General features: G+C 42.0%; 3 protein-coding genes and 1 long non-coding RNA gene across 12 annotated transcripts; 1 reads left to right on the top strand and 3 right to left on the bottom strand.

Moving 5' to 3' along the window:
• Nucleotides 1-54,461: 54,461 nt before the first annotated feature.
• On the bottom strand, nucleotides 54,462-154,664 carry RPGRIP1L (RPGRIP1 like). Of its 9 annotated transcripts, XM_063612684.1 has the most exons (28): nucleotides 154,529-154,621; nucleotides 154,271-154,341; nucleotides 153,944-153,977; nucleotides 151,342-151,433; nucleotides 149,426-149,570; nucleotides 145,341-145,639; nucleotides 140,869-140,971; nucleotides 139,427-139,570; nucleotides 127,176-127,281; nucleotides 125,061-125,207; nucleotides 123,689-123,762; nucleotides 116,892-117,031; nucleotides 110,774-110,880; nucleotides 110,416-110,466; nucleotides 109,444-109,623; nucleotides 108,443-108,560; nucleotides 104,067-104,519; nucleotides 100,509-100,660; nucleotides 97,223-97,601; nucleotides 92,882-93,072; nucleotides 92,628-92,711; nucleotides 89,911-90,012; nucleotides 89,292-89,451; nucleotides 88,054-88,127; nucleotides 72,052-72,235; nucleotides 64,015-64,099; nucleotides 58,493-58,626; nucleotides 54,462-55,198 (listed from the first exon to the last, which is right to left on the bottom strand). In XM_063612684.1, the coding sequence occupies exons 4-28, from the start codon at nucleotides 151,424-151,426 to the stop codon at nucleotides 55,086-55,088; spliced, it is 3,810 nt and encodes a 1,269-aa protein (XP_063468754.1). In that variant the 5' UTR covers nucleotides 151,427-151,433; nucleotides 153,944-153,977; nucleotides 154,271-154,341; nucleotides 154,529-154,621; the 3' UTR covers nucleotides 54,462-55,085. The 9 variants fall into 9 exon arrangements, with proteins under 9 accessions (XP_063468754.1, XP_063468753.1, XP_055088658.1 ...); XM_063612683.1 differs by lacking the exon at nucleotides 153,944-153,977; XM_055232683.2 differs by lacking the exon at nucleotides 153,944-153,977 and having other exon boundaries at nucleotides 154,271-154,304.
• A 23-nt stretch (nucleotides 154,665-154,687) lies between these two features.
• On the top strand, nucleotides 154,688-570,070 carry FTO (FTO alpha-ketoglutarate dependent dioxygenase). Its single transcript, XM_055232690.2, is given in 11 exon segments — nucleotides 154,688-154,955; nucleotides 263,760-263,837; nucleotides 279,151-279,778; nucleotides 297,121-297,264; nucleotides 331,682-331,761; nucleotides 337,704-337,847; nucleotides 346,846-346,965; nucleotides 358,951-358,989; nucleotides 358,991-359,014; nucleotides 392,898-393,022; nucleotides 567,387-570,070. Coding segments are annotated over 11 exon segments (1,581 nt in total). The 5' UTR covers nucleotides 154,688-154,910; the 3' UTR covers nucleotides 567,541-570,070.
• LOC129457489 (uncharacterized) lies at nucleotides 487,647-510,124 on the bottom strand. The gene is made up of 6 exons (XR_008649270.2): nucleotides 509,961-510,124; nucleotides 507,978-508,084; nucleotides 496,608-496,771; nucleotides 495,600-495,714; nucleotides 488,225-488,351; nucleotides 487,647-487,950 (listed from the first exon to the last, which is right to left on the bottom strand). It is a non-coding gene; the product is annotated as an uncharacterized lncRNA (long non-coding RNA).
• Nucleotides 570,071-729,956: 159,886 nt separating the features above from the next.
• On the bottom strand, nucleotides 729,957-733,438 carry IRX3 (iroquois homeobox 3). Its single transcript, XM_055298722.1, has 4 exons — nucleotides 732,449-733,438; nucleotides 731,165-732,278; nucleotides 730,916-730,982; nucleotides 729,957-730,411 (listed from the first exon to the last, which is right to left on the bottom strand). Exons 1-4 carry the CDS (start codon nucleotides 732,713-732,715, stop codon nucleotides 730,357-730,359), a joined length of 1,503 nt encoding a protein of 500 aa, XP_055154697.1. The 5' UTR covers nucleotides 732,716-733,438; the 3' UTR covers nucleotides 729,957-730,356.
• Nucleotides 733,439-987,500: the final 254,062 nt, after the last annotated feature.

The following is a 987,500-nucleotide window of genomic DNA, read 5'->3' as shown; positions in this document are numbered from 1 at the left end:
TGAAGAAAACCAGTTCATTTTACATGTAAGCTTCCAAATTGGCAATAAACTTTAATTACAGGGTCAGATAATCAAATTATAATCAAATAGCCTCACATAAAAATCTATGTTTGAAATTAATGAGACACAAGCCTGCCTCTTGGTATCATTACACCTCTGCAACTTACTAACAGACATTTCATTTTCATTTAAAAGTCACCTTAAGGACTTTCTCCTCAATTTCCACCGTGTAGCTTAATTTGATTTAGAAAACATTTCATTCTTAGTCCATGCAGTCCTTCAGATTTCATATTCAGCTCTACGTTCCCCCGCCTCCTCTCACCTTGGGGAGGTCTGTTTTACAATTGATGATGGGATTTCCAAATTGGGACGATTGTAACCCTTTCCAACTGAGAGGTGTCTATACTGGGAAGAACCCTTGATCTGGTGTCAGGTTATCATCGGACAGAGGCAGCATCCCACACATGGGACTGAGTGGCCTGGAAAATTTCGCCAGAGGAAAAAAATGTGTATAGCAAGCTTGTCCAACTGGTGGCCCAGGATGGCTTTGAATGCAGCCCAAAAGAAATTTGTAAACTTTCTTAAAACATTATGAGACTTTTTTTGCGATTTTTTCTTTCCTTTTTTTTTTTTTTTTTTTTAAGCTTATCAACTGTTGTTAGTGTATTTTATGTGTGGCCCAAGACAATTCTTCTTCCAATGTGGCCCAGGAAAGCCCAAAGATTGGACACCCCTGGTGTATAGCTTAGAAATACTTAAGTTATTTTGAAATCAGCAAATGCATTGGCAAATGAATGGCATACCTGCTTCACTGTCTCATGAGATCTGAACAAGCAGAATGCGAAGTAATTCTTCAAAACCTCTCTTTTTATCTTTAAAAGTGGTTTCTTTGTCTTCTTCAGTAACAGCAGCGTTTTTTGTCGGCATGATGAAGAGCCAGCTGCCGAACTTCCTCTTCCTGGCAAGCAGGTGAGTGGTGGCCACATGAAAAGAATGAGGAGCCGAGCAGCCCACGGAGGGGAATCTAAGATGTGCACACTTCTACCATGGCACACTTTCTTCCTCTAAGGATTATACTTTTCTCCTATTTCTCCCATAGAATAAAATAAATGGAGTGCAAAGCATCCGACAGGGTCACCAGATAAAAATATATTTTTTGTATATCCAAATATTGCATGGGATATACTAAAAATAAAAATCATTCCTTGTTTATCTGAAATACAAATTTAAGTGGACATCCTATATTTTTATTAGCTAAACTGGCAACCCTGGCCTGCAATAAGAATGGCAATAAATGCTCCTTTAAGTGTTCAGAGCTTGACATCTTCTGAAACATTAAAGGATTTCATGGTGATTAACTTAACATTTCCCAAACTTGCCAATGATCACCCAATCATAAGAATCAGCTGGGAGCCTTATAAAACTACAGATGCCCAGTCGGCACGCTGGTTTACACCTGTAATCCCAGTACTGTGGGAGGCCGAGGCGGGTGAATCACCTAAGGTCAGGAGTTCGAGACCGGCCTGGCCAAAGTGAGGAAACCCCATCTCTACTAACAAATACAAAAAATTAGCTGGGCGTGGTGGCAGGTGCCTGTAATCCCAGCTACTCAGGAGTCTGAGGCAGGAGAATCACTTGAACCTGTGAGGCAGAGGTTGCAGCGAGCCGAGATCGTGCCACTGCACTCCAGCCTGGGCAACAAGAGCAAAACTCCATCTCAAAATAAATAAATAAAACTACAGATGCCCAGGCCCATCCTACAATTACTTATTCAGTAAGACCAGGGTTTAGGCGGGAAGTCTGTATTTGGACAAGTTTCCCAGGTGCTTCTTGGCATCAGAAAGTTTGGAAAACACTGAAAATACTGCAAATATCTCTTCTCTTGTCACTACATCCCTGAGAAGCAAGTGGTGATGGGGTTTGAGAGGTGAGGCAAAATTATTAACCTTCACTTCCAGCTGGGGAAATCATGGCTTAGAAAAGTGCTCAGCTGTATTTTTAACTTGGACCGAGTGAAATGCCAGCCTCAAAATATTTTTCATTGCCACATAAAGTAAAAGATCATATGGTTAAGAGATGGACAGACAGGAGGCATCTGACCCTATAAGTTACTTCTATCAGCATAATCATGATCTTTGCTGTTTTGTCTGGCATGCTCAAGGGTCCCACCGTGAGCTATTAAAGAATGAGGTATTGATTGGGTTTTTTAATCTGCAGTAAGGAGATCCTCCCTCCCTCATGCTTTCTCCATGTTTTTAACCCTGGAACAACAAAAAAATAGAGTGTGGTGGACCAAAAACCCATGAGAAGTTCCATCCATCAGAGCATGGAGGGTGGAGGGAAGGTGCTATGCAGGTGAGCAACTCTGTCCCCTGGCGGCCACTTTAGCCCCTGTCCCATTGAACATCCACAGGCCCCAGACACACATGGAAGGCGGGGACGAGTAGGAAAAACAAAACTCCCAAGATAGTCATTTGCACTCTCAGCATGACACATGTGCATTAAAGGGAAACTGCAAGGATGCCAGAGTGATGAGAACATTCAATACAAACAGAGAGGCCCCAGGGTTATGCCCACCCTCCCCCGCTCTGCGCAGTTACTGCCAGGGCAGGAAAACTGGGTTTCAAGTCAACAGTTTGTCTCCTTCTCCTGAGAGGTGTTTGCCTGCAGAAAGATGAATCAGAGAAAAGACTGAGGTCTGATTTCACCCTCCATGTTCTGCCTCACCCTGGCCAAGCACGCAAGGGAACACATGGTGGGAAATTGTTTCTTCCCGTGAGACTCCAGCCTCTAGGGGGAGCCCTGCTGCTGGTTCCCCTTATGCAGTTGAGTGTCTTCTTGCTCTCTAACAACTAAGGCAGTCACATTTTACTTCTGTAGTTAAGTCACCCTCTTTTAAAATGATCACTGAGCCAGTAGTCAGAAAGGCAGCTTACACCCATCTCTTACCATGACCATAACCTTGGGCAGCCCTTGTCTCTGCCTCGACTTCCACTCATGCTAGTTACATTAGGTGCTAACTTTATGGGATTCTCTGCTGACATTCTTCCTTTGTGTGTGACTGACGGGACACTGTCTACTAGGCACACAGTAAAATCAAAGCTTCTCTTTCCAAAATTAACCCAAAACTGACTTTTGCTGTGCAATCATACTCTTGTAAAATCTGCTTTTCATATCCCTTGAGTTGTTGCCACAACTCTATACGAACCCAGTGACTAAAGGGATAATATGGAAAATGTTTCAATTCCAAAGAAAAAAGCTCAAGTCTTCCCTAAGTCAGTGTATTGAGTCCTTAGATCACATCTCACATCTGAGAGGGGCCGAGGTTTTTTCTAACACCCACTGGATGTAGTTACCATTGCTCTGTGACCTCAGAGGAACCCAACTTCACCTTACAAGACATGGAGGAGAGGAAAGGGCAAAGTATCTGTGGGCACAAACTGTGGACAGAATGTGGGAACAGGAACAGGAAAAATAAGCCAGAGGTGATATTAATCATGACAAGTGGTGGGGCTTGGGTGATGAAGATACATTAAAATAATCCTATCTTTCTTAATCTCCTGAGGCCTTGGTAATGCTCTATTGACTAAATACTTACCAGGTTAAAAACATGTCTTGCTTCCTGCTTTCCTGGAGGCACTCCAGTCTAAATCATCTACAAGGTAAAGAATTTATCAAAAACCATTCTGATAGTTTTGACTACCTCCAGCTGGGATGCCCTGTAAAGCTCCCCGAACACCAAGGATCACCACTTACCATCACACTCTTTCTGGAACAGTGAATGCTCTGGGCTCCTGAAGTTAGATTCTGGTTTCAGATGTGACGTTAAATTCTAGGAGGTTCACTCTGGATGGCAACTTGATATATGTCTCAGAGGCCTTGAAGGTACATGCCCTCTTTGATCCAGAAGTTCCAGAGCTAAGAGTGTATCTTAAGAAATGTCATCAGCTACAAACCTTGTCGTTGTTAAAAGTCAGTAATCACGTGTGGCATAAATAATTTATGGTATGCTCATATGAAAGAATACTCTGTAGCCATTCAAAATCATATAGATGAATATGCAGTGACATGAAAGAAAGTTCCTCTCCTATGGTTAATGAAAATTATAGTACCATGTAAACAGTGGTCATCTTTGGTTGATAGGATTATAACTGAGATTTTAAAATTCCTTTTTGTCTTGTTTTCCAAGTTTTCTGCACAAAGCAAATATTATTTATTTATTTTCAGCGACAGGGTCTTGCTCTGTTGCTCAGGCTGGAGTGCAGTGGTGCGATCATAGCTCACTACAACCTTGAACTCCTAGGCTCAAGCAATCCTTCCGCCTCAGCCTCCCAAATAGCTGGGACTACAGGCATGTGCCACTGCACCCAGCTATTTAAAAATTTTTTTTTGGTAGAGACAGGGTCTCACTATGTTGCCTGGGCTGATCTCAAACTCCTGGGCTAAAGAGATCCTCCCACCCAAACCTCCCAAACTGTTGGGATTACAGGCATGAGCCACTGCACCCAGGCTGTTGTGCAGTGGTGTGATCTTGGCTCACTGCATCCTCAACCTCCCAGGCTCAAGCAATCCGCCCACTTCAGCCTCCCAAGTAGTTGGGACTACAGGTGTGTGCCACCACACACAGCTAATTTTTGTATTTTTGTAGAGATGGGGCTCTCCCGATGTTGCGCAGGATGGTCTTGAACTACTGGGTGCAAGCAATCTGCCCACCTCGATCTCCGAAAATGCTGGGATTACCGCACCTGACCCCAGCTGGTAACTTTTTAAGTAGGAAAAAACTAATTCCACTTCTGAGCAGGAAAAAAATAATAGAACAGGATAAAAATCTTACTGGCCTTTATGGGACTGACTTCCAGCTTCCAGTCTGTCATGAAAAGATTCTATGTTCCTTGTGTCTCTAACTTGTCCCAAACACTATATTCACAGGTTGTCTCGGTTCTTCTTCTCTCACTGTTCCTGTGGAAATGTTCCAGACATAAAGGACAAGTAGCAAAAATACCCTCTGATGAGTAAATAATAGGATGCATTGAGATCTGACTTAATTATTTCACTTAACACAGAGCCAGACACATAGTAGGTGCTAATTAGCTGTTGAATGAATGAAAGAAAATGCAATCTTAGTATTTTAAGGGCTTTTATTTTTTCCATTGTTAAAATAGGGAAAATGTGTTAAAAAAAAAAACAACATTTAACTCAATTCATAACAAACAGTGGTTTAAAATAGAAACTCCAAACCAATTTTGGCTAAAAGGATGCTAGTATATTCTGAACAGCTGCTGTTGTAGACACAGTCTGAAATAAATAACTTCCAGTGTGGTTCCCAGTCTGTGTTGAATAAACAGCACAGATACAGGAACGAGCTTTATTAGCGTTAATTGCAATGAGTCTGCGCAGCTCAAAGGCCGGATTCTTGCTCATGGCGAAATCTAGCAGTGATGATCCTTCCTCCGGCTGTAGATGGAGCCATAACATTACTAAATACGATCCCAGCACGTGCATTGGGATGTTTGTAAAAGCCAGATGTTTGGAACTTTTCTGGCTTTAGTTTCTGAGTGTGAACAACCAGAAAACTCAGACCTCTATTTTCTCTGACGCTGACTGGGCTTGGAGAAGCCAAGAGACTCGCTGGGGTGACTTCAGCTTTCATTCTCCCAGCAATTATCACCTCTTCTCACCTTCTTCTCTGACAATTTCTCTGCTTGAGGGCATCCCGGGGCTGTCAGTCCTGCCTCAGCTGGTGAATTTGTTTAGAAAAATCAGACCTGAATCCAACTTTTCCTCCCATTCTCTCGCCTTCTTTTCACAAGAGCCACTCACAAGCAAGGCACCTGGGGCTCTCCAGACTTCCTGGGCCAGAGAAGTTCAGGATGGGTTTTCACACCCGCAAATGGTGGCCTCTGCGAGCTGGGCGGGCGCAAACTCCACTGTCTCCCCACATCTGTTCTTTCTCCCCCTTCCTGCTCTATCTCTCCTCTTTCTGCACCACCCCAACCTCTCTCACTTCTTTCTTCCCCGTCTCCTCCCTCTTGTCTTCCCCCCTCCTCCACACACACAGCCCTGTAGCCGGAGTCTTGAGACAAAGGCCATTTCCACGTGTCTCTGCGTGACTTCCCACTGGCCTAAGGCATCTCATCATGTCACTCCTTCCTCGAAAATATTCCACAGCTTCCTCCCTGTCCTCATTCTGGGGAAGTCCAACCTCCTTGGAGATCTAGGGTATAGATCTCCCTTCTCCCTTCCCCAATCCTGGGCTGGGGAGATGAGGCCGACCCAGGCTACCTGGATGCTTCATGCCTCAGGTCCCATTCCTCCTCCACCAGCTGAGATTTAACTCATCCCCTGAGGCCAGGTTACATGCCCCCGTCTCCTTCAAGCAGCCCTCTTTGCTTGCCTCCAGTGGGAATTTCTTTCTGTCTCCTGTGGAAGGACTTTGTGACGGCACTTGATGGCTTTCTAGATTCGCCTTGGACTTGGGTGCACATCTGGGTGATGAGATGACCGTTTGAAGGTTTCCCCATATGTCCTTCTGCACTGCAGTCTTTCCCGTTCACTTGGTGCATTCTTGTGAGGCTCATTGTTGCAAGAGAAGGGAGCAAGGCATTTATACCACGGACAAAGGCTTCTCTTCCCTGGCCTTGGAGCTGCCAAAGTGCCTCCAAGGTGACTGTGTGACTCCAAGGTGACTGCCAAGGTGACTGTGTGCCTTGAAAGAGGATGTCAGGCCTGGTGCAGTGGCTCATGCCTGTAATCCCAGCACTTTGGGAGGCCGAGGCAGGCGGATCACTTGAGGTCAGGAGTTCAAGACCAGCCTGGCCAACATAGTGAAACCCTGTCTGTACTAAAAATACAAAAATTAACCGGGCATGGTGGCGTACACCTGTAATCCCAGTTACTGGGGAGGCTGAGGCTGGAGAATTGCTTGAACCTGGGAGGTGGAGGTTGTGGTGAGCTGAGATTGTGCCAGTGTACTCCAGCCAGGGCAACAGAGTGAGACCCTAGCTCCAAAAAAAAAAAAAAAGAAAAGAAAAGAAAGAGAATGTCTTCACATCCTTGGGCTGGCTAGGAGGAGGGCAGAGGGTGAGTTGAAGAGGATAGGAGTGCAGATGCTGCTGGGTGCTTGAGAAGGTGCCCTGTACATGCCCCATAGACCTAAACCTGGGGGCAGTGGGTTGGGAAACCACTGATTCCCAGACAACTTTGTTGGATCTGAGCAGAGTCTTGCTTCCTGGGCAGGGCTTGGAGAGGTGAACAGAGTCTCGAGGCAACCCAGCTACTGGATGGGTCTGGGTAGAAAAGGCCTTAGCTTCACAGAGTTTCCATCTCTCATGGTGGCACAGAGGGACTCAGGGACACAGAGTCAGGCCTTGTAGTAGAGGCAGGAGGTCCCACCAGCCCCCATGGCCCTGGGGCTGTGATTTCTCCTTGCTGGCTGTCCTGACATCAGCTGCCAGCACCCAGGTCTGTCTGCCAGAGAGGTTTCTCTAGTTGCCAGGGCCGGCCCTGCCCAAGCATGTGGCAGGCCAAAGTGTTGGGAAATTGATGGAACAACGGCCCTAATCTAATGACCAGTGGGAGTTGGTGTATAAATACCCCAGCTCTCTCACTCCTCATGTGGGATAACTCTGAGATGCACGCATGCTCTGCACTGTTTTCCAGAGCTCCCCCAAGAGATTATGCTCAGCTGGCCACAGGTAACTTGCTGAATAACACTCTCTCTGCTGGCTCTTCCTTCCCTTCTCTGTCTCACACCCCTGCTCGTTTGGGGGATCACTTCCTTGTAAACTATCTCATGCTATGGTTCAAACCGATACAAACTCAAAAGAGGTTCCTGGAGAGGAACCAAGAGTGCTGCCATTGGAACCCATGGGGACTGACGACAGGGTGGGAGCAGAACCCTCTCAGCTGATTTTGTCACAGACAGATAATGATTGGGACCAGCTATGCCCCAGTTCCCAGAGCTCGCATCTGGTAAGCCCTCAAAAAATCTTCAGAACAACCAGAGAGAAAGGGAATGGGGGCGTGTGCTTTAAATTAAGCTGACTTGTGGAAAGAGGAAACTTGTGCTTTAAAAAATTGGAGTTTGTGGGTGCCTCCTCCATCCATGGCTCTCTTCATCTTGCCCTCTCTTTTAGCTGCTTGAGGGCGGGGAATGGGCCTGGCTCAGTCTGTGGCCTCCCATACACCTGTGTCTCCCACGGGAGTTGAGCCAAATTCAGCCCACCTGGCAATGTGACAAGGCAGGCAGATGGCCTTAAGGAGCTGAGAGTCCCCCAACCACCCCCCGCCAGCTGACCACCAGCAAGGAGAGGAGACCCCAGCCCTACACTGGCAAGGAGCTGAAATCTGCCAGCAACCTGAGTGAGCACGGAGGCGGCTTCTTCCCAGAGTCTCCAGTTAAGAACCGAGGCTGGCCAACATCTCGCTTTTGGCATTGGGGGACCCTAAGCAGAGAGGCCAGGCAAGCCCAAACAGCATTCCGACCTACAGGACTGCGAGATCACAAATGTGGGCTCCTTTAAGCCACCAAGTTTAGAGTAACTTGTTATGGCAGCAATAAGAAACTAATAAACAGGTGGTTAGGGCCAGTGAGGGCCACTATTTGTGGCAACTTTGATGAAAACATTGAAATGCAAGCTCTAGAAATGCGCTATTTCTGTCCATCCTAAAAAGCACGTAGGTCAGTTATGGAGAACTTTCTATTAGGACAGCTTACTAAGAGTAACAAATGAGGCCGGGCACAGTGGCGTGAGCCTGTAATCCCAGAGCTTTGGGAGACTAAGGCAGGAGCATCCCTTGAGGCCAGGAGTTTGAGGTCAGCTGGGGCAACATGCTAAAACCATCTCTACAAAAAGTAATAATTAATTTAGCAGGGCACAGTGGTGCCTGCCTGTTGTCTTAACTATTCAGGAGGTTGAGGCAAGAGGATCACTTGCGTGCTCCAAGATTGGAGGGCTCAACGGTTAGAGTTTGAGGCTGCAGTGAGCTCTGATGGTGCCACTGCACTCTAGCCTGGGCGACAGAGTGAGACTGTCTCTAAGAAACAAACGTAAAGAAGAATGAAGAAAGTTGACTCCTTTTGGATCTTACAGAGAGAGAGATGGCTACACATCTAAGATGGCTTTAGGTAGGTTTGGTGTGATCTGGAGGTGAGGTGGGGATGAGGTGATCACTGGGATGACTTTTGCATTGCAGAGTTTGATGAATGCCACCATGACTGACTACCCAGTGGCTTTTGGCAGATGCAGGCCCTGGGATTTGCCAAGAAGTCTGGTCATGTGCACACAAGCAGCCTCCCATGAGCATGTTTGACAGTGCCCTGTCCCGTTTGTTTCTCAGTCTGGGTGGTGTGATGGGGCCAAGGTGCAGCTTCAGGCTCACTAATGCTCTTTTGCTCCTCTTCATCCAAGCAAAGGGTACTTGGAACTCACGGTTGGAATTCGCTTTTCCTCCTCAATAAAACTTTTCTGTTTCAACAGATTTCAAGCTAATGGTGGCTACAGCTGCCAACTGGAGCTGTTCATATGCGTCCTGGGGGTTGTGATAGGGACAGGAGTTCACACTTTGATCTTTGCAATGAGGTTAAATAGCATTTTCTAGTCCCCAAAATGGAGGAAGTGGAAGCTGGTTTCCTGCCCTAATCACAGAGCTCTGTGGAATCTACTTGCCTGGGATGGAAAACCCTTGTATAGAGGCTTGACTTTCATGTCTCTCACTGGTCAATATAGAAAGATGGTGAACTGGGAAAGTAACCAAATATTCTGCTTTCTGTTGTGGAAAATGTCAACCCTATACAAAGACACAGCATGGAAATAATAACTGCCATGTGCCGGTTACTCAGCCCCATCGATGATCAGCTCATAGCTAGTCTCATTTCATCTGTATCCCCACCTACTCACCTATCTTCTACATTCTTTTAAAGTGAATCCAAGACATCACATTATTTCATCCACAAATATTCAATAAAGCATATATCAATTTTATAGTTAGAAATAAAAAGAATTACCTGACTCATCCTGAAACTGTGTACCCCGCACTCTCCTGTAGAAGCACCAGAACAGCCTGGAAATAAAATGTAGCTCTTCATCTTTGGGGGATTTGGAAGAAATGTGTTCTCTGCCCATGTTTGTTAACAATGTTGGCACTATTCACAATAGCAAAGAGTTGGAACCAACCCAAATGTCCAACAACGATAGACTGGATTAAGAAAATGTGGCACATATACACCATGGAATACTATGCAGCCATAAAAAATGATGAGTTCGTGTCCTTTGTAGGGACATGGATGAAACTGGAAAACATCATTCTCAGTAAACTATCGCAAGGACAAAAAACCAAACACCGCATGTTCTCACTCATAGGTGGGAATTGAACAATGAGAACTCATGGACACAGGAAGGGGAACATCACATTCCGGGGACTGTTGTGGGGTGGGGGGAGGGGGGAGGGATAGCATTTCCCTTTTTGAAACAATAAAAATGTTTTGGAGAGATTCTGGAGTGCATTAGAGATTTTCAATTTTCATGGGAGACATGTGGAAAGACTCACCTTCACTTATAGCTCATCCCCGGAGATGGTCTGGCTGACGTCTGATCACTACCAAATGGAAAAGACCTTCCTGGCAGTCGGTGTTTAAGTACATCTCCCGCCTTCAACCTGCATTGACCTCAGCACAGTCGGGATTCACAGGAACGTGGGACTTTAGCTGAGGATCCAGGCCATGGAACCTTTCAGGCCTGGGCCCCCCCGCCCTCACTGAGGCTGATGCTCACAAAAACTCTACAAAACGAGATGGGGCCTGAATTTGGGGGATGGGGGAGGGCATGGCGATGGTGCAGGTGTTTCTTTTGGTGGACAGAGGAAGACCACCAGGATTTGTTGGATTTGGCTGTGGTACTTCGTTTTTGTCCACTTGAGTTAATGGAAAAAAGACATTAAATGCTGTCTACCAGGCACACTATATTTTCCTTGCAAATACAAATGTAAATTACTCTAGCACAGAGAGTTTTAATGGCTGAGTAAATGTTTGACCTTCAGTAAGATTCCAGAATTGAGGTGTTTGCATCACTAGAAAACACGTGCTTGCACATTGACAAATGACAGAGGTAAAGACAGACGAAATCATTCACACAGGCGCGGAGTCACAGGGTGGGGGGCTGGAAAATTGGGTGTGTGCTCTTAAGGGGTTCATGGGCCTTTTGTATGGGGATTAGGATTAGCTGCAGAAGGGCCTGCAGTAGAGAGATTTTAAAGGAATTTTTCAGGTGAAGGAAAGAATGGAAGCAGACCCTGCTCTCTGACCAGGGGGTCGGGGTGGTTTGAGAGTGTGCATACAGCAGGGATGTCCAATCTTTGGTCTTCCCTGGACCACATTGGAAGAAGAATTGTCCTGGGCCACACATAAAATACACGAGCACTAACAATAGCTGATGAGCTTAAAAATAATCACAAATAAATCTCATACATTTTTTTTTTTTTTTTTTTTTTTTTTTTTTTGAGACGGAGTCTCAGCCTGTTTCCTAGACTGGAGTGCAGAGGCATGATCTCAGCTCGCTGCAACCTCCTCCTCCTGGGTTCAAGCAATTCTCCTGCCCCAGCCTCCCGAGTAGTTGGGGTTACAGACGCACACCACCACGCCCAGCTAATTTTTGTATTTTTAGTAGAGATGGGGTTTTGCCATGTTGGCCAGGCTGGTCTCAAACTCCTGACCTCAAGTGATCCACCCACCTCGGCCTCCCAAACTACTGAGATTACAGGGGCGAGCCACTGCGCCTGGCCTGGCAAAATCACATCATGTTTTAAGAAAGTTTGTGAATTTGTGTTGGGCTGCATTCAAAGCCATCCTGGGCTGCATGTGGTCCACGGGCCACAGGTTGGACAAACTTGGTGTAGAGAGAAGATAAAAAAGAGACTTAAGGCTGTCTTGGAGTGTGGGGACTCAGGGGAAGATCGTGGCAGGATGAGAGAGACAGAGGAATGACTGTTAACACATTTTGCTGTAGAAAAGCCTGGAATCTTTGGGTGTCTCCTCAGGGACTCCTGTTGAGAGGGGTCTTCTCCATTGCTCGCAGTTGCCATAGTGACACTGACTGACCGCGATGCTGATGGAAGCCTGAGGTGGTCCAGATATATTTGGGTTACAGAAGATGTGCTGGCACACCCTTCTTGAAGAAGGGAGGAGAAAAGCAAAATGCAGCCTTGGTAGACTGGAATGGTTTTCACTAAGAGATGAACTGTGGGGCCAGGCATGGTGGCTCATGCCTGTAAACCCAGCATTCTGGGAGACCGAGGTGGGCAGATCACTTGAGCCCAGGAGTTCGAGACCAGCCTAGGCAACATGGTGAAACTCTAGCTCTACAAAAAAAAAAAAAAAAAAAAAAAAGTGGCCGGGCATGGTGACTTGCGCCTGTAATCCCAGCACTTTGGGAGGCCAAGGTGGGTGGATCACGAGGTCAAGAGATCGAGACCATCCTGGCCAACATGGTGAAACCCCATTTCTACTAAAAATACAAAAAATTAGCCGGGCGTGGTGGCGGGCGCCTGTAGTCCCAGCTACTCGGGAGGCTGAGGCAGGAGAATCACTTGAACCCAGGAGGCAGGGGTTGCAGTGAGCCGAGATTGCACCACTGCACTCCAGCCTGGCGATGGAGTGAGACTCTGTCTCAAAAAAAAAAAAAAAAAAAGCAAAAATTAGCCAGGCATGGTGGTGCACAGCTGTGGTCCCAGCTACTCGGGAGGCTGATGTGGGAAGATCACTTGAACCTGGGAGGTGGAGGCTGCAGTGAACCGACATTGTGCCACTGCACTCCAGCCTGGGTGACAGAGCCAGATACTGTCTCCAAAAGAGAAAAGAAGAAAGAAATGAACTGTGGCCTTTGGTTGGAAGAGTAGAGCCCTCTTTCCTTTCTGATGAGGAGTGGGTCACAGGCCCTCTCATCCAGCTCCTGGCACTTGGATCCAGGACCAAACACAGCACATTCTGAGCAGCCTTTGGAGACCTGGCCCTGTAGGAAAGCACTGGTCCTTTGGAGCTGGTTTGTCCAGCCTAGTGCTGAGCATTGTGTGGATCCAGCCAGCTATGCCGAGACAAAGTGTAGCACGCAGGCAAGGAAAGGGAGGTGGAGAGCAGAGCAATGAAGGACGAAGGCACATGTCAGCAAGTCCTCCATCCCTTCAGTCCTGGGGACTTGGCGGGCCAGCCAGAGTTTCCTGGCATTTGGTTCTGAAGTAGGTCAGGCCAGCTGGCTCTGGAGTTTTGTAGAGCTTATGTCAGACTGCGTCTTGGGATCTTGTTTGCTGCCTGGGAGGTGATGATGCTGGCTGGCTGAGTCCCAGCGGTTCCCTGGGGGGCCCATGTGGAGGCTCTGGACCCTGATAGGTTCTTTCAAGCCAGTAAAGGAAGGGGTACAGGAAGGTAGGTCTGGGGATGGAAAGTAGAGAGGTTCTAACAGCCAGAGCTGGGCTTCAGGGCTTAAGCTCGTCATTGGCTGTTGCAAGAAGGAATTCTTACTGACCTGGAGGCTAGACAGGGAACGTTGCTTCTTCCCTTCCTACTGTAAAGGGTTCTGCATGCATCTTAGGCCCTCCCTTGCGGAGACGGGGCTCTTCCCCATGGGTGTGATGCCTGCTTTGAAAAGGCCTTCATGACCCCAGTACCCCCACAAAGCCTTCTTCCTGGAAATAAAAAAAAATGCACCGAAGCCCACGTTTAATGCAAACTCTGAAGCAGGCAGTCTTTCTGCCTTTTTATATTACTATCACTTCAACACACTCCACTCCAGACCCGGCCTTGGGGGAGAGAGCTTGGGGTTTGCCTCTGAAGCCATGGATCTGTTTTCAGCGATGTTTGTGTACACTTGACTCCCATTGCTCAGGCCTTAAAGGTAACTTGAATGTAAAGTTTCTCCTTTGGAGCAAAGAGATCTTTTTCCAGGGGCCTTCAATTCCTCTAATTCTACCGGGAACGAAAACACCCAAGGCAACCAAGAGTGAATCACAGAGCATCCTCAGCCCAGTGTCTCAGACACACTAAGACAATCACCACTCTGTCTGCCTTCTCTACCCTGAAAGAAAAACGCCCCACAGGCCACGAGGAAATGAGAGTGGCTATGTCCACTGAATGCTTATCATGTGCCAGGCAGTCTTCTAAGTGCCTTTCATGTCATATCTAATTTAACCCTCATAACAGTAACCACTGGAGATAGTATTATTTATGATCCTACTCCAGGGAGGAAGAAACTGAGGCCTGGAGAGACTAACACACAGGGTTGTGCTGCAAGGGAGCAGGGATTTTTCTTTTCTTTTCTTTTTCTTTTTAAAACAAAACAAAACAAAAAACAGGGCCTCAGTCTGTTGCCCCGCCTGGAGTGCAGTGACACCATTACAACTCACCGCAGCCTCAAGCTCCTGGGCTTTGTAAGATTCTCCCCGGGGCCTGAAAGCTTAAGGAGATGAGTAACTCCTCCCTTCTCAGGCCCAGGCCCAAGGCCACTTGCATCAATAGTGTGTGTCAGCAAGATAGCAGAAACAGGAAGAGAGCTGGACGGAAGACACCTACCCTGGCTGGAAGACACGGACCCCTGAAGATCGAGAAAGAGGCCATCCGGGTACAACGTAGCAGTTACGTCAGACTAGGGCACTTCCCGTTTACAGAAGACTATAAAACCTTTGCCCCGTCCTCATTTGGGGCTGACGCCATTTTAGGCCTCAGCCCGCCAGCACCCAGTGCGTCTGCTCATTAAAACAGCATGTTGTTTCCTGACTTTTTGGATTAAGAAAATGTGGCACATATACACCACGGAATACTATGCAGCCATAAAAAATGATGAGTTCATGTCCTTTGTAGGGACATGGATGAAACTGGAAATCATCATTCTCAGTAAACTATTGCAAGGACAAAAAACCAAACACTGTGTGTTCTCACTCATAGGTGGGAATTGAACAATGAGAACACATGGACACGGGAAGGGGAACATCACACTCTGGGGACTGTTGTGGGGTGGGGGGAGAGGGGAGGGATAGCATTAGGAGATATACCTAATGCTAAATGACGAGTTAATGGGTGCAGCACACCAACATGGCATATGTATACATATGTAACAAACCTGCACATTGTGCACATGTACCCTAAAACTTAAAGTATAATAATAATAAAATTAAAAAATAAATAAATAAAAACAGCATGTTGCTCCACACTGCCTCGTGTTGTCTGTTGGTGCACTCTCTGGGTTCAAACCGATACAAGAACCATACAGGCTCAAGCAATCTTCCTTCCTCAGCCTCCTGAGTACCTGGGATTACAGGTGCACACCACCATGCCTGGCTAATTTTTACTTTTTTTTTTTTTTTTTAAGTAGAGACAAGGGTCTCACTATGTTGCCCAGGCTGGAAAATCCTGACCTCAAGTGATCCTCCCACCTCAGTCTCCTAGAGTGCTGGGATTATAAGCGTAAGTCACCAAGCCTGGCCAGGGAGCAAGGATTTGTCAATAGAAAAATCAAATTCTGTAAAATATTTAAAGAGGTTTATTCTGAGCCACCATGAGTGACCATGGCCTGGAGAACAGTCTCAAGAGGCCCTGAGAAAGTGTGCCCCAGGTGGCTGGGTTAGTTTGGTTTTATAAATTTTAGGGAGACAGAAGTTACAGGTAAAGACATAAATCAGTACATATAAGGTATACATTGGTTCAGCTGGAAAGGTGGGACATCTTGAAAGTGAGGGGGAGTTAGTGGGGTAGAGGGTGAGGGGGTGGTGTTTACAGGTCATAGGTGGATTCAAAGATTTTCTTTTCTTTTTTCTTTTTTTTTTTTGAGACAGAGTCTCGCGCTGTTGCCCAGGCTGGAGTGCAGTGGTGCAATCTTGGCTCACTGCAATCTCTGCCTCCTGGGTTCAAGTCATTCTCAGCCTCCTGAGTAGCTGGGATTACAGGCATGTGCCACCATGCCCATGATTTAAAGATTTTCTGATTGGCAATTGGTTGAATGAGTTAAACTTTGTCTGAAGACATGAAATCAATGGGAAAAAATGCCTGAGTTAAGATAAGGGGGCATGTGGAGGTTCTTGTGATGTAGATGAAGCTTCCAGGTAGCAGCCTTCAGAGAGAATAGATGGTAAATGTCTCTTTTCAGATCTTAAAAGGTGTCAGACTCTTAGGTCATCTCTCTTAGATCCAGGAAAGACCTAGAAAGAAAAGCCGTGGCTGCGTTAATGGAGATTTTCTACAGATGCACGTTTCCTCAACAGAAGATGGCTTTGAGGGCCATTTCAAAAGATGTCAAAGGAACAAATTTTGCAGCAAAATATTTTGATTTCCTTCAGGGTCTGCTATCTGTCATGTGATGCTAAACCAGAGTCAGGTTGGAATTTGGTATCTTATTGCCACAGAGTCTGTTTTGTCAGTCTTAGGATGGATCTCTAGTTTAATGTTAATGCTGGTCAGCTGTGCTTAACCTCCAAAACGGAGAGAATGTATAACAAGGTGTGTCCCATCACAGCCAGGAATTCAGTTTTTCGGGTTTCTCAAGGGTCCTCTTGGCCCACAGGCGGTCCGTTTAGTTGGTTGTGGTGCTTAGGATTTTATTTTTGGTTTATAGATTCCAACCCAGGCTCTTCTTGCTTCTCTCCTCACCTCAGCACACTCAGGGGCTTTGGTTTTGTGCTGTGGAATCGGGAGCACCTTCTGGGGAGAAGTCTCAGTGTGGTGGTTAATGGGGGGTCTGGGGCACCAGCATACTCAGGCAGGATGGAGTAGAATGAGATTCTTCCTGGAAGGACTTTGGGGATCTGGAACCAAACAACTCAGAATGAGCCACATCATAGCTCTGTGCCTGTCCATAATCTCCCACTCCATTACTGTCCCCTAGGCCACCCCACTGACCCATCCCTAGCAATGATGGATGTGGCGGCTTTGAGCATCTTTACCCAGCAATTTCTCTGTGCCAGGCCCAGCTCTCAGGGCTGAGGATGAAGATGAAAAAGACACAGCTCTTACAACTGGTGACCTTAGGACCTGAGCACAGGTGACTAAATCCTGTACGTGATAGGGAGGGAGAAGAGGGCTTGTGTTAAAGTGCAGCAGTTGCCGACAGTTGGCTCTGTGGCAAAATTCCACAGAAAGAGGGTCTCCTGTATTTGGAGAGAGACCTTTTTTTTTTTTTTTGAAACAGGATCTTATCTATCACCCAGGCTGGAATGTAGTGGTGGAATCATGGCTCACTGTAGCCTTGACCTCCTGGGCTCAGGTGATCCTCCCACCTCAGCCTACCAAGTAGTTGGGACTACAGGTATGTGCCACCATGCCCAGGTAATTTTTATAATTTTTTTTGTAGGGGGGGGGGTTCGCTATGATGCCCAAGCTGGTCTTGAACTCCTGGGCTCAAGTGATCTGCCCACCTTGGTCTCCCAAAGTGCGGGAATTATAGACGTGAGCCACCACACACAGCCTGGAGAGACCTTTTTAATGGGCCTGCTTGACTAAGAGAGGCATATGGCCCATGGGCATGACCCAGAGGAAGAAATTTAGATAAAGAGGTGTTCAATTACGCATTATGGAAAAGAGAAAGAACCTTTGGAATTATCTGCATAGACCTTGAGATGGGGTTTGAGGTTCCAGAAAAAAAAGATAGGAGTGAAGGGTTCCCCAATACTGTCTTATGTTATTAGGATGTCGATGAAAAGAGCCACACTCTGTAAAACATTTAAAAGGATTTATCCTGAGACAAGTATGAGGGACCAATGGCCTGTAACACGGCCCCAGGAGGTCCTGAGAACATGTGCCTAGGGTGGTCAGGCTACGGCTTGGTTTTACACATTTTAGGGAGACATAAGTGGGGGTTGCTTCCAGGTCATAGGTACATTAAAAGATTTTCTACTTATTTATTTATTTTTGAGAGGGAGTCTTGCTCTGTCCATGCAGGCTGGAGTGCAGTGGTGCAACCTTGGCTCACTGCAACCTCTGCCTCCTGGGCTAAAGCAATTCTCCTGCCTCAGCCTCCCAAGTAACTGGGATTACAGACACCCACCACCACAACTGGCTAATTTTTATATTTTTAGTAGAGACAGGGTTTCACCATGTTGGCCAGGCAGGTCTCGAACTGACCTCAAGTGATCCACCAGTCTTGGCCTCCCAAAGTAATGGGATTACAGGTGTGAGCCATCATGTCTGGCCCATTGAAATATTTTCTGATTGGCAATTGGTTGAAAGTTCATCGGAAGACCTGGCATCAATAGAAAGGAGTGGTGTCTGGGTTAAGACAAGGGATTGTGGAGACCAAGGTTCTTATTATGCAGATGAAGCCTCCAGACGGCAAGCTTCAGAAAGAATAGACTGCAAATGTTTCTTATCAGACTGAAAGAGTCTGTTCTATCAGCCGTAATGTCTCTGTTTTAATGTCAGTGCTGGTCAACTGTGCCTGAATTCCAAAGGGAGGAGGGTATCATGAGGCGTGTCCAACCCCCACTTCCCATCATGGCTTGAACTCGTGTTTCAGGTTAACTTTAGAATGGCCTTGGCTGAGGAGGGTCCATCTGTCAGTTGAAGGGCTTGGAATTTTATTTTTGGTTTATAAGGGGGGAGCCGTTGGCTAATAAGATCTAGGAGAGAACTGGAAGCTTGCAACTAAAGCTGTTCCCTGCTAGCACAGCAATTATTTACTATAGTCACCCACTGCCTTCCTGATCTCCACCCCAAGGATCTGAAGTACAAGTCAGTCATGTGCAGTCATGTGCCCTGGAGTTGATGGTGAAGTCCAGGCAGTGATAGGCATAGGATGCCTGAGACAGGGCCAGGCAATTTGGTTAGGAGATGAATAACAGTAGAGGAAAAGGAACAGTGCCCACAAAGTGAGGAACAGATCTGTAGCAAGCCCTATCTTCTTCCACTGCCCTGGAAAGGTGAATCTTGAGAATGTAGGGTGGGGTGTGGTGGCTCACGCCTCTACTCCCAGCACGTTGGGAGGCCAAGGCAGGCGGATCATCTGAGGTTAGGAGTTTGAGACCAGCCTGGCCAACATGGTGAAACCCTGTCTCTATGAAACATACAAAAATTAGCCAGGCATGGTGGTGGGTGCCTGAAATCCCAGCTACTCGGGAGGCTGAGGTGGGAGAATCACTTGAACTCGGGAGGTGGAGGTTGCAGTGAGCCGAGATCCATTGCACTTCAGCCTGGGCAACAGAGTGAGACTCTGTCTCAGGAAAAAAAAAAAAAACAGAAGAAAGAAAGTGTGGGATGGAGGAGGGGAGGCTAGATCCTGTTAGTGCCTAGTGTGTGTTGCGGTGCTGGGACTAGGGTGAGGAAATGAGGCACTTGCCTTGGGCACAATGTTTTGGGGTATAGCAAGATGATCCTATTTTAATGCAATATATTTTTTTAAAATGCCAAAACAATCTGTGATAAACTATCAAAATGTTAAATAAAGAGAGGACTGGCATTAATGATTTTTCCTTTTACCTCAGGTTCCAATATGGCTGAGCCATGCTCTAAATCCTGTCTTTATTTAATATTCGATAGTTTATGCATTATGGTGTTTTGTGTTAATTTTGGTCTTTAAAATGTTGCAGTACAGCATGATTTAGCTTGATTGCTGAGTTTTGGGCCACACCCCTAAATATCGCGTCTCACTTGTCTCACCCTAGTTCTGGTCCTGCACTGGGACTCAACACATTGTATTTGACTATAAAGAAAAGAGTGATCTGGGTCGGGAGCAGTGGTTCACACCTGTAATCCCAGCACTTTGGGAGGCCAAGGTGGGCAGATCACCTGAGATCAGGAGTTTGAGATCAGCCTGACCAACATGGTAAAACCCCGTCTCTACTAAAAATACAAAAATCAGCTGGGCATGGTGGCACGTGCCTGTAATCCCAGCCACCCGGGAGGCTGAGGCAGGAGAATCACTGGAACCTGGGAGGCAGAGGTTGCAGTGAGCCAAGATCGCGCCGCTGCAGTGAGCAGAGATTGCGCCACTGCACTCCAGCCTGGGCAACAGACAGAGACTCTGTCTCAAAAAAAAAAAAAAAAAAAAAAAAGAAAGAAAGAAAGGAAAAGAAAATCCTTGAGCTGGTAGGTTTGTGGGGAGGGGCAGATACCTGAGTGAAGACACTTTCACAGAATACCTTCAGAGGCCCTGTATCACCTTTGACAAAATATGTCTCTCTTCCTGTCGGTGAGTGCCCCTGACTGGGAACAAACCCTGTGTTCACACATCACTGCAGGCAGCAATGCTGTGGCCTTATTGGGATTCTGGACCCAGATGGTGGGCACAGCGCCAAGGTACCCACTGGTCCAGGAGGGAAGTGTTTGGGGGTTGGCGGGTTGATTTGATTTTGTCTCATTGGGAACTTTCTTTGGATCTCTCTCCCTGACTTCACTGTACATTTCAAAACAACATTCTTTTATGAACAAGCACCAGGACATCAAATACTTCCACACCCTGTGCTGGAAGCGCTTCAGGCCATGTTATTCTTTTTCTTTTAAAGGCGTCCATGTAAAATCAGATGTTAACTCTCTCTGAATAAACCCGAGTGGAAAGGCTTTTTTTTCTTTATTAACACCAATGACAATCAGAACAGGTGGGAAAAATATGTGCCTCCTACCAAACAACATACAATAGTTTAGAAGGAAAACACTACGTAGTCACATGTGTAACAAACAGTTCTTATTTATTGATGGTGAGAAAAATGAATAACAAAGCTTCAAGGGAAACTAGCAGGAAATATATTAGCAGGGAGAATTATTTATTTCTTTGAATGAGGCCTATTTCTTTTATAAATGAGTTTTGTTTTGCATCTTGGTCAATGTCAGCATCCCCTCTCTTTTTATTTATTGAAGTTTATGTTGGGTCCATCATGTATTGCAGTCAGAAAACCACAAAACAGACAAAAGAACTAGCATGTGGGACTTAAATGATGTGCATGGACTCCCTGGAATTCCAAAATTATAGAACGCTGGGGCTGCATGGTGTCTTGGAAGTCGACTGGTCCAACGTTACAATTCCCACCTTGACCACATCTATATCCGTCCCCATTTTGTTGTGAGGAAAATGAGACTCAAGGGAAAAGGATTAAAGCCAGAATCACACAGTTGGCTGGTGGTGAAAATGGATCATTTTTCAAAGAGATGCTTTGTAGGGGGAGACTCAAAACCTAGAGTTCTGGTCTTTGTTCTTTCCTTTAATTTTTTCCTCAAGTACTGCATAAAAGATCAATTTCATTCATTGTTATTGATTATAGTATATGTGGCTTACCCAGAAGCAATCAAATCTTTGTCTCCCTCCAAGGATTACCTTATTCAAGTTAGTGTTCTATTATATTTTTCTTTTCTTCTCTTTTTGTTGAGAGAAGGTCTCTGCTCTGTCACCCAGGCTGGAGTGCAGTGGTGTGATCTTTCATTTTCAAACACTTGAAGTGCACACAGAGGGCTGAAAGGAGCCTTAAGAAGAACTCTAATTGTTGCTAATGGTGATCCAAGTGGATGATAAAATGCTGCATACTGGCTGGGCGCAGTGGCTCCCAGCACTTTGGGAGGTAGAGGGGGTGTGCTCATGAGTTATAGACCAGCCTAAGCATGTGCCTGTCCCAGCTACTCCGGAGACTGAGGTGGGAGGATCACTTGTGCCCAGGAGTTGGAGGCTGCAGTGAGCTATAATTGCTCCACTGCACTGCAGCCCAGGCAACAGAGCAAGACCCTGTCTCAATGTTTTGAAAATGCTGCATACTGCTAAAAGGCAAGAAGAAGTAGAAAGACTATCTTTCTGTCTGCAGCCCTGGGCCTGACAGAGCTCCAAAAAATGTTTGTCTTGAATATTGTTGAGTCTTGAAAATTTCATGCTAAGCAACTGCTTCCTGTTGCAATAACACATATTTTTCTCTGAGTAAATACACAGGACCAGAGGAAAAAAAGTTCCTACTTGTATTCTTAGAATTCTCCCATACTCTGAGGGGTGGCCTTCAGTTCCCACCAGGCGATTCAGCACATCATGGTGTTCTGCCTTTTTCCTAGATAGTGTTCATTTGATTCCTGTGTTTCCAGACTTCTTCCCCTTCCTATCTTTTGTCGTTGGGCTTGTTTTGTTTTAAAAACTTTTATTTCACAAATAAGATGTGTTCATTTTAGAACCAGAAAACACAGAAAAAGGAAGAAAAGAAATAGAAATCAGCCATAATCCTAGAGTAGTCAGTCAACTTTGACATTTTGGAATATTATTTCTAGCCTTTTGGTATTAATTTGTACACACTCAAGGTCTATGTTCTCTTTTTTGCTTTCTCTCTTTCTTTCTTTCTTTTTTCTTTTTTTTTTTCTTTGAGACAAAGTCTCACTCTTGTCCCCCAGGCTGGAGTGCAATGGTGCAATCTTGGCTCACTGCAACCTCTGCCTCCTGAGTTCAAGTGATTCTCCTGCTTCAGCCTCCTGAGTAGCTGGGATTACAGGCGCCTGCCACCATGCTCAACTAATTTTTGTATTTTTAGTAGAGTTGGGGTTTCACCATCTTGGCCAGGCTGGTCTTGAACTCCTGACCTCAGGTGATCCGCCTGCCTTGGCCTCCTGGGATTACAAGCGTGAGCCACCATGCCTGGGCTCCTTCTCTCTTTCTTTCCTTTTTTTTTTTTTTTTTTGAGACTAAGTTTTGCTCTTGCCGCCCAGGCTGGAGTGCAACGGTGCGATCTTGGCTCACTGCAACCTCTGCCTCCCGGGTTCAAGCAATTCTTCTGCCTCAGCGCATCACCATGTCCAGCTAACTTTTTTGTATTTTTAGTAGAGACGGGGTTTTGCCACGTTGGCCAGGCTGGTCTGGAACTCCTGACCTCAAGTGGTCTCCTCTCCTCTCTTTTCTTTTTCTTTTATATCTTCCTTCTTTCTTCTTTTCTTTCTTCAATAGCCCTTGTCCTAATGCGGGGGTGTATCTTTTCAACAACAAAGATGGGATTATCCAGTGCCCATTGTTGCACCGCTGTTCTTTTCACAGACTGTACCCTTATTTCAGAATCTGCCAGTATTGGCAATGGCTCTTCTCTCTGGGCTAGGCTTTAATTTGTTTCAATACAAAGAGAGTGAAGTTTCAACATACAAGAGTCAGGGACCCATCAAGTAGACTTTCTTCTACCCTTTGCCCTTGGTAGGGGCCAAAATAAAATTTTCCCTTTGCCCTTTAAAGTTTCACTGAAAAAATCAGCTCACAAAAAGCAGGCTCATTGGAGAAAAGGCATGTAAACCTATTTAATGTGTACACATCGGAGCCTTCAGAATTAAGACCCAAAGATACAGTGTCCATTTTTTTTGCGTAGGTTCAACGAAGTCTGGACGGCCATATAGAAATACACTTGGACCAAAGAGCACTAGTCTGTTAGTCTAATGCTAACAGACCGCGTGGGGAAGCCCAGCAAGGCCTGTCTAAATTCTTCTTGGCCTCTCTGAGCATGCATTTCTTCATTCCGGGTGTAGGGTAGGACCTTCTCTGGAATGGGGTCTTATGACCTGCAGTCAAATAAGGAAGGTCAGATAACATCTTTATGGCCAATTTTTACATAGAGAGGCAGAGAGAAAGTTAAAGTACTAATTTTAGGTTTCATGGCTGGCTTTGGAGAAAAGCGATTCTGGTTTCTATGACCCGCCTTGGAGAAGAGGAATTCCAGTTTCTATGGCTAGCCTCAGGGGAGAATGAGACTGGGAGAGAGCAGGGCAGAAGATGATCAGAGAAAAACTTTAGCTTCTGAGGACTTCATTTGGGGTATTGTTTTTTGAGCCCTTAATGCCCTATTTATGACAATGCAAAACATTGCTTTCAACCTTGTGCTGGAAGTGGGATTATATCCAACCTTGAGCAGCCATAGATATTCATATAGTCCTGGATCTCCCACTGCCTCCACTCTATCAGTACTAAGGGAAAACACAGTATAGTTTGCCCACCACTCACAGCCACACTCTATGAATGTGACTGGATAAATTGTCAGAGGCATTTGAACCAGAGCAACTTCATCTTGAGTAGGGACTGGGTAAAATAAGGCTAAGACCTGAGGGGCTGTATTCCCAGGAGGTTAAGGCATTCTTAGTCACAGGATGAGATAGAAAGTCGGCACAACATACAGATCATAAAGATGTTGCAGATAAAACAGTTTGCAGTAAAAAAGCTGGCCAAAACCCACCAAAACCAAGATGGCAACGAGAGTGACCTCTGGTCACCCTCACTGCTACACTCCCACCAGCGCCATGACAGTTTACAAACGCCATGGCAACGTCAGGAAGTTACCCTATATGGTCTAAAAAGGGGAGACATGAATAATCCAGCCCTTGTTTAGCATATAATCAATAAATAACCATAAAAATGGGAAGCTAGTAGCCCACAGGACTGCATTGTCCATGGAGTAGCCATTCTGTATTCCTTTACTTTCTTTATTTTTGAGAGATGGAGTTTCACTCTTGTCACCCAGGCTGAAGTGCAACGGCTCGATCTTGGCTCACTGCAATCTCTGCCTCCCGAGTTCAAGCGATTCTTTTGCCTCAACATCCCGAGTAGCTGGTTATAGGAGCCCGCCACCACGCCCAGCTAATTTTTGTATTTTTAGTAGAGATGGGGTTCCACCATGTTGGCCAGGCTGGTCTTGAACTCCTGACCTCAGGTGATCTGCCCACCTCAGCCTCCCAAAGTGCTGGGATTACAGGTATGAGCCACTGTGCCTGGCTCCTTTACTTTCTTAATAAACTTGCTTTCACTTTACTCTATGGACTCGTCTTGAATTCTTTCTTGTGCCGAGATCCAAGAACCCTCTCTTGGAGTCTGGATCGGGACCCGTTTCCGGTAACAAAATGACCCAAGGAGGGAGTATTTAGCGCCTCTTTTTGTGGCCAGAATGGTTTGGCTTCTGCTGCAGTAACAAACCTCCAAATCTCAGTGTCTTAAGAAAGGCTTATCCCTCATGTCCATCATGCTGTACATGCTCTGACTTTGGAACACATGCTGGTAGAACATTCACTATCTTGAACATTGCCTGCTGGATTCCATGTCAGGAAGAAAAAGAGTTTTCATTGGGTGAATTTTCTGTCTTCCAAGTTATCCAGGAGTTATCATCTTCCAGGTTTTACCAAGTTTTGCCACTGCAAACCTGGATCGTCGACCTTCCAGGCACCAATAGAAGTCTCCATGAAGTTGGATGCCTGCATTTAAGCCTGTGCCATCTATTTTCTTTTCTTGTTGTCACCATTTTCTAGGTACTAATCTTGGTATCAGTCAGGATAGCCTAAATTATGCTGTGGGAAAAAACAAGCCCCCAAACTCACTCAGACTATGTTCGTTGAAGGTTGGCTGGGTCTATGCTGTCTCTGTGCTTTCATAATTGCAATGGTTGATTATATGTGTCAAATTCACTAGGCCATAGGGTGCCCAGGTTAAATGTTATTTCTGAACGTGCCTGTGAGGGTCATTCTGGATGAGATTAGCATTTGAATCAGTGCGCTCAGTGAAGTAGATGGCCCTACACAAGGTGGGTGGGTATCATCCAATCTTTTGAGGACCTGAATAGAACAAAAGGTGGAAGAAGGAGAAATTTCCCCCACTTTTCCCTGCTTCACTGCTTGAGCTGGGATATCTCATCTCATCCCCTTCTGACCTTGGATACAAATTTATGCCATTTCCTCTAGGCCTTTAGATTCAGAATGAATTATATCACTGGATTTCTGTGTCTCCAGCTTGCCGATGACAGATCATGGGCCTTCTCAGCCTTCGTCATTGCATTAGCCAGTTCCTTATAATCTCTCTCTCTCTCTCTCTTCTCTCCTCTCTCTCTTTCAGCTTTTTGCCTGAAGTCAGGCTTCAATCAGCCACCACACAGGTTTCTAAAGCAGAGAAATCCTTAGCCTAAGAGGCACGAATAAGCAGAGGAGTTTAGGGTGACCACAGCAGCTGGAAAACAAAGGGGGGAAATATGACAAAAGAGAGGCATAGATGGGGAGCCCTAAATTCGGTGTATATACTGGCTGTCCCCTGACCTACGCATTCATAGGGCAGATTTCAAGAAGTCCAACATAAGGAGAAAAGAACCGAACTGAGATTTCAGTTGCTGCCCACCACAGAGAAGATAGAGTTTGGAGTTTGACTACACCCAAGTTAACTGCTCATTAAACAAACAAAAAAAGTCAATAATCTTCAAAAAATATAATGAATCCAGAGTCTTACACCATATCATTCCTAGTATCTCAGATATTATCCAAAATTACTAGACATAGAAACACACCGGAAAACAAGATCCATACGTAAGACAGGAGGTCACCAATGGAGACTAATCCCAGGATGACCTGGGTGCTGGAACTGGTAGACAGGATTTTTAATACAGCTACTACAACTATGCTCAATGATGTGAAGAAAATATGCTTGCAATGAATGACCAAACAGGAAATCTCAGCAGAGAAACAGAAACAATTAAAAAGAACCAAGTGAAAATTTTAGAACCAAAAAATGGCATGTCTGGAAGATGCATCAAGAGAAACTATCTAACCCAAAGAGTATAGAGAAAAAAAGAATTTAAAAATGAACAGATCCTGAGTGATCTGGGGAAAATACAATAAGGTCTGATATACATGTAATTGGAATTCTAAAAAGAGGAGAGATATGATGGAGCTGGGAAAAATATTTCAAGAAAGCAAAAAGGGATAAGAACAAAGTAAACCATAGTTAGCCACGCCCCAGTCAACCTGCTGAAAACCAAAGACAAAGAGCAGCCAAAGGGAAATGACATACCACATATAGGGAGTACTGCCACAAATGACTTCATCATTAGAAACCACAGAGGCAGGGAGACACTGGAAACATGTATTTTAAATTCTGAAAGGAAAAAAAAAACCTGTCAGTGCATAATTCTATACCCAGCAAAAATACCCTTCAAGAGTGAGACAAAATGAAAACACTTTCTATAAATAAAAGGTAAGAGAATTTGTTGCTGCAAACCTGCATTATAAAAAGTGCTAAAGAAAGTTCTTCAGGCTGGAGGGAAACAACACTGGATAGAAACTCCATTAAACCTGCCACTAATAAGGTAAAAGAGTTACGAATGAACATCACTGTGGGCCCATTTCTTCGCCTATTCAGGTAGTAAAGTGTGAGGTAATCACTAGTGCTGTTTACCAAAGATGTCTGGTTTTCCTTCTTTCAGGCATATGGTAGAATTGCCACTCCACTTACTGGGGTGGGGCATGGCCATATGATTGCTTTAGTAAATGAGATGTGGCAGAAACTTTATCAGAGGGTGCAATTTGCCTCATTACCTTTTTTTTTTTTCTGGCTTTAAAAATCATTGTATTCGGGTTCTCCAGAGAAACAGAACCAATAAGAGAGTTGGAGCTCAGAAACCAATACCCCCAAAATATGGCATTTTGACCTGTTGACTTGAGGAAGAATCCCCCAGATCTCTCTGACCTCTGCCTACTCCTGTCTCAATTCTGTGTCTCTCCCAAAGTACAGGATGAAATGGTTCTCTGAAGTTCTCTTATCTGCCTAATGTCTGGACCTGCCAAAGAAGAAAACAGTTACCTCTGGTCACTTTCCTGATCATTAACTAAAGTCATACCTCAGGAAGAAAGACTGAAGTCTGTCAACACACCTGGACAGACTTGTCCCAAATTATTGTCTGTTCTTTTGGCCCAGCAGACTTTGTTTCAGGCCACTGTATGTTCTTCAAGCCCACTGAAATCCCCTAAAAATCATTTACTATCCCTCTAAAATCATCCATACTTCCCTATCTTCCTCTCCCCTAAGAAGAAGGATATATACCATCTGTACCCCATTGTGTGGTGGGGCAATGACTCTGTGATTCTCCCCTGTGCATGTTAACGCATTTCTATGCCTTTTTTTCTATCAACCTGCCTTTTGTCAGTTGATTTTCAGTGAACCTTCAGAGGGCAAATGTGAAGTTTTCTTCTATTTTGTAAAAATCTTCTTCACGTATCTTTGGTTCTAGCTATGTCCCTTCAGAATATCCACACTGAATCATTCATTTGAGTCTTCCATACTGGGGAGAAATCTGGCCTTGAGAACTTCTCTATGTGAATCACATGGACCTTCCATCAGCTCTGGACCCTTCTTCTGTGAAGGACAGAATACCACCAAGTTTGCTGCCTGAAGTCTCCTGATTCTGAATACATTTTTTTTGCATAAGTCTCTGGGCCTGTAATATCTTTCTTCCTGTTTATTCAGTTCAAGTCACTACCTGACTTCCAAAGTTATGCTCCCTCTAGCATCATTGGGTCCACTGTGACAATATTCTTGAAAATTTACCACTTTATCACTATGGAAATAAAAAATGAAAATAAATGAATCATATTTTCAAGGTGGAGGTGGTCCAATATTCTCATATTCACATTGAGGTGCAAGATCCAAGGAAGCTGGCCTAATTATGGACATGCACTTAGTTAGCAGAGAACCTCAATCAGTGGACTCAGCTGTTTCAAACTCTTTTTATATGGTTTGAATTCACATGTTTCTACTGTCACCCAAGAATCTCACATGAAAGAGCTTTTTAACATCCAAACAGCTTCAGTGCTTCAAAGAGGAGGCATATGAGGACATATGTAAAGCTCTTCTGTAGTTCTTTTTTGTTTTTGTTTTTGCTTTTAATAGACTTTGTTTTTTACAGCAGTTTTAAGTTTGTAGCCAGGAGTGGTAGCTCACACCCGTAATCCCAGCACACTGGGAGGCTGAGGCAGGTGGATCACCTGAGGTCAGGAGATCTAGACCAGTCTGGGCAACATGGTGAAACCCTATCTTCACAAAAAATACAAAAGTTGGCTAGATGTGGTGGCACGTGCCTGTAGTCCCAGCTATTCAGGAGGCTGAGGTGGGAGGATGGCTTGAGCCTGGGAGGTTGAGGCTGCGGTGAACCATGATTGCACCACTGCACTCCAGCCTAGGTGACAGAGCAAGACTTCGCTTCATAAAAAAAGAAAGTACAAAAGTACATAGAATTCCCATAAACTTCCTGCCCCCACCCATGAACAACCTCCCCCACTGTCAACATGCAACACCAGAGTGGTACGTTGTTTACAACTGGTGAATCTATACCGACACATCATTATCACTCAAAGTCCGTAATTTACATTAGGGTTCACTCTTGGTGTATGTGTACCCACTATGATAGTATCATATGGAATAGTTTCACTGCCTTAAAATGCCCCTTTTCCCCCAACTCCTGGCAACCCCTGATCTTTTAACTGTCTCCATAGTTTTGCCTTTTCCAGAATGTCAAGTAGTTGGAATCATACAATATGTAGCCTTTTCAGATTGACTTCTTTCACCTGGTAATATGCATTTAAGGTTTCTCATGTCTTTTCATTGCTGGATAGCTCTTCTCTTTTTATTTTTATTTATTTATTTTGAGACGCAGTCTCACTCTGTCACCCAGGCTGGTGTGCAGTGGCATGATCTCGGCTTGCTGCAACCTCTGCTTCCCAGGTTCAAGTGATTCTCATGCCTCAGCCTCCCAAATGGCTGGGATTACAGGTGCCCGCCACCACGCCCACTAATTTTAGTATTTTTAGTAGAGACAGGGTTTCACCATGTTGGCCAGGTGGGTCTCGAACTCCTGGCCTCAAGTGATCCACCCGCCTTAGCCTCCCAAAGTGCTGGAATTACAGGTGTTATCCACCGCGTCCAACCGCTCTTCTCTTTTTAGTGCTGAATAATATGCCATTGTCTGGGTATGCCACAGTTACCCACTGAAGGACATCGTGGTTGCTTCTAAGTAGTGACAATCATAGATAAAGCTGCTATAAACATCCATGTGCAGATTTTTTGTGGACATAATTTTTCACCTTCTTTGGGTAAATATTTAATACCAAGGAGTATGATTGCTAGATCAGATGATAAGAGTATATTAATTTTGCAAACTGTCTTCTATAGTGGCTGTACAATTCTGTATTCCCACCAGCAATGAATGAGAGTTCCTGTTTTTCCACATTCTCCCCAGCATTTGGGGTTTTAGATTTTCTCCATTTTAAAAGGAGTGTAGTAGTATCTCATTTTTTTAATTATTTATTTATTTATTTGAGATAGAGTCTTGCTCTGTCACCCAGGCTGGACTGCAGTGGCATGATCTTGGCTCGCTGCAACTTCCACCTCCCGGGTTCAACCGATTCTCCTGCCTCAGCCTCCTGAGCAGCTGGGATTACAGGCATGCACCATCATGCCCAGCTAAATTTTTTTATTTTTAGTAGAGATGGGGTTTCACCATGTTGGTCAGGCTGGTCTTGAACTCCTGACCTCGTGATCTGCCCACCTCAGCCTCCCAAAGTGCTGAGATTACAGGCATGAGCCACTGCGCCCAGCCTTATTTTTACTTTTTGTAGAGACAGGGCTTCACCATGTTGCCTAGGCTTGTCTCGAACTCCTGGGCTCAAGAGAGCCACCCGCCTTGGCCTCCCAAAATGCTGGGATTACAAGCATGAGCCACCATGTTTGGCCTCGTTGTTTTTTTTTAATTTGCGTTTCCCTGATGACATATGTTTGTTGAGCATCTTTTCATATGCGAATTTGCCATCTGATATCTTTTTTGGAAGATGTCTGTTCAGGTCTTTTGCCTATTTTCGGTCAGGTTGTTCATTTTCTTATTATTGAGTTTTAAGAGTGTTTTGTCTATTTTGGATAATAGTCCTTTATCAGATACCTTTTGTAAATGTTTTTTCTGTCTATGGCTCATCTTCTCATTGTCTTGACAGTGTCTTTTACAGAGCAGGAGGTTTTAATTTTAACGAAGTTCAGCTCATCAATTATTTCTTTCATGAATCCTGGCTTTGCTGTTGTATAGTTGGTTCTAATAACAAAAACAATGACAATAACAAGACTGACCCAAAGTGGGATGTTAATTGCCACAAAAGTAGTCATTTGGTATCAACCTGAGTTTTGTGGTAATGTTTTATTTGGCATATAAAGATCCTTTTATGCAAATCATAAAAGGGTGGCTGCTTTGGGCATGGCAGTATAAGGTAGAACCAATCACATGTTCTCTTTCATAACAGGGATCCAGCGATCTGAGGCAATGTTACATGGGATCTCATTGGGTAAATCAAGCCTTTGTTATCCCTCTAATGGTGGTATTGGTAGAGGCATTGTGGACCAGGAAGACAAACGTATCCAGAGGAGGTATCAATTCCAGTAAGAACAAATTACTGCTTTCTACAGAGTAGAAGGAGTCCAGTGTAATTAACTTGGCATCAGATGGCTGGCTGATCTCCTTGAGAAGTGGTACCATAACAAGCAAGGGCTCAGTGTTAGTTGAGTTAGGCTGGGCATTCAGCAGTGCAGTAGTTGGGACTAGCCTTGGGAGAGGGAGTCCATCATATTGGGCCATGCATGTCTTCCAGCCGTGCTACCGTGGGCCCTCCATTCACGGGCTTGTTGAGTTAGTGCTAGAGTGGCCAAAGAAAGAGACAAGTTAGATCAGTCATCCCATCTACTGGGTTGTTGAGGGCCTACTTTGTGGTAGATACTTTCTGGTAGGCATGGACACCAGACACAAAAATAGGTGTTCTTTTGCCCCTTCCCATGCTTCTTCTCCAGACCTCTTTGTTTCCAGTCTGCCTATTTGTTTCCCATTCTGCCTCTTCCAGGTCCTTGACCAATCAACCAGCCATCTGTCACTCTCTAGGAGTCTGTGTATCTCAGGCCACTTCTTCCTCCATCAGAGTGAATGACCAATGGTGCTACTCACAGATCTGCCCACTGGTCTCCACTCCCTCCCACCACTGTCCTTTGGAGCCATCCTTGAGTGAGGCTGCTGTGTGGTGCAATCCATTTTCAACTTACACCAACCAATCAAGACTATGGATCCATAAACAAAGTCTGAGTTTTTCTTCCTCTGATATTTGGTTGTGGGTAATACCTTTCCTGTCCCATGAGACCACAGGTGTGAGCTGAGAAAATGGCATTGGTATAACACAGTCAGGTGGCATGGCAGCATGAGCCATCTGCTTGTGGATCTTAGCAGCACTCTTTGGATTTCTCTCTGGATTGGGCTGTTGGACCTGATCCTGACTGTTCCATTTCCATCACATAATAGCTGGCTGTGGCATGTGTACAGGCTGAGTAAACTCCTACTGTTGTGCATAGCTTCAGAGAAGTCCTAGTGTAGAAAGCAAAGTACACAGTATGCACCTGAGGCAAGATGTTGTTAGAGTGAAGTAAATGGACACTTTTGCAGAACTGGCCACCAAAGCCACAGCAGGAATCTGAGATGTGGCAGAGGGGATGAAGTAAGCCCCTAGCAGTACCTAATATATCCCTCATCTCCTTCGGTTCTATTGTTACGGGATCTTTGGGTGTTGCTTTTCTGGCTGGAAACCTCTGTGGCTGGTGACGCCTTTGCCCAAGTTCTTGTTTTGTGTCCAGGAAGAATGAAGTATGCAGACAAGTGGAGGGTGAGCAAGATGAAGAGGAGCTTTATTGAGGTTAGAACAGCCCAGAGGAGACCTGCAGTGGTAGCTCCTCTCTGTAGGCAGGTCGTCCTGTCAAGTGTTCAGCTCTCAGCAAAGAGGAGGTCTGGAGTGAGTGGCTCCTCTCTGCAGACAGGTCATCCCAACAAGTGTTCAGCTCTCAGCAGAGAGGGTAGCTCCTCTCTGTAGCTGGTTATCCTGATGTCTGCTGTTCTCAGCAGAGAGGAGGTTCTGGACAGGGTAGCTCCTCTCGTAGCTGGTTATCCTGATGTCTGCTGCTCTCAGCAGAGAGGAGGCCCTGGAGAGGGTAGCTCCTCTCTGCAGCTGGTCATCCCAATGTATGCTCTGCCCTGGCTGAGTCTGGAATTTTTATGGTCTTCAGAGGAGGGAGGTGCATGCTGCCATGGGTGGGCCCAGGAAAAAGCAACAGAGTTCCCTCTTCAGTCTGCAGGAATGGCAGCCCGGCCCCCAGGCTTCAGGCCTTCCCCCTGAAGGTGGGGCTTCAGTGGGCACCTGCTCCCTTCTGCCCAAGAGCCTGTCTGCCTTCTGCTGCAGTCCATGGTACCTAGGCTGCTTGGGCCAAGAGGCACCTGCAGGCCACCGCTGACCTGCCTTCAGCACTCCCAACCCCCAGCTTCCCTCCCATGCTTGTTGGTACCCAGAGTCCAGATGGGGCTGAGGCAGCAGGTGGCTAGCATGTCAGCATTGCCCTGAGCATGTGTCCACCTGGCCAGGTTGTGACAATACCTGCACTCAGCCCCACCCTTGCTCCACAATCAGAGTGAGCTCCATTAGCAGGGAGAGGCCAGGCAGTGGCAGCAGGCACTTCTGAGCCCGTAGGGGGGAGGGGGACCTTCTGGCGCCCCCAAGAGCACCAACATGCCCTAGGCCACAGCCGAACTTAGGCAGCTGCAGCAGCACCCAGGGAGGGCGGGGCTCCTGCAGCAGCACCCAGGGAGGGCGGGGCTCCTGCCTGCTCTGCTTCGCTCTGTGGTGTAGGAGGCCCGGGCTGCGCTGCCCCGCTGCAGCCGGCATCTTGGCAGCAGCCACTCTAGATGGGTTGCTGCTTCCATCACCATTATCCAAAACTGATTTAGATTCTCTGCCCTCATTCTCTTTCAGGTTTTGGAGGAAACACACTGATCAGAGTGGGAAGCAGAGGGAGAGAACTTGACAGATCTTTAGGACCACATGACAGTATCTAGACCGCACCCTCTGTTAAAACACTTGATATTAAGTTTTACTTTGCTGTTTGTGGCTCCCTGCTTTTAAGGCTATTCGTTCTATACATATGCCCAGTTTACCCCTTTCTGTATCCCTATAAAATGATTTTAGAGCTTCAAACTGTACTTTTTAAAGTTCCTATGAATTTTTTAAATTGAGCAATCTGTTCCATTTATTGTATATCATTATATTTATCAGTATGTTATTATATATTATCCAATATAAGCCAATGAATATTCAGAGGGTTCCTGACATCAATGTGCAACTCTCCGATTCCTCATTCTTAAACTGATATCACTGCTGTTTGTTTGGTTGGCTAAAAAAAGAAAAAGCAGGCTGAGTGCAGTGGCTCACATCTGTAATCCCAGCACTCTGGGAGGCTGAGGAGGATGGATCACCTGAGGTCAGGAGTTCAAGACCAGCGTGGCCAACATGGTGAAACCCTGTATCTACTAAAAATACAAAAATTAGCCGGGCATGGTGGCAGGTGCCTGTCATCTCAGCTGCTCGGCAGGCTGAGGCTGGAGAATTGCTTGAATCCGGGAGGCGGAGGTTGCAGTGAGCAGAGATTGTGCCACTGCACTCCAGCCTGGATGACAGAGTGAGACTCTGTCTCAAAAAAAAAAGGAAGAAAAACAAAGAAACTGATAAAACTCTAAACCTGTGTTACCAGGAGATTGGTTATACATCTTCCTTTAGTGTGTCTCACACTGGCCTCAGCCTATTCAGTGTATGCTAGAATGTGTCCTGCTTTCAGGGCTTAACTGCTGAGTCCTCAGTTGATATTTTAATTAATGCATCACTGTTTTACTTCCTCCCCCTTACCTGCCCTGTGTGTTCCCTCCACCCTTCCAAACCATTGTTAGCACTCTTATATGCATCCTTCCATACATTTCTCCATGCTCATACAACCATCTTTCATTTATATGTACATGGTGTCTGGCAGTCTTCCCATTCCTCCTTGCTAGCAGAATCCTGATTCGGAACGCAATGTTCTTAGCCTTGACAATGGGTCATGACTGGTTCAAGTCAATAATGATAATTTGTACCCCATATTTCCTGGCCTATTCTGCAGCTATTGGTAGCCATGTGACCCAGTTTTGGCCAATGAAATATCAGTGGAAGTTAGCTGAGTGGACATTTTTGCTGACTCATTTAGCAGGGTCTCTTGACCTTCGCTCTTCTTCCTGCCTAGAATGCACAGATGGTGCTTAGTTGGTGCTGCAGGCAGCGTGTGACTGTGAAATGACAAACCAATACATTAAGGATGGTGGAGTCAAAATACAAAAAGAATCTGAGTCTTTCAGGTTCCTACTGAGCTGCTGAACCAGTAACAGAAACAGAAATCTTTAGGGTACAAATCAGAGGAAAAAAACCCTATTTGTTTATATCACTGTTAGTGTGGTTTACTATTATTTTGTATCCAAAAGCACTTATAACTGATACAAAATGCAAATGAATGCACACACACAAGTTTTCTGGTGTTCAATTTACAAAAATGCAGCCATATTACTCTTATTATATTTTTATATAGTTGTCTGTATAGTACCTTGCTTCAGATTATAATTTGTAATGGAAGTCTCTCCAAGTCAGTGAGTATAGCTCTAATTTATTATTTAAACAATGTTTTATTGATTGTCTTGGATAGGTAATACCAGAACATGGTTTAAAGTTCAAAATGTATAAATGGAAAGTGGTGCAGCCACTTTGGAAAACTGTTTGGCAGCTCCTTAAAAACTTAAACATAGAGTTACCATATAATCCAGAAATTTTATGTGTAGGTATATACCCAAGAGTAATGAAAACACATTACTTATACACAAAAATTTGTACAAAATGTTTATCAGTTTCATTAATAATGCCCAAAAAGTAGAAAAACTTAAAATGTCTATCCACTGATGAACGGATAAACAGGTTGTGGTATATTCATATAATGGAATTTTTTTTTTTTTTTTGAGACAGATTCTCGCTCTGTCACCCAGGCTGGAGTGCAGTGGCGCAATCTCGGCTCACTGCAAGCTCCGCCTCCCGGGTTCATGTCATTCTCCGGTCTCAGCCTCTCCGAGTAGCTGGGACTACAGGCGCCCGCCACCACGCCCGGCTAATTTTTTTGTATTTTTAGTAGAGACGGGGTTTCACTGTGGTCTCGATCTCCTGACCTTGTGATCCGCCCACCTCAGCCTCCCAAAGTGCTGGGATTACAAGCGTGAGCCACCGCACCTGGCTGATGGAATATTATTAAACAATAAAAAAGAATGAAATACTGATGAATGCTACAGTATAAATGAACAATGAAAACATTATGCTAAGTGTGATGGTTAATATTGAGTGTCAACTGGATTGGATTGATGGATGCCAAATATTGTTCCTGGGTGTGTCTGTGAGGGTGTTGCCAAAGGAGATTAACATTTGAGTTGGTGGACTGGGAGAAGCAGACCCACCCCTAGTCTGAGTGGGCACCATCTAATCAGCTGCCAGCACAGCTAGAATAAAGCAGGCAGACGAACGTGGAAGGACTAGACTGGCTGAGTCTTCTGGCCTCCATCTTTCTCCCTTGCTGGATGCTTCCTGCCCTGGAACATTGGGCTCCAAGTTCTTAAGCTTTTGGACTCTTGGAGCTATACCGGTGATTTTCCAGGGGCCTTCGGGCCTTCGGCCACAGACTGAAGGCTGCACTGTCAGCTTCCCTACTTTTGGGGTTTTGGGACTCGGACTCGCTTCCTTGCTCCTCAGCCTGCAGACGGCCTATTGTGGGACTTCACCTTGTGATCGTGTGAGTCAATACTCCTTAATAAACTCCCTTTCATGTACTGATACATCTGTCATGTTAGTTCTGTCCCTCTAGAGAGTCCTAACACACTAAGTACAAGAATTTAGTCACAAAAACCACATACTGTATAATTCTATTCATGTGAAATGTCCAGAATAGGCGAATCAATACAGACAGAAAGATTAGTGGCTACCTGGGGCTGGGGGTTGGGAGTTGGGAATGGAGAATGACTGCTAATGTGTTTGTGGTTTCTTTTTGGATTGCTGAAAATGTTCTAAAATTAGATTTTGGTGATGGTTGCAAAAGTCTGTGAATACATTAAAAACCACTGAACTGTACATTTTAAATGGGTGGATTTTATGGTTATGTGAAATATATCTCAATAAAGCTGTAAAAAAGGTTTAAATGGAAATACAGTAAAAAGGAAGTTTCTCTTCTACCTCTTCCCCTACCTACCCAGTTCCCTTTTCCAGAGGCGATCACTTACCAACTTCTTGGTATGCTTTCATAAGTATTTTATTTATATTCACGCACATGCTCATAGGTGGTTTTACATACTTCCTTACATATACCATACACTATTTTTACCCTTACTTTTTTCACTTAAAAATATATCTTGGAGACACACACAGACAGAGAGGAGAAAGCCCTGTTAAGATGGAGGTGGACTGGAGTGATGGCTCTAAATCAAGGAGTGCAAAGGACTTACCAGGAAGCATCAGAGCTGGAAGACAGGCCTGGAACAGATCCTCCCCTCGGCCTTCAGAGGGAAGGGCCCCGTGACACCTTGATGTTGTACGTCTAGCCTCCAGAATTGTGAGAGAATAAATTTCTGTCGTTTAAAGCCAAACAAGAAGCAGACAAAAATATATCTTAAATATTATTCCATATCAGCACATTTAAGGTGGATACCTTCTTTTAATAGTTTGCATAGTTTCATGATTGTTACATAATTTCTTTGATGAGTTCCTTATTGGATATTTGGGGTGTTCCCAATGTTTGCTTTTTCAAACAATGCTGAAATAATAACCTTGTCCATGCATAATTTCTTACCTTGGCAAGTATACTTTCAGGACAAACTCTTGGAGGTAGAATTGTTGGATTAAAAGATAATTATATTTCCAGGCCATGCGTGGTGGCTCATGCCTATAATCCCAGCACTTTAGGAGGCTGAGGCGGACAGATCACTTGAGATCAGGAGTTTGAGACCAGCCTGGCCAACATGGTGAAACCCCTTCTCTATTAAAAGTACAAAATTTAGCCAGGCGTGGTGGTGCATGCCTGTAATCCCACCCTACTCAGGAGGCTGAGGCAGGAGAATCACTTGAATCCAGGAGGCAGGGGTTGCAGTGAGCTGAGGTTGTGCTACTGCACTCCAGCCTGGGTGAAGAGTGAGACCCTGTCTCAAAAAAAAGAAAAAAGATAATCGTATTTATTATTTTTATTGTCAAATTGATCTCCGTAGTGTTTGTAGGAAATTACCCTCCCACCAGCAATGTATGAGTATTCCTGTTTGCCCACTGCTGTGCTAATACCATGTCATATAGTTTTTGATCCCGTCAGTCAGGTAGTTGAAAATTCTATATCATTGTGGATTTAATTTGTATTTTTCTTATTAGGAGCATGTTAAGCATCTTTTATATATTTTCATATCATCGGTCAGTATCACACTCAATAGTATTAATGTCATATTCACTGCATTAAGTCATTTGAATGTTCTTTTCTGAACATTTTTTCGTATCCTTTACCCATTTTTCTGTGGGTTGTTGCTGTTTTTCTTATTGTTTTCTTTAGGAGCTCATTACTTATTAAGAAAATTAGCTTTTGTTCCAATTTTAGCAAATATTTTATCAACTTTTTTGTTTTTTGACTTTATAGTTTCTTTTTTTTTTTGCCGTGAAGATTTCATTTTTGCACAGTCAAATTTAATACTATTTTCCTTTATTGCTTCTGGATTTTGTCTTATTAAGTCATCCTCACTTGAGACTGTAAAGAATTATGTTTATTTCTAGGGCTTTTATGGTTTCATTTTTTACATACAAATCTTTATAAAATTTATTTTGCATTAAGTTACGGGGTAGAGATCCAATCTGTTTTTTTCTAGGTGTCTTTTTAATGGTTCCAACACCATTATTGAGTAGCCTACTTCTCCCCACTAATTTGATATGCCACTTTTCCTATTTCCTGTATGCATTTGCGTCTGTTTCTAGACTTTCTGGGCCACGCTGTTTGCATTCCTAAAATAAACACCTCTTAATCATGATGTATTCTATTTTTAATGAGGTGTTCAATTCTATTTGTTAATATTTTACTTAGGATTTCTGCTTCAATATTCACAAATGAGTTTAGTCTATAGATTTATTTTGTGTATGTATGTGTAGTGTTTATTGGATTTTCAAATCAATGATATAGTCATTTTATTAAAAGATTATAGAATCTAGCCTGGACAACATAGTAAGACACTTGTCTCTTAAAAAAATCTATCTGTTGTTTAAAAGCCTGTTAGAATTCCCCTAAAAAACCATCTGGGCCTGGTGCTTTTTTGGGATTATCTCATTAATATCTTTCTATCTTCCGTGGAAACTGATCTTTTAGATTTTCTATCTCTTTTAGGGTCAGTTTTGGTAAGCTGTATAGAACTGTATAACTGAGACATATGATATGTTAGACTATCCTCTGATTCAATGGTTACTCTCCCATTATCGTGTTATATGTGTGTGTGTGTGTGTGACAGAGTCCTACTCTGTCACCTAGACTGGAATGCAGTGGCATGACCTCAGCTCACTGCAAACTCTACCTCCTGGGCTCAAGTGATTCTCATTTCTCAGCCTCCCAAGTAGCTGGGATTACAGGCACATACCACCACACCCAGCTAATTTTTGTATTTTTTAGTAGAGATGGGTTTCACCGTGTTGGCCAGGCTGGTCTTGAACTACTAGCCTCAAGTGATCCACCCACCTCAGCCTCCCAAAGTGCTGGGATTACAGGCATGAGCCACCACGCCTGGCTGCATTATCATGTTTTAATTTGTGTGTGTCCTCTCTTTTATAATGATTAGATCTATTATTTTGATTATTTAAAAGAATTTTTTTTTAGTTGTAAGTTCTATTATGTGGTTTTTAACTCAATTAACTTCTGCTTTTTTCTTTATTACTTTCTTCTCTCTACTTTCATTGAATTTACTTTTTGTTCTTTTTCTCACTTTTGAGATAGATGCTTAATTCATCTATTGTCACACTTTCATGTTTATTTTTATAAGTATTCTATGTATTTTCTTTTAACCTTTGCTTTTTAAAGTTTTAATGTTTAATTTTTTGAGATAGGGTCTCACTGTGTTGCCCAGGCTGGTCTCAAACTCCTGGGCTCAAGTGATCCTCCTGCCTCAGTCTCCTGAGTAGCTGGAATTATAGGCACACACCACCACACTCAGCTTAAACCTATGCTTTAACCATATGTCAAGATTCTGATATGTATAATCATTATCTTTGAAAGAAATTACACAATTTCATGTCTTTGACTAAAAGTTGCTTAATAATTAAAAAAATTTCCAGATGGAAAAGACTTCTCATCTTTTAATTTTATTGCATTGTGATAAAACAATGTTTGCTTTATTTCTACTTAATTGAAATTAAAGTTTTCTTGATTACCTCATATATGACTAATTTTCATGTATTTGAAAAGCAAATATATTCTCTTTGATAAGGCTGAAGAGTTCAATATATAGCCATAAAATCTACTTTGGGGTTATGTTGCTTATGTTTTTTATTCTTTTTTATTTCCCCATTTGCCCTGTCTTGAACTGAGGGTGGATCTTAGTCTTCTCTAATTAACGTACTTCCGTGTGTTTCTCTTCTTATCACCTGTATTTATACTTTATGAAGGTTGCTGCTGTGTTATTTGATGCATAATTATTAATAACTTTTATATTTTCACTATGAATTATGGACTTTAGTAGTATAAAGTATCCTTCTTTGTCTCATTAAGGACTTTTTTTCATCCATGAATATTTCAACTTGTCAGATATCAAGTTCACAATACCTGCTTTCTTTAAGAGTTTTTGCCTGGTATAGTTTTATGCTTTCTTTTAATTGTATTTATCTTTGTTTTGGGAATGTCTCTTAGAGTACAGAGTTGGATTTTCCCTTGTAAGCCAATCTGAAAATCTTTTTTCTTCTCATAAGTTAGTTAAGACCATTTACATTTATTGCTACAAATTAAATGCCTGGTCTTAGATATGTTCTATTATTCTATGTTATATTTACTATGCATGTTAAATTTACCATGTGTTTTTCACTCTGTAGTCTGGGGTTATTTTTTTCTTCGCTTCTTTTAATTGAAAAAATTTTTGGTGACTAGAATGATTTGTGTTTTTGTCTTAGTAATTATCATTCCACTAATATATTTACATAATGCTGACATTTTCTTTACTTAGGCTCCTATGATATGGTTTGTCTGCTTTAAATGAGACATTTGACTCTTACCTATGGTTTATGTGAAATCAGTGAATATATTCAATTTCCCATTTCTTTTTTCTTTTCCTCTCATTTAAAAATTTATGTTGTTTCTGCTTTGTCACAGTACACAACTACAATCTTTTCTTTCACCCTTACCTCCATCTTTGATTTGTTTAAGATCTATAGTTAAAATAGTCAATGCTCGCTACCAGACCAGTCCTTTTAACAGTTTCCTCATTCATCTCTTAGTTGGATGAAGTTCAACCTCTAGTGAATGTTTCAGGAAGGACTTATTAGAACAATATACACTGAATTTTTTCATGTTTCAATTTTTTTAAAAAAATTATTTTTCTATGGCTAAGCACATGACAAGATGCTCAACATCATTGGTCATTAGGGAACTACAAATCAAAATCACATGAGATACCACTTCACACACATAAGAATGACTATTTTTTAAAAAACAGAAAATAACTGTTGCAAGCATGTGTTGAAATTGGAACTCTCATACATTGCTAGTGGGAATGTAAGATGGTTTAATTCCTATGGAAAACAGTTTGGTGGTTCCTCAAAAAGTTAAATATAGAATTGTCACATGACCCAGAAATTCCATTTCTAGATATATACCCCTAAGAGTTGAAAACAGGTACTTAACCAAATCATTGTACTCAAATTTTCATAGCAGCACTATTCATAATAGCCTAAAGGCAGAAACAACCCAAATGTTCATTAGTGTGTGAATAAACAGATTGTGGTATATCCATACCATGGAATATTGTTCAGCCATAAAAAGGAATGAAGTGCTGTTACATGCTACAACGTGGATGAACTTTGAAAACGCTATGCTAAGTGAAAGAAACCAGAAGTCGTATATTGTATGATTCCATGTGTATGAAATTTCTAGAATAGATAAATACAGAAAAACAGGTAACAGGCTGGTAATTACCAAGGCTGAAGGGAGAAGAGATAGGCAGTACATGCTTAATGTTTATGGGGTTTCATTTTGAAGTGATGAAAATGTTTTGGAACTAGATAGATGATACACATGAAGGTTGCACAACATCGTGAATGAAGTCGATACCACCAAATTGATTTTAAAAACTGTTTTAAAATAGTTAATTTTATGTTACCTGAACTTCATAACAAAAATTGTTTTTCTGTACTCTTGATATTTGGAGGATAGTTGAGTTAGATAAAAAACTCTTCACGTTTTTTGACAAGATTGTTTCACTACTGTCTTGCTTTGTAAGTTACTCTTGAGGAATCTAATGCTCACCCAATTTTATTTTCTTTATAAATGTCTTGATCTTTTGTCTGAAGTAGCAGATAATTATTTTTCCTTAAACGGTAATGTCTAGTAGTAGTTTTAATAGGTTGTTTCAGAGTTGATTGCTTTGAAGCAATTTTCCTACATGGTGGGCCTTTTAAATATATAGGTTCAGGTTTTCTTTTATTTCAGGAAAATTTTCTTGAATTATAGTTTTATATATTAGTTCTATTTCAGTGTTTTTTCTCTTAAGCATCTCCAATTATATTATGTTTTGTCTAACTACTATATCTATCATTTTCTTACTGATTCTTTCCACCTCTTTCTTTAATTTCATTTTCTTGGCTTTTTTTTTCTTTTTCATTTCTATCCACTATCTTCCTTCTTCCTTAGTCTACTTTCGATCGTATTTACTTTCTCTTAAGCACCTTATACTTTAATAATTTCAAGGTTATTTATTTATTTATTTTTGAGGCAGAGTCTCACTCTGTTGCCCAGGTTGGAGTACAATGGTGTGATCTTGGCTCACTGCAACCTCTGCCTCCTGGGTTCAAGTGATTCTCCTGCCTCAGCCTCTTGAGTAGCTGGGATTACAGGCACCCACCACCAAATCTGGCTAAATTTTTGTATTTTTAGTAAAGACGGAGTTTCACCATGTTGGTCAGGCTGGTCTCGAACTCCTGACCTCAGGTGATCCACCTGCATCAGTCTCCCAAAATGCCGGGATTACAAGCGTGAGCCACCACGCCCGGCCAAGGTTATTTATTTCTTTTTCTTCAACTTTTTCCTAAAATCAGTTTCCCATTTTATAAGTTCTAGTTTGTCCATTTCTATTTTGAATTTTAAAATCCCTGATATGTTTTTCCCCAATGCAACTGCTTAATTTTATTTAGTTCATTTTGGATACTGTGTTACATTTTCTTTTCCATAAGGGCTGGTTTTATTTCTTCTGGAGTTTCTTATCTACTAAAAAGTTTATTTTTATTTTTTAGAGACAGGGTCTTGTTCTGTCACCCAGGCTCCATGGAGTGCAATGGCATGATTATAGCTCACTGCAGCCTCGAACTCCTGGGCTCAAGTGACCCACGTCAGCCTCCTGAGTAGCTTGGACTACAAGCATGTGCTGTCATGCCTGGATAAATATTTTATTCTTACTTTTGTGGAAATGGGGTCTCATTATGATGCCTAGGCTGGTCTTGAACTCCTGGCCTCAAACAATCCTCCTGTCTTGGTCTCCCAAAGTGCTGAGATTATAAGTATGAACCACCACAACCTGCCAAGTTTTTTTAAACTTAAAAAAAATTAAAGTATAATAGATTCAGAAAAGCAAATAGCTGATGACGCAAAGCTTCACTTTCCCCCTGCATTTACTATGCCTTACCATTTATTAATCTTCCACCATTAAGAATCTATCATATGAAAGGATTTAATCTCAACACCACTTACCACAAATAATGTCATTCTTGTTTTTTTTTTTTTGCCATCTGATTAGTAAGTGACCCAGTTTCGAGTCCCATTTTGATGTCTACTTTCTAGGGCTATTCCTGATTACCTACTCTCTTAGCCCGGGCTTCCTGAAAGCAGAGCCTGAAACAAGAGCTTGCATGCAAGTGGCTTATTTCAGAAATGATTCTAGAAAGAGTGAGGGACTGGGAAGAAGAAAACAGAATAGATGGAAAAGCCAACAGGAACCTGTATTACCAAGCTGATCATCTCTGTGAGTGAGTGTGGCTTCATCCTGCTAGACCCTCTGAATAGCTATATAGAATGCACCTCAGTTGTCCATTAGAGGATGGAAAGGAAGAGTATTTATCCACTGGCTCCTGGTTTCGTGGGTGCAGAGGATCCCTGGGGTGTTTTCTCTGTTGTGTTTGGATAAAGATGGGGAAGGGGGATGTGAGGTAGGGTCCAAGAGGTGTTTCATACTATTTTCTAATGGCTTCCATTGTTGCAGTTAAGAAGTCAGCTCTTAGGCTTGGCACGGTGGCTCATGCCTGTAGTCCCAGCATTTTGGGAGGCCGAGGTGGGTGGATCACCTGAGGTCAGGAGTTCAAGACCAGCCTGGCCAACATAGTAGAAACCCTGTCTCTAATAAAAAATACAAAAATTAGCTGGGCATGGTAGCAGGCACCTGTAATCCCAGTTACTCAGGAGCTGAGGCACAAGAATTGCTCGAACCTGGGAAGCAGAGGTTGCAGTGAGCCAAGATTGCACCACTGCGCTCCAGCCTGGGCGACAGAGCAAGATTCCATCTCAAAAAACAAAACAAAACAAGGAAAAACCTAGAAATTTCCACCTGGATCTTTAAAAAAATAATGTCCAATTTGATGTAAAATTTCTCATTTGTCTTTGAATTCCATAAACATATCAAACATATCAAACAAAACATTGTTATTTTGAAGTTCATAGACAATGACTATTATCTGAATTACTTATGGATGTTTCACTTGTCTGTTATCTTAGTCTTCATTCATGTGATCTTGTCTCCTTATGTGCCTAGTTATAGTTAAAATGTGTAGCAAACATCATACATTAGTGTAGTGAAAATTTGAAGGCCTGGATATCTTCTTCTAGAGGAGATTTGTCTTTGCTTCTGACAGTTGGCTAGGCTAGTTGTTCTAGCAATCTCAGATCACCTTAATCCATTCAGAGATTGAGAAGGTTCAGAACAGGGCTTCAGTGTCAATGAGTGCTACTCTATTTCCTATTCACCGTTATTCTCATGGTTTCGCCTTTCAAAGTCACAAATTAAAGCCTGTGCGATTTACTGGGGTCTCCATCTTTGGTGTGCCTTAAATTCCAATCTTGTCCCTCAAAGTCCCATGAGTCTGTGGAAAGCTCTATTCAGCTTCTTTCACCCTTGCTTTCAGATTGGCAGAGCCTCAAGTGGAAAATCAGCCTAAGTATCTGGCTCACCCTCTGGGCTTTCTATGTTCCCAGATCTTGTTCCTGCAATTTATTACTGACTTAAATAGCTTGAGGGCATTCACATCCTTCTATATATAATGTGTATTCTGGTTTTTCTAGTCGTTTTCAACAGGAAAGCTGGTTCAAACCACCACAGTTACCATTACTGAGGGAGAGCTCCAAACTGCTGAAAAGGTTTTTCTTTCTTTTTAAAAAGAAACATGGACTAATTTATTGTAGAAATTGTGAGACATTGGAAACAACGGTACATTTCAAAAACATTGTTTAAAATATTGAGTAAAAAAAGGCCGGGTGTGGTGGCTCATGCCTGTAATCCTAGCACTTTGGGAGGCCAAGGCAGGCAGATCACCTGAAGTCAGAAGTTCGAGACCAGCCTGGGAAAGATGGTGAAACCCTGTCTCTACTAAAAATACAAAAATTAGCTGGGCGTGGTGGTGCATGCTTGTAGTCCCAGTTACTTGGGAGGCCGAGGCACGAGAATCCCTTGAACCCAGGTGGCGGAGGTTGCAGTGAGCTGAGACTGCGCCGTTGCACTCTGCACTCCAGCCTGGGCAACATAGTGAGACTCTGTCTCAAAAACGAGAATGCAAAAACGCAAGTTGTATAAATAATGCCTGCAGGCTGACATTTATATAAATAAAAAACAAAACAATTCTATGCATATTCTGTGGGTACATGTATATACACAGAATGGTAAACTCCTGGTGGGGAGCAGATCTGGATTAAGGGTGGTATTATTCAAGGGGATTTTAACCATCTGCATTATTCTGATTTTTAGTGAAAATAAGGTCATGTATTACTTGCTATTTTCTTTTACTAAAAACATCATTATTATTAGAGACAGAGTCTCACTATGTTGCCCAGAGTGCAATACAATGGCTAGTAACAGGTGTAATCATAGTGCACTACAGCTTTGAACTTCTGGGCTCCAGTGATCTTCCTGCCTTAAACTTCTGGGCTTCAGTGATCTTCCTGCCTCAGTCCCCCAGTAGCTGGGAATACAGGTGCATGTGCCTAGCCACTTGTGTTATTTTAAAAAATGTGACTCATACATAAGAAAAAGACAGGAAGCAAGAATGCCAGATGTTAATGGCTAATTCTGGATGGTGGGGTTATGGGGGTCACTTTTTTCTTTTGTTTTCTTTTTTTTTTTTTTTAAGATGGAGTCTCAGTCTGTCTCCCAGGCTGGAGTGCAGTGGTGTGATCTCAGCTCACTGCAACCTCCGCCTCCCAAGTTCAAGTGATTCTCCTGCTTCAGCCTCGCGAGTAGCTAGGACTACAGGCATGTGCCACCATGCCTGGCTAATTTTTGTATTTTTAGTAGAGATGAGGTTTTACCATGTTGACCAGGTTGGTCTCAAACTCCTGACCTCAGGTGATCCGCCTGCCTCAGCCTTCCAAAGTGTTGAGATTACAGGCATGAGCCACTGCACCCAGCCAATTTTCTTACGTAGCTTTATTGAAATATAACTGACAACTGCTGAAAAGTTTTGACCTTCGTTCTGTTTTCTTATAGAATATGGATGTAGGATTCTCTTTTTTATTAAAACTTATTTGTTTTGGATTTTTCTGGACCAGGTCAGATATCACAAGGGTGATGGAGGGATTTGGGTGGCTTACAAGTTTCTTTCTTTCTTTTTTTGACAGAGTCTTGCTGCGTTGCCCAGGCTGGAGTGCAACGGCACGATCTCTGCTCACTGCAACCTCCACCTCCTGGGTTCAAGTAATTCTCCTGCCTCAGCCTCCCAAGTAGCTGGGATTACGGGTACCCACCACCATGCCCAACTAATTTTTTGTGTTTTTAGTGGAGATGGGATTTTGCCATGTTGGCCAGACTGGTCTTGAACTCCTGACCTCAGGTTGGTCCACCTGCCTCAGCCTCCCAAAATGCTGGGATTACAGGCGTGAGCCACCGCGCCTGGCCAAGAGGCTTACAAGTTTCTTAGCTCAACAGTGTCCTCTGCTGTTGTTAGTAAAGGGCCGTTTCCTTTAATAAAAAATTGTATTTATTTTATTATTTATTTACTTTTTTTCAATAGGTTTATGGGAGAACAAGTGGTGTTTGGTTACTTGAATAAGTTATTTAGTGGTGATTTCTGAGATTTTGGTACACCCATCACCCAAGCATTTTACACTGTGCCCAGTGTGTAATCTTGTATCAATCACCCACCTCCCACCCTGATATGGTCTGTCTCTGTGTCCTCACCCAAATCTCATCTATAATTGTAATCCAAATTGTAATCCCCATATGTTGAGGCAGGGACCTCGTGAGAGGTGATCAGATTATGCAGACTGTTCCTCCATGCTGTTCTCGTGATAATGTTTGAGTCTCATGGAATCTGATGGTTTTATAAGGGGCTTTCCCCTCTTCGTTCTGCACTTCTATTTCCTGCTGCCATGTGAAGAAGAATGCTTGCTTTCCCTTCCGACACGATTATAAGTTTCCTGAGGCCTCCCCAGCCATGAGGAACTGTGATTCTATTAAACCTCTTTCCTTTATAAATTACCCAGTCTCAGGTATTTCTTCATAGCAGTGTGATAACTAACATACACCCTTTCTCCTGAGTCCCCAAAGTCCATTATATCATTCTTATGCCTTTGCATCCTCATAGCTTAGCTCCTACTTATGAGTGAGAACACACAATGTTGGGTTTTCCATTCCTGAGTTACTTCAGTTAAAATAATAGTCTCTAATTCCATCCAGGTTGCTGTGAATGCCATTATTTCATTCCTCTTTATGGCTAAATAGTATTCCATGATGTACACACACACACACACACACACCCCACAATTTCTTTATCCACTCACTAATTGATCGGCATTTGGGCTGGTTCCATATTTTCGCAATTGTGAATTGTGTTGCTATCTTGTGAATTGTGCGTGTACAAGTATCTTTTCCTATAATGGGTTCTTTTTCTCTGGGTGGATATCCAGTAGTGCAACTGCTGGATCAAATGGTAGTTCCATTTTTAGTTCTTTAAGGATTCTCCACACTGTTTTCCATAGTGGTTGTATTAATTTACATTCCCACTTGCAGTTTAAAAGTGGTCCTTTTTCCACCACATCCACAGCAACAGCTATTATTTTTTGATCATGGCTATTCTTGTAGGAGTAAGGTGGTACTGCATTGTGGTTTTGATTTGCATTTCCCTGATTATTAGTGATGTTGAGATTTTTTCATAGGTTTGTGGGCCATTTGTATATTTTCTTTTGAGAATTGTCTATTTATGTTGTTAGCCCACTTTTTGATGGGATTGTTTTTTTCTTGCTGATTTGAGTTCCTTGTAGATTCTGGATATTAGTCCTTTGTTAGATGTATAGATTGCGAAGATTTTCTCCCACTCTAGGGGTTGTCTGTTTACTCTGCTGACTGTTCCTTTTGCCATGCAAAAGCTCTTAAGTCTCACCTATTTATCTTTGTTTTTGTTGCGTTTGCTTTTGGGTTCTTGGTCATGAAGCCTTTGCCTAAGCCAACATCTAGAAGGGTTTTTCCCAATGTTATCTTCTAGAATCTTTATGGTTTCAGGTCTTAAAGTCTTTGATCAATCTTGAGTTGATATTTGTATAAGGTGAGAGATGACGATCCAGTTTAATTCTTCTACATGTGTTTTGCCAATTATCCCAGCACCATTTGTTGAATAGAGTGTCCTTTCCCCACTTTGTTTTTGTTTGTGTTGTCGAAGATCAGTTGGCTGTAAGTATTTGGCTTCATTTCTGGGTTCTCTATTCTGTTCCACTGGTCTATGTGCCTATTTTTATACAAGTACCATGCTGTTTTGGTGACTATGGCCTTATAGTATAGTTTGAAGTCACATAATATGATGCTTCCAGATTTGTTCTTTTTGCTTAGTCTTGCTTTGGCTATGTGGGCTCTTTTTTGGTTCCATATGAATTTTAGGATTGTTTTTTCTACTTCTGTGAAGAATGATGGTGATGTTTTGATGGGAATTGCATTCAATTTGTAGACTGCTTTTAGCAGTATGGTCATTTTCACAACATTGATTCTGCCCATCCTTGAGCATGGGATGTGTTTCCATTACTTTGTGTTGTCTATGATTTCTTTCACCAGAGTTTTGTAGTTTTCCTTGTAGAGGTCTTTCACTTCCTTGGTTAGGTGTACTCCTAAGTATTTTATATTTTTTTGTAGCTCTTGTAAAAGGGGTTGAGCTCTTGATTTGATTCTCAGCTTGGTCGCTGTTGGTGTATCGCAGACCTACTGATTTGTGTACATTAATTTTGTATCCTAAAACTTGCTGAACTCATTTATCAATTCTAGGAACTTTTCGGAGAAATCTTTAGGGTTTTCTGGCCTATGATCATATCATCAACAAATAGTAACAGTTTGACTTCCTCTTGACCAATTTGGAGCCCTTTATTTCTTTCTCTTGTCTGATTGCTCTGCCTAAGGCCATTTCCTTAATAAATGGCCTTTTATTGATATTGATACCACTTGATATTATCTTGTTGCACTGGGGCCCATAGTTTTGGTTGGTTCCTTCTTTCATTTCATCACCATGTCTCCAAGAGATAGATTCACCTTCTAAAATGCCCCCTTTCTCTTCCAGAAGTGCCTTTCCAAAGCTGCCACCTCTGGTCCTAATCTATCTTTCAATCTCCTTCCTTTTACTTCCCCTGTAGCTAGTGCTCTGTTCCACCAGCCCTCAGATCAGTTCTCAGTATTTGCCCACTCAGAGTGGCCCTTCTCCTTCTGTGGGCACCTTAGTTGGTATTATTTGTGTTCTGCCATAACTAGAATGTTGCCACACTTCCTCTTATGCTCAATCCTTACCTTGCCTCCCCATCTGGTGTGGGCTTCTGAGCTGATGTGTATTTCCCCCACTTACACATAACACTTACAGAATTTTGTCTCCTAGTTATGTTGTAGGAGAGGGTTATTTCTTGTCCTATTAGGACCCAGAATAGTAATAATACATCCATAAATATATATAATTTTTGTCAACTAAAAATATAAAACACAAATATTTTTAACTTTTAGGTAGGATTGTTTTAGCTATCCTTTTGCTATTGATTTCTAATTTTATTGCATTTTGCTTAGAGAAATATATATTGTAAGATTTCAATTCTTTGGAAATTAAGACTTCCTCTGTGGCTGAATACATAGTTGATTTTTTCTTTCCATGTTCCACATGCATCCCATATTCGTTTTAGTAATCATGTTAAGCAAATCTAGACTTTTTCTTACATTTTTGATCTGCCAGTGACAGTGAAAAGCTATTACTAAAATGGATGTAGCCGTAGTATTTTTCCATAATTCTGTCAGTTGTTGCTTCATGTATTTTGAGGCTATACTGTTTGGTGTATATAAGTTTACATCCATATATCTTTAACTTGTTTTTCCCTCTAACAGCATAAAATATCCTTCTTTGTCACTTTTTTTGACCTTGAGTTCTATTTTGTCTGATATTAAAAATGGTTACCCTGTCTTAATCTTTACATAGTCAATATGCCTTTGCTTTAAAGCTGTCTTTCCTCTCTTTGTTATTAAAGTCTTCCCAACCTCTAGGTTGTATATACAGTCTCTTACATTTTCTTCTAAAATTTCTCTTTTTTTTCCACCAACCTGATGAACAAAATAAAAAAATAAGTAAAAAATTTCTCTTATTTTCATTGTCGTTAATGATGATATGTGTAACTATGACAAAACATTTGCACCAAATCAAGCTGGATTTTAATGACATATATCCTTGAATTTTTAAAAAACTTCCTTATGCTTCAGTTCCTTACCAGTGATTCCTGAGAGCTTTCTGAGTTCCAGCCTCTGTTACTTCACTATAAAAAGGTACAAGAAGCAAAGATACAAAAATTAGCTTGCTGTTTCCTCAGTTTCATAATGGCTAAGGGTGCCCCTGTCATGTTAAATTAAGACAAATCTTAACACAAAGGAACTTTTTGGGAAGGCCACTATTCACAGATGCCGGTATCTCAAGAAGTGGCTGTCTCACCAAGAAAAGAAACAGTAAAGAGAAAGGAAAAAAACAGCAAAGAGGAAGGAAAAAAATGTGCTTTGACTAGCTAAAAATAAGTAGGAGAACAGACAGATGGGAGGAGATGTTCAGTTGAATATAGATGTGAACAAATTAGATAGTAGGAATATAAAAATCAAGATGTTAAATTTTATTTAAAAAGAAAACAAATGGTGCACAGTGAAGACAGAGGTAATGCTATTCTAGGGATGAAAAGGTGAGTCTCAATAGAGTGAGAAGAGGCAAAAAGCAGAAAAGTCAAACAGCATCTACCTCAGAAAAGAGGTCATGATCAAAGTCTAAGAGTACCAGATTGCACTTCCAAAAGCCTGAAGGAAAAACATAGCTTGATATATTAGTGAATGTCATATGGAAAATGAAAGGGCAAGAACAAAAGCTATAAGAATACCAGTAATATGGGCCCAATTTTCCAGGCGGTCAGGCTGGAAGGTGCAGTCCACTGGTGGTACTTTGAAATGGAAGTGAAAATTCTACCTTGTAAGACAAAAGAGATTAGGAGGAGGAGATGTTTTCTAATTCTATATTTTTAGTTTTTAAAACACTTGTTTCTCTTGCTTTGATATTTTCTAGCTTTCTGGTTGACCTAGAGGTTGTTTTTGTTCTGAACAAAGGGGATGTAAATCTGTGTTTGCTCCCATTCATGGATTTAATTAGGCATGTTGCCCAATCTCTAATAAATCACGGGTTTAGTTTTTCTTCGTTAAGGTAGTCAGAGGCCTTCAGGCATGAGTGACTTATTAAAATGTACTCCGATCGTTGGGGATGAATTATCATCCTGATATTGTCAATCACTCGATAATTTTTATCCCAAAATCTCTCTCCTGGTTGTTTTGTCCTACACAAAGATGACATTTTATTCTCATATTTGTTCACAGACATGATTCATATTTTTCTATCTAGTGCATAAGGAAATCATTCTACATTCAGCAATAGTGCCAGTTTGACTAAAAAAAAAATTTTCCATATCCACAAAAATGTTAATCAGATTCTTGTTAGAACATGTGTAAGAACTGGTTTTCATTTTCACAGCTCTTGATGTCAGATTACTAAAATAATTTATGTTTTGTTGTGGGAACATGAGTGCACGCAAAACCTCTCCAATCACATGACCACTTCTCAGCCCACACGTCTTCATAACACATAGAAATTATTTGTGTTTTGTGGTAACGAATGAATGGCAGGAACAGCAGAATTTCAATGTGGCCTTTCTTTATTTGATTAAACATATTCTTTATTTATTCTTAAAAAAACTAATTTAAGTTAAATGGCAGTAAACCATGATAATTTAGAAAACATGGTGAAACTGAGAGTGAAGAGAAATGTTCTTTACGTAAACCACACTGTAAACCATAAAACTTATTTTTGTCAACTGCTTTTCATGACAGTGGCTGGGAATTTGACATTTCTACTACAGTAGGCAAAAATACATGTAAAATACACTCTCCCACATACCACATCACATCTCTATTTATATTTCCAAACTAAAAGCATTACAGCCCAAAAAAGTGCTGAGTGCACTGGTCCAGTTACACCAAGAAGTGTATGTTCACACCAGCAACACCTTAAGCTGGTATCTGTGTGGCAAGGCCACTGCTGGTGGTCCCTGACGCCAAGCCCTCTTCAATGGATCCAGTTTGGCTCACCAAGAGAAAACCACTGCTCTTTAACCCAAAAGGTGGTGAGCTTTTCAATGGCCTCTAGTTACCACAAGATAAAACAAACAAAATTCTCAAACAGGTTATGAAACCCAACTGAAGTATCTACATGACAGCATTCAATACTACCTCTCCACTTCAAAATGTGTCAGCAGCGATTAGCTATGAAAATGAGTGTTGTGAAAATTCTCAATAGTTTGAAACTGAATATTTTAAAACTAGAAATCTTTAATATGACAGTAAACAGTGTGACAGAAACATGGCTGTTTCTCTCATCTTGTCTGAGATATACATTCTGTACAGGTGACTGGGTCCCAGAAGTTTTCTAAGAAAAACTTTTCCTTTCCACTTAATGATCCTAAGAAGTCAGTGCAATCTGGTTCTTCTCCCTGCAGAAGGGTTATTTAGTTTGGGATGTAACATTTTACAACAATAATACAAACCTCCTGGGAGAATACCACAATAAATGTCTCAAAAACCACTCAGTTAATCCCAGGGTATAATCTGGCTGTTTTAAATTACTGCAGGGAATATTATGGGCCTTAATGACACTGTAACTGCATAAAGCCAAAGAAAGCTAGAAAGAGGGGCCAAAAAAGTGAGCTCAGAGCCAGCCAAAGTGACAACAAACATGTGGTTGTTTACTAGGATTGGAGAGGTTTAGTCTGCAGATGTTTGTGGTCTCTAGAAGGTTCCAGAGGAATGAGTTGTTATGAAGATTTGCAGAGTTGGATGAGAGCAAGATTCTTCTCGGACATGGCAGGCCCCAGGACAGGGAGACCCACTGGTATAGACAGAATTTACAGATTTCTGTGGTCAGATCATACTCTACTGGTCCCACAATGTACATCAACAAATTAATATTGTATGGATGTCATTTCAAAGCCTTCTAAAGACGAGAGTCATTATTGAAGCCATTAGAGCACAGATGGTTCAAACTATATGCAGATATTCATACTTGCATTTTTGCATTATAGCTGCTTTTTTTTCTATTGAACTGTAATGAATTGTCTCATAATCTATTCCATCTTCTTGCCATTAGCAGGCTTTGAATGTTCACAAATAGGAGCAAAGAACTCATTTTCCAGAGCTTTAATCACACAAAGAGGGAATGCCTAATTCTCTAAATGAAATGGTCTGTGATCACTGAAGCAGAGATTTAATATATCACGGCAAATTAGGTAGATTTTAATAAATTACTTATCTCCCTGAATACTTTACATATGCTTAAGAAGGAACATAGCCTGTTTGCAAACAGTGAAAACCTACAGCCTATAAAAATCCTTTGAAGAAAATGACAAATAAAAAAGTAAATTAAAAAATGAAATGCATTATATCCTAGACCTCTAGAGACAATTCCTTTGCAGCATTGATTCACAGCTCCATTAAAAATATCAATTAAATCCTTCAGTGAGATTGGGTAAAAGCTAGAAAATTAACTTTTAGAGCTGCTTTTCGAGGATCTGGTTACCCAGATACACCTCGGCACTGTACTGGCTTGATATAAATTTAAAAAATGATAAAAAGATACTCCTTTCAAGTCTAAGCATATCAGAATGTGAGTTATACTTTTCATAATTTCTTTCTATGTCATATGCTAAGTTTTCAACGTGTAAATTTCACATCTATCTATATACCTATCTCCTTTTTATATATACATCCCTGGATCCCATATCACCATTACAAATATATGAAAATAATACAAATAGAACAAACTTTTAAGAAAGAAAGACAAAAAACTTGCAGTCATTGAATAAGTTGGTGCTAAGTTTCATTCTTTATATTTAATTGATAGAAACTGCATGCATCAAAGAAAATGCATACTGAGCTTTAATGTGCATAAAATGGATATTAGCATTTTAAAGAGGAAGATTAACACATTAATCCAAGTAATTTTCATATATTGCTTCTAATAAAATCTTCACAGTATAAAACTCTTAATGAGGCTAATCATAGGCATTCCATTTAGTGGGACGATTAGGGATAACATAAAAGTATTTCTTTTTCATAGGTTTTCTAAGATTTATGCTTTTGTTTATTAAAAATAAAAATGGGAATTGCATTTCGGTTCTTCCTAAGAAAATGTTGAAAATGCAAATAGACTTTCTCATGCTATCATGTAGGTATAAATTATTGAGAAGGTACTGCCCATTATGGAGAACTTAAGTCCTGAGGGGTGGCAGTTATGAGAAGGAGGGAATAGAGAAATAAACAAATGAAAAAGTATATAAAACTTCAACTTCAAACCCAGGTCTCCCCGCTCCCAGCTTCCCATGAATTATAGATTATATACACCAGAATAATTACAAAAATCTCACGTAGGAGCTTTCATGTGAGCATTTACTCAGGAGTAGGAGATGCCTCTGGAGCATTTGCTTTCAAGCCTCCAAGTCATCTCTGTATTGCTTGTAGACAGACCGGAGGGCATGGAGAGCTTCGACTGTTACCCTGAGCTTGCCAATACCTTCACCATCTGCTCGTGCATCAAAAACTAGGGAGAAAAGAGCAGGAAAGTGTTAATATCATTCAACAGATTTTTCTTTGGAAAGGCTCACAGACAGAAACAGTAGTTGAAAAGAGGAAAATAGTTCTACAGAAGTCCAAAGTTCACTGGCATCTTGGGTATCTAAAGAATAAACCTTGTCACGTGTGCATGGAGATGTGCATTTGAGACGTACTGCATGGACCTGTACATATTGCTTGTGGAGCTAAAACTAATGAGCTAATCCTGAAGTTTACCTAGTGAAAGCCTCTAGGATAATGACCCTCATACACAATCAGAATTTTTAAGCTAGTGGACGGGCATGGTGGCTCATACCTGTAATCTCAGCACTTTGGGAGGCTGAGGTGAGGGGATCACCTGAGGTTGAGAGTTTGAGACTAGCCTGACCAACATGGAGAAACCCTGTCTCTACTAAAAATGCAAAATTAGCCTAGCATGGTGGCGCATGCCTGTAGTCTCAGCTACTCAAGAGGCTGAGGCAGGAGAATCGCTTGAACTCGGGAGGTGGAGGTTGCAGTGAGCCGAGATCATGCCACTGCATGCCAGCCTGAGAGACAAGAGCGAGACTCCTTCTCAAGAAAAAAAAAAAAAAAAAGAATTTTTAAGCTAGTAAGGAGTAAGTCTAAAGGGAATTTATGATAATCTATACAGTGTTTCAGAACAGCAAACCACTGTACAGATGTTCCATGATTATAGCTTGAATTAGTTATTTATCTTTCTGAGGAAAACATTCCATTTAAAATAGATTTTATGTGAAATTAGAAAAGATTAAAATGGCAGACCCAAGAATCTTAAGGTCTGTGGGTTTGAGTATATGTGGGATTTTCTTGGAAGAGGGGCCACTACTTTCAGTGGTGTCCCAAAGGTAGACTCTTGGGCTCAAGTGATTCCCCCACTGTGGCCTCCCCAAGTGTTAGGATTAGAGGCCTGAGCCATTGCACCCAGCCCCGAAGGTAGACTATTTGATTGGAGCCATGGGCATTCTCTGAGCTCAGTGGTGGAAGCCAAATGGGATGCCGATTCAATACCTGAGACTCCATCCCTCTGTGGACAATGATAATGGCTAGTGACTCAAGGCCAGAAACCTGGATTTTGTAAGTCTGACAGCACTTATCACTTATGAGGCTTCATATAGTTTCTGGTTTTTTCTTTTAGATAGTGTCTGGCTCTGTCACCCAGGCTGGAGTGCAGTGGTGCAATCTTGGCTCACTGAAACCTCTGCCTCCAAGGGTCAAGCCAACCACCCATCTTAGCCTCCTGAGTAGCTGGGATTACAGTTGGGCACCATCATGCCCAGCTAACTTTTATATTTTTTTGTAGAGATGGGGTTTTGCCATGTTGCCCAGGCTGGTCTTAAAACTCCTGAGCTCAAGCAATCCACCTGCCTTGGTCTCCCAAAGTGCTGGGATTACAGGTGTGAGCCACCACACCTGGCTTAGTTTCCATTTTATAATTTCTTATGAGTTCCCTTGAACTTTAATGTGTGTGTGTGTGTGTGTGTGTGTGTGTTTAATTCCAAGAAAATTTGTTAGAACTAAGCCTTAAAACTTGATACACAAAGAGGTAGGTGCAGAAACTGAGCATTGGGGAAGTCAAAATGGCATGGGTAGTCTCCAGCTCATTCCCTGGAGCTGTCATCTGTGCTTTGGGACTTCTCACTTCTATGCTTGCTGCAGAACAAAGCATTAAAATCCCAACCTCACTTATGCCTAATCTTTTGGCTCTTTCCCAAAACATGGCCACAGTAGCTGACCATGTCAGATCAGTGGGTCATATGTGGTCTCTCAGAAGAAGATGGGTTGCTAAACAACCATCTGGAAAAAATACGAAGAATATAAAGCAGAGATAATTTTGGTATTTTTGTCAGACTTTCTTGGTCCTGGTAGTCTTTAAAAGGGTTCAGGTTAATATTTCAATCCTCTCATCTTTTTCTCTGTGCCAAAGTTGTGACCAACTGCCACGTGGTAAGAAATGTATAGTTTATAAAGATTTCCCAGAAGAAGTTTCTAATTTGGTTATTTGGTCTAATTTGGTTAATTATTTGGCTTGAGCCTGACTTTTCAGCACTTGACACATACCTAGGACAAGCAGCTTGACAATGAACCAGGGCTGAACTACGGCGTAAGCAGAATGCCTGGCTCATAAGAGATGCTCACTTCAGTGTTTGTTGAATGCACAAGTGAATATGTAAACAAGTCATGCACGTTTTTCCAAAGATGGCTCTGCTAACTTAACAAATGGGACTAGGAATCAGCCTTATTTCTCTATTTACTACATAAAGCCTAGGCCATCCCTGATTATGATTTTTAAAAGTCTGATTAATAAAACAATTTAGCATGTTCTAAATACAGAAGAATAGAGAGTAGAAATTAAGCATTGTTGGGAATCACAACTAGTGAGTTAAAAATCCAGGACAGCACATTTGTCAGGAACAGATCAAATGTTCATTACTCCTCACAAAATCCTGGTGGGAAATAAAGGATCAAAACTACTTCCTTGCTTTGACTGTACCACTACATTGCAACACTGAATTAAAGAGAAGCCTTGAGAAAGACATTATCAGGATCACTCAGAATAACATGCTTAAGGTTAAGTACCTTAATAGAAATAAGGCTTCCATAAACATTAACAGAATAACATCCTTAAGGTTAAGTCTTAGCTGAAATGTGGCTTCCATAAACAACCTTAGAAAAACAAGTGGCCAGGTGTGGTGGCTCACGCCTGTAGTCCTGGCATTTTGGGAGGCCTAGGTGGGCAGATCACTTGAGCCCAGGAGTTCGAGACCAGCCTGGGCAACATGATGAAACCCTGTCTCTATAAAAAATACCAAAAAAATTAGCCAGGCATGGTGATGCACGCCTGTAGTCCCAGGTACCTGGGAGGCTGAGGTGGGAGAATTGCTTGAGCCTAGGAAGTCGAGGCTGCAGTGAGCCAAGATTGCACTCCAGCTTGGGTGACAGAGCAAAACTCTGTCTCAGAAAAAAAAAAATCCAATGGCCAACTTTTTTTCACACTTTCACCAATACTAAAAAAAGAATAATTCCTTGTGAAGCTAAATTAATTATTTTACAATTTCTGTTGATTCAAAGGAAAGCAGGGGGGAGGGCAGGAAAAGGATATAGGAAGACACTTCAGCTTCACCAAGGCGTTAACTTGAGTTGTAAAGGATTCAAATAACATGTGACTAAGCACCCTTGGAGCCAGCAAAAAGAAGGGTTTAATAAAGAGTTTGGAGTTCAGCAATTGTTGGTTGCACAAACTGAGCAACACTTTCACCCATACCGTCGATATTTTGCTCAATGAGGTCCCTCCCTTCCTGAAACATGTCGGCGAGGTCGACGTGAGCCACGCCAATGTCCTCACACTCCAGGTCCTGCTTGTCCTCTGGAGGGTCACTGACCACGGTGAAGCAAATGCTGGTAAGGCAGAGATCAGGGAAAGTCACCACCAAGTGAGACGAAATCACCACGAGACAAAACTCCCAAATGGGGTGTTATTACTAGGTATAAAATGTTGAAGTTTCCAATTATCCCAATAAAAAGAAAGGTACACTAGGTTAGATAAGTTATTATATGAACTACTAGAATTGTTATAAAACACCCAACCTTCAAATGAACACTAATCCACTTTCTACGCACTGATTAACATTTATCTGTATAATCTGAGAAAATTACTAGGCAAAGAGAAGGACCAGATGTTCACTCTATTACATACTGTCTGATTATATTTTGACACCTCTACTTTTAAGTGAATAAAGACCATGGAGGTTAAATGGTCAGCATTTTCCATAGAAACGTAACATTTCCTATAGAAACACACAACTCTGGACTTGCTACTAAGGAATTTAACAAAACTGTGTGTGTTCTACAAAATGCAGAGATCATGCTCCCAGGGTAACATTTTAAATCATGTTAGATAAATGTTGTAACTCTGCCCAACAGCTATATCAAATGTTTGTATTACTTGAGCAATCTTTAACTTACAATCATAGCATCCAAGTTTTATTTTACTTTAAGACATATAATTGTAGGGTTCTGATGGAACTGATTTGAATTAGTGGCTTGTGCGGGGGCCAAATGCACTTGGATTGACCAAATGACAGGAATTTACAGTTAAGTACTCTTTTGATATGTCTTGGCAGCATAGCTTAAACCATAGATGCTTGTAAACTTTACCATTTTAAACTTTTCAAAATGCATCCATCCCAAATCAGAAACAAAACAAGAAACATAAAAATCTACATCTCTGAGAAATCATGCCTTGAAAAACACAAATAAAATCCTTTCCAAATGCTTATAGGTAAACATGACAATACATTTGACCAACTTGCTGAAAGTAAGTATTCTACATTGAATTCCTTTACTAAGTCTCTGTTTTTAGCTAGCAGTAAGAATTTTTTTGTTTGTTGTGTTTTCTTTGAGACAGAGTCTCGCTCTGTCACCCAGGCTGGAGTGAAGTGGTGCAATCTTGGCTCTCTGCAACCTCTGCCTCCTGGGTTCAAGCAGTTCTCTTGCCTCAGCCTCCCGAGTAGCTGGGATTACAGGTGCCCACCACCACATCTTGCTAATTTTTGTATTTTTAGTAGAGATGAGGTTTCACTACGTTGGCCAGGCTGGTCTCCAACTCCTGATTTCAGGTGATCTGCCCACCTCGGCCTCCCAAAGTAATGGAATTACAGGCGTGAAGTCACCACGCCCGGCCTGCAATAAGTTTTTATTAGAAAATAGAAATCCTTCAGGTCAAAATCAAAGTTAATGCCTACTCATAAAATAATTATAAAGAGTACAGATCTTGGCCTTCAAGGTGGTACGAAGGAATTTTTATAACATGTATAAGATGGAGGGATTAAGATGGAGTGGTTAAGGGCATCCATTCTGGGCTCATATTCCTGCTTTCCTACTGCTTAGCTGTGTGACCTTAGACAAATTACTTAACCTCTCTCATCTCAGTTTCCTTACCAGTGGAATGGGGATAATTATACTTATCTTACAGGGCTCTTGTGAGGATCAAATGAGATGATACAAGTGAACAGTTGCCTGGAACACAGTAAGCACTGAGTAAATGTTTCCTCTTTTTTTAGTAGTATTTTTAATATAGGTAGAGCTGCTTATGCTTCCACATTTCTAAGGGGAGAGAAAAACTTGGCATCGGAAAAGCTTGTTCCAATTGAAAATTTAGTTAGATTCCTAAATTATACATTGACTATATCATTCAATTAAGGAAGATGAATGATTATGAAAGAAGTTTTCCTAAAATGAATTAGGAAAAGAGGAAGAATTAAAACTGCTTGGAAGAGGAGGAATTAAAAGTAATATATAATGCACATATTATAACACAAGACTTACAGAAGAGACTGAGGCGATGCAGACTGTAATAATAATGTTAAGTGTTATCTTCATACAGTGTCTCATATCTAAGGATCATGTCTGTATCACTTTACAAATGCAGACAATTACCTCCACTGAATATATGAGAATTCTGTGGCAAAAGAAAGCCTTCTAAATGCCAGAGAAAGAACTAGAAATTTAAAAATGCAATATTTCTGGTTTTAAATTCTATATAGAGAAAAATGAAATGTCAAAAACAAAATTAAGAAACCAGAAAGTTAAGCTGAAAAGGGAGGAAAAGTACACTAAAATCATTTTAGAATTAAAAGTAATTTTTAAAAAATAATGAAAAGACACACACACAAATCTTTTATCTTACTTTCAACACTGCCAAAACAAAAAGGCCAACTTTGTCCCATGTCTGGAAGAATGCTTACAGTCTAGTATGAGGACCTGGATCGACACAGGGGGCAGATGTCAAGCACTCAGGTGGAAGGAAGAACAAGAAGTGCCACCTGAGCTGCTCCTGCCTCCTCTTCCCACCTCTTTCTCCTGCCACTCTCTACTTCTCAGTGAGACCAGCCTTGCTAACCACCTCTGCCTGGTCCTGGAACACATCTCTCTATACTCCTTCATGCCTGCAGTTCCCTTTGCCTGAAATGATATTCTGTGAGCTTTTTGTGACTTGACTGAGTCCTCTCATCCTTCATGAACCAGCTTACGTGTCACCTCCTCAGATTCACTGCTGAGGACTCACTGAATTTGATTCAGCTTTCACTGTTACTTTCTATTTTGGCATTTAACTTGTTTGGTTTTCTCTTAGTCTTATTGTAGATGTAATTCGTTTATCTGTCTATTATCATAGTCTGTCTTCCTCAGGGGTGGATATGTTCAACAGAACACTGTTAACAAGAAAAAACTGAATCCAAAAAACGACCTTAAGTCAGTGTACTTCAAAGAAATACTGTTTGAAGGCACATTTCAATATGTTACCTCTCTTTTAAAGTGACACGTGTATATTTGCAAATACAGCATGGGGTGGCATGCAAAGGTACTATATATAATTTATTATACAATGTCTGTAACTTTAGACACGTCGGGGAAGATACATCAAACTTCTCTAACTGTCGCTTTGTAGGTTATCACCAATATTCAACAGGGTTGCTGTCTGAGCAAATGGATTCTCATAAACTAGGAGCTACTTTAAATAATGTGACCTCTGAGTATTTAAAAAAGGTGAGAACGTTTGCTGGAATAACAATTGGCTTTTGGCTGTGGAAAAACATACATGTAAACGCCTCTTTCCCTTAGGAGAATGATACTGTTGAGGGAGAACAGTCAATGGGGCCATCCTCTCCCACGGTGGTTCGAGGAGTGCACAGCCAGCACTCAAACACTCATCCACGGTTGGAAGCCCTGAGTCAGTCACTTGGCACCTGCAATACCTCTCTATCTTTCTCAGAAATGACATGAACATTTCGTTCTTTGTTGCAGAAACAACGATGGGAGAGTGGGAGTCATTATAGTTACTGTGGACTTTTCTCTTTTTTTGAGACAGGGTCTTGCTCTGTCACCCAGGTTGGAGTACAGTGGCGCAACCATTGCTCACTGCAAGCTCGAACTCCTGGGCTCAGGTGGTCCTTCCTCCTCAACCTTCACAGTAGCTGGGACTGCTGGTGCATGCCACCACGCCTGGCTAATTTTTTCTTTTTTAATTTTTAGTAGAGATGGGGAGTCTCACTATGTTGCTCAGGCCAGTCTCTAACTTCTGGGCACCAGGGATCCTTTTGCCTTGGCCTCCCAAAGTGCTGGGATTACAGGTATGAGCCACCACACCTGGCCTTTTTAAATTTCTTAATCTATTCTGGTACAAATAAGTGGGTCCTCTGAGGAAAGGCAGGTCTAACACGAAAGCAGAACTTGCTTTTAAATTTTTTAAATAAACACTTTTGGGGTAAAAAAAGTTGTCTCCCAATATGTTATAATATCTCACATTTCCGAAACAAAGCGAACACAGAGGCAGACAAGTAAGACTGAATAGGCTACTGAATTGCAGCCCAGGACTTGTCCATGGGAACTGAGCTCCATCCTAGACAGCCATGGTGCAGCTTGCTGACTGTACGGAAGCAGATGCCATGGCCAGTGCTGTTTATTCCCTCGTCACTCATGACCTGGGATAACCCTGGGGGACTGGTGGTTTTGAAGGGGGCCCTGAAAGAAGCTGAAGCAAGTCAAACCTGAGTGATTACCATCCTGGGAAAAGTAGAGCCTCAGACTTAACAGGATTTTACCATTCCTTCAGAAATAAAAACTGAGATCCAAAGAAATGATGTATTTCAGGAGCTAGTGAAAGAATAGTGATAAAGCTATATTATCAGATCCCGAGAGCTAAGCATTCCAGTCTCTCTTCTTCAAACAGAAGATAAAATGCTAGTTTGGAAGCTCTTTTGAAAAATACGTCTTTAACATTCACTTTATGGCCCTCTGGAAGGGAAAGAACTTGAGTTACCTAAGGCGGCAGAGTCAGCACTGTTTTTGAGGCAGTGAGAGGCTGTGTCATCAGTAGGTCATAAGGCAAGGAGAAGTGGGCAACGGAGACAGAAAAGGTGTACTCAGGCCGAGGGAGGAGGGCCAGCAAGGGGCACTGGAGAAACCAGTTCGCGGTTAACAAGCAGCACAGAGGTAACTCCTCAAACTCTGCGGCAGAAGCACACACAGAAGCACTAACTTTTTAAGATCAGTTTTTTTTCTTTCTTCTGAAAATTATATACATGTATTTTCTCTACTGAACCAGAATTGCAAGGTATCCTATTCAAATTAGAAAAAAAAATGCCTTCAAAAAATAATAATGAAATGATGGCTTATTAAACAGTGATAGTAAGATATAAATTAGTCTGAAAGGCTGATGAGCCATTACAAACAATAATATTAATGTCACTACTTACAATGATTGCAATTAACACTCACTGTGCACTATGTGTCAGGTACTATACTATCTGTGTTACATATATTATCTCATTTAATCCTCACACCAACCCTCTAAGGTGTTATCATCTCCATTTTAAAGTTGAAGGAAGAGAGGTGTAAGAAGGTTAGGTAACTTGTCTGAGGTCAGTCAGCTAGTAAGCAATAAGAATTTATACCCAAGGCATGTGACTCCAGAGTGTACCCACCTTTCAACCTGTTACAGTCTTTACAACTACAGGAGTGGCAACAGGATATTTTATATATGTTGTCCAGTCTTTGGTGTTCAAAGTCCTATAGGATCGTTACAATTACTTTGTATAGTAGGCAGGGCCATTAACTTTCTAGGAGGAAGGCGATCTACAGAGATCCCGTACTCATTCGAGGATACAGAGTGAGTCAGAGAACCCCAATGTTCGGCTTCCTCATCTTGTGCCTTTTATTTTAACCACGTCCTGCTACAGAGATCTACTTTATGTAAACCATTAGATTATTTGGACTGCCAAAACGTACCTCCTATTAGGCATCTCTTGTTTTTGTAGTATAGCTTTTAAGATGTCTCTCTTTGCTTGGTTGTTTTCTTTATCCACGTAGATCACTATACCAAAAGAAAAAAAAATTCCAAAAAGGAAATCACTCAGGAATAGGCTACATTAGTACCATTCTGTATTTTTTAAAATACCTGTTTTTAAAGACACAAGTCATGCCACCTCACTTGTATGCCTGGGAAAAGAAAACAGCTCCAGAAACCAGAATCAAATCTGAGTAGTCATGTGATCTAATGTCATGTCACTGGCAGGTTTATGTGCACACTGTCAGAAAAGATACAAGCAACATCTAAGAGTGCCACATCACTGTCACTGCCTGTTAATGGCACTGGCAGTCATGACAGTAAAAGCCAACGGTCTTTATTGCTTTGTATTTGAGGGATTTACTGTATTTTCTTTCACCCAAGAAGCAAGTGATAATGATAATGTATGGCAGACTGCTTGTCCTTCCTGACAGCCTCAGTAATTTAATCCTTCTCTCCTGCCACAACATGCAATAAAAGAGGCGTCTAGTGTATTGGGTTGAGGAAATCCACAGGCTGACGCCTGCTGGGTAGGGGTATGGGAGAGAAACGTGCAGAGAGAGAGGCTATTTAGGGTGTGAGGTTTTTGGTTTTAAAGGCACATGCTGGCATCGAGGAATGTGGCCAGACTTCACTTGGCTGAAGCATGAGATTAGATAACTGACCTCAAGTCTCAACAGAAAGAAGATGGTGAACACTTGACATTGTAAGTAAGCACTGCACTTTGGGAAAATGGCATTTCAATGTGCGAACACTACAATTTTCATCCTGATTATTTGTTCTCAGTTCGGCAGACTTTCAGCCATGCATCAGCTTCTGAGGACATTTCTTTTTCATATGCCATTCTGGATGTAAAGGCCCCCCTGTGACCAGATCTCAACTTAGAGATTATCCCTGGTCAAAAGTACACAATGGGTGAAAGATATCATGATAATTCTAAAGCCAGTTCTCCTTAGGCTCTGCCAGGAACAAACATCTTTTATGTTGAAAATGTTTCCCTGAACAATTTTAGTTCAATTCCAAATTATGATGCTATCAACTCATTTGTTTGGCTCAGTTGAGCAAATATTAACTGAGGGCCAAAGGCACTGAGTAGGCACAAGGCGGGAGAGACATAAAGGTACGGGTATAGGGGTGGGTTAGTGGTTTCAGAGAAGAATCATCCAAGACATAATAACCAAGTTAATAATCAACTCTGGATAGCCAAAGTCAAACACCAGCTCCTAGCTTACTGCTCTTTGCACGATATCATATTAGTAAATGTGGCTAGTTATATAGGTTACTGAAGTTTATAGAAATCAGTACAGATTCAAAGGTTCAGAGTATTTTTTTTTTATTTATCAATGCCAAAAAGTCATGCTAACAGATCACTGGAAGATAGTACTTCGTTTTTTAGAGGCTGCTAAAGGGGAACTTTTTTTCCAAATGGGATTTTTTTTTTTTTTTTTTTGCTGTTAATTACCAATTCAAGATATGGTACACCATATTGTTTTAGACTTCAGAGTTGTAAAGCTTTTATGTCATACTGGCTTCCATAGTTTGCAGACAAGGGTAATCTCAGTGGTTAAAAAAAAAAAGACTGAATTTCAAATGCCAGCATCCAAATAAAGGGTCTTCCAATTAAACCTAGAACAGATTTGATAAATTTCAATGGCTTAAACATTTTTTTATTGTGGTAAAATATACATAACATAAAATTTACCATCTTAAATTAACAATTAACATTTAAGTATTCAGTTTAGTGGCATTAAATACCTACATATTGTGGTACAACCATCACCACTATTCATTTCCAGAACTTCTTCATCTTCCCAAACTGAAACTCTACACTCATTAATCAGTAACTTTCTATTCTTCCCTCCTCCCAGCCCCTGGTAACCACCATTCTACTTTTTGTCTGTATGAAACTGACTCCCCAAGGTATGTTATGTAAGTGGAATCACACAGTGTTTGTCCTTTTGCATCCAGTTTATTTCATTTAGCATTGGTGTTCTCAAGGTTCATACATCTTGTAGCATATGTCAAATTTCATTCCTTCTTAAGGCTGTATAATATTTCATCATATGTATATACCACATTTTGTTTATCCACTTATCCTGTGATAGACATTTGGATTGTTTCCACCTTTGACTATTACAGATAATGCTGCTCTAAACATGGGCATACAAATATCTGAGTTCTTGATTTCAATTCTTTTGGTATATACCCAGAAGTGAAATTGCTAGACCATATGGGTCATTCTAAATTTACCATTTTTTTTTTCTTAGAGATGGGGCTCTTGCTCTGTTACCCAGGCTGGAGTGCAGTGGTGTGATCATAGCTCACTGCAGCCTCGAACTCCTGGGCTCAACTGATCCTCCCACCTTAGCCCTTAGCCTCCCCCCAATAGCTGGGACTACAAGTGAGCACCACTATGTCCACCTAATTTTTATTTTTTGTAGAGATGGAGTCTCACTATGTTGCCCAGGCTGATCTTGAACTCCTGGCCTCAAGTGATCCTACTGTCTTGGCTTCCCAAAGTGCCAGAATTACAGGAGTAAGCCACCATGACTGGCCTAATCTTTTCTTTTTATTTTTCTTTTTTAAACATCCTTACCATTGAAATTTGTTTTAAAAAGTGGTGTCATTGGGGATTCCCTATGCTTCTGCTTTATCCAGTTGGCCAGCATGCTATATTTCCTATTCTCTTAATAAAGACAAAAATGATTGCCACTATTTACTGGGTAATATTTATGTACTAGGTACTACACTCAATACTTTTACTGTCATCATGCAGGTTAAGAACCTGACCCACATTTTACAGATGATTAAATAGATCCAGAGAAGGTTAGGAGTTTGCCCAAGACCACCTAGTTAGAATGTGGCAAAGCCAGAATTTGAATCCAGCAATGTTAGCCTCAAGAGTCTGCTCTCTTAACCTCCATGTTACATAACCTCTCCTTCTTCCATATGAAGCCAAAGTTTTCCTGTTTAAGCTGTAGTCATTTTGTTAACACAAGGCTAGAGGGTAAGAGAATGTTCCATAACAATATCAAGGGAAGTCACCTCATTTTCTTTTGTTTCATAAAGGAATAATTGCTTAGATATACCTAGTCTAGGTGTGTCAAATCATATTTCTTGTTAGAAAACTTTCAAAATATTCTTTCTGAAAATACTCCAGCTACTTACCAATAAGCTTAGTTCTCCAAAAGTGTACCAAGTTGGAACTATGGCTCTCCTGCTTCCACAAACAAGGCCTAGATTGGGCATCTTTATCTAGCCCAATGGTTCTCAGTCTTTATTGTGTATCACAACCCCTTAAAGGGCTTGTTAAAGTGCAGATCATTGAGTTGTATTCCTGGAGTTTCTGGTTCAGTAGGTCTGGGTTAGGGCCTGAGAATTTGCAATTCTAACACGTTTCCAGCTGCTGTTGCTGCTGGTGGTGAGGGTTCTACACATTAGAACCATTGTTTGGCCCAACATTCATTTGCCAAATTTTTAAATGGGATCAGGAGCTAGTGAACACTTTTGGGTTGAATACCGTGGGAAATAGGAACACTTTGGCTGCCTCTGATTATGTCATGATATCCTATGACTAACCATGGTTCATTTGGTATTCTAAAACCCTAGATGGTTAAAAAAGCTTACAATTTCAAAACTTGAAATACATCCTATAAAAAGTGACTCTGGTGATTATTAAAAGTATCAGAACTCTCCAAACGTTAAAGTATTTACCTTTCATTCTCCCCAGAAATCACATTTGTTTAGGATTTGTATGATTTTGACATAAACTTACTGAAAGCATATGTCTCAAAAAGGATACAAACTGGTAGTCCAAATACTTTAGTTGATCTTCAGTCATCTACCATTAAAAACATATCCTTTACTTCTGCAAGCTGGATAAATCCTTATATTCTGTTATCAATGTCATATGGCAGAAGAAATGCAGATAGCTTAATTATAAGGAGTCGATAACGCTGAATCTCAGATAATGTTTGTATTAAAGAGTTATCATCCCTATCATCCTTATCTTTGCCAAATTTCTCCTCCTATTAGTCACAAAATCTGATGTTTCGCATCATCTTCATCTTTTGAATTAAACTTCAATTGTTCCAAAAGACAGACTGTTCCATCCCCAGAGGCTAAGGGTCCAGACCTGTATAAGTCTCATAAAAACTTTGGATGATTTCATTAATCTTTTTCTTCCCACTGTCAATTCCATTGTAGGCTTTATTTGGCCCAGACAACATTCTTCAGACCTACCATTAATCTTATTTTTTCCCAAACTATTTTCTTGCTTTCTCAGCATTCTCTGAGCAAAATTTTCAGGCCCAATAAAATACAAATGTTTTGTTGTTGCTACCACTATCTGGCAAGTAAATTCAATTTTAGTTTTTCAGTGTTGGTATTCCTAAGAAGATATATATATACATATATATATATATATTTTTTTTGAGACGGAGTCTCACTTTGTCACCCAGGCTGGAGTGCAGTGGTGCGATCTTGGCTCACTGCAACCTCCACCTCCTGGGTTCAAGCGATTCTCCTGCCTCAGCCTCCTGAGTAGCTGGGATTACAGGCGTCTGCCACCATGCCCATCTAGTTTTTGTATTTTTAGTAGAGATGGGGTTTCATCATTTTGGTCAGGCCGGTCTCAAACTCGTGATCTGCCCACCTCGGCCTCCCAAAGTGTTGGGATTACAGGTGTGAGCCACTGTGCCAGGACGATTTTTGTATTTTTAGTAGAGGCAGGGTTTCACCATGTTGGCCAGGCTGGTCTCGAACTCCCAACCTCATGATCTGCCCACCTCAGCCTCCCAAAGTGCTTGGATTACAGGTGTGAGCCATCACGCCCACCCAGGAGATATATATTTTTTTGTGTGTAGGTTACACTGGTTTTAACACCTCTTAATAAAGACTGAATTCAATTATGAATAATCTAGGGGATCACTAGTCTGCATCTCTCATTTTACGTACCTAATTTGGGCCTGAACATTCAAGTCTCTTTTGTACAGATTCAAGTCACAATGTAGGGTAAAATCATTGCTAGGTTCAGCTAACCTCTCTACCGCATGGTGTTCAAACAAGAGACAGCATGTACTAATTGTCCTCTAAATTATCCATTTGAATTAAAAAGTCAGTTTGGAAATAAAATTACTTTCATTAATATTTAATGAGATTTGGAAGATGTAAGTCTACATTATATTGACCTTCTGTATCAGGTAACAAGTGAATGGTAAATCATTACAATAATTACGCGAGATAGTTACTTATTAACCAAAGACTCAAGGAGATCGCCCTGCAATGGAGATGCAAATATAATAATTTTAAAATAAACATTTTCATTGTGTCATACTTAAATGAAAAATAAAGCATTCAACAAGGTTAATATTAATTATTTCTCAAATTTGCTGATGACCTAGGAGCTCATTTTTTCAGATATAACAGATAAATAACAGCATTAGTTTGCTTCTAAGCATGGAGTACGTTCTTTTCCCCTCCTCCCAGAAAAATATCCTTAAAATTATTTTCAATTAATCTTGAAAATTCTACACAGTCAAATTTCATTAGATAGGAAAAGAAGCTAAAAAATGGTATAGTAAACACTTTTACTGAATTCATTTCTAACAGATTACTGGTTTTCTTGCTGCTATCAAATGATTAATTCATTAGAAACATAAGTAACTGTTAACATACCAATTAGACAATAAAATATCCTGCAGTAAAGGGAAAAAACAAACCAAAATGCACAACCAGGCTGGGCATGGTGGCTCGCACCTGTAATACCAGCACATTGGGAGGCTGAGGCAGGCGGATCACTTGAGGTCAGGAGTTCGAGACCAGCTTCGGCAACATGGCAAAATCTCGTCTCTACCAAAAATACAAAAATTAGCTGGGTGTGGCTGCATGTCCCTGTAATCCCAGCTACTTGGGGGGCTGAAGTGAAAGGATCACTTAAACCCAGGAAGTGGAGGTTGCAGTAAGCCAAGATCATGCCACTGCACTCCAGCCTGGGCAATAGCGCCAGACCCTGCCTCACAAAACAAACAAACAAACAAACAAAAAAAGCACAACTAACAAAACACCCCAAACAGACCTAGAAGTAACCATGTGAGAATGCACAAAATTTGGGCCATTTGAGCATATATCACAGTTTGAGCTGAAGAAAGATTTGCATTGCTCTTCAAGCAAATGGAAACATCTACTCCTTGACATGGCCAAGTTTCTCAATACACAATTACTCTCTAAAAAATAATGTTGCTACCAGTCCAACCAAATATTCTACTGCTGACCTTTACAAAGAATAATACAAAAGCCAAAGAGTTTGTCATTTTTCTTGGGGTATCTTTCTTAAAATTAGTTGAATGAACAGTTCTTTCATTATTAATATTTTGACATGGTTTTCTTTTCTGGTACTCTGCAACTGAGGATTTCCAAGAAGCCTGAGAAAATACTTTTGGAAATGTTTTCTTTATATCAAGTGCATGAAATGAAGGAGGAATCAGATTATTGTCCTGTCCACACTACTTATTTCACATGTGATTTCTTAACACACCTGTTATTGTAGAATTTAAGCTGGAGTGGATCTTAGAAAGCACCTTACTTTTCAAATAAGAAAACAAGGAATCACGAAATTTAAACATCTTGCCTTAGTTCACATAATAGTAAAAATTGGGGATAAAGGGAGGACTAGACCACTAGGCCAGATCTCTGGATACTTAAGATTACTGTCTTGAGGAATGAACATATTTCTAAAAATGCCAGATGGGGAAAAAAAAGGTAACTATGAGCATTTGTAATCCTGCTGATACAACAGCATGGTTATACATGTTGATTAAAATGCAATTTCTAAGATTAGTGAGGAAAAAAACAGTAGTGATGAACTAGCATTAGATGGCCTATTTTGCTAAAAATAACACAACACTCCATTTTTATGGTTTGTTTTAATGTAGAGCTCTAGGAGAACATACTAAGCTGTTTTAGCTTAGGGTCATGGTAGCCTGATATTATTTTTTATTCCTCTCCAATTATATACTAACAATCACACAATAAAGTTGATTGATCTCAGAATTTATAGGGTGTCTATTGGGTCTGTGCTGGTCCGGTAAACTTACACGTCAACTGGCTGCTAGATCAAGCCCTGAGACAAAAAACCTGCCTGCTGCTATGAATGGATGTGTGTGCTATATGATGAAAGGTGTAGTAAGAACTTACGCTTTACTCAATTAAAATCTTGAACATCTAGACACTGAAAGAGATATATACACGTATTGTAAAAACATCCATGTGATGACATTGATCAGAAAGGTAGACAATAAATAGGACATTGAAAGCTTTGAATCATATGATTAAAAAACAACTTCTTTGAAAGATATTTCTTTGAAATATCATATATTTAAATTAAATTCCTAATTATAGACCTAGCTGACATTTTTCTATTGAACTATTACATAGCAGGACCATCTTAGGAATATTTTTTCACATTGTTTTGTTTTCTGTTAACTTTGGTATTACTTCAACTTTCTTTTCTTTTTTGAGACAGGGTCTCACTTTGTCACTCAAGCAAGAGTGCAGTGGCAAGATCATAGCTCACTGCAGGCTCACCCTCCCAGGCTCAAGTAATCCTCCTGCCTCAGCCTCCCAAGTAGCTGGGACTACAGGAGTGCAACAGCATGCCCGGCTAATTTTTGTATTTTTTTTGTAGAGACGAGGTTTCTCTACATGTAGCCCAGGCTGGTCTGGAACTCCAGAGCTCAAGCGATCCACCCGTCTTGGTCTCCCAAAGTGCTAGGATTACACGTGCGAGCCACTGTGCCTGGCCTAACTTTATTTTCTTAATCTTTATGCTACTGGTTTGACTTTTATTAATCAATTCTGACAAGACTTCCATGAATTTATGTGAACACTAGAGAAATAAACTTTTTCTCTGTTCTTTCCGCTTCTTTCATAAATAAAAAAGACAAATATAAAAGTCTAAATTACAAATGAATTATACATACCATTGCTATAGTTATAGTAGACCCACTGCCCACTCTTGGGTTTTGGAAGCGACACGGGTGTCTCTTCAGCAGGAAGACTGTAGAATCGGCACTCAATGAACAGCCGTTGGATAGTGTCATCCATGGTTACTTGAGAATCATTAAGGCTTAGAGCTATGATCTCAATCCGAATTTTTTCCAATGGCTGTTTAAAGAGCATAAACAAAAAACAACAAAGAAATAAAATAATTGAACAAAAAGATCCACTATTACTTTCCACTATCAAGTTTAAATAAAACACGAAGGCCAATGGGCTTCTTTTCTTGAATGCAATGTACACTACTGTATGTTACACATGATAGATTATTCACGACAGAGAGAGAGAATGAGATTCTAATGCCCCAGGGTTTGAAGTTAACAGTGTCATGGCAATAGTCTCCTGATTTACATTTGAGTCTATAAATACCCCACTAGTAGTCTATCAGGAGTGAAGATTATGAGATCTTCATCTCCAATTGCTTTCAGAATGACAAGTTGGCCTTGTTTCAAACTATGTAATGAAGTACATGTTTATCACTGCTTTTACTTAATCTACAGTACCTGAGAAAGTTTCAGTTATTCAGAGATCAAAGCCTGTTGAACACTTTATAGGTATTATGCTAATATATGCAGCTATATGAATCAATATTAACTAGAGCAGAAACTACAGTTCATTCTCTCATATTATGTCATAATATATTTTGTTCAATAAATAATACATTTTCAAGCAAAAGAAACAATTTTATGTCTAATTTGAACAACATTTTCTCATAATTTATTTTTAATTTTATTTTTACAAAATTAACAACCAAAATGGTGTTTGTTTAATTTTCACTTCAATCCTTGCTTAATAGATTTTGGTGTCATAGACATTATCACGGGAATTACAAATGTTTCTTTGAGTAATGATTTCAAATAATTAATAGACTAGGATTAGAAATTGTATCACAACAAGATAACTCCTCGGTTAAATCTGTTTTTTACAAGTTAAAGTTTGTCCTTTAGTATCAAAATCCTATTTTACTAACTTCAGAGACATGCTATAAATTATATAACTTCAAATAATAATTAGAAAAACCTGAAAATAAGACCTGTTTATATGACCAGCTTTTAGGAATTCATTATTAAATTTAAATCAGTGTGTAAATTCACCATAGTGGTTACTTAGATATTTCAAAGCATACAATACAATTAATCAAATTGAAAAGCATAAGTATCCTATTGTAAAAATATTCCCATAAAGAAGAATTTCCATTGCTGTCAAACCCCCTCAATATTTGATGAAGTAATTTTACCCCCTTCTTTCAAAAGACATTTTCTTTTATTATGTATTCTAAGACACTTTAACTAAAAACCCAAATCTGAATATTTCAATAAGGTTATTTTATTATTCAGTAGATTCATGGAAATTTTACTAGGATGACAGAGAAAATTCCACACCATTCTGTCTCCACTAATACAGGTACAAGGCTGCAGCTGGCAATATTACTAGGATTAGCATAGTATGATGAAATATTTAAAGGAAAATTTTTTCTAAAACCTAATAAATCAAATGACTGCCAAATGTCATTAAAGTGATGGTCTTTGACTTGAATATGCTTTTCATATTCAAATTTGAAAAGAAAGAGATGAAAGCCTGGAAAGGTTACTCGGTTTCAACTAATAACCTCAAGCCCTTTCCGTTCACGTGCATAAAAAATGAAGTTGGCTCTATTGTCTAATCTCACTTCAGAAAACCCCTTCTCTGCTCGCTGAAGACTACATGGTAAAGAAAATATTTTAAATGATATTTTTTTTTCTTAAAATGTATCGTGGTGGTGAAAATACTGTAATACATATATTTTATAATTCTGGTCCAAGTATAGCATAATGTGTAGTTAAGTCTTCTACATAAGTTGGAATTTGACAAACTTAGAATTATTATAGCAATAGCATCTTATAAAACATTTATGTTTCTGCACAAAAGAATTAAAGGAAAATAGCTATAAAAAGAAAAAAGTGCTATACATACTTATTTCTACCCTGTGAAAATAGGAATTTAAAATTGTTTATCACAGAACCTAATGAAGAAGTAAATGAACTTGTAAATAGCAGGGGAATCAAATTTATCTAAGTGGTTATTTTATTAATAATATATTAGCTATATAATTCCCATATGAAAACTGGCATTATTGTAAGAACCAATTTACACTGTCAAATAAGACTACATGCAACTCTTTAAAGTTTAAAATACAATCCCAGATAAAACTATTCACTTGGATCCCAGCCAAAACACAAAAACAAAATAACAAAACCCCAAACACCAAAACAACAAAAAAGAAAACTCACTGTATTATCAAAAAATAAAAGAATTTTAAATTCTTTTTATGATGTCTATTATTTCTGGTCATTTTGTGTGTGTGTGTGTGTGTGTGTATCTCTACACTACTGCCATTACTTCGATCAAATGTCCTTTTTAATTCTCTGACCAATACACCTGGCAGAAATGATCAGTTATTGTTTCTTCATTAATTTAATGCTACATGAATCAACTTAAAATAAATCCTAAAAGGGGTACATTTTAAGCAGCTTTTATCTAAGAAAGTAAGCTCTAAATAAAGAATTTTCCAAACATAATTTTTGACAAATGATGCTAGACCATTTATTTTTCAACGCTGGAACAATTCTGGTTGTGTTCAAGCCCCTCTGATTAAAAAGTTCAACTAGGCCGGGTGCAGTGGCTCATGCCTGTAATCCCAGCACTTTGAGAGGCCGAGGTGGGCGGATCACGAGGTCAGGAGATCCAGACCATCCTGGCTAACACGGTGAAACCCCGTCTCTATTAAAAATACAAAAAATCAGTCGGGTGTGGTGGTAGGTGCCTGTAGTCCTTGCTACTTGGGAGGCTGAGGCAGGGGAATGGTGTGAACCCGGGGCGGGGAGCTTGCAGTGAGCCGAGATTGTGACACTGCACTCCAGCCTGGGAGACAGTGCAAGACTCCATCTCAAAAAAAAAAAAAAAAAAAAGTTCAACTAGATTTTGTATACAGATCTGAAGATTGGCCGGGCACAGTGGCTCATGCCTGTAATCCCAGCACTTTGGGAGGCCGAGGCAGGTGGATCACAAGGTCAGGAGTTTGAGACCAGCATGGCCAACATAGTGAAACCTGTCTCTGCTAAAATTACAAAAAATTAGTTGGGTGTGGTGGCGGGTGCCTGTAATCCCAGTTACTTGGGAGGCTGAGGCAGGAAAATCGCTGGAACCTGGGAGGCGGAAGTTGCAGTGAGCTGAGATCGCGCCACTGCGACAGTGCTAGACTCTGTCTCAAAAAAAAAAAAAATCTGAAGATTAAGAAGCACATTAAATGCATAATAGACAACTTCATCTCAACATGTCAGAAATGAACTCATTCCCTCTCCTCTCCCCCAATCCTATTCATACTGTGTTATTTCCTACCTCAGCTGATGACATCACCATCCACCTACTCCCCTACAACCAGGAGACATAGCAGCATCCTTGCCTTTCCATTTTTTTTCACACCCACTATATCCTAAAGGTCAACCATTCCTGCTCATTTTACTTCCTAAATATCTCCACAGTTGGCCAGGTGCAGTGGCTCATGCTTGTAAATCCCAGCACTTTGGGAGGCCGAGGAGGGCAGATCGCTTGAGCCCAGGAGCCCAGGAGTTGGAGACCAGCCTGAGCAACACGGTGAAAACATGTCTCTCCAAAAAATAAAACAAAACAAAAACCACACACACACACACACACACACACACAAATTAGCCAGGCCTTGGAGTGGCATGTGCCTGTGGTCCCAGCTACCTGGGAGGCTGAGGTTGGAGGATCGCTTGAGCCTGAGAGGTTGAGGCTGTAGTGAGCCATGATCGAGCCACTGCACTCTATGCACTCTAGCCTGGGTGACAGAGTGAGACCCTGTCTCAAAAAAAAAAAAAAATCTCAATGATTCACTGAATTGTTGAAAGCATATATTTCAGACATTGTTTTAACTGTTGGGGATATAAAGAAAAATAAGATGTTGTTTCTTTTCCATTTTTTATCTCTATAGAAAATACTAAGTTCTCATGGGGGTAACTAATACAATAGCTTCCTAGTTATCAGAAGGTAGAAATTTGACAGAACAAGGAGGGAGAAAATAGAAGGAATTGATGTAAGAGATTTGAGAGCGAACTGGTAGCCAATTGATGAATGTTATGAGGCTGTAAGCTCAGTGACGGTAGGGACTATTAGATTGCTCATTGCATTATGTAGTACACAATAAATGAGTGGATCTACTCTCATGACACAGAGAGGTGAGGCACTCGTCTCTAATCTCTTGTCTGTAGTCCCAACCATTCTCCTTATTGTAGCAGAATTCTCTTCCTAAAACCCAATCAAATACCATCTTTCTGCCTGAAAATATTCCTATTGCCTTACACTCTAGCCACTCCTTTAAACTCGTGGTGTGCTGTTTTATATTGCTCAGTTTTTGCATCTGTTATTTATTGTGTGAAATCTTTTCCATCAGAATTCCACTCCTGTGAGGCCCTGAACCACATATCCTCTCCTTTACGACAGCAATACTGATCTCCAAGAGTAAGTTGGTTGTTTCCTCCTCTGGGCCCTTACTGCACTTCTCCATCACATTGTACTACATGGAACTGTTCACATATTTGCCTCTGTCTATAGACTCTGGGCTTCAGGAGGGCAGGACCAATATCTTACTCATTTTTTGCTACTTCACATCCTCCCCAACATAGGCTGTCAATAAATATTTAATGAAATAGTGGAGACTGTATATCTTTTATATATTCAGAATATCTTTTTTAATTTTTCTTCCGGGTCTTGCTTTGTTGTCCAGGCTGAAGTGCAGTGGCAAGATGACGACTCACTGCAGCCTCAATCTCCCAGGCTCGAGTGATCCTCCCATCTCAGCCCTGAGTAGCTGGGACTAGAGGAGCATGCCAACATACCCAGATATTTTTTAAATTTTTTGTAGAGATAGGGTCTTACCATGTTGCCCTGACTGGTCTCAAACTCCTGGCCTCAAGCAATCCTCCCACCTTGACCTCTCTCAAAGTGCCAGGATCACAGGTGTGAACCACAGTGCCCAGCCTAGAATATCTTTTATTTATTGCCAGAACTATGTGAAACTGCAGGTATTATTGCCTTCTCATTTAAAAAATATTTATTATGGCTGGGCGCACTGGCTCATGCCTGTAATCCTAGCACTTTGGGAGGCCGAGGCAGGCAGATCATGAGGTCAGGAGATCGAGACCATCCTGGCTAACACGGTGAAACCCTGTTTCTATTAAAAATACAAAAAATTAGCCGGGTGTGGTGGCACGCGCCTGGTACTCGGGAGGCTGAGGCAGAAGAATCACTTGAACCCGGCAGGTAGAGGTTGCAGTGAGCTGAGATCACACCACTGCACTTCAGCCTGGGTGACAGAGCGAGACCCCACCTAAAAAAAAAAAAAGGAAATTATGTGCTATTATGTTTTGGGGAGTGGTTATTATTAACTGCCAACAAATATACAGAACTCTTGATGTTATAGATTTTAATGAAATAAGACTATCTCAAGACAGGTGAATATTGTTGAATCTAGGTGGTAGGGTACTATTATTTCTACTTTTCTGCATGTTTGAAATTTTTCATCATAAGAAAATGGGAAAAAGTTTCAATCAGGTGAATTGGAAGAGGTCCTAAATAATACACTGATTCAAATGGCAGTAATTGAAGCAAAGGCTTTTAAAGAGATGAATAATAATGGTTGTTCAGAATTACTAGAGCAACATGACAGGTCATTCCTCTGCAGGCTACCAGCATCCTTTGATACAGGAAATTGGCCAGACGGCATAGGCTTTAGACTTTTCCTGTTTTGTTTCCCCTCTACGTGTATAAATTTTTGTTACCAGGTTAAGATGCTTCTTCTCAGTTCTTTTTTTCTTGTTCACCAATTACCCTATTAGCATCCTCAGTTAGCAAGATGTCAGTATCAGCATGTAAAAAGAACATTTATAAATTTTGATTGTGGGCTGGCTGCGGGGGCTCACGCCTGTAATCCCAGCACTTTGGGAGGCCGAGGCAAGTGGATCACTTGAGACCATGACTTCAAGACCAGCCTGGCCAACATGGTGAAACCCCGTCTCTACTAAAGATACAAAAATTAGCCAGGTGTGGTGGTGCATGCCTGTAATCCCAGCTACTCGGGAGGCTGAGGCAGGAGAATCACTTGAACATGGGAGGCAGAGGTTTCAGTGAGCCGAGACTGCACTACTGTACTCCACCCTGGGTGACAGAGTGAGACCCTGTCTCTCCAAAAAAAAAAAAAAAATTTTTTTTTATTGTGATGAACAGAAGTCATTCAAATCAGAACTCCATGCAACTTATTTTTAGTTGTCTGTATAGACGGACACTATATGTTATGTGATTAAATGATCTAGAAATGTGATGACAGCTTGTATTACTCTAAAAAAATATTATAGCTCTCATGATTTTGGCTCAATTCCACTATTGCTTCCTGATTGATGATAATTCATATTTTGGATCATATTTTTCTATGTGATCTAAAGTGTTTACTTAGGCTTATTATTGGCATGCTTAAAATTTTCACGTCTTACTTCACAGGATTGTGCTGAATTCTTCCTCTGGTTTCAGCCACCACAGGCAGCCATATTGGAGTTGAATTGTTGGGCTTCTGAAAACTAATTCAACCTGACAACCCTTAAAAATAGTACTGCATAATCGAGAATGACCTACGATAAAGGTCTTGCAACTTGTTTCAGTCAGTTACATTTAAATCTAATTATGGTGAGATTACAGGTGAGCTTAATTTCATTCCAAGTTTCTAAAATGAATAGGCATTTCTTTAATTTTTTACTATAAAACATTTCAAACATGAGAAAGTACAGAAAATAATTTGGCATATTCAAGTAGTCAGCCATCTCAAACAGATGTTACCATTTTTCTATAACCAACTTAAGTCTTTTTATTGTTGTTTTTGAAGAAATAAAATATTTCAGATACAGGTAAAGCTACAAGCTGCCAAATCCTTTCCCCTCCCTTCCTCATTCCCCCATGGTTACCATTATCTTGAAGTTGGTTGTATCATTCCCAAACATGCCTTTATATTTTCTACTACATGTGTGTATATCTATAAACAACATATAGTACTGTTTTCTGTTTTTTGGTTTTATATTAGTGGTATCACACTCTTATTAATCATTCTGCAATTTGTTTTTTTATACTCAATACTATATTTTTGAGATTTATCACTTTTATTTTTCAAATCCAATTTATTCATATTAACTGTCGTACAGAATCCTATTTATATTGCATATATAATCTACCTGCTGATGAACAATTATGCTGTTTACCATTTTTTGCTATTATAATGTTGCATTAAATATCCTTTTATGTTACGTTGTTTACAATTTTTTGCTATTACAAACAATGTTGCATTAAATATCCTTTTATGTTTTCTTGTATACATGCATGATTTCCTTAGGAGCAGAACTGCTGGGTAATAGGTAAGAGAATTTCAACCATAAAGTATTATCAAATTAATCTCCAGATAATTATAAATTGGTATTATTTATAAAAATACTGTGTGTGTGTATGCATGTGTGTGTGTGTGTGTATGTGTGTGTGTGTGTGTGTGTACATAGATACAAATAAAGCCTGCCTGTAGGAGCCACAGTATGTAGAACTTGTTACTTTGTAACAAAACAACAGAGACAAAATGGAAATAGAAGGCCAAGATCTATGTCAATGCTCTTGAAGAGTACAAATTTTAATTGGGGTGAGCTCTAAGACAAGCTCAGAACAGTTGGTTAAAACAATCAGACTCAACCACTGGTATTGACAGAGCCATATGTAAGTAGGGTAGGAATGCATATTAATTAATGGTGATTCTTACAAGTTCCCTTCTTCAGGCTGGGCATGGGCAGAGACATCCTCTCAAAGACTCAGAAAAGTTCCCTTCAGTCCTTCACATCAAGCTCCAAAGCTTCCTCATACATTGCGCATCAAATCCACTCTTCATACAAGTTCTGATTAAAGCATTTTGATTGTTTAAAATAATAACTGTTTAACTGTTTAACAACTGTTGATTGTTTAAAATAATAATAATAAGTACATAGAAAGGTGATGTCTCCAAAATGTCAAGCTGTCAAGGTAATAAGGTTTTTAACAAACAAAAGAAAACCACCCAGTTTTCATCTGTGGCAGTAATCTATCTTTTCTAACATGTTCTGTTAAAATGTACTATATTAAACACATAAGGTAAATGTTGCAAACTTCAGTGATAGGGATCAAAACAGTGCTAGCTTTAAGAGTACTTATTTTTAGAACATTGTCATGGTGTCCTTATATGCCCTATAAATTACTATGTCCACGCAGTGATTTGGATTATTTTTTTTCCTGCCCTAATATCAAATTAATCTCCAAAGAATTATGTCAAATAATTATACATTGGTATTATTTCATCACCATAAAAACGGTGTGTGTGTGTATAAATGTGCATAAATAAATACAAACCTGAGGGATATGACACATTGCAGCAACGTGAAGCAAGGAGAATTAAAAAAAAAAATCACCCTCAATTTCAGGTGATTTTGATATGCTACTCTCCTTTCACTATCACTGAGAACAGATGTTGTAGTACAGTGGTTCTTGATTTTGGCTGCACATTAGAATCACCAGGAGAGCTATAAACAAAATTCTGACTTAGTTTATCTGGGTGGAGCCTGGGCCCTGGCATTTAACAATGCTCCCCAGACGATTCTCACGTGCAGCCAAGGGTGAAAAGTACCACTTTTTTCTAAAGCTATGGTTCTTGCACTTTAGCACACCCCAGAATCATTTGATAAAACACGGATTGGTGGACTCCATAGAACTTCTAATTCATTAGGTCTCTGGTGGGGCCAAGGATTTGCATCTCTTACAAACTTTCAGGTGATGCAGGTGCTGATGCCGAACTCTGGGGATCACACTTTGAGAAATATTGCTCTAAACCAAAAAAGATTCATGTTCCATCCATGGAGACTTCTAACATCTTTATAGAAAAGCTTTCACAATATTCATGTTAAACTGTTCTTTCGCTATTATTCAACATTTTAGTACAGAATTAGCTAACTACTTCCTTTTTTGAGTCAATTCATGCTCACCATTAAAAATAATCCAACAATATAAATTACCAAATGTCAAATATAAAAGTTCCTTGTTTCATTCTACCACCTAACTCAGGAGGTGGCAATTTTTTTTTCTGTAAAAGGATAAATACAAATGTTTTTGGCATTGCAGCTATATGGTATTCAACTTTGCCCTTGTAGAGTGAAAGCAGCAATAGATAATATGTAGAAGAATGGGTGGCTGGGTTCCAATAACTGTAGAGGGCTGGATTTGGCACATGGGCCATTGTTTGCTGACTCCTGCCCTAGAGATATTCACTGCTAACGCTGTCAGATGTACATTTTCCCAAACATTTTCTTTGCTTACATAAACCTAAATGTCATGTCTGTATGTGCAAATAAAAATATATGTATAGACCTTTTTGTATTTCTTTTGTGTGTGTGTTGCAGAGACAGGTTCTCCTCTGTCACACAGGCTGGAGTGCAGTGGTATGATCACTGCTCTGCAGCCCTGAACTCCTGGGCTCAAGCGATCCTCCAACCTCAGCCTTCAGAGTAGCTAGGACTACAGGCATGTGTCACCAGGCTTGGCCAATGTAAAAAAATTGTTTTTGTAGAGATGGGGGTCTTGCTACATTGCCCAGGCTGGTCCTGAATTGCTGTCCTGAAACAATCCTCTAGCCTTGGACTTCCTAAAGTGTTAAGATTACAGGTGTCAGCCACCACATCTGGCCCCATTTGTTTCTTTTTAATTTATTCATTAGTTTGGCAAAGAGTGTAATAGGAGAAAACACGAATTTTCAAACATTGTTATATATAATAATGTTCATTTTAAGCAGATATATTTGTATTAGCAAAAAATGATAGAAACTTAAGGGTCCATCAAAAGGGGCTTATTTAAATATAGTATAGCCATATAATGGAATATTATGGGTATGTTGAAAGAAATAGAGTATACTGTTATCGAGAGATGTTGATGGTGTATTAGTAAGAGCTGGTTAAATTGCAAAGCATAAAAAATAGTTTTAAAAGCAATTTCTACCAGGAGTGTATGTCAACATTTCCGGTTTTACATAAAATATATTTTATTTTTATGTATTTATTTTTGAGACAGTCTTGCTCTGTTGCCCAGGCTGGAGTGCAGTGGTGCAATCTCGGCTCACTGCAACCTCCGCCTCCCAGGCTCAAGGACTGTCCTGCCTCCCCTCCCGAGTAGCTGGAATTACAGGTGCCCTCGGCTAATTTTTGTATTTTTAGTAGAGACAGGGTTTCACCATGTTAGTCGGGCTGGTCTGGAACTCCTGACCTCAGGTAATCTGCCCACCTCAGCCTCCCAAAGTGCTGGGATTACAGGCGTGAGCCACTGCACCCGGCCAAGTAAAATATATTTTAAAACCTACTCTCTATCTAGCTTAAGCTTCCACATGTAAAACATTGAGAGTGGCTTATTTTATCCACTGATAAGATATCATATTTGATTCCTAAGTGATTTAATAATTTTTCATATGCGAATTCTAAAGCGAGTGAATTGCTTTCTGCATTGTGCCTTTCAAAGTTTTAAACATATTTTGCTGAACATCGTTATTGTAATCACCTGGAAATGCCAGCTGATTGTTCAGAGAGCCTAGCTTCCAGGTGGAACTGCAATTTAGTCCAATTGAATATGGCAGTTTTCACAAAACTGCTAGGAGTAGGAACAGAGAAAGAGAATGATGTAAATATGCACTGCACAGAAGAGTCCATTGCTCTTTCACCCTGTAATTTCCCATTCTCACCTGTGGGCACATTTTAAGACAGCTGCAAGTTCATGGCAATACATTTTTTTGTGAAAAATGAAAGCTGCACTGTTGAATGATAAAATTAGAAACAATGCAAAAGACGGATGGTTAATTTTTTTTAATGCCATGGCAGATGCAAATGTTCAGTTTTGATGTCTATTTTGAGGACCTGAAACAAGGCTTTTAATCAATGTATTATACATCAAATTTATACTGTTAACTTCTGATTATTCAAATTAATAAAATATTCATAGAGAAATGTCCAAAGTTTTACATCTCTCAGACTTCTGTCCCCCCACCCTCGCCATTAATTATCATGCCTAGAAGCTTTTTAGTAAAAGCAGCAGTTGTCAGGCTGACGGAATCTGACAGGCCAGCAAGGCCCAATTACACTTGCGCTATGTGGCACTTTGATGTCCGGGAAACGAAGAGAGATAGGGGCAAATTGGGTGGCACATTATGTTAATGACTTGATTTAATCCAGCCACTAAACTTTATGTAGCCTGTTAAAAAAGATGCTAACACTAATTATGCCACTTTGGAAAGGAAAGGAGGGGACAAGCATTTCATACTGACAAAGTGAAGCTCATAAATGTTGTAAATGAAATGAAACAAAATGAAGTAATCTATGATTAATTATACATCACAGACATGAAGAAAAGAGAAAGAACCAAGTAATATGTAGAAGTACCGGGAAATCTGTTAGATTTCTTTTAAGGATCAACATTTCTAAGAAATAACTATGAACTGTCAGATTCTGTAACATGAAAACAAACTGAATGATCTTAAATTGCTTACACAGTATATCAGATAATTCAAATTCACAGTGTAACTGGCATAAATGATACTTATCTAGGACACTACTTCTAGTCCTAATTTTGTGACATTACAAAATAGAGGCGATTTTTTAAAAAGTGGGGATAACTATATAGAGTAGGGTTATCTAATTCCTTTCTAACTAGTTTGTGCCTCTAATCTGTTTTTTACATTATTGACAGCATGATCTTTCAAAATGTGATCCAAGCATGCAAACTCCTTAAGATCAGGAGCTTAATTTTTTGTATTCGTGGATCTATTCCCAGTCCCTAGAACAAGGCTAGGAACATAGCAAATGCTCACTACGTATATATCTGTTTAATGAATGAGTGATCCTCTATCCCCAGTCCCTAGAACAAGGCTAGGAACATAGCAAATGCTCACTACGTATGTATCTGTTTAATGAATGAGTGATCCTCTATCCCCATTCCTTAAAAATCTCAGAGGCCTCAATGCTCTGGATTATACCTCCCTTTTCAGCCTATTCTCCTGGGCTCCCTAAGCACACCATAATAGGCTTGGCCCATTCTGAAACCATTCTGAATTCCAGAACAAGCCATGCACTACGTTCTCTCAGATTCTCATGCTTTTCATTCCTTTGGCCTATGATTTTCTCACCCTTTTCATGAACTCCTAATCATCTTCAACACTGGCTCCAGCTTTACTGACTCTAGGAAGTCATCCTTGATGAAGGGAAGGCCCCTCACGCTGACTTAGGGACCCCTTCTGAATGCTCCCATAGCACCCCATGTATTCCATTCTCCTGGCGCAGACCACTATGCATTTTAATTGTGTTTCCCCTACAGAATATGAATTCTTTGAGGGAAGGAACTGCTTCTTTTACGCCTGCCTGACACACAATGGATGCTAATAAATGAAGAATTGTTGTGAGGAAATATTAACATAGGATGTACTTAGCACATAACAGGCATTCAGTAATACATTCCTTCCTATGAAAGCTATGTTTCGCTGTTCTGAGATTTTTACCAGAAGCAGTTCTTAAAGAGAAGACAAAAGAAAAAAACTAATGAACCACAAGTATTTTTAAGCTTACAAAAGGATTTATGAAACAACACTTCAACCAAAGTTAACACCATCAATAATTAGGCAAAATGACATTTTCTGCCTCCTGATATGATGCAATGAAGAGGACACAGTATTGCTTCTGTATTCCTACCAAAATGCATAACTGGAATCTGATCTTGAGGAAACACCACACAAATCCAATGAAGAATATGTTACAATGTAAATGGCCTGTATTAAAGAGTATCACTGTTATAAAAGACTACAAGAAAGCCTGAAGAACCATTACAGATTAATGGAGGCTAAAGAGGCATGAAAACGAAATGCAATGTGTGATCTGGATTGGATCTCGGACCATATGAATAAGATGCTATAAATGGTATTACTAGGACAACTGGCAAAATTCTAATGAAAACCGTAGATTAGATAACAATATTATATAATTGTTCTGAAGTGTTTAGAATTAAAGGGGCATGATTTCTGCAACACTCAAATGGTTCATAACAATTATGTATGAAATAATGTATGTTTATAAGTAAATACCTAAGTATGTGCACTATATGCATATACAGGAGAGAGACTAGAAATGATAAAACAAATAGAGTAAAGACTTAAAAATTTGTGAATCCAGGTAAGGAATATATAGAAGTTCTTTGTACCACTTTTGCAATCTTTAAAGAGAAAGGTTCTATTATTCATATTAAATGATTTGCTAAAGTAGTACACACAAAAACTGGTAAAATCAATATAAAATCCTGTATTTCACTGTCTTAGTCCATTTGTGCTGCTACAACAAAGTATCACTGACTGGGTAATTTATGAATAATAGAAACTTATTTCTCAGAGTTCTGGAGACTGGGAAGTCCAAGATCAAGGTGTCAGCAGGTTTGGTGTTTAGCGAGGGCCGCTCTCTGTTTTCAAGATTGTGCCTTGTTGCTGCATCCTCTTCAGAGGAGGAATGCTGTGTTCTTACATGGCAGAAGAGCAAGATAACTTCTCTTCAATATCAAGCCCTTTCAAAAGGGTGCTAATCCCATCCACGAGAGCTCTGTCCTCATGACTTAATCAACTCCTAAAGGCCACATTTCTTAATAATGTTGCATTGGGGATTAAGTTTCAACATGAATTTTGGAGGGGACATCATCATTCAAATGATATCATTAGCCATTATGATTTCTTGAGTTTTGTTCCCAGGCTTTCAGATGATACCATTTTACTATATTTGGTATATAATTTACCAAAATTAAATTTCACCTGTTAACAATATGCTACGGTATGAATATGGTTTGTTCGTCTCCACCGAAGTCATGTTAAAATTTAATCCGCAGTGTGGCAGTGTGGGGAGGTGGAGTCTAGTGGGAGGTGTTTGGGCCATGGGAGCAAATCCCACACGAATAGATTAATGCCCTCACTCTGTTAGTTCCCTTGAGAGCTGACTGTTATAAAGAACCTGGCAACTCTTACCTCTCTCTCTCCTGCTTCCTCTCTTGCCATGTGATCTACACATGCTCTGGCTCCCCTTATCCTTATGCCATAAGTGGAAGCAGCTTGAGGCCCTCACCAAATGCAGATGCCAGTGCCATGCTTCTTGTACAGCCTGCAGAACTGTGAGCCAAATAAACCACTTTTCTTTGTAAATTACCCAGCCTCAGGTATACCTTTATAGCAACACAAAACAAACTAAGGAAACATAGGATGCTGGTCAGCGACTGCTGCTGAAAACAGAATTTTTTAAAGCCCATGGGAACTGAAGCATGAAGAATTGCTTGCTTTAAATGATGTTCACATTTGAGATAGCATCTGAAACCATTATAGGAAATCAAATTTTGGAATGGTAGTGAAGACCGTATCAGGCTGTAGCAAAGTAAGACAAATTATTTTCCCTTAGGTAATGAGAAAAAAAATCCAGTTTATTAGAAAGAAAAAATATATATGTACATTAGAATTATTTGAATATTTAGAGAAATAGTTATTTATTTTGCTAAACTTCTTTGTTAAATTAAAGTTTATTCTGCCTTAGTTAAGAGCAATGTACAACTTCACTGAGATGCTAGTCACGTTGCCAACATACACGTGGTTCTATTGCAGGTCTAAGTAGGAGTTTTCATAGATTGGATGCTGTTATTATAATTAATAAATATATAATAATGATAATGAAACTTTGGACAGATAAAATGTTCTATTTGTATTTATCAAGCACAGAAACGATGGATATCTCTATTTCATGGAGGAATCTGTGACAACAACTGAAATGTTCTGTTCTATTGTTTTGTTTTATTTCTGTATTTTTTTAGAGACAGAATCTCACTCTGTCACCCAGACTGCAGTGCAGTGGTGCAGTCATAGCTCACTGCAGCCTTGAACTCCTGGGCTCATGTGATCCTCCTGCCTTGGCTTCCCAGAGTGTCGGGATTTCAGGTGTGAAGCACTGTGCCTGGTTTGTGGTTTTGTTTTAAAGAGAGATTAAGCTAAGAATGTGTGAAGGAAGAGTTAAAAGAAATATTCCAATTCTTATCAATAAAGTAAAAATTCTACAAAAGAAGTACAATCACTTAAGAAAAATTAACGTAGATGAACAGAAAAAGCTAGAGCTTTTTACTCTACTTACATTTACTTTATAAAAACTTTTTCCCTCTTACAATAAAAAGTGCTCTGGTAAACAGTATGCTTCCCATATACATTTTAAAAAATATAATTCTCTTCTCAAAATTTCAATTTACATACTACTTTTCAGCCATGTGCTCTAAGAAAAGCAAAGTATACCGGCACAAGATTAATTGCTTTCTAAGAAGGCTTCATTTGTTTTGGCAGAAATGAAATAACTGTAACATATTATCAGTGGATATGTCTAGGTAAAAGAAGTCTATGAATTCACACAGGCAAACTATTATAGTTTCGAAGAGCATCTCACAGTTTGAATTCTTCAAAGTTCAAATCTTCGTCAACACATCTTGGTATGCTAGTCTTGAAAAGGAGTCAAGAAGTCAGCTAGTTTTAGCAAGTAACTATTGGAGGTACAGATTTAAGGTGCTCTTTGTGAAAATAATACTTACATGTTATAGCCCATTACATAATGAAACCATAAATAAAAATTTCTTGTACTAGATGACTACTCGGTTAAGATTATGATAAACATTAAAGTTTTTCCAGAAATAGTTTTCCTTAAGATTTTTATATATGAAGACTACATATGTACTGTGAATGAAAGGCAGCCTTATTTCAGAACATTTCTAGTTGGCATCAAGTTACTGACCTGTTTGATATTCTTGGAGATAGGACCTGGAATAATACAGTCATCACTGTCAGAAGCTGAAATGTCCTCTTCAACTGTTAAAAAATAAAAGGGTAACATTTACACAAGTTAAACCAATTCTACTTATACCTTGTAAAACAGAAACAAGTGCACACCATAAGATAACCTTAAGAAACATGGTAATTATATCTAGATCTTTTTTAGTAGCAAATTTGTTTACAGACACATTACATTTTAGGAAAAAAAAGACTAAAAATTTCAAGGTTAATTTTGGTAGAAGCAAAGGAAATGCCAATAAAAATACAGCTTATTGTGAAATTTAAGAAAAAAATTTTAAAAAGAGAAGCATAGGGTAATAGATGTTTTTTAACAGTCCGACCAGTAATGTTATGTAAGTCAATGCTATTCTTATTATTTCAAAGTTTTAAAATTTTTATTGCTTTGTTGAAATAAAACTGACAGACAATAAACTACACACAATTAAACTGCAAAATTTGACACACACATACACACACACACACACACACACACTCTTTAATTATTTTTAGAGACAGGCTCTTGCTATGTTACCCAGGCTGGGGTACAGTGGCTATTCACAGGCACCATCACAGCACACTGCAGCCTCGAAGTCCTAGGCTCAAGTAATCTTCCCTTCTCAGCCTCCCAAGTAGCTGGGACCACAGACATGCAACACTATGCCTGGCTAAAATTAGATGCTTTGCCGTAAGTGTAACTGTGAAACCAACACCACAGTTAAGATACTGAACATGTCCATCACCTCAAAAAGTCTCCTCAGGTCCCTCTGTAATCTCTTCCCTTCTGCCCCTCCCCGTTCCTATTCTTACAGATTGTTTGCTTTTACCAGATTTTAAAAAATACAGTAAGTGGTCATTTTTGGCTGGATTTCAATTTTTAAAAAGTCAAGACCTCTACACTAATGCAGATAATAATACTGAACTCAAAGAGAACATAAAACTGTTTAAAACATAAATTGGGAACATGGTCAGCAATAACACTTGTATTCTATTGTGGAGCTCCAAGCTGAAATAAGAAGAGATACAACAATTCCACCTAACTACAACTAAGCAGATGGAACTATATTCTATCATTTCTGTCAAGAAACAGGTATCGTGAAGTAGATGCTACCATTAAATGAAGATGTTCTATGATGCATACTCTAACAGACAAAACAAAGCACAGAGTTAACTAAACAATGTTAGTTTAAATAAGAAAGTCACCTTCTGGTTCCAAGTCCTCTGTTATTTCTGTTTCATCTTCAGAAGATGCCAAGCTTTGTTCTACAAGCTGACCTTCAGATAGTAAAGACACATCATCTTTTCCTTGCTGCATTTTCTCAGTATTCTCTTTTACCTCATCTACACTGCTTTCTTGTGAAACCTGAAGAAATCAAAGCACACTGGTATATTTATTATCGCTTAGATCACATTTTATAGCATTACTGCTGGAACAGTTGAATAATAAAGCATGTAAATTTGAGACTTAAATATACAGATATGTAATATGTATGAGACTCAGAAAACAACCACTTCAATTTGTACAGACAAATGATAATATATAGATAACTGGAAATCTGAATATGTACTAAGAATAAAAAATGTATTAATCTCAAAATGAATTTTACATTAAGACTTTAATTCACATATTCATATATTACCTGCCAATAGCAGTATAATTATAGCTGTTACCCTTGTCATATTTTTGACTTTCTATTCTAAGGAAGTCATATATAAAAATAAGGGAAATGCTATGACTTCCTGAGTCATGTCAAAACTTATAAGACAAAGTATTTAAGAAACAAATTAAACCTTCCAAAATAATTTTAACACAAATGCATACCTTGGGAACATGTGGAACAGTTGGTGTATTAATTTCTATTTCTGGTATATGCTCTACCTCTGGTGAAATTTCTTTCCTATCTTCAGGAGGAGGAGAAGTCTCCTTATATTAATGTGAAAACATGCATGTATGTTATTTTTTATTTATTACTAAATCCCAAATCATTCTATCACATACATATTGAACTACTAAAAATTGGCAGCAAATATAACAGTTACTCATATGACACTGAATTTACTTAGTATATTTCAATAAAATGGTATTTATATTCTTTAAAATATAAATATATACGTAATTTAAGAACTGCTAGTTCATTGAAGCACTGTTTACAATAGCAAAAAACAACCTGAGAGCAATGCAAATGCCCAGTAGGGCATCAGTTAAATAAAATATGCTATATCCAAATACCTGAGTTCTATGTAACTATGAAAAAAAATGATGTAGATCTGTGTTTATTAACATTACAGAGAATACATAACATAGTGTTGAGTAAAAAAGCTACTTACAGAACAATATATATAGTTGTATTATGTTTGATTAAAATACAAACAAGCAAGCAAACATACATATGTGTGTATTTCCATGGGAAGAAGTATGAAAGGAAATTCATCCAAACAGTATCTCTGAGTTTTAGATTTGGGAACATTAACTTTTATTTTCACTGTTTTTTTTTCTTCTTTGTATTTTCTAATATTTCTATGATGATTATAAATTACTCATGTGATTTTTAAAATGTCATATGCTAGTATAGGTATGTATTCCTTACAAGCAATGTCATCTTTTTATTTCATCTAATATGAATTTACAGTTAACTATTATTCCTGGGTTAATAAACTAATGTTTAGTTTTAAAATACAGCTTATGACTTTTACTATTTTTAAAAGTAAACATGGCCAATATAGGAAATGTAAAAGATAAATATAAAATAAATCAATATAAATCTAGTACTCAATGGTAATACCTATTAAACTTCTTAGATTTCTATTTCTTTAAAACTAATTTTTGATGGAAATAAAAATTTTGGTTACACAGTAATAACTGCATTATAAATACAATATATCCCGTTACATTTAAAAAATTTAATATCATAACATAAATATTTTCTCCTGATATGAAACTTAGAAAAACATAATTTTAAATGACAATAGGATATTATATTAATGGGTGTGCCATGGCTTAATGAACGATTTTACTACTGTTGTACATTTAAATAGTTCACAGTTTTTAGGCATTATGACTAATATTGCAACAAACACCTCTATGTTTATGTCTTTTTAATGTTAGTGGTCATTTATTTAGGAATCAGGCTACTGTGTTCAAATCCCAGTTCTAATATTTGGGCCATGAACAAGTTACTTAACCTCTCTAAACATCACTTTCTCCATCTTTAAATGGGAATAATTCTAGTATCAACTACATAGGGTTGTTGTGAGGATTAAATGAGTCCAATGTATATAAAGCACATAATAAGCACTCCATAAGTACTAGTGATAAAACATCTACTGAATTATAATTATTGAATTCATTATTTATCACATACATATTAAATGCTCTGTATGTGCCAGGTATTATTTTAAGCTCTGGAGAGACAGAATATTTTGATGTGGGTGGTAGTTACATAGGTGTATACATATTTAAAAATCCATTGAGCTCTGTGCTTAAGATTTATGTCCTTTACTATGTAAGTCATATGTGAATTACAAAGAAGATATATTTTCTAAAAAGTCCACCAGAGAGAATGGTAAAAATCTGAATACAGTATATATTTTTAAAGTACAGCTGACACCTTTTGTGGATGACCTGGGTGTGGGGGTGAGACAAAAAGAGGAGTCAAGAGGATGCCTCCAAAATTTCATGCCTGTGCAATCAAGTGAATGATTATGTCATTTACAGAGAATAGGAAACAGCAAAAAAGGCAAAAATCTTGGAAGAGGGTTGGTATAATCAGGAGTTTGGTTTCTGACATGTTAAGTTTAAATTCCTACTAAACATTCATTGCACATTAAATAGGTAGTAAGAAAATGAATATGAAATTCAGCAGTGAGGTCTAGACTAAAGATTATAAATATGAAAGTGTCAGCATATAGATGCTTTTTTAAAGCCATGGGACTGTATAAGATCTCTTAATGTAGATATGGATTGAGAAGAGGTCTGAGGATTGACTGCAGAGGCACGTTGACATTTAAACATATGATCAAGGAGCGTGAGAAGTATAACAGTAAAATTGGAGGAAAGCTAGGAAGGCATGGTGTCCCAGAGGCCAAGAGAGGCCCATATTCCACTGTGTCAAATGCTCCTGGGAGATGAAGACAGGCACTGAGAATTGACTACTGCATATGGCAGAGAGAAAGTCGCTGTGACCTTAGCAGGAGTAGTTTTATGAGGATAAAAGCTTGAATGAACTGAGTCCAAGAAACAATGTGAAGTGAAGGAGACAGAATTTAGACAATTTTTTGAAGACTTAAAAAAAAAAAATAAGAGCAGAGGATTGGGGCAGAAGCTAGAGAGAGGTAAGGGCCCAAAAAAGGGTTTAGATAAAAAATTTGAACAGTTAACACTTACATATAGTGCCAAAACACAAAGTGATCATTTTAATGGGAAAAGACATACTTTATTCACCTGTTTCCATTTAAATCAGGTAGGGAATAGTATGCCTATATAATTTATTTCAAATATTTGTTATGAAAAAATCAGTATTTTCAGTGTCTACTACTTACATCACTCTGACGTGGCATGATATCCACGAAAGATACCTTCTTATCTACAGGTGTTAAACGTTGTCTTGGTTTAGGTCTTGGTGCCTAAGACAAACCAACCAATATTTCAGACTGAGTATGATGACCATTAGATTTCAGATAAGACTTTAGCTATTATTATTATTATTTTTTTTGGTGGGGGTGGCAGCTTAGTTCTTAAGCTTTATATTCAAAATTTTATACTTGTAAAAAAATTAAAAGTCACTGATACTCACTGCAACTAGTGTGCTAACAGAGGATGCTGGAGGAAGTCCTTGAACAACTTGTGGCTCTTCTCTGTGAATGAAATTTCCTAAGTCTTCAGTTGTTATTGATCCACTTGGTGGAAGGTAAGCAAATTTCCATTTCAATATAACATGGATGGTGCCAGCAGGATGCTTTTGATGGTCTGTTAACTCAAATATTCCTGTCAAATTACAACAATTTTAATTAATGCTAGAATGAAGTTTTATTACTGTAAGAATTAAAAGAACAAACAACTACTCCCTACTTTGAGACTCATGCTCTACCGACTGAACTAGCCAGGTGGTTGTACCCCCTACTTTAAAAATAATTTTGGCTTTCACTCAGAATTCAGATGGCTTAGAGAGTAAAATAAAGACAAAATGGTCTATGACAGGTTCATCTCTCAAGTAGACTTCCTTCAGAAGTTAAGGCCTCAAAGATAATACCAATTCAAAGATGAGAAAATTAATTTATAAATAACTTAATTCACTGAAATTAAATTCAGACATTCAGAATTCTCAGCCTTCCTTCGTGAAGGCTCAAGTATCCTCCATTTTGACTTGAAAGTTTTTGTAACGCTGGTGGCTTGTCTCTAAAGAAAAATATATTAATACTTTAAAATTTCAAATAATTTACACATCTAAAGGAATCTTTATGTTACCATCTAATTCTATTATAATTTTAAATATATTTTGTTGGGATTTGTTAAATCACTCCAAATTAATAGTAGCACAGAAAAAGCCCATAAAATAAACAGACCATCTACAACAAATAGCAGTAACAAAAGAAACTTGAATCTGTTATATTGAGTCTCAAATTTTAATAGTTGCACTGGATTTTGGGGTATGAAAAAAATCTCTGACTTAAAAAAAATCTCTACATATTTTTTATATTTTTTTTAATAGACAGGGTCTCACTATGTTGCCCAGGCTGGAGTGCAGTGATTATACACAGATGCGATCATAGCACATTGGCCACCTTGAACTCCTGGCCTCAAGCCATCCGCCTACTCAGCCTCCAGAGTCAGCTGGGACTACAGGCACCGGCTTAAACCTAAATTTCAAGCGTTAGCTTTTGCTTAAGAGTATCCTTTACTTTGCTCTCAAGTGTTGATACTCCTTTTAATGGCTGGCTGGAAAAAAAAAAAACCTCCCAGATTCTAGACTTTGGGTAGGATAAAAGGATATAAGTAGAACATGAGGTGATAAACTTTTATAGGCATAGCAAGACTTCCAGAATGGCTAAGGAAAAAGCTCAGCAAATCTTCTCAAAAAAATGATAAAACTGGACAAAATGGTCAGAAACAACCATTTAAGGAGTCTGGAAACTGATCAAAGATACTGGATAAATCGAGAAGCATTTACTCAAGAAAATCAACTGCACCTCAGTAAGAACAGTATGAATCTGTGGGACTGCTCTCATCCTACCCTTTCTCCCCTACTCCCATTTTGGAGAAGTTCTGCCAGGCTAGGATAGGCTAAGAGGACTGGCAGCCTCTGTTGTAGGGTGCTGACTATATGTGGAAGAAAATATAGATAATTTCATGCCCAGAAGCATTGTTAAAAACAACAGCAACCTCAATGGCAAACGATCAGAGAAGGTCAACATCACAGACAGCCTGAGGTCTCAGTACTGGTTGGGGCAAGCCAAAACACCAGAAGGCCAGCCAACAATTTAAAAGGGAGATCCAAGGAATAAGATATCAAAAGAGGGCATTGGCTGGGTGCTGTGGCTTACTCTTGTAATCCCAGCACTTTGGGAGCTGCGGCAGGTGGATCACTTGAGGTCATGAGTTTGAGACCAGCCTGGCCAACATGGTAGTGAAACCTTGTCTCTACTAAAAATACAAAAATTAGCCAGGTGTGGTGGTGGGTGCCTGTAATCCCAGCTACTTGGGAGGCTGAGGCAGCAGAATTGCTAGAACGTGGGAAGAGGAGGTTGCCGTGAGCCCAGGTGGCACCACTGCACTCCAGCCTGCGCGACAGAGCAAGACTCCATCTAAAAAAAAAAGAAAAAAAAAAAAAAGACGTGGGCCTTGACAAGATCCTATTTATAGCTCATGATGTGGTGTGGAAGGCTATGGGCATACACAAAGCTGTGTAAATGCTCAGGAGAAATCAAAGAGGACCCTGGTAAGCTATCTGTCCCTGGTTGAATGAGAGGTCTAGTCAATTCGGAAAGTAAAAGCTGAGGCAGGCTTGTAGACTGAACTTTGATTTGAATGCATCCTCCATGCCACACACTGACCCATAGGCGAAAGGTGGAAACCTACTGGCTCAAGGTGTTTAAGCACACCTTTGAACAATCACTGACTGACCACTAAGCTATGCTGACCTATGGTTAAAACTGAAACAAAAAGGAAAAAAGAAACAAAACTTAGCTGAAACATCAGTGGCTATACACAGCAGAGGAAACAGATTCTACAGAAATAGTCCAGGCAAGTCGCCAAACAAAAATAGCAACAATAACCACCTAGGAAATGACGTTACAATATATTATCCAAAAATGTCCAGTTTTCAACAAAATACTTATGAGACATGCAAAGTAACAGGAAAATGTACTGCATACACAGCAAAAAAACCATCAATAGACATTTTTTTAGGATGACCACATGTTAGACTTGGCAAAGATCTCAAAGCAGCTATTATCCATATGTCAAAGAACTGAAAGAAAGTGTGTTTAAAGAATTAAAAGGAAAGTATAATGATAATGTTTTATCAAATAGGGAATATAGTAAGAGATTATAATGTTTGGGTGTGGTAGCATGTGCCTGTAGTTTTAGCAGCTCAGGAGGCTGAGGCAGGAGGATCGCTTGAGCCTAGGAGTTGAAGTCCAGCCTGGGCAACATAGCGAGACTCCTAATTCTGGAGTTGAAAAGTATAATTACTGCAATGAAAAAATTCAATAGAGGGTTCAGCAGGAAATCTGAACTGGTAGAAGAAAGAATTAATGGACTTGCAGGTTGATTAGAACAGATTATTCAATCTGAAGAATGGGAGGAAAAATGAACAAAAATGAATAGAGCCTCAGAGACCTGTGGGGAAACCATCAAACATACCAACATATGGTACATGTACTGGAAGTTCAAGAAGGAGAAGAAAAAAAGAGGAGAAAAAGTAACTGAAAAAATAATGGCAGTAAACTCCCCAAATGTGGTGCATAACATTACACTACAGACAGGAAGCTCAATAAATTCTAAGTAGGATAAATGCAAAAGGATCCACATTTAGACACATCAGTAGAACTGTTGAAAGCCAAAACAAATAGAAAAACCTGGAAAACAACATCAAGTATGAGAGAACCACAGTAAAATTAACAACTGATTTGTTATCTGAAACAATGGATGCCAGAAGTGGTCTGATGTACTCAAAGTGCAGAAAGTTAAGAACTAAACTAAACTGTTGACCAAAAATATTATATACAGCAAGGCTATCCTTCAAAAAACAAAATCAAAATAAAAACATTCCCAGATAACAGAATCCTCCCAGATTGAGAGAATTCACTGCCAGTAGACCTAACTTACAAGACATATCACAGGAAGTTCTTCAGGCTGAAGGAAAGAGACACCAAATGGTAACTCAAATCCACACAAAGGAATAGAGAACAATAAAGGTAATTACATAGGTAATTACAAAACACAGTATAAATATACATTTTATCTTTTCTCCTCTTAACTGATTTAAAAGATAACTGCATACAACAATAATTGTATTGTTGGGCTCATAACATAGGAAGACAAAATATATATGGTGATAGCACAAAGGAGGAGAATGAAATGGAGCTATATTGGAATAAGAAACTGATAGCAGACAGTAACTCAAATCTACAGGAAGAAATAAAGAATACCAAAAATGCAAATATGTAGGTAAATATCAAAGTCTTCTATAATTATATCTTTTCTCCCTTCTCTTACTTCTCTTAACTTCTTTAAAGAATATAAGATTTTATAAAGCAATGATTGCAACACTGTATTGTTGGTATATAATACATAGAGAGGCATACTATATACATATATATGATAATAATTATAAAAAGGAGATGAGAGAATGAAATTATATTAGATTTTCTATATTTTAATTGAATTAAATATTTAATTAAATACTTTCAGTATTTAATTCCATTAAGTTAGTATTAATTTTAAGTAGACTGGGATAAGATGCACATAGAGCAACTAGTAAGGAAATAATTTTTAAAATATAGTAATATAGGCCTAAAGTTTAAAGACTGAGAAGAGGTTAGGATGATTAGTTATAAACAAATCATATCCATAACACTAAGGTATAATTTTGTTTTGTTTTTACAATTTTATAGATTCAAGAACATAGGCTTACCTGAGATACACCTGTCATGTGCCAACGAAATCAGAGGCACACTGACTTTTCCTATGTAAATATTCTCCTGGGTATCATTATCATCAAAAACATAAAAACTCAGAGACTCTGACTTAAGGTATCGATCCAAATCCATATTCATTGGCACTGGGAAATACATATGATCATCAAACTGTGGATCATTGCTACTGGGAATGATAGCTGTATCATGGTCTGCAAAATCAAAAAACTTGTACACAACATATGGGTGTGGCTGCAGGTGGCTTGCTCGGGACTGCAGGTGGTTGCAACATCTTATGGTAATGCGAAGTTCATTTAAGTTGCCATCTGTGGAATCTGTAGAACTGAGCTGAGCAGTTTTGGGTGCTTGCTGACTTAACTGGAAAAACATACATATTTATATTATGGAAATAATACGGTTAAAAGATGAACAGCAGCTGCCAAGCCCCAAATAAGATAATTTTGTCAATGACAAAAGCTGTGTATTTTCACTTCATAATTTCTCGGTAAAATAAACTTTTATTCTAATGGAAAATCAATACTCCCTAGAACATGTGTGAATAGATGATCCTGTTATTAGCAATAAACCTTGGAGACTGAGCATACATGTAGAGATTGGTGCTAAAATCAAATAAAACCAAGACAAATGTTAATCTGATGTTCCTCGATTCTGTTAGATAACTAAAGACTACAGTGAGCAATGGGTCCACAGACGAATGTCCTAACTAAAAGACATTCACCCGCCCACCCAGAGTAATGATTCTATTATATTTGGGTTGGCCCTCATCCTAAACCGTTGGGATTTGAGGAAGCAGATACCTGAGGCCAAATTAGCCAGTATAACAAAGTCTAACTGTTATGAGAAAATGAGAACAGAGTCAGAGATAAACCTTGAAGAGAAAAAGAGCTAGGACTGGGAGGATACTTCAGGAGAGAGATGAACAAAAGGAGTTATTAGGTAGAGTCAGAAACTACTCTATGGTTCCTTTGGAACTCTTACTGAGATGGACGGCACACAGATATTTTAGAAAAGTATTGTGCTGACTGTTAAATCTTCCATGGCTGATGTGATCTGGAACAAAGAAAATGCTAGTGTTTCTGTGCTTTGGCTTAGTGCTGGAGTCTCTACCTTCCACAAAGGCATCCCTCTGCATTTCTGAATCTGGATTGAACATCTGGGACCCTGACTCCATGAGAAGTTTATTGGAGGAGGAAAAAATAAAGCTGTCGTCATAATCTCCTTAGTGGACAAATCTGGTGTGTGGACAGGAGAAACCTAAGAAATGAATCACAATAATGCTTTCCCAGGGCTAGTTTGCCCTCAGCAATAGAAGGCTGAGAGGAATGACTGAAAAAGTACCTCCACTTCTCCCCTTCAATCTACGCACCAGAGCTGAAATTCCACCAGGAAACAACTTATTCAAGTCAGAATCTGGGAGTCTAAAAAGCTTTAAACTACAAAACCAAACAATGTGGTCTCCTTATTTCTAACTCCCATCTCCGTAACAGCATTTCTCAAAGTGTGTTGTAAGGAATACTGGCCAGAAAGATGGTCTCTGGAAGCAGGTGCACTCTTTCTTAAGTTTGGAAATCAGTGTGATATTAGTCACGCTTCTTTACCTGAAAGTCATAGCAACTAATTCTATCTAGCAAAAACAACAAAAAAGGGACTTTAAGGTTACAGGCATATTTCATGGAATACATAGTAGAAACGTGGTTGGGCCTTCAGAAGGCAGTGGCCTAGAAACCAGCAGAATGTCCTCTCCATCTGATCTCCATTTTTTTCTGTATGTTTGTTCATTACTCTCTTTCTTCAGACCCATTGTGCTACCTTCGCTGTTTAACATGGTAGATGATGGCTGCCTACAGTCCCCAATTTTACGTGTTCCAGATATGTCTTGCTTTCTCCTGATCTCAGAGGGCAGAATCTGATTGGCTCAACTGGGGTCGAGTGGGTATTCCCAAATCATTAGTTATAATAGGGTGGGGAGTGAAAGAAAATGGGATCTACTAACACAAACCTGGCCACTGGGAGCCCAGCTCCATGGATTGGAGGTGAAGGAGTTCCACATAAAAAAAGAGGTAAGATAATTATGACTTGAACAGACATACCAAATGTTTCTACTATATCTTATCCCTCTGTTACTCAATGTGAGTGCATACTTTACATTGCCTATTAAAATTCATGTTACAGGCTGCGGTGGCTCATGCCTGTAATCCCAGCACTTCGGAAGGCCGAGGCGGGTGGATCACGAGGTCAGGAGATCGAGACCATCCTGGTTAATACAGTGAAACCCTGTCTCTACTAAAAATACAAAAAATTAGCCTGCCGTAGTGGCAGGTGCCTGTAGCCTCAGCTACTCGGGAGGCTGAGGCAGGAGAATGCATGAACCCGGGAGGCGGAGCTTGCAGTGAGCAGAGATCACGCCACTGCACTCCAGCCTGGGCGACAGAGCAAGACTCCGTCTCAAAAAAAAAAAGATTCATATTATATATGAGAACTCCTAAAGTAAAGAATCCTATTTAACCTTGCTCAATTCAAGGTCTTCTGCATTTATTGGATCATGGAACTAATATGAAAATATGGTCATTAAGACTCCATGAAACATTGTTTGGGAAATGCCGCCCTGAGGAATTGCATTTAAATTCCAAGTTCCCAGAAGAGAATATTAATTTTTTATTCTACTTTGCACTTCAGAAACCTAACATGAGGAAATAATTTGGAAGCACACTAACTGATACTCCAATAATGGCTGTTTATTTCCTTAACAGTAGAAATTTTTAACAAAATCTTTTGATGTGTGACAGCAGTATTATGATGATTAATTTTTCAAAAGTGTCCTGAGTAGCACAGGGGAGTTTCTTTGTGTTGATGGAACAGCTCTGTATTTTGGTTGTGGTGGTAGTTATATGAATCTATACATGTGATAAAGCTGCAAAGAATAACTGCACACATACGTGCACACACACACACACACGAGTGCATGTAAAAACTGATGAAATCTGAGTAAGGTATGTAGCCTAATTAATAGTATTGTCCCGATTTTGAAATTATACTATGGTTATGCAAGATGTTACAATTAGGAGAAATTGGGTGAAGGTTACAGGGCATCTCTTTGTACTATTTTTACCACTTCCTGTGAGTATATGATTACTTCAAAATAAAAGTTAAAAAAAGCCACTTGATGGCTGTGAAAGAAAATGATTTTAGTTTAAAGCACGACACATAAATAAATATTATAAAATTTCTATGTTGTAAAAGGGTCTTAAAGCGAAATGAGCTTACCGACTGCATATGCTCTGGCCCCTTAAAATTTGATGTTATATATCCCAAAGCCTTTGCCCTTTCTCGATAAAGTCGAATTGCTTGATCCATGGGAACTCTTAATCGGAACCAGTATTCCACTGTGCCAAAATTTGGGATGTCTCCTTTTGTTCCTACAAATCAATGCATAACCCAAGGTTAAAATAGTTTCATACATTAAAATATATAGCAGTAAAAATACATCAATGGTGTTATGCATTAAAACTATACATTTTATGCTGAGTAAAATAATATGACTTGCACAAATGATGTGAGATGGGCAAATAAAAGATGAAGAAAATAGTTACTTCTGAAGTATGAGTTTCATTGTATATTAAATATTATTAAAGAACTACATCAAAGTATGTTTGAGATATTCCAATTTGTACTATTTCATTCCTTCTGAAATATATTTTAAAAATCTAAACATTGAATCAAATACTCCACGGATTCTTTTTGATGCTATAGTATAATACTTTTTTTAAACAACTTGCACTCAATGTTGTCTGACATTTACAATACGAAACCTCAAAATTATAAATATGACATTCCACATTCTAATTCAAGTTTCAAGACATCTTTGGCACCTTCCCATTTCTAGACTATCTCACAAGCATAAGGGAAAATGTCATAGCTATGCCAAATACATGTCCCATGCAGTACACCCTTGCACGATGTTTGCCCTACACACCCTCAGTACTCCTCTCAACTCAGGCAGCTCTTCATCTCTCTTCCATGGGGAAGACTTTCTGTGTGGCTCCCAGGAGAGTAGAGCCCTGTGCCTCCTTCATGGACGTTGTATGTCCTTGTTAGGGCACTGACTGCTTTGGCCCGTCTGTTCACCAGCCTATTTCTCTAATACACCGTAAGTTTCTTGAGAGCAAGGGCCATAATTTCCACCAATATACTCCTACTAGAGGGACTAGTATATAAAGGCTACTTAATATTTGTCAAATAGAGAATATTCTATACACAAACTTTTCTGAACACACCAGATTATTACAAATATTACCCCTACTCTCTCCTACTTTATCAATTTTTTCCCTGCTAATGAATCATTCTCATCAGCATACAAATGTGACTTACTATCTGCCTGCTATAGTTTGAATGTTTGTACCCTCGAAGACTCATGCTGAAATTTAATTATCATTGTTAAGAGTATTACGAGTAGGACCTTTAAGAGGTGATGAGGCCATGAGGGATCCACCCTCATGGGTAGGATTGGTGCCATTATAAAAGGCTGAGATTGACCCCTTCTTGCTCGCTCCCACCCTCTAACCTTCTGCCATGTTGCAGCAAGAAGGCCCTTACCAGATGTGAACACCTTGATACTGGACTTAGGTATTCTGTTACAGCAGCACAAGACACACTATGACAGAAGTCATCATTTAAAAATAAGTCCTAAAAGAATAATATTAATGTAATATATATGTGCTTGTATATGCATAAAAGATCTTTCTTTACAGGCTCATGCCTGTAATCCCAGCACTTTCGGAGACTGAAGTGGGGGCACTGCTTGAGTCCACGAGCTCGAGACCAGCCTGGGCAACAGAGTGAGACCCTGGCTTAATGAAAAAACACCCCAAACAAAAATCTTTGAAAGAATCTGCAGCCTTTGGTGAGGGGACCCAGGGTGGCTAAGGAAAAGGGGAGGGGGGTAGACATTGATGTCTTTTTGATTTTTGAGTCATGTGAATATACTACCTATGCAATCAATCACTCAATTAATAAAATAAAATCCATCCTAAGACCCTAAGTCACCCTCCTTGCTTCTTCAAATACTTTCTTCACTTGGTCCCTGGGGTACCACAGACTCGTTTTCCTCCTACATCACTGGCCAATCCTCAGTTTCTTTTGCTGGCTTTTCCTCCTCTTCCTGAAGCCTTAATTTTGGAGTTTCCCAAGGCTTGGTCCTTGGCCACCTTCTTTCCTTTATTTACATTCACTCTCTATGTGATTTTATCTATGCTCATGGCTTAAAATATATTCTATATGCTAACAACTCCCACTTTTATATCTCTGTCTCTTACTTTCAGATTGATGTGTCCAGCCACCAGCCTGACATCACCACTTGGATGTCTAATAGGTGGGTCAATCTTAACTTGTCCAAACAGAATTCTTGATTTTCTTTATCAGATGTGCTCCTTTCCCAGTTTTCCCTATCTCAGTAAATGGCATCACCATCCTTCTAGCTGCTGATGCCAGAAATTCTTACTTCATCCATTTCCCTCATTATCACACATTCAACTGATAAGCAAATCTTGAAGGAGAAGTTAATAAAATATGTACTGAATATGACTACTTTTTATCGCCACTTTCATTACCATCTTAATCCAAGCCACCATCGTCTTTCCTTGATCAGTGCAATAGCCTGAGAATGGTCCTATTTTCCCTCTTGCTTGCTTCAGACTATTCTTTCCAGAGCACTCAGGGTGATTTTTCTAAAAGCCCAGAAAATCCAAACTCCTCACTCTGACCTACAAGGCTCTGCAATATGATCTGGCCCTGCCTATCCTTGAATCCCCCCTTTGCTGCAGCCACTGGGCTTCCTGCTGTTCCTCCCACCGTCAGGCTTGCTCCTCCCTCAGGTTTTTGCACTTGCTATTGCCTCTGCCTGAAACATCCTTTCCCTGGATCCTGGCATGGATCTTCATTCTTTACCAATGCTACTCCCTCAGAGAAGCCCTTACCTGAATTTGCAACCTGACATTTCTCCCTTTAGCCTCTTGCTCTGCTTAACTGTTCTGTATTGCCTGTATTCCTCTCTAGAAGGTAAGCTACAGGGGGTAGTTTTCTCTGTCTTATTTACCACTGACCACCGTATTCCCAGTGCCTACTAACAGTGATAACTTAAGGTCTTAAAAAATTAATAATTTTATAAATAGCTTATATTATTATTTATAATAGTTATAACTATTAAACTATAAATAATTTAAACTATTATTATGAACTTAAACCACAGTTCAATACATAAATTATTTATAAATAAATTACATAATTTAGCCAAACAGAGTATCAATACGAGAAACATCTGAAGTTAAAAGTTTTAAAAAATTAATAGTCATTGTACTGACATCAACAATGACATTTTTTTTTTTGAGATGGAGTTTCGCTCTTGTTATCCAGGCTGGAGTGCAGTGGCGCCATCTCAGCTCACTGCAACCAATGCCTCTCAGGTTCAAGCAATTCTGCCTCAGCCTCCCAAGTTGCTGGGATTACAGGCATGCACCACCATATCTGGCTAATTTTTGTATTTTTACTAGAGACGGGGTTTTGCTGTATTTGTCAGGCTGGTCTTGAACTCCTGGCCTCAAGTGATTCACCTGTCTCGCCCTCCCAAAGTGCTGGGATTAAAGGAGTGAGCCACTGTGCTCGGCATCAGTGACGTTTAAGATAGTCCAATTAACTGTGGGTAAAGAACGTTGTCCTTGCTCTAAAGGCACCTTTAATATACAAGAAAAGATAGTAATGTAGAGTACCATAACGATATATAAACCAAATTAGTAATTCAAACACCCAAAGCTTATACATTGTACTTACCAACCAAACTTGCTGTACAAAATATTCGGCCGCTTTTTTCAAGAATTTCATGAAATTTTAATTGACATGCTGCAATTGTTTCATATTCTGTGCTATAAGCTTGGTGGACCTCAAGGGTGATAGTATTCTTCTGAATATATTGCAAAAATAAGTCATTAACATGAACAAGATATTGAGAAGTGAAGTTATATTCGGGATGAAGGCCTCGCACTACGGGAGTTGTCTGTAGTTCAAAATCATAGAAAGCATAGGTACAGAAAGTGACAGGCTCTTTATCTCCAGATGCCTGTAAAACTTCAGAAGAAAAGGTTACTTTGTTGATATGGATTTCAAATAGATTTTCGCCTCGTTCTAAGTGGATGGTTTCATCAAATTCATCAACAGAGTCATCTGGCATGATTTCTGGTTTAAATTTGTACTGCTTGGTGCCATAGGCAATATCCTTTAATTGGGCTGCAAGAGAAGACACACAGTTTAAAGATTTCAAAATATTGACATAAGAAAATGAAAACTGGCTTTTGAAGTGGTAAGAATGAGTACTTCTGGTGAACAGTCTCTATTTTAAATTCTATGACTACACTGTTTTTCTGTAAATAATACTTTATCGTACAAAAATTTATCATTTCTGTTTTGACATCACTTATTAGGCGGCAAGAAAATTGCAACTTCAGTTTTAATATAGCCTAAGCCAGGAAAAAGGGGAGAAAAATATCAAAAGAAAAAAAGCCCTCTTAATGAACAGCTGAGGTAACTACCTGGATTTCACCTGCTTCCCTGTCTCTGCTCCACCCATTGTCTTCTTTACTATAAAGTCAGTCTCTCTTTCTGCCACCTCCTTTCCTTTAACTTATTAAGATTTATACTTTTCTTCTTTGTGGGGTGATGGATAAGTTTATTATCCCGATCATGATGATGGTTTCACCGTTATATACATAGGCCAACCAAATATCACCAACGTGAATATCTGCCTTGCTTTTCTGTGAAACTGCTCCAGAAAAAGCCACCAATAATCAATTAATTGCTAGATGCAATGAATGCTGATCCTTGTATTACTTGATTTCTTTACTACATTTGACACTGATGACAATCTCCCATTAGTGAACTCTGTCTAACCTGGGCTTCCATGTCGTCATCTCCTCTGCTTCTCCTCCTATCCTCCTTCTCATTCTTTTGGGATTTCTCTTCCTCTGCTAGTTTTCTGGGCTTCTGTTTTTAATTATTTTCTTAGTCTACATATTCTCATGAGTGATCTCATCAACTTTTATGACTTTTGTCATTATTAATATGCTAAAGGCTTCCATATTACTATTTTAAATTCATATTTATCTTCTCAACTCCATTCCTATATTTCTAATGTTTTGTTTAACCCTCTACCTATCTAGATATCCCACACAACATATTCAAAACAGAATATATCATACTGTCTTGTTTTTTTGTTTGTTTTGAGACAGATTCTCACTCTGTCACCCAGGCTGGAGTGCAGTGGCGGAATCTCGGCTCACTGCAACCTCTGCCTCCCAGGTTCAAACGATTCTCCTGCCTCAGCCTCCCGAGCAGCTGGGATTATAGGCACCTGCCACCACACTCGGCTAATTTTTTAAATACTTTTAGTAGAGATGGGGTTTCGCCATGTTGGCCATGCTGGTCTTCAACTCCTAGCCTCAAGTAATCCATCTGCCTCAGCCTCCCAAAGTGCTGGGATTAGAGGCTTGAGCCACAGTGCCTAGCCCATATTGTCTTCTAGCTATTTCTGTACTTTAAATCTCAAGTGATGATTCATTCATTCATCCAGTTGCCCAAGCTAGATCTCAGAGAGTCAGCCTCGATTCCCCGTTTTCTTTTTTTGAGACTATCATAAAACAGCAACTCTTTTTCTTTTATTTGCCTCACATCTATAGGGTCACTACTATTCAATACTGTTTCCTAACTCTTCAACACATTTGTTCTTGTTCTATTTCCACTGTACCTAATTTTATATTTTCAGCTTACTACCTAGATTATTATGGAACTCAAAATGCTTCCTTCCTTCAAATCTTCCTCTTTCTCCTCAATACCTGTAGCATAATCTCCAAAATGCAATTCCGAGTGTATCACTCCCTACTTTAAAATCCCTCTGTGGTTCTTCAGGTTAATAAGGTTCTACCTCATCAATCAGGGTGAAAACAGGGCCTTCACAATTTTGTTCCTTATAGCTTTATCTCCAGGTTCTCCTCCTTTTTTGACTTTCCTGAATTCCAATTGGATAGATCTACGGTGCAGTTTCTCAAATGTACCGCAATACTTCATATTTAGGGCATCTTTCCCTGCTTTGCTTACTGCCTGGAATGCCTTATATTATTTTTACTTAGTAGTGAATTCTGTCATCTTTAAAGACTCCATACCTACTGTGTGAAGTCTTCCCTGAATCTTGAGGTAGAAACAGGCATTCTCTCCTCAATGTTTCCTTGATACTTTTAGATTTTCTTAGCTTTACACTCTTCATAGTAAAACATAAGCATTTATTTACTCTTCAACATCTTAGGAGTTCCATGAGGGTGGTGCCTCGGTTTTTCCTATTTGTATTCTCCCTGCCCAGCACTTTGCTTAGGATGCATTAGGGGCTTGATCATGTTTATGGAGTGAATCAATGAATTGAGAGGACAGATAAAATATGATGGTTAAAATTTAGTAAGACTTGAAAGGAATGAAAATCCCAAACACTGTGACCTCCCTTTTAACCAAGAAAATTCCATTAAACAAATTTTTATTGAGTACTACTTGGAATAAAAGGTACACATTGCTCCTTGAGTTTTGGAAAACCCTGCTTCGTCAGATAAAGATATTTATTGAGCTCTTCTACCCAGATCAGAGTTTCTCAAAGTGTGGTTTGGAAACCACTGATGGTCTCTGAAACCATTTTGGGGATCTGTGAGGTCACAACTATTTTTATAATAATGGTAAAATGTAATCTGCCCTTTTCATTTTTATCCTCTCACAAGTGTATAATGGAGTTTCTTGGAGGTTACATGATGTGTGATATCATAACAGATTAAAGGCAGAAGCAGATATAAAAATCCAGCTGTTTTCTATTAAGCCAGTCTCTAAAAAGATTTGCGAAATGTTAAAAATTTAAAAAATTTTAAACAATGTCCCTCTTCTTGAAGTACTTTTTTGTTTTGGAAACTATAACTTAAAAAAATAAGTACTGTAACTTATGTTAATATGCAATAAGTTCATTATTATTTTAACAAATTAAAAATATTTAAACTTTCTTTCACTTTTAATTTGTTATGATAAATATCAATTAAGTATAACTCACGAATAAAGGCCTTCTCGAACCTCAGTAAGTTTTAAGAGTGTAAAATTACTGCTGGCATACACCACTGAAGTAAGTATGGTACGCAGTGCACATGGACATGAAAGAGAGACAAAGTACTTATCACTGTAGAACTTACATTGTGGTTATGGAGAATATGCAAAATTCCAACAGCTGAAGAACACTTATATGCTCCCCAAACATACAGCTTTTGAGTACATGAGAAGAAAACTGGGTTGGTAAGTGCTGAGCTAGTTTTTTTCAACATGTAGTCTTCTTGCACCTGCATCTGAATAGCTTGCAGTTACTTCTAAATACAGTATAAAAAAGGATGCGCCCCAGGACCTCTAGGGGTAGGGCCCAGGAAACTACATTTTAAACGAGTTCCTCAAGTGATTTTCCTACTTGCTAAAGTCTAAAAATCACTGTAAGGACTTCAAGTAGAGAGATAGCTAGGAATAATTAGAACCAGCTTCCTAGCACAGGTGAATATTGTGTTAGGTTTCAAAGCAGGGAAGTGTGTATCTTGGAATCATGGTAGAAAGGAGGTTTAGGCAGAGCAAACAGCAAGAAAAAAGGCATGGCAGTGGGCCTGAGCATGACATATCTGCAAACAGCAGGCGGAGGACCTGTTTGGCTGAGGTGCACAGGTTGCTTAGAAGAGAAATTAAAAGGTGGTGGCAAATTTGAGACTGTAGTAATTTATGAAGTACTTTGAAATCTTGCTTGCAACACTGAATTTAAAAAGCAGTAGGGAATTACTAAAAATTCCTGAGTAGAAAAGAATCAAGGCCGGGTGCAGTGGCTCACGCCTGTAATCCCAATACTCTGAGAGGCTGAGGCGGGAGGACCATTAGAGCCCAGGAGTTTGAGATGAGCCTGGGCAACATAAGCTCTACAAAAAAATTAAAAATTAGGAGTAGTGCTTGAACCCAGGAGGTCAAAGCTGCAGTGAGCTAGCTATGAATTAGGGGTAAACACAGCAAAAATACACTGTAAGTGCAGATTTGGATGACATTATCAACTGTTATAAAATCCATTCCTCTAGTTACTGTGGACCAAAAAATCGTGTATGTTGTACCTTCTAGTTTATGGATACGTGCAGCCCTGTTATCAAGAAGATGAACATACTGTTCCACTTTGAGTTCATAATCTTGCTGCAAATTTTCCATCTTATGGGTCACTGCCTCAACCTCCATCTACAAAATAAGAGATAATAAGTTCCAATATTTATGATTAGTTCTATTTTCATTATTCAAAGCAACTATGATTCAAGCATTTTCTAGATCCTGGAAATAGTAGGAGCTATGAACCATGGTTTCCTGACCTCAAATAGCTTACACTTTAGAAAATTATGCTTGGCAATATTCACAAATCAGAAGAAAGATAAAACTCCAGATTCCCTTTTATGGAGATGTGTTTTCATTTTGTTAAAAGCTAAGACAATACAGTTATGGCATGACTTCAGGATAACTATAACTCACTTGCAGAATGTGCTAAAGCTAACAAAGGTGATTTCATTGCCACTACTCATTCCCTAAAATCAGGGACTTTAAAAACATTATTTGTGGCAGGGCATGGTGGCTCAGGCCTGTAATCTCAGCACTTTGGGAGGCCGAGGTGGGTGGATCACTTGAGGTCAGAGTTAAGAGACCAGTCTGGCTAACATGGTGAAACCACGTCTCTACTAAAAATATAAAAATTAGCTGGGCGTGGTGGTGGCACCTGTAATCTCAGCTACTCGGGAGGCTGAGGTAAGAGAATCACTTGAACCTGGGAGGTGGAGGTTGCAGTGAGCCATGATCGCGCCACTGCATTCCAGCCTGGGTGAGAAGAGCAAAACTCTGCCTCAAAAAAAAAAAAAAAAAAAAACAAACCAAAAAAAACCCCACATTATTTGTTTTAAAACTATTTATTCTAACTAAGTACCTAGTTATAAGGCTACATTCCAGAGATGTGATATGTTAATAGATTACAATAGATGTTAATAGATAACAGGTGATAACATACGGTATTTAGAAAATAAATCATCAGCAGAATATTATAGAAAAATTACTCTCCCCATTTAGTGTATTACATTACCTGATAATCTTTATTAATTTTGTGTTGCATAATTAGCATGTTTCTTGTCTTTTCCAGCTCTTGCACCGTTTCTGCATGAGTTGCTTGCAGCTCTCTCATAGAGCGTTCTATATCTTTATTAATTTCACTATCTACTTTCACTAAAAAGGAAAGGTCTCCATTTTTTTGTTCTTTTTGAGCCTAAAATAAAAACATGTTTTATGACTGAAACAAAAATTTCTAAGATGTGATTTTATGAATATAGATGTATCAATAAACAATTCATTGATTCATCAATTTTCAATTTCATTAATTGAAAACAGATAAAGGAAGTCCTGATATATATATCAGGACTGCTTCATTCCTGATGGATAAAATGAAATTTACCTATTAATCAAATTCAAATATTTGGATAGACAATTGGAACAGTTATAGAGAAATCAAAAAATAGTTTGTTACTTTATGACATATAAAAGAATCATGTACATTTATTTTTATTTCTTCATTTGATTAAAATCTACACAGTTACTTAAAAGGAAAGAAGTGTTTGTGTGTCTTGTAAATAACAGAATATTCTAGAATTAAAAATTATCTTCCTGAGGTACTTATAATTCAATATTTTCCTTAACAGGGTGTGCATCAAGGTCTCTTAGGGCAGAAAATTGTTGATGAGTTAAATAGTGAAGTAGATAAAAGTAAAATGTTTGTTATAATTAAAGAAAGTGCTTTAAATGAGAGTTTTTGAGGTCTGGTTTAATGAAACTTTGATGTCATTATGAAATATGTATATGCTATAACTAAATGTCACCTGACCACTTTCCTGAGTCTTAGTAGTGTTGACATGTTACATATATATTTGTAAAAGACGTACTAAGTTTCAGAAGATGCAAGAATAATTCATTCTCCAAATGTAAGGGTTACAGATAAGGGTCATCATTATGCTGAAACAGTTGTATGCAGACATGAAAATCATGATGAAGTTCAGAACCTTACCTTTATAAGTAGGAGAGCTTCACTCAGTTCATCAGCATTAATATCATTCTCCTGCAATAGGTTAAGTAAAAGCTCACAATGAGTTATGAATGGAAAATACAAGAGACATTCCAAGTATTCAAATTATCCTCATGAAACGTAAACTGACTGATGCCATGAACTAACAAACTAAGTCTACAAGACATTCCAGCGCTTCAAAATGTCCCTATGGAACATAAACTACCTGATAGCATGAGTTAATAAACTGAGTAATTAATGTATCTGTATTCTTTTGCTTTGTAGTATAGTGCTTTCTCTATGCATAAAATACTGAGATAAAAATTCTGAGTTTTATTTCTTAAATAAGGAAATAATTCACCTGGTTGTACAATTTCATGCGTTCTTTAAGTTCATCAAGTTGTTGCTTTTGTTCCAGATACTGTAACTGTAGTTCTCTATTCTCTTGAACGAGTTTTTCATTTTGATCTTAAAAATAAAGTCCACACAATTGGAAAGGTAAGTAAAAATCAGGTTTAAGAACACATTTCAAATTACTTTAATTCCTGTTACACACCAATCTTGATCTAGTATTGTTCTGGTCAGAAAGGAAACTGAGCTAGCACCTCGACAAAGACAGCAGGGGAATGAGGAATAAATGAACACTATCATGTGTCTACCATATGATTCACTTGCTCATCAAAAACCCAAGACATAAGTTCATAGTATTAATATAAGGAAATTGGGGCCTCTGGGACTTCAAAGGAATTCTTTATTTAAAATACCTGAGAAAATGTGTTTCTAAACCTATGATTTTTTACTTACTTATTAAGGGTCCTGAAAAGCATGTGAAAAAAAAATTGTCTTTTAGTTTTTTAACTGACATCTTTGAATTTTATTTTCCCAACTTAGCATACAGTATTTTTATTAAAACAAGGTAATTTCCAGAACATGGCAGGGGGGTGAGGGATGAGAAATTACCTATTGCGTATAATGTACATTATTCGAGTGATGGTTACACTAAAAGTCCACACTTCACCACTATCTAATATACCCATGTGCATTTGTACCCTCTAAATCCATAATAAAAAAATTAAAAAGTAAGGAAATTCTGAATCTGTATTTAGTCAACCATACTTCCAACAGGTCTATTACATTAGAACGACTGGATTCTTAAGCCATGCATGGTGGTATCAATAATAATTCATACGGGTTGGGCACAGTGGCTTATGCCTATAATCTCAGCACTTTGGGAGGCTGAGGCAGGAGGATCTCTTAAGTCCAGGAGTTTGAGATAAGCCTGGGCAACACAGGGAGATCTCATCTCTTAAAAAAAAAAATCAAAACAAAATTAGCTGGGCATGCTTGTAGTCCCATCTACATGGGAGGCTGAGGTGGGAGGATCAGTTGAGCCTGGGGAGTTGAGGCTGCAGTGAGTCCTGATTGTGCCACTGTACTCCAGCCTGGGCGACAAAGCAAGACCCTGTCCCCCCAAAATAAATAAATTCATATGTGTTCTTTATTCACTGACTTCATGCTACTAATCAGTCGGAATGGACTTGGAGCTAGTGCTAAGAAATGGAATAATGGTTATGCTTGTCTAGGTACTCAGTTGCTATGACCCACAAGCAGGAGGGTAGAGTAGAATTTAGAAGACAGCAAATTCATAAAGAGACTAATTTTTCACTCCCTGCATTAAACATGTTTAGCTTTTTTTAAAAAAAGCATAATAGCTAGCGAACAAATCCGCAGTATTTGATAATCTCACATTCTTAAGTGTACTCTTTGCTAGGGCTCACTGTCGCACTCAGGTATCCACCTTTGTTGACTCTCTGTGGACTAACTCTAAGCCATGTCATCTAAAGTATCTCTACCAATTTCATTCTGCTCTCAACCATTTATGTTTATCCTAAGTCTTCAATTTATGTTGTACATTTTTGTTTCCTTTTCTTAAAAAAATGAACACATTTGCCAAGAATTCTTTGCACAAATGCATTTGCATACTGACTGCATTTTAAACAAAAATATGTTTCTGACTTTTATAAGGCATTGTGTTCTCAAGCTATAAATACTACATATAAATAAAAATGTTAAATTACACAGGAATAAATTTGGATGTTTTAAATGTCATATAATTCTTGGCAGTCTAAAAAGTAAAAAAATAAAAAAATAAAAAAATAAAACCTGTGATCCTAGGCAATACAGAGACATTTTAATATCAAGGCTGGCGCAGTGGCTCATGCCTGTAATCCCAGCACTTTGGGAGGCTGAGGCAGGTGGATCCCGAGGTCAGGAGTTCGAGACCAGCCTGACCAACATGGTGAACCCCATCTCTACTAAAATACAAAAATTAGCTGGGCATGGTGGCACGTGCCCATAATCCCAGCTACTCAGGAGGCTGAGGCAGGAGAATTGTTTGAACCCGGGAGGCAGAGGTTGCTGTGAGCCGATATCATGCCACTGCACTCCAGCCCGAGCGATAGAGTGAGACTCCATCTCAAAAAAAAAAAAAATTAAATATACTGCATAAACACTTTTGTCTTATTGATAGAAGATTAAAAGGTTATCCTAGAGTATAAATTGCTTATATCTAGTTTACTAAAGAAAAGAATATCCAGGCTGGGCGCGATGGCTCACACCTGTAATCCCAGCACTTTGGGAGGCAGAGGTGGGTGGATCACGAGGTCAGGAGTTCAAGACCAGCCTAGTCAACATAGTGAAACCCCATCTCTACTAAAAATACAAGAATTAGCTGGGCATGGTGGCGCACGCCTGTAGTGCCAGCTACTCAGGAGGGTGAGACAGGAGACGAATTGCTTGAACCCGGGAGGCAGAGGTTGTGGTGAGCCGAGATCGCACCACTACACTCTAGCCTGGGCAACAAAACAAGACTCCATCTCAAAAAAAAAAAAAAAAAAAAAGAAAAGAAAAGAATATCCAAATGTGAACAATACTTAAAAATTTTGAAGGTATAGGTTAAATACTTGTCTTTAAACTAAAAATTCAGATGAATAATAAATATGGATTTATATGAGATAAACTTTTTTGTTAGAGAATAGAGTAAGTAATTGGGACTCTGTATGTTGATTAAATTAAAACAACATCTAGATAGAATGGTTAGGTAACAAAAAGAAGGCAAATATAGTCCGAAGTATGTAAAAACAAAGGTACTGAGGATAATATAATTTTATTCTCTGGCCAGCAAAACATTTTAGGGTTTCTAAGGGTGAGCTAAAGTGTAAAGGACATGACTGTTCCATCTTTATCCAGACACACTGTATTTTGATTATTACTTCTATGTTCTAGTTTTCCTTTTCTTTCACTTTTTCAGAGCAGGGTTCCTATATGTTATTAGGTAGAAATAAACTTATTTATTTAAATGTTTCCAGCCTTTCCTAATTTCTGTTTCAACAACAATATCTCCATTCACTGATATTTTTTAAACAAGGGCATTATTAGTGGAAAAGTAACTTGGTGGGAGAAGACATTACTGAGTACCTGTAACTTACCTTCTACTGAATTTTATTTAGAATTATCCACCACATTTTTCCTTTCTCAAACTGTTTATTTGGGACATAACTCCTGGGTCTTTAAAAAGTACTGAAATGCTATAGTTCAAAGAGGAAATATACTTGCTGAATTATAATAGGCAAAATCAAAGCACTCTGTACAAGATGAAAAATAACCTCCTTACCTTATGATTTGACAAAAAGCAGGTTAAGCTAAACAGCATTTTATTCAAATGAGATAACATTTCACTCTTTTAAAATTATGTTCTTCCAGCACACCATTAATAAGCAGAGTGCAGAGAACAATTCAACTAAACAATTTTCAGAGTGCCTTTGTGCTAATATCTTCAGCTGTGATCAATATAACCATACGCATTATGCTGAATTATGCATTTCAGCTAAAGATAGAAAGGAACTTTCAAAAGCAAGCCCTTAAACACATGCAGTTAATTTAAGCATTAACCAAATGCAAACTGCATTTACATATCCTTCCCCCACATATTCACACAATCTGAAACTAATTTGTACCTTGAATAAAGAGGTGAGTATTCTCTAAAAATAATTTGCCAGTTAGATGAATGACTACAAGAAGCCAGGGAAACATCTTCTAGCAAAGAACACTTGATACATGAGAAGGTAAATGTATGAAGACACTTCAAAGTAAAATTAAACAATTTCAAAATCTGTAATACAAAATGGAACTTTCTAAATATTAAAAGATTTTCTAAAATAGACAGTTTTGGTTTTTTTGTGTATTATTTCCTTGGAAGAAATGGTTAAAGGCTGTAATATTTTTCTTATAACCCACTGTTACATTCCCACAAAGAAACAAAAACTTAAATCCTTAGACTTGTAAATCTGAGGTATTCAAACAAAAATGACTGGAAAGTAATAGTTGCATTAAAAGTAAAGATTCAGTTCTAGCATTGTTCTTTAGAAAATAATTGGATAAATGTGTAAAAATTTGTGTGGAAAGATACTGTTTATGATACTTAAAAAAACTGAAGCTATTTAAATATTCAATACAAGATTGTTAAATAATCCATGGTACATACACACACTGGAAAACTGTAACGGCCATTATAAATGATTCTGATGTAGATTTATATTAAGGAATGATTTTACAATATAGCAAAAAAAGCACATTATAAAACTATATCTATCATTTAGAAATAACTCTGAAAGGACATAAATCAAATATTAGTAGTGATTATTTTGCTAATATTTTGTGGGTTGTGGGATTGATTTTTCTAATTTACATACTGGACTTTTTCATAATGTACATGAGTTATGTTTATTATTTAAAAAATTCCCAAATAATAAAAAAGCCAGTAAAAAAGATGAGGAATAAATTAGATAAACTAAAATAACTTTAGAACTGTAATACTTAGTAAGAACCCTCAGAATTAATTCAACGACAATAAACAGGTCTAACAAAAATACTAAGATTCTACCCCCCTTAAGAAAAGCTTCTTTGCAAAGATCAGTTCAGATATCCAAAAGATAACAGCTTTAGAATTCTTGATATCTAAGTAAACACAGAAAGCACAGAAATAAAAACGGTTTATTTCATTTCCTTTCCCTTTAAGAATGGGCAATTTATCTGCTCTTGGAAAAGAGAGAGGGAACATAGAGCACTTCCTCATTTTTACCTAAACAATAATTTATCGAGCAATTACTAAGGCAAAGCACTCTGTTAGGTATTTGATACTGCACGTTAAAATCAGGAACTGTATGTATTTTTGACATGAAAACTTAAAAAAAATCCACCAGGTCAGAAAACCTGTCATTACCATTTTATTCCACTCACGGTCTTCTAGAGAAAAAGTCATAAAAAAAAATCTATCATCAAATGTAGTCACTTCGTGAATAAACATTGCCCTAGAGTGTTTCATTGAAATTAAGACTCCATTGATTATAAGATGTGTTCCAATTTCAGACTTGCTAAAATGTGAAAAAAAAGTCACACTGAAATTTAAAAATGCCATCACTTATAAGATGCAACTCAATATTAGAGATGTTAAAATATGAAAAGATAATGTTCCTTATAGTCAGTGAAATATGGCATTGTGGTCTAAATAAAAACATAAGAATACTAACTAGAAACGTAACTGTTTTTTAGTGAGTGTATTAAACTTTTAAACATTCTCATGCAACTGAATTGCAAGTGTTCAAAAGCAGCAACCTTCTTAGCACATGACTCGGTTTATCTAGGGCATGAGCAAACAGATAACAACACTTAAAGCAAATAATTCATTTCCTCTGTTGTGCATTTGTGTGTATATCTATGTGTGTGTAACACAGTAAAATTCAGACTTCTTTAATTATAATTCTTTTAATTCTATGAGATCTGTTACTTATACTGAAACTTATTAGTGATTATTATTTTAGCATGGGGCACAAAGCTTCCTGGTATTTAAGGTCACTGTCACAGAGTAGAATTAGACATCTCATCAGAGATTTTCCCTATTCGAACTCTCAGAAATGGCAAGCTACTATTTCTGCCACTCTCTGTCATCTTACACTAGTTTTTGTGCCATTACACTTGCCACCACCTCACATATTACACATTTATTTAATTGTTGTTAGTTTCTCCCTATTAAATTTATATTTCATGAGGGAAAGACTTTTGTTTCTATTCATTGCTGTATCCCCAGAAATTATAACAGTACCTAGCACTAACTGGTGCTCAATAAATACTTGTCAACTGTTGAGTAAAGAAAGGCTCAGAATTTAGGAAAATTGAACAATTAAAAACAACCTAAATAAGAATAGCTTACTGAGAAAAAGCAATTCTTTTGGCATATACACTAGGCTGAGTAAGAGAAATTTTGAGCAACCACAGAATTCATGAGAGTGGATGACTGTGTCTGTCCCTCATACATCGCAGGGATACTGGCAAACAGTAGGCACCAGAGTAAGCACTGACTGATTCAATGAAGAAACATTAGATGTCTGAAATGAGTAAGGCAGTGGTTATTTCAAATGTACCTCTTTCAGTTTTTAATCTGTCAAGGATTTCAGTTTTGTCTGTTAAGTCAGACTTCAAGGCAGTCTCGAGCTGAGCAATCTGTACTTTCAGCTGTTGCTCCTTTAACTTCCATTGCTCTTCATGGGCAGCACTGAAGGCACTGCAAAACACACGTGACATGCAAGGAAAGCTTGGAAATCAGCTTCAACCGAAAATAATAAAGAGAAAAGCTTTTAGTGGCACAGAGACCACTGTCATCATGTCTTAGGAATTAAGTAAACATATGCTGGTCTGCTGCTGTTGAAACCAAGGCGCCTTTCTCAGGCTGCGGTTAGGGAACATGAAAGAGTTTGTGGGATGAGCAAAGGAACTGGCCTTAATTTAGAGCTCTAAAGTCAGAAAAGTTGGCAGTGTGCAGCTTTTGTGGGACTAGTAAAGGAATTCAGATACTGTACATACTCCAGAGGAATCCACAATTCCAAACCTCAGCAATTGACATCGGACAAAACCATTCTCTCCCACATACAAACCTCTTAATACAGAGAAAATGGACTTTCCACCTGATCTTTAATTCTGTGAAACTTTTAAAGAGTCTGTGATAATAACATGTCCACAAAATACTGGCCACAAAACGATAGCATATTGAACCACCAGACAATACTTCTGATATTGATTAAGAAGTAGTGATAATATAGTCTTTGTTAAAAAACAAAAAACAATAGGCTAAAAACAGTTTTAGTTGTAACACATGATTGGAATGAAAACCAGTGCTGTGCCTGATAAGAGTGACGAAAATAGAATTACTACTCCTCAATAAAAGTAAAGCAGTTTAAACCATGGTTAAAATTTGCTAATAATCAAGACCCAGCATATCAGAAGAAAGAACCGGTTGAAAAATAACTAGACAACGCACAGAAAGTGTACAATAAACATTTGTTTATGCCAGTGGTTCCTAAATGCTGACCTAAATACTGGTAGTAGGCCAGCTGCAGTAAGGACACTTAGGGAGATTTTAAAATGAAGATCCCAGGGCCCAGGTATTCATATTTTTAGAAAGCTCCCCAGATGATGGCCAGGTTTTGGAAAAACTGATCTTTGATCTGAATTTCAGCAGAAAACCATTATCTATGAAGCTTGATATGACTGAATAATCATCAGCAGCTTTGACCATTCTACTTATTTTAAGCCCAGTAAATACAACAAAAACTTATAAAATCTGGTTTTTTACTGATGATGAAGTAAATGGAAAAGAAACATATTACTGGAAATTGCCCTTAATGTTGCTCCCAACTAGTCTTCAGTTTTTCTCCCAAAAAAGATACTTTTGTGGGAGGCATAGCTTTTCAAAAGAGAAAAATTGTGTATTCATTTCATATTTTGAATATTTTACTGCCTTTAAGATAACATGACCTTGAAAATAAATGGAATTATGGAAGCTTCTCTAAATATGACATGTTTCTTCTATCAGTGTTCTCATTTCACTTATGGAACCTTAACAAAATATAGGATCTATATACCAATTATTTAAGTTGATTTTATCAAAGGTACAATGACCTAGACTTAAATGAAATCCAAATAAAATATGTACTTTAAATACTAAATAATATTCCTTTTTATGTTTGCTTTTAAAATAAAGAACAAATATAATTTCTACGTATGGCCAAATTGTATATATCAAACACATCCATATATATAAATGAATGTGAGTACATCTATGTGTGTGTGTGTGTGTGTGTGTGTATATATATATATATATATGCATGTGTCTTATTTTATTAAAAACATGTACCACCCGGAAAAAAAATTAGCATGATGAAATAGGCACAACATACATTATATCAGACGCCAAAAATTAGAAACAGTAGTGTTCCAATAGCATTAGTACCAGCAAAAAGATAACCAACAGCTAATCTGGCAGAAACATCAGAAGCTGTATGTGTTTAAATTAAGAACAATTTAGCGGCCTGGGTTTTCCAAACCCACAAAATACTAGTGTAAATCAGCATAAGTCAATCTGAATTTAGTCCACTGCTATCTTCCCTCTAAATTTAGGATTACATTCCACTGGAGTTTCATGAGGAATTCCTTTTGAATTTACTGTATTCCTCTATGCTTAGAGCCATCTGTGTAACTATAAATGGTGAACCACATCTGGCTCCATTTTCTTTGTAAGGGCTGTGTACATGATTAAATCTGCATATGAGAACAGTCTTTGAGAACTTTTTATTCATGAAAATGTTTTTGTATATTGCCTATAGTGACAACTGAAGAGGGATCATAGTTAGTTTTTGTACACATTTCACTGTTACATGATGTTGCAGGACTGATCAAATGTCAGCCTGCAGTGGAATGCCCATTGCTGCTTGTGGTCACCAGCATGTCCACTGGCAGACATGGGTCAGCATACCGTAAACACACACCCTTGATCAAAACCTTATGAAGATCTAAATAAAGCCAAAGAGTTCATCTGCTTCCTACGATCTTTCCTCTTATAGAAGAAATTCCATTTGTTCAATGTTCAAGGGCATCCTAATGTGAGAGATAGGAAAGAATAAACTGTAAATCATCCATAAAGAAATAGACAGTGGCTGGGTACAGTGGCTCATGCCTGTAATTCCAATGTTTCGGGAGGCTGAGGCAGGAGGATGGCTTGAGCCCAGGAGTTCAACACCAGCCTAGGGAACATAGAGAGATCCCATCTCTATAAAAAATAAAATTAAAGGCTGAGTGTGGTGTGTGGTGGCTCATGCCTGTAATCCGAGCACTTTGGGAGGCCGAGGTGGGCGGATCACTTGAGGTCAGGAGTTTGAGACCAGCCTGGCTAACATGGTAAAACCCCGTCTCTACTAAAAATACAAAAAGTAGGCAGGTATGGTGGCACACACGTGTAATCCCAGCTACTCAGGAGGCTGACACAGGAGAATCGCTTGAACCTGGGAGGCAGGGGTTGCAGTGAGCCAAGACTCTGCCACTATACTCCAGCCTGGGTGACAGGGCGAGATTCTGTCTCAAAAAAACAATAAAAAAGAATAATAAAATTGAAAATTAGACAGGTATGGTGGCACATGCCTGTAGTCCTAGCTACTTGGGAGGCTGAGGTGGGAGGATTGCTTGAGTCCAGGAGGTCGAGATTGCAGTGAACTATGATTGCGCCACTGCCCTCCAGCCTGGACAACAGAGCAAGATCCTGTCTCTCTCTCTCCTTTTTTGTTTTTTTTTTTTTTAAATCATAGGTACTTTATTTAGGGCCTAATGAAAATTAAATTCATATTTACATCAGGATATTTCACTTACTGAAAGAAGATGATGCCCCAAATGTACTTGGAGTTTGATTTCTGTGAAGCATAAGCTGCTCATATTTGATCACATGAGATTTTATGGTTTCTAGAAGGTTACAGGGCACAGATGCTCACTTTACAGAAACAGAACACAGAGCATCTATGGGTGTCAGCAGTGCTCTTTTACATTTTGAGAAGTAGATGACTATCACATAATAAAAACTTGATCCACCCGATTCTTAAAAAGGTTAATATCATCTTAAAAACTAGATGAATACCTTTTAAAAACAGACATTGTATTAGTGTCTCTCAAGGATTTAATACCTCAAAATCACATTCAACAGATTTTTTTGGACCCAGTCTCAAATTAACTGAATCAGAGTTGGATGGTATGGGGGCAGAGGGAGGGGTGCAGATGGATAGGCAAAGAAGCTCTGAAGAGGTGGTGAAATCTACATTTTAATAAGTTTTCCAGGTTATTTGCATACATTATAGTTTAGGAACCATTGCATTTATCAGTTACATGGCCCCAACACTAACTAACTTCAAAAGTGAAGCACAGCATTACCAAATTATAGCATAACATAATACTGTATTACATACCACAGTATAGAGTTTCTCTCTGACCCAATAGAAAGATATAGTTGCAAAAAATGTATTCTGAACTTTTAAACTAAACATTTCTTAAAGTTATACTTACTTCTTGGCAGTGTATCAAAAGTATTTTAGCATATTAAAAAAGGTTCACACTAAAATGTAACATGAGCGTTTTATCTTCCCAGATGATTCTCTAATATGTCATATGTCAAGTAATAAACACATTCAAAATTTCATTTGAAAAAGAAAGATGAGAATGCAATCTGCAAATCATATTTTTCTCCTGAAAACTAGTCAATTTTGAATAACAAACAAATGCTGTCCTTTTAAAAACATGTTATCATTATGACTAAGCAAACAGGGAGTATGTGTAGTTTTTGATGAACATTAGTTGTTGGCAATAATGAATAGAGTGTCATGAAACAAAAGAGCTGTAAAGAATCTCAGAGACAATGCGGACTTTTGTTGAATTTCTCCAACTACACTTCTAAAATGTATCATATATTTCAAAAACACTATATTAGAGAATTCTGTAGTTCTGTTGACTATTATGTGTGTTTGCTGGGTTTTGTGCTTATGTTACATTAATTTTTCTTTTGACATTAAATGTTTTGACACTCACTACACACATTTACTTCCATATATCTCACATAAACTTCACGTGTGAGCAGCATAATGAAGTCTGCTTTCAGTGTGACAGGAAAAAAATGTTAGCGTAAGCATAAAACACTGAAAAAAAAAACCCTTCAAATTTATACTCTGAGATCATCTTCTAATATGGAAAGATAAATTTTGTGGTGGGAAAGTAAATATGAGAAAAACATGACTTTCTCAAAATTTCATTTATACATTATTCCCAGCTAAGTTTGATTTTTTTTTTATTCCAAGTAAGTATGTTCAGCAAATTTTCAAACTGGGGAGAAGTAGAAAATTTGGAAGTAATGGCCATATGGCACTATTTTCTTCTATTTAGACTACGTAAATTATTTGAAATCGTAAGATACTGAAGATATATGTAAATCAGCAAGAATTTCTGGATGTATAACAGTTCTGTTATTCCATGAATGTTTCCCTTCCACATATACAATTTTCCAATGCAATTAAAATCAGATAGTGAAGCATAACAAAAAACGAATTCAAGCTTTAGAGTTAGAAAATATCTGGGTTTTAGTTCTAAACTAGAGTCTCAGCAATGCTGTGTGACTCTGCACAAGTCTTAATTTTTCTGGAATCCCAATTTCCTCATTTATAAAAGAGGGATGATATCTTCTCTAATAGGGTACTGTGCAATTTGTATACTGACATTTAAACTTTTCAAACACACATATGATTTTAACTGGTGTCTGAATCTACTGTTGGTAACCCTTAATATAATCAGTCACTGTACAAAGATAGTCCCCACAAGTAGGTAAATAACATAGATGATACAAACTACTGAAATAATGCCTACGTTAATTTAGGTAACTTTTCAGAAGTAAATCAAAATAAAAGCCTATCCCAACACTCCTTGGGTATAATTTGTTCAATTTACAAAATGTAAATTTAATTGATAAAAAATAAGAGAAAAAGCTAAAAAGTTAAAGAAGCACTTGTAGCTCAAATGGTTATTTTCTGAGGTTTCAGCACATGACCAGTAGAAGTAGCTGTTGAATATCAGCTATAACATATGTATTTAAGTATATATTACATTTGCTTTCACGTAAACCTATATTTATCATTATCAGTATCATATACTAAAAAGACTTAAAATTACACACACACACACACACACACACAGAGATATCTGTAACACTTAACCAAACTTAGATGTGGAGTATAATTTTGTTTCTAATATTACCAGAAAGGATTAATTTCTAAAATACCATAATTATGAAGTAGATTAAGAAACAAAATTGAAGCAGCCCTTTAAAATGTATCTTGAGATAAAGATGCTTGTGTTTCTCTTTTTTATTTATTTATTTTATTATTATTATACTTTAAGTTTTAGGGTACATGTGCACAATGTGCAGGTTTGTTACATATGTATACATGTGCCATGTTGGTGTGCTGCACCCATTAACTCGTCATTAAGCATTAGGTATATCTCCTAATAAAGATGCTTGTGTTTCTCTTTATAAGGAACAGAAACAATTGTAAGTGAGCACCTCTGTTTTTCCCTAACAGAATAACTCTCAGTTAATAAGCTGGGGAGTCCAGGAAAGAGACCAAAAGAGGTTCAAATACAAGCTCTATTACTTTATACATTTAAAAGGTATGGGCTGGGTGCAGCGGCTCACCCCTGTAATCTCAGCATTTTCGGAGGCTGAGGCAGGAGGGTCACTTGAGCCCAGGAGTTCAAGATCAGCCTGAGCAATACAGAAAGAACTCATCACTACCAAAAAATTAAAAAAATTAGTCTGACATGGTGGCGTGTGCCTGTGGTCCCAGTTGCTCAGGCTGCTGAGGTGGGAGGATTGAGCCCAGGAAGTTGAGGCTGCAGTGAGCCATGATTGCGCCACTGTACTCCAGCTTGGGCGACTGAGACACTGTCTCAAAAAAAAGAGGTAGGAAGTGCCACTTAATGTTACTTAATTTTGCTTCATCTTCCTTGTCTGCAAAATGGGAATTTATAATACATACATTTCAGGGTGCTGTGAACAATTTATAACAATAAATGTAGAGTATCTAGCACGGTGTCAGTTTATAGTTAGTGTTCAATAAAAGCAGTTTACTAGCAACAAAGTGATATGGTTTTCTTAGTGGTGATAGGCTACTGCTTAGGTTAAACAACTTATTACCAATGCCTTTAAAAACCTTGTATTTCCTTTATACAGTTTGCATATTCCTTGCTATCATTTGTTGCTAATTCTTTGATCAACATGATCTATTCTGACAACAGCAAATGCTTACATATAAAACAGCTCAAACAAGACAATGAAAGAACACATGGAATCACGATTTACCTGTCATAAAGTTTATCATAGTTTTCCTTTAAAAGTTCCCGTTCCTTTTCTAAATCATTAATTCTATCCTGCAGCTAAAATGAAAATAAAATTACATATTAAGTAAATGTTATATAAAACCACTTGGGGGTAAAAAAAAAAACATAAAAAAACTCTATATGAGAGGAGGTTAACATGTTTTAACCTCGATTGCTAAATGGTAGCTGCTAACCAGACCACTTATATTGTCTGCATTTAATTCAGCATTGATTCTTTCCAAGTTGTTAGATAAACGTGAAATTAATATTCCTGTTTTAATTTAGTAGAAACGTATGCACTGCTTTATGCAATATGTGCCAGAAGTCATTAAAGAATATGTTAAGAGCTTGCTATGTCCCGGGAAACATAGTATTTTTTACTTTTCACCATGATAACTTCTGTAATTATATTCATTTTGTATTAATTTACAATTAGCCCATAAAAAATTAAAAGGATTAACTTTTTTTTGGTTCATGGTTCAAATTGTGTTGTTAATCACAATTTACTCTGAAGATACAATTTCTCACATTATCTAAAATTTATAAATAGCTACTAGCACATTTTGTGAATAAATGAATAAACAAATAAAGTTACATACTGTTTTAGCCCATGAATAGTATTTTCAGAAATAAATGGAGTAATAATTACATCCCTCTGACTAAAATGTGGATTTCTGTACTCTAGTATATATTTTTAAGTTTTATTCATAAGTATATTTTGCAGTCACAACTTTTCCCTGTGGATCAGAGTACTCTTAAACTTTATTTCCATTTTCAAAATTCTCTTTTGATGCTAGTATGAGACAGTAAAAGATTCTCCCAAGATCAGAACAGAATGCAGGCATCTTATTTCACTTCCATTCTCCTTGGGAACAAACTTAACAGGCTACAGAAAATACTACGATAATAGGAAGATGAGTTGTCAAACAACTTCCTAAAAAAAATTAGGTAATTTCACAAAATTACTGATATTGCAGAATACAACAGCCATCTCCTCAGAAACAGATAAAGTCCTGTTATTTTGTTTTAGTATCTCAAATGATTAATGAGCTGTTATGGTTGAGAAAGTTAAGTTCCACAGGTAATCTGGCATCAGTTTCAAAATGTTGGTTTCATTTTACTCAAGGATCTTTAATCCTTTGGGTAAACAGTGGATCTTGCCATATTTGCAAGTACAGTTAAACACTGATTTGCCATTCATATATTAACTACTATATTTTGCTGTGCTCAAAACACCATGTATATAACTTATAATTTTAAATAAGCAAAATTTTGAAATGTCTCTATTTTACTTTTTCAAAACAGTTACCAAGAAGTTGTAATGCAACAGATGGCTAAACTCTTTGGGAGCTTACCTCTTCTATTCTTCTTTCAGAAAACTTCATAGAATGTAATTGTTTCTCAAGACTGCAGCATTTTAAACGCTGCTCTTTAAGTTGCATGTTTAAGTCATCCCCATTTGCCATCAAAGCATCGTGGCTGATTCTGAGAGTTCTTTGCTTCTAAAAGATAAAAAGAACATCTTTTAAACATTATTTTTGGTTATGACTAATCATTAGACTAAATGATTACAATTCTGTAAATGAATTTACTCCTGAAGTTCACCTTATACAGATTATTTTTTACCTAACAAATGATGTATATGTGCTACTTATCCGTAGGAGACACTGAACATGTGTGTGACATGGGGAAGAAAATACAGGGTTAACTTAGCATAGAGTCACATATTTTATTTCCTCCTAGTTTTTGACTTATTGATGGTGATCAGCAAGTAAATTCGTTTTAACAATAACTTTTTTTCTTTTTGCTGTGGTTACATTGGTTGGACACGCTGTCTAAAAATGCTGTAGCATGGGTCAAAAATGCTGACCACAGATATTTGAACTGAAGGGATTCGCTGCCACATCGTATAAATAGCCCTGAATGGTTAGCTTTTAATTTGCATACAATTAAGTTAAAATTTCCAATTTAGTAAAATAGTTATGAATTTTTCTTAATTTTTAAAAAATGGTCTATTTATGACCATGCTGTAAATTCAATTTTATATACTTTAATGTCACATAGATTTTTTTAAATAAAAAAGGTAATCACATTAAAGTCTTTTCATAGAGACCATATAACCATAACATGCAATGCCTCACCTGCTAACTAAAATCTCTCAAGTCTTACTGAAGTTTTTCTTCACTCATTTAAATGAAACAGGGCTATTGAGCCATTCAGGTCAATTTTCGTTAATCTTCAGCCATCTTCTTCTAGGCTCCACACTTCACTGAGGCTGTTGGGCTTAACCTCTCAATTTTTTACCCTATGTCAACTTCCAAAAGAGCTGACTGTACTACAGCAGACACCTGTTACTGTTGGTATTTAAACTAATACCTGGGTTCACTGTTAAATAGAAATCAAAATTGTCAAAGTGATGAGAATGTAAAATCGTTTTTCAATTCCTTTCTTAATTCTTAATCTTAGAAATGGCTTTCAACCATAGGGATTTTTAAATTTTCCTTCTTCTAACATCTGTAGATAGCACTATCATTCTCACTCTCTAATCAGTCTCCTCTTTTACAAATTCTCATATTTATGCAGAAGTAATTACCACTTGGCATTTAAAGAGGTTCCTGCAGGATGGAAAACAAAATCCCCAGAGCATGGCTAAAAAATATTTAACTATTGAATTCAACAGTGAATTTAGGCTTCAGATGACCCTTTGCTTTGCATCAGTCTACTGCTCTCCTTGTCTCGGGACTTCAAAGAAAGTATTACTTCACATAAATTCTGTTCAACTGGAATGCCTTGGAGTTCATTAATTCCAGAACCTATGTTAATTATGCAGTGCCAACAAATAGAAGCCCTCAGATGGCATATTCCTGTGGGGTTATAGTCCTTGTTAAAACAACCATAGGCATAAAGAATCCCAAGTATTGTCAACCTGAAAGGTTAAGGTTTAAAGTAAATACACTGATAGTTGACATTAAGAGTAATCAAGTATTTTCAGGTAATGGTAGTGATCAAGAAAGAAAAAAAATTCAAATCAAAGAAACTTTTAACGGAACATGATTACTGACCTATTCATTACTTTGGTCTATTGCCAATAATTTTATAAATGCTTCAAATTGAAGATATATGCAAATATAGCAAAACTTCAGTGCTATGTGTCCATAATAAATTCAGATAAAAGGAGTCAAAAATAAATTTCCTTGGTAGAAGATGATTTATAATAAATATGGTTATTATTTTAAGATGACACAGATATTTATAAAAAGTCCAAGCAGTTAATTATTTCTTTAGTGCTTGAGTTATAAATAATAAACAAGATATTAAGGGAAATGATATACATTTGTGAATACAAAAAACAATCTTTAAAAATTACGTTTAGTGTTATGATCATTCTACGTTTAAAAAAACAACTTGAATACTACTTTTGAATCCTTTGCAGCTCTGTAACATCGTAATAAAATAAATTATCACTATACCTCTTGAAGCTGAATAAATTTTCCTTCCATTGCTGAAAGAGCATTGCTTTTCTCCACTAGCTGTTTATGAAGCTTAATCATTTCTACATTGTCCCGAATATTTGACCTTCAGAGTTGTGTTTAAGAAAAAGAAAGAAGTAAAAAATGCAAGTTAGAAGAAAGAAAATCTATGGTGGAATCACAATTTTTCAATTAATGTTACATACAAAATATTTATATACTTGTACATCAGTCAATGAGGTTTTTGGATTATTATAAATGCAGAACAGATTAATTATTTAAAACAAACCAATAATCATTCCTGAACTTTCATAACCTCAAACTCACAAAGTTTGAAGGGAGCCCCCCAAACTTCATGACTATGTTACCTCTACAGTTGATAACATGGATTTACAATCATTTTATAGCATCCTGAAAGATGGCACAAAAACACAATAGTTTTTAGTATAGCAATGGTACCATTACCAAACTTCACACTTATTTTAAGGAGGACTATCATGCTACTTTTCCCTAAATGAAAAATATGCAATACAGCCATTCATCTTTCTACAACTCTCTCGATGCAAATGGCATCATAAGATCACCATTTATTGGAGTTTCCTCTTGGAGTTTTAAACTTTTCAAAATATTTGCAAAAAAAGTAACTTGGCATTTTATACTAATAATGCCCAAAGCTGGCATTTAAATATGTTGCAGATGTGCCTTTAGCTGTAAGAGATCATTTGATGTCCACAGGGTATATAGAAACCTTATATGTTACAATACTATTTTGTATTTTTCCCACTGAGATTAAAGCAAATGCAAAATTTAACAGGAAGATCTTGTTAAAGGTTAATCATAGATCTAAATGAGTACCTGTTTTCAAAAGGCATTTATTTTCTTGACGGAGAAAAGTTCCTTAATTTAATACATTTTATATTAAAAAATATTTTGTTAATTTTGAAGCTACATTTCAGAGTTCACTTTTAGGAAAAATATATGTAAAAAATTTAAAATCAGAGAGTTCAATATTTAAAGTAAGAGATTTTACTTTTAAAACTTATCTAGTGTACACATATTGGAAAAATTGTCATAATGCCCTACTGGAACCAGAAAATGGACTACAAAGCTCACACATCTGTAAACCAGCTGAGGACTTGAAATACTTAATTTTCCTCTTTGATATTTGAAAGTTCATTTTATTTTGGCATTGGACAGTTAGTTGTCCTCACACAGAAGATAAACAAGCCCATGAATCCGAATTTTGCCCAGGGTACAGTCTTAACACAATGTTAAAATAATTATATGTCTAAAACATGTTATCTAGTAGTTCTGAGCACATATTCAACAATATACTCACTATTATTCACTCAGTATTACCTTTAGTCACTAAAAATACATATATATATAATAAAAAGAGAAAAATACATCTTAAAGTCTAAAGAAAATATTGTTTTCTTTCACATTTAGAAGCCAAAATATAATTTACTTATTTGCCCCAGAATTACTTGGTTTGACCACTCAGCAGTGAATGACATTTATTGATATGTAAGGACAGAATGTGATTCAAATAATTAAAATCTTTTCATATATTTCCAGTTGTCTCTGATATTTTATTTTTGTTTTAAAGTATGATAATTTTTTTTTTTGAGATGGAGTCTCACTCTGTCACCCAGGCTGGAGTGGTAGTGGTGCAATCTCGGCTCACTGCAACCTCCGCCTCCTGGTTTCAAGTGATTCTCCTGCCTCAGCCTCCTGAGTAGCAGGGACTACAGGTGCCTGCCACCACGCCCATCTGATTTTTTGTATTTTTAGTAGAGACGGGGTTTCACTATGTTAGACAGGATGGTTTCCATCTCCTGACCTCATAATCCACCCGCCTCGGCCTCCCAAAGTGCTGGGATTACAGGCGTGAGCTACTGTGCTTGGCCACAGTATGTTGATACTTTTAAGAAGATTCAGATATATTTGAATAATAACCATTAATTACAGTCACAGAATTAAATCTCTATAATCCATTTGGGCACATAGGGTGATAGAAATAACAGCTTTTAATTTTAAATTTTTTTGTAAGGCAAAAACCAGTAAGCATATGTCAAAAACTTTCAGTGGTTTAATTGGTGGGTGCTTTCCCAAATATTTTCCTAAACTCCTTGGAGTTTAAACTTTTCAAAATACTGCCAAAAACAGTGACAGGGCATTTTAAACTGGTAATGCCCAACAGGTGGGCATAAATACAACTTACCACATAGTATTTAGACAACAGCAGTAATGTACTTTAAACAATACCTTAAGTAACAATGTGGTATAATAATGTACTTCAAATAAAAAGTCAGTTTGCTACAGAGTACACCTTTCCTGGGACAATGCTAAACTTGTAAGTCTTTAATAATTACTTTTATGTATCAGTTTTAGGGGCTTTATTATTATGACTTTATTTTTTTTCATGTAACAATGAGAAGAAGAGGATAATCTGTTAAACTAAAAGTGCTAGGTCAGTGATAACATAAAAGTTCAAATCAGCAATGTGATAAATGTGGTCTAGCCTTTAAGAAGATGTGCAATAAAAATTACCTCAAACCCAACAATCAACTTAACATTTTTACATAGATGAAATATGGTACAAGAATAATGGGAGGAGGTAAGAGAGAAAGAGGGAGGGAGATGTCACAAAAAGATGACAAGAAATGTGAGAAGGATGTTGTAGGCAAGATGGAGCGAGGGTGCATAGCTAGGTGACCAATCCTAGACCTCTGTGCTTGCGGAGCAAGGCCTCAGGTTGGTCTTTGAAGAATAGACTTAGGGCTAATTTTATGAGTAATATTTTAAGTGACCTCCACACAGGATTTTTTTGCCCTCTTCTACACACTATGACAGGAATACCAAATCTTCAGGATGATGACATTCTAACAGAAAGAATAATGCATGGTAAAAACATTCAGACATTCAGATGAACTCTGACAGTCATGTACCAAATCATACATGCTGCATTACACATGGTGAAATGATCTGCAAACAGACATCAAGTATACTAATTAAGTGCTTTGTAAAAATAAATTTCTCAAAATTTTCATCAAGGATTTTGAAAAAGTCAGGAATGATTAAGTTGGAAAATGCAGTTTCTTTTCTCTTTCCTTTTTTTTTTTAAAAAAAAACATGATTTAAAATTATGATCAAATCTTATAAAACTATGAGAAGAGTTGCTGGCCCATCTCTAGATTAAAAACAAACTGAAATAAATTAGATTTCATGTCCAAAAAAAAGTAATCCAGCTCAACAACCTGTGTGCCAAGTTTCTCTCATATAATTTGAAACAGTCAAGCAATAAACTCTGAAAAAGGAATTTCTAATGGAAGCCTTGGAAAACACTTGACTCCAGCTTTGCTACTGGGTGCCATAATAAATCCAGAAACCTAAAACCTCAGATACACTGGAGAAGTAAAAACTTTCAGCAGAGCTATGTAATGTATAGTCTAATATGAAAGCTTAAGAAGCAAAAATCTTTGCTCCAGCGAAAGTTTCATATACTTTATTCCCCAGGCATTCAACTCCCCTCCCCCACCCTTTGCCAACATTTCATTCCTTGCTACCATATTATGAAAGCTAAAAAAACTTCTTGAATTTTTGAGATAAAAATGTTATAGTATTTAATGTCATTTAGAAGAGAAGGCTTTAAAACACAGAAGCTAGGCTATGAGATTCTGGGAAGTAGTTAGGTCAAATATTCATGAGATAGAGTGGAGAGACTGTTTTGAGTAATAGTTACAGGCTGACCAAATTTTGGGCATAAGGTTGAAAACAACCTTAGGGTTAAAAAAAGCGCTCTAGAGATTTTCTTTTCAAACAGTGGCAGACATTCTGTAGCTGTATTGTTGAAGGAAATGTAGGTCATTCATAGTTTTTATTACGGATACACAGATAACAATCACCAGCAAGGCTACCCCCTATGACTAGGGCTACAGAAGGCTGCTAGTAAACTGAATAGAATAAGCCTCACTAAAATAGCTGAGGAAAGTCTATTTGAAAGATAACGATTTCGCTCAAAATTGCTACTTAACTTCATAGGTGAAAACAGTGCTCTCTGATTTAAGATTGCTCAAAGGAAAAAAACTGTCTGTGTATGTTTATCTGCCTCTGAATCATTACTTTCCTGTGGTGTTGGGTCAAACTATAAATCAGAACTCAGTATTTTCTTACTCTTACCACCCACAGGAATGGACGGGACAGTTTTATCAGCTCTCTACATGCATAAAATCATACTCAGTGGAAGGGCACTCCCAAAGGCTGGTTGGGGACAGGAAGAACTCAAATCCTGGCTCATCTTCTTATAGGGACCATTTTTACGGTCAAGTTTAATGGATTCCAACTTGAGATTTACAGTAAAAGAAATGGGAATCTGATTTTTTTTTCCTTTTTTTTTTTTTTTTTTAGACGGAGTCTCACTCTGTCATCAAGGCTGGAGTGCAGTGTCGCGATCTCGGCTCACTGCACCCTCTGCCTCCTGGTTCAAGTAATTCTCCTGCCTCAGCCTCCAGAGTAGCTGGGACTACAGGCATGTGCCACCACACTTGGCAGGAACCTTACAGTCAATATTTCAGAAAGCCCAATAAGAAACATAGATTTATTGGCAATGAAGTTGCAAAACTGAACGAATGGTTTTGTGTTGTTTTCATTTTTTGATAGAATTGTGTCAATCCAGTGTCATAACGCAGGTTATTTAACAATTAGCAGAAGGAGTGATTGGCATGATACAGGTCTCTTTGATGAATACACACAGCTAATTTAGTAGGCCAAATCTTTCTGAACACAAGGTCCCTAGAGAGAAAAATAGCTGTTGTTTAAAGGCAGGAAACCATTTACCCATTTCAAACTAATCATTTTACAGTTCAGGTGGCTAACTGAGGCTCACAGAAGTAAAGAATTTGGCCAGAGACCTTAAGTAATGGAGATAACACTCAAATCTCGCTCTAAGAGTTAAATTCTTCCCACTCTTCAAAGTTAAATTCTTCCCACTCTTCTAAGTTTTTTCCTCTAAGATCTTCCTAAGTTTTAACTTTCCCTCCACTATCATGCATACACTCATATATTAGTAACTATTATCCGTGACAATTTCTGTGGTTTATATAAGGTGGCAGGAGGATATGTTAAGTCACTGTCAAGGAAATATCTTAATGTTAATAATAAAAACATGAGGATAAAAGAAATGGTATTACAGTGTGAAAATTTTCATTGGGTGAATTCTAAGCTGTTCAAAATAACAGTCAGAGCATGGTGAATATATTTTAAAAAATGACAGATCACTCCCCTGTGTAGTAAGGTCTGCATGGCTATCCCTGGTCCCAGTTACTCTTCCATCAGAGAACCAGACGTGCCCTTTAAATTAGGGGGTTGGGCAAAAAGGCAAATCCAAACTGAGCAACATTCTGCATACAACTGTCAATGGACTATAAAAGAGTGGGGGACCATTCGAGAATAAAGGATATTTAGATGACATAATAACTAAATGCAACAACACGTGACCCTGGACTGGATCCTAGATCAAAACAAAATAAAACAAAAACAGCTATTACAAAAAGACCAAGCTGCAAAAGACATTATCGGGACAACTGGGGAAATTTGGGTATGGACTGTGTATTAGATGCTGTGGCTATATCATTCATTGTTAAGTGTTCTGAATGTGATAGCTGTATTGTGGTTATGTAGGAGGATGTCCTTCTTCCTAGAAGATACTTACTTGTAACTGTACAGAGGGTGAAGTGATGTATGCACCTAATGGGAGTAAGGAAGGGAGAGATGTGAAGAGAAGGGAAGTGAGGAATGAGTGAGGAGAAGAGAGAGAGGGAGAGGGAGAAGGAGAAATAGGAAGAGGAGATGAGAGATGTTGAGAGAAGAAAAGGGGCTGAGTGAAAGAAGGCTTAAGGAAGAGCAGGCTGAGTGCAAAAACAGGCTTGTTGTACCATTCAAAAAATATGCTAAGGGGTGAAAGGTTATGTGAGTGCTCATTCAACTATTCTTTCCACTTTTCTGAAGGTTTGCAATTTCTCAAAATGAAAAGTTGGGAACAACTTAGAGTGCTAGAAAGTAATCTTGTATCTGGGCAGAGGGGAAAGAGTGAGCCCTTAAAGCCAAGCTGTTTCTTATAATGCATGGCGCAAAAGGCCTCTCTGTTGCGAGATTTGACAGTCGGCTGTCCGTCAAAGGGAAGAAGGCAAGTCAGAGTGTCTGAAATACTTATGGGTTAAATTTCCTCCACTGGGACATTATGGCAGTTACATGATTTCTAATTAAGAAGGTAAACACCCTAACATTTATTTAAAAAAAAACACTTAGTACAAACTAGTTACACATTTGTAAGAGTATAAATATTTTTGGAGTTGAAAAAGGTCAATAAATGGTAAAATCATTCTGATTTTAATGTTCATGTACATGTGTTCACTGGTTACTGCTTTGAATTTAATTTAAGATGGCCTTTTTAATAAGCAGAAAATGTGCATTTTTATATTGTTTAAATTTAATATGGATTTTTCTTCAAAACAACACAGACATTCAGGCTACTTGTAAATGATACAAGATTTTTTGCTAATGAGGCATTATGTAGAACATATGCAAAAATCACAACTCAAGTCTTCCAAAATAGACCACAACAACAGGAAAAAACATGATTTTAATAAAAAAGAGCAGCACTGGGCTTTGACTTCAAAGCAATTAAGGGCTTTGGATAACCAAAAGTTTATGTCAAGCTGATGCCAAACCAAACTGGTCTATTAAACACATACTATGAAGAGTTTCTGTAATATTCTATGAAAAGGCTCTTTGCCATAAATATCAAGCACTGCCACTCTGAAGATTACAACTACGTTAGGTTCATGTTTGAGAACAAGGAGTCCAACATCCAGATCAGACTTCTAGAATTTCAAATCTGAAATAATGTATCCGTGAAAGAAAAGTTTAAATATGTTTCCCATTTTGTGATTTCTCTCTACAGTAAATTATACCAAGTTTTACATTCTCCCTAACATTTTTTTCAGCAGTTTTCCATTAGTCTCAAAAAAATTGCTGTTACATATAAAATTATGAGCTATGTGTAAACATTTAAAAAAGGCATTGAAGATCCTTATTTTAAGCTATTTCCTCAGTTTCAACAACTGTATTTCAAGCAACAATATGCTATTCACTATAGGTATCTTTCCTTCTAAGCAAATAACATGTAGATTTTCAATTTTATAAAATCAGTGAGGTAGGGTACACACTGATTTATTTCTCTGGTCTCTGCAATAAAAGTTTCTTTGCCTGTAATACTCATTTTGTCTCTGCTTTTAATTCTTGATGTGACAAAAATAGACTGCTACAGAGTAAATAATATAGCCCCCTAAGGAGGGACTTACCTCTTCTATGTGTGTGTGTGTTGGTGTCTCTTGTTGGTAATATTTATAGTAGGAAAGTATGTATCCTTGTCTATCACTCTATTTCTTCTGTCGTTCTAGTTTTAGGATTGAAGGACTTTTGGATTTCCCTTTCAGTTAACACTAACTCCTAAATGATCACATCCCTTTGGAAAAGGGAATGGCCAACAGTGTCCACCTTACACTATAGGAACTTGAGAAATGTAACAGGGAAAGCAATCCTTGATAACCCTGTAGTCAGTGGTTCAGTAAAGGTGGGGACTGCCCCAAGCTTGAGCTTGGCCCCTGTGTGAATTTTTATATTCAGGCAATGTCTTAAACATGGCTGCTGGCATTTACTAAGATCACCATATTCAGTGTTGAGGTCTGGTCCTTTAGCACTGCTTCTCACAAGGAACCATTCTTGGTTTTTAAAGTAGGCCAAATCTAAATCTTCTTCCTACAGAAATATGAATAAATCGTAGGTATTCAAGCTTATCCTTTAGCCAGAGGTCAAGTAATATCTCCTAACTTAAATATGATTCTCAAAAATATTCAGGTTTCTTTTGTCTTGCACTTAGAAGGGTATATAATGTCACTAAACATAAAGGATTTCTCATATAATTTAATTTTACACATGTTTTTTAGGAATAGAATTTTTAGAGGTAACACTAATCTAATAAATCTATGAAATATAAAGCTTTTTATATATTTTTAGTCCACTTTTTTTAACAAGTCTCATATTAAGCATCCTTTCTTAGCTTCTTCATATATTACCACATAAGTTTAATTTGTTGAAAGATGAATAAACTCTGAATCTGAAATGAAAAGCTAGAAAATCTTACTTGGTTTTTCTAATAAGAACCTAGGCAAGTGGGCTTCATCCCTGGGATGCAAGGCTGGTTCAACATATGCAAATCAATAAACGTAATCCAGCATATAAACAGAAACAACAACAAAAACCAAATGATTATCTCAATAGATGCAGAAAAGGCCTTTGACAAAATTCAACAACACTTCATGCTAAAAACTCTCAATAAATTAGGTATTGATGGGACGTATCTCAAAATAATAAGAGCTATCTATGACAAACCCACAGTCAATATCATACTGAATGGGCAAAAGCTGGAAGCATTCCCTTTGAAAACTGGCACAAGACAGGGATGCCCTCTCTCACCACGCCCATTCAACATAGTGTTGGAAGTTCTGGCCAGGACAATCAGGCAGGAGAAGGAAATAAAGGGTATTCAATTAGGAAAAGAGGAAGTCAAATTGTCCCTGTTTGCAGATGACATGATTGTATATCTAGAAAACCCCATCGTCTCAGCCCAAAATCTCCTTAAGCTGATAGGCAACTCCAGCAAAGTCTCAGGATACAAAATCGATGTGCAAAAATCACAAGCATTCTTATACACCAATAACAGACTAACAGAGAGCCAAATCATGAGTGAACTCCCATTCACAATTGCTTCAAAGAGAATAAAATACCTAGGAATCCAACTTACAAGGGATGTGAAGGACCTCTTCAAGGAGAACTACAAACCACTGCTCAATGAAATAAAAGAGGATACAAACAAATGGAAGAACATTCCATGCTCATGGGTAGGAAGAATCAATACTGTGAAAATGGCCATACTGCCCAAAGTCATTTATAGATTCAATGCCATCCCCATCAAGCTACCAATGACTTTCTTCACAGAATTGGAAAAAACTACTTTAAAGTTCATATGGAACCACAAAAGAGCCCGCATTGCCAAGTCAATCCTAAGCCAAAAGAACAAAGCTGGAGGCATCATGCTACCTGACTTCAAACTATACTACAAGGCTACAGTAACCAAAACAGCATGGTACTGGTACCAAAACAGAGATATAGATCAATGGAACAGAACAGAGCCCTCAGAAATAATGCCGCATATCTACAACTATCTGATCTTTGACAAACCTGACAAAAACAAGCAATGGGGAAAGGATTCCCTATTTAATAAATGGTGCTGGGAAAACTGGCTAGCCATATGTAGAAGGCTGAAACTGGATCCCTTCCTTACACCTTATACAAAAATTAATTCAAGATGGATTAGAGACTTAAATGTTAGACCTAAAACCATAAAAACCCTAGAAGAAAACCTAGGCAATACCATTTACGACATAGGCATGGGCAAGGACTTCATGTCTAAAACACCAAAAGCAATGGCAACAAAAGCCAAAATTGACAAATGGGATCTAATTAAACTAAAGAGCCTCTGCACAGCAAAAGAAACTACCATCAGAGTGAACAGGCAACCTACAGAATGGGAGAAAATTTTTGCAATCTACTCATCTGACAAACTGCTAATATCCAGAATCTACAATGAACTCAAACAAATTTACAAGAAAAAAACCAACAACTCCATCAAAAAGTGGGCGAAGGATATGAAGAGACACTTCTCAAAAGAAGACATTTATGCAGCCAAAAGACACATGAAAAAATGCTCATCATCACTGGCCATCAGAGAAATGCAAATCAAAACCACAATGAGATAGCATCTCACACCAGTTAGAATGGCGATCATTAAAAAGTCAGGAAACAACAGGTGCTGGAGAGGATGTGGAGAAATAGGAACACTTTTACACTGTTGGTGGGACTGGAAACTAGTTCAACCATTGTGGAAGTCAGTGTGGCGATTCTTCAGGGATCTAGAACTAGAAACACCATTTGACCCAGCCAACCCATTACTGGGTATATACCCAAAGGATTATAAAACATGCTGCTATAAAGACACATGCACATGTATGTTTATTGCGGCACTATTCACAATAGCAAAGACTTGGAACCAACCCAAATGTCCAACAATGATAGACTGGATTAACAAAATGTGTCACATATACACCATGGAATACTATGCAGCCATAAAAATGATGAGTTCATGTCCTTTGTAGGGACATGGATGAAGCTGGAAACCATCATTCTCAGCAAACTATCGCAAGGACAAAAAACCAAACACTACATGTTCTCACTCGTAGGTGGGAATTGAACAATGAGAACACATGGACACAGGAAGGGGAACATCACACACTGGGGCGTGTTGTGGGGTGGGGGGAGGGGGGAGGGATAGCATTAGGAGATATACCTAATGCTAAAAGATGAGTTAATGGGTACAGCACACCAACATGGCACATGTATACATATGTAACTAACCTGCACGTTGTGCACATGTACCCTAAAACTTAAATTATAATAATAATAAAATTAAAAAAAAGAAAAGCTAGATGATATCATTCAGGATATAGGCATGGGCAAAGATTTCACAACGAAGATGCCAAAAGCAATTGCAGCAAAAGCAAAATTGACAAATGGGATCTAATTAAACTAAAGAGTTTCTGCACAGCAAAAGAAACTATGAACAGAGTAAACAGACAACCTACAGAATAGAAGAAAATTTCTGCAATCTATCCATCTGACAAAGATCTAATATCCAGCATCTAGAAGGAACTTAAACAAATTTACAAGAAAAAAAAAGCCAAACAACCCCATTACGAAGTGGGCAAAGGACATGAACAGACACTTCTCAAAAGACATAATGTGGCCAAAAAAAAAAAACATAAAAAAAAAAGCTCAACATCACTGATCATTAGAGAAATGCAAGCCAAAACCACAATGAGGTACCATCTCACACCAGTCAGACTGGTGAGTCAAAAAACAACAGATGCTGGTAAGGTTATGGAGAAAAAGGAACACTTTTACACTGTTGGTGGGAGTGTAATTTGGTTCAACTATTGTGTAAGACTGTGTGGCGATTCCGCAAAGACCTATAGGCAGAAATACCATTCGACGAGGAAATCCCATTACTGGGTATATACCCAAAGGAATATAAATCGTTCTATTATAAAGACACATGCACACGTATGTTCATTGCAGTACCAGTCACAATAGCAAAGATATGAAATTGACCTAAATGCCCATCAATGATAGGCTAGATAAAGAGAATGGAATACTATGCAGCCATAAAAAAGAATAAGATCTTGGCCTTTGCAGGGACATGGATGGAGTCAGAGGCCATTATCCCTCACAAGCTAATGCAGAAACAGGAAACCAAACACTGCATGTTCTCACTTTAAGCGAGAGCTAAATGATGAGAACACATGGACACATAGGGTAGGGGGAACAACACACACTGGGGCCTGTCAGAGGGTGAAGGGTGGGAGGAGGGAAATCATCAGGAAGAATAGCTAGTGGACGCTGGGCTTAATATCTGGGTGACGGGATTATCTGTGCAGCAAACCACCATGGCACACATTTACCTATGTAACAAACCTGCACATCCTGTACATGTACCCCTGAACTTAAAAGTTGGAAATTATAAAAAAAAAAGTTTTTTAATGTCATAGATGAAAAGGCAGCAAGGAGACTATCTACAGGTCCAACTGTAATCTTATCACAGCCAACAGATTGCAGTCCAAACTTGGAATATTAGGGATCTTTTTGGGATTACAAACGTGTACCATATTATGGAATTTACTATCTTTTAAGGTTGAAAAAAGTAATGCTGGACTTACGTATAAGATATGCCAACAGCTGAGTTCTTGTCACCCATACTTCTCTCAGTAGTTATAATCAAATGGTATCAGAACTTCCTGCAATCTTGGCAAATGGGGTAAATGAACAGAGAAAACAAGATGAGGGTGATTTCCACCCACCGGAAGCTGCTTAAAAGCACAGCAGGTTAGGGAAAGCTGTCTTTAGACTAGAGTTCTTGACAGCAGTTAGTAGATCGAGCATAGGCTTATATGAAGAATGTTAAGTAAAAACATGATTTTTAAATACACTAGGTAAATTTATTCTTTTATGGCACATGATAAAGTATTTTAAACTAATTTTGACCTTATCAAAGTGATATTTCTGTTTTAACATACCTTTGATCTGTAGCTTGCTGTTCTCGAAGCTGAAGAAGAGAGAACTCAATTTCATTTTCTTTTCTCCTCAACTGAGTTTTCAGGATCTCAGCCAAGTGCTCTAACTCCTCTATCTGGCCTCTTTGTGACTGAATAACGTTTTCTCTGAAATAAAGAGCCTTTGTAAGAACTTGTAGTTTGAGGAAAAGTTTTCAGTAGTTAAGATCAGTGCAAAGAAACTTCTTCATGAAAAAGAGCAAGCAGAAGTTAAAAAATTTAGTTTAAGTGCCTCTGCACACAGTGAAATAGTAGCAGATTAAATGTGATGATTTGGAAATACATATGGAACAATGCAAGATACTGCTTTTTAAAGATAATGTCCTAGGCAATGGATTGGACTTTGGTTTGATTCAATTGAGTAAGTATTTATTGTGGAGTACACCTACTATGTATGCCACAATCTGGTCTTCAGAATATTTATATGCCTTTGTTCTTTCGTATGTGCACATGTGCTTATAACACCCAAATTAACACTTCAGAGAGAGGTGGCAGGAAATTTGCCAAATATAACTCAGTGGTCTCTGGCATGCATTTTTCTCTATCATGTCTGGCAGCATCATACTGCAATGAGTCTCAGGAACTGGTATAAACGTTGGCTTTTCAGGTGATCATCAGGTAACAAGATTATGTCTAGTCTTTTATTTTCCTGCAGGCTAATCATTACCGTAACTGCTATTAAAAATGTTAAAAAAATTTGAAGACCATATTATTCTTAAGCAACTATCTTAAGTATGATACTGTGTGCCATGTTTTCTCCTCTCATGAAGTATTGTTACTTTTTGATGATCCAGGTGAATGCTTAAAGTGGAACCTTAGCTTCATTTGTGTAACTCACAGACACTGAAACCATGAGGCTTGGATTAACTAGAAAAGTAAGCTAAATGTGGCAGAAGTAACTTTTTTGAAACCATGATATGATGAAGAATGCAGTGCCACAGAATCATACGAAAACAAAATCTGAAATCCATATGTATCTGATAACTCCAAACTTTGATGCCACTCCCCAATTCTTTATTTTTTTTTTAACCAAGAAAAGGGCTAATTGATTCAGGATCTAAAAAAATTACCTGTGATTTTCTGGGAATAAAAATGTTGCCTCTAAATCTTACACTATTCTAACTGACTAGACTTTATGCCATTCCTATGAGGGTAAAATTATAATAAAGAAGACTATTCTATAAATCCTTCCATTGAGGCAGCTGGATAAGTTCTTCATTTTCCTTTTTCTGAGAACATGTTATATAACATCTGTTGTTACCCTACAGAACATAGCTGTATTTCAGTGGAGCAAACTGTTTACATATAGCCCAGTTTGGTTTAAAATAAAGGAAAGGGAAGGATAAAAAAAAAAAGACATTATCAATAACCAAAGTTCTCAAATGACCACAAAAAAGAACACATACAAATTTCTTATTTCTCCTCTGGCTTCTTCAAGTAAACTGTTGCCATATTTTGTAAACATGGGATGTAGAGTTTCTGCTACATCTACATCTTGGAATTTTATACCTAAAAACAAAGTAATAAAATATGATTATAGAATTGAAGTTAGAAAAGAAGGATCTTTGATTTGCTATAATAAGGATATTTATAATAAAATCTCTTATTAAGTATTAAGAGGTATGTGTTTTATAGTACATAGAATTAGAAATACTGCCAAAGGAAATATGTGATCTCAGCCACCAGTAGGCATTAAATAAAACACAGCAGCAAGTATTGCTCATTTTACAAATCTACCTAGAAATCAAATTACCTAGAAATAATTTTATTCAACTTAAGATTTAGACTCCTGCAGTAATTTCTGAAATAAATCAGTCTTCTATTCAAGTTTTAACAAGGTAAATAGGTTATAAAAACTTGATTTTTCCCCAGTGTTTGTGATAAGGGTTTTTTTAATTTTTAAATTACTCATTCATATTCCTTGCCCTTAAATGTTTAAGTAAAAATGTTTTCTGTATTTTGATTTATTCCACCCCAATAAGAAAATCCCTATTTACGAAAAGGTACTTTGAGAATGGATCATCGCAAGAATTCCTTTAAATAAAACATTTCCCTGCTGCACTTAAAATATAATTTTTCTTATAGAAATCTGTAGAATTTTTCAAAGACAGTCCCATTGTTTAAAAAAAGGCATATTCTTAATTATGTGAGTTATTTTACATTTATAGAATAACTAAATATTAGAGTTTAAGGTAGATAAAGCATCGCGGATGACTAAGGTTTTTAAATGGAGAACAAAACAACAAATTTATTCCTTTAGAAAAGTTAACTTTAGGCCGGGCGCGGTGGCTCACGCTTGTAATCCCAGCACTTTGGGAGGCCGAGGCGGGCGGATCATGAGGTCAGGAGATCGAGACCACAGTGAAACCCCGTCTCTACTAAAAATACAAAAAATTAGCCGGGCGTGGTGGCGGGCGCCTGTAGTCCCAGCTACTCGGAGAGGCTGAGGCAGGAGAATGGCGTGAACCCGGGAGGCGGAGCTTGCAGTGAGCCGAGATTGCGCCACTGCACTCCAGCCTGGGCGACAGAGCGAGACTCCGTCTCAAAAAAAAAAAAAAAAGAAAAGTTAACTTTTTAAAAGTGAGATTTAATTGCTCTGCATATTCTCAGTAAAGAGAAAATTAAAAAAAAAAAAGAGAATTTTAACTAGAATAATGGAACTATTACTTGCTCTTTAAAAAGTAGTCAATATCTGTTGCTGTAATCCTGAAGAATAGAAAAGGCTCTGCCTAAAACATTAAAATAGTTTACTGTGTTAGAATTTGCCAATTATATTATTTTGGCAGTAATGCTAATTCTTATGCTTTTCCTACAATATCATGAAAAAATTCAACATTACTAGTGGAAATAAAAAATAATCAAAACACATCTTAAAACTTACAGTCTCATGGTGATCTGCCAATGGCTATATATATATATATATATATATAACCTTTTAAAGATTGATACATAATATTTGTACATATCATTGGGGTATATGTGGTATTTTGATGCATGCATACAATGTGTAATGATCCAATCAGGGTATTTAGGATATCCATCACCTTGACCATTTATCATCTGTGTTGGGAATATTTCAAATCTCTTCTGGATATTTTTAAATATTCAGTATGCTGTTGTTGCCTATAGACACTCTACTGTGCCATAAAACGCTAGAACTTTTTCTTATTCTTTCTATCTAACTGTATCTATGTGCCCATTAACCAACCTCCTTTCATCCTCCCCAGTGCCCCATACTCTTCCAAGTCTCTAGTAACTATCATTCTACTCTCTACCAATGGTTACATTTCAAAACCTTTGCTTTACAAAAATCTTTGTTCCATTGGTTCCTCACAGTAAGTATTATTTCCATATTACATTGATCACACATTTAGCCAGTGCTTTCCATCCTTTATCCTGACAAGGCACAAACAGAAAACAGTAGTATTTGTACAGCAGCTTGATGGTAAAGGTTGCTTGTGGCCAGAGAGGGGTTTTAGGGTTCTTAGCCAGCCATCCCAGGCTGAGATATTTTCCTGACAAGTCTGGCCTGTCTCAGCCTCAAAGGTAGTCCTGGAAACCCGGTTAAGGTGTCAGTTTTGGTAATGATGCTTCAGGTTTACTCATAAAGACGGATTAAGAAAGTATTCATCACTACTTAATGCTTTGTGTCACTTTCATGTCCTGAACTCTATCCTGAACAGTGAGAAAGGTCTGAATCACCAAGAGAGTACAAATGTAAGGAGAAATTAAAGTATGTAGTTATGTTTTTAAAAGTCTGCTGATCTGTGGCTCTTAATTTCGCTATAGGGAGAAACTTCCAGCAAACTCTCCTGTCTGAACAGCAATTTATAGCACTAGGTTAGCTTGCCATTTTAATTAACATTGACAATATTATGATTTTATCAAAGAGAAAGTCAAAACTGATTTTTCTCTTCCTAAAGACACTTAAAAGCATGAATAATACAGAAACAAAACTTTGTTTTTTTTGTGTCAAATGATCTAATAAGACTTCAGTTTAGATTTAATGTAAAATCTGGGCATTACAGACTTATTTATTTTTGAGACCAAGTCTCCTCTGTCGCTCAGGTTGGAGTGCAATGGTGCAATCTCGGCTCACTGCAGCCTCCGCCTCCCGGGTTCAAGCGATTCTCCTGCCTCAGCTTCCCGAGTAGCTGGGATTACAGGTGCGTGCCACCAAGCCCAGCTAATTTTTTGTATTTTTAGTAGAGATGGGGTTTCACTGTGTTGGCCAGGATGGTCTCGATCTCCAGACCTTGTGATCCGCCCACCTTGACCTCCCAAAGTGCTGGGATTGTAGACGTGAATCACTGTGCCCAGCCTAGACTCACTTATTTTTAGAGACAGTGTCTCACTATGTCACCCAGGCTGGACTCAAACTCCTGGGCTCAAGTAATCCTCCCACCTCAGCTTCTCGAGGACTTTAGGTGTACACCATTGTGCCTAGCTTGAACATTATTTTTATTTAGTATAAAAGATCTTGCAGACTTTAGAGATCATCTTGCCCAGTTCCAGTTCCAGATGGCAAAACTAAGGTTCAGAGAGGGATAGGTCACTTTAAAGGTAAAATATATTATTGTGGGAGCTACCATCTCCTGATCTCTTACCTAAGCTGGATTATTATCACTCCATTTTACAGATGGGGAAAATGAGGCTGAGGTCAGTATTATCTTCCATGTAAAAAAATTAATCAGTGGCAGAATGTACTTTCTGATTTATAATTCATTATGCTTACTTTAGTTGTATTCAGAGTCTACTGCCAATCTCACATAGCTAGGAGTAGCCAAGCCCTTTCATCCTGCAGCTGCCTCCTGCCTGTGTGGAGGCCTTATTGACTTCAAAGGAACTCTATCTAGGGAAAAGATAGTGTTAACATTTTGGGTTGGAGAGCAAACTACAACAAATTTTTCTCCCTTTCTGTTCATAGTGGTTTTTTTTTTTTTATTCTTCAAAGAATTGAAACTAAAGTTTTACATGCTACTTTATATCCCTAAAAATGTTTGGTCTTTATGTAAAGTATATTCTAAACAAAAACCAATTAGAGCTAAAACCTAATTTCCTTTCCTAGTAGTTGAAACTTTAAAAATGTTACTTAAGATATTTATTGAATTGTGGTTCCATTATAATAAAATTTCTCTGTGGGTGAAGAGAATTGAAAATTTTTATTAGAAATATTTAGGTTCTATATTGAGTCTTGTCTACACAATTGAATTACTTTGCAACTTGGGTACATTTTAGGTTATTAATTTTTAAAGTGAATAACGTGATTGGCCTATGATCATTTTTAGAGATGGAAGAGACCTTTATCATCACTTGTTTCAATCCTTTTACTTTACATGTAAAGAAAACTCAGGGTCAGATTGATTAGGAGACTTGTGTAAGGTCACCAGCTAGTAAGCGGAGAAATAAGGATCCAACTTTTTAAACCCCTGGTTACATGCACATGTCATGTCATGCTACTGCCATCCAATGAGAAAGATTTCAACACTTTTGCAAATTTTCGAAAAGGTCTTTGGATGAAGAACTTAAATGTGATCATTCAATACAGTAAATGTGGTCATATGTAAGCAAACTAGCTAGTTTCCCCACCTGCCTGAGTACAGTGGGTTTAACCAACCCAAACTCAATTCAACTCATTTTACTTAGTTTCACACATCTCTTATATTAAGGTTATGTGGAATGTTTTTACTAAACAAATTTGAGACTGATCTAGTGATTCTTAAATAATCTTCATTGACAATATTATTTTATCAAAGAGAAAGTCAAAAACTATTTTTCTCTTCCTAAAGACACTTAAAAGCATGAATAACACAGAAGTAAAACTTTGTGTTTTTTTTGTGTTAAACAATCTAATAAGATAACGTAAGCTTTGTTTTACCTTTCCTGGGGCATTCCTGTAAACCTGCATTTTCATTTGCTTTTCTACGCCCAGTGTTAATACGAGATTGTACATTATTGTATGGAGTCTGCCTGTAACCCTGGGTTTGAAGTTGCTGTTTGGCTGAAATCAGTCTGTTTTTGAGGGCTTCGTTTTGCTTTTCAAGCTCATGAACTTTCTCTTGCAGCTGCTCAATCATTTCTTCCATTTCCACATCTCGTCCCAGCCGCTTGGGGCCGCCACCAACCCGCTCATATCTTTTCTTGTCATTAACTAGCCGTATTAACTTGGTGGCCATTCTGGGGAAATAATAAAAAGATGAAAAGGAATGTGAGAAGTCAGCATAAAATGCATTCTGTTGAAAGGAACATAATCACTGTGAAGACTTGAGTGCAGAACCTGAATAATAAATTTCAGGTTTTGATGTAACTATTACTGCCTGTGAAGAATCCTTTGATGATAATTGAAACCACTGGGCAACAATCTGCTTTATAGCACTGACAAATAACAGTTTCCTAAGGCTTATCATTTAAGGTCAGTAAAGAGAGGACACATATTTACTCCATATGTTTCTGAAATGCAATTTTTAACGCATGACCTTATATAGGAATGCTGTATGCACTTAAGTGTAGTTACAGATTGTGGATGTGGTGGGTTATATCTGCAATCCACAGTAAGTTAAAACTTTTGAAAAGTGTGTTAAGACTGTGCAGCATTTAGGTAATATATTGTTTTCAGTTTCTCCAGGATTAAGACACACTATAAATATAAAAATGTTAGAATGCATAAATGCACACATATAAAGCCCAATGAAAAATTCAAAAGAAACCAAAATGCACCAATAAATGTTGCTTAGTGCTCAAGAAACACTTGTGTTTAATGGCAAAAAATAATTAGATGCAAAAGTATCATTTTAATGCTATCTTTAAATTTGGACATAAATTGTACTTTTGACATTCAGGAGTTTATACCTTTGATTCTTTTAAGTTTTGATAGAAACTGGTTAGAAAGAACAAAAGACAGAAAGGGCACATGGGGGTGATGTAATATACACGTACGGAAAACATGCCTGACAGTGAATGGAAAAATCTTGGCAGGACAAGAAAGAAAAGGTGGCTTTGATGAGAGACACAAGTTCAAGACTTTACAAAATTGGTCGCACATCTTCAATAGCTGATTCTAGTTTATAGTGAATCTATTTTTATAAAGACCCAGACAGGAGACTGAAAATAAAAACACACTTCATTTTTCTTTAAATGGGTTTTGCTTTATTTTAGCGTGGTTATGGACAGAAGCTTTTACTTAAGGGAACAAAAGTGAAATAAAAAAATTCTTAATAGCTTTGGGATGTCATAGAACAACCTTTTTTCTGCCCTAAGCAGAGTCCGCTGTAAATGCGGTAGTAATACATGTCTATCCACACTCTGGCTACTCGGCCTACAGCATGTGGCATCAGGGAGAGCTATGCATAACATAATCAGTTAAGATTGTTTTCTCTTTCCCTTGAGGCACATCCATTAAGCATGCTTTATAAAGGATATAGGATAATAAAAACCAAGATCCAAGAGTACCACAAACACTCTAGTAAAATAATCAATGGATTAGTTCCTTTTCCACCTAATTCCGAGAATGATATATCACTGGGAAATTTGGCCAGGTATCACAGTCCAAGACGGCCACACACTCTACCTAGCCCTTTAATGAGTTTAGGGTCCTAAGCCCCACCCAATGGCCTGTGCTTTTTTATAAAAGTAAGGTTGTCATACGAATGACATGTCAACCTAAATATCTGAATTTTCTGTTACAGAGAGACTTTCACACAGATATATAGATTATATTCAAAAGAAAGACACAGATTTAATATAAAAAGGCAGTTAACACCCAGATAAAAATAAATGACCCTAATTTTTAAGGCAGGGTATCTTTAAATTCTTCAAATGATGTTCAAATAAACTTTGTCAAGAAACATGATTGCATCTGTTTGTCTCGTAATAGCCATACATTCCATTTGTTGGATTTGATTATTTTATCATATTAATGAATCATACATGATCTGGCAGAGTCTGAGTGCTTATTTAAAAAGGTAGTTTTGACTAGATGAGGTGGCTCACGGCTGTAATCCCAACACTTTGGGAGGCCAAGGCAGGCGGATCAACTGAGGTCAGGAGTTCATTTGAGACCCCAGCCAACGTGGTGAAACCCCATCTCTACTAAAACATAAAAATTAGCCAGGTGTGGTGGCAGGCAACTGTGATCCCAGCTACTCGGGAGGCTGAGGCAGGAGAATCGCTTGAACCCGGGAGGTGGTTTGCAGTGAGCCGAGATCATACCACTGCACTCCAGCCTGGGCAACAGAGACTTCCTCTCAAAAAAAAAAATAAATAATTAAAAAATTAAAACATAAAAAGGTAGTTTATAAAATCTACACTTATAGAAAATAAACTATTTCCTTTTTTTTTTTTTTAGACAGAGTTTCGCTCTTACTGCCCAAGCTCATTCCAATGGCACGATCTTGGCTCTCTGCAACTTCTGCCTCCAGGGTTCAAGCAATTTTCCTGCCTCAGCTTCCGAGTAGCTAGGATTACAGGCTTGCGCCACCACGCCCAGCTAATTTTTTGTATTTTTAGTAGAAACGGGGTTTCATCATGTTAGCCAGGCTGGTCTTGAACTCCTGACCTCAGGTGATCCGCCTGCCTCAGCCTCCCAAAGTGCTGGGATTACAGGCGTGAGCCACTGTGCCTGGTCTATTTACTTCTTAAGGATAAATTTAAAGACAGTTCTACCCACGTATCTAGGTCACAGTGGTGTGAGATTGAGAGGCATTTAGAGCTTTTGGGTTATAGTGTTCATTGGATCATTATTCTCGTAGCTAAGTAAAATAAACTTCCAGGAGGTTAAATGGCTTGAACATACATACCATAGGCTAGTGGCAGAGAGATAACAGAATGCATACATACAACTTGATTCCTAGCTCAGTCCTTTTCCTGTTAAACTACATGGCTCATTATTCAGTTGTTTTTTATTTTCTGGATATGACAAATTACTAATGAGGTCAAGGATGTGAATTCAATTCTTTTACTGACCAATTAGGCTTAGAAAGAAAAAAATTGTTAGGTGGTCATAGCAGACTACATGCCTCATTCTGACTGGCTGATGTGTGTGGGATAATGGTCAGAAAAGGAATCAGGCAAGTGAGTCACAAATCTTGAAAACAGCTATCATCATGACTAAAACCCAACTCAAAGTAAAAGGCCTGTACATAGCAGGTCAGTGGGTTGTTAAAGTCCACAGAGTAGAAACTGAACTGGAACCACCTCCTTAGAATGGATTCTAAGCAGAAAAACCCTATTTTCATTCTTCAATGGTTGTCTCATCTTTTCTTTGAACCTAGAACATAAATATGAATACAGACCTGCTCATGATTACACATCTGAACACACTTTGTTTTTAATGCCGTCCCTTCAGAAGATAGGCACAGCATTTCTGAATAAAAAAGAATGAAAGAGTATCTACTCTTAAGAAATCATTTTTGCCAAGATTTTTTGCACATAAATCGAAAGTGACAATACTGTTTCTTCAGAAACAGTAGAGACTCTTTGAAATCAATATAGAATCTAGTAATAACCCAAGCAAAGTTAAATATGTTCCAGAGACTGAAGTGATGTTTTCATTAGTAAACCCCAAATCTTAAGGGATCGTGCATTCTAACAAGTTAGAATAGTTAGTTACTTTTTAAAACTCTCATTTTAAAATCAAGACATTTAAAAAACAGATGCTTTGGCCATTTGCTTATTAAACTATAAATATTAAGCCAAAAATTATTTATAGATATGATATACTAATGGCACTCTTAGCTATTAGCTTTTTTCTTTTAAAGAGCAAATTCAGACATCATAAACACTCATAATCTTTTTGGTTTATTATTCTAGTTTGCGGGATTTTCCATTTTTAAAAATTGTACTTATTTACATCCTGCCTTGTTCCAAACAAGATTCAAGGTGGGGTTTTCAATTAAGTTTATAAAATACCACACCCTCCAAATTTTACTGAGTCAAGAAAAAAACCTAAAAGCTTTTTATCATAACCTTTTAATTTTATCCTCTTGCTTGCGGGCATGCTGTTTAAGTAAAATGTTCTCATCATGCAAACGCAAAAATCTGTCTTCCAGTTCCTCACGACTGACACGTGACACTGCCTGGCGGGACTTCATTGTCCGTGTTGTTGAAGTTTCTGCAAAAATGCCAAGATAATTAATTGTGAGGTTACTTAAAACAGTCTCTAAAAACTCTTGATATTAATATAATCTCTGATGCACTCATTTGAGATTTTTTCCTTTGTGATCTACAATTAAGATTGCTTTAGAAAATGTAGCATTGTTTACATCAATTATTTAAGGTGAGAATAAAAATCTTTGCTATTAATGCTTTACATACAGTATTAGGAATTTGAACAACAATAGTATCCACTCAAAAATGTATTCAAGTAGCCATTCTTTAAGAATATAAGATGGAATTCTGATTCAATAAAGACTTTTGAATTTACATGCTGAATGTTGTGACAACTAAAAGAGTATCCGAAGGTTATTTTTTTTACAAAGGCAAGAGTAAGAGTAATTTGGTAAACATAATATGACTAAGATATTTTTCTGAGCTATGGGTGTCTTAGAAAACAAACTATAAAAGTTGTAAGACCAAATAAAAAAACCCCTACATTTAAAAATTATCATTTAAAAGCTTCATAAATAATTTCTCTATATACTACCTTATATAAATTTTAAGAACGTTTATACTCTTTAGCATGTGTGTATGACATCTTTTTACAGATGCTTAAATTTGGTATTTTCCATATCATTGTGAAGTAGCTTGATTTTCAACAATTCTCCAATAGAAACAAAGAACAAACTGACGGAGACTAAGGTCCTGTGATAGGTTACTGAGCACAAGAATCGAACTTATAAGTATCAAAACCCAATACATCACTTTGCACACTTAAAAGTTATTTGTATAATACTTGATATTCCCTGAATGATCTGCAGAGCAAAGCTTACACATACTTTTTACTTTTAACAATAAAATCTGTGTAGCCAAAAATTAGCCGGGTGTGGCGGTGCACACCTGTAAACCCAGCTACATGGCGGGCTGAGGCAGGAGAATTGCTTAAACCCGGGAGGCGGAGGTTGTAGTGAGTGGAGATTGCGCCACTGCACTCCAGCCCTGTGTAGCCAAATTTTATCTTTTTCAATAAACAATACATTGACCACTTTCCTGGTTGTCACAGTGGCCATTTACATTGTTCTGATTAAAAAGTGTATGTAGATTCCTAAATGGAATGTATCTTAAATCCCTAGCCTTCTCAGTTTAGAGGGGGATTTTACATTTTCTATGAGCTGTTGATAATTGATACATGCATGACAGCATGGCTGACACAATGGACACACAAAGATAAACACAGCTCTCTGTTCTAAATTGTTCCTTAAAGTAGTGCTTTTCTTTCTCAACTTGAAAGTGCTTTTTAGCTCTACAGCAACTACTAAGTGATAAAAGGATAAAGAAAACCTTTAATCCACATTAATTTGATAAAAAAGTCACTATCATGTGAGATATTCCACTTAAAAGGCAAAACACTTAAAATATGGCCTTTCCTCCCATATAAAATTTAAACACAAAGAATGTTTTAATACTGAATGTAATTTAAACCAGGCAATTCAGTTTGGAGGCTTGATACTCTCTATGTAGTTTCTACTGATGTGAGGAATTTTAAAAAGATGATTTATGTTAATTCTTTATCAGAACTGTACATTTTCTATGAGCTGTTGATAATTGATGCATGTAGTAAAATACCATATGTGTTCTAAACTCTCCATCTTTTTGTTTAGTCCAATCAAGGACTATATAGTTACTTAAATGGTTTGGTTTGTATGAGTATCAGAAATACTTTAAATTAAAAGTAAAGAAGTCAGTGATCAAAGTTCATAACTGTAATAAATAACAGCTGGCCATACCTTGTAACCCTCCCATTCCAAAGAGGTTTAGACCTGTATCTTTCACAGGCAAGTCTCCTGCAGTCTCATCAGTTGGACCAGACATGGCCTAGCTGTGGAAAAAAGAAAATTCAAATAAACTCTTTCCAAGTTATTACATTAACTATGCAATGGAATGAACCAAATAAAATGAAAAAGGGACTAGAACTTTAATGGGCATCTTATTGTCCACATGTGTTGCTTGAAGAAGATGAAAGCTTCTATTCTAAAAGTACTACTACATTCAATCATGGAGACAGTGTTCCTTTCAACAGTGTATTTCCTATAGTTTGCTTAGGAAATGAAGTAAGATTATCATTTAAGAAATACCTCCTCTCCATCCCTTTCCTCTCCCCAGCCTCCAAAAGAAAGCAGGTATCTTGGAAAAAACTCAGGTCAGGAACTTGATTCAAATGGTTGCTCTATCATTAACAAATTAGTCAAGCCACCTAAACTCTCCTTGTTTCAGTCTCTCAGTTTTAAAAATGGAGAAAATAATACCTATCTCAGAGAGTTATTCTAAGGGTAAATGGGATGAGTAAATTAAAAGCACTGATCACATGTGCCTGAGATGTCAACATTACTCAAATATTAATTGTCTGCTTGATGCACAAATGAGTGGGCAGTTCTGTGCATTTTATTAAAGTTTTGTGAAAGAAGTTTCATTGCATAAAGTTACCAACTGGGTTTGTGTTTTTTTTGTGTGTGTGTCTTGCCTTTGTTGCCATGAGGCCTAGGTCCCGCCCAGGGTTCAACTACTTCAACATATAGGCTGTCTAGCTAATTCTGGTATTTTTATAGTTTCTATTCTTTACAGAAATGCACCACAGTAACTTTATTTTGAATGTGGATGTGAGTGGTCCACACAATATCTAGTATGCAAAAATAAGGGATTTTATATTTTCATTTCAATCTACCTAGTAAGCTAAATGCAAACTGTGAATGAAGATACTCTAAAGGGCAGAGTTTTTAAGCTCTAGGATATTGGTTCTAGAATGTAAAGACCAAGACAGTAGCAAGCTTCATTGTCTTGTTCAGCTCTGTATTCTTGGAGGCTAGCATAGAGCTTGGTGCATTCTGAGAGCAGGCATTCATTAAATAGTTGTTGAGTGAATGGAGTCCGTGGGGTTTCAGGGTCTGTGAACCCAGAGATGGTTTAACAAATTGTGTATGTATGTGTATATATTCAAAATTTTTTAAAGAGGGTTCATAACTTTTATTATAACTCACAAATGGTGGAGAACCATTGCATTTTGCTTTTATAGAAACAGCTAACAGACAAATCCTTGGGAGATCATCTTCTTTTGGAAGTACTCCTATAGAAAAGGTCAATTTTTAGGATCCTGTTGACACATAGGCCCATGTATGAAAATGATTAGTTTTCCATGACAGAGTTAAGGTCACTTTAAAAATAATGAGGATGATGATGATGATGATGATGATGATGATGGTGTTAACATTCACTGAACGCTTGTTATGTGCCAGGTACTGTTCTAAGTGCTCTGTTATTGGAATTACTGAAGTGTCTCACCATATCCTTGTGAGGTTGTTACTCAAATGATTCCTGCTTTACAAATGAGAAAGCTGAGACACAGATTAGTTAACTCACGTAAGGTGGTAGTTGAAAGTATTAATAGTTGTGTCTGGTGATATTTTTGGTTGTCACAACAAGGAAGTGGGATGCTACTGGCATTTAGTGAGTAGAGGCCAGGGATGATGTTAAATATCTTACAGTGCTTAGGAGACATAATAATGAATTATCCAGCCCAAAATGTTAATAATAGTGTGGAAGTTGAAAAACCCTGCACTATGCTGCAATGCCTCTCCAACACCCTCATGTTATCCTTCTTTGCTCACTATGCTTCACCTACATTATTCTTTACTTTCCTCGAACCCCCCATACCCTTGTCTTGCTCAAGGCCTTTGTATTAGCTGGCTCCTTAATCTTTGGAGCTCAGCTCACTTCCTCAGACAGGCTTTCCCTGACCATCCTATGTTAGAGTAGTCTTCCTTACATTTCTTCACTGTTTATTTCTTTTCTTTTTTTTTTTTTTTTTGAGACAGGGTCTTGCTCTGTTGCCCGGGCTGGCCTCGAATTCATGGGTTCAAGTGATCCTCCCACTTCAGCCTCCCGAGTAGCTGGAACTACATGTGCGTGCCAGCATGCATGGCTTGTATCTCTTACAGCAACTGCCTCTATCTGAAATTATCAGATAAAATTATTGTTTGTCTCCACTAAAAAAGGATAAACATCTTGAGATGGGTATTAGTCTTGTTCACAGCTGTTCAGGAACAGTGCCTGGTACAGGGTGGGAACCAACATTAATATTTATTGAATGACTGGCTGTGCACGGTGGCTCACACCTGTAATCCCAGCACTTTGCGAGGCCGAGACGGGCAGATGACTTCAGGCCAGGAGTTCGAGACCAGCCTGGCCAACATGATGAAACCCCGTCTCTACTAAAAATAAAAAAAATTAGCTGGGTGTGGTGGCGCACGCCTGTAATCCCAGCTACTTGGGAGGCTAAGGCAGGAGAATCGCTTGAACCTGGGAGGAGGAGGTTGCAGTAAGCTGAGATCTTACCACTGCACTCCAGCCTGGGTGATGGAGCAAGAACCTGTCACACACACAAAAAAAAGAATAAAGAAAAAATATTTATTGAATTAATAAATGAATACCAGGCACTGAGATTAAAATAGCAAGCAAAACCCCCGCCTTTATGAAGCTAGCAAGTTATGGAGGTAATCACATGATAAACAAATAATATATAATTAAGCAAACAATAGACCACTCAGGAGGTTTAGGGTCTACCAACCAACTCCCAATCCAGGGCAAATGAGCAAACTATGTTAGGGACCTACAACTTGCAGGATCTGGATAGAGAAGGCAATTAGCAGCATCAACTCTCACCTTCATGGCTGGGATACAACATTTCAAGTTGGTCCTGGACGTGGGGATAAAGGGCGGGCTGTGATTCAGGCCTGAGGATGTGGAGGTGTCTTGGGCTGGGCTGCCTTCACGCGAGCAGAACTACAGGGCCAACTCCAGGGCCTTCTCCAGGCCGCAGAGCGGACCCTAGGACCCTGGCCCGCGCTGCAGTGGGGAGGGTCCGCATCCTCCACCCACTCCCATCCTCCCCCATCCTCCCCCATCCTCCCGAGTACTCACCGCGCCACTGGCCCTGCAGCTAGCTACCGTTGCTATAGCGCCGACAGCGTGGCCGGCGGCTGGCCGAGAGGAGCACGGGAGAAACATGGCAGGCCCCCGTAGCCTCCTGGGAAATGTAGTTCTCCTTGGACTCCAGCCTGTTTGCTCGCTGGGTAGCGGACTACGCTCTTCCAGCTGTCCGACCTGGGAAATTCTCCTGCGCTAAACCCCGAGGCGCTCGAGGGCGTAGCCGCGGTGCATCCTGGGAGTTGTAGTTTTCTCCACTCTGAGGGAGAATGGCTCCACACGGGAGCAGGACGCTGAGAGAACTACATGCAGGAGGCGGGGTCCAGCGCGAGGGATCTACGCAGCTTGCGGTGGCGAAGGCGGCTTTAGTGGCAGCATGAAGCGCACCCCGACTGCCGAGGAACGAGAGCGCGAAGCTAAGGTATGTCGGGCTCCCGGGGCCTGGGGATCTTCGTGCGCTGTGAGCTAGGATCAGGGAACCGGAAGGGCTTGGTTTGATGGCGAGCGGATGCACGGTGTTAAACTAAGGGATGACTGGGCCTTGTCAGCAAGAGACCTGGAGTCATTAGAGGGGGTGTTACAAATTCGTCCTCTTCAGGATGCAGGCCGAGTCTTGTTGGATCGGCTCAAAAATGAGAAGCAAGATACCCATTTCCTTGTCCTTCTTCTGCACCTATTCCTTGGTTAAATTTGTAGCCATCCCTGTGCCTCAGTTTACCGGATTCTCAGATGACTGTGATCATACCAGCTGTGCTGTCTCATAATGGCCTCTGAGGACTGAGATCGGCTTAGATGAAGTATCTGTGCAGTCAGCCGTGTTTCTTTGGAACAATTGTCTCAGTGACCGGCTGATAACAGTTTGTGTCTTTCAGCGCTGTGGATATGAATCTTTAACTACATTGCTCCTCTCTACCTTTGGTGTTAAGCTTCTGGTAGTTGCCATTCCATGGGATGACCATAATAATGGCAACAGCGATTTTAAAAAGCATTTATTGTGGGTCAGGCACTGTATTAGGTGAATAATATTTAAATTATTTCATATCATTGTCACAGCAGATTAGAAGATAGATATTATACAGATGGAGTATAAATAATAGCCCTGCTTCACAGATGAAGAACTGAGGCTCAGAAGCATTGAGTGTTTTCCTTTCTCTCATTCCCAAAGTCAGATCCTGTTGATTTGTCTACATATATTGGGAATCTGCCCACTTTTTTTTTTCATCTCCACTACCTTGGACCAAGCTACCATTATCTTTTTAATAGACTGTTGGAATAGCCTATTGATTGGCCTACACTCACTCTACACCCTAACTTAATTCTTCTTCCACCTTCTCTCCCTTCCCTCAACTACCATTCTCTTCTGCACACCATAGAGTAAGATCTTCATGAAATGCAAATCTAATTATGTCCCTTTCCTTTGTCCTTACTCTGCCAACCACCTGTTTAAAAATATTCCATGGCTTTCTGTTGCTCTTAGGACAAAGACAAAACTTCACGTTGCCTACAAGATCCTGCATGGTCTGGACCCTACCTGCTTTCACAACTCCCTTGGATATGACACTTTGCTCTCTGCCTACCAGTCACTTTGGCCTTCTTAAAAGTCACTCTTCCCTATACTTCATCGGGCTTCAGGGCCTTTGCACATGTTATTTGCTGCCTACTCTATGTTAGGCAAGTATTGGCAGTGAATATCAGTGTTAAATAACGTAGACACAGTTCTTGCTTTCATAGAATTTCATCTTACAAGTGAGTCTGTTTTAGGGCAATACACCTAAGGATTTAAAATATAAAATCTGCTCTATATTGACCTGAGTTATCGCAGTATTTCATAAGGGACCGGAAGTTTTCATGCTTGAGTCTGCATATGATGTGGATAATATATTAAAGATAAGCACATAGAGGGTGACCCTTCTGCTTTAGTCTACATAGTGCAGAGAAACAAATGTCATCTCATGGTGTTGTGCATGATGTCTTTCTCATCTTTCAGGTTTATTTTTAAAGTAATTCATTTATTCTGTGAAGATTTATTGAGCACCTATTATTTGCCATACATTGGGATTATAATTTTGGCTGAAATAGAATCACTGCACCAAAGGAGCTCTTACTCTATTGAAACCATAACCATTGCCTATGAGGTAGTTATTAGTGTCATCCATATTTTAGAGATGTAGAAACTGAGACTTGTAGGTAAATCGTGACTTGCCCAAGGCCACGTGGTTGCTAGGTGGAACTAGTGCTCTGAGCCAGGTCTTCTGACTCCAAATTCAAGGCTTTTTCCATTTTCTGCTTGTGAAACATGTTGAATTAGTAGAGCAAGTTGTCTTCCTTTTTTCTTTAAAAAATTTGCTCTTCATTTAAAATTTGTTTGCTTAATATTATTTGTTAGAACAAAGTATAAGTAGTTGTTTTAAATCTTAAATGTAAAGTGTCCAATGGCTCATGAATTATTTTCTCTTTTCTAATCAATTTTATTGAGGTATAATTTACATACAGTCATTTGCAACCATTTTTGTGTACAATCTGATGCCTTTTGACAAATGTATATACCTGCAAAACCACCACAATTGGCATAGCGAACATTTCTCTCCTAAGTTCCCTCTCGTTAATTTGTGATTAGTCTGTCCCTCCACCTTGGCCCCCAAGCAACCACTGATATGTTTTTTTGTCTCTGTAGATGCTTTTGTATTTTCTAGATTTCATATAAATGGAAGCATACAGTGTATACTTTTGGGTCTTTTTTTCATTCAGCGTAATGATTTTTTTTCAAAATAGAGATGGTGTCTTGCTGTGTTGCCCAAGTTGGTCTGGAACTCCTGGGCTGAAGCCGTCCGCCTGCCTCTGCTACCCAAAGTACTGGGATTATAGGCGTGAGCCACTGTTCCTGGCCAGCATAATGATTTTTGAGATTAATCCATGTTGTTGTATGTATCAATAATTTGTTCCTTTTTATTGCAAATCAGTGGCCTACTGTATAGAGACACCACATGTTGTTTATTCATTCACTTGTTGCTGGACATTAGGATTATTTCTGGTTTTGGACTCCTATGAAAAAAGCTGCTTTTACCATTCATGTATGACATGTCTTTCCATTTTCATTTCTGTCAGAAAAAGCTGCTATGACCATTCACGTAGGAGTCTTTACATTTTTATTTCTGTCGGGTAATGCCCAGGAGTAGAATTGCTTAGTTATAGGGGAGTTCTTTGTTTAACCTTATGAAGAAATTGCCAGTTTTCCAAAGTGATTTGACCATTTGTTTTAGTTTCTTATGGCTGCTGCAACAAGTTACTACAAACTTGGTGGCTTAAAACAATAGAAATTTATTTTTATTATCTTACAGTTCTGGAGATGAGGCATTGAAATCAAGGTGTCAATAGGGCCATACTCCCTTTGAAGGACTCTAGGGGAAACTCCTTCCTTGCCTCTTCCAGCTTCTAGTGTCCCTGGTGTTCCTTGGCTTGTGGTAGCATCACTTCATAACTTCTCTGCTTCCATCTTCACATGGACTTCTTCTCTCTGTTTCTGTGTCTCAAATCTCTCTCTCCTTTCTGTTAAAAGGATGCCAGTCATTGGATTAGGACCCGTCCTGAATCCAGGATGATCCTGAGATCCTTAAGAGCCTCAACTTAATTACATTTGCAAGGACACTTTTTCCAAATAAGGTTACATTCATAAGTGCCAGGTTTTTGGATTCGGACATCTTTTTGGGGAACAATATTCAAATGCACTGCACCCTTTTACATTCCTACCAACTGTTAGTAGGAATGTAAAATGAGAGTTCTACTTGTTTCGTATCTTTTCATCGCTTGTCAGTCTTTTACATTTTAACCATTCTAGTAGGTGTGCAGTGATATTTGATTTTAATTTGCATTTCAGTGATGACTAATGAGGTTCCATATCTCTCTTTTTGTAAATCTTTATTGAGGTATAATTTACATACCATAAAATTCACCTGTTTTCAGTGTAGGACTCAATGGTTGGTAGTATATTTGCAGAGTTGTGTGACTATCACCACAGTCTTAGAACAGTTCCATTCCAGAAGAAACTTTGTCTTCATTTGCAGTTATTTCCCAATTCTACTTCATCCCTAGGGAACCACGAATCTACTCTGTTCTTTAGATTTGCCTTTTCTGGACATTTTTGTATTGATAGACTCATACAACATGTAGTCTTCTTTCACTCAGGATGTTTTTGAGGTTCATCCATGTTGTAGCATGTATCGGTACTTTGTTCCTTTTTATTACACGGTAGATAGAATTCCAGTGTCAGGCCGAGCGTGGTGGCTCATGCCTGTAATCCCAGCACTTTGGGAGGCCAAGGCAGGTGGATCACCTGAGATCAGGATAACTTAGATCAAGAGCAGCCTGGCCAACATGGTGAAACCCTGTTTCTACTAAAAATACAAAAATTAGCTGGGAGTGATGGCACATGCCTGTAGTTCTAGCTACTCGGGAGGCTGAGGCATGAGAATCACCTAACCCGGGAGGCAGAGGTTGCAGAGAGCCCAGATTGTGCCACTGCATTCCAGCCTGGGTGACAGAGTGAGACTCTGTCTCAAAAAAAAAAAAAAAAAAAAAAAAGAATTCCAGTGTCAGGATATACCATGTTTTGTTTATCTGTTCACCAGTTGATGGACATTTGATTTGTTTCTACATTTTGACTATTATGGAAAATGCTACTGTGAACATTTGCACCCTAGTTTTTGTGTGGACATGTTTTCATTCCTCTTGGGTAGATACCTAGGAGTGGAATTACTGGTCATATGGTAAATCTGTGTTTAACATTTTAAGAAACTGACAAACTGTTTACTTGTGTGGCTACATCATTTTACATTTCCCACCAGCCATTTTGAGGGTTACAATTTTGTCACATCCTTGTCAACACTTGTTGTTGTCTGTCTTTTCTATTGTAGTCATTATAGTGGGTGTGAAGTGGTATCTCATTGTGGTTTGATTTGCATTTCTCTGATGGGTAATAATGTTATGCATCTTCTCATGTGCTTATTGGACATGCATATATCTTCTTTTTTGAAGTGTCTGTTCAAAATCTTTGCCCATTTTTTTGTTGCATTGTTTGTGTTCCTATTATTGAGTTTTATGAGTTCTTTATATTTTCTAGATATAAATCCTTTGTTTACTATGTGTGTTGCAAACATTATCTTCCATTCATCTAGGTTACTTAATAGTTTTTAAGAAAGGTCCAATTTTTCAATGTTTATTTTTATGATTCATGCTTTTTGTGTCATATCTATGTAATCTTTATCCCAAAGTCACAAAGATTTCTTGTTTGCTTTTTAACTTAAACTTTGTCATCCCCATAATGGGTACTTAAGTTTTTATTTTTCTTTTCTCTTTGAAATAACTTAGATCATATTTTCTCCCTTGTGATTGCTTATGCTGTAGACTTTTAGGCTGTTTCCAAGTCTGGAGGGTGAATAAGAAGGTTGGACCAAATAGCTTTCTACGATTAACATTTATTTAATTTGTGTTAAGCATATGAGAGTACTATACTATATGGTATTCATGCATTTTTAAAATGAACTTTTCTTCTAAGGCATATAATAGAACAGTCCAGATTAGTATTTGATGGTTTGAGTTAGAACCATGGCATCTACTATTTCCTTACTATTGGGATGGGGATTCATACCCTGTGTCTCAGTTTCTCCAGTCATTAATGAGGTTAAGAATAGCTGCTTCTGTGGGTTGGTGTGAGGACCCAGTGTGATTAGGTCTAGCTACTATCCCGGGAGTAGAGTACCATGCCCTTGATTGAGTTTGGTGGCCTGAGGGGTCCTCTGCTGGGGTGGGGCTGGCCCTATGCGTTTTTTCCCAGATGTTATAATTTATTATTTTGAAATGATTTAAAACTTATTGAAGAGCAAGAGTAGAACCTAGAGCTCTCATAGACCTGTTTGTCCATATTCAGTTTAACATCTTGCTGTGTTCACTTTATTGCTCTCTCTCTCGCCGTATGTATCCACATGAACAATTTTTTTTTAATGAACCATTGCAGAGTAAGTTGGAGACATGTCCTCTTTACCCCTAAATAGTTCAGCATATATTTCCTAAGAACATGGACATTCTCTTACATACAAATATAAACACAATCAATTGTTAATTTCAGAAAAAGTTAATGTTGATATAATGCCATTATTTCATCCAAAGTCCATATTCATATTTTGCTCATTGTTCTAATAATGAATTTTATAGCATTTTTTTCCTGGTCCAGGTTCTATCTGGATTGCATATTACCTTTCACTGTCAGGTCCCTTTGGTCTCTTCTCCTTTAATCTGGTGTCCTTTCATGTCCTTTAAATTGGTTCCTCATCCTTTTTCTTTCAAGACATTGACATTTGTGATGTGTGCAAGCTATCTTTTATTTATTTATTTATTTAATTTTTTTGTAGAATGGCCCTGTATTCTTATTGTCTTGTGTTTCCTTGTGATTAGATTCAGATTTTCCTTTTTTTTTTTTTTTTTTTGAGACGGAGTCTCGCTCTGTCGCCCAGGCTGGAGTGCAGTGGTGTGATCTCGGCTCACTGCAACCTCCACCTCCCGGGTTCAAGCGATTCTTCTGCCTCAGCTTCCCGAGTAGCTCGGACTACAGACACGTGCCACCACACCCAGCTAATTTTTGTATTTTTAGTAGAGATGGGGTTTCACCATGTTGGCCAGGCTGGTCTCGAACTCCTGACATCGTGATCCCCACCTGCCTCAGCCTCCCAAAGCGTTGGGATTACAGGCGTGAGCCACCATGCCCGGCCCAGATTTTGCATTTTTGCATGTATATTTTTGAGGAAAGATGGGACCTCTAGAGGTCACGTATTTATAATCCACATATGCATCCTGGCTGTAGGTAAGTTTTATTTGGCCCAAACAAACTGAAAGTTGTTTCAGAATTATTTTCTAATATTTAAAAGTTGAGAGATTTCACATAAAGATCTGGGTGTCTGACTCTCTTGAAAAACTCGAGTATCTGGTAACACTGGGCATGCATTTTCCTAACTAGAATTGAATAGTGGCTTCCCTTTTAGGTGGGAAATGTGCTTTCCATTTTGCTGTCATCCAGTTTTGCCCCTTCAGTTACAATATAGTGGTGTAGTGTGGAGCTTTAGACGCAGACTCCTGAAATTGAATTCTGCTCCCTCATTTACTTGAGCAAGCAATTTAACTTCTCTGAGCCTCCATTTCCTCATCTATCAAATAGGAGTGATACGGTTCTGGTAGGGATTGAGATATTATATAGCACATAAAACATTGCTGGCATACAGTAAAAATAAACATTGTTACCATCATCATCGTTATCACCATCATCACCACCACCTTCACTACTGCCTATCTGACCCCAGTAGATACATATTCTGTGTATATATATATATACACACACACATATATATATACACACACACACATACACACACACACACACACATATATATATAAATATGTATGTATTCTGATCCCAGGACATTTATTCTGTAAACTTATGTTGAGTGTCTAGTCAAGTGGATTTTCTCAAATGGGGTTCCATTAACTTATTTCCCATGCAGCCAGAATGGTACTAGTTTTGTTCCACTTTTCAGAAAATGGAAAATATAGGCACTGAAACCATTTTCTGTGTTCTGTGGTTCAGATAAGGAACCTGATTAAGTGTTGAGTAGTGTACCAGTACCAGGGTAAAGATGGCAGGCACATTCCCATGGAACTGGCTGGCTGTCCATGGAAGGTAAATAAGTACCAACAGTAGAGTGCTGAGTTTTATCACGGGAGGACATGGTAGCAAAGAGGATCTAACATGGCCTAGTAGTCATGGAATTCCTTCCTTAGAAGATCTGTTTAAAGGTGTATCCTTATGAGAGGCCTGGGATTCCTTACGGGGTTTTTCAGAAACATTAAAACTGTTTCATTAGTCATGGAATAAAAAGCTATGGATGTTGAAATCCAAGTTAGCTTCAAAGACTCTTATGCTGGCTTAGGTTAGATCATCTTTTAAACTATTAAAAATAGAACTAGTTTAAGTTTATTATGGAAATGGTTATATACCTAAGAACATTTAATAATTTTGTTTGAGTAATGTACATTTTTATCAGTGAAGAAAAATATCCAGAATATGTAACCTACCATTTTAAGTAACATGATTTAAAAACTCTTCTGCTTTTGGTGATAGTTGTCTTATCAACTTTAAATGATAAGGTTTATTGAGTTATAAAAATAATAACTTGGCCAAATGCAGTGGCTCAGACCCATAATCCCAATGCTTTGTGAGGCCAAGGTGGAGGAAGCTCACTTGAGACCAGGAGTTGGAGGTTACAGTGAGCTGTGATTGTGCCACTGCACTCCAGCCTGGGTAACAGAGTGAGACCCTGTCTCTAAATAATAATAACAACTCAGCAAAAGAAAGTTTGTTATTTATGTTTTTACTGACTGGGTATTTTTACCTTATTTTATATTTCAAATTTGGCATTTTATTGCGGTCCTGAGAAGGTTCTTTTGGAGTCTACTTTTATTATGGGCCATTCTAGATTATGTCACCAGTTTATCTAAACTGGACACTAAATATAGGACAGTTTTGGTGTTAGGCCAAAGACCAGGGGACTTGAAAAATGAAAACCTCACCTGACAGATTCTACTCTGTTTTTCTTCCTTCTTCCCGAAATCCATTATTATTTTTTGCTTAATGTCTCCTTCAATATATGGGTAAGCCTTTAATCACTGTTTCGGAGGTTTAGTTGACTTCTGTAAATAGAAGAAGACTTAGTGTATTTGACCATAGTTTCCAAACCACTTTAAATACTGTACCTTACTTGAAAATTAACCAGCTAAACTATCGAGTGAGTTCTTGCTACTTTCTGTTATTTCCAGGCCTGTTTCCTAACCCTCCTAGTATTGGTTTTGAAAACTAAATTAGCCATTCAAAAAAAAATCTTAGACACTTTGAGCAAACAGTAGCTTCCTTGAAGATAGCATTTGTGTCTAATTCATCTTTTCATCTCTCCATTGTACCTGGCAGGATGTCTTCCACAAAGGAGACATTAATAAGTGTCTGGTGAAGAAAGATTAAATGGTTGAGAGCGTCCAGCATCTGTTATGTGATACATGTGACCCTTCATAATTATGATTCTGGATCCTTGGCTGCTAATGAGATTTACTGTGGCTGAGTTTAGTGATACAGATTTTGGCATGCAGATGATAGTCTCCAAAAAAGTAGAGATCATGTTTTCTTTTTTTCAGTTTTGTCATTCACCATTTTATCCCTAGCCCTTAAGATTTTGCCAGACACATGGTAGATATACCATACTTGTCAAACAATGAATGAATGAATTCCCAAGAGCATCACTTGTTATTGGTCAGCAGACTTTCTAATAGTGAGAGATGGAACCGGAATTTGAAAGAAATAATGGAAAATGCTTAAGTACCTTATGAATTTTAAATTAATATATCACTGGTGTGGGCATTAATTTTGAGAAACAAGACTCTTCTGTTCAACACATACTTTAGCAACTGTCAACACTTGTTTTCAAGTGTTCTCTTCCAATTTTAAAATGCCAGTTTACCTTTCAGATTTAGAGTATTTTGTTGTTGTTGGTTTATTATGGCAGTTTTCTTGCTAAAGTTATATTTAAAGTGTGACTTTCTAACTTCTAGAGGAGAGGAACTTTTGTTAAGGTGGTACTTTTGGAACCTTAATGAAAAACACACCTTAGAGAAGGTGAATTTAGAGTTCTGCTAAGCACATTCATTTACTCTTCTATTATAAACTGATTTTGTAATATTTTATCAAATTGTCTCACTGGTTGATTTCACAATGTAAACTGGGAAGATTCTTAGGATTCCTTGGGTTGGGTTAGAACAGGTTCAAGAGATGAAGATTTGTGTTGGTAGGGGCATGTTTCCAAACATTTGTCCTTGGCATGTTGTTTGTTAAGCCATCACATGTTTGAAAGTTAAACCTTGAATTGGTGCTATGGTTTACATTTAAAAAAATGTATTTTATTATGGTAAGAACACAACATAAGATCTACTCTATTACCACATTTTTAAGTGTACAATAAAGTATTGTAAACTGTAGGTACAATGTTGTATAGCAGATCTCTGGCACTGATTCATCTTGTATAATTGAAACTTTATGCTGCTTGATTAGCTCTTTCCCATCCTCCCAGCCCTGGTAATCACTTTTCTACTCTCTGATTCTATGAGTTTGACTATTAGGTGTGCATTTTTGTTTTTGCTATAAGCGTGTGTCCTGTTGCTATGCCGATCATTTATTTACTCTGTAGTTTTGGAAATGACCTGCTTACAAAGTGACCATGCCTCCCCTTATGTTAAAAAACTGCCATATGGATAAAGGGCAGTTAAGACCTTTACAACTGGTAGAAACCAAGTAGAAAATTCAGTTTGAAGGACCAAATTATGTTGCAGCTGCTCTGAGGAGGAGATTTGTTGCCAGAGCATGAGTGTTTTCATAATTGTTTGTGATCAGAAAATTCAGAGCTCTGATTTCTGCATTAGCCCTGAGTCTGCCCTTTGGCACCTTCATTTAGTGATTGGATCATTCAAGGCTGAGCCTCAAGGGCCAGCATTTCTCCAGTAATAATATAAAATGGGCTGATGTTGCAACCTTAACTCATTCTGCTGAATTGGGCATGATTAAAGTCTCAAGGCTGCATTAATATGGATTTTCTATTTCTATGTACAGCCGTCCATTATCTCACTATTTTCCAGTGTGCCATTTTTTGAAAACAAAGATGGAAAATTCTGCTGATGAAATTTTTTTTTTGTCTGTCAGCACAACAGCATTTGTTTGGCTTAAGAATATGAGAATAGCACCGGGCAAATGAATGCAAACATTACAGTTTATGTGGACTCTAGCCTGTTGTCATGTCGATCTTGTTATTTAGGTAAATAGTGTGCAATTTTTCGCCGAATCAGCAGCCAATATGCTGCGAGCCATTTTTGTTTTAGTTATATTATTGGCTGGTAACACTATTAATGAGACAATAATTGGGAAATAGTAGTCATTGTTCTCATAAAACACGATCCTTGTGTTGGAACCACAGCCAGGCAGAGGAGTTGCATATGCAGACTGCAAGGGAGGAAAGGATGAGTAGCCAGTGTTCCCAGCTTTTAAAATCATCAGACCCCTGCTGCTTAAATTGCCCCAGCTGTTAATGCTGGAACCATTACAGTAATGGACTCAACAAATGAAGGAGAACGAAGACACGCACACTTTATTACCAGAGGGGCAATTTTCTCTTCATATGTAATAGCAGCAGTGCCTCATATTGATCAGACCATCAAGATACTAATCCTCTGTAAAATTACTTGTTATAACTGAAAATGTGTTAATCCAAATCAGTCTGTGTCCTGACTGTCTACTTACTATTGAATACGGACTATTAGATGCTTTATTTTTCATGATTTAAAGGCTTTGCCCTGAAAATGGTTGGCTTTTCCCTTGCAACTCTGAGTGCTTAATCTTAGCTATAGCCCAGGGTTGTCTTTTTGTTTTAAACAGAACATCACCCACTTAATTAAGGAGTGAGTGTCTGTCTTGCTGTCTGAGTTATGCTGGTGTTTTATGTTCCTCTGGATTTATTAAGCAGCTTGTTTTACATTCAGTCTGTGGTTTGTACTGTAAATAAAAATAGGCCCATCTTGCACATATTAGAAATTTGCAGGTAGCAAATGTCAATAAGTACCAGGGATGTAAGGTTCTTTGATTTATACTTCAGGCACCAGGTTGTGGTTTGTCGATTGAACCCATAGGCAGGATGCATCTTGGTGTCTTCTGTGGAGCAGATGTGTTTTTGCATCGTTGTCTGAGGAAGTTTATGTTTATTTCTGCATCCTTGGTCCAGTAGATTGCTTTTTAGATAATGAGGCATATCTGCTCCCCCTCTTATGTCTTGTGAGAAATGACTACAACTAAACATTATTATGAGAAGACCCATTAAAAACTGATTTCTATCTTCCTGAATATTTGGAATTTTGAGAACTTTGTAAAATTCCCATTTTTTTCATTATAATCTCTTTCCACATACCTTGTATGTTTATTTGTATATAGACTCAGATACCCTCTTGGCAGTATATTTATTCTAATATGTTGTTATAGCTCAAAGCATTTGTGTGACATTCTCTGTAGAGTTCATTCAGAAATACTTAATTAGTACCCTTTGTGTACCAGGACTTGGATTACAGGCTGGAGACTTGAGGACGAGTAAGATATAATCTTTGCCGTTGAGGACCTCATAGGAGGAAGACAGGCATGTAAACAAATAATTATAATAATGCAGTATAGTAAATACTAGTCTACTGTGAATGTGTACTTCTTGGGAGCATGGCCGCAATAGTAAAATCAGCCTCATTGGTTTTTTTTGCTGTGTTATCAAAAGCAGAATTCTGACATCCACTTTGAGACTTGTTTCTGAATGACTCGTAGCTGTTTGAAAGAAATCTCTTCCTTCCTCGCTGGAGACATGTTTACTACCCTAGGGGGATAGTCAAAGGAAAGTTTTCCAAAAATGTTTTGATCAATGACCACATCTTTGGATATGTATAGAGTTTCCCAAGGAGGCTACTTGAAAGGAGATAGTGCTTATGTTGTTTATGTTCTGGCATTTATGTATAAATCAGTCTTATTGCTTTACAGTATAGTTTATGAGGAGAAACTGTAGCCTGTGGTGGTTAAGAACGTGGAATCCTTTAGCTCTGTGTACTGGCTGAGTGATCTTGGGCAAGTCACCTAATCTCCTTGAGCCTCAATCTTCATCCGTAAAATGGGTATCATAATAGTTGTGAAGATTAAATGATTTAACATATGTAAAGCATTTAGAATATTGTTGGGGCAAGTGCTGTATAAGGTTAGTTATTATTATGCATGTGACTATTAAAATAATGAAATTATTTTTCATATGTAGCTTATGAAAGTCAGCTTCGTAAATATAGAACCATACTGTATATATAAGTATATGGTATATTAGATAGAGAAGCATTTCTTAAATTTCTTAATGAATTTTTTTTCTGATTACATAATTTTTTATTTTAGAAAAACTAACAAATATGGAAAAATATGAGGCAGAAAAAAGTCTCATAATTCTTCAGAGATATTGTTACTTTATATTGGTATATTGCTTAGAATATTATTATGCTTATTATATATAATATATACAGTATGACTAATTTTACTTAAATATATTTATGATATATATTATATAAGATATATTTTAAACAAAAATTAGAATGATAATTTGTATATTTTTTACTCTGCCTTTTTTTTACCATCCAGTATATTATATTTTTTCATATAATTCCAATTGTATAGTATTGTATGGATATTTTTCCATTCTGTCATAGGTTATCCTTTAGTGAACATTCTTGTACATAAATCTCTGCAAATCTTTGGAATGTTTCATAGGGTAAATTAAAAGGAGAATTGTATGGGCTAACTTTTGTAAAGATTTTTGGTTATCATTGTCAAGTTGCCACCCAGGGAGGTAATGCCAGTTTCCAGTTTAAGAAGCAATATGTGAGAATGCTTATTGGTACATCCACTCTAACACTGGGAATTATCAGAAAACAAAAATGTTTGCTAATTTGGAGGAGAAGTAGGAACTTGTAGAACTAATTTGTATTTTCCTAATTATTATATTTGGTTGAATTTCCTCCCACCATTTATATTGGCCAAATATAGTTCTTCTGTGATTTGTTTATTCATATAGGCTTTGTTCATTTTGCTAACGTGTTTGTCTTTTCTTACTGATTTGGAAAAATATTTTGTAGATTAGGGATGTTATTTACTAATCATGTGATAGAAATATTTTTCCAGTTTATTGCCTGACTTTTGTATTTTTGTTATTCAAAAGTTTTCCTTTGTTTTTAATTAGAAAAACATTTTCCGCCTGAGTATTAGATTAACAGTCACTTACGTGTTCTTCTGGTTATTAATATTTTATGTTTTTTTCATATAATTGTTAAAATGTGTCTAGAATTTAGTTGGTGTTACAGTATGGAGTAGATGTGGAAATTTTTCTTCCCCAAGGCCAATCAGATATTGCTGCCTGCATTTATTGACTTATCTTTTACGTACTGATTTGAATGCTTAAATAATCAGATCTGCTTTTTATCCTGTTTGTTTTTATTTTGACACATCATTTTAATTGCCATCGATTTATAATATCTTTCTATATTTGGCAGCATAAGGCCCCTATAATTAGTCTTTACTTTCAAAAATTCCGTGGCTCATCTCTTGCTTTGAGAAGACAACCTAAATTTTTTCCCAGGTAAATTTAAAAATCACTTTTTCAAGGTCCCCCATGTGCCCCACCAGTCTTTTGGTATTTTAATTGTTATTGCATTAAATTTATATAGTCATTTGGAAATAACTGAAATATTTATGGTAAATCATTTTTCTCATTCAGTAATTATCTGTCTCTACATTTATTTAAGTTTTATGATCTTCAGAAAGCTTTGTAATTTTGTTCAGTTGGGCACTATTTATTACTTTATGTAAAATACGTGGGTATTTTATATTTTTGATTACTATTTTTTGGTTACTATTGAAAATGGGATATTTAAAAATTGGGTTTTTTAAATGATACTTAAGAAAGTTTTTTATGTGTGTGCTATTTTTATATTTGGCCACAATACAGAATGCCTTCTTATCATTCTAATAGTTTTGGATGATGTTCTTGGGTTTTCTGGATATTTATGAGGTAGATAATCTAATTATCTGCAAATATAATTTGTTTTTTCCTCTTTCAGTAATTATACTCTCTTCTCTTTTTTTTTCTTCTATATTACCTTGTCTAGAACCTCCAGTTGGTAGTGGTTATAGCAGATAGTCATGTCTTTAACGGTTATACTTTGGGATTCTAGTATTAAGTAAAGTGGTAGTTGTTGGCAGTTATTTTTGGTTCTTACTTTTTTTTTTCAGGGACTGAGGTTGAATTTTATTGAATTTTAGGAACATTTTTTGGACGTCTGTTTAGATGGTAGGTAGTATCTTTACTTCTACTGATAAAACGTAATTTATTAGACTTTCTAATAATGGTTCCTTGGGATAAAGCCTACTTGTTTATATTATATAGGTCTTTTAATATATTGCTGAATTCAACATTTTAGAATTTCAATTAGGAAAGTAAGATGGATCAGTATCAGAAATTCTTATGGAAACTGCAGAGTGGTACTCCAGGGGTTGAGGGTATATGCGAATCTTTGAATGGGGCATATATAACATACATGTTGAACGTAATTCAAGCTACAGTTTGTAAAGCCTAATAAAGCACTTTTGGCGGATGGGGATAGGATCACAGTAGAAGAAGGTAAAGTGAGTAAAAATATTGAGAAACTCCTTTTTGTGCTTTCTTTTGTCAAATTTGGTATCGTATTATGCTAGTATCATAAAATGACTTGCAGAGTTTTCCTCCTCCCTCTCTGCTTGGGAACCATTTACAAAGCATTAGGATTATTTGCCTGTTGGAAGTTTGAACTCCTTCTTCTTCTTCTTCTTCTTCTTCTTCTTCTTCTTCTTCTTCTTCTTTTTTCCTCTTCTTCTCCCTCTTCTTCTCCCTCTTCTTCTCCCTCTTCTCCTCTTCTCCCTCTTCTCCCTCTTCTCCCTTTCTCCCTCTTCTCCCTTTCTCCCTCTTCTTCCTTCTTCTTCTTCCTTCTTCTTTCTTCTTCTTTTCTTCTTCTTCTTCTTTCTTCTTTCTTCTTCTTCTTTCTTCTTTTCTTCTTCTTCTTCTTTTCTTCTTCTTCTTCTTCTTCTTCTTCTTCTTCTTCTTCTTTTTCTTCTCTTCTTCCTCTTCTTCTTCTTCTTCTTTTCTTCCTTCCTTCTTCTTCTCTTCTTCTTCTTCTTCTTCTTCTTCTTCTTCTTCTTCTTCTTCTTCTTCTTCTTCTTCTTCTTCTTCTTCTTCTTCTTCTTCTTCTTCTTCTTCTTCTTTTTTCTTCTTCTTTTCTTCTTTCTTTCTTCTTCTTCTTCTTTCTTCTTCTTCTCTTCTTTTCTTCTTTCTTCTTTCTTCTTCTTTTTTTTTTTTTTTTTGAGTAGAGTCTTGCTGTGTCACCCAGGCTGTAGTCTTGGCTCACTGCAACCTCTGCCTCCTGGGCTCAAGCAGTTCTCCTGCTTCAGCCCCTCAAGTAGCTGGGATTACAGGCGTGCACCACCACGCCTGGCTATTGTCTATTTAGTTTTCTTCTTGAGTAAATTTTGGTCATTATATCTTAGAATGGGAGAGTTTTACATTTATTGACATGGCATTGAGCCTAACATTCTCTGGTTTACTAGGGTAGAATTGTGTATAGTTTTATAATTAAAAAAATTCCATATTCACTTTTTCCATCTTTTAAATTATAACTTTGTATATTCATGTCTTCTCTTTAAAAATTGACTGTATTTTCTGGTAGTCTGTTTTTTTTTTTTTTTTAAACAAGCTCTTGGATTTGTTTATGCTCTAATTCATTAATTTCTACCTTTGTTTTTATTGTTTTCTTTGTCCTGCATTGCCTAAGCTTCTTTTGGCAACATCTTGAGATGAATGGTTACTTAGTTCATTTTTATTCTTTTTTGTTTAATATGGAAAGTATTTCAAAATCTTAAAATAGTTTTCTCTTTTCTGTTTCTGTAGCAGTTTGTGCATGTTTTTGTAGCACTTATTCGGTTTTCTAATGATTTCTTTCATTTTCTTTCTCATACCTTAGTTAAATAGACATATTTTCTTTTTCTTTGTACCCCAATGTCTGCAGAGTCTTGAACACAATAGGCACTGAACTAATGTTTCCTGAATGAATACCCTGAATTCCCCCATTCCCCTTTCACTCCACGCAAATAGTAAGTAGCCTGCTATAGTTAGTGGAAGTTTAGCCCTCCAACTACCAGTGCACATCACTGGTAATTGGAGGGCTAAACTTGGAGTTTCACATTCCAGCTACCAGTGCACATCACTAGTAGCTGGAGGGCTAAACTTGGAGTCTCACATATGCCACTTACTACGCATTACCTTGTATGAGTCCTCCAATCTCTGTGATGTTTCATCTGTAAAATGGGGATAATAACTCCCTTCCCTGCTTCATCTGAGATGTCATCAATAAGATAATAAATGTAAAAGAACTTTGAATACTAACAATGTTATGTAGATATAAATATGATTTAAAATAGGTTTTTAGCATTCTTATCTCATCCACCACTTCTCCCCCTCCCCACTATGTAGAAATTATCAAGTTCTTAGGAACAGAAACTTGTTTTGAAATAGACAATATTGTACATATTCATGGAGTACATAGTGATGTTTTGATACATATCATGTATAGTGATCAGATCAGATCAGGATATTTAGCATATTAATCATCTCAAACATTTATTATTTCTTTGTATTAGGAACACAGAAACTTAAAAAGATATATATATATATATATATATATATATATATGTATCTGTGTCTTCTGAAGTATCTAGCACAGAACTTTGTTGACAGATATACAGTAAATATTTGTTGATTGGATGTTTTCTGAGATGTACTTTTCTTTTTCTTTTTCTTTTTTTCTTTGGGACAGAGTCCTGGGTCCTACTCTGTCACCCAGGCTGGAGTGCAGTGGCACAGTCATAACTTAGTGCAGCCCCGACCTCCTGGGGTCAAGTAGTCCTCCCACCCCAGGCTCCTCAGTAGCTGAGACTACAGGCGTGCGCCACCAAGCCTGGCTAATTTTTGTAGATTTTGTAGAGACCGGATCTCACTATGTTGCTCAGGCTGGTTTCAACCCCTTGGGCTCAAGCTATCTGCCTACCTTGGTCTCCCAAAGTCCTAGGATTACAGGTATGAGCCACTGCACCTGGCCTGAGACTTACTTTTCAAACACGAATTACTAAGTGATCCAAATTGGACCAAGACTTAGGAGCCGTGCCCCAATCACGTTGCTTCTCCCAGTTTACTCGGGGTGACCTAGACAGCTACATTAACACACAGTCTAGTGAAATGCACATGCGTTAACTTGAGGATGTCAACCTTTTGGTGCAATCTTGTTTCCTCTGCAGAAGAGCGGCTAGAGACATTATACTCTGTTCCTGAAGTATATAGACTAATAAAATAGTGGAGCTGATTTAGATTGATAACAAATTATAAAATTGATAAAAAATATTTTCTATTTTTATACAATTTAGGACAGCTGTTAATATTTTTTAAATTTTTTTCTCAATTGGACAAAAAATAAATGTATGATTATTCCTTCCCTTTCAATTGCAGTTACATTACATTTTCATTGTTTCCCTTGCACTGAGATTTATTTTTTATTTTTAATTTATCTTGTTCGTTGCTATGGAAGGGTGACAATTGTATCAAGTAAGTCTCTTTTACTTACCTGAGAGTTCCCATGTTCTTTGGGGAAATAAATGTCATCATTTAAGTCAGTCTTAGGTTAACAGGTTGTTTTAAAATTGCTAACCACTATCCAAATGCAGAGTGATAGTATTTTCTGGGTAGGTATTTCATACTCTCTTTTTGAATATTGGTCACTGAAGGATTTCACAAACCACTGACATTTCAGCATTATGACAGCGCAATGTGCTCCTGTCACCCTCTGCCCCCATATTTTTTTAAACCATTCATTTCAATCGGAAAAAGTATAATTTTTTGAAAAAACAGAGATACTTACCCTTTACGCTGCTTTTAAAGATTCCTGGGAGACTTCATATCTCAGATAATTGATGGTAAATTCTGCTTGGTTGTTTATAAGCTTAAACTTTGGAGATCTACAAAAAGAGTTTAATCTGAGAAATAAAAACTATTTTAATGATTGTATGATCCACCAGACCCTGAGGTCTTTTCTTAAGTCCCTCTTCTTTCATGAAGCGTTTGAGGATTATTCCCTTCATCTCTTTCCTTACTGACTTTATTTCCTGTGTCAAAAAGTATGATACTAACGGTAAGTTTGTGTATGGTACACTTACTGGTGTATGGTACACTTACTGGTGTATGGTACCATATGTGGTTGAAATTAGGTCATATTTAATTTTACATTTTGTGATTGCTTATACATAGTAGTGTTTTATACACAGTAATTCTCTTTTCCCTATGGGGATTAGAAGATCCCTCTGGCTGACAACACTGCAATAAATTTGTTTTTTGTGTCTAGTAAGGTGCTACAAATGTGGTTGACTCTCAGCATTTCTTGTCAAATGGAAACATATATAGACTGGAAGTTAAGCTTTTTGTTTTTTGTTTTTTGTTTTTTTTTAATTTACTGAACAGTTATTTAACCTTAACTCTCAATCTGCTCTCCATCACCAATAGAAAATATTTTGTTTAGAAAATGTTTTGTGTAGGCTAGGCATGGTGGCTTACGCCTGTAGTCCCAGCACTTTGGGAGGACGAGGCAGGTGGATCACAAGATCATGAGTTTGAGACCAGCCTGGCTAACATGGTGAAATCCCGTCTCTACTAAAGATACAAAAAATTAGCCGGGCGTGGTGGTGTGTGCCTATAATCCCAGCTACTCGGGAAGCTGAGGCGGGAGAATCGCTTGAACCCAGGAGGCGGAGGTTGTAGTGAGCTGAGGTTGCACCATTGCACTCCAGCCTGGGTGACAGGGTGAGACTCTGTCTCAAAAAAAAAAAAAAGTTTTGTGTAAAACCATATGACAGAATAGATCTAAGGAAACTGCATTTGTAGCCATAGGAGAAATCGTAGATTTTGGTGGCCCTTTACCTATCACTTTTTTAAAAGAGTTATGTCTGAACCACCTATGTGTCCCGATTCATTTTGCCATTTCATCTACTGCTCTTCCTCCTGTTTTTATTTAAGACTATAAAGTTACTTTAGTGTAACTGCTGCTGTCACCTTTGCCCTTAGCTAATCAAATAGTTTACCTTGAGGGAAGCATTTATCTCCCACTTTCATTATTATTATTTTTGTAGCTGTAAAGATATATATTTTATGTCTGCAGAAGGCTGTAACAGTGAAACGAGGTATTGATCTGCTGTATTTAGCAATTTCTTTCCAGCTTGCCATCAATAGCATGTCAGCATCTGTCTGTACCGTGGTTGACCTCACAAATAGCTCTTTATGCTCCCATTGGATTCAAATGATATAGTATGCTGAAAACTAAATCAATGAATGATTATAAAGTTTTTAGTATTATTTCATGACCTGGAGGCAACTGGTACTCCTTGCACTGACAGTTCAGTGTACAATGAATATGGTAAAATGAGTGTGTCTGGCCTTTGTTCTACTGAAAGGAGGAAAACGGGTCACCTGGTTGGGTCAGCTCATACTTCTAATGACCTCAAAGCACTTAGGCACTTCAGTTAAGCATCTCACTTTACAGAATCAGGCAGAGAGAAGAGCAAGACTCCTATTTAACTTTATTCCCCATGCCTCATCACAAGTATGTAGCAAACGTTTCTAAAATTATTTGAGCTATAATCATATAGGCTTTTGCCTTCATTTATAAAAGAAAGACAAAAACCCAAAACTAGATGCTTTGTCACTCTGTCACCAAGGACCTAATGAAAAGGCACATGGTGGAAGGAGGGGGAGTGGTAACCTTGGTTTAGGTCTAAGGGGACTCTTGATTGCTGTCAGCACCTGGTACAAATACCAGGATAGGGTTGTTGGGGCCACATTTTCCACTTTTTTGGAGTTCCTACTCACCTCCACTGATCTGTGAACACTGAAATAGCAGGAGTCACTAATTTGCCTGCTTTTGGATGTTGCTGAATTCATCATCGTCTTGAAAAGTTCTTGCCGAATCATACATTCAGATGAAAGATGTTTTAGATATTAAACTTGACATTTGGGACATATGGAAAGATAGAACCGGGTGATGGTAGGTGAACAGGGAAAGTAGAACCCAGCAGTTGCCATCCTGATCTTTGGAGGATATGAATCAAATCTATTTCTTTCTAAGAAATGCCATCCCGATGTACTCCTTTGTCCACCAGTCCAGTAGAAAGTTTGACAAGGAGTATTGGGGAGTTCACATACTAATTAATTTCCCAGACATTTGTTGGATGAATAATGTCTGAAAAATAGGGTATCTTGGCTTTATTCCTTATAGATGATGGGTTATCTCCTTTCCCCAGGGTCACTTAAGGAAGGGTGGATGATAGTGGTCAGAGCTTAAAGGTGTTGGTCTTCATCAGTGCTGCCACAAAGTCAGGAGTTTGAGACCAGTCTACAGTGCTGCCACTGGTGTAGACCAACACCTTTAGATAATGTTTATTTTCAAGTTTATTTGTACCCCCAAAGACTGTCTCTGATGAGGGCCACTAGGGCTCTATTTGTGATTAGAAATCCTATTGTTGAGAATTATTACTGTGTCCTGGGTTAGAGAGAATAGATACGAAGGCTAGGTCCTCCTCTTGAATGTTCATGGAAAACTGTCATGCTCAGCTTTAGCAAATCCAGAATGTGTCTACCTGCCTTATTTTGGCCAATTGCCATTATTCCCCCCAGTAAGATATTTGAATAGGGGAAATAATGGGTGGATTTTATGACCATTTCATGTCTGGTCAGTTTCTCCTCCTACATGAAAGGATGAAGTGGGGACTCTTCATGTAAAGCCACAGAGGCGGAAGCCCCGAGGAAGAAATTCAGCTTGGTCCTCTGAATCTGGGATTGAGTACAACAAACTGAGGCACCATACCCTCTATTTCCTGTAGTATAAGAAATTGCTGATAATTTAATAATTTGAGCATTGAACTTATTCAAGTCCAGTAAAATTTTCTTAGTATCTGCTCAGGGATCTGCCTCTCCTAAATTCTTGGGTTACTTTTGTTATTCATTATGGATCGGTGACTGATTAATCAGCTAAGCTGTTTTTGAAGTCATTTTAACTTTTGTTCTGTATTATCCTTTAGGAATATGAGTACCATTAGTACTCTGTGATGTCTACAGGAGTACTTCCTTTTCATTTGTCCTGTGGTGTCTGAAGGAGAACTTTCTTTTATTTTTCCTGTATTAGTTCACGTTATACTGTGAGGTTTGCAACTCAGGTCTAAATACAGGATTTGGGAAAGATGTTCCTGTCTCTCAATTCAGTCTTTGTGATTTTATGTACATATATGCCTGAATATTAGATAAGGAATTTTCCCACTCAGATTGTGCTGCTGGAAAGAGAAGTCACTTCATATTAAAATCTTTCTCAAGTCTTTTATATTGTAGAATGCTCTTCATTGTGAACAGCATTATTTTGTCAGCTATCCAAATAGTACGTGAGTGTGTACTTATGGCTTGGAATATTTTTCTGGATCAAAACTATATATAGTAATCTGGATTTATGCACCATAATTTCTATTTTTTGCCTAAGAGTGGAAGGTTGATACATGCTCATATATTACTTAAAATAATTTATGTTTTGCTGTCTGCAGATGTATATTAGAAACTAGCTATATTCTTGTTGGTAGAGAATAGGGCAATTAGTTGACCTTTGTTCATACAAGCTTTGATAGTGGGATGTCTTGGCTTTGTTCCTTGTAGATGATGGGTTATTTCCTCTCCCCAGGCTCACTTAAGGACGGGTGGGTGGTAGTGATCAGGAATTAAAGAGTGACTAGTGTTGCCTCTGGTGTAGACCCACACTTTCATATAAAATCATTTTCAAGTTCAAACCTCTAAAGGCTGTGTCTGATGAGGGCCACTTAAGGCTCTGTTTCTTAGAAATCCTATTGTTGATGAAAAGGCTATAAGAAGACCTGTCCAACTTAATTCTTGATGCTAGCTAGTCACTTAGTGACAATCATGTGGCCTGTAAATGAGATAAGACATTTCTTTTTACTCAATTAAGATAAAGAAGAAACCTCTTTACAGGTTATATGTTAATGCACACACATCTTAATGCAATCATGTATTTCTACTACATAGAAAAGCAATAAGAGCCCAAACTTAGAATTGTTTAAGGAGGTATTTGTGTCATATGCTGGACTCTGAATCATTTGTGGACTACGATTTTATAAACAGACTCTAAAAAAATATAAAATGTGTCGATGAACTACTGTGTACCTAAAATTACATTATTTTCATTAAATAAAATTCTATATACACACACTAATATTCTTAGTTGTCATAATAGTGTGGTAATATTATCATGAAACTAGTCCTTCTTAAAGATTATTTTGTTTTGTAGACATTTAGGAACTTTCCTAGAAAATCTGTATCCAGTTTTTTTCTGTGCCATTTTGAATTAGCAACTCCCTAAAGAAGAATAAATTAACTTTGCATTTTCTTTCATTTTTTTAGGATCTGAGAATGTGTATGTGTCTGAGGCTATTTCTGTGTCTAAAAGCAGAGCATGCTTAAAACCATGGCTGAGGAGTTATGCTTAACGGTATACTTTGCATGCATTTGTGATTTGAAATAGGAAAAAAAGTCAAATTTGAGACAGCTTGAATGGCATGCTGTCAGTTTGGAGCTTCATGAATTGGCAGTGGTCTCATTTAGGACCTTCAGATGTGTCTCTGCCTGGACAGAATGAGAACATTTTGCATGTTCAGAAGGAGACAGCCACTCCTTGCTGCTTCACAACAGGCAGTGGTGCATGACAGTTGCCCTTCATTGCTGGCTTCTTGGAGCTTAACCTCTGACCCTCCACTTAGTCACTGTGCAGCAGTTGGAGCAGGTTGGAGATGTTGGTGAATGACGGGCATTGGCCTGCAACGTGCTTGTCATTATTTGACTGTCAAAAGGAGCCTGCCATTGGTTTCCATCAAGGTTTGAAACCTCTGTGCAGCAGTCCATATTACTTAACTTCCAAGGCTGTCAACAGGATGATCAAATGTGCATAAAAAAATCAGAGTGCTGAATATATCTTCAATGAGGAGATAGAAGTTTCCCCTCTTCTTTTCTTTTCCTTTTCTTTTCTTTTCTTTTCTTTTCTTTCTTTTCTTTTCTTTTCTTTTCTTTTCTTTTTTTCTTTCTTTCTTTCTTTCTTTCTTTCTTTCTTTCTTTCTTTCTTTCTCTTTCTTTCTTCTTTCTTTTCTTTCTTTCTTTCTTTCTTTCTTTCTTTCTTTCTTTCTTTCTTTCTTTTCTCTCTCTCTCTCTCTCTCTTTCTTTCTTTCTCTTTCTCTTTTTATTTTTCTTTTGGCTAAATATATTCAGATGACTTTCATAGGGCCATGAGGTTGAATCTGTTGCCGTGGTAAGAAAAGTGAACTGTTGTCTCAAGTGGTCTAAGTTTCAAATAGCACAATTTAAATCTGAGCAGCTCTGCTGGCTAAATTCTCTGACTTGTCTGGCATATTCTATAAGCTTTCAGCTATTAGTTTAAGGGACTAGATGCTAGTCCAGTGGTGCCTGGGGTTAGCTCACAGGATAAAACGTTTACTTTCGTCTTTATGTAGTGTTGCAAAGGGATGCAGAGGTCTGTGTATGTGATTGTGAATGAAAGGGATGATTTTGGATGTATGATTACTATCTCATTTAAGACTCTTTTTTCCACATGGTAGAGTTCAAACTGGAATTTTAAGTGATCTGATCAAGTCTTAGAAACTTAACAGGCCAGTCTTATGCAATTTATTTTTTAAACATAGAAAAATATGACAGCAAAAGCCATTTTTTTTCTTGTAAATTTGAAACTTTGGTTTGAAAAGCATCTTGAAGTGGAAGAGGATGAACCTAACAGTATTCTGGAAGTGCATGGAAAGTGTTGGTTTGCTTCTAACATTGTGCAGTGAATGGTGTGGGAGTCACGAGACCTGAGTTTTAGTTTTGCTTCTGCCATTTTCCAGTAGTTTCACTGTGTATAAGTCACTGAACCCCTTAGTCTCAGTTCTTCATATGGAAAAATAGAGGTACCAGTATGGTGAGGATGGAAGGAGGTACTGTTTGTAAAGTACTTGCTTTTGTTAAGTACTGTAGTCACTCAGTAGGCATTCTCTCAACTCCTTTTTATTCTTTTCTTTTACATCCAATGTTAGCAGGAAAGATATCAAACAGTAGTAAGGGGCCAGGTGCAGTGGTTCATGGCTGTAATTCCAGTGCTTTGGGGGGCTGAGATGGGAGGATTATTTGAGGCTGGAAGTTCTACACCAGCCTGGGCAACATAGTGAGACCCTGTCTCTACATGAAATTAAAAAATTAGCCAGGTGTGGTGGTGTGCACCTCTACTCCTAGCTACCTGGGAGGCTGAGGCGGGAGGATTCCTTGAGCCTAGGAGTTTGAGGTTACAGTGAGCTATGATCATGCCATTGCACTCCAGCCTGGGCAACAGAGCTAGACCCTGTCTCTTAAAAAAAAAAAGTCACAAGATAATACTTGAGCTCACTAAACATTCCAGAGCCTGACACAGTCAATCTTTGTGTTCCAACTCTTTTTTTCTCCCATATTTCTGATTTTCACTTATGACATCACTTTTTAGTAAAGCACTCAAACCACCAATCTCAGTAGACTGGCTGCCTTCCTTTTTTCTCTTTCCCTCCCTTCCATTCATTCATTCATTCATTCACTCAACAGATATTTATTGAGCTCCTACTATGTGCCAGGGCAGGCCCTGATCTAAGTTCTAAGATATAGCCATGAACTAGATAGGTATCTTTTGGCTTCATGGAGTTTACCTTCTGGAGAGAGAGACAAAAAATAAACAAACAAATAATGATTTTTTGATAGTTCTAAATACTATAAAAAATTAGTGTAAGAGGATAAAGAGTTATTTTGGTTGGTCACAGAAGAGCTCTCACTGTAGAGTTCTTTCCAGCAGAGAACTGTTTGAAGGAGGGAGAGGGCCCTGGGAAGACAGGAACAGAGTCTTCCAGACAAAAGGAGGCCATACTTCTTTTTTTTTTTTTTTTTTTTTTTTGTGAGGGAGTCTCGCTCTGTCACCCAGACTGGAGTGCATGGTGTGATCTTGGCTTATAGCAACATCTGCCTCCCGGGTTCAAGCAATTCTCCTGCCTCAGCCTCCAAGTAGCTGGGACTACAGATGCCCACCATCATGCCTAGTTATTTTCTTTTGTATTTTTAGTAGAGATAGGGTTTCACCATGTTGGCCAGGCTGGTCTTGAACTCCTGACCTCAAGTGATCCGCCCGCCTTGGCCTCCCAAAGTGCTGGGATTACAGGTGTGAGCCACTGCGCCTGGCCAGGAGGCTGCACTTCTGTCTCCTGCTCCTCATCCAGTTAGTCACCTTTGTCTTAATGTCTTTCCTTCTTTCATCTCTTCATCTTCAGGCCACTGCTGTGTTCAGCCCCTTTAGATTTCCGTAGGCTCTTGGCCTGTTTCCTTTCCACCCACTTCTTCCTTGCCATCTTAAAAAATGTAAAATGGGCCAGGCGCCATAGCTCATGCCTGTAATCCCAGCACTTTGGGAGGCCGAGGTGGGCAGATCACGAGGTCAGGAGATGGAGACCATCCTGGCCAACATGGTGAAACCTTGTCTGTATTAAAATACAAAAAATTAGCCGGGCTTGGTGGTGCGTGCCTGTATTCCAGCTACTCGGGAGGCAGAGGCAGGCTTGAACCTGGGAGGTGGAGATTGCAGTGAACTGAGATCTCGCCACTGCACTCCAGCCTGGGTGACAGACTGAGACTCCATCTTGGGGGGGAAAAAAGGTAAAATGACCATGTCACTCCACTGTTCACAATTTCGTGGAGATTTGCCACTGGCTGCATGTTAAAATTCAGACTCCTGGGCTTGCTGTATAGGTTCCTGTTTTTTCAGCCTTATTTATTGTCAGCTGCTAACCACTCCCCCAACCCCAGCTTTCACCCCCATAATTTATACCTTATACGCCTACTGTTGGAAAGTGGTGTCCCCTGAACATATCCCTCTGTGCTTTTCTCTCTCCAGACTCTTCTCCTCCCTTCTCATTGGCACCTAGAGAATGATGTATCTTTCAACAGCGTCCACAAATGCCACCTCTTCTGAGACTTCTGTGATTCCGCCATCCTCAATGTTGTGTACACTTCCTTAGCTTTCACCTCACTATAGCTATTTGTCCATTACTTTCTCAGTCCCTGAGCTCTTTGAAGGCAAGAACTGCGCTTTTATTCCTCTCTTGTAATTGCAGTATCTGGCTGAGTGTCTGGCACACAACAAGCACTTTATAAACTCTCACCTCTGATGGCCTAATCTTTAGAAATATTTAGGGATAGATTTATCATGGACTTCAAATGTAAATATAATCAGATTGGACAGTATACATTTTGAAGAGCTCTTCAGTCAAAATATTCCATGATTGATAGAGAGACTTCTTTCCTTAGGCCTAATTTAAATAAATATCATATTGAAAGGAGAGTGATGCATGAAAACATTAGAAAGTAATAGAAATATTATATATACTAACTTCCCAAGAACACCAGGATATAGTGTCACTGAACAAGTTAGCTCCAGATAAACTTTTATGTTGCTTTTTTTTCTATAATCTAACATGTGGTGTATCTTTTTTCAAAGAAGATAGTATTAAATTTGATATTTCAATTCAGTAAGTAAATTTCATATTTTTTCTATCCGTCCATTTATCTCTACATTTTTCCAATCATACTGTATAGCAATGTCATGGTGTTTTTTGTAGTTTTCATTATTTTAGAAGGTTTTGTTGTTGTTGTTGTTGTTGTTGTTGTTTTAGACAGGGTCTCACTCTCCTTGCCTAGGCTGAAGTCCAGTGGCAGGATCATGGCTCACTGTAGCCTCGACTTCCCAGGCCCAGGTGATCCTCCCAACGCAGCCTCGTGAGTAGCTGGGGACTACAGGTGTGCACCACCATGCCCGGCTAATTTTTTTTATTTTTAGTAGAGACTTGGTTTCACTATTATTGTCCAGGTTGGTCTTGAATTCCTGGGCTCAAGCAATCTGCCTGCCTTGGCCTCCCAAACTGCTTGGATTACAGGCATGAGCCACCGAGCCCAGCCTATTAGAAGCAATTTAATGCCAAACCACAGTAGATTTGTCATATGAATAGAATGATTTATTTAAATAGTTTCCTCTATTGTTGACCAATTAGCTTGTTTCATTTATTTTATCAGCATAAATAATGCTGTGTTGAGTCAGTGGGTTTAAACATTTGTATGTGCATTTTTAAATGAATAAATTCCTAGGAACAGAACAACGGAGTTAAAGATAGGGATTTTTTAAGGCTCTTGATGCATATTGCCAAGTTGCCTTATGGAAAAGGTGTCCAAATGTTTGTAGAGATAGGTTGTAAAAAGGATCCTGCATTAGAATGTGTTTCTTAGATTACTTGTATGTGAATTTGGGATCTAACTGGGAATTTTATATTTGAGAGGACATAGGAGAGTTCAGTAATGGCCATAAAGAGAAGAAAGATTTAGAAGGAAAGGAAGAACAAAACCTAGTTTTGAACTTCTCAAATGGTGTGTAGGCTGTGGTTTAGTGATTTTCAGACTGTGTCCTGGCTACCTATAGGGATCTGCTTCTCCAGGTGGGGGCCTGAGAACAGCTTAGCTTCTGTTGATATATTTGTTTATACTTTTGGATAAAAGTTCCTTCATATTAATACTTCCAAATTTGAAAAGTTTGAAAGCCACTTGGTAGGTCTCTATGTTTACTACTACCATTTTCAGACACATGATTCAAAAGAGAATTATCTTGTTCATGCCTCTGTTGTTTGAGATGTCAGCCTCCTAGTTTATTGTTACCTTCTTTTTTTAAAATTTGATTTAATTTAATTTAAATTTTTTGACATGGAGTCTCACTCTGTAGCCCAGGCTGGAGTGTGGTGGCATGATATCAGCTCACTGCAACCTCCGCCTGCTGGGTTCAAGTGATTCTCATGCCGTAGCCTCTCGAGTAGTTGGGACTACAGGACCACAGACCTGCGCCACCACGCCCAACTAATGTTTGTACTTTTTTTTTTTTTTTTTGAGACGGAGTCTTGCTCTTTCACCCAGGCCAGACTGCAGTGGCACTATCTCAGCTCACTGCAAGCTTTGCCTCCTGGGTTCACGCCATTCTCCTGCCTCAGCCTCCCGAGTAGCTGGGACTACAGGCGCCCGCCACCACTCCCGGCTAATTTCTTTTAGTATTTTTAGTAGAGACAGGGTTTCACTCATCTCCTGACCTCGTGATCCACCTGCCTCGGCCTCCCGAAGTGCTGGAATTACAGGCGTGAATCACCGTGCCTGGCCTGGCCCATTGTGGCCTTCTTAAAGGAACCATGTTGCTAACCCAAATGAGAGAGGAGTAACCTCCTGAATTAGGTGTTGTTACTGCACTTTACAAATATCCTGTTACCTCCCTCACCTCTGTATGGTTAAGGAAACGTGGTATCAAGTCACTTTCCAGTTCCTACTCCAGTGTGGGAACTGTGAAGTATCTTTTAGGCAAAGTAGAGGTTAAGGCACCTTAAGGGCAGGAACTTCTTATCTTGCTTTTATTAGCAGTCGTGTCAACATGCACTAAAATGTGATGACCCACTTTCCCTTCTGATAAAAGGAGAATGACCTGCTTGGCATGGATGGAGAGAGGTGCCTGAGGCAGACTACATTGTTACCGCTCATAATAACAGTAGGCATGCGGGGGTGGTGGTGGAAAGGCCAGCAGATTTCTGTTTACCCATGGAAATGTTTGACATTTTTGGCTCCTGATGAAATGTGCTAAGAAGAGGGGGAAAAGGAGCATTGTAGCCGGGGAAGGAATGAATGAGTAAGGAAAAAAAGGAATCTGGCATCAGGGAAGGAATGAATGAGTAAGGAAAAAAGGGAATCTGGCGTCATATGAGACATTTGAAGCCACGAAGGACCTTAATTCCCAGCCCTGTAGCCGTCTATTGGCAGAGCCTTAAGACCTCAAACCATAGACCATAGAGGGAGCCCCCTTTTCTGTCTTTTTAAATATAACCTATATTTGTTTAGAGCCAAGATCTCTGACATGGCTTGGCTGACTTTTCTAAAGATGAACTGAGGCTGGGCACAGTGGCTTACGCCTGTTATCCCAGCACTTTGGGAGGCCGAGGCGGGAGGATCACCTGAGGTCAGGAGTTCGAGACTAGCCTGCCAAAAATGGCGAAACCCCGTCTCTACCAAAGATACAAAAAATTAGCCGGGCGTGGTGGTGTGCGCCTGTAATCTCAGCTACTCAGGAGGCTGAGGCATGAGAATCACTTGAACCTGGGAGGCGGAGGTTGCAGTGAGCTGAGATCGCACAACTGCATTCCAGCTTGGGCGACAAGAGCAGAACTCCTTCTCCAAAAAAAGAAAAAAAAAAGAAGAAGATGAACTGAATATAGGGCTACCTGTATAGTTGATAGGCTCTGAGGAGATATCAGCATGGAAAATTAGGGACATAATTACCCACTCCTCAATGAAGGAGGATTCTTTTCAGTTAAATGTATTTACTTGCTTGGCTTTGAGACCAGAGTCTGATAACTCTGGGAAAAAGTTGTAGTTATTTGGAGATGGTCGATATAATTTAAGGCTTTTTTTAGACTGTAATTGTGTGGTTTAACCTGTCATCTTGAAATATGAATTATACAGAGATAACATTAATAAAGGTTATATGTGACATTTCTAGGTGTCTCAGAAAAAGATTTGAGTTTGTCTCATGTCTACCATGGCAACACTCTTGAGTTATTATAAAGAACATTATATAAGGATTTCCTCTAGAATTTTTAAATCTTAAAATGTAACTTACTTTAGCCAGAATAAAAAGAGGTTTAAATTAATGGAAAACTGACTGGAAGGAAGATAGAAAACAAGCAACAATAACACAACAAAACTTCACTAAAGTACACAATTCTACAAATTATGCACACAAGCACACAAATTTTACAAATTGAGGGTATCTGTAGAAATTCAACTCTCTCATTTGAATCAACTCATGACAAAACATATTTACAAAGTAAGTAGAATGGAAAAATACCAAAAAAGCATTTCTTGGGTTAATGGTATTACCCAGGTCAAATCCATTAAGGAAGTTCTCTGCCAGACCTCTTCTTTTTTCTTAAGACATGAAGTTTTGCACTTGTTAATATAATTTGGGAGTGATCAAGAAGCTAGGTGATACAACAACTTCAGATTCTGGGTTTTTGGTCTATTATTTGGTTTTCTTATGAATAAGAGATTCACTCTTTTCTTTAAAGGAAGTAATTTAGATTCCTAGCACTGTCATTTCTGTTCTGAATGTTATAAACTCTCTGTACAAAATTTGAAAGGAACAGACATGCTCTGATGATGTACAGAATCTTTAATGTTTCAAAAACGACAGTTCTCTTCACCTAGAATAGAAGAGTATAGCGTTCAGCTGATTGCAGATCCCAAATGTCTACACCTGCAGTTGAGTGGCCAATATCACATGAAAGGTTTTGTGCCTTTTTGCTCAGTATATGAGTTTGAAAAATGTTGGCTGCAAGTAACAGAATTTCCATTTAACAGTGGATTAAACAGTAATGACATGACTTTTCCCACATCATAAGCTGTCTGGAAGGAGAAAGTTCTCATGAAACAGTGGCTTAATGATATAATCAAATGCAGGTACTTTCTAGTTTTCTGCTCTGCCATTCTTTAGCATGTTGGCTTTTTGGTCTTTTGACTTGTAACCTAGTGATCGCTGGGTTATAACAGTGCCAGGTATAATGTCCTCGTGTAACTGTGTTCAGGGTAGGAAGAAGAGGATGGGAAGATAAAAGAGAGTTTTTATATTAGGAGGAAAATCCTTCCTGTAAGTCCCCTAGCACACTCCTTATTATGTCCTATTGGCCAGATCTGGATTTGTTGGTCATTCCTAGTTGCAAGGGAGACAGGGAAAAGAAGTATCTGGAAAAAGGGAATGAGATTCCTATGCTTGGCTTAGAGAGCTCATCATCCATTCCTTGGAACTGGGCTCACGGCTGCCCCTGTTAGCAGGGAAACAGAATGAATAGCTGTTGAGTAGGCAGCCAATGGCTTCTGCCATACTCAATTAATGTATGACTGGAAATGAGATTTTTATCTTTTGTTCCACACTGGCCAAGGGATATGGCCTCTGTTACCATGTAATATAACCCTTTGAGACAAATACATTTCAGACCAGAATTGGAACTTTGAATTATCCATCCAATACATTTAATTAGCACTGACAGTGTTCTAGGTTGTTGCTAGACACAGGAGATATTGCAGTGAATAAGATGGACAGTCTCTGAACTCATAGGGTTGATAGTCTAGTAGGACCGAGAGATTAGGAAATAGTTTCAGGAGATATGGGGAAGGCGCAGTTTGCTGTGTGGTGAATGCAAATCAGCTAACATGGACTCGGAGAGTCAGGGAGGGCCTCTTGGAGGAGGCTACATCCTCGCTAACTCCAGAGACACAGGATTCAGCTCATCTCAGAAAATGATGAGTTGATCACCCTCCTTTTGTTAGGTATTCTTGGAAATCCAAGCAAAAAACAAATCTGCTCTTAATGTGGAAACTGTGGCAACTTGAGAATTTTATGTGCTTCACAGAGTGGGTAATTCCAGCAGCAGCTCAGGAAGCAGCGTAGCAGAGTGTAAATAGCATTGTCTTTGAAGCCTAGTTAGATAAGGTTTCTGCCTCAATCTATCTGTGTAAGGAACAGGGTTTCTCTGAAAGTATCTTTGAAATACTCTACCATCAATTCATATTTCTGCTTTCACCGAAGTCAATATCGAATCCTCTTCGGAAATCTTGGGGTCATCCTTCCTTTCTGTCACCTTCTATCTTCAGTCAGCAAGTCTTTCTGTCTGTTAGCACCTCTAAAATCTGACCCTTCCTTCTCCTTCTTACTGCCTCTGCTTTAGTTTCTTACTCTATAAAATGGAGATAATACATCACCGTGTAGATGCCATAATAGAAATAGCAAGCTGTTACGGCACTAATCATTTTTTAATACATGTTAACGGTATGAATAGGTCTTATTATTATGTCCATTTTATGGATGGAGAGTTTAAGTAATGTGTTCAAACGGCTCCAGCTAGCAGCTGATAGAGTTGAGGGTTTGAACATAGGTGAACATCTGGCTTCTGAATCTGTGCTCTGTATTGTACTGAGAACCCTGTATTGTACTGAAGTACGTCATCTATGTTCTTCTGTACTCTCCTATTTTGGGCTAAACCAGTTCAAACTCCTATCTTAGTGTCTTTGAAATGCTCAAACCTGCACGTTGTGCACATGTACCCTAGAACTTAAAGTATAATTAAAAAACAAACAAAAAAAAGAAATGCTCCACCATCAATCTGTAGTTTCTGCCCTCACCCAAGTCAATATCGAGTTCTTTCTGGAAATCTCGGGGTCATCCTTCCTTTCTGTCACCTATCTTCTGTCACTCACCAAGTCTTTCAGTCTGTCAGCAGATCTGAAATCTGACCCCTCCTTCTCATTTCCACTGCCTCTGCTTAAGTTTAGGGTGTCTCAAAATACCTCCTTCCAGCACAGTTGCAATAGTCTCAGAACTAATGTTCTTGCCTCTATTTTTCCCTTATCCCCAAAATCCTCTCTTTTTGCCAATTTCTGTTTCACATTGCTGACAAGTGGTTTTTCTTATTATTTAACTCTGGTTTGACTTTGATTCAATGTAGGTCTTAAATGTATCCCTTTTGGCTGTAGGATAAAAGGCCAAGTGCCACAGGTTTCCAGAGCACTATCTGACGTAACCAGCCCCTCCTCCCAGTTCTGACACTTTCCATCTCCCCGCTACCAGCTCCATCTATTTGCTGTGTAGTTTGTCAGAGATGCTGGCTTCCATACTTGTTCCCCTCCCCTAGATTTATGTGGGGGAACTCCTTTTTAAGATTTAGCTCTAAAGTTTCTGCCTCTGCAAATCTTCCCTTCCATTGTGCCCATTTATCACTTCAGTTTCTGGTCACTTTGTACTTGGCCATTGCGTTGGTATACTTGGTGTCTCTTTAATGGTGAGTCCTTGGAAGGCAGAAACCCTGTGTGCGCCTGTTTCTGCAGAGCACAGTGCAGTTTCTGCCAACAGAGGGCCTATCGTAATACTTACGGAAGGGTTGATTGATGTCCCGAGAGTATGTTTTTAATTTTGCATAGTGGACACATTTTATCTATTTATCTGTGGGAAGGAGATTCATGAATAAGTACGTGTATCTCTCTATATACATACACACATATACAGTCATGCATTGCTTAATGACGAGGATACATTCTGAGAAATGCATTGTTAGGCAGTTTCATCATGTGAACATCATAGAATGCGCTTACACAAACCTAGATATGGTATAGCCTATTCTCTACTGTATCAGTACAGTTGCTGTTTCGTACAGTAACTTGCTATACAAGTAACTTGCTATACATTACTGTACTGAATACTGTAGGCAATTGTAGCACAATGGTAAGTATTTGTGTATCTAAACATATAAAAGATGCAGTCAAAATACATTATTGTAATCTTTTTTTTTTTTTTTTGAGACGGAGTCTCACTCAGTCGCCCAGGCTGGAGTGCAGTGGCACGATCTCGGCTCACAGCAACCTCTGCTTCCTGGGTTCGAGCGATTCTCCTGCCTCAGCCTCCCGAGTGGCTGGGACTACAGGTGCCCGCCACAATGCCCGGCTAATTTTTTGTATTTTTCGTAGAGATGGGGTTTCACTGTGTTAGCCAGGATGGTCTTGATCTCCTGACCTCGTGATCCGCCTGCCTCGGCCTCCCAAAGTGCTGGGATTACAGGCGTGAGCCACCGCGCCCAGCCTCATTATTGTTATCTTATGGAACTACTGTTGTATATGCGGTCCGTTGTTGTCCGAAATGCCATTCTGCAGTGCAAGACTGTGCATATGTGGATGTAAGAAGGATGCTCCTTGTCACCCAGCAGTAATATGAGCCATCACTTATTTTGCCTATATAGTGCCCTCTTGGGAAACATTTTTATTGACTCCCTTAGATTAACTTTATGACGAGAGAGTATGTACCTTTCACTCTACTCCTCCCCCAGCCTACACAATTAAAGATGACTAGTCTTTTTAAAATAGCGTTATTGAGATATAACTTACATCATATAAATGGAATCATACCATTTGTGGTCTTTGTGACTGGCTTCTTCCACTTAGCATGATGTTTTCAAGGTTCATCTATGTTGTAGAATGCGTAAGTTCCTTCTTTCCTTTTTTTTCTTTTTTTGAGACAAGGTTTCACTCTGTCACCCAGGTTAGAATGCAGTTGCACGATCATAGCTTTTTTTTTTTTTTTTTTTGAGACGGAGTTTTGCTCTTGTTGCCCAGGCTGGAGTGCAATGGCATGATCTCGGCTCACAGCAACCTCCGCCTCCTGGGTTCAAGTGATTCTCCTGCCTCAGCCTCCCGAGTAGCTGGGATTACAGGCATGCGCCACCACGCCCAGCTAATTTTGTATTTTTAGTAGAGACAGGGTTTTTCCATGTTGGTCAGGCTGGTCTTGAACTCCCCACCTCAGGTGATCTGCCCACCTCAGCTTCCCAAAGTGTTGGAATTACAGGCATGAATTTCTTTTAACTTTTTATAGAGGTGAGGTCTGGCTCTGTTGCCTAGGCTGTTCTTGAACTCCTGGAGTCAGGCAATCCTCCCTCCTCGGCCTCCCAAAGTGCAGGGATTACAGGCAATACTTTATTTATTTTTATGGCTGAATAATATTCCATTATATGGATATACCCCACGTTATCTCATTCATTAGTTGATGGACACTGGGTTGTTTCCACTTTTTGGCTATTATGAAAAACGCTTCTATAAACATTTGTAAGGAGGTTTTTGTGTGGCCATATGTTTTCATTTCTCTTGAGCATATACCTGGGAGTGGAATTGCTGGGTCTGTGTAAGTCTATGTTTGGCAGTTTTTGAGGAACTGCCAAACTGTTTTCCAGAGTGACATTCCCACTAGAAATGTATTAGAGTTCCATTTTCTCTACAGCCTTGCTAACACTTGTTATTGTCTATGTAACACCATGTCACATTCCCACTAGCACTGTATTAGAGTTCCAGTTTCTCTACATCTTTGCCAACACTTGTTATTGCCTATTTAAAAAAATTTTTTTTTTTGAGATAGGGTCTCACTCTGTCACCCAGGCTGGAGTGCAGTGGCAAGATCATGGTTCACTGGAGCCTCGACCTCCTGGGCTCAAGCATTCTTTCCACCTCAGCCTCCTGAGTAGCTGTAACCACAGGTGTGCTTTTTAAAAATTTTTTTGTAGAGATGAGGTCTCCCCATATGTTGCCCAAACTGGTCTCAAACTCCTGAGCTCAAGTGATCCTCCAGCCTCGGCCTCCCAAACTGCTGGGATTACAAGTGTGAGCCACCGCATCTGGCCCTTGTCTATCTTTTTAATCTCTCTCATTTGATTCTTATAATTCTATTAGCCAAAGAAAAATATTCCTACTATTACTATTTATTTATTTATTTGAGACGGAGTCTCGCTCTGTCGCCCAGGCTGGAGGGCAATGGCACGATGTCGGCTCACTGCAAGCTCCACCTCCTGGGTTCACGCCATTCTCCTGCCTCAGCCTCCCCAGTAGCTGGGACTATAGGTGCCCGCCACCAAGCCCAGCTGTTTTTTTTTTTTTCTATTTTTAGTAGAGACGGGGTTTCACCGTGTTAGCCAGGATGGTCTCGATCTCCTGACCTCATGATCTGCCCGCCTTGGCCTCCCAAAGTGCTGGGATTACAGGCGTGAGCCACCGCACCTGGCCTACTATTACTTTTCAGATGAAAACCCCAAGGCAACAGACAGATTAAATGAGATGCCTCATATATGTGTGAATGGAAAGAAAGAAGTGGTATGGATAATTCAAAACCACAGATTATCCAAAAGTAATTTAAAAGTTTTTGAATCAAACACTAGAGTATGTTTGACGCTGGAGATCATACTTCCCACTCCCACATTAAAAGACAATTAGTATGATTGTATCTTTTTTCTCTGTGTTTTTTTTTAATCATTGAGGTATAATTCTCCTAATATAAAATGAACCATTTTAAAGTGTTTGAAATGATTACTCTGAGGATGCCTATTTTTTAGTGATTGTAATAGTTATATTGTCTTCAAAAATATTTGCATGTACTTAAAAACACTTAAAAAAAGGAAGCAGTATAAAGTTTGATCTTCCAAGGAGCCATCATAGATCTATAGAGGGAACAAGAATAGAAGTACCACGAGGCAAACCGAAAGTCACTTGTTTTAAAGTAATTAAGATACCCATGTTGACTTTTCTCCATAGTTTATGTATAGCCTTTTCAAAATTAGAAGGCTATGTCTTCCTTGTTATTCTGACATGAATATTTAGCAGTGCCATCTGTAACCCTAGGATCATACGGTAAATGTTAACAAGAAGCACCAGAACTTGTGTTTTCCCTGTCCTATTGTTTTTCTACAAGAATGCTGACAGCTAGAGTGGCTTTGTGACATTGTGCCTACAAAGCTGAATATTACATGTGTAGTTACCTGGGTAGGTGTAGTGTGTATTTTTTTTAAAGAGCAGGACATAGTGACTGGATGTCATCAGTTACATCTGTTTTATTGTACTAAAAATTTTACATATATTTTGAAAACAGTTGCAAATTAGAATTTTCTAACTTGTATGTTTGTGTTATGTTCCTGCTAAGTGAAGAAAATATTTTCTGAAAATATGAAACTTGTAATGTGCATACAGGATTGACGATGTGCTTATAGAATATTCTCTGGTTTTTCTTGCCTTTCTGCTCAGTGTGTCATAATCTTATTTTCTGAGGGAAAACATGCACATTTTACAGTAGGTTCTCCCCATCTGTTTCAATTCTTCATCTTGTAATGCCTGCTTTCAAATAGCTACATGATTACCTTCCACTTTAGGGGCACTGAAAATGTTATCTCTGGCTCAGTTGACAGTTTTTATTGATGATCTGGTGGGAACCAGGTCTGTGGCTTTTTCAGCGCATTTCAATGTCCCAGTACCACACAAGAAGCTTTTCTCTCTCCCCTGCACACCCCAGATGAACACAACTTTACTGTATATTCTAACAATAAAATACATAACCATAAATTAAGACAAGGCTGAAAGGTTTCAAGAAGAAAGTAAAAATCAAGCTTAATTTTACTTTCCAAACAACATAATCACTATGGACATTTTGGCCTATAACAGGGATCAGCAAACTATTGCCTGTGGGCCACATCTGGCCTGCCACCTGTTTTTTTTACGGACCTTGAGCTGAGAATGGTATTTACATTTTTGAATAGTTGAAAAACATTAAAGTAACAGTAACATTTTGTGACATGAGAAAATTGATATGAAATTCAAAATTGTTTCCACAAATAAAGTTTTATTGAAACATAGCCATGCTCATTCATTTACATATTATGTAGACTGCTTTCATGCTAAAACGGCAGGTTTAGTAGTTAGTTGTAGGCCTTCAAAGCCTGAAGTGTTTATTATTACTATCTGGACCTTTACAGAAAAAAAATTTGCTGACCCTTGGTGTATACCCTACAAGACTTTTTCTATGCATTTGTGTGTATGTATACATTTTGAAACAATGAGGTTATTCTGTGTACTTTTGTAATTTACCCTTTTTGCTGAATAGTGTTTACAAGTAACTTCTATTGCATTGTTTGCTTGTTTATTCCATTGGATTATAATCTATGAACCACTCTGTTGCTCTTTTATTTGTATTGTACAAACCCATTAGATGTTACCTGGAACAGTAGTAATAGTAGTAGTAGTAGTAGTAGTAGTAGTAGTAGTAGTAGTAGTAGTAGCAGTAGTAGTACTTACTATATGAATTAAAATGGATTTTAATTGTTTAATGAAATAAAACTTTATTTTTTCACATAATCTGAATCATGAGCTAGGGAGTGGTCAAGCTGCCCAAGAAGGTCATTGAGGAACCAGGATCTTTCCAGTGTCCTCTTCTGCCATTCTCAGCATGCAATTTCATAGAAAGATGGTGACTAAACACTGTTATTGTTGTGTATCAAGTTACCGTAAGTCTTGGCAATCTGAAACGACAAATATTAATTACCTTACAATTTCTATGGGTCATGAGTCCAGATACAGCTTAGCTAGTTGTCTCTGGCTCAGGGTCTCACAAAGCTGTTGGCTGGGAATTCACTTATTTCAAGACTTGACTGGGGTGAAGGGGATCTGATTCCAAGCTCACTCATGTACTTTTGGGAAGTGACAGACCCATACTGGCTGTTGGCTGGAGACATCAATTCCTTGCCACGTTGCTCTCTCCATAGGGCAGCTCACAACATGTTTGTAAGTTTCTCCCAGAGTATCTGGGGAGAGCGGGGGTAGGTTACAGACTTTTTGTAACCTACTCTGGGAGGTAATATTCCATCACTTCTGCGGTATTCTGTTTGTTAGAAGTGAATTTCTAGGTCCAGCCTCTACTCAAGGGGAGGAATTCCAGGAGGGTGGGAATATCAGGAGGCAGGGATTATTGAGGGTCTTCTTGGAGGCTGCTTACTATGTGGTTTCATTTAAATGTGATGGGTAGACCTTCAGGCATTGGCCTGGCAGGAAGGGTCAATACCAGCCCTTCCAGTTTTTCAATTAGAACTATGCCATATGGCCACCCCTAGCTGCAAGAAAGTCTGGGAAAGCAAGTTTTTTTTGGTGGCACATTGTTGCCCAGGTCAAAATCAGGATTTTGTTGATAAGAAAAATTTTGATAATAGACACTGGGTGGACAACAGAAGGTATCTACTATCCCTGCCTTCTAAGGTGGTTATAAAGGTTCAGTGAGGCAATCCAGCACTGGTCTGGCTTATAATATTCACTCAATTAAACAGGAGCTATGATTATTGCTATTACTTCAAATCACATAATATAGCTTTGTAAATTAGCTTGTTGACAAAACAGGATCCCTATGTGTTGATACTAAAAGAAGTAGCATAAAAGGAAGAAAAAAATACATTGATTGGGTACGTAGTATGTACCAGGCATTTTATTTACATGCAGTATCTGAGTTAATCTTCATCATAAACCTAACTAGGTATTGTTTGCCACACTTTATAGATAAAGAAAAGAAGGCCCAATAATATTAACTAGGTTGATGAAGGAGCGCTTTCCACTAGTGTGCCTTGAGTGGGTTATAGTTTGTAGAGATATTGGTTCCCTTACTTCTTGGAATGGGCAGATGGGGACAGGGGTAACTGGAGCCCCTGGTCTCTTCATCTCTAACTCGGGGCAGCCTCTTCTGATTACTCCAGTGTAGCCTTAAAAATATAATTTTCTGCATGCTCCATGATGTGGAAAAGGTTAGAGTGTATAACTCTATCCACGAGTAAGTGACAGAACTTGAATTTGAATCCAGGTGTGTATAATTCCAGCTGCCTGTCTCCTTTCCACTGCCAGGCTCTCACCAATCTATAGAAGCCTTGAATTTTCATTAGCCTAAAATTTGAAATGCCCCTTCATTTGCTACAAAAACATTATATTTCTACATTTTCTTGGATTATAAAGTGATTTAAGTTAACATGATTTGAAGCTTCACTGTGGTCTGAATGGAAACTTACTTGGCCACTAGGTGGCTCCTTTTGGTTCTTTCTCCCAGTCGATGGTTGTGGCTTTGTCCTTTGCCACCGTCTTAGAAGGAACCTAAATTGGACATAAGGAAGCCTAGACAACAAGGAGATCTGAAATGAATGGGACATGCACTCTGATGATTGCAGTTGCCTTTTCATCCTTTACCTTCCTCTCCTGTTCCTCCTGTGCTCATAGGCTGATGTTTAGGTAACAGATCTAGTCCCTGGAGCCTCAGATGAGTCTTTGATATCTCTCTCTCACTTATAAAAGTGGGAAAGTGGGGGGAAAGAACTTTTGTCCTCATCTAGTATGTTAGGTAATAAAATAATTGTAACATGTTTGCAGATAATTTTAGGCACAATTTTTAATACAGCTTATTATCGTGGGAATACTTGTGTTACTACGCAGATAATGATTGCACTATTAATATTAATTTCCTATTCTTTAATTTAATAATACAAGCTTTAACTTACATGTATTATCTCCTGTAATCCTCATAGGAACCCTGCCTAGTTACCATTTTTTCCCCCTGATTTTAGAGATGAGGCAATTGAAGCTTAGAGAGATAGGTTAATTTGCTCCAAGTTTAATAGAGTTTGGTTGCTTTCAGATTTTTTCCTCTCCGTTTGGAAGTTGTTAATTCATTATAGTTCTAGGGAGAGTTTTGACGTAAGTCAATATATTTAAAATTCCTATGAAATAATTCAGTAGAAAGTACTTCTGGAACCATAGTTTGGTTGCAAGTACAGACATCATTTTCTCCAGTTGTCTTGTAGAAGTGAGCAGTAGCTGAAAGTGGGCTCCCTTCAGGAAGGCTACAGGATCTTTGCAGAATTACAAATTGTATACACTCAGGGATCACTTCCTTTCTCTTGCCTACAAATGCAGCACCCATTATCATAGAAATGGCAGGGCATTTGACAGCCTAGGTTCAGACTCGGAGCTCATAGAATGGAACATTCTTCAATTAGAGACACCTAAAAAGATGGGAAGGTACCTAGGCCTAGGGTTTGCTTTGAGACTACTGACTGATGTGTTCTCTTTTACCCAAATTTAGATTCTGCATTAATTTCCAGATTTCTCTGGTTGCCTTGAAAAAATAAATCAGCTCATGCTAGGTTTTCTTTAGTCACGAATAATTTAACTGTGCTTAGTATCTCTAGTTGACTCCCCAGTTGTGGTGGTGATTTCTGCAGACCATAGGAAAATGTATAACAAATGTGAGATGAGAGAGCCTTGTCAGGCAGGGGGCACTTACTCTGGGAAGTCGGAGCTGGCAGTGGGAGCAGTCCCCAGCACTAACAGGCACACCCACAAGATCTGCCTCCTACACTGTCACTTCTACCTCTTTGTTCCCTTTCCTGACTCACTTCCTGCCAGTGATTTGTGACATATTTCGTAGCTGATCAAATGAGCCCCTGACACCTGATTGCCGAGTGCTTCTTGTTTACAGTTGCTTTCCAAGGACACCTAGACAAGATGGAAAGCTTAACGTGAAGTAATTAAATTTGCATCTGCTCTGTGACAGGACTCAAAGGAGTTTTCTTCCCCCCTCACATATGAATCTCATTGTAGAGCTCCTACTGTCTTTGACCATACAACATCTAAAAAAGGGAGGATGTGGACAGGTAAACAAACATTGGTTCAGTCTACTGCCTGTCATTATCTTGATGAATATTAAATAAGATCACTGATATCCCTTTCTCATTTGGCTTTCTACTCTTCACCTGCTTGTTTTGCCAGATTGGTAAGTGATTTTCAATATAAGAACTGTAGCTTGGAGGTGATTTAAAAAATATTTTTAAAGGAAAACAAATATTGCCAAACAATCTGGATTGGTTTAACACCCTTTGGATTGTACATTTCTCACAAATGCTTATGAATAATTCAGCAAAGCCAAATACAATCTGCTGGTGGTATCTGGTGTTATTCACACTTGCTAATGAATAATTCCCTTTGGCTTTTATAGGGCAGCTCTAAGGAATGACTTCTGAGACTCAGATGAGTTATTATTGGGCTATTTGTCAGTGTCCTTGGGGCATTGTGAGCCAAAGCCCAACTTGGCTACCCACTCCACATACCTTCTCCAGTTCTTCTGGGAAACATGCAGCTCTCTCTGTCCCAGCTTTTTAGCCCCAGAACGTTGCTATGAAAGAGACTCTAACAGAAGAGGAAATAAAAATAACAGAATTCATCTCCACTGTGATTGCATTGGTTCAGTTCCTTCATCGTTTCATTCATATAAAGAAATGTTTATTGAGCACCTTAAAAGCATTGTATGTCCACAAAGATAAGATAGATTTTTATGTGCAATGTCCTCAAATAAAGTAGAAAGTGTAGGGTGTATAGGAGAGGCATAGGATCCTGGAGGAGGATGCTCAGGGTCTTTTGTCAAAATGATCAGTTATCATTTTCTCACCATGTTCTCAGGTATGCACGTAAATGCATATTTGCCATTTGTGGTGTTGGGTGAGGGTTCTGTTGCTTTGGATAAACCTAAGATTTGACTAATCTTGAAACTGCTTAAAGGATAAGCCCTATAATGTGATCCCAGATATGACTAAGTGGCTCTTGTTCATTTCTGTTGCTTTGAAGTCAGGAATGTGGTATGACCTGGCTTTACCAGCCTGGACAATCTAAGGATGGTGAACGTGGATTTATTTATGCCTGAGTGGTCTATATACTTATACCTTAGCAATCATACTGCATAATGTATAACCCTGAGGTCAGTGAGTGCATTCAGCCTTGGTTAGGTTGTTTCTGGCAGCCTGTATCCGTTTCAGTTTTCTCTATGCAACTCCTAAGTTTTCCTCTAGAGGAGTGTAATCTTCCTCTGAGCACACTGGAAGATTGCAGTTCCCAGCTTCCTTGCAGTTAGGTGGGATCATGTGATTAGTTCTAGCCAATGAAGTGAAAGTGATGGGTATCATTTCCTGGTCAAGACATTAGGAGCTAGTGTTCCACTTGCATTCTTTCCCTTTCCCTGCCACAGTGACTTTGGGGGCCTTGTGTTTCAGATGGTGGGGTCTCCATTGGGCTGGTCCAGGAATGACTGTGTGGAGTAGAGTTCATTCCCTTCCCCCATCAACATATTAGACAGGTAACTTGAGCAAGACAAAGACCTTTGTTGCATTAAGTCCCTGAGATTTGGGGGTTTATTTATTACCACAGTGTAGCCTGGACCATTGTCACTAATATAGAGGGATTAGTACAGGAAGAGCTGTGTGCTTGTTATTCAACATGATTTAGCCAGCTTTAGAGAATGTAGCTTCTTTTTTTTTAAATCATTTTTTATTGTAAATTGCCAAATCATAGTTGTAAATGTTATGGGATGCAAAGTGATGTTATAATTTATGAAAACAATGTGGAATAATTAACATATATATCAGGTCAAATACGTACCATTCCTTTGTGGCTAGAACATTTTAAATGAACTCTTGGTGATTTTGAAATGTATAATATGTTATTATTTACTATATTCGTCACACTGCAGTATATCTTAAAGTAGAAAAAACCTCCCAAACTTACTCCTCCTGTCTAATTGAGGCTTTGTACCTTTTGGCCATCATCTCCCCAATCTTCTAACACTCCTAGCCTTGGGTACCCACCATGCTATTCTTTGCTTCTTTGAGTTCAGTTGTTTTCGATTCCACATGTAAGTGAGAATATGCAGTATTTGTCTTTCTGTGCCTGGCTTATTTCACTTAGCATAATGTTCTCTCATTCCATCCAGTGTTGCTGCAAATGACAAAATTTCTTTCTTTTTAAGGGCTGAGTAGTATTTAAGGGTTGTGTATATATGTCACATTTTCTTTGTCCATTCATCTGTTGATGGACACTTTGGTTGATTCCATAACTTGGATAGTGAATAGTGCTGCAGTGAACATGGGAGTGCAGACATCTCTTTGACATACCAATTTCAAGTATCTTGGGTAAATACCCAGAAGTGAAATTGCTGGATCATATGGTAATTCTATTTTTAGTTTTTTTGAGAACTCCATAATTGCTGTACTGATTTACATTCTCACCAACAGATTGAAGGGGTTCCCTCTTCTCAACATCCTCACTAAAACTTATTTTTGTCTTTTTGACAGTAGCCCTTATGACTGGTGTGAGGGGATATCTCATTGTGGTTTTAATTTGCATTTCTTTAATGATTAGTAATGTTGAGCATTTTTTTCATGTATCTGGTGGCCATTTGTCTTCTTTTGAGAAATGTCTATTCAGGTACCTTCCCCATTTTTTAACTGGGTTATTAAATTTTTAATGTAGAGGTGTTTGAGTTTAGATATTAATTAGATGTATAGCTTGTAAATATTTTCTCCCAATCTGTAGGTTGTCTCTTCACTTTGTTAATTGTTTCCTTTCTTGTGCAGAAGCTTTATATTTTGATGTAATCCCATTTGTCTATTTTTGCTTTTGTTGCCTTTGTTTTTAGGAGTCAAATATAAAAATAATTGCTCAGACAAATGTCCTGTAGTTTATCCCCTATGTTGTCTTGTAGTAGTTTTATAGTTTCAGGTCTTATGTTTAAGTCTGTAGTCCATTTGAGTTGGTTTTAGTATATGGTGTGAGATAAGGGTTCAATTTTATTCTTTTGCATATGGAGATCCAGTTTTCTCAACACTGTTTATTGAAGAGACTGTCCTTTCCCCAAAGTATATACTTGGCACCTTTGTCAAACCCACATACATGCATGGGTTCATTTCTGGGCTTTATTCTGTTCATTGGTTGATAAGCCCATTTTTCACTAGTACCATGCTGTTTTAATTACTATTGCTTTGTAGTATGGTTGGAAGTAAGGTAGTGTGATGCCTCCAACTTTGTTCTTTTTGCGCATGATTGTTTTGGATATTCAGGGTTTTTTCTTGTGTGTGTGGTTCCATATGAATTTTAAGATTATTTATTCTATTTATATGAAAAATGACATTGGAACATTGATAGGTATTGAATTGAATGTGTAGATTGCTTTGGGTAGTATGGACATTTTAACAATATTAATTCTTCTAGTCTATGACATGGGATATCATTTACTTAGTTGTATCATCTTCAGTATCTTTCATTAATGTTTTATTGTTTTCAGTGTATAGGTCTTTTACCTCCTTGGTATTAAATTTATTCCTAAGTATTTTTTTTCACAACTCACTCTTCATAGAACTATTTTTATAGCTATTTTATTTATTTATTTATTTAAAGACAGAGTCTTTCTCTGTCAACCAGGCAGGAGTGCAGTGATATGATCTTGGCTCACTGCAGCTTCCGCCTCCTAGGTTCAAGCAATTCTCGTGCCTCAGCCTCCTGAGTAGCTGGGCCTACAGGTGTGCACCACCATGCCTGGCTAATTTTTTGTATATTTAGTACAGACAGGGTATTGCCATGTTGGCCAGGCTGGTCTTGAACTCCTGACCTCAGGTGATCTACCCACCTTGGCTGGGATTACTGGTGTGAGCCACTGTGCCTGGCCTGTAGCTATTTTATTTTATTTTATTTTATTTATTTTATTTTATTTTATTGAGACGGATTCTTGCTCTGTTGCCCAGGCTGGAGTGCCAGTGGTGCGATTTCAGCTTGCTGCAACCTCCGTCTCCCGAGTTACAGTGATTCTCCAGCCTCAGCCTCCCTGGTAGCTGGGACTACAGGCACATGCCACCATGCCTGGCCAATTTTTTTGTATTTTTAGTAGAGATGAGGTTTCACCATGTGGGCCAGGCTGGTCTGAAACTCCCGACCTCAGGTGATCCACCCGCCTCGGCTTCTCAAAGTGTTGGGATTACAGGTGTGAGCCACCGTGCCCAGCCCTGTAGCCATTTTAAATGGGATTGTTTTCTTGATTTTTTTATGTAATTCACTGTTAGCATATAGAAAGACTACTGATTTTTGTGGGTTGATTTTGTATCCTGCAACTTAATTGTATTCATTTATTAGTTGTAACAGTGTTTTGGTGGAATTTGTAGGGTTTTTTATATGTAGTGTAAGAGCATATCATCAGCAAACAGCAATAGTTTTACTTCTTCCTTTCCTATTTGGATGCTTTTTTTCTCTTTTTCTTGCCTGATTGCTCTGGCAATACTCTAATACTATATTCCACTTCTGTACTGAATAGAAGTGGCAAGAGTGGGTATCTTTGTCTTATTCTGAATCTTGGAGGAAAAGGTTTTAATTCTTTACCATTGAGTATAATGGTAGCTGTGGGCTTATGTATGGCCTTTATTGTGTTGAGGCACATTCCTTTTATACCTAAGGTATTGAGTGTTTTTATCATGAGAGGATATTGAATTCTGTCAAATGCTTTTTCTTCATCTAATGAGATGACCATCTGGTTTTTGTCCTTCATGTAGAATGTAATTTCAATGGGGAATCAAATGGCAGATCTAATTTAGAGGCAGAAAGAGAGTTTGTTTCATCAGTTATCAAAGAATCTGTGCGAGAAATAACACTGGTGAAAACAGAGTCACGGAAGTAAAAGAATAAGTAGTAAGAAGAGACAGTTGAATTGAGGCTATCATAACTAACATTAATGAATTTTAAATTGCATTTGGCATGTTTAATTGGTAAGATTATGAACCTGTAATTTTTCTCTTTGCTTATAACTTATATCAAAGTCTGGCCCTTGAGCTAAGAATGGCTTTTTTCTTTTTCTTTTCTTTTCTTTTTTTTTTTTTGAGACAGAGTCTCACTATGTTTCCCAGGCTGGAGTGCAGCGGTGCGATCTTGGCTCACTGCAACCTCTGCCTCCCAGGTTCAAGCGATTCTCCTGCCTCAGCCTCCCGAGTAACTGGGATTACAGGTGCATGCCACCACACCTGGCTAATTTTTTGTATTTTTAGTAGAGATGGGGTTTCACCATGTTGGCCAGGCTGTTCTTGAACTCCTGACCTCAGGTCATCTGCCCACCTTGGCCTCCCAAAGTGCTGGGATTACAGGTATGAGCCACTGTGCCCGGCCAATAATGGCTTTTAAATTTTTAAAAGATTATAAAGAAAAACAAAGAAGAATAATAATATTTAATAGGGGCCATATGTGGCCTGAAAGCCTAAAATGTCAGTATTTAGTCCTTTACAGAAGAAGTTTGCTGACCTTAGATTTATACCCTTACCATCTCTACAAACTATTATCAGAAAGGATCACACTTATCAAAATGTGAGTTCCTGGATAATTGGGAACTCACTGGTTTTATTAATCTCTGTGTCTTTCAGTCTAGCGTGGTGCATGGCAACACAGTAGAAGATCAGAGCAATTTTACTTGATTGAATTGCACACAGAACATGGGCAATATTGAAGACAATTCAGAGGATGAAAACAAAAACAAATTACGAAGGTCGTAGGTCTAAAGAAATAGAACTGTTCTTCCTCTGTGCTTGTGGGTGGTGACATTCCTGGTTTGTTTAAACCTAAGTACAGATATTTATTTAATTTTCATATTCATTTTCAAATAAAAGGAAGGTTTTAAAGCAGAGGTATCCAATCTTTTGGCTTCCCTGGGCCACAGTGGAAGAATTGTCTTGGGCCACACTTAAAATACACTAACACTGGCCGAGAGTGGTGGCTCACACCTGTAATCCCAGCACTTTGGGAGGCCGAGGTGGGTGGATCACGAGGTCAGGAGATCAAGACCATCCTGGCCAACGTGGTAAAACCCTGTCTCTACTAAAAATACAAAAATTAGCCGGGTGTGGTGGTGCGTGCCTATAATCCGAGCTACTCGGGAGGCTGAGGCAGGAGAATTGTTTGAACTTGGGAGGTGGAGGCTGCAGTGAGCTGAGATTGCAACACTGCAATCAGCCTAGGTGACAGAACGAGACTCTGTCTCAAAAAAAAAAAAAAAAAAAAAAAAAAACAAAAAACCACTAACACAATAGCTGTTGAGTTAAAAAAAAAAATCTCAAAAAAGTCTCATAATATTTTAAGAAAGTTTATGAATTTGTGTTGGGCCACATTCAAAGCTTTCCTGAACCCACGTGTGCACGCAAGCCACGGGTTGGACGAACTTGTTTTAAAGCTATGAACTTGTAAGTATTGTTAGAGTTTTCTTGTTAGTCTATTAGGTGTTGATATTTTGTTTTCTTTCTCTTTCTTCTCTGACAACATTCACTTTTTTTTTTAATACCTTATGCAAGTTTCTGTTTGTTTACTTACTCATTCACTGACTTGCAGGTATATACACACAGAAGTGAAAATATATGTTTATACAAAAACTTGTAGACAAATAGTAGCATTGTTAGCACCCCCACCCCCAAATCTAGAAACAATCCCAAATGTCCGTTAACTGATGTGTGAATAAACAAAGTGTGGTATATCCATATAATGGAATATTATTTTGCAATAAGAAAGAATGAAGAGCTGGGTGCGGTGGCTCACACCTGTAATCCCAGCACTTTGCGAGGCCAAGGCGAGAGGATCACTTGAGCCCAGGAGTTCGAGACCAGCCCAGGCAACATAGTGAGACCCTCTCTCTACTAAAAAAAATTTGCCATCCTGGCTAACACAGTGAAACCGCATCTCCACTAAAAATACAAAAAATTAGCCGGGCGTGGTGGTGGGCGCCTGTAGTCCCAGCTACTTGGGAGGCTGAGGCAGGAGAATGGCGTGAACCCGGGAGGCGGAGCTTGCAGTGAGCTGAGATTGCACCACTGCCCTCCAGCCTGGGCGACAGAGCGAGACTCCACCTCAAAAAAAAAAAAAAAATTTAAAAAGAATGAAGTACTGGCACATGCTACACCATGGACTAATGTTGAAAACATTATTCTAAGTGAAAGCCACATACAGAAGACTATATATTATATGATTCCGTTTACATAGAATGTCTATAACAGGCAAATCTATGAAGACGGGAAGTAGGTGAGTGATTGCCCAGGGGTGGGGTGGTAATCAGGAGTGAGGGCTGATGGGTGCAGGGGTTTCTTTTTGGAGTGATAACAAAGTTCTAAACTTAGAATATGGTGATTGTTGAACAACTCTGTGGGTATACTAAAAACCATTGCATCATATACTATAAGTTGGTGAATTTTATGTTATGTGAATTACATCTCAAAGATACTAACAAAAATAATTATGCAGTGGATTGCCTATTTCCTAGTGATGTTGCTGGTTATTTTTCTTTCTGATTCAAGCTACAGTCAGGATTTGAATCGCTTACATTTTACCTTCTTGAAGTAAGATCTTCTAAAAACAAAATTGACTTATAGTCAAATCCTCTTTGACCCAGCTATATTCTACTTACATGAATTTACTCCATTTTTTATACTGGCACATGGGCACAAAGACATATGTATAAGAATATTCATTGTGGCATTATTTGTAGTGGCAGAACACGAACAATCTAAGTATCCATCAGTAGGGAACAGTTTAAATACATTAAGGGAGATGAAGCTAGTGAAGATGAAACTGTCTTCAAGACAATTAAAAGAACAAGGTGTAGAATAGTGTTACTATTTGTGTAAAATGCTTGCATATGGACAGAATATGTTGTAAAGATTCAACAGTGGCTACCTCTTTGGGACGCAAAGATTGGACCGATCTAGTAATAGGAGAGGGACAGCCTATTGCAGGGTTGCACTTTAAAAAAAATTATACTTTCTTTTCATGGAAGCATTATTCATAATTAAAAAGTGGAACCAATGCAAATGTCCACCAGCTGATGAATGGATAAACCAAATATGGTATAGCCATCCAGTCATGTATGTAGGGTCAAAGGGGATTTGAATATAAATCAATTTCATTTTGAGGAAATCTTAATTCAAAAGGGTAGTTAGTGTTCAAATATTATCTTTAAAATTAAAAAAGTTGACTCCTAGACTATATCTCAGCAACCAATCTTGCATATCTTTTTGCATACTTCTTTTCAATCCATGTGGAATAATTTGTCTTAAGACTCATCCCTTCAATTCACCCTCCAACCACTAATGTTGCAGCAATTATGTGGTTCCACTGTAATTTTAACACTGTCTTCTAACCCAGCTGTGTGGTAGCAGTGTATCTGCAGGGCAAGAATGTGGCTTGCAAGGGTCAATATCACACTGCCCACAATTATTTTAATGTCTCCTCTGAAATGATAAATGAACTTTATAGTTATAATAAAAAGTAAACCCATTCCCCCTAAGGTGTAAAGGGTGTAAAATTTACATAGTCAGATATGACTGCCTTTTTTTTTTTTTTTTTTAAAGAATCCTTCGTTGAGGGCTTTAAAAAAAAACAGGGTTAGGGATAGGAATAGGTGACTCATGCCTGTAGTCCCAGCACTTTGGGAGGCTGAGGCAAGTGGATCACTTGAGCCTAGGAGTTCAAGACCAGCCTGGGCAACATGGTGAGATCTGGTCTCTACAAAATATTTGCTGTACATGATGGTGTGCACATGTAGTCCCAGCTACTCAGGAGGCTGAGGTGGGAGGATCACCTGAGCCTAGGGAGTTGAGGTTGCAATGAACTGTGATCGCATCACTGCACTCCAACGTGGGCAACAGAGTGAGACCCTGTCTCAAAAAAAAAAAAAAAAAAAAAAAAAGGAAAACCAGAAAAACCAGGGATAGGTTTTCAATGAGGGCATTTATTTGATCCAGCCCAATAAACATGATTAAAATATGAAAATGTTATAGGATTTATAGCTGCTCCTCTAGGAACATACAGTTTTTTTTTTTTTTTTTTTTTTTGCTGTTGTTGGTATAATTGGAAGAAATTCTTCCAAGTTCTGCATCTACGTTGCTTGTCTTATAACACTAACTTCATGTAACTTACAAAATATTTGCTGGCATTTTTCCTGGCCCTAGGAGGACCCATAATTTATAACTCCTGCTTTTTATTATTTGGTGCCACTTGTGGCTTGTGTCCGTCCTAATTATTGCAAATCCTCTAGCCTGCCTCCACATTCACTCAGTAAGACTGCCACCTTGAGACATGAGCTGTTGGTGTTTGCAGTATTTAACATAGCACCTACTACCATCATTTAGCTGTCTCTGACAAAGAGCTCATTGGGCCCTCTTGCACCATTTCCTCAGCTGGGAAGTGTGGGATTGTAGAAGCTGCTTCCCTTCTCCCCACCTCTGAAGCTTTGTCCTATCACATGAAGCTAGGATTTCCATGCTGTCTTTCTAGCTGCAGGAGAACTAGCTGCTCGGGGGGGCTGCGTTTTCATTTAAAACGTGCTCCACTTTCTTCATGTTCCTGCTGCTTTCTACCTACTGACCCACAGCCAGAGGCAGCTCCCACTGCACTTTTTTCATTTGCATTACATGGCACTTTGCTTTATACAATTGACATCTCCGTTTAATTTTTATATCTTGCCTGTATCGTTAGAGAGCAGGGTTTGGAGGTGTTCATGACTTATAGAAACCCCACAGTTACCCCTTTTATGATCCCTCTTTTAGCTAGGCCCTATTTACATATTTTGTAAATTTAGATGGCTTCTTATTAAATGATGTAAACCCATCCATTTGTGCTGTTAAAGCTGTCATGAATGGTATGGCATTTTTGAGTCAGACCGTCCTATGGCACAGCTGAAGCACGCTGAGGCCCAGAGAGTTTATTGGCTTCTTCAAGATTACAAAGCTACTTAATTACAGAGCTGAATTTGGAATTTAGAATTACAGATCCAGAGCTTTTTCCATAAACTGAACTGACCTAAAAGCTCCAGGCTGGGCACAGTGGCTCACGCCTGTAATCCCAGCACTTTGGGAGGCTAAGGTGGGTGGATCACTTGAGCTTAGGAGTTCAAGATCAGTCTGGCCAACCTGGCGAAACCCCATCTCTACTAAAAATACAAAAATTGGCTGGGCGCGGTGGCAGATGCCTATAACCCAGCTACTCGGGAGGCTGAGTCAGGATAATCACTTGAACCCGGAAGGTGGCAGTTGCAGTGAGCTGAGATTGCGCCACTGCACTCCAGCCTGGATGACAGAGTGAGACTGTCTCAAAAAAAAAAAAAAAAAAAAGCTCCATGATACCTTGAATTTAAGGGAAAATTAATGGTGAGTTAGGAAAGGCATGATACACAATGCACCAAACAACACTCCATGAAAATACCTCAACAACGAAGTACTTTGGAAAGAGATGACGCTGAGGTATTTAAAATTTTATTTACTTTCATTATCATCGAAGAAGTAACAAATCTTTTTTTTAGATTATTTCTGATAGTCTTTAAATATTCTTCCAGGTACTTCTGTAGCAACTTAACAGATCGTATGACAATATGCTGACAGTGATTCTTCCTTTTGATAATAGTATTAGAGAAGACAGACAGTGCTAGGACAACTGTACAAACACCATTTCTCATGGCTATAGGCAAGCCAGAAGCCACATCTTTCCTAGGGAAAAGGGCTGACCTGTTACTATTGCTAGTTGTGTGTAAAACATGTGTTAGAAGAAGTAATTATGTTTAGCTGACTGACTATGACCAAGATTAATAGCTCTTGAAAGGGCTGTAATGAAAGGCTGCCCCAACTGGCTTCCACATTATTCTTTATTTATCCCGCTCTCATCCCTGTCACCTTTGGGCACCAGCCAAATGTCATTTATGTGAGATTTGCCCCTTGGATGTGAAAGGCCCCTCTTTCTTAATGATGGGAGGCGACTGGGCTGCAGGGCTGGAGAGCTTGGACGGTTGACATGACCCAGAGGAGATGCTCCAGGTCTGTGGGAGTCAGAGGCCTAGGACTCTCCCTCCTGAGGGAGAAAGAACATGAGGATATTCAGCTGTCTGATCCAGGCCATTGAGGTGTACTTGAGGGATTACAGGGAGTACTTCAAACACTCTGTTGTTAAGTCCATATATTTCAGTGGCTCTTCAGTTTGGAGCACTTGGAAGTTTCTTATTCTGAAGACCGTTTGTTTGAATGAAATCATCAACCATTTCTAGTTTCGTAAAACTTGGAAGTCTCCTTGTGGTAGAGACTGCACAGATCCCTTCTTGCTTCCTTGAGTCATGGACTTTTCAGGCTGGACTGCTGCCCAAAATGCAGATCGCATTTCCCCAGCCTCCCCTGCAACTGGGTGTGGCCATGGGACTGAGAGAAGGTGTACTATGGGAGTCTCTGTGGTGTTTCTTTAAGAGAAAGCTGGTGTATGCCTTTTGCCCTTTTCTTCTTAGGCCCTTCCTTCTGTCCCACTGCCTGGAATGTACATGCTGGGCTTGGATCTTGAGGGTGAAGCCCAAGCCTTATGGGCTAAAAGGGGCCTGGTCTCTGAGAACTTCAGGAGAACCAATGTCCCAGCCTGGTTAAGCCACTGTTATTTTGGATTTTCTGTCACTTGTAGGCAAATCTAAACTTAGATAATACACTGTTTCTACACTTGCAGAAGATGAAAACACCAAACCCTTGGATTGCCTTTTCCCGTCCTAAGTATTAATATCAAAACTTAAACAGGTTCCTTTCCCCTTCTTTCAACTTCTCCAAATTAAAACAACCTACAAAAAGATCATGTAGTAATGTATTTAAAAACTAAAGACATGAGAGAGATCTCAGTATGAGAGATATATGAGAGGGAGATTAACAAGAAGGCTAGAACGGAAAATAACACATTTAGGAAAATGATAACGAGGACTGGTCTTCATGGCCTTCTGTAATAGGTCAGGGAGCTCTCACTCCCTTCCAGTGTTGTTGGCAGCAACAGCTTCTTTTCTTAGATTATTAGAGGCCCTAGGGATTCAATTTCACCTGCTTTGTTAAGGCCATAGGAAGCTTTTTAAAATTTCAGATTTCAAATGTCAAGTCTCTATTCAGTGCTTTTGGGCCCCTTGCATCAGAGTGTTTATATTTTGCCTGACTCTTTGGTTTCTGGCCATAAAGTTTGCATGTCGTCATCTTTTCTCTAACATTATGTGTATTAGACAACATCTACTGCAATAGCTATAGTGGGTTACAGAAGATTCTTAACACAACCCTTTTAAAAGAGTTGCAGAGATGTGTAATTATTTTTCATGATTTTCAAAACTTGAAAGAGAAAAGCAGCTGTTTGGTTCACTGTTCTCATTAGCATTTATATAGTGAACTAAGAGAGGTTTTCTGTGCAGTGTTTTTCCTTGCTGTTTCTTGCCTTTTAATTTGAAGAATAGCAGGATCTTGTCTTTTGTTCACATGAGTAAAAGTCCATTCAGCTGGAAAAAGAACAGTGCACTCTTTGTGTACTCAGAGCATTTGAATGCTTTTGGTCACACACTGGTTGCTGTTTAACTACAATAAAATTGTGACCAAAGGAGATAAACATTTAAAGGATAAATGACAGGTCTGTTAATCTGAAAGCAAGTTTTGTAGCATTGTTGTTTTTAGCTAATAGGTATATAGCCAGGAGTCACGGTGATGACTTTTAAATCTGAAACTGAGTGAAGTCTGTGTTTTCAACCAGTTTAAACAATGTTGCCACTGGACCTTTTTAAAAAAATGTTTTTAAAAAATTGACAAAAATTTTATGTATTTATGGTATATACTATGATGTTTTGACATGTATACATTGTAGAATGGCTAGATCAACCTAATTAACATATGCATTATCTCACATACTTTTTTGTGGTGAGAACACTTAAAATCTACTTTCTTAGCAATTTTCAAGTATATAATACATTGTTATTAACTATAGTCACCATATTGTACAAGAGATCTCTTGAACATCACTGGACATATTTATGGCTGATCATTTTGTGTTTTAACAATCATTTGAACATGTCTAAACTGTCTTTAGAAACTGGTAGGGATTTCCTTGCTGTGTTTGCTAAGCTTGGCCATGTCATCCACATATATATCTGAATATATTCATATATGAATACATACTATATATAATATGTGTGTATATATGAATACATAATACCTATGTTTATATGTATAATATGTGCATATATAAAATGCCCAAGTATATTATCTAAGAAAAGAGCCACTGGGGCTTTTATAAGTCTATGATTTCAGAACTAGGTCCATCTTTACGCCTCTAAAGCGTTATGATTTACCTTTGGTGGAGGAAAGGCATTTTTGGTAATTTTCTGTCCCTATGGGAAGTCAAAGGATAAATTTCAATCTCTCTTTCTTTCTGTCTCTGTCCATCTTATGCAGCTGAAAACTGGCATATGACTCTTTGAGAAGCTCAAACAGTTGTGGTAAGCATGCTTAGATGTTGAGTGCTATCTATTTTCTGGGGTGTGAAACATACAGGGTTTTACTAGTCTGTTGTTGCAGAGTGCTGGGTGTATTTTGCTTTAGCTGACTGTTCCGTTGGAGTATTCAGCCTTTCTTTAGGATAACAAAAAATAAAATTAATCGAAGGCATAATCAAGGACCTTTTCCTTTTGTACAGTCACATCTCATTATACAACATTAGTCTTAAGCTTTGCCCACCTGCCAGATAGGTGTAAGATGATTAACGAAAGCTGAAACTCTCAGTCTAGGGGAGACAGCAGGGACTGGTGGTGCTAGTGGTGAAGTAAGAAGTACATATTCTGCCTAAAGGGACTCTGGTTCAGTGTGCGAATGTCAGCCCAATGTTGCAAATATTCTGATTTTTCAAAAGAAGCAGGACATATAGATTTTTATTTGAAAGCTCTTTATTTTAATAAGCCATCGACTAATTGACATTTAAAACCTGTGTAGTCCAAATAGACCACATCTACAGGCTGGAAGGAATAGAGGGCCTGCCTTTTGTGACCTCTGTTGTTTGGGGAGGTTGTGTAATCATTGTAACCAGGGAAGGATACATGAGGATTCCTCTTCAGGGAAGCTGACCAGCCCAATAAAAATATATATAGGTTGACATTTGGAGAGATCTAAAAAGAAGGCCAGGTTTCCATCATATCACTCTATAGTGAGGCCCACCAGTTGACAAACTAAGCTTCTGCACATTCAGCTTCTGATCTGTTTCATATTCCCTCACTTGAAATTATGAACTGATAGGCAAAGATCATTGAACATCCAGGAATGCCTCAGATAGGAATGACAAAATACAGAGCACAGAAACAGAAGAAAAGGAACCCAGAGGAATAGGAAAATGTGGAGAGCAGAAGACAATTTCAAAACAAATTATAATTAATATTTCCAGAGAGATGAGAGAAAATACACGAAACAGGAACAAGATGCTAATAAAAAGGAACCTTCACACTGTTAATTTTGTTAGTTGTGATAATGTATTGTTATATATTTTTAAAAATCTTATACATTTAAAAAAAAGTTGTCCTTAGGTATTAGAGATTTGTGCTAAATAATTAAATTTGAATATTGTGATGTCTGGGATGTGATTTGAAATAATTCAGAAAAAAGGATAGAGTTGTGTGGGAGATAGATAAAATGAGACTGGCAAAATGTTGGTAATTGTTGAAGCATGCTATGTAATGGGCGCATAGGGGTTTATTATATTATTATTTGTACTTTTGTGTGTTTGAAATTTTCCATTATACAACCTTAAAAAAAGGATCATTTAGAAAACAAGAAAGAGCTCTCAAATTGAAAATATGATAGCAGAAATTAAAATTTCAACAGAAGTATTAGAAAATACAGTGGAAGACATTTGTCCAGAAATTAGCCCAAAACAAAGCAATGGAAAATAAGAAAGGAAAAACATGAAATTAGAGGATCAGTCCAGGTTGTCCACTATTTAACTCTGGGAGTTATAGAAGGAGAACCAAAATATCAGAAGGAAAGAGATTATCAAAGAAATAATACAGGCTGGGCGCAGTGGCTCATGCCTGTAATCCCAGCACTTTGGGAGGCCCAGGCAGGAGGATCACCTGAGGTCAAGAGTTCGAGACCAGCCTGGCCGACATGGCAAAACCCCATCTCTATTAAAAGTACAAAAATTAGCTGGGCATGGTGATGGGCACCTGTAATCCCAGCTACTTGGGAGGCTGAGGCTGGAGAATCACTTGAACCCAGGAGGCGGAGGCTGCAGTGAGCTGAGATCGTGCCATTGCACTCCAGCCTGGGTGACCGAAAAAGACTCCTTCTCAAAAAAAAGAAAAAAGAAATTTCCTTGACCTAAAAGACATGAGTTTCTAGATCAAAAGAGCCCAGTGACCACCCAGCACAACAGATGAAAAATGATCCCACTATGGCATTTTATCATGAAATTTCCTAACCCCAGAGGAAAAGAAAAGATTCTAAGAGCTCTCACTTGCGTCCTGAGCTGGTCTAGGTGCTCTAGGATCCAGGGATTCCTTGGGCCAATGCTTCAGATAGTAAAATTCATCTTTTGCTTGGTCAGGGATGTGGTGGTTGCCTGGCTGTTGGGATTGAGAGAAAGAATCTAGGGTCTAACCTCTGCTCTTGACTTCCAACTAGTCTTCCTGTTTTCAGCTTCACTGTTGAAATGCATCTTCCTTCAGAAGTTCCTGGTTATTGTATTCCTGAGCCTTTCTGGAGATGGTGGCATGGGAGCTCACTTCTTATTGGTCTTCCCTTTTCTGCCTCATTCCTGTCTACCATTTAGTCTTCAGCTTTGGGGTGTGTGTGTGTGTGTGTGTTTTTGTTTTTTGTTTTGTTTTGTTTTTTTTTGGAGACACGGTCTCACTTTGTCACCCAGGCTGGTGCAGTGGTGCGATCTTGGGTCACTGCAGCCTCGACCTCTGAGGTTCAAGATCCTCCTGCCTCAGCCTCCCAAATAGCTGGGACTACAGGTGTGTACCACCACGCCCAGCTGATTTTTGTATTTTTTGTAGGGATGGGGTTTTGCCATGTTGCCCAGGCTGGTCTCAAACTCCTGGACTCAAACCATCTGCATGCATTGGCCTCCCAAAGTACTGGGATTACAGGCGTGAGCCACCACACCTGGCTTTAGGATTCAGCTTTTGCTGTTATATTACTTTCCATTCCTTTTTCATCTTCTAACATCTCTCGTCTGCTTTCTTTCTTTTTTTTTTTTTTTTTTTTTTTTTTTTCTGAGACTGAGTCTGGCTCTGTTGCCCAGACTGGAGTGTAGTGGCGTGATCTCAGCTCACTGCAACCTCCACCTCCCAGGTTCAAGTGATTCTCCTGCCTCAGCCTCCCAAGTAGCTGGGATTACAGGTATGCACCACTATGCCCAGCTAGTTTTTGTATTTTTAGTAGAGACAGTGTTTCACCATGTTGGCCAGGCTGGTCTCGAACTCCTGACCTCAAATGATCCGCCTGCCTTGGCCTCCCAAAGTGCTGGGATTACAGGCATGAGCCATTGCGCCTCATCTGCTCTTATCTTTCACATTGACTTTGACGATTTATTTTTATTGTTGTTATTGTTGTCTCTTTTTCTTTTTTCTTTTCTTTTCTGTCCTTTCTTTCCCTTTCCCTTTCCTTCTCCCTCCCTCCCTCCCTCCCTTCCTTTCTTCCTCCCTTGGTTCCTTTTCTTCCTTTTCTTTTTTTTCTGGAGACAGCATCTTGCTCTGTTGCCCAGTCTGGTGTGTGGTGGCACAATCATAGCTCACTGCAGCATAAAACTCCTGGGCTGAAGGGATCCTCCTGCCTCAGCTTCCCAAGTAGCTAGGACATCAGGCGCACACCACTACACCCAGCTAATTTTTTTTTTGTTTCAGTTTTGTAGAGATGACACCTTATTATGTTTCCCAGGCTTGTTTCCAACTCCTGGGCTCAAGAGATTCTCCCACCTTGGCCTCCCAAAGTGCTGGGATTGCAGGTGTGAACCACTGCACCCAGTATATTGTTTTAATTTCTTGACAGGCATTCCAGTGAGGTTTTGGGAAGGAGCCAAGTGCATGTTTTGAATCCACCATGTTAGAATGGAAGTTAATTTGTTGTGTTAATCATTAATTTGTATGTCAGAGTTTCTTTTCCTGAGGTTTATTTGAAAATCAATGTAAGAAAACAAAATTTAATATGGAGAAAATAATTTCCTCCTTCTTAAAGTCTCTTTTGACTATCCTCATGCAAATTGGTTTGTTTCTACCTTCTCTGAAATACTGTGGCCCCGGGAGACTCCTACTCAGTTTAGCAAAGAATTCTCTACTGTTTTGGGTCTTACTATAAGCACTGGATACGTGCTTTTCACCCAACTAGATTATGGAGTCTCTGTGAACCTAGGGAGATATCTTAGTCTGCTCATTGATTACCTTATGGCTCCTTATGGATATGAATTGAATAAATACTTTGCTGATCAAAGTATACTACTCAAATTTGTATTACTTTGTTTTTATATGTGTTATATGTGATTCTTTTAATGCCTTCTCAGCCTATTGCTCAGAGATTAGGGGGAAGGAATAAATGTAACAAGTAGATTTTGGGGGTAATACTGATAAGTTAAAAATGTCATTGGTTTATAGCTTCAAGGGTATTTTACTGAAATTGCAAATGTTCTTTTATATTTAGAAAGAGAAGAAATGGAAACCTGACGTCATTATACTGAGGTTGGGAAATCTGGAACTTGAGTTCTGAATCAGTTTTCTGTAGATAGCCTGTTTCACAGTGGCTTTGCTTAATGTTTTACTGGTAAACAGGCACTCCTGTTTATTTTCAGCTCTTGCCTTTCAGCACAGGATAGCTACAATTGTTCAGAGTATGCCTCTCTTGTATAAATAACAATACTGTCATTTTCTCTAAAGTCATCCTTTTTATTAAAGAAACCCTTTAATAGTCCCACATATTCTGTAGTTATGCATTTCTGTGAGTGCTTACTGACCCCAGCACAGTGTTTAATAAATTATTGAACTTTGAAGAACCTTTGAGAAGCAAGGGCTTTATGTGACTGAGCAGCAGACATGAAAAAACGTTATCCTCCAGAGTATCTAACAGACAGAAATAGAGGCTTGATCAGACAATATAAGCACCGAGTGAATGATGGTAATACCATGAAATATTTACACCCATAGAGCATGCTAGGGTGGGGAGGAGAGTGTGGGTTTTTATCATTTTGGGTTGAACCTGATGCCATACAACTCACCATTCTATGATCTTAAAAGCAAAACAGAAAGAGAATGAGAGAAAGAAAGGAAGAAAGGAAAAGGAAAATAAAGAAATGATGAATATTGATTTGGTGATATTTTGTTGTTTGCATTATCTTATCACAAAAGCAAGGCTCCTTTTGTAGACAGGAACCTTACTAAGAGTCAAGTTTTAATCAGTCCTTAACAGAAACTGAAGGTATCTGAAGTGATTTCTTGCCACTACAAGTTTAAAGTTTTAATTTAATCAATATCTCATGATTTACCATGCCTCAAAAGCTGTCATTTTATTATCTGTAATAAATAGAGATTTGAAGAGTAAAGAACTGAATAGCCTGATACGATCTTACTTTTAAACAGAATATGCAATTTATTTTTTCATGGAATGCTATTTTAAAGTGACTTGTGATTTCTTTAATAATGATCCACAGAGAAAATTAACATAAAGGAAGAAGTGTCTAATTATTTAGGAAAGGTTTGGAAGATATTTATCCCAGCTAATATAGATAGAGAATGTCTAATATCTTACAGCATAGAAAGGGGCTAAAACAAATGTGCCAACCGATTTGTTTTGCCCGTGTGCCCAGTATTTTGTATATCAATTTTTTTAAATAAGGATGAACCTTTTAAGATTTCATGGTGTTATCTAACATTATTAAAAGTAATTATTGTTGATGACAAACAAAGGTTGACAGTAATGTGCTTTATTGAATTTAATTTTACTCATGATTTATTTAAAAAACCCACAGATTGTGTTTGGGAGATATTTTAATGTAGTGTGTCTGTTTTTTGCTTTTTAGTTGTGGAAGAAAGAATCAAATTATGTATTAATAAGGAGGCTCAGATTGACCATAGACATTGGCCTTTCAAGGGGATCATCTGGTTTTAGAGGCTTTAGTCTCCTTTGAGTACCCTGGATGTTTGGTATGCATCATGCTAAACTAATGCATGATTACATTGACCCCATGATTATAGTGACCTAAATTGGCAAGTTTCTGTCACTCGTAAAGTCAAGGTAGTAATGTTGGAAGGGAAACTGTAGTGAGACTCTCCTTTGCAACTGTAATGTTTTGTCTGTAGATTGCAAATGAGGGAATTTTATAAAGGCTTTATTATTTGTAATGTAGGAACCCATTGCATACAAAGAAATTTTTAGTTTAAGGACCCAGTATTAGTGAAATGTGACATAGATCTATTTGTGAAAGGGTGTACCCAGTTGAAACAGCAGGAGCAAGATTTTATTTGTATGTTTATTATTTTTGTTACCAAAACGATGCCCTGGAAAGAATCGGGATTTTTGAGTGTGAATGATGTAATGTGGATTTAAATCCTGTCTTTGCCACTTAGTTGTTTCACTTTCAGCAAGTCCTGAACCTAAGACTCAATTTTTTCTCTCAAAATGGGGCTCATGATGATTTACTTCGCAGATTTGTTAAAGCTTGTAAGCATTCAGCGCAGCACCCAGAGTGTGGGAGGCACTCAATGAATATTAGCTCCTTTCTTGTTCCTTTTCAGCTAAACCAAAAGGCTTTATCTAAGAGGTGAGACTTGTAGAAACTCTTGATTGATGGAAGGAATGAGTCAGCGAACTAGAAGAAGGGTACTCAAGGCCTGTGGATAACCATGTGAGAAGGTGAGAAGTGAGTGTGTAGTGATGGGAGAGTGTGGCTGGACAGATGGACAGATAAAGAAAAGAGGGTGTGGCTGGGCGCGGTGGCTCATGCCTGTAATCCCAGCACTTTGGGAGGCCGAGGCGGGTGGATCACGAGGTCAGGAGATCAAAACCATCCTGGCTAACATGGTGAAAACCTGTCTCTACTAAAAAAAAAAAAAAAATTAGCCGGGCATAGTAGCGGGTGCCTGTAGTCCCAGCTACTTGTGAGGCTGAGGCAGGAGAATGGCGTGAACCTCGGAGACAGAGCTTGCAGTGAGCCGAGATCCTGCCACTGCACTCTGCACTCCAGCCTGGGCGACAGAGCGAGACTCCTTCTCAAAAAAAAAAAAAAAAAAAAGAAAAAAAGAAAAGAGAAGAAAAGAGGGGCTGAATTAACTGACTTGTAGAGGCAAATGTGATATTGGTGTTGGGACACATCATCTGAACTTCTGCTGTCATTACCTGCTTCTCAAAATTGGAGTTGAGAGCATGTGCAAACTTGAGAATTTATTCTTCTTGTCTACTTGAACATCTCTCTTTTAAAAAATGCAAAATGTTAGAAATGTTTGATCCAATATAGGGCAAATAAAAATTTGTCTGTTCTTTTTTCTTTAATTTTTTTTTGAGACATAGTTTCACTGTTGCCCAGGCTGGAGTACAGTGGTGTGATCTTGGTTCACTGCAACCTCTGCATCCAGGGTTCAAGCAATTCTTGTGCCTCAGCCTCCAGAGTAGCTGGGATTACAGGCGCATGTCACCATGCCTGGCTAATTTTTGTATTTTTAGTAGAGACAGGGTTTCACCATGTTGGCCAGGCTGATCTCGAACTCCCGACCTCAAGTGATCTGCCCACTTCGGCCTCCCAAAGTGCTGGGATTACAGGCGTGAGCCACCATGCCCAACCTGTCTGTTCTTAAATTCTACCTCTGATCGTAATACTTCAATGGAGAATACATTGCTATTACTTTTAGCATGATGGGTACCAATATGAGATTTCCAGTTGCTTCCCGCATGTTCATTTTGTAGATTTTAACTGAGGCTTATATGTGCTCAGAGCTGTACTGTACTCTGGGGATTCAGTAGTAACACACCAGAGTCCCTCTTCTCATGGAGATTAATATTCTATTAGAGGAAGAATGCCAGTAAATAAGTAAACAGTGGCTGGGCATGGTGGCTCATGCCTGTAATCCAAGCACTTTGGAAGGCCAAGGCAGGTGGATCACCTGAGGTCAGGAGTTCAAACCAGCCTGGGCAATATGGTGAAACCTGGTCTACTAAAAATACAAAACTTAGCTGGGGGTGGTGGCAGGTGCCTGTAATCCCAGCTACTCGGGAGGCTGAAGCAGGAGAATTGCTTGATCCTGGGAGGCGGAGGTTGCAGTGAGCCGAGAGATCACGCCATTGCACTCCAGCTTGGGCAACAAGAGCGATACTCCGTTTCAAAAAAAAAAAAAGAAAGTAAACATATTTAAGGTAGTAAATAAGACCATGTCTAATAGTGATAAACAGTATGTTGTGTTAATGACTGAGGGGAGGGGACTGCTTTAGATACAGTGGTCTGAGGTCACCTTTGATGTGAACTCCAAAGGATGACAAGGGCATACATTTCAGCCTCAGGGACAAAGCTCTGAGGTGCTAAGGAGCCTAGCATGTTGAAGGAACAGAGGTGGTCAGTGGCCAGAACTTAAAGAGAAGGAAACAAAAGGGCAAAGGAATGAGGCCAGATTATGAGGGTAGGGACTTTAGACTGTGGTAGATTTCGATTTTATTCCAAGTCCCATTGGAAATCATTGGAGTGTTTTAAGGTAGGGAGCGTGTGTGTGCAGTGACTTACTCTGATTTGATTTCTATAAAGATCACTGTGGCTCTGCGTGGGGAATATTGGAAGGCCAGAGTAGAATTAGGGAGAAATACTGGGAAAGGAATGTTCTGATGGGTTGGCCCAGGTGGTGACTGTGCAGGTAGACTGAAGGGGAAGGATTTAAGATACATTTTGTAGGCAAAGCTGCCAGGATTTACTTTTAGACAGGATAAGAAGTTTGAAAGAAAAGAAGAATCAAGGAAAATTTCCGGGCTTTTAGCTTGAGTAACTAGATTGATTTTGTTTGCTTGTTGTTTCTTTTTGGAGATGGGGTCTCACTCTGTTGCCCAGGCCGGAGTGCAGTGGTGTGATTGTGGCTCACTGCAGCCTTGACCTCCCAGGCTTCAGTGATCCTCTCACCTTAGTCTCCTGAGTAGCTGTGACTACAGGTGTGCATCACTACTCCTGGCTAATTTTTTTGTTATCTGTGAAGATGCCTCACTGCATTGCCCAGGCTGGTCTCCAACTCCTGGGCTCAAGTGATCTACCCATTTCGGTGCCCCGAAGTGCTGGGATTACAGGTGTGAGCCACTGCCCTGGCCTGAGCAACTAGATTGTGACCATTTACTGAGATAAGAAAACTGAGGATGAAGCAGGTCTGGGGTGAATCAGGTGCTTTCCCTTTGGACAGTCACATGACTGGTGTCTGTTCAGCACCCAAGGGAGCATCAAAGAGGCTGTTTTGGAGAGGGAATCTGAAGGTCAGGGCCAGAGATAGAAATCTGGGGAGTCATCCAGTATATAGCTGATAGGTTAAAGCCTTAGAACTCTTCTTTTCATGAATCGTTGTTGTTCTTTAGGTTGTAATGAAGTTTTAGGCCTCAGCTTCCCTGAACCGGAGTGTTTTTCCTTCACCTTTTCCGGTCTCTGGGTTGCATTGCCAGACTGTCTCTAAGCCCAACAAACGCGTTCCTTCCAGGCAAAAGCAGGAGATGACACACACCACGAGCCAGATTTTCCATGGCAGACTTGTAAGAAACAAGATAATCTCATTGTTCCTCCTGCTACTTAAAATAAAGGTAATATTGATTTTATAGTAGCAGTTCAGGTCCTAAGGCATGATATTGATTAAGTGTCTGATGAGAATTTGTAGGGTAGCCTCCCAGACCTGCAGCTACAGGGCATCTCCTCACTGGGCCAGGCCTCTGTGCTGACCTCCACTGTTATATGTGGTGTTTTTCTTAGGAATCCTTAGCCCCGTTTAGTCTACACACTGTCCAGAAGCATTTATTTAACCTGATGGATGGCTCAATCCAACCTATCACCTTAATCTGACCTTAAAGATGAGAACCTAATGTTTTTGTTCTTAGTAAATGTGAAGACTAATTTTGACACTGTTTAGAATTATTTTCTTATTAGTAGCAGTAGATTTCATGTATTTTCTGCCGTGAAATTTGCTATTAAAATACTATAATCTAATGTTAAATGACAAGTTAATGGGTACAGCACACCAACATGGCACATGTATACATATGTAACTAACCTGCACATTGTACACATGTACCCTAAAACTGAAAGTATAATAAAAAAATAAATAAAATACTATAATCTGACTTTTTTATTTTTACTTTTTTACTTTGGAGCCTGGCTTTATGAATTTTTTTTTTTTAAACAGGGGAAGGTACCTCTCTTCAAGGTGTCATTATTAAGCCCATGGGACTCTTCAATTTTAATGTTACATTAAAGAGAGTAAATTTCTTGTGATTATTGTGATATGATGCATTCAACTTGCAGGTCAGGTTTTTTATAATTTATAGATCAGATTCTGAAGATATCTTCAATCAAATTTAATAACAATCAAGGAGTATATTATTCACTGACCTGAAGTATAGAAAGAGTTCCCAGAAATCATCTAAAAATAACTGTTTCATATAAAACATTTTGACTTTCTATTGTAATAAGATTAATATGTTTTTCTCCCATGTCTAATTCTGGCTGGATTGTTCATGGGGTTGATGTGAAGATTCAGTGAGTCAATATAGGCTAAGGTGCATAATATAATGCCTGACACATAGTAAATGCTCAATTTATGTTAACTACTGTTAGCTGCTTTAGCCTGATGTTAATTGCAAACTCCTTTTATATTATCCAGCACAGGCCTGGGCACAAGTATGATATTTAAGTAGATGCTTAGTGACTGATCGATGTCTCCAAACATTTGGGATTTCCTTCCACATTTGCCTTGTTTTATGTCTTTTCTAAAATGGTCTAGGTACCTGACATCCTTTGATCCTTCATATGGTTACACTCAAAAGGAGCCATATGAATTTTGACCATTTGCACATCTGCCTGTGTTTTTGGTTAGCTGCCAGATAGAGCTCAGGTTTTAAATCCTTCGCAGTTAAAAGAGATAATAAATGTTAACATTCCTAGTACAGTGCCTGGCACAGCATGTGTAAATATCATTTGATTCGGAAACATGACTGCTGGTCAATTCGGCCTCCAGGGAGACAAAACTAAGGAGTGGGGTTGTGGCTTTTTTTGAGGTAGGGGATGGAATAGATATTTCTTATCCAAGTAGAAGATGATGCCGGGGGATCTAATGCTTCTTTTAAATTTCCCTTTTGATGCACAAAGGGGCAACTCCGTGTAGCAGGACCTTGGTGGGATGGATAGGCAGCTTTGTAAGTGGAGAAATGGCCTCTGTTTAGCTTATGAGCACAGAGTCATTTTGGGGGTGGTTTATGAGTCATCTGAAATATGCATTTAATCTAGATTTGTGGCCTGCTGGTGAGGCTGCTGCTTTTTTATGATCTCAAGTGTCTTGTCCATGTCAAAACTTGCCTTGTTTTTTTGTTTACTTTGAATCAGAAAAATGTTCACAACCACCCTTGGAATTCCTCCTCGAGTGTGCGTTTGGTCACATCACCCCTGGCTACCACCAGTACATGACTGTTTATTTTGGATGTCCTTTTCTGATGTTCAGCTAATTTAACCCACAATGAAGTTAATCCTTGCTTCTTTGGAAAAGTACAGATTTACTTATTAGCTGCTTTAAGAGACATTTGCATTTTCATGAAAGCAAGTATATAATTACATTGACTTTTGGACTCATCTACCCACATATGTGGTGGGCGCCTTTTGAAAGTCAGGATTCGGAGTAAATCAGAACTGTCTTGAGTTAGCTGAAGTTCTCTTTAAGGTTAACAATAAACATATCTATGACAAACATGGGGAAGTGGTATTGCATATTCGATTATGTCCATTTATCTTTCCTTCTTCTGGGTGAGAGGGGAGATGCAAATGAAGCTACCTTGGAATTCAAGTTTTCACCTTGTTTCTCCGCATTTATAGCATATTGATTGAAAGCATGGCTGCCAGAGCCATATTACTTGGGCTTGAGTACTAGCTCTGTCACTTACTCGTTGTTTAACTTTGGGCAGGGTACTTAATTTCTCTGTACCTCAGTTTCATAATCTGTCAAGTGGGGATAATTATGGTAACCACCAGTGAGCATTGTTATGAAGATCAAATAAGTTAATTCATGTAAAATATTTAGAGCAGAACTTAGTACATAGCAACTGTGATACAAATGTTAGATATCATTTTTATTAGGGTTTAGTAATTGCATAAATAAAAGAGATGAAAGTCTAAATTATTAATCAGGGCCATTTATCTATGAGACACTACAGGCATTGTGTCTAGCCCTGTGGGTTTACATTAGTTAGGGTAGGTTACTGCTGCAACGTACCCTAACTTGATAGGATTTTTGCTGCAAAAATCCTATCGAAATAGTCTATAATGGCTTAAACATAATAAAATGCATTTCTTGTTTATGTAACAGTAATGAGTAGGTAAACAGGGTGGTAGGACATTTTCCTCTCTGTATTCATTTAGAGATCTAAGCTGAAGGAGGCTCTGCCATCTTCCACACAAGGATTCTAAGGTCACCTTAGGTTATCTCTATTCCAGCCAGCAAGAAAGGGAAAAGAGCTGCAGAAATGTGTTTAGGGGTTTTTTATGGGCCAGACCTGGAAGTGGCACTCATCACTTCTGTTCACATTCCATTGGCCAGAACTCAGCAGGAAGAGGAGGAAAACAGCTGCCACTCATCTCAGCCGCAGAGTTTTTCAGGGGTCTCTAAAAATGTATGAGACTTGAAAAAATGTATTGACTCCAAACTCCAAACATAAAATTGCAGAATTAAAATGAATAAATGTTTAACTAAATGCTTATAAAATGGAGCCTTATATCAGCTTCCAAAGTTGTTACATTTTGTATGGAAAAAAATGTAATTTCTTCCTAACTAGCCTACTTGCTTCTTTCCTTGCCTTCTCTACTATATTTGAAAAGATTTTGTGAGTTGGAATTTGGAATTTCCAAGAATTCCCAAGTACTATCCAGTGATTGCTGAGAAATTATAATTAGTCATAACTGAGTTTCTCAAGGCCAAATAAATTCAAATGAAAAATCTTCTCAAATTATTTTGTATTGCAGAGAAACCTTTTAATGTGAAATATAGATACAATTTAATTTGTTTATTTTGATGTTGAGTGAGGCCTTCAAAAGTAGCAGGATCATGGCCTACAGAGGTCTTAACATTCCTATTGTTTGCAGACACATTTTGATTGCTTTGAAAAGGTGTATGTTGAAGGTAACTAAACACATTTTGCATTTCAAGCTCAGAAAATTTCCCCTTTGGATTCCCTTTTCTTTTCTCCTTTTATTTTCTAATAAAATATTTACTGCTGTGATATCCAAGAACATGAATGATACTGCATTGAATAACCCAGGTGCTTGGTCTGGCGGATGCCAGTGCCAGAGAAGAAAAGTGCCCTATTTTTTCAGTTATCATGTTTGAAGGCTAGGCTTTGGTCTTCCTTCTGAGTCATTCTTGGCTTCTTGGATGATAGATTTCTTAAATTCTTCTATTCTCCTAACTCAAGGCACTTCTGAATGGGTGTTTGCGAGACGTTGTTTGAAAAACCACTTATTGTGATGGATTTTTGTTCTTCTATTTTTTGCTCTCTTATACACTTTGCTGTTGTCCTGCCAATTGGAATTTGATTTGTTAATTACAAAAGCAAACTATCCAGGATAGCTCTAAAGGGACTCCGCTATAGGTTGGGGCTATGATAGAGACTTTCGCGAAAGGGATTGGCAATTAAGAAAGATAGCAACTGCTTCTGATGATTAAACATTTCAAGCATCTCTGAAGGTAGAATGTGGGGAATCTCTAGAGAAGGAAGGGAATAGAGAGGGAACTAATATTTATTGTTACTCCTACAGTCATCTCCATCTCAGTACAGGACATCTTCATCCTTCCAGTTGTTCAGACCAAAAATCCTGGAAACATCCTTGACTCCATCTTTCCCATTCCATATTTCACCCACCAGCAAATTCTGTTGCATCTGTCTTCAGAATATATTCAGAATCCAATCACTTCTTACAACCTCTCCTTCTGCCATCCTTCTCCAAGCCACTAGCATCACTCTCCTGGATCAGTGCAATTTCTTCCTATCTAGTCTCCTTGCTTCTTTCCTTGCCTTTCTCTACATAGCAATCAAAGTTTAGTCTTCAAAACACAACAAAAAAAAAATCTCTCTTTTCTGTTCAAACTCTTTTATGTTTCCTCAAAATGTTATACATAGAGTTACCATTTAACCCGGCAATTCCACTCCTAGTTACCCAAGAGAAATGAAAATGTGTGTCCACACAAAACCTGTACATGAATGTTTACAGCAGCATTATTCATGATAGCCAAAAGTGGAAAAAACCCAAACGCCCATCAGTGGTGAATGTACAATTAAAATGTGGCATAACCATACAATGGAATTTTATTTGTCAATAAAAAGAATGAAGTACTGGTACCATGCTATAAAATGGTTGAACTTTGAAACCATATGCTCCGTAAAAGAAGCCAGTGACAAAAGGCCACATATTACATGATTCCATGTACAGAATAGACAAATCCGTAGAGACTGGAAATAGATTAGTGATTGCCAGGAGCTGGGGAGAGAGGAATGGGGAGTGACTGTTAATTGCTACAGGGTTTCTTTTTCTTTTGCGGTAGTGAAAATGTTCTGAAATTAAGTAGTGGTGACAATTGCATACCTCTATGAATATACTTTCTGGCTTGTATACTTTTTTGAAGGGGAAAATTGTGTGGTATGTTAACGATATCTCAATAAAGCTGCTGTTATAACAAAAACAACTTCTTTGGCTTTCTTTCTGATCTTTTTCCCTGAATCATTTCTGACCTCTTCTCCTACTCTTCTCCTCTTTCTTTTTAACCCACCCAGACTGGCCCCTATTTTGTTCCTCTAATAGGGCAAGTGCTTCCTGCCATGGGCCTTTGTATTTTCTCTTCTCTGTTTTTGTAGAACTTTCTTCCCCCGGGTATCTGCGTGGCTGGTTCACTTGCTTCCTTTAGGTCTCTATTTAAACATCCTATTCTCAGGAGACTTTCTCTGATTACCCGAAAATAGCACTCCCTACTTCATGACCTGCTGGCGTTCTCTGTTTCTTTCATCCTGTTTTATTTTTCTCTGTATCATCAACGTGTGATTTACTGTTTTCTTGTTTTTTGTTTGTCTTCAAACATTAAAATGTAAACTCCATGAGGCAGTAAGTTGGCTTTGTTCGTGACTGTATCTGGGGTAATACATACCACACCTCTTTTCACTAGACCATTAACATGAGGAAGACATGGATTTCCTTGGCACTGGTGTTGAATTGGGACTAACTGTATTTGTAGGAGGAATATTCAGTGTGTCTATTAGATCTACATTAGAAATCATCAGCTTGGAAGCAGTCTCCATGGGAAAAGTAATTTTGGTTCAAAGGGTAGAATGGAACTACTCAGGTTACATGGTCTTTTATTGTCATATAAATCTTGGTACAGAGTTCCTACTTTTTAAACCATTAGTGTTATGCTAATATATAAAGTTTGCTACTTTTCATATTTGTCTTACAGATTCAAAGCCTTTAGTTCTTTTCAGTCTTAATTTACCACCTGTCTGCTCTCTCCTTTTCTCCCTTGGAATGTTCTTAAGATTTAATTTTGAAGGAGCTTTCTGTCAGACGATTATTGGTAAAGTAAAATGTATTTCTGGGAAGCAGCTGATTACTTGGGCCTTTGATTTTTTTTTTTTTTTTTTTTGAGGAGTTCATACTGAGATATACCTATTTTGTGGTTATTTAGAAAGGCCAAGGTAGGGAGAAAAAGAAAAGAATAATATATATATATGCTTTTAAAAAAGCAAGCATTTAGTGTGGGGAGCCCTCAAAATGTGATTTCTTCTACTCCTGTTTTCCTGCTTCCAAGCATAGGTGGAAGATATTGTCAGTTTGTCTTAACTCCCAAGTTGAAATGTGCAAGTCGCTAGGTGGCACTGAAGTATCATTCTCCACACAGCCACGCCATAGAACACTTTTGTTATCTTGCTCCAGCTGACTGGATTTCTAGGTGTCAGGGAAATTGTTTTATTGGTACAGGGCATAGTGTAATATATTCCTCTCCACCCTAGGCAGCTATTTAACGCCCTGAAACATGCACCTCTTGTGGCCATGGCCTGTTAACTATGCTTATTTGGTGTAATAATTAGCAGAATTTCTCACTAACAGGGGTACTTACCAACACCTCACATCTTCACTGTGTTTTTGTACGTGATGGATTGTACATTCTGTGGAGAAAGTTGGGAAGGTCAAAGCTTAACCTCTGCCTAAAAGGACTAGTTTTTGCACATTTGTTCAGAATAGGTTTATATTAACTGGCTTTTGAGCTTCTTCAGACCAGAATTGTGTGTAACGTAAACATATTTGAGCTTTTATGTAAGGACCTAGTGAAGGTTTGTAAACACAACACTGTTAATTTTCCAACTCATAGAATGACAGAAAAATAAATGAATAGCTGCTGGAATAATTGGACGACACTTGTTACTCAGAACTGTGAGTGCTGGAAGCGTGTCATAGGAACAGTGGGCCTGCCACAAGCACCACATTTTAGGTTAAAATCAGAGAAGAAAATTACACATGGAATTTTAATTTTTTCCATGGTCATAAGTTCGGCCCCATTTAATTCTTTGCGGTTTTTACAAGCCCTCTTAGGCTCCTAATATTTCTGTAGCAACAATTTTAACATTTATTTTAGAACGTGGTCAGAATTAACCAAACAGGAGAAAATAGGTTTAAAGCAGGAAATACTTTAGCTGGGCCACTAACTTACCCTCTATGACCTTAGGCAAACTGTTTGCCTTCTCTGTGTTTTGATTCTCTCATTTCTTAAAATGGAGATTATAATACGCACCCTTTTGTGTCTCCTCCACCAGGTAAAAGTGAAACAATAACTTCTCAATATATCTTTGCTTATATTCAAAGCTCCAGGTAAATGTAAGATGTTGCTATAATTACCTAAGAAAGCTAAGAAGATTTTTCTTTGTTGATTCCAAGGTGAGTTGTAGAAATTCCAGAGGATGGATTAATGTAGTCTGAGGGCTCAGACTTCTGCATCTGTGTAGATAGTACCTATTTTCATACACTGTGGCCTGGCTCTGTTTCTGGCCTGGCTCTGTTTCCAAGGGTTAATTAAGTTCCATTCTTTTAACTGTGTATCAACTATTTTCACTTGGTTTTTCTGCTTTTACTTAAACCCTTTATATATGGCTGGATTTAGTTGTAGGAAACAGAAACTATGTGAGATAGGGAAATAGGTTGATATAAAGTCATCAGGAGGACCAGAGAAATGGGCTGAAGGTGGAGCCTCCAGAGATGGGCTTCTGAAACAATATTACAGACTGGCTTGCCAGGGTAGCCACTCATCTGTCACACTCGGGAAGGGCTAAGAATCAGGAGTCATTCCTAGAACTGTTGATTTGTAAGGACACAGAACCATAGTTGTAGTTGAGATCAGGAAGGTACCACCATTACAACTGGCATTTGAGAACTACAAAGTGAATGGCCAGATTCTGGAATGTTATTACCTCATGACTATGTTGCCTGCAAAGAAAGTTGAAACAGCAAGGTGATGGCCTCCATTTTATTTTTGACTTCTGATTCTCACATGCCGCCATTAAATTGGTGAAGCTTATTTCTCATCCAGAGCTCCTAGCTGCAAAAGGGTCTGAGAAATAATAGTGTTTACTTTTTCATCCTCTGCACCATAGGAAGGCACAATAAGAGGAGATTGGAAGGGTGCTGAGTGCCACCATATCTACCTCTTCCCCCAGCATATTTAAAATAAAATATCTTTACCTCCAACTCGTATTGCATTTTCTGTCCAGCACAGCAACTAGCTTAGTGGGCCCTCAGTAGATGTGTTAATGACACTGACTTCCTTACTTCTTTGTATGGCCCCACCTTTCCTAGTCATGTGTCTTGGTACAATATGAGATTTCAGGTCCACCTACCTAGATATAACTCTTGATTCCTTTTCATTTCCATTGTTGTCTCCTTGTTCAGGTCCAGATCCTGTCTGCCTGGGCTTTTGCAGTAGTCTCCTTATCTGGCTTTTGGTTTCTTTCATCGTAACCATATTATAAGTAGATTGGTGTTTAAAAATCAGAACAACAAATAACAAACATACTTCCATTGTGCCCCTGTCCTTCTCAAAAGCTTTTTGAGGCTCCTCATTACATGCAGGATAGAATCCAGACTCCTTAGCTTGACTTTCAGGACCTTCCATAATCAGGGTGCAATCTATCATTCCAGCCTTATCTTCCATTTTCCCCCTGCTGGAACTGAATTTTAGCCAAAAGGTCTAATCACTGATGTCTGAGTGTCTTGTCCTTTACTAACTTTTCAGCTCTGCTATCCTTTTGCCTGCCTTTAATAGTCTGTTTTCTTTTCTCATTTATTTATTCCTTTGATTGCTTAGGCACAGAGATTTTTTCTCCTTTCTTCATACTTATAGCATGGTTTACTAAGGCATTTTAATTTTATTACCTATATCGTTAGTTTTCTTTTTATGACTATATACCCTCCACTCCTTTTTATGTAGACAATGTAAATATTTGTTGTGGATTGATTTGTTGATTTTTCATGGTTTAGACATCTACTTGCTTGGGAAAAAGGGGATGGTGGAGGGTCAATCTGGGGGCTGAAGCGGTACTCTAGCTGTGTGATTTTGTCCTTTTGATTACTACTGAAAGGACAAATTAACTATTTGCTTTGAGCAAACTAATGCTGAGTTCTGTGGATTTAGTGTTTGTAAAGGGCCCTGGGAGGGAAAACCCTGGAGTTGAGCTCCTTATCCCCGTTTGCCAGGCTGGATGAGCTCCACGTCCATACCACTGCATTGCAGTTTGCTGAAGTGCGTGTTGTGAAATAGCAATGGAATTTGTCTGTGGTTTCTTGCCAGCGAGGAGGAGGAAGAAGGATTCTGAGTAAATCAGACATGCAAATTAGTAAGGCCCATGGGCCTTAAGCGAATTACACAATAAAGCCCAAAGAAATTCACTTTGGCTTCTTTCTGCTTTTTGTGTGTGTGAGAAGGCAGCTATTATGTATTTGCTTTAGGCCAGAGGTTCACAAATTTTTTGGCTTCAGAACGCTTTTATACTCCTAAAAATTATTGAGGAATCAAAAAGCTTTTGTTTATATGTGTTATACCTATCAATATTTACTGTACTAGGAACTAAAACAGGAACTTATAAAAGCCTTTATTGATTTAAAAATAGCAAAACCCCTTCATTACAAGTTAACTCTTTTCCAATGTAAAAATTAGCAAGAAGTGTGCCATTGTTTTACTTTTCTGCAGATCTCTTTACTGTCTAGCTTGATGCTTGATTCTTATACTTTTTTGTTTAGTCGTTGAAATATGTTGTTTTGGTTGAAGTATATGAACAAAATCTGGCCCCACACAGACATTAATGGAAAAAGGGAGTATTTTAATTGCTTCTTCAGCTATTAAATGTAGATATTCTTCTTTGATATTATTCCAAAACTTGTCAAGTGATAGCTTCTATTTTAAAACATTTTTGTTTTTAATTGACAATAATTATCTATATTTATGGGGCATGCTGTGATGTTCCATGTACACAATGTGGCATGATTAAATCAAGCTAATTAACGTATGTATCACCACATATTATTTCTTTGTGGGGAGAATACTTAAAATCTACTATTTTAGCAAATGTGAAATATACATTACTGTTAACTAGTCAGCATGCTGTGCAACAGATCACTAGAACTTAGGTCTCCTGTCAAACCGAATTTTTTACCCTTTGACTAACATCTCCCCTTTCTCTGCTCTATCCCACCAACCTCTGGCAATTAGTGTTCTACTCTCTACTTCTATGAGTTTGACTTTTTTAGATTCCATATTTTAGGGAGATCTGTACCTGGCTTATTTCACTTAGCATAATGCCCTCTAGATTCAAGATTCATCCATGTTGTCACAGGTGACAGAATTTCCTTTTGTAAGGCTGAATATTATTCCATTTTCTTTAGATAAGTGATAATTTCTTAAAGCTTACTTGCAGTGTGGAATCTGAAGCTATCTCAATTAACTTTTCTTACTTTGTTATATTAAAATCTGTTGATCTCTTTTGCACTTTGAATGCATCTTTTACATTCAAATGATTTTGTAACATTACGTTTTGATCATTTGGAAAATTATCATGTCACTGAGTTATACAGATCTTCCAAATGTTGATGCATTTCATTATACAATGTAAAAAAAGGTCACACTCATCAATATCACCGCTGATCTTATGGTACAAGTTTTTAAGTATTTAGAAGCTCCAAGCTCAAGGTAGCAAATACGAATTTTCTAAATTTCTGATTTTTCTTGACAATCTGAAGTTTATCATTGGCAGCAAATATAGTCAGTTGTTTTTCTTGAAGTGGCAAGCTCACTTTATTAATTGTTGAGAAAAAGTCTGCCAAATACTCAAGTCTGATTAACCAGAAAAATGTCAGTCAGCTATTTTTTCAAGTAAAAATGGTGTTCCATGGGGCAAATTCAGCTCAGAACTCAAATCACACATGTACGTTTCTTTGAGACAACCATTTTACTTTAGTATTTATCAGAAGTACTTATGTATGTTTCCTATTTTGTCACACAGTATAGTAAAAAGATAGCTACTTAAAGCTCAAGATTTAATAGAATTAATAATTTTTCCTGCTTTACCAAGGACATGCTTAAGTGAAACTAACTTCCTTTTTCTTTCTCTTTTAAATGGAATGCATGGTAAAGAACACAGTGACTAGTAAGTTTTTGAGGTCTATTACAACAGCCTGCTGACTATAGTTAATAATAATGTATATTTCAAGATTGCTAAAATGGTAGATTTTAAATGCTTTCACCACAAAGTATGTGAGGTGATGGATACGTTAATTAGCTTGATTTAATCATTCCGCAATGTATACAAATGTCAAAACATCACATTGTACTCCATAAATATGTATTACTTGTCAATTGAAAATAGATATTAAAAAAAACTGAATACTAGTTTAGTTTGGTACCACTGGCTTGATTAGTGGCAGGGCACCTGCAGTTTTACCCAACATTCTTTAAACCATCAGTGGAAATGTCCACACAGTGAAAAAAGCAAATAATAGTATTATTATGAAAATAGTATTGATCTTGTGGAACCTTTGCCAATCTACTGCACTATACCAATTAGGAAGATTTGAGTAGCTAAAAATTCAAAGAGTGGAATAATAGTTTTATTAGTTATATCTTTAAGGCCAATTTCCTTTTTTACCCTGGAACTTAGGCTAAGTGAGGCAACCTAGAGGAGAAAATTTCTCTCTCCTGTCCTGAGATTGCTGTTAGCCCAGGGTCGGAATTCCTGGGGCCTGATTTTTTGAGTTTAAGAAGCACAGGGAGGATTTTTTTTTACCTGCCTTTGGTGATAATAAATGTTTAACCTAAATCAATGTGATTGTGGATTTTTTTTTTTTGAATTGTTGTTTCTGTTAGAAAAATAATGAATGACAAGTGCCACAGATATCAGTTGTTTGTGAGATGACTGAGAAGGTAATAGGACCTCCTATTTGGGACATTAAGGAAAGCCTTCTCTAAAAAAAGAACCCATTTTGAGCAACATGCGAGAATTCTTTGAGTCAGTTGGCCTCATTTGTAAGCCTTTGATTGCTTTATTTGTTTGTTTGCTTGCTTGTTTATTTATTTATATTTGGAAGGCAATCTTTCTGCTTCCTAAATGGCTGTCAGATCTCCCAAATAACATCATCCCATTGCTGGTGTGAATATAGCCTAGACTTGAGGCAGCAATTAACTGATCATGTAACAGAAGAATCCCAATCTTCCAGTTTCTTTTTTTAACTTCTTGGGTGGTTGGGGCACATCACTGAAACAATTATTACATTTACTCAAGAGTTTGTCTTTTCTATTAAAAAAAAAAATTCCATCTAAGTGCCTTACGGTGAAGAGGAGGAGATTGTGTAACTAGAGTCTCCCCTTAACTGGTCTTTATTGTTAAAGAAGAGTGATCCCTTTGTGTTTCAGCTTGGCACACAGAAATGGTTTTAATTTAACAGTCCAGCTCCTTTAATAGATCAATTCTCTATTGTGGTTTGAATTTGGTGCACTCCCAATTTACTCTAAGCTTCTACGGGCTTCCTTGGAGAAATTGGGGCAGAGATGCCGAAGACTCATTTCGGGTACAATTCAGAGTTTGTTTATTTATATAAATGTAAGGGGTACCAGTGCAGTTTTGTTACATGGATATATTGTGTAGTGGTAAAGTCTGGGTCGGCTGTTAGTGTAGCCATCATCTGAATAATGCACATTATATCCATTAATTTATAGTTTTATCTCCAACCTCTTATTAATTAATGCTAGCTGTGGAAGCTAACTAGCACTTGTAAATGCCTGCTGTGTGTTAGATGCTCTAGTAGGTGTTTTAGACACCCTTATCTAATCTTCATGGTGACTTTCTGATATATCCTGAACCTGTACAGTTTTCTCCACTTCTGTCACTACTACTGGCCAAGCCACCATCATTTCTTGCACAGACTTCTGCACCCCCAATTTGGCCTCCCTACTTCAAGTTTTAATAGTCTTCTCTCTCTCATAATCCACTTTCCAGACAGAAGTTGGATTTATTTTAAAAATGTATATCAAATGATGTCACCTCACTGCCTGTAAGACTCTTCAGTGACTTAATAACAAACAGAATGAGATCCTTCTCCTGCTCTGGCTGACAAGACAGAACAACCTGGGTTCTACAGCTCTGAGAGCTCACCAGCCACTCTGTCCTTGCTCGTGCACTGTGCTCCAGACTTGCTGGCTTGCTTTCTGTCCCTGGAAGCCACGAGACTGGTTCTTCGTTAGGGCCTTTGTACCAGCTGTTCTTCCTGCTTGGAACACTCTCTCCCCGGATCTTTAGTCTGGGCCTGGCTTCTTGTGATTTGTGTCTTGCCTAAAATGACACCCACTCAATGTGCCTTCCCTGACCAGCTGAGCTACAGCAGTTTCCCTCCACCGCATCACTAGATTTTACTTTCTTTCTTTTTTTTTTGAGATGGAGTTTTGCTCTTGCTGCCCAGGCTGGAGTGCAGTGGCATGATCTGGGCTCACTGTAACCACCTCCTGGGTTCAAGTGATTCTCCCACCTGTAGAGACGGGGTTTTGCCATATTGGTCAGGCTGGTCTTGAACTCCTGACCTCAGGTGATTCACCCACCTCGGCCTCCCAAAGTGCTGGGATTACAGGCATGAGCCACTGAGCCATCGCACTCAGCCTAGATTTTATTTTCATTAAATCACTTGATGCAGTGCAGAGTGAGTTTCTGCTGTTAGACTGTCTGGATTTCAATCACGGCCTTGTCATTTACTGGCTTGTGATTTAACTTTTCAGGACTTTCATCTTCTTCTTTATAAAATGGAAATATTATAATATCCCTCCATTGTAAGTATTGAATAAGGTAGTACTTAGCATCTTTTATGGTTTCTGACACATTGTACATAATCAAGAACTGTTAAATATTACTATTTTAATGTAATGTTATTAAAATCATTGCATATTTTATAGCTTATTTATTTGGCTATTTTTCTGTCTCTTCTACCAGGAATATAAGCTTTATGAGGGAAAGAATCTTATCTGTCACATTCCCAACTGTGCCCCTAGAGCTTAGAACAGTGCTTAGCACATAGTAGGCATTCACTAAATCTTTGCTGATTATTAAAATCTGAGATATAATTATCCCTATTTTTCCAATTGAGTAATCAGGGTTCAGAGAGGTAAAGTAACTTACCCAAGGCTACGCAGCTACTAAATGCTAGTAGTCCCTGGTATTTGGACTGAATGCTGATTACAAAGACCATGTTCTTTCTGTTATGGCACAATACATAAGTGGATCTTTATTTCAGATTCCGTCATTTATAGCAGATAATTTTCAGGTTGCCTTTTTATGTAAATGTGACATGACTCATGAAACGTAAACAGCCATTTGTGTGAATATGAAAGGTCAGAGCCAAGAGTTAGGCCCACAGGCAAGTTAGGAAAGTGAGATATGGCACACCCACCACATTCAATGGTGGAAGAAAAGTTACCTGATTCCTGCCTTGGAGATGTGTAGGATAGTGACCTTGGGGTTGGGCTGCCTGAGGAGGTTTCCATGCTTTGACTTCTGAATGGACAGGATCCCTAAAGTCATCGACCCTAGTTTGGGCTTTTGTACTTCTTCTATTATCTTATTCTAGTTGGTGGAGGCAGAGGTTAAAAAATCAAAATGTTGGCTCCTGCAGCCTCTAAAAGATAATAGGCTTGAATTTGCTTTTGTCACCAACATGATTATGGTGCTTGGTCTGTGGGGGCTTCACTGATGCATTCCTTTTAACAGCCATGTTTGTTTGTTTGTTTTTTCATAAGTGAGCATAGCACAGAGGAAAAAATATAGGTTTTGGAGACTGCCACATCAGAGTTCAGATTTCTGCTGTGCTACTTCTTGGCTGTGTTTCGGCAGGTGAACTTCTCTACACCTCAGTTTCTTTGTTTATGTAAAGGGAATTCATATGACAAAGAGAGAGCTTGTCTAAAGTGTCTTATGTAGTAGTATCCCCAGTTTGACTCTTTTGAGAATCTGATGAAAGTTATGGAACCCTCTCCCCAGACAAGTGCCCATATACCCAGAACTTCGTATTTAATTTCATGGGGTTCATGAAGCCTCTGAAACCCAGCTTAAGAGTCCACACCAACCAAGGTCTTTATAGGAAGAGCTTGTGTTTTTGTTCTGTTTTGGCTTTCTGCAGTCTCTTAATAATGTTTATTGAATGAGAGAATTTAACTAATTTCTGGTTTCCATAATCACTTTACATTCGATATTTGATTTCCTTTTCCCTGGGACCTGTGACAGTGCCAGCTTCATAGCCTAGTCTAGGCATGCCAGTTGCCCACTGTGGCAATAAATATCTGAGCCTGTGGTTTTTGCCGAGGTAAACTGTAGAGGTGGACTGATGGAATGTTTGGAAAATTTTTCAGTTTATGATAATATGTAAATGCCGAGAGCCAGTTATTGAGGAATGGCACCTCAAAGTATTTGGGTACTCCAGATCGGACATGACCATCTTGGTGTATGAAATTTTGCTAATGCATCTTTCCTAATAGAATATACAATCTCAGAGCTAGAAAGTCTTAGAGATCATTTAATTTAATTCCTCCAGATTGATTAAGTGGTTTGTCCAAGGTCATTCAACTGGTATAGTGGCAGAGCTCAGGCTGTACAAATCGTGAGTATTCTTCAGCTCCTCAGAAGCCACTGACTTCTGTGTGTCTGAAATTCATTAAACCTTCGACACAAAGTGCAGCCATTTTAATGCTGAATGATATTCATCACTGTCTGAAATGGGCTTATTTATGTATGAATGTTTATTCCTGTCTCTTCCTCCATTCTCCCAAAATGTAAACCCCATAAGAACAGGAATCTTGTCTGTCTTAGTCACGCTCAGTATCCTTAGAACCTTGTGTGTAGTAGGTGTGTAATAAATTTTGGTTGAATGAGTGGCAGTTCTAATAATGTCAGAAGAATTGGAATTTCTTTACAGAAATCTTTATCAGTAATTTAACAAACATCAATTTAACCTACTATATATCAGGCACTATACCAGGCACAGGTACGAATGAGATATGGTGCTCAGCTTCAAGGAGTTACAGTCTAAATACCAAAATAACAGAATCAAGAGCAGCAGACTAAATTGGGCCCACTGTATTTTTTAAAAATTTAATTTGACTGCTGGGTGCGGTGGCTCACTCCTGTAATCCCAGCACTTTGGGAGGCTGAGGTGGGCGAATCATGAGGTCAGGAGTCCGAGACCAACCTGGCCAACTTGGTGAAACCCTGTCTCTACTAAAAAAAAAGTACAGGCCGGGCGTGGTGGCTCACGCCTGTAATCCCAGCACTTTGGGAGGCTGAGGCGGGCGGATCACGAGGAGATTGAGGCCATCCTGGCTAACACGGTGAAATCCTGTCTCTACTAAAAATACAAAAAATTAGCCAGTGCGTGGTGGCGGGCGTCTATAGTCCCAGCTACTCTGGAGGCTGTGGCAGGAGAATGGCGTGAACCTGGGAGGCGGAGCTTGCAGTGAGCAGAGATTGCGCCACTGCACTCCAGCCTGGGTGACAGAGCAAGACTCCGTATCAAAAAAAAAAAAAAAAAAAAAAGAGAGAATTAGCCGGGCGTGGTGGCACGTGCCTATAATCCCAGCTACTTGGGAGGCTGAGGCAGGAGAATCACTTGAACCCGAAAGGTGGAGACTGCAGTGAGCTGAGATCGCACCACTGCACTCCGGCCTGGGTGACAGAGAGATTTTGTCTCGGAAAAAAAAAAAAATTAATTTGAATGCGTGCTCCATTATTTCCTATGTCTTTTACATTCCTGCTTTGCTCATTTAACTGCCTGATTTCTGATGACATTTAAGTTCAGGTCTTAGGTTCTGCAGATCAGTGGTTTCTAAACCTGGTTGATCATCACCTCACCTCAGTGGCTTTGGAAACCATACAGGCCCTGCTTCTGGAGATTCTAATCCAGGGCTGAGGTGGGCCTTTGGAAACTGTATTGAAAAACAGTAACTCTATAGTCAGTTGCAATGAGCAGCCAAATCTAGCTAGATGCCCCTGCTTTATGGGTGAGTGTTGAGCACGAGGGTTTCATCTTAAAACCTGGACTTGATATTCTATATTCATAGCATCTTTCATATCCTTAAAGATTTTATGTACTTTTCAGCACATTGTTCTGTTCCAAGGGGCTCTGCAAAATATACTTGCTGTCTGTACATTTCCACTGTGAAAACTCCTTGAAATCATGTAGACAAATGAAAGCTAAACAACAAATAAATAACCTAAACTGGTAATACTCCCATTTGGCTCTCCTTGTGTCTTTTCATATGGGTTAGCTCTTCAACCAGATTCAGCATATAAATTGAGTATGTATGGTTATATGGTGACTTTCAAGAGGAAATACTTTTTCTGTGGAACAAAAGAGATGGATTTGTGGTTTTCCAGGATTCCTTTTCCCTAACTTGGTAGAAAGATAGTCAGGCATAGCTCAGCAGACCTGAAAATAGGTGAGCTGTCAAGATGTTGGCAGGGAGAGGCTCCTCTGGGTGGGACTTGGGGCATCCTACCAGCGAAAAAGAGACTAAGTTTAAGTGATTTCACATTTGGGCTTTACTTATTATAATTGCTGAAGTGCTAAATTGAGTGTGACAAATCTAACAGGTAATTGCCAAGTAGGTTTCATTACCAGTCATTGCATAGATAAATGATGTTCCTTATGTTAAAAAATAAAACCAAATTAAAGAAAAAAAATTGGACTATATTTGGAGTTAGAATTCAGATATTGCAGATATGTTCATATACATCAAAGCTGTTTCAATGTGTCAACGAACTCAGTTCATTCACCTTTGCCAAGATGGTATAGTGTATGTGGGGGTGCAGAGTGGGGGAAAGTGGGGAGGAGTTGTGATTTATGAGAAACTGTAAAAGAAGTTAGAATTGGGAAACAAGTTTTTTTCTTAGAGGAGTGGCAAATAGTAGCATTTGGACCTCACTCAGCTCTAATAGTTAGAGCTAAGCTTTTTGACATTATCATTATATATTAATAATATATGTGTGTGACCAGCCTCAATAGATTTTATTCATTAGTAACTTGGTTGACTTAATGAAAATAGTTTTAAAAGGCATACTGAAGCACAGTAAAACCTAAGGCTCACATCACTGTCTGGGGAGTCAGTGAGGAACAGGGCAGAGTTCCAGTACGTATGAAGAGGGATTTTTTTGCCTCCTTGGTTCACTGCTTATTCCCAGTAACTCGAACAATGCCTTACATGAAGTAGACATAAAATAATTACTGAATGAAAGAGGAAAGGAAAGTATACTTAGTCTCTGCTTTCATGGAGCTTACATGCTAGTGGGAGAGAGACAAAAATTAAGTACAAATAAATAAACAGAATATATGATAGCAACTAGGGTGAGAGTGCTGTTTTTGATAGGATGGCGGGGATTGGGCCATTTGGGGAATGAATTGATGAGAAAGAGAAAGTTGTGCAAAGCTGGGAGAAGAAACATCATTTGAAGAACAGAAAGAAGGCCTACATGATTTGAGAATGGTGGAGAGAGAGATTTGAGGGAGAGACTTGCTGTGATTAAGAAAGATAGTCAGCTGGGCGCGGTGGCTCACGCCTGTAATCCCAGCACTTTGGGAGGACGAGGCGGGTGGATCATGAGGTCAAGAGATCAAGACCATCCTGACCAACATGGTGAAACCCCGTCTCTACTAAAAATACAAAAATTAGCTGGGCGTGGTGACATGTGCCTGTAGTCCCAGCTACTTGGGAGGCTGAGGCAGGAGAATTGCTTGAACCCGGGAGGCGGAGGTTGCAGTTAGCCAAGATCGCGCCACTGCACTCCAGCCTGGTGACAGAGCGAGACTCCATCTCAAAAAGAAAAAAAAAAAAAGAAAGATAGTCATGCTAAAGAGTGTGGATTTTATTTTATGCAAAGTGGGAGCTCATTAAGAAGGTAAAAGTTTTTAAGCAAGAGAATGACATGATTTGACCTACTTTTTAAAGGAGGTTGCTCTGACTGCTGTAGAGGATAGATCATGGGCAGGGGACAATAGGGAGACCAGGAGGAGGCTGTTGGAGTGTGGTAGGCGAGAGATGGTGGTGGCTTGCCCCAAGAGGGTAGCAGTGGAGATGGGAAAAGTGGATGGATTTGGAATGTATTTTGGCATAGAGAAAACTGTTGAGTGGCTTCAGAGGGTTGTGTGAGAAAGTTGATACACTGCCCCTACCCCATGCAAACACACACATTCTTTTTTTATGATGACCTTTCTTTAAAAGCATTTGTTGGAATATGAGATTATAGCCATAAGTGAGAAAACAACTCTTTTTGAGCTGTGAGGAATACTAGGAGAGGAGAAAGTGAGCTGTGTGTGCTGCCCGTGGTGGTGCGCTGCTATGGTTCTACAGTTCCAGGCATTTTTGACAGCATGGATTCAATGCAAAATGGCAACACACACTCTGTATCTTTTGGCAGATCAGAACATAATGAAAATAAAATAAAAAAATTCAAAACTGGCTCTTGAATGAAATAGGATTCAGAAGAGATGATCTCAAATCTACTTTATGAGATAATGTCCTTTTTAAAAATAAACACTAATATCAGTTATGCATTTAGAATGTCTGAATTATTTTTCTAGATTCCTTGCGACTGCTGTGAATTTAGTGATGCACTTGGATAGTCTCTGTTACTCTGAAGTTTTAATAGGTAACAGTCAGAAATGGAGTGGGAGAACATAAAAGCAAACTGAAATGCTAATAGCTGGTACCCTGAAGCCATTAACTTTAAGCTGGTTATTCCTGTCCTACTGTTTGGACATAAGATGGTAGAGAGGCTGAGCGTGACTTGAACATAAGTTCCTTAGAAACACCACCCTTGGGCTGGGCCCAGTGGCTCACGCCTGTATTTCCAGCACTTTGGGAGGCCGAGGCAGGCAGATTATGAGGTCAGTAGATCAAGACCATCCTGGCTAACACGGTGAAATCCCATCTCTATTAAAAATACAAAAAATTAGCTGGGTGTGATGGCGGGCGCCTGTAGTCCCAGTTATTCAGGAGGCTGAGGCAGGAGAATCGCTTGAACCCAGGAGGCGGAGGTTGCAGTGAGCCAAGATCGCACCACTGCACTCTAGCCTGGGCAACAGAGTGAGACTCCCTCTCAAAAAAAAAAAAAAAAAAAAAGAAAAAGAAACACCATCCTTGTCAAGAGAGCATACACCTTCAATTCCTAGGGCAGCAGCGTTTGCCCTACAACTTGTATGTCTTGGTGGGAGTAGCACTATCTATCACCTTATGGGCCAAAGGGAAAAAGTCTGGTGAAAATGGCTCTGATGTTGTTGGAAGTGGGAAAGCAGGATAACAGGTTCTTCTTAATGGAAAATGCAGCTAATATTGGCCAACTTACTTTGATTTCGATAGTCATAACACCACCCTGGAAGGCACTCTAGATAGAGGTCACTTGCTACCACTCATTTTACAGATCAGGATACTAAGGATTTTCCTGATTTTAAGCATTAAGTATAGATATCCCTGTTGGTCGAAGTTAAATTGGCCAACTAGAATTTAAAAACAAAAATTAAAAAAAAATTACTTTGTATTAGGTTTCAAAGGAATTGTTGTCAGTAGGAGAAGCCTGATTGTTCCTTTTACGCCGACTCATACAGTTTCAGCAGATTACATTTGAGGCCTAATGTTGAAATCTCATCTGTAAGTCTGGTATATCTAACTAATCATATAAACATCTTTCATCTTAGACTGTGTAGCATGTCCCTAGTAGACCAGGTGGGCCAAATGATATTACAGTTAAATCAAGCCAATAAATATATGAGAAAGAAGGCAAATGAGCGCAGACTCCATAGTGAATGATGGAGGTTCCGACAAGTCAAAGACACTGAATTATTCATTGCTATTGGTTTATGGAAGAGCAAACCCAGATATGTGTTATGCTGATTCTGTGTGATTGGCTACTTCCAGGATTGACCCTATTTTCCTGTCCTGCTCAAGTCTCCTTCCTTCACTTAACCATATATTGTGGGTACTCAGAAATGCCGTGCTTTTGTTTAGAGTAGCAGGATTGGTGTTGAAGATCAACAAGAAAAAACAAAATGGGCTTGTCTGTCGCATCAAGTGATGTGCTGTCAACGTTTGTAGAATATGTGCCCTGAATTAGGAGGAAAAAAGTAGAGATTCCTGAGTTTAGGAAATTATAATCTGATGCATCTTCTTCAGACTCAAGCCTTAACTAACATTTGTAAATTCTTTCTCTTTCATCTTCATTCTTTCTCTACTCTTAACATTTTTTCCACCCACCTCTTTGGCTATATGCTGTTCTGCTTTTGATACAGAATTGACCTTATTTGGCCAGGTGGGGTGGCTCACGCCTGTAATCCCAGCACTTTGGGACGCCGAGGTGGGCGGATTACTTGAGGTCAGGAGTATGAGACCAGCCTGGCCAACATCGTGAAACTCCGTCTCTACTAAAAATACAAAAATTAGCCGGACATGCTGGTGGGCGCCTGTAGTCCCATCTACTAAGGAGGCCGAGGCAGGAGAATCGCTTGAACCTGAGAGGTGGAAATTGCAGTGAGCTGAGGTCAGACCACTGCACTCCAGCCTGGGCGACAGAGCAAGACTCTGTCTCAAAAAAAAAAAAAAAAAAAAAATTGACCTTTTTCATGCCCGACCTCTATCTCCATTATCTCCTAGCTTTTTGGAAAATATTTAATACTGGCATTTCTTCTTCATTTATTTATCATTCTACCTGTTTCTTTAGTATCATGGGGGTAGTTACCTCAGCAGGGGTAGGGAGACCTTGGGTGTCTCTTACTTGTACATACTCTGTCCTCTATAAGTAAGTCTGTAAATACACTGTATTTTCCCATTCAGACATATTGTGTAAGTAATAGGAACCAGGTGTTTGAATAAATTAACCAAGTGCCAAATTTCATTTTGGAAGTGAAATATTTTAGTTTAAGACTCTAGGACATTTGTAAAGCTGAAATACATTGCAAAGTGATGAAAGCTTTCTTAAATTCTGTTATAGTCATGCACCTTAAAATTATTCATTATTACTTATAGTTATTATCTATCTGTATATGCTCATCTACATATGTAAAACATGAAGATATTCTCTCAAGTGAGGACTTCAAGTGCCAGATTTTTCAGCCTGGATTGTATTTTATGGATGAGAGAGATACCCTGGAAATGGAACCATTGGCATAACCTTGTGTCTAATATAATAACAGAGCTCTAATGAACTGCAACATGAGCTCAGATCTGCAAAATATTCAGAGGATATAGGCAAAGAGCAGTTTTTTCCTCCTTATGAGTTAGGTTGTTCTCCAAAAGCAACAAGTACTACTTGTCTTTTCAGAGAGCTGTCATGGAGCTGTAAGTCTCTTTGTGGTTTAGACTTAATGTGAGTAAGATTCCTCTGCATTTTCAGCCTAGAAAAACTTGACCGTTCTCTTGGAATTTGATGAAAGTTTCCTAACTTTGAAGCTAGAGAATACTGTCATTTCAGATTAGGCAATTATTAACATTTTTTTCTGTTCTAATTTCGTGATGCCAAAAAATCATGTATGGTTGATCTATTTGGAGAACAATATGTAGCCTCAGACACTTAAGATCATATGTAGTTTAGAAATAATGTCAATTACATATGAATGTTTTGATTTTTTTCCCCCAGCCTTTCTGAATTTTTTGATTTCTTCAAATTATACCTGGTTTTTTATTTTTGTTTTTGTTTTTGACTTTGATATAAACTGTTTATAGTGTCTGGAACATACATACATATATATATATATACACACACGTATATGTATGTATACATGTATACATGTACATAAACATGTATATGTATGTATATTCCAGATAAATTATATAAATGTGTGTGTATATATATATATATACACACAAATTAGATATATACATATATATACACAAAAATTATAACATAAATTATATATACATATATTTTGTACATATACAAATATATAATATGTTTGTGTGTGTATAGTTATATATACACATAAATATTTTGTATTTTGTATATATGTATACATATACATTTTATAATATATACGTATATATTACTATATATTTTTTTAATTGTGGTAAAATACACATAGGATAAAATTTATAATTTTAGTCCTTAGCCATTTTTTTAACCATTTAACAAGTGGTATTAAGTTCATCCTCATTATTGTGGAACCACCACCACTATCCATCTTCAAAACTTTTCCAGCAGCCCATACTGAAACTGTACCAATTAAACAATAACTCCTTGTTTCTACCTTCCCCCAAAATAGAATGGCAACCACCATTCTATTTTCTGTCTCTACAAATTCAACTATTTCAGGTAACACATCTAAGTAGAATCATACAGTATTTGTCCTTTTGTGACTGGCTAGTGACGACATTAATTTAAGATTAAAATCAGGAGAAACAGGGTGGGCATGTTGGCTCACACCTGTAATCCCAGCACTTTGGGGGCCTGAGGCAGGAGGATTGCTTGAGCCTAGGAGTTTGAGACCAGCCTGGGCAACAGAGTAAGACCCCCATCTCTAAAAGAAAACAAAACCAAAATAAAGCAGAAAAAAAAAATAGGAGAAACAGATTTAAGACAGTCAGGAAAGAAAAATATTGACTTTGATTTTGGTCTTATTGAATCTTAGGTGCTGGCAGGTGAGGACTTTCATGTTGTAATATCCTGAAGACAGTTTCAAATATAGGTTTGGAATAGAGATGAGGACTTAAGAGTTATCGGTAATGAACTCATTTTAAGAAGATGAGATTGCCTAAAGGAAGAATGTTTTGTAGAGTTAGAAGAGTGGGATTTATCTGATGATCTTAGGAATTCTGGACATTTATCTTAAATTGCTCTTTAGGAAGTTTAGTAGAAAAAGAAAGGATGCAGATAGTGTCTGCTATTAAGGGCAGAGGAAGAAAGACCTGAAACAGAGACAGAGAAGAAGGGAGCTTAGGTTATAGGAATAAAAGGGAGAGGATGTCACAGAAACCAAGGGAAATGAGGATTTTGAGAAAGAGATGCAAGTGACTGTGCCCAGTGTTTCCCTAATGACCAAGAGGATAGTTCTGGGTTTTAGCAAGTATGAGTTGGCCATTGGCCTTGGGAAGAACAGTTTCAGCAGAATGGTGGTGGTTGAAGCCAGATTCTCATAGGGGTTAGGGCCAAAAGAAACAGTAGGAATTCTTGGCATTTATCTTAAATTGCTCTTTAGGAAGTTTGGTGGGGAAAGAAAGGATGCAGATAGGGAATCTCAGGCACATAGAGGTTAAGTAACTTGCTCAAGGTCACACAGTAACCTTAAGTAGACAGGATAAGCTCTGGTTCTGGAGCTGGTGCTCTTCATCATTATTTTAGGCTGTACTCTCCCACCTTTTTTCTTTGTGGTTGTAGGTGGTTGTTGGCTACTTAAAGAGATACCTATACACCTGCAGTTAAAATCCAAATAACTCAGTGGAGAGCCTGGTCCTTCGTTATTATGTCTCAGATTGAAGTTTTATATCTTACAGCATGATGAAATTACATATATGATGGTTAGGTTAGGTTGCAAGTCTTGGAATATATGCAGAAGAATAACTATTACAATGACCATTTACTTTTTATAAAACAATCCAGCAATGGTAATTTTTCATTAGTGATATAATTGCAAGAGGAAACTTGAGAACAGAAAATGCACATATTGAAATAAGATTAAATACATGCTGATGAAGTTAGAGTTTTATGCAACATTTCAATCAAGAAAGCATGATAATAAAGCGTGTATACTGACTTTCCAGAATCTTGAGAATGGATAAATGGAAACAAAGAGAAATACCTATTTTGTATTATAAACCTCTAAAATAGTTACTAAATAAGTTATTCTTTTAGGTATTTTTCTTTCACTTTTCATCACTATTAGGCAAAACTGATAGTCGATGTAGCTGTGTCAGTAGCTAAGGGATTTTTGTTGTTGTTGTTAAAGTAACATGTCATATCTTGTATAATTCAGCTGTGCCTATACAGGGGGAAGTATTTAATGTCTGATTTATACAGCCTGTGCTTTGGAAACAGCCAAAAGCCAGACAGCGACAGTAGAGGGCAAAGGATTATTAAATGGACAGTCACTGAGGTCACTTATAGTGACTTTACTGCAACACCGTGTGCATCTCCTTTCCCATGGCAGGTTGTCTGATCATGGCTTAATGGCTAAAGCTTTGTAAAATTACAAAAAGAAGCCAGAAATCCTGCTGACCTCGTGCTATTATTTACAGTTGGATGCTTGGCAGGAAAGTGCTAAGTCTGATCATACTAACGCTAAGTCAGGCAGAACACGTGGTGAAATCTCATGGAGCTCTATCCTCTGAACCTTGAGAAGACTACCAAAGTATAAGATTTCAAGGTGGAAAATATGCTGCAATATGATTGAGAGAATTTATTTGGCTTTTTCATCTGAACAGGTGTGGCCAAGTGGAGGAGTTTCTCCTCCTGGAAATGTCAAGGGGTGTATCATTAGGTCCTTGGAGCTAGAATGTAGGTAGAATGGCAAGGAAGGAATTTTAATTAGTTCTGTTATCTTTCTTTTATGGTTTGGAATGGTATTTTCTTTGGTCATGTATTCACTTACAAAATTATGGACAGTATTTGATTGTGAGGAAGAATCTTGGGTAAGTTGTTATCTTTGTTTTCAGTAGAATTACTTGGAGCTGGGAAATTTTATTAATAGTTTGCAAGTGAGTTACAGCTAATGGAGTCAAAAGAAGTTTGAATAGGGTCAAAAGAAGTTAGAATTGTTCCATCTGAGTCTTTGGCCCTTAGTAAAGGATCCAGCATTTTATTTTGTTTTTACTTATGTCTTTGATTTTAATATATTTTTCAGAATATTATAAACCACCCTTCCCTAAAGTTTTATTTCCACGATCACTCCCTAACCTTTATTTCTTTTTTGCTTCTCATCATATACATTTTTCTCTTCAGGAGACTTTCTTTTCCCTTTTGAAACTTGGACTATGTTCTTAAAATTGACGATTATAGCTAAGAAGTTAAGACCAAGTTTGTGAGACAAATATAATTTGATATTCAAATTATCTGAAGAACTGAAGTACATTATTTTGTACTTGTTGTTTTTATTTATTAAAAAAAATTTCCCTTGGAAGAGAAATTGGTGAGATTAAGGAATGCTATAGCTAACTTTGTAGAATATATGGAAAACTATGAGTTATAGTGAAAGGTGCTGTCTTAGGGACTACATTTTAAAAATGCTAGAATATAATATTACAGCTTGAATCAAGAGAAGTGAACTCTGCTAGGGACTAAGTACTTTGTTAGAAAGGTGCTCATAATAGAATGGCGTGAATGCAGGAGACGGAGCTTTCAGTGAGCCGAGATCGTGCCACTGCACTCCAGCCTGGGTGACTGAGCGAGACTCCGTTTCAAAACAAACAAACAAACAAACAAACAAACAGAAAGGTGCTCATAATAAAATGAGAAATAAAAAAAATTCTAACTGATCAAATGGGACAAAACCCAGATTCATTGTCTTTATATGCAAATAAAGTATAGATTCTTAGATTCAGAACAGTAAAAGAAAAATACCTAGAAAACAATAAACAAAAGGCATGAACAGGCATTTCACAAAAGAGCTACTGCAAAGTCACAAACATATTAAACGTTACTCATCCTAACAATCAAATAAATGTAAATTAAAGCAAGCAAACTTGTTTTTCCATTTATGAACTTGCCAAAGATTTAAAAGTTTGATAATAAGGAATGTTTGAATATATGAAGAGCTGGGTATTATTTGTTGATGGACATGTACCATAGCATTTTTCTGGAGGGTAATTTCGCAATGTGAATCAGAAGTCTTAATAGTGCATACGTTTTGACCTAGTGAATCTCCTGCTAAGACTTTTTACCCTAAAGAAGTCATCTGTGCCTTCTTGTCAAGATGGTACAGTAAGCTCACAGTTTGTACATACCTTCTGCTCTAAATTCATAGGAATGGCAGATATAATGCATTAAAAGGATTAAAGAAAAAAGTTCTAGCTGGGCTTACAGACAAGATAGTGTTGTAGACCCGAAAGCTAACTAAACATAAAGGGCTAGTAAGCTGGATTGAAGCGATGGTGCTGCAGAGGCTCTGGGTGGAGAAAGAGAAAGCTAGATTTAGCTCCCATAGAGTACTAGGACTGAAAGTTTACCACTTGAAATGGGACCATAACTAAGCTCATTGCTTAAAGCCAGGGGCAGGGATGAAGTTATCCATCCTATAAAAGGAAACTAAATAACGGCTCCACATGGAGGCTCCAGTTTATATGGAGCTGTGGGTCTTGAGGGGCAGGAGGAGATAGATTCAATTTCAAGAATAGAAACTGAATCAGGCTGACTGATTGTGAGGAGACAATGATGAGGAGAAAATGTGGTGTTCCATGTTACAATTTTGAGGTTTGGTCCTGGACAGTAGCACAGGGATCCTGGTGGAGGCAGCTGCAGAAACACTATGGAGGGAAAGGTGAGCACAGGTGGAGAGAAAGGAGAGTGAGAGAAGCAAAGAAGAAAAGCCTTTCACTTAGAATTAGCCTTCAAAATGCAATACCAAAATACTGGAAGAAAATAAATACCAAGAAAGATAGCTAACAAAATCAACAATGAGAACAAAAATTTATCCCAGACGAGATGAATTTTTACAGAAAAGTCAGTCAAAAATTAAAAGAAGCATACTCAGAATACTCAAGGGGATAAATAAAGGCATTACATTGATAAAAAATGATGTTTAAAAATACTCCCAAGATATGCAGAAATGGAATACGAACAATGACATGAAAAAGAACCAGTTACAAATTTTGGAAATGAAAAATATGGTCATAGAAATAATAAACTTAATAGAGGGGATGGACTTTAGACCTCACACAATTAAAAAGAGAATTGATGAATTAGAAGAGGATATTAAGGAATTCGCTCAGAATGTATCATAAAGAGACAAAAGATTTTGTAAAAGGCATTTGGGAGATTTGAAGGATAGATGGAGTTCCAACATATGTCTAATAAGAGAACACAGCCTTGAACTTTTGGCCTCAAGTGATCTTCCTGCCTCAGCCTCCCGAGTAGCTGGGACTACAGGCACATGACACCAGACCCTGCTAATACATTTGTGTGTGTATGTGTGTGTGTTTGTGTGTGTGTGTGTGTGTGTGTGTGTGTGTGTGTGTGTGTGTGTATAGAGACCATATTCTTGCGATGTTGCCCAGGCTGGTCTCAAACTCCTAGGCACAAGCCATCCACCTGAGGTCTCAGCCTCCCATAAGTGTTAGGATTACAGGCATGAGCCTCTGTACCTGGCCAAGAAGCAAAATGCAAAGAGCCAAGAATTGAGAATCTTCCTATTTAAAGAATGATGGGTTTAGATATATTGAGTAGTACCATCATGTTGACATTGTAGAATTTAAGGGATATAGAGGAACAAAACATTTTTGAGATACAAAACAAAAAAATGCCAATTACCTACGAAAGAAAGATTAGCAACAATAGATGCTAGAAAACAGGAGAATAATATACTAATATATTCAAAACGCTAAGGGGAAGTTATAGTTAATTTTGATTTTTAAACCCAGTTAGTATTTGATTCAAAAGTGAACGAAAAATGCAGATACTTTCAGATATAAAGAAAGACCAAGAGAGTTACCATCCATGGAATCTCACCAGGGAAACTGTTAAATGCTGCTCTTTAGCAAGAAGAAAAGTGAAACCAGAAGTAAGGTTTTGTTTTTTTTCTTTCTTTCTTTCTTTTTTTTTTTTTTTCTGGAGACGGAGTCTCACTCTTGCGTAGGCTGGAGTGCAATGGTGCGATGCTGACCGCAACCTCCGCCTCCCAGGTTCAAGTGATTCTCCTGCCTCAGCCTCCTGAGTAGCTGGGATTACAGACATGTGCCACCACGCCTGGCTAATTTTATATTTTTAGTAGAGATGGGGTTTCGCAATGTTGGCCAGGCTAATCTGGAACTCCTGACCTCAGGTGATCTGCCTGCACTGGCCTCCCAAAGTGCCGGGATTGTAGGAGCGAGCCACTGCTCCTGGCCTAGTTTTTAATTAAAACAAGCAAACAAACAAGGATGGGCACAGAATTGATAAAGTGTATTGGAAAATTCGCTAAGTTATTGGTTTAAATACTACTTTTTGTTCTAAAATGAATATAAAGCTAAAACTCTGGAGAATGATGAGAATGTAAGAAGGGAGAAGTAAATTATGTGTGATCCAGTATTAGGGACACAAAAGGGGACATACTACATGAATTACTAATATCTAAGAAAATACGATACATTTGAGAACTAACTTAGATGAAGTTGATACATATCTAGAGAGATAGGCATTACTTAAATTGCTTCAAGAAGCAGAAAATCTGAATAAAACAATGAAAGAAAATGAATGATAGTGAAAAGTCCATCTGTCAAATGACAGCAGGCCCAGTTTTATAGGCAAGTTCAACCAAATTTAAGTAATCCTTACTTACTCTTCTTCCCTTTTTAAAGAGCTTTATGGGGTGTAATTGATATAGAATAAACTGCACATATTTAAAGTTTCGACATATGTATATACTGGTTAAACCACCAAAATCAAGATTAGGAGACATGTTCATTATCACTCCTAATTTGTGTCCCTCAGAAATCCTTTTCTCCTTCTCTCCCCCAGTGGTTCTGGGCAGCTACTAATCTGCTTTCTGTCACCATTGACTAGTTTGCATTTTCTAGAATTTTGCATAAATGGAATCAATCAAACAGTATGTGCTTTTGCACTCACTCTCTCTTTCTCCCTTTTTAAAAATAGATTCTGTTTTTTTAGAGTAGGTTTAGGTTCTGGCAAAATTGTGAGACAGGCACAGAGATTTCCCATATACTCCCTACCTCCACACATGCTCTGTTACACACACTCCACTATTATCAATATCTGCCATTAGAGTGGTACATCTGTTACACATCATTATCACCTAATGTCCGTAAGTTTAATAAACCATTAGGGTTTACTTTTGGTGGTATATATTCTGTTGCTTGGGACAAATGTCTAGTGACATGTATTTACCATTGTGTTATATTATTACACAAAGTAGTTTCACTGGCCTAAAAATTCTGTGCACTGTGTGCTCTTTTTTGGAGGTTTAGTGGGAGGCCTGTCTTCCTTCACTCAGCATTGTGATTTTGAGATCCATCATGTTGTTGTATGCTTCACTAATTCATTCCTTTTTATTGCTGATTGGTGAATTATTGTATGGATATACCATAATTTCTTTTTCTTTTTTTAATATACTGCGATTTCTTTATCTGTGCACTTGCTGATGGACATTTGGGTTGTTTCCAGTTTTGGGCAATTACAAATAAAGCTGCTGTGAACGTTCATCTGCAGATTTTTATGTAGACATGTGCTATCATGTTGTAGGTGTTTAATATATATATTTTAAAGAAAGTTCCAGATTATCTTCCAAAGTAGTTGACCATTTTGTTTTCATGAGAGCAGTGTATAAGAGTTCTAGTTTTGAGAGCAGATTTTCTTAAATTTCATGAAGTTTGTCCTTTTTTTTCTTTTATGGATTTTACTTCTGGTTTCATATCTCTGAAATCTCTGCCTTGTGTAACTTAAATACTAAAAGAGTTTTGTATGTTTTCTAATACTAGTTTTATAGTTTTGAGGTTTTATATTTATAGTTAGGTTTTATATTGATGTATTTATTCATTTTGAGATATTTTTGTGTATGCACAAGGTGTGGATTAGGGTTCTTTAAAAGATACAGTATCTAATTCTTCAAGTACTGTTTGTTAGGACTGTTCTTTCTCCATTTGAATCTTTGTCAAAAATCAATTGAACATAAATATCTGGGTCTATTGTGGACCTCTATTTTGTTCCATTTATCTGTTTGTTTAGTCTTATATCAATACAGCATTGTCTTGATTTCTGTAGTTTTATACTAAGTCTTGAAGATAGGTAGTGAAGTCCTTCAACTTTATTTTACTTTTTCAAAGATGTTTCGTCACTTTAAGTCTTTGCATTTCTAAATGAATTTTAGAAATAGATTGTCAATTTTTACAAAAAAACCTGCAGGGATCTTAGTTTGAGATTGCATCAATTTGGGGACAATGAAATATTTTATGGAGTCTTTCAGTCCACTAACATGGCATATCTCTTTGTTTAATTTCGGTAGTTTTTAAATTTTCTTTGTATAAGTCTGGAAAACCTTTTGTCCAGTTTATCTCTGAGTACTTTATAATTTTTGTTAAGGTACATGGTATTTAAAAAAACTTCAATTTCAGATTGTTGGTTGCTAGCATATAAAAATAAACTAATTTTTGTATATTGATCTCGCAGTGTAGCTAAACTTATTTATTAGCTCTAATAGCTGTTTTGCAAATTCTGTAGAATTTTCTACATAGATGCTTATGTCACATTTAAATAATGACATTTTTACCTTTTGAAAATTTATTCTCAATCCGGATACTTTTCACTTCTTTTTCTTGCCTTGTTGCACTGGCTAGAACCTTCCGTACAATCTGGCATAGAGGGGGTGATGGAAAACATCCTTGGCTTTTTTCCTCATCTTAGGGTAAAATCATTCACTCTTTTACCACTAGGTAGGGTTTCATTGATTCCTTTATTAAGATGAAGAAATTCCACAATTTACTGAGTGTGTTTATCAGAGTCATTGTTGAGTACTGTCTAATGCTCTTACCACATCTATTCAGGTGACCCTCTAATTTTTCTTTCTTAGCCTGGTAATATGATGGATTTATGTAGATTTTTGAATGTTAAACCAACCTGGTGTTCTGGGGGAAACACTTGGTTTTTATATATTGTCCTTTTTATGTGTTGTTGGATTCAGTTTGCTAACATTTTGTTAATACTTTTTACATTTATATGCGTGAGGGATATTAGTCTGTAATTTTCTTGTAACATTTCTGCTTGCCTTTGGAATTGAAAGCCATTAATTTTCTGGATTAATTTATGTAGAATTATTATTATTTCTTTCTTAAATGCTTTATAGACTTTATCAGTGAAGGCTTTGGGTTTGGAGTTTTCTCTGTGGGAAGTTTTTAAAATACAAATTCAATTTCATTAATAGATATAGAACTACCTAGGACTATCTATGTCTACTAAAAAGGGGCTATCCTTTTCTTTTTCTTCTTTTTCTTTGAGAGCAAGGCCGATGTCTTGATCACCATTTTGTCCCTAGCATATCCCTGGCACATAGTGGGTCAGGAGTAAATGGTGAATGGATGAATGAATGAGGCAAACTCAGAGGAGAAAGTGGGGACTGTGTCTGTGCTTGGCCCAGCGTGGGGTTGTTTGTGGATGACATCTCATTCACATCCTGTAGTAGACGGATAACACAAAAGTGTGGAGTCTCAGGGCTCCAGAGTCCTCATCCTCTGAGCTACATCTCCTACTTAGCCAAGGTCTTTTCACTCTCCGGGCAAGTGTCCTCACTTTACTGAAATGACAGCGTTCCTGGTGCATGCCTGGTTTAGCCTAGGCTAACCTCTTCTTGAGTGAACCTAGGTAATTTGTGCCTTTCAAGGAATTTGTCTATTTTATCTAAGTTCTAGAATTTATTAGCATAAAGTTTATAACATCCCTTTATTATCCTTTTAATTGGTATGTTGAAACTTCTTTGTGTTTTTTTAAATCATTCTGGCTAGAGATTTTAAATTTTCTTTTCTCGAAGAACTAGCTTTCGGCTTCATTTTTTTTTTTAACTTTTCTGTTTTCTATTTCATTGATTTCTGTTGTGGTCTTTTATTATTTTCTCCTGTTTATTTGTTCTTTTTCGAGTTTCTCCAGGTGGAAGCTAAGGTAACTGATTTGTGACCATTTTTCCTTTTTATTACAGGCATTCAGTGCCATAAATTTCCCTCAGTTTACTAGTTTAGGTGCATCCTACAAATTTTGAAATGTTGTATTTTCATTTTTGTTCAACTTAAAATACTTTCTCATTTTTCTATTGTTTTCTTCTTTGACTCATGTATTATTTAGGAATCAATTATTTAGTTTTCAAATATTTGGGGATTTTCTAGATGTATATCTGTTCTTATTTTAAGTTTAACTCCATTTTGTCAGAGAATATATTTTTTGTGATTTCAATCCTTATAAATGTATTGAGACCCAGAGATGATCTATCTTAGCAAATGTTCTATGTGTATTTGAAACAAATGTCTATTTTGCTGTTGTTTGGTGGAGTGCTATCTACATGTCAGTTAGTTCAAGCTGGTTGATGGTGTTGTTCAAGTCTCTTATGGTGTTTTTGTCTACTTGTTCTACCAGTTATTAAGACAAGGATATTGAAATCTTAGACTATTAACTATGGAATTACCTGTTTCTTTTTGTTCTTTCAGTTTTTGCTGCATGTTTGAAGACTTGTTATGGGTGTATATATGTTTAAGATTTTTATGTTCTTGGTGATTTGACTCCTTTATCATTATGAAATGACTTTGTCTCTTGTAGTATTTTTTGTTCTGAATTCCATTTTGTCTGATATCAGTATAGTCACTTCAATTAGTATTACTGGGTAAGTTTTTTTTCCAACTTTTTACTTCTTTACAAATCTTTTTTTATTGCAGTAGAATATACATAACGTATAATTTATCATTTTAACCATTTTTAAGTATACACTTATGTGGCATTAAATACAATTTCACAATGTCCTGTCCATTCTTTTACTTTAAACCAATTTGTTTCTTTATATTTGAAGAATATTTTTTATAGGCAACCTACGGTTGCATACTGCTTTTAAAAAAATCCAATTTGACAGTTTCTCCCCTTTAATTGGGTTATTTAGATTATTTACAGTTATTGTGATTGTTTCTATGGTTGGATTTAATTCTACCATTTTTGTCTATTCTTTGATCCCTTTTTTCTTGATTTCTGCCTTTTTTTGGATTGAGTTTTTTATTATTCCATTTTATCTCTTTTGTTGGCTTATTACTTGTAATTCTTTTTTTTTTTTTATGTTTGTTTTAGGGTTTCTGGTATCCATCTTTACCGTATTGGAATCTTTCTTGAAGTATTACTGAGCTTCACATGTAGCATAAAAATTTTTACCACAATATACTTTTCATATCTCTTTGACCATTGTGATGTTGCTGTCATACATTTTATTTCTACATATGTTATGAATCCCACAATGTACTACTCTTGTTTTTGCTTTAGTCAATTATTTTTTATAAAGACTTAGTAAGAAGTCTTTTATATTTCCCATATAGTTACCATTTCTGATACTCTTCATTCTCTTAAGTAGATTCAGATTTTTATCTATTGTTCTTTTCTTTCCATCTGAAGATCTTCCATTATCAGTTCTTACCTTGAAGGTCTGCTGGTGTTGAATTCTTTCTGCTTTTGTATATCTGAAAAAATATTTATTTCTCCTTTATTGTTGAAATATATTATAGCATTTCCCCACTATCTTCTGTCTTCCAGCAACCATTTTTTTTTTTTTTTTTACAACGATCTATTTGGTGTTATTCTTTTTTTTCCTTTTTTGAAACAGAGTCTGACTTAGTCACCCAGGCTGGAGTACAGTGGTGTGAACTTGGCTCACTGCAACCTGCACCTCCTGGGTTGTGCCTCAGCCTCCCGAGTAACTGGGATTACAGGTGTGTGCCACCACACCCGGCTAATTTTTGTATTTTTAGTATAGACAAAGTTTTGCCATGTTGGCCAGGCTGGTCTTGAACTCCTGGCTTCAAGTGATCCACCCGCCCACCTCAGCCTCCCAAAGTGCTGGGATTGCAGGTGTGAGCCACCACACCAAGCCTTATTTGGTGTTATTTTTATAGTTTTTTTTTGTGTACATAGTACCTTCATCTCTTGCTATGTGTGGGGGATTGGTTCCAGGGCCCCTGAAAATATAAAAATTCACGGATTCTCAAGTCCCTTATATAAAATGGCATGTAGCATTTGCATATAACCTATGCACATCTTCCTATGTACTTTAAATCATCTTTAGATTACTTATAGTACCTAATACAATATAAATGCCATATAATAGTTGTTATATTTCATTGTTTAGGGAATAATGATAAGAAAAAAGTCTGTACATGTTTAGTATAGCTGCAACCATCCATTTTTTTTTTTTCAGGAATGTTTTTTATCTGTCATTGTTTGAATCCATAAATGGGGAACCCATGTATATGGCGGGCCACCTATATTTTCTTTTGTCTGACTGCTTTTAAGACTTTATCTTTTTCACTGGATTTAAGTAATTGGATTATGTTGCATTTTAGTGTTATTTCCTCGATTTTTGTGATTGAAGTCCTTTGAACATCTTAAATCTGTGGATTGATGGTTTTCATCAAATTTGGAAAATATTTGGCTACTTCTTTTTCTGTCTTCCAATCTCTCTCCTTTCCTTTGGTAACTCCAATTACATGTATTAATCTGCTTAAAATCATCCCATAGCTCACTCATGCTCTGTTAACCTTTTTCTCCTGTCTTTTTCCTCTCTGTGTTTCATTCTGGATAATTTGCCTTGCTGTGTCTTCAGGTTCATTATTCTTTTCTTCTATTATAACTAATTTGTGTTGAATTATTATTATCCAGTGTATCTTGCCTCTCAGATATTGTGGATTTACTCTAGAAGCTTGATTTAACGTTATTTCTGTTTCTCTACTTACCATGCTCAATCTTTTCCCAACTTTTTGAACTTGTGAACTACAGCTATACTTACTGTTTCAGTGTTCTTGTCTACTCATTTCGTCATCTGTTCTGTTTTTGCACCAGTTTCAATTAGTTGATTTTTCTCTTCATTATCAGTCATGTTGTCTTGCCTTGTAGTATTCTCTTAGAAACTTCCATGCCTTGTTGCTTTTGATTGGATGACAAACGCTGTAAATTTTTAACATTTAAGTGCTGGATTTTGTGCTTGCTGTTCCTTTAAGTAACTCATTTAAGTTACTTGGAAACAGTTGGATCTTTTCAGATATTGCATTAAATTAGAAAGGAGCAGTGTGACATTGAGTCTAGGGCTATCGCACCACTGCTGAGGTGAAATCCTTCTGAGTATTCTTCCTGATGTTTTCTAAATTATGACATTTTCTATCCAGGCTAGATTTTTTTGTATGCTGTAGTGTTGGCTCCTATTATTGGAAACAGTACAAGACTTGCTAAATATTAATTAAAAAGATCTCTCTTGAAAGCCTTGTAGAGCTACCAAAGCAGCCAGGACTTGAGGGTCCAAGAGCAGTGGCTGTAAGTATTGGTTTTAAAAATTTGTAAGTAGGATTGATTTTAATTAAAAACTTTAAAAAAATGTTGTGTTGTGTATGTTGTTTTTCATTTAAAAATTAAACAATTCTTAAGAGAGATGATTTCTCTTGCCTCAGGGAGGGTGTGGTGTAGTGGGTGTGGCCTTGTACCTGGGAACTAAGAATGAGTTGTGATTCTCTCATAAGCAGCAGTATAGTCTCTTGCCAGTCACTTAATAGCTCTGGATGGGCCTTAGTTTCTTTATATGTTCTAAAATTATGCAATTTTGTCATATTAAAAAGTAGGTGATCACCACAACATAGTTAATTGACACACTTTATGTATGTAAACTTTTATGGGAAGTTTTTATACATTTCTCCTGTAGATCACTGAGGCTAATTAATATCTGGATTTGTATTAATCCGGTAGCATTAATCTGTGGCCTAAAATATAATTTGATGTGGTACACATAGATTTCTGTATAAGTAATTTATAACTAGGAAATAAAACTGTCCTTTCCGGACATGAGTAAATAACAATAACAACAAATGGTTGCCAAAGTGTATTGAGGGGCTGTTTATGTGCCAGACACTGTTCTTAGAGCTTTATGTGTTAATATCATGTACATCTCACAGGGAGATAAGAAACTAGTTCCAAATCATGCACCTAGACTGGTAGAAGTGGCATTGGAATTCAAGAGTTTTGCTCCTTAGGCTATACACACATAACAAACAAGTTTGCTTTGTTATACAGACCCCTACCCCACTGTTTGAATGCTATTTGCCTAATATCTGCATAGTTTATAGTTTGCAAAATGCACTAATATATATGAATAATTTTATTTTATCATCACAACTCTATGAAACAGTGTCCTTACAGATGAGGAAATTGAGAAGGGGCGAGTTTGCTTCCGATGTGGTACCGCATCGAGGAAGTGAGAGTCTCCATTCAAAATTCTACTTTTGCCTCCAAATCCAGTTTACTTTTACTGTGCCATATTTTCATGGAGATGGAAGTTTTTCATAGGACAAGGAATGCTGAATTTGTTGAAATGGTTGAAATACTTTTCTTCTTCTTTTCTAAAGCAAATATGGTATATGTATATGCGAAATATTTACACTTTTTTGGTTTAGCTACATCTTATTGATCTTTTCTTTTTTTTTTTTTTTTTTTTTGAGAAAGAATCTTGCTGTGTCACCGTGCAGTGGTGACTCACTGCAACCTCCACCTGCCAGGTTCAAGTGATTCTCTTGCCTCAGCCACCCTAGTAGCTGGGATTATAGGTGTGTGCCACCATGCCTGGCTAATTTTTGTATTTTTGGTAGAGACGGGGTTCCCTTTGATGGCCAGGCTGGTCTTGAACTCCTGGCCTCAAGTGATCTGTCTTCCTTGGCCTGCCATAGTGCTGGGATTACAGGCGTGAGCCACCGCGCCTGGCTCTTAATGATCTTTCTAGTGTTAGTTTAGATATGTCTTCCTTGCCCACCAAGCACCCTGCTTAAGGACTAGGTCATTTTCCCACTTAAAACCCTCATAAGATCATGCAGTTATTTTCACAATGAACATTCACTAGCCATTATTCATCATTGTATTTTGAAAAGACTCAGGTAACAAAATTAAATTTTTACTGAACTTGACACAATAGGATGCATAGTTGAAGAAGTATTATGTGGAAAATGATAAATGGATAAAGAATAAGTGTCCTTAGCAGCATAATCTTGACACGGCTGAAGAGTCAGGAATGGGACGAAAAATACGCTTCATTTGTAGGTGAGATACACCCTTACATGATGAGTCATAATCCACTTAATCTTTTTATGTAATTACTGTAAGACTCTCAAGACATATCTCTATGTGACAAGATATACAAGCTCAGATACAGCTTAACTTTTTCACAGTAAAGCAGAGGCTTAGGGCTGGTGTAGTTTCTGATATCTAACTTTAAACCCTTATGAGTTTGAGTTGTGGTGTGTTTTTTTTTAGACAGAAAGTCTTACTCTGTCACACAGGCTGGAGTGCAGTGGCGCCAGCTCGGCTCACTGCAACCTCTGCCTCCCAGGCTCAAGTGGATCCTCCTATCTCAGCCTCCCGAGTTGCTGGGACTGCAAGTGCACACCATAATGCCCGGCTAGTTTTTGTATTTTTTCGTAGAGACGGGTTTTTGCCATTTTCCCCAAGCTGGTCTCGAACTCCTGAGCTCAGGTGATCCTCCTGCCTCCGCCTCCCAAAGTGCTGGGATTACAGGTGTGAGCCACTGCTACTGGCTGTGGTGTGTTTCACATAGGTCTTTTGTCCTCTTTTACTTTGCTAGAGCTGTGGAAATGGGTGGTAGCCTGCGTGGAAGGGTCTTCATCTGCCCCTCCTGCCAGGTAGGAGAGCTGAGGCTTTATGCTCTCTCTGGCTCTCCGTGTGGCATTTGTGAGCAGCTTGATGTATTTGACACAAGTGTGACAGCAGAGAAGTGTGTGAGCAGAGCAGTGTGCTGCAGGGCCCAGCTGTGTGGATTTATCTGTACATCAGGCTGAGGAGCAGCAGTTAGCCAGATCTGACAGTCAAACGTGAGCTCCTTCTACCTGTGCTCCAGAGCGCATTTTAATGTTGTGTGTTTTTACTGTGGTTGGCATTTGACACAAAGAAAATGGTCAGAGCTGTTTTTTTCCTCTCCTCTTTAGTGTGCTAGTCTGCAATAGTTTTCCAAATAAATACATCATTGTACATGGACCAAAGTAGGCACTTTCTAAAACGATGCCAAAAATCATGTTGTCTTCATCTTTATACTGAATTTCATGTGCGGAATTAGTAGGTTAGATGTTTGAATTGGTAATAGGTAAGACGGTTACATAGTGCAAAAATCAAAACAATATAAAATGGAATATTTTGAGTAGTCTTGGCTCCGCATTGTCCCTTTCTAGTCATTTCCCACCTCTATTGACAGATAATCACTTTAATAGTCTGTCAGGCCGGGCGCGGTGGCTCACGCTTGTAATCCCAGCACTTTGGGAGGCCGAGGCGGGCGGATCACGAGGTCAGGAGATCGAGACCACGGTGAAACCCCGTCTCTACTAAAAATACAAAAAATTAGCCGGGCGTGGTGGCGGGCGCCTGTAGTCCCAGCTACTCGGAGAGGCTGAGGCAGGAGAATGGCGTGAACCCGGGAGGCAGAGCTTGCGTGAGCCGAGATCGCGCCACTGCACTCCAGCCTGGGCGACAGAGCGAGACTCTGTCTCAAAAAAAAAAAAAAAAAAAAAGTCTGTCATTTATCCTTTGTATTTTTGTATGCAAATACAAGCAGAATTTTGTACCTTGCTTTTTACTTCCCAATATCTTCTGGAGAGCTTTTTAGTTCATAAACAGAGAGCGTCCTTGTTTTTGTTTACTGTTGCTTTATACTTCATCACGTGGATGTCCTGTAGTTTATTCAGCTGTCCCCTGTGGCTGGAGATTTGCATTGTTTCTAATCTTTTTGTTTTATTGAGATAATTTCCATATCATAAAATTCACCATTTTAAAGTGTACAGTTCAGTGGTTTTTAGTGTGATTCCAAACTTTTGTTCTACAAATAATGGTGTAATGAGTATCCTCGTGCATATATTCTTCTGAATGTGGTACAAGTATATTAGATGGATAAATCAGAAGTAGGATAGCTGGCTCACATGGTAAATGCATTTGAATTTTGAAAGGAGTTGACTGGTTACCCTCTCTAAGGATGGTTTTGTTTTGCTCTCCTGACAGCAGAGAATGAAAGGGCCTGTTTCTCTTAGTCTTGCCTATAGTGACCTCGCTTTTCATAAAGCAATCTTAATATTTGATTTTTATAAAGCAGTTCAGAATTTTTAATTTTGATGTTTATGAGCTACCAACTTACTATTGATATCTGATTGATTTCACCGATGTAAACATGACCAAAACTTCTCTTTATGTTTGTAAATATTGTTATTTAATAATTGATCTTGCCAGTTACTTGGTAAAATTGCAAGTAGTGAGTGTTGATGTTCAGAGCAGATTTTTATCTGTAGGGTCTTAAGTTGGATGATTTTCTGGTCCCCATTCTCTGCTGTCATGTAGATACAACAGTGCTCACAGGATTAAAATGAAAATTCCTAGTGGGAGATCAATTATATGCTGCTTGCCCTAGAGTAGGAAAAATCTTGTCAAATTTTATCCTTTTGATACAGCCATATAAGTTACAATGTTTTATACCTGTCTGATGCTCAGTTCCGAAATGAACTGAGAAGTGGTGGTTGTTACAAGAATTTAGCTGAAGCATTAATTATAAGCAGAGGTTCAGCCTACACTGGCACTTGTCGACCTATGGGACAGGTCTGTTGCTGTTTCATCTGATTTAGGTGGAGTATGTAATTACTTTTGGGAATCCATACTTTTGTGCTCCTCTTTATATGTAGATTAGCTTTATTGATGGACTCTCATGAAGAGATCTTAAGGTGGTGTTTGCAAGGTGGAGCTATTTCAAGGTTTGAGAAATGTGCGTTTGAATTATTCAAGGCTTACCTTTTTTGGCATTTATAAATATTCTGGCACTTTGTGTCTATAAAAAAGACTAAGAATTGATAAAATCTTCATAGGGAAATGGAGCCTTTTCTGAGCTTGAAGTAAAAACTGAGGTATAGATTTTGATTAAATATATGATGGAGTGGAGAAATATACAAGAAGTATGTGCATGGAAATATCGTTGGTTTTTTCGATGGCCCAAATAATGGTTAATACTGAAAAACAGATAAATCAATTAATCAATAGTGAATTATCCAAACTGGTTTGTTGATTATCTGTAATGGTGTGTGTTACATTAGTATTATAGCTATAAAAGTATCATAATTTAGGTCAGGTATGGTAGCTCACTTCTGTAATCCCAGCACTTTGAGAGACCAAGGCGGGCAGATCATTTGAGCCCAGGGGTTTGAGACCAGCGTGGGGAACATACTGAGGCCTCATCTCTACAAAAAAAGTAAAACAAAACTAGCCAGGCATGGTGGCATTGCACCTTTAGTCCCAGCTACTTGGGAGGCTGAGTTGGGAGAATCATCTGAGCCCAGGAAGTCAAGGCTGCAGTGAGCTGTGATTGGGCCACTACACTTCAGCCTGTGGGACAGAGTGAAACCCTGTCTCAAAAAAAATTTGTTTAACTGGTAAGTCAACCTTTTCGTTATAAATGAGGAAACACCTATAGTCAAAACAAAGGCTTTGACTAAAAATATAATAGAATTATGCCTAAGAGTAGAATTTGGTTTTGTGTCTCTTAGGTCAATTGGTTGCTATACTTCTATTCCCTTTCTCTTTCCTCACTTTTAGTTAATGATACAAAAAAGGTCCAGAAAGAATTTGTGTTTTACCCAAAAGGAAGTTTCCTCTGACTACTCTGTGATGGGTTTGTGAGGGAAGGCTGCTATTTGGGGTGGGAGAGGGTAGTACTCAGGGCCGCCACGTCTGGTTGAGTAGGTTGTGCACTTTATAAAGACATTGGCCATTGGAGCAGGTGGAGCCTGAAATCCAGTTTGTGTTTACCAAGCCACATTCTTATTGAGTGGGAATATATTGGTCCAGAGCAAGATGTACCGTTATCTAATTTTTATAAATGTGACTTACTGGCTGACAGTAGCTTTGATGATGCATTTAATTGCATTTTTATTTGAAACCCAGTTGTTTCTGCTGTTTTTGCTTTCTTTCTTACAGATAATGTCTGTCGTATGTACATGTCTATGTGTGTATGTGTCTGTGAGTGTATATGCACATTTATGCCATTTATATGCCATGTACACACAAAAACTCCATATATTCTTATTTTATTTTATTTTATTTTATTTATTATTATTATTATTTTTTTTTATTATACTTTAGGTTTTAGGGTACATGTGCACAATGTGCAGGTTTGTTACATATGTATCCATGTGCCATGTTGATTTCCTGCACCCATTAACTCGTCATTTAGCATTAGGTATATCTCCTAATGCTTTCCCTCCCCCCTCCCCCAACCCCACAACAGTCCCCGGAGTGTGATGTTCCCCTTCCTGTGTCCATGAGTTCTCATTGTTCAATTCCCACCTATGAGTGAGAACGTGCGGTGTTTGGTTTTTTGTCCTTGCGATAGTTTACTGAGAATGATGTTTCCCAGTTTCATCCATGTCCCTACAAAGGACACGAACTCATCATTTTTTATGGCTGCATAGTATTCCATGGTGTATATGTGCCACATTTTCTTAATCCAGTCTATCGTTGTTGGACATTTGGGTTGGTTCCAAGTCTTTGCTATTGTGAATAGTGCCGCAATAAACATACGTGTGCATGTGTCTTTATAGCAGCATGATTTATAGTCCTTTGGGTATATACCCAGTAATGGGATGGCTGGGTCAAATGGTATTTCTAGTTCTAGATCCCTGAGGAATTGCCACACTGACTTCCACAATGGTTGAACTAGTTTACAGTCCCACCAACAGTGTAAAAGTGTTCCTATTTCTCCACATCCTCTCCAGCACCTGTTGTTCCCTGATTTTTTAATGATGGCCATTCTAACTGGTGTGAGATGGTATCTCACTGTGGTTTTGATTTGCATTTCTCTGATGGCCAGTGATGATGAGCATTTCTTCATGTGTTTTTTGGCTGCATAAATGTCTTCTTTTGAGAAGTGTCTGTTCATGTCCTTTGCCCACTTTTTGATGGGGTTGTTTGTTTTTTTCTTGTAAATTTGTTTGAGTTCATTGTAGATTCTGGATATTAGCCCTTTGTCAGATGATTAGGTTGCAAAAATTTTCTCCCATTCTATAGGTTGACTGTTCACTCTGATGGTAGTTTCTTTTGCTGTGCAGAAGCTCTTTAGTTTAATTAGATCCCATTTGTCAATTTTGGCTTTTGTTGCCATTGCTTTTGGTGTTTTAGACATGAAGTCCTTGCCCACGCCTGTGTCCTGAATGGTATTGCCTAGGTTTTCTTGTAGGATTTTAATGGTTTTAGGTCTAACATTTAAGTCTTTAATCCATCTTGAATTAATTTTTGTATAGGGTGTAAGGAAGGGATCCAGTTGCAGCTTTCTACATATGGCTAGCCAGTTTTCCCAGCACCATTTATTAAATAGGGAATCCTTTCCCCATTTCTTGTTTTTGTCAGGTTTGTCAAAGATCAGATAGTTGTAGATATGCGGCATCATTTCTGAGAGCTCTGTTCTGTTCCATTGATCTATGTCTCTGTTGTGGTACCTATATTCTTGAATATAAGGTCAGATATTCTTTGAAAAATATCCCTCAGAAGGACGGAGGTGCCCTATATGTATCTGATTTCTTATAAGATACTTTATAATATGAGATCCTCTTTCAGTTACTTTGTTTGAATAGCACAGTACTGTTTGGGGAAAACATAGTCTCTTGAAACAGCCTCAGACAATGCTGGCTTTGAGTGCTTAAAAAGGCTGCTTCATGGAATTGAAAAAGAAAAGAAACAAAGATGTTTAACACAGATTTATTAATTATTGTAAAGATGATAGATCACTCTAAAAAAGCAATGCTGTAAGTGGATATGATCTCAAATAAATGTTTACAAGATGAATAACTATTCCACGTATCCTGACATTATGCAAATGGATACTTGTGGCTTGGTTTGGTATTTCCAGTGATAGTACCATAAAAGGATTTACAAGCTACTATGTCTCAAGCAGATTGTACAGACAGGCGTTTGCTCTGGAAAACTGTATTAGATGACTTGTAAGCTGACTCTAGTGATGAAAAAGACCCGGATGTCAACAATACATGTGAAGAGTGAATCAAATTGTCTCATGAAATGTGAGAGTGAATAAAATTATTTCTAAATTTATGCTTCATACCATGTGTAATTTAGTATATATGTAATTGACTGGGTGCCATGACTCATGCCTGTAATCCCAGCACTATAGGAGGCCAAGATGGGAGGATTGCTTGAGGCCAGAAGTTTGAGACCAGCCTGGGCAACATAATGAGACCTTGTCCCTACTAAAAATAAAAAAATTATCCAAGCATGGTGGCACCCCTGTAGTCCCAGCTACTTGGGAGGATGAAATGGGAGGCTCACTTGAGCCCAGGAGTTTGACGTTATAGTGAGTTATGATCACACCACTGTATTCCAGCCAAGGTGACAGAGTGAGACTCTGTCTCTAAAAGAAAAGAAAAAAAAAGATGTATGTAATTTAATTAATACATTTGATAATTGAGTTTTGACTAATTTCTATCTCTAAAAGATTATAAATTCAAAGTTGGCTAAAATTTGTTTGTATTCTCTTATTGGAAAAATAAGAGAGTGTCTTATTTTGGGTCATTGTATATTCACTTATATGTAATTATTATTATTTTCAAACAGAAACTGAGGCTTCTTGAAGAGCTTGAAGACACTTGGCTTCCTTATCTGACTCCCAAAGATGATGAATTCTATCAGCAGGTAAGGTATTTTAATATTTTTATCAGTTTCAGTGATGTGTTCTGATCAACCTTATTTTATCTATGAGGAAGCTGGGCTAGAGAGGTTAAATGACAGGTGAAAAGGTCAAATTAGATCACCCATGACTCCTCATGGCCCACAGAGCATGTACATTTCTTCAGAATCGGCTTTTTGCAGTGAATTTAATGCTTTAGCATAGTGACTGTTTTTATTTCCTCGGACATTCCACACTTCCTTGCCTCTGCTCATGCTGTTTCTTCTGCCTAGCTCCTCCTCCTTCCTTTTGCTCCTTATCCTGTTGCAGATGGCTAATTCTTCAAGAGTTCAGTTAAACATCACCTCCTTTGTGAACATTTTCCCAGCTTACCCTACCTACAAGTCAAGCTGATTGCACTCCTGGTAAATAACTCTATACCACCTAGCACATGGTATTGCAATTACAGAATTCTGTGTCTCTGTCTCTGAATTAGACACCACTGTTTCAATTACAAATGACAAAAACCCAAATCAAACTCACTGTGGCAAAAAATAAGGGGAATTTATTGACTTGCCTTAGAAGTCTAGGAGTACATGGCTAAATCCAACTTTACAAAAGATGTCACCCGATCACTGTTTTTTCCTGTTTTTCTTGGCTTAGCTTTCCTCTGTGTGATCTCATGCTCAATAGGCTCTCATCTGAGAGCATAGAAGGACTCTGACAGCCCGAGGGGTATGTGGTCTTTGGCATCTGGGATCTTAGAAAAAGGTAGTGAGTTCTTTTTCCCTGGTTCCATCAAATTCTCCAGGAAGTAATCCTGTTGGCCTGGTTGGAGTCATGTGCTTATCACTGAACTAGTCATCATGTTCAGGAGAGTCAAATGCTCCTGGTTGCCTGGCCTAGGTCATGCACCTACTCTTGGAGTGGGTTGGAGTGAGAGTACTCCCACCAAACTGTATGCACTATGTGAGTTAGACATGGGTGCTTTCCCAAAGGAAAATCGGAGTCCTCTTTCCAAAGAAGGAAGAGTAGGCCCTCTGGGCATGTAAAAATAATAAATTTTCACCTCTTCTTTCCTATTGGAGTGTGAAGTCTTGAAGCAGAGGATTGCCATGAAAATCGGAATAGGAATTAGGTCACAGCATCTTTGTATCTCTAGCACCTGCATGTACATAGCTGACCATCAGTAAGGAAGTAAGGAAGGAAGAGAGGAAAGAAGGACTTTACCCATCTAGAATCCAGGTCAATATGATTTCTGTGACTTCTAGCTCAATATTATTTCTAGGCCACTGTCTCTTATCTCCATTCCCATTTGATTTGCACCATCTGCCCTCTTCACTATCAGTCTTCTTATAGGTCTGTCTAGTTTTCCTCTTTGCCCCCCTTCATCCTTGAAGCTGTAGTATTTTCTAACCAAGATGTAAATCTGAGCATGGCAACCCTCTGCTTCAAATCCCACATCATCGACTGGCTCCTACATTTTCAGCCTCATCTCCCCTGCTCTTACACCTTTTTATCCACACTGGATTTTTGCAGTACTTTAAATTCACTATGAGTTTCATCTTTGGGGCCTTCTTGCTACGTCATCTGCTGACATACCTCTTTCTCTTTATCTGTCTCTTCTTTTTTTTTATTTTTTTGACACAGGATCTCACTCTGTCGCCCAGACTGGAATGCAGTGGTGTGATCTGGGCTCACTGCAACCTCTGCCCCCTGGGCCCTTGCGCTTCTCCCACCTCAGCCTCCCAAGTAGCTGAGACCACTGGCACGTGCCACCACGCCTGGCTAATTTTTTGTATTTTTGTAGAGACAGGGTTTCACCATGCTGCCCAGACTGGTCTTGAACTGAGGTCAAGCGATCCGCACACCTTGGGCTCACAAAGTGCTGGGGTTACAGGCATGAGCCACCATGCCCAGCCTGTCTCATTCTTTCCTTGGTGAACTTCTGTGTTACCTGTTACTAACAGTTCATATGTCATCTCCTGTAGGAAGCTTCCCTGACACCTCTACAACCAGAGAGTTGTCTCTGCTTCCTCTCTTATACTTTATCAGCACTTAATCTCACTTAATTTTTTTTTTTTTTTTTGAGACAGAGTCTCCCTGTGTTGTGTCCAGGCTGGAGTGCAGTGGCGTGATCTGAGCTCACTGCAACCTCTGCCTCCTGGGTTCAAGCAAGTGTGTCTGGCTAATTTTTGTATTTTTAGTAGAGACATGATTTCACCATGTTGGCCAGGCTGGTCTCGAACTCCTGACCTCAAGTGATTTGGCGTCCCAAATTGCTAGGATTGCAGGCATGAGCCATCACATCTGGCATTAATCTCACTTAATTGTAATGAATTTTTTTGTGTGCTGGCTTCCCTTATCCTCTGTACTTCGTTCAGTGCCGGGTACCTATCAGGTGCTGAATGAGTTTGCTTGAATACATGCACCCAATAGTTAATTTGGAAAACCAGTTATATATAATAATAATGAGTTTAGTATGATTTGAATTTTGCTTCTACACACATACACACTTGCCCAGGGATTTGGCATCTGGAAAGATTTGACAGATGTGTACAGAAATGTCATACCGCATACTGATAGGGTGGGTGTTCTCTTTTGAACTTTCCCAGTTTTCTAAATTATCTGCAGTGAATGTATATTCTTTTGCAATCAGGGAAAAAATAATTTTTAAAAGTACCCTTAAGACAGGTAAACACACAAAAATGCAATTAGTTCTGAAATGCTTACTAAATTTTCATAGCTATAAGCCTTCTGGTGCATGATTACATGCATTGTCACAAAGCAACTGCCGAGCCATTTCAGCTTTGGTCGTGTGAAAATGGTACAGGAAGAATGAGATACAAAAGGTTATCAGCCCACTGTGCTCTGAACCAGCCATCCACTGAGGGATAAAAGGAAACCCAAATGCAAACAGAACAACTATCAAGACTTCTCTGTTATCTTTCCAAGGCCCACAACAAACCCTGATACTAATATCTAATCACTCTAAGTGCACCTTCTTGTTTTTCTTTTCTTTTCTTTTTTTTTTTTGAGACAGATTCTCACTCTGTTGCCCAGGCTGGAGTGCAGTGGTGCGATATCAGCTCACTACAACCTCTGCCTCCTGGGTTCAAGCGACTCTCCTGCCTCAGCCTCCTGAGTAGCTGGGATTACAGGCACCTGCCACCATGCCTGGCTAATTTTTGTAATTTTAGTAGAGATGCGGTTTCACCATGTTGGCCAGGCTGGTCTCAAACTCCTGACCTCACGTCATCCACCCGCCTCGGCCTCCCAAAGTGCTGGGATTACAGGTGTGAGCCACTGCGCCCGGCCAAAGTATGCCTTCTAAGAAGGCTTAGTACTTCAATAAAACCTTAGTAAAAGTAAACCTCTTCTCTTAAAAGATGAAGTGAAAACACTTTTTAATGACATGAATAAATAGAAAGTTCAGACCTGACACTGGGTCCCTTAAACAGGCCCTCACCACAGGAATGCCAATCCAGCTGCTGGTCATAAACACAGGAGTCTGTGCAGCTTCCATTTGATTGACCCTTACAGTGTGCTAGGCTTTGTGCTACATGTTTTATGCATGCTCTCACATGCAATCCCCACAACAGCCTCATTCATTCGTTCCACAAGTAGGTATTCAGCAACTACTCTTCTTCAGACTTGAGGTAGTTGAGGTAGGTATTATTTCTGTTTTAGAAATCAAGAGAGGAACCAGGCACAACTGTAAGTTCCACCTACTTGGGAGGCTGAGACAGGAGGATCATTTGAGCCCAGGAATTGGAGTTCAGCCTGCATGTCATAACAAGGTTAAAAAAGGAGGAAATCAGGAGAGACTAAGTTAGTTATCTGAGTGGGAGAGCTGGAGTTCAGCCCATATTTGTCTGACTCTGAAGGCCCGTGCTCTTTCTGCTATATTGTCCACCTCTTGGTCTACCATGCTCCAATTCAAAACACCTTCAGAGAAGTTTTTCTGTTTCTTTTAATAAGACCATAGAGAAAAGAAGCAAAACCAAACCACCAAAGGTCAAAGCAGAAAAGCAGAGAGAACTTCTGTTAGCTCATCATGGAACAAAAGGAAACAAGGAATTATATAGTCAGAAAACAAACTCTGGCTTCCAGAAATATGAATGCAGCCCCTCTTATCTAAAGAAAATGAGACTGTCCTCAATAACCCCCTTGCCGTCACTGATTGTGTGCTAGCTATGTGCCAGGTTGTTCTGCTGCTACTTTAAGTGCATTACACATGTGAGCTCATTGAAATCTTGCTATACGCTTCTGAGACAGGTATTACTAAAACCCTATTTTAGAGACGAGGAAACCGAGGGACAGAGAGGTTCAAAAATTTGTTCAAGACTTCTGTGCAGGATATGTTGGGACTAGGATTTAAGCCTGGGCTGTTGGCTTTTGGGTCTCTACTCTTAAGTCCTATACTGCTTCTCTCTTCCCTTGTGTCTCTTCATCCTTCTGAGATGACTCTGCTCTTGTCTCAATGGTTCCAGACCTCTGTCCCCATCCCAGCTCTCCCTGTGACCTCCAGCTCTCCACTTCCAACTGCCTACGGAGCGGCTCTACCTGAAAGTCTTCCAGCTACATCTAACTCAACATGATTCATATTCATTAAGTTACTTACTCCATTAAACAAATGGATTTCACTCCCCGACTCTGTGCCAGGTAATGTTTTAGGCATTAGAAATGAAGTTGTGAAAACTGACAAGAGATTCGTGTCTTCTTTGAGCTTATTTCTTGTGGGGCAGGTGGTGTAGGGGCAAGCCATGTAGATACTTGTGGGAAGAATGTTCTGGGCCTATGGAACAGCAAAGCCTCTGAGGTATATTTGACAGGAAAAGCACCCGAGGCCAACATATCTGGAGCAGAGGGAGACAGCTGGTGAGAGCAGGGGAGACAGTGAGGGAGAGAGAGAGAGAGAGAGAGAGAGGGGCCTGGTTATACGAGAACGAGAACTTACAGTCTGTAAGTTCTGTAAGAAAAGCATTGGCGGTTACTCTGAGATGAGGAGGCATGAGAAGGCTTGGAGCACAAGCGTGACGGGATGTGACTTACATTTTAATAAGGATTCTTTCTACAAGGCTCCTCCCATTCAGCCTCTTCTCTAATGGTATCCCTTAGTCCCATTCTTGAAATTAGAAAGCTCACCACCCTCAACTTCTACCCATTGCTTTCTTCCCTCATTTAGTCACTGGGCCCCTGGTGGTTTTACCTCTTTAGGATCTCTCAAATTGTTTTTTCTTTTTCCATCCCACAGACACTGCCTCAACTATGTAGGCCACATTGATCACTTTCTGCCTCTGCAGTTTTAGCATCCCCCTGATTAGCATTCCTCATGCCCTCCCCAGTGCCATCAGAACTGACTTGTACCTCCTTGTTTTATAAATTTTGTTGAGTCGCCTTTGCTTCCAAGGTCAAGTTCAAATTCCTCAGCATATCCACCCTATAAGGCCATTGACTTTCTTGTTTGTTTTTTTTTCTTTGAGACAGAGTGTTGTTCTGTCACCCAGGCTGGAAGGTAGTGGTGCGACCTTGGCTCATTGTAACCTCTGCCTTCCAGGTTCAAGCGATTCTCCTGCCTTAGCCTCCCAAATAGCTGGGCACTATTTGGCACACGTCACCATGCCTGGCTAATTTTTGTATTTTTAGTAGAGACAGGGTTTCGCCTTGTTGACCAGGCTGGTCTCAAACTCCTGACCTCAAGTGATCTGCCTGCCTCAGCCTCCCAAAGTGCTGGGATTACAGGTGTAAGCCACTGCACCCAGCTGCCATTGACTTTCTGACCCTAAACTACCTCTCTGGTGTAATCTCATCCCATGGCCTAAAATGGCGCCCAACCATAAACTCTCGTCATAGGGAGTTCTTGGTTCCACCCTGACTCTGCTGTGCCCTCTTATCCTTCCTTGCCTTTGTGTCCACTAGTACTCTCTTCCCTTTTCTGTCTGGTGAGCATCTACTCTTAAAGACTTTACTTAAACACTGCATATTCTGTGAAGGCTTCAGAAAATCCCTTTTGTTCTAAAATGTATGAAAAATCTGACTGCTTCTCACCACCTCTGCTGCTTACACCGTGGCCAAAACTGCCATCATCTCTGTTGCAACAGCCTGCTGACTGGTTCTGCCTCCTTCCCCCGGTCTAGTTTAACACAGCATCCGGAATGATCTTTTGAAAACATAAATCAGCTCATTACACTTTCTTGCTCAAAGCCCTTGAATAGCTTCCCATCAGCCCAGGACCTGACATGCACCCACAAAGCTCTACATGCTTGGGTTCCTAACTGCTTCCCTCACCTCATTTCCTGCCCCTGCCCACTCCCCACCCCCCTCACACTTTTCTTCCTATTCTGGCACTTTACTCTTCCTGGAATAAACCAAGCTCACTCCTGCCCCAAGGCCTTTGCACTGAATGTTCCCTCAACCTGGAACTCTCTCATCCCCCCAGGCATCTGCAGAGATTGTATCCTTATTTCTTGCTTTCTTCTGCTCTGAGGTCATGTATCTAGAGGCCTTCCCTTACCACCCTGTGTAAAGTAGGCATACTTACCCCAGCACTCCCTATCCTACTTTCTCGGCTTTATTTTTCCCTATAGACTTATCATCATCTAAAATACCATATATTTTACTTATTTATATGCTTATTGTCTGGCTCACCTTACTAGGACTTGAGCTTCTAGAGAGAAAATAGACATTTTGCTCTCTTCCATATTCTCAGCACCTAAGTGCTTTGCAAATAGTATGTGCTCAATACATATGTATTCAGTACCTAAGGGATTTCCAGCTTTTCCTTCCTAATTATTCCCCGCTCCCATAGCAGTATATTCACACTTCTATTGTAGGACATTCTTCTCTTTTGGTTTACATTTTGGTCTATACTGTTAAATTATGAGATACTGTCAAATAGGACCTGTCTTCTTTTAATCCTTGTATGTCTGGCACTTTATACAGTGCCTGGTACATAGGAGGTATTTGAGAAATGTTAAATAAACAAAATGAAATGAAGTATTGAATGAATGAATGAATGAACAAGGATCTCTGTGTCATTTTGTAGCAAAGCTAATGTTACCTCAAGTCTTGTAATAGCTGTGGCAGAGTCTGAACAGTGACTCCAGAAGTGTATGCCTTCTGGAGCTCTAGTTTACATCATGCAGACAAGGTCTGGGTCAGGTGAGTGTTTAGCCCATTAGTCATCGAATGGCTGTCAAGTCGCAAGCATTTTACAACAAAAATTATATAGAAAATGAGTGATAGGGTGCAAATTGCTGAGTGCAAAATAGAAAGTGTTAGGAGCAAAATCTATTAACAGCTAGATTAGAAATACGCTCCTCTAAAATCAGAATATTCTAGTACTTTTAAGTGAAGGGCATTTCCCAAGTTACTTGAATATTTAAATTTTTTTTTCTCTCTACCCAAGGTTGAGTTCCACTGGGCTTCATTTAAGTGAGCCTCTGGTAAACTGGTATCTTACTTGTTTAAAAACCATGTCTGACTTCCCTGTGTGATGAAATCTTTCAGAAGCATCTCTTGATATGGGAGGAAAAGGTAGAATTTTTATATAATGGCTTAAAATAGACAGAAAATGAAGCCTGATCTCCAGAGAGCTTAGCTTTCCACATCTTTCAGCCATTGACAAAGGCCTGGCATGCTGGTATTTTATATCTAAAATACCTTTCCAAATACTTATTAAACTGTATAATCATCATTTATGCCACAGGATCATTTGTGAATCTCAAGAAATACAGTATGTGACCAGACAACTGCTAATATAAATTTCATGACTGCATATTCATTGGAAAAAACTCTAATGGGATTAAATGAAAAAAAGCCTAGCATATTTGAAAATCTGCCAACAGCTGTTCCAAATTATTGTGTGATATCTGATGTTCTACATGTACCTGTCCAAAATGGAAAGTGAACTTATTTGTTTGACAGAATGAATTAATATTAAGTTACTTAATGTTCACTTCTTCTCCAAAGTTACTTGTTCTTTTTTTTTTGTTTGTTTAAAGAAAAATTGAACAAATGTTACATAGTATGTTTATGTGTCGGGCACTGATTTAATTACTTTATAAACAATAAAAGAGGGCATTTAGGTTGGGATTTTTTTCTCTTACATTTTCTTTGAGATAGTGACAAAATTAGCCAGTTATTATTATTTGTTTTCACTGTGGTAGACTGAAAATTCCTCAGTCTTGAACAACAGATTTAAATAGTACCAGAAGTTCTCTTGAAGATTTTTGACCATTTAGAGCCATCAGAAAGAATCTCTTGGCAAATATAAGAAATGTCATGAAAATTAAGAATTTTTTTAGTGCAGCATCTTCACTCTGATTTTTCTGATTAAAAATATTTTACATTTATTTTGGGAAATTTGAAAATAATATAGATGTCTAAAGAAAATCAAAATGATGCTCAAGTACATTACTCAGGGATAACCACCATAAACTTGGCTATCTTTTTCTCCAATTTTTTTTTTTCTGTGAGCCTTTACATATGTACTGTTTTTCTTTTAATGAAACTGAGCTCTCTTGTCTGACTATCTTGTTACTAATTTCTTCTGTGACTATAGTTTCCTCCTGACTTTCAAACAGTTAAGTTTGTTACTTTAATATTCCATCACGTGGTTGTACCATTTTCCCTCCTAATCCCTTCTTGGGCATTTTGGTGGTTTTCAGTTTTTAATTATTATCAATAGCAGTATGATGAATATTCTTATAATCTTGGTGTGTTTAATAAATTCCTTATGATAAATTCCTAAAAGTAGAAAAACTGCATGAAAAGATATGGGCATATTTAGGTTCTGATAGATCTTGTGCAATTGTCCTTAAGCAATGTTGTAATAATTTGCATTCCTAATTGCACGCTATGAGAATATTGAATTTTGCCATTATCAACAATATGTATTACTATTATAAAATGTTTTAATGCAAATTTGATAGACAGTAACTAATTTAAGTATAATTTAATACAAATTATATATTTTCCAACTTTGATACAGTTAATATTTATTTATTTATCTATCTTTGAGATGGGGTCTCACTCTGTGGCCCAGGCTTAGGCTCACTTCAGCTTCCACTTCCTGGGCTAAAGCCATCCTTCCACCTCAGCCCCCCAAGTAGCTGGGACCACAGGTGCGTGCCACCACACCTGGCTAATTTTTTTGTATTGTTAGTAGATAGGGGGTTTCACCTTGTTGCCCAGGCTAGTCTCGAGCTCGTCAGCTCAAGCAATACACCCTCCTGAGCTTCCCAAAGTGCTGAGATTACAGGTGTGAGCCACCATGCCCAGGCAGTTAACTTTTTTATGTGCTAAGAGGCTTCTCTATTAATTTGCTTGTGAATGTGTGTGTGCATGTGTATTTAAATTTTTAATGGTTCTGCATTAATGGTTCTGCATTCTCGCCATATAGGTTGTACTTTTTTTTCCAGTTTGTTTGCCTTTTAATTTTATGATTTATTTTTTACAAAAATTTAAATTTTCAGATATTCACATCTATCAATCTTCTTTTTCAAAGTTTATTGATTAACTGTATATGTGTATAATTTACATACCATAAAATGCACCTTTTAAAATTGTACAATTCAGTGATTTTTGGTAAATTTCCAGAGGCGTACAACCATCATCACAGTAGTTTTAAAACGTTTTTAGCACCCCAGAAAGATCTCTCATGCCTCTTTACATTTAGTTTTCTTTCCTACCCCAGCCAAGATCTCCACTCATCTGCTTCAGTCTTTTAAAGCTTTTATTCTTAGAAGTGAGTCTTGAGCACTTATGTGGAACCAAGTGCTGTGGCTGTAACAGGTACTAATGCTATTTTCTTCTTTTTTTTTGAGACAGAGTCTCACTCTGTCGCCCAGGCTGGAGTGCAGTGGTATGATCTCGGCTCACTGTAACCTCTACCTCCTGGGCTCAGGTGATTCTCCTGCTTCAGCCTCCTGAGTAGCTGGGATTACAGATGCCCGCCACCACGCCCAGCTAATTTTTGTATTTTTAGTAGAAACAGGATTTTACCTTGTTGGCCAGGCTGGTCTCGAGCTCCTGACATCAGATGGTCCACCTGCCTCGGCCTCCCAAAGTGCTGGGATTACAGGTGTAAGCCACCACTCCAGGCCACTAGTGCGATCTTCTTTTAGGAGCTTGTGATCTTGCAGGACAGATTATTAAACCAATAATAGTTTAAATAAATATAGTTACAAATAGATAAGTGCTATGAAAGAGAAGTAAAGTGTGTGGAGTGATAACAGAGGGCACCTATTTGAGGGTGGAGATTCAGGAAAGGTTTCTATGAGAAAATAACCCAGGGATGGGAAGGACCATCCAGGTGTGGAGTTGGGGGAGGAGGCTGACGGAAGTATTTAAGAGCTGGACACTTGAGGACTGCAGGAATAGAAGCACATATGGTCAGAGAGAAAAGGGACATGATCTGAGTGGGAAAAAATTGGAATATTTTCCCATGCCATTATTTTCTTTTTATGCTCTTTTTTATGTCAAAGTATTTACAGATGATATTTGTGTGGTTATATGGTTTTCCTGGTCCATAGGGTTATAATTTCCCCATATTAAATATATCTTATACAATGTTGAGACCCAGTGTATGTTGAACAAGGGCAGCAAGATTTTAATGGGGGGCAGGCAGGCGTTTGTGCCTATGAGTGCATTATTTTCAATATTCCTTTCTTAGTCCCAGAGGGGAGTGTGTTCAGAAACAGAGTTCTTGGGAATTACCATACTTTTCTTTATTATTTTATACTAAGGACCATTCAGAGAGTACTGGAGGTGTTAAGACAGTGTGAAGAAATTACCTTTTTCATCACTTCTTCATCATTGCTTTGAGTATACTGGGGCCTCAGGGACTTGCTTAGAAAGTAGCTAGTATAGTGATAGAATTAGAGTTGCTGCTCATGGCTTCAGAATATTTGCTGTCTGCCTACAGGATTGCATTGCTTTCTTCATAAGCCATGTAAATAGAAAGTACGATATCACTGTTTCTGTTTTCCAATGGAGATAACTAAAATATGGAAACTCAATCCTTAATGGATCCCTGACAATCTCAATGACAGTCCATAGTGGTATGCCACATGACTCCCCTCTTTGTCACTTTCAATTCATGGTCAACACCTCAGATAGGCATTTTGAGAAGCAGGGCAGTCCTACCACACTTACCTAGTAAAGTCATTTTTTCACATTCAGGCTTGACTCATTCATTTTTCTGCTGCATACTTCCTCCCACTTTCTGCATGTCTTCTATAATATCTCCTGCATTCTGCCTCAGTCAGAACAGGCTAGATTATGCTATAGTAACTGATAACTCTCAAATCTCAGTGGCTCCACACAATAATATTTCTTGTCCATTTTATGTATCATTTGTGGGTTGGCACAGAGTCACTACCCATTAAAGTAGTTCAGAGATCCAAGCAGCCACCAGCTGGTTGCTGTGGCAGAGGGGTGCAGAGTATGCTGGAGGGTCTTGCAGTGACAATGACATGTTCCAGGCTGGAAGGGATGGCCATCATTTTTCACTGGACAGAAGTAATCCCATGTTTCATCCATCATGAGGGGACCGGGAAGTGTAATTTTACACTGGGCCCAAAAAGCTGGGTGGCAGAGGAGGAATCCAGAACTATTTGGCAAACAGCTGTAATGACCAGCATACATTCTTAGCTAGTGATTCACCTTAACTTCAATGAGAAAGTCAGAGCGTTCTCTAACTACCACCCCTCCAAAAGAAACCCTAGAACGTACTCATCTGCCTACTGTTATTACATTTATCATCCTATCTGAATTCATACCTTCTTTCTCCTTCTAGCCTATTCCAATATAAGAAGTATCTGCTCTCCTATCCAAATATTTTTGATCACATACTCTTATCAGTAGATAAGCACATACTGTGACGTCCTAGAAAATGTTTAACAAGTGGCCTGTAGGGAGAAAGAACCAGCCTTGATTTTTAGTGTTTTTTGATTTCCGCAGTGTAAATACTCTCACTGTGGACAGTTTCAAGCCACTGTCATGGTGTTACTGAATGCGCAGTTGGAAAGAGATGTACACAATGGGCTCTGATGAGCCAGTGTGGACTGACTCCAGCACACCACCGGTAGTGTGCTGGTGGTAGTACTCATGTACTTGTGTCTGTTTTATAATAATATTCATATTAAACCTATTTGTGTGTATATGTGTATATATATATATAACATACATATTTTAATAATGCTTGAGTTCTTTCATTTTATATTAAAAATAAAGCAGTTCTACCTCTCCCCTATGCCCCACCACTCTACCAGATCGCCTTACAAATCCCTGCATACCTGACTTGGGGGCTGCTGCTCTAGACACTCAAGGTCTCGAGTTCTTTGGTTATTCACTCTCTGTGCATCATCAGCCTCTTTCTCTTGTATCATTCTCATGAGTGTACTGAGAAACTCTGGTGTTCTCTAGCGTCTTCCATCATTAGAGATTGTCCCTTAGTCTAGCCGTCTTCTTTATCAAAAGCTCCATTTTTCTACTCCCCTTCATAGCAGAACCATTCAGAGACATCTCTACATGCCATCTCACTTCCTCCTCTTTCATTCCATCTTCGCCTACTCCAATCTGACTTCCACCCCCAGCACTCTACTGAGATTGCTCTTGTCATTGCCATCAGTGATTTCCATGCTGCCAAATCTACTGGATCATCTGTCCTCATCTCACTTGGCCTCTCAGTGTCGGGTGACATAGTTGACTACCCCATCCTTCTAGAAATGCTCTCCTCTTTTAGCTTCTGCGTTAACACACTCTGCTGGTTCTCCTTTGTTGAGGCTTCTGCTGCGACTCAGGAAATAGGTTTGGTCTCCTTTTGACATTTGTACTGTTTCCCTAGGTGATCTCATTCATTTCTAGGCCTTTAAAACCAAGCTGTGTGCTGATCACTCCCACATTGCGTTCCTCTGCCCTGCTTTCTCTTCTGAGCTCCAGATGTGTACATCTAATTCCCCTCCCCCTGCCCACCATATTTTCACCTGGAGGTTTCATAGGTATCTTCAAGGCTGCAGCTCCAGAGTGAACTCTTCATTTCCCCCTTTTCTTCTTTCTACTATTTCTCTTTTGCCTCAGTTTTCCTTATTTCACAAAATAGTAAATTGTTTATTTAGTTGTTAAATCCAGAAATCTGGAATGTATTCTTAACTTCTATCCTGAGCAACAGGGAGAAACCCTGTCTCTACTAAAAATACAAAATTAGCCAGGTGTGGTGGCACATGCCTGTAATCTCAGCTACTCGGGAGGCTGAGGCAGGAGAATCACTTGAACCCAGGAGGCGGAGGTTGCAGTGAGCCGAGATCGTGCCATTGCACTCTAGCCTGGGCAACAAGAGCGAAATGCCGTCTCAACAAAAGCCAAAAAACCCCAAAAGACTTCTATCTTTTTTTATCCCTTACATCTAATTCATAAGCACATCCTTTTGTTCTACCTACAACGTATGTATTTCATCTGTCCATTTATCTCTGTCTCTATTTTAGTCCAGACCATCATCACTTTTCTTCCAGATGATTGTAATAGCACATTCCACGCTCAACTGTGCCTCTTTCCAATCCGTGCCTGATATTATAACTAGGAGCATTTGTATAAGATGTAAATCAAGTTATTTTTCTCCCTTCTACATCCTCCAGTGCATCTAGAGTTAGCTCCAGATTCCTTACCATGACCTCTAAGGCTGTGTGTGATCTGGCCTCTGCTTTCCTCTGCCTCCTCGTCGCATGTCACTCTGTCTTTGGCTCTTGTGCTCTAGTAAAACAAGCCTTTTTTTGTCCCTAGAATAGGTTGGTCTTTTTCCTGAGTGCCTTTGGCTTCTTTGGTCTGTGTTTCGGGGAAGCACTTGCTCTGGCTTGTCATATTTCTGGTGCCTTCTTTTTCCTGAAGATCTCAGCTTAAATCCCGTCTCCTTAGAGAATTCTTCCTGCTCTAATAAGATTTCCTACTGGTTTGTTTCTGTCTTAGTGCTTAACACAATTTGGGGTTGCTTTTCTTTATTTATTTACTTGATTTGGTAGAAAGCTTTGTGAGAGCAGGGACCTTATTTCCATCTGGTGGTAGGTGCTCAATAAACAGATGTTGCATGAAAAAAAATGTATGGAAGAATACTGGTGTTGCCCTGTCTATCATATGAATGGTAATTACTGAATGAAGACAGAGAAGGAAGGTATCTTAACAATGGTGGGCAGCACAATACAGGGAGGACAGGTTAATGTGTTGATCATGTCTGACTCTTTCTTTAAGACAGCCTAAAACTAGGAAGGGACAAATCAGATCAAACGTTACAGAGGTAAATGTAAAATCCCGTGATTTGGTTACAAATAAATCAGTTGCATTATACAGAATCAGGAAACCCAGCCTGACACCGATTCACATGCCAGGTTCTAAGGAAAGTGGTAGCCGAAAAGCTAATGCAGCCCTAACCTACATTAATCATTCAATGTATTTCTGTATTAGGGGAGGGAATTGGCTAATATTACTCTCCTCCAGTGACACCAGTAGAATTATTAGAACTTTCTAGAATTGCAAGGTAGTAACACCTCATTCATCCATCCACGAATCCATTTATTCATTCTTTTACCATTTACTGAGTAAATTCTGGACACTCGTATTATAGCCATGAGCAAAATTGCCGTGGCTTTTGTGTTCATGGAACTTAATGTCTAACTCCTGAAGAGAAGTGGGTTCTCTTTTTGTGAAAGTGTTAAGCAGAAACCAGTTTGTCATTTATTGAGAGATAATGCATTCTCGTGGTTAAGAACTCATGCCCTGGAAGCCAGGAGTTGGTGTCCAGGGGCTTTAAATTCCAGCTCCAATATTTGCCAGCTGTGTGACTTTGGGCAAATTAATGTCTTTGGTCAAATTAATGTCTCTGTGTTTCAGTGGTCTCATTTATAAACTGGAGATAATAATGCTATGCATAGAGTTAAAATGAGCTAATGCACACAAATAACTTACAACAGTACCTGGTACATAGTACGCACTTAATAAATATTTTAGATAATAAGCAGTTAATAAAATGGTGTTGAGATTTAGGGTGAGAAAAAGTGGTCACAGAGTAATCCTGGTGTATCAGGACCCACATTATTATTTTTTGTTTTTTATTAAAGATTGTTAGTAATTTGAGCTTGAACTTAAAATCTTGAGTGCAGAGTTTGATGACATTTGTTTTATTTGGTTTTCTGTTTTGGGCTAGGAAGATGTGACTCATATTTAGAAATAACCACCAGGTAGTCCCCCCACAACTCCCCAAATGCATACAAAGAAACACACCTTTGGAAATAATGCAGTTATGACTATACATCAACGTCTGTTTTTGCTTTGGTTTTGTTTTAGTGGCAGCTGAAATATCCTAAACTAATTCTCCGAGAAGCCAGCAGTGTATCTGAGGAGCTCCATAAAGAGGTTCAAGAAGCCTTTCTCACACTGCACAAGCATGGCTGCTTATTTCGGGACCTGGTTAGGATCCAAGGCAAAGATCTGCTCACTCCGGTATCTCGCATCCTCATTGGTAATCCAGGCTGCACCTACAAGTACCTGAACACCAGGCTCTTTACGGTCCCCTGGCCAGTGAAAGGGTCTAATATAAAACACACCGAGGCTGAAATAGCCGCTGCTTGTGAGACCTTCCTCAAGCTCAATGACTACCTGCAGATAGAAACCATCCAGGCTTTGGAAGAACTTGCTGCCAAAGAGAAGGCTAATGAGGATGCTGTGCCATTGTGTATGTCTGCAGATTTCCCCAGGGTTGGGATGGGGTCATCCTACAATGGACAAGATGAAGTGGACATTAAGAGCAGAGCAGCATACAACGTAACTTTGCTGAATTTCATGGATCCTCAGAAAATGCCATACCTGAAAGAGGAACCTTATTTTGGCATGGGGAAAATGGCAGTGAGCTGGCATCATGATGAAAATCTGGTGGACAGGTCAGCGGTGGCAGTGTACAGTTATAGCTGTGAAGGTACAGTCTGCTCTTGGAAAAAGCAGCCCTGTATGTAATAATATGACCCGAGTTGTTTAGGCTCTGGAGATACACACGCATATACATGAACATGTTTGTATGTGTGCTTGCGTGTGTATATGCACATGCGTGTGTGTGTATCATGTGTCCTTTTTAGTCTTGTCACACCTGTATGTCTGCAGAACATGCCTCTTTCTCATCTAGCCATGCTAGCTGGCTCATTGTTATACTGTACTCAGAATATTTTCACACGTAAGCACTACTGTCATTTGTCTCTCGTGTGCCCAGGAGAGCAGCCTCTTGGTTTCAGACAGCCAACTGTCTTTCTCTACATCTCAGAGGAGATTGTACAGTTGCTATAATTAACTTGCTGATAAAGAGCTGGGAAAACAAAAATCTGTCAAATCTTTCCAGGTTCCCACAGGTGCACATTTCCAGACTTGCCAAAATATTTTATTATGGTTGACATCACTATCTTGATGGGTGTGATTTGTCAAATATGGGCTTGTTCTTGGCTTCATATAGTTTGTAACTACTGTCCTTCCTTGCCAGAAGCAATTGAGGTAGGTATTGTAAGCAGACAGTCCTCTATTTTCAGGAAACTCCCTAGCCCTCTACCCAATTCTGCAGTTTTCGACCTTGTTGGGTGGCTGTGGTAGACTTGTTCTTGCATTTTTTGATATATAATCCCCTTGAAACAGAGATCATAGGCCACCTCTTAGTAGCCCACCCAAATTTCTCTTCTTCTTTTATTGTTTCTCTGTGTTTATGGCCCTCATTTTTCCTTAGAATAGAATTACAAAAATGGTAGTTGAACAGATCGAGGAGAGCATGACTCTGTTGACTTTCTTTTGTGCCTGATTATTTGGCAAAGGGATACAAGACATAGTATCAGCTCTCCTGTCTGATTTACTGGAAGATGTTTGGAAAACCAGAATTCTGGATATCCCATCAGGGAATGACTGGAACTTTCCAGGGTCATTATTTTCTGACAACTCTAGTTATTTGATTGGATTTTTGTTTGTTGTTGTTATTTATTTACTAAAATGACTGTTTTGGAAAAGAGATTCAAGAAAAAAAAGATCTTTAAAGTACTCTTTAAATTTCTTACAATTTCCCAGTCTCAAAAATTTCCTCAGAACTACTAATATTTTTTCTAACTTTACCTTATGTCTTCAGTCTGAAACAAGGAACTAGTTTAGCATTTGGAAATTTCACCACTTTCCCTGGCATCTCAAATAATGATGCTGACCTAAGAAAATCGCTTGAAGGGATTTAATGCTGTCCTAATGGAAAGAACTGAGATCCTCTGATCTTTAATAAGGACTTGCCAGGGATTTAAGAACTATCACATCCAAGAACTCTGATGTGAACGAACAATGGAGTTAGTTTCTTTCTTAAGGAGACAACTCTCCAAACCTGAAGCAGTGGTATGTGATAGTACAAAGCTCTACAAAGATGTCTTTGTGCTCCCAGTTACTCTCAGCCCTCCAGTTTAATAGTCCTATTGTACTCCCTTCGGCGTGGGTGATCAAGTAGTTTTTGAAACCTAGAATATCTTTCAGAAAGGAATTTAAATGTCTAATGAATAGTTTCTATGCTCAGGAGTAATTAAGACTGATAAAGTATACAAATATAAATTACATATAAATACAGAAATGTTGGTACTTAACGAGGGAACTGTAGAGTTTGAATCTGTAAGAGCGGTGTGCAAACTCCTTTGTTCTCTTAACCCCAGAAATTCTCAGAACTCCATCTAATAATAATAGCAATACTGGGAATGCTCATTTATTGAGCACCTACTATGTGCTACATGCTGTTATAAGCATTTTACATGCATTAACTCATTTTATCTTCCCAACAATTCAAAGAACAAAATAGTAATGAAGTACTATTGCTATGCTCATTTTACAGATGAGGAAACTGAGTCACAGAAGGTTGATTAACTTGTTCATGGTGATGCAGCAAGTAATTAGCGGAGTTAGGATTTGAGCACAAATATCCAGGCTTCAGAATCTTAACACCTAAGGCTATGTGCATTATGAGCAGGTGTTTCTTATCCCAGCAGTGTAGTCATCTCAGGGATTTTATTATTTTACTTTTTTAATTTTTTGAGACAGAGTCTTGCTCTATCTCCCAGGCTGGAGTGCAGTGGCACGATCTCAACTCACTGCAACCTCCACCTCCTGGGTTCAAGTGATTCTCCTGCCTCAGCTTCCCAAATAGCTGGGATTACAGGCATGCACCATTACTCCCAGCTAATTTTTTGTAATTTTAGTAGAGACGGGGTTTCACCATGCTAGCCAGGCTGGTCTCGAACTCCTGACCTCGTGATCTGCATGCCTTGGTCTCCCAAAGTGCTGAGATTACAGGTATGAGCCACCGCGCCCAGCCAGGGACTTGGGTTTTTAAAATGTACACCTTCTGGAGAGGTTAAGGGGATGTTCCACTTGCTTTTTCTTGCAGGTCCTGGTGTCTTCCTTTCTCCAGCTTTACTTCTCACCCACGTCTGCTGTAGCTTTCTAGCACATACTGTCAGATGATTGGAATGCATCAGATTATCTTATTTGATGAAACAGAACCTTTCTGTAGGTGTCTGGCTGTGTGTCAGACGGTGTACAAAGCATGTGGCTCTGGGTCAGATGGTTTACAAAGCATGTGCCTTGAAACTCTGTGGTGGGCGCATGTCTTCTAAGTGACAAGTGATATCTGTTTAGTTTTCTGGTCTTATAATCCTTGGCAGAATGCCAGAACTATGGCAAAGGTGGACTTGAAGAGAATCATTTGGTTTAAAACCTTGGTTGAGGTTGAGAAGGGCTTAAGGAGGTCACAGAGAGTGGACACTTCAGAGAATTGTATTTTTTTCTGTGTCCTTGAACTTGTTTGTCAATGAGCTGTTCTAGACAGTATGGGAACTCCAAAGGTAAATCAATGGCTTTCTCACTTTGAGGTAATAGGTGAGGTTAGGTGGGCGCTCGTGATTATAATTATGAAATGATGAAACATTAGGTTTGAAAGAGACTTTTGAAATCACTTGATTCTGGCCTCTCATTTTACAAATGAAAACACCGAGAAGGGAAGTGGCTTGGCCAAGGTCACATTGCTACTTAGTGACAAGAGCAGGGATTTAAGTTGGAAAGTGTTCCTTGCCACTGGAGAGGTTCACGTAAAATGCATTGGGAATTCAGATACAGAAGTGATTGCTTCCTGCTGAAATTAAATTCAGTTGAAGCTTAAGATCTTTCAAGACTCTGCTCTCAATACCTTTTCCCAGAGAAATCTTCCTGTAGATTTATAATGAGCCAGTCATCCCTCTTTGGTTTATTTTCATGAGTAGAGGTCATTGAGAAGTAATTTGTATAGGATACGTGTAATTATATACTAAATTCATTGGCTTTCACATGCCGTTCTAGTTAATAGATATCTCCAGTAGGAAGATTGAAATGGTACAATTTTTAATCAGGAATGGCTTCGGGGAACCATATGTAAATAGGCAGAATATTTGATTTTCCTATTCCAGCTTTGCTGGCAATTGCTTGTTACTCCTAGCTATAAAAAATGAACTTTAGCGGGGAAGGCATTAAAAATCCAGTGTTTAATATGGTCCAGCACCTTGTTCTTTGACTGGAACACCTTCAGAAACATCACTTAGATCAACAGTAACTATTGGCTATCATTTTTGTTTCTTTGTTTGGAAGGAAACATTTTCTGTGGAATTGTCTTTCTAGAAAGAAAAGCAATTCTTAAGATTTTAAACTAGTGCCAAGTATTGCATATTCTTGACATTATTTTCCAGACTCCCACAAAGAGCCAGGAAGGCAGCTGGGTGCGGAGGCTCACGACTGTAATCCCAGCACTTTGGGAGGCCAAGGCAGGTGGATCACAAGGTCAGGAGTTCAAGACCAGCCTGGCCAACATGGTGAAACCCTGTCTCTACTAGAAATACAAAAATTAGCTGGGCGTGGTGGTGCACACCTGTAGTCCCAGCTACTCGGGAGGCTGAGGCAGTAGAATTGCTTGAACCTGGAAGGCAGAGGTTGCAGTGAGCTGAGATCGTGCCACTGTACTCCAGCCTGGGCGACAGAGCGAGATTCCGTCTCAAAACAAACAAACAAACAAACAAACAAACAAACAAACAAACAAGTATCCAAAACCCAGGAAGGCTCACAAAAGGAAGAAACCGATCCATGTTTCCTGTTGAGCATGTGATAGGCTGGAAAGTAGAGACTTCGCAATAATGTTCTTGGAATTCTAGGATTTCCATTCATGTCTTTGATTTGGGAAAAATTGCATCCCCTTAAGGATGGAAATTTGTTCCCATAATTCTTGAATCTCTATTTTAACATGACTTGCTCTATATTTCTCAGCTCTCACTGAGACCATGAAAAGCTAGTTTATAATTACAGCTTGGAGTTTTGGAGTATTCATAAAAACGCTGTGATGTTTAATGTTATCTTAGCTTCCCAGCATCCCTGTCTAAAATCTCAAAGCTTATTCGACCTAGCTTTGTTTTATTGTATCATGCTGTGCCTTGTCAATGATTTTTGAAATCACTTATACTGCTCAGTAAAACTTGTTTGGTCTTATAAGTCACATTTTTTGGGGTGACCAGCCAGTTATGTATTCATTTAACAATAAGGTCTCCCATGAAGAGCCAAGAAGGCTTACAAGAAGACCAAAGGGGGGAAAAAACTTACTTGATCTACAAAGTTACATTTTTTTCATGCCTATGCAATTATTTTTTCATTTAACAATAAGCGTCTACTATTTGCTAGTCAGTTGTCTAGATGCTGAGCATGTATCAGTGAACAAAACAGACAAAAATTCCTGCCCTCATCGAGCTCACATTCTAGCAAGGGAAAACAGAAAATAAAAGTAGATTGTGTAACAAGGGTGAGGGATCATCTTACAATTTTAGATAGGAGAGCCAGGCAAGGCCTTGTTGAGGGGGTAACATTTAAGCAGATTGGAAGGAGAGATTGAGCCACTGAGAAATTTGAAGGGGCAGCACATGGGTGGGAAGATAGAACATGATTGGGATGTTTCAGAAGCAACAAGTGTGGATGGAATAGAGTGAGAGAAGAGGAAACGAAATGAAGACAAAGGGACAAGTAAATGGGTGGCAGAAGATAGGGCTTTGTCATGTTAGAATACATGACAGGTATTGGATTTGGAGTGAGATGGGGAGCCACTGAGGAGTAGAAGAAGGGAAGCAACACCAGAAACAGGAGAGCCCACAGAGGTGACCAAAGTAATCCAGACTAGAGATATGATGGTCTAGATTAGAAGAGGCAGAGCAGGGGAGAAATGTGTAAATACAGTCCTATAACTTTTTACCAACAAAGAGAGTGGCAGTGTTTCAGCACCGGTGAGAAAGGATGACCAGCAGTGGCGTCTCCCATTTGTCAAGAGAAGGCTAAGCCTGTAAGAATGGCTACATTTTCTCCCCTCTGTGAATGGCTTTATTCGGGAATAACTGACGTACAATAAGCTATACATATTGAACATTTATAGTTTTATAAGTTTCAACACACCTGTGAAACTATCCCCACTATCAAGATAATGAACATACCCATTATTTCAGAAGTTTCCTTGTGCCCCTTTGCAATTCCTCTTCCTGACAGATGTTTTCTTTTTTTATTGTTTTTTATTTGTTTGTAGAGACTGGGTCTCAATATGTTTCCCAGGCTGGTCTTGAAATCCTGGCCTGAAGAGATCCTCCTTGCTGAGCCTCCCAAAGAGCTGGAATTACAGGTGTGAGCCACTGCGTCAGCCTGGATTTGTTTTCTGTCACTAGATGAGTTGGCATTTTCTAGAATTTTAACCAGATAGAATTATATATGTGCACGATTCTTTAACTTAGCATAGTTATTTTGAGATTCATCCATGTTGTTATGTGTATCAGTAGCTCATTCCCTTGTATCCTTTTTTATTTCAATAAAATATACATAAAATTAAGCATTATAACCATATTAACTGTACAGTTGAGTGGCATTAAGCATCATGCTACACTGAATCTCTGTACCCATTTAAACAATTACTCCCCATTTCTCCTTCCCCCACTTCCTGGTAACCACTGTTCTGCTTTCTGTCTGTATTATATTTCACTATTCTAGGTACCTCATATAAGTGGAATCATACAATATTTGACCTTTTGTGTCTAGATTATTGATATGGTTTGGCTGTGTCCCTGGCCAAATATCAACTTGAATTGTTTCTCCCAGAATTCCCACATGTTGTGGGAGGGACCAAGGAGGAAGTGGTTGAATCATGAGGCTGGTCTTTCCCGTGCTATTCTCATGATAGTGAGTAAGTCTCACGAGATCTGGTGGGTTCATCAGGGGTTTCCGCTTTTGCTTCATCCTCATTTTCTCTTGCCACTGCCATGTAAGAAGTGCCTTTTGCCTCCTGCCATGATTCAGAGGCCTCCCAGCCATGTGGTACTGTAAGTCCAGTTAATCCTCTTTTTGTTTCTAGTTTCGGATGTCTTTATGAGCAGCATGAAAACGAACTAATACAATCATTTTACTTAACATAGTGTCCTCAAGATTCATCTATGTTATGGCATGTATCAGAATTAAATTCCTTTTTAAAGATGAATAATATTCCATTGTATGAATATACCACATTTTGTTGATTGTTTCATCCATCGGCTATTCATAATAGCCATCTTTTGGCTATGGTGGATAAAGTTGCTGTGAACAAATATCTCTGTATACAAATATCTGTGTGAGTCTCTGCTTTCAGTACTTTTGTGTATATACTTTTTTTGTGTATGTACTTTTGTGTATGTACTTTTGTGTAGGATTGCTGGATCAAATGATAGGTCTATGTTGACATTTTTGAGGAACTGCTATACTGTTTTCTACAGCAACTGAACTGTTTTACATTCTCACTGGCAATGCACAAGGGTTCTAATTTCTCCACATCTATGCCAACACTTACTGTTCCCTGTTTTTTGATAACAGCCATCATAATGGGTATGAAGTGGTATCTCCTTGTGGTTTTGATATGCACTTTCCTAATGATTAATGATGTTGAACATCTTTTCATGTTCTTAGCCATTTATATATCTTCTTTGGAGACATGTCTATTCCAGTTGTTTGCCCATTTTTGAATTTGGCTGTTTTTTAGTTGTTGAGTTTTGTGAGTTCCTTATGTATTCTAGATATTAATTCCTTATCAGATAAATGACTTGCAATGTTTTCTTCAAGGATAGCTGAACTTTTTTTTTTTTTTTTTTGAGATGGAGTCTCGCTCTGTTGCCCAGGCTGGAGTGCAGTGGCGCAATCTTGGCTCACTGCAAGCTCCACCTCCCGGGTTCACGCCATTCTCCTGTCTCAGCCTCCCGAGTAGCTGGGACTACAGGTGCCCACCACCACGCCTGGCTTATTTTTTGTATTTTTAGTAGAGACGGGGTTTCACCATGTTAGCCAGGATGGTCTCGATCTCCTGACCTTGTGATCCACCCGCCTCGGCCTCCCAAAGTGCTGGGATTATAGGCACGAGCCACCGCGCCTGGCCTGAACTTTTAATGATATATTAATGTGATGAGCAAGGGATCAGAGAACAGTGGAATAGACTTTACTGTCCATGACATTGATTAGGCACTTAAATTCTATACTACTGAATGACATCATTCATATTGGTATTAATTAGCTATGGGACCTTAAGCAAGTTACTTAAATTACTTGTGACTCAGTTTTCTCATCTGTAAAATAGTGATCAGAGCTGTATCCACCTCAAGATTGTGAGAATTAAACACTTGTAAAGTGCCAAGAACATAACAGCAGTAATTAGCACATAGTAAGCATTCAATGCTGTGTTATTTTTAGTTTTTATCAAAATTATTCATTCATATCATTTTTACAAGTCAAATATATTTATAAGATTTGTTAAGGAAGAAAAAGCAGGAGTTTTTACACCTTTTCTTCCCAATTTCCTTTCCACAGGTAATCATTTCTACTCTTTTCTTTCAGGTAATGCTTTTGGTAGTTGATAACATACTTAGATTTTTTGAACATTATATATTGGCTTCCTGATATGGAAGGTGAAGATTTACTTAGCTCTCTTCTTTCTCCCTGCCTGCCTACACATGTACATGCTTCTGATTCCCATTATAGATTTACTGTAATTTTGATTATATCACTATTCAGCCTTTATAGTTATCATATATATATACATGAGAATGCCTTCCAGGACCTGTGATCTGTTATCCTTTTCTTTTCAACTTTTTTTCTTGCATTAATGGTAGTCTTGCTTTTTGTGTATTTGTATAGTTTTCTATGTAGTTATGACTAATTAAATCCCTTGCTATCTACCACATCTCCTCTTCTCAAGAGCTTCAGAACCATCAGATATTCTGTCCGTTTCATTTTCTTGGAGCACTGTCTTCCAGAGTCTTCTCGTCTGCTCTAATCTGGCGTTCTATGCCTGATGCATGGGGATCCCCTTCCGTGATCTCTTCATTGTAATGCAGTGGATTCCTTTACTTCTGTCTTTTGTGGACTCCTCACATTCCTGCATCCTGGCCTTGCACTTTCCTGACTGTTTTCTTATTTTGGTGGAGCATGTCCTACAATGTTTTCTTCAGAAAGGATGCTTAGGAGGTAAATTTTTAAGACCTTAAATGTCTTCAATCATCTTTATTCCACCTTGGCATATGTAGATTCTTCCAGTATGAAAACCTTGTTAGGAAATAATATTTTTTTCAGAATCGTAGTGACATTGCATTACTGTCTTTTATCTTACAGTGTTCATGTTAAGAGTTCTGAATTTTTCTTCAGCTTTTATGTCGCTTTTTTTGTTGGATCTTTTTTTGAATGCTTTACAATTTCACAGTGATATTTTTCACTCATTTTACTGTCATTGTGTAGGGCTTTCAATCATGCCCTTCAATTGTTGGACATTTTCTTGAATTGCTTTGTTAGTTATTTCTTCTTCTGCAGTTTTCTCATCTCTTTGGAATGCATATGATTTAGTTAACTTTCTGGACTCTTCCTCTAGTTTTCTTGTTTATTACCTTATTTTCAATCTTTATGTTTGTTTTTTAGTCTAATATCTGGGAGATTTTCTTAACTTCCAACCTATTTTTTTTGAGATGGAGTTTTGCTCTTGTTACCCAGGCTGGTGTGCAATGGCACAATCTCGGTTCACTGCAACCTCCACCTCCCAGGTTCGAGTTATTCTTCTGCTGCAGCCTCCTGAATAGCTGGGATTACAGGCGCGGGCCACCACGCCCAGCAAATTTTTGTATTTTTAGTAGAGACAAGGTTTCACCATATTGGCCAGGCTGGTCTCGAATTCCTGACTTCAGGTGATCCACCTGCCTCAGCCTCCCAAAGTGCTGAGATTACAGGCATGAGCCACTGCACCCGGCCTGTCTATTGAATTTTCAGTATTGAAATATAACATATATCATAAACATACAGCTTGAAGAATTGCCGTAAAGTAAACATATCTGTGTACCTAGCACCCTGGTCAAGAAATGAAACATATCAGCATTCTAGAAGTGCTGCCTTCCAGTGTCTGCTTCCCCACAACAGTAAACACTCTCCTGACTTCTAAGGCCATAAATAGTTTTATGTGTGTTTGAATTAGACTTGTAAACTTGTAAGCTCCTTAAAGATGTAATTTGTGTCTTCATCCTTCTTTGTATCCGCATATAGTGGCAAATGAGTATTTTTTGCCCCAAATCAGTTAAGTATTTGTTGTTCTTGAGGAGTTTGTACTATTCAGTTACATTGTGGCCACTGTTCAGTAACTCTTTGATTTCTGCAACTGCAGTCTCTGTTTAGTAATAGGATTTTTTAGATAGCAAATAATAATTCCAGACCTAAAGAGGCTTAATTTAAAAAGGCAAGGAATTGTCTCACTTCATCCTAAGAACAGGGTTCTCACTGGCTTCAAGTGGACTTTGTTCCAACAGTAATGATGTGATCAGTTTCAAATTTCTTTCCCTCCCTCTTTTGGGCATTCTAAAGCTCATGGCCCCCAAATGACTGCCCCTAGCTTTTGTGGCCACTCTCTCTTTTTCCTGAGCTTTGGGGAGGAGAGAAACTGGGTATTGGGTGTGTACTTTGAACTCTGGATCAAGCTTTACCTGAAGCTAGATGAACAAATAATGACCCTCTTTTGATTAACGCAGTTCGGTTCTGGTTTCTGTGTTATTTACAGTGTAAGGGTTTCCTGTGAGTCTCCACAACTCTCTTTATACCTTCACTCTCTTTATACCTTCCTGAGGTTGCCCAAGGAATTGAAACCTCTACTGTTAGAAGCTCTGGTTTGGAGAATATTGTTTGAGAAGTATCTCTGCTTCCTTACCTGAGTTTGTATTTTACTTCAGATAATATAGTGATTTTGAAGCTTTATCTAACGGCCCACATAGCAGTTTTTCTCTCCTTTTCATACTTTCAATTTTTCTCCCAAGTCCATGAAACATGATGTAATGAGGTTCTCCTTTGTACTGTGAATATTTTTATCTTAAATTTTTTCCCCAAATGCTTAATCTGAAAGCTGACGGATTGATGTTGAAGGGCTTTAGATTTTTCTGTAAAGAGTTTTCACAATTTCACCTGAAATCCTAGAAAACTTATAATTAATTTTACAATTTATCTGTGTCAAGGGACTACGTTTGTCTTGAATTGCTTGTTTCGAGGCATCTGAGAGCAGCTTCTTGTTATAGATTCTGAGCTGGGAATGATTAGGTTTTTTTTTTTTTTCCCCACCGCTTCAGACTTTTCTAAATTCTCCATTTTTTCAGACCATTCATTGCTCCGTTGCTGAGAAGGAGTATGTGCTGTGTCAGCAGCAAGCTTTTCTTGCAGCCTATCAAGGAAAGCATTTCTAAACTCTAGAACTCTGGCAGGGAGGCTTCTCCTTGGCTAACCTTTCTTTCCTAGTGATATAGTCCATCAGCTGTGTTTCCTAAATGCTCTCTGGCTTATCCAGTACCCATTTGTTACTACGTTGGGAACCTGTCTAGAAAAAGTGTAGTAATTATGCACGAAGAAGCCTGTACCTTCTAGAGAGATCATTCTGAAAACAGATCTGACTGGTGAAAAAGGCTTTAGTGTCTGTCAGTAGCCTCAGTGTAAGGTCTAGATTCTTTCCTGTGGTTCATAAACCCATATCCTGGTCTCCACCCACCTCTCCAGGCTCTTCTCTTGCAAGTCCATGTCATTCATGTGACACTCTTGCAGCTGGGAATTGATTGTGCTCTTATACACACACCATGCCATTTCCCTCCTAGAATGTGTCTTCCCTATGTCACACTTTCCCCTTTTGCCTTCTGTCTCCTTTCATTCTACAAAATGGATTTCCCGTCCCAGATGTGGGAATGTCAAAGATCAGCACTGGACAGATAAGGCATCATTAGACTCCATGGTACCAGCTGGCCATCTACAACTTGCGAGTTTCTCCTGCCTCAAGATCTGTGACATGGATAGCAAGGGACCAGCCTTTTAAAGCTCCTCTAGGTGTGGAGTTAAAGAAACAGAGGAAGTAATCACAAGAGTGGGAATCTTTTTTTTTTGAGATGGAGTCTTGCTCTGTCACCCAGGCTGGAGTGCAGTGGCACTATCTCGGCTCACTGCAACCTCCGCCTCCCAGGTTCAAGCGATTCTCCTGCCTCAGCCTCCTGAGTAGCTGGGATTACAGGCATGTGCCACCACACCCGGCTAATTTTTGTATTTTTAGTAGAGATGGGATTTCACCATGTTGGCCAGGCTGGTCTTGAACTCCTGACTTTAAGTGGTCTGCCTGCCTCAGCCTCCCAAAGTGCTGGGATTACAAGTGTGAACCACCACACCAAGCTGAGAATCTTTTGTATCTTAGCCCTTGGCTAAGGAAATAGAAAGTAGAGAATAAGAAATAGGGCTATTTTTAACAAAAAATTAGCCAAGTGTGGTGGCACATGCCTCTAATCCCTACCACTCAGGAGGCTGAGGCAGGAGAATCACTTGGACCTGGGAGGTGGAGGTTGCAGTGAGCCAAGATCACGACACTGCACTCCAGCCTGGGCAACAGAGCGAGACTCTCGTCTCAAAAAAACAGAAAGAAAGAAAGAGGGCTATTTAAATGTATGGTGATGATGAATATGTACTGAACCTATGAGGGAAGTTCTTGACATACACTATTATGTATGTTATTAAATATGGTACAGAATTTTTTGTGGTATATTTTATTCGAGTATCACTGTAGTCTCTACTGTCATACTCTGGCTTCTGTCTTTGTTTCCTATAGAGCTGTGGTTATAATTAGAAATGTAAACAAAATATTTTGTCCTTTATTAAATAGAATTTTTTCTCAAAAACTAGCTGGCATAAAACATTGAATGGGTTAATTTTGGGGGGAAGTTTTGGACAATTTAAACTTGACTTTTAAACTTAACAGTCTTTTGTATTTTGTCACATCTCCTACTTATTTAACAGTTTGGTTAGTGGGAGCTGGGAGTGCACCAAACACACTGAGGTACTTAAAATCTTTCTAATTTTATTGAGGCTTAAAGGCAAGTAAGAACCTGTTGCCTCTGCTTGTTGCCAAAATAACATGGGGCAAGAGTAATCAGTTACAGTTGCTATAGGTAATTACAAGTTGATTTCACTGAGAAGTAAGAACACTATATTTAACAATAAAAGTTTATCAGATGTAAAACTTTCCTCCTCCCTACACAGCCTAAGGAAGGGAAAAACTCTCACGAAACTATCATTTTACTGCGCAGATTTCAAAGGTGTTGGATTTTTAGGAGACATCAAGAAAGACTAATTGCAATTATTGTCTCTAATTGTCTTTATTGATGCCAGCTTGAGAAGAGTACCAGGATGAAAGTTAGAAGGGAAAGTAGTCAAGCAGACTGTTACCCTATAAAGATTCCCACTTAATAGACTGTCCACATGCAGTGGCATTAAAACTTCATAAAAACGGTTCCTTATAGTTTGAAAATTATTTTTTTGAAGTCATTAAATTGGTTTTCTTTTAATTAATTAATTAATTTATTTATTTATTTATTTGAGATGGAGTCTCACTATGTTACCAGGCTGGAGTGCAGTGGCGCAATCTCGGCTCACTGCAACCTCCGCCTCCTGGGTTCAAGCGATTCTCCTGCATCAGCCTCCTGAGTAGCTGGGATTACAGGCACATGCCATCACACCCAGCTAATTTTTGCATTTTTAGTAGAGATGGGGTTTCACCATGTTGGCCAGGATGGTCTCAATCTCCTGACCTCGTGATCCGCCTGCCTCGGCCTCCCAAAGTGCTGGGATTACAGGTGTGAGCCACCACACCTGGGCCTTTTTATTTCTTTTTCATTTTGTGTGGACTTCAATGGTAGAAGTTATAGTTGATTTGACCAGAAAGGGACATGTGAAAAATCTTCCTAAAATATTTCCTTTTTTTTTCTTGTGCTGTTTGCTATATCTGTAATCATTAGTGCCCCCTAAAATGAAGCAGCCAAGTCTTGGGTTATCACAAATATAAACATAATTTTTATATCATATTCTTTTGCTAAGGTGATCTGGATATCGATTAATTTAGCATTAATTATTATATTGTATGCTGTCATTAGTCATGTTACATTATTAGGTATTAGTCACATTACATCATAATTATTTTATGCAGCCTCAACTTCTTTACTAAAATGTGCAGTAGACATCAGATCACAAATATCAAGACTTTTGAACAGGAGTTGGCAAATTTTTTTTTGTAAAGGCCCAGAAGTAAGTACTTTTGGCTTTGTGGGTCTTATAGTCTGTGTCTTATCTACTCAACCTTGCCGTCTGTGTGAAAGCAGCCATTTATGTAAATGAATGGGCATGACTGTGTTCTAGTTAAACTTTATTTTGCAAAAGCAGGTCATGGGACTGATTTGCCTGTGATCTCTGCAACCCAGCTCTTGAGCAAGGGTCACAGACTTTGCTGTAGTTAGGCAGGTACCTCAAATGACTAAGGTGAAGTGGCTGTGGGGCTGGCGACTAGCAAAGGTCACATCCTTGTCTAAAATGGGCAGCTACTTCTTCCCTAGAGCCACTTGTGACTGGCTCAGTGATACCAGATCTTGTAATTCAAGGGTAGCTGGGAATTTGGATTTTTAGGCAAAGTCCTTTTATCAGTTGGCAACTCATTTAGATTTGTTAAGGAAATATGGTTCAGGTCAAGCTACACACCTTTGTGAGTTCTTGTCTGGTCCACAAACTCTAGTTTAGCAAATTCTGGTATTTTCAAGTGTAACAATGTATTATGTATCAATAAGAAATGCCTGTAGAATGTCATCAGACATGGATAGCAACTATCTAGTGCTGGTGCTGCCACTCACTAACCCTTGTGGTGCCCATGACAGACATCAGTAATTGATCATAACACTCTTTCCTGCTGAGCTAAGAGAAAGTTTCAGATTTCTTCTCCACTAGGGCTCTAAAAAGCCGCAACCAGCCAATCAGTCATGTCCCTGATATAAAGGTATTTATCATTCCCATTCTAGAAGGTTTATAAAAAAATGTTTTTTAAATTAACCTAGGAAATGGCTTTGGACTTTTATTGTTTTTCTTTTAAAAAAAACCTAATTAAAAGATGTTCTTAATTAAAAAGTACTTGAGAAAACATGTATTAGAATGGCAGGTGTGAAAAAAGGTAAGATACTGTTAATATGGCAGTGTTAGATTTTAGACCAAACTTAGGGGAAAGAGTATCCAAAGTAAGATGTGTCCTTAAAAGTCATTTAGCAGCATTCCTTCCTTGCAGAGACCATGAACTTGGCTTTCTGATTTGTTCATTTTCACCATGCCTAGTGCAAATTAATGTGAATGAATAGTTATAAAGGGGAGTTTCTTTTTTTTCCTTCCTTTCACTGCTTTTGACCCTTCTGCACAGTTGGCGGTAGAATACGACATTCAGAATTTAGGGATTCTATGTGTGCCATCTGGGACGTGTGTATTTTTTAAATTGTTTATGTGATATGTACATGATACAGCCCAGGGAAAGCATGCTTTATTGTCCATTTTGAAAGCTTTGCATCTTTTTGTCTTTTTGCATTACTTCTTATTCTACCCTCTGCCAGTCTAAACACTGTTGTCTTTCAGGTTTGACCTTCTCTAAGAGTTCTGCTCTAGTTCTGTCATTGAACCTCTCTCTTCTCTAAACTTCTTTAGTACTGAGGACTGTACTAGTTTAGCAGCAATGCCATGCTTTCTTATGTCCTTTGGTTTTAAATTTGAGGCATTTTTGTTTTTTTCTTCCAAATTAACATTTTCTTTCCCTGCCATCTAGCACAAGGACTGTGAATGGTGTGAACTAAAAGAACATTTTGTTTAAGCAAGCCACGGTGTTCATTGAATGCCTTCTCTGTGCCAGTCACTAGGGCTATAATTGTGGATGAAATAGAAAAACAGACTCTGCCCTGGAAGATGAGAGTCTAGTACAGCAGTTTAAAGTCTGATGGAATTTCAATTTAAAATGTCCCCTTCATGGTAATCAGTGATGCACATTTACAGCTCCACTAAAAGGAAAAGCTCCAGTGGGGCATAGCTCTTTGTTTCAGTCACTGACATAACCCACATGCCTGGCGCAATGCCCAGTAAATAGTAAGTGCTCAATAAATAATTATTAAATTAACTTTTAAAAGTTTTTATGTAGAGTTATTCCTGCAGGGCTGTGATTATAGGCAAATCATAGTGTGTATATCTTCTACCTTTTTTAGTGTGTCTCCCACTCTTGTACCCCAGAAAGATTAGTCTTGAGTATCCTTCCAGAAATGTTGTATTCCAGTCTTGTGTATCCTTCCAGAAGTATTATAAATATTATATTATTATCCTTCCAGAAAAATCAGACTTGAGTGTCCTTCCAGAAATATTATATGTGCTTGATATTTATTTATTTATTTGTATGTATTTTGAGGCAGGGCCTCACTCTGTTGCCCAGAATGGAGTGCAGTGGTGCTATCACAACTCACTGCAGCCTCGACCTCCCAGGCTCCAGCAATCCTCCTACCTCAGCCTCCTGAGTAGCTGGAGCCACAGGCACGTGCCACCATGCCCTACTAATTTTTTTTACTTTTTGTAGAGATAGGGTTTCACCATGTTGTCCAGGCTGGCCTCGAACTTCTGAGCTCCAGCAGTCCTCCTGCCCTGGCCTCCGAAAGTGCTGGGATCACAGGTGTGAGCCACTGCACCCAGCCTGTACTTTGTTTTCTAGATGAGTATAGCCTATTTATTTTTTTCTCTGAAAATACATTAGATAGTTCCATATCTGTATATAGTCATATTATTTTTGGTGACTACATAGTATTTTATTGTCTGGAGGGATCATTATTTAACTAGAAACCTACTGATGAATATTTGAGTAATTTCTGATCTTTTGCTCTTACAAGCAATACTACAACAAATATACTTGCTCAACAGTCATTTTACAGCCCCTGAATGTAGGACTTTTAGTATACATTTCTAAAAGTGTAATTTCTGTAAGAGTCAAAGAGCTTATGCAGTTGTAATTTTGATAGTATTGCCAAATTGTCCTCTACAGAGAGTGTAAGTGTGCCATTTTACTGTATTCTTACTAACACTGTATTGTTTTCAAACTGATGTTTTCTGATTTGGAAAAGTTTATCTCTTTTGGCTTTAACATGCATCTCTTTAATGTGAATAAATTGGAACATATTTTTATATGTTTATGAGCTAGTCTTATTTCCTTTTATGTATTGTGTCTTTATAACATGCTCAGTTTTTAATTTGTCTATTGGCCTTTATCTTATTGATGTGTAGTTGCTCTTTATATATTTAGAAAAACATTCCTTTGCTATTCTTGCTTGTTTGTATTTCCATGTGTATTATAGAAACAGCTTTTCTAGTTACTAACCCCATTCATCTAAAAAACGATCCCTTTGGTCTTTTTATTTATATTATGTCTAATTTCTAGATGAATTTAGAAAGTACTGACATTTCTGTGATGTTCAGTCTTATTTCCTAAGAACATAATTTCTCTTTACATCTGTTTTTTATTTTTAAAAAGTGAATTTTTTTTTTTTTTAATAGAGATGGGGGTCTTGATTTCTTGCCCAGGCTGGTCTTGAATGCCTGGCTTTAAGCGATCCTACCGCCTTGGTCTTCCAAAGTGCTGGGATTATAGGCGTGAGCCTCCACACCTGGCCTATTTAAGGTTTCCTGATGAAAAAATTAATGACATGTTAAAAATAACCTAGAATATCTTTTTAAAAATATGACATAAAGGGAAGATATATTTCATTTAATATTCATATTTTGTTAAAATATCAATTCTTTCTAAAATAACAATTATAAAATTCAGAAGCTTAGATTAAACATTTCCTTTCTGATTATTTTCTTCTCTTTTGGCAGGCCCTGAAGAGGAAAGTGAGGATGACTCTCATCTTGAAGGCAGAGATCCTGATATTTGGCATGTCGGTTTTAAGATCTCGTGGGACATAGAGACACCTGGTTTGGCGATACCCCTTCACCAAGGAGACTGCTATTTCATGCTTGGTAATCTTTGGAAAATCAAAATTATATTGAAACTATAGTATCTAAATTTAGATTATAGGGTATATATTTTGAATATGTCTTATGAAATAAACTTTTGGAGTATTTTATATTAATAGTGAAACTTCTTTATAAGAACATGTAACCAGGTTTTTCTTTTTTTGAGATCTCGCTAATTTTTTTTTTTTTTTTTTTGAGATGGAGCTTCACTCTTGTTGCCCAGGCTGGAGTGCAGTGGCGCAATCTCTGCCCATTGCCATTTCCACCTCCCAGGTTCAAGCAATTCTCCTCCCTCAGCCTCCCAAGTAGCTGGGATTACAGGCACACACCACCACACCCAGTTAATTTTTGTATTTTTAGTAGAGACGGGGTTTCACCACGTTGGCCAAGCTGGTCTCAAACTCCTGACCTCAGGTGATCCACCTGCCCCAGTCTCCCAAAGTGCTGGGATTACAGGCATGAGCCACCATGCCCGGCCCTAAATTTTTAAAAGTTGTTTTTCTTTTTCTTCTATGTAGATGCAGAGTTCCTCAAATATGCTAAACAATTTTCTGGATTCTTTATCAGAGGTATTAAATCATCCAAGTCAAATTATAACTAACAAATACTTTCCTGTCTGTATTAGTTCTTAGTAGTGAGAGTTTTTTTTTCTTTTTCTAGTTTTGAATGTTGTTTCTTCTCAGGAACAGCTGACCTGACAATGGGGCCTTTCTCTCAACTTGTCATTTAGTTCTTTGGGAAGCAATATCTCAGCTGTGGTTAGGCCAACTGGAGCTGTGGAGTTTGTGAGGCTTTGTTTTTTTCTTCTTTGCTGTTAAGTTTTTAATTTTATTTTTGGACTTTCTACTTGTTTTCCAATGCACAATGTGTAAACAGTATCCTTTTTTACTCACAAAGCTTCTCAGGGTTTATTCTCTACTTGGCTCTAGTTCCTGATTATTTGGGGTTTATCTCACTCCTATCTACCTGGATAAATCTACTCATATGTTGCTTTTGGAGCCAGGAAGAACCAGGGCTGAAGCCCAGTGTTTATGATAACAGTTGATTCCCAGTTAATTGAGTATTTTAGAGTCCACTATGTTCCAGATACTGTGTAAGGTTCCAGGGGAGATACTGGAGGTGGATGAATCTTGGTTCTTGTCTTTTGGGAATTCGGAGTATGGAATAGCTCTTTAGGCCATTCTGACACTAAGCATTTTCCAAATTTTAGCTCATCGCATATCAACTTCAAGGTTTTGGTCACATTCATGTACTTCTGCCTAAATAAAGTAACTTTTAATCTTTCACTGAATTGAATTTATTTTAAAAGGAGATTTTACATCACTGTCTTAAATGGAAATCCAGTATCACTAGGCATAATTAGAAGGGCTTTAGAAATACAAATACAGAGAAACCAAAACAGTACTAAGGGCCTGCTACTTTTGTTTGCTGGAGATCCTGAGTCTGTGTCCTATTGTGTGTTTGTTAAAAGAGGAGATTAGTAACAGAGAGGTGTTAACTGTATAGTGGTACCAGTCTGAGACTTTCTCCTTAATATCTGCAGGAGGATTGGGAGATCATTATGTAGGGACTCTTTCACAGAGTGTGATTTAATGGCACTTAATGCGATGTCCCTTTACCTCTTAAATTCTTCTCATGGGGAGATTCCTGCATTTCTTCAACACTGATCTAAGTATGCCCTTCATCTCTTGCCTTCCATGTGAACATTGCTTTGCAGTTTACACATCAGTTTCACACAAGCAGCCCCAATCTCCTGTCAGCTTTGTGAGGGAGATGGCAGAGATTGTTCTTTTTTTTAAGTGATCTTCCTAAAGTCACTTAGTTGTGAGGTAGAACAGGAAGCAGAATGGGTGGCAGGCATCTTATGCAGTGCTTTTCCTACTCTAAATGGGGCTATTTCAACCTGATCCCAATACACTGAAATCTCTATGTGGGAATGTTTTTAGTGTTAAGGTTCTCTCTTCCCCACTGTCTCTCCTGCCTGATCTCAGGAAGTAAGTTTATTTTTTAAAGTCCCTACCCCATCATTGAGTGTCATTTGTAGGTAAACATTATTTCATTTTTTTTTTGTACCACCCAAATACAGATATTTGGCCTGAGTCTTAATAGATGTTAGTATCAGCCAATAAATCACTTTCCTTTGGATACTTTGTTCAGAAGTTTCTATTAGCAATGTGTATCTTTCAAAGAAATAAGAGCCAGAATGTTATCTTTTAAAATAGCTTTTACTTTTTAAAAATATAAAAGTGGCTGGGTGCTATGGCTCACACCTGTAATCCCGGCACTTTGGGAGGCCGAGGCAGGTGGATCACCTGAGGTCAGGAGTTCAAGACCAGCCTGGCCAACTTGATGAAATCCCCCATCTCCACTAAAAGTAAAAAATTAGCTGGGTGTGGTGGCACGTGCCTGTAATCCCAGCTACTCGGGAGGCCGAGGCACGAGAATTGCTTGAACCCAGGAGGTGGAGGTTGCAGGGAGTTGAGATTGCACTGCTGCACTCCGGCTTGAGCAACAGAGCAAGACTTGGTCTCAAAAAAAAAAAAAAAAAAAAAAAGAAAAAGTAAATAAGTACTCTAAAAATTCAGCTATATTCCATATATTTAATAACATCTTGTGTGTTCTTTTCTGATTAAAAAAGCAATATGTGCTTATTTGAGAGAAAAGACGCTCTGGAAAAAAGGTCTGAAATGAAGAAAGAATATAAAAATCAGGTTAATGCCTGATTTAATATATTTCTTTTCAGTCTTTTTCTGTACATATATGTCTGGAATTATAGTAGTAATATGAATAAAAACCAGATTTACTGGGAATTAATGACAAACATTCTTTTAATCTTCTCAGCAATCCTGAGAAACAAATATTAGCTATACTGCAAAAGAAGAAATTGAGGTTAAATTTATGTAGTTACTTAACCATGGCTGCACAGTTAGTAAGAAGCATGGATTGTAACTTGTCATCTTATCCCACTCGGGGTCTGGCCATGTCAGGCCACCCCTCCTTCTCCCGTAGGGATGCCCTCCTCACCCTACTCAGCGCTGAACCCTGCTCAGGGTTCCTGTGCCTTCTTCTTCCCATCTGGCATGATGCCTCTGCCTCACCTAATGGCTTTAAGACTAAATTGTTCAGGAAGGGAATAAAAGAAGTTAATGATATTCTGTTTGTTTCTTTTCTATTCTTCTTAAGGTTATAGGTTTCTCAGGGTTTAAGAACTGGATTATCGGCCAGGCACAGTGGCTCACACCTGTAATCCCCGCACTTGGGGAGGCTGAGGTGGGCGGATCACCTGAGGTCAAGAGTTTGAGACCAGCCTGGCCAACATGGTGGGACCCTGTCACTACTAAAAATACAAAAATTAGCCGGGTGTGGTGGTGGATGCCTGTAATCCCAGCTACTCGGGAAGCTGAGGCAGGAGAACTGCTTGAACCCGGGAGGCAGAGGTTGCAATGAGCCGAGATCATGCCATTGCACTCCAGTCTGGGCAACAAGAGGGAAACTCTGTCTCAAAAAAAAAAAAAAAAGAGCTGGATTTTAATGAAAATATTAAATAATGACATTATTCATTGGATTTTGGTGTTATAATGAGTATACACTGTAAAATATACATTGGGTCCCTTGAGCTATTGTACATGATAAACAGAAGAAGTTAGTGTTATTTTATAGGAGCTGATATCCAAGACATAATATAAAATCTACTCTTGATTTCCCATGTCTTATTTTTAGATGTAGGTGATATAGTTGGTATCATACTGAACTGTGCCAAACACATCACAATATATCCCAAAGTCTGCACTTAGAATATATATTTTTATTAGGATGTCGTATTTGATTTCTGAAATGAATCTTCCTTCATCCATTTTTTTAAAAAGTCAAAAGTAAAAGCAACCATGGTCTAATGCTGCCTTTTCTCTTTACTTTTAAATTCAAATAGCACAAGGAGCCCCGTAGAGGGAGGGACTTCAGCCCCGTGCTGATAATCTGAAATCTGAACTTCATAGCACTTATGAAAAGGAAACAGTTTAGCTCAATTTATAATAATATATTGGTCTGCAGAGGAAGTGCAGGCTGAACCCTGCTGTCTCAAGTAAATACTCCAGGGGTGTCTGATGGGGAACGTGTCGGGTGCCTGTAATAAATCCACTGCCCATGGAAGTGAGTGAAGGCCTTGTTGGCAGTGCCTGAGGACACGCTTAACTGAGGTTGTCACGGTTTTACTTTTAAATTGGAATCTTTGCCCTAATCTCAGAGTCAGACATGACCAGATTTGCAAACAGATTTACAATTTTCACTAATTTTCCAACCAGGACTTCAAAACACACTCAGAAAAAAAAAATACACTCTGGTCTTTCTCAGAGTAGGATGATTTATTTTGCCACAGATGTTTTCCATAGACTGAATGTAACCAGGGAGTTAGGGACTTAAAAGTGGCTTGGAGACAAACCGTGGGTTTGTTTTTTGTGGAACAGATTATACAGTTCAAGGGACATCAACAAAATTATGTTTATTAACCAGGAGCTGGGTGTGGAGGTGGGATGTTTTGGGACAAAGGTGAGTACTAGGTAAACATTTGGGGCAAAAACTCTCTCTTCCCCCTTTAATTTATTATTGTTATTCTTTACATGTCACCATTCATGACTCTGTTCTCTCTGCTCTATTTACTTTTGTTTCTTAAGCCCAACTAAATCTCACTTTCAAGTATTTGTTGTTACTATAACAATCAGCAGTTTCAAAACTTAAGTTGCCAGGTAAAAATTCCACTACAAAAAAAAGAAAACTGCAATAGAAATGTAAATGCATAGCCCTTCTTTTTCGGTTTTTCTTTACCTTGTGAACAGTTTAGGTTAGAGTGATGAAAGGACCATAGGATTTCTATCAGATAACCGGGTCCCAGACTCACCGCATTGTCAATTCCCTGTGTATTGCTAGTGCCTCTCTGAGTCTCTGCCTTCACTGTAAAATGGGAGCTTAATGATACTTCCTTCTCAGAGTTTTTGGGAGTACAAATAAGAAAATGTATGGGAATAGGCTTTGCAAGCTATAATTTATTTGCAAGCTATAATTTGTCCAGTGGGAACTGGACCATGGCATATTGGAGAACCAATGAGACGACTGGGTGATAGAAGAATGCTGAATGCTGTGTTCGTATCCTGCTTCATGCCCAGAGTTTTGTCACCTTCACAAAATACCATTCCGTACGTATATTTACTACATATAGGAACTACAAGAAAGGGAAGTCTTACCAATGGATTCTCGAGGGTGAGAAGAGTTAACATCTGGTCCATTGGTTATCAGAGCCCTGTAGTAATCAGTCTTACTTTGGTGGAGGCCAGCTTTACTTTTAGAGCCTGGCCAGTAGTTTTTTATAGATTAAGTTCACCTTCGTTGAAATACCTATGGCTTAGAGGCAGCATGACCCAGAGCACAGAAATATCTGATGTGGTCAAAACTGTAAATTGCTATGCTTCTGTTTTTTGACTCAACATGGCCACTCTCACTGGAGTCTCTAGCTCTGTGAGTAGGAAGAACAGAGGCCTCCAGGAGTTTAGACTCTTAAGTGGGGGCTCCCTTGGGACTGAACATGGAAACTATGGTATCTTTGTAAATCCTCCAGGTGTCCCTCAGTTTTGCCCTGATTTAGACATTTTATTCAAGGGAAAAAGCTTTTGTTATTTCTTTCTCTGACCCCATTCCCTTCCTCGCCAACCTCTCAATGACCAACTAAAGTAAAAAGTACACATAATTTATGGCTTAATCATAAATTTAAAATAATTATACTTTATTACCTCTCATGGGTCTTGAAATGTAGGTGCTATGTTCTGCTTTCTGCCGAGACAAGGGAATAATACAGAAACCAGTAATAAATTATAACTTCAGGCTGCAGTTGGTAAGCTGGAGGAATTGCTATTTAAGTGGAAAGTGCTTGAACAGCCAAATGAACACCTGTCATGTTTATTTTTACTTTGAAAAGTAGAAACATGACAGTATAGTTTCCAATGCTTGTCCAATATGAACTTCTGGCATTCTTGTTATCTTCTCAGGAACTGCACTGTTTGCTTCTTGTGTTCAATTTTTTTTTTCTAGGGATGAGGATGTAGCTCTCCTCCTGAAACTTTCACTCTAAAATATGCCAAATACTGACATTTTCAAACTTGTGCTTTTTTACTTGATACCTGATTTTTTTTGTGTGTGTGTGTGTTTAATAGGGAGAAGGTCATGACTTGTGGAATTTACTCTAAGGATAGGGATCTGAGCAGGTTCCTGAGTACTTGAAAGGCTTTATCTACCTCTTACACTTTTTTGTTACATCCAGGTTTTTGCTCATTTCTCTATCATTTGTGTCTTGAACTTTACCTGAAATGCATGTCTTGAGTGCCTACTAAGGTCTAGGCATTGTGCTGGCAGATTTGATGTATTTTTGTTTATTCCGTATTGCAGAGCTATTAAATAGTAGTCTCTCATTCTGACACTCACTTTTTTTTTCCAGAAAAAAAAAATTAATGCAGATTGATTGGTAATGGGTACAGGGCTGCTTTTAAGGCTATGAAAATGCTCTAAAATTAGTTTGTGGTGATGGTTGCACAACTCTGAACGTACTAAAATACATTGAATTATATACTTTCTTTTTCCTTTCTTCTTTTTGCAGCTTTTGCTCAAAGGAGAATTAGATATTTAAAATGAGTGAATTGTATGGTACATGAATTAGATCTCAATAAAACTATTTTAAAAAAAGAAACTAAAGCTTAGAGAAGTATAATATCTTGTTCAATATGACACTACCTGGTAAAGCTTTTGTCCAAATTTTTCTGAGACCAAAGCTATTCTTTTTGTCCATATATAATATCTTGTTCAATATGACACTACCTGGTAAAGCTTTTGTCCAAATTTTTCTGAGACCAAAGCTATTCTTTTTCTGAGACCAAAGCTATTCTTTCTTCCACTGACCTTCTTCCACTGCTATCTCTACTAATTATATAGCCACGGTATCCTTTTTCTTTAAAAATGTAGGAAAAAATGGCTGGGTGTGGTGCTCATGCCTATAATCCCAGCACTTTGGGAGGCCAAGGCGGACGGATCTCTTGAGGTCAGGAGTTTGAGACCAGCCTGGCCAACATGGTGATACCCCGCCTCTACTAAAAAAAAAAAAAAAAAAAAAAAATTAGCCAGGTGTGGTGGTATGCACCTGTAATCCCAGCTACTTGGGAGGCTGAGCCATGATAATCGCTTGAACCTGGGAGGCAGAGGTTGCAGCGAGTCAAGATTGCACCACTGCACTCCAGCCTGGGCACTCCGTCTCCAAAAAAAAAGGAAAGAAAATAATTGAACAAATAATACATGAACACACATGTATTCTCATTCAAACTTTGTGGAACTATATGAAATAAAATGTAGACATTCTCTTTCCCCTTGCTTTCCCATCTGGTCCTTTGTAAGCGTTAACATAAATATAGTTATGTTGACATATTTAAATATATGTTACTGCTGCTGTATTTTTAAAAAACATAAATGATACTTTATTATAAATATTACTCTAGTGTTTGTTTTTTGTACATAATATGTGCTGGAAATTTTTTTATGTCAGTGTGTCATTCATATTATTATTGTTATTATAAAAATACTACATGCGCAAGGAAATAAAAATTGAAAGATTTAAAATGGAAAGTTGAGGAAGATCTAAAATGGAAAGTGAAAAACTCCACCTATCCCCAAGTTCCATTCCTTAAAGGTAACTGCTTTTCACTGTATTTGTGTTTTATTCTTTGATTACCTCCCTAACCCTTAAACATGTATATTCTTGTACTTTTATTTCTTTAATAACTTTAAGCATTCTTGGTTGTTGATCAGTTAAGAATGACAGAAGCAGGCAGATTGCTGGGGCCCAGAAGTCTGAGTCCAGCCTGGGCAACATGGCAAAACTCTGTCTCTACAAAAAATATATTAAAAAAAAAAGCCAGGTAAGCCAGGTGTGGTGGCAAATACCCGTGGTCGCAACTACTTGGGAGGTTGAAGTGGGAGGATCACCTGAGCTCGGGACGTTGAGACTGAAGGGAACTGTGATTGCACCACTGCACTCCAGGCTGGGTGACAGAGCAAGACCCTGTCTCAAAAAAAAAAAAAGAAAAGAAAAGAAAAAGAAAAAAGAATTATGAAATTAGTGCTCTGATGCTACCTCTCACTCTTGCCAAATTTGGCTAGTTAACCTTTACTTTTAGGGGTTTATTTCCTTAATTACTTTCCTTTAGAACCAGTTTGTAGATACTTTCTCTTGAATTTTAGTATGTAATGTGGGGAATTAAAGTTCTCTTTCAGCCATATCATTACTTTGACATGATTGAGGTTTACAACTTTACATACAGATCTGTAATTTTGATAAGACAAGCGTGCTTATAAGTTGATCTGAAATTAGAAAGCCAATACATAATGATGTTGATGTAAGTGTTGTTTATTGCAAAACCAGATAGAGTGATGGAATTAATAGGTAGAAAATGTAATCTATTGTAACCATCCAACCTGTGCCAATGAATGAGGAATACTGCACATGTCAGGTCAAGATTTTGTACTTAATCAAAAGCTCAAAATCACGTACATTTTAGCTTGCTTTGTATTTGAATCATGACTTTGTTGCGTAGTTTTCCTCTCCCCTTGGAATTTACATTTGTCTTTTTTTACTCTTACTGATAGAAGAAGCATGTTATAATGATTGCTCAATGTCACTAGATGTTTTGTCATGTGACTTGTTCAGTGTTTGATGAATACTGGCTTCTTCATACCCCACCTACCACAGTTATCACACTGGGATTTCTTCTCATTGGACACCTTTGCCAATTCCATTAAAAAATCATTTTAGGCTAGGTGCGGTGGCTCACGCCTGTAATCCCAACACTTTGGGAGGCTGAGGCGGGCGGATCACCTGAGGTCGGGAGTTTGAGACCAGCCTGGCCAACATGGCGAAACCCCATCTCTACTAAAAATACAAAAATTAGCCGGGTGTCGTGGCAGGCACCTGTAGTTCTAGTGCCTGTTTTAGTTACTGGGGAGGCTGAGGCAGGAGAATCCCTTGAACCTGTCAGGCGGTGGTTACAGTGAGCCAAGATCGCACCATTGCACTCTAGCCTGGGTGACAGAGCAGGACTTTGTCTCAAGAAAAAAAAATTATTTTAAATTTCAGTAGCTTTAGGGATATAAGCAGTTTTTGGTTCCATGGATGATTTGTATAGTGTTGAAGTCTGGTATTTTAATGTACCTGTCACCTGAGTAGTATACATCTGATAAGTGTTTTGTTTTTTTTTTCATCCATCACCCCCCTCCCATCCTCTTCTCTTCTGAATCTCCAATGTCCATTGTACCACTCTCTACACCTTCATGTGCCCATAGCTTAGTGCCCACTTATAAGTGAGAACATGCAACATTTGTTTGTCCATTCCTGAGTTACTTCACTTAGAATAATGGCCTTCAGTTTCATCCACGTTGCTGCAAAAGACATGGTTTCATTTTTTTTAATGACTGAGTAGTATTTCATGGTATATATACATATCACATTTTCTTTATCTACTCAACGGTTTTTGGGCACTTTGGTTGATTCCATGTCTTCGCAATTGTGAAATGTGCTGCAATAAACATATGCGTGCAGATATCTTTTTGATATAATGACTTCTTTTTCGGGTAGATACCCAGCAGTGGATTGTTGGGTCAAATGGTAGAGTTACTTTTAGTTCTTTGAGAAATCTCCATACTGTTTTCCATGGAGGTTGTAGCAATTTACATCTCCACCCCCAGTGTGTAAGCACTCCCTTTTCACTACATTTCTAGCAACATCTATTATTTTTTGACTTTTTAATAATGGTCATTCTGGCTAGGATAAGGTGATATCTCATTGTGGTTTTAATTTGCATTTCTTTGATGATATGTGATATTGAGCATTTTTTCATATGTTTATTGGCCATTTGTATATTTTCTTTTGAGAAATGTCTATTCATGTCATTTGCCCACTTTTTAATGGGATTATTTGTTTTTTTTTCTTGCTGATTTTTTTGGATTCCTTATAGGTTCTTTGTCAGATGCGTAGCTTGCAAATATTTTCTCCCATTCTGTAGGTTGTCTGTTTACTCTGATAATTATTTATTTTGTTGTGCAGAAGCTTTTTAGTTTAAGTAGGTCCCGTGTATTTATTTTTTGTTGAATTTGCTTTTGGGGTCCTATTCATAAATTCTTGCCTAGCCCAATGTCTAGAAGAGTTTTCTTCTAGAATTTTTATGGGCTCAGGTCTTAGATTTAAGTCTTTAATCCATGTTGAGTTAATTTTTGTATATGGTGAGACACAGGGATCCAGTTTCATTCTTCTACATGTGGCTATCCAGTGTTCCCACACTGTTTTAAATAGGGTGTCCCTTTTCCAGTATATGCTTTGTCGAAGATCAGTTAGTTGTAAGTATTTGGCTTTATTTATGGCTTCTCTATTTTGTTCCATCAGTCTGTGTATCTACTGTTATACCAGTACCATGCTGTTTTAGTTATTACAGCTTTGTGGTATAATTTTAAGACAGATAATGTGATGCCTCCAGATTTGTTCCATTTGTTTAGGATTCATTGGCTATTCAGGCTCTTTTTTGGTTCCGTATGAATTTTAGGAATTATTTTTTTCTAATTCTGTGACAAATTACATTGGTATTTTGATAGGAATTGCATCAAATCTGTAAATTTGTTTGGGCAGTGTGGTCATTTTCATGATATTGATTCTTCCAATCCATGAGTGTGGGATGTATTTCCATTCATTTGTGTCATCTATGATTTCTTCCATCAGTGTTTTATAGTTCTCTTTGTAGAGATCTTTTACTACCTTGGTCAAGTTTATTTCTAGGTACTTTATTATTATTATTTTTTTAGCTATTGTCAAAGGGATTGATTTCTTGATTTGATTCTCAGCTTGGTCATTGTTAGTGCATTGCAGTGCTACTGATTTGTGTACATTGATTTTGTAACCCAAAACTTTACTGAATTTGTTTTTCAAATCTAGGAGTCCTTGGAAGCGTTGTTAGGATTTTCTACCTATACAATCATATTACTGGCAAACAGAGATAGTTTGACTTCCTCTTTTCAATTTGGATGCCGTTTATTTCTTTCCTTTGCCTGATTGCTCTGGCTGGGACTTCCTGCCAATTCCACTTTTACTTGGATCATTCGTGTTTCTTAGAATTTTCTAAAAATTCTGTTATATTTAAATTTTCTAAAAATTATACCATATTTTAGATTCTTCCAGGCAAGGACTGTTTTAGCTTTGTATCCTGTACAGCACCTAACGCAGTACTTTGAATATGGCTGGTGCTTACTAAGTATTTGTTGAACTAATAAGTGAATGAATGAACCAAGGATTGGCTTTTTTTTCATTTCATGGTAGCGTGTCTTGGTTATACAAGCAAAAGGAAGTATTAATTCTATCCTTGAAAGCCCCTGCCTGGGAATGGTTTTGAAATTCCTTCTCAAACAGGTGGCCATTCACCTGATGATTGGAGATTACCAGAGACAGAATTTAGAATCTTCCATGGCAGCCTATTCTTTTTCACAGTAACTCATGCTTCATTTCCTTACATCTAGTCTAACTAACCACGTGACATCACAGAACTTTCTAAAGCGGCACAGTATCTGGATCCGTCTGTACATTCCCTTCTAAATTTTTTTATAAGAAAACCATCAAAGATAAAAATAATGTGTTGGTTTCTTTTAGGCTGAGGAGGAATGTTTTACTGTGCATTTTGAAATTTTTTTGTTCTCTCATATTTCATTCAATTAGAGTCACACTAATGTGTGACTTTTGGGGTAATTCTGCCTCTGAGTTTGGTGGTGGAATTTTTCCCATTGACTAACAGTCTTCATATGCCATCTTTGGCCACCTGTCTATTGAACATAATTCCCAAATGCATGAGCTATAGAAAGTGTTTTGTTTTAGACCTTTACTTAGGTTGTATATCCTATGTGTGTTATTTGCCACTCCTGTAAAGACAGTGGAAGAATGACCGTGAATGATGCCATTATTTTTTTCGGTCGATCTTTATTGAAGGTTCGAATTTAGGACTAGGCTGGGAATGAGTTTGACTTTCCTCATCCAGTCAGTCCCGGCAGCACATTTCAAGGTCAAACTATATACCTTATGCTGGAAGATTCCTTAGACTTTGTAATCTAAGCCCAATAAACATCTTAAGTTTTTTTTTTTTTTTTCAGGGATATTTGTTTACCAAATAAATAGGACAGCACATAGCCATCAGTGAAGGTGATAAGAGCTTTGGCTAGTTTTATAAATCTTCCCGTAAATATAATTTTCTATGGGAGTGAAAACTCTTTTATAAAAACAATTGGGAGACTGAGGGAGGTGGATCACTTGAGGTCAGGAGTTCGAGACCAGCCTGGGCAACGTGGTGAAAGGCTGTCTTTACTAAAAATACAAAAATTAGCTGAGCGTGGTGGTATGTGCCTGTAATCCTAGCTACTCGAGAGGCTGAGGCAGGAGAATCACTTGAACCCAGGAGGCAGAGGTTGCAGTGAGCCGAGATTGCGCCATTACACTCCAGCGTGGGCGACAGAGCCAGACTCCATCTCAAAGAAAAACGAGCATGGAGGTGAAGATGATCTCAAGGTACTTAAGATACATACCTAAAGGTACTAAAATATAAATCATAGTCCTTGGTCAATTCATTATAGTGGTTTTGTAGTCTGTCCTACAATTGGTTGGGGTAACAACATTTTTTCTTATTTTTGTTCACACTGCTCTCTCTACCCCCTTATCTAGGTATGTGTATAGCTCATTTATTTAGGGGTGATGTTAAAAAATTGAATGCCCTTAATGGCAAGGGAACCAACCAATCAATATGGATGCCACAACTTTTTCCCCTGTGGACTGTAGTTATTGGTATAGAAGTATTTTTTTCTCCCAGCTTTTATTTCAGGTTCAAGGGATACATATGCAGGTTTGTTACATGGGTAAATTGCATATTGTGGAGGTTTATTATACAGATTATTTCATCACCCAGGCAATAAGCATAGTACCTGATAGATAATTTTTCGATCCTTACCCTCCTCCCACCTTCCACCCTCAAGTGGGCCCTAGTGTCTGTTGTTCCATTCTTTGTGTCCATGTTTACTCAGTGTTTAGCTCCCACTTATAAGAGAGAACATGCAGTATTTGGTTTTCTTTTCCTGCATTAATTCACTTAGGATAAGGGCTTCCAGCTGCTTATGTCACCTACTTATGTCACCTACTACTACTAAGCTTTTTGAGAACCTGGTCTCTCTATCTATCTATCATCTATCTATCTATCTATCTATCTATCAAGATAGATAGATAGATAGATATTTTTTTTCGATACACAGTCTTGCTTTGTCACCCAGGCTGGAGTGCAGTGGCGTGATCTCAGCTCACTGCAGCCTCCGCGTCTGGGGTTCAAGCAGTTCTTTGCCTTAGCCTCCCGAGTAGCTGGGATTACAGGTGTGTGCCACCACACCTGGCTAATTTTTGTATTTTTAGTAGAGATGGGGTTTCACCATCTTGACCAGGCTGGTCTTGACCTCCTAACCTCATGATCTACCCACATCGGCCTCCCAAAGTACTGGGATTACAGGCGTGAGCCACTATGCCTGGCCTTATATATATTTTTTTATACTACACACAGCATCTAGAACCTTGCACATAATAGAAACTTACCACATATTTGGAGAGAACATCCTTTTTCTCTCCCCAGGTATTAGCCAGAAACCATAGCTATCTTTCTTAATTGCTAATGGAAAATTGGATATGAGATAGGATGCTAAAGAAGGAGGTCAGAAGACATAGAAACAGAAATTGGAGGTTGAAGTGGCTTCTTCTGTTTCATTCATTAACTTTGAGAGATTCTGGTCCTCACAGTTTAGTGGAACTGTGGGCAGAAGTGATGGCTCTGCACATACAAAGGGGAAAATGGAGAAAACCATTTAATCATCTTTTCTGTCAATCTAACCTCTCTCCCTTCTTGTCTTTTTTTTCTGTCAATCTAACCTCTCTCCCTTCTCATCTTTCCTTTTCCCCAACTCACTATACTCTGCAGTCTCCTGGGAAGAGTTACAACTTGGAAGAATAAAGGAGAAAGGTAGCCCTGGCTAAAGTGGATTAAAGATCTTTTTGCTTATTTAGAGAGCAAAAATCAGCCAGGCAAGGTGGCTCATGCCTGTAATCCTAGCACTTTGGGAGGCCGAGGTTGGCAGATCATGAGGTCAAGAGATCGAGACCATCCTGGCCAACATGGTGAAACCCTGTCTCTAGTAAAAATACAAAAATCAGTTGGGCGTGGTTGCACGAGCCTATAGTCCCAGCCGCTCAGGAGATTGAGACAGGAGAATCATTGGAACCCAGGAGGCGGAGGTTGCAGTGAGCTGAGATCCCACCACTGCACTCCAGCCTGGGCAACAGAGCAAGACTCCGTCTCAAAAAAAAAAGAAAGCAAAGCAAAAATCAATTATTAACCTCAAGAATCTATTCTCTTCAAAACCCATCAACAAACTTGGCATTCCACAGAAGTTAATTTTAAAAAAAGGGGAGAGGGAGAGGGGAAGTTATGTACCTTGAGATTATCTTTATCTCCATACTTGTTTTATTGAAAGACTTTTCACTTCCATGGAAAAATTTTATTTTGGGGAAGATTTACAAAACTAGCCAAAGCTCTTACCAATTTCACTGATCACTGTTTACTGTCCTATTTATTTGGTGAATGAATACCTCTTTCCTGAGAATCTCTTTATTGAACATTTCCATTTGAAGCTTTAAAACATAAAGATACTTATTTTTAAAGTTTGTATTGCTTAATTTAAAAGTAATAATATATCATCCAGTCAAAGAAGGCATCAGTTTAAGATGGATTCCAATTTCAGAGATGTTAAATATGAAGAAAAAATGTCTACCTTGGAACTGATGAATTAGGGTACATGCTCATTGTAGAGAATTTGCAAACTATAGAAAAGTGTAAAGAAGAGAAAATATTATTTATAATTATTTGGTCTAATTCCTTCTAGTTTTTTTTATACTTAGTAACGTGTTTATCCTTTGTTTATATAAAATTAATATCATGTTGTATAAACATTTTGCATCTTTTTTCCCTGATACTTTTATATTTTGAGCATTTTTTTATCACTAAACAGTTCTTGAAAATGATTGTTAAAAACTGGTTTAAAAATTAATCCCTTACTTTCAAGCAAGATGTCAGAATAGCACTTGTCTCCTTGTAGAAACATCAATTTGAATAACTATCCGTGCACAGAATACGTTTATAAGAGCAAAGGAATCCAGGTTAAAGATTACATTGCCTGGGTGGAGCACAGAAATAAGAAAAGACACATTGAAGAGTAGGAAGAACAGTTTCAAATTACCTACGTCACCTCTCCCTGAAGCTTAAGCAGCACAGTGTCAAGTGGGATACCCTTTGTGTGGGGGAAGGAGAATGAAGTGAGTACCCAACTTCTCTGTAAACCAAGCAGAGGCCCACCCCAGTGAACCCCAGTGATAGGGTGGCCTCCAAAGACGAAGGCTCCAAGCCTACTCTAGCACCAGGTATGCCCTTGTGGACTCAGGCTCCAGGTCAGCCCTCGAAGCCTCAGAATCCAAGACTTCCCATATAGATCCAGTCTCCAGTGGACTCAGGATCCAGGTCTGCCTCACATACTTATGCTTCAGGACTGTGGTAGCACCAGGCTCACCCCTGTGGATGCAATTGCCAGGCCCACCCCAGTGGACCCAGGATATAGGCTTACACGCACAGACCAACATTCTAGGCCTGCTGTTGGGGATGCAGGGACCACACCCACCCAGGTGGACTTAAGCTCCAGGTCTGCCCTAGTGGACCCAGGTTCCAGGCCCCTCCCAAGGGACCCAGGTATTAGGGCTGCCTGCCTGCTGATCCAAGCATCAGGCCAACTCGCCTAAGGAGTCTAGCAACAAGCCTGCTCATGGACTCCACTGGATGGCCCACACATAATCTCTGGGTGGGCTGACTGTTGAAAGGATTTCCCAGCTGAAGCTAGCCTGAAAGAGGTTCCTACTTCTTCAGATGTGCAGACATCAACACACGGCCACAAGGATCATGAATAATCAGGGAAACATGACCAAAGGAAAAAAATAAAACACTAGTTATTGACTCTAAAGAAATGGACATCTATGAACTACCTGATAAATAATTTAAAATATTGTGTGCTGAAGAACACAATGACTGGACTGAAAAATTCCGTAGAGAGCTTCAGTAGCAGAAGCAATCAAGCAGTAGAAAGAATAAGTGAGTTTTAATATGGGACATTTGAAATTGCTCAGTCTGAATAACCAAAAAGAAAGAAAACAAAGCCTGTGGGACTTATGGGACATCATCAAGTAAATTCATATATACATTATGGGAGTTACAAAAGGAGCAGAGAGATAAGTAAGGAGCAGAAACCTTATTTGAAGAAATAGTGACAGAACACTTCCCAAATCTGAAGAGGGAAATGAATATTCAAATCCATGAAGAACAAAGAACCCCAAATAAACTAATAATAAAGTCAAATTCACCAAGACATAATCAGATTTTCCAAGGTCAAAGACAAAGAGAAAATTTGGAAAGCGGGAAGAGAAAAGTGGATTATTATGTATAAGGGAACCCATGTAAGACAATCAGTGGATTTCTTTTTTTTTTTTTTTTTGAGACGGAGTCTCACTCTGTCACCCAGGCTGGAGTGCAGTGGTGCGATCTCGGCTCACTGCAAGCTCCGCCTCCCGGGTTCACGCCATTCTCCTGCCTCAGCCTCTCCGAGTAGCTGGGACTACAGGCACCTGCCACCACGCCCGGCTAATTTTTTGTATTTTTAGTAGAGATGGGGTTTCACCGTGGTCTTGATCTCCTGACCTCGTGATCCGCCCGCCTTGGCCTCCCAAAGTGCTGGGATTACAAGCGTGAGCCACCGCGCCCGGCCGACAATCAGTGGCAACCTTGCAGACCAGAAGTGAATGGGATAATGTATTCAAAATACTGAAAGAAATAAGACTGCCAACCAAGAATACCAACCTGGCAAAGCTATCCTAAAGAAATAAAATAGCAAGATTTTCCCAGACGAACTGAAGCTGTGGGAGTTCATCAAAACTAAACCTGTCTGTAAGAATTGCTAAAGGTAGTTCTGTAAGTTAAAATGAAAAAATCCTAACATGAAAACATATGAAACTGTAAAATTCACTGTAAGGGTAAAAATATACTCAAACTAAAAATACTCCAATATTGTGATGGTGTTGCATAAATCATTTTTAACTCTCATTATCAAAGTAAAAAGTGAAAAGTATTAAAAATACTTACTGCCACAATAATTTTTAATGGATGCACAACATATAAAAGATGTAAGTTATGACATCCATAACATAAAATGTGAGTGGAGAAGTTAAAGTGTAGAGTTTTTATATGCAGTCAGAGTTAAGTTGTTATGAGCATAAAGTAGACTGTTATTGTAAAGACAGCTGGCCCTTGAGAATCATCGGTGTGAACTTTGTGAGTTCACTTACATGCAGATTTTTTTCAACCAAACACTGATAGAAAATGTAATATTAATGGAATTAGAAACTCATGTGTATGGACAGCCAACTTTCCATATACACAGGTTTGGCAGTGCCAACAGTAGGACCTGAGTATACACCAATTTGTGGATACACACAGAGTCCTGGAACCGATCCCTCCTGTATGCCAAGGGATAACTGTATATATTCACTCAACATTGGGACCTAAATATTTAAAGGAAATATTAACAGAACTGAAGGGACAAATAGTAATATAGGAACAGTAGGGGTATTGAGTACCGCATTTTTGATAATCAATAGAAATCCATTCAGAAAATATATAGGGAACCAGCAGACTTGAACAGCACTATAGACCAAATGGACCTAACACATATACAAAACATTCCATCCTACAGCAAAAGAATACACATTCTGTTCAAATGTACATGAAACATTCTCAAATGTAGATCATATGTTAGGCCACAAAGTAAGTACTAACAAATTGAAGAAGACTGAAATCATATCAGGCATCTTTTTTGACCACAATGATATAAAACTAGAAATCAATAATAAGAGGAAAATAGGAAAATCGACAGTGATGTGGAAATTTTCCTGAACAACCAATTTGCCAGAAATGAAATAAAGAGGGAAATCAAATAATCTTTTGAGACAAGTGAAAATGGAAAGACAATATCCCAGAACTTATGAGATGCAAAAATATGGAAATACAAAACTTATGGAAAGGCAAAAGTACACATATGTGATTGCATCAAACTATCAAGCTTCTGCACAACAAAAGAAACATCAACAGAGTGAAGAGACAACCTATGCAATGGGAGAAAATATTTACAAACCATGCATTTGATAAGGAATTCATATCCAAAATATGTAAATAACTTGTAAAACTCAACAGCAGGTTAACAAGTAACCTGACCTAAAAACGAGCAAAGGACTTGAATAGACATTACTGAAAAGAAGACATATGAATGCTTAACATGTATATGAAAATGTGCTCAACATCTAATCATCAGTGAAATCTAAATCAAAACCACAATGAGATATTACTTCACACTTGTTAGAATAACTATTATACAATAGACAATGGATAACAAGTGTTGGTGAGGATGCGGAGAAAAGGGAATCTTTGTACACCATTGGTGGGAGTGTAAATTGGTACAGCCATTGTAGAAAACTGCATGGAGGTTTCTCAAACAGTTAAAAATAGAACTTTCATATTGAGAGGTGACAGTGTGCTGGCAGTCCTCACAGCCCTCACTTGCTCTCGGTGCCTCCTCTGCCTGGGCTCCCACTTTGGCGGCACTTGAGGAGCCCTTCAGCCCACCACTGCACTGTGGGAGCCCCTTTCTGGGCTGGCCAAGGCGGGAGCCAGCTCCCTCAGCTTGCAGGGAGTGTGGAGGGAGAGGCGCTTGCGGGCCGGCTGGAGTTCCGGGTGGGCGTGGGCTTGGCGGACCCCTCACTCAGAGCAGCCGGCCGGCCCTGCTGGCCCCGGGCAATGAGGGGCTTAGCACCCAGGCCGGCGGCTGCGGAGGGTGTGCTGGGTCCCCCAGCAGTGCCGACCCACCGGTGCTTTGCTCGATTTCTCACCGGACCTTGGCTGCCTTCCTGCGGGGCAAGGCTCAGGACCTGCAGCCCACCATGCCTGAGCCTCCCACCCCCTCCGTGGGCTCCTGTGCTGCTGGAGCCTCCCCGACGAGTGCTGACCCCTGCTCTACGGCGCCCAGTCCCATCGACCACCCAAGGGCTGAGGAGTGCGAGTGCACGGCGCGGGACTGGCAGGCAGCTCCACCTGCAGCCCTGGTGCAGCATCCACTGGGTGAAGCCAGCTGGGCTCCTGAGTCTGGTGGCGATGTGGAGAACCTTTATGTCTAGCCCAGGGATTGTAAATGCACCAGTCAGCACCCTGTGTCTAGCTCAGGGTCTGTGAGTGCACCAATCGACACTGTATCTAGCTGCTCTGGTGGGGCCTTGGAGAACCTTTATGTCTAGCTCAAGGATTTTAAATACACCAATCGGCACTCTGTATCTAGCTCAAGGTTTGCAGACACACCAATCAGCACCCTGTGTCTAGCTCAGGGTTTGTGAGTGCACCAATCGACACTCTATCTAGCTGCTCGGGTGGGGCCTTGGAGAACCTTTGTGTCCATACTCTGTATCTAACTGATCTGATGGGGACGTGGAGAACTTTTATGTCTAGCTCAGTGATGGTAAACGCACCAATCAGCACCCTGTCAGAACAGACCACTCGGCTCTACCAATCAGAAGGATGTGGGTGGGGCCAGTAAGAGAATAAAAGCGGGCTGCCCGAGCCAGCAGAGGCAACCCGCTCGGGTCTCCTTACACACTGTGGAAGCCTTGTTCTTTCGCTCTTTGCAATAAATCTTGCTACTGTTCACTCTTTGGGTCCACACTGCTTTTATGAGCTGTAACACTCATCGCGAAGGTCTGCAGCTTCACTCCTGAAGCCAGCGAGACAATGAGCCCACCGGGAGGAACGAACAACTCCAGACGCGCCGCCTTAAGAACTGTAACACTCACCGCAAAGGTCTGCAGCTTTACTCCTGACCTAGCGAGACCACGAACCCACCAGAAGGAAGAAACTCTGAACACATCCGAACATCAGAAGGAACAAACTCCAGACGCGCCACGTTAAGAGCTGTAACACTCACCGCGAGGGTCCGCGGCTTCATTCTTGAAGTCAATGAGACCAAGAACCCACCAATTCCAGGCACAATATGACCCAGTGATTCTACTTTGGTATACATATCCAAAGGAAATGAAATCAGTATCTCAAAGAGATATCTTTATTCCCATGTTCATTGCTGCATTATTCACAAATCCATGATTTAGAAACAACCTAAATATCTGTTAACAGATGAATGATGAATAAAGAAAATGTAGTAGGTATATCTATATCTATATATCTACACACACATACCAACACATATCCACACATAATGAAATATTACTCAGTCTTAAAAAAGAAGGAAATGGTGTCATGTGTGACAATGTGGAATATGTTATGCTAAGTGAAATAAGGCACAGAAAGGCAAAGACCACGTGATCTTACTTATATGTGGAATCTAAAAATGTTGTACTCATAAATGCACAGAGTTGAATGGTGGTTTCCAAGAGTTTGAGGGATGTTGGGTAGATGTTGGTCAAAAGGTACCAAGTTTTGTTTATGCAGAATGAATAAACCCTAGAGACCTAATGTTCAGCATAGTAACTGTATTAAGAAATACCTGAGACTGGGGAATTTATAAAGAAGTTTCATTGGTTCACAGTTCCCCAGCCTGTTCAGGAAGAAGGATGCTGGCATCTGCTTGGCTTCTAGGGAGGCCTCATAAAATTATGTTGGAAAGCAAAAAGGGGGAGCCAGCACTTCACATGCCCAGAGCAGGAGGAAGAGAGAGTGAGGGGGGATGTGCCACACACTTTTAAACCACCTGATCTTGTGAGAACTCACTGTCATGAGAACAGCACGGAGAGGATGGTGCTAAACCATTCATGAGAAACCGCCTCCATGATCCAATCACCTCCCACCAGGACTCACCTCCAACACTGGGGATTACAGTACGACATGAGATTTTGTGGGGACACAGATCCAAACAGTATCAGTAATTATGTTTATTAATACTGTATTACATATGTGAAATTAGCTAAGAGAGTAGATCTTAAATGTTTTTAACGCACACACACACACACACACACACACACACGGTTACTGTGAGGTCATGGGTATATTAGATTGGTTGTAGAAGTCATTTCACAATGTATATGTATATTAAAACATTACATTTTACATTGTAGATATATAAAATGTTTGTCAATTATACTTCAGTGAAGTTCAGAGAATGTTTTAAATCACAAAATAATCTACTTTGGTTATTCAAGTTTTTTGATATTATGTATATTGCTACAGTGAACATCTTTGTACATATATCTTTATTTCCATAGGAAAAATTGCTAGAAGTTGAATGCCTTGGTGAGGTATCATGTTGTGGACATTTACACAGTACATACTCGGTTGTCAGACTGTTACTTAGAGAGATTTTCATTTTCATTCCTACCTGCAATGTATGAAGTGTGATCATCAGTTAGTTCCACCAACCTCCTTTACCCTACTCTGTACAGTGCTAAGTGTTACAATTTACAAATATTTTTGCCGATTTGATGGGTGAAAATATGCTATTATTTTAAATTTCATTTATTTATTCATGAGGTTGAACACTTTTGTATTTTTGTTGGCCATTGTTTACTTCTTTCTGTTATTCATTGGCTGATCGTATTTTGCTCATTTTTCTGTTGAGATGTTAGTGTTTTTCTTAACATTTACTTTATCCCTTCTGCCTTTAACTTTATCCCTTTAACCCTTCTGCCCACTTCCCAGATATTTTCTTATACCCAATTTTCAATTTTGTATTTAGATTTTTAATATTTATTTTAGGTGAAACATCTTTCCATTTAAGTCTTAATTGTAATACTTGCATTAAATTAAATAACAATATTTGAAATTATTTAACTGCATTTATGTTTACTGCTAGCCTTTTTGTACTGTGATTTTAAAAAAAAAATTCTTGATTGTTCTCTTGGTCAGCCAAAATGTAGTTTCTAATAATATTTATGAAGACTAATGGCAGGGGAGTGGTCGTGGCATATTCTTCGAGTCTTTGCATTATGGAAGAGTGACTTCCTATCCTTTCACTTGTGAATATCTCCTTGATTGGCTATAGGATTCTTGAGTATCAAACTTCCCCCTTAAAACTCTATAGAGGCCGGGTGCAGTGGCTCATGCCTGTAATTCCAGCACTTTGGGAGGTCGAAGTGGGCGGATCACCTGAGGTCAGGAGTTCAAGACCAGCCTGGCCAGCATAGCAAAACACCATCTACTAAAAATACAACAATTAGCTAGGTGTGATGGCACATGCCTGTAATCCCAGCTACTCAGGAGGCTGAGGCAGGAGAATCACTTGAACCTGGCAGGCAGAGGTTGCAGTGAGCTGAGATTGTGCCACTGCACTCCAGCCTGGGCGATTAGTGAGACTTCATCTCAAAAAACAAACAAACAAACAAAAAACCATCACCAACAACTCTATAGATACTATTCTGTGACCTCTGATATTTGATGTTGGGAGATGTCTGGGGCCATCTACATTATGGTTTCATTTTGGTAAGCTGTATTTTCTGTTTGGACATTTGTAGTATTTTATATTTAATTTTTTTAACAGAAAATGTTTACGTCCTTGCTCAACCATTTTATAGTGCAGACTCTGGTCTTTTCACAACCTTGGAAAACATTCTTCTAGTGTTTCTTTGATTATTCTTATATCTTTCTGTATCTTATTTATTTATTTTTTTTTTGAGATGGAGTCTCACTCTGTCGCCCAGGCTGGAGTACATTGGTGTGATCTTGGCTCACTGCAACCTCTGCCTCCCAGGTTCAAGCAATTCTCCTGCCTCAGCCTCCCGAGTAGTTGGGATTATAGGCGCCTGCCACCACACCCAGCTAATTTTTTTTGTATTTTTAGTAGAGACAGCGTTTCACCATGTTGGCAGGGCTGATCTTGAACTCCTGACTGGCCTTAAGTAATCCATCTGCCTTGGACTCCCAAAGTGCTGGGATTACGGGTGTGAGCCACCATGCCCAGCCTGTACTTTACTTCCATTCTGTGATTCCTGTTAAGTATATTTTGATCTTCAGGATACGTTCCTCATGTCTTAGGTTTTCCATCACTCATTTCTTATATTTTCCCTGAGTTATAGGAGAATCTCTTGAGTTCACTCATACAGCTCAGTAATTTGGTTTTTCTGCAGCATGCTTTCTGCTGTTCACTCCATCTATTGCCATGTTAAATGAAGAAATGCTATTAAAAAATCAATTGCACAGGAAGGGGAACATCACACTCTGGGGACTGTTGTGGGGTGGGGGGGGGGAGGGACAGCATTAGGAGATATACCTAATGCTAAATGATGAGTTAATGGGTGCAGCAAAACAACATGGCACATGGATACATATGTAACAAACCTGCACATTGTGCACATGTACCCTAAAACCTAAAGTATAATAATAAAAAAAAAGAAAAAAAAATCAATTGCAAGTGGTTTTTTCTGATCTCATACTGTTCAAGCTTCATGTCTGCTTACCTTATTTTCACAGATGCAGCGCCTTCTTGAATCAAGTGTCTTCTTGAAAAACTGAGAATTTTCTAAAATTTTATCATGTCAGTTCGAGTAAACTTTTTTCAGAAAAGACAGTTTTGATCAAAGTGCCTCCATTCCTTTGAACTGTAGCAATTTTGCATAGTTCTGGCAATTACTCCTTACCTCTTTATCCTCATAGAAAGTAGACTAGTACTGGCTGATAGGCAAGTAGCTGAGATTAGTTCTGTGAGAGATTAGTATGGATTCCTGGCCGAATCCTTTACTTGAAGGTGGAAGAAGATGTGTCCTTATGCAGCCACGTAGAGATTTTATAAATTGGAGTGTGCTTAAGAACTTGTTTTTGTCTTTATGTGGATGCTTGCAGTATGAGCAAACCATGGTAGGTTTTGGCCCACTCCTATCATTGCTTGTTGCTCCAGTTCCTTGTTTCTGCGATGCCTGGTACTCAGAGTCATGGCTTATAACAGCAGCACATCCTGAGGTCTGTGAGTATCACAGGTTATGTGCACAGAATTCTTGCTACAGTGAGTATCACTGGTTGTGTGCGTAGAATGCTCGCTACAGAGGAAGAGCCTTGCTCTCTGAGTGCGCTCTAAGCTTCCCTTGCCCTCGTGCTCTTTGCTTTCTGAGTTAAGAGGTGAGCATTTTGCTCAGGATTTGATTGGTATATTTATCAGGCTCGCTGCTCTTTTGGAGAGACAATCACGTGTCAGCCTTCTTTGCCCTTCTTTAATCTAATTCCACCTATACTATATTCAGCACAATCATTTGCACTTCTGGCATATTGAGCACCTTTCTCTAATATATAGTGCCAAAAGAGGTTTTGATCCATTTTTATGTTCCATTGATTGTCTCACTGAGAATCTAGGAATGGGACAGGGCCTGTGTCTATACTGGCATCTTGCCAGGAACCTTCCCCTCCCCCTTTCATTGGCTATCAAATTCTGAAAATGTTTTCAGCCATTGATGGCCCACATCTAGGAAAAATAAGGTCATAAATATTAAGATTGAGAGATGGGAATGGATAGGTAAGTAAGAATGAAAAGTTTCAGTGATTGAAGCTGGGAAGATTGGATTTCAGTATTGGGCTTATTTGTCCCAAGAGTACCTTTAGCAAAAGCCGTGATTGTTTCTCTAAGAAATTTGGGTGAAATGGCCCTGGTAACATACATGACAGCAAACCCAAGGAAGTAAGGGCTGGGGTAAATTTAGGGTGACCAACTGTCCTTTTCGTCTGTGGGCAAGGGGATCTCAGGATGCAGGACTTTCAGTATTAAAACCAGGAAAGTCTTGATCATGAATTGGTTACCCTAGCATAAATTATAGCATTGCTTCTGTGGTCTTTTATATATGAAATGAGATTTCATGCTACAGTGAATGTCCAGAGCTCTCTTCTCCACTGCCAGGGCACACAGCATTCAGCCAGCAAAGAGTGAGAGCGTCTTTTCTTTTTGTGTGTGTGTTGTCACGTCATCTATAAACTCTTATTCCAGTTGGATACAGTGTCAGTCAAGTTTCAGCTGTATTCTGAGATAGCTATGGTAAATAGACATTCTTTAATTTATTTTTTCTAAAAATTGTTAGGAATAATCTTTTAAAGCTGGGAGGGTCTTAAGTATATCCTTTGAGATGCACAGTCCGTGAAGCCTGAGTCACTTTTATAGATGGAGTTTTCGATAAATTAGAAGCTCTTAAATGAAAATTACAAGTTTCTTTTTTTAAAGTCATAAAGGATTAGATACAGTTGGAAGCAATTTCAAAAGAATTGTTTGATTAGAGAGTTGCCAAGGATTTAAATGAAGGTGGAAGCCTCAAAGTATACCTTCTAGTGTTGTGTTTGCCATTTGGCCTGAGTCACTAGGTGACTCAGTGTTCCCCTCAGTGGAACAAAAGCACTTAACAAACCTACTCATTAAGGTGGTGATTTTTCCCCTAATTATGTCTGTGGGTCCCAGTATTAATAGCATAGGAGTAATAAGGCTTTTATTTGGGTAGATGAGACTGGCATTTATGTATTTCCTAGACATTGTCCCAGTGTTTTATGGGAGTCTATCCTGGGGAGCCCCCTTCAAACTCCACTTTTTATTATTTTGCTTGACTCTGAAACTTCCTTTAGGCAACATAGTCAGGATCAGCCAAAACTGCTCAGGAGTGTCCTCAGAGATGGCAAACAGGAAGAGAGAATGGCCACTTCGCCTTCTTCATCAGGCCTTAAAGCCACACTTCTGCTTTTTATCCTCTATATTATTGTGTTTATATTTGGATTTAAAACTCCAAATGTATCACTGATGTTTTCATCCTCACCTCTAATTGCATTTTGTAGTTATTATTTTGCAATGTCCTAAGGTTTTGTGACTTACTCACCTTCAATCAGTTGTTGCTGTGAAAACCCCAAGAGTTGCTCTTGAGTTTATTTTTTTCTAACTTGACTCATCCAATTCATTAGCATGTCCTATTGTCTTTTCCTAGAACATTCTGAATCTGTTGTCTGCTCATCATCTCCTCCCCTGTCTCTGTAGTTCAAGTCACTGTTAACTCCTGCATGACTTACTGCAACAGCTTCTTCACTGGCCTTCTGCTTCCATTCTGGTTTCCCCTTTAGTTCTTCCTCTTTCCTATAAAGCTGCCAGTCCGATTAGATTATTGATTCTTTTGAATTTGCTACACAGACAATAATATAATCTGTGAACAAACACACTCTTAATTTTTTCCTTCTCTATCTATATACCTTTTGTTTTCTTTTCTTGTCTTACTGTGTCAGCCAGGTCTTCCAATATGATACTGAAAAGAAATGTTGAGAGGAGACATCCTTGTCTTATTCTTACTCTGAGCAGAAAAGCTTCTAGTTTCACACCGCTAAGTATGATGTTCGCTGCAGGTTTCCTAACACATTTTTTATATGTTGAGGAAGTTCTTCTCTATTTCTAGTTTACAGATAATTTTTTATCATAAATGAGTATCACATTTTGTCAAATGTTTTTCTGTACCTATTGGTATGATCATATTTTTTTTCTTTGTAGCTTGTTGGTGTGATAGATTATATTAGTTGATTTTTGAATGTTGAATCAGTTTTTTATACCTGTGATAAATCTCACTTGGTCGTGGTGTATAATTCTTTTTATACATTGTTACATTCAATTTGCTAATATTTTGATGTGGATTTTTGCATCTATGCTTATGAGAGAATACTGGTCTTTAGTTTTCCTTTTTTGTAATGTCTGTCTGGGCAATGCTGGCCCCATAGAATGAGTTTGGAAGTATTCCCTGTGTTACCTTCTAGTAAAGATTGTTAAGAATTAGTATGATTTCTTCCTTAAATGTTTGGTAGAACTCAACAGTGAACATATTTGGGCCTGGCGCTTTGGAAACATGTTAATTATTGATTCAATTTCTTTAATAGAGATAGGCCTATTCATATTATTCATTTCTTCTTTTAAGAGTTTTGGCAGATTTTATTTCTCAAGGAATTGGTTCATTTTGTATAGGTTTTCAGATTTTTGGGTAAATAACTGTTCATATCATTTTAAAATTATCCTTTTAATGTCCATGGGATCTGTAGTGATGTCACCTCTTTCGTTTCTGACATTAGTAATATGTTTCTTGTCTCTTTTTTCTTAGTCTGGCTAGATGTTTATCAATTTTATTGATCTTTTAAAAGAACCAGCTTTTGCTTTCATTAAGTTTCTTTATTAGTTTTCTGTTTTTTGTCTCATTGAGGTACATTAACTTTTATTATTTCTTTTCTTCTGCTTACTTTGAATTAATTTGTTCTTTTTCTTTAATTTCACAAAGTAGAAGCTTAGCTTATTGATTTTAGATCTTTCTTCTTCTAATATAAGCAGAATGCTATATTAATGCTATACATTTGTGGCATTTAATGCTATAAACTTTCCTCTAAGCAGTTCTGATGTTGCTTCCAACAAATTTTGATAAGTTGTGTTTTCACTTTCATTTAGTTCATTTTTCTTAAGATTTTTTTGACCCACAGATTATTAGAAGTGTATTGTTCTATCTCCAAGTATTTGGGAATTTTCCAATTATCTTTCTGTTATTATTTTCTAGTTTAATTCCATTCTGGTCTGAGGTCAAATAGTTTTTTATAAAATGTTTCAGACAAATAAAAATTCAGGGAATTTGTTGCTAGTAGACTTGTATTGCAAGAAATTTGTCAGAATAAAAATGATATAGATCAGAAACTCAGATCTACATAAAGAATGGAAGAGATTTTGAGATGGAATAAGTGAAGGTAAAATAAAAACCATTATTTTTCTTACCCTTAATTGATAGAAGAGATAACAATTTATTCACAATAATAACAACAATGTATTCAATTATGTATGCCACATATATATATGTGTATATATATGTGTGTGTACCTGTGTATGCTTATTTGTAAGTGAAATTAATGATAGCATTCTCTTAAATTTGGTAATATGTGTTTTATGGCCCAGAATGTGGTCTATTTTGGGGAATGCTCCATGTGAGCTTGATGCTAGTGTGTATTCTGCTGTTGTTGAATGAAATAGTTTATGTATGCCAGTTATATTCAATTGACTGATGGTATTGTTGAGTTCAACTATGTCCTTAATGATTTTCTGCCTGCTGTGTCTGTCCTTTTCTGATAGAGGGATGTTGACATCTCCAGTTATAGTAGTGGATTTGTCTGTTTTTCCTTGCAGTTCTATCAGTTTTTGCCTCATACATTTTGATGCTCTATTATTAGGTGCATCCATGTTAATGACCATTATATCTTCTGGGAGAATTTACCACTTTATCATTATGTACTACCCCTTTTTCTCTGTAATAATTTATTTTTGCTCTGAAATCTGCTCTGTCTGAAATTAATGTAGGCACTCCAGCTTTCTTTAGATTAATGTTAGCATAGTATATCTGTCTTCTTCGTTTCTTTAAGTTTAATCTGTGTGTATCTTTATATTTGAATTGAGTTTCTTGTAGACAGCATATGCCTTGTTTTTAATCCATTCTGATAATCTCTTGTTTTTTAATGTGTGTATTTAGACCACGGGCATTTAAAGTGATTATTGATACACTTGGATTAATATCTACCATATTTGTTAATGTTTTCTATATTTTGTCTTGTTTTTTCCCCTGTTTTTGTCTTCCACTCTTTTTCTGCTTTTATAGTTTTGAGTATTCCATGATTTCATTTCATCTCCTTTCTTAGCATATCAATTACATATGTATTTTTTTACTTTTTAAGTAGTGACTTAGAGGTTGCAGTATACATTAACAACTGTTCCAAGTCCACTTTCAAATAACACTATACTGTTACACAGATAGTGCAAGTACAGTAAAATAAAATATTCCTAATTTTTTTTCTCTCATCTCTTATACTCATTGCTGTCATTAATTTCACTTGCAAATAAGCATACATAGGCACACACACACACACACATATATATATGTGGCATACATAATTGAATACATTGTTGTTATTATTGTTATCTCTTCTATCAATTAAGGGTAAGAAAAATAGTGGTTTTTATTTTACCTTCACTTATTCCATCTCAAAATCTCTTCCTTTATGTAGATCTGAGTTTCTGATCTATATCATTTTTCGTCTGACAAATTTCTTGCAATACAAGTCTACTAGCAACAAATTCCCTGAATTTTTATTTGTCTGAAACATTTTTTTAAAAAATCTTTTCTTTCTTTCTTTTTGTTTTTTTGAGACAGAGTCTCACTCCGTCTCCCAGGCTGGAGTGCAGTGGTGTGATCTTGGCTCACTGCAACCTCCACCTCCTGGGTTCAAGTGATTTTCCTGCTTCAGCTTCCCAAGTAGCTGGGATTACAGGTGTGCGCCACTGCGCCCACCTGATTTTTGTATTTTTAGTATAGACGGGGTTTTACCATGTTGGTCAGGCTGATCTTGAACTCCTGACCCTCAAGTGATTCACCTGCCTCGGCCTCCCAAAGTGCTTGGATTACAGACATGAGCCACCACACCTGGTCTGTTTCTCCTTTACTTTTAAAGGGTAGTATTGTAGGATCCACAATTCTAGGTTGCTGTTTTTTTTTCCTCTCAACACCTTAAGTGTTTCACTTCACTTTTGTATTGCTTGCCTGGTTTCTGAAGAAACATCAGATTGCTTTTTTTTTTTCTTTTTTTGCTCCTTTATAGATAAGATGTTTTTTCCTTCTGGCTTTTTTCAAAATTCTTTTTCTTTGACTTTCTGCAGTTTTAATATAATATGCCTAGGTGTAGGTTTCTTTCCTGAGCTTCCCGAGTCTCTAGTTTGATGTCTAACATTAATTTAAGAATATTCTTAGTTATTATTGCTTCAAATTTTCTTCTGTTCCTTTCCCTCTTTCTTCTCCTTCTGTTATTCCCATTATACATATATTACACCTTTTGGAGTTGTCCCATAGTTCTGGTTTTTTTTTTTTTTCAGTCTTTTTTCTCTTTGTTTTCCAGTTTTGGAAGTTTCTCTTAATATATTCTCATGCTCAGAGATCTTTCATTTGCCTTGCCTGGTTCTCTAATGAGCCCATTAAAGGCATTCTTCATTTCTGTTACAGTGTTATTGATTTCCAGCATTTTGTTTTTGATTCTTTCTTAGAATTTCCATCCCTCTGCTTACATTCCCCATCAGTTCTTGCATGTTGTCTACGTTGTCCTTTAGAGTCCTTAGAATAGTAATCATAGTTTAAAAAACATTTCTGATAATTAATTTCTGCCATTTCTGACTCTGGGTCTGATTTTTGCTCAGTTTTTTCAAACTATGTTTTTTTGCCATTTAGAAGGCCTTGTACTTTTTTCTTGATAGGCAGATGGGATGCACTGGGTAAAAGGAACTGCAGTAATAATGTGGTGGTAAGGTATGTTGGGAGGGGAAGCATTCTATAATCTTATGCTTAAGTCTCTGTCTTTTAGTGAGTTTATGTCTGTGAATTGTGAACTTCACAAGTGCTTCTCATTTTCTTTTTTCTCATTCTTGGTTCTGATAGGATGGCTAGCAGGGGTTAGGAGTTCTAGGTGGCATTGAAGTATGTTCATGCCACTACACTGCAGCCTGGATGACAAGTGAGACCCTGTCTCCTGAGAAAATAAATAAATTAAATAAATAAATAAATAAATAAGTCGCTATTTTTTTCCCTTCCTTCTGCCAGAAGCATGAGAAGATGTTTTTGGATCTTCACTGTGAGAACCTGTTAGAGCTTTTGGAGATAAAACTCACAAAAGTGTGGGAGTTCCCTAAGACTGAGCTCCCCTGGACTTTTTAACTCTCAGTCCTGTCTACATTGAATCTCCAGCAATTCAGCAGTTACAGTTACGGTTTTTCTACCCTGGAACTGGTTCTCATGGGTGTTTCTGCTTCTTGTTTTTTACTCTGATAAATTGTCATTCTCTGCTTCCAGTCTGTCTCTCTCTCCAGAGTGAGGAGTGACAAAATTACATCTCACTGAGAGCCACCGCTCTTGGTTTTATAATATCTTTACATCTTTGACTTACCACAATGTAACTTTGAATGTTGTACCACTTTTCCTTCCATCCTCTTTTGTGCTTTTTCATGTGTTTTACGTCTACATATGTTATAAACCTCACAATACATTGTTATTATTTTGGATTTAAACAGGCATTTATTCTTTCATGATATTTATTACTTATGTTACTTTTTATTCCTTTGAGCAGATGTAAATTCCTTCTGACATTATTTTTCTTTTGCCTGTAGAATTTCATAGCAATTCTTATAGTGTAAATTTACTTAATATAAATTGTTTCAGTTTCTTTCTGAAAAGTCTTTATTTCACTTTTATTTTTGAAAGGGTGTTCACTACGTATAGAATGTTAGATTGACAGTTTTTTCCTTTAGTATTTTGTCACCCAGTTGTCTTCTGAGTTTTATAGCTTCTGATGAGAAGTCTGCTGTCATTCTAATCTTTGCCCCTCTGTATTTAATGTCTCTTTTTTCTGACTGCCTTTAACATTTCCACTTTATTACTGATTTTAAGACATTTCATTATGACATGCTTTAGTTTAGTCTTATATCGTTTTTTTTTGCTTAGTTCATTGAGCTTATTGGATCTCTGGGTTTATAGTTTTCATGAAATTTGGTGAATTTTGGCCATTGTTTCTATAAAAATGTGTATATTTTTGTCACCCTTCCTTAGAATTCAAATTAAATTTTCATTAAATGGCTTAATATTGTCCTTGAGGTTACTCATGCCCTTTCATATTTTTGTAGTCTTTTTTGTTTAGCCACTTTATTTTGCATAGTTTTTATTTTTCGTGTGTTCTGGTTCACTGATCTTTTCTTCTGCAGTTTCTAAATTGCTGTTCATCTCACTTAGTGTGAGTTTTGTTTCAGATACTACATGTTTAACCTTTAGAAGCTTCACTTATATATATATGAAAGGGCAGATATATACATTTAGAAGAAAAGAGAGATGTGACTACCTCGCATATTGTGTGTGCTTCACTTATATATATATGAAAGGGCAGATATGTACATTTAGAAGAAAGGAGAGATGTGACTACCTCGCATATTGTGTGTGTGTATGTATCTTTCATTTCAATTACTTTTTGAATGGATGTTGGATATTGCACAAGGTATTTGTTGGGTGCCTGATTTTGTTATATACTTTTACATACTTTTGCTCTAATGAATAATTAAATTACTAAGAAGAAGTTAGATCCTTTTTTTTTTTTAAATTTTGAGATGGAGTTTCGCTCTTGTTTCCCAGGCTGCAGTGCAATGGCACGATCTTGGCTCACTGCAACCTCTGCCACTGTGTTCAAGCAATTCTCCTGCCTCAGCCCCCCAAGTAGCTGGGATTACAAGCACCCACCACCATGCCCAGCGAATTTTTGTATTTTTAGTAGAGACAGGGTTTCACCATGTTGGCCAGGCTGGTCTTGAACTCCTGACCTCAGGTAATCCACCCACCTTGGCCTCCCAAAGTACTGACATTACAGGCATGAGCCACTGTGCCCGGACAGAAGTTGGATACTTTTGAGGCTTAGTTTTAAGCCTTGCTAGGTGGGACTAGAGCAGCCTTTAACCTAGGACTCATTTAGACCTACTTCCTCAGTGATGCTTTCCTAAGGATTTTCTAGATCTCATGTAGTGGGAGCCATTTTGGCTGCTGGGATCATAAAATACTCCTGGCTGTGTATGAAATCTGAAATTGGTTCCACCTGCTGCATTCTGGTGCTTCTTTTTTTGGCCCTTGGGAAGTTTTTATTCATATATGCACAGGTCAGTGCTCTTCCAAATACTTGAGGGAACCCTTCTGCAATCTCTGTTTGCTCTCTCTCTATATAGCTGTTTCTATTCCAGCATTCTGCTTTTCGAGGCCCTGTGGCCTTGGCTTCTCTATACCCCAATCTTTGTCTTCTCAGCTTGGCAAGAAAGAAACAGAGACTGTGGGTTTTGACTTCCTCTTCTCTATTCTGTGGCATTGAAACTGTTTCCATGGAGTAAGTTAGGGCAATTGTAGGCGTCTCTCACCTATTTTGTTTCTCTTCTCCATGGAATTGTATCTTGCTGAAACCTTTGATTCATATTTTTGGCTTGTTTTGTAATTGTTTAAGGCAGAAGGGTAAATCTTGTCACTGTTACTTCACAATATTCATAAGCAGAAATCCTGTCTTAATATTTTGCATTTCTTTTCTATGTTTAGAGATGATATTGTAGGTTGTTTTTGCTGACACATAAGGGGCCTGGTGGCATTTGCCTCTTGGTTTAAGTCATTATCTTTTTTGGTATCTTGATAAAAATCTTGTGTTGCCTGTATAGGATGTCATTGCTGGAAACATTACAACTCTCTTTTTTTGTAATAGAGGAAGTCATGTCCTAAGCAGAGGTTGTATAGATTTTGCCTGACTTGTGGTATCATTTCTTAGGATATGCAACAACTTGGTCATTGGTTTTTCTCCCACTGCTTGTGGTTTTAGGAATATTCTTCAACTGATGAATTCACCACCTACTTCATTCTTGGGTTGTGAATCCCTAGACTTGAGTTCTGTTCTAACAGCCAAACGTGCAACATGCTGAGTTGGTTGGTTTATTGCCTGGAAAATTGTTAGGGCAAAATTGATACTTTGATTATGCAGGGAAAGAGGCAGATTTTTCAGATGAAAGGTGTTCAACTCCAAATTCTGGTTTATTCTAAAGATAAGGGTAGAAGTAGATATGTCATGAGAAAGTGAAAGAAGCTCAATCCATACATAGTGAATTTTATAGTGGGTGGGCATTATAGGACCACAAATAAGTAGAGTGACCCTATATCTCATTTGCTGAGGACAGTCCTGGTTTATACCTGTTGTTCTGGAATAATTGTTAATAGCACCCCCTTTCACTCTTCAAAGTGTCATCCTTTGTATGATAGAATATATACATATTTAATTATATACATATGATTATATATGTCTACTTATATATACTTGTGTAAGTATAAGTATATATATCATATTTATTGTATACTATATTTATATTATTATACGTGTTATATATCTACATATATATAATGTCTACTTATAAGTAGATACATATATAATGGAATATATATATATAGAGAGAGAGTCACCTACTTATAAGGGATTGATTAAAGAATACAAGGTAAGTATTGATTCCTTGGTTATTGTTATTTCTTGGAAGATGGATTTACCGTTTACTTTTTGTTTTAGTTAAATAATATATAGTATATACTGACTAATAAATATGGTTTTATACATTTCTGGTGTTTTTCCTGTAGATGATCTCAATGCCACCCACCAACACTGCGTTTTGGCTGGTTCACAACCTCGGTTTAGTTCCACCCACCGAGTGGCAGAGGTAAGTGTAAATAAAAACGTGATTCACACCTAATTGGATGTGACAGAAGTGGTTGAATGAGCAATTTATCATAGAGCTTTGGAAGAGTATTTGATGGGAAAATTGCTTCCATCTAACTTGACTTTCGTCTCTGTTTACTTGCTTTTTGAGCTTTGGATTGTGTTGGATACAGTTTTAGAAAGCATATTCATGCCATGGGATAAGTGTGTTTTGCTTCTTGGGGTTATGTTTCTTGGAGAAGGAAAATGCCATTGACAAGTGTTTATAGTTAGAGGTTTATTTAGAGGGTTGTATCTGTCAAGGTCAAGGGCAGGAGGTGACCAGAGGAATTGGGGCAGATTTTTGTGCTTGTGCATGTGTTAGCTGTGGCTGGGTTCCGATGTTGAGAATTTTCATTTCCCTTAACTTTTTGATCAGACTTCTGGGGCATGTGAATGTAAATTAAAGAGAAAGTTACAGTGTTGCCAAGGAGTTTCTGAGCTCCACAGTTGTGTTCATAACCCAGACTTTATTGCTAAATTCTGCCACCACTTGCAATGGCCAATGGTTAGCTGTTCAGACTAGTTCCGAATGGAAAACTAAGAAATGAGAAAAACTCATATTAGTCATGTTGGGGTCCCATGTACTCAGTTAAGAGGGGTTCCAGAGAGCAAGGCATGAAAGGGATTACAAGTGACCTTCTACCTAAGCTTGCTATCCATGCTTTGCTTTATAGCTTGACCTTTGATGGAACTACAGGGGACAAGTGTGAGAAAATTGGGCGGAAGTGGTACAACAAGGTGGGAGGTACAGGTGCAAGGTCTTCCAGTGGCAGTACTGCATGAGTCTGTACGGCAGTGTTGTGTCTTTTGGTCATTAAGTAGCTTTACCAGTGGAGAGATCATATTGCTGTGTGGCAGAGAGAGAATGAATGAGTATTTAAACCAAGATGCCAACAAGCCCATCCAGCACCTCTTTCTTCCTTTCTCCCCTTTCTTCTCTTTTCCATTCACTCATTCGTTTAAATATTTGAGTGCCTGTTATGTGTCCAAAACTGTAGGCCTGGGAGATAGAGCCATCAACATGACCATGATGCCCACCACTTTTGTGAACTTTAGTTGGGGGGGACAAATTTTAAACAAATAAACACAGAAATAATTGTCTTAGAGACCTAAAAGGAGTTCTGTTAGAAAAGAGGGAAGGGAGGGAGGAAGGTAGGTAAGGACGAACAGAGGAAGAAAAGAAGGGAGGGAGGGAGGAAGGAAGAGAGGGAGGGAGGAGCAAGTATTTATAGAGCATCTAATATGTGCCTTGTATTATACACAAGGATTTCATTTCCCCAGTTATAGGCATCTGTCTTTCTAGCTATAACCCTCTAAGAATCCCTTTTTTGTGGACCACTTGAGTATATGGCTACTTAAGTGCACTCTTCTACGTCTTTCCTAATCTAATCCAGAAGAGTGAGTGGACAGTCTCATTAGTGCTGGGTTCAAAGGGATGTACAAAATGATAAAATGTTTGGGAAATATGTTCATGGGGATAAGAATCATACCTAATCATAGTGTTCTTATGAGGATTAAATTAGTAAATACATGTAAGTCTTTAGAACAGTGACTGGTATACACTCAAAGAAGTTCGCCACTACTACTATTATTAAATTACTTCTACTGCTACTACTGTCTTTTCATTTTATTCTGTTGAAAAACTAATAGGAGATAGGAACAACTAAAGTCACTGTGTGGAAGGTTATTCTGTCTTCATTTGTATACTAGAGTGTACATAATAAAGCAAGAGAGATTAAATCATCAGCAAGTTTTGATTGTAGGAATTACTAATCAGAAGGGATTTCAGTTTGTTCTTTCTTCAAACTTGTATTGAACTTTATATGTTCAAGGTATTCTTGTAGGGATTTGTGAATGGGAATGGTTATATTCAGTGTCTTTAAGATGCTTATAGTCTAAGAGTATATACAGTGCAGAATGAATGTAGCAGATAGCCCAGCTAATTTTTGTATTTTTAGTGGAGATGGGGCTTTGCCATATTGGCCAGGCTGGTCTTGAACTCCTGACCTCAGTTGATCCACCCACCTCGGCCTCCCAAAGTGCTGGGATTACAGGCGTGAGCCAATGCTCCCGGCCTAGATTTTAGTTTTTGATAATTGTGTCAGAATATTCTTGGGATTCAGTACAGAATGTCTTTTTAAAGAAATTTACATTTTATGAATAATTATATTTTGAACAGGTAGTTAATGCAAATGGTTCAAAATTAAAAAAAAATACCTAAGGGTATACAGTTAAAGTCTCTTTCTCCTCAGGCCAACCAGCCCCTCATCCCCAGAGGCAACCAATGTTTAAAGGTTCTTGTTACTCTTTTGGTGATATTTAACATATAAGTAAAAATATATGTAATTTCAAAAATATTTTAAAATATAAATGGTAGCCTACTATATATATGGTTCTGTAGTTTTGTTTCAGTAAACTTTGGTAATAATTACTCATCAATATATAGCTCTTATCGTGGAGTAGGTAATGGCTTTTTAGATATGACATCAAAAGCATAAACAACTAAAGAAAAAAACAGATAAATTGGACTTCATCAAAGTTAAAAACTTTTGTACTTCAAAGGGTACCATAAAGAAAGTGTAGAGGACCCATGGAATGGGAGAAAATATCTGCAAATCATATATCTCATAAAGCACTTGTATCTCAAATATTCCAAGAATTCTTAGAACTCAATAATTCAAAAGAGAAATGATCCAATTTAAAATGGCAAAGGAACCGAATTAACATGTCACAGGCTGGGTGCAGCGGCTCATGCCTGTAATCCCAGCACTTTAGGAGGCCGAGGTGAGTGGATCACTTGAGGCCAGAAGTTCAAGACCAGCCTGGCCAACATGGTAAAACCCCGTCTTTACTAAAAATTCAAAAATTAGCCAGGTGTGGTGCCACATGCCTGTAATCCCAGCTATTCAGCAGGCTGAGGCAGGAGAATCGCTTAAACCTGGGAGGTGGAAGTTGCAGTGAGGTGAGATTGCACCACTGCACTCCAGCCTGGGCAATAGAGCAAGACTCCGTCTCACACACACACAAAAAGAAGGTATACAAATGGCCAATAGACAAATGAAAAATGCTGAATATCATTAGTCACTAGGGAAATACAAATCAAAACCACGATGGGATAACATTTTACACTCACTAGGATAGCTAGAATAAAAAAGACAGTGACAAGTGTTGGTGAGGACATGCAGGAAGTGGCACCCGCGTGCACTGCCGGAGGGAATGGACAGTGGTGCAGCCACTTTGGGAAACAGTCTGGCACGTCTTCAGAAGGTTAAATCCAAAGTTACCCTATGACACAGCAATTCCATGCCTAGGTAGTTTCCCAGGAGTGATGGAAACTTCTACAGGAATGTTCATAATCACCAAAAAGTGGAAACAACCCAAAGGTTCATCACTTAATGAATGGATAAATAAAACGTTGAATATTATTGGGCATTGAAATGGAATACAGTAATGATGCATGCTACAACGTGAATGACTCTTGAAAACATATGAAATGGAAGCAACCAGTCACAAAAGATACATATTATATAATTCATTTATATGAAGTCTCTAGAATAGGTCTCTCTATGGACATAGAAAGTAGATTAGTGGTTGCCTAGGGTTGGAAATGTTGGTGGAAATCAGGCGGGGTTGGGGGTGACTGCTAAGTGGCACAGGGTTTCTTTTTGGGGTGATGAAAGCTCTCAAATTAATTGTAGTGATATTTGTATAACTCTGTGACTATATGAAACAACATTGCATTATATGCTTTAAATGCTTGAATTTTATGATATGTGAATTATAGCTCAATAAAGCTGTTACCAAAAAAAAAAAAAAACCTATCTTAAACTAGGCCTGATTATAGATTATTTAAATAAAACACTATACATCCAGAAAAAAATTATTCCACACCCCGCCCCTCTCTCTTTTTGTTTTCTGCAACCATAGTTCATTAAACTAGTTTTCCTATTGTTGAGAAATTTAGGTTGTTTCCAATCTTGCATGAAAATGCATTTAATAACCTATGTACCTCTCTCCCTACTTGGGAAAGTAAAGGTGCAAGTAGGGAAACTTTCTAGATAGAAGTCATTTTAAAAAGATGTTGTAGACTGGGTGCAGTGGCTCATGCCTATAATCCCAGCAGTTTGGGAGGCTGAGGCGGATGGATCACTTGAGGTCAGGAGTTCGAGACCAGCCTGTCCAATATGGTAAAACCCGTCTCTACTAAAAATACAAAAATTAGCTGGGTGTGGTGGTGCACACCTTTAATCCCAGCTACTTGGGAGGCTGAGGCAGGAGAACTGCTTGAGCCTAGGAGGCAGAGGTTGCAGTGAGCCAAGATCACACCACACCACTGTTCTCCGGTCTGGGCCAGAGAGTGAGACCCCGACTCAAAAAAAAAAATGTTGTAGAGGTTGCTGTGGGACAAAAATGAGTGGTCATTCACCTTTATTCTTTGTGGGGTTTATTTTGGCAGGAAATTGGAGTTGCCTGCCCTTATGCACCCAGCACTCTGGGATCTTCATATTAAAATATATATTAGTCAAGCTTCTGTTTCTTGGCACAGAAATTTTGTTTTTCCTGGACTTGTTGATGTCGCATTGTATAAAATGGCAGTAAATGTGCAAGGAAATTTTATACCAGAGGATTAGCCTTCAAGGTTATTTACAAGGGCTCAGTTTAAATTATAAATAATAAAACCAAAATATTTTAGGGATACATTTTCCTAGTTGGGACTGAAGGGTATTTATAGCTGACTTTTTATTATTCTAGGAAATCATTTTAATATCAAAACAAGCAGATGCACTGCCTATGTGCATCAGCCTCTTTTCCAACATATGATCATTTATAAAAAGGAGTTTGTCCATTTGACCTCTGTTTTGCTCCCACGGACTCAGAGAGGGATGCACTAGTTATCTGTTTCCTTGCTGAGGCCCAGGTACTAAGTTATGCCTTTGAATAATGTGCCTTGAGGGCATAAGCCAAATATTCTCCATTATTTGAAGAATCTATTCTGCCAAGGACTGCCACTGCCTAGTGTATGCTTTTTGCAGAAAAGAGAAATGAGTTCTTTGCCTTGTGATTATAACTTCATTTTTCCCCTCTGTCATTATAGAACCATTTAGTGTGCTTTTGAACCAGCTCTGCAGCCTGGTTACCTTTCTTTCCTATCGTTAGTCTCAGGGCATTTGAGATAAAAAGTCAGTGTCCTTGACTTCTTGGTTAACCAGTTATTCATCCAATAATTATTTATTAAATTTCTTCCAGTTTTCAGACTCAGTTCTAGATATAGTATATATAGAAAATGTATTTAACATATATAAATAGGGTGTTAGCCTCAGGGACCCAAACGTTTAGTTAGAGATATGAGGCCCATGTAAAAGAAAACCAGCAAACTAAGTGGCCCAAGTGAGGCCAAACTGGCAGCACAGAGCCCAGTGGAACAGGCCACTCTAGTAATTCTTGAGTTCAGGAGTATAGGCCGGGCACGGTGACTCATGCCTGTAATCCCAGCACTTTTGGAGGCTGAAGTGGGAGGACTGCCTGAACCCAGGAGTTTGAGACCAGCTTGGATAATATAGCAAGATCCTGTCTCTCTCTACAAAATAAAAATTTAGAAAAATTAGCTGGGCAGAGTAGTGCCTGCCTGTGGTACCAGCTTTTTGGGAAGCTGATGTGGGAGGATTGCATGAGCCCTGGAGGTTGAGGCTGCAGTGAAACATTATTACACCACTATACTCCAGCCTGGGTGACACAGCAAGACCCTATCTCAAAATTAAAAAAAAAAAAAGGAGTATAGACTGAGTCATGGGGGCAACAGGTGAATTCACACCCAGGGACAAATATGAACAATCCTAGGAAGGGTGGCATAGTAAACTTAGATTTTGCCCATAATTGTGATTGCTGGTTCTGTTTCAACAGTGCTCAACAGGAACCTTGGATTATATTTTACAACGCTGTCAGTTGGCTCTGCAGAATATCCATGACAATGTGGACAATGATGATGTCTCTTTGAAATCCTTTGAGCCTGCAGTTTTGAAACAAGGAGAAGAAATTCATAATGAGGTAAGGACTTTCTTTTTTTTTTTTTGAGACAGAGTCTCGCTCTGTCACCCAGGCTGGAGTGCAGCGGCATGACCTTGGCTCACTGCAACCTCCACCTCCCAGGTTCAAGTGATCCTCCTGCCTCAACCTCCCGAATAGGTGGGACTACAGGTGCATGCGCCACCACTCCTGGCTGATTTTTATATTTTTAGTAGAGACGAGGTATCATCATGTTGGCCAGGCTGGTCTCGAACTCCTGACCTCAAGTAATCTGCCCGCCTCAGCCTCCCGAAGTGCTGGGATTACAGTCCTGAGCCACTGTGCCCAGCAAGACTTTCAAGAATTGTGAAAGATCTGAGATTCTACCCTACTTGCACGCTAACAAGTTAATCTGCCACGGTTTCATATTGGTATAAGCCATGAGACTCTTAGGTCAGAGATGGAGGACAGGTTATTATGTACATCAATAGCAGTCACCAGAGTCTCTGTATTTTTGTGTTAGTTCACAAACTTATTCTGTTCAGGCTGCAGTAACAAAATTGCATAAACCAGGTTGCTTCTAAACAACAGAAATTTATCCTCACTGTTCTGGAGGGTAGCAAGTTCAAGATCAGGTGGCATCAAGTTCAAGATTTGGTGTCTGGTGAGGACTTGTTTCGTGATTCATAGATGGCACCCTCTCACTTTCCTTAGATGGTGCAAGGGCCAGGCAAGCTCCCTGTGGTCTCTTTTATAAGGCTACTAAAGTCTTTTATGAAAGCAGAGCGTTCATGATCTCTCACCTCTGAAAAGCCCCACCTCTTAATGCCATCGCCTCGGATGTTAGGATTTCAACATAAGAATTTTGGAGGGACATGGCCGGGTGCGTGCGGTGGCTCCCGCCTATAATCCCAGCACTTTGGGAGGCTGAGGCAGGCGGATCACGGTCAAGAGATCGAGACCATCCTGGCTAACACAGTGAAACCCCGTCTCTACTAAAAAAAAAAAAAAAAAAATACAAAAAATTAGCTGGGTGTGGTGGCAGGCGCCTGTAGTCCCAGCTACTCGGGAGGCTGAGATAGGAGAATGGCATGAACCCGCGAGGCGGAGCTTGCAGTGAGCCAAGATCGCGTGACTGCACTCCAGCCTGGGCAACAGATTGAGACTTCGTCTCAAAATCAATCAATCAATCAATAAAATAAAATAAAAAAGAATTTTGGAGGGACATACACATACAGACCATAGCATTCACCCAGCTTCTGTTTCTATAGGGCAATGCAAAGTAGGCCAGATAACATGTACACATTGAGGAGTTACATTATAGGAGAGGAACCATGAGCTACGGGAACCTAGTCTTTTTCAAAGGATAATAAGCATGCCTATCTTTTGCTGTAGGTCAAGACACTGTCTTTATCTTCCAAGCCTATATGCACACCTGCCCTTTGTTCTGGAGGGAGAAACTCTCTCTGTCAAGGTTGTTGCTATATACACATCCTTGCAATGAGAGTCTGTAACACGGGACAGTCATTGCTTACTCACAAGACACGCAGAAGCACAAGAGACTCATGAAGAATAGTCTCCCGGCAAAGACTGCTGGGAATTGAGGGTAGGCCCTGGGAGCAAGTGTCACTGCCTTGCTTTTCACTGATGAAATCAGTTGCAATTCTGCAGTCTGTGAGACCGGCAGGTCTGAATCCCATGGGTTAAAGTTTCGCAAACTCTACTTTTCCCACTAATACCCTCTCAATATTTGCTTTATCTTTGGACCACATACATTGTTTAGTTACTTAATATTTTACTTTAAATCAACTCTTTTTTAACATGTATACATTTCTTTAAAAATGAAGCTTTATATTGCTACTTTAAGTGGAAATCTAGTATCATTAGCCAAAAGAAAAAGTATCCAGAAAAATAGATCCAATGAAAACAGAGTAATGTTATTACATTCCAGCAGATATTCTTGTCTGGAGGTGGCTCTGAGCCTCAAGTTTCCTCTCTTCGTGTTAAGAAGGGAGATTAGTGGTAATGGTTGCACAGCTTTATACATTTTCTAATAATCATTGGATTCTGCACTTACAATGTGTGAATTTTATGGCTGGTAAATTATACCTCAAAAAAAAAAACCATTAAAAGAAAAAAAGGAGACACTAAAATGTGGTAGAGAACTGAAGTTCATTCACCAATCTGAGACTTTCTTTTTGATATAATAAGAAGGATTGATGGGGAATTTGGAGTTAAAAAATGTTCTCATGCATCCTTTCTATAATTACTGAGCATGTGCCAGATACTCTTCTGGGTACTTTAGAATATACTGGTAAATAAAATAGACATTCTAGTATAGGGAGATGACGGTAAGTAATAAACATAATACATTGGTAAATTATACAGTATGTTAGAAGTTGATAAGTGCTACAGAAAAAAAAAAAAACAAACAGAGCAAGATGATGGAAATTGAGAGAACTAGAGAAGCTCCCTGTTGAAAAGATGTCCTTTGAGCAGAGAATTGAAGGACATGAGAGAGAGCCATGGGGATATCTGGGGAACTGCATTTTGGGCATAAGGAACAGCCACGGCAAAGGCTGTGTGGTGGGGGAATGCCTGGAGTCCATGGAACAGTCCAGGAACAGTACTGTTTGAGTGGAGGGAGTAAGGCTGCTACTTGTAGGAGAAGAGGTCACAGAGGTAGTTCCAGGAGACTGGGGAGCAGCAGATTGTATAGGTCCTTGGAGGCCCTTGTAAGGACAAGGCCTTTCCTTTTTACTCTGCAGGAAATGGGGACCCATTGAAGAGTTTTGAGCAAAGGAGAAATAATGTCGTCTCCCATAGTGACATACAATGTCTTTTTAATGTCTTTATAAGTTATTTAAGATCTTGTGAGCTGCTCCACACTTTGTGAAACATTGTCATAATCTCCAGAACCACAGGGGAAGCAATTCTGCCTTTCAGGGGACTAGTAACCACTTCTGATACAGAGCTCCAGTCTAACTTGCTTCCCTTCATTGTGCCTGATGGGTGTTCTACTTTCTCTCTTATTAGTCCCTGCTGGAGACATTGCTGATAGCCAGAACTTCAGGAAAGAATACATTTATGGGCCTGATGACCTCCCTGAATTAGACCAGGGAGCAAAGTTATGTCTTTCTCCATATTTATAGTATAGAAATTCTAATCTCGAAATTTAGTTATTTCCTTCTCAAAAAATCTCACGATTTTCAGTGTCAGACTAGCAGAATGGGTGCTTTCTTTAACATGCATACGGGCTATCGTATTTCCCTATCCTTTCTCATCTTTTGTGACTGACTGTGATGTTTTGTTACCATCAATGGATGGGAGAAATCTGTAAAATCACACTGTGTATATAATAGAATATTGTCATCTAAGTCTATCTGCTTCAGGCTGGGTGTTGTGGCTCACACCTGTAATCCCAGCACTTTGGGAGGACAAGGCGGTGGATCACCTGAGGTCAGGAGTTCGAGACCAGCCTGGCCAACATGGTGAAACCCCGTTTCTACTAAAAATACAAAAAGTTAGCCAGGTGTGGTGGCGGGTGCCTGGAATCCCAGCTACTTGGGAGGCTGAGGCAGGAGAATCGCTTGAACCCGGGAGGCGGAAGTTGCAGTGAGCCGAGATTGTGCCATTGCACTCTAGCCTGGGCAACAAGGGTGAAACTCTACCTCAAAAAATATAAAAATAAAAAAAACCAAATTTGTCTGCTTCAGAAAGTGACTGGCTGCTTTTGACATTATGTGTTAAGGAAGTGGGGCAGAGATGTACTGTATCAGAAACCTCGGCCTCCTGGGGTTGAATAGAGAGATTGATCTTGAATTTAAATAGCGTGTGTGCCAGTCTTCACCATCCCCCCCAATCTCTGATTCTTCAAGGTCATCTCCTTACTTTCACAATTAATTCCATATGTCAGGGCACATTGTCAGATATTGTTCTTTTGCCATACAAGTTGGCCTGGGATTTAGCAGTTGCATGCCCGCTCTCTACTTTGTCCTATTGTTCAATGAAAGCCCACGTGTCTGTAAGAGTTCTCCCAGTTTCTTGCTTGCTTGCTTCTTTCTGCAAGGCCATGTGTCTTTGCTGGACAAATCACAGGATGAAGCCCTTGGTTTTACATACTACAAGCTCTCAGTCTGTGTGGGTTGAGAAGTGGTTTGTTTTCCTTGTCTAGGATGGTTTCTAACTGAGCAGTTTTGGAAGTTTGGGCATATGTTTTGGAGTACCTTATTGGAGATAGTTTTTCCAATTTAAGATGCTTAGGAAGGCTGGGCGCGGTGGCTCACGCTTGTAATCCCAGTACTTTGAGAGGCCGAGGCGAGCGGATCACGAGGTCAGGAGATCGAGACCATCCTGGCTAACATGGTGAAACCCCGTCTACTAAAAATACAAAAAATTAGCCGGGCGCAGTGGCGGCACCTGTAGTCCCAGCTACTCGGGAGGCTGAGGCAGGAGAATGGCGTGAACCCAGGAGGCAGAGCTTGCAGTGAGCCGAGATAGTGCCACTGCAGTCTGGGCTGGGTGAAAGAGCGAGACTCCGTCTCAAAAAAAAAAAGATGCTTAGGAAAGGTTCTTCCTCGATGTTATTAAATGGCCCACTTTCCTTTTTAAAGATAGTAAAATGTGGAATTCAGCCTCTTCTCTTAGTAAATGTCCCCTAGAAGAATGGAATGTTTGATGGTTTTGTTTGACTCTCATTTTCTTCTGATCAGACCTGTGGCTTCCTTATAACTACTGCAAAAGGGCCTTCATAGGGTATCTCTTTGTAGGTAGAGCCTTACCATGTCTTCCTGGTCTAATTTCTTTCTCAGCGAAGTAACTTCTTTCCGTTATTACAGCGAGACATTAATCCCAAGGGGCGTAGTCACACATCTCATGAGGGAACTCTATGGCTGACTTGGGACCAAATCAAGAGCCTAAACAAACTTGGCAGAAGAAAAGTCAGTGACATTTGCTGACCCGTTGGAATGATGGATATGATTTACAACTATGTGGTGATAAAGTGGCTCAGAAATATTCTTTTGAAGTCTTATTAGCTTTGCTCTCCAATGCCTAAGTGCCCAATGACTGAAGTCCAGATATGTGGGTTGATTCCATTTCTTTTTCCTCTTCTAGACTTATTTCCATTAAGTGCATTTTCAAAATCAGGGAGTTTGGTTTGTAAGTATCATGAAAACTTTGAGAGAACCCTGAGAGCTCCTACAGGTTGTCTCCCTGCTATTGACGTCTTCAGGGATGTGTCACCCGTGGAATGTTCCTTGGCCCCAAGTCAGCATTTGTCCTCCTGACGGCTTGCCTCTTATTTCTGCTGTGTTAGCTATGAGCCTCCTTTGACGGCCTACAACTCTGGAGAAGGGAGGAAGACCCAACTCCTGTCATGGTTACCACTTCATCAGTCAGTCAATATGGTTAGACATTGATGTTTGGTTTTTTAGCCCCAAAGTAATAAGGACTCACTGTATTTTGAGTCCTGACTCTTTGGTTTTGTGCAGTGTCCATGCTGTAGCTTTCCTTCCTAATTTCCAGAATTTATTAACTCAGACTCTGAATCAAGCAGGTGGATATATTTTTTTGCCTTCTTAATTAATTTTAAGGATAGAGTCAGCTACTTCTTTCTTTTGGCAGTGGGGGAACTGGTAAAGGTGGCATTTGATTAAAATCCTGTAATAGTTTTTACCCACAACATTGAAATGAAAAAGGTCATGGAGTTGAATAGAAGGCATGCCAGTGGACTTGATGTCCACAGAGACTGTATCTCATGGGCAGTACTATAACTCATGAATAAAATTCTGTTGGGAGAAGGTCTTCAGTGTTGTTGAACGTTTCTGACTGGCATTAGTGGGAAGGGATGGGCATGAATTGACAAGGACATTAAAACTTTTCCTGGTCAGAAAATTTGTAAGATTGTGAGATGCTTGAGGACAGGAAGTCCAAAGCCTTGTGGTCTTGTTTAGTGTGCATTCTTGACATCTAGCAAGTGCCTAACAGTAGGCAGTAATTGTTTCTGTCTTATAGATGACATAGCTATTCTGTAGCGGTACCCACTTTTGAACTGACTCCAGAACCCATATTCTTTTTTTCTTTTAGAGACATAGCCTCACTGTGTTGCCCAGACTGGAGTGTAGTGGCGCGATCATGGCTCACTGCAGCCTGGACCTCCTGGGCTCAAGTGATCCTCCTGCCTCAGCCATCTAAGTAGCTGGGAGCACAGGCGTGTGCCACCACAGCCGTCTAACTTTGTTTATTTGTTTATTTTGTAGAGATGAGGTCTCACTATGTTGCCCAGGCTAGTTTCAAACTCCTGGGCTCAAGTGATCCTCCTGCCATGGCCTCTCAAAGTGCTGGGATTATAGGTCAGAGCCCTTATTTTTAACCATGATACTATCTGCCTCAAAAGATAGTTTGGCATCCAAGGGAAGATGAAGGCATTATTTATTAAAATAGCCAGGGCTCTCTCTTTACTCTCTTGTCCAATAGCAGAGCCCCTAGATATAGCCTTCTCCTTGCTTCCAAGTTTTAATTTACTGAAATCCAGTTTCTAGTGTACCCTGATAGACTGGATGAACTAATTACATACGAGAATCTATTTCCAGAGTCACCATGGTTGGCAAGCCTTATCCATTCTGTCCTCTTCAACAGGCATAACCAGCCCAAAGACTGGAAAATCTTTTAAAACCTTTTCAACTCTTTCTAACACAGGGCTTGATGTTTTGCTAATAGGCTCTTTCCATAGTGTGAACAAATTTTATGTGAAATCCATCAAAAAGAACTCATTTTTTTTCTTGAAGTAAGTATGTTGTTAAACCTGTATCTTCACGGAAGTTGAACCACACTTGTATTAATTCTTCTTTCAAAGTACTCAAGGTTACATATGTTAACCACTGTCTTTTAATAGCACAGATAAGTTCTAGCAACTGTTGTTTTAATATTGTCTACATTCCTTTTTTGTTTTGTTTTGTTTTGTTTAAACAGCTTTAACTGAAATCAGCCCTACATAGCAAACAAACATTTACTTAATGTAAACTAAAACCTTTTCATATGACTTGGTATTCTCAGGTTACTTATTTGAGCCATTTTCACCATTGTTAAATCTTCACAAGTTGCTTTTGTTTGCCTCATGAAAGTTCAATATGGATAAACACACAAAAAAATTCTCTGCAGTAACAGGTGAAGATTATAATAGCTCCATGTCTATATATGGAACATGATCACCTTAGCAAAGCCAGACAACCCAGCCTGAAGCTGTGGTGGCTCCACATTTCTTTAGCGGGCAGTGGTAAAAAGAGTATTTGAGATCGGTAGCATTGTACCTTGATTTTCAAGTTGATGAATGACAGAAGACTTAGAAAATGGATAGAAAACAATTTTTTATATTTCCATAGGTTAACTCAGCCTCTCATCTAAATATGTTGGGATTATTTTAGTTGCAAGAGGCAAAACATTCAACCTGAACTAACTTAAGTAAAAACAGCTTCAGGAATAGTTTGATCAAAGGTCAGTTGATGTCATCAGGATGTGGTTTTTGTCTTTTCGTCTTGCAGCTACCCCTACTATGTTGGCTCCATTCTTCCCATTGCTGCCAAAATAGCTGCAGAGTCTTCTTCCTGTAGTTTCTGATAGTCTTGAGACTTACTGTGATTGGACATATTCCTATTCCTCTCAATCCTAGTTCTGTAACTAAAGAATCTAGTGGGCTGATTGGCCTAGACCTGGGTTGCATATTCCACCCCTGGCATTGGAGCTGGAGCCTCCTCAGACCACCTGGGCTATTTGGGGAAGGGATGGGTGGGATTTGGCTGGAATAGGAGGACTGCCAAGATGGCAAACAGTTGAAGTTTACCATAGTAGATTCATCGGAAGGAAAGTAAGTTACTTGATTATTTCTGATCTGAAAATCTGAAATTTGAGGTGCTCCAATATTCAAAGCTTTTTGAGCATAAACATGATGCTCAAAGGAAATGTTTATTGGAGCATTTCAGATTTTGGATTTGAAATGCTCGGCCAGTAAGTATGTAACACAAATATTCTAAAATCAGAAATACTTTTGGTCTCAAGCATTTCAGACAAGAGATATTCAACTTGTACTAATATGTTTGCTACTCTTCTTTTTAACCTATTGTCACCTGCCCTGAGTTGACAAGTGACAATTTGAATGGCTTTGTCAGTTTAATGTATGCCTCCATAATTAGTTTTATATGTATAGGTTAAGATTATCACCAGCTCCTCCTGGCTCATGGGTAAATTATTTTAATTTATTGTAATTTAAGAAACTTATAATTAATATTTCCTAATATGTATCTGTGTTTCGCTTTAATACCAGCCTTAAATAAAGACATTTAATAAAAACATATTCAGTTTATGCCTTTCCCATCAAACATAGTACAGCCTGCTTTATAATTAGGATCTTAGTATTTGTTGTTGATTGACTTATAGTTTCCTCACATCTGACTCATAAATGTGATTGAAAACCCCTCTCTGGCGTGAGCTGGGTTGGGTAAGAGAATTTCAGCTTTTTAATTATTTTATTTTATTTTATTTTGACATAGAGACTCTTGCTCTGTTGCCCAGGCTGGAATGCAGTGGCACAATTATAGCTCACTGCAGCCTCAAACTCCTAGGCCCAAGGAATCCTCTTGCCTCAGCCTCCCAAGTCAGCCAGGATGACCAGCACACACCACTGCGCTTGGCCAATTTATTTTTAATTGTTTTGTAGAGACAGCATCTTACAATGTTGCCCAGGCTGGGCTCAAACTCCTGGCCTCAAGAGATCCTCACGTCTCAGCCTGCCAAACTATTGGGATTATAGGCATGAACCAACACGTCTGGCCAGACCTCAGTTTTAAGACTACTCTTTTCTTAGCTTTGCAGAAATGCTCTGGAGATGCCAGCTTACACTGGGAACTGGTTAGGCTGACCTTTCTCACCTTTTCTCATCCTATGGCCATCAAGTTACTGGAGGAGAATTAAGAGATGAAGTCATTGTCCTCGCTTGTCTATCACAAGGGTATTAAAACCACCATCTTCTCTTTATGGTCCACAGGTCGAGTTCGAGTGGCTGAGGCAGTTTTGGTTTCAAGGCAATCGATACAGAAAATGCACTGACTGGTGGTGTCAACCCATGGCTCAATTGGAAGCACTGTGGAAGAAGATGGAGGGTGTGGTAAGTCCATGAGACCTGGGACTGTGTTTTCTGGGCTGCTGTGTTATACAAATCCTCCACTGCCTCATTTGCATAGGCAAATTAAGATTTAATTATTCCTAATTATCAAGTTAGATTCTTCTTGGTAAGGTGATGGGTATAGCCAGGATTTTGTCAGTACAACCTCAGTTTAGTTCAATAAGCATTTATTGAGTATTTTCTCCTCATAAGGCATGTGTTGGACATATACTATGAAGTGGTGATAAGAGGATAACAATTCGAAAATAATATTTAACATTCATTTGCATTTTTATATGCATCAGGTGCTACTCTGTTTTCTCAGTATTAACTTTAAAAATTTTTACAAGCAATGCTAAGAGGTATAGAAACTTTTCCAGGCCTTAATTTATGGATGTGAAAACTGAGGGGCAGGGAAATGAAGGGCCTCCCCCAGGGTCACTGAGTAAGTGGCACAGCAAGGTGGAAACCCAGGCAGGCTGGCTCCACAGCTTATGCTCTCAACCACTGTGATCCAACAGTTGAACAAGGAGAGGGGCACGAATATCACCAGGTATGACATTAGCTAAATTGAAATCTGGTAATAGATGTGAAATGTTAAAAGAAAATCATAGTTCCAGAGGAGGGAGTATTACATTCAGACTACTTGAGCCGGCTGGGATGGTGGTGAAATGGCAGATGTGGTTTTTGGGGCCCTTGGATGCTGAGCAGTATGATGGGATGGGGGATCTGGGGAAGAACATTAGAAGCCAGAAACTAAAAACAAGGCCAGAAGAGCAAGTAGGGCAGATGATGTGGGAGGAAATGTAGCTGGAAGGCAGGTTGAAGCCATGTGGAGGTCTTGCATTGTCTTAATTTAAATAATAGTAATAATAATAATAGCAAACACTTACATAATACTTAAGTACCAGACATTATTCTATGTGTTTTCTATATAACTTCTTTAACTTTTATGACAACCCACAACATAGGTATAATGTATTCCCCATTTTTTCTAACGAGGAGACCAAAACACAAAGGGTTTGTGTAACTTCCTCAAGGTCACCCAGCTAATAGGTGAGTGAGCTGGAATTTGAACTCTAGAAGGCTGCCTCTGGGGTCCTTGCCCTTCACCACCTCATTGTTCTGCCTTCAAACAGTTGGATTTGGAATGTAGTAGAAAAGTGGTAAAAGCCTGCAAACTCTGGAGATAGTACCTCTGCACAGAATTTGAAATGTGCTGGAAACAATGAACTAATCTGCAAAAATGGATAGCTATTGCTAATCCCTATTTTATTTTTTTAAAGCCACTTTATTGGGGTATGATTACCCTACAAAAAGCTGTACGTATTTAATGTGTACAACCTGAGTTTAGAAATACGTGTACATTCATGAAACCATCACAGCAGTCTATGCCATAAACCTATCCATCACCTCCAAAAGTTTTCTTCTGTCTTATTTGTTATAATTATTATTATTGTGATAAGAACACTTAACATAGGATCTACCCTAATTCCTACTTTATAATAATGAAAATGTCAAGTCACAACTCTGAAGGCCCCAGTTTAAAAGTCTGGATCAGAATCCAGAAGTCCTCACTTTCCAGACATCTCAAATCTTTAAATCATACCTTTTCATGGATATACGTCTGGGGAAGGAATGTTATAATCCTTTTAATGTGTTAATAGTATCACAAAAATTGATTTCTCCAAAGACCTGAATCAATGCAAAACTGAGCATTGTGAAACTGAATTGGAGTTAATGAAAAGTCTGTGCCTAAATCTCCTTAGTCAGTTCTGTTCCTAAACTAAGCCTGTTTTGAGTGCTCTCCATTTTTATGGGCTGCTTATATAAAGGCAGCTTCAGTTTCAGGGCAACATTTTTTCTCCCTACTGTGTAATTCTGATTCTGTCCATTTACGTATGAGTTAGAACCTCTTAAGTTGATGAACCTTGGCTCTAAGACATCAGCTTGACTTTGAAGTTGTAATTTGACAACTCTGAATTAGGGTTGAAGAGCAAATAAGAAAGGAGCTCTTATTGATTTTTTTTTTTTTTTTTTTGAGACGGAGTCTTGCTCTGTTGCCCAGGCTGGAGTGCAATGGCGTGATCTCAGCTCACTGCAACCTCCACCTCCCGAGTTCAAGTGATTCTCCTGCCTCAGCCTCCCTAGTAGCTGGGATAACAGGGGCCCACCACCATGCCTGGCTAATTTTTGTATTTTTTAGTAGAGACGGGGTTTCACCATGTTGGCCAGGCTGGTCTCCAACTCCTGACCTCAGGTTATCCACCTGCCTCAGCCTCCCAAAGTGTTGGGATTACAGGTGTGAGCCACCATGCCCAGCCCTTGATTTTGTTTTTCAAAAACCAAATTTAAAAAAAAATTGTTTTTGTTCAAGAGCTTTATTTTATTTTATTTTATTTTTTTTTAAGTAAAATCTGGCCCAGCATGGTGGCTAATGCCTGTCTTCTCAGCACTTTGGGGGGCCAAGTTGGGAGGATTGCTTGAACCCGGGAGTTTGAGACTAGCCTGGGCAGCATAGTGAGACTTTGTCTCTACTAAATCAAAAAAAATTATCCATGTGTGGCGGTGCATGTCTATGGTCTGAGGTACTTGGGAAGCTGAGATGGGAGGATCATTGGAGTCCAGGAGATCAAGGCTACGGTGAGCTGTGATTGCGTTACTGCACTCTAGCCTGGGTGACAGAGTGAGACCTTGTCTCACGTACACACACACACACAAATAAAAAATAAAATATTTGGTATTGTGAGCTTACAAGTGATATTCATTATGAATTCATTTAAGGAATTTAGTTATATCTATGTAAATTTGTGTATAAATAATTTGAAGGTGGTGGCACATTCGTTAAGAGGAAATATCTTTTATTTGTTTTGTCGCTCTTGTATAAAAAATACTAAAAGGAAAAGCAATTCTGCGAACTCTCTGGCGCTGGTTTCCCAGCAGTTGGCGTGGCATTCCTAAGTGTTCTGAGGGAGATCAGTGGCCTCAGTGTCTCTCCTCAGCATGCCTTGGGATGATCTTCATCAGCAGAGTGAAGATTTAGGCCCAGATAAAAGGGATGTTTCTTCCAAATTAAATTTAAGCATTGCTTCAAGCCTTTTACAATGACTTTTTACAAATTCATAGTGATTTCTTTTTTCTATTGGAAAAGAGAACAGAATAATTGTTGGACGAGTCTATGGTTCTGTGGTTCTGTTCGTTTAGTATCATCTGGTGTTTGTATACTCGGGTGGAATTGGCAGTGGCTGGTTAGATTTCTACTTGGTACCAGCCCACCTCATATTTTCTCAGTTGCAAGCAGTAGGGGGCAATGTTGAGCTACCGGATCGAGGCCCCAAGATGTTAGCCTTTCAGGAAAATGCATACAAAAATACCATTAACTGTCAAGAATTATCCCTGTTGCTTCAAGTTAGCTGTAATCTCCAAGATTCCATAACACAGGATATCAGTTGTGGGTTAACAAATTCAACAGCAATTTAACATAAAAAGTACAGTGTTTGGTGCACATTTGGATTCTATAGCATTAGACTAATCCAAATGGAATTTCTGAGTGTCCTCGCTTTGCTTCCAGGGACTATCTTACTCAAAATTATTATCATTTTAGAGAAATGATTCTTTTTTATCTTTATGCTTTTTTTTTGAATTGTAAAATCGTGTGTGTTGTGAAAGTATTTCTTTAAATCAATGCATTTTGTCTGTTTTGCAAAATAACATCGATCTCTTTTGCTGAGAAAATAAAAAACCTCAGGGAATATGTGCATTACTTTTCCCCTTTTGCTTATGAGTAAAGCAACCTTTATCGGCCCTTGTACCAGGGAAGAGACTTGCGCTGTGACTTCTGTCTTTGTGTTCTTTTTTCACTTTGTGGTTGGAAGGTGTAGTCTCAGGAAGGATATAGGAGAATGGAAAATGAGCTTTGAAATCGCTTTTCTTCCATTAATAGTAATTGCTTCACATGTCATAACCAGTCACATATTTCAAAAAGTTTAGTCAGCTGTCTCTAAAACTCCCCCATCCTCCACTTCCCATTTCCTGTCCCAGAAAACACCATTTTTATCACACTGTTTATTCTTGCCATTTTTTCTCCCGGTGGATAGTTTTACTCCGCCCATGCTCTTGTGATGTAAATGTTAAACCTTGTGTTTGAATGACATTCTGATAAAATATCACATTTTCCCTGAATATTACCTCATGAATTTATGAGCCATTAAGCCCAAAGCAACATAACGCCTTCTTATAACCCAAGAATTTAGTCTGGCCTTTCCCCTCCTCTTTGCTCCCTATCGAGGATGGCATTATAGCACTATAATACTATTCAAATATTTGTTTTTTATTTTAATTTTTTTAAAACCCGACGCACTTCCTACCCCCACCGCCCCCGCCATCCAAGATGATTGTATTATGAGAAGACTCTTCAGGATAAGAGAGAGTTACCATTTGAAAGAAACTGTACAACTGCTTTGCTTTCTGGGTAAAGAGAAATATGAAAAGCTGAAGTCTCCTGTGAGGTGGAGAAGTCTTGCTGTAGCCAGAGATTCAACGGATAGGCCATTCGTCTCTCAGGGTCTGGTATCGCTCTTTGCAAAACTGACATTTATTTTACCTATAAAAATGTTTTAACACTATCAAATTCACAATGATACAGAAAAGAATGCTAGGTGTGAAATCCTCTAAATTGATGACATTTATTCATTTCCTATTGACCTTAAAAAAAAAAAAGGTCAATTTGGTATAATCCAGTGGAAATATTCGACAATCGTTTCCAGAGTAAACATTTTCAAAAGTAGTGATGATTTCGATACTGGAGAGAAATTCTTCTTGCTGTTTTCCTTGGTTTTTTCTTTTAGAAGAAAAAGTAGATCCTGATGGTTTTGAATGTTTTGAATTGCATTTCCTGTTCTGACAATTCCTTGTGCTGTTACAGCAATGCATTTATATGGCAGTTGGCCTTAATAACCTTTATTGACTTTAGTGGGTAGGAGCCAAGACTGGATTATTTTAATGTATCCGTTTTGAAACAGTGTAAAACACAACATATAATTATGTTAGGTAAGCTATAGGCTACATTTAATTCTATCCATTTATGTTAAAATTTGGCACAGGAGAGCAGAGACATGTGGAAAATGAGTAGGTGTTTTATTTAATAATGTAACCAGTTTCTTGTTGTTAAAGTTTTAAGAGAGAAATGTACTTAAGAAGGTAAAGGTTGTCCCTGACAAGTTAGTTATAATAGTTTAATTTCAAGATGAGTCATGCCTTTTCCCCTGCTATTTTGGCCTGTGTAAATCATCTGGGAAGGCCCTTGCCAGGAGCCTGCCCTTGGCTGTGTGGATGAGTCTTCCTCAGCATAGGTTACACTTCATGTAGGTTACACAATCATAGGGACTGATTGAGCCGAGCAGTAGTTTGTTTATTTTTGGAGAGATTAATGAAGTTCTCATCACAGTGCTTTAGATTAAATTCTTTAAAACTGAATACAGGAATAAGGCTGCTTTTTCATTTACTGAAATTTTTACTGAGTATACTGGTATTTGCTATTGTATTATAGTTCAATTAGCTAAGTTTATTTTAAACTTCCTTCTAGGATTGAAGATTTTGGGGGATGTGCAGAAGAAAGTGATGTAAATATAAATATTGAATTTTTTTGTTTGCATTAATGGGAAAGTCACCATTTTTTTTTTGTGTGTGTGTGTGTGTGTGTATAATTTTTTTCTCCCTTCTTTTCAGTGTTAATGTGCACATTAAGTTACATCAGCCAACATAATCCAATCTCCCATTTTTCAGGGTTAGGATTTCTGATTTAGGAGCAGAGTATATTATAGTAATTTAGGATCAGATGTGAGATGTCTAGTGGTTTTAAATTAAAATGTAAATTCTCTTTCTTGACTGGGGCAGTGCTGAGTGACTCAAGATAAGCACAGATTAGAGGTGGATAAAGAGTCATAAGCATCCAAAAATTCAGTTTCTGAAACCGGTGTGCAGACACTGAGTTTTGGGACCTTTACGTTTAGCTTTGAAAATTTGGAAAAACAAAAAAGTCACTTGCAGCTGGAGCAGCTTAAAATCTTTAGTTTAAATCTTTGGTTTTTGGTTATCTTAAAAGTGTTCAGGGAAGCTTGGTTCTTTCCATTCTCCTTTCTACCCACCCACTCCAATTCCCCACCCACTCCAATTCCCCACAGCTATATTGTTCTATTAAAACATCTGGGGAGAAATTTTACATGTAATTTAGCAATGAATTTCTTATAAGTTTTGATTCCTTTTTTTGATTATCTTATGAATTTCAGAGTTTTCCACTTTTTTTCCCTGAGTATCTGTACCTTTAGTAAGGAATTTTACAAGAAAGTGTTGTGTATCCTGTCTTTTTGGGAAAAAAGAATATACAATTCCAAGAGAATTCAGGCTTAAGCCTCAAAAACACAGTGTGCTTCGAAAGCACAAAGGACTGTGTTTATGATTCTCTTTGAAGTGTTTTTGCAACTGGATAAGGAAAATTTTAGAAACCCTCTGATAGTGTTCAGGGTAAATACTTAAACCCCTTTAGAGAATTTCACACACAGATACTGTGCAGCAGAAAAAAGGGATACTTATGTTTCTTAAAGCTGCTACAGCCTACAGCTTTGTACTTAAAGACAGAGGTGTTGAATAGAATTCTACTGAGGATACATCCAGTGACAATATCTCCAGGAACATCAGAGCAAACCAGTGGGTAGGACTTTCTGTTTTTAACCCTTACATGAGCTATGTGAGAGTTGAGTTTTATTGGTACCAAGTCCTAGGATGTGCCTGGTACATCTCAGGAATGTTAAGAGGATCGTTCCTAGTGCCTCTGCTCTGCACACAATGAGAACAACACTAAAAATGCTGAAGATGCTGAGACAAAGTGACAGGAGCTAGGCAATTCCAAGTGACAGCCTTGCCATCTCTCTTAACTCTTAGTGTGTGGAGAGAAAAACTGGAGTAAACAGCCAGGGTTTCTGTTTTAACCTCGTTTCCGTAGGATTTGGCTAAATTTTGACATCCTTCATTAAATACACACACATCTGTGCACACACACACATTTCACACATTCTATATGTAAAGAAAAAAAAAGATGAATTCAGCTGCTTTAAATAGTTTTAACCACCCTGAAATTCAAATTGATGTAAAGATGTGAAGATCCTGCTATTTTCCCTGGGGTGCTATTTTAGCTTTGGCTGCTAGAATTTATTTTGGATTGCTTTGACTAGTAGACTATCATAGCATTTCAGATATGAATTAAGAAACTCTGGTGCAAGATCGGAATGTCAGAAATTTCTATTTTTCCTGGAAAAGATATAACATAAAACAAATTATGTACCTTATTTCATCTAGGGTTTTTTTTTTGTGTGTGGGGAGCATGGTAGAGGGATTAAATTCAGCTCTAGTCTATTATTTACTTTATTATATTTACCTCTGAAATATCCTAGAAGAATCTTAGTCTAGAAGAATGAAGTAGTGTACAAAATAATAATAATAATCACTAGACCTACAGTTTTGAAAGGGAAGCAAGATTTCCAAAGGATGTCGTGCCATTTATTTGGAATATTATCAAGATGTTAGAATCTTTTTCCCCCAAGTTGGTTAATGAATAATCGCTAAAACTGTTGCCTTTTGAAGAATATTGTTATGATGATCCAATGAGAAAGTTTGTAAAATATAAAACACACATAAATGCAAGGTATCACCAGTATTGATTTTAAAAGGAAGCGTGGACAGTCTTCAGCTGAGGAATCCTTACTTCAAGGCTGGTTGACTGAGTCTTCCTTATTGACAGCATCCCTTTCCTTTCCTAATTTTCCTTCCTCTGGAGCTGGGGTTCAGTCCAGGAGCCGAAGGGACTCACAACAATTTGGAACTCAGTGCTCCTCTTGCAATGTGTCTATCCACTGTGGGTTAAATACTTTGGGAGGCTGGGCTTGGAATCTTTCCATATTGTACAAAAATGTCTCTATGGAGAAATGTGCTCCTAGTGCCAAAAAATGACTTACCAGAGAGCCCCGGGAACACATTCAGTTGGCCCTTCTGTGCCTTATGGGTAACATAACCACCATCCTGCTCCCTCCTCATTGACATCTGCAAAATAATGACCCTTTTTTAACCAAAGGGAACTGTGATCTATTTTTTTTCTGTATTACTGAAAGGATCTCTGTGATTGTTTGTAGATGATATTTTTAATAGCATCTTTTCCCTAACAAGTTAAATGTGATTGACATTTTTTTTTTTGCATTTTCTTTGCATGATCTCAGTCCATCTGGAACCACCTGTGACAGACTCAATTGTAAATTTTTCCTTCATACTTATAAAAATCTCAGGCAGATCATCTTCTACTTGTTTCTTTTAATACCACTCAATGAATCTCCTACTTGTTTTTGATTGACAAAATTAGCTTTCAACTAAAAATCTGGAGTCTTCGGGCACTATTCATAATTAAATTTTAATGTTTTAGACGTATCTGCATAGCCATATCTGCATTGGTTGTAAAGTCTTAGAGCTGCTGGTAGCTTGAACATATATAGCCCTCTTATTAAATATTATTAGTTGAAATGACAAATTATGAAATATCCAGAATTATGCATCAGATGTTCTTTAACAGATGTTGGGGGATTAAGAGGTTTCATATTTTACTTAATGATGTAAACTTTTCATGCAGTTAGCAGTGACATTTTTTAAAGGATGGCAGTGGTGGCATATACCAATGCCTGTAATACATTAATATGTTCCTGATACTGAAGTCTCGTGTCCTGGACACCTGAACATTGTTTGTGAAGGGTGGGCAGTCAGCCATCCAGTAATAAATATCTCAAAGGTAACATATCCAAAACCCAAGTTTTGATTTCTGTAGTCCCTAGTGTTTCGCAGTTCAGTAATTTGAACCATCCAGTTGCCCAGACTAAAACCTTGGGGTCTTCTTGATGTATCTCTTGATTTATCAGTGAATCCAGTTAGCTCTACTTTCAAAATATACTCATGACCTGACTACCCTTCACTACCTCCTGTGCTACCACCTTGGTAAAAACTACCGTCGTTTATAAAATAGCCTGCCTCTTAACCAGCTTTCCTGCTTCTACTACCCTATGTCCATTCCAATCAGAATGTTCCTTTGAGATACAAGTCAGGTCGTCATTTTTCTCCCCTGTTTCAAACCTATTATCATGTTTAGAAATCCACCTTCCGGCCGGGCGTGGTGGCTCACGCTTGTAATCCCAGCACTTTGGGAGGCCGAGGTGGGCGGATCATGAGGTCAGGAGATCGAGACCACGATGAAACCCCGTCTCTACTAAAAATACAAAAAAAAAAATTAGCCGGGTGTGGTGGCGGGCGCCTGTAGTCCCAGCTACTCGGAGAGGCTGAGGCAGGAGAATGGCATAAACCCGGGAGGCGGAGCTTGCAGTGAGCCGAGATTGCGCCACTGCACTCCAGCCTGGGCGACAGAGCGAGACTCCATCTCAAAAAAAAAAAAAAAGAAATCCACCTTCCTTGCAATGGCCTAATGCCCTGCAGGATCTGTCCATTCCTCGACCTCCATCAGTGATCCCCCTCTTTCCCTCCCCTAATGTCTGCCTTACTATATCTAGAACATGCCCAGCCCACTTTTGCCCAGGATTTTTGCATGTGCCGCTGCCTTTGTCTGGAATGTCTGTCCTTCTGTAATTTACATGACTCTCTCCCTCATTTCATTCAGATCTCTGCTCATGTCACTTTCTTGGAGAGAGTTGCTCTGACCAAGCACTCTCTCATTGTAGCAGGGCCTTACTCTTTTCTACTGTACTCTTAACACTTTCCACCAACTGCAATTACCCTATATATCCGTTTGTTGTCTGTCTCTACCTGAAATAATCTCCATGAGGGCAGCAGGGACTTGGTCTGTTTTAGTCACTCTTATTTCCCCAGCCTCTAGAACAGCATCTGCTTCATAGGAGGTACTCGACACATTTGTTAAAAGAAAGAGTTCACATGAGGTCTGTGTTCTAGTCCTGCCTTTTCCTCCCACCCGTGTTGATCACTGTGGCCTTAAATCTTTTTTTTTTTTTTTTTTTTTTTTTTGAGACAGTCTAACTCTGTCACCTAGGCTAGAGTACAGTGGTGTGATCATAGCTCACTGTAGCCTCAAACTCCTGGGCTCAAGTGATTTGCCCACCTCAGCCTCCTGAGTAGCTGGGACTACAAGCCACCATGCCTGACTAATTTATTTTTATTTTTGCAGAGGCAGGTTCTTGCTGTGTTAACCAGGCTGGTCTTGAACTCCTGGCCTTAAGTCATCCTCTCACCTTGTCCTCCCAAAGTGCTGGAATTACAGGTGTGAATAACAGCACCTGGCCAATAAATTCTTTTTAACTTTATACATTTTCCTAAAATATTACCTCTTATTACCTGCTTCACAGGAATATTTTTGGGTTAGTTTTATTCTTAAACAAACATAACTCTCACAATAATACCCCAAAACATCTTTAGCTTCTTTTTAAAAACAAAATAATATTGAGGGCACAGAGGAAAGTCTTGTTTTATGCCTCTGGCATTTATAGCTGAGAAGATTGAGCAATCACAGGCAAACAACTTATGCAAATATGGAAAATCTTTTTTTTTTTTTAATGAGAGGATTAAGTAGGTTATTAGTTTCCCAGAGTACCAGTGTTGCTAAAAGTTAGAATCATAGTGTTTTGTCTTATTTGTTATCATCCTTCATATTTTAGATTTCCCTCTTCTGGAAAAACTTAGTAAATTGTTACAAAATTAAATGACTTCTCCAACAAAGCTTGGACTTCCTTGTTACAAATTTTCAAAATTATATAGAGAAAGCAGCATGGGCTGGACAGGTTTTGGGCACAGAACTAGGGAAGTCCCTGAGGAGTAAACTGACTTCCTCTAGACAAGCTGAAAACTGATTAAAATATTTATCATCCTTTGGGTATGCAATAGCTTTTGATGATGGAAGGCATATTAATATTCATCTTTGCTGCTTGTCTACACTTCAGACAGATCCCAGGAAAGGATGTTCAAATGACCAGTTTTCTTTCCTCACCAGGAGTCCTTGAGAAACCAGTACAGCTTGGAACCAAGAAATGCCTTGTGATGTGGATTGAGCTTTTCCTTTGGGGGACGGGAATAGGGGAATACAAACCAGGGGAGACCTTTGGACTGGAAAGCTTTAAAGGATGACTGCTTTCTCACAGGAAGTCTTTTGCTAGAACAAAGGAAAAAGTTTGGTTGTAATTCTGTAAGCAGCAGAGCTATTATTGCTTATCTGAATACATGAAGCTGACTTCATTCCTTAGGTAAAGTCAGAAGATTGAAGCCTTATAAAAGATTTTGATGTGAATGCCACTGGGGGCTGAAGATTTTTCTTCCTCCCCACCACTTTGTTGTAGGAGAGAAATCAGTTGTGTTTGTAGCCAATGCTCAAGTCTTCCGACTGGTTCTAGAGTGCCCCATCTCCCTTTTGTCCTGAGACAGAATTTGAATACATATGGCATCCACATAGCCTGGCATAAGTAGCACAGGGTGGCCTTCTGGGATTCTCAGGATCTGTCTTTTAATTTTTTTTTCTTTAATGTGAGAAGAGTCTGGCTTTATTAGTTGAGTTAATTAAGCAGTGTTGTTTTTTGTCTAGATTGAAATAGCCTTGATTACATTTTTGGATGCAAATAAGACCTCTGAAAGAACTCGATCTTTACATGAGCAGTCTGAAAAATCTGAAAGTTAAATAGAATATTCTCAAAAAAAAGGGCAATGTGTTAAGACTCTTGGTTTCTGTCTTTTAAATCTGAAAATTCAGAATCCTCTTCTCTTGCATTTCAGTTTTTATTATTCCACACTACTGAGATATTTTGATGAAAGGTAGCCTTAAACATTGGATAATAATTATATTTGAAATCTATTTTAATATAGTGACATCAGAAGTGCTCTTTCTTCATCCCAGTCATTTAATCATTCATCTGCTCCTTTTTTTTTTTTTTTTTTTTTTTGCAGATAAGTGTGAAGTTATACAAAGAGCTAGGACTTATGTCTCCCCAGGTTGATAAGGCACAAGGCAGTAAGTAATTCAGAGGAAGAAAAAGGAGAAGAGCAGATTCTGACAGAGGCCTTTGGGAATACGAAGGATTTTGATAGATGGAGATGGGTGGAGAATATTCAAAGATGGCAGAAGCAGGGCCATCGCAGTGGGAAAACACAGACCTGCTCGCAAGCTTGATTAGACTGGATGGAGTTTGGTTTGTGTGAGTCCAGCAGCTAGAGATAAGATTAGGAAGATTAGCAAGGACCTTTTTTTCTCTAATGCATTTCTTTGCAAGGTATGGCACTTTCACCCCTTAATGACTGGCTTCCTATCAAAGTCATGGGAAGCAAAGTGCTAAACATGTGCAACTAAAAATAAAATGAAAACCATTTGATTATCTTGCATTTGCAAAGGTTTTACTTTGAAAGCAAGTCAAATTCAATTATTTGCACTACTTTCAAGACCTGTCTGCTTTGTGAGTACAGCAAACAAGCAACACCATACATTTTTAGAATGAGAATTACAAATGAGATTAGGTAATTTTTCTACCAAGATTCTTTGTTTTTCTCTGATAAATTGAATACCAGCTGAATAATTTTGGACTTTGGTCAGAAGCAGGTCTTCCCACGTATGAACCACTTACGATTCTCTTCCTTGTTAGGAACCGAAAGTGTATTTCATTTGATCTTTTGCTATTAGAGTTATGGTTTGGAAGAAATGACATCTTCACTGCCTCTTGTCCAGGTGACAGTCTTGTGAACTCAATACTTGCATAAAAATTATTTTGAAATACAGCCAAAGTGTCATTCATGAGCTATTTGATTTGGTTCAAGAGAGTGGATGTGGTCATCTCTCACTTCCACTGCTGAAATAGAGTGGTTTCTTTCCCACACATACTTCTCCACTCCTTGGCTAACAGTCCCACGTTGGTGATTGTGCACTCTCTGCTGTCTCTATTTGCCATTGCACTTCAGCTTGTCAGTCACACCAATTGAAAGACTGAGTAAATGTTCAGAACATAAATGGCTGTTGTTCACTCTGGTCTTTCCCACCTTTGCACATAGATTTCTGCTAGACCCTCATGTTTTCCCTCTCTATGTGATGCTGTTATTTTCCAATGACTGGTTTTATTACTTCTAAGGCACAAGATGTTAATTGTTGAGTGATTAATAACTCTCAGTTTGTTCTTCAAATGTGGGCTTCTGAAAGATTGCCTTTACTTTGATCCTGCTTAGGAATCTAAGGTCTTGGGGTAAATTTAGAGGCCACTATTCTCCTTAAATGATAGTGACATAGAGAAATGATACTATGGGACTACTGTTTCATTTTACCAAAGAAACTTATGAAAGTCACACCGGAGGGTCATTGCTCCCCTAGAGAACAAATGGGCTTCAGGCTTTTTAGAATGCCTTCTTCTTTGATATCTCATTGTTGCTCATAATGCCAGAGAAACAGGTCACTTCAGCATAGTGATATTGGGCGTTGTTTAATTTCTTTCAAGGCCTGAAACATTTATCCTCTGTTCTTTATATATTAGATATTCACCCAATGGTACTCAAACTGCTAGGCTCTGACAAGCTGAGGTCCAAATGCCATGACATTTAGGAATGTCAATGTTGGAAGGGACCCGAGAGGTGATCATCTTCTCTTCCTTTTTGGAAAGGAAGGACTCAGAAGGATGTAGGCTTTTCTGGGGGGCATAGAGCCAGATAATATAGAACCCCAGATTTCCCAGTTCCCAATTCAGTTCTTTCTACCACTCCCTAAATATCCCGTCGCTGTGCTTGGGATATTTCTCTGATGCATTCACCAACTTTCAATGGTATGCCAGTAGCAAAATAAGATAAACTGAGTGTTTCTCTGGAACTTTTTCTCTACCCTGTGTTTGGACCTGGCATATCAAAATGAGGCTATCTGGTGTTGAGATGGACACTATTTTTGCTCACCCAGCATTCATTTCTCCTTCTCTGGCAGCATCCTCATGTTGCCTTGTGGAGCCATTTTCTTCATTGGCTAGACGGTGAGGTGCATTGTCTTATTCTGGCTACTCCATGAGCATATGACCTGAGCCAGATCTTTCACATGAGCTTTCTCAGAGCTGTTTGCTTGTAAATATACATACAATATCACAGACACAAGATGCAGAATTCAAAAGTTATCAACGTGGCCAGGCATGGTGGCTCATTCCTGTAATTCTAGCTCTTAGAGAGACTGAGGGGCGAGGATCACTTCAGACTAAGAGTTCAAGACCAGCAACATAGCAAGACCTTGCCTCTACAAAAAATGCAAAAGACTTAGCCAGACGTAGTGGCAAACACCCGTAGTTCCAGCTACTCGGGAGGCTGGGGCAGAAGAATCACTTGAGTCTAGGAGTTGGAGGTTACAGTGAGCTGTGGTAGCCCCACTGTGCTCTAGCCTGGGTGACAGAGTGAGACCCTGTCTCTTACAAAATAAAAATAAAAACAAAGTTATAAAAGCCTATGCTGTGAAAAGTGTGTTTCTCTCCCCTCAATCCTCCAGCCACTCATTCCCAAGAGGCTAGCAGTAATCTTCCCAAGATTACAACCACCCCTTCCCAAGAGGCTAGCAGTAATCTTAGTTCTTTCCATACCTTTCTAGGGATATTCTAGTGTTTTTTTTTTTTTTTTTTTCCTTGAGATGGAGTCTTGCTCTTTTGCCCAGGCTGGAGTGCAGTGGTGCAATCTAGGCTCATTGCAACCTTCACCTCCTGGGTTCAAGCGATTCTCCTGCCTCAGCCTCCCGAGTCGCTGGGATTCCAGTTGCCCGCCACCACACCAAGCTAATTTTTGTATTTTTAATAGAGACGGGGTTTTGCCATGTTGGCTAGACTAGTCTCGAACTCCTGACCTCAAGTGATCTGGCCGCCTCGGCCTCCCAAAGTGCTGGGATTACAGGCGTGAGCCACCGCACCCAGCTGAGATATTCTATATAGTTACAAACATTTATGTATTTTTTTCCCTACATGAATAACACTATGTCTTAGAGATTGTTTCAAATTTGTATGTTCTTTTAAATTACTGTGTAGCTTTTTATTGTATGGTTCTATAACTTATGTAACCAGACTCCTACTGTCTTTAGTCTTCTGCTTTTACAAATAATATTGTAGTGAGTATACTAATACATAACATTTTTCACAAGTGAGATCTATGGTAATTAATACCGAGGAGTAAAATTGTTAGATCAAAGGATGTGTGTATTTTTAATTTTAAGAGAGATGGTCAAATGCCTTCCATAGAGTTTGTAGCAGAGTTTATGTGTGTGTGTGTGTAAATGTGTGTATTTATAGATATATATACTATCTATATGTATATATGTAGAGTTTATATACAGATATAAACATATGTATATTTACATATAGATTAGTTTATGTACATATATAAACATAGACAATATGCATATATGTTATCTATGTACATGTGTATATGTATCTATATTTACATATAGATATATGTATATACATATACATGTATGTACATGTGTACATATATGTCCATATAATGCCAGTTTCCCAACATCTTCACCAGTGCAGTGTATCTTCAGACTTTTTTGCAAGTATGATTGGTGAAAAATGGTGCCCCATTTCCATTTGCATTTCTCTCATTCCTGTTTTACCGAGAAAGAAACTAAGGCTCAGATGTATGAAAAGACTTGTCAGGTCATAGGAGTAGGGAGCAACAGAGCTGGGGTTTGCACTGAGGTGGGAGCAACTGTTCTCTTAATCGCTATAATAATCTTTACCCAGGCTCCATTCTGTTACTGCAACTGAAGAATCTCAATACATATAGCGGTTCCCATGAGGAACACTCATCTGTCCTTGACTGGTAAATGTGGGAAGGTTGTTCTCTTTCACCATGGACTTGTGCGTCAAATCAACTGATCAGTCTGGGTGATGAGTGCGGTTAGTGTGACATGCAGTGATGTTATTACGTGGTGGAATTGAGTTCCACACGAGGTGTAGGTGGCCCTTTATGTACCCTGCTGAGTTCTAGGGCTTTGTGCTATAACTATTTTTGGCAATGGAAGGTGAAGGGAGGGCTCCCCATCCCTGGAAACATGGCACTTTGCCTGATTTTCTGTTTAAAGTTATGTTCCTGTTGGAATCTATTCAGGTCTGAGTTTCAGTTGTCGCCTTCTGATACGATGAGCCTCCTTGGCCTCTCCTGCTTGCCTCATTCTTCCTCTACCTGTCAGTCTTTATTAGGATCATTTAAACACTGACTCATTCTCTGTTTTGGGCCTTTTCCTGCTTGGCTGTGGAACTGCAGGTTGAAGCCTTTACCTTGCACACACAGTTTGTTAGGTAAGAGTTTTATTTCAAGAAGACTTTGTGGGGAACTGAGATGACTGGGGAGTGGTTAGAACAATATTTTCTAATAAAGACAAGGATGAAAAGAGATCTCAGCAGGGGTGGAGAGCTTTCTTTGACCCCTTACTGTATTTGAGTGGGTAGACACTAACTCTCAGGAGTTGGGGGCCTTACTAGACCACATCTCTTGCTGTGTTATCTCATGCTATGTTGTAAAGTGAGCATGTGTTGCTGGCTGTATGACCCATGTGATCAGCCACTCTGTCACCTTTGAAGTGGTCAGGCTTAGATACTCTTGGGTTAAGAGCTTTAGCTTTCAAGTTAATCAAACTGGGGTTTGGGCCCTGACTTCATCATTTTGTTGTGTATGACACTGGCAGTGATACGGAGAGTCTCAAGTTTCTTCATTTGTAAAATGGGGATCATAATAGTACCTCCCTTAGGAGATTGTTGTGAGATTTCCCTGAGATAATACACGTAGTGTTTTGTGCATTGCCTGGCATCTTTCGCATTTTTGCTTTGAATCTGCTTCTTTTATTCCTCCCGCCATCCTGCTAATTCGGTGACCCCTTAACTTTCACCTGAGTTCCTGTTGCTCCCTTAGACTCTCATCTTATGTTTGTGCATATGTATAATCCATGCTTTCCATTCCATTCTCTGTTCAAAAGTCACCTCACAGTGGCCCTTTCTCTTTTTACCATGTTTTGTTTTTTTCCTGAGAATATTTATCACTTTCCGAAATTATGTTTTATGTGTTCACCTGTGCTATTCTATAAGCACCTTGAGAGCAGGGACTCTGTCTCGCATACTGCTGTGTTCTTGGTGCCTGAAACAAAGTCATAACACAACACATATTGGTTGAACAAGTGAAGAAGCAAATGCTTCATGGGTGTACGCTCTCTCTGAGGTGCACCCTTTTATGCTAGTGGTGCTTTGTTTGTGATATTTGTTGAATGCCTTGCTGTTCCTTCTTTTTGGTGTAATCCATTTGAAAAACTCACTTATTTTAAAAGATTCAATAATTATCCATTATTAACTGCAGAAATCTTATCTTTTTCACTTTCTCTGGAATGTAATTTCTCTGCATTAGACTCTGTCAACATTAGCATCTATATCAAAGACACTTCATGCAACTTCTTAAAGACATAAGCACCAGCTCCAGGCATTGGGGTTCAGTAGCCATAGCTCTCAATCTTGGCTGCATGTTTGAAACACCTAGGACAATTTTAAAAATTTTTCATCAGTTAGGTCCCACCTCCAGAGATACAGATTTAATTGGTCTAAACTGTGGGTCCCATTTGATTCTAATGTTTCGCCAAGTTGCAGCATGGTTCAGAACCTCCCAAGTAATCCTGACATGTGTTTAGGGTTGATAATTACTGTTCAACAGGCACCTGACCTCTCACCAAGTTAGATTTGATTGAACAGATGAGTATATGAACAGATTAGCGAATGAACAGGAAGGCTCTCTCACTTTAAACCAACAGAGAGGTATTGAGTGCCTGCTGTGTTTCCTTCATTCTGTGGGGGACTCGGGAGGGAAACAGCTGTGTTTATGATTCTTATGTAAGGTGGAAGATGATGTTGATAACGATGGTAGAAACAGACTAGGAAAGCTTGGAAGATGGTAGGATACATTTAGGTGGATCCAATTTCAAAACTTCACAGTGAAGCATTTTGAGTTGATTCTTATAGAATGGAGAGAATTTTAACGGGGGGATGGATGTGAGAAAAGAGCGGCTATTTCCTATGGAGAGAATAACGTGTAGAGTGGTAGAAGCAGGAAGATGCAGGTTATATAAGGCTTCTAAAGTGGACCAGTGGCTGTCCATCCCCCCAAACTAGCCCCCTTCTAGAGCTCCCTAACTGAAGAAGCAGCATCACTCCACATCCAGGTCTTCATGCCAGAAGGAGAGGAATCCTTCTTGAAACTTCCCTCTCTCCACCCCAGGTACCCAGTGGGATAACTCTTACCTTTGAAATACCTCTCAAAGTTGTCTGCTTGTCATCTCTCCTGCTACCAGCCTTCCTCTGGGCTATTGCAGTAGCTTACTCTATGGTTTCCTGTACTCTTCCCACAGCAGCCAGGGTAATATTATCATATGCAAATCGAATCATACCCCTCTCTGTGTAGACTCATTAATGGGTTCCACTTGCTCTTAGGATAAACACTAAAATATAGATGCTCTTCAACTTACGATGGGTCTGTGTCCTGATATACCCATTGAAAGTTGAAAATATTGTTAAGTTGAAATTGCATTCGATACACCTAACCTACCCAACATCATAGATTAGCCTAGAGTGACTTAAACATGCTCAGAACGCATTAGCCTACCCTTGGCAAGATCATCTAAGACACAGCCTATTTTATAATAAAGCGTTGGATATCTCATATAATTTACTGAATACAGTACACTGTAGAGTACAGTATTGGTGGTTTGCCTTCATGGTAGCTTGGCTGACAGGGAGCACAAACCCTCTGCCACAGCCCAGCATCATGAGAGAGTATGGGACTGTGTATCGCTAACCTGGCCAATGATAGAAATGCAAAATTCAAAGTATGGTTTCTACTGTGTGCATATAGCTTTTGCACCCTAGTAAAGTTGAAAAATTGTAAGTCAGACAAACCATCATAAGTCAAACCGTCATAAGTCAGGGACCGTCTGTCCTTTATCCTCAGCCCATCTTTTCCTCCTCACCTTTCCTCCAACCCCTTCACTCCCTGTATTCCTACCACAATGGCCCTTTCTCAGTCAGTCTAATCACATCATGCTCCCTTCTTCTTCAAGGCCTTTGCACATGTCATTTGTTCTTCCTGGAATGTCTTCTCTCACCAAGAGAGGAATAGAAATTATTTCTACTCATTTTTAAGATACCAGCTCAATTACTCCTTCCTCAGACAAGACTCCCTTGACCTAGGTCAGGTCCCTGCACTATACTTTACCATTACTCTCATGAAAGCCATGCTTTTTTTTTTTTTTTTTTTTGAGATGGAGTCTCGCTCTGTGGCCCAGGCTGGAGTGCAGTGGCGCAATCTCGGCTCACTGCAAGCTCCGTCTCCCGGGTTCAAGCAATTCTCCTGCCTCAGCCTCTCTGAGTAGCTGGGACTACAGGTGCCCGCCACCACGCCCGGCTAACTTTTTTGTATTTTTAGTAGAGACGGGGTTTCACCGTGGTCTCGATCTCCTGACCTCGTGATCCGCCCGCCTCGGCCTCCCAAAGTGCTGGGATTACAAGCGTGAGCCACCGCGCCTGGCCTGAAAGCCATGCTTGAGAGCTCAAGCTTTATTCTGGAGGCACTGAGGTTCTATGGCAGATAGAGTTTGAGAGTACTTACCTGTTTTGTGAAGGTCCAGTGCTGCTAGAGACATTAAAGTTGCTGAAGTGGTTTTTGGTCATTAATTTGTGAATCTTATTAACTATCCCTTGACAAAGAACTGAGAATTGTTGATCATATTGTAAAATAGAATGTAAATGGCAATGCAGTTTCTTTGTACAGATTCTCCCAATTATTGGAATATGAGCCAATTCCATAGTATTAATTTAGGTCCTATTATCTGCAATAAGACATCCTTCATCAGATTTTCGTTGTAAGGGAAAGTCTAAAATGTCCAACCATTCCATGCAAACTTGTGGTAAAGCCATTGTCTAGTTGTTAACGAATGATGAGCAGGTGAGTGAATTGACAGGAATTATTCTTTTGAGATGTTGCCTCTGGTAGAACCTCAGTTATAGCCTCTGTCATTCTCCCTTCCTAATTTCATTATCTTCCAAATATTATTGACCTCAGATGTTAAGAAAGGTCCAGATTCCTGGGCGTCACCACATCGTTCCTTCTTTTGCCAGATATAAGCAACTTTGGGGACCTTGGCCACCAGCCTTTTCCTGTCAGGAAGGTCTGGTGCCATCCTCTTTGATATTGCCCTGTGCCTGTCTAGGTTGGCAGTCTTGTGACAAATCAGGACCTGTCATGGCCCGTAGGTACTTTGGCACTTCAGAGCCATGCAGAATGTGGACAGTGAGTTTGGAATTGTCATTGAGATGCCACTTTCTTATTCTTCTTGTGTTGGTGCCTAGAGTCACAATCCAGCCTGAAGGGCCAGGAGGTTTTCTGGCCCAGGGTAGACGCCCTTGGCCTGTGTACAAGAATCTTCATGCTGACTGAGTTGGAATCTCCTGGTGAGAAGTGATTTGTTGTCCTGATGAGAATGTAAACACTTGCTAAAGTTGAGTTTCATCTCTCATGTGAGTTCTATTATAGCCTTCTGTGTTTATAAACATGTCTTCAGCATGAGGGAGAAATGTGGTAACCTTTGAGCCCCCAAGAAAATGTTCATTTGTTCTCTCTATGGGCTGAAATTAAGATAACTCAGCATCCTTCTCTGAGCATCCCATATCCCTCTTGCTTTTCCTAGCAGGCCTGGGATGATGCCCAGTTTGCCATTTCCTAATTGTTCCATCCTCTTCCAGTAGAGTCTGTTGTCTTTTGAAAAAGTACAGTTCATATTCAGCAGGCATCTACCAGCGGGGCTCAAAGTCCAGGGAAGTCCTCAGTCCAGTCTAACAAACTGTTATTAAATTTTTTTAAAGGTTTAAAGTGTTGAACATTTGAGAAAACAGAGTTGCTGCCCTTGTGCTGTTCACATGTGTGTTAGCACATGTAAGAGACATATACATGAATAAGGCATGATGTGCAGTGGCAAATGAGGGGGTAGAAAATACATGTTCTGAGGGTGCTGCAGAGAACCGAAGTCAGGTTCAGAAAACTGGGCAAGACTTTATAGAAGAGTGTCTTTCAACTGTGCCTTGAAAGGTGAATTAGATTTTAACAGGCAGAGATTTGGTGGGTGAAAAAGAGGGACAGAGAGCCCCGCCTTTTTTTTTTTTTTTTGAGACAGAGCCTTTTTTTTTGAGACAGAGTCTCACTCTGGCACCCAGGCTGGAGTGCAGTGCCGCGATCATGGCTCACTGCAGCCTCCGCCTCCAGGTTCAAGCGATTCTCCTGCCTCAGCTTCCCAAGTAGCTGGGATTACAGGCACCCACCACCACGCTCGGCTAATTTTTGTATTTTTGGTAAGAGACAGGGTTTCACCATGTTGGCCAGGCTGGTCTCGAACTCCTGACCTCAGGTGATCTGCCCACCTTGGCTTTCCAGAGTGCTGGAATTACAGGTGTGAGCCACCATGCCCGGCTGAGAGCCCCTTTTTTTAAACAATTTTTTTTTAAGAGACAGGATCTTGCTCTGTCATTTAGACTAGAGTACAGTGGTATAATCATAGCTCACTGCAGCCTCGAACTCCTGGGCTCAAGCACTCCTCCTGCCTCAGCCTCCCAAATAGCTGGAAGTATAGCTCTACCACCACACAGTCTAGCTACTATGCCCGGCTAATTTATTATTTGTGGAGATGGGATCTCACTTTGTTCCCCAGGTTGGGACGGAGCCCATTTTAGACAGTACAAACAATAGGCACAAGAGGGATGGCTCTGTAACATTAGTAGGGCGTATTTGCAGAAAAGTATGTGGTGCCTTGTAACCAGTACTTCCGGTACCTAGGTGGGGTAGAACTAGAGAACAAGTAGAGGGGGGAGAATGGGGCCAGCTGATGAAGAGCTTTGAATGATACACTTAGAAATTTGGCCTTTGTTCTGGAGACAGTGGTTGGAGCTAGATTCACAGATTTTTGAGTAGGAAAGTGATCCAATCGACCCATTCTTCTAAATTAGAACTGGTAGCAGCATTGTGGATAGACTAGAGAGGAGAGGCTGGAGGCATGGGGACCTGCTGCAAAAATTTTGGGGCAAAATTATGAGGTTCTGAACCAGGCCAATAATTGGAGGGAATTAAAAGGGGCGGTAAATTCAGAGTTTTTGTTGATTGTTTGTTTGAGACTCAGTCTTACTGTGTCACTCAGGCTGGAGTGCAGTGGCACAATCTCTGCTCACTGCAACCTCCGCCTCCCAGGTTCAAGTGATCCTCCTGTCTCAGCCTCCCGAGTAGTGGTATTACAGGTGTGCACCACCATGCTCGGCTAATTTTCGTATTTTTAGTAGAGATGAGGTTTCGCCGTGTTGGCCAGGCTAGTGTCAAACTCCTGACCTCAGGGGATCCCCCCGCCTCGATGTCCCAAAGTGCTGGGATTACAGGTGTGAGCCACTGCACGCAGCCTGTTTTGTTTTTAGATAGGTACATAGAATTCACCATCAGTTTGGATGACAGAGCTGAGAGATGATGAAGTCACAGGCAATTTTACAAGATTTCTTCTAGTCTTAGTTATTAGATGGATGGTGATACTATTTATCAAGCTACACCCAAGAAGGAAGTTTAGGGGCAAGTGAGTTTGAGCAGCTGGTATACTGAACATCTCAGAAGAGCTGAAAATACCAGTCTGGAACTTGGTAGAGACGTCAGAGCCAAGCGTAGATTTGGGAGTTTGATTTATGTCTGCAGTAGGCATTCCTTTCATGCCTATCATGTGCCAGGCAGTGTTCTCTCATATGTTAACTCAGGCTTGAAAGCACTTAGCACATCCCAGGCATCTCCATAGAGACAGTGGCTGAGCAATTGGAGTGAGCAAGAGAGAATGTAGTTTCAAGAGTGAAGGAGAACAAAGTAGGGTGACCTAGTCTGAAGGACAGGCACAGAACAGCCAGTGGAACAACCAGAGATAGCAGCGAGAGAGGTGAGAAGAGGACCAGGAGTAGGTGGTAGAATGGAGTGGAGGAAAGTCAGTGAATTTAATAGTGTTGAACCCTGCAGGGAAGTTAAGAAGTGGCCATACCGTTGCATTCAGCATGGGAAGAATTTCAGTAGAATGGTAAGGACAGGAGGACAAGGTGGGGGAAGATAGGTGAATCTATAGATGCATTTGTGTCATCTGATCTGAGGGGACATTTCTCGAAAACCATTCTGTGTGGCACTGATGTTTACAGGTCAACCTGGAGGTTCCTGAGAGGAAGTGTACTGTAGCCAGACATGGGGTGTCCCAGCTAGCTTTACTCTGAGTTCTCCAGAAATCAGCCTGTAGGCATTCAGTTGCCTGGTAGCTGACAAAATACAGGCTAACCTAAAGACTTAAACATTTTAATTTGCAAAACCTTTGTTGTATTAAATCACAAATGGGAGGCAATTTAGCAATGCATCTCTAAAATTGCGCTGGGCTCTGGCTGTGGTTTTGCAATTTATGTTGAAAACGAAAATTGAACTCTGTGGCATAAAAACAGATTGTTGATTTTGTGATTAATTTGGTCTCTAAGGCCAAGGAAACTGTTAATGCTGTATATCAGTTATAAAGTTGTGGTAGTATTTGTGGAGCAAAATGAAAAATCAATATCGTAACTACAGGATAGCTCTTTTAAAATCCAAGGTGCGTTTTGTTGCAAATTGCATGGAAGAAACTGTCCCCCAAAGGGACCAACATACCTTCCTTATTTCACAAGTGTGTGTCTGTTGTGGAAAAACAGAGGAAAATGGTTGGGCATTATTACAGTGTAGCTGGGGGTACTAGGAGAGGGATCAAATTGTTGCAATTTAGAGTAAAACCTCACTTACAGTTACCTGTGTCCTAAGGCAACCTCCAGGAGTAATCTCTAGGAGGGTTGTGAGTCAGAAGTCCAGATACCCGGGTTACACTTTAGCCTCTGCTAATCACTTGCTGGTATCAGACCAGCCTCTTCCCCTCCCTGGTGTGTTTGTAGTTTTATGTGTTAACTTCAGAGATGCACTGACATGCGTCAGTGAAAAAGGAGTGTCTTCCATTAGCATCATTATGAATACTACACCAAAGGGGTTTGTTTATGTTTTCCATTCCTAGAAGTGAATAGACTTCTTTTCTATTAAGCCTGTGTATTTAAAGAGGAGTGTGGGGAAATTCTTTCTTGTTTTGCCTTTTGTTTTGATAAAAGCAAATGGTTCCCACTCGCCATAGCAAAGAATCATCATCAACAGATTGCATGGGGAATGTTGAGGTTGGAGCCTCTTAATGGGGATTTTGAGAACCAGGACATGACTTGTTCACTGGTTCATTTCTGCTGGCCACGATGCTTAGATGAAAAGTAGATCTCTCAGCATCCAGGCACATTTGTTCTGCGATTCCACCTACCATTTTCCTGAGTAGTGCTGGGATTAATTAAGTCTGATCCGCCATCCAGTTGAAATTTACTACCAGCTTCTTAGCCTAGTATATATTATCCTTACAAGTCAGGCCTCACCTTGAGGTCAGAAGAAGATGCAGCTTGTTCAAGAAAGAAGTGTTAGTGGAAATACGAAGAGTTCCTTCCAGTGAACTGTGCCTCAAGTGGCCTTTGTAAACTGCTTCTGTTCTGTGTGACTTATAATTATTTGAGTGCTGGGGGTTTTGTGGTACATTTTCTTTGATGTATGGGCAGTGGTGGTAATTTGTTTCTTTCTTCCCCCTTCTATTTTGCTTTGCCTCATTTCAACTTAAGCAATGAATTGTGTGGTCTTTTATAATATAGAGATTAGTGTAGCCATTTTTAGCCAGTTTTTATCATCTCCCTTAGGAGCTGACTCTATGCAAAAGAAACACTTCTGTCTTGTCAGAATGACAGTGATTACCCCACAGTTTGGATCATCTCCAGCAGCTTTGTTCCCTGAAAAGCGAATTTGATTTGATGAATAAAAGTTGGTGTATTTGATGAGTCAGAGGGCAGGAGAATGTCCTTGTCTCTGATGAGGCTCTTACAGTCAGACACATTGAACATCAGGGATAAAATAAACCTTAATCTCCGAAGGAAAAACCCTGGAGCATGAAACTGTTCCCACTAGAAATGCTGTAAATCTTGCAAACCATGTAGGTTTTCTGTTTGGGGCAACATCAAAGCCCAGTGACTTTAGAGATTAAAGTGTATTTGACAAGCAAAACTTTCCCTGTGCCTTGCTCTTTACGAGATTTGGCCTGTCTCTTGCCTTTGTTTCACCTCGGTATGACTTCCTTTCTTCCTGAGAAATAGGAAGTATCACCTCAAGTCTGGGGTAGGCGGCCATGGTTTGTTCATTTAAAGCCAGTCGTAGACCTGGAGCAGTGGCTCATGCCTGTAATCCTAGCACTTTGGGAGTCCGAGGTGGGTGGATCACCTGAGGTCAGGAGTTCAAGACCAGCTTAGCCAACATGGTGAAACCCTATCTCTACTAAAAATACAAAAATTAGCTGAGCGTGGTGGCGCACGCCTGTAATCCCAGCTACCCAGAAGGCTGAGGCAGGAGAATCGCTGGAACCCTGGGGGCAGAGGCTGCCGTGAGCCAAGACCACACCACTGCACTCCAGCTTAGGTGACAGAGTGAGACTCTGTCTCAAAAAAAGAAAAAAAAAAAAAAAAAAAAGCTGGTCATAGGCCCTGGCCATAGCCCCTTGGCCTTCTTGCATTGTCCTGCCCCAGTGGAGGACAGCGTCTTCTCACAATCACTTCCCAGGGACTCTCTTATTTGTGGAAGAGTTTCAGAGCCTTTTGCTGACTCGAAGAAGATCAAAAGGCAGGAAGACAGTGGTTTGCCTCAGTTTGGACTTTAGCATTTCTGTTTCTTTTAAAACCATCTCCTGTGATGTCTTAGAAGAAATACTTCTTCTTTCTTTCTTTTTTCTTTTTTTTGGCCTGTTTCTAATTCTATTTCGGAGTTCTCAGTGCTTTCTCTTTCGCACATTGGAAATAAATGACTGCATTTTTGTTGAAATAAATTTTTTTTTTGCAGATAAATAATTGTTTAACAGAATAGAAACTTTTCTTCAGTAACGTCTGTTTTTGGAAAGTAAGGTACAAGATTTTGCTTTAAAAATACAAACTATTTTTAAAGAATTGTACTCGCTAAAGTCAAACATTCCTGCCTCCTGTCAAGTCCCTATAAGATCTGGTCTGTGGCTACTTCTCAGGGTGGTCAGATAGCAAGAGGAGGACAGATTGGGAAGGCAAATGGCTTTAAGGGTAAACCCCACAGCGTAAAATCTCATTACTGGAAAAGCACTTTGTGTTTAAGGATAGGTATTCCCATGTGGAAGGACGGCCATGGCGAATGCTTAAGGGACTCACTAAAATATCTTAAATTGTCTCCGTTAAACATGTAGCATCCTTAGAGGTCAGACAGAGCTGAAACTTGAACAGCTGTACAACAAGCATCTGAGATTGTTTTTAATTGTGTTTCCTTTCTCTAACAGCAGTAATTCTTGTTTATATTGTCAAGAACCTTTCCACTGAGCACAAGCGCACCATACTTGAAGGTCAAATGCTTAACCCTTCTGCATGGTTACAATGAAAATGGACCCTTTTGTTTTCATTAATGTATACCCCAGCCGTGTCTACAGGGAGAATGGGGGCCCCAAGCGTTCACCAAGCTGAAGTAACTTATTGTAAAAGAGCCACAAAGAGAGCATATTTTTGCTTCCATACAACAGTTGTTTAGCTTTTGCCTTGTGCACCCAACCACAAGACGGTATGCTTACTTATCAATGGGCAGAATTTTGGGGGACCATTTTGTTTCTTTGACCTGTGTTACTTTTTACTGACCCGACCAAATTGCTTAAAAATTTTCGTTTTCTGCTGTCAGTGTTTAAAGCTGCTTAATGTCTCTGAAGTGATCCCTTCTTTCTTTTTAACACTTTACATTCCTGTTTATCACAGCACCTGTTACTGTAGTGAACCATGAAATCACAAATGCTATGCAGCTCTTATTGACCAATAATACTTTATTAAATATAAATAGAGTATCCTCCCAGCTTCTGTATGGTGTATAAAGGTCTCAGTATATAAAGACAAATGCACATATGTCCATAGGTGCACATGTATTGTTTGGTGGGCAACAATCGGGAAAGGAGGATGTTTTATTTATTTGTCAGGCAAGAAATATTTCTTTTTCTGCTCCTTAAGAGTTAACCAAAACTAAAGGGGCCAGTTCAGCAAACATTAAATATGAGCCTCCAACATGAAGGCTTCTTTGTTACTGAAACAAAAATACCACAGCAGGTGGTAGACTCGAACACAGGAGGGAGGAGGAGGTTCAGTTGTTGCCCATTTTTCTAATCCTTTCAGAATACCCATTGTCTGAACCCCAAAGTTAACATGTTCCTGCTCAGTCTCATGGAGACAGTTTCAGCGTGAAAGGGCTGTGCTCATCACTGGTTTTCGACAACAGTTTAATCTTTGGGTATGGAATGTATAACCACTCAACAAGGCAGGAGAGGCAATTGTCTGTCTAAGATGAGCCAATAATATCTGCTTATCAAAGCATAAAACTATTCTGAATGTGGCAAATTAGAGTTAAGTAGGAATTCATGCCAACCACAGCAGTGATTTGCAGGTTTTAGACTGTATTAATCAAGACAGAAACGTGGCTTTTGTTGTCCTTGGGGCAGCTCAAACCAACTTTGTGGTAATCACATTGGCTTTCTAAAACTAAGGCTAAACTCTGCATAGTCCGCAACTATTTATATCAAGGTGCTTCAGTGGGGATATAGCTTTTAAAATGGATTCATAATTGAAGGTGGAATATTGTTTTCGTTCCCTAAAACTGAATGAAATGTAGGTTATAACTCTGAACCTCAGAGTGCCCTAAGTGGGAGGCATTAAAAGATGAGTTAAGGGGCAAAGGCGGGCTAGCGGGCTGATACCTATTACTGCTCATAATGAAGGGTACCACATATCCCGTTCATATGCTGGGTCCCTCTGTGTTCTCATTGAGCCATCCACAATCATTTCTTTTATTCTAAATCCAGTTGGAACGATATAAGAAAATGAATGCAGTATAATGAGAATTAAAAAAATAAATTTGTGAGAAGTATAGAGTTGGAAATCTTGTTCCTATAAACGTAAGACACAAATTCTAATGAGCTTACAGATGGTGCGTAAATCATGTTTTGCTCATGTGAACATTGGGTATTCTTTCCTAACCAGAGAGAAGCTACGATTCTGCTGCCTACGCCACACTTTAGATGGAATTATGGCCTCTTTTAGTGGCACTAAACGTATACACAGAGCATTAAACGTATACACAGAGCACTAAACGTATACACAGAGCAGTATCTGCAAACTTAAGGACTTTTGTGATCTTCTGGATAATACTAGCACTCAGAAGTTAACATTTCATCTGACACATTCCTTTCATATGTAGTATTCGTAAATGTGAGAATAGCCCTAAATCATTATTTTCACCCTTGACCTGGGACACTACAGCTAGGGAGAATCTCTGGGATATCTGCAGTGGAGCTAAGGCTCATCAACTATTTGGTGGTTGTCTTTTTGAGTTTAAAAAACGATGCTGTTTACTGTGACCTCAGGTCTCTGTCTGTGTGTCCAAGTGAGACTCTAGTCAGGGAGAGTCCCTGATTGGAGTCTCAGTCACCAGAAGTCCAGTCACCACTTCTTCCACCAGTGGAGACTGTCTCTGAACCCTAGTCTGTCAGTGAAACCATGGTCAAGGGCGTAGCATCATTAACCCCGATTCTGCCAGCCATCCTTACTCTGCTACCCCATGAGAATCTGGGCCACTCATTGAACACTCCGAGCCTGTATTCCTTCACTTGGAAAATGAGTTTGCTGAAGATACCAACCTGCCATGTCAGCTTGTTAAAGGGAATACATGAGATGCTGCATCCCTGCCTCACAGAAAGTTCCTATAGTTTGTCATTTCATAGTTTAGTGGGTAAGAGAGTGAACTCTACTACCCACTGGGTTTAACTCTTGGCCCCACTACTTATCAGCTGTGTGATCTGAGGCAAGTTACTTAATATCTTTGTGCTTTGATTTTCTTTTCTGTAAGTTGGGATAATAATAAAACCGATTCCACTGAATTGCTATGAGGATTTAAATTGGGATTACATGAAAAGTGATTAGGACAGGGCTTGGCACATGGTAAGTGTAAAATAAGTAATAGTTATTGTTATGTTTTTGTTATTGTTGTTGACACATTTCTGATTATGTGTTTTATGTAGTCACTGTGATGGGTTTTTTTTTTCATGGCTACTATTAGTACATTAATAAATGCACTGATATTTCCAATTAATAGGTCCTGAATTCCTATTTGAGAGCCATACCACAAAATTGAGTGAGTGTGTGTGTGTGTGTGTGTCTGTCCGTCCATCGTCCATCTCCTCTGGGTAAATATGTACCAGTAGTTCTGACATTGAAGACTCTGTAGACAGTGGCATTTAGGCAGGGACTGCATTTGTCTTACTTAGGTAGATGTTATCTAAGGACAAGTACAGCAACTCTGCCCGTGTGATTTTCACTGAATTATCTTTTTCTGCCAGATTGTTATTTTATTTAAGTTTTAATAGTTACAACATCAATAGCATGAGCTTAGTGAGACATAGCTTTGACCTCAGGAATCTTAAGAAAAATAAGATTATTCTTAATAATAATAGAAAAATAAGATTATTAAGGGTGGGCCAGGTTTGTGGTGATATTTGTTAGTTATATCTTTGTTCCTACAGGTCTACATTTTAGTTCCATTGTCTCAAAATGAAAAGATAATAGCACGGTCATGTGTTGCTTAATGATGGGGATATTTTCCGGGAAATGTCTCATTAGGTGATGTTGTTTTGTGAACATCATAGAGTATACTTACATAAACCTAGATGGTAGAGCCTACTACACTCCTAGGCTATGTGGTGTAGTCTGTTGCCCCCAGGCTACAAACCTGTACAGGATGTTACTGTACTGCACACTGTAGGCAACTGTAACACAATGATAAGTATTTGTGTATCTAAAGATATCTAAACATAGAAAAGGCAGAGTGAAAATATGGTGTGATAATCTTATGAGACCACCGTCATGTATGTGATCTGCCATTGACTGGAACATCATTATATGACACATAACTCTATTTAGCGAATCAGTATTAAATGATAACATGAAGATTATGATAGGCAAGGAACAGGACATTCTAGTAGAGCAGAGTAACTGTTTTATAAATCAAAATCAACCCTAAAAGCATAATCAAATTTAACAGTTATTTTATGTCTCCCTTGGTCATCCTCCACCCTGTGTATATGTTGTATTTCCTAGCATAGATTGTAAGCTCCTAGTGGCCAGGTATTGTGACCTTCTGGATGTCTTCTGTATAGCAGAGACTCAAATGTCATTGACTGGTTTATCACATGGCAGTTTACCTTCAGTATGTTCCATTCCATGTGTTCTGTATAAACCGTGCTGGGCCTGGAGTTAGAACACCTGGTTTCTAATCTGAGCTTAACTTCTTTACGAATTTTGATATTGAAGAGTTACTTAATTTAGCTGAGCCTCAGTTTCCTTGTCTATAAAAATGTGATTAATACTTGCTCTACCCAACACATATAGTTAGTATGAGGATCAAATGAGATGAAGTTAATGAAAGCACTTTCCACACTTTGTCAGTTTACATATATGTTAGTTTCGGGCACAGGCGTCTGATGTCTGGGTTAGATTTGGCTCTGTTGCTTACTAATGATATAAAATTTGACAAATTACTTAACCTTTCTGAGTCTCAGTTTTTTCATCTGCAAAATGGAAATGATAATACCTTTATCTTATAGACTTATTTTTAGGATTCAGTAACATAGTATATGTGAGCAGCACCTGGCATATAGAAAGCACCCAATAATGTTGGCTGCTGTATCATTATCATCATTATCATGAGTCAGAAAGTGTCGAGGTTAAGAGATATCAGCTTACCTGATATCAGTGCAGTCTACTACCCCATGAGACCCTGGGGTAAGACTGAATAGGGGGTGGAAAACAGTGTGGAGATGCCTTAAAGAACTAAAAGTAGAACTATCATTTGATCCAGCAATCCCACTACTGGGTGTCTACCCAAAGGAAAATAATTCATTATACAAAACAAGATACTTCCACATGCATGTTTATAGCAGCACAATTCACAATTGCAAAAATACGGAACCAGTCTAAATGCCCATCAGCCAACGAGTGGATAAAGAAATTGTGGATAAAGAATTGTGGATAAAGAAATTCAAATGGAATACTATTCAGCCATAAAAAGAAATAAAATAATGGCATTCACAGCAACCTGGATGGAATTGGAGACCATTATTCTAACTGAAGTAACTCAGGAATGGGAAACCAACCATTGCACGTTCTCGAGAACTCATAAGTGGGAGCTAAGCTGTGAGGAGGCAAAGGGATAAGAATGATACAATGGACTTTGGGGACTTGGAGAAAAGGGTGGGAGGGAGGTGAGGGATAAAAGACTACACATTGGGTACAGTGTACACTGCTCGGGTGATGGGTACACCAGAATCTCAGGAATCACCACTAAAGAATTTATTCATGTAACCAAACACCACCTGTTCCCCAAAACCTATTGAAATAATAATAATTTTTAAAAGACTAAATGGGGGAAAAAGAGGAATAAAGAAATACTTCATTTTTATGACTCATTTTAGTAGATTTAATGTGACTCTGAGTGGCCAGTACTTTAGATTTATCCTAAATCTCAGTAGCAAAATTCTAGAGAGAAAAAGGAGCTAACACTTACAGACTGGCTGCCATGTGTCAGGTACTATGGTAAGGGCCTTATGTGTAAAAACTAAATCCTGTGAGCTCTCTGAAGTAGCTGCTATAAATCCTCATTTTACACGTGAGGAAACTGAGGTCCAGAGAGGATAAGTAACTTGCCTGTGGCCAGCTTGGTCACTAAGGCAGTTGGCTTTCAGGGCATTGGTTCTTCCTTCCTGTGCTAAAGTCCTCAAGTACAAGGGAGACCTCCTGAATCACCAAAAATAACTTTTTCTTCATTGCAGCCAAAAGCAGAGAAGTTTATGCATTAGCTTTGCTTTAATTTGAGTTTTTGTACTGTCCAGATCTCAGCCTACATAGGGTGACATATAAAGTGTAGAATTTGTATGTGTGTGTATATATAATTTTCCCAAATCTTTCATTTTTAGATATACATTTCTCTCATGTTCCAAAACGCTGTCTGCTTAATGTTCCAAAGCATCTCCAACTCTGTGTGTCTAGTATGGAACTCATCCCTTGTGACTTTACAGTGGCAGGGGTTGGCATGGGGGATATACTGTCTTTGTGCCTCAGTTTTTTCATCTTTAAAATGGAGATGCTTGATATATGGTGATTGCTAGATTAAGTGAGATGATGTTGATGGAATGGTTGTTGGTATGGCAGGTCGTAAGCACTAAATAAACATAGCTGTTGTTCTTATTGCCACTCTGAGGGGACCAGTTCTCTAGGCCTGGGGGCAGTAGTAAGGTCTCAGTAGGACCTTCTGGCTTCACTCTCCTGAGCAGATAAAATTTCCACTAGGGCTTTGGTTTGGGTATTGCTGAAAGAGGAGTTGGGTGGGTAGGTGGGTGGGGGTAGATATATACAAAGGAGTGAATTACAACAAAGAGCCTTTTCTGCTTCAATTCTTATGTAGAAAACATATGTTCAGTGATGCAGGCAGCAGTTGGGTTAAAGACACACTGTAGGGCCGCAGACAAAAGGCCTGTGCCCTTCCTGCATTCACAATGTTTCCAAACATATTCACTTGTCTCACTTGTTAGGGACTGAGCTGTCAGCTGGATCCTCTTGCAAGTGTGATTTCTTTTTCCCCGTCCCCTTTCAAAGGCCGTCCGTCCCTTCCCCTCTCCCCCAATGTTTTACACTTCATATAATCCAGTGTGCCCGACAGACCACTTCAGCCTTTGTCCTGCTGATGTTTAGGGGAAGGAGAGAATTGATCTGATGGAGATCTTGGGTAACTTTTCACTTGTCCAAGGATCGGAAAGTGCTAAGCCACTTTTAGGCCAAACATCATCAGTGGCTCAATTATTTCGTACTTGGTGTAGTTAGCCATTCTTCACCTTCAATTAACAGTTAGGACAATGAACAGATTAGTGCAGTGGAATTCTTAGAAGTAGCGGCTGGGAATTAGGGGCATGTGTGTGTTGTGGTGGGGTTGGGAGAGTTCTTGCTTTTATTTATAAAGTTAATAGTTTTTGATATAAAGATAAGGCAAGGTACCGCGGAAGTATTTGGAGAGAAGTCAGCTGTCATTCTAGTATTAATTATGTGAAATGTACAGGTATGTCCATGTTTAATTCTAGATTCAGGTAGTATTGCTATGTGCCATGGCTGCAGTTTGAGCATTTCCATTTTCCTTATTGAAGGTTTTGTGGCTCTGATGGGTTTATTTTCATCAGTGAGACTTTAAAAAGATATATTTATGTATATTACTTTTTGTTATATATATATAACATAACAGTATTAGGTATAGTACTTTTATGTATAATCTACTAACACTACTACTGAGGTAACAGCGAGCTAGAGATTTAAAGAATTAGCACGCTAAGTACTTCCATCACTGATTACTCCTGGGCATTTCACCCTCCCAAAATGGACAAGTGAAAATCTGCAAAATGGGAATTACATGATCATCATACTTTATAAAGCATGCTGTAATAAAATGAAAACAGTTTTATAGATGATGGTCAACAACAACAATTTTCTTGTCTTTGTAGAGATCTTGGATTGTGTCTTCATTCCCATATCATTGAGTCAGTTTTAATGCTCTTGTTTCCTTTTTTTCCCCAAGAGTCTTGCTCTTGCTTTCTCTTTCATGCTATTGTTTATTAGTTGGGTTGCTCATCCTGAAAAGCAGCAGCATATCCCAAGGAAGGAGAGGCAGTAGGCAGGCAGAGAATTTCCCATTGGCTTAGAGCTGTAAATGGGTTGTTAGCTCATTTTAGCAGTGGAGCAATTATAATCCTGCTAATGAATAGGCAGGCAAGTGGAGTTTCCCATATATGGTGTCTTCTGGTGTGAGGATAATTTCAACACCTAAAAATCCACAGACAAAAAAAAAGTCATATAAGTATTTTTTAACAGAAAATGCAGCCGGGCGCGGTGGCTCACGCTTGTAATCCCAGCACTTTGGGAGGCCGAGGCGGGCGGATCACGAGGTCAGGAGATCGAGACCATGGTGAAACCCCATCTCTACTAAAAATACAAAAAATTAGCCGGGCGTGGTGGCGGGCGCCTGTAGTCCCAGCTACTCGGAGAGGCTGAGGCAGGAGAATGGCGTGAACCCGGGAAGCTGAGCTTGCAGTGAGCCGAGATTGCGCCACTGCACTCCAGCCTGGGCGACAGAGCGAGACTCCATCTCAAAAAAAAAAAAGAAAATGCCAACAAAGTCATCCTCCCAGTACGTGTCAGAACCAACAAAGGAAACTACGGATGGTGTTATAACTTCTAGTACTGTCATCTGAAAAATCCTTGAAAGGAAAACATTGTGGTAATGCACACATATTCCCCTCAGACTGAAAGTAACAGCCTACAAAGATCTTAGTAGTGGGTGAAGCTAATAGACTGCAAGTTGGGATGAATTGCACCTAAGGCACACCTTTCTCTTGTGCCTGGAGTGGAATGTCACCCAGAACCAACAGTAAAACAACTGGGAAATAAATTGATATTCTTTCCCACATCGAATGGATTCATTTCACAGAGATGGGGAGGAAGTGAGGGTAATAAGAGTGTGTTTCTGAGGCTCTTCCTTCCAGCAGATAGGTTTTGTTTTCTTGGTTGTAACGGAGGCTAATGCTTCAGAAGCTAGAGTGATTCCTGGGCTCTCTTGGTAAGACTAATTATGCTGTTTCCTGCTCCCGTCTATGAATCAGCTTTGTTACATAGAATGCATGTAATAGTGACGAAGAGTAGACTGTTGAAACAAACCAATCTATTAGGCTGCTTGGAAAACAGAGGGAGAAAGAAGAACAATGATTCTGTAAACTCCATAAAGGCCAAAAAAAGGCTTTCAGTAAGTATGCAGAGACTAGAAATCAAATCCCATTTCCTATCATAAGAAGCCTGTTGTTTCAGCCGTAGTAGTTAATGTACTGTATGTGAAAGATTTAAGACTGGTTGGAAAGCTCTGCTTCTGTTTTATTAGGCTGCTATTGAAAAGCCAACAGCATAACTTCGACTAGGTGCTTTGAGATTTCTTAATGGGCTGTCAGGGGCAAGACACCAGGGCTGTGCTATACTAGCTCTTTCCTGTACATTAAAACAACAGGGGCCAAACGATCACATACAGAAGTATGAATTACTTGATGCTTTCTCTGTTCCATATGGCCAGCCATGTCTTTGGCAATTAATCATGTACAAAATCAGTCGAGTGCTCTCTGAAGCATTGAAGTCAACGTTTAGTTGTACCTGTGCCAGTAGGGGCAGTGGGGTTGCAGGCGTAAAATAGCAGGATGAGGGGCTGCTGGCGCCAAGGCCCAAGCAGCTGGCTTCTATAAACAACACTTTTTTTTCCTCTTTACCTTTCTCCCCCACTTTTTTTTTCTATTTTTTTTTCTTTCCTTGACAAGTACATGGAGCTGTTTTTCACCATCATCTGAAACACCAGCGTTGCCAACTGGAGCTCTGAGGTCTAGCTTTCGTACATTGCGCCGGCATCCGAGCTTAAACCTATGGGGCAGGCCATCTTTTCCCACAACAGCCTGAACATTCCAGCGGTCGCCCACATGACTGTCCCCGAGAGTTTCTGAAGTGGCAGGCAGGCTGCCGTGGCTCCATGGCTTTTTGTCAAACAGAGGAGGCAGAGTGATTTCTCTACTCGTAGAAGGAGAGAGATGGGAGATATGGTGTAAGTGCTTTGGGGAAAAAACAAAAATAAGTAGTCATTCATAGTTATGGCTGTGATATTTTAGGATTTTGGGTTTTGTAAATCAGTATCCATATCTTCTCTTCTGTGATATTTCCCCCAAGACTTTATACATATAATGCTGCTGCCAATAGTCCTAATACCAATTTCTAACATTTATCAAGCATTTTGTGTATGCTGAGCACTGTGCTAAGCAGTTTACATGGATTATTACATTTACTCTTCACAAGAGCTTCACAAGTTTGGTGCTATTACTTATACCCCTTTATGGATGAGGAAACTGATCAAAGAAACATTTTCCCTGAATTCTTTCCCCACAGACATTCTTGATTACTCTCAGCTAGCCCCCTTAGCTCAATAGTACATGATGGAAAAACACTAAAATATGTCTTACTGGCACATTTTTGAGGAGTCATGTGGTGAACTCTGCGGAGATGTTCAGTCAAATAAAGTGGGTCTTTGAGATGAACTGAACCAAGTGTGTCTTTAAGGTGAGAATAAAAGCCTGCTTTGTTGGCAGCCTCTTGAAGACTTCTGCCTTTGTGCCTTCCTTTCAAGACAGTGGAGCTTATCTCCTGCTTTCCTGGGTGAGTAGACTATGAAGGGTGGGGGAGGGGAAGGAAGGATGAAGACAGCAGCCTTAAGTAGTCCAGTAGACGTGGCACCCAGTGGTGACTTGGTGTTATCTCTTAGCCGAGGTCATCCAGGATGCGTTTTCTCAAATTCAGGAAACAGGGGAAAGAAAGTTTTAACATTGTGTAAACATTGGCACCCCCAAAACCTCCTGCTCCCGGAGGGGGAGATAAGGTAGGCAGAAGGGCTGGGAGGAATGTTTATTTGTTCTGCCGCACTGTGGATCCAAGCATGCTGGAAATCTTTGGTGGTGCCCAGTCCAGTTTAGAAAATGTGAAGACATCACTCAGCGTTGAGCCAAAGAGGCCTCACAAAAGAGCCATCTTAAACTGACAATCACTAAATGAAGGAAGACCTGAGATCGACCTTTCTTTGATGGGACTAAGGCTATCTCAGTGGGTTCTGTGCCTTTCTTCTTTTTTTTTTTCTTTCTTTCTTTCTTTTTTTTTTTTTTTTTTTAAAAAAAAAAAAAAAAGGAAGGAGAGAAAGAAAAAAAAAAGTGTTCCTGGACTTTTGAAGAGGGGAGCCCTGGTTAGGGCTTTTGACAGCCTGTGGCAATGTTGATGTGAGGAAATAGCTTTCCCAGCTGATAACATCTTAAACCAAGTTTCTTCACAAGTTGAACCTTTAGCCCTCATTATCAGTCAGAGCATATCTTTGTAATTTGTGTGTGCAGAGGGGAAATACAACCCTAACATGAGACAGCTATGTATATAAAAAGTATTGGGGGTGACATTTTTCCCATAATGACAGTATTACTTCTGTGGTGGTGGTGAGGATGGGTAGATGGGGAGGTCAGAAAGGTACACAGTTCTGGGATCCTGGTGTTTAAATGCCTTTTGAAATTGCAAGAACAGTAGTAGATTTTTTTTTAAATGAACTCTGTAGAGGGATTACCAGCCATATTTGTAGAATGCCATCCTGTTTCCATGCATTTCCTTGGACAACATTCTTTGATTTGTAAGATGGAGAGATTAAGTCTGAGTTTTGGAGTTACAGGCCTATCAGAAGCTGTTGCATCATATCAGAGGAACCAAAAGGTTTAAAGACTTGCATAGAATTACTAGTAAAGAGTAAATGGTGTAAGTCTCCTTTTAAATTTCAGAGTGGTTCCTCTCTGAAAACCCTACGTGCAACAAATTCTGCTATGATACAGTGGAATTAGGACATACTAAAAGTTACTGACTGTAGCAATATGCCCCACAAGAATTAGGTGAATTGCTGAGTTTTAATTGAATCCGGTTTAGAATTGGGAGACTTTTTCCAAGAAAGATAGGAAACTTAAGCCTAAAATTCAAGGCTCCTTAGAGTTCTTGGCTTTTCTTTTCTAATTTGCACTCAGTCTCTGTCTCTCTCTCTCTCTCTCTCTCTCTGGCTGTGGATTTTTTGCTTTGGTTTTATACATGAAGTTTTGAGCCAGGAGAAATGAAAGACTCTGGGAAATTCTTAGGGGTCCTTAATATGCTGTGTGTTGCCAGAATCCAAACTACTTTTCTCTACTGAAATGGAGAAAGTGGGACTTCTTCCTCCTATACATACCCTCATATTAGGAGGGTATATTTTTAGACACATCCATCCAAATGGGTATTGTCCTTTTAAGTAGTCACCTACCAAGGGCATATACTCATTTTTCTTGATTCTGTTACTTAAAAATAGTTTTTCTGACTCTGTTCTTAGACTCATCTTCAGGAATAGTTTGAATCAAATCAAAGCTGGTTTCACATACTGTTTTTGACCTTGAATAGTGCTCTCTGGCCTGATTGTTAGCTTCACTCCCCAGACATGTTTCAGCATGTCATTTGGCTTCATTTATTCCAAAGTATCCATCAGGAGTCCACTTTCATGGCATGTTGCCATATTAGGCACCTTGGGTATGGACCCTTCTGGTCTCATGGAGCCCACGCTCTGGAAGAGAAAAATTTAAATGAATATGTAAGTGCAATGGAGTACGACATGGTGGTGCATGAAAAGAATGATCAGCTCCATCTAATTTGGTGGAAGGATGTAGTTTGTGGAAGACTTCACAGAGGAGGTGTTTTTGAGATGTTTCTTGAAGAATGAGTAGTTACTGGAAAGTTATACGGCAAAGGTACAAATCGAAGCATAGTATAGAATAGCCATGTGTTTTTAGGGAATTAAAGTTTTATATGAAACAGAAGATGATAGAAGATCAAATTTGAGAAGTAAGCAGGACCTGTATCAAAAGGGTTTTTTTTTCCCCAGGCTAAGGAATTTGGATTTTTAAAAAATCATTTTTTGTGTGTGTCCTCCAAATGCCAATAACCAAAGCATATATAAACAAAGGTGTTCTGGTTTAGGTGGGATTTTGAAGCCAAAGCTCCTTGTCTCCTTGGTGACCCTAAGAAACTTCGTGGAAGCACTGGGGCTTCATGACGAAAGCCTAAAAACCACTATTATAGGTGATGCTGAATTATTTAAGAGGAAGTAACATGTTTGGACATATACTTTTAAAAGATCACTCTTGAAATAGGAAAATTTATGAAAGGGGTGAGATGGACACAGACAGATAAGTTTGGAGGCCATTACATGGTCCAGAAGAGAGATGGGCCTGAACTAAGCCTATGGCAGTGGGGAAGGGGTAAGTTTCAGTCATACTGAAGAGAGAAGAATCACGGGATTTTTTATGTTTAGGTATAGGCAGCGCAGGAAAGGAAAGGGAAGAAGATTAGGGTGATTCTTAGGGTTCTAGTTTGGGTTATTGCATTGATAGTAGTGCAGTCACCACTCTAGGGAAATATGGTGGAAAGGGAGCAAAAATAGTCAGTTCAAATGTGGACAGGTGAAGGTCAAATCTTATGTTTGAGGCAGCATGTTTAAGGAAGATAGTCAGTTGTTGGCTGAATGGGACCAGAGCTTAGTGGAAAGGTCCGCTTGAAGGTAGAAGCGTAGAGATGTCTGCAGTCTACAGGGAACCCTTAAAGCCATTGGAAGGGCAGATCACCCAGAGAGAGAGCAAGCCGAAGAGATGAGAGGAGGATGAAAGGTATGACCTTGGGGTAACAACAGTTCCTCATCCTAGAATGAGGAAAGGCATACAGGAGACTGAGAAGGACCAGCTTAGTGTCGGACACTGGCCCAGGAGAGAGAGGTGTCCACTAATGGAGAGAGATCAAGTGAAATCAGAACTTGTTCTAAAAATAAAACCCACCCTCAAAGGATAAAGAGATAAAGATTTTCTACCACTAGGGATATGCAAAAAGATATGCCTCTGGCTTCTGGTACATAAAAATTTTATGGTTGTGATTGTTCAGTGGTTGCCTGATTTCCTTTAAAGTTTTTCCACTTAAAGTAATAGACATTTTCAGGAATCCCTTTGTTAAACTACCATAACCTAGCACAAGGTAGATTGGCAGAGTTTAAGATGAAAGTAAACAATAATAATCATGATGGCATATGTACTAGGCAACTAATACTTACAAGAACTGTGGAGAGGTTCTGTTATTATCACCATTTGGAGTTATGGGAAAGACCCACAGCTAGGAGGTGACAGCGGGGATCTGAGCAGCCAGCACTCTAAAGAATATATTAATACTTAGTTCTTTCTGATCTGGCCTGCATTTCCATAGATTTCTATTGAAAAATAGTACTAATGAAATGAAATTTAGCCTCCAGTGCACGTTTCCTAAACCTGTGGGGCTTTTCTCCTGTATTTTGGGAGGAAGGGAGGGAGAATGTGTTTTTGGTAACAGGAGACTGTGTAAAAATTGTTACTTGTTTGAAGACAGTTCAATGTTACTACTAATGGGAAAATGGTCTATAAACATTTCCTGGGGAAGTCAACCCTTGAAAAGCCGACACTATTATAAGGAGTAAAAATATCACGTTAATTGCCCTGTAAAAAGAATGCTCTTTTGACACTGAAATTTCCTTTTGTGCAATGATTTCTTTTCACCCTAAATTTTAGAGTTTGAATGTTCAAAGTTCACCCTTCCTTTTCTAATATTAAAATAGTTTTTTGTAACAGAATTTGTTTTTGTCGTTAAGTTATATTTCTCTATATTTTTACTACTTATTTGCTAGATGTGTTTACTTGAAACTTGTTTTCTGCATTCTTTCTTGTTTTACAAATGTGATGCAAATGAAGTTTTTGAGTTAAATTAAATTTTATAAAATTTACATACAATAAAATTGGCCTTTTTTTGGTATACAATCCTATAGGTTTTTTATGGTTTTTATTTGTTTGTTTGGGTTTTTTTTGAGATGGAGTCTGCTCTGTTGCCCAGGCTGGAGTGCAAGTGGCATGATCCCGGCTCAAGACAACCTATGCCTCCTGGGTTCAAGCGATTCTCCTGCCTCAGCCTCCCGAGTAGCTGGAATTACAGAAGTGTGCCACCACACCTGGCTAATTTTTGTATTTTAATAGAGACAGGCTTTTGTTGTGTTGGTCAGGCTGATCTTGAACTACTGATCTCAGATGATCTACCTGCCTCGGCCTCCCAAAGTGCTGGGATTACAGGCATGAGCCACATGTCTTATGAGTTTTAACGTTTGTATAAACTCACGTAACCACCACCACAATCAAGGTACAGAATGGTTCCATCATGCTCAAAAATTCCCTTATGCTGCGTCTTGCCCAACCGAATCCCTAGCAACCAATGTTATGTTCTGTGTCCCTACAGTATTGCATGTTCCAGAATGTCAGACCAGTGGTTTTGTTCACTGAGCATAATGTCTTTGAGATGCTGAGTGATGGCATACATCAGTTGCTCAGCCCTTTTTATTGCTGTAGTGGTGTTCTGTTGTGTGGATGTACCACCGTGTGTTTATCCATTTACCCTTTGAGGAACATTTAGATTGTTTCCAGTTTTTGGTGATTATGAAGAAAGTTGCCGTAAACATTTGTGTACATGTTTTTGTTTGAATGTAAGTTATCATTTCTTTAGATAAATCTCTGTAAATGAAATTGCTAGGTCATATGCTAAATGTATGTTTAACTTTATAAGAAATTGCCAAACCGTTTGTCAGAATGGTAGTATTTTGCATTCCTCCTAGTAGTGTCTCAACTTTTAAAAACTCGAATGCTATTTTAGATGCTCTTGGGTTGGGGTTGGCAAATTGTGTTTCGCAGTGCCTTGGGGCTTTGAGAAGATGCCCCATGACAAGGGGAGGACTTCTAGGTCCTCCATACCAGCTTCAAAGAGAACTGTTCCAGTTTTGTTTGTTGTATATATTGGGAGTTGCATGTAAGGATACATTTGGGGAGAAAAGAGCTTTATCTGCAAAGTGTTTAAAAACCGTTGCAGTAAGAAGTGCACCCACAATGTGAGATGTGGACCACAGGTGATACAGGGTGATGCTAGGTGGCACTTGGGGACTCTGCACATGAGGACCACACTGTGAGGCAGTGATTCTCTCTTCAGCTCCATCTGTTTATGTGATTATGTCAAGGAAGTCTTCATTTAAATCTGCTGCATCGTTATTCTCCACCACTTGTTAATATCTTCCGTTACAAAGAGGGAGCGTGCTTTAGTCTCAGGGCCTTCAGCAAGCAACAGTATCTATCTAGAATGAAATAAATATATAGTTTTGTTTGTATTTACTTTTATGATTATCTTCTCTTTTTTTTTTTTTTTTTTTTTGAGACTGAGTCTCGCTCCCAGGCTGGAGTGCAGTGGCGCGATCTTGGCTCACTGCAAGCTCCGCCTCCCAGGTTCATGCCATTCTCCTGCCTCAGCCTCCCGAGTAGCTGGGACTACAGGCACCCGCCACCACGCCTGGCTAATTTTTTGTATTTTTAGTAGAGACGGGGTTTCACTGTGTTAGCCAGGATGGTCTCGATCTCCTGATCTCGTGATCCACCCACCTGGGCCTCCCAAAGTGCTGGGATTACAGGCCTGAGCCACTGCGCCAGGCCGATTATCTTCTCATTTATAAGTACCATTGGTTTTTCCATTTTTCTTTTGAAGTGAACTTATATTTTTAAAAAATGAGCCAATTTTCATTGTATTATTTTTTCTTTTTTTACTTTTATCTAGAAATTACTATGAAATATGAGTCAATTTAAAGAAAAATATTAAATACTGTATTATATAGTTCATATACAAATATGGCAAGAATTATGAGGATGTGCTAGAATAACTGAAGTTTAGGAAACTCTTGAACTTCTAGAGGATCTGGTTATTTAAAGAAACCTTAGAGTGGATCCTTTTGTGAAGTGAAGAGCTCCTTGATAAAGCACGTAACTATTTCTTAGTTTATCCATTTTATGAGTTTGTCATTTATGTAATGGTAAGTTCTTAAAAGAAGATAGCCTTCGTTGTTCTTTGTTTTTGTAATGCTTATTTTTCAAGTCCCTTCTTTATTCACTGATTTGACAGATATTTTGTGGGCAGTGGGGATACGGTGTTGAACTAAACAGGCAACATCCCCTTTCTTTGTGAAACTTTCTTATATCCTTGTTCCTTCCCCTCTTAGAGGCTGTTCAGAGCCTATGGAAAACAAGGGCCCCTGGATAAAATGTAAATGATATGAAAGGCAAGGAAGAGGTAAATGACTTTAAAAAATAAACATTTTAATAGATTCACAGAGGGAAATAATTTTGTTTTGATCATGTTAGCTAGCTAGATGTCTACTTTGTCTTTCATTTGATGCATTTTTGCATTTTGGTAGAATAATATGTACCCACAGATATAACCATAAACTCTGTGACTTTTGTTTTGTTTTGTTTTGTTTTTGTTTTAAGACAGAGGTTCGCTCTTGTTGCCCAGGCTGGAGTGCAGTGGCGCGATCTTGGCTCACTGCAACCTCCTCCTCATGGGTTCAAGCAATTCTCCTGCCTCAGCCTCCCGAGTAGCTGGGATTATAGACGCCTGCCACCACAGCCGGCTAATTTTCTATATTTTCAGTAGAGACGGAGTTTCACCATGTTGGCCAGGCTGGTCTTGAATTACTAACCTCGGGTGATCCACTCGCCTTGGTGTCCCAAAGTGCTGGGATTACAGGTGTGAGCCACTGTACCTGGCCGATAAACTACTTGACTTTTTGAGGTTCCTTTCAACTTTAAGTACATGAAGTAGAGTGTCACAGACAAGGAGTAGTACTGTTGTTAGAATACCCGCTAATGCTCAGACAGACCTCTCTGAAATTAGACATCTTTTAGATTAGAGATCACAGATTGGTAGCTGCCTAAGTTCTATTCAGCCCATTGGTGTTTCTCGTTCGACCCACATGGTATTTTTTTAAAAAATTTTAATGAGTTTACAAGATTTACAAAAATCAGTTTTTACATTAAACACACACACACACACACACACACACACACACACACACACACCAGATTTCTTGTTTATTTTGAAAATTCATGAATCTAGCATCAGTGAGCCAGCTTTTCTGAATGGCAGAGCTGGCTGGATCTGAATAGTGGGTGCCTTTTTTAGGCAGAACATGTGCTGTCTTTCAGTAACCTCTGCTTAACTCATTCATGTTATGTGCCTGGCCTAGTGAGTATTTGAATTTGCAACCTGTGGATCCTGGGTTTCATGCACTGGAATTAATTACCTAGAGAAGCTGAACGTTCCTCCTTGTGCTGGAGGGCTGAAAATGTTGTTGCCACAGAAGCTGCTTGAGTGTCCAACTGGGCATATCTTCCAGCACAGTAGATGGAATACTGGGATAGCAGGCAGAATCAGGGTCCTTTTCCTGGCTAGTGTCCGGTGGATTATCCAGGCTCCTTCACAATGGAGGTACTATTTTCTGACTTACCTGTTTGTATCAGTTAACATTTTTGATAAGCAACAGAAACAGGTTCTGATGTTTTTTTTTTTTTTTTGAGATGGAGCCTCACTCTGTTGCCCAGGCTAGAGTACAGTGGTGTGATCTCAGCTCACTGCAAACTCCATCTCCCAGATTTCAAGCAATTCTCCTGCCTCAGCCTCCTGAGTAGCTGTTATTATATGTGTGCGCTACCACGCCTGGCAAATTTTTGTATTTTTAGTAGAGATGGGGTTTCGCCATGTTAGGGAGGCTGGTTTCGAACTCCTGACCTCAAGCAGTCTGCCTGCCTCAGCCTCCCAAAGTGCTGGGATTACAGGCATGAACCACTGCACTCAGCCCTGGTGAATTTAAACAAAATGGGACTTTACTTAAAGGATATTGGGTGACTGACACTATCAAAGGAAAACCGAACGATCTGGCCTCGGAAAGTTCCAGAAACTCTGAGGACCATGGGTGGAAGGAATTAAGGGAATTGATAAATTGCCTCAGCATTTTTCCCCATTTCTTTATCATTCCTCTCAAGAGTCCGAAGTCCTGGAAAAGAATCAAGTTGGTCTGGCCCACATCCTTCATACGGGAGGATAGGACACCTTGGTTGACAGTCTCTCTAAGACTTTATACCATGAAAGAAAAGACTTTGTAAGAGGAGATTTAGATGATGTTGCCAGACAAAGGGGATGAGGTATGGATTTAAGCAATAGAAACAACAAATGTTCACTACTCCTCTTCTCAAGGTTGTCATGAAGATATTAAATATGCCCTGTCAAATGCTATCAAGGAGTAAGGGAGTAGTGTTTCAAGTTACAGGAGAACCAGGTTATGGGTATGCTCTTTAAGTAAACAAATATATTGGCATCTGTTAGATAAGGAATATATTGAATGACTTAGAACACAGACAATTTCATTGAAATTGTAGTGACAATTTCATTCCTTTTAGCAATTGCTTTGGTTATAAAATCTCCAAAGAAGCCACACTAACTTTAAATTAAAAAACAACATCTATAAAAATCTAAAGATGTTCTTTGAGATACTCATTCAAAGAAATGATCTTTCTGATTTTTATGTTCCCATTTTTTTCTTTCCAAGATCTTGATTTGCAGCAGGCAAGGAAAATGAGTGAATCTTCCCCCTTCTTCCCCTGCAAAACATTGCTGGCATGGGTAGAAATTTAAAGTAATGATTCAACTAAGGCAGTGAGAGAAAGCCTCAGCTGGGTAGCAGGAAACAGAGTGAAAGTCGGAGGCTGCTCTTTTTTAAAAAGGCAAAACGAACAACTCACAGTGAAGTGTACGTGAAAATCATTTCTAATAATAGCTCATGGTAGGCAATTCCCAGTAAAAAAAAAAATCGTTGGTGTGCTGAGAAAATTAGAGTAAGAATGTGCAGTATCTTGATGTGTTACTTAAGGCAATGGAGCTTTGGAGTTTACCTTATGTGCCATGTACATTGATTAAATACAAAATATATGCCGGCCATTTTTGGCCATCATTTACTGTATTGATTTGTTAGCAGGGGAACTGTAATAAAAAAGCCATTGATTTACTGTCCTTATTTGCTTATGGGCTTTTTTTTATTATTAATTTTTCACTTTTTCTTTCTCTGTTTTGTATCATTTCTTGTAGACAAATGCTGTGCTTCATGAAGTTAAAAGAGAGGGGCTCCCCGTGGAACAAAGGAATGAAATCTTGACTGCCATCCTTGCCTCGCTCACTGCACGCCAGAACCTGAGGAGAGAATGGCATGCCAGGTTAGTTCTGTTGTGAAATGGGATTTGTTGTTCCTGACAAACAAGAACTGTATTTGGCCGAGCCCTTCCTTATGGCTGGCCTTATCCCTTTCCTATGAGGGGCCATGAAAAATAAGCATGTTTAAGATGCTTTCAGCTAAAGTTAGTTTTCCTGCCCACCGCACCTACATTAATTGTAATGATCCATTGATGTCATCAGTGTATTTACACAATTTATTCCTGAATACAACATTTGGCATAAATGTTTGCATTTTGAGCATAATGTAATATAAGTACCTGATGCTGAAGAACCCTTTTTAATCAACAGTCTAAAAGACTAGCATTGCTATTTCATTAGAGCAGATGTCTGGGAAATCCATATAGTGCTCCTATATCACTCTATGCAGGGCAGATTACTTGAAAGTATAGTCATGCATCCCTTAATGATGGGGATAGGTTCTGAGAAATGTGTCCTGAGGTGATTTCGCCATTGTATGAATATCATAGAGTGCACTTACGCAAACCTTGATGACATAGCCTACTATACACCTAGGCTATATGGTGCCGTCTGTTGCTCCGGGGCTGCAAACCTGTACAGCATGTTGCTGTACTGAACATTATAGGCAGTTGTAACACAACAATAAGTATTAGTGTATCTAAGCATAACTAAATATAGAAAAGGTACTATAAAAATATGGTGTTACAATCTTATGAGACAGGACCACTGACATATATAAGGTTCGCCATTGACCAAAACCTCAAAATGTTGTTATGTGGCGATGACTGTAGCCTATTTATCAACCCAATTTTTAGGGTTGACCAACTAGGAATGACTCTTGTTTCAACCTGGTCTCTTTCCATGGAGTTACCTGTGCTTAGAAACTGTGTTACTGGTGAAAACTTTCTTTAAATCATCAGTTTTTACAGAACTGATGCTTGCATAGTAAATATCATGTTATCCTGTTTCTTTTTTGAAAAACAGTTGATATGTGGGAGGCTAGAACTAGTTCTCCCAAATGTTAGGATTATCTTTTAGATCTGTAGTTTGTAAAAATTATTGAATTGTCATCTGTCTCTAAGCCAGAGGGAGAGGAATCAGGAAGGGTATGGCATATTTTGTCTCAGAGTCTTATTTGGTGCTTAAAAATTCTGTGTGCTTGGAAGTCAAGAACATTTATTGATAGACATAATATTCTCCACATGACTTCATGCAACAGAATTTATAATAATTGATAGCTTTACTAGTAATAATTATCATAAAAATAAGTTTGTCTGAACAAGGCTGAAGATGAGCATTTTCCAAGAAAGGAGACAGTATAAGTATTGATTCTCATTGGATATCAGAAAGCTGCTTTTTCAAATATGTATTATCTTTAAATTCAGACTTGTATTTAAACAGTAATTTAAAAATTCCCAATGATATTCACCCTCCCCTTCCCCCATCCTTTTGGTGGTGTGGTCGGCATAAACGGCAGACAGTTTCTTTTTTTTCTTTTAAAAAAAAATGTTTATAAAAGTAGACACAGGATCTTGTCATGTTGCCCAGGCTGGTCTTAAACTCCTTGCCTCAAGCGATCCTCTTGCCTTGACCTCTCAAAGTGCTGAGATTACAGGCGCGAGCCACCATGCCTGGCCAGTGGCAGATGGCTTCAACTAAAGTAATGACTAAATGATTTCCAATTTACCTTTCAATAATTAATTTTAAAATTTTCTTTGTATTATAAGTTAAGCATGTGTATTCATTAAAGTATACATAGTAAGGAATGGAATATCAGTTTGTGGACATCTAAGGGGTTTCTTTGTTTGATGTTTTATGTCATCCTCATGATGATTCCAATTAAATAGAAAGGGAGGAAGAAAGAATTTCCCTGTAATATCTCCTCTGCTTCCCTTCCATCCAAAGACCATGTGGCCCAGTGAGAGCACAAATGGATGTCTTTTGTTGAGTGCATTTGGTTTGTTAACAATAATTTTTTAATACACCAAATCATTAGACAACATGGTCAAAGTGGCCTGTTTAAAAGGAATCTGCTTTCAGCATTTCTGGCCCTTACTGCTAACAATTTAATCAGGAGCTGGAGCCAGTGTTGAAGTTGATGTAGTCTAGCAACTGAAACAAAAATTCTCAAGTCCTTTGTGTTAAGGGAGGAGGAAAGAAAGAACTTAACAGCTGACACTGTGCAGACCTCCTTAAAACTAAACACCTGAAAGAAAATTTCAAGAGGCTGGTGTCTTGAGATCTCAGGAGGAAAAGTGTCCTCGGAGTATTAAATGACTATAATCCTTCTCCCCACCACTTCTCCACCCCCATTTGATGTTTCCCATCTTAGTGACCTATCTACAGACTCATCCATGCGATCCATACAAACAGACGGTTACCATACACCTTTCTTTTCCTCATCAAAGTGTCATCTGGCTGTCTGGAATTGGGCATTGCCTCGAGTAGCCATCAAATGGGTGGTGGTGAAAGTTATAAAACATCCACTGCAGTGCTTACTGAACAGCCTGTGTTTTAGAGATTGGCCTATTTTGTACTTCAGAATTACACAAGGAAAAATGTGCTTTGACAGAAAATAATTAGCACTCACCAAAGGCCAAGCAATGGATTACAGTATTTTACTTTCATCAAAGCTATCAGGGGATCAGTTAGATTAGATAATAGAAATTTTTTTCCTGTGAAAGTTAAATACAGATGACTCTAATTACCTTATATTGCACATTAGAGAGTGCATTATGAATTGTACAAGTTCAAGAAATTTAGGTCAACGGAGCTGCCGCAGCTGGCAATAACTTTAGTATAAGTCTTTTGTAATAAAGGTTTTTACCTCTCTTTAGCAGGTTCATTTGCGATCATATTAGGGAGAATTTTTAAAGTAAAACTTGTAACCTGGTTATAAAATATTTGTCTGTCTCTCTGGTCAGGCGCCAAGCCATTGTTTGGGACTCACTGAAGTCTCTTAAACTGAAGCATATGTTCCTTGGAATTTAGCTTTTTGAGGAAAGTGTCAATTTTGCATGACTTGGGGTAACCGAGTTTGTCACAGTGTCACACAACCCAGCGACTCTAGAGGCACATCTGAGTGCTGTGGGTTTCCTTCTCCAAGCTTCATAATCCCATAAACAACCCTCTCCAAATAGGCTTATTAGGGCTGTCTATTCACTTCCCCAGAGTTGAATGATCCAAAGGACATCGGGAGAAGCTGTGTGAATGCAGGGTAAGTGTTAACAGAAGTGGGACAGAATTTCTGAAGATTCGCCTTTGTTTATCCAGTCCCCTCTGCCTGATGGACAGCTTGTTATAGCTTTTAAAGAACTGGGCGAGCCCTCTGATCTGACCCCTTCTTGACCTGCGTAGCCCAAAGGTCAGTCTGCAGCTAATAAACTCTGAGGTTCTTAGGGTCTACTGTAGGAAAAGGCAGAAAAAGAGCAGCTGCAAGGACCGGGTGTCCCAGGATAGGCTACTTTAGGGTCACTCTCTGATAATGAAAATGATTACCAAATTATATGGAAGTTTAACTGCAATCGTGAGTGAGAGGAGGGTGGGGCCCGGCGTATTGGGTTTGATAAATGAACTGTGAAGAGGCCCATCTGGCTCTCAACATCTTTTCTCCCCCTCTTTCCCTACCAAGGGGAAACATTTTAAAATAACAGCAGTACATATAGACTCAATGACCCATGCAAGGAGCTGGAATGGATTAAGATTTAATGGTGACAGTGGAAGAAATTATCATTTGAAAAGTGCTCCAAAGAAAAGGTACAGTTCAATGTCCACACCTGAGTTGTCTTTCTAAATAAAATATAATAAAAATCAGTGCCTTGTTTATTTTCTACAAAGCCCTGACGTCTTTCCTAGATGGCTGAAAATTTTGAGGGTGTTGTTTATTATGGAATAATTATTCATAGTTTAGCTTCAGGAACAGAATGGGCTTCCTTTGCCTTGAAGAAGTCAGAATGAGAATCAAAGATTTTGTTCTGCCTGCCTGCTTCATTTCAGTGATGTAGGTAAATCAAGTGTTAGAGAAAATGCTTTTCCAAAAAATGTGTGTCCATGTCAGCATCTGACCACTGATTATTGTGCACTCTTTAGTACTAAATATATGTGTGACTCTTGAACAGAGTCTTATCCCTACTACAACCTGGCAGTTTTTCTGTAAATATAAGAAGAAAGCACATAATGTTAACTGAGTAGTTATGTTTGGTTCTTTCTTTGTTCCTTTTTTCAAAGAAACATCATAGTGATGCTAATTATTGCCAACAATGGATGGGGTCACTATACGCTATTCGTCTATTTATTTATCGCTAATTGATAAGATTAGTCTATTTAAAGCTCTCCCCCAGTTTCTCATGAACATAGAGTCTTGATTTCAGACCGGTGATGATGGAGGCCATGTAGCTCTGTACTTTTGCAGAGATGAGTGGCACATGCCATGAGTCCACTTTCTGAAAGGAGAATGATTTTATTCAGTGAGCATCTTTTTGTATATTTTGTATACCTACTGCATGAGATGCTGTGCATAACAGAGAGTGAGCTAAGTGGCCAATTTCAGGGTTTATCTGGGGATGAGAATGTCGAAAGTTCCTAGAAAGAGGCTGTGGAAGGCCATGGCAGGGAAAGCAGTGGAACCATTGTTACCACAACAGAGCGGCAAGTTCTCTGACCCACTCAGGAAAGTATTTAATGGTAGATGTCTTGGAAGACTAGAATTGTTGTGTTACTGAAAACCCTTTGGCCAGGCATGGTGGCTCACGCCTGTAATCCCAGCACTTTGGGAGGCCGAGATGGGCAGATCACGAGGTCAGGAGATCGAGACCATCCTGGCTAACACGGTGAAACCCTGTCTCTACTAAAAATACAAAAAAAAATTAGCCAGGCTTGATGGCGGGCACCTATAGTCCCAGCTACTCGGGAGGCTGAGGCAGGAGAATGGCATGAACCTGGGAGGCGGAGCTTGCAGTGAGCCGAGATCACACCACTGCACTCCAGCCTGGGAGCGAGACTCCGTCTCAAAAAAAAAAAAAGAAAACCCTTTATATTGAACTATACTGTCTCATAATGCAAGCCTCACCCAGACAATAATTATGTTAAAAAATCAAAACAGAAGTCTTCTAAACATTATCCAAAGTTAGCATATTTTTCGTCAAGGTTTTGGCTTGACTATCTATGTCTGGGGGCATTTCGAGTGAGCAGAAAGCCAGGTAGAGGATAATTCAAGGAGATGGCAAATACTTTGAGAATCAATTGTGCTTTTTAACTTTAAAGCCATGGCCCTAAATTTTTGCTAAGTGAGGTGTAAATACAAAACAAAGCAAACAAAAAGAAGAGACAAAAGCAAGGTCATTAGGGTTTTTAAAAAATTGAGGTACAAGTCATATATAACGTAAAATTGCATATAACAAAATTTGTCATTTTAAAGTGTACAGTTAAGTGATTTTTTAGTATATGCACAAGATTGTGCAACCATTACCACTATCCAATTCCAGAGCATCTTCCTTCCCCAAAAATGAAACCCTGCATCTGTTAACAGCCACCCTCCATTCCCCCTTCTCCCCACAGTCCTGAGCAACCACCAGTCTACTTTTTATCTCTACAGATTTGCCTATTTGTAACATTTCTTATAAATGAAATCATGCAATACGTGGCCTTTTATGTCTGGCTTCTTTCGTCTGGCATACTGATTGTAGGATGCATCCATGTTATAGCATATAAGTACTTCATTCTTTTTTACTGCTGAATAATACTCCACTATACAGATGTGCCACGTTTTATTTATCCAGTAATCAACTGATGGGCATTTGGGTTGTTGGACAGTAATCAATTGATGAACATTTGGGTGGGTTGACTTTCTGGCTATCATGAATAATGCTGCTGTAAACATTCATGTACAAGTTTTTGAGTGACATGTTTTCAGTTCTCTTGGGTATGTACCTAGGAATGGAATTGCTGGGTCATATGGTAATTCTGTGTCTAACTTTTTGAAGAACGGTGAGGCTGTTTTTCATGTTTGTTACACCATCTTATGTTCCCACCAAGAACACACAAAGTTTACAATTTTTCTATGTCCTCGTCGTTACCTGTTATTTTCATTTTTTTGGACTATAGATATCCTAGTGGTATATTATTGTGGTTTTGAATTGCATTTCCCTATTGACTAATGGTGTCGAGCATCTTTTCCTGTGCTTTTTGAAAACTATCGCTTTTTCAATCGGACATTTTAAAACATGACGGACTTAAGGACTTACCCCTCTTGTTGGTGATAAAGAACTCACAAGCCTGTTAAGAATATTTGGCTTGTAGAAGGGGTGGGGTTCCAAATGGGGCTGTCATTAAATTGCAGCAGTGCATGTTTCCCCGTTACCGTAGTCAAGCCTGGCTCTTTATTTATTTGCATGTGGCCCCACTTATTTTTTTCTAGAGGTTACCTACTTATTTCTCCTACCGTTCTCTTACATTTCATTCAACATTGCACACTGGATAGGAATGTAGCCTGATTAAATGGAAACTCGGTACATTTATAGCTCTTTAGCTTTTAGGCTCAAACAGGAGTTACTGTACTCCCATAGGAGACAACTTCATTTGGGTCGAAGGAGCCTTAAAAATGGTGCTGAGATTCATTTCAAATAATGTTTATGGAAGTTTCTTAGAAAAGCTTTTAGAACTACTTGCTTCTACTTAAAAGTGACTCTCTTAAGATCCGGATAACTTTATGTAAAAATATCTTCCTCATATTGGTCTAAGTTCCCATTTTTTTCTGGACTGGTAAAACAACAGTCTTATTATTAGTCATCTTTCTATTCTCTGTGACCCCAGCCATCACCACCTACCCCCAGAATGGATCCACTCTGGACATCTTTGTTAAGGCTGTAAAATCTGGTTGTTAGAACCTAGAATGTGTAATAAATAGGATTTACTATTCCAAGCTAATCAGCTTTAGAACTTTGATCTGGGCTCAACAAGTATAACACTTTGTATAAGTTACTTATGTGGATCAACTAGCACACTGAGGTGTTCTCCACCGGTATCTGTCTCTCCTTCTGCCTCCTAGCTAGTCAGGGATTATATGCAAAACCGACAAGTCGGCACAGTCCAGTTTAGCAATTAACTATTATTTATTGAGTGTTTATTAGGTGCAAGTAACTGTGCTAGACACTGTGGGGAATATCAAGATGAGTATGACGTGAGTCTCAACTGTGGAATAATTTACTTTAATGTGGAGGTGGTAGTTAATAAGAATACAATGGCTAGCACACACCCTTTAACTCTTTTTTCTGTGAGGCACTGTGAAACCATAAAGTAATTCAGCAATGGAGTCTGCCCTAAGGGAACTTATATTTTGATAGAAGCTTAAAAAATGAAGTAACCTGACATTAATTATATATGGACTCAATTCTGTGTTTACATTTTTATCTGTCCTACCAGAATGAAAGTTTTATGAGGATAGGACATTTGTTTGTTTACCAGCTGTAAAACATACACCTCAGGCCAGGTGCAGTGGCTCACACCTGTAATCCCAACTCTTTGGGAGGCTGAGGCGGGCAGATTGCTTGAGCTCAGGAGTTCGAGAACAGCCAGAGCAACATGGTAAAACCCCATCTCTGCAAAAAGTGCAAAAAACTAGCCAGGCATGGTGGCACACACCTGTAGTCCCAGCTACTCGGGAGGCTGAGGTAGGGGGAAGCACTTGAGCCCAGGAGGCAGAGGTTGCAGTGAGCCGATTGCATCACTACACTCCAGCCTGGGCGAGAGAGCAAGACCCTGTTTCAAAACAAAAGAACAAATTTGCACCCCAGATCTTTGTAACATTAAGCTATCTCTTCCATTTGAATAATGCCGTCTATCAAAGGACCTCATTGCCTGTTTGCCACATATCCCTGGCATCTAGAAGAATGCCTGACACTCAGATTTATGAAATACCTTCCCTCTCAATCTATTCCAGTGTTTATAAGTACTTTGTCTTCTTTATTAATTTTGAAGAGGAATGACCACTTGTGATATTGGCCTGTTGCTTTTTTTGCACTTTTTCTCAACCTTGCCTGGTGTGGAAATCTTGAAATTGGAAGTCAGGATGGATCTCTGATATTGGAAGTAAGCATTGGTTATTCATCTAACCTTGCCAGGGGGTGGAAGCCTTGAAACCGGAAGTAAGGAGAAATCTCTATTATGCAGTTCTCTGGTGTTTAAGCCCCAAGATGGTACCACAGGCCTTTATTCCAGCATAAGCAAGGAGGGATGCCATGTGCACAGGCTGACTCCAGTGTACTTGAGGAAGAGAACACCATGGGACTGGGCTAAGACCAAGACAAAAGGACATGGTCTCCTCCCTGAGCCACCATTCCCAATTTGTTGCCTTTCCTGGAAGTGAAATGGGGCTGGGTGAGAAGAGGAAGAACTGGCGTGGCGAGGAAGAAGAGAGTTGTAAAGACAGCCCTGGGACATGCCTCTGAATAAAGGGATGGGTTTTAGTTCAGTAGGGATAGGAACAAAGCTGAGGCTAATATGGCTTCCAGTCTGTAGGCAGCTGTTTTTTCCTGGTCACCTGCTAATGTCCTGGTCTGCGTTAGTGTTATCAGCACAGTTATGAACCTTAGCATTGGTGACTCGGCATGTGGACTAGAACTTGGAGCTGTGTTCACAAAAAGTGAACCTCACCTTGAGGATGGGCTATGGGATAATGAGACTGATGCAGTTATCTGCTGAGACAACCTGTGATTGTGTCATCGGACCACGTCAGCTGCTATCATTCGTGCTAAAGAGACTGGCTGCTTACTCTGGCACAGCTGGTTAGTTAGGAACTAGAAGTTGTGGCGTCTGTAGTTCGGTAGCTGTCACTTGCTACTAGGTAAAGTTGTTTGCAGTGTTGGGGTGGGCACGAGGAATAAATGGAAGAGATTCCAGGGAGAAGCAGGGAGGCACTGGCCTGCTAGTTGCCATCCGGGTCTTTTTTAAGACATCTGTCCCTTCTCTTTTAATAATTACAGTCCTTGCTTTTTGCTGCCCTTAGCAGAAGAAAGTTCTTTGTGTTTCTGATCCAGATTACTCCATAAAACCTGATAACTCCATAAAACCTCCTCATAAATGTGTAGGAATTGAAACATTGTATAAATTTAGAGCAAAGATTAAATGAGTCTAGAGATAGGGTTACTTTTTTCCCCCAAGATACAGCAACTTACCTTAAGGAGGCCAAGTGTTGTTAATGTTATTACCATTGTTACTGTCATTATTTGAACAGTTTTATGGGGGACAAAAGCCAATTGACTTCTGTGCATCTTATTTATAAAATCAACACATGGGCTTTAGCATGAACTCTGTTTCTGGCAGGTTTCTGACTGTGATCGATTGCTGGCTGGCTGTTTCTTAAGGGCAGTGCTTCTTAAACTTTTTGAGAAAACATTGATTCATTTATTTATCCAACGTACATTTATTAAGTGTCTATTTTTTCTAAGCACTGTTCCAGGTTCTGGGAATATAGCAGGGAACAGAACTGATGATAGTTCTTTCATGGAGCTTATATTCTAGTGGAATGACAGATATGAACTGTTTTCCTAAGCGGAACTCTGAAAATTTCTTTTATAAAATGTACATATAGTTGCTATGCCCTGTATATTCACCAACACTCAACAGTGACCAAAATAAAGTCATTCAGTTGAGATAAAGATATACAGTTCTCTTTTCTGAGCTTTGTCATAAAGTAATCACTTGTAAAATTTGCATTTCTAGTTGCAGTGGGTCGTATTTGGGAAGTAGCCGTGGGATGCCAGTTTTCTGAGGAACGCCATCCTAGGGAATCTGTAACATTAATTCTCCTTCAGTTATCCGCACCCTGGTTCCCATTTACTTTTCCAAGACCTGTGTCACTTTAAAGGTCTTCACCTGAAGAAAGGTTTAAATTCAGGCCACATTATATTGACAGATCTCTCTGAAGAGAGAATGGGCAAAGCCATACCTATCTCATAGGTGTTGAGGGATTACCTGTGATAATGCACTCAAGTACGTCATAAATGCTGGTTATTGTTGGGAGTGATCTGTCAGTCATGCGTTGGTTCTGCAAAGATTTCTTAAGTGCCTACCTGGTATGAGGCACTATCTTAGGTCTTGAGGTTATAGAGATGAGTAACATTTGATTGGGGAAATGTATTACACAATGTAGAATAATAAATACCATGGAAGAGATTGAGTCATGATTCCATAGAAACCTGCATCCCAGGGAAGAAGACAGGCTCTCCTTAAGTGTTCTCATCAGAGTCTCATTATGTGCCCAGCCACAGTGAGAAATACTGCTCCATTCCCCAATTGTGTTGGTTACCAGTGGATAGGTAGCTATTTGTCTCAAAGCATGACTGAGAAATAGGAGAGAAATTTATATATGAGGATAGGTCATTGTATAAAAGTTGTGCTACCTTCTTTCCATTGTATAAAGTTTGTGGAGGAAAAATGGTTTTCTTTCAGAATAAATTTAATTAATATGGTTGTGGGCATAGATTCTGAGTCAGACTGCCTGGGTTTGAATCTTGTATCCACTTCTATAACTCCAGGCAAGTTACAATTGTGGATTGTAGCCAGATGAGTTACTTAACCCCTCTGAGCCTCAATTTTCTCATTTGTTATTTGCCTAGGGGATGATAATAATAGAACCCATTTCATAGGGTTGATTAAGCGATTAAATGTAAAACACCCAGAGCAAGTACCTGTAACGTATTAGATGTTCAGTAAAAATGACCTATCATGGTCTTCAGATCATAACAATAAAGCCAGGAATAAACCCAGCCACCCTTATCCAAATTGGCCTCTCCTTTGAGAGAATGCCCCATGTAGTAAATATCCTAGCCTCCTGCTAGGGGCCTGATATTGCGAAATTGGTGCAGGGAAGAACACCCGACAGAGTTGGTGTTCTGCGCTCAGCACTGTCACACAGAATTGACAGGTGGAGGGCAGGACTCCAGTTTGAATCCCATCATTAGTGGCTGTAGGACTCTGGGCATGTCATAGACACTCTGCGCCTTAGCAACTTTATGTAAAAAAGAAGTGACTTGATCTCAATCACCCCAAAAGTGGGAGGCATCTTCCAGCTCTCACAAGGAGTGGCTCCATACATGAGATCCCGGGGAGCAGGGAAAAGTGGATGTTACTCCTGATGGGTTTCACTCCTCTACTTCCTCTTTCCCTGAAATCTGCAATTGTACTAATTTTAACAATAGCAGCTGACATTTATTGAGAAGTCACTATGTTCCAGACAGAGTTTTAAATGCTTTATATGATGAGAAAACTGAGGCATAGAGGTGCAGAGTAACTTGCCCAAGGCAACAGCTAGTAAGTAGTGAAGATGGAATTTAAGCCAAGATGGCCCAGGTTGGCCAAGAGCAATAACAAAGCTTTAGTTTTTAATCAACCACTCATATGATTCACTTAGTATTTTAGAGACCTTCTAGGATCCTTCTCAGTGTGGAGATAGGCAGGTATGTATCTTTACATATTTATTTCCTGTGGTACCTAACATGTTTCACACTTTTTAGTTGTGGGTGCATCTCTATAAGGAAATAGTATCCAGCTAATACATTATCAATCTCCCTACCATGGATGTTTTAAAGGAAAGTTATCACTTTTATATGCTGTGTCATTTCTTTTATATTGGTTACAGTCTTTTAGAAGGTGGGGGAGAGTAGGGGTGAAAATTAGAACACCAAAGTTTAGCCTCCAAGAATCTGTAAATCTCTGTAAATCCTCTAAGTCAAGTAATTTTGGGGCTGCGTTAGTCAAAGCTGATTTCAGTAGGTGCCCTTAAGGTGAAAGGGTAGCAATTTATCTACTCCATAATGGGTTAATCACCAGCTGTACAGTTTGTTTATATCTAGGAAACAATTTACCGCACATGAAGAGTAGTAATTTTATTCTATCTCAGGGGTATCCCCAGTGTATTTTACAAATTTACTCTATAATGTTATAGATAAAAGTTTAACTCTGGCTTTCAGTTGAGGAAGTCATGGTGGAGGAGGATGGGGGAAGGGGAAGGAACAGTTCTGCTGGCCTGTAGGGGACACTGTTGCATCATTTATTAGAATTTTCCAGTCTATTGTCCCAGGACAAAAAAAACAAAACCAAACAAATCAGAAAAGAAAAAAATAGGTTAATCACCTTGAAAATGCTTATTAGAATTATTTGAGTCATTCCAATGTGTTTAGAATGTTCAGCACTTCTCAGGTATTGGTCAGACTGTTCAGTATCCATGAGTGAAAGGAATAGGTTAGCACTTCTTTCTGAGACAGGACTGTTTGACAGGACTCTTCTGATTAGCTTTCTCTCCGTAGTCAACTTTGGATAGGGTGCTCAGGACGTTACTTTTTAGTTTAATAAACCTTTAGGTTTAGTTAACCATCTTCATTTTTTATTAAGATATGCTCATATTAAGTTGTTTTGCTTCCAGAATATATGCTAAATAAATGTCGCAATCCTTGGAAGGGCGTTTTGGAAGTTCTTATTGTCTTCTTTTTATCTTTATATATTTTTTCACTGAAAAAGTTGCTGTTTACTGAAAAAATGAAGTCATATCTACAAGGAAGGCTTATGTAGGGCCTGGTCTGAACTCCAGGAAGCACATGGCCAGATGCTGTGCTATGGCTCTCTTTCCAGACTGTTGACAGCCATTGTATCTGTCCAGGTACCCCATGGCCTTGCCAGCAAAACCTCCACCGCTCTGCCCAGCTCTGGCCTCTTTCCTACCAGAATACGGGCCTGGGAGGCAACTACAATGAACCCTCAGAAAGCATAGGTTTTGCTAAGGCAGCCTGCACAGTAATGATATTGTTAGCTTGCTTCATTTCCAGTTTCATCATCAATTATGCCATGTGTTTCATCCAGTTGGTGCTACCCTCCCAGTGTTAATTATAACCTACAAGACTGTTACAGTTAATTTTATGGCAAGCATATTGTCTCTTCAAGGCTCCAGAGCAGCTCATAAATTATCTTGAAGGTAAAATGTAACTTGGGGAACTAGTTATGAAAATTCCATCCATCTCGCTTAGGAGCTGCAGCTGCTACTGTCAGCTGCCTTGCCGCTGCACTGTGAAGGAATTATGGTGGGTCAAGTTTAAGAGGGTAGGCCCAGCCTGTCACTGAGGAGAAAGGCTGTCCTGGCCCTGTCAGGCAAGTACCTTCTGCCAATCCCTGGTGGTTTCACTTTGCAGGCAGGAAGAGGCAGGCAGCGCAGGTGGATGGTCCCCAAGCTGTCTGTATTCATTACTTTACAGAAACTTGTTGTAGGTAGGCAGGTCCAGAGACCTTTCCTCTTCTCTGTTGTCATGATGTTAGGCATCATCTGCAAAGTGTGAGATAGATAACTCTATAACTAACTCTGGGCTTGGTTTAGGAGAGGAGGAGAATAAGGGGGCGGAAGCTATTAGTGGCAGCACTTCCCAGCCACCCCTTGCTGGTCTCCTACATGGTAATTTCTGTCTTGCAAAAGCCCCTGGCTTGAACGAGCATTTTATTTGTGGTGGTGATTTTTCATATAATCTGATAAAGTGAGATTTCACTGTGAACGAATGTACTCGAAAATTGCCTACTAAATAAATTAACAGGTTATCTTATTGGGATAATAAACACACTCCTTTTCTATTTCCTCACACGAAGTCTAAGCTTTACATTTCAGCCCTCGGGGCTTTAGCATTATTATTTTTAATGACTGAACACAAGTCTTTCATTTAGCTTGTTTGTATAGTTACTGTAAATGATCTTTCTGCTGTTGGTACTTCATTTGAAATTCTGCATGTTACGCTAGCTTTAAAAGCTTTGAGGGGGCCTTGGAGAATTGGGAAGCTGTATTAAGCACAGCATCTTCTAGCAGCATTGGAAACGGGCTGTGGCAGAAAAGTCAGAGAGGGTGTGTTAAGAAAGCATGCCTGCATGTGTAAATCCAAGTGTGAGTTTGAGTGAAGCGTACACAGTGCTGGTTTCGGTGGCAGGTTGAGAACTCGCCATTGTAAAGTAAGAGAGCCATTCCCTTAGCTGGTGATTTCTCCTTTTGTGTTTGTGAGCACTTTTATTGCATTCACACATCTACTAGTTTTTGTACCAAGGGTGCCTAAGATCATTACACTGCGGCTGTATAAGAGACCTGGTTTGGAGGGATTTGAAGGACACATGGAATGGTGAATTCATGTGCAAAGAGGCACCGGGCTTTCTGAAGGAAGTATTTGTCTGAGCTCTTGATGATGGGGGCATGAAAGTTGGATATTTGTGAGTTTTCTAGTGAATGCTAGTGAACTCAGACCAGGGATTGCAGATTCAGATGTTGTCGGCCCTGGTTAATCATATATGTAGATGCAGCTAGAGAGGTGAGACACTGTTAAGTTCAAGGCAAAACACACGTGTGCCAGAATCTACATAGAGTAGAACAATGTTACAAGGTCACAGAGGCAATACCCAGATTGTCTTCTGGTCTGGCCAGCGGGCATTCACACTTTGTCTCAAGTGCGCAGCCAGGCAGCTGCTATCCAGCCTTGCGAGGAGGCAGGATCAATGTCAGTAGGTCTTCCACATTTTCAACAGAAGTGGAACATTCATATTGTATGTGTATGCTTCCGAAGTCTCCCAGCGATTTAAATGTTAGCATGAATTCAAATATTTGTAACTGTTAGTCAGGCTAATCAAAACATGTGTGGAGCCTGGACATTGTGGGCAGGATTCTGCTATAGAATGAAAGTCCTGACTGCTTTGAATTAAAAACCTTCTCCATCTTCTCACACTTCTCAAGAATAGAAGGAATGATCCTGCCTGGGAGACCAGGACACAATCTGTGTATTGCCTCTGTGACCTTGTGACCTTGTAACATTGTCTTATTCCATGTAGGTTCTTGCGTGTGTGTGTGTGTGTGTGTGTGTGTGTGTGTATGCATGTACGTGTGTGTGTTGCCTTGATCTTGGCACTATTTCATCTTTCCTTTTATAAAAAAAGTATATGAGAGCTTCCAAAAGTGAATGAGGTGTATATGGTGCTCATTGTCACCATAAAAAGGTGTCCACAAAAATGTTGGCAGTTTTGAATTTGATAAAGGTTTAATTCTCAGAAAGGAAGGGCCGGGACTTCATTGCTAGTGAATCACCATGTCTCCTGTTACACCCTTGAGCTCCTGCTTTAGCTCCCAGCTCCTCCATGGGGGAACCCAGCTGTTCTTTCACTGAGGAAGTGAAGCTTGAACAAAGATGTCATGTGGCCAGAATCATCTTTTAGTCTCACCACTCCACACTGATGGTCACATAGAGGTGTGAGTTGGGAAGTTGTTAAATACAAGAGGGTTTGAGCTTCTGGAGAAGAGGAAAATATAAAAACGTTTTTTCCTTTAAGAAAGATAAAAAGGTAAGCCTAAACCTTGGCGGCCACTGAAGTCAGCTGTTACGCATGTGTAGTTACATTTCACTGTAAATATTTCATAAGGGTTATTAGAATGGAGCCAGGTTGACATCACAGCCCCAACTGTACCAAAGGAACCATTTCATTAAAATAAGCCAAAATTTCCAAAGAAACATGAATGTCTATGGCAAAGTTAACATAAGGTCAGAAAATCCTCTGGAAGAAATTTTGGTATCAATGTTTATAATCTCTGCATTTATGGATTTGCAGTTTGTGCAAAAAAACTCCCAGTGAGACTTTATTTTGGTTAAATAAGACTAGCTTGTGAAATATTCTGTATATCCAGATCCATCCTAACCCAATGCCTTGGCAGCCTTTTGGGTAAATAATGTCTTTTCCAAAATGTGTGTATTTGAAAAAGGAAGAGGAAAATTAAGTGGCAAACTGTGTCTCTGGGTTGCCATAAACGAACAGAATCCAGAAACAGAAAGCAAAGACTGACAGTTCATTCATTCTTTGAACAAATTATATAGCTGTACGTTTATTTACTGATGCATGAAGGGTTGCAGTGAAGAGCAAAATGTTTACCCTAACTACTTTCATTTTCTTTTTTGCGGGGGGGAAAGTAAAGGTTTATTTAAACATGTATATTTTTTTTTTTTTTTTGGTGTGTAGCACAAAATCTCTATGAGGTTTAGAGGCATTTGGCAGGAAAAAAAAGATATTCACATTTGTAAAAAAAACAAACAAAACAAAACAAAAAAAACAAAAAAAAACTTAATCCATGCTCACAGATGGTCCTGTTCAGGTGCTATTTTAATTATGAGGTAAAAAAACAGCCCCACACAGTAGGAAGTCGTCTTAATAAATGGACTGGAGCTTTTGTCTTCAAGCGTCAAAAAGCCTCGTTACTGAGAAATCTAAATACTTTGTATTATAGGGGAGAGTCTCAAAATGACCAGGATACTTGGAGAAAGCAAAATGATGGATTCTTCCAAAGATCAAATGAGTATACGAGAAATGTTTTACAATTGTATAGCTTTGAACTTCCTTAGTATTGGTCATTTTAGTGATATTTTTTCCAGTGATAAATGTCATAGATACATTCATGCAGCCAGAGGAAAAATAAACAGAACAAATTGCAAATACATTTAAAAAATTTTAATCCACGTAGAAGTGTTTCTTTCCTGTTCTTAAGCGAAAAGGGCTGCTTTGCCCTTCATGTGAGAGAGTGCCCAGAAGAACTAATAGTAATTCAAATGATGCGGTAACTTACAGCTTGCATTAATAACACACAAATAGAACAGTCTTCTTACTAAATATTAGTAATATATTATAATAATGTTTTACTGTCTTTCCCATAGTGGGGAATTATGAGGACCTCATGTTAGGACCTCAGTGTCCTGACATAGTTAATTATCCGTGGATAATGGCTTCAGCCACCAGAGTTCTCAGTGAGGCAGCGTTGTTGTTGAGGGCTTATTAAGTGTTTGCAGCCTCAGGTGCGGTGCACCTAGGCACTTTCCTACAGAAGCAAACAGCTGTGTTTGCTTTACCGTCTTATACATCACGTGGAGCATCTCATTTATTATAACGAAGCTAATGATGCTAGTGGAAACCTTTATGTCCCGTTCTATATAGTGATAATATATTTGCTGTAAAGTTGTTAGCTTGTTTTTCGTAAGTAATTAATCTTTTCTTATGCCAAATGTATCACATGAAAATGGGTTAGCACAGGGTCAAAATACATTTAAACCAGTCTGCAGAGATTGGATAAGACCTTTGAATAGAGCGTCACTTTTTTTCTTTCACGGGGACCTCACCCCGTCTCCAAGCTACCCCCAAACACTAGGAACTTAGGCTAATAACAGGGAACTGCTTTCAGTTTTTTAGTGCTGTGATAGGATTCACACCTGAATGTGTGCTAAGCCAAGTAAGCTTAGTGACAGTCATCCATGTTCAGTCCCTTGACAAGGCTATGTATTGTCCATATGGATAATTTTGGTGGTGGGTTTCCGTCTAATCTACAGTGACTTTGAGTTTGTGCATAGGGAGACTCTATTGAAATGTGCCGAGGCCTAGCTCAGAGAGTCCTGAAGTATAGTGTGCTATGCGTGGCACACAAGATGATTCTGTGAGACACTGATGAATACTTTTTATTTGAAAATTTATATGTTTTGCTTTTTGTGTATATAGGGAGACATTTGAAATTCACTCTCAGCAATTTTGAAATCATGCACTCTATTGTTATTAACTATGTTACACTGCTATGCAATATATCTCAAAAACTAATTCCTCCTGTCTAACTGAATATATTCTACGTTAGGTTAGAAAAGCATAATTAGAATATTGGATCCATGGTTTTCAACTAATATTATTGAGGACAAGACTCAAATCAATCTTGTTTTTTTTTTTTTAAGTTGATTTAAAGAAAAATGCTAGAAATGGAATAATGTGGGTGGTTCATGGATATGGCTAAAATCATGACAGTGGATCACATCATCAAAGTTTATAAAATGCTGGCCTTATAAACTGGAGGGGTCCAGAAACATATGTTCCAATCATAATTATGCTATTGATTATGAAGAAGATGATGATGATGATTATCATCATAAGAGCAGCTAACCTCCACTGAGTCTTTACTGTATGCCAGGTACTATTCTAAGTGTTTTGCCCATATTCCTTATTTACTCCTCACACCAACCCAGTGAAGTAGTTTTGTTTTGTTTTCTTTCATTTTATAGTTAAGGTGACTAAGACCCAAAGAGGTTAGGGAATTTACTCAGGATAGCACAGGTTGTCAGTGTATTGTGATAGATTAAGAAATATTATTCTCTGTCTGTTCTCTAAAGAAGAAAGGTGGAGAAGCAACATGGAAACATGCAACATAGCATATGATAATGCCATGATTATCCATGTTTTCTGAAGGGCTCTAACCTGTGCAGCTGACTGGACCCTGCTGAGCCTTTGGCTTCCTTATGTAGCATCCTGGACGTGTACTAGAGCAGATGACAAGGGTCAGTGGAGCAAAAAAAATCTTTGGCAACTTCCCATATTTTCGTACTTAGAAAAGTATCATAATTCTTTTCCCCAGTCACTTTAAATATATGCAAGCAATATCTAATCTTGTGGGAGACTGAAAGTGAAACTCTCTAGCAAAGAGCATGGTTATAGTCCGAGAAAGAAGAGACAGAGTTAACTTATGAAAATTAATCTTGACTGTTAACAAATGTGCTGAAATGGGTGGAAGAATACAGCCCACAAGACTGAGATGTAGGTGGGAAATTGGATCTGCCAGGTCCCAGAGCTAGACCTAATGCACTTGTTTGGAGTTCTGTGACTCTCGATGAACCTTGATTTAAAGGTCCAGAAAAATGCTCAAGCAGGTTAGAATTCTCATACTGTCTTTCTCACTTCATATTTTTCTGAGCCAAAGTGCCTACTTTTTTTGAGCGGTATTTATGATTAGTTGACATTGCACAAGGAAACTTGACTTGGGTAAGGTGTTAAGGTATGGAGAAATGGATAATTGGGAAACTTAGAAAACCCGTCCAATGAACGCTTCCAAGTCACCCTCCCCACGGGCCCAGAGTCATCATGAACAATTACTTGAGAATTGTGAAGGGCTCAAAGAGGAAAACTGCAGAACAAAATGGGTTGAAAGAATTTATACTTTTGTCATTTCGACTTGAAGCCAGGGGCTAAAACTCATGTCTTACACCATTATCATCTACAACCATTTAATTTGCTAACAAGACTTAACTGATCAGGATCTGCAGCCTCCTTCTCCAGTATAATCAAAACAAGAAGCATTTGGCTCTGGAAAGTAAACGTTGTCTATCTTTTATTGTCTGGCCCCACCATTTTCTTTCTGGCAGGCTGAGATGAAACAGAAAGCTGATATTTGGAGCCACTGGAATTGTAGGCCTTGTAATTTAGAAATATCCATTTTATCCCGTGTAATTTCTTCCCTAAGATTCTTCAGTCTAAATCTGATACAGGTAGGAGCCAAGACAAATAGTAACCATTTATAGTCACCCAGACCAGTTTGAATTTCACTCTAATGTAAAGCAAAAAGAGTTTTTGGCTTCATTTCAGGTGTGTAACAGGGGTAGAAAATGCATTTAAAATTTAGCAGCAAATGTTACCATATGTTTCCATAACAACTGCAAACTTTTATGTTAGAAAAGCAATAATATAAACACGTAGGAATCTTGGAACAGCAAACTATTAATTTACCAAATATAAAAAAATCCAGCATGAAGGGGCTTTTATAGCCACAGAAGTCATGAGGGGCCCAGCATCCTGTGAATTTCTCCATTATGTGGCAGAAAATGCTGCTGGTTCATTTAAATGAGCAAATCTTTTAAAATTAGTTACAGTGTCCATTCTCCACAGTGCATTTTTTGTGAAACCGTGTGTGGTGGTGCCAGCTATGGCTGAATTCTTCTTACCATATTGAACTAGTAGAACACCCTTCAGAAGCTACTCCCAATGTGTATCTGTAAAACAACAGCATTTTCTCCCTTCACTCATAGCTTCAAACTTAATGACGAAGGCTAGGGTCCTGCAGAAAGTGTAGTGCCCAGTAGTTGGCCCTAATGCTTGGCAAGGAGTAGATGTTCATAGATTGTTGATAGATATGAACAAGGTTCTCAGTTTTCTCACCTACCCATTTTGAAATATAAAAAGACAAGGGGAAAAGGAGAAAGGCAGATCTATTTAACCACATCTCAAGAATGAGGAGTTAGTAAGAGTTGTTGAAATCCAATTCACTGTTCTTTGATTTCCCTGTGGAACAAAGAAATAACCTTCTTTTAACATGGCTACCTGTGGATGGGCCTTTCATTTAAAAGGAGGCAGAACTTTTTTTTCCTTAAACCTACCTCAGAAGGTACATAGGGTTTTGAATCTTTATCTGTAATAAAACCAACAATGTTACCTTGTCATTTAAGGCAGATAGCATACCTTGACTATTCCTGAAACTTGGGTTCATGATATCACTATCATTAAACATATACCAATCAATGAAGGGTAAAGTCAAAGAGAAAAGAAGGTCAAAGGGAAGTGACTGACATAAAACTTAGGTGCAGAACTCTAGGGGCACAAGGCATGCATTCAGGAAGGGTGCTGGTGTGGCTACAGGGTAGAGAGAACAGTGAAATCTTCAAAATTTTAGAAGGCAGAGTAAAGAGACTAGGGTTTCAGCTGTGGCAGGGTTTTCACCTTGGCCTCTCTTTGGCCTTCACAATAGAGCCCATGGGCTGTTGAGCCAGAAGTGGTGCAGCAGGGGCATTAGTTAAGAAGGCTCACATCTATGGGCCAAAGGAGAAGACGGACGCCAATGTTTAAGGAGCCCGAATGGATCTGAGAAAACGTGGCCAAGCAGAAGCAAGAGTGAGTGGCATGATTTAGAGTAGCAGAGATGGGACTGGCAAAAGAAGAGCTGCTTTGTGAAGACTTGATTCATTCCCAACTCTTTGGCGGACCTCTATTTTTAGAGCAGAAACCTAATTTCACCCAAGTTACCACGGTCTCTAATTGGACTAGTGAGAAAGTTTCTCATGTTTCTGTCAGTGCTTGACCAGTTCTGGAGTGTTTTATCCCATAAAGCATTCTTTTAGCATTAGTGCCATTGGAGTCTAGCATTGACCATATGGGTCCTTAATTTGCATCTGAGTATCTAGTTGCATGAAGATGGATGGTTAAGAAAAAAACCAAGAGCTATTCATTTATTCCACAAATATTTATTGAACACCTAACAGTGTCCCTGGAACTGGGTATACAAGAGTGAATAAAAAAACCACAGCCTGTTTCCTGTGCTGGTAGAGCTTATAGTCTATGGCAGGAGGCTGACTAAAAATAAGCAAGCAAGTAAAAAAGAGGATGTCAGATAACGACATGCACTATGGAGAAAGGCAATAGGTAGGCAATTGGGGAGGGGAATGGAAATTTTTAGGGAAGCCTCATTTAAGCTGAGATGAGGGGGAAGAGAAGGAACCAGTCAATATGACAGAGGGAGAAGTAAGTGAGATGGGATGAGAGAGGAAGGAGGGGTCACATTTTAGGGTTGGAGTAAAGACTTCATCATGGAGTTTGCTGACAGACGGAACATAAATCCAAATTCTATTTACAAAGTATACGGAAAGTTTCCACTGTGGGGCCAGTGCTGTATTAGGTGCTATGGAAAACACAGTTCCTCTAATCAAGGTTATAGTTTAGTTGTTGGGAAAGAGACATAATCGATTGTGAGATAAATGCCAGATTAAATAACATTGACTGTAAGTAAATCATGAGCTCTTTGAAATAAGTAGTCAGTGTGAGTTGGGAAAGTCTTTACGGAAAGAAAGAGGGCATCAAAATTGGAGCTCAAAACTATTGAGGCTGGGTGTGATGGCTCATGCTTGTAATCCCAGGGCTTTGGAAGGCCAAGGTGGGAGGATTGCTTGAAGCTAGGAGTTCGAGACCGGCCTGGGCAACATAGCCAGATCCCATCTCTACAAAAAAAATTTAAAATAAAAATTGAAAAAAAATCTATTTTGCACCTCCTATGTGTTGATGGTTTGTGTGTATCTTTAAATTTTTTCCTTGTAGTAATCATACAAAGGTGAGTGGTTTCATCCCCATGTTATAGACGATGAAACTGAATTCAGAGAAAGTTAAAGATAGCTATTGACAAAACTTCAACTCAAACCATTTAACATCTGAGAACCTAAAAATCACTGACCACTAACTAAAAACATGACAGGCTTTGAGCATCCCTGTGATATTTCTCTCCCTGTCTCTTTCTCTGTTTTCCAGTTGATACGCTAAATGTCAGAACCAAAAGGATCTGTGTGCTTGTTCTTAGGGCTGTGGGGAGGAAAGAATGCTCTGGGGAGTGGATGGTCTATTATGAAGCCTGTCTTTGGGAGAAAATTCTCTCAAATCGAGCAGGTAGTGGCAGCTACTAAGTGATGAAGAAAGCAGATCTCGTCTCTGGAGGAGAAGAGGAAAATTAGTGGAAGAAGTAGGACCTTGTAAGGTTCAGGAGACCATCAGGGTGAAAAGATCATGAAGACTATTGCAATTAGAACACATCTCACCAGTATATTTCCCAGAGACAAGCAGAAATGCTATAAAAGGAGGCATAATACAGTCATGAAACATCCAAGTTTTCCTCTTTGGTTTTTTTTTGTTTTCTTTTTTTTTTTTTTAGATGGAGTTTCGTTCTCATTGCCCAGGCTGGAGTGCAGTGGCACAATCTTGGCTCACTGCAACCTCCGCCTCCCGGGTTCAAGCGATTCTCCTGCCTCAGCCTCCCAGGTAGCTGGGATTACAGGCGTGTGCCACCATGCCAGGCTAATTTTTTGTATTTTTAGTAGAGACGGGGTTTCTCCACGTTGGTCCGGCTGGTCTCGAACTCCCGACCTCAGGTGATCTGCCTGCCTCGGCCTCCCAAAGTGCTGGGATTACAGGCATGAGCTGCCGTACCTGGTCCCCCTTTGGTTTTAGAACTAAGACAACCCCATTTAAAATGTGTTTCTATAATATGTAGATGTTTGCTTCAGGGATCCTTTCCTTAGATTATCTTTTTAAGGCTTGGCCTGGGCATAGATAGGTCAACTTTAAGATGACCTTTTTTCAATTGAGGGCATATCCCAATAAAATTTTCTTATCCCCTGGCTTCTCCAGGGCTAGCATTTCTGACAGACATGTAAACAGATGCAAGCATTGTTGCTAATGACAGGTGATTATAAGAGGCATGGAGGCCAAGGTAATTAAACCACGATTTGACAGGGACATTTGGCAATGTGATATTTCAGCATTAGAACTCTCTTTGCAACGCACTTCTTCCACTTGGCTTGGTGAATATAATTCATTTTTATTCTTCAGAGTGTGTTGCTTTGAGATCTGAAACTGTCCTCTCTGAATTTCTTCATGGTTCATTGTAGAATGCTAGAAAATGATTACCATTGGACGGTGTGGGGATCTAGTCAGTATCTGAGACCTTATCCAAGGTTTGTCCAGTAGTAGTGGAATAGGGTCTGTGACCCTACTGCTGGCATTGTATTTGACATATTATTATGCACTATGTGATAGTGATAGTGCCTTTGGAGAGAAACATGAGTTACTTTCATACCACTCTAATTTGTTTCTCTGTTACCTGGATTTACTTGACGTTGCTCTTGTGAATCAAAAGATAGCTTATTCAATTCTCTTCTTCCCTAAATTTCCGCTACTGGCAGTAGGAGAAAATCTCAAATTATCAGTAACCTGGTATTAGGAGGAATGATAGTAGAAATAATCATCAAGACATGGAATTTATTCATTGGAGTTGAATGTAATTTTTTTTATTATTATACTTTAAGTTTTAGGGTACATGTGCACAATGTGCAGGTTTGTTACATATGTATCTATGTGCCATGTTGGTGTGCTGCACCCATTAACTCGTCATTTAGCATTAGGTATATCTCCTAATGCCATCCCTCCCCCCTACCCCCACGCCACAACAGTCCCCAGTGTGTGATGTTCCCCTTCCTGTGTCCATGTGTATTTTTTTAAAGTACCTTCTTTTTGCTATCAGTAACTGCCTCTTTAGGCATTTAGAGACCACCTCCTGCTAACCACTAATGTGGCAAACTTATGAATACATATTTGGGGGAATCCTATCTCCTATTGTATAAATAGCAGACCCTCATGGACTGAATATTTATAGTTTTGATATTGACTAGCTACATGAATTATATTATTTATAGTGAACATAGTAGTGTGGTTTCATCTAATAAAATAACAGCTCACATTTACTATTTATTATGGTCCTGGCACTTGTCTAAAATAGCAACTTTTCCCAAGTAGGTCAATCCATTCCTTGACTGCAAAATCAGCTTTTTAATACTCTTGGTATATGGGATGCCTGGCCGTTTTAAGAGATCGGTGAATCGGCCCACTTAGAGAAGGTTAACCACTGGCTAGATAGCTGTTTCTTTTCTGCAACCAATTTTGATTTTCCCCAGAAAGGGATGGAGAGGGAAATGAACTTGTGAGTATAGTTTCTTATGGCAGAGGAGTGCTGAGTGATTGTGCCTCTTCCTGGGTTGCCTCCCCCAGTGTGGAAAGCTTGGGAACACTTGGTCAGGCAGCCTGGGAAGCTGGCGGCCGGCTTTTACATTCTGCTTCAGGCTGCAGTCTGTTTCTAAGCAGAGGCTTTTTTAAAGCTTTGTCAGATAGGTTAAAAGGTGTCCCACCCCCGGTGTATAAAAAAGAGAGAGCGAGATTAAGCTCACTAAGCCTGCCATGTTCCCTGTAAAATATCAAGTCAAAATGATTTTGAAATCCAAAGTTACCAGGCTTAGGGGGTGTGACCTTGAATGGAAGCAGCCTGGGAACTGGGAAGGAGAGATCTGTGCAAAAGACAATTGGCCACAGGCTAGTGGCCTCAGGAAAGCTGCCAAAGCCAAAGTGAATTGTCTCGTTTCTCTGCCTTGCAGCCAACAGAGCACAACCCCAAATAAATACCCAGCCTGACTTCTAGGCCGGTGGATTCACCATGGAGCTCCAGGCAGCCAACCTTTCTCAGAGTGCCTGCTTAAAGCAAAGCCTGGGTTCAGCTCCAGCAGCTGATGGGGGTGAATAAGACAGGGTCTCTGCCCTCAGGAAGCTTAAACTCAGAAGAATACCACTAAAAATTAAAATTCTCATTGAACCCCTACGAAAGCATCCAAATCCTTTGCATGTATTATGAATGTGTTTAATCCTAAATAATAATAATACTTACTAGTGCATATTAAGTGCCTCTCTGTGCCAAGTACTTAAGTGCTTTATGTGAATTAACTGTTACAATGGTAGGTATGTTTATTATCTCTAATTTTAAGAAAAGGGTACCTGGAGCCAAAAGATATCAAGTAACCTTCCCAGGAGCACCAGGCTGTGAGGCAGGGCCGCTGGGATTCCCAAGCAGGAAGTTTGGTTCCAGAGCCCATGCCCTAGGCCAGTGGTTCTGTAATTTTAGCATCAGAATCACCTGTGGGCTTGTGAAACACAGATTGCGGGCCCTTCCTGAGTGGGGCTTGAATATTTACATTACTAACAAATTCTCAGGTGATGTGGATGCCCACAGCTCTATGCCAAGTGGGAAGAGCACAGTGGAAACCAGTCACTATAAAACAAGGAAAAGTGAAACATCCTGTTACTGATGTAAGCAGAGTGCTTTGAGAATGTCAGTAGTAGCTAATAATAATATTATTTATTATTATTATCATTATTATTATCATTATAACTGTCATTTATTGAGTGTTTGTACTGGACACTTTTGTAACCATGTAACCATTATAACTGTTACTGTGGGTAATCTCATTTAATCCACACAACAACCATATGAGGTGTTAACTGTACTTTACAGCTGAGGAAACTGAGGCATAGAGAGTTTACAAACTTGCCTAAATGACAGGTCAAGGATTCAAACTACCCCAGCCTAATTCTGGAGCCTAAGCTTTTAACCATGAAGAAGATAGTGAAAAGAGGGGAATCAAACACCCATCCATAGAGCAGGTAGGGTACAAGGTGGGCCCTGAAGGAGGAAGATGCCCAAGAAAGGCTTCCCAAATGGAATGGATATGTGCAAAGGCCCAGGGGCATGAAGGTGCAAAGTGTGATAGAGAGTGAATAACATGGAGACTCGTGTGTAAACTGCATGGCAAGAAGTGATGAACCGTGAGGATGGGAAAGCAGGTTGGTTGAACAGCCTTGAAAATGAGGAGTCAACAGTATTCAAGACTGGACTTGGGGATTTTTGAACCTGTCAGGGACACACTTAGCCTCAGAACTCATTTTTTGAGACTTCCAAACAGAATGACAATCATACTTTGTTAAAGATGCAATGGGGTCATCTCTTCTCTCCGTTACATAGTTTGAGAGTCTCAAAATATGTTCAGAGAAGAGCTGGATGTCTAAGGTTACTAACCCTGTGACAATGAATCACACCCTGCCAGGGGAAGGGTATTTTGTACACAGCCACATCGAAAAACCAGTGGGAACATGTGTGCCCGGCTGTGAGTGTATCCGTGTATAAATCCACGCACTACACTTAGAAAATGCCTGCCGTGCGTGGCACTGGTGCAATGGTATCGTTGGAGCTGCCAACTTGTTTTATTTCTGAGAGTGCTTGGCAGCCCCTGAAGGAGGGAAAGTATGAATTTTTATCTCCCATTTACTAGACTTTCATTATATTGTGCTTACAGACACAGTGTCAGCACATAAAATGTTAAACATCACTGGTCTGAAAGAGGCTCCCATTGTCTTACCTCTGGTGCTGGGGGAATCTTGCTAGCTTTGCTGTAGTAGTTCTGTCAGTGTAATATGACATGAAGCATTTCTCAGTAATGACAGACATTGAATATGAGTGACAGGAACCCTGACCACAAGGAATGGGTTCAATTACCAGAGATGGGGGGGTTACCTGAGATAAAACCAAAGGGCCCAATTGTGCTTGGTTTTGACCCCTTGACTCCCAGATCCAGAGCAAAGACAAATGGCTGATTAACCAGCCCCTAACCCTCTTTTTCAGTGATAAACTTGTTTGGATTTCCCTGTCCGAAAAAAAATCTATGGGTGGCATGGTTTCTAAAGGAAATATGATCAGAAACAGGAGGACTGGTGCTCGTCATTTTTGTCTCTTGCAAGCACAAAACTGAAAACTGTCATTCTATCTTGGACTGGATCTAGGATGGTGTCCAGAAATCAATACAAGATAAATGATTGCTCTCTTCACCCCACTTTTCTTCTGCTGCAGTGCCTACATTGCTCCAGTTCACCTGTAGCCAACCTGACGCCAGTGTAAATGAGAGATCCTGCCATCAGAGGCTCTCCTTTTTTTTTCCCCTCTCCTGCAGGCTGTTCTGCTCTGCATCGAGTGCAGCTTTGTGCTTGTTTATAGTCCACTGCTTACAGCCCCCAGATAGAGTTATAGTGAGCAGACCAATTAAACTGTCGCAGGCTGCCCTCACTTGACTAGCTCTGCAGAGTCATTTAGCCAGCAGACATTCCTGACTATTAAAGCTAGTAGCAGCATGTCTCCAGTGCTGGAGATAAAATGAATGAAATTTGTTATTCTGGGCTGACACTTGATCCTAGCTGTTGAACTAATGCTGTTGCACCTGAAGTTTTTCTTTATGGTAATTGCTGTCTATGTTATTATTTCATATACTAAATTGGAGAAAATTGCAACAAGTATTAAATTCTTTGAGCTAATTCACGAGAGTTCTATTGTGCATTCTTCCAAAGTAGATCCCAACTTCTGTTGGAAGCCTGGGAAGACAGATGTAGCTAGCCAGATGCACTGGCTTGTGTTTCATCATTATCAGAGACATTTCAATTTCAGGTCTGGCCAGGCATTTATCAGCTTTACCTGAAATCTGTTTTAAAATACACTTTCGCTTCTAATTCAGTCAGCATATGTTGGGATCTACCCTGGGGAATTCAGTTATGATGACCAACACTGGCAGTGATTTGCACTAGTCTGGTTGATTCAGTGACAGATACTTGGTGGTATCAGTAAGTTTCTGGCACAGTATACGCTTAGGTAAATGGGCAGTGTGAAATAAGACTTCCCACCGGGCACCTTTGGAATCCACAGCTCTAACTGGGAGTCCTTGAACACCTCAGGTAGTACCACTTCAATGAGAACCCATCAGAACAGGTACGCGCAAGGTACACCACCTCCCAAAGCATCCGAGTCACTAGTCCTCACTGCCCTGCCCATCTCCTAATTTCTGTTAACTCCTTTTACCAGATCTTTTTCCAGAATTAGGGAGATTATTTTAGACTTTTCAATATAAACCATATTCAGAGTTTAGTGAAATCTCTGAGGCCCCTGTTTCTGTAGTAGATTGCATAGAAGATCATTTCTTTTACAGCATTCATTTGTATGCTTAGCTTGTGGTCAGAGCTCGTGGTGAAGGCTCCAGACAGGACCCAGAATAAGAATTCAGGCCTGGTTTGTGGTAGAAGTACTATGCTTACTTTCATGTTAATGCTTTGGGAAGACACTGACCCCAATCGTAAGTTACTTTAATTTCTACCCGAAGACCACACCTGACAGACATAGCAGGGCTCTGTCAATTACAGGGACATACATCTCTAGAATACCAAGACTTTGTCACCTCCCTACTAGGAAACAGTAGGCAGGTTGTACTCCATATTTTGATTAGAGGCAAATGTGAGAGGCTTGAACCTCAAAGTACTAGAAGAGAGACGGGGTTTTGTTATTATGTTTCATCATTCTACCCCCAAATTTAGGGACAGTCCACAGATAATGATGCATCCTGCATAAGTGCTTTCTCTCTTGACATAGACAGACAACTGTAATTTGAATGATAATGGCTAGCATTAGAGTGTCTGTGGTGGAGGATTTAGATTGCAAGTTGAAGTCCATATAGTTTGTGAGGCCCGAAATATACTGAATGTATGTTGGTCTGCATTATTTCTGATATTCGTAAGCTTTGTTTAAAGAAGCTCTTTTAACAACTCAAATCTGCTAAAATTGAATTACTGTAATTTGCAGCAAAGTTCAGCATGAGAAATGTATATTTTCTTTCCCCACTGAGAAAATGAAAGAAGCATTGGTCTTTCATTTATATATGAGATGGGTAGATTATGTATAGAGTATCAAGTGTAGAAGATTTATTTTCCCACCCTCAAATCCAATAGGAAAAACTGGCGTTTTCATCAAAACTAAACTAAGACTAATCTTTGTTCTATTTTCTGAAATTGCCAAATGTACAAGCTTTAGGTATTTTAAAACAGTATATTCACAGGCAAACATTAACTTGTTCCCAGCGGTCCTTCAGATGCACATTCATTCTTGTCTTTGGTATTTGAGGATCCTAATGATACCATAATAACACAAGTAAAAGTTGCCGTATAATAGCTGCATGTATGCGTTTCAGACCCAGAACTAATTCTCCATGTTTCGGCCTCTGTATCTCTCAAGCAGGAGTGGTAAGCTCTTCTCTCCAAATCTTACCTGGACTTATTTTTCTGTATATTTTGTGTTATCGTTGGGGCCTAGACTGACCTGTTTTGTGTGGACAGCACAGAGAACATAGGGGAGACTTCAGCATGCAAGCTGATTGACATCGTTTGGATCTGTGTCTCTGCCCAAATCTCATGTCAAATTGTAATCCCCAGTGTTGGAGGAGGAGCCTGGTGGGAGGTGATTGGATCATGGGACAGAGTTCTCATGAATGGTTTAGCACCCTCCACCCTTGGTACTGTGTAGTGAGTGAGTTCTTGTGAGATCTGGTTGTTAAAAAGTGTGTACCACCTCTGCCCCGACCCTTGCTTCTGATCTGGCCACGTGACGTGCTTGCTTCCCCTTTGCCTTCCACCATTGTAAGTTTCCTGAGGCCTCCCCAGAAGCTGAGAGGATGCCAGCATCATGCATTCTGTACAGCCTGCAGAACCATGAGCCAATTAAACCTCTTTTCTTTATAAATTATCCAGTCTCAGGTATTTCTTTATAGCAGTGCAAGAATGAACTAATACTACAAGAGCTTTGGAAGCTGGTGATTTTAACAGTATTGAGTTGGCTCTCCATATCTGTGGGTTTTCACATCTGTGGATTCAACCAACTGGGATTCAAAAATATTCAGGAAAAAAAATGGTTGGTTGTGTCTGTACCGAACATATACAGACATTTTTTCTTGTCATTATTTCCTAAACAACACAGTATAACAACTATTAACATAGCATTTACTTTGCATTACAAATTATGAGTAATCTAAAGATGGTTTAAAGTACATAGGAGGATGTGTGTAGGTTATATGCAAACATTATGCCATTTTGTGGAAGGAACTTATGCATCTATGGATTTTGGTGTCTGAGGAGGGTCCTGGAAGGAATCCCCCACAGATACAAAAGGATAACTGATTTAAAATAATGGTAAGGGCCAGGCATGGTGGCTCACGCCTGTAATCCCAGCATTTTGGGAGGCCGAGGCGGGTGGGTCACCTGAGGTCAGGAGTTCAAGACCAGCCTGGCCAACATGGTGAAACCCCATCTGTATTAAAATACAAAAAATTAGCTGGGCATGGTGGCAGGCACCTGTAATCCCAGCTACTCGGGAGACTGAGACAGGAGAATTGCTTGAATCTGGGAGGCAGAGGTTGCAGTGAGCCGAGATTGTGCCATTGCACTCCAGCCTGGGCAATAAAAGTGAAACTCCATCTCAAAAAATAAATAAATAAAATAAAATAAAGGTCAGAATTTGGAAAATTCTTGAAACGTGAGCGTAGTAGAGAGGATGACTGAGTTTGGGGCTGTCACGAGGCCAAGTTAAAGGAAAATAAAGACCCTTCTCCGTGGTACTAAGAATGGAAACATCTATATGTATGTAGACAGTTCACTAAAGTAAAAAGAGTCTTAAGATGGCAAATATTAGGGCTGGGTGCAGTGGCTCACGCCTGTAATCCCAGCACTTTGGGAGGCCGAGGCAGGCGGACCAAGAGGTCAGGAGATCAAGACCATCCTGGCTAACATGTTGAAACCTCATCTCTACTAAAAATACAAAACATTAGCCAGGCATGGTGGCGGGTGCCTGTAGTCCCAGCTACTTGGGAGGCTGAGGCAGAATGGCATGAACCCGGGAGGCGGAGCTTGCAGTGAGCTGAGATCGCACCACTGCACTCCAGCCTGGGTGACAGAGCGAGACTCCGCCTCAAAAAAAAAAAAAAAAAAAAAAAGATGGCAGATATTTGGATGAGGTGAGAGTGGTGCATAAAGAAGGGCTCCTGCTCCTGAAAGTTTCTTCTGGAAATCTTGAAATACAGTAATTCTTTTCCTCTTTCATATGCTGACATTTAGAGAGCATCAGACCTTCGCCTTAAGCACCTTGCATTCATTGCAACATTTCACTCGTTCATTGAGGTAGAATACCCTCACTTTACCTGTGAAGAAACTGGGCCTCTGAAAGCTTAAGTAATGATTCCCACTTACCATTTGTTAAGAAATTTTGGAAGGTGGATGTTGAACCTGGGGTCTGTTGCTTCTAAAGCCTCTTCACCAGTTTTGAGCGGCCAGAACTTTGTGTCTCTGAAATTAATTGCACTTATCTTAGAAAGTAGAAGAACTTCCAGCAGGAAATATGCAGACTGCTTAAAATCCTTGTAGTTGTTCCTGGTAATGGTGCCGACCCAGTGCTGGACTTTTGGTCACTAAAGCCAAAACTGAACCCAGCCAGGATATAAACCAATGTATTTTATTTATTTTTATTTTTTTATTGGGACGGAGTCTCACTCTGTCTCCCAGGCTGGAGTGCAGTAGCACGATCTCAGCTCACTGCAACCTCCGCCTCCCAGGTTCAAGTGATTCTCCTGCCTCAGCCTCCCGAGTAGCTGGGATTACAGGCACCTGCCACAACGCCTGGCTAATTTTTATATTTTTAGTAGAGACAGGGTTTCACCATGTTGACCAGGCTGGTCTCAAACTCCTGACCTCAGGTCATTCTCCTGCCTTGGCCTCCCAAAGTGCTGGGATTACAGGTGTGAGCCACCATGCCCAGCCTACCAATGTATTTCTTAAAATGTAAACTTTAAAACCGTTTTCCTAAGTGTGGATAATTTAGAATGGGTTGAGCTGACATGGTCCTTTCCGTGTGAATTATAGGCCTTTGTTCAGGTCAGGGATCAGCAAACTTTTTTCTTTATAAGGCCAGATAGTAAATATCTCAGATTTTGTGAGCCATACAGTTTCTGTCACAACTGTTCTCCTCTGTTGTTGTGGTTCAAAAACAGCCTTGGACAATATGTAAATGAGTAAGTGTGGCTGTGTTCCAGTAAAACTTTGTTTACTAAAAGAGGTGGCAGGATTTGGTCGTCAGGCCGTAGTTTACCAACCCGTAGCTGAGGCCAGGAGGAAGGATTATGTTTAAGGGAACCAGAACACAACCAATATGTTGTATTCTTTTTTCATCTGTTGTTCATGTAAATTGCTGGTGAGAGAGATGTTCTCTCAGCAGAACTTGAAATCATTTTCATTGGCTGGGGTTTAATTTTTTTTTAATCTCTTGTTTAAGCACATATTAAACGTGTCCATGTTCTTTCCATTAAATATGTTGGTTGCCTTCCCAGACTTCAAATTGCAGTGAATTTATCCCCTAAGGATGTTTGGTATCAATTCTCAAGATGCAATTTGAATGTAGTCTGCTTCTATAATGGAAACAGTATTCCAAATCTTCATTATTTAAGTTTCATAGAAAGTAATGAATCATTGAATTGGTTATTACTCAACACTGTTACGGCATATACTGAATTCTTTGTTTTCTTGTCTTATAGCCTTATTTCAGCTCAAAGGATAAAATAGTATGAAGATTTCATTTTATGGATACATATGAGACATTAGATTATTATTTTCTAGCTAAATCGTGGTAAACACATATTATAATGAAGCTTTTTTCCCAATACGCATTTTATAAGAGGAAAACCTGAAAACAAACAACAATCAGCAAAAACAGCTGATGAGTCATTTACCCTAACAATTGTAATGGTTTCCTTGTTACTCCATTCCTGTAGTGATGACCTCCCCCGGCTTTTTTTTTTTGAGATGGAGTCTCCTTCTGTTGCCCAGGCTGGAGTGCAGTGGCGTGATCTTGGCTCACTGCAACCTCCGCCTCCTGGGTTCAAGCTATTCTCCTGCCTCAGCCCCCTAAGTAGCTGGGACTACAGGCATGCGCCACCACGCCTGGCTTGTTTTTTTGTATTTTTAGTAGAGATGGGGTTTCACCATATTTGCCAGGTTGGTCTTGAACTCCTGACCTTGTGATCTGCCCACCTTGGCTTCCCAAAGTGCTGGGATGACCCCCTTTTTATAAAACGTCCCATCATGTTAGCTCCATACAGTAGGGATTAGTGACATCAAATTCTTTTTGGGAATTAATAGTGGCACTAGGACTTTTGGTCACTAAAGCCAAAACTGAACCCAGCCAGGATATAAACCAATGTATTTTATTTATTTATTTTTTTTTATTGGGACGGAGTCTCACTCTGTCTCCCAGGCTGGAGTGCAGTAGCACGATCTCAGCTCACTGCAACCTCCGCCTCCCAGGTTCAAGTGATTCTCCTGCCTCAGCAGGGGGTAGCAGTATCATTTAACTGTGTGGCATGTTTGGGTAGGTAGCTTTTCTGTTTAAAAGTCATCCCCCGTCCCCACCCAGGGGCAACTGTACTGGGGATGGAGGAGAGGTGTCAGCAGAAATTGCATTCTCAACATCTCAACTTCCTTGCTCCCTGCCTAAGTGCCTCCTGACCCATCGGCTTACTATAACTAAAGGTTCTTATGTTCTCTTGATTTATCTAATGCTGTATCTGTGAAATATTTCGTTACCCTCATTCTCTCTTTTCTCTCTATTTTCTAGAGCAACGACATAGGGCAGTGGAAAAAGAATGAGTTTTGGAGTCAAAACTCCTGTTATCTTAGAAAAGCCATTTAACTTCCTTGACCTTCAGTTTCATCTTGTGTAAAATCAGAATAATAATGCCAGCCTTAAGAGTAATTTTGAAACTTTTTTTTTTTTTTTTTTTTTTTGAGATAGAGTCTTCCTCTGTCACCCAGGCTGGAGTGCAGTGGCATGATCTCAGCTCACTGCAACCTCTGCCTCCCGGATTCAAGAGATTCTCCTGCCTCAGCCTCCCAAGTAGCTGGGATTACAGGCATACGCCACCACGCCTAGCTAATTTTTGTGTTTTTAGTAGAGATGGGGTTTCACCATGTTGGCCAGGCTGGTCTCGAACTCCTGGCCTCAAGTGATCCACGCACCTTGGCCTCCCAAAGTGCTGGGATTACAGGTGTGAGCCACCATGGCAGCTGTAATTTTGAAACTTAATGAGGATGTATATTTAAGTGTTTCGCAAATTGTGTTTATAATGTATTTGTTTTTTTTACTGTTTAATTTTCTGCCCCTACCCTGTTCTGGAGAATCTTGTACCATCATTAAAATAAGTAAATCCATAGTGTTATTAATCTTGGAACATTCTATGTGGAGTTGCCGATATGAAAAGCAGTTTAATTATGACAGAATGCCAGGCAGCAGTGTTCCCATTGTGTTGAATAAATGGCATCCCCACAATCACAATCTCAAATACCAAAATCAACAAGGAAAATTCCAAGCAGCTTTCTTTATAAATTCTGATTTGTAGGCCACATTTGAAACCACAGTTTGATTTCTCAGTCTACAACATTTTAATTCATAGAGCAGGTCTTTCTCTGTTAGCACATTCTCAAGATCTTTTGTTGATCTTGGTTTCAGTTGCTCTGGAGAACAACTGCCTTCCAAAGCTCCCTTTTAAAGTAAATTTTCCTTTTAATAGCTAATTCTATTTAGAGGTGGACCAAGCCAAGAATAGCCTCCAAGTTCAGTGACCATCTTTGCAGTCATATACAAGTGATGCAATCACAAAAAGAAAGAAACTTAATTTTATGCCGCTAGATATGAGAGACAGGTAGCTATGAATGCATGGCTCCAGGACCTTCTGCCGTGTCAAATGAGCTAAACCCTTTCCCAAAAGCCAGCCAGGAAAACATATGATACCATTTGCAATGGTAGAATGTTGCATGCTGTTCTTCTGTAATTATAATGGCCTGATCCATGTGGAGTGGGTGAGTCCTGCTTAACAATCGTTAATCTACTGAGTCTTAGTATCAGCTTCCCATCTTGAGGAGCAGCAGTTCTTGGCTGGATGAGTTGGTCTTTGATTTCGTTATAATAAGGATAGCTTTGTTAAAATTCCGCTGCGCAGTGGTGCCTAAGGATTCTGGGAAAAGAAGGTTTTTCTTTTTTATTTTCCCCTTTTTTGCACGGTGGGGATGAATTGTTTCTCTCTCTTCCATCCCCTAGGCTACTGTTTGTGCTCTCCCTTGATCTCCTGCTTGTCCCTTTATTTCTCCACGTTGTGAAAGTTTCTGTGTGACCAGGAGTCTGTTTAGCAGACCATATTGTGAGTGAAGGGCCAGCGTTTGTTGCCTGATTTTGGCAACGCTGGGCAGTCAGCTGGGATGTAATTAAGACTCTGAGAACAGGCTGTCTTCTCCACGGGAAGGGCATGTTAGATGGTGCTGGGATTTGGGGCTGTCAGTTTGGCCAAGGCTGGAGACAGAGAGCTAGGGACAGAGATATTTCCTTTCATTTATAATCTCTTTATGTACAGTGTGTGCACTTGGCAAAGTTTACATATAACCTAGTGGCTAGAGCTTACAAGCCAACCCAGTGAAATTAGCATATGTTACATGTATTTTTTAGTAATATTTTAAAGCAAGTGCATATTTCCAAAGTGAATTATGCATGGATGACAGCAATAGGGTTGTGTTGCACTGAGTGTCAAATCCCACAACTTTTTGTCGAGACTGTGGGTTTTACACTAAAAAGGCAGAAAGACTAAACGAAGTAAAACAGTTTTAATTTTTAACAGTTTGGTTCGGCCCAAGGAGCCAGGCTGTGACAGATATAACTGACATTTGAATAATTGGATTAATTTAGAGAAGGGCAAATCCGATTTTGACGGTTGTGCTTGTGTGTATGTCTTTTTTTATTATTATTTGCAGGAATGGAGTTGTGTGGTTTAAATATGCACTTTTTGTGCTGCCAAGCAAATCTTGAGAAAACATCACAAAATTTATGAAATTATAATTTAATTAATTTGTTTTAACTTATATGTATGTATATGTATGTGTTCACATATTATGCAGCCTCCATATGTATATAAAAGAAATTCACCATATATACTTGATTCAGTTCTATCAGTGATATACATATATACACATTGCACATACAAGCACATTGTATGTGCACTTAGGAACTTAGTAAATCCAGCTTGAGATAATGTGCATGACTTCATAGGATGTGTAGAAAATGTGCAGACAAGGAAGCTCACTGTGACATGGGCAAGCCCCTTTCCTCCCCATATCAATGTGTTGTAAAACATCACAGTGCAGAAGCAGAAAAGCCTAATTTGGTATCTGGGGTATCAGTAGCCAAATTCTACGTGGTTGATTCCTCAGTCCTAAGTTCCTTCAGATTCATATGGCTTTTTAAGTTTCATATATGAAGATAATCTTGGCAACATAAAACCAAGTACAGCACCATCATCGCCACCCTCCTCCAGAAATTCTGGTAATGAAATACACCATCTAAAATCAGCAGGCCAAGTCTAGGACTCGTGGCAGGCAGTCTTGAATTGTGGCTGTGGGCTGGCTCTAAGAGCCTTTTCCACAGCAGGACATTAATAGACATTAACACTCGGACAAGAAGTGTTGATGTGTGGTTTATAATGTTAGCACCCAGTTAGGCAGGTATAACACATGCTGTAGGAATCTTGTACCAACACGTGTGTGTTGAGTCAGATTAATGAGAACCGTAAAAGGAGAGACATTTCACTTGAGCTGGGGACCTCATCCTATCCTTTTACCAAGCAAACCAGTGCTCAGCTGGGTGGCAGTGTCCTGGTGGGATGTTTTCGATATTGGCATAAGGAGGATATTTGAAAGTTTTGTTTTGCTCTGTTGTTATGTGATCATGAAGCCCAAACTCTTATTCAGTACAGCACATTCAAACTCCTTTTCATCTAGTACTGTTTGATTCAGAGGAAAGAAAACTTTCACGATATTCACAACTACACTGTGGGGCAAAAGTTATTATTTTCCTCTCTCAGATTTACCTGACCCTTCTTCAAGTGTTTCTGAGTGATTCTGAGACACTTTCTGGTTTACTTTGTAAATGGGGCAATGAAGCATTCTTATCTCCTGACTGTTTCTCCTTAGAGAATTCTCAAAGCCTTTTAAAATTGTGTGTTTTTCTGGGGCAGCCTTGAAAGTCCCAGGAGTGAAGTTGCCATCTGTCCTTTATATTAAAATAATCTTCTGTATTGTATACCTGATGTGCTTGTCCCAGAGATAGATGTTGTTAATTAAAGGACAGCATTTGTCCTTTATCTGAAATAAATCTCTTGCCTGAATAACAGTTTCCCAAGCCTTAGGAAACAGGTAAGGACATTCGGCCCAGAGCGCTGATGTTTACTAAAGGTCCTTGGTCCAGTAGCTGTCCCTCAGCCTTCACTAGATCAGACATGTAGACTAGAAAATTACTTGCTTATTTTTTTTTGTCTTGTTTTCTATTAATTCATCTACCGACATTATGGGCTTTTGCATGGGTGTAAGTAAATGAACGTAATATTTACTGTCATTGGTAGTTTGTGCTTTTTTTGTAGTGATTCACAAACAGCGAGTTCTCAGACGTTCTCACCACACTGCATCTTTATGCAATAGATGTGACAGGACCTATATCCTCCAGTGTCACCTCTCTACTACTGCACACTCTCTGTTTCTATACCTTCTGCCCCTGGGGAAAAAAAATGCAAACATCTGCCTACAGCAAACAGAGCCAGAGTTTTGCCAGATGATAGCTAGAATATGTATAGGGAAAAAGAAAGCCTCGCCCGTAACCTGCTCCATCTCTGTCTCAGGAAACGCAGAAAATAATTTGTCTCTGTAATATCGAAAAGCAGTTAGGGTAACGTGGCTGTGAACTGCTGTCTAAAAGTGTGCTCGCCTCTGTAGTTGCTGAGCATGGAGGAGGCGGCTAGCCAGGGCCTTGCCAAGGACTAACTTCAAGAAAAGAGGAAAAGAGTGCACCAGCAGACTCTGGACTGAGGAACACATCCAGCGGAGGAGGCGAGGTGTGGCCAATCGTTCTTTTGTTGATAAGAAAGACCCTGAAATTGCCTGTGGCATGGTGAGGAGAGTAGTAGATTGGACCGTAATTTTCTGGTGACCTAACAAACCAAACTAAAGCTCAAGTTTAATAGGCAATGATTCCCGTTTAAAAGGGAATTCAAATTATTTACAGTTCTCCATCATCATTTTCCCCCCTTAATCATATGGACTAGGAATTGGGCAGGTGACATACAAGAGGGAAGCCAACTTGGGTGAAAAACAACAGGGGCTGGGCGCGGTAGCTCAAGCCTGTAATCCCAGCACTTTGGGAAGCCGAGGCGTGTGGATCCCTTGAGGTCAGGAGTTCGAGACCAGCTTGGCTGACATGGAGAATCCCCATCTCTACTAAAAATACAAAAATTACCCAGTCGTGGTGGCGGGCGCCTATAATCCCAGCTACTCGGGAGGCTGAGGCAGGGAGAATTGCTTGAACCTGGGAGGCAGAGGTTGTAGTGAGCCGAGGTTGCACCATTGTACTCCAGCCTGGGCAGCAGAGCGAGACTCCATCTCAAAAAAAAAAAAAAAAAAAAGAAAGAAAAGAAAAGAAAAAAAGAAAAAGACAACAGGGTGGTGGTGGGTGTGGCAAACAGGTGGGCACTTATGCTGTCTACAAGGGACAATTGCTTCCAATTCCAAACAGTTATTACCTTACAGAGGTGTGGGCCCAGGATTGCAAGACTAGATTTTTTGGTGAAAGCCGCAAATGTGACGCTTTTTTGAGTTTTCAGTGTTGGCAGATAATCACTGTTTTAAAACATGCAGATAAAGCTCAACTGTAGTTGGATGTACTTTATGGGTTGCTAGTTTGCACACACTTATATACATAATGCAGAACATAAGTGGGAATATTCTAAATAATAAACAGTGTGGAAACTTTTCTTAATAGTAAGAAACTGAGCCCCAAACAACTATTAATATGTTTAGATATTTCCCTTTGGGTCTTTATTTTATATACATGTTTTAAAATAGTTGTAACCATAGGAGCCTGTGATTTTTCACTTACCATTAGAAGCAGTTTCTTTATATAATTTATAATGGCTATTGGATATTCCATCTAGAGGATGTATTACAATATGCAAAATCATTTCCTTATTGTTGGACATTTAAGTTGCTTTTGATTTAACATAGTTATAAGTAATGCTGCAATTACATATTTGCTTATACTTCTTTCTTCTTTTTTTGGATTAGATCCTTAGAATCTAAAAGGAAGATTACTAAGTCAAAAGATATGAACGTTTTTATGGCTTTAGGTACATATTACCAGATTGCTTTCCAAAAGCGTTGCACCAATTTACACTGCAATCAGCAAAGTATACATTTATTCTTGAAGCATTATTATATTTTAGAGGTTTTTCCTTCTAAATTGGTAGGAGAAAATTGGACTTCATTGATGTTTGAGTTTGCATTTCTTGAGGTTTTCACGTTAATCTGTCGACTAATTGTATTTGTTCTTATAACATCTGTATTTTCTAAGGTTAAATTTTGTGGAGGTTTTGTTTGCTTTGTGTATATGTGTGTATTTCTAAAGTTCTCTTTATAACAATTGATAAATAATTTGGGAACAGCCCCCTTGGCAAGGCCTTCCTCTAGGGGACCCCCTGTCTCAGCAGTGCTGCAGCTGCTACTTTTAACTGTGTGTTAACTTGGAGTTGGGCCAGGGCCTAAGCAGGATCCCCTTCCCGAAGAGGGGCTCTTGTGTGTCTGGTGAACCACAAGCTAAGGGCTGTATCTGCCAGTATGTTTTTGGCAGAAGCCATCTAATAAAATCCCATCCACGCTGTTCTATGCAGTCACAAATTTGGATGATGATTACCTGATGCCATATTTTGGTAACAGCTAATCTCCATGTCTTAGATGGTTTTTGTTCACTGCCTCCCCCCTTCCCTGCTTCACCACTCTGCTTGGTGCATGTTTTAACTACAAATGATGTATAATCTGAGTTTCATGTAGCCTGGTCTAATGGAAAGGCACTGAGCCAGTCATATGGAGACAGGGGTCCTATTATTGGCACTGCCCTTTGTTTAATAATAGCTTAACAACCACAACAAATATTTATCCTGTGCTGAAATGGTCTTTCAGCATTCTTCACGTATTCTTGAATCTTCCTAACAGTCCTGTTAGACAATTATTATTATCCTCATTTAGGTGAGGAAACTAAGGCTCGGAGTATTAGAAATTTCCAGTACTTGTTTGGAAAGTATGATATTGGACAAGTATTTTCAATACTTGTGTTGAAGATATTGGAAATACTTGTCCAATATCATCCTTCATCTCTCTGAACTAAAAATGAGTTTTTTATTTCTAGAAATCTGTCTCCCCATCTGCAAAATGGAGTTGCTTCTCTTCAACTCAGAATGGTGACATGGAACTAAAATGATGCCATGTAGATATTAAGTTGCTTGCATACTGAAATCCAAGACAATAGATTGGTAATAAAATGTAGTTATTAACTAGTTCACCTCTGTGGCTCTCAGCTTCGTCATTAATTAAATGTAGGGACTGAACCAGATTCATTTCATTGGTTACTTTCAGCTATTACATTTTCCCATCAGCCACAGACTCAAATGTTGGTGGAGAAAGCCTGCATGGTTCCCAGAGGCTGTGCATACTGCCTACATTTCAATCAGCCCTACATTTTAGGTACATCCATCCCTCTCAGCCAGCGTTCTTAGGAAGAAAGTGCAAACTTTTAGGAAGGAAAAATCTCACTCTTCAGTGTTTATGGAGAGTGCAGGGAAATTCTCTTAATGGAATAGTAGAGATACCATTGTCTGACAGCCACTGTAAAGCCATATGGAGCTGCTGGCTTTTGGCTCTGGAGATACTGTGACCTCTTAAAATATATTTTTCTAAAAAAGGAACATGCCTTATTTCTGTTTTTCTTTATACTTCATCGCCAGGTAGGAATTTAACCAAGGTGGTTAATTGAGAAAGTAGGGCATTGACTCAGCTCCACACAAAAATGCATTCTGGCTTGTTTTCATAACTATCACAAAAAAATAGGGGTTCAGGATCCCATATGGCACTTAGCCTCCTAAGCAAAGATCATCAGCCATAGACAAGAAGCAGGTGGCCTGGCACCGAGAGCAGAGGTTATTTTTGCTGCTGGGCTTCCGCCATTTCAGAGTTTAACAGTGGCAAGTCTAGTCAGCAGGAGGCTGACCCCAGATGCTCTCCCCTTGTCGGACATGGAGCCATCCCATGTCCCACCTCCACTGCTGGGAGTAAACCTGATCAAATCTGGGCCACAGTTAGACTCCCAGATAAGTCTCTGTTTAAGCTTATTCCCATTTGCTACTTAAATACCACTCCAAATCTGATTCATTTAGGGTGAAGTCACAGACTTAATTGTTCACCCATCCTGGGTGGCTCTTGAAAGCCTGTGGTAATGATATCTTGGCATTTTCTTTTAGGTGAACCCTAGTGCAACAGGTTGGAAAGGGCTAGTTTTGAGGATAGTGTTAGAGACCAGAGGTGTGGAAACCTGGATTCTGCCTCTGGTTCTGCCTCTCCCTAGAGCTCAGTCTTACTGTGTGTAATATGAAGAGATTTGGACTGTGTCTGGGGTTTCAAATTCAGATGCCAACAGGGAAGTATCAAAAATGAATGAGAAGGGAAAAGAAAAGAAGAGGGAGACCCAGTGGAAAGGGGCATGAAGGAACTTTGGGGCGAGTGTGAAAATGCATATCGTGATTGGTTGATGGTTATATGGGCATATACATTTTTCAGAACTTGTAGAACTTATACTAAAGATCTATCCACTTTACCATATGTAAAATAAGTGTAAAATGAGTGAAATGGACTAGGTAGTAAACTGCAGAGCATATACCTCATTTAAAGGGGGCGATGATGAGCTCTAGCCAATGGCTTCTCATCAGAATAGAGGCCCAGTGTTGCTACATTTTCAAGTAAAGCCAGAAATTCACATATTTATATAAAATCTCAGGATATGTAGATTTATGGACCCTGCTTGGTCAAACAAAATGCCAGTTTTGTGATCTCTGAACTTTGGGCTTCTTAATTTGACTCTGGGGATCATTTTAGCTTCAACATAGAATGATGCCGACTTGCGGTGAGACCTCAGACAAAAAGATTAAACTTGCCTACACCTCAGTTTTTTTCACCTGTAAGATGTTGATAACCTATGACTAATAGTACAGGGGTCTGATGAAGAGCATATGAAGTACCTTGTACAAAGCCACTTTGAAATATGAATAAATAACATAAAAATGAAAGTCACTATTACCTTTTTTATTATTACAAAGAATTATTTCCGTTTTCAGAATTGTTATTGTTCAGAATTGAAGCACTAAACTTAGTAAAGATGTCTAATAAAAACATCAAGATTCACCACGAGTAAATGACTTGCCTGCAAATGATCATGCAAACCTTTCATTATCCTTAGAGGGGAATGTTTCTGTTGTGTGTGACAAAAAGAAAAGGCATTTCATTTGTACAGCTACTCATATAAATTGCAAAAACCCTGGGAGCTGAAGTCCAAGGTACAGCAATAGCATATAACGAAATGAACTTGATGCTATATTAAAGATTCTTTGTCACATGCACTCACTGCCTAGGAATTGGAATGCTCCAGCCTTGTCACTGACATTTTGTGAACAAGCAGCCTGTATTGGATGGTGATAAATGGATTATCTTAAATGTCATTCTGCACTGTTTTAGAGTTGCAAAGAGAGTTTTGATATTGAGTTGTTGGTTAGTATATTCTGTATCAATCCTTTATGATGAAATAATCTCCTCAAGTTACATCCAGAAATGTCAAAGTTGCTTATTTCTTCAATCACCCGTAGCAATGTTTCCATTGCAACATATGCAGAGAAGATTGTGTAATAATGTCAAACTATTTATAGAAACATTTCCTAGGAATCTCTACTCTCCTTGAGTTGTTTGTGTATTTAATACTAGAGATTTGTTTTTATATGTATATATATATTTCTATTTCTAAATTGACTTCAGCTGAGGATGTTGTACTTTAGTTTTTATATAGAGCACATTGAAAACTTGATAATATTAGCATTCAACAACTAAAATTAAAGCCACGCTAACATTTTGTAAATAGAAAGAGTCACGTATTTTGGTTTTAAATATTGTAAGTTTTTTTTTTTTTTTTGGTGTTGCAGTTGCAGCTGTGTCCTAAAGGTTGTAAGGTTGTTATATTCGTAACAAATTTAAACCTATTTATTTAGTCTAAAGTAGTATGGAATACTTTGCCCAAAGAAGTTTTCATATTTATTTTATGCTAATTTCTGCATTATTTTATCTTTAATTTTTTTTGACTTTCCAAATTTAATACAATTATTGCTATTACACAGAATTTAGTCATTTGTATAAAGATTTGGTCCGGTGGATTTGTGTGGAAAGAAGCGCAAAGTAGATTTTGAAAGCATATCTCACATTTCACTTGGCAAAGTTATTCTAAATATTGGCTTTCTTCCCTAAAGATAAGATCTTTCTAGATACAGATATTGAAAATACTCAATTAGCATATACAGAGTGGCTCCCTTCAGCCTCTCTGCACTCTACGAATCTTACCTTCATCCCCTCATTCTACAGTCCTCAAAAAAAAGACATGTAATTTATATTTTTAAAATCAAAACAATATAAATAATATTAGATTGGACCATATAAAATTACTATTTTTGTAAATCCGAACAGTCACATATGAGCAATTTTATATGGCTCACCCAAACAATGAAGATTTACGTTGTATTTACTACATGCCAAACATGTGCTGGATGTATATGAATTCATGTACTGATTATAGCAACCCTATGCATAGGTACTATTATTTCCCCTAACCTACAGATGAAAACTTTGAGGCACAGATTGATTAAGTATCAGAACCAGGCAGCCTGCCACCATAGTCTTTGCTCGTCATCAGGACTCTGTGCCACCTCTCCAAAAATGCAAAGTTCCCTGGCTCTCCCACCCCAGTGTAGTGCTTTTCACTACAAAAATTTAATGATGTCTCTCGTCTTGCATGTCTTAAGGTGGTATTCCTTTCAGCTATTCTAATCAAATATTATTCTTTTCCCTCATCGTTTTTGTGCATTATATCTTTCTTAAGATCAACTTTCTGGCCGGGCGCGGTGGCTCAAGCCTGTAATCCCAGCACTTTGGGAGGCCGAGGCGGGCGGAGCACAAGGTCAGGAGATGGAGACCATCCTGGCTAACATGGTGAAACCCCGTCTCTACTAAAAATACAAAAAATTAGCCGGGCGTGATGGCGGGCGCCTGTAGTCTCAGCTACGCGGGAGGCTGAGGCAGGAGAATGGCATGAACCTGGGAGGCGGAGATTGCAGTGAGCCGAGATCGTGCCACTGCACTCCAGCCTGGGCGACAGAGCAAGACTCTGTCTCAAAAAAAAAAAAAAAAAAAAAAAATGATCAACTTTCTTTAAAAACTGTGTTTTTAAAGAAATTCACTTTAATGGTATTCTGATGCTTTCATAGTTTTGTTTTCAGTGTTTACCTATTTAATCCACCTGAACTTTACTTTTGTCACTGGTTGTTGAGTAGGGATTAACTTTATTATTAGGTTTTCAAATGGACAGGCAATTGGCACAACACCTTTTATGGAATAAACCATTCTTGCCTCCACTGATTTGAAAAGACACTTTTATCATATACTAAATTTGCAGAAATTTATGTGTCAGGTTTTTTTTTGCCTAATTACCAAAACTTTGTGTGTTTTTAGATATTATAGGGCCTGCCCCCCTCCATTTTCTTTTTAGAAAATTTCGTCAACTGTTTTCATGCCCTTTTTGTCAGATGAATCTTAGATTCCGATAGTCAGATTCCATAAAAATTTTAAATCCTGTTGGCATTTTAATAAAAATGCATTGAATTTATAGGTATATATGTTGGAGAATTTTTTAAATGTCTCCTCATCTATTAACATGTTTTATTTCTTCATTTATTTATGTCATCTTTTGTGTTCTTAAGTGAGTTTTAAAATTTTCTTCACATTCTCCTTTATTTCCAGATATTTGTGTTTATTGCTGTTGTAATGGAATTACAGATATGTCTGGTAGCTGTTGAGTTTTTACATTCATATAGTTACCTTACTAAATTTTATTAGTTCTGGTAGTTTTTCATTTGATTCTTCTGGAATTTCTAAGTAAGGAATTAAATAATCTAAAATAAAATGATGTTGCCTTTTTCTTTCCAATGTACTTTTGTTGGTCTTTTTTTCCTGTCTTGGCTGATATTTTTTTGAATAATGTTAACTAGTAGTAGGGATAATAGGCATCCTTTGATTTTTTTTTTCCTGTTGTTAATTAGGATATTTCAAAAGTTTTGCAGTTAACCTGGAGATTTCCTGAGATTTCTGATTAATATCCTTTATTAAGTAAAATAATTCTTATTCTCTTTAATTCTCTTTAATGGTTGTTGCATTTAATCAGATACTATTTTGAGGGGAGGAGAGTATCTACTGAGATGATGACATGGGTTTTCTCCTTTATTCTTTAAATGTGGCATATTACATTATTGGATCTTATATTGTTGAATCATCTTTCCATTTCTGAAATAGAGCTTACTGTATCTTGATGTAATATATGCAGGAACTTAATTTGGTGATATTTTATATATAATTTTCTATAGGTGATATTTTTCTATAGCAGTATTTTCTGATGCTCTCTGACCCTGGTTAACAAGTCTCAGTAGAACTCATTCATTCCTACAATTTCTGTGATGTTACTGTTTTGAAGCTTATCCAAAGCTTGATTGGCTTTTGATTATTTTAGCATTAAGGCTTTTGCATGCAATTTCCCTCAAATCTTTGAAGTTTATTTCTGTTTATAGCTTTCCTTAGGAAAGGCTGAGTTTACTCTTTCAACTTTTTTTGCTCTTGCCTCCTATCTTCTTTCTGGGGAGAGAGTATACATATTTCTTTGAAGCATGATGAGTATAAATATTTCTTTGACATCTTTATGAAACCTGGAATTGTCCCTTTTCATTTGGAAAGAATAAACTTTTCTTGCTCATCATTCTTTATGCATAAAACTATAGTTTTAGTTAGTCCTGATTTATATGCAGTGTTCCCCTAGAAAGATTTATTTATGTATTTATTTATTTATTTAGAGACAGGGTCTTGCTTTGGTGTTAAGGTTAGAGTGCAGTGCTGCAATCATAGCTCACTGCACCCTCAAACTCCTGGGCTCAGAGGATCCTCCTACCTGTCTCCCAGGTAGCAAGTACTACAGGCATGCACCACCATGACTGGCTAATTTTTTTTTTAATTTTTTGTAGCGACAGGGGTCTCACTGTATTGCCCAGGCTAGATATTTAGTATTTTCTAGTGAGAAACAGTGAGGTTAGAGAAGACACTATTGTTTCATTTTATGCATGTATGTCACCCTTGGCAAATATCACTAATCTCGAGGCACATTTTCCTTCTAAACTTGTATATAGCCTTCTTAACAAAGCACATCAAATAGCTACTACCAATTGATTGGCACTTGCAATTTAAATGAGACCTATTTGCACCCCCTAGTATGGAAACAGCATTCTTTGGAAGCCAGGAGTCCTAAGCTTTCAATCTCTAATTTGCAGTGTGAAACATCAAGCTATTTCTAAATTTAATCTTAGTTTTCACAGCTATACAATGAAGAGATTAAAATGTATAATATAATGGATTTTCTGATTCTGTTTACTTATGCTCCTTCATTATTTCAGGGCCAAACATCGTTTTAGGATTCGTAAATCTTGACTAAACTGTGTATTTGTAACTTTATTATTACTATTTTGTTGTTTTCTCGTTCATTTGTGGTTTTGAGATTGTAAATACATCTGCCGTTTAGCTAATTCTCTTTTGTGGCCAAGTACTTTCTCTTACTTTTAAAATTAATAAAGGCCCATTGTAGAACATTTGAAAATTGTAGAAAAGCACAAAAGGAAAATAAAAGTTACCCATAATCACCGGGTGTGGTGGCTCACACCTGTAATCTCAGCACTTTGGGAGGCCAAGGTGGGTGGATCAGTTGAGGCCAGGAGTTTGAGACCAGCCTGGCCAACATGGTGAAACCTCTTCTCTACTGAAAATACAAAAATTAGCTGGGCGTGGTGGCACGTGCCTGTAATCCCAGCTACTCGGGAAGCTGAGGCATGACAATTGCTTGAACTCGGGAGACAGAGGTTGCAGTGAGCTGAGATCAGGCTGCACTCCAGCCTGGGCGGTAGAGTGAGACTCTGTCTCAAAAGAAAAACCAAAAAGTACCCATAATCCTACCACCCAGAAGGTTAACATTTGGTGTATGATTAGAAATATTTCTGTTTTTTAAATTGTTATACTCTTTTTCATAGAATATTATTACATACATCACTGAAAAATGATTTTCCTCAATATATACAATCGTTTATTTTTATCATATCTCTTTAGGGTTTCACTTTTAAATATTATGACAGATATCCTTTTATAAGACTCCTTGATGCTTTCTTGAACAGATTCCTAGATTTGGAATTACTAGGTGAAGGAGATTGTACATTTTAAGCTCCTAACAAATTACAGGTTCTTGAAAAATATGTCTGGAATGGATGTTTGAATAAAATATTGCCAATTTGATTTCTAGAAGGATGGACCAATTTACAGATTCATCAAGAGTTTTTTAGAATGCCTCTCCCATCTCAAGTTTGGCAGCATGGAATATTACAGTTTGAAACATCTTTTCCAATTTTATGGACTAAAAGTAACAATTTCTTTATCACTACTGTGATTGGGCATTTTTTAGGTTTATGGCTGTGTGTGTGTGTCTGTGTGTGTGTGTGAATTTCTTGTCCTCTACATTTTCCCTTTCCTTTTGTGGCATACATGTTCATTGTTAACAGCCGCAGTGCCTCTGAGCTCATTATCAAAGTGTTGCTCCATAATTTACGATTATACCTAACTTTGGGGGCAAAATCCCAATTTGGAGGTCAAAGAGAGACCAAAAAGTCTCTATACATCTCACATGACTTTACTTGCGTTAACTCTGCCTTCCTAAATTACAGTCTGTAATTAAGAAGTGCTAGTCTCCTGGCCAACTCTTACGGTTATTTTTGAAGCTCCTTGGATGCTTGCACCCTTCCAGAGGGCTGTTACTTTGCCCCCTCTCTGGAAGCTCGTTTGCTTCCACAGGAAGCCTTAAGCCAAAGCACATTGGCTTATTCAATCTGGTGTCTGGATCTTAAAGCCTGGCTTCTCAGTTTGTGATGCTCACCAGTAAAATACTCATGGCCCTTCTTGCCATGAAGAGAACCAGGCTTGCTTAGCTTAGCTTCATGTGTGGCCTTTGCGAATCAAAATAAGAAGAAAGTAGAACTAGTCCCACCCTTAAGTCAAGAAGAACTGGTTAGTCATGAAGTGAAGCCACATGACTTTGCTCTTTTCTATTGTGTCTTCTAATTGTTTCTGACAAGAATCCCGGGATTTCTCCCGCACTCTTCTAGCTTGATGCTATTGAGCTCCTTTTACCAAACAATTGTGAAATTAGTAACTAACCTCTGCTTGCTGATGAGATTGTTTGACAGTCTTTTGCTACCTGGAAACCAGAATGGCTGGAAAGAGACCTGTTTGTGCATTTTTCATGTTCAGTGCTAGGCAAAAAGGTTATACCCTACATGTGGACTCTAAGCTAAGGAAGCTGACACGTGGAGAGGGAAGAGGGCTGAAATCCAATGCATATGCCCCTCTTCAATCCTGGGAGACTGTATTTGCCAGTCAGAGGCACGTTTTTCTAATTTGCCCAGAGGTGCTGAAAAGGCGACTGAGGCCCTGCTCAACTGCCTGAACAACTTACAGAAGCGCCTCTCCTTCCAACTAGCTTAGGATCCAAAAAGCTGTATGTAAAATCTCTTGTTTGTAAATTCAAAGTGGCATTAAGCAGCCACTAGGAGTATGATCTTTTAGGGACAGGGTTTTGCTCCAGTATTTAGGCTTGTTCTTATCAGTAAATCTAAATAGAAAGTTCCTAAGTAAAGAAGCTTCCGTATTTAAACAGCTCAAAATACAACAGGCTTATTTTTTTAATAGCAGCATTGTTTTTCTTTCCCAAAGCAGCCATAACTGAGACAGGATTAGATGCAAAAACCACTTGCTGATACAGTTTGGAATTGCAAAATTCTGAATTCCAACAGATCCATATTATACACAAGTATAAACAGAGTGTAGCCAGTTTTCCTCAAAGAGATAACATGGGTTCTCCACAGTATTTTTGACCCAACAAGCCATTATTAAATTTGGAGAGAAATTTTTGCCTGGGAACTTTGGCTCACACCTGTAATCCAGCATTTTGGGAGGCTGAAGCAGGAGGATCACTTGAGGCCAAAAGTTTTGAGACCAGCCTGGGCAACGTAGCAATGCTCTGTCCATACAACAAATTTAAACATTGGCTGGGTATGGTGGTGTGTGCCTGTAGGCCCAGCTAATCAGAAGGCTGAGGCGGGAGGTTCGCGTGAACCCAGGAGGTTGAAGCTGACTAAGCCATGGTTGTGCCACTGCATTCCAGCCTAGGCAACAGAGCAAGACCCCATCTCTAAAAAAAATGGGGGTAGAGTTCTAATGGCATCCAAAGGTAAAGGCCCATATTCCCCGGTGTTCCCCAAATCATTGCAACAAAAAAGCAAAGCCATTTACCCTCTAAGTAATGTCAGTAAACATGAAGGAAAACCTGAAGCCTTCCTGCTTAAGAGCCATTCTGAGGCCTGGCATGGTGGCTCACGCTTGTAATCCCAACACTTCGGGAGGCCGAGGCGGGCAGACCACCTGAGGTCAGGAGTTTGAGACCAGCCTGGCCAACATGATGAAACCCTGTCTCTACTAAAAATACAAAAAATTAGCCGAGCGTGGTGGCAGGCACCTGTAATCCCAGCTCGTCACGAGGCTGAGGCAGAAGAATCGCTTGAACCTGGGAGGCGGAGGTTGCAGTGAGCTGAGATCGCACCACTGCACTCTAGCCTGGGCAACAAGAGTGAAACTCCGTTTCAAAAAAAAAACAATTAGCTGGGCATGGTGGCGTATGCCTGTAATTCCAGCTACTCAGGAGGCTGAGGCGGTAGAATCATTTGAACCCAGGAGGTGAAGTTTGCGGTGAGCCAAGATCATGCCACTGCACTCCAGCCTGGGCAACAGAGCGAGACTCTTTTAAAAAAAAAAAAAAGCCATTCTGAGCTTCATTTCAATATCTCCATCCTAGGCCTTAGAGAAAACTTCAGTCCTCACCTCACCACACTCTGTTATTAGAAAGCATTAAGAAGGAGGTGTTCTAAGTTCTTCTCAACCTTACTGAGAATGAAGGTGAAGCGTTGTACCCTTACAATAGGGCATGGTATACCTCCAATACACCTCTTTTCTTTTTGTCTGCCCATGTTTGTGACTATGATGTCCTAGAGCACTTTATGTGAAACTTAAATTTTCTTTTTTCACGGCGTAAGTTAAATATGAAGTAATCTTGATTAGGCCTTTTGTTCACATAACCAATGAACTGATGAAAACCTTGATGATATTCATGTGTCTAATGTTATCATCGGAGGGGTTTCAGTGAAACAGCTTAACTTTAGGGTTCGGAGTGGTTTCATTCTCACACCAGATCCAGAAGTTACTATTATAATACCTGCTTGCATGAAATTGTTCATGGTACTCGCTGGTACAAATTTATGGCTCCAAGTGATAGAATGCTCAGTGATATTGCCCTCTTGGAAGCTGTGCCCAAGAAACTTAGTTTCCTAACTGGGTTCTGCAGCTGTTGAAACTTCATCACCTTTCACCTGAATCTCTACGATGCTTTGCAAATGAGGAGCTGGTGAGAAAAATATGCAGCTCGAAGCTGGCAAAGTTTTAAGTGGGTAAAGCTTGTAGTGTTAAGATCATAGCCCCAAATTACTTAAGGGCTTCTGCTAACATGAAAATAAGACTCTTGACTGCTGAGAGATTGGATATTCAGATAGATTTTTTTATGAAGGAAATAAATATTTCAACATGCAAACACTACCCAAGCGGGTACTGATGCTTCAAAACAGGGTCAGAGGTCAGGTTTTTTTCTGTTTGTGTTTTTTGGGATGGCTCCAAGTTTAAAGGTATTACACATCACTACCTACCCCGAGCCTCACATGGTAAAGTAATTACTGCTAGCTAGTGGAAAATATATACATTCATTTTTATTTCCAAAGATCCTGAGATTTCTCTCTGCGCTTTTTGTGGTCCTCATTATAAAAAATATATCATGAAGAATGATGGTTTTTCTCCATCCTAACGGTAAAGGAGTCAAGCTGAAAATGCGTGTCTGATACTCAACTTTTTTAACAAACTTAATTTTGGAGGAATAAATAAGCATAGAATGTATTTATTCTTTAGAGAATAGTAGGGTTCATTTTTATAGTTTGCCTTTAAAACATGCAACAGACCCCTAGGGTATTGGATAATTTTTAGAGAAGATGCTGACCTGGTGGTCAGCCAGTTTGAGGGAATTGGGGCCCAGGATGTCTTCAGGCAAGCATAAAGATGTGTGGCATACATTGTTCTGAAACTTAAACACTGACTTTCTCGGTGGAGTGGAATTTGGGTGACTGTTGGAATTGCTAAACAGGACTTAGAGTTTCAGAAACCCTTTCTCTCTGCCTTCAAGTAGGGAAAATAATTATTTGCTGAGCAATTAATTTGAATTCACACACACACACACACACACACACACACACACACACCAGATATGGTAAGCTCAGATCTCTGCAGAAGCCAGCAGGTAATGTCAATGAGTGAATCAGGGTTGGTGTAATACATTAGGGAGTTCTGGGGACAAGAAAGAACTAGAAAGCACACCCCTGGTCTAAGAGGACAGCCAGCACTGCCATGAGAGAATATGGGCCCACTGTTGTGTATGGCTCAGGTTTTTTGTTTTTTGTTGTTTTTTTTTTCCAAAAGAAGCCAGAAATCCAGATGTTTGTATGAAAGGTATTTTTATAAAAATTTTGGCAACTAATTTAAAACACTGTTTGGAAATGTATTTGAGGGCTAGCTTTGGCCTACAAGCCACTAGATTGTAACTTCAGCTTCCAAAAATTGCAAAAGGTAGAGCCAGCTGCTTCATGGCCATACCTTCTCATTCTCCAAGGGAGGTGTTTGGAGCCTGGTGCATTCTAAACAATGACTGTTCTGTGGCTTTAAACCCTATTGTGAAGAACACAGAGTTACTCTGAAATTGAAGGCAGCTTGTCTCATTTATATCATTTCTTTTAGTGACATAGATCCTTCGTTAAGGCCAACTTTTGAGGGAGTCAAGTTGCAGAAAAGTTTACAGGGCATAACCGCCCTCACTTGCTTTTCTTACTGACTTTTAACCATCACAAAGTAATTACTTTCCCTCCTCTATCCCTCCATTGGAATGTGTCTTTTTTTTTTTTTTTGACTCACTCTCTCGCCCAGCCTGGAATGCAGATGATGCCATGATGGCTCACTGCAGACTCAACCTCCCCAGCTCAAGTGATCCTCCCACCTCAGCCTCCCGAGTAGCAGTGTCTACAGCACCCACCACGATACCTGGCTACTTTGTATTTTTTTGTAGAGACAGGGTCTTGCCATGTTGCCTAGCCTGGTCTCAAACTCCTGGGCTCAAGCCATCCTCCTGCCCCAGCCTCCCAAAGTATTGGGATTACTGGCGTAAGCTACTGTGCCCAGCTGAATGTGTTACTCTTTAAAGTACATTGTGAGGCAGGACAGTATTCACATTGCCTTTCCCAGAGCCTCTGAAGCATCCACTGAAGATGGTGTCCCTACTGCAGTCAAACAGAAATGCTGAGTAATGACTGGTTTAATAATGATCAGATAGACCAGAAAAGGCCTTGACTAAGTCAGTGTTATTGGGATATGATTATTTTAATTATTTTAATATTGATTGTTTTGGTGTCTTTCGGATTGTTTAGCTGTCACTTTTTCTCTTGGCTTTTGAGGTTTCAGGACATGGAGTAAAATGATGGAAATGTGTTTGTTTTCAGTCAAACAGAAATGCTGAGTAATGACTGGTTTAATAATGATCAGATAGACCAGAAAAGGCCTTGACTAAGTCAATGATATTGGGATATGATTATTTTAGTTATTTTAATATTGATTGTTTTGGTGTCTTTTGGAGTGTTTAGCTGTCACTTTTTCTCTTGGCTTTTGAGGTTTCAGGACACGGAGTAAAATGATGGAAATGCGTTTGTTTTTCAGGGTGGAGGGGAGTGGTGGTAAGTAGAGAAATTACATTGTGTCCTCAGCTGCCATTGATGTCCTTCCAAATAGGTGAAGTTTAGTTTAAAACCTGCCGTTAATTCCTGGCCTCTGGCAAGAGTGGTACAAGGTTACCTGTTTGTTCCAGTATGTGTAGGGAGGGGCTGGGGGTTGGGGAGAGAGAAGGGTGGCAATTAGTCAATGACATTTATGACCCATTTATAAAATACAAATGAAATAATTGGTTACAAAATCATGACAAGCCTTCACTTGTCTTTTACAAACTTGTTCTCAACACACTGTGAAACTTAATGGACACCCTTTGTAGAAAGTGAGGAACAACAGCCATTCTGAAGAGACCGATTCAAAGCATTCAACCTGAGACTAGCTATGGTGGCGAAGATTCTCCGAGTAGGTTTCTCATTCTCATCTCAGATACCTGCATTATTACTGTAGATCCAGAGGCAGGGAATTTGTAGATTCCTCCGCCAGGGAATTGCCACAGTTTTGGTGTAGGATGACCAGACACGAGGAATAAAAAAAATTTCCCACAAATCTTTAAATGCATGGGACCCTTTGGGGTCTTTGCTGAGATTAGAGCACTGTGTGTTTATAAATAAAAGAAGAATAAACAAAGGCAGCATGCACTGGCAGTCCCCTCCTTCCTGCCCTATTAAAATGCTGTGTGAGGTGGCATCGAGAAAATGAACGCCAAGATTGACAACAAATGTAGGGCCCGGGTGATTTTTCTGTTTTTCAAATCCTCTTTCAGTTCTCCACCTCTGACTCTTAGTCTTTCTCTCCTTCCCCACCTGAAGAGAGAGGACATTTCCTGAATAAAATGAAAGTCAATGCTAGAAGCTAATCATATTTTTAAAGTCAGATATTTTGGGGGTATAACTGGAAGCTAATTTTTAAAAGAATCCTGCCATATCTTTGATAAGGAAGTTCTTGGCTTAAAGAGTGTAACCCCTAGTTTTAGCAGAGATGTTTCCTTTAGTTTTGAAACATTCTTCAACATTTCAGGTTCATGATCAAAAATGGCTGGCTGGATTTAAGTCCTTTATTTTCTACACTCCTGAGCAAAATTCTGAAAAACTGGCTAGTCTAGTTTAGAGAAGAAGACTGATGTGGGAGTATTTTCACCATGCATTCCTGCTGTAAATCCTTTGCTTCTAGTGATAGACTATTCTACTTTCGAAATAAGTTCACATTGCTCTAACACTTCATAAGTTCAATCTTTTTCTCATTCTGTTTAAAATAACCACCATGACCACCAAACGCCTGAAATTCATTGTAGTTAAAATTATGATTGAAATAGACAGGGAAAACCTAAGAGTGAACGTTACCCAGCAAATCTGGGTTAAACAGGTTCGAGTTTTTCCAGAGCACACTGTTTAGGATTTCAGGTTCCTGTTCAACCATCTCAGAAACATGGTGTTTCTCTGCTCCTTTGTGAGGACTAACCATGTGTCCCCGCCACTTTGCACCAAAGCTGAATATCATCCCAAACTCTGGATCCTTCTGATGGGCATTTGTGTGGTACACAGGAAGGGGTGCATTATGAATATGCAATCACTGGCGTGTAATGTTGTCTTCTGCTAAAAATACAAAAAGGGTACTCTGATCTCAGAGTTGGGAGCTGATTTCTGATTTCAGCCTAGACAGGTCTGCTTAAAACTATAATCAAGCTGATTGTATTGCCCTGGAATTCTAATTTCCAATTTAGGGTTTTGCTATATAATCTCTAGTAGAGTGTGTCTAATCTTTATGAAACCCAGAGTCTTTGTATAAACTCTATGGATTTTCTTCCATGTGTCTAGGCTGAGCTGAGCTGTGTCTTTAGGCTGAGCTGTAGAGACATTAAATTACTGAGTAAATGAAGGTAATGTTGTTATGTCACTCCGTCTTTCTGAAAGACCAACTCAAATTCTGTCTGCTGTAGCTTTGATCCTTTTCATTTAATTCTAAGTACACTTGTTATTATAGTAACTGTTGTTTGTATGTTATTTTAGCTTTTTACTTAAGTAGCTATTTAGCAATTTAAATGAAAATGTAATTAGGTTACATCTGTTTTACATGCATGTAATACCACGCAGATGTAAACTTCTATTAAAGCCATATTTTCTTTTTGGCAAGAAAAGGCAAAAACAAAATTGTACCAGTCGCTGGAATACATCTTGCTCTGAAAAAAAAAAAAAAAAAGATATACAGAGCACTGTGCCATTATTTATGTGGTGGTTAGAGTACATCACTTCTATTTTTTGAAAATTAAAAAATATATATTAACTAAAAAACAAGCATTCTATCCCATGTTCCCTCTTATAATTTATCTGGATATGGTGTTTAAAATGACAATACAGCCAGGCGCGGTGGCTCACGCCTATAATCCCAGCGCTTTGGGAGGCTGAGACAGGCGGATCACCTAAGGTCAGAAGTTCAAGACCAGCCTAGCCAATGTGGCAAAACCCCATCTCTACTAAAACTACAAAAAAATTAGCTGGGCATGGTGGCGTGCACCTGTAATCCCAGCTACTCGGGAGGCTGAGGCAGGAGAATTGCTTGAACCCAGGAGGCAGATGTTACAGTGAACCGAGATTGCGCCACTGCACTCAAGCCTGGGCCACAGAGAAAGACTCTGTCTCAAAAAAAAAAAAGAAAGAAAAAAAAAGAAAAATGACAATACAGCTTCCCTCCATTCTATGGGTTTGTGTACACAGAAATACACCCATCCTCCCATCATAAACACTGGTTCTTCCAACTCCACAGATAGTGGAAAGAGTCAAGAACCTAGCTCTGCTTTAAACTGACTTTGGTAAAGCCATTTTACTCTTTAGTATTATTTTTTTTTAAAACCAAGAGTAATATTTGCCCAGTTTGCCTCATAGACATGTTGTGAGGCCCAAGGGAGATAATGAATATGTAGGTACTTTGAAAAGTATAAAATACAATTGTTAGAAAGTATTATTAGTATATTAGTCTGAAAACAGCATAAGCAATAAGCCCTCCTGATACCCCCACATTTTTGTGTGTACAATGGGGATTGAACCTAGAAAATTAATTCTCCTGTTTTGGGAACCATTGCCTCCCTTATAGCCTGTTAATAGGATTTATAAAACATCATTTCAGACAAAGTCATTTATCTTACTTGCTAATGAGACACAAAATTTGGACTGTCTGGAACCAGGTAACATTTTAAGAGTTGCCCATTTGTTTCATACATGTTCAGCTTTTCAGTGCAGTCATTTTTAATGGTGGTTTTTATAGCATCAATAAAAATATTTTCATATAATTCTTCCTTGTAAATATGGTTAAACTTTTAGCTTTTTGCTACTTGGTGACCTGTTAAATAACTTAATGTACTTTGAAATTGATTGTTCAGTGCCAAGACAATAAGAAGCCAGGAGGAGCCAGCTTTATTTTTTACGTTGGGGCCTTAAGTTGGGCTATGAAGAAAAAATTCTGGCAGGGTTTGCAACATCCAACTTTTAAGGGTTTTTTTAATCTGTAAGAGGGAACATGGACTAGAATGCTTGTTTCTCTTTCCTATCTGTCTTAAGTAGTATCTTAGATGGCAAGGAAAGGAAATATTCTACCCATGTAATAACATGTCTACCATTTATTGAGCACCTGCTATGTGCCAAGTTGTATTCTAAATGCTTCATGTATTATCTCTTCTGATCCTTAATGCAGACTCACAGATAGGTACTACTGTTATCTCCTATTTTATAGGTGAAGAAATTGAAGTCTAGAGAGGTTAAGAATCTTTCTCAAGGTAAGATAGCTAGTAAATGGTAGAGCTGGGGGTTTAACCTTGGCCATCTGGCACCAAGACATAGCTTTGAACCCATTATGCCTCATCATACCTCATAATACCTAGTATTATAAGGGGTTTTGTTGTTTTTTCTTTGTATTGGTTTTGTCATCTGAATCAAATGTCTTTGACCTGGAAAGAATCTTAAAATATGCTTCTGCGCCCCCCCCCCCTTTTATCCCAATTCAGAAAACCATTTTTGGGAGACTTAGGTGCCATAAAAATGAAAAGAAATGAGGCATGGTGCTCATGGTACTCACAGTTCAGTTAGTGAGGGGGGTTGGTAAATAAAGGGGTATGGCTAAGTAGACCGCCAAGGAGGATGTCATGCGTGCTAAGCTGATACTTGGCTGATGTGCTCTGAGAGGCCAGAGCAGGCAGCAGTCAAGGTCAAGCAAAGCTTCATTTGACCTGGGCATGAAAGAATGTGCAGGACTGTGGTAAGCAAAGGAGACAGGTGGTGTTTCAGGCTTCAGGAATAGAATGAACAGGGAGTTGGAGGAAAGAAAACACAAAATGGCCTGTTACAATAGTTAAGGCAAGAGATGGGGAAACCTTCAACCTGCTCACCGGCAGACGACGTAAAGCAGGAAATAAAATGACATTGCAAAGGCAAGGTGATGGGATTTGGCAATTGATTAGCAGTTGGGAGGGAGAGCACTGGAGGCAGGTACTGGGGTCTCGAACCCAGTAGGATAGTAGGAATGTTAATCATAAAAGACAATGCCAATTTGGGAACACTCATTGTTGTTGGGGAGGTAGAATAGGGTAGACGGCAAGAACTTGGACTCTATATTCAGATGGTCCTGGGTGGCAATCTGTGCTCTCCCACTCACTGGTAGAGTTACTTTCAGCAAGTCACTTGTTTAGACTCCAGTCTCCTCATCTATAAGGTGGGAATAATCTTAATACAGCTGACACTTGAACAACACAGGTTTACACTGTGCAGGTCAACTTATACGTGGATCTTTCAAAATGAAAGTTTCACCAAGTATGCCTGCCTCTCCTGCTTCCCCTTCCACCTCTTCTGCCTCTGCCACCTCTGAGACAGCAAGACCCACCCCTCCACTCCCTCCTCCTCCTCCTCCTCCTCCTCTTCCTCTTCAGCCTACTCAAAGTGGAGACAATGAGGATGAAGACCTTTAAGATGATCCACTTCCACTTAATGAATAGTAAATACATTTTCTCTTCTTTGTGATTTTCTTAACATTTTCTTTTCTCTAGCTTACTTTATTGTAAGAATACAGTATAGAATGTGTGTGTACATATACAAAATATATGCTAGTTGACTGTTTATATTATCAGTAAGGTCAACAGCAAGCTATTAATAGTTAAATTTGGGAGGAGTCAAAATTTATACATAAATTTTAGCCTGCAGGGGGTCGAGTGCCCCAATCCCTACACTGTTCAAAGGTCACATATAGTGACCTCATAGTGTTATTGGAGCTAAGGTAATACCTGTAGCACGCATAGCACAGTGCCTTATAGCATACATCGCATACATTCAATAAATACCACTTAGTAGCCTCTTGGCTACTACTCACTCATTTGGATGAGTAGGATTTTATCCCCATTTTATAGATGAGGATACTAAAATTTGAGTAGGTAGAGTAGCTTTCCAGAGTCCTAAAGCCAGTAAAGCCTAGCAGGGATGAGTAGAGACCCAGGCCCCTGCCCCGTGGTGTAGTCTCTGACTTCAACTGTAGGTCCCTTGCTGCCCTCACACCAGACAGCGGCAGGCCAAGTCTTCTGGTGCTGTTACTTTGACCTTCCCCCCATAGAGGCTGGATGTAGCAGAGGCAGGCACTGTCTCTTCTCTTACCTTCTATGGCCATTTACTGAGCATGTATGATGTGTCTCACATGCTTTTACATGCTTTGCATACATTTCTTTTTCCTTTTTTATTTTATTTTATTTTATTTTACTTTATTTTATTTTATTTTATTTTTGAGACAGAGTCTTGCTTTGTTGCCCAGGCTGGAGTGCAGTTGTATGATCTCGGCTCACTGCAACATCCACCTCCAGGGTTCAAGCAATTCTCCTGCCTCTGCCTCCAAAGTAGCTGACATTTCAGGTGCCTGCCACCACACCTGGCTAATTTACGTATTTTTAGTAGTGACTGGGTTTCACCATGTTGGCCAGGCTGGTCCCGAACTTCGGACCTCATGTGATCCACCCGCCTCAGCTTCCCAAAGTGCTGGGATTACAGTGCTTTGCATACATTTCTAATGACTGAGTATAGGTTTTCATTTTCTCCCTTTGCTTTCTTCCTATAAATCAGACAGTCATTTTTTTCTGGAGTCATTTTGGGCATCCCAGAGGGAGTTGTATCCTTTTGTGTGTGCCCTGTGGAATTTTCATGGCAACATAAGTTGTATTTCTTCATGACTCACTGCCGTAGGAAGACCACCCAAAACATACCCTCTTCTGTAACCCAAATCTCAGCGTGTGTCCTTATTTTCCTTGTTTTCAGCATGTCCAAATGAAGCCATTAAGTAGGTAATATACTGTTAGACCCAGATCATGGTGCTTGGGAAAACAACACCCAAGCCTCGTGATTAATAAGCACTGTTAATTGTTAAGCTGCTCTTGCTGGTGTCTGACCTCACGGGGTTTGTGCTGTGACAGCTTTTTCATGTTGATGAGGTAAATGAGTCTCTGCCATGATGGCCGAGAGAAGCCAGGACAGAGTATCAGATCATGTTTCACCAGGAAAACAAGGTTGATTTACTGTGTTACACGAGGGTGAAGTGGACCCAGCACCACTGCACCCCATGCTTTGATTCCCTTGTCTGCTAAGTATGCAAGCACAAAACAGCTTTAACACAATTTTTTACCTAGAAAGGAGCCTGGGGCTGCATCCAAGTACATTTAACATATGAAAATTGAGCTGCTTTGAACTTGTATGTTTTTGATAACTGCTTGGTATGCCTCCTGGAGGATCACCTGTAGGCTTTTCTTTCCAAATCCTAATCCCTTTGATTGAGTGCCAGGACAGATAGCTCTCATTGAATAACTCCAGTCTCATAATTCTTCCTTCATTCAGAGTTGAAAGAGAACAGCTCCAGATTCAATAGGCACATCCTCAGATTTAGCTAAAGTCATTCAAACACTTTAAAACTAAAATTGTTTTGTTCTCAAGTAGGGTTCAGTTGGGCTACTGAATGTTTACACAAGCTAGTTGCTGCCAGGAACTGTAGGATGGAGAAGAAAACCACACTTCTCTCCGCCTCCACCCAGCCCCCTTGCCTTGCTTCTCTCTGCCTCTGTAACCAAGAAGGATTACAAGGACGACTTTGAGCGTTGGAAGTTTCAAAGCAACCTGGCAGGATTGTTTGTAAACGTGGGCATAAGAGCATGCTTGACTCTTCTTGTTTTCTCTCCTCCATGAGACCAGGCTGAACACTCCTCCCCTCTCCTCCCAACCCCCTTTTGGAGGAAGGAAAACAACCATGTTCTTTTTATCTTTACAAATGTGCCTGGTGGGGACTAATCTAAACCAGTTCAAGATGCTTTTGCTTAAGCCTGTTTAGAGGAACAGAAGGTGCTGCAGAATTGGAGAGTAGCATATGGGCCTCTTTGCCACCCCGCTCCTGAGCTCGCTGCCTCTTTTTTGTTTTTGTGGGTTTCTTGGCACCTACCTGGATTTCTGCTGAGATCTCTGTTTCAGGTCTTTTCAGAGATCATGTTTCCTAAAAGATGGTTCCTTTCTGCTGAACATCCTGTCTCTGTCCTATTTGGCCAGATAGTACTTCAGTTGGGAAAAGCCATCTTTCTCTTCGTGCCTGGTGCCCTATTTCAGAAGGAAGCCTGAAAAGTCATTTCCATATTCTGTGTGTGATTGCGCCCTGCCCAGCTTATCACAGCGGTTGTTACCTCTCGGATGAACAATTCCTACCCTCCTCTTTGCCCACCAGATGAAGGCAAGGATTGTAACCCATTATTAGAGTACTGAGGACCTGAGTTCCCCACTCATGTTGAACTTGAGGCAAGACTGGGAGGTTTATTCCCCTCTGTCTACTCTCCCACTTGTAAAATGGGGCGACATCACTAATCATTGACACCAAACAAGAACATAGCCTAATAATAAAATGAATGGTGTTATATGGTCATGAAAAAGGTTCAAGACTGGAATCTACTTCATAAGGAAGGACAGAAAAAGATTCAACAGTGATTTAGACAAATCTCGTTTGAACACATTTTACAGACGCCTGTTGAACTAAAAGTTCTGTCTAGGACTGTAGTAAGACTTGACCCTGCTTAGCCTGGGAATTTTGACCCATTGATGGTAGAAGTTTATTAACAGCCCTATTCATTTAGATCCTTCCCTGTTTCTGCTTGTCTCTTTCTCTCCCCGGAAGGTTTTTATGACATTGTAATCGTTTATAATTTTAAAATGTCTTCAATCGTGCTTAAAAACAGCACTTGATTTTAATGGGTACTGCCTAACCATAGAAAGATTGTGTCTGTATTACTGTCGGTTCTTACAACAATACTTTGGAACGAAAGTAGAAAGTTTATGACACATTTTATTATATTCCTAAATGTGAAAGAGGATTCTAATTTAAAAATAAGTGGCCATACTTTTTAATTCTTATTTAGCCTCTGTAGCTGTTTTAATATCCCTTTTATGGTTGACTGGTCGATGTTTTAAAACAAGTTCTTCAGGGACTCTATGCCCATTAGTCTTTGGCAATAAAATCTGAACTTTACTAAAATAAAACATGATGCCATGGAGCAATTAAGAGGGGAACTTTCAGAGATGACCGTGAATATGAAATACAGTGATTTATATTATTAATGGATTTGGGGAAAACCAGCCCACCTCTTTTAAGCTCAACTGTGTGTATTTGGGGGTTTTTATATTTTTAATTTATTTCTTTGTTTCTCTCAAGGCAGTAGGGGTTCCATCGCAAGCTCTTAAGATCTACCAATAGTCCTTTTGTAGCCTGCTGCTTCTGAATATGAGCCTTTCTTTTTTCATTTTATTTGGAAAATGGGATGATGTCACTTAGGAAAGCATTTTTCCCAAAAGTGGTTTCAGGAACCAGAATCTGGTGAAGTGTTATTTAAAAGCGACAACATAGTAAAGCTCTGCTTTGTGCTTTAAATAATAGTAGGATTTACGGGATATATCCCTAACCTGTTCAGTTTTATGGGAGGACAAAATACAGGGATTCATTTTATCATAGTTTCTTAAAAACTTTGAAACCCAGTTGACAGTCATTTCTCTAGCATTATAATAAGCTCTTTGTGTTTATAAACCTAGTTCATAGTAATTTTTCAAGTGCTGCAATTTGGTAGTTATTTAATTTGCAAATGGGATTGGCCTCTCTAACCTCTAAAGGAACTAGTTCCTTTTAATGCTTTAAAACTTTCATTGACTCTCAGTTGCCAACTACAGGAAAAAGTTCAGGTTTTAAAAGTCCTTACATGCGTTTCGGCCTCCTCTTACTGTTTCCTCTATGAACAGCCCCCTCCCACTCCCTTTCTTTCAATGGTATGTCTGCTCCAGAACATTCTGCATCTGCATCTCTTAAACTTTATGCACTGTACTTTTCAGTCTCCATTCCTCTGCTGAACTCCATTCCTTTGCTGAAAAGAAAGAATCCATGGATTCTTTCTTTTTATTATTTAATGTTTTTAAGGGATAGAGTCTCACTCTGTTGCCCCGGGCTGGAGTACAGTGGCACCATCATAGCTCGCTCATAGCTCACTGTAGCCTCCAACTCCTGAGCTCTAGTGATCCTCCCACCTCATCCTCCCAAGTAGCTGGGATACAGGAACGCACCATCATGACAGGCCAATTTTTAAATTATTTTTTGTAGAGACAGGGTTTCACTATATTGCCCAGGCTGGTCTCGAATTCCTAGCCTCAAGCCATCCTTCTGCCTCGGCCTCCCAAAGCGCTGGGATGACAGGTGTGAGCCACCAGGCCTGGCCTCAGGGATTTCTTGTTTACCATGTCTTAGTCTCCAAAGTTGTACCCTTCCTTTCTGTCAACTCAAGTGTTTTCCTCCTTTTTTTTCTTTCTTTCTTTTTTTTTTTGAGACAAGGTCTCGCTCTGTTGTCTAGACTGCAGTACAGTGGCGCGATCTCTGCTCACAGCAATTTCTGCCTCCCAGGTTCAAACGATTCTCGTGCCTCAGCCTCCCGAGTAGCTAGGATTACAGGCGCACACTACCATGCCCAGCTAATTTTTGTATTTTTTGGTAGAGATGGGTTTCACCATGTTGGCCAGGCTGGTCTCGAACTCCTGACCTCAAGTGGTCCACCTGTCTCGGCCTCCTCTTAAAAGGTCTTTTTGACTCTGTATCCAGGGCTTCCTCATATACCCATGCAGCATGTGGAAAACAGCCTGTACTGCTGTATGCAGTGGCCCTGTTGGAATCCTTCTGCTTCCCAGTGAATTGCCCACACCCCAGACCATGGCACTGTCTCCAGATCTTCAGCATTGGAGTTATCATGTTAAACTTAGCTATTTGTGTATATGATTGTCTGGTTCACCAAACAGTGAGCCCCTTGAGGACAGAAGTTGTCTTAACTGGCTTTATGTCCCCAACTGCCACCAGGGAGATGCATGGTAACTAGCCAATGAGTGAATGTTTTCTTCCCTTAAAAAATACCAACAGATGCCTAACATAAGCAGTTAAGTGAGGGAAAGCTTTTCTGCCATTTTGAAAGTCATTCGTCAGCCCACACGATACCACTGAGGAAGCCTCATGTGAGAGCTAATGAACATTAAACCCAGACACCATGGGGAGCTCACCAGAAACCCATGGCTGGCTAGTGAGAAACCCGGGGCTAGAAACTTGATATTTTGGTTTCACAGCCAGGTACCCTGGCAGCCACACCAGTGTTATGCTGGCAGGCATGCTTTGTCTGCTATCTGTGGCCTGAACTTTACTAAAATAAAACATGATGCCATGGAACAATTAAGAGGAAAACTTCCAGAGATGACCGTGAATGTGAAACACAGTTCCTACTCCACCTCCTTCACCCCGATGAGAGAGTCCAAATTTTATCTAACTGGTGCATAGAGGTCTCTTGATTTGGGGGAAGATGGGTCCCTCTGCCAGCCTGAGATGGTAAATCATGGTTGGGTTAAGCCAGTCATTGAATTCCTGTTCCCCTTTGCTGGATGCTCATTTTCCCAGGTTCCCCTGTGAGTCAGGGGCTGTGTGACAAGTTCTGACCTGTGAGACAGAAGGCCAAGTCCACTAGGGGAATTCTGGGAAGGATTTCTTCTTGGTAAAAAGACAGAGCCTCATGTTTGCCAAAAGAGCCTGATTCTCTGCCCTTTCAGAAGCTTCCTGCCTTTGCACACAGTGACAAGACATGATGCTGGGGCTTTAGCAGCCACCACGAGGTGACAGGTAGGAGGACAAAAGTGATCACATTGATGTTGGTGAAGCAGGATAGAAAGAGCCTGGGTCCACAGTGACCAACCTTGAAACCTCCCATTTCCAGACTTCTGGTTCAGTAAGATGCATCCTGATGGTTTCAGCTTCTGATGGTTGGTTTTTTGCTGCTTGAAAAAGGACACATCCTAACTGATTCAGTTACTTTTAGAAGGAAAAATAAAAGTGGAGACAGCATCCTAAGAGGAAAGGTGGTAACTGGATAAACTATATGGAAGTCCTGACAACATCATATTTCAGAAATTTGGTGACTGACCTCTATTCTTCTATTAGGTGTAGGGAAGACCCACTGAGTAACCCTGGAGCATTCATCATTCAAGAAACATTACATTTTAATCTTGGATATTCTTAGCACTATGCAGGATTCTGAGGATGCAGAAATAAAACGCAGTTTCTATCCTTAAGGAACTTGGAGCCTAGTAAGGGAGACTAGGGAGTAAACAATTACCTGAGAGTATGAGGATCACTCTCTTTTGATATGGGTATTGGATTAGCTCTTATGCTGCTAATACACCTGAGACTGGGTAATTTACAAAGGAAAGAGGTTTAATTGACTCACAGTTCCACAGGGCTGGGGAGGCCTCAGGAAACTGACAGTCATGGCAGAAGGAGAAGCAAACACATCCTTCTGCACATGGTGGCAGCAAGAAGTGTCGAGCAAAAGGGGGAAAAGCCCCTTATAAAACCATCAGATCTCAGGCCGGACACGGTGGCTCACACCTGTAATCTCAGCACTTTGGGAGGCCAAGGCAGGCAGATCACCTGAGGTCAGGAGTTCAAGACCAGCCTGACCAACATGTTGAAACCCCGTCTCTACTAAAAATACAGAAAAAAATTAGCCCGGCATGGTGGCGGATGCCTGTAATCAGCTGTTCAGAAGGCTGAGGCAAAAGAATCGCTTGAACCCAGGAGACAGAGGTTGCAGTGAGTCGAGATCATGCCATTGCACTCCAGGCAATGGAGTGGAGCAAGACTCCATCTAAAAAAAAAAAAAAAGAAGGAAGAGAGGGAGAGAGAAGGAAGGAAGGAAGGAGAAAGAGAAAGAAAGAAAGAGAAAGGAAAGAGAAAGAAAGAAAGAAAAAGAAAGAAAGAAAGAAAGAAAGAAAGAAAGAAAGAAAGGAAAGAAAAAAGAAAAGAAAGAGAAACCATCAGATCTCATAAGAACTCAATCACTATCAGCATGGGGTAACCGCCCCCGTGATTCCATTGTCTACCACTGAGTCCCTCCCACAACATATAGGGATTTGGGGAACCACAATTCGAGATGAGATTTGGGTGGGGACACAGCCAAACCATATCAGGTATGTTCAGGGTACTATCAGAGATCAGATCAGGACCACAAAACCTGGATTAGCTGGGGAATAGGAGAAATCAGGAAATGTTTCCTGGCATAAATAATAGCTAAGTCAAATCTTGAAGAAGGGATAGGATTTTGCCAGACCAAGAAAGACAAGAAAAGAAGGGGTGGCGAGGTGGGGCAGTATACAAAACAGAGGGGACGTGATATAAGGCAGAGAGGTATGAGAGAAATAGAACATTCAAAAACTGTCCATCTTAATATTTTTGCCATATTTGATTTGGATTTTTTTTTAGGAAAAAGCTGCTGGTGGCTACAAATGTGTCTGTTATGTTATTCTCTATACTTATTGTTATTTAAAAAATATTTTATAAAAATTTGTGAGTGAATAAATGAGAGGGGAGAAAGGAAGGCAATGAATATGAACCATCGTTCTGATTTTAAGCATAATACAAGCAGGAGATGACTTCCACAGTCAAATACATTTGGGAAATAATAGAAAATTGAATAGTGTTCATTATTGTGAGAATTCACAGAACGCTTAATATTCCCATGTTGATTGTTACTGTACAAGATGGGGCCACTGTCTAGTGAACTTCCTAGGATAGATTTGTCCATAGGCCCCTCTTTTATGTAACCATCTGCTGAACTGAGGCATTGGAAAGACTTGATGCAGACCGCTCCTTCAGAAAACTTGACTGAGAAGGGAAGTATGCTTCTAGGGTGGCGTCAGAGCAGAGCATGGGGAAAGGGAGACATTTCACAAGAAGGGAGAGTCAAGATCATGTGTATTTATTTGCCAAGGGCAAAAAGCAGTAGTGAGGAAAAGCAATCAAAAACCGGTTGAAGACACAGCAACAGAGGAGAATGATTGACAAAGTAAGCAAGGTGCTTGAGGTTACAAAAGGGATCAGCTATTAAAGGACTTCTGCTAGAGTCTGCTTGTCATTTTCAAGATGGCACAATTTTTACAGTACCATGTGTCTGTGTTGCAGAAGGTAGACCTCTCGATCAGAGACTTAGCCTATAAGCCAGCATCTACTTAGTGAATCTAGGTATCCCTCAGTGTTCTTCTATTTATAAGAAACAGAAAACCCAACTTAAATTGACTTACATAAAAAGAGTTTGTTGGTTGGTGTAATTGAAAAGTACATGTTTAACTAGCTTCAGGCATAGCTTGATCCAAGTATCAACTATGTCACCAAGATCCATCTCACTGCTCACGAGCTCTCTCAGTTGGCTCCATTCTTATGTTCTTCATGGCTCCTGGAAACTTTAGCCTCTTTTCTTCTGGTTGCAGGATGGTTGTAGCTCCATAGACATCATATCTGCCCTCACACTGCAACTCGTATGAAGAGGAAACACCTTGTTTCTCAGAAGCCCCACCTTCTTATTATTAGTCTGATTGAATTATATGTCCATCCTTGAACCAATTCTTATGACCAGGAATAAGGCATAGTCCCCATGTATGTAACTTCTTTCTCCTGAGTTGTACAAATTATAAAAGGAAAACCAAGAGGATTGTATCTCAAGAGTGGATTATGTTAAGAAAGTAACCCTTTCCCTCCAAAACAGGAAACTTCCATAACAAAGCCTTAGATTTTTACCCAATGTGATTTTAAATTCTAAATGTTGGAATGTTTAGGGTCCCAGGTCTGACAGCATGAATTAGATCCCTCCATGTGGAGCACCCAAGTAAGTGAAGGGTGTTGACAGCCATCATGGGGAATGCTGATGCTTACTGAAGAAGTCATGCAATAAATCCTCTTTAGAAATAAACAAAAAGCAGCTTTTGAGAACCCGGCTTTTACCCAAGACCAAAACCTGTCAGCCACAGGCAGAAGTCATTAGGCAGGATTTATACGTGCTGGTATCCAACACTGAGTCAAAAGGAGATCCGTAGAGGGGATTTCTGTCTTCCGGAAACCCAGCAGAGGAACAGGGAAGACTTTCCGGGTAAAGTTTCAGAGAACCTAATGCATAAATCCCCTTAACAAACACTGGGATTTGGGTTTGTAACTCATCTCTCCCAGCTTAGGTCCTGTGGAGACAAGCTGTCACAGGGCTGACACAACCAAATCAAGAAAGAAAAGAGTAGAATTTGTAGTGAAAATCAGGAAGCTACTTAAAATGGTGGGTTTTTCGGAATGTGGTACTCCACATTTTTTGCTTGGTAGTCCCTGAACTGTTATTAAAGACCCCATGGAAGCAGATGGATGCTGGCCTGTAGGCATTGTCCCCTTTTATATTTATAACTTCACTGACCTTCATTTCACCTCTAATAGAGGTTGTACCATTAATTGGCTGGATTCTCCCAAGCTCTGTGGCAAGTAAGAATGGAAAAGTGGATTTTCTCCATACTCCATTGCAGAGGATATCATTAATTTGCTAGGTTTCATTCCCACAGGGAAATGTTAAAAACCAGCACAGTTGGTTTTTCGCCACTCTGGACTGACAGACATTCTTTGTGTAGGTGCCTCTGGCTTTGAGAAACGAGGCCGGAGTCTATACGCAGACAGTGAGCAGTGATCTTCCGTTGCCTACTTGTTGCAGTAGACATAAAATCAGGGTAAATGGTGAGTTCCAGAGGAAAGGATCCAGCATGCAGCCTGCTAAATAAGAGAACAAGAATGATCTTGAATGATGATAAATGTTTATACTCTATTAGAGCTTTGGCCATGGGTTTGGCCACCATTCAATTGCCTCTACAGCTGATTTTTTATATGGCTTTTCTTTTCTTTCTCTTGTTTGGTTGCAAACTTATTTTGACTGAGGATTTACTTGTCACTTCATGTTGACATTTCAAGTTATTGCATTAAGAAAAACATAGGAGAAAGCAAACAAGCAAGTAGATTCCACGGTCAACAGGCACAGAAGTCATACTCACATTTCAAAGAAAAACAGGAGAGTTGAAATAGAGAATGGAGAACAGATATATTTATGAGGGGGGAAATCTTCTTGGCGTTTGGGCTCAAGTCAGATTCTGGATTCTGGATAGTTTTCTCAGCTAATGGTGATTCCTAGGACTGCTAAGCGGGGGACATTCTGGTCCAACCGAAGTTGCCATGTAATTCTGTGGAATCATACTAACATTTTGATTTCTCTGATTATAAGTGACTGCAGCAACAAAGAGAGTAACTGTGTTTTAAGAACTGTTTCCACAGTGTCTCTAGGGACAGTTTTGCTTTAGTCTGTAAATTCTCCAAAGGCAAGTTGAGACTATGTAAATTAAAGAAATAGAGCCAGTGACAACCAACCCTGTGGTTTTATTTGATTTTCCAAAATACATGTCCATCAGTATGTCTTAGACAACACAATATGATTAAAGCACGGTAATAATCACCCATATATTGCATTTTAATTGGTATAATGTGTGATGAATAGTGAAGTTGGAACCATTGGGCATACTTTTACATTTAAGGTATTTCTTTGATTTATCAGAATTTCTAAGAACATAAAATAGAAGTCAGAAAGTCTGTTTTCTGAGCTGGGACCTGCCACTCATCAGCTGTGTGATCTTGGATATGTTACCTTATTTCTCTGGACCCCATTTTCCCCAGCTATAAAATGAGGGGTTTAAACTAGATGAGCTCTAAAGAGCTTTTCACTTCGGAGTTTGGCTATTCCAAGACCTTTTCTAGTCTTATGAATTTAATTACTGAATTCTGGGATCTTTAGTCTCTTTATCAGTTGAGTCTCCTCCTTTGTGGTCTTACAGCAAAGATGACTGTTGGCCAAACTTTGGGTTTCTGAAACTGATTACAGTGAATTGCATTATACATATTTTTAACTAGCTTATATTAAATGAGAGAAAGTGCAAGGGAGGAATAGCAACCACAATTTAAATAGTTTTTTCCCTGCCATTCTATTCCGTGAGCACCTGCCTTGGAGTAGGTGTGAAATGGGAGTCAGGAAGTCTGTGCATGCCTCTCAGAGGGTGGTATCTTCCTGTTCTGAGTATGATTCCATACCATGAATATGTTGGTTTTGGATTTTTCTTTTCTGTACAGCATGAGGCCCCTAAACATAAGGAAACTACTTCCTTTGGTGCTTAACCTAAGAAACATCTATTCTAATGATGGAAGAAAACCTAGCTGTATTGGACTTACTGAAAGTGATATAGTGGCTTACAAAGTGACAGATAAATATTTGTGTTCAATTTAAGTGGTTTTTGAGTATAATTTTGATTCTTCCTAACTGTTGCTTTCCCTAATGATTTTAGAACCGGATACCCCCTCCCCTTTCCCCTACTCTCCAAGCATAGGATAGAGCTCATCTATAAAATTCATTGATTTTGTGTTTTTCCTCTTCTAGTTGGTCTCTGAAATGGTCAGAATGGAGTTGGAAATGGGACAGCCTATTAGTCCAATCTATTTCTAAGGCTCCTGAGCAGCCTCACAAGACTCCATGCATCCCAGCATCCCTTGGGACCTGGGTGATTAATTTGTGATCAACAGGTTGTACTCTCAGAAAACGTGCAAGTCACCAGCCTCTCGTTCAGAGTGTTTATAGGCCCTAGAAGGGGCTTCCTTTGGGCCGGATGATTGGTCACATTTTGTTTCAAACACCCGAGGAAAGGTACAGCAGCTTTCTACTGGAATGCATGCTTTTACCACCTAAAGGCAATTGGTTGGGAGAAGATTTAGCAGAAGACATTGACAGTGTCCAGCAGTCCTTTTATCTGTTATAAAGCTAAATGCATGTTTATCAAGTTTTCAGCAAAGATATATGTTCCACTTTAGCCTCCTTATTCTTATTTTCCACTTAGAGGTAGAGACTGGGTCTCACCATGTTGCCCAGGCTGGTCTTGAACTCCTGGGCTCAGGCTCAAGTGATCCTCCCACCTCAGCCTCCTGAAGTGCTGGGATTACAGGCATGAGCCACTGTGCCTGGCCACAATACACACTTTACTGTCGTTTATAAACTCAAATGACTCAGCTATCAAGATGCCAAATTGGATTTTAGAGAGCCTCCTCCTGGGCACCTGATACTTTCATGCTTGGCTTATTGTACGAAGTAACTCCACTTTCTGTTCATCTCAAAAGTGTTGGGAAGTGTTTGCAGGTTACCTTCCTAGCACCTGCCAGACCTTCTAGAGAAGTGGAGAAACCTGTGAGGAAAGCAGCACAGGTGTTGCCACTTAGGGACAGTTTCATGGAAAGAGATCTCTACTTCTTGATGTCACATTACCCTTTAGAATTCCAGAATCACTGCAGATCTTCAAAGCTTTTAATAAGCAGCAATGGCCTTTTACAATTATTTTTTAAAGCAGTGATACTTAAAATTTTATTAAGTGTTCTTGTAGAAACTTGTGTCTACAAAGACAGATAAAAACAAGTGTTGATAAGGATAGGGAAAAATTGGAGCCCTCATACATTACTAGGATGTATGTATGAGGATGTAAAATGGTGCAGCCACTCTGGAAAATAGTGTAGAAGACCCTTTTTAAAAGTTAAATATAGAATTACCCTAAAAAACACAGGCTTTTGTTGACTTTCCCTGGGGGCCAGCTGGGCTCACCTTGGTGCATCCTCCCCTGGGGGGCTCTGGTGTGGGAAGCCAGCTTTCCTACCATTCTGCATGCAGCCTTGTACTGGGTCCCTGGGGAAAGAGAAAGACTATGAAATAGATGTTTCCCTTTTCCCAGAAATACCAACCCAAGATCCCCAGCAGTGACCCCTTATGGAATTCTGGGAAGAACTAAAGAGATAACGGTATCCTTTCCTGCCTTTTATCAACTCTGGATGGCAGGAGGGACTCTGGGGCTTGGGACTGGCTGCCCTCAGGAGTTCATGGCCTAGGACTGACGCCAAGGGGCAGAAATTTGTGAGAGAGAAGGCCTCCTCCAGGAGCTGTTGGTATGAGCCCCAAATGGGATCATGAGATCCTACATATACAACTATGGGAGGAAGAAAGGATCTAGCCAACATCTGTTATTATATTTTAAAAAGTAATTTAATTTGTTTACATTACTTGTCATTATTGTCACCCACTTATATTTGATTATCCTTTAAGCACATGTAGAAAGATGAGGTTTATGTTGGTTTTTCTGGTATTACATTTCCCTAGGCTACATCTCCATATAGAACTTTCCTTTTTTAAAATCTGTTCTTTTATAGAGACAGGGTCTTGCTATGTTGCCCAAGCCAGTCTCAAACTTCTGGCCTCAAGTGATCCTCCAGCCTTGGCCTCCAAAAGCTCTGGGATTACAGGCAAGAGCCATTGTGCCCAACCTCCCCATATAGAATTTTCTATAGCAATCTTGTCCTAGGAAATATCATAGAAATAGTTCAGGTTTTAAAAAGAAGGGCTGTATGTCATCTCAACTCTTATTTAACCTGTGGTTGACAGCCTTGCTATTAAAAAAATATTTTAAGTTGTTTTACATTTTATAGTCTTTTTAAAAAAAAGATGATGAGACATCTCTTTAGTGGTTGCCATGTTTAATGTTGTTACTTCCTAAGAACAAATGTAATTTTTGTGGGAACATTATATTACTCTGAAACAGAGAACAGTACTCTCTGTCCTTTTAGTCCCTCAGTTTTTGATAGGGCAAAATAAGATTATCTTATATGACTAATGTATACTACCTTATATTTGTATGACACTTCATGTTTTTCAATGACTTCCTTCCAGAGGTTTTTGTTGAAACACAAAAGGATTTGTACCAAAACTGACTTTACTTTCAACTCTGGATAATAGATAATTATTATTGCATTACAACTTTTAAAAATAATTAAGAAATCAGCTTAGAAAATGTTTGATGATTTTTACTTAGCATGATACATCTTTAGGGAAAATACCGTATTATGAATTTATCAAGTAAGTTGAGCATGGTGGCATCTGCCTGTAATCCCAGCTACTTGAGAGGCTGAGGCGGGAGGATCACTTGGGCCTGGGAGTTCCAGACTACAGTGAGTTATGAAGGGACTCACTGCACTGCAGCCTGGGCAACAGAGCAAGACCCTGCAAATAAATAAATAAATAAATAAATAAATAAATAAATAAATAAATGTTTTTTTTTTAATTTAGCAAGTAAAGTAGCAGAATATCCTATTTTGGATTAGTCAGTGGATAAAAATATCTTTCAAATCGCATTTGATGTTTGCTCACCATTATTATGAACTAAGCTATTCCATGGAACTAGAGCATAGCTGTCAAGTAATTATGAAGTGCCCGTGCTGGGGACCACATGCCATTTAATGAGTTTACATCAGTAAAAAGAGAAGACAGATTCAAAAATGGGACATGTCACACATACATATGAGAATTTTCCCATAGGCCAAAGGGCCTCTTTCTTGGTTTTGATATCAGGCACCAACTCTAATAGGATGAAGCTATGTAGCTTGATGAAGTAGAAATTCATTGGAGTGGCCGGGCACAGTGGCTCACACCTGTAATCCCAGCACTTTGGGAGGCCGAGGCGAGCGGATCATGAGGTGAGGAGATCAAGACCATCCTGGCTAATACGGTGAAACCCCATCTCTACTAAAAATACAAAAAAATTAGCCAGGCGTGGTGGCAGGCGCCTGTAGTCGCAGCTACTCAGGAGGCTGAGGCAGGAGAATGGTGTGAACCTGGGAGGCAGAGCTCGCAGTGAGCCGAGGTCGTGCCACAGCACTCCAGCCTGGACCACAGAGCGAGACTCCATCTCAAAAAAAAAAAAAAAAAAAGAAAGAAATTCATTGGAGTACCTTAGCATTATGGGATATCTCTAGGCAGCACCAGGTTTCTTGTCTTCATAGCTAAGATAGATGTTAAAAGAAGGGGAACCTTTTTCTATCCCATTTTTCTAGTGGCCTTTATAGGACTTGGCTTAATATTTTTATTTTATTTTATTTTATCAAATTAATATATTTTTATTTTATAAAATAAAAATATTAAGCCAAGTCCTATGAAGGCCAGCAGATTTCATTTTATATATATATAAATTTTTTTAAATATGAAATAAATATATAATACATATATAAATATATTTTTAAAATATGTAATATACGTATATGTATGTGTACACACAGTGTATGTACAATTGTTATATTATTACTTATCCTAGTATATTAATGGCTATATAACGTAGCTGTGTCCCAAATACATGTAATACGTATTACTTCTCATCTCATTTAAACCTCACGAGAGTTCTTTGGTGAAGATATGATTACCATTTTACAGATGAGAAAACCTGAGAAGAATAGAAGTTAAGTAGCATGCCAAGCTTACCCAGCTAGCTTTCATTCATTCATTCATGATTCATGAAGTATTTATCAAACAACTACTATATACTGTCATTCACGCTTGTAATCCCAGCACTTTGGGAGGCCGAGGCGGGCGGATCACCAGGTCAGGAGATCGAGACCACGGTGAAACCCCGTCTCTACTAAAAATACAAAAAAATTAGCCGGGCGTGGTGGCGGGCGCCTGTAGTCCCAGCTACTCAGAGAGGCTGAGGCAGGAGAATGGCGTGAACCCGGGAGGCGGAGCTTGCAGTGAGCCGAGATTGCGCCACTGCACTCCAGCCTGGGCGACAGAGCGAGACTCCGTCTCAAAAAAAATAAATAAATAAATAAATAAAGATACAAAAAGGATCAAACATAATCCTTGCCTTCAAAGAAGCCACAGTCTAAGGTTAACAAGTGGGCTGGAGCGGAATTTGGTTTTATCATTTCAAAGGCAAAGGAACCCAGATTGGAGAGTTTTCTGGCAACTGCCTTAGGACTTTTTGGCCAAGATTAATGTAATATATAAAGGTAAGCATCAGTGTGTTGGTGGGAAGAAGTATCCTAGAATTTTTTTTTTTTTTTTACTGTATCTAGGACTCTTATGAACTACTAATTCATTATTATTTGATGACACAGATTATTGTTCAAGAATTTCCTCCCAGAGCAGTTGATAAATATGAAATAACTTTTATGATGAGCAGTTCCAGAAAGGGTTAAAGTTAGCTTTTCTGGGACATATGACGGGAAAGTAGCTGAACATGATTTCAAAGGGATTTTTTAGGAGAAAATTCCAATTACAGAGAAGTAATTTCCCTTTCTAGCTTACTAAGCCCTATTTCAGACTAATGCAGTTTCAAGATCATCTCCCTTCTCCCCTTATTTCAACAGATATTTTGAATATGAAAATCTTATGTCAAAACTTAGCTGAAGCCTTCATCAGGCTTTTGAAAGGCTAAGTAAGAATTCTGTTTCTAGGAATAAAAAGATTTGGATCAGAAAGATTCTTTGCTGGCTAGAGTTCCTTTTCGGATGGTAGTTCAAGCAGTCTTTAATCATATTTTTGTTGATTATTTATTAGTTTCCCTGGGAAATCAAAGACTCAGTAATGTAATATGTGTTTTCCTTAAGATATTTTATGAATCAGAACCCACAGTAAAGAAATAATGGGAAATACATTTCCTTTGCTGATATGGACTAATTGAGAATTAAAATCCCTTTCTCTAGTCATTATCCCACATGGAAATGCTGAATGACTCAACTGGCCCAAGTGCACCAACCACAGTTTCTGCCTAGACAAAACTCTTATGCCACTAGTAGATAAAGAGAGAGCTTTCTCAGTAAATCAAAACTGCAGAGAACTAGAACTAATTTAAGTGAAAGGATAGGCTCCAAGCCAGCTGTTTGGGTAAACCCACACTGAACCAAGTGCGCGATTGATGAAACTTAATACGTGTGTATTCCAGTCATCAGCCTGGAGTATGTGTAAAGCAAGCCCGTGGTGTTTGTCACTGTGAGAAATGCAAAGGCAGACCTTCATTCTCAACTGTGTGGGGCTGCCAGCCTGTGGCAGCTTTGGTCAACATCGGGCTTGCTTTTGGGTGAGCCAGACTTTGGCTGGTTTCCTGATGGAGGTTAGGGGAATTGTGAAATGTATCTCCTTACACAGATCATCCTGATCAAATGAAATAAAAAGATATTTTAAAAATAATTTGCTTAGTGAAATACAAAGGAAATAGGATGCATTTCATACTATTAAGGCCAATATGGTTTTGGGGGATACGAGGTGTACATACGTGAAAAATTTGAAAACAATTCAGAGTAAAAAAGAATGGTTGTATAATCTAATGTAAATGACGAGTTAATGGGTGCAGCACACCAACATGGCACATGTATACATATGTAACAAACCTGCACGTTGTGCATATGTACCCTAAAACTTAAAGTATAATAAAAAAATAAAAAACAAACAAAAAAGAAGAATGGTCGTGTAATAGAGACAGTGGTGAAGAGCAGGAGTCTGGAGCCAGGTGTTCTGAGTTCAGATCCCACTCTGCCACTTACTAGATCTGAGACTTGGAGCAAGTTATTTGCCCTTTCCCTGTTTGGCTCTTTTGTAAAATGGAAATATAAGGGTACCCACCTCATAAGGTGGGCTTATGAATTAATAGATATAAAGGTATGTAGAATTATTGCTCTCATTAGTTACTGTTATTAATAGATCAGAAGTCACAAGCTCCAGTGCCTGCAGTGCCCATGCATACCAAAACAGGGATCACTGGCAACAGAGACATGGCCCCAGTGGTGTGGAGATAAAAGAAAGTGGTAGGGACAGTGGCAGACAGCCATCACTCTACTCCCCATTGATTGTGACCTTAAGGGAATGCTGGTCCTGTGTTGCCAGAGCTTCTGATATTGCCAAAGAAGCTTGAAATCCGGACTTGGTCAAAAATCTCTCAACTTGTAAAGGTGGTTGCTTTCTTTTAAAATACTCTACAAGCCAAATAAAACACTGTCTCCAGGCTACTGGCCACCAGTGAATGACCTCTTTGGACTAACAATGAAACTCAGCTATGGAAATTCATCTGATTACTTTATTGTCACACTGTGAAACAGGGATTCATTGTCATTCCAGAAACAGCCACTGAGTCCCCACTGTGTGTCCACCCCTGTGCTGGTGCTAAGGATATGCCCAAAAATCAGGCAGAAAATCTGAAGAAACCACCTGCTCCTTTACAAGTTGTTGACAATTAAGAAGCACCCAGCACTTAATAGATATTCCATAAATGTAGGTTCCAACTCCTTCCATTACCTTTGATAAGTCTAGACCTGATCCAGTGAGTATTTGAGGGCCAATCTCAGTTTCTGGGTAGGAATAGTGATACTGTTGAAAACTAATGAACCCACCGACAGTATCACAGAAATACTCCTATACTTCTTCAATGTGAGTTTCCTGCTTTTTATCTGATTTATCATCTCCTTTTATGTGATGTCTCTACTCAGTACTTATGGACTCGGGCTGTGATATTTTGTATGTTACCTCACAATTTTTTTTCTGGTTTTTTTTTTTTTTCCTTTAAGTGTATAAGCTTCCTTTATACTTCCAGAGGATCTTCAGTGGAACTCTACTTCTGTGAGCTAAACCAGTGTCATACTGCAATGAAAACTGCAGGTGATAAACATTGTCTAAATAAAATTTCCAAAATGTATTTGACCAAGAAATACCTTCCCCCTGCATTCCCCACTTAATGCATTTTAATGTGCCAAGTTACTGATATTGTTTGACCCATTTGGGGAAAGGCTGGCTTGCCAAATTATTGCTGTTGTTCGGAACTACAGTTTCTTGTAATTTCTTCCCCACTCCAGCATCCACACAGGTATCTTCCAAAGCTCAGACTTTATTTTCAAGAAGTCTATTTGAGACCAGCCTGCATAACAAAGTGAGACCCTGTCTCCACAAATAATAATAATAATAATAATAATAAATTAGCTGGATGTGGTGGCATGTGCCTGTAGTCTCAGCTACTTGGGAGGCCAAGGTAGGAGGATTATTTGGTCTCAGGAGTTCGAGGTTGCATTGAGCTATGATCATGCCTTTGCACTCCAGCCTGGGCGACAAAGCGAGACCCTGTCCCCAAAACAAAACAAAGTCTAGCAACTTGAGTGTGGCAGTGGCCAACTGGATGGTACCTAACAGTGGGATTGCAAACTCTTTGAGGAAAGGAACTGTCATCCTGAACTCGGCATAGAACCACGCACTGGGTTGTTACATGGTGGGAGTTAAGCAAATGCCATGGAATGCGACAGACCCCTTTTTTTTGCTGCTGTAAACTGTGGTGTTTTAACCTAGTAGTGAATGGCCCAAGGGAAAAAATACTGCAGGAAATGTAATAATAGATGAATTTGGATAAAGGGTATATGAGTGGTTTGGAGTATTATTATTACAACTTCTCTGCAAGTTTAAAATGATAATCCAAATTTTAAAAACTTAATTTCGGTTCATCAAACTACTCTTAAAATGTGTAAAACTATACCTGAATTTAAAAGCAACAAAACTCATATTGCAAGTCTTGGCAAACTGAGAGATAGGAGCAGAAAACAATGGTGGATGCCCATAAACGGATCAAGAAAAGGGAGTGAGAATTTACTGGAAAGAAGGACAAATGAGCATCGAAATCAGCAGGTTTGGGTTTTTCCAGAGATCAGTGCCTGATACTGGTTCCCAGATGATATCTCCCAAGAGCCCGGTTCCCGGGGTATGTTCCAGCCTCTGTCCACCAGGCTTCCCACCAAGTCTTGTGCCAATAGTAGTTGCCAGCACATTCTGCCTCACAGGTTGCTGGCTCCACCACTACTACCCTGTCCCACCTACGTCCAAGATATGCATCTGGCTTTTCTGCTTTGAATTCAGCAAGTCATCTCCTCTCCTGTCATGTAACTCCCTCTGTGACTCAGCCTACCCTGCCACACTCCTCAGTGCTTTGTGGCAAAACTCAACCTGACCCCCCTTCAGAGTAAGAGAAATAAGTGTCGGGGTTGAAGATTCAGCTGTAAAGTGATGTTTCCCATACTCATAAACTTACGTAGCAATGAGGAACTGGAGTCTATTTTTGACTGTTGTAGTGACCTTTGTGCATACCCCAAAAGACAGAGGAACATTGAGCTAATGTAGCCATCCCATGAAGCCTCAGTAGCTCTAATAGGTCCTTTTAGTTGTTGCTAGGGTTCCAGTTCTTGCACTTTAATACAATTCTCGGCTGGGCGCCATGGCTCATGACTGTAATCCCAGCACTTTGGGAGGCCAAGGCAGGAGGATCACTGGAGGCCAGGAGTTCAAGACCCCCCGGGGCAACATAGCAAGACCTCATCTCTGCAAGGTCAAAAAATTAACTGAGTGTGGTGGTTCATGCCTATAATCCCAGCTACTCAGGTGATGGGATGATCCCTTAAGCCCAGGAGTTGGAGACTGTAGTGAGCCAAGATTGCGCCACTACCCTCCAGCCTGGGTGACAGAGCAAGACTCTGCCTCAAAAACCAACCAGCCAAACAAACAAACAAAAAATGCAATTTCTCCCATCCTAACTCTTCATATCAGTAAATCTTCAATAAAATGTATATGGGAAATCAATATGGCACCCTCAAACCTAGTTGTAATAGTCAGGAGAAGACCATTCTAGCCTTTAAAATCAGTCCTGTTAAAAAAAAAAATCAGTCCTGTTGACATCAATGTTTTTACCTCCAGTTTTTACCTCCACCCTTCTCTACCTCCTGATTTCATGTAGGCGAGCAATTTAGGACAATGAGAGTCACAGGATTTTAAATAACTTAATTCCTAGGTGTGTTTGGTATGGAAACAAAGATAACCCTGTTCAACAGTGAATTTGTGCCCCTGGGTGAACGGCCAGGTGTTCTTTCAACTGAACTGTGAGACTAATTTCTTCCTGGCCTCTGGAAACCAGCTGAAGCAGTGGGCCAGCTGGCCTATCTTCAATCTTGCATACCAACATCTTTCTCTGATTCACAGATTTCCTTTATCCCCAGCACTTCCTCTGGTATGTGCATCCCCGACAGTAAGTGATATCTATTATTGGATTTGGGCGTTTTAAAATCATGAGCCTTCTGGAGGGGAGGGGAGAGGAAGGAGGCTGGATGGTTACATTAGAATATTTCCAGAGGGAACCTCACTTTAATCTCATCCACCTCTGACTTCTGTGCCCCAGATAACCCCCATATTTGGGAGGGATGACATCACAGTAACTGACAATGGAATTATGACCATTGCTCTTTTTAATATTTAAATAATACACAGACTCAGAGAAAACAAAATGAGTTTACATACAGTCATAATATCCATAACTAGAAATATAAAACAAGAAGCTATGGGGAGTCTTGTCTAGTGAAGAAATCACTTTTAGAAAGTTTCTGATGACTTTCAGTTGCAAAGCATAGCTCTTTCATAATGTATCAACCCACTTTCAGTGATTTGAGATTTGGAGAGGACCCAGCCATAGATTTACCTGTTGAGTCACAGAGTAGAACCTGATATGAGAATGCAGGACCCTATATCTATCAGCCTAATGGTTCTCAGAATACCAGGTCATATCCATCATTTCTTTTCCCAAATAGCTCTAACAGGCATACCTCGTTTTACTGGGCTTCACTTTCTTGTGTTTTGGAGATGGTATGTCTTTTACAAACTGAAAGTTTGTAGAAATCTGCATTGAGCAAGTCTACCAGTGCCATTTTTTCAACAACATGTGCTCACTTTGTGTCTCTGTCAGATTTTAGTAATTCTTGCAATCTTTCAAAAGTATTTATTAAGATAAAAAAAAAAACAAAAGAAAGGATATAAAAATAAAGGAGAAAGGAAGAAAATTTGTTATTATTATATCTGTCGTAGTGACCTGTGATCCGTGATCTTTCATATTACTATCGTAATTGTTTTGGGGCACCGTGGACCTCATCCATATAAGATGGTGAACATAATAAATGTTGTGTATGTTCTGACTGTTCCACCAACCTGCCATTCCTTCATCTCTCTCCCTGTCCTCAGGCTTCCCTATTCCTTGAGACACAACAGTATTGAAATTAACTAATAAAGTTATAGCGTCCTCCAAGTGTTCAAGTGAAAGGAAGAGTTGCACGTCTCTCACTTTAATTTAAAAGCTAGAAATGATTAAGCTTAGTGAGGAAGGCATATCAAAAGCGAAGACAGTCTGAAAACCAAGACTTTTGTGCCAAACAGCCAAGCTGTGAATGCAGAGAGAAAGATCCTGCACCAAATTAAAATGCTACTCCAGTGAACACATGAATGATAAGAAAGGGAAAAACAGCCTTGCTGATATGGAGAGAGTTTGAGTGGTCGGGATAGAAGATCAAACCAGCCACAACATTCCCTAGTATCTGTAAGCCAAAGCCTAATCCAGAGCAAAGCCCTAACTCTTCAATTCTATGAAGGCTGAGAGAGATGAGAAACTGCAGAAGAAAAGTTGAAAGGTAGCAGAGGATGGTTCATGAGATTTAAGAAACGAAGCTATCTCCACAACATAAAAGCACAAGATGAAGCCGCAAGTGCTGATACAGAGGCTGCAGCAAGCTATCCAGAAGATCTAGCTAAGATCACTGATGAAATGGTTACACCAAGCAGCAGATTTTCTTCTATTGGAAGAAGATGCCATGTAGCATTTTCATAGCTAGAGGAGAAGTCAATGCCTGACCTCAAAGCTTCAAAGGACAGGCTGACTCTCTTGTTAGGGGCTAATATAGCTGGTAACTTTAAGTTGAAGCCATTGCTCATTTACCATTCTGAAAATCCTAGGGCACTTAAGAATTATGCTAAATCTATTCTGCCTGCACTCTATAAATGGAACAACAAAGCCTGAATGATAGCACATCTGTTTATAGTGTGGTTTACTGAATATTTTAAGCCCATTGTTGAGACCTGCTTCTCAGAAAAAAAAAAAAAAGATTCCTTTCAAAATATTACTGCTCATTGACAGTGCATGTGGTCACCCAAGAGCTCTGATGGAGATAAATGAGATTAATGTTGCTTTCATGCCTGCTAACACGACACCCATTCTACAGCCCATGGGTCAAGGAGTAATTTCTGCTGTTAAGTCTTATTATTTAAGAAACACATTTTGTAAGGCTATAGCTGGCATTCCTCTGATAAATCTGGGAAGGATAATTGAAAACCTTCTGGGAAGGATTCACCATTCTAGACACTGTTAAGAAAATTCACGATTCATGGGAGGAAGTCAAAATATCAGCATTAACAGGAGTTTGGGAGAAGTTGATTCCAACCCTCAGGGATGACTTTGAGGGGCTTAAGACTTCAGTGGAGGAAGTTACTTCAGATGCGGTGGAAATAGCAAAAGAACTAGACTTGTAAATGGAGCCTGAAGATGTGATTGAATTGCAGATAAGTAGTTGCTTCTTATGGATCAGCAAAGTGTTTTTTTTTGTGAGATAGAATCTACTCTTGGTGAAGATACTGTGAACAATGTTGAAATAATAACAAAGGTATTGAATCCTACATAAACCGAGTTGATGAAGCAGTAGCAAGGTTTGAGAGGATTGACTCCAATTTTGCAAGAAGTAAAATTGTGGGTAAAATGCTATCAAACAGCATTGCATGCTACAGAGAAATCTGTCATGAAAGGAAGAGTCAACTCTTGCAGCCAACTTCATTGTCTTATTTTAAGAAATTGCCACAGCCAGCCCAGCCTTCAACAATCACCACCCCGATCCGTCAGCAGCCATCACTGTTAAGGCAATATGATTGTGACTTGCTAAAGGCTCAGATAATTGTTAGCATTTTTTAACAATCAAGTATTTTTAAATTAAGTATGTACATCGTTTTTAACAATATATTGTAGTCTGCTATGCATGCAATAGCATTATGTCTAAAAAACATAATTTTTATATGCACTGGGAAACCAAAAAATTCATGTGAGCTACTTTATTCGTGTATTTATTGTGGTGGTCTGGAACTGAACCTGCAATATTGTCAATGTGTGCCTGTATAAGATTCTAATGCACTAAAAAGGACATTTGAAAGTCATGAGTAAGTGATAGAGGAACTCTGGTGACTTGAAGCTTGTCTACTTTTAGCAGTGTGTACCTGTTGACACTTCTAGTATAATTTATATTCTTTCTCTCATAAGTATTTTACAGGAAATGCGTTTTCCTTTGCTAGTGATATATACACTTTGGTTTTCAGGAAGCTCCGGTGCTTTGGTTGAAGCTCTCTCTCTGTTTTAGAGAAAAGACTTACAATGACCTCCCGAAATAGTTTGGATATTTGTCTGCTCCAAATCTCACGTTGAAATTTGATCCCCAATTTTAGAGGCAGGATATAGTGGGAGGTGTATGGGTTATGGAGGCAGATCCCTCATGGACAACTTGGTTCTGTCCTCTGGGTAATGAGCGACTTCTCACTCTATTAGTTTTTGTGAGAGCTGACTTTTGAAAAGAGCCTGGCACCTTCCTCCCCCCTCTCTGTCTTGCTTCCTCTCTCTCTCTCCGTGTGATGCCTGCTTCTCTTTGCCTTCCACCATGAGTGGAAGCTTCCTGAGGCCCTCAGTAGAAGCTGATGCTGGCGTCATGTTTCTTGTACGGCCTGCAGAACTGTAAGCCAAATAAACTTCTTTTTTTATAAATTACCCAGCCTCAGGTGTTCCTTCATAGCAAGGCAAACAGTCTAGGACACCCCCCAAATGTGAGCTGCACCATAAGGCAAACTGGGAAACCTCCTTTAGTTTTGCATATGTGAAAATTTTGATTGACTGAACCAAGGAATCACCCTCATAACTCCACTACAGAAGGCCATTCTCATGTCATTTGTACATGTTTAGTTTGCCTGAAGTGTGTTCTATAAAATGCACCCAGATTTTCAGGCATTTAAAATTTATTTATTTATTATTATTATTATTTTAAATCTCCTATTTCTCTCTCTCTCTCTCTTTTTTTTTTTTTTTTTTTTTTTTTTGAGATGGGGTCTTGCCCTGTCATCCAGTCTGGAGTGCAGTAGTGCAATCACAGCTTGCTTCAGCCTCCAACTCCTAGCCCCAGGCAATCCTCCTGCCTCAGCCTCCCGAGTAGCTAGGACTACTGGTGCACACCCCTGCACCTGCCTAATTAAAAAAATTTTTTTTCTTTTTAGAGACAGGGTCTCACCCTAGGTCTTGCCTAGGCTGTTCTCAAACTCCGGGCCTCAAAAGATCCTCCTGCCTCCTCTTCCTAAAGAGCTGGGATTGCAGGCATGAGCCACCATGCCCAGCTGCATTTTTTAGTAGAGAGAGATGTCCTGGGCATTGAACTGCAGATTCCCTTAAACTGGACATTGTCAGCTATTTACATATTACAAAAACAATTGTGTTTCATGTAAAGTATTAAACGTCAACATTACGTCACCACAAGGGTGATTACAGCAACCTTCACTCCTAAGTGTGTGTCACCTACACAAACAGAGTTGTTTGTCTGCAGCGTTGTTTTCATTTGGTAACAGTTGTAAGAATTGAAGTAGCATCTTAAGGAGCAGTTTTCAGAGGTGAAGAAATCAGTTTTCAAAAGTGAATTCCTTATAGTTAATAACTCACCAATAAAAAAATAAAGCTATCTCCATGGCACAAATGCCCATGGCATAAGGAAATAAGACAAGAGTCGTTTAAAAAAGTAGCTTTGAAAAAAAAAGATTTAAAATTCAAAGACTTTGGGAAAATTCAACTTAACCAATATCATGAGTAACGACTATTACTATTTCCTGAGTGCTTACCATATGCCAAATACCATTGTACCTACTTCACGTAGATTATTTCATCTCATTCTCACAACATTCTGTGAAGCAGGTACTTTATTATCTGTCCCTGTTTGCCAGATAAGGAAGCTGAGACTTCACACAATGACTTACAAGTTCGGACAGCCTCCAGCAAACACAGGAAACGGGATTCGAACCCATGCAGTCTGCCTCAGAGCCAAAGCCCTTGGCCATTTTTCTATCCTGCCTTACACAGATCATTTCTGCCTACAGCAGAGGTCAGAAACTGACAACCAGCTGGCCTTACCTAGCTAGGCTCAGGTAACAGTAATGGCTATTGAACACTTACTATGTGTCAGGATTATTTTACACACATTCATTTGTTCCCTCATTTAATCTTTAAAGCAACTCCATGAGGTAGGTGGCAGTTATTATCCCCATTTTACAGATGAGAAAACTGAGACCAAGAGGAAATAACACTTCCCAAATGTTAGCAGAAGTAACATCCAAATCCAGACTGTCTCATTCCAGAATCTCCCCCTCGTCACCATTATGCTGAAAATACAATTGTCTGCCAACATGACAAACCTGGATGTTTCACAAAACAATGAAGGCTTCTGACTTGTCATGAAAAAAAAAAAAAAAAAAAAAAAAAACAGAAGACTTGTCCCCCTGGACCGAGCAACAGTCACTTATAACAATGGGTAGCTGCCCATTTTAGATGAGGTATCTCCTACCTAGTTGCCACCACCCCTCACTTAGGCTGCTTTGCTCTTTGATTGCCGCCCTGAACTTTTGGGACGTTCTATTTTGCAGTGTCAGTCTAAGGTATCCCTAATACTGGATCTGCCTTACTTAACAAGCTAAATGCTTGTGTGTTTTATGTTTTTTATTGTAGCACAAGTTGTTTAACGTTCTCTAAAAAGCATTCCCCACAAATAGCAGTAAATGCCTCTTTCCTATTTTCTTCCCTTTCCCTTGCACCGAAAGAAAGGCAGCTCTGCAGAACTAGTATTTGTGCCCAACCAAGTGGGAAGATATGAGGCTGATAGCCTTTTCTCTTCTTGGTTGGTGGCACTCTGGCAGTGCTTGGTTGCAATAACAGAGCATCTCCCGGCTTTGTTATGTATCATAGTAGGCTATTGTGTGACATAGAGACACCTGGCTTTTGTACACGCCAGTGCAAAATTCAACCACAACACCCAGAATTGAAGAGAAGGATATTGGCAGGTACATGCCTCCTTCTCAAACCAGAGGTTTATGTATTTCAAAAGGGCTTTTCTAAGAACTCAGTCTTGATTATTTGTTCCATGTTGGGCCAAACCAGTGCATTATTGGGAAGATAATGAGTGGCATTCACCCAAGGGTAATCCTTTCAGGGATTTTGATGATGCAGTAAATCATGAGTGTAAAGCCTGAGTGGTTTATGCCATTAAAACCTCAAGATAGAATTAGACTTGTAATCACCACTTGCCCATGTTTTGTCATTTATGATAATTATAGTAGTAATAATCCATGTATTGTTGAGAAGTAGCAGTCAGAAGCATCCATCAATTTTTTATCGACACCACATCAAGTTGATACTTCATCTTTGCTGCAAAAATGTAGATTGCACCAATTAGTCTAAAGAAATTGGGCAGTCATTAGCAATGAAGCAAGCAGTTAATCTGCAGAACATTTCTGGCCCCTCTGATACCAACAATTCCTCTTAATTATGTGGAATATCATGAGCTTCTTTGGGACTCTGTCAACAGTGCCATTGTTGGCTTACATTAGAAGAAGCATCTATGTCCCTGCTTTTATTTATAAGAATGCAGTGCCTTCCGGCCCCCACCTTGCACTCTGAGGCGCTTCTAGGCAAATTTATTCTGAAGCAGAACACTTGAATCAAAGCAGTTCGCATTTTCTTTCTTATTTAGAAATAAGAATTTTCCCCAATGGGCTTCTTTCGGTGATGGCACGTTAGCTCACCATCTCATATGTGTTAACTATTTTTGTTCACCTTACCCAAATCATGGAATAATCATCTCCTTTAAAAAAGGAAAGAAAAGAAAAGTCAGAGTTTAAAAGAAAAATCCAACTAGTTGTGAAGAAATCCTGGTGCTAATGAGCTTTCTGCATCTGCCTCAAGTCTTTTCCCCAGGCTAGCCCAGTCTCCCTCTCTAGACATTTTCAATCAGCCTTGCCCTCAAATTGTACTAAGCAGCTGAATAATGCGGGGTAGAAATTTCAAATATAAATATTATTTCCTGTTTAGGAAATTTGGAAAAGAAAGAGCAGGAAAAAAATAACTCACCCCCTGGTCCCCCACCATGACACTACCTCTGTGAACATTTTGGTAGATATTCTTTGGGCTCTGACATGTACACACATGTTGACTTTTATCATCATCATCATCATCATCATCATCATCATCATCATCATTATTCTAGTACTCTCTTTTTCACTTTGCTAACAGTTTGAATCATCTTTTGTAATGGATGCATAATACTCTACCAAATATAGAGTGTGTATTTGTCCATGTTTTGGATTATTTCCCTAGGATAGCTTGCCCAAAGTAAAATACTTGGTCAAAATTTATAAGCCTCTTCATAGCTCTTGGTACATACTGACAAACTCTCTCCAAAAGGATGGTACCAATTTTTAAAATCCCACCAGTAATATATGCAGATACTGGTTTGATGTTAGTGAGATTTAAATTCAGTTGTGTTGGCATGGTTACAGCTAAGATAGATAGATAGATAGATAGATAGATAGATAGATAGATAGATAGATAGATAGATAGATAGATACATACATACATACATACATACATACATACATACATGTGTTTGTGTGTGTGTATATGTGTGTTACTCCTCCTTAATGGACAAATGATGATATGGTTTGGCTGTGTCCCCACCCAAATCTCATCTTGAATTGTAGTTCCCATAATCCCCACGTGTGATGGGAGAGACCCAGTGGGAGGTAATTGAATCATGGGGGTGGTTTTCCCCATGCTATTCTCGTGATAGTGAGTAAGTTCTCATGAGATCTGATGGTTTTATAAGGGGCTTCCTCCTTTGCTGGGTTCTCATTCTTCTGCTTCCTGCTGTCATGTGAAGAAGAATGTGTTTGCTTCGCCTTCTGCCATGATTGTAAATTTCCTGAGGCCTCTCAAGTCCTGTGGAACTATGAGTCAATTAAACCTCTTTCCTTTATAATTTACTCAGTTTTGGCCATTCTCTATAGCACTGTGAGAATGGACTAATACAGTGGGCACAGTATCAAATTGTACTCTGACTCAAATTACTGTAAACAATGGCAGTTGTTATCTCACATCACAGGAAGTTCGGAAATAGGACAGCTGTAGGTGTGATATGATCATAGGCCCAATGATGTGATTGGAGACTTTTCTTCAGGTTCTGCCATCATCACCACCCTCATGCTGGCCTCCTTCGGGCTTCAAATGCCTACAGTAGCTCCAGGCACCACATCCAGATGTAGAAACAACAGAGATAGAAGGAAATCAATTCTTCTTGTGTCTCCTTCTCAAGAGTGAGGAGATCCTTCCTAGAAGCTCCCAAATGAAACCCCTAAACCAAGACTGGCAAGGGAAATGGAAGCACCATTATCGACTGATTAACCAAGATTTACTCCCGATCTGGCAATGGAGTCAACTTCTTTTGAGTGCTGAATACCTGAATAAAATAGATTCTTTTAACAAGAAAGAAGGTGGGAATGGTTGTTGAGGCATCATGATTTTTTTAAGTCTCTGCCATACTCATAGAACCATATAAATTTCTTTAGTAACAGTTGATGCTTTAATGGGCATATGCAAAATTTGGCAGATCTACCGAGTACTGGGCTTTCTCCAATGTGGAAGGTCCTCCCAGGCAGTGATCATGCTCCACAATTCCTTTACATTTTCCTAAAAACCTATCTCAGTGTTGGGCCCTTCAGGTAGAAACCAGGAACACCTCGGTTTCTAGATTTCTTTGGCATATAGGTTTCCTATGGGAAAGAAATAGGAGAGCTGACTTTCCTCTTTGAGAATCTCCTGTTTGGTGGAGATTTGACATCCAGGATACCATTGTTAGGACTTCCACTGAGATGAAGGTTTACAGCCTGATGAAACAAGTCTCACTTTCCACTTTGAATTACTCAGGCTCTGTGCATCTCTTTCCACTGCACAGCCTAGCATTTTGAACACTTCACTACTCATTAGCACCTCCAGTGAAAGATCAGAAAAGAAGGTGGCTGGGAGGGGAGGACTGAAGAATGAAGATTAGTCAAATTGTTTTTTGTTTTATCTAGTTAGAGAAACAGCTGAAATTACTGCCTCAAAAAAATTTGGAAAATTATCTAGCTTATAGTTTATTTCTATAGTTATTTTTCCACTAATTGTAAAAATTATTAGGAGTATTGCATTTTAGAGTAAAATAATAAATAAACAATAACAAAAAATGGCTACAACAGAAGAAAACATGTTCCTGGATTGAAGAAACCAACCTAGAAATTATACTGTATGCCTCAGAAATTTAATACTATTTTGCCTTTCCTGTTTGCAATTGGATTGTAGAGTACAGATATTGTCTCTTTATTAATGCATGATTTATAAATATTATTTGGCACTAGGGATATCAAGGTGATCGTGGACCAAAGCTGCCCATCCCTTCACCCTGGTAGATGAGAACACAAAATATGTCCATTTCCTATACACCATGAAGAGTCATTGCTTCCAGTAGGTTTTCTTGCTGGAGACAAAAAAAGAAGCACCTACTGTACTTGTGCACGTTCTGTTTTACAGTTTCATAAGGATTTTTACAACATAAGTATGTGCTCTATGATATTACATACATTTCCACCACTTATATAATCAAGTGCAATTATACTGACTGCTTGAATAGATGATGGGAAAAATGACTTGAATCAAAAATTACACAACAGAAACTGTTTCAGAAAGGCTTTTGGAGTGTACGTGCCACAGACCCCAAAAAGAGATGGATCAAGATGATTATAATAGCTTTGAAGTCACTTTTAGAATTTTCCTAGGTTGGTTGGGCGTGGTGGCTCATGCCTGTAATCCCAGCACTTTGAGAGGCTGAGGCAGGCGAATTACCTGAGGTCAGGAGTTTGAGACCAGCCTGGCCAACATGGCGAAACCCGGTCTCTACTAAAAATACAAAAATTAGCTGGGCATGGTGATACATTCCTGTAATCCCAGCTACTTCGGAGGCTGAGCAGGAGAATCCCTTGAACCTGGGAGACAGCGGTTGCAGTGAGTTGAGATGGCACCACTGCACTCCAGCCTGGGCACCAGAGTGAGACTTTGTCTCAGAAAAAGAAAGAGAAAAGAATTTTCCTAGGTTATGGCACCAAGAATAACTTGTACCATTTAGGAAGATTCATCTTTTTCCCCACATAACACAATGTAGCATGTAGTATATGTGACACATACCATAGCTACCTGTGTAGGAGCTCGGTGAGTTCTGGTTTTGTCTTTCTTCCCCTCACTTTCTATCCCTTCTTTTCTTTGTGCTTCTTCCACTCTCCTCTTTCTATTCTTCTACCATCCTCCTTATCTTTTCATTTAGAGGCTTGGAGAAGAGCTTGAAACAATAGGTGATGGGGAGAAATGGAGTTTATTCATGCATCATAATTTCCCCCTGCAGTAATCCATGGATCCACACATTTGAGGGCAGCTGGTTTAGAAGAGGCCCTTACAATTGTCTTAACTTACTCCTCAGAGGGTACGCTGGGTGCATAGCCAAGGTCTGTTAGGTTACACGGCCTTTACAAGGAATTTTTGGGTGGTTTTATTCTTTGTTTGTTTGTTTTTGAGACAGAGTCTCCCTCTGTCACCCAGGCAGTAGTGCAGTGTCGCAATCTCAGCTCACTGCAACCTCCGCGTTCTGGGTTCAAGCAATTCTCCTGCCTCAGCCTTCTGAGTAACTGGGACTACAGGAGCACACTACCACACCCGGCGAATTTTTGTATTTTTAGTGGAGACAGGGTTTCACCATGTTGGTCAGGCTGGTCTCGAACTCCTGACCTCATGATCCGCCCGCCTTGGCCTCTCAAAGCGCCGAGATTACAGGTGTGAGCCACCGCGCCTGGCTTGAGTGGTGTGATTCTTATGTAGGAGAAAAAATATAGAGGAATATAAATGCAGAACACAATTATGCAGAATTAGGAGCCTTTAAAATGAAATATTATATTGTAGGTAGTTTCTTCAAAACAACATACTAGTTTATTATAATTGTTTATTCATCACTGAAAACAAAACATATGGAAAAGGCAATTTTTCTCCCAGCCAACCCCTTTTCCTCGGGTATTTTTTCAAGAAGAATTTTACAGCAGATGTTTTCAAATAGATTTCTATTTATTTGTGGGCTACCATTATGTCAGGAGGATTTCTCTAGAAACTTTCCATCACCTCACCTGAGTTTTCTTTATTGGAAGGAAAAAAACAAAAAAAACAGCAAAAAAGAAATGTCTGATCACCTGCCCTAAGTCTACAGTTGAGAGCAGTTTTGGGGACTAGTAAGTCATGTTCTCTTAAGGACAGCATCTCCTAGGTGAGCGGCTCATAGTCCATATGGAGCAAATTAGACAGTGAAAGAACGGTGCTGCCACTGTTTCTGATTGGTTACGGTAGTATTATAAAAGAACAACAACCGACTTGCCCAGCTCTGAAGAAGAAAGATGGATAAAATGCTCTTTGAACACACTAGTCTTTTTTTTTTTTTAATGTCTGTACAGAAGGGTTGCATTTATATTTGGCTTTCCAGACCTGTCTCTTGACCTTCTAATTACTTTATTTGAAACAGCAGTGAGGGTATAATAAACCTGGAGGTTGTCTCTCCTTTGCTTTATCATAAATTAAAGCTGCTGGTTTGTTGAGGTGAAAGTGGAGGCTGAATGTTCATTACTGCTCAAGTGACGGCTTGTCAATAGCAGTGCTTTTTAGTTTGTTCTAGTCAGCACTTGCTGTGCATTTTGTTGGACCACTGGGAAATAAATACAACAAGATTATACATTTGGAATACCACAAGAGTTCACAAAAAAAAAAACCCACAAATGATAAATTATACACTCGGTAGAAAGTGACATGCTATCTTGTGCTATTAACAACCAAAGATAATTGCAACGAATTGTAATTGCAGTTTGCAACTTACAGTACAGTGTGTCCAACATCAATCTTAATAGTGAACAAAGCAATTTATATTAAAACTTAATTCACTTGGTAACTTTCCGCTGTATACACGGGAGCTAACAGATGTAGCTTTTCAGAAAGTTCAAAGGCATTTGAAACGTGGAGAGAAATGCTAATGCAGTAAGCCTTGGAGAAATATTGCATTACTACTTGTAATGAAAACAAATGTATGTCATTATCTCCTAGTTTGTGTTTATTTAATAAAATATGCAGTTTGCACATTGGTGAATTCAGTGTTTCTGAATGGATATGGAATAATGTTCTGTTCAGAATCACAGGCCAAACAGGACTAGCAATTACGCATCTTCTGTAAATAGTCTGCTGTAGTGTGCACCTTGATGCTTGAGTGGGTTTTGTATGAGGTGTAACAGCAAACCGGGGTAACTTTATTCATGACTTTCCTTAGATTGGATGTCTTTGAAGCAAGAAAGGGAGATCTCCTGGAATTACTTAAGAGAACAAGCATATTTGTTTTGTGAGCTTGACTGATGGCCGGTAGAGCAGTTGAGTAAAATCTCTAAACTAATTAGGGCTTTCGTTCAAATAATCTTCTACCGTTTTCATTAATTTATTCCTTAATGCTATTTTGCTGCTCTTCTACGAAGGATAATAATCTCACACTCGCTGACCTCCATGAGTGGATGACCTGGAGCTCATAACTAATCTTATTTACTCTTCTGACCAGCCCAACTTCATTTACCTTGACTGGATAAAGAGCCTTGCATTGCTAAGCCTCTCTTCCTTCGTAGCATTCTCGTTAATCTACAGTGAAGGGGAAAGGATGGGCTTTCCCAGTCAAGATCCCAAAGATTGCTGGGGCATTGGGAACTTCGTGCGATTTCTCTTCCTTTCTTGAAAGCATGTTTCCACTTTATTGTCCCCCCTTTTTGATTTGAAAATAATAGAGAAAAATAGGGGAATGGGACTTCCCCATGGTCCCACTCTCCTAATACAGCTATTTTTACCTTGAAAGTTAATTTCCAGCCATTGACCATAGGAATGTGTGGGTTAATTTAGGTATTGTTGTTGAGTACATGAAATTTTGTATCATGCTTTTTTATTTAATGCTACATTGTTTCCTGTGTTGCTTCATAATTTTATAATTATGCATTTTGAAGACTGATAATGCATTGTTTATATACTATTTTGGATTTAATTGTTCCCCAGTATTGAAGTTAGGTTACTTCTACTTAGTTATGCTATTAGGAATAATGCTGCAATAAAAATCTCTGTTTTCTTCAATTAGATTGTTTCTCTTGAATATAATATTACAAATGGAATTATTAAGTAAAAGGTATAAGTGTTTGTATGGCTCTTACCATACATTACCAAAAAAATGTCTAGGCTGTTTTTGTTTTTTGTTTTTTGTTTTTTGAGACAGAGTCTCACTCTGTCACCAGGCTGGAGTGCAGAGGCACAATCTCGGCTCACTGCAACCTCTGCCTCCCAGGTTCAAGAGATTCTCCTGCCTCAACCTCCCGAGTAGCTGGGATTACAGGTGCATGCCACCATGCCCAGCTAATTTTTTTTTCATATTTTTAGTAGAGACGGGGTTTCACCATATTGGCCAGGCTGGTCTTGAACTCCTGACCTTGTGATCTGCCTGCCTCAGCCTCCCAAAGTGCTGGGATTACAGGCTTGAGCCACTGTGCCCGGCCTGGGCTGGTTTTATATTAGTTTGTATTGCCACCAGCGATAGAGGAGTATATAATTTTATCACAGTAGCTTTGAGAATTATCTTGACTCTTCCACTTACAAACTACATGGCATTGGGCAAATTACTGAACCATTCTCCCTCGGTTTTCCCATCTGAATAAAGGGAATAATAGCAATGCTTAACTCATAGGTTATTATAGGTATTATATTAGTTTATATATTTAAATATCGGGGAGTAGTATCTGCCACAAAGGAAACACTCCATAAAGGTAAGCTGTTATTATTCCCAAAATTTAATTTTTCACCTAGTTTAATATTACCTTCTATTTAAGCTGCAGTTTTTAGAGTAAATGTTTTAATAGTCCACTGAAGCTAACTAGTCAATAGATTTTATAATCAGTAACTTCTGTATTTAATGAAAAATTTAAATCACTTAGGCAATAAGCCATTAGGAAGAACTTCACAGTAAGAAATGTTCAGTCTGTGAGGTAGAGGCTTTTAGAAATTCCATCTCTTAATTTATAATAAAACAGCTTTTATTCCAGAATCATCTAAATGGGTCTTGAATCCTTAATCAAAGTCTGAAGGGGTTTAGTCTGGATCTTGTACCTGCTCCTCGATTAGGGGAGGCCAGAGCCCCTTGATGACAGTCCCGCTAAGACTGCACACTATAGGGGGAAGAAATTTCCCAGAAGAAATTGGAGCACTGTTAATACTAGAAGATAGAGAAATAGAGGCTGGACGGCTAAAAATCACAAAGGTACACCAAACTTCTTAAAGACCTTATTACTACAGTATTCTCAACACTAGTGATTGGGAAAACAACTAAATGATTGTAGACACCTTGAAGTATTTCGGTCACCCAGTAACCACTGCCTATGACATTTATCCTAGAGATAAATGTTACTTACTTTTGGCCAGATGTGGTGGGTCACACCTATAATCCCAGCAGTTTGGGAGGCCAAGGTGGGAGGATCACTTGAGGTCAGGAGTTCAAGACCAGCCTGGCCAACATGGTGAAATCCTGTCTCTACTAAAAATACAAAAATTAGCTAGGCTTGGTGATGCATGTTTGTAATCTCAGCTACTTGGGAGGCTGAGGTGGGAGGATTACTTCAACTGGGAGGCGGGGGTTACAGTGAGCTGGGACCGCACCACTGCATTCCAACCTGGGTGATAGAGTGAAACTCCATCTCAAAAAAAAAAAAACAAAAAGGTGGCTGGGTGTGGTGGCTCACGCCTGTAATCCCAGCAATTTGGGAGGCCAAGACAGACGGATCACCTGAGGTCAGAAGTTTGAGACCAGCCTGGCCAACATGGTGAAACCCTGTCTCTACTAAAAATACAAAAATTATTCAGGCGTGGGGGTGGGCGCCTGTAATCCCACCTACTCTGGAGGCTGAGGCAGGAGAATTGCTTGAACCTGGGAGATGGAGGTTGCAGTAAGCCGAGATCACGCCACTGCACTCCAACCTGGGCAACAGAGCAAGACTCTGGCTCAAAGAAAAAAAAAATTTACTTATTTTTATTAGTCAGCACAACATTGAGAACTCATATAATTAGGCATTTTGCAGGAGAAATGGCTCATGTTTGGCTGCAAATATCAAAGACCAGAAAAACAGTAACTTAAACAATATCAGGATTTATTTTCCTTCATCTGAAAGAAGTTCACAAAGAATAGGGTTATTCTGGTGGCTCCACAACATCACCAATGTTCACGGCCCCTTTGGTCTTGAGGTTCTGCTATACTTTGACTTGGCTTCTGGCTTCAGGTTTCCCTCATGGTCACAAAAGAACTGCTGTGGCTCCTAATGGCTCACCTACATTACAGGTAGGAAGAGGGAAGAAAGGGAGGGAAGGGTAAAATGTGCCTGGCAGCTGAGCCAAACCCCAACCCCTTTTTAAGGAACTTCCCCAGAAGCCTTACCCAACAATCTCTACCTAGACTCCGTTACCTAAAACCTAATCACTTAGTTTCATCTATAGGTAAGGGAAAACTGAGAAGTGTTTTTCAGCTGGGTACATTGCTGCTCTCAACAAAATCAGGCTTGTGTAAGGGAGTAGAAAGGGAAGAATGGATGTTAGGAAGGCAACCTGCAGTTTCTGGCACAGCTCCCTTGTGTGACAGAGACAGTCTTCAGCTCTGTGAACTCTCCTGGCGGCCCCTGATGTCGGCCAGTATTATAGACGAGAAGCCAGGAAAGTCATAATGAAGCACTTTCTAGAGTAGAGAAAAAAGTAAGTGGAGTGAATGATGAAAACTTCAGGTCATTAAATAAAGTTCCAACATTTTCTTCTTGCCCAAAACATTCACAACAAACTCTGTGGAGTAGGAATTGAAGGAAAATGTGCCGTGCCATTTTTCTTTAGCCTTTTTGCAATGCAACGCACAATCAATACAAATCTTTGCAGTAATCATATATTGATTTTCCTAGAATATAACTCCATTTAAAGCACTTTTATCCCCAAGAGTAGAAACATTGGAGGCTATCAAAGGAGGAAGTAGATTTCCTTGACCCCATCTGCAGTGCACAATTGATTAACAGGATAGTTATGAGAGTGTGAGAGAGAGACAGAGAGAGAGAAGAGAGAAGTCACCGAAAGGTTAATACCAGCTAAAGAGAAACATGATTATAGGACATTAGGTTTTTTGTAAAATCATAAGGTCAGGATAAGATAATGATACCATCTAAAATTACACAAGATTTTGAGTACTTAGCATCCTCTGCCCCAGCAACCCAACCCAAACCCCAACAAGCATAGCTGAATTTTTGGGGTTGGCAAAGCCACGAATGGAATGATAGGTTTAGGTTCAGGCCCCATGAGCTGGCTTGATAAGGGAATGAGTAATACTGATTCAGTTTTTCCTGAGTCATAGCTGTGTACTAAACTAAAACTTTAGCATACATCACATCGAATGTTTCTTTGCTTCAGACAAAGCGAAAAGAAAAAAGGACATCAGGAACCCTCATTTTTATTCCTTTTCTTAGGAAAGTTAAACACTTCCTTTCTTCTACTTTCCCCCTTCCCTATCACTTTACTCCCTAAAGATTAAAAAAAAAAAAAAAAATCTGCTTTCTGAAAATCCCATGAGTTTAGGTCTGCTGAGTATTTCTGTGCACAGATGTCTTCATCCCAGAGACAAGAAGAGTAATTGGATGGTAAGTTGCAAAAAGCATGCAAGTTCTGCTCTGCCTCTGGCCTGAGTAACTGGGATGTAGCCAAAATGGACAATGGTACCCCCTGAAGCAATCCTGAGTTAATGTCTCTTACATACTCCTTTGCTGAAAAGGCAGAGGGTGTACTCTTGTTTATAGTGTATTGTTCTCACTGTATTTCTCTCCCTAAGTCCCTCTTGTTTTTTTGTATCAAGACTGAGTTCTCACAGACAAGCTCTTTATTAAATTAAATGGTGCATGTAGCCTCATTATCCTTCACAATGTGCAATACTTGATAGTTTATTTTACTAGCAACTTCCGGAGTTTGTGTTTTTCTGTTTTGGGGGGGCTTTTTTAAAATTTTGGCTTCAGGCAAAGCAACTAGTACACATTGTTAGATAAAGTATCTTATCTGTCAGCAGCACCCTTGTGAGTTAATCATAATGCAATAGGATTACTAATCAAGATTTGAGATAAATGTTTTGATAGAGCTATCAGATTTGTCTAATCTATCATTAGTTGACAGTCGCTGCAGGCAGAGTGCAAACTTGGCAATAGTAGACCTGTTTCTGATCCCTTTGGTTTGGCCCACCAGTTGGGTAGCTTCACTGATTATAGCAGTGGACCCAGGCATTGCAGCTAATTAAGTTCTGTTTCTCGCTCTCCAGGATCCTCCTTCCTCCTCCCACCATTTTCAGAATATGTTGGGTGGAGTTCAGCTCTCATGAACCTGCCCATGTAATGAACAGATTTGGTAACAAGGTGTTCCTTTTGGTCATTTTCACTTGATAACAAAGATGTGCCAAGCCAAGTGACAAATCTCAAGAATGATATGGTGTCACTTGCAAAAAGTGGTCAAAGAAAAAAGAGAAACTTAACCTGTTGTTAAACAATACTACCGATTACAACTCTTTTCATGTCACTAAAATCTGTGTCCCATTTTACCAAGTTGTACATTCTTGGAAGTAATTTATAGCATATCTTGCACATTTATTCAGTTTGATTAGATAAACGAAAGCTTGTGATGTAGATTGGTATTTTACTGTATACACTATATACAATATTTAAAATTATATTAAATTTTGAAATAATAATAAATTATACTCTGCATATTATGTAGTACTTATTAATACAAAGATGGGATCATTTTATAGAGAAGTCCTGTACCAATTTTTCTTCCTCTCTCTACATTGTTATTAGTATAGATATTTCTTCATTATAGAAAACTTGGAAAATTCTAGAAAAGTCTAAAAAAATTTTAATTCACCATAATCTTGTCATCTCAGAATGATCAATATTAACATTGTATCATCCTATTAAAATTAAATAACAGCACATATACCTTAATTAGTAATTGCCTGACAGTATTGTCAATAAAATATGATTCTACCTGGCATGATGTCCTGGAATCTGTAGGCAACCCAAAGGAATCCAGAAAGATTGTACTTTCTCTCAAGGCTTCACTTTCTACATGAAAACCATATGGGAGAATTCATTTAGGCTGTTAGTGTATCCCACATGTTAGAAGTGACAACTTTTTAATTTCACAAGCATGTCACAGGCCTCACCAAATGAATGCTAGCCACACTGAGAGATTTGTAGCTTGGATGATTTAGACAAGGGATAGTTGAGAGTTACCTAATTAGACTCCAGGTGTAATTATGTAAGGCGTTACAGGCAGCAGTGTGCTGTGTGTTAATTAACTTTCATGCTGAACATGCAGTAGCCCCTGAACAAAGAACAGTTCATGGAGGGAGGAAAACTTCCTTACTTTTCCCTAGCTTTAGTTATTCTCCTACTAAAGTTAACCTCTCACGCTCCCCCTTTTTTCTAGTTGAGAGATGGGCCATAAACACAAGCCACGTTGCAAAGTGTTCATTAGTCCCTGTAACTCTCTTCCTACCATCTTCCATTTCCTTAAAACATTCTTTGGAATGATCTTTTAAAAAATAAGATGTGTATGTATTTATTTATGTACAACTCTGTTACTGGTTTTAAAAATCCAAGTGACTTCTAATCCTGATTTTTTTGCCGCCCATTAAACTGCACAAGTATCTTTCTGTGGTGACGGGGAGAATGATATTTACTGAACCACAGGATTAGCTAATATCCCATCAATAACTGAGTGCCACAGACTTCTTCAGTTCATCCCATTCCTGTCTCTAGGTAGCAACAGTGAGAAAAACACTGATTAAAGAATATTTTTTCTTCTACTAAATTAGTCCATGACTTCATTTGTGCTGGTCTCTGTTTGTCAATTGCTGCCAAAAATGTTTAACTCATGCAATAAAGTAAGCTTCGTAAATCTATATAATTCAACTCAACACTTGCATGAGAAAATATTTCAGGTAACCAGTTAAGCCCTGTGTGTGGATGGTAACTGATTGATTTTCCAGTCCTCTCCCAGTTCTCAGGTGAGAAAATCCCATTTCGAGGTTCTCTCTTCCTCCTAATCCTGTCACCTTGACATCTCCTGCAGGCTTTAGTTTTCTACTAATAACGTCTAGAATGACACACAGGACCACCTTGTTCATATGGAAGATGAATAATAGTTCTAGAATTCTGTCTACAATAGCATGAAATTAACGTAGATTAAGGATTTGCCTGAAACGTTAAGAGCAGATAGGATTCAACATTTTTTTTCTTCTAGTACCTCTTACCAATTATGAGAAAGAAACTGCTTACTAAAGCAGTCTTGATTTTTATTGTCTGTTGGAAGAAAGGTAAAATAAAGACTTCGTTGTATAAAAAGCATTATCTGGCAGCCCTTATAGCTATATGGGAAATGCCTCAAAGAGATGCATCCTGGTGAAGATGAGGAACATTTGGACAATTTGAGTGTTCTTTTTCAGTTGGACAATTTTCAGTTGGACATCTAGCGAAACTTAGTCCTCTTTTTTTTTGTTTGTTTTTCCTCTGATATGCAATATAGACTACATCAGGCCTTTATAGTCAAAACCAGACCAACCAGTTTTGACCAAGCACTTCCTTTCTTCAAGGTTATGTTTAATGCATCAGGAATCAAAAGACGTCTAAGACATAAACCCTATCCCCAGAGAGTATACTATCTGTTAGGGAAGATTAGACATTAAAAACATGAAAAGTAAAACTCTAATAAAGGATTTAAAGAACAGTTCAAGATAACAGTAGGAAAGGTATGCCACATGACAATACATGATTGTCAAATGCATTTACAGATTTCCTTTAGAACAAAAACTGTTCTCGAATCCTTCTAACAGAAGGGGTTCATAGAGACCATTATGAAGCCTTAAAATGTTAAGAAACTGAAGTATCATTCCATAAGAATGCCTTTCAATTTAGAAATTTTAATGCAAAGGAGAAATCTGGTTTATGTAAGTGGTAAAGTCATTATTTTAGGTTATCACTGAATTGAAAGTGTAAAACGTGAAAATTCTTATATAACCAGTAGATCTCTGAGAAAATGCCAGTGGACAACCCCACAGAGCCAGGAGAGGTAATCAAATCATTTATTTAGCAAGTTCCAAATGTGATGAGGTTGTTTTAAGCTACATACATAAGATCTTAGGGAAAAAATGGATTTTTTAGTTGTCTAAATGACACTGCAATTTGTTACAGCCCAACGGATACTTCTTGCTTGCTGCACAGAAAAGCCAATGCACTGAAACAGTGGTGTTGCAGCAGAAAAAGTGTTTAATAATCTCAGGACCAGCCAAGTGAGGAGATGGGAGATATTTCTCATATTTGCCTTCCCAAGAATTTGGAAGCTAGGGTTATTAAGGAAATTTGGTGGGCATGGGGCTAGGGAATGGATACTGCCGATTGGGTGGGGATGAAATAGCACGGGCGTCAAAACTGTCTTTGTGCCTGAGTCAGTTTCTGGGTGGGGCTCACAGAGCTGGTGAGTCAGTTCCTTGGTGTGGGTCACAGATCTGGGTGGCATCATTGGCTCATCAGAAAGCAAAGTCTGAAAAATACCTCGAACACCAGTCTTAGGTTTCATGATACTGATGTTTTCTATGAAGCAATGGGAGAAGTTACAAATCTGTGACCATGAGCTATGTGACTCCTGAGCTGTAAGCAATTATAGAAAAGCAAAGCAAAGCAAGTTATGAAACAATAACTGGTTATGATTTAACTACACCCATACCTTAGCAGACCTTAAGTCCTTATCACGATTCTAACCTTGTGGGCTTTTATTACTTTTTTTAAGGTGGTTTCATAAGACATGGACAGACAGATGGAAAGAGGTCATTCCAGTTAGGTAGAATTCCATATGAGAGTGGGAATAAGGTAGTGTACAGTAGGTTTAGTGTGTTAAGCTATCTGGCTGAAACAGAAAATTCAGGAAACTTAGACCAATATATGGGAGGCATCAAAAGATGGCTCCATTCTGGGAAGCCTTCAAAGGTTTCCAAGGCTAACAGTAACATGATGCTGATGATATTACAGGCAGATTAATCTAGTGGGCAGGGTCTACAATGGATTTGAGTTGTTCTTCCTTGAGGCAAAGGGATGTACCTAGAGAAAAGCAGTGTTCCTGAAATGAGGTGATGTGAGCATGCATCTGACAGAGCAGTTATAATAGAAAAGACATGTGAATTTCAGACGACTTCTAAGTTGACAGAACTTTGTAATCAATTGGTTCAGAGGATGAAGAAGAGGAACAAGCCAAGAATGATTCTCTGATATCAAACCCAGAAACAAGTGGACATTTGGAGGCTCCAAAACCAATTTCAGTATGGGAAGAGGTTTTAAAGATACAGCCATGTAAATTAGCTGTTGGGAAGACCTAAAGTGCACAACATTCTTCTGACTGTGAAAATTATGAAATTATTCCCCAAAGGACTACTTAGATCATTATGTCAACTCAGTCATCTGAAATATATTGATATCCAAAGTACACATCCAGTAATTAAAAGAAAAAAAATCCAGTTTGTTGATTTTGATATTTTGTTATGGGTTAGTAATTGCCTTGACTATCTTCTTGCAGAACTTGTAGTTAAAGGCTTGCTTATTTCTTCATCAATTAACAGCTGAATTTCTTCTTTCTTCCTATTGATATAGTTTAGATACTTGTCCCCCCAAATCTCATGTTGAAGTATGGTCCCCATTGTTGGAGGTAGGGCTTGGTGGTAGGTGTTTGGGTCCTGGGGATGGATCCCTCATGGCCTGGTGCTGTCCATGAGATAGTGAGTGAGGTCTCACAAAATGGTTATTTAAAAGTGTGGCATCTCCCTCCCCTCCACTCGATCTCTCTTGTGCCTGCTCTGGCCATGTGACATAACTGCTCCCGCTTCACCTTCTGCCATGAGCAAAAGCTCTCTGAGGCCCCCCCAGAAGCCAAGCATATTCCAGTATCAAGCCACCTGTCCAGCCTGCAGAACCGTGAGCCAATTAAACCTCTTTTCTTTATAAATTACCCAGTCTCAAGTATTCCTTTATAGCAATGCAAGAACGTTCTCACACACCTATTTAGATTAAAAGGTTTTCTTATCATCTTGGTTTTCAGAAATGGACAAATTGCCAAGGGCCTGTCAATTCTGGACTGACATTTTTTCACCTGCTTGAAGAGATACTGTTTTCTCTTAAGAACTAGTGATTTTCTTCAGTTGTGTGACTGACTTACATAATACTAGCAGAATTGGCCACTTAGTGTCCAACAGAGAAATGAAGTTGAGACTGTGGGGCTGGGAAGTCTCTGGGGCAATAGCTTCAAGTTTGAAAAGTGAGGAGAAACGAAGCAAAAAAATAAAAATACTGTACCTTTTGTCAAACCCTTTGCTTAGATCGAGGAATCTAGATTTGACCAAAAGGTTGAATTGAATGCATACAGTTGTGTGGTATAAATTCGTCTTTGTAAAGGTCAGACTTGGCCAGGCACAGTGGTTCATGCCTGTAATCTCAGCACTTTGGGAGGCTGACACAGGAGGACCCTTGAGGCCAGAAGTTCAAGACCAGCCTGGGCAATGTAATGAGACCCTGCCTCTACTAAAAAGAGAACAGGGTGTGGTGGTTCATGCCCGTAGTACCAGCTATATGGGAGGCTGAGGTAGGAGGATTGCTTAAGCCCAACAGTTCAAGGCTGCAGGGAACTATGATCATACCATGTACTCCAGGCTGTGCCACTGAGCAAGACCCTGTGTCTTAAAATAAATAAATAAATAAAGCTCAGATTCATCCCATTCCAGGGAATAGGGAAAGTTCCATATTGATCAGAACTGAGTCCTGTAAGCTCCAAACAATATGACTCACCTTTAAAGTCCTTCTGACTATACCTTTCCAAGTGTCTGACTTATGATGTGTTCCTTGTTGTATAGACTTGTACATACCTGGGCTATATAAGTATCACTTCTGAGGGTACAGGTAGGAGGGTTGCTGTGAGGGCCCACTGTCACTTCAGGAAAGTGTAGCAGTACTGGCCAAATTTAAAAGCCATTGAAACAACTGAAAAGAATAATTAAAGATGGTTATTTCCCCCATTACTGAAAGGTATATGTGAAATCTTGTGTTTACTTTTTTTTAATAGACTTTAAACATTGACTTTCCTTTCTCTGGGAAGGCAGATGTTTGTGTAACCAGGAAAGAAAGCTGCTCTCAACAGCAGTTTTCTAATAAAAGGCCTACTTGCTTTTCCATTTTAAAACCAGTGTTTAAGAGCTTTATGATTCTAAAATGAAAAGAATTCACTTGCTATACAAGGAAAAGGAAGAGTGATGGAATATTTTTGCAAGAAAAACGTACCTTACTTTGCCACCTTACAGTAGCCTGTTGTCGTGAGTACATTGGAATGAGGAAGCTTTTATTAGGAAATAATCATTTCCAGTTCTGTTACAGTCATTATCCCAAAAGTGTCCCAAATTCTGTGTACAGTACTGTGTCCTGGAACCTGTTTAGCCACACGTGGGGAATGAACTGAGCTTTTGAGACCAATAGGATGGTGTGAACATAAGACCAGGTAACAGAGCTGTTCTCCTAGTAGTTTTAGGGCCTTAAAAGAGGTCATTAACGCTTTCAAGTCACAAAACAGTCTTTAAAGTTCTGGAACTATACTTTCCTACAATCATATTTCACATTTGCACATAAGCTAGCTTGAATGAATGTTTAATAAAAAGCTGGCTACATTCACAATGTTGTGCAAAAATAAAATAAAAAATTAAAGCTGGTCTCTGTAACTACTTATATGAGGTTCTCAGCCCCCACTGACAGTGTGTGTTTTAGGGAAGGAAGCACATTGAGTCACTAGCAAAACATAATTGGGAAAGTGCATCCCTTCCAAACTAATGATGTACGGTCACTACTCTAAATAAATAGGGGTTGGGATTATCCATTTTGATAACCTGTTTTGTGTTGCTGTAACTGTTCAGTTTAGCAAATGCAGAATTGATTCCAAATTTTTCCTGCTGGTTTGAAAGAATTCATACATCTTTCAAAGTGTGACTGATATTCAGCAAGGAAGTGCCTCACTGGTTGAACAGGATCTGATTTGTTGTTCTTGTTTTTGCTGTAAAACAAAATCTACTTTTAGTTAAATCAGTAATTTACAGGTATATAAACTAAAGCATCAAGAAAACAGCAAAGAAGTTGTTTCCAAGATCATTCAAATCCAGAAATGAAATGAAACCCCTAAGAGACTCCTTCTTCATTCTGATGGGGCCATTGTGGTTCTGGCCCCTCAATTTGGTCGAGGGCAACATGCGGAGTATCTCAGCTGAACACAGATCCTTCATTTGATGTCCTGTCTAAACGTGACTTCACAAAGATCTTTTAGTCAGACACTGGCTAGCACAACTCCTCCCCTGGGAGAAAAGGTCTTTAAGGTATTTTGAGGGGAGGAGAAGGGTTAAGAGGTCTAATCCATAACTCTAAATCCCCATGCTTGGAGGAGCTCATTGACATAGTCGGTTTTAAGGGCTCCTTTGGAGCCATTATGGTGTGTCACGCGGAGACCCACTGGAGAACACTTAATTGTAGATCATTGTCCCAGTGTGTTTCAAGGCCTTTTCAGGGTTTTGACAAAGCAGCCTCCTGTGCCACTTACGGGAAACCACTTACGGGAAAGTTTTGATACTGACAAACCCAAGAATATTCTTCAGATTTTTGCTTTTAAATTAAATAACTAGAATTATCAGAGGTTTTTCTGTCTTCCTTTCACCCCCTTCCTCTTGAAATGAAACCTCAGCTGGACATAGACCCCTGGCTGCTGGATATGTGTTGGCTACATTTCTTTCCTTTTCTAATTTCTTTGGTTTTGAGGTCGGGATTTTGTTTTTGTTGGTGGCAGAGGTGGTATAATGAGTGAATACAATTATCACATGCAGAGCCTGTAAGCTTTAATTTCAAAATGTAATAGAAATCACATCATTTCATATGGAACCAATTTCTCCTTGCCTCCTTCCCCTGAGGAGTGAAGGAAATATCTCTGGTATATCGTTAAATACCTGATAGATCAGACCTTCAGATAGGTCGGTGGATTAAGGCAAAGCACAAAAAAAGCTCATGTTTTCAACTGTCTATCCTATTTTAAGGTTTCTATTGGCCCTCAGTATTCTGAATTTACCAAATTAGTCCTAATCTAATATTTAGCCCCATAATGTTTTAAACATTTTGGCCAGACTCAGTTCCCAGCTGCCATGTTGCCTATCTCTGTTAACATCTCTGCATGCATAAGAGGGTGTTCATATGGCTGGATTGAGGGAAAACCACCAAAAAGCCACTTCCCCTTTCTTGGGCCTGGGAATCCAGGGCCCTACCAGTGAGATCAGAATGAATTGAGAGAATCCCTCTGGGTCATAAACATAGACTTCAGGGTCAAAACTCAAAACCTTGAGATTCTTTTTGCTTAAAATTCCAAACACATTCAAAAATGAGTTCATTTCTAAAAATGCTGAAATGCCTTCTCATGGTTTTTCCACACTGTAAAACAGAAGTTAAACTCTAGGGTCAGAAATAGTTAACAAAGAGAGCCTTTGTGCTAAGCAGGAGTCTGTGGATTGAATTCTGGCTCAGCCAGTATATTTCTGTGTCATTTGGCTTTTTATAAGCTCATTGCCTCAGTTTCTCTTCTATAAATGGAGGCAATAATACTATTGCATTTCTATGTTATAAAATTACCAAGAGGGATAGATGTGTAGTAATACAGGGACACTTATGAAGACTGTTAACTGTGAGTCCCTTTTGCTATGTGAGATATACCAGTAAAATAAGGGACATGATTGTTTTGGTAGAACTCTGTATGGATACAGGATATCTCATTGAACCCAATCTCAGGAATTATAGATTAGAAAGTTGTCCGTCTTTGATTTCTGCATCTCCCTATTTGTCCACTTGCTCCCCTCTTTCAGCAAACCAACTGCCACTGTATCTTTGGGCCCGTAAAGATGGTTACCAATGGGTTTTGAGTTTTCGTATCTCAGATCCAACAACCTGGGTAGAGACAGAATCTCTTTAGGATCTCAATTCCAGATTCCCAGGGAGAGAATTCTGATTGTTTCACCCACTTCTGGAACTAACAGCTGAGGCTAGGGAGTTCAGGCCACACTGAGCGAGCATGGCTGCCTGGAACCTGCTACTTAAATCGTATGCATATTGGGGAGGTCAGTTCCCAAAAATGGAGAATGTGGCACACACCCAATGTATTTCCACTGGACCACTCCTTTAAGGAGTGAGTTGAAGTACCCAGAGTTCTTTGTATTCCTCAGAAGAAAGTTGCTTTAAGGAATGAACATAAAACTTTAAAGCAGGAAGGGATTTAAAGTTCACCCAACTCTACCCTCCTTGTCACGTTGATGAAACTAAGGCAAATGAAAGAGATTAGTTTTCCAGAGGTCCTAAAGCTACTTAATAGCATCCAGTGCTCATGCTTTTAGTTAAGAGCATCTAGTGTATCTTTTATTCAGTTTTCTTCTGCCATCTCACAGTTGTGCATATTTCAGATGTCATTTTTTCCTATTGCCTAGATGTGTTTCAATTATAAGAGATTTATATTTATAGTCTCTCATTTAATAGGTGGGTTAAATTTTATAGACTCTTCTACTTTAGAAAAACATAGATAGTATTTACAAAGACAACATAGAAACATGGAGAAATGCATATGATATACCATCACATGGAAAAAGCAAACGAATGCTTATATATAGTCATTATGTTAAAAATATGTAAAAATTACGTATGCATATATCAACTAGGCTTGTTAGAATAGTAGTATTACGTGTAACTTTAAATTTTCATTAACACCATCATTAAATTATTTTAGCAGTTAATTTTAGAAGACATATTTAATACAAATACACCCTACACTGCTTCTCATCTTAGAGCTACCTGAACCTGTATACCTAATGTTCTTGCGCACGAAGGCGAACTTTCTCTAATGTAAGCCATATATATTTTGGGCACAGCTGGAACCCTTATTCCAGCAGTGAACACATTGAAAATGGAGTCCTCATAGCTGTGACTAAAGCTGCATTAAATTATGATCTTAGTAGAGACTTGGCCCCAGACAGGATGACTCACCAGAGGCAATAATCGGAGGATAAGATGTTTTCAAGCATGAGTAGAATCAGACTCTAGGAGCTGGGAAGAACCTTACCTCCTGTAACCTGACCTTCGTGGGCTTCAGAACTGGCAGTGGAAGCATAGAACGTTTCCAGTGTTTAGAGGTGGAACTTGGCTAAAGTACAGAGAGAGGACTCTCAGTGAAGTTATTTCTGCAGCCATAGCAGCTGCACTGTGATTATGCCCAACCTGGAAAGTGCCTTCCCCATCCAGTTGGTTGCCTCCCCCACCTTCCCAGGAGCCTCACAGTCTACCTCTGATGGCCAAACCTGGGGAGAAAATCAGTGTCTCAGATACCATCTGCTATGGTTTGGATGTATGTCCCCTCCAAATCGCATGTTGAAATGTGACCTCCATTGTTGGAGGGGGGCCTAGTGGAGGCTGTTTGAGTCATCGGGGTGGATCCCTCATGAATGGCTTCACACTGTCTTTGCGGTAATAAGTGAGTTCTCACTCTATTAGTTCATGAGAGAGCTTGTTGTTTAAAGAGCCTGGCACCTCTCCCCTCTCTCTCTTGCTCCCTCTTTCGCCGTGGGACATGCCTGTACCCCCTTTGCCTTCTGCCATAAGTAAAAGCTTCCTGCAGCCTCATCAGAAGCCAAGTAGATGCTGGTGCCATGTTTGTACAGCTTGTAGAACCATAAGCCAAATTAACCTCTTTTCTTTGTAAATTATCCAGTCTCAGGTATTCCTTTATAACAACACAAAACAAACTAATACATCATCTGACTTTGAATCTGCCCTCATGTAGATACATCTGTTCACATGTAAAGCAAGACAGGGACACAAGAGCAGCCAGCAGGGCTTGTAGGGGCAGGAGCAACCCAAGAGGTAGGCGGCCTCCTGTTAACACTGCTTTCTTTTTCTCCTTGAAAAAGGCAAACTGGGTTTTCAAGGAGAATGAGAATTTCAGGGAAGGGATCAGAGAGAGCGGGCACTACATGTTCCACATCTGTCAGATGTCTCCAAACCATTAACTCCCAGACCCCAGGAAGCTGCTGCTCTCTCTAGTGTTTTCTAGAGCATCTAGCAGAGCACTAAGTGGTAGTGGCTTAATGATGATAATGTTTTGTGAACTTTAATGAGGAGGGAGATTTTCTCAAGAGCAACTTCAGAGGTGCCTATACTTCTCTGTTTCAGAGTGGATATAGAGGGGTGGAAGGAGGCCAAGATACTTTGCTTTCTGGAAGAAGCTATAGAGATCAAGAAGGAAACATAGGGATGGAGGTAGGATTTCCACCTATGAAGGGTTATCAAGCATTTTAGTCCTACAGGGCCTATGTGGCCCATTCATTCATTGACCAGTTTATTCATCCATTGATGTTTTTCATTCAACAGACTTCTACTGAGCATCTTTGACTATGCTAAGTCCTGAGCAGACAGTGAAGAACTAGAAAGACATGGCCCTGCCCTCATGAAGCTTACAAGTTAGGCCTATTCTCCACACTTGTTCTAACTCAATCCACTACATATACCTTGAGTACCCAGTATGTGTTAGATACTAAAAGGAGCTACAGAGATGAACCAGACACAGTCTTCAAGAACTTCAGGGATCAGGGAAGGTTTATCCTGATTGTAATCCCTCCAGAGGTTTTATCATTTCTCTAATCACTTATTAGGCCTCTTGCTTCCTGTAGGAATTTGTTCTCTATATTGGATTGAAATCTGCCTGTTCTAATTTCAACTTCCTTTCTTCTGGCCCTGGCTAGTCCTCAGTGTACAGAATTGCCATTGGTACCTGCTGGTCAAGGCCAAGTGTTGTGAGCCAAGGTTTCTAACCTTGGCTGCAGTTACACTTAACTGCTCCTCTCCGAAGCTGGATTTAGCAGAGATTTGATGGAAGCCCTGCAAACCTCAATTCAAATCAAAGTTCAAACCTAGCGACTGGTTGAGTGAACTGCTTTAATAATAACAGTGCAAAAATTGAATTTAAAATAATCCTTTTAGGGACGCAAGATGCAGTGGTTTAGCCTTTTATTAATATTCTTTTCTTTCCACTAATAAAGGTTTTAAGTCAACATCTCCTTAAATTTGATTAATTCCATTAGGATCACTCCAAAAAAATGCTTATCAGTGGCTTTGAAATCCAAATGGGATGAAGAAAAAATCATTTATATGGCAAAATCTCAGTTACACTAACTAAAGACCTTCTGCTGAATTAAAGAAAAAGTCAACACACAGATTATTTGAAACAAATTGTAAATATGCAACTTTTAAGCACATAGAGAAATTTACCCTAAAGTTGATGTTTTTTCAAGTTCTCTTGGAGCTTACATTCCAGTGGGAGAGACCCGTGTTAAACAAATACATAGAAGACAATTTCAGATTGTGAGCTAGAAATCAGAGTAGAGGAATGAGTAATATTAGAGAGATCGGGGAGGCTTCTCTGAGAGGTGACATTTGAGCTGAGATCTGAAAGACAAAGCCACAGTCACATGAAGACATGGAGTTAGTGTTACATGCAGAGCAAACGGTTAAGTGCAAAGTCCCTGAGGCTGGAACGGGCTTAATGTCTTGGAGGAACAGGAAGAGAGTGGAGGAGTGATGCGAGATGAGAATAGTCAGAGAGGAAGTAGGGCCATAGGAAGAAGTTTCGATTTTTATTCCAAGCAAAGAGAATACTTTAGAAAGCTAAACACTGACTTTTAAAAGCCATCAACAAAGGAAAAATATGCCTAAGGTGTGTGTTTTATATGGGACTGAAGAAGAAAGTACTGAGGCTTCTCCCCATTTTATTCTTCCACATTGAGTGTACAGCTATTAGTAAAATGAAATATTATTTGCAAAAATGCTTTGAAAATGTTACAGCACTGTTCTCCTTAAATTTGAGAATATTGTCATGGAAAGGTTTAAAATGAGTAAGAGTACTATTACTTTATCACAGAAGAATCATGCTGTGTTAGTCCATTCTCACACTGCTATAAAGATCCTATCTGAGACTGAGTAATTTCCAAAGGAAAGAGGTTTAATTGAGTCACAGTTCCTCATGGTGGGGACGCCTCAGGAAACTTACATCATGGTGGAAGGCAGAAGGGAAAGCAAGACAGCAGGAGAAAGAGAGGGCACGGGGGAAACCACCATTTTTAAACCATCAGATCTCGTGAGAACTCCCTCATTATCACGAGAACAGCATGGGGGAAACCGCCTCCAAGATCCAATCACCTCCCACCACTCCCCTCCCTTGACACCTGGGGATTACAATTCGAAATGAGATTTGGGTGGGAGACACAGAGCCAAACCGTATCACATGTTAAACTTTAAGCAAACTGTCCCTAGTAGATCCACCTAGCGATTCAAAGAAATACATGGCTATGAGGATTCCGTTGCCATTTTCGTTATCTCATATAGGTCTAAGGAAGGAAGATTTCCACTGTTTAGACTGGAAGACCCTGAGGACAGTATCCTTTCTGGCTGCCCTGCTGTCATATGAGTCCATAGGGGGCAAAGGTGAGGCTTTCCTGGGCTTGTGATTCCCAGGATGTCTCCACTTCTAGGGCCACATTAGCTAAATGGTAATTATGAAAATATCCAGGGCAAGAAGCTAATAAATAAGAAGTGACAGGCATTGCATAGTAAGGAATCGTTGTGCACACTGGCTCTTCTGCAAGACACAAGATGGAGGTTGAGAGCGTCTAACAATCCTCCTGAAACGTGCTGCCCATGTGCTGATGATACAAAAGGAAACCTGCTCGAATAGAAGAGCATGGGAGAAGACTGATGTCCTGCGGATGGCTGTTCCTATTGTCGTGGATCCCTGGGATGTTTCTAAGAGCTTTCTTGTGACCTTCGGTTTCTAAATGTAGAACCTGGCTGTGATCTCTGGGAAAGAGAAAGGAATATGTCCCAGATTTGTTCAATGGTATCAGGAATAAAGAAGCTAAGATTTGAGTTGCTTGGGTGGAGTAGGTACAAGATGGTGATTACCATTCAGGTTAGCTGCCGTCTGGGTAGGGCTCGCTTCATGGAAGGCCCCAGCAGGGAGGCTGTGATCATGTGCTCAGTGAAGGCAAAAGTCGTTTTGATATCTTTTTACTAAATCGTTCTACCAACGCTGCGCGAGCCATAAATGTGGCACAGATTAATTGAGCAAAAAAAGTGACTTGCATACAGTTGGCACTTCTGTTCTTACTAGGATCAGAAAGAACAATTGGGTGAAGATCACTTCAGGAAAAAGAAAAAAGCATATGTTACTTATTGTTTTGGGTGAATGTTTTTATGAGAAACAGGGATGCCACGTCATTAATAACTCTGGCATGCCATCCCAATTCTGGTCGGCCTGATAGATTAAACATGAGCCCTCTCTCATTATTCCAGCAGCCGTAGAGCATTGACTTTGCCTCCAGCCTGATATGTATTCCATGCACATTCAAGCCTCCGAGTTGACATCTTCTTCTAAAATTGTTTGGCTGTAATAAATATAAAACTTTCACCACTGATGTAAAGCATTGCTGGTTGGCATCATTTCCTACCCCCTTTTAATTATTCCTGACACTGTGGAGAAACATCTAATATAAATCTGTAATGTGCACTGATGACAAACTACACGGTTGAAGGACCATGTAATTTCTCCACAATTAATTAAAGTGCATGGAGATTTTTTTTTTTTTTCTCTTTCATTCTTTCTTTCTTTTTTTCCCCCCAGCAGCCAGATGCCACTGACTGGCTCAAATAACACTGCTGTCAACTGTAAAAAATTAAGATCCAAACCGTAAGAAAGGTACTTAGATAAAGAAACCAGATGCCAGGTTATTTGTGATACTACCGCATGCATCTTGATGGAAGCCACCATTGTTCAACATCTGTAGTTCCACAGCCTTAATTACGCACTTAACTCAGCAAGCCTGTCAGCAGTTTATTTCCACAAGTACCGTCACTTTTGTAAATCTTCCCTTAAAAATTGAATGCTGCCAAACAGCACAGGGAAGAGAGACAGAGACCCTGGAAGACCTTGTGCAAAAAGAGACGGCTGCCCGTTTATGTCGGTAGTGCATGCTGGTGTTTATGGGCGTGTGTGTGTGTGGTCACCCAGAGAGGAAAAAATGCTCTGCTACCATTTCAGGCTGATCTACCACCTGGAATTGATCAAAAGCAAATTAATTTTCATTTTCAATTAGGAATACAATTAAATTCAAAGTGGTGAGGGGGGGAAATGGCCATGTTTACATATAGCTCCTGCTGGTGGGAGGGCTTGAGGAAATACCAGATGAAATGAAATACTTGTCTTTGTATCTTTGCATTTAACTCATTCAAGTGTTAAGGTGGTGGCTGGGCCTGCTGCTGCTGGGACTGCAGTTTACCTCCCCTGGAGCTGCCCTTCCTTCCCTTCAGGCAGAATGTAGGCAAAGGGAAGAGGGAGGGCGGTCAGAAGGTGGCCACTCTGAGATGCCCATTCATGGGCTCTTTTCCCAGGATTTGGCCGTGGATCCAAGATATGGGTGTTTTCATGTAGAGCCTGAATGAGGAAGCAGTAGTTTGGCTTTGCATTCTGCTGGCTCTCGGCGTCAAAGCATTACCTGGCAAATGGATCCACGTCTGGCCATGATGAGAGATATTGAGTGATTGTGTGAAAACAATCTGGCTGTTGAATGCCTCATGTCACAGGATCCCGGCCCTTTTCACTTGACTTTTCTCTACATTCAACTGCTGCCTTTTGTTGGAGTAACTGAGTGGGGGCCTGTGGGGCAGACAGGATTCCTCCTGGCTGCCTGGGGAACAGTTGACCCAGTGTGTTCATCACCAAGGGTGGTAATTTGGGGAGCTTTGACCCTGATTTTAAGGAAAGTCAATTATTTGTCAATTATGAGTCCTAGAAATCCTGATATGGGACTCAGATGTTAAAGGCCTGGCTCTCTGGTTTCGGGATAGATCACAGTGGATCTGAGAATATGAAGCAGTCATGTTCTCCCAGAGCAGTGCATGTTGCTTGCCATAAACCTTCCGTCATGCTGATGAGATTTTTCTAACTATCCATCTTGGAGATCAGCTTCTTTGAAAATGCAGAGTGGGTGATAAATATTTGGTCATATGAATAACAATGAAGTAGCTTCAGATAATAGCTTACATCTTTATAAAATCCTCTGGGTGATGGATGAAGAGGAAGAGAAGGTTCTGGGTCATGGAAAGAGCTGCTTTGGATGAAAGATTATCCAAAGCAGTGTGGTGACCAGGAATCCTTGCTGCTCCAGTCCATACTTTACCTCCTACCCACAACCCCAGCCACCTTCCTTGTCCCAAAGCAAGGGTTTACGTTTCCTCCCTGCATGGTATTTGTGCTTTAAAAGAAGATTTTATTACTTCTGCTACAGTGGAATTTCTCTTTTTACTAGACAGTTGGCATGACCGCAGCCTGAAACCGCAATGGAGTTGTTAACACGCTGGGATCAGTTTTTCCCCCTTTAAAGCTATTCTTTTCTTTTCTTTATTTTTTTAAAGAGGAAAAAAACGCTCCAACAAATCAACAGAACTATTAACTTTCTGATTTATTTGCTAGAGAGAGCAAAAAAAGTCAATGTGAAGTGACAGAAACGCCAGAACAGACAGTATGAAAACATTCTATGTGAAAGTTTCCAACTGAAATCGCACCACAAGCAGTTGGTTATCTGGAGATAGACATCTTCAATTTCCTGATTGCATAATAGAAATGGGATTTCTTTTTCCTCTACAAAAAGCGTTATCCATAATGTTGACATAAAGTTTTCTGTGCCTTGAGTTCCAAAGAGTACTCTTCTCAAGAACAGCCCAGCATCTTCTCAACTGCTACCGGTTACTGCCATTTCTCCTCCTTCAAGGGAAAAGGTAAATGTTGCTAACATGACGAAGGCCAGAAGAAGAAATCTTCAAGAGCCTGGGAGATTAACTCTGCCCAGCTGGCTGGTGTCATGGCATCTAGTAAATAGGCCGATCCTCCACTGTAAGGAGAAATAGCCCTGAGAAAAATTAATCTGGTTATGGGTTGGCAACCCAATAGCTGTCTAGCCAGTGCACGTTTCTCCCTTTGCAAGTATCTCAGGGTTAGAAGTGTCTAAGGATTTGAGACTGTGATTCTGGGAGATTCAGGACAGTTGTCCTGGCTGGGCCTGGGCCAGGCTTTGCCGTGGATCTGCCCACCTCAAGAACTGGCACGGGTGATAGGTAGTCTTCAAATCTACATGGCATCCCAATACAGTTGGTGACAATGCACTGTATTTTCCTCACCCCTCAGTTTCTGAGGGCCCATTTCTGAGATGGAAAATTCTTGGCCCTGGCCTGTAGCTTACATCACTTTGGTATTTTTAAATGCCCATGATCTCAAAAGCAGTCCTCATTTTAAAATCACCCTTTATATCAGTACTTCATTTTATGTAACATAGTGTTTTAAAATTATATTTAAAAGGCAGCTTCTTTTGTCTTATGTGCCCTTGGCTAGGAAACAAAGGAAGTCTCTTTTAAGAGGTGTTTTACATTTTATGACTACTGAGAGAGAACATAGTTCTTTAATAGGTAGATATGTAAGAGAGTTTCACATTATAGGTTTTCAGAGATTAGAAGTTCTGGAACAAGGTTGTTTGATAACATCTCTGAAGGGCAAAGGAGCAAACGGAAACCTCAGAGGACTGGATGCCAAAACAGAACACTCTCTAAACTTGTGGGCAACAGGAGCTTTTCTGAGATCGTATTATTCTCACCGATAATAGCATCCTGCCTTGACTGCGGGTGAGGGTGTGCAAGATGGATCATTCGTGTCTTATACTTCATGGTTATGGGCATGTAATATGTTCTTCATTGAGCCAGGCAATTGACAGAGACGCCAGTGCATTTAAGACTTGAGTCTACTGGAAATGAGACTTGCTCTCTTGCCAGAAATGGATGCTTTTCTGTGTCCACCACTATCACACATCTTTACTTTTTTTTAATCCTGACTCTTAAAACAATAATATCAAACAACTCGAGGGGGAAAAAGTTAAATATTTCCATATGAAGAGCTGATTAAATTTGTATGGTTTTCTTTTCAGTAAAAATTGATATGTGATGAAACACAGTGCAGCTGGATGGCTGGTTTGGGTTGATGCTGTCACATCCTCTGATCTCGCTACCCGGCTGTAAGGGCCAGCACGCGGTGAGCTGCCATGCTGCTCGGAATGCCCATTCCCAGGCACTAAACACTAATCACTGATTACCTGGCTGAAGTCTTTCCTCTTAAGTCTCATCGTTCTGTGTCCCTTCCTTTTCAAGGGCAGGCCGAGTCCATGTGAAGCATTATAGTTGATAGGCATGCGATGCCCATCTAAAATACAGATAATAAGTGGAAAAGGCTTCCCAATTATTGGTGTGGATATGAGAACTTGACTTTTTTTTTTTTTTTTTTTTTTGAGACAGAATCTCGCTCTGTTGCCCAGGCTGGAGTGCAGTGGCGCCACCTCTGCCTCCTGGGTTCAAGAGATTCTCCTGCCTCAGCCTCCTGAGTAGCTGGGACTACAGGTGCATGCCACCACACCCAGCTAATTTTTGTATTTTTTTTAGTAGAGATAGGCCACCCTGTTGGCCAGGCTGGTCTCGAACTCTTGACCTCAGGATATCCACCCACCTCAGCCTCCCAAAGTGCTGGGATTACAGGTGTGAGCCACTGCACCCGGCCAAGAACGTGACTTGATTTTCCCAGTATTTGGAGTGGGTGGGCTGCTTCTGCTGTTGCCATCGGTGGCCAAAGCTAACAACAGTATATTTTGCTGTAGCAGATTTTACAGAGATGAAACCATCTTGCCACTTCTATTCTTAATAACTGTGTCCATCTTTCCTCTCTGCAGAGATGAAATTGCCAAAGAGTCAGAAGCTCCTCCAGGCTTAGCCAGCTTTCGCCTTTGCTCATCATACATCTTTGGGGCTCCTCTTAACTCGCAGATGGGCTAGCGCCTGTTTTCAGCGTTTATCCTGATCATTCATATCTCCATCCCCACTCCATGTCTCTCTCTCCAGTGTCCCTTATCTCTGTCTTGCTTAACTGGGACCAGTTCTTACCCCTCCCTCTTTCAGTTTCCAAAGATCGTCTCCTGCCAGATCTTGGCCTAAAGTTAACTTGATTCTCTGGCCTTGCTTACAGAAGCCGAACTGCTCTAAACCACCCTTGGTGGCAGTGACTCCTTCCTGAATGAGGTCAGGCACTCAAAAAATTGATAGGCGACACTCACTCTGGGGCTTCTCACATATATTCCTCAGTCGGGAATGGTAAAGGTCCCCCCATTCAGGGACTTCAATTTTGTGACAGAGAAAAAGACAAATTTGACTGTCAACATTTGTTGGGCTCCAAGGAAGTCACACGTGTAACTGAGCTATTTCAGATCCCTATTTGTCAAGCCCAGTGTTCACTGTGGATTTCCTTACATCCCTCCCCTGCCCAAACCCCCCACCTACAAGAAACAGTCTACACACAAAGCATTTACCCTCTGAGGATTGCTTTGTAATTAAGATTTTAAAAATGCCAAATAAACAAGGGCATTTTTGAAATGTAAATTTGTCATTTTTTCGTAAGCAACTTAAATCAACTCCACCTGCCTTGAGACTGGTTTCTCCTTCAGCACAAAGCAATGTGCTCCTAGGTTCTCTTTCAGCTCTTGCAGCTCTGATTCCCCGTGCACTTAGATCCTGGTGTCGATTTTTTTTTCCTTGAACACTTTCTGCAGTTTAGTTATTTGTTGTAATTATCAAGTTCATTTTTCTCTAATAGATGTGATTAAGTATATTTAGCACTGTGTAATGAGTTTTCTGCCTGGTTGCATCTTAGCTAATAAGGAATTCCTTAGCGGCATCTCTGACAGCTGCTACGAGTCCCAGGTCTGCGCTGCCACAAGAGACTCCTTCCATGAACTGCTAGCATTAGAGAAATTAACTCCATTACACTAACCATAAAATTGAGGCTGAAATTTGATTACTAATAGATCCTCAATTCAACTAGAAACTGTAGAAACGGGGTGGTGCCAGTGGGGAGGAAGGTGAATGCGTGTGAAATGCCAGCGTCCACATTTTCATCAGTGTGTGTGTCCACCACACTTCCAATTTATTTCCTGGGCAGGAAGGAGAGAATAGAGCCAAGCTGATGGACTTAAAACTGTGTGATTCAGCCGGTATAAGACGGGAAATCTTTGTTACTGCCATGATGGTAATACCTTGTCATTAGTGCCTCTGTCTTTGCTGAGCTGAGAAACCTCCCGGTGTGTTTTTGGCCATCAAAACTACTTGCCATTGTCACCGGCAGTCCAGATTTGTAAGGCTAAAGTGCTGAGGACAATTAGTAATTGGTGACTGGCTGCTATGATGTATAGTTGCTTAGCAACGGTCCCTGAATTAAGTCTCTGGAAGTGGCATACAGGAAGAGACAAGACAGGAAGATGAAATAGGTACCATTTCAATGTGTAGGTGAGTCAGTAATGAAAAAGGAGTGAAAGATATTTGTAATCATAGAGACGGCTGAGTGGAAAATTGGGGCTAAAGGAAAGAAAAGGCGGAACTTAGTTCCTCTCTTGCTAAGTAAAATAAGAGTAAATGGCAATTGAACCACCCCATTGATAGAGAGCTCATTCTCTTTCTTTGACACTATACTGTGAACCCAATGCTAACTGAACTCAGGGTGCATTATTTACCCAAAATGCAGCATGAAAATTCATGGAAGGAAGAGATGGAGAATGAAGTTGCACTGGCTTGAAATCTTTAGAACGAGATTGATTTAGCTTCCGTTAGTTCATACCAGTGAACTAGGATTAAGTGGGCAACAGGGCCCAGGTTTGATTCAACCCTGCTCTCAATACTGGGTGGAATTGGTGCTCTGATATACTGATGTTCAGCCTTGCTCCATTTGGAATAGCGAAGTATCTTGAAGAGGCCACGAACAGCATATTCATTTCATTAGACTTGGCTGTTTTGAGACTCTCAGCAGACTAAGATATCACCCTGAACTACATGATTTAGTGAGCTGGTTTAGCCTCTGGAAGGCCAGATGAGCAAAAGAAAGTGGAAAAGCAGTACAAGACCTTGATCCAGATACTGAGCCTTGTTAAGGGGCTGCCTTATCTATGGCAGCGAGCTATGTCTAGAGGTCTGCAAAGGTGCAGGGGCTCATTACTGTTAGTGAGGGCTGTTTTGCAATTAGTGTTGAAACACTGAGATAAAGAAAGGATATATAGGAATTAAAAACAGATAACGTAAACACTAACAAAGAGTAATCCCCTCGGCTGAGTGTTTTGCATGTTTACCTCTGATCAGAATTCTTAATAATTTTGAGTGTGTTCCAACTCAATAAAGATTCCCTAGGAAGAAACAAGTCAATTCTTGGATTAAAAAACAAAATAGAAACAGAAAAATGTATGCCCATGTCTATTACTTTAAAAATAAAAATTAAGGAAATTAAATGACACAGGAAGGTTTTGTTTGGGTTTAGTTTGGTTCAGCCTACTCATGGGCACAATTCAGTCCCCCATTATCTATTGATTAGCAGGATATCTTTAGGGCTCAGAAAGCAGGTTTTCTGTCTCTACAAATGACTTGTTTTCTGGCTGAAGAATGAAGGTGTTTTGATACAAAGTTATTATTGTGCAATTGAGAAAGTCTTTGCCCTCCTGGCCTGAAGTTCCCCACTGGAGAGAGGAAGCTGATAACCATCTCTGGTTCTTGCCTAGTACCTATAAAGGGCTCATCCTCACTTACAATAGAGCACTGTATTTTCAGGACAATGTATAATTATTTGGGAAGAAGCCAAAATGATGACTAGTGCGTAACAAGAGCGTGCATGATATCACAATCTGTCTAATGGCTGATGGTTCCAGTTTAAATATCTTAAGCTCCATGCTCTCACATTCATTCCCACAGTCTTGCCACTGCTGTCCGTTAGGTAAGTAACACTCAAACTCTAGCTAATACTCAGCTTTCTTGTGACTGTAAACTCTGTGAGGGCGGGGGTCATATACCTTGCTTCCCACTGACCATTTATTCCCAGCACCAAGCGCAGGGTTTGTGGCCCAGAGGGCACCCAATAAACGTTGGTTGAATTAAATTGTTATAATTTCCAAGATGGCCCCTAGTGAGCCCCACTTCCTGGTATTCACAGCCTTGTGTAATGCCCTTCCTGTCAGTGTGGGCTGACGCTTCTGATGAATTGAGTAAGGGGGAATAAACTAAGTTACAAAAGGCAGTGTGGCCACTTATGATCTCTTTCTGTCTGGACTACTCACTCTGGGAGAAGCCAGTTCTACACTGTGAGCAACCCTACGGAGAAGCCCTTAAGTTGCTGAAGCCTCCAGCCAACAGCCATGTCAGTGATTTTGGAAGCTTATCTCCCAGACCAAATCAAGCCTCAGGTGACTGCAGCTGCAGCTGAAACATTGATTGCATTCTTATGAGAAACCCTAAAACCAGAGCCACCCAGCTCCCAAATTCCTGACCCACAGAAACTGTGAAATAATGTTTGTTGTTTTAAGCTGTTCATTTTTGGAGCTAATTTGTTACCCGGCATTAGGTAATGAATATACTGGCCAATTACCACATGTATCAATTCATTTATTTATTCATTCAGTAGTCATTGAATGACAACTTTGCCAGGGACTGTGCTAGATGCTGGGGATACCAAGACAAATAAAGCAAGGTCCCTGTCTTCAAAGAACTCACAGTCTAGGAGAGTGAGATGGACACGGAGACAGAGAACACTGAAGGTTGGTTTATGAGCAGCAGGCATACAAAGGAGGAAGCTGGAGTGGAAGGAGCCGTAAAATTGACGAAGTGATCTCTAATATAACCCTCCCCCGACACACATACAAATACAACACTTTCTTCCTAACTTTCACTTAGCTTAGCTGTAGACAGTTCCAGCAAACCTTATTTAGCACTGCTCCGTGCCACATTGACTCCTTATGGAGCTGGCTGACCACTGTGGAAGAGAGAGCACTATCCTACATTCTCAGCCCTTGGCTGTGGGCATCCCATGATCAACGTGACTCAGTTTGAGTGACTCTTGCCAGTCTGTCAGTTTTCTTTCCTCTTCCCTGGTCCCTCTGTCATTAACACCCTATTACCTATGGGTGTCTTCATTAGAAGCAAATGTTGTTTTTTGTTTTCTGTTTTGACACGGTCTCGTTCTGTTGCCCGGGCTGGAGTGCAGTGGCACGATCTCGGCTCGCTGCAACCTCCGCCACCCAGGTTCAAGTTATTCTCCCACCTCAGCATCCCGAGTAGCTGGGACTATGGGCACGGGCCACCACGCCTGGCTAATTTTTTTTTTTCTGTATTTTTGGTAGAGATGGGGTTTCACCATGTTGCCCAGCTGGGCAAATGGTTTATTTTTTAAATGACCGAAAAAAAATGAGATTATTTTAAAGCTTTGTATGCTTGCCCGATGTACAAATGCAAGTTTCACTGTGGCTTGAGGCTGAACATGGTTGGTAGATGTGAGTCATACCCTGGGCCCAGCTGCGTCCACCAACAGAATACTTCTGAGGAGCACCAGGAAGATAAAGACATCAGCCCAAAACACCCTAGTATGTTGCTGGTGAGCAGTAAATCACAGTGGTAAGAACACATCTCCATGGGGACCTTGCTATCATGGCCCTTCTCATGGCTGATTCTTTAGAAGACTCATTCCCACAGCTCTTCCTGTGGGTGACACAGTGCCCTGGACATGGATGGCACTGTGTGGTTGACATAGGGCCTGAGGGTGGGTGACAGATGTTATGGAGGATAATTTGTTTTATTTTATTTTATTTTATTTTATTTTATTTTATTTTATTTTATTTTATTTTATTTTATTTTATTTTTTGAGGGGAGAGAGTCTCGCTCTGTCATCCAGACTGGAGTACAGTGACACAGTCTCAGCCCACTGAAACCTCCGCTGCCTCCGGGGTTCAAGTGATTGTCCTGCCTCAGCCTCCCAAGTAGCTGGGACTACAGACACACACTACCACATCCAGCTAATTTTTTGTGTTTTTAGTAGAGATGGGGTTTTGCCATGTTGGCCAGGCTAGTCTCGAACTCCTGACTTCAGGTGATTCGCCCACCTCAGCCTCCTAAAGTGCTGGGATTACAGGCGTAAACCACCACGCCTGGCCGGAGGAGCAATTCCACTGCAGTAAAGAAACAGCCCTGCCCAGCACTTTGGGAGGCCGAGGCGGGCGAATCACGAGGTCAGGAGATCGAGACCACGGTGAAACCCCGTCTCTACTAAAACAAAAATACAAAAAATTAGCCGGGCGTGGTGGCGGGCGCCTGTAGTCCCAGCTACTCGGAGAGGCTGAGGCAGGAGAATGGCGTGAACCCGGGACGCAGAGCTTGCAGTGAGCCGAGATTGCGCCACTGCACTCCAGCCTGGGCGAAAGAGCAAGACTCCGTCTCAAAAAAAAAAAAAAAAAAAAAAGAAACAGCCCTGCTGGGACCGGGTCCTTTACCCTCCGGAGTGGGGCTCAGGAATAAGGAACAGGACCAGGTACCAAAAGCCCCAGTAATACCGTCAAGAGGTGCCCAGGTTTAGAGATGACTTCAAGGAGGAAGAAAGCCAAAGCCGACACACTCTTTTTCCACCTGCTGCAGGCCGCAGTGGCAAAGCAATAAAATGCTGATAACATCCTCCTGCAGGTATAACTGATTTAAGTGGGGAAAGGCAGACAATCTATGAGAGACACCAAAGATTACTTGGCTTTTCCCCCAGCTCCTGTGCATGAACCGGAGAATGATGGAACAATTGGTTGTGTTTGGGGCCTTTATTTGCTTTTTTCCCTCCTCTCTTTAAAAACAACAAAAAAAATTCTGCCTTTGTCTGCTGCTACTGTGTCTATTTTTGTCGTGGTGGTGGTTGTTTTAAATAGGAGAACTTGTGAAATGAGACTGCATAAAAGATGGACTTGTTTTATATATGGGATATTGCCTGTCCTTCAGATCTATGTGTCTCGCTTATGGAATGAACCAAAGTAGGAGAGATAAACTAATATTTTGTATCAGCTCAGCCAGACAATACAGATGATAAAGATGTTTCATCTTCTTATGCATGCAGAAAATATGAAAAATTGTAGTTTACACACATTTGCTCAATTCAAGTGTAAAATTGGGCCCCTCGATTGCCCTGGGCCACAGTGGCTGTGTTAAGGAAGCTCGATTTACCTTGCAGCCGAGTGAAAAATGATCAGAATATTAGACTCATCTAGCCCACATTAAGGAGCCATTGCATTTCCCGACAATTTTATGCTATCTCAATATGAAAACAGAGCAATTTCAACTCATATCAGGTTATGATCGGCAATTACAGTTGCATAATTCACCTAGTCATCTCTTTGCAGGGCCTTTATTTTCCCTCTTGGTGACATTCCTGAGAAAGTGCCTGATAAAAATGTCATATATCATCCCAGCTTTAGAACTCGTGAGGGGGTAATCTGCTATGCCTTGCTGAGCCCATATTCATCACTGGATTTTTGACTTGGAGGGGTCATGGCACTCATAATTTCCTGTTTGATATTGTCCTCACCAGCTCTGACAAGGGGCTGTAAAAGCTCGGTTGTAGGCAGTGGTTAAGCGCTGCTCCAGTGGGGCCCATCACCAGCAATAAGAGTGCATTACTGTGGCTCGTGCTGGAGTTGGCCGTTTCGAAGATAATTAGATTTGATGTCAACATTTCTTTATCACCTGCATCCTTTTGTGCATCTGTGTGTCAAGTTGTTCTTTCCGGATTTATTAGCACCCTCAGAGCTACTCTCTATCTGTCAGCTTGTGTGCTGTTTGTGTTGACAGTTGTAAAGTTAATTACTAGTACTAATGAGCATCGGGCTTCTGGTGGACATGGCGTTTTGGACATTTAAAACTATAATTAGTTTGTTTTGTTTTTTTCTGTGTGTGGTGCTTCAGTACAAAATAAAACATGTTTTAAAAAATACCTCCCTTCCATTGCATTTTGACATTCTGTGTGCAGTCAACTTATCTTTTATTCAAAGGCTCCAAAAACTCAGTTCTGTTTCTTTTTAAAATAGACTTCCTTTTCATTGTAACTCCATGAATAATTTCTTTTGTTCCTTACTTCTCTTCCAACTTGATAATGTGACCATTTCATATGCCTTGAGAATTAAGGATAGTGATGGTGGAATGATCAAAAAATGTGCTGGGTAAATGTTCATCTCTGCCCAGTCGGTGGACTACAAATTTTCCACTTTTAACTCTCATCTTTTCAAATCGTACTCTGGGTTCAACCGAAAGACTCAGTGAATGAAGAAGATTGGATAAAATGAAAAGTGTAATAAATCATTCTCTGAGTGGCTGGCCCCAAAATAATAGTGATAGCCCATATTGGTGTAATGTTAACTCTCTGCCAAGAATCCTGGTAAGCTCTTTATATAGATTACCTCATTTCATCCTTGCGACAAACCTAAGAGGTCAATACTATTATCTCCATTTTACAGACGGGGAAACTAAGGTTTAGAAAGGTGAAGGGCCTAACAACTAGGAAGTGGTGCTGGGATTTGAATCCAATCAGTGTAGACTATTCTATAGACACAAAGTATGCTTTCAAGGAAAATTAGCAGACTCTTGGGGCATGTATTCTAGAACAACAAAAAGCAATCACTTACTAAATCAGATCTGCTCATTTGTATTTCACTCCCAGCCATACCAGGACGCTAGTTTCAGTGTAATGGCAATTATCTATGGCATGTACTTTATGGAAGTATTTTGTTTGGCCTATTGCAGCAGCATAGCACCACTCCCTTGCTGCTATTCATATTTACTTCTATTCATCATTATCTGCCATTTTGCTAAATAACTATCCTTCCCAGACATAAATCATCTATAAAAAATACTCTGGCTCAGAGAAAATTTCGCCCTGGCCCTGCAATGATGAGATAACCATTTTCATCTCTTGTTGAAGCATTGAGATTTATTGGCTTTCGATGGGCAACAGACCAGGCATCACTCTCTGCTAAACAGACTCCCACTTGCATTTATTCTTATTGCATTTAGTGATTCAAAATGGAGCTCTCGGAATCCCTTGAGGGTCCATTCCCAGCCTGGGTGGGGTGTTATTACTTTATATTAGATAAGGGAAGGACACACAAAGAAACATGCAGTGATTCGGATGATTTTTTATTTCCGTTTAGCAGTGATGACAGAATGTCATAGTGAAATGACTTCAAAAGCCATTTTTCCCCACTGCCCTGGTTCTGCAGCCTTGTCCCTTGAGGGCTCTTCCATTGTACAGTGTTATTAATTCTGCTAACTTTCAGACTTCATTGCTGACAACAGGCCTCTTGGCTTTCGCAGCCTATTACATTAAATTTCCCATCAAACCATGTCAGCCTCTGAGGTCACAGATTTCGAGAGAAGCTTTAGATATTTTGCCATCTGACTTCACGGGCAGGTGTTTTCTAAATTGCTTTTAGGTTTGTTTTTCCAGTGTCAGACATCAGATTGAACCTATTTAAAAAAACTCAGACAGTGAGTGCTCATCAGGATAAGAACAAAGCAGAGTTTGAGGCACGCCTGAACTGGCGTGTGTGTTTGTGTGTGTGTGTGTGTGTGTACAGCCACACGTGTGCACTTGTGTTTCAGTTGACCTTTCAAAGGCAGAGCAAAGCCTTCCGACTCAACTTCATCCCTGGCCCCACCTGGTGAGTACAGTGTCTTGTTGACTATCTATTTTTCTAATACTTCCTGAAGCCCCAAAATATCGTGTGACTGCCCTGGTGAACAGAGATATGCTCTACTGACCCTGACTTTGGAGGGCTCTGTGAAACTATTGAGTAGCATTAGAAGGTCACCTTGGGCAGGCCAGTGAAATAACAGAGGACCTGGTCTAGGGCTAGCATGCCTTATCGTGGACTCCTCAAGCAAGTTCCTCGCGGCAATAAAATTTCAGCGTGTCCCTTGACGCCTTTATTTTGGTGTGCTGTTGTGGTATCAAAATAAAGGAAAAGCAGAAACCTTCCTTCCAAGTAACATGGCCACAGGCATCATGTTGCTGTCGAAATTACATTCTGAAGGAAGCCTGCGCAGGAACGTGGAACTGGGGTTCCATTTAAAAACAGAAAAGAAATGAGATGTTATTTTTGAAGCAGTCAACTCGCGGAAATGATTACAAGTCATTTGGCAAACCCAAAGTCCCCTTGAAATTCTTATTTATTGTTAGTTCCAGTTAATATTTCTGCCCTGAAAACGACAACATTCAAATCTTGGCTTGCTGTGATAGTTCAGATTTACAGCCTTGGTCGTTAACAGCTTTTTGGTCTTCTTTACTGGGTATTGTATTGTGCTTGGCAGGGGGATGTGGCAGGAAAGTGACAGACCTTGGAAGCTGAAGAGGAGGGAGGACCCACACGCTGGCTTCCTCAGTGATGGGTATCTAAGCACTTCAGTGCCTCACCTAAGAGCAGGTGACAAGAGCTTGGTGGCTTGCGGGAAGCACTGCAGTTAACTCTAGCCCCGCCCCCTTTTTTTCTTTATAATTTTGAGAGACCTTGGAAGCTGCTGTTATCTGAACCCATCATTAGCCAGCTCTACCTGCAGGAGGAGATGCTGAACCAGGCTAGGACCAGAGAAAGATGAGTGAGGTGAGGTAGTGTCACTGTGTTTCCCCCTGCTAGCAGCCATAAGGAGAGAGAATCATTTGTGGCACTCTGGGGACAGTTTTGTCACCCTGACAGTAATGCTGTTATGCGCTGGCTTGACACACAGGATGAATCCATAAAGACAGATAAGTAACTGTGAAAGTGGCTGGGGATCAGGCTGAGTGCCACCACTCACCTGCAGTGACAAATAGATAGTCATGAAGGATTGGAAATCCTGCCCAACACAGAGATCTGTCAGCAGAGAGATGGACTGCAACCCCAGTGACACAGGCAGCTGGAGCAAAGTGTGTGTGTGCACACATGCGCCCCCGCGGGGTGTGCGGGGAGGTTAACTTCAGAGCCTTGTTTCCGAGAGGGCGTGTGTGGTGGTGCAGGTGGGATGAGAAGATTTCAACACTGTTTTCCTTTATGAAGTAGAACTATGGATGTTGTGTCTTTTTGTTGGTAAGTTCAGACATATTTGGTTTAGAAGGCTGTGCTTACTTTCCGTTTTCCCCGGAATTTTTCTGATACCAATAGGGGTCCCCATCTGCAAATCAAATGAATCCAAGTTATGAGAGCAAAATGCTACTGCTGAACTGCTGATGTCGGTGGCACCAGGCAAGGGACAAGCGGAAGCAGGGGGGGCCCTTATTTATCTTTTATGCTGGAAAGGCTTGTTCTTTCTGGTTGGAAATCTGCTTTTCGTCAATGAAAGAAATTCCAAGGGAATTGTTTGAAAAAACAAGCACAATGCTGGAACTGCTGTTTCCCACTTGGGCTTGAGATCCGAACAGCGCTGCGTTTTACAGTTTTGAAATCTGTTACTGTTATTATGCAGAATAGATCATCTTTGTTGTAATTATCCTTGAGATCACAAATGCCATATTGTGTTCTATTATCTTTCTGGAAAGTTATGAAATAGATTTGAGGCGAAAAGTAAACATAAGCGATAAGAGTCAAACCTCATTGGATCACTGTCAGCCATTTGGACAGAAGCCCTAAATGGCCCAGAGGCACAGCCGTTTAGAGCTCTTTTCTTCTTTTTTTTTTCAATAGAATATTTTGACCCCCAGAGGTATGCGTAACTATATCGGGGATCCAAAGGTTTCACACTGGATGGGTCCTGTGTCTACGTGCAGCGTAGCAGGAGCTGGGAATGGAAGCAAACCAATACTCCAGCATCTGCTTCTAGAACAGTGATCAGGATTGCTGTCGTTAATAAGATGGGTGTATGTGGGACCCAAGACTCATCTATCAAGCCTTTGTTCTGACTGCTTTTAATGTAATATTTTTAAAAAACAAGACATTATAATAAGCTTTTTTTTTTTAAGTGAGTCTTCGTGTGCTATTCCTTTATTATTTTTGCCACCTACCTTTATCATTGGTGGAATTGTACTTCATCTATTTCAGCTTTACTCATCCTGCTAGTTTTACTTCTAGGAGCTTAACATAGGGTACTGGTAATTCTAGAACTGGTTCCTGAAAAATGGTTACATGTAGCTTTAAACTATTATCACCACTGTTGCTGCTGCTATTACTATTACTACTTCTACTTGAGTGCTATATATTTAAACATTTATTCTTTCTATGTAGGCAAGCCCTTGCAACCAGATATTTCTTTCAAAAGCCCTGGGGTCTATTTGTCAGCTTTAAGATTCTTTATTTTAGTTTATCATTTTGCGAGACTAAGAATATTTTAAAGCAGTTCAGCTGTAATGAAAACATTTTCTTTTTGACCCTAGGTTCTGAGTTTGACATGTTTTGACCCCATCATTCTAACCATGATTTAAATTCTGAATTTCCAGAAGCCTTATTAAAGATGTCAATTTGTGCACCAGAATGGTAAATGTTCCTGTGAACTTTGACTCCTGAAGGAAACTCTATTTTAAAAGAATAAAAGATTTTCCTGATAAATATGTTCCTCATTTTGCCTAATACTTTCAGTCTGAACTGGGGAATGGGGCAGGGAGAGACCATTGCCTGACCCTACTTGCTCCCTCATTCTGTGATCCAAAGCTATTTTACAACCCACAGCATTCGATTTTTATTTTGCCAAGAACACGTTGGTAATGGGATATAAATCTCCTGGTGCACACCTGATTAAATAGGCCTGTATATGTGAATTAAAAAAGAGGGTGAACCCCTTGCCATCATGCGGTGACAGGGAAGCACGCCAGATAACCGGAGCTCAGTTGGCTGAAGGGAGCTCGGTGGCTGTTTTTATTAACTTGAGAGCTAAGGTCATGCGGCTTCTTGGGGCCTTGGTGAGGAAATGTAAGTGAGAGATCTTTCCCTGGCTGCAGATCTCCTCATTCTGATGTGCAAGGATGCTCCTGGAAGTGGTCCGGCCCCCACCCGCCTGAGTCGTTGGCCACAACAGCCACTGTCAGTTAGGCACCGAGGCAAGTACCACTGAGGCTGGGGACAGCTAAGTGTTAGCATAACACTTTATTTTATTTTATTTTATTTTATTTATTAATGTACTGATTTTTGACATGGGGTCTTTCTCCATCATCCAGTCTGGAGTGCAGTGGTACAATCATAGCTCACTGCAGCCTTGAACTCCTAGGCTGGAGCCCTCTTCTGCCTCCGCCTCCCCAGTAGCTGGGACTAGGGACTACAGGCGCACACCATCACACTCAGCTAATTTTTAAACTTTTTGTAGAAATGGGGTCTTACTGTGTTGCCCAGGCTGGTCTCGAACTCCTGGATTCAAGCGTTCCACTCACCTTGGCCTCCCAAAGAGCTGTGATTACAGGTGTGTGCCACCGCACCCGGCCCACAGTTACTCATTCTGCTGACCTCTATTGTTGCTCTCCTGAGTATATTCCAACTTTGTAGTCATGACATCAGATACTAGCATTTGTCAATAAAAAGTGTCAAATGATGTGAACTTCCTCAGTTTTAGCGCCAAAGCCTACTTTTCAACGAGAGTGCTTGCGGAGAGAAATTTCTTATGGAGGGTTCGGCTTGCCTTGTCACTTACTGGTTCTCCCTGTCTTCACCAGATCAAACTATTCACAGAGAAAGCCGGGCCACCTCTTGGACCTTTCTGGGAATGGAAAAATCATTTTGGTGATAAGATGTTTCCAGCCCATTGTCAGGGATCATGGCACTGTGCCCATCAACACTTGGTATTACCCCAGCCTCCTTGGAGTCCTCATCCCCATCTCCCTCTGACCTGAGGAACTTTGAGGAACTTTAGTATATTTGGAACCCATAGGCCAGCAGCACTGTTGGAAGCTATCAGGAGGACACCTGGTAACTAACAAACTTACTAGCTAACTTACTAACTTATACAGCTCAACTTACTTATACAGCAGAGCTGTTTAGACTAGCCACTTTTGCACACAGTACTTCTCCTGATCCTTCTAACCCAGTGAGATGAATGAGGTAGATATTATTGGTCCTGCCTTGCCTTGGGGACACTAGCAGCTGAGGAGTTGCCGCTACTAGTGAGTGTTGGGACTAGGATTCCCCATAGCATTTTTGCTGTCCCGGGAGACTTTCATATGCATTGTTTTCCTGGGTCCTTACGGTAGTCCATGCAGTAGGTGAGACAGGTGATGAAGTCTTGGTCTGCAAATGGAGATGCTGAAACTCAGAGAGGCTGACTGGCATTCTTGGGGACATGGCAGCTGACAAGTGACACAACTAGAAATGTATCCCAGCCCTTCCAACTTTTAGACCAACACCCTTTCATTACACCAGGATTAACTCCACAATTATGAAAATCTCAAAAACAAAGCTACTCTGAAGTCTCTATATAGCTTCACCCTTCGTATGATTCCAAATTTCCATGCCAATGAAGCTGCAGTTCCGGGGAAAATCCCGTGAAAGGAAAGTCTTCTTTGGCTAGCTATTCAGACCAGGCCAGGGAGGGCTTAGCAGAGTGCCCTACACCCAGCGCATGTGCTCATCAACCCGTTGGCATTGAAGGTGCTGACAGTCTCGACTCAGATCCTGGCACTGCCCACCATTTGCTGACTCATGTCCCAGGTATTTGCAAAGTGTATGGGCTGTCATACAGAAATAGAGTGGATGTTTGGAAGAAGAGTATCAGGTGCAGCTCAGGACCAGTAGGAAAGGTGTTCCTGCCAGTAGGGACAGAGAGCAAAAGCAACCTTCCCTCGGGACAAACATTGAAGGCACAATACTGCACTGTAGAAGCCTCCCATCTCTGCAGCCCCGGCTTGGATCACAAGGGAAGTTACTGCACAGCCAAGTATGCTGCATTTGCAAAGGTCAGGCTTTAATTACATGCACAGTTAAATGGAAATACTGTAGAGAGGTCACACTCATATTTCTTTGGCTTTCATTAATGTTATTGCTCTGTCACTTTCTCTCTCCTTAGGTTTGTAAATGAAAGTTCCTTTAGTACCTTTAAAAACATTATATATTTTTAATTGTCTTACCTCTGGAGGGAGAGGTTACTTCTTTTTGGTTGTTTTTATTTATTTTTTTTTGAATAGACTTAAAAAAAAACTTTGCCTATGTATTTCTGGTTAATTTATTTCAAACCTTTTGCTTTTTATAGTCTTATCTACTAATGCTTTTGATTAAAACACTAGCAAAAACCAGCCAACATGAACAGGTTGAATGCCACATCTGTGCAGAAGATAGCAGCTCACTTATTTATGGCTCAAAGAAATGGAGCCTAAATTAAGCTAGCTATTGCTGGAGAGTGGATAAGCAGCCATTATGAATTATCCTTAATTATAGCGATTTCCTAAACTAATAAACCTGCTAAATCTTTATTGCAAAGGTTAGTTTACGCAGTGCATATAAAATCCGCATGTGCTCCGCATCAGCCACCAGCTGTCTGACAGTGTGTTGCTATTGCAGTGAGTGTTCACATAAATTTTATGTTGGTTATATTAACAGTCAGTCCATATCACTACCCACAGATGCCAGTAGACATAAAAATTGCTCTCTAGTGAGCCTAAATATCCCTAGAAGCTAGTTGTGTCTAATGTTCCATGTAGTATTTGTACGTGAAAGCAGCAGATTGGAGGGTTATTTACAGATGAATATTTCAATCCAGTTAGTTCATATAGGCCTACTTAGCCTTCTTTGCTGGTTTATTTGTATGCTAAATAATTCACCAAAGGTTCTTGTTTACTTTCTATAGTAGTTTCTATGAAATGCAAACAAGGGAGCCAACTTTAGGTGTTCAAAAAGCTAAGCAGCTCTGTGTTTAAATGCAGGTCAGAGCAGCAAATGCAGTCTTACTGACGGGCTGTCACTCAGTTTTACACATTCCTCTCTCCTCTCTCTTTTTTTTTTCTTCCTCCTCCAGATATAACTGGAGCTTGCTGCTTTCATAGGAATTTTTGGTTGGACTATCTTTATTCTAAATTTGTCTTTTTCAATACCTGCCTGTGTGCTGCCTTCAGCTTGCACAATTAACCACCCAATGCCAGCAGCAAAGAACACATCCCTGGCTTTGAGAAGCTTCCCCATGGTCCTCTGGGCTAACAAGAACAGGTCAATCCTCAGCTCTTGAAATGTCCTTGTTTTCTTCCTTTTTTTCCTTTCTCATTTTCTTATTTTTCTTTTCTTTTTCTTTCATTTCTCTCCCATGATTTTTTCTAGTGCATTTCCAGATCTCAAGATTTGAAAGGACAGCAAATAGGACTTTTTTCCTTGAGAGCCCTGAGCTGGCCCAGCCTCTGTCACCCTGAAAGCCAGAAGGGCAAAGTCTAGCTCTAAAAGATGCAGCCTTGAGAAGCCCTTAGAATATATGTTCACCCAGGGGTGAGAAGGATCATTGTTTTCTAGCAAGGTAACAGTTGCCTGGCCCTATTGTTCACATGTCCCCTTGGCTCAGTTTATGAATGAAAAATACCTATCTGCCCCCACATTTTGCAAATGTTTACGATCCTAAACATTTGCCCCCAAAGAGATGGGAAAATAGCCTCCTCCATTTTCAGCCAGGCGCTGCCAAGATCATGAGCAAGTTCAATAGCAGTGCTAACTTTTTATTTAATAATATTGATTTTATCATTTTTACTACTTACAATGGGGATTGGTCGGCTGAGAGTTATTTGACCTCCCTTTGTGCATGGCTGTGGAGTGCTTCGTTAAGGCTATTGACATATATCTCTCTTCCCCACTCTTCTTCCAGCAGCCCATCTCGGCAAATAATATTGAGATGCAGTAACTGTTCCCTGATATTGATTTCAGATTGTGTTCATCACACCCTTCTCGGGGCCAGGCAGAGAGCAGCAGCCCCAGTTCTGCAAACCCTTGATGGCTGCAGGCTGAAGTATCATTTCCATCTTTCAAGCAAGAATATAAACCATATATATTTCCAAAACATTACCCAAGAAAACGAAAGCATTTTTTTATCATGATTTTTTTTTACACGTACATAATTAAACTGATCTCTCCAGTTTTATGCTGGGCTTTTTCTGCACTTTTCTTTTTAGGGAATGCTAGAAGATCCATGGGTCCCTGAGCTGGGAGAAGGAACTCTGATTACATTTTAAGCTTCTGGGATTCAGGATTTGGCACACTCGGCCAGACCCAGGGCCTCGTTGACCTTCAGTTCTCAGCCAGCTGGGGCTGTTCGCACCACCCGGGCCTAAAAAGTTCCATGTTTGGCTCCTGTGGAGTCAGTTGGGATGGGAGGGAATTTAAAAGAACCAGAGGTTTAACATTCAGGGAGGGCCTACCTAATCTAGTGATTACAATCAGACGTAGGAAGGACATGATGCAGAGTTTAGGTTTGCATATTTATTTAAAACATCAAACACCAAGCAAATACTAATAATATTGGGAATTATAAGTTCCGTGGGGAAAAACAGTAGAATTGCAGGTTATTTATATTTATATTTTTTCTCTTTGGGCATTTCTGTGTTTTCTTAATTTTCTTTTGTAATTAGAAAAAAAGAAACTTATTCATCAGTATTATTTTTTTAAATGGAAAGATTGGTAGGATTGGAGCTCCAGAAGATCCCTGTCCACCAAAGTGAATGCATTAGCCAGGGTTGAAATTGACTCACTGGCCACGCTAATCTCTGCCCCAAGGGACGTGGGACAGACATCACTCCTATCATTGTGCACCTGCCAGTTTTCATTTTGTAAATCCAGTGGGGGTTGTGCTAGCCCTTGCCACTGAAGCAGGCATACAAAATGGTTAGCAAGAAGGGCCATGGAATCAGATAAGCCTGGGTTTGATTATTGGTACTTTCTCTTGCCAGCTATGACTTTGAGCAAGTTACTTAACTTTCTCTATGCCTTGGTTTTTTCATCTGGAAAATGGGTTTTTGATAACCCATCTCATTTAACAGCTTATCTCATTAAATGAGATAGTGTATAGTAAGCTCTTAATCTAGTGCTGGCATCTAGTAAGCAATCAATAAGTGTTAATTATCATTACTGGCATCTGTAGAGCAATTTCCTCTGCAAACTAGACTCATAATGAGAATTAGCATAAACACAGTCTACAGAGTGGTCATTTTTTTCTCCTTAAGCATAAATGAGACTCAATTGAGATCTGCCCCAGTGCCTAATACATATAAGATTTTCTAGGACATCCTGATTTTATATAGCATTCTTTGATTAAAGGCAATTCATTTTAAAATGTATATCTAAATGGAAATTTTTTGAAGATTTTAAAATAAATATATGTATGTATCAGGAGAAAACCTTAGAGGTCTTTATTCACGGTTCTGAACATATGATCACCATACTGATAGCTCTTTGACATAGAAGATGCTCCTCCCCACAAAACACACACATACACGTACACCTTCTATCCAAAGCAAGTATTTTTCCAGAAAAATCCTGGAAACCTATCAGGAATCTTTAGAATATCGTCTCATTTTTTTAGAGTCAGTTTTGCTATTCTCATGCGTTTCTTACTTGTAGGGTCAAAAACACTTTCTAATACCACGGATGGCATGGAATTCTTCCCTGCAGGCAGCCATCTTCAAGACTGAAAGCAGAATATAAAAAGCAGCTAAATTAGAGACTTTACACAGTTGCTGGATCCTGCTTAATGAGAGACAGCGAACATTTTGCAGGCTACTGAACTTCTGAAATGTGACAATCCAAGCAAATGAAATCATGGTACCTTTCATTGTAGTTTAATTGGACTCAAACTCGGCAAGAGGGGCTGCTGAAAGCTGTATTCAAAGAGACAGACAGGAATTGTACAACAACTAATTCAGCCCACACAACACATCTTACAACTGTCCAAGCTCCACACTTACTCTCAAGACTGACTCTTTTGGTCAAGAGAGAGAGATAGACCTGCAGTGAACAAAAGCAGAGATTGTAAGGCAGGCCAAATACTGGCATTGGGAATGGCGTAGCTGTCACCCCAAGTTATGCATTTGAAATAGCTCAGCCTCATGGCAGCCAGTACAGGCCAATTTATTTTAAAGAGGAAAAGAGAAGTGAAACAAACTTAGGCCCTCTCTTCTGCCTGTTAGGGTGTCAAGATATCAGTGTCAAGGAGTCCTGTTAACAGAAGGGTGAGGATGAGTTGAGCATAAACACTAACAAGAGAAGAACTTAGCACAGGCCTCCTGTTGAGTGGAGCTAAATGGCAGTCCCAGTTGAGTAACCCAAAAAGCAGAGAATTACCATAGCTGTCAGGAGTGGGACCAAAATCCTGTCAGGCAGCGGTAAAGGGGATGGGAACGGTTTGAGGGAAAGGCGAGTTTTGTGGGGGAGTAAGGTCAAGAAGTAGACTGTTTTAGGGCATGCGTGTCTGGACTTAGGAGGCCCTTGGACCGTTTAGGAGGGTATCTTGGCTTGCTTGTTTTGTTCCTGTATCATTTGAGCTCTGTGGCCTGAAACTGATTATATCATCTCAGCCTCTTCTGGTGTAACCATCCTGCCTGACCACTTGAGTCCACGTTTACTGTTATTATGGCTGTAGGTTTAGCCAGTAAGGCTAAAAGAGTGGACAAATTGGGTGCCTGCATGTAACAGGCCATCCTGGACATTGATTTTTGAAGGTTCATTAGATAAATGCTGACATCACAGATTGATGTCTCTTTAAGCCAGTACCTAGTGCAGGACCGTCTGGGGAATCAAAAATATTGATGTAACATGTTTGAGTAGAAGGCCCACTGGAGAATTCCACTGCCTAAATGGGATCCATCAATTTAGGCTTCCTTTAATTATTCTAATTCTGTGCATCACATCAGTAGGGGAGTTTGTCTGCAGAACCGGTTTTTATAGGGGGTGCCGCCCCTACGTTAGGGGCAAAGGAAGGCCAAACAAGGTATCTACATCTATTTTTCATTGTTGTTTTGAGTTGCTGTTTAGTAATTAAAATTTTTGATCATAGACTAATTTTCCCATACCATGTGGCCGTGCGAGATTGACAAGGGACTGATTAATGGGCCGACCCAAGGGCCAGGAGGCTGCTGGGCTGTTCTCTTGTGGAAGGCATGCCGGCAAAATAAAGTTGATGGTTTTGTTTGTGTTTAACCCTTCACCTTGGCACTATCAATAGATTGAAGACATCATTTGTATCTGCAAGTGTTTCTTTAATTAAGACCTCCTAAAAATCTTTCCTATTGATTCATTCCATTATCCTATTGATTAACTGCAGTGGATCATGTACTTGGTCTTCAGTGGAAGGCAACAGCCTCAGCCGTCTGTCATGACTACAGATGCAGACCACAGGCAGCCAGCAGCCAGCGCCCAGGGCTGGCAGGAGTGTCTCGCGTTCTAATGAGGCATCAGCGGTGGCTCACTGAACACCACAGAGAAAGCCAGTTGTCTCCTGCTGGAGGGGTGGCCAAGCATAAAGCATTCCTTCCAGTTATTTATACTGCAGCCACTTAGCTAACAGTATGTACGGGGCTATTGGCAGTCTTGAGCTGGGGGAGGGGAAGGATTCTGCTGTGCATCTGAATTTGAAAATCTTGAGCTTTGAAATAAAAGCAAACTCTGAAATCTAGGTGCAAGGCATGGTTCAGAGGCTGACTGTTCGTGTTCCTTTCCCCAGGCTATAGTTTTGTGCCCCGCCCCATCCTCACACTGTCCCCCATCCTATCAGCCTCCTCACTAGGCTGGCTAACTAGGAAGTACCACAGGGGGCTTCCATTTTGGAAGGAGCTTCCCTCTGACTCGGTCAGAAAGAAGGGCTGGCCCTTGTTTTTACCATCTGCCACTGGACATACATCTAAATCATCCCCTGCTATTAAAAATGAAGAAACCTGTGACTGGACTAGTTCTTAAACTTCATGTTTTGCAATATTCCTTAACGTTGACAGTTACAAAGAATTATTCTGGTTGGAGTTTAAAGAGAGAAGGACTTTATAAGGCTGTAGTTGGGTATTCTGGGATATGCGAAATCAAGTGAGGTAAAACACTAGGCACATAGTAGGTTCTCAATCAGTAAACCAATAATTGTTGATCCACCAAAAATTCACCTTTCTTCCTCTCCTACGTGTCCTGTTGCGTCCCTATTCAAGCATTCTCTGCCTCCCCATCCTTCAAGTAGACTCAAGAAAATGGCCTTCCCAAGGGGTGGGACACCTTTCTTCCCAAATGGAATCCAGCAGGAAAGAGAAAATGTAGAAGTAAGGGTCCAAGGCAGGAGGCAGATTAAGTTCAGAGAATCTGAAGTCTCTCTTCTCTGACTCTTTAGTAGGCAAATTAATTAAGTTTTCCTTTTGGAGTGAAAAATTCTAAGACTCTGAAACATCTCTCCTAGGCAAGTTTATAATGGTCTTCATCTTCAGGATCAGGCCTGGCGTGGGTTTTCAGGAACGTGTGTGGCCCTGAGTTAAAGTCAGTGGCTTTTTTTAAATAGTCCCCAAGAAAGGAAGGCAGAAGGTCCCACATCCCCCTATGTGTAATTTGGGATTAGGAAAGCTGGTGGTTACTGGAAGGAGTTCTCTCTCTTCTCTCTCTCTCACTCTCTCTGCTTTTTTTTTTTGAGGGAGGATAGAGACAGTCTCACTGTGTTGGTCTCAAACTCCTAGCCTCAAGCTCTCCTCCCACCTCAGCCTCCCAAAGTGTTGGGATTACAAGCATATGCACTGCACCCAGCCCAGGAACTCTTCTTTCTAATATGAGTATTTATAGAATACTCATGTACAGAATTTTCATTCTATAAATTTAAAGAATGAAAATTTATAGAATACTCATGTATAGACTCCCATCTATAGAATATTAAAATCAAAATTGAGTGCAAATTCAGGGCTGATTTGTGTTTCTTCTATCAGCAGTTGTTAATAACCAATTGTTTGCACCAAACCTAAGGGCTTGATTTACCTTGGCACTAAATATTATGTTTTGGGTGTCTTATAGTCTGTCCTGTGAGTTAACATTGTACAATGAACTGTTTTATCAGGCCTTGGCTGATCATCCTGCCTGCTAGCTCTACCCTGGAAAACTGTTTTTTTAATGCTTATTTCAATATTTCTGTGAAATCTGACGTCATGAAGATATCCCCAAACTCTTCTCCAAAAAAAAGCAGAAATTTACTTAGATCTAAGTGTACTTTTCCTAAGCCAAGTGATTTAGAAACTTTTAGGAAATAATTTTGAGGCTAAATATTTCTGGGTTTGCTTTTTCAATTAACATGTTTTAAATTAGCATGTAATCTGTCTTCATTAAAGACATGTTTTGAAAATTCAGAGAAGTATAAAACAGAAAGGAAAAGTCTCCTCTAAGCCTACCACCTTGGGTACCACTAGGAATATTTGAGCCTGTTGCCTCCCAGTCTGTTTTTAATGCATATATACTTGTATATACACTTTTTAAAGCAATATTAGGATCATAATATTTTATAACTTGCCTCTTTTCACTTAGTATGTCATGAGCAGTTTTTCTTATCTTTAAATATTCCTTGGGAACATGATTATTAAGGGAAACTAGAATTCCCTTGTATGGATATGCCATAATTTATTTAACTTCCCCCCATCATTAGACATTTAGGTTGTTTCCTATTTTTTTCCCTATCATATAAAATGCTGGGATGAATATCCTTGTCTAAAAATTTTGTGTGAATCTTTATCACCTAAGGATAGATTCCTAGAAATTGAATTACCGAGCCAAGGATTCACACATTTTTAAGACTCTAACACATACTGCAAAATGTTCTTCCAAAAAGTGGAACAAGTTATATAGGCTCCCCAAGTAGCCAGTGGGCATACCTGTTTTTCTGTAGCTTTAACCAGAACTGGAAAGAGAGAGTGTGTGTGTGTGTGCGCGCGCGCGCGCGTGTGTAAAACTATCAAACTGTTTTAGTTTGATAGTTTAGAAAAACAGCACAGTATCTCTTTGATTTAATTTGCATTCTTTTGATAATGAATGAGGTAGCAGTATTTTCTTATATTTAATGGCTATTTCTATTTCTTCGCTTGTGAAATACTTGTTCATGTCATTTTCCCATTTTGGGGGAACGTTTGGCTTTTTCTAATTGATTCAAATATTTTTTTTCTTTTTAAGAATTGTGGCCCTTTTTCATAGATGATCAGATTAGATTGTTAGAGATCATTAGATTGGATTTTTCATGTAGACATTAAGTTATACTTGGAATATCTGTTGGTAATGGCAATATTATTAACGTACTTTTTACTTTTAAAAATGGTTTGTTCGCCTCTGATAAAAAAGATATATGAAAAAGAATCTGACAGTGTCAATCCAGCTCTCGTTAACTATCCCAGGATGCTACCAGCATTTTATTACAGTTGTCAAGAAAAAAGAAAACCAACAATTTTATTGTTTTGATTATTGAGATCCAGCCACAGATCAACTGAGCAATTAAAATCTCTAAATAACATTCTCTGAATTGTCAAACAAAGGATTAGTTCCCGGTGGAAAGGACTTTTTTAAAAGATGATAGTTTTCTCTGTAATGTCTGTGCCAGTAAATGGTTGCACTAATTGGAGTATACAGAAATATTTTACCAGTTTAACAATGCATGACATCCTAATAAGATTGTGATGACAAGCTTTTCTTTTTATGAAAGGTGATGTTACTGCGTGCTTCTAATATACATGGACTCATGTGTCTTCTTGTGACATGCTATAAATGAAATTTTTCGATGAAATTAATCTGTTTTACTAAATCTTTACTGTATGTGAAATTATTTTTTTAAGCAGGACAACAGAGTCTTGATGCTTGTTGTTTTTATTTATAGTTCTTAGAATAATATATTTTAAGGAATCTTAGAGTTGAGTAGAAAGGATCACAATTAAATGCATATTAAAATGCTTGTCCCAAATCCCATGAATCTGTCACTAGAATATGTGAGGCCGGATTCCCCATCTTGCCCTAGCTCAGGTGGCTGGCTGAGTGCAGGGCTTGGGACGGTTAATGACAATCCTCCGAGACAAGCAGGACTTAACATCAATATCCCTCTTCCTGATAATCTATATACTCTAGAGGTGGTGAGCTCTGGCAGGGTTTTGATGATTTTATGATGGCTTGTGTATATTTATAGTGTGTTTAAAATACTCTTTTTAATTATCATTTGAGTGACAAAACTTAATCTTTCGATCTTTACCTGCACCTCCTGGTGATGTATGTTTGTTAGGTAACTAAAAAGAGGAAATTAAGCAAAGCCAGAGCTTTATGCCAGCAGTAGGACTGAGGAGTCAATAGATGATTAGCCTGCCTTTCTCCTCTTCTTGAGAATAAAGGAGTCACTTTTTCAGAGCAGCACCCTAGAAACATAATAGCTATGCAGAAATTGGCAACATTTGAGTTCCACAAAGCAAGTATACAGGGAGAAGAATAGCAGGAAATCATCTGCATGCTGTTCTTTAAACACACTGATATATACCCCCGTTGAAACTGTCTGTGACAGTCAGAGTGTCCTTTGCGTTTTATATACACATATGTGTTTGTGTGTATATGCATATATATGTGTATACATATATGCTATATATGTATATATTATGTACATATAAATTATGTGGGTGTAAGCAGCATACGTGATCGGATGCTGATATTTTGTCAGATTTTAGGGACTTAAATAAACAGGATACAATCATTACCTTAGTCTATCAAAGCCACACCTTAAATACGTCCCTTATTATTTCATTTGAAAAGGCATGAAAGGCCAGGGTAATTACTCCTTACTGCAGATGAGTAAAGGCATCTGTGTTAATAATGGATGCTTAGGATTTCAAATTAAATATTGAACCTCTGGCTTGCTTTTCCCAAATGATGAAGCATAACCACCACTCTTTTTGAAAGCTCTTATTTCTTATATTATGGGTCAAAATTTTAAGCAAAAGCTGAGGAAAACAACTTCAGTTAATCGGCCTATGTGATTATTTGACATACATGATTAACTGACCAAGGTAAGGAGCATCATTATTGTATCATAATCATCATTATATATAAAGGAACTCCAGGCTAAGACTGCCCTCAAAGAAATCTTAAAAATCATGGATTGATTCGCAGATTTAGTGGGATATGAAAAGCTGATGTTGTGCCTGAATAAGATAAGCATTCTATATTAGATTGTACTGGAGAAAGCCCTCACGTGGCCATGTGATTTTATTGACAGCTCAGAACCAAAGACCATAAATTCTGTCAGGCAATATACTGTCCTAGGAAATGGACATCACAGATGCCAAAGCGGCCTTTGGGGGCCCAGTAAACACCGTGTGGAGTCAGGTGAAGAATTAAGCCCCAGACCAAGCCCAGTACCTGCATGGTTCTTTTTTAGCTGGTATTGGTGAGGCTTGGCTGTCGTTTGTAACACATCCGTGCCCCTGGAGCAGTTTTTCTCTGACATCACCTGTGAGTCACAGTAAAGTCTCAGTAGTCATCCTGAAGCCACCTCCCCCACCAAGCTACTAACATCAAAATGATGTTTATCATATGATTGCCACTTTAAGACATAGGCAGCAGTAGGACAATGTGAAGTTTGTGCCAAAAGTTCAGCTAGACAGGAAAGGAAGCTTCCTGAGTCCCCTCAGTCAGGCAGGCAAGTGTTCATGTTCAGAGAAATCATCAAATGCAGAGAGGAAAGAATGGTGAGCTGAAAAAAGCAGATGGCACGGGGGCAGGTCAGGGTGGGGAGCTGAGTCAGAAGGAAGAGGCAGGCAAGGCCTGGAGGCCAGAATGGCAGGCAGTTGGATCAAGAATCCAGATTAGTGGATTTGGGAAGAGAAGATCAGAGACTCGAAAGGGGTCAGGAACCCGGACCAGAATGACTTAACCATAAAAAGCAGAAATCTGGTTACGAGGTGGGCCCTTAAGAGAGTGACATACCAAGGATGGGGCAGTGGGGGCAGTCCATTTTAGCTCCCTGGCCCCAACCCCATCCATGCTGGTGACAAGGGGGTGCACTGTCTGTCGAAAAACTTCTAAACAATAATAAAACTAAGAGTCAGTCTGCTTTTTATTATCCCCTTTCACCATCAGTTGTGATCAATGTAATAATCCTTCCTAACAAAATCTTCTGTTGGTCTAAATTCTAAACAGTGTTCAAAGTTACTTCTAAAGTTTACATATACAAATACACATATATGTATATGTAAACTTATAAACTTTAGTAAAGGATATGTTACTAAAATGTGCTAATTTGAAGTGTGTGTGTGTGAATATATATATTATTTAGTAAAATAGTATATAATTACATATAATATTCTAAATATATATTAGTAAAATGATAAATATAATATTTATAATATACATAAATTATAAATATATATTTGCACACACACACTTCAAATTAGCACATTTTAGCAACATATCCCTTACTAAACACTGTGTTCTTCATGGATGCAGAGTTCTCAGTTACACAGTCGGCTGCTGACACACACACAGTCAGCTACACATGCTTGTTTCTGGAGTCAATTCATTACCATTTGGACTGTTTGAGTGCACTTCAGATAGAGTTTGTGTCTCCAGTGACTGTAGTGCCGCATCTTTCTGCATCTGAACAGTAGATTCAAAATCAATAGTGATTAAGATGAAGAAACAGCATTTGGGGTATTTCAGCTCTTTCCTACCATGTGACCACTTGAAGTTTTTCTTTTTGTTTAAACTCTAAAACAGAAAGGCCAGGTATGGTGGTTCACGCCTGGTGGGTCACTTGAGGCCAGAAGTTTGAGACTAGCCTCAGCAATGTGGCAAAACCCTGTCTCTACTAAAAATACAAAAAATAAAATTTAAAAATTAAAAAAAATCTAAAACAGAGGAACAGTTTATAAACTACTCAGTGTAATATTTTCATTTGGTAAATGAACATGTTAGTGCTCTACATAAAATATCTAGCTGAATTTTAATAATGTTTTTAAGTTGAAATTTATTTTTCAGTAGTCAGAAAATTGTTTTTTAACAATTAATTTGATTGTTAAAACTAAATAATAAATTTTAGAAAACATTATTACTGATTATTATGTGACAGTTATTGGGAATAATTTGTTATAAAAGACAGATAGGTAAAAAAAAAATCTGCTTCAACTGTCAGATATGCTAGGTACGCCCTTAGAGATGGGGTAGTATTTATGAAGATCTAGTGAGTTCAGTGCCTGCTGACATAATCAGTGGTAATAAGGTAATATAAGCACAGGATGGCCAAACCAAGAATGAAGCTTGATTCTGAGCTTTATGAACTGGCATCTTCCTACACTTTCTAGGTCTGAACTGGCCTCAAAGTGAAGCCAGGGCTGAAGCCACAGAAGAAAATACATAAGTAAATTTTACTAGAGTTAGGGAATAGAAACAAACGACGAACAGACTTATTGCTGATGGCAGTCACTACGAGAAAAACACAGAGATGCTGCCCAAGTAATTGCTGCGGGATTGGGAAGTGCATGAGACTATGGTAAAAGCAGCTCCAAGGCCCCGAACTAAAACTGCAGGATGTGCAATAGAGAGGCAACCCACGGGGTAAGGGGCCACACTGAATGGGCTGGCTCTATTACAGCCCAAAAGACTGAGCAGAGCCTGGTGATAACTAGGAACAAAGCAGGCCACACAGAAAGAGGTTGGACTAGTTTCAAACTGGAGCGTGCACGTCCTATCTAAGGAGGCAGTTGCGACTCGTCTCTGGCCAGTTATTGTCATGGCAGAGTATTGGCCCAGATAAGCAGATCTTCCCATTTTTCAAGCAGAGTCAAAAAATCTGGACTTTTTATTAAGGTCTCTATTTATTTTTCTCTTCTTTTTAGGAGCTAATTCACATTTTTTAATGTTACAAGAGTCATTACTATTTAGGCCAAAATAAATATCTGTAGGTTAAATGTAGCCCCTGAGCCACCATTTTGTCTCCTCTGAGCCAGAGCCTTAACCTGTTCCAGTTGAATCTGTTGGTAGCTCTCCATACCAATCATAAGATAGTTTTCATGCTTAAGGCTATTAGAGAGGTTTAATAATCATAAGAAGAGTAGGCCAGGCATGGTGGCTCACGTCTGTAATCCCAGTGCTTTGGGAGGCTGAAACAGGAGGATTGCTTGAGGCCAGGCATTCAAGACCAGCCTGGGTAACAAAGCAAGACCCTGTCTCTAAAAAAAACAAAGAAGAGTAGAAGCATTCCTGAATATTACAGACAGTAACAGAATGACTATTACAACAACAGTCACAGCTTGCAGACACCAAGCTCCTCAGAAAATATTCTACTAACAATAATAGTTGTCGTTGGGCTAGTTACTGAGTGCCAGGCATTGTGCTATACATTTTGCATTCACGATCTCATTGAGTCCTCACAGTGGCTCTATGAAATGGTTACTTGTGTCTGCATTTACAGATAAAGAAACTTAGCTAAGTTTTATAATTTTCCCACGTTCAGGTGTACAGTCAGGACTTCACTCAAAGCCTCTCTTGAACTGAGCCTAAATTGCTGATGGTTAGGGGACTCTGTTAGCTAAACTGAGGAACCACAGGCTGGGTGGCCTTGAATTTCAGGCCAAAGGACCCGTCACCCAAGAGTCTTGGCAGCTTCCTCAGCAAAGATGAACGGGCTTGTTAGGTGGTTTTTGTTACCTGATCAGTAATTGTTTCAACACCAGAGTTTGTCGTTACTGTTGTCCTGTTATGAAGAATTCTCTTTAACAAAACTCATGGGAAAAGGGACTGACTCATGTGCAGTTTGGCCTGAAGCATTTGCGTCAGTATTCTGCTCCTGGAAGAGTATACTTTGACTTATGCATTGCTTGCTTAATAGACCACAAAGGTCAACATCCCTCTGGAAGAACAGCTCGTGCTTGGAGGCGTCACAAGCTCCAAAAGATCCTGTTAAGGCAGGATGTTGTGTGAAACTCACAAGCGAAGCAAAACGCCATGTCTCCTAATTATAATGTTAATATTTAAGAAAGCTTCAGAGGCTGCCTCTGTGCTTTATACCAAAAAAAGAGTTGGGATTTTTCCCCCCTTTTGCTTTTCAGACCTGGAATCGCATCAACATTTTTTTTCAACAAAAGAATGTGTCTCTTGTCCCCAGGTATGGCAAGGGTACAAAGAAGCCAACTTGTAGAGGGGAGAGAGAAGAGGTAACTGACAGAGTCAGAGCACTTTGGAAAGTGATACGAGAACAGGGGCTTATGGTTACAGCCCAACCCCCTTTGCAAAGAAGGCAATTAGATATTATTTCAGATAGTTTCTCACTGTGTCCTAATTCCATTTTCCAGCAACCCTGTGGCAGGTCCCCAGTTTTTCTTGGGCTTATGTGATTAGCTAAACTAGCCATGCAGGTATTGGCATTACACTCACAGATATGAAATCCAGCCTGACACCCAATCAGGACACATTCTTGAGTGGCTGTGTGGCCCCAGAGTGCCTGTGTGGCCCCAGAGTCTCCCACTGTCTTCCACTTATACACAGTGTATCTAAATAGACACTGGCCATGTTCAGTCCACCCTAAACCCTTGTGTCAATAGCCAAAGAGGAATCAGATTTGAAGCAAAAATAACAAGGACTGTATGTAAATTACTAAACGCCCCCAAACACTATGGCACTGTTTGGAGATAGGGCATGTGTAGGAATAGTAGGAGGCACCTAATCAGAAATTGAAAATGAACAGCCTCACCGAACAGATGGGCAGAGTCTACGGACTTTCCTTCCTTCAGGAGAGGATGGGCCATTATTTAAATTTATATACAATGGAAGCCACTAGAACCCCATTCTGATGATTAAATCTGGATGATCATAATATCCAGATGCATTAAACAGTGGCCTTCTCAAATCATAACAGAACAGAGATGTCACATGGCTCTGGCCAAGGATGTAAGTGAGTTCGTTCAATAGGCACTTCAGTTCTGGTGCCAGGTCACTGGGGACAGAGCAGAGATACGGCCTGATTTTCCTCACCATCTACCTGCCCCTTCAGACAGGGGGCAATAATTCTTCTCCCTTAGTTAAACTCTGCCCCACACCCTGTTTATCTGAAAAATTACTTCAGTCAGATTCTTCTACTTAAATATTCATGAAGACGTTATGAGAACTATATGATGTCAAGTAAAGGGACATGGCTTTTGTGAAATTCTATTTGAACTGTTGAAATGAGAGTGGTGTCACTCTCTCCAAACTTTCCAATTCCCTCCAGTAAACCTGTAGAAAGCAGACCACCAGATGTTTCAAACAGTTTGGATCCCAATTCCACTTGATTCTTGCTCCAGAAGCTGAGAACTTAGGAGCAACTTCCCGTGGAAACAAACGTTCCCACCAATACCAAAGTTTGATAATATGTAGAAAACATGACCTCTAAGAAATGCATGTCAAGTGCAGCCTGGGGCTTGGGGTGTCCAGTCCAGAAATCTGCCTTTGGTTAAGGTATTAGAAGATTAGGGAGTTACTCAAATTGTCCTTAACATTGTTTTCATATGTGTTATGGGCCACGCATGCTCCATGACTTTTATAACTTATGTACTCTCATAGACTTACAGGAGAGTCCTGCTTCCACCTCAGGGTTTGCTGATAGCCTAGATGGTAGAATTGCAGTAAGGTTAAACAGATGTAGGGCCTCATATTGCTTTTCATACAATTTTAAGAATCCTTAAAGTCAGTTTTCGTGGTAAGCAAACTTTAATTTAAAAACTTTGAGATAGGAGGGATCATTCTTCATTCCGTTCATCCAGGTTCAAGGACTTTTGGTTGCAACTGACCCGCCATGCTGCTTCAGAAGAAACTCTTTAAAAACAAACTTTATGAGAAGAGAAAAGGGTTACAATTTAGGGGCTTTTAAAAAATTACCTTTGGATTTTTCCAAGCTCTCATCTTGAGTAGAAAACAGAACATGTCACAGATACAGATTTTCTTAATTGTAAAAAGTAAATACTCTAAAATGTATTTTTTTCATTGTGATTATGTTACAGTGGTTTCTATGTACCATAGATTAGATTTTTATTAAGGGTTTTATTAAATAACTGGTGTTTCACCAACATCTAATTAAATCTTCTATCTAAATTGAACAGAAAATTATGGGGGAAAAGCAAGCATTTGTAGCAGACTTTATTACAGATAAGACTATTATTTGTTCATCTTAAGAATTTGAGATCAAATTTACAAGCAGCATCCTCATCGAATTTCTTTTCTGGGCTGCTGAGCCCTGGCCCCTTGAAAGCAGCCCATTATCTCCTCACCTCCCCCCATTTTATTATAGTGTCCTGGTTGTTGGCAACACGCCCGCTGTTTAAGGTTACTTTCATTAATTAACCGAAAGTTAATTTCTTTGCAAGCAAAATCTCTGATCTCATTATGTTGTCTTTAAAGCTGAAAGCTTCAGGTTTTTTGGTCTCCTTTGATGACACAATAAAAAGCATGCTCTTTATCTTAAGGGAAACTGTCTCCAGGGTTTAATTTAATAGTCCTTGAAATAGTTACAGCACAGCCAGGCAGACTACAATAATATGCCAGTTTTAGAAAACCTTGGCTTTGTCATGGTTAGAGAGCCCAGTGACTGATGTGAGCTACAATGGATCCATTTCCAAAGAAGTTCTGCACTTTGCCTCGAGTCCCATTTTTACACACGACACCGCCCTCCCTACCGCCATTATGGAGCCTATTTGAGAACAGACCAACACCAACACCAGCATCCTTCCAAAGTGCACCACTGCCCAGCCATCTTACTCTCTGGGATTTCGGAAAGTTTGGGGGGGCTGGCGTTTTGTCTGTTTGCCTTTACTAAGCTATCTTTTGTTCCTCTGGTGGAAGCAAGGCAACATTGGGTGGTACAAAGAGTTTGGGGTAGTTCTTTTGGAGGCTGGCAGGCCTGGAATTGAATCCCAGCCTTTCCATGTACAGGTTAAGCATCCCTAATCCGAAATCTGAAATCTGAAATGCTCCAAAATCCAAAACTTTTTGAGCACCAACATGATGCTGAAAGGACATGCCCACTGGAGCATTTCAGATTTTGAATTTTGGATTAGTGATGCTCAGCCAGTGAGTATAATGCAAATATTCCAAAATCTGAAAAAGTCTGAAGTCTGAAACTCTTCTTGTCCCAAGCATTTCAGAGAAGGGATATTCAACCTGTACTGGCTCTCTGTCCTTGAACGTGTTATTTAACCCCTCTGAGCTTCAGTTTCCTCATTAGTAAACTTTAAATGATTATGTAAAGAGAATTAAATGAGATAAAACAAAGTAGCAGGTACTTGACAAATGTTACTCCCCTTCCTTTGACAGTCCTGTTCTAGTCTTTTCCAAGGACAAATGTGTTTCTAGAGATGGAGTTCATCCTGATATTTGGGGGCTGGCCTACATACAGATTGCTATACCAGAAGGAGCAGTTTGTGGGAGACAGTTAGATTCCACAGAGTATGTTTTGGTGTGGATTGGATGAGTTAGGTTCTGTATTGCCCCAGATGCCCTTTTACAGACATGGGGACTTACACAGTGTATTTTCTTTGTCTCTCTGCGTTAGCTTCATCTTCAGTGATGAAATCTTGTTGCTTCCTGAAGCATTAAATTCAGTGAGTTGAGAGTGGCCAAAATGTCTTTTCAGAGCCACCAGGTGTAGGTCACACAGAGGGGACAGAACTCTTCAGGTGGCTCAAGTCTCAGGAGCAATCTAGATACACGGAGAAGCCATTTGTATCCCACTGAGTCCTGTGATGCTGCACACACACAGCTGAGATTTACAGAGGCCGGGCGGGGAGGGCTGCTGAGAGAGGGTAATGGCATGACCCACCATGCTGCTTCAGATGCCTGGGAGACTGGGTCTGTGCCATTTGCATATGTCCTCTGTACCCATTCCTGATGAAGGATGCAATTGACTCAACTCAAGCAGGTCAAAATCGCTTAGGCAGAAAATCCCAGGTCTTGGGAAGAAAAGTCATGTGCCTCTTGGGCCCTTGGCAGAAGTCAAAGGTCCAAGGTAATGTATTGGCAAAGATCCTGTCTGCTTTGGTGCCTTACTTACTGCTCCCCAATGCTTTTAGGTGGAAATATTGTCAACACTATTGATTATTTGATCTGATAATCCAGCAGGCTCCCTGATGTGTTAAATTTCCTACTTTTGGAGGACTATAAGTATGGGCAGAGTGTATACTGCTGTTGGAAAGAACTCTCAGTGGACCTTGCTAAGACACTGCTTCTACAGCGAGATTGCTACAGGCATGACAATTCCAATTATTCTTTTGGCTGTGACATTTAACCCTTCCCAAGACAAATTTTCTATAGTTATCCAGTTTTTCCAGCCTTCCTTTAGATTTTGGAAAAACACTTTGTCTTCTGCATTGGGCCCATAGGGTCTCTTGATTTATTAGCATGGTTTACCTGTACGTTTTTAGATTTTTATTTTTTAAGTTATTATGAGTACATTCCATTATCTAGATCTTTCCCTCCTTCACATGCCCTCCATGGCCAAAATCATATTTGCCTTTCTCCTTGTCTTATACCATCTTTAAACATTCCATCAGCCATGTCCCTCATTTTTAAAGTATATAGCAACTTCATGAAGGATATATAATTCATAATGTGTAGATACCAAAAGAAAAGGTGACCTTAGGCCAAGGCAGTGGAATTTTCTCTAAGTAAGGAGCATAGAGATGATATATAAACATAGTGATGACAAATAAGCATTGAAGTTTGTTTGCAAATTGTTTGTTTAGAGCTTGGTCTGGAATAGCAAGAAACCTACATACCCTCCGACTCGTCTCTCTCTCTCTAGTTGTTGGTTATTCACCCCACTCTCTCTCTGGCTTCAGTCTCCAAGCTCTTCAGCCTTGTTGAAGGGGTCTAAAGACACCCTTGCACATCCAAAGGCCACTTGGACAAATGATGCCTTCAGCTTTTGGGGTCCGCAGTGCCATTTCTTCTACATCCCAGCTTACTATGCTTGACTTCAATTACATTCCCCACTACCAAGAAGCAGGAGGACTACTTTAATCCCCTTTGCAAAATAACAACAATAAGGCCTCCAGGCAGAGCACATTGAGCCTAATTCAGATTTTTTTAAAGTGGAAAACAAATCATAAATACCTGAGAAATGAGGTTCATGATGGAAGCCCCACAAAGCCCCTTAACCTGGGCAAAATCCTATAACACAATTATATAAAATTTCACACCTGACTGAAGCTGTTATTGGAACAAAAATAACCATTTTTCTGCTCGTGCTAAATGAACCACAAGACCCATGGATCCAGCCGCAGAAAAACACAGGATTGCCCATTCCGTCTGCATATAATCAGCATACTTGCTGGCAAGGGCACTGTAGGATCAAAAGAGTTAATAATTGGATCCTGCCCACAGCAACCACACAATTAAGGACAAGATTAGCAGAGATGAGGAATTTATGGTGAAAATGCAATGATAGTCTGAAAAACAAAATGATTTCACTGAGCAGTTGTTCTGTTGCCATAATCCTAATGATCAACTCTATTACACTAATAATAGGAGAAAAACTAATTGCAGTGAGGACAGGACAAATCTTTTTAAATCTGCATTGTCATCCCAACTAAGTCCCAACCCATTTGTATTAACCTTTGCTGACAGAGTCACATGATGGACATAATTTCTTATAATTTACCAGCTATGGATCTAACCTTTCTTCATCAAATATTCATAAAGGCAGGATTCTCAATGATTTTCTGTCTCTCTTCAATTTAGAGCTTGTTGTCTTCTTCCTTTTTACAGTAATTTGGACACAATTGAAGTCAAATGGAATTAAAGTTAAATGCCTTTAGCAACTGAGGTGCCTAAAAGCAAACACTTAGGGGAGGGGTCGTGAACTGAATGGGGAGAGCTTGTATTCCCAAGACCCTCCACGTCCCAAAGGAGTTCAGTGGGCTGCCGGCCCCTAAAAGGAAAAAGCAAACTCGGTCAGAGAATGACATGCCATTGCTTTCTCTTGGCCTTGCTTGGGCTTCTTGTGCTGGGTGCTCTGTAGCTGAGTTGAAACTGAGAGCCCCAGGCCTTCCCCTGTCTTCAGGGCTTGCCGGGAACTTAGGCTGCCATGACCAGGCCCTGCTTGAGCATGTGTGCCCAGCAGGGTGCAAGGAACATGCCAGGGGCTGGAATAGTGGACAAGAGAAGTTGGTTGGTACAGTTACTTAGAAAACAAGCGTGAACACCTAAAACCATTCCTGAAAGCAGTTTTGGTTTCTAGAAAAACATCCGTTTCCACTTTGCATCTTTGTTGCTTTGACACTTTTCTTAACAGGGATGTAGATAGGAAAAAGTCTTCTAAAGCTTAGATGTTTAAAATAAGTCTAGTAAATGGTCCTTTATCTTCAGTCTTCCCCTTGCAAGGCTTCAGTTTTATTGGGATGGCAGAAGTTTGGGGAAGGTGAGATAGACAATCAAAAGAACTCCCTTTTTCTACTCCAATCCTCAGACAACCCTGCCTTTGCTACAATGGCAAGGAATGTTGTACATTCTCCCTCAAGATGCAAAGGAGGCCGAGCACAGTGGCTCACACCTGTAATCCCAGCATTTTGGGAGGCCAGAGAGGAAACATCACTGAACCAACAAGTTCGAGACCAGCCTGGAAAACATAGCAAGACCCCATCTCTACAAAAAATTTAAAAATCAGCTGGACGTGGTGGCATACTCTTGTAGTCCCAGCTACTCAGGAGGCTGAGGCAGGAGGATTGCTTGAGCCCTGGAGTTCACAGTGAGCTATGATCACGCCACTGCACTCCAGCCTGGGAAACAGAGTGAGACCCTGTTTCGAAAAAGAAAAAGAAAATTACAAAAACAAGATGCAAAGGAATTGTTTCACCTAGTTGACTTCAAAGCCCTGTATTGACCAAGCCAAGGATTTACTTCTTGCTAAGTTCCCAGAATTTTGTTTATTAGAAAGGAAATGAGAATTGAAGGCAGTTGTAATCTTTAACAGCTGATTCATGTCCCCAGCTAAGGTATTTGGTTCTAGTCACCACAATTTTTAGCATCTTTATCAATTTTTAACTGTATAAGTAATGCACAATACATTCACTTTGTAAAAATTAAAACTTTATAGATAAGAGTAAAGTCTTTTGACCACTGCTTCCAAACGTAGACCTTCTTGCCCTTCCAAATATTCTTCTGTGCATTTACAGACATACATGTATCCAACGACAAATATATGTTTTCCTTATTCGTTTTACGTAAGTGGTTATTATGCCATACAAATCAATACCCACATTGCATTTTTACTCAATAATATGCCTTATGTTTAGAAGTGTTTCCATGTTAGAACATATCAATCTATTTAATTCTTTCAGAGAAGTCCATATACTGTAATTTAGTATCATTCCTTCAGTGATGGATTTTGCTTCCAGGTTTTCAGATTATAAGCAATTCTGCAAAATATCATCATCTGGTTGGAACTAAGTTCATATAATTGTCTTAATGGCATGCTTAACTAGCTTTTGCAAGTACAGTTTTCTTCAGTATGTTTCTACTGACCTGATCATTCAAAACACTCTTTTAATGTTTTCTACCAAGCCACACTTCCTTTTTGATGGTAGTGACAAAAACAATTATGAGATATTTCGTATTTTAAATGCCCCACAAATAAACAGATATTCCAAATACGGCAGTGAATTAAATGTTTTCAATAGGGGGGAAATGAGAATCACCTGCCAGAAATGCCCAAGGAAAAGTTGTTACAAAAGGAAGACATCATTATGGCAAGTTTCTTGTCACACAAATTAGGTTATACAGATCAGACCATGTCCCTTGAACTACCACTGCACACTGGGAAAATTCATTCATTCATAGTAGTGTCCTTCCACACAGTATTGAGTTCTCCATTTACCTTGTTTGCTAACATCCATGTTATAAAGAGTTGTCACTGATTACATAAAGGATGGTTTGCCAATCAGGATATGCATACATGGCCTTGATAACCATCCCTCAGTCCAATATAAATCTCTTACAAATCCAATAGGAGAAGGCAGGAAGTTCTTTTGAAGAATGAGAAGATTTTTCCAGGAAGGTTTGAGGGCGAATTCCATGAGAAGTTTTTCACTAGGGATCTCAGGTACTGTCATTCCTCTGGACAGGAATTGAATAGGTGCTGAGATACTCACCAGTTAATTGCCTTTGGGTTAGTGGAAGAAGTAAGTCACCTAGCCAGATCTTATGCATTTGCACAAGTAGAGAATGGAAACTTCCAATCTGAGTGAGTTTAATTAAAGATTCTAGAATATTTTTAAAACAGTTCGCACTAATTACTTTTAGTTTAGGGAATAACTCAAAGTTGGGTTAATTGTGTTGTCAGTAGAGGTTTTGCTTTAGTGAAAACCAACAACCGACTTGAGAATGGCAGAGATAGGGAAACAGTCCTTCCAGAGTGTAAGAGATACTGGATGTCTCATATTCCTTCAGCTCTAATTTGTGCTGTTAATTGGCTCAGTCTTTCATTCTATATTGAGCACTCATATCTGCGTCTTATGAAAAGGGAAGTTGGGAGACACGGTTAAGAGTTAGTGGAAAAAACAGACAAATTGGACTTCATCAAAATTACAAACTCCTATGCATCAAGAATGCTACCAAGAAGGTGAAAAAATAGCCTATAGAATGGAAGAAAATATTGCAAATCATATAATCTGATAAAAGTTTAATGTCCAGAGTATGTAAAGAGTGCCTAAAACTCAATAACAGGAAGACAATCTAATTTTTAAAATGAGCAAAGGATTTCATTAGACATTTCTCCAAAGAAGGTATATAAATGGCAAATAAGTACATGAAAAGATCCTTAACATCATTAGTCAATAGAGAAATGCAAATCAAAACCTCAAGGAGAGATTACTTCACACCTACTGGGATGGCTACAATTAAAAAAAACAACAACAACAAAAACAAAACAGAAAATAACAAGGCAAGGATGTGGAGAAATTGGGGCTCCTCCATTATTGGTGGGAGTGTAAAATGGTGCAGCACCTTTCAAAAACAGTTTGGTGGGTTCCCAAAAAAATTAAACATAGAATTACCATATGACCCAGCAATTCCACGCCTATGATATATACACAAAAGAATTGAAAGCAGGGACTCAAACAGGTACTGTACATCAGTGTTCATTGTTCACAGTGGTCTAAAGGTGGAAACAACCCACATATCCATCAAGAGAGGAATGGATAAACAAAATGTGTTATATGCATACAGTGGAATATTATTTAGCCATTCTAAGGAATGAAATTGAAACGCATGCAACAGTATGAATGAACCTTGAAAATATTATGCTACGTGAAATAAGCCAAACACAAAAGACAAATATTGTATGATTTAACTTATATAAAATATCTAGAATAGGCAAATCCATGGAGACAAAGTAGATGATAGGTTACTAGGGGCTGGGAGAAGGGAAATGGGGAGTTTATTGCCTAACACGTACAGCATTTCTGTTTGGTGTAATGGGAAAGTTTTAGAAATAGATAGTGGTGATGCTTGCACAACACTGTAAATGTAAATGTAATAATGCCACTGAACTGTATACTTAACAGTGATTCAAGTGGCACATTTTTGTTATATATATTTTGTCACAAAAAAAAGTTGATGGAACCAGATACAGAATTAAAGCATATCATCGACAGTTACAAAGGCATCCAATGAAAGATCTCATAATATGGAAAACACTACTTCGGTTATGCATTGCAACATAACAAATCACCCCGAAACGTAGTGAGTTAAAACAACCACAGTTTAGTATTCCTCATCTAAGACTGCGGCCTTCTGGGGTTGACTCGGGCTCAGCTGGACAGGTGGTTCTTCTGCTGGGTTCACTGAGGGTCTTACCCATGACTATAGTCAGGGAGTAGCTGGGACCTAAAAGCTGGTTCTGCTGTGACTGTGAGGTTTCTGGGCCTCTCTTTCTCCATGTCGTCTCAGGGCCTCTTCCTCTCCAAGTGGCCTTTCCATGTGGGCTCTCCAGCAGGGCAGCCATGCTTCTTACATGGCAGCTTAGGACTCCTAAGAGCACAGAAGCAGAAACTGCCAGGCTTTTTTAAGGAAACGGCCCAGAGTCACCTCTGCTGCGATCTGTTGTTGTAAGGCAAGTCACAGAAAGGGCCAGCCCAGGTTGAAGGTAGGAGTGAGTGCTGGAGGTGTGGTCCATTGGAGGCCACGTTTGGAGGCTAGTTACCACAAACACCATGTGCATATGCATGGAACAAATGAGAGCAAAATCCTCATGAAACATTACAGGAAACCAACAGATAATATCTAAAATTAATCATTCAAGAAATGGTATGCTGGTACAGTGGCTCACACCTGTAATCCCAGGACTTTGGGAGGCCAAGGCAGAAGGATTGCTTGAGGCAAGGATTCAAGACCAGCCTGGGCAACATAGTGAGACCCTGTCTCTACAAAAATAAAAAATAAGCCAGTAATGGTGGTGAACACCTGTAGTCCTAGCAACTCAGGAGGCTGAGTCGGGAGGATCACTTGAGCTTAGGAGTTCAAGGCTGCAGTGAGCTGTGATCACACCACTGTGCACTCCAGCCTGGTGACAGAGCGAGACCCTGTCTCTTAAAAAGCAAACAAAGAAATCAGGGTACATGCATCTTAATTAGAGATACAGAAGGTAACTACCATATGAAACAAATCTGCGGGTTGGATGGATGGAGTGGAACAGTCTTGCTTTTTCATTGTGAACCCTTCTACATCATTAGATGTAAACCTGTGAGTGGGCCATGTTTCCATCATATTATAGGGGAGTGGTTTGGAGCATGGGCTCTGGAACCAGACTGCCTGGGTTCACATCTTGGCTACGTCACTCACAATCTTTGTGACCTTGGGCAAATTACATAACCACTTTGTGCCTCACTGTTTGCATCTGTAAGGTGGGGATAATAATCATAGCGACCTGATGGGGTTACTGAGATTATTACATGAGTAAAGCACCTACAGTGCCATCTGGCACATAGTAGATGCTCAGAAAATGTTAGCAATTAACAATTACAACATTAAAAAAAAGAAAAAGGGCTGGGCACTATAGCTTATGCCTGTAATCCCAGCACTTTGGGAAGCCAGGGTGGGAGGATCCCTTGAGGCCAGGAGTTTGGGACCAGCCTGGGCAGCATAGTGAGACACTGTCTCTACAAAAAGTAATAAAAAAACAATTATCTGGGCATGATGGCACATGCCTGTGGCCCCAGCTACTTGGGGGGCTGAGTTGGATCAATCACTTGAGCCTGAGAGGTCAAGTCTGCAGTGTGCCGTGATTGTGCCACTGGACTCCAGCCTGGGCAACAGAGTAAGACCCTGTCTCAAAACAAAACAAAACATGAGGAGGAAAAAGGAAAATTTGCAGGCAGGCCCATAGTGAACTAAGGATCTCAAGACCTGGATTCTAGCCTCCTGACTTTGACACAAACGGGTTGAGCGGTCTATTAAACTTGTCTTTAAACTGAGGGGGTAGGAGAGAGGATAAGAACCTCCCAAGAACAGAGGTTCTACCAAATCTGAAGTCTAAAAGAGCAAGTCATGGCTGTCAGAAATTACCTTGCTGAAAAATGAGAATTCCTTCTCTTTGAGGAAAGAGCACTAGATTCTTTACAGTTGAACCTGTTCCTTCATCCTCACACTGTACCCACCATGGAGAAATAATTCACAGACCCACTCGCTGCCTGCCCAAAAGACCTTTCTCCTGGGAAAGAACTTTATAAATACTTTAAGGTAGCAACCGTAACTCCCAGACGCTTACATGAGACCCAATGAAAAAGGACATTAACTTGGAACCAATTAAATTGCTTCTAATCTTTATTTACTGGCCTCCTGTACATCTCTCGCAGAAGGCTATTCACGTGATCAACCCTAGGTGAGACCGTAAGGAAGTTTACCTCTGCTTCTCACCCAGGGACTGCAGAGATCATGGGATTCTCCCTTCTTCACACCAGGAAGCAGCATGCTCTATCTGAGAGGTGGCTTAAACTGTTATCCTCCTTAGAGGTAGTTGCATTGTAAAATACCTTTCCCTCCTTTCCACATACATTTGAACAAAATGAATTAATAGTAGACTTCCTGGCATTAGTTGAAAGCCAGAGCAAGAGTATTCCTGGAGGGAACACTGTCCTGGGACCTGTCCATTCATGCCACACAGGCAGGCCACTTGCTGATGGCACTTACGCATCCAACCCTGGCCCCGGAACTTACTGGCGGATGCCTTTGGGCAGTAGGACCTTTGCGAGTCAGTCTCCTGCTAGAAAGAACAGTTTAAATTAGGAATAGCAAGTTCTCCAGGTCTCGCAGTCACGCCCGAGCTAACCTATCAGCTAGTGCTGCAGAAAACGCATAATGGAGCCTCCGTAAAGTATTCTGTGCCAACTCCCAGGTGGTCTCGGCTGCAGAACTGTTCTTCCAAAAAGTGTAAATTCTAACTTAGCAGTCTGCTGAGAAGCCCGGCTCCCTGGCAGGCCGGGCACGGGGCAGGAGGTCACAGCAGCTAATCAAGTCTTTGCCGTGTTCTCCTGACTCACCGCCGAGTTCTGGCCCGGTCCCAGCTGACCCCACTCCTGTAATGCTCAGTGAGGAGCCGAACTTCTCCATTAATCGGCCTGTTTGCAGGAGCTGGAAAGGTGACTTGTAACAGGCCTTTTGTTCCCAGACTCCTCTATAATGACATTCTGCACAAGCAGATGTCGTCCTTTGATTCCTTATGACCTTCCAAATTTTGGCAAATGAGAAAGCATCTGGGATCTGCAGTGAGGGCCTAAGGGTGTCTTTTCTACAAAGAGCTACTGTCGTCCTCCACCCCACCCTGCCTTCACCCCCATCTCTACCAGGCATGTGGCAAGGACATGGCCTTGCTTATTTTCCCTGTTGGAAAAAGCCTTCTTCCCGGAGCCAGGGGGCTTTGAGATGAGGTGGCCCAGACCGTCCCATGCTTGAGCATTTACCAGACGTGACTTTGGGTCCCTGTGGCTGTCTCAGCTTGACAGATGAGAAAATGCTGTTGCTAAGTGCCCTTCCCAAGGTCACCCCACAAGCAAACACTGGTGCTGGGAGAATGAGATCACCCCCAGACAGTGAAGGAATGACAGACCCACGCTTTCAAAGCCCCGAAGTGTGACACTGCACCAGCCCATTGACCAGAGAATACAAGACAATAAGTAATAAACAGATAATGGCCTGTCTCTCCTCTTGCTTTCTCCTTAAAGATGCCCAGGTGGGAAACTTGTGGTTGTGATGATTAATTAATAAGTCCACCCAGTTAACCTGAAGTTTGCAGGCCATATTGCAAGCCTAAGGCGGTCTCTTTGGCAACTCATCCTTCTTTTCTGAGGCTCCAGTGGGCTTTATTCAGTGGCGGCATTGCTAGCAGCACCACAAAAACTTCGGTCGGAGGACTTCAGAATTTGGCCTGCTCTCTATTGAACTACGATGTTTTAAAACTCCTTTCAAACCAAGTCATTTCAGAAGCAAACCTTGCGCTGACTCAGAAGGCCTGTTCAGTCTTCCGTGGCTCTCAGCATATAGGATTACCCTCCTTCCTCAGCCTGAATTCACGGCACCAAAAAGAAAAAGAACAGCATAAATTGGATGTGTGTTGAGTTCTGAAGATACACATCAGGTGGACTTGGGAATACAGGGAGGCTTTGGCGTGATTCCTTCTTTTCTATTCCAGCGCAAAGGCGAACAATACATCAAAGCCTTGAAGGATAAGGTTTACAGCCTTCCCTCCCTCCCAGCCCCAGAGCTGGAGTGGCCTAGGACACCACTGAAGAGTCTTAAGATATTTTGCTTCATCAAATGAATACTGTGTGTAAGTAGAGCATAGAAGTTTACTCTCATGAGATGACTCCATTCCTAAAGGAATCTAGAGGCTTTCTGCGGAGCACCGTGACATAGATCGTATCATACTCCTGCTTAAAACCCTCCGGCGGTTCCCCATCTCACTTAGAGTAAAATCCAGTCGTCACAGTGGCTTCCAAGAGCTCAGGCTTGACTGACCCCATCCTCTCCATCCCCTATCTTCGCGCCCTTCCTCCAGCCACAGTGGCCCCCTTGCTGTCCCCTGGGCATGCCTAACTCTTTTTTCTTTCTTTTTTGGCAGAGACAGAGTCTCGCTATGTTACCGAAGGTGATTTCAAACTCCTAAGCTCAAGCAATCCTCCCACTTCAGCCTCCCAAGTAGCTGAGACTGTAGACTCATGCCACCGTACCTGGCTAATTTACTTATTTTTTGTAGAGACAGAGTCTCACTCTGTTGCCCAGGCTGGTCTAGAACTCCTGACCTTAAGGGAGCCTTCTGCCTTGGCCTCCGGAAGTGTTGGAATTACAGGCGTGAGCCACTGCACCCAGCCCTAATGTCTAACTCATTCTCACTTACAATACCCTTCCCCAGGACAAGCGTCCATCACAGCCACCCTAGCCTAGACTCTTCCCTCAGCCTCTCTATTCACTCTTTTTTTTTTTTTTTCATTTCTCTGCTTGATTTGCTCCAGAACACTTATCTCTAGGAGAAATTATCTTGATATTCTTGATATTTATTTGCTTACATTGTGTGGCAGAGAATGTTAGCTTTTCATCTGGTCTCACTTTTTGCCTCTTCCTTGAAGTCTTGGTTTTGACAGGGAAAGGGAGCAACATCCAGCTAAAATCTCACACTTCCCAGTGACTAAGTTCTAATCAGTGAGATCCAGATGGAGGGGGTTACTTGTCCTCCTTTCAAAGAGGAGGTAAGGGGATATTTTAGCCCTCTGTCTTTTCTGCTGCCCCCTGCCTGGGACTCAGATATGGTGGCTGGAGTGTCCTGGCCCCATAGGTGACTTTGGGGATGGCATCCATGTGCTAAGGATGACAGAGCAGAAAGGCGGATGAAACAGCCTGGGTCACAGACGTCCATGGTCTGCTTCTGTGTGATGCTCCTTAGACTTCTTTAATGTGAAATAAAAATAAGCTCCCATCTACTTTGACCACTGTTATTTCCAGTCCCCCTTGCTAGCGGCTGAATGCTGTTTATAACCAATACATGTGTTTATTACCTGACTTTCCTGCTAGCCTGTAAGCACCACAAAACCTGGGACTTGGTGTAGTTCTCTACTGGATCTCTAGATCCTGTTGAATGAATGGATACTAAAAGCACGAAAGTCACAGAAGTCCTTCTGGCCAAATCCTGGCTTTATCAGTGTACATTTAGCAAGCATCTTCTTGATCACTGACCCAGCGGCATAGATATTTATGTGGGACAAAGCAATATTAGTTTCCAAATGTTAGCTGTAGAAAGAGTGTCATTCATTTCCTAGGTGTATAAAATGCAGACATGCTTTGGATTTAGGGCCAGGACACTATGACATCTTTGGAGTTCAGGGCTTGTTAACATGACAATCCTGATGCTGCAGTGGCCTGCACTTCTTCCCTTTCTACAAAACAGCTGCACCAACATATAATTGTGCTCCTGTCATAAAACATCCATAGGCAAATGGAGGAGTTTATTATCTGTAACCTTGGAATGAAGTGGCAGCTTAAAGACTCCATAGGTTCTTTGGTGAGAGTGAAATAGTGCCCAGGAAGTACTGGAGTCAATGACACATATCACTCAGAGGATTAGAACTTCCCTGCAAAAATAGCTTTCGAATCAGAGTTTAAGAGTGAGTGGCAGTAATTCCAATTTTACCAAGTTCAGTTTAGTTGAAAAGTGTTGGACCAGTGAGTGACCTAAGTTTCAGCCCCAGTTAATATGACTTATTATTTATGTGGTTGTGTGACCTGGAACAATGCTTTCACTTAAGGGCACTAATCCCTTTCATAAGGGTGCCACCCTCATGACCGAATTACCTCCCAAAGGCCGACCTTCAGATACTGTCACATTAGAGGCTAAGAGTTTAAGATATGACTTTTAGGAGGACACAGACATTTAGTCCATAACAGATGACTGTCACTGCTTCAAGTGGTGTCAGTTGTGTTGTCCTAGGGCTGGAGGCCCCAAGATAGACTCATATGTTAAGGCCTTGGCACTAGCTGTAGCCTCATTTTCAAAACTGGGATTACACCTTTCTTTGCTGCCCTAGTAGTGAGGATCACATGGGATAATGCATATGGACGTAAGCCATACTGTTTATATATATAACTACAGTTTTTTTAGAGATGAGAAGACCTTTAGGGATTGTCTAACTCAAGCCCTCATTGTACAGATCTAAGTAATGATGGCCAGAAAGTCACAGTTTTGCCCAAGATCCTAGGGTAAAGTAGTGGCAGAACTGAGTCTTTAACTCTCAGACCAGTGTTCTCCCTGCTATACCATCCGGCTCGTTAAGTTGTTAGTTTGCTTTTTTTTTTTTTTTTTTTTTTTTTTGTGAGACAGGGTCTGGCTCTGTTGCCCAGGCTGGAGTGCAGTGGTGTGATTACTGCTCACTGCAACCTCAACCTTCTGGGCTGAAGTGGTCCTCCTGCCTCAGCCTCCCAAGTAGCTGGTACTATTACTACAGGGTAGTAATTACTACCTGTATTAATACTACAGGGTACTATTACTTTTACGTGCCCAGCTATTGCTTCTTCTTATCATTGTTATTAAAGTGCTGTGTCGCAGGGAAATCAGCTCCCTGTTAAGGAGGTACAATTCAGATGCAAGATGCTTTCAATCACTTGTGCACTCCACAGTATTTATTACTGCTACCATGTGTCAAACTCTGCTCTAGGCTTCGAGGATATAGCAATGAGCAAAACAGACAGACATCCCTGCCTTCAGAGAGCTTAGCTCACGTGCGTGTGCACACACAGACACACACACACACAAATGGCATCAAGTGCTACAGAGAAAAATAGGACAGTGAAGAAAGACAGGGAGTGCTAGAGTTGGGGGACAGGGAGGGGAGATATTTGCTGTCCTGAGTAAGGCAGTCAAGGAAGGTCTCCCTGATTGGATTAAGGAGTGACCTGAAGGGGTAGGGGGAGGAAGCCATGTGGATATTTTAGGGGAAGAGTGTTCAAGGGAGAAGGAGCAGCAGGTTCTAATACGCTGAGACTGCTCTTGGCCTCTTCAGGGTGAGCAAATAAGCCTGTCTGACTGGAGCACAGTGAACAATGGGATGAGTGCCAGGAAAGGGCAGAGGATCGGGGTTAGGAAAGGGTCCATCATGGAGGGCCTTGTGGACCACTGTAAGAATTTTGACTTTGACTCAGCTTTTAAATCAGTGCAAAGCATAAATTCATCAGAAGACTGATATGACCTTTATAAATTAGCATTTTTCTTTTGACCCATTATTTTCTTCCTAATCCTGAATTTGAACTGTGTCACATGGTTGGTATTAGATTCTACTGATTTCCCTACCCTAAGTGACCTGTTAGTGAATGTTTCTAAAGAAGAGAAATCCAGAAGGGCCCAGGAACCTCATGTTCCGAATAAGGTTAAAATGAACTCGTGAGGTGTTTCTTGGCATCCAAAAACCAATTAAGCAGGTTACATGGAATTATTTCTAAAAACAGCAGTACAATGGAAGGAGACTGACAGGTGAGCAGATGGAGGAACCATCAACTCAAATTTATTTCACAGCTTACAACTCAAATGAGCATTCCAAAGTCAGAACAGCTGGCCTTTTATTCTGTAAGCCATTGTCCCTTGCTTTGCTTATCTCTCAGGAGTATGAGTGGATTATACTCACTGGCAGTCTGTCTGTAGGTCTTTGACTTTGCAGGGGAAAATCCTTTGTAGAAAAACAGGCTGTTTGTGTAAATCAGATTTTTCTGTAATGTCTGCTGCTTCCTGCAGATTGTGAAGTTTCTAGATTCTGGAAATCAATGGCATTGGCCTTTTAGCTTTTATTTTCATAACTGTATTCGTCACTTACATGACTGCTATTATTTACTCAGAATCAAGTTGATTCTGAGTAAATGGAATTGAACCACATAGTCAGAAACACAGTCTTCCAATTTGCAAGAAGAAATGTTTTTTAAAATGTTGTAGTGCATTTAAAAATCACAGCCACCTTGTTATTCTGGAATCTTTCTGAAGTTTGAGACTGTCCCATGCAAACTTTACTTAAATTTCAAGCAACAGGGGAGTCATGAGATTTGGAAAAGGTTATCTTTTGTCAATCATGGTCCTTTGTGGAGTTCTGTGGTGACAGAGGACAGCGGAGAGACCATATTCTGTGGCTGAAAGGAGGGCTTGATACTACCCAGTGGGGATTTTGTTCCAGTAATTGCATCAAATTGGACCTGCTGCCATGTCATAGGTACAGCATGAATATCATTCATTAAGTCATGCACCTATATGCCTTCCCTCCCGATGGCTGAGTCACTAGCAGAATATATTTTCTTCCAAAGTGTTTGTTTTCATTGTTGCCCTTTAAAAATAATGAGTTCATTCTATTCCCTTGCAAGGAAAGTTACTCTAGACTGCTTTGAAATTGTATATCTTTTGTTGAGCACATTTCTGCAGTGGTTCCATAGCATTGTGTGCTGGGGAACCCAACCCGGTCTCTCTTAAAGCATCCAACCAAGCGGCCTCCGACTTGATACATATAATCGTCCAGCCCATTTGACCTTTATATTGTTACCTTTGGGCAGGTAGAAGTCATGCAAGTTTCGGGTGACCCTATCATGTGACCAGAGATCAAAGGTCAGCAGCTCCTAAATGTTCGGCTGTCAAGATAGCCCATTCATCACTATCATTATGTAACAGACAAGCCCACAAATGAACCGGGGGATAAAATTATTCTCAGCCCTCTACCTCCTGGTTTTACACCCCAGTGGTGGGCCAAGCAGTCTCACATATTAAGTGGTTCCAAGGGCCTGCCACAGTCCCTGAAGTAGGGGGAGGACTTCAGGAGACCTGTTTCATGTGCCAGACCCTGCGAAGTCACCAGCTGCCTGCCTGGGGAGCCAAGTTGCCGCTCTATAGGACTCTACAGCGGCCTGAGTCTGGTTTCCTCTGAAATGGAGCTGAATTGAATGTTAGTTCTTTCTGGACCCAAAGACACATGTATGTCTCCCCCACCGCAACCCACTTTTAGCATCTTTGTGGTCCTTTGTGGCAGGTTAACACAGTGCAGTGTTTTCACCAACTGGCCTGATCTTAAGAGTCGCCTATGAAAATGAAGATTCCCAGGACGTTCATCTGGAAAGTCTGACTTAGGACCAGGTGCCATTAGGAAACTCAGTTTCTAACAAGGGCCCAAAATGATTCTCGTGATGTCTGTATTTTGGAAGAATGCAAAGAGATTAGTCAGACAATTTTGGCTTCAAATCCTGACCCTATCCCTTGTTTGGCTGTGAAATCTTGGATGGATTAGTTAATCTTCTGGGCCTCATTTTCAATTTTGAGGACAAACATTTTAATAGAATATGTAGAGAATCGTAGCACTCATCTTTATTATTGTGGGGTTTTTGTTTGTTTGTTTGTTTGTTTGAGACAGGGTCTTGCTCTGCCACCTAGGCTGGAGTGCAGTGGCACAATCACGGCTCACTGTACCCTCAGCCTCCCAGGCTCAAGTGATCCTCCCACCTCAGCCTCCCAACTAGCTAAGGACTGCAGCTGCCTGCCATCATGGCTGACTAGTCTTTTTAAATTTTTTGTACAGATGGGGTTTCACTATGTTGCCCAGGCTGGTCTTGAACTCCTGAGCTTACTATCTGCCTGCTTCGCCTTCCCAAAGTGCTGGGATAACAGGTGTGAGCCACTGTGCCAAGCCTTATTGGCTCTTTTAAATGTTTTTATTACTGTTCTTATTATCCCTTCGGTGTGAGAGGAGATGTCATCGAAAGAGCATTGGCATGAGTTACAATGTCTTTATAATCTCTCCCATGTCAACAAAAGTCTCTGATAAACCCACAGGGGCGGTTTTGAGAGGGACAGGAGAAAGGCGGTGCTGTGAGGATCACACAGGCCATCACATGGCTTGGGAGGTGCCCTGGTGGAGCCTGCACATTGTAGCAGTAAAGGGGAAAAGGCAGGGCACTCCTCTGGACCCCTAAAGAAAGAGTGGAGATGGCTTTGAGCTATTTCATGACCAAAAAGTGGCCCTGACTTCCAAACAAGCAAGGGGCTCTTGCATCCCTTATATCCTCATCTTCTGACCTCCTGGAGGTACGACCTGAGCACTTTTACCCCTCACCCCAGGGTCCTCTCTTCTTTCATAGAGCCTTTACCATAGGCCAGAGGAGCTGGGGTTTTTTTTCTTTTTTTTTTTTTTCCACTTTTATTTTAGGTTTGGGGTATGTGTGGAGGTTTCTTACGTAGGTAAACGTGTCACGGGAGTTTGAGGTACAGATTATTTCATCACCCAGTTATTAAGCCCAGTACCCAATAGTTATCTTTTCTGTTCCCCCCTCCTCCCACCCTCCGTGCTCAAGTAGACCCCAGTGTCTCTTATTTCCTTCTTTGTGTTCATAGGTTCTTATCATTTAACTCCCACTTAAAAGTGAGAACGTGCAGTATTTGTTCCTGGGTTAGTTTGCTAAGGATAATAGCCTCTAGCTCCATCCACGTTCCCTTAGAAGATATGATCTTGTTGTTTGTTATGGCTGCATTGTGTTCCATGGTGTATATGTGGATCTTGTTGTTTTTTATGGCTGTATTATATTCCATGGTGTATATATTTTCTTTATTTGATCTTTCATTCATAGGCATTTAGGTTGATTCCATGTCTTTGCTATTGTGGATAGTGCTGCAGTGAACATTTGCATGCATGTGTCTTTATGGCAGAATGATTCATATTCCTCTGAGTGTATACCCAGTAATGGGATTGCTGGGTTGAATATTAGTTCTGCTTTTAGCTCTTTCAGGAATTGCTATACTGCTTTCCACAATGGCTGAACTAAATTACACTCCCACCAACAGTGTATAAATGTTCCCTTTTCTCCCCAACCTTGCCAGCATCTGTTATTTTTTTACTTTTAATAATAGCCATTCTGACTGGTGTGAGATGGTATCTCATTGTGGTTTTGATTTGCATTTCTCTAATAATCAGGGCTATTGAGCTTTCTTTCATATGCTAGTTGGCTGCATGTATGCTTTTTTTTGAAAAGTGCCTGTTCATGTTCTTTGCCCACTTTTTAATGGGGTTGTTTTTCTCTGGTACATTTGTTTTAAGTTCTTTATAGATGCTGGATATTAGACCTTTGTCAGATGCATAATTTGCAAATATTTTATCCCATTCTGCAGGTCATCTGTTTACTCTGTTGATAGTTTCTTTTGCTGTGCAGAAGCTCTTAAGTTTAATTAGATCCTACTTATCAACTTTTGCTTTTGAAACCCTGGAAGACAAACTAGGCAATATCATCCTGGACATAGGAATGGACAGAAATTTCATGACAAAGACACCAAAAGCAATCACAACAAAAGCAGGGGAGCTCTTAACCATGATTTACAGTGAGACACTCTGGTTCCATAGCCAGGATGATGGGAAACCTTTACCAAAACAAATCTCTTCTTGGAATCCCAAGTTGGAACTCTAAATGTTCTATCTCATGAAAAATAACAATCAGCTGGGCATTGTTCTGCATGCCTGTAATCCCAGCTATGTAAGAGGCTGAGAAAGGAGGATCACTTGAGTCCAGGAATTCTAGACCAGTCTGGGCAACCTAGAGAGACACCATCTCAAAACAAAACAAAAAGCCCTGATGTTCATGGCTATTGCACTATATATTATTATTAATATTATATTTCACACAAACTGTAGGTCATGTAGGTGCTGAGGGAAAGAATTGGGAACTGTGAAAATCATTATTTATATGGAAGATGTCTTTTGAGTTCCAAACAAATGTGGAGAACGTAAGCCATTGACAGCAGCTGGGTACCACCTGCACTGTCTCTTTCTCCAAGGCAGCAGGATGGCATAGACCCACAGGAAGGACTCTCTAATTGTGTTAATTGGCCAAGATCCAGGCAGCAGAGTTATCTATGCTAAATGGAAGAAAGATTTCTTGCCTCTGCGTAGTGGCTCATGCCCGTAATCTCGACCCTTTGAGAGGCCAAGGCAGGAGGATCACTTGAGCCCAGGAGTTTGAGACCAACCTGTGCAACAAAGGGAGACCCCATCTCTACAAAAAACAAAAACAAAAATAGCCAGATGTGGTCATGCCTGCCTGTACTCCCACCTAGTCGGGAGGCTGAGGATCACTGGAGCCCAGGAGTTGGAGGCTTCAGTGAGCTATGACTGTGCCACTGTGCTCCAGCCTGGGTGATGGAGTGAGACCCTGTCTCGAAAAAAGAAAGAAAGAAAGAGTTCTTGAAAAATGGATGGTTGTTTTTGTGGCTGAATGGCGTTATCTTGGTGTTCAAAAGTACTTCAGGTATATTTGGCAGTCAAAGTGTTTTTAAAGCACCTAAACAGCCTATCTTATATTGGACTTCTCACCTCTTCCCAGAAGCGTGAGGCCCAAAAGTAGATGTATATACAACTAGAAGTTAAGCCAAACCCGGCTTCTCAAGTGGTCATGGTTGAAGAACACTAACTACTAAAAAGGTGTATTGACCCATGGGGACAAAAAACTGACCCCTGGGGAAAAGTCTGGCTTTTCCTCACTCTCTGATGTGTGTTGACTTTACTGATCTGGAAACATTAACGTGGGGAACAGAGGCAAGAGGTTAAAAGCCTTTCAAAGAAAAAGTGAATGTGTCTTTTGTCAAAACTCATTTAGGAATTGGTTTGTTTTAGTGGTTCTGCAATAGGTAAACTGAGTTATTTGACATGCTGACTTGATAAAGCCACCTTTGTCCGAGTAGACTGTTATGATAGCTGTAAGTATGACTGGGTGGCTATTTACTTGTAAAGTTGTCCACAGTGCCATGATAGCAGTGACAACAGTCCAAGAAGACACATTACAAATTCATTAACTTGTTCTTCTCTTTTCAGAGGATTTAGAGTGTCAAGGGAACGATTATTATAAACTAGACTGCATACTTTTTTCACCACTCACTGTAACAGATTATTTGGAGCAAAACATGGTGAGACTATGAAAAACAGTACAATGGAGTGGCCTCTTCCATGAGGTTAGATTTTAAATGTAGCGCTTAAGGTAGGCATCATGGAGGTGAGAATTATACATGGAAATCCCTTCAATTTGTACATCAGGTACTGGCAGGGATTTAGATACCATGTTAATATGAAAAATACTTATCTTTAAACACTGGAATCACTCTGTATGGCAAGACGTTGGCCACACAAATACACATTAGAGTGAAATGAACCCTCAAAATACTGAATTGAACAGAGGACATTAGGGTCCCATATTTGTCTCATGCTCCCTTTAAAGCAAAAGGCCATTGAGAGGATTGTTGCCCTATGACATCATTGTTTCCTGCTTTTTTCATGCTGATCTGGCAGGTGGGTTTTGCAGGTTCATGTGGACTTGATGTAACACAAATGTTTTCTACCTGAGGCCCCTTTTTTTTTTTTTTTTGAAATGAAGTTTCACTCTGTCACCTAGGCTGGAGTGCAGTGGTGCGATCTCGGCTCACTGCAATCTCCGCCTCCCGGGCTCAAGCAATTCTTCTGCCTCAGCCTCCTCAGTAGCTGGGATTATAGGCGTGCACCACCACACCTGGATAATTTTTGTATTTTTAGTAGAGACGGGGTTTCACCACATTGGTCAGGCTGGTCTCAAACTCCTGACCTCGTGATCTGCCCACCTCAGCCTCCCAAAGTGCTGGGATTATAGGTGTGAACCACCTCGCCTGGCTCTTGAGGCCTCTTAAGCCTTGGTATTGGCTTATGCTATTGTGCATTAGGAGAATGCATTATCATGTAGCTCATGCCCTCATACAGACTCCTACTCAGCATTTGGCCAAGTGACTGTCAACTCCTTAAATTCAAATTCCAGAAAAAACACTGACTTAAAGAAGAGGAGACTTTTAAACACTGGGTATTTTATGATGAAGCTGTCCGTTTAAACTGCTCTCTTTAGAAGTGTGATTTCTTTCATTTTTATTTGTGAGCGTTACAAGCCCTTCTGGCCAACGTTGCGTGATCACTAGGTTGATCAGCGAGGTTTTAAAAATAGGACTTGTATCACATAAGAAAAGGGATATTGAGGCATAATTATACATTTATATGGTACTTTACATATTTTAGAGTGCTTTTATATGTGTTATTTGATTTTATCTTCACATAACCCAGTAAAGCAGAGAAGCATTAACTTCAGTGTAACAGTCGAGGAAACTAAGAGGTTGAGATAGTTTTCTCAAGGTCACCCAGGGAATATATTAATAATTAGAGATAGTTTATGCCCTCAGAAGCTGAACATGTATCTTTTATTTCTATAGACTGTAGATACTTATGCTGTAAGAGCCTCACAGTCAAAAGAATGAAAAGAAGAAAACTAGGTTTTGTCAGTCATCTAACATAATAATAGTCATTCTAGAAACCGGAGGTAAAAACAACATTTGCTTCTTTCCTCTGAAACGATTTGGAATGTCCTGAATATCTAAATTTGACAAGAATAGCTGACTAGTCAATGGACAGGATCCGTTTTAGTCCAAATGGAAATCCATGAAAAAGATGGAATGGAGTGAAAAGGGCAGCCAGCCAGATGTCCAGGGGTCTGACCTGCCCTGGCTCCCTTGCACACCGTTCCATCAAACCTTGAGTAAGGCAGCCCTCACTCAAACTGGGGATCCAAATACCTACCCCTGCCATCTGTCCTAGATATTAGGAAAGTAAGAAGCAGTGCTGTGGATGGACATTATTTGGGACTTTTAAACATTGTACAAAATGTAATTGTTATTTTAATTAGGAGTTGTTCTCCTCTTTCCCATTGAAGAATTCCCTCTTAGGAGTTCATTTCTGTTATCTCTTCAGTGGCCCATGCTTGGTAATATTTCTCCATCAAGTTCTAGTCTGTGTATGTGTGTGTGTGTGTGTGTGTGTATGTTACATTTGCTTATTCTGATGAATCTTTCAGCAGGAACCATTTCTCCTGAAATCTTTATCATTTCATCAAGAGTAATGGAAATGTTACCTGTCCTTTATTTGTTGCAAAATTTAGGGACAAGGAAGAAGACCGTGTATGTTTTCTTAAAATCAATGGCCAGCACATTACTGTAAAACCTATTGATTAAAAACACAAAGTATAATGTTAGTCATTTAGTCTGTGAAGTGATGCAATAAGGGAAGAAATTTATCCTTTGACTTTTGCATTAACCTTTTATTGACTGCTTGCATACCCATAATTAACACACTCTTTAGCTAAAGTGGTTAATTTTAGCATGGTGACCAGTGTTCACTAATGTAGCTGCAATCCCGATCATCTAAATGTAAGTGCAGCCCTGGGGGAAATCACCGGGCAGTGACGCCCTTCATGAGTTACACCTTGGTCAGGGGGACCTCTGGACAATCTGCTAGCAGCTAGCCAATGTGCCACTTTTCGGCTGCTTCCTGTTACATCACTAGGTCATTCAGGGAGAACAACTCCTAAGTAGCTGAGAGTTTCAGGAGATGGTTTATAGAGTGCTTTGAGTCAAAATAATGTGAATTTAGGAAGGAGAGAGAGAGAAAGTATATATGTAATATATATACTTTATATACACATATAATATGTAATATAGTATATATTGTATAGAATTATATGTATTTATTATATATATTTATATATTATATAATATTAGATATAATTATATTTTATATATTTATTACATAATTATAATTATATATAATAGTTATATAATAAATATATAAATTTATAAATTATATATAATAGTTATATCATTATATTATAATTATATAATAAATAAATAAAATTATATAATTGTTACAGTTATATGTAATAGTTATATAATTATATATTAAATATATAAAATATATAATAATTATATAATAAATACATATAATTGTGTGTTTTAATAAATATATAATTACATATTATATATACATTATATATAATTTATGTATATCATTATATATAATAATTATATATAATAATATAAATATATTATTGTATATAAATATATCGTAATACATAATATATAATATATTAAAAGTATATGTACATACTATATTATGTATATACTTTATCTCTCTTCCTCCTAAATTCATATTATAAATTCACATTACATATTGTATATTATACATAGTATGTAATAAAGAGTATAGTATAAAATACATATGTATAAAATATTTATATTTATTATATTTAAAATATTTATATATAAAATAATAGGTATACATATAAAGGATATGTATACAATATTTTATGTGTATATACATATTATTTTCCTTTGCTGTCCTTGAACTGCTTCATGAAAGGGGCAGTATTTTCTGAACAGATCCAAGTTTATGTGCTAACCCAAGAAACATTTTTTAAAAATGGGATTTTTCCTTAGGATAGGATTAGAGAGGACAGGATTGAAAAGGGAAACTGTAACTTTCTTATTGTTTAGCTGGGTTCAGTAGGACTTGAGAATGACACTGAGAAGGGAATCTTGTTAACTTCTTTAGCAACATTATCCAGCTCTAGTCCTGAAAACTGGCTTATTTTCATGCAAAGGCCGGTGTGGATGGACCAGCATTCTCTTGTTTTCTGGGCAGAAATTTGTCCCAAATAGAAATACTACTTAAAACAAAACCAAATGTCAGTGTTTTCATGAGTTCATACCCAGGTATTCTCTGCACACACTACGCTGTATCAGCCACAACATCTCAGTTTGGAGAGACTATCTGCATTCACTTGGCTGAGGCAATGGATGTTGTAAAAGGCAGGAAATAACTGAGAGACAGGAAGCATGGCCAGCATATCAGCTAGGATTCTTTACAGAAAAACCTAACTCAGACAATAAAGGCTCATGAAACTGAAACATCTAAGTGAAGCATGACCCAGATACTCAAACAGCATTGTCTAGGACCCACCCCTTGCTGGACGGCAGCAAAATTTGATGGCAGTTCCACATCACACATCCTAATTATTCATAGGCCAGGAGAGGAGAAAGTCTTATCCTTTAGCTCCCATACCAGTCCTCTGATTTATTCTCTTGATCTTGCCCCATATTGGGTCATGTGCCTCCTCTTAAACCACTCCCTGTGGCTAGGAGAGCGTGATGTACTGACATAGCTTAAGCCAATCAAGGCTCTCCCCTGGCCGTAGAGGTGGAGCTAGTCCCACCCACATCAAGTCATGAAGCATGGGGAAGGGACAGGTACCCCACAGGAAAATAGAATCCTGTTGGTGGGAATGGTGGGAGTAAATACAGGACAACAAATTTGCATCACAATCAGTATTCCTCACATATTTCATAAGACAACTTGGGGCCCCTTTATTTTACAAGAGACTATACAGTATTGTGTGCTAAGAAACAATCCAACCTTATTTCCTGTAAATGCAAAATCAATCTGGAATAACCACCACTTAGAAGGGCAGACGACAATGCCTTTTATCAATCCTAGGTCTTCAGGAACAACTGCTGATCCCTTCTGAATCTGAACATTTTAGCCTGACACTGGAAAGTTGTAGCAGCTTGAATACATAAGCCTCAGGGTCTTGGAATGTCACAATGTGATAGGATCCAGCCTTAGGTGCAATTTGATTCAAGCCAGACAGAGCTGCTCATGTATCCCCAGAGCTTCCCCTAGAAGGAGTCCGTCGAGACAGCCCAAGTATAACAGGCAGCTCTCTCATTGGCATTTCTCATCTGCCACTGGTACCTGGAGTAGAAGTAACGATAGTGATAATATTATTTAATAGGTATTGGGCGCTTGCTATGTGCCAGGAAATGTTCTAAGCACTTTCTGCGTATAATTCATGTAATCTTCACATCAACCCCATAAGTAAGAGACTATTATTACCGTCACCACTTGACAGACAAGAAACTGAGGCTCAGCGAGGTAACAAAACCTGCCCAAGATGTCATGCCCCTGGAGAGCAGCAACTCCGGCAATCCAGAGAACACACTCTTTACCACCATGCTGCAGTCTCCCTGCTTCCCATCTTTGGAAGTTAAGATCCAAGAAGGAAGAATGAGTGACCTGAGCAAAAGAAGTGAAACCCTAAAGGGGGACAGATGTGCCTTCAAGTAATTCCCAACTTTCTCTTTATCAGTTCCATAGTCTGGCATGATGCTAAATCACACAATATCATTTGAGTTGGGGATGTCTGTCCTTTTTCATGGGTAAATACATCACCTACCTCCAATGACGAGCCCTCTGCTGGCCCCTATTACTATCATTTGGAAATTGGCAAGGAACACTGGACATTAAAGAAAAAATTTTAAAGTAATCTTGCAATTTCTGAATGAAGGCTCTGAAGAAACCCAACAAAGGGTTCTACTCCTGGCCCAGATGGATGCAGTGACTATGTACAGCTTGTCTGTCAGAGCTTGCATGCAAAGGAGCCACTTCCCATACCAGCCAGTCTTTTTTTTTCTTCTTCTTCTTTTTTTTTTTTTTTGGAAACAGAGTCTTGCTCTGTTGCCCAGGCTGGAGTGCAGTAGCACGATCTTGGCTCACTGCAACCTCCACCTCCTGGGTTCAAGTGATTCTCATGCCTCAGCCTCCAGTAGCTGGAATTACAGGCGGGCATCACCATGCCCAGCTAATTTTTGTATTTTTAGTAGAGGCAGGGTTTCACCATGTTGCCCAGGCTGGTCTCTAACTCTTGGCCTCAAGTGATCTGCCTGCCTTGGCCTACCAGGGTGCAAGGGATTACAGGTGTGAGCCACCACGCCTGGCCCCAGCCAGTCCTTTGATGAGAAGAACAACAGCAGAAAACTGTGAAACAGCTTTGCCCAAAAGAAAAGCCACTGGGATTGGGAAGCTTCTACAACACAGCATAAGCAAACCTCTGCAGCAGGCTTCAATGTGTTTAATACTTTCTCAAAGTACAGAGGCAAAACCCATTTGACAGGTGAAAAAGCATCTCTATTGACTTTCTACAAACCTTATGATATTCTAGGTGGATCGACACTTATCATAGCCCTTTAATCTGCCAGCCAGGATAATGTGTGCACGGATAATTTATCCACTGTGAGATTGAAATGCTCAATTTGGAATAACTTTCCCTACCCAGTAAATTGAGCATTACTCTAGGATTCTGAGACAGAGAGAAAACACAATTTTAAAAGCTTTGCAGAGTTCCTTTGTAATTAGTCGCAGCTTTCCTTGAATATTAATTTCCCCTGCATCCCTTTCAAGTGGTTTAGAGACTGTCTCTAGAACTACAGAGATGCACCCTCAGAACCACGACAGCAAGTGGCATGGTCTCAAACACCTATGATTAAGTAGTCTGCAGAACGCACCCTCTGTTCTTCAGTGCAGTGTGTAGCTTATCAGTGCAAACAGTTTAATATTTATGCTAAGAGGATTGTCAAAAGCAGCTTCTGTTGCTTTAATTCTTGTTTTAAATAAATAATGAGAACATTTAAACACATTACTCTTCTTGGGGCCCCGGGGTCAGCTAATCTTATTATTTATGAAGTGATGTGCTACATAATAGTACTTAGTGCATGTTAACAGATGCTATTATCAGGGCCTGATGCAGAGAGCCGAAGATATATTAGAATGTTATGTGTAATGTACAACGGATTGAGTGCGTAGGATGCCGGTGTAGCAATTAACCACACGCGAAAATAGGTGTAAAGTTGAAGTATGTTTTCCCAGGGGGATCCCCTCACCATTAATAATTCCCCAGAGAAGAAGATGTCTTTCAGTTAGGAACCCTCTCTACCATCAGGCTTGGAAATGGGGCCAGGATATTCCATTCTTTGATCTCGGCATAGTCAGTCCTACACAGTCAGAAGACAAATAGTGAGCATGCCCACTTTTTAATTGATTTAGACAAAAATGCAGAGAAGGCGGGGGTGGAGGGAGGCGTGTGTGCAATGCTCCCAAATGTCCTCATAGTGTTTGGTTTTGATCCACTCATTTTCACTGCCATGTACTCCAGGAGAGTCAAGAAATTGTTCATTCCTTATTGCAATCTGTTTCCTTCTCTCTGATCCTCATTTTGCAGATAAATAAAGCTAAAGCCACTGAGTTTTCCCAGGTCACTTTTAAATAAGCCAGTCTCTCTGAGAGATAGATGCCTGCCAAGGTGTGAGAATGTTGCCCCAATTTTTTTCCTGTGAGGCTATAATTTAGCTTCATATGATAATTAATTTCTCTACTATTGATGAATAATCCATTCAATAAAAACCGTGATTTAAGTGTTTTCCTTAGGGACTAACTCTTGCTGGCCTCTTAATTTAATTTTGTGGAAGTTTTTCCCACCTCTTCATCAGTGGAAATGATTATTAACCTCTATTTGCATATATCCTTATAAATCGGTCTCTCCTTGGAGTGCCTTTTTCTGAGCACAGCAAGCTGGGACACTTGTAAATCTCCAGGATCTCCAAAGTCAATCCCGGCCTGTAATATTGTTTAATCTATTCTTGGACGTTTTAATGCAGTAAATTCAATTTAATCTTTCCCAGTAATCTAGTAATACGTCGAAATCCCACAAACATTTAAATCTGATAATGGCTTAATCACACACTTTAAATAACAGTTGAGATAATGAAAAAATAATTCACCATTTTAAAGGCAGAGTAACTGAATTTCCCTGATGATTGGCTTCTACGAAGCCACCTGAGATAATACAAATCTGGGAGTCAAAGCAAAGGAAGCCCCAACACCATCAGGAACAGTCTTCCTTCTTACAAACACCTGCGTTCCGCCTGTAGACTCATTCAGTCGTCACCATGACCTTCACCCCAGAGGACTGTCTTTGGAGCATTGGCCAGTGTTGCTCCAAGCTTCCTGTGGGTTGGGGTCTTCTAGGGGTTCCCTCCCGTGGATTAATTTCCTATTTTTACTCTTCCAGGTGCCAGTCTCGAATTGCCCGAACTTTACCTGCTGATCAGAAGCCAGAATGTCGGCCATACTGGGAAAAGGATGACGCTTCGATGCCTCTGCCGTTTGATCTCACAGACATCGTTTCAGAACTCAGAGGTCAGCTTCTGGAAGCAAAACCCTAGAAGGAGCACAAGTCTCAGGCGGAGGAGAAAAAGAGATCGGCTTTTCTCCTCCAGCGCTCTCATGGGCTTAAGCAAGGGCAGTGGAGACTTCTCTTGGCCCCTAGAAAGTAGCACCCAGGTCCCAATCCAAAACAGCTAGGAAATGGTGCCCATGAATTTTTAAATGTTTTAAAATGACCCTGTGTTATAGTCTGATTTGGTGTTAAACAGGACCTTCTTCCCCAAAAATTGTTCAGATTTTAAAATGTGAGCCATTCAGCCCCCAAGGTCCAGGGCAGGTGACAGGAATGAGCCCAGCGTGTGACAAAGCCTAACCTACTTTCCTCTTTCCCAAGCTTTTTCAGAGACTCTGGAGTGGACCCAGCCCTCTGGGGAAAGACAGAACTTAGAGACATCCCAGTTTCTCACCCACACCCATAGTGCTGTCCAATATGGTAGCCACTAGCTAGCTGTGGCTACTTCAATTTAAATTCAGTTTTAATTTTAATTAAAAATGCAGCTCTTCAGTTGCCCTGGCCACATTTCAAGTGCTTAATAGCCTCATGTGGCTAGTGACTGCTGTATTGGACGGTACAGATATGGAACATTTTCATCATCAAAGAAAGTCCTATTGGACAACGCTTCTATAAAAAGTTTGAGAGCAGGAATTCCCGTTTCCATTCCTCTGTAGCCTCTATCCCCAAAGGCAAAGAAACTAAAAGAGAAATGACTCATTGAAGATTGGCCTCTTTCCTTTCTCTAAGACAAACCTAAGTAAAAGCCTGAGCTTTGAGTCCTGTGCTCAGTGCACAGGAAGGAGATGTTAATAATTAAAATAAAGTTGATATCCTCTCTTTAGGGAGTTCCCCTGATCTCTTGAAAGAGACACAGCCCCATTTACATTATTTCGTGGATTTCACCAGCATAATATAGTTTTTTCTGTAAGTCCCTTATTCTTATGTAATAACAGGTAGAACTGAGGTTTGAAGAACCTCAGTGGCCCATCCTGATGACATTGGAGACTCAGAGAGACAAGAGAGAGTAGGATTTAAAACCTGAGCTTTAAGACTCCCAACTAGCTTCGTGTCCTTTGGCATGTTAACGTGCCTCAGTTTCCTCATCTGTATAATGGGGATATATGAAAGGCACCACTCCTAAGGTGAACATTAAGTGAGATGATTCTAGTTACAGACTTAGAACAATTTCCAGCACATAGTTAAATATCCAGGAAATTCTAGTACTGTTATGTGTGGGTGAGCTGACCTGGATGTAGATGTTTTCCTCTCTCTTTCTGACCCCTCCGCCAGTTTTGTCTTGTGATGCCATTAACACATTTCTCCCTTTCTGACCTGGCTCCTGCCCATTGGTGTCCCAAGAAATTGTGAGAATAGTTAGCCCCCCTCTCCCCAGCCTGTTGCCTTCTCATGTAGTTGTTCACAGTAGTTGAGAAGTTGAAGAGCTTTTGCCTATTGAAGGTGCACTGAGAATAAACTCTTTCCTGCCACCAGAATTGCAGTGGCTCAGGGCCTGCACTCATTCCCATGCAGTTAATAGCCACAGAAATGTCACGTTAAGCAAAGCGGCCAGGGTCTCATCATGTTGAGACTCGAGTCTCTCAGACCTTGGATTCATTCCCTGGTGTCTTTGAGCCTCGGTTTCCTCATTGGTAAAAGAGAAGTGAAGCAGTGTCTCACAGGGTCATTACAGAGATTAAATGAAATAATGTAGACCAGGAGGGCGTGGTGTTTAAAAGTCACAGATGGGGCACCCTCGGGCCATCCAGCCCAGTGTTTTCTTTAGCCCCTATGATGTTCATTTTTTGTTATATTCCATTAGGTGCCAATATTTAGAAATTGTGAGATTTCACATAAAATTAAAAGGTCTGCATTTTCTTTTTTTTTTTTTTTTTTTGAGACAGAGTCTCACTCTGTCACCAGGCTGGAGTGCAGTGGCATGATCTAAGCTCACTGCAACCTCTGTCTCCCAGGTTCAAGTGATTCTCCTGCCTCAGCCTCCCGAGTAGCTGGGACTACAGGTACGTGCCACCACGCCTGGCTAATTTTTGTATTTTTAGTAGAGATGGGGTTTCACCACGTTGGCCAGGATGGTCTCGATCTCAACCTCGTGATCCACCCACCTCGGCCTCCCAAAGTGCTGGGATTACAGGCATGAGCCACCGCGCCCAGCCAAGGTCTGCATTTTTCTTTAGAACTCAGAATACCCAGTAGTCCTAGGCCCCCATCCTCGCATGGCAACAAGCTAAATAGCGTCTTCCCACTGCGAGTTGGGGCATGACCCAGCCTATGGTTTGCCATAATCCCTCTTTTTCTCCGTTTTATCACTAATTGTGAACCTGACCTGCGTCACCCTTTCATGTCAGCACTCTCCAAACCTGCTTGCTTGCACCCCTCTAGTCGAAATGTTTTGTGCTCACCCCAGTATATGTGTGTGACTATTGAACTGTATTCGTAGACTGCTTGTACTAATGTAATGTGCATCATGAAATATTCATATCCAATAAAAATATTAAAAGGATCAGATAAGAAACCAAGAGAGATTCTGCTGTTTTTTTCCTTTTGCATGGATGAGCCAGCTTCACTGGCCTGGATGGGGCCCAGGTGGAATTAGTTCTCAAAGTCCTCCAGGTGGAGTCAGGGGATGTGCAGCAGGGTTGGAGAAATCACTACTTTAAGTGAATCCGAAAGGTGAGATCACATTTGCTCTAAAGAAATGGTGATCCCAGCGCTTTGGGATGCTGAGGCGGCAGATCATTGGAGGTCAGGAGTTCGAGACCAGCCTGGCCAACGTGGTGAAACCCTGTCTCTACTAAAAACACAAAAATTAGCTGGGTGTGGTTGTGTGCACCTGTAATCCTGGCTACTCGGGAGGCTGAGGCAGGCAAATCGCTTGGCCTGGGAGGCGGAGGTTGCAGTGAGCCGAGATCACGCCACTGCACTCCAGCCTGGGCCACGGACCGAGAAAAAAAAGAAATGGTGACTTTCATTGAATATGTGTTTGAGGATTTCATGTGCTCTCCAGGGAGGTTTCAGGTAGGTAGAAGGAGGTGGGCAAGACCCAATAAAAAAGGCAGCTGGTGCGGGCAATGACAATGAACTCATATCCTGCAGGGTCAAGGGAAGGCTTGCTTCTGCCCTGTGAATTGGAGAAGGACTTTCCTGGAAGCACAGGCCCAGAAATCGCACCCTTTCCCCCATGTGTGAGGATAAGGGACCATTTCCATCAGCAGCACCCTCCTGCTTTCCTGCCAGTCCTCCCTGTGGCCCCAGCTATCTTGAGAAAAGTGATCTAAGAGATCCCTTTGCACTGAGGTGCTACTGACTGCCCTGCCTCCCTCCTTTCCTCCTGCAAACCTTTCTTGGTGCTGACCACAGCCTCAGCAATGAGTCAAGCCTGGGGACCCAAGACACATCTCTGCCTCCCAGGCTAGTGGATGCCCTGGGATATGTAGTGACCAAAATAGGAACTTACCCCATCATGGGGAAATAGATAGTAAGCAGCAAATCAATAACAAGAGTGTTCCAGGTGGTTGTAAGTGCCAGGAAGGGAACCAACTGGGAGAGGGACAAGAGGAGATGGTGACTGACCAAGGGGACCTTGATCAGGCTGTGGGTAAGGGAGGTGGTCGGGAAGAGCTTCCCAGGAAAGGGGACAGCGGGCCCAGGCAGGAGAGCCCTGGGAGGGGGTGCCCAAGGAAGGAAAAGGGCCCTGAGCCCGAAGCCAAGAAGACCAGGAGGACAGAAGGGGAGATGTAGGGCAGAGCAGGCGGGAGCCACTTGGGTTTTATTCCACACACCCCAGGAAGCGTGAAAAGGTTTCAAGCAGCAAGGGCGTGGAGGTAACTTGGTGAGATATTTTTATGCTTTAGACCATCGCTCTATCTGGATTCCAGAGGGTCTCTGAGAGAGCAAAAGGCTCAATCCAAAGGAGCGGCTTTCCAACTGGGAATGTCCCCCTGGCTAGGCGAGATCTCAAGATGGCCTGCGGCCCCTCTAGGTTGCCCACCTGCTGAGTTCACTCTAAACAGCCCCTCCCCTCCGCACCCCAGCAGATCCATTCCTGCCGCCCTCACTGGTAGGCTCCAGCCCCACAGAGCTTTCTAGACATAAAAGAGTAGAGTCATGGCATCATTGGTGACACAATTTTAGTAAGAAGCTTCAAAATCCGTCACTCACTGAATCGAGGGATGCCAGAATTGAGAGTCCATAGGACCTGTTTAATGGACCCCACGTTCGGTAGACAGTTTTTTGTATGCTTCAAGGGAAGGAAGGTATTTTCAAATGCAACTTCTTTTTTTTTCTTGCTCTAGTTAGGGCTGATTTTACCACTGGGCAAATTGCATACATTTGGATCCATGCCACGCTAAATACTGTTTATTTTGGAGATCTGTCAGAGGCAAGCGCATGGAAGACAAGGGGATTCTGGTTTGAAAAGGCAATTCTCATCCAGACAGATTCAGATGGAGAGGAGCAGTGCGGATTAAAATGCGCCGAAGTGGTAATGCCGTTTATCCCGTTTGCCTTTGTTACTCTGTGATTAAATGGTATTTTTAATTAAGTTTCATTGGGAGCCATAGGTATCGCGGTGGTGAAATCAATTTGACAACCATAAAGGGGAGAGACGGCACAGGCGTGTTGTGATGATTGCGGCTGTAGGGAAAGCCAGGCAGTTTGCAGAGGATGGGTGGGAGGAGGGGAACCGGCTAAGAATGACTTCCTGCAAGACAGCAAGGGCACCCCTGGGCCGCTGCTGTGTTTGGGAGGCAGGTTTTGGGGGTTGTCAGAAGGCATTCACCTGGTTCTCTCACTCACCTGAGACACCCGATAGATTTCTGGAAACTCCAGGAAAGTATCTGAAGATCTGGTTCTCCATTCTCTCTTATTCACAAGGAGAGAACCACGAGTGCCCCCCAGATCCCAGCTAGAAGGACCAGACAGCTTTCCACCCTGGTTCCCAGGCTCCCATAGTCCTGTGTCCCATCGGCCCCATGCTCCCAGGACGGTCCTAATTCCCACCTCTCAGAACCTTGTCAGCCGAGTCCTTCCTGCTCTCTGGCCCAAATCCTCCTCCTACATTGGAAACTCAGCCTCTCTGCACCCTCCGCTCTTTCTATCCTGCTGTCATTCATCAGATTTTCCAAATCTTTGGATTCCTGAGTGGCAGAAGAGGTTTTCTGAGCTTAAGTCCTGATTCTGTGTGTGATCTTCACTCTACCACCTCTTCAAACCTTTGTTCTCTTGTCTACAAAATAGAATAGTAGTAATCCATCACCTAAGGTTGTTGTGAAGTTTCAATAAGTTAATGTGCATTTAAAATGCCTCCCGCAGTACCTGGCATATACAGGTCTTCAGTGAGGTACTAGCTATTATTATTAACCAAGGTTCCTGTGATAACAGTTGTAGCTTTGTGACTGGGCCAAATCATTTAACACCTCTGTGCTCCAGTCTTTGTTTATATAATGGGGATGATGATAATGCCTAGCTCATTGGATTGTTCTGTCCCCTGTGATCAGCCATGTTAAGTGATTCATATCATGTCTGGCACTTAAAAATCACTCCACGCATGTACATTATTATGATGAAAAATATGATCAGTGATATCCTGACCAAAATATTCAAAGGGACTAAAGATAGCTGTGGCTTGTTCAAGTTATATTGTGTCACTATCCCATATATTATCCCATTTGCTCTTCACAGCTTCCATTTTTCGCTAGGCGGATGGCATGGAACTTTTTATAAATGAGATATTATGAAAAATGATGTTTTAGGACTCCCATTTCTACAGCGGGAGTAGGTCACCCATTGCAATTTTAGATTTGCTTAAAAAAAATTTTGCCATCACCTTCTAATTGATGATCTGTGTACAACAATTGTTTATTGACTCTGAATGTCTAAGTACCAGGGTCAGTCTATTTCAAGGGGAGGGAAGCATTAATTAACCTCCAGCATTAGATTCAGTGATTCTTTTCCAATGATGCAGTTCATGACTTTGCTCGCATTTACTTTTCATCAATCCTGAAAGAATTGAGGTAAAATAGTTCCTCTGCACATGTGTGTCAAGCTAGATGGATAACAGCAGATACAGATCTGTTTGCCTGTCTGCACTTGCCTTTAGACAAAATTCATCAATTTTACAAAAGCCACTGACTAAACATGGCACCAATACAAATGAAGCACTTCTAGCAGGCGGAGTTTCCCTTTGTTTCTGATCTGGTAAATGCAGTAGTTTCCTGCTGAGAGATGGGAAGTGCTGGCCTAGGACAGCAAGGTGCCCTACAGGTGGGGCCAAAAGGGTCAAGACCACTCTACAGGAAGTTTAGAAGAAGTTCAATGGTTCCAGATCCTGTGTGCTTCGGGTAATTCTGACCGTCTTCATTAGTGATAATGGCATGAAGCTCTTTCACACAGTCTTTTTTTTTTTTTTTTCGGACAGGGTCTCACTCTGTCACATAGGCTGGAGTGCAGTGGTGAGATCACGGCTCACTGCAGCCTCGACTTCATGGGCTCAAGCGATCCTCCTGCCTCAGCCTCCTAAGTAGTCGGGATCATAGACACTTGCCACTACACCCGGCTAATTTTTTTGTAGAGACAGGGTTTCACCACATTGCCCAGGCTGGTTTCAAACCCCTAGGCTCAAGTGATCTGCCTGCATCGGCCTGCCAAAGCGCTGAGATTACAAGCATGAGCGATTACGCCTTGCCCTCCACACAGCCTTGCTTGGTGTTAAAGATTAAACAAAGACCACAGGTGATCACTCTCTTCGTGGTGCCAGTTTCAAGGGCACCCTTCTTCCCTTCCCAGCCTCCGAGAGAAGGAGAGAGGGTCCACAAGCCAGATCCATCCCCATCCACACAGGTAAAACCACGGCTGTGCAGCTAGCAGGTGGAGATAACATTTGGAGAAGGGCTTTGTAAATGCTAAAGTCCTACTCAAGTCCAAGGGAGAGAAATTATTATTATTCATTTTGTGAAACCAATTTAGTTTGGATGGGTACTGGAAGAATTTCTACATACATTCATTACTTCTGATCAGGCAAGACCAGTCTGACACAAGAACAGTATATGGCTCACTCTTAAACCACAGAAGGCAGCCAGGGCTTGGAGAAATAGAAACCTCTCTTGCACAAGAGTAGTCTCAATGAATCATGTTAAGGCCTCTTTAAGTTTTTCGGACTCCATGCACCCTGTGAAAACTGCCTTTCTTGAGTAGAGGCACGTTCAGCACTTCATAAAATAATCTTGGAGCCTCCAGACACACGGATGGAGGAGCATGATTTCATTTGTTTCTTTGCAAAACTGCTGTCCCCAACTGAAAAACCCGATTATCCTTTCAAATAGGGAATTCGGCTTTCCACGTTGGAACCAGCACAGTTAACCTTCAAAGCCCCAAGGCCTGCAAGAGATGAATCAATTTCTCAGACAGCCAAAGCTGTGGCTTATAACTCATCCAACTCAGAAAACTGGACCGCTGGTCACCTTCCTTTCCCCTGCCCCCAACTCTGCAGAGATTTCCAGTTGATTATGCCTTGATTAGAGTCAGGAGAGAAGCAAACCAGCTATATAGGATTCCCATTATCCTTCCCTCCTCTGCTCCCAACCAGGGTCACGCTGAGAGGGATCTCGGTGAACATGTGAACAATCAAGCCATGTTTACCATGGACGTTTAGTTTTCTTTTCTCAAAATCAAAACAGAGTTTAGTAGGCAGCGTATTTCATACATGCCCCTTGATCAATGGAATGATCTGTCAGAAGCCATTAAAGCCCCCATTAGCTTGAATGCATTCAAAGCTAAACTATTGGATCATTTAAGGGCTGCAGTGATTGTTTTTAATATACCATACATTGATTTCTCCCTGTGAGCAGCAACATAAGTTTGAAACTAACTGTGTATGACTAAGGCTCCATTTGCTGTCTCCAGCCCTCTGTGAGAAGCATGGTTTCACTTCGACCAGAAATGTCTGTGTATAATTTTCAAAGAGATGCAGACCCTGTCGATTTCCCAAGGTTTAGACTGGGTCGGGTTGTTATTTCTTTTTTCCCTGAGCTTTCTCCCATTTCTTTGTGCCCATTAAGTGAGCCGTGCGTGCAGAATGGGAGAGGCATCCCTGCCAAGGACTTCAAGTGAAAGGCGGTGGGAGAAATTGTTCTGAAAGCATGAAGCCCAGCTGAGGCCAAAATCAAAGTGAATTTGACAGCCTTGGGCCAGCAAAACTCCGTACCCGGCAGAAAGCAATAGATGTGTGGCTGTGTCAGGGGCATCCTCACTGGGACATAGCTTGGGGAGCTGAAGGTACCTTGGAAGGGCCAATTGAGGAAGCTAGCCAAGGCCACAGGCCCTCCTTGGGCTGCCATATTGCCAGGTCTTCATTGTATCGACTCTTCAGTCTTAGCCAACACACACTTGTTGATTCCTTCCGGAATATCAGACTCTGCTAGCAACACAAGGTCCCTGTCCTCAAAGTCCTATTCTTAATCAGCATTTCTGATTTCTGCCCTTTGCTCATTTTAATACAGAGCCTGAGGATAGGAGAGCAGCGTGGTGAAAGGAGTAATAGTTACCACATTTGCAAAGGCACATACCCCAAAGAGAGGTTTTTAATATGTCACACCCATTTTATAGATGGGGCAATGGAAGTCCAGATGGGAGAAGTTATTTTAGGTGAATTATAGAAACCGGATTTCAAGTTTCTGGTATGTATTGAATTTGGGAAGGCCGTGAACATTCTTGAGCCCTCCTCCCGAGTTCACCTTCAACATCCTAAAGCATGTTGAAGAGGAAGGTGGTTCCAGGTCACTTATAAGAACAGGAACAGCCCCTCCCTTCAAATGTGAGCCCAGAAAGGAGAACCTTTGTAACTCTAGAAAACAGTGTGTGTGTGCTATTGTTTTTTCCATAGGTCACAAAGATCCACGAGATACTGGTGATTTTACATATTATTAGAGCCACTGAAATTTATGATGCAGGGTATTAACGTCAAAGAGGCCAAGGTGCATCATTCAGAACACTGGCAGGTCAAGCAGAAACCACCGTAGTAAAGTCGAAAGCTGGAATCAGCAAAGTGTAGCCCACAGCCAAATCTGGCCCATCCCCTGTTCTTACAAAGTTTTATAGGAACGCAGCCATGCTCATCGGTTTATGTATTATCTATGGCTGTTTCCAACTACAGTGGCAGAGTTGAGTGGTTGCAAAGGACCATAGGGCTATCAAAGCCCCAAATAGTCATTGTCTGACCCTTCATAGAAAAATTTTGCTGAACTGTAGCCTAGCTCCAAGGATTGTTGTATCACCTGTAATCATGCCTATTAAGCAATTAACGTCATGTCTAGTACTTAGTAATGACTCAGCATGTATCAATTACGATGATAAATATTATCATGGCATCCAAACCAAAATACTCATGCCAACATCTCTCTGTATAGAAACATGGAAAAAAGAGTGATGCTATTAAGGAGGAAAATCGAGCCAGGAGCAAAACCTAAGGCCATTTCTGAACTAAAGAGGCCTGAATAAGGTAGTGAGAGGACCAGGGAAAGCCTTCCCACGGGGATGGAGAGTCACCCCGTCCCCGGCTTTCTGGTTCAGATGTCTTGTCTCAACAGAGGGCAGATCCACAGGGAAGCAGGCCAAGCCTGATCTTTTCTCCGCTAGAACTGCTCAACAGGTGAAGAATCTTTTTCCAGCACTCCTGAGCCCTTCGGGTCACGGAACAGTGCGAAGATTATTCCAATGCCTCATTAGGAGAGGTGATAATCTGGTCTGTGGTTTCTTTTTCGATGAGGCATGGGGTGGGGGTGAGTGTCATGCTTTCTAAGGCACAGGGCTGACTAAAGGGTGTCCTATTTATAAAAGTCAGTAAAACACAGTGGCTTCATACTCTGCTTATTACCCAGAAGCCCCGGCTCTTAGAGTTTCTATTAAGATGTACTCCATAAATATATACACCTCCTATGTACCCACAAAAATTAAAAATAAAGCTGAAATCACTCATTTATGCTTGGTGTTATGATTGTAACTAAGAATCCTGGAGTGAGCTGATTACAAAGTGAGCCCGACTTTCCATGGATGCACCATCCCAGAGTGCTCCGTGAGCCCGGCTTTCCATTGATGCACCGTCCCAGGGTGCGCCAGGAGCCCCGCTGTCCATGGAGGCACCGGCCCAGGGTGTGCCGGGAGCCCCGCTGTCCAGGGAGGCACCGGTCCAGGGTGTGCCGGGAGCCCCGCTGTCCATGGAGGCACCGGCCCACAATGCGCTCCTCCTTAGAGCTCTCTGCACTCTGCTTTTGCTGCCCGCACTCTCCAGGAGCACTTTAGTTGGGTCTTTACTTCCTTACTGCCTCTCTTGCCACGCGAATCCTTGAGTCACTTATAAGACACTCCACGTTGATCATTTTCATTTGTTCTGTTACCAGAGTGTTTATGAACACAATTTTACTTGCCAAATTTGGTTTCCATGTTGGACTAGAGGAACTAGAGGGCAGGACTTACCTAATGGATCAAATTTTTACTTCCATTTTACGACATCCCACAGGACTCATAAGACTTCATGTCCCCTGGATTATTTGATCTTCAACAGCTGTCAATCCAGCTAACTTTTATCTGACACATAATAGGTTCTCAATAAACATTTGTTAGCTGACTATTTGCTAAAGCAAACTTGGTCTGATCTCAGCATCCCCTGCTTTAAAATCTCCTCTAGTTCTCCCTTCTCTTTGGGTTTTCTGACCACAACTTGCAAGGCTGTTTGAAATCTACCCCCACCTCTTACAATTTCACCTCCCAAAACTTGCTTCTAACCTTTGTTCCAGCTACACCCAATTTTGTACCACATCCTGAATTTTTTCTTGTCACTGGTGCTGTGTAAGGTGAGTTGACCATGATCCTAGTGGAACCTTAGCAGCAGGTAAGAGGAGAAAGCTGATAATGGGCGAAGCTGGGGGGAATTTGGTCAGCGAAGTTAGTGTCTCAAAGCAACACTTAATTGAGGAGGTACTGATATAATAGACAGGTGTCTGAACTGGTGCTTGGGGCATGGCAGCCAGTGGGGTCTGCAGAAGGCCTTGGTTCTGTCTTGATTAAAGGGGTACCAGGAAGCACTCCAAGCAAGGCACTGCAAGGCCACAGTGTGGGGGCAGGGCCCAGGCCAGCCCCAGAGAGCAAAATCACAAAAGTCAAACTGCTTTGGCCAATGGAGTTGAGGGAACACTGGAAGAGCTTGGTGGACATGGACTTGGGGCACAGGACTGACATCAGATCCCACTGTGCTACTAAGATAGTGGTGTCATTTCACAAACTTTTTTTTTTTTAGACAGAATCTCACACTGTCACCCAGGCTGGAGTGCAGTGACACGATCTCGGCTCACTGCAACCTTCGCCTCCTGAGCTCAAGCAGTTCTCTTGCCTCAGCCTCCCGAGTAGCTGGGATTATAGGCGCCCACCATGCCCGGCTAATTTTTTGTATTTTTAGTAGAGACAGGGTTTCACCATGTTGGCCAGGCTGGTCTTGAACTCCCAACCTCAAGTGATCCACCCACCTTGGCCTCCCAAACTGCTGGGATTACAGGCATGAGCCACCGCGCCTGGCCCCATCGTAAACATTTAACTCACGAATTCAGTTATCTGTGCTCAGCAAACATGCACAAAAAGGCAAAAAAGCATAAGGGTTCCATCCCCAAACTGTACTCAGGGATTGCACAGCCTGGAGTGTGGGAAGATATGAGAACAGAGAATCTCTGTTTTCTCATTTGGGAAGCTACTACATGGCTTCTAACCCAAGCCAGAGACTTCACGTTGTGCTCAACTGAGGAACAACGATCTGTTCCTGCACCTGATGAAGAACTATCCAGACATTTCACTGAAGAGGATAAACACGTGGCAAATAAGCACATGAAAAGATTATCAACACCCTTAGCCATTAGGGAAATACAAGTTAAAACCACAATGAGAAATTACCACACACTTCTGAGAATGGCTATCATTTTTCTTTGTTGAGAATGCAGAGATGCTGGATCACTCACACATTGCAGGGGGTGAATGTCAAATGATATCGCCACTTGGAAAAAATCATTTGGCAATTTCTTCTAAAACTAAACATGCACTTACTATTTGACCCAGCAACTGTACTCTTAGGCATTTGTCCCAGATAAATGAAACCTGTATCCACGCAAGACCTGTACTTGAATGTTCAGAGCAGTTTTCATAAGAGTCCCAAACTGTAAACAACCCAAATGTCCTTCAGTGAGTCATTAGTTAAATTCTGATACATCCATACCCTGAAATACTACTCAGCAATAAAAAAGGATAAACTGTTAGATGGATCTCGAGGGAATTATGCTGAGAAAAAGATCCAATCTCAAACAGGTATACACTGTATAATTCCATTTACATAACCTTCTTGAAATAACAAAAATATGGAGCTGGAGAACCGAATCCTGGGTGCCAGGGCTTAGGGAAAGGAGGGAGGGGGTGGGCGTGGCTATAAAGAAGCAGCAGCACAGGCCCCTTGTGATGATGAAACAGTTTTGTATCTTGATTGTAGCAGTGGTTGCATGAATCACATATAGGATAAAGTCATGCAGAATTGTGTATGTGTGCACACATGCACACACATATATACACCATGTGTGTAAAACTAGTGAAATCTGAATCAGCTCTATGGATGGTCCCAATGTCAGTTTCCTGGTTTGGATATTGCATTATAGTTATAGAAGATGTTACTGTCTGGGAAAACTGGGTGAAGGATACATGGGACCTCCGTATATGTATATTTTTTGCAACTTCCTGTGACTCTATAATTATTCCAAAATAAAAAGCTAAACAATGAAACTGGCTGGGAGACAGCCTGCTGGCTTCCAACCTGGCAGCTCCCTAGGAGATTCTCATGAGTAGTTTCCACTGTATATAACTTCATGCGTGGACCCCTCATAAGATGGGACTCCTCTCTTGAAGCACAAGTGCATATCCATGCTTTGTTCAAGTGAATTGACTTCCCTGGGATGCTGCTGCCATGTCCTCATGCATCCTGCTGGGAGGACACTCATTTCCCCATTCACTGGGAAGAGACTTTTGGATGAGGTCGGATGTTTGGTCACAGGGATCTTTGGTAATCTGAAATGTCCTTTTAGTTTATTTTAAAAGATTTTTGTGCAAACATGCAGTATGTAATTTTTTTTTTTGAGATGGAATCTCGCTCTGTCACCCAGGCTAGAGTGCAGTGGTGCAATCTCAGCTCACTGCAACCGCCACCTCCTGGGCTCAGGGGATTCTCCTGCCTACAAGTGTGTGAGCTGAGATTGCGCCACTGCACTCTAGCCTGGGTGACAGAGTGAGATTCCATCTCAAAAAAAAAAAACCCCATCACAAGCATGAGCCACCACACCCACCCAGATCTCCTTTTTAAGAACAGCAAAAAGACGGGGTTTCACCGTGTTGGTCAGGCTGGTTTTGAACCCTTGACCTCATGATCCACCCGCCTCAACCTCCCAAAGTGCTGGGATTATAGTCATGAGCCACAGCACCTAGCTACATGTAATTATTTATTGATATGCAACATGCATATAGAAATGCACACGGAAACAGTCACGAAGGCTTGATGGGATTTGCTCATGTAACTGAGAAATAGAACTAGCTTCACTCATGCCCAGACGGTAACTTTCTCCTTTCCTTCCTTTCCAAAGGTAACCAAGTTAACATTGTAGGTGAATTGTGTCTATTTATAGAAGTATTTTACTGCACACTTTTTAAGCATATAAAAATAAAATCATAGAATAGACCTGTCACCCAGCTTCAACAACTGCTAACCCTGTGTGAAATGGCCTTTTAACCAAACATATTTGTAATACGTTGACCTAGGCTGTGTTCCTAAGTGTCTTTTGAAACCCAGGGATGGAAACTAGGCTTCCAAATGTTGAGAGCTGTCTATGTGCCAGGCAAAGTTGTGAGTGCTTCACACTGCTGTCTTACATAAATCTCCCAACAACCATATGTGATCATTACTCTTTTTCTCTCTCTTGCAGGTGATGAAATTTAGACACAGAGAGGCTATGTAACTTGCCCCAGGCCACACAGCTAGTATCTGGCAGAGGTGGGTTTCAAACCCAGGCACTCTGGCTCCAGAGCCTGCGCATTTAACCTCTTAACCTTAGCAACACTTTCAATTTCATCCAAGTGATTGGGTCCATCCAGCATAGAAGACACCAGATGTGGTAGAGGGAGGAGACAGAATTCTTTCCAGCCACTGCCATTTGAGAGCAATGCACCATAGCAAAGTGGTTAGATACTTAAGCTTTGGGGTAAATTGCACCCAGACTCTAGTCCCCCACTACACACACAGACAGCTGTGTGACCACAGGGAAATTGCTTAACCTCTCTACGCCCCAGTTTCCCTTGTAAAAAATGGGGCTACTAACAGCATCTTTAACATAGGATTGCTCGAGGGTAAAAAAAAAAAAGTGCACAAAGCTGTTGGCATAAGTGAAATACTTAGCATAGTGCAATATTCATAATGCTCATTGCTCATAAATGTTAACTATTATGATTAATGAATGGACACCTGGCCTTTCAAGAGAGAAACTTTGCTCTTGTGTTCAGAGTGGTAGCTTGGGGAGGGGGGCCGCTTCTGCATGAGCACTGTCGTATAAAAGAGGGCAATTTCTGATCTTTGGTGAAAAACAAAGGTGCCATCTAGGAGTCCCATTGTTTGAAAGTAAGTCCGTGCCGTTCATAGCTTGGAAGCCGTCTGATTAACATGTCACCTCTGAAACCAAGACGGAGGAGGGGACTGTTTCAAGCATTCTACCTATATGTGACAGAGACCCTGGGGAGGACCGCCTGCAAGGATGGCAGAGATGCCATGGCATACTCATTCTTAAACTATCCAAGAAGCTACAAAGGAGGGCTTTGGAGTGAAACTGATAGATAACGCTACTCTCTCCCAATATTCTTTTTAGGAATATGTTGAAGATTTGGCTTCAGCTTCCTAGAAAACAGAAGGAAACTCTTGTTTTTTCTGGCACCTCTCCGATCTCATCACCTATGGCCTACCTGCCCCGCCCCCACTTCCTGCCATCTCTGTCCGCACCGTTCACTCTGCTTCCCCACACCAGGCACCCGGCCATCTCGGGGCCTTTGCACCTACTCTTCCCTTGGCCAGAACACTCCTTTCCAGGCAGCCAGGGGTTCATTGCCTTTGGTCTTTCCTCTGTTATCTCCAAAGTGAGCCTTGCTTGATTGCCCTCTACAAAAGTGAACATTAGGGTTTTTCAACATTAACCCCAACAATACTTTTAATAACACTTTATTGAGATATAGTTCACAGACCATAACCAAGAGAACAGTGTTAAGACACCTCATCTAGTGTTATGGACTGTATTTTGTGGATTCTAAAGTGCATTTTTTTCTGTTTTTTTTGTTTGTTTGTTTGTTTTTTAAAGACAGGATTTTGCTCTGTTGCCCAGGCTGTGGTGTAGTGGTGCAGTCATAGCTCACGGCAGCCTCGACCTCCTCGGCTCCCCGCTCAGCCTCCTGAGTAGCTGGGACCACAGCCATGCACCATGACACCTGGCTAATTGGTTTATTTTTTGTAGAGATGGGGTCTTACTATTTTTTGCCCAGGCTGGTCTCAAACTCCTGGGCTCAAGTGATCCTCCCACCTTGCTCTCCCAAAGTGTTATAGGCGTTAGCCACCATGCCCAGCCTTTTTGCAGTTTTAATGCCACGTCAGGATGCGGCTTACAATGATAGCATGTCATAGTCTAACCGGCAGTGTTTTATTTTTTCTTTCTTAGTGATCCATAAAATGATGGTGTACCTTAAAATTGAAGGACTCTTTGAATCAATGAAATATGGTATCCAAAGTCTTCATAATCATTTATTCTCAAGAATTCCAAGTACAGATTTCAGCTGGACAGTTAGTATAGATGTAAAGTACATTCTTGAACTTCTGTTTGGGGTTAGATAACGTTGGGGTGGGGTGTAAGGTATTGAATCTGCGGTTGCTTCTAAGTTCATGTGTATTGGATGGTGCGAATTTTTTTCATTAATGTATAATTCTTACTATTCTTTTTAGAATCGCCTTTCTTCTTTTCTGTTCCTGCTTCTCTAATGCTTGCTGGGGGATTTCTTTTCTTTTGAGAATGTTAAAAATAATAATAATGAAAAAACTTCACAGTGACTCCGTCTTTGAAAACTGCTATCAAGGTAAACGTCTAGTGGAAATTTGGGGCTTGCTGGGCTGCCACAGGCAGTTTGCATTTAAACATGCTGCGGCTTTGATTTAAGAATCTGACTTGATGGGTAATATATCTAAAGCAGAAGATAATATATATACTGTTTCTATCAGAATTATCAAGTTCTTTGTGCAATGTGTTTATTTCTCTGAGTGATTATGTATTTAATAAATAATGTGTTTCAATGGGTATTATTTCCATTTCAGTGTTTAATACTTCTAAAATATGGCTCAGATTCGGGGTTGAATGGCACCTGATAAATTACGAGCTGTTATTAGCTGCTTTCTTGTTGCATCTTAATTATTAGGTTGAAAAGAAAGGGCAGACTTTTATAAGCATTCATATTTTCTGTTTACAAGGCTTTTACTGATGTCTAATAAATTTAATTACCTCTAATAAGAAGAGGAAATGAAGTTCTATTTAGCAAATTCATAGCTTTGAAATGCATCTTGTAGCTTTATGAGCATGGCAAGCTCCAGGAAGGTGAAAGCTATTTAAGGAGCTGTTGCTGGGTTAAACTAACTGCAAAACTGTTAAATTATTTTTGTTTCCATTTTATTGCTTAACCTCCAGGGTAAACTTCGGGCTACCTGATACAGCAGCCACGCCGGAACTTTAAACTTTACATGCTTTACCCCACAGGGCCGAAGCGGGCTCCTGTATTAAAGGTACATTTTTCAAACATAATTTTAAATTTGGAAATTGATTGTGTCTTGACCTACTTATTTCCAAGAGCTGTTCATTCCTGACTCCTTTGTTTTGCTCATATTATAAATCTATTGTTCTTTCAGGAGGGCTCCCAGCTGCTAAGGGGGTGGAGGGAGGAATCAGTGCAGGGAAGATGAGCTCATTCTGCCAGCACCACCATCATTTGAATCAGACCCACAATTAACTGGGACTCTGGCTGCAAAAAAAACACGTGAGGTCTGCGAACGTCCACTTCTGACAGCGGGGCTAGGACAGAAAGAAGACTGCTGGCTTAGAAGGGTTGTGTTTGGAGAAAGAGGGATCCTACAAAATATTTAAAGGCTTATTTTATAGGGCATCGGATAGTTAATTTGGATTTATTTTTTGGTCCAATATCTTCCCAGATAATACTTTATAAGCGTCTAGGTTTCTATTTATTGTAGTCTACTGACAGACAGACCCTCGGCAGAAAAACCATGCTACTTAGTGATAGCTCTTTCTTTTCGCGGTCTTTCTTTCAAACCTAAAAACAAGCCAGGTATTAACAGGAAGGTCTTGTGAAAGAATGATCATCTCTGAAAGGTGTCCCCAGCCCTGAGGCCTGTTCTCAGTGGGACAGCTGCTCTGCTTTGAGGAGCTGCCTGGGGGCTGTCCTCAGCTCCTTCTTGGTCCTCGTTACACGCTCCCCGTCCCTCCAGCCAAGGGGTCGCATCCTCCAGGAGTTTAAGATGAGCCTAAGCATCACGGCAAGACCCCCATCTTTAAAGAAAATAAAAATAAAAATTAGCCCAGTGTGGTGGTCCCTGCCTGGAGTCCTAGCTACCCAGGGGGCTGAGATGGGAGGATCACTGGAGCCCAGAAAATTGAGGCTGCAGTGAGCTATAGTCGCACCACTGCACTCCAGCCTAGGCAACAGAGTGAGACCTTGAAAAAAAAAAAAAAAGAGAAGAAAAAGAAAGAAGAAAGAAAGAAAGAGAGAGAGAGAAGAAAGAAAAAAGAAAGAAAGAAGAAAGAAAGAAAGAAAGAAAAAGAAGGAAAGAAAAGAAAGAGAAAGAAAAGAAAAAATATGCAGAAAAAATTTATTTTCTTTAGAGATGGGGTATTGCTTGTTGCTTATAAGCTTCCGGCCTCAAGTAATCCTCCTGCCTTGTGCTGGGAGTACAGGCATGAGCCACTGCACCTGGCGTTTGAGCATACGCATCTTTGCCGTTTCAATTTCTTTTTTTGAGAATTGCCTATTCAGATCTTTCAACATTTAAAAAATCTCACTCCTTTTTTTATTGATTTGTGGGAGTGCTTTGTATATGGTGGAGCCATTGCACCTGGCCTTTGAGCATATTTTATATGCATATTTGCCATTTCAATTTCTTTTTTTGAGAATTGCCTGTTCAGATCTTTCAACATTTAAAAAATCTCAGTCCTTTTTTTATTGATTTGTGGGAGCTCTTTGTATATTGTGGATATTATCCCCCTCTCTGTTGTATGTGTCACAAGTATTGTTTTCCAGTCTATCATTTGTCTTTGAATGCTGTTCATGGTATCTTTTTATATTTATAGTATCTTATATAAGCATTTTTTATATAGTCAAATCTGTTCATGTTTTCTATTATTGCTTCTTGTTTTTCTCTTATAAGATCTTTCCATCACAAATTACTCTTTGTTTTCTCCTGGCATTTTTTTGTTTTATGCCTTTATCTTCAATTTTTTAATTCATCTCACATTGATTTTGGTGAATAATGTGAGAGAAAGTTCTGGTTCTTTCTCCCCACCATGTCCCCCACAGATGTATTTAGTTGCCTTAACACCAGTCAATGGACTATCAATACTTCTTAAACTGATTTGGAAATTTCTGTCTTTAATATTTTAACTTCTTTTTTTAATTTTTGAGACAGGGTCTTGCTCTGTCACTCAGTCTGTAGTGCAGTGGAGTGATTATGGCTCACTGCAGCCTCAATCTCCCAGGCTCAAGTGATCCTCCTGCCTTAGCCTCCTGAGTGGCTGTGTGTACCACCATGCCTAGCTATTTTTTAAAAAAATAATTTTTTGAGAAACAAGGTCTCACTATGTTGCCCAGGCTGGTCTCGAACTCCTGAGTTCAAGTGATCCTCTTGCCTTGGCCTCCCGAAGTGCTGAGATTGCAGGCGTGAGCCACTGCGCTGGCCCTAACTTCTAATTTTTAAAGGAGACTCATCTTGAGCATGCTTAAAGATCTGGAAGAAGGATCCAGTATATAGCATGAGGTTGAAGAATTCAGGAGAGCTCAAATAATGCTGGAAGAAGTCTTGGTTCTAGAAAATGGGAGGGAATTAGACCAGAGAACAGAGATTCATCTTGAAGGAGGCTGGAGGGAAGGAGGTGAGGATGGATGTCCCATGGATAACACATAGGTGAGATGATGGGAGTTGGAGGAGTTTACATCTAAAGACTCCATTCTTGTGATGAAGGGGCATGCGGTCATTTGCTGAGAGCAGCAGTAGAATTGGACATTTGTAGAAAGCAAATGTCCAACTCATCACGGAGGTTTTGGTTAAAGCAAGATGGGAAGGGTCCAGAAGAATGGTGGGGTTTGTCAAATATGTCTAATTTAAGTGTGTTTCATCATCTCCACCAGTACACCCCAGTGCATCCTCTTATGTGGATTGCTGCAGTGGTCCCATGCAGGCAGGGACAGGTGTCTGTCTTGCTCACTGCTTTATCTCTGCAATCTAGGACAGTGCCTGGCACATAGGAAACATTTATTAAGCACTTACTGAATACATGAATGGATGCTGGGCAGCTTTTTTGTTACGGAACGAAGGTTCTGGAGGACACAACGGAATGAGTGTGGAGATGAGAAGATAGGCCGGGGAAGATACGGATGAGAAGCATGCTGGGTCTTTGGGCAGCTACAAGGCAGAGCTGAGGCACGATCACAGTCCTGGGGAAGCTACAGATGGGTTGCCCCAATTCAGCATGTGCTCAAGATTCCAAGTAAGAGGCTGCCAGAGACAAGTTCTTTCTTATTCCTCTTCCAGTGGGGCAGGCAGGGGACTTGCTGGCTCTGGGGGCATTTGTCTTCCCTGGGTTACCAGTAGATCCTCAGAGCCTGGCTGCCCTGGTCATCATGTGAAGTAGCTGAAGAGTGTCTTAGGTGGCAAGTGACCAGGGCCCCAAAGAAGCCCTTGCCCGGGTGGCTGCAGAGAGACGATTGGCTGCCATGGAAGACCACACACCATGGTAGTGGTGGACAGGCAGGGGTGACTTAGTGACTGAACCTTCCCATGACAGAACCAGAAACCATCTGTGATGTCAAGAAGTGACTGAGCCCACATAGAAGACTCTGTCTAGATTGTAAACCTTCAAAAACATTTTTGGAATGAGTGAGTGATTAGATGGCTGAATGAACAGTTGTATAACAGATGGACATTTTCAATTTTGAAGGGAATGGGGTCCAGTGGGATTTCCCCTGGACTATCCCACTTACTTCTCCAGTAATCATTAGTGCTGTTTGTCAAAGACTTCTGGCTTTCCACCTTCTGAGAACATGGTAAGATTGCACTTCCTAGCCTCAGGTAGGACACGTGATGAGTTCTGGCCCAAGAGTTTTGAGCAGAAGTATCATGGTTTGTGTTCAAACCAAAGAATTTACTTGCTGGTGCAAGAGCTTTGGATATCTTTTTCTCTGTTTTGTGCTGCTCTGTCAGCTGGAGTCCCTGGATGAGTAGAAGGAGCCCCTTTGACAACCCATGACAGACCAATAGCATGAGTGAGAAATATGGGGGGTGCTTGTTACCTAGCATAACCTAGTCCAGCCCAACTGACACACCTTCTCATCTAATCTGAACTCCAATTATAACTATTTCTAGAGGAAAGAAAAAGGAAGCCTAGTTTTCAGTTACCAAATTTCTTTTCTTTCTTTTGTAAAAAAAATTTTCGTGTTAAAAAAATATGTGTAACATTTATCGTTTGTTTAGGCTGGCTGCAGTGGCTCATGCCTGTAATCCCAGTACTTTGGGAGGCCAAGGCAGGCAGATCACCTGAGGTCAGGAGTTCAAGATCAGCCTGGCCAACATGGTGAAACCCCGTCTCTACTGAAAAAAAAAAAAAAAAAAAAAAAAAACACCAACATTAGCCAGGCGTGGTGGTGGGTGACTATAATCCCAGCTACTCAGGAGGCTGAGGCAGGAGAATTGCTTGAACCCGGGAGGTGGAGGTTGCAGTGAGCTGAGATCATGCCATTGCATTCCAGCCTGGGAGACAAGAGTGAAACTCCATCTCAAAAAAAAAAATTATCATTATTAATATTTTTAAGTGTACTACTCAATGAAATCAAATACATTCACATGGTTGTGCAACCATCACCACTATACATCTCCAAAACTGTTTTTATCTTCTCATTCTGAACTTTTTACCCATCAAGGAATAATCCCCATTCCCCCATCCCTCCAACCCCTGGTAACCACTGTTCTACTTCCTATCTCATTGAATTTGTCTATTCTAAGCACCTCATGTAAGTGGCATTTGTCCTTTTGTGTCTGGCGTATTACACTTAGCACAATATCTTCAAGGTTCCTCTCCATTGCAGCATGTATCAGAATTTCATTGCGTTTTAAGGCTGAATCATGTGCTACTGTATATTTTGTTCCATATACTACATTTTGTTTGTCCATTCATCTTCAATGGACATTGAGGGTTGTTCCCATCTTTTGGCTACTGTGAATAATGCTGCTATGAATATGGGTGTACAGAGACTTGTTTGAACCCCTGCTTCCAATTCTTTTGTATATGTAACCAGAAATGGAAGTGCTGGGTCCTACGGTGATACTAGGTTTGATTTCTAAGGGTCCGTTGTACTGTTTCCCACAGCAGCCAGGCACGTGGGTTCCAATTTCTCCATCTTCACCAACACTTGTTTTCTGTTCTGTTTTGTTTTTTTATAATAGTCATCCTAGTTGATATGAAGTGATATCTCACTGTGGACCTGATGATGTCTTCTCAACCCTTTCTTTGCCAAGTAGGAATGAAGCCATAGTTATCCCTGTCTCTAGAGGTCGGAAAAATACATCCAGTTTGACTCTAGGTAGAAAAGCACCCCTTGACAAAATTATGTCATGAATGAATTCAGGCTTTTCTACCTCTTCTTCCTGTGTCTGATGCCCCTTTCCAAATGCCCATTTGAACAATCCCTGTTCCTCACTGAGGACCTCATTTATACTAACAAGAGACTGAGACCTCCCACAAATGTTTGCTGTTTAAACACAGGGAGGGAGGAATACATTGCCAATGGCGCAAGTTCAAAATTCCGTGAGGAAATATTTTGGGGGTGGGAAACCCCTGAAATTGAATGCCATGGACAATAATGCCTCCCAAGAAGGATGCCCCATCCCCACAAGCCACATCCTGAGTCACAGCTGTACCTATTCATCGCGCTGCTGTTTGATTTACCATATTTGGAGTTAGGCTTTCCTGGATGTGCTATTTAAGTGACAGCATGATTCTATGACTTTACCCAGAAGTTTCCCTGGGAACTCATAAAGCCCAACTATAACATTCAGCATCTTTATTGGAGTTGAGCCTATAATAGGACTGAAATGGAGTTCTAACATTCTGGAATGTTCTTAGGCTCTGCCAAGTGATGGCTGCGTGCAGGATCTTGGAGGCTTGATCTGGGCACTGTGAGGCAAATGTGTCAGGATGTAGACCCAGGCTCAGCATGTCTGGTTTGTCAGGCCTTGTCAGATTCCATCTTCAAATAAGACACCCATTAACCCTGGAAGCACCCCAGAGTGACAGCCAGAGTGGCCCCAGCGCTGCTTAGCTGTGTGCCTTTGCACATGGAAGCTGGGGGCTGCCACTTCCTGTCCCCATAGGAGGTCAGGGCGTGGAGCTGTGGCCAGTGAGACTGAGGCTACAGGAAGGTTGGCCTCCCCAGCTCTGGTCAGTGATTTGGTCCTAAGTAGCTCTGCTTGGCTGTTACAGGAGATAACTCTGATAGAGCCAGGGTCTAAGGAGTGGAGATAGTGGAGGTGATTTCTGAATCAGTTGGCAGCTACCAGGATAGGCAGCGCCCCCTCCTCTTTCCTCTTGGGTACTGTGGGCAAGAGCATGTATCAGTACTTTGGTGGTTTTTTATGGCTGAATAATATTCTGTTACATGGCTAGACCACATTTTGTTTATTCATCAACTGATGAACACTTGATTGCTTCCACTTTTTGGCTATTATAAATAATGTTGATATAAACATTAATGTACAAGTTTTTGTGTGGACATATGTTTTAAGTTGCCTTGGATGTACACCTAGAAGTGGAATTGCTGGGTTCTATAGCAGCTACATGATTTTACTTTTGGGAGAACTGCCAAACTGTTTTCCAAAGTGGCTGTGCCATTTTACATTCCCAATAGAAGTTTATGAGTGTTCCAGTTTCTTTGTATTTTCACCAACACTTATTATTGTCCATCTTTTTTATTATAACTGTCCTATAACTGGCATAGGAGTTGTATGCCAGGAAATGGGGATGAAGACCAAATATACATTTCACAGCATGTTTTCAGGCACTTATTTGCCATTTGTATATAATCTTTGGAAAAAAATGTCTATTTAAATCCTTTGCTTATCTTTCTTTTTTTTTTTTTTGACAGAGTCTTACTCTGTCACCCAGAGTGTAGTGGCGTAATCTTGGCTCACAGCAACCTCCATCTCCCGGGTTCAAGCGATTCTCCTGCCTCAGCCTCTTGAGTAGCTGGGATTACAGGTGTGCACCAACACACCCAGCTAATTTTTGTATTTTTGGTAGAGATGGGGTTTTACTATGTTGGCCTGGTTGGTCTTGAACTCTTGACCTCAAGTGATCTGCCCACTTCGGCCTCCCAAAGTACTGGGATTATAGACATGAGGCACCATGCCTGGCCCTTTGCTTATCTTTTAATTGAGTTGTTTCTGTTTTTATTGTTGAGTTGTAAGAGTTCTCTCTATATATTGGATATTAGTCCCTTATCAGCTACAAATATTTTATCTCATTCTGTGGGTTGTCTTTTCGCTTTCTTTATAGTGTCATTTGAAGCACCACAGTTTTTAGTTTTGGTGAAGTCCAAGGTATCTGTTTTGTTTCCTTTGGTTGTGTGTGCTTTTGGTGTCCCATTTGCCCAAGGGTTTTTAAGAGCCCCCTTCATTTTATTTATGTCCAAGACAATACTGAGTGACATTGCGATGGCAATGGCACATCTCTGTAGGAGCCACCTCTTATTGGTTGTGCTGATCAGGGCTCCCAAAACGGTCTTAAGGGAGGACACAGAAGGGTTACACTATGGGTGCACAGCTGAGCAGCTGCTTCCAAGGGATAGGTGGGAAAGTGTTCAAGGAACAAATTGTGGGCTATGATGAGATCCAATTGCAACTCTCTTTTATTTCATTTGAGAGGAGCAAGTACCTTTTATTTGCTTTAAAACATTCAAAGGATAGATAGAGACAGAAGTCAAGCTCTGCTCTGGGGGCTTTTTTGCATATTTGACTGGTCTCTTGGCTTGCATTTGATCAAGGTTTAACCAACTGACATCTTCTTCTCCATGGACAGCAGGCTTTGGGGGCAGAAGCAGCAGAAGGGCCTTCCCACTTGGCCCTTGCCTCTAGTCCTGCAGCAGACTCTGCTAATCTTGGTGGCTCAGGGGTATCTCCTCTGTCCCGCTCTCTGCAGGGTAGACTGCCTGAGCCCTTGTGTCAGTGATAGGTTTTGCCCTCCTGATTCTAACAAAGCCCAACTGTAGGTCCTGGTGGATGTCACTCAGAGAATGACTCAGTCCTCACAGGGTCCTTTGGGGAACCTAGTCTGTCTCAGAGCAGGAAGAACCCAACGGGAGCCCTGATAGATCTTAGCACTCTGGAATTTCGGGGACTTCTGTCACCTGCTCGGGGAAGTAATCTTGCTTTCCACATTGGACTAAGATCCCTGCATTCTGACATTCTGATGTGTAGGGTTTAAAACCAGATGGTTGCTTTCTTCTATCCATGTTTTTTTGTTTGTTTGTTTTGTTTTTTGTTTTTAGAGTCTCACTCTGTCACCCAGGTTAGAGTGCAGTGGCACAATCTCAGCTCACTGCAACCTCCGCCTCCTGGGTTCCAGCAATTCTCATGCCTCAGCCTCCTGAAGTAGCTGGGACTACAGGCATGCACTACCACACTCAGCTAATTTTTGTATCTTTAATAGAGACGGAGTTTCACCATGTTGCCCAGGCTGGTCTCAAACTCCTGGCCTCAAGCAGTCCACCCACCTTGGCCTCCCAAAGTGCTGGGATTACAGGCTTTTGGTTCTCTCCCTTCTTGGTCCAAGTCCCTCTGCCAGCTTCCAACCGGCAGTCTGAGCACAGCCAGAGTTCCAAATTCGCTATGAAAATAAATGAATAAGGCCTTCGAAGAGGAAAGCCCTGGTGGTTTTTGAGTGAAGCCTTTAAGTCCACGGCCTTGTGGCTTGGCCGGTGGGACATGCCATTGAGTAGATCTTAGAAAGAGGAGAGCTAAGCAGGGGTTGGCCAAGAAGGCACTTCGAATGGCGAAGGAGGATTTGATGGATTTGCCGCCTAATGCAATGGATCTGTCATGCTCCCAAGCCTCACGCCCACATCCCTAGGATGGATCATGCAGTTGAAAAGTGAGAGATGAAACACCCTGCCTCCTTCTCATTTATTAGGACTTAGAGAAAATGAATCTGATCTGGAGCTCTCTGGGGTCAGCACTGGACTCATTCCTTTTTAGCTGGGAGGTGGTGGGTCTGGAAAGGTTAGCATCCATCTAGTTCCCCAAAGCTGTTAACCAGCAAGCTCGGAGGCCCAGGAAGTAGGGCGGGGGAGGTTTTGGGGGAGGGGCGAAGGGAACCACAACATTAGGGAATGAAGTTTGCTGTTTGACCCTCCTGGCCATGAAGGTTAAGGGGCTCGTGACAACTGATGATTTCTCAAGGGCATTTTGTTTGCAGATGGCTTTCTAGTGATTTAGGCAGGTTGTCAGTGGATCAATACTTTTCTTAGGAGTTCCTGAAATCCCTGACTGCTTAATAGTTGCACCTAAGCAGTTATTTCTAGCAATTGTGCCCAATGGTAGAAGAGCCACCTCGCTATTTGTAGCTGCCATCTGACAGCCTGCTATGTGACAGACACTACACTAGATGTTTTGTGGATTTGTATCATTAGTTTGTATCATTTTGTAGATGAGTCAACTGAAACTCAAAGGGATTAAGTCTCTTGATCACTGTCCTATGATCAAATTGCCCAAGCTGGAATAGGCCTCCTGCTTGTGAGCTTATATAAGGCACCCAAACCTGCTAAGCCTCCATTTCCTTATCAGTTAAATGAGATAAGACATGCTAAGTCCTTGGCCCTATGCCTGGCATATAGTCAGCACTCAATAAATGGCAACTAAGGTGCAGTGCAGACCCCCTGAGTCTGCTCACTTGCTTTCTTTCTCTTTTCTTTTCTTTTTCTCTTTTCTTCTTTTCTTTTTTCTTCTCTTCTCTTTTCTTTTCTCTTTTCTTCTTTTCTTTTCTTTCCTTTTCTTTTTTCTCATTTCTTTTCTTTCCTTTCCTTTCCTTTCCTTTCCTTTCCTTTCCTTTCCTTCTCTTCTCTTCTCTTCTCTTCTCTTCTCCTCTTCTCTTCTCTTCTCTTCTCTTCTCTTCTCCTCTCCTCTCCTCTCCTCTCCTCTCCTCTCCTCTCCTCTCTTCTCTTCTCTTCTCTTCTCTTCTCTTCTCCTCTCTTCTCTTCTCTTCTCTTCTTTCTCTTCTCTCTCTTCTCTTCTCTTCTCTTTTCTTTTCTTTGATACAAGGTCTTGCTTTGTCACCCAGGCTGGAGTGCAGTGGCGCAGTCACGGCTCACTGCAGCCCTGAACTCCTGGACTCAAGCCGCCCTCCTGCCTCACCCTCCCGAGTAGCTGGGACCACAGATATGCACCACCACTCCTGGCTAATTTTTTCTTTTTTTATAGAGACAGGGTCTCTTCATATTGTCCAGGTCAATCTCAAACTCCTGGGCTCAAGTGATCCTCCTGCCTCAACCTCCCAAAGTGCTGGGATTATAGGTGTGAACCACTGCACCCAGCTAGAGTCTGTGTTCTTTTCATAACATCACAGGAACCTTGAGATAAGAAGGAAGATGTGTGGTTGGATTTTGCAAATGTATATACTTCTAAGTCACCCTCACCCAGAAATACACAACACTAAGCCACTGACCTGCTCAGCAGAACACAGCGTGCCCAGGCTCTAGATCCAGGCCAGGCACCCATCCCAGGCCCACCACTCCCCAGCTGTGTGACCTTGGCAAGTTAAAGAACCATCCTGTGTCTCTGATGCTTCATCTATAAAATGAAGATAATAACAGTACCTACCTCATAGATTGCTGAGAAGATTAAATGAGTTAATATACAGAAACACTCAATGAACATTAGCTGTTATTTTTACCATACTTTCACAGGCAGGGAATGGAATCACAGCCATTTGCTGTGCCAGATTTCTGGTAAGTCAATGGTTAAGTTCATGGGGGTATAAGCTGCTGCTTCAAGACTACAGAGTAGACATCAGGAAGAAGCTTCTGGTATCGCTGGATGTTAAACACAGGAATAAATAAAGAAAGGAGACTGAATATCTTAGAAAGAGGGGAGCATGTGTGAGGCAGTAGAGTGTTGGATGGAGTCAGAAGACCTGAGTTCCTGTACAGGCTCTGCCACTAGCTAACTGGGGTCAGGGGGAGGAGGTCTTGGCTGGGTATAAACTCCTTGGGAATTAATTCCTTCATCCATAAAATGAGAAAGTTAAAGTGAATCCATTTATTTGGACATTTATTCAACAAATATTTATCAATCACCAATGTTCCAGGCACTGGTGATACATTAGAGAAGACTTCTCTCCTGGGGCTTACCTTCCTGTATAGCGTGTAAGGGGAGGGCAGAAAGCAAGTAGACTAGGCGCGGTGGCTCATGCCGGTAATCCCTGTACTTCAAGAGGCCGAGGCAGTTAGATTGCTTGAGCCCAGAAGTTCGAGACCAGCCTGGGCAACATAGTGAAACCCCGGCTCTACCAAAAACACAAAAAACAAAAAAAATTAGCGGGCCATAGTGGCACACACCTACAGTCCCAGGTACTCAAGAGGCTGAGGTGGGAGGGTCACCTGAGCCTGGGGAGACTGAGGCTGCAGTGACCTGTGATTGAGCCACGGCACTCCAGCCTGGGTGACAGAGCAAGACTCTGTCCAAAAAAAAAAAAAAAAAGAAAGAAAAGAAAGCAAATAAATCACCAAACAAGATAATTATAAATGGTGATAAGTGCCTCTACTGCACTAAAATACGGAGTTGGAGGAGGGGGGGTTGACAGGGGAGGCCTCCTGGAGGAGGTGGTGTTTATATTGATCCTAGAAAAATGGCCAGATCTGAGGAAGAACATTCTAGGCAGAGACTTGGGGGTGGCAAAAGAATTGGCGTGTTAGGGGAAGAGAAAGGAGGCCTGGGTGGCAGAGACTAGTGAGCGTGGCGGAGAGAAGTGCAAGCTGCAGAGACGAGATGTGCAGGAGAGCTTGGTCAATGGAGGCCGTGCACAGGGCGAGGGGCTGAGATTTTTCTCTTAACAACTAAGGGGAGTCTTGGGGGCTTAAGCTGGGGAGTAGCATCATCAGATTTTCCCTGATTGAAACCCAGTCCAGCTGCTGAGTAGAGAAAAGATCGGAGAGCAGCAGGAAGGTAAACTCGGAGCAGAGTACGGGAATGGTTCAGGAGCTGGCAGGGACAGCTGGGATGGGAAAGTGGATGGATTCAGATGGAGTTTGGTGGTAGAGATGGAAGGATGGTCTAGATTGGTGTGGAAGCTGAAGGAAAGAAGGTGTGAGGGATGAGCCCCCACTGTGGGGCCCAAATTCTTGATTTGATCAGGCTCTGCTGCAGTAACAAACACCCTGAGTAGCTTGTAACACAAAGCTTCATTTCTCGCTGAGATCACATGTCAGCTACAGTTTGCTGTGGGCTGCATGTGGCATCTGCTCCATGTCTTTTTCATTCCAGGATCCAGCCTGAAGGAGCAGCTTCTATTCCAGATAGACTGAAAGACAGGAAGAGAACCGGCAGAAACATGCAATGGCTCTGAAAGCTTCTGCCGGCCGGGCGTGATGGCTCGTACCAGTAATCCCAGCACTTTGGGAGGCCGAAGTGGGAAGATTACTTGAGCCTAGGAGTTTGAGAACAGTCTGAGTGACATAGCAGGACCCTGTCTCTACCAAAATAATAATAAATTAGCCTGGCTTAGTGGTGCATGCCTGCAGTCCCAGCTACTTGGGAGGTTGAGATGAGGGTATTGCTTGAGTCCAGGAGTTCAAAGCTGCAGTGAGCTATGATTGTGCCACTGCACTCCAGCCTGGGCAACAGAGTGAGACAAAAGAAAAAAAGATGAAAGAAAGAAAAAAAGAAAGAAAGAAAAGAAAGAAGAAAGAAAGGAAGGAAGGAAGAAAGAGAAAGAGAAGGAAAGAAAGAAGAAAGAAAGAGAAGAAAGAAAGAAGGAAGGAAGGAGGAAAGAAAGAAAGAAAAAGAAAGGAAGAAAGAAAGGAAGGAAAGAAGAAAAAGAAAAAGCTCCTGCCCACATCATGTCCATTCACATGCCTTTGGCTAAAGCAAAGGCCAAGCCCAACGTCAAGGGGAAGGACTGCAAACTCTTCCCACAGGATGCATGGCAAGTCGCAGGCCAGTGAGCAGAGACGTGGGATTCTCCCACAAGGAGGACAGTGATTGTTTAGGAGCAGCAATAAAATTTACCACAGGGCCTGGGCCACCAGGTGAACAGTGGTAGGGGAAGGGGCTTAATACAGGGCTATTACGGACCTGGGTGGAAGGTAGAGAGAGGAGGTTTGGAGCAGCAAGTTTGGGGGCAATGTTCGTGTCCATAATCATCCCTTCACCTTTTGTCATCTGAGTTCCCAGCAGGGTTTGGATCAAATGTTCATTGAAAGCATCAGGCCTGGGCTGGCCTGAGAACAGCATGCCCCAGAGGGGGCGATCCTATGTGGTTAAACTGTTTCGGAGAACATAGACCAGGTATTCTAGAGACCGGAGGGCGTCCAGGTTAACTTCCTTCAAGAAAAAGGCAGTTAACCCAAGCCCTTCTGTTTTGTCCCTCCACTCATTTCAGTCCAACCACCAAGTTCTTGGCAGGAGAACAGGGGCCCCCTTCTTTGTTTTCTCTTCTCGACTCCAGGCTTAGGATCTCAAGGGCCTCTGGGAAGGTCAAGCGCTAGTCCCCTGCCTTCCTTTTCAGAGATCAAAAAATGGTTCCCTGATTGAACAATGGCCCGGCCATCTGCGAGATGTTAACTGCATAATGGAATGTAACTCGAAGGGCTTTTAAAAACACCAAGAGAGATTTTATTGTAACTAATCGTGATGAATGGCGAGTGTGGTCACACTAGGAACATAAATCTTGGTGCCAAGCCTGGGACTGAAAAAGCTAACTAACTCTGGAGTTCAGAGAGCCTTGTCCTCAGCCACGGGCATGTCACATGGGAAAGGTTCTGAGACCTCATCCGGAGTAGGGGGGCAGATGCCCTCGCTTTCGGTGGCCTTTGCCTGCACAGTTCTCGGCTCCTCCGCCTGTGAAGTCACTCTGGCTGCCCCTGCTTGAGGGATAGGCTGCCTGGTGCACCCCCTCTTAGCTCCCATGAGTAGACAGGGAGTCAGGCTCCCTGGGAAGGGGCTGGATAGAGCTGTGGGAGCTCTGAATCCTCTTCCGTTGACTACAAGAGAAGAATGAGTCAAAGATTAGGGCATGCTCTCAGCAGAAAAGTTCATATGTAATAGCTGCTCCTATTAGCGATGTTCACTCTTTAGAACCATCTCAGCTCCCATGAACATGGCCAGGACTCTTCCTTCATAAAGTTTGTTAATTAATCAGGTCAAGGTTTTGTGGCTGTTGGTGAAGAGCAAGAACACGGGACCTGGACTTGGAGGTTCTGAACCTGTTTTCCCCTCTGTCATCTATTAAATGGGTATAATAATACTCAGGTTACCTAATTAAAAGGGTTTGTGTGAGGAGCATATGAGATGTATGTCTCAAAGTGTTTTGTAAAACATTAGAATATATTATTTTTGTTCAATTTGAATTTGGAAAACAACTCAAAAAATATCCCCAGATATCACGGTTATTTTTTTTTCCTGAAAAAACATAGAGCAACAAAACACAACAAAACAAAAACACCAAAAAGGAGATGGGAATACTGGATTAGCCTCTTTTTCAAAATGGAGATGTGGCTTGGCTTCCAATTCCCACCTCCTACCTCCAACTTTTAAAGAAAAAATTTCTGAAATTCAGCACTTTGGACTCTGATAGTGCTATGGTCTTAAAGTTTGTGTCCTGCCCCTCCCCATCAAATTCATACACTGAAAACCGAATCACCAAGGTGAGCTTTGGGAGGTGACTAAATCATGGGGACCACCCTCCTGAATGGGATTTGTCTCCTTATAATAGAGGCCGCAGAGAGGTGCCTTGACCCTCCACCCTGTGAGGACTGTATTAGAAGGCGCTGGCTATGAGGAAATGAGCTCTTTACCTGATGCCGAACCCGTGTTCATCTTGGACTTCCCAGCCTCCAGAGCTGTGAGAAACAAATGTCTCTTGTTTATATGATTATGGTATTTTTGTGACAGCAACCGGAATGGACTAAGACAGATAATATTTTGCATTTTTCCTATGGAGACCGTGGCAAATCTTGCTCTGAAAAAAACACTCTTTCTAGATAACTTTTCTGTGGGTCTTTCCCACATGATGTTCTAATTTGTATAATACTGTGCTGAGATTAGGCCAGCACTTTCTGATGCTGAGTAATGCACCATCTTCAGGGCAAGGGACCAGTGTCCAGGGGCCACAGAAAGCATCACAGACGAGGAAGAGCACATGGCTTTCACCCAGATGACTGTTCCCATCCACTGGTAGTAGCTGGCTTGTCATCTGGAAGAGCCGGGATCAAAGCTGAAGAGGATTATGCCTGAGCACCCTATGAGCTGCCCAGGCCATCTGCACACTAAGCCCTGCCCTTCTGGGATTGGGGGTTCTCCTTGAATTTCCTTGAACTTCCAGATCCTTCTCAGGGTTCCTCTATGTCTGGCATTGAAAATGGACTCTTTGTCACTCCTTGGATTATTTTTCATTTCTATTTCTTCAGCTTCCAGAAGTACTTTAAAATTTGGGGTCCATTAGTTGTAGTCTTTTCAGTTTTCTAGGATAGTTACAGACTGTATTTTATTCTTAGAAGTCTTTTCTATGTAATTTTGGAAATTAGGGGGAGATAACTGTGGAACTCAATTCTCCATGTTAAAACCACATCTCTGGAGTTATATAGTTCTTTCTGAATGTGTTAAGATCATCCTTAGAACCTAAAAGATAATTTTTTGGGTAAATATTCTATGAATAATTTTTAAAATATAATCTTCTTTGTATGGGATACAATTTGATACATAAATATTATTATATTATTACCTAATATAATAGCATATTATATAATATCATTTTATTATCACAAATTATATAACATATATGATCGCAAATATATATTATATGATCACAAATTATATAATATATAATAGCATATTATTATATAATACTATATATAATATATATTAACATATGACCTTATATTATCCAAATAGTCTATATTCTTACTCTTGAATCCATTTGTTTTAGGGTTATCTACCTAAATAGCATTTTTTTTTACTTTATTTGAGAATCTCTGAATTTAATAGGGTTAACTCATTTGTATAGGTTTGTATTTAATAGTTAATCTATATATTGTGACAGTAATGTTGGTTTTCTATTGTTTTGTTTTGGTTTTTAGGTTTATTTGATTTCCCTTCATTCCTTTTTAAAAAATATGAACTATGTTTTTTCTTCCTTCATTTTATTAAAAATAATTTAGAGGGACAGACCCCGTTTTTGTTCTGCTAACGACAACCTTTAAGTTTTTCACGTGTCTTTGATCATTTTTCTCTATCACTATAAATCAGTATCTATCAAACTTTCCCATGTGTATAATGGAAAATGTCTTGAATTTGTATTTTACCTCATTAAATTGGTTTTCTGCAGTCTCCAACCTGCTGTTCATATGAGGGTTTTTAATTAATCAATTGTGTTTTCTCTCCATTCACTCTCCCCTTATCTCAGATGGTTTCTTTCTTACCCTGCTTGCTCTAGTTTCTGGATTCAATGTCTTCTTGAATATTGTTGAAAAGGCAAATCAGAAGTTTCCTAAGGCTGTGTCTATTTCCTGCTGTAAGTCTGTACGGCAAGAGAATGTTTTCTACCGCCCACCAGACGACCTCCTTCTGCAGACCTGTGGGCACTCCTAAGGTGTAGGGAGATTTTTCTGTCTGTGCAGCAGGAGCCCTGGCTCTTCCTGCCATCTCCCTCCGATCAAGGACAGTCCTACGGGCTTTTGTCAAGGTTTTCTCCACTTGCTTCCTGTGTAGGCTGCTCTGAAATTGACAGTGATCATGACCTGCTCTTCTGTACCCCTCTCTGCCACGCTAAGATCACTCTTAAGAAGAGCAGTGGTATTTGACTGACAGGATGACAACAACCAACCCTTACTGGGTTTTCACTGCCTTGTGGGAGACACAAAATAAAACCACATAATGTCACTCAATCGATGTTGGGCCTGTCCCTAGATTATAGGTAGTCTCTGATCTCATACAAAGATATTAATAATCAGTTTCTTTCCATGAAAAGTTTAATCTTTTTAAAAAAAGTATATTAATAGATACATCAACTCCTGTTCTTGCAACTGATCCATCAGCAATAATTGCAGCTGTGTACAGTTGGTCTGTGATGCTGAAGGCAGAGTTGTCTTACATTAACATAAAATCATAAATAGACAAGGGGCCCAAAAATGAAGGATTGATTGATTGATCAATTGATCAACTAGGGCCTGGTCTTACAGCCCTTAAAAATAATGTAGGAATATTTAATGATGTGGTAATATTTTCATTGTTTAGCAAATAGAGTCACAAAACCTTGTTTGATCCCATTTAAAAAAATAATATTCATGGTCAGGCACAGTGGCTCACACCTGTAATCCCAGCATTTTGGGAGGCCGAGGTGGGCGGATCATCTGAGATCAGGAGTTCGAGACCAGCCTGGCCAACATGGTGAAACTCTCTCTCTACTAAAAATACAAAAATTAGCAGGGTGTGGTGGTGGACGCCTGTCATCTCAGCTACTCAGGTGGCTGAGGCTGGAGAATCACTTGAACCTGGGAAGGAGAGGTTGCAGTGAGCTGAGATGGTGCTATTGCACTCCAGCTTGGGTGACAGAGAGACTACGTCTCAAAAACAAAACAACAAACAAAACAAAAAATTCATAAGAGTGTATGAGTGTGTGTGTGCGTGAAAGAGAGAGGGAGGGAGAGAGACAGAGAGAAAGAGAGGAGAGAGAAATAACTGTACAACGATATGCCAATACATTAATATTAATTTCTGGATAAAGTAATTATAGAGATTTAGACGTTTTCCTTTATTTTAGTTTTCTGAATTTGCCTACATTATCTTCAATACACATGTAGTATTTTAATAGTAAGAAAAAAAGTGGTAATTTTTGAAGAAGCAGTTCATTGGAGGAATTCTGGAAATGCTTATAGACATTATCTCCTTATTACATGATTTTCCTATTGCTTTTTATTTTCAAGTAACAAAATGAGAAAAAGCTGGATATTCTGGGCATGGTATTGATGAGAAATCATATTAATATTCATTTTTATAATCCTGTTACATTGGAAGGTTCTGAAATAACTTCTGAATTACAAAAAAGAGGTGTAATTCTCTTCTGTGTATGTGCATTTAAATTTAAATTTAAATTACATTTATAAACTCATGGAATTCTTGAATCTTGGAGGATCTTAGAGGCAGCGGTCAGCTGGGGCTGGTTCGAAGTGGCTTGAGGCATCTACTCCCAACTATGCACTGAGTAATATCAGACTGGTAGCTTGAAATCAGTTACAGTCACAGTATTTATACCACGGCAACTGGCAGATGCTACAAATCAGGACTCCCCTCTCGAGCTGGTTGCTAAATGTTCACCAGCACACCATTACTTTAGGGGTGATCTAAACCATGAAGAAACTGGGGCTGGGGGAAATGAAGTGATCTGCCCAAGGTCTCTTAACAGCTTGGGGAGAGAGCTGGCTTGACAGTCAGGCCTCCCTACTCATTCCAGCTTCCAAGGTCTCTGCTAAAAACAGCACAACTCAATTTTTTGCCAGTGCTGAAGACAAGTGTGTTTATTGCTTTTAGGAGGAGGGAAAACCTCACTTCTCAAGTCTCAAGAAAAATGAGCAGGGTGCTCATAACCATTATTTTGTTTTATGTGAATTCACAGAGAGACTTAGAGTGATAAGTAAAGACAATCTACATGTGAAACTAAGCATTTCCCAGATAATTGTTTTTTTTAAAAGCTTAAATCCCTGTATTAGATAACACAATATTCTTAGCATTTGTGCAATGATTTGTTAATTAAATTGCTGCTAAAACAATCTTTATTTTTCACCTTAAAATCAGCAGAATATCAATCTACAATCAATACAGTGTTGCCTGGAGGCATCTCTTGCTTCAAATTTGCTTCACAAATCTGCTGCAGGTAATTTATACCCAGTCAATAAGACATGTTTCAAAAGCCACTTTTCCCTCCCAACAGGCAACCCTGGTCTAATTTACAATTGGATAAGAACAGGCAAACTATACACACCTGAGTTAAATGTAATTTGTAATAGGTTTTTTTTTTTTTTTTAAGCAGTAGTGAAAGATTTGATTTCGTTGGTTCAGTATGCAAGTAATCTTTGGCTATTTCCAGGATCATAACCAGAAAACATAAATTGCTTTGTTTCCCTTTCAGGCATAATTTTTTGTTGTTGTTCTTTAGGTGGGGAGTCAGGGGGAGAACTTCAGGGACACGGAATGTAATGATTGCTGTCTGTGGTACACGTTTTCAGAGTCCACGGGTAATAAGTGGAAAAGACATCATGATTAGGTTTTTGTTTTAAGGAAAGGATTTTTTTTAATTCCAAGGCAGTTCTTTCCCTTGTTTCTTTATATTTTAGAAGCAGCAAGAGCTGTCAAGTTTCAGCTGAATGAATGACTTACAAATTAATCCCAGGGCTTGAAATCTCAACAAAGGTTGAAGTCTATAATTAGTGTTAGAAACTGTAATTAACTTATTAGGAAGCCCCGTGCAGTTTGGGTACCTCGTCCCCCATGGGTGGGTACCATCATTAGAAACATTCTCCAGGAAGTGGGTCTCTTAGCTCTCACCCCTCCATTTCATTCTGCCAGCTGCCAATTTGATTGGTTAAGTAGTTTGAACTGCTCAATCCTCTCCTTTTCTTTTGGATTGATGTGTTTATTACTTTTTGTGACAGTGGCTCCCAAGGCAGATGTTCAATAAAGAAAAGAAAAAAATCTGATACAGACCCAAGTCAAGAGAGAAGCGGTGGAGATTGCAGAAAATTGGGAAAGTTATCATAAGCATGGAGCTGTTATTGGAGATTTTGCTTCCAGCGTTTGTAGCAGTTGTGTTATTTACTCTTCAGCAGACGGAAACCTAGTGGGGAATTATTGAAAGCCGAGTTTCCTGAGTTTTAAATTGCTCTCGTTTTGTGCACATCGTAGCAGCAGCTCATCAAAGGGAGGGCTAAATTGAAGCTCGGAGAAACAGGAGCTGTTCAGCCTCTGTCTCTCCCTCTTTTTCCAGAATGAGAGGAATGGACTTAGCTGCTTGATGATTAGGTGGTGTCTATTTGGTGGCATCGGGGAGCAGGGTCGCATTTGGACATGACTGAATATGTAACACTGTCTTTGGGGTTCTCTGGGAGCCCCTGACTCCTCACTCCTTGCCCACCTTTGTGGCTTTACCAGGCCCCAGTGCTCAGTTCTGCTGGCTCCTCTCCTGCTTGTCCTCTGTCCCCACGGCCCTGGACGTCTGCTGCTCTGCTGGGGACCTGGAGACAAACCCGTGCAACCGGACTTCCTCTGGAGCATCTCCTCTGTCTTTTCACACGTTTGTCTTTTCCACCCCTGATGTAACCAAAATGCCTTAACTCGGGTACCTTCTAGAGGCAGGGCCTTCAATCAGCAATGTGCTTCAAGACATCCGGGTTTCCAACACCTCCAGGTTTCATGTCTGGGCAGCTGCTCCTCAAGTCACCCCAAAGGCCATTTATATCGGGTTTATGCTCCTTCGATTTCCCTTTAGTGTTCTTCAGCCCAGTGGATGAAGCTCTTGAATCTATTAAACTACCGTAGAACAAGACCACCTCAAGCTGCTGGTTAACTGCATTTCAGAATTTTAGATCCAAACAAATACATTTGCAGAGCAATTCCTTTTCTCGACATTTCTTAAAGTATGTTCATTGACTAAAGCTTTGAGAAAGCTCAAAGTAAGAAAACTGACTTAATTTTGGCTTTTGTCTGGTGTTTCCCAAGCATATCTGGCCATGTAAACCATCATTCCATGTAGATTCATTGAATATACTATGCAGCAGGCCTCGTGCTAGGATCTGGGAAAACAAGGTGTAAAAGAAAGATGTAACTCCCTCCTTCTCTTAAAGAACTCTTCCTACTGCCCCCAAGATATTGATTTATGTGAACCCAGTGTTCCTTTGAGCCCACTTTGAGAAACAGTTATTTAAGTCAAAGGAGTGGCTTTAATGGCGCCTTTAAAGTCACACAGAGCAAATGTCAGCTTTCTTTTCTTTTTTTTTTTTTTTTTTAGAGGTTCTTGCTCTGTCACTCAGGCTGGAGTACAGTGGTGTGATCATAGCTCACTGCAGCCTCAAACTCCTGGGCTCAAGTAATCCTTCTGCCTCACCCTCCCAACTAGCTGGGACTATAGGCACATGCCACCATGCCCAGCTTATATATATATATATACACATATATATACACACATATATATACATATATATATACATATACACACACATATATATACACATATATATATCTTCTTTGATTTTTTTAATTTTTAATTTTTTTGATAATTTATTCTATTTTATTTTTTGTAGAGATGAAGTCTCATTATGTTGCCCAGGCTGGTTTTGAGTTCCTGGCCTCAAACTCCTGGCCTCAAGCCATCCTCCTTCCTTGGCCTCCCAAAGCACTGGGATTACAGGTATGAGCCAATGCCCTCAGCTCTGAGATCAGCTTTCTTTCTTTCTTTTTTTTTTGAGATGGAGTCTCACTCTGTCGCCCACGCTGGAATGCAGTGGCGTGGAGATCAGCTTTCTTGACTTACAAAAAGACCTCTCCCTGAGAGAAAAAAAGCTTACAATGATAAGAATTTGAAACACTGGAAGATATATGTTGCAAGAACACAGAAACCCACTTTCCTTTAAGCCACCTGTCCTGACAAGGCTACTCCAGTCTTTTCATTGAATCCTTCAGAAGGCCAGGAGATGAGTGCTGGGGAGACAGTTGTGCTGACATTACTGCCCTCATTCTCTCCAGATGAGCTGAGACACGTGCAGCCGAGGGCCGGCCGTCTGGCTGGCTTTGGTTATTCATTGCAGGCTGAAGAGTGGCCTTGGAATTTCAGAGCTGAGACTAATGGCTTTTCTCCTGAGAACACGCAATGATGTGACATTTTAGAGAGAGGTCAAAACACCACAAACCATGGGGACTATCAGTGTTTCCACCACTCGTAAGTGGCAGATGAAAATCATGGTTAATCCCGTTACTTCTTTTTCTGTCCAAAGTGGCTTTGTAGGTAGAGAAAGGCGATCCGAGAGAGGTGATGTTTGTGGGCTTTGCGCATACAGATAAAATAGGAAATGCGTCTCTGAGATAGCAGGGATGACAGGCACGTCTCTTAAACATGATTTACGCATCCTTGGCCCTCTTGTTGAGGTTTAACGACACAAGTCTTCGTGGATCCACTTCTCCACTTAGCGGCATTCTGAACACAGTGAGGGGCATAAAAACCATCTGAAGACACACCCCCACCCCTTGTTAGCAAAAAGCTTAGCATCTAACCTGGGAGGATGTTACGGACTGAACTGCGTCCCCTCCCAAATTCCTATATTGAAGCACTAACCTCCAGCACCTCCGAATGACTCCAAATGAGACTGTATTTGGAAATAAGGTCTTTAAAGAGGTGATCAAGTTAAAATGAGCTCTTTAGGGTGGGTGCTGATCCGCTCACACTGGAGTCTTTATGAGAAGAGGAAATTTAGATGCCAGGCATCTGTATGCACTAAGATTAAAAAAAAATATTCACACAAAAACACATTGAGAAGGTGGCCACCTGCAAGCCAGGAGAGAGGCCTCAGAAGAAACCATCTCAGAGGATGCTATCCGAGATAGCAGGGATGACAGGCATGTCTCTTAAACATGATTCACACATCCTTGGCCCTCTTGTTGAGGTTTAAAGACACAAGTCTTCGTGGATTCACTTCTCCACTTAGCAGCATTCTGAACAGGGTGAAGGGCATAAAAACCATCTGAAGACACCCTCCTTGTTAGCAGAAAGCTTAGCATCTTGATGTTGGACTTCTGGCCTCCAGAACTGTGAAAAAATAAATTTCTGTTGTTTAAGCCACACAGTCTGGGGTCCTTTGTTCAGCCTAAGCAAACAAATACAGAAAAGAGTCTGGATTCAGGTGTGGAAAATGATGATAATTCAATGTCAAACTGTTGCGACAGAAAATAAATGTCTGGACAAAGAGGATGGAGAGAGAAAAGAGAGAGTGGGCTTAAGCAAGGATCCTGGAGTTGGGAAGGACCTTCACCGATGTCTCCCCACAATCTTCCCTCCATGGATCCTCACGTGACCGATGCCCCCTCATCCTCATGAGAGGCCCTGGCTGAGCAGAACCGGCCCAGGGACCTCGAGGCAGAGCGTGTGGGGAGGACAGTTTGTTTTTTAAGAGATGACAATGGGTTCATTTGATCCTGCACTGCTGAGATTGGTTTTTGTTTTTTGGGTTTTCTTTTTAGATGAAAAGTGAATTTTTGAACTTGCCGTTAGCATTGCCCATGAACTGTTTCCAGCTATTTCCACCCTCCATGCTTGGCTACTTTAGGGCCTGAAATGGTCATGCTGCTTCCTGTAGAGATGAAATGATGGAAGCGAGATGGGGTAACCTCCATGTACTTATTTCAAAAATTTTTATTTTAAATCAGGAAACTGTCATGCAGCTGGATGATTGGCAATGGAATGGGTGTTTGATTGAGGCTCAGAAGAAATGCTCTAAATAGCACTGGAAAATGACCATTAAAAAAAACCAACCATAACAAAAAAAAACCAAACCTCTCTCGGAGTCTGCATCATATAAATCTAATAAGACAGAGTGAAAAATATTGGATTTATTTTTACAAGTTAGCTGTGACCTTCCCAACCTTCTGAATGGATTCACTTCGCACGGTTCCTCTTCAGGGCCTTAGGGTTATCAGTAACTCATAAAAATAAATCCAATATTTTCCCCTTAGCCATGTCATAGCCAATGTAGGAATTCAGATGATGGGGCAAGGGAGGTGTGGTTTTCATTTCATTTGACCTCCCATTATGAGAGGTGCTGAGTCCTCAGCCCTGGCTGGGCCTCCCCAGAACCTGTGTACAAAAAAAAACAAAAACAAGGCATTCGTGTCGGGGCCAAGCCCAGGGCAGGGCATGGTGGGGACATGGTGGTCAGATGAGATGGCCCATGTGCAGCTGGATAAGAGACACGGGATTCCTGGTCTGAGAGGCATAGGGAAGAGGGTTGTTAAAGTGGCCTGTTTTCAGTGAGAAGAAAAATCTCAGCGTTGAAGAAGGGTCTTCCCCATGAGAGGGATTCGGTCTCCATGGGGATGCTACCTGAGATAGCAGGGATGACAGGCACGTCTCTTAAACATGATTCACACATCCTTGGCCCTCTTGTTGAGGTTTAACGACACAAGTCTTCATGGATCCACTTCTCCACTTAGCAGCATTCTGAACAGGGTGAAGGGCATAAAAACCATCTGAAGACACACCCTCCTTGTTAGCAGAAAGCTTAGCATCTAGGCTGGGCGGATGTTAGGGACTGAACTGTGTCCCCTCCCAAATTCCTATATTGAAGCACTAACCTCCAGCGCCTTCATTGAGCTTTCATTGGGCAGGAAATGCCACCTGGGTCAGAGCCTCACCCTTGTCACCTGCAGGGACCTCGTTCGTTCATGGGACAGATGTCTCTTGATTACCTACTGCATGCCAGGCAGTGAGGGCCCTGAGGATATGGAGTGAACAAAACCAGCACTGTTTCTGTCCCAGAGGAGCCTGTAGGCTAACGCAGTATTCAGACACCAATCAAATAAACGGCAATCCATGTGTAATCGTAAGGTAAGTCCTAGGGAGAAGACACAGGAGTCTTATGGAGGTGAATTGTGATGGGACCGTGGCTGAGTGGGAAGGAGGAACAGTCCCAGGGGGCTTCCTGGAAAAAGTGGCGATTAAGCCGATCGATGACTAGATTCTAACAGATGGAGGAAGGGGTGGAGGAAAGATTTCCGGAAAGAGGCATTGGCATTCCTGTAGCAGGCTGGGCTCCCTGGGAGTGACTCTGAGGCAGGAGAGGTTTATCAGGCAGTTCACCAGTGATCAGCGTTTGTGGAAGGAAGGAAGGAAGGAAGGAAGGAAGGAAGGAAGGAAAGAAGAAAGGAAGGAAGGAAGGAAGGAAGCAGAGCTGGACAGAGGGAGAGGTTGAATATGAGTGGATCAAAGGAGGCCTCAGCCAACCCCACAGAGCTGGGAAGCTGGGATGACCCCTGGTGTATTAGTCCATTCTCACGCTGCTATAAAGAACTGCCCGAGACTGGGTAATTTACAAAGGAAAGAGGTTTGATTGACTCACAGTTCAGCATGGTTGGGGAAGCCTCAGGAAACTTACAGTCATAGGGGATGCAAACATGTCCTTCTTTACATGGCTGCAGGAGAGAGAATGAAGGCTGAGTGAAGAGGGAAGCCCCTTATAAAACTATCAGATCTTGTGAGAATCTACTCACTATGACGAGAACAACATGGGGGAACCATCCCTATGATTCAATTGTCCCCACCCTTGACACATGGGGATTATTACAATTCAAGATGAGACGTTGGGTGGGGACACAGCCAAACCATATCACCTGGGATGACCACAGTGACTCGTCCCTGAATGCAGGCCACTCTGGGAAGGGTGCAGGAGCTTGAACAAGACAATTCTCTTTCACTGACACAATCTTTGAAGAGGGTTGACTGTGGATGGCTGTCAGCCGGTAGATCAGAGGCACATTCCAGCATCCACTACAATGTACGAGGGTCTTTCAGCAGGAAGAAATGTGGGGCCTTCTAAAAACTGGAAAGAGGCCACTGGGGAAGAGAATGAGAGTAAGGTGGGCCTGGAACATGCAGGTCTAGGGGCACCACCAGGATGTCAGCTGCAGAAGACTGGAAAAGAGCCCCACAGCACCTGGCTTCCCAGAATGCACGCATCATGTTGAGCCCACGTGACTGACGAGTACTAATTTTAGGGCTTCTTCTGTGTGCTGAGTATGAGGGAGAAAACTAAGAGAAGGATCCCAGCCGTCCAGGAGCTTATACTCTTATGGGTGAGAAAAGACACATGTGCACACATGCACACACACACGTACACACAGGCACACACACATGCATGCACACACACATAAACACAGGCACATGCACATGCACACGTGCATGTACACACACATGCATGCACACACATATGCACACACAGACACATGCACACACGCACACACATGAACCTAAGAAGATAAGCCAAGAAAAGAGCATGACAAGCATTCAGAAGTGGGTAAATTTCCATCTGTACTTTCAATGTCTACAAATTCCTCCCCTTCCACTCCTCCTAAATCCATTCCATTTGGGCCAGTCCACAGCAACTATGCTCACCAAAGACCCAATGACCAGTATGTTGCTCAATCCAATTCTCAGTCCCCAGCGTCCTTGACCTATCACGTCCCACTAGACACATGGGGTCACTTCCTCCTCTGCACAACACCTGTCCCTGGCTTCCAGGACCACACACTCCTGGTTCTCTTCCTACCTCCAGGGCTGCTCTTTCTCAGCATCTTTCATGGGCCCTGCTTCTCCCAATCTCTTCACTTTGTAGGACCCCAGGACTCAATCCTTGCACCCCTTATCTCTTCCATCCTCATTCTTTCTGTGGGTCATTGAATCCCTTCCCGTGGCTTTAAATTCTTTTTTTGTCTGTTTGTTTTACAGATGGAGCCTCCCTCTATTGCCCAGGCAGTAGCGCAATCTCCGCTCACTGCAACCTCCACCTCTGGGTTCAAGCTATTCTCCTGTCTCAGCCTCCTGAGTAGCTGGGATTAAGGGTGCCCACCACCATGCCCAGCTAATTTTTTTTTGTATTTTTAGTAGAGACAGGGTTTCACCAAGTTGGCCAGGCTGGTCTCAAACTCCTGACCTCAAGTGATCTGCCCACCTCGGCCTCCCAGAGTGCTGGGATTACAGGCATGAGCCACCACGCCAGGCCTGTGGCTTTAAATTCTATTAGCGGATGACTCACTGATCTGTGTCTTCTGTCCAAACCTCTCTGCCAGCCTGCAGACCCATCTATGTAACAGCCTCCTCAATGTCCCCATTTAGCTGTCTAATAAACCTTCAGGTCCCACATGGAACTGCAGAGCTCCCTAGTCTACCAAACTCAGACCTCCCCGTCTCAGTGGGGGCAGCCCCATCCTTCCAGTTGCTTAGTCTATGAACCTTAGCGTCATCCTCAACTTCTTCCTGTCTCTCCTCTCCCACTTCCAACTCATCAGCAAATCCTGCTGGCTCTCAGCTTCACACATGCTCACCAGACAGTCGCTCCTCACAGCTCTCCTGCGGCCATCCTCCTCTAAACCGTGGCCATCGCACTCTTTGTCAACTCTGTAGCTTCAGCAGCCTTACCTTGGGTCTCCCAGCTGCAACCTTTGACCCCGCCAGATGGTCTGATCTTAACACTGATGCCTGACCATGATTCTCTGCTTAAAACCCTCAGTGGCTCCTGTTTTGCTCAGAGTCAAGGCTGAGCTTGCATAGTGGCTCTTGAGGCCTGCTGTGACCTGCCTTGGTTCCTCTCTGAGCTTTTCTACTCTCCTCATCACCCATTCTGCTTCCACCACTAGGGCCTCCCTACGGCTCCTTGCAATACCCAGGCTCACCTCACCCCAGGGCCTCTGCACCTCCCTCCACTATGCCTGCTGCTTTCTCTCTTGACATCCCCTCATGGGTGAGGCTCCTGCCACCTCTAAGACTTGCTTCCAATCCCACCTTCCCTAGGAGGCTCGACCGCCACCCTCCACACTGCAGGCTGCTCCCCCTCCCCGTGCTTCTGGTCCCTTTGCCTCTATCCACTCATTCTCTCTCCTAGCACTTAGCACTTTTCTAACATACTTTTGCCGGGTGCAGTGGCTCACACCTGTAGTACCAGCTACTCAGGAGGCCAAGGTGGGAGGATCACTCGAGGCCAGGAGTTTGAGACCAGCCTGGGCAACATAGTGAGACCCTATCTCTACCCAAAAATTTTTTAAAAATTACCTGGATGTGGTGGTGCACACCTGTAGTCCCAGCTACTCAAGGGGCTGAGGCAAGAGCTTCGATTGAGCCCAGTAGTTCAAGCCTGCAGTGAGCTATGATTGCATCACTGCACTCTAGCCCAGGTGACAGAGCAAGACTCTGTTTCTTAAAAACAAAAATGAAAACCAACCAACCAAACAAACAAAATCCCCACACTATATGATGTTCATATTTGCTGTCTTTGCTGGTCACTATCAGTATCATATTAGAGGTTAGGCTGCAGGGGCAAGAATCTTCATTCACTGATATACCAAGTGCCTAGAATGCTGCTACATGCTCAACAAATATTTGTTGAATGAATGAATGCTGAAAACCAGCTTGAACTGTTTCTAATCTATCTTCCCCTTGTAGTCGGCAGCCTTCAAGAAAGTTCTCCATGGTATCTGCTCCAGTTATTCTCACCCTTGTGCAATTCCCTCCACCAGGCTGAACCTAATGACTCACTTTTTATATATTGTAGTAAAATATGCATAATATAAAATTTACTATTTGAATCATTTTAAAGTATACAATTCAGTAGCATTGAATACATTCACAATATTGTGTAATCATCACCACTATCCATTGCCAAAATTTTTTCATCATCCCAAATAGAGACTCTGTAACCATTAAACACTGACTCCTGTTCTTGAGGCAGAGTCTCACTCTTGTCCAGGCTCATTGCAGCCTCAAAGTCCTGGCTTCAAGCAATCCTCCTGCTTCAACCTCCCAATAGGTGGGACTACAAGTGAGCACCACCATGCCCAGCTAATTTTTTATTTTTTATTTTTGTAGAGGCAGAGTCTTGCTCCATCACCCAGGCTGGAATGCAGTGGTAGGATCATAGTTCCACTGAAGCCTCAAACTCCTGGGTTCAAGTGATCCTCCTGCCTCAGCCTCCTGAGTGGCTAGGTCTACAGGCATGCACCACCATGCCCAACTAAGTTTTACATTTTTTGTAGAGGTGAGATCTTGCTATGTTGCCCAGGTTGGTCCCAAACTCCTGACCTCAAGTGATCCTCCCACATCGGCCTCCCAAAGCACTGGGCATGAACCTCTGCACCTGGCTGGTAAACTCACTTCTAATGAATATAATACAATATAAGTGGTGGATGTCATGTCTGACATTAGATCATAAAAGATGGTGACTCCCATCTTGCTGGCTCTCTCTTGCTTTTCTCCTGACTCGCTCCGAGGGAAACCAGCAGACCTCTGTGGTGAGCTGCAACAGTAGGCGAGGTTCTGAAAGCTGTCAGAAGCCACGTGAGTGAGCCTGAAAGTGGATCCTTCTTGCGTCGAGCCTTGAGATGGGATCACAGCCCTGGCCAACACCTGAGTGTAGCCTGTGAGATGCTGAGCCATTGCACCCAGCTAAGCCCTGCCGAAATTCTCGATGTGCAGAAACTGAGATCACACAGGTGTGTTGTTTTAAGTTGCTAGGCTGTGGGGTAATTTGTTTCACAGCAATAAATACTGACTACATCCTTATTCCTGGAATTAATATAAAGCAGAGGACTCCGATGCTCAGGCTCCATCCTACTTAAGGCCACATGACCTCCGATGACCTGGAACGCCTTCCTGTGGGAGAGCACGGGGCTCCTCTGAGCCTAACGTCACATCCGGACAGAGTTCAGCTTCCTGCAAAGCTGTGTGTGGTTCTGACATTTGGAATCATGCCCATGTCCTCCTTGTACCTGTTTATTTTTTCTGCTACCACCACTCTGGACTTGGGGAGCATTGGAAGTGTAGGTGCTACCTTGTGAAGGAGTGTTTGTTTCTTCTTTGGACTAACCTTTCCTGATTCACCAAGTCCTTGTAGGACTGAGGGTGGAGTGTGCTCTCCGTCTAAGCGGGGCCTGTTGCCTCCCTCTCAACAAGCTCCGGGATGATTGCTGCTGGGGTGGAGGCTACTAGAGCATTCCTACCACTGCCTGGTGGCCACCAGTAAAATCTGGGATAGTGATCTTTAACTCCCCAGGGACCTCTTCAGAGTTCTCCGCATAACCAGGGCTCCCTTTACAGCCTACGCCTTTTCAACACAGCTGGGGCATATAACAATGCCTTTATTTGGAGAGGTTGTGGCTAAACTCCCCAACACTATCTTGCACAGGTAATGCTTGCATTTATTTGTCCACAAACAACCTCTTTCAAGCTTCAGGGGGAGCCCTGCCTGTGTGCTGGCGAGCAGAGTGACTTAGTATTCACACTGCCATGCGTTTTCGGATGTTGCATCCTTTGATCACATCTGCTCTCAGACGCATCTACTGACTGATGACACCTGCTTTTGGGTCTTTCATCCAACAGAAGCCCCTTGACTCCTGGGCCTTCCCTGCATCTTCTCTTGCTTGGCTGTTGTTTTCCTTTTCCTTTTAAAAAATATCTACCCTTTTCCTAATTAGAAAAATAAACTACTTTTTTTTTGGTCTTGGTAAATCTTTAAATAATTCAGGATTGTATAAAAAACAAAAATGAAAGTTGGTGTCTCTCTTAGGATGGATAATAAGAATTGCATGCAGCTTCCATCTAGGGTGGAAACAAATAAGGTTTCTTCCAAGGCGAGGTTGATGAGAGGTGGCGTGGTACAGTGGTCAGCATCCCAGATCTCTGTGTTCAAATCCTGGCTGTTCCACTGTTCTAGCTCTTTCCATCCTCTCTGAGCTCCACTTAAATGGTGTATTTGGACGTTTGTGCATTGCTACAAAGAAATACCTGAGACTGGGTAACTTTTTTTTTTGAGATGGAATCTCGCTCTGTTGCCAGGCTGGAGTGCAATGGCATGATCTCGGCTCGCTGCAACCTCTGCCTCCTGGGTCCAAGTGATTCCCCTGCCTTAGCCTCCCGAGTAGCTGGGACTACAGGTGTGCACCACCACACCCAGCTAATTTCTGTATTTTTAGTACAGATGGGGTTTCACCATGTTGGCTAGGATGGTCTCAAACTCCTGACCTCAGGCAATTCACCCACCTCGGCCTCCCAAAGTGCTGGGATTACAGGCGTGAGCCACCACATCTGGCTGAGACTGGGTAATTTATGGAAGAACAACGGGTTTCATTGGCTCATGGCTCTGCAGGCTGTACAGGAAGCACAGTGGCATCTGCTTTTGGGGAAGCCTCAGGAAGCTTCCAATCATGGTGGAAGGTGAAGGGGGAGCAGACATCTCACATGGCAGAGTGGGAGCAAGACAGAGAGGGGGAGCCCCCACACAGTTTTAATCCACCAGATCTCAAGAGATCTCTCTCGTTATCATGAGGACAGAACCAGGAGGATGGTGCTAAAACATTTGTGAGAAATCCACTCTCATCATCCAATTGCCTCCCACCAGGCTCCACCTCCAACATTGGGGATTACAGTTCAACATGAGTTCTGGGCAGAGACACACATTCAAACCAAATCAAATGGCCCAGTGAGGACTAAATGACATAATGGACTGGGTGCAGTAGCTCATGCCTGTAATCCCAGCACTTTGGGAGGCTGAGGTGGGTGGATCACTTGAGGTTAGGAGTGTAAGACCAGCCTGGCAAACAAAGTGAAACCCAGTGTCTACTAAAAATACAAAAATTAGCTGGCTGTAGTAGTGGGTGCCTATAATCCTAGCTGCTAGGGAGGCTGAGGCAGGAAAATTGCTTGAACCCAGGAGGTGGAAGTCGCAGTGAGCTGAGATCACTCCATTGCACTCCAGCCTGGGCGGCAGAATGAGACTCCATCTCAAAAAAAAAAGAAAAAAAAAAAAGAAAGGAAGTTCTAAAACCATTTGGTGGTGATGGTTATGCAGCATTGTGAAAATACCTAATGCCACTGAATTGTATATTTTTAAATGATTAAAATGATAAATTTTCTAGTATGTGTAAACACATACTACTACAAAAAAATTGTGCTGTTTCTCTGCAATTGAAATTTAACTGAATCCCATGTATTTTTTTCAGGCAACCCTGTCCCCAGCACAGCATGGCTCACAGGATTGTTTGAAGGAGCTCTGATGTCTTCTGGCAGGGTCATCTGGATGGGTCGCCTGTTTCCTGGAGGTTCCCCCAGGACGGGGTGTCCCCTCCTGCTCTACCCCTCCCTGTACCAGCAGCCTGGATAGCATGGGGTGCCTCCTGAGACTCTGCCTAACTCTTCCTCTTCTGTTTATGCCCCATGCTTAGCAGTGGCCTTGTTGCATGGTGGCCCAGGCTTTGCCTGCGAGAAGAACCCCAACATCACTGAGAACCTCATGCAACGTCTTTTGGACTGGTTAAGTGGTTCATCTTGGGGCACGGGGTTGGAGAAAATTTTGACTTTCCAGAAACCACGGCCCCTCCCTCCACCTACTGTGTGTCCTTCCAGATCTTCAATAATGGGCTCATCTTTCCTGGCTCTCTGCTCCAGGTGGTCATCTCCAGCTGTACCGCTGCAAGTCAAAGCTGGTTTCTCCCTCCATTCTGATCTTTAATATAAGCCATATCCTCCCAGCCGGGGCTCCTACAACAGCAATTTGCTTCAAGAGCACAAATTAAAGTGATGCCACCAAGGGCATGAATGGTCTTAGCAGAGTCAACATGGGGAGCATTGTGCATTCCCTGTGTAATATTAAGAATGACTAAGCGGAGGCACTGCCCTTCCAGCCAAGCCTGGTCTGAATACCAAAGAGTCAGGCTGGGAGAAGGGAGGAGGGGGGAGCCCAGGGCTGCCACTCAACTGCAGAGGCCCAGCTCATCTGCTGGCCCCACGGGGCTGAAGGACAGAAGGTAAAGGTCAGGAACTCTCAGCAAATATTTAGAGGGCTGTTCTCATGCCCAGTGGGTTTGGACACAAGGTAATCCTCTCTTGGAAGGGCCCAGTAATCCCTGAGCAAATGCACGGCCTAACTGGTAACTACGGCTGAGCCAGCCCAGTTCCTCTGGGACAGTCGGTGAGGGAGGTGGTGGGCCTAGCACCCAGGCTCAGGTTTATATGGGAGTGGAGGAAGCCTCAGCTCCAAGAAAGAGCCCACTTATTGGCGAATGCTTCTGCGTGAGACCTGTTGCATTGAGGTGTACAATGTTTTGTTATCTATGAAAACATTTATGTAGGTTGGGTGCCGTGGCTCATGCCTGTAATACCAGTGTTTTGGGAGGCTGAAATGGGAGGATTGCTTGTGGCCAGGAGTTAGAGACCAGGCTGGGCAAAATAGCAAGACCCCATCTCTAAAAAAAAAAAAAAAAAAAAAATAGCCAGGCATGGTGGTGCATTCCTGTAGTCTCTGCAACTCAGGAGGTTGAGGGAGGAGTATCACTTGAGCCCAGGAGTTCCAGGCTGTAGTGAGCTATGATTGAGCCACTGCACTCCAGCCTGGGCAACACAGGGAGACCCTGTCTCTTAAAAAAAGAAAAAATTATGGAGCATGTACTGTATTCCAGGCTCTGAGCTAGGGATAAGGCTTCAGAGATGAAAGACATGGTTGCTGTCAGGAGCCCAGAGTCTGACTGCGGAGCCAGTCCATACGCTCTCTGAGGACACTCTTGGATCCCCGGCAGTTAACATTGTGAATAAATGAATAAATACATGAATGGGTGACTTGTAATACACTGGAGCCCTTTACTTCTCCCATAGGACTCAAAGATGGCTTCCTGGAAATGAACTTAAGGGGAGGTCAAACAGCTGTGCAGAAAAGTGAAGGAAGGGTGGGCCTAGGCAGAAGGAACAGCATGTGCCAAGACATGAAGGTGCAGGGGGTCCTGGCACAGCTGGGAGCTGCCAGTGTGTCCACATATCTGGCATGTAGAGCCCGTTGGGTGCAAGACCTAAAGCTGGAGCCACCTGCAAGAGCTGGATCTGGAAGAACCAGCTCTGGTGAGGAGCTGGGATTCCTTCTTGAAGCTCCTGAGGGATTTTATATAGCAAAGCAACAAGATCTGACTTGCATTTTCCATCATCTAAAACAGAGGATAAGTTTGCTCATTCCATCTATTAATGCATCTTAAAAACAAAGTCTCGCTACTTACCAGTGTTGTGCTGGGTCTAGACTGGTGCAGTCTAACAGAAGCATAATGTAGGCCACGTGTGTAATTTTATATATTTTATTTTATTTTATTTATTATTTTTTTTTTCTTGAGACGGAGTCTTGCTGCGTTGCCCAGGCTGGAGTGCAGTGGTGCGATCTTGGCTTACTGCAACCTCTGCCCTCTGGGTTCAAGCAATTCTCCTTCCTCAGCCTTCCAAATAGCTGGGACCACAGGCACACGCCACCATACCCAGCTAATTTTTATATTTTTTTAGTAGAGATGGGGTTTCACCATGTTGGCCAGGCTGGTCTTGAACTCCTGACCTCAAGTGATCCACCCACCTCAGCCTCCCAAAGTGCTGGGATTACAGGCATGAGCCACTGTGCCTGGTGTGTAATTTTAAATTTTCTAGTAGACACACTTAAAGAAGTAAGAAAACCCAGGTAATATGCTTTAATGTATTTTATTTAACCCAATATATCCGAAATATCCCAATACATTTTACATTATTTTTTGCATTTGAAGTTTTTGAAATCCAGGTGTATTCTACTTTCATAGCACATCTCAATTCACAGCTGCCTCACTTGAGTACCCAGTTGCCACACGTGGCTTGTGGCTGCCATTCAGAACAGTGGGAGCAGGTCTAGACAGTGGTGCATGAGGCCAACAGGACCTCTGTCCTCACAGTGCTTAGAGCCTAGCAGAGAAGAACCTCAATTAAACGAGCAAACAAAATAGTGCAACGAAAGTCACAGTGGAGAGAAGGGATGGAGGGGGTATCATGACACCCAGGGACAGGGCAGAGGGACCTAATTTAGGGTAAATTTAAGTTGAGTCTTTAAGGATGAATGGGAGGGGTCAGTGAAGTGAGGGGCAGGCATTCCTGGCAGCAGAACTGAGTGTATGAACGGCGGTGGCCATGCTTGATGAACGACCCTAAGCCCAGGAGAGTTGGCCTGATGCATCCGGCAAGGCTAGCAGGGCCAGATCATGCATGCCGGTAGCCATGGTGGACAAGTTGGGCTTCATTCTAAGAGCAATTGGAAACCAGAGGGTCGTAAGTGACCACAGCCAGGTCATTACAAATCTATCACCATGGGTGGGTGTTGTGTACAGGTGGATCAGAGTGGGCAGGACGGAGCAGAACAGCCAGTTGTCTAGTACAGTTGTTCTAGCACAAGATGCTGGTGGTTTGGACAAGGATGGTGGCCATGGAAACGGGAAGAAGTGGGTGGTTGCAGGAGAATGAAATTACAACCAATAGGCCTTAGTAACGGATTGGAGGGGTGTGCTTGTATGCGTGTGGATAGGGCTGAGGTTCACTATTTTTTTTTTTTTTTGAGACAGAGTCTCACTCTGTCACCCAGGCTGGAATGCCGTGGCAGAGTGGCAGGATCTCGGCTCACTGCAACCTCTGCCTCCCGGGTTCAAGTGATTCTCATCCCTCAGCCTCCCAAGTAGCTGGAATTATAGGCGCCTGCCACCACACCCGGCTAATTTTTGTATTTTTTGTAGAGATAGGGTTTCATCATGTTGGCCAGGCTGGTTTCAAACTCCTGATCTCAAGTGATCCACCCACCTTCACCACCCAAAGTCATGAGATTCCAGGCACTGGGGTGCAGTTTGAAAGAAAGGAAGTGATAAAGACTGACTCCCAGGTTTCTGCCGCTGTTTCTGGGATAGAGGATGTGAAAGAGGAATCGTAGCTTTAAAGAGCCGGGGAGATGGTGGGTTCAGTTTTGAATCTGTTGAATTTGAGGTGATTGTGAGATCTTCAAGTTTGAATTTTTAAATGACAATATATAAATTCAAACTTGGGAGAGAGGTCTGGGCTGGACAAGCAGGTTGGGAAAAGGGTTGGTATCTGGATATGCAGCCGGTAGTTAAATACATGGAAATTGGTAAAATCATCTAGAGCAGTGGTTCTCAACAGGGGGCAATTTTGCGCACTCATTCCCACACCACCAAGGGGCATCTGGCAATGCCTGGAGACATTTTTGCTTATGACAATTTTGGGGGGCAAGCTAGCTTCAAGTGAGTAGAGGCCATGGATGCTGCTATACACCGTGCAATGCACAGCACAGCCCTTGCAGCAAAGAGTGATCACCCCCAAAATATCAGCAGTGCTGAGGTTGAGAAATCCAGATGGAGGGAGACAGAGCCCTGAGAAACTCTGGCATTTAATGTGAATCAAGTAGGTGTGAAAGGAATAATCGGTGAAGTAGGAGGAAATGAAGATGAGAAAGGAGGAAGACGTGAACAAACAGGGCACAGGGGCCCCAGTTAGGAGACTGCGAATTCAGTGATAGAAAACGATCACATTGTTGTATTTTTTTAGTTGAAATTTTTTCCATTTTCATTTTCTTTCTGCAGGTGAGACCTATGGACGCCCCAGATTTCAAGCACCTGGAATACAGAACCGCACATGAAGCAAGCCCATGGCAGGGTGGGAAGAGCCCAGGCTCCTTGCTTACTTTTTAGCTGTGTTTGCTTGGGCAAGTGGCTCACTCCTCCCAGCCTCAGTTTCCTCATCTGAAAAATGGGTTTGTGGGACGGTGATCAAGGGAGAGGATAATAAATTTCACACACAGTAAGTGCTCAATTAGTGGTACTTACTTTTCTTCCTTTCATTTAGCATCTTCTGGCAAGGCTTGCCAATAGGTTATTCTCCTCTCCACTCTGCCAAAATCCTGCTGAAAACAGGACTTGTTTTGGGATGAAGCCTCTGGCTGCTCCCTTTCCTTACAGATACAGTTTGGCTGGTTGTTTTCTAGGCTGTCGTGTATGCTACTGGTGAAGAACAACCTCTTCCACCCTCTTCCCTCTCTAGTCGCCCTGCCCCAACCTTTTCTCCCCCCTTATTAAGGTCCTTTGTATTAAAGATGACCTGATTGGCAGACGAGGTCTGCTGCTGTGACATGGTTTGGCTCATTATTTATCAGACTAGGAAGCAGGAAATGATGTACCAGACTGGAAACTCTTCAAGGGCCATGAGGATCCCAGATCTTTTTAAACTTTCTCACTACTATTTCCCAGTAAAGGACAGTAAACCTGAACCACTTTTCACCCAGCTTTCCAGGGTTTCGGATGTGATGGGGATGAGGATTTGGCAATGTACTCCAAGAATGTATTTTCTTTGAAGTCTCCTGATTTGTCTTAAAAATTTAATAAATTTAAAGTCCTAGTCCATAGTGTATCACTTTTCATTGTAATATAATAATATCATTTTGGCCAGGCGCAGTGGCTCACACCTGTAATCCCACCACTTTGGGAGGCCTAGGCAGGTGGATTCCTTGAGCCCAGGGGTTCGAGACCAGCCTGGCCAACATGGTGAAATCCTGTCTCTACTAAAAACACAAAAATTAGCTGGGCATGGTGACATGCACCTGTAATCCCAGCACTTTGGAAGGCTGAGGCGGGCAGATCACCTGAGGTCAAGAGTTCAAAACCAGCCTGGCCAAAATGGTGAAACCCCATCTCTACTAAAAATACAAAAATTAGCTGGGAGTGGCGGTGGGTACCTATAATCCCAGCTACTCGGGAGGCTGAGGCATGAGAATCACTTGAACCCAGGAGGCGGAGGTTGCAGTGAGCAGAGATTGTGCCACTGCACTTCAGCTTGGGTGACAGAGTGAGACTCAGTCTCAAAAAAAAAAAAAAAAACACATAATACCATTTTATTCTCTTCTAGCTGAATTGGAGAGTCTGCCTCTCCCCAGCTGGTTTTCCCAAGCCTCCCGTCACACCACCCCCGGGAGACAGGAGTATCTCAGCTTGAGATCAAATCCAACTTGAACGTCATAAACACCCAAATGCTCTTCTTGGGTACCATGTACCCCTTTGACATCTGACAAATTTCTGATGACGTAGGGGATGATAAGCTATGAAGGCAAACAACCACAGAGAACCCAATTGTGGAATAAAGAATTCTCTTGGGAAATGAGAGATTCCTGAATTCTCCACAGCTTCGAAGATAATTAGATTTTATTTTTCCAGTGTAGAAAAAATGTTTCCAACTGATGTAGGGAATCTATGGAAGGCACTTGATGATATTTATGTTTAGTGATGGTTTGGTCCTCAAAGGTATTGATGTTGGAGGTGTTTGTTTGCTTACTGTGAAGACATTCATTACAGACATTCTCTATGTTAGCAGGCATGGTCTAGCAAACCGGCTGTCAGAGCCTCCCAAGAATGATACTGAGAGAAAGGAAAAGTCAAAGACAATGTCCTATTCTTTGTCTCTTGAGAAAGAAGTCATCCCAAGACACTCAGGGAGGGGTGTAGTTGATTTCTCTGACATATCACACATACTACAGTTAAGTTTGCAGAGATCCCAAACAGGGATTTATGTTCCCTCTAAGAAAAACACTGTCTGCTTGTTTTTTGCTCCTGTGAACAAAATGGCTCTGAATTTACGTAATTAAAATTCTGGTGTCTTTTCAGATCATAACAATGGGTAATTAACATTGTTACTTGTCAGCTGGGAAATACCTTGAGAGGAGGCTACCAGAGCCCAGCCGTTTTATTTTGGGCCACATCTCGTGGACAATCAGGGCTAATTGAATCCCTCCCTATCTCATCGAAAATGAATGAAAGAACATTGAAGGCTGCTGGCCGGGCTCACAATCAACCCAGAAAGGCTGTGTGTTCACACAAGCTAGCACGAGATCAGAACCTCAACACTGCATTGAGGATGGCCGCCTGACAGTCTAATTTAGAAGCGTTGCTTAAAATCTTAATCAGCGCAGTAAAATGAACAGAGGCGAGTTTTGACACCATGTTTGTTGTTTATGGTTATCAGTTTTAATAAACATTCAAATGTTTTCACAGGTGTGGAAAAAGGCACGTCCCTGGGACATCTCTCTGTTAGGTCTGTACTCTCTATCAAGAAAAAAAAATGTCAACGTCGAGAATGAAGACATAACGTATTCATCAGAGCCTGCCTGCTTTTTATTTTGATTCCCTGAAAGCTATCTGCACTCCTAAGCCTGAGTCCATCTTTCCTGCACAAGTGATATCTTGATTGACACATCTCCAAATAAGCTCCTGAATAGCTTTCCGTATTAGCCTCAGAATAATTCAGATGTCAAATTATGGCTCGTAGACTCCCTGACTCCACTCAAGTCCCAGAATGAATTTTTTAAATATTTGGGAGAAAATATTAAATTTTGTTCAGGTTGGGTCAAAGTTCATATCACTTGGTAATAAAGAGCCACAGAGGGTGTTTGCCTGGGGTGGGCTGCGTTGATTTTATTTTGTGCAACAGCTGCAGGTTGAGCTGACCCTTGGTAGGCGGTTTGGAGTTGGCTTGCGTGCCTGCGGCATCTACGCAGTTTGCTGTGGGTTTCCTTTGGACAGAAAAGGGAACAGGGAAAGGAAGAAAGAAAAAAATGCAACGAGTTTTTCTCTCTGTGCAGGACTCCTGGCTGATGTCATCTCGAAATATGCAGCCTTAATTGCTCTTCTGCAGCAATAAGGGAAGAAGAGATCTTAGTTACTTGTTTTCATCACCGTTGAAACTGCACTGCTGATTCAGCCTGGATTCCTGTCTTGAAATCCATGCAGCAGCATTCCTCGCAAGCAGGACGGCACAGCAGTGTTTGCCAGGCTGATAATGACCACTTTTCATAGTATTCGTTGGGTGCTCTGTAACGTGAGGCTGAGAAAACTCTCATTATTACCGGCTGTTTGTGCAGCTGTAAATATTTAACCAGGAATGCTACCTGCTTTGTGGAAAGACTTGCTAATTACACCTGCTTCTCTCTATAATTACATATTGTTGTAAAATTCTATGATAATGACACAACTGTGTCTTCCTCTTGCAAAGGGTAAATTTATACCAAGCGCAGCACCTGAATTTCCATAAGCAATTAGCCTACACATTTACATCCCTGTGTTTTCCTGTGATTTTATTGAAATGGAAGATAATGAATTAAATCCAATTATAGCAGGAAGACATCTAGTAACTTGATGTTTGTTTTGAACTGCAGCTTCACTTCATAAGCAAAGTGAGGAGAATTAGTCTGCTGCTTAATATAGTTGAAGCATCCCAATAAATTAAAAATGTCACTCTGATAGCAGGGACCCTGATGAGCAGCCCTTATTGGAGACTGGGGTTCCCTTGACAAAATGCTTCTATAAAAGCTGCATATTTCTAGTCTGATGAATGTAAAGTACTGCTTTTGGCTTGTAGCCTGATTATTGGAGGAACATCGCTGTAAAAAATAAGTTTCACTAGATGCCATAATAAAACCCAGGGCTATCATCCATAGTTCACAGGGTTTGTTGAGAGGCAGGTGGGAGGTAGGGCCTTGGAATTCTGGAACTAGGGGATTAATAATATCTGTATTTTATTATTTTAAAACATGGGCATTCCTATTCTTTTGGAAAGCTTGGCTCTCCGGGAGATGCAGAGAAATATAGCCCCTATCTAGGCTACAAAAAAGGTTCATTTGCTTTACTCAGGAAACTGCATGTTCAAAAGAAGTGGACCCCAAATTCTTGAAAAACAAAAACAAACGAGTGGCACATCCGTACATGTTTCCAAAATGAATATGTCTCTAACGTCTTTACTGTTTTTCCTTTTTGCTCTCATTGCAGTCTTCTCTCCAGCCCTCTTTCTCCCTCTGTACAGATGCAAATATCTCAAATGTCAAATGCAGAGAGGTGACCCATCTTTTCACGGCACAGGGGACGATTTTGGTCTGATCTCTGCGTGATTTCAGACACAAACACGATTCCCAGATTATAGGCTCTCCAGCACAGTTTTCAAACTGATGATGAATTTACTTACTTTTTAGTGGTCACGACTATTCTAACATTTTGGTAACTACGAGGGTGATGGCGTCGTCATGCCATGCGGGGAGAAGAGCCGCAGCCTGGGCTGGGATGATCAGTGACAGCGACCAGGAGCTGATAGGCCATCCTGCCTGGCCCGACCGGAGAACTGTTCTCTTCGATTTCCTCTCAGTGGCTGGGCTGGAGTGTGGCTGCCTAATGGTTTGCTGTCGATACAGTAAAAATGTTAACCTGTCTTTACAACTAATCCATTCTGAGAGGGCTCTTTACATAAATGGCCTATTCCATTTCTTCATTTTCAGAAAAGGCGATCAAATAAGATTGAACTGCACAGGCTGTTGGTACAGGATTTGTGTGTGTGCATGTGTGTGTGTTTAAAAAGCACGTTGATTAATTTGGAGGCACAGCATTTTGTGTTGTCTCTATTTTCTTCCCTTTTTTTTTAAGGGCTCTGAAAATCAATGCTATGCTTCACTCCCATCTATCTTTATATAGTAATAAATTAAGTGGGAGGTATTGATATTTTTGACTGAGCTTTTAAAATTTACATACTAATGACAATTAGACCCTTGTGACTGTTGATTTCTGTGGCTGTGTACTGTTTGTGACTTGGGAAAAGTCTCGCCTGTTTCGCCTGCTATTCCTGAGTGTCTCAGATCCTAGACTAGTTGGAACTGTGATTCTAACAAGGGATGAGCTCAGAAAAGCTGGTCCATCTGCTGTCTTTCTCACTCCCAGGAAGAGGCACTGCAGAGGGTCACAGCATGAGAACCCAGGACAGGCCAAATGACATCAGGCTGGGGCACCCATGAGGATGTGAGCTAGGGGTAGAGTCAAAATATTTAGCCACTGCTGGCACTGACCACCCCCCCCACCCCCACCAATCAGCACTGGGGTCGGGGTGCTGGGAGTTCCTGCTGCCTTAGATGTTAACCCTTTAGGTTCTGAATTAAGGAAAGGGGAGGAAGTTCTGAGGAAAGGCCAGGGCTGTGGGCAGCAGAGGCCTTGGGGAGGGGGGTGATGACTATGTTTCAACTGGTACAAAGCAGACCAATATTTAATAGTGGGGCAGACTGGGTGAGTTTTACCTCTAGAAATGAACCCCCCTCTCCCAACTCCTCCCACACAAATTTAGGGATCTTGGAAGTCACAGGAGTATATGTGCCCTTTATATTCCTTCCTTAAGAAAAACTAGAATTTTGCAATCTTGACATTGAGTGCCTTGCTTACCCCAAGCTTCCAAACTGTTTCTGATAAACTTCAGGGTTTGGGCAGCAATGTAGACAATCACTGCCCACTTCTCTCTTGCCTCCTGCCTCCCTCAAGGTAGGTGAAGGGCAGGCATCTTCTCAGCATTTGGCAAAAGTGTTTGTTCTGAAGCCAGGACAGAGCTCTAGCACTGAGGGAGCTAACGGAGCAAGGTCAGGGCCACTGTATGATTTTATTTTATAAAACCAAGTCCCTCTGGACAACCTGAGTGCTACCCACAGGTAGATGACCAGAAAAAATAGCCGCAAACTGGTGAAAAGGCCTCAACTTCATTTAAGAAATTATTCCGGGGACTGGGACAGTCTTGAAGGTAACAACAGTTTATTTGCCGAGATTAATTTATTTGTCAGTAATATTGATTGTCAGGGGCCTGTTTCATTCTATTTAGGATTCCACAAGGCACAGACAGCAGCAACTCGTGCGTGATTTTTCCCTCTAGAATTTCCAGGATGTCGAGGAGACGCCGTGCAGCAAGTTCTGTCAAACTAGATCTTGCCAGGCCGATCCCCAGGGCAAGGTGCGTGGGTTCTGTTTACATTTTGCCAAGGCAGCAAAAAATTGTTTGTTTACACAGAGGGATCTTCCCCCCACCCTCGCTTTTTCTCCCCCAAAGCAGGTCACCCAGCAGTCCGGGCACCTAGTATGCATAGAGAAGCTGATAGAGCATTCTGTGACTTAACCCTGAAATCATTATGCAGGATTATCCAAATATTAAGCCTGCTGAAAGTTGGGCTTCTCCGGTTTCCCGTTGCACGGAGATTGCTCAGTTATATCCAACTGTCCAGGAAGTGCCTGAGCAAGAGTGTCTGCAAAGAAAGGACAGAACAGAGGAGAGGTGTGGAGGAGAACTCACTTTCATCAGAGGATCGACTTTCAGGATGGCCGGGGAGCCCAGAGCATTATTGTATTACACATTGCACTGAAATGCGCCTTGTTCTGCACCCCCTCCACCCCGCCCCCTCTTTCTTTCTTTTCTTTGAGTGTTTTCAAAATGAAAGAGTTTCTTCTTCCAAATTGCGCTGGGAGGCAAATTCTTGAACGGTGTAATAGAAAATGTTAGACAATATTCCTTACCGGAGCTATTGACATTTTGGATAGTTGTGACACTTTGATTTTTCTCAAAACATATGGATCAAGCCTGGCTGCATTATTGGACAGGAAGTCCTGATGAAAGGCCTGCCTTTATCTTTCTTTGTATTCCCCCCTCTCTGTTTGCTCATGGCTTTCTCTCTGAATGTAATCGTGGATTTCTTAAGCTGTCCGGGGAGTCGTTATTGCCTTACTAAATATTTCATGGTGCACAGCACACCGTACCTGCCAAATGCCTCTTATTTGTTGTCAAAAATAAAGGGTTCGTCCTTCGGAGGGGGAAAGAAAAAAGATAGAAGGTTTCTTCTATTGTTTTTATTTTCAAGTTTCTCGTATGCGCCAAATGCACAGAAACGCTGGAAGCCTAGGAGGGTGTGCCTTTTTATTTGCCGGGGAAAAGGCTGGCCACTTATTTATTTGTGGCTTATTTATTTATTTGCTGCACGCTTTTTTCTATGATTCCCAGCACTTGTTTCCTTGCAGTTTCCCTTCCTATTTGTTCAGAAGGGAAAAGTTCAAAGCGGCTCTGTCAGCAGAGGGAAAAGCTTTGCTGAATACTAACCCTCCAGCGCCCGCCTGCGCTGACCTTGAGCAGCGGTAAACGGTCCCATCGCAAACCGGCATGTGTGTTTGGTTAGGCCAGGTCGGCAGGGGTCAGGGCTCACCTGAGGCCAGCAGTGCGGGGCCGACCTGCCTGAGCGAGGAGTAATGCATTTTTAAAAGGGACATTCTCGCCTTCGAATGGGCCTAATATGGTCTCTGTTTAAAAACCTGTCAGAATCCCAAGCACACACTCCATAAAATATAAATAAGTACTTACTGTTTGCAGATGTTGCTTGTTTTTCATAATGTTTGTGTTTGAAGTTTCGAATCCTCACTTCCTGTCAGCCTCCCTCATGCCTCCCCCTCCTGCGTCTCTAGGAACAAGGGGGAACTTCAGATGGCAATTTCTCAATGAAGACACTTTCTGTCAAATCTGTCAGCATCCCTGGCACAATTAGCATTCTCTTTTTCTTTCTTTTTCTTCTCTCCCTCTCTCTCACTTTAACACAGAGGTTTATTTCTCGCCACAGCTTTACCTGTGCCAGGGGAGAGCCACCTCTCCTGTTAGTGGCATTTGAAGGAGGCTTAAGTCTCAGTGAAGTGTGATATTCTAGGCCCTGAAAAGTGATGCTTTAACTCGAGAGGCCTGTGATCTGTACACTTAGATTAATTGGAAAGAATTAGGAGGGGGACCACGGGGAGCCTCCGACACCATTCCTGGGGACATTCATAGATGGGGTCTCATACATCTTTGCCACCTCCACCCTGGGAGCCCTGTTGATAATCCATGGTGTAGGTGTCTGATTAATTTCGATGTGCCTTTGGCTGCATTGGGCCATTGGGCCCCTGTCTCTGACCTACGATTCCTAAGCTAGGCAGTGGTCTTTCCCCTGTCTCCGCCACACAGCCTGTGACTCACTCCACAGCTCCAATCCGTCTCCAAAGAGGATCATCTGGGGGCCTGGTGGAGAGCCTCATCTCTTTCTGTGTGTCTGGTTTAACTTCTTCCGCCACTCCCTGGCTTCCTTCTTGGTTACTATCTTCTGCCTCGATGGGACGGTGCAGGATAGCTGGATGGGGCCACATCTTTCCTCATGACAAAGTCAGCAGGTCATTTATTCCAGCGTTCCCGTTGGATGATGCGTGGAGAGGACTGCGGAAGTTGGTATCTGTTCCGCAGCCCTCCCACCATCCGCTCGAACATTTTAATAACGCACTCTCTACGGCACCCGCCACAGGATGCGTCAGCTCTCCCTGCAAACCTGTGTACTTGCTGAAATCGGCAGTTTATGCTTGTATTTTTTAAATATGCTTATTTCGTACTGCTTATGCAGTCCTCCAGCTAAAAAGGCCAGCACAGCCCTTGTTTCTTAGCCCTTGCCATTTCGAAAGTGGTGAGTGATGCTATTCAGGTGCTGGGTTCGCTAGACACCCAAACTCCAGCATTACACGATACGCCCATGTAACGAACCCGCCCATGCACCCTCTGAATCTATTTTTAAAAAGTGGTGGATTACAGGGGCCCATGTGAAGTCCCCGCTCTGCCTGTGTAGCTCTTATTACTTAGTTGTCCTGTTTTGAAGCCAATGGTCACCAAGAACCTCAAGAACTTAAACGACTGCCAAGAATCAAAGACTCCCCTTAGCCCACTGTAGCCAGGAGATTCATGACAAATGTTACTCTCTTGCAATTTGCCATAATACCTATTATTTAAAAAAAAAAAAGAAAGATAAAAAAAAAAGAGACACACAGCAAGCCCTCCCTCATTTCTAGGAGGTTTTAGGAGGATCTGATTATAAACACATGCCCAGGACGGCATGTCTGCATGCCTGAATCAGGTCAGTGGAGTTTGCTTCTTCTTTAAAGCACAGAAACCATAAATCAAGATGAAAATCCGTCAGCCCCAAAGCCTTACCAATTGATACAATTTGAAAATGGGCAGCTGGAGAGGCTGGGGAGAAAGCTGACATGATGACTTTTATAATAGCAGAACGTTTAAGGTTATAGAAATAAAAGGAAGAGGATGAAATCAGGCCCGTTGATCTCCGCCTGCAGGCTCTTTCAGCTCACTGGAAGCTCCAGCAATTATTTCTGCTCCGGCTTTCCCCTCCTTTTTTTCCAGCAGACTGTTTGAAATGAAGCAGAACCAGGCATGGCAGGCTTATCAGTGTCGTTAGCTGACAGGGCGCCCAGCACACCTGCTTTTACTTGCTGCCGTTTCAGGCACTAATGCCACAGAGAATGTTGCTTGGGCCCTTATAATGTGTAAAGATTCATTTATTTCACCTTTTGAACCTGCCTGACCCCCCTGGGCTTGTGTTGGGGAGGGGGTGGAGGGCTGCAGAGGGCTTTTTTCCTGGCACTTAGAAGAAGCTGGCAATTAGGGGTCTGGCCCTGGGGCTGTTGCTATGATAGAGGCTTAAAAGAGAGGTAGGAGCTCAGCCAGGGAGGCGCTGGGAGCTGGGACTGGGGGCTGGTGCGGGGCAGAACTCCCTTGGCCACTGCTTCCCTGACTCCACTGTGTCCCCTGTGCAGAGCTGTTTAGAGACCCAGGCACCCTGACTTTTGGGGACCCTACCCCATATCATCATATCATCACAGGAGTTAAAAGGCATCCACCTCTCATTTTCACTGCGATTGACGAAAAGATTTTTAAAAACCATTTTACCTTTGAAGCAATTTGGCTGTGAGTAACTCATTTCATTGATGATGGCTGAGTTTTCTTGGCAATCATTGTGTGAACTTCAGAATTCCTGCAAAGTGGACAATATCTACCCTTCCAATTGTTTTTAATATAATGAGATTTTTATAAATATTAAATTTAGCCACTAATAAAGTTGATATAGTATTAAGTTTTGCACACATTTAGACATTCACTTACACACCAATTGATTTCAAGTTTATAGTTTGGAGCCAAATATATATATATATATATCTCCAACATTTTTAATGGGCCACTGGAAGGGAACTGTATCTGGATATCTGATGCCTCGGGTGCCTAATGGTACCTTTTTTCCCCTGCCTTATTTTGGTAAGGGTTTGCTTCAAATATTTTCCCTTCTATGAGTCTTAGTTTAAGGTCTTACTTTCCTTGGAATATAAAAAGTAGTTTTTATTGGTGGACATTAAACTCTTTCAAGCCTTTGGTTTTAGTTCCTTCAATTTCTTTCTTTTCTTTTTTTGACACAGGGTCTCACTCTGTCACCCAACCTCCCAGGCTCAAGTGATTCTCTGGCCTCAGTTTCTCAAGTAGCTGGGACTACAGCTGCACACCACCATGCCCAGCTAAGTTTTGTATTTTTTGTATAGATGGGGTTTCACAATATTGCCCAGGCTGGTCTTGAACTTCTGGGCTCAAGTGATCTGCCTGCCTCAGCCTCCCAAATTGCTGGGACTACAGGCCTGGACCACTGCCCCCAGACAGTTTCTTCGATGTCATACGTCATGACTAGTACTGGAAAGAGGGGGTCATATTCCTCAACCTCAGCCTGGAAATCTGGAACTTCCTTCATTTCTTAATTTTCCTTCTTTTAAAGAGGTTTACTACATTGGGCTTCTGTTGTTTATGCCTCATTAGCATGTTCTCCTGCTCGTCTGTGAGTAGAACTCAGATTTCCCTTGGGAAAGCCATCCTTCCTCACTGGTTCAGTCCCTTTGTGTCTACGAATGGGCACTTGACTCAGGCCTGGCCAAAGGGAGCATCCTATTGCCCTGGCCACAGTTATTGGTTCAGTGACTTCTATACCTATTTGGGAAAAGGAGTTTTCTTTTTATACAGAGATTATTAGCTTATAGAACTTCTAAGAGAGCCACCAGGTAGAAAGACTCTGCTTGACAAGTAAGTCAATGCAGAGAAAAACAAAGTAGCTGAGGGAGAGAAGCTAAATCTTAATAAATATCATGAGGGCCCGTGGATTCAGCCATGCCCAAAGCCATAAACTCATACCACCTCTAAGATACTCAGTTACACGAATACTTTGCTTAAGCCAGCTTGACTTGAGTTGCTGTCACTTGCAACCAGAAGCATCCTGACAAACACATACTCTGGTATCACTAAGGGGCAAGCCCTACCAGAGAGATTTCATTTCAGCTGTTCTGTTAAGAAACGATTTGAATTAGAATGAGGGAATGGTGGGTGTAGGAGTGATGGGAAGGAGACCAAGGTTAATAGCAAGGAGGATAATGTCATGGAGAGCATCCCATGCACCAAGCACTGTGTTCATGTTTCCCAACAACTCTCAGAGGTTTATTATCCCCACTTTACAAATAGAAAACTGAGGTCCAAAGTTACTTAGCTCATAGGAATACAGCCTAATTAGTTTCAGATTTATCTGATCCTAAAGTGGAGCCCATTGACACCTAGAACAAAAGTTTGGGGTTCACATCTTAATCCTTAGGGCACAAAGAGCCTAATGTTGGTTCCTATGGTCTTGAGTTAGAGTTAGATGTTCCATAAAGTTTTTTGTATACATTATCTCACTTTGTTCTCTCTGCAACCTGTATGGACTTCCAACCATGAAAAATTCCATTCCTTTGAGTTCTGAAAAATTTTACACAACAGTAGTTAGAATCTCTTACTACAATGCAAATTCCAGTTAATATTTAGGTAATTAGACTGCCTGGAATGTGTGAGGGGAGGTTGGGAGGATTGGGGGTGGAAGTAGCTATCAAAGGAAAACAAACTTGCCTCTGTCACAATTATTTCAAGATTCGGTCCTGTCAAAGAAAAACAGACCTATGTGTGATACAAAAGAGGTAAGGGTCTGGAATAAGTGGGTTTTGGATTATTTCTGCCAGTTTCGTGTCTCGATGTGAGTAAATTTTATGTACACCCCTCCCATTTCTCTCCTCCATCATCCCAGCTGTCCTTGTGCTGCGTCTCATGCCTCATCAAAGTGAAAGGATCTCAAAACCTATCTCAGGAGGTACTTTATTAAAACAGATGGATGGGGTTTCTGGTTTCCTCTCTTGCCAAACTCCCAAGAGAACCCCACCAAATCTTTGATCTTGCAGTGTGTACAGGTGTATGTGCAATTAACTCCTGTTTCCCAGGCTACCCAAATGAGGCATGTACTAAAAGGAGGGTCCCAATAAGAGTAACAACAATCCCCTGCCCTAAGTGTGCTTCTACTGGTTCTGTGGACTCTCGAGCCTGTCTTATTGTTTCTGAGACAAGGTCTTGCTCTGTTGCCCAGGCTGGAGTGCAGTGGCATGATCATGGCTCACTGCAGCCTTGATTTTCTGGGCACAAGTGATCCTCCTGCCTCGGCCTTCTGAGTAGCTGGGACTACAGATATGAGCCACCATGCTTAGCTAATTTTTTAGTTTTTGTAGAGACAGGGTCTTGCTATGTTGCCGAGGCTGGCCTCAAACTCCTTAATTCAAATGATCCTACTGCCTCAGCCCCACAAAGCACTGGGATTACAGGCAGGAGCCATGATGCCCTGCTAAGAATTCCCTCCGACTTCTTCTTCTTTTTTTTTTTTGGAGGGGGACGGAGTCTCGCTCTGTTGCCAGGCTGGAGTGCAGTGGCACAATCTCAGCTCACTGCAACCTCCACCTCCCAGGTTGAAGCAATTCTCCTGCCTCAGCCTCCTGAGTAGCTAGGACTACAGGCGTGTGCCACCACCCTCAGCTAATTTTTGTATTTTCAGTAGAGATGAGGTCTCACCATGTTGGCCAGGATGGTCTTGATCTCTTGACCGCATTATCCACCTGCCTCGGCCTCCCAAAGTGTTGGGATTACAGGCATGAGCCACCATGTCTGGCCATTCCCTCCAACTTCTTAAACTCATTCCAACTCGTGCTGGGAGGTGTCTCCTCTATACATACTCTCCAGTCTTCTCAGCTACTATCAAGAGGCCATCATTTTTCCTGTTTCCCACCCTCAATTGTTTTGCAGCCACTGACGCTGCTGAAGCCACCCCATGAAGTCCTCTCCCATTTCTCCAGCTGGTACATGGCCTCTCCTGTCTTCTGAGTCCATTCACTGCTCTAATATTAGATCCTTCCTGTACCCCCTCACTCTGTGCAGCAATTACAGAACAGGTCTGACTTGTGCTCTCAGTATTTTACAGAGATACAAGTGAACCAGCTCTTCACTTTTAATTGCTCTTTCTTTTGGCTTCTTCTTCCTAGAAGAAGAAGATTCCTGGACTGGGCAGGCTGGCAATCTGAGCTGTAGACCATCCTCTTCTCTCACACCAGCCCACTGTCCTAGCACTGCAGGTCCGCAGCTGACTTGTCACTTCCTATAGATGAATTCTTTCCCAAGAAGTCTTAGGGTTCAGTGCAAATTACCTTCCCTGCTTTGCTGGACTCATGTTGGGTTTTCTTTCTCTCTGCTTTTTTTTGAAACTGAGTTTCCCTCTTGTTACCCAGGCTGGAGGGCAATGGCGTGATCTTGGCTCACTGCAACCTCTGCCTCCCAGGTTCAAGCAATTCTCCTCTCTCAGCCTCCCGAGTAGCTAGGATTACAGGCATACGCCACCACATCTGGGCTACTTTTTTGTATTTGTAGTAGAGATGGGGTTTCACCATGTTGGCCAGGCTGGTCTTGAACTTCTGACCTCAGATGATCCACCTGCCTCAGCCTCCCAAAGTGCTGGGATTACAGGCGTAAGCCACCGTGCCCGGCTCATGTATCAGTATTCTAGATATTGGAGCCCCCCTTGAAACTCCAAAGAGTCTGTGCCAGAAAAGAACCTGTTCCTCAAACATAAAATGAACTCCTTTGTCATTCTCCAAGCTAATGATTTTAAGGGTTTAGCATCTTTTGTGAATGCATGACTTTCCAATGGTTCTGTTTCTCTACTCTTTATGGCAAAATATTCCTGGATTTGTGATAAGATTTGTTCTGTTGTTTAAAGTAGCAAATACCAAGTGGAACCATTATATCAGTTGAATTCTATCTGAATCCCTTCCCTGGTGGAATTTCATTCTTGCAGACATTGCACAGTTCAAAGTTCATAGACCTGAAACATGAAGATTCTTCTAGAAGTAAATATCTCAGCTCATAGTCCTCGAAAGTGAGTAGAGTTTCACAGAATCTGGGTATGTACGTGGCTGCACTGAGAACACATGTCAGGCCTTGCTATTGTGAAATAGCTGTGGTGGATAATGACCATCATTCATTCTATTTCATTACTTTTTAAATGTGATTCCATTTTGGCTTTGGCAGAGGTGAGGGAACTGACTTGTATTTTCTGTTTATGCTTGATATCCAAAAGCCCCTTTCAGGAAAATGACGCTAGCTAAAATCATGTAAATTAAAGAGGAAATTTGATAAGACACCTTGACAAACTCAAAAGTGAAAATACTGAACTTTAACAGTTTGGTCATCCTGATTCTTGACTCTTACACTCATAGTTAGTGAAGGAGGTGTGGAGAGGGCATGGAGCCGGCGTATTGTTTGTATGAGTGGCTTTTTTACATGCAAGTGAAATGATGGTTAAGGTTTAGTGTCCATAAGCGGAAAAGCTAAGCCTGCCATCGCAGATACTTTAGAACAGGAAGCAACTGAATGATGAAACTTCAACTGAACCTAAAAATCCTCCTTAGATCTGTTAAAGTACCTACAATTATGAGATAGGGCACTCAGTGAGGTCCAGTAGTGGGGGGTATTCCTAGGGAAAGAGCCCATTCATTTTTTTCTTTTTTTTTAGACAGAGTCTTGCTCTGTCGCCCAGGCTGGAGTGCAGTAGCATGATCTTGGCTCACTGCAACCTCCGCCTCTCAGGTTCAAGCGATTCTCCTGCCTTAGCCTCCCAAGTAGCTAGGATTACAGGTGCACGCCACCACACCCAGCTAATTTTTTGTATTTGTAGTAGAGATGGGGGTTTCACCATGTTGGCCAGGCTGGTCTCGAACTCCTGACCTCAGGTGATCCACCTGCCTCGGCCTCCCAAAGTGCTGGGATTACAGGCGTGAGCCACAGTGCCCAGATGGAAAGGACCCATTCTAAGGGAGGACTTAAGAACAGACATTTGGTGCTGAGACAGGACAAAGCATGGATTAATGGGAAGCTCTATGAGTTCAGATCTCATCTGACACTTACTAGGAATATGACTAATTTTAAAATAGATTGTTTTATCTCTTATTACAAAAGTTTTATAGTTTTTTATAAAAGCAAAAGAAGGGAAAAACACATCTCAATCTCATTCAGAAAACAATTTACTCTTAATTATTTCATGATTTTCTTTCTAAATCCTCTTTCATGTACAGACATATCTACTCATTACAAAAATAAGATTGTACATGGCATTTAGTAACTCTCTCTTTTATCTTATATATTCTGTACATTGCCGACATTATTTTTGATGGCTGCACACTGTCCCATCTTATATACGTGTTTTAATTTGATCAAGTCTTCTATTGTTGGACACATAGGTTGTTCTAACTCTTCACAATTACAAAGTGGCTGTGATAAATAATTGTAGGTAACTGTTCAACCAAGTTCAAGACTGTAGTATTTTCTTAAGAAAAAAATTCCCCAAAAGTCATATTTCTAGATGCATGAGCACGTTATAATTTTCCTACTTGGAGTTTGTTGAGATTTTTGAACGTATACATCCATGTTTTTCATCACATTTGGGAAGATTTTGGCCATTATTTCTTCAGATAATCTCTCTGCCTCTTTCTCCCTCTCTCTCTCCCTTCTCTCTAGGGCTCCCATAATGCATATATTAGTCTGCTTAATGGTGAGCCATAGTTCCTTAGGCTCGTTCACTTTTCTTCATCTTTTTTCTTCTCAGACTTGATAATTTTAAATGACTTCTCATTAAGGTCATGTATTCTTTCTACTGCCTGTTTGAGTCTGCTCTTGAGTGAATTTTTCAACTCAGTTATTGTTTGTCAGCTTAACGATTTATTTGGTTGTTTTTGTTATTTATAATTTATATGTCTTTGTTGATATTCTGAATTTGTTCATATATTGTTTTCCTGATTTTCTTTAGTTCTTTGTGTTTTCTTTGAGCTCTTTGGGCATGTTTAAGGTACTTGTTTTAAAGTCTTCGCCTGCTAAGTCTGATGCCTGTGTTTCTCAGGGACTGTTCCTGAAGATTTACTTTGTTCTTTTGAATGGGCTATGTTTTCCTGTTTCTTTGTATGCTTTGTGATCTTTTGTTGAAAATTGGGCATTCAAAAAAATCAGCTACCTCTCTCAGTCTTTGGAGATTTGTGGATAAGGCCTTCACTAATTAGCAGGACATGTTCTGAGGTTTGGAATCAGCCTAGCATAAAGGCTTAAAGTCTTCTAAGGCCTTTTCTGAATATATGTTTTACTTGGGCCTGCATGTGTGATTTTTTTCCCACAATTCTCCTGTATACACAGTTGCTTTTAAATATCTTAATTTTCTCAAGAGTCTCACCCATTTCTTCTCTGGGCCTCAGCTATTTTATTAGATTTATCCATCAGTCATCTTTGTCTCAGGTGTCTGCAAGCCCCACTTGATCCCTTGCTGTTTTCATGAGCCATTCTGGCTACTTCCTGCAGCCCCTTCTAGCCTGAGGTCCAGGTTGTACCGTTGTTGGATTTCTGAGCTCCAAATTAGGTGACACAGACACCAATCCCTCAGGCAGCCCCCAGATGGGTTAGACCACTGCGAATTAGATCCACTCTGCTCTCTCTGGTTTAAAGACAGGAACTGGGGATTAAGGTGTCATTTCTCTCAAACTGTGCCACGCCACACTAGAGAGGGGGTAAGGAAAGAATGAGTAAAAACACCATGATGTTTCCTTCCATCTGAATGTAGATTTTTCTTGATTCGGCATTTGCTTGGTTGTTGTAGATTTTTGTTCATTTCCAGAGCTCCTATAAAGTTATTGTAGCCAATCTCTGATTGTTTAATGTTGCCATGTAAGAATAAGTGCCTGGAGTTTGCAAGTCTGCCATCTTGCCAATGTCATTCCTGAGCATACATATTTTTAAGGTTCTTGATAAAATAAGAAGTTTTGAGGACTGTAAGAATCCTGTATCCTTTGAACTAGCATTTGCCAAAGTTTGGAACACAAATTTCTCAAGATGCTCTGGAAAAGAGGTGGGGAGGAAGAGGGTTTCCTAGTAAAACAAGCTTGGGATTTACAGTAGACTATGTTCCCCTCTGTGATATTGCCTGTGGACAGAAGCATATCGAAAGCTCTGGAAAGTCCTGCAATAAAGAAACCCATTGGATTCTATTAAAGCCAGTATTCTCAGACTTGATTGATCGTAAAGTACTTTTGTTTTCCAAAGGATTAATCTCCTCCAGAACTCATGTTTCTGAATAAAATGTGGGAAATGTTGCTTAAAGCTTACTGAGAACTCGTGAGGGCTCCTAATTTTCATGTAGCCAAGCTGAAACAAATTTCGTGATGTTTTCCCAAATAGTCAAGGGGCTAGATCAAAGCCATAGTTAAACCCAGGTCTAAAATCCTCGTGAGTGCAGCTTGCAGCCCTGCTTCATTCATTTCACCTGTTTCTAGAAGCCCCTAACCCCCAGTCTCCAGGAGAGGAAGATGTTTTGGACACGGCAGGATTAGACAACACCAGACTTATGACAGTGACTTCTTCTGGAACGTGTAAAGAGATTGTCTCAAATATAACATCTGTGTTCTTAGAAAACATTACACTATTTTCTCACTGACTTTTGTGTTTTGATACCAAAGAAAGGATTCTCAGGCAATTGTTTTTGGTTTTTTGATTGTGTGTGTGTGTGTGTGTGTGTGTGTGTGTGTGTGTGTGTATGTGTTTCAGGCATTAGCTTGCTTCATGGTCTGCACAAATCTGATTGCATGGGTCAGTTTCAGTCCCCAGCATGGGTTCATCATCTTCAATATCTGCCACCAAGATCTGTTTGTCTTCTACTTTGGAATCTCATGAGACTTGGCATGTTGTATGAATTTCACTTTCTTAATTTTGATGAGAACCAATGATATTTTCTTTCATTGTTTGATGTATCTGTGTCTTTTCTTCTCAATTAAGGGAATAGAATGCTCAAAGATAGGTTACTTAGCCAGGGAAACAGAAGTCATTCTATGTACTCAAGGTATGGAGGCTTTAATGTTGGGATTCGAGGGGTGCACAAGCATTGGAAGAGCTGGGAGAATGAAAGTGAGATCCTCAGCCTGAAGCGCTTAAGTGAGTGATTCTCTAATAGCTTGCTAGGAAGGCTGGGCAATTCTCAAGAAAGTCTGGGAAGCTCCTAACACCTCCTTCTACAGCACCAAAGTGAGTTAGTCCCAAAATTCTTCAGAAAGCTGCTGAAAACCTCCTGTCATCTTATGCACTTGGCTATAACTGCCTCCAAAGAAAAGTGGCACCTTCTCTTTCACTTTCCCAATATCACACCTGTGCTTCTCATAGGCAAATTCTAACCTAGAGCCACACGGGGAAGAGGCTTCTGGGAAATGTAGCTCCTAACTTCTCCCTGCTACAGGGAGAAGGAGAGCCTTCTCTTGGAAGGAGAATGAGGTGATGGTGAGTTAACAACAGACAGCAATAGTGGAGCTAAAAACCACTCTTGGCACAATAATTGGCACTAACTAATTACCTGATAGAAATCAATGGGTGGAAGTCAAATCATTGTAGGTGTAGTTGGCCAGTTAGATCACTCTATCTAAACATCACTGTCTTGACTGATGTCTTAACTTATACTTGAGCACTATATTATTATTTACTTAATGCTTTTAATCTAAATCATTACTCTTTTATTTAAATAAATTATTTCAAGAAACTTTATATCCATTCCACAAATGAAAAAGCAGTATTATTTTTGGCACAGAAAAGATACCCGTTTTACAAAATGAAAACCAAACGATGCTGTAATTTCCCTCTAAATACTGTTGCTCTCACCCAATCCTATCCCTTCACCATCACAATGCCCCACCAACTCCCATTTTGACTGGAGTAGGTTTGTTTTTATGTGATTTATAGCCTAGGGGTTTTCTCCTCAGCTAAAAATCATCCCACTGTTGACCAATAACTAAAAATATCAGAGACCCAATCACACTGATACATGTGAAGGTGCTTTAATGAGGTGAGAGCAATGAAACTTGTAGCTGGAGCTTCATTTGACTGCAAGGCCACCATCTCACTTGAAGTAGATGAAGAAAGTGACTCCATGCCGTTCTTAAAAAGGAGATCTAGGGCGAGTGCGGTGGCTTGCACTTGTAATCCCAGCACTTTGGGAGGCTGAGGTGGGCAGATCACCTGAGGTCAGGAGTTCGAGACCAGCCTGGCCAATATGGTGAAACCCTGTCTTTACTAAAAATACAAAAATTAGCCAGGTGTGGTGGTGCACGCTGGTAGTCCCAGCTACCTGGGAGGCTGAGGCAGGAGAATCGCTTGAACCCAGGAGGTGGACATTGCAGTAAGCCGAGATCGCACCACTGTACTCCAGCCTGGGTGACAGAGACTCTGTCTCAAACAAAAACAGAAAAACCAGGAGATCCGCCTTGTGTGGCATTCTCCATGCACAGGTCTTGGGATGTTTTAGGGGAAAGATTTTATGAAAAAAACAATCTGTCAATGGGAATTTTCCATTTAAGTGAAGCCACAGCTATTACAGCATTTCAGAGTGGCCGATATGGCCAGCCCATTACTCTCATGATGGCAGTGGGTGGGCAGGGAGGGTGTGATACCCTACACTTGGGCTGGGGAACTTCCTTACCACCCTTGTTTCATATAAACTTGGAAAGGTAAAGCAATGTATCCAGTTTGTACAGGTAGCCAAGGGCAGAGCTGGGATGGGAACTCAGGCTGGTCTAACCACTGTACCATGTGGGCTCTTGTTGAAGGATTCCAGGAGGCAGCGACCATGCTTTGTGAGGTCAGCTCAACTGGAGTGAAGAACAGGAAAGGTGAGAACTTCTGGAGCTCTGTGATACACTTCAGGGCATTGAGCAAAGCTGAAAGACTGTGACCTAGACTTGCCAGCCTCTGAAATTGTGCTTTATAAACTGGTTTTAGGAGATACTCTTTGCTCCTGGTGGAATTTAAGCTCCAAGATCTATTCAGCAACTTGTTTCTTCTCAGATAGCTCTAGTTCAGGAATCCTTGCTCCTCAGATAACTCCCAAGTCTGCATTTATTGTGGTCACTCACTTCTCCTTGGGGAGTTCTCAGGAGAGAAAAGAGACCCAGGCTGCAGGCAGGGACAGAGGTGTAGTGTGTGAGTCACCTGGCATGGAGACGAACAGGCAGGTGATGGAGCTGGTGCTGGGTGACACATTGGATTCTGCCTTTGCGTACACAAAGGAGTCTTTGCTTCTAGAGCCCATGACTGGCCTCCAGTGTCCTTTCCCCTCAGTGATATTGTTATTTGAGCTGAAGCTTTAAGTAATGAAAATTACAAACATAGATGAGGAGGCTACTGTCTTCCAGGCACAAGAATAGGGGCATCAGTATGTATTTCTTTGGCCAATGATGATAACAGCCATAAGAGGATAACATACCCATTAAGATGGTTATTATCCAAACAAAACAAAACACAACAGAAAATAAAAAGTGTTGGCAAGGATGTGGAGAAATGGGAACCCTTGTCCATTACTAGTGGGAGTGCAAAATGTGGTGGCCACTGTGGAAAACATTATGGCCATTCCTCAAAAAATTAAACATGGAATCACCATATGATCCAGGAATTCCACTTTTAGGTATATCCCTAGAAGAATCGAAAGCAGGGACCGAAACCTACATTTGTACACCAATGTTTATAGCAGCATTATTCACAATAGCCAATAGGTAGAAGCAACCCAAATGCCTATCAATGAATGAGTAAACAATATGTGACATATACATATAATGAAATATGATTCAGCCTTAAAGGGAATGAAATTCTGATACATGCTACAACATGGATGAACCTTGGAAACCTTATGCTAAGTGAAACGAGCTAGACGTAAAAGGACAAATACTATGATTCCACTTATACGAGGTACACGGGACAGTCAAATTCAGAGAGAAAGACAGCAGCATGGTAGTCCCCATGGACTGGGGGTGGGGAAAAGGGGAGTTGTTGTTTGATGGGTATTCATTTTCAATATGGGAAAATAAAAGTTTTAGAGTTACTTTTGGAGACAGATCACATTGCACAACAATGTGAATGTGTTTAATGCTACTGAATTGTACACTCAGAAAGGATGAAAATGGTAAATTTTACGTTATGTGTATTTTACCACTATTTTAAAAAAGTTATTTACCCTTTTTATAATTGAGGAAACAGGTCTGAGAAAGGGAGACAGCATAAAAGTTTAACCTTTTGAAGTTTCGGGCATGTCTTCCTTGTCTCTTTGCTTAGCCGCTTATCTAAGAACTTCTTCAACAAGCGTTTATGGATTATCTTATAAATGTAAAACACACTCACCCACGCTATGTGCTGGGGGCTGGGAGAGCCTCGAGGACTCACATTTAGCAGGGGGTGTGTTAGAGAGTGGCGGAGAATGGGGAATGAAGGCCTGGGTATGATGGTACCTCGGAAGTCAGAATGTCATCGGGGCTGAGGAAGGTGGAAAGAGGGGTTGGGAAAGTCAGGGAAGTGGAGAATAACTTCTAGGTGGGGAGGCAAGGAGATCCAGAAGGGCTTTACAGAAAGAGTGGGCAGGATGTTCTAAGAGGAGTTAGGGATTCCAGGAGGAGGATACAGTGTTAACATGGCAACAAGAATGAGAATATGAACAGTGCTTACTCCATGCCAAGTGGTGTTCTCAGCACTATATACGCGTTATCTCCTTTTATCCTCATAACCTCTCAGAGAGGCAGACATTTTTATTATTCTCATTTTACAAAGGAGGAAAGAGAAGCCCAGAAAGGTTAAGACACCTGTCAAATGTCACACAGCTAGTTTTAGCAAACATGCAGTTGGGTGGATGGTGTTCAGGGATCTTTAAGTCATTGAGTCCAGCAGGAACATGGGATGATAGAAGGGAAGTAGTAGAAACAATACAGGAAGTTATTAGAGTCATATCCTCTTAAATCTTCAATGTAGAATGATAGGGTGGACAGTGTTTTAATAATTGAATTAACCAGCCAGACGTGGTGGCTCATGCCTGTAATCCCAGCACTTTGGGAGGCTGGGGCAGGAGGGTCACTTGAGGCCAGGAGTTCGAGATCAGCCTGGGCAAAACAGTGAGATGCCATCTCAACAAAAATATTAAGAAAAAAATTAGCTGGGTGTGGTGGCACATGCCTGAGTCCCTAGCTATTCAGGAGGCTGAGGCAAGATGGTTGCCTGAGACTGGGAGGACAAGGCTGCAGTAAGTAGTGATTGCACCACTGCACTCCAGCCTGGGCAACAGAGAAAAACCCTGTCTCAAAAAAGGAACCTGTCAAAGGTCACACAACTGGTTTTAAAGAACCTGCTGCTGGGGTGGGGGCTGACCTCCATTTTCAGGGATCTTTAGATCACTGAGCTTAGAAGGAACATAGGATGATGAAAGGGAAGTGGTAGAAACAAGACAAGAAGGTATTAGAGCCAGATTCTCTTGTATCTTCAATGCAGGATGATAGGTTAGACACTGTGTTAATAACTGAATGAACCAAATTACACTCTCTTCTGTTCCAAAAAGAGTTAGGGAAGGAGCAGCAAGTGAGAATCTTTGTGGAACAGGTGAGGGAATGGGAGGCCAGTGGCTGGGAGAATGAGGGTTTAGAGTCAGGAGTGGTGGTGTTCAGTGCTGCTGATTATGAATATTCACCACATAATATCAGGAGGTGGGGCTCACTGGGGCCATCTTGAAGGTGGTAGCCAGCTTTCAAGATGGCCCCAGTGAGTGCCACCTCCGGATATTCATGCCTTTAAGGACATCACTCTCATACTGAACAGAGATGATCTGTGTAGCTAATAGGATAGGGGCAAATGATGGCATACAACTTCCAAGGCCAGGGCATACAAGGCATTGTGGCTTCTGTCTCACCTCCACTTGGATCACTTGCTCTGGAGGCAGTTGGCTGCCAAGTTGTAAGGACACGCAAGCAGCCCTATGTAGAATTCCACCTGGAGAGGAATTGAGACATCTTGCCCACAAACATGGAAGTTAGCCACTTTGGAAATGGATTCTCCATCCCCAGTTGAGCCTTCAGGTGACTGCAACCCCACTGACATCATGACTGCAACCTCATGAGAAAGCCCTGGACTTACATCACTCCAAATTCCCACTCTCAAATTCCTCACCTAGAGAAATTGTGTGAGATAGTTACACGTTGACTGTTTGTTTAAGCCACTACATTTGGGGCTTAAAAATTACCCCAAGGTAATTTTTTATATAATTCAGATGAAATAAATAGCTACTGTAATAGCCAAAATGACTCATTCTTTGGCCTCTGTCTAGACAATAATGTTTCTTTCAGAATGAAAAAAATGCATGGGTCATTGTTACCTGAACTTTAAGCTTAAGGAATATTTCATTCCAGCAAGGAGTAGAGGAAGCTCGCAGAATAATTCCTACATGCTGACACTCCTGATACTGTACTCTACACTTCTTTAACTCATGGTTTCTCACCCTGGGCTGCCAACTGCCTCACACAGATGTGGCTGTGCTCTCTGGCTGAAGGAAACCTTCAAGGGCCAGATGAAGGCATCCATGGAGAAAGGATAACATATAATGCTGGATAGAGATGGGATAGCAAAGAAATTCCTTTCTTTTCCAGAACTGCAGGTGCATTCCCGTTAGTCCGCCTGCCTGGCTGGCCCCCTCACTGGCCAGCCCATGAGCTCCTTGCGGATAGGGGCTGAGCCTCATTTTCTTTATGGCTCCAGACCCTGCTGTGTTGTTTAATCTTGGGTGGTATATAACCGTGGACTCATCCAGACCCTGGTGATGGACCTTGGTTTCCAGTCGTTTTGCTGTTATGAAGAATGCTGCTAAGAATGTCCACTGAAAAGTTTTGTGTAGTGTATCCATAGTGTAAAATCCTGCTAATAGACATCTACATAAGTGCTCTAGTTCTTCACTTTCTGAATTTGGGGAGATACCCCTTATGGCAGGAGACGCAGGAGTCGTAAGGGGAAGGCAGCAGGAAGATAGACACCTCCTCCAGAAGCAGACAATCGTGCCCTGAGGCAGGCGGATGGCAGAGAGGCTTCCTGGAGTTCCTCCCTCATTGCCAGTGGGTCACGTTTTAAGTAAACAAAGGCTGTTGGGAGAGGGTGGAGCCAGGTGGAGGGGCCCATGCGGCTTGGGCAAGACTGCCAGCCGCACGCCATTGCCAATCCTGGCTCTAGGGGGTGTGCGGTGGATGCCACCTTTCAGCCCTCCTCTTCGTCCTCTGCTTCCGGCCTTTCCCTCTGCAGTGCCCCCGAGCGGCCTGATGGTGTCACCAGAGCGCACTGCTTCCTGGAAGCGGCCTGGGCCCTAGAGAAGAGGCCACGAAAGACCTGCCTGGACCGGGCGCCCATGGCACCTGGAAAGGAATCGGAGGCAAGGACACAACGGGGTTGTTCTGAGTCGAGAACACAGGAGGGAGTTCCGGCCCAGGGTCATGAGACGTCCTTGTCCCCTTTTTTCTCTGTTGGGTTGAGTTTTGAGAAGCCATTCATTGTCAGGAGGGAGTAACATGAGACTCTGAGGCCAAATGTGTAACAATTTGCGGCTGAGTGTTCTCTCTCCCCACTCCCTCCCCCCTACTCTGCCTGTGCTCACGCCCCTTTCAGAATGTGCCTTTGGCGCAGCGATCTGGCCTTCCGTCTTCTGGGTGCTGCTGGGCACTGCTGGAGGAATAGGAAGAGGACTTGGGCAGGCGCCAGCCCCATGCAGTATGCGCGAATGTGACTCTAAGGCACACAGCATGTGCCCCCGACAGCCCAGATGGGTGTGGGCAGCCCCGGGCCACACGGGCCACGGCGGAGAGTTGCTGCCCCTCCCTACCCAGCAATTAAGCCGAGGCTGTGACAGCGATGTGGGCCGGGTGCTGTCTGGGGTTTTCTTCCCGGGCCGGTTGTGTGTCTAGGGCCCCCGGGGAATCTGGGATAAGACGCTGGGGGCGCTGCCGTGGGAAAGGCCAAGGGACACCGTCTGGACGGGTTCCCCGAGACCACGTGCTCTAAGCCCCGAGTCTGATCCCAGGCAGGGTGCCCCGCCTCTCCCAGCTCCGTCTCTGCTCCCCACGGGACCTGCTGTCTCCAGCAGACCTGGAGGTGAGCCCAGCCCCTGGCCGCGGAACTGGGAGAAAGGCCTTCCTGGGGCCTGGGAGGAGCTTTGCGAGTCAAAGCCTCTGCACAGGCGCTGGCCTCCTTCCGCTGTCTTTGTGTGGCTCCGATGGGAATGGTATCCTGGGAGAGCTGCGAGTGCGAGTGTGTTTTCAGACGGAATGACAAGGAGGAGGAGGAAGAATGGGAAAAGGAGGAGGGAGAAAAAGAGGGACCGGAAACAAAAGGGAGGAAGTGGCAGTTTTGGGCAGCGTGGGCGTAGGCATAGGAAATGCAGCTCCATGCAAGATGACCTTCTGGAAACCATACTACACGGTGTAAAAACGCCTCAGCGCAATGGCAATGGGAGGGAAAGAGCGATCCCTGGGGCAGGCCACAGGGAGGCCTGCTGGGGTCTCAGTGGCCAGAGCTCAGCTGGAGGCACCCTGCCTGAGAAGCCAGGCCTCTCTGTCTGGCAAGGGAAGAAAAGACTCTCCAACGGCCGGGCGTGGTGGCTCACGCCTATAATCCCAGCACTTTGGGAGGCCGAGGCGGACGGATCACAAGGTCAGGAGATCGAGACCATCCTGGCTAACACGGTGAAACCCTGTCTCTACTAAAAATATAAAAATTAGCTGGGCGTGGCTGCGTACGCCTGTAGTTCCAGCTGCTGGGGAGGTTGAGGCAGGAGAATGGCGTGAACACAGGAGGCGGAGCTTGCAGTGAGCTGAAATCGCACCACTTCACTCCAGCCTGGGCGACAGAGAGAGACTCCCTCTCAAAAAAAAAAAAAAAAAAAAGAAAAGACTCTCCATGATGGTCGTGCGGGCAGAAACATTCGCAGCACGTGCAATCCCTAACCCGCACTGGTCTGCCCTGTCTACACCAGGCTCCCCATCCACCCTTACAGCTCACCCAGAGATGTGGGACGGGCGATAGGGCAGCCAGAGGGAGCGGTCCTTCTGTGTTCTTCAGCTGGAAAGGTCTCTTGCGCTGCTTGGAGTGCGCTCAGAGAAGAGGATTTGTTCCCTTAATTGATAATGAATATCAGAAAGGTCATCTTTACATTATGAGCGGGTGGGAATTGTGTGTGTGCAAAAGGTGGGGAAAAAATCACAAAAATAAATGACATCCAGCACTCTGTGTTTGCATCTCCAGAAGGGGCAGGGAGATGATGAATCCAGGGGGACTGAGAAGCTCGAAGTGGCAGAAGTGAAGCGGAGATGATAGAGGGGGAGCGAGAGAGGCAGAGCAAGAGGGGAAAGTGAGAAGAGAGGGAAGGAGGAAAGACAGGCCTAGGAGAGGAGGTCCAGAGAGGGAGAGAGGCAGGATGCAGGGGAGAGGTGGCCAAGTGGGCTGTTCCCATCACAGAAGCCCATCCTGCCTCCTGGGGCATGAGGGATCATTTCTCAAATACTACAAGTGGCCAAAGTGAAGTGCACATAAGATCATGCCCCTCTCCCTTGTTCAACAGTGCCGTGGATCCCCATTGACCTCAGGAGTCCAACAACACAATTCCTCAACATGGTTCACTGGACCCTGGATGGTCCAGCCCACCTGGACCTACCCCTGCATTACCCTGACTAAGCTCCTCCTCCAAAAAGTCTTACCAGATTCCTAAGAGCTTCCTCTATGTGCTGGCCTCCGTGTCTGAGACATCGTGCTGTGCATTAAGTGCCTGTTAGGTGTCTGTGTCTCCCAGGAGACTCCGTGCTGCCCGAGGGTGGGGACCCATCTTAGTCACCATCACATACATGCACAGAGCCACCTTTGCATGTATGTTAGTCCATTTTTCGTTGCTATAAAGGAACACCTGAGGCTGCGTAGTTTATAAAGAAAAGAGGTTTATTTTGCTCATGGTTCTGCAGGCTGTACAAGAAGCATGGTGTCTGCATCTACTTCTGGTGAGGGCCTCTGGGAGCTTTTACTCATGGTAGAAGGTAAAGGGGGAGCAGGTGTGTCACATGGAGAGAGAGGAAGCAAGAGAGAGAGCCAGAGAGAGAAAGGAGGTCCTAATTTCTTTAACAACCAGTTCTTATGTGAACTAACAGAGTGAGTGAGAATTCACTCATCACTAAGGGGATGGCACCAGGCCATGTGTGAAGGATCCACTCCCATGACCAAAACACCTCCCACTACCACCTACTCCAACACTGGGGATTGCATTTCAACAGGAGATTTGGAGGGGACAAACATCCAAACCATATCAGTGTGTATCTGGGCTGGCCATGTAGGACATATTTGTTGAATTGTGTAGAACCATTTAACCTCTTCTAGTAGAATCCCCACAAAAGGGTGTTCTTTCTTTTTCTTATATTTGGGGAAAAGGCCTTAAGGAACAGAGCATCTAGTTCCTGTTGGAGGTTCAATGTGGGGAGCGGATAAACCAGCTAAGCCTCAGTTTCCCTGAGGGTCATGTTTTGGATGGAAAATAAAGCACCCACAGGAGAGGCTCCTTGTGCCCCAGGGCATCAGCAATAGGAGAGTCCAAGGGCCTCCCTCTTCTCTCCCACTGACCTCACTCCTGACCCTGGGCAGGACAGGAGGGCAGGCAGCTGCACACGGGGATGAGCCTGTCATGCAACCATCACAGAGGGCCCTCCACTGAGGCTGACACATGTCACCTCAAACAATTTGATGCTTCTCGATGTCTTTGATGACAAAAGGCAAGAGCCAGTGACTTGCGGACATTGCTTCTAGCTGGTCCCCTGACTGGGAAGCCTGACATGGCATCAGTGGGTAGAGGACTGATGAACATCAGAGGTAACCCAGTTTTCCTCAATGTAAGAAGGTGGAAAATTATCAGTGCAGGAAGAGAGCTGTGTATGTGCAGGTGTGGGTTGTGTATGTAGATCTATGTAAGTTTGAGTGTTTGTGAGTGTGTGGTGTGTGTATGCATGGGTGTGTGAGTGTGTGTATGTATATGTGTATATGTGTGTACGCACGTGTGTATGTGTATGCGAATGTGTGTGAGTGAGTGTGTGTGTGTGTGACAAATGAACACCTGGGGATGGTGATGGAGGAATACAGTGTTCTCAGACTTTATTGCTCTCCAGACAGAAGAGGGGAATTATTTTTGTTTATTTCTATGAATACCTTTATCACTTTTCTTACCAAAAATATAATCTAAAAATTATTTTTATATGTATTCCTTTCCATAAATGGTATCATATGATAGCCATTTGTTCCTGTCAAAATAGATTTGGCAGCAGGCGAGGGAGAGCCGCCCCTCTGGCTGTGCCGGTTAAGTGGGCCAGTTGAGGGCACGGCAGTGCCCAGCCTGCTCTGCAGGATGGCTTGGGAGGCAGAGGCTCTTCTGAGAGCCCAGACAGGGTGGTGGAGTGGAGGGTGTGGGAGATTTGAACCTTCATGTAAGTGACCATGTTTATTCTATGTTTTCATTGCAGAGTCAGGTGGGGAAGGCACAGTGTTCAGATCATTCACTGTGCCATTCTCTGTGCCCGTCATAGCAATTCCTTCTCCATGTTCATGGAACACCTCCTATGGGCAGCACAGTTCCAGGCACTGGGGAGACAGTGATGCATAAAGGAGACAGTCTGCTTATTATATTTTATAACAATATTCTAAAATTATAAACATATATGGATACAATTTGGCTCTGTGTCCCCACCCAAATCTCACCTTGAATTGCAATAATCCCCACAGGTAGTGGGAGGGACCCAGTGGAAGGTAATTGAATCATAGGGGCGGGTTTTTCCCATGCTGTTCTCGTGATAGTGAATAAGTCTCATGAGATCTGATGGTTTTATAATGGGGATTTCCCCTGTACAAGCTCTCTTGCCTGCCACCATGTAAGACGTCCCATTGCTCTTCCTTTGTCTTCCGCCATGATTGTGAGGCCTCCCCAGTCATGTGGAATTGTGAGTCCATTAAACCTCTTTCCTTTATAAATTACCCAGTCTTGGGTATGTCTTTATTAGCCACATGAGAACTGACTAACACATGTATTGAGTAGTATATTTTATAATAAAATACGATATTGTCTATCATAAGCATTTGTTTATTGTTTTATTTAATGGCAATAATCATAATAACGGCTTTCGTTAAAGAACCTCTCATTATGTTCAAGGCTTTGCCTCCATCATTTGCTTTAATCCCCACAGTAGCCTTTTATGGGATATTCAATATCTTCATTTTACACATATGAAAACTGAGGCTCCTGGAAATTAAGTGGCCCAGGCTGAGACTGAGTGTAGGACCAGACTTTCAATCTCAAGAAGTCTAACCACCATGTTTATTATGCGTCAGAGGGCCTCAGAGCGTAAACTGTAGGCCCCACTCTGAGCGTGCTGGCATTCAGGGGCTGACTGCTCTAAAATACGAGTCCCAGGGAGGATCAGCGCACATATCAGGGAAGCCTGGTTTCATGCAAGATGCCCTGCAATTAGTCAGTCCTGCTTTTTGATTTAATTCTCCCCCTAATGTGTGTTCATCATGTAACTCAGGAAAGATTGGTATTCAGGGAAGGAGCATCAAAGATGGTAATTAAACTGTCTCTGCTGATGCGCTCAGTCTCTGGGAACGGACCTGTTTGATTCCGCAAAGGAAATCATTGGTATTTTAACAGGAGGCAGGAAACTTTTGATTAGTGAGTGATAGATAAACAGATCGATGCCTTTTCTGGCGACATTTTCAGCTTCATTATTGTCACTGGAAAAGAGATGGGGGTGGAGGGAAGCTGAGAAAATTCCTGGTGGGTCCTCCAGGGTCTAAAGGCGGGGAGGGGTGTGCAGGGGAGGGGGCAGTGCCAGGCTGGGCACGGGGCCTGGGGCTGGCAGGCTTGGGGCCTTAGGAAATCAAGGCTGGGCCCCTGTCCCTGAATGGGGGTGGTGGGAGGGGAAGACTGCAAAGGCCACTGCTGCTCGGCTTTAGAGCTGCCCCAGACAGGGGCCTGATGAGGTTCTGCTGGCAGCGGAGCTTTTCTGTGATCGTCTAAACCTGTGTTCCCAGCCTCTGCAGCACCCCCCACTTGATTGCTGCTCTCTCAAGGTCAGGGGGAGTTAAGACCAGAGATTATGCAGTGTCAGTCGCGCCTTTTTGAAATATGACTCAGTGTAATCTCTTTCCACACCAGAGGAGAGATGCCAAAATCACACTTCAATCTCTAGCTCGCAATGGGCTTATTGGGATTTTAGCAGGGCTCTGGCTAGATAAGACCGTTTCTTCTCCCAGGGTGCCCTTTTACAAACTTTGGATAAGTGAGGCCATAACTTAGCGAGGGCAGATTTCCAGGTGTTGGGGACCCTGTGCCCAGCTGACAGAGCAGGGGCCGGGCCACGCAGTACCATTGGTCCCGACACCAGGGCAGAGGGGACAAGTGGGCTCTTGCAGATTGTGTCTCCCCCTGACAGCCACACACGCGCAAAAATCCCAGCTCATCTTCATCTTTCTGTCCTTCCTCGTTGTCCTCATGTGCAAGATAGAAATCAGCAGCCTCCCCTCTCAAGGTCATTCTGACGTTTAGCAATGACATAGGAAAAGCCTCTGGTCCCTTTATAGGTGCTAATCAATGGGAAGTCCATTCTGTTTTCCCTGGTGTTGACCTTTGTGTTTTTAGATACCTCGTGGAGGGTGGGGGAAAAGTAAAAGGCAGCCAGAAAGTCCCATGATGGTACCTGGGACACATAGATAGCTGGCAATTTGCCAACCCCTACCTTCTCCAAGCACATTAGAGACATCCACCTGCAATCAATCCTCCCCAGAGGTATCGAGTCTCTGTGGTTCAGTCACTATATCGTTCTTGTGTCTGCTGCCGTGACTGCTTGGCTAAGCTTGACTCAGTAGGAACAACTGCTGCTATACCTACATTTATGAAGCCCTACTCATTGGCCAGGAGAGACAGTGTTCAAATAATTAGAGAATCTCATTGGCTAAGCTTGACTCACTGACCCACCCATTGGCAGACCACTTGATTGGTAAAAGTAAAGGGGTTGGGGGCAGCCAGATGGTGAGGAGGTGCTTGCTGGCAGCAAAAGAGACAATGTGTATGTTGTTCCGATGCCAAGATTCCAGGCTTTGGGTTCCTGCTTCATCATGTTGGTGCCTTGAGTTTTCCCCTAAACTCTCTCCTTCGCTTGCTTTTCTCCCTCCTCCTGTGTGTGCTCCCACTCTGCCTTGAGAATCCGTGTTGTGGAGAGTTTGACTGCACAGGCCTTGGAGTCCAACGGCTCTACAGTCACATCCTGGCTCTGGGATTCGTGAGCTCAGTGCAGATCCCTTAGCTGAGCCCCACCTACAAAGTCCATCGCCTCGTATGGGTGTTGGGAGGTTAAAATAAGATCATGGGTACAACATGCTTAGTTCACTGCCCAGCACAAGGTGAGGGCTTCATAAATGTAGGTATAGCAGCAGCTGTTCCTACTGACCCATTTCCCTCCTTAGGGCTTGGAGAGATACTTTCTAGTCACTTGACAGGGCATGAGTAGATAGAGTAAAGTGGGATTCTTAAGAAAATCATCTTTCCTGAGCTCGTTGATGACCCTTGTCGTAGCCAGTTATTGTTTGTTGCTTAGCATCCATCCCTCCTGCCTCCCCACTCCATTTATGGTAAGAACAATGAATGGCCTTTCCACAGTCCTCCTGTTGGTAGGGCTGTCAATCAAGTGTTCTGCCAATGGGCGGGGCAGGGAGTTAAGCTTAGCCAATGGGATTCTCCTATTGTTTGAATGCTATCTCTTTTGGCCAGTGGGTGGGACTGTGAGTTAATCTTAGCCAATGAGATTCTTCTATTGTTTGAACCTCTCTCTCCTGGCCAGTGGGTGGGGCAGTGAGTCAAGCTCAGCCAATGAGATTCTCCTATTGTTTGAGTCTCTGTCTCCTGGCCAACGGGTGGGTACCTGATAAGAACTCAGCCATTAAGATCCACTGTCTCAGCCAGGCGTGGTGGCACATGCCTGTAATCCCAGCACTTTGGGAGGCCAAGGCAGGTGGATTGCCTGAGGTCAGGAGTTCAAGACCAGCCTGGCCAAAATGGTGAAACCCCATCTCTACTAAAAATACAAAAATTAGCCAGGCATGATGGTGGGCACCTATAATCCCAGCTACTCGGGAGGCTAAGGCAGGAGAATCACTTGAACCTAGGAGGTGGAGGTTGCAGTGAGCCAAGATAGTGCCACTGCACTCCAGCCTAGGCAACAAAGCAAGGCTCTATCTCAAAAAAAAAAAAAAAAAAATCCACTGTCTCAAGATGAAAAATGAATGGTTGAAGCTTGGTTTCAATCTCAGCAGACTTTGTACAGGCTCTTGCTCCCCAGGTCCCTCACAGCTGCCCCTTTTGAGCCTAGCACTTTGGCTGATTCTGAGAGCTACCCCACACCTTTCAAGAGAGGTCCCCTCTGTGCCTAGGCCAGCCAGGGTTGGTTTCTGTTGCTTGTCTCCAAAGAGCCCTGACAGGTCCAGCCTGTCTCCTTCAGGTGTTAAAAAAGGGAGGTGGAACCAAGGGCGAGGGAGCACTCCTTGGGTTATCCGTGATGAAGAGAGGAAGAACAATCCCCTGACTTCCTCTCCCTCCCCTCAGCCACCCTCTTCTCTCTCATCCTACAGTGATGGGCTGACCCACAGGAAGTCATCATGGGAAGGGTGTCAGGAACACTGTGTGAGCAATCTCACACCCCTGAAAGCCTCTTCTAAGAGGGTCCTTAGCTTTGCCCTCTTAACGAATCCCCAATCCGTTACTCAAGCCCTGGTGCTAAGATTCATCTTGGATCTCCTCCTGCCTTCACTTATATTTTGTTATTGTTCTGTTCTCTGTCTTATCTCCCAGTAGCTATCTCCCAAGATTCACTGAATTCAGACATTGGCAACTTCCTGGCAGGAGCTGCCTCTGGTAGAAGGAGGGAAGCTGCCACGGCCAAGCGGACTTGCTGCGACTTTCCTCTTCTCCCAAAGTTCTCCCAAACCTTCAGGGGCAAGCAAAGTGTATGTAGGTGGGCGGGGCCTCCCACTCCTTTTCCCTTTGGTCTCTGAAGGCTTCCAGATCCTCATGGCACCCAGATCTATTTGGGTCAGCTGCACTAGCCCTGACCCTGGCTCAGAGTGAGGCTTGGGGGCGAGAAGGGGCTGGTATCCCTTCTGATTGCCTATTGACCCCTGAATCATTAGCTGCTTGGAATCAAATGTTCCTGACCGGCTGGCTCTGGTGGGCACACAGCCATGAGATCAGTCAGGCCTGCCTGATATATCTGTGGCCCAGCTCATTCAAAATCAATGCCATGTTCCTCTCAAATGGAGGCTCCCTGGGAGGATGCATTGACTTCTGGGCCATAAAGAATCGCGTGCCTCCAAACTGCAAAGCTGAAATTCCTGTTGTCTTTTTGGCTCCTGCTGGGGGCCAGATGCGATATTTCTCCTCACTTCTTTGGGGAGTGCTCCACTGTTTTTAGAATATGGTGCTGGCTAACACTAGACCACCCCACGAAGGAGAGGGAGAAGGCCATGACTCTGTCATTCCCCGCACATGGGACAGGCTGGGCTCCTAAACATCCTCCAACCCTATTTTAGAATTGCTATTATAATGTTTTTTCTCCTTCTCTCTGTTGTAAAAACCATTTTCAAGTCACCAAACCCAAATCAAGTAGCAAGGAAGGAAATATTTTGGCTTGGGTAACTTGGAATTCTGGCTTTAGGAGCAGCTACATTCAGGAGCTAACACAATGTTGTTCACCAATGGGTGGGGCAGCAAGTCGATCTTAGCCAATGAGATTCTCCTATTATTTAGACCTCTCTCTACTGGCCAGTGGGTGGGCACCTGATCAGAGTTCAGCCATTAAGATCTGCAGACCCCTGTCTCTCTCTCAGCCTCTCAGCTCTGCTCTCCGTTGCTTGGTGCCATTCTCATAGTAGCAAGATTGTGGCCAGCTGCCCCAGGCTGATCTGTACCCTCAGGTTTAAGTTCAGTGAAGTTAAAGAATGTCTCTTCCCTGATCATGCTAATGATAATCCTGGAACAGACTCTGTTTTTCTCTGATTTTCCAAGATTTGGACTTGTGCCCATCCTTAAATCAACTATAATATCAGGAAAGATGTGATGCTCAGATTTGTCAGACCAAGGTCATATGATTGCTGAGAGTCAGTGCCCCCAAACCATGTGGACCGAGTGTGTGTGGGGTGGTTCCTTAAAGCAACACCTGTTGCTTTTCCAGAAAAATGGGATGGGTGCCAGGCAAGCAGAGATGTCTGCTGCACATCTTAACTCCAAAGCCTAGCTGTGGGGCAGAGGGGGTTCCCGGCCCTTTCTGATACCATTAGGGCTAGAAGAACCTCATTCAGCTCTTCAGGGGACAGGTGGAACTCCACTGACAAGGAGCAGTGGCTGTATCTGAGTCCAGCTGGGCTGTGCACTTTCTTTTTTCCTCATCTGACCCCGTCCTGGCCTCACCTTGCAAGCAGGCAATAATGACACTTTCTCTCATGCCTGGGGTCAGGGGGTGGCCATTGGTCAAAGAGCGCTTGGGGCACTTGGCAGAAAATGGAAAATGCCTTTGATCTGGTGGGAAGAGTTAAGCATTTAGCATCAAGTTACAGCCAAGGGCTTTGAAGTTAGGCTAGTCCTGAGTTCGGATCTCACCTCTGCCACTTCCGTGGGCAAGTGTTGTAGCTTCTCTGTGGCTCAACATTCTCACGTGCAAGGGGGTAATGATGGTAATAATGATGGGTAACATAGAATATGCTGTGTGCCTTAAATACTGTGGGTGTGTGTGACCTTATTGAAACTTCACAGTAATCCTATGATATAAGGTACTGTTATTTGCATTTTACAGATAAGTTACAGGAATTTGAGGCCCAGAAAGTCTAAGTCACTTGCCCAAGGCCACACAGCTTGAAAGTGGCAGAGCTGAGATTTGAAACCAGGCAGTCTAGCTCTAGAATCCAAGCTCCTGCTACGAAACTATACCCACTTGACCGGCCTAGTGTGCAGAATAAATGAGGCACTGTACACAAACAACTTATCATGGTGCCTGGCATTTGAAACTGCTCAGGGGATGACTGCAATCCCTCCCTCTCCCTGCTGACCTGCAACCTCACAGGCAGGGTTGGCCATCACGCGCCAAGTCCACATGAGCTGGATTTGCTGCATTGTGGGGTTTCCATGGCAGGCTGGGCAGAGCGGGCAGCACACTGCCCTGCAGCTCCCAGCTCCTGGCCACACATACCAAAGACTCGTTGTTGGAGGCTCCTGTTTGCCCATCTTGCCCATCACCAAGCAACAGGGGTGCTGTGGGGAGGCTGAATAAGTGAATGGAAAATGGAAATGCTTTGGAAACAAACAGCCAACTTGAGAGAGGTGTTTATCTATAGGATCCTGTGATTTGTAGCTACCTGGCAGGGTGCGGATAGTTGGCTCTTCACAGCTCTAGTGGGGAGTTAGCATCAGGCTGGGTATGGAGGCCTCAGGAGGCAATGTCAGGGGTCCGGAAGCTGATGATTGCCCCACCGGCTTGCAGCAGCTGCAACCCTAGTGGGGTTGAAGGCCATGAAGCCAGTCTTTAAGCACATTCATATCATGAACTCTCAGAAGGGACAGTCTGATTTCTGAGACCATCTTCCATGACCTGGGGAGGCTCTGAGCTGGAGAGAGACCCTTTTAAGGCCCCCACCCTCTTTTTCCAAGGTGACCCTGGCCTTGAATGGGAGCTCTGTCTCCTTCTACCCATGATGGAAGGTAGTTATTAACAAAAGTGGGACTCACTGCTGATTACCTTCCCCACCCCATTAATTTTCATTTTTTCTGAATCCTTTGAGGCAGGCTGTGGGCCGAGGCAGTGGGGACCGGAGTGTGCACATTACACTGAAATGCACCGTGGTGACTTGCTTCTGATTTCTAAGTTAGAACATCTTACCCTTTGGCCAGGGATTTTTCTGCTCGGTGTTCTGGCCACACACCCACCCTCATTTCTCATCAGCTAATTTTCCTCTTTCCTCCATATAACCAGAGTCCTTAGCTCCAGCCCCTCTGACAGGGGCATTGAGAAACCACAGGTTTGAGTACCTTCTCAAACCTGGCAGAGAGAGCTCAGCCATGGGAGAAACCAGCATAGCCCCCAGTCTGAGCAGCTGCTGCCTGCCTTCTCCTTGGGGCAGTTTGCTCTGGGGGACTGATCAGCAGGGTGCCTCCTGGAACAATATTTCAGCAAATAAAGGTGTATCCATGGAAATTCTCAGCACTCACATTGCATCGGAGAGCATTTACTGACTTCAGGTACCTGGGTCCAGTCTTCAGAGGCTGGTTTCCATTATTCCAGACTCTAGAATCTAGAATATGGTCCAGGTATTCGGTATCTTCTAAAAGTATCCTTTGTCCTTTCAGCAAGCTGGGTGCTAGAGAATGTCCAGAAACAAGAAGACATGATCCCCACACTTATAACCCTGTGGTCCAGTTTCTGTCCCCATGGGGGCTCTTCCCAGTTCCTCGGGCACCCCTGGTTCCTGTTGGGGTGTTCTCACCGTGATTCCCTCTGCTGGAACACTTTTTCCTCTGCCTTTCTCTTGGCTGAGATTCTTTCACTCCCTTCTTGCTTTGACACAGCCCCACCTGGGGACCCGCCCTGAAGGCGCTGGCTAAGCACGGACCCCCTCCTAACCTGATGCCTCAGTTTCCCTTGTCTCTGTACCCTGCATGTCTCCTTCATGACACACATTCCATTTGTTATCTGTTTACTTGTGTGTTTCCTTCTCTCGGGTCTGTTTCCCCCGCTGGACTGCAAGCTCCAAGAGGGCAGGACCCACATCTGACCCATACCCCATTGTGTCCTTACTATCTAACACAGGGCCCACATAAAACAGACCCTCGGGAGATCATTATGATATCAAATAAACAGACGAATAGTTAGAACCACTCAAGAAAAATTCAAAGATTAAAATACTATAATGCTGAAAGATTGAGAATTTGTAGCTGTGAGGAAGCAGAAGAGTTCTGCTTATACAGGAGCACCAAATAGCACAAATCAATGCTAACAGGAGAAAATAACAGAAATCTAGTGTGTGTGTGTGAATATGTGTGTGTCTGCCTTTACACTGAGCAGTATATTGGGTCATTACTTTACAAATATCATGAAAACGAACTTCATTTAAGTGTTAATTATCCCCATTTTAGAGATGGAGAAGTTGAGGCTCAGAATGGTTAAGTAACTTGACCCAGGTCACATGACTAGTAAGTGGGAGCATTACCTGGGCAGTCCTGGAGAAATAGCTGAGACAGCAGAACAGCTGCAAGAGCTCATTATTTTCTTAAGCAGAAGATAGCTGAGAAAGCTTAATATTGTTTGAGAAACAGTTTCTTTTAGTGCCTTTATCTCTGGACGTACTAGCTTACAAGGACTGCAGATGGCCCGGGAACCTCAGGACCCCTTGCCAATTATCAGAGGAAGATAAGGCCTGCTCAAAACCGGAGCTAACAGGAACCAGTGACCCATTACCTTTAGATCATTAACATATCATCATAATCCAAAAATCCCCGCCCGTAGAAGGAAACCGCTGTTGTTTTCTGAACATGAATCATAAGAAGGGACACGTTAATGATCTGTGCCAGTGCATCTAAAGTTCCTTCTTGCACACATTTACAAACCTCCCCGCCTCATATCTAACTGCTTAAAATCCTCCAGCTTCCTGTGGCGTGGGGAGGAGGAGGTGTCTTGGGAGCAAGAGCTCACTCTCTTTCTCTGGCCAAAGAGTAAATCCTGCTTGCCTTTCCCTGCCACCAACTGGGTGTTCTTTCTTTCTGGCTGATACAAAAGTAGGGAAAGAACGGAGTCTACCAGTGACAGAAGGGCTGTGATTTGAATTCTGCTTGTTCTCTGATTCTGGAGTCCATGCTCTTAACTGTCACACAATTTAGAAATCAAATGCAGAATAACTGATGCTAGACAAGTGGCTCTCATCCCTTGGGGCCATTTTTGGTTGTTTTGTTATCAGCAGTGGGGACCAGAGGTGCCACGTGTGCAGGATGGCCGGAGAGAGCTGGGGATGCCAGAGAGGCTCCCACACACTGGGGCAGTGGGCAGTAGACTCTATGCAGTGATGACTATGTAAGTAAAGGCAGTGTAAGGACTATACACTACTCTGGAAGCTTTGGGGCCAGGCTTTCTGTAATAGACCAGACCTCTTGGTGGTGCAAGTGATATAGGAGGCTGCATAGGTCTCAAGTTCGCCTCCAAAGAGCATCAGATTGAAGCCAGCAGAACAGAGGTGCGAGGAGACTGGGCAGGACACAGCAGAAGCGCAGGCCTGGAGGTGAGTGTTCAACACCAACGACATCTCTGCTCAGGGTCGAGGTGCACAGCTCGAGGGTTCCGTAGTGGGACTGACAGTCCAGTGGATAGAGTCAGGACCTAGACAGAGCAGATGGGTGCCCAGCCACAGAGCATCCATCTTGGAGCTCATTCATTCATTCACCACATATTTCTTGAGCATGTACTGCATGCCTTGCACTGCTCTAGATGTGTGGGTAGAGCACTGAGCAAGGGAGATGCATCCCTGCCCTCATGGAGCCACCGTTCTGGTGGGAAGGGGACAATAGCACGAACACAAATGAGATCAGGCTATGAAGAAACAAATCACGGTGATGTGGTGGAGAAGGGCTGAGGTGAGATGGAGAGAGAGGCTGGGAAGCAACTTTGGTGGGAATTCAGGGAAGGCTTCTCTGAAGAGGTGACATTTGAACTAAGGAAGGCATAAGATAAGATATCTTTAGCTATAGTTATAAATATAGATAGAGATAGAGATATACTCAGCAATGCAACCTTACGTGGGGCTCACAAAGAACAGTCCAGGCAGAGGAACAGACTTGGCAAACTCCCTGAGGTTAAAATAAGCTTGGTGCAGGGAACAGAAAGAACACCTCTAGAGCACATGTGGGTGTGAGAACAGCCTAGGGGACCACGTCCTGCAAAGGCTTGCAATTCCAAGTGCAATGGGAGGGTTTTCTTTTTTTTTTTTTTTGAGACGGAGTCTTGCTCTGTCGCCCAGGCTGGAGTGCAGTGGCACAATCTCGGCTCACTGCAAGCTCCACCTCCCGGGTTCACGCCATTCTCCTGCCTCAGCCTCTCCGAGTAGCTGGGACTACAGGCGCCCACCACCACGCCTGGCTAATTTTTTGTATTTTTAGTAGAGACGGGGTTTCACCGTGGTCTCGATCTCCTGACCTCGTGATCCGCCCGCCTCGGCCAATGGGAGGGTTTTAAATGCAGGTGTAAGAAGACCTGATTTATCACCTGTTTTCTTTTTCTGTAGAGACAGGGGTCTCACTATGTTGCCCAGGTTTGTCTTGAACTCTTGGGCTCAAGTAATCCTCCCACCTGGGCCTCCCAAAGTGCTGAGATTACAGGCATAAGCCACTGTGTCCAGCCTGATTTATAATTTTTAAAAATCACTCAGGGCTGGGCGTGGTGGCTCACACCCATAATCTCAGCACTTTGGGAGGCTGAGGCGGGTGGATCACTTGAGGTCAAGAGTTCGAGACCAGCCTGGCCAACATGGTGAAAACCCCACCTCTACTAAAAATACAAAAATTAGCAGGGTGTGGTGGCGCATGCCTGTAGTCACAGCTACTCAGGAGGCTGAGGCACAAGAATCACTTGAAACTGGGTGGTAGAGGTTGCAGTGAGCTGAGATTGCTCCATTGCACTCCAGCCTGAGTGACAGAGTAAGACTCTGTCTCAAAAAAAAAAAAAAAAAAAATCACTCGATTGCCTCGTGGAGAGCGGACTGAGGTGGGTGAAAGTAGAAGGAGGGAGACTGACCAGGAGGCTCTCGGGAGGATCTCCCACATGTCCAGGCTGAGTGTTACGGGCTTGGTGTGGCAGTGGTCATCAGAAGTGAGCCAATTCAGGATGTGTTGTCAGTGGAGCTGCTGGCTGTTCTTGGATCCTTCCCCTCTAGGGAGGCTCTTATTAGCAGGAGCAACTCCAAAAGGGTCCCTAAAGGTAATGGCCTCCCCTTCCACGCAGGCCCTGGCAGCATCCGGAGTTAGCAGCGCCGCCTTTGTCTTCGGTCTGCTCTGGAGTTTGTGATTAAATCGATCTGCACATAATTGATGTTGCTTCTCGCCAACCTGCAAACTGGACCCATATCACTGAGGCTGCGCTGCTCCCCACAGCACAACTGCTCAACAGAATCCTCCCCCTTTCTCTCTCTCAGACCAAGAGGGGGGAAAATACAGCACCCTGTAACAACAACAAAATTCTTGGCGCGTATAATTTTTATGATTTCGAAAGAGTGTCAGCCAGAGTTTCAAGACAGCACATGTTCCCAGAACATAGCCCTGGCTTTCAGATGGTGCAGGCATTATCCTATTCAAATCACAAACAAATAAATCATCACTCCTCACCATCTCCAGTTAGTCGCAACGGAAATTAGAAGAGCTTGCATATTCACTGTAGTCGGGTTCTGTCAAATTGGAAATGCTTATGATAATCGCGACGCAGCATAGATGCAAAGTTGTGGCGTGTTAAATAACCAATTATGAGGTTTTTAAAGGAGAAGCTTGTTTGGTTCTGAGAGACAGATTCTCACCAGTGGAACTTGCTTTTGCCTTTGCATAATATGGATGTAATTTAAAGTATCTCTGGGTGCTCTCCTTGTGCTATTTATTTAAGGTATTTACACAAGAATATACTCTATCGAGATGAGGCACCATAGCTTGAGGAGGGCTCCGATAAAGCCAGAGTGATATTGATTACAATTGCAGAAGATTGTGGTGTCAGGTCACCTTCCCACCATTGATTGTTGATTGCTCTGTAATGCAAGGCCCCTCCCTGCTGCCAGTCACAGACACATTAATTGTGGGGACAAATTTAATCATTGCTCACTTGGAGTACTGTTGCAATTCCAAGCCATTTTTCACACACAGTAAACTTGTGATCAGGATGTAGAAAGAGAATTGTGAGAGCAGCATGCTACCGCAGAGAGACACAACAGATTTCCATCCTTTAGTGAATAGAGCTGGAAGGATAGTTAATTCTCTCTGATTAAGCTATGGCTGTGTCTGAGTGTTGGGCTAGGCAGGAAAATGCAGGATTGACTCTTTTCACTGCTAGGAAAATTCTCCTGTCTTTGTCAAGATCAGCTGCCTTCTACCCTCTGGGTGATGATAGCAGAAAATAAGACAGCCTTGCAGGTGATCTACCTGCTTCCTTGACCACGATTATTAACAGCAGGAGCAAGGCCAGCAATTACCACTGTGGTCACTGTTAATTTGTTGGGGAAAACACACACACACACACACACACACTAACAAAACACTTTTAGACTGCAAAGATTTTAATCTTGCCAATATAGATAGCTAATTGAATTCTTAACTAACTTTGCAATGCAGGATTTAAATCCTGACCAGTCCAAGTTTTCTTACTGTAATGAAAACAGCACCAACATCATGTTGTAAGCAGTCATTCATTTTTGTATAAGTATTTTGGTGCTAGGTCCTGGGAATTTAGGAGTGAACAAGATGTTTAAGATCCCTGCCTTCACAGAGTTTATGTTCTAGAAAGAACAGTGGTTTTCAAGTTTTAGCCTGTTTCAGAATTACCTGCAGGGCTTGTTAAAAACCCCAGTTTCTTGGGTCCAATCCTTGAGTTTCTGATTCAATAGGTCTAGAGTAGGACTCAGGACTTTGAGTTTCTAGCACGTTTCTAGGTGCTACTGATGCTGCTGGCCCAGGGAACCCCACTTTGAAAACAACCACTCTAGTTTGGACAGTGGATTTCAAGTCTGGTTGCACATTAGAATCCCCTTTGGAAAGCTTTTGAAAAATACCAATTTTCTGGAGGCATTTACTTGGTCTGAGCTGGGGTCTGGGCATTGGTGTCTTTTTCAAAAGAGCACATCAGGTGATTCTATTGAGCAGCTGGGTTCGAGAGCACATTTCTTAATCTAAAAATGAGGAATAGAGGACAGAGGCATTTAGCATAGGAGCTAAGAATCTGACAGCTATCGTTTGGCACTGCAGTTCCATTCCTAGCCCTGGCAATTTTCTTGTTCTTCCTGCACCTCCATGTCCTCGTCTGTAACAGTAAGAATGTCCAATTCATAAGCTACTGTAAGGATCAAGTGCAGTAATATATATGCCTGGCATAGAGCAAGCCCTCCATACATGCTAGCTTTTAGTATTGTTTTTAGAGTGGTGTACACAGCAGGGCTTTGCCAATTTCAATTTAATTGCTTGGTATATTTCCAGCTAAATTCCTTGCCTGTTAAGGTACCAGCAGAGGTTTTTCTCTATTTGTCTTTCTTAGACCTGCCATTTGCCCTGATGAGGAATCCTGCCTGGAGGAATCCCTGCCACCTTCCTTCTCTTTCATTATTCAAACATCATATATAATCAGGTCAGCAGCCTTCTCCAACAGCCCTAACTTCTTCGCAAAAGCGCCTTGTTTGCAGCTGTGGAAACATTCGTCACCCAGTGTAACTAAGCAAAACACCCCACCCTGGGACGTATCTGATACACACGCTGGCGGTGCAGTGCCAGGAGTGAAAATGGTACCCGAGAATAATTCCCTAAGTGAGCCACGGGCACGTAGTGAAAGCCATTGGATGCCAGAGGACCCATTTTCAAAACTGTGACTGGCAGTGAAGTTCACTTTTCTCTCCATAGCTTTCTCATGACCCGCGTGGTTTGTGCCGTGTGAGATTTTAAATAGTCATTCATCTGGGGGTTGTTAGGGAGTGGGGGTGGGAGTGGCTGGGTGTTGGGATTGACAGGACCCTGGGGAAAGGGGCTGTGCGTCTGTGCCCATGAGGGTGGCAAGCAAGACCAGGCAGCAACCCTGGCTGGTGCAGGAAGGTGATTTGGGGCAAGTTCAGGGTTCAAGAGGGAGGGGCATGGAAGAGAATGTGCTCTCTTGAATTAGCCTCGTTGGATCTCACATAAGCTAAATATATACATGGCAATAGCCCGGACCAGGAATCCAGGCGAGTCTGGGGGTGGGGAAGGCAAGGAAGTACTTACAAAGACCAGTGGCCCAGAAGCTCTCGTAACACAGATCGACTTGCCTTTGCCTCTGGTTACCTGGGGGACAGGACACCCTCCTGGTGGGTTATCCACTCGTTTAGCCTAGTGGTGGAGAATGCCAGCTCCAGGGTCAGAAATGACTCTGGACTTGAGTCACTGCCTCCTCTGGATAGGTTGTGTGCCCTTGGGTGAGCGCTTTACCTAGTTGAGTTTGTTTCATTTGTAAAATGGGTACACTGTAATAATTGGACAGGGTCGTCACAAGGAGTCAGTGAGATTATGTTTGTAAAGTACTTCATGTCCTGCCTGGTGCTTAGTAACTACTATGCTTCATCCAATCGGCAACAATCTATTTGTTGAGTATAGCTCAACAAATATGTGCCTATCCCTGCTCTGGGAATTGGACACACAGTTGTGAACAAGGGTAGGCAAGACTTCTGCCTCAAAAAACTTATATTCTGGTACGGTGAGGCTGCATAAACAACATAAATAAATAAGGGAAAAAGGTAGCACTAAATGCTCTGCTGATCATCACAATCGGGTGCTGTCAAAGGGAATGATGAGGCCCACTTTCCATTGGGTGGCAAGATAAGGTTTCTAAGGGGAGGGGACATGGAAGCTGAGCTTCACATCATAAAGAGGCGGCCATGCAAGTAACTGGAGCAATGGCATTCCAGGCAGGGGGACCACAGTGTGGAAAGGCTGGAGTCTGGAGTGTGGAGGGACAGAAGGGGACCAGAGTAGCTGCCACAGAGGGACCTAGGGGAAGAGTGGAGGGATGTGACATGATGGGAAGAGGCAGGAACCTGCTGGTGTAGGGCCCCGTGGGCTCTGGGATGGGCGTTGGATGCTCTTTTGAGTGCAGTGGGAAGCCACGGGAGAGTGTGAACAGGGAACAAAGGAGAGAGTGACTTGGTTTGATTTGTATTTTTTTAATTCAAGTTTTAATTTTGAGTAGTTTTAGATTCACATGCAGTTGTGAAGAATAATACAGAGAGATTTTTTGTACCCCTTACCCAGTTTCCCCCAATGGAAATATCTTGCAACTAAGTGTAACAACTATACTTGCAATTATAGTATAACATCAGGACTAAGATATTGACATTGATACAGTTGAGACACAGAACATTTCTATCACAACCAGGGTCCCTCATGTCTCTTATTCCCACACTTGATTCCCTTCTCCTTTCCTCCTCCCTAACCTCTGACAATGAATCTGTTCTCCATTTTTATAGTTTTATCATTTAAAAATTATTTATTTGTTTTTATTTCAATAGATTTTTAGTTTTATCATTTTAAGATGATCCCTGAGGCTACTGTGGGACAATGAATTGCAGGGGGTGGGAGTGGAACGTGGACTCCAGGGAGCAGGATGCTGCTACCTTCAGAGCGAGGACCTGCTGGCAGCTTGGGCTGCCCCTATTGACTTCTCCTTCCAGCCCTCACTTAAGGTGAGAAGCAGAAAGCAAAGCATCCCGTCCAATCTCCCCACCATGGGAGTCCTTCTCACTGTGCCTCCTCCTGCTTCAGTGAAGCCAGCTGAGATGCAGCTGGAGGGAAGACCCTCCTGTTCACAGGTGCCCAAAGCCCCCGCTTTCCTTCAGGGAAGCAGGACAACAGCCTTGAACTGTCCAGCCTGGAAAGCAGCTTCCTGAACAAGCAAGTTTGCCTGGGGATGGTGCTGGTTACAGTTTCCAGGGGTTTTCTGGATCACTTCTGCTCTTGGAAGCAAGCACGTCGCCAACATGTGTAGGAAACATGCACGCTTTGCCCGATGCACAGATGCCTGGCCAACTGTTAGGAAGTTGCTAGGAATGTTTCTCCCATCTTGCTAGGTCCATCTGCTTTGGATACTAGAGAAGCTCAAGCCCAAATGTCTGACTGGCTCTGTCCTCAGCCCTCTGGCCCTCTTGCTGGCTAAGGTCTCTTTGAAGACCAGACCATGGGCCTTTGGGACAGACAGGATTTAGGAAGACATGAGGAGGAATGTGGCCATTGGGAAAGCGTCTCTTGTCCAAGCCGGGTGGCACAAAATTCCCTTGGCAGGTTGTCAGACTTAGGTTTATCAAACTAGGCTTCTGGGAGCCCCCACTCCCTGGCCTGTCTCATGTAACCAGATAAATTTCTGCTCCTCATCTGGTCTTCTACATAAGCGCCCCCTCCTGCAGCTTGAAAAAAGTCCCTCCCCACTCTGTGCTTTTTTGAGCCAATCCTTGTATTTCTTCAGTTTTTATAGCTGACCATTTTGTACGTGAACTAAGTACTAAACAAGCATTATTATCGCTTTGTGCACAGTGCACCAGAGGCATAAATCCCACATTAACCTCATCCTAAAGAGCGGCTGAATGCATTTTAATAAATGTCCCAAATGGTTTCAATGTCTAGTAGCCAAATGGAATAAAAAATGCACACACATTATAGGATGTTATGAACCTTTCTATCAAAAGTAATAATAAACAGACTGCTTGTTGGGCTGGGCGATTGGGTTACATTTTTAAACAGTATATTGAGAGACAAATCAAAGTAGAGCTGAGATGATTATGTGATATGATCCAGGGAGGCCCAGCAATTTCCAGGGGTTTGCTGTGAGCAGGTAGACATCTCTCTTGCCTCTTGATACGATTTCATTCTAAGCCCTCATTCTACATGGTGCCGAGAGAAACGAGCAAATTAAGAAATCTTTGCTGCACTCAGATATTTAATATAAGCAGCCGGATAAAGGCAGAGATGCACGTCATTTGTCAGCTGAATAAAAATTCAGATGAGGTATTTTCCTGACGCTGTGCCAGGGACCATTAGGAAAGCATTTTATTTTCATGTGTCAGTGACGGCATGCTGCTAAGGCCAAACTTCATCAGCCTACAAGGTGTTACTTGAAGTCAAGCACAGCATGGCGTCCTATTTTGGGCAGCACGTCCGGAAGACTGCCACCAGCATGTCTTTTCCTCCCCTAGATGGGATTTCCACTCTGTGAGTTTCAGAAGTTAACTAGCCATTTCAGTTATCAACCCAGAGGAGATAAAAAATAAAAATAAAAATAAAAAATACCATGCTGGTGGCCATTTTGGATGTGCACATGTTTTGGTTTGGGCACATCTGTAGGCAATCACTCTGTGTTCTGGGCAGGCACGGTGTTTTATTATGGGATTATATGTGTAATCTTGGATAAATAGTAGAAATTGGAGGAGTTCAGTTGGAAGACTTGTTTTCTCTCCCAGAGAGCAGTGTAAATAGCAAACCAGAAACCATTCGCTCATTATTGAAGCAATAATCTAACTTGCCAGCCTTTTTCCCTTATGGCTGGACATCCAAGGTCAGTGTAAAACTCTTGGCAAGTGAGAGGCTGTGGGGTGTCAAGCCAGGAACAGGGGCCAGCGACTGGGGCTTCTGCTGGGTTCTGGCAACAGCCGTTGACGCAGTTGCCCACCCTGCCACCCCCTCATTGTGGTGGAAGCAATTGCTGGTATTTGGTACCTGGCCACCAGGGAATCTGAACTGTGACTCAGTACCTCTTTGCATTTGTGGAGGGCAGCTGTCTCCCCAGGCCCGGCCAAATGTCTTTCCCACCAAGTGCAAGGAATGCTGAAAAGTGGAGGTAGCGTGGAGGCAGCCCGGGGTGATACTGATACTTTACACCAATTCTGGTAATACATATAATGATGTTACTCAGTTTTGTTTTTCATTTCCAAAACAGATGTACCAAATCCCTGTAAACTGATCTACAGTAATGCACTTAATTTTAATCTTCAACGTTAAAAGTAAAAACTGATCACTTAAGGCAGAAACATGTGTCACTTCACCCTCAGTTGGCAGAGGATGCAGCCTACCCCCGTGCCTACAGCCTACCCCCTACGCCCCTGAAGTCTCTGGCTCTGCTGCTGGCCTTCTCTTGATTTTGTCCTCCTTAGGACTTCTTCTCCTTCTCCTCCACCTTCAGGCTCTTCTCTCTAGGAGTCTGTCAGCCACCCAGTGTCTTCTCTGATACCCATTACTTGCCTTGGATATTTCCCAGTACTGCTTAGCTTGTGGCTTTGGGCTACAATGAGTGAACTCTGCAAAGCATATATCCAGTGTGGTTTGGAAAGTTAGAAAGACATGTCATCGTAGTGTTGGATTGTGGAGAGCCATTGTACGAGAATCCCTGACCAAGACATTGGCTGAATATTAAACCAAACGGTGTGATAATGACCACACATCTTTATTTGTAAATAAGGACTGGGGTACAACTTCTGAATTTTTATTTCTAGAAAATGCATTATCGCTTTTTTTTTTTTTTTGAGATGAAGTCTTACTCTGTCACTCAAGCTGGAGTGCAATGGCATGATCTCGGCTCACTGCAACCTCAGCCTCCTGGGATCAAGCGATTCTGTCTCAGCCTCCAGAGTAACTGGGATTACAGGCACCTGCCACCACACCTGGCTAATTTTTTGTATTTTTAGTAGAGACAGGGTTTCACCATGTTGGCCAGACTGGTCTCGAACTCCTGACCTCAGGTGATCCACCCACCTTGGCCTCCCAAAGTGCTGGGATTACAGACATGAGCTACCATGCCCAGCCGCATTGTAGCTTTTTGATAATGAGGTCAGTGCTACTCAGAGGCTCAACATTGGTGGCAATTAAGAAAGTCAGCCTAGACACAATGAGGGATTTGTTGGGGTATAAAAATAGAGGCAAACGCTGGTGATATATCAGAGCAGCTTGAAATGGTAAGATGCAGGGTAATCATTTTTCTTCTGGTGTAGACCTCAGCCCTCCAGACTTTGCTCATTATCTGCTGAGTGTGCCACACAGTGCCAGGTTTTTTTCTGAATAGTTCCTGGTGGCAGTCACTGAATGGCATGGAATTGCTGAAACTTTCATTATTTGATCTTGAGGTTAGGAAGACTCAAAGGCAGATGGATGTCTTTTGCACTAGAGTTGGTTGAGGGGTGGGGTGGATGGAACAGACTGCCGTTGACCCTTGGGGTTGACCTCTTGGGAACAGGTGCCTGGAGACATCCTGTAGGTGAATAAGCCCAGGCAGTAGGAAGGGCTTATTATAGGGACAAGACCAAATGTGGAGACCAGAGAGGGCAGGTGCAGTGGGGGAAGTGGACGTCGCTGGTAGTCTTGGGGTACTCAGCGTTAGGTGGGCAGGGGATGAGGCTGGGGAAATAGCAGGGGCCAGGTCATGAAGAGTCTGTGCTAGGCAGTTTTAGACTTTAGCCTGAGGTCAGTGGAGAGCCTCTGAAGGGACTGGTGTAAGTGACCTGTGACTTAGATCTCTTCGACAGCTTTGCAGGCAGAACTGAAGGATCAGAGACTGAGGAAGAGATGTTGGTTGGTTCCTTTCAGTTCTGACATTCTGCCTTTTGCTCACCTGTAAGGATGTATGGTACTGCCAGGTCATCGCATTCTGACTCAGTTTCCCCTTTTGCTCCTTGTTCTTCTCATTCTATCCCTACCTTTCTACCTCATTTTCCATCCAAGATTTGGACAACTCCCTTCCCCTTCTTGGATCCCGAATTCCTCATTTGGCCAAAATCAGGATGCACTCTTTCCTTCAAGAATTGAATTCCATCAAGGGAAACTGCAAAGGCTGGTGCTGGACAAGGCTGGTGACAGCAGGGTCTCCTGGAGGGCTGGAGAAAACACAGATTTCTGGGCTCTACCCCCAGAATTTTGGATTCAGTGGTCTGGGGGTGAGCCTGAGGGTGGAAATTTCTAACAAGCCTTCAGGTGTTTTTGATATTGCTGGTGCAGGACCACACACTGAGTAGCAGTGACCAGACTTTTGGTGTCTTCAGTTCCTCTTTGTCTTCACCGGTGGGTTTGGGAACCTGCAGAGGGGTGGCCAAATGTCCCTGGATGGCACAAGTGGAGACATTTTCCCAAGGGAGATTCAGAAATTAAATGTAGAGGTCGTGTCCTGTGTGTGAGCCGGGCTCCAGAGAGCCGTGTACCGCTCTTGCGGACAAACTTATCTCTGCTCTAACTGTACATGGAGGGCCCACTTATTCATCCAAGAACAACACGGCAAACAAGAAATTCAATTTGGCAGGGGCACTGTCTGTTTAAGCATATTTTCTCTTAATTTAATCACCCATGCAAGAGCTTTCCAGACATTTGAATGTACGTTTTTAGAAATTTGGCTTATTTTCTCAGATATTTTCATTCTTGAACATCTGGTGGGGGATGGAGGGCAAGAGGTGGAGAGAGATGCAGTGAGATGGAGATTATTCGAGTAGGGTTTGGAATGCAGATGGAAGGATTTTTGCAACACAGAGTTGTGGAGAAGACACATGTTCTGGAGCCAGGCCCAACTGGTTGGAATTCCAGCTCTGCTGCTCATTGGTGTGTGGCCCTGAGCAAGTCACCTGACCACCCTGACCCTTAGCTTCTCATCTGAAAAATTTTGTTCTGTCATTCCTTTGTTCATGGGTTCTTTCATTCCATCAACACTCTTGGTGAGTCTACTTGGACCTGGCACTGTTCTAGGCATTAGGGACAGATCATGAGTGAAATGAAAGGAGTCCCAGACCCAGCCTGGTGGAGGTGACAGTGATCAAGGAGTCATATGCTGGTGACAACTGCTGTGAACCAGCAACCGGCACCACAGAAGGAACTGATGGGCAGCCGTGCCTGACCTGAATTTGGGGAGTTGTAAGGAAGGCCACTGGGACAGAGGGACAGTCCAGCTTATCCCGGGTAGAGCCCATTCTTGGGAACAGCAAGATAAAATGGAAAATGTCACGTAGCCTGAAAGAAAAGTGGACTCTGTCTCCTGCTCTCCCGATGATGGTCTGATCCAGTCCATACCCTCCACAACTGTGTTTCTGTCTGCTGGGAAGAAAAGGGATGAAAAGGACTTTTCTGCAGTCAGGCAGACCCGCATCAACTGCAGAGTGATCTTGGGTAGATTGCATGACTTCTCTGTCTCGGTTTTCTTGTCGGGCAGAGAGACGGATGAGAAGAATGCAGTAATTATAATCATGGTTCACCTGTGTTGGGCACTTGCTATGTGCCTGTCACTGATTTACATGCGTCACCTCATTTAATCTTTGAAACAGGATGGGCGCGGTGGCTCATGCCTGTAATCCCCACACTTTGGGAGGCTGAGGCAGGTGGATCACTTGAGATCAGGAGTTGAAGACCAGCCTGGTCAACATGGTGAAAGCCCATGTACTAAAAATACAAAAATTAGCTGGGTGTGATTGTGGGCATCTGTAATCCCAGCTACTCAAGAGGCTGAAGCAAGAGAATTGCTTGAACCCTTGAACCCAGGAGGCGGAGGTTGCAGTGAGCTGATATGGCACTGCTGCACTCCAGCCTGGGCAACAGAGTGAGAGTGAGGCTCTGTCTTAAAATATATATATATATATTTGAAACAACCCCCATGAGATTGGCACTATTATCTAGGGCTGAGACTGGGGCGAGGTAAGGGAAACATTTGCCCCAAGCCCAAAATCTAAAGAGGCACCCCAAAACTCAATAATGAAGACAGTATTTCATTGTAATTAAAAAAAATCAAAGTTAATGCAAAAAAATTCATGTTGAACAGATTATCAACATTTAGAATAAAGACACCATCCTTCCCTGTACTTGCAGGATCTCACCTCACTCTTCTCACCTTATTCCTGGCCCGGCATCACCCCCGATTTGCAGATGGAGAAATTGAGGCTTGGGAGGCTTCCTTCCCTCCACCTTGTACTTCAGGGCCTTCTAACTGCCTTCCTCCTACTCTGGAAGTCACTCTGAGGGCCTCTGTTCATCCATCCCTCACAGGAAGGACAAGAAGAGGGACAGTAAAGGGCAAGAAAACGGGGGCAGCTGGCCATTTCTGCTGTGATCTTCGTTACTGTTTAACATGCATTAAGAACCTGCAGTGTACTTTGAAATCGAAAAGTACCAGGAAGCCTCTTGTAAAGTTAGCTCTGTAGTCTTTTGGGGGCACCTGGCTGTACTTCAGAGAGAAATCAGATAAAGCAAAGACAAGACCATTGGCCATGACCCCAGATGGGAAGGAAAGAGAGAACTGGATACCAGAAAAGAACACGTGGATGCTTGAAAGAGGTCGCCCAGCAGAGGGAAGGAGCGGCACATAATGTTTTTCCTTTCTTAAAAATGACTTTCACAAACTTTAGTTCATTGTCTGTTCATGACAAGATAGATATGATGGTTTCCATCTTGCTACTGAGAAAACTAAAGCAGAGAGAAGATGTGGAATTAACTTACAGTAACATGGCTAGTTTCTCTTTGGGGGATAGAGAAGACTAGAGCACAGGGCCTCTGCTTTCATTCCTGCCTCGTTTCTGGTATGCCCATTTCATCTGCTACACAGACGATTAAACTCATTACACAGGGCTTGTTTGTATTAAACTCACAAACACAGCACTAAACTCATTACATCTTTCAGTTGGAAGGAAGCAGTGGTTCTCTCACCCAAAATCTATGGACCACAAGCACACCCACTGTTCCCTTCCTATGCAAGTTGTTCTTTGAGCCAGTGTTCTGGACTTGGTACTCAAAACCAGTTAAATTTCATTGTACTTCTGCCAAGGTCTTTTTGGATGTCCCTGTTGCCAGTTGGTTCTGTAGTAGATCTGGATTATAAAATGGCCTCCAGTGAATCAGGTCTTCCTGCGTCCTAGTCCCTTAAAATGTGATGTTGCTGCTCCTTTCATCAATTGATGGAGTCTGTATTACTGACCTTTTGAGTCTGAGCTGGCCTTGGGGCTTGCTTTATCCCATAGCACATGGCAGAAAATGAGGCTGGATTAAAGAACTCAAGTGCCCATCAACAGAAGAATGGATAAACAAAATGGGCAATATGCATACAGTGGAATATTATCCAGCCATAAAAAGAAAGGGCATTCTGACACATGCTACAATATGGATGAACCTCAAAGACATTATGCCAAGAGAAATAAGTAAGTCACAAAATGACATATACTGGATGATTCCATTTTTATGAGGTATTTAAGAGTCATCAAATCCATAGATAGAAATTACAGCGGTGGGTGTGAGGGGTTGGGGAAATGGGGAATGGGGAGTTAGTGTTTGATGGGAACAGGGGTTCGGTCTGGGAAGATGAAAAAGTCCTAGATATGGATGCTGGTGATGGTTGCACAGCAATGTGAATGAAGTTAATGCCACTGAGCTGCACACTTAAAAAATGGTTAAAATGGGCCAGGCGTGGTGGTTCATGCCTGTAATGTCAGCATTTTGAGAGGCCGAGGCAGGAAGATTGTTTGAGCCTAGGAGTTCGAGACCAGCCTGGGCAGCATAGGGAGACCCTGTCTCTACAAAAAATACACAAAATTAGCCTGTGTGGTGGCACACACCTATAGTTCCAGTTACTCAGGAGGCTGAGGTGGGAGGATGGCTCAAGCCTGAGGAAGTTGAGGCTGCAGTGAGCTGTGATCATGCCATGGCACTCCAGCCTGAGCCACAACGTGGCTCTCTAAAACAAACAAACAAACAAACACACAAAAATGGTTAAAATGGTAAATTTTTTGTTCTACATATTTTACCACCATGCAAGTAAATTTATAGAAAAAAGTGAGGGCGGGTGAGTTTGGAGTGTAGGTTTTGAGGCCTTGCAGCTTCTGCCTGGGCCCTTGTGAAAGGCTGCCCTAAGACCTGCAGGTAAAGAAGCCCATCCAGACTTCTAGAGGCTGGGGGACCACATGCAAGGCCTGTGTGAGTGGGGCCATCTGGTACTCCCAGCCCAGCTGATCCTCCAGCTGACTTCAGTGGCAGGACTGAATCCAGGCAGAAGCCACAGGAGAATTGCCCAGCCAACCCACGGAACCAGGAGAAATCATGAACTATTGATGTTTTCAGCCAGTCAAGGTGGCTTTCCTTCCAGTTACCCAGACACTCCTCTTCTCCAGTTCTCTCCTGCTGTGTTCATGGATTTCAGGAGGATGTATATTATGTTATTCCAACCAATTCCTTCTATTTGATATTTTTTTCTTCTAAACACAAAACAGTATCTTCCCTTTCATTGTCAGATCTCAGCCAGGAGTTTGCGTCCTACCAAATTTTAGTGATTCCCGGAGGATCAGAAAATAAAACCTAGTCTGGGTGTGGTGGTTCACGCCTGTAATCCCAGCACTTTGGGAGGCCAAAACAGGTGTATCACTTGAGGCCAGGAGTTCAAGACCAGCCTGGCCAACATGGTGAAACCCTGTCTTTACTAAAAATACAAAGACCATTAGCCAGGTGTGGTGGTGTAGGCCTGTAGTCCCAGCTACTTGGGAGGCCGAGGCAGGAGAATCACTTGAACCTGGGAGGCAGAGATTGCAGTGAGCCGAGATCACGTCACTGCACCCCAGCCTGGGCAACAGACTGAGACTCCATCTCAAAAAATAAATAAATAAAAATAAAATAAATAAATGAAATCTAAAGATGCTAATGTAGGCCTAATATCACCCAAAAGGCTTACAGGCGTCACATCAATATCTCTTTATGAGCTATGGACTCTCTCCCCCATGAACTCTCCCCAGCTCCTCCATTAACTAAAGATGCTTTTTTTCCTATTGCCCCAGAAGGGCCCAACCTCTCAGTAAATCCATTGTCTACATTTCTCCTAGACTGAGCAGCAACTAACTTATTAGAGGCTTGTTTCTTCTTTCTTTTATTTTTTCGATCAAACTTAGAGCAAATGAGGTTTTTTCTTAACCAATTAAGTTAGGGCTCAGGTCAGTGAAACATGGAATCTCACACACTGATGATGGGGAGAGGAAGTGGTGCACTCTTTCTAGAGACAATCTGCAATATGGACCAAAACGTTACAAATATTTATATCTCATGATCCCTACATTTCACTTTTTAGGGATTGCCCTGAGTAAGTAATTGTGAATAGGAGCAGCTACACAGATGTGCCTTGCAACATTAAATATATTAGTGAAAAATTCAGAACAACCTAAATGTCCAACAAGAGGGGATTGGAAAGTATTTTAAAGTACAGCCAAAGACAGGAATACTATGCAGGTGTTAAAATTATGTTATAGAAGACTCTGACATAAAGAGACGCTCATAATCTGTTGTGAACTAATATATCAATGTATTAGTCCATTCTCACACGGCTATGAAGAAATATACCCGAGACTGGGTAATTTATAAACAAAAGAGGTTTAATTGACTCAAAGTTCTGCATGGCTGGGGAGGCCTCAGAAAACTTACAATCATGGCAGAAGGTACTGCTTCACAGGGCAGCAGGAGAGAGAATGAGTGCAAGAAGGGGAAATGCCAGACACTTATAAAACCATCAGATCTCGTGAGACTCATTCATTCTCACGAGAACAGCATGGGGGAAACCGTCCCCATGATCCAATCACTTCCCACTGGGTCCCTCCCTTGGCACATGAGGATTGTGGGGATTATTGGAATTACAATTCAAGATGAGATTTTGGGTGGGGATACAGCGAAACCATATCATCAATCAATAAAATAACTGAGTGTGCTTTCACTTTTATAAAAACATATACAATACATGTTATACATATGATAATTATATGTATAAACAGTGCAGAGGGGTTTATGCCAAAACAGTATAAAGAGAACCATTAAGAATGGTTACCCCTGTGGGGTGAAATCAAGGTTGATTTTAATTTTCTCTTTTTTTTCAGCTCGTCCATAGTTCCCAAATATTCTACACTCAACTGCTATTACTTTTGTATCTAGATGAAAACACAATAAAGGAGGTGGTGGCACATCCAGTTAAACATACCTATTCATTAATCCCAGTGCTTTGGCTGGCTTGAGCCCAGGAGTTCGAGGCTGCAGTGAGCTGTGATTATGCCCCTGCACTCCAGCTTGGGTGATTGAGTGAGACCCTGTCAAAAAAAACAAAAACAAAAGGCCGTGGTTGATGGCTTATGCCTGTAATCCCAACATTTTGGGAGGCTGAGGCAGGCGGATCACTTGAGGTCAGGAGTTTGAGACCAGTCTGGCCAACATGGTGAAACCCTGTCTCTACTAAAAATACAAAAATTAGCAGGGTGTGGTGGCGGGTGCCTGTAATCCCAGCTACTTGAAAGGCTGAGGCAGGAGAATCACTTGAACCCAGGAGGTGGAGGTTGCAGTGAGCTGAGATCACACCACTGCACTTCAGCCTAGGCAACTGAGCCAGACTCTGTCTGAAAAAAACAAAAAATCATCCAAGAAAACACTTTTTTTTTTTTTTTTTTTTTGTAATCACAGGAGAGAAGTTTTCAACGTGTATAATTTGGAAGCAGTAAGACCAGGCATCTGAGTCTCTCATCTGCTGTGGGGCGAAAGAGTGAACTAAAGACCTGGTCAGAATCACGGAGGGACATTCATTCACTCAGATTCCTGGATATCCTTGTTTAGAGAGTATGGCTCATGAAATCTAAATGTAGTCTCTACCTGGATGGCCCAAGGCAACTGGATTAACACCGTGGCTCGTGGAAGCAAATCTGCTGGATTGGAATCCTGCTTTTGCCTGCCAGCAGCTTTGGAACTTGGACAAGAAAGGAGACCCCAGTCTTTTGTTTACAGGGAGCCAGGCTCAATCACCCTGCTTGCACTGGTCCTTCTGTCAGTAGAGCTTCCTGGGCGCCTATGATTGATGAATATTTGAGGAGAAAGCACTGGAAGTAATTTAAAAATATCCAGGATCAAGGATCACTTTCTGGATGAGTTAATGCTTTACTCCTTCCTGCCCTTACTGGAGCTTACTGGAGTTGGCTGTCTGAGATTTCCAGGGCAGAGATGGACAGTGCCCTTGGAACACAACCATTCAGCCTGAGCTCTGTTCTTGAGTTTGTGTCAGATGCTGAAACCTCAAATGGCTTCCCGAGGTGGGGAGGCACTGAGAAATAGCCTATCCACATGGAGAGGCCGGAAGGAAAGACAAATGTTTCCTTCTCAACCACCCAGCCTCCTGTTCTTGATGTTTCCCTAACATATGCTAACATATGCTTTCCTCAAGAACTTCAAAAACATGCTTTTAGCAGCAATGAAAATAGGACCATGCGTCCAATTCAACTGTAAGCCCCATCGTTTCCCTCTAATACCATTACCTCATGTACAGAGGAAAATGTAAATCTGAAATATGCTGGTGATTATAACCTTTCTTCCTGACAGACATTGTAATATAAATGCACATAAATTGAATTTCTTCTTTAAAGAAATTTGAATACCTTTGGAGCATTTTAGCAAATCATCTGCAGCCCTTATGGCACCACATCAATGCTCTGTGGAAAAGTGATCTCTCTGTAGCATGACTTCTGCAATAGAAGGACGGAGTGGGGCTGGGACATGCCAAGAAAAATAGAATGCACTTTATTGATATTCAAAATTTATTTTATTAACCTTGCACAAAAGACAGAGACGTGGGGAGCTGGTGCTATCAGGGAAGGAGCTTCACATATTAACTCCCTATGTCCTGCTCATGTCACCCACCTGCCAGAATGGGGGAAAAGGAAGAAAGAAGGGTGACTGTAGATTTGTAGTTTTGCTTCGTTTTGACTTTGCTTGCTGAGGCTGCATGTGGAGGCCTTGTGTTAACTATCGAATCAGAAATGGGAATAGCACTGAGTGTTAGTGGGAGGCTGCCATGCATCAGATAAGAGCGCTTGGGCCCAGATGTCCCTTGAGGGCCAGGGAAAGAATGTTGGAGCAATCTTTTGCTCATCAGCTTGCATTTGGATGAACATGAGAACGTGGGAGCTAACACGTCGTATTAGTTAGAGTTCTTCAGGGAGACAGAATTAATAGTATATAAATATATATAGTATATACATATATACTGTATATATATAATGGTGTATATATTGTGTATATGTACACAGTATATATATAATAGTGTATATGTACACACTATATATAATAGTGTATATTTAGTGTATATGTATACTGTATATATGTAATAGTGTGCGTATATACACCATTATATACACTATTAGTATATATACTATTGGTATACATATCGAGTATATATTGGTATACATATATAGGTATATAATATATACATATAATATATAATATACATATATTATATGTATATATTATACACATGTTATATAATATATGTATATACTATATATTATATGTGTATACTATATATACATATATACTATATACTATATAGTCCATCAGCAATGCTTAGATAAAGAAAATGTGGTGTGTGTACATATACAATGGAATACTACTCAGCCATACAAAAGAGTGACATCACGTCTTTTGCAGCAACAGGGGTGGAATTGGAGGACCTGGGAAATCTTTGAACCCCTGAGCTCCTGGTCTGAGCATAGGAGTCTTTGTGGAGGACAGTGAGAACGACTTTGAGTGCCCAGGAAGTTACTTATGCCAAGGAATGTGCTCAGCCCAGCAGAAAGGCAGGCCTCCCACTATGTAGATGAGAACCCTCTCTGGGAGGCTAATGTCCATGATTTCTCTGAGATTCCAATACTGAAGGGCTTGCTGGGACACAGCAGAGGCTGCCTGGCTAGGGAGGGACTGGAGGAGATAGGAAGAGGAGATAGGATGAGGAGATCTGGATGGAGTGAGGGAGCCATGTGATTATCTTAGGAAATCCAATTCTAGGGAGAGGGAAGAGTAGGTGCAAAGGCCCTGGGGCATGAGTGCACTTGGTGTATTCAAGGAGCAGGGAGGAGGCCACAGTGACTTGAGCGGAGTGAGTGAGAGAGAGAGAGAGAATGAGAATGAACTGAGAGATGCAGCTATAGAGCAGCGTATAAGCCCTTGTCAAATGTGTGAGAACTTGGATTGTATTTCTTAAAAAAAAAAAAAAAATTTGGCCAGGGATGGTGGCTCATGCCTGTTATCCCAGCACTTTGAGAGGCTAAGGCAGGTGAATCACTAGAGGTAAGGAGTTCGAGACCAGGCTGGCCAACATGGTGAAACCCCATTTCTACTAAAAATACAAAAATTAGCCGGGTGTGGTGGCATGCACCTGTAGTCCCAGCTATTTGGGAGGCTGAGGCAGGAGAATTGCTTGAACCTGGGAGGCGGAGGTTGCAGTGAGCTGGGATCACGCCATTGCACTCCAGCCTGGGCAACAGAGTGAGACTCCATCTCAAAACAAACAAACAAACAAACAAACTTCATTGAGGCACATATTGCATATTATGGAATTCACCCTTTTCAAGTGTCCAACTCAATGCCTTTTTAAAAGTAAATTTACCAAGTCGTACAACCATCACTCAAAATCCATGTTGGAGCATTTTCATCACTCTGATATGATCCCTTGTGCACATGTACAATTAATCCCCTTTCTCCGCTGCCCCCATCCAGACAGCTGCTAATCTACTTGCTGCCATCTTTGCAGCTTTGCCTTTTCTTGATCTTCCCTGGAAATGGAATCATATAATGTGTGGTCTCTTCTGTCCGGCTTCTTTCAGTGAGTATAATGTTTTTGAGGTTCATCCAGGCTGCGGCACATACATGTCGTTCATTCCTTTTTATTGCTCAGTGGTATTCTGATTTGGATTGTGTGTTCAGTGGTGGCAGGAATCCAGAGGTGATTCTGGAGCATGAGGGAGACCTATCATGACAGCACCTGCGCTTTTTCACAGGGAAGTGTCATTCCCGGCAAGGTGAGACCCGGGCTTTGCATGAGTGGGGTCTGGTTCTGCCACTTAGGGGCTGGTGTCCTTGGACAAGTCCTTTCACCTTGCTGAGTCTTAGTTTTCTCATTTCATTTCTTTTCTTTTTTTATTTATTTATTTCTGATTGTGGTAAAATATACAGAACATAAAATTTACCATTTTAATGATGTTTAAAGTGTGCAGTTTTTGCACATTAACATTAAATACATTCACATCGTTGTGCAGCCTATCTCCAGAACTCTTTTTGTCTTGCAAAACTGCAACTCTGCACCCATCACACACGAACTCCCTATTCTCTCTTCCCTCAGCCCCTTGCAACCTCCATCCCACTTTCTGTCTCTTGAAAATGACTGCTCTAGGCATCTCACACAGTCTACAAGGGCCTATCTGCTGCCCTAACAGATGAGTCTCTGAGTTGATTCTTATTCTCTTTCTCTCACTTGCTTACTCCACTCAAGTCACTATGAGGTATTCCTACAGTATCTGTCACTTTGTGATTGTTTAATTCAGCGTAAATCCTCAAGGTCCACCCACGTCGTAGCATATGTCAGAGCATCCTTCCTTTTCAAGGCTGAGTAATATTCCATTGTATGGCTAGACCACGTCATGTTCATCCATTTTCCTATCGATGGCCACTTGGATTGTTTCCACCTTTTGGCTGTCGGGAATACTGCTGCAACATGGTCTATATGCATGTTAAAGACAGGAGTGAGAACATTTACCTACTTGATACAACTGTGGTGAGGATTAGGTGAAAATTCACACAAAGTGCTGAGCACAGGGCCTGGCACACATAAGTGCTGGGTGAACACCTTTCAACAATGATGCAATGACCATGGAGCCCTTATTATGAACAGGATCTGTAAGCCAAGCATTTGATAGGAAAATGTCACAGGATGGGGAGCTCAAAGAGAGGGCAAAGAGAGTTCTGTTTTTTAATATAAACGGTAATGTGACCCTAATTTTTAAAATTTAGAAAATCGAGAAGAAAAAAACTTCACCCATAATCTGGCCTCTTTAACTGAGTTTCAATTTCCGTCTACTTCAGAAGGATTAACTAGACCTTCTGGTTTCAGAAGAACAGAGGAAAACTGGAAGGACCTGGGGTGTGGGGGCTGGCTGGGGGTGATGAGGAAACACTGCAGAAGGCTCTCCTGCCAGAGGAATCATGTCCCTGTTTTGCTTTGGAAACCCCAGGGCCCAACTGGTTCAGCCAAGAGGGGGACGCATTTTTTGGCTTCAGCACTGAGAGAGAGAGGAATCAAAAAAAGGAAATATCATTTCCTTAACTACTAGGTATTAATATCCTGTTTAATTTAATTTCGGCTTTCTGCGCCGGTGAGCTCTTTTCCCTCTAACATACAGTGTCAGCTTGGCAGGGAGTTTCTGACAGTATCAAAAGAGGATTTAGCTCTGAACCCTTGCCATGAAAGTGTCTCTATCTGCACACAGAAGAGAGCATTGTGTCCTGCGAAGACGGTAATTGACTGAATGAGGCCTGGCACCTGGGCCTGCCGTGGAGCCCTGATAAGGACATAAAGACAGGCTTAAAGGGCCTGCTTGCCAGAGGCAGAGACGCTCACATGTCCCTGGAAGGAGGGAAGCCCAGCCATCCCTGCCATCCCAGAGGAGAGCTGAGTGCAGGGGGCTCAGCCCCTGCAGCCCTGCAGAAAGACGGTCCTGGGTGGATGCAGGCTGGGAGCACTCCTCACTTCAGCATGGTGAACTGGCACTCTTCGTGGGAGATAAGCAGGGGGCAAGTGGGTGGGGCTGGCCCCAGCTGGCTTATGTGCCTATTTGCCTTCTCTTTCTTTCTTTCTCTTTCTCTTTCTTCTTTCTTTCTTTCTTCTTTCTTTCTTTCTTTCTTTCTTCTTTCTTTCTTTCTTTCTTTCTTTCTTTCTTTCTTTCTTTCTTTCTCTTTCTTTCTTTCTTTCTTCTTTCTTTCTTTCTTTTTCTTTCTTTCTTTCTTCTTTCTTTCTTTCTTTCTTCTTTCTTTCTTTCTTCTTTCTTCTTTCTTTCTTTTCTTTCTCTTTCTTTCTTTCTTTTTCTTTCTTTCTTTCCTTTCTTCTTTCTTTCTTTTCTCTTTTTCTTTCTTTCTCTTTCTTTCATTTTTTTTTTTTTTTTGCAGGGTCTCACTGTCACCCAGGCTGGAGTGCAGTGGTGCAATCACAGCTCTCTGCAGCCTCAAACTTCCAGGCTCAAGCAATCTTCCCATGTCAGCCTCCCGAGTAGCAGGGACTACAGGTGCATGCCACCATGCTTGGCTAATTTTTCTATTATTTGTAGAGGCAGGGTCTCATTATGTTGCCCAGGCCAGTCTTGAATTCCTGGGCCCCAGTGATCTGCCCACCTCAGCCTCTCAAAGTGCTGGGATTACAGGGATGAGCTACCGTGCCTGGCGTTAAGCCCCCTATTTTTTGACAAACACACCCTATTCTTATTTGGCTGGCCCCCATCTAGCAAGATCCAGCCTCCATTGTCTGGACTTGTTTGTCTTTAGTCTTCTTGTCTTGAGCTACACAACCACCGTAGAAATGAATCAGGATCCTTGTGAGTCTGTGTGGTTAATTTCCCTAGTGATTTCAAGATGCTCTGTGCTCTGGGAGGCCCTTGCTCAGGCCTCACAACCTGGAACAGGATTGCCCATCTCTCTGAGAACTCTGGGTTGATCACATTGCTTCTTCCCACCTTTCAAGAGAAACAAATACTTTCTGGTTCTTCTTCTGTAAACTGATGGCAATTTTGCCCATAAGTGACCACAGGGTCATTGCCCACACACCCATCCATCCATCCATCAATGAATCTATCCATTCACCCATTCATTCATCAACATATTCATCCATTCATCTATCCATCCATTCATTCATCCATCTATCCATTCACCCATTCATTCACCAGTCTATCCAGCCAACCAGCCGGCCAACTTTGGAGAGCTTATTTTACTTCACATAGAGGTGGACAGTATCTTTAATAGACTTTTAACGGTGAGAGCTGTTGAAGCCTGAATTCCTAACTGTGTGACCTTGGCTAAGTCACTGCCTTAGAGTTTGCCATAATTAGAGCCTGCATTAGTCAGAGGCAGGCTAACTTTTAAAAGATAACTCCTAATATCAGCGGCTTAACATAATATATATTTATTTCTAATTCATGATCCAAAGCAGATGTTTTTGATTAATGCACATCATTACTCCATGCAGTGACTCAGGGATCTAAATTCCTTTGATGCTGAAACTCAGCCCTTCTCTAGTCGAAGGAGTCTTTTTCATTCTGCTGGTGCATTGAGTAAAAGTGAGGATTAGCTATGGGAGGCCTAGACATGGTGCACATTCACTTCTGCTCACCTTCCATTGGCCAGAACTCAGTCAGGCCACATATGACTGTAAGGGTGGCTGTGTACCCAGGAAGAGGAAGAGAGTGTGGACATTGGTGGATGCCAGCTGTCTCTGCCACTGGGCTTCCAGATGGCTTTTAATCACAAAGAAACAGTAAAATGTTAGAGACCAAGAGAAAGAGGTTAAAAGGCTTTCAGATATCCTTTATTCCCTAAGCAGAAAGTTAGGTGTTATCTCCACTACTTCTGACTGCTGCCAATACAGGGAGATTCCTTAACTGTCCAAAAAGCTTGAGGAATCACAGCTGGTGGAGTCAGGAGTGGATAGCAGAGGAGTTTTTCTGGAACCTGAACCCAGAATACGATATGACCAGAATACTGCTCCAAAATGGAGATGGGGAGATCATGTTCTGACCTCTTTAAATTTTTGACATTGGGAAGAAATGAAAGGCCCACAATACAACCTGATGATAATCTTCTGTTATCTTGTGTAGAATTCTGATGGACAAGATTATACCTACTCTTTTCTAGAAACATATAAAAGTGTATATTTCAAAATCACTGCCACCACCACCATCATCATCATATTTACTGAGTGTTTACTATGTGCCAGGAACTGTTCTAAGAGTTTAATATAATTATCTCATTTAGGCCAGGCACAGTCGCTCATGCCTGTAATCCCAGCACTTAGGGAGGCTGAGATGGGTGGATCACTTGAGGTCAGGAGTTCGAGACCAGCCTGGCCAACATAAGGAAACTTCGTCTGTACTAAAAATACAAAAATTAGCTGGCATGGTGTTGCACATTTGTAATCCCAGCTACCTGGGAGGCTGAAGCAGGAGAATTGCTTGAATCTGGGAAGTAGAGGTTGCAGTGGGCTAAGATCACACCACTGCACTCCAGCCTGGGTGACAAAGAGAGACTCCATCTCAAAAAAAAAAAAAAAAAAAAAAATCTCATTTACTCCTTGCAACAATTTTACCAGGCAAGTATAACTATTATTCTATTTAAGGAAATTTGCAACAGGAAGGCCCTGCCCTAGGTCCTGCAGCTCCTAAGTGGGAGGACAAGCAAGAAGGATCTTGGTGATCTTACTTGAGCCCAATAGTGTCATGAGTGCCATGGGTGCCTCAGGCCCAGTGCTGGAGGTTCCCCTTAGGGTCCTTTTTATGGCCTTTTTAACTCTGTGTGTCACTCATGTAACAAATCTGCACACGTACCCCTGAATCTAAAATAAAACCTAAAATTGTTAAGAAATTAAAATAATAAAAGTATTCAGATAGAAAAGACAAATTACCTACAAAGAATAGCAGGTGGGTTGACAATAGCAATAGCAATAAGAGTTGCATATTGTAGCAATAAGAATAGTAATCACAATCCAGGAAATAGTGGAATAATATCCTCAAAGTTCTGGGAGAAAATAACTGCTCATCTAAACATATAACCAGCTAAATCATCTTTTAAAAATGAGAATGAAGCAAAGACATTTTTAGGAAAACAACAAAGAAAATTTTCACCTTTCTCTCAGCTAAAAACTTCTAAAGGTTATACTTCAAAAAGAGAGACTATGAGATATGCAAGGAGGGGTGGTTTCAGAAATATTTGAATTTTTAAATTTACTTGTCCATCTTTTCCAACATATTTATGCATATATGAATTAATACAGTATTTGCCATTCTTGTTTCACAATTAGCAGCGTACTATATATACTAATCGTCGCCTTGTTTGGTTGCTGTTGCTTATTAACATTACAGCCTGGCAATCTTTTCATAGCAGTATAAAAATTGAATTCACAAAAGAAGAAGAAAAAAAAGGCCAGGTATGATGGCACATGCTGTAATCCCAGCATTTTGGGAGGCCAAGGTGGGAGGATTTCTTGAGCTCAGGAAATTGAGACCAGCCTGGGCAACATGGTGAAACCCTGTCTCCACACACATATACAAAATTAGCCAGGCATGGTGGCATGCACCTGTAGTCCCAGCTACTTGGGAGGTTGAGGTGAAAGGATTGCTTGAGACCAGGAGGACAAGGCTGCTGAGAGCCGTGATTCTGCCACTGCACTCCAGCCTGGATGACACTGTCTCACAAAAAAAAAAAAAAAAAAAAAAAAAGAAAAGAAAAAGAGAAAACTCTGTATGCCAGTTAGTTTTCTCATCCATAAAATGGGGAAATGGGGATGCCAGTCACTGTCCTGTCTTTTGGGATAGCTCTATTGAAGGGATCATATGAAAATGGGTTCAGAAGCATTTGTCCCAGTAGATGATGTCCCAAATGTGTAGAATAATTGCTTTAGATTTACTATCATTTGTTTGCAGGACTTCTTCTGCCCCTGGCCTCAAAATTGCTAAAAGGCATCAAGTGAGTTATTCAGCAAAGAGCTTATGACAGAACATGGTGTTCAAATGAAGTCCTTGCCCTTGGAATATTAACCTCAGGAGGCTGGGGTGAGCTAGGAAGTTCAGAGCCTTCCCCTCGGTCTCTGGCAGCCAGCTCAGCTGTGTGTGTTTTTCCAGCTCGAGGAGAGACAAGCCTCATCTCCACACTCCAGATGTTCCCAGCCCTGCAGAGCCGTCATCACCTAAGCGAGCTGTCAGGCACTGACTCTCCGGGCTACATTCTCCCGTGGGTTCTCTTTAACCCACTTGGTTTCACCGCAGGGGAATGCTGAAGAGACACAAGTGTTTTTGTTTTCTCTCTTAAAAAATACAGAAACTGTAATCTGTTTTACATCTGGGTCTGACTGCGGACAAGCAAGAGTGGGCGGAAATGAGTGATGGGCAATCCAGCTGCAAGAAGAGGTGCATACCCCTCTGTAGACAGCACATCTGTGCAGGTGCCTAACAGCCTCCTCCTGGAAGGAGTCATGGAAGACGTTAGGCCCCTCCAGTTGGGGTAAGGGGATGGGTTGCTTTTCTTTTTCAGTGATGCTGGAACCTTTTCTCTTGGAGCATATCTGGTTCTGTCTAGGTTCTCTGGAAACAGTTAGAAGAAATAGCCGGATGTTTGAGGGAAAATGTCTAATGTGCTTAACATCTTTATAAAGCCGGTTCACATTTAGAGAAATGATTTATCCGAATTGATTCTCCCAAACCAGCTCTATTCTCCCTGTGCAAAGCGGCTTTCTTGAAATTTCCAAATGTTTATAGGATGGATGAAACAAACTTGAGGTCCTAAAGTGCAGCTGCTATTTAAATATAAGCGTCTAGGGCCCAGGCAGCTGATTATTGATGGGTGTTGAGTGCCACATTGCAAAGTGCGCAGCCGGCCTGCCTTAAATAACTCTAACTAGGCCCAAACAGTCCTGAAGAGGTTTCTAGGATTAGGTCACAGCCTGGCAAAAGCAGAGAAAGTCTGGAAAAATCCTAGGAGGATTTAAACAGTTTTTTTCCTTTTGTTTCAATCTATCAGATCAAGCAACTGATGCAAGCTTTGGACCAAATGAAACATTTCAAGAACTCAGATTCTAAAATCACAATCAGCTGGAGGAATTTGGATTTGCATCTGGCCCAGAAGAACATTTTTGAGGATCTTTTGAAAGTATCACCAAGAGCAAGGCTGGTGAAGTGAATTACTGCCATTGTTCCCCAAGGAAAGAAGGATTCATTTCATTCCTAACTGCAAGGCATTCAGCAGGTTAACTGGCAAGTGGAAAAGAGCCCAACCAAATTATCCCTTGGGACCATCAAAACATTTAATAAACCAATACACAAATGCCTCCCAAAAATTCCATCCGCAAGAAACATTTTCTGCATTAAGAAGCACAAAGGAGATAAGTGTTCTATTCATCCACGCAGGCAATGCTGTCACCCAGGAAGTGTCGCTCAGGGGGTCTTACTCCACAGCTGGCCTCTGATGTGTAGGCAGGCAGGCCTGGAACAGAATCAATTGCAAAAAAAAAAAAAAAACAGCATCGTCTGTGGGAGTCTCCCTCAATGTCTCTTCCGTGAAAGATGCGTTTTGTCCTCTGGAGCCTGGTGTTGGAAATAAACTTGGCTGCACAGGTAAACCCTTAAGAGGCTGGCTAATGCCAGGTGATTCTCTCAGCTTGTGAAATCTCAGCCTTTTACTTGGTCATATTTTCAAAAGAGAAGACAGCTAATGGGAGTAAGTTCCTTACATTAAAAACATACTTCCAGTTCACAGCACCAAACCACTTAAGTTGGAAGCAGACCAATTATTAATTAGATGAATGGCCTTTTATAAAACCCTCTGCAGGCTCAGGACAACTGATGGGTTTATGGTCCATGCATTAGAGAACGTGGTTCCTCCGTGGTTATAATTATCTATAGTTGCTGGCAATTGGGAGTTATTGCACCAAAATCAGATGCCCCATGAACATGCTGTCCTGAGCTACCATGGGGTGATGGGGAGAAAGCTGAAATAGCAGAGGATGGTTTATTCTATTGTCCTTCTTAAGCTGTTTGATCTTGGAACAATCCCTAGAGGTTTTTTTCTTGGTTTCCTCATCTGAATGTGCATGTAATTGATACCTCTAGTTTTTCTGTGCCCAGCATCCATTCCCCCTTTCTTTTGATAGCAATCTCTTGGTTTCCATGGAGAAACCATCCCTTCTCCACTCCCAGTGCATTTGGTTTGGGGAAACTGGCTGCACTCTTAGCTCTAGGGATGGGCATGTGGCCCAAGCCTGGCCAATCAAAACACTGCATCCTTCTAATCCCAGAGATTGGTTCAGGTCTAATCAGAAACAAAGAAAGTCAATTTCCTGGCACCATATAAACAACCTTTGTTCATGGAGAGCAGATCTGACATGTTTTGACTCCGGTGCTCAGCTTCGTTCAAGTCTGTGAATGTTTGTAAGTTGAAAGTTTGGGGAGCTCATACGTTTTCTGTAATTCTTTTAAAAATATTTGGAAGACTGTAAAAGAAATCCCTTGCTTTTATAATGCAAACTACAGAAAGTAGAGCCACACAAGATCTTGGTTGGTGGGGTTGAGAAACACTGATTTAATGGAGAATCCCCTGGACATGGAGACATCAGTCAAGAGTATAACTACTACTGGAAAGTATAGTTCACCATGCCCAGTGGCTTTAGATGCACACAAAGTTTAGTTTTCCTTCATGTCACTGTCCTGCTGACAGTGGGTAGGAGGGACTCTGCTCCCCCAAATATTCAGTGTCAGGTTCCTTCCATCTGGTGGCTCCAGCATCCCCTGTACCTGCAGAGCTCCCACTGGATCTTTGCATTCTGACAGCAGGTGGCAGGAAGAGAATGCTGGGGTATTGTGCTGAGGTTTGATGGGAAGACTGGCAGTGATGCATTTATTCTGCCTACATGCCATTGGTCAGAACGCAGTCACATGGCCCCCTAACTGCAAGGGATGCTGGGAAATGTAGTCTAGCTGTGTGCCCAGGAGGAAAAAGGGAAAATATAGGTGGACAGCAACCAGATAGCCTCTGCCCTGCCGTGGTAACACAATTACAACTTGGTGGTTAAGTCAAAAGCATGCTTTATTTTTGTGAATATGGATATCACAGGTGTGCTTTATTTTGGGGATAGAGGATATAGAAGAAAATAACAAAAACTCAAATCTGGCTGGGCCTCATGGCTCATGCCTGCAATCCCTGCACTTTTGGAAGTCAAGGCAGGAGGATCACTTGAGCCCAAGAGTTTGAGACCAGCCTGGGAAACATGGCAAAACCTTATCTCTACAAAAAGTACAAAAATTAGCCACTCATGAGGGTGCACTTATAGCCCCAGCTACTCGGGAGACTGAGGTGGGAGTTTAGGGTTGCAGTGAGCCACGATTACACCACTGCACTCCAGCCTGGGTGACAGTGAGATCCTGTCTCAAAATAAATAAATAAAACTCAAAGTCAGCCATTTCTGGTGTATTCTGCCTCTATAGGATGGAAATTATTTAGACATAACAAGCTTCTTGGTTATCATTTAATGTCACCTTCGTCTTAAGTGATTTATTTGATGTCAAGAAACAGAGTTGAAGGGTCCAGTGTTGCTCTAGTCAGAACTGGGTTTTCCTATAACCAGGCATAAATCTAGTATCCTAGCTGGTTATTTGTTTATGACTGTCTCAAAATCTAGTCCCCAAGAAAGCTGAAGTTTTTATATATATCAAATCATCTTAAGGCTCCACACTTATCCTATGGGTGACATTATATGTGTTCATGAGAAAATCATTTCAAGGGCTACAAATGAGTCCTTTAGTAATACCCAGGAGTCATAATGTCTGTGACATAATGAACCTTCCTAAATTACAACCTACAATAATTAGATCACTTATTGCTGCATTCCAGGCCCTGAAACAATTTGCTTAAAGTGATAGTTACCTCTAATGAAAAGATACATAACGGAAAATGTCAGCAACCTTTTAAATCCTCCACGACTTATCATGAGAACTGTCTTGTGCAAAGTGCCCATGGAGAAACATCTGTGTCACCATCTCCTTCTAAATTAGGTGAGTATTTTATGACCGCTTGGAAATGGAGAGAATTCCCTAGGGTGGTAAGAAGATTAGGTAAGGGTTAGCTGCCTCTTTCAGCCATTTTCCTACCCTGTCCCACCTCTGCCTCTCTCTCCCTTCCCCAGCATTCACTGTGGCTGAAATGCCTCCAGAATCTTAACTAGAAAGATCTATGGTTGGGCTGGGTGCTGTGGCTCATGCCTGCAATCCCAGCACTTTGGGAGGCCAAGGCAGGAGGATTGCTTGAGCCCAGGAGATTGAGGCTGCAGTGAGCTATGATCATGCCACTGCACTGCAGCCTGGGTGATAGAGCAAGACCCTTTTCTCTTAAAAAAGAAAAGAAAAGAAAAATAGATGGGAAGGTTATCAGCTTCTCATGAGGTGGGCTTTCCTTGAACTCCTGGAGTACCTGGCCACGTGGCAGACGGGAGGTTCCTAGTCTCCCTTCAAGCCCTTTCCAAGTGGGCATACTTCGTAGCCACCTCTCTGATGAGGACGGAGGGGGTGCTTCATTCTGGGGGCTGATGGAGAACGTTGTCTTGAGAGGGCTGGCTATGTCTAGCAGTCATGCCCTCAGCAGGAGACAGGATCATTTGAGGAGGACTTCAAAAGGCACTGTTTACGGAGATGTGGGCAGGAGGCAGGGAAACCAATGACAGTGGAACCGTTGCTCCCCTCTAGACCTAAAGTGACAAGGGAAGGGAGCAGTTATCAGAATCCAGGAGAGACAGGCGGATAGAGGGGGCCACCTAGAGCCATCTGCTAAAGCCACAGCCTGTCCTAGGTGCCCCAGAGGGAGGGAGCCCGGGAATAGACACCTGCTGGCTTTCCTCCTCCTTCTCTGCCTCCCTCTACTCTCTTATCAGGGCTCCCTGCTGGCTCTCCTGTAAGCTGTGTGGGGAGATGGGGTGGGAGGAGGCATGAGAACTCTGATTCTTTACAGGGATCAGCCTCTTGGGCCATGGAGCAGGGGGAGAAGAGGGGAGAGCAGATCTGGGGCAGGGGACATACAGATGTCCTCCAGGTCAGGTTCTGCCTAGAGTCTGTTTGGGAAACTATCTTCCCTGCCTGCCACAGCTCTGACTCCTCCTCCATGCCCTAGGTCCCTGGGCTGTCATGCTTCTCTGGGTGGGTGGGAACCAGCCTCTGGGGGCTCCAGCAAGGCCAGTAGCTCACTGACTTGAGGTCCCTGACCCGGGGCTATGTTCCCACCCTCAGCTTCAGCTCTTTCTGGAGATCAACGGGGCTGCATGTCAGGGGCATCTGATGACAATTTATGGTGCTCCCCCGCCCAGAAGGCAGACAGATTTTTTTTGTTTGTTTTTGTTTTGAGACAGAGTCTTGCTCTGTCGCCCAGGCTGGAGTGCAGTGGCATGATCTCCACTCACTGCAACCTCTATCTCCTGGGTTCACATGATTCTCTGGCGTCAGTCTCCTGAGTAGCTGGGATTGCAGGCATGCACCACCACAACTGGTGAATTTTTGTATTTTTAGTAGAGATAGAGTTTCACCATGTTGGTCAGGCTGGTCTCCAACTCCTGACCTCAGGTGATCCACCCTCCTCAGCCTCCTGAAATGTTGGGATTATAGACATGAGCCATGATGACTGGCTTAGCAGCCCGAATTTGAGGCTTCCTTGACTTTAAGAGCCCACCCTAAAAGTCTGAGGATATGGCCACATGAGAATGAAGGAGTTCCACCAGAAAAATAGTTGATAACCACACCCTTCTAGAAAAGGAGTTCACTCCGCGACACTCCTAGTTCTTGAGAAAAAAATAGGAACTGAAAGGAAATTACTATTGTTTAGACCTTCTGGCTTCCAGAAAATTTATTTGAAAGCACCCAAGGTGGCGCCTTGCACATGGTGGGTGCTGAGAAATCGTCAGGGGGATCTGAGTTCAGGGCCTAAAAGCTAGTTCTTGGAGCAAAACCTTCCTTGATGCCAGCCATCCAGCAGAAAAGAATAGGATCCATTTTGCAGCTAAAAATCATTTATTTGCCTTCAGGCTTAAGTGTCGATAACAATTGTGCTAATAATAACAACTCATTTTAATGCAACAGGTAATTTATTGATGTGTTCCCATTGTGAGCCTCAGGACAACTCTGTGAAGGAGCTAGAGATGAGGAACAAGCCTCGAGAGCCAGAGGCACCGGGGCGCTGGGAGTGCAGCCCACCCTGCTTGACACGGAAGCTGGTGCTCCATCCCGCCATCCCTGCTTTGCAAGCTGGGGAAGAGAAAAATCCAGAATTACAAGATGTCATCCCTCAAGGGGCTAATGGCCTAGTTGAAGAAACAAGCAAACCCTTAGGGAGGAGTTGCAGGTACTGTAGGACTCAGAGGTCAGTGTAAATGTGTGTGCGAGTGTGTGATAGTATGTGTATGTGAGAGTGTGTGTGTGAGTATGTGTGTGTGTGAGTGTGTGAGTGTATCTGTGTGTGTGTGTGTGTGTATGTGTGTATGTGTGTGTGAGTGTGTGTATCTGTGTGTGTGTGTGTGTGACTGTGAATGTGTGTGTGAGAGTGTGAGTGTGAGTATCTGTGTGTGTGTGTGACAGTGGGTGTTCACACATGTGTGTGTACAAGTGGGTGGGAGCAGACTGCCCCGCTGGGAAGAAACAACTACATCTGTTCTCTTTTTCTCCCATCCTCTGTGACTTCACTCAAGATTCAAAGTCCCAGGGAAGATTCTGATTGGTTGATCTGGAGTCATGTACGCACCCATTGGGCAGGGAACGGGTGTGGCAACTTGATTGACCGTCCTTCAGGACTACACACAGTGGGGGAGTGTTAGGTAATTCCCCCCCACAAATCCAATTACTGTTATTATGGAAAGAAGATGGAATTTATTAGAGGAGGTTGAAAAATAAGCAAGCATCCACTATGCAAGATATTGTCATGCCTGCAGATGTTTACCCCACCCTCTACAGCCCCACAAGCCAGGCACAGCAGGTGGCATTGGAGAAGTGGAAGCTGAGAGAGAGAAGTGACTTGCCCAGGTAACACACAGCATCCACCTTACTCCCATGCCACCACCTGCCGCATCTTGCTGTCTCTCAGGCTGCACAGCCTGTGTGTACCTGCTCAGGCCACCCAAGGCCTGCTTGGCAAGGTAGGGGCTGAGGTGAGCCCAAGACAAAAAGGGACATGCCTTACCTGCCCCAGGCTGGAGGCAGAGTGGGCCATGGGGTCAAGGCAAGAAGAAGGTGTTCTTTTTAACAGCTTCCGAACAGGGACAGGCAGTCTCACCTCCTCCCACCTGGAGATCATGGGTCTCCGCCCAGTGTGGTACCTGCTGTGACTCTTACTTGCTGGAAGAAGAGTCTGGAGATGAGGGCATGGGTGACAGTGGGCTGGGGCTCCAGGTAAGCAGAGCAGGTTAGGAAGGTCTGGTTCCAGAAACCAGAAGAAGAGCAAAGTTGACCTTCTTCCATCCTGCAAAATTATCAGCAGCTGTGAAATGTTGGCTTCCTAAGATGGGGAATGAACTTTCCAAAGTCCCTGCCTATCTAAAGCAAATAGCCCTGAGTCAGAACTTCTTCCTTCTCCTGGCTCCAAGGGTGGGTCAGAGGCCAAGAGAGTTCTGTTCCAATTCTAGTTCTGTCACTGACTAGCTGTAACCTTGCACTCATCTCCCTGGATCTCATTTGTACAATTGGAAGGTTGCATTAGAAAACAATTATAGTTAAAATAATATTAATATTAATGAGTAACACTGCCCTAAGTGCTTGAGGCAGAGAACAGCTACCTGTCCACCAAAAAGTTGAGCTTTTTCTGCCATAGTGTAGAGTTCACCCTGGGAGGCAGTAACCCAGCCAGGGTCTCCATTTCCCAGGCCCCTTGTGTACAGGCGCAAAACAGTAATGTTTTCTGGCTTTTGGCTACTATGAACAGTGCTGCTATGGACATTTGTGTACACATTTTTGTTTGCACATCTATTTCCAATTCTTTTGGTTATATATCCAGGAGTGGAATTTCTAGATTGTATGACAATTCTTTTTTGGGGTTGTTTTAGTTATTTATTTGTAGTAGTCCATTTTCTTTTCTTTTTTTTTATTGTACTTTAAGTTCTAGGGTACATGTGCACAACGTGCAGATTCGTTACATATGTATACATGTGCCATGTTGGTGTGCTGCACCCATTAACTCGTCATTTACATTAGGTATATCTCCTAACGCTATCCCTCCTCCCTCCCCCTACCCCACAACAGGTCCTGGTGTGTGATATTCCCCACCCTGAGTCCAAGTGTTCTCATTGTTCAATTTCCCACCTATGAGTAAGAACATGCAGTGTTTGGTTTTCTGTCCTTGGGATAGTTTGCTGAGAATGATGGTTTCCAGCTTCATCCATGTCCCTACAAAGGACATGAACTCATCCTTTTTTACGGCTGCATAGTATTCCATGGTGTATATGTGCCACATTTTCTTAATCCAGTCTATCATTGAGGACATTTGGGTTGGTTCCAAGTCTTTGCTATTGTGAATAGTGCCACAATAAACATACGTGTGCATGTGTCTTTATAGCAGCATGATTTATAATCCTTTGGGTATACACCCAGTAATGGGATGGCTGGGTCAAATGGTATTTCTAGTTCTAGATCCTTGAGGAATCACCACACTGTCTTCCACAATGGTTGAACTAGTTTACAGGCCCACCAACAGTGTAACAGTGTTCCTATTTCTCCACATCCTCTCCAGCATCTGTTGTTTCCTGACTTTTTAATAATCATATGGTAATTCTATGTTTAACTTACTGAGGAACCACGAAGTCCGATTACCACTTTGTTCCAAGATGCATACCACTTTATCATAAGACATTTAGAAAATGCGTACACACATAACAAAACATTAAACATTTGCAAAAACAGGCAATGGGCTGAGTTTGGTCCACAGGCCACAGTTTGCCTCTGGTATAGGGAACACAAACAATATTCTTTCTCCAGATTGCCAAGTAGTAACGTTTACTAATCACTCATTTAGGAACATTCACTAATCTGTACCTGCCCTGTGGGGGAATGTGGCAGGGTCCTGGATTTTACTGTTTAAAATTTCCAGCCAATATTTATTGAACCTCTCTTGTGTGCCAGGTGCTGAGTTCTGTTCTGTGAAAAATGGAAGTCCAGGCTGTGCCCACAAAATTACATTCCAGGGGCCATGGCTGCTGCGGGTAAGCACAAGGCTATGGCAGCCAGTAGGAGGGCATCTAACTCCAAATGCAAATTTCTGGTGGGTGGGAGGGTACAGACACACACAGCAAAAGAGGCTGTTTCCTTAACTGATCTCTCACGTCGGGGTAACCTGTGAAATCTTATTCATCTCTACATTCAGAGGACCCAGCCCACTGCCTCTTTCTCCTTCCTGAGACTAGAAGCAGAGACATTTAAACCCTAGGAGACGACAGTCATGGAATGGAGGGATTCCAAACCACCCAAATAATCACAGGGAGAAAAGTTTCCTGCTGACTAGGAACACCCTCGTTGAGTTGTCAGGCGAGGGAGAAAGGTTTATTGTGTTCAGCCACCGAAATTATCAGGACTATTTGTTACAGCATCTAGCATTACTCTAACTAATAAAGTGCTTTTTGCACACCATCTCAGTGAAGTTTCTCAAAAATCATATGAAAGGGAGATTTGAATCATCCCAGGTTTACTTACAAGGAAGCTGAGTCTCAGAGAGGTTAAGTGGCTTGTCCAAGGTCACACAGCTAGTAAATTCAAGAGCCTGAACTCTAACCTGGAGAAGTCTATCCTCAAAGCCCATGCTTTGGGTGACTCTCTCTGTTAACAAAGGGCTCCACTGGCTCTGATTCTGATCGATATATCACCCAGCCCTGCTGTCCAGTTCATGCAGTGGAATCCAGGAAGAAGGAGGCAGCCCTGTCCTGGGAATTGTATTGATGGGATGAGACAGGATTTCCCCAGGGCAGGGGCCTGAAAGCCAGAGGCCAGGCAGAAAAGGGCAGTCATCCCGGCTTAAAGAGCCAGCTTTTCCAGGGGTTTGGAGACTGCTGTCTGCAGACCTGGGCAGAAGCACACACCCCAGACCCCAAACTCTTCCTTTACAGGCTGTAGGAGAGAGATGGCAGGCAAGCTCCAAGCAGGAGGACTCCCAAGGTACCTTCTCAGTTCCTGCTCCCTTGAAAATGTTTTTCTTTGCAGGCCGGAGAGGTACCTCTCTCTTTGTAGCCAACATGTCCAAGGCTGACAGGCTAAAACTGCTTGCTTGCTTTTAAGTGTCAGGAGATGTAAATAGTTTTAGTCTTCAGTGGTTTCTGATTGAATATCCTTTTGAAGTAATGATAGCCATAATTTAAAGCAACAGTTACCATATTTTCCTTGCTGGCTGGCCTTCTTTGAAGCACTAAGTATAAATCTGCTTAAAATCTTAAAATAGCTGTAGCTCTGTCTCAATATTCTACCAGGAGCCAGAGAGATTCGGTCCCTAATTGCCATCATCTGTAACTAATATCAGCAGCACAGCGGGCTTGTGACAAGGTGGCTGGGAGAATTGCTCTGACATGGACAGGAAGGTGGAGGCAGAGACATGGTCTCCCTTTGGGGATCTTGGCTTCGGTTGGAGTTCGGAAGAAACCCGTTCTGAAATTAGGACCAAATGGGCTCTGGCTGTTGGAGATTTTTCAGGATGATTTTTTCCACCCCCAGCCCCCTGCCCTTCTGGGAGCCTGGGATGGAAATGAGAGGGCCTCCTTCCAAAATCAAACTCAGAAAGCTCAAGGATTGGTGATGACCTGGTTCTAGCCAACAGGATTCCCAGGGACCACATTTATGCCTCGGATAAAGCATTTTGAAAAAGAATGAGGGCCGTGGAGATTCCAGTGCAGATGATCACCAACAGGAAATAATGCACAACCATTTCTACTACACATCGGCAAGTGCATTTGAAATTCAGTTTAAATTTTGACTTGGTTGCCTTTTCATTCATTTAAAAGTATTAATTCACTTGACAAATACTTATTGCATCTCTGTGTGCCAGGCAGTGCACAAAACAGTCAGCAATCCCAGCATTCGCAGGGTTTATGATAAGCACGATATAGACGAGATGGAGGATGATAAATGCCAGGGAGTAAAATCATACGGGAAGGAGCAGGAAGTACTGAGGTTTGGTTTTAATCAGGTTTGTCGTTGAGAAGGTGGCATTAAAGTGTGGCATTAAATGGCATTTCTATAATCCCACTTTTGTATAAACTTTTAATTATATAGTAAATGTACATATTTAGGCATTCTAAACAATTCTAGTAGGAAACATTCAGAACAGTTGACAATGTTTATCTTTGAGTGCCAGGACTATTTGTGATTTTAATGTTTTCTTATGTGTATATGAATTTTCTAGATGTCTTACGATAAAGGTGTATGCATCTCAGAACGAAGTGGTAATAGGACTTGGTGGATCCTCAGTAAGTTAAACATAGAATTAACCATATGATCCAGCAATTCCACTCCAAAGAGAATTGGATATAGATGTGCAAACAAAAACGTGTACATAAATGTCCATAGCCGCACTCTTCATATAGCCAAAAGCTAGAAACAATACAAATGTCTGCCAATGAATGAATCAATGACTTGTGGTATATTCATACAATGAAATATTATTTAGCCATAAAAAGGAATGGCATCCTGATTGTGCTACAACACAGAAGAATCTTGAAAATGTTAGGCTAAGTGAAAGAAAGTAGACACAAAAGGTTGCATACTGTGTGATTTCATTTCTACAAAATGTCCAGAATAGGCAAGTCCATACAGACAAAAAGCAGATGAGCAGTTGCCTAGGCTGAGGGTGGGAGTTAGGGGAGGGGGGAATGGGAATGGGGTATGGGATTTCCTTCTGGGGTGATGAAAATATTCTGGAATTTAGGTAGTGGTGATGGCTGTATGACATCGTGAATGTGAATGTAGATGTCACTGAATGATAGACTTGAATGAGAGATCATGGTTATAATGGCACATTTTCTGTCATATATATTTTGCTACAATAAAGGAGTGGTCATTGGAGGAGTTACTGGAAAGACTTGGTGACTGTAGATGGCAGGTAATGGTTGCCCGGGAGGTCTTTGCCAGGTAACCAAGTGTCAGGTGCAGGGAGACTTGGCAGAAGCCCCGTCAGAAACATTCATGACTCCACTGAACCAGTATTTACCAACCACCTCCTTGGTGCCATGCAGGGAGGCCACAGCCGTGGGCACCCATAGGCCTGCTCTGCTGTGAGTCCAGTGGGGAGCTCCCCTGGGGACCAAGAAGGCACCCCATGTGGACAGAGGCGTGGAGTGGGAGTGAAGCTATGTGGGGCTGAACTGTGGACTTGGCAGCTTCCACCCTAGCCCTGACATGCTTCTCTCGGCTGAGAACACAGATCTTAGAAGAGAATCCAGACAGACACGCTGAGAGGCCACACCAAGTGTATGATGGGAGCCAGCGGGAAGAGAGCTGGGTGGCTGTGGAGTCCATTCAGGCATGGATCTCCAACCTTCAGGCCACGCGATCGTGTCCTGTTAGGGACTGGGCCACACAGCAGGAGTGAGCAGTGGGTGAGAGAGCAAAGCTTCGTCTGTATTTACAGCTGCTCCTGATCACTCACATTACTGCCTGAGCTCTGCCTCCTGTCAGATCAGCAGGCATTAGATTCTCATACGAGGTTGGACCCTATTGTGAACTGTGCATGCGAGGGATCTAGGTTGCCTGCTGCTTATGAGAATCTAATGCCTGATGATCTGTCACTGTCTCCCATCACACCCAGATGGGACTGTCTAGTTGCAGGAAAACAAGCTCAGGGCTCCTGCTGATTCTACATTATGGTGAGTTGTATAATTATTTCATTACATATTACAATGTAATCATAATAGAAATAAAGTACACAGTAAAGGTAATGCACTTGAATCTTCCTGAAACCATCCCCCCACCCCAGTCTCTGGAAAAATTATCTTCCACAAAACTGGTCCCTGGTGTCAAAAAGGGTGGGGACCACTGCATTAAGGGATTAATGTTTTCCCCAGGTGATTTGCAGAGAGGGCAATGTGGACATCAGTAATTGAGAAAAGCCTGTGTCCTTAAAACCAGGGCACTCCAGTCTTCCTTAGAAGACACTTCCAGGCTTTTTAGCATGGCGGCAGTCAAGATGTGTTTTTACATGCAGAGGGAAGGGAGAAGACAGGCCATTTCCTCTCCCCCAGTGCATGTGGCCAAGCCCTCCTTTGATATCTGCCTCCTTACTGTCACCTCCCCAAGAACCCGGACACCAGCCCTTGTGACTCTGCCTCCTCTGTGCACCCTGGGACTTCACCTATGCTCCTGGCCCACGAGAGCTTTCTGGGTCCTGCTTATTTCATGCTGAGTCAGGCCAAGATACAACAGAGTGAGGCCCCAGGCAAGCTGAGAGCCCTTGGCCCATTCCCCTGTTGTCAGGACTCCTAGAAGGCCATAGCGCAGAATTCATTTATGCAGGGGCAAAGCACTCAGCTCCAATGAGAAAGGGCAAAGCCTTGCTCCCATCTAGGTTCCACAGATGTGGGCAGGTGCTGGACCCAGGTGGGGGCTTGAAGCCTGCTCTGGCCCCAAGAGAAGTCTCTCTGTCCTGGGACAGCTGGATGAAGCTGTCCCACCACACTAGGGGTGCTCCCGTGTTGGCCTGTCCCCAGCCAGTGCCTCTCCACACTGCCTTCTGTGTACGTGCTGTGTGCCCCAGCCAAACCCAGCTCCACACTGTCCTGGAACAGCCCCTGCCCTTTCCTAGCCCCTGGCCCTTGTACTTCCTGTTCCCTCCTCCTAGCATGCCCTCCCCCAAAGTGCCACCTGTTGAAATCCTAGCTGCTTCTCCTCTCATCTCAAATGCCATCTCCCTGTGCGCTCTTCCTCCCTCCCAGTGTGTTCTTGCTCCTGTGCCCCATCCAGTGCACCTTTTACGGATGCCCCAGCACTCTGCCAAGTACAGACTTCATTTGTGCTATTCTTGGGCCATAAATGAATCCCACAGAGCCCTGTGGGTTAGAGCATAGCTTTAAAGTTGGATGGCCTGGGGTTTAAGTCTGGACCTCAACTTAGGCAAATCAAATCACTTTACCTCTCTGCACCCCAGTTTTCCCATCTGTAAAGTGCTAATGATGATAATCACAATACCTGCCTACAACACAGACTTCTTCTGAGGATTAAATGAGATGATGTGTGCAGAGTGGAGCCACGACTAGGGTGAGGCAAGCGAGGTGACTACAATGCAAAATGTAAGGATGCCCTCCATGAAAGCACCACCTGAAGGCACTTGGCCACCTGAGGGCACGTGAGGATGCGCTCCCCCAAAAGCATCCTGGGGATGTGAGAGTGCAGAGTGCCTTCTGAAATTTTGCATCTCAGGTGCCTCACTTGATGCATTGGTGCAGCAATTTCATGAGAGTGTTGATGACTGGAGATGGAGAATGGTGCCATATTCCAGCGCAGTGGTGGGTCTGGCACGGTGGAGGCAGCAGGTATGAGCAGGACTATTAGAAGGCCATGGTGCAGAATGCATTTATGCAGGGACCAAGCACTCAGCTTCTGATACAGTATTTCCAACCTCAAATCCTCCTGCCACCGCTCACGATGTATGTGACCTTGGGCAAGTCACGTAGCCTCTCTGTGCCTCAGTTTCTTGATCTTCAAAATGGGAATAATATTAGAATTAGAATTAAGCAAGTGCCTGCACTGGAGCCCATGAGTGATGGAAGCACGTATGTGCATTGAGAAATCTTTCTATTTGCAGGGAGTAAGATGAATTATAGAGAAATAAAGGCAGGAAGGTGCCTGGGGGGAAGAGGCCGGGTTAGTCATAGGGAGAAAGAACAGGGTGGGAAGTGTTGAAAGACATCACGGAGATAAGATCTAATGAACTTGGCAATTGATTAGATGGAAAGGCCAAGGCAGTGCAGAGATGGGGTGGGGTGGGGGCTGGGAGGGGTGAGTAGGGGATTAATAAGTGGGGGAGGGAAGAACCCAGGAAAAAAGTGGTGATGTTATCAGAGAGCCGCATTCTGTAATGAAATTGGGCTCAGCATGTTGAGTTTGAGGGACCGTGGGAATTGAGGCTGAAATCCTGGAACTAGGAGGGTGCGGCTCTAGTTAAAGGTAATTGGTATAAGCTTGCCTGTCACCTTTAAAATAGGTTTCTGATTTGTACATCCTGAGGTCTTGGAACTGGTTATTAAAATGCAATCTCATATTTTGCACAGCTGCCTTATCCTAAAGATGAGGTAAAGAATTGTGGTTTCCTCTCTTACAAGTAAAGGCAGTGCTTCCCAAAATATATTCTACAATTGGGTGTTCTAGGAAAAGAATATTTTGTGGCCAAATAAGTTTGGGAGGCATTCAGTCAAACACAAGTAAATATGTTGCTTTAATGTAGGACTTATCAGGGCCTTGAATATGCTAATGTGTTTTGTGCACTCTGGAGAGGAACCTGGCATGTAATATTTCTCAAACTTTCCTTCTGGCAGAACTATTTATTCATTTGTCAAGGTACTCACTCCTGAAAGCTAAGCTGTCTGGATTTAGGGTGGGGTGTGGGGGAGGGCTCCAGGTCTTCAGATCTTGGAGCAGAGTTTCACAGACATGAATGTGCATCTGTTAAGGTGGAGCCCAAGGCCCTTGGTTTCTAAGTTTCCAGGTGATGTGGATGATGCTGGTGCACAAATCACACTTTGAGAGGGACAGTCTTAGAACACTGCCTTCCTCAATTGGCCAATGACTGCACAGGCCAGAGTGGGAAGGTATAGCCCATTATTAGTGGCGTCCCATCCCTCTTACTCCATTCCCAAGGCCACAGGTCGCAATTGCCTTCCTTTATGGAGCATGGGGGAGTCAGGGAGCAATGGAAGTCCAAAAAGGTTCCAGCTGGGCCCAGTGGCTCATGCCTGTAATCCCAGCACACTGGGAGGCCGAGGCGGGCAGATTACCTGAGGTCAGGAGTTCGAGACCAGCCTGGCCAACATGGTAAAACCCTGTCTCTACTAAAAATAAAAAAATTAGCTGGGTGTGGTGGCGGGTGCCTGTAACCCCAGCTACTTGGGAGGCAGAGGAAGGAGAATGGCTTGAACCCAGGAGGCAGAGGTTGCAGTGAGCCGAGGTTGTGCCATCGCACTCCAGGCTGGGAGACAAGAGTGAGACTCTGTCTCAAAAAAAAAAAAAAAAAAAAGGTTCCAAAGAGGAGGGAGAAGACAGACCCAGGCAACCGACTAACCAAATATTTTGTTTTATTTTATTTTATTTTATTTTATTTTGAGACAGGGTCTCACTCTGTCTGTCACTCAGGCTGGGGTGCAGTGGCACCATCATAGCTCACCACAGCTTTGACCTCCCAGGCTCAAGTAATTCTCCTGTCTCAGCCTCCTGAGTAGCTGGGACTACAGGCATGTGCCACCATGCCAGGCTAATTTTTTTAAAAATTGTTTATTGTAAAGACAGAGTCTTGCTATGTTGCCCAGGCTGGGCTTGAACTCCTGGGCTCAAGGGATCCTCCTGACTCAGCCTCCCAAAATGCGGGGATTATAGGCGTGAGGCACTGTGTTGGCCTCAATGAACCAAGTCTGAATGAGCAGGCTCTGAAATGACGTGCTGCCTGCCCACCTGTCCTGTACATGGATTCATGGTTGTGGGAAGATGTGAGTGTGGCACTGGGTTGATATTGAGCTCAATTCTGGAAATGGTGCAGCGGTTCTGCCTTGGGGGGAGGGGTGAGTGTGTGTGTGTGTGTGTGTGTCTGTGTGTGTGTAATACTTCTTTCAAAATGCAAAAATCATCTTAATTACATTTAACAGCCCTCCCATCCCTTATTTAGAATGGAATGTGGAGCCCAGGCTCTGCTTTCTTCCGACATGGAGAAGCAGGGCAATGAAAATAGACTTTGCTTTTACCGTGGCTGAGAAGCAAAGGGGGAAATCTGTATCTCAACCAGTGGATGCTGTGCACCAGCAGCTGTCTTTGGACATGATCGAGTCTTTTGTAGGATGAAGGCTTCTGGGGACTTGTGGAAGACCCACACCAGAGGACACCCTCCCATCCAAGCCACACTTTTGAGCTTTTGAAAGACCTTCTGCCAAAGGACCTGACTTTTTTTTTTTTTTTTTTTTTGAGACAGGGTCTCACTTTATTGCCTAAGGTGGACAGTGCAATGCAGTGGTGTAATCATAGCTCACTGTAGCCTTGAACTCCTGGCCTCAAGCAGTCCTCTTGCCATGGCATCTCAAAGCGCTAGGATTAAAGGTATGAGCCACAGCCTCTGACCCACACCCAACTTTTTAAGACTATAGATTTGGGGTCAGACAGCACTATGTTTGGATCCTAAATCTGCTATTTGCTGACTCTGTGACCTTGGGCAAGCCTCATAAACTCTCTGAATCTCATCTACAGCAAAATGGGGATGATAATAGCTGCTTCCCACACCCATGGAATGGTTGTAAGCGTGAGATGAGAGAATGCATATAAAGTATAGGAACATAGTAGGTGTTCAATTAATGGCAGGTTTTTTTTTTTTTGGTCTTATCCAAGAATTTAATGAGTAAGAACTAAGGTGCTTACTCAGACACATTTGTTTTGTCAACCTGAACACTTTCTGATACTTCAAACATCCAGAGAAGAGCTTTTATGGGCATCTCAGAACACCCCAAGGGGAAAGGTAGGGCAATTTCCAGAGACTGAGACGTGTCCAGGGCTGCACAGCCAGTGGTCACTGGGACAATACTAAATTATAGGTTGACATCACTGGAGTCCTGAGTGTAAGGAAAGTGACTCCTTAATGAACAGCCCTTTGGGGACAAAACTCCTTTAGACCCAGCATGTTAGGGCATGAAAAATGGAAACTTTCCATATCTTGACGTGTGGTGGCCTCTGTGGGCCCCTGGGCCTGTCATGCTGTCTGGTTCTACCTAACAAAGGGTTAGGAGGATTGACCCTAAGAGGCGTGGAAGATCCCTTACCTGTGGTTTTCTACACTTTCTCCCTGGGGGGCTGCAGCTCCGTATCTCCCAGGCAGGTGTTTGCCCTCCTCCTTTCTCTAATCCTCCGTCCAAGTGGGAGAAGGGTCTGGTAACCAGACATGAACATGTGGGGAAGGACTGACTGAGAACTTTCATACTAAATGATATGATAGTAACTATTTTTTAAAAACTTGAGACAGGGTCTTGCTCTGTTGCCCAGGCTGGAGTGCAGTGGCATAAACATGGCTCACTGCATCCTCAACCTCCCGGGCTCAAGCAATCCTCTCACCTCAGCCTCCTGAGCAGCTGGGATTACAGACGTGCACCACCACACCTGGCTAGTTTTTTTTATTTGTAGAGATGAGGTCTTGCTGTATTGCCCAGACTGGGCTTGAACTCCAGGGCTTAAGTGATCCTCCAGTCTCAGCCTCCCAAAGTGCTGGGATTATAGGTGTGAGCCACCACACCCAGCGACGGCAGTAACTATTAATGATTGATAACTGCCTTGCTGAATCTTTAATCTATGCTTTAATTCTCCCCACAGCTCCATGCTAGGAAGCAAACTATGGATGAGAAAGCTGAGGCCCCAGAGGAACAAAGTGAATTTATGGTTGTCACACGTAAAGTTGGGGTGTGAACTCAGCTCCATCACACTCCAAAACCCTAGCACTTTTCACCGAGCCACTGTGAGAGTCCCATTTTCCTTGTTCTGGAGCAGAAATCCAACAGCTCAGTCCCCACTCCTCCTACCCAACTGAACCTCATCCCTCTGCAGCCTCCACTCCCAAACTCACACATAAGCACTTTGCCTTTACTGGCACTCCTGACGTCATTCTTTTTGTATGTAATGCCATTTTGTATGACAGTCCCTATCCCCTCTGGGATTAACCTGGACACTTTTTAAAGTCTCTTGATACATTTGCTTCTCTAGGTGACATTGAGTACATTGTTACTTTCATCTCTGGTGAAAGACAGTGGCATCTGGCTTTTGGGTTTATCTCCTTTGCTTGTTGAAGGATCATTGCTATGGTTTGGCTGTGTCCTCACCCAAATCTCATCTTGAATTGTAGCTTCCACAGTTCTCATGTGTCATGGGAGGGACCCAGTGGGCGGTAATTGAATCATGGGGGTGGGTCTTTCCCTTGCTGTTCTCGTGATAGCGAATAAGTCTCACGAGATCTGATGCTTTTATAAAGAGGGGTTTCCCTACACAAGGTCACGTCTTTTGTCTGCCTCCACGTGAGACATGCCTTTCACCTTCCACCATGATTGTAAGGCCTCCCCAGCCACATGGAACCATCAGTCCATTAAACCTCTTTCTTTTGTAAATTGCCCAGTCTCAGGTATGTCTTTAGCAGCAGCATGAAAATGGACTAATACAATCATTGTATTTTCCCTTCTTGTGAAAACACCTGTCCCTCCTGGTGGCTTGTATAACAGGGTGGCCCCAGTGAATACATTCTCCTGGACATTCCCGTGGAGCCGGCAGCCATCACTCCAACTGGTCCCCAAGTGGGGAGGGCCCTATGCTGGTTCAGAACTACGAGAATGCACCTCAAATTATCCCAAAGTACTCCATGGAGAGAGATGACTTTTTAGGTCACCCTCATAAACAAAAGGTATACTGGTTGTATAGCAGTGATGGAAGGAGTGACAATTTAATTGTAGTAACATGGTAGGGATTGCTAGTTGCCCAACCAACACAGATTTTCCTCCTCCTCCTCAACTAAAGAAACCTAATCGCGGTTCACACCTGTAATCCCAGCACTTTGGGAGGCCGAGATGGGCAGATCATGAGGTCAAAAGATCGAGACCATCTTGGTCAACATGGAGAAACTCCGTCTGTATGAAAACTACGAAAATTAGCTGTGTGTGGTGGCACCTGCCTGTAGTCCCAGCTACTTGGGAGGCTGAGGCAGGAGAATCGCTTGAACCCGGGAGGCAGAGGTTGCAGTGAGCCAAGATCGCGCCACTGCACTCCAGCCGGGTGACAGAGCAAGACTTCGTCTCAAAAAAACAAAACAAAACAAAACAAAACAAAAAAGACCACAAAAAAACCCTAATCACTGAAGGTAGTGGTGTGACCAGCTACAAGACTATTTTCCCAGCCTCCCTGTAGCTATGTGACTGAATTCTAGAAGATAAGATGTAAGTGAAAGTTGTTGGGAGACACTTTCAGAATGTCTCCATAAAAGAGTAACAGCTGAAGAAAGCCCTTTTTGATCTTACATCCTTTTCCTTCCTGGAACACGAATGTGATGGTGGGAGTATCAGCAGCCATTTAGATCATGAGGTAATTAAGTATGGAAATAACATACTAAGAATGGAAGAATAGAATGACAGAAGGAGCCAGGCTCCCTGATGAGCCACAGTGACAACCTGGACTTCTTGCTTCTGGATCTTTTTTTTTGTGTGGCTAGCAATAACCTATTATATATTTCTGTTATTTTGAGTTTTCTATTACATAAAGTTGGATCTAATCCTTACTGATACATAACATTTAAAAGTAGCTAACCTTCCCATAATGTGAAAATACGTATGCACAATGTATTAATTGCTACATTGTTTGTAATTGCAAAACACTGGAGGCAATCCAAACACCCACACACATGAGAGTAGTTAAGTGATTATAGTGTATTCACCCAATGGAGTTCTATGCAGCTGTAAAAAAGAATAAGAATGATATCTATGGACTTACCTGGGATGACTCCAGGGCACACTGTTAAGGTAGGGTGCTACCTTTTGTGTAAGAAGGGAGGGGAAATAAGAAAATATACACATATTTCGTCATTTGTGCAAGAAAAAATACCCAGCAGAACTAGAAGGATATGACAGAAATAATGAGATTGGTTAGTTACAGGGGTAGGTGGTAACGAGGCTGAAAGCAGAGAAGGAATGAGAGGGAACGGACACTATTCTGAGTATATTTTTTTCATATAGTTCTGACTCTTGGAACCCTGTTAAGATTTCATGTATTCAAAAAGAAAGAAAGAGAGAGAGAAAGAGAGGAAGGAAGGAAGCAGGAAGGAAGGAAGGAATGAAGGAAGGAAGGGAAGGAAAAAAGGAAGGAAAAGACAAGGAGGAACAAAAAATCTTAAAATGAGATGTAAGTAGAAACAAATGAAGTCAACTGTATTTCAAATGAAACACGCAACCACATTGAAAGGAAGGCGGAGGTGGGAGGGGGATTGAACCAGCGACTGGAACACAGTGCTTGGAATAAGGACTAAAGAACCCTGAGTTTTGTTTGTTTGTTTTTGTTTTTGTTTTGAGACATGTTCTCCCTCTGTCACCCAGGCTGGAAGGCCGTGGTGCAATCACAGCTCACTGCAGCCTCAACCTCCTGGGCTTGAGACATCTTCTTCCTACCTCAGCTTCCCGAGTACCTGGGACTACAGGCACATGCCACCACACCCAGCTAATTTTTAAATTTTTTTGTAGCGATGGAATCTCACCATGTTGCCCTGGCTGATCTCAAACTCCTGGGACTAATGAGTCTTAAATGCTAGATAGGAGGTTTCTTTTTTGCAGATGAATAAATGATGAATTCTGAAAATACTGACTGTATTCCGGGATTAAGCAAAAAGTAAATATATTGTGCATAGTGGGAGTCAGGTTTCTCACTGATGGGAAAAGAGTTACCAATACGGGGAGCAGAAAGATCTAATGAGCTCTGCAGTGTTGAATAGGAATTGCAGGTACCAGTGGTTTTTAATGTGTATGTGTGCATACATATATATATAGATAGAGAGCGAATGTATGTATACCTGTGTATACATATGTTTGTATATATGCATATGTATCTATTCGTACTGCTTATGTATATTTATGTAAGCGTATATATCTATATCTGTCTATCAATTGAGAGGGAAAGATGATAAAATGTTTACATTTAGGGTTTCTGGGTGAAAGGCTTATAGAATTTTTTTTTTGTTACTATACTTTAAGTTCTGGGTTACATATGCAGAATGTGCAGTGTTGTTACATAGGTATACACGTGCCATGGTGGTTTGATGCACCCCTCAACCCGTCTCCTACATTAGGTATTTTTCCAAATGTTATTCCTCCCCTAGCACCCCACCTCGCGACAGGCCCTGGTGTGTGATGTTCCCTTCCCTCTGTCCATGTGTTCTCATTGTTCAACTCCCACCTATAAGTGAGAACAAGCAGTATTTGGTTTTCTGATCTTGTGACAGTTTGCTGAGAATGATGGTTTCCAGCTTCATCCATGTCCCTGCAAAGGACATGAACTCATCCTTTTTTATGGCTGCATAGTATTCCCTGGTGTATATATGCCACATTTTCTTAATCCAGTCTATCATTGATGGACATTTGGGTTGGTTCCAAGTCTTTGCTATTGTGAATAGTGCCACAATAAACATATGTGTGCACGTGTCTTTATCATAGAATGATTTATAATCCTTTGGGTATACACCCAATAATGGGATTGGTGGGTCAAATGGTATTTCTAGTTTTAGATCCTTGAGGAATTGCCACACTGTCTTCCACAATGGTTGAACTAATTTACACTCCAGCCAACAGTGCAAATTGTTCCTATTTTTCCACACCCGCTGCAGCATCTATTGTTTCCTGACTTTTTAATGATTGCCATTCTAACTGGCATAAGATGGTATCTCATTGTGGCTTTGATTTGCATTTCTCTAATGAACAGTGATGATGGGCATTTTTTCATATTTCTGTTGGCTGCATAAATGTCTTCTTTTGAGAAATGTCTGTTCATATCCTTTGCCCATTTTTTGATGGGGTTTTTGGTTTTCTTCTTGTAAATTTATTTAAGTTCTTTGTAGATTCTGGATATTAGCCCTTTGTCAGATGGATAGATTGCAAATTTTCTGCCATTCTGTAGGTTTCGTGTTCCCTCTAATGACAGTTTCTTTTGCTGTGCAGAAGTTCTTTAGTTTAACTAGATCCCATTTGTCAATTTTGGCTTTTGTTGCCATTGCTTTTGGTGTTTTAGACATGAAGTCTTTGCCCATGTCTATGTCCTGAATGATATTGCCCAGGTTTTCTTCTAGGATTTTTATGGTCCTAGGTCTCACGTTTAAGTCTTTGATTCATCTTGAGTTGATTTTTGTATAAGGTATAAGGAAGGGGTCCAGTTTCAGTTTTCTGCATATGGCTAGCCAGTTTTCCCAACACCATTTATTAAATAGGGAATATTTTCCTCATTGCTTGTTTGTGTCAGGTTTGTCAAAGATCAGATGGCTGTAGATGTGCGGTGTTATTTCTGAGGCCTCTGTTCTCTTCCGTTGGTCTATATCTCTGTGTTGGTATCAGTACCATGCTGTTTTGGTATCAGTACCATGCTGTTTTGGTTACTGCAGCCTTGTAGTATAGATTGAAGTCAGGTAGCATGATGCCTCCAGCTTTTTTTCTTACCCATGATTGTCTTAGCTATGTGGGCTCATTTTTGGTTCCATAAGAACTTTAGTTTTTTCCAATTCCATGAAGAAAGTCAGTGGTAGTTTGATGGGGATAGCATTGAATCTATAAATTACTTTGGGCAGTATGGCCGTTTTCACAATATTGATTCTTCCTATCCATGAGCATGGAACATTTTTCCATTTGTTTGTGTCCTCTCTTATTTCCTTGAGCAGTGGTTTGTAGTTCTCCCTGAAGAGGTCCTTCACATCCCTTGTAAGTTGGATTCCTAGGTATTTTATTCTCTTTGAAGCAATTGTGAATGGGCGTTCACTCATGATTTGGCTCTCTGTCTGTTATTGGTGTATAGGAATGCTTGTGATGTTTGCACATTGATTTTTTATCCTGAGACTTTGCTGAAGTTGCTTATCAGCTTAAGGAGATTTTGGGCTGAGACGATGGGGTTTTCTAAATATACAACCATGTCATCTGCAAACAGAGACTATTTGACTTCCTCTCTTCCTATTCGGATACCCTTTATTGCTTTCTCTTGCCTGATTGCCCTGGCCAGAACTTCCAATACTATGTTGAATAGGAGTGGTGAGAGAGGGCATCCTTGTCTTGTGCCAGTTTTCAAAGGGAATACTTCCAGTTTTTGCCCATTCAGTATGATATTGGCTGTGGGTTTGTCATAAATAGCTCTTATTATTTTGAGATATGTTCCATTGATACCTAGTAGTTCATTGAGAATTTTTAGCATGAAGGGGTGTTGAATTTTATTGAAGGCTTTTGCTGCATCTATTGAGATAATCATGTGGCTTTTGTCATTGGTTCTGTTTATGTGATGGATTATGTTTATTGATTTGCGTATGTTGAACCAGCCTTGCATCCCAGGGATGAAGCCAACTTGATTGTTGTGGATAAGCTTTTTGATGTGCTGCTAGATTCGGTTTGCCAGTATTTTACTGAGGATTTTGGTATCGATGTTTATAAGGGATATTGGCCTGATATTTTCTTTTTTTGTTGTGTCTCTGCCAAGTTTTGATATCAGGGTGATGCTGGCCTCATAAAATGAATTAGCAAGAATTCCCTTTTTCTATTGTTTGGAATAGTTTCAGAAGGAATGGTACCAGCTCCTCTTTATACCTCTGATAGAATTCAGCTGTGAACCTGTCTGGTCCTGGACTTTCTTTGGTTGGTAGGCTATTAATTACTGCCTCAATTTCAGAACTTGTTATTGGTTTATTCAGGGATTCAACTTCTTCCTGGCTTAGACTTGGGAGGGTGTATGTGTCCAGGAATGTATCCATTCTGTATTTTCTAGTTTATTTGCATAGAGGTGTTTATAGTATTCTCTGATGGTAGTTTGTTTTTCTGTGGGGTCAGTGGTGATATCCCCTATATCATTTTTTGTTGCATCTATTTGATTCTCCTCTCCTTTTTTCTTTATTGGTCTGGTTAGTGGCCTATCTATTTTGTTTATTTTTTTCAAAAAACCAGCTCCTGGATTCATTAATTTTTTGAAGGGTTTTTTTGTCTCTGTGTCCTTCAGTTCTGCTCTGATCTTAGTTATTTCATGTTTTCTGCTAGCTTTTGAATTTGTTTGCATTGCTTCTCTAGTTCTTTTAATTTTGATGTTAGGGTGTCAATTTTATATCTTTCCTGCTTTCTCTTGTGGGCATTTAGTGCTATAAATTTCCCTCTACACACTGCTTTAAATGTGTCCCAGAGATTCTGGTACATTGTGTCTTTGTTCTCATTGCTTTCAAAGAACATCTTTATTTCTGCCATCATTTCGTTATTTACGCAGTAGTCATTCAGAAGCAGGTTGTTCAGTTTCTATGTAGTTGTAAGGTTTTGAGTGAGTTTCTTAATCCTGAGTTCTAGTTTGATTGCACTGTGGCCTGAGAGACTGTAATGATTTCTATTCTTTTGCATTTGCTGATGAGTGTTTTACTTCGAATTATGTGGTCAATTTTAGAATAAGTGCAATGAGGTGCTGAAGGAATGTATATCCTCTTGATTTGGGGTGGAGAGTTCTGTAGATGCCTATTAGGCCCACTTGGTCCAGAGCTGAGTTCAAGTCCTGAATATCCTTGTTAATTTTCTGTCTTATTGATCTGTGTAATACTGACAGTGGGGTGTTAAAGTCTCCCACCATTATTGTGTGGGAGTCTAAGTATCTTTGTAGATCTCTAAGAACTTGCTTTATAAATCTGGGTGCTCCTGTATTGGGTGCATATATATTTAGGATAGATAGCTCTTCTCGCTGCATTGATCCCTTTACCATTATGTAATGTCCTTCTTTGTCTCTTTTGATCTTCGTTGGTTTAAAGTCTGTTTTATCAGAGATTAGGATTGCAACTCCTGCCTTTTTTCGCTTTCCATCTGCTTGGTAAATATTCTTCCATCCCTTTATTTTGAGCCTATATGTGTCTTTGCACATGAGATGAGTCTCCTGAACACAGCACACTGATGGCTCTTGACTCTTTATCCAATTTGCCAGTCTGTGTCTTTTAATTGGGGCATCCTAGAAATTATTTTTACAATTCTTGCAACTTTTCTCTAGATCTGAAATCATGTCAAAATAAAAAAAAATAAAAGAAAGAAACAAAAGTGGTGGCCCATTAGAGCTGGTGCTGAGACTTGAGCTAGTCCTTCTGGCTCCAGTCAATGTCCTGCTGCTTCTTTTTTTTTTTTTATTTTAAGACGGGATCTTTCTCTGTTGCTCAGGCTGGAGTGCAGAGGTGCAATCACAGCTCACTGCAGCCTCAAACTCCTGGGCTCAAGTGATCCTCCTGACTCAGCCTTTTGAGTAGCTGGGACTACTGGTACACGCCACCATGCCTGGATAATTTTTAAAATTTTACATTTGTAGAGATGGGGTCTCGCTACATTGACCAGGCTGTTTCAAACTCCCAGCTTCAAGTGATTCTCCTGCTTCAGCCTCCCCAAATGCTGGGATTACAGGTGTGAGCCACCGCACCCAGCTGATGTTCTTCTTGTCCCACAGACTTCTCCTCCTGGCTCAGTGTGGATCTACCAGGAAACTTCAGGTTAAATCTACAGTGGGCAAATGTGTTTTCTAAACCTGTTCTTATTCATCTATGGGTAGGATCCCTGAATGGAGTGCAGGGAGAAGGAAAAGAGAAGGAGGCGGTGCCCTTCACAGGAGGACCTTTTGGTTGCTGCTGGAACATGAGGTGAGGGGTTTCCGTCTGTGTTCTGGAGTAGACTAGGGTAAGGAGACCTGGACCAGTCTTTGAGTGGCATCTCTGTAGTCTTATCTTCCTCACTCACTCCTTTTCAGTCTTCCCTAAACATGTGCAGAGAGGTTTCTTTTCAGTGTGATATATCCCTCCTCCAATTTCTTTTCTCTCTGTATCTTGGATGAGGATATTTCTCTCATATGCTTCTCGTATTCAGAAATGTTGCCTTTCAAGAATTTCAACAGTAATTCAATGCTATGGCCGAAGAAAACAAGAAACAAGCTTCTCCCTTCCTCTGCCGTTCCTCCTCTCTTGGTTTGTAAGCCTGTGTTCAGAGCTCCTGCTTTTGAAGCGTAAGTGATTACAACTTGGCAATGGTGTCAGGCAGAACTGGGTTCAAAACTTCATCTGCCCCCTTGGACCTCAGTTCTCCACCTGCAACGTGGTCATGATGATGGCATTGACCTCATTGAGTGGTTTTGAGAATGAAATGAGACAAGCGTGTAGGTATTTATCATCGTGCTCAACAAGTGTCAGATGTCAGTGGTGGCAGCACAGCCAAGTGTGGTGACAGTGTGCAGCAGCACAAAAGATGAGTCATCAAGCGGGCCCATTGTTTTCCTGAACCCAAACTCATCTGCCCTGGAATTGTGCTTAACCAGTGAGTGCATTTGTTACTTCAGAGGCCCTTCTGATAAAGATGGATTTATTCTGCTTGGCAAATAGCCTTCTTCCATGTCCCCACATAGTGTATAACTCAGGGCTCCCTGTGGTGGCCTGGGTGTGAGCCACAAGGCCTCCATCTTTCCCAGACGTGGAACTGAATCATTGCATTGTAATTTCCCAGACAGCATCTTCTTCCACTGCCTCTCACTGGTTGGTGTTAGGCAGAAGCAGTTTGCTGGTGTGGCAGAGAGATTGTCTGCTTTCTGAGGGGGAAACAGCACAGGATTTTATAAGCTTCATGCAGGTGTCTCTTCAAATATTACCATTGGGAGTCCTATTTCTATAATAATAAGGATACAGGTACAACTCCTGGAAACTGCCCAAATAAGAAAGTTCCAGAACATAATTATTTGAGGGTACAGAACCTTCTTATTCTTTTGGGGAGGTAAAATTATATGTATTTTCAGCAGGACATCCTATGCCAAAACTACGCAGCAAAAATTCACTCTCCGTGGCCACCCTTGTGAAAAATATTCACAGCCATTCGTGTTGATCATTTTCTCTCAATTTCTTCTTCTCATGTTTGTGTCTGCTTGGGGTGTGTGTGTGCACGCACTCATGCACACTCATGTCTGCATTTTTAAACAGCGTGTTTGTGTATTGGCCAATGTGGCACATTTAATGACTTTCCCAGGATAAAATTCACATATTATGCAATTCACCCATTTAAAGTGTACAAGTTGGGCAACCATCAGCACAGTCAATATTAGAACATTTTCATCACTCTAAAAAGAAACTCTGTACCCATTAGCAGTTGCCCTCATTTCCTCCCAGTCCCTGTGACCCTAGGCAACCACTAATCTTTTGCTCTCTGTAGATATGCCTATTCTGGACATTTCACATAAACAGCGTCATATAACATGTGATCTTTTGCAACTGGCTTCTTTCACTTAGCATGGTTTCAGAGTTCACTCATGCTGGAGTATGTATTGGTGCTTCATTCCTTTTTATGGTTAAATAGCATTCCACTGGATGGCTATACCAACATTGCTTATCTATTCATCAGTTGATAAACATATGGGTTGTTTCCATTTTTGGCTGTTATGAATAATGCTGCTATAAATATTTATGTACAAGTTTTTTTATGTGGACGTATTTTTATTCATTTGGATATATATGTAGAAGTGGAATTTCTGGGTCATAAGGAAACTATGCTTAATTTTTTTAAATAACTGTCAAACTGCTTTTCAAAGGCATTATACTATTTTGCATTCCCATCAACATTGTATGAGGGTGACAATTTCACCATGTTCTTGCCAATTCTTGTTATTGTTCATTTTAAAAATTATAGCCATCCTAGCGGGTGCAAAGTAGCATCTTATTGTGGTTTTGCTTTGCATTTCTCTGATGGCTAATGTTGTCGGACATCTTTTTACGTGTTTCTTGGCCATTTGTATGTTATCTTTGGAGAAATGTCTGTTGAGATCCTTTGCCATTTTCACATTTGTTTGTCTTTTATTTCTGAGCTATAGTAGTTCTTTCTGCATTCAAGATATGAGTCCCTTAGCAGATGTATAACTTGCCAATATTTCCCTTCATTCTGTTGGTTATCTTTCTACTTTCTTGGTGCTATCTTTGCACACAAGTTTTGTGTTTTGATTTATTTCTTCTCAGGTTTCTTGTGTTTTTGGTGTCTAAGAAGGCTTTCCTTGCCCAAGGATTCTAAGGATTTTATAGTTTTAGCTCTTATCATTAAGTCTATGGTAAGTTCTGAGTTAATTTTTGCATATGGTGTGAAGGGATGCAACTTCATGGTTTCATATGTGGATATTCAGTTAGCTCTGTTTTTATTTTTAATTTATTTTTATTTTTATTTTTTTACTTTTAAGACAGAGTCTCGCTCTGTCACCCAGGCTGGAGTGTAGTGGCGAGATCTCGGTTCACTGCAACCTCCGTCTCCCAGGCTCAAGTGATTATCCTGCCTCAGCCTCCCTAGTAGCTGGGATTACACGTGAGTGCTACCACACCTGGCTAATTTTTGTATTTTTAGTAAGACAGGGTTTCACCATGTTGGCCTGGCTGGTCTCAAACTCCTGACCTCAAGTGATCCGCTTGCCTCGGCCTCCCAAAGTACTGGGATTACAGGCGTGAGCCACCAAGTCTGGCCTCTCTGTTTTTAAAATAAAGAAATAGTTCCATGTCAGTTGGTAAATAGCACTGCCCTGAGATCCACAAGTGTCCCCTCTTCTGCCCTGGCTCTTCCCTGGGACCTCCTGGAGATTCCCATGACTCATAAGCCAACCTGTCAATGCCAGGCACAGGAGAATGTCTCAGAACCTTGCCCCCTTGGTTCTGATTGCTGGTTGGTTGCTGGTTCTGATGCAGCTGAGGCCCCAGTCACTAAATATTTCCGATGTCACATCTATGCGTTGGTGTGTGTTAGGACACATTCTTAGGGTTGGAGATAGTCATAGCAATTCAGAGATACCCCATAACTTGTCATTAATAATCATTTATTCTATATTGTATGTCGATGGGGGCGTTGTTAGAGCAAAGACAAATGCCAGCTTTTCTGTAACTATCACACCAGTGGGGACTGGCACAAGAGTGTCACGTGACCTGAAATGAGCTTAGCAGTTGCACAAAAGCCTCTGGGTCGAAGATAGCAAATATTCCGCTGTAGTTTCTCCACAGATGAGCTTGTAGCCCACCTTTTGTTCCCATCCCCTCTGAGGAGCAGGGAGATTAGTTTTGCTTAACACGGACTGGGCAGAGGAGAGCTGGGTGGGTTCCTCCTCTGCTTCTGTTTAGGAAAGACGGCCTGATTCTCCCGTTGCAAAGTGACCATTCACAATTTTGCAGGATAGAAAGGGCTTCTCTCTTTCCAGAAAGGTTTGAGAGTCAAGCCAACTTCCTTAGAAGCTTCTAGTTTGCAGATCCATCTTCCCTGGTGCCTGGGGCCTCTTATTCCCCAGCCGCAGCTCACCGGGCCACTGAGAGGGACTCTGTCCACCCCTCAGAACCAGCCCTACTTCCTCCAGCCTCTGTCCCTCCCCCACTGTCCCTGTCAGTCCCCTCTGCTGCATTGTCTCAGTTCCACATTTCTGGGCAATTATATTTTTGGCAGTGGCCCTCGTGCATGCTGTGGAGCAAGCAGTTGAGTCTGTGGCCTTTTCCCAAGTACTGTGTCCAGCAGGGCCATGCCATCCTGTTCTTCTGCTGTATTCCAGGACACAAAAGGTCAGGGGCCCTGCCAGAAGAACAGAGCCTGGTGTGGAGACCTCCTGGCCTGACCGTTATGTGGGCAAAAAAGAAGCATCCTAGGAGAATCAGTGAGAGTATATGACAGGGCACCCCAGTCCCAGCCTTGCTGGCTGATCCCATAGATAGTCTCAATTGTGCCTGTTTTTTTGTTTTTGTTTTTGTTTCTGAGACAAGTCTTGCTCTGTCGCCTAGACTGGAGTGCAGCAGTGAGATCTCGGCTCACTGAAACCTCCACCTTCTGTGTTCAAGCTATTCTCCTGCCTCAGCCTCCCGAGTAGCTGGGACTGCAGGCATGCACCACTACGCTTGGCTAATTTTTTTGTATTTTAGTAGAGATGGGGTTTCACTATGTTACCCAGGCTGGTCTCCAACTCCTGAGCTCAGGTGATCCGCGTGCCTTGGCTTCCCAAAAGGCTAGTCGATTGTGACTTAATATGTGGGTGGGGGTCAGGAGGAGCTGGATATATATTTAGGGCACTCAGTTGTGGCAAGGAGAGGATATAGGACAATTAAAAATGGAATGACTGCTGTCTTCAAACCATACTCTCATACTGACCTCGTGTAGGAAACACAATGCCAAGTCTGTCACATGGAAAAGTGGAACAAAGGACAACTCTTACTATATTTTATAATTGCGAAAGTTTTTAATTGTATATAAACAGTTATAATATTTGATAATTATTAGAATATTTTTATAAAATTATATGTTTTATGATTGTAGTTGATGATTTATTCTTATTTATTTTATGAAATATTTGCAAAGTGATTTTCATAAAGACCTAAAAGACATTTTTAGGAAACATCTAACTTTATTACTGAATTCTGAAGCAGCAATGCATTTGGTGAATATCTATTGAGTGCTTATTAATACTGGGTCCTGGGATGTACCCAGTACCAGGATAGTCTCTCGGCCCTGAGATGCACGCCCCCAGCTCTTGTTCAAGTGTGAATGAAGAACAGGGATGGAGGGTCAATGAAGAGAAGGGGGAATGTCAAGCTGGCTTTGGGCAAAGTATGAATCCCCCAGGAGTGTCCCACATCAATGCCATCCTTCTGCCCTTTGCCACACTCCATGCCATTGGGGTCTGGATTTGCCAACCAAATGTGCCCAAGCTTCTTGAATCAGGGCACTGAGAGCTCTATGGTACCCAGTGGCATCCCAGCAGCTACCAAGGCCACAGGGTGAATATAGGCCCTGAATTAACCATTTTATTTGAAGATCTTTACAGGATAAACTACCTTTATAACAAGACACACAGGAAAATATCATGGAGTGTGATGCAAACTCCTATATGTTTAAGATAAAAAGTGAGACCAAAAAGAACCTTTCTGCCAGTGAGGGGCTACTTTGGGTCTGACCTCAGATTCTTCAGGCCAGAAGTTCACCCACCCCTTTTCCTAGGGAAAGCTCGAGAAGTTGTGGCATCTTCCGTGCCCATTTCCAGTATAGGGTCAGATGGAGACTGCTAGGCCTGGAGGGCTTGAGAAGGGCTGAGAGGTGGTCCAACCTTGATTTCAGCCTGTGCTCAGTCCCAGCCCTGCAGACTGGCCTTTGGAAAAATAACTGATTGCTTTCCCTTCTTAACTCCTCCCAAACCTCTTCACAGATCTTCTTCCTCTAAATCTCCTGTACTCTCCTCCTTCAGTGATTGTGTCTCCCTGATCTACTCTCCCCCACCCCTTTTTATGATAGAATCACCCCTAGTTTCTCCAAGGAACTGCCACTTCCTGCCACTCCCTCTGGCCATTGTGGTTGGCCTAGTAATGAACACATGACTGAAACTGAGCCAATCAGAAGTTTTCCTTGGGATTTTACAACTGAAACTAGGCAAGAGAAACCATTTCTTTTTTCTTTTTTTTTTTTTTATTATACTTTAGGGTTTTAGGGTACATGTGCACAATGTGCAGGTTTGTTACATATGTATCCATGTACCATGTTGATTTCCTGCACCCATTAACTCGTCATTTAGCATTAGGTGTATCTCCTAATGCTGTCCCTCCCCCCTCCCCCCACCCCACAACAGTCCCCGGAGCGTGATGTTCCCCTTCCTGTGTCCATGAGTTCTCATTGGAGAAACCATTTCTTTCCCTTTGGATCAGCAACTCTCAGGCCATGGCCACTGAGTTAATGACGACTGTGTACCTGCCACCTGAAGGAGTCTAAGAGAAGATCAGCACTGGGACAGAAGCCGAAATGAAAAAAGAAGGTACCAGTGCTTTCAAATCCCTGGATTGCTTCCTGCTTTACATTCGGTACCTACCTCATAAGGTCTTTATAAGGATTAGGTGAGTTAAAACATGTGCTTAGCGTGTAATACGTGCTCAGTAAATGTCAGATATTATTTTTCCACCTTTGTTTTCCTCAGCTACATGAACCAATAAAACCAACAAAACCATCCTTTTAAAAGGAGGGTTTGAATCAGGTTTCTGTCCTGGGCTCTTAGACACCCCGTCTTTTGAAATTCCAGAATTGTGTTTTCCTAGAAAGGAAAGCAGGAGCTAAATTAAGCTACATAGATGTATCAGTGACAAGTAGCCAGCCTCCAAGATGGCCCCAATGACCCCTGCCTCTTGGCATTAGTGCCCTTGTCTAGTCTTCTCCCATATTGAATAGGGCTGATTTATGTAACCACAATAGGATATTGCAGAAATGAGACTTCCAAAGCCAGGTCATAAGAGACACTGTGGCTTCTGTCTTGTTCTCTCTTGGATCACTGGCTCTGCCATGTTGTGTGGATACTCAAGCAGCTCTGTGGAGAAGTCTACGTGGTAATGATCAGGAACCTCCTTCCCACAACCGTGTGAGTGAGCCATCTTGGAAGTCGATGTCCCAGTCTCAGTCAAGCCTCCAGATGATTGTAACCCTGTGTGACATCATGACCGCCACCTCATGAGAAAGCCCAAGCCAGAACCACCCAGCTAAGCTGCTCCTGAATTTCTGAGGCACAGGAACTGTGAGATAATAAATGTTTGTTGTTTTATGCTGCCAGGCTTTGGGATAATTGGTTATGCGGCAATGGATAATTGATACAGTGCCTTAATGTGTAACTCCCACTAAAAGCAGGTCAGTGCTTTGCATAGCATCATTTCACTTTTTTTTTTTTTTTTAGTAAACAGTCCTTTGTTAAATAATATCAACTATCACTTATGGAGCTTACTGATATAGTGTTTGTTGTTATACTAAAGGCTTTGCATACATCATTGCCTCAGTGAAATTCTCCGTAGAAATCCTGTGCAACAGGTACTATTGCTGTGTTCATGGCAGTATAGTGATTTTTGTAATACAGTCTTGGGAGCCAGACTACCTGGGTTCAATTATGCCTCCCCCCACTTCCTGGGGCTGTGGCTTTGGGTGAATTATATCTCCTTGAGCCGCCGTTTCTCCAGCTGCAAAATGGAGGTAATTGTAGTACCTACCTCATAGGACCTTGTAAAGATTGGATACACTGCTATATGTGCTTAACACATGCAAGCTACACAATAAATGCTAGATATGATTGTTTACAGAGGACAGCACTGAGGCTTAGTGTGGCTGAGCTAATTTGCTCAAGGTGCCTTAACTGGCAAGCAGTGGTGCTGGAATGTGGACTCCTGCATCTCAGTCTTTTGAGGTCAGTGCTGGCCACTAGAAACCCAACATGTGCCATGTACGTCATTTAAAAATTTCTGGACGGGGGCTGTGGCTCATGCCTGTAATCCCAGCACTCTGAGATAACAAGGCTGGCAGCTCACCTGAGGTCAGGCATTTGAGACCAGCCTGGCCAACATGGTGAAACCCCATCTCTACTAAAAATACAAAAATTAGCCAGGTGTGGTGGCTCACACTTGTAATCCCAGCTACTCAAGAGGCTGAGGCAGGAGAATCACTTGAGAGAATCTTGGGAGGTGGAGGTTGCAGTGAGCTGAGATTGTGCCATTGTAATCCAGCCTGGGCAACAGAGTCTCAAAAAAAAATTCTAATAATTTCATTTAAAAAGTATAAAGAAACAGATAAAATTAATTTAAATAATAGTTCCAAACTTACGATGGTTCAGCTTACAATTTTTTGGCTTCACAATGGTGCAAAACCATTGCAATGTAATATTTTCCCAGGCTGGAAATATGCAGTATGAGAGATAGTCAATACTTTATTATAAAACAGGTGCTTGGCTGGGCGTATTGGCTCACACCTGTAATCCCAAGACGGGCAGATAACTTGATATCAGGAGTTTGAGACCAGCCTGGCCATCACAGTGAAACCCCATCTCTATTAAAAATATAAGAATTAGCCAGGCATGGCGGTGCATGTCTGTAGTCCCAGCTACTGGGGAGGCTGAGGCAGGAGAATCGCTTGAACCTGGGAGGTGGAGGTTTGCAATGAGCCAAGATCATGCCACTGCACTCCAGCCTGGGTGATGGAACGAGACTCTGTCTCAAAAATAAAATAAAATAAAATAAAATAAAATAAAATAAAATAAAATAAAAACAGGCTTTGGGTTAGATGATTTTGCCTAACTGTAGGCTAACGCAAGCATTCTGAGCATGTTGAAGGCAGGCTAGGCTGAGCTACGGTGTTCGGTAGCCTAGGTATATTAAATGCATTTTTGACTTATGACATTTTCAACTTACAATGGGTTTATTGGGTCATAACTCCATAGTAAGTTGAGAAGCATCTGTATATCTTATTTAATCCTGTATGTTCAAAATACTGTCATTTCAATATGTAAAAACACAAAATCATTGTGATGCTTTATATTCTTTTTTCTTTTAATATCCGGAGCCTTTGAATTCCGGAGTATATTTTGATGGCACAGCTCGGTTAGGACCAGCCGCATTTCCAGTGCTCAGTAGCCATGCGTGGGCAGTGGCTGCCATGTTGGATGGCGCAGGTCCAGGGCCCTCCTCTTCCTCTTTCCCACTGTGCTGCAGGCCTCCTTTGTGTCTCCAGGCCTATGAAAGCATAAATCCTTCCCCATCCCAAACTAGGCTAAGTCCTCTTCATCATGCACACTTACAGCATCTTGTTCTTATCCCTCATATTCCAGCAAACACATTATTGCTGTTATTTTTATAAAACTGTTTCCAGTAGACTGAAGGCACCAGGAAAGCAGGGACTTTGTTCACATGTTGTCTCCCTGTGTGATATTGTTGAATAAATGAATGAATGAATGAAAAGATGTGAATGAGGCCTGGCGCGGTGGTTCACGCCTGGGATCCCAGCACTTTGGGAGGCCAAGGTGGGAGGATCACCTGAGGTCAGGAGTTCAAGACCAGCCTGGCCATCATGGTGAAACCCCGTCTGTACTAAAAGTACAAAAATTAGCCAGGCATGGTGGTGGATGCCTATAATCCCAGCTACTGGGGAGGCTGAGGCAGGAGAATTGCTTGAGCTTGGGGGGCGGAGTTTGCAGTGAGCTGAGATCGCAGTACTGCAGTCCAGCCTGGGTGACAAAGTGAGACTGTGTCTCAGAAAGAAAAAGTGAATGACACAGTCCTTGCCCTCAAGGGCTCCTACCTGTTTTGTGCCTATCCAGGATGACCTTCCTTCCTTACTTCTTTCTTTCTTTTCTTCCTTCCTCTCTCTTATTCTCTCTTTTCTCTTCATGAGACGTACCCAAGTTTAGTGGGGATCAGCTGTGATCTTCAATGCGTAAGAAATCGGCTGCTATTAATAAGGTCCTAAGTTTGTCTAATTAGGTCTCCTCCCTGTCACTATGCTGTGAAGTATCTGGAAGGCCATGTGGGCAGAGGCTGTGGCCATGAAAAGCCCAGTGTTACAGCCAATCACGAACATGTTTAAAGGCAGAGAAAGAGGCCAAATCCATCTTCCATCTTGGTGTAATCAGCCCTGGGTTGGTGCTTGGCTCCTTCCCCTTCGACCTCACTCAGTCTTTCCTTTCCTGCCTCCCTCCTTGGTCTCTCCCACAGCATCCCAGCCCCATTCTGCATTTCCCATGGAGATCCAAGTCTCAGAGACTGTTCCAGCTCCATCCTGGTGGGGCCCCAGGTTTTACTGAGGAGTATCTAGACCAGTATTTCTCACCTTTTAATATGCAACATGCAGCAGGGCACAATGGCTCATTCCTGTAATCCCAGCACTTTGGGAGGCTTGAGGCTGGAAGATTGCTTGAGGCCAGTAGTTTGAGACCAGCCTGACCCCTTTTCTACAAAAATTTTAGAAAAAAAATTAGCCAGGTATGGTGCTGTGTGCCTATAGTCCCAGCAACTCAGGAGGCTGAGGGGGGAGGATTGCTTGAGCTCAGGAGTTCCAGGCTGCAGTGAGTTATAATCATATCACTGCATTCCAGCCTGGGTGACAGAGCGAGACCCTATCTCAAAAAAAAAAAAAAAAAAAAAAATTGCACTAGCATCACACAGATACTCCTAGGAAAATGCAAATTCTGATTGAGTGGACCTGGAAGGGGTCTGAGAATTCACACTTCTAACCAGCTCCCAGGCTGATGCTGTGGGTGCTGGTCCAGGGATCACACATTGAGGAGCGAAGATCTCGAAAGAAGGCAAGCCCTTTTCCTGCTAATGTGGATGGCCTCTCACAGCAAAACTTTGATGTGCAATTGCCCCCAAAGCCTCCTTCCACCAGGAGTGAAGATGAGAAGGAATTAAAGGAGTGGACAGAGATCTTCGTCCTGTCCTATACCTACTGAAAAAATAAATGAGAGAGCCAGGTGCAGTGGTTCAAGCCTGTAATCCCAGCACTTTGGGAGGCTGAGGCTGAGCAGATCACCTGAGGTCAGGAGTTCAAGACCAGCCTGGCCAACATGGTGAAACCCCATCTCTATTAAAAATACAAAAATTGGCTGGGTATGGTGGCAGGTGCCTGTAATACCAGCTACTCAGGAGGCTGAGGCAGGATAATTGCTTGAACCTGGGAGGCAGAGGTTGCAGTGAGCCAAGATCATACCTCTGCACTCCAGCCTGGACTATAGAGGGAGACTCCATTTCAAAAAAAAAAAAAAAGAGAGGGAGGACAGCAGATTCCAGGTTATTCCTCTGACACAGCTCTCAGATGCCCTTGCATTCTGTCTTCCACAGTGGACACAGGTGGACGCAATGTGCCAGGGCTGCACGTGACCCTGGCCCATCCAAGACAGTGTCACGCCCGTGAACATCAGGTAGGTCAAGTAGAGGGATAGCATGCGATTAAAGTGGGCTCACAGCTGTAGAACACTCCACCGCAAATCTTGATGCATGAACCAGTGTAGATTCTAGCACAGATGAATGCATGCCTGTGCATTCTGGAGTCAGATAGGCCTGAATCAGTGCCGGCTCCACCATTGACTGGCCATGCTGAACAAGTGGCTGAGCTTGGATTTACCTATCTATAAAATGGGGACAATTATGCCTATGGCCTAGGGTGCTTGTTATAATTAATAAAAATAACATTTGTAATGTATTAGTTAATGATTATGCATGAGGCCAATCATTATGCCTGATGCATTGCTTTTGGCATAAATTCACTCACTTCGTTTTCTCAGCAGCCTATGAGAAAGGTAATATAATTATTATTTCTGTTTTAGGAGGGAGCCAAGCTCAGAGAGGTGCAGTTGGTACCCCAAGGTCCCACAGTTAGAGAGTGATGGAGCTGGGATTTGAACGAAGGCAGTCTGATTCCGGGACCCATCTTCTGGAGCACCACGCCCGAGGTGCATGTTCCTACGCAGGTGCTTTGTGAGTATCTGTGGTGTCCAATGAGTGAGTCATTTTCAACTTCGCTGAGAGATCTAGAGACGGTGGTTTCTTGCATTTCTCTTTCTTTCTCTCTCCTCCCCCACGTGCATTTTAGTTATTTTAAAACAAACAAAATAGGCCAGGCATGGTGGCTCATGCCTGTGATCATAGCACTTTGGGAGGCCAAGGCGGGAGGATTGCTTGAATCCAGCAGTTAAAGATCAGCCTGGGCAACATGGTGAAATCTCGTCTCTACAAAAAATAGAAAATTTAGCCGGGCGTGGTGGTGTGCGTGTGGTTTTGCCACGTTGGCCAGGCTGGTCTCAAACCCCTGACCTCAGGAGATTCGCCCACCTTGGTTTCCCAAAGTGCTGGGATTACAGGCCTGAGCCACCACGCTCAGCTCATTTTATTTTTTAAAACAGGCCAAGGAAGTGAGCACTGAAACGGCCTCCACTCTGCGCAGGCCACCGGGGCCAACACCAGCTCCTAGAAGTGACAAGATTTCCTGTTGGTGTTTGTCCACAGATAATGAGCCATTCACCCTAAAGACAGGAAGGGAGGAAGGAAGGGGCAAACAAAAATATGGACAAAGAAAACTTTAAAGCCACTCTAAGAAATAGAAACAGAGGCCCCCAGACACACAGCAGTCCAGGCCAGCTCTCCCCCTCCGCGGGCCTCACCAGCACTGAGGTGGACGCCATCTGGCTTCAGACACTTTTCCTCAATGCCCCAGCATCAAGCAAAGTGGGGCGGCGGAGAGAAATCAGTGGGGCTGGTTCACATGGAGCCTCCAGATTCCATGCTCCAGTGATAAATAATGTACCAAACCCAGAAAACCCTGCTATGTGGAGCCGGGGCCTCTTATTCCAGAAGTGTGAGGAAGGGAGGCAAGCACTTCTGCTCAGTTTCTGGAGCTGTGGATTCTAGGGGCACAGCAGGGGCCTTGGGTGGCCAGGCCAGTCCACTGCCAGCCTGTGGGCCAGCCAGGCTGCTGCGGGCCTCAGGCTTGACTAGGGTGCACCCACCATCCATGCAGGAGGAGTCTGTCTCATACTATTCTGAATCTATTTCTCCCCTCCTGGTCATCAAAGTCCTTTAAAACACACACACACAAATAATAGTAACATTTTAATCTGTATGCATTTTTATCATCATTGAATAGATTTTTTCACGTTATCTCTGGAAACTCTTGTTATCTAATAAATATCAGGAAAAAAAGAGGAAAGGGAGAGGAGAGGAGAGAGAGACCAGCAAGAGGCAGGAAAGCTCTGCTTTGTCAGGGAGAAGAAAATAAAGAGAAATCAGCCCAGCTTCAAAGGGCGCATTTCCATAATTGCCCTGTAACTTTGGCAAAATAAATCTGAGCGGCGGGGAAAAGCACAATCTCTCAGATGAGTGCACTCCAAAGGCCCTGGAGGGCTGCGGGCCCACTTGTTAGCGGCCTGGTGCAGTGAGAGAATGCAGGCTCGCCTCCCAGTACAAAAGCCATGAAATCACAGCCTTCCCATCCTGGCTGGCCAGGCCCCAGAGTGTGAACTTACCCTTCCTTTGTCTCCCTCTTGCACCCTGACACGGGACACACACAAACACACAACGCACACACGCGCACACACATACACACAGAAAATAAGCAAGTAAATAAATACACCCGTACAAGGCAAAAACCACACTAGTTAAGTTTTCATCTGCCAGAATCTTCTAGTAACCTGCACCTGACATTAAGATTCAAGGAAGACAGGCCCCAGCTTTCCAGACACACATCTCGTTGGGGGTGACTCCCACTCTTTCACCCCAGAAGGTTTTGCCTCCAGCCGCTCCGGCCTTGGGCACCAGGCTGAGTTGAAACTCACTCTTTTCTTTTCCCCAGGCTCACACAATTTCCTGTTTGCTTTCTCTCTCACCTGACTTCCCCGTTCCAGGGCCAAAGGTTGTTAAAGAACAAAAATGCTCTGCTTAGCACCCTGTTTTAATGTTTCTCTCAACAAAGCTGTGGCTTGTGGGAGAAAATACCTACTGTGGCTGCCTTAGACACCACTCCCTGTTTCAGCTCTGTGTTTCTCAACCTCAGTACTACTGAAATTTGGGGCTGGATAACTCTTTGTAGTGGAGGATTGTTCTGCAGCACCCCTGACCACTACCTATGAGACGCCAATAGCACCCCTACCCTAGTTCTGATGATCAAAAATTACTCCAGACATTGTCAGATGTCCCCAGGGAGGGGGCAAGGGAAAAACACAATTGCCTGGTTGAGGACAACTGGTCCACTCTTAAGACCCTTTCCAGTCATGCCTTTACCTCGAGAAGAGATGCCTTCTTGGTGATTTTCCATTCAGACCATTGGGATGGCCTTTGGAGGGGCCAGAGCCCCCTCAGAGGGGAGCAGCAACTGCATCAAAGCTAGGTTGGTCACACACTAGATGGGCATTTTTTTTTTTTTTTTTTTTTTAAACAGAATCTCACTCTGTCACCAGGCTGGAGTGCAGTGGCACTATCTCGGCTCACTGCAACCTCCGACTCCCTGGTTCAAGCGATTCTCCTACCTCAGCCTCCCGAGTAGCTGGAATCACAGGCGTGTGCCACCACGCCCAGCTAATTTTTGTATTTTTAGTAGATACGGGGTTTCACCATTTTGACCAGGATGGTCTCGATCTCTTGACCTCGTGATCTGCCCACTTTGGCCTCCCAAGGTGCTGGGATTACAGATATGAGCCACCACGCCAGACGGGTATTTTTAATTGGTCAAGTTGGCTGGCTGAATCCAAGGACAGCAGCGAATTAGGATCAAGAGGCAGTATCCAGAGAGGTCAAAGGGCCCCCTCACCCCCACAATTATCTTTGAATTCACAGTTCTTTCCTTTATGCCTAATCCTAGACAACACTGGATTTGGAAGAAAGCTTGGATAAATTCATCTAATCCAAGCCCTCCATTGCACAGATGTCAAAAGTGGGCCTAGAGAGAGTATGAGATCTGCCCCCACTCAAGCTGGTGTTAGTTCGTCACAGACACAATTGTTACAAACAATTGTCCATTGTCACTCGAAGGGGGTGAAGGGTACCTGCAACGAGAAATTGTAGGATCCAGAGGACATTTCTAGAAGAATATAAACAATTAGGCCCAAAGCAAGTCCCCAGCAAAAACTCCCAATAAAACTAAAACAGAAAATGTCTGACATCCAATTCTTACCCAAGCATTCAATGCCTGTGGCCGACCTTGCAAAACTCAGGCAGGGCTAAGACAGTGGAGTCTCTGAGCCCGGCTGTCCTCCGGGTGCTCAGAGAACACCCGCCTGGTAGATGGAACCCTGCCCTGTCCTCATTCCTCACCTGGGACAGGTGAATGACTTCTGTTGCACCTGCTCTCTGGTCCTTCCATGTTGTTTTTTAGGTAGACCCCACCTCCCCCTTCCTGTATTCCCCTAGAGAGAAATTCAATTGGGAACCATTAATATGCTGGTCCCAGAGGTGGACAATCACTTAGGGAGATAATTTCATTCTCCTCCGGCTTCCTGGCTCCGGGATGCTCCCCCGCTCCCCAGCTCCACGCAGATAATGAGGGAAGCAGTGCCACACTTTCCCTCCTCTGACCTGATTGATTATCCCCACACACCTTGGAGTGCTTTGCATAACCAGCCCCGACAGCAGGAACCCCTTCCAGGAGGAGTGATTGACATATTTTATTTCTAATTGAAGCTTAATCAGGACCAGGGATGAGATTCCCGTAGTCTCTCTCCTTCTCTCCCTCCTGGTTTCCCTTTAAGATTTTAAGGACAGACAATAAGGGATGGAGGCATTCCAGGGACCCCTGAGAGGAGGGAGATGAGGGGAGGGCTCAGGGAGGAGGTTCTGGGAGGAAGAGAAGAAGGAAGAGAAGAAATGGGAACTCAGTCAAGTGAAAGAGATTCCAAGAGGAGTGTCTCCTCCTTCTTCTTTCAGCTGAGAAGCTGAGATTCTTTTTTGTTTTGTTTTGATAAGATTATCTTATTGGGGTCAACTTGGGACCAGTTGAGGGCTCATGTGTTCTATGGGATAAGAGAAAATAAGGATGCATGGGGACTGCTCCTAGGTTATGCCAAGTCTCCTCTGGTACCTAAACATACTGCTTTTTCAGTGGGGACAGAAGGTGGCTCATGCAAGGACCATTATCCCTGGGATGTGGCCTGAGAAGCTGACCTTACTCCAGGGTCTCCACCAGAGAAAGACCTAGAGACCCGTACTCAGGCATCTTCAAGCCCCGCCTGCTTCTCCATACTCATCTGGCTGTGAGCAGATCCCCTGCCTCCTCTTGGGTGATGTTCAGTGTAGAGAGGCCACCTAACTTCTGCTGTCACCTCCCTCTCTGCTGTGCCTCTGCCTGGGAAGTTCCCTCTCTTGCTTACCTGAGCTGGAGTTGCAAAGGATCCTGGGATGCCTGAATGCAGACACCTCACTTTTATGGCTAATGAAAGGGGTGGAGTGGAATACTGCTGAGAGTTTAAAAAGTGAAGTTGGAGATTCTGAAATGTAATTTTAATAGTAAAATGACCAGGTGCTGAGGATCAAGCCTGTAATCCCAGTGCTTTGGGAGGCTGAGGTGGGACGATTGCTTGAAGCCAGGAGTTCAAGATCAGCCTGAGCAACATAGAGAGACCCTGTCTCTAAAAAAATAAAAAAAAATAGACGGGCATGGTGGTGTGTGCCTGTAGTTCCAGTGAATAGAAGGCTGACACGGGAGGATCATTTGAGCCCAGAAGTTTGAGGTTGCAGTGAGCTATGATTGTACCAGCCGGGGCAACAGGCTGGGCAATACTCCAGCCTGGGCAACAGAGTGAGATCCTGTCTCTAAATTAAAGAAAAAAAGAGTAAGATTGCTTCTGCCCACCTACCTCGTGTCAGCCCTGGACATGCTTCCTCTCAGCCTAACAACTTCCCCCTTCGCCCTCATTATTGCCATTTTGCAGATGAGGAGGTAAGGGCTCAGAGAAGTGAATTGTCTGCCTCGGGTTTCACAGGGGGTAAGTGGGTGCAGAGTCGGTGCCACAGTTAAGCTTGTGAGGCGTGAGCTGTTGAGGTGTCGGAGTGCTATCCTTGTAAAGTCATTCAATGTGCTAACCAGCCTCTGCCCCGATCCTGGCGTTCCGGCCTCAGGTCCAAGTCCGCGAGGATGAGCGGGCTCCACGTCTGGGGGCGCTGTGAGGAGGGCCAAAGCGAAACCTCAGTCTGAGCTTACAAACTGGGAAGGAGCCTGAACACCAGAAACACCGTTAACAAAGAGGGGGAACGCTGGGGAGCCGAGGAGACGTCTCTTTGGCCTCTGGGGAAGGGGCTGGAGGAGCGAGCCAGCTGAGGAGCGGCTTTGCCGGGTGTCCACTAGCGGTTCGCCAGCCTTCTGTGCGCCCGCAGAGTGACACAGAGGCCGACACAGCCCCCTCCCCACTCGCCCCTGGGGCGCCGCTGCACCTTGATCACCCCCTTCGCGGAGGGGACTCCCAAGGCTAGGCGCTGGCCGCTGGGCCCGCATGGCCCAGTCCTGTCGGGCTCCGCTCTGCTGCCGCCGAGCTTTGAAGGTGTGCAGTGTCGAGCCGTGGCTTCGGGGGGTGTGCGCGCTTCCCATACCTCCCCGGAACGCGCGAGATAGTCACACGCGCCACTTTGAGGGTCAAATCCCCGGCATCTGGCCACACCGTACATTTACTAACGTGGGGAGGGGGCAAAAAAAATGTCTCTCTCCTTCTTACCTCGAGGTGTCACTCGCCCAAACACTCCCTACAGCTTCTTCAAGTCAAACTTGGGCAAGGTTGGCTGGCTGACTGCGAGAGGAAAAAGAGGGCGCGGAGGGGGCGCGGCGCGCGGCGGGGTGGAGAGGCCACGGAGGCGAGGCGCCGAGCGTCCCCTTTGTCCTGTAGAGGGAGCTCCAGCCCCAAATTTCCCGGCTGCCTCCCCCGGCCCGCTCACCCCAGGCCGGCCTGGAGCCGGAATCCCGGCTGGAAAGGTGCGGCGGTCTGACACCCCCGCAACCCCCGCGCCGGGACCTTAGCAGGATGCTTCTTCTAGGGCACGTGGGAAAACCCACCGGGATGCCAAGACGCCCAGATGCTGCCAGGACCCGGGCTCTCCAACTCTCAACTAGAGCTGGGCAGTCACACATCATCTAGAGGGTTGATATGTACCCCTAGGCTCCCCTCTTCTGCATATCTGCCTCCACCGTCACCCCACACCCTGGCATCTATAAAGAGGGAAGGGGTGCAACCGGGTTGGAAGGAGGATGGAATCTGGGCTCGTACAGCCTCTTATAGGTAACACTGAGAAAGCCTCAATTGTGTCGATCAAAGAATGGGGACGAAGGGAGTAATGAGAACACGCCCCCGCCACCCGCGTAGGCTAACCCCGTTGTGTCCAGACCCTTCTCTAAATCTCTTGGCAAGGTCACCAGAGAAGGATCCAAGCCCCCGCGGTTGCTCCCGTAGACCTGCGGATCGGGCCTAGATTCCCAGCTCTTAGTAAAGAATCTTGCCGGGGTCTCCCACCTGTCTCCTGCTCCCGTTCTCTCGGCCGCCCCAGGTACATTTCCAGCCACCTCTCCTGCTGCGGCGCCCGCAGCCCCGCCACTTCTGCGCCTCCTCAGCTATTGCTGTCCTTTGACTACTCGGTCCTGATTCGTCTCTCGTCCTTTCCCGCGAATTCTTCAAACCGAGGGGAGAAAAAACCCAAAAAACAAAAAACCACCGAACAGATCCGTCGAGGGGGCAGACAGGCGGGTTATAGTCAAAGTGGCAGCAGCTCATTTATTTAGCCAAAAATAGATACTTTCTCGTACAATTTGGTTCACACATATGTACATTTCTCTGTATATATATATATATATACACACACACACAAAGGCAGACACGTTTATTCTCACTGAAACTCCACCCCCCCCCCCAAATCAACCGGACAAACAAACCTCACAGCGAATGCGGAGTGCCACAGAAGCGACTTGGGGAGGGCTGAGGAGGACTGGTTTTATTTCTTTTTCTTACTTTTTTTGTTTAGTTTTGTTTTTAGGTATTTATACACGGACATGCTTACAAGTTGTAACTATACAGAGCGATTTTTTTTTACAATTATTACAACGATTAAAAAAAGTTTTTTTTTTTTTTTTTTTTTTTTTTTTAAAGAACTAGGATGAGGAGAGAGCCGATAAGACCAGGGCGGCGTCCAGATGGTTCTGGGGCCTGGAAGAGAGACAGTAGTAGCAAAAGACGTGAGATTCAGGAGCGCAGAGGCTGCCTAGGGCAGGGAGATCCTACTTGGATTGGGGCCGATCGTCAGGAAAGTGTCGCAATGTAAAATTATGTCCCGCTGTAGATGTGTGTGTTGGGGTTTAACTGTAGGGTGGGCACGAGGCGTCAGGACCCAAGGTCTGGGGCTGGAAAGAGGTGGGCGTCAGAGAGCCGCCACCCGCCCCAGGGGCCTGTGGGCCCAGCCACTCAAGGCTTCCCCTAGAAGGTACAGGCGCTGTACTCTCCCGGCCGCGCCTGGGGTGCCTGGGCTGGACTTGGAGAGCTGTCGCAGGGCCGACAGGGGCGACCGAAGAAGTGACTTTCGTCCCCTTTTACAAAATGCGTCCCAGCAGGGTTCCCCCCTACCCCAGAGCAAAAGGCCGTGCGTGGTGCTCGGCATTCTCTCCTTTCCCCGCCAGCCAGTCCCCCCGGCCCCCCAACCTCGGGGTCTCTTACCGCCTGGGCACAGGCTGGAAAGCTGTCTTGAGTAACTTTTTCTCCACTTCCAAGGCACTACAGCGATCTAAGGGAAACGGAGGAAGAAAAAGGAGGGCCTTTAGAGCGCTCGGTTCCGGCGCCCAGGGCCGCAGAAAGCAGGAGCGGAGAGGGACGCGCCCTGCGCCCCCCGGGCCCTGCCCCTCCCGGCCAGCTCCGGCGCTCCCCGCAGAGCCCGCCCCCGCTCCGTGCCCCGCGTTCAGCAGTCACCTGTTCCGCCTTCGGGCTCCGCTGGCCGAGCGAAGGCGACGGCGGCAGCCGGGTGGCCCGCGGCTCCGGGAAGTCCCAGCAGGTGCGGAGGGGCAGAGCCCAACAGGGAGAGGGGGTGCGGGCGGGGGCCGGGGGGTGGGCCTGGAAACGGCCGGTTGGTCCAAGCCGGGAACTTGCCCAGCGGCGCTGAGACCAGTCTGTGAGCGGCGGCGGCGGCGGCCGGAGAGAGCTGCAGGGCGGGAGGCGCGACCGCTGCCCCCGGTGGAGACCCCCCAGCGCCGGGAGGCGAGCGGCGCGGGTTGTCTGGGCTTGTGGCAGTCTCCGCAAGGGACCAGATCTTGGGCTTCTGCAGGGCGGAGGCGGGAGCTGGTGCGGGAGCGCAGGGGTCCAGGCCCATGGGGGGCGAGGGCGGAGACGGCGAGGCCACGGCCACTGGTGGTGGCGCTGGAGCCAGACTCAGGACCGGTAGTGGCCGGTCCTCTAAGCCCTCAGAGCTGTCTTCCGAGTCGCTATTTTTGGAGTCCGAAATGGGTCCCAGGCCGAGGTCGCCATCCCTGCGCGCCGCCCCAGCCAGGGACAGCTCAGGCCCTGTCGCCGCGCCGTCTAAGTTCTCCAAATCTATCTCCTCGTCCTCGTCGTCGTCAGCCAGGCCCTCGCCCCCCGTGTCCTCCTCCTCCCCCCCGAGCTCCTCCTCCTCCAGCTCTAGCTCGCGTTTGCCGTCCTCCTCGTCCTCCTCTTCGTCTTCCTCCTCGCGCTCGCTCCCATAAGCGTTTCCCTCCTCGTCAGTGCGGCTGCGAGGCGCCCAAGTCATCTTATTCTCCTTCTTGAGGCGCCGGCGCGCATTGGCGAACCAGGTGGACACCTGGGTGAGGGTCATCTTGGTGATGATGGCCAGCATGATCTTCTCGCCCTTGGTGGGGTAGGGGTTCTTGCGGTGCTCGTTGAGCCAGGCCTTGAGCGTGCTGGTGCTCTCCCTGGTGGCGTTCTTGGGACGGGACGGGTCCCCGAACTGGTACTGGCCATACGGGTAGAAGGCGGGGTGCGGGTGCGGAAACGCGGCAGCCGCGGCCGGATGCTGCACCCCGGGGCTGTCCTTCAGCTCATACTGCGCGCCCTGTATGCACATGGAGAAGGAAGGGACACGCGCGGAGGGAGCGCGGGTGAGCCCTAGCCGTCGCTGCCTCCCCCCTGCTGGCCTGCACCCCTCTAGTCCGGCCCGTGCGTGCTCAGCTCGCCCAGCGCCCCAGCGCCAACCCCTCCTTCCCTGGCTCCGCGGGCTCTTACCAACTGCGGGAAGATGGGCAGCTCCGCGGCGTAGGGCAGGAAGGCGCCGTAGCCTTGGGCGGCGGCGGCCGCAGCGGCCGCGGCGTAGGGCGCCCCGTACACGGACGAGAGCACGTTGGACAGGGACCCCGAGGCTGCCAGCTCCGAGGCTCCGGCACCCGGGCCGCCCCGGGCCCCCGCGCTGCCGCCGCTGCCGCCAGCGGCCCCCGGGCGCTCGGACGGGTAAAGCGGACGGATGTACTGGTATCCCAGCTGGGGGAAGGACATGGTGGCCCGTGGGGCACGGACGGAGAGGGGGCCCGGCCCCCGGGCCGCCCAGCTCAGCGCAGCCCGCGGGCTCCGGCGCGCATCGGGGGCTGGGCCGGGCTTGGGGCCGCGCTGCCGCCCGCGCTGCGCTGTGCTCCGCGTTCGCCTATTGATCTGCTCCGCGGCGGCGACGGTGGCGGCGAGGAGCCAGGTCAGGTCCGAACAGATTGGCGGAGATTCCCGGGGCTCTGGGCTCTGATTGACATTTCTACGGGGCGCAAGCCCCTCCTCTCTGCGCCGCGCTCCCTCCTCTCGGCCGCCGGAGCTGCCTTTGCCCGCGCCTGGCTCCTCACTGCCCTCCTCTCCCCAGCAGTGTCGCGCCTCGCTTCCTTCGCCCTCCTCTAGTTTTCACTCCCCCTCCTCGCCCTTCCTCTGCCCTCCCCTCTCCGCACTCCTCTTCCCCCCAGGATCGCTTCCGCTCCTTCGTGCTCCTGCACTGCCCTGGACGCTATGAAACTCTCCTTTCTCCTCTCCCCTTCTCTTTCCCTTTCTCACGAGGGCTTTTGCTCTCCAGTCCGTTCCCTTCACTTTTTCCTCTCTCACTACTTCTATTTTTTAAATCTCTCTCTTTACTCACACGATACTCCCCCCAACCTTTCCAGCCTCTGCGCCCTGGGCTAAGTAAGGCAGCCAAAAGTTGTGGACACTTAGGGTGCCGCGCGGGGGGTGTGTGTCCGTGTCTGTGTGTCCATCCCCGCCCTTCCACCCCCTCCCTCGCCCTTCCCCAAATCTCGGGTCTGACGTCGCGCCCTCTTATTCGACTTCCCCGCGTCTCTTCCCCGAGTCGCCAATCGCTTGGGCGCCTTACGGGCAAGGCCGCCCACCCCCGCGGATCCCGCGCGCGGGGCGGGGCGGGGCAGGGGCGGGAGCCAGAGCGCCGCGAGTCCCTGCCCGCCCCCTCCTGCCCGCGCCGGGCGGGGGAGCGAGAGGCGCGGGGACTGGGTGAGTGCAGGGTCAGCTCGCCCCTCCCGCCTCCCGCTCCTCCGAGCCTGTCCCCAGGCCGAGGCGCGGGACCTGGGCCGAGGCTGGCTCCGGGAGCTCCCCTGTGCCCAGGCCCCTTTTACAGCTCGCACCTCTCGACTCTTGGCCACTTTCAGCAGCTTAGGGAGGGAGATAGCGGCCGGCGTGGGGGTAGGGAGCGAGGGAGTGCGTCCTAATAGCGTCTTCAGAGGCCACCTCGCTGCCCTGCGGGGGCAAGGCAGCCCCCAACCCAGGAGGACCAAACCCTGAGATTAACCACTTAACGCCGCCCCCGGGTCCATGTGCGAATACCTTCCTAAAAATGGCGGGCTGGCTCCGGGGGCTGAAGGGTGGCAGCCCGGGGGCGCTGGAAGGGTAGGGAGCCAACACAAATCGGTGAAGCAGGCCCGCGCCCCAGGCGGCTGGGAATGGAGGAGGAGCAGAGCGCCGGACGACGGAGGCCCTAGGAACTTTTGGAGAGCTCTTCGAAAAGTTTATATATTGGCGTTTTCGTCTGTAGAGATCCTTCCTTGCGCGACCCCTACCCCTTCTCCCGGTCCCGGCGCTAACCTCTTTTCTCTCTGCAAGGATCCTTCCACCGCCTCCCGTGGGGATGGAAGGCAAGAGTTTTGGTTTAATGATAGGATATTTCCTAAATCAAACTTGAAATCCCAGGATCGGGTGCCCACCTTCACGGATTAGGGCGTGCAGTCGACAGCGGCATTGAAATTCCCAGCATTGCCGCGGCTGGGGGCTCAGAGCTTTAGGCCGCGGCGGCGACCCACAAGCCGGCCAGGCCTGCAGTGGGCACGCCCCGGAGACAAAACTGGGGTGGCGACTCTGCCGTGGAGTGGCCAGCCCCAGCTTGGAGGCGGAAACCGTCGCCTTGCATGGATGGATCCAGGAATCGAATTCGAATTCCACCAGAGTGGCGGGATCAGAGGAGATCAGAGGGTCTTGGCCCCCCGGCTGTCTCTGATCACAGCTCTGGGGAGCCCAGCTCTGGAATGAAAGATTCTTCCACCTCCACGGCAGACACCCAGTTTTGATCCCACCCCCACCGCCCACCTCCCACTTCCCACATCCCACTTCTTTCCGTGGGTCTTGGCACAAGCCCACGGTCCTAGTAGGTGTGAATGCCAAAAACCTTGAGGGGGCGGGGAGGAAACGGGAAAGTTTGGGGAGGACCAGGTTTGGGGGGCAATGAGGGAAAGTGGGGTATTCCCAGACTGCATCTAAGCAGTTTCCCTATCACCTTCTCTTCCGCCTCTGCCTGGTGCGGGGGAGCCTGGTGCTTTCTCAGGAGCCTCGCCGGAGGAGGCATCATCAGGGGCCGCCCTGGCTTTGAAATATCTCCTCGACGCCTGATTTCGTTTCCCGTTAAACCTCTCAGAGAGTGGCATAGGGAATGTTGGGCTCACTTTCACGCGAAGAAACTTGAGGTTACAAAATTGAGAGTAACCTTATTTTCCGGGATGTTTCCTAGGTGTCAGACCTCGAGCCTAGACCTCTGAAGTCATAGTGTTTGTACAAAGTAGTGGCACCAGACCGGGGGGAGCCGAGAGCGAGATTCCGAGGTGGGGGGAATGGGGCTGCGCTATAAGTGACCGAGTGAGACTCCCGATATTTAATTCAGCTTTTTTCAGAAGGAAAAGAAAAAACAATAATGAGCCTCGGAGATGCTCCTTCTGCATTAACCAGCTATCGACCTGGCCGCGTCGGACTGCGGGCGGCGAGAAAGAGGCCAGGGAAGGGCCAGGCGGCTCTTAGGGACTCAGTCACGCCGGCTGGGGGGAGGGGGCGCCCACAGCCCAGGGGGTGAACCTCCAGACCCAGACGCGGACCCAAGAACCTCGCATATTAGATCCCTCCAGGCTCCCCAGGCCTCCAGCAGAAGCGGCCTCCTGGCTACCCTACTTTCCAATTGAGAACAGCCCTGGTCTGTCCGGGCCATCTGCGCGCCACGTGAGACTCAGCGTCCCAGACAGCCGCGTCCCAACGTGGCGCTGGTCCCCCAACTCGACAGGGCCAGTGGAGCCCGGCTGTGGGCTGAACTCGAGGGTCAGAGGGCAGCTGAACCTTTTCCAGGGATTTTTAATCCAACAGATTAAATGGTCAGAGTGACACACTCGCATAGGGAAGAAAAGCAGGTGCACAGAAGTAGATTTGGGAAAGTCGCGCGCACGAACGCGCTTCACGCAGAAGCTTCTCCATCATCTTGCCCTCTTTCAACATTCCCAGCGCACAAAGCGCTTTGGAGACTGACTGCAGGCCCTCTCAATGCGGCCCAGGGAGCGGGGAGTGTTCGGAGAGGGTGTCTGTCCATAGCACACGCTTGGCGCGCGTGCGCCGGATGCGCACCGGGAGCCGCTGCCCGACGTGTGCACAGGGCCCGCGGCCCGCCAGGTTCTGGGGGCTGCGCCTCGCACTTCACAAGAGGGGAGTCACCAGGCCCTCTTCCTGCCCCCTCCTCGCCCAGCCTCACGGTGCTCACGCGTCCCCGTCGAGGGGAGCCGCTGCAGCCCTGGGACTCCCAGCCCCGGCCCATCTTCTCTCCTTCCCTCCCAGGCCCTAAGTCCCCGGGCTGCGGTGCCGGCCGGCGATCTCTGAGCTTCCTGCAGACGCTGCGGCGCGCGCTCCCACCGTTCCCTCCCCCTCGCGCTCGGGTTACAGGTTAATGAAATGCTCGTTTTCCTCAGTCATTTGTTTTGTTTTCCTGCAAAGTTCTGATAAGTAGCTAACCAACGAAGCTTGTAATTACAATCTTACAGAAACCGGGCCGATCTGTATATAAATCTCACCATCCAATTACAAGATGTAATAATTTTGCACTCAAGCTGGTAATGAGGTCTAATACTCGTGCATGCGATAATCCCCTCTGGATGCTGGCTTGATCAGATGTTGGCTTTGTAATTAGACGGGCAGAAAATCATTATTTCATGTTCAAATAGAAAATGAGGTTGGTGGGAAGTTAATTTCTCTCCGCTCTGTGAAGCGTAGACAAGAATTTAATGATTTAATTACAGTTGTAAGCCCTTTCCATGAGACTTAAATTGAGCTGAGAATATTTTTTTTTTCCTTCTCTCTCTCTCCCTCTCTCCCACTTTCGCGTTCTCCTTCTCCGCTATTAGCAGCCGCGGACTCCTGAGAACGTGGTCTGGCGTCAGCACAGGGTGGAATTCGTATTTGGCTAGGAATCCGGACTCCGATCATCCCAGGAGACGAGGACCGGGGGCCTCCAGAGCTCTCCGGAGCGTGCTGCCGCTCCCCACCAGTCACCAGGGACTCGGAGGCCCTTCCTGGGTCCGGAGAAGCGACGGGGAAACTTAGGGGTAAACTTTGCCAACTTCGCTCTCGGCGCGGGAGAGGCCGCTGGCCGGAATGGTGCAGCAGAGGCGGCGGGCCGCGACGCGCAGGGTGGGCCCCGGGCCAGGGCTGGGCACCCGGGAGCGGGTCGGGATGCCCAAGGTGGGGCGTGAGGCCGGTGGGCTCTTTGCTCCTCCGCTCCGCCCCTGCGCCTCGCACGACCCGGCTCACTTCCCTGCATCTCTGAGCGGCCCGAGAGGCTCAGCGCCCAGAGTGGCCTGGATGGAAGAACCTGGCCCTCGGCGGGAACGATTTTCTTTTGCTTTACCTCTTCCGGATCAGCCGTTTTCCACCTGACTTGAGCAGCCCCCTCCCCCATGCCTTTGTTTTTCTCTTTCCCTCCGTCTGTCCTTCCTATTTCCTCTATCTTCGATTTCTAGATCATTCACTTTTTCTTTCCTCCGCTTCCTCATTGTGCTGTTTTTATGCCTTTGCCCTGGACCACTTTTCAGTTCACTTTTCTCTCTTCTGCTCCCTCCCTCACTCCCTTCTTAATGTCTCTTTTTTCCTCTCCCTGAGTCTGTGACTGTGTCCCTTTCCCCCATCTGCAGTTGTCGTTTTTAATTTTCTTTCTTTCCTCCCCACTTCCATCCAGATCCTCTCCTATTTCCTCCTTGGATCTCTCGTTCTGTCTCTCAGGTTCTCCTCTCCGTAAATATTGTCTCCTTCTCTCCCTCTCCGGGATCCGTCCCCTCCCCCACGTGGATCTGCCTCCCCGGCACCCCCTCCTCATTCATCCTGGGAGATGAATTTGTAGCCTTATTGGACGCCGAGGCCAGAGCCCTGTGAGGGGGCTCGGCCAGCGCTGTGCATTTTCTTCATGCATATTGAGGAGATGGTAATGAGCGCGTTTGCATTGTTGCTTGGAAATGTTGTGTTTCCTGCCGTAGTTCGCAGTTCGGAGTGGGCGAGGGTGGTGCGGGCCCAGGACAGCCCCTCAGCAGGCACCCAGCCTGGCGGCCGCGCTGACCCTCTCCAGATTCCCGGGCTCTGGGGGCCGGGGAAGGAAGCCACCTTGCCAAGCTCCTGACCCGGCCGCCGCCTCTTCCTCCGGTTTCTCCACAAAGGCCGGCGCGCTCCCCTCATTAAAGCCTCGTTACAGGAACCCCCGGCTGCCTCGCGACGGCTCCTCCGAGCCCCCCTGCCCACCGGCCTCTGAGCCCCTCCCCTGATGTTGAGAGGCCTGTGATGGAGCGCCACCAGAAAATTAGTGCCTGACAACGTCGTCTATTGGCAATAAATTGAGATTCCAAGTGACACGTCGCGGGATCAAACACAGCCACATTGTGTACCCTGCTCCGCTCGCTCCTCGTTAATCTTGGAGGGCGCCTTGGCATCGCTTGGCCAGGGGAGGTTGTACGCAGGCCGTTCCGCTGTCAGGACTCCGATCCTGCCTCTGCCCTGACTGAGCCCACTTCAGTCATTCAGGAGGGACTCACTGCCCCTCCCTGATAAGGTCCAAGGCGCTCAGGAGGCGTGACCCAGGCACGCCTTTCAATAAGCTGAAGGTTTATGAAAGTCAGGAGATTCCGGGGCAAACTGAGTTAAGCTTGTAGGGAATCGACGTGAGCCTTGCTGGGAATTCAGAACATCAAGGTCTGGCCTTGTCTGGAATTGTCTGGTGTCGAGTTTCCCAAACTTCAAGCTTCCTGCTACCACCTTTATTATTTACTTAACATTTTCCCTTAAATTGACTCATTTTTAAAATCAAAGTACGTATTTTTGGAAAGAAAACCTGATACTACCACTGTAAATTGAAAAGTAGCTGCTACTCACCAGAAAAGGAAATGGTAAAAGATAAACACAGCTAAAACCAAGCAATGTTAATACATTTTAGCGTTTTGCTGGCTTGGAAAGACTCCTAGAGGCTTAGGTGTGTGTGTGTCAGCGAGTGTTGGAAGTGCTAAATACTGAATCTTTCTCAGAAGAAATGAGACAACTGAAAAGAGAATGTTTCTCACTATTCAATGTTCATTTAATTCAATGTTAATTTAATTCTCTGACCCCAGACTGCACACTATCTAAAATCACGTTGAGAACCTCAAGAGCTGGACTGTTTTAGGACTGTTGAGGAGCATATAAAAAAATTAAGATTAGGCTGGGCGCACAGTGGCTCACACCTGTAATCCCAGCACTTTGGGAGGCCGAGGTGGGCGGATCACCTGAGGTCAGGAGTTCGAGACCAGCCTGGCCAACATGGTGAAACCCCATCTCTACTAAAAATACAAAAATTAGCTGGGCATGGTAGCCGGTGCCTGTAATCCCAGCTTCTCAGGAGGCTGAGGCAGGAGAACTGCTTGAGCCCAGGAGGTGGAGGTTGCAGTGAGCTGAGATAGCTCCATTGCACTCCAGCCTGGGGGACAAGAGTGAGACTTTAATCTCAAAAAAAAAAAAAAAAAAAGATTAAAAACATAACCTTGATTTATTATTATTTACCAAATAATTGTGTCAAGAATTTTCAAACTGTATCATGTTTAATTCTCACTGTAAGTCTACAAGTGAGAGGCTATCCAGGGTGGCCATGTGTGGTAGTACAGGGTGTTCACTGAACAAGGGCACCGAGGGGCTAAAAGGGTGTGAAGTCTAGCCCTTCTGTGTTCACCAATATGTGTACCTTGGCTTGGGGCCACACTGGAGGAACAGTACCTTTCTCTCATGTACACAAATTTTATACAAAATTTGCACAAAGTTGGGTTATGACCTAACCCTAATCTTAGAGATGGGGAAACTGAGGCTTAGAGAATTTTGCAAAGCCCAAGCTACAATCCTGATATTATATTTTTAACTATGATCCCTTTGGGAGGGAGAGCAGTCCTTTTGGGGGCTTGGGGAAGTGATGCTGAGAGTTTGGGGGAGAGATGCTGAAAGACTAGTCCCGGAAGGGGCCATCAGGCTGCCCAACTTTACCTCCCTCTGAATCTTCACACTTCCCACAAATATTGGGGAAGATTTGGGCAAAAATAAAACTGGGGTCAAGGATCCATTATCCCCGCTAGCGGCTAGGTTGAGGGAGAGGAAGAAGATGTTCTGGTTTGCTTAGGCCTAACTCTGGGTGTCTGGAACTGTTTCTTGACTTTGTTGTTTTTGTTCAGCTTACCTGCATGAGTCTATGCACTAGAGTTCTGTCTTGTTCTCATTTACACTGTTTGGAAATTTCATATTTTTTTTTTTTTTTTTTTTCTTGAGAAGGGAGTCTCGCTCTGTCGCCCAGGCTGGAGTGCAGTGGCGCAATCTCGGCTCACTGCAAGCTCTGCCTCCCGGGTTCACGCCATTCTCCTGCCTCAGCCTCTCCGAGTAGCTGGGACTACAGGCACCTGCCACCACACCCAGCTAATTTTTTTTTTGTATTTTTAGTAGAGACAGGGTTTCACCGTGGTCTTGATCTCCTGACCTCGTGATCTGCCCGCCTCGGCCTCCCAAAGTGCTGGGATTACAGGCGTGAGCCACCGCGCCCGGCTGGAAATTTCAGATTCTTAAAGACAAACTGAGGGATTGCAGTGCACCAGTGGTTGTGAATCAGTGGTTGCCTCTGATCACAGGCTCAATTTTTTTTTTTTTTTTTTTGGTTTGGCCTCCTTAGTGGCCTTTTTCCCCCCCTTTTTGATTGAATTGCTTGCTAACACTTGCTAATTAGGTGATTTCATTTAAAAATCTAGGCCTCAGGGTTTGTTTAAAAAATTGGAAGGCTAAGAAATACAAGACTTCTTTATGAGAACAAATACCTAGAATTCATAGCTGCTGCCCTTCTACCTGGACACACTCTAGTTTGCTCCAGTCCTCATCTGGCCCATGTCTCTCAATTGCTTTCAGGCAGCTGAGTTTGTTAGCCCTATTTTGTGTCATCAGTTGTGATAATGGGACACCCTTGCAAGTAGACACTGTCCTCCAATGTGAGAGATCTAGCACATGCTAGGTCAGCATGGCAAGTGACTCTACTATCTGCCATGCTCCTGGTTAGCTGGGCAGCTGCTTTGCCATGGTGGGGTAAGGGTGAGGGTAGGTGTCTAAGAGTGACAGGAATGAATAGTCCTGACTCCCCGGAGACTATCCAGGTATCACAGCTGGGCCTATTCTCAAGCTCCTGGGAAAAGAATGGGAAGAAAGATCCTGCAACAGGAATTAGGAGGAAGCCCCAACTTTTTCTTAATCCCCCCCCACCTTAGGCCCAGCCCTCCCTTGATTCCCATGCACCATCTTAAACATGTCAAGCCAGAAAATCTGCATTTTCCCTTCTTTTCTCTCTCTCTCCTTTTTTCTTTGCAACACGTATTTACAGAGTGCCTTCCATGTGCCAAGAAGCAGTGCTAAGTGCTGGGGATAAAGTGGTGAATTAGAGAAGTACCTTGTTGTAATGAAGCTTAGATTTTAGTGGGGCAATCAGATACTGAAAAGGGACACACACAGGATAGCTGAAGATAGTATTACATTCTACAAAACAAATAATAACACACCGTGTACTGGCTGGGATAGTGTCCTCCCCAGATTCAAGTCCTTCCCAGAACCTCAGGGTGTGATCTGATTTGAAAACACGGCAATTGCAGATGCTGAAGTTTCATCTCATGCTTGAGTGAGGTGGACTCTTAATCCAATATGACTAGTGTCCTTCTAAGAAGAGAAAAGATACAGAGACTGTGACCCAAGGGAGAAGACAGCCACCTGAAGACAGAGGCAAAGATTGGAGTGATGCGGCTATAATCCAAGGAATGCAAGGGGTTGCTGGCAGCCACCGGAAGCTGAGAGGGGGTGAGAAAGCCTTCTACCCTAGTGGCTTCAGAGGGACCAGAGTGCTGTCAATACCTTGATTTCAGATTCTGGCCTCCAGAACTGCAAGAGAGTAAACCTCTGTTGTTTTAAGCCACCCAGTTTGTGGTAATTTCTTACAGCAGCTCTGGGAAACAAATGCCCAAGGTGATGTGAGAGGAGGTAGGAGGACTGTGGCTTTAGATAAATGGCACAATCACAGGAGGCATTTGTGAGGAGGTAACAATTTAGTGGAAGTGGAATAAGTCACGAAAAACCTGGGAGAAGTGTATTTTAGAGCTGCTATGTCCAATGCAGTAGCCACTAGCCATATGTGGCCATGGAGCTCTGGAAATGCAACCGGTCCAAATTGAGATATGCTAAACATGTGAAATCCACACCAGATTTCAAAGGCTTGGGAAGAACAGAAATAATGTGAAATATCTTTATTTTATTTTATATTTTGAGACAGAATCTTGCTCTGTTGCCCAGGCTGGAGTGCAGTGGCATGATCTTGGCTCACTGCAACATCCACCTCCCAGGTTCAAGCAATTCTCCTGCCTCAGTCTCCTGAGTAGAGTAGCTGGGACTGAAGGTTACTGCCACCATGCCCAGCTAATTTTTGTATTTTTAGTAGAGACGGGGTTTCACCATGTTGGCCAGGCTGGTCTCGAACTCCTGACATCAAGTGACCCGTCCATCTTGGCTCCCCAAAGTTCTGGGATTACAGGTGTGAGCCACTGCACCTGGCCTCTTTTAATTAATTTTAAAATATTGATTGCACATGGAGATGATTGCATGATGAGTTAGTCTACTTGCATTGCTATAAAGGAATACCTGAGACTGGGTAATTTATCAAGAAAAGAGGTTTATTTTGGCTCATGGTTCTACAAACTGTACAGAAAGCATGGTGTCAACAACTGCTTCTTGTGAGGGCTGCAGGAAGATTACAATCATGGTGGAAGGCCAAGGGGGAGCAAGCACATCAGATGGTGAGAGAGGAAGCAGTAAAGCGAGGAAGTTCCAGGCTCTTGTGTTTTTGTTTTTTTTTTTTTGAGATGGAGTTTCACTCTTGTTGCCCAGGCTGGAGTGCAATGGCACGATCTCGGCTCACTGCAACCTCTGCCTCCTGGGTTCAAGCAATTCTTCTGCCTCAGCCTCCCAAGTAGCTGGGATTGCAGGCACCTGCCACCATGCCTGGCTTTTTGTATTTTTAGTAGAGATGGGGTTTTACCTTGTTGACAGGGCTGGTCTCAAACTCCTGACCTCAGGTGATCCACCCACCTCAGCCTCCCAAAGTGTTGAGATTACAGGCATGAGCCACTGTGCCTGGCCCCTGGCTCTTTTAAACAACCAGATCTCGTGTGAACTCATAGAGTGAGAACTCATTCATTACCACAAGGATGGCACCAAGCCATTCATGAGGGATCCACCCCTATGACCCAAACACCTTCCACCAGGCCCCACTTCTGATATTGGGGATTACATTTCAACATGAGATTTGGTGGGGACAAGCATCCAAACAATATTAAATGAGTCATCTATTGAATGTCACTCTTTGGGGTGGACAAGGGAAGAGGATGTGAAGAGGAACAAGACATGGGTCCCAGCCTCAAGGAGAGGGGCCATCTGGATATATTGGGCTAAATAAAGTATGCTATTAACATTTATTTTACTTTTTACTTTTCTAAATGTGGGAACTGGAAGATTTTGGCCAGTGAAATATGAGCACATTTTTACATTTATGGCTCGTATTATATTTCTACTGCATTGTGTTATTCTAAACAGAAGATACAGCAAGCACAAAGGCCCTGTGGTAGGGACCGAGCTTCCTGTGTTTGGCGGTTCTGTACTCAGTCTGCATGTTGATACTTACTTGCTAATGTCACTAGACCTGGAGAGATGATGTGGGAAGCCCTGTTTAACTTACAAGGGGGAGTCTATGAGTCTTTGTCCTTTCTTCTCAAGCAGAGAGCAAGGTTATGAAATTCAGCCATTCAGACTGATGCCTCCTTCTTTCTTGCCAATCTCACGTGCTCCTTTAGACCTCAGATGGAGAAAGAAGACAGCCCCAAACTTCCTGCTTAGTATGTCGATTTCACCATCTCCCTAAGCTCATCAGTGTGAAGGACATGGAGCTAAGCCTAACTCCAGAAGCCTCCTTATGTGCTGATGGCTGGCACCAAGGCCATGGTATTACAGTATAGAGCAGAGACTCCCCAAACCCACAGCTTGCAAAGTGAACTAGAAGGAACAGTTTAGTTCATTTATTAAGCTAGAATTTTGTTCTTCTAAGACAGAGTTTACAAAAGGGCCTCTTGGGGCTAACTCCCACATGCTTTTATCATTTTGCATGGTTTCACCATTCTTTTTAGGTGTGATTGAATTGCTGTATCAGTCAGGTTGGGCTGGGCTTTGCTGCAGTAACAAATAAGCCTCGTATCTTCATGGCTGGTAGTCACCCACTCTACATGTTGTTTGCTATGACATTACTCCATGCCTTCTGCACTTCAGGATCCTGGCTGACAGAATAGCTTCTATCTGGAGTGTTGCTGAATGCCATGATCAAGGGCAATAGGGCATGGTGTACCATAGACTGGCTCTTGAAGTTTCTGTTTGGCAGCAACCCATGCTACTTCTGCTTATATTTCATTGGCCAAAGGAATCGTGTAACTATGCTTAAAGTCAAGAGGGCAGGGATGCATGAGCCCCCTGCAGGGAGGGGCACTCTATGGGTCACCTCTTGTGCATCCCTTCAAATCCTTTTATCCCCACCTTCTATTCCAGCCACTGCTTCAACAAGCCTTGAGCAGGGCTAGCCTGACAGTACCCACTACAAACCTCTTACTTTTCTGATGCAGTGCCCTGGGTACCAGTAGGAACCTGTGAGAACTCACACACATGCCACCTGCAAGTGCAGAGGAATTAACACCTGTGGGGCCATCTTTGGCCAAAGGGGAGGGCATGGATGAATAACTATCCCCCTCCGTTCTCAGGGCAGACAGTTAGTTCTGAGATGCATGCAGTTAGTTCTGAGATGCTAGCACCTAGAGCAGCACTCACTCCAATTACCCATCCTTACCCATACTTACCCATCCTTACATGGCTTCCCTCTCATCCCTGTCTCACTCCCTGGGCCTGCACTCACTCCCAGGGATCATTTCCCCAGTAAACCACCTGCATGTAAGCCTTTGCCTGGGGACCTACTACAGAGGGAAACCAAGCTGAGACAGACAGGAAATTGGTGGACAGTAACACAATCTATCACTATTGCCCATATTGCAAAGTTAGAAGGTTTAATATAAAATTTCAATGTTAAGCTTTTCTTGATAAATCAGATCTGGCAGCACATAACTGAAATTCTGGCAAGTCCACAAGAGGCTGGACTTGAATAGGGGCAGTGGCTTCCTTGGGATGGGACCCAAGCTCTCTCTTGACAACATTTGCTTTCCGAGAGGGAAAGTCTTCGCTTTTTCATGCTGTCTACCTGGCTCCAGGAGTCTTTTGGGTTTGTTGTTGTTGTTGTTGTTTATTTGTTTTAAATCTATGTTATAGGAACTGTTGCTTGAGCTAGATATCTATGAATCCCTGGAAATTTTTTTTTTATTATATGGAGAATTTTCTCATTTTGGGGGGATTTTATTTACTTATTTTGTTTCTCTTTCTCTGTTTTATAACAAAAGGATCAATTAAAAAAGAAAAGAAACAACTTAGACTGGCAGTGCCAGGCTGGCAGGGACAGCCTGTCTGGTCACCACTGTATTCTCAGTGGTATGTAGTAGGTGCATAAAAAAATCTTTTGCCGAATGGATGACAAGATGAGTGACTGAGGTAGCCTGTTCCCAGTATGATCCTGAGCTCCTGACTCTCATGTCCTTGTAGTGCCTACTCTCTTTGAGTACGGGCTAAACTTATTGTTCACCTCTAATTTAGCAATAGGATGCCACTTCTGAGATTAGGTTATAAAAAAGACTACGGCTTCTGTCTTGTCCCTCTCCAACTCTCTCTCTAACATCCACAGCTATGATGCCACAAGAATACTCAGATAGCACATGGACAGGCCCACATGGCAATGAATTGCAACTTGCCAGCAACCATGTGGGTTAGCTTGAAGCAAATTCTCCAGTCCTGTGTCTTCAGGTGACTGTAGCCCTGGCTGACCATGTGACTGAACCTGAGGAGAAACGCTGAGCCAAAGGCACACAGATAAGCTGCACCTGGATTCCTGACCTACAGAAACTGTGAAGTAATAAATGTTTGTTGTTCAAAGCCAAGGGTTGGCAAAATACATTCCGCTTGTTTTTGTAAATAAAGTTTTATTGGAACACGGTAATGTTCACTAATGTGCCTATTGTTATGGCTGCTTTCATACTTCAACAGCAGTAGCTATTGAGTAGTTGCAGCAAAAGACTATATGGCCCACAGGCCTAAAATATTTACTATGTGGCCCTTTAAGGAAAAGTTTGTCTATCCCAGTTTTAAGCTGCTAAGTTTGGGAAAAATAGTTACCTAGCAATGGATGACGAATACAATAGCTTTCAAATCCAAAACACTGGTCCTAACTGGGCTTGCAGGTCTTGAGGAAGGACATCCAATTTCAGTTTAGCTTCGTTTAATAGATATTCACTGAGCACCTACTGTGTGCCAGGCATGGTCTCAATAATATTCCAGAATGCCACATTCAGTTCTTTCTGCACTGTCCCCTCCAGCATTTTCTTGGTCTATGGCATGATTTGCCAAATATTTATGGATTTAAGTTGGCTTTTAGAGACTGGAATTAGCAAGACACTCTTTGGAATGCAACAGATAACTCTGTAATCATGGGGAGGTGAGCAGGGAGCAGGAAGACATTTAGCTGGTATTTCCATGCAAAGTTCTGATAGTTGTTAAAATATGGAAATATTTCCATCCCTCCCTATGGAAATATAGGGCCCCAAAGGCCCTACCTCCAATAACCAAAGGGGTGAAGTGTAGCACAGCAGGGGCCACCCACAATTCTGAGGGCCACTCTAATTGGTCAGTTCCCATGCCATGCTAGTGATTAAATATTGGCACACGTTTCCAGGACAAACTTCTGGCTTGTCCCCCAGGGGTGCTCAGTAATGTTGCCTGCGTGACGGAATTCACAGACATCCATTGAATATTTGCCCCTTTTTGGAGTGGACAGAGAAGAGGATGCAAAGAGGAACAAGATGTGGGTCCCATCCTCAAGGAGAGGGGCCACCTGATCTCTAAGTGTGTCTAATACTCACTTGGCAGGAGGGTCTGGAGCCAGACCTTCAGGGTTGAAATCCAGCCCCACTTCTTACCAGCTGTTTGACCTTGAGCCAGTGATTCAGCACCCTGTGTGCCTCAGTTTCCTCCTCTGTGACAATAATAGTTCCTACCCCATAGCATTTTAGTAGGGGTGTGCTAACAGTAATGCCTTGTACCTGGTTGGCACTCAGAAAATGTTAGAAAAAGAATCATCACCATCCAGGAGCCAAAGAACATGCAGTGAGGGGTCATAATAATATCAAGAAGTACATTCAAGAAGAGTTGTCAGTTGTTTTTTTTTTTTTAATTGATACGGAGTTTTGCTCTTGTTGCCCAGGCTGGAGTACAATGGTGCGATCTTGGCTTACTGCAACCTCTGTCTCCAAGATTCAAGAGATTCTCCTGTCTCAATCTCCAAAGTAGCTGGGATTACAGGCATGCATCACCATGCCCAGCTCATTTTGTATTTTTAGTAGAAATGGAGTTTCACCATGTGGGTCAGGCTAGTCTCAAACTCCTGACCTCAGGTGATCCACCTGCCTTGGCCTCCCAAAGTGCTGGGATTACGGGTTTGAGCCACTGTGCCCGGCCAGGAAGAGTCAATTGATCATGGATTAGATTTCTGGCTCTGGTCTAGGCCCCATGCAGGCAGACAGGGCTGGCTTCATGGGCATGTGGCCTGTGCATAGAGAACTTCCTTTGGTTTAATGCTCTGCTGTTGCCATCTTGAGATGCTAAAGAATTTTCGAACAAGTGCCTTGCAGTTTTATTTTGCACTGGGTCTCACAGATTATGTAATTGGTCCTGCTTATAGAGGTGGACATGGCAAACTTCTGATCATCAGGAGCTTTGCATGTCTGCCCCGGGGAGCTAATGGGCCACCCATCTTTACATCACAGAGCTACAGGCATTCTGGTGCAACACTGGGCCTAAGGCTGGCTCCCATGCATCTTGGTTGGGTTGAAGCAGCCAAAGAGACCTCCCTGAGACCACAAAGGAAGCTGCATCAAGGGCCTAGCATGTCTTATATCACCATGAAAACCTGGAGAGGAAAACCGATAAGGAGATAAGTTCCCATGATGCATCCGGTTAAGGGAATGCTGCTTGGATTTATTTTCCGCAAGAGGAGTAAGGCCTTGAATTCTGAAATATTTTTGAAACCTTTGGAAAATCCCCCTTTAATCACTGATGACAGGTTGACATTTTTCCGGCTGTTTAGAAGCAGTAGGCAAGTCAAGTTGCTCGGCAGGGCACAGGCTGGCATGCTGGGATATGTGTGGGTTCTAACCTCCTTCCCTTTCCCTGGTTCCTTGCAGCTCTAAGGAAAAAGAAGAGAAAAATAAACCAACCAAAACAAAAGCCAGACTCTTGCAGTGTTCATGCCAGTCTATGCCATCTGCATTTGGGGATTTGCTCCTGAAAGTAAAATCTTAATTGGGTAACTTTTTAACTTTTTCCTTCTTCTTCCCAGCTCATGGATTCACCTTTTCGGCAGCGTTCCACTATGGCAGCTTGTGTATCTCTCTGTCATTAAATCTACTTCTTGGTTGGGAGAATTGTTTTATTGGCTCATCAGGTGCCAGCATGAATCTTTTTTTCCCTCTATCCCCAATTCCTCGTGTGATCAAGACCTGGGTGTGGAGTAGAATCCAGGTTCCACCACAAGCGAACCTGTTGGTTAATGGTATGTGCTCAAATCCCAGCTCTGCTTCTCAGTCTCTAAGGGGCCTTGGAGAAGTGACTTGGCCTCTCTGTGCTTCTGTTTCCCCATCTGTAAAATGCTATGAGAAGAATGACATGACTTCACACATGCAAAGCTCTTAGAACACATAATTAAGTGCATAGGCACATAATCATATATTTAACATTTTATATATATATATTTAACATTTTATATATATAATGGATGATATATATATGATATATATATGTGTGATATATATATGATATATATATGTGTGACATATATATATGATTATATATGTGTGATATATATATATACACACACATCCTGTTAAGGGAATGTGTATATAGATATGTATATCTGTCACCCAGACTGGAGTGCAGTGGCACGATCTCGGCTCGCTGCAACCTCCGCCTCCCGAGTTCAAGCGATTCTCCTGCCTTAGCCTACCAAGTAGCTGAGATTACAGGTGTGCATCACCATGCCTCGCTAATTTTTGTATTTTCAGTAGAGACAGGGTTTCACCATGTTGGCCAGGCTGGTCTCAAACTCCCGACCTCAAATAATCTTCCCACCTCGGCCTCCCAAAGTGCTGGGATTACAGGTGTGAGCCACTGCGCCTGGACTTAAACATATTTTAAAGGCATCTTTTCCATTTATTATTATGGATGGATATAGTACTACCTCCACCATCCTATTCCCCCATTGATAAAAGCTCACAGGTACATAACACTCACCATGTTCCAGGTGCAATTTTAAGCCTTTTGCAAATATTTCCAAGCTTAAATCTCAAAACAACCTTATGAGGCAGGGACTGTTGTTTCTCCCATTTTGTAGATGAAGGAAACTGAGGCACAGAGAGGTTAAATAACTTGTCTGAAGTCACACAGCTAGTAAGTGTCAGAGCCAAAGTTCATACTCAGAAATTTGGCCCTAGAGGCACCCCACTCTTAACCATGGTGCCCTTGTTAATATATATAACTTGTACCTTGCTAAACATTAGAGTTTTTTCTTTTTCAATAAAAATTTAAACTTATTGTCGAAGAATGCATGTGTATCAAAAGTGTAGGATGGGCTGGGCATGGTGGCTCATGTCTAGAACCCCAGTGCTTTAGGAGGCTGAGGCAGGAGGGTAGCTTGAGCCCAGGAGTTAGAGACCAGCCTGGACAACACAGTGAGACCCTGTCTCTACCGAAAATCAAAAAATTAGCTAGGCATGGTGGTGTCTGTGGTCCCAGCTACTTGGGAGGCTGAGGTGGGGGGATCTCTTGAAACTGGAAAGTCAAGGCTGCAATGAGCTGTGATCACACCACTGCACTTCAGCCTGGGTAGCTAAGCCAGACCCCGTATCCAAAAAAAAAAAAAAAAGTATAGAATGCGTTCATTTTCCCAAACTGAAAACACCCATGGAACCATCACGCAGACTTCAACACAGATGATCACACTCCCTCAGAAGCCCCTTGGGTGCCCTCGTAGTCACTCCCTCACCAGCAAAGGTAGCTGCTAGCCCCACCTCCAACAACAGAGATTCATGTTGCCTATTTTTGTACTTTATGAAAACGGAACCAAGCAGTATGCATTCTTTCATTTGGGTGTCTTTGGCTTGACATTATGTTTGTGATTTATCCATATCGTTGCACACGGTTGTAGATTGTTTGTTCTTATTACCACGTACTGTTCCACTTACAGTTTTATCTATCTATTCTACCGTTGAGGGGCATTTGGGTAGTTTTTGTGAGTAACACTGCTAGGAGCATTCTGGTGCATGACTTTCAGGGGGTGGATGGGTGCATTTCTGATGGGCGTGTCCCTAGGAGTGAAACCACTGGGTCAGAAGGGATACATCTGCCAATCAGTTTGCTGGAGGCTTTTCAGTGTGTTGAGCGATGGGGTAGGGGAATGAAATGGAGGGTTGGGCATTTCGTAAGTGATTTCTCTCGCTTCTGGCCATCGACTGGAAATAAAACATGACATTTGGACCCGGTGGAAGGCCGAGTCATCAAGGCATGCCAGGAGATTATTTATGAGGTTTTGTTGAACATCCCACCTTTCTTTAATTTCTGCAGGATATCCTCTTCCTGTAAAGTGAGCTGAAAGGGCAAACCGTGAGGGTTTCATGGTGTCACTGTTAGAACTGTGAGACAATGCTGTCAGCTAAAAACAGTGGGGCCGGTGCAGAAACCATCACCGAGGGAAGCGTGTGGGCATGGCACTAGTGCCTCTCAACAGCCCCAGAATCCACCATGGATGATCAGGTGGATCATCCACTCATTCACTCACCAAACTCTGATTGAGCACTCTGTGTGTGGCCAGCCATGTGCTGGGTGCTGGGGACAAAGTACCATACAAGGCTGGCCAAGTCCTTGCCCTGTCTGAGCTTACCTTCTCCTGGGGATAGAAACATGAACATGAGCAAATTAAAAAATATATTTTCAGACTAGGCACGGCGGCTCACACCTGTAATCCCAGCACTTTGGGAGGCCAAGGTGGGTGGATCACCTGAGGTCTGGAGTTCGAGACCAGCCTGACCAACTTGGTGAAATTCCATCTCTACTAAAAGTATAAAAAATTAGCTGGACATTGTGGTGGGCGCCTGTAGTCCCAGTGACTTGGGAGGCTGAGGCAGGAGAATCACTTGAACCTGGGAGGCAGAGGTTGCAGTGAGCTGAGATTGCACCAATGCACTCCAGCCTGGGCAACAATAGTGAAACTCCATCTCAATTAAAAAGAATTTTTAAAAAAATTTCTTTTTAGCGCATGATAAGGAAATGAAAAGAATGAAATGGGGGGACGGGAAATGAGTGCTTGGGGCAGGAGGCAGTACTGGAGACAGCCCAGGGAAAGCCAGTTTGAGGACATCATATTCGTAAGCTTGGAAATAGCGGTTGAGCAAGGCTGGCCTCGTGAGCGTGCACACCTGTGCACGTGCTAATGCTCTGCTGTTGCTGTCTTAAAGGTCGTCATAATTTTTGAACAAGGGGCCCCGCATTTCCATTTCACACGAGGCTCTGCCAATCACATAATTGGCCCTCTCAGATTGTTCAGGTTTCTAGAGAAGAAGAAACCTCCCACCATCTCTTCTGGGGTGGAGAACAAAGCAGCTACCTTGCAGAAACACCCCCAATGGCTAAACAATAAGGACGGTCTCTGTTTCCCCTGCCCATTCCCCTTCATCCTCATTTCTTTGCACCTTACAGGTTCTCAACCTGGCCCGGGAGTTTCAGTGAGAGCAAATCAGGATCCAAGTAGAGCAGCTGCTTTTGATGTGGGCTTTTCATGGCTTAGAAATCTTGCAGTTCCCATCCCTGGAGGCCCCTGGGTGATTAATGATAATGGGGCTTTCTCCACTGTGCTAACCAGAAGGAAGGAAGGAAGAGCGCTTTGAAAGGAGAGGGTGTCCAAGTGCTAGCCTCTTGTAATTCAAGGCCCCCGGGGAGGCAAGTTTAACCTCTCACACAGGGCCTAGCTGGGTTGCTGGCTGGGGTGACTTTGGGGAGCCGGATGGTCTGGAGACCTGGATCGGGTCATCGGGCTATGACCCCAGGTCTTCTCTGTTGTGCTTTGAAGATCAGCCACTGCACCAGGAACAGCTGAGGCCCAGAGACTGCTGCTGAGGATCTGAGACTCCTGCAAAATCCACATTCTGGACTTGTCCACCAGGATGCTCCCAGTGTCTCAGGGAGCCCTGTGTTCCAGGCACAGCCCCAGAACCCAGGGCATCTGCAGACAGAGGCCCAAATCTTGTACCCATAACATGAGCCTCATAACACCCATGTCTCCACTTTTTCAATGTGCTTGTCAAAATCTTTCTCAGCCTTAGGTCTTGTTTTGGATGGCAGGCTCCAGCAGTGAGGGTGTGGCCCAGGCTTTGGTAAGAAGCATACTAAGCATACTTGGTGTCACAAGACACAGTCATGGGTTCAAAATTGAGCACAAGACTCACATGAGTCCCATGATGCTCAACTCTGTTGCTGCTGTTGTGCTTTACTCTGAAACCACTGGGCAAAGGAGACTCCTTTCTTGGTAGGAGTGGCTGAACTGGGGGGATACGGCATGGAGCTGAGGATGGCTATCTCATCACTGCAGGGCAGACATTGAGTGAGATGGTGAAAAGAACACAGAGAAAGGCAGAGCTGAGACATGAGGAGGGGTTGGGGAGGAAAGAATGAGCCTGATTACATTATTACACAGTGCTAGAGGGCCTGGATCTAGCCATGCCTGAAATCCACATGGTTTCCTTATTTGCTTCAGTCTGTTTGAGTTGGCTTTCTGTTTTTTTGTGACCAAGAGGCCCAGCAAATATATCTACTCAGATGTTAGGGGGTTAATATTTGGCTGAATATTTTTAATTCTGTCTCACTAGCCAGTCCCCAGCTTTGGGGACTGTAAGTTCCCTAAAGGCAGGAACCAGGCTAACTGTGGTCAGTAGGTTTTGTGGTGTATGTTGATGGGAGACTGAGCAGAATGTTGACTGTGGTGAGGCAAGGACAAAATGATTGGAGCATTGGGGAGGGGAGGAGAGTGCATGGAGACAAGGCAGATTGAAGGCTTCCTCGTTCTTGCATGACTCTGTGTGATCTCTGGGCTAGAGGCTGAGGCTGCAGCAAAGGGCAGTCCACACACTGTGTCTGTCCTCACAGAGTTCACCGTGAAGCAGGGCAAACAGGCACCAAACAAGACATCATAGTAACGACGTTTCATAGACACAGATAGGGGTCGTTTATGTGTGTGTGTGTGTGTGTGTGTGTGTGTATTTTGTTCTCTGTTTGTCTCTGTCTCTCTCTGTCTCTGTCCATCTCTCTTTCTAAATATATATGCAAGTCATATACATATCTCCCTAAGGTCCTCATAAATAAGCTCCTTAATGTAAAACTGTTGTGGGAGGGATGGGATCATTCTGGGTAGCCCAGGGAGTGCCTGTCCCCAGGAGAAATAGAAGATTGTGTCAGGGCACCTAGCAGTGTTCAAAGCAGCCTGGCCATGACACTCCAGCCAGCAGAGTGCTTTTATGGAAGGATGTGTGCCTGGTGCCTTCAGAGTCATTTGCTTATGACCTGCAATGGCCAGGATGGGTGCTGTGGTTAGTGCTGAGGCACTTTTCTAAGTTCTGCAAAAGGGAGAAGGCAGAGCCTCATGGCGACCTGTCTTTATAAGTTTCCAGAGTCTTTCCCCTAGACTTGCTCTCTGTCTCTAAGGGAGCTGAGGCTGGGAGAAGACAAATGTATAAACAGTATCAGCCATTGGGAAATGGCTTTTTCTCGTATTGCCATGAGGCCTGGGTAGGAGGTGCTCTGTGGGTGAAGACGAGGGACAGTGTCTCATACCTCTTTGGGGAATGATCTTCCAGAGTAGGGGTGTGTTCCCATGAGCTGAGGGCACGTACCCAGTTGCTGTTTTGATGGACAGCCCTGCCAGATGGAGGCTTCAGCCTGTCTCTCTGTACCTGCTCTATCTGTGCCACACAAGAAACCAGGCCCCAGTGGCTGGAGCCCAGGAGAAACAGGAAAGGATGAGGGTATAGAGATGTGCAGAGCAGGGGCTTTGGAATCAGACAGGCCTGGATCCTGGCCCTGCCCCTTTTTATGCCAGTAACACTTGGGAAGTTACTTACCTCTCTGCATGCCAGTTTCCACATCTGTAAAATGGGGATTCTTGCAGGGTTGCATCCCCAGGATGGCGCTAATGGTGATGATTCCTGGGCAGAGAGGTTTGAGTGAGGGGAATTTTCTTTCTCCTTTTGTGTACTTTCCAATTTTTGTCTGATGTAAATGTAAATATTTTTAATTCAGAGAAAAACAATGTGTGCTATTAGAAAATAAAAACATTTTTTGAAAGATTGGAGAGCACCGGGTAAGAGGAAAGATAAGAAGAGAGAGAGTGGAATTTGGAGGCAACCAGCAGTCATTTTGTTGCATGGCTACCATGGATTGATCAGAAGCATGAGTCTGTTCTGGGGGCAACTTGGGAGCCCAGAGGTCTGCAGCTGGCCAGGGAAGCCTGGACTGGGATGCAAGACTCCTTGTCACACCCTGAGAAGGGGCTGACGCTGCACTTTCCATCAGGATTGGAACAGCACAGTGGAAGGACAACAGGAGTGTGAAGGGGTTGGACAAGGAAGGAGAGAGAACCAGGCCCTGTGGAATTGGTGAGGGCAGAGGAGAGGCCCAGAGGACAGACACCCACACCAAAGGAAGGTCACATGGTTTGTAAAAAGAAAAATAGAAAGAAGGCTGGGTATGGTAACTCATGCCTGTAATCCGAGCACTTTGGGAGGCCAAGGACCTTAGGGAGATATGTATATCACTTGAGGCCAGCAGTTTGAGACCAGCCCGGCCAACATGGCAAAACCCTGTCTCTAAAAGAAACACAAAAATTAGCTGGGCGTGGTGGTGCACACCTGTAGTCCCAGTCACTCAAGAGGCTGAGGCACAAGAATCGCTTGAACCCGGGAGATGGAGGATGCAAAGAGCTGAGACGGCACCACTGTACTCCGGCCTGGGTGACAGAGTGAAACTCTATCTCAAAAAAAAAAAAAGAAAAATGGAAAGAAATGATAATACCCTCAAAACCCCAAGTCTCTCTAATCAGTCCCATTTCCTGCAGTCAGCCCGCCCCTCTGATGGGCTTCTTGGTCTGTGTAGGGGCAGACCTGTTACTGGAACATCTCTGCTTCCGGTATTGCCATAAACCAATGCCTGGCACATAGACAGTGTGCAACAAATCTTGTTCAACTGGTTTAACCCAAATATAACTTGGGGTCCTATGTGGCCCAGTATTACCTCCATGTTGTATTTAGAGAAAATAGAGTCCAAAGTAAAAATATAATTTTATTGTTTTTGAAACAGCGTCTCACTCTGTCACCCAGGCTGGAGTGCAGTGGCATGATCACCACTCATGGCAGCCTCAACTCCTGGGCTCAAGTGATCCTCCTACCTCAGCCTTCTGGGTAGCTGGGACCATGTGCATGCCGCTATGCTTGGGTAACTTTTAATTTTTTTGTAGAGATAGGGTTTCCTTATGTTGCCCAGGTTGGCCTTGAACTCCTGGCCTCAAGTGGTCTTCCCACCTTGGCCTCCCAAAGTGGTAGGATTACAGGTGTGAGCTGCCACCGCACCAGGCCCATTTTAAAAAGATTCTAGTCTTTACTCCTGACTTTGAAAGCACTTTATGAAGATCCATTTTTGATTCAGAGAGACACTTCCCCAAATCCTTCTCTTCTTTCCTTTTCCCTCATTCTGTGGTTGCCCCTAAATCTGTTCCTCATCTCCAGCCTGCGTGGCGCTTCTACTTCCTCCTTCCCACATGTCACACTTTATTGTCTCTCTGCCAGAGATCCCTGGAACTTCTGCTCTGGCCAAAAAAAATACAGTAGAAGAGTGGAGAGCATGAATGTTCTTTGCCTCCAAGCCTTTCCTCACTCTGTACAGAGAAATTCAAGCAGAGATGGCTGATGAAGTGAACAAAGGGGGACTTGGCTAACAGAGGATCCGGGTTCAGATCTTGGATCCTTTTCTTGGTCACCATGTGACTTTGGACAAAGTATGGAGCCATTTGGAGATTCAGTTTCCTTGTGAGTAAAATAAGGAAAATAATACACTTACCTGAGAGAGTATTTAGGTTTAAATGAGTTAATTGAGAGAGGAGTTAGATTTAAATGAGTTAATTCATTTAGATGCTCTAACAGGGCCTGATTTGAATTAAGTGCTAATAAGTGTCTGTTTTCCTCCTCCTCCTCCTCCTCTTCATTTATTGTTACTGTCATTATCATTGTCATGATCATTATCATCATATGGGCATTGGAACCAGACTGTCTGAATTCAAATCTTGGTTCTACCACTTACTCGAATCCAAGTACACTGTGTAACTTTTATGCACTTTCCTCCTCTGTAAAATAAGATTAATAATAGTACCTACTTTCTAGAATTGTTGTGAGGATTAACCTCTGCTACTAACATAAGCAGAAGAGGTTAGAAGAACATTTGGCACATGCTAATTGCCCAACAGGTGTTAATTATTTTATTCTATGCAGAGTAAGAGGTAGAATCAGGATTTGAAACCAGTTCTGTTTGACTGTAAAATCGCCTCCGTAACTACTGTCCTGCCTCCTCCTCTCAGGCTTGCGGTGGGGTCACTTGAAGTTACAAAAATGTTTCTTCCATATATACCTGAAAAAACTGAAAGTAGAATCTCAAAGGGACATTTGCACAACCATGTTTATAGTAGCATGATTCATAGTAGCTAAAAAGTGGACGCAACCCAGGGGTCCCTCAACAGATGAGTGGATACACAAAATGAGATATTCCATACAATGCAATACTATTTAGCCTAAAAAAAAGAAGAAAATTCTGACACTTGCTGCAACATGGATGAATGCTAAGTGGAATAAGCCAGACAGAAAAGAACACATATGGTGTAATTCCACTTATATGAGGTTTCTCAGAGTAGTCAAACTCATAGAGACCGAAAGCAGAATGGTGGCCACCAGGGGCTTAGAAGAGAGGGGCATGGGGAGTTAGCACTCATTAGTTTGGGATGATGAAAACGTTCTGGAGATGGATGGTGGTGACAGCCGCACAATGTGAATGGACTTAATATCGTTAAACTGTACACTGAAACATGATGAAGATGATAAATTTTATGTTACGTGTATCTTACCACAGTAAAAATATTGTGGTGGTGCCCATGCCTGTAGTCCCATCTACTTGGGAGGCTGAGATAGGAGGATGGCTTGAGCCCATGAGGTCGAGGCTGCAGTGAGCTGTGATCATGCCACTGAACTCTAGTCTGGGCGCCAGAGTGAGACCTTGTCAATAAAAGAAAAGAGTTGAAAAAAAAGAGTTCCCTTCTTTCTGCCCCAGGAAAGAGAGGCGACAGGACTCAGTTTCCCTTAAGTCCTTTTGTTGCTTTTCTGGGGACTGTGGTTGCCCCAGTCAGCAGCTCCATCTCTTGCTTATGCCCTGACCTTGTGGTGCAGTGACGACGATAGCAGTGACCATTGCCTCCTTCTGGGAGTGGGGGGTGAATGACCAAGACCTGTCCTCACTCCCACCCCACCCTGAGAAGAAGGTGAGTCTGAGCGAATCAGATAGAGCTGGTGGCTTAGGCAGCCAGGAGGTCTTTGAAATTGATTAATTTTGAAAATGTGGGGGAAATGTCTTATTTTATAATTGTCTGCACAGTGTTTCGGGAAAGGGAAATCCCGTGTGGTTTTGGCGCAGCCCCATTGGTTCATGCGAGTGTGTTGCTGTGGAGCCCTGATTCCCTCTTCCAGCAGATGGCCCGGCCACCTTCTCATCAGGGGCAGGTGGAGATAACTGCACCATTTCTTGTGGATCCTTTTTCTAGCTGACTTGCTAATGTCTGCTGGGGTTCTTTTAGCTAAAGTTTTGAGCTCTTCTCCTGGGTCAGCAGGTGGGAGACCATGTGCTGGCAGAAATTGCTTCCTCTGAAGGAGCCCTGATTGGAATTCTGAGAAAGTGAAGGCAATTTGGAACTTCGAAAGAGAGGCAAGCAGTGAGCTCACTGGCAAATTGAGGTGTTTTTTTTTCTCCTCTTCTTCCTCTCTCTCTCAGCTTAATTTTTCTCCCTGTCTTTCCAACGTTCCTTATCCCATTTCTCTCTGCCAAGCTATTTCTATTTCTTACTTAAAAACCTTAGTTCAGACCTCTAGCCCATCTAGAACTCTGATGATTTCTGATTAAAACCTTGTCTTAGCCTGGACTCCTTCAAAAGCAAATGCCAAGGCAAAGGCTGCTGCTCAGGTAGTTTATTTGGTAAAATCTCAGGGACCAGGAGTGCAGGCTGGGGCGGGAGTGCCAGGGCATGGGCAGGAGGTGCAGCAGAAATGCAGCTCAGGCCTGCCCACCCAGGATATGAAAGCGGAAGCGTTTTCCCATCAGTTTCCACCCTGTTGGTCAACGCAGTCCCACAGGCATTAACCCCCTTCTATTCTTGGGGTGCACCGGTGAATGCTGAGTGGGTTTCTGCAGGCCTGAAAAGTCTCATGGTGTCAGAGAAGCCCCAGGACAGGAAGCAAGAGGAATATGGTGGAGTCAGTGCAAGAGGATGTCTACCTGTGGCTCCAAGAAGCTGGTCAAAGCCCATATGGTGATAGTGGTCCCCAAGCTTTAAGCACCAGAGACCAGTTTCATGGAAGACAATTTTTCCATGGACTGGGAATGTGGGATGGTTTGCGGATGATTCAAGCCCATTACATTCATTGTGCACTTTATTTCTATTATTGTTACATTGTAATATATAATGAAATAATTCTACAACTCACCATAATGTAGAATCAGTGGGAGCCCTGAGCTTGTTTTCCTGCACCTAGACAGTCCCATCTGGGGGTGATGGGAGACAGTGACAGATCATGAGGCATTAGAATCTCATAAGGAGCATGCAAACTAGATACCTTGCAAGTGCAATTCACAATAGGGTTTATGCTTCTACGAGAATCTCCTGCTGCAGCTGATCTGACAGGAGGTAGAGCTCAAGTGGTAATGCAAGCAATGGAGAGTGTCTGTAAATACAGTGAATCTTTGCTTGCTAGCCCACCACTCACCTCCTACTGTGCGACCCTCAGTTCCTAACGGGCCACGGACTGGGACAAGTCCCTGGCCCAGGGGTTGGGGACCCCTGCTGTATGGGACTGACCACCCACCACAGCCATGGCTGAAGTAAGAGGTGGGCCAACAGCTGCCTCGTATAGATCTTTAGAGGCCCAGCTCTGAGAATAGTGGGTGCCTTAAAACACACAGGAATGCAATTCAGCGCGCAACTAATATGTAAAGTGTCAGGGGGTTCAGTAAGGGCCTGCGTTTTCCCCCAATGACTTTTGAAAGAGCATCTATCAAATGCTTTAATTTTCCTCTCTAATTCTCAGCCATCCTGGATCCTGCTCTGCTCGGACCCTACATGCATGCTCAGCCTGCCTGTCAGGTGTGACCGATAGACCACAGCCATTGCTGACAGTGTGCCCCTCACAGTCAGGCTGGAAGGACTGGACTCGCTTCGTATGTAAAGTATTCAGCACATAGCAGCTCCCCAAATGTGGTCATTGGCTTTTTCAATTATATTATTACTATTATTATTATGTCTTTGTTTTGGAGTCCTGGATGTTACTGAGACTTGAGAGAAAGGATTAAAGAAAAGCCTCCTCATATGTGAGGGGCAGAGGGGAGTTCCTAGTCTAGTTGAAGTGTCTCTATATCATACGTATATATCTGATATATATTTAGTTGGACTCATGTCATGTTTCCTGGGTCACCAGCATGGGTTAAGTGCTGTGTGGGACAGGCACAGTAGAATGCAGGAGAAGCAAGCTGTTGCAAAGGCACATGTCCTCAGTGTCCACGCCAAAGGTCACTTACTGCCTCTGTAGACAATTGCACAGACAATGGCTTCCTAGTTGGAGCACCCAGCCCAAGGGTTCTTTCTGGCATCTGTTCAGTCTCTGGGCGTCAGGCTGGCATGTTGCTAAGACCTCCAGGAGCAACCCCCAACCACTGAGAAATAGGAGATGGTGCAGGAACACCCCAACTTCCTTGCCCCTTGGTGGGGCGCTCTGAGTCCCACCTGTTTCAGGAGTTCCTAACTCACTCCATTCTTAGGAGTTCCCCATTGAGATGGGGACCATTACCCACTTTTCTAGGTTTTCTTCCCTATCTCCCCCGCATTCCTTCACTACACTTCTTGGGGTCATGGTGTCTACCTATGAGACTTAAAAAATAACTTTTAAATGTCATTCTGATCATAGCAGTGATTCTTGCTTATTGTAAATAGTGGTGACATCATGATTTATAACACAGGAAATGATAGTTCTTTTAGATATCAGGTCCCTGCCCCTTCAGCTGTAACCACTCTTAATAGTTTGATGAGCACCTTTCCACACTTTAGCAAAGATAACAATTTTTGGAATCACGTTTGATATGGTCTGGCGCTGTGTTCCCACACAAATGTCATCTTGAAGTGTAATCTGAACTGCAGTCCCTAGGTGTTGAGGGAGGGACCTGCTGGGAGGTGATTGGATCACGGGCGTAGTTTTCCCCATGTTGTTTTTGTAATAGTGAGGGAGTTCTCAGGAGGTCTGATGGTTTAAAAATGGCATTTTCCCCGCTCCCTCTCTCTCTCCTGCTGCCTTGTGAAGAAGGTACTTGCTTCTCCTTCACCTTCCGGCATGATTGTAAGTTTCCTGAGGCCTCCTCAGTCATGCAGAACTGTAAGTCAAACCTTCTTTTTTTTCCTTTTTTTTTTTTTTTTTTTTTTGAGATGGAGTCTTTCTCGGTTGCACAGTCTGGAGCGCAGTGGCACAATCTCGGCTCACTGCAAGCTCTGCCTCCTAGGTTCAGACCATTCTCCTGTCTCAGCCTCCCGAGTAGCTGGGATTACAGGCACCCGCCACCACACCTGGCTAAATTTTTTGTATTTGTTCACCATGTTAGCCAGGATGGTCTTGATCTCCTGACCTTGTGATCCGCCCGCTTCAGCCTCCCAAAGTGCTGGGATTACAGGCGTGAGCCACCTCGCCTGGCCCAAACCTCCTTTCTTTATAAATTATCCAGTCTTGGGTATGTTTTTATAGCAGTGTGAAAACGGACTAATATAATGTTATATTAATATTCTGTAACTTTTTTCCATTTAATATGTATTTTCCCATATAGTCCATACAGCTCTACCCCATTTTTCTTAGTAGATGCCCTGTGTGTCAGTAAGAGAACACACAATGTTTCATATAACTCGGATCCTATTGATCGACCATTATGTTACATCTAGTATTTTGCTGCTATAAACAATGGGCAGTAAGTCTGTTTACAAACATTTGCTATACTCTCCTGCTGGCATGTCCATGGGATAAGTTTTTAGAAAAGAAATCTTGGCTAAAAGAGAGCCCACATTAAAAATACTAATAGATATTATCTAATTGTGTTCCAAGATAATTGAACAATTTATACTCATGAGGTTTTCAGATACTGGCTATGACCTAGGAGGCTGGTGTAATTGTAGGGCTGTCAGGAACTGAAGAGAGGAGCAAGTGGGGACAGGCTCTGCCACCCCAAATATGTACCTGCCACCCTTTCCTTACTAATCTGGATCACTGACTCCTACCCCCTAGAAGCCCCATTAGAAACTCACTTTTTCTTGGAGAGAGGAGAGTGCAGCAGTGCAATGTTGTGGAAGGCACAGGGGTGGGAAAAGCATTTTTGTGTTGGTTTATGTGTTTTTGGACAATCAGGAGGGAAACAGTGTCCAGAGTCAGATAGTCCTGTGCTGAAATCCCAGCTGTGCCACATCCGAGTCTATTACTTTGGTAAGTCACTTACCTGTCTGGACTTACTTTTCTCACCTGAAAAACAGAGACTATAATACTTGCTTTATGCATACGTGATATCAGTTAGGCTAATGCTTAGCTGCTGTAATAGAAAGGCCCTTAGTCTCAATGGCTGAACACAATAGAAGCTGTTTCTGGTGAGTGGGTAGCCATTCTTCATGCAGTGGGTCCAACTTCTTCCATCTCTGGTTCTTTAACACACAAGCTTCTAAGTTCCCTACCTTGCCCGCATCTGGCAGAGGAGGCAGAATGAGCATGAGGACCACCCGTGGGAGGTTGCATGGGCCAGGCCCAGAAGGGGTGCACATCAGTCCTCTGCACATTCCATTGGCTGGCCCTCAGCTATGAAAACCAGCCTCTCAGATGTCCTGCCATGGAGAGTGTGACCGACTGGTAGCCCCAGCGCCATCACCCTGGATTTACCATCACTTTCATGTGAAGGGAGGCCCTGCTTCTCCCCAGCTGCTCCCACCAAGAATGGGGACACCTTCAATGGGCAACTCTGGTGCAAAGACTCCCCACTGGGCTGGCAGAAACTTTCTTGGAAGCGTGATGCAGTCTGAGACTTCGCTACGCAACCCTCTTCTCCCCCTGCTTTGCTCCTCCAGGAGTCAAACTTCAGGTAGCCTGAAAGCTCTCCCTGCTTTCTTCTGCTCTCCCCCAACCCCAATAAAACATTTGCACATCAAATCTCATCTAGGAGTCTCTTTCTCTGTCAGCCTCACAAGACCATACTTAACTGCAAGGGACTCTGGGAAATGTAGTTCAGCTGCGCAGCTGGGTGGAAAAGGAAGCACGTTTGGTGGAGAGTGAGCCAGTCCCTGGCACAGAGAATTATGAGGATTAGATAATATATAAAGTTCTTAGCTCTGGGCCTGACACACAGCAACACAGTAAATGGCTTGTCACCATTGCCATTTGTACCAGGATAGTGAGTCCCTGCAAGCAAGCAGTGTGTGTCCTCATTACACGTGTCTTGGCCCAGCAGGTAGGCTGACCACTTAACGAGCTTCCTCCAAATCAGAGCAGGGAGAGTCACAGGCACATGCCCCAGTGTTCCAAGGAGGAGACGTTAGCTGGAGAGGAGCTGCCTCTGGGAACATCTCTCTGCCAGCCGCTCTAGCTCACCATCCAGGGCCGCTCTACTTGGCTCCCTCCTCAGATGACAGCGCGGTGTGATGTGACCAGCTTAGCCAATGCTGGTCCTCAGGAGAAGCCCACACATCCCAGAGGGAGCATCTTCACCCATCCCCAGCACCTCCCTCCACGCCTGCTTCCAAGCGCTTCCACAGCTTTAAGAGTTCCATAAATGCTGCTAATTGCTACATTAAACTTCAGTTTATTATTTTCTCTGGGTGCAGGTATGCGGATGATATGAGGCTTCGCTGCATTTACATACAAATTGGAGATTTTTATTAATCAGTCCAGTACCAGGAATCCAACGTTAACAGTCCATCAGGCCCTTAAATACATTTGGTGACATTTTTACCATGCATTAGCATGATAGGGCAAGGCGAATATAATGTACCAATGATTGCTTTTCCATTGAAAGCACAAACGGTTTCATTTTTCCTGTCATCTCAAATAAGTGTTAAAGAGGGTTTGGAGGCTGTTGTGTCCGCGCCGTATGCTCAGGACTTACAAACACTGATGAGCACATTAAATAACCATTAGCGTCTGGGCCTGGACCACAGCACCGTCCCTTCTCTTCAGAATTTATTCTTTGATTTAAAGTGAAGGCAATCTGTGGTTGCTTTCATAAAGTCCTGCGGCCCCTCCATTCTCCCTCCAACAAAATGCATTACAACAGTAATTTTATGACTGTTAAAATAACTGTCGTTAACAAGCACTTAATTAAAATGTACAATAAATAGTCGACTACAGCCTTATCTGCTCTCCGGAGCGGCCTCAGCCCGAGACTGCAATGCCCAGGCCTGCTGTTACCCAGCTTGTTTGCAGATTAATTGCTTTTCGAGCTGGCAGGAGCTGCCTCTTCAGCAGCCAGATCATAAATGACCAGATAGGGACTTTATCAATCAGGCGAGTGCGTCTGTGACCACTGGTGGACAGGGAGGCCGGCTGGGGAGCGGTTGGAGGGCAAGTCTTGGATAGGTGGAGGTACTGACCAGGGAGGGGGCTGGAATGGGCGTCAGTGGAGGTGGGTAAGGGAGAAAACCTGCAGGAAGTTGTCCCCAGTGGGCTGGCCTGCTCCAGACCTCATTTTGGACATCTCTTGCCTAGTCATTGCTTTGATAATAATAATAGTAGCTAGTCCTCATCACGTACCAAGTGCTTTCTTTTTATCAACTTTTCTTCTTGTTTTGAGACACTGTGTTGTCCAGGCTGGAGTGCAACAGTGCAATCATAGCTTACTGCAGCCTTGAACTCCTGGGCTCAAGCTATCTTCCTTCCTCAGCCTCCCAAGTAGCTAGGACTACAGGCATGTGAAACCATGCCCAGCTATTTTTTAAAAATTTTTATTTTTGTAGAGATGGGGTCTTGCTATGTTGCCCAGGCTGGTCTCCAACTCTTGGCCTCAAGCAATCCTTCCACCTCTGCCTCTCAAAGCACAGGCATTGAGCACTGTGCCCACATCAACTTCTTTAATTCTCACAACTATGTCAGGTTGTTATTATCAGGATTCTCATTTATAGATGAGGAATCTGAGGCTCAGAGAGATTAAGTGACCTACCCAGGGTCATACAGCTAATAGTGGCTCAGGTGGAGTTCAAACCCAGGCAGGATTGCTCCTGCGAAGGGCACTTAAGCACTGCACTGTGCTGTCTCTCGGTAGATATGAATTTATCATGTGCCAGTCAAGTGCCTGGAGTCGCACTAAACTCTTTATGGCAATGTTCATTCCTTTAATAGATACCTGTCTATTAATGCCTACTTTGTGTCGGGCCTGTGCTAGAGGCAAGAGGTACAAGGGTGAGCCTGAAGGATCTCATTTCTTCCCCTCCACAGCTCAGCAGCCAGTGGGGAAGGCAGCTGTGGCTCAGGGGAAGGGACCTCAGAGCAGAGCACCTTTAAAAGGGTGTGTGTGTGCATGTGTGCGTGCATGTGTGCATGTGTGTATGTGTGTGTGTGTGCATGCTTGTGTGAGTGGGGTCCAGGAGAACTTTCAGGAGGAAGTGACTTTTCAGCTGAGGCTGAAACTAAGCAGGGACTAGCCAGGAGGAAGGCAGGGGAATAAGTGTTCCAGGCAGGGGAATGGCATTTGTGAGGGCATTGAGGAGAGAGCGCATTCAGCAGGGCTACAGCGGCACGTGTGAGTGACCAGAGGTGGGGCTCAGGAAGTTGGCTGGTGCTAGACCATGGAGGGTCTTCTGAATAAATCCAGGGCTTCAGCAGGGCACCTGATGTGTGCTTTAGAAGGGGCCTTATCTGGAGAAGGTTCTCATCAACAACTTTGTAAAGTAGGTGTTATGATTCCCACTTTTATAGCTGAAGAAACAAAGGCATATCACAGAGTTAAGTGGCTTGCCAAGGTCACTGGTTCAGAGGCATCAGGGCAGACAGTGGTGAGCTTGAGGCCAGCTTCCCACACAGAGGCCCACAGCTTGCCCACCTGCTCAGCTAACCCCAGGTGACTCATTACAGCCCAAGCTGGGGACTCTTCTGCGTTTTGGAGCTGGTATCTTGGAGCTGGAACTACAGAGTCATGAAAATAATTATCCTAAGAATGTCAATTGTCTTCCATTGCAAATCTGTATTGCTATGGTTTTTCCTGGAGCCCCAGGCTGGGAGGTAACCATGGCTAAGAATGCTTTGGGCTGCAAGTAGCAGAATAAAATAGAAGACTCCAACAACATGCTGAAGCAATGCAGCCATTTAATCATATTCCAAAATGAGAGATCTGCGGAAGAGCACTTTCAGCTTGGCAAAGAGCCCACCCATATCAATAAGGACCCAGGCTTTTTCTATATTCTCTTCTGCTCTCTTCAGTATATTGGCCCTTTATTCTTAGGCATTTGCAGAATGGTCACAAAATGGCTGCCAGATTAAAGGTAGGAAGAGAAGGAGCTTACTAGGAAAGCGCACTTCCTCCTGGGTGCCATTGGTCAAGTCTAAGTCACATCACTGTCTTTAGCTGTGGGGCAGGCTGGGAAAGGACTCTCCAGCAGCTGACCTGTGGTGCTGGGCTGAGCACCAGGCACACAGCCACCCTGAACAAAATCAGAGAGCTCTCAGCAAGCAAGAAAGGATAGGAGAGACGAGGGAAGGCATCAAACAGCCACTGCCACAGTACATAGCAGTTATTGTGTGTCAGGAACTAAAGGGCTTTGCATGGTCTCTCTCTCTCTCTCTCTCTCTCGCATTTCTCTCTTTTTAAAGACAGGGACTTCCTTTGTCACCCAGGCTGGAGTGCAGTGGCAAATCATGGCTCACTACAGCCTTGACTTCCTGGGCTCAAGTGATCTTCCTGCCTCAGCCTCCTGAGTAACTGGGGCCACAGGCATGTACCACCATGCCCGGGTAATTTTTAAATATTTTTTGTGAGACAGGCTGGTCTCAAACTCCTGGCCTCAAGTGATTCTCCCCTGCTTTAGCACCCCAAAGTGCTGGGGTTATAGGTGTGAGCTGCCTTGCCCTGCTATGGATTCTTTTTCAATTCTTGCACCTCTAGAAGGTAGCTGAGAAAACTGAGGGTCAGAGAGGCCCCAGAGGGGTATCTCTGATCAGTCCAACCTCAGGATCCCTGCTCTTGACCTCCAGAATATAATTATGTGACCATCACAGCCCCTGGGGGTGTATGCAAAGTTGGTTCTCCCCAACTCTCAGATGCCTGTAGGCAGTAGCCTGTTGCCCCACCTGTGCCAGGCACCCTGAGCCTTCAGACTTGGGCCTGATTTCTGGTTCTTTCTCCCAAAGGCCACATTCATCCGCCCCTGATCGCCTAACAGGTGGACAGGAAGGAATTCCGTCAACACCTGGTGGTGAGCTCCTTTTGCGCGAATCCTGGATCTCAGACTCATTTTAAAAAGTCAGTTTCATTATAGTAAGGAATGCTCTGTCCCCAGAGAAGATGGAAGGCAATGGTAGATTGTTTTTAAAATAGGAAAATGGTCAAACTCTTTTTTGGGGTGTCTGTGTGTATGATGACTCTGAGGCCAGCGTGTACAATCTGCCTTTCGCTGGGGAGGTGATTGGTAATCAAGTAAATGCAGGCAGCTGAGGGGTCAGGCCAGTGGCTTGGCTGCATCCCGCAGCCGGAGATACATGAGACTCCTGCTAATGTGGAAGCTTTATTCATATGGATCCATCCCAGCCTCACAAATAAATGGAGACCAGCCAAAGAACTGAGCTGGAAGCCACTGCAAACACACAATCAGCTGTCAGGGAGAGGGGGTGGCATGGAGCAAAATGCTTCCCCATCTTGGCATCTTAGAAGATGTTTAACTAAGGTCTCTACCTGGCTGTTATTTAAACAAACACAAAAGATGAAGGTAAGCAGTCCAGGGAGAATGCTTGAAACCCATCAGCAAACAGGGAAGCTCAGCTGGGAGGGAGATGCTCTGTGTGTGTGTCAAATCCATTTGTATCAGAATCCTGCAGGGACAGAAATGCCCAAATGTGGAGTGCGTATGCATAGCCATTTGCCTGTGTGAAGGCCTGGGAAGGAGCTGAGCAGGCCCCTAGGGATGTGCAGAGGGGCACATCCTCGGGTGGCCAGTGTCTCCTGTGTGCATTCATTAAAGGGCCAGCTTGGTGGCTCCATGTCTAGAGAGTGACGGCGCCATTTATGCACCAGGAAGAGTGTTACCCAGGCATGCGCCGTTTTGATTTATTTTGATTAACTTGTTAGGAGTCCGCTTACTGAGTGTCGCCTGTGCTTGCAGAGCCACAGAGCAGCCTTTTTGCTTAGGGTCCCTGTCGTTCTTCATATCCTCTGGCTTTGCCTCTCCTGTTGCTTGCCCTATGGAAATCAGTAAAGTGGGGTGGGAAAAGCAGAGGATGGTGATTGGATCCATGAGTCCTGGGATGGGCCAATTGTTTCGTTTTGGGTAAGTCACTGTCTTGCTGAGCTCTACATTCCTTTTTGGTCAAATAGGAATAGTCCCCATCTCTCAGCATTGTTGGGGGTATTGAATGAAATCCTGGACACTGGGAGGGTTCTCTTGCCTGCTTGCTGCCTCATCATGTTAGATCCAGATGTTAAACCATGTGCTTGCTGCAAGACCACAGATCTAGGAGAGAAACCTAGGGATCCTTTGTGCAATATTTGCAACTTGTGGGATGAATACCAAGGGTTTAGGCCATGCATGGAGAGGCATTGGGTAACATTGCGACATTGAGTCCCAGAAAGTGAACTGTACTGCCTTTCCCACTGTCTTTCAGAGCTAAGTCAAAATGAGTCTCCATTTGGTGCTAATAAGCCTTTAACATCTTTCCAACTCTTTTTAATCTCCCTTTAAAACAAAGATATCATGGGGACAGAAAGTAGAGGGGTGGTTGCCAGAGTCTGGAAGGAGGATGGTGGTGGTGGTGGGGTTATGATTTAATGGATATGGAGTTTCAGTTTGGGAGGATGAAGAAAGTTCTGGAGATGGAAGCTGGTGCTGGTTGTATAACAATGTAAATGTACTTAATGCCACCGAACTGTACAATTAAAAATAGTTAGAATGGTAAATTTTATATTATGTATATTTTCCACACTAAAAACTAAAATTAGAAACAAAAAACAAAGACAGAACAGGCTTCAGGCACAGAGGCTTCAGTAAGCAATGGTGTCTAACTAGACTTTAATAACATTATTTTAAAAAATTAAATTGACTCTTTAGGTGGCTTCTATTTGGACAAAGGATACTGGCTTTCTATTTCCAAATATCCACTTGATACAAAGTTTCCTTTTGAAATACATTTAATTAAGCCCGGAGAAATGGTGAGGAAATAATAGTGCATGAATAGAGAGACATCAGGAAGCTGGAACTTGAATGTCTGAAGTTGGGGAATTGATGCCTACGCCTCATTTTCAGGTGGGGCACCTGAACCCTGGAGGGCCAGTGCTGGGCCTGGGCCCTCAGCACACCGCTCCTTTGCATCCACTCTGCTCCCCCTTGATTCTTTGCCTTGGCTACCTTCACCGCACACACCCCAGCCAGGATTGCTTAATCACGGCTGGGGAGATGGCTGAGCAGGCACCTCTCTTGCCCAGCCTGAAGTTTCTGTGGCACTTATTTGTCCTGAGGTCTGCTGTGGCTGCTCTGAGCTTTGGGGGACAGATCCCAAATATCCTGATAGCAAAATGACAATGCTACTTAGGTGACAATTGGGTAAGGTCTTCCAAGATTCTTCTTTTGTTCGTTTCTTGTAGAGACAGCATCTCCTCCATCACCCAGGCTGCAGTGCAGTGGTGTGATCATAGGTTACTGCAGTCTCCTAATTCCTGGGCTCAAGTGATCCTCCTGCCTCAGCCTCTGAGTAGGTGGGACCACAGGCAAGCACCACCACACTGGGGTAGTTAAACATTTTTTGTTTTTGTTTTTTTTGTAGAGATGGGGGTGTCGCTATGATGCCCAGGCTGGTCTCAAACTCCTAGCCTCGTGACCTTCCTGCCTCAGCCTCCCAAAGTGCTGGGATTACAGCTATGACCCACTATGCCTGGCCTTCTTTCAAGGTTCTGGTTGCAATTTAGGATTAACTGGAGCAGGGGTTCCCAAATATGGCTGTACTTTAGAATCATCTAGGCCCCACACCCAGGAAAATTAAATCAGAATCTCTGGAGGGTGAAGTTTGGCTATCCCAAATCTTCAAAGCTTCCCAAGAGATTCTAATGTGTGAAAGATTGAGAACCCGGATCAGAGCTAAAGTGTGATTGCCTATCAATACCTTTATCTTCTGCCTGGAATGGCCTCTTCTTCCTCTTTACAAATTCCAAAATGTGTTTTAAGACTCAGCTGAAATGTTTCCACCTCTAGGAAGGCCTCCATGCTCTTCCCAGCTTTGATATCTGAAGGTAACACCTTATTACACTATATTGTAATCCTGATTCTTGGACAGTTTTCACCAGTAGGCGAGATGCTTCTTGAAGGCTGGAGTTATGCATAATTCACTATTGCAGTCTCATGGCCTGGCATGTAGTGTTCAATACATGTCTTTGCTCATAGAGTAAATGAACATACAAACCCTAAGAAACATATTCACTTGAGCAGCTGAACAGGGTTCCTTTGAGGTCAATGATGGGTTCTGGGGCTGGTCCTGCTTTGGGCCATCATGGATACCTTCCAGACTTATACATCTTAAGACTTCTGCCTGATTGTGTCCCCAAGACTTCCCTGATCTTACCTGCAGTCACTCTCTCCCAACTCTTCTCTCCCTTGCTTTAAATTCTTAGGTGTTTTCTAGTCTCAGAACCTTTGCGCAAGCTGTTCTCTCTTCCTAAAATACTTTTTAGTCCAACATGGCCTGGCTTTCTCCTAAATGTCCTTTCCTTAAGTGATCTTCCTTGACACTTATCCCTAAAGGTGTTTCTGAGTTTTGATTTTTTTGTTTAAGAGTCAGGGTCTCATGCTGTCACTCAGGGTGGAATGTAGTGGCCCAATCATAGCTCACTGTGGCCTCTAACTCCTGGGCTCAAGTGATCCTCCCACCTTAGCCTCCTAAATTGATAGGACTATAGGCATGGCCTACCATGCCCAGATAATTTTTAAATTTTTTGTAGAGTTGGGAGTTCTCACTATGTTGTCTAGGCTAGTTTTGAACTCCTGGTCTCATAGAATCCTCCTGCCTCAGCTTCCCAAAGTGCTGGGATTACAGGCATGGACCACTGTGCTTGACTCATTTTTGATTTTTAATTGCAGCACATTTTTTGTTTATTCATAACACTAACATTGGTTTTTAATTATATATTTTTCACCCCCATGTGATTCTTTGATTAACATCAGCCACCCCAAATAGCCTAGTTGGGGGCCAGTAGTAAATGTTCAATAAATATTGGTTAAATGAATATTTAGGTATCATATATTGATAAATGAAGATTTAATCATTGTGTTATCTTTGAAAGCAATTATGCCTGGGAGCCAGGCCAACCTCCACAAAAACCAGCATCTCTACTATCCCATGGTTTTTGGTTTAGTCTCAGCCTCCTCTTGTTGCGGTCTCTTTCAGCTTCATTTACTCTCAGGATGGAATGAGCTGAGTCTCCATTTTCATGCCTGGATAATGCTTGGGGACTAGCGAAACAGTGGTGAGCCAAGGCTAGTAGTGGAGGCTGACATTAATCAAAGACTCTTATATGAAACCAAGATGGTGGGAGGGTGGCTATGGCTGCTGCCTCCACACCATCTGAAAGAGAGCACTGGCCCGCACTGTGACCAGTGGTGCATGGATTCTTCAAGGTGTCCTCAGCTCACTGTGCAGGGCCCTGCTGGGCACACACAAGCCCATCACAGTGGCTACACTCCCACTTAGTGGTGCTTAGACTTCTCTTAGGCAAATGTTTTCCTGGCCACAAAAATAAAGGGCAGGTCAGGTGCCAGTGATGTGGGAGCCTAAAGCCCAGAGGAAGCCACTGCATTCTTCAGATGACACCAGCCTTCTTTCCCTTAATTCCACCTGAGGCAGAGCTTAGCTCAAATCCCAGGACTTTGGGAGGCTGAAGCAGGAGAACTGCTTGAGGCCAGGAGTTTCAGATCAGCCTGGGCAACAGAGCAAGGCCCTCGTCTCTATGAAATTAAAAGAAATTAGCTAGGTGTCGTGGCACACACCTGTGGTCCCAGCTACTTTGGAGGCTGAAGGTTGAGGCAGGAAGATGGCTCGAGCCTGGGAGTTCAAGGCTGTAGTGAGCCATGATTGTGCCACTGCACTCCAGCCTGGGCAACAGAGTGAGACCCTGTCTCAAAAAAAAAAAAGGAAAGAAAAGAAAAATAAAGTGAAATCAGGAAAAGAGCCAGGTTCCTGCTCCCTGACCCCCGAGAAGGATTTGGAATACAGAGGGATGTAAATGATGAAGAACTGCACGGCCTTGTCTACGCACTGATTTTCTATCGATGGCACTTTTCAGATCTCCCCTGTCTGTATCCTTCCTTCTGTATTTGCAGCCTTCTGGATCAGTTGGTTCCACTGTGGCACAGCTACTTAGGACCAAATTAACAAACAGCTGATGGTCTAATACTGACCAGAATCTCACATCAAAACTAATAAATTAGACCAAAATATGACTTCTCTTCAGCTTTTGCAAACTTCTAGGTTTTATTTTTCATGTATGTATAGTCCTTCAATGGAGAACATCTTCTTAGAGCATCTCCTCTGTTTGGTACCAGCTGTCAGAGCCCCTGGCTGTGGTGGGGAAGCAGTGGCTTGGAGGTCTAACCTGGCTGACAGTTGGACGCAGGGGGAAATCTTGGGAAAATAGAGAGTAGGGAGAGAAGACTCATGGCCCTCCTCTCTAGCTAGTAAGTTTGAGATAAGCCCTGAAATGGCATCTCCAAACTCATATTAGCAGATCCCAGAATTTGTTGGTTTTTGAAAGGCACAACTTAAAATTTATTGGTAAGGCAGACTTGGTGGACAAAGGAAACCAGATTGTGGTCAGACAACGGTTCTGCTTGCCACAGGGTGGTGGTGAACTAGGAGGTAGGAGTTTTTCCTGGTCCCAGCCAGATCAGCTCTGCATTTGAACAGAACATTGCTGCCAACACCTACCTTGGGGGTTAGTAACCACGGAAGCCATGGGGAATTTCTACTTCAAACTGCTCTGATGAGGGATCGTGTTTTGATATTTCTCTCTGCAGATAAGTTTCATTTCTAATTTTTATTTTAACATTTGGATTGTGTTCTGGCCAGATTGGAAAGGTCTCTCTGCTCATTTGCAGAAAGAACATGCTCTTCCCAGTGAAATCTAAGTAACAATACTCTGCAATTTCCGAGAACCCTTCCCTCCTCCTCACTCCCTACTCCTACTGATTGCCAGAGTGTCAGAGACCTGAAATTGCCTCTTTTCTCACATGACTGATCCACTTGTACGAGTCAGGAGTGCCTAGATTAAAATGTGGTAACAAAGAGCCCCAAATGTCATATGTCATTGGCTTCAACCAAAGGTTTATTACTCACATGCACTTCATATCCAGCAGAGCTTGGTGCAGAATTCGGGGTGTAGGGGCCCCAGGACCTGAGTGACAAATGACTCCTCCATCATTTGTGACTCAGGTCCTGGGGCTGAGGAAGGCTCCTCCATCTCATGCCACTGGCGTCTCCACACAAATCTTCCAGATCCTGGGAAGAGATGGCTGGAGAGTCAAGCCGGCTCATACCTTACCGGCCATGACTAGTTATAGACACAAGGAATTACGACCCTCCACGTGTCTGGAAGTAGAAGAGAAGTGGCTTCAGGTGACCTGTAGTAACCTGTGCAGACTGAGCCTTTGCTTTTTGATCCTGTTGTGCCATTCCTCTCCAAGTCCAGGTGCTTTTGCTCTTCTTGGGAGCCCCTCAATAGTTCTCAAAGGATTGCTTTTTGAAGAACTTGTCTTTGATTCTCTTGAGAGAGAGAGTCTAACGTAGTGGTAAAGGGCACAGATTCTACAGCCAGACTTCCTGGGTTTGAATTTGGCTCCCAGCAAATGTTCTAACATCTCTGACCCTCGGTTTCTCATCTGTAAAATGGAGACAATGATAACACCTACCTTCCAGGGTTATTGTCAGTATTACATTGTGAATATGTGTAACAGGCTTAGGAAAGTTACTGGGCACACAATAAGCTCTATATAATAATTGTGGGCTGGAAGCAGTGGCTCACTCCTGTAATCCCAGCACTTTGGGAGGCTGAGGCAGGTGGATCACTTGAGGTCAGGAGTTGGAGACCAGCCTGGTCAACATGGTGAAACTCCATCTCTACTAAAAATACACAAATTATCTGGGTGTGGTGGTGCATGCCTGTAGTTCCAGTTACTCAGGAGGCTGAGGTGGGAGGATCGCTTGAACCTGGGAGGCAGAGGTTGCAGTAAGCTGAAATAGTGTCATTGCAACTCCAGCCTGGGCAACAGAGAGAGACTCCATCTCGAAAAAAAAATAAAAATAAAAAGAATTGTTTAACTTGACTATATTACCTGTAGCACTGAACACTGATTATATATTAGGCTGCAAGGTGCACAGAAAAATAAGTCACAGGACAGCCTGGGGTTTGGGTGGGGGTTTGTGGGGTCAACAAATTACTGCCATGTCAGCTAGGCTGTTGCTTGTCTTTGTGATTGCTCACTAATCTACCAACTTCCTTGCACTTCATGGAATGAAACTCCATGACCATGACAAGGATGTTTCTTCATCCTCCTGTGCCTTCTGGAGTGAGGCCCAAGTGGGGCCTGGGCCTGAGGCCAGAGGCAGAGCAGAAAGGAAGTTTCCCTGAACAGTGGCTAACATGTCTGGAGATGTCGTTCCCCCAGAGCAGCTTGGTTCACGTTAGAGGTGACCATGGGCTTTCATCCTTTCTCTGTTGCTTATGAGCTAGGTGACCCTGGGCAAGTCACACTTCCGTTTCCTAATCTGTAAATGGGGGGTTACTAGATGGTTATGAGAATTCAAAGAAAGCTATAAAGCAAGAAAAATGCTTAGTGTTGGCCTGGCATAGAGTAAGTCCTCTGCATGGGGCCATGATTACTCGTATTACTACTGATGCTAATCAATCATTTGTGGGATGGGGGAAGTGGAGGTGGAGAATTAAATAGGAACTGGTTTGGTCATGGCCTCTCTAATCACCTGGGGAATTTAAAACTGTCCTGAGGACAATGGGTCACCACTGAAGGCTTTAATCGAAGTGTGACTCCCTTGGGGTCTACACTTTGGAAAGATCCCTCTAGCTTCATTATACAGAGTGGATTAATGGCTGTAAGATGGGGGCAAAAAACCATCCAGAAAATGCGCTGGATTAGGGGGATGTCTGTGGGGGCTAAAGAAAAATGGATTCTTAATATGTTTATCAGATAGTATATTAATGCAAACTATTTATGCAGCATTAACTCTGTACCAGGTGCTGTTCTAAACACCTTATACTATTTACTCATTTAATCATCACAGCATCTCTTCCTGTAGGTTCTTCTACCGTCAGCTCTCATTTTTAGATAAGGAAACTGAGGCACAAAGAGGTTAAATAACTCACCAAAGGTCACATAGCTAGATAGGAGTGGAGATGGATTTGAAACCAGAAAGTCTGGTTCCAATATTGGCCTTTTAACAAGTGTGCTTCAATTTGGTGATTTATTGGGTATGCAGGAATATATCAGTTGTCTGTGACCACAAGGATGCTGTGTAACAATCATGAAAACCTCAGTGGCATGTAATAATAAACATTTACTGGTCATCACAAGTCTATGTGGATTGGCTAGATAGTTCTGCTGCCCTGAGCTTGTTGGTGGAGCTCACTCACTCATCTGCGGTTAGCCATGGGCTAGCAGGTAGCTTTGCCCATCTTGGGTGGCTTGCTCAAGTCTGAGTTGCCAGGTGGACTCAGCACTGCTCCATGTCCCATCCTCCGGGAGGCTAGCTGGGGCATGCTCTCATGGAAATGCAGAGGTGCAAAGGAGTGAGCCAAAACCCGAAAACACAGAAAGAGTGCAACACTGTCACTTAGCCACATGCTATTGGCCAAAGGCAGTCCCATGGCCAGCCTAGATTCAAGGAGTGGGGAAATGGACTCCACCTCTTGTTGGGCCAAGAGTATGGGTACAGAGAAGTTGAGAGATTTGGGCTGTTTTGGCCATCGGTCCACCATGGGGAGTGAATCTTTCATAACTCCCGGAATTTTTGCTTGGGCAGCTCAGAGAATAATATTACAAGTTACCGAGAGGGTGAAGCAGAGGAAAGGCAGTTTATGGGAGAAGTCAAGGAGGCTGAGACTCAGTGAGGCCAGATGTCTAGCCCAGGGTCCCATAGCTAATACAATCAGGGTCCAGACTCCAGCTGCTCAGAACTGGAAACAACCCTTTGAACAGATGGGTGTGATCGTGTGTCTATAAATTACCTTGCTGTGTGTAAATAATTACTTGGAAGTGCCGAATATGAACACTTCTGCATTTAGAATCCAGGTTTTCTGCCAGTTCAGTTCTGAGAACCCTGCTTTCCTTTTCTATTCTTGGAGTTCTTTCCAATAATGTCCCTGAAGGGGCTTCCTTCTTCACACTGTAGGAATTGAATGCAGGTTTTCACCTCCAGGGAATAGTCTGCTGTTGTTCCTCCAGGTACTGGCCTCTGGGGACTGGAGCAAAGCCTTTCTCTAGGACTCTAGACAGTCACCATGCATGGCCCACTGGGGCTTGGGGCTGGGCCATGGCAGAAGCGGTGGCTGACTTTTTTCCACTATAATCACTGAATGACATTCCCTGCCACTGAAGGGGGCTTCACTGGGTGTGTGCAGATGGAGGCCGTCTCTAATACGGCTCTTCTGAAATCACCAGCACCTGAATTCCTAAGCCCCGTCCCAACACCCAGAAGCCTCACAGGCAGTGTCGTTAACTTCTGCAGTCATAAGAAACATCTCTCCTTCTCAGGTTGAACCAGCCCCACCTGCAGAACCCCTTTCCTCCACCTTTCAGGATTCCCACACTCTGCAGGTGTTAGCACAGCCTGGATTCAAACCCAAGCTCCCCGCCCCTATACCACATTGACAATGGCCTCTGGGGGTGGGGGAGCTGAGACTCCCCCCTCATTATGTCACTCTCAGGGAAGGCTAAGTGAGTGTGTGTTCCCGGGAGGCAATTGTTTCTTCTGGAAACGCCATGGGTGCGGCCTAGGAGATACCCCAGACAAGGGTAAGCTCAGAAGGGGCCCTTGTCATGAGAAACAATTCGAAGTACTCGGAATTCTAACTGGCGTATATCACCATGTTAACTCTTGTAGTGGTAACAGTCAATACTCCATGAATGCTTACCGCATACGAAGCATTGCATCAATGCCCTTGCTTCTCCTACCCCCTCTTTCCTTTCTCTCTTCCTCCTCTGCAGAGGTGGGCTTTGGGCTTACCAGTGAAGGACTCTGGAGTCAGCCAGGCCATGATTTGGGGCAAGTGACTACTTAGCCCACTTTGAACTTCAGTTTCCCCCATGGGAAATTGAATGGGGCTAGCATCCATCTCCTAAAGGGTCACTGAAGGGATTAGAAGTGATGTGTGTAAAGGGCCTGGTACATAGTAGGTGCTCAATTCCTGGTGGCTGAGCTTGTTATTTTTGCCCTTGTTCATGAGCCCAGGGTCCCTGTGGCTGCGCTGGGGCCCTGCTTTCTTCAATTCTCAGCCTGATTTCTTCCCTCTGAGGCACCTGGGGGACACTACCTACCCTGCTGAGATGGGGAGAGGGGCTGATGCCTGTGGTCCACTCTGCCATCTGATGGGTAGATTTGAAGTCGGGGATATGGATCCTGGGGTTTTTATCACCCCCTGTAGAAATGACTTATCTGCTGGCAATAGGTTGAGTGTGGCCTGAACTGGAGCTCTGGTAGCTGAGGAATGCAGTGCCCAGCAGGGCCTGCCAGGTAACAGGATTGGTGGTGGCACTGGCCAGGCCTCAGCCGGACAACAATCTGCTGGTGGGTCAGCTGTCTTCCCTTGCTTCTTTTCTCCTCCAGGTCCTTCCTCCCTTACCTGGAGTGGTTAACTGGTCTTATTGACTTACTCTTCCGTTTCTTCATAAACCCCTGAAGTTTATCCATCAAGCTGTATTTCCCATTAAAATGTGGTCATGAGGTGGTATCCAATTCTGCAAAAAACATGTAGCCACAAGCCTCTCATTGCCAGTTTATTATCAGTGCCAGGGTCCCTGGGGTCTGGGACGGCCAGGCCTGGCTCTGTGCACAGGATAACAGTGGGAATCCTCCTGTCACTGCCCCCTCCTCTGCTTAAGCCTCTGCCTTGGGGAGACCTGCCTGCTAATTTATCTTGGAATGTTTGGGCTTGATGCTTAATTGCTCTGTTTTCTGACTTTCTAAGTAGATGAGTGTGAAAAGCAAGTCAACAAATAAACATAAGCTTCTACCAGAAGACCCTGAAACAAAGCAAACAGCTGCCTGCATAACTGAAGCAGAGCAGAGCATCCCTGGTGTCACTCAGTAGGAGACAAATTCCACACGCTGTCTTGGGGCTAGGAAAGACAGAACTGGGGCTTGTGTCATATGGAAATGAGAAGATCTTGTTTCTTCCACTTGCTGGCTGTGGGACCTGAGAAAGTGACTTCCTGTGCTGCAGTTTTCTTGCCTATAAAATGGGGATGATACTGGTGCCTGCCCCATAGGATCATTTTGCAGATTACATGAGATAAAACAGATAATGCATTTAGAATAATTCCCAGTGTATGGCGTGCCTGATACATGTCAGCTATTTCAGTTACAATTCTTTTCTTCTTTTCTTTTTTTGAGACTAGGTCTTGCTCTGTGGCCCAGGCTGGAGTGCAGTGGTGCAAACATGGCTCACTGCAGCTTTGACCTCCCTGGCTGAAGCGATCCTCCTGCCTTAGCCTTCTGTGTAGCTGGGACCACAGACACGTACCACCATGCTTGGCTAATTTTTTTTATTTTTTGTAGAGACAGGGTCTTTGTTCCCCAGGCTGGCCTTGAGCTCCTGGGCTTAAGCAATCCTCCTGCCTTGGCCTCCCAAAGTGCTGGGAATATAGGCCCGAACCACTGTGCCCAGCTTCAGTTACAATCCTAATGGTTATTAATAGAGTATGAATGGCTCTGTGATCTCAGACAAATTACCCAAACTTTTCATGTTTGTTTCTTCATTCTGTAAAAAAAGAAACAACCATAGCTACATCACGGAGGTAGCTATAAAAATTATTAAGTGAAATAACATTTATGAAAATGTTAGCCCCGTGGTTAGCACTTAGCAGAATCTGAATAAAATCACTTTCTTTTCTTTTATGTAGGCAGAAGTCCATCATCCAGACAGTTAAACTGATGAGGTTGTTTGTTTAAAAAATAAATTTTTTTGCACTTATGCTTAAAACAATTTATTTTTATTTTTAATTGACAAATCAGAATTGTGTGTGTTTATTATATACTTCATGTTTTGCTGTATGTATACATTGTGAAATGATTAAATCAAGCTAATTAGCATATACCTGACGATGGTACCTTCTTCTTTTGTGATGAGAAAATTTTAAATCTGCTTTCCTAACAAGTTTCAAGCATACAATATGGCCCAGCACAGTGGTTCATGTCTAGAATCCCAGCACTTTGGGAAGCTGAGGCGGGCAAATCCCTTGAGCTCAGGAGTTCAAGACCAGCCTAGGCAACATGGCAAAACCCCATCTCCACCAACAATACAAAAAATTAGCCAGGGCTGGTGGCAAGTGCCCGTGGGCCAAGCTACTTGGGAGGCCAAGGCAGGAGAATCACTTGAGCCCATGAAGTTGAGGCTGCAGGGAGCTTTGATCACACCACTACACTCCAGCTTGGGTGACAGAGTGAGACCTTGTCTCAAAAAAAAAAAAAAAAAAAAAAAAACGTACAATACATTGTTATTAATGATAGTCACCATGTTGTAAGTTAGTTCTTCTGAACTTATTCCTCAGGTCTAAATGACATTTTGTATCCTTTGACCACTTCTCCCTCACTCCCAGTTTGTAATTATAGCACAACACATATAAAGTACCCAGTATTTAATGGTAAAACTCATCGAATTTTTTTTTTTTGAGATGAGGTCTCACTCTGTTGCCCAGCTGGAGTGCAGTGGCGTGATCTTAGCTTACTACATACAACCTCTGCCTCCTGGATTCAAGCAATTCTCATGCCTCAGCCTTCCGAGTAGCTGGGACTACAGGCACGCATCACAACATCCAGCTAATTTTTGTATTTTCAGTAGAGATGAGGTTTTGCTATGTTGGCCAGGCTGGTCTCGAACTCCTGGACTCAAGTGATCTCCTGCCTTGACCTCCTAAAGTGCTAAGATTACAGGTGTAAGCCACCGCCCCTGGCACTCAGTGAATTTTTATAAATATATGTATGACCCAGATCAAGATAAGAGAATATTTCGAAAACTCCAGAACATTCTACTGCCCCTTCTCCACAATACTCGACCCCTTAGAGGTAGCCATGATCCATATCTCTAATACTATAGACTAGTTGTGCATGTTCCTAAACTTTATATAAATGAGAAGCTAGAATATGTACTCTTTTGCATCTTGCGTCTTCTGTTCAGCACCATGCCTTGAGATCCATCGTGTTATTGTGCATATCCACTGGTGCACAATTTGTTTTGTTTTATTTTGCTTTTTTTGTTTGTTTGTTTTTCAGACAGAGTCTCACTCTGTCGCCAGGCTGGAGTGCAGTGGCGTGATCTTGGCTCCCTGCAATCTCTCCCTCCGGGGTTCAAGCAATTCTCCTGCCTCAGCCTCCTGAGCAGCTGGGACTACAGACACGCACCACCACACCCAGCTAATTTTTGTATTTTTAGTAGAGACAGGGTTTCACCATGTTGGCCAGGCTGGTATCTATTTCCTGACCTTGTGATCCACCCGCCTTGGCCTCCCAAAGTGCTGGGATTACAGGCGTGAGCCACCGTCCCTGGCCTGTTTTGCTTTTTAGAACGGATCTGTTGCCCAGACTGGAGGGCAGCGCTGTGATCATAGCTCACTGTAACCTTGAACTCCTGAGCTCAAGCGATCCTCCCATTTCAGCCTCCCAAGTAGCTGAGACTACTTGTGCATGTCACCATGCCTGGCTAATTTTTAAAAAACATTTCTTGGTAGAGACAATGTCTTGCTATATTGCCCAGGGTGTCTTAAACTCCTGGCCTCAAGCGACTCTCCCACCTCGATCTCCCAAAGTGCTGGGATTACAGGAGTGAGCCACTGTGTCCAGCTGGTGCACAACTTCGTTACTTGTGGATAAAGCTGTTGTGAAGGTTCTCATACGTGTCTTTTTATGGCTGTATAAACTTGTTAGCTGTGTACTTGAGGAGTTGAATTGCTGAGTCATAAATAGGTGCATGTTTAGCTTTATCAGATATTGCCAAAAATATATTTAAAGTGGTTATTCTCAGGTTACGTCTTGAATTGTTAAAAAAAAAAAAAAAAGAGGAGGAGTTAAGTCTAGACGAGATGGAATGTTGAACTTATTTGATCATAATTGTATTGCATTCTATTTTTCTCTTGTTTTATACTATTTATAATTCACTGAGAATTGCCCATCTTCTACAGGAACGGTTGCAATTGTAACTAAATATATTGCTACCAAAATATTCATTATTCATAATGGAAAAAAATGAGAACAGTCTAAATGTCCATCTACAGAGGAATGGCTTATAAATCACAGCATATGTGTATTGTGCAATTATAAGACAAATAAAAAAGTGCTAGTCTGGTATGGTGTACAAGCTATAGTACGAGTTTAAAAAGCATGTTGGAGAATATCAAGCAGAATATGGACTACATATGATGTTTATTATATGACAGAAAAGTTTTATGGTATACTGTTTTGTAACTTGTTTAAAGTTACAAAATCTCTCTCTCTCTCTCTTTCTCTATTGAAACCGGGTAGAGCATATAAACAGGAAATTCACACAAGAGCAACCTGGAAAGGCTAGTAAACATATAAAAGGTGCTCAATGTCATCAGCACTTACGAAAATGCAGTGAAAACAATAATGAAATATCAGTTCACATTCAGTAGACTGGCAAAAATTTGAATGCTTGACAGCACTTTGTTGGCAAGGACATAAAGCAACAGGAATTTTCATGTTGAAAATTTGAATATTGTCAAATTGTTCTCTAAAGTGGTTGTACTAATTTATATTCAATGGTGGGAATATAAATTAGTACAAGCATTTTAGAGAGCAATTTGGCAATGTTTAGTAAAGCTGAAGATACTCATGCCATGACCCAGACATTCCATCTCTAGCTCTGTACTCCAGAGAAACTCCTGCATATGTGTTTAAGGAGATGGGTTCACTGCAGCACTGTTTGTATAGTGAAAAATTTGAAACAATTCAAAATACTTCTCAAGAGGAGAATTGATAAACTGTGGCATAATTACACAATGAAATATGACACAGTGTTCCAATGAATGAAATAATGCTGCAGCGTAACAACATGGAAAATCTGGAAACAATGTAGATGGAGAAAAAGCAAGTTGTAGAAGGGTACATACACTATGATAGTTCAGGAGGAATAACACGTGAAACAAAGTTACATATTGTTATGGATACCAATAACTCCAGTAGAAGTTTAATGGGTATGGAAATGATAACCTCTAGACATAAATTACTTTTGGGAAGGGAAGGAGAACGTGACGCAAGAAAGAAACAGTGGCTTTCAATTTTGTCCGTGATGTTTTATTTCTTAAGCTGAGTGCTGTGTTCTTGGATGTTCATTGAATTAACTCCTGAAATACTTAATATAAAAAGTAAGATTTATCCATCCATCTGGAATGCTATATATCAAAAAGTTAACAGTGATTATTTCTGAGAAGTAAGATTATGAGGGAGAGTATATTTCATTTCCTACTTTATATATTTCTGTATTGTGGGAATTTTAATGAGTAGATACTCCTCTTAAAAAAAAATATATATATATATATATATATATATATATATATATATATATATAGGCTGGGCGCGGTGGCTCAAGCCTGTAATCCCAGCATTTTGGGAGGCTGAGGCGGGTGGATCACTTAAAGTCAGAAGTTTGAGACCAGCCTGGTCAACATACTGAAACCTCGTCTCTACTAAAAAGACAAAAATTAGCTGGGCATGGTGGTGGGCACCTGTAGTCCCAGCTACTTGGGAAGCTGAGGCATGAGAATCACTTGAATCCAGGAGGCGGAGTTTGCAGTAAGCTGAGATCGTGCCACTGCACTCCAGCCTGGGTGAGAGAGTGAGACTCTGTCTCGGGGAAAAAAATTTAAAAAAAAAAAAAAAGGAAGGAAAAAAGAACATTAGTAATCCCATGCACACTAGATGTGGTAATTTTCAGTTAAAGAGAATACCCCCACTTTCTAACCATTTTGGGTAAAGCCACCTAGAAATGAGAGTGGCTTCCTCTGTTAGAGTGGGGGTAATTTCCCCTGGAGGGTCAGGGAGATGAATAAGAAGAGTCAGAGACACTAGGGGCAGGTGGGGTCATCTCAGGCCTCAGAGTGGCCCCGAGCTTAGCAGGAGGGCGGGAAGATGGGGGAGGGATGGACTGCTGGTGTTTGAATCCTGTAATCCTCAGATATTCCCCCATTATCACAAAGCCGTGATCCCAGTGGACCATTTTAGGACCAAGACACTCCTTTAATGAAAACTCTTAAAAAGCAGAGACAGACCAATAAAACCCTTCTGGGTTATGGTCCGTTCACTTGGAGCCAAATGGTTTGCTCGTTAATACCTTCCCCCGTCCGCCTTATGACCAATTAGCAGCTATTAAGACCCAACTCATCCTGGCATGAAGCTTTTCCCCAGCAGCAGCTGCCACAGCAGTAAGGGCTTTGGGGACATGGAGGGGGAGGAGGAGATGGAGGAGGAGGAGATGGAGGAAGAGATGGAGGAGGAGGAGATGGAGGAGGAGGAGGAGGAGATGGAGGAGGAGGAGGAGATGGAGGAGGAGATGGAGGAGGAGGAGGAAGAGGAAGAGGAGAAGGAAGTAGAGGAGGAAGAGAAGGTGGAGGTGGAGGAGGAGGAAGAGGCGGAGGAGGAGGAATAGGTGGAGGAGGAGGAGGAAGAGGAAGAGGAGAAGGAAGTAGAGGAGGAAGAGAAGGCGGAGGAGGAGGAGGAGGTGGAAGAGGTGGAGGAGGAGGAATAGGTGGAGGAGGAGGAGGAGGTGGAAGAGGTGGAGGAGGAGGAATAGGTGGAGGAGGAGGAGGAGAAGGAGAAGGAGGTAGAGGAGGAGGAGAAGGTGGAGGTGGAGGTGGAGGTGGAGGTGGAGGAGGAGGAGGAGGAGGAGGAGGAGGAGGAGGAGGAGGAGGAGGAGGGAAAGAAGGTGGAGGAGGAGAAGGTAGAGGAGGAGGTAGATACAGAGACCCAGAGAACTCAGTATCTATGACATCAAAGCCAGGGCTCTTTTTATATCCATGTGTGGCCTTTGTTCTGAGTTGTTTTCGTGGAAAGGACTGGAGAGAGTGAAGGCAGTGTTAGTTGAAGGATCAGGGACAGTTTGCTGCCCAAAGTGCTTAGTTCCCTGGGGCAGACCCCAAAGTCTGTCCCCTGCCACAGCACCCTGCAATTCTCAGTGGGCTGCGCTCAACACTAGGCATCCCTCCCTGAACCGGTCCCTGCTGTTGTTCCCAGCATCCCAGCAACCCAGAGCTGCATGGAGTCACTGAGACCCCTTGTTCCCTCATCTCCCGGGTCAGGATGCCAGTGCTCAGCATCCTGCTGAGACATCTCACTCCACTCTGAAGAATTTCTGGGGCGTGGTGGCTCACACTTGTAACCCCATCTAGTCAGGAGGCTGAGGTGGGAGGGTCGCTTGAGGCAGGAGTTTAGGACCAGCCTGGGCAACATGACATAGACCTCATCTCTACCAAAAAATATATGTTAAAAACAAAAAAGAACTTTTGACAAATCCTGAGACATCCTCTGTACACTAAGAGAATTCTCTGCTCTGCCCCAAGAAAAGTATGAGCTGTCGGGCCTTGGGCAAATTATGTGACCTCTTTGAGCCTCAGTTTTCTTATCAGTAAAATGGGGTAATAAATCTCTGCCTCATAAGCGTGTCTTGGGGACAAAATGAGATCATGTGGGTGAAACACCGGGCCCAGCATGAAGAAGCTTCTTGGCTATGATGCGTTTCTTTTTATGAAGGTGAAAGTCACATAAAATTAACAATTTTATACTTTAAAATTCAGCACCATTTAGTACATCCACAATGTTGTGCAGCTATCAAGTTTTTCTATTCCCAAAACTTTTTTTTTTTTTTTTTGAGATGGGTCTCACTCTGTCCATCAGGCTGGAGTGCAGTGGTGTGACCTCGGCTCACTGCAGCACTGCAAGCTTCACCTCCCAGGTTCAAGGAATTCTCGCATCTCAGCCTCCCAAGTAGCTGGGACTACAGGTGTGCCACCATGCCCAGCTAATTTTTTTTTTTTTTTTTTTGAGATGGAGCCTCTCTCTGTTGCCCAGGCTGGAGTGCAGTGGCATGATCACGGCTCACTGCAACCTCTCCCTCCTGGGTTCAAACAATTCTCCCTCAGCCTCCTGAGTAGCTGGGACTCCCACCACAACTGGCTAATTTTTGTATTTTTAGTAGAGACAGGGTGTCACCCTATTGGCCAGGCTGATCTCGAATTCCTGACCTCGTGATCCATCTGCCTCAGTCTCCCAAAGTGCTGGGATTATAGGCGTGAGCCACCGTGCCTGGCCAATTTTTGTATTTTTAGTGGAGATGGGATTTTGCCATGTTGGCCAGGCTGGTCTCCAGCTCCTTAGCTGAAGGGATCCTCTGGCCTAAGCCTCCCAAAGTGCTGGGATTACAGGTGTGAGCCACTGCGCCGGGCCCCAAAACATTTTTATCACTCCTAAAAAGGAACATCATATCCATTGAGCAGTCGCTCCCCAGCACCCCACTTGCCCACTCCAAGCCCTGGCAATCATTAATCCGCTTCTGTCCCTGTAGATTTACCTATTCTGGATATTTCAGATAAGTGGAAATATGCAATCTGTGCCCTTTGGTGTCTGACTTCTTTCATTTAGCATAATGTTTTCGAGATTCATCCATGTTGTAGCATGTATCAGAACTTCATTCCTTTATATGGTGAATAAAATCCTAGTCTATGGCTGTATTTCATTTTTAAATCTATTCATCCATTGATGGACATTGGGGTTGTTCCCACCCTTTGACTATTGTGAAGAGTTCAATTTTCATTTTTGTTTTTTGTTTTTTGAGTCAGGGTCTCACTCTATCAGTCGGGCTGGAGTGCAGTGGCACCTTCTTAGCTCACTGCAGCCTTGAATTCCTGGGCCTAAGTGATCCTCCCACCTCAGCCTCCTGAGTAACCGGGACTATAGGCGTGTGCCAACATGCCCTGCTGTTTTTTAAATTTTGTAGAGATGAGGTCTCACTGTGCTGCCCAGGCGGATCTCGAACTCCTGTATTGTGAATATCTCTCTTGGGAACATGCACGCACGTGGACTTGTTTAAGTGCCTGTTTTCAATTCTTTTGGGTATCTCCCTAGGAGTGGAATTGCAGGTTGATATGTGGTGTTAATAATTCTATGTTTGACATGTTGAGAACCCACCAAACTTTTCCAAAGGGGCTGCAGCATTTTGCATTTTTACTAGCAGTGTAGGAGGGTTCCAGTTTCTCCATATCCTCGCAACACTTATTTTTCATTTTTTGTTTATCATCATCGAAGTAGGTAGGAATCAGTATCTTATGGTTCATTTTTAAGCAGTGGCATGAAGGGAGATGGTTTTGGGGACCTGGGTAGTCCACAGCCCTGAGAAATGGCCCTGTCATGTTGGTTAGCTGTAGGCAAGGCTGCCTGCCCCCAGGTGTGGCCTGGACATCCTCTCCACCACACCCCAAACTCTGGAAGGCAGGCATGCCTCTCCTCGGCCCCACACCCTCTTTTCTCCATCAGAGCTGGGACCTCTGAGGGCAGTAGGGGACCACTTTCCCATCCTAGTCTGCCTTCCCTTATTCCTGAGCTGGAGAAAAGGCCGACTTTCAAAGCACTTCTACGAGGGAGGCCAGGACTGTCTCCTTTTGGTTTTGCATTTCCTCCACTGTGTTGCTGTCCCTAAGACGGTATGTGGCCTGGAAGGCCAGGCCAGTCTGGAGCTACAGGGAGTTTGGATATAAAGCTCTTGGGTCTCCTCTGAGCAGCTGCTGAGTTCCTGCCTTGGGGAGTAAGGAGACCCAAGCCATGCTCACCTAGCAAGGGACCTGGCCTTCTCTCAGGCCGGCTCCTCCTTCCTCAGCCTTCCTGCAGAGCGGCAGGGCAGGGCCCTCTCCTCAGCTCTCCCAGCCCACTGGGTTATTCTGCCTCAGGATCAAGCCCAGCCCCACCACTACGGCAGGTCTGGGTCCAATCCCAGCTTTGGTCCATGTGTTGCTTCCCTGTCTATGAGAAGACAAACCCTCTGGTCCCATCACTGGATCCATCATCCTATGCTGAGTGAAGGCTAGTTTTGGATTTGAGGGCCCTAAGCCCTCTCCTAATCCCTAGGTGCTGCTGCCACACCCTGTGACCCAGAAGACCAGGCTTAATTAAGGAGACCCAGCAGCACCCCACCAACCTGCCCTGGCTTTGGGAAATGGTGGCCCCTGTGTGTGGGGCTGGTGCACTTTTAGCAAATGGGCCAGGCCTGTGGAGCCATAGACTGTGTCCCTGACCTTGTGGGTTCTTTGGACAAGGCAAAGGCCATCAAATCTGGGTTTTCTGTAACTCTCTGGCCTCCACTAGTTCCTGGCAGTTCCCTTTCTCTGGGACACGCCCCACTGCCACTCCCCCTAAGCCTCAGAACCAGCATTCAGAGCGCCTCCCCAATTCAGCTCCTCCTTTTACTTTGTTGATTAATAACTCTTTCCACCCCAGCCCTTTCTTACCCCACCCAGGGCTCTGACTCCTAGATCCCAGTGGGGGGTGAGATGGGTTGTGGGGGACAGCAAGGGGAGGAGCCAGGCATATCGACCTTGTTTTCCAGTATGCATCCAAGAGAGTCCTGAGCTCTTTCTCCCTTCTTGTCTCAGGGTTAGGATCTATCAGAATGCGATCCTCACTTGTTGAGGTCACAAACCTCAGCTGAGTGATGCCTTTGATGTGTCCAAATTTCCTTCTTTAAAAGGAACAACTCCCTCCCCATGCCCCAGCAACTTTATCAGCTTCAAAGATTTTTTTTTTTTTTGGTCATCGCAATGGCACTACCTTCTAGGTAATAGACAAGGAAAAACAACCAAATATTCAAAGAGAAAAAGACCTATAATCCTTTCACCCGGAGTTAACCATTTTTACACAAGAATAACAGTAACTACAACAACAAAATCACCATTTATTGAACATTTATTTTATGCTGGGATGATGCTACGCACGTTACACAGGTAATTTTCTCTAATCTTTGCAACAGCCTTGTGAAGTAGGTATTTTCTGCATTTTAGAGACAAAAAAGCTGAAGCATAGAGAGGTTGTGTAACTTGTACACGGTCACAGGGCTGGGAAGATTCAAACCCCAAACCCGTCTGTCTGCCTGCAGATCACACACACTACCTCCGTAGCACTATTCAAGTAAATATATTTATATAAAGTCTTTTAATGGAATTAATTCTAGTTATTGCTTTGTAACCTGCTTTTTCTCCCTCATTTAATAGCAGATGGTTAACACGTTCCCCATGTTACTCTGTATTCTCCTGCAATATTATTTTAAATAGTTGCCTAGTAGCTCCCTGTCTGCATGCTCCCAAGTTTGTTTAACTAATTCCCTATTGTCAAATAGGTAGGTTGTTTCTAAAGTTTTTGTTATTATAAACAACACTGCCAAACAGACCAATGCTTTTTTCTTTGCCCACAGTTCACAGTAATTTCCTTGGGGGTAAGTTCCCAGAAGGAAGGGATGGGAGGGTGGAGGCCCATGCCCTTTGTTTTTCAAATGTCTGTAACATCTTTAGATCAATTACCTGTAATTTGTGAATACAAGTTGTGCCATTAACAGAGGGAAGGTTGACACCTTACCTAACTTGTTGGGCTTTGCACAACCTAGAATTACATGAGTTGTAAACAAGGCTTCTAATAGCCCTGGATTATCTGTGGCTATTGTCAGGTCATGTAAAAGTGGTAATTTATTACACAGATTTTTTAAATGTGTCTAAGTACACCTGGGAGGAGTGGAGCATGGGCGGGGCTCCTGGGGGAGGAGATGGGGTGTGGTGCTTGGGGGCTGGGGCCACCTGGTGGTTATTGGTTCTGGGAGCCCTCATACCTGACAAGGGGCTGGCTCAGAGACCCCGCTCCCCACCATCCCACGGCCCCTCTGCCTGGTGTCAAGGTGCCCAGGAGTGAGCAGCCCTAGGAGTGAGGGGAGAGAAATATGGGACAACAGAGGTGGAGGCTGCACAGGCACGAACAGGTGACAAGTCATGCCCTGTTCCTACAAGGCCGTGGGTGCTGTTTCAACTGCCAAGAAATACCAGCTGGTGATGGCGAAATATCCTCGGAGAATTTCTTCAGGGAAGTTATTTAGCAGTGAAAACAGACTCTCATTCTATGAATGCTGTGAGGAAGGAGGATCTCTGTGTGTGGGGGACGCCCAGCCTCCTGCCAGTCCCAGGCAGCCCTCAGCCATCTGGTCACATTCTTCCCACATCACCTGCTGGACCACATTATGTGGTGGCTTCCAGGCCACCTGGAGGGGTCATGGGGTGGGGCTTCATGGGCACATGCGCCAGCCCGGCTGAGGCAGAAACAGTTGGGCCTTTAAGCCAACGAGCTGTTCGATGAGGTATATGGCCTGGTTTCCTGTGCAGGCAGGGTGGATGCAGTCCAGAAGTCAGTCCCTTATGGGCAGGGACTGTCACCCTTTCCAGTGGGGCGACACACTCAGAGCTCTGGAGGAGCCTTCCTTAGGCAGAGGTCAGTGTGGTGGGTGCCAACCTGTTGCCTTCTGGGTGTGAAAACTGAACAAACAGAAGCCTGTGGGCAGGTAGTGTTGTGGGAAGGAAGTTCCCTTAAATAACTCACCATTTTCCAGGGGCACCAGGCTTCTGCGTGTTTCCTGGCCACATACCTTTTCCTTACCCACCATTCCCCCTCTCCCCTTAGTAATTTTTCAAGAGTCAGTGTAGCATCATGTCTCAGATGCCATTTATTGAGAACTTACTGTGTATCAGGCACAGCTGTAAGCACGCTTCATGCATTTTTTTAAAATTTTCCCAATAGTTTTACAATGATATCGTCTCTATCTCACAGATGGGTAAACCCAGGCTAGTCATTTGCCCCAAGACACCCAGCCAGTTAAGTTGCTGTTCACCCCAAGGTTTGTGTAACCCCAGAGTTCAGTTTCTTGACAGCGACAGTCCTGTACTGCTTGCTGAAGGTTTTCCTCACTCCTAGCATGTAGCTGTGTCCCTCGTACACCCTGAGCCTCCTTCCAGGGCCTCCGCCACTGTCGTCTACCACATCGACCTTCCAGGTTCGAGTGATCTTCCTGCCTCAGCCTCTCGGGTAGCTAAGAGTACAGGTGTGCATCACCACACCCAGCTAATTTTTCATATTATTATTTACTTGTTCTTTTGTTTAAGTATCTGTTCATTTGTTATGCTGGATAGGAAACTCCCTGGTGTCAGGGATTGTTTGTGACCCATATTCATAGCCCAGTATCCAGCTTAGGACTGGCATATAGTAGGTGCTTAATAAATGTTTGAAGAATGATTGTATCTTAAATTGTAATAACTCAGCTGGATGCCTGGGTATCTGTAGGTTTTATCTTCTAGAAACTTACTCTGGAACATCCAGAGAATAGAGCAAATCCACAAGACAGACAGAGTCTCAGAAGGGCCCAAGTCAACACCAAGGTTTTGTTTTTGTTTTGTTTTGTTTCTACAGTTTTCCTCTTGACATTCCTTCTTTTGATTTTCACGGCATTCTGGAACATTCATAGGCTTCCCATTTGTGATATCTCTTGATGTTCACACTTACACTGTGAAGTGAATAAATCAGGTGTACAAAGAGCCTGTCTCATAGATGGGACCCTTTGATGCTGGGAGATTCATTTCTGAAGCCAGAGTGTCACAGGAACTCATGCGGAGTAAGTGAGGATTCTGGGCTACCTGATCCCCCAGCCAGGACCCTCTCCCTGGGTGCTGGAGATGCCAGGTGTCAATTAGGTTTCTTTTCTTTCTTTTTTTTTTTTTTTTTGAGACAGAGTCTCAGTGTTACCGTGCTGGAGTTCAGTGGCTCGATTTTAGCTCGTTGCTACCTCCACCTCCTGGGTTCAAGCAATTCTCCTGCCTCAGCCTCCTGAGTATCCGGGATTACAGGTGCCCACCATAACGCCTGGCTAATTTTTGTATTTTCAGTAGAGACAGGTTTTGGCATGTTGACCGTGCTGGTCTCAAACTCCCGACCTCAAATGTTCCACCTGCCTGGGCCTCCCAAAGTGCTGGGATTACAGGTGTGAGCCACCACACCTGGTGTGATCAGATTTCTTTACGGAGGCTCTGTGGTGGCCTGGGGACAATGTCAGAGTCTAAGGCCAACTGCACTTCTCTACGTGGGGCTGGAGCCCTTTGCTCTTATGATGCACCCTTTCCCCGATTTGATTGAGTCCCATTTGGGAACAACAGTCTTTGTGCTTAGGGTCCTTCATGGGTCGCTGTCAATTATTCTTGACAGTATCACTTACCAGGTTCAAACGCAGCCCATGTCAATATGGCATTCACCTGCCTTAAGCCTGGGCTCCATTAGACTCTGGGGCTCTACTGTCCTCAGGGAACTGGTCAGTCATTAGAACCGCCCTCTCCACCCCCCGACCTTTGCCACAACACCAGATTTTCACAGCCTTGAAAGGGTAGGGAGATTCTCACACAAGCCTGAGGGCTGAGCAGTGAAGGGCAGTGGCGTGTTGAAGAGGGAATGAGCAGAGCCACTGTCGTGGAGTACAAAGTCCTTAACCTTGGGAATGTGGGACTGGGCTTTTTTTTCTAGCTCCCAGGAGAGCTAGAGAATAAAAAACGAAGATGATGCATCTATCAGGAAGGGACAAAATGCTACTTAAAAGCGTCAGTGACATCCACGGAGGATGGGTCTTGTTAACTGGCTTCCTAGAAAAGTGACCGGCTGAGGACTCCCTGGTGTTTCCATCCCAGTTTTTCTGCATGAAAGAAAATTCCACCTGGTCGCTTCTCTAACCACAGCATGATTCACTAGAATAATTTTTAAAAGAAAAGGGAAAGGAACTGACGCTCGACCCCTTGGCAACTCTTCCACACAGGTGTGATGGCTCTGACGGGGGCAAAGGTCATGACAAGTCACCTCCACTGGCCCTGGTGACTGCTCCGGGCTCTTCTTCTCTCCCCCCTGGGATCACACAGTCAGGCAAAGCTGGTCAGTGACAGGATGCTGCGGAGCCCTCCGCTCCAGTGTCCTTCCCAAGGACATGCCCACTGTCCAACATGGCTCCCTTGTCAGGCAATGAATTCAGGGCAGAGGAAAGTGGAAGGGAAGGTGTTGGTTGCCAGCGGCCAGTCCTCGGGGGGGTGAGCCCTCCCCAGCCCTGGCTGTCAGGGCCTGCAGGAGGCAGGCAGGGCTTTAGCATGCAGCACCAGCCTTCCGAAGGAGTTTGGAGTCTGGGCTGATGCCAGGAGAGACAGGAAGAAAAGAAGTCAGTCACTGCCCCTCCAGCTAAATGCTTGTTTCCTTATTGCAGTCAGAGCTGGGAAGGGTTTTTTATTTTCATTTTTGATTTTTTTTTTTGAGATATAGTTTACATGCTGTAAGATTTATTTGTTTATTTATTTTGAGACAGGGTCTCCCTCTGTCGCCCAGGCTGGAGTGCAATGGCACAATCTCAGCTCACTGCAACCTCCGCCTCCCGTGTTCAAGAGATTCTCCTGCTTCAGCCTCCCGAGTAGCTGGGATTACAGGCTCCCAATGTCATGCCTGCCTAATTTTTGGATTTTTCGTAGAGATGGGGTTTCACCATGTTGGCCAGGCTGGTCTCCAACTCCTGACCTCAGGAGTTCCTGATCCACTCGCCTTCTCCTAAAGTGTTGGGATTACAGGTATGAACCACCACGCCCGGCCAGATCTACTCCTTTAAAGCATTTATGGTTTTTAGGAAAGTTACAACGTTATGCAACCATCACTACTGCCAAATTCCATCACTCCAAAAAGAATTTTCATTACCCCCAGAAGAAATCCCATATCCATTATTGGTTACTCCGTACTCTCCTATCCCCTCCGCCTCTGATAACCAGAAATCTGCTTTCTGTCTCTATGGATTTGTCTGCTCTGGACATTTCATGTAAGTGGAATCATACACTATGTGGTCTTTTGTGACGGGCTTCTTTCACTTAGCACGATGTTCTCAGGGTTCATCTGTGTTGTTGCATGCAGCACTACTACATTCCTGTCTGTGGCTGAATCATATTCCATGTATGGATAGAACTCCTTGTGTTTCTCCCTTCATCAGTCCATAGACATTTGGATTGTTTCCACTTTTTGGCTATGATGAACAATGCTGCTGTTAGCATCTGTATACAAGTTTTTGTGTGAACATATGTTTTCAATTCTCTCAGGTAGATACCTGAGAATAGAACTGCTGGGTCCTATAACTCTATGTTTAATCTCTTGAATACCTTCCAGACTGTTTTCAAAGCAATTGCACCACTTTGCATTCTCGTGCTAGCAATGTACGACAGTTCCAGTTTCTCCACATCCTCGCCAACATTTGGTATTGTCTGTTGTTTTGATTATAGGCATCCTAGTGGGAGTGAAATGGGGGACTGGAAATAGACACAGGGCAATTAGGATGGCCTGAGTGTGGATTGCGGGGAGGAATTGGGGTGTTGGGAAAGTCCCAAGTAACATCCCTGTGAGATTTGGGGATTCATCTCATGCAAGGTGAGGAGAGTTTGGCAGCCTCATGAAGGCTTGTAGCCTCAGCATCTAGCATGAAGCCTACACTAGTAAGCACTCCACTGTATGGTGAGTGAATGATTGACTGAATTGACGCATGAAAGTCCCAGTCACTGCGGACCTGGTGAGCATGAAGGGAGTAGGAGATGGGCCAGGCCACTCTCTTGTATATTCCAGGAAAGAAGTACCCTCTTTGTGTCACATCCTTAGTCTTTTTGTGGTTGGGATGGATGCAGCTAGTTCATTTGTTCTTTCTCTTTCTTTCTTTCTTTCTTTCTTTCTTTCTTTCTTTCTTTCTTTCTTTCTTTCTTTCTTTCTTCTTTCCTCTCTCTCTCTCCCCTCCCTCCCTCCCTCCCTCCCTTCCTTCCTTCCTTCCTTCCTCTCTTTCTCTCGTTCATTCTTTCTTTTTCTTTTGACGGAGTCTCACTCTGTTGCACAGGCTGGGGTGCAGTGGCACCATCTCGGCTCACTGCAAACTCTGCCTCCTGGGTTCAAGCAATTCTCCTGCCTCAGCCTCCCGAGTAGCTCGGATTACAGGCATGTGCCAACACACCCAGCTAATTTTTGTATTTTTAGTAGACACGGGGTTTCACCATATTGGCCAGGCTGGTCTTGAACTCCTGACTTTAGGTGATCCACCTGCCTCTGCCTCCCAAAGTGCTAGGATTACAGGCATGAGCCACCACTCCTGGCCTCCCTCCCCTCTTTCTTATAAATGAGCGAAAGAGGCTGGTAAGAAGTGAGGAGTGGGAAGGGCCAGAGCTTGCAGTGCGGAAGCAGCGGGCTGTGAATTGTGGCCGAAACAACCCTGAGCACAACAGCTCCACCCAGGCCTCAGCACCCTCTGAGCTGTTCTTCTGTCGCACTTGACTTCTCAAATCTGCTTTCCATGGTAATTCTCGTTTCAGATCTCTTCTCTGTTGTCTTCTTCAGATCTCTCTCTGCAGACTGCTGGGACCGTTGCTTTCTGCAGCCGGGAAGAGGGCAGCTAGTCTCCTGCTGCACATCCTCCCGGGATGAACTAGCTGGCTCTTCCTGGTATGGCTATGTGGGTGCAGGGGAGACGCCGAGCTGGAAGCCTGAGGGCTCTGTGTCTTCTGGAAGCTCAGCACTGAGGAGGGAGTGTGTGCTGGAAAAGCCACCCTCTGTGTGAATGGCAGGACATTTAGCTTAGCTTAATCATAAACACACTTCCAGTTACTGAGTATTTTATATGCGCCAGATTCTGCCCAGAGTGCAGAGTGCTTTTTTATTGTTTTGTGAGACAAGGACTCTTGTCACTCAGGCTGGAGTGCAGTGGTGTGATCATGACTCACTGCAGCCTCTACCTCCAGGGCTCAAGTAATCCTCTCACCTCAGCCTGTTGATAGCTGGGGCTACAGGTGAGCACCCACCATGCCTGACTAATATTTAATTTCTTTTGTAGAGATGGGGCCTTGCTATGCTTTCCATCCTGGTCTCAAACTCCTGGGCTAAAGCAATCCTCTTGCTTTGGCCTCCCAAAGTGTTGGGATTACAGGCATGAACCACCACACCTGGCCCGAGAGTGCTTCATATAATCTGGCAACTGCTGTTGGTTGCCTCCCTGGAGGTAATTTTCCTACTTACTCCTCTTAATAGAACAGAGCATAAAGTATAATTGGCTTGCCTTCCCAGCATCCCTTGCAGCTAGGGGTGGTGGTCATGTGATCTGATTCTGGCCAAAGAAATATAGGGGGAAGTGTGCTGGGTGCTCTTTTAACCCACTTTCCATTTTCCCCGAGAATACTGCACTGGCAGTGAGCTGCACTTTTTTTTTTTTTCCCTAAACAGGAAAGAGGTTTTAAAAATGAGAGAGATGTGGCAATGAAAGGCTCTATACACAGGGTTCTGCACTTAGGGCTGCCACAGCCACCTTGCGAGCCTAAAGGAAAAGCCATGTTGATGGCAGAGCCACTGAGCTAACCCTGGTACTACCTGCCCCTGACGTCTTGTTATTTGAGAAAAATAAATCTCTGTGTGTTTAGGTTGCAGTAGACGAAATTTTCTCTTCTTTACAGCCCCAAACCATAATTGACATGTGTATTTTCTTTTTTTTTTTTTTGTTGAGACACAGTCTCACTCTGTCACCCAGGCTGTAATGCAGTGGTATGATCTTGGCTCACTGCAACCTCTGCCGCTTGGGTTCAAGTGATTCTCCTGCCTCAGCCTCCCAAGTACCTGGGATTACAGATGTCTGCCACCACACCAAGCTAAGTTTTCTATTTTTAGTAGAGACAGGGTTTCCTCATGTTGGCCAGGCTGGTCTCAAACTCTTGAACTCCAGTGATCCACCTGCCTCGGTTTCCCAAAGTGCTGGGATTACAGGTGTGAGCCACCACACCTGGCTGACACGTGTATTTTCTGATTAATCCTTATTATTGCTGTGGGGGGAGGTATACTTATTTCCACGTTAGATGAGATAATTGATGTTCAGAGCAGGTAAGGTGCTTGTCCTAAGTCACACAGTTAGAATAACTGGATGTGTCAGAACATGAACTCAGGTCTGTCTGTCTCCAAAGCCCTTGTTATTTTCATTGTTCCAAGCCTCTGCCCACTCTGGCTTCAGAGTGGAAAAATATGTGACCCACAGCCAGACAGAGGTTTTTACAGAAAGGAAAAACATGTCTTGACTTTTTTAACCGCAATATGTGCCCTGGGTGTCCCAGGCTCCTTGGTTTTTTTCTTGCCTTGTGGAATCAGTCTCTGGGCCCTTCCACACAGCAGGTGCACGGCGGTCTCTTGGGAAGGGAGCTTGTAGGGGAAAACACACTAGCCTTGGAATAAAAAGGCTGGAGCCTGAATCCCCGCTCTTCCCTATGACTTCATTGGCCCTGTGACCTTGGGTAGATGGCCTAAGGTCTGTGAAACTTGATTCTTTATTTGTAAAATGTATGAGAACTCATTTGGACAGAAAACCCATGTGACGTATTTTGGATATTTGTCCCCTCCAAATCTCATGTTGAAATGTGATCCCCAGTGTGTTGGAGGTGGGGCCTGGTGGGAGGCGTGTGGGTCATGGGGGCAAGTACCTCATGAATGGCTTGGTGCTTCCCTGCAGTAGTGATTCATGTGAGATCTGATTGTTAGAGACTGGAACCTCCTCTTTCTCTTGCTTCCACTGTCACCGTGTGACAGGCCTGCTCCTGCTTCACCTTCCACCATGAATAAAAGCTTCCCAAGGCCTTACCAGAAGCTGAGCAGATGCTGGCACCAGGCTTCCTGTACAGCCTGCAGGATTGTGAGCCAAAGAAACCGCTTTTCTTTATAAATTACTCCATCTCAGATATTCCTTTGTAGCAAGGCAAAAGGGACTAACACATCATATCAAGCTATCTTGAGCCAAGGAGGGAATGTGTAGGCTTTTATTTACTGAAAAATTTAAGCAGTGGACCTGGCTTTCCCCTTAGAGGTAGAGGTGTTAGCAGAAAGGGAAAACAGACCCTGCCTTTCCAAATTCCACTGCCCAACTTGCTCCTGTCTCCCCAGGTGAATGATGTTCCTTCTTCCCCTGCTGGGTAATGTTGAGCCCAGTGGAAAGAGCTTCCTGTCTCCCTGTGGCACTGGCGACTGTTCTACAGTGAATGTCAGTGGCTCTGCCCGGCTTTACTTGTTCACATGCCCTGTCTGGGAGCTGGAATTGGCCTCACCAGAACCTTCTCTGAAAGTGGGGACTGGTTACCAGTGGGAAAATGGTGGGGGTGTGGGGGAAGTTGTCTTGGTCCATTTTGCTGTGCTATAAAGGCATACTTGAGGCTGGGTAATTTATAAATCAAAGATTTATTTGGCTCACAATTTTACAGGCTGTATGAGAAGCATGGCGTCAGCATCTGTTTCTGGTGAGGGCTTCAGGAAGCTTCCAATCATGGTGGAAGGAGAAGGGGGAGCAGGCGTGTCTTTTGGTGAGACAGGGAGCAAGAGAGATGCCAGGCTCTTTGTAAACAACCAGCTCTCGTGTGAATGAAGAGGGCAAGAGCTCACTTATTACCTCCAGGCAGGCACCAAACCATTCAAGAAGGATCTGTCCCCATGACCCAAACACCTCCCACCAGGTTCCGTCTCCAGCACTGGGGATCACATTTCAACATGGGATTTGGAGAGGACAAGTATCCAAACCATATAAGAGGTCCTATATCCAGAAGTGAGGAATAGACGCTGGGCAGGTCCCCTTCTGCCCCTCAGGAAGCATTCAGTAAGACAGCTACCTTCTATGTAGGTGCCGACCACAGTCACTGACCATGGTAAACCCTTTGTAAGTGCCAGCAGGCCTCTTCCCAGGATGTGGTGGTGCTCTCTCCACCAACAGCCCACCAGGGAGGGGAACCAGGCCCATCTCCATGATGCATCCCCTATCCATCACCCCAGCCTTTGTCCCTGCACCCAACATGACGATCACAGTGTGGCTTGAGATGAGACTCTCTAATCCTATTACTCATTCATCAACCAGCAGATGAGAGCAGGCGCTGGATCGAACATTGCTGAGGAAGCTGGGAGATGCCTTCTCCACCGCTGTGAAACTGGGCTTAGCTCAGGCACAATAGGTGTGTAATTTAAGGTTTTGTTGAGGCAGAATCCAATCACATACTTGACTGGTGGATCACAGAGACTCACAGGCTAAAAGGATGAGATAATTCCACCTCACACAAACACTGGCATTCAGCTTTGACTTAATGACAAATGTGTGACCAACCTTACACTGCTTCATTCTCTCTTTTTTGTTTTAATGCATTTCCACCTCCTTCCCCTCTCTCCTCTCTCCTGTATCCTCCTTGGTACACAGAGACAGAATGAGGCTTGGCAAAGTCCTAGAGCCAGAAAATAAAGGCAGAGAAGCAGGAAGAAGCTTTTTAAATGGCGATTGGCAGGTGGGATTCGCCCAGTCCCCACTGCCCTGTGGCTTTCCCGTTTACAGCCCACATTGCAGTTTATATTCATAGCTTATTTAATGTCTGTCCCCACTGGGAAAACAGTGGCTGCATCTTCCCTCGATCCCCAGAGCTGAGCACAAGCACCTAGCACAACCTAGGTGCCCAGCGGATTTTTTGTTGAATGACTGGATGGAGGTGAGAGACAGCTTCCAGGGATGGATTTATTCTAATTCTTAGTGATCTTGGTTCTTCCATTCCAGGAGTGGTTCAGAATGAGGAAAGGCAGCAGGCAAGAGAGATGCATGGTCATATTCATTAGATGTTTTCTTTATTCATTTTTTGTCTGGTGGGGATTACTCAGCGTGGGACGGGGAAGGGTTGTAAGAAGAAATAGATTATTTAGTTTCTGTTAAGTGGTGCTATAACTGTTTATATAGGCTGGGCATGGTGGCTCACCCCTGTAATCCTGGCACTTTGGGAGGCTGAGGCATGCAGATCGCTTGAGGCCGGGAGTTCGAGACCAGCCTGGCCAACATGGCGAAACCCTGTCTCTACTAAAAATACAAAAATTAGCTGGGTGTGGTGGCATGCACCTGTAGTTCCAGCTGCTTGGAAGGCTGAGGCAGGAGAATCGCTTGAACCCGGGAGGTGGAGGTTGCAGTGAGCCGAGATCGCACCACTGTACTCCAGCCTTGGTGACAGAGCAAGACCTCACCTCAAAACAAAACAAAAAAACCCACAAAAAAACTCTGTTTATATTATTAGAGAAAACACTATAAATGAGTTCACCCAACTTTGTGAGTTTCTTCAACTTACATTGATTCATTCAACAATCATTATATAATGGCTACCATGTGCCAGGCACTCTGCTAGAAATTGGGTAATGCATTGGTGAAAAAACGCATTAAATGAAACAGGCAACAAATAGTATGTAATGAAGAATAGTGAAGAGTGCTGTTTTAGAAGTGAAAAGGGTGCAGTGGTGTAGAGAATTACATTGGAAGGCAGTGGTTAGGGAGAAATTCTCTGTGAAAGGGACATTTGAGCTGACACCTGAAAGATGAGAAAGAGACATTTATTTCAAGATTTCAGGGGAGGCCACCAGGAGTCCAAGGCTAGGCCCCAGAGGAGAGACAGCAGGGTAAGCCAGGAGCCCTGGATTCAAGCTCTGGCCTGCTGTTTCTATGTGCCACATCTCAGGACAGCTCATGCATCCTTCCGAGTCTCTTCTTAACCTCCTCTGCTAACTTTACAAGGTCTCTGTGAGGTTCTGCTATGATCATAGTGTGTCATTTTGTACAATGACAAGCAGAATATAATTGCCAGGAATATTATTAGATTCATATTTCTTTATCTGGTGGGCATATTGGGTGTGGGTGTGTAGGAAGTTGTGGTCCCTAGCAATGAAAGTGGTCTGGGATCAATTCTGTGGAATCAGTTTCCATTCAATTTTCTTTCCTGGTACTTCCTTTTATGTCTGCCCTTGGCTGGCATTGTCCATAAAAATGTTTTCCATTGGCAAAGAGCTGAACTGACCTATAAAACCAGAATCCTGGGTAGTAGCCTCTATAAGTAATTGGAGATGAACGTGACTCTCATCACTCCTGCTCTGGCCTCACAGAGGATGGATTTTGTAGCCAACATTAATTGAACATTTACTAAATGCCAGATACTTATATTATTTCATTTTTACTAAAACCCTGTTTTAAAGACAAGGAGGCTGGGCACAGTGGCTCGCACCTGTAATCTCAGCACTTTGGGAGGCCAAGGCGGGCAGATCACTTGAGGTCAGGTGTTCGAGACCAGCCTGACTAACATGATGAAGCCTCGCCTCTACTAAAAATACAAAAATTAGCTGGGCATGGCGGTGCATGCCTGTAATCCCAGCTACTCAGGAGGCTGAGACAGGAGAATAGCTCGAACCTGGGAGGCAGAGGTTGCTGTGAGCCGAGATCATACCATTGCACTCCAGCCTGGGCAACGAGCAAAACTCTGTCTCAAAAAAAAAAAAAAAAAAAAAAAAAAAAGACAAGGAAACCAAGGCTTTTAAAGTTTGAGTGACTTAGTCCAGGTTCCTCAATAACACAGTGACAGAGCTGATTTGAATACTTCTACTACTATCATTACTGTTACAAGCACTAATAATGATAGTTTCTATTTATGCAGTGTTCACTGAGTGCCATTACTATATTGTTATTGAGATGCCAGTTATTATTGTAGTTGCTTTTCCTAAGCAGGTAATTTTTTAAAATTTCAAGATGCTTTTAAGATCTTCTCTTTGTCTTTGGTGTTCTTTTACTAAGGTATGTCTAGATGTCAATGTTTATTTATTTATTCAGCTTGGGGTTCCTGAATCTCAGGACTGCTGACTTTCATCAATTCTAGAAAATCCTGAACCATTTTTATTGAATATTGTCCCCCCTCCCCACAGTCTCTTTCGGGAACTCAAATTAGATGTATGTTAGATGTTTTTCCTCTAACCTCCCTGTTTTTTTTAACCTCTCTTCCAAGTTTTTCACCTCTATTTCTTATTGTGCTACAGGCTGAGAACAGTAGTCCTCCCTTGTTGGGGACACTAATGGAGGGTACATTCTAAGACCCCAGTGGATACCTGAAGCCACGAACAGTACTAAACTTTGTATATACTATGTTTTATAGAGCATATACTGAAATCGTGGAAAGCAAACCCGCAGATAGGGAGAACTACTCTAATTCCTTTAAACCTGTCATCCAGAGCACTAATTTCCCCTCAACTGTGTCTAATTTATCTAACTCATCCATTTTCTCTTTTAAATTGAAGTGTAAATTACACAGAGAAAAGTGTAAAAATCATAGGTTTACAGCTTGATGAATTTTCACAACATGAACGTACATACAGGACCCTAACCAAGGTGAACAAACAGAACATGGTCAGCATCTCTGAAATGACACATGCTCCTCCTATCATCATCCACTTTCTCCACAGAAAGCACTCTTCTGGCTTCTAACACCATAGATGGTTTTGCCTGTTTGTAACTTTACATAAATAGAATAACACGATTGTTCTTCTTTGTGTCTGACTTTACTCAATAGTATGTTTTTATTTATTTTTATTTTTTATTTTATTGAATATTGTCCCCCCTCCCCACAGTCTCTTTCTGGAACTCAAATTAGATGTATGTTAGATGTTTTTCCTCTAACCTCCCTGTTTTTTTTTAACCTCTCTTCCAAGTTTTTCACCTCTATTTCTCATTGTGCTACAGGCTGAGAACAGTAGTCCTCCCTTGTTGGGGACACTAATGGAGGATACATTCTAAGACCCCAGTGGATACCAGACAGAGTCTGGCTCTATCACCCAGGCTGAGTTGCAATGGTATGATGTCTGTTTACTGCAACCTCCACCTTCTGGGTTCAAGTGATTCTCCTGTGTCAGCCTCCTGTGTAGCTGGGATTACAGGTATGCACCACCACACTCGGCTAATTTTTGTATTTTTAGTAGGAACAGGGTTTCACCATGTTGGCCAAGCTGGTCTTGAACTCCTGACCTCAAGTGATGTGCCTGCCTTGGCCTCCCAAAGTGCCGGGATTACAGGTGTGTGAGCCACCACACCTGGCCAATAGTATGTTTTTGAGATTCATCAATGTTGTGTGTATTATCAACATCTAGGAGTTTCATTTAGTTCTTAAAACATGCGGAACATGCTTGGTTTTGTATTCTGTTTGTGTTTCTGTAAATATCTGCAGACTTTGTAGGTCTTATTCTCATGGTGGTTTGTTCTCTTGTGGTTTTGTGATGTGGGGCTTGTGAAGCTATGTTCTCTGGCCCTTTATCTGTAGAAATTTTTTGAGGTCTAATTTCTTGGGCATGACTCTAGAGAAAATTTGCATTTATTCCTGCCAGACTTCCTGATTAGTCACCAGCAAATGACCAAGTTAAAATAAATAGTTGGCTTAGGGCTTTTGATGCCATATACATAGGTATGGTAAATGGATTCTTACCCCAAACCCGAGTTAAGCTTGTGAGTAGGAGTTCACAGTGGGGACTGGCAAAAATCCCATGATCTCTCCTATGTGGAATTGGTGGCTTTTTGTTTTTGTTCCCTTTATTTTTCTAGTAACACCTTTATTGAGGCATGGGATGATGTTTTTCATGTTAATTAACTCACTGAGTGGGGTCACATTTCTGGCTTTATGCAGGGGGTCCCAATCTAAACAGCCACCTTGCTTAGGTCCCCAAGCCTTGTCTTCACCCCTCCACACATCAGAGACCCTTACAAACAAAGGCTGAAGTCCACCAGGTGTTAGCAGCTGCTCCCCAAGCAAACACTAGTTCATGCTTACTTACTCGCTGCTTTTGAGAGTACTTTCTCATTGTTTCTGGCCTCCAAGGGTTGCACTTGATTTTCCTACCAGCTTATCCATGCATTTTTAAAAATCTTTCTTAAAAATATTGTATCCAACATGCTTGTGTATGTGTGTCTATTATGTAGCAGGAAGGTTTTCCCTGAACATCTATTCTGCTATCATGCTGGACCAGGTAAACAGGCTCTTTATATGCAATATCTCATTTAATCCTGGAAACAAACCCTCAAGGTTAGTAATCAGGAATATCCCCACTTTACAGATGAGGAAACTGAGACTCTGAGAGGATAAGCAACACATCCAGAGTTGCCCAACTGGTACATGGCAGAAGCAGATTTAGATCCAGGTCTTGTGGCCCTGGTGCCTATGTCACTTGCTGAAGTCAGTGTCCAGGATGGCTTGGTTTTCACTCCAGGTCTCTGGGCCGATAGAGCAATCGCGTTATTGAGAGGACCTGGTCAGTTGGCAAGGCTGGTGCCTGCAGGGCAAAGCAATGGCCAAGCTTTGGAGCTAGGATCCAGGCTGGACACAGGATGAAGCCGTCTCACTGGCTTCTTTGGGAGGTAGAGATGGCCACATGGAAAAGTGTCATTTGCTGAATTGAGCATCTTCAGATATCACAGATGTACCAGTTCAGACGTAGGGAACATCCCAGAGGAAGAAATGTTGGTGGATGGAACATTTCAGGTCATTAGGCTATTACAAAGGGAGGTTCTTTAAGTGTGGCTTCATAACTAGGCTTCCTGAGTCACCCAGGGAATGCTCCCATGATGTGCCTCCCCTCCTTTGGGTGTCCTGATCCCTCTATTTTTCTCCCAGCCCCACTTCCCAACCTAATTTGGTCTGGTGGGCTCCATGGTGCAGTCCCCTCTAGCCTTTTCCCGGTTGGGATCTGGACTCCTGGGTTCCAGAGCTGGGTGAACAGGAACTGGGGATGGGGATCTGGATTGCCTTCATCTCTGCTGCATTTGTCCCACTTGCTGGGGAAGAGTGTGCCAGGCTTCTAGTTCTGAGCCACTGCCTTTTCATCCAATCGGTGGTTGGAAAAGAGGTTCGGATAGTTGGAAGCATAGAAACTAACCCCTGTTGAGCATTTGCTGTGTGCCAAGCACTTGTTTCACGGTAACGAGACAGGAGTTATTTTATTCTGATAATATTTTTCTTCTTATTTTTCTTTTTTTGAATGCCATTAGAGTTCATTTTCATCTTCCATCATTTTTCATTGCATTGTGTTTGGAGAGTGTGACACGGGACAGGCGGTGGAGCCCACCAGGTCAGAGCCCGAGCTCAAGTCCCAGCTTTTCCACCTTCTACCTGTGTGACTGTGAGTCTCCCTGAGTCTCAGCTTCTCCACCTACAAAACGGGGATACGAAGAATAGTGGCTTCAGAGAGCTTCCTGGAGTGCAGGAGCCATTGTTGGGGTGCTGACTATAACCCCTGGCCCACAGGAGAGGTCCCCTGTTGTCAGTTCCCCTATTTGCCAATGGCTTTGCATCTCAGGCTCTGCCTGAGAATGTTCTTGAGAACTGCAAGAGGAACAGTTAGTAAAGTTAAAGTTTCAAGAAAGACCCTCACCCAGAGAGGGCTGGGAGATGGTGGGTAAATGCCCTAGCTTCTTTGCCCTTGGTGGGACCATTCTGTGTTGTCTTCTGCAGCCTCTCAGAGGGTTGCCAGCAAGATCAAGCCTAGCTCTTCATCCTGGGAAACTGCTCCTTAATGCACCCTGCAAAGACGTTCTTTCCTCCTTGTCTCACTTCCTTGCCATCTCACTGTGCTCCCCAAGGCCACCTTCCAAATCAACATGTGCACCTGTATTCTTGTCTCAGTCTGAACTGTTGGGGGGTAGGCCCAATCTAGGAGGGGAGGGGAAATGAGCTATGATGAGCCCTGTGCCTGGCATGCATCCACCTCAATACCTGCCCTGTTTGGTTTGATTGTACATCGCCTTGGGGATGCTCCAAGCCCCATTCTGAGATGTTATTTTGTTGCTCAGGGATAACAGGACCCTGGGCTTATTGAGGTAAAGGATGTAGTATTGGAATCACACTGCTTGTTGTGTTTAAATAGCAATAGCAGAATCCTTGTCTGGCGACATCAGCCCGTGTGCCATCATGAAGCTGCCAGCTGGGTGGCAGTGCCTTCTTGACCTGCAGATCTTGCTCTGTGAAATGGCAATGAATTTTAACATTTTCTTCTGTTAAAACACTGAAACTTGCAGCCAGTGTGCTGGTGTCCCCAGATGGCAGGCTTTGGATGGCCTGAGTGGCTGGGAGCCCTTTTCCTCCCATCCACGCAGACATCTAACCCCAGCAGGGGCTCTATGATCTGCCCCTGAAATGGACAGAGGTGGGCCTAGCGCAGCCAGCTGCAGTCAGAACTTAGGCCATTGGTCTTCAGCTGAGCGGTAGCGGCCGGTTCTCCATGGCTGGGACTTGGTACTATGTTGGCTTGTCCTCTTCTCTGTGATTTGCCACCACCTACTATTTATCACACTCTGCACGCCACACTAAGCGCTCTGCAATCCACAACAACTTTGCCACGTGGATATTCTTACTTCTCACATTTTACAGATGAGAAAACAGAGGTTCCGGGCGGGAAAGTGACTTGCCCCGGCCGGGCGCAGTGGCTCACGCCTGTAATCCCAGCACTTTGGTAGGCCTAGGCGGGCGGATCACAAGGTCAGGAGATCACGACCATCCTGGCTAACATGGTGAAACCCCGTCTCTACTAAAAAAAAACAAAAACAAAAAATCAGCCGGGTGTTGTGGCGGGCGCCTGTAGTCCCAGCTACTCCGGAGGCTGAGGCAGGAGAATGGCGTGAACCCAGGAGGTGGATCTTGCAGTGAGCCGAGCTCGCGCCACTGCACTCCAGCCTGGGCGACAGAGTGAGAATCCACCTCAAAAAAAAAAAAAAAAAAAAAAGAAAGTGACTTGCTCCAGTGGACTCTGATGGTAAGAGGAAGGCTGATTCAAAGCCAGGGTGGCTCTGAGGCAAGGAAGGAGATGGGAGTCTGGGCAGAGCTCTAAGGACAGTGGTGTTGCTCAGGGAGCTTCCTGGTGGAAGTCCTTCTCCTTCCAGTTCCCTTGGAGAGAGGCAGCAGGGCTCTTGGGAGCTTGACTTTTTGGGCAGTGGCTGAGTGGGCTTCTGGGGCAACAGTGAGGCCGGGGAGCCAACACAGGGGGGCGTCGTGTCCCCTTCCTTCCTGTGTGGGTAGTTCCTTCAAAGCCGGCAGAGGGGAGAGGAAAGGTAGCCTTGAAGAGGCCTCCAGGCAGGCAGGAATCTGTTCCCAGCTGTGTGAGGCTGTGTGAGAGCCTGGGATTTACTGTACTCCAAGCAGTGGCATTCCAAATCTAAAAGGCATCGGGCACACCCCTGCCTCCTCCCATGCTGGGGTCATGAGGCCAATCTGTGGAATAGAGAGAATCACCTGGGGCTGGATTGCACCAGAATCCGCCTCTTACGGGACAGGCCTTGTGATGATGGTGAAATTGAGTGGCAATTGGTGAAAGTGAACAGAGGAACGCTGAAGTCCTTCCTCTGGAATAGGAACTACATCAGCGGTGTGACATTTCACTGACATATAATCATCATCATCATCATCATCATCATCATTGTTGTCATTATTGTCATCATTACCATCCTCATGCTAACTTTCTCTGAGCAGTTACCATGTACCAGATGCTACTCTAGTCTTTAGTTTGTAGTGTCCAATTTTAAAGCTCATAGCCTCCTTGAGGTTGGATCATGCTGCTAGCCACACAGCATCTGAGTGTGAATGAGATGTGGCCAAGTGATATGGACTGGATCTCAGCCCCCACTGGCCTTGGTTGAGCACCTTTGGGCAGCCCACAGACCACACAACTATTGTGACCCTGTATAACAACAAACACAGTACCCATTTTTCAGATGAAGAAACTAAGGCCAAGAAGTACTTGCCTGAGGTCACACATCCAATGGGTGGCTGAGTCAGGATTCGAATCAAGACCTGCCCGAGTCCAAAGCTGCTGGAATTCACAATGACACCACATTTTATAATCACACCATTTTATAAACACACTTGGGTGTGCTGGGAGGGGGGTGGGGGAATGGGGGTCCATCTATAAAGATGCCTTTCATTAAAATCTTGTAATTACCAGACTTGTGTAAAAAGAAGATAATTTGCTATAGTTTTAAAGTCATCACTGGAGGGGAAAAAAACCCCACAACAACATGTAAATAGTATTAGCTGCTCTCCAACTTTGTTGAATTTAGCTGATGTTTTTGGTGTTGACTTTCCCAGCTATCAGCTTAACTATATAAATCCAGTTGACGTGTCTTTATTCAGATAAAACTCTAATACTGCAAGTGCAGCAAATTAGATGCAAATGCCCCTTTTTTATTTTAAGTATACTTAAAGCTGCCTTTCCAATGCAAATTTTATAGGAAATCTCAACCAGCTAGGACAGACGTCCTAGCTGTCAGCAGGCAAATGCTTTCATTTTGGTCTCAGGCAAGGGAGCTGCCTGCTTTTTTTCTTTTTGCCCCTGCAGACCGAGATAATTAAAACTACAGAGAAATAGTTTTAAATATACATGATACACACAGTTCCTTAAAATATGGGATAATGCATAAATTCACCCATTACCATATTTGATAGCGGTCTCGCTGACCAAAGCTGGGAGGTGGGGGCAGCGGGTGAAGCGATTTTCTCCAACGACTTGCTTCCCTTGTCAACAACCTCGCAGCTCCTATCATTTCACCTGGTGTCCTAAGGAGCCCTGGTAAATGTTCAAAGAGAGGTTGTGAACACGCTCATTAAAAAGGGATTGCTATGTTTTTTTTTTTTTTTTAAGAAATAAAAATGTTAATGGCAACTATTTTTTTTTTCTTTTTCCCCCAGCAGTTCTCAGTCTCCTTGGAATACATATCCATTTCGGCTTTGATTTGTTGAGCTCCCTGAATGAGTTTATCCAAACAATGTGAATTTACTCAGATCTCTCTCAAATCCCACATCTCTTGTGGTTGATAAAGCTGACTTTAGCTAAGAAGGGCTGGATCAGTGTGATTTGAAATTCACATTGAAAATGATAAGGGCTTTGCTGGAAATAATAAGCACAGTCAAATGCTGTCAGGAGGAAACAGTTGAGCATGTGGGGAGAAATTTGGTAAGGCCCTGCCCTGCCCCCCTTCTCTTTCTAGAATCAAGGTAGAGAAATGGGGGGAAAGGTGACTGGGGCTCTGCTTAGACAGACACTTAAGCTTTGCAGATGATGGGGCTGATAGTTCTAAAGAGCTTTGTGCAGTAGCTTCATTCTTTATAATTAGAAAATGACAGTCATTTCTTGATAGTGATGGATGGTCCCCTCTCCACATGGGGTTTGGGGTGGCAGTGATCATTGACTACCATGGTACCTGACACCAGTTGAAATTTCTCCCTCTCTCTCCTTGATTCCTTTTTGAGCACTTAACACATGCCTGGTACTGGGCTAAACGTTTTCTCATTTCCTCCTTCCAACCCTATGAAGCAGCAAAATAATTACACCCATTTTACAGAGGTGAACACTGAGTCTGACTTTGGGCCCAGGAGCCTAGTCAAAGTTCCATCAGGATTTGCCACTAAGTCCTTGCTGCTGAGTCCTAAACACTCATCCTCTTTCCCTCTAGCTGGCAGACTGAGACCTAATGCCTTAAAGGAAGAAATTGGTTTGGAATGCCATTCTTAAGACATTCTAAGGGAAGATGTTTCTCTGGAAGATGTTAATCAGTGGCACTGAAGGGGAGGAGGGGAAGTGGGGTATGAGGGTGGGAACCGACATTCTGGGGACAGAGTGGAGCAAAGAGTAGGATCTTTACTCGGTAAGGGTGATTTGAATAGACCAGGGCTTTTGACCTGGGCACCGCTTATATTTGGAGCTGGATAGTTCTTTGTCGTGTGTGTGTGTGTGTGTGCACACGCATGCACACTCAGGGGAGAGGGTGGGGGTGACAAGGGTGTCCTGTGTATTGTAGGGTTTGCACCATCCCAGCCTCTACCTACCAGATGCCAGCAGTACTTCATCCCCAGTTATGACAACCTCAGATGTCCCCTGACATTGACAGATATCTCACAGGGGAACAAAATCACCCCGGTGGAGAGACGCTGAAATAGACGTGGATCCTTCAGAGCCTGGATTCCTCATTTTCCTTTAAGGCAGGTTCCGTGTGGGTTACGGCTCCTCCTCCCCGTTTCCCTTTGTCTCAGAAGACCCCACTTTCACACGCCCTCCTAAGCAGCTAAGAGCAACCTTCCTTGGAAATAGGTGGATCAGAGGAGCTTTGCCATTGAAACCTTTTTTCCAATTACAGTAATTATTCCCTCTCGTCTTCACCATCAGGGCAGTCGGATAAGGCGCTGGACTTCTCCTTGCTGCCTTAATCTATATGATTCCAGTTCTGCCTTGATGAATGACTTTTCTGAATGCTTCTGCCTTGCCTGTGTGTGTGTGTCTGTGTATGTGTGTGTCTGTGTGTGTGTGTGTGTTGGGGGGAGTGCTGTGGCCAGGCTGGGGCTGGGGGTGGGGTGCATTAATTCTTCCCAGTCCTTGTTCCTTGCATGCCTCGCAGGCCAGGGCGGCCCCACCGCAGCAATCCTTTTCCCACCAAGCTGCGCTCACAGCTGACCTCTCTCTTCCCCTTAGCTCGGGGCCTCCTCTCTCCCCTCTTCCACCCTCCACCTGGGCCGCCTCTCCTGACCCCATGACTCCGTGTTTCCTAACCAATGCTGCTAATAGCCACTGATCACTGAAGGGCAGTTTAAATTCTATTTAGACTTTAAAAGGGGGTGGGGGAAAGAGCAAAACTTCAAAAGCTGTTTCCTGCAAGCAGGGCGGAAGCCAAGTCCGGCCATCATCAGCAGAAGCCTGATCGATATTTCAGCACCATCCCCTGGCTGGGGTTTCGAGGAACTTTTATTATGATTGCGGTTAAGCTGTTCTAAAGCGGAGCATCGTTTATAAAACAAACGGATCCCTTCCAAATAGGTTGTTTTCCTGGTTAATGACCGATGGTCTGCCCTGGGGTCTGTCTGAGTTGCGATTCCAGATGGGAACAGACACTACCAGCCCAATTATCTTTATTAAGTGTTTTTCCTCCCCCTTTCTGAAAAACGAAATGGCAGCCAGCTCCGCTGTCCCCTCTTCCCCTTGCTCTCACCCTGCGCCATTTCCTGCATTCGCCTCATTATGGACAAGTATGTCCTTTAAGACACAGAGACTAATGAGGCGGTTTTATGAGACTAATACATTTTAAATTTTAACACTGGAGCTAGCATCTTTAATTGTACAATTATACATTCATTTGGCACACACTGTCTCTCATTGTCTTTTTTTTTTTTTGCTTTAAAAGATAACAAAACCACAGGTGACCAAAGGCATGTGAAAAGACCGAATTTATGTCATTCTTTAGGGTACTAAATCATGCAAGAATAAAAATTGTTTTTCTCCTGATAGATTTCTTAAGCAAAAGTAGTTAGCTACTGTTTCAATGAGAATGATTTAAAAAAAAAAAACTGGCGCAAGGAAGGATAAGAGAGGGTTAAATTATATCTTATTGCAAACTTCTATCTTCACGGTCATCTATTTCTACATATAGAGCCTGTAGCTAGAAAGCATTTTGAGAATGAAAGAAATCTTGATATTCTGTGGCCCAGCAGCTGGTGAGAGAGAGGGAGAGAGAAGCTACATATCCTGTCTCTAACAAAAGCCGTCTGCATTCCCTACCTGACAGTACTTTATCGGAGAGTAATAAATAAGGCTGAATTATTGATGATGAGAACTGCTAATATTATTATGACCTCAATTAAGTGCTTTTTTCAGACACATTAGCAACAAAGGGTCTTCCCTCTCCTGGTTGCTGTTTTTCCCCCCCAGGCCCCACTTTACATTAAAATCTAATTGATCAAACCTATTTGCCATTCGCACAAGAGTGATCACCATAAGGGGTCATCTATCAGCATGGACTCTTCATCCGGCGATTAACACCTTTTGTTGCCGGCCTCAGTTCTGTACCAGCTGAGAGGATCAGAAAGGCAGGGCCTCCCATCTGTGTGTGTGAGGTCTGACTTGTGGGACCCTTTAATTACCTCCTTTAACACCCTTGCAAAACACAGAAGACATCCTTGCTTTTGAGGAAGTCCTGCCAGGCAGCCTTGGGGTCACAAGATGGCACCCTCCTTATCTGGAGCAGAGGTGTCCTGGTGAGGACCTTGCTGTCTCCATGCCTTCCGCTCACTGCCCACTCCCCCATCTCCCCACCGTCACATGGCCTGCTCCAGGGAGTCTCTGTGTCCTTTCTTCAAGGAGTTTGGAACTTAGTGATGAGTATGGGGGTGGATGAAGAGTGGAGAGAAGCCCTTATCAAAACCCAAGGCTGGGGCTGGGCCAAAAATGGAGACCTGCACCCTCCCACCCCAGGGAGTGGAGCCTCCCCGTGAGTTACCGGCCCGTGATCACTCAGGACCATGCGCCACCCATAATCCCCTTGAAATGTGTATAAATTTATGTTTACATGTATTTTTGTGGGAGAGGGTTAGAGCTTCCATCAGATTCTCAAATTTGTCCATGGCCCCAAAGTGGGTTAGAACTGTTTTCTCAGGAACATCTTTTTACATTTAATTTTACTTATTTTTTAATTTAGACTGGGTCTTGCTCTGTTGCCCAAGCTGAGACACATTCGTAGCTCACTGCAGCCTTGAACCCTGGGCTTAAGCACTCTCGCCTCAGCCTCATGAGTAGCTAGGACTATAGGAACGTGCTGCCATGTCCAGCTAATTTTTGAATTATTTTGTATAGATGGGGTCTCCCTATGTTGCCAAGACTTGTCTTAAACTCCTGGCCTCAAGAGATCAGGAGCTTCTTAAATGGCAGAGGTCTTCCATGGGTTTGACTCTCAGGCAGGATCTTGAGTCTGGTTTTGGGAATGTGAGGAAGCCATTGGGATGAGCTTGGCTCTTGGTGCCTGGTGTGATGTTGGGTCAAACTCTCTCACTCTCTTCACTTGCCTCCTGGGTCTTTGTCTTCTCTGCCAGTTTGGTCAAAAGAAAGAATGCTCATCAACTTTCTGCTTCCAGTAGTTAGTATAAGCGTGAGCTTTCTAAATGAGTGCAGCTTGTACAGAGCCTGCCACTGGGTGTTGGAAGTAATGAGAATGTAGGCAGTGCCTTGCACAGGCTGTATTGCTGCTGATGAAGAGGAAGCAGGTCCCAATATGGCCCAACAGGAATGCTCTTGGGGTGACCTTGGACAGCTTGGAGCACTATTCAAGGTCATCTTTTTGGCTCGCTCAACTCCACCTACCCACCATGAAAATCACATTATCATTTTTTTCCTGATTATAAATCAATACATTCAGAAATCAGTCAGAAAAGATTGAAGGCTGGGCGCATGGCTCACGCCTGTAATCCTAGCACTTTGGGAGACCTAGGTGGCAGATTGTTTGAGCCGGGAGTTCAAGACCAGCCAGGGAAACATGGTAAAAGCCTGTCTCTACAAAAAATGCAAAAAATTAGCTGGATGTGTTGGTATGAGCCTACGGTCCCAGCTGTTTGGGAGGGTGAGGCAGGAGGATCACCTGAGCCCAGGAGGCAGAGGTTGCAGTGAGCCGAGATCAGTTTGTGCCACTGCAAGTTAGCCTGGATGACAGAGTGATGCCCTGTCTCAAGAAAAAAAAGGTAAAACACTCCCAGATCTTCACATTTTGGCCTATCTCAATTTTTATTCTTTTTCCTATGCAAGTAACAATAGAAAGATATCCAGAAAAATTTAAAAAAAATTTAAGAAGGGAACTATGTGTATTATTTCTTATTTTTCTTGCTTACATAGTAACATTGTAAATATCTTTCCATGTGAATAAATATTGTTCGGCATCATCATTTTAAATGACTGAATAATATTTAATAGACTAGATTTACCATATTTGCCAATCCCTTCTTGCTAGGTACTTAAGTGGTTTCCACTTTTGTCTATTAGAAACAGCGCTGCAATAAATGTCTTTATAGAAACATGAGGTACTTACCTGATTACGTTCTTAAGATGGATTTGTAAAAGTAGGATTTCTGGGTTAAAGGGTTTACGTTAATATTTTTTATTTACAGTACAGATTAGAGGATAGGATGCACCATTTTTGTAACTTTTAAGGCATTGCAAAAGAGCATTTTCTGTCAAATATTTGTCCAAAGCAAGGAGGTTTGGAAGAGAGGAGAGTAGAATTACATAAGGGCTGACTCAGTGAGTTTTCTTTCTCCAAGTGCGAGTCTGAAGGGCCTAGAGCAAATAGGCTTAGTTTTCTGCCCAGTGGAGGCTGAAGTAGAGACAAATCTTTGGCCCCTTCTGGAAGTGCTGTTGAACGACACGGCCCCCTTTGATACACAGGTCACCTCCAGGTCAGCAAAGAGGCTTCGAGGCTGGCAGTGGTGATGATCATGCCCTGGCCCACCCTTATCTCAGAGCTCCGATCTGACACAACCAGTCCCCATGCCAGGCTGCCAGGTGGGGGTCAGTCTGCCCACAGATCCTCCAGAGAATGGGGCTAGGCAGAAGGCGGCACGGTCATGAGACATTCTGCCACGAAGTGTAGCTTGTCCATTTAGCACTGCCTAGTGGCTTTTCAGCCTGTGTTGTCTTAATTCAAGTTGTCATTCATAGACAAGTAGAAAACTAAAATCAATAAATGGTGAAAATGGGCTTTAAAGGCAAACTGAAGTCACAGAGGAGGGAGAGAAACAGCATCCATTGCCTCAATGGGTTATGTTTTTCCTTCCTATTTAGAATGACTGGATCTGGGGCCTGTGTTTTTTTTAAAAAAAAAGGAAAGGAGAAGAAGACAAGTACATATCTCTTTTAAAGATGTACAGAGTGTTCACTGGATAAAATCTCAGGCCTGGAGCATCATTTGACTGGGCTACAGAGAATGATGAGGATGATGGTATTTGGGGATGGGTCTCTATTTTCTCCCAGGACCGTAGCAGGTATATTTGGGAATGTCTGTCTGTCTGATTGCTGTGTTACTTCCCTCAAGTCTGTGCTCTTCTCTGGGCCAAGTCTTCTCAGTTGGAAAATGGAGTTGGACAAGGTGCAGTGATTTTGCAGATTGTTCTCTGGTGAGAAACCACAGCAGATGTGCCTCAGGAAGCATCAGGCTAGGAGCGGGGGTTAGGTGGAAGGGGCTGTGGTCCTGCAGCTGAACCTTGACAGAACAGCCCTGGGCTCCTGCCAAAGATTTCATTCGAAGTTAGAATTTCACGGCAGAGACAATCATTAGAAAAAAAATCACCGAAAGAGAGGGTTTCCAAGTTTCCTTCCGCTTCTGAGGGTTATAAACATCTGTTGCATGTCTACAAGTTATTTCTGAAAACCCAGCTTGGACTAATTCCACCTTCTTCCTGTGATTAGTGTAGAACTTACAAGAGTAGAGAAGGTGCCAGGTCCAGGTAGGGGATGGAGTGCTGGTTCCAACTATGCCTGGAAATGCTGAAGGACTCCTTTGTGACACATGGGACATCTCAGCCTGGGTTGTCATCTCATGGGCTTGGGTGTCAGAGATGGAACAAGGGGAGACACAAGTCATACCAGGAATAAGTTTCAAACCAAGAGACGACAACACAAATATGGTAATACCATTTAGGTGGCACTCTGTGACCCAATCTCTGTGGCAAAACCAGGAAACAATTTCTTGTGTTTCTTTTGAAGAAACCAGACCATCTGTTTATTGGCACTAAATGGTGGCCTAGAAGGGGAAGGAGAAATAAGAGGCTTCATTGGCAATCCCAATCCTTGACATCTTTCTCTCCCAAAGCCACTCCCCACCTCTACCCACCTAGAAAAATCAAAGTAAGATGTGGGCTTGCCACACAGATCTAGACAGGTTCCCTAGCAGCCTCTTTCTATGAGCTTGTTGCCACTAGGCCCTTCTTATTTAGAAATTCTGGAGTCTCTGAGAGGCAGACTGATTTGCCCAGCCCAAATATAGAAAACCACCAAGGGTTAGTAAAAAACTTATTAGCAAGAGGGTTGTCAGACATAGAAATTCGAGCTTACCTGTATTTCGAACATACAAAAGGAGCCAACATGTTGGGAAAACTTTCTAAGAAATGTACCGGTAAAAAGTTGACTCAGAGCTAGAGAGCTGGTGCTGGCAGGCAGCTAGTTTCGTGAGGTGGGAATATACTGAGCCTTCTGTTGGGAACGGAGACCTGAAGCTCTGAACAATTGTGAACCATCCCCCTATAACCAGCAGCAGCAGTGTTGAATCTACCTTCCTGTAAAACAGCCAGTATTCCTATGCAGCCATAAAAAATGATGAGTTCATGTCCTTTGTAGGGACATGGATGAAACTGGAAAACATCATTCTCAGTAAACTATCGCAAGGACAAAAAACCAAACACCGCATGTTCTCACTCATAGGTGGGAATTGAACAATGAGAACTCATGGACACAGGAAGGGGAACATCACACTCCGGGGACTGTTGTGGGGTTGAGGGAGGGGGGAGGGACAGCATTAGGAGATATACCTAATGCTAAATGACGAGTTAATGGGTGCAGGAAATCAACATGGCACATGGATACATATGTAACAAACCTGCACATTGTGCACATGTATAATAATAAAAAAAAAAATTCTTAATGAGAAAAAAAAAAACAGCCAGTATTCCAAGGGCCTGGGGCTGCTGTATTCACTTGGCTTCTGAGATAAGTGGACCTATAAGTGCAGAGAAAAATCACTATCCATGCCCTGGCCTAACTCAGCAACCTTGGGGTGAGGCAGATGCAAAAGTGGTCCCACTTTTCCTTGAGCTATTCCTACAAGTCAGTTTGATTAGGGGTTACCAGAAGGGGCATCCAGGCCGGGCGTGGTGGCTCATGCCTGTAATCCCAGCATTTTGGGTGGCTGAGGCAGGTGGATCATTTGAGGTTAGGAGTTTGAGAACACCCTGGCCAACATGGTGAAACTCTGTCTGTATTTAAAATAATAATAATAATAATAACAATTAGCCGAGAATGGTGGTGCATGCCTGTAATCCCAGCTACTTGGGAGGCTGAGGTGGGAGAATCACTTGAGCCCTGGAGGCAGAGGTTGCAGTGAGCCACGATCACGCCATTGAACTCCAGCCTGGGCCACAGAGCGAGACTCCATCTCAAAAAAAAGGTGAGGGGCATCCATCCCATGCCCATCATAATATATTCTTGTTTCATTTCAATTTTTAATTAAATTTTATGTATTTTTTTGAGACAGAGTTTTAAGCTGTCACCAGACTGGAGTGCAGTGGTGTGATCTCAGCTCACTGCAACCTCCACCTCCCGGGTTCAAACAATTCTCCTGCCTCAGCCTCCCGAGTAGCTAGGAATACAGGTGCGCACCACTACGCCCAGCTAATTTTTTTGTATTATTAGTAGAGATGGGGTTTCACCATGTTGGCCAGGATGGTCTCTATCTCCTGACCTCATGATTCGCCCACCTCCCAAAGTGCTGGGATTACAGGCGTGAGCCATCACGCCTGGCCCCAAATTTTTTTTTATAGAGATGGGGTCTTGTTGTGTTGCCCACGCTGGTCCCAAACTCCTGACTTCAGGCAATACTCCCTCCATGGCCTCCCAAAGTGGTGGGATTACAGATGTGAGCCACCGTCCTCAAGTCATAATAGCTTCTGACATTTAATGAGCGTTTACCCTGGGCCACACACTGTTTGAAGCCTTTAACATGTACTCATTTCACAGACGAATATACTGAGGCTCAGAGAGGTGAAAGTGGTAGAGCCAGGACTGGATTCTGACTCGAGTCTGGGTGTGTAACCCTGAGACTATTTTGTCTTTGAAATCACATCAGTCTTCATTTAAAGGATGAGAGAGAGAAAAAGAGAGAGAAGCCTGAAGGCTGGAAACTTCGATGCTTGATCTTGGCCATGATCAATCCTCTATCCCATGGGGTCCGCAGGAACGATGCATTGAGAGCAGGCACAGGGCTGCTGTATTCATAGCTGAGGCTTCAATCCCAGCAGTCCCCAATTCAGTGTTCTGCTGAGACAGGCTGGGCCGCATGGCACACTCCCTTTGCCCAGATTACAAGGAAGGCAAACAAGAGGAATGTTCTCTGTGGCTGAGATACAGTTCCTCTCAGATGGGGACAGTTAAAGGTGCAGAGGGACGGGCCAGCCCATCTTAGGAAGGCACAGCCCATGCTCCTGTGACTGGACAGAAACTCCCTATTTGAGGGCCTGGTCCATGGCGATGTCCTCCAACCTGACCAGTGATGGAAAACACCTGTGCCTGTCTCCTATGGGAAGAAACCCATCTTCTCTTTTACCCCCACTCTGCCTCTCACAAGCAGTTTCCAAGGTGGCAATGAGGATGGCTGTTCACAAATCAGCGAAGTGCAGAGCTCTTGCTGTGAGATGCTTAATTTTTGTGAGTTGCGGAACCCTATTTATTTTATGTGACAGTCTCTTCCTTCCCCTACCGTGACAGAGTGTTCTGTGGCGTATGTTATGATCTTTAATTAAAGGGAACTTAATTTGGTTTTGAGGCAGCCTTTGTTCATTGGCGACACCCTAGGGTGTTTTAAAGCCAGGTTTTGGAATCATTGCCATTGAAGCCTGGAGTCTAAGGCAGACTCACTCCAATGGACCGGCTCTGGTTGCCTGGATATCAGGGAATATGTGTCCCCCTCACCCCTCTCCTGCCCCTCCATGGAGAAGCTGGAACTTTACCAGGCTTTTCCCACTTGCCTTGGGATTTTCTGCCATCTTCCCAGGAACACCCGGCAGGCCCCATGAATGGACCGTGGGGCAAAATGATGTTTAAGAAGGGGATGGACCATTTAGATGACAAATGGGCTTCGAGGCACTGTCAGAACGTCCAGGCGGCGGGGACTATTAACGGTCACATGGAGGCGGCCGCATCTGTGATGGCAGAGCGGGTCGGTGGGTCCCCATGGTGTGTTTACTGCTCCTTAATGTGGTATTGTTTACTCACAATTAAACCCTTTACCATTAATTTAACTTTCAGATGCTGAAATTGGTCACACAGCCTCGAGTCCCAAGGCCCGGACAGATGTGTTCTATACACTTGTTTAAACACGGCGCTCATTAGGAGGTAATGCATGTATGGCAAGTTGATTACACCACAAAGCAGGATGCTTTATCATGGGGGCCTCTCAGGAGGCAGCGGGAGGGGCGGTCAGCTGCCGCTGTCACTCTTACCCCCTCGGATCCTGAGTGACGGCTCGGCCCGCCACCTCCTCCGCCGCCTGCTCGGAAGTACACAGCTTCCCGTCAGAGCGCCGCCGAGCTGCCTGGGAGGAGGTATTAATTGTTGTCAGCCTCCATTTCACACCCCAGATAACAAACGAGAGCCACCCTGGCAGTGTTTAAGGAAGATAAACAAGTTGCCTGAGCCCCTGCAATTAAACACGCTTGCATATTTAACTGAGATGTTTCCTGTGAAAACGCAGGGCTGCCCTGAGCACGTTCGCACGGAGTGGCCCTTCCAGATGCCAGCAGCAGCGTCCTGTGACCTGGAGGCTGCCCACCCCATGTGGCTCAGAAAGAGGCCCCACATTTGCAGAGTCTCTCGGTAAACCACATTTCTCCATCTTGATCCAAACAGACATCAGAGTTCAGGGGGATGTGGAAAGAGCAGAACCTATCTTATTTACTATCTAGTAGGAAAAAGGTAGAGTACTGCAGTGGTTAGAAGAAAGGATTCCTGGACTGGGCGTGGTGGCTCATGCCTGTAATCCCAGCACTTTGGGAGGCTGAGGCGGGAGGATTGCTTGAGCCCAGGAGTTAGAGATCAGCCTGGGCAACATAGCAAGACCCAGCCTCTACTAGAATGAAAAATAAATTAGTTGGGAGTGGTAGTGCATGCCAGTAGTTCTAGCTATTCTAGAGGCTGGGAAGGAGGATCCCTTGAGCCCAGGAGTTCAGGACCAGCCTGGACAGAAGAGCAAGACCTACAAAAAAATACAAAAATTAGCTGGGTGTGGTGACATAGGCCTGTAGTCCCATCTACTCTGGAGGCTGAGGCAGGAGGATCCCTTGAGCCTAGGAGTTTGAGGCTGCAGTAAGCTAGGATCTTGCCACTGCGCTTCAGCCTGGGTGACAGAGCAAGTTCCCATCTCTTTAAAAGAAAAGAAAAGGAAAGAAAAAATTCTCGGAACCAGACTACCTGGATACAAATTCCGGATCCGTCTCTCTAAACAGGATTAGTTTGAGCAAGTAGCCCTTTGAGCCTCAGTTTTCTCATCTATAAAATAGCTATAGTAATAACAGGTATCTCCTCTTCTGTTGTTGTGAGCATTAGAGGCTTACGTTGTGGCACTGTGCTTGACCCGTGGTAAACGGTGAGAGAATGCTAGTATTGTTAATAATTATGAGACTATAATAACCATCTCATAATAATAACGACGATGTTATCAAATGTTACTTTTGCCTTTCAATAAACAAAATTGCTTAGGAATAGATGGTCAGAGGGACTAGTTATAGGTCATCCCTAAAGTGAATGCTGTGACAGCAAGGTTTGACTGTCACATCCCTCTGCTCTGCGGAACCGAGGAGGTGGCATCTGATGAGCTCATGGCTGAAGTTGTTCTTCAGTGCTTTTCCTCAGGGCAGATTCAGCAGGCCCAGGAATTGGACAGACCTCCATCTTCCAGATATTCCTAGATACTTCCAGATATTTCTGCCACAACCCCTGACAGGATTGAATCTGCTAGACAAACTGGTTTGCATCTCAAGTTGTTGTTATTGGACATTTTTTTTTTTTTTTAAGATGGAGTCTTGCTCTTGTTGCCCAGGCTGGAGTACAATGGCACGATCTTGGCTCACTCCAACCTCTGCCTCCTGGGTTCAAGAGATTCTCCTGCCCCAGCCTCCTGAGTAGCTGGGATTACAGGTGCCTGCCGCCACGCCCAGCTAATTTTTGTATGTTTAGTAGAGACAGAGTTTCGCCATGTCGGCCAGGCTGGTCTCAAACTCCTGACCTTGTGATCCACCTGCCTTGGCCTCCTAAAGTGCTGGGATTACAAGTGTGAGCCACTGTGCCCAGCCCATTGTACTTCTTTTACTGTGGCTCTGCAGCGAAGTCCTGAATCCACCATCAGGTAGTAGCCTGTCCCTCCGTTCCCTGCCCTGGGTGCCTCCCCAACACCAGCTATGCAAGGGAACTAGGCAGCTGGGATGGACACTCCCTGCTACCCTGTCCTGGTCACATAAAGGAAAGAATAAAAAGGCCACAAGGAAGAATACGGACTTTCCCCTTCTCCAGATTCCCAAGGAAAATGGTCTAATTCTTGTGATCCACTGCAGTGTCACAAACATCTTTTTTTTTTTGAGAAGGAGTTTACTCTTGTTGCCCAGGCTGGAGTGCAATGGTGCCATCTTGGCTCATTGCAACCTCTGCCTCCTGGGTTCAAGCGATTCTCCTGCCTCAGCCTCCTGAGTAGCTGGGATTACAGGCGTGTACCACCACGCCTGGCTAATTTTTGTATTTTTAGTAGAGATGAGGTTTCGCCATGTTGGCCAGGCTAGTCTCGAACTCCTGACCTCAGGTGATGCACCTGCCTGGGCCTCCCAAAGTGCTGGGATTACATGCGTGAGCCACTGTACCCAGCCACAAACATCTCTTGAGCATCTACATGCAGTGTTCTAGGTGCTGCCATTTGATACTCTGTCCTGGGCATCTTATCCTTGTTGGGTAAGTCCAAGCCGTAGCCCTCTTATCACTGGGCCTTTCCACATGTCCTTTCTGCTGCAAGAACCACTTCTACTGAGACCTGCACACTTTCTGCCTCCCAGGCTCCCAGGACTTGGCTTTTGTGGACCTACTTGACTGTGGGGCAGATCTTTCTGTTTTAGGTCCTCAGAGCACTGTCTTTTTTCCTTTGTAGCATCTTTCAAATACTCATTATTTGAGGAATTATCTGTTTAATTTCCACCTTCCCAGTGAAGATGGGGGCTGTCTGTCTTGTTTACCCCATCATGCCAGCACCTAGGACACCACTTGTAGATGCTCAAGAGATGTCTGTGACACTGCGGTGAATCATGAGAATGAGTCAGACCATTTTCCTTGGGGATCTGGAGAGAGGGAAAATCCTTATGATTCCTCGTGGCCTCTTTATTCTTTCCTTTATGTGCCTCAGGGATGATGACACTGCTCCGTTGCCTCCGTTTCCTTGTGGGAGAAGGAGGTAGGGAAGGGTTAAAGTGGACTTGCCCCAGATCAGGCGTTTGTGGTGCCCCTTCTGGAGGTCTGCAAGTCATCACTTTTGCCTTCAGCCACGCTGACACCACCAACTGCCCAGGAAGCCGCGATGATTTGTCCTTGGACAATGCAGAGGATGTGGCTCTGTCTTGTGGGTACATTTCAGGGAGGTGGGACCTCCACTTATTTGTCTCCACAGCTGCTTCCTCTGGGCTTTGTGGTTGCCCATTTGCCGCCTTCTCATCCGATCGCGTTACCCTTAATAACCATCGCCCTGGCAGGAGAGGGGTGCCGAATTCCGTCTCCTGCGTGCCTGCGTGTGTAATGTGCCGAGCAAGTGATCCTAATGGTGCATTCAGCACACCACTCCCCCAAGACCCGGCTTCCAGCTTATCCAAATCCATTTATATTCCCGCTTGGACCTTTGGGATCAAAATTCCTGACCCTTTTGTGAAAAGCAAAATCACCTTTTGAAAAAAACAGAAGAGGGAGGTGAAATTCCCCAAGCTTTCATTTCCCTTCATGGTTGAACTTCGATGACTCAAGTCATTTGCAGTCAATCTATTTCGCTGACTTGTCCTGCTGACTGCCAGGAGGTCAACATTTCTGGCTTTGCCCCTCCAGGGGCAGCATGTGGTCCCAGCTGGTTGTGCTGTGCTGTGGTGGGAATGGGGGCTTGTGGGGGTGGCTGTGTCGTCTGGAAGCTGCGTTGGGGGCTCTCTTCTTTTGCACTGGAGCTTCACATTCTGCAAAGATGATACTTCTAGGATAGTGCTTTTGTTTGCTGTTTGTGTTGGGTGGGATTAGCTCTGATTACATATTAATAACCTAGAGCACTACCTAGTAATTAGATGTTATCTTCCAGATGTTTAAAAGAAACTTTTAATATTTTAAGCTGCTTGGAGGTCTCTTGGCACTTTATTAAAATGGATGGAATTTAAAATGGGAGTCAGTGGGGAAGCTTTTTCTAGATTCTCTTGTTGGTCTAAGGCCCCACGGCCCAGGGTATCTATGAAAGAACCCAAAGCATTTATTGTGGTAGCCCCTATTTGGGAACAATTGGGGCAGCCACCCATTCAATGGGTGGCAGAGAGGCAGCCACGGCACTTCTGGCCCCTGTCAATCGGCTGGGGCAGCCCATTGATTTCTTTGAACCACTTGAGTGAATCTCTCAGAAGTTCCCCTCCCCTATATCCCACACAATCGCCTGTTCTCTCTTTATTAGGCGCTTTGAGGGACGGCCTGGTCTACACCTGCCTTTGAAGGGGCCCCTACCACGGTTTTAATGACCTCCGTCCGTCAAAGGAAAAGTTCAGAGTTCATTCTTTTGTCCAAGTCCCAGCAACTGAGGAGTTGAGGGTGCTGGCTGGTCCGGGCTCTTTAAGTCACCCGCCCGAAAACTTTCCCTGTGACCCGGCTCATGTCAAAACAGCGAGCTGGCCACTCTGGCCATTGTCATCGGAATAAGGGCTAAGTGATGCTGCTTGGTCATTACGTGTGCCCTGATTGGCAATCAGGGTACAATAGGGGGTCATTAAAGGCCATAAAACTGCCAAAGCTCTGAAAAGGGGATTTTGAATGGAGCCAGAAGGCTCTGGGAGCCTGCCTTTGCCGTGCCTTCAAGGAGAGGGGGTTTGAACTGATCTGGGGGGAAAAGTCAGCTTGGTCTGGATTAAGAAGTGTCTCCCCTGTGACATCAGAAAGAACTGATCTCCTGGTGTCATCTTCCTAGTGCTCGTTCCTCCATTCTTAAATGAGATCCGCCAGGAGCAATAACCCAATTCACACGTTGTGAAATGAAGGCTGGCGGGATAAGGCTTTATACAAGGAGGTGAAAGTTAGTCATAAATATATAAACGCTTATTGGATTAAAGACTCATCATGGTCGGGCACAATGGCTCATGCCTGCAATGCCAGCACTTTGGGAGGCCGAGGCAGTGGATAACTTGAGGTCAGGAGATCAAGACCAGCCTGGCTAAAGTGGTGAAATCCATTCTCTACTAAAAATACAAAAATTAGATGGGTGTGGTGGCACATGCCTGTAATCTCAGCTACTCGGGAGGCTGAGACAGGAGAATTTCTTGAACCCAGGAAGCAGAGGTTGTAGTGAGTTGAGATCATGCCACTGCACTCCAGCCTGGGTAACAAAGCGAGACTGTCTCAAAAAAATAATAAAATAAAATAAAATAGTAATCATGCCTATATGTATGTATATAGCTCTCTATAATGAAAGAGGTAGCTCTTACGGAGCATTCATTTTATTTATTTATTTAGAGACAGGGTCTCACTGTGTCACTCAGGCTGGAGTGCAGTGGCATGATCACCGCTCACTGAAGCCTCCAACTCCTGCCTCAGCCTCCTGAGTAGCTGGGACTACAGGCATGTGCCACCAGGTCCAGCTAATTTTTAAAAAGAATTTTTGTAGAGATGGTGTCTCACTATGTTGCTCAGGCTGGTCTTGAACTTTGGCCTCCAGCAATCCTCCTTCCTTGGCCTCCCAAAGTGCTGTGATGACGGGCATGAGCCACTGTATCTGGCATGAACACTCGTTTTGTATCAGGCCTTGTTCCAGGTTTTTGCAGGTGTTAACTTAGTTAAGCTTCACACCAACCCATGGAGGTAGGTTAGCATGATATATAACTAGAAAAGGCATTCTCGTAAAACTGCCCCTGCATGACCTGGCTTGGAAAGGAACCATGGAAAGAGAAGGGGTGTCTTTTTTCTAAAGGAAAGATGATGGTAGCATTAAAAGTTTCGTTGTCTTGGGTCTACTGTGTGCTAGGCACATGCAGTATCTCGTTTAATCCTCATGCCCATGGAATCGATACTGTTATCATTCCTGTTTTATAAGAATTAACACTATGAAAACTGAAGTGCAAGAAGGGGGATGTGGATGGCATGCAGGCACCGCCCAACCCCAGGGGGTGCCGGACACATCTATTAACTTGTGAGTGACATCTCCTGCAATTATGCAGCTCTGTGACCCTGCTGGGATTCGTGACAGCTCGACTGCCTCTGTCTTCAACCATTATGTCCCATGTGGCGTAGGGATCCTAGATTAGGCTTCAGCAGGTGTGGGTCCTAGATCCTACCCAGCTGTGCAGCCTTGGACAAAACACTTTACCTCTCTGTGCCTCAGGCTTCTCAGCTGAAAGTAAGGCTGGGTGGGACCTGGACTAGTTTTGAGTTGCTCAAACTGGGCTCTTCTCTCCCTTGGGATAAAGCCAGGAGATACACGTGGGTCATCTTTTGAGATTGCCTGTTTCATTCCAGGGCAAGTAATTAAAACATTATTTTTCTGTTTTCTTAGCAACATATTTTGCAGTACAATACAAAACCCCCGTGAATTTTTCGGATTAAAAATGAGCCTTTATGGAAGTTTGACATTTGCTGTGTATGCCACTGGGCTCTTTCCACGACCCCCAAGATCTCCCGGGGCTACTGCTCACTCCCCTCTGCCTATAGAGGGGCTTTTGAATAAAAGTGTAGGATCCTCCACATCGCCTGGCATGAGGACAGCTTGAAATCCTTTTGAGCTAGCCTACTGGTTGGATAAGGACAGATAAGGACCAGGGATCCTCTTGGTCTTCCAAATGGAGCTCCCAAACCCTGCTGGGGACATCAATGAGAAAATGCACTGTAAACTGTAAATGTAGGCATAAATGGGGGTGATATGGTTTGAACGTTTGTCCCCTCCAAATCTTGTGTTGAAATGTGATCCCCAATGTTAGAGGAAGGGTCTGGTGGGAGGTGTTGGGCCATGGGGGCGGATCCCTCATGAATGGCTTGGTGGTCTCCTCGGGGTAATGCGTGAGTTCTCACTCATTTAGCTCACACAAGATCTGGTTGTTTAAAAGTGCGTGACACCTCCCTCCTCTCTCTCTCTTGCTCCTGCTCTTGCCATGTGACACTACCGGCCCTCCTTTTGCCTTCTATCTGATCAGAAGCTTCCTGAGGTCCTCACCAGAAGCCGAGCCAATGCTGCTATGCTTCCTGTACAGCCTGCAGAACTGTGAGCCAATTAAACCTCTTTTCTTTATAAATTATCCAGCCTCAGGTATTTCATAGTGATGCAAGAATAGACTAACACAGAAGGGTGAGCCCAAGCTGAGATGGCTGGGGATTCCCGAGGTTGTAGCCCCAAGTTCCATTTACGGTTAGAAGGAGGGGCTCTAGGGACTGGAAGAGATTCTGGCTCCACACAGGACTAGCTCTGGGACCCTGTGCAGAAGACCAGTTCTCTGAACCTCTGTGTCCTTATCTGTACTAGAGGAATAATCAGAGTGCCCACTGCCTAGGGTCACAAGGGTTAAATGAGAAAATCTATGCAAGGCACTTAGAACAGAACTTATATCATAAACGCTCAGTAAACATCAGGCATCATGACTATCATCATCATGGTGTTTTATCTCTGCAGTTAAAACCATTCCTTTAAAGAGCTGAACACCTCTCCTCATCTGTGGTCCTATGAAGTCTGCCCCCTGACTCAGAAAGATAAAAGAGAAAATAAAAGAAAGAAAAAGAGGAAGAAAGAGAGAGAAATAATGTGTACTCTTATGTTCTTTTTCCTTTGTTCAAGATTCTTTCTTTCTTTCTTTCTTGGTAGAGATGGGGTCTCTCTATGTTGCCCAGGCTGGTCTCAAACTCCTGGACTCAAGCCGTCTGCCCACCTTGGCCTCTCAAAGTGCTTGGATTACAGGCATAAGCCACTGCAGTCTGCCCTGTTCAAGGTTCTTTTGGAATTAATTTTCCCCCTTTAATTTTACATTTAGAGCCATTGAGATTCGGTCTCACTTTCTATCTCTTTGTTGGGTTATTTAGAGTCTGTGTGTCCATCTGTCTTTCAGACACTATCTTTCCCTCTCTGAGTCTCTTGGGATCTCCCTCCTCCCTCTCTCTTGGTTGGGGAGTGTGTGATTTCCTTTGAATCTCTGGATGCAACCTTTCTTCCTCCTCATTGTAGGGGGTGGGGCCTCAAGGATGGAGAGAGGGGAGGCAATTTGGGGTGAAGCCATTCTCTGGTGGTGGGGAGCCTGGGGCCTCTGTGCCATGCGAAGTGCCTAGTCTGCCCCACACTGATTTACCCAGGAGACTTCTGGAATGTAAGGAACCACCCTGGGCCTTCTTTCTCCTGCCTGAGTGAGGCCAGACTTGCCTATGTAGATGGAGATTCCCCATGATGTCCTCCTTCCCTCCGGGAATTTTCCAAAGCACATTTGTCTCCCTCTGTGAGACAAACAGGATTTCCTGCACTCCAGTCCAAGTTATGAATGCCCAGAACACGACACCGTTTAAAATCTTATCAATCTTGCATACTACTCCCTTGACTAAATGGGGATGGAACCTGGCGTGGACATTTGCTTAAGTTTGCATTATCCCAGTGATGCCTTTGGGAAAGGGACCAATCAATTTCCTGCTTGGGATAATCTGAAAATGGACTGAGCTTGCCAGTTTGCTCTTGGTCCTATCAGAGGGATGAAGATCTATAGATTCTGATTTGGTCTGCCCCCTTTCTTGCTGTGTGACCTTGGGCCATTCTTTTTCCTTGCCTAAGCCCTAGTTTGGTCCTCTGTAAAATGAAGAAGTTGAACTCTCTAAGGCCTCTTCTATAATAGCTTTAATAGTCAATTTTCAATATTCCTTTGTTCATTTATTCAACACATATTTACTTGGCACCTACTATGTGTTAGGCAGCTCAGTCACTGAATGAATCAGTGAATAAGAATAATGTTTCAGCTCCCATGGAAGTAAGGAAATCTAAAAGTCTAGATGGAAGGAAGGAGAGTTGGGGGACAAGGAGAAGGAATGAGGAAAACCAGTGAGGAGAGTTTATAGGAAGGCAGGTTTCAGATCAGTTATTAGACTTGCCCACAAAAAGAGCTATCCCAATGAGACGAGATTCCACATGAAGAGCTGAGTTCCCCAGCAGTAGAAGTGTTCAGGGATGTCAGAATGACAACCCACCAGATCTTTGCAGGTAATTCCCCCACTGAGAGGCTAAGAGCTGGCCAGGGGAAGGGCTTGGAAGGGTAGTTTTAGGCACAAGGAACAGCATGTGTGAAAGCTGGGAGACCATGCAGGACCTTGCACACAGGGTCAGGTTTCATCCCAAGGGTGATGGAGGAGTTTCAAGCAGGTGGTGAAATGATCAGAGTTCTAGGAAAGATGTCTTGACTGCAGAGAGGTGAGTGGATGAGAAGGAGAAAGCCTGGGGCAGGAAGGCAATCTTTAGGAGGCTGACAGGGTAGTCTGGGTGAGAGATATCACTCTTTGAGCCAAGGGGGCATCTGTGTGGTTAGAGAGGAAGGACAGGTGCTAGACACAAAGAGGAGGTGAGCACCAGGGTGCTGGGTGACTGATTCATTGGCCAAAGGTTCCAGGAAGAGAGAGGAGTGAAAGACCTGGGACCAAAAGTTCACATGGGTAGATCATTGTGAACTGATTTTGATTTTGAAATGGTCACCTTTGGAAGTTAGCTAGAGGGAAGTGGGTGAGCTCTTTTTATAGGAAAAGGTGCTAGCAGGTGATAAGGAAAGTATTGACGAATTGGTACAAGGCATGCAAGCCAAACCATCAGAACAGCTCAGGATACCGTTGCGAAACACTATAGACCATGGAGGCTTCAAACATAGAGATTTATTTTCTCACAGTGCTGGAGGCTGGAAGCCAGAGATCAAGGTGCTAGCAGGGTTGGTTTCTGTTGAGGTCTTTTTTTCTCCTCTTGTAGGTGGTGCCTTCTTGCTGTGTCCTCATATGGCAGCCTCTTAAAGACTGGGATTCCTAGGCCAGGCGCAGTGGCTCATGCCTGTAATCCCAGCACTCTGGGAGGCCAAAGCAGGCAGATCACTTGAGGTTAGGAGTTCAAAACCAGCCTGGCCAGCATGGTGAAATTCCATCTTTACTAAAACTACAAAAAAATTAGCTAAGAGTAGTGGTGGGTGCCTGCAATCCCAGCTACTCAGGAGCCTGAAGCCGGAGAATCACCTGAACCTGGGGGGTGGAGGTTGCAGTGAGCTAAGATCGCACCACTGCACTCCATCCTGGGTGACTGAGCCAGACTCCATCTCAAACAAAAACAAAAACAAAAACTGGGCTTCCCACTCCAGGGTTTCTCTTTCCCACTTACTCACCTCTCTGTAGTCAACACAACTTTTCTAGAACTCTGATCATTTCACTATCCTGCCTGCCTTTTCTCTATATGTGGGTGGAAAGAGAGAAAGTACACAATCTGGTGAGTCTGCCTCATGTTATAAGAACACCAGTCTTGTTGGTGTCCCAATAGGACTCATTTACATATGACCCCATCCTTTTGACCTCATTTAATTATCTCCCTAACAGTCCTATATCTGGTCATATTGGAGGTGTGGGCTTCAACATACATATCTTGAGGTGGACACAGTTCAGTCCATGTCAGCTTGCCTGTCCCTGGAGTGCTGGGCATTAAGCACTTAGTTGCTGGTATGGGGACATCTGGAGATCCAAGGAAGGGTAGGGTGCCCAGGCAGTGGGCATGGGCACTGAGGGGCCAACATATTTACCGACTGGCGTGGAAATACTTTAGCTTCTAACAACTTGGTAAGGCTTCACTTGTATAGACCCCACAAATTCCAGCCCTGTCTGGGCCACATGGAACAGCATGTGGCAAGTTGTGCCAAGCCACCAGGAATAAGATGTCATAGAGCCAAAAATCAACTGGGGTGGTGGTGATGGTGTTGAAAGTGGCCTTTAAAATGCAGATTAAATATTTGCTTTTAAAAGTATTAAGACTCAGTGCATGGTCCGTGGTTGCCTTTTAAGAGAGTAACTTGGTATTATTTTTCTCCTTGGACTAAATATCTGTCTTGATGAGTGTAAGGGAGTCACCGCATTGAACATCAAAGTCCTCATTACTAACCAGAAGGAAGCATTTCTTTCCCCTCTCACTCTCTTATAAGCCCAACCTTACCTGGAGGGACCTCTGTCCCCAGAGCTGTAAAACAAGCTCTTTTTCTAAGCTAACGGTGCACAATAGTGTCAAATTATGTATAATGATTTTGTAATGTGAACTAATGCCACCAGGGACCTTGCAGAAAGTACCACTTTCATTAAACTTATCCAGAAACAGGGTCTGAATATGAATTTAGAGGTGGTGGTAAATTGCAAGGCGCATTTTTTTTAAGCATCTGCCGGCTGCTCTCAGATGCAAAGACTCACCGGGCAGAAATCAACAGCTTGGGTGCGTCTGGGTTTCTTGGTGAGGCAGTGGGATGAGGCAAGAGTGATTTATTCCCTCCCTTCTCTTCACCCCGGGACCTCAAGCCGTGTGAGATTCTCTGCCAGCAGATGCCAGGGCTGCTGGCCTCTCTTTGTTTGAGACATGCTCACCTCTCCAGGAAAGTTCTCCCACCCTTCCAATGGATCAGAGAGGGCATCTGGGCATGGCCTCGGAATTAATGAGACCTCCAATTACATTTATTTGCTCCAAGGAATTATACTCAGCACTGACCCCATATATCAGATTTTCTCCACCCCCTTGGTGTTTCTTCAGAAGAAGTAGCTAATTGTAAGAAAATCATACCCAGGAAGGACAAATAAAAGAGACCTCGGAAGAAAATACCAGGGAAATGCCACCTCTCCAGCCCAGAGCCTGGTCCACAAACCCCACTCTGGAAGTCGGCCTTGCCTTCCCTGTGACCTGATAGAGCCAAACTCCACCTGTGTTCAGGCCATCACCACCAAGAGATGAGAGAGAAGACAATACTAATCAAAACTAACCCATGCCATTTTTCTGACTCTGCTAATCTTAATTGAATCAATCTCCCAGCCTCTCTTGACAGTGAAAGATTGCTCAAATCTGGGAGGCCAGGCTGGACACGACTCTTAGAAGAAAAAAAATCTTCCTTAATCATTAATTTGTCCATTCCCTCCCATTTGGTCCCATTCTTCACTGTCTTGCCGGTGCACCCCCCACAACCTTCCTCTGTTATAATCACTCCTAAGTGTTCTTCCCAATACGCTCACATAGCCAGAAACCAATTTGCTGGAAAAGAATATGGCAAAGCAGCCCCAAGCCTCTCTCCTTCTCTCTGGTACGCTCTTTCCCCTTCTTTCTATGAAGTCTAGTTTGGCTTTAATTAAGTCCAATGAGGTCTCTGGTACTATTTTCTTGACACATTGGTAAATAGGCTTAGAGCGGACTTTTCCCCAGGAGCTAGAACTACTGGGCATCAAACTGGCCTTAGGTAAATTATTGGAAGGAATGCTATCATTGTAGGATGCACCTTATCCTAGTGAATGGATCACATGATGAAAGCAACGGCACTATCCTTGACATGTCTCAAAAGGGAAAGGACTTATTTATATCCTCTGGACTTACAAGTTTTCAGAAACTGCACTTTTTCCAAATTATCCAGAGCTCCTGGGCTCTAGGTTTAACTGCGATTTTTGTCTTTTTTAAAATAAGTTCAGTGGTTAGTGAGACACTCGTGTGGGGTGTGCAGAGTGAGTTGAGATTATAGTAGAGTGAGTGAGGGAATTTGTCATCCATTGCCATTAGCTCTGTCTTGGACTATTGCAATAGTATGTTAACTGGTCTCCTAGCTTCTATCCTTGCCTTCCAATACTGTCCTCCATGAAGAGAGTGAAGCATAGATCACAACTTGTTCCTCTTTGGCTCAACCTGCTTATGCTTCCTAAATCCCCTCCCAAAGCTTACAAGGCTTTATATTAAGCTTGTCCAACCCACGGCCTGTGGGCTCCATGTGGCCCAGGATGGTTTTGAATGTGGCCCAACACAAATTTGTAAACTTTCTTAAAGGATTATAAAATTTATGCATTTTTTTAATAGCTCATCAGCTATCATTAGTATTAGTGTATTTTATGCATGGCCCAAGACAATTCTTCTTCCAATGTGGCCCAGGTGATACGGTTTGGCTGTGTCCCCACCGAAGTCTCATCTTGGATTATAATCCCCATGTGTCAGGGGAGGGACCTGGTGGGACATCATTGGATCATGGGGACGAATTTCCCCCTTGCTGTTCTTGTGATAATGAGTGAATTTTCAAGAGTTCTGTTTGTTTGATAAGTGTCTGACACTTCTACTTTTTCTCTCTCTCTCCTCCTGCTATGTAAGATGTGCCTTGGTTACCTTTCATCTTCTGCATGATTGTAAGTTTCCTGAGGCCTCTCAAGCTATGCAGAATTGTGAGTCAATTAAACCTCTTTCCTTTATATACTACCCAGTCTCAGGTAATAGTTTTATAGCGGTGTGAATGGACCAATAGACCAGGGAAGCCAAAAGATTGGACACTCCTGCTTTATGGGATCTGGCTCCTGGTTTCCTCTCTGATCTTGTCTCATATGACTCTCTCTCACTCATTCCACTCCAACCATTCCTGTCTCCCTAGTGTTTCTTAAAGATGTCAATCTTCTTCCCACCTCTAGCCTTTGCTCTGGCTGTTCTCCTGCCTTCAATGTTCTTTTTTTTTTTTTTTTTGAGATGGAGTCTCACTCTGTTGCCCAGGCTGGAGTGCAGTGGCATGATATCGGCTCACTGCAAGCTCCACCTCCCAGGTTCACACCATTCTCCTACCTCAGCCTCCCGAGTAGCTGGGACTACATGCACCCGCCACCACCCCCGGCTAATTTTTTGTTTTTAGTAGAGACGGGATTTCACCCTGTTAGCTAGGATGGTCTTGATCTCCTGACCTCATGATCTGCCTGCCTCAGCTTCCCAAAGTGCTGAGATTACAGGCGTGAGCCACCGTGCCTGGCCGCCTTCAATGTTGTTACTCTCTTGTCTGCGTGACTTCTTCCTTCAGGCCATTCAGGTCTCTAATTAAATGCCACCTTACCAAAGAGACATTTCCTGACCACCCTGTCTACTAGAACATCCCCATCACTCTGCTTAATTTTCCTCTGTATCGCTTCTTGTTATCTGATCTATTATTTATTTATTTTCTGTCCCCTCCATGAGGTGATGCACCTGCCACATAATAGATGCTCATTAAATATTTGGTTAATCCCCATGACAAGATTCATTGAGAGGGCTTTAATGACTAGAGACTCTTGAAGACACATTTTCACATTTTCAAAATAACTCTTCAGGAAAAATTTTGATAATTTCAAAATTCATAAGATGTCCATAAAAACATTTCATGCTGACCTCAAATCTCCAAATACCAACAGTGAAGATGGAAAAAGCCCATAACGTATGCTCTCTAATGCTAATGATAATAATAATAATAATAAATCAGCAGTGTTTAAAGCTAAGAAAGGCGTGGCTGTTGTTACATTGGACTTCGAAGTCAACATTATCCCTGATCAGGATAAAGAATCTTCCACTAGATAGAATTACTTTGAGGTTATTTGAGACCAAGTTTTTAACCCAAGGTGGGTTGCCATTCACAGGTGGATTTATTGTAACCTTGTGGATTTCTTCCCAGCCCTCACAGGCCACCCCCCACAAGACTCCTCCATGTGTAAATGTCAGGTGGTAAATAAAACACACTGTTCTTCTCTCGTGCCTCGCCATAAATCGGTCCCAGCCTTACTTGTGGGGCTGGAGTCAAGTCTGATTTATGCAGTTTGTGAGATTTATAGTGTAGTCATTTAACAAAAACAAAAAACCCTCTCAAACATTAGTTCTTACACATAAATTCCAGAGCTTGCAAATGTTTGGAAACTTTTGTTTTCTTTAGATGATGCTGAACATGCCTGTCTTATCTTGGGAATCATTTAAGGTGGGAACCTTCACTCCTGAAATTTCAGTAGAGAGGAACGGAGGATGTTGAGTGTGACCAGCATCATGCTTTGTGCATAGTAGGTGCCAGATAATGGTCAATTGAGTTGCTGTTCAAACTGGGGTCTAAGCTAAGCGTGGCAAAGGGTAACTTCAGCTTGGTCCCCAGTGCCTCAGACCCACCTTAGTGGAAGATATGCAGATTTTATGTGGACATAGTTGACATCATCAATGGACATTGAATCTTCTTTGGGTGCCCTGGTAAAGTTGGTGGGCAGAAGTGGGAGGCTCTAGAAAGTTCCCTGCATTAGATATAAGGAAATGTAGATTTGAATGAGTTTGCTATGTTTAAGTCTCAGTTTCCATATCTCTAAAATAAGAGAATAGACAATTGCCGAGTTATTTCACATTCTATTTTATGATTCTATGCTTTAGAGGGGGAGAAATACTCCTCGATTTTTCTTTGTATTGTCGCAGGCTTTGACACAAGGAGCAATGCTAATATGTTTTCTGACTAGAATTTGATTTTTCACTCTGTAAGTTTGGGTTGGGGGTGAAGCTGGGGAAAGAGTTTTTTTAAAGTTTGAAAATTCCTCATTGGCTCAGGAAAATAAAAATAGTTCTTTATTTGCTTTAGTTTGTGTATGCCATTTGAGAAATGCCTGAGAACTTCAGCTTCAAGAATCTTTAAAACTGAAACATAGATCTGCACAAACCTTCCTTTGCTTAGAATTTAGTAGTATTTTTGGGATAGTTGGCTATCAAAAATTTTTTATTTACTTCTTCGAGGCCAATAATTGTCATTTTGAAAGCAGTTGGGTGTTCGAGTGTTTTCCGCCACTCAGAAAATGATAAACTTTGCCATATGCACATTTAAATGGAATATATATATTTTTTCCTGTTTAGGTGACAGTTTTAGGATTCTTCTAAGCGGTGATAAAAAGCTCGCAGTTATAACGTGTGATCATTTTGCCTTTCATTATAATGCAGAATTTCTCCATGCAAAATCAGGCCAAGATATAAGCATAAACCCAGGGGCAAAATCCATTCATTATGCATGTACATTATTTCCCCCAAATATTGATAATACTTTTCATAATAATTATTTTACATATATTAGCTTTTGCTGCTATATTAGTATTAAAGATACCTTTATTAAATAATCTTGAATATTTTGCTGAATAATAAATAGAATCTCAGAGGCTTGAGTTAAAAGCTGCTTTTAGCTAGAATGCAGTAAATCAGTTGTTTTATGAATAAAATTGGCTTTCATATTTTTTTCCTGGGGATTGCTTATTTAAATAATTTTCCTGTTTATTGAATGTGTGTGTGTATTTTCTTTTTTAACTAGTGGCAAGTCCTCCTGTTTCCACCCTCCTTCCTGGCTCTCTCTGTTGGAGAAAAATGCAAAATCACATAAGCCTTCTTCTGTACCTCCATCTGAAAGAGCAAGTGCCCTGCGTTATTTAGCAGGCCGTAGGCATGTTTGTCCCAGCGATGATACTGGCTGAGGCTCTTTTGCAGTAGACGGACTCCGTAGCAAAGGAATGCACCCACAGGGAACCGTCACTGGTGAAATGTGAGACGCACCGTCTTGGATCGAAGCATTTCAACTTGGGCAGTAGGAGCAGGTTCTTTTCTCTCAGATCTACCATCCAGAATTGACTCTGTTCTTTCTCCTTTCTCCAATTTTCTTTTTCTTTCTTTCCTTCCTTTTTTTTTTTTTTTTTTTTGAGATGGAGTCTCGCTCTGTCATCCAGGCTGGAGTGCAGTGGCGTGATCTCGGCACACTGCAAGTTCCACTGCCTGGTTCACGCCATTCTCCTGCCTCAGCCTCCCGAGTAGCTGGGACTACAGTCATCCACCACCATGCCTGGCTAATTTTTTGTATTTTTAGTAGAGATGGGGTTTCACCATGTTAGCCAGGATGGTCTCAATCTCCTGACCTCATGATCCTCCCACCTCGGCCTCCCGAAGTGCTGGGATTACAGGCGTGAGCCACTGCGCCCAGCCCTCCAATTTTCTTTAACTGCGCATCCTCTCATTCCGTTTCCCCACAACCTTTGGCTATGCAGGACTGGAGAGGGCTGCAGAAAGAAAAGAATAACATTTATTGAGTATCTACTATGTGCCAGCCACATTTGTCTTCAGGGTAGGAGATATACTTATTTAAATACATAACAACAGCAATAACAATATATGACATTTATCGAGAGTTCTGTGCTGGGCTTTGGAAATATCAGCTAACTTAGTGCTCACCCTGCCAGCTGAATGCTGTCATTTTTTCATTTTCCACAGGATGAAACTAACGCTTAGAGAGCTCAGGGTCACACAAAGTCAAGATTTAAACTCGAGCTGGCCTAACTCCAAAGCCTGTATAGTGCTGCCTCTGTGATGAAAGCTCAGGGAGGGGTGCTTGTGTGGTTCTGAGGAAGGTGCTAGGCCATCATGTCTGGCCTTGTGAGTCCTTGAGTCCCCCAACTGGAAAGCCCTGTGCTGCCATTGGTGGGTATGGATGTCCACAGAACAGAGATGTGGCTGTTGAAAGACAAGCTTGGATGTGATGCACACCACCATATATCAGCCTCTTCCTTTTGTATGCAGTTCAGTCTCTACATCTTTTGATTATACCAACGAGCAAAGAAAGCTAATATCTTCTTAGATTTTCATAATTTCATCTGGGTAGAGGCCAAGAGCTAGTCTACTAGTGCCTGCTCTGATGGATTGATAGGGTCTGCCTGGAGTTAGACTGAGTCTGAGGCAAGATCTCCATAGATTGGTGATGTCTGTCATGGGAACAGGCCGGAGACTTGACAGTGAGCTTACTGAGCATGTGCTAAACCTGGGCTAGATTGTGTAGCTGTCGGACAACCTGGCTTTCAAAAAATTCCACACTGGGGACTTGGAATTATTGGCCTCATATTCCAAAGAGAAAAAAAGATTCAGCAAAGGTGTGATTTTTTCTAAAGTCATACAGGACAAAAAAGGGAAGCGTGGAATACAGGCTCCACAAGTGGCTTTTGTCTTTGAGCTGCTTTTCTGGGAAGCATCTCCTCATTGCTCTGAGAGGGAGAAACAAGACCAGCTCCATTTTCTTCCCGGCACTTATGCCTGGCCTAAATGACCTTAGTTATTGTTTGTTTGTTCTGTCTGTTCTCTCTGCTGGGATGTGAACCTTAGGAGAGCAGGAACTTGGTCTGACGTGTTTACTGCATGATCCTGACACCTAGAACTGCATCTGACATCCTGTACATGTTTTTTGAATGGATAAATAAAAGAACCAGTGAATAGTTCTAATGATTTTCCCCAGGATCTACTCTCTCCTTTGAGAAATTCGAGCCACTCTCATCTCAGATTCATCCTTCCCCAAATCCATCTTTTGCATTTGACCACTGTATGGGGTTCTGGATTTTATTTCTCAATTCATCTAGTATCTTCCAATTTTGCCATTTAATCATGACCCACATGTCTTCCTTGGGAGCAGTCTAGGGCATGGAAACGTATTCCAGAAGTAATTTGTATTCTTAAATATGGCCTCTTCAGCTCCCACAGCTAGGGGCAGCCTGGCTGAGTCGGTTTTTAGATATGCATATTATTATGTAAATGTAGTTGAATTGAATATAATTTCCTTAAAAATATTTTCCACTGGAAAATAGATCTCCTTACAGAGGGAACCTAGCCAGGCAGTACCTGAAGAAAGCTTCATTGTTTGCACTAAGCATGCATGAGACATTTCAACAACCTATTTTTAGAATTAATAATGATAATAACAATAGCTAGAATTTATTAAATACTTGCTGAGTGCCAAGCACTGAACTAATCACATTAAAAATGTTTTTTCATTTAAGTTTTTCAACAACCCTAGAGTGCTTACAATCATCACCCTCAGGTTACAGATGAGTAAACTGAGGCACAGAGGCTTGAAACCTGTCCTAAAGTTATCCAGCTTGGAGCAAGAGCTGGCACGTAATACAGGTCAGGATGACCCCAGGTTCCCTGGTTAACCTGTCTGCATTCATGGCTCCAGGCACTAGCACCCCAACTTTGAGTCATCGTCAAAGGCATCTCAGAGGAAATGTTTGAGCAAATCTGGAGGATTAAAAAGACAATTGGCAATATCTATCTGTTCCTCATACCTTTTTTTTCCATTATTCCAGCTGGTTCCAGTGCCTCTCTCAGGGATAACTTGGAGAAGCCAGATTGTTCTCAGTTAATAAACTATGTGAAATAAATCAGGAAATACCCCAACTCCAATACAACACACACACAGAATCAGACCCACTTGGTTTTCTAAATGGAAATTAGATTTGCATTAAGAGACTAAGTGTGTTATTCTCTCTACAGAGCCTCTGGAGGAGACATTCCAGGGGGGATTCTGCTTCTTTCTTTAAAAGGACATTTGAAATCCCATGCACACATGAGCCCCATAGACTTTTTCTCCACATGACTAATCCAGTCTGCTGCGACCTCTCTTCAGTGTGACGGGGACGCAGAAACGAAGCCTGCAGCTTCCGCCGACCCCAAACATTTAGTTACATTAATCACAAAGCGTTTTTGGACTTTGAGCTTCCAGAATGAAAGACACTTTCTGGGGAGACATTGATCAAACAGTCTACAGGTATCTGTACATCGAGGGACATTAATCATTTCTGCATTATCTCGCTCACCAGTAGAATATGTAAATGTGATTCCTGTCAATGATAAGGGGAAGTGAAATTATTCTTAGAGATTGGTCCATCTGGAGCTGTTGATACAATCTTACCTAAGACAATAGGTTGTAAAGATAAATTTTTTAGCATTACTAATCCAGCCTTGCCAATACCCATGGAGAATGGAGAAATTTAAAACCAAACTAAGAATGTGCAGTCAGTGGAAGAAAGGAAAATAAGTCCCAGTTTTGCTGGTTTTTAATTTTTTTTTGATTTTTTAGTTCCTATAATATTATATTAATTGGCAAGCTAGCAAGAAAGATACTTTCAGATGCTTTCTGTTTAATTAAGGAGGGCATTTTTGGAAGGGTCTTGTTAGGCATTTGGAGAGTGTATTCTGAAAGGGTTCACATCCGGCCAAAGGTTTAACTCTTAACACAAATAGGATAAAGACCTTAAAATCCAGGAAGGAATATCCATTATTTCTGCAGATTCTAAGTTCAGGAGTTTCATCTTCATAAGAGGAATCTCCTTAGACTCTTCTGACCCATCAACTATGCTTTATAAGATTAATAAAAAAAAATGTTCAGTATAGAGAGGAACAGGAGGAAACGGGTAGACCTGTCTGCTGAAGGAGACCCAGGGTTCTAATCCAGCCATGCAACTCAATAACTTTGCAACTTCGGGCAAATTCTTCCCTGTCTCTGGCTTATTTTTTCATATATGAAATGGAATGGGTTGGACAAGATATTCTTTTCTCTATGATAGAATGATCAGCTTTCCTACCTGCTCCGTCTTCTCTGTCAAGGTTGGGTAAGTTAACAAGTTCAGTAGAAGGCCTTGGGATGCTGACCTTCAGAGAGGTCTCTTGGTTTGTCAATGTGTGGCCATGATGCCCAGAAACTTAGGGCTGTTTGGTGCTGGTGATGGTGTGGGATGTCCTGTCATGAAAGAGGCCTCTGGAGAGGGGGCATATATGCTTGAATATCTAATGTTTTAATAGAATTTATAGTACTCAGAAATCATTGAAAACAGAAGGGCATCTTGGAGAACTGTTAGAGTGTGAATACTGAGCACGTTTTGCTAAAAGTTCCAAAATTCAATGTTACCCTGGAAGATTACTAAAATTCAATGGTAAGAGTGAGATTCCTTCCCCACATTCCAACTGCCCTCCCCTCTTTTTACATCGATAAATAAAAGAAGAGAAAACTCTAAATTTTTCAGCTCAGGTGAGAAGGGGAAAAGAAGGGGTTTTGGTGGGCATGAGAGTAATCTTTCTTGGCAATTAATGATGGACCAGCATGAGGTGAGTGATTAAGGGATCGAGGAACTCGCCCTTTGGAGGGGACTAAGTGACGACTTGCTTAGAAAGAAGGAACAAGGTGATTTTCTTCTATGATGTCAGCTTCCAAAAGGTCAGGAATGTTTTCTTCCCCCAGATCCTTAGCTTGCTTCAAATAATCCATTCTGAATCTGACATCCACAAATTAGCTTAAATGTTCCTTGAACTTTATGGGATAATGAGTTCCTTAACTTTGTTGTGCCCTTGTGAAGGTTAAACGGTGTCCCTCAAGCTCTATGGCTGTCTACTTTATTTCAGGATATGGTAATCACCTTGCCCATTGAGTTGTGTCCCCTTCATCTTCCCTCTTTCCAGAATGCTTGATCTTCATTTTCTTTCTTTTTTTTTTTTTCTTTTTTGAGACGGAGTTTTGCTCTTGTCGCCCAGGCTGGAGTTCAATGGCACGATCACAGCTCACTGCAACCTCTGCCTCCGAGGTTCAAGTGATTCTCCTGCCTCACCCTCCCGAGTAGCTGTGATTGCAGGCACCCACCACCAAGCCTGGCTAATTTTTGTGTTTTTAGTAGAGATGGGGTTTCACCTTGTTGGCCAGGCTGGTCTCGAACTCCTGACCTCAAGTGATCTGCCTGCCTCAGCCTCCCAAAGTGAGTCTTCATTTTCAAAGCTTGTTCTCATATAAAGTTATTATATTATTTGCTAACAACCTTAATTCCTTTTTTTTTTTTTTAGTTTGTTATGTTTGCCATGCTGTTTAGTAGAAGGATTATTGGATGGGAACAGTAAAATTTACAATGATAAGATGATGCTCCTTGGCCATGCATTAGACCAGATTCTCCAAACTTGTTCTGAAGAACTAGTTGGTTGAATCTCGAATAGGCATTAGTTGAAGAAAGAATTTGCTTTGGCAAATTCTGGGTTAAAGAGCTCAGTGGTTCTAAATGGGATGCAAGTATTTTTAATGCTTTTAACATGTCAGTGAGCTATGGGACTCTCAAAGAAGGGGATGACAGTACTTAGCCATCTCCTACATTTATTTATTTGACTACAGAATCCTCTTTGCTCAGCTCACCTCCTGCAATGAGTGTCCAGAGAGCACATTTTGGGGAAAGGCTAAGTTGAAGGCCACATGCCTGGGATGTGTTTGGGAGAGTTTACTTGACGCGATATTCAAGAAAGAGAGAATAGATTACATTAATGTGGGATATTACTTATGAGTTTAAAAATTCCTGATAACTGGTGAAATTTTCTTATTAAAAAGGTCCTTGTAGAAAAGAGATATTTTCCTAGTCTGCTGGTAGGGTTAAATATTGGTATAGCCTTTTTGAAATTGTTTTCACAATGCTGTGAAAAACGTAAAAAAAAAAGTTAATGCTGAGTTTTACATCTATGTAATAAAATATTTCACAGCTGTTAAAAATAATGTTATTTAAGAATACTCAACAACATAAATACTGTTTCAATATTAAGTGGGGAAGACAGGCTAAAATTGTATATAGATAACGATTCTGTTTTGGAAATAAAACATATATGCATGGAGAAAAGATGGGAAAGAAACACATCCATATATTAACATTAGTTATCTTTGGGAGGTAGGATTCCAGGTAATTTTGTTTTCTTCATTTTATTAGTCTATATTCTCCATGTTAAGGGTCATCAAAGTATGGCTTGCGAGCCAAATTTGGACTTCCATTTGTTTTTACAAATAAACTTTTATTCAAACACAGCCAAGCCTATTCATTTATGGTTACTTTTACACTACACCAACAGAATTGAGTAGGTGCAACAGAGATCATATGGCCCACAAAACCTGAAATATTTGCTACAGGAAAAGGTTGCTGGCTCCTGGTCTAGGTTATGTACAAGGAGCACCTTCTACTTGTGTAATGAAAAAGCCTAAAATAGAAAACAATGAACTATTGGGTTTAAATATCAAAACCGCCCCTTTTTAAACAAGAAAAGGCAAAGAAATAACACTCAAACATTTAGTAATATTTACTTCCAATATTCATATCTCTATGAAAAGTTTCAAGGGGAGAATGTAACAGAAATCTAACAACCTACTAGATGCCATCTGAGATGGAAATTGAAACACAGAATGTGTAGATTAAAGTGTTGACGTTTTCAGTCAAGAATGTCTTTTAACCAAGACATCAGTAAGATGTATCCCCTCTGCCTATCCATTTTTTTCTTTTCCCTGTTCCCAATGACTTCTCAGAAGATCACAATAACACATCTGCCACAGACTAAGTGTTTGTGTTTCTTCAAATTTTATATGTTGAAATCCTAACCCCCAATGTGATGGTATTTGGAAAAGGGGGTTTTGTGGGGGGTGAATGGGATTCATGCCCTTCTAAAAGAGGCCCCAGAGAACTCCCCCTCCTTCTGCCATATGAAGACACAGCATAAAGACAGCCATCTGGTGAGCAGGCCCTCACCAGACACTGAATCTACTGGTGTCTTGAACTTGGACTTCCCAGCCTCCAGAACTGTGAGAAATAAATGTTTGTTGTTTAAGCCACTTGGTCTATGATATTTTTTATAGCTGCCCGGACTGACTAAGACATTACATTCAGAATATTCAGTTGTTGAACCTCTCTTGTTGCTTAAATTCCCATTGCTTACTCTCTGACTATCCCTCTGTTTTTTCCCCACTCTTACTCTTCGAGAGATCAAAAGATATTTTTTGGGAGAATAGGAATGTTCCCCAAGGAATGATGACTAGATATTGACTTATGGGGGCTCCCCAAAACAAAATATGGCCTCTGATCAATGATCAAAATACAAAGAACTTCCCATTTGCTTCTCAGAACCTCTCTCTTAAATATAAACAGCCAAGAATCTTCAGACATTCGAGAAGTTTTCACCATCAAAAAAAGAGACACTCTGCTCCACAAAAATAATGAAGGCAAGAAATAAAGACAACACAGGATACAGGTGATTTTAAAAAAGCCTATAATATCTTTAGAGTTATATTGTAATGTATTATAGTTATGAAAAAAGACTATAAAAGTCAACAAATATATAACAAGAAAGAGTTTTGGGGAACTGAAAGTTTAACAAAAGTAAAAATAAATTAATAGAGAAGTTGGAAGACAAAGTTGAGAAATATTTCAAAAGATCAAGTTTTAAAAAAGAACACAATTACGACTGTTATGAGAAAAAGAGCTTTTAAATATAGAGGTCAAATCCATGTGTTCTTTATCCCACTATCAGGAAGCTTAGAAAGAATGCAATCAGAAAATACAAAGAAATTACCAAAGAAAAACTATAAGAAAATTGCCCAGAAGTCTCCAAGTTAAATGATCCACTGGTTTTTCAGTGCAATGAATGAAAAAAAATTGATGCTAGGCTCATAGTGGTGAAATTTAAGAATGTCAAAGATAAAGAGAAGATCCTTTTTTTTTTTTTTTTTTTGAGACGGAGTCTCGCTCTGTCACCCAGGCTGGAGTGCAGTGGCCCCATCTCGGCTCACTGCAAGCTCCGCCTCCTGGGTTCACGCCATTCTCCTGCCTCAGCCTCTCCGAGTAGCTGGGACTACGGGCACCCTCCACCACGCCCGGCTAATTAATTTTTTGTATTTTTAGTAGAGACGGGGTTTCACCGTGGTCTCGATCTCCTGACCTCGTGATCCGCCCGCCTCGGCCTCCCAAAGTGCTGGGATTACAAGCGTGAGCCACCGCGCCCAGCCAAAGAGAAGATCTTTAAAGATTTCAGAGAGAAAAAAACGTCCATACTTGAAGACTTGGAATAAGAATTACATGAGACGTCTCAGTTGCTACAGTGGAAGTGAGAAGAAAATGGAGAACCCTGAGAAAACACTGAGACAAGATTTTTCTAATCCTAGAATACTATAACCAGCAAATTTTTTATTCAAGTTTTTTTTAAAGAAGTGGAAAGTTAACAGATACAATGAACTCCCAGGAAGCCACTCAAAGATTTATTTTAGCAAAATGAGGGTTGTATTAGTCACTTTGGGATTCCATAACAAAAATTATAGACTAGATGGCTTAAACAACATAAATTTACTTTCTTACAATTCTGGAGGATAGAAGTTCTGGATCAACGGCTGCCAGGGCTGGTTTCTGGTAAGGGCTCTCTTTCTGGCTTACAGATAGCCACCTTCCTAGTGTATCCTCACATAGTGAAGGGACCATGACTTGGTGTTTCTTCCTTTTCTTTTAGGGGCACCAGCCTTATCAGATTAGGGCCCACACCCGTATGACCTAATGTAATCTTTGTCACCTTACAGGCCCTATCTTCAAATACAGTTACGTTGAGGATTATGGCTTCGACATATGAATTCTGGGGAGACACAAACATTCATTCTATTAATGAATGAATGAATGAATATAGAGGTCAAATCCATGTGTTCTTTATCCCACTATCAGGAAGCTTAGAAAGAATGCAAACAGAAAATGTAAACCAAAATAGAGAAAGATAAGGAATCTAGGAAACCAGAGAGAGAGGCAAAGGGAAGCCCAGGAACACATCTTTGTAGCAGGGCTGCAGAGCATGCAGCCTGGCCTAGATCGCAGGGATGGAGGCTCCAGGAGGGCAATATTCAGGAAAAATACATGTTTGAGAATGAAAACCTGTATTGAGAGGATGCTGGGGTTGGGGAGAGGTACAGTGGAGGAAAGAAGGAATATTTAGCATTGCATTTAGAAGACTGAGTAAATAAAGATGTCATAAACTGAGCCATAGCACGTGCCTTAGTTCCTCATTGGAAAATATTTGTGTAATTCAAAATAATGTGAATATTGACTTAATAAAAGATTATACCGTATCTCAGATCATACCAATTCCCTGTCCAAAATTTGGCAGCTTTTTATTGCACCTAGCATAAAATCCAACCTCCTTTCCTGCCTCCCAGAATCCTGGGTGAGCTGGGCTGCCCTCTCTTCCTTATTCAGCTATCTCTGGTCACATAGGCTTCATCAGTTCCTCTCAAAACACTGAGCTCTTGTGATCTTGTGATCTGTTCGTGTTCTTCCCTCTTCCTGGAATGTGCATCTCTACTTTCCCGTAACTAATTCTCTCTCTGCCTTTGGGGGGGTCACCTACAGTGTTACCTCTTCAGAGAGGCCTTCCCTGAAGGAAGCACCAGACCGCCATATTTTTTTTTTTTTTTTTTTTTTTTTTGAGGCAGAGTCTCGCTCTGTCACCCAGGTTGGAGTGCAGTGGCAGAGTCTCGGCTCACTGCATGCTCCGCCTCCCAGGTTCATGCCATTCTCCTGCCTCAGCCTCCGGTGTAGCTGGGACTATACACGGCTAATTTTTTTGTATTTTTAGTAGAGACGGGATTTCACCATGTTAGCCAGGATGGTCTCGATCTCCTGACCTCGTGGTCTGCCCGCCTCGGCCTCCGAAAGTGCTGGGATTACAGGCATGAGCCACCGCGCCCGGCCCCATATATATATTTTTTTTTCTAGTTTTGTCTCTTGCTGGTTTCCCCCATAACTCTAACAAATAATTTTCGGGAACTTACGAAGGAAAAGCCTCCTCCTCATCCTTCCTTCTTTCTCCCTCTAAATGGAACCCTTGGAAAACTGCAGGTATATACCCTTTTCAGTGGGACCAAATTATATCTCAGCTGGGCTACAGTGCCCTCTCTCTTCAACTCAACTGGCGTTTCAGTGGAGAATGCAGCCTCTGCCTTATGCTCTTGTATTCATCATCAGCCCAGAGCCTTGGGATAAGGAAGCCTTGGTTTTTCTATGCAAGGCCCCAGCCTGCCATCCTCCAGGGAGATGAGAAGTTAAACTCTTCTGACTTCTATGGAAGCCCCCATATGGGACTGATGGGCTTTGGAATCTAACGACTGAGGTGGAGTTTTGCCCCAGTGCTTCCTAGTTCAGTAACATTTCTGAGCCTCCATTGTTCCTTCTGTAAAATGGATAAAATAATAGGACTTGCCTCATAGGGTTGTTCTTAGGATTCGAGAGGTAACAGCTCTAAACCACTAAATACACATTCTGGCAGGTAGTGCTTGCTACGTGCTTATTATGATTATTAGGACTATTGTTGAGGAAGAACATGCTGGAAATGGCGACTGCCTAGTCAGGCTCTTCAGTGTGGGTGGTCTAGGAAGGAAAGGAAAGGTAGGACAGAAAAGACATGAATCGTTAGCATTTACTGAGCCAGACCTTTTGCATTCCACTCATTTTCTCATGGTATTGGTGTCCTCATTCTACAGATGAGGAAACTGAGCCCCAGGAAGGTAAAATCACTCATGCAGCCAGAAGCTGGTAGAGGCAGATCTGGAAGGTAGGTTTTCTGTTCTGGGCTCCGAGAGGTGAGAGTTCTGAGGGCTTCCGTCCCTGTCCTTTCTCATCACCAAACCCTGCTCCCCGAGTGCCCAGTTCTCCTGCATTTAGCCCTTGGGAGCCACATTGGGGAACTTTCAGGCCAAGTCCACAGCAGGAAGTGAGATCATCAGCCATCTTTTAAGGGGGTAATTAGCTGACTATGAAAACAGCTTCTTTAACCACAGCAATTTGCCCCACTGGGGAAGAAGGGAAGTTGATGTTTTTATTATAAATGGAATCATAGTGGGGTTTAAGGCTTAGTAGTGTTCGGTTTAGTTTTGTTTTTTAAAGGCCTGAGGTGGAACTTGGAATCTCCTGCCCCCTCCCAGAAGAAAGGAAGTTTATTTTCTGGGTCAGATTAAAAGACTTTGGCTCCCTTGGTTTTTATTTTCGTGGAAGAGGAGTAACTTGTTGTGTTTGCTGAATCTCCCAGATTTCTTCTCTCCTTCTTGCACTGACCTTCTCCGGATTTTCTAACCAAATGATGCGGGTCTTGGGCTAAGTGCAACAGGTAGGAGAGAGGAAGAGACTTGTAAGGCAGCTCTAAGGTCTTTGGATCCAGTGGGAACAGGGTGGAGCCCAAGGGAAGTGCTTCAGAAGCCACTTACTGCCTGCATGACCTTGACCAAGTTACTTAACCTCTCTGAGCTTAGTTTTCACATCTGTACAATGGGAGGGGTACCTGTGGCTTGTTCAGGAAACAAGTTTCCCAAGCATGATGTCGTGGTTTAAGGCATGGACAACCCAGCTTTGGGCAATAGCCCCAGCCTTTACTTTCTGTATGAGCAAGTGCCTTGAGCCTTTGTTTCCTTGTCTATAAAATGAGAATGATATTATTAGAGTTGTGAGGATCAAATGGCAAAAGTGTTTAAAATAAAGTCTGGCACCTAATAAGTGTTCAAGAAACACTAGTGATTTATTGCTATTGTTACTGTTGGCATTGTTAATAGGGTCTGTCTGGTTTTTGTAGGTGAGTAATGGATACTATTGTTGAGTTGAAGGTCATATGATGGAAAGATTTAAATGTTGAGCTAAGAAATTTGGATTTAAGGAACCAACTTTTGGGATAAAGAAACCTAAGGGGCCATTTCATTCAACTCACTCAAGCATCGGGTGTAAAACCAGGGTCTCAGGCAGGGAATGTAGGTTGCTCGAGGCCCTACTGTGGCTGATCTATAACCAAGAAGGGGCAACTTGACAGGTACATCAATGGCCATCAGTGGGGAGGCTTTCCTCCAAGAAGGGCCCAGATTAGAGCCTTATTGCTTGTGTCTAGAATCCTTCCCAATGGACCTGGATAAAGGTACTTTTCACATTCCCATGCAAACACATTAAGCCCACGTAGGACCATTCACACTTTAGTATGAATTAGTTTATATGAAGATTTACAGTGTGCTGGCTAGTTGAGGGAAGGGCCCTGCTGGGAACGTCAAGGGGCAGATACATCATGATATATGGTAGAGATTGAAACTGGGGTCTATCTAAATTAGCTCGGTGTGGTGGGGATAGGGCAGCTGAGAAGCCAGAAGGCAGCTTGAGGACTGTCCCTCCTAACTTCCCCGAGACACCAAATAAATGTCTCATATCTCCTTACAGTTCAGCCAAGACATTTATAATTTGGAATCTATTCACTTTTGGGCAGAGATTCCTCATCCTTCCTGATCACTCAGAACCAAAAAATGCTCTAAAAATGTGGTCAGTGGGACCTTAACCTCAGAGGCCCATTTGCAAACAGGCCAGTGCATTGGGTGAAAGCATGTCCCCAACCCGCAGCGTCTCTGGGTTACATTATAATTGCATTCATTCGTTCAGCTCTGCCTCCAACCGGAAAGGACTCTGGGCAATTTATAAGGAGAAGTTAAATAAAACAAGATGGTCTCCCTATCTCTCCTCTCCCACCCTCCTTACCTTAAAGAGCAAAGGAAGGGGGAAAAAATTAGAGTAGGGTGGAATATTCAATTAGGACTGAAGCCAAAAAGGGCAGTCCATTAATTCACGAAGGTTACCTAACAGTATGCACATCTGACTTGATCCTGGGAGCAATTTCAGCCTTTCTGGAAACATTGATGGAATCTGCTTCCCTGACCAATCCTCTAAACACCATCAGTGTTATTGGTACTAATGAAAAAACAGCTGAAGTAGAGACAGAGGTGTATAGTTGTTTCCTCAGTCAACTCCACCATGATCATCGAACCTCCTTCTCCTAAGAGGAGGCTGCCTCCCAATGGGCTATCTCTTCATTTCATTGCTTTATTCTTTCCATGCATATTTATAGGATGCCTACTGCATGTCTGCACTCGTCTGGGCTTTGGGAATGCAAGGGTTAACAAAACTGTCCCAGATCCTCACTGGGTAGAGCTTACCATCTAGTGTGTGTGTTTGCATAGCATCTATGAAAAGCTAAATGCTGGCCAGCCATAGCGGCTCATGCCTGTAATCCCAGCACTTTGGGAGGCCAAGATGGGAGGATCGCTTGAGGCCAGGAGTTCAAGACCAGCCCGGGCAACATGGTGAGACACCCACCTCTAAAAAAATATTAAAAAGTAGCCATGTGTGGTGGCACATGCCTATAGTTGCCTGTAAGTCCTAGCTACTTGGGAGGCTGAGGTGGGAGGATTGCGTGAGCCCAGGAGTTCAAGGCTACAGTGAGCTGTGATTGCATCAGTGGACTCCAGCCTGGGTGATACAGCAAGTCCTTGTCTCAAAAAAAAAAAAAAAAAAAAAAGAAAAAATATTAATGCTATGAAATTCTCCAGGACCTCAGCTTGTATGAATATAAGAAAGGTGCTTTGGAGAGGGAGTGCAGTAGGCAGGAACACGTGAAGGCTTCAAGTATTTTCAACAGAGGGAAATTAACACAGGGATCACTTACAGAGAGAGGAAGAGCTGAGTTGCCAAGCGGGGGACAGTGAAGTCACTTGGAGATCAGTAGCAGCTGGATGCAGCCACCACTCCCATCCCTCCAGACGGGCAGGACAAAGGGGTGAGGCTGTGTCTCTGAACTCCAGGGATCAGGATCAGCTGGTGGAGGCTGCAGACGTGCCTGGCTGTCTGGAAGGAGCCTGAGCCACAGATGGGATTCAGTTTCTTCTGAAAACCACCCGAGGCAAAGAGAACACTGGGAGAAATATCCTGACTTTTCCCTTCTTTCACCCTGCAGACTCCCACCGAGACCTCTTATCAGCTAATTTCACTGAGAAGCCAGCCTTTTTGGGAGTCTAGGATCCACAGAGAGCTTGCAGGGTCAGCCTCCTCTCTCTTCCCCACTATGGGGTAGAGCAGGAGGATGATCCATAGATCTGTTTACAAAGCAGGCCACTGGCCATGGAAGGAATCACTGGACAAGATGTTGTATAAGAGCCCGGTATAGAAACTCACCCTAGGCAAGGCGCAGTGGCTCACGCCTGTAATCCCAGCACTTTGGGAGGCTGAGGCGGGAGGATCACCTGAGGTCAGGAGTTTGAGACCAGCCTGACCAACATGGAGAAACCCCGTCTCTACTAAAAATACAAAATTAGCTGGGTATGGTGGTACATGCCTGTAATCCCAGCTATTCGGGAGGCTGAGGCAGGAGAATCGCTTGAACCTGGGAGGTGGAGGTTGTGGTGAGCCAAGATCACACCACTGCACTCCAGCCCGGGCAATAAGAGTGAAACTCTGTCAAAAAAAATAATAATAATAAAAATAAATAAATAAATAAATAATAAAGAAACTCACCCTAACGGTCAGGGGAATAGCAAAATTCAATGCCAGTTTCTCCTGGAAGAGTAACAACAGTGACAATGGCAACGATCACCACTACCACCATAGAACCCCTTCCCCGATGATAAATACCTATGTGTGCACTCTTACTCAAAGGGCTGTCATTGGGCCATTTTGTAGATGAGGAAACTGAGGCTGAGCAAAGGCAACTCATTTGTCCAAGGTCATAGGGTGAGCAAGAAGCAGGACCAGAATTTTGAATTGCAGTCTGTCAACCACTGAACCCTGAACCTTGATGCTCCTAGGGCAATGGACTCTAGAGCAAAGCCAGCCCCTGGCATCGGGCATCCTTGGGAAGAAAAGGCAGCTTTTTCAGGACTTAGGGATGAGATCAAGACCTACAGGAAGAGCCTCTTCTGAACACCAGTCCACACTCCAAGTAGCATCTGAGCATCTGGAGCTGGCCAAAGGCCTGAGGAATGGGCCAATGGGCTATTGGCAAGACCATGGCACGGGTGCCCAGAGGGCTCGAGCCAGTGATTCAAAGGTCAGTGTGTGCTAATTTCAAAATATATAGTGGGTATGCCCAGTGCTGGGATGCCTCTGCTCTGCCTTCAGGCTCTGGGTGGCTGGGTTGGATGCGGCTGGATCCCTCCCTGGGATCTTCCTGGCTGGCCTCTCCTTTGGGGCCTTCAGATGTTGCTCTGAGGCTGTTTGGTCTCAACAGGGGGCCTGGCATTGGGGAGCCGAGAATGGCTCCTTTCCCTGCCCCTGGAACTCTCAGCATCCCACCCAGGTCTGTGAATTATCTAAACTGGGAAGGAAGGGGCAGGCAGCATCCAGCCACAAGGATCAGGCATTTCTTTGAGGACACATCCCCATGGCCCCTGCCTGGAGGTCTTCAGAAATTCCTAGATGCCGAGCGTGAGCCATGCCTTCTTGAGAATACCAGACTGTCAAAAGAAGAAAAGTCAAGTAAAGGTGGGGACCTGGGGGCGGGGTGGGGGCCTCAGCGACTTTCCTTGGAGGGCCATGTCACCAAGTTTCTGCTGTGGCTTTCACACTTTGTAATAGTCAGGCCTCCATATGTTACAGCGTTCTTTGCAGCCTGGGACCCTGGCTTTATCACTCCCTAATCTCAGTTTAATTGCTGTGGTCAATTTACCCTGCACTTAATAACCCACAGCTTGGTGTATTGTTTAATATAGTCGACACACACTTTGCTTAAATGTCAGCACTGGCCAGGTCTGGGGACTTGGCAGTCTCCCTGGGAGAGATGGCAGAGGAGCAGCGTCATCTGCCCAGCGTCTGGGGCACTGGTATGTTGGCTGCAACTTTTCTTGGCTTGAGGGCTCAGCCACTGCCCAGTGCTGAGCTATGGGATGGGAACCGCCATCTCCGCCTTGATCTGGGGCCCACTCAGCCCTGATCTGCTTTCCTCTTGCTGCCTCCCGCATGGGGGCCGGTGGAGAAGGGGTGTTGGAAGGCAGCGTCCTCAGCTTGGAAAGTGTGTTGAGTCCAGGCACAGACAGGGAACCCTGAAGCCCCAGAGCTATGTGTGGGCTGCTCCTGGTTGTGTGTTTGTGACAGAGACCCTAGGGGCAGCTGTTGGGTAAATATCACACTCTGCTTAAGGGACTGTAAGTGACTTCAATGATGGCAGCTGTGCCACAATGCTCTGCTCACCAACCACCCTGCCATGGTTAGCATCAACTGGCAAACTGGATACGTTTTTGCCACTTACTGAACTTCCAGTCCTTCTGCTTCTGATGGACTCAATGGTTGAAAAGATTCCTGTTGAGGTGGCCTCCCAGCTCCCTGTGATGCCTGAATGCAACTTTCTATGGAAACTGCCCTTCAATCCACAAAGCAAGGACACTGGGGAGTGCTGTTGGCATTGGGTGTTTCTGTCTCCCTGGCAGGAGCCCTGACCCAACCTGGGCTGATCACATGGCCCAGTGACAGCCCTTTGAGTAAGAGTGCACACATAGGTATTTATCATCGGGGAAGGGGTTCTATGGTGGTAGTGGTGATCGTTGCCATTGTCACCGTTGTTATTCTTCCAGGAGAACCTGGCATTGAATTTTGCTATTCCCCTGACCGTTAGGGTGAGTTTCTCTCTCCTGGAGATGAGGAATTCAAGTCCAATAGACAGCATGGCAGTATCTATGGGTGCCCATAGCAGTATCTACTATGGGGCAGTGTCTATGATAACTCATAGACTTGGGAGCTGCATTTTGCCACATGGACCAGATTGCAGAGGAAGCTAACTTGCAGGGCATGTGCGAAGAATACGTGCAGAAACAGGCAGGCAAGAGGAAAAGAGAGAGAGCGAGCTACTCTCGGAGGCTCTCTAGCTCCAGGTTCCAGTCTCTCCCAGAGCAGCAGCGTTTTCCTGTCTTTGGCTTCTCTGAGACACTCTGGAGCCTTGTGATAAATTCCCCCTTTTAAGGTAAGCAATTTGGGTTGGATTTGTCACTTTCAAGCAAAAGCTCTGCCTCAAACAATGATGTTGTCCTCTGCACTGAGCCGGTGCGTGCTGAAGGCTGATCCTAATGTTAAGTTGTATTTGGCATATGATTTTTGGGGAGAATGTGGGAGTCTGTTAAGGGCTGTATTGGCTTTAGGTGAGGAGTTTGTTCCCAGGGCTGGAGTGTTGCTCTGACTGCCTCATCTTGCATGAGTTTCTCCTGCCACCCCTGACATTCAAGCTATTGCAGTAATCCTGTGTCTGTGCCCTAGGCCATAGCCTGGGGAGTTTGCTCCAGTCTCTGGTCTGGTTCCACCATCCAGGTGATGAATGTCAGGTAATGAATGCCCCCTCCAGGCTGTTTTGGAAACTCGGGCTTATCCTGGAGTACCTGAAAGTCAGCTTGGGAGCCTCTTCTCCAAGGACGTTTTCTCCTCCGGGATCAGCCCATGGGTACAGCCAGGCTGATCCTCTCCACCCTGAGACAGCTCATCCTTCAGGCCTGGTGGGTACAGGGTCTAGGCTTTTGGTGCATCTAGGGGCCCAGGAAAATGTCTTAATGTTATTTTCTTTTAAAATTAGAAGAAAAAAAGACTGAAATAATAATAAAGGTATAATAATGAATCCAGCCTGGAACCTATTTTTCCATTTGTCTTTATACCAACAGAGTTGTAAAATATGTTTTGTTATTATTTTTTTTTTTTAATGGAGGAAGAGGCTTACAAGGGCAAAAGTGCTTAAGGCCCACAAACAATGTTATAATGTAGCTCTGTCTACACTCCCCTACTCCTGAGTGTATATGGAGAGATCAGCTTCCTGGGGACCCTAGATGGAGCCCACTACAAAAGCAGGTAGACGAGCCCTGGATTGTTTAGGGTGGTCTCTAGGGAGGACAGTGCCTCCTGCTGCTCTGGTTGGGGGAGCAGTTGTTGAATAGGGGACCAGCCTGCTGATCTGGGGTCATTATCTTTTATCAGCTTGGATTGAGCTCAAAGTTCAACCAAGAAGAGGCTTGAGCCCAAGGCCCGAAGACACTGAATTCTGAATCTGGAGGGACAATCAGCCCAGAGGTGTGACCATCAGTCATAGAAGAGCGTCAGGCACTTGACCCCTGCCCTGACCCCTTGCAGGCTGGAACCAGGCACTGCCCTGCTTCCTCTCTATCCCAGCAGCCACAGAACTTCATGCGAGCTGTCCAGCGCTGAGCTTGTCATATGCATTCTTGCATTCAGTTACTCTGAGAGCCCTCAAAGTGGATGGGTGCTCTTAATGGTGCCATTTTATAGACACAGAAGCCAAAGCTCAGAGACAAGAAGAAGTTGGGCCCAGTTCAGAAAGCTGGTAAGTGGCAAGGCCAGGATTTGAATTCAGGTCTGGCTGACCCCAGAGCCTATGCTTCCCTCACACTCCAGTCCCCAACCAGAAGGCTAGCCAGAGATGGAGGGGCAGGACCCCCCGCCAAGGAAGCTGCCTGGTGTCAGGTGGCATTTCCAAGGTGAGGTACAAAAGTGGTATCCTGGAGGTTTGCCAAAAGGTGACTTCTGAGGGGTACACAAAGTAAATTTTCTCTTTTCTTCCATATGTAGGCATATAAGGAAACATAGAGACTTTACACACCAAACTTCCTAGGTATTCCTGCTAGAGTATGGTCTATACGTTTTTAAACCTATAGATTTAAATGTATGATTTAAATAAATAGATGAAGAAAATAAAGGTACAGATGACATATAAGTAAAGCAAAAAACTAAAAACCAAACAAAACCAACTGTAAATACTGGTCTATGAGAGAGAGGTGTAAACCTTAAATCAGAATCTTTGGGTTTGAGTTATTTTATGAGCTGTGTGGCCTTAGTAAGATTCTTCAGCTCTCAGACTCAGCTCCTTCAACTGTAGAATGGGAAGTGTCATTGTAAAGATGCAAAGGAGATCTTTGCATCTTCACCGTAGATGCTGTGCCAGGCTGTGTTTAGATCCATAGGGAAGTGGGTCAGGGAGTACCCTGGTAAAGTGTTTCTTGCTGCAACTCTCAGGCAGCAGTGGGAAAGGCATTTTTGGATGAGAAAGACCGTGGAAGGGCTAGGTTTGGAACTGGGAGTTCTCTGTGCTGGATTCTGCTCAGGACCTACCCCAGACTGCTGGGCCTCCCAAGTAACATGATACACATCTGTTTAATTGGACATGAGTCTTAATGGCCAAAATTACCTGTAACATTAGCTTCTTTCACAGCTGTGCCCGCTGTTGGGGCTGGTGCCACTTCTGAAGCCAGGCCCTGATGGGGTAGGGTGTCAGCGGGCCCGAGAGCTCAGCACAGGGCCTTGGACGGGGGCGAGGTGCAAGGGCTGGGAACACACACATTGGTGCCATGACCTCTCAACTTGCTCTTCCCGGGATGGTCCTAGTCCCTTGTCTCAGCCACTCCAATTTCTCCCTGAAGAAGACTTCTCTGGTTAAAAATGTTGGAAAAAGCTTCATTTTCCTGAAATCACCTCAGGTCCTGGAAGGCAAGGCCTCTGCCCTCATTCTTACTATAACCCCCAACCACAGAGGTGGTGAGGAGCAACCAGGGGGACCACTCAGCATCTCCTAAGGCCTAGGGTTTATAGTGACTTGGGGGACAGGAGGCATGAGATGAATTTTGAGGAAGTGGTGACCACCATTGGGGGTGTGTTTTTACCTCAAATGATCTTCTCTTCATTGAATAACATAAGAAAATAAAAATGGCCAAAAGAAAGTAAGAAAGAAGAGATAAATGAGACCCACCAGATATCAGGGAAATGCAAATTAAAATAAAAATTACAATTAGGGAATGGAGGTGGGAGGAGGGAGAGAAGCAGGAAAAGTAACTAGTGGATCCCAGGCTGAAAACCTGGATGATGAATAAACTGTACACATGTTTACCTATGTAACAAGCCTGCACATGCTGCACATATACTCCTGAACTTAAAAGTTCAAAAAAAAATTACATACGTATGTTCACCCATAAGATTACAAATAATTTTAAAGTTTAATCATTTCAATATTGTGTAATGTGGGAAAACAGACATTTTTTTTCCAGTGGAAGTATGACGTGAGAATATTTGGCAGTATTTACAAAAATTAATAATGTGTATGGGGATCCTCCTTGACCCAGCAATTCCACCTCCAGGTATCACTAGCTACCCCCAGGAAAGTCCTTGTACATGAACCAAGGACACTTGGCACAAAGATGTTCATGGCAGCATTGTTTAGCCAGCAATTGGAAGCAACTTAAATTTTTCTTCAGAGTTCAAAAATGCACAGTCCTGTGGTAGCCATCACCTCCTCCAGGTTGATTTCATGTCCCCAGTCCCCTGTGGTCAGCATGAACTTTCAGTGATGACTAAGGAATAGAACTCAATGCACAGACTTGGAAATCTCTCTAAGACTTACCATTTGGTGAAAATAATCAATACACAGAAAGATCCAGTATGAAATAAACTATATAAGAGCAACAACATACAACATACAATCAAAACTATAGAACAAACCCAAAGCAATATAATATATTCCTAAAAGTACATAGATACATAAAAGTCTATAGAAAAAGGACAGGAAGGGAACCCTCCAAATAATAGTAGTTACCTCTGGCATAGGGTGTGAGACTGGGGGAGGTGGTTAAGAAGATATTGAGCTTTATGTCAACTGAAAATGATTTTTACAAATGAACGTATTCTTGTGCTATTTATGAAATTAAAAGTGAATTTACTGACAGAATTGGAGGAAGGACACATGGAGGTATGCTATTTTCTGTCAACTTATCTGTCCACATTCTCTATAAGAAAAATTTAAAATTAAAAAAATACAATTGATATTATAAAAGTGATTATCTCACTCAGATATGGCTCTTTCTAAGAGATTCCTTTGATGTGCCCAGCTCTTCCCTAAGGTGAACTTGGCTGACTTTGGCCCTCTGTATCATGGATAGAGACTGGTGGTCTCATTCACTGAATAAATAAATGAATAGATGGATAGATGGATGGTTCCACTGAAGCAAAGCAAGATCGTGTTCCTTGATGACTCATTTCTGGTATTTCTGGGGGCTTCAGGGGGTGCTGTGACCTCTTTGGGCCCAGTAGAAAATGCGGCTCACATTCTTCTTCAGGGCTAGAGAGGTGGGTATCTTAGGGTGGTGGGTATTTCTGACAGAGAAAAAAACTTTGCCAACAGAAAATAGGAAATATGTTTCATATGACTTGAACAATAAAAATTACCATTTGTATAGTCTGCAAAATGTTAAGAATATGGAATGTATCCTGCTCCCAACCCCATCTGCAACATGAGATTCCTGGATAGCAGCCCAAGCTCTTCCTTCATGAGGGCTCTGGGCTAAGTCCTGGCATGCAGAAGTGTTTTCAGGGAAGGTTTCTAAACGACTAAACAGGCTGAGCAAAGGGACTTGATGTGAAGAGTCCCAGAGAGGATCCATGTGTCTAAAATCCACCCTAGAGCAAGACTAGGATCCCATCCACATTCTTTGCCACTCTCCACTTGGGTTCAGGGCAGACACAAATCAACCACAGTGTTGGCCTTTCCCACGGAAGCACTACTTGGTCTTAGACTCTTGTCCCACAGATAGCTCCAGGGCAGCTATATTAACTGATAAGGTTTAATGTGATAATTAAAATGTATTTGCCATTCCTGCCTGATGGTATCAGTGAGAATCACCTTTCTCACCATCCAGTGTTTGAAAATGAAAATGGGAGGAAGACAGGAAGGGTGTGTGTAGTTGTCTGTGTGTGTCAGAGTGGTGATGGTGGCATGAGGTTGGAGAAGAGAGAGGTGGGGGACAGATGCAGAAAGAGGAATACAGGGCGCTGAAGGCACATTTTGGGTGCATGCAGAAGGCACACATGTTCAATTATAAATCGGTCAGTTGTAGGAGCTACAAGAGAGACAGAGGTTCTTGCTGAGTATTCAGTCTTGGAGTCTCTGAAGTCTCAGGTTGTAGGGAGAGGCAGATGTCCTCAGAACACCCCTCCAGGGTCTGCAGAAATCTCTTTGTCTTCAGCCCCTTTGTGATTGTTGCATGTTCTAAACATTTCAACACACCTGAGTAAGACAATTCAAATCAATTGCAAATTGAAATCACCAGTCTTGCCAAAGATGCAGGGTTTCATGAAGCAGATGAAAGCGATATTGCAGGACTACTTGGAATAGTTCACAAAGCCAATGTTCAAAGAAGACCTGGCCATGGTAGAGTGGTTGGCAAACGAAAAAGAGGAAAATCATCAGGGATAATGACACAGTAACTGCATGACATGAGGATGGGTTGAATATCAAGGTATTGAGAGTTTCTTGAGAAAATGAATGAAACTCTCCGATAGGTTCACGAAATGATCTTTCTAAGTAATCCTGCTACCAAAGCCAAACATCAAATTGTCATATTGATTTATCACATAATTTTATAGGAATTATAAATGGAGGCCAGGAACTATTCCTTGTTAGTCCTCAAAATTAGCACGTAGTTGTGATGGTAACTTAAATATGCTTAAAAATCAGATAAATGTATTTTGAAGGAATTTTCTATTCATTTATCAAGTTGAAATCTTAAGTCAAACCCTTTTTCACTATTAACATGATATTTTGTTCATAACTTGTTTATTTATTTATTTTTGAGACGCAATCTTGCTCTGTCACCCAGGCTGGAGTGTAGTGGTGTGATCTTGGCTCATTGCAACCGCTGCGTCCTGGGTTCAAGTGATCCTCCCACCTCAGCCTCCCAAGTAGCTGGGATTAGAAGAATGCACCACCACACCTGGCTAATTATTGTTTGTTTGTTTTTTAATAGAGATGGGGCCTCACCTTGTTGGCCAGGCTGGTCTTCAATTCCTGACCTCAAGTGATTCACCCGCCTTGGCCTCTCAGTGTTGGGATTACAGGTGTGAGCCACCACGCTTGGCCTGTAATCATTTTGTTCATAATTTTAAAAAATAACCTTGAATTTTAAGTAGTTTTAGCTTTGTGATTTTAAATGGAGGCACAGGTAGCACATTTCTGCTGTTTCAATGCCTAACCCCATCCATGGAGGAAGAATTAAGGAAGGTATCTTGGGGAACTGATATTTGAACAAGGCTGGACACAGGAGGAGAAGTTTGCCCATCAATGGACAAGACGAGGGAGAGGCAGGACTGACAGAGGGTGTAGCATGGGACTGCACAGGAGCCTGAATGAACGAGGTGCATCTGGGGGGCAGTCATGAGGCTGGCATTGCAGCGTCATTGAGTACACATGACAAATGGCAGAGCAAGAAGTTGTAGAAATCTACTGGAGACAGATCACAGAAGCCCCTGGGGGCCATTGTGAGAGGTTCAGACTTCCTCATGGGGAGAGTTTACAGCAGAGAAATGACAAGATCAGGGTCAACTTTTAGAACCATCCCTCCAGGAGGCGCAGAGAAGCCTGATGCGGTAGTCTGGAGTTCCCCAGTGGTGAGGCGGCAACACTGTGTGACACTCACCCTGCTCAGTCCAGCGGTAACTCACCTAAACCTCACTGCAACCCTAGGAGGAACAGAGAGAGGTTAAGGAACTTGCCCAAGGTCATACAGCTAGCCAATTACAGAGCTGGGCTTCAGACTCAGGCTCGAGTCCCCAACCAGCACATCATGTGGCCCTTGTTTTGCCCTATCTGCATGCTACAAGCTGCCTGTCTTAACTTTTCAAAATGTAAATGAACTTACTTCTTTTTTTTTTTTTTTTTTTTCCTAAGATGGAGTCTCGCTCTGTCACCCAGGCTGGAGTGCAGTGGCACGATGTTGGGTCACTGCAACCTCCACCCCCTGGGATCAAGCAATTCTCCTGCCTCAGCCTCCCTAGTAGCTGGGACTACAAGCCAACTAATTTTTGTATTTTTAGTAGAGATGGGGTTTTGCCATGTTGGCCAGGCTGGTCTCAAACTCTTGACCTCAGGGGATCTGCCCGCCTTGGCCTCCATGCCCTGCGCAATGAACTTACTTCTTTATTTAGATATGTTTACTTGAAAAGATAGCTTTACATTACTACTATAAAATGAAAAAGCAACTTATTTTCTTCCTTTTTTTTTTGTTTTGAGACAGAGTCTCACTCTGTCACCCAGGCTGGAGTGCATTGGCACAATCTCAGCCCACTGCAGCCTCGACCTCCTGGGCTCAAGCAATCCTCTCACCTCAGCCTCCTGAGTAACTGGGACCACAGCATGCACCAGGACATTGAACTAATGAAAAACATTTTTTTTCGTAGTGATAAGGCCTCCCTACATTGCCCAGGCTGGTCTCAAACTCCTGGGCTCAAGTGGTCTATCCATCTCAGCCTCCCAAAGTGCTGAGATTACAGGCATGAGCCACGATGCACCACCCCAATTTATTTTCTATTACCCATTACAATAAATATCTAACTATAATATTAAAATAATACATTTGCCCATGCTGGAGTCTAATGAGAGAGGTGAAGGTGGGAACTAAGGTGGTGGTAGCTGCCAGATAAGAGGGGACACTCTGGACACCCACTTAGGGGGGTTTGGCAAGAGGACGATGTAGTTGCTGGCTGGCATGTGGCAATGGCCTCCCCAGAATGGCTTGAGGCCTGTATGATTAGTGACACGGTTCACACACCTGGGTGCAGGCTGTGGGCATCACAAGAGAGCCCATTGTGCACATTCAAGTTACAATTCTAAATAAAGTGCTTTGAGAGTTAGGTTACACCTGAGCTAGTGGGGCAGGATGGGGCAAAGGACTTGGTCACTGACTTCCTGGATGTGATAGAAAGGGCTATGGCTCAGGAAGCATGCAATTAACATCATGGGGACGTGGAAATTCCCAGCGAGTACAGCAGAAGAGCAGAGAGAAGACTGGGAGGGCGGCTGTCTACTGGGCCCCTGTGCACAATCCCAACACAGCCTGAAGCTGGAGCCCTGAGATCATGAGGAAGGTGACAGCAGGGCTATATCCGCGGTGGCGCTGGACAGGAGGGTGGAGCATTTGTTACTTGACTGCTTTTCAGCACTGAACCAAGGAAACAGGAGTCTGTGGCATTGGCTCTGCCAACTCTGCTCCCATGGCACCGGCCTTTTTCCATTTCCCCTTAGCCTATCCTGGCTCCAGGTTAAGCAAGGCCCCTCTCCCCTCCTGTTGTCTTTTGTTTCCGTGGCGGAAAATTTGAAAGCCCAGCGTATTGCGTTTCTTTTCAGCACACCGATAAGGCAGAGGAAACATCTGCGACTAGGGACAAAATGTGTGAAAAATGGGGGTGGGGTGAGGGCAGAAGTTTTCTGTCTTAAAAAACGTTTTATCTCCTCGCTGGACACCTCCTTTATTAAAATGAAATTTATAGGTTGAAATGTTCACGTGAACACAGAGGAGACAGAAGGTTTAAATCCAAGAGGAGGGAATTCAAAATGAATAAAAAGGAAATCCTGGAAACGCACACTTCCAGGACTCAATGTAGACACATTCGTCTCGGTTTCCTACGCTTCTCTCGGCCATCAGCTCAGAGAAGTCTACCACCTGTGATACACGCCTCAGATTTATGATCAGTTTCCAGGGACCAGCCGAACAGCCTCACTGCCTGCCTCTTCATAAATCAGGCGCTGAAAGCAGTTCAGATGCGAATTTGACAGAAGAGGCCCACATCTCAGAAAAAGCAAGCTCTTGAACCCCTCAAGTCTGGCCATTTGCCCTTTTGCCTAATCCCAAAGAGGGAGAAGACCTGGTGGAGGATACGACATGGTGTTTCCTGGAATTAGACCAGGAGTCAGAGACAGCTGCATTTTGCGGCATCTTTCCACCTTGCCCACCATCCCTGTTTGCTGCCATTCAGGTCCTGGGTGCTGTGAGTGAATCCAAAGGACCAGTCTGGGCAAAATGGCTCATGCCTGTAATCCCAGAACTTTGGGAGGTCAGGGTTGGAGGATCACTTGAGCCCGGGAGTTTGAGAGAAGCCTGAGCAACATAGTGAGACCCTGTCTATTAAAAAAATTTATAAAATTAGCCAGGCATAATGGTGCACAACTGTAGTCCCAGCTACTTGGGAGGTGGAGGTAGGAGGATCTCTGGAGCCCAGGAGTTTGAGGCTGTGGATTGCACTAATACACTCCAGTGTGAGTGACAAAACAAGACCCTGTCTCAAAAAAGAAAAAAAAAAAAAAAAGCAAAAAACCAGTAACCAAATGGTGCCAGGGTGTTAGATGGTCAGGAGCTGCCAGCATGGTGCCAGGCTGTTAGATGGGTAGGAGCTGCCAGCTTCAGGAGGGGAAAAGCCTTGCTTCAAAATAGCCACAGTACACTCTGTAAGTGGGCCATTTATTGTTTGATGTGTTAGAAGTTTCATCAAACCTCTGGGCATATTTATACAATTAGAGCAGCCGGCAAAAGAAAACAGCACAGTGACAAATTGGGCTTGCGGACTCTGATTAACTTGTTAAGCTAAATAAATTGCATAGGAAATGTGCCCCGTTTGAATTTATGAAATTGCTTCTCATCTAGATAGATGACTGCTGGGCCAGTCTGGGGCAGGCAGCTGGTACACACTCCGGTCGGAATTAGGTGCAAGTCCAGAAGGAGAGGGGAAACCATCCCCCTACTGCAAACAACATGACAAATGCCCTTTACAGTAGCAAGGCAGGGCTGCTGTTTTGTCCAAAGCGTGTAGTGTTGATTTGCTGCAATATGGTCAACTCCTGTTAAGGCAGAACCCAGGCAGCAAGCTGACGCCTGTCACCCAGTATTTGCTAGTTCTTGGTTTTTAAGAACAAGACAAGTAGCAGAAGTATAAGAAGACATCAGGGTTTTAGTTAAAAACTCTACAGGATCCAGCATGCATCTTGTACATTGTCAGCCATTGAGGATCTAGGAGGGTGGCCCCTGTGCCTTGCAGTGTTGAATTCTGTCCAATCCTAACAAATAGTAGCAATCATTTGTCAAGTACTTACTCCGTGCTGAGACAGAGGCTGAAGGCTTTTAAGTCAATTATCTGATTAAGTCCTCACAATGGCCCTAGTATTATTCCCATTTTCCAGATGAGAACAGAGAGGGGATCATGGAAGTGTGCAGGGGAGCCAGAAAGAGGCAGCACCAGGATTTGAACCCAAGTGAGCCCGGTTCCAGGGTCTGCAATGTTAACCTCACACGGTGCTGCCTGCATCAGGGACTCCCAGGGGATCCCTGAGCCTTGTCGGGATCTGAAACACCCTTCTGACTCGCCAAAGAGGTTGATTCCATTCCCTCCAGCTTGCATGTTATTTTATGATAGTGCATTATTTGAAAATTGATATGTACAGGGATTGCCCCTTCATCCGGCCCAACCCAGAAAATTGGATTAATCCATTCACCTTATGACTTGACCATTCCAATGCTTAAGGGGAGATGGTATTTACAGCATGTCAACACCACCAGTAATAGCAACGGCTACACTTGCAGCACTCATGTTATTTTTGTGGCCCTGTTTGAAGTATTTGCCTGTATCAACTCATTTAATCTTATCATCGACCCTAGGAGATAGGAACTTCTTTTCAGAAAACCCATTTTTCAGATGAGGAAACAAAAGCACTGGAGGTTAAATAAATGCTGAAGGTCACACCATGGCATGGGGACCCACCTAGCCAGAGACTGGAGTCCACGTCCTGACAACTGTGGATGTGGGTGAGGCCATGGAAGTCCTGTGTTCCCCCCAACAGGAACTGTCCTGTGCATGAGCTACCGCGCCTGGCCTGAGGTCATCATTTTCATTGGTGATCTAGGACTTTAGCGGGTTGTTCATTCACTAACTCATCCACTCATTCAGACCTTGTGGAGCAGGCACTCTGCAATGTACCGGGACATGGCAATGAGTAGGACAGATGCAGCCTCTCAGGAGCGAATGATCCAGGCCACAAGGAGGCAGTTACAGCAGCACGTCAACAAGGGCAAAATGTGTTTATCTGCCATGAGAACTGGAGAGGAGAGCAACCCAGTGCTTTGGGAGCCTGTAGGGCAAAAATCCCTGGTCAGCAAAGTCAGAAAAGGCTTCCCCAGGAAGGAGACACTGGGGCTGAGACCTGAAGCATGAGAAGAGCTCACCAGACAAGGGAGCAACAGGAAGAGAACATTCCCAGCAAAGGGAACCACAAGTGCAAAGGATCCGTGGCAGAAGAGAGCATCGCAGACATGAGGGACTGAAGAGGTGTGAAGACTTGAGGGGTGGCTGGAGGACAGAGTTAGGGGTGGGTCTGGAGAGGTCTGCTTTGACCACACTAGGCTGGGCCATGCTGACGATGCCAACACCATGTAAAGTGATGGACTTTATCCCAAAAGCAATGGGAAACCATTACATGATTTTAAGCATGTGGGGGTGGGGCGAAGAGTGGAAATGTAGGGAGGGCAGTGACCTATCCATTTGTGTTTGGCAAAGATCACAGCGGCCTAACCTTTTTTCATGGCAGAATTTCAAGCAAGGGCTGGATGTTTCCAACACAGAAACTCAAGAGGCTAAGACTCCGGGTGTTACAATCTGGCATGGAGCCTAGGAGAAGACCCAAGGGCAAAAGGAGTGAATGAGCCAAGCAGTGTGGGGAAGACCTCGACTTTTAGGCACAAAAGCTAGCATGGGGGAATGTTTAGTGTGTGGTCACCAGCAACACACTCCGTTGTCTTTGGACCAGGTTTTGCTGTCCTGCAGTAACAGAAGTTTATCCTCATGACCCCGGGGCTAGCCAGAAAAGATAAAATTATAGTAAGCATTATTTGTTTTAGAAAATACAATACTGGGACGGACGCGGTGGCTCACACCTGTAATCCCAGCACTTTGGGAGTCTGAGGTGGGTGAATCTGAGGTCAGGAGACCGAGACCATCCTGGCCAACATGGTGAAAAGCCGTCGTCTCTAGTAAAAATACAAAAATTAACTTGGCGTGTTGGCGTGCACCTGTAGTCTCAGCTACTCAGGAAGCTGAAGCAGGAGAATCGCTTGAACCGGGGAGGCGGGGGCTGCGGTGAGCCGAGATCGTGCCACTGCACTCAAGTCTGAGGACAGAGCAAGACTCCATCTCAAAAGAGAAAAAAAGAAAGAAAAGAAAAAAAGAAAATACAATACTGAACAACAGAGTACATTGTAGGTGTATTGCCAGACAAAATGGTTAAGATAAAAAAGAAATTGGTGCAAAGAAGGAATATATCCCATAACCTCTAATGACATGGCCCCTGAGCCTGCCAGACAGCCAAGTCTGACTGTATGACAAACATCTTATTAACTGATGAGATTTTCAGCTGGCTAAAGGACGTGAGATGCCCCCGTGACACTGGCTGAAAAATGTGGCAGTGGCTTTGGAATTGAAGAATGGATAGAAACAGGAAGAATTCTAAGGTACACAAGGGAAAAAACCCTAGATTGTCTCAATCAGGCTGTTGGCAGAAGTAATAGACATTCAAGGTGCTTCTGAGGAGGGCTCAGAAGAAGACACACACACAGAGATGAGGAGGTGAAGATGGAGGCAGAAACGGGAGTGATGCTGTCACAAGCCAAGGAATGCTGGCAGCCACCAGAGCTGGAGGAGCAAGGGAGGGAAAGCCTCCCCTGGAGTGTGGCCCTGCAGACACTATAATTTCAGGCTGGGGATACTAATTTTGGACTTCTGGCTTACCAAACTGTAAGAGAAGAAATTTCTGTTGTTTCTAAGCCACAATGTTTCTGGTAGTTTCCAGTAGCCTCAGGAAACAAATCCATTCTGAGCATCATTTCCTTCCTATGCCACAAACACCCACAACCTCGCGTGGCTGATGTGTTCTCTTTTTAAAAAACATTATTTATTTATATTTACTTGTTTGTTATTTTTTTAGAGACAGGATCTCACTCTGTCGTCCAGGCTGGAGTGCAGTGGTACAATTATAGCTCACTGCAGCCTCTAACTCCTTGACTCAAGTGATCCTCCTGCCTCAGCCTCTTGAGTAGCTGGGACTACTGGCATGAGCCACCATGCCTGGCTAATTTTTACTAGTTTTTGTAGACACAGGGTCTCTCTATGTTGTCCAGGCTGGCCTCGAACTTCTGGCCTCAAGCGAGATTCCCACCTCTGCCTCCCAAAGTGCTAGGATTATAGGCAAGAGCCATGGAGCCTGGCTGGCTGATGCAGTCTCATACTCCAGGGCTCAGACTAAATGACACCTCTTCAGAGTGGCCTCACAGACTTCCCTAACCAGAGTAGGTTAGCTCCTGTCAACCTCGATTGCAGTATTGAGTTAAACCTAAATTCTTTCTTTAGTTTGTGTACTTGTATTTTGTCTGCCTTCCCGCACTAGAGTAGGAGCTGCAGGTGGTCAGGGACTGTGGTATTCTGCTCCCTGCTGCACCCCCAGCACCTAGCAAACAGACTGGAGGACAGCGAAGACTCCATGAATGTTTGTTGATTGAATAACTGGCCTTTCACAATATTCTGAAGGTCATTTTAGAGTTTGACCAGTATTAATAAGACTAAGTCCTCTAGCTTGCCTTGATCAACGGGTGTTGATGGCTATTTAAATTCTTCTTTTGGATCTTTAGTGTGCCCTAGTCAGTGAGGCTGTTTAATATTCAGTCACTCATTCACTCATTCAATAAATATTTATTTATTTGGGGCTTATGATGTGTGCGGCAGTCTGCTGATGATTCCTAATTGGGCTATTTTTTCCCTTGTTGAATTTTAATTGAGTAAGAATAAAGCAATTGCAGCATTTTTCAAGGCGAAACAAGCCATATAACAACCACAGACCACAAGCAACAAAACAATCTTTCATGAGGCTAATTAGTCCTAAGCCTTAAAAAAAAAAATAATTGCCAAATTCTGGAGTGGTCTTTGAAGGCTTTTTGAGCTGGATAGTAATCAGGAAACTACAGCCTTCACAAAGCAAGCTCTCAGACAAAAACAAGCCACTCTAGAGTTGTGTACTTTTCGTGCCTCTGATTTGGTTGAATTTCCTTCTGATAAGGAAATTTTAAGGACATTGATGGGCAAGGCAAGCACATTTATTGCACACACGAATTCTTTCAACAGACTTCATGATACACAGCCAGTCTCATAATCAGAAGTATTTCTCTCTGTTTAAAACCCAGAAGGGTAGCTGACATCTTTTATCAAAAAGACAGACAATTCTTATCCCCTGACAATTCCAGATTATGGATCTCAGGAGGCTCTCCTTACACTGGTATTTTATCACTGGAATCAGAGAGACTGCTGTTTATTTTCTAAACCTCTGCGTAGTTTTCAAGGTGTTGCCAGCAGGGCCTGGGCTGACAGTGACACGTGTTATTGTCACATTGCTAGATCTGAAAGAAAACAGAAGATAAATAAATATCAGTGTTTTCTTGGATCTCTTTTTGCTGTTGTGGGCACCGGAGGCACTGGTATTTGTTAATTCACATATCTGCTCTGTTTGATGGGGCCATTTTCCCTTTCATCTAATGGGGCACGGAGGGAGGGGGAGCACAGGCTGACCGACTGGTATGGACTAGGACAGCCAGTTCATCCAATTCCTAGTCTGAGTGAGGGACGGAGTGTGGAACTCCGGACAAAAAGTTCTATGGAGGATGCAGATACTGGCTGCAGAATCTTGTTCACCAATTACTGGGGCCAGAAACCTAAGACCCATCTTGACTCCCTCATTCCTTCACACTCTGTATCTAATCCATTAGCGTGTCTGTCACCTCTACCTTCAAAATATGTCCTGTATAGGTCCTTGTCTCACCATCTGCACTGTCTCCAGCCAAGTCTAAGCCTCAAACATCTCTTGCCTGGATTCCTGCACCAGCCTCCAAATTAGGTTCATCTCCAAATGTGGTTTGTCTTCTGCACAGCAGACACAGTGATCTTTCTGAAGCACAAATCCAATCACATCCCTCCCTGGCTTAAGAAAAAGATTTATGTTCCAACTAGAATAAAATACAAACTTCTTAGAGAACTTTCCAGGCCCTGCATGATCAGGCCTTCCCTTAACCTCTCACCTCTGGCCTATTCTGCTCCTCAAACCTATGAACTCAGGGCCTTTGTACATGCTGTTCCTTCAGCTTGGAAAGCTCAACTCACTCCACCCTTCTCCCTGTGATCCGTGTCTTTTCAAGGCCTGTTTTCATTCTGCATTATCGTTTAGGTCTTAGCTTCAGGATCTTCAGGGAGACCCTTGCTGATATAACCACATATACACCATTTCTTTGTATCAAATTATTCTTGTTGATCATTCTTCTAGCTCTTACTGGGAAGTGAAATTAGCTGATCTATTGTTTGCATGCCTTTTTTTTCTGTCTCCCTCTGAGTACAAACTTCATGAAGGGAAGGACCAGGCCTGTCTTTCCTTTTCCACCACTGGGGATGCAGAGCCTAAGACAATGTCAGGCCTACAGTAGCTATTTGACAATGGCCATTTGTTGACAGAATGACTCATAACCTCCTTTGTCCACGGAGCACCTTCTGTACTAGCAGTTTACACTATTATTACAACAACAACGATTACACTTGACATTTGTTCTGCTCCTAGGTGTTTGCCCAAGAGAGGTGAAAGCATATGTTGGCACAAAGACACATGCAAATATTCACAGCAATATTATTTATAAATAATAAATTTATTGTTTTAAATTCCCCAAACTGGAAACCCCTTAAATATCCATCAGCAGGTGGACAGATAAAGAAATTATGGCATACCCACACGATGGAGAACTACCCAATAATAGAAAAGAACAGCATATGAAGGCCCACCACAACATGGATGAATTTCAAAAGTATATATTGACTTTTAGAGGCTGAGGCGGGCGGATCACGAGGTCAAGGGTTCGAGACCAGCCTGACCAACATGGTGAAACCCTATCTCTACTAAAAATACAAAAATTAGCTGGGTGTGGTGTGCATGCCTATAATCCCAGTTACTCAGGAGGCTGAGGCAGGAGGATCACTTGAACCTGGGAGGCAGAGGTTGCAGTGAGCCAAGATTGTGCCATTGCACTCAAGATTGAGCAACAGAGCGAGACTCTGTCTCAAAAAAAAAAAAAGTATATGTTAACTGAGATAAATTAGGAAAAAAAAAGACTGCACACTCCATGATTCCACTTTTATGATCTTCTTAGAATAGGCAAAATGTAGCGACAATAGTTTGCTGGACCCTGGGATGAGGAAAGAGGAGTGAGATAAAGGAGCCAAGAAGCACTTTTTGGGGATGATGTAAAAGGCCTCTCTCAATGGAAGAGATGGTTACACGGGTATATAGTTTTGTCAAAACTCATGGAATTGTGCACTTAACATGGGTACATTTTATTGTATGTAAAGTACACCCCAATTAAGTTAATTAAAATAAGAATTTAAAGGAAATACAGGTAAATGATAAGGTAGGTATTGAATGAAGAGGCAAAACTCATAAAGGCGGTAAAGGAATGGCCAAGGTTTGGGAAGCCCTGGACTAGAGTTCCACCACCCTGAGCAAGGGGTCTGTCTTTATTCTCCTATTCTCTTAACTGTCATCAAAACATTCCTTAGCAATCTTTGTCAATCTTAATGCAATTGTGACTTTAACTCTGTCAACCTTTTCTTTTATGGATTCTGTATTTTATGTTTTGCTTAAGACAACAAAAAGCCCTTTCCCAACCTAAGATTATGACAAAGTAAGATCTCATATTATTCTCTGATGATCATATAATTTTTAAAAATATGACTTTGAGAAATTATTTTTTATTATTTATTTTATTTTATTTTATTTTATTTTATTTTATTTTATTTTTTGAGACGGAGTCTCGCTCTGTCCCCCAGGCTGGAGTGCAGTGGCGCCATCTCAGCTCACTGCAAGCTCTGCCTCCCGGGTTCACACCATTCTCCTGCCTCAGCCTCCCTAGTAGCTGGGACTACAGGCACCTGCAACCACGCCCGGCTAATTTTTTGCATTTTTAGTAGAGACGGGGTTTCACCGTGTTAGCCAGAATGGTCTCGATCTCCTGACCTCGTGATCCGCCTGCCTCAGCCTCCCAAAGTGCTGGGATTACAGGCGTGAGCCACTGCGCCCGGCCGAGAAATTATTTTTTAAATTGTTGTAAAATACATATAATGTGAAATTTGCCATCTTTACCATTTTTAAGATGGTGAAACCCCGTCTCTACTAAAAATACAAAAATTAGCCTGGCATGGTGACGGGCGCCTGTAATCCCAGCTACTTGGGAGTCTAGGGCAGAGAATTGCTTGAACCCGGTAGGCCGAGGTTGCAGTGAGCCATCGTCATGCCACTGCACTCCAGCCTGGGCGACAGAGTGAGACTCAGTCTTAAAAAAAAAAAAAAGTATAGTTTAATGGCATTAAGGACATTCACATTGTTCTCCAACCATCACCACCATCTCTGGAACTCTTTTTCAAAAAACATCTTTTTGACATTGTGATGATGTTTTGATGCATATATACAATGTGTAACAATTGAATCCAGAACACTTTTCCTCTTATAAAACTGAAACTCTGTATTCATTAAACAATAACTCCCTTTCCCCATTTCCCCCAGGCCCTGGCAGACGTCATGCCACTTTCTGTCTTCATGAATTTGACTACTCTAGCTAACTCATGTAAGTGGAATTTATTTAGTATTTGTCCTTTAGTAACTGACTGCTTTCACTAAATACAACATTCATATAATTTAAAAAACCATTAGATATTGAATCCACCTGGAATTTATTTGTGTGTGTGTGTGTGTGTGTATGTGTATAGTGTGGGTAATAATTTAATTTTAGTCCTCCCGACAAATGATTAACCAGTTTCCCCTGTATTGTTTATTAAAGAGACAGTGTTTTTCACAATCCTTTAATATCCACCAGTATCATACTCAGTGTTCCACAGGTAAATGCATCTTGTTTGGGAGCCTCTTTTTTGTTCCCTTGATCTGTTTTATTCATTCCTATGCCAGTTCCACAGTGTTGACCACTTTAGCTAAGACCTTACCTACCTTAAGCAAGGGGCCCTGCTCTGGCTTAGCGCCTTGTCAGTGTTTTTGTTTGTTTGTTTGTTTGTTTTGGGATGAAGTCTCCCTCTGTTGCCCAGGCTAGAGTACAATGGTGCGATCTCGGTTCACTGCAACCTACATCTCCCAGGTTCAGAAGATTCTTGTGTCTCAGCCTCCTGAGTAGCTGGGATTACAGGTGCCCACCACCACGCCCAGCTATTTTTTTTTTTTTTTTTGGTATGTTTAGTAAAGACGGTTTTTTGCCATGTTGGCCAGGCTGGTCTCGCACTCTTGACCTCAAGTGATCTGCCCGTCTTGGCCTCCCAAAGTGCTGGGATTACATGCACTTTGCTGGGATTACATGCTGGGATTGAGCCACTGTGCCTGGCTCTTGTCAATTTTTCAACTGTTTACAAGGATACAGGATGCTCCCCAGGCTCCCTAAAACTCTCCCATCTCTCCTTTTCCCAAGGGAGCTTAGCATTCAGGGGTCTCAGTCTGGGTGGGTGAGGAAGGCCCGGGCCATATTTGTCAGATTGCACAGAACCCAAGAGTGCTGGGCACCCCCTGCCTGCTGCAGGGCTGGGGTACCAAGAGGCTATTTTGCTGTCCTTGCCTCAGAAAGATGTGTTGGGGGTTAAGGTGCCCTGGGATGGTTTGAATTTCTCTGCCGGCTGTGGAACTTTGCCATAACCCAGTTGACTGTGAGGCAGAATTCAAGATAAGGCAAGTTAATCTTGGTTCCCCTCCAAGGACATTTGGTACTGACATGCAAAACAGGATCCCTTCGAAGTTCATTGCAGCAGGAGACCCTGGAGGCAGTCATAGAGCGTCCCCTGTATTTCTACAAAGGGTATGTGGAGTGCTGCCGGGGCTACCTGTTGCAGGCTTTGACCTGGCATTGAAGGAAGACAGAATGGGCCCATCGGGGCAGGGCTGGCCAGCAGCTCTGTGGGCCCACAGAGTCTCCATGACTATCTGCAAGGCTGTGCTAGGCACACCAGATCTGGACACTTCAAACTCCTTTCTCAGGGCCAGAGGTGTGGGCAGAGAGTGGGAAGAGGTGGTGTTTCCACGAACCTCTTGCCATTCAACTTCTGATGAGTCAGGTCATGTTCATCAATCAGCTCCCTCTAGGTTTCTGGTAGGAGGCAGGAGAGATAAGATGGGCCAAGATGGAGCTGAGATAACATGGGGAGCTTGCTGGAGAATCATGGACATCCCCTTCCCCCGCCCTGCAAGCCTCCAGTGGCAGGGAGTCCACCTGGAGAGTCTGGCTGCCTTTGGTAAAGGCCCTTGGGCACAATGTATCACATGGGGACATGCAGCTCAAGGAGAATCGTGCTGGGATTGTGGGCATAGCAGGCAGGGAGGCAGACTGACTAAACCAGTTGTGTGATGTTTCAGTGTTTCTCAGATTACAGTCAGTTCTATACTGCCTGTCCAAGCCTTCCATATCCTCCAGCTTTTGCACTGGCCTTCACATTTTATTTTGTTTTATCTTATTTTTTTGAGACAGAGTTTGGCTCTGTCGCCCACGCTGGAGTGCAGTGGTGTGATCTCGGCTCACCACACGATCCTGGCTCACCACAACCTCAGCATCCGGGGCTCAAGCGATTCTCCCACCTCAGCCTCCTAAGTAGCTGGGACCGCAGGCACGCACTGCCACACCCAGCTACATTATTTGTAGAGATGGAGTTTTGCTATGTTGCCCAGGCTGGTCTCGAACTCCTGGGTTCAAGTGATCTTGGGATTACAGGCATGAGCCACTGTGCCAGTTTACATTTTACACACACACACAGACACAAACACACACACACACACACGAACACACATGCTCATACAATATACATATACATATATATTTGAACCACTTTTTCAACATAAATTTAGCATTTTTAAAAGCAATAATATCTGCAATAATCACACGTATCACTCAAAGAACACTTATGATATGCCAGGCACTGCTGTAGATAATCAAATATATTACTCTGGTCAATATCGTCTCCCTTGAGTGGTTCTATTTTGTGTTATTTCCTCCCATTTAACATATAGGGAAACTGAGGCCCAGAGAGGTTACAAATTACCTGCTCAAAGTCTCACTGATTCAAACCCATGCTGGGTCTGGCACCAGACCCTGAAACAGGCTGCCTCTCAAGGAATGAGTCAGATATGGGTTAGGTTGAATTTTTTTTCCTAAGTCATATTAATAAATCACAAATAATGTATATATCTCAAAGTTTTTTCAGGCTCATCTGTGTACCATCTGGTTCTTTCTGCACACTGCCTGTTTTGGGCACCCACTTAGGCATTGCTGAGCCCGGGAGGTGTAATGTATGTGCCCAGTCCAATTCTGGAGCCGTGACAACTTCCTTCCCCCAAGTGATGGGACCACCAAGGCCACCATCCTCCTGATGCACGTGACTTAGCTCCATTAGCTCTCTATATAATTTATACCTGGCTGCCGCCTCCAGCCACTGTGGGGATTTGGTGTGCATGTGTTGGAGAGGAGAGTGGGAGGAGAGAAAAGCCATGCTGATTCCTGCAGATCCCAGTGATTCACGCCTCACTGTCATCAAGCACCTTGCCTTACTCACTCCTGAAAGGTTCTCCACAAAGTCGGCAAGGAGCAAGTTCAAGGTCCAGCTCCGGAGCCGGCCCCCATGGCCAGGAGGGCATGACTCTCAGCACCAGCCTGTTTTGTGGTTTTCATGAGCAGTTGCAGCATTGTTTGTCGGGTCATGATCACTTCGAGTCGTCTTATGGGAGAGCTGGGCAGCTCTTTGGGAAACCCTGGGGCACATTCCAATTCCCTTAGCTTCAGCCTATGCTACAGTGAGGTTTGAGAAATTATCTTGTCCTCTTTTGAAAGCAGCAGGTCACATGGAGAAGGAATGGGCTTTTCCTCCAAGCCCTCGCCTGTGGCCTGCCACCTGTCCATCAGGCTGAGCATCTGGGCCTGAGATTTTAAAGGCCTGGACTCGTGAGATCTCCTTTAAAGAATGACTTAGTCCTGTCCTCTGCTCTCAGCTGTGGATAATTACAGCCTTCTGAGCAGGTGGCTGTGGGTCAAATCCTGCTGCTCTTAATGAGCTGGTGGCAGGGCAAGTCATTTAGCCTCAATACAGGCTGGTTTCCTCATCTGTAAAATGGTCATGACATTGTCTATTTTGCAGTGTTGCAGGGAGAGTGGGATGAGTTAATTCATGGAGTCCTTAGTCCCTAAAAGCTGCCCAAGAAATGTTGGCTGATGCTACACCAGTGTGGTGCCTGTTGTTGGCTTGCTTGTTTGTTGCCACCCCTACATTCATTGTGTACCTCCTCTGAGCCAGGCTCTGTGTTACATGAAATTCAGTGGCAACTGACAACAATGCAGTTCTAGCCCTCATTGACCAAAATGACTATTTTCCCCTGGTTCTATATCACTGATTTTTGCGCCTCTTAAAGATGAAATCTTAGTGGGAAGGCCATGAACTCCTAAAAAGTCAGACAAGTGCACACAGGTACAAGGGACATAAATTTGCAAACAAGTTCTTGTTTTTGCAAAGCATTCAGGACCTCCTCTTGGTGCCAGGTTAAGAAATCCTAAAAATGGAATGGAGATAGGAAAGGTGCCTTCAGCAATTTATGCTCATTCTATTTTCCTCTTCCCAGCCTCCATGGGTGCCCAGGGAATGGTGAAATGCTCTCTTTAAAAGCCAAGTTGTTTACACTGACCATATTTACTCTCAACTTCTAATTATTGAGTCAATATCATTTTTCCTTCTCTCCTTCTGCCCCTTGGCTCACAAAGCAAGCAGCTTTACGAAACCTACCTAACTGTATCTCTTTATTCTATTTTAAATTTCACCTGCACCAGTAATTAAATTACAAAGGCCAGGAGGGTCTAGAAGAGAGCCACTGTCTAGGCTGATGTGTTTGCTTCTTCTGCTAACATTGGCACCTCCCTCTTCTCTTGACATAGCTTTCAGCTCCCCATGTCTTAGGTGAGCTTTCACTACGCCTCTCTCACATTGTAAAAATTTTTTCAAAGTTTTCCTCGCTAGCTATGACCTGAGACATTGCTCCAACCAACGTGGGAGGGTGAGAATTTTCTCCACATCTATAACCACCAGGGAGTTTCTGAACATACTGTGATTACAGGAACCAACCCTCTTATCGGCTCTCCCCATCACTGCCCGGGTGAGGCTTTCAGGCTCTGCCCTGCTACTGGGCACCCTGTACCCAGAAGTGAGCTTCCAAGCACTGAGCTGTACTCAGCAAACTGATTTGCTCAGTCATATCTCAGATGCCATGGGCAGATGAGAGTGATAATACCTCCTCTGTTTTGCAATGGTGGACATGATTGAGATGGGAGATAAGGCGAGGCAGAGGTGTGGCACAACCTTGAACCAACTCCCCGGACAGTACTGAGGCCATACAAACCTTTTTCTTGTTGAACAACATGTCCTATCTCCATTAGTCGTCTTACCAATCATCCTGTAATTAACCATGCTAATAGCATTCTCTGCAGTGCTAGCGCTCAGTGCTCTCCTAGGCCCCCTTAGGAACAATGCCCTGCAATTAGCAGCCGATGGGTGACTCAGATCTCCTGGCTGGATGGTGATGGTCCTCAGATATCATCCCAGGGCCTGCCCGATTCTGCAGAATTTCATCTGGGGCTCTTGCCCATCCTGGAGTGAAGGGAACCTTCTGTTCCCCTTCAAGCAATTCCTCCTCCTGCCAAAAAATGTGAGCTCAGCAAACTGGTTTGTATTTGTACATCTCTCTTTCTCTCCACAACAGAGCTTCTCAAAGCCTCAGTCTGTCTCTGGTCAGTTCACCTCCGGGTCCCCAGAGGGCTGAGACCAGCCTACTCCTGACCTGTGACAAATGTTGAATCAATAAATTCTAGAGAACAAACACACCCCAGCACTCCCCCGGGGTGCCAGTTCATTTCGCAAGTCTACTTTCTATCCTACCTTCTCCTGCCTCCTTCCTTGGCCTAAGGACAAGTTGCAATCTATAAGCTAAAAGGGAGCTGAGCAGTTTAGTCCTGAGGTGTGAGTACAGCTGTTGCTGTGGGTGCATAAGGCAATAAAGGCTGGTGGCTGTCGTCGCTTCCAGAGAGCTCTGTAGGGCACTGTGCTAGGTGCTGTTAATGAACTGACGTCAGCCATCTACACTTGAGACACATGAGGGCTGCAGTGTTGGTGGAGAGAGAAGTGGGGCAGGGATGAAAGGGGGTGTCATGGGTGAGGAGGTGCCATGAGTTCAGCCCTGTGGTATTTCCAAATACTAGGAGCTAGCTAGGAGGGAGAGGCAGGGAGTAGATATAAAATGACACACATATGTGTTGGTGTATATCCATATAGATCTATATAAATTATTTCTTTAATATACATGACCATTTTCTGAGCTGTTATTGGATGTGGTTGGTTCACTGATTGGAGTCGCTGCAGGAAATAGATTCCAACTCAGATGGTCCAAAGGTCTTTAAGGAAGGGCCTGCTTTGGGGGATATTAAGGGCATGATCAGGGGATGACAAGAACCCCAGAAACTAGTAGGGTGTTGTGACTACCTCTAGATCTGAAGGGGCATGGGAGGAAGTGGGACATTAGGGCTCTACAAGAGTGGAGACCACGGAGCAGCACTGGCCACCTGGAGCTGGAGCCTCGGAGGGATATGGCCACTGCCTGAAAACACCGCCTGAAGCAAGAAGAGAGAGGAACAGCTTGTCCCGTCCTTTTCCTGATTTTTTGTCAGGGCATCCCATTGGCCAACTGGGAAGAGCCCATGGAGGTCTGAGTGTGCCATCCATGGGACCAGCTTCATAGCACACAGGGTCGGGCAAAGCAGGGAAGAAAATGGATGTGGGGTACATGGCTAGTGGGGAGAGCAGCACAGTTGGGGGACAATGACATCATCACCTGGCCCTGGAATGAAAGTCCCCCTTGGCCGTGTGAGTGATGCTGCTGGCTGTCCTCCTGAGTAACCTGCCTAGGAGATGCTAGCAGTACACAGTAGGTGCCACATTGGTTCCTTTAACCCATTGTCTATTAACTCTAACGCACTGACTATTACTTAGCTACTTTGATGCATCCTGTCGTTTAATTCCAGTACAGTTCCTGGCACTTGGAAGATGCTCACTAAGTACTTCTTAAATAATGAGTGGATGAATAAATTAATACATGAGTAAATAAATGGATGGATGTGAGTCACCTTCGGAGGGGGTACTATGAAACCTGTTTGACACCACTAGAAACTTGGGTTCTGAGAGGTTAAGAGAGCAGCCCAAGTCCATTTTGTCACTCGATGCATTCCATAAATACAGTTGTCATTTGGTATCTATGAAGGACTGATTCCAGGACCTCTGCGGATACCAAAATCAGCAGATGCTTAGGTCACTGATATAAAATGACATAGTATTTGCATATAACCTATGCACAGCCTCATGTATACTTTAAATCACCTTCAGATGTCTTATAATACATAATACAATGTAAATCCTATGTAAATAGTTTCTATACTGTACTCTTTAGGAAGTAATGACAAGAAAAAAGTCTACACATGTTCAGTACAGATACAGCTTTTTTGAATATTTTTGATACCGGTTTGGTTGAATCCACAAATGTGGAACCCATGTACACAGAGAGCCCTGTATCTATTGAGACTATGGACTATCTGTTGAGCACTCACTCTGTACTAGTGGTGTTACATTTGACTGGAGGAGAAAAAAATACACAAACCTATGTATCCTGTATAATATCTAAGTGCTACAGATGAATAAAGTAGACTAGAGGGGCAGGGAGCCCTGTGCCTGGCTTTTTAGAGTGTTGCCAAGGATGGCCTATGTCACAAGGGACATTGGAAGTGAGACCTGAGGGAGGTGAGGACATGTCATGTGGCTTTCTGGGACAAGAGCCTTCCTGGAGGAGGAGAGTGAGTGAAGAGGCTTCAAGTAGGAACATGTCTGGGGGATTTGGGAAAATGCAAGACCAGCGTGGCTTGGGCAGGTGTAACTGGCACTGCCGTCTGCCCAGCAGCTGGAGGGATGTCCTGAAATGCCAGTCTGATGTCATCTTTCCCCAGTTGGAACCCTCTAATAACTTATCCTTTTACTTGGAATACAGGCCAAACTCCTACCTGGCCAGGCCTACTTGGCGAGGCACGAACCATTCCACCTAACTCTCTGAAGCCACCTTCCTCTGTGGCTCCCCACCTGACTGCCCCACGGCCACACTTGCAGCCTGCTTTCCCACCATCAAGCCTTTGCCCTGGCCATTCCTCCTGCTTGGAACGCTTGTCCTGGCTCCTTGGCTACCACTCCTTGGAAGGGCATCTTCTGACTCCCACTTCTGAGAATGCTGTCCCCAGGCTCTCGCAGTCTATCGTGGCACCATTTTTGGTTCCTTCTTACTTGACATTATTATCTCCTATTACCTGGTGACAGAGGGAGGAAGGAGTGGGAAGGGAGTGACCCAGAAAATTTGCCCCACGATGATAGGAGTATAGGAGAAAGAGAGAGAGAGAGATGGAGAGAAGAGAGATGTCACTACCAGGTTATTCCAGGTCACTCTGCCCCACTGTGAGCGTCTTGAAGGAAGGAACCTCATCAGTCTCATCAGTTTTGTTCTTCACAGGGAACAGTTCTGAGGGACATCTGTAGTCACCTGAGTATCTTCTGTGCCTGGAGCAGTGCTGAGCACACAGCAGCTCTTCAGTAAATATTTATTGAATAATGAGTGACTGGGTGAACCAGTGAGCGACCTTTGTTTGAGACACCAGAATGAGAGGTTTTCTTGTGAGACTTAAGGCTTCCCAGGGAAGATTTAGGCCAAACATCTGCACTCAAATGTCCGCATTTGTTGACCAGAAGAGAAAACCTGTGGGGATGCCAGGTGGAGAGGTTGGGGGAAAGCTTTCTTTTGCACTCTCTCCATATTTTCATCAAAAAGACGTTTTATTCAAGTTCTCCCCAGTGCCAGGAGCTCCTGGAACCCTGGGCAGCCCTTGAGGACTGGCTGTTATCGGCCACACCACAGAATCTGCTGCCAGCACTCTTGTTGTGACATTTTTTCTTTTAGCTAATGAACAAGAAACCACCCACTTATACAGCCTAAAGCTGACTATGAGTTTGTGCTTTCTACCTGGGAAGCTTTGAGAATTGCAGATTCTCTCACCTCCAGGGTGAGAGGTCCCAGATCCAAACATCTAAGCTTAGATGGGGATGGGCTTGGCATCCTGCCTTTAGAACGAGGTTCCTAGTGACTTTAATATACTTGGTCTGAGCACCATACTCTGAGGGTCATACACTGGGTCTTGGGCCCCAGGCTTGGTTTTGGGTATGAAGAGGTGGTGTATGTGTGCAGTGTGTGTGTATTAGTGTGTGTATGTGTGCAGTCTATATATCTAGGCAAGTTTTTAATGTCTGATAAAGATGTCTGATAAAGTCCCATCAGAACACTGGCATAGAAGTCTGCCATCATCAGCCTTATCCTATCACTTTCAATTATAATGCCTTTCCTGTCCTTTAAATTTTCTAATAGGGCTCTGTGGTAGATGGGGCCAGCATGTTTCTTGTCCCCATTCTACAGAGGAGGACACAGTTCTGAAGTTAAATGGCTTCAAGTCTCAGTCTTAGGATCCTCTCACCATGGACTAAGCAGTCCACCAATTTCCCCTATACTCATGGGGGACCATGTCATGACATGCTGGTAGCAGAAGGAGAAAGGACAAGGATGGAGACAACTCAGAAAATCTGTCCCACAGTGGAAGTGTAGGAGAGAGAGACAGATAGAGGGAGGTGAAGAGAGGTGTCGCACATGGGGCTGTCCGTCACCTGGAGTCCAGCCTGTGTATTTCAGAGAAAGCAAAACACCAAGAAACCGCATGTGCTGAGAAGAAAGTCCTGGGATCAAGATGAGCCTTGGTCCACCTCTCAGTGCTGTCCCCCAACTCTCTTGTCTTTGGCAGCACATCTCAGCCTGGGGCCAAGCAAATACCCCTGAGGAGGCTGGGCTCCGGAGAAGCCGGTATTTACCCACAATCTCTGTTTTGGAAGTAATTAATCTTCGAATGTACGAGCCCCTTTGTGGTGGAAAGCGCACGCTGACACTTTTGTGTAAACACCCAGCTTAGCATATTGACAAACTGGTGGCTGTTACTTTGATCCCGGGCTGCCGGCTCTGAAAAGGCAAGCCAGCTCTGGGCTGCCCCACCGGGCACAAAGGCAGCTCTAATCCCCTCTACACTCCTCTGCGATCCATATTTAGAATTCGGAGTCTTTATTTTCTATATCCACTTAAGCTCTGCTTGGAGTTTGTTTAGTAACCTTCTTCCTTCTTCATGCTCGCTGGTGACTCAGAAGTTCGTTTTCTTAGCAAGGCATGCAGCAAAATGCCAAAGTAGCAGATGACCCGAATGAAAACCCTTAAACTCACATAGATTTAATCACTGCAGCAAATTGGAACCATTTGTGGTCAGGTTTTGATGGCGATCTATAAAGATTTCTCCCATTCTCCCCTCTGCTTTCTTTTTAAGTGGCTTAGTTAAGGTTAGTGAGAAAAGGAGGCATTGATGCCAAAGTCCGTGGGGTGGGGAAAAGGGACACTTACATTGTTTGTCATCAGCTCTCAGGACATCTGTAGCCACCTGAGTGTCTTCCAACAGCATGGGGCAAATTTTTGGGGTAGTCAGCAACTCTCCCACACATCACAGTAGCCAGGACTGTGCAATCCAGAAAACAGGGAGGTTTCATTGCTGGGAGTTTCTGCCAAAGGCTTGGGGCCCTCTTAAGAAAATATTGTGTTTTGTGACTTTTGTCGCCTCCAGTTACCCTAATAAGCCAAGGGAAAGGTTGGTGCATTGTTTTTTTCATGAACAAAGAAGAAATCAGACCCAATCTGTTATGATTTCTCCTTAAGCAAACCAAACAGAGAGAGCTTTAATGAAGACGCTGATCCTGGACTGAGGCTGACCCAGGCAGCGCCATGAGAGTGTCAGATCTGTTTCTGATAAAATCGACATTGAGGTTTTGAAGAATGAATCAGAAAGGAAGTTCAATTCTATTTCACGACTGGGCTGAACTAAATAGAAGGGGAAAGCTCATCTGTAATTAAAGGGAAGCTTTTCTTAAAAGTTTTTTTTTCTGCAACATTTTTAGAAATTTCTAGAATTTGGATTGCTCTCAACAATCAGTTTTCAGGGTTCTGTCTGATTTCTTGAGAGCAGATGGGAAAGCAAATTTGCAAAGACTTCGGCAACAAATTTCACTGAACAAATGATGGAAAAAGTTACCCAATAGGGTCCTTTCCCCAACCTCCTTTTTTTTCTCCCCATCTCTAGTTTCTATGATTATAGTTGGAGAGAAAATTCAGGCTGAAAGAAATTTGATATTTATTTTCTGTGAACTTTAATAAAGAAAGTGGTGGGTTCAGGACTTTTTTTTTAAGGCCCTTTGGACAAGTCAATTTTTAATTTTTTTAAATAGCACCTTTTGGCATAAAGCTGCTGGTGTGTGATTTATGGAACTGTGAAGGGGTTGTGCTGAGAGCTGTTCCCGGCGGGTTGGTGAGAGACTTTGAAGAGGCTTTTGACTCTGGGAACCCACTCTTCATGGGACCCGTGTTCACCCAGGCAGGCCTTTTAAAATGTTTAGTGCTCGAGCCTTCGCTTGAAGTCCATGTTTGTTTGGGTTTGTGGAATCCCTTTCCTTTCTTCAACATTCTCAGATGTCCTCGGTTTAGGCCCAGTGATCAGCCATAATCCACTCCAGCCCTGCCTAGGAATAGTCCACTTTGTTCGTAAGCACATAACATAACTTCAGCCCCCAGGGACTCTGTTGTGAAATGGAATCCCAGACGCTCCAAGATGTCTTGGGAGATAAGGGCAGCCCTAATCCCAGGGTCACCCCGGCCCTGAAGGAGCAGGAGTTCACCTATACATCACGACATCATTATCAGCCGGGGACCCCAAGCAGCCACAACCCGCCACATTTTCCACAGGGTTTGGCGGTGTTAAGAAAATACCCTCTAGCATGGTGTTATTTTAGGCTGAAACAAAAGTCGACATGAATGGCTGGGGGGAACAGAGGGGGCATTGTTCTCCCTGTGGCCGGGTGCTCAGAACTGGCCTGAAACTGGAATCCAACAAACGGAGAAGTAAATGCCATCACGTACAAATGAGCTCTCGAGTGTCCAAGGGATCAATTGAGCACAGAGGGCGGCCGGGCCAAGGATTTTGCCAGGCCCTGGGTCATGGGAAGTTTGGTTTCCAGAGGACAGACGGAAAGTGCCACCCGATTTGCAGTGGTATGACAACTGACTTCTAGGGGAGGCCACCTGCTTGTGAGAAACAGGAGAACCAAATATCAGGGGCTGGCTTTGGGAGGCACTGGCTGGGGCATGCCAGGCACTCTTGTGAGCCCCTCAAACAGATTGTCCCATTTGATCTTCCCAGACACCCTACAAGGCAGGTACTATCATATGTCCCTTTTACAGATGAGGAAACTGAGGCAGAAGGTGGTAGACTTTCCCAAGGCCACAGGACTGCGGTTGGAGGAACCACGATTTAAAGCCGGGCAATCTGGTTCTGTAACCCACATCCCTTTGATCTGTGCCTGATCACCTTATTCTCCTTTTCCTTCTCCCTGTGTTTCTTATTCTTGGCACCTGGGTGATATGGCGGGTGCTGTCAGTAGCCTGCACAGAAGCCCTCAGTCCTTACTGTGTCAGTGTGAACTGGTGGCCCAACTTTCATCTGCCAGTATCTGCATGCTTTTGCTTGAAGGCTTTTTTTTTTTTTTTTGCCATGGGAGTCTGCTCTACCCATTTTTGCAACAGACCAGAAGTGCCAGGAAATGAGCACCCTATAAGTGCTGGGAAATTCACAATCGATGACAGTTAGTGTTTCAATACCACTGTTCCCTTGTCTATCTGGTGGGAAAAATCTGAGGTGGGGGTTCCACGATGGTCCCCAGAGTTCTTTCCTGTGGTTGAGCCCACAGTGGTGACCTCTTTGAAAATGCATGTTTTAGAGGCCTCCTTTTCTTCCTGGCCTCACATCCTTACCCGCCAGCTGTCATCCTGGGATTCTTGGATTCCCTTTTTAATGTCACCTTCTTTTTCTTTTTTCTTTTTTGACAGAGTCTCGCTCTGTTGCCCAGGCTGGAGTGGAGTGCAGTGGTGCGATCTTGGCTCACTGCAACCTCCGCTTCCCAGGTTCAAGCGATTCCCCTGTCTCAGCCTCCCAAGTAACTGTGCCACCATACCTGGCCATTTTTTTTTTATTTTTAGTAGAGATGGTGTTTCACCATGTTGGTCAGGCTGCTCTCAAACTCTTGACCTCACATGGTCCTCCCACCTCGGCCTCCCAAAGTGCTAGGATTACAGGCGTGAGCCACTGTGCCCGGCTACCTTCATTTAAATCCTCATCTCTAAAACAGCTTCTGGAGGAACACAAGACAAGTCTGAGGATCATACCTCTGTGTGATTATTTGATTAATATCTGTCACCTTTATAAACCTACGAGTTTAACATTGTATTCCTGGGGACCAGCTGAATGCCTGGCTCATAGTAGGTGCCAAGTAAATACCTTTTAAATGAAAGGATTTTGAAGTACCAAGTCCCTATCAAACAGAAGTTTATATTTTGATAGTTCTCTTATGACATTATCTTGCATTTAAAGCAGATTCATTTATTTATTTATTTAGAGACAGGGTCTCTCTCTGCTGCCCAGGCTGGAGTGCAGTGGTACAATCACAGCTCACTGCAGCCTCGAACTTCTGGGCTCAAGTGATCCTCCTGCCTCAGCCTTCCGAGTATCTTGGACTACAGTAGGATGCCACCATGGCCAACTAATTTTTTTAAATGAATAAAAATTATTCTTTTAGAGATGTGATCTTGCTATGTTACCCAGGCTCATCCCAAATTCCTGGCCTCAGGCAGTCCTTCTGCCTCAGCCTCCTGAGTTACTGGGATTGCAGGCATGAACCACTGCATTTAGCTAAAGTAGTTTTATTTAAAGTAGTTTCATTCTTTATTGAGGAGCTACTTTGTGGGAGATTGGAGACCCCTTCCTATTCCTCTTCTGTCTTGCCTAGGGTTAGGATGAACCAGCTTCTCTATTAGGGTAAGATTAAGTCCTTTAGAGGTTGTTTCAGAGACTGGCCAGCTTTTACCAAATCTTTGTCCTCTTCCTAGACCATATTTCCCAATTTCCTTTGTAATTAGCTGTGCCATGTGACTGAGTTTTAGCCAATGTAATTTGAGCAGATATATACCACTTCCAGCCCAGCCCACAAACATCCCCCACTGGCAGTCTTCTGTGCTTCCCCCTTCTGTGGGCTAAGGCCAATGAATGGCCCACATTAAATACAGCAGAGAACACCATACAAAAAATCTAGATCCTGGAGTTGCTGCTTGGAAGAGAGCTGCACATTAACCAGTAACAGTCATTTTGGACTTTACTAGTAAGAAATTTTCTATTGTATTTGAATCCTCACACATTTTGGGGCTTGTTTGTTACAGCAGCTGATATGTTCCTAATACTGAAGCTCTAGGTACTAACAAGAGTTAGTGTTCTTTGCTTCTTCCCTGCTGTGTATAAAATAAGTATTAAATATGTCCAACACAATTCCAATTTCCCTATGATAGCTACTCTCATTAAAACACAAATCAACTAGCAAAGTCTTAATTATTTTCAGTACTAGAATGGTAGTGTCTTGCTTTACTGGCACCATAAGTAAATACTTATTTGGCCTGCTAGATAATCCCACAAGCTATTTTTTCTGGAAAGGACTTGTCTAATAGGCTGGTGCACAGACACCTGCTCCATCCAATAACCTTGGGTTGTGCAAATGGAATTCAAGGGCACTGCTGTTTTCTATAGAGGTTCAAGGGCATTGCTGTTTTCTATAGGGGTTCATGGGCATTGCTGTTTTCTACAGAGGTTTAGGCAGCAGTCCCCACCCTCCTATGGGCTCCAGGACCAAAGAAGGTGGGTCTGAGGATTAAGGGAAGAGACACGCTGATCCCTCAGACTTGTCTTTCAGCTTCCAGGCTTTGGAAATGTTCTCCTAAGCTTCCATAGAACCCAGAGGGAAACACAGCCATGCAACCACCATAAGGCTCTGTGGCCACTCTCCTCACCAGTTGCTACCTTTCTTCAGAGGAGCTGGGCGTGTTGGGAAGCTGGTGATTCTGGAACCAGGTGATTCTGGAACCAGGCAGAGATTAGGGTTTGACTCTTTGATCTGTCTTCTCCTTGCCATTATCCCCATTTTACAGATGATAGTTGGGGACAGATTTCTGAACCTACACCTTGACCCCAAATCAAGTCATACTTAACGTGTGAGATGTGGCCCATTCTGAGGCAATGGTCTGGGCAGAGAGTGCTATAGGGTGCTTAACAGCGTGGGCCTTCCCAGGCTTGCAGCATGGCTCTGCCTCCATGGGCAAGTTACTCAGCCTCTCTGTGCCTGTGTCTTCGTGTGTGAAATGGGATTATGAATTGTATCTATGTCAGGGGCCCATTGTGAGGCTGAAATGAAGTGATGCCTGTGCATTTATGACAGTTCCTGCACACAGTATGCTCCTATACTTCTTATTGGAAGTCTATGGGGATTAGCAGACCCCATCCTTGTGGTCAACAGCCTTATAGCTTCTCCACAGAAGAAGCAGGTGACAGTGGTCCGAAGATATGTTTGGGGCCTGGCCTGTGAAGAGAATGGTCACTTGGTGGGGGGTACATCTGGAGCCTTTGCAGTCTCAGGAGACCACAGATCAGCACTCCCTTGACCTACTGGGTAGACACTTGATGCTCTGTCTGAGGGATGAGCCTCCATCACAGGAAGGCGTGGGTCTTTCATTGGACCCTCCTTCCAAAGGCACAGTGACTGCTGAACAAGAGAGAGGAGCCCTTTGCTGGTTGTTGGGCTTAAAGAGGCTGTTTCTAGGAGGAGGACTGGGGAAAAGCCCAGGAGATTCTGGTCTGAGTTGATCACCCATGCCAGAGGAAACGTAGCATTCCTTACGGTCAAGCACTTGGCCTTTAGCCACATGTACCTGACCATGCATTCCACACACCCACACAAGCCAGTCTTTAACTGTGTTTTCCCCAGTTTCTTAGCTGTAAAATGGGATTGTTGATAGTATTTCCCTGATAGGACGGACGGCTGTGAGGACTGTGTGGGATGATGACGTCCATATAAACACTTTGCATCATGGAAGCAGTCAATGTATCCCTGAACACATTTTTCCCCAAGTGTAAAATTGGCATAGGACTTAAAGGATTCTAGCAGTATAAAAGGTTATGCAGTGAAGAGTAACTCTTTCCTACTCTTGACCCCTTAGTCGCAGAGGGTGTCTACAGAGAAGACACTGGTTATCAATGTCTTGTGTAAAATGCCAAAGATGGTCTCCATATGCCAACATGAAAATGATATACAGCCATTTTTGATCTACAAAAATGGGAGTTTCATATGGTTCAATCTAAGTGGTGTGTGTTGCATAAACAATGGTAGCCTGCTATATACACTGTTTACATCTTGTTTATTTTTTAACGTAATAATATCTTTTAGAGAACATTCCTTGCCACTTCTTACAGACATTTCTCATTCTTTTCAACAGTCGGGAAGTCTTCCAGCATGAAGGCATACCTTCTTTTATTTAACTCTTGGTGAATAGTACCTGGGGTTTTTTTGTGTGTGACATTTTTGGAGGAGGAAAGGAAAGTCGTGTATTCAGGCATTCTCCATCCCCCAGACCCCAGGCCAGCCCCCAGCCTCCAGCACCTGTTATTTCTTCTCTGTTCAGTAATTCCCTGGAGTGCACATTTTTCTCATTGCAACTGCACTAGACCCAAGTTTTGGGTTCCTGCTCTGTGCCTAAACATGCCTTAGATCTCTTCATAACTCAGCTTGTAAGTTGAGGCCTCTTAATTTGGCCCACAGGACTCTTTAACGCCCTTTAAACCCAGTTAAACCCATGTAATGAGTTTCCCCTTGCTGTGCTCCTGGCCGTGAAAGCTGAGAGCCAGGACTCAGGCCTCCCACCTGTTCCAGAGATTAGGCTGCACTGCAGAGGCTGTGGGGCCGGAGGGAAGGGACAGGGGTCAGCCATGAAGCCAGACTCCTGGTTGCAGTGGGTGTGTGGGTGCCCCGAGGCCATGGGCAGGCATTCACCGGGGGTGTCAGAGCATTAACCTGTGGTGGCTGGGGACAGTTTCAGCACCCAGTGTTCCCATGGTGTGTGGAGGTGTGCGGGCCACTTTGTGTGGACCAAGGGAGTAGGGGTCAGAGCTGTCAGGGGTCCGCTAGGATGGAAGGCAGATGCTCCAGGTGGCTTCCTCTCTCTAGAGAATCTGGAGGCACAGAGACGGCTGTGCAATGAGTCTTCCTAAAATGCTGTCCTCAGCATGTCAGCACTGTTCTAGAATCTTCTTTCCATGGCTATGAGGGATGTCTGCTGGTTTACATGTATGGGGTCCTGCCTCCTCCTTTCGCTCTCACACACACAGTCTGCGTGAGTAGGGAGGCCTGACTATAGTTCAGAAGTCCAGCTCTGTGCATGTGACCCAGGACTAGCCAATCAGAGTATTCAAGGCTGCTGCCCATCATGATTGGTTCAGGGGTAGTCCCTGCCAGCCTGTGATTGGTTAAGGGGTGGGCCCATGACCCAGGTCTGGCAAATCAGAATATTTAATCCGTTGGCCACCATCTCTGTTTTAGAGATAGACGCATAGTTCAATGGTGGTTCGAAGAAATTCAATCCCAGAATTCTCTGTGGGAATAATTAGGAAAGAGATACACTCTTTCTATGGAGGTAACTGGAGGTGAGAATGCCAGTTTAAAGGCTGGAGGCCAGCTTGTCACCATGAGAGAAAGCCTACTTGACATGGCTTAGACAGAGGAGAACAGGGGCTAGAGAGAGAAAAGGCAAGATTGAGGCTGCTGGTATCCTTGAGCATTTGGATCCACTCATACCTGAAGATGTATATTTACATGAACACATACACCTCTCTTTTTCACTTAAATCAGCTTGAACTGAGTTTGTGGATTTCTTTTAACTCAGAGTTCTAACTAAAACACCTCACCCACTACAGATACCACACTCTGCAATACGACTTTCAGAGTGACCTCAGCCTACCTCTCCTTCCTTTCCCCTCGGGGCAACCTTCCTTTACACAGCCCTAGAAGCCCTAGAATTTGCCTTTGACACATCCTACTTTCAGTTCATTCCTCAGTCCTTTCTCGCTACATTGTAAGTCATTTCCCACTCCTTCTCAACAAGTCATTGCCAGCTAACATTTGGCTCCTAAAGGTCTCAGTCTGGGGACAGCACAATGTTCTTCTTAACACACAAGAGCTTGTAATCCAGTTGCGGGTAGCTTTGCAAAAAATGCGTGCTCAATAAAGAACAAATGAAGTAATTGAATGAATGAAGAAATGGGTCAAAGAGAGAGGAGGTGGGCTCATATTAATAATGTTTATATCCATCCAAGACAGACTTAGTTAGTTTCCAAATGAGAGGGACAGACAATCCAGGCTTCTGGGAGGGATCAGGAATACGAACGACAGGCACTAGGAAAGATTTGGAGGAAGCTGCCAGTAGAATGTCAAGCTAAAGCTTTTAGATGCTTCTTATGGGCAATGGACATCCACTGAAGGTTTAGGAATGTGCGTGTAACATGCAAAACTGCGTTTCAGAGATGCTAAGCAGACAATGGTAAGAGGGCTGGATTGGACAGGAAAAGACCAGTGACAGTTGAACTAATGATGGGGGGATTTGAAATACATCCTCTGAAGGTTGATGTGAGCCTGGCATATGGGGTGATAGAGATAGATCATGGGTGGCTTTGGGGAGCTTCCTAGGTTCCACTCTTGAAAAGTCTTCTTTAGTAGGTCTGAAGTTGGGCATGATAATCCCCATTTCTAAAAGAGCTCACAGAGGATTCCAGTGCACACTTGTGTCCTAGGGTTTGGGTTCATGGGTACCGGAAGGGTGATGGGAGAAAGAGAGACATATGAGAGCGTCACTGGTTTGGAGGGAAAATAGCAAGCCTCCAAATTTTGGGAATTGGTAGGATGTTCATGTGTAGGTCCCCAGCACATCCAGGAAGAAAAACAAGTAGCTAGAAGTCAACAATTCTGGAAACCAGATTGGGACGCTGTTCTTGTAGAGCTGATGGACTCATCAGAATTAGTCACCAATAGATTAAATTAGGAAAATTCATAAAATGCTGGATTTCTGAATTTAGTGGAAAAGTTAGCAGATCTGCCCAGTTGGAGCCACCTTCCCACGTGGTATCCCTAGGCCTAAGCTGAGATGTGGCTGCTCTTCTTAGTAAGAGCCTGTGCTCTCAGCTTGTCACAGTTTCCATCATTCCCTAATACCTCACGTCCAACCCATGTGGTTCATTGACATTACCTGCCTAGCATCTGTTGGCATTTATAATAGTGACCCTCAGTGTCCTCACATGTGGGGATAAGCACGTGAGTGAGAAGGCAGGAAAGGACCTAAAATATGACCCTAAGAAGTTGAGTAAAACAGAGTCATGGATGCCCTGGAAAAATAAAAAAATAAAGCCAGAAGTTAACAGTGTCAAGGGAGCAGCTCTGATCATGAGTAAATGATTACTTCACTGGTCCCAATTTCTTCTTCTTCTTCTTCTTTCTTCTTCTTCTTCTTCTTCTTCTTCTTCTTCTTCTTCTTCTTCTTCTTCTTCTTCTTCTTCTTCTTCTTCTTCTTCTTCTTCTTCTCCTCCTCCTCCTCCTCCTCCTCCTCCTCCTCTTCTTCTTCTTCTTCTTCTTCTTCTTCTTCTTTCTTCTTCTTCTTCTTCTTCTTCTTCTTCTTCTTCTTCTTCTTCTTCTTCTTCTTCTTCTTCTTCTTCTTCTTCTTCCTCTTCTTTTTCTTCTTCTTCTTCTTCTTCTTCTTCTTCTTCTTCTTCTTCTTCTTCTTCTTCTTCTTCTTCTTCTTCTTCTTCTTCTTCTTCTTTCTTCCTCTTCCTTTCCTCTCCTTCTTCTCCTTCTTCTTTCTTCTTTTTCTTTTTTTTTCTTTTTTTCTTTTTTTTTTTTGAGACAGGGTCTCACTCCATCACCCAGGCTGGAGTGTGGTGGTGTGATCTCGGCTCACTGCAACCTCTGCCTCCCAGGTTCAAGTGATTCTCGGATTCTTGTGCCTCCCGAGTAGCTGGGATTACAGGTGTGCACCACTGAACCCAGCTAATATTTGTATTTTTAGTAGAGACAGAGTTTTGCCATGTTGGCAAGGCTGGTTTTGAACTCCCGACCTCAGGTGATCAGCCTGCCTGGGCCTCCCAAAGTGCTGAGATTACAGGCATTCACCACCATGCCCAGCCTCAATTTCTTATTTATAAAAAAGGCTTAATAATATCTGTTAAAAGGGCTGATAGGTGCTTCAGATGTCTTAATGCTTGTGAGACTCACTTATGGCTTAGAAAGTGCTACAGAGCAGTAAGCTATTGCTGTGAGAGGTGGGGGGTACCCCAAGGAAGATAGGTTTGCATCCCACTTCTGCAACTGACTAGCTGTGTGATATTGAACTAGATAGTTGATCTCCCTCAGACTAAACGCCCTCCACTGTAAACTGGGACAATGATGGCCACACATCAGGGCTGTTGGGAAGATAAAATAAGACACAGCAGAATTTCATCTTCTGGATGGGTGTTAGGTTCTGAGAGCCAGCACATAAACCAAAAATTGTGTACATTTAAAATTATCATTGCAAATTCTTATTCTTATTCTTATTTTTTTTGTTTTTTTGAGATAGAGTCTTGCTCTGTCCCCCAGGCTGGAGTGCAGTGGCATGATCTCAGCTTACTGCAAGCTCCACCTCCTGGGTTCACGCCATTCTCCTGCTTCAGCCTCCCAAGTAGCTGGGACTACAGGTGCGCGCCACCACGCCTGGCTAAATTTTTTGTATTTTTAGTAGAGACGGGGTTTCACCATGTTAGCCAGGATGGTCTCGATCTCCTGACCTTGTGATCCACCCACCTTGGCCTCCCAAAGTGCTGGGATTACAGGCATGAGCCACTGTGCCCAACCGCAAATTATTAAAAATAGTCTTGAGCAGTTAATTTTAAGAATAGACATAAAACGTGTACAATGATGGACACTATATAAATAGTGTAGATACCAAATACACTTTTACAGAATGCCAAGTATTTTAAAGTAAAATTATTTGGCTAAGCTCACATCGAAGATTCATGTATACTTACTAGCGGCTTCCCTATATCGGTGAGCAACACTTGAAAACTTCCTGCAGGACTTTTGGGCTCATGACTGAATACTCTGTATGCTCTCACCAGGTGATGGTTTTAGGAGGTCATTAGGAGGCTTCGTAGTTGCAAACAAAATCTTTGAAAGCAACTGTTGGGGTTGCATAATGCTTTGTAATAGCTTCGATAGTCAAGAATAGTTGACTTAATTAATGATGTTCTATTTTAGAGAATATCATTTTAAATGCATTAAGTACAGTTAAATGAAGTGCTTACCATATACCAGATACTTTTCTGAGTGCTTTCGTTGTGTTGCTTCACATAATCTTTGCAATGACTCTGTGAAGTAGGGGCTTTAATTATCCCCATGAAGGCATTGAGTCATGCCATATTAAAGTAAGGTCACGCAGCTAGACGAGAGCAGAGCCATACCTGAGCCATCACTGCTGGGTCCCAAATCCTGATTTTAGTCATATACTGAATTGCAGCTTGAAGCAGGTGTGGAGGGAATGGTTTAAATGTGTGAAGTATTTGGAATGTATTAGATGGAAAAGCATGTGTTTAAATAGGTGAACATGATTGTTCCCTCTGTAGACCCTAGGTGTATCATCTGTTGCCAAGGGATAGGGAATGCCTTGGTTTACACATCAAAGCTCCTGCACATAGGAGGGCGTCCTTAGCATGGTGGAGAGTTTGGTTACTGTCTCAGTGAGAGCTAGTTTAGGGGCCCAAGGAAAAATCCCAGAAGGCTGGAGGTCTCCCTGGAGGTGCAGATGCTCTAGAAAGGACAGAGACCCTGAGTGACAACTTTCTATTTGTGGCTACTCATTTTCAGGCCGTGAACATCACTACCTTGGGGGAAAGGTGTCCCTGAGGTTGTGGGGCTTGGGAGAAGTACCAGGGAGACACACAAAACCTCTCACTATAGACTGAAGCTGGTGCTTCACCAAAAACAAGGAGAGCAGGAGAGCTATTGGGTATGTCTTTGGGTATCTGCATCACGGGAGGGTAAAGTGAGCACAGAGAGGCCTCTGTGGAGCTAGGTTACAGAGGGGCCCTGCATACTGGCTCACCACTGGGGAATATGGACATTTTTACAAGTAATGGATGGCTCCCAGCTCCCTCCTGAAGATCACTGTTTATGCTGGAAACTTGGTTGTTGTAGCTGAGGTTGCCGAACCTCAAATGAACCACTCTTTTATGAAGTAAAAAGTTGCATTGCCTTTCTTCCAATCCATGGTTCTCAGAGGTGAATTGTGCACTCTTCATCCTCCATGATCCCCAATGCATCCTCTTATCACATCACACATTGGGCTTTCTTATCTGAAAGTGCAAGAAGGCCCATGATGCTGATATGACCCTGGAAAAGACAACCTGGTTGAGACCAGTGGCAGTTTTTAAACCATGGATCCTTGATTCTGTGACTCTCTTCCCATCAAGAGATGGAGTCCCTTAAATCTGGCAAAGCTAAGGACTACTTCATCCAACAGGGGCTGGTGGAAGCTATACCATGTGACTTCTGTGGTGAGGACAGAAAAATACTATGTAGCTTCCTCCTGGTCCTTGGGACTTTTCTTTTGGGGTAGCCAGACACATGCAAGGAGTTTGACTACCCTGAGACCACCATGCTGGGGAGGCCACACGCAGATGCTGGGATTGCTCAGATTGGTAGCCCAGCTGTGCTTCAACTATAAGCTGTGTGGATGAGCCTTTGGGGAGGTTCAGCCCCCTCAAGCCCTCAGATGTGTGCAGCCCCAGCTGAGAGTTGATTGCAACCTCACAAAAGACCCCTAGTGAGAAGAACCTCCCAGCTGAGCCTTTTCCAAATTCTTGACCCACAAAGTTGTAAGCAAAATAAAATTGTTATTTTAAGCTGCTGGGTTTTGGGTACAGTGTGTTGTATAACAGTGGTAACTGGAACAGGACCAAAGCTTCATGAGAACCTTCTGGAAATCTTGAGATGGAATATAGACAAGGGGAAAGAGCTCCAGGAACAGACAATACCAACATCTTCAGGTGTGCCTGACTTGGAAGGGCTGAGTGGATTGAAGTGCATGGAGGAGAGGAAGCTTTTATCTTATGCATCCTGAGTTAGCAGCCTTCCTCAGATTGCACTGAGGGCATCTCCCCAGAGGGCGTCTGAGGCTTCACTAATCTCCTGGCTCACTGGCACACTCAGCACATCGGGCATAGTTTGGGGGTACAAGGGGAAACCTGGCTCTCCTCCTCACCTAGCAGGCCTCATTAGGCGATATGTCCCTGGTGAGGCAGTATTGACCCACGGCTAGATGATTGACTCTGGCTTCAGACAGATCAGGTTCAAATGCCAGCTCTGCTGACATACCTATGAGCCCATGGTTGCATAATTTACTCCCTCTGTGCTTTACTTTGCTCTCCTATAAAGTGGGACTCATAGATATGCCTACCAAGTATATGGCTAGGTGGAGAATTAAATTAGATTGTAAATAGCAAGAGCTCAGAACATATAATAAATGCTGGACACTATTTGTTATTATTTAATTCACCATGTTGAATTTAGGGATCTGGTTCTCAATCTTTTAGGACTGGAAGCTCAATTGTATGGGCCAAGGGAGAATGAAATAGACTCACATTAACCAGCATGGAGTCTGATGTATAAACCTGAATGTTTATAAACTAAATGGCAATCAGAAATACAGCTATCCAACAATGTGGTATGGTCACATGGGCAAAGCAGTGTACTCCTTTTACTTGTGGGAGGACTAATTCTAACGGGAAGATTACTTTGGAGAGTAAACAGTGGGAAGAAATAGGAGTGGAATCAGATCTCAACTAATCTGAGGCCTCTCACCTCCCCAGAGAGAGAGTTCTAGAGGGAAATGCAGTGTTCAAGTCTGCCAGGCCCTGATGTACTTTCTTTGGGACCCACAAACTTTTAACTGCCTAGGTTTTCTTTTTCTGTGATCTAAGCAAGTATGGCCCAGATTTCAGTCATTTCTGTTGGGAGATAATTCTCCATGGGCCTCTCCCATTTCTGCATCTTGCAAAGGAGGTACTAACCGGCTTTTGTCATCTCTGTGAGGAGAGCAAGAGATGCTGTTTGTACAGCAGACAGCTTTGGAAGATGGAGATAGTGTCTGCCTCCAAAACAAATGGCAGACATGCTTATTGCCCATTATAAAAGATTCTGGTTCCCTAAGCTATGGGTTTCTCTTCCATGAGGCAACCCCCTACATGTGCAGAAATCCATCTGGCCACCTGCATCACTCCTGTGGGTTTCAGAACAACAGGAACTTTTGCAAATATGTGGTACTCACACTCTTTGCTGAGCCATAAGTAATCAAACTCTTTGTCTCTGACCCCAAAGTCTTGTGTCTTCTGCCAGGATCCATGAAACTGGCAAGCAAACTTAACTTGCAAGTAGGATGAAATTTCAGATCCTTTCAAGTTCTTGATAATTCCCATCCACTCTTTCTGATTTTTTTGCCATGTCTGCAGAGTACCTATGCAATTACTACTTTATATGTCTGTAAATCAGACCCCTCTTTGAAATTGTTGATTTATTTAAAAAGAAAACTTTATAGAATGACAGTCTTTCTCCTCTTATCTGTGGTTTTGCTTTCCAAGGTTTCAGTTACCCACAGTCAACCACAGTCCAAAAATAGGTGAGTACAGTATAAGAAGATATTTTGAGAGCGAGACCACATTCATACAACCTTTATTCTAGTACATTCTCATAAATGTTCTATTTTATTATTGATTATTATTGTTAATTTCTCAGTGTCTAATTTATAAATTAAACTTTATCATAGGTATATGTATAGGCAAAAACCAGTCTACATAGGTTTGGTACTATCCATGGTTTCAGGCATCCACTGGGGATCTTGGAACATATTCCTCATGGATAGGGAGGAACTACTGTACCTTAAATTAAAAACCAGTTGCTACTTTGCAAATCTAAGCCCAAGATAAGTACAAGATAAAAACCAAAAAAAGAGTACATATTGTATGACTTTATTTTTATGGAGTTCTAGAAAACACAGAACTATAGGGACGGAAAACAGATTATTGAGTGCCAGGGGCTAGGGAAGGGAGGAGAATTGACATCAAGGAGCGTGGGGGAGGTATTTTGATGGTGGAAATCCTTTTTGTAATTGTGGTTGTGGTTTTTCTACTACATGTGTTTGTCAAAGCTCATAAAACCATATGATAAAAAGGGTAAATTTTATTGTATGTAAATTTTACTTTGGTAAACTTGACTTGCAGAAGAAAAATTAAAACCAAGGTCATTAAATTCTGGTCAGGTATTGTTGCTTGCCCAAGGCCTGAGCCTAAAGTCTGTTCTTTCTTTGCCAAAAAGGGAGGTGATGATCACGTGTTGAAGTGGTATTAAGGATCTCTCAGCACCAAACTGAGACTTTGTCCTCGTCCTCATCAGATGGACCAATCCCATGAATCATGGGATTCAGTGCTAGGAAAGATGCATCCTCAAAAAACCCCAAACTATCTCTGTACTACCTAGAACAACTGTGGCATGTTTTGGAAACTGTGCTTCTAAGCTGACGTCTCTTCTTAGCTGTCCACTCACTCTCAGGTCTGTCTGCTTGAAATTACTCCCAGGCAACCCAATTCTCCTGCCCCATTGTACACTGACAACGCTTGGTTGCTCCAGAGAGAGCCTGGCATACTTGCTGCCTATAGAATTTATTCACTGCACTCTCTGGGGGAACTTGCTTTGGTCAGTGCCAAGTTCTTGTGATCATTTTGTTGTTGCTTGAATGAACAATTAATGCAATGAAACTGCAAATACCTGTGCCTCCATTTCCCTTTCTGCCTCAGTCGACCCCCTCTCCCCACCCCCTGCTCCAGCCACACATCCATCTGCCAGTCTCAGCAATGCCCCACTGGGCCCACCAGTCAGTCTCCCAGACCACAGTAGGGGAAAATGGTGGCTTCCTTTCACTAGAGGGTGTGATAAATGCTACTGTGTTTTTCTTGACTGCTCCTCTATTTTTCCTGGCATAGGCCTGGAGCAGGGAGTGCTTTGTGGCTGTGTCACTGCCAATTATTAATGTGAACATCATCATCGGTGGCTGTTGCTGCTGCCTGGTGTTGCGAGCTAAGCTCAGCCGGGCTTTGCACGGCTCCGCAATGATCTCTATAATTAACTTAGATGATTCACTGCTGTACACCCATTGTGCTCTTTCCAAGGCCGGCGACATCCATTTACATGAGGAGCTAAAAACAAGTATTGCCTTCTCTTGGAGGAGTTTCCAAGTGCTCACCCACCCGTTCTCTCCCTAATGAAACAACTTGACCTCATCCTGCCCTCGCTGCCTGTCAGAAAACCTAGTACTTGAGACTAGGCCACTGAGGATAAACTGTTTTGTCCCCCTTTTTTCAAGGCTGGGGGCCACATGCACTCCCCCCACCCCCACCTTTTTTGGAGACAAGGTCTCATTCTGTCACCTAGGCTGGAGTGCAGTGGTGCAATCATAGCTCACTGCAGCCTCAAACTCCTGGGCTCAAGCGATCCTCCTGCCTCAGACTCACAAGTAGCTAGGACAATAGGCACGAGCTGTCACACCCAGCTACCCCTTATTATGGACCATGTTCAATGCTTAGCACAAGGCCCAGCAGAGAGTAGACATGCAGGAAATGTCTTATTCGAATTTTTCTCTCCCAAATTTCAGCTGTCCAAGAGGATAGAAGCTTAGAAGCATGGTCCTCAGCCCAGGGTGATTTCGTGCTGCAGGGGACACTTGGCAATATTTGGGGACATTTTTGGTGGAGGGGGGTGCTACTAGTGTTAGTGAGTAGAGGCCAGGGATGATGCTTAGACATCTTGCAGTGCACAGACAACTGCCTGCCCCCCTCCATACACCAAAGAATTATCTAGCACCAAATGGCAGTAATGCCAAGGTGGAGAAACGTCAGCTTAGATGGTGTTGCAGCAAGCTCATCTCGCCTGGATTTATTCCTGTTGGCATTTGGTTGGGCTTGGGGAAGCCCGGAGAAGTTTTTGAAGCTCTGGGATGATTGACATTTTACTGCCTGGATTTTATGTGAACTGCTACTAATGAACACGGCCTGCCTTGATGACTCTGCAGAGGGCACCATTCAAACGAACCAATTATGAAGGATTTTTTAACGTAAACTTTTAACCAGGTAGCCTGAGGGCTTGCTGAGCATAAAAGTACAATTTAGAAAACATGAGGTTTCCTGAGGTTCCGGGAGGCCCCGGCAGGATCGATGCTGGTGCAGGAGCTTCGGGGTTGAGAACACCGTTCTCTGAAGTCGGTGGGAGGCTCCAGCCGTGGTGTGTTGCCCCCAAACCTTCCCCGGCAAAGAGGGGTAGAGGGCTTTTTCTTTGGGAGGAGCTGGGTGCCAGGGCGGATAGGTCTGGAGTGGGGCACCTGGAGGTTGGGGTCCTTGGCACACACTCCCCAGGCCGCTACCTTGCTCCAGCCCTTGCACTGAAATCAGATTCCCAGCGCCTTGCTGACTCACTGCTTTCCTGCCTTTAGCCAGAGTGCTGGGGTTTTAAGTAATTTAATGATTCATTCCCTCCCTCCCTTGGCAGTTATCTGCTCTGCACCTTGTGTGTCATCCATCAGAAGCTGGGACTCAGCTCCCCCAAGATGACATGAAGGCCAGGGGCCTCTCTTTGTTTTTCCTGGTTCCTCTTCTCTCTCCAGCCCTGATTCTCCGGTAAACAGGGGATGCTGCCCAGGAAAAGCGCTTCCTTCGGGGAATCTGCTAAGGACCCTCCTGCGTGCCTCTGTTTTCTGCAGTGTTATTTCTTCTGCTGCTACGCACTTCTGGGCTTTTCCTGCAGAGTCCCCCACTCCCGTCTTCTTCATCCTCCCTTTGTCACTTGGTGCTGTGCAGTACTACCCCAGGCCCTTTGCTTGGCAAACTGACATTGGACCTGGTGTGGTGGCTCACGTCTGTTACCCCAGCATTTTGGGAGGCTGAGGCGGGATAATTGCTTGAGCCCGGGAATTCAAGAGTGGCCTGGGCAACATGGTAAAACCCTGTCTCTACAAAAATTACAAAAATTAGCTGAGCACCGTGGCACACGCCTCTGGTCCCAGCTACTCAGGAGGCTGAGGTGGGAGGATTGCTTGAGCCTGAGGATTGCTTGAAATAGAGGCTGCAGTGAGCTGAGATCAAATCACTGCACTGCAGCCTGGACAATAGAGCAAAACCCTGTGAAAAACAAACAAAAACAAAAATAACTGATATAAACAAAAATCACAGAGTGGTGCTGGTGTGACCCAACCATGGATTTTATTTTATTTATTTTTTCTTGAGACAGGGTCTAACTTTGTCACCCAGGCTGGAGTGCAGTGGCGCAATCTTGGCTCACTGTAACCTCCGCCTCCTGGATTCAAGCGATTCTCATGCCTCAGCCAGCTGAGTAGCTGAGACTACAGGCATGAGCCACTATGCCCAGCTAATTTTTTTGTATTTTTAGTAGAGATGAGATTTCGCCATGTTTTGGCCCGGCTGGTCTTGAACTCCTGGCCTTAAGTGATCCACCCACCTTGGCCATCCAAAGTGCTGTGATTACAGGCATGAGCCACCATGCCCGGCCCCAACCATGGATTTTAGACTCAGCACTAAACTGGTGGCTTTAGATATTTTCTTTTCTAGATCTGTGGCCTTTAAAATATCTTTTTATTAATTTGTTTTCCCTAGCAGGAGAATCTACTCATTCATTCTACAAATATTGAATGAGCATCTGCAGTTTGCCAAGCACTAGTCTAGCCACAGGGGACAGAGCTGTGAACAAGATGGGCAGGATTCCTGCTCTTCTGAAACTTACATTCTAATGGGGGAAAACCAACGATAAACAAATGAAAAACTATATAGTATGTCAGGTGGTGACACATGCGTTGAAAAGAAAGAAGCAGGGGAAAGGGTTTGAGAATGACTGTGGGGAACGCATTACTGCGGATGGGGTGCACAGGGAAGCCTCTTTGGGGGGAGATCTTACTTGAATGAAATCTTCCTTGAAATTTCAATATTTAAAATAGCTTAAGGCCTGCCTCAGTGGTTCATGCCTGTAATCCCAACACTTTGGGAACCTGAGGCAGGTGGATCACCTGCAGCCAGGAGTTCGAGAGCAGCCTGGCCAACATGGTGAAATCCCATCTCTACTAAACATGCAAAAAATATTAGCCGAGTGTGGTGGCGGGTGCCTGTAATCCAGCTATTCTGGAGGCTGAGGCATAAGAATTGCTTGAACCTGGGAGGCAGAGGTTGCAGTGAGCTGAGATCACGCCACTGCACTCCAGCCTGGGCGACAGAGTGAGTCTCAGTCTTAAAAAAATAGCTTAAAGGGGAGCTACTCTGCAGGGGGAGAGGAAAAACAGGGGTGATTGGCATAGAGTCCTCTAGGAAGGCTGTGCCGAAGACTTTGCATTTCAGCTGAGCTCTGAAAGGTGAGAAGGAATGAGGATATGAAAAATAACTTTATTTTAAAATTTAAAATGTAAGAAATGTCGTTTTTTTTAAAAAAAAAAAAATCTAACAGCACAAAACAGTATACGGGGAAAGTATGCTAATTCCCTGGGATACTGGTCCCCTAGTCTTATTGCCGTCCCCTTCACAAATTTTATGTGTCTCCTTCCAGTAGTATTTTTTATTTACCTAAGCATTTATGTGTCAATATCTCTGTCTTTATCATCCTTCATTTAAAAACCAGTAATACCGTATTACATACAACCTTCTGCACTTTCATTTTTTTCATTTAACATAATACCCTGGAAATTTTCCTGTACTTGCTTGTAAAGTTTTTTTCCATTCTTTTAACAGTTAAATGGTATTCCTCTGTGAAACTGCATTTTCACTTATGCCACCCATCTATTGCTGGTATTAGGTGGTTTCCTGAATGTTTTCAACATTGATTTGCAGATGTGTGACACTATATATATTATATATATATCATACATCATATCGTATATATGGTATCATATATATCAGACAAATATTGGAAATAATTACATTTATTAAACATATTAATCGGAGATACCTATATAGAGAGAGATAGAGAGATACGTGAAATTCTTAGAAGCAGAATTGCTGGGTCAGAGAGGATGTGTGTTTTTCATTTTAATAGGCATTGACAACTTGCCCTACAAAAGGATTTTACATATTTATATTCCCCACTGATTTACAAAGGCAACTTTTACCTCCAATACTTATCAACAGTGTGTTTTTAAATGTTTTGATCTCTCTTGGCTATACCGATCGGTGAAAAATATCTCACTTTTGTTTTCATTTGCATTTTATTGACTCTCAGTGAGGCTGAACACCTTCAGCACGTCTAAAAAGCCTGTTGTATTTCTTGCTCTGTGAACTGCCTAGTCATGGAAATGTCAAGCTGAGAGGCCTGTTAGACGTCCAAGAGGAGATGTCAAGAACGCAACCAGATATACAAGTTGGAGCTCTAAGGATCTTTCCGGGCTGAGGCTATAATTTGAAAGTCAGTAGTACATAGATGGTATTTAAAACCATGGGAATGAAGGAACTCACCTAAAGAGAAAACGAACCAAGAATGAGAAGAGGGCTGAGGATTAACCTAGAGGCACCCCAACATCTAGAAGGTGGGGGCAAGGGTGGTCAATGAGAGACCGAGAAGCAGAAGCCAGAGAGAGGAGAGGGCAGGAAAGCAGAAACAAGGAGAAGAGATGCCTCAAGAGTGAACAAGGGGTCCCCTGAGAACACAAAGAAGAAAGATTCTCTTGCACCTGAGGAAATGGAGCTCATTAATACGCTTGACTGAGAACAGTTTCCATGGTATGATGAGGAAGCCAAGTTGGACTTGGTTGAAGAAATAGAGACAGGATTTAGAGATACTTGTGAGATATTTTGCCAAGATGGGAAATAGCAAAACAGGACTTCATTGGGGAAAGATGAGGGATCAGGGGATAGTTTTTGTTTTGTTTTGGTTTCTTGAGATGGGAGATACTGAAGTATGTGTGATTGCTGGTGAGAAGGATCCAGGACAGAAGGGGTTGCTGATACGAGTGTGTAACTGGAAAGGTGGAGACTCGTAGAAGGGGGGAAGGTTCCAGATACAAGTGGAAGGTAGCCCACGGTGGGGGGAAGAACATGTCTTTCACTATATCCAGAAAGATGAAGGAGAGTGGGGTGCAGGTGTGGCCAAGTTTGTGGCAAATGAGAGAGTGTGAATCTGATCACTTCCAGTCCCTCCATAAAGAATAAGACAGGGGTGTCACCCCAGGGTGAGGGGAGAGGAAATGACACAAAATCTGAGGAGGGAGGAGAAGGCATGAGACGAGCATCTTGCTGAGCAGGACAGGGACTTCACCAAGGACCCAGCATAGAAGTGCCAGGCAAGTTTCAATGCCCATTGGAGCCCTGCCCTAGGCAGCTCTGCAACTGAGAAATAAGTCTAGCCCAGTAGTGGGAGGCTTTGTGTTGCTGGGAGTGGTTAGTTTTGATGTGTCTGATCTCGACACTGTTCCTGGAATTATTTATGTCTGAAATGATGAAAATTCCCTCCCCACATAAAAAGTGTTGGGGAAGTGGCCAAAATACCAGCCTGCCTCTCTGGGTCGTGCGGATTACTGCTGTCACGGGCATGTTTCGCGCCCCCATCCATCTTCAGCCCAGACTCCCCAGCTCATGCCTGTCAGGACAGGGCACTGACCCCTGCTGTGGCCGAGGTTCCAGGCTTTGGGCACCATGTGGGCCTGAACACAGCTTGTGAGCAAGTGCTTTTAATAAGCATCAAGTTCCAGAGCCTCTTTTTCTTTCCTGGCCTCCTTCTTAGCATCTCAAGACAGCCGACCTCCGGCTCCCACTGAGTGTGGGATATGGTTTCCTACCTAAGTACACACTTGCCACGGGATGGGGTATGTCCTGAGGCTGTGGGGGTCATGTACACGTGGGTTTTCTGTTACTGTGTTCTACATTGTCCAGATTCAGGATCCTCATTTTCTGGGAAATCCTACTCAACGAAAAGTCTGGGTGGAGGCTTGTCTCAGACCCCACCCCCTGCTGTCTTGAGCATTGCCAAGTGCTTCCTAGTCCTACTGCATCGGTCCACTCCTCTGTAAAATGGGATGATAATATCTGCTCTCAATATCTACTGTGTGTTTTTTTAGGGGGGGTATATAAAATTCAAATTAAAGAATGAATGCAAATTTGCATTCCATCAAGAATGATGATGATTATGGGAGGCGGAGGCAGGCGGATCATGAGGTCAGGAGATTGAGATCATCCCGGCTAGCACAGTGAAACCCCATCTCTACTAAAAATACAAAAAATTACCCGGGCATGGTGGCGGGCGCCTGTAGTCCCAGCTACTCAGGAGGCTGAGGCAGGAGAATGGTGTGAACCCGGGAGGCAGAGGTTGCAGTGAGCCGAGATTGCGCCACTGCACTCCAGCCTGGGCGACAGAGCGAGACTGTGTCTCAAAAAAAGAAAAAAAAAAAAAAAGAATGATGATGATGATGATGATGATGATGATGATGATTTTTGAGACAGTCTCATTCTGTCACCAAGGCTGCAGTGCAGTGGCAAGATCATAGTTCACTGCAGTCTTAAGCTCCTGGGGTCAAGCAGTTCTCCGCTCCAGCCTCTCAAGTAGCTAGAACCACAGGCACATGCCATCATGCCTGGCTAACTTACTACAACTATTTTTTGTAGAGATGGGGGTCTCGTTATACTGCCCAGGCTGGTCTCAAACTCCTGGCCTCAAGTGATCCACCTTGTCCTCCCAAAGTGACAGTCCAGGAGTTGAGACCAGCTGGGCAACATGGAAAAATCCCATCTCTACAAAAAATATTTAAAAATTAGCCAGGCGTGGTGGTGCACGCCTGTAGTCCCAGCTACTGGAGACTGAGGCAGGAGAATTGCTTGAACCCAGGAGGCAGAGGTTGCAGTGAGCTGAGATTGCACCACTGCACTCCAGCCTGGGTGACAAAGTGAGACTCCATCTCAAAAAAAAAAAAACAGACAAAACAAAACAAAACAAAAAAAGCAGAGTATCTAATGCAGAGCCAGGCCCATCATAGGTGTTCAATAAACATTGGGGAATGAGTGAATAAACAGAAGTGTGAAGTTGCCTGTTGGTAAATCTATATATGTAATAATAGCTATAATGAATCAGTACTTACTGTGTGCTGGGCACTCTGCTGAGGAGTTTGTAAAATCACATCATTTATTCCTCACTGGTAGTAAATGGTCCTGTTCCCAGTTTATAGATGACAAAATAGCAGCTCAGTGAGGTGGACTTGCTCACCCAGTGTCTCCTGCTATGTAAATCCTGGGGTTGGGATTCTAACCCAGCCCTTTCTGGTTCCAGAGGCTACATTCTTAACCACTAGAGTAGATACTGTGCGTGACAGCAGAGGCACCAACTTAGAAAGTGACACCAAGGTCCTGTGCTGAAGTCACGTGCTTCTCCCTGGGGCTGGAAGAGTTATTCCCATGAGTCAAAGGCTGGCTCATGGGAACATCAATATGCAGGGATTGAATGGGTAAATGAGCAGCTTTCTGTTCAGAGGAAGAGGAAAAGAAGGTGTGTGTGGACACGCCGGGGGCCATTGTGCTGGTGTGGACACCTGTTAGCCACATAGGCTCAGCCACGGCATGCTCAGAGCTGTCCCAGGTCAACCAGGATGCTGACTGTGTTGGATTACAGAATGAAGCAGGATAAGCCACAAGAGTTAATTTCTTGGCTGGGCATGGTGGCTCATACTTGTAATCCCATCACTTTGGGAGGCCGAGGCAGGCGGATCACCTGAGGTCAGGAGTTTGAGACCAGCCTGGGCAACATGGTGAAACCCTGTCTCTACTAAAAATACAAAAATTAGCTAAGTAGGTGGTGCACACCTGTAATCCCAGCTACTTGGGAGGCTGAGGCAGGAGAATCACTTGAACCCAGGAGGCAGAAGTTGCAGTGAGATGAGATCGCATCACTGCACTCCAGCCTGGGCAACAGCGAGACTCCATCTCCAAAAAAAAAAAAAAAAAATGGATTAATTTCTTGCTGCCTCTCTAAATCAAGTAGATTTGGATTGAATAAGGCTTGTTGGCTTTTGTATCATTTCCTTCTGCATCTTGATTGGAAACAGGATGTGGCATGTTAAGGGTGGTGCTTGCGTCTCCTCTCCTTTCGACTCTTGGCCTACTGGGGCCATTTGCTACCCAAAGTGGCCCGTCAGACCAGGAGATCCCTCACCAAGCTTTGAGGCAATGGACCCCACAGGCTGAGTGGTCTTGACTCCCACCCTGTGGTCTGTTATCCAGAGGATGAAACAGTGGGAGCAGGCAGGGGACAGTGATGATCGTTTGAGGACCTACCTTCCTCAGCTCTCTTCTGGCCTTTAGAGAATAAAGGGCTTAACCTCAACCTCGTGAAGCCAGGGTGTTTGCTCCAGAGAGAGCACAGGGAGCTGCGATCTGAACTTGGGTGTTGTGGTGGTGCAGTGGGGCTGGATTCAGGAGGAGACTGGACAGGCTTCTTCCACCCAGGAATGACGGCCCCACTCTGCCGGCGGGCACGCTCTCTGTGTACTCTGCTGGCTGGCTGCTGTCTCGTTCTAATAAATTAAATCTGTTATATCATCACTGTTATATTCCTGAGACAAGCACTTCCAAGGCAGATTAGAAAGGAACTTAAGGGGATTAAAAGCTTCTCTTAGTGAAAAACAATGTTTCAGATGGGAAATCCATTTACCAATATGAATTTCAGCAGAAATGCATGTGTTCTTTAATGCATTGCTACTGCTCAAAGAAACTGGGATTTCCCCCCATGCCGGCCATCCTCTGTTTTGCATAAGTTATAATGCAGATTCTGTTGAGCGTGGCAAACCTCTCAGGGAGATTGATGGCTTCCATAAAGTTGCACGAAAACATTTCTCCTTTGTTCACAAGGGAAAAGAAAAGTGTCTAATGGATTTAGAGTATTAAAAGAGTGTTGGCTTGTACTGCAAACCAGGGAAGTCTAGGAGTAAATACCAGACACCAGAGGAAATAGATTAATTGGAAATGGAAACAGTCAATTCTCAGTTATCTGCATGTGGCTTATCTGGAATAAGTTAAAAAAAATAAAAAGGAAAGAATCCCAGTGTTTCAGCTCCCCTGCCTGGCTGTCTATCACTGTGTGCTCAGGGAATTGAAAGCCATTTTAATAAGCTGGGCCCAATAGAATTTGGAAGGTAATTCTGCTACTACAGCTGTATTTTTAAAAATCAAAGAAGTCAGTCCAAAGGATATGTAATTAATTTTTTTTCTATTATTCACAGATTGGGATGCATTAACTTAAGATCATGAGCTAGTTCCCAAAAGCCAATGTGGAGCTCCTACTTTAGAGGGACTTAAAAGTTTGGGAAACTGTTGTCAGCCCCCAACACTCACTTGCAGGTGGTCAGAGAGACGATTTCTCCAGGAGGTGGGTAGTACCCAGAGATCTTCTGTCTAGATCCATTGTAAGTCAGAACCTGGGCAGAGAGAAAGGCCAGGTGCTGCTGTTGGGTTTGGCCACTGTTAGTTTGTTCTAGGTGATTCTCAGGAATCCTAGGGTGCTGTGTGCAAACGCTGCTTCCCACTGCACTCTGTGGAGCTGGGTGTCTGTGAACATGGGTTCTTTGCCTAGGTCATGCTGTGGAAAACCCCTCCCTGACACGTTATATGACTGCTCAGAGTGGCGGAGACAGCTCTTTTGGTGACCAAGGAACAGAAGCCCACTCACGATAAGTCAAGTCAGAGGAAGGTTTGTGGCAGAGATATGTCTCTCACGGGACCCAAAGTAAAGGAGCAGAGATGGGCTAGATGTAGTGGACTGAAGATGGCTCGCTTCCTTCCTTCCTTCCTTCCTTCCTTCCTTCCTTCCTTCCTTCCTTCCTTCCTTCCTTCCCTCCTTCCTTCCTTCCTTCCTCCCTCCCTCCCTTCCTTCTTTCCTCCCTTCCTCCCTCCCTCCCTTCCTTCTTTCCTCCCTTCCTCCCTCCCTCCCTTCCTCCCTTCCTTCCTTCCACAGGAAAGTTCCCTTGTCCTCCTCGCAGGGTGTGTGATGGGGGTATAGCTTGCTTCTTCAGTGCCCAGACCTCTAGGGGAGCATGTAGATAGGCAGGTTATAGGGCTCTGACCCCACGGCAGTGTCTGGGGTGAATATTTACAGCTGAAGCCCCAGTGGGCGTGCATTACAGGGTGCTCTTTCAGTTTAGCCATCTATAGGCAGCTTATAGTAGTCAGCTCAATTAGACCCCTGCCTTATCGCAAGGGCAGGGGGCTTTCTGTAACCTGGGGTTTCTTGCCTTGGTGTGCTGGAAGAATCAGATCACATGTGGGCTTGGAGAATTAGTGCAGGGTTTTATTGAGTGGAAGTAGCTCTCAACAGATGGGGGAGCCAGAAGCCAGATGACTTCCCTGGAGTCAGGCTCCTCAGTGGCCTGGGCTCTCCTCTGATGGCCCCGGCCAAACTCTGAGTCGTTTCGCCAGTCAATGGCCTGCCAGTGTCTGCCGGTGTGCTCTTCCACAGGTGCACTCCTCTCCACGTCCAGCCGCTTGTGTCTCTGCCTGTTAGGGTCTCGGAGTTTTTATAGGCACAGGATGGGGGCGTGGCAGGCCAGGGTTGTCTTGGGAAATGCAACATTTAGGCAGGAAAACAGAAATGCTTGTCCTCATCTAGGTCCGTGGGCACAGACCCCGGGTGAAGTCCTAGCCAGGGACCACACCCTTCTCTACTCAGCACTTCTCTACCCCTCTTCCCTATCACTTCCTTCTTTCCCCCTTTTTCCCCTCCCTCCCTCCTCATCCCTCCCTCTCTCCTTTCTTTCCTTCCTTCCTTCCTCCCTTTCGCCTCCTAGTTCCTAGTTCCTCTCTGCCTTTCTCTTGCCTCCTTTTTTTTTTTTGACTGAGGGAGGCCAGAACAGAGTCTCTCTAAGTTCCCCGGCCTCCGCTGCACATTTGCCTGTCCCAGCTTCTTTAGGAGGTGAGCATGAGCCCTCATGCCTGAAGCCAAGATGTTCCTTTCACAAAGCTCCCCAGCCTTGGCTAAGGGGCCCCATATTTCACCACGTAAGAACTTCCATTTTGTCTGCACTGTGCTGCTCCCACATCTGGAAGAGGGCTTTGCCTCTTAAAAGGAGAGGCTGAACTCCTGGAGTTAACTTTCCTAATTCTCAGCTCTAATAAATAACAATATTTGCCCACAGTTATTGGGTGCAAACTAGGTGCCAGGCCACTGCGTTAAGCGCTTTGCCCAGAACAACTTGTTAAAGACTCTTGGCAACTGTAAGAACAAGGTGCCATCACTGTCCCAGTTCACAGCTGGGAAAACGAGGCTCCAAGAAGTTAAAGAATCTGCCTAAGGTCACACAGCTAGCACACGGAAAAGCAAGATTGGAACCCAGGTCTGCTGGCTCTAGAGTCCACACTTTTAACTGTCTTATTGTATGGTCTTCATGATCTTCTAACTGGAGTTCTTGTGCGTGACTTTACAAAAGGTTGTTTTTTTTTAAAAGAATCTTTCAGATTAAAAATGTCAGTCTACAGGCCAAGAAACCAGTTTTCTTCATTTATATGGATGGAGGTGAAAATAGTAGATTAAAAAATAAATATTGTTAGCTGGTGCCTGGGGGTTCTGAATAGCATCTGTGGGATTTCTCACCTATGTTGCAGAGAATCCCTACCCCTCCTCACAGACACCATCACCCTCTCTGCCCTCCTCCCCTGGGCCACCGCATGCTTCAGGATCCTACTGGAAAACCTGGTGCTAAAATGTTGCTCAATTTTAATTACACTTTCAAGCGCCTCGCTGTCAGCTGTCCTTCTGAAATTGTTTTAATTGAAGTTCCATGAATCCTGGCGAGTTCAGAGGGAGTTCATCTCTGAGCCCATCCTGATTTCATTAAAGATTTGATCTTTCTTTTTTCACCAATAAAGCATTTATTATCGTTATCTGTTTTGCAACCATTTTCTTTCACCAAAGTAGGGGAGAAAATCAACCTCATTTTCATGCCAATAAAACTAAGGAATCATCTGTTGATTTTTCTGTATGCGATAGCAGTAACATTTAAAAAAACTAATAATTATTTTTCTTTTAGATGAAAGCAATCCTCATTCAAGAGGATTTTTTAAGCCTGCAGGTGAATATTTATTATTAAACTGCACACAGGGCTTAAGAAAGAATCCACTTTCTAAACATAGGTGTTTGTTTGTTTGTTTATTTTTTTATTCTAGTTGAGGAGATGGCAGGGTTTTTTAACAGCTGAAGCAGAGATGGTTCTCAAACACTCTGCCCCCACCATCCCCACTACCCCCACCACCCTTACCACCCCCACTAGGAAGTAAATTATGGGAAAAATAAGTAAATTATGGGGAAAAAAGTTACGGATGAAACAAATAATACAAAGGTAAAACGTTACCCAAAAGTAGTAGTTTGTTGACCCCTGAGTGTTAATAATTAACAGTTAATTACTGTTAAATCATCATTGCCCAGCCTTGGCTGGGATGACAATTTATGCTCAGGAGTCAGGTCTCAATTTGTGTTTGTGATTATCTGTTCTGGGACATTCTCAGCAAACTTGATGCCTGTCTCCTGCTTGGCGGATTTGAGTCACAATGTTTTTGTTAAGATTTCAGCTGCAGTTCCTTCTAGATCTTTGTTTCATGTATGTAATATACTTAAAATGCACTAAATGACAGTTTATAATATCATTATCTACAGTTAAAGATATTATAACTTCAAAAATGAAAAGAAAGTGTAGCCATATGTGGAAATGGTCTATTTTGTGCCCTTTTAACCCTCTTCTCTCACAGTTTCAATAGTTTCAACGGGACCAGACAGGCAACAGCACAAAAATCATAGGTCTGCAAAATCATTTTGCTCTTTTAGCCCACAGTTGTCATGAAAGGACACTGGGTTATTTAGACAGTAAATAACAACGAGGACTAATTTATTTTTCTTTTCTTTTTTCTTTTTCTGTTATTTTGGTACTGGCTTCCAATATGTTATTACATGGTTTGATAATTCAAGGATGGTTCAGAAACCCATGTTACCCTGCCACCGCCCCTCAACGCCCGCCGACCCAGCCCCCAATAACATGGGAGTTGATTTAAAACTTCACTCTGAACAGCCCTGGGGTTATTAGGAACAGTGTGGACCGAGTATGGATCAGGTTTAAAAGTAATAAAAAAGTAGACCTGTTGGTTAGGTGAAAAATTCACTATCAGATTCTTGAGTGTAGCGTTCCTTTTCATGTGCAAACGGCACTAAATGAGGCATTTAATTCAACAAATCCAAAGTTCTGATCCGCCAGAAAAAGAGACTGGGTTAGTTCAATTTGTAACAAACGATCTCCGTATGATCAAAGTCCCGAGCGCTGATTTCAACATGCTGCTTAAATTAGTCTAACACCAAAGTCTTTGGCTCGGAGACAGTATTTGGAATGTCTTACCAGAGGAGAAATTCCTTCTCACACATGGTTCTAATATCATGCCATGCCAGCTTTGCTTTTTAATGGGCTGACAAGGAGGCGCAGTGCTAACTTTCTGACTCCAGAAAGTTCTTGTGCTGTCACCCGCAAACCAGCTAGGATAATTTTTCCTTGGCTTCCTTATTAAAGACTGAATGAAGGGATTGTGCGGCTTTCTTAATGTCACTTGGTCTGTTTGCCATAAATTCAGGCGCTCATGATGAAAGCTGCACTTATATTTCGCTGGGAAATGGAATCAAGGAGAATGCACCCAGGTTCACAATAAATAACTACGTGTGAGTTATTAAGTGAATTTCATATACCAGGGCCTTATTACATCAGCAGTTTAGATAATGGCTTCTGAAAAACTGCATCTATGTGTTTTGCGGCCAAAGCTTGTGGGGGTGGAGTAGGGTCTCCAGAAGGCGCCGAGGTGGACAGACAGAGCCAGCTGGGGCGAGAATGGAAAAGGTGGTATTTGAAAAATAATATAATATTTACATTTTTGCATGCTGTTTGCCTTTTCAGCTCAGCAGGGAGACCAGCAGGCCTGTTGGCCAACATGACATGCATCACTGCAGGCTTCCTGCCTGTGATTGTTTGTTTTTTTGCAGAAGGAAGACTTGGGGTTGTTTAGACTATGAGCCTAATTTTAGAGGATGATAATTATGTTGCTTCTAAACCACATATTTTCCAGAATTTGCTGCCCCATGAAAATAACTCGCATGTGTGTCCAGCCTGGCTGGCAGCCAGCCTGATGCCCAGGGCCTCAGTCTCTGTCATCCTGGGGTCCTCTCAGTGACTGGGACAGGGTCGCCTGGTGTGACGAAAAGGCCTTAGTTTTAGGAAACAGAAGAGCTAGGTTTGGGCTCCCACTCCACCATCCTTTTAGGTCTTGGGGAGGGTCACGTAACTTCTAGGGCAGTGATTTTTAAAGGGTGTTGTTCTGCAGAACATCAGTGCTATGCAATGTTCTGCAGGATGCCAGGATCAAAAACGCTTGAGAATCTTTGCTGTTACACTCTCTTTTCTTCGTGATTTGCCATGCACGTGGATTCATCCTCCATGCTGTCTTTAGCCTAGGCTTAGCCTACCCATCCATCCTCCAGGTCTTGATTCTCAAATACGCTCTTTCATTATGGTATAAGTCACAAATGTAGCCAAGGAACCATTTACTTGAGAATTAATTTGTGGATGTCAGTGTCCACTCAAGACTAACTCCATGAGATCAGGTGTGATTATCTGTCTTGTAATGAATCCCTAATGCTTGGCACAATGTCTGCCATGTAGTAGATCAGGGGCGTCCAGTCTTTTGGCTTCCCTGGGCCACATTGGAAGAAGAATTGTCTTGGGCCACACATAAAATACACTAACACTAATGATAGCTGTTGAGCTAAAAAAAAAAAATCGCAAAAAAAAAAAATCTCACAATGTTTTAAGAAAGTTTACAAATTTGTGTTGGGCCACATTCAAAGCCATCTCGGACTGCATGCAGCCCATGGGCCACGGGTTGGACAAACTTGTAGTAGATGCTCAATAATGATTAGAGAAACCACTGACTTAAGACAAAGTTCCAAAACTTCAGTGAACATTCAAATAAACTGTGGAGGGGGTACTTATTCAAATGCAGGTTCTGATTCAACAGATATGAACTGGGGGCTAAGAGTTTGCATTTCTAATATGCTCCAATGTGTTGCTGATATTTTTTGCATTTTGAATAGCAAGGAATTGAAGAGTTTAATTGTGATTAATCCTAAATATATCAAAATCTGTTTGCCTTTTTCTGGTGCAACACCTAGTAACATCTATGAGCTGAACCTCAGTTTATTCATTTGTAAAATGAACTAAATGGTCTTCAAGGACACTTGCAGTTTAAAACATTATAGCCTTTGGGTGCATTGCTTTGAAATTGTTGCTGGGGCAACTCTGGGATGAGGGGAGCTCCCTCACCGCACATGATCTCATGAAGTACATGGGCAATTTCTGAAGTTTACTGGGGTCCTTGGGGATGTCCAAAAGGGGTGGGCTCAGTCTGACTGAGCTTTTTCAGGCTCAGCCAGGACTCTTAGGCAGCTAAGTTGTGGTCACAGCTAGGGAGCTGCTCCTTTTTAATTCTCTGAGCTTTGGTATGCAAGGTTGGGGACATGAAACATTTCATGTATTCTAAACTCAGAATGATTCAGATGCAGGGAGGTAGGGACAACATGAGTGGAGCTGGCCCAAAAAGAATGACAAAGATAAGAAAAAATAATTTATTAAAAATACACAAAGCACTCTTAAAATTGAACCGTGAGAAAACATAATGACTCAATTTAAAAATGAGCAAAAGGTTTGAACAAATACCTTACTAAAAAAAGAGATGCAGATGGCAAATAGGTGTGAGAAAGAATACTTGGCATCATGTGTCATTAAGGAATTGCAAATTAAAATAACAATGAGACGCCACTATACATCTATGGGGAAGAGTAAAATCCAAAAACTGATGATACTAACTGCTGGTTATGCAGCAACAGGAACTCTTATTCATTGCTGGTGGGAATGCAAATGGTGCAATCCCTTTGGAAGACATTTTGGTAGTTTTTGTTTGTTTGTTTTTTTTTTTTTGAGATAGTGGCTTGCTTTGTCATCCAGGCTGGAGTACAGTGCTACAAACATGGCTCACAGTAGCCTTCACCTCCTGGGCTCAAGCCAACCTCCTGCCTCAGCCTCAAGTGTAGCTGGAACCACAGGTGTGTGGCTAACCAATAAGCCTAGCTAACGTTTTTTGATTTTTTATAGAGCTAGGATCTCCCTTTGTTGCCCAGGCTGGTTTTGAACTCCTGGCCCCAAGCAATTATCCTGCCTTGGCCTCTCAAAGTACTGGGATTACAGGCTCATGTCACTGCACCTGGCCTGGTAGTTTCTTATGAAGCTAAACCTAGTCTGAATATATGATCCAGCAATTCAACCTCTAGGGATTTTCCCAACTGACTTGAAGACACAGTTACACAAACACCTGCATGCGAATGTTTATAGTAGCTTTATTCATAATTACCCAAAACTGAAAGCAACCAATATGTCCTTCAATAGGTGAATGAATAAATTAATTGTGGTATGTTCATACCACAGTTTTATTGTTTTCAGTAATAAAAATAAATGAATTAGCAAGCTTCAAAAAGACAAGGCAAAATGAAAAGAGCCAATCTGAAAAAGCTACATATTGTGTGATTTCATCTATATGACATTCTGGAAAAGGTAAAAATAATAGAGACAGTAAAAAGATGAGTGGTTGCCAGGGATTCATGGTGAGGCAGGGGGATGACTGATGAGATGAAGCACAGTAGATTTTTTAGGTGAGAGAAACTATTCTGTATGGCATTGTAATGATGGATATGATATTATGCATTTGTCAAAACCCACAGACCTTTACAGTGCAAAGAGTAAACCTTAATGTCTACAAATTAAAAAATAATAATTTAAGAGGTTGAGGAATCCCAAGATGGAGTGCAGAATGTGAAAAAGGAACCTAACTGTATTACAAATGTATAAACCAACTTCACTGAAATAGATGGGAGAATAAGATGCTGGCTTAAGTAACTGAAAATGAGTGGAGTCTGTAAGACAAGGGAAATGTACATAAGCACTGTACTCTAGTTGATACAGTTGTTTCCTACAAAGCGAGAGATTAGCAATTTGGAAACTACTAGACATGTGCATTGGAGCTGAACTACTAAGTAAACAATGGCAGAGGGTGGGAGCCAAAGTTTTCATGGTTGGAGTGGTTTGTTGGTTGGAGGGTCTGAGGTTAAAATAAAGCCATATAGTAATGGTTTAGAGTTAGAGATGTCACAGTGGACTCATGTTTAGCTTGATATGGATACATATTTACATGTAGACATTTTTATACATATGTGTGTATTCATAGGTTAATATACATTCCTATGTCTTGTTGCGCTGCCAGCTGAAAGGGCTTAGAAGTAGTGACACCCGTATCTAGTTGTGATGTCCATGTCTAGTTCCCTGATCTTGGTTTCTAATACCATTCTCCAATAAATGGAATCAGGCTTTAGAGAAATGGCTGATTCTAGGACTCTAGGTCTGGGGCAACAAATCTATAAGTTGGAAGCATCTTATAGTGCTAGAAAGTAAGAAAGTGCTAAAAGCAAGACAAAACCAAACCCAAATCTAGCCATCAGACCAAACCCACAATGATGGGACTATGTCCGAGGGATACAGGAAAGAGCTCCCAATGGCCAGAGCTAGAGCAATTTGATCAACAAAATAAAGTAGCATTGGGTTATAACCTAAAGATTAAAATAAATATTCACAAGTTCACGATGATATAAATAAATGGTTGAGTAAATAAATAAATGGGGAAGAATAGATCAATCTTCTGTGCAGAAGAATGCAAAATAATTTACGTAGATATTCTGCACTTAAAGAAGTTGAGGATAATTCTCCACTCCTTAAGTGTGGGCTGCACATAGCAACTTTAAGAGTGCTGTATGAAAAGGGAGAAAAGAAAGAATCACTTCACGATGGTACTTGAAGCCAGATGATCAAGGTCAACATCAACAGTGGTAAGTCATGTTGGCAATGTGGACCCTTGCTATGATGTGATGGGAATGACACTTTATCTCTGTCATCTTCCTCCCCCAAACACATTATCCCACTCTAACCATGAGAAAAATATCAGACAAATTTCAGTTGAGGGACATTCTGCAAAAACCTGACCGGTCCTCTTCAAAACTGCCAAGGTCATCAAAAACAAGGAAAGCCTGAGAAATGGTCACAGCTCAGAGGAGCCCAAGGAGACATGAGTACTAAATGTCATGTGGGGTCCTGGATGGGATCCTGGAACAGAAAAATGACATTAGGAAAAACTGAGAGAATCTGAATACAGTATGGACTTTGGTTAATAATACTATATTACTATTGGCTCATTAATTGTAACACTTGCCCCATATTAATGTTAAAGTGTTAATAATAACGAAACTGTGTATGGAATATGCAGGAATTCTCTACACTATCATTACCGGTAGAAGGTCTGGACCACAAGTTGTCCAGGTTCTTGGCGTTTTAAACAATGAATTGGACAAAATGCACAGCAAAGAAAGGAAAGAATGAAGCAATGAAAGCAGAGATTTACTGAAAGTGAAAGTACACTCCACAGTGTGGGAGCGTGCTGAGCAGCAGCTCAAGGGCCCCAGATACAGAATCTTCTTGAATCCAAATATCCCCCAGGGGTTTCCTATTGGCCATGGTGCTTACCTCATGTAAGTGAAGTGGTGGTCTGCAATCAGTATCAGAATCAGTAGCCTCTAATCCTTTTGTTACTTAGGCATGGAAAGTTGGGGTTTCCTTTCAATTTAGTTCTAGGAAGTCAGCGTGAAATGGTATTAGGTTCCCTACCTCCAGACCCTATTCTCCTGCCTCAGTATCTTCATGATAACTCTGCAAATCTAAAAAAAAAAAAAAGTTTACTTAAAAATGTGTCTTCGTCGAAGAACAAGACTTACCAGTTGAAATAGACTTGGAAAGAATGACGTTAGCTTAACCTGAGCACCTAGTATGACGTTAGCTTAACCTGAGCACCTTGCACAGGTGCTGTGCAAGATTTGCTTTGCCCTCAGCAAAAGAGCTTCTTAAATCTTTACAAGAACTTTATAGGAAATGTAGTGTAATCCATGTTTTTCAGATGTGGAAAGGAGTAGAAAGGTAGGAAAATTATCCAAAGTAAGATAGCTATTATGGGAAGAATAGAATTCTACAAAGTCTAGAGTTTGAAATACACTTCTTGTGCATTTCCACCAAAATACTCAAGAAATTGTCGTGAACTCTCTGGCCCCCACTCTCTTCGCCAATTGCGTGGTGGACTGGGATGGGAGGGTATTTCTGTCCACTGTCTGGAAGCATCAGCAGTGACTTTCAGCTGAACACCCTTGAGGTGGAGGCCTTGTGGTTGGACATAGGGTGGTGTAGAGTCCCTGGCATAAGTTTAATAGCCAACCTGGAAGTGATTCCCGGATACATAGGAAGGGCCTTTCTGTTTTGATTATTTTGCATGGTCAGCACAAGGGCACTGCATTAGCAGACTCTTTGGCAGGGGAGATCATTCAAGTGCTGCCTGCAGATAGGTGTGGCCAGAAAGTCTTAGGCCCCTCTTGCATGGCCACTGTTGCTCATGAACTTTCACAAATTCTTTAATAGAGTGTTCAAGTCCTTCCTAATTAGAAACCGAAACTCTGCCTTTTGCTATTATTTCTCCCACCAGGTGCTGTGATCCTGCAGAGAGCAGGACTGCAATTATGCCTCTATGGGTGCCCATCTATGCTGTGTGTTTGTGCAGCTGCCTAGTAATGAACATGTACTGCTGCTGATCCCAGTGCCCACATAGCCACTCTAGCCTTGCTGGCTTTCCACCAGTAGGAATATCTGCAGTCAGACTGGGTTTGTATCCCTGCTCTGCAGTTTACAGGTTGAGTGACATAGGGAAAGCTACATAATCTCTTGGAATCTCAGTTTGCTCATCTATAAGATGGAGCCAACAATAGTCTCAATGCCATAGGTTGTGGGAGAGTTAGATGACACAGTATACTAGTGCATGGCTAGAACAGGTGCTCAATACATGCAAACATTACCATAATAGCATTATTATTCCTAAATAACTCTGCCTCCTCTATCTGACTCCCTCTCCATTTTGAAGGGCCATTTCTTCACATCTTCACTCAGCCAAATCCTTCCCTAAGTTGGGCCTTTTTAACGTGTGTTCTCTGCTTTGTCTACACATTGTAGGGTCTTCAGGGACTATGGATGACTCCTCTGAGAATAAGGATAAGATGCTGGGCTCCAAATGAGGCAAATGGTAAATGAGGTAAGGGAGGAATGTTCCCCAGCAGCTTGAGGGAAGGATGGAGGTGTAGTTTTGCTGCTAAGGTAGAGAACTGCTTTCCCCCGATTTCTAGCCCCAGAAGGGGCTGCCTTGGGCATGATTCACAGCTGTCGGCGTGGGGACAGTTATTCCCATCATTGGCTGCTGGTGTGGGTCCCTGTCTGTCAGCCTGTGTGCTTGCACTGTAGCACAGAGCCTAAAAGACTTCCTCCTGCTTGTGTGGGGTGACACTCATGAAGCTTTCTCGCCCCAGGTCTCTGTCTCATCTTCCCTGTCTTCACAGTGGTGGCTGCTGTCTGAGGGACAGAGGATTGCCCGTATGGGATTCCTAGAATTCCACTAGGAGCAACCCTGGAGCCCTCTTCTGAAAATGGGCAGGAGCTACTCGGAAGGGGCTGTCCCACTCCATTCAGGCTGCTACACATCCGGGCCGTGACCATATCTCTACTTCATGCCCTGGGTTCTGACAACTGCATCATCTTTTGTGAAATAACCATGACAGGAGTTGCTAATTTTCCTTTTCAAAACGTTCTTCTTTAGGAAAAAAGGTAACTTTAGGGTAATCACCTCAATGAGTGCATGAAAAAAAGTTTAATGGCCAATGAACCTAAAAATCTTGGCCCATTCCCCAGGTCACACAAACCTTTACTCCATGAAATTTACTCAGTGGGTCAGAAACCAGAAGGCCACGACAAGGAGATCTCTGTATTGCTTAACCTACTTGCATTTGGAAATAGATACTTATGTTTCTGTGGCTCTCTTAATAATGATGATGGTAATGATGATAATAATAATAATAAATAATGTTAAAGAGTAAATGCCTTCCTCCTTTTTTTTTTTAAATGGTGGGGGAGGATTCCAGAGCAACAGATTTTTGAATGCCTTTCAATCCGCTCTCAGGAGAAAGAGTTCAGAGACACTCTCGGTCAGATAAAGCTTCTCCTCTCCTTAAAACGGCCACTCGGGTGGTGTTTAAGTGTCTTTGTTCCCTGTACTCAAGTTGCAAGAGATACATGTCATTTCGAGAAGTATGGAACTAATTGAGGAATATGTCCAGCTCTTATAGAGGTGAACAGGGCAGATAAATAAAAACTCCATTGCACGTAAATCTTTGGTCCCAACATCAAAGAAGCAGGATCCTGCTAAGTGTATTTGTATAATGCAGTAATTTATGCAAAAAGCAGCTTTGATAAATGTCCCCTAATTTATTGTCATGTATCTCAAATCAAAGTCAAACATTTACAGCCTGAGCCTGAAGGAAGCCAGGCCTCAGAGAGCCAAAGGGGTTTGAAGTAGGTAAAGCTATGTTGGGCAAAAGGTTAAAGAGGATCTGGTTTGAATGTTATGAACTTTCTACCAGTATGGTGAAAAAAAGAGGGGACTAGTTTGGCTCCTAAAAACAAAGTGAGGCAGAACTCTCAGATGTTTTTCTTCCCGGTACAGACATGATCCATGCACTGAAATGGTCTTAAGGGAACAGAACAAAGGGATGTCCTATATCCTTTTATAGATAATGGTAGTAAGACAAATAATAATAAGAGCCAACATTTATTGGATTCTTAACTACAGGTCAAGCTTCATGCTAAGCATTTTGCATTTATTATCTTATCACTTCTCAACACAACCCAATGAAGGGATAATCTTACCGTCCTCATTTTATAGCTGGGGAAACTGAGGCAGCACATGGAATGTGGAGTCAGAAGACCCAGGAGGCTGTGTAGCCATGTATTACTGAGCACTGAGCCATAGACCCTTTTTTTCTATTGGAGTTACTCATTTCTTTTATGACTATTTGTTCCGAGGGTGGATATTGTTCCATAGATGGATGGGAATCACTATGGGTATGGAAATATCCCCAAAGGTAAAGGCCTAGGTTTTATCGTTAGGAACACCTTGATTCAAATTCCCTCTCTACCAATTTCTAGATGTGTAATTCTGGGAGAATCCTTAACACCTCTAAGCCTTAAAATACCCATCTATCGAATGGATCAAATATTGCCTACTTACATGGTTGTCATGAGGATTAAATGAGACAACACCTGCTAAACACATGGCAAGCGTTCAATCCATGGATGTTGTCATTGCTGTGCAATTCTCTCTTACTGGCAACAGTTCCTCATTCTGGCCCCAGAGTATAAAAGAGCCTAGGGTTCCCCAAGCTAAACTCCAGGGAGCAGCTACAATCCTAAGATGCTAGGAAGATGAACCAGCTTTTGTAACATGGTCATTTTGATTTTCAGTCTGAAGGGCTCTGTTTGTCTACAATCCCTATAAAATCAACTTACAACTCCAGTAGTGGCATAGCCATAGACAGCAGCTGTTTAAAAGATTTTACTGCCCATCTGGTGGCTTGGCGTGGCCTTCAGGCTGGTTCCAGGAGAAAGGGCTTTGCTCTCTGATTCCACCAGCTGGTAACTGGTATTGCAAACCCACAGTCAGCTCTCAGCCTTCTGGTTAATAAAACTGAGAAAGGAATGAACTTGTAAAGGGCAGGATTTTTTCCCTACCCAGGGGTTTAGTCTCTGAGGCCTGGATCATGATGCTAGGCTGGTTTCTAGCCAAGGCGAGGCCCTTAGCAGTTGCAAGTCTCATGGTTCAGGGCGTGTGTGGGTTGGGAGGAGGTTAAGGATGGGTTTGCCATCGACTTGTTGGCTTTGCTCAGTTCCGGTTGCCATGGACGGCGTGGGAGGGCAAGGCTCTTCCCACCCAGATGGTGGCTGGGAAGTTTCACCACTTGACTTTTGAAACATGCTAACAAAGAACTTCCTGTCGGCCAGGCATGGTGGCTCACGCCTGTAATCCCAGCACTTTGGGAGGCTGAGGTGGGTGGATCATGATGCCAGGAGATCAAGACCAGCCAGGCCAACATGGTGAAACCCCGTCTCTACTAATAATACAAAAATTAGCTGGGCATGGTGGCACGTGCCTGTAGTCCCAGTTACTTGGGAGGCTGAGGCAGCAGAATTGCTTGAACCTGGGAGGCAGAGGTGGAAGTGAGCTGAGATTGTGCCACTGCACTACAGCCTGGGTGACACAGTGAGACTCCATCTCAAAAACAAAAACAAAAACAAAAACAAAAGAAAGAAAAAAGAACTTCCTGTCCGTTTACACCCTCATCCAGAGTGGGAAAATGTTCCCTGTCCTTTCACATGGAATCTGGGCCTTTATAGATTAGCCCAGAACACACGCTCTATAGTGTCCTCACCTTGAGAGAGCAGCAGAATTGAAAGAACCTAGTTCTTGAGTTTGAATCCCAGGAATACCACTTCCTGGTTTTATAAACCTTGAGTCTGTTCCTTGACTGCTCAGAACTCTACTTTCCTCATCTGTAAAATGGAAATGAATAATAACGGCCATCTCACAGGGTTGTTTAACACATGAGATGAGCAACCTATTGTATTGTTCAGGGGAGAGTTGACATGATAAATGTTTCTTTCTTGGCCTCAGTTTCTATATAGCACTGGATAGTCACGCTGTGAGAATTCCTTGATACCATGGTTGCAAAGCACTTAACTCAAACACCAGAGTATCCCCCCAGTTTCCATGTCATCCCTCTGTCCTGCTGTAAACTGGCAGAACTGGGTACTTCAAACCAAAATCAAATACCAAAATCCACGTTTCTTCTTCCCCAGTTCTGGTGATCTGGGTAAAAGTCCCATCTTAAAACCAGGGACTTTTTAAAGGCAGTTAAAAAAAGGGTGGTGATATGGTTTGGCTGTGTCCCCACCCAAATCTCATCTTGAGTTGTAACTCCCATAATCCCTATATGTTGTGGGAAGAATCTGGTGGGACGTAATTGAATCATGAGGACAGGCTTTTCCAGTGCCGTTTTTATGATAGTGAATAAGTCTCACAAGATCTGATGGTTTTATAAAGGGCAGCTCCTCTGCACATGCTCTCTTGCCTGCCGCTATGTAAGACATGCTTTTGCTTCTCCCTCGTCTTCTGGCATGATTGTGAGGCCTCCCCAGCTGTGTGGAACTGTGAGTGCATTAAACCTCTTTTTCTCCACAAATTACCTAGCCTTGGGTATTTCTTCATAGCAGTATGAAAATGGACTAATAGAGGTGGCCAGTTCTTTCTTGAAGAGGGATCCAGGCATCACACCTCCATTTTGACCCTCTCCTGGTGGAGAGGATGTAATACTTTATCAAGGGCATTGGATAAGAGTCCCTGGGGCCTCTGTTAGAAGTCAGATGTGCCCTTTGGCACATCTGGCTGGAATCCTGCCGGTTCCTGGGAAGTTGGCATTGGGCACCAGCTACCATTGTCCACAGAGTCACCATGCCAGACTTCCAAGGGGAACAGAGAGAGGACTTCCTTCACTTTGCTAGTGGTCCTGGGAGGGTCCCAGCCGAAAGGAGAGGACAGATCCCTCCCAGCAAGTGCAACAGGGCTCAAAGAATCCTTCAAAGCCACACAAAAGCAAGTGCCAGCGAAACCTGGGTATCAGCCCCCACCCTACAAGCAGCCCAGAAAGCCTTATTTCGATCTCGATCTGTACCAGTGTTCCCTCGGTCTTTCTGGCTCCCAACTCCACCTCCAAATAGATCCCAGAAAATTGCCACCACTGGGCCCTCTGCCAAGGTTTGAAGGAATGTGTACCATGTCCTGGGGGCCAGCACGGGGAAATGAGCCACTCCATTTCCAGTTGCACGTCATGTACTGATAGCCACCGTATGTGGATTTCGCTGACGATCTTCATGTTTGTGTCTCCACTTGCCTCTGGGCAGTGAGCAGACCAGTCTAATTAGAAGAAGTGGAAGAGTGTTTGTTTTTTTGCATTGTTTTCTTCCTTTCTTTTTTTGCTTTTGGTTACACTCTTAAGTTCTCTCAGCTGTTTGGAAAGCTTCCTTTGTCTAAACTATACCATGCTTTTGTGCAAATTAGAAAATGATGCCCCCCTCCAGGCAGGCACATAGCTTCACAAGCGGACAGTGGTGTCCTTTCTCCTGGCAGGTGCCTCCCTGTAATAGGTACACTGCTTGGTAACTGCAGCACAGGCTAGATTTTAGTCCTTGCTCATCCCTCAGAAGGGCCTTTTGCAGTGTGTGACCTATACATCTGTCTGTGGCTGCCCTGTTCCTGGGCTCCCCTCCTCCTCTGCCATCCCAGTGGTTTCAAAGCTGTGGCTTTCTCGCTCATTACTCTTCTGAAAGCTCTTCATAATGTGACTATACTCAGAAGTAATACCCTGAGAGGGGTTTGGGAACAGGAATGGGACCCACTTGGAACCAGTTTTCTGGAGTATCTAGAAGGTGGGGTAAGAGGAGGAAGAGGTGCAAGAGAAAGTGCGGCCTGAACAGTGTCCGCTGAGGCTGGCTGCATGGTGTGATCCCCAGGCCTTGCCCATCTCAAAATAACTCCTCTAGCTGTCTACCATGGCTTTCCGGGTGGGGCTGGCTTCATGGGAGGGAGACCTGTGCGGTTGCACAGAAGGGTCCTGCTCTTGGTCTAACGCTTTGCTGTCATCATCTTGAAATTTAGAATACTTTTGAAGAAGGGGCCCTGCATTTTCATTTTGCACTGGGCTCTGCCAGTTATGTAGCTGGCCCTGTTCTCGGTTCTTGTCAGCCTTTTTGGGGAGTTGTTTTCATGTAGGTGTATTTGTTACCTATGCCTGCATTCAACATGTCTTTGTGGTGCACTTACTGTGTGGCAGGTGCTTGAGATACAGCAAGAAGAAAAGCAAGGAAGGTCCCGGCTCTTAGGAAGCTCATAGGTTGTAGGTGCACAAGGGAAAAAGAATCAATGTTAAATGGGCAAATGGGACAGTGTCAGAGGCTGAGGAGTCAAGAAGGACAAAGAGCGGAATAACCTGATGGAAAGGGCTTCGAGTTTGGCTCCTTTGGATGAGGCCATAGGAGCACGCCTCTTTGAGAAATGACATTTGAGCTGACATCCCAATGGTGAAATAAGAACCAGCCATGCCCTAGTGGGAGGCAGGGGAAGTGGGACCAGCATCCCAAATGGAAGTAACAATGAGTGCTAAGGCCCTAAGGTGGGACAGATCTCTGCTGCTTGGGGGCTGAAGGCACAGAAATGGGTTTGGATTTTAAATACAAGGGAACAGTAGTAAGTAAGCAGCGCTAGTAAGAGCAGTAAGAACTACCTTTTTATTAAGTAGTTACTCTGTTCCAGGCATTCCACAAACATTCATGCTTCTGATCAGCCATATAAGATGTAAGATATGTATTATACCCATTTTCCAAATGAGAAAACTGATATCCAATGGCCCAAAGTCAACCAGCCTGTGCATAAGAGAGCTGTGATTAGAACGCAGATCTATCTGATTCCAACGACACTGCTCATCCCCCTACATGGCAGTCTTGGTCCCACGTTGTAACCTGGCTGTCTGAGGGTGGGGCTCTCCACTGAGGTGATGGCTCCCTCCCTCAATGTCTTATGTCCCATTTTGGGCTGAGGGACTTCTGAACACCAACCCTGGAGTTGATAGATGAAGCAGTCTTTTGTCACTTTCACTGGTGATTGTGATGAAATTTTATCCCATGATCACTTAAACAAAGCCAGCTGGAAGTAGCTGTTGAGGAGACACAAACAAGAATTTGGTCCAAGATACCTTTGTTTAACACCATATTTTGGCTGTGGTCAGCTTCAAGTCCAGAAGAAAGGGAGAGACCAAAACATTAATTAGTTGTATGGAAACTCTGTGTTTAAATGCATGCCTTCCTTTGGCCCAGTGGTTTAGAAACGGTAAGTTGACTTGTGTTTTATGGACAAGCTCCAAAACCTCTTGATCTACGTATCTATGTTCCTGCCTCAACTGAATTTTAGAACCAACGTGGGCAGGTTGTGATTATAAGCACTGCTGCAGGTGCAAACACAGATGCATGCCTTCTAAGGCCTTTTGGTCTGGTAGAAGGGGCCAGATGGGGTGGGATGGGGTGAGTGTGTAAGGCAGAATGCTAGTGCCATAAGGTGTGTAAAAGACAAAGCATGGAGGTTTTAGGGAAAGAAAAGTTGAATCCACAGTGGAATTCATTCATACATGCAATATACATATATATATATATATGTATCTATATATATTCATCTGTGTATATCTATATACCTATACATACACTGAGCACCTACTATATGACTGGCACTGGGAATTCAACAAAATGGTCAAAGTCAAGGATCCCTGTCCTCACAGATCTCACGTTTCAGAAAGTGAAAAAGACAATAAATAAGTAAACAGATGAACAACCACCATCATTTTAGACTGAAGGAAACAAGGAAGGTGACAGGATGTGACTAGGAAGTGGTGGGGAGAAGGTAACTTTGAACTGGGTCAGTAGAGAGGGTCTTCTGACTGGTGACCTTCAAGCTGAGACTCAAAACATGAGCAAAATAAAAAGAAATGGCTTCAAAAAGGAAGCAGCCATCACAAGTTGAGGAATCCCAAATAATATTTGTCATTGTTTTTATATGAGTTTTTGGTTTATTTGTGTAATGCTTTGATGTTTGAGAATACATTCTCATAACAATTTCTTAGAATTAATGTGGTACCCAAACCAAGCATGGTGTGTAAGTAGAAGTGGTGTGTGGTTCACCTTATTTCTTTGGCAACACTGACTGCAACATAGCTATTAATATCAAAGTGCTGGTTTTGATGCTGCTGTGGCTTCACTGTGTGACCTCAGGTAAATCACTTAACTTCTCTGGGCTACTACTCCTCTGAAAAAGGGCCAGGCAAAACCTAAAGATCTCAAACTTTAAAGGTCAAGGATTCCACGATCTAATAGATCTAAACAAAACCTCCTGATGGGTCACTGGGAACACATGGATTCCCCCACTTTGGCAGAAAATTACATTACCAGGTTCTGACCTGGGATCACAGCAAAGGTTGTGAGCTAGGGGTGAGCTCTCAGCCTTGATCCCCAGCTTGGGCTGCCCACGAGCTCTGGGGACATGTCCTGGCCAGCACCCACATGTGTCTTGTATTAGTGTTATTTTCTTAATGGCAGCAGCCCTGAAACAGACCTATTTTACTATTGAGTTACTCAGCTTAGTCTTTGTATCACTTACACATAAATACCGGCTCTGGCTGATGAGTCCACTGTTTTGTTTTTACCTTTTCTGCCTCCTCCTTCCTCACACAGGTGTGTGCAGCAGTGATCAAAAGTGTGCAGCAGTGATCAAAAATAAAGTGGATCAATCATCTTGCTGCTTCTAAACAAACCAAGACATGTTTTTGAAATTTTGCTTTAAGATGGAAGGAAGGAAGGAAGGAAGGAAGGAAGGAAGGAAGGAAGGAAGGAAGGAAAGAAGAAAAGAAAGAAAGCAGGAAAGCAGGAAAGCAAGAAAGCACACTTGTTGAGTGCCTTCAGTAATCTATTCTCTTGTCCACGTGGGATTCATGAAGAAAAACAGAATAGAGGGTGGTGTTTTGGACGAGGGCGGACAAAAACAAGGAAAACGAAAGAGCAGAGGGAACAGCCGCCTTTCTTTAATGGTTGCTTGGTCTGTAGCTGGAGTTCAGATTGTTCCTTAATTTCAGCTAAATTATGCCCTTGGCAAGCACCCCTCCTGGAGACCTGTGACAGTGGCCTACACTGCCCTGCAGGGTGGAAACGACCACCTTTGGCTTTTTATGGGAAGAGAGTATTCATTATTAAAACCAGCTTCTTGAAATAGCTTATCATACTTGAGGATAACAAGAAAACAGACACCACTTGAAAGCCTCTCCTAAGTGCCTTGCCTCAGTTTCCCACATTTTCATTCCTGCATGCTTTTTCTACCATAGGTTCCTTAGCTCACACCCTTCTGCCTCGCACCAGCCTCCTTACTTAGAAACACATTGTCCTAGGTGACCCTACGTTAGGGTTTCTCTCAGGTTGTGTTTGTAGAGCTCCAAGTCAACTGTCACTGTGAAGCAGAAGAGTGCCCTAGCTAATTGATGAGTTCAGCAGACCATGCCAAATATATTGACCCTTTTTTAAAAATTTTGCAAGTTTCTGAAGGAAAATACTCCGTACATCACCATCATAGCACTCCCAAAGGCCAGTTGAACAGCCCAAGTCAATGGTTTCTTGTTTTTCTTTCTAAACTTACTGTCTTTTCAGTTTTCAAAATGATAACATATTCACATAGCTCAATAATTCAACAATATAAAGTATTAAGTGAGAAGCCTCACTCCAGTTCCCTGCCCAATTACCACATACCCTGCACAGTTCCTTCATGTAAATATAAATACAAATGCATGACCTTGCATCTTCCCTTTGTTTCACTAAGGCAGCAGCTTACACAAGCTATTCACCTTCTGCCACGGCTTTGGAGGGAGGGCGCTTGTTTGAAGCTGTATCTACAAGGCTGCCAATATTATTTCTAGGGTCTAATGACGTCGTAGAAAAAGATTTTGAAAAATGATCAAGAAAGCCACACACACTCAGGAGAAGGAGGTAGAAGGTGGCTCCACCCTTGGTTTGGGGAATTTTAAAAATGGAATACTTGTATGTCAAAAAAAAAGGAAAGAAAGAAAGAAAAGAAAGTTCTTGAATCACAGCAATTCAAACTTAGATGGGCCTTTAGACCCAAATCAATGTTATATTAAGCAATCTCAGACAGTGATTATGAAATTTGAGAGAAAACCAATTAGGAGGTAAGGATAAAGTATTTTTTTCATTAATTTTGTTTTTGAGAGAAAGAGAGGGGAGACAGAGGGAGGGTGGTGAAAGGGGGGGGTGAAAGAGAGAGAGGGAGAATGAGAAAGTGGTAGATCCAGGCTTTGCCCACATAAAGAGAGGCCTGTTTGGTGAAGTTGAGCAGCTTGTTGATTTCTTTGATGTTTCTGTATAGAAATAACCACTGTTTCTATCTGAGACTGAATAGAGGAATGATGGAAGACGCAGTCATGTGCCACGCCCAGTGTCACAGTCCTTGAGATGGAAAGCCATGTGTCCATCCATATGTATTAGTCTGTTCTCATATTGCTATAAATAAATACCTGAGACTGAGTAGTTTATAAAGAATGGAGGTTTAATTGATTCACAGTTCTGCATGGCTGGGGAGGCCTCAGGAAACTTACAATCATGACAGAAGGGGAAGCAGGCACGTCTTACATGGCAGCAGGAGAGAGTGAGAGACAGGAAACTGCAACCTATAAAACCATCAGATCTCCTGAGAACGAACTTACTATCAGGAGAACAGAACGGGGGAACCCACTCTCATGATCCAGTCACCTCCCCTCAGGTCCCCTCCTTGACACGTGGGGATTACAATTCAAGATGAGATTTGGGTGGGGACACAGAGCCAAACCATATCACACAACTGTGTGTAAAGTGGAACAGGTTTAACTTAAGGATCCAGGAGTCTTCAGTGTGTATAAGTGCATACGTATACTCCCCTAGACCCTTACCTGCATACAAGCACTCATGGGGCTGAACACCCAGCCCCAAGCATCAGGACACACAGGCATGGCCAGCCAGGGTACAAGTGGTCCACCAGTGAGAACCTGAACACCTTCATGCCAGCTCAGAAGAGATGCTTCTTCTCTTTCTGTAAGAGTGGCATCCCAAATTACAGCTTTCCTCTGCTGAACAAACTTGCTGTCTATTATGTTACTAAAGAAAAAATTGGAGAACTATGTAGTAGAAAGTTAGGGTGAATTACTAACAAAATATTCGCAGACAACCTCTTGCTCTCGCAGATTCTCCTGTTCATTTAGGAGCCACAAACTCTGAGAGAGGGAACTAACTATCAGCTTGCTCCAAAATGAAAGAGTATCTCTAACAAAAAAATGAAGGCAATAGAACCAACTTCTTTATAGGATGAACAGAACAGTGGGGCAGTTTTTTAAAATGTGATGTTCCAGATCAAGAACATTTGGGCCTGTTAATTACTTGAATGCACCTCTCTTTGTCGTCTGAGTTTCCTTGCAGCTGTTTTTGTTTTGTGATGCAGTTTGACATCCCTGGGGTTTTCTGTCCTGGGATTTGACATGGAGAAAGCTCCTCTCAGCATCGGGCTGCTTACCCAGTGTTTATTGTGTGAACAGATGAACCCCAGCAGCAGGCGTCCTGGCCACATGGTATTGGCAATGTGTTTCTAATGAGCATGGTGTTTCTGAGCTCTGGTTTTCATATGTTAGAGAGTGGAAAAGACCTCAGAGCTCTGTGCTCCATGGGAACTTGTGACCCAAACTCAGGGCAAAGCAGTGACCTATTTTGGGGGTGATAAATGCTACAAGTTAAGTTCCACTAACTGTCCTCTTAATGTGGATGGAGACTGCTTTTTAATTCTCTCTCTCTGAGAAAAATCAATGGAAAAAGAGTTTCTCTTTGCCTACCCATTGGTTGTCTCTCAAATTCCATAATCACTTTCTGAGATTGCTTAATACAACATTGATTTGAGTTGTTCAATTGGCAATTGAGAGTTATATGACTGGGAAGTGTAGAATATTTTCAACCTCATATTTCATGTTATATTAGTGGAAAACATATTTTTAAGATGTGTATTATTAATGATACAATAAAATCTCATTAACGGATGGGGTTGATAGATGTGGTTTATCTAACATTAAGCAGAAATTGACATCTTGAGGGGAGTATCAAGATTCTGTGATCCCAGACACTGATATTGAACAAGCAGGGGCCAGGAGCAATCCGCTATTGATTAGATGGAGCAAGTAATTATATTTACTGAGCCGTTTTATTGGGTGGGGCAGAAGGTGAGGTGGCTCTTCTTTACAGTGGAGAGAGAGCAATCAACAAAGATGTTGATGGCAAGAGCCCCAGAGCCAGTGTGATTTTCTTGGGCTTTCCTCTGGCTTTGCCCTTGTCCCAATCATTATTTAGAACTGCAGCTTATGCTGGAAGGGTCCCAGTGGCTTCCATGGTTCAAACAATTGTGTTTCCCAGCAATTTCCTGGTATGCCTCTGGTAGGGCTAAACCTTGCATTTTATTCACTCCTTACCCCCACTCTCCTCCATACTCTCATTATTGCCATCAACACCATCACCACTACCACTGTGACCACCATTACCAACACCTGCAGCTCCAGCAGCATTAACGTGACCACTACCACCATCGGGAATCATGTCACCACCATCACCACTGCTATAATACCATCATTGCCACTACCATCAATCACCATGGCCATCACTGCCACCAACCTTACCAATGATGCCAACATCAACGCGGATATCATTAACCACCCCCTCCACCACCACTATTACCAATACTACATCGCTGCTTCCACCAGCAACACTAGTATTGCCACATCCACAGCCACCACCATTGCTACCACCATTATCACCAACATCATCACCACTAATACCAATGGCATTCACACCACCACCACCACCCTGCAACCAGTGAGGAAGAAGTAGGCTTTGGGGCTTGACAGTCATGGGTTTGAGCTACTGCACTGTCCCAGAGTCCTCGTCATTGGTTAATTACCACCTGACTCAGAGGATGGTGGTGAGTTTTAAATGAGTTGAAGCTGTAAAGTAGTACACAGCAGACATTCAGTATATAAAAGGCATTGTACTATGTCTTTGATGAAATATTATGAATTCTTAGCTTTTTTAAGATGCTCCTTTTCTACCTCAAGGGAGGTTACGGGCTTTGACCTTCCCTCATTCTCTTCCATCTTCCCTCCCTTCTTTATTTTCTCTAGATTCTTTAGTCCTATGGCTAAGATGTTTATAAAAATCTTTCATTCATCAGAAATACCATTATCCCAACTAGATGATGAATTCTTCGAGGCAAGATTCATGTCTACCCTACCAACATACCCTCACCACAGTGCCTAGTACCCGGTAGGGGGCTTAATACATGTGCTTTGATTAAATAGTCGTGTGTGTGTGTGTGTTTATGTGTGTACACAAATGAGGCTTTTACATATATTGGGCCTGAAGGCAGATTTTATTTTTTTCCTATTCAAAGTTAATTCCACAAATGACAAATGCTCAAAGGCATGCATAGAAAGAATTTTAGCACAGCATTGTGTATAATAACCACAAAAAAGGGAAATAAGGTAAATGCCCATCAAAATCAGGAAGTGGTTAAATGCATTTCTGTTCATCCATATAACTACATACGTTCCAGGTATTTTAAAAGGTAAGCTAAAAATATATTTATTGATAAGAAAATTGTTTGCAATATGTTATTAAATGTAAAATGAAGTTACAAAAACAGCAATATTGTAGGGACTTTTTTTCCTGTTTTGATGGAAATGCATCAGTGAACAGAGGGGTCTATAGACAAATAGCACAGAAACAGTCTTGGGGGGCACAGACCAATTCAATAGCATGTTAATCTCTGGTAGGGGCAAGGTGGGATTACAAGCAATTTTCTTCTTTACATTTTTCCGTTCTCCTATGGATTAATTTTGCCAATGAACAATCATTAGTTTAGCAATCACGAGATAAAGAACTAATGCTACAGTAATTAGGGCTTGACGTCGTCCCATTATTCAGATTCTAGGTCTGACTTCTTTGCCACAATCACACATATTCCCAACCTCAGCAGAAATACGGTGGTATGCTCTGGGGGTTTCCAAGGAAATTCAAAGGGAAAGAAAGTGCCAGGTGGTCACAGGACTTGGGACTTCCCAGACAGGAGGAGTAGGAGGCATCAGAATTGTTTGCCCTTGCTGGGAATCGCTTGCTGGCTGTCAGAGAACCCCCAACATGGAGTTCTAGCTGGGAGGCTGAGTCTGCCACTTGTGAAGTATGTCATTTAAGCTCTCTTAGCACTTCCAACACTTTAAGAAAACAGATGCCAGAATCCTAAGACAAGAACAGGAAATGTCTTCCCGTAGTCTATCACCACCATGTGTGCCAAAAGGCATCCTCCTCACCTTGGCCTCAGCCGCTTCCTCCTTCCCCAGTGACCCCTGAGGCCTGGAGTGAAACATGTTTTTTGGACAAGCTCTTAGCATCATGTTGTATGAGAAAAATTTTCATGCTCCCACATTTTTTTTTTTTTTTTTTTTGAGATGGAGTCTCACTCTGTCACCCAGGCTGGAGTGCAATGGCGCAATCTCTGCCCACTGCAACCTGTGCCTCCTGGGTTCAAGTGATTCTCCTGCTTCAGGAGATCTACCTGGCCGAAATGGTGAAATCCTGTCTCTACTAAAAATACAAAAAAAAAAAAAAAAAAAATTAGCTGGCGTGGTGGCACTCACCACCACACCCGGCTAATGTTTTTTGTATTTTTAGTAGAAACGGGGTTTCACCATGTTGGCCAAGCTGGTCTCAAACTCTTGACCCCTGCCCACCTCGGCCTCCCAAAGTGCTGGCATTACAGGCGTGAGCCACTTTGCCCAGTCCATGCTTCCACATTTTAATAGTCTATGTGCTCTATTTGACCAGTAGAGAGGTTTCCACACCATAGGTTGAATTTGTTTGATTCATCAGAACATTCACTTTAAACCTGCTACGTGGTAGGCACTGTAGTAGGGGTTGAATGATATAGAATTTTATTCATTCATTCATTCATTCATTCATTCAACAAACATGGATCAGGCACTTTCACGAGCCAGGCTCTGTGCTGGGAATACAAAGATGGACAAGGAGATCCCAAAGGAGGAGACAGACTAATGAACAGATCATTTCATTACAATAATCTTTCTCCCCGACAAGTAGGAGAGGATCTAGTAAAAGTGACCACGTGACTTCAGGGATAAGAAGTGGGTTCCTTGGTGCAGGATTGCCCTAGCCTCCATGGTGCCTTTGTGTTGATTAGAAAAGATTCCTAGTCTCAAAATATTTTAGTTCCATCTGTCAGAAAAGTGTCTATACTGATTTTTTTTTTTTTTTGAGACTGAGTCTTGTTCTGTCACCCAGGTTGGAGTGCAGTGGCACGATCTCGGCTCACTACAACCTCCGCCTCCTGGGTTCAAGCGATTCTCCTGCCTCAGCCTCCCAAGTAATTGGGACTACAGGTGCATTCTACCATGCCCGGCTAATTTTTTGAATTTTTAGTAAAAGCAGTTTTCACCATGTTGGCCAGGCTGGTCTCAAACTCCTGACCTCAGGTGATCCGCCCACCTCGGCCTCCCAAAGTGCTGGGATTATGGGTGTGAGCCACCGTGCCCAGCTGATTTTATTAAAACACATTATTGTCATTGTCCAGAAAGTTGTCATAATAAATATAGAAATCTACAAAAGCTATGATGTGAATGGCATCCCTTAAATATGGCCTCATGTGCAATGCACAACCTGCACAGCTGGACATATGACAGCTCTGTCTGGGTGGACCTAGGGGCCCTGATGGGAGGTGGGAGCACGTCTTGGCCTGGTTGAAAGTCAGGACTGACCTTGCTCCATGTGCCTTTCCCTCCACATATGAGCTCATGTCAAACGGTTCCTTGTGAAGATACTCTTGGTTTTACCTCTGTCCTGAAGCCTGTTCTAACTAATCTAAACAGATTGCATTGATGAATGTACAGTCCTTCATTTCGCGGCTCAAATAGACTACGTGAGACCATGGCTGGCATACCAGCCTCGAGAGACAGAATTGGAAGGGGGTCCTGGAAAGGGGATTATTATCAAGTTCATGGAGGTGACAGATATTAGAGGAAGCAAGGAATGGATGAGGAGAGAGCAACAATTCAGCTACTTCTGACCCAAGGAGAAAATCAAAGACAGCTAGCTCTTAACAGGTCCACAATTTATGGCCTCCCAAAGCTAATCTAGAAATTACCTCGGCATTGATTAACCCTGACTTACACAGTCAGTAAATCTCCATTGGGCCCCCCAAAAGGTCTTGGGTTGAAAGGCACCTGCCAGGAAGAATGGGGGTGTGATTTAAGCCTTTGGGGGATGTGGCAATGAACAGAAGGCCCTCCTTTCTGGCAGGCCTGCCGTCTCTCCTCCTGGAGACCCAAACCTTTACCCCACTTCCAGCGGGGCCTGGGAAGGAAATGTTCCCCCTCTCTGGGGCAGGGAAGTGTCACACTGAAAACATGTCCTCTCTGAGTCGCCCCTGATGGGAAGGGCGACTCAGATAAAGGAAACAGATACATATCTGTTGTTGGGAAGCTTTGTTTCCACACATGATATATGGTTCCGGAGGAGGAGTTAGAAAACAAATTATTGTGTCTCTTCACCACCGACAGGTCTTTAGTGGTGCCGACCACAGAGAAGAGATGCCAGAGATTAGCAGTTACCTCACAATAGGTCCGCAGTACAGGAAAAGTGTCTTAAGTTTATCTATTGTTAAGTGATATAATTTATCGTCGCCAAGGGTTAAGGAGCAATTCCAGTCCTTTCCTACTTCAGGAACAGAGATTTATAAGATGATGCCCAAATTTAGACATTGAGGCGCTGCCGGCAGAAACGTCCCCAAAGGCTGATGGCTTGTGTGTGCGTTTGAAGCCAAGTCATTCACAGAGCTAATTTGAGGCTCTCCTCCGAAACTATATTTGCTTTCTGAGTGCATGGTGAGTTTTCATTTGGGCCCTGACCAGCTGACAGCTATGCAAGTTTGTAGATACCAGTAATTGAATATAGATAACCTTGATGGTTGACCTCGTCAGAGCCAGGCCTGCCTGTTCCCCATTGTTTCTGGTTTTGCCAGTAGACACTAAACTGCTGCCGGATGAATTTATATATTAAGAATTCACTGCAGTGAGAATTGCTTATCGTTCCCTGGTCTATCCTGTAAGCTTCTATTTACTTGACTTAGTGAGCTGGGAATAAAAGCCGTGATTTGACTGTTCACTATTAGTGGCAAGGGGCGGTCTGTTGGAAAAGCTCTATTAATTTCTAAAAACAAAGGAGGCAGAGAAATCATGCTTTTGCTTTATCCAAATCGCAAAGAAAGGTTCTTATCTCCCAAAGCTGCTCGTGGCTGTCCGAAGTTGGTTCCCAGCCATCTTTTTAGTGTTCAATTTAGTTTAAAAGCAGAGTTTGAATCAAACACTGTACTGTCACCCCTGTGTAGCTCTTGTGTTTTAAGGAAAGCATTTGGAAGAGGTTCAGAATTTATGTTTAATTCAGAGAGATGCTTTAAGAAGTCTCTAAGTGGGAAAGGTGACTACAATCCCCCTGGAGAGGGGAGAGCAGGTGACAGGGCCACATTCAGAGTGGGGTCCAAGCGAGGTGGAGTGTTAAGCTACTTGGATATCTAGGCATACGTTCACCAGCAGAATATTAATTGAGGCAATCTCTCCATGAATGGCTCTGTAGCAATCTCTACTTTCTCCTTTATATCCTTCTGAGTTGTTGAAACATCAACAGTGAACACAGATCGCTTTTGCAATCAAAAAAAAAAAAAAAAAGATGAAGCTGCTGAAAAAAATATTTTCTGGAAACCATATTTTCCAGCCTTCTGGAAATGGATGTGATGTGTATTTCTTGAGACTCGCCTTCCACAGGCTTTGAACTTTGCAGCTGGTGCAGACAGTGGCTTAGGAAAGGACAAGTCTGTGTCCCTGTCAGAGGTGTAGGGGTCAGAGGGTGGCTTCGTAGACAGGCAGGGAGGAAGAGGGATAAATGCAAGCTAAGGAATAGCCCAGGTAGCCACTGTCTAGCGAGTGGGATATTGGCCACTAATAACGCAGGGTCGATTCAGAGGGTCTGGGCTTTGGATGGTGGGGGTGGGAGCTCCGGAAGCCTGGCTGCCAAGCGACTGTGTGTCACTGCTCAGCTGAGGGGATCAGCCTTTGATGCTTTCAACATCAGAACATCAGAGCTGTTCTTCATCCTGAGAAGGAAGGTTCGGGTTAGTCAGCCGGGGCAAATAGCTCAAGGGAAATTTCATTTTCCCTTTGTTGGACCCCCGGCTTTCATCTGCTGGGGATGTACATGTACATTCCCACTACCGCACGGAGGGAAGGAGCCTCGCTGGACCCAGGCATGCACAGCCAATTTGGGGCCTGAGCGGAGCAGGTGACTATCTCATTGTTGGAAGCCTTGTGAGGAGCCAAGGCGCAGATCGAGCCTGGAGAAAGCCTGAAATTACGTCTCCACAATGTCCCCTCCCGTCACCAGCCAGCAGTGTGGGGACTGGCCGGGAAATTTTTCAACCCTGGCCAGTCCAACCGGTCTGACCTGCCTTCCAGCAAGGACATCCCTGTTTCTGTGTCTGTTGATTAAGGCGCGTTTACCTTGTAAAGAAGGGGATGGAAACATGTGAGTGAGCCAATCGTCAGCGCCTTCCATAACTGTAGTGCGTGATGCCATATGTTCCGGGTTCAAATCTAGACTCTGTCTCTGTGAGCTATTTAAACCTAAGCAACTTATTTCATCGTTCTCTGGCTTAGTTTCCTCATCTGTAGAATGGATATGGTATTAGTATAAGCCTGTGAGGCCGACATGAAGATACAGTGAGTTAATATGCATACAAAGCTCATTACTCCACTAAAAAGTGCTCTTCAAGCATCAGTTGTCATGACAAACAGCCATTTGATATTCATTTGAACACAGTCCAGAAATCCTCAATATTTTAAAAGCAGCTTCAAGAGATGACTGCTTTTTCCAACCGTGGAAATAATGTTTATAAAACAAAACCAGCCAGGTGCAGTGGCTCACACCTGTAGTCCCAGCACTTTGGGAGACTAAGGCAGGAGGATTCCTTGAGGCCAGGAGTTCGAGACCAGCCTGGGCAACATAGTGAGACTCCCCCATCTCTACAAAAGTAAAGATAAATTTAAAAATTAGCTGGGTGTGATGGCACACACCTGTAATCCCAGCTACTCAAGAGGCTGAGGAGGGAGGATTGCTTGAGCTCAGGAGTTCGAGGCTGCAATGAGGGATGATGGCACCACTGCACTCCAGCCTAGACCAAAGAGAGAAACACTGTCTCTAAAAAAATTCAATAAATCAATAAAAATGAAAATATAAAGCAAAACTGTGATTAAACAAATGAATACAGCTTAGCAACCCTATCTTCTATTTTTTCATCTCCAAATATGTATTGAGTGCTTTTATTAGAATGACCTACACTGGCACTCAGTTCTTGGGAGCTCAGTACTCCCCAGCTAAGGCAGGGTTTGGAGGGAGGTAGGAGTGGATGTAAGTGGGACATGACAGCGGGAAGGGCAGGATTAAAGGCGATGGTGAAAATCAAGCCACCGACCGGGAGCCCTGCAGTCCAGGGAGAAAGTGACTGTCACAGATGGGACTTCAGAAAGGCAGGAGGAGCCACCAGATCCTGAGCCCCAGGCAGGCCATAGCCTGCAAGCTTAAGAGGTCTGATGAGGCCAAGTAGAGTGGCTGCTAAGGTGAGCTTGACCTTGGACTGTAGACTATTTTCCCTCTAGCCTGCTTAATGGTGTCTGTGAAATTTGGAGGTCCCAGGTGTTTTCAGGATGAAAGCAGGTCCCAGGGTGACAGCAGGTGCCCTGAGGCCCCCTGGAGGAGCAGTAGAGGAGACATCACCAGAGGGGGCCTCTGTCTCCTCCTCTTGGGAGCCCAGTGTGGCATCAGAATGTAGGCTGTGAGCGCCACACTATATGAACTGTGGCTGAGAGTGTCTGATGAGACTCCATCTCTTGGGACCATATAAGTGTGAAAATCCTATAACTAATACCTGAGATGCTTAATTTATTCAACCAACAATATTTACTGAATACTATGTGTAAGGAATTATGCCAAGTACTAGAAATAATTTTCTCTAGAGCCAGAATTATCTACAGTCTCACACCCAAGGCCAAAAATGACCAGGGAAAGTATTCAAAATGCAGATTCCAGGGCTCCACCCAAGTAATTCTGATCCGGTAAGTTGAGACTGGGGACTGATTATTTGCACTTGGACAAGTGCAAAATTTGCCTGCTGAGGCCAATGAGCCATGCATGACATGTATGTTTGTCCCTCTTTCTGGCTATCATTTACTGAGCACTTGCTATGTATCAAACCCTGAGTAGGCACTGGGGATTGGAATGACCCTTGCACTCAAGTCACTCACGGTTATTGAAAAAGATTGGGCTCAGCATCTGTAATGGTTCCTGCTATTTCAGATACTACAATCTTTAAAAGGTGCTTTTGCAAAAGATCTAAAGTAAGAGGCAGAAACATATTCACTAACCTATAGGTCAAGTTGTTGTAAAGTTTATAGTGAACAAATTGTACAAGGCACTTATTATAAGCCGGGCACTTTTCTAAGTGTTATGCCTACTGAATTTAATCATTAGTCTTTGCACCAACTTTATGAGACTGATGTTATATGAGCATTCCCATTTTACAGGTGAGGACGTTGAGATGCAGTAAGGATTATTTACCAAGGCCTTGCAGCTAAAAAGGTGAGCCTGCTTTTTGAACTCAGACAGTCTAGCTTCAGAGCCTTCACACTTATCCATTATACTACTTCCCAACTCAATGTGCTATTGCTGCAGTTTTGTGGCTGCCAAACGCTGTTGTAAAACTAGTTATTCTGGAAGTGGATCTATACAACCAAAGGAGAAAAGAACTATTGTTTGGAATTTTTTTTTTTTTAACTAAGAGACAGGGTCTTGCTGTGTCACCTAGGCTGGAGTGCAGTGGTGCGACAAATCATAGGTCACTGTAACACAGACTCCTGGGCTCAAGCAATTCTCTTGCCTCAGCCTCCCAAGTAGCTGGCATCACAGGCATGTGCCACCACACCCAGCTAATTTTTAAAAAAAAATTGTAGATACAGGGTTTCTTGCTATGCTGCTCAGGTTTATCTCAAGCTCCTGGGCTCAAGCAATCCTCCAGCCTCAGCCTCACAAAGTGGTGGGATTATAGGCATGAGCCAACGCGCCCAGCTCTTGACTTATATTTTAAAGGACCTAGGGCATCTTTATTTTCTTGGGTGCTGAGGTGGGAGTGAGAATGTGGGGCTAAGAGAAAGGCTTAACTTCACAATGGCAAGTTCAAGGTCTAATTTTACAAACAGTTGAAAATCTTAACTTTGAAAAGTGCATTTGGATTGGCAAAGCTTAAAGAATTTGATGGTATCAAAATGTTGTCAAAGATGTGAGGAAAGAGCTATTCCCATATGCCATATAAATGTGTTCAGTGATCTTGGAGGGCAATTTGGCAATATCTGGAAAAATTTCAAGTGTGTGTGTGCCCTGTGATTGTGCAAAATCACGTTTAAATATGTCTGCATGTGCCCACAGATATGGGTAAAACGTATTTATTAAAATATTGAAAAGACTGGAAACAACCTAAATATCCACCAAGAAAGAGGGATGGTTAAAAAAAAACGTTTCAATCCGTGGAACCCTTCTAGCCAGATCTCAGCTTGCTGTGCCAAACCCATGGCTTGAGAAACTCTAACTCTGAGAGACTGTGTTGCCTACTGGTCAGAAACACGAGTTCTGGCTTCCATTGCCTGCCATGAATCTTGGCTCCTTCTTTTGCTCACAGCGTGATCATGGGAAATTTTCTAGGCCTCTTTGTGCCTTAGTTTCCTCATTTACAAATTAGAAGTGACAATATTAATATCTTGTTCATAGGTATAACTATTGTTATAAAGTTTAAAGGTATCAGTGCAAGCAAATCTAGAATGGTGTGTGTTTCATGGTGTTTGTTGCATAGTATTGCTAAATAGTCTCAATAAATGTGAGATAGGATAAGGTGATGGTGATGATGATGATGATTAGCTATGGCTTGGATGTGTCTCAGATAGTAATTGAAAAAGTAACAACAAGCAAACAATGACAGAGAACAAAGTTCAGAGAAATGATCTAGGCTGTTACAAACCCAGGCAAAGATTTGATCCTTACTCACAAACTAGAGTAAAAAATAATCAGTGGTGGCATCTAAAAAAGGGGACATGGGGAGCCTTTCTACAAAAACGAGATTTTAAGGGTTCAACATGGAGGCACTGATGTTTATGAGGGGCGAATATGGTGGCCATATATATTCACATGACCATGGTGAAACTAACAAAAGCTTAATCCCTTGGGGGCAGAGAGGCTGTCGAGGCAAACACCTCCATTCTGGCTGCAATGCCAATATATTTTGTCATCCTGAGAGTCTGAAATGTTGTTCAGGATTTTCCCACAGTGAGAGAAATGTTTTTATTTCAGTCCCCAGTGAATCCCTTGGATCCAACAGAAATCTTGCTGCTTCCAAAAACATCCCTGAATTCCACTATCCAAATGCGAGTTCTTTCTCAGTGACCTGCCTACTTGCAGCCTTGCCTACTGCCTCCTGGGGTTCCTGAGGACTAGCAAAGGGGATTTCTTGATATTTAGCAATGAGCAATCTCTCTCAGAAAACACGAGCACCTGGCATGGAGGAGATCACAGTTCATCTTGCAGAAATTTGCCCAGTCTTCTTCCTCCAGGATAAGTGACAGATTCTTTGGGGTATTAAGGTAATACTGCACCTCCAGTTCCAGCACCAAGGCTTCTGCCCTGCCATGAGGCAATTTTCATTTCGGTGAAAGATGTAGAGTCATGTTCCAAATTGCTGCTGAATAATTCTGAGACATCTGCAGAGATTCCAAGGCAGCCACTGTGCTCTGTTTACCAACACAATTAAACCTCGACCATTCCCTGCTGCAGTACAAATACAATCTTATCTACTTAACGTCAGCCGATTAAGTCATTGGGGTTGCAAAATGGTAAACAGATATTAATAACCAACCTATAAGTGAGTCATTTGAGTGAAGTGGAATATCATGGCAGGTTCTTAGGCCTTAAGGTGGAAAAGTTCACACCTTCCTGACACTGCTATAAAACACTGCAACATTACAACTTTTCAACCATATCTAAAAGGCCAATTTAGGTTTATTCCCATCCGCGTTTATGGCCATGGTTCAGCAGGTGTAAACCGGTAATAGCTGCAGTCCAGCTCTGGGTGGATGCCAGCACAGATGTGTTCAGTCAAATGACTAATTGAAAACCTTAGACAAAATCAGCAGCCTGGCCATTTTGCCTGCATAATAAAACAGTGCTGATAAAGGCAGTGGAGAAAAAAAATCCACCCATCTCATCATCAGTGCCATTAACAATCATGAGTAAAGATGAAAACAACGCATGGTTTATTCTGCAAATGAAGGCATATAACTAGATGGTTTCCCAGGGGCCCATTACCCATTTTAATAATACATCAAGGAGCCTGAGCAAACAGTTTGTATGTGCAAACCAAACAGAACAAACTATTTACAGTTACCGCATACAGAGACAACTCCCAGCACTCTGGATTTAACAAATTTATAAAGGTACATAACATGATAGCTATTAGCAAAATTAAAAGAGAACCATTATAGACTTAGAGGCTGCCACGCTCACCAGTGAAGAAGGAATGGCAACACCAACTTTCTATTGAGAAGAATCCACCCCCACACTTTTTTTTTTCTTTCTTCCAAGACAGCAGCCTGACTTGGACTCAAATTATGTGCATGAATAATAAAATACCATCTAATTAAAAACTGTAGTTAAATATGCAAAAATTAATGGTAATGAGATTGTGCAATACCTTCGAGTATAAGCACTTTATGAATTACTCACAAGAGTTCCTTTGCTTGACCTAAGCAGAGGATAACAGAAGCGACTTGGAACACTCTTGGTCCTGGTGGCCCATGGTACCTATAACCCTCATGACCAGGGCAGTCAATGGCCAACCTGGGATGGAAGGTGGCTTGGCCAAAGCCTTCTCTTTTGATTATTGGAGGTGACAAGAACTGGAAGGATTGAGGTAGGCATTGTTCAAAAGGCTGGGTAGGGGTCCAGGCTGGGGCAGTGGCTTTTCACCCTAGAAGTTATGATAGCTGGACAAACAGACCCTCAACAGTAAGAAACAGATGAAAATATCTATTTTTGGACTCACTTAAGGGTGTTTTCCTATGAGCTATCCAGAACGTTGTTGCCTTCCCAGTCACCAGTGCAAAGTTTTACCCATACTCTGGATTGTACCAGATCATTCTAGGAGAGCATCCCCATGCCAACACTATTGCCCGGGACAAGAGCTGCTTCCAGAACCTTCTCCCCAGTGTGCAACCTGCTTTTCTCCCTTGTAGTCTCGGAAGCCTACGTGACATTGTCAGCACAAGCTCTTGTGCATATTTTCCTTAGCACCATTTGAAGAGGCCACTGGTCTCCTTTTTGCCTTTCAGCCCTTTGGGTACTTGACCATACATTTGCGACTGGCTCAGCCTCCGAGGGCCACCCTGACATTTGCTCTAGAGGCAAGGGACTAGATCTTACCCATTGCCTTTGCTTAGAGCTTCTAAATCTCAACTTCCCTGATCTCTATCTTCCTATTTCTCCATGGCTGGCAATTCTTCTTGAGGAAAGTAGATGACAAACTGAACACGATCTTAGCACAGTAGGCAATTTCAGACCTACTCAATATGACTCCAGTTTTTGCCTCTTTGACTGTTGAGATGGAGGCTGACGTGCTGAAAAATGAGCATTTCTTTGGGGAAGTATGTCTCATTCAGATGAGGCTGATGGAAAAACTTCTCTCTCAGCACCTTCTTGAATATACCTTGTCATCCTGCTTATGATAAGGGTTTCTTGTCAAGTCAGTAGTATCTGAGCTAATTGATACATTCTTAGCAGCCCTGTATACCCGGCGGGTTCATCAACTATGCAAAAGAATAATCACTGTGATGTCAGCAGAGTGATCATTTTGTTCACTGCCAGCTGATCTTAACCAGTTCCGAGATTTGTATTGTATCGTTTGGGGCTTATGAGAAAATGGTGAACTTAATCTACCTTCTTTTTTTTTCTTTCTCCCATTGAAAAAGTCAGAATTTCTCCCTTCTTCTCTCATAGGTTCTACCTGACCTTCTCAATAGGTAGCCAAGTCTCAATGGTAGAAGCATAGCGAGTGGTGAGAATTGTTAGTGTCTCATATGGTAAAGGTACAAATTTAAACAGGCTGAGCCTTCTTAAAATCAATCAATAAATCCTGATTTGTTTAGGGATCTTAAAAAGACTTGGTGTCCCAGCCTGGGCAACATGATGAGACCTCGTCTCTACAAATTAGCTCAGCATGGTGGTATGTGCCTGTAGTCACAGCTGCTGGGGAGGCTGAGATGGGAGGATCACTCAACCCTGAGAGGTCGAGGCTGCAGTGGGCCATGATCGAGCTGCTGCACTCCAGCCTGGGTGATGGAGTAAGACCCTGTATAAAAAAAAAAAAAAAGACTTGGTGCCTAATAAATATATTTCTTATTGATATTGATTAATTGATTTATTTGTTATTTACATCTCCCAAATGAGTGGGAGATGTAATAAAGTTTAATTTACAAATTATACATGTTAGAGATCAACAACAATAACAAATAATAAAATAGAACAATTATAACAATATATTGGGCTAAGAGTGATGGTTCACAATTGTAATCCCAACACCTTGGGAGGCCAAGTGGGAGGATCACTTAAGGCCTGGAGTTTGAGACCAGCTTGGGCAACATGGCAAGACTCTGTCTCTATAAAAAATTTAAAAATTAGCAAGTGTGGTGGCACGTGCCTGTGGATTCAGTGGCTCAGGAGGCTGAGATGAGAGGATCATTTGAGCCCAGGAGGTCGAGGCTGCAGTAAGCTGAGATCACATTGCTGCACTCCACCTTCAGAGAGGAGCAAGATCCTATCCCCCAAAATAAAAAATACTCCCCCAACACCAATATACTATAATAAAAGTTACATGAATGTGGTCTTTCTTTCTCTTGCAAAATGCAGCAATAATTTTCTACCAGAGTTTGCCAAAGATAACTGAAACTGTGGAAAGCAAAACCAGGGATAAAGGGGGACCACTGTAATTATCATCCTTTTATAGATTTTCAAAGTGTTTTGTTTGTTTGTTTGTTTTTTGAGACAAAGTCTTGCTCTGTTACTCAGGCTGGAGTTCAGTGGTGCCATCTCGGCTCACTGCAACCTCTGGCTCCTGGGTTCAAGTGATTCTCCTGCCTCAGCCTCCCAAGTAGCTGGCACCACAAACATGCGCCACCATGCCTGGCTAATTTTTGTATTTTAGTAGAAACAGAGTTTTGCCATGTTGGCCAGGCTGGTCTCAAACTCCTAAACTCAGGTGATCCTCCTGCCTCAGCCTCTCAAAGTGCTGGGATTGCAGGCGTGAGCCACCGTGCTCGGCCTTTCAAAGTGTTTTGATGTACATTATTCAAAGTAACTAACGGTTAACATATTTTTGACTACAAGAAGTAGAATATAAACAGCTTAAAAGTTTAGGATATATGTTGTCCTAGACAGCAAGAAGCCCAGAGGTTTCCAGGGGGTGTTTGGCAATTCCTGGACTCCAGCGTTGGCTCCCCTGGAAGTGTCTTGGCTTCCTATTATAGTTCCAAGATGGCTGCCACAGCTACAGCCCTAACAGTCCCACAAAAACCTTATCCAAAAGAAGGAAGACTTGGGAGCAGGGGATGGGGCTGATTTTCTCCTTGCTCATCCCTCATGGAAGAAATCTCTTCCCAGGCTGTCCTGCAGGCTTCTCTTTATGACTCATTCACCATAACTGGGTCACATGTTTATCCCTACAGCAGTCACAGAGAAAGGAGAATGAGATTCTCATATCTGGCTCATTCACTAGAGGGGCATTTCACTACACTCAGCTGCACAAAGATGTTAGATTAGAAACTTCAAGCTTGCTGGTAGATGGTGTAAAAAGACCAAGAAGATGAACTTGGTGGTTCATTTTCTTATGATCTGATCAAAAGGAGGCATACATTTATCTAGAGAAGAAAATTTTTCCTGGCGTTACATTCTTGGAGGAATTTATTGCAGGGATTCTTCCATAAGGGACATAATAACATAATGCATAATGTAAAAAAAAAATGAAAACTGGCAAATTCTCTGCCACTATGAAAAAGAGCAGTGGTTTTTAACATTTTGTTTTCTGCTGGGATATACGCGAATGTCACGAACCCAGGTTTTGACTAACGTTAAAAAATTTGTCAAAGAAGCTAATCTCTATGGTAATGGAATAGATCAGGATGAATAACAGTACACTGGAAACAATCAGTACATTTTGTGGCAAAGATAAGCTGGGCTTTGGATTATGTGTAATTCTGGTGTATTATAAACCACATCCTCTTCTCTCCCATGCAAACAGGCAAATGAGTGAGAGTGAGGCTGTTCTATTGATCTCTTTGATTTGGCTTTATTTATATATACAAGGGTCAATCACTTGCAAAACTTCATCGGCTCTTATTAGTTTAACTGTTGTGCTATATTCTATGTACCACAGTCACAAAGTAGAGACAAGCCTTCCGGATTCCAGCTCAATCTTCAGAACAGTCAACAAATTCACCTTCATGAGAAAAGGTGCATCGTCAAAGAGAACATTCTGGGTCTGGGCATGGTGGCTCATGCCTGTAATCCCAGCACTTTGGAAGGTCAAGATGGGAGGATTACCTGAAATCAGGAGTTCAAGACCAGCCTGACCAACATGGTGAAACCCCATCTCTCTACTAAAAATACAAAAACTAGCTGGGTGTGGTGGCGGGTGCCTGTAATCCCAGCTACCAAAGAGGCTGAGGCAAGAGAATCACTTGAACTCAGGAGGCAGATGTTAAAGTGAGCCAAGATCGCGCTGGTGCACTCCAGCCTGGGCGACAGAGCGAGACTCGGTCTCAAATAATAAAAATAAAGAGAACATTCTGACATTTCCTGATGTTTGCCAAGTCATTTTTCTTTAAAATTACATTAACTAGATTTGTACACTATCTCAATAGCTGAGACTTATTCTATTGGAAAAGGATGATAGACTACTTTACCTCTGGCTAATATGGTTTTAAAGCTCTGTAATCATCTGCGGTTATTCCTACTTATCCACATCTTCAAACATGTATGACCTTCTATTTATTCATATAGAGAGGAGTTGGCTTGCACTGAGCATACACACAGCCCTGAGATCCCTGTAGTCATCATGGAAATACCATCATTGGCCCACATCATTGCTTGGGAGAGCCTCTGGCCACCAGATACAGAGCAATCTCTTGATCTGATCATGAGTGAGCACACTTACTTTTAAGAAAATTCTTATACTTATTTCTAAGAAAGGAAATACAGTACTTACTGCTGTGGAAGAAAACTTCTGTATCAAAGTATTTGTCAGTCTGGTTCTAGAAACAGTAATTGTTAAAGCCTTTTTCTTTTAAAAAAAATTTTCATTTTCTGTAAACAAGTTTAGTGAGATACCTGATTGATTAAGGGGAATCCCTCATGCTGAGAAATTTCAAATTTTCATAAAAGTACAATACATGAGATTCAACAGATTGGTAATGAAGTGGGAAAATGCAAGGAACTTTATCCAATTATTCTATAATTATTTATTGAGCACCTAATGTATGCCTGCTACTGAACTCAGTCTTGCACGGGATATGGAGAGGAGTAAGGCTTAGTACTTAACACCTTCTCTGAAATGGTTCCGTCTTACAAAGGCCAGCATAAATGAGTGTTGCAGGCCAGGAGAGTATCGGGCAAATGTGCGATCCCACGCGGTACCTTCAGGGTTGGATGCTACTCAGCTCCCATGATTTCCATCTGGGAATGCTATCCCGACACAGTTAGATCATTTCATTTTAGAAGAATAATTGGAAATCTAAAATTTAATGCAATCTCTTTCCACTTTTCAATGTTAAGTTATTCATTTAAATAAAATAAAAACTGTGAAGGAAAACTAAAACACACCGTAAGTTTGCTGTTTTTTTCTGAAGGGATTTTTTGTTTGTTTGTTTGTTTTGGTAGCATGAAAATGCAACTCTTAATGGCATTCATTTTCTGTCCATTTTGTCTTGTGAAGAAATTGATTATACTTATGTCAGCCAAAAATACCTTTGGGCCTTTAAATCACTTTTTTCTTACTTTTTAAAGAGGAGAGTATTTCTATGTAATTGACCAGCACCTGCCCTTTTGAGATGGTGGCCCTCATGCGAGACGTTGAGAGATGGTGCAAAGGCTGTCAACACATTTCAATGTGGTTTCGGCTGCCATTTGAGACTTGCTTTACTTCTTCTTACATGGGAGTGAGACTAATGGTTGAAACCCGATGGCAAAGGGGAAGAATGAGAGGAGACAAAAATAGAGACAGAGAGAGAGAGAGAGAGAGAGAGAGAGAGTAGTATTCCTGGAAGGCCTGGAATGTGTAAAAGGCTGAAATTAACTATTCTTAGGTATTTATTGAGCATCTATTATGCAACAATCTTTGTTTCAGGTGTGGAGTATTTGGGTGCTTGGGAGCAAAGTCCTTGCTGTCATGAAACTTACATTCCAGCAGGGGTGTGGAAAGGACAGACATGAATAAGTGAACAAACAGGATCATTTGAAATGGCAATACAAGTGCTAATGAATGAAATAAGACAGGGTGGTGGGATATGACTGGGAGCTACATTCGCAGGAGTGGTCAGGGAGGTCTCTCTGAGAAGAAGAAATTGGAGCCAAAACATAAACGGTGACAAGAAGCTAGCTATGCAGAGGTGTACAGGGAGGTGGTAAGGAAGAGAGGGCCAAATAACCTGGAGTTATCACACACTGAGTCAGTTATTCCCATTTTCAGTTATTTCTGTAGTCTGTTTAACAAAGGGAAAATATCTCAACTTGGTGTTTGTAGGTCATTTGATTAGCAAGATCTTTCTAACGGCTGTCTCTTTAACATAGACAGAGCAGACCTCAAGCGTAGAACCATCAGCAAGCAGCAATACCTGGCTAGCATCCTTAATATTATTTTATTTGTTCTTTATTTTCATACTTTCTATTTTCCACTTGCCATTGTGATATCAAAATTCCTTTATGAATAAATGTAGTTAAGTGAAAAAAATGAATCGAATATAAAGACAAATATTAATTAAACCACAGCATAGGACTTTCCAGAATTAAGACAAGGGAGTGTTTTTCTTTCCCCTTCTCTTCTTGGGAATTACTTCCAAATATTCAGGAGAATAAAAAAACCAAAATGCAGCCTTCATCACTGCTGGAAGTGGAAGCCATCTGTGATGCTTAACCATAATGTATTAAAATGGAAAGCTAGTAGAGAAGAGGTGGTCAGGTTAGCAGAGTCAGGGTGATAAGCTGCAAAAAATAAAAATAGATAAGTGAAAGCCTAGGTACATGTACACTAAGATGGCCCAGAGTACTTTGTTTGCCCAGTCTCCAGAATGCATCATCAGGCTTATAGCCCATAAATCAGAGGTGGAGGACTTGAGAATTCCTCTCTGGAGAAACTAGAACCAGAGAAAATATGCAGGAACACATTAAAAGGCTGGTTTGTCACCTAATTACCCAGCAGTCAATAAACTCTCTCAAGTACGTGGAACCGCCAGTCAATTATTATTTTTTTTAATTATTTATTTATTTATTTATTTATTTTGAGATGGAGTCTCACTCTGTCACCCAGGCTGGAGTTCACTGGCGCGATCCTGGCTCACTGCAACCTCCACCTCCTGGGTTCTCTTGTCTCAGCCTTCTAGTGGCTGGGATTACCATCACCTGCCACCATGCCCAGCTAATTTTTGTATTTTTAGTCGAGATCGGGTTTTGCCATGTGGGCCAGGCTGGTCTCGAATTCCCAACTTCAGGTGATCCGCCTGCCTTGGCCTCCCAAAGTGCTGGGATTACACGCATGAGCCACCATGCCCATACTAAATGTTGCATTCTTAAATAAAAACTGGCTGCAAAGGATTCACAGATATTAAAAGAAAATTCTCAACAAGAAAGACAGAGATCAAACAAGAAATCAGAAGTAGAGAAATTCTGAGGTATCCAAGTTAATGCAAAGGATAGAAGAAAATGTCACAATATAATAATTAATATTTTCAGGGAGACGAAAATGTATTGCATCCATGAAACAAGAACATGATACCATTGTTTTTAAGGTTCATAAAGAACAAACAATTAAAAACTCTGTAAATTCAAAGTAGAGTTGCAGAAATAGCAAATGCAATTTAAAGATTATAAGGTACAGTTGAATAGATCTCTCAGTTAATGAAACAAAAAGACGGGAAGATGGAAAGAAAATATTTAAAAATTATAAGCTGTAACAGGGAAGTCTGACTTCTGGCTATTGGGCATTCTAGAAGGATAAAACAGAAAGAAAAAATAGAGAGGACACAAAGCGAAAGAGTAAAAATTATCAAGGAAATAACATTAGAAAAATTTTTAGGACTAAAGAGCATGAGTTTTCTCATGAAAGTTGAAAGAACCCAATCAGAGTTCAGCACAATGAAATTTAAAAGGCCCACCTTAGGCAAATCAGCATAGTATTTGAGAATGCTGAAGATAGATGCCCTCACAACTTTATGAGAGAAAATAAGAAATTATTCCACACGCAAAGGATTGGAGAAAATAATAAAATACGATTGTTAGCAAAACTAGGAGAGAGGAAATATGATCTTTAACACACTGAATGAAAATGAGTTTTCAACCTAGAATTCTATACCCAGACAAACTATCAAGGGATAGGGTAGAATCTTACAGACAGAAAATTTATCTCCAATGGGCCCCTTCTCAGGAAGCGACTAGAGGATGTAATTCATCAAAGAAAGGAGCTTGAAAACGAGGAAACAAATCTAGTACATGAAAGTCCTAACAGGCAACCAGCTCAGATTGGAGCAAGAGGGCAGAAGTCTCCAGGAGGAAGGTTGCTGGAAAAAAAAAAAAAAAAGAGAGAAATAAACCAATAGATGATCTGATATGTTGAACATATGGATAATTGAATCAAGAAGCTATTGGAGGAAATAGGAAGAATTTTAAGTACATATTTTGAAAACGAAGAAAATGGTCACAGCAGCTTGGAGTGCAGGCTGGAGGTATGCATTGGATTCTGCAGGCAGGAGTGGAATGAAGATCAGTTGGCTTGCTTGCATGCTTTTGCATTCATTAAAGCCATCGGATGCCCGCCATGTAGCTGGAAAGTGGGCAATTCTCTGTGGGCATGTGTTAAGGTCACCTTTCCAGTGGCCTGCTGGGCTCCTTTGCATCTTGGGCTCTGCTGTCCTGGCTGGCCCTGGTAGTAGGATGACTGAGCGGGAACCCTGCAATATTCATTCCTGCACTCCTCCCTAAGGAATTCTATTCCTCTAGGAAATGTTACCTAACAGATAAATCCTGAGATGGTGCAAGGTCTCATCAAATGCATATATATAATAAACATATTTTTGTCAGTTTATCACTTTCTCATTTGTGAAATGTTTTATGACTGTTCATCTTTTTCCAGGCAGGAGAAACAGGTCTGGAACCAGCTTCTGTGAGGGGCTTTTATTGCCCCCATCAAGGGAAAGGGTGTTTCCGGTCCACACAGACTTCACTCCACACAGCTGGGACCTGACCTTGGAGCAATTTTAGGGAAGGAAGCGTCTTCCTTCTTGACTGCCAGCTTCCCTCTGGCCAAAGGGTGGTGGTTGGACAGAGGTTTTAATTGCACTTAAAGAATTAAGGGATGACCGGCTGGGAACGGTAGCTCAAGCCTGTAATCCCAGCCCTTTGGGAGGCCGAGGTGGGCAGATCACCAGGTCAGGAGTTTGAGACCAGCCTGACCAACATGGTGAGATACAGTGTCTACTAAAAACACAAAAATTAGCCAGGCGTGGTGGCACACGCCTGTAATCCCAGCTACTTGGGAGGCTGAGGCAGGAGAATCACTTGAACCCGAGAGGCAGAGGTTGCAGTGAGCTGAGATCGTGCCACTGCACTCCAGCCTGGGCAACAGAGTAAGGCTCCATTTCAAAAACAAAATAAAAAATAAAATAAAAAGAATTAAGGGATGACCTAGGTAGAAAAGGATGGAACTAACCCAGAGAAAGATTGATGGTAGTGCCAGGTGGGGGAGTCATGCTTCTGATTTTGTCAACATCAGACTTGAAGCTTGTCCCACTGCAGACAGGGGGACCTCAGATTGAGGTATGTTGATAGCCAGGGAATCCTCGTGTGGCCTTGAGTGTAACCAAGTTCTTCAAGGGTCTCCTTTTCTTTAATATCCATATAAAAAGGCTTACGCACCCACCCAGTAAAGAAAGAACAGCCTCTTGGCAAGAAGTCTAAAGATTCCTTAGGTCAGGGCCTGTCTTCTCTCACTGTGAAGTCCTGCACCGTGCTGGAGCTCCATCGGCCATGGTGTCCCCACCACATCTGGCTCAGCACCTTCCTGCAATCCTCAAAGGGCCTTAACCTGTCTGCTGTAAGATGCAGACCGTACTGAAAATTTCTAATCATGAGGGCAGGCCCACTCTTAACACTTGTACACCCTGGAACACAAATGAATGCCCACTCATCAGAAGTCTAAGGATTTAAGTTTTCCTTGAATTTAGAATTCGTGGACTTCTCAGAGTTAGGCCTGTAGCCCATCCCTCTTCCCTCCACCACGCAGTTCCCTTGCACACTGGGAGGTGCCTCTAGCTCACAGGTGTAGACCCTCACATCAGTCTCTGTCCACACTCCCTAAACACAGCCACATCTTGGCTGCCTTCAGACCTAGGGCACAGTTAATCCTTGGAAAGCAACCCCAGAAATGGGCTTGGGGCAATGTGGCCAGGAAATTCCAGGGTCCCGAGTATGGGCTAGACCAGTGACAGATAAACTATGACCGATGGGCAAACCCAGCTCACCATCTGTTTTTGTATGGCCTGCCAACCTCAGATGGTTTTTACATTTTTAAATTATTGGAAATAATCATAGAAGCATAATATTTTGTGACACATAAAATGATGTGAAATTCAACTTTCGGTGTTTGTAAAAAAAGAATTATTGGAATCCAACTATGCACATTCATTTACATAGCAATATATCATCTCTAGCTGCATTTGCACTACTACAGCAGACTGGAGCATTTGTGACAGAGATGGATGGGTTGGCAGAGCTGAAAATACTATCTGGAGGATAGTAAGTATTTACAGAGAAGAAAAATCTAGAAAAAGAGGTTGCTGGCTCAGGTGGACACTGCAATCTCCTTGCCTATGGGGAGGGGCCCCAGGCAAAGAGGGACCGTCTAACACACAGCAGCCAGGACAGGGTCCCCTCTTGCCAGGGTCTGAGGGTACAGAGGTGGTGGAAAGAAGTCCCATCACAAAGCAGAAAGTGGTCATCTTCAATTAGAATGTAGACACTGCAGTATAATTGAACACCTGTCTAGACATTCATAGGCTAGTCCTTGGCACATGGAAAACTCTTCCCTGGTTGGGTTCCTCCTGGGGTCCTAAATTGCTGCTCCCTCCCCACCTGCCCACCCCCCTACCAAGGACAGGATCTATCTCCTCTCACTCCAAAGTCCCGCGCCACACTGGAGCTCCACTGACTGTCTGCCATGATGTCCCCATCCCACTCCGCACCTTCTCGCCATCCTCCAAACCGATGCTGTGGGACACAGACCCTACTGAAAGCTTCAGAATAATGGGGGCAGGGCCACTGCCCTGAGAGCTTCTCTCATCTTCTCCCAGCCCAAATTCCAAACCCTCTCTTAGGTCACCAGTGCCAGCAAGAAACTCCCAAATTCACAATACTCTATTACACAGAGTCACAGCCTCTCTCTTTTTTTCACTGGCTTCTCACTAGAGCAGCCCAGATAACTTCACTTTAAAAATAAAAAAAATTAAATTGTGGTAAATACACATAATATTAAATTTACCATGTTAACCCATTTAAGCGAAACATTCAGCAACGTACCGTCAATAAGTACATTGATACTGTCCATCACCACCATCCACCTCCAGACTTCTTCCATCTTCCAAACTGAAATTCTGTCCCCATTAAACAATAACTCCATTCCCTTTCCCTGCCCCCATTTTGCACTGCTATAAAGAAATACCTGAGGCCGGGTGCAGTGGCTCACGCCTGTAATCCCAGCACTTTGAGAGGCCCAGGCAGGTGGATCACCTGAGGTCAGGAGTTCAAGACTAGCTTGGCCAACACAGTGAAACCCCATCTCTACTAGAAATACAAAAAAATTAACCGGACATGGTGGCAGGTGCCTGTAATCCCAGCTACTCTGGAGGCTGAGGCAGGAGAATCACTTGAATCTGGGAGGCAGAGGTTGCAGTGAGCCAAGATGGCATTACTGCATTCCAGTCTGGGTGGCAGAGAGAGACTCCGTCAGAAAGAGAGAAAGAGAGAGAGAAAGAAAGAAAGAAAGAAAGAAAGAAAGAAAGGGAAAGAAAGAAAGAGAGAGAGAGAGAGGGAGGGAGGGAGGGAGGAAGAAAGGAAGGAAGGAAGGAAGGAGAGAAGGAGAGAGAGAAAGAAAAAGAAAGAAATACCTAAAACTTGGTAATTTATAAAGAAAAAAGTTTTAATTGGCTCATGTTTCTGCAGGCTGTACAAGAATGGCACTGGCACCTGATCTGCTTCCACGGAGGCCTCAGGAAGCTCTTGCTCATGGCAGAAGTGAATAGGGAGCAGGCTCGTCACATGGCCAGAGTAGGAACAAGAGAGAAAGTTGGGGGAGGTGGGTGGGGGGAGTTGAGTGGAGGCACACACTTAAACAGAGAACTCACCGTCATGAGGACAGCTTCAAGCTATGAGGGATCTGCCCCCATGACCCGAATGCCTCCCACCAGGCCTCACCTCCAACACTGGGGATTACTGTCCAATATGAGATTTGGCAGGAACAGACGTTCAAACTCAACCTCACCACCTCCGGGCAGCCACCATTCCACTTTCTATCTATGAATTTGATCACTCTACATACCTCATGTGAGTGGAATCATACAGTATTTCTTTTTGTGACTGGTTGATTTCACTTAGCTTCACATCAAGTTTCATTCATGTTGTAGCATGTATGGGAATTTCCGTCATTTTTAAGGCAGAGTAGTATCCCGTTACATGTCCATACCACGTTTTGTCCATTCATCCGTTGAGGAACACAGGGTTGCTTCCACCTCTTGGCTATTGTGAACAGTACTGTTATGAACACAGGTGTATAAATATCCCTTTAGGACTTTGCTTTCAGTCTTTCAGGTATATATCCAGATATGGAATTGCTGGATTATATGCTAATTCTATTTTTAACTTTTTTAAGGAAGCGCCATACAGTTTTCCATAGGGACCACACTACCAAATATTCCACCAACAGCAGGCAGCCTTACTTTTTACAACCAAAAAGGCTCCTGAAGGTGTTTGCCCGACAAAAGTGTCACCCATCTTAAAAAAAAAAAAATCCAATCTCTTTAAAACAGTAGTTTTTGATGGTGGCTACATATGAGAATCATCTGGGAAGCTTTTGAAAAAAATACCAACATGAGTTGGTGTTGTGGGGGAGTACCTCAGGCCAATGAAATTGGAATCCCTGGGGGTGGAGTCGGGCGCAGGTATTCTTTTCATTCTCTCCATCATTCCCCAAAGCACAGGGTCAAGAGCCCCTGCCCTTGAACAAGCAGTTTGCCCTGCAGCCAGCTTTTAAAATAACTTGTCTTTTCTCTTGTGGAGCAAGAGGACCTTTCTAAGCACCCAGCTCCAGGAAGCAATAGACACGTCCCTGCACTCATGACGGGTGTTGGGCATGGAGGTGGTGACACATGGCTTCCTGGTGTGATAGCGGGTGTGTCAGAGACAGACGCCATCTGGAGTAGAGGGGAGGGGGGGGCTGAGATTGAGCTGGCCACACCCGGTCCCTTCAGCACCTACTCCCATCCAAGGACACTTCTAGGGCCTCTCTGTCCCAGTCTCCTCAAATCTGTCTTTCGGGGGGGAACACTCCCCCTGACGCTAACACACAGATTAAGCCTTTGAGGGTGAGGTCATCTTCTTGATCCCCAACTAAGCCCAAATTCTGAATCTTCCTCCCTCAAGTAACATTAAAATAAACTCTCGGGTCACAGTCAAGAGACTGAAAAGAATTATTTTTACATTTTTCCTTGTGAATCCAAATAGCCATTTTATTCTGCAGTGGTAATTTCAGGAACACCATGCAGCTTGGATATCTTCCTAGAGAGGTACAGATGCCAAGAGAGATTTTGCAACATTGCTTTGGTGAAATAGATTGTGGCAAGGCCACCGTATGCGCTTAAATGATCTAGAATGATGAACACCGAACAGAAATTTTTTGCTTTTCCAAGAGTGGCCCTTGTAGGTTTAATTGTAAAGTATAATTACTTCAAGACATCATAATTTGTTGTGTACAATATAAATCAGTAGAACTCCATGGAATCATGTTTTTAATGTAGACCCCAAATAAAATGTTCTTTTATGACATAGCAGATGTTTCTTAATTCACTAGCGCCATGCATTGGGGTATTAAGATTATTCCTTGGCATTTTATTATGAATAACATACTTGCTCCATCATTAAGTGGGCCATTAAAGACATAAACAAGCTTTTATGCCCTGGTTTTCAACAGCTGCTGGTGGTCTACCAAGTGATAATCCAGCTTTCAGCAAAGATTCTTCAGCTCCAAGAAATAAATACATTTAATAGGGCAACCTCAGGTCAGTCAGTCCACAGCTTCTTGGATCCTGGCTTTGGGAAATTCTTTACCCAGGAAAATGGACTGAAGGGGTGTGCTTTGGGTGAGCTGTTTTTGAGGGCCCATTTTCTTGAGAATGTTTGTGTGTGTGTGTTCCTTTAAAATAAGAAATAAAACAAATAAAAAGGAAGAGAAACGTCAGAAAAAGACTACGCCTTGGAGAAGGTGCTGGGGCTCTGAATTCTCACAAATCCTGGAACCCATGCTTTGGAGGAATCAGCTGAGTTGATTTTATGCCACGAACAAAGGGAGGGAAGGACAGTGTAGGTCACAGGCCTACATTCAGCCACTGGCTCGAATCTGAGCGGATGTGACCCCTCTGTGACAATGTTCCCAAGGTGTACAGGGAGGAGCCTCGTGCTTTATAACTAGGATGGGAGCCAGATAAGCTTTCCCTCTTCGCCACCTTGGACTTCCTAAGGATAACAGCTCCAGGCAGCTGAGAAGCAGAGCTGGGGAGAGTGCTGAGATAGGAAATGCCGAGGCCTGTATTATCGTTGGCTCCCCATTTCCGTGTTTCCTGTGCCAGAGGTAGCCCCGAAGGGCGCTCAACTTTACAGCCCTAATGTACACAACAACATCCTCCTACAAGCAGATGTTAGAAGGAGAAAAAGAAGCCGGTGGGGGTGCATGGGGGCGGGGTGTTCGGGAGGGGAACCTGATGGAAATTTGCATTAAGCCTGCATTGCTCCCGCCCCAGGAGACACTTGTGACAATGAAGGAAAAAGGGGGAAGGTGGAACTGACTTTCAAGTCTGGTCAATTCCAAATCTATTACAAGATCTGTCATCAACTGGAGGCTGGAGAAAGAGTTATAATTGATACAGTGAATCAGGTAACAGAGACCCACCTTAACAGGATGCTTCTTGGGTACCTGGGTAAACATGATTACAACACTGTAATTCCATAGGTTACAGGGGGAAAGACAGTTGGGGGAGATATTAAGCACCTCATCCTAAATGATGACAGCTACAGCAGAGAATGCAGAAAGGCCTTTTGTGTTGTGTTTCTTTTCTATGAGTAGGGTTTTAGTAATTTTATTTTCCTTTTTTTTTTTTTTTTGGTTGCTGATGAGGGTTTATTTTTCTTTTTGTATTCTATTTCATTTTGTAGTTGGACGTACCATTGTTCTGGGCTGGCAAAAAAAATAAAAAGGAGAGGGGAGTGGGTGGCAGGAACCACACTGTGAGTGAAGTTGGCAAAAGGAGAATTAGGAGGTCACCTCCCTGTAAGGCACAGTCTCTGAGGTTTGCAGTACAGCTGGCACATCAGTTCTTCCATGGGCATATCTAAAATATTCCTGTGCCCTGGTGGAACCATGAATGTACATAGCCTGGCCTTTTTATTTTTATTTTTCTACTCACTTGATTGGAAAGTCAAGTTTGATACTACTTTTCCATTATGTTTATTACAACTCTAATAGGATTTTATGGTGTCCTCGATGACATCACTTTGGACACATCATTCAATTGGGTGGCCTGATTTCCTCTTGATGATTGTACAAAATAAACACGCAAGCCTTCTGTTCATAGCCACACACTGTGTTTCCAAACACACACACACACACACACACACACGCACGCATTTTTAACTACGTCAAAAAGGAAACAGGGCTGCCAACTTCTCAACATTCAACATGATTTTGAATTAATATTAGTCTATTAAAAAGAGCTGTAATCAGAAGAAAAAAACTTAGCCCGATTCGCACAGCAAACACATTTCACAGTTGTTTTGGACAAATGCCCTCAGTGAATATGTTTAAAGTCATGTACAACAGGAATATGTTATCACAAGCAACCATGTTTTAATAAACACTTCATCTTTTTGTATTGCTTTCTTTTCATCACAATAATAGAAATATAACACCATATATCACTGTAAAACACATTTCCACATAAATGCTGATAAGCACAAAATATTTTTCATCATTTACATTTTAACTGTAATAATATATGGCAGGATTAAAGCTGCATCCATCATGTGTCTAACTAACCTTGCTGTAATGAATTTTTAAATGTAATGGTTTCTGTCGCAAAGTAAAATCATACATAATGTCTAGTGACACAGTATGCTGGCGGATGGGTGGGTTTAAAAATGTAAATGCAACTTCATTTTTAATTAAATTTATAAACTTCACCACCTCCCCTCCACCCCCCTTCCCAATTATTTCAAGTAAGAAATACAAGAAGCATGAAGATGTGAGGCACTGCCAAACAGCACGCTCCTTGAGTTATTTAAAATCACTTGCTTGTTGGAGATTTTGTGAAATCTGTGTGTGCGCGCGCGTGTGTTTTAAGAGTGAGGCACCCAATTGAAACAAAAGCTTATGAAAATCATAGCGAGGAAAGCTTTCTAGGGTGTCTGGAGGGGCTTCGCTACCTGGGGCATACTCCTTATGACAGTTCTCGCGATCACATTTGGGGTTGGGCGGGCATCAGGGGTGCGAGCTGGAGGGATCTAGGTCAAGGACAAATGCATTCCTCTCTCTGCTTGAAATAACAAATAAGCCGACTCACCAGAGAAGAATCATTAAAAATAATTTGCACAAGCTTTCGGTTGTGTGAGCTCTTTTTTGATACAATATTTCCTTCCATGATTATCACTGCGGACATGTCCCAGCCATATGGAAGTGAGCTGGGCTGGGAGCTTCCACAATACCTGAGTGGTTAATTAAGAGCCGTTGCCCGGCCACAAGAAGCAGGTTTGAAATCCCTCTTCAGTCTCCGACAATGAGTAGCTTTTTTAGCAGCAGAAGTCACCAGGGACAGCCAGAAGCGAGGGTAATTATTTGAGATAACATACAGCTGAAGAGAGTGTGTGTGAGTGCAGAGAGGGGCGGGGGATCTGGGGGGAGCAGTGTGCAGTTGAAAGAAGGGCAACAGTAGAGAAAAGTCTATAATAAAAAGGTCAACATCTCCTATTTTTCTGTACAGTGTCGACAGTCTGTAATGCCTTTTTAGCATGAATGACAACGGATTCTGTCTTTTTTTTAAAAAAGGGGGAATATCTTATTTTGTATTCAAACTTTGCAATTGTGAGTTCAGGCCTGCCAGCTCCATGTGAATAAGCTATTCTCACTTTATCAGGGTTTGCTGAACTGACTTTGATTGCATTGTTGCAAAATAGCAGTAATTTTTCCATTAACCCATACAAACCTTCAGCGAGCAGGAGAACAAAGAAATATCAGAGGGATGAAAGCCATGGAGTCCTGGGAGGGAAGCCAGGAGTTTCCTAAATGGCTCTAAATGCAGCTGCACACACCAGCTTCGTAGCCTGGTGGGGGGCTCATGAGGGATGCCATTTTAGGTTCCCTTTGGGGTCCCTTGGGGTTTGAATCCCAGTGGGCACCTTTCATGTCTCTGCCAAATTCCATTGTTTCCTCTGTGGTAGGAGGTAAAGAAGGGTCCTGGGAAGCAAGGGGCTGGGTTTCCCTCCCTTCAGAGTGATGATAATTTTATCCTGTGTCTTACCCATGCCAGGGACCTCAGTCTTCATCTAGAACTCAACTCAGGAGTACTCAAAGCCCTTTCAGAATCCAGGCTTATATCTGAACACAGAGGGGCCTTCCTCTTCTCCAAAGCAGAGGCCAAGAGGCAAGAGCGAGAGCCAGTTCCTTTGGCCCCTGGAAGTGAGCAAAGAACTCCCTACCTCTCCTATCTGACATTCTGGCAAGTTCAGAGTTACCCCCACAGGCTCTTGGGGCAGGTGTGGTTGCTAGATTTCTGGTTCCAAGGTAGCAACGGGAGACCGTTGTTTTGCATAAGTAGAGCGGCACTCAGCACTCATGTATTGTTTTAATGATAGGAGGAAATTGAGGACAAACTGGGTCTTCCATTCTCTTCTCCATTCCCATAGAGTGCCTTTGGGAGCCTCAGATAGGGCTGGGATGCTGTGTTTCTGCAGGAAAATCCCAAAGCCAACATATTGATGGTTACGTTGTTCAAATCAATGCCTGCCTTTAAAAAAATGTTGAAATGTCAAGAAGCGAAGCTCATTTTTTTTGGTACGAGGCCGTCTGCCATGGGACTGGGCAAAGAGCTAAGGTCTACAACAGCTTTTGATCTCCCAGTCCCACAAACAACCCCGCTCACACCGTGGCGGTTTCACCCGGAATCCGCATCTCAGCTTTGTTTAGGAACTGCCCAATATGTTAATTATCTCCTTTACCTCCGCGGCAGGGTACTGTCAAACTGTACACCAGTCTTTAGAAAATAAAAGCGGAGACGGTGCGCCTGCTGTACCCTGCTCCCTAATATCCAGTCCCTGACAATGCCTGAGCTGTCAGATGAGAGGCAGCATCACCGGAATAAAGGTGGGCAGATGTGTGGTAATGAGACAGAAGTGTGCAGATGCTAATAGAACTCCTCGCCAGAACAGGCCTGCCTTAGTTAGACGGGGCAGGCAGCAGCTGCAGACTGTCAGGAAACCCGGATGCTACTTTCTCTTGATTCTCATTTAAGAGCTGCTTGTGCACTGCGCCTGTCAGTGAACTTTTCCCTCTCAGGAGCTCCAACCCCTAGGTGATCAGTCACATTTCGACATAACTAGATGTCAAAAGAAGTTTAAGTTGTATGACGAACTGTGATGCAGTCACTGCCAGCCTCTGGCCTCCAAGGTGGCTTCTTAATGATCCTCCTGGAAACTCTGGCGCCTTTTCCTGTGTTTTGTTTTCTTATTAAAATACTAGCTAAGTCTTTGTCAATATCCATGTCAGCAACTGTGAGCTCCAGACAATATTATCCCAATCATAATTTAATTTTCAATGCAGAACTCAGACCCAAGCTGGCCGGGTAGCAGGAGGTATGTGTTAAGCAAACAGGAGCTCCCTTCAAACAGCTCATTTTAGCACCATTCATTAAAATGAAGTCGTTTGGGGATGTCTGGTCAGTCCCAGTAGGGACACTGACCATCACAGAGGGAAACCCAGGGCTAAATGAGGGGTGTCACTGTGAGCTGTTCCCCAATCCCGGGTTTGAGAGTGAAGCTAAGAATTAAAGACTGGACCCATGAAAAGTAGTTCCAACCTGCAAAAGTCAGGAAAAAGAAATAACCTGACAATTGTCATCTCTCATTCCAGCAAAATCTTTGAACTCGAGTCTGAACTTTATGAGGTCCGTACTGGCCCCTGGGAGCCCTGGGGTCCCTCGGATGGTGCACTTTGGTGATGGGTTGGAGGGGCGTTTACCAGAGGGGGCCTGGGGGCACTCAGGCATAAGTGAGACGTGCCATTGCGGACGCAGTGAAGCCCACCAGTTCTCACCCTTCTTTGTGTGGCAGGCATTTTCTTGGAGCATTTAATTGGGTCGGGTCAGTTTGTTCTCTAAATATTTTCATCTTCTCCAGCCACTGTTTACATTTCCATTGGGAAAATAAATACTGCATGTCGCTTCTGCCTGCTATATTTTCCTAGAGATTTTAATCCCGACTCCTCATGAAAGGTTTACACACACACACACACACACACGCACGCACGCACGCACACACACACACACGAGCGCATACTCCAACCCTGGTGTGAAGGCACCGCAGTTCGTAAAATGCTTTTCTTTCTTCTCTTCAGAGGCTGAAGGGATGTGCTAGGGAAACCTAATGCCGCGTTGACATAATGAAGCGTTGGGAGGAATCTCACGTTTGACAGTTCTCAATCAGAGAACCAGCCAGTCTCATCCAGAATGTTCTAAGCCACCAACACTGCCTTTTTCATCTCTCCTCGCCCCCATCCCACACCCGCTGCCTCTCCCCAGTGTAGTTCTTCCATAATATCTCACAGACTGGCTGGTATGTGGCCACAGGCTCTCACATGAAACAAGGCTTCTCCCCTAGATCTGCTATTTAGTAGCCTGAAGCTCATTAGTACTTTGCTCCTTTACCCTGGAGTTTTAAATTTTTAAGCAGCTAGGATTCCTCTAAGAGGTCTTAACCTTATAATTTGTAATAACTTAGAGATCACGTATCTAAAGTGTGGGTTATTAAAAAAATGCTCCTTTTCCTTTACCAGTCATTGATTTGCTTCCTCTTGCAGTCAGAGTGAGCGCTATTAAATCAGGAGATGGAAAATGCTCATTTATTTCTCCGTAGTAAAACACAAGCAATTATAAGACATTTCTTAACACAGACTGGTCTTGCTTAAAATGAAAGCCCCAGCTGTCAGAAGCAACTGTAGGGGCAGCAGAGATGAAAGAGGTGAGGAAGAGAAGGACCAGTGAGTCCAAGTCCACTGAATGGGATAAGAGTATCTGTGAACTTTGAACCTTAGCCTCCCACCAAAATGTGAACAAATACATGCTGATTTCTGACTGTGCCGGGATCTGCACTAAGCAAGGTGGCATGGTAGAAAGCACATCACGCTTTGAATTTGGACCTATGAGCTGTTTAATCCTGGTCAAGTTGCTTAACCTCTCTGGGCTTCAGACCTTTCTCGCTATTAAATAACAACAGAACCTGCTTCCTAAGTTTGATATGAACATCAAAGGAGATAGTACAAGTATGTCAATTATCCAGTGTCATGCTGGAGGCCTTATAGCTAACAATAGAAAAATCACCCTCCAGGCACAACGGGGAGAGTACATACATGGTTTTCACTTGGCCCTGGGCCCCAAGAACCTTACAGTCTTGAGGTGGGGCAAATGGGACACACAAAAATAGGCCTCATTATAATGTACAAGGAACCAACATGAGAAGGCAGATTTCCTTTTACTTTTGCTGCTTAGAACAGGGCTGGGCTCCTGCTACACTGACTAAACTTTGTCTAAAAATTATCTAAGGACCACCTAATGTGTGTCGATGCTGCACATGTCAGTTGTGTCAGCCTCTCCCAGTAATGACTCTCTGACATAAACAGTAAGGAAGAAATATTACAATTACCGAGGGGTGCCAAAACCAGGCATGCATTTTCATGAGAGGCCTTGGTGAACGGCGGCACGGCTCGGCCATCAGCTTTCCCTGCCTGCACAGCCGGCCAGAGAAAGCTTCTGTCCCTGCAAAGACAATTAAAATGGGTTAAATGAATTAAAAGGGCCCTCCCCTGTTAAAGTACAGTCAGAGGTTAGAAACAGTAGTATTTGGATTTATGGAAACGCCACAGCTGCCAAGCCTTAGGAATTGAGGGTCACAGGGGAGTCATTTCAATGGTAACCTAAACAGCTTATGAAATTGAATGCAATATGCATAATTTTACATTTCTGGGAGGCAGTTTTCATTCCCTTGTTTATTTTGGCTTCTTAAGTCAAGAGAAAAATATTTTCACCTAGAGTCAGATTGAGAGAGAGAGAGCGAGAGAGAGAGAAACTGCATTCTTGGATTTATTAAAACAATGCTACAACTGAACAGGAATTTTTCCATTTCGAGACAATGGGAAGACCAGGCCTGGAGACAAGGTAGCAGAGGGAGGGTGTAAGATGCTTTGAAGCCCCGTATCACCACTCACTAGTGTGAATCACTTGCAAGGGACTTCATCACACTGTGCCTTGGTTTCTTCATCAGTAAAATGGGGTCAATCATTTCAACCTCACAGCGTGGTTATGATAACTGCGATAAGGTCCACGCGAGGCTTAGCCAGGTGTCTGCTGCAGTCAGAACTCTGCATGTCAGCTTTTATTGTTATTGATGTTATTGTTATCACCCTTGACTCAGGAAGACAGGAAGTTTAACCATGAAGGTATGAGGGAACGAGGGCCTCGAGACCTCCAAACTTTCCCGAATACCGGATGTTGACAAGCCATGGGGCCCCCAGGAGGCTGAGTATTAAAGGCCTTGCTGTCGTTGTCCCAAACGTCCCCGTCCCCTGCACGTCCAGATCTGATCTCCCGGCCCCTTGGCTGATTCCGTCAATTTCATAAGAAATTCTATGGAGGCTTTTGACCGCGGGGGCGTAAGAATGCAGCCTCCCCCGTCCTCCTCCCGCCCCCGAGTTGAGTATGTGTACTCTCTCACCCATTACAGGCACAAACTCCATCAGAAAGCACTTGTCTACACCCTCTTTATTCACTTTCAAAGGGTTAAACAGCCTATTTACTGGGCTGTCAACAATCCGCGGCCCAAATTGTGAAGAAAGCCCCGTCCAGTTTTGTGCGGCCAGAAGCCTTGTCTTTCCTGGCCTGTTCTTGTTACTGTCATGTAATATCCATGACAATCGTGTTGGGCTTTTTTGAGGGGCTCTGTGGGGCTCAATCTGAGGGGCCACTTTAAGCCAGGAAAGGCCTTTATTTATGTGGATTTGAAAGAGCCTGGAGACGGTCCTTCCCCTCAGAACCCTCTTCAGCAGGTCACTGCGGTTTCAAAAGGATTTAAATGCGGAGGCTGCGATCAGTACTTCCATCACGTTCTAATAGACTGACATGAGCGTTTGTGTCTGAAAGACAGGGGAAAACCTGATGCAGATTTTCCCTAAATTGGACTGACGCACAATGCAGGGAGAGCAATTGAGTGCCGAGGTAACCCCTCACACCCTTTTTTACACTTCTAACCAGCGCCGCACAAAGAGAGAGCCGTGGGAAGCTGCCCAGGAGCCGGGCCGGGCCATTTCCATGGGCCATATGGAAATTCTGTTTTGTGTACAGAGAAAGTGTCTGATAACAGTGACCTTAACTGCCATATGTGAGCAGTGAATAGACCAGAAGAAACCACTCAGCAAGCTGACCCTCAACATATGGACTCTCCGCCCAAGGAGATTTTCATTGCCATCTCGTTGGCAACCCGGGGGATTTCATTAGATTTGTTAATGAATTGCTCTATTGACTTATATCTGAGCTTGCCTCATTAGAGGAGAAGAACACAATTTTTTATCTATGTTTTCGCGAAGGGGACCAGAGCGTTCCTTCCTTTGTGGGGCGGTGGGTAATCTTCCGGGCTGTCATCGGCTTTGAACGAATTTATTGTGTCAGTTAAAGATGGCCCTTCCGTGCTGGTGGAGGCTCGAGCCCCCTCCAAGCCTCTTGAAATCAATGTTTGCCTCGTGCGTGGGATGTTTTCTAGGCTCCTGCTTGGTGTACAAACAGCGGAACATGATATTGTCCTGGTGTTGTGAGCCTTCAGGGTGCTGGCAGCAAGCTGATTCTGGGAGTCCCTGCAGCATTACCTGTCAGGAAGGGGCTTTCAAGGCAGCTGTGAGCTTTGGGCAGGGGTTGCCCATCTGCCTTCCCCACCTACCACCAGTGGCTCGAGCAACGCGCCTTTGTCAATAAGAAGAGGGACTTTGTGTTGGAGCATGGCTGCCTGAAGCGCACACCCCTCTTCCCTGCCAAGTTGAGAATCCCACGAATCTTCCCATATTCGAGCCTTGTTAGTAATGGCTTGATTGTTTGGGCTTCTCAGTGTTGGAAAGCTTGGGTTTTAAAGCCATAAGAGCTATCAATTAACATATTATTAGGGGTAAACCAGTAAAGAACCCATTATGGCTAATAGTGAATGTGGAATCATGAGGAATTAGCAAAATGAGATTCAATAAAATGGAAACCATAAAAATAAGCTTCTGAAGATTGGATCTGGCTTTTTGAGCTGAAGTCTCAAATAAACAAATGAATGATACCCACCAGCATCTCTCATTGCTTCCTCTTTCCCATGCCTGCTAAGGACAGGTGAACTTTCTGAGTAGGAGCTAGGAAGAAAGCCGGTCCACACTGCAACTCAGAGGTGGTTTATCCCACTGGGGAGGAAAGGAGGGAGAAAGCAGGTAATCTGTAGACTGTGCATCTGTTGGGCTCCATACTCCTGAAGGACCTCCTGTGATGGGATGTGGCACGGAAGTCCTCAAGCTTGAGCACTGGCCACTCTGACATGTATTCTTGACACATGGAGAACCCCAAAAGTTGGAAAAAGCAATAAAACCTTCTATCAGTGTCACAGTGAAAACCTAGGACTCCTATAGGCCCTGCAGAAGCAGCAGTGTCAGGGCAGGGATGCAGGGATGTTGCAGATGAGAGTGTATCTCCTCCAAGGGCTGCTGGGGCTGGGGTCACTGTTTATCTTCTACTGAGTCTCAGGGTGGAAATTAAGTTCTCTGGTTTAGCTAAGCCCCCTTCAAGTGCTTCATAGCAGTGTGGAGATATGCTCTGTTGTGCAGAAAGAAAAGCTCATTAGGAATACTGGTACCTGTGGGAGGCTCAAAGATAGAGGAACTCCCTCATTAGGGGAAAAGGGTTCCACATTTGCTCTGGGCAAGACAAATGTCCTTGGAATGGGGTCCTATAAGATCTGAAAATTTCTATATATAAGGATTGAATCCAGGGGGCTATAAAGGAAGTATTATAAGCTATAAGAGGATGAGGAAGAACGTGGCTAGATTTAGCCAAGCACACTGTCTTTATCAAGACAGGATCACTGGGTTGCTTGCCTTGAGTGCATGCATGGTTGAGGTTGACTGTGGCTTTTATAATTGAAATAGCACTTGGCTGTGTCCAAGTCCACTGGGCTTTTTTTTCTTTTGTTGATACATAATATATACTATGGGGTGTATCTGAGTATTTGTTACAAGCATAGAATGTTCAATGACCAAAGTATCATTGTAAGGTATTTGGGGTATCTACCACCATGAGCATTTATCGTTTCTGTGTGTTGGCATCGTTTCAAATCCTCTCTTCCTGTGACTTTAAAATATACAAAATATTGTTGCTAAGTATAGTCACCCTAATCTGCTAGCAAACATTAGAACTTATTTCTTATAGCTAAGTGTGTGTTTGTACCCATTAATCAACTTCTCTTCATTGCCCACCCACCTTTTCAGTCTCCGGTATCTATTAATCATTCTATTTTCTATGTCCATGAGGTCAAATTATCTTTTTTTATTTTAGTTTCTATTCACTTTTAATTTATGGATGCTCACATGAATTATCATGTTATTGTCTCCCACATATTCCCAGACTCTACACACCTCAAAGGAAGAAAACTCCTTACCTATCTTTGTTTCCTCAGATCCCAGTACGTAACAGATGCTCAGTAAGTGACTGTGGCATTATCGTGCACATGATCTTGTCTGTTAGAGTTTAAACTCGATTTTAACAGAAGCCCAGAGTGACTGGAGGTTTTTGATATAGGTAGCAGTGGTTAACATGACCTGACATGAACACACATCACTCCCAAGTATCGTGGGTTGGAGGATAAGGTTGGGGCTCCTGTTGAATGGTCGTGGCACCTGGTGCTGGACAGAGATATGCTGACTTAATAGGAAAAGGAGAGGTGGTGCGCAAACATGAATATTTTACACTCCCCCTAGGAGAAAAATTCAGACAGGCACTTCTGCTGGGAGAGCAGGTGGCTAATGGAAAGGAACATGGCCTTTGATTTCAGGAAAACCATTGGAAAGTTCTGCAGGCTCCTTTCCCCTTGGGGTTTTTTTCTTCTTAGATGTGTGATTTTTAAGTTGATTCCTGGCACCAAACTCCCACAAAGATTGGCATATTAAATTTTTTTGGAAAGATTTTTGCATCCATCAGAGTCTTGGCAGTAAACAGATGGCACGTTCAGAGGACTTGTTTGAAGAGTTTGGTGATGACATGATGTAGTAAGGTGGGGACAGGGCTAACGGCACCACCAAGGGATGCAGAGGCACTGGTAGGAAGGTGCTACCATGACTGAGCTTACAGGGACAAGGACAGAGAATGGTGCTGTGGAACCTGTTGAGAGCGTTGGCCATTGAAGAGGGGGCTCCATGGAGGTTCTGTGCCCATGGGCAGAGCCCTGCATTGCTTGGCTACAACACTGACCAGAACTCAGGGAGGCTGGAGCGACATCTCTCCTCCTCCCTGCCTCTGCTTTCCTCTTCATCCCTCCCACAGGCCAAGCCCAGCTAGAAGCCAGAGGCAAGGAGCCTGAATGATGCAATCATCCACAGACATCAGCCTCCCAGGTCCTGAGCTGAGCGGTCAACAGCAGAGTGTGGATCTGCAGGGCCCTGATCTACTCCAAGGGGAAAATCTTCCTCATCATCAATTAAACCAAATAATTAAAAAAAACAGACTAAATAAATTACATCTTTCTTCAATTAGATCTACAAGGATGGAAAAGTTTGAAAACAAACTCTATGGGTGAAAGTGTATAGAGAAAGAGGCACCCTCATACATCATTGGTGAGAAGGTGACAAGAACAACCTCTAAGAGGGCATATTGACAGCATCCATCAAAATCACAAGGGCACCCCCCCTTTTACAAAGAAACTCCACTTCCAGGAAGCCATCTTCCAGTTATTTTCAAACCTGGACACAATGCGATGCACACAAGGCTATTCATTACTGTATTGTGTGTACTGGCAGAACATTGGCACAAACCCAAACATCCATCAGTGGGGGGCTGGTTAAATAAATCATGGTTCACCCACACAATGGAATACTATGCAGCCATAAAAGAAGAATGAGGAGACTCTGTAATGATTTCTCATTAAGCATAAAAAGCAAAGTGTGGTCATTTGGATGAAAGGGTTGGAAGAGGAAATGGAGCTATAGCAATACAATCTCTTTTGGACCATGGATACACACGTGAAACTGAAGACACTGATTGGGTCCAATAAGGGGATTGGGTGGCTGGGGAACAGCGTAGCAGGGAGGTTTCACTGGATGACCTTTGGGGTTTTGTATAATAAAGATATGTTTTACCTACTCAAAAATGAATAAAGTCAATGTGTTAAAAAAATCTTATTTAAAAACTCTTACTTTACCATCTTTGAGCAGTGAGAAATTTGTATGAAAAACTGGGTGTGCGAAGTGAAGGAGCCTGGGATGAGAAGCTTCCAGACTCCCGGGGGACCTACTGTGAATGCTGCTCCTTACCTGAGGCTGCTCCTGCCTAGGACGTGAGGATCTATAAAACAGTGAAATAATGGAAAGGACCAGATTACACACCCTGGAAGCTTTTTGGCTTTGAAGTAGAATAGAAACAACCAAGGAATCCCTAGCCCACCCTCTTTCCTAGGATGTGTGTCATTGGAGGGGTGGTGTTAAAGGTGGGAAAAGCCTCCGGGGGCTGCTGCTGGGAACTTCCCCTCCCCTGTGTCCCCTTAAAACTCACTAATTCGAATCACCAAGTGGTGGTCTTTGTTTTATTCTGCCACGTCCCTTGAGCAACGACTTACACTGCAGAAGCTTCAGTCCCTCCCTGCCACTGACCTTCAGGGTTGCAATCTCCTTATCACTGGATAAGAAAGAAAAGATAGCACGTGTCATCATGGTAGCAAAAATGAGAACACTTGTCTTTCCCCTATTTCATATCCACTCTTATCGCACGTCTCCATCTCCTGCCTTTCCATGCCTGTGTCCTCTTGTCAGATGCTGTTGCATTCTTGCTGGAGAAGAGAAGCAGACACATCCCAGGAGCACCACCAAGTGTGCCATGATGGGCCATACTGAATAACCACCGTTGGAGTGCTCACTCCCCTTTGGCCACACTGGCCTTCTTGCTGTTTGTTCTTTGAGCTCAGTAAGGGGGCATCCCCTGTGATGCCTTGGTCCTGCTTGTTCCCTCTGCTTGGAATGCTCTTCCCTTTGGAAACAACATGTCACCTCCCTCAACCTCCTTCAGGCCTCTGCTTACATGTTACCCCCTTCCCCAACCAACCTAAAATGACAATCCCCCATTCCACAAAACCGATTTTACTTATGTATTTGCCCAATTATCTGCACATTATCTGGAATGTAAACCTCATAAGTGCAGGGATTTTTTTTCCTGTATTGATTGCTGATGAACCCTCAGTACCTGGAAGAGTGCCTGGCACATTACCAGGCTCTGTATTTGTTGAGTGACTAACCAAGTGAGGTGTAGACCTTAATCTCACTATTTTTTCTTGTCCCTTTACCTCTGCATCTCGATCTCTGGAAGATGAGATCCTTCCACTGTTACGATCCCAGAACCCACCACGATGCCTGGTGGCCTGCTGATGCTCTATACATGTTTTGGACTCAATAAATGAATAAAGTCTTTTTGTTTTGCAACCTTAATCCCTGATGATTTTCACTCTGCAGATACAGGACTGGCATCAACCACACTCAAAGACAGCAAAGGACATTTAGGGTCCTTGGCTAACACTTCTTCTATTTGATGTACCTAGTTTTGGTTTTTTAAACACATTTCAGTTTAGGATGTGTGAATGAAATGATGAGCACAGTTCTAGGGATTGGGGAATTGCAGGCAGTGTCTAATTGAAGAAATAGTGTCTGAAAGGTTGACTTCAGGGACTTATCCCCTTTGCTTTTGGATTGTGAAGTTTAGTTTTTCTTTGAAAAAAGTGGTTGCTATGAAGGATCTTGTTCATATGAGAAAGAGAAGCCCCCACTTGTTGACTGTGTACCCTTGTCAGGAACTGCACTAAGCACTTAATTATAATACATAAATTAATCTAAACAGCATGGCAACACCATGGGATGATTATTGCTTTTATACTCCATATGCACGAAAGGTAACTGAGCTTTAGAAAGATGGAGATAGACATAATTTCCTGAAGATATTAGAGCTAGAAAGTGATAAAACTGGGGTTTAAATTGAAACTTGATCATCTCTAAATCTTCCACTTAATCTAAAATGTCTCTCTGCCATCATCTTATAAACAGTAATGCACTGAGTGGGTTTGTAGTAAGGTGATGCATTGGTCAGGGTAAGCTAACTGCTAAGCTAACAAATAACCCCCAGCCCTGACTTCAGAGATATAACACCATAATTATTTACTTCTCATTCATGACATGATCCCCAAAGGGCTGGTGCACTCTCTCTCTCTCTCTCACTTCCACTCTGTGTGTGCGTATGTGTGAGTATATTCACTCTGCTCCATGCAGTCATTCAGAGATCCAGGCTCCTTCCTTCTACTGGTTCTCCATGCCTTAGGCCTTTGGAGTCCCATGCTGAATTCTCTGCATATATCCAGCAGGTGGAGGAACTAAGAGAGAAAAGAACTGGAAGCACTGGGAAAGTTTTATAATCCAGGCCTGGAAATGGTGTGCATCACTTCTGATCACCCTCCTTTGGACAGTCCTTGTCACATGGCTGCCCCTACTACAAGGAAACTGGGAAATGTCGCCTATGTGCCCAGGAGGAAAAAAAGTATGCAATTTGGTGAACCCAAAATTACCTCTGCCACAGAAGAGCATGGACAAAGATGTTCCAGAACTGACTTGTGTAATTGGGTCTTAGTTTTCCATCAATTTTTTTTAAAGGCAGAGTTATGAGTCAGCCAGAGTAGAAGATAATTAAACAACCACTTATACAGTAGAACCTCACTTGATCAGAATTCTCTGTTCATGTACCATTTTTGTTAACATGATATTTTGGTTAAATGAGCGGTAACCAAGAAGTCTTTGGGTTTCAAATCGTTTTTCTGAAAATCCTTGCAAGATGTGGTGTTGCACGTTCCTGCCTCAGCAGAATATTTTTTCAGTGACTAAGGATCTCCCAGGGCTTCTGGGTTGCCATTCTGAATAAACATCAAGCTTCAAGATGCAGGCTGGAGTGTGTGAAGGGAAGAGGAGGCCACACTGAATCAGCAGTGATTGGAAAATGTCTTCTTTGATTTTTTTGATCCTAATTTTTGTTGTTGTTTGTTTTTTTAACTTCATTTTTTTCTGATTACGGAAATCATTCATAGTCATTGTAGAAATTCTGGAAAATATAGAAAAGCAAAAATTACAAAACAAAATAGTCTCTCACTTTACAACCTAGAGCAGCCACGATTAACATTTTTGGTTGCATTTCCTTTGTTCATCTTCGTCCCTTTCTTCTCTTTTGGTACCATTGGTGTATTTACGTAATTGAGCTAATATTGTAAATATAGCTTTATATCCTTTAGTTTATCTTGTTATTAACTAGACAATGAGAATTTCTCTGTTATTAATACTGCTTTGAAAATATAATTTTAGACTCTTCGTAATATTCCACCGTGAATAACCATGGTTCTCTCAGCATTTTTATTTTTTTTGCAATTGGGCTAATCTTCTTTTTCCCCTTCAATATTATAAGTAGCACTGCAATAGATATATTTGAACATAAACTTTTATTTGCTTCTCTAATTTTTTAAAGATGCCTTTTCTGAAGCTATACAACCAGGACAATGAGTATAAATATTTTTATGTTTGCAACCCTGACCAATATGAAAGGTTTTCATTGCATTCACTAGGCATGTAAAAAACTGAGTCTTTTCATTTGAGTTTATATTTCTTTGATTACTAGTAAGACTTTTTATGCTTATTAGCCACTGCATTTTCTATACCTAATCTATTCCTATCCTTTGCCTGCATTTTCCATAACTTAGTATTTTAAATTGATGTTTAGGGACTGTTTGTTCGTTAGGGATAATATCTTTGTCATTCTTGTGGAAAATAGTTTCCCATTTGTTGCCACTGTTTTAAACTTACTGTTATCAGCTTATTAGCTTGCCATTTACCTTTTTTGCTCTACAATGAGTTGTAAAGGAACATGTTTCTGGTTAATTGAAAATTGTAATTAGTTGACTTCTGGTCAATTAACTAACCAAGATTTTTTTTTTGCTTTAACTCTGAGACATGTTGCAAAAGCAGATAAATTTGTGAACTGCAGGGCTGAACAAAGTTAAATAGGTTTCTTTATTGTAGGACTCACCAGAGCCTTTGATAGGCTAATATCCCTATGAATCTCCAAGACAGGATATTCTACATTCTCACACTCACTTGACCAGAGAGTCTCCTTTTTGAGAAGTATCCTTTGAGAATATGCTTAGGCAGAACAGTCTTTGGAAAAGCGCTACCTTAACCCCAAACTATGATTCTAACTGTGTGTATTTCAGACACTGTAACAAGCTGGTAGGGGAGATATTTTGTGGCATAAATAAATAATTAGGTAAGTATATTAACTGCTCACTCATTGTCAAGATCTTTTTTTTTTTTACTTGTCATCTCATCTAAACTTCATAACAGCATTATGGGATGCCAGGTCACTACTGCCTAAGAGGTCTAGGATTGAATTCTGATTCCACTATAACCTCTGTGATCACAGGCAACGAACATAATCTCTGTGCCTTAGCTTCCCCATTTGTATAACTTGGATAATAATTTCACCTACCTTACAGAGTTGCAGTGAAGAAATACATTTATATGGAGAAATACATAAAATACATTTATATGGAGAAGTACATAAAAGAAATACATTTATATGGCACTTAGGACAGTGTACTATATATACTATGTATTCAATTCATACTGAATGTTTTTATTCTCATATCACAGCTGAGTAAGCTGAGGCTCAGAGAGCTGAAATAACCTGAATAATATTGTACCAATAATAAGAGGGGAAGGCTGGCTTTGAACACAGACGGTCTGGCTTTAGAATTTTGTTCTCTAACTTTGCTGCTTGTCTGTGAAGAGCTTGGCATTCTGATACATCTTTCCATGCAGGCTATAAATAGACTGTGTCTTGTGCAGTGGGGCAGGGATGGGCTGGCTTCCTAGTAACATTCTTGCTCCATCTTCCATCAAGTGATATTGTCGAAGTAGGGCAGCTACCATGCCCAGGACTTAGGCCCCCTTGCAACTAACTGGTCGTGGCCATATGACTAATCTTACCAGTTGAATGCATTACTCTGGGATAGAGTTTTAAATAAAAGGATGTCCTCTTTTCTCTCTCTTTCTGCATTTGAGAAATGATGCAGATTACTAAGAAGCCCCCAAGCATGGTGGAATTACAAGACAGAAGTATCTCCTTGGTCTCCAAATCACCACTAAGAAGAAAGATATTCTCTGATCAGGTTCACATGCACTTGGTTAATAGGAAAGCAAAAATAACCCATTGAAATGCGAGGGTTTGTTTGTTACAGCAGCTATCATGAGATCCCTTTACTAGCATGACATTCATTTACTAGTGCAGTGACATCAGTGTAACAAGAGCATGCTTTACAGGTCTTTCTCAAAACTCCTCTGGGCAAACTCAGATACCCCAACTAGTTCTCTTGAAGTTATGGCCTAGTTGGATCATTCTATAATAGTCCTGGGTCAGACCCAAAACACAAATGCTGACAGGGCTGAGCTTGGGGTGGGAGGCTTGCTACCAAATGACCTTGCCTTTGAGAAACCTCTGGATAGAGAGAGAAAGGGAGTGGGGGAAGGACACTGGGCCAGCAAGCATTTGAAGATGCTTCTGTTGCCTTTTGATCCTGTTGAGCACAGTTTGAATTTGTCATTTAATGTTTACTGCCAATGCTATAAAGAGTGTTAATAAGAGAAGGGACACCAAACAGCTGAGCATAAAAGCCAACACTGGCCATAAAGCTGCATTGACCATTAACGGTGTTTCCCTACTTGGGAGAAACACTTTTCCTGTACAAAAGATATAACTATATATCTTCCAATTTTATGGGCTGCAGATTACTCTAATTATCATAAAAAATTACTACTGCTAATAAAAATTCTATTATAAGTTACTTATAGTAATCTCTAGGGTACAACACTTAGCCAAGAAAAGGTTGTAATTACATTATACTGCAGGAAGAGTTTGTTTCTCAAAACTCCCAAAACATTGGCTGTGTCTTTTAACACCTTCACAGTTTTCCAGCCCCTTGTTCTTTCTCCCACCTCCTCCCCAGTTTTTGGTCAAAGGTCTCCTTGTTGTTTTCATTTTGCAGGATGTGGTTTGAGCCTAGAATAATGACCCATCTTGGACGCAAATGACGCAAATGAACTTTTAGAGCTACAAATATCTGGGTGGATTTCTCCTCCCCTGGGGCCCCCGGTATGTCAATGGAAGGATGTAAAAACAGGGAAGACCTGACAATCTCCGCCCAAAGGGAAATATGCTTTGCAAAATTGGTGGAAGCCACTGGGTGTTCATGCAAAACACAATGGTTAGTTTTTTGTTTGACAAGACAACAATTGGTATTTTCCCTTTTATAACTACTACTTTTTTTTTTTTGAATTGTATCTGTGAGGGTTGATGACACTTCAATGACCTTAAAAACTCTTGCCAGTGATACCAATTCTAACTGGTGATTTTATTATCCTCCCCGCCCCCACTCCCTGCCTTTGAATTAAATATCAAAATAAGTCATTCTCTTGCCCTTCCCTGAATGACGAAGCAGTAAATAACCTCAAAGTCCAGGGCATGAAGCTAAAGTTGGGCCGGTGGTCATTCTCCTAAATAGGGCTTCCATTGCTTCTGCAAAGGGTGAATCAACATCTTAATGAATGGGCCTAGAAGATGAAATAGCCCATTTCAGTTGCTTTAAAATAAACAACTTATTTTGGCAATGACTTGTGGTACATTAATTGCTATCAGTGAGGGGGAAAGTATGTCTCAGAGCTTTTCTGGCTCATTTTTAAGAGACACTTAGGAGCTTGGCTGTACAGAGAAGCTCTGAGTGAGGATTCCTGCGGTCAGCTAGGAAGTAAAGGTGGGTGCAGGGGGCTTCTTAGGGCTCTCCAAATACTCCTTAGCCACCCCTGACCTCCTGGTGGGGGGCAGAGGGTAAAAATCATTACCCAGCTGGGCATGGTGTCTCATGCCTGTAATCCCAGCACTTTGGGAGGCCAAGGCGGGTGTATCACAAGGTCAGGAGTTCAAGACCAGCTGAACTCCTGGGTTTCCAACATGGTGAAACCCCATCTCTATTAAAAATACAAAAAAAAAATTAGCCATTCATGGTGGTACATGCCTGTAATCCCAGCTACTCAGGAGGCTGAGGCAGGAGAATTGCTTGAACCCAGGAGGCGGAGGTTGCAGTGAGCTGAGATTGCGCCATTGCACTCCAGCCTGGGCTACAGAGCGAGACTCTGTCTAAAAAAAAAAAAGAAAGAAATCATTACCCGTAGAGATTCATCCTAGATTAATTTGTTTCGATTTTCATAAATACAGTATAGAGGCTGAGGGGAGTTTGCTATTTCCTGCTTCTCCAGGCAATCTTGGGTGTTTTTCTAATTTGAGGAAAAAAGATATGTTTAAAAGAAAACTACATATGATCTCTATCTCTCTCCTCCCCTAGAATGGAGATCTCATGAGGGTAGGAATTTTGTGTTGTTTCTCAATGCATCTTGAATGACTACAATGGCACTGAAATGACGTGTGTGTTTAGTAAATATTGTCAGATGAGTGAATAAATAAAGGAATTGTCAGGGAAGATTGAAATAGACAAAGAAAGATGATTGGGTATCCTGTCTAGCACACTCCTCCGGGTAATTTGATTATGTAAGATTGTAGAACATCCATTGTTTTCCAGCTAGTTTACGTGTCCACATCAACTTTATCTATTGATTCAAAATGCTAGGGAGTCAGATGTACCTGTTTAGAGCTTTAAGGGCCAACCTCGTAAGAATAGGGACAAAGAAAAAATGTCTTTGCCCGTGAATATGGATACTCAACTTCATTTGGTCATAGAAGTGGTGTCTTGTGATATTATTTCTCTGATAACTAGCTCAAATCTACGGAAAAGGGATGGATCTTGGCCCTGGAAACACCTGGATTTAAGCTTCTGCCCTGACTTTCATTGGCAGAGAGCCAAACTTGGATGAGTACTCAGCTTCTTTTGCAGATTTCTCATCTGTAAAATAGAACACATACACCTACTTCCTCGCACGGTGCCAAGCATGAATTAAGTCTCCAATAATTCTCACTCTTCCTTCTCTATTTAAAAGCACTCTTCTTTCTTCCTGCTGTCATTATGCCTATGCTTACCTCATCCCTGCCCAGATTCATGACTATCCCAAGCCACACTTTGCTGTTATTTGGCTCTTCAAATATGGAGGTATCTTCTATGCAAATTCTATTTCTATTATCAGAGCTTAGTGTGACCAGGAGAAGGTACACAGGCTGAAGAGAGGCACAGAGGTTAACAACCTGCTTCTGAAGCTAAAAACCCTGGGTCACTGCCCCAGGTTCTACATTTCCTACTTGAGTGCAACTAAGTCATGTATTTACAGAAGTCTCCATTCTGACATCTGCAAAATGGGAATTCCAAGGGAACCTTCTGTAATGGAAGTATATTTCATGGGCCTGGCACATAACCATAGGTTAGTAAGTGGTAGCTGAAAAGAAAAATTAACACGATAAACAAATGTGCCTTAGAATTTGGAAATGGGAGAGCACCAGTGTCATTTCTTCCTTTCTCATTCTCCACTCCTCATTTTTCCTTGGAAGTGAAAGGAATAAGATGTCAACTTGGCAAAGGAAGTGCTCTCAGTAGTGGCGTCCGGCTCTCTGGTGAGCTTCCCAGCACACATGTTGGGAGCTGATTCAAGACCTGTCGGGAAGTGAGGCAGCTGATGAGGTGTGGTGCTATGAGATGTCATTTCTGACAGCTCTGCTTTGGAGTGAACTGAAGGCAATTTCTCCACTTTAAGCCAAGATAGTGCCTAACGAACCCCCTGTTTTAGTTATCTATTGCTGTGTAACAAACCACCCCAAAACTTAGGGGTTTAAAAACAATGACCTTTTATTACTTGCGATTCTATAGGCTAGCAATTTGGGCATGTCTTAATTCAGCAGGGATAGCTCATCTTTACTTCACATGGAGTTGGCTGAGGTGGATATTCTGGGCTGGAGATCCTAGGTTGCCTCAATCATGGGACCTTGGTGCTAGCTGTTACACAGGGCACCTTGGTTCTCCCTCATGTGACTTCTCTCTCCATGTGGTCTCCTAGCATTCGATAACCTAGACTGAGCTTCCTTTCATGGTGGCAAGAGTGTTCCAGAAGGAGAAACACAGGGTGCAAGGCTTCTAAAAGCCTAACTTCAGAAGTTAAACAACGTTACTTCTGCCATATGGCAATGGTCACTGGAAGTCACAGCACTTTCCAGATTCAAGGGAAGGGGGAAAGGGCTCCATCTCTTGATGGGAGCAGCACCTAACTCATATTACAAAAAGGCATTGAGGATGAGAAGGATTTTTGCAACTGTCTTCAAAACCATCTACCAATGTCCTCCCTGTGGTCACAACAATCACATCTCTCCGGCATGCAAAATGCATTCTCTCCTCATGCACAAGTCATATACTATTATAACATCAGGTAGAAGTCCAAGATATAGTCAGATAAATCAGGGCCAGATGCAGATGAAATTCCTCTAGAGAAATTCCTTAGAGAGCTGTAACGTAAAATTTTCCACACCTCTACACCCAACATACAAAGGTAAACATTGACAGAGTAACTGCAATAGATATTTCCTTTCAAAGAAGAGAAAAATGCAAAGCACATAGCACTCACTGGTCCATAGCAATTCTGAAATCCAGCTGGGCACATGCTTCCGAGCTCCATCCTCTGGGAGCATAGAATATTATTTAATCATGACCCAGTACTTTTCCCTAAAACAGGATCTCTAATTGTATTTTCTTCCCGGCTTTTTTATCAGCTCTCTGAGCTCTTGGCTGTGTCCTCTGAGGGCCTTCCTTCTTCAAAAGAATTGGCTCATATTTGCAGTTAAGTACCTCTCTCAGCACGCTTACTGCCTATAAAAAGTTAGGGGCCCAGAGACCACTTTTTGCTTTGAATGTTTCATGTCCCTTTTGATCCAAGGAGGTGGTACTTTCACCAATATAATTATCTTAAAATTTTTGTGGGTTATCCATGAATCTTAATGGTATTTATTTTATGTCCCCAAAGCTGTGCTCACAGTTTTTCCTGAGACATGATTTAGGACAATGTTCTTACAATTTCCAGTTTTGCAATGTTTAGTTTTATGAGGGTTTACTAGGTTTAAACAGCTTTAACTCTTTCTGAGTTCTTAACAAGAGTCTTATGGCTATGCCTTGATCTTATTTGTACCCTGGAGCCATTCCTCACTTTGAGAATTTTTTTTTTTTTTTCCATCTGGAGAAACTCTTCTGGGCATGCTATATTTTATCTAAATTCTTGAAAACTCATTAGTTCCTTCTTCGGCTCTCTTTTCCCATACTTTATCATGAACAGTTATAAGAAGCCAATTGGCACTTTTTTTTTTTTTTGTTTGTTTTTGAGACGGAGTCTCGCTCTGTGGCCCAGGCTGGAGTGCAGTGGCGCAATCTCGGCTCACTGCAAGCTCCGCCTCCTGGGTTCACGCCATTCTCCTGCCTCAGCCTCTCCGAGTAGCTGGGACTACAGGCGCCCGCCACCACGCCCGGCTAATTTTTTTGTATTTTTAGTAGAGACGGGGTTTCACCGTGGTCTCGATCTCCTGACCTCGTGATCCACCTGCCTCGGCCTCCCAAAGTGCTGGGATTACAAGCGTGAGCCACCGCGCCCGGCCATGGCACTTTTAACATCCTTCCTGGGGACCTTCTTAGTCAGATTCACACTATCTCAGTTATCTTTTGTTATGTAAACAAGCCATTCCAAAACAGAGTCACTTAAAACAACCACCATCACCATTTATTCACTCATGATTCAGCAATAATGTTGGAGTCAGCTAGATAGCTCATCCCTATTCCACATGGTGTCATCCAGGGAGTTCATATGGAGCTGGAGGATCCAGCCTCAAGTAAGTCAAACTGACCATATTTTAAGAGATCGAAAATGGAAGATATGGTCTACTTAAAGCTTAGGCTCAGATTGGTGCAGTATCACCTCTGCTGCATTCCATTGGTCAAAGGAAGTCACAAGGCCATTCAAGGGGAGGGAAAATAGACTCCACTTCTTGTTAGGAAAAGCAGCATGTGCACACAAAAATCAGAGAAGCTGTTTGCAGCCGTCCTTGGAGATGATCTACCATGCCTTCTTAAGCAGGCAGATTGCAGTTTCGAGTAGGTATACCTTACATGTGCTGGGGAGACTGCACACGTGGTAGGCCCTTAGTAAATATCCTTACATAAATAAATAAAGAAGTTAATAAGTGAATATGTGAATGAATTAAGGAGATACACAAATGAATGGATGAATGAATATATAAGTAATGAATAAGTGATTAGATAATTTTTTTTGAGACAGAATCTTGCTCTGTCACCCAGGCTGAAATGTGGTGGTGTGATCTCAGCTCACTGCAGCCTCTACGTCCTGGGTTCAAGTGATTCTCTTGCCTCAGCCTCCAAAGTAGCTAGAATTACAGGTGCGTGCCACCATATCCAGCTATTTTTTGTATTTTTAGTAGAGACAAGGTTTCACCATGTTGGCCGGGCTGTTCTTGAACTGCTGGCCTCAAGTGATTCACCCACCTCAGTCTCCCAAAGTGCTGAGATTGCGGGTGTGAGCCACCATAGCCAGCTGAATAAATTAATGGGTGAGTGAAAAGAAAGAATGAGTGAATAAATGGTGTGAAGAAGTGCCTCCCAAATAGAGTAGGAAACTCTTCCCTATTTGTGAAAAATATGAGGTGCAATATTTTCCCGAGAAACTAGGCACAATCATTCCAAGAGGGAAGGCCTCCTCCAGTTCTCTTCACCTGGTCCCATTCTCCCACCTTAGAAAAGGGGAGGTCTTGGCTTTTCTGCCTTCATCTGAAATAGGCTCCATAGGTGAAACACCTCTCTAGCTCCCTAATTTGGCAAAGCTGACTCATGACTAGATCGTCATCAGGAATCTCAAACCCAGATACCCCAATAGCCAAGGAAATAATATAGATGCATGAAGGGGTCCATGTGGCCACCATGACAAACTGGAGATCAAGTGTCCCTGATATTGCCATGTGGACTAAAAACCCAGAGTCTTTCTAGAATTTCTCATTTACCAAGATAACTGGGAAGTCCAGGTTTTTATATGAAAGCTCCCTATTTTCAAAGGTTGGCAAGAGTATTTTTCAGGATAGGCTAGCCATCCTGCTGCTATGCTTGAACAACAGAGAAGACCCAACTATAAGTGGCTTGAAACAATGAAAGTTTATTTTTTGTTCACACTTCGTGTTATCAGAGGCATTCTGGGGACTCAGCTCTGTGACCCCATCACTCAGGGTCCTATGATGAAGATAATGTTCTCTCTCTCTCTCTCTCTCTCTGTTTTCCAAGACAGAGAAGTGGAAACATGGTGAATCATTCTCTGCCTCTTAAAGCATCTTCTTGAAGCAACAGATACTACCTTTGCTCACATTTCACTGGCCAAATCACATCCTCCAGCCACTCCTAACTTTGTGGGGTCAGGGAACGGCGGTCTTACCATGTGCCAACAAGAACTGGGAGTTTCTCATGAGAAGAACTAATGACTACTGCAACAGCTAACACACTTTCCAAAAAACATTGTTTGGACCAGAGCTGGTCAGTGACACCCCAGTCTCTGAGCCCACGTCAGGAGGGTGAAATGTGTATCGGGGCCTCCCCTCTCCACCACCTTCTCTGGCTCCTGTCTCCTTTCCATTGCCCCCAAGCTCTATAGGTCAGGACACTTCAACTGGAAGCATCTACAAAGTAGTTCAGGGTCTCTCAACCACAACACTATGGACATTTTAAGATGGATAATTATTTGTTGTGGGGGCTGTCCTGTGCATTGCAGAAGGTTTAGCAGCATCCCTGGCCTCTACCCTTTCTGATGCTGATGCCTCAGTGTGACAATCTAACAATGTCTCCAAGCATTGCCAGATGTCCTCTGCAGGGGGTGGGGGCAAAATCACCCCTGGTGGAGACCCACTGGGGTAGCAGAAGGACCACTGGGTTTCAAGAATTTAGGCAGGTCCAGAGCCTGACCTTGCCGGACTGTATGATCCCACAACAAAATGCTTAACAAATCTCCATTGTCTCATCTGTAAAATGGGAGTAACTATTAGTCTTCCCTGATTGGTAACATTTTTGAGAGGCTAGAATGAGATTTTGAACAGGAAGAGCCAGTGTAACCTGTCCTATTAGGGTTTAGAGATCTGCTTATTATGGTCTCATCTAGGCAGCCTTTCATGTCCAAGGCCTTTCAGACAAAAATTGTGTTCTTGGGCCTGTCAAATATCCATGGTCATTGATAATATTTGTTATCATAGTCATCACAGTAGCTGTGTATTGGGTGCTTTACACATGCCTGACACCACATGTCAATTTATATTCACTGTCTTGAGTGATGTTCACAAGAGCCCTGAAAGGTAAGGATTACTGTCCCTGTTTTATGGTGACAAAATGGGTCTTCAGAGAGGTAAAGAGACTTGCCTAAGCCAGGGAGGAAGTGGTAGAGCAAGCCAGATATGCTACCCCTTCTGGAGAGCATCTGTCTGTACCTAGTAAGAGTGTCAAGAGAACAGAGCTGCCTTAATAGATGGGGTGATCAAGTGGAAGGACATGTTGAAGATTCTGGGAAGTCTGCTTAGCCCTCAATGGGCAGGCCTAAACCTCCATAGCCCAAACCTACATCATAATTATGATTAAACCAACAACAGCTTCCATTGATTGGGCGTTACCTATGTGCTAGGAACGCTGCTAAGAACCCTCTGTGAATGTTCTCATTCAATCCTCACGAGCAGTCTAGGAGGCTAGTACTACTATTGTCCCATTTTTACAGATGAGAAACCAGAAGCCCAGAGGTGGGAAACAACTTGCCCACAGTCAGAATAAGTGAGTGGTAGAGCCAGAATTCCAAGCGAGGTCTGTGACTCCATGTCCATCCTTAGCCTTCACACCATACAATTGCCCTGTGCTACTCTTCTGCAGAGGTCAGGGCCCTAGGGACCTCATATGATACAGTCCCTGGTCTGCCTTCCTTCCCAGCACCCAACAATGGCAGATTCCCAGATGATTCGTTTGGGGTTGCAATGACACCAGTTACAACTGCAGCAGGAAAATCCCCCAACCCTTCCCTCCCAGCACACAACCACACTTTGGATTCTCCTGACGTGGTAATCCTTGCCCTGTGAGCTCCATTCCGGCCCAGGAGGTGGCTATCAAGCATATAAACCAGGTGGTGGGTAAAATTCCAGTGCTCATTCACTGAAAATTAATGGCAGCAGGCACTTACCCCACCCTGGCTGGCCTCTTCTCCTGGGTCATTGCCACTTAGCCCAGCCTAAGTCCTACCACCCAGACAGGACTCACACTGCCACCGAGAAAAAAAATATATAATTGTATGACGCCTGTTAGGAAGGAAGGAACTGTGGGACTGAGCGGCTGCTTGGGCAATGAATAGGTTTTCTCGGCACACAAATAAACAATTTACAGTTCTGAAATCCTGTGTTTGATTTTCACACCTGCTCTCCCTCTCAAGATTGGCACTGAAGGCAGCCAACCTTGCCCTTGGAGCGGCAGTTGAAACTTGGTCAGCCTTTGCTCACCAACTCCTCCCCCTCCCCTTAGCTGTAGTTTTGTGTTGTTATTGGAGGGAGAGATAGAAGAGTGTGTTCTAACTCATAGAGTAAATGTTGTTTGAAAAGGGGGACTTCCATTCCCTGACCCAACAGATCTCTACTGAGGACCTACTGTGCACCAAACAGATAATCGCTGGGTTCACAGGGTGACAGCACTTTGGTGTGGTGGAATGTCTAGTTGGACATGTATGGCAACCTACTATAATGGGTGACTGGGATAAGAGATCATCCCTAGTTAAAAACAGTGCTCTTCCAGATAACAGGTTCCCAGATGACATTCATGCTGATGGTTTTTTTGTGTTTTTTTGTTTAATTCATTACTTTCAAAGTAATATGAAACAAAAAGTTTTCTGTTGACCAAGTCTAGGAGGTGTAGTGGGTGTCCATCAGGTTTTTAGTCTTAGAATTTGACCTTGAACAAGTGATGGTCCATCAGTTTTGCCCATCTGTGTAATGGGAGAAGGAGTAGGTCAGTATTGTTGTTGTTTTTGTCCTTAAAGGAGAATCTTCCCTCACTTTTGATTTTGCAAATGAAATTGTAGCAGGAAATCCAATATCTAAGAAGACTGAAAGGAACAGCTTGGAGATGGGGGCTGGGATCCCAGCACTTGATGTCTTGTTCATTTCTAAGAATCTTCGGGGAAGTTCAGAGCTTTGTGGAGCGTTGTGTGATGACCTCTGGAATAGACGATTTCTGAGTTTTCTTGCAGCTCTGATTTGAAGAGGTGAGAAGCAAAGGGGGAAATAAGCGTTTGAGATCAACTATTTGTGCTTGTGGAAAATGACATGAAGTTTGCCTGTTGCCATGTCTTCTCTATTCAAAGGGGCTCAGGTAAAAGGAGGGCTTTACCGGCTCCCAGCATCCAAAGAATTTGGTGAAGCCCAGCTTGATGGAACAATGAAACCGCAGGAGAAACAGAAATACATGTGGGCTCCCGAGACTTTCTCATGCTATCCCTTGTCTTGGCTTCTGTTTGGTGGATCCATTTTCTTTCTCTTTGTGCCTCCTTCTACACTTGGTGGAAAAATGGCCACTGACAGGTCTGGGCCTCTCATCCCATCACCGGAGACAGTTGGCTTTCCTTTCATGCTTCCAATACACATAACCCAAGCAATGTCTCTGATAGGTCTAGCTTGGGTCAGGTGCCCACTTGTAGACGAAGCAACTATAACCAGTGGGACAAGGTCACATCGAAAATTGACTCCCTTGTGTGGTAAGGGAAGCCTTTCCTAGAGGGATTAGAGGGATAATGAGGCATGCAAAAGAATTAGATGTTCATGGGCCTTGTGGGGAATTTCGAAACACTAGTGCACACAGATTCTCAACCTTTGATCTACACAAAAACAGCTGGGGAGGGGTGGGGAGTAGGGTGGTTAAGATCTGAACTCTTGGACCACAATCCCAGAGGGGTTTGCTTTGGTAGGTCTGTTGAGGGCCCGGGAATCTTTCCTTTTAATATGCTCAGGGCATTCAAATTTCACTGATTCTCACACTAAGACTTGAGAAAGACTGCAGTGGAAAAATCTGAGCTTTTCTTGTGCTAAAAAAACAGTGTTTATTCCTCAGCTCATCTTTATCCTCAGGAAACAGTCAGAAATGAGAACAAGCTAGAGCCAGTATCCAGAAAGCCACATCTGGGCACCTGTAGCCCTTATGTCACTACACATCCACCTCGAATCTCTGGAAGCTCCAGAACATGCTGATGAGGTGGTTGGTGACATTCAAGGAGGAGAGGGAAGGGAGTTTGATGGCAATGGAGTCCTCGGCCTACAATGTGTGCACTTGAAAAGGCCCTGAAACATAGCCCCATGAACCAATGGCACTGGCCCAGTTTTTTGTGACCAAAGAGTCAAGGGGTGGACTGTTTTTAGAGAATGGGGCCAGACAGCCTATTGTGTGTCCAGTAGTCAGTGAGCAAAGATGGGTCTTCAGTGATGAATGTTGATGGGGTTAAGTGGGGGCATAGGAACTGGATCTATAGGGCATGAGTTCATAGGAATGGCCTGTGATAGCTTTATGTAGTTTTTGCTGGTTTATAAGGAGACTGAGAGACTTTGTAGCTGGCTCTCTTACTGCTCAGTATGGGGCTGTTGAAGCCAGTCTACATTCACATCAGAGGCCAGTTAGGGAAACAGAACCCATATCAGGTCGTTCAATTAGGGGAATTTAATATAGTGAACCACATGTGTTGGAGAAAGGGTGGCAATCTAGGTATTAGCATGAGCAAGAAGTTGCTACCACTCTTGGAGCAGGAAGTGATGTTCAAGCCCAAGAGCTGGGGCCATGAAGCAGGAGCTGGAGCCAGCAAGGTGGTGCTACCCAGCGGGAACTGGAACCACAGCGGGAGCTGCTCAGCTGGAGCTGGGAGCGTGGAAGGAAAGACTGCCCTAGAGGAGTTTGAGCCAGGTTGGAGGTGTAGCATCTGCCAGAGACACCGCCTGGGGCAGAGAAAGAAGGAGAGAGATGCTCTGGCTTCTTTCTTCCTCTTGCTCTCCAATTCCAGTGCCTTCCATTGGCCATACATTACTGGAAATGACCTGACACAGACTGACACTGGTCAGCCTGTGCCATAGAGCAGGGGAAGGATGGGATGAATGAGGAATGAGGATGAGGGTGAACAGGCAGTTGACCTCCACATTGGGTCCTCCCTAATTTTATGAAACTTTTCTACCTTAGTGTGAGTATAGGATGCTGAGACTCTATTGGTTTTAAAACATATTTAGGCTGGGTGTGTTGGCTCACACCTGTAATCCCAGCACTTTGGGAGGATCACCTGAGGTCAGGAGTTCGAGACCAGCATGACCAACATGGCGAAACTCCATCTATACCAAAAATACAAAAATTAGCTGGGTGTGGTGGTGCATGCCTGTAATCCCAGCTACTTTGGAGGCTGAGGCTGGAGAATTGCTTGCTCCGGGAGGCAGAGGCTGCAGTGAGCTGAGATGGTGCCACTGCACTCCAGCCTGGGCAACAAGAGCAAAACTCCATCTCAACAAGCAAACAAAATATTTAAAAATTAAAAAAAATACATATGTATATATATATACAGGCTACTTGCGACTCTCCTTGCTCAACTGTTGTCACAAATCCCTCTGCAATTTGTGATTCAATTTGCTTGACTCATTTGCTAAAGAAAGATTATTTCCATCATCTTGGTTTACTTTGCAGCTGCTTCATCTCAAAATCCAAATTTGTATTAAAAAGACTTCCAGCTCTAAAGCAGAGGAGAGGTTGGCTCTTATGCATGGGCCATAGGCTGCCCTGGTCAGGAGATTGTCTTTTGCTTCCTCTCTTTGAAGAAAAAAATAGAAAAAATATTTCAATTCCCGCTGTTTTTTGCCCCCAACTCCCCTTTTAAGATTTCAACCTCACAATACTCATATTTCCTGCCCCTCTGTTCTGCTCTATTACTTTTTCTTTAGGACTTATATCTAATTTATTTACAAATATTTCACCTAGTTATTTTCTGTGTTTATTGTATCTTATTTATTTTCTGCCTTCTCAACTAGAACATACTATATGAGTTCCTTAAGGGCACAAACTTTTGACTTTCTTTTTCCATTGCTGTCTCCCCAACACCTAGGAAAGTGTTTGGTGTGCTATGATACATACCAGGCACTTAACAAATAATTGTCAAATCAGTAAATAAATGAATGGAGAGAACTCTGGGCCATTGAATCCTAGTTGAGGATTACTGTGTTAGTCAATAATTTTCTATTAGCAAACAGGAGGTTCTAGGCCAACATCTGTGCTCAAAGATGAAGCTGATTGGTTGTGAATGTGAGTGATGGCCTGACAAGGTGTTGAATCCTTTTCTTCTAAGTTCATTTTGCCTAATCCTCAGTTACTTGAGATGAGATGTAGACCTTTTTGGTGGTGCCATGATATTATTCTCCACAATTATCCTGCTCAGATTCACATAATGTCTGCCTCCTGAACATAAAATTCCTCGACGATGGGAGGCTTTACAGTGATACTCATTCTCTTCTGAAAGGTCATGCATCTTTATACAGTAGATTAACTTTTTATCTCTTAATGATGTTAAGGAAAGGTCAAAGCATCTAACAGATGGGAGATGGAAAGCTTCTGGTGACGGAGATCAATGTTTCCAACATCAATCTAACGCCAGAAACTTCTTAATGATTCTGGGTGGAGTTCATGGGACATTGCAACTAATATGATAGCTTATTATGATAGTAAAAATAAAACTTGTGCAAAGCACTGTGTTATATCTGTCTTGAAGAAGGCTCTTGGCCTTCCTTCTGAAATCTATGACCTCCATGGGCAGTCTATGCTTATGGGATGATGTTTATAAGACCTGATGGCTCCTACTAGGAAGAGAAGAGTTTCCATCCCTTGTTAGCAGGTAGTCAACTCTGTTGTGACAACTCTGATGTGCATGATGGTTTTCTTTCCCCACACTCAGGAACAGAGGTACTCTGCTTACAAAAGGAGCTGAAGTGAGGCAGGGGATTCCCACCTGAGGTTTCTGCTACCCACAGAGACAACCCACCCTCCCCAGGTAGGGGAAGGGAGGTACCAGGGAGCTTAGGTGCCCAGAGGGGTGAGGGTGAGGACCTCAGGGCTTCCATTTATTTATCTGATTATTTTCTTAATATCTTTCTCCCTCGTTGGACTATATAGTCCATGAGAACAGGGATTACGTCTGATATAGGGCCAGATATATGGAAGGAGCTTAGTAAATTGTTCTTAAATGAATAAATGGACAAATAAAGAAATAAAGATTCCAATGCCAGAACTATATTTCTCCAGCACCCATTCAGCCTTTGTCTAAGGTTAAGCCTTTAATTGCACTGATGGGCCTTGTGCGTGATCAGAGAGGCCTTCCAACCCTGTGTCCCTGCAATTCCATCAGCATCCTGTGTTTTCATATTTATGTGTCTTCCAGACAACTGGCCTTTAGTTCCTTGTGCTTCTTCTTTCCTTTTTTACCTTTTAGAAACAAAATCTTGCTTTGTCACCCAGGCCTCAGTGCAGTGGCACAATCATAGCTCACTGCAGCCTCAAACTCCTGGGCTCAAGCGATCCTCTTGCCTCAGCATCCCAAAGTGCTGGGATTACAGGCACAAGCCACCACACCTGGCATCCTTGTGGTTCTTCTAACACCTTTATAAGAAATTGGCATGACACTGGTGCTAAAAGGAAATATTCGTCGAGTCTAGGACCAGTGGAAATGTGATCTCCCACCCCCACTACCTGGGTCCCCAGCCCAGAGCTGTCTATTCTCTGGTGAAATGACCTCTCTGCCAGGAATAAGGACCAGCTCCTGGGTCCTAAAATGGACAGGAGGAAAATTCAAGTTAGAGGCTTGGGATCTGCTTTGAGCATAAAAATGAGGCTTTATGTGGATAACTTCAGAAACAGGAGGCTCAGAAAATGACTGAAGATGGATATTAGAGATGAAACAGATGGGTGCACAATGTCTCCATCAGTGGAAAATGTAGGGCAGCTGCCAGATGTGCGCTCCACAACTGACTGGCTTTTCAGAGAGAGCTGGGCCTCAGCCAGTCCAGTGACCCCTCAGAACAGCAGGGGCTGTGGAGGGATGCAAGACCCCCAAGACCACAGACTCCCCTCTCCCAATTACATTGTGAGTGCTTCTAAGACTGGGGCTCTAATTGAGACAGTGGATTCTATGTAAATGTTAAATGGATGAATGAATGAGTCTTATAGGCCATTTTCACCCCTCCAAACCCCAAACAAGGATCCAAGGTAAAATAGGATAGATCCAATATTAGCACCTGCCTACCGATGTTGGCTTTCCGGCTTCTAAGGGGTTAACATTGTTCATAGGAGGTACCTGGTCAACGTACCACTCTCCTGTCCATCCCTTCACTATGCAGGTGGGGAAGGGGTCTGTTAGCTGTCTGCTTCCAGTAAGCTGAAGCCCTCAGCCTGATTCCACCCTTCCTGACTGTGTGATGTTGCTCAAATGATTTAATCACTCAGAATCTCAGTTTTCTCATCTGTAAAATGGGAGAATAATAATACTCAACTTGTGAGGTTGTTGCGAGGATTAAGTGAACCATTTTAGCTAAAGCATCGTCATCATCATCATCATCATCATCATCTGAGGGTATAGAAACAAGGCAGGTAGGCAGCTGAAATTGGCAGGATGCCAAGAGAAGGATGTGGGTGAAGATAGGACAAGATAGGGGGTTGAGGGCTTGGGTTTTGCATCCAGGACACAGAAAAACTAGTAAGATCCAGTCTCTGCGCCCTGCGGAAACAGAGATGGCACAGTCCTTCGTGAGAGGTGCTTCTTGGGCTCCTGGGAAGTCAATGGTGACAAAACAAAGTTGGAGCAGGAGTGCAGTTCCCAAGAAACCACCCCTGCTCCCAGCACTCTTTCCTGGGAGAGGAAGGTATTGCTCTGGCTGCAATTTTGACTCTTGGAAATCCCATGGTGAGACTTAGTGGTTTTTTTTTGTTTTTTTTTTTTGAGACAGAGTCTTGCTCTGTCACCCAGGCTGGAGTGCAGTGGCTTGATCTCAGCTCACTGCAAGCTCCGCCTCCTGGGTTCATGTCATTCTCCTGCCTCAGCCTCCTGAGTAGCTGGGACTACTAAATTAGCCGCCACCACACCTGGCTAATTTTTTTGTATTTTCGTAGAGGGGGTTTCACTGTATTAGCCAGGATGGTCTCAATCTCCTGACCTCGTGATCCTCCGGCCTCGGCCTCCCAAAGTGCTGGGATTACAGGCACGAGCCACCGCGCCCAGCCGAGACTTAGTAGTTTTTCAAGTCTCCCACTAGCATATCTACAGTCTGGCCTATCATCTCAGAAAGCAGCTGCTTCTGGAACAATCGCTTAGAGTTACTGGTTTTCTGTCCTTACCTGAGCTTAGAGCATTTCCTCAAGTCTTTTGTTACTTAGCTCTTAATAAAGGAATGTCCTTTTCCAGCTGAGAGAACATTTGCTTTGTAGACATCCAGCTCAGGTTGGCTGTTCTGCTGTGGTTTCTCAAAAATATCATCAGTCCTTCACCTGGAAGAAGCAAACTGTCTATACGTACTCTCACTTTTAACCAGTGAAATCCAAGATGTGGCTGTGGGTGCTTCAGAAATGACTTCCAGAGAATATTCTTTGCATGATGTTTTGGAAATAATATTCCAGAAAATAGTGGCAACTTCCTGGGAGAGGACTTAGATAGGAAATCTTGGCCTCTGGGGCATAACCCCTTCTCTCCGAAGGCTGTAATCTCAGGGATTCTTGGTTTGTGGATGTTTCAGATTCTTCTGATCTGATTTTTTCTACCCTGCAGGGGACAGCATTGGGCAAAGAACTGTGGAATTCATATGATAAAAGAAAAAACATTTGCTTCCAATTATCCAAATTATTGTTTGCTAATTGAAGTACAAAAGGGGTATTTTTTTCTCCTCTGGTTGGTATAAGCAGCCCTTCTCTTAAATCTCTTTGATTGAACAAAAATGCTTTTGGAGTGTTTACTTTAATTCCATACATCATTTTCCTGATTAGTAGTTGTTCAGTAATGCCCTGTGCACGGAGGCAAGCTTCAACCAGGGAGCAGTTTGTCAGGAAAGCTGCAGAAACTGACGTATATATTACATATGCACCATTGTGTGTCTGTCACCCTGCCTGGATTTTTTTTTGGCTTGGATATCAGTTTTGGAGACAAAAATTTATCTGCCACTGTCCTATTACCATATATGCCTTCTCATATAGGTGAACATTGCCTTAGGTCGAGTTTTCTGTAAATAGACTCTTAGATGGAGATTTGCAGGAGAGTGTGCTCTCAGAAACACCACCTGTTGGGGGTTGTGGAATGCATGGGGAGAGCTGGGTAATATCCCAGTACCTATGTCCCCCAGGGCATCAAATATTGCAGTTGCAACAGAGGCCACATTTAATGTGATGGGGGGCATAGGTACAGGGATAATCTTTCAGAGTTGTCTCAAATTGAGACAACGAGGCTGAGCTTTTGTGCCCCAATCCTGACCAGTCTTTGGAAATGAGCTACCAGAAAAGGAATGGAACCTTGGGTGTGGTAGCCCATTCATACCTAGGGAGGGAAACAGCTGTGAACTTTCAGCAGCCATCACTTCAGAGAAGGATGGGGAGTGGGAGTTGGAGAGAGGGGAATGAGTATCCCAGTCCTAAGGGGGATTTCAGGCAGTCTACCACAACACCCACCATGCCCACATCTAAGCAAGTGTGCTTTACATGGAAAATCTAGATTGACATATGTTATTTTTGAAGATGCACATGAAAAGCCACCGGAAACCTTTCTCAGCTCCAGCTGTTCAGATGTTGTGGTCCTCAAACTCTTTTTCAAGTAGAGCTGTGCAAAGTCGATGGCATTTGCTTATTCTGGGCAGATGCAACGAAGTTATCTCTGAACTTCTGCCAGCGATCAAAGGAATCGATGATGTAGAACAGTTCCAAGGGCCAGCTCCTTCCTGCCCATCATCTATCATCCCAACCCTCACCTTTTTTCTGAGTGATGATTGTACCCTAAACACATAAAATTAATCACCACTCCAGGCCAGCCAGGTGTCTTGCCTCC

The sequence above is a fragment of the Symphalangus syndactylus genome, chromosome 11 (assembly GCF_028878055.3).
Source record: "Symphalangus syndactylus isolate Jambi chromosome 11, NHGRI_mSymSyn1-v2.1_pri, whole genome shotgun sequence".
Lineage (NCBI taxonomy): Eukaryota > Metazoa > Chordata > Mammalia > Primates > Hylobatidae > Symphalangus > Symphalangus syndactylus.
This window is presented reverse-complemented; position numbering and strand designations above follow the sequence as displayed.

Excerpts from the sequence above, each read along its gene's own strand:
- IRX3 (XM_055298722.1), bottom strand. The coding sequence starts at position 732,715 with ATGTCCTTCCCCCAGCTGGGATACCAGTACATCCGTCCGCTTTACCCG. Across the intron at positions 732,279-732,448 it reads TGCCCATCTTCCCGCAGTTG|GGCGCGCAGTATGAGCTGAA; the intron begins GTAAGAGCCCGC and ends ATGTGCATACAG. Across the intron at positions 730,983-731,164 it reads GGAGCCCGAAGGCGGAACAG|ATCGCTGTAGTGCCTTGGAA; the intron begins GTGACTGCTGAA and ends CGTTTCCCTTAG.
- RPGRIP1L (XM_055232682.2), bottom strand. The coding sequence starts at position 151,426 with ATGTCTGGTCCAACTGATGAGACTGCAGGAGACTTGCCTGTGAAAGAT. Across the intron at positions 139,571-140,868 it reads AGAGGAGAAATAAGAAATTT|AGAAAACGTTATTCAGTCAC; the intron begins GTATGTGTTCTT and ends TCTTTATTTCAG. Across the intron at positions 58,627-64,014 it reads CAAGAGATGCCTAATAGGAG|CATTTGCTTCACCGTGGTCA; the intron begins GTACGTTTTGGC and ends CTGCCTTACCAG.